Below are 1,153,433 nucleotides of genomic sequence, written 5' to 3' on the forward strand. Positions count from 1 at the left end.
AGTGATATGTGTGCAGGTTACAAAAGCGTACAAAATACAAGTAGAGGTATAATACTGCAATTAATGGCAGACACTCCAGCACAAGAACAAACGTTACGTAGGCAATGGTGGCACTTGTGCAAGTGTCTAAAGCAAACAAAAGTGAGAGGTAGCAAACAGTGTGATACCAGAGAAAAGTGACGTGTGCAAGTTACAAAAGGGTACCATACACAGGTACAAGGGTAATACTACAGTAAATGGTAAACACTCAAACTGCCAGAACACACTGGGAAGGCACTTCCCATGCACCAGCTTCACCTTAACCCCCCCCCCCCCCCGGCTACCCGGCTACCTTGGATGACCCAGAAAGCTGTGTTTTCTGCTCTCCTCCTGCCAGGACATTTTCCTGAGGCCTGTAGGGCTGGGGAGGGCTGATTAATTTAGTAATTGCAGGGGCCTTACCTCTGTTCATGTGCTCCTGAGCTCAGGCGCGCAACACCCATTGGGCTCACCGGGCTTCAGCCCCCCCCCCCCCCCCCCCCCCCCCCGTCGCCTCCTCTGCCCGGGCTAAGATAACACGCACTGAAATGGTGCAGGAAGGCTGCGCATCCGATCCGAGAATGTGATTGTTTTAATGATTTCTGAGAGGCCCAGCAGCCCGAGCCAGACAGCCAGCCTCTGAACAGCGAGTGAACCCCCCTGCCCTGACCTTTTGTGTTTCCTTAAGAGTGGCGCAGAGGTGAAATCCTTGCCTGAAGGCAGGCATTTTACCTAAGCACTTGATGGGTTGTGAGCATGGGGTGTGAAGATGTGCACAGCAGGGGGAAGGCATGGCCAGTTAAGGTGATGCTTTTCCTTTGTAAAGGAATTTCTGCTGGCATCTTAGCCCAGGGTGTGCTGTCTGTGCACTTGTATAGATGTGTATTCCATACAAGTGCACAGACAGCAAACCCTGGGCTATGACGCCAGCAGGAATTAATTTACAAAGGAAAAGCTTCACCTGCACTGGCCATCCCTTTCCCCCTGCTGTCTGTGCATTTGACCCACATTGATCTGCACAGTGAGACCTTCGGGAGGGGCTGGATGCCAGGACACAGTGCTGCTGATCAGCCAGACTCCACAGTATAGTATCAGAAGAGCAGGCAGCAGTTTTTTGTGTAAGTTCCAGTAACTTTAATGCATTTTTCAGCACAGCATTACCTACTGCCTGCATATCTAGGTTACTGTGAATGTTGTTCTTGATTTACATACATAGAAACGTCAAAGAGGACAGTCCCCTCCAAATATGCAAATGTAGTGTAAGTTAGTAGTGTTCATTTTTTTTGGGGTGCTAGTGGGTAATTTTAGAGTTCAGGGTGGGTGTGGGTTTTAGGGTGCCAGTGAGTATTTTTATGGTTCAGGGTGGGTTACGGATTGGGGTGCCAGGGGGTAATTTTAGGGTTCTGAGCGGGCATGGGTTTTGAGGTTCCAGGGGGCAATTTTAGGGTTCAGGGTAGGTATGGGTTTTGGGGTGCCAGGGGACATTTTAGGGTTCAGCGTGGGTATGTGTTTTGGTGTGCCAGGGGTAATTTTAGGGTTCAGGGCAGGTGTGGGTTTTGGGGTGTCAGGGGGCAATTTTAGGGTTCAGGGTGGGTATGGGTTATGGGGTGCCAGGGGGGAATTTATGGTTCAGGGTGGGTATGGGTTATGGGGTGCCGGGGGAATTAATGGTTCAGCATGGGTATGAGTTTTGGGGTGCCAGGGGTAATTTTAGGGTTTAGGGCAGGTGTGGGTTTTCGGATGTCAGGGGGCTATTTTAGGGTTCAGGGTGGGTATGGGGTGCCAGGGGACATTTTAGGGTTCAGAATGGGTATGTGTTTTGGTGTGCCAGGGGTAATTTTAGGTTTCAGGGCAGGTGTGGGTTTTGGGGTGTCAGGGGGCAATTTTAGGGTTCAGGGTGGGTATGGTTATGGGGTGCCAGCGGGGAATTTATGGTTCAGGGTGAGTATGGGTTATGGGGTGCCGGGGGGGAATTTATGGTTCAGCATGGGTATGGGGTTTGGGGTGCCAGGGGTAATTTTCAGGTACAGGGTAGGTGTGGGTTTTGGGGTGCCATGGGATTAATTTTAGAGTTCAGCGTGGGTATGTGTTTTATAGTGCCAGGGGTAATTTTAGGGTTTAGGGCAGGTGTTGGTTTGGGATGTCAGGGGCCTATTTTAGGGTTCATGGTGGGTATGGGTTATGGGGTGCCAGATGGGAATTTATGGTTCAGCATGGGTATGGGTATGGGTTTTGGGGTGCCTGGGGTAATTTTAAGGTATAGGGTGGGTTTGGGTTTTGGGGGGCAAGACGGAATTTATGGTTCAGCATGGGTATGGTTTCTGGGGTGCCAGGGGTAATTTAAGGTTCAGGGCGGGTATGGGTTTTGGGGCTCCAGGGGGGTGATTTTAGGGTTCAGGGTGGTATTGGGTTTTGGGGTGCCAGGGGGTAATTTTAGGGTGTGGGGTGGGTATGGGTTTTGGGGTGCAGGGGAGGGATAATTTTAGGGATAGGATGGGTATGGGATTTGGGGTGCCAGGGGTAATTATAGATTTCAGGGCGGGTATGGGTTTTAGGGTGTGAGGGGGTTAATTTTAGGGTTCAGCGAGGGTATGTGTTTTGGTGTGCCTGGGGTAATTGTAAGATTCAGGGTGAGTATGGGTTTTGGGGGGCAATGCATCAAACTAACAAAAATGTGTGCTTTAATTGTTGTCCAGTTTCAAATGCAGAATTCACCACATTTTTTTCTCAGCTTGACCTGAGCATTAACCGATCCTGATTATCTGCCATTTTAGCTCCGCCCCATTGATTTACATTAGCCACGCCCCTTCATCTGCCATGTTAGCCCCCCCCCGAAATTAAGACCTAGTTGCGCCCCTGCCTGAGCTGAAGGTCTGGGGAGGGCTGAGTAGGTTAGTAATAGCAGGGGCTTTGCTGCTTTTCAGGTGCTCCTGTGCTGGAGGGCTGGAATAATTTTGTGACAAAAAAGGGCCTTGCTATTGTTTTTTAGTTGCTCAGCATGTAGGCCATTGGCACCTTTGCCCTGTGTCGTGTGCAAGAACAGTATCCTCCCACTTTCATTCCTTGTCTGTGCAAATAGTGTTTCATGAAAGGGCACGCCCCTTGAATGTGGGCCACGCCCCTTAAATATGGGCCACGCCTCGAATGTGGGCCACTTTTTTTGTCAGTGCCCGGGCCGAATTGTGATCCCAATCCGACCCTGCCGGAGGAGATCGAGTTCCGTTGTCCTCACCTTGTTTTTTAGGTTTCGCCTATTACCATTCGCTTGCGAATGGAATGGCGAAAATTCATGGGCTCGATCGAATAGTCAAACCACTGCGGTTTCCACTGCGGTTTCTTTACAGTGCATGTGAGGTCACGTGACCACAAAAGTGGGTCACGTGACCACACACGCACGAGCATCTCCCTAATCCGCCTGCCCCCACCAGGCTCTCCCGCCCCCATCCGGCTTCCCTCCGCGCATCTGCCTATCACACTTCTCCCCTCGCACGCATTCCCGCCCCCCCACCAGGCTCTCCCGCCCCCATCCGGCCCATCTGCCACCAGGCTCTCCCGCCCCCATCCGGCCCATCTGCCTATCACACTTCTCCCCTCGCACGCATTCCCGCCCCCCCCACCAGGCTCTCCCGCCCCCATCCGGCCATTTGCTTTTTCGAGCCGAGCATGGCGGAATAGTCTTGCTTTCCCGGTTTTAGCTTGTTTCTGTGTGTGGTGAATTAAGTTTCCACTGATGCTACCTAGACTGCGCATCTCCCTAATCCGCCTCCTCCCCTCGCTCGCATTCCCGCCCCCCCACCAGGCTCTCCCGCCCCCATCCGGCTTCCCTCCAGCCATTTGCCAGCATACACTCTCCAAGCGCATGGCGCTTTCGCACACAGGCTAACCCTGCTAACTCTTTACCCTCTGTTCTGCGAGCCCTACTTTCTCTCTTCACTCATCTTTTACCTCTCTCCCCTCTCTCGCGTTGGCCTTTCACCCCAGCCCTTCTTGCCCTTTCCCCCACTCTACTCAGCCCCCTTCCGTCTCTCTGTCTTGGGTTGTTTCGTTATTTCTAGATTATCCTCTCACTTTTCGCCTTGTTCTCCTTTCTCACATCCCTAGCTTGACTCCGCCTTTCGCCGTTTCCTTCCTTCCTCCCACCATTTCCTTCACTCCCAGTGCATTTCCTCACCTCCTTCCTTCTCTGTCCACCTTCCCTTCTATATGTACTCTCGCTCTCCTCGCTTCCTTCCCTTTTCTTACTTTTTTCACCTCCCCAGTGCATGTTCCTTTCCCTTCCAACCTTCTACTTTTCCTCCTTTCCCACAAACCCGTTTTTCAAGTTCAGTGTTATTATTGGGCACAACAGTCGGGCACTGTCCGTTATCTTGCCTCTCTCCTCTCAGGTCGTCCCATTCCTCCTGCACACACTCCCGCCCCCTCCCAATAATTCCCTTGCACATAACATATCACCACGGCTCGGCCTAAACTGGTTATTGAATATAAGCACTGCATCACTACACACTGTATGATACCTATTAATCTGATTATTTTGAGTGTCGGCGTTATTCCTGTTGTCACTGTCACCGTGATGCGAGTTACTTTCAAAGTTACAATTGAGTTCTATGTTGAGATGTTTACAGCGCCGTGCCGACATTAGTGTGCCTCGCAGATCTGTGCTGCGTACTGTTTTATTATGATCATTATTCGTATTACTAATTCAATTACTGTTCTCCTGTTCATGTGGTATACCATTATAATTAATATACTGTAGTATAATATACTGAGTATTCTTTCAATATTTCTGTTAAGTTTTTGCTTCCACTAGGACTCATAGTTTCTTTCTGGGTAAGTATGTGTCCGTAAGTCCGCTGAACTTGCCCTAATGATACATGTAGGCTTAAAGCAAGGCTACTGGAATTATGCCATTGTGCGGTCGCGTGATTTTCGCATAATTATAGATTTTCAGCATTTACAACATCGTCTGCATATTTTAACAACAATATGTTTTGTTTCTAGCTCAAACGGTTCCAACAATACTAAAAATGCAACAGCGTGGTGTTAGGTCCTTTTCAAAAATTGTTAACTGCGCTAACTCTTACCGATTCACTTGTGCAGAGCACTGTTTTCACCGATCACTTACGTTCACCCGTATTTACCTCTGTAACCAGCATGTTTTATGTGCGGCATCACTTGCACTGATTGTCGTGCTGTTTCTTGTTAAGCTAGGTTAGATGTTACTAATGTTTGTTTCCACGTCCATAGGTAAACAGGACCATCTGCTCGTGAATGCTGGCATGCTTGCCCATCCCCCTCACAGTGCTCATGGCACATGCATTCTTTTGTGTCAATTTTTTTTCCACCCTTACGGCTCCCATTTCAATGCCACTTTTATGCTCTTAACGTTTCCCCACAGCTCTCACTTTCTTCTTAGACGCCGCGGCAGCGCGTTGTCTGTTTTCTACTTCTTGTGACCCCGGGGCTGCATTCCGGGTTTTGGAGTACTTCTTGTACTCACCACACCGCTAACTTCACCCCCAATGGCGTTTACTAAACACCGACATGGTTGGCTTCGGCAATGTGAGCTTCAAGCACTAGGGTATGCCAGACGGCCATATTTCTCTTAACTTTTTAACCGCGCTAACTCTTACATATTCACTTGTTCAGAGCAATGTGTTTTCACCCTAAGTGTTCTTTCTGTGTTTAAAGTTGTTTGTCCTGGCCCAAACAAAATGATGTATCATGAGTCGGATCAGATGTAAAAAGAACCGCAGTGGAATACGGTTTAACAACTAGTATGTATTGTGGCTAGATTAGTGTTGAACTATGTGATACTAGGGTTCAGCTCAGGCTTGCCCCTGCATGCACAGCCAATTCATAGTCACAGGCAAGGCAATCCTAAGAGCTGTTCGTGCAGCGCTGCCTGTGCACGTATAAAAAACAAGCACTGGCGTTGCCAATAGGTTTCGCATTTGGAAAGTTGGAGCTATTGGTTTTGTAAATGTCATTTTATATTTATATATCGTTATTGGCATTGTCAATAACGATATATAAATATAAAATGTCATTTACAAAACCAATAGCTCCAACTTTCCAAATGCGAAACCTATTGGCAACGCCAGTGCTTGTCTAGAAGCTTATTCAGTTTCTTTGTTTAAAGCTAAACCGATTTTAATCCTAGGAGATTTTAATTTGCACCATTGCATGTTATGTGATCCGATTGAGAATTGAGTGGAGAACGAACATTCTTGTCCTGTTTCTGACCAGTTGCATTTTAGCCACTCCCAGGAGGGGAGCATTTAATTAATGTAATGTCTGAATTTAGCCTACCTTTAAGGGTAAAGGCATTTTGAACGACGATCAATTATATTATTGTGTCTGCTAGCCTATTGCTCCCTTATTGATTTGAATTCAATGTGGAGGGCTTTTAGGGATCATAACCCGTTTTGTGCACAGTTTAGAATGAATGTGCCAGCTGATGCAAACTCCCTGTCACACAATGAGCTGCATAAGCTAAAGTAGAAGGGCTATAGATTTAGCTGGGCTAAGGTAATACCAGATGACTTCCTAAAGCATTGCTTTCCAAACGGTGTGTTGCGACACTTAGTGTCTGCTGCCGTCTGTAGGTGTCACACAACGTAGTCTAGGCATCATGCAGGACGGTACTGCGCATGCTACTGATGCATTACCTGCTCCTGCGAAAGAGGAGTCTTCTCCTGTGGCTGGGCAGCGAGCCGTGATTGGAGTCGGAGAATCGCTGCTGCTCGCTGCCACCCACCTGCAAACCCGTTGAAGCATCAAGCAGCGGCAGTGGCGGTGAGTAGACTGCTAGTGGCTCCTGCACTGCAGTTCTCTGTGCCACCCCCTGAAGTCCCATTCAATCTAGGTCATGAGGAGGCCAGGAGCACCATCCAGTGCTCACTGCTGCTGCCCTCCCACAGACCCGTGGAACCTCCGGCAGTGAGTAAAGACTGTGGCGGCTCTTGCTGCTGCCGCCCCTGCAGAGTCCTGCCCCAGCAAACCCTTCGAAGCTTACGCGGGGGGGGGGGGGGCGATAGCAGCATCACCAGTGACGAAGCTTCACATGCTTGCGGTTCCTCCCCGCGCAGACCTATTCAAGCTTACACAGGGGGGAGGTGACAGCAGCATCATCAGTGACGTGGCTTCTGCAGCTCCACATGCTCGCTATCAACCTCATACATCTCATTAAAATAGTGAGTGTTGCTGGTTATATTAAAAATGTTTTAATTCTTGCACATATTTACATGTTATTACTCCTAAATTACAGCAGTCTTGGAAATGTATGTATGTTATGATTTTACAAACCATATATTTTGCTAGTAAAACTCAATTACCATTTCGCAAAATAATTCATGTCTAAAGTGTCCCCAACATGAAAAGTTTGGAAAGCACTGTCCTAAAGAACCCGATAATATCTTGCTATAGAAATTTTGAAATTTGCTTACGGGTTACAGAGTTTTGATTACAACTAGGGCTCCTGTTTTTATGGTGTCTTTTTTTTTTTTTTTTTTTTTTTTACGTTTCCATCCCTATTTATTTTGGGGCCATTTTATTGGTATTTAACCATATTTAATTATGTTTTGAGAATAAATTGAGTTGTGAAATGGTATATTTCCACATATATATAACTGATAAACATGCACTCATACTTTGATGCCTTTCGCATTTTAACAAATTAAGCAGGCAAATATAACAAAACACTACTCCGACAGGTAAATATAAGCAATATTTACAAATATATGTTAGTATATGCCTGTATTTAAGGGAATCTCATCCTATTTTTAAATCCCCATGGTGTCTATCTGCTTAGTAGTTCTGGAATTCATGAAGAACTAGCAGAGCCACTCCCAAGAAGCACAAATGTCTGTATTTTTTATACTTTTAAAAATAAATACAGACAGGAAATAGATTGTTTGTATTTATCTGCAACAATCAGTAAAAACTGAAAACTGGAAGCCTTAATTATAACATTGTGGATTCATTTAATCTTATTCACTTGGAAATTCAGATTGCCCTCATTAGGAAGGGAATTGTTTCCATCAACTTAGGACCCAAGTGGTTTGATAAATGTTCTAATTCATATACCGTCCTGCTGGCAGCCCTTCATCAGAAAGTGAAGGGCACTGTAGCAGTAAATGAGGCCAGGCATGTGATTCAGCTGCTTGCAAAGATGCCCTTAAAAGTGAGGCCTGGGAGGCTTCTACAGCTCAGCATTTCGGAGGGTGGTGAGCCGGCCATTTTTTTTTATACATATGCCCTGCCAAAATATCCCTTGACGTGTCCAGGCCTAGATGTGTCATTTTGAGTCTATATATATATAAAGAGGAAAGTGTCCCCCTCCCCTTTTCATCCTAGCAGGGCTGAGGTGATCCTCTTTATTTGAGAGGAAGTTAAAGAAGCTATTCAAGCTTTGCCATCTGCGAAAGCTCCTGGCCCGGATAGAGTTCCCGGAGATCTCTAGGACCCCATTATCCCCCAACATCTGAATTCCATAGCCTGTAGTCCTATTCTCTCTTCATGGCAAAACATCGGTAATTGTTGTGGTATGTAAAAAAGTGAATAGAGCCGATCCAGCCTCTTATAGACCAATTTCATTAGTAATTCCGGAAGTTAAAATAATTGGCCGCATCCTGCTGAATCGGCTGACAGTGTGGGCTGAATAGCATAATATACTGACAGACATTCGATATGGTTTCAGACCAAGACAGGGGACCATTCATCAAAATCTCAATCTCCATTTACTAATTAACAAGTACACCACCGTTAAGAAAGGCTCCATTCACCTACCTTAGCACGGTCTTTGACACTGTCAATAGAGCGAAGCTCCGGACCGTGCTGGACTCCATGATGGTGGAGAATGCACTTATCTCTTTTCTGCACGATTTGTACACGGGGCTTGAGACATTTGTAAGATTCGGCCCCAATGGGGAGTGCTCTCCGCACTTTGAGCTTGCTAGGGGAGTACACCAAGGCTGCATTTGAGCTCAGATGCTTTTTGTCTTCTATATTAACCAGCTTTTGTTTTTCTTAGTGGATCAGTGCAAGTATGCCCCTAATGTAGATGACCGATATGTACCGCCCTGCATATATGGATCATACTGTCCTTATTTTCATTTTTTAAGAGCAACGTATCATCCATCCCGAGGGGATCTCTCGGCGCCGCAGTATCTGACAACAATTAGCAAAGCGATGTCAGGTTGGAGATTGAACAGCTAGATTTTAAGAAGTTTTCTGAACTGAATTAAGTTTGTGCAGGGGCGAATGTAAAACAGCAGCTTATTCCAATGGTGGGGTGCCAAGAAGAAAAAGGAGCGACCGCCCAATCTGGCGTTATGCATCAGTTTGGCGCGCACGGCTAATGGCCTTCAACACAGCCTGGCCCTGAAAACCAACTTCTCCAAATCATAATCAATGGTCCTCGGACCGCCAAAACCAAATCTCCTGCTAGTCTCAACAGCTTCAGTATACAAACCGCTAGTAATCCTACATGCCTTAATCACAACATCTACTGTATTGTGGCATAACAGCACTGCCCAGTCACTTCCCATAGCTGCACTCAGGCTTCCGGCGTGTCTAACAAACAGTACGGTCAGAAATATTACAGGATGCAGGTGGAATCTATCACCCTTGGAAGTATTTTTGAATGTAAAAATGTTAATTTCACAATTACCTACAGCAGCTCACATTCATTTTACATCGGTGTAGAAAATCCAAGTTGCACGATGTGAGCCTGTCATTTCTTGATGTAGTTGCATATTGAAACCAACTTTGTTTAAGTAAAACAATTTATGATTTCTTTATTTGCAGTGCGATTTTTTTCAGGTTGTGGATTTTACATTGTCCCGGAATGTTTGGGAGATTTTTTTTTAATAACTGCTGAATGGCATTAAAAACTACCTCTACTGTATCGCCCTCGGCCACTTCTCAAACGGGCTCCTCTCATCTGTAAGTGCACCGTTCGTTTTGCTCCCTTAAGCGGATGCAGGTTTGAGGATTTTTAGGTCTGGGTCACAGGTATCTGAAAGCTGGTATAAAAATTGAACTTTCTCTGTATGGTATTTTCTCCGTGTCCCCTGAGCACGAGTAACCAACATGCCACTTTTTAGGTCTCGCGACCTATCAATGCGCGCAAGCGCATTGAGCGGAGCGAGAATTCAAGTGCTGAAAATGCTCGTGAAACCAAGGGTTTCGTTCATGCGGTTTTCTTTAAGTTCACGTGAATCACGTGACCAAACAAGCACGCACATCAGCCTCCCTCCCTCCCTCCTAATTGCATTTTTTCACGGCCGCACAGCACATCAAAGGGCTTCTCCCAGCGTGTGCTGTGCGGCTTCTCCTCCCCTAATTATTCATGGCTGGCCGGTGGCCAGCCGTACTTTCAGTTTCCCTGCCGCTCTTTTTTGCATACTCAACTTTCAACATTATCAGTAACACAGGCGCCATACTTAATAATTCAACAGGCGCCTGCATGACTTGATGACATGCCCGCATGACTTGATGACATTGCAATTCTTGTTACTGTGTACACTTATTACTAACGTGCATGTACTGTCCAAATCTGTTAATTTATGAGAATTTAGCGGTCTCTTTTTGTTTTTTTTCTTTCTGTTGTGCTTTTTTGATGATTGTAATTATCGGCGCAGCGTCTGTGTCGTGCTTCATGTCAAATCAGGGCCACGGACCAGTTATTAGTCGCACCGTTGGTGTCAGATTTCATCTGACGGTGAAACAAAGAGGGCGTGTTTCCTGGGGGTTTGTGGGAGAGGGCCTGTGTTCCGTTGGATAAGGGGCACCACCAGCTAGATAAATGGGCCATTTTAAGCACGGCCCTAAATGAAACTCCTTACTAATCCGAACATAATGTTTGATACATTATGTAGCAATAAATCCGCGAAGCCAGGGGGCGTCAATAACATATGTTACTATTACCCGCGATAGTACTCATTTTATTGACCTCGGAAGGAGACCGTTTGAGTCGGTTGGCAGCTCTGATCGTTAAGCCACATCATGTCCCCCAGCTGTGCCACTCCCTCTACACTTGTCACTCCTGGCCATTAGTAATTATCAACACTTGCCCTACATCCCCACTCTTCATTTCCAGAGGCATCCCCTACTCCTCCCTCTTACATCACCCATCCTTACTAGAAGCTTCATCCCCAATCCCTCCCCCCACACATGAGAACACAATCCTTATTGTTACGTACTGCAGCACTCCCTACACACTGTCTCCTCGACATCACATCCTTACTTACAGCTGCACCGCTCCCCTGGTACATCTCCTATCTCATCGCCCCCCTGGGCCCACTCCCTTACAGCTGTTGAGTCGTCACTACTCATCTTCTCTCCAAGTCACCACGCATGCGCATAACTCACGGTTTGCCAGTGTGCCTTTTACTAACTGTGCCAGGATTTACACCTCCTAGCATCTCCTAATGCAAACATCCTTAAAGACATTACTGCAGTCTGCATTTACTCACATCGTGTACACTACAAACACGACCGTCTAAATTAAGAACAGACAGATTTGCACTCTCCTTACAATTCAATTTTTCAATTCATTATATAAGCCATCTGCTTCAAAAGACATATCGACCCGCACCCTAATAATACTGGCCCCCTGAGGCTCCTCTTGCAAGAACTTAAAAGCACCCTCACCTTCGTCCACCGAAGAGAATAGCTCATGTACGTGTGCAAAAGGAACACGGAGATGTGAACTACAAGGAGTTCACTTTCTCGTAAGATTTCGTTAACTAACATTATTTAAAGGAAAGACGGACCCCCAGTGTAATTGCATGTTTACATAAATGTCCATAACGCAATAACACTGATGAAACAAAATATATACAGTTAAAACATGTAAAAGCAGCAATCAAACTCTCTCAAGCCCACAAAAAAACCATACTCGCACATATACATATATATTGTTACACACTGTCACCACATCATCACTCAGGGACACCACCACACCACTCAGGGACACCACTCAGGGACACCACCACACCACTCAGGGACACCACCACACCACTCTGGGACACCACCACACCACTCTGGGACACCACCACACCACTCTGGGACACCACCACACCACTCTGGGACACCACCACATCACTCTGGGACACCACCACATCACTCTGGGACACCACCACATCACTCTGGAACTCCACCACATCACTCTGGGACTCCACCACATCACTCTGGGACTATACCACATCACTCTGGGACTCCACCACATCACTCTGGGACTCCACCACATCACTCTGGGACTCCACCACATCACTCTGGGACTCCACCACATCACTCTGGGACTCCACCACATCACTCTGGGACTCCACCACATCACTCTGGGACTCCACCACATCACTCTGGGACTCCACCACATCACTCTGGGACACCACCATCACTCTGGGACACCACCACATCACTCTAATACACCACCACATCACTCTAATACACCACCACAGCATCACTCAGCACCACAACAGCACTGTCCTTGCTGGCTAACAACAAGCATTCCCATAGCCAAAAGGACTCGCATTAGGAAAGTGTAAGCTATTGGCTTTGTAAATAACAATGCTATTAATTTATATATTTTCAGTGCCAACACATATAAAAAAAATAATTGTCATTTACAATACCAATAGCCCACACTTTCCTAATGCGAGAGCTATTGACAACGCCAGTGCTTTTTATTTTTTAAATTAACCATTTCTTATACTACAGAAGTAGTTACTACTGGCTTAGTCAGGTTTGTTGCATGTGGTTTCCAGCATGTGTGTTTTTAGATTAAGATGCTGCCATCTAGCGTTTAGTTCAGGGCAATGCAACAGTGATATTTCAGAGCTCCTTTACATGAGTTTGTGTGCCCATTCCATTCATTGGGTGCAAGTGTACATCATTGCCTTTCACCGAGCACAGGGAAGTGGTCTTTTTACCTGTACACCTTCTGTTCGTACACAGTGAGCGATCAGATGGTCCCTTGCTAGTACTAATAGCCACATTCAGAGGAGCCGTGCCATGCGCTACAATAATGTCACAGGTGCCACAACCTGTTTTAGTGGCGAATGCTAGAAAATTATTCCACATAAAATTAAATCGGCTGAGATATGGTACATTTCTGTGTATGCAGCTTGTAAGTCCTGCGTGCTTCACACAGCAACCTCAAAGCACAAACTTTATAAAAGAATCCTAACACATGTCCATCATGGTATGAGAGAGATTAAATGTATTTTTTAGGTTTCGCCTATTACCATTCGCTTGCGAATGGAATAGGCGAAAATTCATGGGCTTGATCGAATAGTGAAACCACAGCGGTTTCCACTGCGGTTTCTTTACAGTGCATGTGAGGTCACGTGACCACAAAAGCGGGTCACGTGACCACACACGCACGAGCATCTCCCTAATCCGCCTGCCCCCACCAGGCTCTCCCGCCCCCATCCGGCTTCCCTCCGCGCCTCTGCCTATCACACTTCTCCCCTCGCACGCATTCCCGCCCCCCCACCAGGCTCTCCCGCCCCCATCCGGCCATTTGCTTTTTCGAGCCGAGCAGCATCTCCCTAATCCGCCTGCCCCCACCAGGCTCTCCCGCCCCCATCCGGCCATTTGCTTTTTCGAGCCGAGCATGGCGGAATAGTCTTGCTTTCCCGGTTTTAGCTTGTTTTTCTTTCGTTTCTATTTTTCGATTCCCATCGTTTTCTCGTCATTCTATACCTTCCCGCCCCCCACCAGGCTCTCCCGTCCCCATCCGGCTTCCCTCCGCGCAGCCATCTGCCTGCCACACTTCTCCCCTATTCCCATTGTTTTCTTGTTTCCCCCCTCCCTTTCTCATCACGTTGCTCGTCATTCTATACCTCGTAGTTTTTTTTATATTCATAAGTGTTGTTTGCTTTTCAGCCGTCGCTCATGTGCCCCTCTCTCCCAATCTACTTTACATGTTGCTCTGTCGTCAGCGTCCTTCTCCCCCACCCGCTCTACACTGCTCTTTCCTCCCCTCGCACGCATTCCCGCCCCCCCACCAGGCTCTCCCGCCCCCATCCGGCCATTTGCTTTTTCGAGCCGAGCATGGCGGAATAGTCTTGCTTTCCCGGTTTTAGCTTGTTTTTCTTTCGTTTCTATTTTTCGATTCCCATCGTTTTCTCGTCATTCTATACCTTCCCGCCCCCCACCAGGCTCTCCCGTCCCCATCCGGCTTCCCTCCACGCAGCCATCTGCCTGCCACACTTCTCCCCTATTCCCATTGTTTTCTTGTTTCCCCCCTCCCTTTCTCATCACGTTGCTCGTCATTCTATACCTCGTAGTTTTTTTTATATTCATAAGTGTTGTTTGCTTTTCAGCCGTCGCTCATGTGCCCCTCTCTCCCAATCTACTTTACATGTTGCTCTGTCGTCAGCGTCCTTCTCCCCCACCCGCTCTACACTGCTCTTTCACCCAAAACATGCCCTCTCGCAGCTGGTTTCACAAGGTCAGTGTGTTTGCAGTGAGCTGTGGCGTGTTTAAAATAAAGCTCCTTGACTAGTCTCGGGGTCTGAGGCCTCACTGTGTCACATTTCAGAAACATATCTGGCCTGCCTAGACCATAAAATGCTCCTTTACACACGTAACCGAGGGATTTTGAGTGCATGATCTAGCGACAGTCTGAAATAATCGAGCGGTTAAACTCTGCTTCATCCCTAGACCATATCTGCACTCAACACAGCAAGAGCTTCATTGCCACTAAATCTGCTATGTAATTAACTCTTAGTTTTTCATGTACCGTAAACGAGGGGGTGCCCTGTGGGACTTTCAAAATTTGTCTCAAAAACTTATTTTGAGCAACCTGTAACTTATTGTCTACTGTGTACCTCCATACCTTGTTACCATATAAGAACTTGGAGATACATGTAGACTGGTATAACTTTAAGATCAACTTCATGGGTCCAAAAACCCAATCTATGGGTATAGTTGGCAATAGCTGCCATAGCTTTATGCATGTCGCATAAGTTTCTCTCCATCAATTGTTTGTCGTTAAGTTTTGCTTCAAATAAAATTCCCAGGTAGGGGAAAGTCGGGACCTTCGCTCATGAGTTATGTTTGTGGTGATGGTGAAAGTGACCACACCATTAACTTTCTGAGCGCCAAATGGCTGATGAGAGGGTCCGATGGCTCAGTGAGCTAATGCATTCCACTAAACAATTATCTCTTCGCAATCATTACTGAACAATTGATTCATCCTATGGAAGCTCAACCTTACAGCCTAACGTCGATTATAATTAAAATGTTGTGCTTCATTGCTTTGTGATCTACAATACTTGATTAGTTGCATGTACAGATTTAAAAGCGTAAGTGGATTAGTGTTCATCGTTGCCCGCCTCCTTTTCTTTCAGACAACATAGATAAAGGAAGGCACTGTATATCGAAATTGTTGGGGCTTAGTTATACAGCACAAATCAATTGCACTAGTTAGCTCTACGAAAGGCAATTTTTTTTAGTTAATGGAGGGTCCCTCTCACTACTTAAAGACGTTATCAAGCACCTTTGTGGACGCCTCCGGGCTTACGTTAACCTGTCACCAAAGGGCTTTGTAACTCTTCAGGATGAGAACTTTGAATCTCTGTTGCAAAGCTGTTGAGGTACGCGTTGAGACGATAGAATGTTATCCCAGGATCAGCTTTTGACCTACATGACAATGCTATCTGCTCATTCTACGTGTATTAGACATATGTGCAAAAGTAATCCTATATCTACAGTTAAATTAAACAATAGACCGTGTATCAAAGCAACCGAGCCTGTGCTTATTTGGCAAATTGAAAGTGTTTTTAAAAATGCAGTGGACATTCCCATTCACTTACATTAACTTTAGGACTTTTACAGATCTGTTAATTGCTGGGCTAGGTTTCTCCCACATACACTGGGTCAGTTGCAGTTAAAACAAGCACTGGCGTTGCCAATAGGTTTCGCATTTTGAAAGTTGGAGCTATTGGTTTTGTAAATGACATTTTATATTTATATATCGTTATTGGCATGGTCAATAACAATATATAAATATAAAATGTCATTTACAAAACCAATAGCTCCAACTTTCCAAATGCGAAACCTATTGGCAACGCCAGTGCTTGTTTAATCAAGCAGCCATCCTTATGCCTGCGTTTGTTGGTACAGCGGCGCTCTGCTCGAATAATCTCTACGCCGTCCAGTGGAGGTTGCATCCTGCTTCCTCTTAGGCTTCGCCTTGTCCGAGGTGGGTCTGCTCTGCAGCGCGGAACTTTTCATTCCTCTTTCACCCTGATGGTGCTTGGCCTGAGGCGTCTCTGCGCCATATATTGGAAACCCCATTCCGCTCTCCTGTGTTAGAAGAGCGATCGTGCATTTGACCTTCCTTGAGGAACTTCAAGAGAGAGCGTCACTGGGTAGCGTCTCATATGTTAACTCGACTGGAATCACCGACATTTCGTGTAACCGCCTTTGGGTGGTGCTGTGTACACGCACATCATTTTCCTTTCATTCATTGCTTCCATTTTTCACTGGATTACCTTAGGGAAGCAAATGAAGGCTATGGGTACTTTTCTTTGACAACTTTCAGACTACAAAAAAGAATTAGCGATAGGAGCGGTCTTGCATTGTTTTGCACAGACTCTGCAGTAACAAGCATTGGCAAAAGCAGATGCCTGGAATGTGCTAGAGGATTGCCTTGAAGGTGCATAAAGTTAACCCATGGATTGCATTACAGTCAATATGAAGAGAAGTATCTTCATCCAGATAAGTGCCGCATTTGTTCTGGACTAAACTGTTGCCAGTCATTTTTCTTTATTTGTTTTTTCCTGTTTTGCATGATTACTCTGAGAGAATGTAGCTGTTGATTAAGGGAGTACTTGCACATAGGGTGAGTGCTGGGGGTAACAGCAGGGGAGGGGAGCCTTCTTATGTAGGTCTTGTGTTTCACTTACATGGCTGATGGGGTGGGGTGCAGGATAGTGAGGTTCACAGCACCTGACGACATCCCTTATCTGTGCCAGACAGCTGCAACTTTTTTGATTTGTTTGTCTTTTTATTCCCTTTCCCCCCTGGTGGTATTATCCCAGCAGTTTAATATATTACTCTGGGGTATTTCCATTGGGGTGGAAGAGAATACTTAGCAGAATCATCGTTCCCGCTGTATCCGGCTACAAAGGTTAGTGGAACCTTTTCTCTGTCTGACAGAGTGACAAGCCCACGGTTAAATACAGCCTGAATGATGGATACCAACACTGTGCTTACGTCAGTGTTTGAAACATTAACAGTTCTAAGAATGGAGGTGAATGCCTTCAGGGGTGAAAACCAAGAGCTGCGAAATTAAATGGGCATCATGAGACATGAAGTTGCGGGGTTGTCTCGCTCTAGTCCCACTGGTTCTCGGGGGCTCATTATATTAGAAATGGGACACCTCCCCCCCCCCACAGTCTCTCACGACACAGGAGAAGGGCAATCGACACAAGCAGCGGGTGGGAGCACAGGTCCTTCCACCATTCAAGTTATACAACCTGCACAGTTACCCTTCGCTCCTCCCAAAAGATTCTTTGGGGATCCCAAGAAGTTTGGTATATTTCTAGGGCAGTGCAAACTACACTTCATGTGTAAACCCGCCGTATTTCCTAATGACCAAACCAAAACCGCCTTTGTAATGTCCTATCTTTGGGGTAACGCAGCTAGCTGGTCTTTTCCCCTCATAGAAAAAGACGACCCTGCCTTGCGTAATTTTGACTCCTTTTTTGAGGAAATGCGCAATTTATTCGATGGGAAGGCACACTTACTCTCCCTGGATAGAGAATTAATCTCACTCAAACAAGGTAGTCAGGATTTGCTGTCCTACATCACCACCTTCAATCGGCTCATAGCCTAAACCCACTGGCCCATGGAGAAAAGAACCTCCCTATACTATCAAGGATTACGTAGTGAGCTGAAAGATGTCCTGGCACAGGTAGTGCATAGGCCCACCACATGTGACGAACTCATTGATCTCACTGTACAGTTGTATCATAGATAACAAGAAAGGAGGGGAGATAAAAATCGTATCGAGACAAGGTACTACACCCCTCGTTCTCGAACAGTATCTGAAGGAGCCACTCCTGCTTCAGATGGAATCGAACCCATGCTGATCAGTGCTATCAAAGGGGCCCCTCAATCCAGAAGAAAGAGAGATAATAAGAAAACAACGGTTCTGTATGTATTGTGGAACACCTGGGCACTTTATCAAAGATTGTAAAGCCAAAACAAAAATCCCCTATAAAGAATTCAAAGGCAATCAGAAGGCACCAGTGGTGGATTACATACATGAGCAGTCGGAAAACTAGAACAACCAAACAAGTTCCAGACCCCTTGTTTGAGGCCATCGGAAGAAGAGGTCTGCCCTGCTGTGGTAAACACAGTTCAAAACGCGGTGGCACATATGAATGTGTGTGTTACTTTAGATGTACCTGGATCAGGGGTAGTATTAATACACGCCTTATTGGACTCCAGGGCTACAGGAAATGTTATGGATCAAAGCTATGCCCATGGAATAGGAATACCATGTGTAAAAAAGAAGACTCCAGAAATGGTGAAAGCGGTAGATGGCACGGAACTCACGTCTGGTCCTGTGCGATATCATACTCAACAGATACAGGTGTAGGTGGGCGCACAACATTGTGAATACATTCAGTTTGACTTGATAGACGCCCCAAATGTTACTCTCATATTGGGCATGCCCTGGCTTACTCTACACGATCCTTATGTGCAATGGTCCGCACGTACCGTTACATTGAATTCTGCATATTGCAAAGAACATTGCACGCTGGACAGAGTGCGGGAGGATACGAAAGGGACAAATCCTGCGGAATTACTCACCAATAGTTGTTTTACACAAAGCATAGGATGTATCACCGCTTTGCCCAAGGAATACCAGCAGTATTATATGGTGTTCAGCGAACAAGAAGCTAGCAAGCTACCTCCCCATCGGGCATATGATTGCTAGAACCAGGAGCCAGCATCCCGTGTAGCTGTATTTATGCTCTCACCGAAGCAGAGACAACCTATCTACAACAGTACTTGGAGACGATACTGGATAATGGTTTCATTCGCCCATCCTCATCCCCAGCGTCCTCGCCTCTTTTTTTTATTCCAAAACGTGAGGGAGGATTAGGGGTGTGTATCGATTTTATAGGGCACTCAATCGCGTCACGAAGAAGAACAGATACCCTTTGCCCTTAATACCGGTTCTATTGGATCAACTGAAAGGGGCAACCATTTTTACCAAGCTAGACCTTTGTGGGGCATATCACCTGGTGAGAGTGCGGCAGGGGATCGGTGGAAGACCGCCTTCAGTACCAAACTCGGATTATACGAATATCAGGTGATGCCTTTTGGGCTCTGTAATGCCCCCGCCGCATTGGATGTATCATGTATCGTCTACATAGACGATATCCTTGTGTATTCAACTTCTCTAGAAGAACACATCTCGCATGTGAAGGCCGTCCTAGAAAGGCTACAGCAGTATTCACTGTTTGCAAACCTGGAGAAGTGTCTTTTTCATACCCAGGAAGTCGAGTTCCTAGGGTATAATCATAGGCCCTAATGGGTTGTGTATGGACAAAAAGAAGACCAAGGCAATTATGGAATGGGATTCCCCATCTTGTGTAAAGGCTCGACAAAGTTTTCTGGGGTTTGCAAAAGTTTATAGGAGTTTTATAAAGAACTTCTCCAGTGTCATTCAACCCTTGACTCATCTTCTTCGAAAGGGAGATACCTTCAAATGGACTGCAGCAGCAGAAGAAGCTTTTCAAACATTAAAACTAAGTTTCACTAGCGCTCCCATCCTGAGACACCCTGATACATCCCAACCATACAGCCTGGAGACCGACTCATCATACTATGCCATAGGAGGAATCCTGTCTTAGCGACACCCAGACACGGGTTCATTGCATCCTGTCGCCTTCTTCTCGAAGAAGCTATCCAGTTGTGAGGTAAATTACAGCATTACGGACAAAGAATTCTTGGTCATTAAACGCGCATGTGAAGAATGGAGACACCATCTACTGGGGGCCAGACACACGGTAGAAATCTACACTGATCATCGAAACCTGCTGTTTACAGAGTCCTCGAGCCTTAACACCTAGAAAACTACGATGGTCATTATTCTTTGCGGATTTCGATGTTGTAATCAAATACAGATCAGGGCTCCAAAATTGAAAGGCTGACGCGCTTTCCAGACCCATGCCTACTGCTACAGACAACATGGATATAGTAGAAGAGCCTCCCATTATTTTACAGAAGGCTTCCTTCCCTACAGACGTGGGGGCAGTGATCAACACCCAAAACTTTCTCAACGATGTAAAGAAACAAACAACAAATCTAGACAAAAAGGCATGGCTGATGAAAGAAGTCTTACATCGATCCGCAAAAGAAGACCTGATGTTTCATGATGATAGATTGTATATCCCTGAAGGTCCCTTACAGCAACAAGTTCTACACTTGATCAACAATACTACTTTGGGTGGTCACATGGGTATGCAAAAAACTATGCAAACTATGAACCGATACTTTTGGTGGGAAACACTCCGAAAAGACACAGAAAAGTATGTCTCAGAATGTTCTGTTTGTGCCCAATACAAAGCCCTACATCAAATGCCCAGAGGCTTACTAAGACCTATACCTACACCACCAGCTCCCCAGCACACAGTGTCTATGGACTTCATAGTTGAAATGCCTCTCAGTTCTTGCTATGATACCATCTTAGTGGTGGAGGATCATTTAACGAAAATGGGACACTTTATTGCTCTAAACAACTACCATCTTCAGCTGAATTGGCCACTATCTTCCTGCAAAACATAGTCAGACTACATGGAATCCCTTCCATACTCATTACCGATAGAGAGACCCAGTTTACTTCCCGATTCTGGAAAGCTCTATGTGAAATCATGAAGATAGATGCCCGGCTATCTACAAGTTACCATCCACAAACAGATGGTAAAACAGAAAGATTAAAATCAGGCATTAGAGCAATATCTCAGATGCTTCACGTTGTTACAGAATGACGAATGGAACACACTCCTGTGGACAGCAGAGTTCGCCTACAATAACACTGATCCTACTTCATTGGGATGTTCCCCCTTTTTCTGTCTCAATGGTTTTCATCCCTATATGCTGCCCTTTGAACATCCTGTGTCGTCTAAACTTCCTTCTATCCAAGAACATCATGCACACCTCAAGACAGTGTTAGACACTGCCAAAACACATTTAGAAGAGGCACGAACATGAGACAAAAACAGGCAGATAAGAAGAGATTACCCAAAATCTTCTTATAAGGTAGGAGATCATGTATGGCTAAGTACTAAATACCTTAAGCTCAGGGGAAACAATAAGTTGCAGCCTAAATTCATAGGTCCGTACTCCATAGACAAAGTGATAAACCCTGTCGCCATGAAACTTATCCTTCCTCCGACTTGGCGAATACACCCAGTGTTCCATGTGTCCCTCTTAAAACCTTGCCTTCAGGGCACCCGTTTGCCTATCAGACCCCAATCATTCGACATTGATGGAGATGAGGAATACGAGGTACAGAGTATCATGGATTCCAAGTATGTTAGGGGTCGAGTGCACTATTTGGTAGGCTGTAAGGGGTATGGGCCCGAGGACAGGTCATGGGAACCTAGGTCCAATCTGCATTGCCATGGGCTTTTGAGGCGTTTTCATACCTGCTACCCTGCCAAACCCGGAGGTCCGTCAAGCCGACTGACGTTGAGAGGGGGTACTGTCATGACTCATCAGAGATAGCCACAGAGAACAGGAACATACATGGTATGAATGGCGTTTACAGCAGACTACATCTCCCATAATCCTTAGGGAGAGGCAAATAGAGCACCTAACCTGAACATATATAAGCCCCGCCCCTGCATTAACACAGGGCTTGTCACTCGAGAAACCTGCTATCCCGGAGGAGATCGAGTTCCGTTGTCCTCACCTTGTTTTTTTAATCAAGCAGCCATCTGTTGTATTTAATGGAATAACAACATATCAAAGCAGGAGTTCAGAAGAGAGATTTATTGAGAATAAATCTATAAAGAAGTTAACCCACAAGAACAGGCTATGGAAGAGCGATTCTGTTGTGTCCAAGAAACGGAATAGAATGACACGACAGCAGAACTCAGACATAGAACATAGAACAAAGAATAAGTCACTAAAGGAACACAGTACATGTCATAGAATTAGGAAATTAAAGATACAGATACAACACCATCCTTTTGCCTGCGTTTGTTGGTACAGGGGCGCTCTGCTCGAATAATCTCTACGCCGTCCAGTGGAGGTTGCATCCTGCTTCCTCTTACGCTTCGCCGTGTCCGAGGTGGGTCTGCTCTGCAGCGCGGAACTTTTCATTCCTCTTTCACCCTGATGGTGCTTGGCCTGAGGCGTCTCTGCACCATATATTGGAAACCCCATTCTGCTCTCCTGTGTTAGAAGAGCGATCGTGCATTTGACCTTCCTTGAGGAACTTCAAGAGAGAGCGTCACTGGGTAGCGTCTCATATGTTAACTCGACTGGAATCACCGACATTTCGTGTAACCGTCTTTGGGTGGTGCTGTGTACATGCACATCATTTTCCTTTCATTCATTGCTTCCATTTTTCACTGGATTACCTTAGGGAAGCAAATGAAGGCTATGGGTACTTTTCTTTGACAACTTTCAGACTACAAAAAAGAATTAGCGCTAGGAGCGGTCTTGCATTGTTTTGCACAGACTCGGCAGTAACAAGCATTGGCAAAAGCAGATGCCTGGAATGTGCTAGAGGATTGCCTTGAAGGTGCATAAAGTTAACCCATGGATTGCATTACTGTCAATATGAAGAGAAGCATCTTCATCCAGATAAGTGCCGCATTTGTTCTGGACTAAAGTGTTGCCAGTCATTTTTCTTTCTTTATTTTTTCCTTTTTTGCATGATTATTATGAGAGGATGTAGCTGTTGATTAAGTGAGTACTTACACATAGGGTGAGTGCTGGGGGGTAACAGCAGGGGAGGGGAGCCTTCTTATGTAGGTCTTGTGTTTCACTTACATGGCTGATGGGGTGGGGTGCAGGATAGTGAGGTTCACAGCACCTGACGACATCCCTTATCTGTGCCAGACAACTGCAACTTTTTTGTTTTGTGTGTCCCTTTATACCCTTTCCCCCCCCGGTGGTATTATCCCAGCAGTGTTATATATTACTCTGGGGTATTTCCATTGGGGTGGAAGAGAATACTTAGAAGCATAATTGTTCCCGCTGTATACGGCTACAAATGTTAGTGGAACCTTTTGTCTGTCTGACACTAAACCAGGAGATTCCATGGGAACAGGCAATAAGATATAATCCTGGTTAAGTAATTTACTGCTATAATCAGCAACTGTCTCCCTTTATAACTGATATACTTATTCTGAATTGGGTACCGTTTGATGTTCGTATAACCTCAAGCCTACTCCAACCTATGAATTAACACCTTGGATAATTACTTTACTAATAATTAGTCTACATTTTTCTCATCTAATAGTCTTCCATGTTAATCGAATTCCTGAATTGCAATAGCACTTCACAGGTATTCTTCATGTATTCATATATCTGATGCTTGTTCCACCATCTTAATTTGGATCCTGGAATCATGATCCTAGATAATTACTCCATAGAAATTATCATTCCCTTTTCTCTTAATAATTTCATTTCCTTTTAATAATCTTTATGTCACTTTAATTCATGAATCGCTCCAAAATTCAGTAGGTATTTTTATGTACCCATATATTAATTTAGCCACCTATATATGGAAAAAGTAGTGGAATTTGTTTCCCTGAACTATATGCTAATTACGTAAATACCTGCCTCTTCACTTGTCATCCTGTGGGTAGCAAAAATGTTTCCATTAAACGTTGTTTGTAAACAAGGCTTCTTTAAAGCATCATCACTAGTATTAACCATCGTATACAACCTGCATTTCTCACTATTACCATGTTACCATCATGTGCGCAATTTCATATTCAGCTAGCTTAACTGTAATTGTGATGTTAGAAACACTGTTTCAATAAAGTTAGTTTGAAAGACTTGGACGAGTCGACTACTAACACGCATCAATCAGGTCCTGTCCAGCTAGTGGCTGTCCCTCCCATGTGACAGCCATTTGAATGTTAAAACGAGACCATCAGGTTCTCATCCAAACCCGTTGACAGCAGGAACCCCATATCCGGAGGCTCCACGCCGAAACAAACGTAAGTATGTGCTGGCAACAAACTTTCATCTGCACTCATGTGCTCATCAGGCACAGCAGTATAAACTTTTAATTTGGCCGCATTGCCTCCCAGTAGATCTACACAGGAGCATTATTTCCACATCTTATTTTTACCATTTTTGAATTAACAAGCTAACCCTCCTTTTAACAAATCACCAGTATTGGTCATCATATACGCGGCGACGGGACCTTTAACTTTGCAGTACGTGACAACGTTCTCAGAAACATCGGTAATCCCGAGTTTCTTTTACTTGCTTGCTGTGTTATGGGTTTGAGGTAGCCGGCATTCCAGACACGTACGAAAAGGAAGATGAGGTGATCACTGTAGTGTCCTGCGGGACACGGTCTAGTTGTAAGTGATGTAGCCTACACTGTACACCCACCCACCACTGATGTCACGAGTCACATGACACAGTCAATAAATAGGGCGGAGCGCACGTGCTCTTGGCCAGTTTACTAACCCACTACCTCGTGTCTGCGTCCTTCACTGCAGCTCCATGTGGGCCTAAGGCCCAACACTACAATGGCGACGAGGGTAGCTGTACCCATGCGTGCCAGCTAAATGAAACATCGAGGAAAAGGGGAGAGGAGAGCTGCCTGCATCGACAGCACACCCCCTTTGAAGCGTGCCAGCCGCCGAGAGGCCCACGGGGCGTGTGTCGAGCCCCGGGCCTGAAAGGAAAAGAGAAGGTGACCGGGAGCTCACCCCGCACCTCTCAAGCCTGCTGAATGCCGTCCTGCTGTGGCGGTGCCCCCAAAAGGAGAAGCGGACCGGCCAGAGCCCACCTGTACCGGCTGCAAGTGAGACTGAAGAAAGTGCGGACCGACCGGAGCTCACCCGCGTTGGCCGCGAATGTGCCCACCTATCGTGAAGCCCTCGCGGAGCCCACCCGCGGATCAAGAGAGGACCGTTGGCCGAAGGTGAGCCCATACGTATATGGAAATCAAATGCGGAGCCCACCCGCAATGAACATAACCGGGATAATGGCGGCCGCCTCCTACCGCCGCCCGGAACTACACAAAGCGGAGCCCACCCGCTATGGACCGTAAACACTAACCTTGCCCAACAATAACAATAAAGCAAGGCTCGCGGAGCCCACCCGCGGCCTGCCTGCAGCGTCCCCCGCCACGCGTGCGAAGTGCAGCGGCTGGGTGAATAAACTTTACCGGAGAGCGCCCGCAGCATGTGGATAGCTGCAGGGCGCCGATTAATTAAAGCGGAGCTGTAGTGTGGACAAACGACAGCCACAATGAAAGTGAACGTACTTTATTCATAAAATAACAAGGGCCCCTTTGGGCGCAGAAAGAAGAACAGCGTCCACCGTGAGAGTCAGCTGTCAACTGTCAGACAGTCACGGTGACGTCACATAAATAGACCATGAACATTCCATGATGACAATTTTGGAAAAGGTGATGGACAGAGTTTCTGAATGATGCAGAATACTCCTACCCAGTCAAGAGATCAGGGCTTGATCCATCACCGTTTTTTAGCTCACTGCACCATCCCAGCTCAGAACCTGGCCATATGCAAATTAGTCTGTTCCTGTCCCAGTGCATGATGGGAACAGGGCAAACCAAACTACCAAGCCAATTCTTATACTGGGAAGGAGACAAGCTACCGGGGACCGGTTCCTGGCATTTCAGCCGTCGTCAGCCCGGCTTGCTTGAATCTTGATGGTGCAATGAGCTAGGGACTCACGTCTGAGTATACCCTCCCACACTTAGTGTGGATAAAATCAATTTTGGAAAAGGTGATGGACAGAGTTTCTGAATGATGCAGAATACTCCTACCCAGTCAAGAGATCAGGGCTTGATCCATCACCATTTTTTAGCTCACTGCACCATCCCAGCTCAGAACCTGGCCATATGCAAATTAGTCTGTTCCTGTCCCAGTGCATGATGGGAACAGGGCAAACCAAACTACCAAGCCAATTCTTATACTGGGAAGGAGACAAGCTACCGGGGACCGGGTTCTGGCATTTCAGCCGTCGTCGGCCCGACTTGCTTGAATCCTGATGGTGCAATGAGCTAGGGACTCACGTCTGAGTATACCCTCCCACACTTAGTGTGGATAAAATCAATTTTGGAAAAGGTGATGGACAGAGTTTCTGAATGATGCAGAATACTCCTACCCAGTCAAGAGATCAGGGCTTGATCCATCACCATTTTTTAGCTCACTGCACCATCCCAGCTCAGAAGCTGGCCATATGCAAATTAGTCTGTTCCTGTCCCAGTGCATGATGGGAACAGGGCAAACCAAACTACCAAGCCAATTCTTATACTGGGAAGGAGACAAGCTACCGGGGACCGGTTTCTGGCATTTCAGCCGTCGTCGGCCCGGCTTGCTTGAATCCTGATGGTGCAATGAGCTAGGGACTCACATCTGAGTATACCCTCCCACACTTAGTGTGGATAAAATCAATTTTTGAAAAGGTGATGGACAGAGTTTCTGAATGATGCAGAATACTCCTACCCAGTCAAGAGATCAGGGCTTGATCCATCACCGTTTTTTAGCTCACTGCACCATCCCAGCTCAGAACCTGGCCATATGCAAATTAGTCTGTTCCTGTCCCAGTGCATGATGGGAACAGGGCAAACCAAACTACCAAGCCAATTCTTATACTGGGAAGGAGACAAGCTACCGGGGACCGGTTTCTGGCATTTCAGCCGTCGTAGGCCCGGCTTGCTTGAATCCTGATGGTGCAATGAGCTAGGGACTCACTTCTGAGTATACCCTCCCACACTTAGTGTGGATAAAATCAATTTTGGAAAAGGTGATGGACAGAGTTTCTGAATGATGCAGAATACTCCTACCCAGTCAAGAGATCAGGGCTTGATCCATCCCCGTTTTTTAGCTCACTGCACCATCCCAGCTCAGAACCTGGCCATATGCAAATTAGTCTGTTCCTGTCCCAGTGCATGATGAGAACAGGGCAAACCAAACTACCAAGCCAATTCTTATACTGGGAAGGAGACAAGCTACCGGGGACCGGTTTCTGGCATTTCAGCCGTCGTCGGCCCGGCTTGCTTGAATCCTGATGGTGCAATGAGCTAGGGACTCACGTCTGAGTATACCCTCCCACACTTAGTGTGGATAAAATCAATTTTGGAAAAGGTGATGGACAGAGTTTCTGAATGATGCAGAATACTCCTACCCAGTCAAGAGATCAGGGCTTGATCCATCCCCGTTTTTTAGCTCACTGCACCATCCCAGCTCAGAACCTGGCCATATGCAAATTAGTCTGTTCCTGTCCCAGTGCATGATGAGAACAGGGCAAACCAAACTACCAAGCCAATTCTTATACTGGGAAGGAGACAAGCTACCGGGGACCGGTTTCTGGCATTTCAGCCGTCGTCGGCCCGGCTTGCTTGAATCCTGATGGTGCAATGAGCTAGGGACTCACGTCTGAGTATACCCTCCCACACTTAGTGTGGATAAAATCAATTTTGGAAAAGGTGATGGACAGAGTTTCTGAATGATGCAGAATACTCCTACCCAGTCAAGAGATCAGGGCTTGATCCATCACCGTTTTTTAGCTCACTGCACCATCCCAGCTCAGAACCTGGCCATATGCAAATTAGTCTGTTCCTGTCCCAGTGCATGATGGGAACAGGGCAAACCAAACTACCAAGCCAATTCTTATACCGGGGACCGGTTTCTGGCATTTCAGCCGTCGTCGGCCCGGCTTGCTTGAATCCTGATGGTGCAATGAGCTAGGGACTCACGTCTGAGTACACCCTCCCACACTTAGTGTGGATAAAATCAATTTTGGAAAAGGTGATGGACAGAGTTTCTGAATGATGCAGAATACTCCAACCCAGTCAAGAGATCAGGGCTTAATCCATCACCGTTTTTTAGCTCACTGCACCATCCCAGCTCAGAACCTGGCCATATGCAAATTAGTCTGTTCCTGTCCCAGTGCATGATGAGAACAGGGCAAACCAAACTACCAAGCCAATTCTTATACTGGGAAGGAGACAAGCTACCGGGGACCGGTTTCTGGCATTTCAGCCGTCGTAGGCCCGGCTTGCTTGAATCCTGATGGTGCAATGAGCTAGGGACTCACGTCTGAGTATACCCTCCCACACTTAGTGTGGATAAAATCAATTTTGGAAAAGGTGATGGACAGAGTTTCTGAATGATGCAGAATACTCCTACCCAGTCAAGAGATCAGGGCTTGATCCATCCCCGTTTTTTAGCTCACTGCACCATCCCAGCTCAGAACCTGGCCATATGCAAATTAGTCTGTTCCTGTCCCAGTGCATGATGAGAACAGGGCAAACCAAACTACCAAGCCAATTCTTATACTGGAAAGGAGACAAGCTACCGGGGACCGGTTTCTGGCATTTCAGCCGTCGTCGGCCCGGCTTGCTTGAATCCTGATGGTGCAATGAGCTAGGGACTCACGTCTGAGTATACCCTCCCACACTTAGTGTGGATAAAATCAATTTGTCCCAGTGCTCGTTGCATTTGTTTACCGCCTCGTTAAACGTTTACACCGAGGCAAAGACTGCATTCAAGATGGCCGCACGCAGCTCACGCTCGATGACGTATGCTGCCGCGGTCCAATGAGCTTCTTGTTCACCTATCCCAGCATGCCTCACGCGCACAGCTGAGGTGATTCTCTGCGCCTTCACAAGTTGCCTGACACTGACAGGAATCCGCGCCAAATCCTTAGGTAATACAACAGCCGGTTCTTAACTTCAGTTTAGTTATGCTGTACCATGCTGGTTGTTTCCGCTTATTACGCTCAAGGCTTACAGCTAGCGCATACGACCAAAATAACTCCTGACGCTTTTTTCTGCGCTGTTAGCTTACACGCAGCTGATTCCTTTAGCATACCTGCAGCGCTTCTTTAATCTCACGCAGCGTTGCTCCTCTCACAGGCGGCGCCTTTCATTCACAACACGGGTACTTACTCCAGTTACCCATTTTTCTTTCTTTGCTATTAAGGTTGATTGCGGGCTTCTTGATTCAAACCCGCATCCTTATCAGTTATTTCACCCGCAGGCCCTTTCTGGTCCGAAGTCCTCGTCGCCAATTGTAGTGTGGACAAACGACAGCCACAATGAAAGTGAACGTACTTTATTCATAAGATAGCAAGGGCCCGCTGGGCGGAAAAAGAAGAACAGCGTCCACCGTGAGAGTCAGCTGTCAACTGTCAGACAGTCACGGTGACGTCACATAAATAGACCATGAACATTCCATGATGACACCAGATGATGTCAGCTCATGGAGCTGGAAAACATACTATGCTACATATCCCCCAGCACAATATTATAAGGAAATAGCAGGTACAACACCTCCCTTTCTTCACATTTGAGAACAGAACAGTCTCTACTCCATCACATAGTCCTGGAATCTTTTTGGCAAGTTGACAACTCTACCCCCTCTGGATGTTATACCCACCACAGGTGTAGGTGCAATGTCCCCCATGCATGCTGTGGAGGAACTAGCTCCTTCTTCAGTTGGGCACACCACATAGTCTTCCCGGGCTAGAACAATGTCATCATTTTCAACGAATGAACTCCTAGACCTTCTTCCTAACTGCGGCGAACAACTGGGTCTGGCATCAGCATGTGACTGGTTTTGAGTTTAAGATATGTCTTCCCATTCAAGCACACTATCATGACATCTCCCTTCCTCCTTTTCCTAATTTTTCATTATTATCTTCTCCTGTCCTTGTTTCAGTCTTACCACATCGTCTTTACTACGCCATCCTTCGCCTTCTATGTACACAGCACCACTAGAAGCCTTACAGATCCTCATAGGTTTACTGAACTTTGATTCTCCTTTGCTTACTGACCCAGGTTTTCTCACCAACACCCAATCACCTGGTGTCACACGTTTGTCCTTCACCCTGTTTACCATATCAGAGTATGCCTTTGCTTTCATCTGTTTTTTCTCAATGTTCTCTTTTACTTTGAGCTCTTTCTCACATATTTCTGTCGATTCGACATCGGTTCCTTTCCATCCACCTATTTTAGGTGTCATGATGTTGTTACACATTCTACCTCTCATCAAGAAGAATGGAGTTTGTCTGGTAGTTTCATTAGGCGTATTGTTGTACGTGTTAATCTTCATCCTTATGAACTCTTTCACATTCATTTTGTTTGCAATGGCCATTTGGATCCCTTCTTTAAAGTACCTGTTCATTCTTTCAACTTGGCCGTTGCTCTTAGGACTATACAGTGGTGTCTTTTCCTGAGCAATACCGGAGTTTTCTAAAAACTCCTTCATCATATGGGAAACTAATTGCGAACCATTGTCTGACACCAGGACCTTAGGTTGACCCTCTTTGTCAAATACTTTCCTTAAAAATTTTATGACTACTTCAGTCGTTACTGCATTCACAAATTTATAACATACCCATTTTGAGTAGTAGTCCGTCAATACTACCAAGTATTTGCATTCATTTGGCAATAAATTGAATGGTCCTGCAAAGTCAATTGCGATTTTAGCCCAGGGTCCATCTGGGATTTCAACAATTTGCAGATCGTTCATTTCCACCCTCCAATGCTTATCTGACTTTAAACATTTCTCGCACACATCTATGTAGTTTCTTATCTCACTGTCCACACCCGGCCACCAATAATGCATCCTTATAATGTTCCTAGTTGCAGTGATACCCGGATGTCCTCTGTGTGCCAGCTTAATAATTTTTTGTCTGAGTCCATATGGTGGCACAAAGACTTCACCTCTTTTTAAGAAACCATTTTCCAACGTTAGTTCTTCACCTACCTGTTGGTAATTTCTCAGTTCATTCGGCATGTTCCTTATAGGTGGCCATTTAGATCGCACATATGTTTTCACTTTTGCTAGTACAGTATCCTTAGCCATGCTCTCCTGCCATTCCTTTTCAGTTATTAATCCTCCACACATCATTGTGGCATCAATGAGAGCCACCACACATTCTGTGTCATCTTGCACCTCCTCGGTTTGATTTTGTATGGGCAATCGTGATAAGCAGTCCCCGCTCTACTGTTCTTGCCCCCTTTTATGTGCGTTATTTTAAAATTAAATTCTTGAAGTTTTGACATCAACCTTATCAGTCTTGTGCTAGCATTGCCATTGCCTCTACCTTCGCCGTCCACCATGTATATCAACGGCTTATGGTCTGTGACCAAAGTGAATCTTTTTCCCCATAAATAGTCTTTAAGCTTGTGAACAGCCCACACACATGCTAAAGTTTCCCTTTGAATTGTACTGTAATTGATCTCTGTCTCATTCAGCCTCCTAGAGATGAAGGCAATAGTGTTTTCTTTATTTCCCTGCTTCTGATAGAACACAGCGCCAATACCTTCAGCACTGGCATCCACAGTTACTATGTTCTCTAATTCTGGGTCATATGGTTTCAGAGCAGAAGCATTTGCTATTTCCTCCTTGACAGTTCTAAAAGCCTGTTCCTGCTCATTTGTCCATTTAAACGCCACATTCTTTTTCAACATTCTCCTGAGTGGTTCCACCTTTTCTGCATATTTCTGTATGAACTTCGCATAATATTCACTGAGGCCAAGGAACGATTTAAGGGTTTACTTATCTTTGAGTTCCGGGGCCTCCCTTATGGCTTGTACAAGATCATCTTTTGGCTTGATTTCTTCTGCTGTTAAGATGTGTCCCAGATATTCAATTTTATTTGTCATAAATTTGCATTTGTCCTTTGAGACAGTCATGCCTTTCTTTTTGAGAACCTCCAACACCTTTTCAATTAGTTTCAAATGGTCCTGCTCAGTTTCTGAATGCAAAAGAATGTCATCTTGAAAGGCTTCTACCCCTTTCATTCCCCCAAACAGGTTGTCCATCAGTTTCTGGAAAACACCAGAGGAGGATGCCAATCCAAATGGAAGCCACACGTACCTATACGCCCCAAATGGTGTGATGAACGTAGTCCATTTTTTAGACCTTTCAGATAGACAAACCTGATGATACGCAGCCCTCAAGTCAATTAATGAGAAGAACTTTGAACCTGATACTGACTGGAGTATGTCTTGAATTTTTGGTAGAGGATGGCAATTTACAATTATATTTTTGTTTAGCGACCTCAGGTCCACACACAACCTAATGTCCCCAGTCTTTTTCTTCTTGGAAACAACAATGGCAGAAACCCATTCGGACTCATCTGCTTCCTCAATTACTCTTTCTTTCATTATTTCTCTAGTACCTCCTTTAACTCTTTCCTTATAGACAAAGGAATGGTTCTCACTTTATGCTTACATGGTATGGCTCCTTCTTTCAATTTAATGTCATGGCTAAAACCTTTGACGCATCCTATTTCATTTTTAAACACATCCTTATGTTTGTCAAGTGTTATAGTTAAGTCAACTTTATCCTCCTCTACACACACACTGTTCACCCACTCCTCACTCAAGATAATTGGGTCTTTGGTTCCAGGTACTAAAATGACTCCTAACTGGGCTAGATCTCTCCATCCCACTAATATTTTCCCCTTCTCTGCCACATAGACTTTAGTTTCAATTGTTCTTCCCCTGAAACAGATTGTGTCATTAAAATATCCCAACATATTTATTTCCTTTTCCCCAAATGCTTTGGGGTTAACATCTGACTCAGTTAGCTCAACATTCTGCCATTTTTCATTGAATAGGCTGTCTGAAATGGTTGTTATGGGAGACCCAGAATCCGTGGTGAACTTTAGCTCGACCTCCCCAATCTTTACATCCCCAATGGGACCCTTTATTCTACCATCCACCATCTCGACATACAGAACAATGTTTGCGCACATTTCTTCATCAAAACTTCCTACAGTGTTTAGGTTCATACTACTATTCATTCTTTTAGTTTTGCATAAGGTAGAATAATGACCGTACTTTTTACACTTGACGCATTTTTTACCAACTGCTGGGCAACTCTTGTAATCAGCTAAGTGCTCTGTAGACCCACATCTGAAACAGCTTAATTGCTTACCTCCTCCCTTTCTTTCACCCCAATTTTTCTCATAACTTTTACCTTCACCCTTCTTTTTGTCCTGTAAATAAAATACATTTGCGTTATTTCCTGCAAGAGATAGCTCTTTTGTAGATACTAGTGATCTCTCGATTCCCCTTGCAATATCTATAACTTCTTGCAAGGTTGGTCTTTTGCATGCCAATAATCTCTCTTGCACCTTTTTCGAATATCAATAGAAAACAATTTGATCTCTTATGTACACATCGGTCATTTCTTCATATTCACATTCTACAGCAAGGATTCTTAAACACGCAATATACTCATCAACTGTTTCCCCTTCTTGTTGTTTTCTTAGAGCAAACTTGTGCCTCGCTACCATAATGTTATTTTCTTCATCAAATTGCTTCTCTACAGGGCTCGAAAAATGTACTCGCCCACTCGCATTTTCGAGTTGATTTCCTCCAGGGCGAGCCAGTTTTCAGGCCTACTTGACCGGCCTGGCGAGTGAGCTCTGCTGCTGTTCTAATCCGAGTTTAGTGCAGTGCCAGTACGAGGCTCTGGAGGGCAGCAGGGGGAAATATTTGAGAATGTGACTAAAACTGTGTGAAAGCAAAGGTGTTCATTGGCTGATTGCAACGCGGCTCGAAATACTGAGGCTTAGTTGCAATCAACCAATGAGATGGCAGCTAAGTTGTGCTCTCCTTCATTGATATAAAAGTATAGGCATGTTTACAGGCTTCTCATTGGCTGATTGACAAGCCACGGCGGGATATACAGTTTGAGAAACTCGTAAACTGCCTTTGCCAGCCCCTGTCTGGGTGTTTTCTATCGCAGAAAAATATTTATGTTGGCAGCGAACTGGCTGGGCACAGTAGAAACGAGAATACTAGCGTGGTGTACAGCAGCCTGGTAAATAACATCTAATATCTCAGGGAAGCTGGTGGCATGCTTGACTTCTATCCCACGCCGAAAGATTTCCTGCCTCACATCACCAAAACAACGTGCGCAGCTACTGTCGTCCTCTGGGACACTGTTCAGCTGCAGGTACGTACAAACTGTTTCACATAATATTAAGGAACAAAAATGTCCTCCAGTCACCCTTGACGTACCTGGGCTGCGTGTGTTGGGGGGTGAGGCGTGCTGCCAGAGAGGGAGGGTGTCAAGAGACAAGTGGACAGGACTGCCGATTAGTATGGTATATATTTTACCCACTAATTTGCAAGAGGCAGTTTTCAGCGTCGCCTCTCTTTAATTCAGCAAATCTCCTAGGGCATGTCTTGGGTATTTTCACCGCAGTGCATGTACAATTGTGTCTGCAGTGGGGAGTAGCTACTACTGGAGCAGCAGGTGGGGACCCAGAACTCTGAGGGGCCGATTGAACCTCCCAATGCTGTGTTTTACGCCACCCTCAACACATGTCTGAGGATGCTTTTTCCTTGCTTGAACCAGGGTCACGGCATCCTTGCTAGGTAGTGCTTGAATTCATTTCTTAATGATGTAATGCCATAAAATACATTCCGGAAATCGCTATTGTTTAAAAAAACATTAGTTACATATGTCATATACATACAGTAGTTATGACCAAGTAACACTGCCTGTGTATGGTAATTTATCACACTAATTTTGAGGCTGTCTAGTTCATTTTGTGAGGCGTGGACCCGCAGTTTCTGTTTATTTTTTATTTATTTGTTTGAAGATGCAAATTTGATTTGACGATAAATGTTAAAGGGCAAATAGGGCATATGCTGATGAAGAAACACAGGGCTTTCTGCTGAATATTTCTGTAATCACGATGTCATCATTGGCGCTCCTTTCCCTGCTTTTCATCAGCATGCTGCACTCTTCTGTTTATTTTACATTCTCTTTTATAATTCTCGCCAGTTCCTTAAGACTAGCTCTGGCTTGTTCCTCAAAATACCCAGGATACCGTCCCGGGTGAGCTCCATCTTCACAGAGCCATTGGCAAACGCCGGACCCACACTAAGATGATGTGGGAGTGGGAGTTGACCTCCAAGAACATTTCTGAAAACAAATTGAGACTGAAAATTGCATTTTACAGGATTTTCGTACATATTCTGGCTGAGAAACATAGCTTTTACAAACAGTTCTTAAGGGGAGTTAATTCAATAATTTAACGTCTGGGCCCACTAACTACGAGTTACATTTTTTCACAGCAGTAATTTTTACATGTGTTTATATTAAATGTTTATGCGCAATATAAAATGCTCCAGGCACAGTGGGCAAATATTTTTGCCGCAAGAAACACTACACCATTATTACATTAATAAACTCCATTTTAAAAGTGGTCATTAAAATTCCTATTGTTGGAGAAGAAACACCTGTAGATACTGTGCTGCAACATACTGCCAATCACTCTTTCTGTGTCAGATAAAAATACAACTATTAGCTAGCAAATGCAAGAACACCAGAACTGGCACTATTATATGTTAGGGTGATGAATCATATGCCAGTATAGCTTCTATTACTGGATGATGTTCATAACTTCTAATGTGAATAAAATGGCATTAGGGTGGTGTTCAGGCCTTCAGGGTTTCTGCTGTTAGTAGTATGCTACTATCCCTCTCAAGCCAAATAATTAACTAACATGTCCACCATGTCCAGTAACATATTATCCTACAGACTGCTTGGCATGGCATGGCTAGGGCATTGGTGTTCTTTGACTGCGCACCAGGGTTTTGGTCACGCCATGGTGTTGAGACACACTAGTCTCTTATGGACTTCAATAGCCACAGATGATGCTACTTCATTGACAATGCTGCAACATATCTACTCGTATTACTCATTGGCTACTTGATTGGCCAAAGTATATGTAACTCCTGCTCTGTTATTTACTTTGTTTTCTTAGTAATGCTATAATATGTATAGATAAAACCAGTTTGTGGGTCGAGTGTATTGCTGTTAGGTCGAGTAGATAATTCTACTCACTAGACCTGCAGGTCTAGTAATATTTTTCAGATTTTTCGAGCCCTGCTCTAGCCTCTTTAAGGCTTCCTGATATTCGTTTAAAGGTATAAAAGTTCCTGGAGGACTTTCATATTCGGGCAGGCTGTCAAAAACGTTCTGCCCAGCTTTTCCTAGTAACCCAAATAACAATGAGCACTTTCTCTCTGCATCAAATGCTTTCCCATCAATGGATATGATGTAATTTTCGAATGCTCTAACCCATTTCTTCCACTTCATTGTGGGTTTCCCAGGCTCATCCAGAAAACGAGGAGGTGCGCATATATTATTGCTTTCGGCCATGTTTTCCTTAGATATCCCTGTATCAGGTATTTCATATAGTTTTTCTCCTTATATATTGCTCCTTTGTTTTATTTTCCTTTCTCCACTTTTTTTTTTGTTGCTTATGTTTGATTATTAGGGTATATTTCCTTACATTCCTGTCAGCAGACTACGCCTTCACTTTTTACAGAATTTCTCCACGTTCTGCTTATGAATTTACTTTACTGTTTACTCTCCATACGCTCAACATATCATGGACTTACTTGGTTTTATTCATTTCATTTGGCACGGTCACAGATTTTCACTAGCGCCTCGGCGCTCGTTGCATTTGTTTACCGCCTCGTTAAACGTTTACACCGAGGCAAAGACTACATTCAAGATGGCCGCACGCAGCTCACGCTCGATGACGTATGCTGCCGCGGTCCAAAGAGCTTCTTGTTCACCTATCCCAGCATGCCTCACGCGCACAGCTGAGGTGATTCTCTGGGCCTTCACAAGTTGCCTGACACTGACAGGAATCCGCGCCAAATCCTTAGGTAATACAACAGCCGGTTCTTAACTTCAGTTTAGTTATGCTGTACCATGCTGGTTGTTTCCGCTTATTACGCTCAAGGCTTACAGCAAGCGCATACGACCAAAATAACTCCTGACACTTTTTTCTGCGCTGTTAGCTTACACGCAGCCGATTCCTTTAGCGTACCTGCAGCGCTTCTTTAATCTCACGCAGCGTTGCTCCTCTCACAGGTGGCGCCTTTCATTCACAACACGGGTACTTACTCCGCGTATTTTCCAGTTACCCGTTTTTTAGGTCTCGCCTGTCGATGCGCATGCGCATCGAGCAAGCGAGAGTATTGGGACTTATCCACTCTTTATCCACTGCAAGGAATCGTGGCGATTCCTTGCAGTGCCCGTGACTTTTAAGCTCAATGCGCATGCGCATTGAGCTTAAAAGCGCGTGCACGTCCGTCTTTGTTTACCCGCTCCGCCCCCTCCCCTTCCCGCCGTCTCGCATTTCCCCTGCCGCATGCATGCGCATCGAGCAAGCGAGAGTATTGGGACTTATCCACTCTTTATCCACTGCAAGGAATCGTGGCGATTCCTTGCAGTGCCCGTGACTTTTAAGCTCAATGCGCATGCGCATTGAGCTTAAAAGCGCGTGCGTCTTTGTTTACCCGCTCCGCCCCCTCCCCTTCCCGCCGTCTCGCATTTCCCCTGCCGCATCAAAGGCTTTCACGGCCGGACGGCCATGCTTAAGTTTCACGACCGGCCGGCCGTGTCAATTACATTCCAAAGCCCGCTCTCCCTGCTCCGCCCCCTGCTCCGGCCGAGACGCATTTCTCCTCCTTCCTCCCCCCATTCACGTTTATTCTACTTCTTATCTGGCCTGGAAAGCCTCGACAAAGGGTTTAGCCACAGCCCGTGGAAGTTGTGACCTGTGGACGTCATGATCATTACGTAATCTCCTCTTCCCCGCACCCCCAACTCCTGTGTGGTGGACACCCAACGTGAAGTGTCCATCATCCGCCGCCGCCATTACCGCAGACTCCTGTCCTTTTATGACAATTGAACTCTGCCGGGGAACGCAGCAGGAATGCTTAGTGAAATCTATGTCTTGGATTTGCAGCCCGCGCGCGGAGGTCACAACTATTCTATCATTTCTCAGCATTATCTTTTCTCCATCTTACTTTGTTCCAGCGCCTCCCGCCGGCACGCAGCAGATTGAAAGCAGCATGCATCAGAAGGCCCGCGCTGCACGCTTTTATAGTCTCGCGGAGGCGCGCTCCGTTCCTGGCCTTCCCTATCTCAGAATTTAGAAAGGCAGACTTCCCTGGCATACCCCGCCAATACCACAAGATACTGCTAAAAGCTTTAAACACAAATACGTTTGAATAACAAATAAATGTTAATATCAAGATATGTGCCCTCTTCCATTTCTGTAAACGCAGAAGTAAAATGTATACACCAGCATGCACTCATATAAACACATACACGCACTCAGAAATGTTTATGAACTTTAAAAGAAATCTGCCCAACAATCATATATATCACTCAGTGAGAAATGCAATGCTATGAACTGACCAGGGTTGAGGCAGACACTGTTAAAACACAAAATCAAAAGTTGTTTTAAAAATAAAACGTTTTACTTTGTTCTCAGAATATTGATTATGTAATGCTGTGCACTCCAGGTTATGCTAACTTGTTTGCCTTCCTGCTCATTTTGCTTCCTGCACATCTATGTGAGGCAGTGAAAACGATTGTCTAAAGTCAGGGACACTGGAATTATGTAATTCTGCTGCACTGGCCGGACTACTCACCTAACCGCTTCCTGGCTCACTGCTACTTTACACTGGGGTCCCATGACACACTTGAAGTATTGGTTAAGGAGCTTTGTGTAACTGTACTATTCTATGGGGCAGGTAAGTTCATCCAGTTTTTGGGATTCAACGGAGCACCTTCGAAGCATCAGGCCTCGGCACCAGTAGACCTGTATGTGTGCATCAAAACATTCTATGCTCATTAAAAGCAATCATGCACATCAGCATACAAATGCTTGTGCCACAAGAGTGAATACTTTTGATATACTGAACAGCGAGAGAAATAATGATAACCGTACACTAATGCAAACTGAAAGTTGAGCACAGTGTTCACAGCTTCTTGCATGATGGGGCATTCAAGGGATTATGGTTCATTTAAATAATTAAACTTTTGCAGATCTTTCAAAGGATTTCACAACATGGCCTTTTGTTACTTTTCACTTTGCATGCAAATAAGGTAATAGTAGATACAGAGCTCAAACCCTTACAGTATGCTGAAAAAAGAATGAACATTGTGATGTGCTATGGTTACATACTCGAAAGTGAGACAGAGCCAAAGCTAAGAGGGAGCAATTCGCAATATAAAACAGCATAACCTCACATGACATGTAATTGCCAAAAGCGCGTGACTCCTGATGAGGTCACGGGTCAAGGCTGAAAATTATTTGTGACTCCTCCTGTCCTTGTGTTGTCTCACTCACCCTCAACCCCTCACCCTCACTCACCCTCACTCACCCTCACCCTCACTCACCCTCAACCCCTCACCCTCAACCCCTCACCCTCAACCCCTCACTCACCCTCACTCTCACTCATCCTCACTCACCCTCAACCCCTCACCCTCACTCACCCTCACTCACCCTCACTCACCCTCACTCACCCTCAACCCCTCACCCTCACTCACTCACCCTCAACCCCTCACCCTCAACCCCTCACTCACCCTCACTCTCACTCATCCTCACTCAACCACCCTCAACCTCACTCACCCTCAACCCCTCACCCTCAACCCCTCACCCACCCTCAACCCCTCACCCTCAAACCCTCACCCTCACTCACCCACCTCAACCCCTCACCCTCACTCACTCACCCTCAACCCCTCACCCTCACTCACCCTCAACCCCTCACTAACCCTCACTCTCACTCATCCTCACTCAACCACCCTCAACCTCACTCACCCTCAACCCCTCACCCTCACTCACTCACCCTCAACCCCTCACCCTCAAACCCTCACCCTCACTCACCCACCCTCAACCCCTCACCCTCACTCACTCACCCTCAACCCCTCACTCTCACTCACTCACCCTCACTCACCCTCAACCCCTCCCCCTCGACCCCTCCCCCTCAACCCCTCACTCACCCTCAACCCCTCACTCACCCTCAACCCCTCACCCTCAACCCCTCACCCACCCTCAACCCCTCCCCCTCAACCCCTCACCCTCACTCACCCTCAACCCCTCACCCTCACTCACCCTCAACCCCTCACCCTCACTCACTCACCCTCAACCCCTCACCCTCAACCCCTCACCCTCACTCACTCACCCTCAACCCCTCACTCACCCTCACTCACCCTCACTCTCACTCACTCTCACTCACCCTCACTCACCCTCACTCACCCTCACTCACCCTCACTCACTCACCCTCCCTCACTCACCCTCACTCACCCTCACTCACCCTCAACCCCTCACTCACCCTCACTCATCCTCACTCACCCTCAACCCCTCACCCTCACCCTCACCCACCCTCACCCTAACTCACACTCACCCTCACCCTCACTCACCCTCACTCTCACTCACCCTCACTCACCCTCAACCCCTCACTCACCCTCAACCCCTCACTCACCCTCACTCACCCTCACCCACCCTCACCCTCACTCACCCTCACTCACCCTCAACCCCTCACCCTCACACAGTGCAATAGGTCTCGGAGCATTTGAGTTAGAGCTTTTAGAATTGTTTATGGCTTTTTTTATTTGTAATTCTTTAGCATTGGCTACAGGAAACAAAAATGCTAAAGATTTACAAAAAAACCCATAAACAATTCTAAAAGCACTAACTCTAATGCTGCGAGACCTATTGCATTTCCAATGCTTGTCTTTCTTTGCTATTAAGGTTGATTGCGGGCTTCTTGATTCAAACCCGCATCCTTATCAGTTATTTCACCCGCAGGCCCTTTCTGGTCCGAAGTCCTCGTCGCCAATTGTAGTGTGGACAAACGACAGCCACAATGAAAGTGAACGTACTTTATTCATAAGATAACAAGGGCCCGCTGGGCGCAGAAAGAAGAACAGCGTCCACCGTGAGAGTCAGATGTCAACTGTCAGACAGTCACGGTGACGTCACATAAATAGACCATGAACATTCCATAATGACACCAGATGATGTCAGCTCATGGAGCTGGAAAACATACTATGCTACATATCCCCCTGCACAATATTATAAGGAAATACCAGGTACAACAGGAGCCCACCCGCGATAAGCCAAGCTGAGCGGAGCCCACCCGCGATAAGCCAAGCCGAGCGGAGCCCACCCGCATTGGCAGCACCAGAGGACCCCGCAAAAGAGACACACGCGGTGCCCACCCGCCTAGGAGTCAAAGCCAGCCAGCCCGCCGAGACCCCTGCTGAATTGCCCTCTCGGGGCTCTAACACTGCCCAAAGCGGAGCCAGCCTACTCCAGTAACAGCATTCAAATTCCCCCTCCCCCCCCCCCCCCCCCCCCCCCCCCCCCCCCCCCGCGGGCAGCATGATAACTGTGAGGCTGCTGCGGGCGGGGACAGACGGGAAACAAGCACAAAACAGTTAGCTCGACCAGCGTGGGATTGAGCCAGGTCTCCCCATCAAAGCAACCACAGACTCACCGCAACGGAGAGGGAAGGCGTGCAGTAGCATCTGGCTGCATGCGTGTCTCTGGCGGCAGCAAACGGAGAAGAACTCTGCCCACAGCATCTCTGATCTGCAGCACAACTGAACCGGACTCGATTTGAAAGCTTCCCTGCCATCTAGTGGACACCAGCGGGAACTGCAGGGATTTAACAGAAACAAGCCAAATAAACACACAGCCCAGCCAAGAGCGCATGGCCCCCACAAGTGTTGCCTAGAGACTAACGGAAAACCACCTGCTGGCAGGTGGCTATTCCCAAGAAGAAGGGAACCCAAGAAGGGCAACACACACGTCCACAACACATGACAGGAGGACGACTACCACCAGAGAAAAGAAAAGAAAGACAAAGGTGAGCGCATGAAGAGTGTGCAAGAACACTGTCACACCGGAACGCCACTAAGCTCATCACACAGCCTGAAAAGAAAAACGCGACGGCGCAGGAACATGCCAGAAGCGAAAAGAACGCGACAGAGCCTAAGAAAAGCGCGCCAGAATCGCAGGAAACGCGCCAGGAGTGCAGGACATCCACAAAGAGCACTCAAGAGAACGCGCAGCAAGTGCGTCCCAGAATAGCAAGAAACGCAGCCATCAGCCCACGCAAAAAAAGGAAAGGTCAACGGAGCGGTGACGCAACCCTCCTGAAGCACCACACGGACACCAAAGCCTGGAACCCCATACGGAAACACCAGCGGTGGCACAACCCTCCAGACACAGTGAAGCACCCGCAGACCGCGGGCAAAAGCGCGCCAAAGCAAAGGCACCGCAAGCAGCAAAGTGCAAGAACCACACAGCGTCCCGCCAACCGATCGGCAACCGCAGCCAGCAGATCTCAGAGGACGCCCCGCCATCACCAGGAAGACTGCCTGCTCACACCCAGTAGCTGAGGTGGACTGCACACAGGACACTCAGCAGAACGCACAGCCAATTGCACCCAAGGAATCCAAAACGCGCCAACGCAAAAGCATTACAATGGGAAAAGAACAGTGATCACACAGGTCACCGGAAGCATCCAAGAAGAAAACCGAGTACGCAAAGGACACGCAAAGTCAGAAGCGCGCAGGAGATCGCGCCAGTGAACCTGACTGCATAGTCGGAAAACCTCTCCACTCAGAAACACTACTGAACGCAGGTCGGAGAGCACACACATCACCACCACAGCGAAGCCCTACAACTGACCGAAGACCACCAACAGTGTCCTCCCTCGCACTGCCTCCAGATGGAGTCGGCAGTGACCCACGACAGGCAAAAGAGGAGTCGCACACCCCACGTGGCATGCCGCCACAGCACCATGTGCTCCAACAACCAGCAACACAAGACGAACGTCACGTCGCCCAGCAAGCAGGAAACACGTCACCAAGTGACTAATCCCGACAAGCACGTCAGAGCAAAGGCAGAAGCCGGTGCCACAACAACACCGCCTCGAGGTCCGAACGCAACGCCCTCGAAGAAAAGAAGAGTGATAGCTCTGTCACCCAGAAGACCGGATGAGCACAGGTGGACTGAACAAACCAACATTAGAGAAGACCGAGGACTCACAGCCAGCCAAGAAGCACACCCTGACACGCCAGACAGCCACCAAGGCGGACCGACGTCCCAGGATACAGCCCCACGGATGAACCAAACATTAGCCACAGCAAGCGCAGTCCACGTCTCATCCCAACACTTCCCCAGGCGACCGTCCATTCCCGAGCATCGGCAGTCTGAGCCAGTCGGCGTCCCTGCTCCCGTCCGCAGATGCCAAAGGCGAAGACCAGCACCGAGCGGCTGCCCGCTCACCGCCTCAAGATGGAGTCGGGAGTGGCCCCACAACAGGTAAGAGAGGAACCGAACACTCTACGTGTCAAGCCGCCACCTAAGGTCAACATCAACAAAGCGGAGGAACTATCATCCCGAGTCTCTACTTGGCTGGCAATCACCCATCACCCCAGCCATCAGCACCTGCGCCAATCAACACCACTGCCAGAGACCGGTAGTGTGGACGGGCAAGAGGTTCAAGAAGTTCGAGTAAGACGTGGTCCGCGACCAAGGAACCAACGAACTTTGACACCCTCAAGAACCAGAAGTATAACCGTTAACAGGAGAAGGTCGCGACGACTGGTCCAGTCACAGAATGGAAAAGAAGACAGTGTCCTAGAGCCAGGACAAGACCAGAAGGAAAAGAGCGGAGTGCACGCCGCTCGGAGAAACCTGGTCAGGAGGACAAGAGCGGCAAGATGACCGGACCGCGTCGCGAAGAAGAAAAGAAGATGGAGAACGAGTGGCACGATGACACGAAAGGAAGGAGAAGGAGAAATGAATCATGTGGCACGACGCCAACAAGAACAGCAACATCCAGAAAAGTGAGGAGAGGTGTGACGAGTCTGCACACCAACCAGAAGAGAAGGTGACACGCACCACAACATCGAGGGCCTACAAGTCCAGGGGAACATCGGTAGCACTAAGTGAAGAACAGGCCCCTACCTACAAGTCCTCTTACGACCCGTCGACTGCAGGAATGAACAGGCTGGACCATTGGCAACACCCGCCTTTGGGATTGAGCGGAAGTCTGGATGGGGAGAACGCTCAGACGCCCGGCAGAGGGAAGACTGACCACCCCACACCAGCCCGTGGATATCCAAGGGGCAAAGGCCTCAGGGACACCGGTGGCAGAAGGTCCCGACACGAGAGATGGATCCGTCGCCGTCTACCCTGCACGTCCCGGGAAAAGGGGAACTTGTACGCAAAGGAAAGAGTCAACAGCCACCCTCCAGGCAGAGCTACGGATGCATGGTAGTAATCTCATCGCCTCTTACATTCACACCGGCTTGTGGAGTTGGAGCAACGCTGCAGAGAACACCCTGCCCAGCGGAAACCTGAAGAAGAGGGCCTCCGGGACATCTCGTGGCAGGAGAACACCCGCGAGAGGGGCGTCCCAGTGAGAAGGATGCTTTTTCAACCACTCACTCCTTTGCAAAGTGGAGCCAAGCTGCCTACAGTGAAGAAACCCGACGGACTAGTAAAAGACAACCTCCATCAAGTCTACCATCTGGTCATCCTGTTCGGCGTCACCCCAAGATCAAGCTCTCAACTGACCGAAGAACACACTGCCGTGGCGCAAGTCCAGAAGAGCACGCCCATCGAGGACCAGGACGTCTAGCCCAAGAGAACGAACGTTTCAGCTGGAAATTTCCACCGTCGTCATCTAGCAAGCAGCTGAAGAGACTCTTTCTAAAATTATGATTTTGCATATTTTGTGTTTTTTCTCCCACAGATTCAGACTTTATTTTGTCTCATCTTTCATTAAAGTTGGGGAGGAATGTAGTGTCCTGCGGGACACGGTCTAGTTGTTGTAAGTGATGTAACCTACACTGTACACCCACCCACCACTGATGTCACGAGTCACGTGACACAGTCAATAAATAGGGCGGAGCGCACGTGCTCTTGGCCAGTTTACTAACCCACTACCTCGTGTCTGCGTCCTTCACTGCAGCCCCATGTGGGCCTAAGGCCCAACACTACAATCACGTTCACGAGTCACCACATATAGGCATATTTAACCTTTAGGAGTGCATAATTGACCATAATTATATTTACTACTATTATTGCAGAATTTCGTGTATCAGCAACAAGTTCGATTGACCTTCCATTTTCGTTTAGAATTACTACAAATGTGATTATCAGACATCATACTGGGAAAAGGCTTGTGGTAAATGCTATGGTCTTCAAGTCGAGCCTTAAAAGAAAGAGATTGAACAAGCAGAACAAACCTTTGACGAGTTCTGTGCCAAAAATGGCTGCCAGGAGTAGATTATTAGAGCAGCAGGTTAGCGCTCTAGTACTCGGCAGCAATCACCAAGTTCCAGGTGTCATGCCCGACTTGTGGCGCACTTCACCTAATCTGAGAGGAGAGAAGGATGTTTCTCAGCTGTGCCACAAAGTTTACTGCGGGAGAACTTCATCGCGTTTAAAATAAATATTTTTCATAGCGGAGCAGAATTTGGAGACGACCAAGGACAAAGTAAGATTGTTCTGAATTATTTTCCTGAGTTATGAGCCTGCGCAAATCTTGAGGAGGAGAAGTCTCAACTCTAGTCATGCGCATTGGGTATTTCCTTGAAGTATCGGAGCATGCTCCTAGTCCCACCACAATTGTAAAGAGTTTATAAATATCCAGAGTCAGCACAAGTCCGTAAAATTAGGCAAGAAGCTTAATTCAATAAAAAAGAGGAAACAAAGCAAAGTAAAGTTCTGCGAGTTAATGCAGCATATTATTTTGTCTCATCAGTTCTCGGACTGAGGAAATTTCGAGGGTATTCTTAGATTAAAGATGGCAACTATATTTAGCGAACAAGAGATAATCAAATAAAAGTCTTTTAGGTGAAGCAAGACAGTACAACATAATGACATTACCATAACAGAATCCAGTTGACACGTTTGCTGTACATTAAAATGTTGAGGAACCTGTAAAACATAGTGATAGTATTAGAATTGGGAGTTGAAATAGAGGAAAATACTAATAATATCATACATTTAGTTACAGCTCGAGAAGTTAAATATTAAACCAAATAGAAGAGAAGTATAGGTCACACCTATTCAGGGTAGGTAAAAAGAAGGCATCACAAATTTAGGAATTACAAGAGGTATCAATGTATTAATGAGTGAATTTCTTTTACAGTTGATAACGAGCCTGTAAGCAGAAGAAGACAAGAAAAAGAAAACGTCTGAGGCAGAAGAAAGAATCAGACGCGGTCTGAAAGTCTCTTCTCTGTCCCATCCACTTTCCCCCGTGGGGTTCATTGGCTTTCATGGTATTATATGCGCGGTGCTGAGGAATCTTGGTGAGGCATTGGGAACTTGCGACATTCTGCTCCTGTGCATTGAGAAAAGCACCATTTCTGATACAGTGAAGTGCCCACAAGTTATTTAGCACCTGAGCAGAATGGGGGAAGGTCTGGACTTAAAAAAGCTAGGGGAAATCTTAGAAGTAATCAAAAGGGAATTGTTTTCAGTTAGAGAAAAGAATAAGAAGTTAAGAAAAGAAACTACAGATTTGACTATGAAAGTGAGTAACCTAGTGTGCGTCCTAGTTTAAAATATTCTGCCTTCCCTGAAGGAAATCTCAGTGATGCCTCTGCTCCTCAACCAAAGATTACCACCCAAGTTATTCATTCTTTGTTCCCAGTAATCCCTTTGGCACCACCTGAGTGTTTCAATGGTGAACTCCAGAAGGCTCAAGTCTTTTTGACACAGTGTACATTACACTTTATGTGTCGTCCAGCAGTTTTCCCTGATGCACAGTCTTGAGTGGCATGTATCCTGTCCTATTTGAGTGGAGATGCTGCATCTTGGTCTATGGCTATGGTAACCAGAAACAACCCTTTTTTATATGATTTGGACGAATTTAAAAAATAATTTCTTCGAATGTTTGACAGACAAAGAGTCTCACAAGCAACAGACAATGAGTTATTAGAAATAAAACAGGGCAGTCGAGATTATGGTTGCTTATTTGGCCCAGTTTAATAAGTTGGTCGGAGAAACAGTATGGCCTGAGAACAAACGAGCAGCGGTGATTCATCGAGGCTTGAAGGATGCATTAAAAGATGCTTTGGCACAAGTGCCAAATAGACCCACAGAGATTTATGCATTAATTGATCTGGTTTTAGAAATTGACTTTCGCCAAAGTGAAAGAAGAGGGGAGAGAGAAAGCAAGATTTTCGTAGAAGTGTGGCCAGATTTGATCGAGCAAGGATAGAAAGCAACAAGGAAAATGACAACTCGTGGGGGAGAACCCATGCAAATTGGAGCAATCCGGGGACCTCTCTCGAACGAAGAAAATGAAAGACGGAGAATAAACAAGCAATGCCTCTATTGTGGAAGTACAGGACATTTCGTTCGAAATTGTCCTAAGAAGCCAAAGCAAACACCGTCGGAAAACGCTTTGCACCACTAGTAAGTGGAGTTGGACTGGTGGTTGCAGAATCTAAGACAGCTCCAGATACACATACTTTGGCAAATACCTTGCAGTCTGCAGCTCCGCATTGGTTATGATGATGACCTTACGGTTCAGGAAGAAAACCTTGAAACTAGTAACTGTAATGGTAGATTCAGGAGCAACGGGCAATTTTTGCAATTTGAAGTTCGCAGAGGAGATTGGATTGTGGGCAATCAAGAAGGAAAAAAGCAAAGCTGTACGAGCAGTCGATGGAACAAATCTTTCATCCGGACCCATTGTGAGTCATACAGAACCAGTGGAATTAGAATCAGAAGAAGGACATCTTGAAACCCTGCAATTCAATTTAATAGATGGCCCACAGTTTCAATTGATACTGGGTCTGCCTTGGCTCACGGAGCATAATCCTACAATCGACTGGGGAGCTCGATCCATAGCTATGAATTCAGAGTATTGTAAGGAGAATTGTCATAAGGAATGCAAGAAAGATCAAGAAAAAACTCCAGCGTTTCATTTAAGTGAAATAGAGTCAACTATTTGTGTGATTAATACTGCAAACCTACCAGAAGAGTATACAGAGTTCCAAGATGTATTTAGTGAGGTGGAAGCGGAAAGACTTCCTCCGCATAGAGAGTTTGAGTGCAAGATTGATTTGGAGCCAGGATCCAATCTCCCGTGTAGCAGGATTTATGCTTTGACTGAACGAGAAGATGAACACCTGAAGGAATATATACGGAAGTACCTGGCAAACGGTTTCATAACACCGTCTCAATCCCCAGTCTCTTCACCACTTTTTTTATTCCAAAGAAGAACAGGGAATTGAGAACTTGCATAGACTATAGAGCAATCAATCGGATAACCATTAAGCATCGATACCCCTTGCCATTAATATCAATAATATTGGATCAGGTGAAAGGCACAAGGATCTATACTAAGTTGGATTTGAGAGGGGCATACCATCTTGTCAGAATTCAAGAAGGATAAGAATGGAAGACAGCTTTCAGAACAAAGCATGGACTATTTGAATATCAAGTGATATTCCCTATGGCTTATGCAATGCCCCAGCTGCCTTTTAGCATTTTATCAACAATGTGCTGAAAGAATTAATTGATCGGAATGCAATAGTATAGATAGATGACATTCTAATTTACTCAGAATCTGTAGAAGTACATGAAGAACATTTTAAGAAGGTCCTGCAGAGATTGCGAGAAAACAATCTATTTGTCAAATTAGAGAAATGTGCATTTAATGTCCCCTCAGTGGAGTTTCTGGGGTTCGTGCTTGCACCTAGTGGAGTAACAATGGATGAAAATAAGATCAAGGCTGTCATTAACTGGGAATCTCCAAGGTCAGTGACAGAAATTCAAAGTTTCATAGGTTTCGCTAATTTCTATAGGAGATTTATTCAAAACTTCTCCCAGAAGTTAATTCCTTTGATCAGATTACTTAAGAAAGGTGTCAGGCTTGAATGAAGAAAAGAAGCAGAAGAGTCTTTCACCCAACTAAAAAAGTATTTCACCACTGCACCAATATTACTTCATCCTGATCCATCAGCACCTTTCTATGTGGAAGCAGATGCTTCCAACTTGGCAGTGGGAGGAGTGTTGTCCTAAAGAGATAAGACTAGTAGACAACTGCATCCAGTGGCCTTCCATTCGAGGAAGCTGACTATAGCAGAAGTCAACTATACAACTGAAAGGAGTTATTGGCCATCAAAGATGCTTTCAAGGAGTGGAGACAATATTTGATGGGTGCTAGACATATGATCACAGTTTATATAGTTCATAGAAATTTGAAATTTTTGAAGTCAGCCAGAACATTGACACCCGGACAGTTACGTTGGTCATTATACTTTGCTGACTATGACTTTGTCATTACATATCGACCTGGTTCACATAACGGTAAGGCAGATGCCTTGTCTAGATTGGGTACTGAGGGGGTGTTGGAAGAAGTAGAAAACCAAACGATCATACCTGCTGAAAAGGTGATTGGAGCAGTATTGCAAGAATCCCGGGAGCAAAGAAATCGGAATTTCATGACCTCTGAAGAAATGGAGAAGTGGGTTAAAGAGGATTCGAGACGAGAAATTTGAGAAGGGTTACCGTATCAGAATGGAGCTCTTTATTTGCCCACGCCTGAAATGCAGTGAAAGGCCTTGAAGGAAAGTCACGATAGCATCTATTGATATATCGACCCCCGGGACTATCTACACAGTTCCTAGAAAGTGTAGGTGAAGTGCTGACTAGCCTAACTCTTAAATTCGCCAACTTCACCACTCTATTGGGAGATCTAAATCTTCACCTAGACAGTATTAACGATCCCAACGTGCTCTGTTTTAAAGAGATTCTAAATGTCTTAGGACTGACGATACATATGTTAGAACCCACACATAAAGCTGGACACATTTTGGATTGTATCAGCTCAAACCTCGACACGATCAAGGTAGAATCCCCTTTGCCCCAAACATGGTCGGATCACCAATTCATCGCTTTTAGCCTGAGGGTTGAGGGCAATAAGGTTATGAAAACGGCAATCTCATATAACGGGAAGTCCACACCATGTTGGGGGAAAATTATAGAGCATCCAGAGCTTAACGACTGGGCGAAGGAGAGCAGACCATTGCTGCTAGGGAACGTGACTACTGATAACCAGAGATATGAGGGATGGATGAGGACCATCGGGGATAAGATGAAATCTCAAGAAACTAAGACTAAAACTAGACCAGGGAAAAAGTCCCCACCCTGATTTACGAGTGCCCTAAAAGTAACGTTGGGAGAAGTGAGAGTGTTGGAGCGCAAATGGAGGCGACACTACAACAGCACTGACCAGGAGATATATAAGAGGGCTAGGAGACACTACCATGCTTTAATTAAAGGTGCTAAAGCGACCTACCATACAAAGATGATAGAAGACACAAAAAATAAGCAAGGAAATCTTTGAAATTGTTAATTGCTTCAGGAATCCCAAAACACTATCTCAGGAAATTCCACCATCCCAGACTTTATGTGATGAGATAGCGGCCTTCTTTGAACAGAAAATACTTAATCTTATCAAAGATTTCCCTCAGGTTAAGGTGGAGGATTTAGAGTCAACGGACATTATACACACTGGAGATTCTAATCCAGTGTGCTGGAAGATCTTCACTCCTATTAATATGGAGGACTCGTCCCAGGCCATATCCTTAATCAAGTCAGGGTCTCCATTTGATCCTTGCCCTCCAGCATTGCTAAAAGCTATAAAAGAGGAGGTCAACCCTGTGATAAATTCTATCATTAATGCTTCACTCCTCATGGGCGAGATTCCGGATCATTGGAAAGTGGCAGCTGTTAGACCCCTACAGAAAAAAGCGCTGCAAGACCCCACTGTTCTATCCAACCTACGACCTATCTCGCTCCTCCCAGCTGTTTGCAAGCTGGTAGAAGCTTGCGTTAATAAACAGCTTACGGCTCATCTGGAGGAGAAAAATATTCTTCATCCTAACCAAGCTGGTTTTAGAGACCATCATTCTACTGAGTCGGCGCTACTGTTTACAACAGAGACTTTAAGAACTGCTCTGGATCAGGGCAAGAAGGCAGTCCTAATCCTACTAGATCTATCTGCAGAGTTTGACACGGTGTCCCATGCTATATTGTTACATCGCCTGGCAAACGCGGGCATAGCGGGCACCGTGTTAAAGTGGCTCAAAAATTTCCTGACGCACAGGTTACTATGCTGGGACAGGTCTGCTCTGAAGAAAAGGTGGTACAATCAGGGGTACCACAGGGCTCCAGTCTGAGCCCCACTCTTTTCAATCTGTATATGGTCCCCCTGATTGAACTAATCTCCTCGTTTAACATCAACACAGTAGCGTATGCTGATGATACGCAATTAGTTCTAGTCTTGGATGAGGACCTGGCCAATGCCGAACAGACCCTGAAAGAGTGTCTAACTGCGACCTTTGCCTGAATGTCTAATAATCATCTCAAATGTAACTCTGCTAAAACAGAAATTTTGCCGTTTGGACAAAACAACCTCTTTTCCCCCCAGACGTGCTGGCCTGAGGAGGCCGAAGCCCCGCCCAATACTATTACAGCTGCACGCAATCTAGGGATTAAATTCGATAAGACCCTTTCATTCGAACAGCAGGCGCGGGAAGTTGCCGGCTCTTATTTCAACATTATAAAGGGCCTTAGGAAATTTTTTGATCTCCTTCCTTTATCAGCCAGACGCACTATTGCAGTAGCATTGATCACATCCAGATTGGATTATTGCAACAGCTTGTATGCAGGAGCGAATAAGTCGACTCTGCACAGATTGCAGATGGTTCAACACGCAGCAGTGAGATTGGTTCTTAGATGGCCAAGAAAATCTTCTGCCTCCGCTGTGCTAGATGCCCTTCAATGGCTTCCTATCCAGAAGCGTATCCTATTCAAAGTCCTGACGATTGCCTTTAGGGCCTTTCATAAACATGGCCTACAGTATCTCTACAAAAACTTCAGGCGATACCATCCTACTCAAGACCTCAGATCCGCGACAGCGAACCTGATGACGGTCCCGAAATTTAGACTGACAACGAAGGGAGGAAAATCCCTAGCGGTTATAGGCGCCAAGGCATGGAATAAACTGCCCTATCATCTACGCACGTTCACCACCGAACAAAAGTTTTGAAAACTGCTTAAGACATGGATCAGACCTGGAAGCAGAGGTCAGCCGGGGACCAGGGTTCAATTCCCGCTCGGCGGGGTCTTGAGTCCTAAAATGTCCATGGACTCGACAATTCTCGCTCCGGTGCCTACTCGATTCACGGGTTCACACTCTGCGACTCTGGGCAATAGCTTGCTTAATCTCCACAACGGCCGCTCGCGGCGGGATACCTGGCTTTCACCTTGCGGATACCCTGCCGGGGTTATCTCACAGGGGAATACCAGGACGGGTTCCCTAAGCAAGCGCTTAGAAACCGCTCTGTGATTTGCGCTATATAAATTCCTGTACATTTACATCTACAGCCTTACAGACTCCGCATGTAAAATACTAGTCTAACCCCCTTGCCGGCTGAGTGAGGACAAGGAAGCTGTGACCATCTGTTCAGCTGCATGAGTTAATGCGCCAAGATGCTCCATGGAGTGGTAGTGTGCTGTATAAATGCATATCACATCACATCACACATCTTGGCAGGACATAAAGGGATTTCAAAGACTGAAGAGTTGGTGAGACAAAGTTTCTGGTGGCCAGATTTGACTACAGATATACGCCAATATGTAACAACATGTGAGATTTGCGCAAGGGGAAAACTAGAGCGGCAAGCTCCCAAGGGCTTACTGCAACCTTTGCCAACCCCACCTTTCCCATGGCATACGGTAACATTAGATCTAATAGTCGATCTACCTTCAAGTAAAGGGTTTGATACGATATTAGTGTGTGTAGATGCCTTTACAAAGATGGCCCATTTTGTGCCTTTAAAAGGGGTGCCTACAGCAAATATTATAGCATGCACATTTAGCCAAACTATTGTACGAGCTCATGATATACCAAAGGTCTTAATTTCAGACAGAGGTTCCCAATTCTATTCTCATTTTTGGAAGGCCTTTAATAAAAAATTGAACATTGAAACCAGATACACAACTAGTTATCATCCAGAGACAGATGGCCAAACAGAACGAACAAATCAGGAATTGGAGCAGTAACTTAGATTGTGTTTATTAGATTAGGAAGGTGATTGGCCAGATTACCTGTGGGCGGCAGAGTTTGCCCATAACAATGCAAAAAATGTGTCCACTGGTTACTCCCCTTTTTATCTAAACACAGGGAGGGATCCCCACCAATCCTTAAGTTTTCGGGAGGTGGATGTTCCGGCAGTAACCGATTTAGTTGAACACATGACACAAGTGCATAGTTTAGCCACAGAGAACTTAACCAAGGCTAAAGAAAGTTTCAAATTCTATGCTGACAAAAAGAGAAGAAAGGAACCAGAATTACAAGTGGGAGATAAGGTTTGGCTGAACACCAAGAATCTCAGGCTTAAGGGCGTCAGGAAACTACAACTAAAGTTTGTGGGACCCAACCTGAAAAAATGAAGTGCATTAAACCATCAGTTAAGTTTACCCAAGGGGTTACGTGTTCATCCGGTATTTCATGTCTCTTTACTAAAGAAGGCGTCAAATGATTTACGAATCAACAAACCCCCAAAACCAATCCAAACAGAGAAAGGAGAAGAGTTTGAGGTACAGCAGGTTTTAGATGCTAGAATACGGAAGGGTAGATTGTACTATTTGTTAGACTGAAAAGGCTATGGACCCGAGGAGAGATCGTGGGAGTTGTCCACCGATGTTCATGCCCCTAGGTTAATTAAAGAATTTCATAGAAGATTTCCAAACAAGCCCAAACAGAGAGGAAGTACGTTGAGGAAGGGTACTGTCAGGATTATCAGACCTCATACTGGGAAAAGGCTTGTGGTAAATGCTATGGTCTTTAAGTCAAGCCTTAAAAGAAAGAGATTGAACAAGCAGAACAAACCTTTGACGAGTTCTGTACCAAAAATTGCCTCCAGGAGTAGATTATTATATCAGCAGGTTAGCGCTCTAGTACTCAGCAGCAATCACCAAGTTCCAGGTGTCATGCCCGACTTGTGGCACACTTCACCTAATCTGCGAGGAGAGAAGGTCGTTTCTCAGCTGCCCTGCGAAGTTTACTGAGGGAGAACTTCATCGCTTTTAAAATAAATATTTTTCATCACGAGCAGAATTCGGAGACGACCGAGGACAAAGTAAGACTGTTCTGAATTATTTTCCTGGGTTATGAGAATGCGCAAATCTTGAGGAGGAGAAGTCTAAACTCTAGTCATGCGCATTGGGTATTTCCTTGAAGTATCAGAGCATGCTCCTACTCTGACCATGATTGTAAAGAGTTTATAAAATCCAGAGTCAGCACAAGTTCGTGAAATTAGGCAAGAAGCTAAATTCAATAAAAAAGAGGAAATGAAAGCGAAGTTCAATTCTGCAAGTTAATGTAGCATATTATTTTGTCGCATCAGTTCTCGGAGTGAGGAAACTTCGAAGGTATTATTAGATTAAAGATAGCAACTATATTTAGCGAACAAGAGAGAATCAAATAAAAGTCTTTTAGGTGAAGCAAGAAAGTACAACATAATGAAATACTTACCATAACGGAATCCAGTGGACACATTTGCTGTACAGCGGAAAATACTAATAATATCATACATTTAGTTACAGCTCGAGAAGTCAAATATTAAACCCAATAGGAGAGAAGCATAGGTCACACCAATACAGGGTAGGTAAAAAGAAGGCATCACAAATTTAGGAATTACAAGAGGTATCAATGCATTAATGAGTGAATTTCTTTTACAGTTGATAACAAGCCTGTAAGCAGAAGAAGACAAGAAAAAGAAAAGGTCTGAGGCTGAAGAAAGAATCAGACGCAGTGTGATAGTCTCTTCTCTGTCCCAACCACTTTCCCCCTGGGGTTCATTGGCATTCATGCTATTATAGGCGCGGTGCTGAGGAATCTTGGTGAGGCATTGGGAGCTTGCGACATTCTGCTCCTGTGCATTGAGAAGAGCACCACTTCTGATAAAATGTAAGTATTGTGTCTGTTTTAGAATCATGTTACTAAACTATGATTAATAGAACCACAATGATTTAACCTCAGCAGTCACTTTTCCTGACATAACTTCGGTCAGCATAGCTTGCATGTAGAAGAATCTTTAAATCAATACATAAATGTATATCCTGTCTCGTTTCAAGATTGAAATGACAATATAAACGTTCTGTATACTTTGGCTGTTTTTAGACACAGCTACTGAAATTACTATTAATTAAATTTGAAAAATCTACATTTAGTGGTTATCCTGTCGATAAAATTACGGCCAATATAACCAATAAACAGCATATGTCCTGTCTTTTCTTTAGCGTATAAAGAAAAGATGAAACAGACTCTCCTCGTACTTTTCTTCACATCAAGCAAGCTCTTTTCATTGGTAACAGAGAAAATCTATTGTGGACACAGTAGTCAACATACAGGTATACAACAGTAATGATTTCCTATAATTACATCCTGACATTATGCACATCGTTTAATTACAGATTACTGTTACTTATTATTTTCAGTACAACACTGATAAAAAGGGATATATTGAAACCGCGGGTGAATGATATCTCGTTATTCGAGCAAAGTTCTTCAAAACTTGAGGCAAATATCGTTAGGGTTATTTAGGGGGAAAAAAACTAAATAAATTTGTATAGACATAAACGATTTACATCTTCACTTTAGCTTTTTGGGAGGCAAGATGGCGACTGACTGACACCATCGCGGGGACGCTCATCTGGGTCTCCCCTCACATGATGAATCTGGATACCTTTGACCGCTGCTGGTAGCGGAACAATGGTAATTTACTAAACCCGGAGTTAACCCCCATCGCGGTGTGCGAAAGAAAAACTAAAAGGCATGAATACCATTTTCGAGAGTTTTCAGGCTTTGCCTTGGCAACTCGTACTCACGCTCTGCTTTAGCCGCGAGGACGTCAGGACAGCTCTGCTATCGCTGATGCAACTTGACCTGCACGAACATCTCCCGACTCGGCAGCACAGCATGAGATCAAGGGCGTGCCATCACCAGCACGTTTACCTCTCCGAGCAAAAAAGCTTTTTTCATCTCAGCAGCGCTGTGTTCGTCCCGGTGAAAGAGTGTGGAGCAGGATTCCAGGGCGGATACATTGTATCAGCAAATCCAGCTGTAAGCACTTAAACAGGCTCTACACACAAGTAAGGATGACCGGCAAGGGAGTGAGGGCTTGCAAGGGAAAGTCGGCGACTATTGCGCCTCAGCCGAATGTTGCGCTGACAGCCACCCGCCAAAAAATAATGGGTGCCTTGAATGCTAAGGGTAGAAGTGGTGGAGAGAAAACCGATTCCCTGAATAAAAGCGCACAGGAGAAAGACATTATAAATCCGGTCACTGTGAAAAAAATCATTACTCGATGAATGAAAGAAACTGATGCCTTGCAACCTTTAATCACGAACAGCTTCCCGGCAGCAAAAGGGGGTGAGGGCAAGGGTCCTACTTCCGGGGCTGGTAGCCAGAATATAGCATGTTTGGCGGTGCAAATGGTAGATACTCCCGCCTCCGCTGTGACAGACAATGCCCGAGCCCTCGCTCCTGTAACCTTGATCGAGGTAGGCAGCCCTTTGGATGGTCCGAGCTGTACCCAGAGCAACCCCAGCATTGTAGGTAACAACATCAACCTGGCAGCCACTGCGATCACTGCTAGCCCTTGATTTACACCCCAATCAGTTAACTGTGAACAACACGACGGTATGTCCAGAACACCAGACAATCAAGACAAGTTCTACTCTCTGACAGAAGAGTCAGACATGTCTGACATCAGCATTTCGCTTTGAAGTGGGGAGGAAGGTCAGAAGTGGAACAGCAGTCCCAACACTGACACGCAGAGAAGTAAACCAGGCACTAAAAAGCGTCTAGCAAAAAGGGTAGAGACCGACTGCAAAAGGACAGCGACATGTCCGATAAAGAGGGTGCAGGAGAACTGAAATGGGACTATAACAATGCTCCAATTATACTATTCTCAAGAACCACCTCGGCATCCGGCCGTGATCAAACAAATACTGGCAGTGCAAAAGGGGGAACCCACTCAAGAGATGAGCCGGCCTTGAAGATATTTTACAAACTATCAAAAGCTTTCAAGAGGAAGTTAAGGCGGATAGCCGCAGATCTCGACTGGCCACCATAAAACTGCAAGGGGCAGTTAGAATGGTCGGTAAAACTTGCTCCAATATTGCAGAGCGAATGGCCATGGAAGAGGAAAGGATGGAAGAGCTAGAAAAAGATGTTGTCACACTGCAGACACAACATGATGAGCATGAGGGGGTGGTAGAGGACTTAATGTGGAAAATGGAGGAACAGGAACATCGACAGAGATGCAATGACATCATTTTTCTAGGAATTCGGGAAGGGGCCGAGAAAGACGACCCCAGGAAATTTATGATCACCTTACTTCCTGAATTGCAATCCTGGGATCTGGACAGAGAAATCCAACGAGCCCATAGATTTCCTCTGTTCCCTGGCAAACGAACTACTGCACCACAGCACCCCGCGCCATGCTGGTATTATTTGATAACTTTTTACTCCGCCAAACTCTTTTCGACCTGGCAAGACTCGCAAACTAGCAAACCTTTGAGGGGATAACCTTCTTCACCAGACCCGATTTCCCACACGCCATGGTGGAGCGCAGGTGGAGGCTCCAGCAACTTTTTGAGCCTTTCCAGAGACAAGGAGCTGAGGTTTATTTACAAAATCCGGCCAGGCTGAAAGTGATATTCAAAGGGCCATACGTAGCTTTGTTTCTGAAATTCAAGCGCCAAAGTACCTAGAGGAATTGACTAGTCATAAGTAAGGTTGACAATAGGCTTTTCCTGGAAGGGGGAAAAAAAGGAGTGGGATCCCTTATCGAGCATATCACTGGGGTAAACTGTTAAATAGGCTTAGATACGGATTAAGGAATTTTTGGAGCATGAAGGTTTACAACAATGCACAAGGTACTCGTTTGTTTAGCTGAGGGTATTGGTCTTTCTGCCTTTTGCTAATGTATTTTCCTTTTTGTTTCTTCTTTCTTCTTCTTTCTGTACTGGACATTAAGAAGCTTCATGTCGGGTGGGCAACAGCTACCAGAGACGAGAAAGTTGTTTTCACTCTATTCTCTTTTTTGTCTTCTCTTCTTTAAGCAGGGGGGGGCTCAGGGGGCTCGCGGGGCTCTGCACGTCGGATGTCAAATTCCAAGGGTGGTGGAGGGTGGGGGGTTGGAGAGGGTGGGTGGGTGGGCTGGGTCAGACAATGTGCTTCAAATGACACAATTTGGGGTAGACAAACTAGGTATGTTGGTAATACCCAGTCACAATATGTTTCAAGGCCTGATTATGGGTATGGTCTAATTAAGGGAAGGAAATGGGTCTGCTAAGAGTATTGTCAATGAATATATGTGGCTTAAATGACATAAAAAAAAGACAAACGGTTGCCGTAGGACTTCAGGCTTGGGGGACAAATATTGTTTGCTTTCAAGAAACGCATATTGAGGGTTCACAAAAACACATTTTAAAATCACTTGGGTGTAGGCTGATTTGTGCAACTACACAAGGCGCTAGGGTTCGGGGGTTGCCATTCTTGCTAAGGGAAGCAGTTTTGTTTTTAGTCGCTCCAAGGTAGACAAATAAGGTCGTTGGGCAATCACAGAGTGCCAGTATGGGAAAGGGCAAAAATTTACTCTATATGCCTTCTATGGTAGTAACAGCAATGACCCATCAGTTTTGGACGAGATCTCAAACAAACTTATGCATTGGCCATTACTCCTTATGATCTGCGGGGATCTCAATATCAATCTTCCTATTGATTGGTCTTTAAAAGACAGTTGGCACTATGTCGGTCGCAAACCCAAAGTATTTAAAGCTCTGATACATATGTGCAGCATACAAGGTCTAGTGGATGGCTGGCAGACCAAAAACCCTAACGACCCTGGTTTTACATCTCTTCTAGTCCACATCTTACCCATGTGAGATTGGATCATATACTGATGCCTAACTCAATATAAACAAAATGCAAAATGAAGAAACTCTAGCGAATCCTATCGGACCATAATCCATTAATATGCTCCGTAGAAATCGATCACGGCAAAGGCGCACCGAACTCATGGACTTTTGAAAAAACCTTGCTTTTAGATGATAATTATTGCAGTCATATGAGAGAGTAGATCCTGAGTTTTATAACAGATAACGTGGGGAGTACTTAAATCGAAATAGTGTGGGACGCTATAAAAGCTGGGATCCGTGGGGAGACCTTGCAATATTCCTTAAATGCTAACAAACGAGCTAGGGAAGCTATGCAGTGGATGCAGGAAATTTTAAGGAAGGCAGAGGAGGGGTTAATAAGAGTGACAACGGGAACTATGCCTGGTGAGAAGAAAGAGATAGATAAAATGCAAAACCAAGTTGCAATTGAAAAAGCTCTAATTATGAATATCTTTACCGATAAAGTGGTTAAGAAAGCGCTCTCACAAAAGGAAATTATACATGAGGTGAACGAATAAATCGGTCACCAACTGGCTGTATGCACGAGGCAACAGGCCTCCTTGAATCTGATTCTAGAAATTCTTGACTCTCAGGGAAATCGTGTATCCAACCCAGAACTTATAAGACAAGCTTTCTGGCAGTTTTATCAAGCTTTATACACAGAAACCGGGGGGTGTAGCCAGGGAAGCAGTGAGGAATATCTAGAGAGGGCCAGCAACGAGAAGTTCAGGGACGAGGATGCAGATCTCCTAGAGGAAACCCCCACACTAGACGAACTCTTAAATACCATCAAAGAAATCCCAAAAGGGAAAGCAACAGGGTTGGACTGCATCCCGTCGGAGTTCTAGGCTACCTTCTTAGAACAAATTAAAAGCACTTTGTTAAATCTCATCATTCACATTTTTAAAGGGGAACAGCCACCAAAATCATGGTCCCGGGCAAAAATAGTTATCTTCCCTAAAAAAGGTAAACCCCTGGAGCAGCTAGGCTCATATCGCCCAATTACTCTTATTAATTCGGACTCCAAAATATATTCGAAAATCCTGGCAAATATGATAGCGCCCATTATCCACAAGGGGATAGCTCAAAGTCAACATGGCTTCATGCCAGGCAGATTTACTATTAGTCACATCCAGCGGGTGATCACCTTGTTTGACGGCATGGATGTTACACGAGACCCTATGGCGCTGGTTCTGCTTGATGCGGAGAAAGCTTTCAATAGGGTCTCCTATGGGCTGCCATGGCCAGATTGGGCATGAAGCAAGGGTATATACAGGCAGTCCAAAAACTTTATGTGTATCCCAGGGCTGTAGTCATGATGAATGGCAGCCTAACTGAAGAATTGACAATATCACAGGGAACCCGGCTGGGCTGCCCCTGCTCACTGCTACTCTTCGCAATCTACATAGACCCTTTCATCCGCAAGCTAGAAGAGAACGGAGCAATCAAACCCATAATTTCACAGGACTATGCCACAAAAACACTGGCATATGCGGATGACATCGCAATTGTGACATTCAAACCTTATACCGCCATGATTGCTATTGAAGGAGAGGCGAATCAGTTCGGTATGGTGTCCGGATATGCACTTAATAAAAGTAAAACACAGATTGTGTTAAATAAGAACATGGAAATGAGGGATGCACGCATGGTGGAACAAGCTTCATACCTAGGAGTCAGTATAACATCTGATCTAGATAATCTGGTTAATATAAACTTGAAACCTATGATACCCCCAAAGCAGAAAGACCTCCAGCGCCTAGACAACTTGCACCTTTCTATTATTGGAAGAGTGAATGTGATTAAAATGGTCTTCTTTCCCAAAATGTTATATCTACTCAGGGCAATCTGCCTAGAATTCTCATCTTCATGGTTTAAAACAATAGAACAGGTGTTCTCAAATTTTGTCTGGGCTTACTCACAACCTCAGCGGGTATTTAAGCTCCCTACTTTACACAAGGAGAGAGGAGGATTAGCTCTCCCTAATCTAAAAGCATAATATTGAGCGACAGTACTATTATATAGCCACGATCTGTTACAGAACACCCGGGGAATGGAGGAGAGAGAGGATTGCACGCCTTCTATATTTTAATTACTCTTAGGCTGGGAGAGCAGCGGGTATCTGTGGCGACATCTACACGATAGCTATCACAAGAAAGTAAAATTTAAAACTCTACTCAGTGGATTCAAGGTTTGGAAGGCTGTTAGAAAGATGCTTGGTAAAGGGAGACGGTCCTTTTACACTCCCCTAGAAAACAACCCACTTCTTTCAGGAATTTTTAATGATAGGTATATACACAAGTGGCTGGAAGCGGGATTGTTCAAATAGGCTGTCTACTCTCCTCGGACGGGATTCAGTCTTTTGAAGAACTGAAAAATAACTTTGGTCTGCCATGGCAAGACTTTTTCAAGTATCTTCAAATTAGGGACTTCTTGTCTCGCAAGGTAGGAGGGGGGGCCTTGAAAAAAGCAATTTAGTGGAAGCTATAATACATGCCAAAATAAAATACTATTGGGGGGATTTATTCACTTATTAGTGCACTGTTTCCGGATGATATGGTAAAAACTTCGCAGAGATGGCAAGAGAAAGTTGGACTGTCTGATGCCGAGTTTAATTATGCTTTTCTAATGTCACAAATGATTCTCTTGTCAACCAAATTGCAAGCACATTTTTTTTAAACTTGCTTCTTTTCATATTATACACCGGATAAAGTAGTTACGTGGGGAAGCGGCAAAAGCACATGCTGTCCTAGATGCAGGCTCTATAGTGCTAACTCAGTGCACATCTTCTCTACCTGTGATGGATTAATATCTATCAAACGAGATTGGGAGGTTTTCATCCAAAGTGTTGCAAAGCCTGATAGTTTTATCTAGCGATGTTATCCTACTTGGGGCAGCAGATCCTAACAATGCCATAGTGGGGCATGAACTCATATCCATAGCTATGGCTGTCTTTAGGCTATGTATTGCCTCAGCTTGGTTAACCAGATTTCTTGCCATCTCAAATATGGAAAGCACCATTTATAAACGGAAGGGCAGAGAGCGACGTAAAAGAGGGTTAGAAATCTGGACTCCCTTATTGGAATGGTACCAGTCTCAAGGCGGTATTTAATTAAGCAAATGTATTCTTAGGCTAAGCTGAGGCTAGGAACAACAACTCTGTAAATATTATGAGGTAATCCATGCAAATGTAAATATATACATTCTTGCCTAACCTGTTGAGTGGGAGGGGGGTGAAAAATTGTTGTTCAAAAAACTGAATAAAGATGTTTAAAAAAAAATGAACCTCTTAACTTTAGGTTCAGACAAATACAACAAGAATACCATCTTCTCATTCTACATCTCCCTAACACAGGATGGATATTCGTCTTGTCTAAGTAGGTAATATATAGGATCACATGATCATTCTCATTTACCTTTACTCACGGTTTCACGGCATGAGTAGGTTTTGAACATTCCCCACCACTTGGTTTCATTTGGCTTTTCTGACTATACACATTGGGTGACTTGGCACAATAACTCCTCATGATAACTTCTTTACAATTCTCTTAATTCAATTCAATTTAAATTTCTTTCTATACAAAATAGATTGACAGAAATCCTTTGTAAATAAGCACTTCAGTAAAAATCACTCTTTGTGTGTATTTCTAGTTCTTTATCATCTCAATGCAAATGAATTTTATAAATTATCAAAAAGTATTAACTCTTCTATACATTTAGGAAAGAACCCATCCCTTTATATAAGGCAATAATGAACAATAATTTTCATTTTCAGCATTCTCACGTGTTGCAACTATGGCCTCCCTCCTGACGAAGGCATCTGTGTGTGCCAAAACGCTCGTAGAACACCAACAGTCATTTGTTTTGTGCCACTGTGTTATAAATGTAATTACATTTTGTCATATTGTATTTATTCATTAATTTTGTGGAAAATGTTACTATTTCAGAAAATGGCTTTTATTTGTTTTGAGAATGCAAGAAAGTATGATTGATGGACATGAATGTGAGTGTATGTATATTATTAGATCGTCCAATAGTTAACAATTTAATAAATAATCTAATGTCCTTTTGATAAATATTTGTAGTTGCCTTGGTTCTTTCCTATCTTATCATTTAATCGCCTATATATTATTTGATATTATCATAGCATGAATGGTTGCATAAATGGTTGCCTTAATTCTTCACATTGATTGAATGTTCCCTACCTTAAGGAACCACACCTCAACACTAGGGGGCCTCTCCTTTTACGCGTGTAATACACTTGATGCAGGAATTTAAAATGTTGGAGTTTGGGTCTACTTCATATAGATATTAGAGCAATTTTTCTACAATGTACTCCCAGTATGTGTCTGTAATGGCCATACCTTAATCCCTTTCCTTTCTCTGACAGACTTAGTTTAAGCATACAGATGGGATTCTTAGCGTCGTGCACTCTGCGACTAGACAACCTGGGTTAGTAAAGTAAACCTATTTCGCTCATTTGGAGGTTTGTTTAGTTTGAGTAGTGCCCAGGCCTCCAGTACAGTAGCGATTTCATTTTGAATGATATGCATGATTGAGGAGGGAAGGCTGTTTGGCTACACCAAATTATGTGTGTACACATGTATCTATGTATGTGAAGCTTCTAATGTGGAGTGCTACCTTAGGACGTCCTGGCTTTGAAAACTCAAAGTGCCAGACAAGGGAGGGATTCAACTGGTAAAATGTGAGGGTTGTGTTTGTTACGGAACATGGAAAGACCCTGTGTAATATGTAAGGAACTAGGGAGACAGTTCCATAAAACCACACCCTCATAAGAAAAAGATGACCATCTACACCACCTGCTTGGAGCGTGAAATCTTAAGGATGGCTTTCTAGGCAGATAAGTTATGAATGTGTCACACATATACTTGGGACCTGTGTTATAAAAGAATCAATGAACTATGCATAAAACCTTTCAAAGAAATATCTTGGCTGCTGAAAGCCAGTGCAATTTGGATATAGTAAAACGTAGAATTCTGCAGGTTTTTGTACCATCTGCAGCCTGTTGATAAGTTAGGTGGGGAAAGCCTCATAATGAGCGCTTTCATAATTTAGTCATAATGATATGGCAGCTTGTATATCCAGTATGCGACCTTCCAGGTGGAGGTAGGGCATTCATTTCCAGAGTGTCTTTTAAGGTTTCTGGAAACAAGAAAAAGCTGCTTTGCTGAGCAGGGAAAGAAGATAAGTATGAGTAAAAGAGAATCCCAAGGTTACACACATTGTGCACCAGGACAGGCACCTAGCATTATGCAGAAGTGCAGATTGAGGGTGGACCTCCTAAGATCATCACCTAATATTAATCTGAGTTAATCTTGAGAGCATTACTACACATCTTGTGACCCACTGCCAACGTGAAAAACGGAGAGACAGAATATATTTATGCAATTAATTAAGAACATTTATAATGCAGGGGTAGTCACATACATAACAGAAGAAAGTTTCACCAGTGGTCAACCAAAGTTTATTAAAAAAAAGCAAAGATTTACGGTACTTTGCTGCAGACATTAAAAAGCTCCAATAGTTTTACATACAAACTGTGTACTTAGCACCTTTAAAAAAAAGGTGCAGGTATATATTTAAAAAAAAACATTATTCTTAAGAGCGGGTATTAAAAATTGTCCGCTAAAGTATTTATAAAATGTGCTAAAAATTACAAAGTGAGAAAGTGTTTGGAGAAGGATTCTTGACATGAGTATGTAGATAAAGCAGTTGAGTTAAATTGTCCTAGGGGAAAGCAAAGAAGGCTACAGATAGAACAAAACTGAATTTTGTGAGCGCTGATCTCCCCCAAGGTTCAATTCATATATGGTTCCAATCCCATTATGGTTTGTTTAATAATGTATTCCTGAGTTGAAGGTTTCTTCATCTCTTCCACCTCCTTGGACAACATAGTGTGGGCATTAATTTTAACCTTGACCCATGTGTCCCCCCATCATGAAACCTGGTGAGGGCTAGCAAACAAATCCAGCCTACCTAGTGTATCGGCTAGTGATTTAATATACTGTAACCAAAGTATCTTATGGTCGTGGTCATAGGCTTAGCAATCTTCGATGATAAGACTGTTAAGGAAGTTTGAATTCTTCGTGCAGGAAGAAGTGTTGGGTATTGGGTGGTAATCCCTAAAGTCGTCTACAGAAGAGATTTTCTTCTACGTACACATTATGTGCATCTCGGTAGCCCCATATAGCTGATCCACTTGTTAAAATCACGAGACATTTACAGTTATAAAATTCTAAAAGTGGCAGGACAGATTTGTTCCCAATCTTTTCTGCAAACTATAAAGAGCACCCATGGCTTGATTAAGTTCACACACCTTACCAATAGACAATGAGTCCATGAGTTGTAAGAGTCAAAGGTAATACCTAAGAAGAGGAAATGGGCCACCTTGCCAACGTTCTTACCCTTAATAGAGATAGGTCCTATCTTACTTTTGGTTCTGCCACTCACAATGTAATATGTTTTGCTAAAATTGGTTTTCAAATCTAAATTGCCTGCAAAAAGTTACAAAAAAGTAAATCGATGCTTTAAAACCATTGGGCATCCTAGACAGTTAAACAGCATTATTTGCATACATTAAAACAGGAACTGGGTTTGTCCACACCATTGCCATTTCTTTGCAATGCAAAATTAAAAAGACATTAAGATCATTTATATACAATAAAAAGAGCATAGGTGCAAGGTCGCAGCCCTATCTATCTCCTTCTCTAATGCAAATGAATCTGAACACTCCCACCCTGATCCATAACTTACTGATGCCAAGACCTCTTTATGCAAAATGTTTAAAAAGTCAATTATAGCCTTATACAAACCCATACGCAAGAATGTGACCAAGGGCTTTGACCAGTTAACTCAGTCAAAGGTACTGCTGAGATCCATAAATGATATAAACAATTGACCGGTTTGGCTACCATGTTTCGCTGACTATCAGATGCCGGTTGAGGCATTGCCTCTACTGAGCTCTGGCAAGTTCGAATTCAGTATTGTGCATTCAATAACACATTCATGTCTTTCACCCACTTCTGGATTCTATGCGCAGTGACCTGGCAGGCCACCTTTACCACAGAATCCAACAAAGAAATTGGTCTGTACCAGCGCGGGTCTTGCTTGTTTAGTTTTTTAAAAACTGGCACTATAACAGCAGAGTGTCAAGAGGAAGGTAGTTTTGTAGTACCTTCTGAATATATAGCATTTGTAATAGCGGGGTCGCAGAATTCTAGGGTGCAATTATAAAGGTCAATATGAACCTCCTCAGGTTCCATGGCCACTGCTGCCATGGAAGATTGGAAATCAAGGGGTTGGTCAGCATAGAGACACTGTAAATGTACCAAACCTTTTGGTGTTAGCAAAGACATAAAAGGTGAAGTCGACAGATTGAAAGAAAACTGTAAAAGAAACAACATAAGCATTGAACTAGTTCGGGCTGACCAAAGACCCTTGAGGAATGCCACATTTCAAGTACTTCCACTCCTACAGCGGCGGCTCTCTGGCTAAGGTGGAGGAGCGTTGCCCCACTGCTCTCTGAGCAGTGGAAAGGAAAAATGAAATGATAATAACATAACATTATTATTATTTAATTTTTGTATGGAACCAGGTGAGGGCGGGCAAGGCTGGGCTCTCGTCAGAGGGAGGAGGAGTAGTGGGCACTCTCTAAGTGCACATGATGGTTCGGCCGGCCATCTTGGGCCCGCCAAACAGTCATGCGTGCTTAGCATTTCTCCACTCTGGCTGTGTTGCACAGTCGGGTGGAGAACTGTCCCAAACACACCTAAAGTACTATCCACTTTTGCCTGTGTTTAGCCAGGAGGAGTATCCTTTTCAGAATGGACAGACCCTTGCCCGCCAAGGTGGCATGCTTCATCATCGGCTCTTCTCCAAGTTGGATGAGGGGTGCAATACCCAACTGGCTCCTTTCGGAGCACTTTGATGGAGATCTTTCCTATCTTGTGTACTGTAGTGCAAATAGACCACCAGACCATGCCCATCCAGTCTGGAACTACATAGAATTTTGTTTATAGCTATTAGTGGGGAAGAAGTGTGACAGAACAAATGCCTCTTGTTCCTTTATGTATAGTGACATACGCACCCAACCATTTTTTTCGCACCATTCTTCATCCGCCATTACTGTTCCTTCTCTTTCCTTTAATGCTCTTTTTCTATGGATTGGCATCCGTGTTTAACATGGCGGAGGTCTGTTCTTTTCCTTTCCGGAACAGACCTCTGACATGTTAAACGCGGATGCGAAGCTTCACACGCAAACAGTCCCCTAAGCGGCAGCCGCACTAGTTCAGAAAAAGGCACACTCTGCCAACAAATCATTCATCTGTTTTTGATTTGTTTACATTTGGCTAAACGAAGGGAAATACCGGCGACTACCCTGATTTGTTTCTGACACTTTACGAATGAGAACTATACCACCAGCAATCTCGGCACTTTCGACATTTTAAAATCCACTAGCTTCGCGAAAATATGAAGTGGTTTAATGAAAAGATCAACACAGCCCTGATGAGAGTCCGGTGACTTTGAACCAGAACTCGAAACGCGTCGGCAACGGCATTCATTCCGTGAATAATCAGATAACTGGATACATATTCCCAAAATTCCTTGATTAATAGAGACAATTAATAGGTTTCTTGCAACAAGGCTATTCTAGTTTTCAACAATTTGTTTATTGGGCAACTGTATATGAAAGATCTTATACGTCCTAAAAATATATGTTCATAAGAAATGTTCATGACATTTTGTTTTTGTTTGTTTTCTAAAAAAATACACAACACTTGTATGATTTATTATAGATTTGATAAATGCACAATTCACTGTTGTTTTTTGTAAATATATTTTAATAATGTGGCATCCTGTGATAAAGATGATGTGTCTTTCTTGATGATTCAAAATATTTAAAATCATAAATAAGCAATAAAATAAAAGGCATAAATAATTGCCAAGATAAACGTATAAAGTTTTGTTTATCTTTCCTCACATCAGAAGAATTCTTTGAAGTAACTTTGAGGGATAGGCACCTTCTTTATGTGTTTATCATCTTATATAGGGCAGCTTTACCCAGAAGCGTTAGGGGGAGGGCCTGCCATACCTTCATATCACGTTTAAAACGTTCCAGTGGCGGCTTTAGATTTAGGGTATAGAATTCGTCTGGATCCGATGTGACGTATATACCCAACTATTTAAATGCCCTTGTAGTAGTTCGCAGGGGGCAGCTCGCGGGAAGCACAGGCGGGGAGCCAGCCAGGACGTGGAGGACCGATTTAGACCAATTAATCCTGTAACCGGACACTCTTCCGAATTTTTCACATACATTCAACAACTCCAAAATGGACTTTTTGAGGGACGTGAGATATAGAAGTATGTCATCCGCATATAGGGATATGCGGTCTTCCCAAGCATCGGTCCAGCGGAGTCCTTTGATAGAGGGCTCCCATCTAATCCAAATCGCAAGTGGCTCCAAGATCAGCGCAAAGAGTAGGGGGGACAACGGACACCCCTGCCTCGTTCCACGTCCGAGCGGGAAATCTCTTGAGATGTGTCCGTTGGCAGCTACATGGGCCAAGGGTTTGGTATAGAGCAGGTGGATCCAGGCGCAGAATTTTGGCCCAAAGCCCATGTGTTGGAGCACTACGAGCAAATAGGGCCACTCTACTGTATCGAACGCCATAGTAGCATCCAGGGAGAGGAGGACCGCAGGTTCCTGTATGTAAGTCTTGCACGCCATGACCGCGTATAATCGGCGCAGGTTGAGTGCAGTTCTACGATGCAGCATAATTTCAGACTGGTCTGGGTTCACCGAGGTGGGGAGTCAAACGTATCACCAGCAGTTTAGCTAGGATCATGGGTTCCGCGTTTAATAAGGAAATTGGACGGTAGGAGGTGCAGTCCGCCTCAGGCCTGCCTGGCTTATGGATTGCGACAATCGTGGCAAGACGCTGATCCCTCGGTAGCTCCCCAACCTTAAGACTTTCACAAAACATATTCAATAAGAAGGGAGCCGTTGTTTTCACTGTTTTCTTTTACAATTCCACCGGGAGCCCATTGGGTCCCAGCGCCTTACCAGATGCGAGTGAGTAAGTTGCCGCCTGGATTTCTTCAGGGGTGATGTTCGCCTCCAGTAGGAGCGCCGCATCTGGGGAAAGGCGAGGGATCGCTAGATACTTGATATATTCATACGCTTCCTCAATCGTGTAAGACGCCAGAGGAGCATATAGTTTTTCAAAATGATTGGCTAAGAGGTCAACTATAGCACTGGGATCAGAGGTCATAGAGCCCGTGGAGGATGCTAGCTGCGCAATGACTCTGCTCGCTTTTTCTTTTTTATCTAGCCAAGCTAGCATCTTCCCCGCTTTGTCCCCCCATCTCGTAGATTCTATGCTGAGTCGTCTGGAGTTTGTTTTGTGCTAATTCCTTCTGATATGCTACAAACGCAGTTTGCTTAAGCTGAACCTCTCGAGCAGTCCCTGAAGGGTGAGCCGCCTGCTCTGTTATTGCAGTGGCAAGATCTGCTTCAAGGCCATCCAGCTCCACCCGCTGCGCTCGCTTGTCTCCTGTAATTGCGGCCATCGATTGCCCACGTAGGACCACCTTGTTGGCCTCCCAGAGAGTGCTGGGAGAGTCCACAGAGCCAGCGTTTTCTTGGAAAAAGTGTTTGGTGGTCCCTGCGAGATGACATCTGTAAATAACCAGCATGAACCGGAAACATATGTCTTCTATAAGTTTGGTGATGCGTATACCTCAGCAGCAGAGGGGAGTGATCAGAAATACCCCTAGGGCGAATATCTACCTCCTCTATTCCCTGCAGACCATCGGCCGATACCAGAAAGTAATCAATCCGCGTGAGACAATTATGGACTCCAGAGTAGAAAGTGTATTGTCTTTCGTCAGGGTGCTTGTATCTCCAGCCGTCTGTGAGGCCCAGAGCGTCTATAAGTCCAAGCAAATGTCCCCCCCCCAGCGCCCCTGACCTGAGAGGGGATCTAGCGATCGTGGCATCAAGGATATCGTTAAAGTCGCCTCCTATTAACAACGTCGCAACAAGCAGTGTCAGTAGGAATGCTGTGAGTGCGGAGTGTGCCTTCGTGTGAAGGGCAGGTGGGATGGAAACAGAAACAAAATTAAATAATCGACCTTCCCACTGACACGTGAGTGCCACAACACGCCCTTGGTCATCAACTCGTTTCTGTTGTACCACCATTGGGAAATTCTTTCTGACTAGGATCCCCGTGCATCTAGAGCCCGAGGAAAATTCTGCATATGCCATCATGGTATATCCCCATCTATCCATCGCTTTGGTAGCAGAGCCCACTAGGTGTGTTTCTTGCAAAAGAACAACCGCAGGACTGCATCATTTTAAATATTGCAGTACCAGTCCCCTCCTCCCTTTGTCCCCCAACCCTCGGACGTTCCATGTCAATACCGTAAGAGCTGACAGATGGTGTTGCTGTGTCTGTCAAGATTGAAGGTCACGTACTGCATGTGTAGCCATCTAAGATGAAGAACGGTGTCAAATAATCAAAGGTATACTTGTCCCTCAATGAACCTCTACTAAAACAGTGTGATGCCCTGACAATCTTACACACAACAGAGTCAACAAAAATTAACAAACCATTTACTTCCCAACCCCGGGTCCCACCTAAACTCCCTGCCTCCCTGCTCAGCGAACCTTTAACTGCCCACCTCCCCTACTTAGCAGAGTGCTTCTTCCCTCCCATAACTACAATACTTGCTTGTCGGGGGTAAAGAGTTCAACAAAGCACCAGCCCTTGGGGGTTTCCAAGGCCTGCCCCAGTCCAAAACTCCAAGACAGCTCAAACACAGTTATCCATGTAGCCGCTCAATGCGCCAGGAATCCTCATCGTTGCGGCGGGGCTTATTCCTCCTCTAGGACTAGTTTGTGGTTCGTCTCTTGGCTTCGGAGCTCAGATTTTCTGGAGCGTCGTCCCCATCTCGGCAGCGGTGAGTTCTAGGCTTCCGATCTGCGCCTTTTCACAGGGCACCACCCCTCCAGCCAGTCGTGTGCCGCCTCCGGCGTTTCAAAGAACCATGTCCGACCATCAGCCACTTCTCTGAGTTTTGCAGGGAAGAGCATAGAGTATGGCAGCATCTGTGCCCTGAGTAGTTTTTTAACTTCAAGGAAGCTTCACCGTCGCCTGGATACAGCCGCAGTGTAATCAGGGAAAAAGGTTACAGTGGAATTCAGAATCCGGATGGGGGAGAGACCCTCGCTGCCTGTAGAATTGTGTCTCTATCCCTGAAATTGAATATTCTAGCGAGTACTGGTCTCGGGGGTGCTCCTGGCTTAGGCCTGCCGCCAGGCACCTTGTGGGCGCGCTCAACTGAAAAGAAATGCGAGAGTCCCTTGGGTTGTAGCTTAGTTTTTATTAATTCTTCCACATATAAATCTATCGCTTGGGCGCCTTCGGTCTCCGGAATACCTATAATTCCCACGTTGTTTTGTCTTGCGCGCCCTTCCTGGTCATTAAGCTTTTCCGCTAGCATTTTGTGCTCCTTTTCGAGGCAGGTCACCGACGTTTTCAGTTCCGAAGTGTCCAAAACCAGAGATTTTGCAACTATCTCCACTTCTTTCACTCTATCCGCGGACTGGACACTCGCTAGAGATTTCATGATGTCTTCTAGTGTGACCTTTTTTGCTCCGTCTCCTTCTGGCGCTTTACCTTGGGCTGGTGTCGGAGGTAAGCCTTTATCATATGCAAACTTGTCCAGTTTAGCCTGTACGGCATGGTTTTTCGGCCCCCTGCCCATCATAGCCACGTGTTTTGCTGATCTCACAACGATTTCAATCGGTCACTGCTTCACTAGTTGAACTGACGGTAATCCTTCAGATATATATAGATGTCCCTGTCTCGCACCTCAGGATCCACGTCTGATAGGTTGAGTTTTGCAGTGGTCAAGGGGTACTGAGGGGGGGAGGGGGCTGGAAAAAACCACACACCTTCTCAGAGGCTGACCAATTGTCACGTCCCAGTAACAGCGTACCGGCTAGTTCTTCCCACCTTAGGCCTGCGTGCTAGCCGCAATCTCCAAGGACGCCAAGTTCCTCCAGCGAGTCACATGGTGCGAGGAAAGTTTGCCTCACGATTTCAGAGCTATTCAAAGGCCCCCCCTCTCACTCCAGCTGCACCAGAGCGGGCAATGCGTAATGCCCCGCCAATCGTCAGGGTTGTATCACCGGGACCAGGGCGTACCTTCAAGGGGCTATGGCGCAGTCTGGGGCAGCATGGATGTAGTGGCCACGGCTTCACCAGTAAGTGCCAGTCATGTATGGGTGGGGAGGCCAGGCCGTGGAAGCGCCTCAGTAATCCAGCCACTCATGCGCGTCTACTTCCCCTGCAGCCGGCGGCTGTGGATCGGATCTCCAGGTCGTGGCCGACAGTCAGTCACAATGCCGGCAACAGGCTCCCAGATGCAGACACGGCACACACAGCGGGGGCCCACATGGGGGAGAGCATAAACAATACCGCCGAAGGTATCTCTATAGGCGATTCCGTCGTCGCCTTGCCCCCAGTCTTCGGCTGCGTTGAGCTTCGTGTTATTTATAGAAAGCAGCTTCGGATTTTCACTGGAGTTCCTCCGGTCTATGCCGCTTGGGTTCCGACGTCAGACACAGCCCTTGGAGTACTGAAGGGCACAGATTAGTGATCGGATTTATGAAAAGGGCTGGATTGTCCCCGGAGCTCAGCAACTAAGCGCCATTTTGCTCGGCCGGTAGCCACGTCCCCCATCATGATCTTTTTTTGACAACAAGAAAACTAGCTGCTTGTGATCAGTTACTAAAATAAATTTCCTGCCCCATAAAAAGGTTTCAAAATTTTTAGTGGCCCATAAACAAGCCAAAGCCTCCCTTTCGATGGTGCTGTATCGTCGTTCTGTCAAAGATAAAGATCTGGAAGCAAAAGCAATCGTACACTCAACACCATCCACAATTTGAGTAAGGACTGCACCACGTCCCACGCCACTAGCATCAACCGTGACAATAGACTGAATGTCATCCCTGAATGAATGCAGAGCAGGTGCTCTCCTGGTCCCGATGTGCCAGCCGACAACTGGAGCTAAAATGGCGGAGTAAGTCCAGGCGGCGCCAGACCCCTAACAGATCCTGCCCTGGATGGCCTGGCGCGAGCGCCCATCTACATGGTCTGAGCATGGGTTGGAGGCGAGCGGCGACGGGGGATCACCAGTGATGACGGGCGCATCCTTTATGTTTAACTGAGCCTTTGTTCCCCGCTCGTGCCTGACTTAAAAATGGCGGCCGCATCGAAGGTGAATGGCAGCGTTGGCGGGCAATTACGATCGGCCCTGCGCCTTCCTCTCTCTCATGGTCAGAGCACTTATTATATGCAGAGGATAGTTTGGGGATTGTCTGAGGGGGTGCCACCTACCAACTCTTATCCTGGGTGCCTGTGCCAATGACTTCAATGCTCCCCTATCACTAAAGTGTGCACCCCCCCCACACGCAACACTCTGCTGTTCCCCGCCCAGAGGCTTCCAGGCCTAAACTAACCAGGATTGTAACTGTATGAGTCTTAAAGTGGGTCTTCTCCTTGCTCTGCATGGCGCCACATCTTCCCCGCCTCTGCTTTGATATTCAAAGGGCAGATTTCTACCTGAGAGCCTGGCTACCGAGCTGCAATGGTGATGCCTAACAGATCCTGGATGCATGGCATGCTGCACTCTGATCACAGGGCGGCTGTGATCCACGCACTACAGAGACCAAGGGCCCTGACTCTAACGCTGAACTATAATCCTCCACGACGCGACCTGTGTACACTCCCGAAGACACAGGCTGAGTACTTGGCTTTTCTGTTTTCCCGCGAAGTAGGTGGGACTTCGCAATCAGGCAAAAATCAAAGCCCTCCTAAAAAAACCAGGACTTGATCCTGCTGACTTGGCGAATTTCCGCCCTATTTCATTGCTGCCTGGACTAGGAAAAATCGCCGAAAAGTTAGTGAATCGGCAGCTCTCTGGATTTCTCGAGAGCAACGACCTGCTAGGCCACTCCCAAACGGGATTTCGTCCCGGGCAGGGCACAGACACTGCCCTCATAGTGGTGGCAGAAGAGGCTAGGTGCATCTTAGATTCAGGGGGATCAGCAGCTCTGATCCTCCTGGATCTGAGCGCTGCATTCGATACCGTAGACCACACTACCCTGATACACCGTCTCTCTAAACTGGGTATCGTAGGGTCCGCCCTTAAGTGGCTGAAATCATTTCTCGACAATCGGTCCTTTAGGATATGGGAGAATGGCACCATGTCAAAATCCACCCCTCTTCAATGTGGGGTTCCTCAGGGATCTTCCCTGAGCCCCACATTGTTCAATGTCTATATGGCTCCGCTGGAAGATGTAGTAGCCCCCTTTGGGATTAAATCTATTAGCTATGCTGACGACACACAACTCGTCGTCTCTCTGTCTCAACAAGGGGGATGCCCTCACACCCTCTCGAGCTGCCTTTCGGCAATCTTTTCCTGGATGACAGACTCCAAGCTGAAACTTAACGGAGCCAAAACTGAGATAATGCTCCTAGGTCATCACCTCACATCTCTGCCCTCCGAGCTCTGGCCCCCCTGTATGGGGGATTTGCCCCCAGCAAAGGAGAAAATCAAAAGCCTCGGGGTCTGGTTCGAACCCCAATTAACATTCAGGACCCATGCTCAGAAAGTCGCAGGCAGCTGCTTCGGTCTGTTGCGTTCAGTGCGGAAAGTGCTCCCTCTCCTGCCCTTCCAATCTAAGAAGCTCCTAATCCAAGGTCTAATACTATCAAGACTTGATTATGGCAATGCTCTCCTTCTAGCCGCACCGAAAGGAACAATTAACACCTTGCAGCGGGTACAGAATGCGGCAGCCAGAATGCTCATGGGGGCTCCTAGAAGGGCCTCGGCCAAACCACTACTTAGATCCCTGCATTGGCTCCCCATCCAGGAACGAATCGCATTCAAAACTCTGTGTATTGCTCACAGGATACTTCAAGGCAAAGGTCCTCCCGCCTTAAGAAAACTGATTTGTCCTTATAAATCCCCAAGGGCCCTCCGCTCTGACGGAGAGAACCTGGTCTCCGTTCCTAGAGTGAGAAAAGCCCGGACCGGAGGACGCCGGTTTTCCCTGAATGTAGCAAAACACTGGAACGCCCTCCCTAGGGAAATCCGGATGGAAGTCTCCTATCTAAAGTTCAGAAAATCGCTTAAAACTTTTCTCTTCCCTAAAACTGAATAATCCTTGTTTCCCTTCTTTTCGCTCTCAGGGCCTTTCTGTTTTTTCTGTTAAGGTAGCGCTGGGACGCTTAAGGGCAACCACGCGCTTTATAAATCTAATTTCATTTCATTTCATTTCATTTCATTTCATTTCAAGCCCCCTGGGCTTGACATTCTACGTTGAGGAGGTTGGCTTCCCCAGGAGTTCTAGGAAGCGACTCTACCTGTGAGGAAGCTGATCCGTGGGGCACCACCTCCAGCTACTGTCTCCTCGGAAGCGAGACACCTGGTTTTGCCAACGCCAAAGCCTTTTCAAGGGTGACGCCCCATGCCACCAAAGAAAACAACGGCCAAGAGTCCCATCAAGGTCTCGGACTTCTTTTCAGCTTCTGAAAAGCGAGCGTCGCTGAGGGGCGACATAGGCACCGCGACGATGGCCCTCACAAAAGCAGAACTCCTGACCATGTTTCAGGATTTCAAAACTGACCTCCGCAAAGACATCGGTCAAGATATCAAGTCCGCCACTGACCAGCTGCGTTCTGATCTGATGTTCCCTACAGCAAGATGTCGACTCCGTGGGTACTAGAGTTCTTGACCTCGAAGTGCACCATCAAGAGCATGAACAAATATCTACCGAACTCAGGGAGGATGTTCGATCGCTCAAAGAGCAACTACTCCAGTCGCAACTTAAGGCAGAGGATCTTGAAAATAGATCTTGGAGGGAGAATCTACGCATCAGAGACCTGGAGGAGGCGGTACCACAGAAGAGTTGGGACTCTGTGGGCTCCACGAACTATAAAAGCAAATGAGTGATTGATGTATGCTTATTAACACCTGTATATATATCAAGGACACGATATTCTCATCTGGTCTATGTATAGAGATGTACAAAATATTTCCTGAGCCTAAGGGAGGGAGGGAGCGGGAGGGGAAGGTATGGGTATTCTTTTGGTTTTCTAAAAAAATTAATGTAAGGTTACATACTGATGCAGTACTATTTCGGCAAGATGTACGACACACGTATGTCACATTGGGATAAATGTTGGAAACAATGATTCACCATATGGCCTGTATTGCTTTGGGAAATGTGACATGTCCTAATAAGATCAAACAATATGTGGTGCTCTGCCCCATGATGTACTGTTATGAAACCTTCTAATAAAACTATGTTGGAAAAAAATCAGAGACCTGGAGGAGAGTGCAGAAGGACCCAACCTGGAGGCGTTCGTGATAGGTCTCTACTCTGAGATTGTGTCCCCCCCAGTCTCTCAAGATGAAACTGGACAGAGTTCACAGAGTGGGGCCATTGCAACAGGGGAAGAAGAAGCGGCCACGAGTTATCCTGGCTAAATTCCACTCCTATAAAACCAAGAAAGTGGTTTTGCAGGCAGCAAGGGACTAGGACTCCGTCACATTTCAAAATTTCTCATTTAGCATTTACCAAGACGACGCTCCTGCAACGCTGGCCCGGAGGCAATCGCTCAGACCCATTACCACTAAATTGTGCAACGATAAAATCAGATACAGATGGACCTATCCTTTTGGGCTAAGTTTCAAGTTCCAGAACAAGAGGCGCCATATTACCGATCTTCAGGAAGGACTGGATATTCTGGGCATTTCCTCGACTGCAGAGGCCCCGATGCCAGACAAAGCTGGAGGTCCTGTCGGGGGAACTTCATCATCCTCCGCTTGGTCGTGGAGGTCGATACGTTGATTGTTTGCAAATGTTTATTCAGGGGGCTCTCTCATCCTGACGCTATCTGGCAAAGTCGTCTGGGGTTTATGGCTCTCCGCGACGACGTGCGGTAGGGGACTGCATCTACCGGGTGAGCTGGGAATAACGCTTCCCAAGGCACCGCTGCGGCCCCTGCCTTTACGGCTCCAGAAACTCCCCGTCGGAGGAGAGGACCTCTCATTTCAGTGGACCGCTTTGTAAGACTGTGGCTGCTCTCTTTTGCTTAAGACTACATAGGGCTGCCCTTTGTGAATCAGCTTACCTAAGACACATACTGTGACCCACATTTTTTACCTTTGTCCTGTTCATTGATATGCTTGAATCCCTGATGTTCCTTTTTAGAACCGGCCGGGCTTTGGCCGTGGCACCTCTCATGCCTACTTTGGCCTTAACCGCCATAATGCCATGCTAATGGTTCATCGCCCGTCAGGGCAGGCGTGGACCGGGTCCTCGGACTCGAAGTCCTCCATGGTCTCAGATGGGTCTTTTCGACCCCATGAGGAGACCGAGAATCTTGTTAATCTCTATTATTTGTCTTTCTTTGTTCTTGTTTTTCTAGGGGTTTTTGGAGGGTTGGGGGGTAGTGGTGGCGACTTTGTAACTATTGTCAAGGTGGGGCATGTGAAGCCAGGAGAGGATGTTATCGTCAGAATTTGGCCTTATTTCACTATGAAGGGGCTGCAATGGGTCCCATCAGGCGTGGGGGAGTGGTGGTTTATTCACAAATGATATGATGCTGATTACTGTTGTGACCTGGAATGTCAAGGGCCTTAACTCTCTGCAGAAACTCCTTAAAGTGTGGAAATACATTATAGATTATCATCTAGATGTGGTGGCTCTGCAAGAGACACACTTGTCTAGAACCGACGACTCACGTCTTAAGCACAAACAATTCCCGCTAATCTACAGATCCTCAGCACCTACGAAACACCGGGGGTGGCCATTTTGTTCCATGCTGCTATCAAATTTCAACCCTTGGGGGTCCAAAGTGATAAGGACGGCCGTTGGATCATGATTAAGGGTCGCTCAAGGGGGAAACTATGCACTTTCGCAGCTCTATATGCCCCCAATGCTGGCCAGACAACTTTCTAACACACATTTTTGGGGAAACCATCGGATTTTGCGGAAGGCCCACTGATATGGCAGAAAGACCTCGACAGTACACACTCACATCAAGCTGTCGCAGGCTCCTTTTATGGAGAGACACAGCAACGTATACAATACCCTGGGCTTCTTAGACTCATGGCACACGCTTTACCCACAGACACAAGTCTACAGGTTCTTTTCCCATGTTCACCGTACATACTCCCGACTGGACTACATTTTCATTAGTCAGTCAGTACAGAGCGAAATGCAGGACGCTAAGATCTTTACCCTATCGATTTCCGACCATAGCCTATATACTGTCTGTTTAAATTGGCGGGGGAATGCCCCGGCCACGCCCAAATGGTACCTTGTTCGAGACAAGGAATCCTGTACCAAACTAAGAACCGCCATCACTGAATTCTTTAAGGTCAACCGTCCAGAAGACACCTCAGAGTTCACTACCTGGGACACCCTGAAGGCTGTTCTCCGGGGTGAATGCATAGCCCTCAATGCCGCCCTGAATAAACAACGCGCTCGCGAACGAGAATCACTTGAGACTGAGTTGTGCGCTCTTGAGCATATCCACAAAGCTAACCCCACGAGGCAAACACAAGGTCAACTCACAGCTCTCAGAGGAAAATTAAGGGCCATTTATACTAACAGGGCAGAATTCACCCTACTTAAATTACAACACCTGTCTTACACTCAAGGCAATAAAATCGGCTTTGAGGACGATGTCTATCTACAAACGTCAGGTACCAGTATGGGCAGCGTTTTTGCGCCAAGCCTGGCAAACCTCTATATGCACAAATTTGAACAAGACCATGCATTGAATATCGCAAACCCGTATTTATCATCTATACGGGTTTGGAAGAGGTACATAGATGACATTCTGGTGGTCTGGAGGGGTGAGGTGAAAGATCTCTTAAATTTTCACTCCTGGTTGAACAACTGCAACAACTTTCTTAAGTTCACCATAGAGTACAATCACCAATCTTTGGCTTTTTTGGATCTACTGATAACTGTATCCCCAGATGGACTGCGATCAGAGCTGTATAAGAAGCTGATGGCCCGCAACTCACTCCTGGAATATGGGAGCTGTCATCCTAAATCTCTGAGGGACAATCTCCCATTTGGACAATTTTTACGTGTCCAACGTAATTGTTCTACAACAGAGTCTTTCAAAAAGCATGCCCATGATTTGGAAGAGAAACTCCTTGAGAGGAAATATCCCAAGAAACTGATTCGCACATCCCAGAAGAGGGCTTCTAACAACAACCGTGAGGCTCTGCTGGAACCACCTCTACCTAAAGAACAGAACGAGAGAATCACATGTGTTAACACGTTCAGTACCAGATCCAATGCCATCCAACAGATCATCCGCAGACATTGGAAGATCCTCAATACTGGTGCTGACTAAGCATGGGCGAATTTTGCGAATCTCGCATTCGCGAATTTTGCGGATTTGCGAACTCGCAATCCGCAAAATCCGCGAATTGTCGCGAATTTGCGTTTTTTGGGGTTTTTTTGTGTTCGCGCGGGTTTCTGCCGGTTCGCGAGGGTTTTTGTACAATTTCGCAAACGCGAACTTACCTGTCGGGTCGCAAGTTTTGCGAACTTGTTGTTTCTACGTGTCCAGCCTGTTTGGGACACTCTTCTTCATCACTGCCACCCTCTGTCACCACTGCCACTCTCTGGTTCACTCATGCCACCCTCTGGCTCACCCATGCCACCCTCTGTTTCATCACAGCACCCTCAGGTTGTCCAGTGTACATTATTGTGGCAAAGCAAAGCACACCTTCCCTGCCTCAAGTGACCTGAATTAATTTGGGGCTGATTAATGTGTCACAGAATATTTTTTTAGCTGGCACCTGCTTCCTTAGTGCTTCCTGATTAGTGATCTTTTGCACTTGCTAAGTGTTTTCATTGTTGCAAAATTAGTTACAACACCTGCCCTGCCCCAACTGACAATAATGAATTAGGGGCTGATTAATGTGTCACTGGATTTGAACTTCCAGCCTGGCTCCTGCTTGTCTCCCTTAGCTGTAATTCAGGACCTTTGTGGCATATGTGTAACTATTCTGAGGGTCAGAGCAGGGTCACATAATAGTTGCAAGTAGGCAACTGAACTCTGGAGGGGCACCTCAGGAAGCACTACAGGAAATGGCTACTAATGATGAGCTTGAACTTTTGAACCTGGTAAGTAGTTTCAGTTTTGCTAAGATCGTATTTCTGCAATTTAGCGCTTATTCGCGGGGCGCGAAGTTGAACTGGGAAGCCGCGAACTCACGCGAACAGTGCGAGCAAGCCATAAAATCCGCTGCTCGCGGATTTGCGGATTTTGCGGGAAATTCGCGAATCTCGCGGATTGAGAATTTACCGAAAATCCGCAAAATTCGCGAGCGGAATGGATTTTCCGCCCATACTTAGTGCTGACGAGCTAGAACAACCCCTATTTGCTTTCAAGAGGGGTACCAGCATCAGAGATCAAATTATACATACAAGATCACGTCCGGCTACCATCCACCAGATTGGGACACTGTGGGACATGCCAGCAGTGACCGGACACCACCCTTGTGGAAATTGTGCAGCTTGCCCGCAAACAAATAAATGTACAAGCATCAATATTGGGACAAGCAGAGCCTGGGAATACCGACGTTTTACTAATTGTAATAGCAGCAATCTAATATATTTAATCACTTGCCCTTGCTCTTTGAGATATGTCGGAATGACGACCAGGAAAGTAAGAATTAGGATCTCTGAGCATAAAAGCACCATCCGCTGCAAAAAACAGGCGACCCGCCTAACCAACCATTTCTTGGAAGTCAACCATAAACCTACAGACTTCGTTTGGACAGTGATTGAACAACCTGTCATTCCAACTCATATCACTGATGTGTCAAAATACCTGTTCAAATTAGAACAGAAATGGGTATACAAACTTAACACTGATAAGGCTGGGCTTAATGAGGATATCCCATGGATGTCATTGTAGATTCCTTTAGGTTAAAGCTTAAAATTCTGGACTGTAATAAAATGATCAGATTTACATACATGTGCCTTCTTCCATGCATTTGGACCCACCTCTGATGATAAATATGACATCTCTTGTTCATAACTGCCAAGAGATACTATTGCTCCAGGCTTATCTGCTCAATTTACACATTAGGTATAGTTGCTCTATGTCAAAAGCTGCACCTAGGCTACTGCGCACTGCTCTCCTTCTCCCTTATTAACTTCCACACACATTGAGGCATATATAGCATGTTTAATGATTACAGCTATGCCTCATTCATTTTCATACTACTAATACCTTTACCATATTGAATATGCTGGCAATAAATAAACAACAGTAACCTGCAACAGGTATGTGGCACGACCAGCGTAATGATCAGTACACGTTTGTATTCCTAACTACAGATTGGCAGATGTATGTGAACCGAACAACATGCTTATGATCAGATCAAAAATCGGCACACGAATGTGAACCGAACTACATTTCCCGGCAGACGTTGGCGCGCATGCATCTATTGCACGGAGAATACAGAACCGGACTACAATTCCCGGCAAACCTAGTCGCGCACGAGCACCTTCGAAGCGTACTAATGACGCTGACAAACCGAGCCCGGGTACCTCCCCAGACAGCCCAGAGGGCTGCTGAGTGTACCGACGGGCAGGTAAGCCCTATACCTCCTTGCGTGTTTGGATTGAGTGGGCGCACGAACAGATAGGCTTGTGTGTGAAAGGTGTATACGAAACTAAGATCGGCTCGATTAAACTAACGTTGGCGGTACTATAATTATCTCAGTGACTACCGCTGCAAATGCAGCATTAATACAATGCAAAGACCTCGAGTACAAGTGATAACACAAAAGAATGAATGCTGGGTCAGAAAAACGAACACCTGTACGCTGGGGCAATCATGTACACTGATGTAATAACTTGCATTCAAGCCACTACCGCTGCATAAGGTTCTGAACGGCGCATTTATAGCATGTAGCGCTTTACGACCTGAACCATAATATGGATAATGGTAGATCATCGGGGTAAAAAGAATGAACAAAATTAGTCTGAGATGAGCCAGAGAGGGATGAGAAGCGCACAGGGTAGCTGTTTGTCCTTTAGACATTCAATTAGACCGATGTTAAACACATGAAGTGACCTTGATTTATAAATTGGTTTAATCCCGGAGACATCTCCGAGCAGAAATAAGCAACATGAGCAGTTGGGTAAAGGTTATGTGACTATATGAACAAGAGACATTTTACATGGGCTTTGATACCTTTTCTGAATAAGAGGAAGCGTTGTAATTACTGGCCTTCGCGTTGTTTTTATTTTGACTTTCACATATCACTTTCTCTATATCTTAGAGCGGTGCGCTATCTTCCTGAGCTGTGGCCAGGCGAGGAGTGGCACCTTCCTCTTACACTATAGGTGAGCGAGAGGGCTTTTATCTACCTGGCGACCAGATACTGACTGCTTTAGGTTTTCCACATAATCATGTGTCCAAAAGAGATGACTTACACTAATTTTGGTAATGTCGTTTTTGTCTTTGTTTGTGTCTAATATCTATGTTATTGTGTCTTGATGACGTTTGTTCCTGGGACATCCCTTGCAGAATTGAGTGGACAACCAGGTTTGAGCAGGTGATATCTGTATCAGAAACCTTTTTATATCGCACTTTTTGAGCAGTAGCAAATGTTATAGGTCCTGAAGAAGCGGGAGATACGTAGTGATCTTTAAACTACCGCAGAAACATGTCGACCAGCATCTAGGGTCAGTGACTATTAGGGTTAATCACTGACTGCTTTGCACTGAATGGTTTTAATTTTGAAAATGAACGGCACCAGAATAAAGTTTTTTTGCATTCATTATTCAATTTTATTTTAGAGCACGTCAGTATCTTTCTTTAGATTTTCATAACTTTCTCTTGCACTGCTCCTCAGTTACAAATACAGCACTTCCTTTTGCACCATTTTGTACAACACTAACCTTTCCCTGCCTAGGTGGCAACAACCTAGACTCTCCACTATGGGAAGTGGTTCAAAGGATGAAAGGGCGGCAAAGGACGAGTAACTGATGGATTTCCTTCCCAAACAGTGCAATGTCTGGTTGTGTGCTTTTTTAACAACTTCTAGCACACATTGACTCATCTAGACAGCACACATTGACTCATCTAGACACATCTCATTTCTTTGACACATTTTCTGACCCATAGTTATTCTTTGTTGTATTTAATAAAATCGGCCCGCCAATTAAAGGATAAGTGTGAGAGAGAGTACATAGGGGGTATTCTGGACCCAACAGGAAAGGCAACACACAAAGATAAAGATAAAGCTGCCATCTTTGGGACCTTCTATAACGATCTCTACTCTGGGGAAGCCTTGGATGGGGTAGCTCAGCAGGAATACCTACAGTCACTGCCCTTGCCTCAGGTATCTGATGCGTGGAATGACCTTCTAACTGCCCCTATTACCATAGACGAAGTCTCCTTCGCCATCAAAGCCCTTAAACCTAATAAAGCCCCGGGGCCTGACGACTACACGGATCTTTTTTACTAGACATTCGCTCCCGATCTTTCCCCCGATCTGGTAACCTTATTTAACAAAATGGCGGAAGACGGTGCAACCTCTGGTACTATGTCAGAAGCCGTGATCTCAGTGATTCCCAAATCGGGAAAAGTTCCCCAATACTGCGCCTCTTATAGACCAATAGCCTTATTAAACTTGGATGCTAAGCTATACTCCTCCATCATTGCCAAACGACTTAACAACCTCATGCCTGCCCTTATCCACCCAGACCAGTCGGGTTTCATTAGGGGTCGCCAAATGCACAATAACACTCGCAGAATTATACATCTCATAGAAAAGGCCAACAGGGGGAAAATCCTGGCAATCCTAGTAAGTCTGGACACTGAGAAGGCCTTTGATAGGGTCGACTGGCCCTTCCAATTTCGCATACTCACGGCATTTGGCTTTCCACCCAAATTCCTCAACATGATAAAAGCTAACTATCGTCTCCTGAATTCCAGGGTGCTGGTCAACGGAGTACACTCCTACGTTTCCACACTCAAGAGGAACCCGGCAGGGGTGTCCCCTTTCTCCCTTACTTTTTGCCCTTAGCATTGAACCCCTGGCCCTAGCGATCCGGAATAACCCTGACATTCAAGGACTACCGTTTACAGGAGAACCCCATAAAATTTCTCTGTTCGCAGATGACGTCCTCTTGTCTTTATAGGAGCCTGAAACCTCCCTACCTTGCTTAAAATCAGAGCTCGAACGCTATGAGCGAGAGTCCAGAATTTAAAATTAATTTAAGTAAGTCATTTACACTTAATCTTACCCATTCGCCTGGGGCAGCCCTCAGACTCCGATCCCTCACTCCACTGGCTTGGGCTCCCATGGCCATTTAATACTGCAACCAACCCACGGAATACAAAAAATGACCCATCCCGCATGGACCGCTAAACCGACCTTTAGGAATGTCTCCACCATAGACTATATTTTCACTAATGAAGGGCTGGCCCATAAACTTTGCGATTTCAATGTGGACAACAGAGATGAAAGCGACCACAGGCCCCTCCGCACCGCATTCAACCTGGCACGGGAACAGGTGGAATCTCAGGAAATAATCGGAGCAACCACAGGCGAAGAACACCATCTAGTTCTCAAAAGAATAAAATAGTCGACCAATCTTAGCCACAGACTGTCAGATTATGTAGCCAGTAGGGAGGCAGAACTCAGGTCACAAGATATAGAGAACATCACACACTTCTGGGAAATACTGACCAAGGATTTATTGAAGTGCCTGGGTAACACCAACCAACTAAGAAGTTGCCCAAAAATCGCAGAGTTTGACATTGAGGAAGCGCGCACTTAACATGGCAATCAGGGCAAAAATGAAAGGCAATCACTTGCCAGGGAGGTCTTCCATCTCTGCCCTGTGAGCCAACTATAAAAAGAAAGTCTGGGAGCTGAAAAGTCAGAGGACAGAACAAAACTGGCTTACAGTGTTTTAATTAATTAAAGAAAAAGATAACAGCAAGTTATGGCGTAATATCAACAGCCTGACCCCTAGTGGTGTGCACAAGGAAAACAGTGTTGCATGGAATTTGTGGGAACAGTATGCTAAGCGGCTGTACACCTTCGAGTTAAACCGGGCTAACCCTGGCAGTCTAGAGTGGTCCAAGGCGGCAGCTGTAACCATTGAAACTCAAAGCGCGCCAATTGAAGTCCCAAGACAGAGTCGATCCTCAAAGTACACAGAGGAGGAGGAGGTTTTAAAGTACATTAAGGCCATCAGAACCGATGGAGCTCCTGGCCCAAATGGAATCCCTGCCCAGGTTTTTAAAACCGCCTTAACCTTTTTTGCAACCACACTTACCCCCCTATTCAATCACTCATTCGCTACTGCAATCCTGCCAACCTCCTGGAAAGGCTCAGTCCTATTTCCCATTCACAAGAAGGGTGACCACTCGAACCCGGCCAACTACAGGCTCATAGCCCTTTTAGATATAGAAGCCAAAGTATATGCCCGACTTTTTTAAGGGACTTGGAGGCCTGGGTGGATAAGAACGGCATTCTCCCGCCCTCACAGACTGGCTTCAGGGCTAATAGTTCCACCCATGATAACATCATAGCGCTTACCTACCTTGCAAAGAAGGCCAATACGAGGAATAAGCTGCCACTGTATTGTTGTTTTATAGACTACTCCATGGCCTTTGACCGAGTGAACAGAAGTTGACTATGGGCAAAACTTGAGTCCTGGGGGCTCCCCCAAGTCCTGCTAAAAGCCATAAAAACACTCTATGAGGGGACATGGGTCCAGGTGAAATTAAGTCCAACAATTACAACAGCAAGAATTGACACCAACTCTGGACTAAAGCAGGGGTGCGTCTTGGCCCCCCTACTTTTCAACTTGTATACAGCGGACATGGGGCAAGCCCTGAAAGATGCCAACTTAGTACCTCCAAGATTGGGGAAGCTGGTCTTGGGATCACTCCAGTACGCTGACAACACGGTGGTCATGGACCACACTAGGGTGGGACTTCAAAGAGCTTTAAACAGCCTGGCAACATACAACAAGGAAAATGACCTACAGATCAACGTGAGTAAGACCAAGATAGTAATCTTCGGTAAATACCACCATAAAAAAGAAGCAACATGGTCCCTGGGGGAGCACCGAATCATTACTGGCTCATCCTATAACTATCTGGGAGTCTGGGTGTCTGAGAGGGCCACTGCAGTCAAACACCTAAAGGAGCTAAAACCAAGATTAGACAAAATAATTCTGTCTTTAAGACGCTTAAGCTACCGCTTGGCCAGTCCCTCAGTAGAACCGATGCTGACAGTACTTAGGGCAAAACTGATTCCCTCCATTACGTATGGCCACATTGCCTACCCAGGTGCATTCGAGAAAGTGGTCAACGCGGCCCAGGCGAAAGCGTATAAGATGGTGCTACAGGCCGCTAGCAGGCAAGGAACAACAGGCTAAGGCTAGAAATAGGCCTGAAATGACCAGAGTTGGCACTACTGAGGGACCTGATAAAATACTATATCAAAGCACTGAAAGCGCCTGAAAACACCCTAAAACACTTCTTAAAAACGATATTTGGTAAAGTGGGCTCCCCATGGCACTCTAAGGTGGCACAAGGCATTGCCCCTTCACGAAATTCCATACTCTGCCTGGGTCCAGCCCAGGCCGTAAAGCGCCAAGTCCAGACCATCTCGTTCGAGCTTGATCTCTTATCGCTACGGCACAATCCATTAACTCTGGTTCTGGATAAGTCCTATATTCCTGGCAAACCCCAACCATACCTGCAAGACTCACTAACAACCCATGCGAGAAAGAAAATCCTGTATCTGCGCCTCTTGGCCCTCATGATCGCGGACTTTAACCCAAAATGGGCACGAAGGGATGGTGCCTTTGCCTGCCGATTATGCAACTATCGCAGAGAGTCTTGGTTACACCTGCTGTGTAGCTGTACAAAGTTGGTCAGCAACCGTCATCGTTTGCTGCGCCCGGCCTTACGGAATCTAGGCCATAGAACATGCAGAGAGGCCTCGGACTGGTGCTTCTCAGAAACTACGACCTGTCTATTAGCTAGGGTCGGCAAGTTCACCCATCAAGTCAAAATGGCACTCGACCTCAATCAAAAGGCCACAGATCCTAAGGGTATCGACACTGTGCAAGGAGCGCCATCTGGTGCCCTAACGATGTCAGCTTACAGTTAACTTAGGGAGTTCCTGTAAAGTAACTGGAACTACTGGACTCATAAATTAAATCTGGGTTGGACAAGGGTCTAATGAAGAACCCATCCACTGTCAACTGGCTGTGCAATGTGAATGACCATGCCGAACTTCCACACTTCCCCTAGACTCTAGAAGGTGTGAAGCTAAGGAATAAACAAAACCCTTTCTTCTTTTAATAGAACTTTGATTGGACAAAAAGTGGTAAAAACAGTCAGTATTCTATCTTAAAGTTGTACATATGGTTTTACTGGGAGATGGGCGTGCCGGGGGATGAGGGGGGGGGGATGTTCCTTGTGTTTTATACTGTAAAGATTTTAAGTAATCGCACAGTTTAATAATAAAGTTTGTACTAAATTTGCACTCCACTGGCTTGGGCTCCCACGGCCATTTAATATTTAGGAGTTCAACTGACACAGAGAATCCGGGGGCTCTATGCAGCTAATTTCCCTCCCATCCTTGCGCGCATCCAAGCAGAGCTCACAAAGTGGAAACCGCTCTTCCTATTATGGCTGGGTCGCATACATGCTGTGAAGATGACTCTCCTGACCAAACTTCTCTATCTTTTTCAAGGCTTACCTTTCGAGCTGGAGCTAAGTTTTGTTTCGGAAAGTGAAGGCCATGATCCTACGCTTTATTTGGCAGGGAGGACGGGCACGGTTCTCTTACTCTTTGCTACGCCGCTCCCGTGCTGACGGAGGAGTCTGTTTTCTAAACATCCACCTTTACTATAAGGCAGCTCAGCTGAGAGTCCTAGTGGAATGGTTCCAGCGAGAGTCTGAAAAACACTGGTTACATATGGACCGTAGTGTGACGGGTCGGACCATATGGGATCTGGTGTGGGGCCCCCGTAAGGACAGACCTCCGAACACATACATCAGTAAACCCACACGCAGCACTCTTAAAGTTTGGGACACGGTCTCGGGCGATGACAGGTGGACCTCCTTCTCATCCCCCTTCACCCCAATCCACTACAAATCAGCCTTCCCCCCGGCCCAGCGTGAGGGACCCTTTGAGAAATGGAGGAGGGGAGGCTGCCTCGCACTAATACACCAGTTCCACAACTTTGATCCCCTCACCTTCGACGAATGTAAAAAAGACTTTGACCTAGGAAACGCGGAAAGGTACCACTACACACAATTGATGCACTGGGCTCTTACTCCCCAGATTCAGGAAGCTGCTACTCGCCCCCTCACAACATTTGAAGCCTTCCTCTCCAAAACCTCCACCATGAAAGGTGTGATCTCATTCATCCATAGCTTCTTGCTTAAAACTGCTCTCTCTCCACGCCCCAGGTATATGTCTATGTGGGAAGACCAGATTCAGCGCCCGATCTCTGACGAAGAATGGGCTCAACTTTCCTCTGATATTGCCCGTTTTAACCATTCCACAGACCTCAGGGAAGTGCATCTCAAGACCATGATGGACTGGTATTTACATCCTTCCAAACTCCGGCACATCTTCCCTACTTCTTTGGATAGATGCTGGAGGGGGTGCGGGCTCCTGGGAGACTTTCGACACATATGGTGGGATTGCCCGACTATACGTCCATTCTGGGAAGACATTTTAGCACATATAAAAGATATGCTAGGCTATCCCATCCCCACCACTATAGCGGGGGTCCTCTTGGGGCTCTGTGACCCCTCCCTTGAACATCAGACTCAAGCTGATAAAATGATCATGTGGCTTTGCATTTCAAGATCACCCTTGGAAGAAGAGGGAGGCTCCGGCTATTTCCCTTTGGCACTCTCACCTTTGGAGGCTAATGAGCCTGGAGCATATGGCCGACATCTTTAGAGATAACTATAAGAACTTCGAATTCAAATGGGGACCCCTGGTTGCTCTCCTTTCTCGGGGCTTCCCATCCGCAGTGTGTCCCTCTACCATCAGAGCCGTCCATCTCTTTCAATTTTATTTGCCATGCTAGTATCAGCCATTCTCCTGGTTGTTTGCAAGATGCCGCCACCACGGGTCGGGTGGGGGGGTGGGTAAGGGGGGGGGGGGGGGATTTGTTCCTTTTCTTGTCATATAGACCTATGTCCCACGTTGGGCCGAGTTCTGGTATTCTGGGCTTATTCCTCCTTTAGCACTCCAGATGTATACTCTGGAGACGGCAGTCACAGAATTATGCTGAGTCTCCTACTTACCTGTTTGACTGCTTAGCAACGTTGCACGTCTTTTTGTCCTTTCTATGTTAAGAAAGAAGGAAACGCTCCGGGTTATTTCGCAGCTGTATCCTTCATCTGGCCCCCTTAATGTGTAGTGGAGCTACTTTACTTGGTTTGATGGGCTTAGTTAGCTTGCTAAATTTCTGCTGAGGCTCTTTGTTCCCCTGCGTGGGATCACGTGATGATGCAATTTTTGCTGATGGAATGTATGCACAAAAAGTTTATAATAAACATATCTTTGACAAAACAGGTCTGAGAAAAAATGCAGATTATTTCGATGGAAAAGCCAGATTGTCCAGATAGAGATTTATTTGGTGCAGCACAGTACATCTCCCAGTCAACACTGACCAAGATAGGACTTCTATCACCACGCTCTAAGTTCTAGAATTCCAATAACAGCAGAGAAGTGTGGCTCAAGTGGTAGGAGCGGCAGACCCTGATGCAGAGGTCTGGCCTGGACCAGGGTTCAATTCCCCACCTCGGCGGGTCTTGGGCTCAAATTGCCCCAGACCTGACAATTCTCGCCTCTGTGCCTATTCCAATCATGGAGTCCCACTCTGTAACTCTGGGCAATAGCTTGCTTAATCTCCACAACGGCCCCTCGCAGCGGGATGCCTGGCTTTCACCTTGGGGATGCCCAGTAATGGGTTATCTCGCAGGGGAATACCAGGACGGGTTCCCTAAGCAAGTGCTGGGACGCTCTCGGGCAGCCATGCGCTCATCAAATCAAATTTCATTTCATTTCTAAGTTCTAGAATTCCAGAAAGAAAAAAAAGGAAAGAAAAGAGAAAAAAACAAGCAAGGAACAAAAATAAAGGGAAAAAGCACAAATGCCAACACCATGATGTGGAGGGGCATATACAAAATCTTCAAATGTAGTGGGAGCATGTCTCGCACGACCTCTATCTTTTAATCTTGAGGCTATAGAATCGCCATTGGTACAAACCATGCAGTCACTTTCTTCAACATGTTTCCCTTCTTCTTCTTACTCGAACTAGATGAAGCTGTGAGATCCTGGGGAGAACATGGCGGCTAGCAGGCGTGGCTAGTCGGGAGACTCTGGAGCCTCGGGTGTCTGTGCTGTGCGGAGTATGAGCGGGGCAGCGAACAGGTAAAATGCTGTTCTAACCTTTCCTTGTGGACAAGACGTGCTTTCCCTTCTTGGTATCCTCGGCGCAAGCGGTAACTGCTACAGCAATACAGCAGCCGCCAAACTAGAACTAAACAAACAACCCAGGCTGGCTGGCGGAAAGCGGAGGTGAGCGGGCGGAGCCGTAGCCCGAGCCACAGGGTGCTTGCACCGGCTTCGAGCTTTTCGTCCACTGAACGGCGCTGAACGGCGTTGACAGCGGGACAGCGGGAGCAGTTTCCTTCGTGTCAGAGCTTTGGAGTTTCCTCCGTTTTCATCGGCTTTTCGAGCAGCCGCCAAATCAAAATTAAACAAACAAAATGACTCAGGCTGGCTGGCTGACGGAAAGCGGAGCCCGGGGCACAGGGTGCTTGCACAGGCTTTCTTGAGCTTTTTGAGCGCTGAACGGCGGTGGCAGTGGGAGCGGCTTGAAAAGACAGAGCCAGTCACAGAAAGGGAACAGATTTGGTAATATTTGGTGTTTTTTCCGTTTTCATTGTTTTCTTCGTGTTTTCTTCGTGTCAGAGCTTTAAAAACAAACAGTCTGGAGAGGCTCACTCATACTGACACGGCAGGGGCCGTGACTCCTCTTCTGCCACGTTCTGCTACCTGCATCTTAGAGGTAGGAACATATGATACCTCAAAACAGGGGTTAATACGATGGTTCAAGGCTGCATACGAGCTTAAGAAGGGGAGAAGAGCTGGATACAGATATAGTTTTTATTACCCAGGGGAAAAAAATTGAAACTATAAAATGGAATTTAAAACCACCAAATCCACAATGCAACGGGCCAAGTGAGACTTTGAAGGATCTAGCCCTATTAACCCCAGACTTGCATATGTCAGAAAGAGAGACTCAAGGCTCCCAGGCTTCGGGATATACCCTTAGGAGCAAGGGGGGAAAGCAACCCAATCTAAATGCCCCTCTAGACACTCCTCCTACTGCTATATCTAAATCCAAGATAAAATCTCTAAAGAAAGCTGGAAAAAAAGGTGCTAAAGCTCAGAAAATAGTCGAAAAGACGAAACCACCTCCTTCCTTGAAGGCATATTTTAAAGCCGTGCCTTCAGTATTAGAACTTAAATTGTCGGAAGAGGCTTTAGGTGGGGTAGCTATAAGCAGTTTGGAAACTACCAATAAATACCAAGTTTTGGAGGGGCTAGAGATGGACTTGGAGCTCGAGGAAGCCTCTGACCCTGCAGAAACCTCGAAACAAAACACTATACACAGTTCTGAGGATAAGGATTTTGAATCTGGAGAAGAAGTTCTAACGCATATAATGAATTCTAACAGCGAGGACAGTTTATCTGCAGTCCCCACAAATATTTCAGATATGGATCAGCCAGTGATAGTAATGCTAAAAGCCCTGAGTCATGAGGTTAAAAGTGGTTTTGAAGCAACACTAATTAATCAGCAGGAGATTAAGAAATTCGATGCTTTAGCTGCTAGAACTACTGATCTAGAATCCTCAGTAGCAGAACTAAAAAAGTTTGCTACTCAGCATACTAAAAAGCTTGAGGATCTCAGATTGAAGGAGCAAGGACTCCAAGAAAAAATGGAGTCCTTAGAAAACGCACAAAGGCGAAATAACTTGCGCCTGTTAAAAGTTCCAGAAGGGGCAGAAGGGGGAAATATCAAAGCTTTTGTGGCCAGATTGATTAAACAAACAATAGAACTAGAGATATCTGAAGAAGAAATAATAAAAGATATTCAACAAGTTCACAGGGACCCATTCAGGCAGAACCCAAACAAGAGCAGGCCTAGGAAGATCCTAGTACATTTTCTGACCTACACTCTAAAAGAAGAGATCCTCAATAGGGCATTAAGAACCAGCGAGCTTTTGATAGACGGCTTTTCTTATCAGATCAGATCAGCTGTGTCTTCCATTACAGCATCTAGACAGTGGGAGCTTGGTAAGCTGCTAGAACCCTTTAAACAACTTGGCGCTACCGCCCAGCTCAAATTTCCGGCATCACTGAAAGTGATGTATAAAAATAGAATGAAAGTCCTAAAAAGGTTGGATGAGGCAGAAGAATACCTGCAATTACTCACAGACGACAATCTAAGAGAGCAAGACAACAAACAGTGAAGGTACTGAGAATCTTAGCTCATGCATCAATTATCATTAAAATTCAGCTATATATTTTCAATGCTCTCAATGTATATAGAGTAGACACCCGGGAGTAAGAGTCTCAATGGCCCAAGCAGGCCAGGAAAAAGGAGGGGGGTTCTCCAGGGGAGCACGGGAGGGTTAGGATGGGGGGAAGGGAGAGGAATGCACTGGGTGGGGAGCATCTGGGGGAAAAAAAACAAAAAAATGTCCAAATCGCCATATTCAAAGTTTGATTTTAAATACATTCGTTAGGAGAAATAATGCAGGATAGGGTAACTCATTCATCATACCTTAAGATTCTTTCATGGAACGTTAATGGGTTACGGGTTAAGCATAGAAGAGAGAGAATTCTTCAGTACTTAAAGGATGCACCTGAAAAAATTTTTATTTTACAAGAGACCCACTCTACCGAACAAGAATTAAGAGATATATTTAAGGGAAAAAAATGGATTCAGCAGGTGATAACCACCTCGCAACCAACTGCTACCAAAGGGGTGGCTATACTGATTAAATCTAATTCAGAGATAACCTTGTTACAATCCAAGTCTGATAAAAAGGGAAGGTGGGTTATAGCAAAAATAAAGCAACAAGCGTTCAAGTTTACGATCGCGGGATACTACGGTCCTAATCTGGATGACACCATTCCTCTTAAAGACCTCTTTGTTGAACTTTTGGATTATGAGGATCCGGTGATTCTTGCAGGAGATTTTAAACTAGTACTTGACCCACAGCTAGATAAATCTACCACTGTAAGGTTCACACATAATTCCAAAACTAGAGCTGTCCTATCTAATGCGATTATCCAGTTTGGATGGAAAGATATCTGGCGACAAAAAAATGGCACAAAAAGAGAATTTACTTTCCACAATAAGAAATTACGGCATAAGTCTAGATTAGACTTTTTTTTGATTGCTGAACACCTAGGTCAGCAAGTGGTGGAGATAAAACATCTTGGTGCCCACATCTCTGATCACTCAGCGGTCACTCCAACTTTAAAATTGTCAGGTCCACAGTTGGTTAAGAGATGCACAATAGACAGAAGTATTGTCTTGGAAGATGAAATAATAGATAAGCTACTTAAGGAATCTAACGAGTTCTTTACTTTTAATTTAGGTACAGCTACACTCTCGGTTGTCTGGGACACATATAAAGCCTTTTTGAGAGGGCGTCTATTAGCATTTCAGATTGCAAAATATTCAGCATACAAGGCACAAATTTCACAGATTGAAGCAAGGATTAAAGCTCTTGAACAGGATGCACTAGATCCCAGCCTGACAGATCAAGAGAATAATAAGAAAGATTTGCTAACATGTAAATTACAGTTGGAACAGTTATTAGATGGAAGGCTGAGGAAACGTTGGCAGGCTAGCTCATTAGCACATTTCGAATATGGTGAGGCCAGCGGAAAACTTTTAGCCTGGAAAACAAAAAAAGATATCAAGAAGAACTCTATTAAGGAATTACAAATATCAAATACGGATGTGATCTCAGATAAAAGTACAGATATTGATCAGGCTTTCTACCATCATTTTGATGAAGTATATAGAGAAGACCTCCTACCACAACAGCAATTAATACAGTCATGGCTAGATCAATATCAGGTTAAAGCTCTAGATGATCAGGCTTTTAACAATCTTAACAGAGAAATTAGCTCCACTGAAATAGCTTCGGCAATAGATTCCGCTAAAAAAAGTAAGGCTCCAGGCCCTGATGGGCTACCCTCCGAGATCTATAAAGTGCTAGCACCTGTAATAATACCAGTTTTGAAATTGCTTTTTACCTCTATATATGAGGAAGGAGGTAAAATTCCTGTCTCTTGGAATGATGCCATAGTGGTCCTTATTTTAAAACAAATGAAGAGACCAACCCAGTGTGATTCATATAGGCCGATTTCCCTCCTTAATATGGACTATGAGCTTATGGCAAAAATATTAGCAGAGAGACTAAACGGGGTAGCAGGCCAACTATTACATCTAGACCAAAAGGGCTTTGTCAGAGGCCGCTCTATACAAGATCTTACACAAGCTTTGGTGGGTGCAATAGATGTTGCCTCTCAATTTAAAGTCCCACTAGCGGTTATCACATTAGACGCCGCCAAGGCTTTCGACCGCGTTAATTGGGTATTCTTGGCTAAAGTATTAGAAAAAGTAAATTTAGGCAGAAATTTTTGTGGGGCAATAGCAGCATTTTACCAAGTTCCGACAGCTAGATTACTAATAAATGGAAGCTTATCCTCTCCTATAAAAATTCAGAGAGGATCAAGACAGGGGTGTCCGCTTTCCCCCCTGCTTTTTGATCTATATATGGAATCGTTCGCAGAAAAGATTAGACAAGATCAAGATATTATACCCTTTGAATATAACAACTGGGTGAAAAAAGTCGCTTTATATGCGGACGATCTCATGTTGTACACTATTGACCCTATCAAATCAATTCCTCTCATATATAAAGCAGCAGAGAACTTTGGTCAAGTTTCTGGATACCTGATTAATCAATCCAAATCAGAATGTATGTGTTGGAATATAACCTATGCTAACTCCATTCCAATTTTGAAACATCAAATCAGATATCTGGGAATTCAAATCACGCAGGACATAAATCAACTTGCAGAAAAAAATCTTTTTAAAATTCAGAAAGAAATCGAGGAATCCTTAAAAAGCTGGTCACTCCTTCCTCTGACCCTAATTGGAAGAATCAATGTAGTAAAAATGATGCTGCTACCTAAATTAATATACATATTCCAGAACATTCCACTTGCCTTCAATGAAGCCAAACTAAGCAAGATTCAAGCCAAATGGAACTCCTTTATTTGGGCCTCTAAAGGCATAAGGATTTCATGGAAAAAGCTTCGCAGGAAGAAAAGCAAGGGTGGATTATGCGCACCGGATCTGAGAGTAGATGCCTGGACCCTATTATTGAAAGCAGGAATAAGGTTATTTGACACCCTAGGGGAGACAGAAACAGACTTTATGTTTCAAGACATGTTATCCGAGATCCAGGGAGGATCTAATGCATTTTTGTTTAAGTTTGGAGACATGCGGTACTTTAAAAAAGTGCGACTAAAGGTTTTTAGAGACATGGCATATGTGTGGGCCAGAGCTAGAAGAGCGCTGAATATTCCATATTACTCCGCCCTCGCCCCAATATGGGACTCTCCTGGCTCTCCTGAATGGACTAAAGATTTATTATCTATCGCTTTGCAGAATGCAAATATCAGAACATGGGGCCAGTTATTGCCTGGAGGGAACCTTTTGAGTTGGGAAGACATTTCTGTTCTTACAGACAAGAATCTATCCAAATTCAAGTATTTTCAAATTAAAAGCTGGACCCAGGCTGTTACAGGGGATAAAGGTGTCAAGACTGTTTTCGATGAGCTCCTAATGAAGAAACCTAGAACACTTAAAACATCAGTCCTTTATTGGACAATACTCGAGGAAGAAGATGGAGAGTTCGCCCTCCCAGATCAGCTATGGAGGGATCAAGTACTGGACGCCGACTTGCAGAATTTATGGCAAGTATCCTTTGATTTATTACATCTCACGGTCTCACCTGCCAATTTAAAGCGGAACCACTTGTTTTCTCTCCATAGAGTATATTGGTCTCCAGCTAGGCTTGCCAAATTTTCGAAGGGGCCTACTCCCTGTTGTCCAAAGTGCAATCTGGAAAAAGCAGATGACCTGCATATGTTCATGACCTGTCCCGCACTTAGAGAATTTTGGTTTGAAATACAAGAAGGTATGAAAGCCCTTTTTGGGTATGAAATACAGGTTAGTACGCAACAAGTTTTTTTGGGAATTCCTTCTAATTATGAGAATGTGTCACAAGATAATAATAAGTTATTTTTTTATCTAATTGTCTTAGCCCGCAGGGAAATATGTAAACTGTGGGTGAGCACCATTGTTCCGACATATGTAAATTGCATTAGGGCAATCAGGCATACTCTCAGTTTGGATAGTATGGTATGGAAGAGAAGGAAGCATTTTTGGACTCCCTGCATTATTTGGCTCGATGGTTTATAACAACTTTGTCCAATGATTAGCCCTTTTTGCAGAATGATCCACCCGAAGATCAGTCTAAGGGTCTGGTAAAGTGAGAGACTGAGCTGACTGTCCACATGGTGGCACTGTGAGATTTTTACTGGGTGTCTGCACAAAGAGCTCCCATAAAGATTCTTGGTACAATCAATACTGAAAATATCTTTATCGGCGTATGAGGACAAAAAAAAAAAAAAAAAAGAAGCTGTGAGATCCATTGACCACAGACTTGCATAGAGGGGATCTCCTCTATCCTCACTAGATGTCCTTCCTGCTCTTGGTGGTGTCTTTCCATTCCCCATTTTTTCATTTAGCTAGTCTCCTTACATTCCATACTTTACCATTCTAAGTAACCACACTCTTGTTATATACCTTCATCACTTTCGTAGCTTTCCCAAATCTGGGTGTACCTTTGCATACAAACCCTGGTTTATACACTCTCACTCAGTCACCAATTCCAATTGAAGGTATTTTGACCTTTCACTTGGTATCATATGCCTCTTTAACATTTTCTTGCTTCTTCCTTATTCTCACACCAATTTCTTTTACACTCAAATCCCCTTGACCTTTTCCTTGTTTCTTTTGAACAACAATATAAGTGGGCTTCCCTCAGTAGTGCTTTGAGGGGTGCTTCAATGCCACCAAAGTTTCTTCCTAAACTGGTAGTGGCATGTGCTACTAATTTCATTTCAGGCCACTTTGAATGGTAATCAACAAGAACTAATGCAAAGTGGGCATCACATGTTAGGGCATAATATGGTCCTGAAATATCAAAGCCTCTTTTTTGTCATGGTGAATTTGGTTGGGATCGTGTGGAGTGTAGTATGCGCAGTAAGAATGTTGTCATTGGTTTAAAAACTGCCATAAACCGCAAGTAAATAACTGTTGCTCTGTATCTCAGCCAGGTCTTGTGGGTTCAATGGAGAAGGCAGTGCTGTTGTGCTTCTCCGATTCATAGCCACTTGGTAAAATGCAGATTATTTCAATGGAAAAGCCAGAGTGCCCACTCTGTACCCTCGAGGCGGAAAGCCGGGGGCTAGGAAGCACTGCTACGCTTTTAATTGTTATTATTTCATATACTTTATCCTGAGTTGTGTTGCGTTATTAAATAGACCTATTCTGTTCCCCTGAGGCGGAAGCCGGGGGTTAGGAAGCATTGCTGCGCTGTTGCGCTTTTTAAAACCCTTAGTTTCACTCACCCTTCCTCGGCAAACTTTGCATCATTTTAAAACAGACTTGCATTGTGTAATGCTGACCCGAGGCTCCGCTAATTAGGTGCGGTGTCCAGTTCTTCCTCGCAACGCTGCGTTCTCCCTCCACACCCACCTCGGAGGCGGGACGGTGGGGGTGCGACTCCGGCAGCTGACGCGAGCGGCGTCCCTTTAATAGCGTGTGGGGATGTTTTCGCTCAGCGGACGTTCAGCGGACGCGCACGGCGGGTGCACCGATGGCGTGCCGAAGGTGCGCCAAAGGTAAGGCCGTCTGTGCCCGTCCGTGCCGCGGCCGGGCCCAGGGCCAGCTATGCTGGCAAATCCAAACCCACCCCGATTCCAGCTAGAGAGGATATTCTTTCGTTAAATATGCATGCCATTCATTGTCATGAGTCCATAAGTGTGGAAAATTGGCTGGGGCCAATCTGTTGTCGTCATTGCATGACGTATCTTATCCCAGAGCAATATACCCCGGGTATTGGTTCTCCTACCTCCCTTCGAGGAGGACTTATTAACGCTAGATCTATGAGTAATAATGGTGCACATGTCTACAACCTGATCTCTGAGAACGAGCTAGACTGGCTCTTCGTCACAGAGACATGGCTGAAAGCTTGGTGTAATCCTGTTATCACATTAGCTCTACCTCAAGGCTATCTTATTCAAAGATTAGATAGGCAGGAACAACGTGGGGGAGGGCTTGCAATCATCCACCGAGACTCTATGAAATGTACACTATTCGAACTCTCAGATCTCAAGGGGGCAGAAAGCCTGGGTTTCTGTTTGCAGGTACATGAGTCGGTTACCTTCACAGGAGCCCTAATATATCGTCCACCTGGACAACAAAAGGACTTCCTTGAGAGTCTTGGGGAAAGTACTTAGCAATCTCACCCTCAAATTTGCTAATTTCACGCTGTTAGGCAATGTAAACCTTCACCTCGATTCTGTCGCAGATTCAAGTGCGACATGTTTTAAAGATCTCATGACTGTCCTAGGGCTTACCCTATTGACACTGAATCCCACCCATAAAGCTGGACATATCCTAGATTGTATTTGTACGAATTTTAAATCTCTGAAAGTAAAACCACCCTGTGTCCAGACCTGGTCCGATCATATGTTTGTGCCTTTCGATCTCTCAGTTGAAGGAAAGGTGAGTGGGACGGACCATACTAAAGCAGGTGGCCGTACAAAATATGACTGGAAAAAAATAAGAGACAATCCCAATCTCCAGCGGATTGCCCTGGAAAGTAAACCACTATTGACCGGCGATACGGAATCAGATAATAAAAGCTTCTGCAACTGGATTGCTGGAATTTGCGGGCCAGCAGAGACCAGCAAATCAGGCAAAAAAAAAGGAATAAAATAGTTTCCGCGCCTTGGTTTTCTCTCTCCCTTAAGGAGAAACAAATGGAGGTCAGAATATTAGAAAGGAAATGGCGTCGTTTTTATGAAGCTGAAGAACTCACTAGCTATAAAGAGGCTAGGAGGTAGTATCACGCATTGATTAAAAACGCAAAAAAAGAGTACTTCCTAGAGGCTATTGGCTCCTCTGACAATCAACAAAAGGAGATCTTTAAAATAGTTAACAGCTTCTTGAATCCCAGGATTCTCCTACAAGAAATCCCTCCCTCTCTCACTCTTTGTAACTCGATTGCCAACTATTTTGAGCAGAAAATATTGGACCTTACCAAAGATTTTCCACAACCATTGATCCCTCCTCTGGTAGAGGTGAGTGAAGTTGGCATTAAGATGGTTTATCTTAGCAAGTTCGCTCCTGTTAGCCTGGAAGAGTCTCGCCAAGCGATACTATCCAGCAAATGCAGCTCACCTTTCGACCCATGCCCCCCTATGATGCTGTATGCCCTAGTGAACACAGTGAATCCGATCATCAATACCATCATCAACTCCTCTCTGTCCTCTGCAGTGATCCCATTGGATTGGAAAATGGTCTCAGTAAAACCGCTGCAAAAAAAACCTCTAGCAGACCCTACCACGCTCTCAAACCTTCGTCCCATCTCCCTGCTTCCGGTACTTTTAAAACTTACGGAAGCAGCAGTGAATAAACGACTGACGAGGCATCTAGAGGAAAATGACATTCTGCACCCGAATCAATCCGGATTTAGGGCCAAGCACTCCACGGAGTCTGCTCTATTATACACAGTGGAGAGTTTGAGGACGACCATGGACCAGGGGAAGAAGGCTGTACTGGTCCTACTTGATCTGTCGGCGGCCTTCGATACGGTGTCACACTCCGTATTGATTGGCCGCCTAGCAGCATCAGGGATAGCAGGGGCTGTGCTTGAATGGCTAAAGAATTTCCTTGGCCACAGGAGGCAAGTTACGGTGCTTTGGGAGTACCATTCGGAAGAGAAAGCACTGACAACAGGGGTGCCGCAAGGCTCTAGTTTATGCCCCGTACTGTTCAATCTGTACATGACCCCACTGATTGAGCTTATTACATCCTTCCAGATCAGCACAATATCTAATGCTGATGATACTCAGCTCATCCTGGTATAGATGGCGAAACGGTGAAGGCTGAGGAAAATCTTAGAGACTGCCTCACCACCACCTTTGACTGGATGAGAAACAATCATCTTAAGTGCAATTCGGGCAAAACCGAAATCCTACCGTTCGGACAACAAAACTTCTTTTCCCCAATACTATGGTGGCCGCTAGATGCAGAGGCTCCCCCGAACACCATTATTACGGCCCGTAACCTAGGGATTAAGTTTGACGAGGCATTATCATTTAAGCAACAAGCAGGGGCTGTGGCAGGGTCCTGTTTTAGTATTATTAGGGGCTAAGAAGATTCTTTGACCTCCTTCCATTGGCAGCCAGGAAGACGGTGGCGGTGGCACTTATTACATCTCACCTGGACTATTGCAATAACCTATATGCAGGATCAAATAGATCAGTCCTGCATGGGCTGCAGATGATCCAGAATGCCACTGCCCGTCTTGTCCTGAGATGGCCAAGGAAGTCATCTGCCTAGGCAGCACTCAGGACCTTGCACTGGCTACCCATCCATAAATGGGTACTGTTTAAAATCCTAGTGATTACTTTTAGGGCATACCATCAGCAAGGACCCACATACTTTTTAAATCGGTTTCAGAGATATGTGCCGTCTCGGAACCTTAGGTCATCAAAGTTGAACCTGCTATTGATTCCTAAATTCAGGCTATCCACTAAGGGAGGAAAATCTCTTGGAGTTCTGGGCTCTAGGGCCTGGAATAAGCTCCCGCTCCAATTGCGCCTAAATCCCTCTGGAGAACCATTTCAGAAAGTCTCTGAAGACCTGGGTTTTTTATCTTTCAGACATAGCATGTATGGCTCTGATATAAGTATAATGTTATAGGCAATAGCAGACTGATGCTTACTAGTCTTCCGGCCTATTCCACCCTAGGTGACGGGTTTTTCAGCGCCAAGATGCTCCTTGGAGTGAAAGTTGCGCTCTATAAGAATTACTTTACATTACATTACATAGAGATTTATTCGGTGCAGCGCAGTACATCTTCCAGTCAACACTGACGAAGACAGGACTTGTACCACCACGCTCTACGTTCTAGAAATCCAATAACAGCATGAGTGCAGTATTCAAAGCAAAACACAACCACATATGTAAAGACAATATGTGAACAATGTAACATTCTGGCTTACTTACAAACAGCACCTCAAATGTTAAGACAATGGAGCCCACATTTATAAAGAAAAGAAAGAAACACTAGACCCCAGAACGAGTGTGGTGCTCAAAACCCAGACTGACAAAAGGTGTCAAACATGGCATGAGCACATCAGCACCACAGCTCTAACCGTTCACAATAATCTCTGAAAGGTGAGCAGGCTTAGAGTGGGGTCTGTCAATTGGAAGCCTTACCATCTGCACACTGACAAGACTGAGAATGGTTGTTATATCAGAATAATCTGTAAAATGCCAACAAGGCAGTGTAAAGGAAAATCAAATTATAGATTTACTTCTGAAAGGATTGAAGAGCTAGTTCTGATTCTGTCACATATCAATAAAACATTTAGTAGAATCTGCCCTGTGACCTAGCTCGGCCCAGTGCCAGGGACCCATACAGACCTAGAGGAGCATGAGGGAGATGGGTAACTCAGCAATGGCATTTTTCCCCCATTGGGGTCAGCAAGTCAGCATCATGTAGCACTTCCCAGAATTCTTCCATATAGACGGGTATATTCAAGCGACATTCCTGGGGGTGGGGGGGAGGTGGACGGAGTTTTTGTTATCTTGAATGGTTTTGATAGGGGGTAACTGGGAGAGTGAATCACTATGAGACAGCTCATCAAGTTACTGACCTGTGCTGTAGGACGTTGGGATAGCAGCCCACCTGTGTCGATCTGTTCCCCCTCATATGCAGCTGTTGTTTAACCATTTTGCGGATGTAATGCTGGGGTTATGCTAGTATCATTTAATGGGGTTTGACCACAGAAGGTTTGTTTGAATAATCGTGATTGCATTGCTAACGCATAATTGCTGTGACAAAACCCAATAAAGTTTCTTTAAAAAAAACCAATGAAAGTTTAGTAGAGATAGGCACAGTAAGTCACAAGTCAGATTTCCTCTGAAATGCGAACTGGGCAGAGGCAGAATCAGTCACATCATTCCTGCAATGGAAAATGACATCCCCTGTAGCTTCATATGCCTGACTGTCCAATCACTACGGTCTCACATGATGAAACAGACGTAAATATAAAAACACATAACATGAAACAGCAATGCTCTCCCAACTACAGCTAGGTAATAAATGAAAGTAGTCATATATAACATAAACAGGTAAACAGACAGAAGCAGATTCTTGGGTATTTTCTCTTTTTCAAGATGATGGTTTAATGTGTCCACACTCGAAGAACAGTCCACAGTCAGCCGACACGTGTTTCGTCGTGCTTTGGTGAGTCAACACGACTCTTCAGGGCTGATAATAAATAAATAAATAAAGGAGTTTGTAAAGCGCCTGGTGACGCCATCCCGGCGTGTCCCCACGCTGTGGAGAGAGTTGCAAGACGGAGGGTGAAATTAAAGGGTGTACCGGTAGGTTTTTAAGAGTTTCCTGAAAATTGTTTCTGTTCCAGCTAGTCTGATGTTCATGGGAAGGGCATTCCAGTTTTTTGCCGCCAACACACGAAAGGATCGTCCTCCCATCCTGGCCTTCCTTATACGAGGAATTTTGAGGAGACCAGTTCCCATAGAGCGAAGTGCTCTATTTGGCTCATAGGGTATGGCTAGGTCCTTGAGGTATTCAGGGGCTTTCATAGAGTTAATCCTGTAGCATATGAGCAATGCTTTGAAGAGGATCCTTTTTTTTATAGGGAGCCAATGGAGAGCATCCAAGGTGGGCTTAGAAGGAGCTCTTTTGGGTAGCCTAAGGACTAACCGTGCTGCCGTATTTTGTAGGACTTGTAGCTTTTTCATATTTTTTTCTGTTGTCCCTAGAAGTAGCACATTTCCGTAATCAATACGGGAGGTGACTAGTGCTTGGGTCAGGGTGCGTCTGGCCTCTAGAGGAAGGAGGTCTAGAGTTCGATTTAAGGTTTTTAGCACCCCAAAGCACTTCCCTACTACTTTGTGGACATGGCTGTCAAAGGAGAGTTTGGGATCAACCCAGACCCCCAGATTCTTGGCTTCCTTGCCGGGGGTAGGTAAAGGTCCCAGACAAGAGGGCCACCAATCCTGAGTCCAGCTGGTATCGCTACCACCTATCACAAGAACCTCTGTTTTGGAGCCATTGAGTTTCAGGCAGTGTTGGTTCATCCAACCTGCCAGCTCCTGCATGCAGTTTTTGAAGTTGGTTGCAGTTAAGGTAGGGGCTTGGGATATCGAGATAAGCAGTTGGGTATCGTCGGCGTAGGATACTAATTTTATGCCGTACGATTGTACCACATCTGCCAGAGGGGCCATATACAGATTGAACAGGGTGGGGCTCAGGGCAGAGCCCTGAGGCACCCCCTGTTCAAGAGCAATGCTGTCTGAGAGGAATGAACCTCTTTGGACCTGAAAGCTGCGGCCCAAAAGGAAAGCTTTAAGCCAACCTAGTACTGTCTTGGTGACCCCAGCTTTGTTTAGACACTGTAGCAAGATGGAGTGTGCTACAGTGTCAAACGCAGCACTGAGGTCCAGCATGATGAGTGCCATTGTGTGACCCTCGTCAGCTCCTGCCCGAAGAGTTTCAGTCGCTCTTAGGAGAGCTGTCTCCGTAGAGTAGTTCGTTCTGAAACCAGATTGGGATCCATGTAGGGAGTTATTGGATTCTAAATGGGCCATAAGTTGTTTGTTTGCAATTTTCTCGGCCACTTTCGCGAGATAAGGAAGGAGGGAGATAGGTCGCAGATTTTCTAATGTATCCTGACTGACGTTAGGTTTCTTTTTAATGGGCAATACTATGGCTTTTTTCCAATCCTCCGGAAGGCAGGCCAAGGAAAAGGATACTTGAATGACATGCCTGAAGTGAGGTTCCAGTACTTGTAGGCTAGTGGTTAGAACTTTTGGGGGGGCTGGGTCCCGGGGGGATCCTGATTTAACGCTTTTGCATATGTTTATAAGCGTTTCCGTGGGAGGTACCGAAAAGTGTTGGAGACACTGCTCCATAGGATCAATTTCTGAGCTTTCCTTAAAGTCGTGACCAGAAGTCAGATGTCCAGAAAAGTTAGCATAAATGGTGGTGATTTTCCCAGGGAAATACTGCGCTATTTTATTGCAGGTTTCCACCGAGTCATTGCAGGATTGGTTATCATTGGTAAGCACCGAAATTTCTTTGAAAATTTTAAAAAGCTCTTTAGAGGAGTTCTCAGCCTCCCCTATGCGAATTTTATAGTGGAGAGCTTTGGAGGAGCGGATTTTTTTATTATATTGTTTTTGTGCATTTTTGTACTGTGTTTTAATTGTAGGACAGAAATTGGTGCGCCATTCACGCTCCAATTTCTTGCATGCAGATTTAATAGCCTGGAGTTCAGGCGTGTACCACGGGCTAGATTTCCTCGCAATGTTGAGGTTTTTCATTTTCCGAATAGGAGCGGTGCTGTCTAGGGCCTTTAAGATGTGATTCTGCAAGTGACTATAGGCTGTTTCACAGTCTGTGCCTCCTAGGGGACCTCCTATTTCGAGTAGCTTGTTAAAAGTCTCATGGGAAAATTTTTTCCAGTTCCGTCGCAGATAACGGTGATTGCAGGCTGGTTTAGGATCAGATTCAGATAGCTGAATGACAAATGGGATAATAAAGTGATCAGTCCAAGGGACCGGAATAGGGGAAGTGGCTTGTACTCCAGAACCATTCATAAAGATAGGGTCTAGGAGGTGGCCCAGTCTGTGAGTGGGATCATTGTTAATAAGGTTGAGCTGTAGAGAATGAAGTTCAGACCTGATGTCCTTAGCCTTTGTATCGAGGGGATCGTCGAAGTGGACGTTCATATCACCAAGCACTATCAGTCTGCTTTTCCTTATTGCTAAGTGTGCTGTGGCTTCTATCAGGCTGGTAGTAAAATCATACAGTCTGCCAGGAGGTCTGTATACAAGAATGCCTGACAGGGAAAGTTGAGGTCCGATGACTATAGTAAAAGAGCCAGCTTCACAATGGTCAATTGTAATGGGGAATAGGGAGCAGACTGTGTGGATAGGTTTCCTTCTTAAGTATTACATACTTTTCAATAATGCATTAGTGACAAAGGTGAATCACACATGCATTTCTAAAGTGCTAAAATCTCACACGTTGTGATTATGGTGGGTGATGATACTTTCATTTTCAAGCACAGTCACCCCAAGAATTTTATAGGTGCATTCAGTCGATTGCTACTTGGTAATGGGACACGAGGTCGTGATTCTAACCAAGTGTTCTCATGTGTGGCATGCACACGACGATCCTACACAAAATATGGTCTGAAAGTGAAGCGCATGCAATTCGATTGTGAAGGTCAGTTGGTGTATTTGTTTGTGAATTTGTGGTGTGGTATTCCATTTTCGGCGTGTGTGCTGAAGGAGGAATCTATAGTGCTTATGATATTTCGGGTGAAGTGAAAACCGATTGTCTTAGAACAAGCGAAAAAAGTGCATACCTTGTGGCTCAACCTCGTTATAGTGGGTTGAGATCAGTTCTGTTCTCGTTGGAATGTTCTATTTATAAAATAGAGAGGGGGTAGGGGCAGGAAAACATAAGAAAGGGGAAATGCCGTTGATATCAGTGTGGTAAAAGGAGATAAAAAAGAGAATAGTCTTACCGCTGTGCGGATATAATTACTGTTCAAGAAAATTATTGTTGTTGGTTCGCTTAAGTTATTTAGGAGCGAGGGTGTAATCCTGTATCAGTATTCCGCCCACCAAGTGGTGTGGGGTTTCAAGAGTTTGCGCTATATGTACAGAAAAAACAAACAGACATTTTTCGTGTATTCCTTTTCTTAAGTTCGCGTTACGGTGTAACTCTTTTGATATCAAAAGTCTGTCATAATGAAAAGGAACATGTTCGTACCTTAATACGTGTACGTATTGAGCCGTAACCGGGAGGGGATCCAACTATTTAGTGCTGTAAAACGGGTACGTTTCACGTCCGCAAGGATCTGTGTCAAGACAGTAAATGGTTGTACACAGATTAATTATCAAAGAGAGACAAAGTAACTGCCGGTTTGGTTGATGCTAAGTCTGAATGAGCGCGATCGTGTAGTACGATCTCTTAATATATGATGGTGCAAAACCATCACAAAGTGGATTTTAAAACTTACCAGGAGTGTGGTGTCCCTCCTCTGCTGGTTCCCGGTCGCCGTGTTTCGAAAGACGGACACGTGACCGGAAGGAGGAAATCCATTTAAAGGAAACCTTTTAGGAAACACTAGAATGTCACTATGTGTAGCGTGGTGGCCATGTTTGAGAAGAACATTTGTTTGGAAATGTGCACTTCCTGGGGTGCTGTACCGCTCATAAACGAGTAGCCGTCTTTGAACATTTATTTATATTATGTTTAAATTATGTAAACGAAAGGAGCGGTAGACAGATCGCGTTGCGATTTCTATTAGCGCGAGTTGAACTCGCAATGTCCATTTATGCTGACTTGATCGGGTTATATTGCGTTCTAAATATAATTTGTGGAAAAAGGATTCCTGTGTAAATTATAGTTTATATATGTCGGGTTCAGTGCAATAGAAAAAGAGAAAGTACGCCGTGTTGGTGGTCCAGTGGGCCGTTGTGATTATCTTAGAGAGGGAGGTGGTTGATTTAGCGTGAGAGTGCCCCATCGACCAGCCCATTTGTGACTTCGAATCGTGTGAGGTTATAGACATGACATAATTTCATGATTTCTGTCATTACTGTAATATTATACTAGATACCAATAAAATTTATAAGCATGACGCAATATACATATTGTTTGAACATGTGTGTATAACATCATACAGTACATAAACATGGTTGGTATTGAAAAAGTGATATATTCAAATGATGAAAATGCTGATACATAATAATAGTGTTTGCTATGAGGTAATTTGTTGAGATACAAAGTCTATATTTTGCTTAGAGGATCCCATAGGGTGACTGTTAATCCCCCAAGAAAAATTGTAGTTCTGGGTCGTAGTTGAGCCCGTGTTCCACGCATTTTAAACGCATGATCCACGTGGCTTCCCTACGCCTGAGTGTGAGTTCTCGGTTACCTCCTCTGATATTGAGGGGAATCACATCTATCCCAAAGAAACACACTTTGATGTCATCCTCCAAGGGTTGGCATTCTGCAACATGTAGAGCTACTGGGTATTTGGGATCTCTTCTTTGAATTGCTCTCATGTGTTCAGCTAGTCTGTCTTTGAGAGCCCTGATGGTGTTGCCTACGTAAATTTTGCCACACTGGCATTCAATAATGTATATTACGAACTTGGTTAGGCATGTAATATTGTGTCTGATTTCGTATATGGTTCCATCGACACTCTGAAACGTTTTGGTACCATGTTTGCCCCAGATACACATAGAACAAAACCCACATTTGTGGAATCCTAAGCCCCGTGTAGTGAGCCAGTCCCGAACTGTGGTGTTTGGAGGGACCGTGGGGCTGAGTTTGTTTCTGAGAGTGAAGCCCTTTCTATATGTGATAGAGGGTTTATCAGATAACCATTCTTTAAGAACAGGATCTCCTGTTAGGAGTTTCCAATGCTTGTTGAAACTTTTTCTGGTAGTGTGATTTAGTGCGTTAAATTCTGTTATCAGTCTGATTTTTTGACTGGAGGATTCTGGCTCCGTGCGTGTCTTCAAACAATCTGGTCTTGAGGTACGGTTTGCCCTTTTTTTCCGCTTTATTTAGGGATACACAAGAATATCCCCTTTTGCGGAATCTGTCTCTCATATTAGAGATACAATTTTCAAATTCAGTAGATTCGCTGCAATTTCGTTTAGCTCTTAGATATTCCCCATACGGAATTGAGCGTATCTGATGCTCAGGGTGGGAGCTAGAAGCATGGAGTATAGAGTTACAAGAAGTAGGTTTTCTGAACAGCTTGCTGTGTAATTGGTTGTCTTTGACATAGAACTCCAGATCTAAGAATTCCATCTTTTTTAGGCTGTGTTGCATAGTGAAACTAATTTCCCATGTGTTTTTATTGAGATGTTCAAAAAAGGAAAAAAGTAAATCTTCGGTGCCAGACCATAGTAAAAAACAGTCATCGATATAACGACCCCAGAAGAGTATGGAGTCGATATATTTAGCTCCCTTGGTGCCCCAAATTAAATCTGCCTCTAGGGCTCCCATAAAGAGATTGGCAAAGGAGGGTGAAAATTTCGAGCCCATGGCCACTCCCTTCTTCTGACGATACCATTTGCGGTCAAAAATGAAAAAATTGTTATCCAGAATAAGCTCCATCATGTGTAGCAGCATCTTAGTGTGTGCCCACAGTGAGGCTGATCTGTTAGATAGCAGTTTATTCATGGCTGACATGCCAAGTTTTGGATTGATGCTGGTGTACAAAGACACCACATCCATAGTAACCAACGTCGTGCCTTGTTGCCACTCCATGTCTGACATGATGCTTAGTATGTGTTTAGAATCTTGTATGTATGATGGTAAGTTTTTGACTAAAGGTCCCAGAAAAAGATCCACATATTCTGCTAATCTTTCGGTGGGACCCCCAATTCCCGATACTATCGGTCTGCCCGGAGGAAAAGGTAGGTTCTTGTGAATCTTAGGCAGTGTGTACAGCCAAGGGAAAGTAGGTCTAAAAACTTTAAGATAAAGGTACTCATCGTCATCCAAAAGACCAGATTGTTTCCAGTTTAGTAAAAGTCCATTTAATAGAAGTGTTAAAGGACCCATGGGATTATGAGATAGTAGTTCATAACATGAGTCATCATTAAGTTGGCTCTGGATCTCATTATTGTAGTCCACGAGATCCATAACCACAACATTACCCCCTTTGTCTGCTTCCCTTATGATAATGTCAGGGTTATTGCTCAAGGTGGAGAGTGCTAAAAGTTCCCCTTTAGTCAAGTTGTCCTTGAATTTGAATTTGGTGTTTAAGTTCTTAGTGTTACTTCTGTTCAGATCTTCAAGAACATGTCTGTGAAAGTTATCAATAGCATTGCCCCCTGATAAAGTCGGGATCCACTTGGATTTGCATTTTAAACCACTAGCCACTCCATAATCAGTTTCTACATCAAGCTCCTCAAGTAGTTTTTCCATTTCAAGGGGACTTTCTTCCCTGTCAGTTAAAGAAAGAAGCAAGTGTGTAGTTTGCACATCTTTAATAGTCAAAGATTCATTGCCAAAAACACTGGGAATATTTCTGGATTGTCTGAGGGTATCACTTTGTCCAGCAAAATGTTTTTTTTAATTTAAGATTGCGTACAAATCTGAAGATGTCAATCTTAGTCTGGCAGATATCTCCGGTAGCATACGGATTGAAGTTTAGACCTTGATAAGTATGTAATACTTAAGAATGAAACCTATACACACATTATTTTGTATTATCAGCCCTGAAGAGTCGTGTTGACTCACCAAAGCACGACGAAACACGTGTCGGCTGACTGTGGACTGTTCTTCGAGTGTGGACACATTAAACCATCATCTTGAAAAAGAGAAAATACCCAAGATTCTGCTTCTGTCTGTTTACCTGTTTATGTTATATATGACTACTTTCATTTATTACCTAGCTGTAGTTGCGAGAGCATTGCTGTTTCATGTTGTTAAAGTCATTTGACTTTTTGTTGGACGGTTAAGGGCTTTTTCCGTCTACTCTTTACGCACTACTCACTCACCTACTTACAATACACTCTTTAACGTAGAAATTGAGGCAGAGCGCCCTTAGTATCTGAAATTCCCAAAAAATCCCTGTACAGCTGTCACTCACAGTCTTGTCAGATCGGGTGCCTCCACGTTACTGCATATTTTTCCTTAAACACCCTCCCACCTTTTCTCTTGTCCAATATGGATAGAGACAAGGCAGCGGCAGATCTCTTTGAGAATCTTGCCAAAGGCATGCCTACACACCAGGCATCTGCCACAACAGGTCCTGCACACATAGAGGGTCTCAAAGATAAGTTTATAAAACTAGAGAGACTCAAGAAGCAAGAAAATTCCCGCTGGTGGGATGGAACCACCCTTAAACACTACTTAAGGCTGAAACAAATTCCCAGGGGACTACGTTCCCACACTTTCCCTACTTATGACGATTTAGATCCAGATCTCATGACTAGATGGGAAGACTCTCTTAACCAGAATTCCATGACACTAATGGATATTCTCATCGAGAGTGCTGATCGTAAGACCACCAAACTACAACTAGAAATCTCCATTGTAGAACAGAAGATTAAAGACTTAAATAAACCTGAATCTACCATCAAGAACTATACCCTACTTGATGAGATTTTACTCAAGCATCAAGCCGAAATTAAAACTAGGAAAGCCCGTCAGATCAAGAGAGATGAGGCAGACTACAGAAATGGGAGAATATACACGTTTGATCGTAAATACGATTCAATGATCCCCAGTTCTAAACGTAGCTCACAGACAGGCAGATCCACAACCACTAGTTCTGTCAGTTCCAGCACTACTTCATTGAGCACTACCGGACTCAGTGAACCTGAGAATGAGATCCTAGAAAATACAGAGGCTACCCGTACAACCTTTTTTTTAGAGAGGGAACGGGTCAGGAAGGGCAACAGGATACAACCACCAAGAGGCGTAGTAGACCCAAAACCCACAGGGGCAAACGTAGGAGCAAGCGAAGACTATCGCAGGAAACTAAGATCAGGGACACAGAGGAATTAACCACACTAGATGACACAGTACAAGTTATCAACCTCTCCTCACATCCCTTGACACCAGACATGATCTCTTTACTTGGCAAAGGTCTAAACTTCAATCCGTATGCTACCGGAGATATCTGCCAGACTAAGATTGACATCTTCAGATTTGTACGCAATCTTAAATTAAAAAAACATTTTTCTGGACAAAGTGATACCCTCAGACAATCCAGAAATATTCCCAGTGTTTTTGACAATGAATCTTTGACTATTAAAGATGTGCAAACTACACACTTGCTTCTTTCTTTAACTGACAGGGAAGAAAGTCCCCTTGAAATGGAAAAACTACTTGAGGAGCTTGATGTAGAAACTGATTATGGAGTGGCTAGTGGTTTAAAATGCAAATCCAAGTGGACCCCGACTTTATCAGGGGGCAATGCTATTGATAACTTTCACAGACATGTTCTTGAAGATCTGAACAGAACTAACACTAAGAACTTAAACACCAAATTCAAATACAAGGACAACTTGACTAAAGGGGAACGTTTAGCACTCCCCACCTTGAGCAATAACCCTGACATTATCATAAGGGAAGCAGACAAAGGGGGTAATGTTGTGGTTATGGATCTCGTGGACGACAATAATGAGATCCAGAGCCAACTTAATGATGACTCATGTTATGAACTACTAACTCATAATCCCATGGGTCCTTTAACACTTCTATTAAATGGACTTTTACTAAACTGGAAACAATCTGGTGTTTTGGATGACGATGAGTACCTTTATCTTAAAGTTTTTAGACCTACTTTCCCTTGGCTGTACACACTGCCTAAGATTCACAAGAACCTACCTTTCCCTCCGGGCATACCGATAGTATCGGGAATTGGGGGTCCCACCGAAAGATTAGCAGAATATGTGGATCTTTTTCTGGGACCTTTAGTCAAAAACTTACCATCATACATACAAGATTCTAAACACATACTAAGCATCATGTCAGACATGGAGTGGCAACAAGGCACGACGTTGGTTACTATGGATGTGGTGTCTTTGTACACCAGCATCAATCCAAAACTTGGCATGTCAGCCATGAATAAACTGCTATCTAACAGACCAGCCTCACTGTGGGCACACACTAAGATACTGCTACACATGATGGAGCTTATTCTGGATAAAAAAAAATTCATTTTTGACCGCAAATGGTATCGTCAGAAGAAGGGAGTGGCCATGGGCTCGAAATTTTCACCCTCCTTTGCCAATCTCTTTATGGGAGCCCTAGAGGCAGATTTAATTTGGGGCACCAAGGGAGCTAAATATATCGACTCCATACTCTTCTGGGGTCGTTATATCGATGACTGTTTTTTACTATGGTCTGGCACCGAAGATTTACTTTTTTCCTTTTTTGAACATCTCAAGAAAAACACATGGGAAATTAGTTTCACTATGCAACACAGCCTAAAAAAGATGGAATTCTTAGATCTGGAGTTCTATGTCAAAGACAACCAATTACACAGCAAGCTGTTCAGAAAACCTACTTCTTGTAACTCTATACTCCATGCTTCTAGCTCCCACCCTGAGCATCAGATACGCTCAATTCCGTATGGGGAATATCTAAGAGCTAAACGAAATTGCAGCGAATCTACTGAATTTGAAAATTGTATCTCTAATATGAGAGACAGATTCCGCAAAAGGGGATATTCTTGTGTATCCCTAAATAAAGCAGAAAAAAGGGCAAAGCGTACCTCAAGACCAGATTGTTTGAAGACACGCACTGAGCCGGAATCCTCCAGTCAAAAAATCAGACTGATAACAGAATTTAACGCACTAAATCACACTACCAGAAAAAGTTTCAACAAGCATTGGAAACTCCTAACAGGAGATCCTGTTCTTAAAGAATGGTTATCTGATAAACCCTCTATCACATATAGAAAGGGCTTCACTCTCAGAAACAAACTCAGCCCCACGGTCCCTCCAAACACCACAGTTCGGGACTGGCTCACTACACGGGGCTTAGGATTCCACAAATGTGGGTTTTGTTCTATGTGTATCTGGGGCAAACATGGTACCAAAACGTTTCAGAGTGTCGATGGAACCATATACGAAATCAGACACAATATTACATGCCTAACCAAGTTCGTAATATACAATATTGAATGCCAGTGTGGCAAAATTTACGTAGGCAGCACCATCAGGGCTCTCAAAGACAGACTAGCTGAACACATGAGAGCAATTCAAAGAAGAGATCCCAAATACCCAGTACCTCTACATGTTGCAGAATGCCAACCCTTGGAGGATGACATCAAAGTGTGTTTCTTTGGGATAGATGTGATTCCCCTCAATATCAGAGGAGGTAACCGAGAACTCACACTCAGGCGTAGGGAAGCCACGTGGATCATGCGTTTAAAATGCGTGGAACACGGGCTCAACCACGACCCAGAACTACAATTTTTCTTGGGGGATTAACAGTCACCCTATGGGATCCTCTAAGCAAAATATAGACTTTGTATCTCAACAAATTACCTCATAGCAAACACTATTATTATGTATCAGCATTTTCATCATTTGAATATATCACTTTTTCAATACCAACCATGTTTATGTACTGTATGCTGTTATACACACATGTTCAAACAATATGTATATTGCGTCATGCTTATAAATTTTATTGGTATCTAGTATAATATTACAGTAATGACAGAAATCATGAAATGATGTCATGTCTATAACCTCATAAGATTCGAAGTCACAAATGGGCTGGTCGATGGGGCACTCTCACGCTAAATCAACCACCTCCCTCTCAAAGATAATCACAACGGCCCACTGGATCACCAACACGGCGTACTTTCTCTTTTTCTATTGCACTGAACCCGACATATATAAACTATAATTTACACAGGAATCCTTTTTCCACAAATTATATTTAGAACGCAATATAAACCGATCGAGTCATCATATATGGACATTGCGAGTTCAACTCGTGCTAATAGAAATCGCAACGCGATCTGTCTACCGCTCCTTTCGTTTACATAATTTCAACATAATATAAATAAATGTTCAAAGACGGCTACTCGTTTATGAGCGGTACAGCACCCCAGGAAGTGCACATTTCCAAACAAATGTTCTTCTCAAACATGGCCACCACGCTACACATAGTGACATTCTAGTGTTTCCTAAAAGGTTTCCTTTAAATGGATTTCCTCCTTCCGGTCACGTGTCCTTCTTTCGAAACACGGCGACCGGGAACCAGCAGAGGAGGGATACCACACTCCTGGTAAGTTTTAAAATCCACTTTGTGATGGTTTTGCACCATCATATATTAAGAGATCGTACTACTCGATCGCGCTCATTCAGACTTAGCATCGACCAAACCGGCAGTTACTTTGTCTCTCTTTGATAATTAATCTGTGTACAACCATTTACTGTCTTGACACAGATCCTTGCGGACGTGAAACGTACCCGTTTTACAGCACTAAATAGTTGGATCCCCTCCCGGTTATGGCTCAATACGTACACGTATTAAGGTACGAACATGTTCCTTTTCATTATGACAGACTTTTGATATCAAAAGAGTTACACCGTAACGCGAACTTAAGAAAAGGAATACACGAAAAATATTTTTTTGTTTTTTCTGTACATATAGCGCAAACTCTTGAAACCCCACACCACTTGGTGGGCGGAATACTGATACAGGATTACACCCTCGCTCCTAAATAACTTAAGCGAACCAACAACAATAATTTTCTTGAACAGTAATTATATCCGTACAGCGGTAAGACTATTCTCTTTTTTATCTCCTTTTACCACACTGATATCTACGGCATTTCCCCTTTCTTATGTTATCCTGCCCCTACCCCCTCTCTATTTTATAAATAGAACATTCCAACGAGAACAGAACTGATCTCAACCCACTATAACGAGGCTGTGCCACAAGGTATGCACTTTTTTCGCTTGTTCTAAGACAATCGGTTTTCACTTCACCCGAAATATCATAAGCACTATAGATTCCTCCTTCAGCACACACGCCGAAAATGGAATACCACACCACAAATTCACAAACAAATACACCAACTGACCTTCACAATCGAATTGCATGCTCTTCACTTTCAGACCATATTTTGTGTAGGACCGTCGTGTGCATGCCACACATAAGAACACTTGGTTAGAATCACGACCTCGTGTCCCATTACCAAGTAGCAATTGACTGAATGCACCTATAAAATTCTTGGGGTGACTGTGCTTGAAAATGAAAGTATCATCACCCACCATAATCACAACGTGTGAGATTTTAGCACTTTAGAAATGCACGTGTGATTCACCTTTGTCACTAATGCATTATTGAAAAGTATGTAATACTTAAGAATGAAACCTATACACACATTATTTTGTATTATCAGCCCTGAAGAGTCGTGTTGACTCACCAAAGCACGACGAAACACGTGTCGGCTGACTGTGGACTGTTCTTCGAGTGTGGACACATTAAACCATCATCTTGAAAAAGAGAAAATACCCAAGATTCTGCTTCTGTCTGTTTACCTGTTTATGTTATATATGACTACTTTCATTTATTACCTAGCTGTAGTTGCGAGAGCATTGCTGTTTCATGTTGTTAAAGTCATTTGACTTTTTGTTGGACGGTTAAGGGCTTTTTCCGTCTGCTCTTTACGCACTACTCACTCACCTACTTACAATACACTCTTTAACGTAGAAATTGAGGCAGAGCGCCCTTAGTATCTGAAATTCCATAAAAACACATAACAGCTATATCTGTAGAGCAGACATTCACCCAAAGGGTTTCTTCTTATTGTTGACAGATAATTAATGTGTATGGTTAACCAACTCAATGGTAATGATATTATCAACCATGGAAAGATGAAAGGTGGAACGGCTGAATGAAGACCCACCCAGATTAATACTTGAGAGCAAAGAATCAAACACAGACCCCAGAAATGGAAGAATAAGACTACTGAACTGCCGCTTTTGGGTAAATGGAATGCCTTGATAAAGCAAACATCTGTTCCAAAAATACATATTTTATTCCTCAAGCAAACACGATCTAGTGGAGACCTGGCAGGTCTAGCAACTGTAATTTACTGAACCTATTTGTCTTGTGGCACACTTGATTTTTCAGGCCATGATTTGGCACACATCACACACTGGATGTTTTTGGTCTACTGAGAGTGATATCACCATGGCATTCTGGTGGCAAGTGGCAGCATCTTTTCTTTTGTCTTTGCGAGTTGAAAATGCTACAATATGTTTAATAAAATGTCACAAATGTCATAATTTAAAGAAGTGGCATACTTGCGAATGGTAAAGAAATAGACACATTATTTATGACAATTATTTCAATGCAGTCATGTTTTGGCTTAAGGGGCCATTGCTTTGACTGTGAATTTGCTGGTCTACCCACCTCCATCTTACACCATTGTGCTTTCTGGATAAGCTTGATCTCCCTGCTATCAACAGGCTTAAGATGTAGATATCTGAGATGTGATAAAGGCGACCTCTCCATGACAAGACATTGCTGAGATGTCCAATGCCATTTCATAATGGGTAGGAATCGGAAGAGAAACAAGGAATACAAACAGTGGAAAACTATTCAAGATATGATTTTGCCTGCTGTGTTGCATCTAACGACTTTTCTCATTTGTCTCCATCATTTGGAGAACAGGGTGTCCGAGTTCAGAACTCTAGGGGGGGTTAGGTTATTTACAGCGATAATGCGAACCAAAGGTGTTGGAGGGCTTTACACGAGCACCAGTTACATTACACAAGGACAAGTTTATTCTTTAGGTCTCGGCTCTAGACAGCTCATGCGCAGGCTTCAAAGAGACATGTTGTATATACTTTGTGGGCTTCAGCCCATCATAGGTTTCCCATTTACTGGCCAAGGAACAGATAACCCTGCCAACTATATTTCATTCAATCAGTGTAACTCTCATATATTAACATTCAAAGCGAAATTTTGAACACATATAAAATAAAATCCTGATAGCAAAACTTGAAATGTATTCAGTGTTATTTCTTCTTTAAATTTCTTTCTTTAAATGATTATCAACAAAATACGTATATATATATATATATACATATATATATATATATATATATATATATATATATATATATACAACAACAGGAACCCAATTTGACAAGAATCCACACAAAGGTAAATGTGCTCATTTATTTCTTATGACAGCCTACCAGCATTCGTCTTCGAGAACAGCATGTAAAAATAAGCGCCAGCGCCAGCACCAGCACCAGCCTGTTGGCAGGCTGACATAAGAAATAAATGAGCACATTTACCTTCGTGTGGATTCTTGTCAAATTGGGTTCCTGTTGTTGGATATATATATATATATATATATAACGAACCACCATCCTGGTTTCTGAGTTGCGGCGAGCCTGCGTGGGTGCCGGACACCCTTTTAAATCTCGATCCAAGTCTCTCCCTTTACGAAGAAAACACTCAGGCTGCCTCTGGATGCTTAAGTGTTTTTATTTAAGGCACAGAATCTGGTAGCTGCCTACCGACGCGTTTCGCCACTAAGGCTTAGTATATATATATATATATATATATATATATATATATATAATATGATAATTTGATTGCCAAATGGTACAGTAAGAACATGTTGGGGCCGGAAGAACATATATTTTTACGGAGTTCAAATCCTGTTACACCTACTTTCTACCACATACCTAAACTGCATAAGGACGGACAATAAACATCCGCCTGGTCGGCCTATTGTTTCCTCCATGAATGGACTAACTGAGCATCTATCTATGTTTATCGATCACTTTTTGTTTTCATGGGTACTTCAGTTGGATTCCTATATTAAGGATACTAAAGACTTTCTAAATCAAATTGAGAACATTGAATGGGACCCACGACCCCGCCTCCGCCAGAGCCAACCTGCACGAAGGGATGAAAGAGGTAGCCGAGTGGATGACGACCAGCCGCCTGAAACTGAACTCTGACAAGACGGAGGTCCTCATCCTGGGCTCTTCCCCCTCCGCCTGGGACGACTCCTGGTGGCCTCCCGCCCTGGGCACCGCACCCAAACCGACAGACCATGCACGCAACCTGGGCTTCATCCTGGACTCCTCCCTCTCCATGACCAGGCAAGTCAACAACGTCTCCTCGGCGTGCTTCAACATCCTACGCATGCTACGGAAGATCTTCCGGTGGATCCCCACCGAGACCAGGAAGACCGTCACCCAGGCCCTCGTCACCAGCCGACTGGACTACGGCAACGCCCTCTACGCCGGTACCACCGCCAAGCTCCAGAAGAGACTCCAGCGGATCCAGAACGCCTCAGCCAGACTCATCCTCGACATCCCACGAACCAGCCACATCACCGGACATCTGAGAGACCTTCACTGGCTCCCCGTCAACAAAAGAATCACCTTCCGCCTCCTCACCCACGCACACAAAGCCCTACACGACCAAGGCCCGAGCTACCTCAACAGCCGGATCAACTTCTACGCTCCCAAACGCCACCTCCGATCAGCCAACCACGCCCTCGCCGCCGTCCCCCGCATCCGAAGAGCGACTACAGGAGGAAGGTCCTTCTCCTACCTGGCCGCCAAGACCTGGAACTCCCTCCCAACCGACCTGCGCCTGACCCAAGACCACCTCTCCTTCAGGAAGAAGCTGAAGACCTGGCTGTTCGAGCAGTAGCGGCACCCCCCCCCCCCCAGCGCCTTGAGACCCAACGGGCATGTAGCGCGCTCCATAAGTGTCACTGATTGATTGATTGATTGACCCTAGTCTGGACATTACTAGTTTATATACGTGCATAAAGCATGAGGACGGTACAACAGCGGTAATGTACTTCTTAGAAAGACGACAACTGCGGTACTCAGCACATACCATCATGCTTATTGAGTATATCGAGTTATGCCTAACCCATAACATCTTTTTATTCGGAGACCAGTATTAAAAGCAGCTCACTGGCACGGTGATGGGCACCTGCTTTGCCCCCAGTTATGCAAACTTGTTCGTTGGCTGGTGGGAGGAGCAGGTGCCCAGGACCTACCGGAGTGAATCCGATTCAGGGCAGGTCATAAAGTGGTATCGATATATATCAATGATTTATTCATTATCTGGCAGGGAAGTACAGAGTCAGCCAATCGATATATCGATCTCCTCAACAACAACCAGGTCAATCTTAGATTCTCAGGCACAGGTAGTCCAGTGGCAGTGTACTACCTGGACCTGAGGATCTATGTTGAGGAGAAGACTTTACAAACCACTCTTTTCCGCAAATCCACTGCGGGAAACTCAATACTCTTCGCCAGCAGCAGTCATCCACCCAAACTCATTCAAAGCATTCCCTACGGGGTATTGCTTAGGCTAAGAAGAAATTGTTCAAAAGAGAACAAGTTTGAGAAAGCTGCAGCAGCAAGCATTGCAAGATTTAGAGTCAGGGGATATGATCCAGCAACCCTTGCCTCATATTACACAAGGTGAGAGGCATACATAGAAAGCAATTGCTTACTGGCAGTAAGAGGGCTTCAACGGAGGTAGGCAAGTTCCGGATGGTAACTCCCTACTCAGCCGAGGCAAACCACCTTAAGAAAATGCTCTGTAAGAACTGGCCCATTCTTCTATCAGATACCACCATTGGCATGGGCATTCCCCTACAACCTTTGGTTACTTTTGAAAGAGCTCCCTGAGGGATATCTTGGTTAAATGTCACCTAGATAAATTGCCTGGAAAAGTAAGCACCCTAAAACAGATGATGGGCCTTTTTCTTTGCAGTAAATGCAAGGCCTGCTAAAATAGCAGGAGGGTGTTGACATACACAATACCATATGCAGGGATAACAAAAAAGATCATGAAATTTATCACCTGCACAACACCCTTTGTTGTGTATTGTGTGATCTGCCCGTGTGGTCTCCGATATATAGGGAGTACCGTCAACCCAGTAAAGATGCGGGTGTTAGAGCATATGCGGGCCATCGACAAAAACGACCAGGCACACCCGGTTGCGCGCCACTTCGCAGAAAAACACGGTAGGGACCGCAACCAGTTACAATACTTTGGTCTGGATTTTGTAGCTCAGAGTCCGAGGGGTGGGGACAGATTGAAGAAGTTGCGTAGATTAGAATTGCGCTACATCATAGATCTGCACACTAAACATCCGCAAGGCTTGAATTGTGGGGAGGAACTGACAGTCCATATAGGTTAAAATTGAGGAAAAACTATAGGATAGTAGGAATTGGGTATTGGAGGTTTTATCTTGAGTTTTACATCTTGGTTTACATCATAATCATGAGTCTGATTAGAATGTGCTTAAATATCGGATATGATGAGAGTATCCTCGGAGAGTGAACTACTATTTTCATGTGTCTTGATTAGTATATGTAAGTAATGAATTGAGAAACATATTAATGTGTATATATTAGATAATTTGAAGTTTTGTTTTGATTTGACATGCACTTAGATGAATTTCTTCATAGATTAACAGTAATATGTTCACACATTCCAACTGTTCACGATTAGTTATTGCTGTCTCGATCAGAGGTGTGATTGGGGCTGCATATGGAAGGATACTAGCCGATTCACGGCTCTATTAGTAAACTTACATCCATGGTGATGCATTGCAAAATATGGTATTTTATCATGGATTTAACTATTTGCTTATCCTGATTCTGACATTTTATTTATTTGTTTAAATAATGAATCATGAGGCATCACTAAAACGATGAATCGTTGAACAATGGATGAATTGAATATGTAATATATAAATCTTACAAAATGGCGCCCACATTAGCAGTGGAACGCGAGTCCTTCCTTAATTTTGACAGTCGAAATGTAAATAAATCATGGCGTTTCACAGGAGTCCCGGTAACATCGAGAAAGGCACTTCTGCCGAAACGCGTCTGTTGCTGTAAAGAAATAAAGACTCTTGCATTTGAAGCTGCCCGGAGTGCGGTTTTCCTTTGGTACGTCAGTACAGTAAGGATCCTGAGCTGAATATATATATATGTATATATATGTATACAGAGAACCACAATATCTTTTCTTTTTTTTATTTTTTTTTTAATTAATTTTTATTGACAGCACAAGCAAACTTACATATCAAAAATAAAATATTTTACAGCGATAGTAAAAATAAAAAAGAAAATTAAGGTACATGAATTCCTTGAAAGCTTAGTCAAATAAAGAATAGGCAAGGAAATCTACAATATAAGAAGAAAAGAATACATCAGGAGCTATTCACAAATCGTGAATAGGGAACATATTGCCCCAAATTTGATCAACTTTCTTCAAAGACCCAATCCCTCGAATTTTTGCAGTTGAAAGTTCCATATCATATATCTCGTTTACCAGTAGCCACCATTCGGTTACCACTGGTGGTTTATCAGAGATCCAAGCCCTAGCAATTATCAATCTTGCACAAGAAATTAGAATAAACATTAGGTCCTTATAAGCAACAGTATTTGGTTGTATTCCCAGAATTATCATCTCGGCAGAGATTTTACCAAAAAACTATTTATACAGTTTCAACACTTTTTCTATTTCATCCCATAATGTTTGTAGAGCAGGGCATGAAAAAATTATGTGTACTATATCTGCTGCTAGTAGATCGCATTTTGGGCATTTTATACGTTCGGGTAATGAATTGTTCCCTGACCATTTAGAAAAGTGAAGCGGCGTATAGTATAGCTGGCATACAGTCTTGTAGGATTGAAGTTTTAAACTAGAAGAATTAGTTAAAAAGTTACTGTTATAAAAAAAGTGGAAATATTATTTGAAGAAATGGGCAGTCCTAAAGTAGTTGTCCACTTCTGTGCGATTTTGACACAGTCATCAGATTTAGATAGACAGAGACATTTGTACCCCAAGCTAATTAGTTCAATATTTGTTTCCCCGTAAATGTAAGTCCATATTTCTGAGTCTAAAATTTCCCTTAGTTTCATTTTATTCATGAAGAAGTCACGTATCTGTGTGTATTTAAAGAAAGCATTTACAGGTAGTTTATAAAGTGTTCTTAAGGTATCAAATGTTAAAAAGCCTGATGATCCGTATAAATCGGAGAGGTGGTTTATACCGTGGGTAGCCCATACTCTAGCTGTCGGATCGCTAAAAATCTCAGGTAAACCCGGATTATACCATATGCTTAGATTTGGGTGGAAGAACGTAGTTTTATTAATAGCCATAATAGTATACCAAATATGTACTACATCTTTCGCGGTCTTAAACTTCACTCGTTTAAAGTATTACGGGTCGTTGCTTCTAGCTAAAAATTGTACAGAATTTGCACCTAACATGAATTGGTGATAAAAATAAGGATAGTTAGAAGAAAAAAGGCTGTGTATCCGACCCAGGAAAGAAGCGTAAAAATAGAATTTAAATTCAGGGAAATCTAGGCCACCTTTAGTAACTGTTAATTTGAGAAGAGACAGAGCTCTGCGATTTTTCTTGTAGCCCCATATGTAGCTTCCTAGAATACCATCTAGTTTTTTTTAAAAAATAGGTTGTTGACGTATAGCGGGATGGACCTGAACAAATACAAAAATTTTGGCAAAATATTCATTTTTATAAGGTTGATCCGTCCTATTAAGTTTAAGGGAACCTTATGCCATATTTTGAGGATCCTTATTGTCTCCTTCAATAGAGTATCATAGTTTAGGGTCATGATTTCTTTTAAGTTGGATGTTATTTTAATGCCCAAATAATTTGCAGTGTGGCAAACCCCCAAAACTGGAGCCGATAGCTTATGGTTAACAACGATTTGCGTTTTGTTTAAATTTAGTTTGTGTCCCGAGACCAAGCCGAAATCGTCAGCTTCCTTGATGATCCCAGCTATGGCTTTAGGCACATCGGTAGTATAGATTGCAAGATCGTCTGCGTAAGCAGTGATTTTGAGGGAGTTATTGCCATGCGTGAATGGAATAATGCATTCTTGGGTCAGTATTGAATTAATAAAAGGCTCCATTGCGAGAGCAAACAAGAGGGGCGACAAGGGGCACCCTTGACGTGTGCCTCTTAAAACCGGGAAACTATTGGAGATTAGATTAGCGTACCCTATTTTTGCATTAGGTGAATCATACAGGGCTTGAATGCTGGTAAGAAACCGTTTCCCAAAGCCCATCCTCCTTAGTAAAGCCCAGAGATAATCACAATATCAATGCAGTTATATATACAATATACAAAATTTAAGTGTATTTTCTCGAAGTTAGTCAACCTGACATCCCACTGATACTAAAACATTATACATACCCTTACTCAATCACAGAGGCTTGGGTTTAATTTCGGAGACTCCATCAAGCAAGAAGTCAGTCCCACTGACTGAATTTCTCGCAAATTTTAAGCTGCACTCCACCCATAGAATACAAAAAAAGACCCAACCTGAATGGACCACCATTCCGACCTTTAGAAATGTCTCTACTATAGACTACATCTTTATCAATGAAGGGCTTGCCCACAATCTTTGCAACTTCACAGTGGACGACAGAGAGGAAAGCGATCATATGCCCCTCCGCGCCACATTCAATCTGGCGCGGGTACAAGCAGAATTACAAGCAGTTATTGGAACTACCACGGGGGAGGAACATCACAATGTGCTTAAAAGAATAAAATGGTCAACCAATCTCAGTCATAGCCTGCTAGTCTATGTAGCTAGAAGGGAGGAAGAACCTAACCCAGTTCAAACTAAGAACATCATCCACCTCTGGGAAACTCTGACCTCCGACTTATTGGAACGTCTGGGCAATAACCATCATCCAAGAAGTCGCCAATTCCACTCTGATCCTCGCCGTGCAACATCGTGGTGCCTGTCACAGTGTAAGCGTGCTCTAAATAAGGCAATCAGGGCACAAAAGAAAGGCACTCATTTGTCAGGGAGACACTCCATTGCTGCTCTGCGAACAGACTATAAAAAGAAAGTCTGGGCCCACAAAAAACTGCAGACTGAACAGAATTGGTTGACTGTGTTCTCCTTAATTAAAGGTAATGACAATAGCAAGCTTTGGCGTTTCATTAACAGTCTGACCCCCAGAGGAGAGCAAAAGGAAAATAGTGTTGCAGGGAAAGTGTGGGAACAGTATGCCAAGGGGCTGTATACCTGCGAGTCAAATCAGGCCACTGCAGGAAGCCGTGCGTGGTCCAAGGTGGCGGCGGAAATTATCGAACCCGAAAGAGCTACGTCAGAAGGCGTAAACTCGACCTGCACCGGATCATTCACAGAAATGGAGGTACTAAAGTGCATCAAGGCCATAAGAACTGATGGCGCTCCAGGCCCAAATGGGATTCCGGCCCAGGTTCTGAAAACTGCCTCAGCTTTTTTTGCATCCAGACTCACCCCTTTATTTAACCATTCTTTTGCCACGGCAATGTTGCCATCCTCTTGGAAAGGTTCTATTCTATTCCCCATCCATAAAAAGGGGGACCACACGAACCCGGCCAATTATAGGCTTATAGCTCTCCTCGACATAGAAGCAAAGATATACGCCCGCCTTCTTCTCAGGGATCTGGAGGATTGGGTGGACAAGAACGGCATTCTTCCGCCCACACAGACCGGCTTTAGGGCCCATAGCTCCACTCTTGACAACATCTTAGCCCTTTCCTACCTCGCGAAGAAGGCCAATACGAGGAGCAAACCGCCCCTGTTCTGCTGTTTCATAGACTACTCCACAGCCTTTGACCGAGTGAACAGGGGCCGGCTCTGGGCAAAACTTGACTCGTGGGGGCTACCACAGGCTCTGCTAAAAGCTATAAAAGCGCTCTATGAGGGCACCTGGGTCAAGGTGAAGCTAAGCCCTACAATAACAACCGAAAGAATTGAAACCAACTCGGGCCTCAAGCAGGGGTGCGTCTTGGCCCCCATGCTTTTCAACTTGTATACTGCGGACATGGGGACAGCTCTGAAAGATGCCAACTTAGCACCTCCAAAACTGGGGAGGCTCGTCTTGGGAACACTCCAGTATGCAGACGACACGGTGATCATGGACCACTCTAGGGTGGGGCTCCAAAGAGCCTTAAGCAGTTTGGCCTTATACAATAAGTCAAATGACTTACGGATCAACGTGAGCAAGACCAAAATCGTCATTTTTGGCAAATACCCCCTCAAAAAAGAAGCTTCATGGTCTCTGGGGGAGCACCGTATCATCACTGCCCCATCCTACAACTATCTGGGCACCTGGGTCTCTGAGAGTGCCTCTGCAGTCAAACATCTGAAGGAGCTTAAACCTAAAATTAACAAAACCATTCTGTCGCTAAGACGCTTATGCCACCGCTTGGACAGTCCCTCAGCAGAACCAATGTTGACAGTTCTCCGGGCAAAACTGATCCCTGCCATTGCATATGGGCATATAGCCTACCCTGGTGCATTTGACAAAGTGGTAAACGCGGCCCAAGCGAAAGCCTATAAGATGATGCTACAGGCCCCTAGATACGCAAGGAACACTAGATTAAGGCTAGAAATAGGCCTTAAGCGACCTGAGCTGGTATTACTGGGGGACCTTTTAAAACTCTATATTAAAGTATTGAAAGCACCAGAACATTCGCTAAAGCACTCCCTAAAATCAATCTTTGATGAGGTGGGCTCCCCCTGGTACTCAAAGGTAGGACAAGCTATTGCAGCATTGAAAATCGAAAGAAGGAGTTTGCCCCTGCACGAAATTCCTTTCTCAGCCTGGGCCCAAGCAGTTAAGCGCCAAGTCCGGATCATCTCCTTTGGACTTGACCTTGCATCTCTTCGGCAAAATCCACTAACTCAGGCCCTGGACAAATCATATATTCCTGGTAAACCCCAACCTTACCTGCAAGATCCAGTATCCACTTGCGCGAGAAAGAAAATTTTGTACTTTCGACTTTTGGCCCTCAGGATCATGGACTTCAACCCCAAATGGGCCCGTACGGATGGAACCCTGGCCTGTCGTCTATGCAATTACCGCAGAGAATCCTGGCTACACTTGCTGTGCTGCTGCACAAAGCTGGCCAATGATCGCCATCGCTTGCTGCTTCCGATTTTACGGAATACGGACTATAGAACTTGCAGAGAGGCTTCGGACTGGTGCCTCTCAGTCTCCACGACCTGTTTGATAGCCAGAGTTGCGAAATTTATACACCAGGTAAAAATGGCACTCGACTCCAACTTAACGGCATTCTCTGCAAAGTAACTGGAAGCCTTCCGCCCCAGTTATCCAACCTGGGCTGGTTTAAAGACCCACGAAGAATCCATCCTTCGTCAACAGCCCTTGGTACATGAATTGACTCTACCGAACTTTCATGTGCCTCCCCTTATCAGTTGGGAAACACTGGTACAACCTATACATCACTCCTTTTAAAAGAACTCTGCTTGGACAGCTAATCAGGACTAATATGTTATATTTAACCTAAAGTGACTTTCACTTTTATGTGTGGATGGGACTTGTGAGGGGGTGAGTCGGGACGTTCATAAAGCTTCTTTTTTTAAATTTTTTATCTTATACTGTAAAGATTTTAAGTAATCATGCAGTTTATTAATAAAATTGTCAAAATTGTCACCCCCCCCCCTTACTTATGTGACATGTGTCTTTTATGTGTCCCCAATGTGAACACCCAAAACACTTCCCTTTTCCTACATTATTCATTAGCATCTCTCCGATTGACTGCCCGTACTTTTTCCAGTATGGTCCAAGTGAGTTCTTTTTCCATATGGCCAATTTGAGCAGTGGAGCATCACTTCTGTTGTTATGAATGTCAGATTTATGCTCACTATAACTTACTCTAAATTCTTGGCTGGTTGATCCTACATATCCCATCTGACTGTGGTACTGAAAATTCGGAACCTGTGTTTTAAATATCATGATTCTGTTATGAATTTGGTAACAGCAGACCGTAAACAGTGAGTTCAGCAAGTGTGAGTGTTTTCGTCATGTTACACCAATGGATTCACTGTGTATTTGAAGGTTTTGTTCTGAACCCTCGGGTTCCATCTTGTGCATAGCAGCCATTTTGTGGATTGCCCTTACAGTAGGCCCTCACTGTGGCAGAACAAGTATTTAAGGACATAACCGTAGCATGGGTTTGTGCTGACTCCTGCATGACCTGACGAAAGCTCACCCTGTTGCTTGAGGCTAACCTTTGCAAGCCAGTTCCTGCCCTTTAGCTGATCAAGATTATAGATCAGAGCACAGGACATTGTAGAGATTTACTACACACAAACCATGCCTAATCTTACACTCACCTGTCCCTGTTTCTTTCTTTATGACTTGCTTTACGAGGAGGAGGTGCCACGTTTTTATTGGGGGTCCGTCGATATCTGATGGAAAAACTAGGCCTTGCCGGATAGTTGATTATGGTTTGGACAAACTGAAATATGGGCTTGTCATCATGACTCTGCTTTTTCTTTGTAGTGAAAATATGTGAATGGTCAACTGTAAAATAAGGAATGTTTGCCTAGGGCATAATAAATGGTATAAAAGGTCTGTGCTGAGACCATTCAAGAGGCTGCCTCATTCAGTTGCTTTAGGTGTGACTGGGCGACGTAGCCTCACAATTAATTGTAATAAAGATGTCTTTTCATATTTCAGATTCTCTGTTGATTTCTTTGCTGCTTTTGAATGGACTACTTATTGCTAAGACCCCTGAGAAGGAGTGTGAGGATTTTTAAGTACATCAAATGGCGCGACCAACGATGGGCCTCATCAAGAAGTGACTATCTGGAGGAGTAATCTTGTCAGAGGACAGAAATCTACTGGGGAAGGCAAGACAGAAATCTACTAAAAGAGGTACTCTGTGCACAGAGGTTCTGGGGGATTCTTTGTCTCTGCGGCCCAGTATATTTTTGATTTTTCTGACTTAAACTCTCCAAAAGATGTCACTCCTGACTGAGCAACCTTTTTTTGGCGTAAGTGTTTTTTTTTTAAAAAAAAGAGACTGTTAGTGCAGTTAGAACTTGGCAGTTAGAATTTGGACAACTATTTGTTTAGTATAGCTTTGATAGGTTTGTATAGATTTGTATATGCGAATTGCAATTTGTGTAGGCAGTCAATGAAGAGATTTTTCTCCATCTGCTTTAGTTGAGGTATAAGTGGGTCGCTCCCAGTCCTTTGTTCTTTGGTTCTGTGGTTCTTTGCTTAGTTTGTTTGGTCCTTAGTTCTATTTGAAGATTGCAATTTTCAATAACCGAGGGTCTTGTATATTTACAAGTGTATCGATAGAGATAGCCCCTTGAAGTTTGAAGCTAGATTAGTGAGCTATAAGATGCCTGATCTTAGCAAATTTGAAGATTTGTGTTGGCCAACTTTGTATACGTTTGGATTAGCCGGTTTCCCCTAAAGGGAATATCTAAATAGGTTAGATTTACAAACATATTTCTTCCTTGGTGATTTTGTATCCCCAGGGAATTAAAATATGACATAATACAAAATAAGCATCCTTTGTTCTGTGCAATTTTATGAATGGAGATATGCAGAACGATTTTTGGTGTTCTGCCAGCTAAAGCTAGTGAATTGAGTGTATTTTTGGTTTCCTGCACATACGGCGGTCTGTTGGGCTGTTTATGCAGCCTTTTGGAACACTATTGAGAAGTGTTTCTTGTAAATATGACTTACAGCTACTATTTACAAATGGTTTGGTTTAAGTACCGTCTGGGCTGTCCTGTTTTCGTCCTGAGTGTTGATTTGTGGGTTTAATGTATGTTTAAATGTTTATGTGGCTTTTTCTCATTAGTGTAACTTCGGTATGTGAATAGCGTTCGCTCAATTTATGATACAAATGCCTAAAAGCACTGTATTGTGTGTCCTGAATGTTTCAACACTTTCTGTTTATGTCTGAAATGAGCTCAATGTGTGTGTGTGGGTCACATTCAATAGATATAAATAAGCCCCCCCCCAAAAAAAACGAAATTATCTATTTTTGTAAAAATAAATACATTTACAGCATTTTCCTTAGATGCACTGTATTAGATGTTCACAGGCAAACATTTCAGCTAAAGTATATTTGATAGGAATGTTCATTCAGCCAGCACTTTTTCCAGTTAAACACGGGTGGAATTTTGCATAGCCGTCCTTTTAAATAAATGTGGCGCAAAAAAGTGACGCAGGAATGTGACGCGTTTTAAGTTAGGCATATGCGCTTAGGTTTGTGAGTTAATGCATCTAAATGATAGGCAAGGGATGCAGCGGGCTCTTATATGTAGAACAATCACAAAAAGGAATAATTGGTTTTATTAGAAGAAAAAAAAATTAATTATGAAAAATAATTATTAAAAATAAGTGCTACAAAAATCGTTTTTTAACATTTATAAAGCTTAACACTCATATTATGACCTCCTAGCATTAAAATTTGATTTAAGTTATGTTGCATCACTAAAATTACAAGCATTCGTGTGTATAATTTCCCCTTGGCATAGGCGCAAGCAAGCTCATTTTTATAAAGTATAAGTTATTATTTTCAAACGCCTGACTCATGGGTTATGTAATAGACATTCTAGTAATGCATATTATGCAAGAAAATTGTAGGATATTCATTTTTTAATGCCCAAAATATGAAAGTCGATTTTGAGTTAAAGCACTGTTTAAACTGCATTTTGCTTTCATTCAGAGTACTTTTTACAGTGTCACAGGCTTCAGTAAATGCATACATTTAGGTTTTGATATATATGGCCGAGATACCCGCCACCCCCTCTCAACACAATCCCCAAAGGAGGGAAACCGGAAACAGTTCTTGAGTTTTTTGGAAGTGGGATGGAGTGACCATCCCGGCCGTATTTATTAAAACAAAAATTAAAACATTAAACGTTTCATGTTATGTACAATTTCATTACCATATTTGCGATGTTTGGCTACCCTTAACAGATTCTCTAATACAGAGGTTCTCCTAGCCGAACTAGCATCTTACAAAACATTTCTTGACATATTGAAATTGTACACCTAACGTTTAAGGGCCAACGGCAAGGTCATAACCGGTGTCAAGATCCCTAACCAGACTTACCCCTCCCACTTGGGCTGGGCGACAGCACGGAGGCGTACCTCAAGTGCAACTATTACCGATTTCCCTTGACTTGACGGGGGCACCTAAAGACTCGACGCCAGTTAAAGGTCGTTCGAATACTCGTGTGAGGTATCTAGAAGGTACCGTAGACCTTATCCCAACCCCACACAACTTACCGCATCTGCCGTCGCAGATGTCACTGGCCCCGGGAAATTCCCCAGGAGGGGGCTGTAACCCCTCCTACAAAGGAAGGGGCCTTGACCGCCTTTCCTTTACTTCCGGCGACCCATCCTTAGAAGGGACCGCCTCCCCATTGAGGGGCCAATGGCCACCTCTCCCGAGCGCTCCCATCCGTGTTGGGTGACGCCCACTCATAGGGATCTACTAATTAGTGCTCACCGATCATGACCTTACCGCCACAGGCCCGGATAGTTGACCGGCTATCCGGGCCCCCCACAAAACTCCTAGCTAAAGGTCATGTTTCAACGTTTTTAACCATGCTAAGAAGTCTCCTATGAGTAACTCATTCCCCACCCGAGACAAATGCACACCATCCCCTAGATACATACTGTCATCATTAATACAACCGTGCGAGATAGAATGCAATGTCCTGGAACGAAACAACCTACTCACTTTGTTATTAAGTTTTCTAACAGAATGGTTCAAAGCAGGAATCGAAACAGCCCCCCGCCACACTTTTCGTGGGATCATATGAGACCACCCAATTATGCACCCCGGAACTCTCCTCGCCAACCAACTTACAGTGGAAAGCATTGCCTCCAGGAGAAGTCGTCTACCGGTGGTGACCAAATCATTGCCCCCTAAATGTACTATGACTATAGACGGCGGTGACCTCGTCCGCCCTAACAAACCCTCAAAGAATGCCTGAAACTGGTCAATACAGAGACCGCCCCTTCCGTAGAAGGACATTCTGTACCCGTATTCCCCAGCTACGTGAATCATGTCACCTGCTTTGAATACGTCTGCGGCACGCCTCACTTATGAGTGGCCCACGACCCACACCTCCTTTCTCACAGCCGGTGATGTCTGACCGCTGGCCTGGTGTTGGGTCGACTGCATAGTCCGCCCCGCCTCGAAGGCTTGCGTAACTGAAAACCAAACAAAAGACACGAAGCGTGAGTACATTATTACAGCTTCACAACATGTGCAATCGCACATACCTCTTATAACAATTGGAGGACCAACGCCCCACTCGTTTTACTTGTTCCACATTAAGACCCCTGGCTGTAGCTTCAGTGGCAGCCCCTATCCGAAAGGAATGGGTCCCAAACTCACCCGGGTCCAAGCCCGCTGCGGTAATTGACATCGCGAGCACCCGCTGAAACTGAAACTTCGTCAGTGGGGTGGCGTCCGCGTGTCTCAATAATGTCCCCCCCCATGCTGCCACCCTTCGTGTTAGGTAATCTTCTAAACACTTCACCGGACACATGGAGGACCCTGGAATCCTGCGAATGACTATGCAGTCTCCCACCCCACCTTGATCGGTTTTTGACTTGACAAAGGATACAGTCATCGTCTCACCCCTGATCTGAACGTGTTCCCGGCACAAACCCCCCGCCACATCCCGCTTGCTCCTTGCCACCAGCTCACTTATCCTCATTGCCCCGTGAAATGCAAGCGTAAAAGCAGCTCGGAACAAACAGGCCTCGAACTGAGACGAGCATGTGGCGGGGAGTGTGGCCAGCAACTGGGACAACCTATCCAGACCTATCGGGCGCCTCTCATCTACTTTGCGACCCTCAAGGCGTTGCCACCCACGCAGCGCTTTCTGTACCACAAAAGACGCTGTCGGGTCCTGGATATTATGAGCCCTGGCAACAAAGGAAATGGCAGCACGATGCCTCTGGGCTGTAGCCACCGACTTCCCAGCCTTACGCAAGGACATCAGAAAATGTACTACCCAATCCTCATGCCCCCAAAGCCCCCCTCTCTCAGTCCCCAAAAAGGCTAAATAAGCCCGAAACGCCCCTTCGTATGCCTTCCTCGTCCTTGGTGCTAGACTCTCTCCCACGAGGTAACGAAGTTCGGGGCACCGAGAGACCAGAGAGCTTCGGGAAAGGGTGCTGGCTCTGGGTCCGCTGAGGGAAGGAAACCCGAGAAAGCCTGCATTTGAAAACGAGACAGCGCATCAGCAGCCTGATTCATCACCCCTGGTACATGTTTTGCTCTGAATACCACGTTCAGTTGCATACACAGTAAAACAATTTCTTTAAGCAGCCTTAAAATCATTTTACAACGTGCTGCCTGACTATTGATGCATTCTACAACGGTCATATTGTCAGACCAAAATATGACAGAGTGATTTTTGAATCCATCGGGCCAGGTTCTGAGGGCCACCAAAATGGGAAACAGTTCAAGGAAAGCAATATTACTCGTCAGCCCCTCTTCATGCCACCATGTTGGCCACCTTTGTGCCGACCATTTTGTGCCGAAGATGGCGCCGAAACCCATGCTTCCCGCTGAGTCCGTCCATAGACCCAGCTCTTCAGAGGACAAGGCCGGTTTGTTCCAGACGACTCGACCATTGAAATCCGCCAAAAATGCTAACCAAATACGCATGTCTTGGCGGACCTCGGCCGATAATCTCGTGCGATGATGACCCTCTTTTAGGCCGACCATCGCCTGGGCAATTGAACGGGAGAAGGGGCGGGCCATCGGGATCACCCTTAGGGCAAAATTCAACTTCCCCACCAATTGCTGCAATTGATGCAGCGTAACTTTAGATGCAGTAATACACATTTCCAGGGCTGCCCTGAATTTCGACACTTTGGCAGCTGGTAAACGAAAACAACCCTCACTAGAGTCCAACTCGATCCCGAGAAACTCGAGGCAAGTCGTGGGACCCACAGTTTTACCTGGTGCCAATGGCACGCCAAATTGATTCATTAAAACACAAAAGCCAGTCAAGGCCCGGGCACATTCATCATCCCCAGCGGCCCCAAGGAACAGAAAGTCATCGAGGTAATGCATCACATTTCGAAAACCCGTTTCCTTCGTGTAAACCCATTGTAGGAAACTACTGAATTTCTCGAAATATGCACAAGATATAGAGCACCCCATCGGCATACACCTATCCATGTAATACGAACCTTGAAACATGAATCCCAAAAGACGTTGGTCTTCCGGGTATACCGGGAGCAAACGGAACGCTGACTCGATATCTGATTTCGCCATCAGCGTCCCGGGCCCCAGGCGATTCAAAATGGCTACGGCCTCATCGAATGATGCGTACCGCACCGAACATATCTCTGGATCAATTGCATCGTTTACAGAAAGGCCATGAGGAGCTGATAAATTGTGAATCAATCGAAACTCACCTGGGTCCTTCTTGGGGACCACCCCTAAAGGAGAACAAACAAAATTCGGTACCGGGGGAACACTAAACGGGCCGGCAACCCGACCTCGGGTAACCTCTTTCCGGATCTTATCCTGTACTACAGTCGTATGCTGCAAGACGGAAAGTTGGTTTTTGCACGTCCCGACACCCTGAAAGTTCCCCACCGGGATGCGGAAACCATATGAAAAACCGTTTCGTAGCACCCCAGCAGAAGTACGATCTGGGTATTCGCTGAGCCAGGGAATCATCGCCAGGGTATCAATCGGGGTTGGTAAAGGCGCCCCTCGGACTATATTAGACCTGTTTGGCGCCTCCTCTACCCCCATTTTCACCCGATTTGGCTCTGCACGAGGACTCAGGATGGGGTGCCCCACAACCACTACATTCGTGTTTGAATTTACAAGATCCCGGGGGCCTAGTACATTTACTTCTGTTGAAATTGAAACAGAAACCCCTCTTCCCTGTATTGCCGGCGGGTCTCGGGTAATCGTCTGTACCCGTACCCGACCGAAAGGGCGTCCCCCCATTTTGGCGGGAGGACTCACCAACAGTACTCCCCACCAACGGCACTTTCAACATCCCCGACTCTTTCATTTTATTCCATGTCAAAGAATCGTAACAGTCCCAGGTTAAACTTTTGTTATGCTCCATCGTTTTCCTGAAAAGGTTGTCATAACAGAACCATTGGTTACCTTGGTGCGATGTCGAGTACCCCATAATTCGTGACTGATATACTGGAAATTCAGGGAGCAATTCAGGCCTACGTTCCCCCAAAATTGACGTAAAAATTCCCCAAGCATTACCCCAGTTGCCAATATTCTCATTCACTTTAAAGGCGGCCATTTTGGCGCGCCAAACACTCGGATGCATCAGATCCTTTTGACCCTTAACAGTTTCAACCTCATAGTGATCAACGAGCAGGGAGAAAATGTTTACGTATTCCCCCGCCCAAATCTTTTCCTTTATTGCCAAAGGAACATGTTGCCCCAATTTTTCTCTACGAGAGGGTGTTGACTCATCCCTTGCGATCGGCAATGGCCGCTTACCTGCACCGGACGCTACTTCCGCCCCTCGTGGCTTGTTTATCACCGCATCCGGCGCGGGCACCTTGGCTGCATCACGTTTCTCGCGCAACTGTTTCATGAGTGCTTGCGCTTCGGCAGCCGTGGCGCCCTCGGTACTGTCCCCCAACCATGCTGCTAGCTGTGCCGCCAACTCGGGAGGCATACCCTCAGCGGATGTCGGGGTGACTACGACCGGAATCGGGTTCCCTTCCTGCGGTACCGGGGCCGGTACCGGGGCTGGCGGCTCGAGCGGGGAACAGGGAACCGGGACGTCTCCCCCGACCGGCCCCCTTCTCGGCCTCTTAGGCCTCCCTCCGGCCGGTGGACGCCCCGATCCCTCCTCGCCGTCTCGCCCCGCCAACTGCTTCTTTATCTCGGACATTTCCTTCATGAGAGCCCGAACCATCTGGTCAGTCGACATTCTCTTCGCGCCTTTCTTGGGCATCTTTCAAACGAAGTATCTAGAAGACAAAAAGAAAGATTAAAACGCTCAAAATTGGCTCTTCGTTCTGTCCCGAGCTCACGTGCAGCGAGGAGGTGCAGCTTCAGAGCACAAGAACAAGAGGATGTCTTCTGGTCTTGCGTCCCTTTTTATCCGTCTTCAGGGCGGGCGTATACCCGCCCCTGCCTGCCCCGAGGGCGTGGCTGGCTGCGTCAGTGTCTAGGCCAGCCCACTCTAGGGCGGGAACAGGCGCGCCCCGGCTACGCCGCTTCGGGCATACCAGCCGAGACGCGCCTCCCGCCCCAAAAATGGCTTCCCGGGGGGATCGAGGCACTCAGCCATAAGTTCGGGGGGACCAAGTTGGTCACCCCTTTCCATATTTGCAGGTTGTGCCTTCTTATGATTCAGTGGGTTAATGTGCCAGTACAAAGGCTTGTTTTTATATCAGGGTTGAAGGTTCTAGCTTCAGCTAGGCCTACGGAAAAGTTTGTTCATTTAAGACTGATGAAGTGTGTACCATAGGATTGCAACAAGCATTTGCTCTAAATAAAACTGGTATGTGTGTCATTAGGTTTTGAGAATTATGACAGTTAATGTAGTTTAATAATCTGGGAATAGAGATAATTTTAGCGCCTAAAAAAAGAGAAATTATTTTTCAAAATAGAGTGAATTATTGCAGGTTAGAGCCTTCTGGCTTTGACAGCTTCAGTGTGGCAGAAGTTGAGGGCTGAGAGAATTGCAGAGGCTGGCTCGTGCTGCTGAGATGTTATCTTTTAGTTTCCCTGTAAACAATGGAGAAGGCTGTCATGTTGACATTTGTGACCTTTTAATTAAGACTTTGCCTCCGAGGAATGCAAATGACCTTGCTGAACGGGCCTCTAAAGGTGGGGTTTCTGGTTTCTCCATGAGAACATCAATAAACTGAAATAACTTAATTTAAAAGGGAAAATAAAAAGGGTTTTTTTTTAAAGTCCCAAACATCGTGTTAAATGCTCTGCAGAACTGATACATTTGTGTCTCCACGCTAAGTAAAATAATGTTTGCTAGTTGCGTTTATTTGACAGAAAACGAAGTGTAGCATTAAGTCTTAGATAGAAAATAAGATGCAGCCCTTTTCCAAAATTTTGAAGGCTACAGGCTACAGGCCTAAGTGAAAAAGATTTGCTAATTAGGAATTATTTCTCACAGTGGAAATTATAGGTGCCAAATTAATATGGAGTGTCAGTGTAACCATTTCTTTTAGAACGGTAAAAATAAGGTGGCTTGATGTTGCGAGGTGAACTGGCAAGAGAGTAACAGTTAAGTAATGAAAATTTATTTTTGTGTATGTTAAAATGTGTCTTTTTTTGTGTTGTGTATTTTTCTGCTTCTGCCTACAGATTATTCATGGATTGTTCTAAGACTGACAAAACACGTGAGTTTGGTTAGTTGAAAGGAGATGTGTTTTTGCGTAATTTCTTTGGAAAGAAATGTTCATGTTTTCGTTTGTGAATTTGGCCCTATCGTGAAATATTTTAGTTGGTCCTGTATGTTAGAAGAGAGACAGCAAAGTTATATCTGACAGCAGACTCCCACGGCCTGGTGCTCTACTGTCAAAAGGAGGGTAGGGATTTTAGACCTGACAAATTTAGACAAGCCCAAATATTGGGTTTTGGGCTGCAGGTTTACAGTGCATAAAGTACATGTGCCATGGTGCTGTGTGTCACCGCTTATTCACATATGCTATTGTTTTGTCTATGCTGCTTTTTTGTGCTTGATATACAGCAAGTATATATGATGGCTTGGCATGTGCATTTTTTGTGTATGTTTTGTTTTATGTTGTTACTATTACAAGTTCCCCTGTGTTGTGAAGGGATCCGTATGACGATATGTATTGTTGCACAACAGTTGGACGGATTTGGTATAATGATAAATTTCACAGATATGGTTTTCATACTGTGAGGAAGACAGGCAGCACTTTTACCAGTGCATGCCTAAATTTGGCTATAATGATATTGAAGAAAACTAAAAAGATATACAGGTTCAAAGTGTGTCATCTGCTGTTAGTCACTAACTGCACATTCCCTTAAAGTAATAGGCAGCCCTACATTTATGTATCCTTGATTGGACCTAAGGAGGGAATTATAGATCTGTGACTCAAGCTGGCCTAATTTCAATATTGCATTACTTAATCATGTTCTGTTTCCCAAATAGCATATGGCTTTGTCCCTTGAAAGGAAACCAGGTTTCATTTTTTCTCCCTGAAGAGAGAACAGGAACATTAGTTAGGATTACCGTACATGGTGTAGTTGCCAGCGGTAGAGTTAAAATTTGTGTAACTTTGGTCTTTTTTGTATTCCCCGTACTCTTGGTGATGTGTCACATGCCTGAGGCACCCAAGCAAACTCTTGTTCTTCCTATAGATTTTTCTTTTGTTGCTTCTCCCCTGAACGATGTCGCATCATGCTTAGTTATTGGGGATTTTAGTTGTGTCCTAGCTCCATTTCCCTTTTCCATATTCCTTTCACCAGTCAGCCCATTTATTATTATGGGTGTATTGTTTATGTTCACACTTCTAGACTGCAGTGATGTATCAGGGACCCCCCCATGTTATGTATAATTCCCTTTTGTATGACCAGGCTGGTTTTCAAGAATTTTCCTTAGGCCTACTTCAATGTTTTTTTCAGACTGACTGTCGGGGTAGTGATAGACTGGTTAACTGACCCAATATTATAGTAAGACAAGTTTTCCATCTCAATAGGAGATATCTTAAGTTTACCTTTTGAACATGACACATTTTTAATGTCTATTTTAATTTTTTAGTTCTCTTCTGTTCCTGCTGCTCTAATTTTTGGTGGGATCAGATGTGTTCCAATCATGCAAATACCAGGACTCTCTAGTTCTTGTCTTTTTGTCTGCACATTTGATCATTAGCCTTTGTATTGCATAGTGCACTTGATGCACATTTTTTTAAAGGGACTTTTCTTCATGTCCTTGATAATCTGTATTATGTCATTTCTCTATTTGAGATGTTCTCGATAAGGAATTTAGGAACACCTAGGCTTAATCATTGAGGAAAATATGTATTTACCCCATTAGACAATGCCACTGTGTGAGGACATCCATTTAGATTCCCATGGCGTATTGCCACTCCCTTGCAGATTGCAGGCCACCTGCTTGCAGTCCCCTTGTTAAAACCCATGAACTGTTTTTTGTGCTTGATTGGAAGGAAACTAACAATTGTGTTACATTTCCTATATCACTAGGTTCTGCGGGATCTTCCAGAGTCAAAGGAAGAGTGATACCCTGTAGACCTGTGATCGAGACTAAGCCCACTCCCTATCAGTGACCGCTACAGATGAATGACAGACTTTTTGGCTCTACAATTCCTGCAACCAGAAAGTCACGAGGCTGGACAGCGATCATCAGCGTGCCGTCAATGGTACCTCCCAAGCAAGGCATTTGCTTCATCGGAAGGCGTTGCAGAAAAAAAGAGGAGCTGGTTCCTTGTTTGCCACAGAATGAGAGCTTCTGTTTGTTTGAGCTTTCTACCTGTTATGAGCTGGAAACCTCTGACAGCGTAAGTCTCTTGAGCTCTTGGCCCAAGTTTTGGCCACACACACACCACTTTTCCCTTTGCTCCGACGGAAAGGCACTACATTCTGGTGCCCAGGAGAGAGCAGCTTGAGCGTCCTCTGACACTAAATAATGAGTGTTGGAGTCTGAAAGTGCTGCTGATCTTGAGAGGTTGTTTCTCAGTAGTGCTTGGATCTGCACGAGATGTTTTGTGCCCATGATCAATGAAGAGCACATCATTTGTAGTGTCTGCCACAAAGAAGAGACACTGGTGCATTGTTTTGAGACATTGAGACTTTCGAGTGAGCTTTGGTTGTTTGCCAGGAGGGCACTCCAACTAAGCAGTACTTTTTCTCATGAAAAGGCCTGAATCGAGAGGCCCAACGCCGAAGAAGACAATGGAAGCCGATTTGATGGACAATAGAAGCCTTCCAAAGAGGCTTATAACGGACTTTGGGCACAGTTGCACATATAGACTGAGTGATTGCCTATGTAAGGGCAAAAGGATGGTCTGTGGTACTGAAAATTCTGAACCTGTGTTTTAAATATCATGACTCACCGCCACCCTCCGCACCTGGACCGCAGTGACCACCGAAGACACAGCCCGCACGATGAACACTATCCACTCCGGATCTCCGACTGACCCCTGCCCCCACCACGTCTTCAACAAGGCCGACTCCACCATCGCACCCCAACTCCGAGACGTCATCAACATCTCCTTCGACACCTCCAACTTCCCAGAGAGCTGGAAGCATGCCGAGCTCAGCGCCCTACTGAAGAAACCTACAGCGGACCCCACCGACCTCAAAAACTTCCGCCCCATCTCGCTCCTCCCTTTTCCTGCCAAAGTCATCGAGAAGATCGCCAACAGACAGCTTGCCGCCTTCCTCGAGACGAACGGATCCCTTGACCCCTCGCAGTCCGGCTTCAGAGCCAACCACAGCACTGAGACCGCCCTCATCGCAGCCACCGACGGCATTCGAGCCCTTCTCGACAACGGGGAAACAGCGGCACTCATCCTCCTGGACCTCTCCGCCGCGTTCGACACGGTCTGCCACCGCACGCTAGTCCAACGCCTCAGCAACACGGGCATCCAAGAGAAGGCATTGAAGTGGATCATCTCGTTCCTCGCTGGAAGAACACAAAGAGTCCGCCTCCCACCGTTTCGTTCCGAGGCCACCGAAGTCATCTGCGACGTCCCGCAAGGATCATCACTCAGCCCCACCCTCTTCAACGTCTACATGAGACCCCTCGCAGCCATCGCACGCCAACACAACCTCAACATCATCTCTTACGCCGACGACACCCAGCTGATCCTCTCCCTCACCAGAGACCCCGACACCGCCAGATCCAGCCTCCACGAAGGGATGAAAGACGTCGCCAAGTGGATGAAGAACAGCCGCTTGAAACTGAACTCAGACAAAACGGAAGTCCTCATCCTTGGACCATCACCCTCCGCCTGGGATGACTCCTGGTGGCCCCCAGCCCTGGGCACTGCCCCCAAGCCGACAGACCACGCACGCAACCTGGGCTTCATCCTGGACTCCTCCCTCTCGATGACCAGACAAGTCAACGCCATCTCCTCTTCATGCTTTCACATCCTCCGCATGCTCCGCAAGATCTTCCGATGGATCCCGATCGAAACCAGGAAGACGGTCACTCAGGCCCTCGTCACCAGCCATCTGGACTACGGGAACACACTCTACGCCGGAACCACTGCCAAGCTACAGAAAAGACTACAACGCATCCAGAACGCCTGGACATCTCTCGACGCAGCCACATCTCCGGCTACCTGAGGAACCTGCACTGGCTCCCCGTCAACAAGAGGATCACGTTCAGGCTCCTCACCCATGCACACAAGTCTCTCCACAACCTGGGACCCAAGTACCTCAACGACCGCCTGACCTTCCAAACGCCCACCCGCCAGCTACGGTCCGCTAGCCTCGCCCTCGCCGCCGTACCACGCATCCGAAGAGCCACCGCCGGAGGCAGATCCTTCTCCTACCTGGCGGCCAAGACATGGAACTCCCTCCCCATCCACCTTCGGCTGACCCAGGACAACCTCGCCTCGCCTTCAGGAGACAACTCAAGACCTGGCTGTTCGAGCAGTAGCGGCCCCCCTCCTCCAAGCGCCTTGAGACCCTTCTGGGTGAGTAGCGCGCTATACAAATGATATGCTTGATTGATTGATTGAATTTGGTAACAGCAGACCGTAAACAGTGAGTTCAGCAAGTGCGAGTGTTTTCGTCATGTTACACCAATGGATTCACTGTGTATTTGAAGGTTTTGTTCTGAACCCTCGGGTTCCATCTTGTACATAGCAGCCATTTTGTGGATTACCCTTACAGTAGGCCCTCACTGTGGCAGAACAAGTATTTAAGGACATAACCTTAGGATGGGTTTGTGCTGACTCCTGCATGACCTGACGAAAGCTGACCCTGTTGCTTGAGGCTAACCTTGCCAAGCCAGTTACTGCCCTTTAGCTGATCAAGATTATAGATCAGAGCACAGGACATTGTAAAGATTTACTACACACAAACCATGCCTAATCTTACACACACTTGTCCCTGTTTCTTTCTTGATGACTTGCTTTACGAGGAGGAGGTGCCCGTTTTTATTGGGGGTCCGTCGATATCTGATGGAAAAACTAGGCCTTGCCGGATAGTTGATTATGGGTTGGACAAACTGAAATATGGGCTTGTCATCATGACTATGCTTTTTCTTTGCAGTGAAAATATGTGAATGGTCAACTGTAAAATAAGGAATGTTTGCCTAGGGCATAATAAATGGTATAAAAGGTCTGTGCTGAGACCATTCAAGAGGCTGCCTCATTCAGTTGCTTTAGGTGTGACTGGGCGACGTAGCCTCACAATTAATTGTAATAAAGATGTCTTTTCATATTTCAGATTCTCTGTTGATTTCTTTGCTGCTTTGAATGGACTACTTATTGGTAAGACCCCTGAGAAGGAGTTTGAGGATTTTTAGGTACATCATGACAGGGGCACAGAATAAAGTTTATTACATTAGAAGATCTACAGTTGGTCATACTGGACAGGGTAATTGTCCTTGCTCTCCGCTTTATAACATTTGAGACCTTAGCTCCTTCTCATGCCAGGACCCACATTTCTGATTGCCACTGATAGGGTTTTTTCCTGTAGTGGATTTTTGACAGAAGGTTTTATTGTTGTCCAAGTTCAATTTGACCAGAATGTTCCTCAAATTGAGGTTCCTTCTAAATGCATAGGTGGGCTACAGTAGAGGGTCTGTATTATGTGTGTGCCATTGAGAGTTCACAATTTGCCTAACCTTATGATCAAGATTAGAATGCCGTATCCCACATACCAGTTTGTCCTTGTTGTCTTTCATTCCATTTTGAAACATGCTTTCTCTGTTATAATATCATTTATGGAATCCCATACCAGACACTTAGTATAACCCTTAGCTAGAAGCTTTCTCTTGAGGATTTCTGTATTCTTCTGAAAAATGTTACTGTTACAGCAATTTCTACGGAGACACAGGTACTGACTGAATGGGATCACTTGCTTCTGGCAACATAGGTGGAAGCTTTCAAAATGTAGGAGTGTGTTTCTTGCTGTGGGTTTGGTGTAGAGTGAAATCTGTATTTGCTGGTCTCGATGTTGGATCCAAATATCCAGAAGTTTCACTCATTCCCTGCTCTTGTTGGGAGTGAATTCAGTATTATTTACACATACACAAAGGTTGATCCATAAACAAAACTCTTTGTTGTTCCTCTCTTTGCTAGATAAAGAAGATATTGTCTATATATCTAGGCCATTGTTTTATATTCTCAGAGAATTGGGCTACCTCATTGTATATTTATTTTCCTTAAAGAAATACCCATGTATAGATGAGCCACACTTGGGGCACAGACTGCCCCCAGGATAACTCCCTTGGTCTGCTGGTATAGGACTCTATTGAACTTAAAGACATTTTCACGCAAACCTATTTACTTATACTGGTCCCATTTACATTCTACATGATAAATAGATATATAGGTAATGGCTCCTGTATACCACATACCTAGAGCTCCTATATACTATCAATGACAGGGATATTCTCTGTTTTTGCCTTCTCTGTAGTATTATCCATTGACCTAAAAGATTGGGCTTTGGTGTAATCTTTTAGACTTTACAGGAAGTAGCTGGGTGGCCGTTCATGATTTCATGATGGTGGGATTACATGTTTTACAGTGTTATGTATTTGGTGACATCCATATTATGCAAGCATGGCAGTCCGGTTAACACAGCACCAGGGGGCTGCTTAGTATTTTTTTAGTATGTCTACCTGGAAATCTTATTACCTCTCTACCTATAGGTACTTTAGTTTAGAGTAAGTAAGTACCGTTTTTATAAAGCACGTGAATGCCAAGGCGTCTTAGTGCTAGAGAGTGCTATTACCAACAGGAAGGAGACAAATACTTAGACCCCAGTAAAAAAAATCTGAAAAGGAATGCTGATCATCTACCCTGGCTCCCAGATTTTTTTTACTTTTCAAACGGGGGATAGGCACAGTCCAGCGCCGGCCAGCAAGAGTTGTTCCAAAACGAGGAGTCGTTTCCGAAAAGTAAGACCTCGGATTTCTCGGTGTTAAACTTGAGACAGTTTTCCTGCATCCATCTGGTGATGTGTGCATGCAATTGTTAAACTTCTTTGCCACACCCTCAGACTCAGATGATAAAAATACCACTATTTGTCTATCATCTGCATAGGAAATTGCAGAGAAACCATGTGATCGAATGAGTTTTGCCAATGGAGTAACATAAATATTAATCAGCATTGGGGATAAGGATGATCCCTGGGACACGCCACAGGAAAGAGCAAACTAGTTAGATGGTGTCCTCCCAGCAGCACCGTCTGCTTTCTATTTGACAGAAACTGTCAGAACACGCTCCGCAGGATCCGGATGATGAGATAAGGGTCCACCTCCTGATGTTACTAGCACCCTGAATATGTAACACAGGGTGCTCGCACAATCAGGCGAGGGAAAAAAGGTAAGGGAAGGGATCAGCAGGGAGAAAGGACCTGAAATGACAAAAACAACACAATGTATAAACAGGGCAACATAAATGACTACTCTCATGAATTCTCGCTAAACCCCGAATACCTGTAAGAGGTGGCAAATCCTAGGGAATGTTACACTTGGTATTCTATCCAGAGGTTTCTAGAAACAAACACAACAATAAAACATGTGTTACTCATGTCTTGCAAAGGTTATATATGCTAACGTGTTTGATAATTTAGCACACCATAGAAAAGAAATAGTAACCTTCTCATTCTGCCCGTTGAAGCATTGTTCTGAGTAAACCCAGTCCCTCACAATAAAGCAAATTAGAGAATCCACTCTTTCTTCAAAGTGCTTCTCTGGTTTGAACCTTTTACTTGGGTTTCTTCACAAAGCATAAATATAGCAACAAACACGGATATTACGGTAACGTGTAGTTGTGACCACCACTTCCGTTCCGTAAATATCGTCCTGTACTTTGTGCGGTACTGAGCTAAAGTCGGCAACACGTGGTTACACCCACCACTGTGCTCCGCTTGTATCTCCTCACACAAACGCGGATATGCAACTTATACCGGCAACGGGTAGTTGTGACCACTACTACCGTTCCGGATGAAGCAGTAGCTGCTGTGGAAGTGCACATGGCGGCGTGTCGTAACCCATCACGCTCCGCTGCCTGGCACCCAAACAATGTTCCTCAACAAATATGTATAGCTGACACAGCAACCCAAAGCCGAAATACTTCTGGGCTCCGCTCAACCTAAACCAGCTTAGATCCAAAAGAAAACGGCAGCACGAGTTAGCATCACTCGGCGCCCCACCCTTCTGTCAAAGTTAAATTATGGGTCAAAAGGCCATGGGGGTATTTCAGCCAACTCGCTGTAAACAGATGCCTCTTACCCACAGTGTCTTTAGTTGCACAGCGATACTCCTTTCCAGAGCAGAAGGATGCCGTTTCTCTCCACTGACATCACGGAAACACAGGAAACAGAATTACGCGCATCAGCCAATCGCGCAGGACCGCATTATATTTCCTGAAAGAAAAGGCTCATGGATATTGTAGTTTCTATAGTCACTAAAGCATTAGGCAGGCGCGCTGTTGTGAATCCTGACAGAAACGAACTGAGTATGGTCAGCACCCTACCGGTGATCCCCATCTTGCCTAGTCTGTGGATAAGTACTTGATGGTTAACCGCGTCGAACGCAGCTGAGAGGTCAAGCAGGATAAGTGCTGCCTTCCCTCCCGAGTCTACCAGCATAGGGATCTCATCCGTAGCTGCAGTTAGCATTGACTCTGTGCAGCGCTGTGACCTGAAACCATGTTGTGATGGATCCAACTTATCATTTCCCTCTAAAAAAGGCCACCAGATCACCATTTAGAGCTTTTTCTAAGATCTTGGATGGAAACGGAAGGCAGGAAATAGGCCAGTAGTTTTTTACCTCTATGGGGTCTTGTGAAGGTTTTTTCAAGATAGTGTGCACCAGAGATTTTTTTCAGGATGTTGGGAAAAGCCCTGAACAAAGAACATTGTATAGAAGTGGGGCAAGGTAAGTTGCAATTGTGTGGGAAACCATATGTAATACTTAAGTCAGTAAGCCCAGTGGAGATCCCGACTTAGTGGATTCCATAAATCTTATCACTCTTTCGGGCGTCAACGGGGAAAGGTTTTCGAAACTGATCTGTATGTCGTTAGAGTTGTTGTCCGGGCCTGCCGGCTTGGCCAGGTGTCAAGCATTCTGATTCGCAGAGAACTCCTTTATATGCTGTAGAAGAATTCTGCAAGTGTGTATGCCCCCAACGAAGTCTCTCATGCCTTAACTTTCATTAGAGAGATCTGTTTCCTCGTCTCATACAACAGATTCAAGTGAACAGATGTGAAGAAACTCTATCAAGTTTATCTATTAAGTACTTGGAAACAATTTGAAGGATTTTTTCTACTAGTCATCTACATTTGGCCTCTTCTATATCCTTGACGTTGGGGGAATCCCTGTTCCCTGTATCTAGCCCAGGTGATAAGTCTCTTTCGATTTGTATTCTGATATGTAGTGTATATCTTTTTTGATCCTCATTGACCTACCCTTTCCATCACAGTCGGTGTTCCACTCGCCACAGGTTTTTTGGGTTCATGTACCTTATGTCGGTTGTCTGCATTGGTTACATCACTTCAGTCCAATTGTTTACACAGTTTGCGATCAGATATTGGTAGGACCTTGCAGGTTTTAAAATATTTTAGCAATGATACATCATTAATAATACTCAGCGTACATCATAACAATAGCCCCTTAGAACACTTGCCCCATTGCCCCTCCGCATTATAATTATACGGCTCCCATGTTTTCAGTCCTTAGTCTATCTCCCCCTTGCCACATACCTCTGTAATATTCAACTATCATATAGAGGACCATTCTCTGCTAACAGTCATAGTGAGCCACTGTTATTGTAACTGAATGACACATCAATAACTAATCAAGCCCGCCCAGTCCCTCCTCCCTCCCCACCCACCCCCTGCCACCGGTGTGTCCAATCTACTTACAGCTGAAAAGAACAATACTACAAATTCCTCAGTATTACTTATTCCATTAGCATTGGGGCTGTACAACCCAGCCCCTTATCATTCCATTTCATTTCGTGATCTCTTTTTTGCACTTGCTTGTTTTCTTTCTTCAGTCTGTCCCTGGCGCCGGGAAACCCATTGAGGGTAGCTGAGCGCAATACAAATCCAATAAAATAAAAAAATAAAAAAAATTTCAACAGATGCACCATATGGGTATGTCAGGGGTTCCCCTACTGGCCTTGCAGTTCACTGCGTCCCCATCTTTGCATCCAAGACCGAGCCTCCATCGCATTCTGCTTCTCGCACCTGTAGGGACGTAACTATGGCCTCCCATGCCCTTGCAATCTCCAGCTCTTTATCATTATTAGACCGCTTAGCATGTTGAAGCCGAACTGTGCTTTCACTTGTTGCCCATTTAATTAATTACGGCTTTCACCTCTCTATGTTGGGTCCTCCCCTGGATTTCCAATGCGCTGTTATATCTTTCTTAGCCAGCAGCAATCCTAGGTCCAAGAACTTACTAGTGACGTTTGTTTTAGATGTATGTGGAAACCAGTGAAATAAGCACGTGCCCATGTCGGGCTCTATCTGTCTTTCTGTAACTGTGCAGAGCAGATCGACTACCTCCTCCCAATACGTTCCCAATTGCGGGCATCCCCACATCATATGGTAAATCTCTGCCCCTCTAGATTACAACGCGGGTGTAAAAAGGGGTTCTAGACAACCAGTAACCAAAGACCCTTTTTGTGTTGCCCGGCGGTATCGCCTCTATGACCCACCAATATTTACTCAATGAAGAAGCAGGCGCTGGAGACTGAAAGGCAGGAAACAAGGGTTTATTCTCTCCGGAGGAGAACACATCAATTCAGACAGCAAGTATCGTCACGAGGTGCTCTACCTGCATCTCTGAGGCCTGGCCTCTTATACTCAGTTTTACGATCTTTATTGCACATAACACATTCTTGCAACACTTTGATATATGAAAGAACATCCTCATAATCTCCCCCTCAGGCCCGTTCCCACATACATTTACAGTTGAATTCCCCACCCCGGTCACAACAGGTGATGATTATTGCGCAGCAGGACATTCCGCCGATTCACGGAATGTGTGAAGTTTGATCGGATCTCGTAGGGTGGGGGCTTTGATCGGCTCGAGGGTCTTTTGATGGGGAGGGGAGGCTTCCTACTGTACGGGGTAATAAACAGTATCCGTAGGGCCAGGTGGTGGCTTGGGAACAAGGAAGACAGACGGGCACACAGGAAAGGGAGGTTTGCGTCAAAGGGCCTGAAACTATGAAAGGAATGAAGGGAGGTGTCGCGCTGGGAACAGGATGGGATTCTGAGGCAGATCTGCGCTGAAGAGGGGTTTATGGCCCAAGGAGAGCGAGGGGGTTGTCAGCGTGCGGGGGATGCCTGCGAGGTTAGGAGAGAGGGAGAGAGAGAGAGAGAGAGAGAGAGAGAGAGAGAGAGAGAGAGAGAGAGAGAGAGAGAGAGAGAGACGCGCTGGCTATCAGCGAGGGGCAGAGGGGCCATGGTGCTCAAAATGACTGCCGCTTACGCGCAAGGCATGTGAAAGCGGGAGTGATCAGTGTGTGGGGGTGCTTGTGTAGGTGGAGAGCCGTGCTGGGGGTCAGGGGTGTGCAGAGGGTGGTTCTGGTCAAGGCAGCTAATGTGGTGGGCGTGTGCGGCGAAGAGTGTGGCATCGGGGCAAAAGGGAAGATGGCGCAGATAATGTTCACCAAGCCGTATTAAGTTTCCACAGTCCTCCCTTTAACATTTCTAAGACATCTTGCTGGCCTATTTCCTATCTATGTCTACTGTTGTGGTCATAAGTAAGGAAGTGATAACCCAGGTGAAGGAACTGTACATAAACATCACATTTTTAAAATCTTTTCCTCCAGTGGGCGGGCTCATCGTTAAGCTTTGTTGCAGGAAAGTCATAGTAATGCAGTATCAGACAAAAATTATGCAGTGAGAGCGTTGGGTACAGATCATAGAAGCTGGTAGTCATTCGGAGTAGGAGCCGATAGGTTACCAAGTAAGTAGGTTCTTTTTGTGCTCGGTTGGAGCATAGTCAATTCAATGGTGGTTGGGAGAGAAATGAGACATGGTAAAAACAATAATCAGTGTTCCCAGTGTCTTATGGTCGTGGACCATTGTTAGTCAGTTCTCGGCATTCTTGGTCGTCTTCTGTTGGCACTGTTGAACACCTGTATTACAATTCGTTCGTTAGCAGGAATGTTCATGTGGGTTGAGCCGTTGGAGGTCTGCGGGCAGGAGAGTGCCTTTGTACTGTTTCGCCAGGCCTCATGAGAGAAATGCGTTACGGTTTTGGAGCAGATGCATTTTCTTCCATAATCCAGAGAGTGGTCATTAGAAGGAGACAGAAAAGGATTGTGGTGAGGGATGCAATTGTCTTTGAGTTGTGGAGTCTGTCTGTTCTTGGGTTTCTGTGGTGGGTATTTCCTGTTGCTTCCATCATCTTCAAGGTGCTCGGTACCGGGCAGAACCACATACTTCGTTTAGCTCCTCTTTGGGGTGACCCTTTTTGGTGTTTTAGGTCACCGTTCTGAGATTCAACACAGTTCGTGGTCTACTTAGTCAGGGCTCCCTCCTCTTTGACGCATGAAATGCCCTTCTCCGGATGGCACAGCAGGATTTAGAGGATTTTGGAAGTTCAGGTGGAGGGAGGGAGTGTGGGTGAATAGTCTTTATGGCAGGTCGGAGGAGGAGGGGATGGAGCAGGGCCAGGTCGGGAACAGGCCAGAGAGACGGAAAATTTTAGACAGGCGGGTCCATAATCACGTTCAGAGAGCAGGGACCTTTCGGCACGCGTCGATCATAGAGCAGGGTCCTCAGGTCAGCCCTTTCCTTTAGGCTTGTCGGAAACAGTGCCTTGTCCTGCGACTCCTTACTGTTGTGGTCTCGCCTTGGCCTCCGTCGCTGAGGTTCCACGGTCTGCAGTCAGGCCGCGTGCTCCCACATCCGGTCTCTTTCTCCTCCGACAGTGGTACCCTTAAATGAGTTTGAAAAGACAGTCTTTAGAGATTTTGCAGAGGAAGGTAATTACGTAAATCTACTTCTCTCCCAACACCAAGCAACTGGGGTAAACATCCGCTACATTGAGGTTTGCAGCCAACGTATAAACAATTGATGATGGGTTTGCTGGATTCCCAACAACTTCCCTTTGTGGTTATTTCTTTGGCGTTTTGTCGGTTTATTACATTCATTTTGTCGTGGTACGAGGTCTGATACCCATTCATTGCATTCGTTTATTACAGTCATGTCAGTTCTTCTGGTAGAGAGCCATTTCCCTAGTACGAGTCTTGCAAGGCTAGGCCGGTCTTCAGGGCTTTGTATTTTACGGAAAAGTGCAACGTGTTATTCACCATAGTCTGATAGGCATCCTTCTGAGGAATGAACATAGGCTAAACGATTCTCCATTACATCAATGCGTCCTATCTTTTAGCTAAACATCTTATTTTCAACAAGGTTTACTGCAACAAGTTCTTTCATTTTTCGATCTGATTTTAACTTTGTAAACATCATTCTAATTTCTACATCGTTTCTTACAACCTGGCTACTTCGTCAAAAACTCGGGGGGCTTGCGATAACCATTAAACTCATCTTTGGGGGTAAGTGGGGTCTTATGGAAAACAACTAGGAACACAGTGAATTGGAGCAAGGGACATTTTTCAAATTCTCGTCTGGGGCAGCCAATACAAAACTGATGGTGTCCTGGGAAGGCAGGTAAGTCTCGATCGTTTTTTACTGATTTGGGCATTGAGACAATTTGGGACGGGGAAGGTCGCGTTACCAGAGATATTTTATCATAGAAGCCACTGACAAGTAGCTCCCTTATTACGGGTCAGATTAGGGAACCGTAGTCGTCTTACCTATCCCTTTCTTTTCGGCCAATCTAGTTTTCATCAATATTTAGCAGAAAAGGAGAGGTATTAACATGGCAGCAAATGCAATTTTATTAAAAACAAATTTTGTGCAAATACTTGTGGTATTTGGAGCCAATTGGGTGGTACACCAGGTTCGCCAATTAGGTGCCAGTCGTTAGGGAGAGACAGAGAGAGAGTGAGAGAGAGAAAGATAGAGAGATAGAGAGAGATGTGCAACGATAGGCTAAATGATACACATGTGTCCTGGAGAGTGACTGTGTACCATTTAGGCTATTCAGTGCATTACCCAATATGAGATGTTTCGGGTCTGTGTTAGGATGTAGAAAGCATGCAGTTTTGGGACGGAAGAGCATTTGGTCAGGTACAAGAAGGACGTGCATTGAGTTGGGCGCCTTTTGGTGTCCTCTTGCAGCGTTAGTCCGTTTCATGTATCGGACGTGACGTGGCTCCAGATCTGTTACGATACCCTAATCGTGATTCCATTGTAACCTGCAGAGGGAGAAAAAGAGGGAAAGGGAGGGGGCACAACATTCGAGCATATCAAATGTACGGGCACGAAAGTCCTTTACTTACCACATACTCGTCTTATCCCCTCAGGATATAATCCCTGGGGTCTCGGTTTCCGAAGTCAAAGGGGTGGGCAGTGTGGTAAGGGTGGCGAGCGATAGGTTGTTCATGGGGGGGGGAGACGGTCCGAGCGTGGTATTTTAGATCGTGTGTAGGAAAACGCTAAGAAGAAAACAGGGGCGCCTGGCGCAAGGTATTTGGTTTTTGGAGGTGTATCTAGCTATCGGGACCCTTAAATCATCCTCAATGCTGTGATGTTTTAAGGCATATCAGTTCTTCGGCTAACCCTGTCCCTTAGTACCTTCGATCATCATACCCTTATGACATTCTAACATTCATACCGTTTTGCTTTTACCCATTCTCCGAAGTCGGGGTCCTTCTTCATGCGTTAGTTCCTGAGCTTAGTCGCATATTTTGGAGGCAGCGTATCATACCTTAGATTCGATCATAAATCCGGGGCCGAACAGCCATTTTTCTAATAACCTTAAAAAGAGAGCAAAATGGTTATGCAAAAAAAAATAGCCCTCCAGCCGATTCCCACATTTACAAAAGTATGTGATACCCATTCATAGTTTGGAAAGCCTTTATTTGCATAATCGTTCAGTACGTAAAATGTGAGAGTGCAATCATATTTTGGCTGGACGTGGCGATGGTGGAAGCACACACAGTAGGGGGTTTGTTGCATAAGAACATGTTAAAAAGGCCTAATTAATTATTTGCAAGTAACTAAAAACGTCTCGTTAAGTGATGAGGGATCAGGGGTATTTTAGTTCATGAATGGGAACACAGTCAAGCTCATTGTAATCACATTTCCTAGATGTATACAGTGGGGGTGCATCATAAGCGACATTATGTACCAGTTACAATAAATATCAAAATAAATCGTTCATTGAAATCAACATTTTGACAGGACCCCTTTCAAATGTTCGCCAAGCGAACCCTCCTCTCCTTTTCGTCAAGTGTGCAAAGGTTCACATATATCTTAGTACTTCAAGTCTCATTAGCTAAAGAACACCACGAGGTGTCCGTTAGTTCCTATTTGATACCGGCGCCATTTTGGACGAGGCCGGTTTAGTCCGGAGGTAGCATCAGGGGCAAAATGTCTCCGACGATTGGCGGTTGGACCAGAGTCCCTTTCGGCAGTTCAAAAACCTGTGCTAACAGAGGGGCTGGTGGTGTGGACCGTCAATCAAAAAAGGGGGAGGGTAAAATCTTTCTTACCGGGTCACGTTGATGCTCAGCCGAAACTTACTCAAGTTCGTTAGCCCATAATGTTCCGGGGTGGTTCAGACTGAAACTGGTGCAGACACGAGAGCACCACCATCTTGTTGCTATGTCGTGGTCGTTCCAGTTGTTCCCTACCGGAAGCCTGTAGGGGCCGAGGGCTTCTGGGACTCTGGTAGAATCTTCAAAGCTGTGGGGATGTTGTCGGAGGTGGAGGCTCGTGCTCAGGTGGGCAAGTGCCCGGGTTGCAATTCCGGACAAAGTTACTCCAGCGGCCTAGACCCGCCTTCCAGAGGGCCCAGACGCCATTTTGAGATCCTGCAGCCGCCGCCCTTCGTCGTGTCTTTCAGGAGTGGAAGAAACTTCTCGTGGCGAAAAAGACAGAACACCATGCTGTTGGAGCAGGACATTTGGTTCGGGGCGCCAGGGTGCAGCTGTGGAGCCTTCACCTGGGGAGGTGAGGGAGGCTCATCCGTGCCGCCTTCCTCTCCCGGCGCATCCCACGCTGTCCCTTTGAATCAGGGGTGCACATGATGACCACCCTACACCCCTGACTCCGACTCTTGGGGGACCATTGCATGTCCGGTGCTGCGCAAGTATGCCCGTCGGACATTGTATGTTCTGTGCTGCGAAAATAGGCCCGTTGAACATTGTACGCTCTGTGCTGCGGAAATAGATCCGCCGGACATTGTACGTTCTGTGTTGCACAAGTATATCCGTCGCCCGGCTGGAGGATTTCTGCGCCGGGCCGGGGCTGGGAAACCTCCTACCTGTGGAGGTGGGAGGGGCTCGTCCGCGTCGCCTCTCCCTCCCAGTCCCCCCCGCACCAGTTCGATGGAGGAATTCGTGATGGCCGGACCAGGAGATACGAGGGAGGGGGTCATCTGCATCCGCCCCCTCCCTACTCGTGGCCCGGGGGACGTCACCCCAGGAAGGAGAGTATGGGAAGACCATTTCATGTCGGCCCATGGAGTCTCCTGTACCTTCTCGTCGGCGATTTCTTTTGGTCTATGGCTGATGGCTGGCCCCGCCCCACACGTGCTGTGTGTTTCACCTTCCGGATGGGCGGGACCGTTGACTGGTTACATTTTGAGAACTTCCAGAGTGAGCGTAATATGTTTTGTATTGTTCCTATTAGTACAGTTTACTTTAAAGAATGTTTTACTAGTTTTTCTATTTATCGTTGGTTGTGCGTTATCTTTATCGTAATTAAATCCTAAATTATACAACAGACGCTTGGTTTCCTTGAGTCCTTTTTCTAACGGGGGATTGCCTACGCAGGCCTGTAATTGCTTTTGTTTTTCAGAGTGGGGGGCAACAGGGGGGCGATCAGTCCCAGAACTCTAACATGTCGCTAAAATTGGTCTGACGAAATTTGTGCCATCGAGCATAATCGAACGTGGTGGTTCTATCCGTCCTGTCCGTGTTAGTCTGATTTGTTTTTGTCTCGCGCCTTTTCCCTTTCTGCCGGCCTGTTATTTCTGTCGACCCTCCGCTCTTACTTATGTTCTGTAGAGTCGGGCATTGGGCTTTCCAGTGCCCGAGACATTTACAGAAAGCACATTGGTTTTGCCTTAAATCTGTTCGTCCTGTGCATAGTGTCGGGGGATTACTTTTGGGTCGTTGTGTCTCGGGGTTGTCCCATCGGCACATCCCTTTGCACCGGTACCGAGACTATCGAGCATAATAGGCGTTGTCTTGTTATTCCGAAGGGCTATTTCCACCGTTTCTATTTTGTCTAAATCGAAGGATCCTATCAGTGGCCACTGTTTCTCTTGGTTTGTTTTGGTATACTTGTGCCATAGCTTACTATAGGCTATGGTAATTAATCCATATTTTGTGAACATTTCTTTATTAGGGGTGCCTTCCAGCGGAGCTAGATGGTCCACCTCTAATAAACGGTCCGGGCTGAACCAGCTATCCATCAGTGGGGAGAAGACAGGCATGACGGATCACAATGGGGATAATAGTCAGCACTACCTATCTTATCACTGCGTGCAAAGACTAGACAGAATATTTCTATTCTACGTTGTTTGCAGGCAGTGAATACCTCAAGAACCAATATCGGGCAATCAGTGTTTGGTCAATAAAAAATAAAAAAATGGTCAATGGGGAGAATAAGTAGGCCCGCAAAGGTTTGCGTCACCTACCCTTTCACTATCTGCAAAGAGGGGACCTATTCTTTCCTGTTTGCAGACAGAGAGTCTCCAGAAAACAATCTGTAACAGTTAATCAATGGGGAGGGGCAATTGATCAGTGGGGGAGAAAGATAGGCACGACGGGTGCGTTACCTATCCTTCACTGCTTGCAAAGAGAGAGCCGGTTATTTCTCCGTTTGCCGACAGCGAAACTCCAAATAAATTAACAAAGAACAAATACTAGTATTTTCCATCAATCATCAATCATTCCGCAATTCGTCGTGTTTACACGACCTTACCCGGACCGTATGGACAGTTTCTTGTCTTCCGAATCCAGCGCCCGATCGTCCTCTTTCCTTCGTACTCCTCGTGGCACTCCTGATGGTTCCCAGTCAGGACCGTAGATCACTCGAGAGAGGTCTGTTCGGAACCAGTGAAGTTCGGATGATCGGCTGTCAGACGAGGGTCTATCGGACAGGGTACCTTCCGATCGTTGCAGTCGTTCACTCTGTCGTCAGGACCTCTCCCACTGGATCCACGAGTCGCTGATGGGCCCCACGTGGGGCGCCAATTGTAAAAAGGGGTTCTAGACAACCAGTAACCAAAGACCCTTTTTGTGTTGCCCGGCGGTATCGCCTCTATGACCCACCAATATTTACTCAATGAAGAAGCAGGCGCTGGAGACTGAAAGGCAGGAAACGAGGGTTTATTCTCTCCGGAGGAGAACACATCAATTCAGACAGCAAGTATCGTCACGAGGTGCTCTACCTGCATCTCTGAGGCCTGGCCTCTTATACTCAGTTTTACGATCTTTATTGCACATAACACATTCTTGCAACACTTTGATATATGAAAGAACATCCTCGTAATCTCCCCCTCAGGCCCGTTCCCACATACATTTACAGTTGAATTCCCCACCCCGGTCACAACAGGTGATGATTATTGCGCAGCAGGACATTCCGCCGATTCACGGAATGTGTGAAGTTTGATCGGATCTCGTAGGGTGGGGGCTTTGATCGGCTCGAGGGTCTTTTGATGGGGAGGGGAGGCTTCCTACTGTACGGGGTAATAAACAGTATCCGTAGGGCCAGGTGGTGGCTTGGGAACAAGGAAGACAGACGGGCACACAGGAAAGGGAGGTTTGCGTCAAAGGGCCTGAAACTATGAAAGGAATGAAGGGAGGTGTCGCGCTGGGAACAGGATGGGATTCTGAGGCAGATCTGCGCTGAAGAGGGGTTTATGGCCCAAGGAGAGCGAGGGGGTTGTCAGCGTGCGGGGGATGCCTGCGAGGTTAGGAGAGAGGGAGAGAGAGAGAGAGAGAGAGAGAGAGAGAGAGAGAGAGAGAGAGAGAGACGCGCTGGCTATCAGCGAGGGGCAGAGGGGCCATGGTGCTCAAAATGACTGCCGCTTACGCGCAAGGCATGTGAAAGCGGGAGTGATCAGTGTGTGGGGGTGCTTGTGTAGGTGGAGAGCCGTGCTGGGGGTCAGGGGTGTGCAGAGGGTGGTTCTGGTCAAGGCAGCTAATGTGGTGGGCGTGTGCGGCGAAGAGTGTGGCATCGGGGCAAAAGGGAAGATGGCGCAGATAATGTTCACCAAGCCGTATTAAGTTTCCACACGGGCATTGAGCAGTATCCACTTTAAAATATCTATTGATCTTAGCCGGGGTTAAGTCCGCTCTTTGTAATATAAAGAGTGATTTATATGTGCTTCTTGTAATGATTATTTAGGATTTTTGTCTCTTTTGTGTATTTTAGGGCAGCAATGTGTAAGCTATCTGACTGTTTTCCTCACCTGCTATAACCTTTGGGCCCCCACATAGTGCTGTTTAATTTGGCTCTTATAAAGTCCACACTCTTTTGCAATATGGGTACATCCTTCTCACAGGTGTAGGTACCTATCCATTTGATGTTTTTATATTTCATTCATTTCTCTGTGATTCTATCGAGTACACAATTTCTATTGAATATGAGTGCAATTGCAAGTAATCAAGCCCTTCTTCTGCTTCAGATCATTCTTTTTCCCATAGTTGGTCCACTGTCCCCCACCTATCCTGTATTTTAGTTTGTGCCCTGAAGACGGTGGTTGACCACATTCGGTTTTCGCATTGAAATGAATGTCGGCCATATAGAAATTGAAGGCAAACCAGATGACCTTATATCATCACATAAGCCTTAGGGATTTTAAGGAATGCCCGCATTATAAGAAAACAATATGGTCATGTTGATATAAATACGTATATTGAAGATGTAAGTAACAAAAAAACAACTCTTTTTTGTTTTTTACTTTATTTACTTACAGTCAGACAAGCTTCACGGTGTACATAAAGGACAATATGCATATAATTACAGGTACCGCATATTCAATACTTTCCGAGCAGTTCAATGCCAACTTTATATGTCGCCACATGTGCCTTCTGCTCTTTTGAGTAATTCCACTATTGTCGGGTGCCTCTCCCTATGGACAAGCATATGTGGCCCTTAGCAACTCCTCCTCCTGCCACCTTGGTATTAACCCACTCATGTTCTGTCGGGGCCCTCCTGTTCTACTTCACTTACGATTCCTTGTGCCATATAAGTTTGGAACGGTCCCCATATGTCTTTGGTCTGCATCTTTTTGGGATTAGGGCGTTATAATTGTCAGATTATATAGAGCAATAGACCAGATCTGTTTGCCATTCAGACAACTTCGGTAGCGGGCCACACATCCGGTGCATTGCTATTCTGCGTTTCGCTAGTAAGACGCTATTTGCCGCCAATTTGATCCCCGATTTATGTATGTCTTTATCATAGCCTAATAGTGCAACTAGGGGCGTATCTGAGATCGGGAGCTCCAACATCTGTGTTAGGGCTGAGAATACCTTCCTCCAGAACGCTCAAACTCCGGGGCACTCCCAGGCCAAGTGAGTGAAACCTGCATTTCCGGCCCTGCATCTCGGACATATATCATCCTCGATCAACCCATACTTATGCAACCGGGAAGGGGTGTAATATACCCTGTGGAGATATTTGTAATATATCAGCCTGTGTTGCCCTTTTTGTGAGATGGACTTGGTGTTTGCGTAGCAGATTGCCCACTGTGCCTCCATGATTTCTATACCAAACGCCTCCTGCCATTCCATCTGAGCTTTATGCGGAGTCAGGTTCGTACAGTTCCTGCTAAGTGCGTAAAGTGGTGTGATCCCACGCTGCGGAGAGTTAGCCTGTAGAAGATATGTTAATGAATTCATCTCTGGCAGCTCTGTCATTTCCTCTCCTAATGTTGCGCGCAGTGCCTGTCTAGCCCTGTGATAGTGTTAGGCGTCTAGGTTGATGTCTGAGGTGTATGTGCTAATATTTGCTCCCAAGTTTTAACTACAACTTCATGAAAGAAGTCCCCCATCCACACAATTTGTAGCTTGTGAATAGATTGTATGCCTGCCCTATCTTCACTCATCGGAAACCAATCACACCATTGGATTGGGCACTTGGGCGAATACATGAGCGTAAGGTGCTGGGAAACTGCCATGTTCTTCATTTGGGTTCTCGTGCATCCTATCAAATCTATAACACTGGGAGTCCCTCACACTCCACTTACTAGTACTTTCTGCAGTAGGTTGGGGCTGACCATGTTTCATTCAATGTGTAATTGTGATGTAATTGGTCCATGAATCCAATAATATGCATGTACTACCTGTGCAGACCTGTAGTACCCTTCTAAATCAGGGGAATTTAGCCCACTCTCAATGTATTTTTTTGTTAGCGTATCCCATTTAATCCGGGGGTGTTTCCCGACCCACGCTAGGCGTATCATTATTGTGCGGAGGTTCTGGAAAAATTACTTGGGCAGTGTAATTGGAATATTAGAGAATAAGAATAGGAAGCGGGGAAGCACTATAATTTTCATTAAAGCAACACAACCTATGAGAGATAGTGGGAGTCTGGTCCACTTGTCAATGGAGTCTTTCAGTTTTTGTATTACGCGTCCATAGTTTTCGCGCAGTATCACGTGTGGGTCTGTATGTATCTGGATCCCCAAATAGCGTATCGATTCAGTCGTCTATTCTTTGGGGAAGTAGATCTGTGTGGGGGTAGTCACGTTGGTGAGTGGAAACATCAAAGACTTATGCCAATTGATATTCAGGCCCGAATGTTGGCCAAATAGTTTAACCTCTTGCAGCAAAGGATTTAGATTTTGTTCGGGATTGCAAATGTAGAGCAACATATTGTCGGCGTATCCCGCAATGACCAGGTTGCATTGTAGGGACCGAATGCCCCTATGGGCATGATATTCCCGCATGGCACAGGCAAGGGGTTCCGCCACCAAAGCATACAGTAGAGGGGAAGTGGGCATCCCTGCCTAGTGCCTCTTGATATTGGTATCGGTGGTGAAAATAGCCCATTAACCCTTAGATGCGCTATGGGATCAGTATACAATACTTGAACTAGTTTCAAGAAAACCTCACCTACACCTACTCTCTGGAGAACGGTATATAGGAACCGCCACTCCACTGAGTCAAAGGCTTTTTCTGTATCTAATAATACCTCTTTATAAACTCATATCATATCTGATTATAATCACCGTAAACTTTGATCTTACCTGGTGTCTTGTATTTTGACCATTTAATGGTGTTTCTTGTTGATGGATGTTGAATGAAAGAAGTATGAATGTGACATGACTGAGGCTATGTATAATGTTTTAGTATAAATGGGGTGTCAGGTTAAGTAACTTCGAGAAAGCACACTTATGTTTTGTATATTGTACTTGTATGCTTTAATAATATGTTTCTCTGTATTCCTATGCATATGTATTTTGTTGATAATTGTTTAAAGAAAGAAATATAAAGAAGAAATAACTGAATACATTTCAAGTTTTGCTATCAAGGATGGTCTGTTACTTTATATGGTCTTGAGATTTAGCTTTGAATATTAGTCTATGAGAGCAAAACCAATGTACAGTAATAGAGCTGGCAGGGTTTTCTGTTCCTTGGATTATATTGTCCCCAGGTCCTGCCTCATTGCATCTGAGTTTTCCTGGGGCGTTCCTATGTTTTTGTAGACTGCTCCCATTTGCTGGCTCCATCGTCACTCCTAATCTGTCTCTCCGTTTGTCCATGGCATGCCTCATCCTGTGTTTAGCCCTCCCTGAGAGCATGCACCAATTACTACTATCCATCCACTCCTCCCATTAAATGGCCATTTTAGGAACTTCTTTTTTCTTTGTTTAAGAGCCCATCTCGGGAGCGGTCATGTTTTCACTCGCTCCTAATGCTGCGCCATTTCTGTAAATAGGCCTGAAAATCATGTTCTTATCTCATTTATTATCCCGTCCCCCAATCACTCTCCTCCCACTGTCGCTTTCTCCATCCCACACACTCTTGTCTGCTTGCCCTATACTTCTCTGACCGTTGTGAAATTACCCTCCCCGCTCCACATTTTCTCTTACCCCGTCCCTCAAATAACCTCCTCCCGCTGTCTCTTGCTCCCTCCCATGCCCCATTGCTGCTTGCCCTGTGCTTCTCCGACCGTGGTGGAAGAGGACCTTTAAATCACGTTCTTATCTTGTTTCAGCATGTTTTTCTATTACCAGAAAAGCATTCTCAGGAAGAGAGCAAGAAAATCAGCAGTCCGCTTCATGGTCTCCATTCTCTTGCAAGATCACGTGACTGCTTCTCTTCAGCTGCCCTTCACTCGCTAATTCTCACCCCACCTAGAAGATAATCACATAAATCAGGAACACATCATAACGGGCTCGCTGATAACTAATAAACCAGGCCGTGGGAAGGGCTGATTTTATTTCACTGGATAGTCATTGTAAAGCGCCACACATCACCAACTGCACTCCAAGGCGCTGAAGTGAATCTGTATAGTAAGCGTTTTGTGATTTACAATACAGCGCATAGTACATCAGCATTCCCCTCCATGGTATCCATTGCCATGGAAGGTCACATGATCACTCATGTCAGCTGCCCTTCACTTACTCATTCTTACCCACCTACCCAACCCTGAGATAGTTACAAACAAGTACATGTCATAATGGGCTCACTGGTTACTAATTCAACAGGCTGCGGGAAGGCTTGTTTCAATTCCCTGGATGGCCATTGCAAAGCACCACATGCCACCAACTGCACTTCTAGTCTCTGGAGTCCATCTGTATAGTATGCATTTTGTGGTTTAGAATGCAGCGTACAGTACATAGGAAAAACCCTCCATGGTGTCCATTGTCATGCAAGGTCACATGGGCGCTTTATTTCAACTGCCCTTCACTCACTCATTCTCACCGCCCTCCCATCCCAGATATAGTTACAAAAACAGGGAAAAGTCATAACATAGCTTGATGGTTACTAGAAAAAAAGACTGTAGGAAGGGCTTGTTTCATTTCACTGGATGGTCATTGTAATGCGCCACACGTCTACAACTGCACTCCTAGGCGCTGGAGTGCATCTGTATAGTAAGCATTTTGTGGTTTAGAATACTGCACTCAGTGCATAAGCAATCCCTTCCAAGGGCTGTTTCAATACACTGGATGGTTATTGTAAAGTGCCACATGCCGCCAACTACACTCGTAGGAGCTGGAGTACATCTGTATAAGTATTTTGTGGTTTACAATGCAGAGCACAGCACATTAACAGGATCACTTTTATCAACCTCAGAACGTCCAAAGGCCGATTTAGCTCTACCAAGACCCGGCCACGTGACCCAGGGAAAACAGTACAGTGGCCTAATGAGCTGGCTTTATTGCAACGGCCTTAAAATCTAGGTGGCCGAGGCAGCAACAGTGCAAGCCTTTCTAATGCAATATATGCAGATTTGACTAACAGAGTGTGAGCGGCAGCATGTGTGTGTGTCTGTGTGTGTGAATATGACAGAGTACACATGTATGAAAGAGAGCAAGAGATATAATGGAGAATGCGTGTGAGTGTGTGAATGAATGAGTGTCTGTGAGAGAATGTGTATCAGTGCATATTTGTGTGTAAGTGTTTGTGTGTTGTGCACGCAAGTGTGCTGCCAGTCTGGCATACTGGAGGTTATTCTTGCCTTATGGATGAGGGCACTAATGGCATACGAATGGGAGGTTTTAATCATGGCAGAATGCAGGCTCTGACATACTGTACATCATTCTTAGCACGTGGTGTGCATCCATACCGAAATGATGAAACTGACATTTGAGGTAATTCTTGTCATAAGAGGCCTTGTACTTGTTTCATAGAGGGATTCCGATAGCAAACTTCTGACCGATGCATACCGGAGGTCATTTTTGTAGGTACCCATGACTACTGGGTAGAGTATCCGGGGCAAACTTCTGGCACTAGCATAGTGTATGTTATCCTCGGAATTAGGGGCCCGCCTACCACAATATGCAGACCGCGGCATAGTGGAAGTCATTTCTGCCTTATGACATTTGAAGAAATGGGATCTACTTCTAGGAAAGGCCAGATTTCTCTCACGCACTTTGAAAGTACTAGAATTTTTCATGAATGCCCTTTCAGGGTCAATGGTGCTTTTGCAAATATGATCCCAATGTTTTTAATACTCTTTGGAGAAGCCTAGTCACCCCGAAACCACCTACAAGAGGTCTCTTTACTCCTTTGTTAACTGGAATTCATGGGAAGTGTGTAATTGCATGGACACTAAACTGAGCACATTTGCGTCTAAATGTATTCATTAATGTTTAATCATTAAACTCAATATACATATTCTTCCCAATAATTATCAATGTCTATACAGCGCACACCAACAGGAATGGCCACCACTCAACCTTCATATGGTGAGCAGCATGGATGTATCACTTTCTTTTCTTCTGAAGAACACAGGAGTAGGTAGCAGGGAAAGCTGGCTGGAGTAAAGATTCACTGACGGTTATGGCGTTGAGTCAGTAGTGAATTAAAACATATGCTTGCAGCACTACTGAGGTGTGTTAGGTTTTTGTATGTGTTTCAGTTAAGTATGGTACTTATTTACTTTCTGTTGCAATAGCGAATATTCTCAGCATGCTTAATTTTTTTGTTCATTATTTTAGTTGACGATGGCCATGCATGTTATTGGTGCAATAGATGTCTGAGCAATTATAATATGGATAGTATATTAAATGGTTTTTGAAGTGCTTAAAATGATTTTATGGTTCCTGATGGCCTGTTTTTAAATGACAGTAACCCCTGACGAAGATCTCGTATACATTTATTTGATTACTAGGAATGGAATGTGATTCATTGAGCTGTTGGAAAAAGCCTGGAAAAGCATTCTTTGAGCATTAAAAGGTTTCAATCACATCGCCTCGGTCTGAACTTCAAATTCAAGAAATGTAAAAATTGGATGAAAAGTATTATTTCCAAGATTATTGGCTTGTTTACTGTGACGATTGAGGCAGTGTGGCTTTAAATTCTTGAAAATTCTTACATTCGCATATTGGATGTAATCCTTGCCAATAGGGGCTCACCTACAAAAAAATGCAGACCATGGCATAGTGGAAGTCATTTCTAACTTATGACATTTAAGAAAATTAATCTGCTCCTAGAAAAGGCAAGGCTTCTCTCACACACTTTGAAAATACTGGAATATTTCATAAATGCCTCTTTGGGGTCAATGGTGTTTTTGCAAATATGACCCCAATTTTTTTTTATTCTCTTGGGAGATTCCTAGTCTCCTTGACACCACCTCCAAGAAGTTTATTTACTTTATTTGCTTACTGGAATTAATGGGAAATGTGTCATTGCATGGATACTAAACTGATGTATATTTGTGTCTCCATTTAATCATTAATGTTTAATCATTAAACTAAATATATGTATTCTTTCCAATAATTGCCAATGTTTATATAGCGCACCGAGAACGGAGCAATCGCCATTAGCCCAGGAAGAAAGAGCGCACAGCTCTGAAACGCGTTGGCAAAGGAGTATAATGACGGACGAAACTGCACCTTCAAATGCTGAAGTAAAGTAGAATTACTGACCTGCTGTGGAGTGCCTATTCAGTTGCAGAGCCTTTGAAAAGAATATTTACACGAACAGCTTCGTTCCTTGAAGAAGCACCACCCAGGAAGTGAGGAGGGAGCCGCAGGAGAACGGGGCCATCGGAACTAGTACGATCTGTGTGAAGTGATGGCACAGCAGAGCCTTAAACTAATTGGAGGTGTCATGAACATACCGGGGCCTGTTGTGTCCTAGCAGACACAGTCTAAGGGTTAAAAATGTAAGCCTACACTAAACACCCACCCACCACTGACGTCACGAGGCACGTGACATCAGTCAATAAAAGGAGCCGAGCGCACGTGCTCGTGGCTCACTAACCCACTATACATCTGGTGTCTGTGGTCACACTTATTACGAGTATGTGGGCCTAGGGCCCCACAACTCAACAATGGCGACGAGGGAGTGGATCTAACTCCACGCGATGCAGCCACTGCTAAAAAGAAGGAGAATGCTGCCCGTGTGAAGGGCACCCCCTGGGGAGGCGGCGCCGGCCGCCGAGAGGCCCGTGGGGCGTGTGCCATGCCCCGGGCCGAGTCATCGGAGAAGAAGCGGACCGGGCAGTGCCCACCTGCACCGGCCGCAATTGTGCCCCAAGTTGACCGATCGGAGCCCACCGAGTCGGCCGCAGCAGCAGGGACCCCCACCGGAGAGGAGTGCTGGCCGGGTGGAGCCCACTCGCCAAGGCCGCAGCTGATCACGAGGCCCGTCGGCCGGAGGTGAGCCCAGGGGCTACGAATGGCCCCGGGGGGTCGCAGATGCCAGAAGCGACCCCCCTCATGTGAACGCACCAAGCAGAGCCCACCCGCATGACCAGCGCGCATGGCACAATAAACTTTAAAATAAAGCAGCGCCAGCGGAGCCCACTCGCGGCCTGCCTGAGGCGACCCCCTAGGAGCACTGATTACAGCAGCGCCGGCGGAGCCCACCCGCGGCCTGCCTGCAGCGTTTCCCCGCCGCGCAGCGTGTGGAGAGAGTGGCTGCAGCGGCGGGAATTAACCTGAAGGAGAGCTGCGAGGCACCCCCTCTGAAGCGGAGCCTACCCGCATAAGGGAGAATCCTGCCCCACTGGTGCAAGAGAAGCACCAGGCTCACGACGACAGCGCCGACTCCCCCGCTGCACCGCAAGTGAGGCTGCGGTAGGGACGCAAGAGGTAGCGCGCGGCCGGCTACTTTTCCCCTCCGTCCGTCCCGCGGCCATATCCAGACCCAGCGCCCAGCAGCAGTGCTCCCACCTGTTGCCGCCAGTCCACCCCAGCGGCCGCAGCATGAGGGGAGCCCTGAGGACTCCATTTCCCAGATGCCCTAGCGGCGCAACACGCCGCCACACACAATTCCCGTGCCAGGAGGCGCCTGATAAGGAGACCAGCCCCCGCGTTGCGGAATCGCGCGCGGGTCGGCGCCGGGAGAAGCCCGGGACAAGGGCAGGGCCATCAAAGGCCAGAGGAGGCCGGGTCGGGACACCCCCCTTGGCTCACAAAGGTAAAGAAAACCAGCACTCACTTCCATACAGGTCCACTCTAAGTGCAATTACATCGTGACACTTGATCAACTTCCTGGTGGCTGACGCCCGTTTCAATTCACCCAGAGCAGTTAAGTCACGACCAGCAAGGGGGTCACTAGAAACTTTTCTTTTCAGAGTGACTTGTGAAAGGAAACAATGGACAACCACTTAAAGAGGGTGACCCCCACTATTACTAGTGACCTAGGAAGAATAGAACGATGCCTGGACATGGGTAGTTCTTCCAGCATATGTTCTTCTTACCAGACAGCCAAAGTAGGACTAGATTCATTACTCCTGGAGGAGTTAAACAAACTATGTAAATCAAACTATGCTCCTGTTGAACCAGGAAGTTTGCAAACTAGTGCCCCCACCAGCCCTACAGCAACCACTAGCCCCCAGGTTACTAGATCATTTCAACTAACTGAAAGTTTGCAGGGTACTCCCCTTTTAGCACAGGCAAAAGTAAACTCCCAACCTACACGGTCCCCTCAGGTCTTATCTGCTAAAAGGAAGAGAGATGGGGTTAAACAAACGGGGAAACATGCAAAAACACAAAAACGGAATCCAAGTCCTCCACTCCCCAATACTGCCACCCTTAAAGCACCCATTCAGCCTACTTTATTAGCCCAGATTGAAAACATGATCAAATCAATAATATCCCGCTGATGGAAAAAATGAATACCTTAGGGGAAAGACTCACGGGTGTTGAGGAAGCGATTAAGGCCAAATCGTCATATATAAAAAGTTTGGCATGTTCTTTCCAACCACAGCTTCCAGCCCCCATAGAAGTGCCTAATAATACCGCACTAAGTAAAATACCCCTTAAACAATCAGTAACCCCTCATATAACATCTTCAAATACCCCGAAAGCAGCCGTACCAGGATGGAGATCTTACATTAGAGCAGGGCCGAACAAAGATCCTATATCACATAAGGGAACAGCTGCCATTTATGGCAATATCGCACCCAAAACCAATCACATACACTTGCCACCGGAGGCCGCTCCCTTTGTGTGTGTCCTCTCTGGAGTACCGGAACTTACAAAGGGGAAAAACGAAAGACAACAGGACCTTAGGAATAAGGTTGTCTTTTGGTTAACTAAAAATAGACCTCTCCCTCCCAACATAGATGGAAATATACTAAGTGTTAGACGGGTCGGCTGGCTAGGCCCTCTTTCAAAAGATATAGCTGGTGATTTGGTACCTGTAAAATTTAGAAATAAACACGTCGTTCCACATCTCCAATCACGGCCGCCACAAATAGGGGATGGCCCTATATCTATCTGAGGCCTAAGTGATTTCTACCCTAGAACATCTTACGTTCCATCACCAAGTCAAAGACCTGAGAGCAATCGTCTGACGGGCAGAAGTGCCCTCGTATCGAGTGGTTACACCATCCCCACTTCTAATCAATTTCTCTTACTCTCGGGTATAACCCAGATGGATTAAATTGTATAGACACTGATATTACTCATATGTAGATTCCAACCTGTAATGAATTATATATATTCTTCTTGTTTGTATGCCTGTAATGAATTATATATATTCTTCTTGTTTTTATACTGTGTCAATCAATTAGCTTGAATGTTTTGCAGAGTTTGTGATAAGGGAATTGGGATTAATATTTGAAATTTTTGTAACTTTATTTTTATGTGAATGTAATATTATGTTTTAAGCTTTTATGGTTATATTTCTAACCGAATAAAGTACTTACTGACTGATATATAGCGCACACATACAGGAATGGCCACTGGTCAACCTTTATATGGTGCGCAGCATTGATGTATCATTTTCTTTTCTTCTGAAGAACACAGGAGTAAGTAGCAGGGAAAGCTGGCTGGATCCAAGATACCCAATTCCTGCCTTACTTAAGGGGAACCTGCCCTATGTTGTGGAGAAATTACCTACGGCAGAAAAGCAGACCGTACTCAAGAGACCTGAACATGAGACACGGAATCTGAACAGTGAACGCTGACAATGGGTTTCAAGAGCACAAGAACAGACCAACTAGATGAGCTCACATGAAAAAGGGTTCTCTAAACATAGTACCTGAAGTGGCAATACCATAAAACATCCTGATGCCTTGGCAGCACAGTCAAAGGCCCTTACTATGTGCGTGGTACACCTGCATTACTTCTGATCCAGCGCTCCGATTGAAAAACTGTCTCATAAACACCTCAATACTCACCATTAATCATAAAACACATATAAAGGCCCATAAACCAATGAGACAATTTTTGAGCAACTGAATCAGGTGGTATGATTAATAAACCTATTCACATATTATTTACATTATTTATAAAACTGCAGTTTATCATTCTTATCAACCATGGTTTTAAACATTTAATACTCATTAATCAGACCACTAAGGCGTATGAATCAACTGATGGTAACTAAACCATGAATAAACAAGTCCAGCTTGTCTTCTTCAAAACTAATTTTATTAACTTTATTTTTCATAAAGAAAAAGGCATTTACGTTTTAAATCTTAATTTCATAAGCAATTAAGAAAGCAGCATTTTAATATGGAAATGAATTAAAACTGATATTCAAAAGCAAGCTCAGAATCATGAAATATTAGCAAAATAACAGTTCCCATTCCCTAAATCTATTTCCCTGTCTATATCTTGCTTCACCTATAAAGGAAAAATCATTTAAAGTCTGCTGTCCTTACATGCGCCAAAGGTCCATCAGCATGTCACGACACTCAGGATTCGGAAAGTAAGAGTTTTTTCCTTGCTCATAGTGTCAGACTTTATACCTTTCTCTCTAGCTAATCTACATTTTACATTCTTTTAGAGAAATCCGAGCTTTTCATTGGCTGTCCTGTGTCAGTCCACGATTAAAATTTGTTATGTAACCTCCGACTCGTGACCAAGTCCAGGCTTCATATAAGCCCTATTGTCTTACATTTCCACGATTTCGGATTCCTCAAAAAAGATACTTTTATCTTCGAGCTTTCGAACATTCGCTTCCTAACCTTGACAGACACATCAAGTTCCTGTCCTTGAGCACGTTCAAACTCTACCAAAGGACTGTCTTTCAATTCACAAAGACAACGCAGTAAAAATATTCACTGCTGCGCATGTGCGAATGCTCCACTCTGGACAAGGTTTTGCGTCTGCAGCTCTGTCAGCCATACTTTCTGAACCATCTTTAGGCCTCATTTTGGAAACTATTATTAAACAAACACAAGACATCAATTAATTAAAGAATTGAAACCCATTCTGTTACCCACCCCCTTTACTAATTAATCCTGTTAATTATGTTACCTAGCAAAAGCACAAATAGGCAGCATTATAATTACTTCTCCTTTTCGAACCGCAGGAACTCCATGAGCTTTTATCACAAAAAGACATAACATACGCACATAAAATAAGCACATGCCATTAATTAAACTGCCGCATTTAATACTGACAAAGGCAATAGACAAGATTAGTTTATTATTTTTCTTTGTGTATGCAACATATAGCGCATTAGTTTTTCCCACGTGTAATGATGAATGTATTCTTAAACTAAGTTGATTAATAATTTCAACACATGCTTGTTAATTCAATTATTCATTATGGGAGATGAACTTCACACAATCTTGTTCTTTACCTTGCTCCATCAACTCCCTCATCTGGTGATTTCTAAATCACCAAATAATACCCAAAAATGTATAAATTTTTAACCCTTGAACATGTTTTGGACTTTCTTAATATTAGTATTTCTAAACTTTAGATTCATCTGTTTTTTTGCATTTTTCATATTGAGTTCTCCGAAACTCTTCTAATTCTATCTCTTTCTCCTTTTCCTTTCTTAGTTTGCAAATTCTTTTCTTTTCTATTACATGTTTTCTTCTCTTATGTATCATGCAACTAATCTTTAACAAAAGTATCACTATAGCTATGTTTATTAAAGGAAAAACTAATTTACGTATAATTGAACTACCAATCTCTTGAAACCAATGTTTAATTGCTGCAAATCTTTTACCTAGGCGTTCTGATAAACTCTCATCTTCTAAAGGTTCTACTTCCTCATGTAATTCGGTAATATTCTTTATGTACATCTCTATATTCTGACTCTTATCAGGTATGTAAGTGCAACAGTGTTGAACATGCAAAATTCCACAGACTCCACCCTCTTTTGCCAGCAGAATGTCTAGTGCAAGACGATTCTGCATTACCATAGTTCTCAAAGCAACAAGTTCTGTGTTCACTAATTGAAATCCACTTGCAGTATCTGTTGACAATCTATCAACAATTGTGGACATTTTTCTGATTTTGCTCGCATTTAGGATTATTCCTACCATGGGTATTAGTGCACCAAATATGTCTCCTAAAATTTCTGAAAAACTTTCCCTTCTGAATCTATTTAAATGATTGCCAATTTCAAATGAACCTTTTGCATTTCTATCTACATGAAAAATCTTTGGAAAGACTAGACCTACATAACACGTCCCATACCAGTGGTCTGGGAGACTATAATAAGCTTTATTCCCACAAACAAAATAAATTCCAGGAAAAATTTGATCTTTGCCTCCTTTAAATCCCCAACCCCCTATAATACGATAAGTATCTTCACATTGACATGCATCTACAAAATAATTATCATATAAAGTATTATCTCTTCTTATACAGAATTTTCCACTAACAGGTTTATCTATATGAATTGCAACATTTTCATTTCTACCATTAAGCTTTTCATCTTCAATCTGCCAAAATTTTGACTTAGTAGTTTTCAACATCTCATTTTGTTTGTAAATTGCCCTTCTCTCTTCCACCATATTTAAGAACGTTTTCTCTTCTGTTCTCAATTTACATGTTAAATTATTTCTAAAAGCATACTCGTAAGTAAGTTCACTACTCGTTAGGAAAAATTCCCTCATCTGTTTAGCAGGTCTCACTTTATTCAAGTTATCTTCAACTTTTAAATTTGCAATAATCTCATCAAAATTTGAATAATAATATTCCAAACATCCAGTTTTATAAAAATAAACTAGCTATTACACTACAGGTTATACCATAAGTAAGTGGAAGCATGTTATACGTAACACCTTCAGACGCAGAAGTAGGTAATTTCACACAAATATAGCAATCTCTTGCATTCATCACCTTAACATATTCAGATAAAAGTCTTGAAAAGTCTTGAAAAGGTATTGCTAGAGAAATCTCCCACAGATCTATCTTGATGAATCTCTGGTTTATGTACAATAATTTTATTAGACTTAACATCTTTTTCTTGATTAACTACAACTTTGCTAGTCATATTAGCTTTATACTTTTTTATCTGTTCCAAAAGGAAAAATGACAGCTAAAATTAACCAAACCAAAATTATCATAATTACACATATTGAAGACAATTTGCAACATCTTATGAGAATTGAGCATCTCAAATTACTATTAGTATAAGGCAGTGGTTTCCAAACTTTTTTGACCCGTTGCTCCCTTGACCTAATTGGCAGTTGGCCGTGGCTCCCCACCATTTTTATTACCGGCACACCGCGGCGCACACTTTAGGAACCACTGGTCTACATGAAGAATCAAGCCTAGACGTGATGAAGGATTCAGAGTAGCCATCACCATTTAAAACTTTATTTGCAATCACAAAGATCTTATAAAGTACATCGCAATGCATACAACACCATCATAGAGTAGCAAGTCGTCATAAACAGAAGGAAGATAGCATTTCTTGGCCGTGCCAAATACAACATTCATGCTCTTGGGTGTACTCTAGTTGCATGCACTGGGCAAGTCGAGACGTTGCTTCAGATCTGCAGTTGGAGCCCAACCTGATCGGGCGAGGCAGCTCTCTCAGGCCAACAGTGATCACACAGCACATGAAACAAACTTGCAAAGTCTAAGCCCCTCCATCACCGACTGCCGCATCCTCTCAAAGACTGCTGTGGGTACAGCAAAATGACAAGTTGGCATTTCCCAAGGGTACCTTCCTTCCAGGTGACACGCAGGGGAATACTGGTGGCCTTAATTAGCAATGTAATGTGGAAACATTTGTGTGCGATTTTAGAACAATTAACAGATCGGGGTCCCCAAAGCTCTCAAAATCACGAGTATTCCCTTTTAAGATGCCAAACCATCTTGGAGAATACCCATCATATTGATAATCTGTGCACTGTACTACACGGTCACATAGATCACCTGTCTCATTTACAGGCAGAAATTCCGCTTTTTTTTTCTCTGTCAACACGTCTAACCTACTTTTGTCAGAGACGAGCGTGGAAAAGGGGAAATGGTTATCAACATAACTCGGTTTACTCACAGGGTCTCCAAACATAAGGCATCCTGAATCTGGGATACATATTGAGAAAGAGGTAACTGAATGGCAATTGCAGATAAAGGGGGGTTATATGTGTATTATGAAAAGACATGATTCCAAGGCGGATGTAGCTTTGACGATGTTTCTATATGTCACGCTTTATTAAAAAGTCACCCAATGCATTTCGGTACAAAATCTTTAGGGGTATCTATAATACAAAAAGATTCACCTTCATTAACTCATTTGTGTTATACATATTACAAAAACCGTACTAAATAGACTTGTATTCTATAGCTCTATTTAACCCAAAAAGCGCTACTATTCACAGATCCTACTACGTCACCAATTATGCTGACAGCACTTTAAACATGAGCCTGTATTTCAGTTCTCTTGCTGTCCAACCACCTCGCTTTACTAGAATTCAAGCTTTCTTACTGACAAGTTTGAGACCCCTCTAATCTGGCATTGATTTACAATATTAATTTTCACTGCAAGACTGCTTACCGTAAAATGCTGATCCGTCTCTAAGCGAGACCATATTTAAAAGAAAATGTATCTTCTCGCGTTTCACTCTATTGCCGTCCATTTTATAATGAAGACCCGCGAAATACTCCCGCTCCTCTTGTGCATAGAAACAGCTTAACTACATCAAACGTCACCTTTCCTTTATTCCACCAACTCGCCCCAGGTGAATTGTCACGTGACTACCAGTACACGCTAAACTCAGCACCGGATTTCTAAAATTGCTCATTGGCTTTTCCAATGCAGTTAATTCAGCAAACTCCATTGCCCAGAATGCCCCAAACAAAAGATAAAGTTACACTCAAACTAATACTCCCAGTCCTGGTGAACTGAAATGCTAATATTCTATACAAAGCAGTATTTCAAGCATAAATCACCACTTGAACTGGCAAAGTTAGTACTGTGCATATAACATTTGACGAGTGCATGATGATTACCAATGAGCATTAAAAAAAGTCTGTTGCAGAATTAATTCTGTTACATGATCAAAAGAAATGTTTCCAAGTCTTTCATGACAAAGCAACATCACTCAAACAATGTGTTCATATTAATGTTCGAACATGTAAACCAATATTTCATCATTTCACTTCTCCTGGGTGCAATCATTCCGGTTTTGGACAGAAAGTTAATTCAACGGCAATTGCAGATTGGTAAAATGCACACCTGACATTATCTGTAATCACAGAGCCCCCGCCCTGGCCGGCCTTATCTGCACAGACAATGGGAGTCCAGTAATTAGCAGCTCGTTACTGGTGTAGCAGGAGCTGGTAAGGCGCTGGGGCTGATGAGCGCAGCCCTGGAGCCATTCAGATGCAGAGGGCGAGGGCTGTGATCAATTGGCACTAAGTAACAACAAAAGGGGTTGGCTCAAAACGCAGTAGGGCTGCGCCGCATATCAATATAAACAAAACAAAGGCCAATACTGCGCAAATGGATAAACAAACTTTCAATGCCCAATGATATAAAACAATTGTAGCATAACCACCATACACAGTGTGTTCAAAGTTGAGTATTTTATTTTCTTTTTTCAAGAGTATAGAAAAATATGTAGACAAATTTAAAATTTTCTAAAGATTTCGAATGTTAGGGAGGGGAGTTTTTATTTATTTAAAATTCAAAAAAATGTGTACTAAAACACACAAGTGAGGACGAATACAACATAAGTGAATAATGCTCATACACTTTCATTCCACATTTGCTCTGTGCAAAACTTACATACAGCAATTCAAACTCACAAGGAAAAGTGGACAAACACAAAGTCAAAACATACAGTGCGCAGTGAAAAAAAGAAAAAGAAAAAAATCCTAATATCAAAGGAGCAAGTGCTTTTTGGACTGTTTTTTAGAAGGAACCAGTATCCTCACCAGAAATCGAACAGACAATTTATTCGAAAGATGGTGGGGCACTAATCTTATTTTGATATAACTGTTGAATTTATAATGTAACAGGCCATCTAACCAATGTATAGATTACTCTATATACAACAACATTCACTGTAGAAGATTGGCCGTTAAACCATAGAAAACAGATCAAAAAACAGAAAAGCAGGTCGACGCGTTTCGAAGCCCCTTCAATGTGGGGATTCTCCTCAGGACCTAAAGGGAATTAATCCTGCAACGACAAAGCACAAAAACGTCGTCTTACTATACTGGAAAACTGAGCTGACCTTCTACTTGTCTTCGGATCAACAAAGCAAAGAACAATACCTTGTCTTCTTAAAAAAGACTTGTTTTCTTAAGAGAAATCCATTGTCCACAACGGTACCGGAAAAATTCTGAGCTGTAAGCAAAGAATCGACTATCAGTTTTGCCTCTGTACCTAATTAACCGATTGTTTCTGAAGACTGAACATGAACTAGCGAGGACTCCTACCTTCGTGATGGAGTGGGTAGATACCATGCACTGACACTTTTATTTTGAGCTGTAAGCAAAGAATCGACTATCAGTTTTGCCTCTGTACCTAATTAACCGATTGTTTCTGAAGACTGAACATGAACTAGCGAGGACTCCTACCTTCGTGATGGAGTGGGTAGATACCATTCACTGACGCTTTTATTTGTCCCTTTAAATCACAATTTGTTGGGCACCCTGCAAGGTAAAGAAAAACGGGGCGATAACTGTACCAACTGGCTTGCTGTATACCAGATAAACATATTTAGACAGCGGTGGATTGATCGAAGCTATAGAGGCTCGATGGCGGCTTACCTAGACTCGGGCATCGTAACTCCTCTCTCGCGTTCGGCATGTCTGAATCAGCCGTCGCGTGGTAGGAAACCACTGGTGCGTCATAAGACCGGAGTTCGTTACGGGACTTCTGGGAATTGTGGTTTACGCTTGAACGCCAATGAATGTCTTAGTAAACAGTCAGGTTTTTTGGTGACCGCGGTCTCGGTTTGGATACGGCGCCTAATCCAGTTCCAAAGGTTATGGGATTTGAAGTTTTTGCATGAAAGTCAATGTTTAGCCTGTGTACCAGTCAATCTATATGATGGCCAGATTAGGGTTGGTAATCAATTGTGGGTCGCAGGGATGGAAAGAAAGTTGGGCAAGGCGACTTGTCTTATTTTAGGTATTAGTACAAAGGTGTCCAAACCTGTTTCAGAAAAGTCACATTTGTTGAAAAAAGATAACATGTTATAGACAATACCTCAATCATAAATGATATAGTTCAGACATCTCATTCAACCCTGTAACTGTACAGTTGTACTTTAGAATGAGTGTCGCTTCCCGCATGGATAATTTGGCCTCCAGGTCACCGCCTCTCTGGTCCGGTTCGACCTTTGAGATCACTGTCCATTTTATATCATTTTCTGTGTGTTCAAGGTCTATCCAATGTTGCACAAGTGGTGCCGTGAGAATAGCTTTTTTAATTCTCGATTTGTGCTGGCTGATCCTTTGTCGCACTTCTTGACTTGTCTTGCCTATGTACAGTCTATTACATGGGCACAATATTCCATAAATTACATACTTTGTCTTGCAATTTGTGAACTTACAGTGCTTCCATGAGATCCCATTATGTTGGAATAAGTCGCCTTCTATCGTTAGTGGGCAGCAAATGCATGTCCCACATTGGTGGTGACCTGTAATTGGTGGTAAATTGAGATAATCTCTCATTGATAGAGGTATTTGTTTTGGCATGACTGCTCTCACTATATGATTTGCCAAGCTTTTATCCTTTTTAAATGCAAATAGCGGCAATTCTGTCAGTTGGCTGTGCAAATATTTTAACAAGTGCCAATTCTTGCATATTTCTTTCTTTAGCCAATTCGATGTTGGACAAAAGGTAGAAACACAAACTATTCTAGTTTGGTCGATTTTTTCTTTTTTGGTGAGGAGTGTGTCTCTCGGAGTCCACCAGGCTCTTTTCAAGGCTAGTTTCAGTAATTTTGCTGGGTATCCACGACTAAGTAATCTCCCAGTCAGAGCCTTGGGGCGTTGCATATATTCATCCTTATAGGAACAATTCCTGTGGATGCGCAGGAATTGTCCCAGGGGTAAATTCTCCTTCAGGCTTCTTGGATGGAAACTAGAAAAATGCAATGCTTTATTGCGGTCTGTTTCTTTCCTATATAATGTGGTGACTAAAGCTCCGTTCGTACAATATACTTCCACGTCTAGGAATGGTAGTAGGTGTTTGGAATGTTGGACACTGAATTTGATATGCTCAGTCCTATTATTGAGCCATTGATGGAAATTTAACAGTTGTTCTTCTGTTCCCGACCATGTGAAAAAGATGTCGTCTATATATCGGAGCCAACCCCCGATCCATTGTCCATAAGGATTGATGGCATAAATGTATTTCTCCTCAAATTGGCTCATGAAAAGTACTGCCAATTCTGGCGTGAAAGGACAGCGCATGGCTACACCTCGAATTTGGAAAAAGAAATCCTCCCTAAATTTGAAGTAATTTCTTAGTAATGCCAATTTTGCCAAATCTAAGATGAATTCAGTCGGTATTTGCATAGGTCTCTCTCTCTCATTTAGAAAAAGTCTTAGTATTTCCAGTCCCTCATCCTGAGGGATCTGGGTATATAGGGATGTAATGTCCATGCTCACCAAATGGTCTTGATTCTCATTGAAAGGTAGAAGGGCCAGCTTGTTAATGAAATCGGTAGTGTCCTGTACAAAGGATTTTACTTGTGGCATAAAAGGTTTTAGAAAAAAATCAATAAACTTAGAGACCGGTTCAAAAAGGGAATCACAACCAAAAACTATGGGTCTCCCAGGTGGTTTTTTCTCATCCTTATGAATTTTTGGTAATACATAAAGGAGAGGTGTGCGCGGGTGTTTGTTCTTAAGATAATCTCTTTCTTTTTTGCCTAAAAATCCATGTTCAAAACCTTGATCTACAATAGCGAAAAGTTCGTTCTGTAAGTCATGAGTGGGATCTTTAGATAGTTTTTTGTAACATGTGATGTCTGATAGTTGTTTGTTGATTTCAGATGTATATGATTCAATTCCCCAAACTACAATAGATCCACCCTTATCCGCTTGTTTTATAATGACATCTTTGTCATTAGCGAGGGTTTTTAAAGCATCTTTTTCAATTTTTGAAAGGTTCCGTTTTATGAAGGATGGTCTTTTCTTTTCTTCGGATACAATAGCTGAAAGCATGGTTTTTTCAAATGTAAGGACCTCTTTTGGTACTTTATTGGAAGGGGGACAAAATCTGGATTTGTTCCTAAAACCAGTTGTCTCAGCATTTGTCATTTGAATCTGTCCTGCAAAAAAGGTTGGCAACCTTATTTTGCGGCAAAATTCAATGAACTCTGATTTTAATCTAATAAAATCTGTATTCCTTGAGGGAAAAAAAGAAAGGCCTTTTTCTAATAGGCTGATTTCTGATGATGTCAAAGTTTTATTAGACAGATTGTAAATTGGAGATCTTAGTTCTTGTAATTGCTGTAGTTCTGGCGCTTTGTGGACATTTCCCAATGTGGAACGAATCTGGGTTTTGCGCGGTTTGTCCCCTGGCCGCGTCCTAAAAAAGGTTGTTGTTGTTGTTGTTGCTGTCCTCCTTGTTGGTAATTTTGTTGTTGAAAATTGGGTTGAAAGGAGCCTCTCCTTGCGTTGCCTGATCTATAATTGGAGTTGTCCCCCTCACCACTTCCAGAGGAGGATGTATCCGAAAAAGTCACAAACTTATTTCGGGATCTCCCTTGGTTGTCAGGGAGAAATCTCCGTGATTCCGATCGAGTATAAAAATCCTGCTGTAAATACGGATAAGCTGTTTCTAGTGAAAAATTCCTTTTGTCTCTCTCGAAATTATTCTCTTTTTGGGTGATGGTGTAATCTTTGAATTCAATAATATCTTTGTCAACTTTATCTAGAAGAGCTTTTGAGTCGAGTATTAGTTGGTTATTTTTAATTTCTGTCTCTAGTCTTTCAATCTCTTCCAACTGATTTTTTGACAAGCGTTGCGCTGTTTCAACAGTTAAGACCATGAGGTCTCTACTGCATTTAGTTTCTATTAGGCTGCATCCCTTTTTATAAATTGGGTCTTCAGTGAAAACTACAGGTATATTTCTGACAATTAATCCTCCAGGAATAGTCCCCGCCCTTAGGTGTTGCAAGAGGTAGTGGCCATGAAGGTCTGTCCGGATTTGTTTCTTCTTTAATCTCGTTAGTTTTTCAGATTCATTGTTCACTTTAGCTGTATTACTAAGTGATGCTGATCCAAATAAAGGAGGGTCGCTCAGGAGTTTTTTTATGTGTTCCTCTGAATATGCAAAAGTGTCGTTTTCTGTCATAGTTTTGTAGGCAAAAGTCCGAGGAACGTATCTCTTGGATGGAAAAAATGTTTCCAGCTGGTTGCGTTGTGAATTGAAAATCCCTATTCCAAAACACCAAGTGCAATTTACAAAACAATCTGCAATCTGACCTCTCGGCAGGTCAAACCTATTTTTTGGACAAATTTTTTATGTCCAAGTAATAGACCTCGCGAGCCCGCGCCCGCTATCAACACTTAGTAACAACAAAAGGGGTTGGCTCAAAACGCAGTAGGGCTGCGCCGCATATCAATATAAACAAAACAAATGCCAATACTGCGCAAATGGATAAACAAACTTTCAATGCCCAATGATATAAAACAATTGTAGCATAACCACCATACACAGTGTGTTCAAAGTTGAGTATTTTATTTTCTTTTTTCAAGAGTATAGAAAAATATGTAGACAAATTTTAAATTTTCTAAAGATTTCGAATGTTAGGGAGGGGAGTTTTTATTTATTTAAAATTCAAAAAAATGTGTACTAACACACACAAGTGAGGACGAATACAACATAAGTGAATAATGCTCATACACTTTCATTCCACATTTGCTCTGTGCAAAACTTACATACAGCAATTCAAACTCACAAGGAAAAGTGGACAAACACAAAGTCAAAACATACAGTGCGCAGTGAAAAAAAGAAAATGAAAAAAATCCTAATATCAAAGGAGCAAGTGCTTTTTGGACTGTTTTTTAGAAGGAACCAGTATCCTCACCAGAAATCGAACAGACAATTTATTCGAAAGATGGTGGGGCACTAATCTTATTTTGACATAACTGTTGAATTTATAATGTAACAGGCCATCTAACCAATGTATAGATTACTCTATATACAACAACATTCACTGTAGAAGATTGGCCGTTAAACCATAGAAAACAGATCAAAAAACAGAAAAGCAGGTTGCCGCGTTTCGAAGCCCCTTCAATGTGGGGATTCTCCTCAGGACCTAAAGGGAATTAATCCTGCAACAACAAAGCACAAAAACGTCCTCTTACTATACTGGAAAACTGAGCTGACCTTCTACTTGTCTTCGGATCAACAAAGCAAAGAATAATACCTTGTCTTCTTAAAAAAGACTTGTTTTCTTAAGAGAAATCCATTGTCCATAACGGTACCGGAAAAATTCTGAGCTGTAAGCAAAGAATCGACTATCAGTTTTGCCTCTGTACCTAATTAACTGATTGTTTCTGAAGACTGAACATGAACTAGCGAGGACTCATACCTTCGTGATAGAGTGGGTAGATACCATGCACTGACGCTTTTATTTGTCCCTTTAAATCACAATTTTTTTGGCACCCTGCAAGGTAAAGAAAAACGGGGCGATAACTGTACCAACTGGCTTGCTGTATACCAGATAAACATATTTAGACAGCGGTGGATTGATCGAAGCTATAGAGGCTCGATGGCGGCTTACCTAGACTCTGGCATCGTAACTCCTCTCTCGCGTTCGGCGTGTCTGAATCAGCCGTCGCGTGGTAGGAAACCACGGGTGCGTCATAAGACCGGAGTTCGTTACGGGACTTCTGGGAATTGTGGTTTACGCTTGAACGCCAATGAATGTCTTAGTAAACAGTCAGGTTTTTTGGTGACCGCGGTCTCGGTTTGGATACGGCACCTAATCCAGTTCCAAGGGTTCTGGGATTTGAAGTTTTTGCATGAAAGTCAATGTTTAGCCTGTGTACCAGTCAATCTATATGATGGCCAGATTAGGGTTGGTAATCAATTGTGGGTCGCAGGGATAGAAAGAAAGTTGGGCAAGGCGACTTGTCTTATTTTAGGTATTAGTACAAAGGTGTCCAAACCTGTTTCAGAAAAGTCATCATGGTTGAAAAAAGATAATATGTTATAGACAATACCTCAATCATAAATGATATAGTTCGGACATCTCATTCAACCCTGTAACTGTACAGTTGTACTTTAGAATGAGTGTCGCTTCCCGCATGGATAATTTGGCCTCCAGGTCACCGCCTCTCTGGTCCGTTTCGACCTTTGAGATCACTGTCCATTTTATATCATTTTCTGTGTGTTCATGGTCTATCTAATGTTGCACAAGTGGTGCCGTGAGAATAGCTTTTTTAATTCTCGATTTGTGCTGGCTGATCCTTTGTCGCACTTCTTGACTTGTCTTGCCTATGTACAGTCTATTACATGGGCACAATATTCCATAAATGACATACTTTGTCTTGCAATTTGTGAACTTACAGTGCTTCCATGAGATCCCATTATGTTGGAATAAGTCGCCTTCTATCGTTAGTGGGCAGCAAATGCATGTCCCACATTGGTGGTGACCTGTAATTGGTGGTAAATTGAGATAATCTCTCATTGATAGAGGTATTTGTTTTGGCATGGCTGCTCTCACTATATGATTTGCCAAGCTTTTATCCTTTTTAAATGCAATTAGCGGCAATTCTGTCAGTTGGCTGTCCAAATCTTTTAACAAGTGCCAATTCTTGCATATTTCTTTCTTTAGCCAATTCGATGTTGGACAAAATGTAGAAACACAAACTATTCTAGTTTGGTCGATTTTTTCTTTTTTGGTGAGGAGTGTGTCTCTCGGAGTCCACCAGGCTCTTTTCAAGGCTCGTTTAAGTAATTTTGCTGGGTATCCACAACTAAGTAATCTCTCAGTCGGAGCCTTGGCGTGTTGCATATATTCATCCTTATAGGAACAATTCCTGCAGATGCGCAGGAATTGTCCCAGGGGTGAATTCTCCTTCAGGCTTCTTGGGTGGAAACTAGAAAAATGCAATGCTTTATTGCGGTCTGTTTCTTTCCTATATAATGTGGTGACTAAAGCTCAGTTCGTACAATATACTTCCACGTCTAGGAATGGTAGTCGGTGTTTGGAATGTTGGACACTGAATTTGATATGCTCAATCCTATTATTGAGCCATTGATGGAAATTTAACAGTTGTTCTTCTGTTCCCGACCATATGAAAAAGATGTTGTCTATATATCGGAGCCAACCCCCGATCCATTGTCCATAAGGATTGTTGGCATAAATGTATTTCTCCTCAAATTGGCTCATGAAAAGTACTGCCAATTCTGGCGCGAAAGGACATCCCAAGGCTACACCTCGAATTTGGAAAAAGAAATCCTCCCTAAAATTGAAGTAATTTCTTTGTAATGCCAATTTTGCCAAATCTAAGATGAATTCAGTCGGTATTTGCATAGGTCTCTCTCTCTCATTTAGAAAAAGTCTTAGTATTTCCAGTCCCTCATCCTGAGGGATCTGGGTATATAGGGATGTAATGTCCATGCTTGATTCTCATTGAAAGGTAGAAGGGCCAGCTTGTTAATGAAATCGGTAGTGTCCTGTAAAAAGGATTTTACTTGTGGCATAAAAGGTTTAAGAAAAAAATCAATAAACTTAGAGACCGGTTCAAAAAGGGAATCACAACCAGAGACTATGGGTCTCCCAGGTGGTTTTTTCTCATCCTTATGAATTTTTGGTAATACATAAAGGAGAGGTGTGCGTGGGTGTTTGTTCTTTAGATAATCTCTTTCTTTTTTGCCTAAAAATCCATGTTCAAAACCTTGATCTACAATAGCGAAAAGTTCGTTCTGTAAGTCATGAGTGGGATCTTTAGATAGTTTTTTGTAACATGTGATGTCTGATAGGTGTTTGTTGATTTCAGATGTATATGATTCAATTCCCCAAACTACAATAGATCCACCCTTATCCGCTTGTTTTATAATGACATCTTTGTCATTAGCGAGGGTTTTTAAAGCATCTTTTTCAATTTTTGAAAGGTTCGGTTTTATGAAGGATGGTCTTTTCTTTTCTTCGGATACAATAGCTGAAAGCATGGTTTTTTCAAATGTAAGGACCTCTTTTGGTACTTTATTGGAATGGGGGACAAAATCTGGTTTTGTTACTAAGACCAGTTGTCTCAGCATTTGTCATTTGTATCTGTCCTGCAAAAAAGGTTGGCAACCTTATTTTGCGGCAAAATTCAATGAACTCTGATTTTAATCTAATAAAATCTGTATTCCTTGAGGAAACAAAAGAAAGGCCTTTGCTAATAGGCTGATTTCTGATGATGTCAAGGTTTTATTAGACAGATTGTAAATTGGAGATCTTAGTTCTGTAATTGCTGTAGTTCTGGCGTCTTGTGGACATTTCCCAATGTGGAACGAATCTGGTTTTTGCGCGGTTTGTCCCCTGGCCGCGTCCTAAAAAAGGTTGTTGTTGTTGTTGTTGCTGTCCTCCTTGTTGGTAATTTTGTTGTTGAAAATTAGGTTGAAAGGAGCCTCTCCTTGCGTTGCCTGGTCTATAATTGGAGTTGTCCCCCTCACCACTTCCAGAGGAGGATGTATCTGAAAAAGTCACGAACTTATTTCGGGATCTCCCTTGGTTGTCAGGGAGAAATCTCCGTGATTCCGATCGAGTGTAAAAATCCTGCTGTAAATACGGATAAGCTTTTTCTAGTGAAAAATTCCTTTTGTCTCTCTCGAAATTATTTTCTTTTTGGGTGATGGTGTAATCTTTGAATTCAATAATATCTTTGTCAACTTTATCTAGAAGAGCTTTTGAGTCGAGTATTAGTTGGTTATTTTTAATTTCTGTCTCTAGTCTTTCAATCTCTTCAACTGATTTTTTGACAAGCGTTGCGCTGTTTCAACAGTTAAGATCATGAGGTCTCTACTGCATTTAGTTTCTATTAGGCTGCATCCCTTTTTATAAATTGGGTCTTCAGTGAAAACTACAGGTATATTTCTGACAATTAATCCTCAAGGAATAGTCCCCGCCCTTAGGTGTTGCAAGAGGTAGTGGCCATGAAGGTCTGTCCGGATTTGTTTCTTCTTTAATCTCGTTAGTTTTTCAGATTCATTGTTCACTTTAGCTGTATTACTAAGTGATGCTGATCCGAATAAAGGAGGGTCACTCAGGAGTTTTTTTATGTGTTTCTCTAAATATGTAAAAGTGTCGTTTTCTGTCATAGTTTTGTAGGCAAAAGTCCGAGGAACGTATCTCTTGGATGGAAAAATGTTTCCAGCTGGTTGCGTTGTGAATTGAAAATCCCTATTCCCAAACACCAAGTGCAATTTACAAAACAATCTGCAATCTGACCTCTCGGGAGGTCAAACCTATTTTTTGGACAATTTTTTTATGTCCAAGTAATAGACCTCGCGAGCCCGCGCCCGATATCAACACTAAGTAACAACAAAAGGGGTTGGCTCAAAACACAGTAGGGCTGCGCCGCATATCAATATAAACAAAACAAATGCCAATACTGCGCAAATGGATAAACAAACTTTCAATGCCCAATGATACAAAACAATTGTAGCATAACCACCATACACAGTGTGTTCAAAGTTGAGTATTTTATTTTCTTTTTTCAAGGGTATAGAAAAATATGTAGACAAATTTTAAATTTTCTAAAGATTTCGAATGTTAGGGAGGGGAGTTTTTATTTATTTAAAATTCAAAAAAATGTGTACTAAAACACACAAGTGAGGACGAATACAACATAAGTGAATAATGCTCATACACTTTCATTCCACATTTGCTCTGTGCAAAACTTACATACAGCAATTCAAACTCACAAGGAAAAGTGGACAAACACAAAGTCAAAACATACAGTGCGCAGTGAAAAAAAGAAAAAGAAAAAAATCCTAATATCAAAGGAGCAAGTGCTTTTTGGACTGTTTTTTAGAAGGAACCAGTATCCTCACCAGAAATCGAACAGACAATTTATTCGAAAGATGGTGGGGCACTAATCTTATTTTGACATAACTGTTGAATTTATAATGTAACAGGCCATCTAACTAATGTATAGATTACTCTATATACAACAACATTCACTGTAGAAGATTGGCCGTTAAACCATAGAAAACAGATCAAAAAACAGAAAAGCAGGTTGCCGCGTTTCGAAGCCCCTTCAATGTGGGGATTCTCCTCAGGACCTAAAGGGAATTAATCCTGCAACGAAAAAGCACAAAAACTTCGTCTTACTATACTGGAAAACTGAGCTGACCTTCTACTTGTCTTCGGATCAACAAAGCAAAGAACAATACCTTGTCTTCTTAAAAAAGACTTGTTTTCTTAAGAGAAATCCATTGTCCATAACGGTACCGGAAAAATTCTGAGCTGTAAGCAAAGAATCGACTATCAGTTTTGCCTCTGTACCTAATTAACCGATTGTTTCTGAAGACTGAACATGAACTAGCGAGGACTCATACCTTCGTGATGGAGTGGGTAGATACCATGCACTCACGCTTTTATTTGTCCCTTTAAATCACAATTTTTTTGGCACCCTGCAAGGTAAAGAAAAACGGGGCGATAACTGTACCAACTGGCTTGCTGTATACCAGATAAACACATTTAGACCGTGGTGGATTGATCGAAGCTATAGAGGCTCGATGGCGGCTTACCTAGACTCGGGCATCGTAACTCCTCTCTCGCGTTCGGCGTGTCTGAATCAGCCATCGCGTGGTAGGAAACCACGGGTGCGTCATAAGACCGGAGTTCGTTACGGGACTTCTGGGAATTGTGGTTTATGCTTGAACGCTAATGAATGTCTTAGTAAACAGTCAGGTTTTTTGGTGACCGCGGTCTGGGTTTGTATACTGCACCTAATCCAGTTCCTAGGGTTCTGGGATTTGAAGTTTTTGCATGAAAGTCAATGTTTAGCCTGTGTACCAGTCAATCTATATGATGGCCAGATTAGGGTTGGTAATCAATTGTGGGTCGCAGGGATAGAAAGAAAGTTGGGCAAGGCGACTTGTCTTATTTTAGGTATTAGTACAAAGGTGTCCAAACCTGTTTCAGAAAAGTCATCATGGTTGAAAAAAGATAATATGTTATAGACAATACCTCAATCATAAATGATATAGTTCGGACATCTCATTCAACCCTGTAACTGTACAGTTGTACTTTAGAATGAGTGTCGCTTCCCGCATGGATAATTTGGCCTCCAGGTCACCGCCTCTCTGGTCCGGTTCGACCTTTGAGATCACTGTCCATTTTATATCATTTTCTGTGTGTTCAGGGTCTATCCAATGTTGCACAAGTGGTGCCGTGAGAATAGCTTTTTTAATTCTCGATTTGTGCTGGCTGATCCTTTGTCGCACTTCTTGACTTGTCTTGCCTATGTACAGTCTATTACATGGGCACAATATTCCATAAATGACATACTTTGTCTTGCAATTTGTGAACTTACAGAGCTTCCATGAGATCCCATTATGTTGGAATAAGTCGCCTTCTATCGTTAGTGGGCAGCAAATGCATGTCCCACATTGGTGGTGACCTGTAATTGGTGGTAAATTGAGATAATCTCTCATTGATAGAGGTATTTGTTTTGGCATGGCTGCTCTCACTATATGATTTGCCAAGCTTTTATCCTTTTTAAATGCAAATAGCGGCAATTCTGTCAGTTGGCTGTCCAAATCGTTTAACAAGTGCCAATTCTTGCATATTTCTTTCTTTAGCCAATTCGATGTTGGACAAAATGTAGAAACACAAACTATTCTAGTTTGGTCGATTTTTTCTTTTTTGGTGAGGAGTGTGTCTCTTGGAGTCCACCAGGCTCTTTTCAAGGCTCATTTCAGTAATTTTGCTGGGTATCCACAACTAAGTAATCTCTCAGTCGGAGCCATGGCGTGTTGCATATATTCATCCTTATAGGAACAATTCCTGCGGATGCGCAGGAATTGTCCCAGGGGTAAATTCTCCTTCAGGCTTCTTGGGTGGAAAGTAGAAAAATGCAATGCTTTATTGCGGTCTGTTTCTTTCCTATATAATGTGGTGACTAAAGCTCAGTTCGTACAATATACTTCCACGTCTAGGAATGGTAGTCGGTGTTCGGAATGTTGGACACTGAATTTGATATGCTCAGTCCTATTATTGAGCCATTGATGGATATTTAACAGTTGTTCTTCTGTTCCCGACCATGTGAAAAAGATGTCGTCTATATATCGGAGCCAACCCCCGATCCATTGTCCATAAGGATTGTTGGCATAAATGTATTTCTCCTCAAATTGGCTCATGAAAAGTACTGCCAATTCTGGCGCGAAAGGACAGCCCATGGCTACACCTCGAATTTGGAAAAAGAAATCCTCCCTAAATTTGAAGTAATTTCTTTGTAATGCCAATTTTGGCAAATCAAAGATGAATTCAGTCGGTATTTGCATAGGTCTCTCTCTCTCATTTAGAAAAAGTCTTAGTATTTCCAGTCCCTCATCCTGAGGGATCTGGGTATATAGGGATGTAATGTCCATGCTCACCAAATGGTCTTGATTCTCATTGAAAGGTAGAAGGGCCAGCTTGTTAATGAAATCGGTAGTGTCCTGTACAAAGGATTTTACTTGTGGCATAAAAGGTTTTAGAAAAAAATCAATAATCTTAGAGACCGGTTTAAAAAGGGAATCACAACCAGAGACTATGGGTCTCCCAGGTGGTTTTTTCTCATCCTTATGAATTTTTGGTAATACATAAAGGAGAGGTGTGCGCGGGTGTTTGTTCTTAAGATAATCTCTTTCTTTTTTGCCTAAAAATCCATGTTCAAAACCTTGATCTACAATAGCGAAAAGTTTGTTCTGTAAGTCATGAGTGGGATCTTTAGATAGTTTATTGTAACATGTGATGTCTGATAGTTGTTTGTTGATTTCAGATGTATATGATTCAATTCCCCAAACTACAATAGATCCACCCTTATCCACTTGTTTTATAATTACATCTTTGTCATTAGCGAGGGTTTTTAAAGCATCTTTTTCAATTTTTGAAAGGTTCGGTTTTATGAAGGATGGTCTTTTCTTTTCTTCGGATACAATAGCTGAAAGCATGGTTTTTTCAAATGTAAGGACCTCTTTTGGTACTTTATTGGAAGGGGGACAAAATTTGGATTTGTTACTAAGACCAGTTGTCTCAGCATTTGTCATTTGTATCTGTCCTGCAAAAAAGGTTGTCAACCTTATTTTGCGGCAAAATTCAATGAACTTTGATTTTAATCTAATAAAATCTGTATTCCTTGAGGGAAAAAAAGAAAGGCCTTTTTCTAATAGGCTGATTTCTGATGATGTCAAAGTTTTATTAGACAGATTGTAAATTGGAGATCTTAGTTCTTGTAATTGCTGTAGTTCTGGCGTCTTGTGGACATTTCCCAATGTGGAACGAATCTGGTTTTTGCGCGGTTTGTCCCCTGGCCGCGTCCTAAAAAAGGTTGTTGTTGTTGTTGTTGCTGTCCTCCTTGTTGGTAATTTTGTTGTTGAAAATTAGGTTGAAAGGAGCCTCTCCTTGCGTTGCCTGATCTATAATTGGAGTTGTCCCCCTCACCACTTCCAGAGGAGGATGTATCCGAAAAAGTCACAAACTTATTTCAGGATCTCCTTTGGTTGTCAGGGAGAAATCTCTGTGATTCCGATCGAGTGTAAAAATCCTGCTGTAAAAACGGATAAGCTTTTTCTAGTGAAAAATTCCTTTTGTCTCTCTCGAAATTATTCTCTTTTTGGGTGATGGTGTAATCTTTGAATTCAATAATATCTTTGTCAACTTTATCTAGAAGAGCTTTTGAGTCGAGTATTAGTTGGTTATTTTTAATTTCTGTCTCTAGTCTTTCAATCTCTTCCAACTGATTTTTTGACAAGCGTTGCGCTGTTTCAACAGTTAAGACCATGAGGTCTCTACTGCATTTAGTTTCTATTAGGCTGTATCCCTTTTTATAAATTGGGTCTTCAGTGAAAACTACAGGTATATTTCTGACAATTAATCCTCCAGGAATAGTCCCCGCCCTTAGGTGTTGCAAGAGGTAGTGGCCATGAAGGTCTGTCCGGATTTGTTTCTTCTTTAATCTCGTTAGTTTTTCAGATTCATTGTTCACTTTAGCTGTATTACTAAGTGATGCTGATCCGAATAAAGGAGGGTCGCTTTCTTTCTTTAGCCAATTCGATGTTGGACAAAATATAGAAACACAAACTATTCTAGTTTGGTCGATTTTTTCTTTTTTGGTGAGGAGTGTGTCTCTCGGAGTCCACCAGGCTCTTTTCAAGGCTTATTTCAGTAATTTTGCTGGGTATCCACGACTAAGTAATCTCATTCAGAGACTTGTCGTGTTGCATATATTCATCCTTATAGGAACAATTCCTGCGGATGCGCAGGAATTGTCCCAGGGGTAAAATCTCCTTCAGGCTTCTTGGGTGGAAACTAGAAAAATGCAATGCTTTATTGCGGTCACCAAAAAACCTGACTGTTTACTAAGACATTCATTGGCGTTCAAGCGTAAACCACAATTCCCAGAAGTCCCGTAACGAACTCCGGTCTTATGACGCACCCATGGTTTCCTACCACGCGACGGCTGATTCAGACACGCCGAACGCGAGAGAGGAGTTACGATGCCCGAGTCTAGGTAAGCCGCCATCGAGCCTCTATAGCTTCGATCAATCCACCGCTGTCTAAATATGTTTATCTGGTATACAGCAAGCCAGTTGGTACAGTTATCGCCCCGTTTTTCTTTACCTTGCAGGGTGCCAAAAAAATTGTGATTTAAAGGGACAAATAAAAGCATCAGTGCATGGTATCTACCCACTCCATCACGAAGGTAGGAGTCCTCGCTAGTTCATGTTCAGTCTTCAGAAATAATCGGTTAATTAGGTACAGAGGCAAAACTGATAGTCGATTCTTTGCTTACAGCTCAGAATTTTTCTGGTACCGTTATGGACAATGGATTTCTCTTAAGAAAACAAGTCTTTTTTAAGAAGACAAGGTATTGTTCTTTGCTTTTTTGATCCGAAGACAAGTAGAAGGTCAGCTCAGTTTTCCAGTATAGTAAGACGACGTTTTTGTGCTTTGTCGTTGCAGGATTAATTGCCTTTAGGTCCTGAGGAGAATCCCCACATTGAAGGGGCTTCGAAACGCGTCGACCTGCTTTTCTGTTTTTTGATCTGTTTTCTATGGTTTAACGGCCAATCTTCTACAGTGAATGTTGTTGTATGTAGAGTAATCTATACATTGGTTAGATGGCCTGTTACATTATAAATTCAACAGTTATGTCAAAATAAGATTAGTGCCCCACCATCTTTCGAATAAATTGTCTGTTCGATTTCTGGTGAGGATACTGGTTCCTTCTAAAAAACAGTCCAAAAAGCACTTGCTCCTTTGATATTAGGAATTTTTTCTTTTTCTTTTTTTCACTACGCACTGTATGTTTTGACTTTGTGTTTGTCCACTTTTCCTTGTGAGTTTGAATTGCTGTATGTAAGTTTTGTAAAGAGCAAATGTGGAATGAAAGTGTATGAGCATTACTCACTTATGTTGTATTCGTCCTCACTTGTGTGTTTTAGTACACATTTTTTTGAATTTTAAATAAATAAAAACTCCCCTCCCTAACATTCGAAATCTTTAGAAAATTTAAAATTTGTCTACATATTTTTCTATACCTTGAAAAAAGAAAATAAAATACTCAACTTTGAACACACTGTGTATGGTGGTTATGCTACAATTGTTTTATATCATTGGGCATTGAAAGTTTGTTTATCCATTTGCGCAGTATTGGCATTTGTTTTGTTTATATTGATATGCGGCGCAGCCCTACTGCGTTTTGAGCCAACCCCTTTTGTTGTTACTTAGTGTTGATAGCGGGCGCGGGCTCGCGAGGTCTATTACTTGGACATAAAAAATGTGTCCGAAAAATAGGTTTGACCTCCCGAGAGGTCAGATTGCAGATTGTTTTGTAAATTGCACTTGGTGTTTGGGAATAGGGATTTTCAATTCACAACGCAACCAGCTGGAAACATTTTTTCCATCCAAGAGATACGTTCCTCGGACTTTTGCCTACAAAACTATAACAGAAAACGACACTTGTGCATATTCAGAGGAACACATAAAAAAACTCCTGAGCGACCCTCCTTTATTCGGATCAGCATCACTTAGTAATACAGCTAAAGTGAACAATGAATCTGAAAAACTAACGAGATTAAAGAAGAAACAAATCCGGACAGACCTTCATGGCCACTACCTCTTGCAACACCTAAGGGCGGGGACTATTCCTGGAGGATTAATTGTCAGAAATATACCTGTAGTTTTCACTGTAGACCCAATTTATAAAAAGGGATACAGCCTAATAGAAACTAAATGCAGTAGAGACCTCATGGTCTTAACTGTTGAAACAGCGCAACGCTTGTCAAAAAATCAGTTGGAAGAGATTGAAAGACTAGAGACAGAAATTAAAAATAACCAACTAATACTCGACTCAAAAGCTCTTCTAGATAAAGTTGACAAAGATATTATTGAATTCAAAGATTACACCATCACCCAAAAAGAGAATAATTTCGAGAGAGACAAAAGGAATTTTTCACTAGAAACAGCTTATCCGTATTTACAGCAGGATTTTTACACTCGATCGGAATCACTGAGATTTCTCCCTGACAACCAAGGGAGATCCCGAAATAAGTTTGTCACTTTTTCGGATACATCCTCCTCTGGAAGTGGTGAGGGGGACAACTCCAATTATAGATCAGGCAACGCAAGGAGAGGCTCCTTTCAACCTAATTTTCAACAACAAAATTACCAACAAGGAGGACAGCAACAACAACAACAACAACCTTTTTTAGGACGCGGCCAGGGGACAAACCGAGCAAAAACCAGATTTGTTCCACATTGGGAAATGTCCACAAGACGCCAGAACTACAGCAATTACAAGAACTAAGATCTCCAATTTACAATCTGTCTAATAAAACTTTGACATCATCAGAAATCAGCCTATTAGAAAAAGGCCTTTCTTTTGTTCCCTCAAGGAATACAGATTTTATTAGATTAAAATCAGAATTCATTGAATTTTGTCGCAAAATAAGGTTGACAACCTTTTTTGCAGGACAGATACAGATGACAAATGCTGAGACAACTGGTCTTAGGAACAAATCCAGATTTTGTCCCCATTCCAATAAAGTACCAAAAGAGGTCCTTACATTTGAAAAAACCATGCTTTCAGCTATTGTATCCGAAGAAAAGAAAAGACCATCCTTCATAAAACCGAACCTTTCAAAAATTGAAAAAGATGCTTTAAAAACCCTCGCTAATGACAAAGATGTCATTATAAAACAAGCGGATAAGATCCCACTCATGACTTACAGAACAAACTTTTCGCTATTGTAGATCAAGGTTTTGAACACGGATTTTTAGGCAAAAAAGAAAGAGATTATCTTAAGAACAAACACCCGCGCACACTTCTCCTTTATGTATTACCAAAAATTCATAAGGATGAGAAAAAACCACCTGGGAGACCCATAGTCTTTGGTTGTGATTCCCTTTTTGAACCGGTCTCTAAGTTTATTGATTTTTTTCTAAAACCTTTTATGCCACAAGTAAAATCCTTTGTACAGGACACTACCGATTTCATTAACAAGCTGGCCCTTCTACCTTTCAATGAGAATCAAGACCATTTGGTGAGCATGGACATTACATCCCTATATACCCAGATCCCTCAGGATGAGGGACTGGAAATACTAAGACTTTTTCTAAATGAGAGAGAGAGACCTATGCAAATACCGACTGAATTCATCTTAGATTTGGCAAAATTGGCATTACAAAGAAATTACTTCAAATTTAGGGAGGATTTCTTTTTCCAAATTCGAGGTGTAGCCATGGGCTGTCCTTTCGCGCCAGAATTGGCAGTACTTTTCATGAGCCAATTTGAGGAGAAATACATTTATGCCAACAATCCTTATGGACAATGGATCGGGGGTTGGCTCCGATATATAGGCGACATCTTTTTCACATGGTCGGGAACAGAAGAACAACTGTTAAATATCCATCAATGGCTCAATAATAGGACTGAGCATATCAAATTCAGTGTCCAACATTCCAAACACCGACTACCATTCCTAGACGTGGAAGTATATTGTACGAACGGAGCTTTAGTCACCACATTATATAGGAAAGAAACAGACCGCAATAAAGCATTGCATTTTTCTACTTTCCACCCAAGAAGCCTGAAGGAGAATTTACCCCTGGGACAATTCCTGCGCATCCGCAGGAATTGTTCCTATAAGGATGAATATATGCAACACGCCAAGGCTCCGACTGAGAGATTACTTAGTCAGGGATACCCAGCAAAATTACTGAAACGAGCCTTGAAAAAGAAAAAATCGACCAAACTAGAATAGTTTGTTTTTCTACATTTTGTCCAACATCGAATTGGCTAAAGAAAGAAATATGCAAGAATTGGCACTTGTTAAAAGATTTGGACAGCCAACTGACAGAATTGCCGCTATTTGCATTTAAAAAGGATAAAAGCTTGGCAAATCATATAGTGAGAGCAGCCATGCCAAAACAAATACCTCTATCAATGAGAGATTATCTCAATTTACCACCAATTACAGGTCACCACCAATGTGGGACATGCATTTGTTGCCCACTAACGATAGAAGGCGACTTATTCCAACATAATGGGATCTCATGGAAGCACTTTAAGTTCACAAATTGCAAGACAAAGTATGTCATTTATGGAATATTGTGCCCATGTAATAGACTGTACATAGGGAAGACAAGTCAAGAAGTGCGACAAAGGATCAGCCAGCACAAATCGAGAATTCAAAAAGCTATTCTCACGGCACCACTTGTGCAACATTGGATAGACCATGAACACACAGAAAATGATATAAAATGGACAGTGATCTCAAAGGTCGAACCGGACCAGAGTGGCGGTGACCTGGAGGCCAAATTATCCATGCGGGAAGCGACACTCATTCTAAAGTACAACTGTACAGTTACAGGGTTGAATGAGATGTCCGAACTATATCATTTATGATTGAGGTATTGTCTATAACATATTATCTTTTTTCAACCATGGTGACTTTTCTGAAACAGGTTTGGACACCTTTGTACTAATACCTAAAATAAGACAAGTCGCCTTGCCCAACTTTCTTTCCATCCCTGCGACCCACAATTGATTACCAACCCTAATCTGGCCATCATATAGATTGACTGGTACACAGGCTAAACATTGACTTTCATGCAAAAACTTCAAATCCCAGAACCCTTGTAACTGGATTAGGCGCCGTATCCAAACCGAGACCGCGGTCACCAAAAAACCTGACTGTTTACTAAGACATTCATTGGCGTTCAAGCGTAAACCACAATTCCCAGAAGTCTCGTAACGAACTCCGGTCTTATGACGCACCTGTGGTTTCCTACCACGCGACGGCTGATTCAGACACGCCGAACGCGAGAGAGGAGTTACAATGCCCGAGTCTAGGTAAGCCGCCATCGAGCCTCTATAGCTTCGATCAATCCACCGCTGTCTAAATATGTTTATCTGGTATACAGCAAGCCAGTTGGTACAGTTATCGCCCCGTTTTTCTTTACCTTGCAGGGTGCCAAAAAAATGTGATTTAAAGAGACAAATAAAAGCGTCAGTGCATGGTATCTACCCACTCCATCACGAAGGTAGGAGTCCTCGCTAGTTCATGTTCAGTCTTCAGAAATAATCGGTTAATTAGGTACAGAGGCAAAACTGATAGTCGATTCTTTGCTTACAGCTCAGAATTTTTCCGGTACCGTTATGGACAATGGATTTCTCTTAAGAAAACGAGTCTTTTTTAAGAAGACAAGGTATTGTTCTTTGCTTTGTTGATCCGAAGACAAGTAGAAGGTCAGCTCAGTTTTCCAGTATAGTAAGACGACGTTTTTGTGCTTTGTCGTTGCAGGATTAATTCCCTTTAAGGTCCTGAGGAGAATCCCCACATTGAAGGGGCTTCGAAACGCGTCGACCTGCTTTTCTGTTTTTTGATCTGTTTTCTATGGTTTAACGGCCAATCTTCTACAGTGAATGTTGTTGTATATAGAGTAATCTATACATTGGTTAGATGGCCTGTTACATTATAAATTCAACAGTTATGTCAAAATAAGATTAGTGCCCCACCATCTTTCGAATAAATTGTCTGTTCGATTTCTGGTGAGGATACTGGTTCCTTCTAAAAAACAGTCCAAAAAGCACTTGCTCCTTTGATATTAGGAAATTTTTCTTTTTCTTTTTTTCACTGCGCACTGTATGTTTTGACTTTGTGTTTGTCCACTTTTCCTTGTGAGTTTGAATTGCTGTAGGTAAGTTTTGCACAGAGCAAATGTGGAATGAAAGTGTATGAGCATTATTCACTTATGTTGTATTCGTCCTCACTTGTGTGTTTTAGTACACATTTTTTTTAATTTTAAATAAATAAAAACTCCCCTCCCTAACATTCGAAATCTTTAGAAAATTTAAAATTTGTCTACATATTTTTCTATACCCTTGAAAAAAGAAAATAAAATACTCAACTTTGAACACACTGTGTATGGTGGTTATGCTACAATTGTTTTATATCATTGGGCATTGAAAGTTTGTTTATCCATTTGCGCAGTATTGGCATTTGTTTTGTTTATAGTGATCAATTGGCAGCACAAAGGACGGGGAGGACTTGTGGCTGCAGTTTTCACGACCCACATCCTGCACGACGTCACGGCGCCCCTGGCTTCTCATCACGGCGCACCAGGGCGCCGCGGCGCACAGTTTGGGAACCATGGGTATAAGGCATCTTTACTTTTAAACAAAAGCCCTAAAAAAATGAAAAGAAAAAAATTACTAAATATACTCCCCTCTTTTTGTTGTTTGTTTTTTTATATCAGAAACTTTATCTTCTAACCGCTTTTCTTTGACCTTATGTCATACATCAATGTGTTTTCCAGCTAACACAATTTCTTCGACCTTGTGTCTCCTAACACAATTTCTTCAACCTTGTGTCACCTAATGATCAAATTCAATCATTATCACTTGCATCATCAAAATTTTCTTGACTACTATTTACTTCTACTACTGGTGGGATAATTATATAGGTCCACTCAGGTGACTTGTACTTCTGATTTGGCTTTACTATTCTCTTTGCTCTGCTGTTTATCACTTCTATTTTCTTTCCTGCTTGTTTTTTCTTATTTAAGTCTTCTTCTTTCGACTTGTTATCTCATTCACTTGCTCTTTTTCTTTATTCACTAATTTAAATTTTAAGCCTTCAGTTTCTTTTGGCCAATTATCTCCTTTTCTTGATAATTTTCTTTTTGGCTCCGCTAAATTATATTCCACTCTCCATGCTCTTTTCCTTGTTCTTTTCACTTTTGATTCATCTCCACTTTCATCTGTTTCACTTTCTGTGTTATCAGCTGATTTGTCAATAATCAGTTTTACTGAGTCGGAATTTTCTTCAGATTCAGGAACTTCTTTACTCAGCAGTTTCACTTTGTTAGGAACAACATCCTTATAGCTAGTACTTGGAATTTCTTCTTCTTCTTCTTCAATTACTTCCAATTTACCAATTTCAGAATTTTCGTTCCTTCTTCCAAAGCTTCCAATCTGCTTTTCAATACTCTCCTGATCTTGATCTTGAATCACTTCTTGTTCAGTTTCTTCTTCTGCTATTTGACCTAGCAGATTTTTATCATTTTCTTCTTCAGAATCTTGCATTACAATCTCTTCATTTTCTTCATTCAGTGCCTCATTTTCATTTGCATTTTCCAGATATCGACTTTCTTGTCGATCTTCAGGATCTGGATTTCTTTCAGGTTCTTCTTCCGAATCTGAATCAGCTGTTGTTTCACCTTCCTCTGGATTCTCAGGTGTTGGCACACGTATGGTGTGGCTAGCATGAATCCATCTTTTCAATCCTCTACACTTTACTGCATTTGTAGTGACTAATATCACCTGTCTTGCCTTCTGCCACCTTGGTACTAGGCAATTTCTTCTTCGATGTACTTTTGTCCTTACCCAGTCTCCTGGTAACAGATCATGAGCTTGTTCTTTCTCTTTTGGAAATAATTCAGTTCCTACATGATGGAACACAGAAGTCACCACGTCAGATAGATTTTTGCAGTCATCCATAATGACGCTATCATTTATGCTCAGTAGTTTATCAACTGGAACAAATGTTTGCCTCATAACCCTGCCCATTAAAATCTTGTGGGGGCTCAATCCTGTTTTTCTATCTGGAATGCTTCTCAAAGACATCAAAACAAGTGGAAGTGCATCTGTCCACTTCATTCCTGTTGCTAAGCACATCTTAGCTATTCTGTTTTTTATTGTACCATTCACTTGCTCAACAACACCTGATGCTTCTGGTCTGTAGGCACAATGTAATTTTTGTTTTATATCCAGTGCTTCACAAATCAATTTTAGCAATCTGTTTTCAAAATGTGTGCTGCGATCTGTTTCAACCGTCACTGGGAAACCATACCTCGGTATGATTTCTCTCAAAAGCAATTTTGCCACAGTAACTGAATCATTGTGACGTGTTGGGAATGCTTCAACCCATCTTGAAAACAAACAGATTATCACCAAGACATATCTGAGTTTGTTGTGAGGTGGCATGTCAATGAAGTCAAGCTGTATTCTGGTAAATGGACCACCCTCCCGTCTTATGGTTCCCATGCTTACAACAGTTTTTCTGTTTGGATTGATCTGTTGGCAGATAAGACATCTCTGGCAAAGGGATTCTGCAATTATTCTAAATTTTGGATTGTACCATATTTGCCTCAATAACCTGATCATAGAATCTCTTCCAATATGCCCTGGACCATGATACATGCGTGCCATGTCAGAAATCATGCTGTCTGGCATTACTGCTCTGTCATCTTTATAAACCCAAACCTCATCCTCTTCTCTTTGTCTGCATCCTGCTTTTAAACAAGTATCTTTCTCCTCATCACTCGCTTCATCTTGCAATTGTTTTACTCCCGGCCAAGTCTCAACTACAGATATTAGCATAAGTGAGTTCAAAACATGTTCATTTTCCTTTTTCCGATTAACGGACACATGTTTTGCACAGAATTTTGCTATTGAATCAGCATATGAGTTTCCTTTTGTTATGTAATCCTCTCCTCTCTTGTGAGCTGTGCATTTAACTACTGCAATTTTTTCTGGTAGCTGAATTCCGTCAATCAATCTTTTGATCAATTGAGAAATTTCTTATTGGTGATCCCGCAGAAGTTAAGTAACCTCTTTGAGACCAGAGCTGACCATAGTCACGGACTACACCATAACCATATTGACTGTCAGTCACTATGGTAATTTTTTGCTCTTTTCCCAATTCACATGCACGAATCAAAGCAATTAATTCTGCTACTTGAGCTGAATGAATTCCTTTGAGACAGGAAGCTTTAATCACATCTGCAACCGTGATGTGAGAAGTTGGCCTGGCATATGGTGTTCACTATTCAAGTGAGCACCTTGCACCAGTCCAAACGACCTTTATGGTGATTGGTTGTAAGTCAACCTTATAGACCAGCTATCCTAATGGTAGCGTGGACAAAGCAGTCTTAGGCTAAACTCAAGAGGGCATGTGAAGCCAGCTGTTTTACCATATGCAATCCTTTAATACCAAATGAAAGGACAGCACACAAGTTATATATTATAAAAATATATGTATTTATTACTAGAATAATCCCCTTAACTCTTTATGAGCACAGGAGCACAAGCGTTAAACAAAGAACACAGTATAACATACAATAAGCTGCACAATTATGGATAGGCCGGGTGGCCACTAAAACCATATATTAAGAAAGTGGTATAAGTACCACGTCACGAACAACGAACAGGCCTAGAGCCTTTGGAATCGCTGGGTCTACACTGGACAAACAAAGGTTAGGTCGGGAGAGGCCCACAGGATACGGGTGCAGAGTCTATAGGCACCGTGTTTACCATACAAGTCAATGGTGCGTAAAAATCAGAAAGTTATAGGTTTAGGAGACTTCCGACTGGACTAGAACTTAGCCACTTAAAACTAGGACACTAGAGGTGTAATCCCCTATGGGAGCACCGGGGTTAGTTTGTTACCTCACCCACTGGAAGCGGGTGCATAGGTGCCAAAGTGTGTCGGGTTCCGTCGTGGAGTTCTATGGAGCCTGTAGATGAAGATGCTGCAGGCGGCCAGGAGAGAAAAGTCCGGTTGGATCCAAGGGTGGATCGAAGATGTAGAGTACTTGAAAGCAGAGGGGACAATGTTCAAGCCACTAGCCAGTGACCAGCGAGGAACCAGGAAGGAACCAGGCTATGTCGGGTTGCAATCAGGTGATGTCGAGGTGTTTGTCTCCGCTGCCACGTGAACCAGGAAGGATCGAGGATGACCAGCTGGTGAACACGAGTTGTCCCACAAAGGTTCTTGCTGTCGGCGGTATCGGTACTCGATTTGGAGTCACCAAGCCTTGGCAAAGGCAACCCACGCAGGATTCGAAGATGTCTTTACAATCGGACCGGGAAGGTCAGATCGAGGGCTCCTTTTCAGGGGAGCTGGGGCCAGTCTAGAGCAACCAGACCAGCAGTGTAGTTTCAGGATTTCGTTGTCACAGAGGCCACTAGCCAACGGGCAAGCGACCGGACAACGCGTTGAGCAGGAAAAATGCAAAAGGGCCCCACGCAGCACTCGGAGAGTGTGGAGAGGTGATCTTTGGAGCACAGGCTGCTCGGGGCTGGGGCTTCTCAAACCCCAAAGCACAGCGTCGAGGGAGCCTCGGGGGCTGCACTGGAAGCACTTCCTCGACTTTTCAAGATGGCCGGTCCCACGTCTCTCGTCGCCTCCATGGGTCTAAGCTTTGCTAGGACTGTGGATCGGGCTGTTGGAAGTCTGGGAGTCTAGGTCTAGTTGGTCTCTGTTGTTCGAGCTCCGGCGGGAGCAACGGCAAAGAAAGCCTTGTTGCGCTGATGGTGCCTGCTTGCACAGGGTGGCCACTCCTTGACCACAAGGGAGATTCTTCAGTCTTCTACGTTGAGTAGGATGTCGAAGGGTCCGGAGTTTCATTTCAAAGTTTCAGTCAGGATGATCTAAATTGCATTAGCACAGCTCCTACCTTTATTCCAAATCAAGGGGCTCCTCTTATGGGTGGGACCCAGGAATAGGGTGGTTACACCCCTTTCCCTTTGTCCAGTTTCGCGCCAGAGTGGGGGCTGGAGTGCCCCAGCACCGGTTTGAACTGGACTATGCATGGGGTGCCTTGTACACCCCAGGCAGTGTCTAGTTTCATTCAACCCTCCCTGCTACAATCCAATATCTCCTGTCTGGGGTGGTGTAACAACTCCCTGTGACAGGATACCGTTTGTCCAGGTCTCCCCTGCCGGAGTTTCGGTCAGCAGCAGGAGGCCAGACTCGTGTCTGTGGCAGCAGCATCCATTTTGTGATGCTGGGGATCTGGTTAGATTTAACCGCGTTTAAGCAAAGTAATATGTCTTCTCCCTCTAGGAGGGTGGAATGCTACCCCCGTCGCCAGAACTGGCGAGGGGGTAGTATTCCAAAGTGTATGACACCTTACACGACATGTTTTGATAAAGCCAAACCAAAGTTAGCAAGTAACCGCGAGGATTATAATGCACTTAAGAGTACATGGTATGGCAATATCCCGGAACAGCTAAGGGAGTTGATCCCAACAGCTGTAGACAGGCTCAGCTCATGGTAGAGCACCATCTCACATAAAACCAAGCACTCTGCCTCCAGGATTGATAAGGCCTGCCAAAGGAGTGACTGATAGGTGCATATGTGTCCAGATATAGGTGTAGATGTAGGTATACTATATCTAAGCAAGGAGTGATTACACGACCTTGCCCCAGCTGAGTAATCAGCCAGTTGTGTCAGTTTGGATAGCAAGCCAGGGGTGGCAAAAGATATGCTGCAGCCCCTGGTAGGCCTTGGATGCACCTATGCCCTGGGTACCTATAGTACTCTGTACAGGGGCTGATAAGGTGACCTAATGCCCAATTGGGTATGTACCTAAAGTACATGGATATGAATTTAGAGAGAGAACAGCAGGCTGGGGGTCTGATTAGCAGGTCCACAGCCACATTAAGTCGAAAACCAGTGAGGCAAAAACCAAAAATTGGGGTGACCATAGGAAAGCTGACCCTACTCTCCTACATAAAAAACGCAGGGACATTAAACTTAACCTTGACCAGATAAGTCTTCATGTTCCAAGTGGAAATACCTGGAGAGACCATCTGCATTACCATGGTCAGTCCCTGGTCTGTGTTCCACTGTAAAGTCCATCCCCTGAGGGAAATGGACCACCTGAGCAGTTTGGGATTTTCACCCTTCATCTGATTTAGCCACAAGAGGGGCTTATGGTCTGTCTGAATTCTGAAGTGAGTGCCAAACAAGTATGGCCTCAGCTTCTTCAGGGCCCAAACCACAGCAAAGGCCTCCCTCTCAATGGCTGACCAACGTTTCTCTCTAGGGGTCAGCCTTCTGCTAATGAAAGCAATGGCTGGTCTTGACTCTACATTAAGTTGTGAAAGCACAGCTCCCACCCCCAACTCAGAAGCATCTGTTTGGACAATGAACTCTTTGGAGTAGTCAGGACTATTTAGGATAGGTGCAGAGCACATAGCCTTCTTCAGGTCATCAAATGCTTTTTGACAGGTAACTGTCCACTGAACCTTTTTTGGCATTTTCTTGGATGTCAAGTCATTTAATGGTGTCACAATGGACCCATAGTTCTTTACAAATTTCCTTTAATACTCAGTCAGGCCCAAGAAGGCTCTGACTTGTGTCTGGGTAGTTGGAGGAGCCCAGTCCTGTATGGTTTGGATTTTACTCTCCAGTGGTTGAACCTGACCCCCACCTACCAGGTGGCCCAGGTACACAACCTTGCTCTGCCCTATCTGGCACTTGGTAGCCTTGAAATTCAGGCCTGCCTTCTGCAGGGCCTCCAGAACTTTCTTCAGGTGGATCAGGTGATCCTCCCAGGTAGAGGTGAAGACAGCAATATCATCTAGATATGCTGCACAAAAGTCATCCAACCCAGTAAGGACTTGATTCACCAAACTTTGGAAAGTGGCAGGTGCATTCTTCAAACCAAAGGGCATTACCACAAATTGATAATGTCCACTGGGGGTTGAGAATGCTGTTTTAGCCTTTGACTCCTCAGCTAACCTGATTGCTAATAGCCAGCTGTCAGATCAAATGTGCTCAGAAATTTGGCAGAAGCCAATTTATCTATGAGCTCATCTGCCCTTGGAATAGGATGTGGTACAAAAGGGGGTGGTGATGGACGGAGCATCTGAACCAATCAAACACTCACACCCAGTCAACAGATCTGGGTTTAATCCATCACCGTTCTTTAGCCCACTCTGCCACCCCAGTTCTGACTTGGCCATATGCAAATCAGTCTGAACCTGTGCCTCATGGGAATAGTCCAGCCCGAACTGCCAAGCCATGCCTTCCCTGGACCGGAAGCAAGCTTCCGAGGACCGGTTTCTGGCATTTCAGCCGTCTTCAGCCCAGCTTGCTTGAATCCAGTGGCAAAGTGAGCAAGGGACTCACGTCTGAGCATACCCTGCCAACTTATGGCAAACAAAGTGGTACAAAAGGGGGTGGTGATGGACGGAGCATCTGAACCAATCAAACACTAACACCCAGTCACCAGATCTGGGTTTAATCCATCACCGTTCTTTAGCCCACTCTGCCACCCCAGTTCTGACATGGCCATATGCAAATCAGTCTGACCCTGTGCCTCATGGGAACAGTCCAGCCCGAACTCCCAAGCCATGCCTTCCCTGGACCGGAAACAAGCTTCTGAGGACCGGTTTCTGGCATTTCAGCCGTCTTCAGCCCGGCTTGCTTAAATCCAGTGGCAAAGTGAGCAAGGGACTCACGTCTGAGCATGCCCTGCCAACTTATGGTGAACAAAGTGGTACAAAAGGGGGTGGTGATGGACGGAGCATCTGAACCAATCATCTGAACCAATCAAATACTCACACCCAGTCAACAGATCTAGGTTTAATCCATCACCGTTCTTTAGCCCACTCTGCCACCCCAGTTCTGACATGGCCATATGCAAATCAGTCTGACCCTGTGCCTCATGGGAACAGTCCAGCCCGAACTGCCATACGTGTGGCAGGGTATGCTCAGACGTGAATCCCTTGCTCACTTTGCCACTGGATTCAAGCAAGCCGGGCTGAAGACGGCTGGAATGTCAGAAACCGGTCCTCGGAAGCTTGTTTCCGGTCCAGGGAAGACATGGCTTGGCAGTTCGGACTGGACTGTTCCCATGAGGCACAGGGTCAGACTGATTTGCATATAGCCATGTCTGAACTGGGGTGGCAAAGTGGGCTAAAGAACGGTGATGGATTAAACCCAGATCTTTTGACTGGGTGTGAGTGTTTGAATGATTCAGATGCTCCGTCCATCACCACCCCCTTTTGTACCGCTTTTGGCCGCCATAAGTGTGGCAGGGTATGCTCAGACGTGAGTCCCTTGCTCACTTTGCCACTGGATTCAAGCAAGCCGGGCTGAAGACGGCTGGAATGCCAGAAACCGGTCCTCCGAAGCTTGTTTCCGGTCCAGGGAAGACATGGCTTGGCAGTTCGGGCTGGACTGTTCCCATGAGGCACAGGGTCAGACTGATTTGCATATAGGCATGTCTGAACTGGGGTAGCAGAGTGGGCTAAAGAACGGTGATTGATTAAACCCAGATCTTTTGACTGGGTGTGAGTGTTTGATTGATTCAGATGCTCCGTCCATCACCACCCCCTTTTGTACCGCTTTTGGCAGCCATAAGGGTGGCAGGGTATGCTCAGACGTGAGTCCCTTGCTCACTTTGCCACTGGATTCAAGCAAGCCAGCCTGAAGACGGCTGGAATGCCAGAAACCGGTCCTCGGAAGCTTGCTTCCAGTCCAGGGAAGACATGGCTTAACAGTTCGGGCTGGACTGTTCCCATGAGGCACAGGGTCAGACTGATTTGCATATAGCCATGTCTGAACTGGGATGGCAGAGTGGGCTAAAGAACGGTGACGGATTAAACCCAGATCTTTGACTGGGTGTGAGTGTTTGATTGATTCAGATGCTCCGTCCATCACCACCCCCTTTTGTACCACCCCCTTTTGTACCGCTTTTGGCCGCCATAAGTGTGGCAGGGTATGCTCAGAAGTGAGTCCCTTGCTCACTTTGCCACTGGATTAAAGCAAGCCGGGCTGAAGACGGCTGGAATACCAGAAACCGGTCCTCGGAAGCTTGTTTCCGGTCCAGGGAAGACATGGCCTGGCAGTTCGGGCTGGACTGCTCCCATGAGGTACAGGGTCAGACTGATTTGCATATAGCCATGTCTGAACTGGGGTGGCAGAGTGGTCTAAAGAACGGTGATGGATTAAACCCAGATCTTTTGACTGGGTGTAAGTATTTGATTGATTCAGATGCTCAGTCCATCACCACCCCCTTTTGTACCGCTTTTGGCCGCCATAAGTGTGGCAGGGTATGCTCAGACGTGAGTCCCTTGCTCACTTTGCCACTGGATTCAAGCAAGCCGGGCTGTAGACGGCTGGAATGCCAGAAACCGGTCCTCGGAAGCTTGTTTCCGGTCCAGGGAAGACATGGCTTGGCAATTCGGGCTGGACTGTTACCATGAGGCACAGGGTCAGACTGATTTGCATATAGCCATGTATGAACTGGGGTGGCAGAGTGGGCTAAAGAACGGTGATGGATTAAACCCAGATCTTTTGACTGGGTGTGAGTGTTTGATTGATTCAGATGCTCCGTCCATCACCACCCCCTTTTGTACCGCTTGGAATAGGATGAGCATCTGTCCTAGTGACAGCATTGAGACTTCTATAATCCACACAAAATCTCATTTCTCTCTTTCCATCTTTGGTATGAGGTTTTGGCACACGGACTACTGGGCTGGCCCAGGGGCTCTCTGATGGCTCAATTACTCCAAGTTCAAGCATTTTCTGCACCTCAGCCTTTATACAATCCCTGACATGGTCAGATTGCCTGTAGATTTTACTCTTCACAGGCAGACTGTCACCAGTGTCCACCTCATGGGTGCACCAGTTAGTTTGACTGGGTGTGAGCGAAAACATGTGTCTGAAAGACTGTAGAACTTGTTTGCAGTCTTGTTGCTGCTGGTCAGTGAGGCTGCCATCTAAGGCAACACCATCAACTGAACCATCATCAGGGTTATGGGATAACAAGTCTGGGAGAGGGTCACTCTCTTCCTCTTGCTCCCCATCTGTATCCATGAGCAAGCCCATGTCTGCCCTATCAACAAATGCTTTCAATCTGTTTACATGGAGCACCCTGTGGGGGCTCCTAGGGGTGCCAAGGTCCACCAAGTAGGTGACCTCTCCCTTTTCCTCAATGATGGTGTGGGGTCCAGACCGTTTGTCTTGGAGAGCTTCTGGGGCCACTGGCTCCAACACCCACGCCTTCTGTCCTGGCTGGTACTCAGTCAGCACAGCCTTTTGGTCATGCCAAGCTTTTTGAAGTTCTTGGCTAGCCTCAAGGTTTTTGGATGCCTTCTCCATGTATTCAGCCATACTGGAGCGGAGACCAAGTACATAATCCACTATGTCAAGTTTAGGCTTTTTGAGAGGTAACTCCCATCCTTCCGTCACAAGATACAAGGGACCCCTTACAGGATGCCCAAACAAAAGTTCAAAAGGGCTGTAGCAACCCCCTTTTGTGGGACCTCTGTAAGCAAAGAGAAGGCAGGGTAAAAGGATGTCCCATCTTTGCCTAAGCTTTTCAGGTAACCCTTTTATCATCCCTTTTAGGGTCTTGTTGAATCTTTCAACAAGCCCATTGTACTGTGGATGGTAGGGTGTAGTGAATTTGTAGTTAACACCACACTCCTTCTACATTGCTTTTAGATATCCAGACATGAAGTTGGTACCTCTGTCTGAAAGAACCTCCTTTGGAAAGCCCACTCTGAAGAAAACTCCAAGTAGGGCCCTTGCCACAACAGGGGCTGTTGTGGTCCTCAGGGGAATTGCCTCTGGATACCTGGTGGCATGATCCACTACCACCAGTATAAATCTGTGCCCAGATACTGTTTGGGGGTCCATTAGTCCTACAATGTCAATCCCCACTCTTTCAAAGGGTACCCCCACCACAGGTAGTGGTATGAGGGGGGCCTTTGTGGTACCACCTGATTTGCCACTGGCTTGGCAGGTGACACAAGAGCGACAAAACTCCTTGGTATCTTCTGACATGTGAGGCCAGTGAATGTGAGGGACAAGCCTGTCCCAAGTTTTGTTCTGGCCTAAGTGTCCTGCTAAAGGAATATAATGTGCCAAGGTTAGAAGGAAGCCCCTAAATTGCAGAGGTATAACCAACCTCCGGGAAGCACCAGGCTTGGGGTCTCTAGCCTCTGAATAAAGGAGCCCATCATCCCAATACACTCTATGGGTACCTTGAGCATTCCCACCAGCCTCAGCAGCAGCTTGCTGTCTGAGGGGTTAAAGAGAAGGGCAAGTTAATTGAGCCTGCCCCAGATCTGCCCTTGAGGGTCCCCCTGTCCCCAGAAACTCAACCTGATCAGGTTCAAGCTCTTCAGAGACAGTCTCCTCTTGGATCACAGAGTCAGCCTCATGTGAGGCCTGATCCTCAACCTGGGGCAAGTGGGAAGGCACTGCCTTAATCCTCTTGCTCTTTCTCTTGGGTTGTGCTTGGTCTATTGTTCAAAGATCCAGCACAGGTTCAGGTAAGCACTTTTTGGCCTGTGACCTGGTCACAGCAAGGACATGTGCTGCAATACCTAGCATCTCCGCATGAGTCCTGTACTCCACTTCTGACCCCATTGAATCCTCTAGATCATTGCCCAAAAGACAGTCAACTGTTAGGTCTGCACTTACCACAACTCTCTTGAGGCCATTTACCCCTCCCCAGGAGAAGTTAACAACTGCCACACTATGGGGAGTAGTGACATTGCTAGCATTGGTCACCAGGTAATTATCACCCAGTATGAATTGTCCAGGGGCCACAAAGTTAGATGTCACCATTGTGACACTGGCACACGTGTCCCTGTAGGCCTGTGCCACTTTACCATTAATCAAAGGCATCTGTCTGTACTTGCCCAGTGTACTCAGACTCCTAGCCAGGGACATGTCCATGTCCCCCTCAAAGATCAAGACTGCCTGAGTAGGAACTCTGACTAGGCCAGGCTCCATCTCAGTACCCAGGGTTAAACCCACTATTACTTTAGTTTGGGGACCACCACTGCTGACTGTACTAGTGGGTGCAGTTGCCTTAGGGGCTGCAGTGGCAGGGGCTCCACCGTTCTTAGTGCACTCACTAAACCAGTGAGAAACTGGCTTACAGTAATTACACCAAGGTTTCTTTGGGCCATCATTCTTCTTCTTTTTTCCATTTTGGGACACCCCCTCTTTATTGCTATTTTGGGGGCCTGAAGAAGACTTGTGGTCTTTTTGTTTCTGATCTCCACCATTCTGGTCTGCCTTCTTCTGATCACCACCTTGGTTCTGGGGTTTCTGCTTAACCCTGGTTCTGACCCATTTGTCTGCCTTCTTTCCCATTTCTTGGGGAGAGGTCAGATCTGAGTCAATCGGGTGCTGATGCAACAACTGGTTCTGGCAATTATTAAGGATCTGTTCTCTCTTTATTAGATTGTACAATCCTGTGTAGTCTGTAACTTTACTTCCCAGCAACCAACCTTCCAGAGCTTTAGTGGCACAATCTACAAAGTCAGTCCAGTCCTGAGTCTGAGTCTTTTGGGTATCTCTGAACAACAACCTGTATTGCTCAGTGGTAAGGCCAAACCCTTCTATCAGAGCACTCTTCAGGACAGAGTAGTTTTTAGCATCCTCAGGTCTAACAGTTAGGAGCTTATCTCTCCCTTTTTCTGAAAAGGAGAGCCACAAGATTGCTGCCCACTGACCCTGATGAACCTGCTGTACCATGCAGGCTCTCTCAAGAGCAGTTATCCATTTGTGGATGTCATCCCCATCTCTGTAGGGGGGCACAATCTTACTCAGGTTTCTATGATCATAGGACCTGTCTTTATCCTTGGGGATAATGTTGCTGCCACCAGTGGAATATAATCCTCTTAACTTTTGCTCCCTTGCTAAAGCAAGTTTAGCTTGGGCCAGGGCTATCTCTTCCTTCTCTATCTGGAGTTGGACAGCTCTCATCCTAGCCTCATGTTCTCTTCTCTGGGGGGAAGTCATTCCCCTTTGATATCCCCTAGAGGCATTAGACTGGTTAGATTCCCTGGAAGGAGATCTAACCCTTCTATTGCCAGGGTTAAGTCTACTATTGGGCCTGGAAAGGTGGCCACCTTCTCCATTCCCACGTAGGCTTAAGTTGGCCTGGTTCAACACTCTAATTTAAACTTGGCCATCCTCCCCCTGATCATCTGACTCATTTGCATCCTCATCATCATCTACCTCTTCAGGTTCAACTTCTGGGGCATCAGAATTCTCAGGTGGGTTTCCCTCTCCTATCTTTCCTGAAGGGCCTGTTGCAGCTTCCTTCTCAAGATCAGCTTTCTCTAAGATTGCTATGAGGCTAGGGATGGTGGGGTTGTGACCCCTTTTCAACCCCCTTGAAGTGCATAGGGCACTCAAGTCCTTGTGGCTGAGTTTTTCATATCTGGGTGGTGCTTTGAGAGAGTCACCCACAGGTAGAGAACTGGAGGGTTCGCCTGTGCCAGGCATGACTAGTGAGGTGCAAGTGGTGCACTTACCTACACTATTTGTTTTCCTACTGGAACCTCTCTAGAGGTTGTAGTCAGGGTGTGCTAAGCCCTTTGGTCTACAACCACTAAGTTCAGTAGAACTTAAGTATGCTAAGCTTTGTTTATATGTGCTGGTACTTGATGTGATCTTTCAAATGATATTGTTAAAGATTACAATTGCTAAAACAACAGCAAGCTCAAATCCCAACCGCTGCATACCAATGTGAGAAGTTGGCCTGGTATATGGTGTTCACTATTCTAGTGAGCACCTTGCACCAGTCCAAACGGCCCTTATGGTGATTGGTTGTAAGTCAACCTTACAGACCAGCTATCCTAATGGTAGCGTGGACAAAGCAGTCTTAGGCTAAACTCAAGAGGGCATGTGAAGCCAGCTGTTTTACCATATGCAATCCTGTAATACCAAATGTAAGGACACCACACAAGTTATATATTATAAAAATATATGCTTTTATTACTAGAATAATCCCCTTAACTCTTTATGAGCACAGGTGCACAAGCGTTAAACAAAGAACACAGTATAACATACAATAAGCTGCACAATTATGGATAGGCCGGGTGGCCAATCAAACCATATCTTAAGAAAGTGGTACAATGAACAGGCCTAGGGCCTTGGGAATAGCTGGGCCTAAACTGGACTAACGAAGGTTAGGTCGGGAGAGGCCCACAGGATACTGGTGCAGAGTCTATAGGCAACCGCGTTTATCATACAAGTCAATGGTGCGTAAAAATCAGGGAGTTATAGGTTTAGGAGACTTCCGACTGGACAAGAACTTAGCAACTTAAAACTAGGACACTAGAGGTGTAATCCCCTATGGGAGCACCGGGGTTAGTTTGTTACCTCACCCACAGGAAGCGGTGCATAGGTGCCAAAGTGTGTCAGGTTTCGTCGTGGAGTTCTATGGAGCCTGTAGATGAAGATGCTGCAGGCGGCCAGGAGAGAAGAGTCCGGTTGGATCCAAGGGTGGATCAAAGATGTAGAGTACCTGAAAGCAGAGGGGACAATGTTCAAGCCACTAGCCAGTGACCAGCGAGGAACCAGGAAGGAACCAGGCGATGTCGGGTTGCAATCAGGTGATGTCGAGGTGTTTGTCTCCGCTGCCACGTGGACCAGGAAGGATCGAGGATGACCAGCTGGTGAACACGAGCTGTACCACGAATGCTCTTGCTGTCGGCGGTGTCGGTACTCGATTTGGAGTCACCAAGCCTTGGCAAAGGCAACCCACGTACGATTCGAAGATGTCTTTACAATCGGACCGGGAAGGTCAGATCGAGGGCTCCTTTTCAGAGGAGCTGGGGCCAGTCTGGAGCAACCAGCAGTGTAGTTTCGGGATTTCGTCGTCACAGAGGCCACTAGCCAATGGGCAAGCGACCGGACAACGCGTCGAGCAGGAAAAGTGCATAAGGGCCACACGCAGTACTCGGAGAGTGTGGAGAGGTGATCTTTGAAGCACAGGCTGCTCGGGGATGGGGCTTCTCAAACCCCAAAGCACAGCGTCGAGGGAGCCTCGGGGCTGCACTGGAAGCACTTTGTCGACTTTTCAAGCTGGCCGGTGCCACGTCTCTCGTCGCCTCCACGGGTCTAAGCTTAGCTAGGACTGTGGATCGGGCTGTTGGAAGTCTGGGAGTCCAGGTCTTGTCGGTCTCTGTCGTTCGAGCTCCGGCGGGAGCAACGCCAAAGAAAGCCTCGTCGCGCTGATGGTGCCTGCTTGCACAGGGTGGCCACTCCTTGACCACAAGGGAGATTCTTCAGTCTTCTACGTTGGGTAGGATGTCGAAGGGTCCAGAGTTTCGTTTCAAAGTTTCAGTCAGGATGATCTAAATTGCATTAACACAGCTACTACCTTTATTCCAAATCAAGGGGCTGGATCACCTGCTAGTTCCCTCTTATGGGTGCGATCCAGGAAGGGGGTGGTTACACCCCTTTCCCTTTGTCCAGTTTTGCGCCAGAGCTGGGGCTGGAGTACCCCAGCACCGGTTTGAACTGGACTATGCATAGGGTGCCTTGTGCGCCCCAGGCAGTGTCTAGTTTCATTCAACCCTCCCTGCTACAATCCACTATCTCCTGTCTGGGGTGGTGTAACACCTCCCTGTGACAGGATACCGTTTGTCCAGGTCTCCCCTGCTGGAGTTTCGGTCAGCAGCAGAGGATAGACTCGTGTCTGTGGCAGCAGCATCCATTTTGTGATGCTGGGGCTCTGGTTAGATTTAACCGTGTTTAAGCAAAGTAACATGTCTTCTCCCTCTAGGAGGGTGGAATGCTACCCCCGTCACCAGAACTGGCGAGGGGGTAGTATTCCAAAGTGTATGACACCTTACACGACATGTTTTGATAAAGCCAAACCAAAGTTAGCAAGTAACCGCCAGGAATATAATGCACTTAAGAGTATATGGTATGACAATATGCCGGAACAGCTAAGGGAGTTGGTCCCAACAGCTGTAGACAGGCTCAGCTCATGCTAGAGCACCATCTCACATAAAACCAAGCACTCTGCCTCCAGGATTGATAAAGCCTGCCATAGGAGTGAATTATAGGTGCATATGTGTCCAGATATAGGTGTAGATATAGGTATACTATATCTAAGCAAGGGGTGATTACACGACCTTGCCCCAGCTGAGTAATCAGCCAGTTGTGTCAGTTTGGATAGCCAGCCAGGGGTGGCAAAAAATATACTGCAGCCCCTGGGAGGCATGGATGCACCTATGCACTGGGTACCTATAGTACTCTGTACAGGGGCTGATAAGGTGACCCAATGTCCAATTGGGTGTGTACCTAAAGTACATGGATATGAATTTAGAGAGAGAACAGCAGGATGGGGGTCTGATTAGCAGGCCCACAGCCACATTAAGTCGAAAACCAGTGAGGCAAAAAGCAAAAATTGGGGTGACCATAGGAAAGCAGGCCCTACTCTCCTACACTGAATATGCTGCACTCAGAACGCCTTCATCTGTTCTTAAGCATGAACCATCAACAAATAAAACATAATCTGATTCTGGTAATGGGACATCTTTAATGTCCTGCCTTGGTTTCGTGCAATATTCCAATACATCCAGGCATTTATGATCAACCTCATCCCTGATTTCTTTTCAGTGGTGTCAGGTAACAATGTGGAAGGATTTAAATTTACACATCTTGCAATTGAAACATTGTCTGATCCTAGAATAACTTTTTCATATTTTGTTAACCTATTGTTTGTCAAATGCTGTGTTTTGCTTCTAGTGAGGAGAATTTCAACTGAGTGTGGTACATATACTTTTACAGGAAATCCCATAATTATTCCTTCACTTTGTTCCAAACTTACACTTGTTGCAGCTACTGCTTTTAAGCAACCTGGTAATGCTTTTGCAACAGGGTCAAGAACAGCTGAGAAATATGCTATTGGCTTTCTCATTCTTCCATGTCTTTGAATCAGAACTGATAATGCACATCCTTCTCTTTCACTGCAATACAGCTCAAATTTCTTTTCATAATCAGGCATTCCCAATGCTGGAGCTTCACACAAACTTTTCTTTAACTGTTCAAACGCTTCTAATTCAGTTTCTGTTAGACTAATCGGTCTTTTATGTCTGCTTTTGTCAGTCTCTGCAGTCGTTTTGCAATTACTGAAAATCCACTAATCCATTGCTGACAATAACCTACCATTCCTAGAAACATTCTAACCTGTCTCTGTGTTTTTGGAGGCTGCATTGCTTGAATCATTTTTATTCTTTCTGTTGTCACTTCTCTGATTCCTTTTGCAATTATGTGACCAAGATATTTCACTTCTTGTTTGCAAAACTGTAATTTCGCAGGAGATACTTTATGTCCTTCATCTGCCAGATGATTTAAAAGAGTAATGGTATCTGTTACACAATTTTCTCTTGTTTTTGCAGCCACAAGGAGGTCATCAATATACTGCACTAACGTAGATTTTCCAGGTAAATCTAGATTTTCCAATGATTTCTTTAACAACCGATTAAAAATAGATGGACTTTCGGTGTACCCTTGAGGGATTCTACACCATTCTAGAATACGCTCTTTGAACCGGAACACAAAAATGTGTTGGCTCTCTGGATGCAATGGAACAGTAAAGAATGCATTACATAGATCAATAACTGTGTACTATTCTGCATCATGCGGAATCTGATATAAAATTACCGCTGGATTTGGTACAACCGGGCAACATGGAACAACAATTTTATTAACCTTTCTCAGGTCCTGAACAATTCTGTAAGTTCCATTTGGCTTTTTGATTCCCATAATTGGTGAATTACATGGATTACTCTCGATTTCTTTTAAAACACCTTGTTTTATGAATTTGTCTATCACAGGAATTACTCCTTCAATCACTTCTGCTTTCATTTTATACTGAGGAATGTTTGGATAATCGGATCCTTGTTTTACTGATATTTGTACTGGATCTACATTTTTCATCAGACACATTTCATCTCCAGTAAAATCCCAAATCTTTACATTCACTGTGTCTTTTAATTCTTCAGGTAAATTATTTTTATCATACACGGGAAATAATTTGTTTTCTTCTGCCTCAACCATTGACATTGTTAATTTGTAAAACCCATCTTCTTCTGGAGTTTGAAGCTCTATACCATCCGGTGAGCAATATATTGCACAGTTCATTTTACAAAGAATATCCCTATCTAATAAATTTACAGGACTGCTATCACAAACTACGAATCTGTGCGTGTCTTTAAATTTACCTATTTTAACTTCAACTGGTTCAGTTAAATCTGTTTTTATTTGCTGCTTAGCTACACCTACTACTTGGATTTTATCTCCAGAGAGAGGAAGGTTTTCAATTACCACTGATCTAACAGTAGACCGGGTAGCACCTGTATCCACTAGGAAAGTAATTTCTACATCATTCACTTTACCATTTACAAATGGACCAGATTGATCTACCTCAAGAGTGGCTCCATGCACACACTCTTCCTCCTCTCTTAGGCACCGTCAGAAGTAATCTTCAGATTCACTCCCTCCATCTTCTTTCAACCAATATTGTTGAGACACATTCGACACATTCACTCTCGGTGATCTGTTTACCTGTTCACCTCCGCTGAATCCTGTTTCTGCACTGTATCTCTGCACATTTACACAGTTTGAAAGTGGCGGTTGTGGTAACTGACTTTGCTGAATCACTACCTGTCGCTGTAGCTGTTGCTGCTTATTTATCTCATTCTGCATCTGTGGATTTAATAATGTATTTTTTAAATGAATTCTGGGCGGATTCTTACACTCACGCTTCCAGTGTCCAATTCGCCGCAATTAAAACATGGGAGTTTCTGTTTAACTCTTCTATGTTTCCCATCAATTTTGGTTTATTATAATTACCTTTAAATTTCCCTTGATTCTGATCAACATTCTTATTTCCTAAAGTTGTTATTTGTTGTTCAGTCACTTTTACCTGTGGCCACATGGCTTTTTCTTTCAGCTTCTTTTGTTTAGCATCTATTTCATCACTACAGTATTTTGCTTTACTCAAAATATCATCTACTGTGTGTGATTGGCAGCCAACTATTATAGTTCTTACCATTTCACTAATTTCAGGTCTCAAGCCATATACAAATCTGTATATAAAATGGCTCATGTCCTTCTCACTTTAATGTTCATAACCACTATATTGTTTAAATACCAGCAATAATCTTTCATAAAATGAATGTACTGACTCCTTCGACTCTTGGATTGTTCTGTCAATTTTAACCCAATCTATCTCTTTTGAGGGAATCTTATTTTTCAAAAACACAATTACCTGCTCGTATTTTCTCATTACGTCAGGAGAAGGAGCACCTGTTACTTTATCTCGTTCATATTCCTCTCTAGGCCAATCTATAGCAGTTTTACATTCTGTCCAAAGATCTGATGGAACAACTATGTCAAATAAACCATCGAGATCGACCCACAAAACTTTTGAAACTTTCACAAATATTTCTACCTTTCGATACCATTCTACAGGTTTTTCTCTTAATCGAGGGAAATCATTTGTGAACAGCAAAATGTCCTGTCTTGTCCATGGGACATGTACATACGGCTATTGTCAGGATCCTCCAAAAGCGCCTACCCTACCCTTGAACTACATCTCCCAGAATCCTTAGAAGGGGCGTGGTTCTATAAAGGAAGGGAGGACCCTCCCCACTTTGTTCGTGATTTTGTGCAACAACCGTGTTTGTTAGAGACTAGAGTGGTGTGCTGCGTAGGTGTCCTTCTGAGGAGGATTTGGTTCCTGGTTTCAAGTTGGTTCGTCAGCGCGAAGAGATCTGGCGTAGCGCTTTGGATTCAAACATTGGAACTTCCCCGTAGCGCGTGGTATGCGCTTTCTGTTTGTTTGATACCTCTCAGGAGTTTTTTGAATGCCTGCAAAGTATTGACGGCTTGAGAAAGAGAAGTGCGGAGAACTACGGACCGGGACTACGCTGCGTCAGTACAGTGAGTTTTTGAACAACGCGTGAATGTTAACGCGTTGTTTTGCAGAAATGCTTATGTGTTCGTAAAAGGCGGCATTGTTCAACGGCAAAGGAAAAGTAAGGCGCACTTGAGTTCGAAGTCAAATTAAAGGATTTGTTTTTCAATACAGTGAGAACGGAGTACAGCGGATTATTCTTTCTGCGTACTACCGTTACGAAGAGAGTCACTAGTGCCTACATAAGCAAGTGCCAAAGCGGAAGGTAGTGGGGGGAGAACCTACACCTTTCCGTATTTGGAGTGGAACTAGTAAAGGAACGCTGTGTTGCGAACTTGTGAGCGGAAGACAGTAGTAGGAGGCTGCGTCTTACCGTGTCCTTAATGGATTAAATTGGTACAATTGTACATAGGTGAACAGACTACTCTGAAGGAGAGGATTGGTTCTGAATTCACATAGGTTTTGGGATTTGCACATGTTTATTATTTGAGCACACTTCAACACAAGGCAGGGTAGGTACAACACTAATAGACAGCATTGTATTTTGGTTCTGGGAGAGACTAGACAATAACTGGTGTTTGTGTTCCTTAGGGACTAGTGTGGCGATCATCAACATTCATGAAACAGGGAGGAGGAGGAGCTCTCTTCTTTTGTAAAGGTGAAAATTTACGCATACTTAGTGAGAAGAAACTGAGAGTAGGATTTCATGGTGAATAAGTATAACCTGTATGCTTGTTTTCTTGCCTTTCAGCTATCCCTTCCCTGCAGTTCCCTTCCGTCCCCTCCTTGTTTTGTTTCCTGTTTTCCCTCGCCCTATCACTCGAACACGCTGTGTTGCTATTACTAGCGTGTTGGTGAGATCGGGAGGTGGAGTCATATGTGCATCAATCGGATTCAGCAGCGTGGAGTCTGACAGCTATTTCTCTCATTGGAAATTCATTTACTACTTTTTCATTTTCACTGACAGGAAAAGCTAAACTTGTTCTGTCTTCATCTCTTTTCTTAGTCCATTTCGCTCTCCATTTACTTAATTCACCCCATTTTCTTAAAATCACAATTAAATCTTTTATATGAGTGATTCTTCCTGAGGTATTCATATTTTCAATGTCTTTTTCAGAGAAATCATCTATAATTTTTCTGCAAATTCTTCTGCTTACTTAAATCCACTTCTAATTCAAAAGCCATATCTTCCAATTGATCATATTTGTTTTTCGTTTTCGATGTTATGCTTTTACAAATAAATAATATTTCATCATCCTGATATGCCTTTAAACTGTCAGTTCCAATCGTACCAATTATGAATTCCTCTAAATCTGCTTTCAATTTTCTAACATCAAGTCATTTACATTCTGGGGTTTGCGTTAAATCTATTTTACTCAGACTCTTTTCTGGAGATCGAGAGTCCGAATCTGCACCAGTTGGAGTTTTACATGACAAACTTTGATTAAAAGTTAGGTCAGGCATCATCATTTGCTCTCAATGTAATTCAGACAAGTCTGAATAAAATTTTTCTGTCACTTTCTGTACTTCTGAATTTAATGGAACAGTTAAAGCTGAATGCCTAATTTCTTTTTGATCAAATACTTTAAGAACAGGTCCAATTGTTACAGGTACTGTTACTGCTTCCATGCTTTTAGTTAATTGCTGTATTAATTCATTTGCTGAACGAATATATTCTGAGGTATCTGATACTGGTAATCCCTCATACCTTTCTGCTCTAATTCCACTTCTTGGGGTTTAATTTCTCTGAACTGGAGTTTCAGTAAAATTACTATTTTTTCCTGATATATTTGAATTACGTCCAGTTTCTACTCTTTCAGGTGTTTTTTTATTATTCTGATTTGTTTCAGGGGATGTATCATCAATAATTTCTCTTTGAGGGGCACTTGGAGAAGTCCATGAACAAACTGGTTGATAAGGTGGCGGTTTCTTAGTATACATTTCTTCTAATACCGCATCTTCTGAATCACTTTCTTCACTAATTCTATTTTTCTTATGGGTACTCTTTTGTCCAGTTATCTCATCAATTAGTCTCACTGGATACAAGCCATCACACATGTCTGCACTTCTCCACCGACGCATTCTATCCTGATGTGTTTCTCTATCGAGACCTAATCTTGTTCCTCTTGATACTCCCCTGCATTCTCGTTCTAATTCATGCATTTCATATTCCCATTCAACTAAAGCTTCAAATTGAGTAGGTCTAGGCCTTGGTACAAGTTTCATCATTCTTTCTCTTAAATTTTTCAAAACCACTATGTTAAATGATCCATCTTCTGGCCATGCTAACACACCATCATTTTCAGTATATTTCATCCAATTCTCAATCCAAAGACAGGTATGATAACCATATTCACCCAACATATAAACTGCAGGTGTTTTGTACTTATGAATTATCTTCCGCCTCGCGTTGAAATTTCTTTATCAGGTTTACATTTATTTTTCAATTTCTGAAACCATGAAAGCTTCTTTTTCTCTTTCATAAAATAGTAATCCATATTTTTAATCAATTTCCTTTACTTCGGAAAAGATTGTAACAACTTCCTTGTTATTCCGTAACATCAACCAATCCGTGCGCGAAACTTACCAAAGAACCAATCGGGTTAAGCTTCGTTGCTGTTTTGCTCAACCAATTGAATTACCATTTTTCAGAATGAGCCAATCAGCTGCGCGAATACTGTGACGTATGTTATCCAATCATAGCGCGACACTAGTGACGTATGCTACCGCTGCAGCTTCTCTGTCCCTCGCTCACTCCTTTAACTGACCACTCCTTTACAAAATCTTTTCACAGCGCCATATTTACAAAACTTTCAATTGAATCCAGTTAATAACTCCACAAAAACAAACCATTTGTCTGTTTCGCTAAAATAAAGTGATAGCTTTTCTCAAACATTCAAGTATTCTTATCACGTGAAATAGACGACGCTATTTTCACAGAATATATAAATTTGTTGATAAAGTAAGGCTACTTTACCCTTCTAGCAGGTAATAATGAACTTGTTTTTCTCCAAAAGCACATACAGAGATATATTTTACACCTCCTTAGAGACAATTTAGAGTTTCACTCGATCGTATATTACAAATTCATTTACACATATTCATACGGAAAAATCCCTAACCATGCATACATAAATCTTTAGTAGGACTTTTAACCCACCAATAGAAATCCTCACTCGCCAGTAAGATAAACGATGCTTCCTTACCCTTCACTCAAGCTTAGATAAATTCTACTACTCTTTTCACAGTGAGTTTTAAAACAGGACAGTAGTCCCTGTACTCAAAAGCTACGATTTCATAGACAATCTTCACTATACATTGTTCCTTATACACCTAAAATCCCTAAACTTGTGCTGTACGTCCACAACACTAGTGATATACGACGATACCACTATTTTGAAACAGAACAAATACACTGTGTAACTTCACCTGTCACACTACTCATGCCGGCACAAACCAGGAATTTTTACACTGCTCGAAAAAACCTTTAGACTACATATAACAACTAAACAAACTTAACATGTTTTAGACATAGATCCTATGTAATTACCATGTAACATGCTAGTTACCATAGTAACCATACTCTGCTACCAAGTAATTGATCCAGCGCTCCGATTGAAAAACTGTCTCATAAACACTACCTAACACCTCAATACTCACCATTAATCATAAAACACATATAAAGGCCCATAAACCAATGAGACAATTTTTGAGCAACTGAATCAGGTGGTATGATTAATAAACCTATTCACATATTATTTACACTATTTATAAAACTGCAGTTTATCATTCTGGTCCATCAGCATGTCACGACACTCAGGATTCAGAAAGTAAGAGTTTTTTCCTTGCTCATAGTGTCAGACTTTATACCTTTCTCTCTAGCTAAACTTTCTACATTTTACATTCTTTTAGAGAAATCCGAGCTTTTCATTGGCTGTCCTGTGTCAGTCCACAATTAAAATTTGTCATGTCATCTCTGACTCTTGACCAAGACCAGGCTTCATATAAGCCCTATTGTATTACATTTCCACGATTTCGGCTTCCTCAAAAAAGATACTTTTTTATTCGAGCTTTCGAACATTCGCATCCTAACCTTGGCAGACACATCAAGTTCCTGTCCTTGAGCACGTTCAAACTCAACCAAAGAACTGTCTTTCAATTCACAAAGACAGTGCAGTAAAAATCTTCACTGCTGCGCATGTGCGAATGCTCCACTCTGGACAAGGTTTCGCGTCTGCAGCTCTGTCAGCCACACTTTCTGAACCATCTTTAGGCCTCATTTTGGAAACTATTATTAAACAAACACAAGACATCAATTAATTAAATAATTGAGACCCATTCTGTTACCCACCCCCCTTTTACTAATTAATCCTGTTAATTATGTTAGCTAGCAAAAGCACAAATAGGCAGCATTATAATTACTTCTCCTTTTCGAACCGCAGGAACTCCATGAGCTTTTATCACAAAAAGACATAACGTAAGCACATAAAATAAGCACATGCCATTAAACTGCCACATTTAATACTGACAAAGGCAATAGACAAGATTAGTTTATTATTTTTCTTTGCGTATGCAACATAAAGCACATTAGTTTTTCCCACGTGTAATGATGAATGTATTCCTAAACTAAGTTGATTAATAATTTCACCACATGCTTGTTAATTCAATTATTCATTTTGGGAGATTAACTTCACAAGTTTGAACAAAATCTTGTTATTTACCTTGCTCCATCACTTCCAACCCTCCAAATGATTTTAGACCCTCCTCCTGCGCTTCCCTCTCTATTGCTCAATCACAATTCCAGCAGTGCTGTGAAGTTTACTAGAAAACACATCATGAAGACAATCTTTAATCTCGTGAACACACAGGACTTCATCAAGGCTGCAGATGCTTGCCTGCCAACTAAACTGTACCTTCACTCATTAATGGGACAAGAGCATTTTTCTGGACTAGCAATGACAAATATTTGACAAGCTAATTGTCCTGCCACCAGGGTTGGATTGGTAACGCATGCACTCGGGCAATGTCCAAGGGATCAGTATCCGAATTCCAGCTGTGGGCTGCTTTTTGAACAGGCGGGGGGCGATTTGTTATATTATGTTATTGGAATTTATAGGAAGCGCGCAAATACCTTAGGGTGTCCTGGCGCTGAGCTAAACCTAAACGTTAGTCGATGCGATCAAAGAGAGAACAGCAAGGTCTTCAGGCCCCTTCTGAAGGAGAGAAGATTGTCAGCATTCCTCAGGTGGAACGGCAACTCGTTCAATGCCTTGGATGTGCAGGTGACAAAACTCCTCCCTCCACACCTGTTTTTTTTAAGGTAGGTGTTTGGACAAATTTAGCACCCAAGGATCGTAACGTCCTACTGCGGGTATAGCATTTAAACCTTAGCCTCAGATGGTCAGGGCCAGTGCCAATAAGGGTTTTGAAGGCTGTACAAAGGGCCTTAAAACGAACCCTGTGTCTCACTGGGAGCCAGTGCAACCGAGTGAGTTCTCCTCGGACTGAAACCAATTTGGGTATACCGGACAATAGTCTGGCCACAGCATTTTGAACTAACTGAAACCTATTGAGGAGTTGTTTTTGGGCATTCAGATAGATGCTATTGCAATAATCCAGGCGTGCCATTACAAGAACTGTGACTACCATCCTAAAATTGCCATCCGAGAGATACAGTTTTATTTTCCTTAAGACTCGCAAAATCAGAAAACAAGAGATTACAACTGAACTGATGTGGTCACAGAAAGTCAATTTATTTTCCACTATTACTCCTAGATTTTTCACTTTAGGAGCTGGGGTAGGATGGTTACCCATATATGTTGGCCACCAATCTGGGGTCCATACATGAGGGTTATTTCCAAATACAATCACCTCCGTTTTGTTGGAATTCAGTTTTAGACAGTTTGCCAACATCCAACGTGCAATAGCCTTCATGCAGTCATGGAAAAAACCTCCTGTTTCTTTTACCTGACCGTCTTTGAGGGATAGTACAATCTGAGTGTCGTCGGTGTAAGAGGTCAACTGAAAACCAAATGATCTAATCAGAGCTACCAGGGATGTCACATAGATATTAAAAAGCGTAGGGCTCAGTGACGACCCCTGCGGCACCCCGCACTGAAGGCTGAAGGGCTGAGATTTGTTGTTGTCTAAATTGACCGTTTGAGTTCTCTCTGATAAAAAGGAGTGCAGGAGTTTCCAAGCAGCTCCTCGTACCCCCGCCCCCGACAACCGGTCCATCAAAACTTTATGTCGAAGGCTGCTGAGAGATCTAACATTATGAGTAAAGCCTTCCCACCACAATCCAAAGCCTCCCTTACCTCCTCACAGGATTTGATAAGAGCCGAGTCAGTGCTATGGTCAGCTCTGAAGCCATATTGGGTGGGATTGAGTACATTATTGCGCTGAAAAAAGCTACTGAGCTGAACATTCATGGCCTTGTCAGTGATTTTTGCGGGCAGGGGAAGTCGCGAAATTGGCCGATAATTCCCAGGGTCTGTGGTATCGAGAGTGGGCTTCTTTAAAAGGGGGAGTATTGAAGCCTTCTTCCAGGCTGTTGGAAATGTCACGGAAATTAAGATGTTGTTAATCAAGGGGTTCAAGACCAAAACAAATCACATCTGAAATGGATTTAAGTATCGGGTCGGACAGGGGTCAGTAGGGGAGCCAGAGTGAGCAGAAGACAACAATTTGGCAGTTTCATCCCGCCCAAAAGGGGTAAAATGATCAAGAACTGATCCTGAGACAGGATCCACCTGATTAAGACTCACTGGGTGGAAATCAGACCCTTTCAACTGGGGAGTAAATGTGGAAAATATAGCCTCCACCTTTTGTTGAAAAAAGGTGGCCAAATAGTCACATAGTTCAGGATTGCTAATATTTTTTGTGATGTGTGGAGAAGTTAACCTTTTCACAGTTTTAAAGAGTTCTTTGGGGTTGGACTTGGCTTGGAGGATTTCACTAGAAAAAAATTATTCTTTGTTTCCAGCAGTAGTACTGTTTTAGACTAAATTTATAATTCACTTTATTGACAGTACCATAGCCTCTCCTCCAGGCCGTTCAAGTTTCTTTCAGGCCAATTTCTGGCATTTAAGCTGGTCTGAGTTCCAAGGGGCCGAAGGATTAGCACTCTTAGGGGTCTACTTTTTTATAGGAACCAATTTTTTGCACGCTTTATCAAGCCAATCAGTATAGTAATTGGTAGCTTTATCAATATCGCCCGGGGGGAGAGGTAAAGTGTTCTTAAGTTCCTCCTCGAGTTGGGCCCTGTCTAAATCCTTCCATACCCTTTTTTCCACCAACTTAAGTGAAGCCCTTTCTGCTTTAGAAACCAAAGGTACCTTCAGTCCAAATGTGATGGTGCTATGGTCTGACCAGGCCAGGGGAAAGACCTCTAGACAGGATACATTTGGGTTATTAGAAAATATCCTGTCTAAAGTGTAACTCTTCAGATGAGTGGGACCCACTACCAGCTGTTTAAGATACCATTATTTTGTTCAGACCGCTGGTGTCAGAGTCATTAGGGTCCTCAAGGTAAAAGTTAAAATCCCCCAGAACCATGAGGGAATCTAGGCACAAACCGTCCTCGAGTAAAGTACCCATAGTTTCCAAAAAACCCAAACGCTGCCCTGAAGGTCGATAGAGAAGTATCCCTTTAAAGATATTATGATGCTCGAAGTTGAAATTAATTGAAAGGGCTTCACAGAATGAATTAGAAGCCGGATGGACACTGGAATTAATGAATTGTGATAAATAACCACTAAACCCCCTCCCCCCCTATCTTCCCAGGTCGATCCAAAGGAAAACAGGAAAAACCTGGTGGCCTTTGTTAGGTCTGGGCCGGACGTTTGGTCTGTCCAAGATTCCGTGATAAACGCAATTTCAATACTATGTTCTTCTAAGAAAAGTGCACATTTTGAACTATGTTTAACTAGGGACCTTGCATTAAAGAGTGAACACTTAATAGTAGGTCTGGCATCATTACTTGGACTAACGTGGAGTTTATTATGCAAACTGTGGACAGGTTGATCAAGGATAATAAGCAGATGGGATTTGGGCGGTTTCTGTGTTGTTTGGCTGCAGCCAGTGGCCTAGTGGGTGCCTGAGGGGCCTTTCTGAGGTAGATGGGTGTCCATTACCTCCCTTTTATCAACTGTCAGAGGTGTCACTTCCTTTCTCTTGCTGGGCCGGCAAATTAATGTATGCATATTGAGCGGGGAAGGGGGCCTGAGAAAAAGTGGCCTCACTTGTTGTCAGGTGTGTTTCACCAGTGTAAACTAATCTGTGCATTTTTTGTACCCCCTTTTTTAGGTCTCTCCTATGCAGCGCGCATGCGCTGAATTGGAGGACCTTAAGCCTTCGTTCGGCTCTTTTTTGAAGCACATACTCATGCTTGTGGGGGCATCCACCTTGCGGGAGCAAGCAGGGCGCGCGTCACAAGCACAAGTATGTGCTTCAAAAAAGAGCAAAATGCGTGCGCACGCATGTAGCACTCCTGGGCTCACCTCCTGCTCCCCCTCTCTCTCACGTGCATTCTTTGTTTAACATGTGTTTTTTGCCGGAAACACGACCGCTCGTGTTTTGAGTCACTGTTATAACTTTATTTTTACATCTCCTTGCATTGCGTCCAGTACTTAATGTAGTATGTGGGGAGACAGCTCACCATTACTTAAGGTAGCACTCCCTAAATATAGGTTCCAATAACAATAAATTTACAATGTAAAAGACGCCCCATTAAAAAAAGAAAATGCAAGATGCATTTTCCATTGTTTTTGTAGAATTTCAGAGCAAAACAGACACACAATCTTTCAACAGTAAATAAAATTGATACTTGTGTTGCAGTACACTGTGCAGTGTTGAGCGTGTTCCGTGTGTTAACACTGTTACAGTAGAGAGGAAACATGGCGGCGGCTAGTTGAGCCGCGGCGGTGCTCTGCTTATGGGCTCCCGCGGGTGCTGATATCAGGACGTACCTCTTTGGCGAAAATCTGCGAAAATCTGTACATTTGAGCCCCGGCATGATTCTCCGCTATTCCGCTTTAGTATTTGTGTGATAATAGTGGATTAAGCGGATTAGCGGTGGCGTCTCCTCGCCACACACCCGCTCTTCATGTGTTTGGGGAAGGAGCCTGTAAAGCCTGCGGCGGCGGTCGCTGTGGATGAGTGTTTACAGGAGCCTGTGTGCTCCAAGACAGTTAACCTCTTGGCGCAGGTACCCCTGCTTTTCCCGGCAGGGGGGTGGATCTGGTCACTGGCCGCCCTGGAGCTCGAGCGGCGTTGTTTGGCTGCTCCTACGCCTGTTGCTGTCACTGCACGGGAGGAGGAGGGGGAAGCTCTGGAGGAAGAGAAGCTTCAAGCCCTGCATCAACACCAGTACCAGAACGAGAGTGACGAGAGCAATACCTGCGGTAACGGGGTTGAAGTGGGAAGCTTGGAAGGTGTGGCGAAACCTGTTGGCAAACTAGTAACAACTGGGGGGGGTCCCTAGGAGGGGTAGAGGAAGAGGGAAAGGGAGCACGAGAGGAAAAGGGAAATGTATGGGTGTAATTACTGATAAAAGCACCAAAGACATTGAACTTTTAAAAGGGTCTGCATCCAAAACCTCCTTATTTAAAGTCAAATCTTCCAATATTGACGCTAGTATAAGTATAAGAGAGGGGAAGGATATAGATCCCACAAGTGCCAATAGTGAGGAGGGGGAGTTGACCTTAAAGTCGCCCGCGGGCATTAATACCAGCATTAGTGCGGATAGTAAAAAATTGTCAACATATTTAACAGGGCAAGTTAAAGCGAAGCGGGCATACACCCCTAAGCTAGCAAAAAAGTGTAAAGGGAAGAATTCTGCCTTTGCATCAAAAATAACTCCCTCACTGCGATCTTATTTTAAGGTGGTGCCTCAATTGATAGTGTTGGGTGACAATACTCCCCCCGGTTCACAGGGTCAAGTAGTAGGTGATCTTACGCCGGAAGTACGGATGGCCATTAATGAAGCTTAAAAGTCATCTATGGAGAACATGGAGAGTCCGGATGATCCCATATTTAATCTTTCCCTAGAAGGTGTGGGGGGGCCCAATGACAATAGCAATAGCAACAATGCCACTGTCAGTAGTAATAAAGCCAGTAGCAACGCTAATAATGACAATAATGACAATAACAGCATTTTGGATCGAGAGCCCTCCCCAAGGTTAGGAGAGACGGGCCGAGCCGATCTTGTGGAATGTCGTGTTCTGAGTGATTTGGCGTTGCCTGCACCCTTTTCCCTGGTCCTGGCTCCTCCACTGGCTCCCCCACTCCCTTTTGCCCCTCCTATTGTCGCGTCTGGGTTGAGTTTGCAGTCAGTCATCCAAGGAGCAGGTTCAACAGCAGGTCTAATGGCTGGGGGAGATACAGGCACTGCCTACGACGCATCCCAGGTTTCGATACGGATTTGGTCACTACACTTCAGACTTCCTTTCAGGCAATGTTTTCAACTTTGGCCGCAGACATTAAAAGGGCTTTGAGACCTCTGCATCAAACCAAGCTGATATCCGCTGCTTTTGTGAATCTCTTGATAATAAGCTTGGCACCCTTACACTAGGACAGAAGTCCTTGAGGATAAGGTTACAGAAGTGACCATTAACATGGACGCTACAAAGGCGGAAATAGCGGACCTTAGACAAGAGAATCAGAGTTTGTCCGATAGGATGGAGACGTTAGAAAATAACGCCCGGAGGAACAATTTGCGCATTCTGAATATTCCAGAGGAGAAAGAGGGATCAGATATCAAGCAATTTGTGGTTTCTCTGCTATAGGAAGCACTGCGACTAGACCTGACCGAACAGGAAATAGCATTAGACATCCAGCGCATTCATAGAGAGCCGTTACGAAGGAACCCCCAGAGGGTAAAACCTAGAAAGGTTCTGGTTAACTTTCTTACCTACTCTGTCAAAGAATCCATTTTGAATATTGCGCTGAAACAGACGGTCGTAAACGCTAAAGGGTTCAACTTTCAGATCAGATCAGATTTATCCAGAACCACACTCGACAAACAATGGGAACTAGGCAAGAGATTGGAGGCCTTTAGAAGCCAAGGGGCTGTTGCTCAGTTAGTATTCCCGGCAGCATTAAGAGTTATGCACAAGAATACCATGCATAATATAAGATCAGTCCAGGCTGCAGATGAGCTGCTGCTGACCATGGGTAGGGGGCCGGGACAAGCTAAGTAGCTTGGGCTTTTTTATATTTACCCTGCTGGGTCTCTTGCGGCTTTTCTTCCTTCTTTTTCTGGTTTTGACAGGCGTACTAACATCTATTCTATGATAGATTTGAGGTTGAGATCCTCTACAGGCACCGGACTCAATGAAATAGAAATAGAAAAAAAAAAGTGGGAGATTATCAAAATAAAATGGTGGGGGGTAAAAATGTCTAAAGGAAAAAAAAAGATAACATACACAATTTAACAAAAAAATTATAGGAGGGAAGGGAAAAGGAAGGGGGGAAAAAAAAGGGAAGGGAAAGGACAGAAAAAAAAACAACAAAAAAGTTAGACCCTAGTACTGGTTATCACATTCTGGTTCGCACAGTGATAGGCTTGGTGGTCGCTCTAACTTAAGGGTCACATTTTGGGGGGGGGTAATTTCATTTAGTATAGAGTATTATGTTTTAGGGCTCTAAATTTTGGCTTTGTTGATTCCTTCATTGGTTATTGTCCCTGGAGTTTGTGGTTGGTTTAGCGGGAGTCCATAGCAGGGTGCTATCTCTCTGGTTTTCCAGATAGATGGAGTGGGGGTTTCTTGAGGGAGGGGAGTTTGGAGTGGGAGGGGGACTAGGGGGGGTGGAAAATTTGAAAATTGTCCTCTAAAACGTCCTCAAAAACATTTTCAAGAGGTGAAAGACAGGAGCAAGCTATTATTAGCTAACTTATTACATAACTTATGTATGGGAGTATGGCAAGATTGGTCATTGGTCCTTGTGATCTTGTTGCTCAGGTGGGAACGCCAACACAATGAATAAACTCCGCATTTTGTCCTGGAACATTAATGGTCTTCGAACTTGTCCAAGAAGAAATAATATAATGCAATATTTACGAGACTCGGCAGCGCAAATAATAGTGTTCCAGGAGATACATTTGGCAGAAGCCGAAATACTAAATCTGTTGGGTAAGAATAGGTGGATAGACTTCGGGGTTGTTACATCACAATCATCACATATTAGGGGTGTGGCCATCCTTTTAAAAAAATCTATTAGGGCGAGGTTGGTTTCTAAGCAAGTGGACCCATACGGCCGATGGGCCATAGCCTCAGTTATTATCTCAGGTTCGCCATTTACTATAGTAGGATACTATGGCCCGAATCAGAATGATCCATCAGTTCTATCCACACTCTTCTCACAACTATACCTATTCCCAGAGCTGGTTATTTTGGCAGGTGATTACGATGTAATCCTTGACCCTGTGCTGGATAAATCACCTTCCAATAGGGCCAAAACTTTATCTAAAACTAGGATTTTTTTTGTTAGACAATATGAAAGCACTAAATTACAACAATATATGGCGGACACTTCATGGGTCTCAAAGGGGGGTTACTTTCAGGAACTATAGATTTCATCATCAGTCTCGTATTGATTTAATTCTGATTAGTCATATCTTGGTAAACAGGTTAAATCAGTGGGTCATTTACCTTTCCATCTTTCTGACCATATAGCCATCCTTCTTGAGCTCGAGGTTATGTCCAGGGCCTCTCTAAGAAACTGGTCCTTCGATAGATCAATCCTTGCCTCATCTGACATTACAGATGCACTAAACCAGGAAGTTAAGTTTTTTGGGGAGATTAATCAGGGTTCAGCCCCACCTGGCATCACATGGGATGCGTTTAAATCTACATTAAGGGGGTATTTAACTAACAAAACTACATATAAAAACAAGATATACAGGGAATCAGTAGCCTCACTTGAATTGGAGATTTAGGGAGTTCAAGCAGAAATCGACAGGTACCCAGTAGCATTTGGGGCCACATTAGAGGACCTGCAGGATAAGCTAACGGTTTTAAAAGGAGATCTTTCATCAGTTTTGAATGTGCGGGTCATGAAGAGATGGGAGGCCAGCAAATTGGCTCACTTTGAATATGGGGAAGGTGCGGGTAAGCTCCTGGCCTGGAAGGCGAAGACAGACAGGGTCCGAAATAATATTAGTTCCATTAGTAAGGATGGTGTAATACACTCTACTGATGAGGGAATTAGTGGGGCTTTTAGGAGCTTTTTTAGCTAAATATATCGTGAGGACAAGAATGTACAACCAAATCAAGCAATGGAATGGTTGTCAGGGATTTCCCTTCCTGCCTTATCGCCAGAACAAAGGAACGCCCTGGAGTGCCCTTTCTCATTGGAGGAAGTACGGTCGGCTGTTCTTAATAGCAAAAAAGGTAGGGCTTCAGGACCCGACGGGTTACCATTTGAAATCTACAAAGTAATCTGTTCAACAATCCTTCCCTATCTAACGGATCTGTTTAATAATATCCTGCTGGAAGGTGTTTTGCCCCCCACTTCCTGGGATAAGGCCTCCATAACGTTGATTCTAAAGCCGGGCAAACCAGCAACTAACTGTGGGTCATATAGACCGATTTCCATTCTTAATACAGATTATAAAATGTTTGCATCTGTGCTAGCAAATAGACTGGGAGTGGTGGCAAATAACATCTTGCACATAGACCAGAAGGGATTTGTAAAGGACCGGCAGCTATATGAGCTGACCTATGACCTCATCGGTGCAATAGACATGGCCACGTCTACATCTCTTCCTCTGGCAGTTCTCACGCTCGATGCCACAAAGGCCTTCAATAGGGTAAATTGGGTGTACCTATCGGAGGTCCTGGGAAAGTTTAACTTAGGTGATAATTTTAGGCGGGCTGTAAAACTTTTATATAAAGATCCTTCCGCCTCATTATTGGTTAATGGAGAACTAACAGAGTCATTCAGTATTACGCGCGGAACCCGCCAAGGGTGTCCCCTTTCCCCCCTTTTGTTTGATTTATATATAGAACCTTTTGCTCAATTAATTCGTGATAACCCTAATATAAAACCTTTTATTTTTGACGGGTGGGAGCGGAAAGTCGCATTATATGCGGACGATGTTCTCATTTTCTCATCCGAGTTGAGCTCGGCATTTCCAACAGTGATAGCCATTGCAGAAGAGTTTGGAGCAGTATCTGGCTATGAAGTCAACGCTTCTAAAACCGATATCATGGTTTGGAATCATCCTGTGCCGGAGGCAGGGGCACAGCCTAGCTCTATCCTGAGGTATTTGGGTTTAAATATCTATGTGGATATTAATAAGATCGTCCTCTTAAATTTTGCCCTTGTGGCTAAGGAGTGTCGTAAGTTGATGAGAACATGGTCAGCTCTCCCTATCTCCCTGTTAGGCAGGTCTAACCTGGTTAAAATGACTATTTTACCTAAGATTATGTTTCTGTTTAGCACTATCCCTCTTTTTTTTATCCATCCATGATTGCAAAGCTCCAAGCTGAAATAAACACATTTATATGGAACTGTCATACACCAAGATTGGCCTGGAAGAAGATAAGACGTCGCCGAGAAAAAGGGGGCCTTGCGGCACCAGATTTGCAGTATTATGGATGGGCCTTTCAACTCTCTCACGTCAGGATGCTTTTAAAGACCCCTAATTGCACTGGGTGTGGGAAACTATTTTCAGCACTTCTTAAAGGGGAAAAAGTTAGGCCTGCGAATTTTTTGTTAAAGTATGGTGACCCCAAATATTTCAAAAAAGTCAAGCTAAAGGTATTGAGGGAACATGGGGTAATTTTAGACGTGCACTCAGACTTGACTACTATCACAGTAGGGCTCCACTTTGGGATTCTCCGGGCTCTCCCTCTTGGCTCTTGGATAGTCTAGCTCTACCTAATAACGCTCTGGTTGCTTGCCCCAGATGCGGTTTGGTAGCCGCATCAGATGTACATATGTTTTTCGAGTGTCCATCCCTAACGTCATACTGGAATGAGATCTACGTGTCCCTCTCCTTAGCTGTAGGGTCTCAAGTTAGTCCTTGCCCAGTGTTAGTCTTTTTTGGCATTTTCCCAGAGCTCTGTGGCATGGGTAAAAAAATTGGTCTTCTATGCTTGTTTGTTGGCTAGAAGAGAAATATGTAAACAATGGAAAGATAAGGCACCTCAACTTCTAACAGATTGGCGTGCTTCTATGCTACAGACGTCAAAATGAGATATGACAAGAGCTGGGAACCAAAATAAGAGAAGATTTTGGCTTCTATTGAATTGGTAATCATGGAATATAATAGCATACGTTTTTTTTCCCCCCATGTCCTATGATTACGCTGCTTGGAAGGGTCTCCTTTGGCTATACATACCCTATAAGGGTGATTTGGGTTACGAACTGGGTATTATATAGCAGCATGTTAGCCTAGATGGTCCCACGTGACGAATAAGAGGTTGATGTTATGCACTGCGGGGAACTCCGGTAGGAATCGCTATTACCCCCCCCCCCCCCCAGTATATCTGGGTCAGTGTTCCTGTCATCTCCTCTATCTTTCTGTTACTATATGGTCACCAAGGGCGACTATGGGGACTTAAAAATTTTTTTTTTTTAAAAACACTGTTACAGTAGAATTGTTTAGTTTCGAGCTTGTGTTACATCATGCCGTGTGTTACAGTACACTTGTGCAGTTCTGAGCTTGGGCTGTCACTCACCCACAGTGAATCATTACGCTCTGTACTACCTACCGTAAGCGGTGGCGGATATAGACAGCCTTCTTTCCCAGGCTTCTGATGTCTCTGTGCGATGCCAATGGATAAGTGGCCTTACATTATCCGCTTTCTTCACTTCGTACTAGGTAACGGTATTTCAATTAAATCTTACATTAAACCTCTCTGCTCCCCCTAGCGCCCACATCAGTTAACGCACACGCAGACAAGAAGCTTGTGTTTAAAATCATTTAGTAACCAATACATACTAAACGACTAGTGACCTCCCGAGTGTGAAGCTAGGCTCTGGGTGTAATATGCATTCACTCCTGTGTTTCTACCTGAAGTCTGGAAGATAATACACTATGAATTATGGAACACATGTTAACGTCTATGGTGGAGTTTAAATACAAAAAGTGCATTACATGCTTTCCATGCCAGAGAGCCAAACAGCCTTGACACCTCCTCTAATAAACAACAAATACTAACCCCAGGGCTCCTCAAACACTTAAGAGCGTACAAAGTACTTTGCCATGCGTGTGTTTGCTCCCCCTCTCCCAGCAAAATGTCCTTGCACCCTACAGGGCCGGAGCAACAAACAGCATCAAAGGGCCAGTCCCCGGGAAGGCAGGAGCTTCGTTCTCATCTCCACATAGGGAGAGTAGGTAGCCCTGAACAAATATTTGTCTCTCTCCCCTGGAGGACAGCTTCTGTTAATTCCAGTTCCTCGCAGGACTTTAAAGGCCTCATTATAGTGTATGAAATGTCACTGATGCACCCTCCAGCCTTCAAAGAGCCTCTAAAACCACATTAAGTAAATAAACTGAGGATTTGACTTCAATTTTCAGTGTTGATTCACCCATTTGATGCATTGTGTGATCTTGCCTAAATAAGTTTATCTCTGAATGCCTAGCTTATCTTAATATCAAATGGGAATTATTTAGGTTGTCCGCAATAAAGTGCCATCTCCATTCGAAATGTAATTTCCTAAAGAGCTAAGCAGGTGCAGAACTACACAAACTGGCAAACTTGCAGGGAACAAACTTAATTAGCGTCTGACAGGCATCTGTGTCTATCCTAGACCTCTCGCCTCACAAAATGACAGAGGAGACATGGTATGCCCACGCAATGAATTTAGCTACGGAGGCTCAAAAGTAACACCAGGGTGGCAGTCACTAAATGCTGGTAGTAGCTTTTTAGGTCAAGCCTAGAGTCAGCGCGTAAACCAAAAAAATGTTGTCTGAGAGGTTAAAACACGGGACTATTGAATTGGAAACTTCTCTGCAGTGCCACACATTCTAGTTTTCCTTGCTGGGATTTTCCGCTTATGAATCTAAAGTGCTTATTTAGCACTTTTAATTTTTTACAGTTTCTAAACAAATTGTTTTATGCCTTTGTTTAGTAACCATTTTTTATGGTTAAAATGACTGCTGCAAACAATGTGTACAACGCAGATCACAGCAGTGTATTTTATGTGCACAGCTCTGTGGGTTACTGCTTTTGTCACAAAGATCCTTTTGTTACTGTGCAGTTCATAATTTGTAATAGTAATCGAGCACAGTGAGCTAAGAACAGCCATGAAAGAGCTGCATGCAAACACACTTGTGCATGCCGTCACATATTCAAACACTTAGGGCAGGATTACCAAACATGCTGACGGGTCTTACTCTTATAGTATTACAGACTTTCTCATGAATTTCAAGAGTAAGCCAGGACTTAGCGTGGCATGGCTAGACACTTGAAAAACCTCAAACACGAGACCTATTGGCTATGCCAATGCTTGTTTATAAAATTTCACCAAAGTAGTGTTTTGCGGAAAGGCAATATGCAAATGTGGGCCACTTTTTTTTTGTGTGCCCGGGCCGATTTTTACTCCCAATCCAACCCTGCCTGCCACAGAAGGGATCAGTGAATTGACAAAAAGGATGTTGGCTTGTAACAACTTTGTGAAAACTTGTTTGATGTGCTTTGGATTGAAATCTGTGAAGCAGTTCTTTGGTTTAATGCTCTCAATCTGCTTTTTGAAGATTACCACGAGTAGCCTAGAACAGTGTCAAATCTACAGAAACTTGTTCGTTATAATAACTGGTTTGTCCAAATTTGCCACTTCTTTTTCTTATATTGGCTAAGAGGAAATCCCCGATCCCAATTCTGGAAATGCTTGTTCTGCCCCATTGTTAGTGTCCATGAAATATGGGTCTAGTTGCACCCCCAACTTGGATTGATCTATCCCTCCACCCCTCATCAGTAAAGATGAAGCTTCCTGCAGAGAATCCAGACTTGCCAACCTGAAAATCTTTTGCACTATGTGAAAGGAAATAAAGTTTTGCTAAGGCTGTCTTCGATTTCCTTAAGGGTTTTCACACTGCTTAACGGACATCAGCTGGTCACAGCCTCAAAGACACAAGGCTCAATCATGGACCTTGTTATTTCTAAAGTAGACATGCTTACTATTACTATCCCTCTTTACGTAGACTGGTCTGACCACCTCCTCGTCCCATTCTCTCTTGACCTATCACACTCTATAACGCTCGGCCAACCTAAGAGGACTACTTCCTGTTTCCATAACACTAAAATATTGACATCGGCACCCTCTGCGATTCGGCTTTGCTATCACATCCAAGGCTAGACCCAAACCTGGATGTTAACGAACTTACTTCCCAATGCCTCCCCAGTCCTTGCAGTCGAAATCAATAACTTCGCCCCTCTTCAAAGCAAAAGTTAAAGTCCTACTCCCTCAGCACCTTGGTTCAACAAATCCCTTTATTAAGAAAGGAAGTACCTAAGAATCCAGGAGAAACAATGGAGACAAGCGCCCTCTACCAATAATTTGGCCACGCTTCGTTCAGCAAGATCCAAGTACCACAAGCACATCTTCCTTGAAAAAGCATCGCACTTCAGAACCCTCCTTGACTCAGCCAAAAATAGAACCAAAAAACTATTCGACCTCATCAAGAATCCAAACTGCTCTCCCCCAACCACCAAGTTGGAGGATTCTACAAAGAAAGCAGCGGAATTTGCTATATTCTTTGGCCAAAAAGTGAAATCACTTGTGGATAAGGTCATTCATCGTACCCCTCCAGAGGAGCGCAAATCCTTAGCCATGTGGTAGCACTTTGACTTCATATCTGAAGATGCCCTTCTCAAATGCATCCTCAAAACAAAGACCTCCATCCATTCTCTTGACGCCATCCCTAGTGCCATTGCCATCGACTTCTACACCCATTCTCTTTCCTATTGGACCACTCTGGTTAACCGCTCCCTCTGTCAAGGCTCCCTTCCTGTTTCCTTCAAAACTGGGCAGGTTCCCCTCTTCTTAAAAAACCCACGGCTGATGCAAACAACCTCAACAACTTCAGCCCCATCACTAACCTATCTTTTCTTGCGCAAATCACAGAAAGAAGTGTTAGCGAAACAACTCTCCCGTCATATCAAGTTCTATGATCTTCTTGACAATTTCCAGTCTGACTTCATTCAAAACTGCAGCAGTGAAACAGTCCTGCTGCAAGTAATTGATGAAGTGCTGCGGATACTCGATTCAGGGGAGTCTTGTCTTCTAATTCTCCTTGACCTTTCTGCAGCCTTTGCCACTGTCAATCACAACACTCTCCTTAACACTCTTCAAAAAAGAATGGACATGGAAGGCACAATGCGTAAATGGTTTGCTTCCTTCATCTCTGAAAGATCCCAAATAATCAAAATAGCGAACAGTCTTTCATCTCCTTTGGCGGTAGGTCAAGGTGTTCCTCAAGGCTCTATACTTGCACCTACTTTGTTCAACCTCTATTTGGAACCATTGGGAAATCTCCTAAGTAAATCTGGGATCCTCTATCATCTCTATGGGGACGACACTCAAATCTACCTTAAGGTGTCCTCCACAAACGAACTCTCCATCCTAAACACTACTCTCAACTCCATTCAAAACTGGATGGTAACTTATCACCTGATTCTGAATCCCTCCAAAACTGAATTTCTCCTCACTCTCTCCTCCCCCGGTTCAATCGTGGATGGATCAGGTGAATCTACTTAACAATAAACCCATCATTGTCGACAGCGCAAAATTCCTTGGTGTCATACTCAACAAAAAACTCAATCTACTCTCCCACATCAATTCCATTGCAAAGTCTGCTTGATACTAACTGCGCCTTCTTTGGGGGATTTGACGCTTCTTCCCGGAGCAAGACCTAAAAACCCTGGTCCAATCGCTGGTTCTCTCTAGATGGGACTACTGCAATTCTCTTCTTGCTGGCCTTCCCAAATCCCACCGGTCCCCCCTTAAATCTGTTCTCCATTCAGCAGCTCGTTTTATATATGGGGCCAAAAGAAGCGACCACATCACACCCATTCTATCTTTCCTCCGTTGGCTTTCCATCGAGGCAAGATCTATCTACAAGACTGCCTGAATCACCCACAAAGCCTTGCACTCCTCCTCTCCTCCCTTCTTGGCGAATAAACTGAAACTCTCTGGAGGCTCTAGATAATCACGAAATTTGGAAAATGTATTGCTTGAAACTCCCACTTTCAAAAAGGAAAGATTGATGGCCCAATCCTTTTCAGGCAACTCAGTGAGAATCTGTAACTCACTTCCACCTCAGCTCCGGACCACCACCTCTTCCCGGTCATTCAAAACTGACCTCAAATTTCTCCTCCTTCAGAGACACTTCCAAATCTAATTCACGCCCTCTCTATTCCCTCAAGGAAGTTCTTTCACTAGAGGAAATTCTGTACTCCATGCCTATAGAAGTGCCTTCCTAGTGTGTTCTTGTGTTTTGAGTGTCTGCCACTTAATGCAATATTATACCTCTACTTGTATCGTGTATGCTTATGTAACATGCACACTTGTCACTTTTTTTCCCCTCTTGTAATGTATCGTTTGCTACCTCTTCTCCTATCTTGTTTGGTTTTGTTACATGCACAATTGTCACTTTTTCCTCATGTAACGTAAAGTTTGCTTTTGCAACATGCCCACTTGTAATTTTCTCCTTATGTAACGTTACTGGTCCTATTGTGAAGCGCTCTGGCACCTTCGGGTATAGACCGTGCTATAAAAATTATTAAAACGAAGGAAAGAAATAAAAAAAGACAAGATGGAAATCCACTCTCTGCAGTGGTTTACAGCTCGCCTTCAATGTCACCGTGTGATATCGGCTCGAGAGTGACACTCGGTGGCGCCCGGTGAATAGGCAGGTCTGACAGAACCCCGAGAGTCTAGAAAGCCTACTTCACCGCGCCGAGTTCATCACAAAAGGTAGCGAGAAGGGCAGCGTACGCTTTCCGCCACAATTCAACTGGGATATTATACCGAGGTCCAGACTGCTGGGCAACTATTTCCGGGTTGGCGAGGGCGGTCACTTCCGGGATGGGTACCTCTTACTCCAACCACCCAACTCCTCCTCCTACGATCCTTATTCTGTCAATCATTATCACCTAGCTTGCCCGCTTGCCTCACTTATTGAAGTCGGTTTAAGCAGAAAAGGCAATCATTCGGATTTTTAAGATCGTTTGTGAAGAGGTCGGCGGTAAAGCTTGCGGCTTGGGAGCTTCTCGCCTTATTGGGGCGAGCTGGCATGTCAATGAGAGGACTGCCACCGCGGTGAACGGGCATAGCCCAGGTGACCGAGAGCATCCTCCGAGGAATAGAGCCGCTTGCATCCACCGCTCGGAGGGACACGAAGCTGGAACGGGGCAGCGGGCCCGGTGGAGGCTGAGGGACCGCTCGTCTCTGCGGACGTCGGCGATGGGGGCCCTGACCAGCCGGCAGCATGCCGGGGTGGAAGAAGTGGACATCTCGTCCAACTCTGTCTACAGATATCCCCCTAAATCGGGTGAGTCTTGGCAAGCTAATAATTCCAACCGAGCCGTCAAGTATTAAGTGCCCGTATGTATGTTTTTGCACTTCCTGAGATTGAACCCCACAGCACTGATTTCATTTAACGCTTTCTCCCCGAGTTTTGCTATGCAGTGACCATTCACCAGCAGCAAACTGCGGCATCAGCCTACGGGGATGATTTAATTTTATTATTAGTATTGGCAAAAATCAACAGGACGATTTTCAGTTCTGTTCTGTTCAATGACCAAATGTAAGCTGGGAGTTGCAGTCTTATTTCCCTTCAACTGACCCAGTTCGACCAATAGACCTGGAATCTGTTATTTGTGAAAGGAAACCCAAGGTCAAAAATCTGGTGTTTGTTGCCCCAGCGTCATATGCTAATCTTACGTATACCATGTACATTTGGTGAGTTTGGCATTTAAAGGCCACTCGATAGAGGTCATCATGGGGTAGCACATCAATTTGACGAGGCGGTCATTAAGCATTTTATTTTGTTTCAATTGGTACTGGAGTGTTCTAGGCCGCTGAAACGATGAAAAGGATATTTACTATCTTTTAAGGTGGTAATACTGAACTTTAAGCAGAATATAACGTCCAATGCAGAGGGTGAACTTTCTAAAAGAGCTAAGATTAGGAAGATTTGAATTAATGATCAAAGTGCATGCTGTACATCTCTCCCATTCTGTGCCGTTGTTTAAGGAAATGCTTGTATCGATGCTCAACTTTCTACTGTCCTTGGCACTGCGGTTGTTGGTTTTTGTACTTGGTGTTGGTTTAAGCACGTGAGTACGTTGAATATTTTTGTCTTTTACACTTTTTTCTTGAAAATGTAATTGCATTCAAACCCAAAGAGTTGACTTAAGAATGTTTTTTAAAATATCTTGAATCCTACCGGAAAATGGAAGCTATTACTTCTATATTTTTCCACTCTAGACTCGTACTGTGAACGAAATTGCTGCAAAATCCGTCCAGCTAGTCTTTAGAACTATAAGGACTGGTTTTTCCCTTGCCCAAATTGCTCCTGCAATGTGGGTGTTGTACTCTCACAAGCTATAATAGCTTATCAGCCGCTAGATATGTGGGTGTTGGACTCTCACATGCTGTAATAGCTTATCGTCTGCTACGCATCATGCTTATAATAGAACTAATGCCCTATCCTTCTTGAAACAGTCGTGCTGATACACCTACTTACTTTTCCGAACTGTTCAAGTGAGGTATTACTGTATCTAATGAGCTTCGGTCATACACAAAAGATTTCCGTATTACCACACAGACTGTATGCTGTGTGGACATATACATCTTTAGAGGGCACTCATATTCTTACCAAAACCTCATTGGGGCCTGACCTACAGGAGACAGTCCCTCACAAAACTTTTCATTAATACTTATTTGAATTAAAACAAATAAAAGTTGCAGGAGTGCCACAGAAATATTCATTTCCTTCATGCCTAATGTACGTGCTACAGTTGTGTGTAGGTAACTCCAGTGGAGTAATCGTGTCTTCTGGTCTATTCTGAGTCCTGAACCATTTAAGCCTTCTTTTCCATCGCATGAAAGCCTGATGTAAAAACTGTCCCTATCTGTTCTAACTAGATGGGGTGCACCAGAGAATAAACCTGACGTCAAATGCGATCTACAATTCTGCCCACAAAACATTTCTTGTACATATTTCTGTAAAACACTATGTCGATAAATTATGTCTTGTCCTTTTCTTCTTCTGTCTTGACAAACATTCAAGCATTTTAATTGAAGATAAGTTTATGTAATGTCCTCTCTATTCCAACTTTCAAAATACTCTCAACCAAGGTCATCCAAAACATTAATGTATTCTGTTTGCAGTAAGTAATAATTTCTCCCGTAATCTGTCATCCACTACAGTAGATTTAACCATGTGATGGTATATATAGGACAAGAGACAACCACGAATATCCTTATAATCATACTGAAAATGAAAAATATATTGCCCACAAGATGATGATTGTAATTATGTTGACCGTGTCCCCCATTCTCTAAGATAGTTGGCCAATGCTCAGAAATAGACAAAAACCCTTAAGCGAAACATGTGCCAATGCAATATACAAGGATATATAACTGAATGTAATGAAAGCAACTAAGTGGAACATATGCAACATAGAAAGCAACTTGATTAGAATTTATTGAAAATAAAATAAGTGGAATACATTTCAGAGTGAGGAAAGTATAACGACTGGCTGTAATGTAAAGATATACGATTGACTTTCCCTACGCAAACAAAATGAGCATGGCTCACTAATTCCATGGAAAGGAATCTGTTGAAAAAAACGAATATAAAGGGTTGAATGAAGTTGAAGTATAAGGACGTGATTTCAATTGAGCAAAGTAGCTGAACTTGCAAAAAACCAACAGATGGTATTGCATTTTATCATTTCTATAGGGAATCATACCACTGGTGTAGGCCAAAGACTTTCTTGGGTTGTAGAGTAAGAGGCTATCCAACTAATTACGTATGGATGGTTGAGTGTGTCTTTATAGTGTAAACGAATCGTGTTGTGTCTAAACACTAAATAGCAGACTCTTAGTCTGGGAGTATATGATGCAGTCTCCATACTTCTACATCTATATACACCAGTATTATATAGCTCAAAACTCTTCAAGAGATTATGAGTTGAAGACAATCAGGAATCCAAGCTCTGTTTTTTTTCAGAGCCTCTCCCACTGTTTTAGTGCCATGCTTCTTTATTGGGCCCAGGGAGCACTCTTAATATTAACTGATGGGGTCTATAACATAAAAATACTTTTAGGAAAGTTTCCATTTATTTTAGATGTCCCAGGTAAGGTTTACAAATATACACTTGTAGGCTTGCTTATGGGTATTTATTGTCCCTACATCCTCATATAATGTGTCAATATATTTTTGCCCTAAATCACAGGCCACTTAAGGTCCAAGGTTTTTTGTCAGGAAAGGGCCCTGCCCTGTCTAGAAGAAAATAGGTTCTAGTGTTTGTCCTCTAACTGTCAGTCAGATGCAAAGTATATAGACAATACAACATATAACAATGCATGTCTACTTGCTGCATTAAAATATATACATTAGTGCTTGGAAAACAAAGAACACACACATCTTAGCACTGATTTCGATCATGCTAACTTTTTCAGCTCACAAGACAATTACATCAGAGTATTATAAACACTCCACTTCATACTGCATGCAAGAAAATACTTAGATGGTTCCCCAAGTTGAGGGGAATATCAGGACGAGGTTGTCATTACAAGTATAAGACGATTGGTAACGTGGCCCCATTCTCTGTACTCACTGCGTCAAGTGTGCCATGCTTTTTAGTCACCTAGTTTAGAGCCCCACTGTGATCCTGGTTGCACGATTTTAGGTCCTTCTGTGGTCGTCTTTAAAGTGTGCACCATGTCTAGTTAATTTTGTTGTTCCTAGTGGTCCAGTGGGTCACATGATCATGACATCCATGCTCCCGTTCATACAGGGAACCATGGGAATTGCGGTGACTGTTATGGCCGGTCTTGATAGACACCCTGATGGGATTTGAATGGCTGTTCTCATAGGCTGGTTAAATCTGGATCTTAGATTTCACCTTATCATTGACAAAATAATACATACGTTTGTTTATAAAATAATATAAAATGGGTGTTGGACTGTGTGGTTCATACTAAACTTCTTTCCATGTTGGCAGATAGAGGCAAAACCACTTTAGTGATGTCATGGTGGTGTGTAGGAAAAACTGGTGTTATTAAGTCATCCAGTATAGGACTTATCATTTTAAAAAGGTAGTGTTTACAAGTACTCAATACACCTCGACATAAGTATTTTCTAAAATTCAATGGCAGGGTCTTAGATTTGTGCTTTGAGTGCTTGTGAAAAAAAAGTTAATTCATATCGCATGTTTCTGTAAAGTGTGACTCTTGCAATGGTTGCCCCTTGTGACTACCTCCATGCTCCTGTTGTTTCTCGGGGGTTCTTGCTGAAGAGTAACACGCAGGAAGGTTGAGTGTCCCATCCAGGCAGCTTCTCTGTCTGTGTTGTGTAGTGCAGGTCCCAGGTGGCCAATCCACGTAGAGATACTTTAGTATCTGTGATTCTGACCGAGCTGTACCTGAGTATCCTGGATGGAGGCGGAGACCATTGCATACAGCAGTCTGACATTACTTGTAGCTGCTAAAAATGCTTGCTAATTAGTTTATCTCTTAGCACTCCAAAAGACAGAATTACTGGCATCTGTCTTTTTATGTGCACTATGTCAACTGACAGCTCTTTCCCAGGTATGTTACATATCAAGGATAAGAGGAAGTCCACTGCAGGAAAAGTATTGGGAATAACCCTGAACGCCATAATGTTTTTCGTAGCATGGACTTGTGCAGTAATTCCATCTTTGTATGCATTGAAATGCAGGCTTGAGAAGGTTAAAGCAACTTTGACAAGAATTACTATCATTGGATGTCACGTTGCTCCTCTGCAAATATAGACTGTAATTGGCTTTGAAGTGATTAACCGCTCCTATATGTACTAATGTCACAGGCCACTTCCCCTATAGCCTGCTTTATGAAGATTATGCGAGCTGCCTGTAAATCAGGTGTCAATTCAAATTCTTTATTCGGCACAAAAACTGATACCATAAAAGATCATAAAATATGTGACCTGTATATAGGCCCTGTAAATTTGTACTACTACTATACAATGCCTTTCCTGAGATGTATAGCACCCCAAATATAAAGTGCAGTACTAAAACATACAAAAGGATACTCAAGTGCAAATATATGGCGTGCAGTGATTTTAAAATCCTTGATATTTTGTGCAATAAAATTGGTTTTAAGTAACTTCTCCTCAAACCTGCATAAAAACAATAACATAAAGTGCTGCGTGCTCTGTGTCTATACACCATCACAGGGACAGGGGGTCAAACTTGTAGGACATTTTATTCATATCAGGAAAGGCAACCAAGTGATGAACAATGCCCAACCGCAGTCTGGTTAGGACAAAATGGTCCTGGCTATTGGTTACCCAGATTTGATTGGCAGTCGTCTGGCAAATCGTTCAATAGATAAGTCATTACTGTTTGCTTCCTGTATTCTTCACACATTCTTCGCTCCAGTTTATAATTCACAAAAGAAGCCTTAATTATACTCTTCACAATAGAAAGGCTACTTTCGGGGTCCCTCGTAACTGGTAGATCAAAAAATAAACTAAAAGATTCATTTATATAGATTCATTTATATAAGGCAACCAGGAAATCTTAAGAGCATGATCTAAAGTGATGCAGTCTAGGATTATAGACTTGGTAAAACTGGCTTCGGTTTATGTCCAAATAGAGCGCTCAGTAAGTTTAAATTACAATTAATAACATTAAATTATTATGGCGGTGACCAGATCTCCTCAGCCACTGAGAAGTGCTTATCAAAATAGCAGTGACCAGATCTCGCCAGTCATGCCTTCAACCTCCGTGCACTTGGCCGTTCTGGAAGCCTCCACTGTGTTGCGGCCACACAATCTTGGGATCTAGCTAATCGCACTGTTCCTCAGCGCAGCCTCCAGCCCATCTCTGATCTCTGCCTATGCCCTGCTGACGATCCTTCCGCTGAGAGCACTTTCAATTGAGGCTAGAGCAGGGCTTTCACTCACTGTTTTCTGGCCTCAATGCAGCCCTCAGCCATTCTCTGGACCTTTTACCCTCTGCTGTGCTCTTCCCACTAAGGACACCTCCAAGTGTTCCTGAGGTAAGACTTATACCCACCCTTATCAGGACTATGTAGAGCTTGCTGGCTGCACCAACCCCTGCTGAAGAGTCGTCCCTCTAATGAAACCCTACTACTGTTGAAACCCTTTGTGAACTGGCCATAGCCTTAGCCTTAATTCCTCTGGGCTCTCTAATGTGCTCTGTGGGCTCGATGGAACTATGACGACGCCCCCTCGGCAGATACCAAAACTGTTTGTACCTGCCGCGGAGCCCGAGCAACCTTGACAGATGCCCGGTGGAGCGGTCCTATTCAGCTATAGAGGAGTCTGGCCCCTTGGCCGTCACCTACCCAGCCAGGCATCTGACATTGTTTTCCTCGTCTTCCCCCGTTTGTGTCTCCTTACCTCCCCTTCCTCCCTCCTCGGTGATTCTAACTGATGTAATTATGTATCCCGTAACTCGCTAATTCAACTGATGTAGATACCTACAGCGGAGCCTGAGCAACCTTGGCCGAGGCGCGGCGGACCTGTCCTATGCAGCTATAGAGGAGTCTGGCCCCTTGGCCGTCACCTACCCAGCCGGTCATCTGACATGGTTTTTCTCGTCTCCCTGTCCGTGTCTCCTTTCCCTCCCCCTCCTTCTCCCTCTGTTTCTTGATTCAAACTGATGTAACTATGTAACCGATAACTCGCTGATTCAAATGATATAACTCTGTATCCTGTAACTTGCTGATCCTCATGTAAAGCGCTCTGATACCTCAGGGTCTAGCCAGCGCTATATAAAACTTTTCAAATAAATAAAAAACAAATAATGTCCTCCAGATAGTGTAGTACTGTTTCCTTATGAGGTATAAAAGATGTGTCAATTTAAAATTGCTTTCTATAGTCCGTACTACTTTACACGGAAAATGCCTCCTAATTCCTGAAAGACCATAACTAACAGTGCCCAGATTCAGATGCAAAAGTCCAACTGAAAAAACTCGCATAAGAAGTGCCATTTCCTTCACTTTAGTTTGATGTACCAGCTTGTATGGTAATGTACAGAAAGCAAAGAACATGACCAATGTAAAACGTTCGAAAGATGGGTCTTTGCTCACAAGTAAATCGTATGTGCTTCAGGAAGTTTACTATACGTAAACTCTCTGTGCATGTTCTTGGAATTTTTTTTCATACTTCCATATTGTAGTTGATTTCACAAGTATTGTATGATGATGAAAGCACACTTAAAATGACAAGTTGTATTTGGCACTATGTGAGTGTTTCAAAAACCACTTGAAACAAATTAAAGAGATTAATATGGACACTATGAAACCAAGCCGTGACCTTGGAATGGTGGTCTTTATCACTGTAACGTTTAAGTAACTAGCATTGGCAAAGCCAATAAGTCTTTCATCAGATGCTACCCTTTTTTGGCTTTGTCAATGCTTGATTTGTTTTGTCATGTTTTTGTAAAACTTTATTGTTGGAGGAGCTGCTCCTTTTTGGTCTGAAACGACAAATTGTGCCATAGTAATCCCTTGCACTTGAGGAAACCTTGTGTGCTCATGTGTTTGTTTTGAAAGAGCACAATGCTGTTACTTGTAGTGAAGTTAGCCAATGGCTTTAGTGGGAGGAAGAAAAATATGACTGACACAACAAACCAATAAGTAAGTGTATTACAAATATAATTTTACTTAAATCAAAAGGTCTTGGCTGATGTCATATCTAAAAAGATACCCACCTAGGAGATACTGACCTCGAACAGTATGCCAGGACACATTACTGTTAAAGCCACAATTACAAAATAATTTAGGCTTCATGAGGGCTTATTTGGGCTTTGTTGAAACCTATAAGTGTGTGGTAGATGGTCTAGTGTTCAAAGAAATACCCTTATTTGTAGATGTTGTACTATTGGAGCAGTGGAAATCAAGATACATGTGATATCCCTGTCTGCACTTTTCAGAGCTGTTCGCAAAGAAATATTAAGTGAAAACAATTTTGACACAACACCAAACTTAAAACAAGCATTGGCATACCCAATAGGTCTCGCCTTTGGGACCTTATAAGTGGTTAGTCATGCAGCACATTATCCAGGTGCTGTCCCACCACGGAGTGAAGCAGACCCCCCAGGATATAGCGGCATGGATTAGCAAATCTAGCGGCGCAAAAATGGAAATTTAGCGGCACAAATATGGAAATTTAGCGGCAATTTTGCGGCATTTTATGTGGCCATTTTTCCTACAACAAACACAGATATCTTAGTTTTTTTAGTTATTTAACACCATGAAGCTATGTATATTTGGTTTCTTTACAATGTAGACACTTTGGGGCAGATTTACAAGCCCCTTGCGCTGCTTTTACGCCGCCGTTGCGTCACTTTTGTGACGGAGCGGCGGCGCAAAAGATGCACCATGGTGCTGGGTATTTACTACGTGACGAATCTCCCAGATGCGTCACGTTGCAAAGCCCTGCTCCAGAAGAGGCGTACCATTGCAGGTCAGTTTGTGTCTTGCAATAGCCTTAGAGCTTGGTGCCATTGTACCTGCTGCACTAATGATGGCTATACCTATCGCCCCTTTTATTAGTAAGCACGTTAAATAGTACAGTGTATTTTGAACACGACCTGATATCCCACCGGATGCCCGTTCGACAGACCTAAGCACTAGAGAAAGAGCAGTCAAAACCGCCAAGTGGTCACTTGTTAAACAGTAGCGAACTGCATGTTGGTACTTGTAGTTTCGTTGCAAAATGTCAGCCTGCAAATCGTCTCCGATTTAAAAGCGGGGACTGGTTGAAGTTGACACCTCTAGGATTTTTCCCATGGCTCACTCCCAGGGGGAAATGGTCTGCAATAGGTGAGCTCAACCCTCTGACTTCATCCCTTGTCCAGTGCGCCTCTGCAGATGCCCCGTGTGCGCCTCAGCTCTCTCGGCTAAGTGGTTCTGTCTGTTTATCTTGAGGGACAGACATCTCTGCACGGCGCTCCGTCTCCAAGCCAGCGAATAGGGTGACCAACTGGCATTGGTGCAAATTCAGGACGGTGAGTGTAAAAATTCAGGACAAAGGGTCAAAATTCAGGACACAAATTCAGGACAGGAGCTCAAAATTCAGGACAAAACTTCAGGACAATAGGTACGTTTTACAGACACATCAGAGGTCGCGCAATAGTATATAAGTAAGCCCAGCCATTTCCAAACATATTCAACCGTTTGCAAACCTATCCATCATGTATCCTTCCATCTATCATTTCACTCATCCATCCCCTCATCCATCCTTTCACTCATCTCCATTATCCATCCACCCTTTCACCCTATCCATCTGTACACTTATCCATCCACTCTTCATCCCATCCATCCATTCACTCATCCATTCAGCCATTTCCCTTTCACCAATCCAGCCATCCTTTCACTTACTAATCCATCCACTGTTTTAGTCATCCATCCATCCTCCCTTTCTCTCTTCATCGACCCTTTCACTTAGCCATCCTTCCATCCATCCATCCATCCATCCATCCATCCATCCATCCATCCATATGTCCTTCCCCTCATCATCCATCCTTCCCCTCATCATCCATCCATCCATCTACCCACCCACTCTTCATCCATCCATCCTTCCCCTCATCATCCATCCATCCTTCCCCCTCATCATCCATCCATCCTTTCACCCGCCCCCTCATCATCCATCCATTCCCTCATCATCCAACCATCCACCCTTCCCCTCATCATCCATCCTTTCACCCACCCCCTCATCAACCATCCATCCATCTATCCCCTCATCATCCATCCTTTCACCCACCCATCCATCCATCCTTCCCCTCTATCCATCCCCTCATCCATCCATCCTTCCCCTCATCCATCCTTCCTTTCATCTATCATCCATCCATCCTTCTCCTCATCCATCCATCCTTCCCCTCCATCCATCCATACTTCCCCTCCATCCATCCATCTCCTCATCCATCATCCTTTCCCTCATCCATCTTTCCCCTCATCCATCATCCAGCTACCCTTCCACCCATACATCCAGCTATTTACATTTTCTCTCCATCCTTCCCCTCTCCTCAATCCATCCATCCTCTCTCATTATCCATTTATTCAATCTTTCATTCATCCATTCACCCTTTCACTAATTCATCCAGCCATTCACCCATCCCTTCACTTACTTACTCGCCGACCTTTCCATATTAATTTTGAGCTGAGCCCTTTTGAGAAGAGGCCCATCAAGAACTTCACCCTCGCTGCAGGGGCCGTTCCAGGACTGGGACAGAAGCCACCCAGGGCGGAGACAGGATCCTCCACAGGGGGGGGACAAGAGCCATCACAGGTGTAGGTGGACTGGAGCCACAACATGGGGGGACAGGAGCCATCACAGGCGGGGGTGGACTGGAGCCACCACATGGGGGGGACAGGAGCCATCACTGAGGGGAGGGCAGGAGCCATCACAGGAGAGGGAACAGGATCCACCAGGGTGGGTACAGGGGTGGGCATGCTTTATTCTAGTATCATCTTGGGCTCCTCGCCCCCTCCTGCACAAGACAACGAGAAGACAGGCTCTCTGTCCAAAATGCCATCCCCCACTGTGATGTACAGTACTTACAGGAGATACTCTAAGAGAACTGATTGAACTGATTGTCCTCCATACTCTGTTAATCAATGTGGGTGCGATTGTGCCATTTCTTTATTGTATTACATTATGCATGTTTGAAGAACCGAGGTTTGCTTACAAATTAGTGACAGTAATTACGCTCTGTGAAGAGAACCACGTGCTGCCTCGGTGTAATCAGGGGTGTAATCTGGCCGAGTCGATGTTTGGGGCCCTGGGTAGAAATGGAATGTGTGAGCCCCCCCTAAATAGCAGAGACATGACACATTCAGGGCTGTTTGCATGTGAATAGATGTCGCAGCTCCTGAACCTGCAGCCCTTCCCTCTCAGTCACCTTCGAAGCACCTCTTAACAGGTCATCAAGGGCTAAAGGTGTGAGGTTTGCCATCCCGCTGTGACGCTTCAATGCTGCTGAGTATCTGAGGAGCTTTGGTGCAGCATCGGAGTGAAGAAGGGAGGTGGGTGCAAACTGTGCCGGCTTTTCACAGGCGATAGCTACATAAAGCAGACCCCCCAGGATATAGCGAAAAATGCTGCGATTTCTACAAAAATGCCGATTTTTTCGGGCATTTTTGTAAAAATCGCGGCATTTTTTAAAAAGTGCCGATTGCGCGGCAAATCGCGATATCCTGGAGGGTCTGATTATCAGGCTTATCTGCACCACTTTTGCATCTTGTGCAATAGATCATTGGATGCCATGGAAAAGAACATAATGACAGACTTTTTACATGGGAGGTCTAACTAAAACAAATAAAAATGGTACGATTAGGATTCCCATCGACTCCCGTCTTGTTTAAGCAGAAGGATACATTGAAGTGAGATCACAAACTCAGAGTTCTCAGAGAAGCCTTTGTTCAGAGTTTTCCCCTTTTGTTTAAACTCATGGTAATGGGATCAGAAATGCGCAACAAAAAATGATTAATCGAACAAAGCACTGCTGTAGTTCTCTTTGTGTTCTCACTATTGGTTGAGCCTTCTCATAAAACCTTTTAAATAAAAAACATTCTTATAGTGGCCCCGGATATTAGGACTGCTGCGGTTAAGGCCTTGCCTGCTCCTCCGAAGAGGCGCAGCAGCCGCGCACTGCTTCTTCCGGTGTTATTCAAGGTGGCCTAAGCTGACAGGGCGGCTGGGAACAGCGGGGGAGGGAGGGGGGTTGTCAGTGATACAGAGCATCCCTGCAGGCTCCCTTGGCGGAGATGTTTTTTAAGCGAAGGTGCACGTGTAAAAATATTTCAAGCAATACCATGAATGACCGGAAATGTCTCTCGGCTACAGATTTTCAATGCAAAGCAGTGTTCGACTTATCCATATGAGATGCTCTCATTTAAAAAAGTACACAAAATCACGCAATGCAATAGGTCTCGCATTTATGCGATTTTGAGCTATTGGCATTGTAAATGACAATCCCTTTTACTTACTTTTTGTTTTTAAAACCGATAAATAAAAAGCATTATCATTTACAATTCCCACTGATCAACATAACATACATTCAATTTTCATTTAACCTGTGCTTTATTTTATGTGCAGTTACCAGAAGGTGAAAGACAGAAAAAAAAGTCACAAAATATTTTGTTTTAACCAAGCCCACATGCTCACCCCGCACCCTTGCGTGCAGCATCACAGCTCCAAGCATTTTTTAATGCATTTCGACCACTGAATTCAACTGGAAATACATTTTATGTTTTCCAGCTGCATGCCCTGTTCTTGTGGTCTGACTACTACCACCGGCAATATGATAAAAGCTTCATGGTCAGACAGAATTTAACACCTTAGGATAACCTCCGCACGGGTTATAGTGTCTGCTGCTGTGCTACGGAGAGAAGGTTATCCCTCATGACACCAAGAGTAGAGCAGGATGTCTTGTATTAAAGAAGTCTTGGCTAAGCTAGCACCACTACACGTACAAGTGTTGGGTAAGTAGAATGTTACGAAATGTGCATGTATAGGAACTTCTACAGAGACGGCATGCATTGACAGGAAAGACAACTTTTGGGTAGTGAAAGTGATTGCAAGGTCAATGGCACTTGGCTTCTAATTCAGTAAATATCTGCAACAGCACAATCTTATGGAACAACAGAAAGTGATTTAATGGAAACAGTGGCTTGCGGCAAAGAAACGCTGCTGCCCCTGAAGTACTGAGGAAGGTGGAATAGGAATCGATCAAAATAGCAAGAGTCGTTCTGTAAAAACATATAGTCCTGTAGTAGTCTGGAAAGGACAAATGCCACCTCCCCCTCTGCCGGTCAGCCCCACACAAAACAGTAGGTGATGGTCTCAATGCAAACAGCCAAGAAATGAGAAGGAGGACTAACTAGTGTGATATAAAGGTCCCTACTATCATTTCATGGAAACATCATCGCTTTCTGCAAGTAGAGAAACTTCATTACCCACACACAATGGAAGCTATACAGCAGAATTCAGTTTGGCGTATGTTATTCATCCAAAATATAACTGATTAGTGTTGTTATTTAATATATTTTAAGATAAACGTAATATCTTCGTTAAAGTACAAAGCATTTTTCAAAATAAAAGAATAAAGGATCAATTTAAAAAACAAGAACTCATATAAGTTTAGGTAAGGAAATGAAAAATGACACTTAATCTAAGCTTGTTTATCCCAGAGACCTTTTCAGTCCAATATGGCTGCAATGTTTTTCCACTGCGTTAGTACTTACGGAGCTGGAATGCATGAAGTTTTTTTTCTAGTGGTTGAGCAAAGGGAGGAGGCAAATCGTAGAATAGCTTGGTACTGAAACACGAGAGTGACGATACTGCTGAAGTAAAGTTGAACGTCATATCTGTGAGACTCTTGCTCCGGCGCCGCAATGTCTCCTCCGTCGTTCAGCTTGCCTGAGGCATGGACGCGCTTCACGGTAAGGCTGTTAACGTTACAGGAACCCGACTGAATACACTGAAACTGCCGAAAAGTATAATTGCCTGCAAGAAAGAGGGGGCATTTAATATACCTTGGGATTGCCTTGTAATAAGGTTTGCTGTATGGAACAGAAACAAGGAGAAAGAAAGTTGCAGGCACACGAAAAGCTGTTTTCGGGATTGGTCCGTGCGTGCGTTCGCGCAGTCTGCTCATTTTTAAGCGATGCACTCATGCTTGTGGCGCTCTTCTGGTCGCTCCCGCAAGGTGGATGCCACCACAAGCACGAGTGTGTGCTTGAAAATAAGCAGAGCGACGGCTAAAGGCCCTCCATGCAGCGCATGCGCGCTACATAGGTGAGACCTAAAAATAAATGTAATCAATACAAATGGCACAAAACGTTATTATATCACTATATTCATTATGGGTTAATTGTAATGTTTTTGAGTAATGGTTTGTGATTATTTGTGGATACTGATTGATGTTGATTCTTTTATGTACCTAAATTAACTAGTTTACACTCCCCCCTCCTTTCATTTATGAAGACATAATGAGAGCTGGCACAATTGAAACCCTCCTACCCCTTACTCTATAGTAGTTATTTAAATTGCATCTTTGTGTGCTCCGTGCTCTTTTTTTGCTTTGAAATGTATCCATTGTAATTAATCACGAATTGTTCTGGCCAGATTGTGACATAGTTACTGTAAGAGCTCCCTAATATTTTGTGGTACAACTATCCTCCGTCTTCTTAATGTTTGGAACATACATTCATACCTTCTGACTACACTTCACTCTTTCGCGCCATTCATCCTTCTGTAGCATGTACTGCCTCTATACCGTACCTATACTATTTTTCACAACCTCTTATTACAATATTGATATTTATGTTAAATTTCTTCCTTAGAGCAACCACTCTACAGACATAATTTTCTTCTTATATGTACTTTCATGGTACATTTTGTAGTGAAACAATTTTGAATTTATAAAACTTTTTATTTAGACACTGATTGAGGTCGAAGTTGTGAGAAGGTGGCTTGGTATATGCTGTCCACTAATGAAAGTGGGCACTTTGTACCAGTCCACACGACCCTTATGATGTATGAGGTCAAAGATAACCTTATTGAAAGCTATCCTAGTGGTAGCTATGGCGAGCAGCCTTCAGGCTTAATCTTGAAGGGATGTAAAGCAGCTTGTTTTACCAGATTATCACCTCCTAAATGACCAAATGAAAGGAGAACCACACAGTGTTGATATAAAAAGAATTATTTATTAATATAACACTCTTTACTAGTCTCTGTGTGAGACTAGGGCACAAAGCACAGAATACTGAATCAATAGAACATTAATAAATCGTAAATAAGCATATGCAACTGCAAAAATACCCGGTGCACAAGGGTTCAGGTTGCACGTTCCCCACTAGAGATACTGCTCTCAGAATTGCTGAGAGGGCAGTTTGACCTCAGGGACTTTCAGGAACCCACCTCCTATTTTGCTGAATTCTTCAGAGTCCTCAGGAGCTCGAAGAAGCATACCGGTCAGATGCGTTTAGCTGCCTGATTTTGCAGGAGAGTAACTTCTTTACTCTAAAGGAGATACTTCAGTCTTGCAATCGTCGTGCAGGCAGTCGAAGTACATGGTTTCTTCTTAGCAGAATCTTGTCCAGGTAAAATCTAAAGTCCTGAAGTCAGGTTACCCACTTTATACCCATGGGAAGTGGTTGGAAAGATTCTGTGGACCCTCCTAGGGGAGGTGCAGGAGAGCAGAGTGGCTACACTCATGACCTTTGGGTGTATCTGGACAGAAGGGGCTGCTGTGATACGGACTACTGTGTGATCAGGGCAGGCACCTTGGCCGGTAGTTTTAAGCCAACCTCATATGGCTGAAGGGAAAGCCGATATCCAAGTGGTTACGTGGATCTGGCCATCACCTGAGAACTGTGAGCATGATGTGTAGGTCACCCTGAAACATCGAGGGTTGAGCCGGTGCTGCCCCCATAAACTTAGGAATACAACGTGTGCATCATCAAGACCTCAGCCGAGACTTACTGTGCAGGAGGAGCACCTCTGATCGGTGCTGCTGGAGACGGTCACGTATCCTCAAAGGAGAGAGCCATGTGGAGCCGACACCTTGAACCGGACCGCAGCAATGTGCGTGCCCGTGTTCGAGGCACTCGCTGGGACATTTGAAACCTCCTCGCTGCTGGAAGCGGGTATGACTGGTTGCTCATCTGGCCCTGGATGACTTGCTGAAGCACCAGGGCACTTTTGACTATTTTATGAAGAGTCTGGGTATACTCTTGAGTTAAGGTCTACTAGTGAGCGTTCCCTGGAGCGGCCACCAGCGAATGGGGAATAACCCCTACCACACTACAAAGAGTGGGTAGGACAGGGATTTGCCAGCGAACCATTTGAGTCCCGAATTCAAGGGGAAATTTTTGCTCTTGTTTATATATGTTGTAAAATGCTTTGAATGTGAAGTTACAAAATACAAGAATTATTTTTATTGTACAAATACGTATTTGACTGGACAGTGATTTATTGATACTGCTGTGCACTCCTTGAGTTATGAATCGCGTTTGCTGACCTGTATGCACACATTCGCACTCCCCACGCCCCTGTCATCCCGACCCTCGTATCCCGGGAGCCTTGTACTGCTCGACCATGGCTACTACTGACAGTCAATTGCAGAAGGGGTACTTGTCTCAGTTGCTAAGGATCCATAGTAGGTAGAACCCTCGGACATAGGAGTAAAAGGAGTCAACCCCCACAGTTGGGTTCAGTAGCACCTGCATGCCCAGTGGCTCTCTGAAAGAGATTCTGACAGACATAGGATGAGTCTGTGATAACGGTTGATCAGAGGCTGCCCTGCTTCAGTGAGTCGATACATTTTAAGTATGCACAGATGAGGCACTATGACTTGCCACCCCTTTCATAAACATTTCCATCCTGGAAACGCGTCTGACTTCTGATCCCTGTCCACCCACTCAGCTGTTCATAGACACTTTGATTCCCTTATCAGTTGCTTTTTCTTTCGTAGATGATGCAGTTCCTCTGCTTACACTTTTGTCTTCCTGATCTTCCCTCCATTGTGTACAGCTTTACTGTACCCTTTCCCTTCCTCTTTGCTGTCTGAGCTATCACAGTAGTTTTCAGCATTGGTTCCTTGTTTCTAAAGTAAGATGCCCAACCGACATGGTTTATGGAGCAAACATCAGTTAGGCAAAATACTAAACTCTCAGAATTTATGGCCATCAAAAAGGTAAATGATTCAATTTATCTGGAACGCAGCAACAAACTATTTGACATCTTCACAGATGATCTAAACTCATAAATGCTCCTATACTACATCACCTCTGCCACTTCAGTCTGCATGAATCATCAACTCTTGTGCCAAATTATTAGCACCTGAGATTTGTAGCGCAGACGGCAAGATACATTTCTGCCTGAAACACCTAATCTTTATTCTTCCACTAAAAAGGTCACAGAAAAACCAACGTATGCTAACCAATTGTAGTCTCATTGCCAAAAGGTTTACATGGTGCAGGATTTTTATAGGTAAATAGAAGCTGCCACAACAGTGTTACAATAGTGAAATCAGTTTTAAAAGTTAAGAAGTAATATGGCTTTAATTCACGTCTTATGTGTTTGGGTTAGTTGAACCTATGGAGGAAGTTGGTTCACATAATCCATATTAGTGGAGGATCTTGGACACAGCTGTGTGTCGACCCTGTATATATATATATATATATATATATATATATATATATATATTTCTTTGTAAACTCTGCATCCAGCGTACTTCGTACCACAGAATAACGTACCAACACGCAGCAGGTAAATATTTTAGGAAGATTTATTCTCTCATATCACGGCTCTTCTCTGGCATGACGCGTTTCGGTTAACAAGTAACCTTGCTTTTTTATATATATATATATATATATATATATATATATATATATTAGAGCGCCAGGCGCTTCAGGAGGGCTACCCACGGTACATCTGGACTATCCAGCCTTCTTTTGCCCCAATCGATCTCACAGCCTCCCTCCAAGAATTTGATCAGAAGTCCGACGCGTTTCGGGGCAGACACGCCCCTTCTTCATGGACATGAACAAAGTACCACCGAACTTCGAGAGTCAAGGGGCACATGCCGCCGCCTCGAAAAGGCCTGGAGAAACACCAAATCCACAGAAGCCCTCAACAACTTCAGAGCCGCCACCAACGCTCACCATCAACTCATCAGAGAAACGAGGAAAAAAGCGATTGAAGACAGAATCTCCACCCACGCAAACAACAGCAAGGAACTCTTCAGCATCATCAAGGAGTTCGCCCAACCTACCAGCGAGTCTACTGACATCTCTCCCTCACAAGACCTCTGCGACAAACTCAGCACCTTTTTCCACCACAAAATCAAGAGCATCTATGAATACTTCGACAAAGACAACCAACACACTGAACCCTCACCAACCACCCCGACACCCGGAAACCAGCGATTGATGACTGGACCGATTGATCACGGCCCCGTTTTGAATAAATCACATTCAAATCGAATTGGTGAGTGTGCTGTGCACTTTGTTCATGTCCATGAAGAAGGGGCGTGTCTGCCCCGAAACGCGTCGGACTTCTGATCAAATTCTTGGAGGGATGCTGTGAGATCGATTGGGGCAAAAGAAGGCTGGATAGTCCAGATGTGCCGTGGGTAGCCCTCCTGAAGCGCCTGGCGCCTTGCTCTCTAATAAATATAAATATATATATTCACTGATGGTGTTGGTGAACTTTTACCAGCACACGATCCTGTAGACCTATGAGCTGTTGGTTGAAGCGAATGCGGGGACCGGAGGGGTTCATAATGCAAATATTAACTGTCCTGAACATCGCCCAGCTTTGCACACGCCTAGCAATACAGAGATTTGACTTTGTTTTTCCCCCCGCAATACCGCCCAGGGTGAAAGCATTCTGGGAGTTGCAGTTTCAGTCTTTCCAACTGCATTTGTCGACCATGTGGTTGGGGGAGGCGTGCACTCGTCAATTAAGGGTGCGGCAGAGGACAGCTGGGTGAATGAACTCGCAGTTGGGCAGAGGCGTCTGATGAAGGCTCACGCTGAAATGCATAACGCCGTATCTGCCTGCAAATAAAGAACTTCTCGATTACCCCCGCTTGAGGCTCCTTCCTTCATTACTGGTGCGGGTGTTCGTTTGGATATATATATATATATATATATTTCCACAAAACGAGTAGAGAAACCACACGCTGGCGAGACCATGTACCAGACAAATGAGTTTATTTGTCAACCCCCGGACGCGTTTCGCCTGACCAGCAGGCTTGTTCACCAAAGATACAATACAAACATTCGCCATTTTAAAGTGCAAAAGTGCTGGGTCACGTGAACGGAAACAACTTTTCAGGTAAGGTAATGGAAGAAAGACTTATAGTTCATTCCGTTACACAAATTAGAAAACTATGATCTATAAAACATTGTCAAAGCACAGAAAATTAGACATGTTTGTACGGAATCAAATGACATATATACATATTAATCTCAGATAGCGATTAAATGAAACACACCGGGGAGCAGTCCCATTAAGGTACATCAGCGGTATAGTTAGTTTTGTTTTCTGCTTATCTAGAATCAAAGGCGCTGATAACCCCCAGTGCAGTGTGCTTGGACTATGACATATTGTCCTTATTAGTCCGTGGAATTACGCCCAAGTGGGCAAATGTCATTGACAAATCTTATAACATTTGTAACTTATCATAGTGCAATAGACTTTGCAGACAATACCGCCCCAGTGGGCAAGTATAAACAAAAGTTTCCACCGTGTACACATAAAAAAGTGCCACCCTTAAATCATTTATGTGCAAATAAAAACCTCTTCATTGTAGGAGCGGGAATCCTGGGCCTGCCCCCTTCCCTTCACCTTGGTTTTGTACAGCAACCAAAGAGCAAATTTTGAAGTATGTTCTAAGACTTGATCACACCATCTATGTATCCCTTTCTATAGGTGTGTTTTCAAGTCTTCTTCCAGGTTAAGGCCCCCAGGGGCCTTGGCGTTGAGTTCCAGAATATATCTGGATTCCAGTCGCCTCAACTTTTGTAAGCGATCCCCGCTCCGCATGCTGTTAGGAATGGAGTCAATAATAAAGTAGCAGAGCCCTGCTACATCCTGATTGTGAAATGTCTCAAAATGCCGGGCCACCGGGTAAGCTGGGTCTGCTTAATGTTTAATGGCTCTCATATGCTGCAGGATGCGCATGTGAACTGGATGGATTGTACTGCCCACGTATCTCAGCCCACATGGGCATTGAAGTACGTAGACGGCATAGTCCGTTCTACAACTATAGAAACCTTTTATGGATTTCAGTCTTTTGGAAATTCCAGTTTGGTAAGTGCGGGTTATAACTCCCGCAGTGCACGCCTTACACTTGGAGCATTTAATGAAGCCTGGTTTTCTTTTGAGACAATCTATCCCGCACTTTTGTTTCTGGGGAACTCCCGGCAGCACGTTGGACACCAACATCTGTTTGAAGGATTTGGCTTTTCTGAAAGTGATCTTGGGTCTCTTTTTCACAAACTCTTCAAGAATCGGATCGTTGGCTATGAGATGCCAGTGCCTGCTGATAATCCCCCTCACTGCCTTATGTTGCTTATTATAAGTAGTGATCATTCTGATTGTGTTTACAGGGCGTTCTTCTACTCTGTCTTTCGGGGGATTCTTAAAAAGAATATCCTCTCTGCTTCTCATTTTAGCCTTGCGTATCGCACTCGAGATGTTAGATTGTGAGTATCCCCTAGCTTTGAACCTTTTCTCAAGGGTATTGAGCTCTTTGATCTGACCTTCAGGGTCACTGCAGTTGCGTATAACGCGCAGACTCTCCCCATAGGGGATACATCTAATGAGGCTGTTTGGGTGGAAACTGTCTGCGTGTAGCAGTGTATTCCCTGCTGTGGGCTTTCTGAAAAGCTGGGAATGCAACCGGCCATCTTTAACAAAGATTGTTAAATCTAGGAAATTCAATGATGTAGAACTGATTTCACTAGTAAATTTAAGGTTAAGATTGTTGGCCTGTATTTTACTCACAAAATTTCTAGCACTGGTCTCGGTACCCTTCCACACCACAAATAGGTCGTCTATGTAACGACTCCACTGTAGTATGTTGTCCCTCCATTCAATGTGGCACTCCGCTCGGACCACCTGCTCCTCCCACCAGCCCATATGCAAATTAGCATAGCTGGGGGCGAAGCAGGTGCCCATCGCGGTACCACATATTTGTTTGTAGAGAGTAGACTCAAAGAGAAAAAGTTGTTGTTCAGACAAACTGACGCCATCTCCACCAGCATTTGTGAGTGCAGCCATAGATTAATTGGTCTGGCCCGCAATGCATGCTTGAGGGCCCTTAGGCCATCTTCATGTTTAATGCTGGTGTAGAGTGTTGTTACGTCGATTGTCATGAGGAGATAATCATCTTCCCATGGTAGGTCATAGAACTTACGCAGGAAATCTCCTGAGTCTTGGACATAAGATGGGAGTTGTTTAACCAAGGGGCAGAGGAAAGCGTCAATGAATTTAGAGGTGTTCTCCAGTGCCCCCCCAATCGCAGAAATTATGGGTCTCCCTGGGGGGTTGATGGAACATTTATGCACTTTGGGGATTAAATAGAACACCGGTGTTACTGGGTTACTCACTTTAAGGAATTGCAACTTTTCTTTAGAGATTAGGTTTTGCCTATGCCATCCCTGCAGTTGTATGTTATATTTATCAAAATTCTCATTCATCACATTTTCATTGACTTTTACATAGTTGTTCTTATTGTTAAGTTGTTTATAGCTTTCACATAAGTACTGTTCCCTGTCCCATAGGACGACATTGCCCCCTTTGTCTGCATCACGAACAATGCAACTGCTGTTAGATTTCAATTTGTTGACTAAGGCAAAGTACTCCTTTCCCTGTTCAGTGAATGTTTTAGGTTTCACACTTGTACATTTCTCAAGATTTTTAAGATCATTAACCACCAACTCATGAAAAATATCAACAGAGTCTCTCACATTTAGGGGGGTAAATTTCGATTTTGGTTTGAATTCAGTGCTCACAGTTTTCGAAATGTCCACATTTTGTTCTTTAGCTAGTTCTAAAGCTCGGCTATTGGCGCCCTCTGAACCACTTCGAACATCGCCATTTACTTCCAGATCCCCAGAAGAAACAGTCTCATTGTCAACACTGTCCATATTTTGAAGTTCCATCATCAGGTCCATGTCGGAAACTTGCAAATTACCTTCATCATTACCAGAAGTCTTGTTCCCCACATTTTCTAGTGGTTGCTTAGATTTATTAAGAGCAAAGAACTTCTTCAATTTCAAGTTTCTCACCAGTTTGTAAGTGTCTATACGTGTATCCACATAATTAAATTCTGCTGGTGGGCAGAAGGACAAGCCCAATTTTAAAACTTGCTCTTCCTTGGGCGTGAGTGTTAGCTTGGTCAAATTGATGATAGTTGAATCTTTGACTTCTTGCTGTATTGCTTCAGCGGCAATCATTTCGCATTTTTGTTGGCGTTTTTTCCTCCCCTTCCGCCGCCGGTTCCTCTGCCTCTTCCTCTTGGTTTTGCTGTATAGGACACTTGGCGTCTCGGTCTCAGGTTGAATCTTCGTTCCTCCTCTAAAATCTATTACAGATGGAACTGTTGTTGAAAGTCCTCCTCCCCCACTCGCACCTTCTTCCTGGTCAGTTTCCACATCCGAGCTTACCACACTACCTGCATCGGACTGGGGTGCTGTTTTACCGTGTGGAGGGTTCATTTTTTGTTTTCGCATGGTGTCGAATTTTTTGGCAAAAGTATAAATTTGTCCCCGTTCATAGTCCAGTTTGTCTCTGATGAACTTTTGGCTTTTACGTTCTTTGATGGACGTTTCCAGTTTTTTTAAACGATCCTTCATGTCGTTCATATATTTGGTGACAAGATCTTGGTCTGAATCTTTGGTCAGCATATCTAGGATCTGCTCGATCTCCATTAGCATTTTCTGTCTGTCGGACTCTGCATATTTGATTAAGATCGTTAGCATTCTGCATGAGGCATCGTGGTTATTGGCTGCCCACTCCTTGAGCATGTTGGGGTCGGGGTTCTCGTGGGTTGGAGCTACCATGACTCTTAGACCCCGGGGTATTCTCTTCACTTCTAGATAGCGCTGGAGCGATCTTTGCTCCCACCACTTTGACAATTCCCCTCTTTTCAGCTTTTCCAATCTCTTTAATCGTGTCATGGTGTCTGAAGTGGGGTTTACGCCTGCTTGCGGTGTGGCTCTGCTGGTTGTAGTCTGTACATCATCAAAGACGGAGAGGGCGGCCTCCTCCCGCTCCTGCATTTCTTGGGCTGACATTGCTGTTTTTTTAAGTATAGCTAGGAACGTACGTTCCTGGTCTGGTAACCGCCGGGTACGAGGAACGCTGCAGCTGTTCCACGTTGTTGAAAATCCACACCCGACTTCCCCGTTTCCTTGTCCCAACTCGGCGTCTCCTACCTGGCCCTGCACCTTTCACCATGTGAGTCCTCCGACTCGAACACGGGCTCGATGAGGCTCCAGGCACTTTTTCGCTCGGCAAGCCTTCCTCTGCGTAGTGGAACCAGGGGGGCGGCGAACATCAAACTTCTTCCCTCCTTGCCTCGGAAATTCGTCACCGCCTCCAGACCAACGGGTGTCTCGCCTGAATCAAAGACCTCCGATGCCGGGTCTTTTTAACATTTCCACAAAACGAGTAGAGAAACCACACGCTGGCGAGACCATGTACCAGACAAATGAGTTTATTTGTCAACCCCCGGACGCGTTTCGCCTGACCAGCAGGCTTGTTCACCAAAGATACAATACAAACATTCGCCATTTTAAAGTGCAAAAGTTCTGGGTCACGTGAACGGAAACAACTTTTCAGGTAAGGTAATGGAAGAAAGACTTATAGTTCATTCCGTTACACAAATTAGAAAACTATGATCTATAAAACATTGTCAAAGCACAGAAAATTAGACATGTTTGTACGGAATCAAATGACATATATACATATTAATCTCAGATAGCGATTAAATGAAACACACCGGGGAGCAGTCCCATTAAGGTATATCAGTGGTATAGTTAGTTTTGTTTTCTGCTTATCTAGAATCAAAGGCGCTGATAACCCCCAGTGCAGTGTGCTTGGACTATGACATATTGTCCTTATCAGTCCGTGGAATTACAGTGGGATAGATTGGCTCAAAAGAAAACCAGGCTTCATTAAATGCTCCAAGTGTAAGGCGTGCACTGCGGGAGTTAATACCCGCACTTACCAAACTGGAATTTCCAAAAGACTGAAATCCATAAAAGGTTTCTAAAGTTGTAGAACGGACTATGCCGTCTACGTACTTCAATGCCCATGTGGGCTGAGATACGTGGGCAGTACAATCCATCCAGTTCACGTGCGCATCCTGCAGCATAAGAGAGCCATTAAGCATGCAGACCCAGCTTACCCGGTGGCCCGGCATTTTGAGACATTTCACAATCCGGATGTAGCAGGGCTCTGCTACTTTGTTATTGACTCCATTCCTAACAGCATGCGGGGCGGGGATCGCTTACAAAAGTTGAGGCGACTGGAATCCAGATATATTCTGGAACTCAACGCCAAGGCCCCTGGGGGCCTTAACCTGGAAGAAGACTTGAAAACACACCTATAGAAAGGGATACATAGATGGTGTGATCAAGTCTTAGAACATACTTCAAAATTTGCTCTTTGGTTGCTGTACAAAACCAAGGCGAAGGGAAGGGGGCAGGCCCAGGATTCCCGCTCCTACAATGAAGAGGTTTTTATTTGCACATAAATGATTTAAGGGTGGCACATTTTTTATGGGTACACGGTGGAAACTTTTGTTTATACTTGCCCACTGGGGCGGTATTGTCTGCAAAGTCTATTGCACTATGATAAGTTACCAATGTTATAAGATTTGTCAATGACATTTGCCCACTTGGGCGTAATTCCACGGACTGATAAGGACAATATGTCATTGTCCAAGCACACTGCACTGGGGGTTATCAGCGCCTTTGATTCTAGATAAGCAGAAAACAAAACTAACTATACCACTGATATATCTTAATGGGACTTCTCCCCGGTGTGTTTCATTTAATCGCTATCTGAGATTAATATGTATATATGTCATTTGATTCCGTACAAACATGTCTAATTTTCTGTGCTTTGACACTGTTTTATAGATCATAGTTTTCTAATTTGTGTAACGGAATGAACTATAAGTCTTTCTTCCATTACCTTACCTGAAAAGTTGTTTCCGTTCATGTGACCCAGCACTTTTGCACTTTAAAATGGCGAATGTTTGTATTGTATGTTTGGTGAACAAGCCTGCTGGTCAGGCGAAACGCGTCCGGGGGTTGACAAATAAACTCATTTGTCTGGTACATGGTCTCGCCAGCGTGTGGTTTCTCTACTCGTTTTGTGGAAATGTTAAAAAGACCCGGCATCGGAGGTCTTTGATTCAGGCGAGACACCCGTTGGTCTGGAGGCGGTGACGAATTTCCGAGGCAGGGAGGGAAGAATATATATATATATATATATATAATATCAAAGGGTGCAATAATCTATTTGAATTAGTTAATTTTATAAAGGATTATCGCTATAGTTGTGCGCACCAACATTTAGAACACTACATGTTCATAGGAGTTGAAGAAAGTGTTTATCAAGACTGTGCATTTGTTTGCCTAGCTGCCACGACATGTAGATGTGCAGTGTTACGATCCAAGTGGTTATGTTAAAAAAATTTGTAGAGCGCTCGTCTACCCTGAGGTGTCTTGACACTGAAGCTAAACATAAACACGACTGGTGAGGGATAGTAATTGTTAAACAACCAAGTTTAGGGCAAATCTCTGATATTCGAGGAGGATTGTTCCACAACTTAGCCGTGCCCCAGCAGAGTGCAGAAGCCTTGTGGGCTGGTACCATTTAAAGAGATGCTTCAGAAAATCAGGGTCAGAGTTACTCAAGGCTTTGTAGGTGATGCCAAGAACCTTAAATTTGATACGGTTTCTTACTGGAAGCCAATGTAGTTTGTGTTTATCTTTGGAAACGGACTGGAATTTGGGTATGCCTAACAGTAATCTGGCAGCAGCATTTTGAACCAACTGCAATTTATTTAGATAAGGAGCTTGAATATTCATATAGTAGAGTCCAGTACAATAATCCAATTTGGATAACACTTGTGCAGTGATAACCAAAATGTTGGAAAGAATGCCTAGAGGGTGGCACTATTTATTACACATCTACTTGACATATGAACCAACATATCACTATCCAGAGGCTGATATGGACAAAATGTAATGCAATCTTTAGCCACCCATTTGGAATTTACCAACAACTAATTCTCTTTGGGGAAGGCATTGGTTGTGGAACATAAGACAAATACAACAAAGACTGATTGTAGTGGCCTATTCCCCTCCAGAAAAGCTAATGTTTTAAGATTCAATTCACTGTGGCCTATTCAACTGAGGCTATTTGATTAACACACTCGGGGGTGCATTGACTTGAGAGAAAGGGATTTCACTCTTGGTCAACCGAGCATGGCAGAATAGTTATGGAAACTCTGTCATGCTTTTCTCTGACATGGGTAGCTTGATGAACTATGATATTTAGTGCTTTACTTTGTTTTTCTTTCTTGAGTAAGCAATGTTCTTAGATGTGTGACATGACCCGATTATCAAAATCATGGGAGAAACTGATAGGGAATGGAAGATGACAGTTTAATTGAATTAGATTCATGATTTAGGATCAAGATTGTATGAAACACTAGCCATTTCAGAATGTTCTTCACAGCGGATGTCACTTTAAAAAAAAAAAAACTTTATTGTGCATTCAAATAGAGTTACATACAAGGGCCTACAACCACAGGGGCCGGCCGCTAGCAAAAGAAGTGAGAGTATCATTATATACACAGTTCTTTCGCAGACATCCCTGAGGCCCGGTAGCGACTCAGGATAAGATTCGTAGCAACACAGGATAGAATCATAATGAAGTATTGTTTTGTTTTTTATAAAAGAAAGAAAATTGAAAAGAAAAAGAAAGAAACAAGTCTCAAGGCAATGGGACATTGTACACAGAATTGTGCTCGTCCTGGAGGGACATCCAAGTGCAAAGTTGTATAAACTTATGATTAGTGGAAGGGGTCAGAGGGGCCAGCGGGGAAGCCAATGAACAGGAACAAAATTTAAACAAGACATGGAATGTTGGATCAGGGGGAGAGGGAGATGTCTAGATTTTCATCAAAAGGGGGCGTACATATGTTTCCGCGGTAGGCATTCCACTGGCTCCAGACTCTAGTCCACGCCCTCGGTCTGCCCCTAGCCAAATAGTCTTTTCTCTAAACATACACCAATCCATATTTTCCTTCCATACCGATACCGTGGGCGACCGCCGGGAACCCCACAACTGTGCAATATCTCTCTTGGCAATCATGTTCCCAAGGGTCACCCACTTGGTCTGAGCAACACTATAATCATTCGGCTCCCACACATTCAACAGGCATCGCCGGGCTTCAGGCAACAGTGCGACTCCGGTGACCCTCTCCATAACTGCATGCACACGATTCCAAAATGCAGCCACCTCCGGGCACTCCCAAATGATATGGAGGAAGGTTCCAATTGTTCCACAACCACGCTTACATAACCCATCAGGGGAATAACCCATACTGACCAAACGAGGACCGGTGACATACACACAATGAAGAATTTTAAGCTGGACGAGACGGAGACGGGCGGGAATAGCCACCTCCTTTAGGTGAAGATAATGCAGACTGCCAGTCTTCATCGTCCAGTTCCAGCCCATCCCCAGTCCAGACTTCTCTGAGGCATACGAGGAGATCAGCCCGATTGTTTATCAACTTCTTATATATTAATTGAAATCGTACTATCAGGGACATGGCCATCAAGCACACGATCTTCCAGCGGGGAGCACTCCGGGATATTGACACCGACAGTGAAGACCGAGGTCACGGCATGACGAATCTGTGCGTATCTCAAAAACTCCCTGTCACTCAACTCCTATTCCTTCTGCAACATTTCAAAAGTCTTAATAGCACCCTTGGCCCAGAGATCGCCCACCCTGCTGATACCAATCATATCCCATTTCTCAAAACCTTTCGTTGTCCAGAGGCATCCCAATCTCTCAGACGCTTTCAAAGGAGTCGCCCGTGTCAGTTGATCCTTCCAACCCAGGGCCACATTCGCATCACACCAGACTCGTACAGCAATCTTGGTGGGACCTGTTAAGTTCCTCCCTGCTGCCTTAGAATAGAGTGCCCTGTTATAATTCCCACCCGGCAACTGATGCTTATCCATCTCAAATGCAGGATTTGGGCTGGGTGCATATGTTGCGTGGTTAATTGCGCTCAACTGGGAGGCCCAGTAATACCGCCTGATATCCGGGAGCGCCATGCCCCCGTCATACCAGAGGAGGGTTAGCTTAGCGAGGGCAATTCTCGAACGTCCGTCCCAGACAAGCCGCCTCTGCAAGCTCTCCACTTCCCGGAAATAGCTTGCAGGGACAATGTCGAACGAGTTCTGAAGCGCGTACAAAAAGCGTGGCAGGGGCATCATTTTAAAAAGTGCAGCGGAACCGAGCGGCGACAGCAGCAATCTACGCCAGCGAACTACGGCAAGTTTCAGACTCAGGAGAGGGGGAAGCAAATTGCGTTCATAGCGAACGGCGGGATCCAATGATATAAAAATCCCCAAATATTTGAATCCCGTCTGCGAGACCTGGATGGGAAATCTACGAGACAAAGGGGGGAGACCACCCTAAATTACATAAACACAGGATTTAGTCCAATTAATGACTAGACCTGAGTTCTTGCCGAAAGAAGTGAGAACATCGAACAAAAAATTCAGCGATTTTCGGGGGGAGGTAAGGTATAACAGGATATCGTCGGGTAAAGCGAAATCCGATCCTCAAAATCTGAAGTCCACTGGATACCATACCCTTTATCGAAGGCTCCCATCGGAGCCAAGCAGCCAGAGGCTCCAAGGCAAGCGCAAAGAGTAGGGGGGACAACGGGCAGCCCTGTCGCGTACCCCTCCCAAGAGTAAAAGAATCCGAAACTCGGCCATTCACGACCACCTGGGCCAGCGGTTCCTCGTACAGAAGTTTCACCCACCCGATAAACTCGGAACCGAAACCAAATTTCGCGAGGGTGGTCCTAAGATACGGCCATTCTATAGTATCAAAGGCCATTGTGGCGTCCAAGGAAGCCAAAATGGCCGGTTCATGAAGAGTCTCCTCCCTCGCGAGGACGCCATGCAAACGGATTTTAGGTTCAGCGTTCAACAGCAAGATGGCCTGTATGAAGCGCAGCGATCCTGAGGCTTCCCCTCCTTAGGAATAACCACTATCGTAGCCAAACGCTGATCACAAGGGAGAGAGCCAAGGTCTCGCGACTCCAGGAACATATCTCGAAGATACGGTGCAACTTTATCAGGGCGTAATTTGTTTAGTTCGATGGGCAGACCGTTGGGGCCCATAGCCTTACCAGAGGGGATGGAGCGAATGGCGATTGCAATCTCATCCGCCGACAATGGAGCATCCATCAGATCCCGGTCACCCTCCGATAGGCGAGGCAATGCAATATCGCGTAACAACAGATGAGTCCTCCTCGGGTCTATCAGAGACCGGAGAATACACTGTACGAAAATAATCCACAAAACACCCCACTATCTCACACGGATCAGTCACACACACTCCATCCAATTTCTGAATCACGGGAACCACACGATTCGCCCTTTCTTTCTTATCAAGCTACGCAATCAATTTACCCGCCTTATCCCCAACATCATACAATCTGCCCTGCTGCTCCCTGTTCATTATTTGGCAGCATCCGTAACCAGGGATCTGTAATCAAGTTGTTTCAGACCAAGGGCGTGGAGTTTGGCATGAGTCACGCCCGATTCCAAGTCACTCTCCAGCTCAACTATTTCCGTCTCAAGACGAACAACTTCTTGATTTTTAGTTTCTTTGCCTCAGCAATTAAAGATAGAGCCTGCCCACGAATGACTGTCTTGAAAGCTTCCCACAATGACACAGATGCGGACACAGACCCCTCATTTTCAAGAAAATATTGATCCAGGGACTTTACCAATCCAGCACGGGTTTTAGGATTACGTAAATACCAGGGGTTTATGGGAGCAACTCGTCCTGCACCACACTCTCTAGTATCCATACAGAGCCACATAGGGGAATGGTCCGAAATGCCCCGGGCAAGGTGTCTGATCTCTCTAACAGAAGGGGACTGCGCCGCCGGCATCAGCACATAGTCCAGTCTGGAAAGGCTACCATGGGCCCCAGAATGGAAAGTGTATTGTATCTGCTCGGGATGCATCAATCTCCAGCAGTCCACCAGGCCAAAAGTCTCCAAAAACCCACTCAGCCATGATTGAGACTTGGGAAGGTCCCTGGGAGGGTGGCGATCCACATTGCCAGAAATAACAGAATTGAAGTCCCCACCCATAATCCGGGTACCCTCAGGAAGTCCCAGCACCACACGCCCAATATCTGAGAAATTAGAGGTCTGTAGACCCGGTGGAACATATATGGTAATCCGCGAAACAGTCCTGCCCTCCCATCTACCAGTGAGGGCGGCATAGCGCCCCCTGTCGTCAAGGATTACGTTGTCTATTTCTAAAGGGAGAGAGGACCGAACAAGGATGCCAACGCCCCTAGAACCAGAAGTGAACCCAGAGTGTGCCACAAGACAGTACCCCCATCTGTTCATAGCGTGACACGTGTTCCCTAGCAGATGTGTCTCCTGGAGAAGAACGACATCGGGGGACAGGCGACACAGGAATTGTAACACCACACCCCGCTTTATTCGATCACCCAACCCGTTGACATTCCAAGATATTAGCCTCATCCCACTACCCCCCATCCCAGCAAGAAATGCGGAACCCACCCCGCCAAGAACACAATAACCGGATCACAGAAAAGAACGAGATTTTCCACATGGAGGTCTGTTGAAGGAGTTTCGGGGTTTTCAGGGACGCCTATGATGCGGATGTTGTTGCGTCTTGCCCTATTTTCTAAATTCTCCAGTCGATGAGACATGAGGTCGTTAGAGGATTTAAGGTTGCCAATTTCCGTTTGTAGTTCCGACACATCGGCCGTAAGACTAGAAGTCTTCAAATCCAGTGATTTCACTTTTTCGTTGGTTTTAGACAAGTCGGCCCTGATCAAGGTGACATAGATGGCCACTGTGTCGATTTTATGAGCCAGAGCTTCATACTGCTGGCCGATGGTAGCCATATTGGCGATGGCGCTCATGACATCTTGGAGAGACAGTTCGGTCAGCCCAGCCGGGTCTTCCTTGGCGTCCTCTGGAGTGCGGCTGGTGCCACCGGGGGATCCCTTAGATTGGGTATAACGATCCATAATGTTAGTTTGAACCGGTCCCCCGCGAATAGGCGCCTTGGTTTTCCGCTTCTCGTTATCGGCCCTGTTGGCCATCTTGGAAGATGCGCCCCGGAGGGGCCCGTGAGACCTGGTGAAAATGGCCGCTCACAGGCAAGTCACCGAAAGTCTACAAAAGTGGGTTCACGTGGCCGGGGTGACACCATAGTTTGCTATAGAAGCGTTGAGAACCAAAGGCACGCAGTGAAGGGGCAGAGCCAGGTCGGATCTCCGACAGAACGGAACCGTACTACGATCTGATAGTGCCGGGACCCAAAAGAGAAACTGAAAGTTGATTTAGGGCTACTGGGGGAAGACCCCTCAGCCGTTGTTGTTCAACTTCGTCCCGGCATGCCAGCTTGCCAAGCCCCCGGCTTCACCGCAAGGTGGGCCTCTCAAGTTCCGAGCAACGTAACAGCGGTTCCCAAAGTCCAAATCAAATTCTGGAAAGAGCAAAAGTATCAGCTGAGGTTCATCTTCAGTAACCCATCAGAAAAATCAGGATAAAGTCAGGATATTTGCGAGGGTCCCGGGAGCCCTGTGCTCACGCGGCCATCTCGGATGCTCGCGTAGCTCCTCCTCCTGCGGATGTCACTTTTAATTCAGAAAATATATTCTAATTTATAGGACACTGATGGCCAGACTTAACTTTGTTGCTAGTTTTTTGTCTTCAGGACAGCAGCCACAGTGATTACATGGAGGCACCCCATTACAAGGTTTCAACCCTGTTTTAACACATTTGGGGAATTAAAAACAATATTCCACAACTTAAGTAACAATACTAAATGTTCTGTCTTAATGGTAACAGAACCTCTGCTGCCCTGTGAGATGTTACTGAAAAAGTAAAGGTAGTGAACTTGAAAATATTGTTAGTTTGTGATTTTGAAGTGCATTTTAATTGGTTTAAAATGGATTAAAATAAGTTACCCAGATTTTCTGGCATCATAGATGGGACCCTGTCCAACTCAATGCCCAAAGTTGGAAACAAGGGAATGACTTTCAATTCTGCCCTCTGATTCAATCCTCAAGTCAATAATATCCTCAAAATACCTAAAACCTGTTAAGCACTGACATCCTTCTTCCTTCATCAATATAAAACATACCTAATCTTTCTAATCCTACACTACTGTGACCTAAATTACAGAAATGGCTCATCTGCTGCAGTGCCTGCATAATCAAGTACCTGGACTTATTTTGGCAATCACAACAAGCGCACTTTGAGCAACTCTACTTTAATTTTATCCTATTTAAAACAAATATGTATGGCACCGCTATGCTTATAACCAAAGGCATGTATAGCTCTGGAGCAACTTATCTTTTGAAGGCCGTGCCCACATTCACCAGTTTAAAAAAATAAATAAATACCTCAAGCCCACCTCTTCAGACTTCTGTAACATGTATTAGATTAAGCACTTGGTGTTTATATTGTGCTCCATAATACTATTCTGCCATTGTCGAGCGTTGTAAATACCTGGTGTTAGCATTACCCGATTTAAATGGTACTGACCCTGTAAAGAAGGCTCTGTCATCATTGCCAAGATTAAAACTTGTGACCTATGGAAGACCACCACGTGTTTCAAAGACAAGATTTCAACTCACTGAACTGTTGTGTGCATCTATGTGTGTAAAGAGAGCTGTGTAATAAAGACACATTTTATGCATTCAGAGGAAGTAATTAATTGAAACCTTACCTGACCTGACTGTTCAACTGATCCCTCCCTAAGCAGCAGGGTTCTCAGCCCCTGAATACCCTCACATGTGATTCGCCGCTCTTTACAAGTCCTGTTTAACTTATTGATTGAATACCAACCTACCTGTCTTGATTTAATGTTACACAGTGTATTTGAAGACTTTCTGCCTCAGTTCTCACAAAGGTGTGAATAAAAGGAACCAACTGGTCAAGAAAAAGTAATTTGGTGGGAAGTAGAACAGACTCCCTAGGTAGGGTTTCTGCATTTCAAGACTGTTCTTAGCAAAGAACAAAGAGAGGAGGCTAAAGCAATAGCGCATGGATTGGATCGCACATGGATTGGATCGCGCACCAACCAGACATCTCGAATAGTCGTCCGCTTCCCTCCGGCCCAGTTGCCGAACAAAAGATTTGTTTTGGTTAGTCTACTTTTGATTCTAATTGAAGACAGAAGCCAGATGGTTGTAGACCGTAAATGTGTATTGAAACCAGGAAAAGAGACCCGACACATGTTTTGTCACAAGAGGATTTCTTCAATGCTAAAATCAGTTTATTGGTCAGAAGTTGCACAGTCGGTGCGAAAAATAACTTTTTGTGTCAAACTCATTATACTGAAGACTGCTCCACGTTCTTGAAGTTGTAGTAAGAGTAGGTGTCCGAAATAGTTAATGGTGCCCCAATTCAAGCCTGTGACCTCCCGTAAAAGACTCCCTCCCGATCAGCCAGTGTGAAGAAACCCTGATAAGTTTCCTGTTTGTGTGAGTAGCATTCAAAATTTTAGTGTCCAGGAAGTGCAGGCTCTGACTAATCAACTGTAATTTTAGCCTTGAAGAAGTCCCCTTGAGACGAAACACGTGTCGGCTGTCTTTTCCTGGTTTCAAACCATGTTTACGGTCTACAAACATCTGGCTTCTGTCTTCAATTACAAACAATAGTAACCACATAATCAATTTTATAAAAGTTGAAAAAAAGTTCGGACTACTTATTGAGTGCTTTTGTACTACGGTCTCACCTGTGTAATGTCATTAAACATTTTCTAACGATGAGTTATGGCAAATGACAATTAAAAATTAGTCAGAATATGACTATTATGAGCATCCTTTAGCTCCTCAAGTCAGAAAAAAAGAAGAGAAAAAAGAAGAGCTGCAATCTTACAGGAAACCATGTTACAGCCGAAGTAACAGAACGCAATTGTTAGGTCTGCCATTTAAGACCGCTTTCTGTGTCACCAGAACATTGTATATTTTTTGTTGTTGTTGTTGATGTATACAAAAAATTCATGCATGATATACATGCATAGAGGGGGTTTTGGTCCTTGGGCTTCATACATTGGTTTGTTAAATTGTCATTCACATTTTACTTCTGCCCACTACAGTGTACAGCATGGGGCAATGAGCGAGTCCTTGTTACCTAGTGGTTTCCTTCACATTGACTGTTCAAAGCCTGTGCACATCATTCACATTCACCTAAAATAGTTCATCTCACTTTAGTGATAAACCTGGCTTCAAGAATGCTTTTTATTTTAGTTCCTTTTTAATATTAACTTTAAATAGTGCCTCTTTATTTCACCTGCACTTTGAATGCCCAGTTAGCGGTGATTTATTTGGGATCTAAAATGTTTACATGATATTCTAACGTGATTTGAGTGTTTGATTAGGTGGTGATATATTCTTGTCTCCTTTTACAAATCATAATAAAGTTCATGGCACAGCTGAAAGTGTTTATTAAAAAACCTCATTAGTAAAACGGCCACATCATTGAATGTTTATTTTTTTTAATTAATACAATATATTAATGCAAGCCTATGGTGGCCCCATTTAGATGGTTACATTTTCTTTTGGTATCACATTCTTGCAAGAAAAAAAGAATTGGCCATCACACCAGCTTACTAAAGCCAGACCTATTGACTTTGCCATTGCTTGTTTTATTTGGCTGCGCTACCTAGGTTGGCGTGGCAGCTGCATGATAAGTCTCATCCCATTAACTGCTACTCCATGCAACTACAAAAGTTGAGAGAACTTGTATGGTTGATTATGATTGCTTTCTTCTCAGCAAAGTAATAGGTGGAGCCTGCATAATACCCTAATACATATTGGTAATGTCCGTTATACTTAATCCCGTGAGTCATCGTCACAGTCATTACTTTTGAGGTAGTCCCAACTTACACAGGAGAAAGGAACAGGAAGTGCTTTAAAACTCCTCCGACCCCCCCCCCCCCTCCCCTCCCCCAGCGCTATAAGAATGAGCTTCCCCTCTACGACTTTCTGCTAATACCAAGCTGAATGAAGGCCAGTATCACATGGTGGGTTGTACTAGTGGTAGCGGGATTCTCAGGTCTAAGGGTAATGAAACTTACTAGTAAGTAACCAGGCCTTAGGCCTAAATCCCTTTATCCGTGTCCTAGCCTTTCATTTTGAGAATATCAAGGCCAGACTGATCTTCATTTAACAAATTAACCATACTTGACCCAGTAATTATGCAGCACTCTTTAACCCCTTGGGCGCGGGAGCGATTCTGCGCCTGTGTGGCCGTTTCGCAGAGTGGGCGGGTTCATGACGGCCCCAGTTGTCATCAGCACACGAGCACTGTGATGCATGACGGACAGGGGCCATCATCATCATGCAAGGGGTTAATTAGTGTAATGAGTATAGTGTTTTGGAAGAAACTGCTGAATTCAGACCCCCTTCACCAAAAGAATGTTCTCCATTCTTACATTTGGCATACCATAATGAAAACATATGAAGTATAGACAGTAAAAACAACAGAGCATAAAAGGTAAGCCTTGCTTTTGTTGTCCTTTAGCAGCTTGGTTTGTGTCAGCCATGCGCTGCCCAGGAACTTGGCTACCCCTCAAATCATACTAAGGGAGGTAGTATCAGTTTTTAAAATACGTAATGCCTCCCTATAGTTTTTGGTTCCCAAATTGTTACAGACGGGTTTCAGCCATTTTCTTCTCGCAAGCCTATATGCTGGGCAGGCAAAAAGAAAATGGGGAATGGACTCCGAGGGGGCTGCACAGCCAGGGCAAGAAGAAGACGTTACGGTGTGCTGTTTCCAGCCTACTGTAAATTCATTAAGCGGGAGAATTCCAAACCTCAACTTCAGGTAGAGCGTCCTATCTCTTGGAGATTGAATAAAGTCGAGAAGGGGTTCCAATTTTCGGACAGGCTTGTGGTCCAGGATCTGCTCTGTAAGAATTCCCCAGTTAGAGTTGAGAGCCTCTTCCGCTTGAACCCATTCCCAATAGACTGTCTTTATTATTTGTTTGGGTGGTGGAGTCTGACTAGCCCACGCCTCCCCAAGCCCAATGTCTAATACAAGTTGTCTAAGTTTGCAAATCCATTTGATCTTGTTTCCTGTATCCAATTTAATAAGTTCGCTAACGGCAGCAGCATAGTTTGCCAATTCTGGGGTCCTTCTTAAGCGAACCCAAAATAACAAGGGGCGAAGCCTTGCGATGTCTTTAATACAGCGTTTCCCATAGTCCTGGCAGTGCGGTATCAATGGGGTCGAAAGTGGGATGGAAACCATACCTCTATAGAACTTGTTTTCCTATTTTACTAGGTCAGTTATGTTCTCGAATCCCCAAAGTTCCGACCGTTAGAGAGCTGAGGGGAGTGCTTTGCCCTCATAGACCACAAGGGCCGGGGCTACTGATCTGCTAACGGAGAGTTGCTGGTCCCTTAAAATTGCCCCTGAGACCCGCTTGTGGCTGAGAAGCATTTTAACCAAATGGGAATTCCATTTTATCGAATTATTAACCCGTATACCTAAATAGTCGAAGGATTCGACTAACTCTAGTGCGGTGCCATTGAGGGTGATGCCATTTCTAAATCGTTTGGATGGGGCTAGTGTCATCAGCTTAGTTTTAGTAGTGTTAATGGATAGCCCCCATGAATCACAAAACAGGCTAAACCTATCTAGCAACTTTTGCAGTCCTCCTGGACTTTTCGATATCAAGAGGGTGTCGTCGGCGAAGAGGAGGGTGGGGGATTTCTCACCGGCCAGGGTTGGGGCATCGACTGGGTCCTCTCTCAAATGGTCTACCACCCCATTAACAAAGAGAGAGAACAAAGTCGGGGCCAACACACAACCGTGGCGTACCCCCCTGTTCACCGCCACCTTTTCTGTCAACTGGCCCTGGTTACCCTACCTTATCCTAGCGTAATTCCCCTCATGGAGGCGGATGATGAAATTGAGGATCAAGGTGGGAATACCAGGGCCATATAACACCTGCCGAAGCTTGGCACGTGGCACCAGGTTGAAGGCGGTCTTCAGGTCCATGAAGGCCAGGTAAAGACTGCCTTTCGCAATAACCACAGATTTCCAGTGAATCATAAAAAATCTAAAGACCTGGTCCACCGGGCCTACTTTCTGTCTAAAACCTGACAAATGACAATTAAAAATAAGTTAGAATATGACTATTACGGGCATCCTTTGGCTCCTCAAGTCAGGAAAAAAAGAAGAGAAAAAAGAAGAGCTGCAATCTTACAGGAAACCATGTTACAGCCGAAGTAACCGAACGCAGTTTTTAGGTCTGCCATTTAAGAACGCTTTCTGTGTCACCAGAACATTGTACATTTTTTTTGTTGTTGATGTATACACAAAATTCATGCATGAAATACATGGATAGAGGGGGTTTTGGTCATTGGGCTTCATACATTGGTTTGTTAAATTGTCATTCACATTTTACTTCTGCCCACTACAGCGTACAGCATGGGGCAATGAGCGAGTCCCTTTTACCTAGTGGTTTCCTTCACATTGACTGTTCAAAGCCTGTGCACATCATTCACATTCACCTAAAATAGTTCATCTCACTTTAGTGATAAACCTGGGTTCAAGAGTGCTTTTTATTTTAGTTCCTTTTTAATATTAACTTTAAATAGTGCCTCTTTATTTCACCTGCACTTTGAATGCCCAGTTAGGCGGTGATTTATTTGGGATCTAAAATGTTTACATGATATTCTAACGTGATTTGAGTGTTTGATTAGGTGGTGATATATTCTTGTCTCCTTTTACAAATCAATCTTCCAATCAAGACGTATCCTCATGAGGAGGACCCTGCCAACTACCTTTTTGTATTACGTCGATTAAGCTAATCGGCCTATTGTAGGAGTGTAGGGTCTGCTTCCTATGGTAACCCCTACTTTTTGCTCTGATATACTGGTTTCTTGACCTTAGTGTGACTGTGGGCCTGATAATCAGACCCACAGCCCAGCTGTTCTCTCTCTAAATTCATATCATGTACTTTAGGTAAATAACTAATTGGGTATTGGGTCACCTTTGTGAACCCCTGTATAGTGACCCATAGGTACCCAGGGCATCGGTGCATCCAAAGCCTACCAGGGGCTGCAGCATGTATTATGCCACCCCTGGCTGGCCATCCAAATTGACACAACTGGCTGATCACTCAGCTGGAGCAAGGTTGTGTAATCACACCTTGCTTAGGTATAGTATCCCTATACCTACCATTACATATAGACACATATACACCTATAAGTCACTCCTATGGCAGGCCTTGACAATCCTGAAGGCAGAGTGCTTGGTTTTATGTGAGATGGTGCTCAAGCATGAGCTGAGCCTGTCTGCAGCTTTCGGAACCATGTCCTTATAGCTGTTCTATGATATAGCCATACCATATACTCTTAAGTGCATTATAATCCTTGCGGTTAATGCTAACTTTGGTTTGGCTTTATCAAAACATGTTGTGTACGGTGTCATACGCTTTGGAATACTAACCCCCTCCCCCCTCCCCCCCCCCCCCAGCCAGTCCTGGCGGCTGGGGTAGCATTCCACCCTTCTAGAGAGAGAAGACATGTAGTTGTAGCTTTACCCGGTTAAAGTTAAACAGAGCCTCAGCATCACAAAATGGATGCTGCTACCACAGACACAAGTCTGACCTCCTGAAGCTGGGAAGGCCTGGACAAAAGGTTTCCTCCCTTGGGAGGTGCTAGCACCTCCCCAGACAGGCTATAGTGTATTGGGGCAGGGTGGGTTGAATGAAATGCATCACTGCCTGGGACACACAAGGTGCTCCATACATAGCCCGGTTCAAACCAGTTGCTGGGGCACTCCGGCCCCAGCTTTGGCGCGAAACTGGACAAAGGGAAAGGGGTGTAACCACCTCCTTCCCAGGTTCCACCCATAGGAGGGATCTAGCAGGTAATCCAGCCCCTTTGATTAGTATAAATCTAGGAGCTGAGTCTAGAGACTTTAGATTATCCTGAACTGAAACGAAACTCTGGACCTTCGACATTCTACTGCAACTAGAAGACAGAAGAATCTCCCTTGTGGTCAAGGAGTGACCACCCTGTGCAAACAGGCACCAACTAGTGAATTGCCGGTTTGCTTTGTGGACGCTCCTAAAGGATCCCGACGACTCTGCTTCACAGGAGTGGACTCCTCCTGGTCCACGTGGCTGCAGAGACAAGCTTCACTTCATCTGTTTGCATCTCCATCGCCTGGTTCTTTCCTGGTCACTGGCTAGTAACCCAGACTCTGTCCCCACTGCTTTCAGGTTCTTCACTGCTCCGATCCACCCTTGGATCCAACCGGACATGTTCCTCTGGTCGCCTGCAGCATCTTCTTGCAGCTCTCCATAGGATTCGACGACGAAACCCGACACAAAAGAACACCTATGCACCCGGCTTCCCTGGGTGAGGTATCTCGAGTACTCCGGTGCTCCCGTGGGTAATAACTATCCAAGTGTCCTACTTTACCTGGGTTTTCCCTTAGTCCATCCCGAAGTGTCCGAAATCAACTACTTTGTTAACTTTACCTTCCCATTGAAAGTCTATGAGAACCTGCGTGTGTGTTTAGACACTGCACACGCATCCTGTGAGACTCCTACTTCCTAACCTGTGGTTGTTCAGTGTAGTCCCAGCGATACCCTAGGCCTATTCACCTGTCCTGAAGTGGTTCTTATACCACTTACTTAGTATATGGTTCGTAGGCACCTAGGGCAGAATTGTAATTGTGCAACTTATAGTATGCTTATTGAGTAACTTGTGCTGTTGAGTAACTTGTGCTGTATTTCGAACTCTGACCTCATAAAGAGTGCAGAGGGGTTGTGTTAGTAATAAATACATATATATTTGATATATACCTTGTGTGGTGTCCTTTCATTTGGTATTCAAGGGGTTATTCTTGGTAAAACAATTGGCTTCACATGCTCTCTGAAGTATTAGCCTAAGACTGCTTTGTCCATGCTGCCACTAGGATAGCTGGTCTATAAGGTTGACTTTACAACCATCACCATAAGGGTTGTATGGACTGATACAGGGTGCCCACAAGAATAGTGGACATCACATATCAGGCCAACTTCTCACAACTTTATTTGGCAGGGTCCTCCCTATTCCCCTTTTTTGTAAATGATCACCACCTCAGCACCCTTCCAGGTGTCGGGAACAGCATGGCCTCTTGCAATAAGGTTCATCAAGAGCAGAATTAAGTGGCATTATATACACATGGGGGGAAACGACAAACAGGTACAGTATCAATAACAGTAAGGGTTGAGTCCTGTTGGAACCTTATCTGGAACCATTGTATTAGGGTGATGGCAAGACTTCAATAGAGGAGTTTCGCGGTGGGCTACAGATCTCTCCTCGGTATGTATTCAAAGCCCCCCCATATTAATGTCCATTTCTTCGGGCAGCCCCTGGCGGTGTACACCGTCTTCTCACTGAGCATGCACCAGTCCATGTGCTTTTTCCAGTCTGCCACTGTTGGCGAGGTCGAAGAATAAACTAAAATGTTGTTCCACAAAGGGGCCCTTTTTGAAATGCCAGCTTTAATTTATCTTTAAGTCTCACGTTTTTGCACCAGAATTTGTGTAATTATTGGGGCTTGTTCGTAAAGCCAATCCATTAAATTCTGTGCTGACCATTTGCTCTTCAGAGCTGCAGATTAGTCGTAACTACATTCTGCTTAAACAGCCAAGAGAGCTTAAATGGCAGTGCTCGAGTTAAAAAAGCAGGAATTCCGGCAGTGTTTCATCTTTCCATAGTTGATGAAACAAGTATAGTCATTTCAGGTGATCGTAACCAGGGCACAAGTCCTAAAAAAAAAAAGAAGTGGGGGGACGCTGTCACCGGAAGTGACGTCACGACAGGAAGTGAGATCACGAAAGGTGGCTTGCACCATCGGGCTAATTGCCTCCCCTCGCTCACCCCTTAGATGCGATTGCATTTGTAAGCCAGCGCTTGTGCTGCGTCCTGTGAGCTCCGATCTCGTACCAGAGAGGGCAAACCGTGAAGTCCAGCTATTTGGCAGGGGGGACGGCGTCCACCCGGTTAAATAAGTGGGGGGACGCCGTCCACGCGCGTGGTACCCCGACTCGAGCCCTGATCGTAACACATGTATATTATGATATGAAGCCAAACGAATGTGGCAACCTGCAACAACAACATGTTAAAAGTAAATATTGAGTAATCGCAATAAACTGTGTTCTCTTACACAACTTATTAGATAAGATGCAGGTGGGTTGTGCTTTGTGTGAGTTTTGGGGGTGTGGGATTGCACCTTTCTGCATTCTGACATGCCTTTAACTTCGGAAGAAGGAGAAAGGGGCTCTCGCGCTCATCCAGGCCCTCTTGTTATGCTCAGCTGTGATTGCCGCTCGTTGGCGTTACTACCGCCTCTTACAGGTTGTTCTAGTTCGGGTATCTGTAGTTGCCACTAGGATGTATGGGTAGGGTGACCAGGCGTCCCCGTTTTGCCAGGACGGTCCCTGTTTTTAACCAGCTGTCCCAGCAAATTTCACGAAATGTAGCGCATGCCCCTGTTTTTAGAGAGGGTCGACTGAAAACGGTGGGAGTTTTGTTTTATGTTTTTACAAAGCAGGGATAGTAAGCAGTTGTTTCAAGAAAGCAATGTAATTAACAGGCAAGCTACTGGATTTAAAAATTGCAATTTATGTATGTTCTTCCTGCCTGCTCTGTAGTTCTCTACTGAGGAGCGCTCTCATCGCTTTAAGTAAAATTGTAGTCCTATTTTTGTGAAATGTCCCGGTTTTTGGCTTTAAAATTCTGGTCACCCTATGTATGGGCCACCTTGTCTTCAATGTTTCAGCCTGCTCCTTACATTGCGCTAAGATAAACGCCTCCTACCCCCAATTTTTGCAGCTCAAGCGGGACGGGTCGGGTGATTGTGAAAATAGATGACCTGTCGCTGTCTGCCGAGCCCTGCTTGTTTTGTATCCCTGTCTACACACCCCTGTGCATTGGAGGGAAGGGTGGCCCGTGGGCTGAGTGGGGAAGCGCGTGGAAACAATAACGGTATCGTAAGTGGGGTCCCAGCCTTGGGTATGACACGTGACCGCACGCTTCTTGAGTCGTTTTCATACAAAGAAACTTGGTGCACCAACCTGGTGCAAATGGTGCGTATTTTGGAGTTAGTTTGGGTACAAACTAAACTGAAACCAAAAGAACCCATACACTACCCGAGTGAAGGCGCCTCGGCCCTGCCCCGCTGTTCTGCTGCTGAGGTCATCGCCACTGCATCACCGCATCCTGGCGCGCACCTAGCCCGCCCCACCCCCACAACGTTTCATAATGACACGCTCAGGTGGCGATGCGGAGAAAGCACCCGCTTGTCGACCTTCGCCGCGCCGCTTTCCCCACCTTGGGCACGAGCTGCATTTTCGATGCGCTTCAGCCAAAGTCACCGCAGTGCTGAATCAGCCGCTTTTGTTGAAGGCGCTCTTTGTCTCTCGCAGAGCACCAGCACATTAATACATTGTTTGTTTCCGACGCGTTCTTCTCGCTGTCTGTAGGCAGCTGTGAAATTTTCTACTCTCTCCACTCTATCGTAAATACAATGAAGCTGTAAACCGGGTTACATCACATAGCCAGGATGCAGATCGCTTGGGCACCTATTTGCAATCGAGAATTAATCACCGTTTATGTTTGATTTGTTGGGTGTCTGACATACTTTACGAAATCTTTTTCTGTTTCTATAGTCCGAGTTTTCTAATGCAAATTGTTTTATTTGAGCCCCTAGCTCCTTATCCTTTTAATCTTTGTTTTGGATGTAATAGACCAAGAGGGGGTTCAATTTAGCTACAGCAAGACTACAAATCCCAGAAAAAGCTGATGTAGTAAAGACAAGTTTGGGCAGGAAAGACGGTGTATGTAGGGCTGCTGGCGCCCTATAGAATAACCACACGGACGCCGTGACCGCTATCGTGGTTCCTCTGTTAACCACACCCTGCTCTCCCAGGCTATTTATTCCTTATGTCTGGCCGTACGCCAGTCGATACTATTCGACACACGCACAAGGGGTCCAAACGACTGTCACTCCTGCGCTTGTGGTGTCGTATAAATTATCGCGACACTACATTCCTCGCATGCCATGGAAAAACATAATATCCGTAAAGAATATCAAACATTTCAACCTACTGTATAATAGTCCATCCTCACTATAAACATTTCAACAGTTACCATTCAGGATTACTCACACCTCTGCACCTTCGCCCACCTCAAATCAGCCACACGTACCTCTGGGAAGGCTCAGGTTGGGGTTGCAACTGGTAACGCCCTTGACCACTCCTGGGAGGGGATCCCTTGGATTCGGACCCTCTGCTGATCTTTGGTTTCCATTGACCCGGGCTATGCTTGGCATAGGTGCTGGAGTGGCAAGTGAGGGTGTCCCAAACGGGTCTTCTGAGTGACCACCCTCCTCTTGGTCTGGTACACAGTCCTCTGCCTGATCAGGGTGACCGGCTTCTACAATGTCTCCAAGCGAATCAATGTAGATTGGTCTTGACGCTGATTTTGGTGGAACCCTCTTAAACTGGGAAACTTTACGTGCCACCCACTCGGTGCCTTTCTGAGCTGTCACTTTCATCCCATGCGGCACAGGTTCAAGACTGATTTACATATAGCTGTGTCTGAACTGGGGTGGCGAAGTGAGATAAAGAACGATAATGGATTCATTCCAGATAAGTGACTGGGGGGTGAGTGTCTGAAAAGTTTCAGCACTCCGTCCATCATGTACTTGTGTTTGCTTTCAGGCTGATGACAAGAGTGACGAGTTCAAAAGGCATTCAGAATTTCCTTCCGGGGTGACGATCCTTCACAAGCACATGGTCACCCACTTTGATGGGACTCTCCTTCGCCTTCTGTTTTTGTGATGCATATTCATTGTTGTGGTACTCAGCCATTTCGGAGACATTGAAGGGGGGGGTCCATTGTCAGCACGGATTTCCATGAATAGCCCGTGGGTGGCCATGAGCTTCTCAAGCTTCAGGATGACTTAGTGTGAGCAGTCATCTACTACTACTACTACTACTACTACTACTACCACCACCATATGTGCACCACTCGGAAGGCTGCCAAAGTCTACGCTGACTCCCTGCCACGGAGTCCCGGGCCAGCTTCCGTGATGACGGGGGCAAGCGGGTCTGGTTGGCTTGTCCCAAGGCAGGCTGGGCATCCTCTCACCACAGCTGCTACCGTCTGGTCCAGCCCTGGGAACCAGACCTTGCTCCTGAGCCAGTTCTTAGACTTTACAATGCCTTGGTGTACTCCATGTGCAAGAACAGCTTTATGTGCCTGGCTTTTGGGTAGCACCAGGCGTAGATCTCAAAGCAGATACCCTTCGCTAGTGTCGGACAGTTCTTGCCAGATGTTGTAGTAAATTGGCTGAAGAGCAGCGTGGGCAGCTTCTGTCCGGATGGGTGTCGGACTCTGGAGTGACCTCCAGTCCCTGGTGAGCGTAGCTTCTACGGCCATTTGCAGGCAGCCCTCTCACTGTGTGGCATCCACAACTTCGGGCAAGGGCATCGGCAGGGGCCGGGAGCAGTCCACAGCAAGCCTGACCTACTCCTCTGTTTCTTTGGCTTCGGCCGTCTTAGAGAGGGTGGCCAGGCGAGCGTGTCTGGACAGGAAATCTGCATGGTTGCGGGTGTCTGGCTGGTAACTGACTGTGCACTGGAACTCCTGTAGTTGTAGGATCTACTTCTCGATCCAGGGAGGAGGACGCAATGATGACCCCTGGAACCGGGGGACCAGAGGTTTATGGTCCATGATGACTGTCCGTATAGTTATATGTAGTAATACCGGCAGCCTAATAGGATGGCAATTGCTTCTCTCACGATTTGAGAGCAGCTCTGCTCTGTGGGCGTGAGCGTGCAGCTGGCATACGCTACAGGGACCCACTGTCCACACTCTTATTTTTGGGCCCGCAGTGCTTCCAGACCAGTGGGGCTGGCATCCACCGCCAGCTGTGACTCTGCGGGTTGAAGTATACCAGAGTGTTGTCTCCATATAGGTTTGCCTTAGTCTGTCAAAATGCTTCCTCCTGTTCAGGCCCCCACACCCAAGGACTAGACAACTTGGTGAGCTCCTGGAGAAGGCCGGTGACCTCCGACAGATTTTTCATGAAGCGCCCACAGTACGTCACTATCCCGAGGAAGCTGTGGACTCCAGACACTGAAGAGGGAGCAGGAGTTTGTGCTTTCTCTGGGTCGGGACCAACACCTTTGTCTGAGAAACTGTATCTGAAGAAGCTGATGTTACATGTCAGAAAATTACATTTTTCACAGTGGAGCGTCAACCCCCACTCGGCTAACCTTGTGAAAACGGCATGGAGGCGAGTCAGGTGCTCCCCAAGCGTGGCAGAGTGAACAAGGATGTCATCGTTCAGCACACCGGGCAGGCTTTGCAGGACTGTCTTCAAGATGTTCTGGAACACCTCAGCCGTGTTGGAGCACCCGAAGTTGAGCCTGGTGTACCTCCACAGGCCAGCATGCGTTGAGAAGGTGGTAATGGGGCGAGAGTCTGGGTGCAGCAGGATTTGTTGTTAGCTATGATGTTGTGTATGGTTGGCGTCAGATGTCTTTTGCCCTTGATAGTCAGATTTGGGATCCTTATATCCACACAGATCCGGACCGCGTCCGGCTAGTTTGGCTTCTTCACTACCACGATCGGGGACACCAACAGGGTGGGGTCTTTCACCTGCTCTATGATGCCTGCTTTTACTAGGAGTCTCAGCTCCGCTTCAACCTTGGCCTGGAGGTGGAAGGCTAGGCGACTGTGTCTGTGGACCACAAGAGCTACCGATTCATAGATATGAAGACCTATGGCCGGACTGGTGAGGCAGCCGATCCCTTCAAACAGGGATGTGAAGTTTTGGAGAAGGCAGCTCAGACCTTGTAACTGTACACTGAATGCAAATTGCATGAGGTTGAGGTCTTGTGCGGTGCGGCAGCTGAGGAGAAATCCTGACCTTTCCTGTGACACAAACACCTTTGCTCTCCTTTGTGTGGACTCGTGAGCTAGGTTCGTATTGAACATGCTGCGGAGTTGGAGTGGGTGAATCAGGAGTGTTGATGGACCCGGAAAACTTAATATGTATACATCTTCGGCCATAAGGATGATCGACGCACTTGTGTCTATTAGGGCAGAAGCTATGTGGTTCCGCTCCCCCACCTGGCACATATGACCAGATTGGCGGTTCGTTCTGAATATGTCCAGTGTTCTACTACATGGACTTGTGAAAGATAACCGGAGTGTAAAACCCATCAACCTTGTTGGGATTGGGGTAGAGAATTATATACAAGGAACAGTATCCCAACCGGTATTGTTTGCAGACAATTATTAAGGATATCTATACAGTATTATCCAGACAGAAAAAGGAGACTCAGTTTGATTGTTATATGTGCTCAAGGCATAATTTTTATAGACATTCTGAGAGGTATAGGACAATAGTAATTAACAGTTAATATCAACACTGCAATTATTAAATAATACGTGACAGCCCAAGGTTGTACAAGGTGCACGATTGAAAAAGGTGAGTGACACTACGGCGACACAAGTGACAGTGAGAGCAGCGTGAACGGCGCAAGGTGTATAGTGAGCAATTATGTACAGTGAATAAAAACAACAAAGTGGTTTCAAAATAGTTCCATAAGATTGTTATTCATTTTCCATTTTTATGAGGAAACCACTGTGTGAAAGGCGCCTAGAATCTTGCTGGAGAGTCGACGGCGTTTCGATCCGTAAGAATTGGGATCATCATCCGGACAAAAGGGGTGCTGGAGGCAGTGCGTTTAGGCAACAGGTTGGTGACAAGGGTTTGACGGAAATAATTCGTGAGTAGGGGGTCTGTCGGGGTGCCACGATGGACGTCCTGTTGAGGGGAGGTTCAAGCTCACTAGGTCGGCGCTTAAAGTTCTTGTGTAAAAAACAAAGGGATCATTTTCTAAACAGTATAAAAATTTTGAAAGATACCATGCTTCTTATGTTTTCTTCTTAAGTAAAGTACTTATATAAGACTTAATAGAAAATTATTGAGATATTAATAAATAATTCCTCAAGGAGCCTTCTTCTATTTAATTAAAGTTCAATAGAGCACAAGTTGATTTTGAGGGTTATCCAGTGTCACGTGTTCCACGTTCGTTGTCACCAACCTGTTGCCTAAACGCACTGCCTCCAGCCCCCCTTTTGTCCTGATGATGATCCCAATTCTTACGGATCGAAACGCCGTCGACTCTCCAGCGAGATTCTAGGCGCCTTTCACACAGTGGTTTCCGCAAAAAAAAAAGGAAAATGAATAACAATCTTTTGGAACTATTTTGAAACCACTTTGTTGTTTTTATTCACTGTACATAATTGCTCACTATACACCTTGCGCTGTCCACGCTGCTCTCACCGTCACTTGTGTCGCCGTAGTGTCAATCAACTTTTGCACTCGTGCACCTTGTACAACCTTGGGCTGTCACATATTATTTAATAATTGCAGTGTTGATATTAACTGTTAATTACTATTGTCCTATACCTCTCAGAATGTCTATAAAAATGATGCCTTGAGCACATATAACAATCAAACTGAGTCTCCTTTTTCTGTCTGGATAATACTGTATAGATATCCTTAATAATTGTCCGCAAACAATACCGGTTGGGATACTGTTCCTTGTATATAACTAATACATGGACAACAGATGCCTCATCCTCCTCCAATTGTCTTTGAAGAAGTGGATGGCTTTCCGTGACAATCTGGGCCGTTGCTATTTTGAAGATTGGCAGACTTTAGTAGCGAAGTTGTTGGGTTTGCCATTTTCACTGCAGGTTTTTCTGGTCGCCTGACCGGCTCCAGTGTGAGGGCCACCACACCATCCACATGGACGGGACAGCGATCCTTGTTTGGCTGGGCCAGATGGATGTCAGGCAGGTTCTCATTTATCTATGCACTCTTTCTTCTTGACCGCATTGATGTGTTCTTCTATGACGGAGACTGAAGAGGTAGGGTCCATATGGACTGTTCGAGCTTTGGAGAGTTCCTTTGAGCTCCCTAAGGTCAATATGTACCTCATCGACTTGTTGGGCTCCTGGAAGATCTGTTCTCGTAGCTTGGAGGATGCGCAACCCTGGATGAATTGAGCTTTTATTTAATCATCTTCGTCCAGGAAGGTAGAAGTGCAGGCAAGCTCTCTCAGCCGCCCATGAAAAATATCCACGGATTCCACTGGAAGCTACTGAGCTTGGTGCAGGAGGAATCACTCTTAAATGGGATTGGAGTAAGGTTCGAAGTGGGCTATGATGGTGCCCCGTAATTTGGTGGTATTCCGAGGGGGGGGGGGGCCAGCTTCTACAACCGCCTTGGATAGCTTGTGGATGTGGGCGGCCCCATAGGTGTAGGAGCACTGCTCGCCTGCGTTCTGCAGGCATTTAGACTGATTCGAAGTAGTTCTCCAAGCACTCAACCCACACTTTCCAGTGGGCGGCTTGGGAAGGCGGGGTCCCAGCGACGGTGAACGGTTGTAGTGTGGGAACAGATGTCATGAACGTAATGTGATGGGTCGCCCCTGAGTCTCCTTGGGCAGAAAGGGCCAGAACAGGCCAAGATGCTGGGGCGATAAGGATCGCATATGCCAGGATGGGTGTGGGGCCTCCAATATGGGTGGTGGGCTGGGCACAAAGGCAGAGGAGTCCAGCTTGGCAGGGGTCCAGCCACCTCCCAGGGTGCTGTTGTGAGCTATGTCCTCGGTGTAGGGCTGTCGTGGAGTACAGGTCCACTAGCAGTGACAGATTATATCCTTGCTGGGTGTCAGTCACTCATATGATACTTCTTTATGTAACTCTATGGAAACTTAAAGCTCCTTTTGTTTTATGTCTTCGTCTTTACTTTTTTAAATTTTCTCTCTATAACTCGAGTGATTCCTCTCACTTTCTTCAGTGCCAGCAGGAGAGGTAAGGAGGTGTTGCAGGGGAGGCAGATGTTTGGAGGCCTGCAGGCAAGGGCGTTGGTGCCAAGCACATCAGCCATAAGAAGCCATGGTCACTGACCTTGAGCGCCCTCTTCTAGGCCCAGGCGAAGCTGCCAGGCAATGCTGAGAGGTCCTGGGACTGACACAGCGCCAACGAGGCTGGGCTCCGGGCACTGCAGGGCGGTCATGTGGTGGGGCTACACATCCGGCGGCTGGCGGTAGAGCGTTGCTACGTGGAGCCAGAGCGGGCCGCAGCACGTGGGTATCTGCGGCTTCAGTGTGGGGAAGTTCTGGCAGGAACAGTCGGGACTGCTGCAGTCACAGGCTGAACTAGGGAGAAGCAGGGTGAGATGCCGGGTGAACGGAGTGAATGGGGAGGCACGCGTGGACAGAGCGGGCCCCGTCGTCACCAGTGTAGTCAGGGCTTTAAGTGGAGGGGGGGGGGGGTGTCTGTGGGGGTCTGAGCCCCCCCAGTTTTTTTGGGAGGGCCTCGAAAGGGGGCTCTATTTTCGGGCCTCAAAGGTCAAAGGTTGGGTGAGTAGACGTCCCGGTTTTTGTTTGGTGTTACTAGTGTCTGTAACATGTCTTGATAGTGAAATACTGCCAATTTCGTTTTTCACTATTGAAAGGCTTTCTTGCCCATTGGATAACATGGGGAATGCTGTATAACATGTTCACCTGCATATCTTCCCATAACAGCAAGATAGACATATGGAATCTGGTATCCCTGAACTCGGGTGCGCAACACCCATCGGACTCTAAGGGCTTCAGCCCCCCCACCCCACCATCATGTGTGGCAGCCCGGCACGAGACGCATCTCGGGCACACACACAGCCGCACCGGAGCACTTCACAGGTCTTTAAAAGACCATTTGCATATTAATGAAGAATTGTTGTTGTTTCACCCCTTCTAAGAGCCCATGCAGCTCCACTCTGACTATTGCTTAAAGATTCAGCCCCCCCCCCGAAATTTTTTCTTAGCCCCCCCCCCTGAAATTTGACTCTAGTTGCGCCTCTACCTGAACTCAGAATTTAATAACACATCCTTTAGTGAAGATGTTTTTTAAATTCTAAGTTTGGAAATAGCAAATGTTTTTTTAAAGTGTTTGGTATTTTATGGCTTATTCTTAATAAATATACTTTTTTGCCTATTTTATTATCCTTTGCTGGATGAGACTTCATGATTTTCTTAAGCACACAATGCTAGTTATCTTGATTTAGACCATGCCCCTACCCTGGCCACACCCCTTTAAGAAATTTGCCACGCCCCTTTTAGAGCACCCCCAGTTTTTTTCACACTTTCCCACTTAAAGCCCTGAGTGTAGGGTTTTTGGTCCGTGCACAGGGAGCCCTATAAAATAACCACAAGGACACCGTGACTTCTATAGTGGTTACTCTCTTTATTAACCCCGCCCCGCTCACCTGGGCTATTTATTCCTTACGTCTGATCGTACACCAGACAATACTATTTGACACACGCACAAGGAGTCCAACCAACTATTACGCCTGTGTATGTTTTGTCTCCTAAATTATTGCAGCACTACAGTGTCTTTGATGTAAGTGGTTATATGTAGAAGCAGTTCAAGTTTGGAAAATACCTGCCTTTTTAAATTTCTGCTGGAAAACAATTGCACATTTTCTGAGAAAACTTCGAGACTTGGTAGAAGCCGGGTGCTTAGTTGATGATAAAATAATCATGCCACCTTAAACTGCTTTTACTGTACTTATCAGCATTTCCATGTGCTTTAAAAGCACGCTACTTGAAGTATACAGGATCTCCGCCCCACTTGCCCATGTTATACCTCCGCCTTTCAGGGTGCACCTTCACACAAAAGAACGGTCCTCTTGCACACATCTCAGCGGGGTCTCTGTAAGGCCACACTTTGCCTGGTACCCATATTTGCTTGTAAATCCCACTAAGTGCTTCTCAGATTCAGTCATAGTGGCTAGCAGAGAGCCTTTAGAGGTTGCCTACAAAGGCTCAAGGATTTTGGATCTGGGAGGGCCAAGAAGATTAATGGGTAGGCCATAAAAGTGAGTGGAGATGTCCAGAGAGTCTCAGGTGACTGATAGGTGGGTCTGGGCATGCTGGATGGTCTTGGCATGGGGTTGAGCGGCTTACCATACCTACTGCTATATTCTATGTACTACCGTGCTTCCAAACCTTTTTAGAGCTATGACCTACTTTTTAGAACGACAAACGTTCGCAATCCACCTAGCTTTAATGGACATGAGGTGGGCGATTTTTATTTTTATTTTGTTGTTGTTAGTTTTTTAATGTAACTAAAGCATCGTGGTGGTGCACTGTCATTTACAGACAGCACATTTTCCATTGTAATGTCCACTACATTTGCACAGACATGAGATTTTACTGATGAAACTATATTGCACACAAGTGATGTGTGGAAGTCAGGTTTCATTGAAGATTTATCATTTGTGCATCACCAAGACAAGTATCTTGATTTGTTTTGATACTGTTAAAATCTGTATTTACATCACACTTCAGAATTGCAATAAAATTACTGCTTTTTTCCCATTCCTGACTGCTGAATGTTTACAGTTCTTTTACTGGTATTTACATTTTGTTTTGTGTTAAAAAAATCACATCCTACAGCCTTTCATTTCACAGTTCTGTACCCAGCAAAATTGTGACATAATTAATTTTACTCTTCTTTCTCTGACTGCTAAGTGGGAGGAGTTTGTAATTTAATTCCAATCCCCATGTAAAATAAAAAAAGCACTTTTTCATAAGATGTAGCCGACATTTGACCACTGTCTTTGAAGCCCAGCAAATATGACAAGATAAATACAGAATTTAAAGGCATCTTTCTGTACAGCTTGAACTTCAACAACCCACCAAAAACTGGCTTGTTACTCACCAGTTGGTTATGATCCACAGCTTGGGAAACACTGGACTACTAATTTTAACTGTGGATTTCTAGAAGTTAAACCTACGGGCTTGATCTTTCCTGCTCTCTCCACCTAATCCGCCTTTCTCTCTGTTGCGTCCTTCTCTTTCCTGACTTCACTCTATTTTTTCCACTCTTTTTTCTCCACTTTACCTTACTTTCTCGCTCACTTCGCCCTCTACTTCCTCCCACCTAACTCTTCTATTCCTCTTTCTTTCTCTCTCTTTCTCTCTCTCTCTCTCATCCACCTGTTTCCATGCTGATCCTTGCTCTTTTCCACTTCATTATTTTTCTCTCACCTCACCTTTCTCTTCCTGCTTTCGTTCTCCTACCCTAACCATCCTCTTACTGTGTGTCGCCTTACTTCCACTACACATCACCCTTCTCTCTCTCCACCCCACCCTTCTTGCTCTTTGTCTTCCTCACCCTTCCCTCTCTCTTCCTTACCCTTGTCTCTCTTCCTTGCCCTTATCTCTGTTCCTCGTCCTCCTGTCACTCTTGCTCAACCTCCTCTGTCAGATGCTCCGTCCATCACCACCCCCTTTTGTACCGCTTTTGGCCACCATAAGTGTGGCAGGGTATGCTCAGACGTGAGTCTCTTGCTCACTTTGCCACTGGATTCAAGCAAGCCGGGCTGAAGACGGCTGGAATGCCAGGAACCGGTCCTCGGAAGCTTGTTGCCGGTCCAGGGAAGACATTGCTTGGCAGTTCGGGCTGGACTGTTCCCATGAGGCACAGGGTCAGACTGATTTGCATATAGCCATGTCAGAACTGGGGTGGCAGAGTGGGCTAAAGAACGGTGATGGATTAAACCCAGATCTTTTGACTGGGTGTGAGTGTTTGATTGATTCAGATGCTCTGTCCATCACCACCCCCTTTTGTACCGCAACCTCCTCTGTCAGCCTCGCCTTCACTGCTTCTGCCCATTGGGGTAAGGATTTTGTGTATTAAAGGAATGAGGAGTGTGCATGTCCCTCAGTGGATCCACGGATGTGCGTAATCGGGCCAGGCACTTGGCACCTCTGTATCTATTCTTCACTGATAGCTCTTCACATTCTAAGTAGTAGCATCACTAAGGCCTGGATAATATAGCACATACTCATGAGCACACGAGTTCTACAAAGATATGGGCCCCTGAATATCTGAACTAAATAAACACAATAACAATTGGAAGAGCAGTCAACGGCAGCAACCTGAGCAACAAAACCAAACCAGACCTCAAATGTTTGCCCTGTTTCCACCCTTATCTGCCCGCTGTGCCTAGAGTACATCTTCTGAGGTTGAGGACTGGGCTTGTAATTTGGTGGCTAGTTTCTCAACCACTATTTTTGTTGTCCGTCTTTTGAGCGTAGTGTATGGTAAGGGGAACAGAGGAAATGGCCAGCTCATGTGTCTTTCCTTTATAGTGACTGGCATGCCTCCTCTTCTTCTTTTCCGTTCTCCTGTCTCCCACAAATGTCTCCCATTCCCATTGCCTATTCTTTACTCCTCACCCTTCCTGTCTTTCAATCTCTCCTCCTCCTTGTTCTATCACGGTCTTCAGTCACTTCACACTCCATCTCTGGCCATTTGCTCTCATCATCCCCAATGCTTACAGTAGACTGGGACCTCGGTGCACTTTGAGGTGAACTGCGCTGGTGCTCGGGTCATATTCTACAAGTGGATTGGTCGAGGTGAAAGTCTGGAAGTTAAAAGTACAAATTCGTTTCTAAGCCCCACTTCAGAAAGTGACTTTGTTACTTTTGTTGAAGAAAACTTCTCTTAACGGTGATGTTGGTAAAACTGCAGTAGCTGCACTGGAACCAAATCCTGGATACCTGAAGCAGGTTGGTCCCAGTTATCCTCGGAGGTTTTTGAAATTTCTTACTGAAAATGTTCTAAGTCACAACTCAGAATAAGAGTTTGTTGTTATTTTCGGCAATGCAGAGACCTCTCATGGGGAGATGAAGCTGACATTTAATCAGGTGCTGGTGAAGTGTCATTCGGATATTTTCCTCAGCGGGTCCCACAGAAGCTCTTGAGGAAAACTTCCCAAACTATTCTGGTACCCAGGCAACCACAGGAGTGTAGTTCTAAGTCTCTCGGGGCCTCAGGGCAAGGCACAGATTGTAGGAACCTCTCAACAGCAAGTGCATTAGCCTAGTACATTGTCAGTTCAGGACCTGAGGAAAAACAGCACTATTACCAGGGCCTCAGGAATTTTCCAACAGGGGTTGACTAAATTATGCAGCAAAACTTGAGGTAGTATTAGTTTTTTATTTTGGCCTTTTTTTATTTTATTTTCTTACTTATGTTAACACTGCCTGGAAAAAGGTTTCACCTCATGGTAACAGTTTAAAATTCAACTACACTAAAAGGCAGCTGAAAGATGACGAGTTAACCTTTGCCAAGGGCCTTCACTATGCAGCAGACCGACCATTTTCTAGAAGGGATTAAATCTGGCTTCCCTCTAGCGGTGGGTTCCCCAAAGTTGATTATGTTAAGCATGGAGATTGTTGTACGCCATCTAAAAGAGAGTCTGAACTTAGCCATCAATTTGGGATGTTATCCACTTACTTGGAAAACAGTGGTCATTAAGCCTCTATTAAAAAAGACAATCTTGATCTTGCAGACTTTAAAAATGATTGGCCAATTTCTTTACTCCCAGTACCGGCTAAGATTATGGAGAAACATCTTAACTTACAACTGAGTGCATATTTGGAGCAACATCTACTGGATCCTTCCCAGTATGGATTCAGAAGCTGCTCTTTACTCCCAGTACCGGCTAAGATTATGGAGAAACATCTTAACTGACAACTGAGTGCATATTTGGAGCAACATCATCTACTGGATCCTTCCCAGTATGGATTCAGAAGCTGCTCTTTACTCCCAGTACCGGCTAACATTATGGAGAAACATCTTAACTCACAACTGAGTGCATATTTGGAGCAACATCATCTACTTGATCCTTCCCAGTATGGATTCAGAAGCTGCAATGGGGCAGAAACTGCTTTAAAAACTGCAATAAATAATATACACATGCTGGTTGATGCAGGGCAAACTGTGTTGTTCTTACTGGATTTGTCCTCCACATTTGATACCATCTCCCCCAGTAAGTTGATCAAGTGGCTACAAGAATTAGGGGGTCTCAGGATGTGCATGGAAGCTGCTGGCTTCCTTCTTGACTGACAGATCACAAAAAGTTAAGATGGACCAATTCTATTTAGACACGATTCTAAACTGTTGTGGAGTCCCTCAGGGATCCTCCTTGAGCCCCACACTGTTAAATATTTTTTTTCCCCACTCGCAAAATTGGTTAGATCTTTTGGGCTGGATGAACTAGCCTATGCATATGACACACAGCTAATTGTGTCCATCACACAAGACATAGACGCCTCAGCCGCCAATTTTAATAACTGTATGAAATCGGTGGCTCTCTGGATGAGACAACTACCTTCAGTTAAACGTGAAAAACGGAGGTTTTGATGTTTGGTAATCATCACCCCGAATGGACCAACTGATGGTGGCCCGAATCTGCAAGAAATCGTGGTGTCCTAGTTGACACCAGTCTATCTTTCAACCTCCAGGTTAATAGGACTGTATCCTCTTGCTTTTGTGATCATAAGGACCCTAAGAAAGTTATTCCCATTTCTTTCCCTTGGCGCACGGAAGCAAGCTGCTGCATCACTAATTCTATCAAAGATGGATTATTGTAATGCCCTTCTTTTAGAATCCAATAGGGCTTCCATCAATAAACTACAGCTAGTAAAGAATGTGAAAGCAAGACTGGTACTAGGCATTCCAAAATACCATTCAATTTTGCGCCATCAAGAAATTTCATTGACTCTAAGCAGGAAGCATTGTGTATTGTGCATAATGCGCTACACAATTCAGGACCAGAGGGAATCTGGCACATCTTCCACCGGTATGTTCCCATCAGACAATTGTGATCAGCCATTAAAAATCAGCTGGTTGTTCCGAGATACAGAAGGTCACAATGGAGAGGAAGAGCTTTCTCGGTCATAGCGGCCAAGCTTTGGAACACATCTTCCTTTTTGCAAGTCTTTGAAGACCTGGCTTTTGATCTTTCATGCTCTGCTCCCACTAATTAGCTTTAATTGCTTTAGCACCTTGACGCATTAGGGTATATGTTCGTGCTATATAAATTGTTTACTCATTCCTTCACTGCGTTTTTAGTAATATTTGATCTGTTTAAGATGGCTTTTTGTTCAAATCTGCAAATTATGCAGCAGGTGAAGAATTGTTTGGCAAGTGTGCCAAATCCGTAACTAGAGGATTTAGCTGCAGAATCACAATTCTAGTGGTCCTGGCTATAATTCCTTTTTGTCTATTCATGTGATAAAATGTTGCCAATACTGCCATGGAATTGTTGCCTGTACTTTTCTCTGTATGAAGGCACTTGCACTGCTTCTTCCCCTTCTGTATCTATTGTTTTAGTGAAGCTTGTCAAGTCTTTTCAATAAAGAAGAGTCAAAACTTTGCTATTGTCCTTGTTTTTTCCCTTAATATACTGCCATGAATAGGTCCACTGGAATTATGCGATTCTGAGTCTGCAGAGTATTCCACATAAATATAGATTTGCGACATGTCACGTAATCGAAAATCTGCTGCATAATTTGCAGTTAGTAGAAACGCAACAACAGGTGTTCCTGCACAGTGGAAGGCCCTTCGCAGTTGCCTACTGTCGTATTTTGGTGTTAAACTGGTACCAACAAGGTGTAACCTTTACCAAGACAGTTTTAACATGTAAAAATACTGAAGTAATACTACCACAAAATGTGTTTGGTTTTCCCCAGCTGCATAATTCCAGTGGCCCTGGCCATACGTTAGGAATAGCGTCACATCAGAAATGAAATAAAACACACCACTACTAAGATATGTCCTAATTATATGGACATTTTCACTTACATTTCTTGAAATGGCATTGACCTTTACACTGTTTCTTCCATAAAACTATTTTAAACTCCATAATTACTTTGTGATGGGCGTTTGTGCTCTCAGTATAGTGGGGGTGTCTCAAGTACCCCTTCTGCCTGTACTGCACAGTGATAGCAATCATCCCCCATTATCTCACCTGTCTCCAAGCACTTCAAGTAGCCTAAGCATTGGTGTTATACATGAAATTTACACCACAATGAGGCTACAGATCAGAGTGATTTAAAAAATATATATTAATTGGGCGGGGGATAGCACTTGGGGTGGGGGGTCAGGACTCACTCCACTAGAGCCCACCAGCCAAGTAAAGAACTCTCCCAGTTGCAACTGGTTAATGGTCACTCCAGAAAAAAAGCCCTCTTGCTTCTTTTGATGTCCCTGTAGCCAATAGGAAAACAGCCAAGGGACTTGTGGAGTTCCCTTCTTTTTCCTGGGTAAAAGTGGGAATTGGTCCAGCCTTTCAGGTCTTCTCACAGGTTTCAGACAGCAGGTTCAGTCCTATTCTGTCACAGGTTCAGAAAGTGTTCTGTGGGGCTGGTGGCAAGGGCAACTTTTGTACAGTTCAATACCCCATGCGTGGGGTCACTCCTGGGCACCCCATAAACAATTAGGGAAAAGTTCCCAGGGACAATCCTACCCTCTTGTGCAGCACATCTTGATATCTTTAGTACAGACTAGCCTAGAATGTACTATTTAGTGGGGAATCCAAAGTGGTATAGGCCTTCTGCACCAGAGCCTGTGGGTCAGCTAGAGGTTTGTTGAGGAAAATGAGCAGTACCCACCTTCTCAGATATACCAAACTGGTTCTAGGATATACCCCGATGCCCCCCTGGGCTAGTGCCCGGCTGACTAGAGAGGGTCTAAAGAACAAAGGCCTTGACTTTCTCGTGTCTCCCCTAATCCTTAACTGTGAATGTACAGGCCTCATCCTTGCTCTTTTGAAGTAAATTAAGTTCCAGGACAATCCCTAGCCACCCTTCCTGAGCTTATACGCATCACATGCTCCACACCCAACCCATCCAGTCAAGAGGCATTAGCAATTTTCCTTGTTTCGGAAGTGGTTTTCAGTACTCATTAAGGTCGAACATTGGTGGAGCAGATAATGTCAGACTACTGCAACTTAGCCTGTAGGAGCTTCAGACAGGGAAAAGATCACGTTACAGAAATTATTCTTCCTATATATTTATCAAAAAGGTAACTTAACCATTCAATTGGATTTTCAATAAGCATCAATACAGTGATGAAATATATTCTCGAGCTTGTCCCAAATCTGACATAGCAATATTAATATTTTAACCTGCGCTCTAATTTCTTACATAGGACAGACTAAGCCTTCTATAGTAAAAATAGCTTTTGGGGGCTGTTACTCTAGTGACATGGCAACATTTAAAATTCTACATGTCACACCTTTTAAATATCATGCAGCCTGCACCTTGTGGCGAACACGACCTGCATAGAGCTGACTTATCAGTATTTCAAAAGCTACGTTTTTCCCTTGTCCAAGTGGTCATTTGGGGATTGCAGGGTTACACTACAGCACTCCAGCTACAATTGAGGCTTGAAATCATGTTTTCCTTGTCACACTAATGGATTGTATAATAAGTGCTGCAGTCCACAGTTTACATGTAACTTTCTGTGCAATTAGTGTATTTCTGCACCATATACTAGGGATTATAGGAAAGTTAAATATGTCAAAAAGGGGTCAGTGAGTTTTACCATGTTTTAGGGGTCCAAGCTCATGCACTGGTGCCTTTTATTAACAGTGTCCCAGTGCAAAGAATAAACAATAAAAAACCAGCAATATCAATACAAACAAAATTGGGGTGACCACACAAAAAGAGACAATTTCTCATGCTGGGCACTGGACGGCAGTACCATAATGTATAGAGTCTAAAAGCCAGCAATAAAATTCTGTGAAATATTTAGGTGGCCACACAGAAGGGAATTTTTTCATATTTCTGCTTTCTATCTATCCTTCCTAAAGTTATAAGCGATCAAGTGCTCATTCTTACTACAAATTTAAGCCCGCCAGTATCGTATTTTACCACCAGTCTCATGCTTGTCAGTGTCCAGACTTATTATAGGCTTTTGAAATCCAGTGTTAGATCTGACTGCATGTTTACCTATTCATCTGTATGAACTTTTTTTGCAGGGTTGTGTGCTACAGTGTCTCTTCCCAGTGCAGGCATCTGGGCGTGGGGTCTTGCCCAGTGTTTACTATTGGTTTTTGCAGCACCCGTATGCCAATGCCTGTTTGCTTTAGTATCTATGTTATGAAGCAAGCATGAATTGATGTTTGTGCCTCCTATTCAGTCAGGTCAAGACTTCTTCCATTGGGACTGATTTGTTCCCATTATAACTATGCAGTCAATCCGGAGACTATGGAAAGAAGCCAACACATACATAAAGCAGGAAGAGCTTTGTTGGAAAACATTCCTCTTTGTTTGAATCTGTTTTATTGGTTTCCGATTAACAACACCGACACATACAGTGTAAATCACATTCTGTATCATCTATTACAGGTTAGGTACTTTGGTGGGCGGCGTACCCTGATAAAAATACAACCAAGACGTGTCTGCGTTTCCAGTAGCAGTAGTGTGTGTACAGGCCCAGCTTTCTTAGTTGGAGAGCATTCCTCTTCCTGGTGGAGCACACAGCAGCCCAGTTCACCTGGTAGACAAAACCATGGCTACTCATAGGGGGCCGCAGAGAACATACACTGTCTGGGCAAAAAACTGTATAAGATGAATGTAATTATGTTTCAATGTATTTTATTGAATTTAAAGTTGGTTTGCTGTGTAACCTGGATGCCGCAGGCTTTTGTAAACAATGCGTTTCTGGGAGGTAATGGGGCTGTACTTCCGTATGTTGGGCCAGAACAGAACATCCGGTGCCCCCTCTGTGGGACGCTAGTAACCTCCACGAGACTGCACATCACTGCTTTGGAGCCCAGACCACTATTCTTCAAGTAATGAGTGGATTTTTATGAGCCTTCTTAGTGCGCATGTGCAGCCTGGCTGATGCCTGGTAGTTGTAGCTCATGGCACGAGGCAGTCATGGCCAGTCCACGCCGTAGAAGACAAACGGCCGAGCTTCCTCGGTCTGCACATTCTAGATTGATCAATTATGGATGGGAAATGCGGGCCCAGAAAGCAGGCGCATAAATAATGCATTGCAGAATTTTCCATAATAATGAGACGTCACTGGGCAGAGTGAGCGTGGGGCGCAGAGCTCTGGCACAACCAGGAGGTGACACGCTCCTGCATCTCTCTGGTGTGCCCAGAACTCTCCTCGCAAACTCTTGGTCTCTAGTCAATCACTCGGTAAATAACGCTCTAGTTACGTGCTCGAAGCCATGTGCTCCTGTTCTGATCATTGTCCCTGGCCATCCTTACAGGAATCGAATAATTCATGATCTTGTTCCAATCTGATGGAGGGCGCGTCAAGTTTACCGGATGAAGGCCCCCACTCTAATTAATCATCAGGCAATTGAAAGTCGATGAATTAGAACTTTTGGCCTACTTTAATAATGATTTTGCAGAGCATTAATGAATTATGAACCGTACAGCCATCCACGAATCCATATTGGGCATTTAGCAGCCATTTGTTGTTGCTATCAGAGTTGTTTTGTTCTCTTTTCTCAGCTTGTTCGACTCGCGTGCACTGCGTCGTTACACTCCACTTTGAGTCAGTAAGAGAACCTCCCCAATGCTGTATGTATTTGCAAACAAATGTAATTAGATAGAGGAGTGATAAATGTCAAAATCGTATTATACTTTGGACCATCTGCTGATCTTTCCACAGTAATTCATTTTGGGAAAGGGAGTGCTGGCTCTTTTTAAGTATGTACGTGACATACCCAAATGAGTCCCTACATAAGAAGCATCGTTTATATCCCTCTTTGACAGGCCCAGCTTCTGAGGATACAGGATTGCCCCAAGTCTGGAACTGCACCAGTGGGTTTGGCCATGGACTTGCATTTGCGAGCAGTCTTGTGTTGTGCAACAATTGTCCAGTATTTTTTTTTCTTCTGAGGTTTATGGGCGTGGGTTTCAATCGGATCGAAGTCCAGACCAGTTGTTGTACTGAGCTATAGACTTTGTATTCAGCGCTGTCACTCCTGTTTAGCTCTGAAGAACCCTCATGAGAAGAGGGGTCTGTTACACTGCTGCCTTTCTCCTTCAAACTGGTGATAGATTCTGGGTTGCCTAGAGGCACGCTACCTTTTTGGACTACATGCTCAGTATTGTAGGAGTGAAGACTGACTTCGTCTTGTTCTGGGAACATAATCTGTCTTGTATGCTAGTCTCGCAGCAGAAACTATTTTGGGGCCATTCATTGACTGTTTTTCACAAGATTAAGCAGACAGGTCACAGTACAACTTCCAACTCCTCCCAGGCTCAGAAAACCTAATTATTATTTTTTAGAATTATTTTTATTGAATTTTCGAACATATATATCATAACAATCATATACACACGAGCAGTAACAGTCATTGCACATACAGTACAGGACAGTCATGTAAAGAAAAATTAAGCATGCAGGTTTCTTTAAAAGGGTTACCCCCATATTTGATTGAAAGCTGTCTGCACATTGTTTCAAGAGCCCCTGAGCACCAGCTCAAGGGGTCTGCCATTGAGCAGGTCCGTGATTCTATCAAACATTTCATCCAGGTTTGTAGCACCCCGAATTATGGCAACACCAGCCTATCCTGTACAGTGCTCCAAATCCTAATGGAGTGAGTATTCAATTCAAATAAACTTTATTCGGTTTTACATTAAAAAACGTAAAAGTTATACATATAAGAGTGCATAAAAACATAAAACAGATACGTAAAACAGTAATTTTTTACACCATATTGAAGTCAAACCTCTTTTGCAGGTTTTAAATAAGGCACAAGGCCCATCCTGTTTTGTTCGGGGGCTTCATATGTAAAATACTGCACGAGCATGACCTCCAGTTAGAACAATGCACAAAAACAGCGAAAACATTTAACTTAAACATCCACTATCTACACATCCATACAGGCCCTCGATTTCTCAGAAGCTTTTAAAAATCCTACTACAAAAATGATGCAGTCCTTTTTTAACAATTGAAGGTACACAAGGGCAGGACGGGCCTGACTAAAATTCAATCTTTTTAAAATAGGAACCAGAAAATGCCTTCGGGGAGTTTCATACAATTTGCATAAAAACATAAAGTGTAGCAGATCCTGCGGAGACTGTCCGTCGAGGGGGCGTCGTCATAATTCCATCGAGCCCACAGAGCACACATAGAGAGCCCAGAGGAATTAAGGCTAAGGCTATGGCCAGTTCACAAAGGGTTTCAACAGTAGTAGGGTTTCATTAGAGGGACGACTTTTCAGCAGGGGTTGGTGCAGCCAGCAAGCTCTAAATAGTCCTGATAAGGGTGGTTATAAGTCTTACCTCAGAAACACTTGGAGGTGTCCGCAGTGGGAAGAGCACAGCAGAGGGTCAGAGGTCCAGAGATGGGCTGAGGGCTGCATTGAGGCCAGAAAACTGTGAGTGAAAGCCCTGCTCTAGCCTCAATTGAAAGTGCTCTCAACGGAAGGATCGTTGGCAGGGGCATAAGCAGAGATCAGAGATGGGCTGGAGGCTGCGTTGAGGCACAGTGCGATTAGTTAGATCCCAAGATTTTGCGGCCGCAACACAGTGGGGGCTTCCAGAACGGCCAGGTGCACGGAGGTTGAAGGCATGACTGGAGAGATCTGGTCACTGCCATTTTGATGAGCACTTCTCAGTGGCTGAGGAGATCAGTAAAATGTAATCTTATTAATTTTAATTTAAACTTACTGAGCGCTCTATTTGGACATAAACCGAAGCCAGTTTTACAAAGTCTATAATCCTAGATTGCATCACTTTAGATCATGCTCTTAAGATTCCTTGGTTGCCTTATATAAATGAATCTTTTAGTTTATTGTTTGATCTACCAGTTCTGAGGGACCCCGAAAGTAGCCTTTCTATTGCGAAGAGTATAATTAAGGCTTCTTTTGTGAATTATAAACTGGAGCGAAGAATGTGTGAAGAGTACAGGAAGCAAACAGTAATGACATATCTATTGAACGATTTAACAGGGCGGGAATGCCACGCTGGCCTGCATATGGGTAATCCACTTCAGTTGCTCTTAATTCGGTCTCCAGGTCATTGATATGAAAATTAAACAAAAATGAGGCCAAAATGCTGCCTTGCCGTACACCCCTCCTAGTCTCAAGGTCCCTAGTAACCCGAAGGTCCTGGGAGAACCTGATGTTGGCTTTAGTTGATTTGTGCAGGTCCTCTAAACAATTGACAATGTTGTTGTCCACCCCCTTTGCCCTCATGGACTGCCACAATTTAGCTCTGTTAACACAATCAAATGGAGAGGACAAGTCCATGAAGGCAAGATAGATAGTACTGGAACATGCCACAGTATATTTACTCAGTATCATATATAAGTTGAGGCATTGAGCAGTGTTAGAGCGGCCTGACCGGAATCCATATTGGACATCCAACAGGATCTCTTCCTCCTCTGCCCAGGTTGATAATCTCTGCAAGAGGAAATGTCCCACCACTTTCACCACTGAGTCAATGAGAGATATGGGCATGTAACAGTGGATGCTATTTCTATCTCCCTTCTTAAAAACGGGGACTATGGTGGAGGAATCCCATGATTGAGGACACCCAATTTTTGCTGCTGCGTTGAACACAGCCACTAGAATTGGTGCCCAAAACGAGGGGTTGGACTTAAATAGGTCCGGAGGAATCCCATCTGTGCCCTGGGCCTTATTAATGGATAGTCCTTCAATACCAGCTATAAACTCATCCTTTTCGAAGATTATTGGCGGGTCATTTACGACCCAACTCCCTTGTCAGCTGTGCTCCGTGGGGCACTCAAACAATGAAGCACCCACTCCTCCTCAGTAAAGTGTGAATCTAGGACCCCAAGTCCACCCCATCCCCCCCCACTTCCTGACAGAGGAATGGTTGCTTCACAATGTTCCAGAACCTGGAGCTAATCTTAAGAGTAACGACGTCAATCCGTTCCATCCAAACCTTCTCCTTCAGATCACCCTTTCGTTTAACCAGAGCTAACTTATATTCTTTACGACAAGCGCGTACATTAGATTGGCTCCTTGGTTTGGCTGACAGAGATTCCCTCAGCCTCTTGGTTGCCTTAGAACAGTGAAAGTCGAACCATCTAGGGCCAGGGGGTGACAGTTCTAATAGCGAGAGCACTTAAGATTTCACCAGCCTTATGCGCTATTAGTTCGTATGCACCCATAATCTCTTAGGGAGAGGAGCCAACAGCTGTACAACATGATAGCTCAGTGGCACAAGAAACATTTACTTTACTGTAAAAAGTTTCTTGGGAAATCTGAGACCGTTTAAGTCTTTGCTTGCCATCACTCGGTCTTAATATACCCCTCGCTGAGACATCACTGATTTGTACAGATAATGGGCCCAACATATGAACGCAGAGTGGATTGTGGTTACTTAATTCTCTCTCGATAATAATAAAACCATGAAATAAAGATTGCAAAGAGGAGGAAATTAAAATAAAATCTATAAATGACCCCTTCCCGTGCCCTTTAAAAGTTGGCTCAGAAAATTTTGTTTGCGGGCGGTTAAAGACCTCAAGACTACCATGTCTAATTCATTTATCTTGTTATTAATTGATTCCCCTGGACTTGATGTTCAAAATGAAACACCCTCATACGGGGGCATCCTAGCTCAGAAATACTGGATAAAGTAGGGTTGCCACAAGGATGTATATTAAAATCACCAGAAACCAAAGGTTGTGTAGGATAGAGCCAAAAGATAGTCTTATAAAAGTTCCCAAGGTGATGATATTACTAGCGCCCTGAGTGCAGGCCACCGAATTATAGAAGTTAATGAGGCCCAATCTAGTGTGTCCCCTTTTTTTACTAATAATGCAAGGGTTCCTCGGTTAGAGTTTGGCACGGCCTGGATCTGGCAGTCAATAGCCACAGAGATAGATATATATATATATATATATATATATATATATATATATATATATATATATATATATATATCTCTAGACCACCCTTGGGTCTTCCACTCACAGAAGGAATGGCTGGAACAAAGAAAGCCTTATACACTTCCAATAGCAGGTCGCAATCCACTGTTCATTTTTCTTGCAGGCTGATTACCGAGAATTGTTTCACAAATTGCACCCAAAGTGGGACTTGGAGCTTATTTGCCAGCCCTGCAATGTTCCGAGATAAAAAATTGTTCAATCTCTTCCCCGTGGGTCTCTCAACAACCTCTGGTGGGGACTGAGTAAATACAGCAGGTTCGATCTCGGAAGATGTTAGACACCCTAGTCAGTCGCACTCCTCCAACCCAGTTAATACTGCAAATCTATTCTTTAAATCTAGTGCGGAGTCAACACCAAACTGACTGTTTGTTACAAAGGATGGATGGGCCATAGATATAGACTGCTGCCTAGGGGCTGGTCTATTTTGCCAAGCAGAGTTTGTAGGTGGACCTGCCCCCATACCTGTACCCTCGGTAGCTGGATGGTCACTACTGATATTAACATTAACTGCCTCGGTGACCGGTGAGTTGCGGCTAGCCATCCCCTCTAGTTTTAGTAATCTAGCTTCAACTGTACATAGTTTTCGCCAGGCTGGCTTGTAGGTGGCTGAAACATAGAGGTAATGGAACCCACTTTAGTACCACTTACAGAATTGATCGTTAACTTTTTCTTGCAATATGTTCTGGGCAGGTTTGCTGGCTTTGGATAGTCCTTGACTCTTCCTTGTTTTGGGTGGAGCGACAACAGTGCGGGGTGACCTCAATTTGGCTTTCTGCCCTATGGTCAAAACTTTGGGCTTAACAAGTCTAGATTCTTGGTCCGACGACAATGAACAAGGAACAAGGTTTATCACTGGGTCTGAAACGGTCATAAGAAGACTGACTAAGCCGGGTTGGGGATACATCATGGTTAGAGACCACCAAAGATTTGAGGATTACAGGAGTTAAGGAAAGTCTGTCTTGCGTGTGTTGGGGCTCAAGAGATAACCATTAATCTCATTAATGAGGGCTGAAGTTCCCACCACACTTCTGCCTACACTCTGCTTACGCTTGCTCATGCTTGACATGTGTGTAGGCACCGATATGTTGGCAGATCCCTGCTAAAAGTGCTTCACAGCTGATAGCACAGGGTATACTGTACAATGTGCAAAATGCAGTAGAGTACTAGATTACCGACCATACAGTACCTAAATATTTAGTGGTAATCAGATAATCCTATGTTGTCAGTAGAAGTGCAGCGTGGAAAACAAAATTATAGCAGCAGTTTCAGAACAATGTGCAATATATATATATATATATATATAGCGCAATACAGCACTAGAGCATCGACCATAAAGTTGCCAGATAAAAACGAACATAGGGTCTTATGTTAACAGATGAAGTGTCCCGTGCTTGCAGCTTTTAGGCAATCAAAATATTGCTGTGTTTTGGACGCAATACTATCATTAAATGCAGAATAAAAAGCAAGGCTCTAATTCAAAGGTAGTGCTAAGCTTAAAAATTCAATAAGTACCTAAAAATGGAGAGATCCGGCACCTCAGTCAGTAGTCCTTGGAACATAATAGTAATGAGGCAATAAGCTGTTAACAGCTGCTACACATAAAAGCGGCAAGAATGGAATGCACACAGTACCTAGTCACCAGCTTCTAGTGCTGTTCGATGATCCAGAACATGGGACAAAAGGGGGGTGGCCCTGCCCTGCCTGGTAATGACTGGCCCGCCCTTCGGCCGGGCTTTGTCCGGGCTGCGTCCCGCGCCGCCTGGGAAGAGGCAGTGCTTTATGCGCGATCACCACGCCTCCCCCTCACTCGTGGCAGCTGTGAGCAAAGTGTTACACTCTGGGAGTTGGAGTTCGCTCCCAAGTGATGTAAGCAGGCACCGGGAAAATAGAGTAATCAGTTCGGTGAAAAGAAAGAAAACAGTCCTTTCGCCGCGTCCCATCAGGAACAGAGAGGGCTCCACCATGGTTAGCAGCAGGTAGAGATTTCTGCAAGGGCTCCTGCGCCTTGTGGGGAGAGGCAGTGCTTTATGCGCGATCACAACGCCTCCCCCTCACTCACGGCAGCTGTGAGCAAAGTGTTGCACCCTGGGAGTTGGAGTCCGCTCCCAAGGTGATGTAGGCAGGCACTGGGAAAAGAGGGTTATCAGTCCGGTGAAAAGAAAGAAAACAGTCCTTTTGCCGCGTCCCACCAGGAACAGAGAGAGCTCCACCACAGTTAGAAGCAGGTAGAGAAGTTCAGCAAGGGAATTAGTATATTACTCGGTCTCTTGAGTCCATCCTATGTCTCCTTATTGCGGTTTATTGGCTTTTATCTCTATTTCCTGTGTTGAGGATTGTCAGCACTCTTTGAGCTTAGAGGCTGGAAATGTTAATCAACCGGCCCCACGCTAGGGTCAGGGCGACTGTCACTGAAGTTTTGTGACGTGTCCAAGCAGTGCGTTCACTTACTCGAAAGCTCTAGTATGGTTCATAGTCGGTGGTGGCTGGCAGGAACGGGGACTGGGTCCTTCGAGTAGGGACAAAATATTTAAAAACAAAAACACTTACCTCTTTCCGCCGCAGTCGCCTCCGTCTCTTCTGCCTCGTTGCTTTAGAGTCCGTAAGCACACAGGTTCCACTGAGCCAATCACAAAGCTGCAATGCAGTCTGTGCATGTTCCCCACCCAGTCTGTAATGCAGCCTGGGTGAGGAATATGCAAAGTGTGCAGGACTGTTTGGCCGGCCCGAGACGGCCGGCCAAGCAGTCCTGCGCACAGTCCACTCCTCCTCCCTGAGCCACCAGCTCGATCCCGCCTTAACTCGGCCCCTCAGAAATGAAACATAAAATTATAATAACTTTATCATCGTTTTATTGTTCGCTTTTCCACTGCTCTGGAAGCAGTGGAGCGACGCTCCTCCGCCTTCATGGAGAAGCCGCCCCTGCTTTAGGTTGAGTTCACACTATATAAAACTCCCCTCCCCACCCCCCCCCCCCCCCCCCCAAAAAAACCTTGCACTGACATCCTGTGTGCATCCAGTGTCTTTACATGTGTATATTGTTTGCAACTACCTGCATGGTGGTAATTTGTGTGTATGGGTGAGCCTAAGTCATGGGGGCCAGTGGGATCCATTTTGCATGCTCCTTTTAGGTATTCAGGCCGTTTCACGGAGCAATGCTCTGTTTCTGTTCGGTAGCTGTTGAGCTATACCAATAGCTGTAACTCAAAAAAATTCGAGACCTATTGCATTTCTAATGCTTGGTTGTTAATGAGTTCATGCATTGTATGAAAACAAAAACAAACCTAGTGTAAAAGCCTTTGTATGTATATATAGATATTATTTTTTGTAAAAGCACACATGCACCAGTGTACAGCAGATGTTGTGTATATGCACGTTGTACAAGAGCAGAATGCAGTCACTCACAGTCCATTAAACAGTGGCTGAAGTGGGCTAATCCTGTGACCAGTGTATGCTGTGGCGGGCAGAATGACACTTAAGCAGACCAATGGATGAAGGGGGCTGACTAAAAGCCCCTCTGGGTAAGTAAGTAGTACACATCTATATATTTGATCAAACAGTCGATTTTGCTAACACCAGGCCTAAAGAAGCATGGGCAAAGCCCCATGATCTGGCATTAGCTGCTGGCATTCTGGCTTTGTTAATGCTGGTTTTGTTTTGCCATGGCTTTAGTAACACTTTATTGTTGGAGAGTTGTCAGACTTAGCCAATATTAAAAAAATCATTGCCGTAAGTCATTTTTTGCACTTCAAAAAGTACTCTTTTCCGTAGTAGCCCCTGGCACCGAAGGGAACTACTTTGTGTGGGGATGTGCTCCTCGTGAAAGGGCAGTATCTGCCACTTTCGGTCCAGTAAGCCGATGGCTGAAGTTGGCTGTCCCGCTGGCCTTTGCTATATGTTTTAGTGTTCGGAAAAAATATATAAATGATACAACGACCGACCAATGGGTGAAGATGGCTGTCTGAAAGCCTCTAAGTGAATATATTCTATATACAACTCCGTAACAAGGGTAACACCAAACCAAAAGATACCTACAGCTGGATTTCAAGGTAAGTGCCTGGTAGATGGCAGTTCAGGTAAGCGGCCAAAGAAAAGGTTAGGAAAAATGTAGAAAATGGAGTGGGGTGTTGTTGCCGTCACGCCACACTGACAGATGGAGGTATGCATCTGTGGCTACTGAAACCTACCTGCCCCGGCACCACCTCATTAGGCTGTGCCAAAGCTAATGCTTGCCTATTTTGCTTCCTCTCACTACCTTAGCACATGATTGGATTGTGTAGGTTTGTATTTCATGGAGTATTGACCCCGGGCATGAGCGCCTCTCCAATTCCAGCTGCTTGGCTTTGGAGCCAGGCTTGGTCCTGGTGTGCTCTGATGGACATTTTCCCTCTGCCCTGATAAGCTTTGGAAGCACTCCACTTGGAAACGGATGCACTCCAGGACTGTAGAGCTGAATACTCTTGGTTGGTCATTGACAAATAACTAATTGGTTTTTTTCACACTTTTTGCCACCCAGAGTAGCCACTGGTTGCTTATTAAAATGGGATTGTACTTTGGTGTTGCTTTCTTCCGCAGTTTCCAGTCTACCAACCTGAGTAACATGGTTCACATGTTTTTTGGGGGGGGAAGGGGTTTGTGTGTTTTTTACATGAATAAGAAATGCAAAGCCTTTCATGATACCTTAATGTACCTCCTAAGTCAGGACCAGGATGAAAACCAGCATTGGCAAAGAGTGGAAATCTCACCCGGGGGACCTATTGACTTTGCCAATATGTTTTGGTAATGCTCTACAGCGCCTGGCTTTCTCCCAGCACTGTGCACCATCATCAAATAACATAAATGAATTGGTGTGATGACGCGACTGCTGCTGTTGGTCGTGTCATTCCACTGGCCCATGTACATGAGAAAATGTGTGGGCACCATTTGCTTTAATTTTTTATTTACTGATCTAAGATAGTGGACACAGTTCGATTGGTAAATTAAAAAAAATAAGAAAAAGGTTGTAGGGATCAGAGGTAACTGGAGAAAATGGTGAAGCGAGTGGAGAACAGCAATACAGAGGCGGGGCGAGATTCGCAGATCGATCGAAGAACACCATGGGTACATGGGAGAGAAGAACACGGAGCGCAGGAAGGCATGTGGGAAGTACATGAAAGTGACAGCAACAAAGGGAGTTGGGGGTTGAAGCACACAAAAGTGGCAAAAACACAGGCGCGAGGGAGAACCACACGACAGCAAGCACAACACAGAGTACGAGGAAAGAGGAGGAGAAGTACACAAAATAGGAAAATGGAATGTGGGTTGTGGGAATTTGGGATAAGGGAGAGAGGAGACAGACGGAAAACACATGCATTCTCATCGACTCTTATGGAATGTTTAACCAAAAAGAAAAAAATGTACCTTAAGTGAGCAATAGAAGGATAGAAGCCAGCCAATCAGAAAGATGGTAAAGAGGCTATGCTAGAAGAGAGGGGTGATGGACAAGCTGAGACAGGGAAAGCCATAGGAAAAGAATGCAAATGCCAGCAATAATAAAGCCAACCAATAGTCAGCAATGGGTGGGCTTTTAAACACCTGTCATTTTTTTTTTTAACAAACACAAAATACATGCTCTGCCTCTTGCCACTTGCATGTATATGTGTTGGGTGGAACTTGTGTTCTTTGGGTCATGGAGTAGAAGTCCCATCTTTCCATGGTTTGTCCCCAAGTAATTTTATTTAATTGGGTTGTTCCCTGTGCATGGCTGTGTATGGGTGGTTGTGTATATTTAATATCCTTGATATTCATTCTGTGCATTACAAATTTCCCTCCGTTTTCTAGGCCACCCGCTGCCTTCTTATATAGCCTTTTCATCCTGCATGCACCAGTCCTTGACGTTGCTCCAATCTCCAAGAGTTGGTAATCCACCCACCCCCATTTACAAGCAATGTTCTGTTTTGACACAATTAGGCTCACTGCCTTCCAAATTCTTTGATAATTCGGGACTGTTTATTCATCCTATATATATATATAGTAGATTTCTTTTGGATGAGTCCACCAGTGGCACCCAAAACTTGAGCCATGCACCCCAGTGCACACTTCATATTTTATGAAAGACAGGCCACACCTACTCACATTCCCTCGGATGTTTGTGAGAGTGGCCTCTTTCCATTTTTACCTAGGTTTTTCTGGCGTCTCAGGACCCATGCAAAAATGCTGCTGTAAATTCTTGGTGATCCCACAATAGGTATTTTGCAACCAGATAGCTTCCAGTGTATAGAAGGCTCGACTTAAAAACAAAATAGCTTCACCCAATGCCTCATCTTGACCTCAAATCTATGTTAGTATGCACTGCTTTGCCACAGCACAGACTACAGAAACCCCACTAAATAAACATATAGATAAATGGTTTAAAACAATTGATGTGAGTCGTGTACAAACTGATTTTTATGAATAGGAGCAAACTGTGGAAGTCAGGCCAGGTAGAAACACGACCAAAGACAATGGTGGACCTAACATGTCACCAGCTTTCATTGCATCGGTAAAAGAGAACTTTCAAAAGCCACAAGTAAGTTTGTAAAAGGGAGGGTGGTTATGAATGGAGTTATGCTAGAGCAGACCCAGGTTTTCTCCTACCTTGGTATAACTCTGGGTTCTAAATTGAATTGGAAGCCTCATACCAACCAGCTGGCTATTAAACATGCACAACTAGCTGGTGCCCTAACAAAGGAACTCCGCCTTTCAGCTACAAAACCTATTGCTCCAGCGCTCAAAATTTACAATACAAAAATCAGCGCGTCAGTCCTTTATGGGGCTGAACTCTGGGGGTTCAGTAATTTAGCAGCATTAACGAGCTCCAAAAGTTTGTGAGGGGTATAACTGGCCTTCCTCCATCTACGCCACTACTGCCCCTCTTTTATGATCTGGGATGCCAACGTATAGAGGATGTAGCACGATTCAAACCTGTCGCCTACTGGAGGAGACTGTGTTTTTTACCCCTGAGCTCTCCCAGTATGCTCAGGGATGCTGACCGCGCTTGTAGAATTCCATGTATGAAAGAGGCCAAGGCAATATATATGGCAATGGGCTTAAATTCTCTGTGGGAGAATCCTGCAGCTAATAGTTTCCCGCCCAGAAAGACCTTTAAGGACCTTTACTGGAACATGGTCTCTATGAAAGGTTTTGGGATCTGTGTCAGCCCATCACTTACAAGAGAGTTCCTGGAACTAAAACATGATATTGTTTATGAAGGGTACTGGGACTTTATCACACTTTCTTGGGATAGGAAACGGTAGCACCAATTTAGGGTGGGAACGCTTCAAGTCAACTAATTTACCGGCAAATGGCATGCTAATTACAGCACAAGCTGTCCATTTTGTCCATCTCCGCCGGAAACTATAGCACACATTCTGTTTATCTGCCCACTGTACAAATATCCCAGGCACACTTGGTTGAAGCCTATTTGCCTGTTGAAGGGCATTACCACTGGTACAGAGGCGCTAAGGATACTTAAAACCGATTCTTCAGAATCTACTGTCATTGCTGTTGCCAAATTTCTACATTGGATGTGGGCAACTCGTGCGCGTAGGTTAAGCCGGAACTAGCAGTGTTTATTATATACACACATTTATATAGTCATGCTAATTCTGTGATGCTTATTGTATTTTGGGCCGGGATTTTCTACGTTTTTATAGTTCTTATCCTGTTTTTAGATAAATTATTGTGTAATTGGACCGATTAACTTGATGATGTACTCTTCTGCTGTGTGGTCCTGTTATTCTTGTGAGAATGGAATGCTTAATTTTTTGTAACCTTTTAATATTCTACTGTATTGTCTTTTATGATATGCGCATCGAAATAAAGACTATTTGAAAGTGAAAGTAAGTTGTGACATCACCATGATGGAAACAGACCTTTTGTATTCGTAGCAGTACCAGCACGTCCAGAATATGGGTATAACATCACTTACTTCCACGTGTTAGTTTCCAATCACGTCATTGAGGCCATATGTTGTGACAGGAAACACAAATGTGTAAAAATAGTCCCTTAGCCTTTTACCCTATGTAGCCCCTCACCCAGCACAAGAAAAACAAAGCTGAGTCTCAAAATATCAACACAGTCGGTAAAAAATGTTAACAGCTGTAGTCCCTTCATCAGAGGAGCGGAGAATTACTATTCGCCCTACATTTGAATCCTGGAGACAGGTGGAATATATTTCTGTCTGAAGCAAAAAGCACCCATCACAATTAATGGGAGGTTCTGTTATGAATATGTAAGAAACCTTTCAGCTTGGTATGCAGGCAACAAAGTCCTGGAATTTCAAAAAACGCATGGCATGCTGAGGTGTAAAATGTGTGCAGAGTCGCGCTCGTCGGTGGAGATTAACAGGAACTTTGTTTAGATGTGCAGACAAATGCACCGAGAACAGCCTTTACTTAAAGGTTGATGAAAATGGGAAAACGATGGGTAACCCAAGTAGGGTGAAATCGCTTGGAAAGCGTATTACTTCTGTCGAGTCTAAAAGGGACTCTAAATGGCCCGGGCAGTACTGTCCAGTTTTAATAAAGGCTGTGTGCAGTGATGGTTATAAACCCCACAAAACAGAGTAAGGCCTTTATTAAGGTCACCATGTTTCGTTTTGCAATCTAGAACAGCCCGTACAGTCTATAAGACTCCACGACAGGTGCCCAAGGTAGTCAGAACTGAGATGACTCCATCAGCTTCACCACGTGAGACAACCAGCACCGATCTCCCATGAGGCAACTGTGCAAGGAGAAACACAGACAAGCAGCAGAACACTGAAATTACCCAGATGGTCTTCAACCACGAAAACCTAGGTTTAGATTTGACACAATTTCTCACCCCTTGCCTGTGTGCTGGGTCATATCTACCTCCTTACTGAACAAACATTCGCCTCAGTGGTGCCAACGCCTGTAACAAACAAACGGTGCTGATTGATGTCAGTCACAGTAAAACAAATGGATCATTCTTCTATTTTTTGCCTCACCTCGTTAGGTTTTTTCTCAATGTTTCCTTTGCACCTTGGTCAAGGCTATTTTGATCACAAGAATAAGGCCCAAGAAGGAGTGAAAACTAGCAAAACAGGATTCGTTTTTTTGTGGTCTGTTTACAAAACATTCTTCACTCAGTCCATCAAGAAGCGTGGTTGGCAGATAAAAGCACACGGGGGACTGAGGAAAGAAGTGTGGGTGAAAAGCACACGACGGAGATAATGGCTGGAAAACACATGCACTCTCATGGAGTGCTTTATAAAAAGAAAAAAGAGTTCCAGAAAAGCAGACCTTGTTGGAAGCATAGAAGTTGCCAAACAAAGAGGTGGTAAACAAACTATGCTCCGCGAGAGAATCAACCAGGAGACCAGCTAAAACAAATAAAAGCATCAAACAGAAAGCAAGAAAATATAAGTGACAAAACAAAAATCCAATAGAAAGTAGCGAGCAGAGTTGCTTTTCCGGTAAGCTAGAAACATGTTCTCAATAAGTCTACTGCAACCCAGCTGCGCTGTTTGTCAGGCTACAACTAAAAAACGATGTATTATGAATGCCACATTTATTTGTAGTTTTTGTTTCTCCTTATGATGCACCCACAATTTTTGGCTTGACTTTTAGAGGAGATGTGGTACGTTACAAGAATACTGCCCCCTTTGAGAAGTGTACCCACTGGTGGTGCAGCCGGTGCATTGCACCAGGGTCCAGCGGTCAGGGGTACCCAGTCGGCTCTGCACAGGCTGCAATCATTTTAGAAACTGCCTGAGGCCTGGCGCCGAGTTTACTTGTAAGAAGTGCGGGGAGAGTGTCAGGAAATTTAGAGTGCTAAACACTTCCCCTGGCAGGGTACAGAGCCGACCTGCATCTACCCTTTCAGAAAGATACAGGCTGGTGTGTTCACCACAGATCAACCAAGAAAGCAGTAGAAACTGAAAAGGAACTTGGGCAAAAAGCCTTACTTAAGAAAAAAGTACTTACTCGAAAAGCCCCCTCACATAATAAAAAATTGTTTGAAGGGCTCAGAAGTAACACAATTCGGCCCATATTTATAAACATTTTGCACCCGGTTTGCATAACAAAAGTGTCACAAACCATTGCAAGATGTTTATTTTGAATTTAATTTCCAGCCCAGAACTTGTTTTGCACTGGAAAGGTGCTTGAAAGTAACGGAAGGCAGCGCTTTATGTTACTTTGCATCAAGGGTGCGTTGCATTGGTGGTAGATGTTGAAGTAAAACCCTATTTACTAACAATAGTAGATAGAGTTCTGCACAAAAAATAACACCTCTTTTAAGCTGGCATTTTAAAGGAGCAATGCTTTTATTTATCCTAACTCTTACTACGTTGCATGTGTGTTGCACTTTACAGCACTCATCCGAAGAGGAAACATTTTAAAGTTTGTCTCAGCATAGTATTTTGTACTGGAAGTGTACCCTTCTACCACGAAACCTATCCTAGGCTCACCCAGACACCATTACACCATGGTGCAAACGTGAGGTCAAGGTAGTTAGTAGAGATTTTCTGTCTCTGCAGTAATTGATTCCTCCTCAGATGAGCCAATATGTTAACTCAAATGTGGTTGGGTTCATGTTTGCAGGGCCTAGCGATTGTGCCTAATTTCCTGCCTGCCACAACAAAGCAGAGACTAGTTTGTCTGCAGTCCAGTCTTTATCTCACACTATTTTTCCTTCAAAATGTTATGCAATTGTTCTAATTTAGTCCCATCTTTCTTATTTGATGACACTCCTGCCTCCAAAGTTCTTTCTGGGATTACTTAGTCATACTGCTACTAAACTTCCACCCCAAGAAATCTTATTTCATACGTCCTTTGCTTCACACAAGAATTCAATAGAAATTTGCCAACATTGTTATCAGTAAATACATTCTCATTCTTCGAAGACTGTTGCAAATTATTTTCATGAATGTCGTTGCTATTTAATAAGCTGCTCCCATTTTGTTTAGGGGTACGTTACAGGTTTGAATGTCAGCCCTAAGCTGCCATGGCACTTATTCACTAAAATGGCAGGAATAGCTAAAGTGGCATCCAAAGGTTGATCCCTTTACCCATGCTTAGCTGCACAACAGCGACTTATTTGCTGCCCAATGGCTAGGTAGAGGGACTAGAATGTAAAAAATAAATAAGACTTTTAAAGCTCTGTTTAGTTTCTGATCCTTTCACTTAGACAAGAGGTACTGAGTGTAGTGCGATGAGTGCCAAATGGAAAACTAGGTCAACATCTCTTATCCTTGGTAATCCCAGATTGGCACCCATCTGTGATGTGGGGGGTATCATATATAATCAAGCTTGTGTGCTCTGTTTCTATCCTTAATCTATGTTATTAGAGCAAATCTTATCAAGCATGGGTTGTGTTTCTTGCTAAATGACTACTCCAGCATTTCAAATTCATAAATATTTGGTGGGAGTTGCCCCAAAGTACCAAATAATATATATTCAACATTCTTTGTGCTATAGAGTTAGCATATGTGGCAGCTTCCCCCCAAACAGCTACAAAGTTGTTTACCATAGTACCATCAAATTCAGAAAATAACATAAAAGTATTGTGTGCAGGTTAATGAAGCATGAACATTGCAGTAACTAAATAAATGTGCTTACACTGAATTATTTGCTTCCAATTTTCAAAACCCTCCTTGGTGGAAGGATGGTGAAATATATTGTAAAAGATTTTTTTAGACTAGTTAGGTTGATACAACTGGCCCAGAGTGTTTGGAGTGTACGATTTGCTCGAGATTGTGATGTAAAATAGAATATGGTGTTTCACATTGTACCAGATTTACTGGCCTAATGTGCATTACAATAGAACATTTGTCATTCACTGTGCTAAAATTCCTTGAGAGACCCGAAATCTGTCCCTGTATGCTTTAAAATGCACGATTTGCCACATGTAGCCTCAAAGAATGAGACTGTGTTTTACGCACTACAGCGGAAAAGTGAAGGGAGCCCCCTCCAAGTCATTTTGATTCGGCTCTTATGATGTCTCTATCTCCACTAATCCATGTGTTTGCACCCCCGCTCCCCGAAATTTGAGTCTAGTTGCTCCCCTGGTGGAAGCCCCCTCTTAATTAAGGTCTGTGACAAGGAACAGCAGTACTGAAAGTAAGTTATCGTCCTTAATCTGGTTTTGCTGTGGGCTACGGTGTCCTGTAAGGTGATGTGCTTTATTTACGTGCCGACAGCTTCGTCCTCTGAATGGTAATTAATGAGACACGCCACCTCTTTGTGCGAATTCCCTCTCATTTATCCACTTGTCAAATAAGACGTGTCCCCAGCTTTTAAAACCTTTTGGGCAGCGGTCCAGACTTTCTTGGCAGAGTCCTCTCGTGACACAGGGTAAATTAATGTTTTCAAAGCAGGTGCCGCAACGCCATTGTCTGTGTTCTTGGCTTGGGCTGTGTGTGTGTGGTTGTTGTCCCTGCGGTGCATAGGTGTGTCCTACCAGTAACACCGCGGCCTCGGACACTTTTACCTCAGACTAACCGAGCTGGCCTGATTGCATAACCACGAGGAGGCCGCGTCGCCCTGTCCTTCTCGGCAGTGAATATAAACACATCTCCTGCTCTAACACGCCTTACACCTGCAATGAAAAAGTGAAAATCGACTAATCTCTGTCTCCCCACCTCTCAAACATTGAAAGGTTCCTTTGGTGAGGCAAGCACAAACATATTCTGTGAGTATACACAAGTGGTAATATTGCCGGGATTTTAGCACCCAGCATGTCTCGAAATGTTCGCCATAGGCCTGTTTAGTGCATCATAATATGTTTCTGTTGCGTGCAGTCGCACTAATCCTGAAGGAGCCAATCCTTAAACAAGGGGTTAGTATCTCAGATTTTTAGCAGTTCTCAGACTTCATCAAGTCCGTACAGCTAGTAGCTAAAGCCATCCATGAACTGTATTAGCCTTCGTGGAATAATACATTGCATAATGTAAAGGAAATATTTAGAAGTTCTACTCTCACAGCTATTGGTGAAGCGACAGTGGGCAGCAATGACGTTTTCTTAGATGCTGCTCATTTCCACACCACTGTATCTTGTGGATCAAAGAAATCCCGAGATTGGCACAGTTTAGCGAGACCTGTCTCCATTTTGGAAAATTACCAAATAGGAGGTGGCGTTTGCATAGCTTGGCAAAACTGTACCACCCAAACTGATCTTTTTTTTGATCCTATCTCAGGCAGATGCATACCAGTTCTCCTCTTTAAACTTCTGTTTAGTTTTCTATAACATGGTCCTTGCGTGTCTTCGTATGTGATACATGTGCATTGTGTGATCATGAAGGCGCGAGACAATGGATTTCAGTGTAGTCTGTTAATGTTGTACATCGAATCCCTCTTTGTTCCTTTTTTAGCCACTCTTCCCAAAACACGAGATACCTGGAAGATGGAGGGCATCTCTATCCCGTCCATTGTCCGTGTAAATAAGAAAGGGGTCTGTTTATTGAGCGCAGGTTTCCATTGTGCTCATTAAATCTTATTCCTTGTTCTCCTTTTCTTTTGTTGGTGGCTGTTGCATACCAGATGAAGCTCCCTGGCTCCATTAGTCTGACTCCGATATATAACCCAACCATGGCTAGTTCAAGCTGTTAGATCTGTGACTGCGGCTACAGCAAGCCTGCAAAAAACAGAAAGAATAAGACCATGCATTTCATCACTTTTTGAACTTTAAACTTGGTTTAGTTCACGCTCCCTTACCCATTCCTCAAATACTGATACCCTTGTAGCCACACACTTATACTTTATTGTGCATTCATGGAGACCCTACAAACCAGTGTTGTGAGAGCTTCTTGACAGTGTCCTTTGCTTGACCCTAGGAAAAGCCTTTGGTCATGGAGAATCCTTGCTGCTGTGACCTTCCAGAAGAATAAATGAACTGTCCAATGTGAGGAGGATGCTAATTTATAGGGAGAGAGGAGCACTCTATTTTTTATCCAATTATTCTTGATTATACAAAGTAGTCCAAGGGTGCAAACTGCTAAACAGTGTGTGAACAACTAAAAGTAAAAGTAAGCAAAGCCTACATTTCTCTTCAGTCCTGCCAAGCTAGATACTTTTGGAAAGTAGGATACCATTGTGTTTTAACGGATATAGCTGAAACATCAGCTAGTTCCAGCACTGACGATAGAACGGACAGTGACGACCTGCGTGCTCGTTTAGTCACAGCATTGAATATATAGGTATTCTCCCCTGAAGAAGAGAACAGGGCTTCCCGAAATGCATCGGGCGACACTGCTTCACAACCTTTGGTGTCATTGTGCTATGTAATGAATTATCTTCTATAGATAGTTATGTATATAAATATATGTAAACATGTATAATCTGTACAAGAGACATTATGAAAAATAAGATATATACAAACTGTGTCTATGATGAATCATGATAATATTGTGTAGGAACACAGTATCATCTTCTTGAAAATTTATGTTGAATAATAAATTTACCAAGCAGAAGAGAAGTTTACAGATTATTTATTTCCCACATTAGGAAGGCATATTATATTTAATTTGTTGAGAATTAATATTCTCTAGGAACAGTGCATCCTGCATGTATGCTTTGCTTACAATATGAGGAGGAGCCATCCTCTGACTTACTGGAAGCCTCGCACAATGTCCAGCTGCCTCAAACATTATGAGGAGGTTTCCTAAATGGTCTGAGCTGCCCAGGCTTCACCATTTTTTTCTCACTTGTGTGAGGGCCTCAATTCTTTTAGGGGGTTGGGCTTTTTGGGTTATATGATTTGTGGCCTTTTTACAGCCATCAGGTCCCACCTCTGTCCCACTGACTGATCTTTGCTTATGAAAGTTGTACCACACTTAACCAAAATGGATAATATTACACATGTGGTCGATGTTCTTTCAAAATCTGTGGTCTATTGTGTAAATTATATAAAAATCTATAGATGCTGGCACCTTACGGTCCTCATCGTAAATCATAATTTTACCTACCATTTACCATGAACATTAACAAAAATAGTATTCTTAGAATTTACAGCACTGATTGGACATTGAATATGGGTTTGGTCTAGTGTGACATGCTGCATCTCACCACATCGTAGAGTGACTTGTTTGCTTGACTTTGCTTCCCCTGGAGAGTCACTTGCCCAGAGGAAGAAACTTGGTTTTGAAACTGAATGGAAATGAAAAGTTTCTCAGTGTGTAAAAATAATATATGAATGAACTTGAAGGAAAAAAAGACAGGTTATTCGGATCTTAGTAACTCTGAAGGTTTGATTTCATAGTAAGTTGAGTATTTAAATTCCAAGATCCCTGTCCAAGACTTAGCCAGGTTATGTCTTGCTCTGTCTGCTTAATATTTTCACATGCGCTTGTACACTCCAGAGGTAATGGGTATCCTGTTCCTTGGTGTATCCATAGAGAAGCTATCCAACGTGATAGAAGTTCTTCTCTGACCCAGTCTAGTTCTGCATTTCCTCTGGAATTTAGATCCCTTGTTGGTACAGTGAGCAACTTGCCTGCCAAAATTAATAGTGTGGCGTTGGAAAGCATGGCTTAGGGTGTCAATTGGTCCAAGCATGGCAGTGGACAATAACAACAAAAGACTGCACCACTTCCTGATTCCATTATCTGATTGAAGATTCACAAAGGAGTTAACATAATGTCAGAACAGAAATTCTTACTAGTGATTGTATGCCCCCCACATCATATAGGACTTGCCTCTCCACTCAACAATTGGTTAGTTATTCGCACCTATTCTCCGTGGGTGAACCTACGTTACTTTCTATTTCCATGGTGAACCCCTCATGGTAGAAATTGGGTTGTTGGTTGACTGGGGTGTGATCCCTAATGAAGCAGCAACCACAATCATAATCAGGGTAATGCACAAGCAAACTCAAAATTAGCCTACGCTCATTCTCGAGGTAGCTCGGCACAGAGCAATCAACTTAACTTGGAGGCAATGTGTAAAGTATTTGTGAAACTCTTCAAACTGTAAAACAATGAAAACACCATACAAAAAGATCCCCACACCTGGTTAGAGAAATGTAGCTTAATTTAACAAATGAAACAAAACCAAAATGACAAAAATCCAATTAGTAGATCCAGAGATATTGAATTTGAAAGGTTTTAGAGTAAAAAGCACCAAAAGGTGTAAAGAGCCAACTGTGGATATCTATTTGTGCTGGGCCAGGACAAAACCCAGGTTCAGGCTGACTGCGATGGAGCACAGGCCAGCTACAGAGATCCAGTTAGGCCTGCTAAACAGAGTACCTTAAATCCTGGGTTATGGAGTGTTGCTTGGATCCGTGTTGAAAATGAGTCGAGCAGCCAAGGCGATGCGTCTGTTCCAAGATGTTGCGTCAATGTTGAGGATCACATCAATGGGGGCTTGCGATGCGCAATCCGGAGTCAGGCATGTGGTGTGCAGTTGAGGCGATGGATCCGTTCCGAAGAGCTGCGATGTGGAGTCGGTGTAATTGAGGCTGCTGTTACGAGAGATGCCAGGGCCTGCTTTGAGGATACGCTGTGCAGTGGCAGTTCAGAAGGCAATGTGAGCTGTGGAGGTGGTGCTAGTCTTTGCGACTGGTCCAGTCTACACAGCAGCAGAGATTAGTCAGTTCTGCACCGGATTGCGCCGCGCAGCAGAGGAGATGAGTCTGTTTTACTGGTACCACAGAGGCTGGCAAACCGCCTTAAGCCCACTTCCACAGGTCCAAGGCTGGAGTGGAACCACTTGGCCGGGTAGTTTCACAGATGGTAGAGGTCAGGTGCTAATGCAAGGTTGTTGGAATCCTGTTATGTCCCTGAAGTTTCAGATCAGGAGTCCAGCCAACTAGCCCTTGGAATCACTCTTGAGTTCTGGATTCAAGTGATGCAGGTCTCAGTTCTTCTCACGCAGATAAGAGGGAAGCAGACAGCAGGTCAGCAAAGCAGGAGTCCAGCAGGTTAGCAGTCCAGCAGAGGGTCAGAACTTGTAGCAGCACAGCAGTCCTTCTTCCTGGCAGAGTGTCCATGGGTCCAAAGTGGAATTTTCTGAATTGTAACTTAAATCTTTTTAAGTACACTGCATGGCCTTCCTTAAGGGTGACTTATATGTATTAAAAAGGAAGATTTGTATCTTTCAAAAGGTTTCTTTTGCCATGTCGACATGGCAGGTTAAAACCGCACACACCTTGCTCTGCAGTTGCATGAGGCATGTTTAAAGGGCTACTAAAGTGGGTGGCACAAGCAGTGCAACAGGCCCACTAGTAGTATTTAATTTACAGGCCCTGGGCACATGCAGTGCACTTTACTAGGGACTTGTAAGTAAATTAAATATGCCAATATTACCATGTTTTAAGCAGAGGGTACACGCACTGTAACACTGTTTTCGAGTGGTAAAGTGCACAGTGTCCCAGCAAAACAAATTCAGTAAAAACAGGAGTTTTGAAGGTGAAAAGTAAGGGAGAAACCACGCCAAGGTGTAACACCTCCTATTTTACTTGACCCACCAAACTCATTCTGTCTATACCTTGAGCACTTTCATCATGTCCCTTTTGCCTGACTACACACTGTTTCACTCTCTCTATCTTCTTTAACTAGCTGCTCTCACTGACCTACAGTGGGAAGCTTGGGTCAGCACATGCCCCTACCCCATGCACCCTCTTGAAATGTCCAGATGTAGATTTGTTTCTGTAAGTGGAGGAAGGTAGGCACACAAGTTGTGGTATACCGGACACGTGCATAGATTTAGCAAAGTCTTCAAGTAGGATGACGTCATAAATTGCTCTAGCCTCATGTTTGACATCTCCCCTCTGTACTAACCTCCTTTCCCTCCTCCTTTGCATGACCCACTCAATATATCAAAAATTTACTTTTTCTCTTTTACTGCAAACATCTCCCTCATCAGGAACATACTAAATCATCTTCTCGTGGTCCCACCACGTCTTGTTACGCGATCTCTTCCATCTCCAATCTCCCCTCTGCCAAACTAATTTCTTTCCACACTGATGCTGCTGAGCTCCCCCCCTATTCATGTTAGCCAACACCTCCTGTGCACTATTTCACCACCGATATCTGGATTTCGTTAACTGTACTCTACAGAAACTGCCATCATAGAGGTGTTTTCTTCCTGATATCGGCTCACTATAGTCGTCCTGCTCCTCCCTCTACCTCTCAGTAGCATTTAATATGGTTGATTATTCCACTAGGCTACCTACTCTAGACTTATTGAGCATCCGATGGACACGCAACTGGTTCTCCATATACTTATCGGACTACTTCTTTGTGCCCCTGTGCTACATATTCCACATCATTACCCTACATCGGTTGCCGTCTCTCTAGGCTCGGCCCAAAGTATGGTACTTTCCCTTTACAGCTACCTCCATTGTTACCCCCTTCGAGTTCTCCTGTACCTTCCTTGCTAATGATGCTCTGGTGTTCCCCTATTTGGAATGCCTTAGAAATTGAATAACGCATTTCTGACAGTCTCATAGCTAATTAACTCGGCATAGTTATTCACTCTCTTAATCTTACTTCCTCTAAGAAATATTTCTTCTACTGCCCAATCCTGTTATTTTCCATACTCCAATCTCCTTTACATGTTTCCTCACTGTCAGTCTTCAAGGAATCGCCGAGTACCGTTTGACCACATCTCCACTTCTGCCTTTACACCAGGTTCCTATTCTGAAGGCCTACATATATTTTCGATTCCACTGGTCATTAGTAGGTTGGGCTAGTGGTAGGGCCCCCTTGCTTGCCCCTGAAGTGTAAAGTGTGCCTTCCCACTCCAACTAAATGTTGCAGTTTTGATCCATATATTCTTTCATCTACCGGTCCCTGTACCATCATTAAATCAGTTTGCTGCCTGCAAACCGTAGTGTACCTAGCTGAACTTAGCACCTACCATCATACTTATGTTATGTTATGTTAAAAAGTTTATACCGCGCACGTACACCGAGGCGGTTTCTTGGCGCTCATAACAGACATAACGAGCCAGGGCAGAGGGTATTATTCTAAGGCCGCTTTGAAAAGGAACGTTTTTAAAGTTTTTCTGAACAACTCATAAGAGGGGCAGTGGCGAAAAGAAGAAGGGAGGGAATTCCAGAAGGAGGGGCCTAAAAAAGAAAAACGCATTCTGCCGTGTTTTTTGCGGCGGTTAGATGGGATGCAGAGAAGATTATCAGCAGAAGATCTTAAATTACGGGTAGGGAGGTATCTCTTTAGCTTGGAGGAGATGAATTCGGGGGCGCAGTTATGGAGAGATTTGAATATGGTGCATCCGAGTTTGAAGGAGCACCGTTTAGCCACTGGGAGCCAATGGAGGCTCCTCAGAAGGGGGGAGACATGCTGGTGTTTAGGTTGATGGAACACCAAGCGGGCGGCCTGGTTCTGAATTAACTGGAGTTTTTGAAGCTGATAGGCAGGAATCCCCACATACAAGACATTAGCAAAGTCAACCCTGGAGATGACCAAAGCCAGTATGACTAGTATGAGTGCCTCTCTGGTAAGAAATCGGCAGATCTTACGGATCCTGCGCAGTGGAAAAAAGCAGGATGATGTAACAGCCGAGATCTGAGATTTCATAGATAAGTCCTCAGAGATGACCACTCCAAGGCTTTTCACAGAGCTGACCGGGCGAGGGGGGGGTGCCAAGAGAAAGGGGCCAGTAATTGTCATCCCATGGATTGGTAGGATCACCCACCAGAACAAGTTCCGTCTTAGACGGGTTCAGCTTGAGCTGGCTGTGAGCCATCCAGTCAGAGATGAACAACATTGTTGTTTGAAAATTAGAGCGGGAGGAAGGTGAAGTGTCCAAAGGAAAGACCAATTGCAGGTCGTCTGCATAATTATATATAGTGGCAGGGGAGTGACGAAGGGAGACCATAAGTGGTTGCATATATAGCTTAAAGAGAAGCGGGGAAAGAGCTGAACCCTGGGGGACACCACAGGTGAGGGGGGAGAAAGGAGCAGAGAAGGTAGAAAGGTGGACTGCCTGGGAGCAGCCTTGCAGGAAGGATCGAACCCAATCAAGGGCGATGCCCTGGATGCCGGCGTTTCTGACACGGTCGATCAAAATAGTATGATCGACCGTGTCAAAAGCCGTCGAAAGATCCAACAGTACAAGGGCTTGGGAAATGTTATTATCGGCACCGGTTCTAAGAGTGTCCATGACAGCCGCGATCACCATCTCTGTGGAATGGAGGGGGCGAAAACCAGCCTGTTGGGGGTCCAAGAAAAGGGAAGTCTCCATAAACGTGCTCAGACACCTAGTTACATAGGTTTCTAGGATCTTTCCCAAAAAAGGGAGAAGGGAAATGGGTCTGTAATTGCTCAGCACAAGTGGGTCTGCGTTGGGCTTTTTCAGAATGGGTAACACCACAGCCTGCTTGAAAGCTTCTGGAACATCTCCTGATGTTAAAGAGGAGTTGAGGAGGGCCAAAGTAGGATCAGGACAGTCATGAAGATTTCTTTGAGAATATGTGGGGGGCAGCAGTCCTTGGGAGAACCGGAACAGACTTTATGAAGAAGACTGTGGAAGTCGGTGATGGAAATAGGAGGAAAAGTATGAAATTTCTGAGGGTTTTCAGAGGGGAGGGGAAATGATTTGGAAGGGGAAGGTGGAGAGATATTGTTTTTAATTGTGGAAATTTTGTCTTGAAAGAAGGCATTAAGCTCATCACACAATGCCTGGATGGGCACGGGTGGAAGAGTGATGCGATCGGGAAGGGAAAGCTCATTGACAATCGAGAAGATGTCTTTGGCTTTTGAAGCCGACTCCAAGACTTTACGGGAAAAGTAGGAAGTCTTTGCCTCGAGTATGGAGGATTTATACTTGTTAAGTAGAGTAGTAAATTCTGTCTTAAGTGCGGGGTCGTACTTGTGGCGCCAGCGACGTTCAGCTTGGCGGAGGGCTAATTTGTCAAGTTTAAGCTGGTCATTAAACCATCGCTGGGCGTCGTGGGGGCGCAGGACTTTTATGGTCTTTAGAGGAGCTACAGTGTCGGCTGCTGCCTTCAGCCAGTGCTCAAGAGTAGAGGCTTGGTGAGAGACTGATTCAGAAACTGGAGGGACTGAGGCTGCCAAGACAGAGTGAAGTTTTGACAAATTGGCATTTTTCCAATTACGGGCCATGATGTTAGCCGGGCGCGGAGGGCGGTGGAAGCTAGGAAGGTCAACAGAGAAAGAAATAAGGTAGTGGTCTGACCAGGTGCAAGGGGTGATCAGTGGAGGGTCGATGTCAAGGTTAGCCATCCAGACCTGATCAAGTATGTGGCCCTTGCAGTGGGTGGGAGTGGAAATCAATTGCTGGCAATTCAAGCTAGTGAGGGTTTCTGAGAACAGCTCAGACAATCGGCTTTCTTGAGGGTCACTAGGCCAGTAATTAAAATCGCCCAGGATGAGAATTCTGGAGTGATTAATAAGAAGCTTGGAGACCAGCTCCCCGACTGATTGAGCGAAAGAAGGCATGTAGGAGGGGGGTCTGTACATAAGAACGCAGATAAGGGAGGTAGTGATTGAGCGGAGCTGGATGACGTGGGTTTGAGTATTGGGGATGGGAGTGCAGTCTAAGATGGAAAAGACATGTTCTTTACGGATGATGGCTGCGACTCCACCACCAACTTGCCCCCCAGGACGGTTAACGTGTAAAATATAGTAGCCGTTGGGGGTAGCGGCCAGGATATCCGGTACAGAGTCCTCTGTTAGCCAGGTCTCGGACATGAAAAGGATGTCTATGTTAGTGTCATCTACTAGACGGTAGATCTCTAATTGGTGTTTCACCAGGGAACGCGTATTTAGATAGATGATGGTTAGGGCACAGGTGACAGGAGTGGGAGAGGGGGAGTTAGAGGGTACGGGGGAGAAAGCTCTCTCAGAACCTCAAATGTTGGGGTCCCACATAAATGATTCAGTATGCTAATTTTCCCCTCCTTTACATCCATCAGTGACCCTATGTCCAAGCCAAAATTCATGTCCCTTACACTGGGACATCCTCCCATTTGAATTTGGAATCGAATTGCCACTGCCCATTTTCAAGCCCCTATTTTCCCTCTTCAGAATGATGTCTTTTCACAGGTAAACCTATGTCAGCAACAAGGACCCCCTGATAAGGATCAATATCCTGGGACAGGGTAAACAATGTATGTGAAATAACGCTCCCAGGCATATACTTAAGTACACAATAGATTTAAACAAACAAACTAGTGCAGTTTTAGAAAAAATACATTTTTAATATAATTAAAAAGGGAATGATAAAATTCAGTGCATTTGTCACACTTGATAAAATCACAATAAGGTGATACACATGTATTCACAAGAAATTAAGAGAGATTAGATGGCATCCGGTCGACGCGTTTCGACATTTAAGAATATGCCTTCATCAGGACTTTACCATCACTTTCTAAAGTAGTGTTCATGTAAAAAAGCAGGACTATTCTATTGTAACATTGAATAGTTTAGCGAGGTGACACTTCCCCCTAGGGAGTTATGGTATATTCCTCGTCTGGGGTCTGTTTTTCAGTGTTGATTCACAACTAAAGTGCTTTTATACTGATTAAAACCTAGTAAAAGATGAAACAAGGTTTATATAAACGCTGCCTTTTAGCGTTGCCACTCCTTCCTCACGATATGGTTTTTGTAAGCTTTATATGTTTATTTTCTAGGCGCCGTGCCTATCGTTCAGGTCCATTGCAGGTTGAAAATTATTCCTGCAGGAAAAGAAGCGCTGGAAGTTTATAATGCCGTTGTACCCTTCGAAGTCAAGGCTCCTGAAATGCGGCGGTAGCGTTGCACGCGCTATGTTGTATTCGTGTCGTCTGCACGTAACTCCGGGACTCGCGAAGGGTCTTGCCGATAGAGGTTACACTTCCGACGGGTCAGCTTTCAGGTAAACCACTTATCACCAGCCCCATCTCTTGATTGACCTCTCCCCACATTCCCTGCAATGAGAAGAGTAGTCATTCGTCGGTCTGCTGTATAATTTTGTCCTGCTTCTTTCACAAAAATCTAAAAGTCCTCACTTGTATTCGTGTCAGGTGGTTATTGTGGACATCCATTTTGAGGTTTCATCTAAGGTGTATGCTTCACAGGGTCAAGAAGGTGAAATGTAAGTTCTTGGATTTCATCCACTAGGATTTAGTTCACTAACCTCCGATGCTTTCAATAGGTGCTTTTATGTATGTGGTCTCAAAGTTAAGCTATGCTGTTGTGCAGATGGAGGTTTCGGAAAGAGGCGTTGGCTTTACATTTGTGTTTGTTACTTCCTTTTGGCTTCCCCTAAGACTGTCACTCAAGCAGCAAAGGACTGGAGTAATGTTTGAATTATGAATGTGTGAGTGGAGGCATGGTCCTTGGGAGTACTGATGGGATGGAGGTATTGGTGTCATATTTCTTGTGTGTTTTTTCTCCACCACTTTTACCTTGGCTCCCACGTCCTAGCATAGACCTGTTTAAGAACCCACCTCTCAATACAATGAGTCTCTCCTGAACGTGTTGTAACAGCCTATGCAACTTCAATATATTTGCTTGCTAGGGAAACCGAGCATCTGGAGAATGGTTTGGTCTTAGTAATACGCACATTCATAACAAACATTTACAATGCAATGGTCTCAGCATTCTTAAAGTTAGAGCTATTGGCATTGCTCCTGACATTATTTTTATTTATGTTTTCGTTTTTAAAACATAAATAAATGGCATTGTCATTTACAATGCCAATAGCAGGGCAAGAGAGCAAGCACAACCAACGAGGGGGCAGGAGAGCAAGCACAAACAACGAGGGGGCAGGAGAGCAAGCACAAGAACGAGGGGGCAGGAGAGCAAGCACAAGAACGAGGGGGCAGGAGAGCAAGCACAACCAACAAGGGGGTAGGGGCGGGAGAGCAAGCACAACCAACAAGGGGGCAGGAGATCAAGCACAACCAACAAGGGGGGACTTTTCAACAAATATGGGTTAGAGTCTTTTACAAGGGCAATGAAAAAAAATAACAGGAGAAAACCAGGCAGAAAGTGCCACAAAAACATTGTTAAGTCCAACATGAATCATAGATCTAGGTAAAAAGCTACCTTTCATAGGACCTGTTTTATGCAGAATGGCTCGGCTTCAAAGGCGCAGTGATTGCGCCATGTGTTCAACAAGGATAACTGAATTTCTATTTATTTGTTTTGTAATGCACCAACCCAGTTGCTTTGAGATAACTAAGCAGAGCTGTGGGTACCTAGAAAGAGTTCAAGTGAAAAGAATAAATATTTCCAAGTGGGAGGGACATCTGATCGTACAAGGAAGTCTTGATGTTAGTTCTCAACCAGGAAGGTGGAGCCTGTCCTTCAAACCACCAACAAATGTAGAATCTCAGTTTCCCCATTTCATACAATTATGTGATCCTGGGTATATTACTTATCCATCTATCTCAAAACCATGATCGGCCGCAAAAGGAGGCACTGACAGGTTATTATCAGGATGCGCCCAGAGTAAGTGAAATCAGGCTTGTGGGCAGCCCACGAAAGAGAAAATTATCCTTATTGAAATACTTTGCATAGATTAGGAAAGAATGAGTTCTGGCTAAATAAAGTGTCTTTGTTTTACACCAAAGTTGACTACAAAAATGTACGTTTCAGTTTTAACTTGTCAAATAGATCGAAGAAGCATGTTTAACTTTAAACAAGATCCCTTAATTTTAGGTGTAATAAACCTCCGAAGAAGGAGATGCTGAGATATGCCCCAGGGCGGCATGGTTCTCTGCCCTTTGAAGTAGGTCCTCCCAGTTACTGGGTGTGTGGCACTAACACCCACCCAATAGCCTCCAGCTCAGTAATGGCCAATGATTAGCTTCTAATGGCCATATATATCTTTTACATGCTGGCTCCCACCAACGTCGGAGCACACATGAGCAAACAGGAATATCCACCTTCCAACCTTTAAGAGGCATAATGTTTCGGCAAATGCGCATAAGTGCAATCTCTTTGCCAAAATATGTTCCTGAAACACAATGCCTATCGCACACCTTCATAGGTGTGTCATTTCATGCAATAAATGCACTGAGCTAGAGAGAATGTTAAACGCATTCTTCTAAACCCACTGAAGATTAATGGATGATGACGCCACAGGTTTACAGGCATGGACGGCCAACACACGATTAACTGTTCACTCATTGAAGATGGACATAACGAGGCCTTCCATGGTGGATATTCAAGATTTTCATTTACCAAAGGATTCTGCTGGTTAAGGAGCTGGCATATGGTCTAGACACTAGACTACATATGCCCAGCAAAAAAAACACAAAAAAAACACACAAACCTCAACAGGATAAACACAATGTGAAACCAACTCACACCATTGGTCACAAACGACCAGTTCCAGGACATTACTGGGATTATTATGACTGCTCTACAAGGCAGTTCAAAAGATTAAAATAATAAAAGCATCTGGATGCAACGGGATCCAGTAGAAAACATCTAGAAATGGTGAAGTATGCAGTTAGATCAGAACTCTAATGCTTTACCAAATCAGCCACAAAGATGTCGCCACATGTAGTGCTGCATTCATAATGGACATTTTTAAACTGCAAGTACCAGAATGCACCGGGCTAAAAATAGATTAATTTATTGAATGTGGACATTAAACACCAGGGATTACAGCGGAGGCTCTCGCGTTTCAAGCTAATATTAACATAACAAAAACAATGCAATGGAAACAGCGCAGGGCATACATAGATGCCGAAAATAAGTGTGAAACCTGCATAAGTCAGAGCTATCAAGTGGACTCGTCCTGGGTCTGTAACCAGCAACATGGTGCGTGCAGGGAATTTTAAGTCCCCACTTCCAAAGATAAACAAAACTATACATTTCAGAGTTAACTAATAAGATTACTGCCACATTTGACAGCTTTGAGTTAACACGTTTCAACTCCTATTTTATAGAGAACAGTATAAACAGAAAGTGATCTTTATTCGAAATGGACTTTAAAAAAACACCACCAAAGGCTTCATGTTTTGAGGTTGTGGCCTTATTGTACCCCTCAATTTACAAATCAGTTGAATTTGGGGCCAAACTCTGCGTCGTTTACGTTGTCTAAGCTGCATGCACATTTCTCAAACTTTCCAGGTATTAAGAAGGTCGTTCACACGTGTACTTTTCTTGTAATTTATTTCCAAACAGGCAATATTTTGCCCTACACCTAAACACCGCCAGGTTCGTGAGCCAACCTAGCTGTCCGTGCTGGAGTGCAGCGGGTTTCACCTCATCCCCGTGTTCCAGCTAACCCTCGCCTCTCCCCAAAGCAATAAAAGTTCACGTCCGTCAACTCACGCACCACAGCCACGGTTAATGTTTAGCTGCAGACAAGCCAGGGGAACAGCCAGAAATGAGGGTTCTCCCCTCCAGCCACCTCTGTGCCTCGGTGAAAGCCGGCTCGCAGTTTTCCGTGGGGCTGTCGCTCTACTCCATGGCCGGCTGCGGTGGTGGCGGCGCGGACAGGGGTGGTCAGCGGGCACGCCGAGACTTTATGCTGATGCGGAGCAGAGCTGGAGTTCCCTCTGCCTGACCAGTCAGTCCTGCAGCTTCAATGAATTGAACGAGGAAGCAGCGGGTCTCATGCCCCTTCCCCGCTGCTACCACCGCAGTCTGGGACACTAATGTAATAAATAAAACCTACGCACTCCCGCCACGGAGGAGGTTTGAAGAAAACTTTCTGGAGGACACTCCTCCGCACAGCGGTGGAGTTGTTTCACAAACTGAGTCACCCGTTCGAAGAAAACGGCGGGCGAGCTTCTTTCACTGCGGCTGACTGGGCTAAAAATCAAACTGACTGCATTCAATAGAAGAAGCCGTGAGCATGCACGCTCCCGAACTTCCGGTTTCGGGATGTGCACGCTCACGGCTGTCGTGGGGCGGGACTTCCGTCTTTGCGAGAAGCCCGCGCCCACACCACGGAGTGGATGGTCCAGAGGAGTGGTGGCAGCAGAAGTCAGGAGTGGCGGCTGATGCGGTAAGTGGGGCTTGGGGGGCTTGGCACGTGTGTGTGTGTGTCTGCGCGTGTGTGTGTGCGTGCCTGTGTGTGTGCGCGTCCACAGACCCTGTTCAGCTCGTGCACCGCTCTATCTCCCTTGAGAGCGAACTCGGCGACAATAGGTCTTGATGGCGAGACCTAAAAAGGCTATTTCAAGAATCGATACCTGCCTGATGGCCAGATCCAGAGTGTTGCATTCAGCAGGAGGCCCAAAAAGGCACACACATTTCAGTGTTCATTTTCACAAGTTAAAGCTATCAATTATCAAAATCACTGTATTACACCTTCCATTTGCGATCATTTTTAGGGCTTTTTGCAACAAAATAAATAAATATAAGTAATATATACTTATGGAGCTCTTAGCCACTCTGCCTCATCCATTCGTCTGTTTTTGTGTCATTCACATTTGTCTTTTGCCCACTGCAGCATGGTGAAATGGGTCAGCCTACTCCAGCCATTGACTAACGTCCTGGGGAATGGCCGTATTCTGCCCCTTCACAAAGAGCACAAAAAGAAATTCAGATCTGATATTTATGGAATTCTTGTGTTAAATTGATACTTGTTTTTTTTGTTTTTCTTACAGCTGTACCATAAATTGTCACTAATTCATAGCACAAAATAATTGAACTTTAGATGTAGCACACAAAACCTAGAACAATTTGGTTACTTTTTTATGTCACTGTGAAGATTTTAACCGCCTTATCCCAACAGTTGTCCTTCCACGACTCCTTTATTACTCCTTGTTCTTTCCTTCCCTATTCCTAGACTCCCCCACTTGTTTTATCTCCAAATTTATATATATATACCCGCGATCCTAGTTCTGCCACTCTTGCGTTCCCGGCTTCCATTTTTCTGATGCCTGCGCTGCCTCTGTACCTTATTTTTGTTGTAAGGCCTCATTGGCCTCTGTCTTTCTTTACATTCCACTTTTTGCCTTATCGTCCTCTCCCTTCTTTGTAAAGTGAATTTTGCGCCTAATATAGGAAGGTAACGTTATTCAAACCTTGCTTTTCTTTTTTCTTGTAGGCAGTTACTTTGCCAGCCATTTTATCATGGGAGGAGAGAAGTTTGACTCTACACATCCCGAGGGTTATCTGTTTGGGGAGAACAGTGATCTCAACTTCCTTGGAAACCGACCTGTTGTGGTACAGTGCATCTGTTCACCTATGATTCTTGTGCAAGCATGATTCCTTTAAAGTGTGGCAATGCTCATCCCTTGCAAATATGTATTCTTTCTCAGGGGCTAGGAAATTGGTGCCGTCATCTGCATGGCACCAACCTGCAGTGGTTGGATAACTCTTACCTGTGGATTCTGATCAGCTATGTGGGCTCTTGGTTGATATTTTAAATAACACGTGCAAATGATTTAGAGTTATTTGAGGGGTCAGAGTTAGATTTAAGGTGAGGGTTCAAGCTGAGGGTTAGAACGTACAGTAATACATTGCTTTTAAATGTAGATAGTCATTTTTTGTTAATAAGGACTTCGTTGTAGCAGTTTCGTTGTTGCACAAAGTAATGTCAATTGAAATTTTAGTTGCTAGGGGCTCGTTATAGGTATTTTTCTTTACTGGTGTTTCTTGGTTGAGGTATTGTTTGTGATGACACTCATTCATGTAGTTCATTCTTTACACTCTTACCGGATAGTCTCTTTTGCCTTCGGATCACGCTTGGGTAAGCTTCTTCTCACTGTTGTGGAAACACTGGGATCTAAAAGAGTATCCAGCACTGCTGGACCTAAACAGCAGATTTCAGAGTTACCCGGAATCGGACACAAAACTCCTCACGCTGATGACACTCCACTGACTACCACCGAGATAGTCTCTCACTCGCCAAAACCCTGAAACTCCTGCAATAAATTCAAATGGAACACACTTAGATTTTCTATTCAGTTCCACCTATTAAATGTACTCTGCATCCCTAGAACATTCTGGAAATCAGAGGTTACACACTACTTGTCAAAATGTGAGGAGGGGAAGAATGGAGCCTTCAGTGGTACCAGCTCCCTGTCATTGACCACAGTCTGACAAGTCACCTGGATCCTATACGGGACACATTGCTGCATTGATCTGTTCTCCCACCCACATTAATGAAAGATGTCTAGTTCCTAAAGGAGGCAGACACTTCACCCCTGGTTGCTCCCTGAAGAAAACCTTCGAGTAAGAGAACTTCGAAAAGCTGTGTTATATCAAAATATCGGGTTCTGTTTTGCAAGGTTAGCGGCAGTAGCAAGAAGGGAAAACCTCCTGTCCAGGCCTTTCTTTCAGCCCTCCATATCCTTTCATTGGTGATTTTGCAATGTTGAGTGCAAGACACCTTATTTACTCAGACCTTGATTTGATGTGGCTAAGAAGGACTGTTACCTACATGATTGTTAAGGTTAGACATGTACTTGATGATTCTATCCCTAAGCTTGAAGCAACTCTAACCAAATCTTGTTTCCCTATTCCGCTGGATCTGCCATGTGGCCCATTACAGGCCCCGTAGTCGTACCTCCAACCGCCTTAGCCCTTCCCCTGTCATGGGTCCAACACAGATACATTTGTTTCTGATTGTGATGGATATGTTCAATAAGAAGATGCCTATGGAAGCTAAAGTGGCTGAGGGCCCCCTCAGCCTGAGCTTCACTAGCAGACCAAGAGTAGTGTGGTAATGCTAACCTGTAGGAGCAGAACTCCAGATAATGGACCTGGGCAAAGAGGAAATCTCGTTGTGCACTAGCAGAGATTTAAAATCTGGATGTTTATTTAAACTTCCCTGAGAAGGACTGTGCCTGCATTAGTGTGTATCCATAATAATGTTCCCCGGCGCTCATGAGGGGGATGAGATTACTGCATGACGTGTTGAGCTCAGAGGATTCATTTACAATCACGGTGTCCTAGTATTTTGTCATGGCAGTTCCAAATGCTTCTTTCAGGTACCACTTAAGAAGAATGTATTTCGGTATAGCGCTTGCTGCCACAGTTTTCACTTTGTAGCAATGTACAAAGTAGGTGGATTCGTTTTTACCAATGTAAGAACGATCGGATACGTCTATCCAGAAAGAAAGATTCCGGCTGCTGATCTGCTGGCTTTACTGGTTCCTCCACCCCCGCCCCCCTCCCCCCTTTTCAGCAGATGCATTAATTAAGCGACCTTTCATATAAACCGATGCGGTAGGATTAGATGTACAGACTTACTTTTCTCATCCCTGTTATGCAAGCACTGCATTTGTTATTCGGCGTCTGGAGAGCAGATAAAAGGCAGGGACCCTTTGCAAAGCTATGTTTGTCAGGTGCTACCATTGTCTGATGGGGATAGGCTTTTTATCTCAGTGTGAAGAAGCCGCTGGCAGGATAGAGGTGCAAGCAACAATACCAATGTCATTTAGTCGAGAGATAAAGAACGTATGGTCCATATAAAGAGATATCTAACAAGCATTGGAAATGCAATAGGTCTCCGATTTATTTGAGTTAGAGCTAATGGCATTGTAAATGGCAATGTCTTTTAGCCATGTGTTATGGAGTGAATGTATGTGGTGTGTAGTGGAATTATGTGGGTTGGATTGGAATTGTAGCAATAGTGGCATGCTGCGCTTTAGATGAATATGTTTAAAAGTAAAGTGCGCCATGCTGCGATTGCTACAATAGTTAACTGTGGATGCGTTAACAATTGATGTGTGCACTGATGGCTGGTGGTGTGTGGGCCAGTAGAAATTGTGCACTGATGGCTGGTGGTGTGTGTGCTTGGTGGAAGCGTACACTGATGACTGGTGGTGAGTGCGCCTGGTGAAAGCATGCATTGACGGCTGGTGCTGTGTGTGCCTGGGGAAAGTGTCCGCTGGTGGTGTGTGTGTGTTTGGTGAAAGCGTGCACTGACGTCTGGTGTTGCGTGCCTGGTGGAAGCCTGCCCTGACGGCTGGTGGTGTTTGTGCTCAGTGAAAGCGTGCACTGATGGTGTGTGGTTGTGTGTGTGGTTGTGTGTGTGTGTGGTTGTGTGTGTGTGTGGTTGTGTGTGTGTGTGGTTGTGTGTGTGGGTGAGTGTGTGGTGTTTTGGTTATGTGTGTGGGGGTGTGGTGGTGAGAGTGGTGTGTGGTGTGTGTAGTGTGAGCGGTGTGTGTGTGGTCTTGTGTGTGCGTGTGTGGTGGACTTAGTGTTCGTATCCTACACACTCACACACTGCTCACCCTACACACTCACACACTGTTCACCCTGCACACTTTACACACTGTTCACCCTGCACACTTTACACACTGTTCACCCTGCACACTTTACACACTGTTCACCCTGCACACTCACACACTGTTCAGCCCGCACACTCGCACACTGTTCACCCTGCACACTTGCACACTGTTCACCCTGCACATTTGCACACTGTTCACCCAGCACACTTGCACACTGTTCACCCTGCACACTCACACACTGAAGTCACTGTCACTCTGCAGTCACTCTGCACTTACTCTCACTCTGCAGTCACTCTGCAGTCACTCTCACTCTGCAGTCACTCTGCAGTCACTCTCACTATGCAGTCACTCTGCAGTCACTCTCACTCTGCAGTCACTCTGCACTCTACACCCACTCTGCACTCTACACCCACTCTGCACTCTACACTCACTCTGCACTCTACACTCACTCTGTACTACACTCACTCTGCACTCTACACTCACTCTGCACTCTACACTCACTCTGCAGTCACTCACACTCTGCAGTCACTCACACTCTGCAGTCACTCACACTCTGCAGTCACTCACACTCTGCAGTCACGCACACTCTGCAGTCACTCACACTCTGCACACACTCACACTCTGCACTCACTCACACTCTGCAGTCACTCACACTCTGCAGTCACTCACACTCTGCACTCACTCACACTCTGCACTCACTCACACTCTGCACTCACTCGCACTCTGCACTCACTCGCACTCTGCACTCACACTCACTCTGCACTCACACTCACTCTGCACTCACACTCACTCTGCACTCACACTCACTCTGCACTCACACTCACTCTGCACTCACTCTGCACTCTACACTCACTCTGCACTCACACGCACTCTGCACTCACACGCACTCTGCACTCACACGCACTCTCACTCTGCACTCACTCTGCACTCTGCACTTACTCTGCACTCTGCACTTACTCTGCACTCTGCACTCACTCTGCACTCTGCACTCACTCTGCACTCACTCTGCTCTCACTCTGCTCTCACTCTGCTCTCACTCTGCTCTCACTCTGCTCTCACTCTGCTCTCACTCTGCTCTCACTCTGCTCTCACTCTGCACTCACTCTGCACTCACTCTGCACTCACTCTGCACTCACTCTGCACTCACTCTCACTCTGCACTCACTCTCACTCTCACTCTGCAGTCACTCTGCACTCTACACTCACTCTACACTCACTCTGCACTCTGCACTCACTCTGCACTCACTCTGCACTCTGCACTCACTGCACTCTGCACTCACTCTGCACTCACTCTGCACTCACTGCACTCTGCACTCACTCTGCACTCACTCTGCACTCTCTCTGCACTCTGCACTCACTGCACTCTGCACTCACTCTGCACTCACTCTGCACTCTGCTGCACTCACTCTGCACTCGCACTCTGCACTCGCACTCTGCACTCGCACTCTGCACTCGCACTCTGCACACTCACACTCTGCACACTCACACTCTGCACACTCACACTCACACTCTGCACACTCACACTCTGCACACTCACACTGCACTCTGCACTCACTCTGCACTCACTCTGCACTCGCACTCTGCACTCGCACTCTGCACTCGCACACTGCACTCACACTCTGCACTCACACTCTGCACTCACACTCTGCACTCACACTCTGCACACTCACTCTGCACACTCACTCTGCACACTCACTCTGCACACTCACTCTGCACACTCACTCTGCACACTCACTCACACTAGACAGGGCAGGATACGGCCACTGGCCGCAATGGCTACCACCTACATATATTCTGACTCACCACTTAATGTCATATTTGTAATGCCATCCTGGGGCAGGTCCCCCCGCCCTCCCCACTGGGCTGTGCGCACCTGTCCTAGGTCGCTCATGCCCACCATAGCGCTTAGAATACTGCGGCGCTGTAGAGGAGCGATCCCAGCGCATCCCTCTACAGAACCGGCCTCTCCTTCGCTGCAGGATGTGACTGCGCCTCTAACCGCGTAAAAAACTGCCGCATTACCGTAGACTAATCATGAGGGTACTTGTGACGTGTACACTACAGATGCCTTTCTGAAACAAGATAACACCTCCAAGACCCCACCACCCACCCCAAAAAAGAGAGATTGCAATTACAATAACACGCTGGGCTGGTAAGGCTCCGCTAAATGGAACTTTGGGCTAGTAGCGCTTCGAAACCCTAAAAAACACAAGCCACGCAGCCGTCATTCTTACCCGACACGCTGTTGTTGCCAAGTTTCCGACATTTTGACGCACAGCGCACCTGCGTGCCCTCCCCTGTGTTTTTTTTTTTAATGTGTTTTGTTGACATGTGCAAAGTCCACAGTGCGGGGTAAACTTTCAGAGCTCTCCGGATGCCCTATGACTGGCACAAGCGCCTCAGCGACGTGTACCTTTGTGTTCCCAGAATACAGCAAGCACTGGCAAAGGCATTAAGACTGCTAGGTAAAAAAAAAAAACCTTGGCCTGGGTGCCGTGTGCGCAGAGCCCGGTGGTGCCACAGCGGTTGGAACCCTGCCCATAGCATGTACTCTCAGCAAGCGAGTCCCCGGGGGGGGGGGATGGGCATCTCTGGTGTCCGTGGGGTGGGTATCCCCTGTCCATGAGGTCCTTTGACCCCAAGGGAGGGGGAGGCCTGGGCACGTAGGCCCTCTTTGGGGTGGGGTCGGGGGACCTGATACAGGGCTACGACTAGGTGTAACAGAACGCAGCAGTTATTCTACTCTCGAGCAACTTCCACCCCGGCCCGAAGAACACAACTCATGGCTGTGAGCCCATTCTTTCAGTGGCCTCTGAGCTGAGAAGTGTAGTTGCCTGTGGCCTTGGTTTCGAGCTGTGACTGTGAGCACGGGAAGCCGACAGGGAGTTTGCCGAGTACAAGAACAGGTCTGCAGCCTGGTGGGATCCAGCATGTGCAGGGGCGGCAGCCAGCGTGCATCAAGCGCTTTACCTGTCCCCCGTGTCGATCTCTGCACTGACAGGGCCTCTCTGGGCCCCTTGAGATTACGAGCAAAAGACCGAAGAGCTGAGATATGCGGAGAGGCCTATCGGGGAGCACGGGGCGTCACTTGGGAGGACCATCGGTCCTCAGGGCGCTCATGTCCACCATAGCGCTTAGAATCCTGCGGTGCTGTAGAGGAGCGATCCCAGCGCATCCCTCTACAGAACCGGCCTCTCCTTCGCTGCAGGATGTGACGGCGCCACTAACTGCGTAAAGAAGTGCCGCAGCACCGTAGACGAACCATGAGGGTACCTGTGACATGTACACTACAGATGCCTTTATGAAACAAGATAACACCTCCAAGACCCCGCCACCCACCCCAAAAAAGAGAGATTACAATAACACGCTGGGCACCTGCACGCCCTCTCCTGTGTGTTTGTTTTTACGTGTTTTGTTGACATGTGCAAAGTCCACAGTGCGGGGTAAACTTTCAGAGCTCTCCGGATGCCCGATGACTAGCACGAGCGCCTCTGCGACGTGTAGCTTTGTGTTCCCAGAATACAGCAAGCACTGGCAAAGACATTAAGACTGCTAGGTAAAAAAAAAAAACCTCGTCCTCGTGTGCGCACGTGTGCGCCACTGCAGGCATATGTTTTCAATTATCTCGGCCGTGACACCGAGATAATTGAAGAAATATGGCCTTCTGCTGCGCGTAACCGCATGGAATATGCACGAGGTGGAGCAACTCTACCGCCTATGGCCTATTGCTTGCTGTCTTCTACAAAGACGGGCATGCGAGGCCCAATTGCCATGCAGCTGGCAACAAAAACCAGCAAAAATCACGAGCTTTCAGGAATTTGGTAGGTACAATTTTCGAAGCCCTCAGAAAAGGACTCTTAAGCCAAGCCCACTTCGTGGGACGTAGGCCGAGCCCTCAAAATATAGGGACTAAAATGCTGCTGGAAAGTAAAGGGTGATCATGAGCGCAGTCAGAATAAAAGATACATTGATATTTGATCAAAAACGGTTACTTATCAAAAACACCAAACAGTGAAATGGAGATAAAACACTTCGTTTACTCAACAGTCAGTAGGTCCAAGGGAAGTGCTTAAAATAATGAACTATCCGAGGTCTCAGTAAGTACGGCTTCCCGTACAGGCAGCGCACTGGCCAGGTCGGCTAGCAGCAGAGGAATGAACAGCTGAGGAGAGTCGCTCGAGTTAACACCTGGGTCATATGTAGTGTGGCTCACTGGTTAGAGGTGGCAGACCCGTAAGCAGAGAACGGCCCGAGACCAGGGTTCAATTCCCGACGCAGCAGGGTCGTGGACCAAAGTCAAACGGACTCGATAATTCTCGCCTCGGTGTCTACTCTAACCAGGGAACACACTCGGCAACTCTGGGCATTAAGCTTGCCTCATCTCTACAATGGCCTCCCACAGACGCCGGGGATGCCTGGTTTCACCTTGGAGATACCCAAAAGGGACCATCTCACCGGGAAAACCAGGACGGGTTCCCCAGCGGTCTACAGCGCCAGGATACTCCATGGAGTCGCAGTGCCCTTTACAGGTACACCCACATTTACATATGTGTTGATGCTGCGGCTCCTGTAAGGAGGTCTGTAGGTTTAGGTCCTCGGGCTGGTAGGCGTGTGTTGGGGTCACTGCACGGTCAAAGCGTGCACTCAGGCCGGTGCTGTATTAAAGCCACTGTATGCAGCTGCTTCACGACACTGGCCCAAAAAAGTACCTTGCTACTATAGGAAAGAAAGCAACCATTTTCTTAAGCTACCGATTCTGACAAACGTTTTTCTTGCAGCAGAAAAAAACGTTACTCTTCCATTGGTCTGTTATTATCATTCACGCTTTTCCTCCGCCCGCTTCCGTCTACAGCATGGGCCAGTGAGTGAGTCAACCCGTTTCAACCATTGGCTGACTCTTCCGGAAGTGATGACTTTCTGTTATTTAACTGGAAGCACATCCACACCACAGTAGTTTATTTAATTGCCAGGCACTGCTATGGCAATGTGCTTTATTAGACCAAGAAATATTTTTGCTTCTAACCAATGTTTTTTTTTGTGTTTAGATGGATGAGGGCCTGCAGCTTCCCCAACGAAGTTTTATAGAACCATGACAAATTATTATTTGCGGTTTTTATAGAGCAGAAACACTCATCCCGCGGGATATCACGGCGCTAATACCAGATAGCAACTACTGATGGCGGATGCTAGAAGCTAGAGTTTGGGGAAGAGATGAGTTTTCAGTTTTTTCCGAAACTGGAGATAGTTTGTGGTATGTCTCAGGTCGGTGGGGAGCTCATTCCACCTTTTTGCTGCCAAGTAGGAAAAAGAGCGACCACCTGTTCTAACTTTGTGGATGCGTTTCGTCTTGGCCAAAGCAGATTGACAAGAGCGAAGGTTCCTAGTGGGAACATAAAATTCGATCTTCCCTTGAAGAATTGTGGGGCCGGTTTTACGTAGAGCCCTGTGGGCATGACTAAGCAATTTAAAGGCAGCACTCTGACGCATCGGTAGCCAATGGAGTGTCTTTAAGCATTCCGATGCCGAGTCTAGTTTGCCCTTTTTGCAAATACGTTTGGCTGCCAGATTTTGCAAAACATGCAGGCGAGAGAACAGATGTTAATTCATCCCCACAAATAGTGCATTGCCATAGTCCAGGCGACTAACCAGTAAGGCCTGTGTGACTGAGCGTCTGCAATCCTGGGGTATCCATGGGCAAATCTTGGCTAGGAGTTTTAAAATGGCAAAGCCCTTGCCATAAAGGGATCGAACATGATCCTTCATGGACAAGTCATTGTCCATGATAATTCCCAGGTTACTGGCATGATGCTTTGGAGTGGGGGCCAAACCCAGTTAAGGTGGCCACCACGTGGCATCCCATACATGTTTGGCACCACCAAACAGTAGAATCTCTGATTTGCCTGCGTTCAACTTTAGGCAGTGGGCATGCATCCACTGAGCCATTTCGGAGAGGCAGTCATGTAGCTTGGTCTTGGTTATATCAGGCCCTTCGTCCATAGTCGCCATCAGCTGCGTATCATCTGCATAAGAGCAGATGCCGATGCCCCACTTCCTTCCAATGTCGGCAAGAGATGACATATAGACATTGAAAAGAGTGAGGCGCCCTGGGGGACCCCGCAGCTGCTGGGATTGGGCCTGGAGTGGAACTGACCCATATGTACTGCCTGAGTACGGTTGCTCAGGAAAGACTGTAGCCAGTTCAATGCGGTAGATTGAACGCCTTTGCTCCGAAGTATGTTCAACAGGCAGTTGTGGGATACCGTGTCAAATGCCGCTGACAAGTCAAGCAGTATTAGTGCCACCGCTCCACCTTGATCGGTGGTGGATCTGATACTGTCCGACACTGCCAGCAGCGTTGCCTCGGTACTGTTATTGGCTCGAAAGCCAGTCTGGGTAGAATCCAGAAGGGAGTTACTCTCTAGGTACCTGGTCAACTGCACATTCACCAGTTTCTCTAAGACTTTAGAGAGGTAGGGAAGCTGGGAGATTGGTCTGTAATTCTCTGGGTTGAGAATATCAGATCCCACCTTCTTCAGAATTCAGAAGGGGGGGTCACAGAGGCGTGTTTCCAGGCATCCGGGAAGATGGCAGTGCTTAAAGATTTATTAAAGAGTTGTGTGATCAAGGGGCAGAGCGTGGACGCAACTCTTGAGAACACAAAGTGGGGGCAAGGGTCCAGGGGGGGGCCAGCTTTCACTGTGGTCAGGGCTGCTAGGACCTCATCTTCGGAGAGTAGGTCGAAGCTGGTTAAACGGGGTACATTTCCTAGGTCTGGTGGAGCAGTGAGGACATCAGATAGAATGACAGTCTTGGATAGATTGTCAGAGTTGTCTTTAGTAATTCGGGAGGTGACAGTCTTGGATAGATTGTCAGAGTTGTCTTGAGTAATTCGGGAGGTGAAGGTAGAGTAGATTCCCTTGATTTTTTCAGAGAAAAAGGTGTTAATGCGTTCACAAGCCTCCACCGAAGGGGTGAGTGTTTGTGAAGTGCTAGATGGTTTACTCAACTCCTTCACTATTTTAAACAGTTCCTTCACCGAGTTACTGTTTTCCTGAATGCGCTGAGCAAAATAGTCCCCTTTGCCTTTTTGATGGCCAAAATATACTGCCTCCGTTTTTGGATATCGTCTAATCTGGCTTCACTGTCTTTAGACTGTCTCCTGAAATGTTCAAGTTTTTGACATTCCCTTTTAAAAGTTTTTAGATGAGGAGTATACAATTTTTCTGTTATAGATTTTTTCCTGGATTCCTGCATTGGGGTTAAATTGTTTAGTGTTTGCAGTATTCCAGTATTTAGCAGAGCAACGTCTTTGCAGACAAAGCCAAAAAGATGCAGGCCAATTCTGATCTGTTAGCTTTGCCAGTATCTGTTTTTATGGTTGTGTACTGGATTATTTATATATTTTTAAACTCTTTTTATTAATATGTTGTCAGTGAAAAAGTGCAATGCATGAAAACAGTCTGATACTTTTAAGAACACAGCACATATGTTTGTTCTCCATATTATAAACTCTACGGCCACTGAAGACCCCTCTGCATATCAGGACATAAAGGCACATTAAGTGCCCTTTCTCCCCTTTTCATTCACAGTTTCTCCCATCAAACAAAACCCCAAACTTAATTTAGCTATCTCGGGTCATCTTGCCATAAAAGGGGCTTATCCCATGTTTCAAAAGTCTCCCTATGGACCCCATACCTTCTCAGGTTTGCAAAGATAGTCTAGTGCCTTGTAATAAACATACTGTTCTCGCCGCATGCATCAGTCCATGTGAGCTGTCCATTGTTTCACCCCAGAACTTCTTAGCTGTCCCACAATCTAATAATGTCCCTCCTAGCCACCATTAGTGCCATGTTGCACAGAAGTAGGGGGTGCCTAGGCAGTATCTTGTCTCCCCTATATGCCCAATACAGCCAGCGATGGGCCAAGTGGTATGTCCTCCTCCACTAGTCTGTGGCTCACCCCAGTCCAGAAAGATGAAATCGGGGACAGCTCCATAAGATATGACGCAGTGTGCCACTCTTGCCACAGCCTCTCAGGCAATACTTGGCTGTCCTACGCATACACTATAGAGTCTAGTCCTCTGAAGAATTCTCAAACCAGTATTTTAATTTGCACCAATCGAAACCTTGCTGTTGGACAGGCCCAAGGAAGGGCTCGCTCCCTCCCCGCATGACAGAGCCCGGACATCGGCTCTCCAGGTGCTACCCCCAGAAGCAACCCGCAACCCGTCCCCTACGGGACGCCTGCCCCCGAACATCTCTGTATCACTGGCCCGGGCCACCGTCAGCACCATTGCCCGGGCCCAGCCGCCATCTTGGACACTGCACCACGAGGCCGCGTGGCCTCAGCTCGACCCCAACCCTGGGCCTGGCCAGGCCCCGACATCCCGGCACCACCATCCACCCAGGAGGTGAACGGACCACTTGGCAGGTCAATGGGAGAGAGGAGTGTCGATGGCTCTCCCCCGCCAGGTGCCGATCGCCCCCAGCCTCCCCGGGCGCTGGTTCCACCCCCCTGCTGGGTGTCTGGACTCCCTCATCCCGGACCTCCCGACCTCCAAGTGCGAGGGTCCGGACATCAAAGGGCGCCAGACCTATAACTGAGGCAGCTCCAGAGCAGGAAGGCAGTTGTATCCTGGAGTCGAGAGACACCATGAAGAACTCATCCTTGACGGACTGCTGGCGCTGCCACAGCCCTGCCTTGTGAACTGTCGTCCTGCCTGCTGGCGCTGCCGCGGCCTTCTGCAACCTTCATCCTCGTAGGGACCTGCTGGCGCTGCCGCGGCCCTTTGCAACCTACGTCCTCGTCGGGACCTGCTGGCGCTGCTGCGGCCCTTTGCAACCTACGTCCTCGTCGGGACCTGCTGGCGCTGCTGCGGCCCCCTTGCAACCACCATCTTCGTCGGGACCTGCTGGCGCTGTCGCGGCCCGTTGCTACCTACGACCTCCTCGGGACCTGCTGGCGCTGCCGCGGCCCGACCTTCCAGAACGCCGAGCTCGAGGATTGTGAGCTACCATCATTCCATCTCAATACCAGATTTATAACAAGACTGTCCCGCTACCCCCTTTCCCTGCCAGAGACTAGAATTGAGAGGATCCTCGTATCCTGATCTCAATGTACCGTATTACCTTACTTCAAGAACTGCATATAAAAAGCGTAAACCCTATCTTTGTGTGGTGTCCATCTGTGGGAGGGAAGTTACTTGTCTGTACGATCGCTAGGAGACGGCTCTCCCCGGAGGCCTCTCCCCTTGTCCTCGGCCGACCTTCCAGGTCCCGTCTAACATTGGTGGCCAGCGGCGCGATCCGAACCAACGCGTAATCGTACAGAGAGTAACTCACCCCACGACTAAACCACAATGACAACCAAAGAGAGCGGATCCACAGAGAAATTCCAGATGGAAAAACTAGAAGAGTACAGCCATCGAGAGCTAAAACAATGTTGCATAGAACTAGGCATTGCTACCACCGGTCTGAGCACGAAAGAGGACTTCAAACACGCCCTAGAATCTTGGGCAGAAACCGCCAGACCCCGGGACCAAAACGTCGAAGCACCAGAGACAAACACCACTCCGACCGAAGAAAGAAGAGCGGGTCTCTCCCGGGAAGAGATCCAGGAACGAGAAAAAAGCAGACTCCACGAATTAGAGTTGGCACGGCTCAAGTTGGACGGAGAGCTGAAACTGGCAGAACAAAAGATAAACTTAGAACACTTACGGCTCCGAGAAGAGCGGGAAGAAAAGCAAAGACAAAGAGAACTCGAAGAGAAAAGACTGGCATACGAACACGAGCGCAAGCTCGCAGAGATAGAAATGCGGAAACAGAACAAAGAACTAGGGGTACCCGAGCAACCGCGCACCCCAGGCGCTACAGAACCAAAGGTCCACATCCCTAAAGATGTCGTCCGAGAATATTATCGGAACGACGACATACAACAGTGGTTCAAGGCCTACGAGATCGCCATGACCTCCCACCGGATCGATCGAAGTGACTGGGGAGCCGGTCTATGGGGGAGGTTCGCCAATGAAGGCCGCGATGCCCTGCTACAGCTCCCGGACCATCAGATGACGTCCTATGACCACATGAAGGCCGCTCTCCTCACTCGATATGGGCTCACGCCCGAGATGTACCGCCAGAGGTTCCGCGACTGCACACGGATCCCGGGTACGACTTGGGTAGAATATGTGAACTATTTCAGCCGAGCCTTCGAGGGATGGATAAAGGGGAGCCACGTAACGACTTACGAGCAACTCTTCAACCTCATTGTGTGGGAGCACCTCTCCAACAACTGCTTTGTCGAGCTCAGGCAGCACCTCCTCGACAGTAAATTGACTGAACCGCGGCAGCTCGCCGCTGAGGCTGACCGATGGGAAAGCACCCGAGTGGCCCGGAGTGGGCCAAACGAGCAGAACAGAACCAACCAAGGTCACCATCGTCCCCGAGGAGGAGGAGGAGGCCAGGGCCGGGCAGAGATGCCGTCCCGGCAGCTCCCGCCAACACCACCCCGCCCCCGGCCGGTCGGGGAAACCCCCCGATGCGCCCAGGGTTCCGAGCCAACGTTACTTGCCACCGGTGCCAGCGCATCGGCCACTATGCCAGCGACCCGAACTGCCCAAAGAACCAGACTCCCGGGCCCCGCCAGGTCGCTGCCGCCGCCCTAGGAGAAGAGCAAATCTCCGAAGAGCATGAAGAATACGAGCAGGACCAGCCCGAGTGGGAACCTGCCGCCATGGTCCTAGCTTGCCTAGGGGGAAGAGACATGATCCCGCGGGTCCCCCTACCCGCCAACACCAGAAAATACAGCCAGTGGGTGAACATAAATGGGCGCAAGGCCGAAGCCCTGCGTGACACGGGGCCAGTGTGACGGCTGTCCGCTGTCACCTGGTGACCCCAGAACAACTCCTGCCAAACGTTCTCTGCCCCGTCCGATCGGCCGACAATTCTGAGAGCCTGTGTCGGATGGCCTGCGTCCCCTTCGAATGGGGAGGAGTGTCCGGCATGCTAAAAGTGACTGTCCGCGATGATGCCCCCGTGGACTGCCTCCTGGGGACGATCTCGAGAGTTCCCCGTGGGCGGCCGTTGAAAGAAGAGAGCACCTGGGGATGTTGGGCCTCCCGGACTGGGCGTGCGTAACAACCCGGTCCATGGCCGCCCGCGCCATCCCCAGACCCGAAGAACCCGAATGGCCAGCACCTCCTCCCCCGATCACTCCAGAGGAAGACACCGTCCATACTGACCCCCCAGAACAAACCCAGGAAGGGCCCGCTCAGCCCCAAGACCTACCAGACCTTGCTCAGTGGCGTCAAGAGGGGGGGCCCACCCAGGAACAATTCCGGCAGGAGCAAAAGACCTGTCCCTCCCTCGAGGGACTCCGACAGCAAGCACTCGCCCAGAGCGTGGGAGACACCGCAGGGGCCCACTGGATCTATTGGGACAATGACCTACTGTACAGCGAGCAAAGAATCGCGGAATTGGGGGCCAGTCGGGTGCTGGTGGTGCCCCTCCGCTTCAGAGACTTCCTTTTGAACTTGGCACATGATGTTCCCCTGGCTGGGCACCTGGGGCAAGACAAAACCTACAACCGCCTGGTAACCCACTTTTACTGGCCAAAGATGCGAAACGACGTCTCCAACCACTGCCGGGCCTGCCCCACCTGCCAGGCCAGCGGAAAGAGCGGCCGAAAACTCAAGGCACCCCTGCAACCATTCCCCGTCGTCACCACCCCGTTCGAAAGGGTGGGAATAGACATTGTGGGGCCCCTGGACCCCCGAACAGCACAAGGGCACCGATTCATCCTGGTCCTGGTGGACCACGCCACCCGCTATCCCGAGGCCGTTCCCCTTCGAACTGTGACAGCACCAGTGGTAGGCCGAGCCTTGATGGGGATCTTCTCTCGAGTGGGCTTCCCCCGGGAGGTCGTCAGCGACAGGGGCACGAACTTTATTTCCAAATATATGAAATCCCTCTGGCAGCAGTGCGGAGTCACCTACCGATCCACAACCCCCTATCACCCGCAAGGAAACGGACTGGTCGAGCGGTTCAACCGCACTCTCAAGGGGATGATCATGGGGCTGGAGGAACCCCTACGCCGCCAGTGGGACGTGCTACTCCCGTGCCTCCTCTTCGCCTACCGAGAAGTCCCCCAGAAGTCCCTCGGCTTCAGCCCCTTCGAGCTCCTGTACGGACACCCTGTCCGAGGGCCCCTCAGCCTAGTTAAAGAAGAATGGGAAATGGCCCCCCTGAAAACCCCTCCAGACGTCTATAAGTACCTCCTGACCCTCCGCAATCAGACCAGGCGATTCAGGGAGATCGCTAAAGCCAATCTTGAAGCCAGTCAGGAGGACATGAAGAAATGGTACGATCAACATGCCTCCTCCATCGAGTTCGAGCCTGGTCAGCAGGTATGGGTGATGTCCCCCATCGAGCCTTGTGCCTTGCAAGACAAATGGACAGGACCCCTCAAGGTGGTCGAACGCAAGGGCCCTGTCACCTATCTCATCGACATGGAATCCCCCCGGAACCCCCTCCGGGTCCTCCACGCCAACAGACTCAAACCACACTTCGTGCGCTCGGAGCTCAGCCTACTGATGGCTACAGACAGTGGGGCGGAAGAAGACTCCGAGCCCCTCCCTGACCTACTGAGGACCCGTGAAAAAGATGGTTCGGTGGACGGGGTCCGACTCTCCGATGCCCTGACCCCGGAGCAGCGCCAAGACTGTCGGGCCCTCCTGCTGCAATTTGCAAACCTGTTTTCCCTCACCCCCGGGGTCACCCCCTGGTGCCTTCACGACGTGGACACTGGGGACAGTCCCCCTATCCGACACCGGGCGTACCGAGTACCAGATCGGGTGCGCGCCTGCATCCAAGAAGAAGTCTCCAAAATGCTCACACTCGGAGTCATCGAGCCCTCAGACAGCCCCTGGGCCAGCCCGGTCGTACTGGTCCCCAAAGCGGCTGCCCCGGGCACCACCCCCGAGCTCCGATTCTGCGTCGACTATCGGGGTCTGAACGCTGTCACCCGAACCGACGCTCATCCCATCCCCCGAGCAGATGAACTGGTTGACCGCATGGGGGCTGCCCGCTACCTAAGCATCTTCGACCTGACAGCAGGCTACTGGCAGATCGGCCTCACCCCCAGGGCCCAAGAACGATCCGCTTTCTCCACCCCGGATGGACACTACCATTTCAAAGTGATGCCATTCGGCATGAAAAATGCTCCAGCCACTTTTCAAAGACTTGTGAACCAGGTATTGGCGGGCCTCGAAGAATTCAGCGCCGCCTACCTGGACGATATCGCGGTATACAGCCGCCACTGGTCAGACCACCTCCACCACCTCCGAGAGGTCCTGCAGGCCCTTCAACGAGCCGGCCTCACAATCAAGGCCAGCAAGTGCCAAATTGGCCAGGGGTCCGTGATCTACCTCGGGCACCAAGTGGGGAGCGGTCTGGTGGCCCCTCTCCAGCTCAAGATCGCTGCCATCCAGTCCTGGCAGCCCCCCGTCACCCAAACCGAGGTCCGAGCCTTCTTGGGGCTCACCGGATACTACCGGCGGTTTGTGAAGGACTATGGCAGCATTGTGGGGCCCCTCACGGAACTCACATCCAAGAAACACCCAAAAACAGTCAACTGGACCCCAGACTGTCAAGCGGCCTTCGGGAAGCTGAAGGCCGCCATGTGCACCGCCCCTGTGCTCCAGGCCCCCCACTACAGCCGTGAGTTCATCGTCCAGACTGATGCCTCAGACCATGGCATTGGGGCCGTCCTCTCCCAACTGAACCCCGAGGGAGTCGACCAACCAGTGGCCTTCATCAGCCGACGCCTGCTGGCCCGAGGACAGCGCTGGAGTACCATCGAGCGGGAGGCCTTTGCAGTAGTGTGGGCCCTCAAGAAGCTCCGACCCTACCTCTTCGGTACCCACTTTCGGGTACAAACAGATCATCGCCCCCTGCAATGGTTAATGCAGATGCGGGGGGAGAATCCCAAACTGTTGCGATGGTCCATCTCCGTGCAGGGGATGGACTTCACTGTGGAGCATCGCCCTGGCCAAGACCACGCCAACGCGGATGGCCTGTCACGCTTTTTCCGCCTCGACGAGGAGAGTTCCCAAGAGGATGGGTGACTCTCCCCGCCTTTAGCTGGGGGGGACGCATGTTGGACAGGCCCCAGGAAGGGCTCGCTCCCTCCCCGCATGACAGAGCCCGGACATCGGCTCTCCAGGTGCTACCCCCAGAAGCAACCCGCAACCCGTCCCCTATGGGACGCCTGCCCCCGAACATCTCTGTATCACTGGCCCGGGCCACCGTCAGCACCATTGCCCGGGCCCAGCCGCCATCTTGGACACTGCACCACGAGGCCGCGTGGCCTCAGCTCGACCCCAACCCTGGGCCTGGCCAGGCCCCGGCACCACCATCCACCCAGGAGGTGAACGGACCACTTGGCAGGTCAATGGGAGAGAGGAGTGTCGATGGCTCTCCCCCGCCAGGTGCCGATCGCCCCCAGCCTCCCCGGGCGCTTGCTCCACCCCCCTGCTGGGTGTCTGGACTCCCTCATCCCGGACCTCCCGACCTCCAAGTGCGAGGGTCCGGACATCAAAGGGCGCCAGACCTATAACTGAGGCAGCTCCAGAGCAGGAAGGCAGTTGTATCCTGGAGTCGAGAGACACCGTGAAGAACTCATCCTTGACGGACTGCTGGCGCTGCCACAGCCCTGCCTTGTGAACTGTCGTCCTGCCTGCTGGCGCTGCCGCGGCCTTCTGCAACCTTCACCCTCGTAGGGACCTGCTGGCGCTGCAGCGGCCCTTTGCAACCTACGTCCTCGTCGGGACCTGCTGGCGCGCCGCGGCCCCCTTGCAACCACCATCTTCGTCGGGACCTGCTGGCGCTGCCGCGGCCCGTTGCTACCTACGACCTCCTCTGGACCTGCTGGCGCTGCCGCGGCCCGACCTTCCAGAACGCCGAGCTCGAGGATTGTGAGCTACCATCATTCCATCTCAATACCAGATTGGTAACAAGACTGTCCCGCTACCCCCTTTCCCTGCCAGAGACTAGAATTGAGAGGATCCTCGTATCCTGATCTCACTGTACCGTATTACCTTACTTCAAGAACTGCATATAAAAAGCGTAAACCCTATCTTTGTGTGGTGTCCATCTGTGGGAGGAAAGTTACTTGTCTGTACGATCGCTAGGAGACGGCTCTCCCCGGAGGCCTCTCCCCTTGTCCTCGGCCGACCTTCCAGATCCCGTCTAACACTTGCCCTAATTGCAAATTCTTTAGGGTGTTGACAGGATTCCCCCCACATGTCATCTTGTCATCTTCCAGTACCCCCAGTATTGTTCCCATTTCTCCTTCAGTGTGTCCGGGAAGGGGGCTGGATAGTACTCACAAGTGTTCTGTAGATCTCTGATATCGCATGTCTGTGTAAGAGAGCTGCCAATATCCTATACTCCAGGAAAATTCTGCCTCTACAGCTTATCCCATACTTTGCCATGGCATGATTCACCTGTGCGTACCTATTTCACTGGCACTCTTGCCAATTACTATTGTTTCTGAAGCTCTTCAAAAGGGAGAAGTCCCTGCGTGTCCATAAGTCTCCCAGTTTAGATATAGCCAACATGTTCCATTGTCTTTTCAACTCTTTTAAGTCTGCTAGACTATTGGTATCCCACAGAAGGGTTTCCGGTGTAACTTTCCCCTCCCAACCCAGCAAACGCTTAGCTTGGTTCAGTATCCCAACTACGGTGTATGTTGGTCTGAACGGGCATCGCCATACTTTCTAGATGGGCACACTGGTCTACTCTCAGTGCCGGCTCCTGCAGGTCCGCGAAGGCCCAGTAATTCACCACCAGGAATTGCACTGCTCAGTCGTAGAATTTTAGGTTGGCAACAGCTATTCCTCCTTCGTAGGGGTTCCCAGTCATGGTCTCCAGCGATATTCTCTTTGAACCTCCATTCTCCTGGACTTAAGGGGCATAGGTGCCAAGGTCCAAGAAACCACCAGCAGCTTTGAACTACCAGCCCTGGTGTATCTGTGTAAAGAGGTTCTGGTCATGTTAGTTACCCTGAGCGATACGCGGTAGAGTTAATGAAGAAGTACCCGCAAAAACAAAGGCTGCAAGTGGGGACTGGGGAACCAGCCCAGCAGAACCCACAGAGGGGGCTTGGCATCTGAGTGTCTCTGCAACATGAAGACGGTCTGTTTACGTAGAGCAGGGCTGGGGGGGCTCTGGTACAGAAGTGTGTTGTCCGGTGGGCCGCTCGAGTCAGCGGCTCTCATTTGGTTTTGGTGACCTGAAGGGAGAGGGAGGGGACCAGACTGCAGGGCCACTCTCGATGAAGACCTTTGAGATCCTGACGTCCTTTGTCAGCAAGTCAGTGTTGACTCTTGTGGTGTCTGGGCTGGACACACAACAAGTGTTGGTGTGTGCAAGGCCTCCAGAACCCTGTGTATTCATGCAGGGAGGCTCCGGAAAGGCTAGCATCTCAAGACTTGGGGAAGCAATGGGGCTGACTTCTTGGGCTCTTGATGACCTCCAGGCAAGTTGCTCCCTTGGTGGACCTAGTGGTAGGCAAAACAATGAACAAGGTCGATGCGGTCAGTGCCCGCAGATGCAGGGAAGTGGCCCCTTCACCTCAATGGAGATGCTACTTGGTTGGCAAAGTACTGGACAGTCCTCCATGGGTTTGAGGAGGCTGTTCAGTGGCAGGACGAGTCTTTTCTTGCAATTGTCGGGAGAGCAACAGCTAGACAGGGTTTGGCATCAATTTCGGTGCTGGTCTACAGTTATTGCGTTGTTGGCTCTTCTTTGACCTTCTTCTGTTCCCAGATAGACTAATCTGAGTTCCTGATGTCAGGGGCCAACCAAATACTGAATTTAGGGACGTTAAGTTTAGTGTAAGGTGTTAGCCGATTGGGGGTGACCATGCCCCCTATATGCCCACTTCCTGGGGAGAGTGTACATAAACCTGACCCAGAGTTCCTACCTTCACCAAAAACAAGAAGGTGAAACCCTTCTTATAGTGTCCACTTCAGGTGGTCCACCTTAGGGGTGTGCCTAGCTTTAGAGTGCAACGCGCCTACTGGCTAGCTAACTCTCCTGCCTGCTCTGGTGCTAAATGGACCCCAGGGCATGGGATGGCATTCTTCAGTTCTGGAAGAAGCTGAGGTCGCATATCGGAGGCGGCAGAGGCTTGAAAAGCCTCTGGCCTTGTTATGTTAATTCACTAGCCATCCTGCTAGAGGAGGTGTGATCACCTTCCTTTGGAGCAGGCATTGTTCCAGAGCTCTGAGAACATTGGCTCTTCTGAGTAGGGGTCAGAAACTCATCCATGGTTGCATGCTGGAAGAGTCCAGTCAGCCAACACGCTTAAAGACTGGTAGGTTTCAGGAGGTACCTCTAAGGTGCCCTCGGGGTGCATGCCATAATAAATGCAACATTGGAATCAGTGTGGATTTATAAAGATAAAGTGTTTGATACCAAACACCATAACTTTCAGTACAGCCATCATGTAGTTGGGTCACTCGTGATGACCAGTGACCAGCACATGGTCTCAAATTGGCTGTCTGAACACTTGCACAACCATCAATGGAACTAGGCATCACAGGCATGAGGAGCCCATGCAGATATGCCCTCGCATATTATATAATACTATTTGCCTTAGGGCTGTAAGGCCTTCCGCAGGGGTGACTTACATATAGCATATACAGTGTCTTTAGGCATGGCACACAAGGAGTGGGACTGTGTATTGTACTGCAGTGCACAATGTGGCAAATAAAGCCATGATGGGAGGATTGCTTCATCCGTAGCTTGGGGTGCCATGCAGGGGGCTTGTAACTAGACCCTAGCTGTCAGTGGACGCAAGTCCAAGGAAATGAGGGAAGGGCACAGAATCATACAATGAGACCACAAAAAGGGGTGCCGCTCGCAGTCGTGGTGTGGTGAACGGAGAAACCCTTCTGCCCAGTACCTTTGTGTCCAAGGGAACTTGCCCGTGACTTGGGAGCCCGTGTGCTCAGTCACCAACGCTCGTGAGGAGAACCAATCGCTGTGCTCGGGAGCGGGACTGCGAGGGCCGGGAGTGCTTGCGCAACACCATCTCGCGTACCTGGTGCCTCTTCCCGCCCCCTCCTCCCTCGGAGCTTCAAAACGACTCGCGGCCCCCGCTTTGCGGGTGCCGCTCGCAGTCGTGGTGTGGTGAACGGAGAAACCCTTCTGCCCAGTACCTTTGTGTCCAAGGGAACTTGCCCGTGACTTGGAGCCCGTGTGCTCAGTCACCAACGCTCGTGAGGAGAACCAATCGCTGTGCTCGGGAGCGGGACTGTGAGGACCAGGAGTGCTTGCGCAACACCATCTCGCGCACCTGGTGCCTCTTCCCACCCCACTAATCCTCCTACTTAGCCCTGCCCCCTGACGCGAACGCGGGACGCGCGCGGGCGGAGGCGCGGGCGAAGCCCGGGCAAAGGGCGGGCCCTCTACGGCCCACAGCGGCCAGAAGAGGCCGGGCCGGGCCACCCCTCTTTCTTGACGACCACCGAGTGCTAAAGGTCAGGATCTTAAAACTCTCTATCCCTTGTGCACTCTGACACTACCCCCTTGATTCGATACAGTATGAGGAAGGGTCTGAAACCCGGCAGAATGACCGTTCTACCTTCTAAAACGAGACAAAAAGAAACTACTCCGCAACCGGTTCCCACCCTCACTGCAATCGATATTATGTTACAACAGACTATAGGAGTTGTATCTTCCGCTATTGCTAATACTGAAAGGAGGTTATCTTTGCCACCAACAATATTTGTGCCTGACTCCCAGGAGGTAGCAGCTGATCCTTTGGTCTTATCACAAGATGTTACTGACGATCTGGATCTAAGCCTCGGAGTCACCGCCTCTTTTGCCGATCTTCCGTGCGGCCAGCCTCTAACTTAACAATCAGGGAGCTCACAAAAAATCCCAACTAACCCAAGTACCACTAGGGATGATGGAACGACAAGCAGCACACTGTCAGGAAAAGGGAGTATAGGTCCTATAAACAGCGAACCAAAGACAAAGAAAAAGTCTAAAAATAATATACGGAACCATAATTTAGTGTCTCCCGCTTCAAACTCCGCATCAGGCATACCGTGTTGGGTAGTAAATATGGTCTAAAATCAGATCTTGAAGCCACGATCATTGCTCATATCAAGCCCCTAATGTCTAAAATTGATAGACTGACATCACTAATTAACACCAAAGGGACTGGCTCTAATAAATCAAGTGGAAACGTGGCAACAGCATCTCACGGAAAATCGAAAGAGGTGCCATTGGGAGGTATTACTACCAGCAAATCATCAAAAGATGCTACCACTAAGCCCAAACTACTTCCAGCAACCACAGGAGCAGTTACCCAACACCTGACCCAAACTGGGGAAAAACCTGCTGCAACTCCTTCAATTCCCAACGCCACTGGCCCTATCCCGGAGACCCAACAGAATTTAGGTCCCAGAAAATCGCTTAACCAATCAGCAAAGGACACACAAAGCATGGGTACAAATATAACATTAGCCTCTTCTCCAAATAAAAATCAAGAGCCAAAAATAAGATTGGCTCGCTTTAAGACAATTAATTTGCCACCGGAAGCCTCACCTTTTGTGGTTGTATTAGCGGGTGTACCACCTCTGAAGGAGGGAAGAAGGGAATCCTTTGTTGAGCTGAGAAACAAATGTGCTTAGTGGCTGCAGTTACACAGACCTTTACCCCATCATATGTGTGGTTAAATACTTGCAGTTAGAAGAGGAGAGTGGGTTGGAAGAAATTCTAAGACCATAGCAGGGGACGTTATAACTGTTAACTTCAGGGATACAGAGGTAGTAAACTACATATGCAATGCACCCAGTAGCAGACCCACCACCCAAATCCATCCACTTCCTCTTTCTTATTTTTACCCTGTGGCACCAAGACAACAACTCCCGAGATTTAGCTTCCCAACCAATAGGGCTTACACACATGCTCCCCATCACACTATCCACCATTGGCAGCAACCTTGGCAAGGCCCCCCTGTAGTCGACGCTTTTCTATCTGTTTGCACATTGGAATAGATTCTGTGCCCTTGATGAGGTAGATTGACTCACTCCCGAGGAAACTACCACCTCATACTTGGACTTGAAATGGGGCGAGGAGGAGAGCGCGTTGACTGTATTACAAGCCGCGTGCCCTAACCCTCCAACCATGATAGTCACTAGTCTAACCCAGCCAACATCTTCTATGCAGGAAAGGGATCGCCTGGAACCCCAAAGCTCTAGTGATACTAATAATAATATTAGTAAACCCGTCAAGGAATCAATAAAAATCCTTATTTGGAACCTTGCAGGCATCCATAGAAAATTGGGTCTGCCTGAGTGGAGCGATTTTGGTTGAGGCACACAAAATCTGCCTGTTCCAGGAGACCTGGAGCACTGAACCGCTCCACCGAGTTGGATTTGTAACCCATTATGTGCCTGCTGAGAAAGCTACGCTTGGGAAGGGACGTCCCTCGGGGGGTCTCCTTATCTGGGTAAGCATTTCTCTTAACTGCTGTATAACACCCAAGCAGGTTAATAGCCCAGGTATTTTAGGAATCTTATTGACTAACCCTAGTAGGAGCCTATCCCTTGTCCTATATAATATCTACGCCAGAGGCACAAAAAATGGGTGCATCTCATTGGTAATATCTGACCTCGAAGCGCAGCTTAGAAACCATCCGGAAGCCAACCATACTCTAGTAGCAGGTGATTTTAACTGCACCTATGAGCCACTACCTACGGATGACATCTCAGACTTAGGATAGGAAGACAGTAGATGGGGTATTCCTACACTCACTATTCCCCCGATAAAAAGATGGTCCCGCAGTGCAATACAGCTAAATGCACTGACACTAGAGTTTGGCCTAAGAGCTACGAATGGTCGTACAATTTCAGATCGCCTGGGTGCCCCTACGTTCAACAGAGTTGATCATACTTCAAGGATTGAGTACATTCTGTTGGACTTAAAACTTTGGAGTCTGGTCCAAGATATGGTAGTTATACCCACTGTGGAGAGTGACCACAATTCACTCTCCCTATCCATAACGAATCCCTGGCTCAGTAATGCATATATAGTTCCACCCAGTTGCTCACATAAAGTCACTGTTTCTTCCTGTGGAAGACGTTTAAAGTGGAATAAAGTTGCTACTGATGCTGCTAAACTCTCCAGCATAAACAAATTACTTATGGCCTCACAAATAGAATTAGATAATATCAACCCAGTTGTGCTAGCCGAAAACGCAACACCCATTTTTGAAGCAGCTGTTAAGAACATAGGTGAAGTTTTTTGGGTAAGGGGCTCTGCAGGGAGGAACTTGTCCCACCACAAACCTAGGGGAATGCATGATTGGTATACCCCTTCATGCAGGCGGGCAAAGTCTCTCCTAATAGATGCTGTTAAAGGCAAATCCCAATCCCTGATTCAGATAGCCAGGAAAGAGCATAAGAGAACACTGGCATATGCAAAAAAAGAGTGGGAAGAGGCTTACTGGTGTACTCTCAAAGAAGCTAGCTCCAAAAAAGATTCAAAATGTTTCTGGGATACAATTAGAGCCAGAAACAGGCCAGATAGTGATCTGATAACCTGTAACATCCCAAGCCAGGCGTGGGTTAACCACTTTTCGAAGTTATATACCCGCCAAGATGACCATACTACTATTGACGCTCCCAATGATGCTGAAGGGAGGGAAGTGGCCTTAACTTCGTTGCAACTAAATTGGGACATCTACCCCGATGAATTTGACTTATCTGGGTAAGCATTTCTCTTAACTGCTGTATAACACCCAAGCAGGTTAATAGCCCAGGTATTTTAGGAATCTTATTGACTAACCCTAGTAGGAGCCTATCCCTTGTCCTATATAATATCTACGCCAGAGGCACAAAAAATGGGTGCATCTCATTGGTAATATCTGACCTCGAAGCGCAGCTTAGAAACCATCCGGAAGCCAACCATACTCTAGTAGCAGGTGATTTTAACTGCACCTATGAGCCACTACCTATGGATGACATCTCAGACTTAGGATAGGAAGACAGTAGATGGGGTATTCCTACACTCACTATTCCCCCGATAAAAAGATGGTCCCGCAGTGCAATACAGCTAAATGCACTGACACTAGAGTTTGGTCTAAGAGCTACGAATGGTCGTACAATTTCAGATCGCCTGGGTGCCCCTACGTTCAACAGAGTTGATCATACTTCAAGGATTGAGTACATTCTGTTGGACTTAAAACTTTGGAGTCTGGTCCAAGATATGGTAGTTATACCCACTGTGGAGAGTGACCACAATTCACTCTCCCTATCCATAACGAATCCCTGGCTCAGTAATGCATATATAGTTCCACCCAGTTGCTCACATAAAGTCACTGTTTCTTCCTGTGGAAGACGTTTAAAGTGGAATAAAGTTGCTACTGATGCTGCTAAACTCTCCAGCATAAACAAATTACTTATGGCCTCACAAATAGAATTAGATAATATCAACCCAGTTGTGCTAGCCGAAAACGCAACACCCATTTTTGAAGCAGCTGTTAAGAACATAGGTGAAGTTTTTTGGGTAAGGGGCTCTGCAGGGAGGAACTTGTCCCACCACAAACCTAGGGGAATGCATGATTGGTATACCCCTTCATGCAGGCGGGCAAAGTCTCTCCTAATAGATGCTGTTAAAGGCAAATCCCAATCCCTGATTCAGATAGCCAGGAAAGAGCATAAGAGAACACTGGCATATGCAAAAAAAGAGTGGGAAGAGGCTTACTGGTGTACTCTCAAAGAAGCTAGCTCCAAAAAAGATTCAAAATGTTTCTGGGATACAATTAGAGCCAGAAACAGGCCAGATAGTGATCTGATAACCTGTAACATCCCAAGCCAGGCGTGAGTTAACCACTTTTCAAAGTTATATACCCGCCAAGATGACCATACTACTATTGACGCTCCCAATGATGCTGAAGGGAGGGAAGTGGCCTTAACTTCGTTGCAACTAAATTGGGACATCTACCCCGATGAATTTGACTTCACAACAAAAAGAAGTAGAGTATGCGATAAGCACCATCATGCCCCAAAAAGCTGCTGGCCCGGACGGCATTCCTGGCGACCTCATGAGATCAGACATCCCGAAGTGGGGGAAATTTATTCACTGCCTACTTGCTGCCATCTGTAGGGGCGCTCCCATTCCCTTATCGTGGAAAGGGGCGGAGGTGGTCCCTATTTTTAAAAAAGGTGCCAGAGAAGATCCATCCAATTATAGACCCATTAGCCTGCTGGACATTAGTCAAAAAGTAGTTGGCAAGGTTCTACTGGTCAGAATATTAGACTGGATAGAAGAAAACAAAATCCTTTCTGACTACCAGGCAGGTTTTAGAGTGGGTACTGGGACAATTGAACAAGCTTTTAGGCTGATGATGGTGTATTGGAAGGTCGTGGTTATAGGCAAAGGCAGTCTTTATCTCGCGTTTATCGATTTAAAGACTGCCTTTGACCTTGTACAGAGGGAGACCCTGTGGAGAGTTTTGGCCGATATGGGGTTGCCTCATTATATACTCTCATTACTTGTCAGGCTACACAAAAATAGTTTTGCCCAGATAAGGTGGGGCTCAGGAGGGGAAAAAACCAGCAGTATCCCGGTTGAGAGAGGGGTCCGCCAGGGATGCGTGTTAGTTCCCACCCTTTTTTCCCTTTATATCAATGGGGTGGTTGAGCATCTTCGGGAACATCTTTCAGACGAACCATCCCTGGCTGGCGAACGTATAGCAACCCTCCTCTTCGCGGATGATACGCTTTTAATATCGAAAACCCCAATAGGCCTCCAAAGGCTTCTGAACAACTTCCAATCCTTTTGTTCTAAACAGGGGCTGGTAATTAATACGGGCAAGACAAAATACCTTGTGTTGAATCCACCAAGAAAGCCAGTACGCTCCCCTACCCTGAATGCAGAACCTTTGGAGAGGGTAGAAGTTTTTGACTATCTTGGCATTCGTTTATCTCACAAAATGCAATGGACCCCACATCTTGATAAAATGTTACTAACCCACAAGAGGATAACAGGAGCCCTTTTGAAAGAACAACGCTCCTGTGCAATTAGACCGATAGCTGTTGTCCTCGAAATTTATTCAGCCAAAGGGGTTAGTTCTGCTCGCTATGGGGCGGAGCTATGGGGTTCATCCATCACTAATGACTTGCCAAGATCTGAGAAGAAATTTTGCAGAGCGATCATGTCACTCCCTCAGGGTACTCCTATGGTCCCACTAATGCTGGACCTTGGATGTCGCCCTATTGACGATTTAGTAAAACTCCGCCCACTTTTACTATGGGCACGCCTGTGGCGAGTGCACAAACTTGGCAAATACGCGCAAGGTCTCTCGGAAATCATGTCACTACCAGGGTGGCATAAAATTAAATGGCTGAGAGACATGAAAACATTGCTACTCAACTTGGGCCTAAATGATGCGTGGGTAAATAGATCCTCTCCCCCAAAGGCAACTCTCAAGAAACTTTATTGGAACTGGATCTCGCTACAACGGAATACTAATACTTCTTTGGGCAGACTCACTGAAGACTTTTTGAAGTTTAAGGATCTACCAAAACGGGAACTATATTTAGATGTTATTGAAAAACCTTTTGATAGGGCCCTTTATTTTAAATTTAGAGTAGGAACTCTTCCTCTGCATGCCTTCTCTTCACGATGGAAACCCCCTGCTCAAACTACAGAGTTTTGCCCAGTATGCCTAGACAGATCAGAGGCAGTGGCGCATTTCATGTTTGAATGTGGAGAGTATGCCCTACCCAGGAGGATATGGCTCAAACACTTATGCCGCCAGCTGGGCACTAGGTGTCATACGGACGCAATATGCATACTAATGTCCGACAGTCGCACTACTTATGTTTGTGCCCTTGCCAAATTTTTATCATGGGCTTGGTCCATCAGAGCTAAAAGGCTTAAATCAATTGTTTAATTCTTTTTTAAACAAGCTATGAAACGATTCTTTTTTTAAAAACATTGAAATCTTTTTTAAAAAACTGCACAAATTTTTTTTTTCTTTCTTTTTGTACTCTGTTTACCTTGCTCTTGTTTTAAATGTAATTGTGTATTTCATGTGAAGCTTTTATGATAACTTTTTATCGAAATAAAGCCTACTTGACTTGACAATGAGACCACAAAATGAGGCATGGGAACAGTTTTGAGTTTGGGCACTCTTGCTGATTTCCATTTTATTAACACTACCTTTCTTCACATTTCTGTAGTTTCCATATGCAGCTCCCCCGCCACAGGAGCCAGTGAAAACCCTGAGAAGCCTGATCAACATACGCAAGGACACGCTTCGTCTGGTGAAGTAAGTTGCCCCCTCTATCCTGTCTTTACTGTCCTATACCATGCCTTGTGCAATGTCTGTGTTTTTTCACATCCCTCTTCTGTGAGACCACATTGCTAGTCTTTTCTGGTAAACATTCAAATATGTAGCTGTGTCAGAGATCGATGCCTCTAAAGAGATATGTGGTGTCTCATCATTCATTTAGCAGGTCATGAGTGCGATAAATCAGCAAAACTGTTTAAGGGCACAGATCTTTTATTGTTCGATCACTGAATGACTGATGTTCATTGGCATACATTACATATGGATATTTGTAGTGTTAATAAACTGCATTAGTAAAGAGGTATGTTTTTTCTAGTAAGTAGCACACATACAGAGGTGCATTTGCTGAGATGTGGCTTATCTTGCTACTGAACAAGAAGGGGATATGCTTGTGATAATTGAGGTATCTATCGGAACTGGTTTCAGGTTCTGGAATAAGACATTTAAGGTGTGCTGCACAGGTCAAGCTCAAGAGGCACAGCAGAGCTTTTTCGTGAGTCCCAGTAGGGCATAGCAGTGGTTTCTCTGCAATAGAGGAGCATCAGCACAACAATGTGCACATACCTGATGGGTTGGCAGTGAGCTGGTTTTGAAGAGTTGTATGTGGGTTCTTGAACTGGAACGGGAAGTAGTACTGCTGTCAAAATGCTGTATTAACAACAGGCCTCGAAAAATCATACAAATGTTACTAGACCCGCAGGTCTAGTGAATTAAATAATCTACTTGACATATTTGTAATGCTCTTGACCCATAAACTTGTTTGAAATGATGTGATCATGGGCAAATATTGTAATTCATTGAGCCACCAGACCATTTTTCTCATTATCACATACAAGAGCACCTTCAAATGTGCGAGTTCAGCATGTCTGCTGTACAAAAACTCTCTTTATGTTTGATTTAATACACTAAACTTTTCTCCATATATAATACAAATCTGGCCACATATAGGATACAGAAACATGGCCCCTGCCATGCTTCCTAGTTCACATTACCGTACTGGTTTGTTTTGCTCCTATTCAACTCTGTTTGCATACCACTTCTTAATTACAAAAACATTAGCTTTCCTAATTCCTGATATATTTTTAAATATATGTAATAATAATTTGCAGGCTATTTATTCAAAAGTTATGTGTTAGATAAAAATAAATGACAGCTCACTTGACAAAAACCTCTAACTCTAGTAAGAGAGAGAAAAATAAACTCAACTTTTCAAGCAGCAATTAGTAAAAAGACAAACTGACATTTGACCTCTTTCCTTGAACAGAAAGCAAATGTGTCCAGATAAAAGCAAGATTTAATGGCAACTTTATTGCTCATTCACATTCTGAATGAATAGAACACCCGTTCCTCTCCAGCCCAAGTTCACTGGCCAGATGGAGCTAGTAGGTGCTAGAAATAGCTCGGCCTGATAAAATTTTACTTTTTCAAGGCCGGAACAGACAAATCTGATAGAGACATCCAGCCCCAGATTCCTTACCTTTTCCAAAGGCGTCAGACTGGATCTAAAAGATTTTTTGTGAGCAGTGTGCCTATGCTCCAGTATGTGGCGTTGGCCAGCTCTGCGTTGGCCGAGACAGAAGTGACGTCCGCTTCGCATTTATAGGCGCCACCTCGGCATGTTGTCATCAGTTCTTTTCTTTCCACACCAGCCTTCGCTGATCCGAGAGAAGAGCTATCCTTCTCTTTTTTGAGGTTTCCTCCTGGTGTGTCAAAGATGTAATTGAGAAAGACAGGTTTTCAAACTTTCTGGCGCGTCACTTCATAATTTAAAAAAAAAAAACAATTTTTATTGATTTTTAATCAGCCAACACAGTTGATCAGCAATGCAATATCTATTAGGTAAATGACAATACAATTTATTAACAACCGCTTCACACTGTGTCCCCTGCCCATATCCCTCCACCTGCCACCGGTGTGCCTCAAGAGCATGGTCCATTAACTATGAAGGTGCATCAGAATCTAATACAGTAGTAAACGCGATCAACAGTAATACAGTACAGGGCATAACTTTTATTTTTAGAGGTCACCATTTGTCTCATTGATCATATCCCGGTTCATTTCCCCCGTGCCAAAGCGCCAGTTGGATCTCATCAGTCCTCTAAGCCTGAACCCTCCTCTGATTCTGATTCCGGGGCCTGCAATATTGTAACTAAGGCCTCCCACGCCCTTGCCGCCTCCAGTGCCTTATCATTATTAGTTCTCAGGGACTGCTGCAGCCTAAGTATACCTTCACTCTGCGCCCATTTGAGCAATTCCATCCGCCATCTCCTTACACCTGGCCCCCTCGCTGATTTCCAATGCATTGTGATTCCCCTCGTGGCTAATACAAGGCCCAGGTCTATAAATGTACTTGTCGCTTTCGTCTTTGCTGTATGCGGGAACCAGTGCAGTAAACATATGCCCAGGTCTAGCTCTAATGTCCGGTCCGTTATATTACACAGCAGTTCCAGCACATCCTTCCAATATGATCCTAAACTCTAATATGATCCTAAACTCGTACACCCCCACATCATGTGCTGGAAGTCGGCTCCCTCCAAGCTACATCTCGGGCACTGAGCAGCTGCCGCATTAAAATATTATTAAAATATTTGATTATGCTTGGCCGACGCAGCACATAGAATTGTACCAATTGAAATCTAGCATTCCTTGTACACTTCCAAGTTCATCTAACCAGCTGGGCCCATGTGTTTTTTCCGGGATTTCCCTGCCAATGGCTATTTCCCACTTCCCCTGCAACGCGTACAATGGCTCCAGGGCCTCAGTCAGCATGCGCCTGTAAAGGCACGTAATGGCCTTAACAGTTCCCGCCGCCATTACGACATACTGGCACACCATTGAGGTCCGTGGTTCCGACAGACCCATGCCCCAATAATGCTGCATAGCCGAAAGAAGCGCTGAATGCAGCAAATAATCCCCTCGTGGAAGATCGTATTTATGTTGAAGGGCCTGAAATGTCAACAGTTTCATTTTCGTAGAGGTCTCCCAGCACTTGTATTCCCAGATCTTCCCAGCTAGCCAGTGCCGACCAGTCCCCACCATGTGGTAAAGCCGTGCACATACCCATCGGTATCTCCAGAGCATACGGGCGAGTGCATCTGGCCTGGCGTTGGCTCCGATTCCAGCTCAACCGCAGCGTCCTCTCTTCAGCAGTAAAATGTTCAAGACGCATCTTCTGCCGAGGCACTATAAAGGACAAAATATATTGCAGATCTATCGCCCTACAGGGCCGTTTGGGCCCCGGAACTCCCGAGCCACAGCTTGGATGAGCCACTGCAACTGCGCTGCTAAATAGTACCTCTCGAAATCTGGCACTGCGATACCCCAATCAGCTCTCGGGCGTATCATTGTGGTCCTAGCAACCCGCCGTCTGCCCGACCCCCAGATAAATCCCAAAGCCGCAGAGCGGAGCTGTCGGAAGACTGAGCCCGGCAACCAGATCAGCAACGTCCGAAAATAATACAATAAGCGAGGAAGCGCCACCATCTTTAAGAGCGCAACCCCACCCGCTACCGACAGAGGCAACGTACTCCAAAACTCAAACTGCCCCTAAGACCGCGTATGGCCCGGCCCAAATTACCCTTCAACAAATCCTCTGCCCAGTTTGCCCTCAGCCCCAAGTACTGCTCGAACACTTGGAGCAATTGTCTCGCGCCCTTCAAAGCCGTATCCGTGTTGGCGAGAAAGATCAACAGATCATCTGCATAGAGGGAGATATACTGCATGTCCCCGCGGAGATATAAACCTGGATAGTGCCTCCCCAACCGGGCATGGGAGGCCAGAGGTTCAATGGCCAAGGCAAACAGCAACTGAGAGAGCGGGCATCCCTGTCCATGCCCCGCCCCACCTGGCAGGCTGATGAGATCGTCACACCCGTCCGCACCCGAGCCGTCGCTGACTTATAAAGGAGTTCCGTCCACTTATAAAGGAGTTCCGTCCACCCTACAAAGGCATCCCCAAGTCCAAACTTGCATAGGGTCCGGTACAAATATGGCCACTCTAGGCTGTCATACGCATTCTCAATATCCACTGAGAGAACCGCCGCGGCAGGGGTCTCACTATGGTCACCTCCCAGATTCCGCAGTAGGCGTTGTACATTAGTCGCGTTTTGGGTTTTGGGATAAAGCCCGCTTGATTAGAATGGACCAGTTGTGTCATATAAGGACGAAGCCGGGTCGCAAGAATCCTACTCAGAATCTTATTTTCAGTTGTTAACATTGACAATGGGCGGTAGGCCGACCTAGACAAAGGGTCCTTACCCGGTTTCAGCAATGGGATAATGATAACCTCGCGCGTCAGGCAGTCTCCCTAACTCCCGGGATTCCTGATAAACCGCCAGCAATTTGGGGACCATGATATCGACATATATCGTGTAAAATTCAATTGGTAGGGCATCTGCACCTGGGGTTTTCTTACTTGCCATGTGTTTTATTGTGCTACATATTACCCCCACTGTGATCTCCTGCCCCAACGTGTCTCCCTGATCGCTTTCAAGGCACAGAAGTTGTATCTCAGCTAAGAACTCATCCAATCCATCACATACCCCCTTCAGCTTACTCTCGTAGAGGTCCTTATAAAATGCCAAGAACATCTTGTTAATCCCTTGTTGGGTAAATTCTGGTTCGCCCGCTTGGGTGGTCAAAGGCAGGATTGGCGTACCCCTCGGGGCCGGGATGGCCAGCCACGCCAAAAGGAAACCCACCTTATCTCTCTCCGCGTGCGCCCTCACCAGGTACTCTTTGTGGTCAAAGCAGCGCAACCGCTCTACCTGCGCTGCCACTCCCTCTCTCACAGCTAAAACTTCGGCCTGTGCTCCCGGGTCCTCCGGGCTGGCACTTTCTGCCCAAAGCAATCGCAGTTCGTCCCTCTCTACATCTTTCAAAAGTGTTCTCTGCACTGTTTTAGCAATACACAAGCCCCGCACCACCACCATAAATGCATCCCACTCCAGGGCCAGGGTCGAAGCCGACCCTTCATTCTCAAGGAAATAAAGTTCTATACCCTCCTGCACCTCTGCGTGGAAAACCAGGTCTTCCAAAACCTCTGGGCGTAATCTCCAGGTAGGGTTTGCAGGCCGTCCCTGAGACCACCTCCGTGCCAAGAGCAGCGGGTTATGATTCGATTTTGTCTTCTCCAGGTACTCACTATGGTGGACCAGCACATGGACATCCGGATAACACAACACCGCATCGAGCCGCACATGCAAGTCATGCCAGGCAGAATAATAAGAATAGTCCTACTCGCCCATATGCTGCGCTCGCCAATCACTCTGTAGTTTTGAGAGCTTATGTATGGGTGCCTGGGGTAGCGGTGGATGTGACCTATCCATCTCAGTATCTGTGACTGAGTTGAACTCCCTCCCCCTCAAGATTACCGAACCAGTCAGAACTGACGCCAGTTTCCCTGATAACCGAGCAAAATAAGCCTTCTGGTCCAAATTAGGGGCATACACACTGCACAGTGTCACGTCCCTCCCATCCAACCTCCCAATGAGAGCCACAAATCGCCCTTCAGGATCCTCTATCTAATGAGTCTGCTGGAAGGGAACCCCCACCCTCACCCAAATCAGTGCACCCCTAGCAAAAGCAGACTGCGTTTTATAAAAAAGTTGCCCCCTCCACCGGCGCTGCAATGCCTGGCCTTCAACCCGGTCCACATGGGTTTCTTGTAGAAAAGCTATCTGCACCCCTCTATGCACTAAATAGGCTTGAACCCTGTGGCTTTTCAACATCGTATGCACCCCCCTTACATTAATAATAATAATAATAATTCTCTTATAATGCGCGCGGCCACCCCCGACGGGAGTGTCCCGGCGCTGCACAGAGGGGTGGAATAGTACAGTTAGCATTGTGGGGCCCGTACGGGGCTAAGGACGTCTAAATAACCACGTTTTTAGCTGCTTACGGAAGCTAAACTCAGAGGGGACCTTCTTGATTTGTAGAGATAGGGAATTCCAGAGAGAAAACGAGCATCCACCTACATTTCTTTGCTCTATAGGCAATGAGGAGTGCCTTGAATTTGTTTCGCTTCCTTACGGCAGCCAATGAAGGCTGCGCAAATGAGGTGAGATATGGTGTCTGAGGGGGATGTTTCTTATAAGCCTTGCCGCTGCGTTCTGAATTGTTTGAAGCTCTCTGTACAGATAGTCTAGTAAGCCCAAATATAGACTATTAGCATAGTCTAGTTGGGATGTCACTAAAGCGTGAACAAAAGTTTTTCTGCACTCTATAGGTAGTAGGTGGAGGAATTTGAGCAGAGCTTTTAATTTCCAGAAACAGGTGGAGGAGACATGTCCTATTTGGGTTTTGCACGACAAGGTGTTGTCGATTTTGAAACCCAAATTTCTGGCTGAAGTGACAGGGCAAGGGAGAGGATTAAGCAATGAAGGCCACCAAAGGTCAGGTCTAGGGGGCGTAGGTTGGTTAAAGAAAATAACTTTGGATTTATCTGCATTTAATCTAAGGCAGTTGATAGTCATCCAGGTAGAGATGTCTATCAGGCAATGCTTAAATTTGGTGAATGCTTCCTCTGAGTGGTCTTTAAAAGCAAACATCAGCTGAGTGTCGTCAGCATATGAGATGACACTAACCTCATGTTGTTCTATAAGTGGAGCCAGGGGGGCCAGATAAATATTAAAAAGGGTGGGGCTGAGGCCGACCCTGGGGTACTCCGCAGATCAGAGGGCGAGGTGATGAAACAAACGGTTGCAGCCTGATTCTTTTGACTCGTCCTTCATGGAAGATCTGAAACCATGCTAAAACTGTCCCTGAAATCCCTAGTTGTCTAAGTCTGTTGAGGAGAATCTTGTGGTCCACCGTGTCAAAAGCTGCAGACAAGTCAAGCAGCACCAACATTGCACAGCAGCCCTTGTCCTAGGTTTCTCAAATAGTTTCCATTACTTCCAGGAGTGCAGTCCCTGTGCTGTAACCAGATCTAAACCCGGACTGTGTCTCATGCAGAAGCTTGTTGGTTTCCATGAAATTAGATAGCTGTTGTTGTACCTCCATTTCAAGAACCTTGGCCAGGACAGGTAAGAGGGAGATAGGTCTAAAGTTTTTTTGAATGGTATGGACTGCGTTTTCATTTTTTAGAATGGGTTGGATAAGGGCTGTTTTCCATGCAGCCGGATAAATGCCTGTTTTCAGTGAAGCATTCCAGAGCATATTTAATGAAGGGTTGATCAGGTGGGCCAGTTTATTGAAAAGTTTGGCCGGGAGGGGATCCATGGGAGAAACCGATTTAATTTGCTGCAGTAGTTTAAGCGAGGTTTCAGGGCTGAGTGGGCCGAAGTCTGACCAAGTTTCTAAATAAGAGGATTGAGGTGATGTCTGGATTTCATTCACCGTAAAAGAGGTATAGATATCCTCTATTTTTTTCTTGGAAAAAGCTTGATAGGTTTTCACAGAGGGTCTCTGTTGGTGTAATGTTACTCTTCTGGTCACATAAAGCTTTGGACAATTTTAAAAACTTCTTTCGAAGTATTATTAGATGCTTTGATTTGAGTAGCTATATAATCTTTGATAGCAATGTGCTTCAATTTGTGAAATTGGTTCACAGCTTTTCGGTACATATCTTTGGATTCTGCACAGTAGGTTTTTCGCCATGTACGTTTGAGTCGTTTACATTTACTTTTTTCGGTTTGAAGGTTCTGTGTGAACCAAGGTGCAGAGAGTTTTTGTCTGGCTGATTTGGTGGATTTCATAGGGGCAACAGTGTCCAGAGCTATGGTAACCCAGTGATTAAAAGTTGCGGCATTGTTGTTAGGTTCACCCGTAAATAACATAGGTGTATTAAGAAGTGCAAGGCCTATAGATTCAGGAGTGACATTCCGCCAATTACGTCGGACTTCCTGCTTGTTATCCCTATTGTCCAGGCTAGTAGTGAAGATGAGATTGAATGGAACCAGATTGTGATCGGACCCTGACAGGGGGATGGGTTCTGCTACCGATAGAGTGGGGATGTTGGTGAAGACAATATCAAGTGTGTGGCCGGCTGTATGAGTGGGGGCCGTAACCAATTGTTCAAGATTAAGACCTTTAAGATAGTCTATAAGTTGGGAGGAATGGGGGCATTGGGCATTATCTATATGAATGTTGAAATCCCCATAGGACCAAATAATTTGTGTATTTCAAGGAGTGGTCAGCGATGAGTTCGCAAATATTCCACAACTCAGTTGGTTTAGAGTCAGGTGGTCTATAGATCAGAGTTCCTGAGATATTTAATGTAGGTGAAATGGTAACCTTAAAAAACAAGGCTTCCAGTGACTCTTTGGTCTCTATCCTTTTGTGTGATATATCCCAATCTTTTTTAATGATACATTCCATGTAATACATTTGAACTCAGGTGATGTCCCCTACTGCTGGTTATATCTGTTCTACAATTGCACTTCCTGCATTAGACCACCGGTGGCTCGAGCTACCCAAAAAAAAAACCAGCAACCCCCAAAGTCTCCCCGCCTCCCCTCCACAGAACAGGCTCTAAACAGCTAACACCCATCCAAACTATCCACTAACAGTCCCTCTGGTAGCTACCAGGGATTCACTCTAAGAGTGAAACTAGGGGGGAGCTCTAACGCAGCGAAGATCTGGCCACATCTTCACTGCATCCAATCGCCAAACCCCACTATAACAAAAAAGAATTCCCCTCACCCTCGGAAGGGCCCCCAGACAGGTGGTCAACAGCTCAGTGCAAATAATGTCTCGCCCCAGCCCACCGAACCACTAAGTCTCTTTCAATCACCCCCATCCAAAGGCCACAGTACCAGGACCAATCAACCCCTCTTACTAGGCACTTTAAACATTGCATAATTTCAGGCATTTGCGATCTTGTCCGCCGTTCCTGGAGTGACATCTGGCAGGGTGGCACTCCCCGTGTCCGTTCCATCCGAATCCGTCCCTGCCGACCCCTTTTCCGAGTCGGTCGCTCCCAGTAGTGTTGTGCCGCTAGCATGAGAGATCTCCGTCCGGGTCTGCAGAGCTGCCGACCTCTTTCTTCGTCGGTGCTGTGGAAGGTTTCTGAGTCCCAGGACGCCGTCTTCTGGTACGCCTTGTACGACGCGGCCGCGTGCCTCCGTCGTCTGTCCCCTAGTGCCTCCTGCTTCATCCGTCCCTGCCCGGTAGGTTTCCAACCAGCTCCATGCTTCATCGTGGTCGTTACGGAAGAATGTTTTGCCATCCAAAGTCACACGAAAGCGCGCCAGGGACATCAGGGAGTATATGCCCTTGGCTCGGAGGGCCTTCTTGACCGCCAGAAACGAGGCTCAATGGCGTTGTACATCAAAAGTATAATCCGGGAACAGTGACCTGTTATTATTGTCCACTCTGTATGGGCCTGCAGTGCGTGCTTTCTGAAGCAGTAGGTCCCTGTCCTTGTAATGGAGCAGGTGAGCCACCACAGGCCTGGGCCGTCTCCCAGGAGCCAACAGACGGGCAGGCACCCTGTGCGCCCTCTCCAGGGTGTAGAATGGCGTCCGTCCCTCCGGGGCAACCTTAGTATGCAGCCACTGTTCCAAGTAGTCTATCATGCTGTCCCCTTCAATTCCTTCCGGAAGGCCTACTACTCTTACGTTGTTCCTCCTATTGTGCTCTTCGGCCCTCCTTAACAGCACTTGGAGCCTGCGAGTGACTTTCCCCATCCGAACATCCATTGCTTTCTGAGCCGGTTCCAAGACCTCCAAGGTAGCCTCAGTTTGCTTCACTCGGTCGGCCAGCTTCACATGATATGCCCGTAGGAGTCCCAGACCCAGCGATACCTGAGCAATGTCTTGCTGGAGTGCCTCCTTCGTGTCCGTGATAGCGCAGAGGATCTGGTCCACCTGGTGCTGCATCAGCCCCTCTGGGGGCGGGTAAACGATGTCTCGCTTTCGCTGTTCTACCGCTTCATCCTCCAGCGCCAGGGGAGCCCCCCCCCACCCTGCCGACCTTGTGGCATCCCCATGGCCACCAAACTACTTGTCCCTTAGACTTGGTCTCACCGTCCAACCCCCCTATAGTCCGAGGACATGGGTCTCTCATTAGATGGGAGTACGAGTTTTCCCGAGCCACCGGCCCTGGCCTTCCACAGCACTCCCTGAGGTTCCTCACCCGTCTCCACTTCCTGTAGACGTCCCACTTGACCAGTCCACTCTCAGACGAGACCCCTAGTCGCCGGTTGAGGGATCATCAAGCCCCTCAGGACCACAGCAGCCTTGTCATTATCCCCCAGCTCTTGAGACAGACCAGCGGGTTTCTCCAATCCACCAAGCTAGCCTCCATGGGAGGGGGGGGGACCAACAGTCAGCCACCGGGCAAGTGGTTCAATCCAGGGCACTGGGCCGCTTCCAGTCCCAGGGGATGGTCACTCCTGCCCAGCTCTGGATCCCGCTGCAGGCACCCGGTACTCACTGTTTTCAAGGGGGGGCCCTCACCCCTCATGGGTAACGGCCTACACCTCCTGGCATCTTCCCAGTGTCCGATCCGTGGGGGTGGCCACCATTTTCCATCTACACAGGCCAGTCTCCCACCACCTAACATCACAACTCTACTTCAGTTGGCAGTGAAGCCCTCAATTTCTGTCTGCGCAGGTTTTCGCAGCTGAAGGAACCCTCCCAGGGTCACCAGAGAACCAGCTCTGCTCTCCAATCAGTAAACGGTGGGGTCGGCGCGGAGCTCGCAGCTCACGCGACCGTCCCCATCGGCGTCCAAGCCACGCCCCCATGTCACTTCATCATTTCAATGACGGACTCTCACCTCATGTGTCTTTGGTGCTTGGAGCATGAGCACAACTGCAAGTAATGCTCTGACAGATGGTCCATAGCGCCAAAGATTTTGAGGGAGGGTTCCCTGAAGTTGCTTGCGGCTCAGCATGTGGCTCAGCTAAAATCACACTCCAGCTCGAGAGGAAGATCTCTGGAGTGTTCCCCGGAGACTGAAGTCCTCTTCCTCCCACTCAAAACGTCAGGGCACTCAGGAAAGAGGTACAAAAAGCACAAGAAGTTGAAACGCGTTTCAACTTCTCCTTTTCTGTCGGCCAATATGTCGAAGGAACATCTGCGTTCATGGCCTGGTTCTTTGAAACTGGAGCATGAGCCAACTCTGTGCTTTTCTGGGAGCCGGAGCGACCCCCCCTGCTCAATTCAAAGAATTCTATGAAGCTATGTGCCTAATTTTTGAGCGGACGACCCCTCCGGAGCGCCTTCCGGCCTTACGCTCCAATGGTTCAGCGCCAGCCACTCCAGCTCTGATGTACCCCTATGGATCCGGACCGGGGCCGATTGTGCCACTGCGACCTTCTCCGGCCCAAACACCAATGCTCCTGATGCCACAGGCACCTACCGGGGATGACAGCCCTATTCTGATACCGGACGACGCAGAGCTGTGTCGACTGACTCCAGTGACGGCAGGACCACCGCATCCTAGGTGGGAGCCTGAGCCTTATTCTGAAGGACTAGGTCACTGGACTCTTTAGAATACAAGTGTGAGCAAGACATGGGGTGGTGTGTGGACCTAGACTTGTCTCCAGATACCAGTATCCTTTCTCCCCCTACCATGGCTATGGAGGAGGGAGCTACTTATGCAATGGTTGTGTGCAGGGCGGCTGAGGTCCTTGATCTTCAGTTACCATCAGAAGCAGTCGAGACTAACATCTTGACGGAGGTGCTACAACCGGGAGTCTCCTCTTTTGAACCCCTACCCGTTCAATGAGGCCCTCACTGACGTCCTTCTGGGGCCTGGTCCAAACCCAGGTCAGGGGCTCCTGTGAATAGTATGATTGCCCCCAGCCACCTCCGCCCTCCAGGGGACCCAAATTTCCTCACCCAAGATCCTACCAACAAGAGCTTGGTGGTCCAAGCCTCCAATTTCCATGGCACATTCCCTGATGCTTCCACAGGTAGGGAATCCACGAGGCTGTATAGCTTGTGTAACAGAACATTTTCTTCCGCCAGCCTTGCTTTGCGGTCAGTGAACACAAAATGCTTATTGGGTCACTATTCCCACTCGCTGTGGGAAATGGTGACGCAAGTGCTGTCACAGGTCATGGAGGAGGCCCGGGCCGTTCTCTCTAACGTGGTTAGAGATGGTCAAGCAGTTACAAACTGGAAGGACGCAGCAAAGTTCACTATACGCTGTGTCTTGGACACAACTGACTCACGAGGCAGAGTGGTTTTGTCAATTGTGGCACTCAGACGCCATTGCTGACTGAAAATCTGGCTTTTCTGGGGATGTTCAGGCTTCCCTCATGGACCAGCCCTTTGATGGCACCCATCTCTTTGGAGACAATATAGACTTTGCGCTGGAGTGCCTTAAGGACTCACGGGTAATGGGCAAGTCTTTGGGCCTCTCAGTGACCCACGTTCCCAGTCTGTCTTTCACTCCTTTCGTGGTCATGGTAGGACATTTCAACCTCGCCAACACTATCCCAGTATCCCAGCCATGAGCCGCTAAGCTTCCCACCCTCTGCGTGGACGAGGGCATGGCTCCTACTTGCCTTGTGGTTTAGCTAGCCAGAGGTCTGGTCAAGTCACCAACCCCCGGCAGCTGCAGCCTCCAAACCTCCTAATCCCGCCCTTTTAGATTATGAGCATCCAGATGGTGTTGGGTTCCGCCATCACCTCCACCACTGGCTGTCCATAACATTGGACTGGTGGGTTCTGCAGAACGTCTGATGGGGTACTCTCTCCCCTTCAAGACTACCTCTCTGTCCATGCTTCTATCTTACAACCAGCTGACGGGGGGGTCTTCTATCTCCGGTCCGGGAGGAAGTCATGGCTGAGGGAGCCATATAGAGTGTAAAACTAGGCTCTTGTTGCTATTTCTGCTGCTTGCTGGTTCTGGACAAGGCCTTCGTCCTATCCTGGATGTCTAAGCCCTCAACTACTTCCTCGAAAAGGAGAAATTCAAGATGCTCACATTGGCTCAGGTCTCAAGCCGATAGGCTGGCGGAGGCTGACACACGGGACGCATGTATCCTGACTATTTAGGTGGTATCCGACTATATTATAGGAAGGAACCATCCTGCTGTTGCGATATATCGCCGTTTATGAGCCTGACTGACGAAGAGTTAGTTCTGTGGAGAGCTTTCTTACGTTACCGTGTGTCATTGATGGATGTTATAAAAATACATAGATTTTAACTGCATACCCGCATGAGTCCACTGCGGTAGTACCTGAGAGAGTGTCCAGGTTTATATTACACTGCTGATACAAGTACTGAGTAAGATTGCCGGTGACAAGGAGCCTTTATCTCGCAGGACGAGAGTTGCTTTTAAGATATAGGAGGTACTTACCCCGAGAAGTTATGTCTAGAAAGTAGTTCTTAAGAAATCTTCTGGGAAGACATTACATTGTATTCCTGATGAAGGTGGTGTAATTAGTTGATCCACCGAAACGTGTCACATAAGAGAAAGGAGGATTGTTTCATAAATTCACTGGAGAATAATTCAAACGTTTTGCAGAATTAATTCTCTGTCTATACCTCCTTTTTACAAATGGGAATCTATTGTTTCCTTATTTTTAATGTCTATTCCCTTCTTTTAAATTAATTTTAATGGAAATATCTTTTTAATATTGTATTGTGTGATGAATAAACTGTTCAGTATTTTTCATAATTTTGTATGTTTACATTTTGCCTCACTAGTACAGTATTTTGTTAGTGTCTATTTTTTTCAATGTGTCTTTGAGAATATCTGTTTTAACAATAAGGTGTCCCAAAGGGAATATTTGCTTGACTAAAAGTCTTCTGTGGTACTCCATCCCTTTGGCTGTGGGGTCCCTCACTCTTTTATTAGACTTGCCTGCAATGGATCTAGGAGACCGGATGGTAACGTTGGACTTGCAGGATGCCTAGTTTCATATTAGTCCTGCTGGCCCATCAGCATTATCTGAAGTTTACGGTAGGTCACAAGTATTTGCAGTTCATTGTGCTCCCTTTTGACTTTACCAGCACCCCTCGGGTGTTCACCGAGGTGATTGCAGTGGTCGTAGCTCATCTGTGCAGAGCAGAGGTGCTAGTCTTCCCCTATCTCGACAACTGACTGCTGTAGGCGGGCTTGCCCCATGCTATCATCTTCCATCTCCAGACTACCGTGTACCTCTTGCATTAGTTTGGGTTCACTATCAACATGCTGGACTCACACCTGACTCCCTCTCAGGCTCTTACTTTGATTTCAGCTGTTATGGACACAGTGCAGTTTCGGGCTTCTCACCCGGGAAGCGAGTCCAACTATGATACAGATGTTTCAGCCTCTATTCTGCATTTCGGTGAGACTGACTCTGAGTCTGCTGGGCCTCATGGCCTCCTGCATCTGGCTAGTGACACATGCCATATGACACATGGGCTCTGCAGTGGGACATGAAATTCTTCTCGGCGCAGCATCAGGGAAATCTCTCCGTCAAAGTCCAGATCTCGGAGGGAACTGCAAAGGACTTGCAGTGGTGGCTAATGAACCGCAATTTGGTCAGTGGCAGACTCCTCTTCCTTCCCCAGCCAGATCTCACTGGAGTGACAGATGTGTCAGTCCTGAGATGAGGTGTCCACCTGGGAGAGGTGGAGATCAATGGACTCTGGTCTACGGTGGAATCCAGACTCCACATCAGCATGCTGGGGCTCCAGGCAATCCAATTGGCATTGAAGGCCTTTCTACCCTCCATCAAGGGAAGGCTGCTACAAGTGTTCACGGGCAACACCACTGCCATGTGGTACTGCAACAAAGAGGGCGGGTGGGGTTGTGGACCCTTTGTCAAGATCCCCAGCATCTCTAAACTTGGCTGGAACAGTAGGGCATATCCGTGGTGTTTCAACACCTGGCAGGTTCCCTGAACGCCAGGGCGGACAAACTCAGCCGTCAATACTTAGCAGATCACGAATGACGTCTCCACCCAGAGGTGGCACAAGGTCTCTTTCAACAGTAGGGAGAGCCTTGTTTATATCTGTGCATCTCCGCCGGGAACGCGCAATGTCAGCAGTTTTGCATGCTGGAGTTTCCAAGGTGGCTCTCGCTTAGAGACCCTGTTTGTCCCTTGTGGAGCTCAGGCCTCCTGTACCCCTTTCCACCCAAACCACTCCTACCCAGTGTTCTCAAGAACATGAGCATCAATCCTCCAATCCGATTGCCCCTAAGGGAGGATCTTCTGTCGCAGCAGCAGGGGAGGGTCCACCACCGGAACCGAGCCGTGGAAGTTGATAACCTTCGACATTCCTCCCGAAGTCTATAACGTTATTCTTGCAGCCAGACATCCCTCCACCAAGACCGTTTACCGCTGCCAATGGAAAAAGTTTGTATCATATTGAACAGAAAAGTCTATTGACCCTCTTTCTGCTTCCCTTTCTGATATCTTACTTGTTATTTTGACCCTATTCCAGCAGGGCTGTGTTCTGGGCACTTTGAAATGGTGTGTTTCTGCCTTGTCTGCTTTCTTGCAACTGCCTGACCAACCCTTATTTAAATGTCTCCTTGTAAATAGATTTCTAAAAGGTCTTGTACATATGTTCTCACCTTTCCCCTTCAGTGGGACCTTACTTTGAATCTCACATTTCTGATGTGTGCTCCCTTTGAGGCTTTCCACAATTGTCCCCTCAGGCTGCTCACCATCAAACAGCCTTTCTTGTGGCAATTACTTCGACCAAGAAGGTGAGTGAGCTGCATGCTTTATTATCTAAGCCTCCCTTCTTAGCAGTTTTTCCGGACAAACTGGTGCTTCGCACTAGGCCCTCTTTCCTGCCCAAACTGGTAATACCATTTCATATGGGCCAATCTGCCACCTTGCCCACTTTCTATGCTCCTCTGCATCCCTCTAAAGAAAAGGAGCAACTCCACCATCTGGACCCAAAAAGAGCATTGTCGGTCTATCTTTACCGCACATGAGAGTTTGGGTTGGACAACCAACTCATGGGGTATGTTGGTGCAAAGAAAGGTCGGGCGTTGCAGAAACAGATCTTCTCTCAATGGATTATTCTCTGCATCAAGCTCTGCTATGCACTGGCAAATAAGTAGTCTCCTGAATGCTGAAGAGCTCATTCCATTAGAGCTAAGTCTGTGACCATTGCGTTAACCTGTGGAGTTCCAGTCCTGGAAATCGGTCAGGCAGCAAGGTGGATTTATCTGGATCATATTTACTAAGCATTTTTTCCTGGACAGTCTGGTCCGCAGGCATGGGCACTTTTACCTTTCGGTCCAGCAGGGCTTCTTCTAAATTTGTCTGCAGACCGGTCTCCTGGAATGGTATCGCTTGGGTATCTAGTCCAAGATAAGGTTCTGTGGCTAGATGTCTCTCTCTATCAGATGAACAGGTTACATACTTTCACTAACTTCCTTTTTTGTACAGACAATACATAGCTGCAGATTTCCTACCGACACACCCATCCTCCCAGCTCTACGGACAAGTTTCTAGGGTCAGGGCCCTAGTTTGGACACAACGGTGTCCTTGCACTTCATGGCTCCGCGTTTCTGGCGTGCAAAGTCGTGAAAAGTAACAGACTGATATCAGCTTGCTGAGGTGGCACCTATACAGGTGACACGGATGTCACTTCCGACGTGGACGCTGCCGCTACGTGGAGCAGAGCGATATCTCTACTGGCGCGCAGGGTACTGCTTATGAAAAATCTTTTGGATCCAGTCTGATGCCTGGGGGAATTCAAAGGTAAAGCATCTGCAGCAAGATATTGTCTCTACTAGATAAGGCGTTACAGAAGGTAAGTAACTTAACCCAAGTCATGTTAATCTTTTTAACAATAGTTTGTTGGGTACCAATGCAGGTCACCAGGGAGATGCACTGGCAGGGGTGTGAATGTATGAGCCATATCATTGAAATAAAGTGTTTTGATTAATCTAACGGTCTTTGCCATTAGGCACCACTGGAACAGATATAAAGGCACTTGTTCATTGTTTTTTAAGGGCTTTTTGTACATGGTGTATCTGTCTTGATCGAGCTAATCTAAATTCATGGTTTGGCTATAAAAGTAGAGCCCAGTTTTGAAGTAATTTCAAACTCCACTCTTCAGCTTGCTTTGTTTTTTCTTCAAGGATCGTCCTTATTTTCATAACCTGGGATTACACTGCACACGTCTGGAGGATCCCAGAATGCTTTTACCAAAGATATGAATACAACTTAAAAAAAAAAGAACTATACAGACTATCTCAAAACAAAATTGGAACCAAGCTTTCTATGATTGAAACTCCGAAAACCTCCAGAATGCCCTGTGCATTATTAATCTTGAAGTTTTTAATTCTCTGCTCATGACAGTGGGTTAGCGGAACTCTTTGTCTATTAAATACCCTTGGATGCTGGAGCACTAAAGAGGAAAACTAAATAAATAAATAAAAATCATGCCAACTTGCCTTCTCATGGATAATTCTACTTGTAAATTCTTCAGGTTATGAATACCCTGTAGGTACCAGGCTGGATTTGGAAACAGTACCCCAGCAATAGCTCCCCATTTCTGCTGGGTGGAACCATGTGGTTTCAGTCACATCTCCTGCCCAGGAGTGACATCAGGACATATAAGGTGCCAACTGGCATAGGTACCTGTTATTCCACACCTCATTGATGCACATTTTCTACTTTTGACTGTTACATCAGATAACTCCAATGTTTCAGGGTTCAAACCCTATTGTATATGCTGTTAAAACTAAGGTGTATTTATTTGGGAGATCTGCATGGCATCTGCATGTGGTATCCTGGCTTGGACCACAATCAATGGCCCTGTGACTTGAACTTCTTTAAGTATCCAAGAATGAATGGGTAGTTTATATTTGGCAAAGCTCACAGGAACGCCTCCACATTGCTCCCTGACAAGGTATATTCTCTCGAAAAAAACACTGTAGGAAAGAGAGGTCTTCTTCAAGGAAGTGATCCCGCTCCGGGACCATTCAGAGAAAATGTTCTCTGGTATTGGTTTCTTCTTTGTCTTTGGAGCTGGTTGCAATAAAATAAGAAAAACTAAATGATGCTATAGTTCCCAGATCCACTTGTGACCCAGCACAGGTCAAAGCTTTTAATTACGCTTTGCTGTACATATTCAGTATGGCCCCACTGCAGTGGTTGTCCGCACCCCTTATGACTGTGCCACTTCCATCTTTGCCAGCAGCTATTCTCCAAGCAATAAAATAGTAGATTCTTGTTTATTTTCATGACAAACTGCTAGCAGGTCACCTCCCTAGACCCCAGATATTTGATTGGATGGAAAAACATTTTACATCCATGAGGGAAAAAGACTGACTGCACAGAGGAGGATGCCTCAGAGGCTTATAACCTCTTCCACTCCTAGAATACTGATGTTGGCTTTTTCCTCCTCTTATAAAATGCAAGTGGCCTCAATACTTCTCCAACTTTCCCGAATGGCACTGCTGTACCCTCAGGGCCTCCTTCAAAGGAAGTCAGTTCTTTCACCTTGGTGGTATGGAAAAATACAGAGCTTGTGAAATTATCCTTGACCACCTCTGAGGCAAAGTCCAATATTTTGACTGATATCTTGCAGTAATGTTCTGGGCTGTCCATGCCTCTACTACCTTTTAACGCACCCTATGCTTGGGCTGGCTGTCTCGTAGAAATACGTTCGAGGCATGTGGGCTGCTGAATTCATATCTGTGCATAGATCGCCGCCTAGTGTTGGGTCCGGATGATTGCACATTGTTGTCCTGGAAGAGTCTTCGAAGTATCACGAGATAGGTGGCTCCTGCCCTGGACTACAGTGCGCATGGGCATCCTCTCCATCCTCAGATTGTTTTTTTCCGCCATTGGGTTCGGATGTTCAAATCTTAGCTCCAAGTTAGGAAACTTTTTCTCAAAGCCAAAAGGCTTTCGCGAGCGTCGGTATCGTTTCGATCGGTATCAATAACATTTATCTACAGGACATAGACTATCGGACTGCTTCCTTCACCTCTCGCATCGAGTTTCATCGACGATGGAGAGTCGAGGCCTTTTCAAAAGGTGTCCGCTTTGTAACGCCAAATATGCACACGACGACGTCCACCCTGCGTGCAACAAATGCTTGTCACCGGACCACAATCAAGACCAATGTATGGCCTGTGCCCGGTTTAGATCAAAGAAAACTCTTCGGACCCGACGCGCGGCTCGACTGGGCTCGACTGGAATCGAAGATGCCAGCGCCGGAACCAGATAATATCTTCGGGACCGAAGACGAAGAAGTCGTCGAGATCCCGGACCAAAATGAACCATCGGAGCAGGGATCCACGCATGGATCCGACTATGAGGCCGATGAGGAGGAATATCTGGAAGAAGAGGAGAATTATGAAGTCGTCGACGAGGTAGGAGACGTCGACGTTCAGGCCCTTGGGGCCGAGGAAGATAGCACGGATGAGCTAGGCCCAACCGTCGATACGGGGGCAGATGGACATAATATCAATACGGCTCAGGTCGAGGGATCGCCACACGGCCTTACCCAAGATCTACCTTCAAGTTCAACAGCCCCGCAAAAAGGCCCGGCTTCGAACACTTTAATTGAGCCATCATTTTCGAAACCAACTTTGGTTGATCTCAGCAAAACGAAACCGAAGCCAGCACAGTCTAAAACGAAACTGAAAGTGCAACTGGCTCTAGTCCGTGCCAAGGCCTCGAAGCCCTCGGGGCCGACGAAACAGATGAGGGACTTCGATGCGGGGAGCTTCCAGAAGGTCCTCGACTCGAGTAGCGGGGCACCGAAGGCCAAGGTGAAGGTCGTCGAGTCGAAGACGTCGGCGCCGAAGGGAGCCACTAAGCAGCTCGAATCGAAGCGAAGCACCAATCCTCCATCTAAGACTGGACCGGAGACAAACGTCTGTTCCACGTCAGAGGCCGTCGCGGCACATGCAGCGCATAAGGCTCAAGTCATGGCCCTACACGTCGCGGAGTTGATTCACAGAATCAGTGGCAAGGCTTCGACGGCTGGACCGAAGAAAGCCACCACTACCAAGTTGGTCACCGCGCTAGCAAAGTCGGCGCCAATAAAATACGGTTGACCACGGCAGTGCGGCCGAAGATGTTTGAGCGAAACAGTGCATCGGCATCGTAAACAAACCCGTATTCACCCAAAGGCCTACGAATGAGACCGAGGAACGGGAACCGAGACAGTTCATAGACTCGGAAACAGGAAGACTGTCTCTCTACAAAAGGAGAATAGTCCCTGAAAGCCCATGGAGTCTTTCAGAATTCCTCTAAAGAAGAAGAGGGGATCACCTGCGTCACCAGTTGAGGTAATATAAATTTTATGGTCATGTTGTGTTCCCTAGCGAGTACCCCACCGACTCCATGTACGAGTTAAAAGTGCATGTAACTTCCCTCCTGTACCAGCTATGAAGACGCAAATACATTTGCGTCCAACGTTAACTTGTCCTCTTTCAGACCCACCATGAATGGGTTAGATGGTCCGTTCCTAAGTATGCTATGCCAACGTCTTTTTGAAGTGTACTCCTACGTTTTTCAGCCTGGCTGAAAGTAGGCCCTGAATCTCTGCCACCGAGCCTCTTTTCTGGCTTCTGACTGCGAGGGCCCCTGCCCAAGCAGCCCCCGTACCCGTGAACTCTGACTTACTTCTAGCGCGGCCCTCCGTGCTCAGCTCAGCCTGCTGCCTGCCAAGATTGACTATAACCTTCGAGTTATCTGTTTTCCTCCCCGAAGATACATTCCAGCCTGCTAGTTTCAGTAAACATCCTTCCTCAGCTGCAGGGCTAAAGGGCCGACCTGTCTCTATGCAAGTAATTCATAGCCTCTGTTGCCATGCCCCCACGCTTCTCATACAGACACTCAGGCGCTTATACACGCACTCACAGCAAGTATAGAATAGCTTCTGCTCTAGAGACCTTTCTGCCCAGATAGCTTAGTTCCTAAACATCAGATATCAGATATGATAGAAGCACAAGTTGATCTGACATGCCAGACTTCTGTCTCTTTCCGTCAGTGTAAATGTCAAGTCCCCTGCACCCCGTCTATCACACGTCATGCAGCTGCGCGCGCATCCAAGCTTCCGATTTCTGCTGACATTGCAACATTCTGTTAGCACCACCCCTTGGTGCCACCCATTTGCGTCACCTATCAGTGACGTTTCTAGCACACACCTCTAGTTTACGCCTAGTTTACGCCTCTTGATGATGTACTAGTACCACGTGTATACTGTTATCTTGTCTTCTCTCAGCTGTTACGCCTCTTACATTGAACATTATGATGTAAATCAAGTATATAAGCTATGTATTGTCAATAAACGTGAGCGCGCTCATCTATCCCTTCTGACACCCTGTGTGGTGGTCAGAACATGATATCCTGATTCCTTTATGAGGAATAAAACCCTTAGAAACTCTTACACCACGGACTCTGTTTTCCTTCATTCTGATTGAGTTATTATTAATTAAGTACTTACCTGCATAGAAATTAAGAGAGTAAATTAATTATTTACGTCATTTTGGCGCCCGAATAGGACCCCTCCCCCACCCCACGCGCCGGAAGGTGCGTTGCAATCCGTGTCCCCTGCCATCAGTTAGACGGACTACACGTGTACTGGCAGGATTTCCTGCATCCCCCTCTGACACACGGAGGTGACGAAGACTGCAATCAGTGCCCAGACGAGGCGGTGAGGAGTGCGGAGGATCCCGACCAGAGCCCAGCCGAAAGAAGCAAGGTCCGAGGTGTGAAGAGGCCCACCAGGTTTCCGAAGTTTTCCGAAGTTTTCCGAAGTTTTCCGAAGCTTTCCGAAGTTTTCCGAAGTTCCGAGCCGAGTCCAGTCGAGTTTTCCGAGGCCTTCTGTTTTCCGTGCTTCCCGGTGAGTACCATTGCTGGGTCGTATCTAGACGGGTTTGGGTACGCAAGTCCGGTCTGCACTGTTTTTAGGCAGTGTATCTGTACTGTTTAGCAGTATATAAAGTATTCCGAATTTCTGCACTGTTACAGCAGTGTATCTGTATCGTTGAGCGGTACATTCAGAGTAGGGGGAAGTTAGCTATGTCTTTACGTTTTCATGTGATTAATGTCGTGGTATGAATGTGATTGTTTTTGTGCATTATTGTGTTTCCTTGTATAAATAGTTACAGTCGACATTAAGTACCAAGGATCAAGCATTTCAGTATCAAGTAGGCACAATGCCGTTTTTCAACAAGTTAAGGCAGATAGGGACTAGGAAAGGGATATTAGAGGAAGAGATTCCAATCCCCCCTAGGGACACTCCAGGTAATTTTATGTACAATAAACATGGCATAGACGCCATCCTGTATCTAGAGTTATGGACCGATTATACCAAGCACCTAGAGGAAAGATACCGATGGCCAGTTAACGGAACATGGGATGCCGAGTGCATCATAAAGGTAGAAGAAATATTACGGAAAAAGAAAGCTAGACAATCTCAGAAAGACGCCATAGAATTTTGGCGTAAGGAATCACGTAAGCGTGCTGAAAGAGCACTCCGTAGAGAAGACAGACTTCAAGAATCAGAAAAGGCCCAAGAAAACGTATTAGTTACTGAGGGAATTCGAGTAAAATTAGAACAAATAGATCGTACCCAAAATAGCCAAGTGAACAACATGTATCTTTTGGCCGAAGGTACCCCTGACGCCATTTCAGAAATACCGAAAAATTTGCCGTCACCATTGGTTCCAACTAAAGTAATGCACAAGACTACTAAAGACATATTCCTAAATTCCTATCTAGATGATGTAGCACCAGCTTACACCAATCTGCCTGTTCGTGCCCTGCCTGCAGACAGGGACGGGGGTGGTACTCCACCCCCAGGTCACGTTCCGCCGGTACCGCAACAGACTTCTCCTGTTCCGCCAGCCCCGCCACTTCCCCTACTCAAAACTGACCTACCGAAACCACGTTTGCCTGATCCACCTAAACGACAAGTTCACGTTCAGATACAGACTCCGCGGAGAGATAATGCCCAAGCATCCGCCTCAGGAGGTACGACAGCGGGTCTACAGACCCCGCCCCCGACACACAGATTGCATTTAAAAGACACACAGAATCCTTTCCAGTCTCCCCACTACTCATCCCGGCTTGAGGCATTGAAAGATAGGATGTCATTCTGCAGATATGATCCAGTACCCGGAACAGACGATCTAATGGTATTAGCATCACTGCGCTTAAGATCTGCCACCGACAGCTTGTTATGCTGTGTGGGAATGCAGGAAGCCCTCGACAGACTATACAAATTCATACAGACAGGGAAAGACCCCGACAGTGTCCAAGCTGCCATGTATAAACAGAAAGTAGACATTCAAAAACAGATATTACGATTCTTCATTAATTGTGTAATAAGAGAACGAGACAGGCCTGGAACAGATCAGAGTGAATTAGACGTATTGAACAAGTGGGGCCAAAATATAGCAGAAGCAAAACATGACAAGGGGACTTGCATAGCCGCTATGTCCCAGAAAATTAGAAAGGCAGTATTAACTGCGCATCAGGAAGCAACTGATAAAACTTCCTCCGAGGAAGAAAATGAAGATGAGACATCAGGAAAGTCTACAGACATTATAGCATATGTAGGTAGGGGAAACTACCTTAGGAAAGGTGTCCGTCCGGAGAGCAAGAGAGTTTTCTTCTCTGCCTTAACAAATCCGAATTCTGCTGAGCATCAGTTCCAGGAGACTGATAAAAGGCTTCGAGATCGAGTTGGGTACCATGTACTCAATTCCATGGATGAACAAGAACTAGCCCGATCAGCTGTATCATGGGCCGAGAATGCCGACATATATAATGATGATACCGTAGCACAGACATTTTTGAACCTCTCCCCCGACGAACAGAAATTAGCAGGTGTATACATGATTCAGCACCTTCTCATTAAATACAGAAAACATTATTCCGATCCAGGTCCCTTACACGAGACACTGGAAGCACTACTGATGGATAGATGGAGAGGCTTAAGTACCAAATTAGTTCAAATAATTCTAGAACAACGACGCAGATATGATACCTTTGTAAGTTCTGAATATGTTCCCGCCCCACCTCCAGAGAGGAAAATGTACCATATGCAGTGCGGGGGTGGTCTTGAAAGTCAGAACCCCTTACGAGAAGTTCACCCTGTTATGGGTGAGGATAAGGTTTTGAAACGCGTGTATGTACACACGCCTCTGACTAAATTAGAACTGTTAGAAATGAAGAAATTAGTCCCGTGCCATGATAAAGACCCTGCAGGTTTTCATAGAGAGCTCAAAGATATGTTACTGATGGGAGACTACACGTATGATGATATCATGAAAATGTTGAAAGTATTACTGCCTACGGGTATATTCGAGAAACTGAAAGAAAAGGAATGGGAGGTGGGAGATACAAAGATTGCCTGGGCAGAAATAGAAGAAGAAGAGAAAAAACGGGTTCCAGGGTTAGGCCTTGGGGACAAAACTAAAGCATTACCAGGTTTAATAGTACAGGTCCTGCCCAGATTATTGACAACTAGAAAAGAAGATTGGGACGCAATCTCGTCCTGTAAACAGAAACATGATGAAGATACTAGCGACTTCTATTCAAGATTCGAGAAATGTTTTATTATCAATAGTGGCCTCCAGCCAAGTAGCGAGTCGTACCCACATCTTTTTGTATCAAAGTTAGTCGAGAATTCCCTACCGTTAGTTAAAAATAGAGTGTATAAAGTCGAGAGTACATGGCAAGCAAATACGCCATCCCAGATGTTACAAATGTTACAATATCACCAGAATAGAATTAGGGAAGAACAAGATCAGGAACAGAAACGTATGAAAGACACGAAAATGAAAATGTTAGTAGCTCAGACGGTCCCATCCGACAGTCACAGAAAAGGTACGACCCAGACAAGTCACACTGCAGCTCCTGTTAAAGGGACATGCAATTATTGCAAGCAGCCAGGTCACTACGTACACGAATGCGCAGTTCTGAAACATAACATAGCGACAGGTAAAACTAAAGAAAGACCGCATCCGCCTAGACAAGAACATAACCAGCATCAGTCTACACAGAATACACAGCCTATGCATGCATCTGCACAGACAGCACAGACCGTAGCAGTACCACAGCCACAGCCCATTGCTGCAACTCAGCAAGTCTCACAACAGATGTACCAGTATGCCCAGTCTGCTTACCCCGAATATTCCCGATATACATGAAACAGCCTAGAGAGGGAAGGTGGCTTGCCTCTTATCGAGATTCCTGTAGATCAAGAAGGTCCTTATGTACACAGTCAAGTATTGGGGAAAGACAGAAAGTTTTTAATTGACACAGGGGCAAGTCGCACTACAATAAGTCATGACGAAGTTCCAGGGGCACCCCTCTCAGGCTCACAAAATGTTTCCCTTGGTTTTTCAGGACAGCCTATTGTAAATGAAGTATCAGAACCAGTTCCCCTGGCTGTGGGTCCATTATCACGCGTTACAGACCTGTTACTAACAAAATCATGTCCGGAAAATCTGTTAGGAATTAAAACATTGAAGGCTCTAGGAGCTATAATCTGCTGCTCCCCGGAGGGAGTTAGACTCTTTCTGCGGGATTTCAAGGGTCATTACGTTCTTCGTGAGTTTGACGTCAGATTGAAAAATGTACCTGATTACTTGTGGGCAAAAGGCCCAACTGATGTAGGATGTATGCACATTACACCATACCGCGTTACACTCAAGGCAGGTGTTATATTACCCAGAATCAGACAATACAAGTTACCACCCGATGCTGTAGTGGCTTTACTGAAAATCATTGAAGAGCTCATTGCCCAAGGAGTGGTCGTCGAAACCGACTCCAATATCTGTAATTCACCCATCATTCCGATTCTTAAACGTACTGATCCCAATGCCCCGCCAGTATATCGGCTGGTGATTGATCTTCGAGAATTGAATAAATGCATTATCCCACAGTATCCTGTGGTCCCCGATATATCATCTCTATTGACTGCTATTGATTCAGAAGCAACGTTCTTTACTGTAATTGATCTCAAGAACGCCTTCTTCAGCGTGCCTATTGATCCAGAGAGCCAATATCTCTTCGGATTCTGTTTAAATGGACGCAGTTTCAAATTTTCGCGCGCACCTCAAGGATTCACAGAAAGCCCCAGCATCTATAGTCAAGCACTGAAGAGACAACTAGATTGTATTCAAATGCCAGTTAACACCGCTTTACTACAATACGTCGATGATCTGCTGATCACCGCACGAAGTGTGCCCGAATGTGAACAAGCATCACTAACAGTTTTACATTTCCTGGCCGACAAGGGACACAAGGTGTCTCCTTCGAAGCTACAATTCTGTGTTCAGCAAGTTGTGTACTTGGGTCACTTGCTGTCCAAAGTGGGGAGACAGCTCACTCCCGATCGCATTCAGTTAATTGTGAACATGCCGCAACCCAAGACACAAAAGGAAGTGCGGGCCTTCATAGGCCTCACCTCGTACTGCAGACAATGGATTCCCCAGTATGCATTTCTAGCTAAACCACTCATCCAGTTAACGACACAGGAGGCAGCGACTTCGACTGTCCTCCCTTGGACTCAGGAACATACACAAGCTTTTGAAGAATTAAAGAAAGTTTTATGCCAAGCACCAGTTTTAGCGACACCATGTTACAGCAAACCGTTTACACTTTTTGTTACAGAACGTGATGGCACAGCGTTGTCTGTCCTCACTCAAGACCAAGCAGGTTCACATAAGCCTTGTGCTTATTTTTCTAGTACATTGGATTCAGTAGCTCAAGCACTCCCTGCGTGCTTAAAGTCAGTAGCAGCAACAGCGTTAGCAATAAGACAAAGTGATTCAATTGTTTTAGGTCATCAGTTAACAGTTCAAGTACCACATTCTGTAGAGGTTTTGTTAAACAGAACCCAGACTCAACACTTAACTATAGCACGACTGACAGGTTATGAATTAACACTATTCCAGCCACACATAGAAATCAGACGTTGCAGCATCCTGAACCCAGCAACACTGTTACCTACAGTCATGACAGATCCAGCTCCACATGATTGTATAGAAATCATTAATGCAGTAACAAAGCCTAGACGAGACTTAACAGATGTCCCGTTGACAAATCCAGACCTGACACTGTATGTGGACGGTTCATGCATGAGAACAAGTACAGGAGAATTAGTGGCCGCGTATGCCGTGACCACTGAAACTGAAATTAAAGAAACACATCGTATTGACACACTGTCTGCTCAAGCAGCAGAGCTCATCGCTCTGACCCGAGCTTGCATTTTAGCCAAGAACAGAAATGTTAACATATACACAGATTCCCGCTATGCCTTCGGAGTTGTACACGACTTCGGAGTCCTCTGGCAAGAACGAGGTTTTCTGACTTCCCATGGGGCCAAGATACAACATGGCCCCCTCATTCAAGCACTGTTAGAAGCAATACATTTGCCCTCGGGCATATCAGTCATGAAGTGTAAGGCACATACTAAAATCACAGATTCTGTTTCCCAGGGTAACGACCTGGCAGACCAGACAGCAAAACATACAGCATTGACTCACACCCAGACTACTGATGTGACAAAGACAATAGTACAGACACAGTGTATGGCAGTTAGAGATCCCGCCCTAGATGTAATTGATATCCAGACACATGCTACTCCAGGGGAGATAAAGAAATGGACTGAACTAGGAGGGATTCAGACAGATCAAGGTTGGATAACGAAGGAAAAATCTAAATGGTTTCTCCCTGACTCGATGGTTCAAGTCATGATAAATACAGCACATAGTCCTGCCCATCTTGGAGAGAAAGCCATGTTAGACAGTTTACAGAATCTCTGGTACAACAAACACTTACGAGCAGCAGCAAAACAGAAAGTGCGTACTTGCATGATCTGTTGTCAGTTCAATCCAGGTAAAAGCGTCCCTGTTGAGCAAGGTGGATTCCATCCTCCCGATCACCCTTTTGAAGTCCTCCAGATGGATTATATCCAGATGAATAGCTGTAGAGGATTTAAGTATGTCCTTGTAATTGTTTGTGCTCTGTCCCGCTGGACCGAAGCATACCCAGTCCCAGACTACACTGCTCCGACCACTGCCAGACAGTTGGTTCGTGAATTCTTCCCACGGTACGGTTTGCCCCGTGTCGTGTATTCAGATAACGGACAGCCGTTCTCGTCCGAGTTGATGAGACAAGTTTCCCTCTTGCTAGGATATCAGTGGAGGTTCCACTGTGTCCGACATCCCGAAGCAGCTGGCCTTGTAGAAAGGCATAATCAGACACTAAAAATCCGTCTTGCCAAGATCTGTCAGGAAAAAGGGGTCGACTGGATAGTCGCCCTGCCCGTGGCACTATTCTACATGAGAATGGTCGCCCACTCAAGATCAGGGCTATCCCCGTACGAAGTGGTCTTTGGCAGACCACCGAATATGTGGGGGACGCCCGTTCCGAAAAAGATCACTGATGTTGATTGTAACATGTTGACAGATTACCTTGCCTCCTTGATGTCTGCACTCCAATCATGTCGTTCACAGGTTGCCGCAGCCTTCCCTGACAATACCGATGTAAAGGCGCATGAGGTCCGTCCAGGGGACCTGGTACTCGTCCGGAATTTCGACCGGAAAAGTCCGCTGGAGCCCCGCTGGAAGTCTCCAAAGACCGTTCTGCTTACCACCAGGACCGCTGTGAAAATCGAGGGGAGAAAGGGGTGGGTCCATACGAGTCACATCAAACTATGCAATGAACTAAAGAACGGACTGAAACAGGACTCTGACTCGTCCACCCCCTCCAAAGACTGTGTTGAGACGAAGGATTTTACCGTTGCCGAACGAGAAAAGACTCCTCAAGAACTTTACCGTATGAAGCTCCGATCTAGCAAGTCAGACAGTTTAATTGTTTAAGTCCTCCCCTAGGTGAATCGGTTAAATAGTTTCTGACATGTATCCCCTAGATCGAGATAGAGAGAGAGAGAGAGAAGAAAAGAAACGTACCTACTGTAAATCACTGCGTAGTCACTGTATAGTGACGTTGTTAATAATGTTTTTTCTAAGTATTTTAATTATTATTGCCAGCATTCTGCTACCTATATATTGGCCTATTTTCAGGCGTGAACAATCTGCTTACAATGTCTCTGCTGAACACACTTTTAGTGAACTTCCTGCACATGAACTCCCTTACAGACTTGCGCTGCGCAACAATACATTCATTAGTATGTTACACCATTCCCATCAGACAAATAATGCTACAGACTGTTGGATATGTGGCCGACTCCCTCCCTACCAGAATTACAAGGGAGCTTTGCCCCTCTTTCCGTACCCATTCACTCACAATGGCTCCTGTGGAGCATGGTTTAGAATAATTAATTCCTTAGATCCTGATATTGCTGTTTTCGATGGGGGCTGGGTTTGGGGAAACTTGAACTTAGTCCTGCTCAACGTCTGTTATCCTGATAAAGAGGGACTTCCCACTCGAATAGGAACTGATCTAGAAAACGAAGTATATGGATTAGGTAATTACACAATTAGCCTTATGATCCTTACTGTTGAATCTGAAGCTGCTCCAGTTTTGCCCCATATGTTAGTATTACCAGTCACAGGTGAATTATGTGTTAGCAAGAAAGGTTCAGTACACGTAGGTCATAGTAAATGCACTACTGTGGTCGAGTTCAGTGACCATGGTAAATCGTCCTTTAAAGCTACCAGTCATTCTTACTTTGTTTGTGGTCATACCGCATACATTAGCCTACCTCCAGATTGGGATGGTACCTGTTACATTGCATTCCTTCTGCCACCTGTTTTTCTAGCTCCCCCTGATTACCATAGAAATACGAATCTAACACCGAATAGACCCAAAAGAGATATTCCCCTTGTCGACTACACAGAAACGGCATGGGAACAGTACACTGATTTTAATAAAGGATTCTTTTTCTTCCTAGGACCTGTCCAAAACAGTAAATTAATACGCAGATTAACGAGAACACTTGAAGCAGTAGTGAATGAAACTGCCTCCGCTCTAGGTAACTTAACAGAGGAGCAGTCTGCTATACGGACTGTTGTCCTTCAAAATCGTCTTGTGATTGACGTCATCTTGGCAGATAGAGGTGGAGCCTGTAAGGTCATCGGGTCAAGTTGCTGTGTTTTCATTCCACAAAATGCACCATCTGTCTATCAAGCTATCACCCGTTTACATAAAATTGCAAATCAGATACATCAGAATCCAGGCACCTGGACTTGGTCCGGTTGGTTCTGGACTACGTTAACAGCTTGGGGATGGAAGATCTTATCCTTCCTAGGCATTGGCCTTGTTATAGTATTCAGCTGTTGCCTGTGCCTGCAGTGTGGGCCAGCGATATGTGGACTGTGTGCCACATCCTGCATTGAGCATTCCAGTTGCCTCTCAAACAGTCAAAGAAGGAAAGACGAACATATAATGTTACAAGAACAAACCGATCGATTTATGAGGATCGATATATCATGAAGGGTCCGTAGGGAACAAGGAGGGAATGAGGTAATATAAATTTTATGGTCATGTTGTGTTCCCTAGCGAGTACCCCACCGACTCCATGTACGAGTTAAAAGTGCATGTAACTTCCCTCCTGTACCAGCTATGAAGACGCAAATACATTTGCGTCCAACGTTAACTTGTCCTCTTTCAGACCCACCATGAATGGGTTAGATGGTCCGTTCCTAAGTATGCTATGCCAACGTCTTTTTGAAGTGTACTCCTACGTTTTTCAGCCTGGCTGAAAGTAGGCCCTGAATCTCTGCCACCGAGCCTCTTTTCTGGCTTCTGACTGCGAGGGCCCCTGCCCAAGCAGCCCCCGTACCCGTGAACTCTGACTTACTTCTAGCGCGGCCCTCCGTGCTCAGCTCAGCCTGCTGCCTGCCAAGATTGACTATAACCTTCGAGTTATCTGTTTTCCTCCCCGAAGATACATTCCAGCCTGCTAGTTTCAGTAAACATCCTTCCTCAGCTGCAGGGCTAAAGGGCCGACCTGTCTCTATGCAAGTAATTCATAGCCTCTGTTGCCATGCCCCCACGCTTCTCATACAGACACTCAGGCGCTTATACACGCACTCACAGCAAGTATAGAATAGCTTCTGCTCTAGAGACCTTTCTGCCCAGATAGCTTAGTTCCTAAACATCAGATATCAGATATGATAGAAGCACAAGTTGATCTGACATGCCAGACTTCTGTCTCTTTCCGTCAGTGTAAATGTCAAGTCCCCTGCACCCCGTCTATCACACGTCATGCAGCTGCGCGCGCATCCAAGCTTCCGATTTCTGCTGACATTGCAACATTCTGTTAGCACCACCCCTTGGTGCCACCCATTTGCGTCACCTATCAGTGACGTTTCTAGCACACACCTCTAGTTTACGCCTAGTTTACGCCTCTTGATGATGTACTAGTACCACGTGTATACTGTTATCTTGTCTTCTCTCAGCTGTTACGCCTCTTACATTGAACATTATGATGTAAATCAAGTATATAAGCTATGTATTGTCAATAAACGTGAGCGCGCTCATCTATCCCTTCTGACACCCTGTGTGGTGGTCAGAACATGATATCCTGATTCCTTTATGAGGAATAAAACCCTTAGAAACTCTTACACCACGGACTCTGTTTTCCTTCATTCTGATTGAGTTATTATTAATTAAGTACTTACCTGCATAGAAATTAAGAGAGTAAATTAATTATTTACGTCACAGTGATGGTCGAACACTTGCAGATGGCATATGAGCAGGAGCCTCAATCCTTTTCCCCTACATACTCAGATGCAGGGGCAGGTGACGATGATAATCAAGCTGATGGCGATGTGATGGACACTGATCGTGATGATCTGAACCGAACATGGGCAGACCCTGCTGACCTGGGTGACCAGCAACATGACCCTGATACTACGGCCTACAATGTCAAAACGTCTCCGACTGAAGACACTACAGCTTTCAACGCTCTGATTGAAAGAGCTGCGTTAAATCATGACGTTGAACTTCATGGTGATACTGTGGAAGTGGACTTCCTTGTGGACACATTCTCAACTTCCGAAAGAAGTGTAAAGACACTACCAATGCTCATGGGTGTTCTTAAACACGCCAAGGACATTTTCAAAGAAAATACTAGAGCAAGGGTAGTTAACCCAAGGATAGAAAAGAAGTATAGGCCGGCACCCGTGGTTCCTGCCTATATTAAAGGACAATTGCCTTTAGATTCTATGGTGGTTGCTCATGCAAGAAAGAGGGCGAACTCGCAAACAACAGGAGATGCGCCTTCGCCTGATAAGGAATCAAAGATACTGGAAACATCTGGCAAAAGAGTAGCAGCACAGGCTGCAAACATCTGGCGCATTGCTAATAATCAGGCGCTTCTCACCAGATATGATAGGGCCAACTACGATACTCTAGAGACATTATTGCAGCACCTCCCAGAACAATTCAAGGAAGGAGCAGAGCTGTTGGTTCTGGAAGGGAAGCTAATCTCCAACGCTTCCATCAAGTGTGCATTAGACACAGCTGACACTGCAGCTAGGCCTATAAACACTAGCGTCATGCTAAGGCGACATGCTTGGTTGAGAATATCTGGTTTCAAACCAGAAATACAAACCACCATTCTTAATCAGCCAGTTAACACTGACTTCTTGTTTGGCCCAGAAGTTGATGCCACCCTAGAAAAGATAAAAAAGTACACCAACTGCAAAGTCCATGGGGGCTCTGCAGTCGTAGCAGTTTCGGAGTGGTTCCTTTAGTTGATCCAATAACAGAGGACCGTCAAGGGGCCAAAACACCCAACAAACGCAGTATAACAAGGGAGGTACACAATCCACCTACAATAAAAATCCCAGAGGTGGATATAGAGGAAATAACATCAAGGGCAGAGGAAGAGGAAACAACAACTCCAGACCCTCTGCCAATACCAAACAGTGACGCCTTGTCACTGCCCCCCGACCATCTAACACCTGTCGGGGGGAGACTACAACAGTTCCTGTCTGTATGGAAATCCATCACCACAGACAGGTGGGTAAGAGATATCATACAGTACGGGTATTGTCTAGAGCTTACAGCCACTCCACCCAACATACCTCCACGACACCGTCCCATGTCCGCAGAGCACTTACACTTATTGCAGCAAGAGGTCGTCAGTATGCTGCAAAAAGGAGCCATAGAGCTCGTGCCTCTAGCGGAACAAGGGTTGGGGTGTACTCTCTGTACTTCTTCATTCCAAAAAAGGACGGGTCTCTCCGGCCCATACTCGACCTAAGACCCCTGAACCAATACATTCTGTCGGAGCATTTTCACATGCTCACCTTACAGCAAGTCCTACTGCTTTTAAGTCAGGGAGATTTCCTCGCAACACTGGATCTCAAAGATGCGTACTTCCACATACCCATACACCCCTCACACAGAAAGTATCTCAGGTTCACCATTCAGGATCAACACTACCAGTTCAAGGTCCTCCCATTTGGAGTGACGACAGCGCCCAGAGTATTCACCAAGTGTCTGGCGACAGTGGGGGCACACCTCAGGAGACAGCACATACATGTCTACCCTTATCTGGACGACTGGCTTATTCAAGCAAAGTCAGCCCAGCTGTGCGCCACCCACATGTCCCACACCATTCGCCTCCTTCACGATCTGGGATTCTCACTGAATTACACAAAGACACCTCTTCAACCCGCCCACGTACGGCAGTACCTGGGGGCGACAATAGACACTCTGGCAGCCACAGCTCAGCCAAATTCAGTGAGGATCAACAGCATGCAATTGCTGATACAAAAATTCAGACCTCAATGCTCCCTTCAGGCGCGAGTGTTCATGCAGTTGATAGGCATGATGGCCTCCTGCATCTTCATAGTCCCGCACGCGAGACTACATATGCGCCCGCTTCAGGAGTGCTTGGCACGTCAGTGGAACCTGGCTCAAGGGCAGTTGAAAGACCTAGTGTTGGTGAGCGGTCGGGCATACAACTCTCTGCATTGGTGGAATCCACAAAACCTTTGAACGGGCCGGCCGTTCCAAGAGCCTGTACCACAGATAATACTGACGACGGACGCGTCTCTCCAGGGATGGGGAGCTCATGTACTCCATTACACAGTGCAGGGACTATGGACGACACAGCAGAAGAAGATGCACATCAACCTTCTAGAGCTGATGGCAATCTTCATGGCAATGAAAGCTTTCAAAGTACATCTCTGCAACAAAGTCGTGTTGATCCGGACGGACAACATGACTGCAATGTACTACATACAGAAGCAGGGAGAAACACACTCTCCACAGTTGTCTCAACTGACTCAGAGCATGTGGAAGTGGGCCATTCAGAGGAACATGTTCCTCATGGCGGAACACCTCCCGGGCAAGGACAACCAGATGGCGGACCTGCTCAGCAGGCGCAGCCACCAGATGCACGAGTGGGAGATACATCCATCAGTACTCCAACCGCACTTCCAGCAATTGGGTCATCCACAGATAGACCTGTTCGCCACAAGGGAAAACGCAAAATGCCAAAACTTTGCAAGCAGGTTCCCACACCCACAGTCGCACGGCAATTCGATATGGATGAACTGGTCAGGCAAATTTGCGTACGCTTTTCCCCCAGCACCTCTGATACCGCTGGTGGCACGCAAACTACGGCAACACTCGATGACCCTCATCCTGGTTGCTCCAATGTGGGCACGCCAACCATGGTACACCACGTTTCTGGAACTATCCGTGGTACCGCATCAACGGCTACGCCTCACACCCAGGCTTTTGACGCAGAACCATGGAGACATTCTGCATCCAGATCCGCAACAGCTCAACCTGGCGATCTGGCTCCTGAAGTCCTAGAATTTGACTACCTCAACTTGCCGCCGGAATGTATGGATATCATCAAGGAGGCAAGACGGCCCACAACCAGAGCATGCTATGCGGCTAAATGGAAAAGGTTTGTTATATATTGTACCAAAAATGACATTAACCCACTGGATGCATCTATTCAGAATATCATCTGTTATTTGTTGCATTTATACAGATGTAATCTAGCGTACAGTTCCATTCGCATACATTTATCCGCCATAGCAGCCTATCTTCAAAACAGGCAGCACCTCTCCTTATTCAGAGTGCCTGCCATTAAAGCTTTTCTGGAAGGACTTAAAAGGGTGATCCCTCCCAGACACCCACCGTCACCAGTCTGGAACCTGAATGTAGTCCTCACCAGGATAATGGGACCACCTTTTGAACCTCTACACTCTTGTGAGCTTCAATTTCTGACTCGGAAAGTTGCTTTCCTAGTGGCCATTACATCGCTGAGGAGAGTTAGTGAACTCCAGGCACTCCCCATCCAAGAGCCATTCATCCAGGTCCACGCAAATAGGGTTGTACTACGCACCAACCCTACATTTATGCCTAAAGTGATTTCGCAGTTCCACATGAACCAGATCATAGAACTGCCAGTTTTCTTTCCCAATCCGGAAAATGTCGCAGAGAGATCCCTAAACATGTTGGATGTCAAAAGGGCTCTAATGTACTATATAGACAGAACGAAGGATTTCAGAAAAACAAAACCGCTTTTCGTTGCCTTTTCTCCACAACACAAAGGCAACCCCATTTCCAAAGCAGGGATAGCCCGGTGGATTGTTAAATGTATACAGACTTGCTATGCTAAGGCTAAACGCACATTAACCATTCCACCACGAGCACACTCCACACGTAAGTTAGGAGCGTCCATGGCTTTCCTGGGGAATATTCCTTTAGAAGAGATATGTAAGGCAGCCACTTGGTCCACCACACATACATTTACGAAACACTACTGCGTAGATGTGCATTCTAAACAGCAGGCAGCTGTAGGACAGGCTGTTCTCAAAACTCTTTTTCAGACTGCTGCAGCTGGCACGGGCAGCCGCCGCTAACAGGGGGGACTGCTATGTAATCTATGCACAGATATGAATTCAGCAGCCCACATGCCTCGAACCGAATATGCTACTTACCAGTATGCATCTGTTCTTGGCATGTAGGGCTGCTGACATTCATATCGCCCACCCTCCTCCCCGGCGCCTGTAGCAGCTGTAGCATTCAGAATTACTATCTAGCATGGACATCGCTCACTGTATCGCACTCCATCTCTGCCACAATGGCGAAAAACAATCTGAGGATGGAGAAGATGCCCATGCGCACTGTAGTCCAGGGGAGGAGCATTATCTCGTGATACTTCGAAGACTCTTCCAGGACAACTATGTGCAATCATCCGGACCCAACACTAGGCGGCGATCTATGCACAGATATGAATGTCAGCAGCCCTACATGCCAAGAACAGATGCATACTGGTAAGTAGCATATTCGTTATCGGATGCTGCCGTATCATTGCATAATGACACACCAGACCTTGGACCCAAAGTTTCTGTTGTTGCACCCATCTCTAGAAAGCCTGGTGGTTCAATTGTCTCCACTAAACTGAACACTAGTGCATTTCCTTCAGCCTACAAGACCTTAAGTCTAAGAGGATTCACTCTATTGACCAAAAAGTTTGCCTCTGGCAGCGTTTGCACAGCTTAATGCCATGTACGTTCTTGTTGCTACGTTCATGCTTTGTTGGAGTTACCAACAATGACTGGTATCGCCACATCAAAATGCTATTTTCAGAGCTGGTCATTGAGAGCGTAGGCACACCCAAATCCTAAAGTGTGGCTTGAACTCTGCTGATACAGTTGCTCGCTTTATGGCCAATGATGGTACTCTGTGCCACTATGCATGTATGAGCTCCAAATGCTTCTTGGAAGTTGTTCAAGCCACTTCAATGAACATGTTCTTTGACAGTGAACAACTCCTTAGAACAACAGATATGCAATTGCTAGCAGGGTCTTGCCTAACCAGGAAAAAGATCCACAAATATTGTAAGAGTATATGGGGCTTCTACAAGGCACAACAGTCCTGTTGCAACCAATCCAAACACTCCAGCAGATTTATCACTCCTCTCGGGACAGGGGTGGATTCAGAGATACTTAAATCAAAAGCAGCTGCTTCAGTCCCCGCCACACTCTGCTGTATCTGCTACCTCAAAGCATCTTTCATCTCCTCTTCCATGCCACTTACGCAATGACCAGTTAGATGTCCGCTTGGCTGTCTAGAAACCTGCCAGAAAATCCATTTATGCGGGCTGCTAGAATAAGTTTGTTGAGCGGTGTGAATCGGAAGGTTTGGGTCTCCTGCCTCTGATATTCTGTGCTTCTCAGTATGTATTTTTTGCCCAACAGGGCTTGGCAGGAGACTATTTGATTGCCCTCTCTACTTTTGTGCGCCTCCCTGACCAACCATCTTCGTTGAAGTTGCCCTCCTGTCACTCTTTCTGAAAGGTTTGCTTTACTTTTTCCTCCCACTCCATTCATGTTTCCTCAGTGGGATTTGAATTCACCCTCGCGTTTCTCATTGCAGGTCTATTGGAACCAATGCACTGTTGCCCAATTAATCTACTAGTACTGAAAACTGTTTTCGTGCCCTGCATGTCTCCAAAAAGTTGTCCACCTTTTGCATGAGCCAATCCATCAATCTCTCATCCTTCCTCTCTCCCTCCTCACCTTACCAAAGAGGAGAAATAACAATGTAGACTGGACAATAGACTCCACCCCTGGTGAGCAATGTCTTATTCTAGTGACTGCTCACAACAGGACAGAGTTTCCGGATGACCTCTTAATGAGCTTCAATGGAGCTAAAGTGCATTATCTAATATTGTGTTAGCCTTTAGAACCACTGTGCCTTGGCCAACAAAGACCCTTTGACTGGCATTTATGCCTACTCCATGGGGACGTGGCACCTTCTGCTGGTCTCTCCAGGGGTGTTTTGGTAGCTGATATTTGCTGGATGGCATGCTGTTATCCTTACATCTTTTTGCTAAGCATTATTTTCTCACACCTTTGGCTTGCAGTGATGGGTATTTAGCCAAGGCTGTTTTCCTGATTTCTTTGGTTAATGATCACTACACAGTCCCACCTACCAGAGGTTATTGATTTGGGATTCGTTCTTAGAGGGAGGAATCTACAGGAAGAATATCCATCACAAGAATAAATTACTTACTGAAATAACATTTCTGGTTGATCTTAAATCTTCTGCAGATTCCTCACTACCTTCCTCCCCTCTGCCTCTGAGTTAGTGATATTATTAATAAGATCCCAGTTGTGTGCAGTGGGTTGTCTGCCGTTATTCTCACTGGCATTTATATGCTCTCACTTCCTCTTTAAACACCTTGATTGGGCACAGAAAGAGTACCTGAACTGATGCAAGCATGCTAGTTGATGTGACCTATTTTAGTTGCATCCCGGGCAGGTCTTGTGGCACTGGAGAAAGTTTCCAGATCCAGTGTGGTGCATGGCAGACAATCATAAGGTGAGGAATCTACGAGAAGTAACAGTATACACTAGGTATATTGTTCCTGAAGGTAAGTTACTTTTTACTTGCCCTTTTGAATCTGCTGCTCAAGAAGAGCACCAAAACCAGAAAAAATGTTTGTCAAATAATAAAAAAAATAGTTGGAAGCAGAGACAGCGTAGTTCCATGTTGATGATTTAATAAACATTTTCAAATGCCACCTCCAATCCATCCAGATTTAGAAACGCGGCAAGTGTACATGAATCATACTAATTGAGCTGGTTCATAACGTTCCACCCAATGCATTTCAAACCCAAAGGTTCTTCGTCAGGGGTTACCGAAACAGATAACAAAAGCAACTCATCAAAATGTGCCAAACTAATTATTACTATGTGCTAAATATTTCATAGTATAAACATCGTCAACCCCATAATATCACAAATCCACCCCAAACCCAAATGTAAAAAACGAACAAGTGCCAAAAACCCTATCCACTCTGCGATACCCCTTACTCCCAGTTCAGAGTTATAAACTGCATATTATTACCAGAACTCTGGCGTAGCGCCCCTCCAGCCTCTACAAAATATACCCAGAATTGCCTCTCGCTTAAACCTCCAAACTGCTACTATTCACATTTCCAAGCTTCGAAGTGTATGGTCGTATACAGATTACCTGAACAACCGCTGCCAGCAGCCTCATCGTATCGTGTACGTACACTTAATTGTGACACTGCGTCTAACGGACCATTCTGATTTAAATTAGTTCAAGTATTCACTAATTTTTATGGTTAAATCTTTTATTGAAGTTGTTTTATCACATACAGAAACACTCATGCAGGTTTAGCCATCATGCCATTAACAATGTTGAATTCATGACCCTGAAGGTGTAGGCCAGTTCCTTTAGTGCGATAATGTGTCCGTGCCAAGATTGAAAAACCTTCCCTGTAATATAATTAGCAAGAAAAAACATAACAGTATGAAAACATCATAAACCCTCCTCTTCCCCTTCCCACCCACCACCCGTGTTCCAAGTCCACCACCTAAGCAATCTAAACTATATCCAGTCTCAAACTCTATTCCGCCTGTTGCGTATCACAGAGGCATAGTAAGCGGGGATACCGGGGGTAGGTAACTTCCCGGAATTCAGAGGCTAATATGTACAGAAAGGGCTGCCACAGTTCACTATATTTGGATCCCTCCCCCCGCTATTGTCAGTTTCTCCATTCCAAGTACATGACAAAGGTGGTGTAGCCAGTCTGTGAAGGTTGGGATGTGGGAGTTACGCCAATGTGTGAGTATACTTCTGCATCGCTGAGCCTAGCGCAATTGCTATCTGGCGGCCTCTGCGGGAGCACAGTGGGTAGGTCAGGGGATTTGGGAGGCCCAAAAGGACATATGTAGGAAATCGTGGAATTTTTGTATCAAAGTGTTTATTTACTTCGTCCAGCACTTGTTTCTAATAGGGTTGGAGGTGGACGCGCTCCCACAATAAGTGTACCAAAGTGCCTACGTGTTCGCAGCCCCGCTAACATGCCGCTTCTCGAGTGTGGTCCATTGCATGGAGATGCTCAGGGGTATAATATCAGTAGGTCGCTATCTTTGTGAGCGTTTCAGTGAGTCCCATGTGTTAGGCTGAGTGACACGCTCTATAGTATATTCCCTCCCATTCTTTGTCTGAGTGTCCTGCCTAATTCCCTCTCCCAGTGTGCCCGCACGGAGCTTTAAGTGTGAGTGTATCTGGCCTGTAACATCTTGTATAAATCGGCTATTCGCTTTTTATCTGTCGTGCGTGGGGGGGGGAGAAGAGTGTCATTAGCCTCTGTTTTAGGCGCTGTTTCCGACTGTTCCAGATGAACTGGGCAAGTTCTGATTGTGTGTCTGCTGTATTCAGCCTGAAGGCGGCCTGAGAGGAATAGTACGGAACAGATAGAGCATCTGGAGCAGAATGGTCATCTTGACTACGGCTACTTTGCCTAGCCGCGATAGGGGGTAATGTTTCCATAGTCCCAGTTCTCAACGGATTTTTTGTCGCAGGAGCGTGCAGTTAGTAATAGTTGTTTTCGAAAGAGAGGAGGCCAACTGGATCCCCAAGTTTGGGATCGCGTCTGTTGCCCATTGAATGGGGAACAGGCTTTGCAGATGTTCCCAGGAGAAGCGCGTTAGAGATAGAGCTAGGGCAATCGACTTGTCCGTATTCACCTTGAACCCGGCAATCCGTGCAAAAAGATCGAAGTCCCCTAGGCATGCCGGTAGCGCGCTCCGTGGGTTAGATATTGAGATCAAGACATCAGCGTAGAGACTGATCGTATGGGTATAACCGCCAAATTTAATCCCGGTGATCGACGGGTTGTGCCGCATCTTTTGGGCCAGTGGTTCTATATAAAGAGCGAAAAGGATGGGAGATAAAGGGCACCCCTGCCTTGTACCTCTCTCAACAGTAAATCCGGAGGATATGTGTCCTTGTACACAAACTGTAGCCATCTGGAATTTATAGCAATTCAAGACATATGTGCAGAATTTCTCGCTCAACCCCATTCGTTCCAGAACTTGCTCCAGATAAGGCCAGTGGACCCTATTGAACGCCTTTTCGGCGTCGATAGCGAGCATCATGTATTCTCTCTGTGTGCGTGTGGCTTTTTCGATAAGGTGCAGGGCTCGTTTCGTGTTGTCAGAGGTTTGGCGTTCAGGGATAAAGCCCGCCTGATCCAGATCTACGAAATCAGGCAAGGCGGGTGGTTAGAATCCCTGTATATAATTTAAGATCTATATTTAGAAGGAAGATAGGGCGGTATGCCCCACGCTGAGTCTTGTCTTTTCCTGGTTTGGGGATCACCGCTATGGAGGCCTACAGGAGATCTCCCAGGATTGCACCGGAATCCGCGAAGGAATTAAAAAGTTGAGTGAGGAGAGGGGCAATCTGGGCACAGAACGTTTTATAAAAAATGGCAGAGAAGCCATCCGTCCCGTGCTTTCGCTAGTTTGAGGCGCGCAATGGCAGCAATGACTGCTTCTTTTCCGATGTCTCTATCAGGGTGGTCGGCTTGAACATTAGTCAAAGCGGGTAGAGTGATGGAGTCGAGGAAGGCTACCCCAATTGAGCTCTCTAGTGGAGAGCTAGTGGAGAGGTTGGCGTAAAAGTCGCAAAATGCCTTGGCGATGTCTCTTTCCTCCAAGACACGTTCACCATCCCCCCCGGCGAATTTCCTGTACCCTATGCTTTTGCCTGGTCACGCGTAGCTTATGAGCAAGAAGGCGCCTGCACCTATCTCCCCCTATATAAAAAGCGTGTCGCAGTTGCAAGGCCGCAAATTCCACCCTATCCTGGTCGAGCGCTGCAAGTTGTTGACGCATGGCTTTAAGTTGCCTCCACACTCGGGGGGCTCCCGTCTTCTGATGCATCTGCTCTAGCTCTCTGGTTTGTTGGGTGAGTTCTTCCCGCTTGCGCCTACACTCCAGATTGGCTGCAGCTGAGATGGCTATTAACTACCTCCTAATGACTGCTTTTAGGTCCGCCCATTGCGTTGCAAAAGTGGTGTCGGTGTTATCATTGTGAGAGCGGTAGTCAGTGATGACGCGATGTACCTGCTTAACCACTTCTTTGCGATGCAGTAGTGTATCCCTGAGGCGCCATGTTCTAGGAGGCTGGTGGGTAGGTGGGAGGGAAGGAACAGCTGTCACAGGGGCATGATCTGAGAGGGAGGCGACTCCTATTTCTACCTCCGTCGTTAGAGCGTGTACAGGCGCGGATGCCAGCAGATAATCCAACCTGGCGTACGTCTTATGTGCATTGGAATAGTAGAGTATTCGTGGCTTTGGGGGAGGAAGTTACGCCATAGGTCGCTTAACACTATGTAATGTAAACAGGGCAGACCCCCTGTGGAAAAGGCGCCTGTCTAATGCGTGCGTTGACATGATCTGTCGAGGGTGTTGTCAAGAACCAGATTTAGATCTTCCCCCTAGAAGAATGTGACGATTGGGTGTGGCTGTTGCTTCCATAAGAGCGTAGTGTAAGAACCGTTCTTGGCCATCATTTGGAGTGTACACTGAGCCAATGGTGAGTGTTAAACCACTTATGGCTAATTTACAAGTCAATAGTCTACCCTTTATCTCAGTCTCTTTGTGTAAGACCTCCCCTTTAAACCGCTGGGCTACCAGAATAGCAACCACGGCTGTTTTAGTTGGACCTGAGAAAAAGAACTGAGTTGGGAACTTCCGGGACCGGAGGCGGTGACAATCTTTAGACAAAAGGTGCGTTTCCTGCAACAGGCAGATATCTGCTTGGGTATGTTCCAGACACATGAGAACTGCTCTTCGTTTCACCGGGTTATTAAGACCTCTCACATTTAGGGGGAGTATTTTAAGCTTGGTAGTAGGCATTCACCATGGTAACAGTGTCAAAAGCAATGGTGGGGCGCTGGACCCGATACTATTAAGGTGTGGGGTAATATCTCGTCTACGGTGCCCAGATGGGTTGTTTGACATTACAACGCATGCTTTTACTGCGCATGCCTTTACATCGTAAGTTTTACAATGCATGCTGTTACAACGCATAGTGTTGAGGGGTGCTGGATAGTGAATAGTTTAATTTACTATTCCAACTCCAGTCCCCGTGGATAGTCGGGAAGGTGTTGGATAGTAAATTAAATCTATTCCCTATCCTAGAGCGCCCCCCAGCGCAATGCGTTGTAATGACATGCGTTGTAAAACTTGCGGTGTAAAGGCATGAGTCGTAAAAGTTGCGTTGAAAAGGATGTTCCCCGCCCAGACGGCATGGACCTACGCTAACCCTGAAAGGAAGGTGGACAAGAAACACTGGAGCCCTCACCATGAACCCCCCCCCCCCCCCAGAAATAGAAAATTTGAAAAAGGAAAACAGTAACATATTGTCCATCATCCATAGGTGATTGGAAGTGTGGTAAATTGGGGTAGATGGCCCAGATTCGAAAAGACCCCCTCCCGCCAACAGCCCAGGGCATAGAACAAACAATCAGTCGGCCATTTAATATCGTAAAGTTCAACCAGGTTGAGATGAAGCCAGCTCTGTCGATGCTGGCCCTTTTGTGATTTCTGCAGCAGGGGGTGTCCTAGGCTGACGTCTTCGGCCCTGTTGGCGCCATCGGGGCTTGGAGCCATCCATTTCCATCTTGGGGCCTTCTGTGTCATTCCGCTCCGTAGGAGGATCCACACCAAGTGAGTGTCAGGCCTCCGTCAGGGATCGTAACTGGTATAGTTTATTGTCCATGCGGAAATATTGCGCTGTTGTAGATGAGCAGTGATGGGTCGAAAGGTTCTACGTTTTTGCAGGGTGAGTCCAGACAAGTCCTGGAACTTTGGAATGAAGCAAGGATAAAATTACGGTTTCGAGTAACTATGTGATTACCATATAAGAAATGGCCTGTTGTGAGGATAAATTCCTATTCAGTAGTGCGACAGATCGGTGCGGAATGTCACATACCTTTTCTCAACGCTTTGTATAGCACTGTGAAATTAAGGGGACAGTTCACAGTCCTGTTTGCACACAAATTAGTTGGCTACACCAGTATCATTTGCAATATTTAAAGGGAAGGAGTGCATTCTTACATCTCTTCTTTTGCAGTGTAGTCTTTGAGCCATTTTGGTGTTAATATTGGGACGATAAAGATGGCAGTGACATATAATGAATAACTATAATACTGTATTATATGCCAGTTGTTAATTGAAAATGAATACAAATATATTAAATAAAAAAAAACATACATGTGATTTGTAACTGCTGTAGTTTAACTTTCACTTAGTCGAACATCTTGCGCTGCTTTTGCACCTCTCGTGAGTAATCCGGGAACACCATGATTTTGGTATTGTCCAGCCGTATTTCCCCCGTTGCGTCTGATTTCCCTGAGGATGAGGTGCCTGTCTTGGTAATTAAGAAACCTTGCAATCAGCGGGCAAGGTGGGGCCCCCGGCGGTGGTCGGGTCCCCGACATTCTGGGCGCTCATTTGATTACAAAGCAGGGTGAAAACTGCGCACCAGGGAGTACGTCCAACAGCCACGTATGCAGGTAGGCGCCTGTGTCCGATCCCTCCACGGCCTCTGGAAAGCAAAGAAAGCGGAGGTTGTTTCTCCGGGCTCTATTTTCAGCATCGTCAACTCTCCATAATAAATCCTTCATGGCCGCTGTCAGGGCTGTGACCTCTCCCTGGAGTGTATGTGCAGTGTCTTCAAGCTCCGATTTGTGCTGCTCAGTGTGTGTGACTTTTTCAGAGATGTCCCACAGGTCTTGATGGAGCAGGTTAACATCAATTTTAATTGTGTCTATTTTACCTTCGAGTGCCTCCCTAGAAGACTGGATCGCCCGGAAGTTAACATTGTTGTCCAGTTCGTCCGCGGAGGCGAGGGCAGGGCGTTCCGACGTAGGCAGGATTTTGCGAAACTTGTCCGTCTTGCCCTGACGCTGAGTTTTGGGGTCCTTGTCTCATGCCATCAGGAACTATTACTGCTGGGTGCAGCAAGACCACAGAGGTGGTATGGACCGTGGGGCCTCCGGCGTCCCAGAGCTCTGCGCTTTGAGGAGGCATGCCTGGTGTTGTCGCGCCTCTGGCCAGTATCTTCACGTGAGCCCACCTGCACTGTGCCTGGGAGACGTCTACCCCGACATATCTGTGATCTCCCGGGCATACATATCTTCACGTGCCGGGAGCCAGTGTGTCCCCTTGATGATGTGAGCACCCAACCACTGGTGGTCCGCGGCAGGGACTGCCCGCCGTCCGACCGGTCTCTAGCTTCCCCCACAGTCGCACGCTGCGGCCCGGGTGACGCAGGTTTCTTTTGTCATTGGGAGGCGTCTCTTCACAATGCGGCTTTCGGTGGGGCTCGCTGTGTGGCCCCTCGCGCCGCCCGCAACAGGTCACTCAACCAGGGGCGCCGCCTCAATGTCACAGGGGAACCACCACACACCACACCGCCACTGCAGAGTTCAAAGCGTCCAGTGTTATATCAGCTGGGCCCCCAGTTGCATGTTCATCCGCTTCTCCGATCACAGAGCGGTAGCACAAGGGGCTGGGGGGGGGGGGGGGGGGGGGGGGGGGGCGCGCCAGGTTCTGTCCAGATGTCTTCCACACCCCCTGCGGTCGCTCCAGTCCCTCCGTTGATGCTCCTTACCCCTCTTGCAGTCGTTTATCCCCTTCCCGAGGCAGCCTCAGGTCTGACTTTTTCCCAAGAGGTCCCTCTGATTCACCCGCTTCCTTGCGGGTCGCCTCAGAATTCAGCGGGGGTCGCACTTGCCTCCTCAGCCCTCGCGTGCTCCAATCTGGCAAGGCTTCTGCTCCTAAGTGCGCTCACCGGGTGACTGATCCGAAGGGCTCGCCCTGCTGCTCCACGCCATCAGCGCGAACACAGCTGTGCCTATCAGCCACCTAGCGGGCTACCCGATGCTACTGGGTCACTGCCTCTCAGTCCGGGTTCGTACGTGCGGTCCTCGGTTCCACTGCCGCAAAAAGGAGATGTTCAGGCAGGGAGAGTCCTGTAGCCGCTCTCTCACAATGGTGGGGGTAGGAGGCCGCACGCACATCCCAGGCGTCGGCCCATCAGCGCCACCCGCCGCATTCCAAACCTGCAAGCACGGGAGGGGGAGACCCCGGCAGAGCCCCCGGGGCTCACCACCTCGCTGTCTCCCTTCGTGGTGTGGCGCCCCCGATCAGCGCCCCTAGGCAGGGCGCACGCCTCTCGAAGTCTGCACGATCCCCAGTTGCGCCATTTTGTCCCCGAGTCCTCCGCACAGCTCTCGTCTTTATCGGCCTCGCCGCAGCGATTTTCCGCCGTCAGGAATCTTCGCCTCTGTTGTGTAACGTCTGCACACTCGACCCTCGCTAAGGTGGACCAGGATTTCAAATTTGAGCACAGGGTTTAAACAGGAGCACTGGCAGGCACACGGAGCTCCAGTCGGACACGTCTAGTCCGCCATGCTGCTGGCCACGCCCCCCTGTGAGCTTCACTCTTGAAGTTTATTCCCAAACCTCATTTTCGTGGATAAGCCAGTAAAATTAAATGATTGCCAGAAGCATTAAGGCCTTGGAACATCTAAAACCACTATGCCGAGGGGTGTGGTCTTGATCTTAAATGGGTAATTGTTAGCTTTAGTGTGTTTTCTTTTTCAGTGCACTTAGTGCCCATACCCAGAGAAGAATGCAGCACCTCTCCTGTAAACTGAAGTATGTGGCAAGGAACTAGCTAAGGCTTGGTGGAGTGTATGGAAAACCCCAAGTGGTGAATGGTGGTGCACATTAACTATTGGTCTGTGGTTGTCTCTGTGCTGTTTTAGCAGTTGTTGGGGTAATGGCATAGGTGCACAACTGCATACAGAGATGGGATAGCATTACAGTGAGCCTCTTTGTGAACACCTAGGGAATTGTGCTGAGTTGGAGTTGAATAAAAGACTCTTTATGGCAAACCTTTTACGTCTTTTGGTTTGAAATCTAAAGAAGGCATCCATAAGTTTAACAAATACTTACAAGTATACTTAATGCAATACCCACATAACCTATACCAGAGTAAACGTGAAATGTGTGTACTAGAAAAAACGGTTTGTGGTTATACAGGAGTAAATAATCCTGATGTTCTAGGTTGTGGGCACTCCAGTTTCTGGGCAGAACATGAGTGGGTCCATGTAATCAGGGTTCCCGTAGTGCACAGTGACAGCCCGAACAAACCGAGATGTCTAGGTCGAGGTGACCGGTACACGCATTAGGCAGCATGGGCCCACCACAGTCTCCCTTCAACACCATTTTCGCTGGTGGTGCAGTCTCACTTCAGTTTTCATGGTCAGTCCACTTCTCTGTGTAGCTCCTCCATCAGGCGGTTACAGCAGGGCTTCTCCACTGTGTAGACCCCTCCTACCAGGGTACCGCCAGCGTCCCTCTCTCAACAGGCATGGCAGATCGTTTTCCAAGGCAGACCTACAGTACTTCTAGGAGATTGTTGCTGACTTTTTCAGGTGATGTACCTCGCATACAACCATAGGATGGGACTGACACACTTCACGTCAGATAGAGCAAGGAATGGCCCCACCTTGCATATATAAACAGTCCACCAGTACATATGTCGTTTTCTAGGTTTATTCCAGTGATTTCCAGTAATCCACAAATACAGTTCTTTGGAATTGTCGACATTCACCAGTAGAAATACAAGAAAAATAAAATGCTTTGTTTTTTTATATGCAACCTAAAACATGAGTAGCATGTAAAATTTATTAAAGTACCACAGTGCCATCTCTTGAGTTTTGATGACATTTAGAAACAACTAGGCTTTCCCCCTTTATTCGTCTATAAGGAGAATATAACATTCATCTATTATCTAGAACATTTCGAAGGTGATCCAGGAGCCTTAATGACAGGCTGAAAAAGATTTCCATGGAAGATGGTTTTGATTATAGAAAATACACTTTTTCATTCTTATGTTTCCTAGGTGCAGTGAGGAAGTGAAGACACCTGGTGAAGAACTGAGCAAGGCAAAGGTTTCCTACAATGTGGAGTTCACCTTTGACACAGATGCCCGTGTGGCTATCACCATTTACTACCAGGCTACAGAGGACTTCCAGAATGGAGTAGCAAGGTATGGGTACATCAGGAGCTGAAAGGAGTGATTATAAGTGTGATACACTGTGCTTTATGCATACGTTTGCAATACACAATTGCACATATTTATGATTTGAGGGAAAGGCAGGCAAAGTAGTTCTCCACAGGCTAACTTTGAATGTGTCCTGTTCTGGTCTTTCTTCTCCTCCCTTTATTTCTTGTACCACTGCCTCATTCCTTCCAGCTCCTCCTCCTCCCTTCTTCCGTTGTCCCCCCGCATCCTCCTTCCATTCTACTCCTCCTTTGTTACTCCACTTATTCCTTCTTTTCTCCTCCTGTCTCCTTTCTCCCTCCTCCCTTTCTCCTAGTCATCCATTCCCCACCCTCCTTCCCCTCCTCCCAGAAGCACTGCCCTCAGTCCTCCTCTCTTGTCCCTCTCTTCTTCTCCGTGCTCAACAGTAGCGACAAAATCAAATTTTTAGAGTGCCAAAAACTCATGATAGCAACTAGTCATCGAGACAAAGTTTACTAAAAAAAGATGGTTCTTTAGAGCTTTCCTAACAGTAGACGTTGTTCTAAAAATCTCCTCACTCCTGGCAGAGTATTCCACAGCGTGCTGGTATTATCTGGGAAGGATTTATCCCTTGTCTTTTGAACGTCACTTAAAGGGTCACCATCAAATATTTGCATGCTATTTTCAAAGCTATCTCAGACAATACTTTGCTTTAGGTATTCAGGTGCTTTACCGTCAAGTGATTTGTTTGTAAGTTTGAGTATTTATAATGTGATTAGAGAGGCCACCGACAACCAGTGCAATTGTTCACTGGCTTCAATGACATGCGCCATAATTCAGGACATGAGTGCTCTTACTGCTGCGTTCTGAAGGACTTGCAACTTGTGGACATTGGCTTTAAATGTCTCCGCTAATACACGATCGATGCATAATCAATATTTGAACCAGTTCTGGCTCTTGCAGTAGTTGACCTGTCTTCCAAAGATACAAGATGGGGTGTATTTCAGAGCAGATTAAGGAGACTCTTGGCTGAATAGCATAGCTATCCAGGCTATCCCTTGAAAGGCACATATTGAAGAAGACCCACAACGTTTTCACCTTTTCTTAAGCTCTATATCCACCTCGTCCACCCTAAGGAAGAGATAGCTATGATAATATTTTTTGAACAGTTTTTCTTGTTTTTTTTTTCTTGTGCAACATCATCAACAAGTAACTCACCACCGTAACATGTACAATTTGCATACGTTTCACACAGTTACAGAGGTCTTTCCCGGTGTGGTACTATATAGCTCATGGTGGCAATGTTGGCAGTAAAGGGCCCGGCCTCTGACAGGGACCCACCCTTCCCATCAGGCTAGGTTTTGATGGGAGGTTCTTGGTTGTCCCCTTCTCTCGTCTAGGTATTCAGACAACTGCTAGATTCCGAGCCCAGACTATTGTAGTTGCTGCAGGGCCCCCACACTTTGTTGAATATGTCGGGTAACCTCTTGCAGTGTATACAACACTCTCTTCCTCCATGCAGGATGTCATGCCGGTGTCTTATTGGCTCGATGTGGGGGGAGTTGGGGTGCCCTAGTTTTCGTAATGTTTCGTTTTGTCAGGATGAAACTCAGCATGCAGAAAAGAAGCTGTTTCCTAGGTAGATCTATATCGCCTGGGATGCCCAGTTTGAGGAGTGGGAGGTGCAAGCAACATGCGCTCCCAGAATGAATATCAATCTTGAGGTCACTGCCTGCCAGTACATTAGTAAGAGGGGGCAGCCCCAAATCATGTGTAAGAAGAACCCACTCCCTCTCCACATCTCAAGCCAATTGGATGATTGTGCCTTGGCCATTTTAAATAGCTGGTATCAGTGTTAATAAACCCTATGTAGGACTTCTAGCTGTGTAAGTCTCAAGCTCCTGGAGGTGCATTAGGGCTACCTCCCAGTCCACATCCTTCAAGGGACCTACATTTGCCTCCCATTTAGTTCAAAGGGGACATATTGTCAAGTCTATTGTTTGAGCGTGTGGGAAGTGTATGATTCAGCTTTAGAGGGCATTCCCTCTGAGTATAACAGGCTGCCGTCCTCCAGTGCCCCTCATGGGGCACACTTTATCTCATAGTGTGTTGGATCTGTAGATATCTAAACCGTTGAGAATCTTGTAGTTCATATTCCTCTTGTAGTTATTGGAAGGATTTTGTGCTCTCTCATCCAGATAGATCTCAGAGGGTTGAGATCCCAGGCTCTCATCCTTTTAGCTTCCTCAGTTCTGGTAACTGACTCCCCACCAACAGTGGGAGCCCATGTATGCAATTGCTTTGTCTTAGGCTCCAAGATAGACCTATTTTGGTCCCAGCAAGGGGGACTGGAAGGGTCTGCCAGAAACATAGTGTATGTGGGATTTTCCTGCCGTTCAATATCTTTATACCCTAGTCTGCCGGGTCATCCCTAGGTGTGTGACTCCATTAGTTTGTTGCTTGCAGCTCGGCGGCCCAGTAAAACGCTCTGAGGTCTGACAGTGTGATACTGCCATTGTATACAGATCTCTTAAGGTTATGGAGCACGATTCACGGAGCCCCACCATACCAGAGAAGGCTGCGCAAGGTTCCCTCCACTAGATCTTAAAAGGTTTCTGGCACCATCCAGGGAGCGTTTTGGAGCACATATAGAAACGTAGGTAACGTAATCAGTGCCGCTTTAGACATCATTGACCGGGTAGGTGCCACCAACGGTCCTCATCACCTCAGAAAGGGGCAGGGCATTGTGTGATCTCGATTCACAAGTAACCGAAACTCTCAGTCAAGACCATGACTTCCAGAGGAATCGCAGCTGGGGTGGGGAGGGGGTAAGAGGGTGGGTGGGGGGGTGGACAGCTACCCATCTATTACAGGATAGATTTGCTCCATTTGATCTTGTATCCTGCGTATCTTTGGAAGGCCCAAAACACCGACAGGGCTGCCAGTAAGGAGGTCATCTGCTCTGTGAGATGCAGTAATATATTCCTCGCAGTGATAGTAGGGGAGGCCAGTAGGTGTAAATAGGCCGAGCGAAGATTACGTGCCGGACAGTGCTTCACAATGATGGCTTTCAGAAAATGCAGGCTGTTACAGTAAAGGGCTTTGAATATTAAGCAGCCAGTCTTGAAGGCGACCCTTTGTTCGATTGGTAACCAGTGCAATTTGCGCAGCAAGGGCCTAGCTGATTGCCATTTCGGTGTTTTATGAATTAATCTTGCTGTCTGGTTTTCCACAATTTGAAGGCAGTGGAGCAATGACTGGAGTAGGCCTAGGTAGAGGGAATTGGAGAAGTGGAGGCGGTATAGTACCCGGAGATCACAACTTGTACCAGTGCCGTGTGCGAGAGCAGATGAGAGATCTAGCAGATTTTTCACAGCTGAAACATGCTGGACGAGATCACTGTCCCCACATGGGCTTTAAGGGAAAGATCTGAGCCGATGATCACCCCTAGGCTCTTCACCGAGCCTGAGGGAGCCAGAGAGGAACCCAGCTCGGTTGGCCAGAACTGTGGGCCCCAATGAGCCACGCTGTTACCTGGCTGGATGAGTTCCGTTTTCCCTGGGTTCAGTTTGAGTTGGTTGTGATTCATCCACAGCTGTACATGGAGCATCACTGCTTGAAAATCTGTTTCAGCGTTGGCGGAGTCGAGATGGAAGATGATCTGAAAGTCATCAACATGATTAAAGACCGTGATCTTCCACTTTTTTAGCGAGTGGATCAATGGCCGGAGGTGGCTGATGGAATTGAAGGCCTTCTACGCATCCAGTGCGAAGATGGCCGCATGCTCGTGTGTGTCCCAGAGGTAGTCTAGCCAGGTGTGGAAATGCTGCAGGCTCTGAAGGGCTGCCCTACCCAGCATTAAGCTGTCTGGTCTCTGTGCGCCAGGGTCGTAATGACCCTGCCCAGACGGAGTGGCAGCTCTTTTGTAAGGATCTTAACTTCCACGTTGAGGAGGAAAATCGGTCTGTATGAGGCACAGTGGTTGGGCGGCTTCCGGCGGCTTCCCCTGCTTAGGTGTGACTATGATTGTTGCCCTACATAAATATGGAGCTCTTACAGGTCTCTCCTCTTCCAGTATGCCATTATATGGGGGTCCCACTGCCGACAGTCTGTTTATAGAACTACGTTGGTATGCAGCCGGGGAAAGCGCCAGGCCCAAATGGCGTGAGGGTTGCCACCTCTTTGAGTTCCTTGAAGGAAAGGACATGTTCTAGGCAGGTACAGTCTACTGCCTGTAGGCACAGAAGTGGAAGCTCCACTAGGCAGGCCCTGACATCATTACCTCATGCTGATCGCCTCTTACTGTACCGGTCCCGATAATACGGAGAAAAGCGTTCCACAGTTTCACCATCGGTCGTGAAGAAAGTCCCATCTGGCAATTCAAACTCCCCCACCCATCTATTTGCCGTCAATGTTCTGCTGAGCCACGTTAAAAGGTGACCTGCCTTATCCCCAACTTTTTACAGTTTTCATTATGTTGCTAGAAAGTTTTTTTTTTTTTTTTTTTTTTTTTTGCCAAGTCGTGTGTGAGCATATGGTATTCCGTTGCTTGTGCCTTTATGCAATGCTGTGACACCTGGACCGCTTTGGTTTTATAGGCCTCCTATGTATCCTGCAGCTCTTGCTCATGAGTAACCAAGCGCTCCTCTCTGTTTTTTTTCTTTTCTTTTTTTTGCCGGATATAACATTTTGGTCTCAGTCCGGGAGCACTGTTTTTTATGCCTCCCAGACCACCCTGAGTGAGCCCACTGTACTCACAATGTTGTTGTTGAAGTATAAGGAGGAATCTCTGCAAAGCTCTGACACCACTTAATGTCCTGGAGATCCCAACTGTTTAACCTCCAATTGTGACCTCTCTGGGGGGGTGGAGGGGACAGCCCCTAATGTAATCCTAATTTTGGTTGATTGGAGATGCCTCTCTGTAAATATTTGGCCTCAATAGTGGTCGGGCATTCTGTAGATGGAACAAGAGCATAGTCAATACGAGAAAATGACATGTGGGCCCGGCGAAATAAGAGCACTCCCTATTCAGTGTTTGACATATTCAGTGTTTGACAGGTTGTCCACTCATCTGAGAGTCCCAGGGTGGATGCAAATAGTGACAGAGCACTGGATGCGCGCCCGCAGCAGTCCCAAGGCAGACTTATACAGCACTGCGTCCATGACCATGTTGAAGTTACCCCCAACTACGTGTATTTTGCGTTTCTAATAGCATGTGACTTAAGGCGTAAAGCACAAGTTGATGGAGACGGGTAGAGTGTACACTCCTAGGCAAGGTTTTTCTGCCTTTGGAACCCAGCATGGCTACCAATCTACCCTGTGTGTACTGCCAGGTCTTTACCACTTGGAACAGGAGGTTCTTATTTGATAAAATTACGACATCCTATGATCCTCTGATATATCCCGCACATGCAAGCACAGTGTATTGGACTCCATTGTGGCATGGGCTGTGGTGTCCCACCAAGTGTGTCTCCTGGAGGAGTACTATATCTGGTATGTGCCTCATGATGTACTGTGTGACAACCCCTCTTTTGACCATGTTTAATGGACAGATCATTAACATTTCAGGATAGCAGTGTCAAGCGATCAGTGTCACCCAGTGTAGATTGTGTCATTAGGTATCTTGGGTTCTGGGGTTCTCAGCACAGCTAAGAGAATATCTTGGGTCCACAAAGCAACCACGCCCCCCTCCCACTCCTCACCTTTTATATATTTCAATAATTTTATGCATTGTGTGGCCTCCAACTTCACGTTATGATTCCCCCTTCGCGTTTCACAATTACTCTAGTGGTCCAGTTGCCATCATTGTCGCCGCTCATGTCTGATCTATTGGGGAAGCTGCACCCCAAGGGGAAACTCTATGCTCCGGTTTGGGTCCCTGAGTGTCTCTGGGGTCTCCTGCCCCCCTCTCGCTGTCAGGTCTGTGGCCTTTGGGTGCGTCTACTCTGATAGGATAGACATCAAGGGTGCTCGCCTAGGTTTACCTTTCTTCCTGGTATGTTGTGGAAGTGCTGCCCTCCAGGAGTTTAAGTCCTTTTCTTGATGATCAGCCAAGTTGTGCTTGATTGGGGGGGGGGGTTGTTTAGGCGGTCTCCTCCACCCATCTCTAGGCTGCTCCTGGGTTGTCAAAAAGCAGGGGCTTTCCCTGGAAAATGACCTTCAGTTTCACAGGGTACATTAGCATTTATTTAATCTGTATTGCTCTGAGCTTGACCTCCACTGGTGTGGAAGTGCGCCTGTATTGTTGCACTCGAAGAGTGTAATATGTGAATATCTTCACCTTGTTGGACTCCAACAGTACTGTGTGCGCTTCGGGACACCTCCAGGACTCTGTCACTTTCCCGCTGTGAAATCTACTGTCAGGACGGTAAGCTCTTTTTCAGTGGAGGATACTCGGGTCTTGACCTCCATCATGCACTCTGTCACTTTTCGCAGGTTGTGGCTAATAAGGTATACCTCTGCTCCCACCCCATCTATTCGTCCCTCCAGGGCCTCGCAGGATTATTTTATGGCCTGGAGTATGGTTGATGTGCATGGGCTGAGCTGCATTAACTGCTTCTAATGGAAAACAATGATTAATTAAAATTTGGATCAACATTAAGCAACAGAAGACTCCAAAGTGATTATTTGTTGAATGAGTACTGAAAAGGGTTATGGAATGAAGATTACTATTCTTTGAATTTTGAAAAGAAAATTATTGGTGGGTTTTTGCTCTCTACTTTTGCAAATCCTTTGGCACTGGTACAGTCTTCACCTGTCTTTTTAACCGCTAACTCGATTAACATGACGGCTCAAGTCAACGCAGTGTGCATGCACCTCCTGCTTCCACATCCGATGCATGCTGCAAACAATCTTCAAATGGTTGCCTCAGAACATCAAATGGCCCGTCATACATGCGCTTATCACCAGCAGGCTAGATGACGAAAAACTCTCTACGCTGGAATCTCCTACGAACTCCTACAGACTCTAGACCATTCAGAACATCGCTGCAAGACTCCTTCTCGACCCCCACGCCACAACCACATCACACCGCACTTCAGTAATCTTCACTGGCTCCCCATTCATAAACGCAGCCAATTCAATTTTCTCACACACGCATACAAAACCCTACACAACACAAGGCAAGAATACCTGAACAGCCGGATACACTTTCACCAACCCACCAATCACCTACGTAGTACCTCACTCGTACACATTCCCCACATCTGAAAAAGCAAACCTGGGGTTCACTCATTTTCCTACATCTCCCTAAGACATGGAATGACCGCCCTCAACACTTCAGAGCCTCATCCTCCCTTCTTGAGTTCGCAAAGAAGTAGAAGATCTGGCTCTTTGTATAAGCACCTTGTGGACCACACACACACCTACAAACCTGCGAAAGCACCTGGACACCCTCTCAGGTGATTAATGCGCTATGCAAAGCAACATAACATAACAAGGGTGACAAAAGCTGATAATAGGCAAGAGTGCTGGGTCCCGAGAGTCTGCTATGTTCCGACTGGTAGTTGTGCCTCAATCAGGGTAGTCTCTTTTTCCTCTTTGAGAATGGAAGCTTGATCGTGCATCACAAAGGATAACCTTTTGCTGCACATACTCCTACAATTGTGTTTCAACTACCTTCTTTAAGGATCGAGTAACCATTGTGGTAGGATGGAAGTTTTTTGGATCGGTCTCAGGGCAAGATTTTTTCAATAGAGTCACTACGCATGACTGCATCAAAGTTGTTGCAACAATGTCATTCCTGGAGAAACTATGGATGATTTCTTTGATGTATATAGTCCGCTATCTTGTCACTTTATTTATTCTAGGTAGCCAGTAACCTCCCTAAAAAGAGGTAGACTTAAGTATTGCCTTCAATGACATTTCCTGTAAAGCAGTCTTTTAAACAGAGAAAGTGGCCAATCTCTACTCCTTGGCAATCACATTCCAGTTATCCTCCAATATGGCGATTAAGACCAGGATCCATAATTTGATTTATTTTACCACATTAACACTCCTGAATGATATTATACAATTAGCTGGAAGTTCAGGGGACGTTGTCAGGGATTCAGGACTAGCCTTTTCATTCACAACCTAAATAAAGAGCTTTTTGTTCAGTAAAATCGATGTTTATAATATGTGTCTGTAGGCACACATGCTCTGCTTTCTCTTGCATTCAAGTGTCGTGCTCAGACTTTGCAATTTGCTTTTGTTCGAAAAAGTATTTTTGAGTCCCAAAGTAGTGTGTGACTCCTGCCTTAGTTGGCAATGTGCATGGGCACAGACTCCATTGTTAGATTGTTTTTCTTCATCATCTAGTTCGGACGTGTTCTAATAGGAATTCCAGGTGCCGCATTCATGATTTGGGTCCTCACGGATTTCCCTCTATTCCTGCTTCAGGAAAAATGTGTCATTGTATTGATTCCGATATATCCTCAACTCCAACATACTTCGGAGACCGTTGTGTAACATCAGGTCCTCAACCCTTAGGGTGCCCTTCCACAGCTCTGTGCCCTTGATCTTCTGTCTTCAACACCAGAGAATACCTTTGCCTGGTAAGTCATGGAACAAACCCAATTTTGGAATCTCCACAGTGTATGCATTGTTTGCCTCTTCCCAGAGCACAACAACGTTGAGGGTGCTTCTTACCTTTTCTTTTAGTGTAAATATAGGCTCTTCGGTATCGCACATGGACAGGCATTGGGCCCACATCAGGATGCACAGACAATCTGCTGAAGCACCATGTGACCTCTTCAGGGAAGCAGTCCCTCTCTGTGCCAAGAATGCTTCAGCATCCATAAAAGCACCAACATCGAGAGCTTCTTCCACAATTGGATCCGTGACTCTTGAGGGGTCTATTCTCAAGAATCTACAGGAATCCCTTGACAAAAAGCACAAGGGGCTGTTCATTCACTGTAGAACAGAGAAAATAACAGCCAAGATCCCTCCATCAGAGACTGCAGACACGTTGCCAAAGAAGAGGCAATTTACCTTTGTGGGATAACCTCTTTCAGAGACCTTACCAACCCCAAAGAGGCTAAGGACATTGATATTAGTCCTTCTCCTTTTGCTCCCCTCCCTCATCTCCTCCACTACCCCCACCTCTGCCTCCTCCACCACCTCCTCCTTCTCTTCCTCTTCATCTCCTAGATTCCTCTCAGGGGCCACACTCCTATTTAGAGCAGGAGAGCCCATACAGCCCTTCACACGACTATGAGGATACTCTCTACCCTCACCCTAGCGATGACCCATGGAAGGACTACGATACTGACATAAGCAATCTAGATTTAGAGCAAGTGTCTATTATAGCTTCACCCCTGATGATACCACTAGGCCTGGGTGGTAAATTCCGTTCCAGGTGCGGAATTTGGTTAATTTCGCGTTCCGCGGAGAACGCAAAATTACCCAAAATTCTGCATTCCGCAGTTTTGCAGAAGGTTTTGCTTGTTAACGTTCTCAAAATGCGTGTTCGCAAGATATTTCTCTCCGAGCACGCAAACCGCTATCGCGAACAGAAGAAAAGCATCGCGTACAAGCAATTCCGTGTGTTTGCGGAATTTCTGCGTGTTCGCGGAGAATTTTTACCATTTCGCAAATTCCGCCCACCCCTAGATACCACCACATACCATAAGGCAAATACAACGTGAAGCTACCTACCATAGGGTAGATATGTACATCCTACATGAAAAGGAGGATTTCCTCTTCCAAACACTTTCTAAATTAGAGCGATCCTTCCAGATTATTCTTATGCTAAAGGGGATGCTTAAGAAGGCCCCTGATATTTTTGCTAAGCTGGCCAAAGGCATGGTAGTTACATCCTGAGTAGAGAAGTTTACCCCTCGCCATCCGACCCCTTATACATCAAGGGCCAAGTATCCCCCCTGACTCTCTGATGGTGCACACTGCTGGTAAATGGGCCTCTGCGTAAGCCAGAGGTAACTCCCCACCACCTTATAAAAGAGATCTAGTGTATAGCTGCTATAGGGTAGTAGTCAGGGCAGCTACATGCTGGCAGAATACCAGTTCTGTAGGCCTTGTTGCAAGGTATGGTGGGGCTCAGTTGTATGAATTGGAGGAACTCACCCAACAACTTTTTTAGCAGTTCAGGAGGGGCAAGGAACTTGTGACGGAAGGAAAGAGCATTTCCAACGTCACTATACGCAGCACTCTTGATGTTGCCGATATCAGGGGAGTGAACAACTCTGGCATACTCCACCGTCAATCTTGCCTTCACATATCCAACTTCTAGCAAGAGGTCCTTCAGCAGCTTATCAACCTGTAGTTCGTTGGCGAATATCTCTTTAGGCTGCAGGTTGATGAGACGCTGAAAAAAATTAAAAAGGATACCAACATCATAAAGTGCATGGGTGCCTTGGAGACGCCATTCACCAGAGTGTTCATTCGCAACAGTACGGGGGGATCCAAGAACACCTCTCCCCACCAGGCTTAATCATAGCAGAGGCAGGGGCAAACCTACCATCATCAATGGAGTAGAGGCTCTACACAGTGATCTTTCAGGGGCAATACTTCTAACAAGGGAAGAGGTAGTGGAGCCCCTGACAAGGGCAGCCTCTACTTCCAAGCACTGACTTTCCCCCTCTTAAACCCCCCTCGATCATACAACAGCTGTTGGGGGAGGAGGGGGGGGGGGAGACTTCATAATTACCACCCACGACTGGAGGAAATCACCTCAAACAGATAGGTCCTTGCGGGGTTATTGTTTAGAACACATCTCAACTCTACCAAGCATCCCACCCCATACACACACCCAAATCCCAGAATACCTTGAGCTTCTTAATAGAGGGTTTAAGATGCCCCATCTCAAAACTGCCATAGAACTAGTGCCTCCATAACACCAAGGCAGAGGGGTTTACTCCCTATAAGTTCGAGGCATGTGGGCTGCTGAATTCATATCTGTGCATAGATCGCCACCTAGTGTTGGGTCCGGATGATTGCACATTGTTGTCCTGGAAGAGTCTTCGAAGTATCACGAGATAGGTGGCTCCTCCCCTGGACTACAGTGCGCATGGGCATCGCCTCCATCCCCAGATTGTTTTTTTCCGCCATTGGGTTCGGATGTGTTTCGGTTCCCTCTGTCGGAACCGATAGTTGTTCAACTTCTACTCGAGACCAAAAGGTCTTTAGGCTGGGCGTCGGTATAGTTGCGTTCGGGTTTCTTCCTGACTCTCAGCCCCGATCTCTTGCTGCCCTTCCACGTGCTTTCGGCGCGGACGGGCCTACACTACACTCTTGCTATGGAGCGGACTCCGTTTAAGAAGTGCCCGGTGTGTAACTCTAAATACTCACACCTCGATGTGCACCCGGTGTGCAATACCTGCTTGTCACCGGATCACCGCGAAGACGCCTGCATGGCGTGCTCGAAGTTCCGGAGCAAGAAGACTTTAAAGATTCGTCGAGCCCATAGGCTCCAGGCTAAGTTATCAGCTGCGGCGCCCCCACCAGATGACATTTTTCAAGAATCTGTCGAGGACGAAGACAACGTGCAAGGTTCGGACTCTAATCCCGCATCCGAAGGGGAGACCTACGACGCGGGTGAGGAGAACTTTGCCGAAGTCACCGACGAGGTAGGGGACGACTATCAGGCTTTTACCACGATGGGAGATAGCTCGGAGGAGGAGCATCCCCAAACTGACTCAGGGGTTAGTCCCCTTCATACGGCCCAGGTCGAGGGATCGCCTTCGGGCCTTACCCAAGATCTGACTGAGTCCTACGTCCCCGCCTTTGGGCCCGGTCACGGACATTTGTGAACCATCGCTTACTTCGAAGAAAACGAAAGTGAAGCCGACTGGTCCCGCACCCTCGGATGCGAAACCGAAAGCGAAAGTTGAGATGGTCAAGAAGGTTCTGGAGGCGTCAACTTCCAAGAAAGTCAAAATGGCCGACTCTAAGAGCCACGCCAAAATGGCCGACCCGAAGCCCTCGGTGCCGAAGGCGAAATCGTCCGACGCGTCTGCGTCGGCTTCGAAAGGGGTCGCGGACCCGAAAAAGGCTCCGAGGAAGCGTCAGGGCGACGACGCTCATGGCCATGGGGCGTCGGCTCCGAAGAAGGTGGCTGCCGGCGATCAGGCTCTCGACGACGGGGGGTCGCTCGGACCGGTCAAGCCCTCTCCGGCCTTAACGATGAAGGTAGCGGAATCCCTGCAGCGGATCCGAAAGGACAGTGTGGTTCCCGCTCAGGACGCTGTGGCGCTTAAGCTCCCGCCTAAGCCTGCGAAGGGGCAAACGCCTATTCGTTTCACCCTACCACCCAAGACGGCGCCGAAGGCCTTCGCGTCGACACAGGGCGGACACTCGAAGGAGGTACTGACGCCGAAAGCTACCTTGGTGGCGTCGAAGCTTCGGCTCCAGCCGCTTGCTGAGGAAGAACGTCGTGAGGTAATCATCGACGCCAACACCGGAAAACTGTCTCTCCTCAAGAGGAAGATCACGACGGAGCCGGCGTTGGAGCATTTCAAGATCCCTCTCAAAAACAAAAGGGACTCTGCAGACTCTTCGACTCTGGTGGAACCTGTGTCCCCACAAGCCCTGGGACTCTCGCCAACGCATTCCCCCGCAGGCGATGTGGACGAAGACGATGCCGAGTACACCTATCCGGCGTACTCGGATCCGGAGGAGGAGCGTGCCCCTTGGTCCGCCGGAGGCGACACGGAGGACCCGCAATCGGGTCAGGACACGCAACTCTTTGCGGCCAAGACGTCCCCGACGGAGGACTCGGCAGCCTTTAATGCTCTGATCGAGCGAGCTGCGGCTAACCACGACGTTGAGCTGCACTCGGACCCCGTGGATGTGGACTTCTTATTCGACACCTTCTCTGTGGCTGAGAAGACAGTCAAGACGCTGCCGATGCTCAAAGGTGTGCTTAAACATGCAACGGAAGTCTTCAGGGAGCCCACACGGGCGCGTGTGGTCAACCCTCGAATCGACAGGAAATATAAGGCGGCGCCGACGGATCCTACCTATATCCGGGGACACTTGCCATTAGACTCCTTGGTTGTTTCCAACGCTCGGAAGAGGGCGAACTCTCAGACTACTGGTGACGCTCCTCCCCCAGACAAAGAGTCCAAGATCTTCGAGGCCTCAGGCAAACGGATTGCTGCACAGGCAGCTAATATCTGGAGAATTTCTAACACCCAAGCCCTGCTTGCACGTTATGATAGGGCCCATTATGACACCTTAGAGGCCATACTGCAACACTTGCCTGACCAATACAAGGAGGCAGGGGAGATGCTGATTCAAGAAGGCAAACTCATTACGAATGCCTCCATCAAATGTGCACTAGACTTGGCAGAAACTGCCTCCAGGGCTATCAACACCAGTGTGTTGCTTAGACGCCATGCCTGGCTTCGAATTTCAGGGTTCAAACCCGACATCCAAACTACGATACTGAATCAAACGGTGAACCCTGACCACCTGTTTGGACCTGAGGTGGATGCCACCCTGGAAAAAATGAAAAAAGATACGGAAACTGCCAAATCAATGGGGGCTTTACAAAGTCAGCAGTTTCGGAGTGGTTCCTTTCGCCGCTCAAACTCCAGAGGCACCACAAGGGGCAGGCATCCCAATCCACACAGTATTACAAAAGTAACACCCAGACCCCGTACAACAACAAAGGTAGAGGTGGTTACAGAGGCAATAATGTCAAGGGCAGGGGACGTGGAAACAATAGCTCCAGGTCCACCACCACCAACAAGCAGTGACGTCTTGTCACTGCCCCCCGACCATACAACACCGGTTGGGGGGAGACTCCAGCAGTTCCTGCCGGCGTGGAAGAACATCACCACGGACAGGTGGGTGAGGTCCCTTATCCAGTACGGGTACTGTCTAGAGCTTACTTCCATTCCACCGGACATACCCCCAAGAAGCCGTCCTATGTCAGGCGAGCATTTGACCTTGTTGCAGCAGGAGGTTCTAGTCATGCTGCAAAAAGGGGCAATAGAGCTCGTTCCTTTGCGAGAGCGGGGAACAGGGGTTTACTCCCTGTACTTCCTGATTCCCAAGAAGGACGGATCCCTCGGGCCCATCCTGGACCTCAGGCCCCTAAACTGGTACATACTCTCGGAGCACTTCCATATGCTCACGTTGCAGCAAGTGCTTCCCCTGCTTCAGCAAGGGGATTTTCTGGCTACGCTGGATCTGAAAGATGCCTATTTTCATATCCCCCTGCATCCTTCCCACAGAAAGTATCTCAGATTCACGATCTTAGACCAGCATTACCAGTTCAAGGTCCTGCCGTTCGGAGTCACCACGGCACCAAGGGTATTTACGAAGTGCCTAGCGACTGTGGCGGCGCATCTCCGTCGCCAACACGTCCACGTCTTTCCTTACCTGGACGACTGGCTCATTCAGGCAAGGACGGAACAACAGTGCGTAGACCATGTGTCACGCACCATTCATCTCCTGCACGATCTGGGTTTCTCTCTGAACTACCCCAAGTCCCATCTCCAGCCCGCCCACGTGCGACAGTATCTGGGCGCGACAATCAACACTCTGGCAGCCACTGCGCAGCCAAATTCAGTGAGAATCGCCAGTATCCAGGCGCTGATCCAACGATTCAGACCCCAGCACTCGCTTCCAGCGAAGGTGTTCATGCAGTTGATAGGCATGATGGCCTCCTGCATCTCCATTGTCCCGCACGCGAGACTACACATGCGTCCGCTTCAGGAGTGCCTAGCACGTCAGTGGACTCAGGCTCATGGGCAACTGACAGACCTAGTGTTGGTGAGCGGTCGGGCATACAACTCTCTGCATTGGTGGAATCCACAAAACCTTTGCAAAGGCCGACCATTCCAAGAGCCTGTCCCACAGATTGTCCTGACTACGGACGCTTCTCTCCAGGGTTGGGGAGCGCATGTACTCCACTACACGGTGCAGGGACTATGGACACTACAGCAAAGGAAGATGCACATCAATGTGTTGGAACTGATGGCAATCTTCATGGCCTTAAAGGCGTTCAAAGTACATCTGTGCAACAAGGTCATGTTGATCCGGACGGACAACATGACGGCCATGTACTACATCCAGAAGCAGGGAGGCACACACTCTCCACAGCTGTCTCATCTGGCTCAGAGCATGTGGAAGTGGGCCATTCAGAGGAACATCTTCCTCATGGCAGAGCATCTCCCGGGCAAGGACAATCAAATGGCGGATCTGCTCAGCAGGCACAGCCATCAGATGCACGAGTGGGAGATACATCCATCAGTACTCCAACCGTACTTCCAAAGGTGGGGTCATCCAGAGATAGACCTATTTGCCACAAAGGAGAACGCAAAATGCCGAAACTTCGCCGCCAGGTTCCCACACCCGCAATCACAGGGCAATGCGATGTGGATGAACTGGTCAGGCAGATTTGCGTACGCTTTTCCCCCAGCACCTCTGATACAGCTGGTGGCACGCAAGCTCCGGCAGCACTCGATGACGCTCATCCTGGTTGCTCCGACGTGGGCTCGCCAACCATGGTACACCACGTTTCTGGAACTCTCCGTGGTACCGCATCAGAGGCTTCATCTCACTCCCAGCCTTCTGACGCAGAGCCATGGCGACATTCAGCACCCAGATCCGCAACAGCTCAACCTGGCGATCTGGCTCCTGAAGTCCTAGAGTTTGGCTACCTCAATCTTCCCCCCGATTGTATGGACATCATTCGGGAGGCAAGGAAGCCCACTACTAGACCTTGTTATGCGGCTAAATGGAAGAGGTTTGTCATCTACTGTGCTAACCACAATATTGACCCGCTAGATGCTTCCATTCAGAATATCATCTGTTACCTTTTCCACCTGTATCAATGCAATCTAGCGTACTCTTCCATCCGTATTCACCTGTCTGCTATGGCAGCATACCTCCAGAATAGGCAGCACCTGTCACTCTTTAAGGTCCCTGCTATCAAGGCCTTTCTGGAAGGACTCAAAAGGGTCATTCCACCAAGGACCCCACCAGCTCCAGAATGGAACCTCAATGTGGTTCTTACAAGGCTGATGGGTCCTCCCTTTGAGCCACTGCACTCTTGTGAGCTTCAGTTTCTGACTTGGAAGGTTGCGTTCTTAGTAGCGATTACATCGCTTAGGAGGGTTAGCGAGCTGCAGGCGCTCACCATCCAAGAACCTTTCTTCCAGGTGCATGCTAACAGGGTGGTGCTCCGCACTAACCCTAAATTCCTACCCAAGGTGGTATCACAATTCCACATTAACCAGACGATCGAATTGCCAGTGTTTTTCCAAAACCCAGAGACGCTGGCGGAGCGCATGCTCCACACCCTTGATGTTAAGAGGGCCTTGATGTATTACGTAGACAGGACGAAAGATTTTCGCAAAACCAAACAACCTTTTGTTGCTTTTGCTACTCACCACAAGGGAAACACAATCTCCAAAGCGGGGATTGCTAGGTGGATAGAAAAGTGCATCCAGATCTGTTACGCTAAAGCTAAACGCACTCTCACTATCCCACCGAGGGCCCACTCCACCAGGAAGTTGGGGGCCTCTATGGCTTTCCTAGGTAACATTCCCTTGGAAGATATCTGTAGAGCAGCCACATGGTCTACCACACATACTTTCACTAAACACTACTGTGTAGACGTACATTCCAAACAGCAGGCAGCTGTTGGTCAGGCTGTTCTAAAAACGCTTTTTCAGACTGCTGCAGCTGGCACGGGCGGCCGCCGTTAATGGAGGGACTGCTATGTATTCTATGCACAGATATGAATTCAGCAGCCCACATGCCTCGAACTGCAAATGCTACTTACCAGTATGCATCTGTTCTTGGCATGTAGGGCTGCTGACATTCATATCGCCCACCCTCCTCCCCGGCGCCTGTAGCAGCTGCAGATTTTTATCATATACATACATATGCTCATAGCATGGTCATCACTCACATTCTTCACTCCATCTCTGCCAATGGCTAAAAACAATCTGGGGATGGAGGCGATGCCCATGCGCACTGTAGTCCAGGGGAGGAGCCACCTATCTCGTGATACTTCGAAGACTCTTCCAGGACAACAATGTGCAATCATCCGGACCCAACACTAGGTGGCGATCTATGCACAGATATGAATGTCAGCAGCCCTACATGCCAAGAACAGATGCATACTGGTAAGTAGCATTTGCATTCCTCATTCCAAAGAAGGGTGACACATTCAGACCAGTCCTCGATCTCCAGCCCCTCAACAGGTACATGCTGTTGGAAAACTTTCATTTGACAACCCACGGAACGTTATCTCAGTGCTGCAGCAAATAACTTCATGACAGTCCTAGATCTGAAGGTTGCTTATTTCCACATCCCAATCCAGCCAGCTAACTAGTGATTCTTTCGATTCGTGGTAAGTGGACAACACTACCACTTTAAGGTGCTAATCTTTGGGGTTACCAAATCCCCATGGGTGTTCACAAAATGCCTACCAGTTGTAGCCACCTACCTCAGAAGGGTATGCATATATGTCTTTCCTTGCCTAGAGGATTGGCTGATCAATAGTGTAGCCAACAGCAGTGCCGATCACACTCTCTTGTGACCATCTCCTTGCTTCACAGCTTGAAGTTTACTATAAACGCATCCAATTAGCATCTTCAGCCCATACAACATCCCCCTTTTCTAGGGTCAATCCTCAGTGCCATTGAGCAAGGCATAGGCCATCCAAAAAAAATACAAGCTTTCCAACGGCATCTACCTGTTTTTCAGCCAAATCTTTGTCTTCCAATCAGAACAGGGATGCACCTCTGATCGCCATGGTTCCCAGTGCCAGACTCCACATTGCCCCACAATATTCAGGAGCAGAGGGGCATATACAGGACCTAGTGTTGGTAAGAGAAAGTACTCCTTGCTTTCTACAGTGGTGGAACAACAACAGTCTTCTGGAGAGCAGGACCCCATTCCACAACTGGCCATCACCATGGATGAATTCTTTATTGGCTATGGGGCAAATTTCCACACAATGACAGTCTTCAAAGCCTTCTTTCAGAGCAGTCAGGGCAAGGAAGTGCTGATTAACATACAACATGACTACCATGTATTGCGTGCAGATACAGAGCACCTCCTATGGGGTACCTCCCAGGAGTAGACAACAACTGTGCTGACTTATTCAGCAGGACACTTCGAAACGTCCATGAGTGGGAGCACACCCACAAGTCTCACTTCCCTACTTCCAACATTGGGGGTTCCTGCAAATAGGCTCATTCTTCACTCACAAAATCCACACAAACAGTCCCTGGGCAATGCATTATGGGTGAACTGCTCAGGTATATTTGCCTAAGCTTTTCACCCTCTCCTCCTGCATGTGGTAAGGAAGCTATACAAACTTCCCTCATCCTGGCGACACTCAAGTTGACTGACGACCATGGTTTTCTTTCCTCCTCAAAATGTCTATTACTCCTCACAAGAGTCTCCCCAACAGGTCAAACTTTCTCTTGCAGGAACAGGGAAAGATCAGACACCCAAACTTCAGGCAACTCAATCTAACAATTTGGCACCTAAAGTCTTAAACTGCAAATATTTAAATCGTCCACAGTCGTATATGGACATCCGAAAAGAAGCCTGAGACCTACTACTAGAGCTTGTGATGCAGTAACACGTAAAAAAGTGTATTCACCACTATAATTCTTAGCACTTGGACCCCTTAAAGCAATTGTTCTCGACATTGTGTGTTATTTGCTTCACCACCCGATGTAAGGGTTAGCATATACTTCCATACATACACTTACGTCTTGCAGCTATTGTTGCATACAAGCAGAATAGAGAACATTATTCCCTGTTTAGAATTACAGTAATTATAATCTTCAACGAAGGCCTTAAGAGGTTTATCCCACCCATAGTCCCACCTGCTCCTCTCTGGAACAATAATACAGTTCTCCCAAGATCAATGGGTTTCACATTCAAGCCACTACATTCTTGTCCTTTGTAATTTCTCTCCTGTAAAGTAGCTTTCCTCTTAACTATTATCTTGCTAAGGTGCACAAGTGAGATGCAGGCTCTCACTTTACAACAGGATTCATGCAAATAGGTGTGCTCTTAGAACCGACCCTAAATGTCTCCCCAAGACAGTTTCTCCTTTCCTCCTCAACCAAATAATTGATCTACCAGCCTTTTTTCTCAATAAGACTCCGTCGCTGAAAGGGCTCTAATGTACTACACTAACAGATTTAAATCTTTTTAAAAACTTGACAGCTTTGTCGCTTTGGGTAAACCATATAAAGGTCACTCAACATTAAAATCTGGCATGGCTAGATGGATTGTTAACTGTAACCAAACATGATACCTTAAACCAAAGGGATTCTCCCCACTCCTTGTAGGCTACACTCTACTAGGAAGAAGGGGACAGCCATGGCCCTTTTTGGGAATATTCCCATAGCTTACATTTGTAAAGCAGCTACATGGCATGGATAACCCCACACACTAAAGTGAAGCATTGTTGTGTGGATATTCTCACCAGTCAACAGGTTAGAAATGGACAAACAGGACTAAGAACTTTTTTTAGACCTCTGCTCCATCTGCTGACAAGCCACTATTTTGGGGAGTACTACTTTACAGTCTATGCAGAGCATATGTATCTACAGCCACACATGTTATGATTGGAAAATGTTACTTACTATGTAAGCAGCTATTTGTAACTTGCAGCGCGGTAGCTCCACATGCACCCACCCTTCTCCCCAAAGTCAGTGTCTTGTTGCACACCTCTGTAACTTTAACATTTATTACTATAATACATAATTTGCATGGTCACCATATTCGCAGTGATCACCAATCTATACTTGTGCTTCCCCGCTGTGTGAAAAAACAATCTAATAATAGTCTGTGCCCATGCGCCTTGTCGAATAATGGAAGATTCACACGCTACCTCATGTCTCGAAAAGACATCTTTGAACAAAAACAACTTGCACAACACTAAAGGGCTGGAGTATGCAGACCAAGTGTATCTACCGCACTACAAGCTACGAATAAATGGTAACGGGCAGTAACCTTTTCCTTGTAGAATTCCAAAAAGATATTCTACCATGTTATCTTGTGTTTTTTCTATTTCTTGACCTACAAAAATATTGTGTCCAGAATATCGATTACCAATATATTGTTGCGAAAGTATTTACAGGTCAATAGAGATTTACCACTCTGTACTGTACTTTTAAGGGTATGTGGAGTTCAGAATAGTGAATGTACATATATGTGGATTAAAGAATAGTACATCTATACTTGCCTAGATATGAATACCTTAACAATGTAATGATAGTCTGTATTCTTTTGTAGTTTGATATAAAAATGTGTTAGGCTTACAACAATCTGAATGGCCACGTTATAGATTTCCATAATAGTCTTTTTCAGTTTTTGTGTCTAACTTTTTTGTTATTGCAATACTCTGTGTTCCCTTCTTCACTCTACAGTGTTGAATTTCTAAGTGAAACATGCTTGTGATTTACCCTTCTTGTTTTACAAAAGTAATTTAAAGATTGTTGTATCATTTGCCCATAGATAGAGGTCAGTCATATTACGATGTTCCCTATGAATAACTTGTGCCAATTTTGCATCATATAGTCTTTTATAATTCAAAAATGTGTTATATAAAGCTTGCAACATGTGTACCCTGACGGAAATGTTTTTAATAAAATGGTGGTGCGAACAAACCACCGGTGTTTGGTGTGTAGGCACAGCAGGAGTACTCTGTCCAAAATGTGCCCTTTCTCGTACGAAAGGAAGCAGAGTTCTGCTGGAAATCAAACTCTCCGAAGTCCGACACAAGATTTAGAACTGTCTCATCCAAGGGATCTTCAAACCATGAAATAAAATGGGCTTGATAGCAGTTTCACATTAAGCAGGATAAGGGGTAGGCAAACATTGGGTAAGCCATTTTCAAATCTGAGTGATAAATGAGAAGGCCACATATGGACTCCCTATCCGATATGTGGAAACATAACCATTATGATGAAAGAGGTATACAAAAAAATATTCTTTAGGAAGGCACTAAACAGTAATAAGGGTTTTAAAAAGTTCAAAGTGGTATTAGATTTACATCTAATCTTCTGGAAGGTACCAAGTTTACAAATATGAGAACCAGCTAAATTGTGGCACTCTATTAGATATTTAGATGTAACTCAAATATCACTATACAGTTTTGAATAATTATTGGTGTCTGGTGCCTTCCATAGGGTTTGATTTTTATTCTAAGTATCGAGGCTACAGACTTTCCACAGAAGGGAAGCCCCTCCAAATACAAATCATCGACTTAAAACCCTATCTTCTATCTGGAGAATACATTTCTTCTAGCAGAGTAGAACAAGATCCTAGAAGAATGATTGGTGCTCCATGTTGCACAGAAAGGCTGTGCCTTGAAGTTCAAGGCACCGTTCACTACTCTTCCCACCGAAGAAGTGGTCTCAATGCCACAAGACTCATCTAAAAGACAAAGCCAAACTATTGTTGCAGAAGCAGGCAGTGGTACTTGCTCCTAATACCAGGAAGGCAAGTGTGGTTATTCATGATACTTCCTGGCAAGAGGGAACGCTATGAGTGAAGAATGGGTCTCTTTCACTGTCTTTGAAAGCTCAAGGCTGCATGCGAATAGAAAAAGGGGAAATTTCAGAATGCTACCTCTTCACCAGAATCCTCTCCCAACTCCATTAAGTGGCACTGGATGCACACAATTTATCGTAATGCAGCATATTTTCGGGTTCCAATTGCAACCATATATTGAACATTTTTCACCTTTGTAGAGAGTTTAGTTATTCGGCCTCAATGGAATCCCATACGCCTTGCGACGATGGCAGCACTTCTCATGAAGTAGCATCACAACCTGCAGTGAGAACCCTGGCTGGTGCCGGCAGTGCCATCCCACTCTGCACATTCATCTGAACACGTTCCAGATATGTAGGCGCACTGCAGGCTTCTGTGACTCTTTGAGCATAAATCTGCGCGGCACCTTTTTTTGACTTGTTTTTAATTAATGCAGCAGGCTCTCTCGCCAAACAGGTCTTCTCGTATTCAGTTCCATAGGCAACCATGCACAGGTTCTCATCATCTTTTTAGTGTCCCACTCCAGTCGCTCATATATGTACACACGACACACACACATTCTCTCTGTCTCTCTTTGTAGGTGGCCTCCTCCTTTTTATCTGTGGCCCAGTGTGTAAGCGGACAGATTTTCTTCTGGCCAAACTGATTTGCCATTTTTTCTACTTATGCCATTACCAATTAAATAACATGATTTTGTCACAAAAATATTCTTTCTTTTGAATTCGAAAAGTGGAGAAAATATAGACTAAAGTAAAATAATGCGTACACTTTTTTGTCTTGTTTGCCCTGATTCAAATACTAATGTCTCATTTCCACATTACAATAAGGAGCAAAATAGTACAAATGTATTACCACCAATGTCACGTTTCTTTATTATTGCACCAGGCTGGTCGGGTGTTCCCGATGTTCGCATTACCGTTGATAATACTGCTCCCAAATGATTACAAGGAATATTTCACAATTGAGATATGCTCTTTGCCAACCAGATCTCCTAGTAACTCAAACTCTCTGGAATGCCCTGCCTGCTGAGCTCGGAGCCGGGTTCGCTCCGCACAGTCAGGTTGGTGCTCAAACCCCACGTTTTCTAGCATGACATAGAGCATACCTCATAACACTCCCACTCTCGTGCAAATCTCTAGAGTATGCAATATACTCTCCTGATAGAACCTCTCTTTGAACTTGGTCTCATCTCACTAAACCCTACTTGCCCCCATGGGACTTTGGTCACTACCTTTCTTCTGCCTGCGATGGCTAATTAAAAATAGCCAAACTTGAGTTAATTGAAACTTCTCCCAAAAGGCCATTGTTTACATATGTTCGTTTGGCCCATTAAAGAACAATATCTGAACTGTTGTTCTTTGTCAAGTGCACCGACATCTGTTTTAAGGTATACTTTGCGCTTATTTAGGTCACAGTCCAAGTGCTGTATGCCAGTGTTGTTTTGCCTGTTTTCATTTAAAAACTCCAGTAAACATGTTTTTAAAAAGGCATTTATACACTGTGCAAAAAGCATCTATGTGGCATTTTCCAAAAGCGAACCTAGCCTAAAGACTTTGTAGGTCAGTATAGGGTCAAAGGCAAGCATAAAGTCCATGAGTGACTGGAGGTAGCTGCTGCGAATTGATAATGCATTTTGTATTGTAGCATTCTTTAAAGAGGTGAATCTTCAACTCTTTCCTAACTTGGAGCATCGTTTGTTCTGTGCGGATATATATGGGGCTGTTGTTTTAGATCCTGGGTGCATAAGAGGAAAAAGCCGTTGCCTTGCTTTTTCTTTTCACACTTTTTCTACAGTCTGCACTTCAGAGATGGTGAGCTTGTCTACTGGATAAGCGGGAGTGCTGGTTATGATGGCTTTGTAAATAATGACACTGGTTTTGAAGATTGTGCGCGCTGACAGGGAGCCAATGGAGTTCCTTCAGTATGGGGGTAATGTGATCACATTTCTTTAGTCCTGTAAGAGATATGCTGCAGTGTTTAGGATGTTTTTAAGGGGTGCCACTGTGGAGTCTGGGATGCCATGTAGCTGGGTGTTACCACCTTCCAGGTGCTAACATATGAGGGCTTGTACAGCAGTATTGAAGTCGCTTTCTGGAAGATATTTTTTCAGTTTTCTTGAAAGAGGGAGCTGGTACCAGGCCATTTTTGTTTTTTGGCAGTGTAGTCCTTGAGGGCGAGGTTGGTATTCAGGGTGAATTTAAGTGACTTGGCATACAGTAAAAGTTGGGGTGCGAAGCCATCAAGATTCATGTCACTTAGCGAGATTTACACTGTTTCTTGTTTATGGTTTTTGTCCAATAGCAGACATTCTAATTTGGTTGGGTTGGGTTATAGTGCGTGCTGGATATATAGGTCTGAATGATGTGGAGACCTGTGCTTGAGCCACTTAATGTCTGAATCAGAGGATACTTTCAAGTGGGCTTTTTTGTGCTATCAGCCTGGTGGTGAATCTTTATGCTCTGACAGGTGAGTAGAGCACCAAGCGGCTCCATGCTGAGGCTGAAGGTGACAGGTGATTTTTTTTTGGAAGCTTGCGGCTCTCAACAGGTGATAGGGATGATTTGGACCCAGGAGGTGCCCATGTGAACAAACTGGTGTTGGTTGGAAAGGTATGAGTACAACCAGTGAATGACCTTTCTGGTGAATCCCATTTAAGACTCAAGCATGTGTATTGTGGTTGATTGTGTTAAAGGCAACTGGCAGGTCCAGTAATATTAGGAGCAGGGTGTCATCTTCACTTGTGAACAATAAGGCATTGTCTACTATGTGTGAGGCAGCCGTCTCCATGCTGCAGCATGATTTAAATGCAGACTGGTATTCGTTCAGAATGGTTAGCATGAATGTGCTTTTGGAGTTGAACATAGACTTCTTTTTAAATGATCTTGCAGATGAATAACAGTTGAATGATAGGCCGGGAATTGCCAGGGTCAATCGAGTTTAGTGTAGGTTTCCTTGGGAGTGGGAGGATCTGGCATGTCTTGAGAGATTCTGGGAAGATGCCTTGCATGAGGGGGCATTGACAATGGGGAGTAGGGATGAAAAGAGCGTCCCTAAAGAGAGGTCTGATGAAATGGCGATGGTCAGACCTCCTCTTTATGCGAAGCGACTTTGAGGGAGTTTAATATGTCAGCGAAATCTGCAAGAGATAGGATTTTGAAGGATGACCATTGCCAGTTATAATATGAAGGGTGTGGCATACGAAATGCAGCAGCTAATACATATTCTGATTGTGTGTGATGTAATTTTTGTTGCTCAGACTACCTGCCCATCCTTTGTTCACTCACTCTTTCCGCTCAATATCTCCAGACATAACGGATGTGGTTGCTACGCTCTGCCTCTTGGTTTCTCTAAACATTATTTCTGGTAGAAATGCACCTGCTCCTAAATAACTCTGAATGCAGATAAAATTTAAAAAAAGAGATACGCAACACAGTAACAGTTCACAGTAACAGTTCACTTTTGCAAACCGAACTCCGCTACTCCTCCAAAGGCTTGTTGATTGTATTTTTGTCTTTGACTATGTACAACCCTGTGCTGTCTTTAGCCTAAGCTTATTCTATAAAAATGAACCCCCAATTATATCTCCAAACTCTTGCCTGGGTCCTGCTATTTTAATTCTTTCTAAAAATCTGCAAAGTCTACCCTCTAGGCACGACTGATGAAAGGATGTTTGCAACCGCAGGTAAAGTGATCATTGCTTTTCCTCATTCTTGGCATTGGGGTCACATTTGTTGCTTGTAGGAACACTTTAGGTTCTCCGCGCTTGTGGTGTCTGCCTTATTTTGACTTGCTCAAGACACAACTGTGTCCAGTTCTGTTTCCATACTATGAAGGTGCAACAGTGGTGAAGAGATCCTTATAGAAGGGCTCACTTTGTAGTGCAGGCCATGACGCAGACCTCTTTGTTTTTGGCAGTTACGTCCCAAGGGATCGGAGCTTGCAGTCCGAAACAGTCCACTATAAACGAGGAGTGTGTCAACAGTTCTGCCTTCCCTCCCACACTGTGGACCCGTCGGAGTGGCTGGAAGAAGAGGTAAACAAAACCAAATATTAATATCAAACTACACAACAGGACTCATTGCTTAACCTCCTCAGGTTGGGCATGGCTTTCCACTAGAAATCAAAGGGTGCTAGGTAGAATTGGTGAATGAGACAGAAAGATCTTTAAATCAGGTAGACCTCAAAGGCCTCTATCACACAGGTGGGTCCCAGGAGGTTTAGAGACCGGAGAGGGTTAACTCCACTCTTTCATACATGCTTCACCAAAAAGAAGCCTATGAGTCTGTAGATGGTTGCTGTCGTAGCTGGAGATCTAGCTATGGTGGAACATCCCTTTAAAAGGACGATTCCCTTCACCTACCATAGGTGGCGTGCTTCATCATTGGGAGCCACCTCGTACCTCGATGCCTAGTCACGTTACAAGCTACAACCCCCTTACTGAGAGGGAGGAGCTTAGGGATGTTTTATTGTTAAAAGAGGTATACTAAATACCAAAATGATGAGATGAGCTAGGGGTAGTGAGTGTAGCAGAGCATATTTTAAGTAAGAATTAAAACTAGCTATAAAGTACGCAAAATCCTTTATTCAAGTGTCCCTGGGCCAGGATTAAAAACTGGGTATTGAGGGAAGAAATTATACCCGCTTTTATTCTCAAAAAAGGGTTGACATGTTTCAGCCTATTAACCCTTGGCAGAGGTGTTGCGGCTTTTTTCAGGACCTAAAAAAAGTCAGTAATGCTGCTCAATCAAAGAATACAAATTTGTATATACAAGTGTACGTGAAAAACCTTGAAGTATACAAAAGTATCCATTGATCCTATAAATCGTCCTAGAGTAAAGGATTCACAGGCGGTGCCTGTAAAAAAAAAAAAAAAAAACATTTAAAACATTTTTGGGATGGTGATAAGTAGGATAGCTGGGTCAACAGTTAAAAAGATCTGATAGCTCTATATTTAGGGCTATTGGCTCATGGGCTTCAGACAGTCGAAACACCGCCATGCACCATCAATACTTTATATGCTCAACACCACTTATTCTTAGTAGTGGTGGAGAATCCTTTAGCAACAGTATTCAGAACATTAATATTGTACTATTAGTAATGCTTACATGCCAGTGTCTGGGATTGTGCCTCAACTCACCCTGGCATGGGGCTCAGGGAGCTCTTTGCCCTATATAGGGATTATAGGAAGGAGAACTGAGTAAAACAAAGAGGGGGCTTGAGGCATTTCAAGAAAGAGAGTTGAGAAACATTATGTATCCATGCCTGATTGTACTGTGTAGACTTTCTAAAATACAATTCAGAGATACCAGTCAGGTAGCGAGGATGTGCTCATCACTGCAGTGATACAGCGATGGGCCATCCGACATGCATCTCCAATATAAATCATCCCTAGGTTGGTAAACAACTGGGACAATGCTTCGGCACTGTCACCCACTGAGTATGCACAGTAGCGTGTCCCTTATTGAAAGTGTTCAGAGCTGCTTCTCCCATGTCAGTGTTGCAGAGAGATGCAGAGTGCAGCAATTTTGGAAAAAAGATCATGCAGCGATCGAGTTTTTGAAGCGTATATTCGGTGCGTGTAATCCTGCTACACAGAGAGGGGTTTGAATGTGCCTCTACCATATTGGGTGTGCAGCAAAGTAGCGGGTCCCCTTATTGAAAGTATTAAGAGCTGCCTCTCCCATGTCCGGTATGCAGAGAGGCAAAGTGCAGCAGATTTAGTAAAAAAAAGATTATGCATCAATTAAGGCGTCTAAAGCTTAAATTCGGCACGTGTATTGCTGCTAAATGGATTAGGATTTGAATGAGCCTTTACCCTTTCGGGTGTGCGGGAAGGCATGATGCAGAGCGATCTCGCAGTGATCTAAATTTCAAAAGCATATACGAAGTGCAAATACTGCCGCTAATTGGGGAAGAGTTAGGGGATTCAAAAGGGTTTTTTAGTCAAAACTAATATATGGAACCCATACATGATCACAGAGATCCGTCCGATTCACCACACCAGAAGTGAGGACACTGTCCGAGGCGGTGACAAGGGCTTAAATACAAGCATGAATCTATCTGCAAACGGATCAGATGTGTACAGATTGATGTGGTCATGTGGTTCATCAATGCCATTCCGATCACATGACACAGGGTGGCTGGGAATTGTAGTCCTATACTGAAATATAGAGGTGCTCTAACATATAGATGCTCTCTTTGTTTTTGATGTGAAAAAGTTATTTTCTGACTGCCCAACCACACCCGAGTGTGCTCACTTCTGGTGTGTTGAAGCGGCCCCATATCTGTATTCAGGTATGGGTCTCATACATTCATTTTTACTTACAAAACCCTTTGGAATCATTAACCCTTCCCCAATTAGCAGCACTGTATGAACTTTAGTATATGCCTTTGAAATTTAGTGGCAATGCATGCACCGAGTATACGCTTCAGAAATCTCGATTGCTGCATGACCTTTGTTTAAAAAATTTTTTTTTTTACTTAATCTACCACAGTTCTCCTCTCTGCACACCTGACATGGGAGAAACATCTCTTAACACTTTCAATAAGGGGACATGCTGCGTTTCATACTCAGTGGGTGACAGTGCCTCCCATTGCCCCAGTTATTTACAACACTAGGGATGATTCAAATTGGAGAAGTATGTTGGACGGCCCATCGATGCATCACCACAGTGATACAGTGATGAGCACATCCCCGCTATCTGACTGGTACCCCTCGCTATTTAGCAGCATTACACGCACCGAGTATACGCTTCAAAAACTCGATCGCTCCATGATCTTTTTTTCCACAATTTGCTGCACTTTGCATTTCTTTGCACACCTGGCATGGGATAAGCAACTATTAACACTTTCAAAAAGGGACATGCTACTCTGCATACTCAGTGGGTGACAATGCCAAAGCATTGTCCCAGTTGTTTACAAACCTAGGGATGATTGATATTGGAGATGCATGTTGGGCAGCCCATCGCTGTATCACTGTGAAGTGATGAGCACATCCTCGCTACCTGAATGGTACCTCTGAATTGTATTTTAGGATTTCTACACAGTACAATCAGGCACAGATACATAATGCTTTTAGATACTCAAGGGGGCGCACCAAAATGAGAGTCCAAATAGAATAAGTAGAGAAATGTTCTTTATTTATCTTTGTTCAGCAAGAAAGGGCACATCAATAAAATATGTAGTGAGATCAGCCAACGCGTTTCACTCCCTACCAAGGAGTTTCTTCAGGGCGCTGCGAGTATTTTCGGTAAGTTGTCTTATGTAAGATCCCTCTGTGATCGCACTGGTATTTTTTCGGTCGTTTCTTTTTTCAGCCTATTTCTTTAAAAGTCTTTGGAGTATCTCTCTTCCCTTATCTTTTCTTTATATCGTGGACTTTGTTGGTCTTGTCCGAAAAAGTAGTTCTGGTATTTCAAAGAGCTACCCGTCCCTGGTTGTATTTGTTCTAGGTGGGTACAGTGCTGTGATGACCGTCGTCAGTTTCGGCGTCTCGGCATGGCCATGCCGAGACGCCGAAACTGACGACGGTCATCACAGCACTGTACCCACCTAGAACAAATACAACCAGGGACGGGTAGCTCTTTGAAATACCAGAACTACTTTTTCGGACAAGACCAACAAAGTCCACGATATAAAGAAAAGATAAGGGAAGAGAGATACTCCAAAGACTTTTAAAGAAATAGGCTGAAAAAAGAAACAACCGAAAAAATACCAGTGCGATCACAGAGGGATCTTACATAAGACAACTTACCGAAAATACTCGCAGCGCCCTGAAGAAACTCCTTGGTAGGGAGTGAAACGCGTTGGCTGATCTCACTACATATTTTATTGATGTGCCCTTTCTTGCTGAACAAAGATAAATAAAGAACATTTCTCTACTTATTCTATTTGGACTCTCATTTTGGTGCGCCCCCTTGAGTATCTAAAAACTGTTTAACTGATCTGGAGAGCACAGCAACGCCAAACAGCAGCTGGTGTCGGGGTTGGCAGCACAATATCAAACTGACTTGATCATAGACCCATTGGCACTGGAGTTTAGGTGCGGCAATTTAAGGTCCGCTGCTGCTTTTTCGTACAAACAGATACATAATGCCTCTATACTCTTTCTTGAAAGGCCTTGAGCCCCCTATTTGTTTTACCCTGTTCTCCTTCCTATGATCCCTATAAAGGACAGAGAGCTCCCCCATGTCAGGGTGAATTGAGGCACGATCCCCGACACTATGGGGTAAGCCTTACTAATTGTACAGTGTAAATGTTATAAATACTGTCCCTATCGGCAGACTCTGCTACTACTAAGAATGAAGGGCGTTAAGAATATAATGTATTTATGGTGCATGGCTGTGTTTCTGCTGTCTGATGCCCATGAGTCAATAGCCCTAAATATAGAGCTATCAGATCTGTTTAACTACTGTCTTAGCTAGCTTCCTTTTCACCATCCACAATTTCTTTTGTATATGTTTTTTTTACAGGTACCACCAGTGTGATTCCTTAACTCTATGACGATTGATAGGATTACTGGATGTTTTTGTATACTTCAGTTTTTTCACACAGACTTGTGTATGCACACCTGTATTCTTTAATTGAGTACATTGAGCAACAGCACTGACTTTTGGGTCCGGAGGAAAGCTGCAACCCCTCTGCTGAGAGTTAATGGGCTGAAACATGTCTACCTTTTGTTGACACTAAAAGCGGGTATAATTTCTTCCCTTAGTACCCAGTTTTTATTCCCGGTCAAGGAATGCATGAATAAAGGAAGTTGCGTACTCTGTAGCTCGTTTTAATTCTCACTTTACCTTTGCTTTATTGTCCTCACTATCCCAAGCTCATCATTTCATTATTTAGTATAACTCTTAACAATAAAACACTCTGAGCACCCCTCTCAGTGAGGGGGTTGTAACCCGTACCGTGACTAGGCGTCATGGTACGAGGAGGTTCACAGTGGTGAAGCATGCCACCTATGGTGGGTGAGGGAATTTGTCCTTTGAAAGGAATATTCCATGAAAAGTAGATCTCGAGCTATGATAGCAAACTTTTGCACACCTCAAAGGCTCCCTTTTCCACTCGCCTGTGTTGTATTTTCTCACTCTTGGAACCTAGCCGGTTTTCATATTTGAAAATGTCCACTGGTTGGCTCACCGCCTTTGCAGAAAGGCTGGCCTGCAAAAGTTTTTTCTTGCTTTGGATGGGGCGGCTTCCAAGCCCTAGCAGGCGATGTCGGTGTGCTCGCTGGATACTTGGGTTTATGCTGAGTAGGTCTCTTCTTACTCGGTGTATACAATGTTCACAAGTTATCAAAGGGGATAATTATCATTGTTTGTGCACAATTTTGGTACATTTATCGAGGGCCAGTAGCAGCTCTCTCATTCAATAGGCATCAAGTGCATTGCTTGCTGGTAGCATTATCACTGTGCGATGACCCATGGGCACATTCTAGTTTGAAGCGAGGTTCTGCCCAGGCCTGAGGATTGCTTTTGAGTGACGTTAGTCAGTTTCTAAGTGGGTGTGGTTTGGAGGAGGGGGTTGTGCTAGTATCTGATGTCCTGTACAGATGGGATACTGGTTAACGTCTTTCATTATTTGGCCCCACTGGTCGTATACAATGATGCAGGTGGAGGCAAATCTTGAAGGATCTGCAGCTCATCTAATGGGCCATTATTTATCACCATTTGGAAATGCTACATTTGATGGTGTACACGTTGCCATGTCTAACTGTGCTGAATACTGGTTTTGTACAACACCATGATGCTGTAAGTCGTTTCTGAAAATAAAGTTGAAAATTAACACAGCAAGTTATCCGTATATAAGCAGTGCCAAGACAATGACTCAACTGGCAACCTTGAATGGTAAGTTGTTTCTATACTAATGGTTACGAATGAGGTTTAGAACTAACTTGTGAGCTCTACCACCCTGGGCATCTAGGTGACAGTTTTTATAATGTGTAAAAGAGGCAACAAAAGGTATTCTATATTGTAACTGTATACCTTGCTATGCTCACAATAGTCTGTTTCTGGTACAAACACAAGCAACATAAAACCTTGAAAATGTGCCTTCCTCTGTATAAAGATCAGAACATTTCTGGTTTTGGTCCTTAAAAATAATTCAGCAAAATACCAGAAAGCACTAATGATATTGCTCTTTTAAAAATCCACCCTCTGGAATTGAAAAACGCCAAGTGAACTCACAAGTACCGCTTCTTCTAGCAAACTTCTTCACAGCACAGCTGTTTTCACTATGAAATAAACCTTTCCGATTACTCTCCGTAAACTTCTAGTTATTTGAAGTGGCAAGCTAGGTATTCACTCTCTTATTTGTGACAGGCTGAGCTCCACGTCGAATCTTAAAGTGACAACACCGCAGTGACTTGTAGTTTCTCTTTGTAGCTCCCGTCTTCATCCTTCTTTCATTTCAGAATCAAACAATTTTATTCAGCAGACACGTAGCAGTGAACACAGCTGGGCTGCCTACATCCACAGGCCGGCAGAGCGGAGTCAAATTGCACATAACACAGTAACACAGCCATAGGGTCTACAACCCGGAGGGCGACCCGGCGAAGGTGGGCTAACATCCATGCGGTGAGTCCATGTAGGGAGGCGAGGCTGCTTTTTGTCAAAACCAGAAAAGAAAACAACCCGAAAGAAACCGTACCCTCCTGCCCCCCCCAGTACCCAACCAACTCCAGCTCCCCCCCACCCCTCCCACCCTCTCCGCATCAGCATAGTTCAGAGAACCCTCAGAGTCCAAGGGTCAGAGACCCCGTTGCTGCCCTAAGACGACCTAGCAGCAATCATGCCATCATGCCACAGCCCCGGGCGGTTCCAAGGGAATAAGTTGTAACATCTGGAGGAATTTGGGGCACGTGACCTCACGCAAGTCCCGGGACAACAAGTGTATGAAGGGTGCCCAAAGCTTAGCATATGTGTCCCCTTTACCATCCACACACAGGGAAAGCCTCTCCATCCCCAGAAGCAGCCACAGGCGCCTAATCCAGTCCCTGGGGTCAGGGGCGTCCAGTGAGCGCCACTTCGAAAGGATCACCAGGCGCGCCGACAGGAGCGCCAGCGCAATCTGTCTACCTCGAGGGGAGCGCAAGGGAAACGCCTTAGGGTGAGGGAGGCCCAGTAGTACATATTCCGGAGCCCTGGGAATGGTGATACCGAAAGCATTGTCTATGTCATCTAAAACTGCTTGCCAGTAGCGCACCAGCTTGGGACAGTGCCAGAGCAAATGGGAAAGAGTGCCTGTAGCGCCACAGCCCCTCCAGCAAAGCTTCGAGCACTTGGGGTCCCACCCATGGAGCCTCGCCGGTGTGTGGTACCAGTAAGTTACTATTTTGAAGGCCGCTTCCGCTCCCGCCACGTTCGCCGCTGTGTGGTCGCGCGATAGAAAATTTTTACCCCATTCCTTACTCGTCAGGGGGCGGCCCAACTCCGTCTCCCAGCGAACTTGTGCCTTGGAGCGCTGCGGGTGGTGGCGTTTCATAATGAAGGCATACAGCTCGGAGATAAGTTTGCGATCGTCCTTCTTGAAGACCACCCAGCGTTCCAGAGGTGTCATTGGTCGAGACATGTCCGCGATGTTATCAGGAAGCGTCACCCAATGTGCTACCTGCGAGTAGTGGAAGGCGTCAGCCACGGTCAGCTCAAAGTACTCCCGGCGCAGAGTGGTGAACGGTATCAGTCCCTCCGGCTGAAAGAGGTGACCCACTCTCTTACAGCCCAACTCCCTCCAACGCTGGAAGACCGGCGAGTCGCACCCGGGGGGGAAGTCCGGGTTGTCAACGATAGGCGTCAGTGGGGATGGGAAAGTGGTCCAGCCGCGCCTGAGAGCTAGACGATCCCACACTGCCAGGGTCGGGGAGGTCACCGGGGAGGAGTAAAGGCCCCAGGATCTGTGCTTGCGTGGGAGCCATAGCTCGCCCCAGATGTTGCGCCCGGCCACAGTCTGGTCCATGAAGAGCAAGTGCTTGCTGGACAGCGGCCTATTCCATTCCAGAATGAAACGCAGGCACGCCGCTTGGTAGTACGCCTCCACGCACGGGAAGTTAAGGCCGCCGTCATCGCGCGGCGCCATGAGGCGGTCAATAGCAATGCGAGGGCGCTTATGGTTCCACAAAAAAGTGGTCAGCAACCGCTGGAGCTTTCGTAGTGTTCCCGGGGGGGGGGGGCGCAAAGGCAGCATCTGGAAGAGATAGAGGATGCGGGGAAGGATCGTCATTTTGATCGCCGCGAGGCGGCCAAACCAGGCCAGCTGCAGCCGGGACCAGTCCGAGACGGACTTAGCCGTTTGGTCAATGAGGAGCCTGTAGTTGAGAGCAACCGTTTGCGTGAGCGTGGGCGCCAGCTGGATCTCGAGGTACGGGATGGCCGACTGGACCCATTGAAACGCGAAATCGGCACCGAGGTTCCGGACCTCCTCCTCCGGCACCGAGAGGTTCAGGATTTGGGACTTCGAGAAATTGACCTTGAAGCCGGCCACCAGGCCGAAGTCTTCCAGCTCCCGGGAGAGATGCCTCAGTGAGGAGCGCGGGTGTGTGAGAGATAGGATGACATCATCCGCATAGAGGCTCACCTTGTGCTCCTCTGCCCCAAAGCGCACCCCCTGTACGTCCGCATTGTCCCGGAGGCGTTGCGCAAAAGGCTCCATATAGAGCGCGAATAACAGGGGCGAGAGAGGGCACCCCTGCCTCGTCCCCCGGGTAATCGGAAAATAATCAGACCGACAACCGTTCACACGAACAGCGGCTCGGGGGGAGGCGTAGAGGCAGCGGACCCAGCTAACAAACGAGTCCCCCAGATCGAAATTACGCAGGACCGCAAACATGTACGACCAGTCAACGCGGTCGAAAGCCTTCTCGGCATCGATGGAGAGGAAGCATGCTTGTGTACGCGACCGGCGAATCAAGTCCATCAGATGCAGGAGGCGTTTGGTGTTCTCTCCGCCTTGATGCGTCGGCACAAAGCCCACCTGGTCGGGTTCAATGATACCGTCCATAAACGGGCTGAGGCGAGCGGCCAGGATGCCCGAAAATAACTTCATATCTATATTCAGAAGCGAAATGGGGCGGTAGGAGCCACACTCCTGTGCATCCTTGCCTGCCTTATGAATGACAGTGACCACGGCCTCGGCCATGGACGGCGTCACGTTCCCAGACTCTCGGAAGGAGTTGAAGAGACGCGTCAGGAAGGGGGCCAGTGCGGGACAAAACTTCTTGTAGAAGGCGGCCGTAAAGCCGTCAGGGCCAGGCGATTTCGCCACCTTCAGGCGCGCAATCGCTGAGATGACCTCCTCGATGCGTATCTCGGCGTCTAGAGACGCAGCCGAGGTCTGCGACAGGGGAGTGATGTCACAAGACTCCAAGTATGCTTGCACCTTGTCCGGGTCTGGGGGGGTCAGCAGAGTAGAGAGCTTGGTAGAAACGCTGGAAGTTGTTCGCCACGCGTGCGTCAGCCACCTGTACCACCCCATGTTCGTCCTTGACGGATGACACCATCGTTTGTTGCGTTTGCGCCCTCAGACGGTGCGCCAGCATCTTACCCCCTTTGTCGCCACTAAGATAAAATGTATGCCGCAGTCGGAGGAGCGCGTATTCGGCCCTGTCAAGGTCAAGGTGTTTCAGCATGCGCCGCTTCGTCTCCAGTTCCCTCCAGACCCTTTGCACCCCGGTCCGTTTATGTATCGCTTCCAGCCCGTGAACGTCCCTCTCGAGCTCCTTGCGCTTCTCTTTGCGCGCCTTCCCCAACGAGGCCGAAATCGCGATGCATTCCCCCCGCACCACCAGTTTAAGAGCTTCCCAAACCGAACTAAGCGACATCCCGTCGGTCTCGTTGGTGTCAAAGTAATGTTTGATCGTGTCCTGCAAACGATCCACTACCGAGGCGGCGTTAAGCAGAGAGTCGCGCAACCGCCAGTTCCCGCGCGCCCGCGTCCCGGACCCTCCCGACAGCATAACCGAGATAAGCACATGGTCAGAGAGGGAGCGCGGCGCTATCTCCGCAGAAGAGAGCTGGGAAAGCAGGGAAGAGGAGGCAAGGAAGTGATCAAGGCGCGCATAGGACTTGTGCGCAGCAGAGTAATAGGTGAAATCGCGCTCAGCCGGGTGCAAATGCCGCCACACATCATGGAGTCCCCCCTCTTGCAACCAAGCAGGCCCCCTTTGGAAAGCGCGCCAGACGCGTGAGAGCGCGCCTCAGACCTATCAAGCGCCGGATCCATCACCACATTCAAATCACCACCCACCAGGATCCCGGGATCAGGAGAAGCCAGCACATCCGCGAGAGCTGAGGTCAAAAAGGCCTCCTGTTGCACATTGGGGGCATAGATGGAGCCTACCGTGAGTTGGGAGTCCCCCCCATTGGATCCTAACCGCCAGAAAGCGCCCTCTAATATCAACCACCTGGGATAGCACTTTACAATGGGCTTTCGCACTGATCAATGTCGCCACCCCCTGTCTCTTTGTGCCACAGGAGGACCATATCTGGGTGGGGAAGCGCCTGTCCTTCATCCGCCTCGTGTCTTTGGCGAGTAGGTGTGTCTCTTGCAGGAGACAGATGTCGCCACCTGACCCCTCCAACAGGGAGAGGATCGCCACTCTCTTGACAGGGCTGTTGAGACCTCGCACATTTAAGCTAACCACCTTCAAATCTCTCCCCATCTAGCAAGCAGGAGAAGCACTTTGCTGAGAGAAACTAGCGGCTGATGCGGAGAACCCTCCCTCCCCCTCCCTCCCCTCCCCTGACCCTCAACCACCCCAAAACCTTCCAAGTCAAACCCCCCAAAACATACCCACCCCAACAACAACAAACCCCGACATGGTCCCCAGGAGCGAACTACCAAGGGGGAACAAGAGTCTGTCAGTGAAGTCCCAAGGGCTGGGGGCATGGACTTACTCCCACCAGCCACCCAGATCCTGATACAGGACAATACACACGGGGAACGTGTCAGTACATTACCCATCAGTGTCCAGTAGTTCGGTCCCTCCACTGCCAGCCAGCCAAGATGCACAGGGGAAGAAGTTCAGCCGAACCATTCAGGGCCCTTCGGGCGAAACAGTCACCTTCGACACCGAGGCCACTGCGGCGTCACGCTCCTGCAGGCTGACGGACAAATCCGGGCCCGATGGCTTGGACGACCTGCCCACGGTGTGCCATTCCTCGGAGCGGCGACGAGACCTCGAAGAGGGCGATGGGCGCTCAGCGGCGGGGTCAGCCTGCTCCATTCCCAGCAGGTCACGGGCAACCTCCACTGAGCGCACCTGAATCAGCTTCCCCTTCCAGCGGAAGACTAGCCTGAAGGGGTGCCCCCAGGAGTAGGGGACACCCTGTTCCTTCAGAAAAGCTGTGACCTCCCGGAAGCCCCGTCGCTTGGCCAGGGTGGTGGCTGCCAAGTCCTGGTAGAGCACAGGGCGATGGTCACGAAACAGGAGGGGGTCATGCTCACGGGCTTTCTTCAAGATCCTCTCTTTGAGTTGGAAGTTGTGGACGCACACCAGGATGTCCGGGGGGGGGGGGTGCGTTGGAGCCTCGGGGTAAGCCGACTCTATGGGCCCTGTCCAGTTGAATCTCGCAGAGCTCCTCGTCTTGTAAGATGTGGCGGAACAAGCCGTCGACGTACTCGCGCAGGTCTGGCCCCTCACCTTTCCAAGGGACCGCACGAATACGAATGTTATTGCGCCTGGATCTGTTCTCTAGATCCTCCGTATGCGATTGCAGGTCGAGGTGCTGGGTGTTAAGGCGAAGGATCTCCTGCTGGAGCCTATGGATGTCCCCCGCCGTGTCCACGTCGTGTTCCTCGAGGGTCGCCACCCTCTCCCCGATGGCGTCGACGTCTCGGCATACCTCCCGGAGGTCCGAGGCTAGCTGCGCCCGGAGTTCCTGTATGTCCTCCTTGATGGCCGCAAAGAGGTCACGCATAAAGGCCTTGGTGGCCGGCGCCTCACCCTCTTCCGACGCCGCCGCTTTGTCAGGCGCCGTCGACGACCGCAGTGGAGAGCATTTCTGCGAGGCCTCCTTCAGGGCTTTCTCCCTCTCCTTGTCCTTTTTGGTTCTGTTGGCCGTCATGGCGGCGGTGGGCCCTCAGATGCCAAAAGCGCGCCTCCGTGCAGTCGCCGGGCGGGTAGCAGGGTCCGCAAGCGTAGTGCGCCCGGGGTCCCGGGCAACAGTGCAGTCCAGGGGCCAGCGAGCGCCAATTCCGCTGTCCTCGGTAAGGGCTCACCACCCGGAGGCTCTGATCAGGCTGATGGAGCCGGGGGTGAGGGGAGGGACTACCGCCCCCACATGCTGTGTTTGCGCCTCTTCCACTGCCGGCCCAGGCGGGAGGGGGGAGGGGATGCAGAATGGCGCCACGCGGGCCTCTTCTCCCCGGTCAGGGCCCAGGCACACGAGTGTCCCCACAGTGCTGGCTCTGCTTCACTGGGTGCAGCACGGTGCACCACGCTGGGTGTCCTCGTCAGGCGCCCACCACCGCCGGCCCAGGCGGGAGGGGGGAGGGGATGCTGGACGGCGCCACGCGGGCCTCTCCTTACCGGCCAGGACCCAGGCACGCCAATGCTCCCTTAGTGCCGCCTCTGTCTCACCGGGTCCAGCGCTGTGCCCCCTGCTGGGCGCCTCTGTCGGGTGCCTTCCACCGCCGTCCTAGGCGGGAGGGGGGAGGGGATGCAGGACGGTGCCACGCGGGCCTCTTCACTCTGGCCGGGGCTCAGGCACGCAAACGCCCTCTCCGCGCCGGGTCCGCCCCACCAGCTGCAGCGCAGAGTGCCTCGGCGGGCGTCTCTGTCGGGCGCCGGCGAACCTCCGTCGCGATGCGGCGCCACAGCAATGGCGGCTCGCGCGATGCGGCACCAGTGCAGGCCGCTGAGCCGGGGCCCACAGTAGATGGCGCGCCGGGCGCGCGAACCACGGCCTCCAGGCGCCGCGCCGGCTCCACCGCCACCCAGCGCCGCGTCCGCCTCTCCGGGGCTGGAGCGCCAGGAACCGCACCCGCGGCTGCCGGATCATCTCTTAGGCTGCCGGTGATGCTTCGGAGACAGCAGCAAGGCCCCCTGCAGGGCTGATTCAAAGCTTTGCAGAAGCGGCAGCGGAGGGACCGAGAAAGACGTCCTACGCTGCCGCCATCTTGGCCACGCCCCCCTTCTTTCATTTTAGATCCTGTTAGTACCTTTTCCTTTTTCATGAAGACAGATCAGGCCGACATTTCCCATTTTAACCTGTTTATTTTATTGGGGTTTTTTTTGTTCCAAATATTATTGACTTATTTCCAGAAACAGTTTAGAAATGTAGAGTACTTTCATGGATTATGAAGCATTTCAAACATTGTTAATTTCAAAATTGTTAACTAAGAACTCCTCAGATTACTTGATACTTGGCTCCCCTCCACTGCCTCTTTACAAACACAAGCCTGTCTTCCCTTTTGCTTCCTTCAAGATAGGGACTTTTGTTAACCCCTTCGCTGCTCATGACGAGCTCAGCTCGTCATGCAGTACACTGGTCGTGTGCTCATGACGAGCTGAGCTCGTCATGATCTATGGACTATAACAATTTCCAGCACAGAAGGGGAATTGCCTTAACAGTCATGTGGTTAAAGGACTATCAATCACATGCTTGCTTTATTCGACAATACAAGTAATAAAAGCCTACAACAAATATACAATATTCTTAAAATACAAGCTATATAAAAGATGATGAAACAATGTGAGAAAGAATATAAAAACATGGCATTATAGAATATCATATAGTTGAGAGGCAGATCATTTTTTAAAATTTTTATGGGGAGGGGGCAATTGCGAAACACAGCTACATCCTCTATTTGGTGGAAAAGGAACAAGACATTGGAATCCATAATGACAAATTACTATAAAATCCAGAAGATATACATACAGGAATAAAGTAGCCACCACACATGTATTCACAATAAGTAAACATGGACAATTGTTATAATAGCTGCTTAAGCAAGCTGAAAGATGTCAGTAGGATCAAGCAATTCTTGTCATTGCCTTTCCATGTATGGCCCACATTTTACTCAGAAACTTAGCAACAGCACATTCGTATGCCTGATTAGGATCTGATCTAAGTATTCTAGGGGCTGTTTGACTACTGTGAGCTTCCGGTCTTCCAAATCCCAAACGTGGGTTGCTCACTTGTTTTCTCTTGGTTAACTGGGATGTGTAATAGAAGAAGGGGCTCCAATGCGAGGAAATTGTGAGCAGTCCGCAGAAAAGGTGCACAGCTCGGGTCAGAGTAGCAAGAAGTGACAACTAGGGGTGAAGGTGCAATGGGTTAAAGTCAAAGGAGACTTTCATCTAGGCGAAATGGCAACAGCCATCAGAAAATGGACAGTAGGGAGCAGAAACTGGAGTTATTGAGTAGGGAGGTTTACAGAGGGAGTAAGGCTGTAGGGAAACGTGTGACGCGGAGAAAGGGTGACAGTAGGAGTGGAATGCAACTGTCGTATAAAAACAGTGAAAGTAAGGGGAAACGAGCGCTTGCCAGGCATACGCAGTATATTTTTGCATCGAGCTTTCAAAGTGAAAGCGAGATGCAAATCAAACACGCAGCAGAGCTTGTCTTTATGGGGCCATGTGTTTGAAACACATGGCCCCATAAAGATAAGAAAGCTTTTGCGACGAACGGAAATCAGACAAGCCCGTCCAAGTAAGCCGTCTGAAAAAGATAAAAGTCTACGTCACGAAAAGCTCCTTCCTAATAGCTGGCCACCGTTTAGCATAAACGGTGATGCCAGCCAATGGGGAAGAGGGGCGGGGCTTGAGGTCCTTTAATGAAAGTCCTCCAAAACATAAAATCTCGCTGAGCAAGCTGCGCATGTGCGCAGCAAAGCTAGCCAAGACCTGAAAAGAGTTCATTTTTGCCCCTTAATTCTAAATATTCTTCTTGTCTGTGTACACCTGTTGCCCTGAGCTATGCTTGTTCATTTTCACCAAGTACATTGTTTGTATCCTGCGGACCCAGAACGTGATCAAATCGAATAGAGACTTGGGCGACACAGTGAAGAGGCTCACGAATAGCTGAGCAGAGGAGAAGCACTGTGTGCATGAAACGACACTGAAACTCAGTAAAATCTGACTGTGTGATCACTGGTCCGTCTATGGTTATCTGCAATTTCACCTTTTGACCAGAGTCAATAAACACTTATCCTCAAAGAGTGTCATTACTATGTAATATATGAGATAAATACCCTGCTGTACATTATAATGATGGTGCAAGTCACTGAGGGGTTCCTTAACCATATAGAGGAAAAGGCTGAGTACCTTTATAAGGTTATGCAACTCCGAGGTGACTTTGCAGTATCCTTATCATGTACGCCAGGGGTAACTTTATACTATATAATACATGGTCACACCATCACCTTTCTCACAAGTCACTTGAAACCTTGGTGCATAGCTCTTTCATACAAAAGAGTGAGCATGTTTGTAAACACGAAGAATAAAAATAAAACCTCTAGTGCAAAATTAACAACATCAAAAATCTGTTGGTTATTTGTTGCAAACAGATATTAGAAACAGACAAATTTGTCTTTTTTGCTGCACTTGCTTGAAATGTGTAGAAATATGGAGAAAGATTCTAGCTTTTCTCTATCTAAGGAGTGCAAAAAATATGTTCTCTCTGCTTGTCATTGTAAGCTAAATAAATAGAGCAGAAAGAAAAGCAACCTTCCTTTTTCGTTGCTGTAAACAGCTGCTTCAATTATGCTCTGTCACCTGACCCGACCTGCCTTTCTCCTTGGCTGCTTGCTCTGGCGGTAGGTATTCTGACGTGAGAACTCGACTGTAAGAACTTATAATAGTCGAGTTCAGATGTCTTTTCTTATTAATCGGCGACTGGGTACATCACATGTTGCCGATTATAAAGAAATGAGAAACTGGCGTTTATACAGGTATTACAGAATCCCATTTAATATAGAGTGTTAATGATGTGGTAGCATGCTTTCTGTTGATGCTCCGTAATACCTCTCCTGCATCTTTTCATTAGCCGAGGGTTTCCCAAATTACAAATGCCCAGCCATAAACCATACGTTTCCTTAAGACAATCTTTTATTAAAGCCAATTGTATTATCTATTGGACTAGTAAATTTTTGCACTCAGCACACACTCATGACGTTGTTGACCCATAGATTAATAATGGTAGATAAGGTAGCAGAGCATCTGCCTTCTAGGCCTCTCGGTTACACAACTCTGTCTGGAGACTCTGGAGGGAAAAATCATTGGGCTTGGTCTTGCAAAGCCAACTCTTTGCCATGCATTGTAATTCTTTAGTAGTTGTGGAAGTGGCTTGTGTCTAGAAATGTGGTCCCAGCTACCCCTTCAGGCAAGCATGCACTTAAACAAATATAATAGCCCAGTATAAGCCTGCATACCATAACATAACTAGGACTAACATAATATACTATAGGAGAACATAAACTAGTATAATCTAAAGATGCATGTGTTGAGTTCTAAAGCATAACATGGCAGAGCATTGCATTGCATAACGTACCAGGCCTTTCCGACAACTAAACAACCTATTGTTAATGTGGCAGGACCGATGCTTTGCTCACTATTCATGGTTTTAAAAGGTGCCTTACATTTCCCAAAGCATAGATTAATCATTTACAAAGTCATTACAGTACACATCAGAAAACTATCCGCGTTGAGATATAACCTCAGAACCCTCAGAAGGGTAGCCTTGAATATTAGTAGACATGTTTGGCATGATTCAGCCATTTTAATGTGGAACCATACACTTGGCTCTGTGTGACCTGCAGCACGGCTTGCTCAGCTGCTTTATTCTAAGCACCCCCGAATCCTTTCCTTGTCTTCCATTAGTGTTTGTTGTGCTTCTGTGTTCTGTTCGGTATCTGGGTTATTGTGGCTTGCTTATTTTTTCCCAGACGCTTGGACACATGAGCACTGTCTCTCACTGGTCAGCTACTGTTAATCAGTGTGCACTTCATATGCTACATCAACCAGAAACTGGAAATACGAAGTGACCTTTTGTGTGTGACTATGTTAAATGTCTTCACAAGGTCCGTTTTCTGATCATGCACCATATTGCCAACTTCCACATTTTTACTTTTTGATTGTCAGTTTGACAAAGTCCATTATGTCTAAATCCATGCTTGTCTGTTTGGTATGCGCAGGTCCTCCATAACGTCATTAGTTTCCACATACGTTTGGTTTCTTAGCCGTTTTTGTAAACTTGAGGGGTGTGCACACTAAATATTTGCAGCAAACGTACATAATATAGCAATTCCTTGAAAAGAAGCATAATGCAAAACTGCAGAAATTACAGGAGATTAGGCGAAGCGTATCTGAAATTTCACCTGGCCCTAATCTTGTTTTGTGTACCGGAATGTCATGTAGCCATGAAATGCCATGTAGCCATGAAACCACGTAGTGAGGCTATCTGGGTTCTTGGTACCCTGGACTTTGTCAGCCAAGGTGCTCCAAGGGACGAACAGGGCATAGTTGAGACACATTCTCATGTGCCGAGGAGGCTACCTATCAGTAGAAGGAGAAGGGCAAGAAATAGAGTTTGGTCCTTTCAGGGACAGTCCGATATTTTGAAGATGAACTTTTCTCTCGGACCTTTCCAAGTCAACATGATATAGCTCAGGCGAAAGTGTGTGCTATACCGTACCTTGATGTTCATTATACCTTTCTCCTTTTTCTATCTACAGCTGTGCTTTGATCTTGACAGAGAGGTGTACCCCATGGTAGTGCATGCAGTGGTCGATGAAGGAGATGGTATGAAAATGTGCTCTTTTAAAAATGATTTCTGCTTCTCCCCTATCATGAGTAATATTTTGAATCACTTGACAATACTGAATTTCTCTATACCATTGTGGTACTCTTTATATTTCTGCTTAGTGTAGTGCTGAGCTGTTCTCTTTAAATATTTGCGCAATGTAACATTGTCCAGTGATGGCGTCCTTCACGGATTCGGTCTTGACTCTTGTTATAAGTTGTATGCTGCGCTTTCTCATGCTATAGTGTGATTAATATTGGAATAGGATGTCATTGGCATGGTAAACAAGCATCCACCCGTGCCTGACTGCATTTTACAATGGGTATCCTGGCTTTTATTTTGACCTTGGCATCATACTAATCTAGACCTGTCCCTGATAAATGTGAGGGCCAGAACCTGTTCTTTGACCTGGAGGGGTGCACCAAGCATGCCATCCTAATGTTCGGTGAACCATGTCCATGGTCGGGGTGAATCACATAAAGCAGTGGTACCAGCATACCTTGTATTTTGACTCTATAGATTGACTAGACCTCAGTATTAAGGAGTGGCGCGCTTGCTGGCTTTGCTTGTATAATATTCTGATACTATGTGAACTGACTTCCTGTGTGTATGCCGAGTGCTTGTATATGCAGTGAGAGTGAAGCATGTGTACAGCAGTAGGACTCTGTGTGTGGCATGAGTGTTGCATATTGAAGGCAGTGGGATCCATTTTGGATGCCTCTGCATTAGCATGGCACAATTTGGAGGATGAGGGCAGCTTACTGTAGTCAATAGAAGTTTATTATCTGTATTCTTAGGACTGTAGAATGGAATTCCAGACACTGAAATGAATGAGGGTGAAGATAGGGGTCCTTTTTAGGTCTCGCCTGTCAATGCGCATGCGCATCGAGCAAGCAAGACTATGGGGGCTCATCCACTCTTTATCCAACTTGCAAGGAATCGTGGCGATTCCTTGCAGGGCCCGTGACTTTTAAGCTCAATGCGCATGCGCGTTGAGCTTAAAAGCGCGTGCACATCCGTCTTGTTTTACCCGCTCCGCCCCCTCCCCTGCCCGCCGTGTCGCATTTCTCCTCCCCCCTCCCCTCTCTTCCCTCCGTCTTGTTTGTTTATTTTTTTACCCGCTCCGCCCCCTCCCCTGCCCGCCGTGTCGCATTTCTCCTCCCCCCTCCCCTTATCTGCCTTCCCTCCGTCTTTTTTTTTTTACCCGCTCCGCCCCATCCCCCAGCTCACATCTCCACGTTCTTTCACTTTTGGAGTTTTCAATGCAGGCTCCGCATCGTGGTTCTGCTATATGGGGGCGTGTTACCGATACTCTGCCTCAATGTAAGTTACTCATTTTTACGGTCTGTACTCCTGTTACATTTGGCCCCAGGTTGTGTAATTTTTAGAATTATTTCCCCACGTGAGCCTTACTGGATTCAGCTCTGGAAGTCGTATCTGCTCTAAGTACATTGGTACTCTGCCCCTCTGTAAGTCCCCCATTATTATTCTTCCACTTCCTGACACATTTCGTCCCAGAATGCACTTGCCTAAGCTCTTTGCAAATTAAAGATTTTTAGCGCAACATGAGCCTTTCCAGATTCTGCACACTTTTCCCACTTCACCGCTAGTGATATCAGACCTGGGACCACACTTCTCCACTCACTTCATTTTGTGTATTCCTTCACTGCATGCGCTACATCGATCTCAGTGGCCTGGCCATTACTCCTCACTCGACTGCGTACACTATCGATCTCACCGCTCATACCACTTATGGTTTTTCACTGCCCATTCCATTGCACGTTCCAGTATTTTTACATCTAATTGATAATTTAATTGTATACATACCTCACATTATTTCTTTGCTTTGTCGCCCAGCTCTACATCTAGATATCCTTCTGTTTTGTTTCTCCCCTCTCCTCTAATCCCCCTCCTTACCCCCGTTTTTTTTATCCCACTTCTTGGCCTTGTACAGGCAACCTCTCAGGCATATGCTCTTGTGTCCTGATGATCCCCCCCGATGCTAGTAGGGATCAAAATGTCATTGACTAACACATCTTGATACCAAACTTGTTCATTTCGATTCATGTGGAGCACAAAGTGTTTGTTGCATTGTGACGGTTCTTAACATGCATCTTGCTGGTGTAGTCACTATATGTGTAAATGCCTGAAGGCTTGGAATCTGTGGACTGAGTTTTTACCCGTGCAGAGCTACGTTCTTTCACTTTTGGAGTTTTCAATGCAGGCTCCGCATCGTGGTTCTGCTATATGGGGGCGTGTTACCGATACTCTGCCTCAATGTAAGTTACTCATTTTTACGGTCTGTACTCCTGTTACATTTGGCCCCAGGTTGTGTAATTTTTAGAATTATTTCCCCACGTGAGCCTTACTGGATTCAGCTCTGGAAGTCGTATCTGCTCTAAGTACATTGGTACTCTGCCCCTCTGAAAGTCCCCCATTATTATTCTTCCACTTCCTGACACATTTCGTCCCAGAATGCACTTGCCTAAGCTCTTTGCAAATTCCAGATTTTTAGCGCAACATGAGCCTTTCCAGATTCTGCACACTTTTCCCACTTCACCGCTAGTGATATCAGACCTGGGACCACACTTCTCCACTCACTTCATTTTGTGTATTCCTTCACTGCATGCGCTACATCGATCTCAGTGCCCTGGCCATTACTCCTCACTCGACTGCGTACACTATCCGATCTCACCGCTCATACCACTTATGGTTTTTCACTGCCAATTCCATTGCACGTTCCAGTATTTTTACATCTAATTGATAATTTAATTGTATACATACCTCACATTATTTCTTTGCTTTGTCGCCCAGCTCTACATCTAGATATCCTTCTGTTTTGTTTCTCCCCTCTCCTCTAATCCCCCTCCTTATCCCCGTTTTTTTTATCCCACTTCTTGGCCTTGTACAGGCAACCTCTCAGGCATATGCTCTTGTGTCCTGATGATCCCCCCCCGATGCTAGTAGGGATCAAAATGTCATCGACTAACACATCTTGATACCAAACTTGTTCATTTCGATTCATGTGGAGCACAAAGTGTTTGTTGCATTGTGACTGTTCTTAACATGCATCTTGCTGGTGTAGTCACTATATGTGTAAATGCCTGAAGGCTTGGAATCTGTTGACTATCATATTTTTACCCACTGCACCTGGTCTGTTTGGCTTTGTTTTTTGATTGCTTGTGAATAAATACTGCTTTTACATTTGTATAAAATCAACACAGGTCTTAATCTGTGTACCATTGCTCTATACATATTTGCTAGGGACTCTTTGTCTCTTATAATATATTACATACCCTAGGTCCCTCTTGACTCACAGGGTTCCCTTATTTCTTTATAAACCCTTCTTGTATGATGTCGAATGCACACACTGAAAACCCTTCAACGTAGTCACCATCTTCAGATTTGTTTCCTCCGATTACAGCCAGGAAACAAGAGTGCTCTGGAGGCGAAGAGGAAGAATTTGCACTAACCCCTCACCCTCACTCACCCTCAACCCCTCACCCTCACTCACCCTCAACCCCTCAAACCCTCACTCACCCTCACTCACCCTCACTCACCCTCACCCACCCTCACTCACCCTCACCCACCCTCACCCTCACTCACCCTCAACCCCTCACCCTCACTCACCCTCAACCCCTCACCCTCACCCTCACTCACCCTCAACCCCTCACCCTCACTCTCACTCTCACTCACCCTCACTCACCCTCAACCCCTCAGCCTCAGCCTCACCCTCAACCCCTCAGCCTCACCCTCACTCACCCTCACTCACCTCAACCCCTCACCCTCACTCACCCTCAACCCCTCACCCTCACTCACCCTCACCCCCTCACCCTCAACCCCTCACCCTCACTCTCGACCCCTCCCCCTCAACCCCTCACTCACCCTCACTCACCCTCACTCACCCTCACTCACCCTCAACCCCTCACCCTCACTCACCCTCAACCCCTCACCCCCTCGCCCTCACTCACCCTCACAACACATATTGTGTTACAATAGGTGTCACATTTGCGAAAGATAAAACTATTGGCATTGTAAATAACAAAGCTATTAATTCGCTATTTTCAAAACGAGCACATAAATAAAAAATGTGTCCTTTACAATACCAATAGCTCAAACTTTCCTAATGCGAGACCTATTGCATTGCTGTGCTTCTCTCCCCTGCTGCACTCTCCTGCTCTCTAGAGATGTGGCCTAACGACCAGAGCTGCCATCTAAGTCACGTAAATACAAAACATGTTGCATTCCAAATGCTATAGGTGTCACATTCGCGAAAGTTATAACTATTGGCATTGTAAATGACAAAGCCATCAATTTAGCAATTTTAAAAACCAATAAATAAATACAATATGTCATTTACAAGACCAATAACTCCAACTTTTCTAATGCGAGACCTATTGCATTTCCAATGCTTGTTATAAATGTAGCTGTTGGCAAAGTGCTGATGATTAGTTCTTCCTTAGCACTTTCGTTTGATAGAAGCCAGGGGCGGGAGGTGGCCCTTCAGTTTCTGTTGTTCAAGGTGAAATATTTTTTAGGCAGGGTGTGCTCTTTTGTCTGTCTGTGATTACTACTTTAGGAAGGCTGATAACAGCCAGGTGGAGAAATCTCATACTTCATTGTACCCCTGTATGGATACTTGTGCTTGGAGCCATCCCCATTGTTTCCTGATGTAATAGTCAGTACTTTATACAAAGGCTGCGCCTGAGAAGCAGACTGAAAATCCAAAAGAGGACAAACCCAAAAGTGTTCTTAAACACCATACAGTGACTCCACAACCCCTGCATGGAAAATGCATATAATAGTGGGATCTTTGTTTGAGTTCCAAGTTCTACTTGCTTAAGGAAGGGAGAGCTATGTGGAGTATATGAATACTACTATTACTGTATTTTTACATGAAAACATAATCCTTTTAATGTGAATGAGTTTTGTGTGTGTATGTATATTCTTTTTTTTTTTTACAAAGAACTAGTTGTTCAAATATAAAATAGAAGAATTAGTGTTCTTTTTTTTAAAAAACGTTCTTTTCCACACTCAATTTCCAAGTATGATCTTCATTTGAATAATACTTTAGTTACTGGGATAGTACTTCTTTGTTCATCCGGATGCATGCTTGAGTGTGAGGGTAGATTCATGATATTCTGCATTACTGTGTCCCTCCTCAGAATCAAACCGTAGAACATTTAGGATGTGCTTGTATGGGGTGATCTTATTTGTAAAGGATATATTTAGAAAGGTGCTCATCTGTGGCCAGATCCTCATAACAAAGGGTGACCTTTTGTTTTCTCTGTAAGATGGGACTTAGTTAGCAAAGAAATGCATGTGCATCTTTCTGACCCCAAACATTTCTTTTTATTTTAGGGCACACTGGTCACTCGCATGTTCTTCTGGCTACATTTGAAAAGGTAAGTTTAAGGCCACTCTCTTTTTCCTCTACCATCAACTGTGTTTTTTCTATTTGTGAGGAGAACAAAAGTGATACTCAGCTGTTATGTTGGTTGTTTGTAAAATGCTTAATGCAGCCATCAAAGCTGTGAGAGTGGGTGAAAAAAAAGGATGGAGAACGAATGAGGAAAGAGCCTTATCAATAGAAATACGTTTTCCAAATTGCTCACACAGCAGACTGTTGTAATAGTTTATAATGGGTAGCCAGCCTAGGGCATATAGCGGTGAGGACATGAAACTGGGAGCAGAATAGGTGGCCGGTCATCCATGAAGAAGGAAGTGGCAGAATGGTAAGAGATATAAATATTAAGTGCACTGCCTGTAAATGGAAATAAGGCTTGTCTGTGAATAAGCTGTCAGGATAGCCTAGCTGGGAAGCAGAGAAAGAAAGTTTCTGTGAGTGTCTCTATGTTTGTCAGTTTGTCTCATTTTGTGTATGGTTGATGAATCTGGGCCTTTCTAGGGTGATTAACAATCAAAGTGTACTGTTGGAGGAAAACTAAGTCCAGAGGAAACCTGTGATATTAGGATATTGGTATCCCACCATCAGACATAGCTTGTCTGCAGTCTGATCTTCACCATATCCGTCTCCATAATTGATGAATTTGCTTGCAGGGTCCATCAACTAAAGAGAAACTTAACGGGGTTAAAGCTGTCACAAACAATGAGCATTAGCAGTGTTGCACTAGTTTTCGTGTTTTCGTGGCTCCACTGTTTGGAAGCCACGACTATTAAACATCCAACAAAACAATTAAAGAGAAGTGTATATATGTTACTCTACTTCCAGCCAAGATTCAAGCAATACAATGTCCTGAAACATATCAAATATGAAACATTTAACCAGATTCAATTTTCATGAGTCTTGCAAATGCGTTTAGAATGCACATTTTATTCATTTTTTAAAACAAATACTTTTTTCAATCAGCCCAGCTAACGTCTTTCAACCCTTAGGACTTCCTCAGGGCTTTGTTTTCTTTGTACAGTTTTACTGTGTATATCCCTGGCTGGCTTCCAAAGCTCTCTTCAAAGGTTGTCCCTTTTCCAAACGGCAGCTTGGAGTTGATGAACTACTTACTGATCGTAACTGTGGTGCGGAAGTCTACATAAATAACCCTTTTCTTCTCGCCCAAAGCTCCACCTGTATCCCAAATGGGGAATAAAAGTTCAATTCTGAACACATTCACAAGACTCCTGAGAATTGAATCTCGTTGAATTTTTCATATTTGATATGTTTCTGGACATTTTATTGCTTGGCCATCATGTTGTATTAGAGACTAGGACTTGCGTTAATACATGCCAGAGACATGTGAAAAGATGCAGGGCAAGGTCCCCTTGTGTCGCTCTGAAATTTCAGGATCATGGACGGCTAGGGAAGAGTGAATGAGTGAACACATTAATTTGAAGCATTTCTCTAGGACAGTAGATAGAGGGACTGCATGGCAGGGCTTACTGTAAAAGGAAGTATTTCAATACATCTTTCATCCCAGCACTGTCCCTGGTCCCCAAAATCAACATTTCTGAAATAGGTATGCTGTTGCTAAAGTTGCTCACAGGTGTGGCATAGTTCTGCAAAGTCTTCACTCCTACATAGTGTCTGGCAGGTTTTGAACTGTGGACTTTGGGTATCAGCAAGTAACAATGCATTGCTTACTATCAGGTTATGCATAGTGTAAAGGCAGATACTTGGATTTGCAAATATATACACCAAAGTAAGACTCACCTTGGGCATGAGCGCTATGTGTAGGGGAAAATATTCTTTACATGTTTTGGAAATTGACCTCAGAGTCATCCCTCAGATTGCAGGTCTCTTACAGGCTCAGTCTTTCAAGATATGTGCTGGAAAATATCTTGGGGATCAAAGCTTTTACTGAGGGTATTCAAATCTTTAAGGTTTAGGCCAAAGATAGCTAATCTAGACCTCAAGTTGCACAGATCTCAGAGTCAGACTTAAGAAAACAGAACCTTCCAAGTACTGCACACACTTTACCTATGATGCAAAGTTATCAAGTGTTTTCATTCTGTTCTCCTCATTCCTAGGATTGGAGAACTATCCTTTCAGATGCAACTGAGCTCTCTGCTGGGTTGCCTTTTGAAATGATCTCTTTACAGTCCACTGTAACGATTTTGTCGTTGACATGTGAAGTGGACCTAGGTTTGATGTAGAGTAGTGACTGCTGTAGGAGGCTTTACTTTTACGCTGATAATATTTTTAGACAAGCCAGTGGAGTCTAACTGAGGACACCACCTAGGGACCTCCTCTGTAATTCTATTGCTGACTGTATGGTTTGTAACTGACTAGTTAACGTGTAGCTACTCCTATTTCATGCTAAGGGGCACGCATTTCTCATTGAACTCTCTCGCCTTTGCAGCACATGGATGCGAGTATCTGCGTGAAGCCCCTAAAGCAGAAGCAAGTGGTGAGTATCTCTAGCACATACTTCATCTGTGGTTTTGACATAATGCGGGCGAGACATAAATGGGATGCTTTGTTTTGAAGTAGTGCTCTGGCAGTAGGGATAGCCATGTGAGGTATACCCAGAATGAGTGGAAGTAGGGGGGCTGGAGAAGACGTTTGGCCCCTATTTATTGTCAGTCTAGTTACAACACTTTCGTGGAAGATGGAGATCTTTAGTCCTCTTGAAGAAAGTACATAATTAGTACTCTTGGTAAGGAAAAATATAAAATTTAGCCCATTTTGAGACCGCTATAGGGTGAGACTGATAGATATTCCTCTTAAGGGTTAAAAAGAGGGAACACTAGCTGTGTCAGGCTCCCCTGCAGTATTGGATCAGTAAACCCCGATGTGAGAAGGAAGTAGCCCCCTCCATTTTATTATAAAGGGAGCTCTAGTTTCCAGGAAGATTGTTTTAGTCTCCTCTTTCAGTTACACTGAGGGAGTTTTGAGGCTAACAGGCCTGAATACAGGCCATTGCAATGCAAGTTGTAGAGCGGAAGCTCTGAAATGCAGACCGATCCTTACTGTGTGGGGCAGGGAACAGTTTGAAGATCACAAGAAACATGTAGAGCTCTCTTCTCAGAGATTAATTGTGAGAATTTGGACTCCTCTTCAGGAACATAACCTTTTTCTTGGTTACCTGATTATCTATGTCCTTCAGGTGGATGGCGTGAGCTACCTCCTTCAAGAGATCTATGGAATAGAAAATAAGTACAATACAAAGGATTCTAAGGTAAGCTCTAAACTTCAAACTCTGGGAATGAGTGTAAGCTCCATGTGGTTGGGGTGGATGTTGACCAGAGTTAATAGCTTGGCATGCTGTCCATTGCGCTGTAAGTCATATCAAGGTTGGAGGTTTTGACCATGATGGCGGCCTAGTGGTACATTTAAACGAGCGACCTACGCTGAATTTAGTTGTTACTGGGATATTGATTACCCTGAGCCAGATGCTAGTGAGAGCATATACAGGCCAGCTGTATTTAAGTAGTTGCTGTACTGTGAGAAACCTGTTGCCTTTTGCCGTCTGATTGAGTTCCTGGAGTTCTTTATCGCCCTGTCCTGAAGAGGCCAGACTTGCTGGAAGGCCGTAACGCGACGCATCGACACTTTCCATAAGGAGGAGTCATTGTTTTGAAACATTTTGGAAATTATTGCCATTTGACACACTTAAAATTTGGGTTCTGTTAAGTCTCTAGTTGAACCAGTTGTTTCTGACTACCTCTTAGTCTACCCCCTAGATTGAATAGGAGGACACTCATCTTTTGCTGAAATATTGTTTTATGGGTGAAGAAAATTATTTATGATATTTGTTTATTTTTGTATGAAGTGTATATGTTGTTTTTTGTTTGTATTCATTGTATATAGGTGTGTACATATGTATGTATATTTGTGTATAGTGAAAAAATGTTAATAAAAGAAAGTAGCGGAGAGTAAGTAATTCTGCTTGATTACAATAAATAAAATGTGTAATCATGTCCTCATCTGCTAGTGATGATGTTGATAATTTGTTAGTGATATATGACACAAACAGTAGGAGAATTTAGAGTCACCTATTTGAGAAATAGTTAGATATATTTTTTCCTCCTTTTTCCACTTTTTTATTAGTTTTCTGTAAGTCCGATCAAGGCGTTGCTGGTTCCTGATTCAGCACAGCTATGAACCCAGAGTAGCAGATTTGTTTGGCAAAGACAAGTATATTTGAGAAGATTAGATTCTTTTAAGACATTAGTTTTGTTCGAAAATGTCAAAATAATGTAATTCAATCAATATCACAGCTACTAGCATCCTATGAACCTTATGATATAAATAGCACTATAACCAACTATACTTCTATTACAAGGACCACTCATAACTGCCATTCAGAATATATTATTTTGGCGCAGAAGAAGTGTGTGCCAGTAACCGGTATTTATGGATTTGCGACCCCAATTTCCAGCTTCAGTGGGCAGCTGTGTAACAAGAAAAATATGTCCACCATTTTTTTACAAATAGTAGTCATTCCAGTAAATGAGAGCCCTGTTTACTTCCGAAGGGTGGAGTACAGGTGGAGCAAAGGGGTCTCCTCCCCTTTCAAACCAGGCAGAGCCATATGTATGCCTTACTGAGGTCTGTCATGTCCCAGACTTAGAGTAGGGAGTATTGCAGCAATAATGATGCTGGGTGGGTTTAAAAAGGGAAGATAATAGCCAGAAGGAACACTAGGAAGTGTGGGGAAGTGGGTGGACTATAGCAAATATTGAGTGGTTTTGCAAGTTTGCTGAATCATGTGGAAACAGAGCAATATGAAAAGGAAAAAGGGGGTTGTGGTGGTCTGTTGCTTCACTGTGGACTGAAAAGCTCAAAGGGGAGCCAGAGAAGTGTAGTCAAAGGAATCTCACCCTATTAAAGCTGTTATTAAAATAAATGATTCCTTTGTTTACCCCCATGTTGATTGGATAAGGTGTGATAGGTGGAAGCCATAGATGGGCCACAGCTTGGGATTCTTGAAAGTTCTACTTGTGTTCCGCTCCCTCCATCACCACTTCCTGAAGGATACTTCTAACTGCAGCTTCCTGATGTTTAGAATATCTCCAGGCATCAGACTATAAGCGAGGAACTTTTCAGCAATGCTTCTGCGTGCTGATAAGTGGCATAATGTGATTCGGGGTTGACTCCTTTCTGATATTGCAGTCACATTTACGCACCACCACTGTATGCTAATTCCAGTTCCTTCTTTTTTTTTCTTTGCCCTTTGACATGAATCCAAAGCTCCCCTTCCAATGTTGACAGTTCTCCATCAACAGAATGACCTTAGACGGTGTGCTAGATAAGAGGTCTTCTCCAAAAATGACAGTATTTAAGCTGTGCATAGTTACAGGAAGCAGATGTTGGTCACAGACTTGCACTAAATGTGTGTCTGTACTTGGGTGTGGTCACGAATCCGTCATGCAGTAAATGTGCCCTCATACACCCCAATGTGATCTGGGCGTGGGAGGTGAAACCCTACATCGCCTAACACATGAAAAAGTCATTGTTAAATCAGGAGTAGCTCCTCCTCCACGTCATGAGGACACACGGGTCTCATTCAAGAAGCTGGTCCCGCACAAAACCTTTTCCTGCTCTAAATTTACCAGTAAGCTAAAGTAAAAAATGCGCCATAAGTGCAAAAAAAAGCTAAGCAGGACTCAACCCCATCTTGCCACTCAAAGTCCTGCGAGAGGGCACGAGAGCAGCAAACTAAAGATCGAACCTACAAGTGTCTTCTGACTCCAATCTGGTCCTGCAGCTGGTCCCAACACCCCCTGAATTCCCCTGGCAGTCGTTGACCCTTCAGCAAATGGCAACTGTCCAGGAGGCTATGTTGCAGCTCTTTCAGATGTTACAGTCATCCACTGGCGGGTATTCAGATTTGAAAGACTTGCAAAGAGCTCTAGTTGGACTTCCACCAGCAGTCCCTCCCTCTGATACAACATCCTTCTTAAGGCCTATCCCGAACCTAAACCGATGCCTGTGTAGACTTCTACCCTGACTCCTGAATCCACAGCTGTCCTTTCTGTATCAATGCCACCAGTCCCAGTCATGGACCTGACTCGAATTTGATGCTCATATACCTATCCTGGAGTATCGCAGGCGTTATCTGCAGTTAACAGTGAGGTCAGTGCTTTTCCCGTTTGCTTTGCTCCCCTTTGGCCTTATCTCGACCCGTTAGGTGTTCATGAACATAATAACAATGGTTGCCGGTTCTGTTCTGAGTTTGGGGATACGTATGATCCCATACGTTGATGACTGAATGCCGAAGTCTGACCTGAGCCCTATGCAGAGGATTTCCTTCATTGGGGCTGTCTTAAGCATAGTGGCATTCAAAGCGTTTCCACTGCTGCAGCAAGTCTGGGATGTTTACGATAAGGTTCTGATGTTTCATGCTCCTGGGTCTTGGTGAAGATGACTGTTAGGCTTCTTGGACTCCTAACCTCTTGCATCCTCATCATCCCAAGCATAAAGTGCTATAGGCGGGCCCTGCAGTGTAACAGTATGTCCAGCATCAGGGCTCCTTCTCAGTCTCCATCCAGATATAGCAGGAGACTACCCAGGATCTTCTGTGGTGTTAAACAAGCACTAATCTGACCTGCAGCAGTGCACTCTCCCTCCCACAAACATCACAGTTCTGACAAAGGCATCAATGCATCACTACAGGTTGGGGGTGGGATGGTTACCTGTGGGAGGTTAAGATCAGAGGTCTCTGAATTCCAGTGGAGAGCCAACGCTTTATCAATCTTCTGGTGCTCTGGCAATATATCTGACTATCTGACTCAACAAGCAGGGAGTGGTGGAGCCCTAGACCCTGTACCTGGAAGCCATATGTCTCTGGAGGTGGCTGAGCTATCAAACTATCTTTCTGGTAGCCGGCATCTAGCAGCGTCTCTGAATGCCAGAGTATATGAGTTGAGCAGATGTCAGCTGTTTGATCACGTGTAGCGTTTCCATCCTGGCAAAGGACATCTTTGATGAGCGGGGCATTCCATTCCCTGGTTAGAGCTATTCACCACAGTCGAGAATGCACAGTGTCAAATCTACTCAGTGTTTGAGTTTCTTTGATGAAAATCACTGGCTGTGAAGGGACCTGGGTTCTTGTCACTACCTCTAGGTCTGGCCGATCAAAAGTTATTTGTATTGCCCCAGACTTAACCAGGTTTATCTGATACCCAGAGCTTTTGAACATCTGCTCTCCAGTCTGGTTACCTCTTCTGGAGGACTTCGCATATCAGCAACAGAGGGAGGGTACTGCATCCAAATCTTCATAAAGTATAGCTCCATACATGGAGACTGAGATGCAGCAGCTGAATGTGTTTGACCTGCTGGCCGCAGAAGTAGATGTTATCCTTGCAGCTTGACGCTGTGCGATTAAGTCTGTCTAAGCTGGGTGAAATTCACTGCTTGTTGGCAATCATCCTACCCTCTACAGTCTGGTATATCGTTGGCCTGGCAGGACATTGCAGTGGGCACAGTTAAGGTTAATCTGTCAGCCCTTTCAGACTTTTTTTGTTACCTGATCAGCCCTCTCTATATAAATCACATGTTGTGATATGTTTATTAAAGGTGTTACTCGCATTTTAACCTAAAGGCATTCTTCATGCCACAATTGGACTTGAACTTAGTGTTGATATTTCTAATATGCACACATTTTGAACCATTGCAAGCTGCTCACTGTGACTATTGACACTCAGAATAGTTTTACTGATTGCCTCACATCTGCTCACAGAGTGAATGAAGTGCAGACACTGTCTGTGCAACCACCCTACACCACATTCTTTCCAAACAAATTAGCACTGAGAGTTCGGGAAACCTTTTTAGCCAATGATGTGACACTTTTCCACATTGGCTAATTAATCACTCTGCCAATGTTTTTTGGTTCACCTCATCTTCATTGACTCAACTCTATAAGGACTTTGAGTTTCTATATTGACCAAACAAAAGAACATTCTGTGGATGAGCTCATCTATTAAGATTTTCTGTAGCAATGATAGGGAAGGTCGTGCAGAAAATCACCCTGTGAAGATGGATAGTCCTCTGCATCAAAATCTACTATGTGCTGGTCACATAGCAACTTCCTGAAGGCTTGCTGGCTCATTCCACCAGATCCAACCCAACAACAGCACTTGGGCGTCGGTGCCAGACATCTTTTACACATCTGCCTGGCAGTGACCCTGGCATTAGTGCATACATTTATGAAGCACTACTGCCTTGGCAATCAAGTCCAGTAGGTAGGTCACTTTCCCCGCTTGGTCCTGCAAAACCTTCTAGTCTAAGTCCACCCTAAAGATTCTCCATGTTTTATGGAGGTACTCATGTAGTACCTGTATGAATGTATGTATGTACATAGAATTTCAGTATGGCAAACCTAGCCAAAAGGCAGTGGAGTGATGTTCTCCATTCTAGAAGTGAGGAATCTACATTGGACCTCCTGGACTCGCTCCTGCACGGTCGCTCCCCTCGCTCCCTCGAACCTGGAATCAGCGCTGGTATCGTTAACTGCTCATTTTTACTCCACATAGCGCTGCTAGCATTGACTGAACTCTGCGCTCCTGCACTGAACTATCTGCTGCCTGCTGCTCATATGATATAACATAGCGCTTCTGCACGCATTTAGATTGTGCAATTACATGCGAGCTGCCTGGCATTTATTTTGATAGCGCTTCTGGCCGGTCCCACCAGTGGTGTTTATTTTTGTGGCAATAGCTCAGGCTTAACTCTGACTGTGCCCCGGTTTCGTTTTCAAGCAGCCCGCCACCATCTTGTTGTTGTTTTCAGCTCTCCTGGCCCGCCTCTACCTCCCCGAGACCGCCTCCCAGCGGCCCCTCCCACGCTCCGCCCCCTCCACTTTCCATTCATGTCAGATGCCCCAACGCGCAGCGTCCACGCGCTACGGCTGCGCCGAAGGTGCGCCAAAGGTAAGCCCGTCTACGCCCGTCCGCGCCTGGACCGCGCCCAGCGCCAGACCCCCTGGTCCCCGTAATGCCCACCCCTCCCGCATTACTTACGATGCCACCACCCTCCTAGCCCTTAACCCTGGCCGCTCCCCCATCTGCATCCAAGCCGCTCCTGGACACACCCATGGGCCCTTTTCCTGCTACTCCTGCAAGTTCGACGGCACCAAGAACAACTCCTCATCCACGAACATACAACAGTTATCCGATCCCACCCACCTACAATGCTTCCTGCTCAACACCCGCTCGGTCCACAGACACGCCATTGACCTCTGGAATCTACTCGACACCATCTCTCCGGACGTCGCCTTCCTAACAGAAACATGGATGAATGCCTCCTCAGCCCCAGACATCACCATCGCCATCCCGGAAGGCTATAAGATCATTCGCAAGGACCGTACCGGCCACACAGGAGGAGGCATCGCTATCGTCCATAAGAAATCCATCCGCATCTCAACCAGCTCAGACGTCAATCTCGCCAACTCTGAACACCTTCACTTCCAGATCCACATCGACCCCAAGACCACACTCAGAGGCACCCTCCTTTACAGGCCACCAGGACCCCGCGCACAATTTAGTGAAGATATCACGGACTTCATCACTCCACACGTGCTCCCCTCGGAGGACTATATCCTTTTAGGAGACCTCAACTTTCACCTTGAAAAGAACAACGACCGCAACACCACCACCCTTTTGGACAACCTCGCAAACCTCAGACTCAAACAACTTGTCACTACCCCCACCCACATCGCAGGTCACACACTCGACCCTATCTTCACCTCCAGCAAGCATGTTTCCTTCAGCCACACCACAGCTCTCCTTTGGACTGACCACAGCTGCGTTCACTTCACCTACAACAAGCCCACATCCAACAACCACCCCCAACCCACTCTGCAAAGAAACTGGAACAAAATCACCATCGACCAGATCTCCTCATCGCTTCTTCAAAAGCCCCCCGCCCACTCCTCAAACCCAGACCAAGCAGCCACCAACCTCACCCAATGGTTATCCAACAGCGCCGACATCCTAGCACCACTGAAAAAACGACAAATCAAACTAGGCAGCAAGAAGGCCTCCTGGTTCAACGATGATCTTAAGAAATCCAAGAAACTTTGTCGCTCCCTCGAGAAGGCCTGGAAAAAAGACTCAACCACCAGCACCAAGGACGCCTTCAAAAACGCCACCCGCATACACCACCAACTAATCCGAAATGCCAAGAAAACAGCCTTCAAGGACCGTCTAGATAACAACGCCCACAACAGCAAGGAATTATTCAACATCGTCAAGGAATTTACCAACCCTTCAGCCAACTCCAACGACATCACCCCCTCTCAAGCCCTCTGCGACTCCCTAGCCTCATTCTTCCACAACAAAATTGCAGACATCCACAACAGCTTCGACAACCAACCCGAAGACCAACCCACCCAATCCCCTGCAGGACCCCCACCCCCCCTGAACATCCTCAATGACTGGAAGCCAATCTCCACTGAGGACACCATCCGTCTGATGAACTCTGTCCACTCAGGATCCCCCACAGACCCTTGCCCTCACCACATCTTTAACAAAGCAGACTCCATTATTGCACCGCACCTCCGAGACGTCAACTGCTCCCTCAACTCCGCAACCTTCCCGGAAAGCTGGAAACATGCCGAACTCAGCGCCCTCCTGAAGAAACCCACAGCTGACCCCACCGAACTCAAAAACTATCGCCCTATCTCACTCCTTCCATTCCCGGCCAAAGTCATCGAGAAAGCTGTCAACAACCAGCTCGCCGCATTCCTCGAAACCAACAAATCCCTCGACTCCTCACAGTCCGGCTTCCGAGCCAAGCACAGCACCGAAACCGCCCTCATCGCAGCAACAGATGACATTCGAACTCTACTGGACAATGGAGACACAGTCGCCCTCATCCTCCTCGACCTCTCCGCAGCCTTCGACACTGTCTGCCATAGCACCCTTCTACAGCGCCTCAAAAACATCGGAATCCAAGGAAAAGCACTGGAATGGATCACCTCCTTCCTCTCCGGAAGAACCCAGAGAGTCCGCCTTCCACCATTCAAGTCAGAGGCCACTGAAGTCATCTGCGGCGTACCTCAAGGGTCCTCACTCAGTCCCACCCTCTTCAACGTTTACATGAGCCCCCTCTCGGCCATCGCACGCCAACATAACCTCAACATCATCTCCTACGCCGACGACACTCAACTGATCCTATCACTCACCAGAGACCCCAACACGGCCAAAACCAACCTAGACGAAGGAATGAAAGAAGTAGCCGAATGGATGAAACACAGCCGTCTGAAACTGAACTCAGACAAAACAGAAGTCCTCATCTTAGGTACCTCCCCCTCCACCTGGGACGACTCTTGGTGGCCAGAGGCCCTTGGAAAAGCACCCATCCCGACGGACCACGCACGGAACCTGGGCGTCATCCTGGATTCCTCACTCTCGATGATCAGACAAGTCAACGCCGTTTCTTCATCTTGCTTCAACATTCTTCGCATGCTCAAAAAAACATTTCGCTGGATCCCTACCGAAACTAGAAAAACAGTCACCCACGCTCTGGTCACGAGCCGACTGGACTACGGAACCACCCTCTACGCCGGCACCACCGCAAAACTCCAGAAAAAACTACAACGCATCCAGAACGCCTCAGCCAGGCTCATATTAGACATCCCGCGTAAAGAACACATCTCTGATCACCTGAAAAACCTCCACTGGCTCCCCGTCAATAAGAGGATCACTTTCCGGCTCCTAACCCACGCACACAAAGCACTCTACGAAATCGGACCCGATTGCCTCAACACACGACTATCCTTCTACACCCCCTCCCGCCAGCTACGATCCTCCAACCAAGCCCTTGCCACTGTACCTCGCATCAACAAAACCACCATGGGAGGTAGATCCTTCTCCTACCTAGCAGCTAAAACTTGGAACTCACTTCCCACTCACCTTCGCCTTACTCAGAACCACCTAGCATTCAGAAAGCAACTCAAATCGTGGATATTCGACAAGTAACTCCCCACCCTTCTACAAGCGCCTTGAGACCCTCTGGGTATGTAGCGCGCTATATAAATCTTTTGACTTGACTTGACTTACAGTTAGAAGTATCCATCGGAAGGAGAAGTTACTTACTTACTTACGTTTGGTAATGCTCTTTCTTGTGGATACTCTATCTAACTGTACTTCCCGCACTGTACTCCCACCTGCCAGATTTGTGGAGTTTATTCCCGGCCATATTAATAGGGTTCTAAATTACATTTTGGCATACAGTCACCTACAATTTGTCAGAAGGCTCCGGGTCTGAGGGAGTGGAAGACCAGGATTAAGAAAACCGATGTCAGTAACTGTGAATAATCAGACTGTAAAAGATCAATAAAATATAAAAAAAAGAAACAATGTCAGGACGCAGGGGTGGTGCTTCAGACTGTAAAAGATCAATAAAATATAAAAAAAAGAAACAATGTCAGGACGCAGGGGTGGTGCTTAAAATCAGCGCTGCTCCTTCACTTTCGGGATAGTGCAGTCATACTTGAGCCACATGCCACCACCTATCGGTGAAAAAGTTCTCTGGATCCAGTGTGATGCCTGTGATATTTGAAAGATAAAATATCTGCTGTTAGAGTGTTCACAAGAAAAAAGTGTTACAGAAGGCAAGTAACTTGCTAAAGGGGTTATGCCTATCACCGTGTCACCTCCAGTATGTCCTTGTCCAGACTCAACCCAGCATTCATAGTTTGTGGCCCATTGAGGTGAACAACCAGTAAACTGCTGTTTAGTACTTTACATGTCTCCTGAAGGAAGACTTCATTGTTAGACGAGTGCCAATGGATGATGCTTCTGAGTGTTAACTCAATGTCTTGTGTCTTCATCTGTGGTTCAACATTCCCTCTGTGACAGTTTGGCATCTAACTCAGACTCCAGGCCTGTTCTTAGACAGTCAAACTTGGGGGCAAGGGCCAATATAGAAGCATCTACCTTGCTCAAGAGTCAGTGAGATGATTTGTCATCAAATCTCCTCTTGTCTGCATTGTTCACCGTATTTCGCGAATTGCTCTAATCACTCAAGTAAAGCGACTCCAATAAATTCCTTCTAGTGTAGAATAACCTCTATGGATCCTTTCATTCACACCTTGTTCCCTCAATCCCCTGGCTGGTAATGTCCAATTTGCATTTTTCAAGCAGTTATTTCCATTTAGCTTCTCATCCATTTGGTTTGGTTTTCGTCTAAGCAGCAGGCCTCATGGTAGATTTGGAGGTCGTAAGGTCTGTTTTACTCATTGTGCTTCTTATTCGATCTGCTGCGGATAGGTCACCTGCTTCTCTCATATCTCAACACATTACCAGCTCCAGACTCAGGCCTGGTTTGCTGCGTATGCAACCTCAAGGATATCGGGCAGACATATTCCTTTTCTATGTCTTTATGTCAATGTTGGCCCATGTGGAGGGAAGGAGAGCCAGCAACATGGGGCCTAGTGTGCTTCAAGGTTGCCAGATACTAATAAGGGAGTGGCCATTGTCTTCTCCTGGCACACACATTAAGACCACCTGTGGACATTGAAGCCCCTGAATCAATGGCTAAACTGCCTAGTTTTTAGGTATCCATTGGGCCTACACCCAAGGAGAGATAAGCACCTTATTTTGATAGCGACATCTAACTGTAGATTCCTCACCATATAAATATTGCCCAGACATCAGATTGGATCTGGAAACATTTGAGAAGTACCTCTGCAAGCCGTTAGGTAGTGACGTGCAGAACCCCAATGACACAGTTTCTCTCCAAAAATGACATTCTGGGGTCATATAGGCGCAAATGCCACGCTCTGATGTTGACTCTTTTCTTTCTGTGCCACCAGGCGCTGATCTGGAGTTACCACTCATATCTTTGAGACAGTTTTTTGACAAAAATCTTTCAGTGTGTAAGGTAAATGGCACCTCCCAAGACAAAAGGTTTCAAGCCCTGTAAAGACAGTCGCAATCAAATATCTGACAGATCCTTACCAGGTTTGCCAGCGGTGCATGGGATCAAGCCACTTCTCCTTGGCCTGCATTGACTGCACATCGATGAACCCAAAGTTCATACAGGACCGCAAGGCAAAGCTCTATGTCACCATGCATCTGAAGACCCCCACATTGTGAATGGTCCAAGTCTGTGTGTCAGTCTTGAGACTGTTCCTGGGGTAGAAGCCACAGAAGTCGATGCCGGGGTTGGCTGGCTCCAAATCTTCTGGTAAGTTGAAGAAGATGCACAAAAAATCCAAACGGGCCCCGTTCCTGCCACTTGCAAACTTCTGAGAGGGTGCACAGATGGTTCCATACCTCTAAATCTCAACCCCAAAATCAGTTGACATCTGAGTCCATACCTCAATTTGTCCTGGCACAACCTGAGTTTCCGGGACCATCTGCGATTCTGAGGCAGATACCAGAGTTGCGCAAGGACATGCCCTGTCTCTTCAGATCCCGGTCAGCTCCTGCTGGTGCCCCATTGGGACTCCATCACTTTTCCCACAGTTGCACCCTTCAAACCCGTTCCCGAGCTGCTTCATTGATGCTGGAGGAGGAGGTGCCCATTGTGCTCTCAGACTCTGACTCGGCGCTGCTATGACCGCGATTGAGACAGGGCTAAATTGCTGGCGAATCTCAACCTGCACTGCTTGACATTGCACATTCACTAGGATGATCCTACACATTATGTCCCTTGTTTGGCACTGATTCGGACAATGATTATGACATAGGTGGTGAGATTGGTGAACCCTACCACGAAGATAGCTGGGATGATGACCTACAAGACACAAGAAGCCTCAACACCTCTCCCAATTCTGGCCACTTCTTTTGAAGTGGTAACGCAGAGGGCACCAAAGTTCTTGACCTGCAGGTCTCCACTGTAAGTGTAAAAACCAGGGCCATAACTGAATTTCTGAAGCCAAGGCAAACTATTACCAAGCCGCTATTACTTTTTAACAAGGACCTTACTGCTACCCTGTTAGGCGCCTGGGCAAGCCTTGCTCTGGCCGCCCTGGTCACCTCACCAATTTGCACAATGCCACTACCTGCCCTGGATGACCATGTATTTGTGTTGTAGCACCCCTCTTCAGAGAGATTAATGTATAAGCATTGACTTGCCAGACTAATCTTAGTTCCCAGCTACTCTTCCCAATATGGAGACCAAAAGAGAAGAAACTTTGGGAAACGAGGATATTTTCTTCGCCAGCTTGCCCCTCATGTCCGTCAATGTTAGTTGCCTGCTGGGCCACTATTCCTATGCTTTTTGAGATTTGGTGACTTAAATCCTCACGTGTCACGGAAAACCTCTGATTCGTCCCAATGTAAGCAATACATGACTGTTGTGATGTGGCCCAAGTTCACAATTTGTTGTGGCTTCTATACTACCAATTCGATCAAGGGAGCAATTACCACCAGCTTGGCCATTAGCCGCAGCACCTGGCTGCAGTCAACTGATTTATCAGGCGATGTCCAGTCGTCCCTAATGGGCATAACCCTTTGAAGGGACCTGCTTGGAGATCAGGCAGATTCTGCTCTGGAGCAGTTGAAACAGAATGGCCACTGCACATTCCTTGAGCTTGTCTGACCCGTCTTGCCTACTGCATTAGTCCTACCATTCCTTTTGTAGTTTCAGCATAGGTACCAGATACTGTCATCCAATTCAGCCTCAGTAACGTGCCCTGCATTTTTGCTACCCGGCCCACTGTGCTCCTGGACCCCCACTGTCATGATTAGCAAGCCATTCATACCCATTGCCCCCTCCACTGCAGCCCCACCTGCCAAACTCCTTCAGTGTGTCCTTAGTGGAGAACATCCACCCAGTTTAGATACAAGGTATAGTGATTCTTGCTAGTTTGACACACCATAACCTCAGACAAATTGGGTCTTGCAGAAAGTTCAGAATGGGTCCTCCTTACCTTTCATTGCCAATTTGCCAAACATCCCTGGAATGACTGACCGAGGACTTACGGCAGGAAGTTTGAGATTTTGCCCAAACGGACTATTGAGAGAGTGCCTGCGCCAGGAGTAGGTTCTGGTTGTTATTCCCACTACTTTCTGGTGCCAAAAAAGGATGGTGGCCTTTGTCGAATTTTAGACCAGCTCTTTCTCAACACCTTACTCCTTCAGGACAAATTCACAAAGCTCACACAGGTCCAGGTCTTGTCTGACCTCAACCCTGGAGACTGAATGGTGGCATTGGATCTGCAGGGCACACATATTTCAAATACCCCTCCTGCAGGTCCATTGGCACTATCAGCAGTTCGTGGTGGGTCATAAGCATTTTCAGTTCACTGTGCTCCCCTTTGGTCACACCAGTGCCCCTCTGGGTTCATGAAAATGTTTGTGGTAACAATAGCACACCTAGAAGATGGGGAGCACCAGTCTTCCCCTAACTGGATGGCTTTCTGTTGAAGGCAGGCAGTCATCAACCACCTCCAGTCTATGGCATACCTCCGGTCATCGCTGGGGTTCCCTATCAACGTGCCGAAGTCATACCTAGCGCCTTCCTAGATGCTTGTCTTCTTTGGAGTCATTCTGGGCATGCTTCAGTTTCATGCCTATCCTCCAGAAAGGAGAGCCCAGACATTCAGACTAGGATCCTAATCTTTCAGCCCCTTTCCTTGGTTTCATTGAGGTCTACTATGAAACTGATGGCCTCCTGTATCTTGCCTGTCAAGTATGCCATGTATGGCTCCACCTGCATCCAGGGGAACAACAATATTCCTACTTTTCTGGTGCCCATAGGGCCTACTCGAGATTGGACTATGTGTTCCTCCCCAGTGGTGCAATACAAGACATACACGAAGCGGAATACATGGCCAGGGGCTTGTCCGATCACTCACCCCTGTATGTACGAGTGGGAAAGAGGGCCCGGACGGGTTCATATGGGCTGCAGATTGTCGGCATGTGACCTACAGAATGATGAGGTTCTCAAGGGCATCCGAGCTGGTCCAAAAGTCTTCTTTGCTGAAATTTTGGGTCGGTGCAGTCAGGGGTGGTGATTTGGGAAACGTATAAAACAGTCCTGAGAGATAGGGCTCATGGTAGCATGGGCAAGGAGGAAGGACCAGGAAGAACTAACTACACTGGAGGCTCAGATTCTTACCCTAGAGAGACGGAACACCACGCAGAGAGACTCCCATGTCCTGCGATAGCTAACTGACGTACAACATCACTATAGGACCCTAGCCACTCAGGCAGCTAAGGCACAGACCGAGGCGACCTTGCATAGGCTGTATGATGTGGGGGACAATCAGGTAATCTCCTGGCATGGCTTAGTCATAGAGAAGTGGAAGCCCGATGGGTGACAAGTATTATGGATCACCAAGGGATAACACAGACGCAAGATAAGCCGATAGTGCAGACTTTTGCGTCCTATTATCAAACTGCTTTGATTCCCAGACCCTGAGTACGCCCTCGGCCATTACAGAATATTTGGCAGAGATTCATACTCCACTATTAGGGGAGGCTGATAGGGAGGGGCTAGACCCCGATATTACTGTTGACTAAATTAAAACTGCTATAACCTAATTACGTCCCGGGAAGACCCCAGGTCCAAACGGCCTACTTGCAGAACTCTTTAAGAGGTGCACGGATCTCTTTAGTCCCCACCTTTTGAATCTCTTACAGGATGCGTCTCAGGAGGGAATCCTTCCGCTGTACCTACATATGGCCACGATCATCTCTATCCTTAACAGGGGAAGCCCCCAAATGAATTTGCATCATATCGCCAAATATCCCTTCTCAATATTGAGGTGAAAATATTGGCCATTATCCTTGCCACGAGACTTCGCCAAATAATTACTACTTTAGTACATCAGGGCCAGTCAGGTTTTTTGCCCAGCCGAGCGACTAGACTGAATTTACGCTGGACCGATAACTGGTTAATGGAGGTTAAAGACCATGACACCCCACATTTGCTCCTGTCATTGGACGCAGAAAAGGCGGTTGACGTGGTCCACTGACCTCTCCTTGAGGCAACCTTGATAAAGTTTGGTATAGGTCCCAATTTCCGGAACTGGGTGGGACGCCTGTGTGAAGATCCCCGGGCGAGGGTTAGGGTCAATGGTCAGACCTCCGGAGACTTCCCTATCAGACGAGGCACTCGTCACAACTTCCCTCTATCCCCGTTGCCCTTTGCTCTCACTATCGAGACACTGGCTTGTGCGATGACAGTGCCCTGAGATCCGGGGGTTCCTCATTAAACCAGCGGACATTTGGGAAGAAAAGATCTCTCTATATGCGGGTGATATCCTTCTCTGTATTACGCATCCTAAAACCACAATCCCCACCTTGTTTTCTACCATGGACGCCGATGGGATTAACTCTGAGTACACCATTAACTGGCACAAGTCAGTAATATATAGCCCGGGTGTCCTGTCCACATGGCCTACCCTCCCTGGGGCCCTTCGGATAGCCCAGAGTGGGTTCACATACTTGGGAATTTACCTCACTACCGATAAGAACCTTTGTTACCAGAGGAACATTGAAGGTATCATTACAAATTTTGCAGAAGACGCACAGCAATGTAATCCCTTCCTCTCACTATCCTAGGCCGGGCCGCCATGTTTAAAATGATTACCTTGCCCCGCTTCCTGTATGCACTACAGAACCCGTATTTCCCTCTGTCGCGACTAACCTTCCGAGCTATTGAGGCAGAATTACGCTCCCTACTATGGCTTGGGAAACAGCCGAGGATTGCATTGAGTACGCTGCAACGCAATCAATATAATTGTGGGATATCGCCGCCGGACATTAAGGCCTACTACTGGACGGAACAGCTAACCCCAGTGAATGATTGGATGCATACCCCAAGGGACCACCCCACCTACAGACTAGAGAGGGAAACCATGGTGGAGCATGCCTGCCTGTACTATTTCCTCTCCTGGCTACCCAAGACATGATAGAGGAGTGGGGAAAAGCAACGAAGGCAATGGGGTGGGATCGTAAACTTACTAAGCAGACGTCCCTTTGACACTGTGCCTGGCTAACAGAAATCCAAAAATTGAGGGGCTTCGAGGGCTAGGATGCCATAGGTATCTCTACCATAGGTGACATTATTGCCAAGGGTAAACTCAAAAGCTTCCACTCACTACGGACAGACTTTGCATTACATACCTCCCAGTTCTTCAAGTTCGCTCAACTTAGACATGCCTGGCAGGCAAAGACCTTAACCTTCTCCTCACTGCCAGACTATGCTCCGTTGGAGAGGACGCCTGTTTCAAGAGCACATGCTTACCAAGGCGGTATCGCTCACTTATCTGACCTTGAATAACAACGCACCTGACAGGTTAGCAAGTTGAGGGATACCTGGGAAGGAAATTTAGGCATACTCTAAAACATAGATTGGGAAGCAGCCCTGATGCACCATAGGGAGGTGGAAATTAAATCCCTCCTTCGCCTCATTCAATATAAAATATTTCACAGAGCCTATTATGACCGGGCCAGACTACGCCAAATTGGCCGAGCCAGCGACCCTAGTTGTCAGAGATGTGGCTATGAGAGGGGAGACTTTTATCACACCATCTGGGAATGCACTAAAATACAGGCCTACTGGGAGAAGGTATTGTGGGAACTGAGCAAGGTTTTAGAGACAACTAAACCCTTGGACCCTAAGTTTATATTGCTGGGCATACCTGGAGATGTAGATCTGGGCTGACCACAGCTCATCTTTACTATGTTCGCCCTGGTAGTGGCGAAAAGGGACGTAGCAAGAACCTGGGGGGCCGAAAGGCGGCTGGGGGGCCGAAAGGCGGCTTCTGGAAGAGTTACAAGCATATTCTTTCAGTGCCAAGGCTCTACCACTATATTGACACGCTGACATCCTGTCTTGGACATCTGCCAGGCTGCTGCGTGGGAGTTGCTCCATACATTCACAAATCACTACTGTCTGGACAGCTATATTCGCCACGAGTGGCTTTTTGCCTTCTTGGTTCAACAGGACTTTTTGGTTTTAGCCAACTTACAGACCCACCTCCTAACAGGTACTGCTCTGATATCTATTCAAGTGGTGAGGAATATGTGATTAGAACTCCCTATGAGTAGAGCACGTTTGGGTTCCTTGGGTAATGATCATCCTATCGGTCCCGTTCTGAAAAGTGGGCTTTATACATTAATAAGCTTGGTGAGCCACTAATCTTTGGGCCAACACGAAGTGTTTTGCCAGAAAAGACAACTTCTGTGCTGTTGAGCTTCAGGCAGTTCCTTTTCATTCAGGTATGCAACCGAGGGTACGCGTGTGACATGGTTGGCCAGGGTGATGGAGGTATTTTCGGATAGGGGGAGGATGAGCTGAGTGTCGTCAGCATAGGAGATGATGCTGAGTCTGTGGGAGCGAATATTGCTGGTGAAGGTGTTGAAGAGCATGGAGCGCTGGAGCAGCCTTGTGGGATTCCGCAGATCAGGCTGGAAGTACTGGTTCAGTAGGTTGCCAAGCTGAGCCCTTGGGTACATCCTGAGAGTTAGGAGTTAATCCATAGTACTGTGGAGCCCAGCAATTCCAACCTTGTGGAGGTGTTAGTTGAGGATTGTGTTGAAGATGGTGTTGAATGCTACTGATAGATCTAGTAGAATTAGCACTGCTGTTTTCCCTTTGTCCATGATGGGACGAATGTCATCAGTAGAAGCAATGAAGGCTGTCTCTGTGCTGTGATTGGACCTGAATCTTCGCTGGGAATGGTCCAGGAGGCGGTTTGTGTTGAGGTTGTTAGTCAGCCGGGTGTTTCTCCAGGTCTGTGGCTGGGTAGGGCAGAAGGGAGGTGGGCCTTTAAAGGGCCATGGTCAAGGGTCTGCTAACGGTTTCTTGAAGAGCAATAGGATGGTTTTCGTTTTGAGGAGTCAGGGAGAGTAGCGGTGGAGAGGGATGAGTTGAGAATGGGTGTAAGGGCTGTGCGGATGCGGTTGAGCCTTTGACGATGATATAGTGCGAAAACAGATCTGATGAGGCTTCTGAGTGGATGATGCACATGTTGTTGACTGTTTCCATTGTGATGATGGTTGACCAGCAGGTAAAGTGGTTTCCATTGTCGTCAGGGTGGAGGGGTCCGGTTGGGAAGCAAATTTGTATTGGAGTTGTTTTTGTTCGTGGAGCAGTGGGAGTGTTGTGTTCAGTGTTCCTAGGTTGGGCTGGATGGTTGTGGAAGTGGCTGGTGGAGTTGTGCAGATTTCTCTGGAAGTGTTTGAGCTGTTTTGGTTCCTTTTGGTGAAGACTAGGCACTTGGTGGTTTTGAGGCACTGGTCTTCTATCCAGAGGGCTGATTGTAGGAGTTTCTGTCAATGTTGTTGTTCGACTGGCACCACGATCATTCAAGATGCTTGCAGGGACGCTTCACGAGCGGTAGGTCCGTGATGTACCAGCCTTGCGGCGTGGATCAAAATATTGGTGTGGTACTTAGAGGAGTCACAAAGTCTGTGGAGGAGGTGATCCATGTGGTGGTGAGATTGGTGTCTGCACTAGAGCTCAGAGATCCACATGTCCTCAGGGATTTCGTTTTATTGGTGTCTGATGAACTGTGTGTAGGTGGTTCTGGGGCTGGTTGAGCAGGTACAGGCTGAAGTAAATGAGGAAGTGGTCCTTCCAGGAGAGCAGAGTGGGCTTGTGTATCGTGATGTTGAGAATATTAGTTAAGATGGGGTCAAGCAGGCCTTGTGAGTGAGTCCTACGAAGCTGAGGTCTTCCAGGAAGGTGGTGGAGTTAGGATCGGTCTGGTTCTCTAGGTGGAAGTTGAGGTCACCCAGTAGAATGAAGGAGTTGAACGCAAGAGCCATAGGGACAATAAGGTTAGGCAGAATGGAGCTGAAATTGTCTCTGGGTCTTGGGGATGGGGGTGGAGCAGAGTAGTGCTCATCTAAGGGTTGTGGTGCATCAAGGTGCTGATATTAAAGGCCTTGTATTCCAGCCAGTTGCTGGTGAGTTGAAGTGGTGGAGCAGTTTAGTTTTATCAGTAGCGGATGGCTATTCCTCCTCTGGGTTTGTTGGATTGGTCTTGTCTCCAGGTTGGAGCAACCACAAAAGAGGCACAGATAGCTTTGAGCATTATGCACTTGGCAATCAACAGCCACGCATAACGTTAATCAGAAAGAGAAACAAAAGGCTGGCCCACCTAAAGGACCCTTCACACTCTTAACAAACAAGACTTCAGTCCCATCCTTTACACCACCATCTACCAAAGGGCAGTGCTCAGGAAGACTACTCTGTAGCTTCTGAGGCAAAAGGAACAAATCGAATTTCTAATGGCAAACCTGACTCCCCTTTTCTCCATTTCAGAGTCTAGGACTCCTTCCGCCAGCCTCAAGAATGTCAGCAATAAAATTCCACTGTTTGGGAAAAAGACCTGCCCTCCATCTTGAGCACAGAAAAAGGTCAGATGTTTCCAAAATGGAACCTACAGGCCTCCAGTACTCTGTGCATACATTAAGCATATGAGTGAGTCAATCAGGTCAGACACAGAAATATATGGAAACTGGGGTAGCATGTAGTAGTGGAACTTTTAACAAGTGGGCCGTTAATGTTCCACTCCAGTAGGAAGCGTGGCCTGATCGAGCACCTAGATGGTGGCTTGCTTACAGAGCTCCCGAGCTGCCTCGAGACACATCACCGTGGCGAATTGTGCAGCAGGCTGAGTCCTTCGGGCATGCCCCGCCTGCAGCGGGCTAATAAAGATGCTTTGGATCTCCTGGCGCGACGACATCGCGGTGGTGGCCTGAAGCGGTCCTCGGAAACCCCCCGACGTCAGGGGTCGTGGGCGAGCCAGAGGGCAGGGCCGGAGTCGCTGAATGCAGCCTCTGTCAAAAATCGAGCCTGGGGCTTTGAGGCCTGCAAAAATAGAACTGGGTGGCGCAGATTCCTATATGGCCCAAACCTGGAGGTCGCGGTGAGTCTTGTGGCCAGTCGTAGACCCCCCCAATGGAATGAGACCCCCTCCTGTGCTGACAACATTGGCACTGTTCACTGTTTGAGGGTACATGGCTATCAATAGGCCAATTGTCAGGCATGTAGAGGTGATAAACTGGGCACCGATCCTTGAACACTTGGAGGACAATGCGATAAGATGCTTTCTTTCTCTTATTTTTGGTGATACAGTCATTGTCCTGACTCTATGTGAGTGCAGCCACAGGCACATTCTGGTTTATCGTTTTCAGACTTAGTGGTCTGCTCGGGGCGTTGTTGCACCCCAAGGAGATCTCATACTCTTTATAATCTGTTTGGGGTTGTTTTCTTTAAGTTAAGATGTGTTGGGATTCACCGGATACAGGTTGGGTGGATATCCAAAGTGGGGGGTGGGGGGGTTGGTGGGGTTGGGAGCCTCTGTTGAGAGAGTTTGATTCTGTATTTTTTCTGCAAGCTACAAATGTACACACCGGTTGGCTATCCAAATCCGAATATAGGGACAGTCTAGACTGCATACTACGGTACCTACTGTAATGGGATCAGGAGGGCGGACTGGTGGGGGGGCTTGAGCTGAGTTGCATAACATGGAACGTGAGGGGCCTGTCGAACCCTCAAGAGGGGCGACAGGTGCTTGCCTATTTAGCAAGACACAAAATACATGTTGCACTATTAAAGGAGACCCACTATGCCCCAAAAGCAGACAACCGTTTTGCAGCTGCCTGGGGTGGCAATCAGTTTTTTGCTAGCTATAGCACCTACTCCGGTGGAGTTTGTATTTTGATTCATAAATCGCTCTCCTTTATGACTCAGACTGTGGTTAGGGATCCCGAGGGCCGCTACTTACTAGTGACAGGGAGCTTGGGCGCACAGCTGATACTTTTTATTAATATTTATGTTTCTAATGTGGACGTCCGGGGCTTCTTTGCTAACATCTCAACGAATATTACTGGCATACCAATTGATTCTATCATATTTGGGGGAGATTTTAACCTTGCACTACAACCCAGGGCAGATACCACAGGCACTGGGCACAACTACAAGCCTTTCTCAACAAGGGAACTTGAGACGCTCCTACACACACACACCTCCAGGCCGATGTTTGGCGGCATCGGCACCCAACTGCTCAGGGCTATTCATTTTATTTAGCACCGCATGGCACCTGTTCCTGCGTAGATAGGCGGTATGTAACCCCGGACCCTCTGATCACCGTGCAGGAAGCGGATCATCTACCACGCACCTTATCAGATCATTCACCAGTGCTATTAGTGCTGGTCCTGCCCAGTGTTGAGCGCCCTTCTAGGTCTTGGAACTTCCTGTCTGACGCCTTATTAGATACTATTTTTAAGAGTGAAGTGCAAGATGCGATCATAGAATATTTCCTGGTAAATTCTGGCTCTGTGCCCCTGTACGTTACTTTATGGAAGGCTTTTAAGGTGTATATTAGGGGCATATGAATAGCTAAGCAGGCTGGAGTGCTGCGCACAATTCGCCGAAGCCTTGACCCTGCCGAGCAGGAGCTGCAGACTTGGATGCTCAGACACTGGCGGGTGCAGCCCCCTCTCCATTGCATCTACGTGCTAAACTATTGGGAGAGTTTCAGGAGCTAGCGTTACGTGAGACCACTTACTTTGGAAAATATACGCGCACCCGTGTGTATGGGGAGGGAGAGAGGCCAGGACAAACTTTGGCCCGTTTGCTTGCCCCTTGACACCACACCACCTATATTACCTAGCTCCAGACAGCAGACGGCATGTGTGCCACAGGTGGTGTTGATATCCAGTCTGCCTTCTTGTCCTACTACGTGCTCCCCACCGACTGGTGAAGTCCTTTTCGATTATTTAAATGAGATAGTGATGGTGTGGATGGAAAAAGGACAGCAACAATTCTTGGCCACGCCCATTGGTGCGGACAAGATTATTGAAGCCATTGACAGTCTGGATGGCTCACATGCTCCTGGCACAGACTGCCTTACCGACATGTTCTATAAAACACATAAAGCACAATTAGTCCTGCATCTCCTAGAGGTCTACGCAGAGGCGCTAGATTCAGGTGAATTGCCCCCCACCATGCTGGAGGCAATCATAACATTGCTTCTTATGCCGGGCAGGCCGCCTGATAGGTGTGCCTCATATAGGCCTCTGTCGGTCTTAAACCAAGATTACAAAATATTGGCGAAGGTATTTGCTACACGTATATCGCGTTTAAACGGCCAACTCATTTCCCCCTCCAATCGGGCTTCATGCCGAATCGCTCGACCTCTGTAAATTTAGGCACATTATTTGTGATCATCAATCAAATAAACCCTGCTTTTCCTGCTGCAGCGATATTATTAGATGCGGAAAAAGCATTCAACTCTTTGGAGTGGGATTTTCTTCATGCAGCGCTCCGTATATTGGGATTTCCCCAAAATGTCCTCTTTGTAGTTTGCCTTCTATATACTAACCCGGTCGCGCAGCTTAGAATAAATGGGGAAATGTCAAATACATTTGCACTATCACTTGGCACTAGGCAGGGCTGCCCACTTTCGCCTTTGCTTTTTATTGTAGCGATGGACCCACTGGTGCGGAATCTTCAGGAACGGCACCTTCAGCGAGGAATAGGGTTCCATCAGAGTCCCCTCCTGGCGTCCTTATATGCGGACAAAATTCTTCTATTCATTCGAGAACCTGCTATAAATCTCTGTCTGATTACGCAGGAGGTGCTGCGGTTCACTCTCTTTTTCAGGCTGGTCATCAACTGAACAAATCTGAAATATAACCCCTAACAGATGCTGCCACTCCATTCACGCTGGACTTCCCCCTGTGCTGATGCGATGATCCCCCCCAGACATCTTGGTGTAAATCTACACCGCACAGCCTCGGAAGTTGTCCGGGTTGATTATGGTCCGGCCATAGACAGCCTCTCTTGACAGATAGACCACTGGATAGCACTCCCACTGTCGATGGCTGGCTCCATTGCGATCATTAAGATAGTTATTCTACCCTGGTTTTTATATTTGTTTTTAAATTTCCCAATTTCACTCAGTCTATTTTTTTAGTACCTTTCGGGGTATGCTGATGCGGCTGGTTTGGTAGGGGGAACAAGCGCGGGTGAGCTTGCACACTCACTCAACCCTTCGAGCAAGGAGGGTTTGGGGTGCCCGACTTTTTTATTTGTATTATTCGGTGGCGCTAGTGCATTCTGCTTATTTTTGGTATCACCCAGATGTGCGATTACAATTCCTGAAGCCGTAATGCAACCAGCCCTGCCCTTACCCCCTCTCTACTATTCTCCCGGTCGGACTCAGGACAGCGGCCCAGAATCATACACTGCAGACCACAAGTTGGGCTTGGAGACGCCTACGGATTTCCCCTTCAACTGAAATTTTAACACTGTGTGCGCTCACTCGTTGTCGGCTGCAAACCATAGGAGGTATGTTGAGAGACTGACAATTACGTTTAGTAACGGACTTGAGAAATGACCTTGATATATCTACATTAGACTGTTTTCTTGTGCATAGAATGCGAATGTCACTAGTTGCTGGCTGCGTCCTGAGACGGAGGAGCCCCCTGAGTTCTTTCCGCTCACTAAAATCATTACTACACCTGACCGCGCACACCTGGTGTCCAGAATGTACCATCTAGCGCAGACAATTCAACCGGTGATGGTTGGTGGGGCGGTGCGGCCTGGGAGGGAGACCTCTCGCATCCTATGACAGACAAGATGCGGGCCTGTTGCTTTGAACAGATTTGTCTGGTGTCCAATAACTATAAACATAAACTTTTACATTTTATCCACTGGCATGGAACTGCCCCGCTATCCTGGCATTCTGGGAGGCGGTATTCGGACATTTAGAACTAAAAGTCGCGACTGAGCTCTCTCATATGCCCTTACTGGCAGTGCTTGGGTACCTACTCCCTTTGAGTCCTGGGATCAGGCGTTTCACCAAACTTTTATTCCTAGCCAGGAGGCAGATTTCCCTGAACTGGGGTGGAGTTGCGCCGCCGAAGGTGAGGTCCTGGTTGAGGGATTTAATATATTGTGACACTACCAGTGACATTTATGCGTCTCTGCTACCCCTTGCTTTCCGCACCAAAAATATCTGGCAACCACTCCGTTCTTATTTGCTTCTCCTTCCTATGCTTACTGACTGAATTCTCATTCATGGTAACATATGTACTGGGTGAGCCAGCCGGTAATACGGATCAGATTTATAAAATTTTAAATATTGTATCATCCTTTATTGTTGTTTTGTTGTTGATGTCTACATAACTACTGCCATTATATATGACACTGTCTGTCAACGATTGATCAACATGCTTTGCATTGTATGTGAAGTGATTTTGTTTTAAAAATTCTTTTATAAAATTTCAATAAAAACAAGTAAAAAATAAATAAATGTTCCACTCCAGTGCCACAGATAAAATGGTGTGGTCTTGTGAGAAAGTGATATTCTGTTGCAGTACTCTTCCCCCCCAACCCCCACCACCCACACTTTTTGCCTGATACGCTTTTCCTTGGTGTGCCCTGGTTACCCAAGGCCTGTGTTCCTTCCCTAAAAACTGTACTAAAGCCTAAAACCAATTGGCATATCTGGCCACATGTCAGCCCCTGGTAAATGGTACCCTAGGTAACCAGGGCATTGTGACCAGAGAAGACCCCTAAGGGCTGCAGCACTTATTGTGCCACCCTTGGGGGCCCTGTACCCTGACACACAGACACTGCCTTTGCAGGCTGAGTGTCCTGGTGCAGAACTAAACAAAGAGTCGACATGGCACACATCCCTGTGTCCCATGCCCACAAACCCACTTCCCTTGCATACATCAGCCACCCCTCTAGCTGGGTGCCCTATGCCAGTGGTGTGGGCCCAGGAGCATGAGCCCTGGACTCCTACAGTACCCAGGGCCATTCCTGGACACTGTAAGTGCAGTGATGCCATTAAGAGTATATGGTGCTGGGAGGTTGTCATTACGAACTCCACAGCACCATAATGGCTACACTGAAGGCTGACAAGTTTGATATCAAACTTCTCAGCACATTAAACCCACACTGATTCCAGTGTGGGATTTAATGTACAATGCACTACAGAGGGCATCTTATAGATGCCCCCTGAAACCTAAACCTACAATCCACGTCTTGTCTGAGAGGCTGCCTAGGCTGCCACACAGCAGACATGTTGCTGGACCCCTGGGTGGAGAGCTCCTGCTCTCCTGAGCCTGCAACAATGCACATGCTGGGACGAGGTGCCAGGTCTCCTCCCGCAGGATGGGCAGCGGAAGCTTCAAAGGCATTCCGCCTTTGTGAGCTTCTCCAGACCACTTGCTGTACTAAGCAACTGGCCCCTACCAGTTCTGACGCCCACTCTGGCGGGAAGACTGGCGGGAAATCCTACGTCAGAAAGGGGGTGTGCCTGCCTGTGCCAACTCCACTCCTCAGGTGGGAGAGGCGAGGTGAAGCACGACCCCGGGCCCCTGCCATCTTGAAGATGGAGAGCCCTGCCCAATCACAGCTAGGCTCCTTACAGGAGAGGAGCAGGCTGGGGCGTGTACCCACCCCAGGACAGGGACCCATTGGTCCCTGCCCGTGCCCTACCTGTAACGCCCCTAAATTCAGTATTTAGAGTACCCCCCCTGAACCTTTTTCCACAGATCCCGTTATGAAACAAGAAAGAAGATCAAGGAACACGAATACCTGCTGTGCAGCTGCTAAAAAGAGGAAGACACCAACTGATTTGGCCCCAGCCCTACCGGCCTGTCGAACCTCGAACCTGCTCCTGTTAAACCCCGGCATCTCCAGTGGTCAGCTACCTCAAAAACCCCAGAGGACCTGACTGCCTTGTGACTGACTACCTGGGTCTCCCACTAGCAGTGGCACTGCTCAAAGCAAGTAACAAATCCTGGCATCAGCCCGGAACCGCGAACCCTGCACACTCTGCATCCGCCAAGCCTGACCTGTGCCGTAGTGAATCAAGACCCTGAGGACGTCCCCCCGGCGATTCTGACATGGAATCCAGGGCCCAAGGACCCTCCTTGATGACCCCGACGACGCCTGCAGCCTCGGGACAAAGGACCCCTCCGACCGCGGCCAAAATACACCCCTACACCCGGCGCCCCACGGCCCCCTGTGCCCAACACCTGGCTGCCTACCTATCCTCCAAGATCCCAACTTACCCCTCGAAGGGTTGGTCGCTCCAGAAGATCCACCGTCCCGAGCCTGCAGCCTTTGTTCCCTTTTCAAGATCTCCATTGAATAACATTGAGCGCCCGACGGCTCAAAAGCACCCTGCACCCAGCCGCCCGAGTGTGCCTGGCAGTGCAACCTGTACCCTATTCTACTTCCCCCTTTGCCCTGAGCAAGTGACCAGGAGCCCAGCTCCCACAGCCCCCTGGCCTGCTAGCCAGCAGCCACCAACCGAAGGCCCCCCGCATCTCATTGGATAACATTGGGCCTAACTACCCCTGCACCCGGCTGCCCCGGTGCCGCTGACGGTGTACCAACTGTACCTACCTCACCCTGGGGGACCCCTGAGTCTATGCCCAGAACCTTAACTTCACCAGTCGAGTACTCAGCTGAAAACCGATGACTCACTTTCCTGCCATTGGATAACATTGACTGGTTTGACTCGAAAAATCAAGTGTGAAGTTTTGAAATGTTAGAATATTCATCTGAAATCAGCCGAATAACGAATTTCGAATTACTCACCTGTGATCAGGAGAGAAGCCAGTACTGTACCTTGTACCCCAGTACTGAACCGCAAAAGTAATCGCAACCGTGTTTGCTAGTAATCTAAATTTCTTCCATAGGAAACCATTGACTGTGAAATTTCTTCTGTCTACTTTTGAAAATTACAAATATTCCTTAAAAATCGTACCAACTACTAGAACATAATTATTTACCTGTCTTAGGTAGAGACCCCAGTGCTGAACCTAGGAGTCCAGTACTGGATTAGAAAAGTAGCGAGAACCTACTTTACCTGTGCTTTGAAGTTCCTTCCATTGGATAACATTGCTAGTTTTTCACTGAAAAGTTTCTAAGTGTCAACTTTTAAAATACCTTTATATTCCTTAAAAATCATTGCAATAACTAAAATGTTTTTACTAAACTGTATTCAGCTTAGACCCCAGGATATGAATCTAGGATCCAGTCCTGAAGTTACAAAGTAATCTATTAAGTAATCAGCTGCATTTGGTAGAAAAACCCATTGACCTCAATGTTAAATTGTGTTTAGAGCTGTGTTGCCTACTGCAACCATTGTACCTATTGTGTTTACAAAGTTTATTGCCTCTTTGCAAAGTACTTACATGAGAGTACTTGTATCGAGAAAAGTATATTTTGATACCAGTTGGTTCTAAAAATAAAACAACTATATATTTGGATATAAAAACTATTAGCCTAGAATGCTGTTCTTGAGTGTGTGAAACCTTTTGTTGACTGAGTGGGTGCAACAATTGCTTTACACTGTCCTCTGGTACTGCCTTACTGCTTGACCAAGCTACAACTTTAAAGAGTAAGGTCAGACCTGACTTTAACCTCTGTTATACCTCTGGGGAGGGTGGCCTCTATACACACTGTATCTTACTTTGGTCCAGTACATATAGAGCCACTTTCTCACAGGTCTCCAATGCAGATTCACAAAACACAATACTCTACCACCACTGTGATAAATATTAAACTCATGAAAGGGACTGTAATCCACTGTTTGATCAGTAAGAGCATTCTTCATGCGCCCTCCAGGTCTAATACAGGTCCAGGACCTCACTTAAGTCACAGGACAGTGTTAAGCCTCTGTGAACACGCCAAATTAGTGAAAATCGGTATACCAGAAGGTTGCTTTTGGGAATTCAGGGCACTGGAAAATGACTGTAGATCATGCAGCGGACAGTCTCGTCCAAACGGCTGTTTCTTTCCTGGTGACATTCACCCCCCACATAGCTGACTGAATAAGAAAAACTACTCTGCTAGCACTGGGGTGTGCACAAGGTGGCCCACATGTTGTATGTTGGTTAAGCCTACTATAAAACGTTTGTTTTATTAATTATTTTTGCTCTGGTTTATGGTTTCTTTTTTAGCTGAGCAGTTTTACATTTTACACACTATTTCACATTTTTTTTCTTTCACTAATTTCTGGTAGTCACCATGCGAACATGAACTTAAGTCCTGGGTTTACATGTAGACTCGGGATCTATTTGCCTGTATCAAAGAAACCAACAACTCTTCCTTCTCCTGACAATCTGTCTTACCCATGTTTGCTTTCTACCCTATGTTTGTTTTGACTGGATCCGTTCATTACAAATATTTTCTTCCTCTTTTGTAATCCTTTTTATTTTTCTCTATTGTTCTACCGCAGAGAACTCTAGCCTCTAGCCTCTACATATTTACATCAAGGGATTACTGAGCAGAAATCTGGCTTTGTCTGCTGTCGCCCTACTCGGGCCTCTTCTCTGTTAACCTTTCCTTGTATGCACAAGACCTTCTAATTTACACCTTGAAGTAGGTGTCTCTGGATGTAGAGCATAAGTGCAATATTGTACCCTCCACATCCGCCGCCTCGACAACCTGGCCGCTTTTCGCAAAGCAATGAAATCTCACCTCTTCCCACCTCTATAAGCATCTTCTCTCCCCCTTCCCCCAGTAGGTTGTGCTATGGTTCTTAGCGCCGGGACGCCCCGTTGCTGGGGCAGCTGTCGCGCTCAACAAACCTATAACATAACACATAACAGCATAACATCTCTTTTTGTCTCATCCACATGCAGGTTGCGGAAGACGAAGTCAGTGATAACAGCGCTGAGTGTGTGGTCTGCCTCTCCGATGTCCGTGATACGTTAATCTTACCATGCCGCCACCTCTGCCTCTGCAACACCTGTGCGGACACACTACGATATCAAGCCAACAACTGCCCCATATGCAGACTCCGTGAGTTCCAGTCACTGTTCCAGCCTGCATTACCCTCACGCCGCTTGTTCCCTATCACTTCAGAGTCGGCACACACTGCAATAGCACTGGCTTCCAGTGGCCAAAGGGCGTGCAGATGCTGATGGAGGCTTGTGGAGCCTTTTCAGATCCTTCTATCTGCAGAAGATGCAGTTGTACAGCTTTCTGCATATAATGATAGTTGTCTAGTATGGATTTCTTCATAATTTTATTTAAGACATGATATTACAGTCGTGTTTGAAAAGACTTATAAAACTACCATATCAAATAAAAAAAATTGAAAAACTTTCCCAAAATCTTTTAAAGTAAAACTTCCTATCTTGAGAAAAAACGCACATAAAAGATGGAAGCACTCTTAATGGTATGCCGCCCCTCCACGTCCACCAGCCCTTCGGTAACCACAGTGCTCTTTAAAGTTTTATAAAAGGCAACATCGATATTTCCATTATAGGGGAAGGTGACTGACTTGGTCATGAATAATGGAGATGTGTGTGCTTCAGAACTACAGTCCCAAAAAAAACAATTGCCTCTCCATTATAGGATGTTCGTCATTATCCAGACCACAGGGGTGTAGAAAACAATACCCATTCAATGGAGGGAAACCATCTAACCAAGCAAATTCTCTTGTGTGAGCCTGCTTTACATGACAATCTGTACTGGCATGAGCATCTATTCTTTGGAGAGCGCATGGATTTATCTCAGCGTAGTGTCACAGTATTCGGATGTTGGCTGATACAGTCCCAGCTGTTTTTCATTTAGTGGCATGAGCTCTGCTTCTTCCAGAAGTGGATATTTAGCATTTAGACTACATATATATGCTACTGTAGGCAACAATTCACTTGATCCACGTGCTAAAATATATTACTTTTATATCTTTATGCCTTAATTGATATGCCTCGACTTCAAAGATCTCAATTAGATTTTAATCACAGTTAATTTTCCTTAAACTTGCACTGCCATTTCACCCTGTTTTTCCATTTTTTTGGCGAAAACACAGAGTGCACAAACATGTTTTGTAAAAGCACAGGCTCTAAAATATAGACTGCCTTTTCTTTACACAAATCACATTCTGCAAAAATGTCGACCTTTAAATAATTTCTAAATTCAGCCAAACTCTTAACCCCTAATTCAGGATCTGAATTAATTTAATGTTAAGACTCCAGTCCCATCACATTTGGGGTAACTGCCTAATAGTGGAATTAGGTGGAGAGACCTCTCATCAGTCCTCTACCATTCTGTTTGATTCGAAAAAGATGTCAAACACCCATTCATGGAGCAGATGGGGCATTCACTGGGTGCCTGAAAAGAAGGAACAGTGTCAATACATGGGCTGGCAAATGCCTGGGCGGATTTCAGATTAGAATTCCCTCGCTCCCGGATGATCAATAAACCTAAAACGAATTATTCGAATAGCACCTCGAATTCTGCATCGGAATGTCTGAGACCGATGTTTTGATAGAAACCCTAAAAGCCCTACTGTTGCTCAGTAATTATTTGCCAATACAGGTACACAATAAAGGCAACTATACTGATGTTTTTCGGAAACTTGCTACAATTTGGACAGCCATTCAAACTGCTTAAAACAATATGAGCCTGCACCACAATATCAAATTCATGAGCCTAGTTGCCCAAACGCCAACTCTGTATTTCTTACCATAGCAAGAAAGAGATGGGAAATTCTTGCTGCACAGGGTTGAGACAAGGAAAGAACAACTTTAGGCCATTATCTGACTTTGCAGCACCATCTTTGCTTACAGTTTGCGATTTACCAAGTTGCAAGACATATAGCTCAATATAATGTATGTGCGTGGGATGAGTTATAGTCCACAATCTCCTCGGTTTCATGAATACTCGAACAACGCAGTGAGGATGGTCCAGGATGCCAGAACTTTGCTAATACCACCATTTGGACACTTGTTGAGGAGGCACAGGCATCCACCAGACAAATTGGCTCTGGGTGAGTGTTTAAAAGGTATTGAAGCCCATGCATGTCTGGCTTTTGGGCATGAGGGTATAAGCATGTTTAACATTTGACTCTTATTCGGCCTCCCAAGTTTAGTAAACAAGTGGATGTTACCTTAGATAATAAAAAAATAACTGCTACAACCAAATCTTGTGTATTTTATCCTTGGAAATACAGCAAGGGTGGAGTTATACACAGACTTGGCATTCAACCTGCAGGACAAAGGCAATTCTTTAAGGCCCTGAATTACCACTATCAGTAAAGCCACGCCAAACCATGGCAATGGGTGCTATCCTTACACTGAGGATGTTGAAGAAGCACATTCTCAAAAGATGCTGTAGCGATAGCTCTGAAAAGGTACCACTGTAAACCAGAAGTGGTTTGCATTTGTACCCCAACCTGATCCTCACCCTCTACCTCTCCTATTAAAGCAGATCAAAGGTAAGCTAAGGTAGTTAAACAAATAACGTCATACAGATTACTGGATAAAGTGATTTTAGATTAATGCATCCAATTCCCCCCAATTTGTCATTAAGAAACAAAAAGACCAAACAGGAGCTCATATGACTACTACTGAAGAGGTACAAGTAATCGCACAAAAGAGTTCTAGAAAAGGCACAAGAGACGGCAAGGCCAAGAACATATTCCTGAATCCCCAAGAAGGACTGAACATGATCTTTTCTCAACCTAAGGCCTGCCAGCTCAGGCAAATTTTACTGCTTCAGGATGATCATTCTGCTTAAGCAGTAATGTAATGTAATGTAATGTAACGCATACTTTTATAGCGCGAACTGTCACCCAGAGGGTATCCTGGCGCTTTGACTCTACTACCCTCACACAGAGCACCAGTTACGCTGCCCTAGGAAAGAGATAAGACTTCAGCCCTTTTTTGAAGGAAGAAAATTCCTTCAAGCTCCTCAAAGAGTAGCAAAGAGTTCCAGAGCTTAGCAGCAGTAAAACCAAAGGAGCGGCCGCCCATCCTAGACCTTTGGATTCTAGGAACTACCACCAAGTGTGCTGAGGAGGACCGTAAAGGTCTGGCTGCTGAGTACCATGAAAAAAGCTCTTGCAACAAGACAGGCCCCTGTCCGTGAAGAACCTTGAAGACTATACAAGCAGCCTTAAAACAGATGCGTTGATGGACAGGCAACCAGTGAAGGTCCTTGAGCGCCAAAGAGGAAGAAGCTGAGAGCATCCGAGAAAGGGCCAGCTTGGCTGCCATATTCTGTATACGCTGCAGTTTACTGATCAGGGTGCAAGGAGCGCCCAGAAGCAGAGCGTTACAATTATCAAGTCTGCTAAGTATGATGCTGCGCACTACTTCAGGTCTGGCCTGTGCAGGTAACATAGGAAGGATCTTGTGCAGTGTTCGAAGCAGCATCATACATGTAGCAGTTGTCTTATTTACAAAGGTATCCAGCTGTAGATTTGGGCCAAACATGACGCCCAGGTTGCGAGCAGCATCCGCTGCTGCAACCGTGCCCGAGGTAGAAGCAGGCCAAAAATCCACAGGCAGAGGGCGAGGGGTTCTATCCAATGACCAGTGCAGCACCCCCGTTTTAGATCCATTAAACTGCAGAGAATTTTGGTGCAACCAGTCCGCAGTGGCTGTCATGCAGCGATGGAAAGTCTCCATAGAGACAGCTTCTCTACCTACAAAGGAGAATATAAGCTGCGTATCGTCGGTATAGTTGATGGATCAGCCTGATCAGAGGACAGAGGTACAAATTAAATAAAATGGGGCTGATTGCCGATCCCTGAGGCACACCTTGCCCCACCTCTCTGGTGCCAGATCTGAACGACGGCAAAGCCACCACCTGATGCCTGTTATGAAGATAGGAGACTAGCCAGTCCCGGGCCAAACCGGCTACCCCGATCTCTTCCAATCTGCTAATTAGACTGGCGTGGTTGACCGTATCGAACACGGCCGACATGTCGAGCAGCACTAAAAAAGCTGCCCGGCCAATGTCGACCCACGAACGAAGGTCATCCAGGACAACCACCAGCGCGGATTCCGTGTCATGAGCTGGCCGGAAGCCAAACTGAGCCACGTCCAAGCAGACATTAGTCTCCAAAAAGCTGGACAAAGATCTAGTGACCGATTTCTCCAAGATCTTAATAGGGAAGGGGAGCAGCGAGATTGGCCTGTAATTCGCAGGGCAGGTGGGGTCCAGCGTGGCCTTCTTCAATAACGGGGAGACCATCGCTAGTTTCCAACTATCAGGGACCGTGGCAGTGCTAAGAGACTGACAGCAGATGGAATAGAGAGGGGGAAAAACTTCCTCATGGAACAACATCCAGAACTTATGAGGCAGCGGGTCCAGCGGAGAGCCCAAGACACACCGTTGGACAAGATGCAGAAGTCCTCATAAGAAGGAAGGGTGAAACTAGCCAGCAACGGGTGCACAGTAGCTTCCCTGGAATCACCAGAAGTGGGCAGAGAAACTAAATCTGAGAAGGACTGGGAACTGGGAGTGCAGGGAACAGAGAGACCACTCAGAATGGTGGTAATCTTGTCCTCAAAGGCGGACGCCAAGGAGTCGCACAAAGTCTGGGAGGCCGGGATGCTATTGGTCTGTGATTTGTTAGCTGCCAGGGCCAGCATGTCCTCAAGATACTTGGCTTTGACACACTTAATCTGTGCTTTATAGCCCAGAAGTGAATGTTTGTAGAGAACTCTGTCTGGCTCTAAGTAATGCTTCCTCCAAGTTCTTTCAGCCTGTCTGCAGCGCAGTTTCAGCTGGAGGAGGTCGTTAGAATACCAGGGAGTGGTATGCTTAGGCCTATCCTTCGCTTTCCGCAGGGGAGCTATTTTATCCAGAGAGTCTATGATCTGTTGACAAAGGCTCGAGTAGCTAGCCTCCACTCCTCCCTCCAAGGTGAAGCCACCGGGTAATAAAGTTGGTAATGTAGAGCCTTTCAAGAGTCTAGACCACTGCCTGCTAAGTTTGATATTACCTGACCTGTTATCTCTAAGAGAGTCAGCTGGGAGATGTAAAGAAAAATGGATGAGGGCATGGTCGGTCCAGCATTGAGTGATGATATCCCTGATCTTAACCTGAGTGTCTTTTTCAAAGAAGACCAGATCCAGGATATGACCCTTCATGTGGGTTTGGGAGAGCACCAGCTGCTGAAGGTGGATATTACTACAGGCCTGGCATAAATCTCTGTAGGCTGTGTCTGAAGGCCCATTTAGCCAGAGATTGAAGTCTCCCAAGACTATGAGCCTGGCATGTGTATTGGAGAGGTCGTAAATAAGATCTACCAGATCATGTGAGGCTGTCAAGGCACTGCCAGGTGGTCTATAGCACAGCAGACCAGAGTACAGAACTCCCCTCTGACCTTTTAGAGAAACCCATCAGTTCGAAACCTTGGACGTCTTTAACCTCAAGCTGTGACATGGCAAGTGTTTCCCTGAAGATGAACCCCACACCTCCTCTGCCACCCACTCGAGGGTTATGCCTGATCTTATAGCCTGGAGGGCAGGCCAGTCCGAGCTCTACCCCACTATCAGCTCTTGTCCAGGTCTCCGTAAGAAATAACACATCCAGATCCTGAGATTCGATTAAAAGTGCAATTTCCGCATGATGTTTACATAAGGACCAGACATTGAGCAGGACGCAGGATAACAGCCTAGAACCACTGATGGTTCCTACAGACTGGTTGCCTACGCTGAAAAGCTGGCCTACCTGAATGAGCTCTTCCCTGGAGTAGACTTGTCGAGTAGAGGCAGAAGAGGCTGCGTGGCTGGCGCTGGTCGCGACCTGTGCGCGAACAGGCGCAAACGGGCTTGCCTCTGGCGCGCCATCGCCGCATGTGCGGGAGTCCTACGAGGCAACCTCTGGACCCGCGACCAAGATGGCGCCTGCAAATCGGCACCTTCCTGGTTCCCACACCCAAGATGTGTCTATGTGACCAAAATTGATTGGAAAGATTTACACGTCCACATCCCAATACAGAGGGGATTCGAAATATAACTGTTTCAGTATTTTGCTTGTTATGGGTATTTGGTAAAATGCTTGCCAATGGATACTGCCAGGCTAAGGGGGGAAGACATACATGTTTATGCTGCTCTAGGTAAATGACTGACGGAGGGGGAATCTTTGACTAAGTGGCACATAGAGATCACCAAGACAACAGAACAAAACAAATATTTCTTTGCTTGTGTTTTACGGGGAATGGGAAGAAGTCCCATCTAACTCTTAATTCTTCATTCTGGCCAACTATCCGTAATCATCTGGCAGAGGCCTGCCCCAGAAAAAAGTCAGGATCGTGTCCTTCCAAATAAAATGTGTTCATCACCAGACAGTAGATATTTGGGCAGTGAAGGAAATTATGGCATTTTGGGAAATTATGGCTTGCTTTTTCACATTTGAGACACAACAATGGTGGTGAAGTCTGTTCTTTTCATGAAAATGAGAACTGTTTTACAGTGATGGACATTCCCAGATCAAGAGCACTAGGTGGTCATTATGAAGAATACAACCATGGCTGAATAATAAGCATATAAGGATGGTCTGACTGCACAGGTCAGGTAGACAACTTTGAATTAGCACTAAACTTTTTTCAGATGCACATGAACAACAAAGTAGTAAGTATATAGACCCAATTGCATACTGAAATGGAGGAGCAAAGTTTCCACTGCAGTCCAAAAAAGCTCAAGGCTGTGCGTCATTGCAAACAGATCATACTGGGTGTGTAGCACATACCAGAAGTAGAAATCAAGATGACAGACTGAAGCACCATGCTCAAGAATCGGTTGAGTCGGAACAAGATCAGGGCACAGCATAAGGGATATTTCAGGATTACTCCATGTATAGCTCGTCAGGCAAGTGAAATTGCAAACCGATTGCATCCACAAAAGAGGCCCAGGACTTTTGCATATACTGGATAAGCTTTTCCTTGAATACTGCTAATACCGCAAATTACCATGAATTTTAATTGAGCCCACAAGGACCTGACAACCATAATGTTCTAAATTGGTAGAAATGTATATTCCAGCAATCACGAACATGCTATTGCATCACAGGTACCTGACGAGACAGATGGGACTGAAATTAATCAATTGAACAGCTTGACTCCTGGGGTATTTCTTTTACGTACTCTGACGTGCGTTTGTTAATTGGCTCAAAACATCTAAAAGTGGAATATTCCGGGAATATAAGATTAGTTAAACATAGATGGGACTGTGTACTCTTTCTGGTTTTATTAATAGGTAGATATACGTTTATAGGCCGATTCATAAAGGCATGTAAGAGTAGGAAAAAGACGACGCCTCCTAGAACTTCTTCTCTGCTCATGAATACTTTTATTAATCACCCCACAGACTTTAATCTTCTATCACTCTCGGAATCAGAGGAATGATATATGTATGTACTAATAGAATCAAGGTGAAAAATTTGCAAGATGGAGCCAAGAAATTAGGAAAGACTAATCAGTTATTTTTTTTAACCTTTTTTAATGCTGGTACCAAGCCATTACCTTAACCCAAACATGGCTGCTAAGGTGGATATTGCAGTTTATGCAACTCTGTTATGAGCTAGTTGGAAACCAAGTACTAGAAAGACTAAGCTACAATCCAGTCAATCAATGGTGCAAGTTTTGCATTTTGAGAAATCTACCGAAACTGCATGTGCAAAGCAGCAATCTGGAATATAATCCGGACATTTACAAGAGATTGCTTTATCAATATTAGTAGGCGAAGGGTTGGGTGATGGTTAACTGCACATAGAATGTATTTGATGTGTTATACCACTCTGATGACAAATGATAGTAAAAGTTAATCTGTGCCAAGTAAGTGAATCAATAACCAATTCATGCTGTATAAAAGTCAATTAAAACACCTGTAGAAATAGTTCAAGGGGTTGAATAGCTTCAGATTCATGTAACCCACCCATGGACACAGAAGGAAATGGGTACAAGAACATAATCTTATTTTCAAGCAAATGTATGACGCATTATAGAGTATCAATCAGCATCACTGGGGCCTCTCATTGGCGACGCATGCAAGGTAGCATTTATGATTTTAAAACGTTGAAAAAAGCTGCAGAACTTTTCCAAACAACCGATTAGCTTAGCCTAGACAACATTAATAGTTCTTAAAATGACACAATAATACTGTTACAAATTGTGTTTCATTATGGAACTTAATTTGCTTTTTATTGCTGTTTAATTTTGTCAACCTGAAGCCACATTTGGTACTCCACTGACTCGTAATTCCAGTGACCCTGAATATAATTAAGTAAAAACTAATACATCTTGCAATAGTGATGGGCCATTGCATATACACTCACGATGGTCTCCATTACTAACCACCGTCTTTGCACAGCTGAAGAATTGAAATCTATGAATTTAAACATTTTTCAAAGCAACTGAAGTCCTGGTTTGAAAGTCCTTAAAGGGTCAAAGATTTGCCAATTCAACCCTACGAATAGAATATGTGTTGAACATATGCTTCAAACATATTTTCCCCATAGAGAGAAGACCTGGGAGTTTGCAGAAAGAGTGCTTTAAAGATCCATCACACATTACAAATATGTAACAAATTGTCTTTGGTGCAACCAAACTTCAGACCACCATTACTTTGGCATAAATAATGATACTGTACTTTATGTGACATATCTTTTGAGGGATAGGATAAACTAGAATATGTGGTAACGAGAAGGTCATATGTTGGTCCTAAGGGAGGAGGTTTAATTTTAATTAAAACGGTTTATAAAATCCATTGGCAAAGCCATCAGATCCTGGTGATTTGTTGGGATGGAGTTCACGTTTAGCCCTGGTAACTTCATATGATGAGAAGTTCTAAACCCTTTTTACTAACCTTATTCAGTATGGGTAGATTTGCAACAGCAAAACAACCTCGGCCTTGTTCTAGTCAAGCCAACTAGTTCTTCCATATAAAGATTTATATAGAGTGCAGGAAATGCTTTAAGTTTTCCTAATTTTTATTGAAAATAATGCCATTTGCGCCTAGAAGCGAGGGGATATGTAATAAAGGTGTCTGTAGTAGTTGTAGACATTTGCCCAGAAGGGAGTTAAATTTATGTGCTGCTTAAGACAAATAAATACTTTTTTTGGATTTCTCTGTTGCCAGACCATTAAGGATTCTAAGACTCTAAGGGCACATATATTAAGCAAAAAATGTTTCTAAAAATGCTACAAACCATATTTTGCGATTTACCGAATCGCAAAATGGGTTTGCAATTCGCTATTAGGAAGGGGCGCGTTTAAGTCGTCCTTTCCTAATACCGAATCGCATCGGCATGTAGGAATGTTTTGTGACCAAAATGCGGTTGCAAAATATTTGCATTTTACCTCCTACTTTAAGTAGGTGGTAACCCATTCGCAAATGGGAAGGGGTCCTGAATTTTTGAAAAAACATTTTTTAAGAGCAGGGTCCCACGGACCACTGCCTGCTCTTAAAATATGAAAAGGACATTTTTTTTTTTTAAAGCAGCACGTTTTCCTTTAAGGAAAAAGGGCTGCTTTAAAAAAAATTAAAAGATTGCTTTATTTGAAAGCAATCACGGACATAATGGTCTGCTGACCCCAGCAGGCCACCATCCCTGTGATTTTTGTGATTCCTAGGGGGTTGCAAATTGTGACCTACCTCATTATTATTCATGAGGTAGGTCAGTTATGATCCCCTAGGAATCACAGAAAGTGTTCAGAACACTTTCATGCATGCTGTATTGCGATTTCCTAATTGCAAATCGAAAGGATTCGCAATTAGGAAATTGCAAAACGGGGCCTTCATACATCTGGCCCTATATTCTTTTTTCTAGGGCTTTGAATTCAGTTTCTGGAGAGTCTCTATAGAATTTGTATTTGCCATGGCAGTGTTGGTTTGCCCTTTCTGCTATGCAGCGTCCCTGAAATACTGCCTTAAAGGCAACCCAGAGTGTATTCTAGGGTACCAGGCATGTATTGTTCTCCTGGAATTATCGGTAGATGGTGTCTTTAACTTGTTTTCAAAATCTTGGCCCCAGAATCAGCGCTCCAGTAGAGGCCGGTTGAAAATCACCCCACGAGGAGCTATGCGCGAGTGATCTCTTCTTCATTGGGTGCTGTCTAATCGACGGCGGCCTCATTTTCATTCTCCTGGTAGACTGCAGGCCTCACTACAGCTGATGTTAGCAGACCTGTCAGCCTTCAGAAATATTCACTTAGTGGCGTGGTAAGGGGCAAGCCTTGTGCCTGCTGAGACTAGTGCCAAAGTCCTAGTGTGTTTTCACACCCCATAATAGACTTTTGCTTTTAAAAGCCTCCAAAATCAAAACAGCGAGCTAGAAATTCACTCTTTGCAATGCTTTCCTCCTCCGTTTTCCTGCCACTATGTGATATCGGCATCTCACTGGGTGACTGTGTGAAGTGAGTCAATATTGTGTGACACAAGGTGGCACTGTGTGAGTTGGCAGGTCTGCACTAGTTTGCATCCTGCCTTCTCTATGGAACACATTTTGACAGCTCCCCCTGCCCTGAGTTTCTGAATCTTACACAGTGTGCTCCTGCTGTACCAGAGTGGCACCTTCAGTAGCAAGGCATGGCTGAAAGAGACCCATTTTGGAGAAGCCATGAAGCTTATGAGTTGAGCTCATTGGGTGGGCACCATACTCGTCTGCCCGCAGACCCTGCACCCTCCTTTCAGGAGAATTTTAAGGGCAACTTATCAAAAATCATATTTTGTTTTTTGTTAAATTCATATTTAAACTGTATCTTTAGAATATTGAGTTATGAAATCAAGACATAATTTTAGCTCTGTTAGTCTTATCCATTGTAACTAGATCAAAGACATATGCACCAATGGGGATTTTCCGCCCATCTAATTTGGGGGAGCAGCAGTTGACATCACCAATTTTAGAGAATACATCGGCCAGATAAATGTGGGAGCCAGGGTGCAGTCATGCTTTACCCTGGTCATAGTTATTGTAAACCAGGTTCTGTAGGAAGAACTAGTGTAAGGCACAGAAGCACAAAGGAAGATGTTAACCTCAGCCACCAGAGGAAAAAGCAGCTGAGCTCTAGATTAGATGGCAAGGCAACATATCTACAGAAAATGAAGCTGCTGAATATTGGATAGGGTTAAGGTTGGTGCACTGACATGAGAATCTTTTTAAGGTCCCATTGAATGAAAGAGCTGTCCAAAAATACCAATGCATGCCACAACATGGAGCTGAGCACAGGAACTCTGGAATCCAGCAGATGTGCACAGAAAGCAGGGCCACACACATTATTATGATCCAATTTTGTTTGCTTATTTATTCTGCACTAATGGTCAATGCCCAGGCCTGTAGGTCTATACATCGTAGATGTCTGTAGAAAGGAAAGGTGGATATGAGCAGACAGAAAGAAAGCATACCATACCTGCACTTACTAGTAAATCTAATCTCCCTTACTTCGTCGTACCCTACTCTGTGTCCTCTGCTCTTTTGTTGTAGACTTACATCCTCATTGCAGTTTGATCCCCTACTTCTTAATCGTTCTTGCAGGTTGGATGCTAATTTCTACCATTTCTGTAACAGAGGTCAGTGGGTGTTCGAGGAGGCATAATGGGTGGGGGTGGGCTTGACTGGAATGGCCTTTATAGGAGAAGAAATATAGTCAAGGCTAGGGAAGCAGGCAGTGTCAGCATCAATAGGTGGGCCACGAAGGTGTTTATATTTTGTTTAATTAGAAGAAATACCCAAAGAGCCTCCATCCTTTGGGAGGGTATCAGGAAATCAGTTGATATTTTAGGCCTAACGTGCCTCTATCCTTCGGTGGGTAGTCAGGAAAACAGTTGATATTGTAATAAGAGTAGCTGAGGGGTGAGTGTAAACATTGTACACCACCATAACATTTAAACTAAATAATTTTACAAATCTATTACTACAAAAGATGATTATGCATATAAAAATGACTCTGGTCCTTTACTGCATTTCTCACATTCCCCATAGTGCATTTGAAAAACATTGAGGCAATACCGTATTATTTCCCCCCTTGCATTTTCTCTTTTTATTTTTATTTTCTTTCACCCACTCATTACATTTCTTTCACCCTAGAATTCTCCCCCTCTGTTTTCCCCTTCCTACCAATTTCATGTTATTCTTCCATATATAGTTCTTCCATCACCCTTCTTCTCATCCTCCTCTCCCTGCTTTCTTTCTTCCCTGTATTTTTCATGCCCCAGAGTAATCCTTTTACTCTTTCTTGGTCTCTTTACAGCATTCCGAGCCTTGCTCCAGATTCGGGCAATGAGGAAGAAGACTGATCCGCTGTCTCCAACAAGTTTTAATCCACTTATTACCTCTCAGACGTCTGACTCTGAAGAACACTCAGTGAGTATGGTTCGTTTGTGTAGAAGGACCACGCTGTAATCATGTGTGTCTCTGGGAACCCCTTGGACAGTAGCATGCCTTTGATGTATTGACCAGGTTAAGGGACACCAAATCTCTTCTTATACATCATGTATGTGAAGGGGCCACTATAAATGTGATTTGTGAATTTGGGAAACGATTAATCTTCATTGGATACTTCAAGGTAGCCAGTTACTAAATGTTTCTTTCTAATGGCTACTGTTTGACACATATTCTTCAGCTATCTGCACTGCCAAGGTGTCAAACTAAATATTGTTTGAAGCATGTCTGGCTGTAGATACACATGCTCTGCATACTCCTGCAAATTTAGTGCTGGGCGCAGATGATTTCAAGTAGTTTTTCCTTCTAATCCAGTTTTCGTGTCACATGGTCTCAATGACTTCTCCTCTGTTCGTGGACGTGCACGGGCACTGACTCCTTTGTTAGATTGTTTTTCTTCACCATTAGGTTCCAACAAGAAACAACGTTGCACCTGGTCTCGACAAGTACGTCATTCCCCGTCGTTACTCTGAGTTTGTTGCATTCCATCCCAATGCCAAAAGACTCCTCAGTGCACTTCTTCCTTCTTACAGCACTTATTTCGCTCCTTGAACCACTTGTTAAGCAAGCACGCCATTGTGTGTTCCAGTCTAACTTCAGAAAATAAAGGCACTAGCTAGGTGATGGAACGGCTACTGTCCTGAAGATGCCCACAGTGGCATTCTAAATACCCTTGGGCCAATCTCCGCACCGTCTACAATCTTTGCCTCTCGCCGGAGCATGACGAGAGCCGGGAAAACTCCCGTTCAGTGTTCCTCAGCAAGAAAACTCTGCGCCCGTAGCAAGATATATGGTGAGCCCACAGCAGAATTTCAAAATCCTCCTTGGAAACGCTGGGCATCTTCAGTGATGCTGACCCTTTCAGCACCGAAGAAGAGAAATCGAAGGCGTCACCTCCCCTCTTAACACACCAGCCCAGTCCGGAGATCAGAGATTTCAACATCTCAGAGCCAGAGGAGGAAGAACTTCGGAAAGAAGAGGCACCTGAGTTTGCTTCATTTACCCCGGGCGTCCCTCTTTTGAAGACCACACCTCATGCGAGTACTGTTGATCCTCAAGCCAATATCAAAGCCCAGAAATGGGCGCATATCAGAGCTGAGCACTGCCTCGCTGTGCGATGGGCATCAACCCTGTGCCTAAGCCTCCGCCACCTTTTGGTGTGCCAATACCTCTGATTGCTGGCCGACACAACTGCAAGACCTCAGAGCTGAGGAAAGAACCTTCCAGGGGCTTCGGCCCTCATCCAGCCTCGAGCCAGAGGTTGCTCATAAGTGCGGAACCATCGAAGCTGACCACACTTTTTTTTTTTTATAAATATTTATATTGAACTTTTACATCATACAGCTTGTACGGGTAAGTAATGCATTTCCAATATAGTACAAATAGAATGTTGATTACTATACAGTAATACATATAGCACTCCACTATTGAGGCCGAAAACACAAACCGCGTTGAAGCAGCCATCGCCAATTTCGGTTCCGAAGCCCCCCGCTTATAACATTGAGTAAAGCTAAATCTGGAGATTGCAGCAAGAGCTGGATGAAAGCAGAGGATGATCATCTTCATTATCCACCAACCTAGTTGGTGGCATGCTTCATCATCGGGCCCACCCAGTAACACCTAGCGTGTCCCGGGTGTGCTTCGGCGCCTGATTACAGCGGAGCAGGTATATTGCTGAGTGTGCAGTGTGAGGTGTAAGGTATAGTGATGTTAAAACGGCTTGGCGGGGGTCCCAGTACCCGAGGGTAAATTAAACTTTAATAACTGGGTCTCCGTCAGTGGTTAAAAATAAGGCTTTTTGGATGTAGGAGGAGAGTTACGACCTCTCACATCCAGTGGTGGGTCGACATGTTTCAGCCAGTGCCTTATGAGTATGTTGGCTTTCTTCAGGACCAAGATAAAAAGGTGTAGGTGTGAATTAAAAGTAATGGGTGTGTAATCCATACTATGTGTATACACGCCCTAAAGTGTTTATCTATGTGTGAGAGTGGGATTCCCTTCTCAAAAACACCTGTACATGTAACATATAGGGGACAGAGACAAAACATACAAGGAAAAAAGAGTCACTAGAGTGTATAGTGTCATACATATCAAGTTGCCGGCACTATAGCGGTAGGGGTGCTGACTATAGAGGGCTACAGTGTAATGGTACTGGTGGTACCATTATGGTGAGGTTCGCACTAGTAATGCGGGCGTGGCTAAAACACGGGTATCACATAAAAGGTGCATAAATGTGATGAGGCGCAAGAGGACCTTCTTACGCTAGTTTTAGCTGTATATGACTTCAAGGTAGAGAAGTGGCAAGGGGATGACCCTGTGGGAGGAAAGGTGGGCCACTTAGATTAGGAAACCTGTAAGGAAGGAAAAGATAGCGCTTACCAGTGGTTGTAGGTGTAGTATCTCATACTCACAGCTTTTCTGGGCAGTGCCTGCCTGGGACCTGTTATGCCTCCTTCGCATACCGGTGGTTTGTGTCCGGTTTTGCAGCCTGTTATATACTGTAGAAAATTGGCTGATCGTGTCCACCTGAGTAAAGGGAGCAAGGGTAGACAGACTTGAAACCGAGTGTTTCGCCGAGTCTTTGGAGCTGGTAAAGCGCCTGGGTGCTGCGGTGCCGCTATTCCGTTCAAATGCGCATGAGCATTGATTACGGAGCGTTCTGCGCATGCGCGACCATGTAGTATTACGCTACGCGCATGTGCGGGGCTTCCTGGCATTTCTAATGAGCAAGCAACGCTGGAAACACTGCGTGTGTGCTGGGCGCTCGTTATTGACAGCTATGTGTAAATAAAGGAAGGGGATACATAGACACACCTCGGTAAAAATAAAAGTAAGAATATAGAAGTGAAGTGCCTTGACTATTCAGTGCCCAGAGGAATATTATAAGGGGGGTAATGGCACTGCAAGTGGAATCAAGGGGGATCCATGACCCCTATTACTCAGAACTATGGGGCTCTAATTACATATATGTCACAAAGGGGCTAATTTTTGATGGTTTCAGTATTTGTCACATTCCAACCCAGGCCCATGAAGGGTGTGTGGGTGGCGGTTAGTTACAGTGAAGGTGATAGTTCACTGGTTCGTGGGTTCAGAGGCATGTCACAGGTTAGGCACAGTGATGATGATAAATCACTGGTAGGTGGGTACATGGACATGTTAGGGAATTCCAGGGAATGGCATCGTTCAGCCCCTGCGTCGCCGTTGAAAGACGATAGATCCAACGCTGTTCTTTGCTTAGCAGCATGTTGTCGGTTTCACTGGCGCTCTCTTGGATTTGTTCGATGATAGTCCAGGTTAGGTCATTGGGTGTGTGACAGTGGGTAATGAAGTGGCTAGTGAGTCTACTGATGTTCTTCTTACATCTGATTGTGCTTCTGTGCTCTGTTATTCTGGTCTTTATTTTGCGAATTGTCATTCCGACGTATCGGAGTCCGCATGTACAAGTTAGTAGGTATATGACGTTGCGGGAGTTGCAATTGGTGTGGCTTCGTTGGGTCCAGATCTTGTTGGGCTCCAAGTCCAGGGTTTTGGTGTGTGTGGTCAGGTGGCATACACTGCAGTCATTACACGGGTAATGTCCTGTGACCTTCGGTAAGCCCCATACATTTAGGATGGTGTTCTCGGTTTGTCTGGTATGTGGTCTTGGTCGGGTACTGACCAGTTGGTGTTTTAGGTTGTGGCACCGTTTGTATGCAAATCTCGGGGTGTTCCATTTCCTCTGTCCAGAGTTGCTGATCTTCCAGTGTTTTTTTTTATCACCTTGGCTACTTCATTGGACGCTGTGTTGAAGGTGGTGACACATGTGATGGGTTGTTCCTGGTTATCCTTTGTGATGTTTTCGAGTAAGGCATCACGGTTCTGGTTCCTTGCTCTTTTCTGCGTTTTGTTGATGATGGCCTTAGGGTAGCCACGGTGTTCCAATTTCTTGGCCAGTTCCGTTGATTGTTTTTTATAGTCGGCAATGTTGGTGCAGTTTCTGCGTATGCTGGCTGAATTGGAGGTTCTCCCTGAGGGGGCGGGGGTGGAATCTCGTGAAGTGGAGCAGGGAGTTCCTGGCAGTGGGCTTGTAGTAAGTTGTCGTGACCAGGGTGCCGTCCTTGACTGTGATGTCCAGGTCTAGGAAGGGTAGCTGGTGGTTGCTCGCTGTGCTGGTCAATTTGAGGTATGGGTCCCTGCTATTGAGCCAGACCATGAACCTGTCTAGGTCAGCCTTGGTCCCTTGCCAGAGTACTAGGATGTCCTCTATATAGCGGCGCCAGTTTAGAATATGGTTACTGAAGGGGTTGGTGTCCGCTGCTATGTTTGTGCGTTCAAAGTGGTGGACATACAGTCCCGCCACGCTTGGGGCAAAAACGCTGCCCATGGATGTGCCATTCGTCTGCAGGTAGAAGGAGCCGTCGTATTCGAAATAATTTTCTTTCAAAGCCAGAGTTGCACAGGCCATAACAAATTCCCTAGGGGTGTGGTAAGGCCAGGGAGATTCCATCAGGATGTTGTGGAGTACTGCCAGAGTGGCATCTTGTGGGAGGCTGGTGTACAAGCTCTCCACATCCAAACCTACTAGGAGTTGAGTGTCGTTGTTAAACTCAGTGTTGTTTATGACTTGTAGGAGATGTTTGGTGTCCTTGATGTAGGTTGGAGTCTTTTGCACCAGGGGGTTCAGGAAGAAGTCAAAGTAGCGTGATAGGGGTTCTAGCAAGGAGTTTATACCTGACACGATGGGTCTGCCGGGAGGTGGGGTTATGCCCTTATGTACTTTTGGTACTGTGTAGAAGTACGGGGTCTTAATGTTCTGGGGGCATAAGTATTCCGCTTCTTGTTTGGAAATGTGTTCAGCATCCGCTGCCCTTTTGACTAGTGCTTGAATTGTTGCTCGCAGCTCTTCTGTTGGGTCATGTTCCAGTCTGCGGTAGTTTCTGTTGTCACTCAGTAATCTGCGACACTCTGTGTCGTAGTCCTTTTTGTCCTGTAAGACAATGCCTCCCCCTTTGTCCGCGGGTTTGATGATGATTGTGGGGTTATTTTGCAGGCGTTGTATGGTATTCCTGTCTTCCCAGGATAAGTTGTTGAAGTGGTTAGTAGGGTTGAGGTTCTCTATGTCATTGTACACAGCTTGCTCAAATGTCATGATTTCAGGAGGGACAGCCGAGGGTGGGGGGACGAACGTAGATTTCGTTCTGAGGCTGGTGATGTTAGGATTTTGGTTAGTTAGGTCGATTTCGGGGGCGGGTTTCTCGAAGAAGGATTTCAGTTTCAGTTTCCTGAAGAACTGGGCCAATTCTACGTGTAATTTAAATTTGTCAAGTCTGGTGGTTGAGACAAATGATAGGCCCTTCTCTAGTACTGACTGTTCTTTATCAGTCAGGGGAGTGCTAGATAGGTTGAATACTAGCGATGGTCGGTCATTGGGCCTCAATGTTTGCTGGTTCCTGGTGTTTCTTTCGCCTTCTGGCGTGTGTTGGAGCTCACTGGGTTCTCCTCCTCGGCCCAGTGAACCTGTGGTTGTTGTTGATTTGGTCTTCTTCTGCCCCTTGTTCTTCCGCCCTGTCCTAAAAAAAGGAATGTGTGGTCCCTGGTTGCCTACAAATAATGGCATTGGTCCTTGGGGGTACATGGGTGGAAAACCAAAGTATGGATTTTGCATGTGGCCAAAGTTGGGTGGGGGACCGTAGAATGGTCCATGTTGTCCTCCTTGCCATGTGTTGCGCCATCGTTGTCCACGTTGTCCGCGTCTTCCTCTCCCTCCCCGTTTATATGAGCCAGTGCTTGAGTCACTCGAGATGGAACTGTCATCGTCAGATGAGTTTGACATGCTGGCGTTCTTGGTCTCTGGGGTGTAATCATCTTCTGAATATGGGTATATTTTAGCGTAGCTAAATTTCTTTAAGTCTTTGTCAAAATTTCTTGATTTTAGCCTGTGTGAGGTATTCCTTGTATTCATTTATTTCTTTATTTTGGTCATCCAGTTTCTTTTTGTATGAGGTTATTGTGGTCTTGAAGTGACTCTCGGTAGCTTGTATTTCGATCATGATGGTATCTGATAGACGCTTGGCCGTTTTTATGATGAGTATCATCCAGTCCCTGGTGCAGTGCCAGGCGATCTGGGCCCAGTCCTTCCTGGAGGTGGGGTCATCAAGGAAGATCCTTGGGGTGTTGGTTATTAGCAGTCCCCTAGGAGCCGTGTTAGTTCTGAGATATTGGGTTAGGATTGTCCCGTGAAGGATAGTGCGTATCCTGTTGCGCTTCTTTTCTGTTAAAATCTCCCAGTCAGTGGTCTGAGCGATGGTGCTCGCGATGTTAAAGTCTGCTTGGAAAGACGGGTCAGAGAGGATGTCCGCCACGTCACTCTCGTTAAAGGTCAGGCCATGGTTTTCCGCCATGGTGCTTAGGGTAGCTCTCGCAGCTGTGCACTGCCTATATATATATGCGTATCAAGAGAGAGAGAGAGGACCAGATAGCTAGTCCGTATCCCCGTGGTTTATATATATTTAATCAAAAGGAGACTAGCTCATCAACTACTAAGTTAAAGGACTCAAATATGTTTTGTCAGGGGGTAGGAACACCTTGTAGGTGTGTTCATGAAGCCCTCACCCACCAACCTAGTTGGTGGCATGCTTCATCATTGGGCCCACCCAGTAACACCTAGCGTGTCCCGGGTGTGCTTCAACCCCTGATTACAGCGGAGCAGGTATATTGCTGAGTGTGCAGTGTGAGGTGTAAGGTATAGTGATGTTAAAACGGCTTGGCGGGGGTCCCAGTATCCGAGGGTAAATTAAACTTTAATAACTGCGCCTCCGTCAGCGGTTAAAAATAAGGCTTTTTGGATGTAGGAGGAGAGTTACGACCTCTCACATCCAGTGGTGGGTCGACATGTTTCAGCCAGTGCCTTATGACTATGCTGGCTTTCTTCAGGACCAAGATAAAAAGGTGTAGGTGTGAATTAAAAGTAATGGGTGTGTAATCCAGACTATGTGTATACACGCCCTAAAGTGTTTATCTATGTGTGAGAGGGGGATTCCCTTCTCAAAAACACCTGTACATGTAACATATAGGGGACAGAGACAAAACATACAAGGAAAAAAGAGTCACTAGAATGTATAGTGTCATACATATCAAGTTGCCGGCACTATAGCGGTAGGAGTGCTGACTATAGACGGCTACGGTGTAATGGTACTGGTGGTACCATTATGGTGAGGTTCGCACTAGTAATGCGGGCATGGCTAAAACACGGGTATCACATAAAAGGTGCATAAATGTGATGAGGCGCAAGAGGACCTTCTTACGCTAGTTTTAGCTGTATATGACTTCAAGGTAGAGAAGTGGCAAGGGGATGACCCTGTGGGAGGAAAGGTGGGCCACTTAGATTAGGAAACCTGTAAGGAAGGAAAAGATGGCGCTTACCAGTGGTATTAGGTGTAGTATCTCATACTCACAGCTTTTCTGGGCAGAGCCTGCCTGGGACCTGTTATGCCTCCTTCGCATACCGGTGGTTTGTGTCCGGTTTTGCAGCCTGTTATATACTGTAGAAAATTGGCTGATCGTGTCCACCTGAGTTAAGGGAGCAAGGGTAGACAGACTCGAAACCGAGTGTTTCGCAGAGTCATTGGAGCTGGTAAAGCACCTACAAGGTGTTCCTACCCCCTGACAAAACATATTCGAGTCCTTTAACTTAGTAGTTGATGAGCTAGTCTCCTTTTGATTAAATATATATAAACCACGGGGATACGGACTAGCTATCTGGTCCTCTCTCTCTCTCTCTTGATACGCATTCATCTTCATTATCCACCAGCACGTAGGCAAAATCTCTGTCTCAGGGAAGACCCTGCCAAAGAAGCGCAAAATTGCTTTCCTGGGAGTCCCACCACTGGACATTCCTGTGCCTCTTTTGCTCCTCCAAAAAGCCTAAGAACAAAGCTTCTACACTCACTCCTCCTACTCCTCTGACATCCCCTCCACCGCCTTCAATTTCACCTCCTCCACCACCACCTCTGCTCTCACCTCTTATGACTTTTCCTCAGGGGTCACCGGCGTCCTACTCCAACATGGGTAGTCCTAGCCCCTATTCCCGATCCCAGTCAGGGCCTCACCGCCAGATAACTCCACAGCGTGCTTCAACGTGCGACTGCCTACCATAAGGTGTACCTCTACATCATCCAGGAGGAGGCCAATTTTTTTAATGGAGATGTTCTCACACACAGAGCGTTCTGTTCAATACCTTTCAATGCTCAAGTGCATGATAAAGTCTGCCCCAGAGATTTTCAAGGACCCTATGAAGTCCCAAGTAGTCACACCTCATAGAAAAGAAGTATGTCAGCCCTCTCTGACCCGCTCTACATCAGGGGTTCAGGTCCCCCAGTTTCCCTAGTTGTCACCATTGCTAAGAAAAGGGCAGAAGCGCAGGCCATGGGTGATGCTCTGCCTCCTGACAAGGGGAACAATGCGATTGATACTGCAGGGAGAGAGAAGAGAGTGGCAGTGGGTGCGACTATGCATTTATGCATCGTCAATTCCATAGGCCTCCTCTGTTACGATAGGGAGGAGATGGAGGGGCCCCTACAGCACCTCTCTGAACAATATTGTTTAAGGGGTGATGAACGTGTTCAAGAACGTTATTTTTAGGTGTGTCCTACAATCAGCTGATACAGCAGCCATAGGAGTGAACACCTCTATCATCCTCCAGTGCCACTCCTGGCTCCATGTGTCCTGGTTCTAGCCAGAGGTTCAAGTTTGTCAATTTGCCATTTAACATGGAGCACCTGTTCGAATCTCAGGTTGTCACAATATTTGAGAAAATAAAAAAAGAAAGGAGACTGCCAAAGTAATAGGTTTCTTCTGCAAGGGCTTCCTTCAGGAAGCAGCAAACTAGAGAAGGGTTTACCAGAAACAATCCACTCCTAACAGCAATAGCACCATAGGTAATGGCCGCTGGTGAACTTTTTAAGTGGTAGGGCTTGCCTGCATTAACCACATCGCTGCTGTGCATTTTCCCCTCCTGTGCTGCAGATCAATGATCCCCATTGTTCATGACGAGCTCAGCTCGTCATCAGCACAGCTCCACTGTGCCTCATGACGAGCTGAGCTCGTCATGAGCATGGAAGGGGTTAATAGCAAATATTCAGTGGAACTTTAATCTTTACTCGTCTCACACACAGAAACAGAGTGTAGCAGCACAAGTGTGAGAATTAGTTACAATAAACATTGTTCTTCACCCTTAACTGTTTTGCAGCTTTCCTGGAAAAGAGACATTTCTATGTCTGCGAAGAACCCTTCCTTTCTGCCACTCTCAGTTCTCTAAGCCCCACACTTTTTAATCTATAAATTCTCCCCCTGGCAAAAATAGTGTAAGCACGTGGACTCACATTTGTATCATATGCCAATGACATGCAGCTGAACATAGTCCTCCCCTCAGAAACAGGGCAGACATCCTCACAAATAAATTTGAGCCTAAAACAGGTCACAGACTGGATGTCAGACAGTAGACCTGAGCTTAATGGTGAAAAAACAAAGAGGTGTTTTGGCGATAACCTCTCAATCTGGAATGAACTAGCTTGATCAGAATACATTGGAGAGGATCCTCAGCCCTCCCCATGTAGTAAGAAGTCCAGGTTTTTGGTTAGACAATAAGCTTTCAATCAAAACTTGAACCAAGAATCAGCTACATGCTTTGGACTGCTGAGAATCCTAAGGAAAGTCATTCAATGGCTTCCACTAACATCTTGGAGAGTGGTCATACAGGGATTGATCAACTCTCGTCATGACTATGGAAACTCCTTCTTCTTGGGAAGTCCCAAGTATGTCTTAAGAAGACTGCAGGTCATCCAGAATGCTGCTGGACAAATTCTTCATAGACGTCCAAAACTCCACTCAGCTGCCCCAGCCTTGGCTGCCCCGCACTGGCTTCCAGTCCAGAAAAGAATTAATCTCAAGGCTCTGTGCATGGCCCATCGGGCAACACACAGAAAAGGTTGTCCCCTCATTTGGCAACGTCTCATCCCCTACGCTCCCAGGAGACTTTTAAAGTCTCAAAATTGAAAGTTGCTGATGGTACCGAAGGTCAACAAGGCGAGATATAGCGGGTGCTCATTCGCATATCTTGTCCCCAAGCTATGGAATGACTTCCCCACTAACCTCAGACTGGACCAACCTGAAACCACCTTCAGAAAACTCTTGAAAACACATCTCTTCTAATTATAGACCACACCACAACGTAAGACTACATCAAGCAAACTGTCAAGTGTGTCTGTCCCTGCGCTGGGAGGTCCAAACGGGTAGCTATGCGCTATATAAATACAGCCGAACTAGAACTCTTCAAGCATACACTAAACATTTTTGGCATGGGTAATGCCACACACTATTAACAAGCGCAGTACAAACCGCAATAGAGCAAGCTTCCTTGGCATGAAGAACAGGAGTTTCCTTGTCAATATTGCAAATCCAGGCTGTAATGCTAGTAAACTGTTGTTGGGTTAGATTGTGTTTTAAAGGTATATGTCTCGTTCTACAAAATACATGAAATGAAGGCCTCCAAAGTGCACTGTAGACTCTGCTTTCATGCATGATAAAAGTAAACTAAGTGTACTTCCGAGAATAAATAGCACTGCATCGGCATGTCTCAGGTCACCGCAATTCCTTTTAAGACACAATTTCAACTATTAAAACTGAAAAGCATACTTTAACAGTTTCAGACAATTAATTCCACATGTTGTATGATTGAACATTGAAACTTTGTCAGAGATCCCAATGTGAAAATGAGTTCCCTAACAACACTGAAAGAGAATCTTTAACAAACTGTTCAATTAAAAAGGAAAGTACATACTCACCTTGTGCTTAATACAAAACACCATTCCCTTTGCAGTGAGTTAACTCAGCCCTTGCTGTAGTGCCGGTCAGTATGTTACAAGAACGTAGAGGCAAGAGTTGAAATCCACGTACAAGGGAAGAGTGCCTAGTGCAACTTTAAGTGAGAGTTGCAACTCTCACGAATCACCCATTAACGGGCACGTGCAATGTAAGTGGATTACATTAACTCCTCCTCTGATTACCACTTCCCCATCTTGTCACTGGATTGGTGGGGTTCTTCTATTTGCTAATCCCACCCCATCCTGTGACGTGATCGAAAAGGGTGTATTAAAGGTCATTCTTTTAGTTCACCCCCTTGAGTGCAAGGATACACCAGAGCCCTGTTGCCACTGAAATAAGGTGCTAATATCATAGGGGTGTCACCATTGACATCCGTTTCTTTTATCCGAGGACTACAGATGCTTTCCAAACCATGTTCATTCTTTGCCACCCATTTTTTTTTTACAGTGCTTTGATGATGCAGTGTGATGGGTCATGCATTCAATACCGTTGTATGTGTGCATGGGCCTGATCACAACACTAGGGCTTAAAATAAGCGCGCCAAGATGCACCCGAAAGCTTCCATGGTTGAAAAGCTCACGCTTTACCAGCTATTTACATGAATAAGAAGGAGTTGAAATCATGTTCTCTTGTCCAAAGCAGCCCGTTGTCTTTCAGGAAATTTTCATTGGACATCTTGTGTCTCACCAAGTAGAGGAAAAAGCTATTGAGGCCTTCTTCCTCCTCAAAGCAAGCGCAGGTCTGGTTAGATCCTAGATATGTTTCCTATTGCCACTGAAGCTATCCTCATTTTCCTACAAATAACCTATGCCTGTGCTTGAGTAATTCAAGCGTTCGGATTCCAGACAGTTTAAGATTTTGTATAGCATGCTGAAAGTTTCCTATTTTTTTTATTCTTTTTGATTGTATTTTCAGTTGCATATAACACAGCACCCAATGAGGGTGGTATTTACAAACACAGTCTGGCAAAACTACTTGGGGGTATACTGTGCAGAAATGTCATTATCCTCTGTCAGAGATGTTTGTGTAATAAAGGAATTTCTTTTCTGTCAACAAACATGTTTATTAATAACTGAATAGTAGATGGTAATCTAAGCTTCTCCTTAAAAATCACAGAATTCCTTTTAATTACACTCCTGTAGGTACACATGTTTGGATATAGGACATATTTTATTTGCGTCATGCGCCACCGATATCTGCTTTAGTTTATGAGGATCTGCTGTATCTGCATTGAGGGACGGTTTAAACCTTCCGCTCCTTCATTGATTTTGACCTCCTACTTTCTCACCAACTACACTACTGACAGGCAGGGCAATTTGGAAATCCTACAGGCACCCACTTATCTCTGTAGAAGTCTGTTCTAGAGACTAGAGTTACCCCTGGAATACCTTCTGGAAATATCTAGGTTATTGAAATACCAACATTTATAAAGCGCAACCAGCTGCCTCAAGAGGTGTCCCCGCGCTCTAGCAGTAGGCAGTAAGCCGATGGAAAGCTCAAAGCACTAAACCACTACTCTGCCCTAAAGATCCAGGTCTTAACTGCTTTTCTAAAAAGCAGCTCTGAATCAATGTGACGGAGGTTGCTTGGCAGGGAGTTCCACAATTTGGCGGCCCCGACCGTGAAGGATCAGCTGCCTAAGCGTACCTTTATAAAGCGCAGGGTACAGAGCAGCTTTTGTGAATTGGACCTTAATGAGGCAGTCTGCTTATAGCAGCATAATCTTTGTTTTAGGTAGCTGGGACAGTTACCATGCATAGCTCGAAATGCCAAAGTCAGAGCCTTGAATTCAATTCTTTTTACCACCGGTACCCAATGGAGCTCTTTTATATGCGGAGAGACATGATGACGGAATGGAACACGTCTGATTAGTTTTGCAGCCACATTTTGGTTCATCTGCAGAAGTCTAATTAGGTTCTTTGGCAAGCCCAGATAGAGGCCATTAGCATAGTCCAGCCTAGATGTCACCATGGCGTGGACTATGATTTTGCGGCAATCTTCTGGTAGCAAATGCAGAACTTTACTCATATTTCTCAATTTGCTGAAACAGGTGGCTGTCACCTGCTGTATTTGGGCCAAGAATGAAAGATCAACCTCCCACTTCACGCTTAGATTTTTTATAGTAGCTGGAGGGGCAGGGGGTGGTCCCATTTCCAATGGCCACAAGATATCCGTTGATGGTGGCGGCTCCTTCCTGTAAAACATCACCTCTGTTTTTCCAGCGTTGAGTATGAGTTTGTTATTGTTCATCCACAGCGCAATGTCTCTCAAACAGCCCTTGAAGCTCTTGAAGGAGTCCTCAGACTGCTCTTTAAAGGAAAAAACCAACTGGGTGTCGTCGGTGTATGAAATCGCCTTCACCCCCCCCTCCCCACCCCCCACCCCCACAGTTAGCTATCAGAGAGAACAGTGGAGCCAGATAGAGATTGAACAGAAGTGGACTCAACGCTGACCCCTGGGGGACTCAGCACCAAAGATGTTTAGGTTCAGACTGATAGGGTTGCAAAGTGACCTTCTGTGACCGATAATTGAGGTAAGACTTCAGCCATGCCAGAGCCATGGCCCCAATGCATATCTCCTGCAATCTTTGAGCCAGCAAGAAGTGGTCAACTGTGTCGAACACAGCACAGAGATCCAGGAGCACCAGCATCGCCGATGCCCCTGAATCTACTTACCGTCTTACTGACTCAGCCACCTCCAAGTGCGCTGTCTCTGTAGTAAAAACAGAGAGATTGGCCTGTAATTATTCAAATCCCCAGGATCCCCATTCGTTTTTTTTTCTTCAGGGGGAGAAGTTTGGCATGTTTCCTTAACCACATGGCTGCTGGGCGTTTTCCCCCCCTGTGCTGGAAATGCACTGATGCCATATATTCATGACGAGCTCAGCTCGTCATCAGCACACGACACCTTTGGGTGATGACGAGCTGAGCTCGTCATCAGCATCGAAAGGGTTAAGTCTGGAAAAATTACAGATGCAAGGAATGAATACGTACAGTAGACGTGCAAACCCTTTTTTATGGAAAAAATGGTCGGGTGATGCTTCATCAAGAACCGTAACTCAATTAACGAATGAATATTATTTATTTTAAATGCAACAAGTCACTAATACTCCCATAGGGGACTAAATCTTTAAAGTTGATGGTTCAGAGGGCTGTTCAGAAAGGAATTGCATCGGTCAGTGTGGTCAACAAAGATCTCTATTGCTAACTTAGTAGTAAGTGATCGTAGGTTAGAGACCTGAAGCACACTTACTGAAACAAACAGTCGCCGCCAGCAAATTATGTTTGAATCTGGTCTTTAGCTCTGCTAACCTTTCAGTCTTCTAATCAGATTTGAATGTTATTAAAATAGTATTTGCCTGGTAAAAGGGACACTGGACTTACTAGTAAAGCACAAATATTTATATATATTTTTTGCCGCTCTCCTTTCACCCCTCCTTTTTTTCTGAGATGTACATACCAACAGGAAAATATGTGGATCATTTTTACAGAGAATAAAATGGGTTTAAAAATATTTGAGCCTCCTAACATGCATGGCTATGTTTCCATATACACCTGCTGGCTTACAGACCCCCTATCTTTATCTCTATGTGATTGCATGCAGTGGTATTTTGTAGAGCTGTTAAATGCTATGGTACCAGATAAAGCTCCTCAGTACATTGAGCCATCCATGTTCCCCGCCCCCAACCCCACCACCAGCACTTTCTTCAGTTTTTCTCGCATTCCAATCTAATGCTCTATGGTGTTTTCCTCTGTTTACTGAGGGTAACCTCTTTTTACTCAGTAGGTGAGTTTAATGAGATGCTCTGTGAGTGTACTCATTTACTGTGCACCTCTGCCTTTCACTGGAGCTTACCTGAGAACCTTGTTTGTAAGGTAGTGTGCTTGAAGTACCATCAAGGGGTTTACACAGGATTCATTCTCTTGGATAACCTTTGGGTCTCTCTCCCTCGCTCGCTCTCCCTCTCGCCTTCCTTCTAGAGTCATCCATTTTGGGCTGTACTTGAGGAGCCATGTAGTTCAAGGTACCAGGGTCCTTCCTTGAGCTGTGTTCAGGACTTTAGTTCATTCAGTGACGTTCTCTTTTGTTATGGGTTTACCAGGACACCAGTCTGCCCAGGGATCTAGTTCGTTCCTGTACTGATGTCACTGTCTCCTTGAGGCTTACGCCCATTTGGCTTTTTAGAGGGTGCCGCCGGAGCTGCTCTGTGGGCTGGGGCTAGGCGACTGCTCTTTTTTCTCTTTAAAACCCTTCAGGCTTCAAGCTGTCCTGTGTTTCCTAGTCATAGGCTCTGCTCCTTTTCTGCCTTTCAGCCTGGGACATCACGCTACTATTTGCTGTTCTTGTGAAGGACTGTGTCCAGGCCGTCTTCTGGTGTTGTCCCAAGGTACCAGTTATTTTTTTTAAACTTTTATTTGAAGAGTTTTATATAGCGCTAGCTAGACCCGGTTGTATCAGAGAGCTTTACATGAGGAATCATAGCATTACAAGTTTCAAATTACATCCGTTACCAGAGCATAGTAAAACCTAGGCAAAACAACAATGTTACAGTTATTCGTCGAAGGGAGGGGGAGGGGTAGGTGACGGCTGAGGTGGTGAGCCAGGGCAGATCTCCTCTATAGCTGTCTAGCAGCTCCACCGGGCATCGGCCATGTAGCTCGGGTCTCAGCGGTCAGGGAAAACTAGGATATATTAGTTACGGCTGCATCAACGAGACTGGGAGAACAGTGCCCAATGTCCGGCTGGGTAGGTGACAGCCGAGGGGGTGAGCTAGGGCAAATCTCCTCTATAGCTGTCTAGCAGCTCCACCGGGCATCAGCCATGTTGCTCACGTTTTGGCGGTCAGGGAAAACCAAGGTTACAATCGTTACAGTTGCATAGTCAAACACAGAAGAAACAAGTCCCCAATAGAGGAATAGAGGGAATTTTTTTTTGGGGTGGGGGGGGGGGGTGCAGTAGTAACAGGGGGCCAAGAAGCAGTATAGTTCTGGCAGATTAGCAGTGGTAGAGAAATACCTTGTGGGGGCCCAGGAAGTAAGAGTAAATGGCCCCATAGCTCAGATGGGGTCACATAGTCATTAAGTCCAGTGTCAAGATTAAGCATTAGGTCATCTCGGCATTAGGGGGGTACCGTGCAGCTTTGCGTTCCATGCCTCTGTCTGTGTTATCTGTAGTCCAGATCGAACCATCCATGCGATTGGGAGGTGTTTAGCAGGCTTCTGCACTATCGGGTCAGAAGTGCGTGGATGCTGAGTGTACAGTGACAAATTATGTGGAATGTCATGTTTCCACTAGGAGGGCGCCATCATATATGCAGGGAGATCAGAGTCAAAGAAGATGCTCGTTATTGTTTCCAGATAACAAATGGGCAGCTGGCAAGTGAAGAGTTAAGGATCTGATACGAGTGAGGTAAAGCGTTAACTCCCTAAACTGGTATAAAGCAAGCGCTACTAGCGCAGTCGCCATTTTTGGTTCAGGCAGTGTTAAGTGGTTGATCGCCCGGCCAATCCTATTGGGCTATTGTAGGTAGGAAATAAAAGGGTACCTTGAATAGAAAATTGAGTCATTGAGAGGCCCTCTTTTTAGGGGAGCAGTCGCTTGGGATGGCACCTCTTAACAAGCAGTAAAGGCGATGCCTGGTCGGGAGCTCCCGGCCGGAGCTCCTCACCAGTCGGCCATCTTGGGAAGTCCTTTCCAGTCAAATTGGCAATACCCGTTGGCTTTATTTTCTTTGCAAACTCCATCACTAGAACCATCAGTACACATCTAATGATGTGTTTGCTTTTTATGATAAGCCTGTGTTCCTTCCTTGATGTGGAGGAGGTTTCGTTATTGGTTGAGAGGTGGGGTCTCCATGTCTGTAGTAACTTTGGAGAATTGAGGCTGGTCAATTAGAAAGGGTTAATCAAGATGTTGTTTTCATTCACCCTTTAAAGGCAAGCAAGGAAGGCTGGTGTTGAGCTTCGGACGCTATCTTGAGTCCTTTCAGAGGTGAGCTAGTACTTGGGAGGAGGTGTTAGACTGGGGATGAGGATCTCATTAAGAACAGACTAGGCTCCCAGTTCAAAGTCTGAGTATTAGATAAAAACTCTAGCCTCCAAGCCCACCTCTCTCCTCATTTTACTCCGGGCGGACGAAGAAGCAGCAGGAGGGAACCCATGGGACCACAGGAGTTCAATCCCAGTTCGCGCATCACAACGCGACAATCATCTGATCTCGGAACGATCCTCATAATTTCTTTAGCTTGTCTGTAGAAATTTAAAAAATAGCTTTCCCTGTGGATAAACTGTACAAAGACCATTTCACAGTAAAGGTTTTAGCTTCTCGAGACTGGGTATCGGCGTACACTTTTGATGCAGACGTTGTGTAGTAAAAAAACAAAACATTGATTTGTAGTCGCTACATTTCTTTGTTGTGGAGCGTAACAACTTCAACACCGCTGAAACAGCTTGTGCTGCTTAATGGCCACTATGAGGAAAATGAAGTAATAATTGCACCTGGTTTTATTTCAAGAGTCTCATTTTTTGACAAAGGTCACACCCTCCTTTCCGAGTTGGAAGGGAAGCCTTTCCAAAGGGTGAGACTGCAAGTGCTTCCTGTGTCAGTTAGAGCTTGTCATCTATCTCTTCTCATTCTTAGTCAGTAGGTCTCAAGATCTGTTGCCCCAAGCCAACATACAGCCTGCATCACCATGGCCAAGGGATTTTCATGGCGGGACGGTGGGCGAGGAAGAGGGGGCTGGATTGAGGAGTGACACAGTCCACGCACTTTGAGAACATCCCCGGTCTGTCATTCACTTCATTATAACATCGAAGTCCAGCACCAACAGCTTAGTCTCCTCAGTCCCATTCCGGCTTCCCACGGCACACACCAACTTTGTGTTAGACGCTAGTGGTGGACCGTACACTAGCCCCAGGTTCTTAGAACTATTCTGGGATTTTGTACCAGCTGTTCCTGTGGACACCCCTTGATTCATTGTGGCCATTTTGTACCTTAGTTATCCCTCTTGGAGTTGTAGTGTGTTCCATCATAGTACATTTCAGGGAGTACTATTGGGATTCTCCCAAACGAGATTGATGATCAAGCATCCCCTGAAGATTACCTTGAGACCTGGGAATAGAGTCACCCATGTTGAGCGGTGCTAAAGGACTATTCTGTTGCTATTGGGGAGTGCTATTGGTTCTCGCTTCGGGTCCAGGACCTCGCCCAGCTGTCTTTGCACAGTGTTCAGTCTAGAGCCTGCTTGTTGTGTGTCTCCCAGAGTAATCTGTCTTGCTGGAAGAGCTTTGCTCTCATCTGTGATACATCTTGACATTTTTGGAGGAACTGTTAACATCTGTGTCTAGCACATTGTTGGGGTGAGCCAATCACATGGACTAATGGGTGCCATAGAATAGTAACTTTTCTATGCATGCACCGCCCTAATTTTAACCTTGCCCCATCTCCAACTGAATAACATTGAACTGTAGGTAATTTTAACATTCATTTCACTCTAATTCACTTCATTTGTGGTCACCAGTTGGTCTACTTCCAGGTGGAGGAAAGCATATTTTACAAAAAAGACCCTATGATGATGCTTTCACGTTACACAAAAAGCGGGTAATCAAGATATATCGCTCCACCACTCCTGTACGTGAATGAGGGTTTTTAAAACGGCTAACATACCAGACCCTGGGTGTAATACAGTTACAAGTGATCCATTCTCTTATGATTCTGTATCCTTTGCTACAGCCATCAGGAGCTTTTGACTGGACAAAACCTTTGCCATTCATGGGATGGACTCTAATCTTGGACCATGGTGAATATAGGGAGTCCTTCCTACTTTTTAAAATAAAATATGTGCTGGGTTGGGACATATTGAGAATTGTGAAATTGATTACCTTGCTGAGGTCATTACCACTCTGGGCAAAATAATACAGGAGGACTTGTATCCCATCTCCTCATTATTTCTTGAGTTTTCAGTCTAATGACCAAAGAACCAGAAGATGTATTTAATTTTTTTGGACTGTAGTACATTTTATCACACTGGATGCGTACGAAACCCCATCACATATTGTGTACTAAGCAATTTTATTTAATGCTCTTACATCAAAATTACATATTTTGAGTAGCGTATATTAACATATATCACCCCATTGTTAGCCAGACTTGGAGAGTTCTGTCATGTCCCGAACAGTTTTCTATATTCATTAATCACCATTTTCAAGAATGATGCATTATATTTGCTCTCAGATTGACACACAGTCTTGAATGTGTTTCGTTTTGCTGTGTAGTTGTCAGCCTCCGGTCAGGCTTTGTGTTGATGTACACGGGAAACCAGCTATTGAGTGGCCTGATGCACCAATTACATCTAACTCTTCATAAACCAATACATGCCAGCCCCCTCCGATCTTGACTGAGGCATTACCACCAAACTCTGCCTAGGATGTAACTACAGTTCTGCTAATGGACTTAGGTAGCATGGTCCTCATCACTTGACTGCACACAAAGTTACAGTTCTCCTTTTACATTCTGCCATAGTCCTAGATTTTGTGACTAACCAGGCTCCTCTGCCCAGCGGAATCACTACAAATGTACACCCCAGCTTGCTTGTTGACAAACCATGTTTGTGATCATGATTTATTTACTAAAGGGATTCAATCTTTCAATTGCCTTCACTGATCTGTGAAGCTTGAACAGATAATTGGCCCTTAGGAGGTTTAAGAGGTTTGGACTTTTGAATCTTGTGACTCTAGCTTTAAGCACCTAGTCTTCCTTACCATTGTAAAGACATTCTGATACTGCCAATGTAAAACTGATTAAGCTGCAGGTATTTGGGAGGGTTGATATTTGAAATCACTGCTTTAAGGTTGGGTGTTTTCAATAAGATAATGTCCCAGACCCAATCAATGTTCCCTTAACTCTGTTCCACAGGCCTCCGATCACGTTCCTGCAGGTTATGAGGTTGTTTCTCTGCTAGAGGCTCTGAATGGACCGCTTACGCCCTCCCCCTCATCTGCTCCTCCACTGCGTGTGCCAGGGATGCTGCCCTCCTACGGGAGTGATGGTGACCTCCCTCCAATCAGGACACACTCTGCAATGGACCGCCTTTCTGACTGCAGTAGCCAAGGCTTTAAACTTAAGAAGAGCCTGTCCAAGTAAGTGCTGATCTAACCATTGAAACTGCACAAATAGTTCTAAGCACAGGAAAACTTAAAGTAACAGGAGTTATACATGTAGAGGGGGGTGCACGTCAACCCCCTGGCCCTTAAGAGGAGGTCAGAGCACGTCATACATTCTTACGTGGCAGAGTAGGAGGACGAGAGATGTCTGCATTAGAGATTACAGTCATACAGACTAAAGGTGTGAGTGAGGAGTTCTCTTTATTCTGCAAGGCATACACTAGGCAATATGTTTTTTACAGTGGCAAGGGTTGAGTGGGAGCTGTATCTCATACAAGTCCACCACATGTTTAAATCTAGTATTACAGTTCTTATGACTTTACATTGGGTCATTCTTACTATACAGATGCTGCATTCAGAACATACAACGGGAACAGCAAAATGGCTGTAACATATTGGGAAAGCTATAGAGCAAGAATAGTTGCTTAGCCTGTGATCTTAGTTCCCATTCAGGGGACTCTCCATCGAATTGATAAGCACTGAATTGTCCCAGAGCATTTTTTCCAAGAAATAATTAATTTTCAATGTTTTATTCGAAAACCCATATCTTCAGTAATTTAAAATAATTTTGCAACCTGCTAAAAAGGCCATATTGACCTATTCTATGTATTTTTTAAAGTCAGAGTGATCACGTTAAAATAAGTCACCAGCCGAACTAGGATACAGTAAAAACATCTTCTACAAACCTTTTTTTGAAGTAAACTCGGGGCAAAACTAGGACAGTAAAGCCACATAGGCTGCAGCCATAGTACCTCACCATGCTCTCTAAGTGGTAATTGCTCTTGTTCTTTTATTATAATGGAGACAAAGGATATTAATGCAACAGCCATCATCTTCCTGTATTCCTTCTATCGGGAAGTTGGGTGAGTTGCTTATTTTTTCAATGTAGATTTCCATGAAGGAAAACTAGGATACAGGGAAAGGCACCCATTCTTCCAAGGGATTTCCATTGAATAGAATAGTAAGCTCATCCTTACTAATTATGGTGGAATGGATAAAAGTAAAATAAGACTACCCAAATTAGTTTCTTCAGGAAGACCGCTGTACTTTGGCATCTGCTCTAGAGTCTGAATCAAGACAACAATGTCTCCATAAATGTATAAACAGACTTCTAGGAAGCTGCTTTACAAATTTCCAGAAAGGGAATATTCCTCAGTAAGGCAGCAGTACCAGCTTTATGCCTGGTAGCGTGAGCTTTGGTCTTCCAGCCAAAGTCTTATTGGCTTTTTCATAGCATAATATAACGAAAGTGGCTATCCATGTTGAGAGATAAAGCATTGAGGTAGCCAGTCCTGTGCTGTGCTTAAGGACCCACAGTCAAGTGTTTATTTTTTCTTATGTCTTATTTTTGTCCAAATAAAACGTAAGTAACTTCCTTTTATCTAACATATAGAGTTATCCTTCAGCCAGGTGGAGCAGGATTCTGAAAGAAAGCAGGCAAAGCAGTAGTTTGGTTTACATGGAAATTCCAGATCATCGTATGAAAAACCTCTGATGAATCCACATGATCACTTATTTCTTATGGAACACTGTATAAGGTTCATGGGAATGCAAGGCTTAAATCTTGCTAAACCTGTGCACAGATGTGATAGCTGCAAAGAAAGCTGCAGTACTGTAAAGAAACTTTGTCAATTGGTTCAGCTGGACTGTCCAAGAGCCTTGATACATCAATTTTCAAGCCTTCCACCCCACCAGGAAGGGTCGTCGGTCTCCTCTATGGGAAAACGTTTCTCATTCCTTCTAGGAAGTCTTTAATAATCAGTGCTTTGGAAATAGCAGCCATATGAACTTTAATTGAAGAGAATTGCAGTCCTGACCTGGCCAAATGAAAAAGATATTCTAATGTCCCTTATACTTGACAGGTAGTGAGGCTGATGTTTTTCTGAGGAAACCAGATTCAAAATCTCTTCCTTTTGAAGGTGTATAAAGCACTCGTGGGTGGGTGTTTAGCTTCTTTTAGAATATTCACACATCCAGAGGAAGGGCCAAGTGCCCATATTGAATTAGTTTAGAAGCCACTCTGCCAAATTCAAAGTTGGTAGGTAGGGATGGATGATCTGACCACGAAACCTGCGCCTTGTGCACAGCAGCCTCTTGTGTGGACACTCTGACAGGTGATAAAGGTCAGTGACCCACCATTTATAGTGCCATTCTGGTGCTATTAAGAAACATCCTGGCCCTTGAGTATGTTGGCTTCATAGTGACTGCTAGTATTTGAGGAAATGGAGAACAAGCATAGAGAAATATCCCTGACCAGTTTGTGGTTGGTAGTACCTGGAGGGAAAGTATGAACATTTCTTATTGTCTATGCTTGCAAGAGGTTCAATTGAGAAAATCCCCAGTCGCAGAAGATGTGTAGGATGTCTTTGTTTAGGACCAATTTGTGGTGTTCGTGGAAGATCTGCTTAGCGAAGCCACTTGAGTATTTCAGATGCCAGTTAGGAGAATGGCAGAAATCTCCAATTTCCCGGGCTATGAGCCACTTACAGTTAAACTGTGCTTCCTGTGAATGTACAGTTACCGATCACATCCCCCATTGTTTGTTCAAATAATGCCTATTGTCCAATTGAACATGAAGGGATTGTGTCTTGAAGGCACAATGAAATGCTTAAGGGCTCTGTATGCAGTTCTTAGTTCCAGGAGGTTTATGTGATAAAACATTTTTAAAGGGACTGTGTCCCTTTAATCTGAAGATTGGCCATATGAGTACCCAAACCGGTTAGAGAGGCATTGTCACAGCTGTTTAAATTGGAACATCTTGATGGAAGTCCATATCACAAAGGAGATTTAGATGCCTGCATCACCATTGGACTGAGCAGCTTGAGAAGACAGTGCGAGTTTGTCCTCCCATCTGTCTGAGAATTGGCACCACTGATCTTCTAGGCACCACTGGTGTGCTGAAGTGAACTCATGAAGATGGGCATGTGCTGTGGGAAAATGCAGGATGCTATTGAATGATGAGTGTGAATTAATTGAAAACTGAGAAACCACATTGGAGGAAACCAAAACATGGAAACCCGATTTTAAGGAAATACAAAAATATCGAACATTAAAGCAAACATTTTAAAGGAAAGATAATTTTAAGAAAAAATCCTAAATTACATTAAACTTGGGAGGAGTTTAGGACTACTGGGGTTTTCGGGTTCAGGGTTGGGTAATGTTTAAGGTGATGAAGGGTTTTGAGGTGTTAGGAATAACTGGAGTTTGGGCATAGAATGGGTTTTTTAGGGGTGAGGGGTTAGAGATGATGGGTGGAGTGTAGGGGTGGTGAGGGTTTTTTAGGATTTACGGATGAATGATTAAGTCTGTGAGGTGCTTTTTGGTTTCAGGGATGGGGAGAGTTTAAGGCTGGTGAGGGTTTTTAAGGTTCAATTATGGGTAGCAGCTGGGCTGGTGAAGAGTTTTCCGTGTTCATGATGTGGTGGAGTTTAGTGTGGTGGGCGTTTAAGGATTCAAGGATAGGTAAAGTTCTGTTTTAGGGTTCAGGGATGAGTAGTTTACAGGGTTGAGGAGCTCTTATTGGTCATGGTGACTGGTGTTTAAGGAAGGTGAGGGATTTTTCAGGTTTAGGGATGGGTGGAATGAGGACTTAGTGAGTGATTTTATGGGTTAGGGATAGTGGAGTTTTGGGGTTGAAAGTGTTTTTAGGCTTCAGGGAGGAGTGCAGTTTAGATGGTGTGAGGGGCGTTTGGAGGAAGGATTTGATGATGTTTTGGTGCTTGTGATGGGTCAGCAATGGATTTTGTTTACAGGTGGTGATGGCTCAGCGAGTTAGAAGCATCTGAAGTAATTGTTTGACAGTGTAATAAATAATGTCCCCTGAAGTAAAACACTGAAATAAATATCTCCGACAAAACTCCCTGAAAGTAAGACCAGCAGCCATTTACAAAAATAAACATTCAAAAGCTAATTTCAACCAAAAAGACATTCAATGAATTGGTTTCTGTAAAAAAGTAAATACTATTAAATCTGAAAATTTCCATAAAACAGTTTAGATGAAATGGTTTCTCAGTAATGGTATCTCATGAAATTGTTCTTCTATGAAATCACATACAACCGCTAATGACCCCAGAAGAGATTGAATCTATCTTGCTATCAGGCAGACCGTTTTCAGAATACTGTACCATTTCAGATAGATAGGTAAAAATCTCTCTGCTGAAGAATACACTTTTGCATTCAAGGCATCCAGCAACTGCATAGGATGAATGTTGACTTTTCTTTGACCTGTAACTCCAGCTGACTCACTAGACATTCTCAACTGAAAATGCTGAAGAGCTTGTTGTGAGGATGAGGATTTGAACATCCAATGGTCTAAATACAGATAGACAAACCTATTATGTGTTTTAAGATGCCTAAAACCACTGCCTTCCACTTCAAAAATGTTTTTGTTGCAGTCTTGTACTGGTGATGTCAACGGTGTACCAAAAAATCGCAAAAAATTCTGATGTTTCTTTTCACTAGGAATATGGAAATAACCACCCTGAAGATCTATAGAACATTGATCATCTCCTCAGTGGAACTGATGGTAGATGTGATGAAGTGCTAGCATTCTGAACTTCTCTTTCTGTATCATTTTTGTGTGTTTTTCTAGGTCTGGAATGGGTCTTGCCCCATTTCTTGGCCCTTTTTTCATCAGAAAGTAGCAGGAATACATTTCCTAGTCCATTCTCGGTTCTGTTTCAGAAGAAGAACGCTGACCTCTGGCTGAAATTTGTCCAGATAATGCTGATGTGACTTATTTAGAGGTATTGCCAATGGTGAGGTTCTGAATGTGAGACCATAGCCATAACAAACTTTACTTTTATAATTTTCTTCCACTGATCCAAGTAGTTCGAAATGCTCACCCCACCATCAGAGTGGGTAACAGAGGAGGAGAAAGTGAGAAGTCACTGCTTGCCTTCTGCAGGAGGTTTACACACTGCTGTTGATAGCTGATGGATGCCTTTTCCTCTGGTTTGGCACTTTTTCTGCTGAGGCTGCATTTAATGCTATGGATGGGCTTGAACACTTTGATGGAAATGGCAGCCATGATCGGACTTGTAGTAATGTTTGCTCTGGTTTTTCTTTTCTTTAGGCGTACAGCCTTTAATGTCTCCATCTCCATGTTCATGCATGTATATCCTCATGCACATGTAAACCAAACAAAGTGCTACATGAGAAGGGGAGATTCAGTGTCCTAGTTGAGTCTCTGGTTTGAGACCAGCGATATAGTCCGTATCAAAGTTTTAATGCTAGGTTATAACAATAGCCATACATAGCTCGGTTTGAAATATCCACAGCAGCACTAATGATTTGGTTGGAGAGCATCAAGCCTTTGTTTAGGATATCTGTGAAACCCCCAGGTCTTTCTCAATGCAAGTCATCAGTGAACTGTTGCAAAGAATCCCATAGCGGCCTCTTGTATGTGACCGAGAGGGTAGTATCACTGGCCGATTTATTTGCCCTTAGTGATGTGCCACAGATGATTCTCCCCACAGAGTCCAAGCATGTACTCTCCCTTACAGTAGGAGCAGTGAATAAAGGAGCAGACTTGTGATTCTTGATACAGAGGCAGTAACTTAGTGGGTGGAGGGTCCTACCTTAGTACCAATGGATCCTGCAGTATGTAGGACACAAAGATATAAATCGCTAGATGTATATCTTCCTGTGTCCTACATACTGCGGCCATCACAGAAACCATTACATTGCAGGTTTGAGGAGACCTGGAACCAGAGGAACGAGCAGTATAGAAGTAGATGGTAATGAGTTATGTTTATTAGTGCCTCTAATGAAGCCTTTCTCAAAAGTACTGATCTTGTCAATGGAAAAAATCTGGCCGGTGGTGAATCTGCCTAGGCTGTGTCGGGTTTCACCCTTGCCCAAAACGCTGCAGGAACGATGTATGGCCCAAACCACCTCCTGTACTCCAAATTCGCTCTCTGACCAACACCCAGCGAGCAAACTATTGAGCGCAGGGAGAGGGAGGGAAAAAGGATCCTGGAGATCGGTGAACGTCTATCTGGACCACCCCAGAGAACAGTATAGTCACAATAGGTCTGCACCTGGAAAACAAACAACACCTGATTACTCTACTGCTCTTGCTCACTCTATGAAACCCCACCTCTCCCCTTCTATGACCAGGCAGCAACATCAAGCACAAACATGACTCTTACCAATACACGGTGGCAGCGTAGTCCCACTGGGGGGGTCTTGTAATCCTCTCGTTAAGACAAACGTAATGTACCCAATGGGGGCGGTGATATGATACAGCTCCAAACAATGTCTCCAAGAAAATATAAAAGGGGGAAAAAGGTCACTTCATGGACATAAAAAACCCCAGTACCGTTTCTTAAAGTTCCAAAATACCAATGAGCGTGGAGGGGAAGGGGAAATATCGAAGTGTGGCAGCTGCTACCTTCGAAGACCTTCAAACGCGAAAAGAAACTAAACTTCCACACAACGATGTGGACAGGATCCAGAACAACACGGAAGCAGACGCCGTGTATTCGCTTTGCTGCACGGTGATCCAAGGCAAGCCGTCTGTGTCTGCTGCGACTCCCCGGGATCCCAGGGGAGTATCCAAAAGGGTATCGGAGCCCGATAACCCCACCACCAGTCCAGCACCAGAGAGCACACGGAACGAGCAAGGACCGAACTCGGATCCAAAACAACGAAAGGGAAGTGAAGTGAAAGGAGGGGGACGGGACAGGAACGGGAGTAATCCGAAGGAAGGAAAAACGAAGACTCACGAGCCCGTGAGTGTTGGGAAGCAAAGGAAGCAACAGCTTCAACGGGAAACAGACCTGGAGGTAACTCCCAACGCCAGATCGAAACCAAGCAAGGACGCAGGGGCATACACAACATTTAACCCCAAGCCAGGTAGGTCACGTGATGCAGCATACATGGTCATAGAAAGAGGGCTAGCCCTAACAGGCTGGACAATATTTTCTAGTTCTTGATCTTAAAGAAGAACATGACGACAAAGACTATGACCTTGAAGAATGTCTAGAAGAACATCTTGAGGAACACTTTGAGGAACATCTGAAAGATCAAGATCTTCTAGAATGTATAGAATGGTAAGAGTGATGTCTTTAATACTGTCTTGAATGTTACTTGTGAGGAGAATATGATCCAAGTTGAAGTTCCTTGATGATGCTGTGTCAGCCATAAGACACTATCTTGAGGGAGGGCTGTTAGTTGTCCCAGCAACTGGTATGTGTGGTGGAATGACCATTGAAGTAAGTCTTGACAAGAAGTCAGAGGGCTGAGGAAATGATTGGGCTCTTGGAGGTTGAGGTTCTGGTTCTTCAACCACTGAGATAGCTGGTCTGATAGGAGAGAAGGCCAGTGAATACTCAAGACTCTCATAGATTTCAGCTTGGAAACCCATTCCGCAGATCAATAAAGAGAGGCAAATATATTATAATGACTCAATGTTAAGTGGTGCTTCGACACTGTAGAATCCGTGATTGTTAAGTGTATGCCGCTTGCATTATGAACCAGCTCACAAAGGAGCACAAGTAGCCACAGTAACGTGCATTAATGTCATGACACTGGAACGGGAACTGCACTGTTTTTCAAATCAATGTCTCCTCTTGCATCTCACTCTGGAGGAGCAGTCGGAGATAGAAACTGAAGCACCGGTAGTTGGTCTTCTTCTCCACATTCCTCTAAAGTTCCAGTTCATCCTGAGAGCCTGCGATACTCTGCTCTGAAATCAATGAAGATGGTTTATCTCTCTCTCCTTCAGGGTACGCCATGGACACATCCTGCAGTGGTGGCATTTGTTAGGAATATGGGCTTCTAGAAGCAAAAAATACATGGTTCATGAAGATTTTATTTTGCTGTTTTTCTGCCACACGAGGGGCACCTCTTAAAGAGAGAAAATTTCTTTTGTGAAGAAAAATATGCCCTGTCATGTACTGACAGAAAAATCCTTTTAAGTTGTTAGAGAGGACGAGGAAACTGGTTTTAGAAGGGGTTTGGAAACATTTCCAGTAAAAAAATGCAACAAAAAAAAAATCAGTGCTCCAGGATCTTGTCAGAAGATGCTGGTAAAATGAACTGAAGCAGCTGAGAGTATGAGAGCATGTAGAGATACTGAAAAAGTTGGAGTCCTAAAGTGCCATTTTCACAGCATTACATAGCTGCACCCTGGATGACTACACTGCCCTTTTCCCCTTCATTTCCTTTTAAACAGGTTTATGAAAGAGGTTATTTTCTCGTCACTAGTTCTCTTGGAGATTTTTATATATTTTAATGGGATATTTTTGAATTTAAGGAAAAAAAAAAGGAATCAGTCAATATAACCATTTTAACAAGCTGTTAATGAATGGTATATTAAATAATAAGATATGGCTTTACTAACAAAAAGTGAAAATGAAATTATTTTTAAAAAGTTCACTGATATCCAATGTACGAGAGAGAAAGTTCAATGTTTATCATTATCAATGTCACATGAATATCTCAAACCATGTGCTTCACAAATTATAAGCTATAATGTCACCAAAGATCACCTTTACCTGTTTTTTGATTTTGTGTTTAGACACCTCAGTGACCCATAAATGCACTACTTTTCCCCTCAATATTTCATTTACTTGTTTCATCTCTTGTGCGCCTCTTGCTCCATCCTTCATCTCATTTTAACTTTGTTCCACCTTTAGCGTGGTTTGATATACCTTTCATGTGTTTCTACTTCCATTTTTACTTTATCCTTCCATTAGCTTGATTTTCATGCGCATCTCTCTTGCCTTTGCTCAGGTCTATTTCCCAGAATTCTTCTGTGCTGCATGAGGAAGAGGATGAAAAGACCTGCAGTGAGCTAGATATGCGGATTTCGAGGAGAAAGTCCCCCCGGCCTGGGGAGGTAGGTTCAGTGCTTTGCAAGTGGGGCAGATTGCTTAGTTCTGGTTTTGCACATATCTGTATGGTTGAGAACTTGGAGAGGAATCTATTGGCTAAGCTCAACAGGCACAGGACCTGTCCTTTCGCTACACCCTATGTCGAGGACTATGGCTTTTGGGAATACTCTGACTAGTACCAAAACCACAGTACCCAGAAAACACGGCCTTTTGCCATGCTCTTTAGACACATTACTTGAACTCAAAACAAAAAACAAGCATTTACAATGCAATGGTTTTGCCTTTGTTAAAGTTAGAGCTATTGGCATTGCTCTTGACATTATTTTTATTAATGGTTTTTTTAACATAAATAAATGGCATTGTCATTTACAATGCCACTAGCTTTATCTCCCGCAAATGACACACACAGAGCCCCCCACACACACACACCCACACAGAGCCCCCCACACACACAGCCACACAGAGCCCCCCACACACACAGCCACACAAAGCCCCTCACACACACAGCCACACAAAGCTTCCTACACACACAGCCACACAAAGCTTCCCACACACACACCCACACAGCACAAGCAGGCAACAGGGGCACACGGAGGCACAAGCAGGCAACAGGGGCACACGGAGGCACAAGCAGGCAACAGGGGCACACGGAGGCACAAGCAGGCAACAGGGGCACACAGAGGCACAAGCAGGCAACAGGGGCACACAGAGGCGCAACAGGGGCACTCGGAGGCACAAGCAGAGTCCATAAAAAAACGGCTTTTATTTTGAATGTGGTACTAGGCCTTATGGGTGTGCACTAATTTTGCTTCCAGCACTGACATTCATTACCTCTTTCACCAGTTGTTACTCAGTCTATATGCCAAAATATTGTTGATTCTACTTATTAGCTCAAACCTGGAAATTCTCCATGCTGTCTTCCTAATTCTTTACCAATGGGTATTTACATTTTGTCTTCGCCTATTGCTTAACCACTGGAAATACAGACAACCCAATTACACAGAGACAACCACACTACACAGATGCACCCACCCCTGCACAGTACCACACAGCCCTCCCTACAGAGGCACACCACAGTGCAGACACACTAATGCAGAAACTCTATCATGCACAGACGTTCGCATGTACAGACACACAGATCCCCTTTAGACAGAAGTACATACTCCCAGTAGGCTGACACACACACACACACTCACCTTGAAGACAAAGATACCCAGATTTCAAAGCACACACATACCCTGCTGCACATGCATACACGCACCCCTGAAGTATACTTTCAAATGTCAATACTGGGCATTTATACACATACCATGCTCCCCAGGGGCAGGGAGGGGTTCAGGGATGAGATGAGATGCTGGGGAAAGCATTGTCACAGCTCTGATTTCCTCTCTCTGCCCCACCTCTGTTAATTGTTCCTGTTCCCAGGAATCTATTTGGGGGCTGGGGGGGGGGGGGGGGGGGGATATAATAACAATGCGGTGAGAATATTGCCAGGGCAGCAGTCCTGCCACCAACCCTTCACCGTGCCCCCCCCCACGACACCTGTAACTGCAGAGTATTGTGTATTCACAGGAGGCGGACGCATTTGTTTTCACGGGGCGGGGGCGAGGTGGGTGACATTATAATGCGGGTAACAATAGTGCCAGGGCAGCAGTCCGGCCACCCTCCCTGCACCGAGGCACAAGACTCCTGTTAATGGTGTCTGTTCGCAGGAGGCGAGCACCTCTTAATTATAGGGGGGGGGGCATAATTCGGGTGTAACTGTACTGTGCACTGTGCCCCCACATGACACCTGTAAATGCAGATTACTCACAGAAGGACGGCATGGAGCCTTGGAGGGGGTGGGGTGATATTACAATACGGGTTAGAATAGTCGATGTTTTCACTGGGGGTGGGGGCTCCAGGGTGTGTGCAGGCTCCGATGAGAGGGCTGGTCTGGGCAGAAACCTGCCCCCCCCTCTCCCTCCCGCTGTCCGTACTCTGTGGTTGCTACAGGCTCACATGAAAGGGGCTTACATGACAATGTAAACAATCGTTGGCCTCCCTTGAGACGCACACCGAGTGGGATAAAACATTCATGAACATGAAAGAGTGCCGGACCAGACACGGACGAAGGGGCGGGGCTAACCTGGCGGGAGTGCGGTCAGTGGTGAGCCAGGAAGGATAAAATGCGGAGGCGGGCTAATGCGAAAGTCAGTGGGGATACAGTCAAAACAGGCCAGACCAAACCACTCGGATTGTAAAAAAAAAAAAAAAAAAAGAGTCACTTGTTCGGGGATCAGAGATCAAGGGGCGTCGAGAGCTGCCCTTCAGGAGAAGCTCATTCTGTGAGTGTGGAGGGCTGGAGGTCCCCCGCAGCGGCTGCTGGTGGCGGGGAAAGGAGCAGGGGGCGGGAGGGGGCGGGAAGGGGTAGAATCGGCTGCGTGGAGGAGGGGGCGGCGGCGGAATTCGGAGGAGGGGAGAGGGGAGGGAGTGGAGTGGAGTGGAGTGGAGTGGAGTGGAGTGGAGTGGAGTGGAGTGGAGTGGAGTGGAGTGGAGTGGAGTGGAGTGGAGAAGGAGGAGGCCGGGGTGTGAGTGACAGTGGGAGCAGGCTGGGCTCCCGGCTCCCCCCGGGGCTGCTGCTCGGGCCTTGTTCGGCGCCGGGGGAAAGGCTGCCGGCGACTGAAAGGCCTGTCACTAACTCCCTGGGAATTCCTGATCCGGCAGGCCATGAAATGTCTCCGCATAATTATTCCCGTCCGAGCCTATTAGTAGTGATCAGCAAAGAAAGCAATTTAATTAGCGAACAAGGAACGCAACTCAGACGTGGCTGAGGGAAGAAACCGAGAAGGTCAGGAAGGCGGGTGCCGGCAATGCCGGACCAGATTCGGGGGCGTTCCCGGCTTTTGTCTGACGTAGCTTGACGTAGCCAAAAGCCAAAAATTCTCGGGAACGCCCCCGAATCTGGTCCGGCATTGACGGACAGGCCCGTCTTCCAATGGCTAGCCTCCATTTATGGAGCTAGCCAATGGAAGACGGGGGCCGTTCCTGTCTCCCGTACCATACTCATTAGGTTTTCGCCTGCGCGAAAAAGCTGCGCAGAGCGCAGCTTTCGCCAGGCAAAACCTAATAAAGGCAAGGCTTTCATGTGCCTGTGCTGGGATTTGCAGACCTTTGGGAGCCCTTTTGGTTTGTGAAATGTGCATATCATCATCTGTGGATCCTGCACCTTGTATCAAATACAACCACCCTTGTTCAATTGAAAACTATTTTCAGGGTCCACAAACATTAATCGTAGCCTACAAAAAATGGCCAAGCAGAAGGAGCTGCTTCTTTAATATTTAGAGTCTGGATCTGAGTTGTGATGGTTTTGAGCATCCACAACTATTTCACATGAGAGAGTTAATAACATTTTAACTCCATATTTATGGATTTTGGAAAAGAAAACTATGAATTGATTTAGATTGATTAAAAAAAAAAGGCAGACGGAGTTTTTGCCAACTTTGGTTTTACTATAGCTAGCCATTTATTCTATATCCTAGGATAAACTTCACTTGAAAGATTCAAATGAGAAAAGTACATTTTTGCCATCCACTTCTCCCAGAACTCCAATCTTTGGCTTGTTGAGTCTAGTTGAAGCTGTTCATGATTTTTTGGAAGGTGGTCAGGTGCTCAGAGGAATCATTAACAACAGAATAGCTATTTTCCTAAGTACTTATCAGCTTATACATGCCTACATATAACATGTTTGCATTTTTCAAAAATGTTGAGGAGCCCTTTCTGAGGAATACTAAGTAGTTATAATTTCAGTGAAGGTTCTTATGATGAATCAGTAGCCTGACAAGTAAACCAAGGTTCCCTCAGGCTGTGCAGTTGAAAATATTTGTGCCCCCCAAACAATTTAACCAGCCTCTTACACCTGTTCAATACAACAAACGTTTGCTTTACAGCACAACCATAAATTAATTGCTTTAATTTCAACATGCAGTTGCCCCACAAGGAAGCCGTAGCGATCAGTTCCAAACACATGACATTCTCAGCGGCCCACTTCCTTACTACCTTGGTAGTCATGGCACCTCAAGGAAAAGTAATTGGGGTTGGTGTCCTCTTCAGACCCCTCTTCGTTTCTAATTATCCTAGACAGCCCTCTCCATTTATACTGTTCTATGCTTAAACACAGTGCCTAAATTCTAGATAATTAAATCTAGTTTGCCATCTAGAGACTTATTAAAGTATATGTTGTGCTTTCCTGACCCTTTTCTTTTCTATTAAAAAAAGTATGCAGTTCCTTGTGAAAAAAGTAGTTGTAATGGATTGATCGGTATAACTATATGTCCAGAAGTAGGAGTGGGAGTCTCCCGCTTTTGGAACTAGGATCTCACACAAGGTGTCATGCTTTATCATAGGGCTTGATCCTCATAGGGCTTGCTCCTGGTGCTGCAATGCCTGACGGGCACCTATGTCGGAGATCTTTGGTTCCCAAACCGTAAGGTGAGGTGCGGGTGTGGGGCCGTGCAGTGTAGAAAAGTGTCACATGTGTGGGTAGTGTAAGGGAAATGAAAGAGGGAGACTAAATTGTACTCAGAACGACTTTTAATCGGTGAGTCTACTTGTCCTGGTTAAAAACTGGGTTGGCACACCACCTATATAATGTTCGGTGATCTCTAGAAATTGAGGGGCAACATGTTTCTTGCTTAGTTTGTCAGTCCAGTGATTAATCAGCAATTCATCAAGACCATCAAACAATTACCCATCTACACAGTGGTTGGCGTCCAAATCAGTATAAGTGAGAACCAAACATAACCTAACCGTGAGGTACCTTTTGGTAATACCGACACATTTGGGGTGGCTCACTAACTTCATCAAATGCTGGTAGAGGAACGCTGAATTTAAGTGTCAGTTTTGTAGCAGCTCAGTGACCGGACAACCTACCCTCGCTCTACCAGCTCTTCTTTTCTAACCTTCTAATACAATCCTCTCCATCTGTACTTCTCTATACTTGAAGATAGTGCTTTAATTTAAGATAATTATCTACTTCCAGAGACCTGATTACATATCTGGTGGCTTTCCTGTTCCTCTTCTTTTCTAACAATCTTGGACAGCCCTCTCCATCTATACCCTTCCATGCTTGAAGATAATGCATAAGTTTGAGATAAGAAAATCTGCATTGCCATCCAGAGGTCTGATCGCATATCTGGTGCTCTTTCCTGGCCCTTTATGGGTGTGCCAGACACAGACACGGACAATCCACCAGTTTATGAAAAACTTTTGCCGTCTGCCACACAGGCACAGGCTGGCGTGTACTGGAGAGAGCTGCAGTGGCAGTCATTTTGAAACTGGTGGTATGTTTGGCACTACAGGCAGTGTTTGACTGCACCTTCATGTGAAGAATGGTGCCTGGGGATCTATTGTACTCCCATATCTCCTTAAGATACCAGTATTGGCTGGAGAGGTGCACTACATAGTGTGCCCACAACAGCTAATTTGCCCCTGCATCTGAATTTTCAATATGGCCAAAAGGCAAAGGCTTTCCTCATTTGCTTCATGCTACACGCATGCCCCTGGGTGTGCAGAATGTAAGTTCAAACTACCCTAGCACCCGGGTGCACTTCTTTAATATGACTCCCAACTAGAAAAGGTTGAGTTCTGAGATACTCAACAAAACTACTTAAACAACTAATCAGTAAATCTACATGTATGGCACACAAATGACTAGGTTTCTAAAAAAAAATTAACTTAGTCAGAACAGTTATTTTCTGGTATTAACCTTTCAACACAAAGCTATGTTTAATCCACTCTTTCTAGATTAATTTAATTATTTTCAGCCAAAATATCAAGGTTAAGGTTTTCCAGCAATTCATTTGTTGATACCAAACTGCACTGTGGAAATGCTATTTTTAGGTATAGCAGCAAAAAAAAACTGGTTCGGCTTCACCATATCCAACATGCAACAATCAAACTCTTAATCAAGCTAAAGAAATTTGACCATGTGTCAGAACTTCTCCAAAGCCTTCACTGGTTACCAATGAGAAATGGAGTACAGTCTAAGGCTGCTTGCATTGTTTGCCATGCCACTGGTCCAAAATTCTTCCTCCAAAAGTAATCCAATATGAACCAAGGATATCCTCCTTTCTTTGCCTGCTATTAGTCTTGCTGTGCCTGATTGTAAGCTAAGGAAATGGAGCAGCAAAGCATTCAGAATGTTTGCAGCTCAACTCTGAAACAATATCCTCCTGGAGATCAGTGCAGAACCCTCCTTACTGATTTTCAGAAATAAATTTAAAACTTGACAATTTATTTCATAATTGGCCATCAGTTCCTTTATGCCGGGAAGTGCCTTTACTAGCCAGAATAGGTAGCTGTAGACTGCCAAGAGAAAAATGTTTGAAATGCCTTAACTTGACAAACCTCCATATGGCATGGACCCACATGCTGCATTCATAGTCTTCAGTATTGAAATTGCTGGATGGCAAATAAAAACACCCAAAGATGAACTCTGTTTGGCTATAGTTTATGGAGGTGCCGGGACCACATTAATTATAGAAACTGCAGGAAAAGAAGTGATGGAGTCTTGCTGTACATCTTTCCGCTGTTGTCAACAAAATCAAAGGCTTGAGAATTACAAACCTAAAAGTTATTCCAGAATGCAACCTAGTTTGTATCCAGAACAAGTTTATTGTGCTTTGGCTTTAGAGTATTATAACCTGTAAATTTGGGCTCATTTAGACAAATTGACTGATTTGTTCCTTCCAGACGTTGTTGCATATGTAGCTTTCTGGCAGCAAATATGCAGCAGTGTCAACAAAATCCTTTTAAGTGTAGCTTTTTGCATTCAGTGCATGGTTTACATGTTTTTTCTTGAAGACTAGGCATTCCTTTTGATGGTAAGCAATTTTTAATCATCAACATATGAAGTGTTAAAACGGAATACACTTGGGGTGATTACTGGGAAATCCTAAACTGCCATCTATTGTTCTCCAATTAGACCTTTTTTATATCACCTCTCGTAGATTTTCAAGCATATAAACCTAGATAGTGTTCCATATTTTAAACAGTTAAATATGAAACCTAGATTTAACACAAAACCAAAGTCATTGTCATTCTCTTCCTCTGCCACCCATTACTTAAGAGAGTTTGATTTCCTAACAGCTGTGTACAATTTCTTTCCTTTTTTTCAAGGAACATGTATCTGTGTGAAAAGTGTGAAGGTTCTCATTAAAATATGATTGGACATTCATAACCTGCGGCCCTTTATTCTGTAAATAATAGTATCTCCATTTCCCAACACATCCATCTTTGTCATCTGTTACAAAGGTCTATGTCTGTGCTGCTGCAAGAAATTCAAAAAAACTCATCTTTTTAGTCTATAAAGTTGAAGCCCAAAGACTGGAAAGGTCAATCTGTTTATTACCAGTACTGCTACACTACTCCTGAGTGCATATGACCAGACCTGGATCTGCATGACCCCAACAAGTTTGAACACGTTCCTCTTCTTTAGTGCTTTTATGGTAACTATAGACCAACTGTTTTAGGAGATGCATTGGGCATATTGGATGAGCTCCATGGATTTCAAAGATGTTTAAAATGTACAATAAGGAATAGTAGCGGAAATGTAAGTAATTTCTGGTGAAGTTTTAAATTTACCAATACAGATTTCATTGTTCTTTCCCCCAGAATTTAGTAATCCATCACTTGGTGTGCGACACATTGTTGTGTGGTGTTTTCCATCAGTCATCAACAGGAAGACTGTATTCCTTTTCAGAAGATTAATTGAAGCAATGATACACTTCCTTGTACCGCCTCTTTTAGAGTATCTTGGCTGTTAAAGTATGGACAGAAGAGTTTTCCACTTGCACCATGATGACTAATTTTCTCAGCCATTACTATGACATTACTATGCTTTGTGCATTATGCATCCATGTGGCACTCTTTGTCAGGTTCTAACTCCAGACATCTGAAACTCAAGCTCACTTTTCAACTCCTCAAGGCTCTTCCTTCCTGACTCACAATGGAATGTTACTCGGGTTCATATGGAAACCAGCCCCCTCATTTTCTTTTAAAACAAGGACTGGTTATCACTTTGTTTCTCATCAAGCTGAGGCACTATGGGAATGGACTCTAATAAACAATAGCTAACCTGTGCTTTCAATCTCCAGAGGAAGAAGTATTTAGAAGCATGTGCTTAAAGCAGATTTTACTCACCACTCCTGAGAAGCATGACAGTCACTAGATCAATCAATCAGTCTGTGAGAACTTAAGAGAGCTTATGTCTTTAGAAAGTGAAAACATCTGAGATGATTTCCTATCGGACTGGTCGGGCAGCTTTCAGCATATTTTCTCCTTCTTTACCAAATCCTCTTGATTAGTCAGAAGTTCAGGAGCTCCACTGATTCAGCAGTTGTACTGTTAACCATGTGTTGGCCTTGCTAGACTAGGCCTTGCTAGATTTGATTTTCAGGCCAACCCCTGCTTTTTACCAGTCAGTTTTCCAAAGTTCAAGTTCATCTAATTTCAGGGCAAGGGAGAGGTGTCATTGAATCTTTATACTTTCCTATAACTCCTGAAAGTCAGAGCCTCATTCTTTAAAAACATGTATTTTGCATATCGTGAATTTACTGATGACATTGCTTTAATGTCTGCTGCTAGGCACTATAATGGAATAAAGCCAATGCTTTTCTTCAGTTGGGCTCTATAGACCAGTTTGACTACCCTAGCAGTTGTATTGATTGATATTTTATGTTTTATTTGCCAGTTGGCAGAAACAAGCAAAGTACAAGCTTTGTCATGCTGAAAACCATGAATGGTCCTCCACAAGTAACCCTTTAGGCTCTACCCTCCATCACAGGGGACTACAACGGGTATCTCATTACCTACTGACAGCTTGCCAGTACCCTGGAAGTAGCTCCCTGTAGTGCAGCCCACCAGAGAAATTAATTCAGAGGTTCTAGACATTTTAAAGATCTCAGCACCACACATATCTCTTTCCTAAAAAAGTGATGTTTTGTTTTGAGAAAAAGGTAAGATTTTCTTTTGAGTGTCTTAACCCAATATGGAATGTGCATATTTGATAGAAAATACATTTTCTGAAACGGATATGCTAATGTTTGAAAACAAAAGGTTTCCAAATTCTAAACATAATTGAAGCTGCTCCTTGAATGATAAATTCAAACTGAGTTGAGGAGCTTTATAGCTGTTGGTATTTTCTTTGTGGCAGTGGGCATTTTCTGCAGTGGCTGTTATTTCATGAGACATGTGGAAGCGTTTTATATTGGTAAAGCTTTTCCTATATATTCCTATACAGAATCTGCACGTTTGGATAACATAAACTGTGGGTTTGGTGGCACCCTGGTTCCGAGCAACTCTGCTGAGAATGTTAACCTGTTTGCATTAGCTAGCTCACAGTGCCACTAGAATCTCCTCTTATCGGGGAGAGAATAGTTTCTGGCAACCTTAGAACATGTCAACCCTCATTCCACAGAATCGTGGAAACAATGTACTACTTTTCGCTCCGTCACTCGTGCTCACTTATTCAGTCTCAGAGAGTTATACAGAAGAAACAGTTGGGCGTGTTACAATAAGAATTTATTGCACAGTTGTTCTTCTAGTGTAAAATAGATGTGCAGCAACAACTGTTAGACAGTAGCATATATATATATATATATATATATATATATATATATATATATATATATATATATATGATCAGCAGTACAGTGAATATGAAGGGATAGTACAGTTCTACCATCTTGCAATAATCAGGAATACATACATGAATATAAAATGCATGATAAAAGGAAATTGCGTACTCCTACGATGCCTGTCTAGATGTACCTAAGTGTACCTAGCATGTAGTAGGTGTGAAGCCAAGAATCCCTCTAGGTTTTAGTCTAACCCCATTACCTGAAGTGAGCGAGTGTGGGACCCCATCCTGGTCTCCAGTTGGACACCCCGCGTGGGATGTGTTAGACCACGGTCAGCTGGAGCATGCAGGAGCCTCAGGGTCTCTGGTCAGTGTGTCGCCTTGGAAGTCTCGGTTCCCTCTTGCTAACACCTGCAAGATGTGCTGTATTTATACAGAAAGTATCTAGGGCTACTTTTTCCGTTGTTTCTTGTATTAGCCATTGTTGGATGTGAGGATGACGTTATGGGATAAACCTTGTACGTAGATATTATGCAGGTGGTGGAGCCCCTACCTGGTTTCAAAGAACCCTTATGAATATTCATTCATGCTATGTGAGTCAATTGATGAAGTTATAGAACGCTATTGTTCAGGGAAAACCCTCCTTCTGCACCCAGGATTCGAACTTGGTAAAGGTTCAATCCTAAAAAGCTTGTTACTGTGTAGTGTAGTCGAGGTAATGCAGGTGAAGGGGTATGATATTACCCGGGCCTATCTTAGGGTATCTATATGGAACATAACAAGATGAGTTTAATTTTATTTACATTCCTAACTCTGCATCTAATTATCTTGAAGATATATGTATTTTCAAGGTACGTAAAGTTGGAGTTGAAAATATTATCTATACTTACTTGTACATGCTTCCATTATATTGTATTTGGCAATATTCTGTACTTGATTAGTTATGATGCAAAATATTATCACTCAATATTGTGACATACATCTGGGTGGTCTCTACTGGTAATTCTGCAAGGTAAGGTCACTATAGTGAATGTATTTGATGTAGGCACTACTGCAAACAAATTCAAAGCCTTTAGTAGCTCTGGACTATTTTAATTGATCTCAAGTAGCTCTCGTTATAGAAAAGGTGGGAAACCCCTGTGCTGTTATATCAAGTTCTAGCAGAACTTCAGCTAATCGAAGATTGTTCTGCCCAATTTCAGCCTGCATCTTTTTTTCCTTCACCTGAAAGTCTGCTCACAACCTACATGTATCCAGTTTTACATAGAAATAAATCAAATCTTTCAGATAAGTTGTGATACATGGCAAACCCTGGAAACTAAAGCAGCAGATGCCTCCAGCGCCATGCGGATGCTCTCCTGGATATCAAAGTCCTATGAAAATCATGGAATTATGCCCTTTTATGAAATGTGATGGGGAAACAACCTACACTAACCATTCTGCTTATTGTAAGGTTTACTCTTCAGAAGTGTCCACCAGAAATGATGCATCTTCCAACCAAGAATTTCTACTTGATTGGCTTGTTTGAATCCCAGTGTGCCTATTTTATCTTGCCTTGAAAGCTATGTCTGGCTGTAAAAACTGTTTACCAGCAAGTTATGCAAACAGTCTACTTACTGTCCCTTCCTCACAATACCCAGCTAGCAAAATACAGAGGTAGCTAGCATTCACAACTTTGACACCATTTATGACACAGGAAGTCAATGAATAGATTCCCTGGGACTCATTGAATCCAGTTTTCTCGCTTACCAGATTGTATGCGAATGATTTCTTGGGGTGGAGGCTCGACAATATGCCATTTTAATTTGATCACATATGAAGTTGGCCAAATCCCTTCGCCTCTAATCTCTGTCTTCATGAAGATCACAATGTAAAAAGCTGCATGGAGTCTCGGCATTTCAAGTGGAAACAAGCTATCTGTATCAAATGATTGCTGTGAAGTCGAAAGACTGGTTTCTGGGCCGTATGAGGATATCTGTGCTAATGAGTACACCTATATCCCTGAAGTGGGGACCCAGGAGCATAAAGCTCGGTTCTTGGTGATCAAGGGCACAGGCAATAATATTACTTGGAACTCAAACACATATGCACCAGTACTGGAACTTAACCTCTGGTTACAAAACTTACACCGCAACTGAGGAAGTCGATTTACCTAAAATATGCCAATATCATATCCCAAGTACACTAAAACAACTGAGACAGACAAGCAGTCTCCAATCCAGGAAACATATACAGCACAGGATAATATCACATATTTTCACTCTATGCCATCATCACAAACCATTACAGATACATTGTATAATAAGGGTCAGTCAGGTGAGGAACTTGCTCTACGTTCTCTAGATGCATGAGATTGATATCTAGGGAAGTCCGACCATGAGGAACCATTAGAGCAATCAATCATCAGGTTGTATTTATAGAGCGTGACTTTTCACCCGACAGGGTATCCAGGCACTAGCTGCAGGTTTCAATCAAAGATCCATGTCTTGAGCCCCTTCCTGAAATCGGTCAACAAAGGGTTCAGTGCGGAGGTCGGGGTGTTCCAGGCTGCGGTGTATGTGAGGGATCTGTGTGAGGGCGAGGTGTGCCTAATAGAGGTTCCGAGGGGAGGGGGTTGGTGGAAATTAAGGCAGTGGTTCATGTAGGCGGGTCCTTTGTCGTAATAATAATAATAATAATACAGCATTTTATAAAGCGCGAACAGCTACCTCACAAGGAGGTGTCCCGGGGCTAAAGAACAGGTTTGACCACGAGGACTAGGGAAATAGCGCGTAGCGCGGTTGGGTGAAAAGCCAGGTCTTCAACATCCGCTTGAAACAGAGCTCGGAGGGGGCTTGCTGAAGCGCTGGGGGCAGGGTGTTCCAGAGAGTCACCACATTAGGCGAGAAAGTTCGTCCTCCCAGCCGAGCCCTTTTTACTAATGGAACGGCAAGCGGAACGCAGCAGTTGGAGCGGAGAGAGCGAGCTTGGGTATATCTCGGCAGCCGAATTTTCAAATAATTTGGACAGGTGCCAGGAGGGCTTCTTAACGTGAGTCAGGAGCTTGAAAGGACATCTCTTCTGGATTAGATCCAGTGGAGGTCTTTCAGGGTTTGGATGTTGTGGGTTCTCTTGGGCAGGTAGTCTGGCTGCTGCGTTCTGGATTGTCTGGAGTCTTTGCATGAGTTCGGTGGTGGTGCCTGCATGGAGACAACACAAGGTCTGGCGACATCAGTTTACAGGAAGCCTACAGACGTGAATAATGCTTTGCACTTCTCCAGTGCTCATCCCGTTTCTCTCAAACAACACCTACCAGTCTTGACAACTCATGCAGATCAAAAGAATTACTTCAGATGAACACACTTGCGCCATAGAAATTGAGAAACAGATGACGCGATTTAAAGCCAGAGGTTATCCCCCTGAAACATTAACACAGCAGAACAGATCATTGCTTCAAAAGATAGGGAGCAGCTACTCAAGTCTAGAACAAAAAAAAAACAAAACGAGAAGTATTTGTACTGAAATACTCAAGTCAAGCTTCCCAGATAAAAAGAATAATAAGAAGACGTTGGGAGATTATTGATCATGAACCAGATTTTACTAACATCTTCAGGGATCAACCACTGTTTGCACACAATCGACCAAGAAATTTCCGGGAACTACTTAAACCAAAATTCACCGATACCAAACAAGTGTTTAAAGGCATCTGCAAGTGCCATAACTGTGGACAGTGTAGTAATGTCATTTTGGGAGACGTATTCATGCATCCACATACTGGAAAGTCAATAAAATTGCAACATACATCTAACTGCAATTCTGAAGCAGTTATATATGCGATTAAATGTATCTGCAGGTTGGTTTATGTACGGAGAACCAGCCGCAAAATAAATACCAGGATAATTGAACATAAGAGCAGGATTCGCAACCACAACACCACCTCCCCATTAGCGGTACATTGGGAACAAACCTCCCATACAATACCCCAGTTACGGTTTACTGTCCTTGAACAAATTAAGATAAGTTCAGGGGTAGACATCAATATATCTTTAGCTAGAAGAGAGACACACTGGATCAAAAAACTGGTAACATTCACCCCAGGGGGGCTCAATGACCACTATGAGATGGTATGTTTTTTGTGATAATTATTTGCAATATTACTGCATAATCATGTTATCTTATCCTCTGTAAAGAATTTGCACTCTATTCTTATTTTATATTGTAATTTATTTTTATATCCTCTTTTGTCTTTTTTGATAATGCACATTTGACATAAACAATTGGATTTATTTACATATAATACACCCGACATTATCCTTGTTGGACAATAGGAGTGTTCATCGGGTTACTTCAACTCACGGTTTCCTTTGAGTACATTGTAATTATCACACCACTCAATGGTACTATTATCGCTCTAGTATGAACACCTCGACATTCACCATACTTTATTAATTGACCGTAGGATGGGAATCACAAACGTGTTAGACACGAAGCGCACATAAAGTTTTGTTGACGTTTTTTCACTTATCACGTGACGGGAGTTGGCGATTAGGCGGCCCCTTTAAACTTGTTTGGTAGTTTAAGGACATGCGCGTTTTTTGTTTGTTGGCGTTTCAGTCTGCAACTGGCTCGGTCCGAGGTCGGCGGTGTTATTTTGAAAGCGCAGGTGAGATTTTGAATTTACGGTTAGAATAGTGGCACTTGCACTTATATTCTTTGGGTTAACGTTATATTAAACCGGTTACATTTGCAGAACTTTCACATCTTGGATATCGCGTACAGCTCCACATATATGAATTTGATGATTGCCAATATACTCCCGAATGTAAGGTGAGACTGCGCTCCTATTCATGGCATTAAGCACATTGGCAATATACTTTAGACACATTGTCATTCATGGCATTGCTTATTACAGGGGGCTTTGAATCCGGCACAGCGACACGTGACGTTCTATATTCCTTAGTTTCTTTCAAAATACGGGTAAGAGAGCATGCCTGTGAGCATTTTCTAATCTTGTCACGCTGTGCAAATGAGGTCATTAAAGCGTGTTTTTATGTCTGCAGAAACTTTACCCCGTCCGGGTACGTTTTATATTTGTGATTGATTTTTTGTAATAGTATGCACAATAGCAAAATTCGGGTTATAAGGATTTAACTAAGGCACAAGTTCACATATCGGTAATGGTTGCCACTTTGGGTTTTGTTTGGCACACCTGAGTCCACGATGAGTAACAGTATTGTGGCACAGGATTTTCACTCTAACTTCACCACATTTGGATTGCGATGCTTAGCCTGTCGTTCCTCTTCTTTTATAATGACTATCTGGCACATTCCGTTCAAGTACAGTAGCAGATCGGTATTATTCCTCTTTTTTAGAGTGCAAATTCTTATTCATCATTTATGAAATCAAGAAATAATTGTGTTATAGATCCCTGCGGAGGACTGCATTATCATCTGTATTCATATACAACAGACTTAACATCTATCCCCTGACGAAGGGTTCAGATACGAACCTGAAATGCATTGGGATTGTCCTTGTTTGTAAAAATGTATATATTGAATTATTGATGTTATATGGCATCTTGAACATTTTACTTTTTTTCTCAAAGAAATTTAAAAGCATTATTGCAATATAAACAGCTTCTAGGGATGCTGATATGTTTTTGAAAGCTTGGAAATATAAATATAATATGAGAAAGGATTACTAGTTGTACATTTAAATCATTGCAAATATCTGGAGAAATTGAATGAGACATTGACTGTCTAGAGCTGTGCTCTACCAAGGCTGTGGTGTTTCCTCAGCCCTCTTTTGTATTTGCATGGAGTAAATGCCATAGTCCAGTTGGTTGTTGATGAGGGCCTGCGTTACTGTCCTCCGGATGTTGATGGTAAGCCACTTGAAGATTTTGCCGAGTGTTTGGAAGCAGACTGAGGAGATGGCGTTGACTTGATGTTTCATGAAGAGTTTGCTGTCGGGGATGATGTCAAGGTTACGGGCATGGTCTTTCTTGGTGAGCTTGGGTTCAAGTTCAGATGGCCACCAGGAGTCGTTCCAGAGGGTGGTATGTTTGCCAAAGTTCAGCACTTCAGTCTTGTCAGGGTTGAGCTTCAGGCAGTTGTCCTTCATCCAGGCTGAGACGTTCTCATACAGTTGTGGAAGTAGGTCTTAGTTGAGGTGGTGTCGGCTGAGAGCGGGAGGGCAAGCTGATGTCGGCGTAGGATATGATGTTGATATCGTGTGGTCTAACGATGTCTGCGAGTGGAGTCATGTAAATGTTGAAGAGAATTGGGCTGAGGGATGAGCCTTGTGGGACGCCGCAGATGGTGTGTTTGGCTTGCGATGTGAAGGGCAGGAGATGTACTCTCCTTTAGGGCAACTCCTCCAGTCAAAATGCCTGTTTACCATGTACTTATCTAATGGACTGCATCACAACAAGGTGTATTCACTGTGAAAGACCACAAATTCCTCATCAAAACATTGTCCATAATTGAAAGAACACTTCAGTATTCTCCCATGCTAAAGACTATCTTAAACTCAGCACAGAGCTTTGAGTACCATCGATACACAGTGCATAACACCTAGAGTCAAACGAAAATATAAAGCTGATCCTCCGCATTGACTCTGTAATTGAGGTCATGTCTAGCCAACTTCCACTTTAGACTACATTACTTGAAAAAGATCCATTAATCAGAACGGTACAGAGTAGCCTCCTCCGGATAATTAGAGCAAATGATTAGGCGGAACAGAGAAAAGAGCAGCAACGGGCACAGCTATCTCTTGGCACATTTCCAAATCAGAAGCACTCATACCTCATCAGGTATAACCTATTCCAGTGGAAAGAGATGGAGGAGCACCTTCAATATGTCCCAGATAAATAAGGAAAGAAGAGAAGAGGTTTTAACTAGGGGAAGAATCATTTTCAATGCTTGAATCCCCTGTGCGCTCAATGGATATAACACAGGCCATCAACTAAATATTATCTTACATTGCCACGCTTAACTGCATATTTTTAATTCTGCCCAGATATGCAGCAGGATGTGTTGAACTTGCTATTTAATGGGCACTATTCATGTGGCTCTTATGCTATGAAGGAACAGTCAAAATCTAATGAAAGGACAACACTTTGCTTATCCCCAGCTACACAACACTCACAGACTCCTTCTTTCAGGGATGAGAAGCATATCTATGTCACATAACAGTTCAAGGGAAGCAAAACCAGGCTAAACAACTATTTCACATCAATGTTTTTGATCTAAAAGCAGTTCTTAAAGCACTGAAGGCATTTCCAACACACTTACAAGAGAAACCTGCTCACTCGCACAGCCAGCTTAACATCAATGTAATATATTTGAAAAAGGCAGGGAGAGGGGCGAGGCTTGTTGTGGGTTGTGAATGACGTCTCACTGGTGAACTCCTGCCTGGATCCTCTTTTTGGCTGCTGTGTAGCAACACGAAGAGCCTCTGAACCCACTTACAGGCAGCAATGACAAGTTAAAGTGTGCAGAATATGCAGTTCCGCCTTGAGGCAGGAGATGTCTCTCTCCATGGGGCCTGTCTGTGCCTCACTCCAAAGTGATGAGGCCTGGTGGCGTTGGCCATCCTTGGCCTGGGCCTCTCTCACATATTCAAAGAGAGGCCAGCCTCAAGTAGAAACCTGGCCCAATGTGGATCAAGCAGGCGAAGCCAAACCCATCATGCACACAACTGCAGTACGAGGAAGAAGATGGAAAAAAATAAATATCCATGAAATGCGATAATGAAGTGGAAGCAGACCTTGAGATTCATGAGGGTGGCAACCTTGAAATGCATTTGAAGGCTTTTGAGATGGAACTAGAACCCTGAAGGTTACATCTTGCTTCTCTATGCATATCTTTGCACCACACCCTACTTTATGCTGCACAGGTGTGCCATAGGTCTTGAGGAGGGCACTGGTGGAGCATTGTTTGCACAATGGCACATCTTTGAGAACACATTTTAGAGTACTTGTCACATTAAGCTGACTGCAAAGCTCTGATGGCCCCCAAAATTTAGGGGTGAGGCTGAGAAGCACTACTAGAGGGGCTAGTTGCTCAGTACACGGGGAACAATCGCACAGAAAATTGTTAAGGACTGCTGGAAAAGCGTACCAGATAGTGCCTGTTGGGGCTGGATCAATTACTCATTTAGTCAAAGCGGACAACATGCAGCAAGGAAAGCCAAATCCATCCCACCACTGACAAAGAAAGACCTACAGACTGACTGATTGAGCTTCATTAAAAGATCTCTGATATGTTTGTAGCATAGTTTCATGCCCTGAAGTAGGATATAAATGTAACTTTAGTCGACATAAATAAAGATACCCAAGCCATTGGGCAACAGATGGCTATTAACAAGGATGACATAGCCACCATAAACCAAGAAACTGAAAAATCTCTCTTCTCTTCCAGGCATGCATGTCCCAGTATCAGGATAGAAAATGTGAGGGAGGAGAAGAAGGTTCTCGTGCTGCTCAGTACTGCACAGACTTCTTCAGATCAATGTTTTACCTGAACTTCGCAATATCAATCAACAGAGGCTATAGAATATGCCCCTCTCCTAAATGCACCGGGTGCCCGACCGGCAGACATATGGCAAAAATGGAAAACAGGAAACAAATGTGGGTACACACTGCTTCACCTCCCAGCAGGTTCACCCCTAGGCATCATGGTAAATGCAGTTCCCCAAGTGTGTGTACTTGCAAAGTCTCTCGAGTGTTTCACCAGTTAGGTGCAGATTAGTGTTGGTGGCCATCTCTAGACACGTGTTTCTGGATTGTTATCCGCCATCAATAGAGATTAGGCAATTCGAATGTATGGGGTTGCTGAGCAGGCTGTCAAAGTATTCTCGGGTCACAGTACCTCTCCCAGCGCGCAGGTGACTCTACACGAACACGTCCGCTCAAATGGCTCGAGTGAGCCTTTTTAACAGGAAACAAATGTGGGATCACACTGCTTCAGAGATAGGTGGATGCACTCGAACCATACTGTGAAACAAACGATATTACCATCAGACTAAAAAAGATGAAAACAATGATCTTTGGTAGACACCTGATAATAAATGATGCATGGTTCATTGGAGGGTCTGGACTAGAAGGAGTAACAAGTTTCAAGTACCTCAGTGTTATGCTTGATAAAAGAGAGGGCAAGAAAGTCCAGGTGTGCTCTTTGAGATTGATGGCCAAACATCTGACATGCTGGATCCGCCACCTCAAGAGAAGCAATGTATTCCAAAACACAAACGCCCTACTCCAACGGTGGTGGCAACTAAGCGGATACCTACACTAAAATATGGTGAACTATGAGTGACTAGATAAACAGCAATTTATCTGCTGTCATCACCTATTTGCACTCCCAGAATGCACTAGCCAATCACAAATAAGACTAGAGTTTAAGTTATCAAAGCAGTATTTGGTTATGTGGGCCACATTTGTCTCTTATTGCCAAACTTTGAAAATGACTCCAATTGGCTTAATTGAAACATCTGCTCTGGTAGAAATTCCAAGAGCCCGTCTTTATGAGGCAAGCTTTTGGCAACCTCTATCAGGGCCTTGAGTACGGAAGACCTAATAAATGACACCATACCAGAGAGTAAAACTGCCAAATTATTAATGAAGCTACACAGCAGCTGGGCCTCGAACCTTTAAACCGTGGATATCCTACTTGATTACCTGAGTTCACTCCTCCCAAACCATGCAAAGTACACTCATAAGAATGCGCTTTGGTCTGATTCCCCTAAGGGGTTATTGGTATGGTTGTAAGGAGGGTGACGTTGATGTACGATGTAGATGGTGCGGTACAGCAGAAGAGTCCCTAATACACACGCAATCTGCATTTGTTAAGTACTTAAACACTTGAGGTGCTTCTGGCTCCGACAAATATTTTGCAATTTAAATGTGAGTATATGTTGGGCAGCTTTCCTAACTTTTTTATAAGGAGAATCATGCCAGCTATCTCAAGTTCATGAAATCAGCAACTGGTTGTTCAAATTGTCCATGATGGCCTTACCTTTGCAAGCACGGAGCACTTTTTACCTCTGAGGACTGCACCTTACTGGCACAGAGCACTTTGAAACAGTGGAGGCCAATGGGAAAGAAGTAATTGGTCGTCTAAGCCACCCATGATGGTCCCTATACTTGGGGCCTACAAAGTAGGGAGCCCTTGATCGTCTGGGCTGTACCTTCCAAGCACGGAACACTCTAGCCCAGCACAGTAATGATGAGCCAAGAAGCAATATTAGTATTAGACTGAATTATCCAAAAAATGTACGCTGCTGCGAGGTCTCCATGAGTAAAAAATTTGTGTTGTGGTCCTTATTCTGGCAACCAATTAATTATGGAGCACCTTGTATTTCTGAGCCGCACTTTACCAGTAAGGACCTAGGAAGCACTTTCAGCTATAAGCACCTTCGAGCTGCTATGGTTAAGGGCCTGCATGAGGCGAAAACTTATAATTGTGTGCAGCAATGCAGCTCCCATGGCTAAGATCTTGTTAGGTGAAATTATATGTGCTATGTCGGCTAATTGGTAAATGGATAGCCTAAGCTCCCACAATGGGATCACAAACTTGATATTTTCCTCCTTTATGAAATATTGTTTTTATCACTTGCTGTCTTATTTTATACTTGCTATTCATGCTGAGACACTGTGATTTTAATTATTTGAACATCAATAAACTATTCTGTCCATTCTTTGACTGAAATTTGTATAATGTTAACCCATGAGACATCATCCCTCTCTTTTTTGCATTAAGGATGCAGGCCTAGTATACATCTATTCACATTCATCTGTTGGCTACGGCTGCCTGTTTACAAAACCGTCCATCTCTAGACCATTCCTGTAATCAAAGTTTTCATGGCAAATTGCAAATAGTTGTTACACTGAAATATTATGTTATGTTAGTGGACTTGTAGAGCACATGCGGGTGTCCAGGCACTAGGCAGGGGAAAACTGAGTCTAGCAGTGGCTGGTGGAGGGACTAGAGTGCTATTTGAAGAGCCAGGTCTTCAGCTGTTAGAATTCCAGCATTGTCCTGGAAGTCCTGAAGTGAGGGGGAGGTCGTTTCAGGACTTTGCTGTGAGTGGGACGAAGGATCAGCCTCCGCTTTTGCGTATACAGGTTACTTGGCTGAGAGAACATGACTCAGAGCGCAGGTGGGTCGATGGAAGTGGAGGTGGTTATTGATGTAGGAAGGTCTGGAGTTGAACAGAACCTTGAATCTGTGTGTGAGAGGAGCTTGAACTGGCAACGTTTCTGGAACGAGAACCAGTGCAGCGGCCTTAGGTGAGGAATGGGGGAGGTCCAATATGAGTCTGGTGGTGGAGTTCGGGATGGTCTGATGGTTTTTGGAGTAGGTTGGCTTCTATCCGTGCATAGAGCATTATCATAGTCCAGTCTGCTTGTGACCAGGTCCTTGGTGATGGTGCTCCTTGAGTCATGGGGGAGCTACTTGAAAATCTTACTTAGCATGCACAGGATGAAGAAGCAGGAGGATATGATGGCTTTGACTTGTGAGTCAATGGAAAGTTTAATGTTGATGATGATTCTGAGGTTTATGGCGCGCTCAGTCAGGGTTGGTGTGGGGCCGAGCTCTGAGGAGCCCCAGGGAAAGTTATTGTTTCCGAAGATCAGCACTTCTGTGTTGCGAGTGTTGATCTTCAGGCAGTTTTCATTCATTCAGTCTGTGACGCTAGTCGTACAGTTATGGAAGTTGTTCCTGGGGTTGGTGGGATCTTCTGAGAGGGAGAGGATGAGTTGCATGTCGTTGACGTGAGAGATGATCTTGTGTCCGTGGGATCTGATGATGTTGGCCAGATGTGTCATGGAAGTGTTGAAAACTTTGGGGCTTAGATACGAGCCTTGTTGGAGTCCGCAGATTATTTTTTTGGGTTTGGAGATGAAGGTTGGGAGTGCCGTTCCCTGGATTCTAATTTTGTGGAGTCTGGTGTGAGAGGATGCCTAATGTCATGTAGACGATTCAGAAAAGGGGGTGGTGATGAACAGAGTGTCTGAATTAAGCAGACCACTCTTACCCAGTCCAAAGATCAGGGCTTGATCCATCACCGTTATTTATCTCACTGCACCATCCCAGCTCAGGATTCTAATTTTGTGGAGTCTGGTGTGAGAGGATGCCTAATGTCGTGTAGAGGCCGAGGAGGATGAAAGAAGTTGCCTCACCTCATTCGAGTATGGCGTGGATGTTGTCCATGGCTGTGATGAGGGCTGTTTCAGTGCTGTAGTTGCTGTGGAACCCGGTTTGTGAGCTGTGTAGGAGTTGATGGTGATCTAGGTGATTGCTGAGTTGCTGGTGGATTGCTTCCTCATGACTTCTGGCAGGAAAGTTACTAGTGAGGTGGGACAGTAATTTTTGAGTTTGCTGGGGTCGGCCAAAGGTTCCTTTAGGAGGACGCTGACCTCTGCGTGTTTCAATTTTCTGGGAAAATGGCAGTTGCTATAGAGGTGTTGATGGTGGTTGTGAGTTTGATGCTGATTTTGGCCCCACCAGGGTTGAAGATGTGGTGGGGGCATAGATCAATAGGGGTCCCTGAGTGTACTGTCTTCATGATTGAGGAATTGTCCTGGTGGTGAAGTTGGCTTCAGTCAGTTAGCTGCATAACTGATATACTGGTGGTGGGGAGGTGGTTGATGAAGTCAGAAGGTTAGGCTTGAGAGTCGAAGTTTCTGTAGACCAGGCTATCTGGGACAGTCTCACTGACTTTTTCCACAACAAGAGTTCTTCTGAAGGGGTGACGTTGGCTGGGATGTTGGAGAATTCCTTGATAATTGCAAAGAGTGCCCTGTTGTTGGGCCTGGCTTTGATTCTTGCTTTGAGGGCTCTTTTTTCTTGTTTCCCACAGCTGGGTGTGGTAGTGGTTGAGCACAGTTTTGCATGTGATCCTATCAGTGGCGTTTTTGCTGGGTCTCCATCTCCTCTCTAGCTGTTTGCAGAGGCGTTTGCAGTCCCTGAGGTCTTCAGTTTACCTGCTAGCTTGCTTGTTTGTTCTTCTGTGTCTGGTACGTTTGACTGATGCGAGGGTGTTGGGGCAATTTGTGATCTAGATTGTTGATGTTTCTGACAGTGAGGTCCAGGCTGCTGGTGGGTTCCGGCTTGTTGGAATGGAGTGTGTTGCTCCATTCTGTGACTTTGCACCAGTTGTGGCTGGGTTTGCTGGGCCTTTCTGGGTGGGGGTCCTATGAGGTGGTGATGCTGAAGTGTACTGTGAAGTGATTCATCCAGGTGAGCTAAGTGGTGTGGCTGTATGAGATTCTATCACTGGAGGTGAAGATGGGCCTGTGAGCATGTGACCTGCAGCGTGTGAGGTCGTCGACAAGTTGGATGAGTCCGATGTTGTTCAGGCAGTCGAGGAGATCTGTGGAGTTTGGGTCCATGAGGTCATCTAGGTGGAAATTGAGGTTGCCGTGGAGCTTGTACTCTTTGGAGTCAATGGCAAGGGGGGTTGATGAAGTCTGAAATGAGATTTGTGAAACTGGTTCATGGTCCCAGTGTGTGGTCCACGAAGGTTCCCTCGATGGTTGTTCTTTCGTTGGTCTGGAGTTTGAAGTTCATTTGTTCATGGCCGTGCACTTTTTAAGGAATGAGCATGTGATCGATCCATTGGTATAGTGCGAGGAATGGTCTGAGAGGGGTTGGGGATGTAGGAGTGGGCATGGAGCTTCAGGTGAAATAGCAGGTGCAGCAGGCAAACTGTCCTACCGTGGTAAGTAGGAGCAATGTTCATACAGCATCTGGTGACGAGAGCTCGGAATGCAGCGGAAGTGTACCTCGGGGGGGGGGGGTCAACGGACCATGGTTCATGGCACAGGGCGTAGATGGGTTTGCCTTTGGCACACCGACTTCGTGGTCGCACTGCAGCGAACTTTAAAAAAGGTCCTGGTACGTGGGAGAAATGCATTGGGTGGGGCTTGCGAGGGTGGAAAGACGCACAGGAGAACAAGTAATGAGTAGGGGGAAGTGTGGGGGTGCTGCAGAAGGGGTGAAGGAAGGGGCACAGAAGAGATGGCAAAAGGTGTCAAAGCAGAGAGGAGCAAAGAGGCACAAATAAAAGCAAAAGAAGGCCTATGTAGCAAGAGCAAGGACGCAAAGAGGCACAAGTAAAAGGCAAAAAGAGGCAAAAGCTGGAAAAGAGCAAAGAGGCAGAGTGAAAGGCAAACAGGCAAAAAAACCTGGAAAAGAGCAATGAAGCACGAGTGAGCTGGAGAGCACAGAGAGAGTGAGGAGGTCAACAGAAGGAGGGCAAAACTGGGCCTGAAAGGGCCTTGACCAGTCAGAGGGCCGGTCCAGGAAAGTAGGGAGCTGGGCCTGAGACTTGAGTACCCACTTGGGATCTCAATTCTGTTGCAGCCAAGCTCGCGATCTGCCATTTGAGAGTTGCACTCTGTTCGCTACAGGTTCTAACATAGAAGAATTTCTAGTGGTATCACATCTGGAGCAGAGTTAGTAAACTGCAAACGCTAACATTAGAAGAACATTTCATTCGAGTCCACAAATTCAAATTAGTCTTTCATACATTTTTTCAGACAATATTTGCATCAGCTTTCCATCTTAATCATATCACTAAATTACCAATGTTCTTTCCAAATCTAATGTGCAAAGCAGGAAGCACACAGCATTCACTAGATGTCAAATGAGCACTCGAGTACTACATTGATTGATCCAAGCCTCCATGGAAAACACAACAGCTGTTTGTTTCCTTTACTTCTGCACACTTGGGACAACCTATTTCCAAGGGTGGCATAGCAAGATGGAGAGCCAAATGCATTAAAATCTGCTGTGTTTGCGCTCACATGCAACCTACAGTCATTGTACAAGCACATTCTTTTCCCAAAATGGAACTATCAAAGCCTTCCTTGTCACTATTCCATTCAGGGAAATTTGCAAACCTGCTCCAAGTCACAAACACGCACATCCACAAAGCATTATTGTGTGGATATTGAAGCAAAAAAGGTAGCCTAAGTGGACTAAACAGTGTGATAAACAAAAATGACTACAACTGCTTCTGATTTGCGTGCACCTCATCCTCAAAGGTAGTGGGTACGGCTTTCACGTCTGCGCATAGCATATAATCTACAGCAGCACATGCTACAAACTGGAAAATATTACCAGTAACCAACTGTTTACCCGTGCCATGTTGTAGATTCACATGCACCCCGCCTCCTCTATGGATCGAAAGCAGCCGAATTTGTACTTCCTTACCTTCAATCAGTATTACATAATTCACGCAGACAAGCAGCCGCATGTATTCAGATGGGGGGAAAAATATTCTAGGGTGAGCCTGCATGCTGGTACATTGCTGCGGACAACTGTAGGCTCACAAATCAGTCTAGTAAATGAAACTTACACCTTGAAGTTAACTAATTTTACTATTCTAAACCCAACACTAGATAGTAGGTATGTGCAACATGGGTATGTAAAATAAGAAAGCTTGTGTCTGTACAAGCAGAGAGGAATTTCGCACCTTTGACCTGTACTTCAATCCTAGGCCTTCACTTTTTAACAGGGTCTGTAATTCTCTGCCTTTATCTCAGTCTCATTGTGTGTTCCCACAGGAGTGTGGCATTACACCAGAGAGTGAGAACCTAACTATGTCCTCGTCTGGAGCTATTGGCCACTCATCATGCACCGGTACCCCTCTATCCTCCACCATCACTTCTCCAGAAGGTAAAGGAAGCTTTTGTTCTAGTTATTTTGCATGGGTTGGTGAAGCTTGGGAAGTTTACCCATTAGTATGGTAGTTTCATATGTATGTGTGGGACCAGGGATTAACACCACTGATTTTCCAATTTTTATTTTCACCTTCTGTACTTCTTTCAATCAAACTTGGATCGCTCAGTGGCTCCAGGGAGAGCTTAATCAGTGTTTTTGAATGACTTTCAATAACCTTCAATCTAAACTGCACGTGCTTACATGTTTATAGTAATTGCGCCAGTACAACATTCAAGGGCATTGCATAACCTAACCTCATCTTCTCCAGATGGTTGGATCTTTCCATTAGTTTCTCTTTATCCATTATGTATGTATTTTGAATTAATAGTAAATAGTATAACATGTTCCTTGTACTACAGCACCTGCTTTGCCCTATTTGTGACTCTGCAGGGCCCTTTTAAGAGTTATTTTATGTAACAGCATGTCCACTCTCTAGTTCAAAACAGAAAAACGCATGGCTACAGTTTGAAGCAGATAAATACTGTGCCCTTTCCACCTTCCTCCCGCAGTCCGCCAACCCCTTTCTCTCCAGTTCTGACGGCTTGGTAACCTACTGCATCCACATCATGGACTGACGGCTTATATCTCCTATTGTCTTAATTCATAAGAAAAAGGCTCCGGTTAACCAGTGCTCCTCATACAGGCCAATTTCTTTACTTAACATGGAGGACAAAATACTGGCCAATAGATTGTATCCCTTGTTTGAAAAACAAATTGTCTTGGAACCGTGGATCAGTCGAGCCCACCGCAGTCTTCGCTGATTGTATGGTCGCTGATTGTATGGGGTACTGACTAAAATAGATGTGTTGCAAAAACCAGCAGTGCTCCAATGGTTAGATGCTGAAAAGGTATTCGATTCACTTGAATTGTCTTATATGAAGGCAGTTCTTCAGAAAATGAGGGTTGGTCTTTAATTTAGTTTTTGGGTATGATTGCTGTGTACCTGCACATGTGCCAGGGTACAGGTGATTGACATGCTTTCAGGGGGGATTTGGCTGGGTTGAGTAATGCGAGAGGGATGCCTGCTGTCTCCCCTGCTGTTGGCCTTTACAGTGCAACAACTTTCTGAATGGGTGAGGAAGGACGCCTGAGTGAGAAGCCTTCTTGGGATCCAAAGTGGGAGAATGTCATTTACTAATACGCTGACAACCTATTGTTGTACTTAGCTGACCCCTTGCACTTGGGCATGAGGTTTTAGACATACTAATTACATGTCCATTATATCCAGGCATTACTGTCAATTGCCATAAATCATAGCCTACTCACGTACCGACTGGGAAACTCCACATGATTGGACATGTCCCCTACAATGGTTGAGACAGGGATTTAAATATCTAGGGGTCTATATCACAATAGACCATAAGGAGTTAATACAACACAACCTAGGTCGGGGTCTCAATGACTATAAAGCAAATATGGAGCAGTGAAGACAGTTGCCTCTCTCCCTGTTGGAGAGATTCTCAATATATAAAATGATTACCCTCCCTAAGTTTCTATATATATTGCAAAACACACCTGATGAGGTCCAGGACAGCTTCTTTGAGTACGTTGATGCCATGATTAGGTCACTGCTTTGAGATGGTGGGACGCCTACAATTACACTCCGCATTCTAATGAGGGGTCCAAACGAACGAGGTGTTGTGCTGCCCGACCTGAGAATGTATTAGTGGGCTGCGCAGCTGGTGGTAATAATTGACTGGGCATTCTGCATACAGCAGGAGCCCTCACTTACGGCTGACAGAAGGACAATTGCCTTCTCTGGATTATCCGCAAGAATGAAATGGGGGGAGACCGCTCCAACCACTGCCCACTTCTTTAGCATCAGTCATAAAAATATAGAAACAGGCTACCCGAGAAATGGGTTGGCAATGTTTGACTCACCATGGGTATCTCACTGTGGGATTCCGAAATCCTTAAAGATCTGAGAGGGTTTCATAGTTTGATATATTCAAACTGTGCAACTTCGGGAGATCACATGGCACGCTCTCATTGCAGACCTTCAGTTGCAATTTGAGGTGGCAGAGTCCCAGAGATTTCAGTATATGCAGGTTAGACCTATGCAGACAAAATATTCCTTGTTGCTGCAGGGGCTGGAGGGCAAGTAACTTCTGGAGCATAGGGTTTCATCCACTCCTCTGCTAAAACATGCAACGTCATTGATCTATAAAACTATACAAAATAATTGCCCCGACCTCTGACTAAACTCAAGGAAAGATGAGCGCAAGATCCTTGGATGGGTATCCTGGAGGATGCAGAGTAGGGGAGGCATGCTGGTACCCTGAGAGGTCGCAATTAGAATGGGCTTCAGGTTGATACAACTCAACATTTGAAATTGATCATACTATACCTGATTTAAGCTCCTAAAGTTGGGTTTGGCGAAAGTTGATAGGTCTCTGAAAGGCTGTCAACAGCAAGGTATGCCTATACTTATGCTGTGGGGCTGGGCGAGGCTCTAGGGTTTCTGGTCTGTTTTGGAGTGAAAGTTCAGAAGGGGAACTGATTTAGAAATAGATCTGAATGCACAAGTGGTCTGCCTGGACATTTGCCTTTGGTGATAGCAGCCACTGGGAGAGGGATTCAGTCCCTTGGATTACAAGAGGGACCTATAACCTAGAACATCAGCTGGTGCATGTCTGAAGCCAGAGACTCTGAAGTATGATATCATCTAGCTGGAGATAGATATAGATATAGGAAACCTTGAAATGGTACACCAGGCTGGACATTTCCACTGTCAAGAATAGCTACTGTACACTAGGCCGGACATTTCCACTGTCAAGAATACCTGATGAGTTGGCAATACCTTTGTCATAAAGTGGGGAAACGTCACAACTGAACACGATGCCAATATAAAAACTGTCAAAATGTAATGTGACTGATAACACCAGAAAATGGCAACACATTGAGGAGTTATGTTTTAATTGTTTGTATGTATGTGTAACCAAAAAGATAACATGTTTTACAAAGAAAGATAATGATTTGAAGGCAAAAAACATCCTTCCCCTTAATAATAAACATATTGGCTTACATATGAACATACACAATTTAAGTGTTCTAGTTACTTTATATTTGACTTTCAACCATCACTAGAAAGGCTGGTTGTCCAAACGTCCTCCTCAATGCACAACTTGGAGGCTTTCAATACAGCTCATCCTGATAGTGTTGATAAAACTTAATTCTCTGAGCTGAAAATATTTTGCTTTAGCAGACTGGCCCTTAGCACTGCGAAAGTCACTTGCCTCCTGCACTGATATGTTCATGCTGTGGGGTAACTTGCAAAACACACAGTGATACATTTGCCAGGCCATATGAAAAATCCATTTAACGATCTGGCCAGGAAAGATTACCTTCAGCCAAACAGGTCTTGAAGTAAGGCCTAGATTCTATGGCCACTGTTGCCCCATCCGTGGGCGCAACTGTCACACTGCGTTGGCATACTTGGATACATTCCACTGGCTTCTTCATGTCAAAGCCATACTCCTGGACCTACCCTTTAAAGAGGATAGCCATTAATAGAGAAAGCCAATTCCTCCTTGGAGCACTTCAAAAATGGTAGAACTACAGCTTGAGTTTTGGGCCAAGCCTCCTTAGTGCAATTCTTTCAACAACAATAGACAGACTCTTGTGGTTGAGACCACCTTCTCAGCATTCCAGACACCTCAGTACCTATATTGTTCCTTTCGGGGTAGGAAGTTATCTAGGATATTACATCAACAGCAGCAGCTATAGTTTCTGTCCTCCTCTGCCGGCTCTGTCCTTCCACCCCTCTCTGACTTCCCCCAAACACCCTCACATCATCACCTTACGGAAGGGGGTTCCACCATTTTTCCACTAACTGGGAAGTAATCACAAAAAACTGCTGAGTCATACGCACGGGCTAGGTCCTACCTTCCTATCCTTTTTCTACCAGGATGTGCTCTTAAGCATGGACGTCCAACACTGCTGAACAAAACTACCAAAGAAGTGATACGCCTAGAAGAAAGGGCCATGCGATTCTGTTTCCTTAGCCTCTTAGTTCCCAAAGAAAGCCTGTAGTCTGAGATTCATCCTGGAACTGCACCTTCCGAATTTATACATTTAGCAGTATGAGTTTAAGATGCTATACAGAGTCAAGTCTTACTGGCCCTTAATACAGGAGTCTGGTCGTAGTCCCTTGGACTGTAGGACTCTTATTCCATCCCCAGAATTACTCCCCACACGCCACCCACCCTCGGATGTTAACTGAGGTTCGCAACATGATCAGCTCACTGTTCTAATGTTGAACTAACGTCTTGTCCATGTATCTTTACAAAAGTGCTAGAGTTTGTATTGACTTCACTGCAACAGTTATTAGGCCATACACTTCCAGACTTGGACAACTGACTAGTAAAAACTGACTCCCAGGCGCTGGTCAGAGAACACATTCTACAGACGATGGCTTGCCTCCATCAATTTGTCTTTACCATCAATGTCCAAAAGTCCTATTTTTCTTAGATGCAGGGACTCACTATCATAAGGGCAGTTCTTCACAGGACAGTCATGAAGGTCTTTCCTCCTCAAAAGTAAAGCACAGATATCCAGGAGAATATTTCAAGATTTTTAATTCTGGTTAAGAGAGTGGCTATGCAGGCTTTGTGGTCTGCTCAGTCTCATACATTCTGTTGGTGTCACACGGCAGATGGCAGATTAGGCCACTTCAGTGCCTGATGTCACAGTGGCTTTAGAATTGGGAGAGGTTTGCAGCTCAGATCTCTCACTCGGTTCATCCACATTTTTACAAGTGTATGCATCCCTCAAATTCTATGGTGAGCTGACAGTTTAGCCCTTGTCTGTTATATCGACATGGTTATGTGATAATCTAGGCCCTATATTGAGAGGGGAGTCACCTGTAGAAGTGGATGCAGCGATAGGGAATCTTTCCAGTAGCGGCTCACCTACCAGGCTACCTCGATGTGATGGTTGATGCTCTTCGTCCCCTTTCACTTGGAGAACGATGAGTGGGAGCTGCATCCCAGATTTACTGGTGTAAATTTCTCCAGATTGGGTTTACATTTGTGTAGCTCTTTGCCACAACCTAGAAAAGAAAGTGTCCTCCCTTATGGACTTGCCTCTGAAAAGTTGTTTTGGTGGCTGCTTAAGTCCTATTGGTGTCAGGGCCTGTTGTATGCTTTTTCATCAATCTCACTTCTGTCGAAGGTACTGCAGAGGGTGTGTGAGGATCAAGCACAGCAGATTCTGATCGCCCTGGCCTTGGGTGTGGACGATCTGGTACAATCTGTTATCACTCAGCACTCTCCCCGCCCCTTCCTCTCCTTCTCTCACAGCAGGATGGTATGGTCCTCCACACTTGACTGCACACACGGAGATTGATCCGTACCATTCAGAGTCCTTTTGCCTTCCTAATGAGGTCACTGGAATCAATCAATCAATCACAGCATTTATAAAGTGCAACTACATACACGTGAGGGTCTCAAGTCGCTGGGGGGGGGGGGGGGGTGGGGGGGGGGGTGCGCTGCTACTGTTCGAAGAGCCAGGTCTTGAGAAGTCTCCTGAAGGTTAGAAGGTCTTCGGTCTGGGTCCGGGTCTTGGCGGCAAGGTGGGAGATTGATCTGCCGCCGGCGGTCACTCTTCGGATGCGGGGGACGGTGGCGAGGGAGAGGTCGGTGGAGCGGAGCTGGCGGTTGGGGGCGTAGAGGTTGAGATGGCTGTTGAGGTATGCTGGTCCTGTGTTGTGGAGTGCCTTGTGTGCGTGGGTGAGGAGTTTGAAGGTTATCCTCTTGTTGATGGGGAGCTAGTGCAGGTCTCTCAGGTGGGGTGTGATATGGCTGCGGGGGGGATGTCGAGGAGCAGTCGTGCAGAGGCGTTCTGGATGCATTGGAGCCGTTTCAGGAGTCTGGCCGGGGCTCCAGCGTAGAGGGCGTTTCCGTAGTCCAGCCTACTGGTGACGAGGGCCTGGGTAACCGTCCTTCTCGTTTCAGTGGGGATCCACTTGAAGATCCTACAAAGACTGCAGAGGGTATTGAAGCAGGAGAGGAGAAGGTGTTGACCTGCTTCGTCATGGAGAGGGTGGAGTCGAGGACGACTCCTAGGTTTCGGGCGTGGTCGGTGGGTGTAAGGGCTGCTCCTAGTGTGGTAGGCCAACAGGAGTTGTCCCAGGCCGAGAGGTTGGGTCCGAGGATGAGGAACTCCGTCTTGTCCGAGTTCAGCTTCAGTCGGCTGTTTCTCATCCAGTCAGCGACGGCCTTCATTCCTTCGTGGAGGTTGGTTTTGGCGGTGAGGGGGTCTTTGGTGAGGGAGAGGATCAGTTGGGTGTCGTCGGCGTAGGAGATAATGTTGAAGTCATGTCGTAGTGCGACTTGGGCGAGCGGTGCCATGTAGACGTTGAATAACGTTGGGTTGAGGGATGAGCCTTGAGGTACACTGCAGATGATCTTGGTGGCTTCGGAGCAGAAGGGGAAGAGGCGGACGCTTTGTGTTCTGCCGTAGAGGATGGAGGTGGTCCGGTCCAGGGCCTTCTCTTGGGATTTCGGCGTCATAGAGTCGTGTTCGTAGTATGCGGTGGCAGACCGTGTTGAAGGCGGCTGACAGGTCCAGGAGGATAAGGGGCGCTGTTTCTCTGTTGTCAAGCAGGGTCCTGATGTCATCCGTGGCGGCGATGAGGGCAGTTTCGGTGCTGTGGTTGCTGCGAAACCCGGACTGGGACGGGTCCAGGAGGCTGTTCTTCTCGAGAAAGCTGGCTAGTTGTTTGTTGACGGCTTTTTCGATGACCTTCGCCGGGAACGGGAGCAAGGAGATGGGTTGGAAGTTCTTGAGGTCCTTGGGGTCCGCCTTGGGTTTCTTGAGTAAGGCGTTGATCTCTGCGTGCTTCCAGCCCTCCAGGATGGTCGCTGTCTCGAAGGAGATGTTGATGGCTTTCCGGAGATGGGGTGCTATGATGCTGCTGGCTTTGTTGAAGATGTGGTGTGGGCAGGGGTCTTCCGGAGTGGATGGTGTTCATGATCTTGAGGGTGTTGTCGTCGTTGATGTTGTTCCAGGCGAGCAGGCGGTTGGTGCGGGTGGGGGTCGTGGGGGCGGGGGTCTCAGCGGTTGCCAGGGTGGTGGTGGCGGCGTCAAAGCTGTTGTGGATGTCTGCGATCCTGCGATGGAAGAAGGTGCCAGCTAGTCGCACAGGTCTTGTGATGGTGGGATGTCGTTGGTGTTGGAGCTGGGGTTGGAGAGTTCTTTTACGATGTTGAATAGCTCTTTGCTGTTCTGTGCGTTGTTGTCTAGGCGGTCTTTGAAGTAGGGTTTTTTGGCCGATCTGATAAGGTGGTGGTGTCTGCGGGTGGCGTTCTTGTGGGCTGTGTAATTTTCCGGTGTTTGTCCCGGATCCAGTTTCTTTTTAGTTTTCGGAACGTACGCTTGGAGGCCTGGAGGTCTTCAGTGAACCAACTGGTTCTCTTGCTGTTGTGGGTGCTGGAGGGCTTCTTGAGTGGGATGAGGGTGTTGGTGCAGTCATCGATCCATTGTATGAGGCTGCGGGCTGCTGCGTCTGGGTCGGTCGGGTCTGTGGGTGGGTTCTTGGCGAGGACGGTGGTTAGCTGGTTCTCGGTGACTTTGCTCCAGAGGCGGTGAGGTATCTGCTGGGTGCAGTGGTATGTGGGGGGGTTTCCGAAAGGTGAAGTGGATGCAGCGGTGGTCGGTCCAGTGGAGTTCAGTGGTGCGGTCGAAGAAGATGTGGGTGCTAGCTGAGAAGATGGGGTCCAGTGTGTGACCTGCGTTGTGGGTGGGTGTAGTGACGAGTTGTCCGAGGTTGGCGAGGTTGTCGGTCAGGTTGGAGGAGTTGGGATCTTTGCTGTTCTTGAGGTGGAAGTTCAGGTCCCAGGGTAGGATGTAGTGTGTGGAGGCGACGGCGTGTGTGCTGATGAAGTCGGCGATGGTGTCGCTGGACTGCGGTCGGGGTCCGGGGGGGTCTGTAGACGAGGGCACCTCTGAGGGTGGTGTTGGGGGTCGGTGTGGATCTGGAAGTGCAGGTGTTCGGCGGTGCTGAGGTTGACGTCGGTGTTTGTCGAGACTTTGAGGGTGTTCCTGTGGACGATGGCGATTCCTACTCCTTTTCCGTTGGTGCGGTCCTTGCAGGCCATCTTGTAGCCTTCCGAGATGGCTATGGCGATGTCGGGTGCCGAGGAAGGGTTCAGCCAGGTCTCTGTCAGGAAGGCGACGTCTGGGGGGGTAGAGTCGAGTAGGTCCCAGAGTTCGACCGCATGTCTGCGGGCAGAGCGGGTGTTGAGAAGGATGCATCGGAGGAATTTGGGTTCTTCAGTAGGTGGGTTGGTGGGTCGGATGCTGGTGAAGCTGCAGTTCCGGCAGGAGAAGGGTCCTTGGGTGCGCTTTGGGGCGGCCAGGCAGCAGGTGCGTTATCATCCGGTGTTGAGTGCGAGTAGGGTGCTGGCATCGTAGCAGAGGTGGGCGTTCGTGGGGGCCAGGGGTCCTAGCGCTGAGCACGGTCCAGGTGCGGACGGGCGCAGACGTGCTTGCAGCGGCGCCATATAAGGGGATGTGGGAGGGAGTAGCAGCTGGGAGGTGGGAGCGGGGCGGCAAATGGGAGAGTGGGGGGTGGGTCGCAGGGAGGCAGCGGCAGGAAGGGACAGTGAATTACAGAAGGAAATAGGGAACGAGGGCAGGAGCAATAAGAGAAATTAGGAAGGCGCAATGCAGTCTAAAACAGAACATGGAGTCTAAACAGTGAGCACAAAAAAACAAAAAGCGGCACAATACAGTTATCTGTACAAGAACAGCGCGAGCAGACAAATGTGAGCAGTAGGGTGGGGGGGAAGCGGCAAACTCACGAAGCAGCAGCAGCTGGCCCAGAGGCAGGCACACACAGGCGGAGCTGTGCCGTGTGGGGAGCGGCCTATCCTGCAAGCAGTCTCTGGCACCGTGAAATCAGTTGGAAAATGTCAACCCCTTTAATTCTTACCTTTTTGATGGATACTTTTTTTTTTTAACATTTATATTTGCTTTTTGTATATAACTGAACAATACAGTCATGTATTCAGCAACACTTCTCCCTCTAATTCCACTCCCACCCCCCAGAAAAACACACTGTTAATGTGCAGTACATCGTAAAATTGTAAATATGGACTATGCATCGAGGTCCCATCTCCCCATTCCCCCCTCCATCCCCACCCGCCCTTCCTTATATGGACTAGGAACGCTACGGTAAGCTCAACCATTCCCCAATCCTCCATCCAGTCCATGATAATGTCTCCACTTTTTTTCGAAACTTCCTAGGGCACCCCCTGGATTTGTAGGTCACCCTCTCAGCCGCCATGTAGAGGTCTAGTCCTTGCCTCCATTCCTCCAGGTCAGGAGGTGTTGGGGACCCCCATCGTTTCGCAATGTCTCTTTTGGCCATCACCAGGGCTAGGACCAGGAAAATCATAAGTGGGCGTGGCAAATCCACATCATTGGACATTCCCAACAAAGCCAGCTTTGGCTCTTGTGTCAGTGGAACTCCCAGGACCTCCTGCAATTCTGAGAAAACACGGGACCAGTATATTTGGATCACTGTGCAGGTCCATATTGTATGATAAAAACCTCTCTCAGCCCCGTGGCATCTGAGACATCTGTCGTTCTCAATTTTCCCCATTCTATGTAGTCGTACCCTGTCGTAGTATGTCCTATGCAGTATAATATATTGAATGAGGCGCAGCCTCGATTTTATCGCAACCTCACGGGGGTGCATTAACACTAACTCCCAGTCTAGATCTTCCAGTGTTCTACTTCACTCTCCCATGTAGCTCTGAGCTTCGCAAGGTTCCCCAGCATATTGTTGGTTAGTGTTTTGTATGTAAGTGAGACTGCTTTCCCCTGAATCTGTTCCTGCAGAAGCCGTCCCTCCAGTGGAGCATACTCTGATATCCCCAACAGTTGTATCTGTTGCGCTTGCCATGCGTGGCGGAACTGGGTGTACTTAAAAAACTGTGAGCTTTGCAGACCATATTCCGCTCTCATATTCTGGAAGGACTTCAGTTTTCCCTTAGCTATAACATCCCCGATGGTGGAGATACCAATATCATCCCAACGTTTGAACCCTATTAGTTTGTGCATCTCACGTAGCCACGTACAGTGCCAAAGTGCCTGAGCCCCACCCTGTTTAATGTTTATATGGAGCCTCTAGACAGGATAGTTCAACCCTTCGGTGTGCGTATTGTCACCTACGCGGACGATACCCAACTGGTGGTCTCTTTAGACCACGCGGAGGGTTCGTCCCACACCTTAGGTCCCTGTCTAGAGGCGGTCGCCAGATGGATGCATTCCTCCTGTTTAAAACTCAATGGGGAGAAAACAGATGTCATTCTGTTGGGGAATTCTTCCCCCTCCGCTTTTACATCCATCTGGCCACCATGTCTGGGTGAGCCCCCGACTCCCAAGCCCCAGATAAAGAGCCTAGGGATCTGGCTTGACCCAGCCTTGAATTTCTCAGTACAAGCCACTAAGATTGCAGCCACCTGTTTTGGGTTGATGAGGATGCTGCGGAAGGTGCTCCCTCTGCTTCCTTTTCAGGCCAGGAGGATACTGGTCCAGGCCCTGATATTGTCGCGCCTGGACTATGGGAATGCTCTTTTTTTGGGAGCCCCTTCCTTTGTCATCCAAAAGCTCCAAGTCACCCAAAACAGTGCGGCCCGCCTCCTCTACAATCTTCCTCGCCGACAGTCAGCCAGGGATGCCTTAAGAGAACTCCATTGGCTCCCTATTGCGGCGAGAGTGCAATTAAAATCTATGTGTATTTTACACAAGGCCTTCCATCACACTGGTCCCGCAATTTTGCAGACCTTGGCCACCCCCTACGTTCCTGTGCGTTCTCTCCGTTCTGGCTCCCTTCAGCTGGCCACCTCCGTCAGAGTCAAGAAGGCTCGATGGGGTGGTCGCTCCTTTTCACATACCGCGGCCAGGCTCTGGAACGCCCTCCCCCTATCTCTTCGGGAAATCACTAACCATCTTGCTTTCAGGAAAACCCTTAAAACACACTTGTATGCAAAAGCACACTGATCTGCCCTGCGCCCGCGCTAATAAAGTGTCAGTCATGAGGGCTACGAGGCCTCCGGGTAGATAGCGCTATACAAGTGTAATTTAATAATAATAATAATAATAATAATAATAATAAAGTGGCGTCTGGCGCGTGGGGGTCTTATTCCAGCCCGTGCGTTTCATGGCTTTATTCCAAGCTCGTAGTGTCGTAAGGGTAGCCAGGAGCAGTTTGTGTTGTGCGGACCCTCCATATAAGTAGTACAACAGGTTGTGTGTGGATAGTGTATGTCTTTCTAGTGTATAGGTGGGATGGTCTGCCGGCAGGTGTAGTCACTCATTAATCGGGGTAATGTGTTCCGCCCAATAATAGGCTTCCAGATTCTGGAGTGAGATTCCGCCACTATACTGGTGCCTCTGAAGCGTGGTCCGTGCTATCCTAGGTTGTTTTCCTAGCCAAAGAAATGCCCGGAGATCCGAATGAATTCTGCGGAACAAGGTGTCTGGGAGGGAATAATATTCATTTTGTAAGGCGTACAAATATTTGGGAAGGATAATCATTTTATATAAGGCTGCTCGCCCTAAGAGTGTGAGTGGCAGGCGTCACCATCTCTCCATGTCCGCGGTTGAGTTTAGTGAGACCCTATCTATATTTCTCTGAAGTGAGAGTGCCTTATCAAGGGTAATGTAAATCCCTAAGTATTGAAAGCCCTCTGCAGTAGTTATTAATTGTTGGGGCAGCACCGTCCAATGATCACCTCCCCCTGGGTCATATAGGATTGATTTATGCCAATTAATTGTATATCCGGAATGGGCACCGCAGTTTTCCAGCTCCCGGAAGAGCTCCGGAATGGTCTTCTCCGGGTCAGTGATGTATAGAAGGACATCGTCCGCATATAGGGACAGCTTCTCCTGAGCCGCATCTGCGTTTGTTATTCTGAATCCGCAGATCGACGAGTTCTGTCTGATTCTGGCCGCCATGATTTCAATGGTGAGTGTGAAGAGAAGGGGCGATAGAGGGCATCCCTGTCGGGTCCCTCTCTGAATCTGAAATTCTCGGGATAGACTCCCTTTCACTCTTACCCTGGCTCGTGGTGCAGTGTAAAGGAGTCGAACCCAGACCCGGAACTTGGTGCCAAAGCCAAATTTTTCTAACACCCCTGCCAGAAATGGCCAGTGAACCGCATCAAAGGCCTTTTCTGCATCGAGGGAGAGGAACCAGTGCGGTGCCTCTCTGTCACTATCTCCTGGAGCAAGTTGTGTATACGTCTAAGATTGAATTTTGTAGCTCTGTCAGGGAGGAAGCCGGTTTGGTCTAGGTGTATCAGATCTAGTATCACCGACCGTAGCCGGATTTCCAGGATAGTCGCAAGAAGCTTCACCTCGGTGTTCAGGAGGGATATAGGTCTGTAGGATGAGCAGTCCTCTCGCGGCTTACCCTCTTTGTAGATCGGAACAATTATCGCCACAGAGAGGTCAGGGGGGAGCCTCTCTTCCTGGTAGGCACCTAAGAAGACGTTTCTCAAGTGTGGAGCCAGGATGTCTGTCGTACATTTAAAGAATTCTGCTGGAAAACCATTGGTTCCGGGGCCTTTCCAGGCCTCAGTCTGCCAATTGCTAACGAAACATCATCTTTCGTGATGTCGGCTTCAAGGGCCTTAACTGATTTCGGGTCTAAGAATGGGACTTCAATCTGGCTCATATATCGGAGGGCATCATCACTTGAGCCTAGGTTCCTAGCTGTATAAAAACTCTCGTAGTGGGCAGCGAAGGACTCAGCGATGTGAGCATCTGTGCAGGCAAGGCCACCGTCTATACGCTTAACTTGTTCTACCCACCGCGCCGCCCGCTCTTTCCTACTAAGCCATGCTAGGAGTCTGCCTGATTTGTCCCCCACGTCATACAGACGATGAAGGGTGGCCAGGTTCTGCGTCTTAGCCTCATCCGTCACCAGGTCTCTGTAGTGGCGTTGTGCATCTACTAGTTTCCTCACGGCGATAGGGGATTTGTTGCTCAGGTGTTCTCTCTCCAGATCTATTATGGCCCGCTCAGCCCCTGCCACCAGTCCCTGAAGTGTTTTCTTCTCTTCTCCAATTCTACTCATTATTCTGTCTCTCATGACCGGTTTCAGGGCTTCCCATAGGGTTACTCCCGAGTTAACCCTTCCCTCGTTTTCCGCCAGGTAAACTTGTGCATCTGCCCGCACCCCCTTCAGGATCGCTGGGTTTTTAAGTTCCCAAGTATCCAATCGCCAGGTGGCCCCTGTTGTGGTGCGTCTATGACCTACTCTGATTAGCAGAGGCGAGTGGTCTGAGATTCCTCTCGCTCTGTAGTCTGCGGTCGAGTCCGTAGTCAGGTCTTGTCTGGGCATAAAGATATAGTCTAGTCGCGAGAATACCTTATGGGGGGCAGAGTAAAAGGAGTATGTAAGTTGTCCCGGGTGTAGCCACCTCTAAACATCAGTAAGACCAATTGTGGAAATCTGGGCCAGTGGTGTCTGGGTAATCTTAGCGGGTGTCGACCCTGAGCGATCCAGCTCCCTAGCCATGACATCGTTGAAGTCCCCGCTCACTAATTGAATGGTGTCGGCCAATTCTAGAAGTATGTTTGCTAACGTCTTGAGTGCATTCGCCTGTAGTTTAGGGGGGGCATATACTGATACTAGTGGGTATGTACGCCTACGCCACTTCCCTTGTACCCCAACGCACGTTCCTTGTGGGTCCGCCCATGTGCGGGTGATGCAGAATGGAGAAGTGGTCTTTATGATAATGGCCACTCCCCTGGAATCAGTAGTGTATCCCGCGTGGGCCAACACTTTGTAACGCCCCCTGGCAATGAAGGAGCAGTTGGACCCCTTGAGGTGCGTCTCTTGTAGGAAAATTACATCAGGCCCTATTCTCTTAATGTATGCGTTTACCAGTCCTCTCTTAACCTTGTTACCGAGACCATTCACATTCCAGGTCAGGACGCTGAGATTGAAAAGGTCAGTCAGTTGTGTGCCTAGTGTACTTGCCATTCTGATGTTTTAACGTGATAGCGTGGGTGTTTCATGGTGTATGAGCAGAGAATGTTGCATCAATAAATACGACTGTAAACAATCAACTGTTTCCCCTCCACGCCCCCCCCTCAGAGTCCCCCCCAACAAACTGTCCAGACTTCCCCATCCCCCACCACCCCCTCCCCACCTTCTCCTCCCAGCCATCCCATACTTGTAACCAAGAAAGCACGAGACTTGTGGGCGGTAAAGGTCTTTCGCCCTCCCGCAAACCCCCCCCAGCTAGAAGAACACTAGGGCTCCAGTCTATGCCGCCACCAGCTTAATTGTCCAGTGAGTTATTGGACGAGTTCTGCCGTTTCGTGGGCCGCTAGAGGTGGCACCCAGCAACCTAAGAACAATAGTGTCAAACAGTATTCAAAAAAGTGGTGTTTGTAACTTGCGTGTCTCCTGCAGTGGCTTACTGCAATTCTGGATACCAAGTCCATACTTCCTCACGAGTGGGAGCCATGCGAGTCCAATCCGCAGTCCTCCGCGCCGCCAGTAGCCCCTTGTTCCATCTCTCGTATCGCTGCGACCAGGGGGTGTAGGGAGTTATCTGTCGAGTCCTCCAGATCTGATGAGCGTGTACTAGCCATATCTTCCATCTCTTCAACGATGTGGTGTTCGAGGCATGTGGGCTACTGAATTCACATCTTGTGCATAGATCGCCGCCTAGTGTTGGGTCCGGATGATCGCACCTTGTTGTCCTGTAAGAGTCTTCGAAGTATCACAAGATAGGTGGCTCCCCCCCCCTGGACTACAGTGCGCATGGGCATCGACTCCATCCTCAGATTTGTTTTTTTCCGCCATTGGGTTCGGATGTATATTGGTTCACTCTGTCGGAATCGATAAAAAAACTTTCTTAAGGCCAAAAGGTCTTTAGTCTTATTCGTCGGTATTGTCTCGCGTTCGGTGCCTACTTGTTCCGGTTCGGTCCCGAGCCGGAGTCTGAAGAACCGCTTGCTCTCGACGCGGAAGGCCCAGTCGAAGACGCTATCGACTGATCATCATGGACCGGAGTCTGTTCAAGAGATGTCCCGTGTGCAACTCCAAGTATCCCCACATCAACGTCCACCCGGTGTGCAACAAGTGTCCGTTGCCGGATCATGATGAAGCCAGTTGCATTGCTTGTTCCCGTTTCAGGTCCAAGAAGACGCTTAAGCATCGACGCGCTGCGTGCCAGGAGGCCCAGCAGACTGCACCGGCACCTGCGGACATCTTCGATGTCGGGGATGATGAAGGAGATGACCGGGAAGTTGAAGAAACCTTGTTGAATCCCAAGTCGGAGGTCGACTACGACGCTGAAATGTTTGAGGCCGAAGAAGACGTCGAAGAGGTAGGAGACGACGACGGGGCCTTTGGGGCCATGGAAGCTAGCTCGAGCGAAGAGCTGACTCAAACAGACATTGGAGCCGTACCGCTTCAACAGGCTCAGGTCGAGGGATCGCCAGTCGGCGTTACCCAAAACCTTGCAATGGGTTCTACGGCCCCGCCTTCGGCTCAGCTACGGACATTATTATTGAGCCGCGCCCTGAGAAATCGAAATCGAAACTGAAAGCAAAACCAGCGGTCTCGACACAGGCGAAAGCACCGGTACCCTCCACGAAACCGAAAGTGCAAGTTACCTTGGTCGGATCCAAGCACTCGGAGCCGTCGGCGCCGATGAAGCACAAGGCTGTGGTCGAGCCGAAGACACAAGTCAAGGGCGTCGAGTAAATCGGCGCCGAAGAAGGTAGACGCCAATGAAGGGCTCGGTGATCCGAAGGCTCACGAGACTCCGCACCAACAAGATAAGGCCAAGAGCGGTGCAACCCACGAGTCCACGTCTGGTGGTGCCTCGAAGGATCCTGGCGACTCGGTGCAGCCGTCCGCCGCTTTCACCAAGAAGGTGACCGACTCCCTACAGCGCATCAAGGAGAAGGCCTCGACAGTCAGCCCTAAAGATGCTCCACCCTCGAAGCCGGTTGAGAAGCCTCAAAAGGGGTCGACGCCCATTCATTTCACGTTGCCACCAAAGGTGGCACCGAAGGCTTTCGCCCCGAAGTTGGGAACGGGTGTGCCTGAGACGGTGCCCTCGGTGCCGAAGTCGACCACAGGGGTTCCAAACCAGAAGCATCGACCATCTTCGTTGGAGGAACAATGTGAACACTTTATTGATGCCGAAACGGGCAGGCTTTCCCTACATAAACGGAAAATTACCCCGGAAAGGCCTATGGAGTCCTACAAGATTCCTTTGAAGAAGAAAAAGGATTCCACTTCGACTCCTGTTCTTGTGGAACCACTCTCTCCACATGCCCATAATGCCTCGCCCACTTACTCTGACGTGGAAGCTGGTGAGGGTGATGATGAGGATGAGTACAGCTATCCTGTCTACACAGACACTGATGATGTCAATGAGCCCTGGGCAGCTGGGGCTGACCCAGGTGACCCTCACTCTGCCCCGGACACTCAACTCTACACGGTGAAAACGTCACCCATTCTGCGGCTTTTCATGCCCTCATTGAACGGGCGGCTAAGAACCATGACTTCCAGCTCCATGCTGACCCCATTGAGGAGGACTTTCTCTTTGACACCTTTTCCGTCTCGGAGAGGACTGTAAAAACTCTCCCTATGTTGAAGGGTGTCTTAAAGCATGCTGGGGACATTTTTAAGGAGCCTACCAGAGCCAGGGTGATAAACCCTAGGATAGAAAAGAAGTAAAAGCCAGCACCTACTGACCCTACTTACATCAAGGGACAGCTCCCTCTAGACTCTCTTGTTGTTTCAAATGCCCGGAAGAGGGCTAATTCTCAAACAACGGGTGATGCTCCTCCCCCAGATAAAGAATCAAAGGTGTTTGAGGCATCAGGGAAAAGGGTGGCGGCTCAAGCGGCCAATATCTGGTGCATTTCGAATACACAAGCACTTCTAGCAAGGTATGACAGGGCACACTATGACACACTGGAAACCCTGTTGCAGCACCTGCCTGACGAATACAAAGAGGCGGCTGAGATACTCATCCAAGAGGGGAAACTAATATCTAATGCTTTCATTAAGTGTGCACTGGACGCGGCTGACACCGCGGCCAGGGCCTTCAAAACTAGCGTTGTGCTGAGTCGACATGCCTGGCTTAGAATCTCGGGATTTAAGCCAGAGATACAGACCACCATTCTTAATCAAACAGTTAACCCTGATCGTCTGTTCGGCCCAGAGGTGGACATCACCTTAGAAAAGATAAAGAAGGACACTGACACTGCTAAGTCCATGGGGGCCTTGCAGTCCCAGCAATTCAGGGGTGGTTCTTTTCGTTGCTCCAGCAATAGAGGTGTTTCCAGAGGCCAGAGCTCACAAACCACGCAGTATTATGAGGGCAACACACAATCCACCTACACCAAACAGAATCGTGGTGGATATCGTGGGACCAGCCCCACGGGCAGGGGCAGAGGAAACAACAACTCCAGATCCTCTGCCAACAACAACAAACCGTGACGCCTTGTCACTGCCCCCCGACCACGCAACACCGGTCGGGGGGAGACTTCAGCAGTTCCTGCCAGTCTGGAAGTCCATCATCACAGACAGGTGGGTCACAAAACTTGTCCAGTACGGTTATTGTCTGGAGTTAACATCCACTCCACCCAACATCCCCCAAGACACCGTCCTATGTCTGACGAGCATTTGCACTTATTGCAGCAGGAGGTACTCTTCATGCTGCAAAAAGGGGCAATCGAGCTCGTGCCTGTGGAAGAAAGAGGCACAGGAGTTTACTCACTGTACTTCTTGATACCAAAGAATGACGGGTCCCTCAGACCCATACTGGACCTCAGACCCCTCAATCAGCACTTTCATATGTTGACCCTGCAGCATGTACTCCCGTTGCTCAGTCAAGGGGATTTCCTCGCAACTTTAGACCTAAAGGATGCGTATCTTCACATTCCGCTGCACCCGTCACACAGAAAATACCTCCGGTTCACCATCCAAAACCAACATTACCAGTTCAAGGTTTTGCCTTTCGGAGTCACCACGACACCCAGGGTGTTTACAAAGTGCCTGGCGACAGTGGCAGCGCACCTAAGGAGACAAAACATTCACGTCTACCCTTATCTGGACGACTGACTCATTCAGGCAAAGTCAGCCCAGCAGTGTGCCGCCCACATGTCCCACACCATTCACCTCCTTCACGATCTGGGATTCTCACTGAATTACCCAAAGTCCCACCTGCAACCAGCCCACATACGGCAGTATCTGGGTGCGACGATAAACACTCTGGCAGCCACAGCACAGCCAAATTCAGTGAGGGTCAACAGCATTCAATCGCTGATACAGAAGTTCAGACCTCAACACTCGCTTCCAGCAAGAGTGTTCATGCAGTTGATAGGCATGATGGCCTCCTGCATCTCCATAGTCCCGCACGCGAGACTACATATGCGTCCGCTTCGTGAGTGCTTAGCACGTCAGTGGACTCCGGCTCACGGACAGTTGAAAGACCTAGTGTTGGTGAGCGGTCGGGCATGCAACTCTCTGCATTGGTGGAACCCACAAAACCTTTGCAAGGGACGACCTTCCAAGAGCCTGTGCCACAGATCATCCTGACAACGGACGCTTCTCTCTAGGGATGGGGAGCTCATGTACTCCATTACACTGTGCCGGGACTATGGACACCACAGCAACGGAGGATGCACATCAATGTTCTGGAACTGATGGCAATCTTCATGGCACTAAAGGCCTTCAAAGTACATCTGTGCAACAAGGTCGTGTTGATCCGGACGGACAACATGACAGCCATGTACTACATTCAGAAGCAGGGAGGGACACACTCTCCACAGCTGTCTCATCTGGCTCAGAGCATGTGGAAGTGGGCCATTCACAGGAGAACATCTTCCTCATGGCAGAGCACCTTCCAGGCAAGGACAATCAGATGGCGGACCTGCTCAGCAGGTACAGCCACCAAATGCACGAGTGGGAGATACATCTATCAGTACTCCACCCGTACTTCCAAAGGTGGGGTCATCCAGAGATAGACCTGTTCGCCACATAGGAGAACGCAAAATGCCAAAGCTTCGCAGCCAGGTTTCCACATCCACAGTCGCAAGGCAATGCGATATGGATGAACTGGTCAGGCAAATTTGCGTACGCTTTTCCCCCAGCACCTCTAATACCGCTGGTGGCACGCAAGCTCAAGCAGCACTCGATGACTCTCATCCTGGTTGCTCCAACGTGGGCTCGCCAACCATGGTACACCACGTTTCTGGAACTGTCCGTGGTACCGCATCAGAGGCTGCGCCTCACACCCAGCCTTTTGACGCAGAGCCATGGCGACATTCAGCACCCAGATCCGCAACAGCTCAACCTGGCGATCTGGCTCCTGAGGTCCTAGAGTTTGGCTACCTCAACTTACCTCCTGACTGTATGGACATCATCCGGGAGGCAAGGAAGCCCACCACTAGAGCATGCTATGCGGCAAAGTGGAAGCGGTTTGTCATTTATTGCGCAAACCACAACATTAACCCGCTAGATGCATCTATTCAGAACATCATTTGTTATCTTTTACATCTGTACAAATGTAATCTAGCCTATGCTTCCATTCGCATACATTTATCTGCAATGGCTGCTTATCTCCAAAACAGGCAGCACCTCTCACTCTTCAGGGTGCCTGCCATTAAAGCCTTTTTGGAAGGACTCAAACAAGTCATTCCTCCGCGGACTCCACCAGCTCCGGAGTGGAACCTCAATGTGGTCCTCACCCGGCTGATGGGTCCCCCTTTTGAACCACTGCATTCCTGCGAGATTCAATTCTTGACATGGAAAGTGGCTTTCCTTATAGCGATTACGTCGCTGTGACGAGTTAGTGAACTCCAGGCACTAACTATCCAAGAGCCTTTTATTCAAATTCATTCTAACAGGGTGGTGCTTCGCACTAATCCTAAATTCCTTCCTAAGGTAGTGTCTCAGTTCCATATCAACCAGACTATAGAACTACCCGTGTTCTTCCAAAATCCAGAGTCACTGGCGGAGAGAATGCTCCACACACTTGATGTCAAAGGGGCCCTAATGTATTACATTGATAGGACCAAAGATTTTAGGAAGACTAAACAACTCTTTGTTGCCTTTGCTCCACAACACAAAGGTAACCCCGTTTCCAAGGCTGGTATAGCCAGGTGGATAGTTAAATGTATTCAGATCTGCTATTTGAAAGCCAAGCGCACTCTCACTATTCCACCACGGGCCCACTCCACTCGAAAGTTAGGGGCCTCCATGGCTTTCCTTGGAAATATTCCTTTGGAAGACATATGTAGAGCAGCCACATGGTCTACCACACACACATTTACAAAACATTACTGTGTTGATGTGCACTCCAAACAGCAGGCAGCTGTAGGGCAGGCTGTTCTAAAAACACTTTTCCATACTGCTGCAGCTGGCACTGGCGGCAGCCGTTAATGGAGGGACTGCTATGCACAAGATATGAATTCAGCAGCCCACATGCCTCGAACCGAATATGCTACTTACCAGTATGCATCTGTTCTTGGCATGTAGGGCTGCTGACATTCATATCGCCCGCCCTCCTCCCCGGCGCCTGTAGCAGCTGCAGAATTCATGTATACTTCTAGCATGGTCATCATTCACTTAGTTTCACTCCATCTTGGCCACAATGGCTAAAAACAATCTGAGGATGGAGTCGATGCCCATGCGCACTGTAGTCCAGGGGAGGAGCCACCTATCTTGTGATACTTCGAAGACTCTTCCAGGACAACAATGTGCGATCATCCGGACCCAACACTAGGCGGCAATCTATGCACAAGATATAAATGTCAGCAGCCCTACATGCCAAGAACAGATGCATACTGGTAAGTAGCATATTCGTTTCCAGGCTGTTGACTTTGGTACCCGGCGTCGGATTCACCTCCGTGATTAAGTTTCGGTCTCGTTCTCCTTTGGTCGATGCAATGTGTTCCGGATTCAACGGGGAGAGCGTATGGCACTTCATCCTAGGGATGTGGGACCGATGTGTCGTAGGCGGGCTTCTCCGGAAGTTGGCTGCCGCCATTTCGAAGTGGACCCTACGTCCCTCTTCCTCCGCCCCTCGGAGTATGGGTCGCTCCTCCAACCACTGCCAGGCCTCCTCCAGGCTGCTGAAGAAGTGTGACCTGCTCTTATATAAGACCTTCAGCTTTGCCGGAAAGAGCAGCATGTAGGATATGTGCATGTCACGCAGTTTTGCCTTGATGAATCATATGAACGGCGCTGTTTCTGCACATCCTGGCTGTAGTCCGGAAATATCATGATATTTGCATTTTCCAATCTAAGTTCCCTTTTTTCCTTGCCTCTCTCAGGATGAGGTCCCTATCTGCAAAGTTAAGGAAACGGGCGATGATCGGCCGTGGCCTCGCTCCCTCCGGAGGTTTCATAAGCGGGGCCCTGTGCGACCTTTCTATGATAGAGTAGTTCGAGAATTTGGCCTATGGGAACGTCGCTGTTAACCAGTCAAGGAGAAACGCTGCAACGTCGGTCTTCTCAATACCTCCTCTAAAACCTACGAAGCGGAGGTTGTTACGTCTTGCCCTATTTTCAGCGTCATCAACTCTCCACAGCAACTGCTTGTGTGATGCCTGGAGCTCCGCCATATCTTTCTTTAGTGCAGCAAGGGAATCCTCCGTCTCGCTGATTCTGGTCTCCGTGACGGTCACTCTCTCCGTCAGATTCCTGAAGTCCTGGCGTAACAAGAGGACCTCCGAACCCACCTCGCCTATTTTTGTCTCCAGCGCCATTCTAGAGTTCTGGATATCAGCCCTTGAGGCCTGTAATGCCTCCATAATTATGGTTGTGTCCGTACTTGCGCAAGGCGGTGTCGGGGCCATCCCACTCTGCGATCATGCCGTAGTGTAGCTGTCGATGGTTTCCTGCCTGGCCGTCCTCTGGGCAGGGTACCTTTTCCCCATGACGGGCCCCGGGCCTGAGCAGTAGTTACTCCCTGCGACCTGTGAGTCGGTGTAGGCGGTGAGGGGGGGGGGGGGGGTGGGAAGATCACCCAGATCTGAACACCCCAGCTCAGTAGGATTCGCCTGCCGCGGATAGTTCGGTTGGAATGGGAGTCCGTGGATGGGCGGAGGCGGGGAGGGGGCCCCCCAGGGTCTCACACACAGCTACCTGTCGAGGCGGGTAGCGATTCCCTCTACTTTACAGGCCTTCGGCTGTATCAGGGCCCCCCTCTGGTGAGCGTCGAAGGTAGGTAGCTCCCCCGCTGTATCCCTCAGGTGAACAACAGCATCAGTGGGTGCCCACTCTTTTCACACCCTTGCTGCCCCAGGAGGAGGGGGGGGGGCAACCGTCTGGATCGGTGCCTCGAGGGGGGTTGGTGCCGGCCCGATCAGGGTCCGGCCTCGGCGCTCTCCAGTGTGTCTCTAGCTCTCCCCTCTTGGCATCCACGCAGGTCGTGTGTCCACGTTGGAACTGTCCGAGGCTATTCCCGTCCCACGGCGGTGCCTACAAGCCGGGAGGGAGGGAAGCAGCCGCCGGTCCGACCAGTCAGCCATGACCGGGACGGCAGGCCCGGCCGTCGGACTCCTCACAATTCAGGTCCCATGTGCCGGGTCGAGGGGGGAGCACCAGGATTCGCGGCTTCGTGAGCGAGGCGGCCCCCTCCTTACCCAGACCTTTGTCGCCAGCGGACACCACCGTCTCGGCGCTCCCCTCTGTTGTGTAATGGTTCTCATGAAATAAGAAACCAGTACGATAAAAGATAAGTAACTTTATTAAATATAACGAGCTCACGAAAGGTGAGGGAACAGCTGTGAAGCAAGTAGCCGACGACCTCGCAGGGGCGTGGCTTTCCTATAAGTATACAATGAGCATTCCAATGTACGTCATTATACTGACAAATGGGGACACAGGGTGAGAGGGGTAGAGAAACAACTAGACCTGTAACATCTCCCTTTTATATGCAGAACAAACATTTTTTACATTAACTCGTAATCTTTGAGTCCAGCAGGTATTTTGGATATTCTTCCATACCTGGTACAAGTACCTTCCCACCCTCCAAAACATTCACTTTTTACATCGCTGGAAGTACTTGAAGTACTGGGATTCTGATCATACATTTTTGTACCAGTGTCTACCACTTCTGTGCCACCCTCCTCCTCTACACTCTCCCCATTGTTGTGAACATCATGACATCGATCATAATCTGTTTGTGGCATGGCCACTTGTTGATTCTCATTACCAGAATACATAAACCATGACAATTCTTTATCATTTACTTCTTTGTTTCCTTTTCCTTTGAACCACAATTCTACTTGCTCTCTATTTAAACATATTGCATCACTCTTGTTCCGCCAACCTAGGTATCTCAAACAAATGGCACTATCTGTGACTTCTACAACCTCCTCAGGGTCATAGTACTTGGACTCTCCTTTGACCTGGTTGTCATGTCTCTTAATGAGCGCCCAATCTCCTTTACTAAACTCTTTGTAAACTGCTTTGTGCACCGTGTCATGATACTTTTTGGCTTTGGTTTGGCTATCACAAATCTTTTGCCTGACTTGCATTTGTTCCTCATTTAAGGCAACTGGCTCTGGCAAACCTACTTCAAACTCTACAATTTTAGGCACCATCTCGTTATCACATCTCCTCCCCCTCATTAAAAAGAATGGGGAAAACCCAGTTACACTGTTCGGTGTTGTATTGTACGCAAACACTCTGTCTTGTATGAATCGTTCCACCGGAATGTTAGAAGATAAAGCTAATTGGATTCCATCTTTTATGAATCGGTTAACTCTTTCTATCTGTCCATTTGATTTTGGGGAGTAAAAAGGAGTTTTCTCTTGCCTAATACCATGGAATCTCAAGAATTCAGTCATTTTACTGGATGTGAGCTGCTTCCCATTATCCGATACTAGTATGCGTGGGCTACCTTCCACAGAGAAGCAATTATCCAAAAAGTCTATGACTGAGTCCGAGTCTATGGTTTTTACAAATCTATGGTAAATCCATTTACTGTAATAGTCACTCATTACGATGAGAAATCTGGATCCTTGGTTCAACAATTGGAAAGGTCCGGCCATGTCGATGGCAACTTTGTACCACGAAGAATTCGGGATGGACACCAACTGCATCTCCTGGATTCTGGGTTTCCAGTGCTTGTCGGATCTGATGCACTCAATACATTTTCCAACAAACAAATTAACGTCCGAGTCCATTTGGGGCCACCAATATTGTTCTTTTAGTCTCTTTTTTTGTCATGGTGGCGCCTAAGTGTGTACTATGAGCTATTTCCATTAGCTTTCTTCTCAATTTACCTGGGGGAACCACCAAATCACCCCTCAAAATATACCCGTCAACACAACTCAATTCTTCTGAAACCTGAAAATACGTTTTGAATTCATGTGGTAAATTTCTTACGGGGGGCCACTTGTGAGAAATGTACTGTTTGACCTTCAATAACACAGGGTCACATTTCATGGCTTCAACCCATTCATTTTCTGACAACGCATTACCTGTTGCTCGGCAGCTGAAAATTGCCGAGACTACACATTCAGTGTCCTCTTCAATCTGACCTTCTCTGTTATCAGTAGGTAACCTTGAAAGGAAATCTGCTCGAATATTGTCTTTTCCTGAGATATGTTTTATTGAAAAATTATATTCCTGTAATTTAGCTAGGAGTCTAACCAACCTGGACGAGGCCTTACCGTTACCTCTTCCGTATCCATCGAACATGTATGTGAGTGGCTTGTGGTCAGTTATCAATTCAAATTCTCTTCCCCATATATACATTTTCAATTTGTCCACAGCCCATACACACGCTAGAGCTTCACGCTCTATAGTACTGTAATTTTTTTCAGCTTCTGTTAGTCTGCGTGAAATAAACGCTACTGAATGCATCTGTTTGTTAACCTTCTGAGTGAATACTGCGCCTATACCTACAGAACTGGCGTCCACAGTAATTATGTTGGTACCCTTGGAGTCGAATGGTTTCAACGTGGGAGCCTCTACTATACACTTTTTAATCTCTGAAAAGGATACATCATGCTGCACGCTCCACTTAAATTGCTCGCCTTTGCGTAATAGAGCTCTCAGGGGTTCCACCAATTCTGCATAGTTTTCTATGAACCTGGAGTAATACTCACTAAGTCCTAAAAAAGATCTTAGCGCATCCCTATCTTCAGGTTTGGGGGCATCTGCAATTGCTTTGATTAAATTCATCTTAGGTTTGATACCTTCTTGGCTTATCACATGACCCAAATATTCTATTTCTGTTTTTAAGAATTCACATTTTTTCTTAGAAACTGTCATGCCCCTCTCTTGTAACTTACCAAGAACCTTTTCCAGGATGACATTATGTTCTCCTATTGTTTCAGCATGGATAAGTATGTCATCCTGGAATTTCTGTACTCCTGACATTTGCCCAAACATATTTTCCATCAGCTTTTGGAATACGCTAGCTGAGGAAGCTAACCCAAATGGTAACCGTACAAATCTGTACGCTCCTAGGGGTGTTATAAACGTTGTCAATTCTTTGGATTCTTCGTCCAGCCTGACCTGGTGGTACGCTGATCTGAGATCAATTAAGGAAAAATATTTCGAACCTGCTGTGGCTGCAAGGATTTCTTGAATTCTAGGGAGGGGAAAACAATCTACTAGGATGTTTTTATTGAGTGACCTCAAATCCGCACACAGGCGGAATTCCCCATTTTTTTTTTTAATCAGAACTATTCCCGAAACCCATTCAGCTGAGTCTGCTGGTTCAATGATTTCTTCGTTCACCAATTTTTCAAGAACATTTTTTAAATCATTCTTAACGGATAGTGGGAGTGACCTCACTTTATGTCTTACAGGCATCGCATCCTTCTTAAGAACTATCTTGTGTACGAAACCTTTCACACAGCCTATTCTGTCTTCAAATAGAGATTCATACTTATTGAGAATGTTACTTACATTATCATTCTTGCAAGTTATAGAAGAAACATTTATGTTAGAAATGAAACCTTCATCCAATATAATGGGGTCCTCTGCTCCCGGTTTCAAAATTATTTTCAACTTTGCTAGGTCTCTCCACCCTACGATGTCCCTGCCCCGCTCTGCCACATATATTTTGGTATTGATACATCTCCCCTTGATGTTCAAGATGTCTTCAAAATACCCAAATATATTAATGTCTGATTCGCCGAAGGCTTTAGGATTAACATCTGACTCAACCAAATCTATCTGAGACCAATACTGCAGGAATTTTTTGTCTGAAACTATTGTAATAGGCGACCCTGAATCTGCCATAATGTTCAGTTGTACTTCTCCCACCGTGGCTACACCCAACGGTCCTTTAATTTTTTTATAATCTTCTTCTATTGTAAGTACAATGTTAGAACACATGTTCTCATCAAAATCTTCTATACAATTTACTTTTGTAGGTGTAAAACGCTTTTGGCCAAATGTGCCACATACGCCCGCAAAATGCCCTACCTTTGAACATCTCGTGCACTTCTTTCCCAAAGCCGGGCAATTTGAGGAATCAGCTTTGTGGTTGTGAGAACCACATCTATAACATACAAATTGCAACATGTTAGTATTAGTATGAGGCTTACTTTTGTTGCTAAACATATTCTCTTTTCTTTTTTTTTCATTAACTAAATATACATTTGCATTTTTGCTCGTAGCTCCAGTTATTTCTCTTGACCCTTCCAATGATCTTTCAATACCCTTGGCAATGTCAATAGCTTCAGATAAAGTGGGTCTCTTACATGCTAACAGTCTCTCTTGAATCTTCCTTTCATAACAATGGAAGACTAATTGGTCGCGTATGTATTCATCCACTCTATCTTTATAATCACATTTTGTTGCTAACACTATCAATGCCGCTATGTACTCTTCCACATTTTCATTTTCAGTTTGTTTCCTCATTGTGAAACGGTGTCTGCCCACCATTATATTTTCCTCCTCGTCAAACTGTCTTTCCAATCTTTTAACTGCCTCCTGGAATTCGTCAAACGGAATAAATTGACCTGATGGTGGCTCATATTCAGGAAGACTATAAAAAATTTCTTGCCCTGCTACACCTAGTAAACCTACCAAAATTGCAGTTTTTCTTTCTGCCTCAAATTTCTTACCATTTATGGCAATCAAATAGTTTTCAAAGGCCCTGTACCAATTGCGCCATGTCATAACTGGTTTGCCTGGTTCATTTAGAAATAATGCAGGAGCATTGAAGTTCGATTCATTTGCCATGCTATCCGGATCTGCAGTCTCTTTCTTAATAAACAGAGCAATATTTGCTGGTTAATATACAGTTCTTTGTAAATATGTACGTTTCTTGTCTGAAGACTCAAGATAAATGAAGAACAAACTGCCTTGTTTTGTTTTTAACAGTCGCGTAAAAGTACGCGTGAAATGACCATCCGTTTAATTTACCTTATTCAGCCGACGCTCTGACTCTCTGACAAGAGACAAAATGGCGCCGCGTTGATCACGTTGATGACGTCGCACAGTAAACAGCTGACGTTTCCTCTCAGCTGAGTGGATCAGAATGACAGTTTGCGCGATGGAAATGACAGTTGAACTGTCAGCTCACTCGACTTAACGATCGCCTCAAAACTTGCACTCTGCAGTAGAAAACACGCCAACTTTACTTGTAGAAACGTTATATTGAATAACAATACATCGTAACTTGCCTCTTCAATTTCAGTAACCCGTCGTCTGCCAGCTCTCAGTCACACCGTCTTCTTCTGTGCTTGCCTTGACGTGATATACCCGATCAGCAATTATGGTAATACCAAAATATAATAGAAAATTGAGAATTATACGAGTGTCATCACCTCCAGACAAACGAAATAAATGAACTTGCCTTGAGATTTCAGTTATGACGCTCCGAAGAAACTCCTTGCGCAAGCTCGTTTCGCAAAAGTTCATCTCCCGTCCTCGTCGCCAAATATGTTGTGTAATGGTTCTCATGAAATAAGAAACCAGTACGATAAAAGATAAGTAACTTTATTAAATATAACGAGCTCACGAAAGGTGAGGGAACAGCTGTGAAGCAAGTAGCCGACGACCTCGCAGGGGCGTGGCTTTCCTATAAGTATACAATGAGCATTCCAATGTACGTCATTATACTGACAAATGGGGACACAGGGTGAGAGGGGTAGAGAAACAACTAGACCTGTAACACCCTCCACAGTCGTCCGCCGCGGCCCTCGGCCCCGGGCCCGCAGCGATCCGCCGTCCAGATCTTCCTCCGCCCCGGGCCGGTAGGCACCCTCAATCCCAGATCACCGCTCCACTGTCTCTAGACGTAGGCGTAGGCGGACGGGGCCGCCCGCTCCACTTCCAGTCGGGCCGTAGAAGCGGATCCGCCGCATGTAGAGGTTCCGCAGGCAGCGCGACCTCAGAGCCGGGCAAAGCTCCACCTAGCATGAAGGAGCAGGCCCGGTCGCCATCTAGTCACGGGTTCGCCGCAGCCTCTCGCGTTCCCCACTCAGCGGCGAATATATTCCTGTGTTTCAGCAGGATGTCTCAGATTGGGCGTCTAGGTCGGCGGGGTCTCTCTGGCGTCACTTTGGTGGAATATTGGAAGTTTTTTGGAACAGTTATAAAGACTGATTCGTGCAGTAAGCCGTGAGCCGAGCAGAGGCACGTCCTATTCCACAATGCTGCTGCCACGCCCCCTTTGATGGATACTTCTAATTCCAGATTCCTCACTTTCAGAATAATCTCAGGCACCAGACTGTAGCCAGCATTTTTTGTTTTTTCCCAGCAACACTCACATGTGCCGGTAGGTGGCACTGTATGGATCCACTGTGACTTCATACCACCACAAAAATGCTAGAGCAGAGCCACATACAGTAGCTGATTTCGGTTCCTTTCTATCTGAGCCATTGTGATGCAGTTTCAGAACTCCAGTCCCAACTTTGTCAATTTTCCACCGACTCTAAAAGTATCCAGACGGTGCCAGGAAACAACAGGATTCAAGGTGTCCAGGGCCTTTAGGAATTAGATGTCAGTCACAGATCAATACAACGTGTGCCTGTAGTGCTTTGGCTCCAGTCGTGACTCGAAGTTGTGCAATAAGTGCACCCAAGGGTGAACAGGAAATGGGAGGCGAAACTTTACATGACTGAGCACAAAAAGAGGTCGGATTCAAAACAGAAGTCCTAATCCAAGTCACAGGGCCATTCTCATTCAGTGTCATGATGGTAGTTCCATGCGAAGTACCGTTACTGCTCGAAGGCATCCGATAAGTGGAAAACAAATCATATGTGCAAGACAGCCCAGCAGGACTGGAACCCATCCTAACACTCAAAGTCTGGAGAGAACGCTCAACGTCGTCACTAGAAATGACCCGTGTCTTCTGACTCTGGGCCAGTCCTGTATTTGGTCTTAGCATGTCTAAAATGTTCTCACCAACATTGACCCCATCGCAAATGGTACCCATAAAGGAGGCCTAGCTGCAAATTTTCCAGATGCTACCTACTCTCTCTAACTGTGTCTTCAGTCTCCAGGGAGCTGCAGAGCCCTCCATTTGGAATTATGCTAGCGGGCCCCAACAGATTCATTCCTCTGACTCTGCTCCTGACACTGATGAAGTGCTGTGCTTAGACTTGTTTCCTCAGTTAGCCTAGCTTTACGATCTTGTGGGTGTATACAGACAGGTACACCTGTGCATTATGGAACATGGCCAGTAATTTCTTGCAGGCTGTAGCAGAAGACCTTTGGGCTTATCTGACCCAATGATCAAAGATAAACAAGACACTGTAAAGTGTGTTGTATGCTGGCCTAGAGACCATCGACTCCATAGGCCAGGCCATTGGAACCAGTGTTGTGCATTCAGTCATCCGCGTTTTCAGGGGATGTACGAGTGTCCCTCATGGACATGCCTTTCAGTGGATCTAGACTATTTGGCAAAAATGCTGACAGTGCTCAAGTGATTCAAAGATATTCACACCAGAGCTCGATCTTTGGAGTTACTGTCACCAGCAACACAATTCCATGAGCAATATAGAAAGTTTAAGGACAATTCCAGAGGCCTAACTTACGGAAAGTGTCACCTTCACTGATGAACAGCCGAAACCTCAGCACTTTTAGGGCAGAGGACATGGTGGACGAAGCTGTTTGCACCAGAAGAGACTGCAATCCTCCAACCCTCCTCACCTGTTGCAGTGGTTCCCAAGCTGCAATGTTTGTCCTCCCAGTTCCATAAACAACTGGTAGGGGTCAGGATATGATATTTCCACCTGGCTAGAAATCCATCATGTCACATTGATGGGTTTTACAAATTGTTCAAAGGGTCTTTCATTTCTTCCTTGCCTCTTGTCCCCCTTCATCCCACACCAGAGCGATTTACAATGGGCTGCGCTTTTACCTAGATACAATGAATCCATCTCCTGCTGGCTAAAGTTGCCATCAAATTGGTGTGAACTCCGAAAAGGGCGAGGGATGCTATCCCGCTACTTCCTCGCACTGAAGGAGGACAGAGGCCCCAAGCCTATACTGGACTTTTGGTCATGGATTGCCATGCTAAAGAAGGACCAATTCAGAATGCTTACTGTGACTCCGATCCTCTCTGCTTTGGATCTAGTATATTTTCCCTGGAGTTGCATGTAGCATATTTTCGTACTCGCGTGCTGCAGTCCCACAGATGCTACCTGCAGTTAGCAATCGGGTTGGAAAAATTCCAATTTACAATGCTGCACTTTGGCTTTACCTTGGGTCCTCGGATGTCCATAACAGTGGGAGCGGGTATCGCAGCTCATCTTCAGAGATCAGGGAATACATGTATTACCAAACCTTGATGACCAGCTGCTTAAGGTTGTCTTACTGCTGACCGCCACAGATCATCTCTGGGCAGCGGTTGGGCTTTTGATCTACTTGGGTTTTTTTTATGAACATTCCAAAGTTCAACCTGAGTCCTACACAGAGGATTATCTTCAATGGTCTGTCATGGATGTTGAAGCGTTCTAGACCATTGCACTGCCACACCAAATCAAGGACATCCAGGATATGATCCAAATAATTTGGGCTCAGCCTTGGGTCTCAGTGAGGATAGTGGGAAGGCTTCTTGGGGTCCTGGCCTCGTGCATCCTCCTCGTCCCTTACACCTGAAGGCACATGTGGACCTTGCAATGTAACCTATGGTTTCAGTGAGTTGAGCTCTGTCTAGATCTTGCAAAAAACTACTCAGGACCTCAAACAGCAAACAAACTATTGATATGGAACCCTACCTGAAGTAGGGTTCCACTGGTGGCTCACTGGTTAGAGGCGGCAGACCCGAGAGCAGAGGACGGCCCGGGACCAGGGTTCGATTCCCCGGCAGGTTTCTGGACCAGGGTCAGCGGACTCGATAATTCTCTCGCCTCGGTGCCCACTCTGATCAGCGATCACACTCGGCAACTCTGGGCATTAGCTTGCCTCATCTTCACTAACGGCCCCACCAGACCGCCGGGGATGCCTGGTCTCACCCTGGAGATACCCATTAAGGGACCATCTCTCAGGGAAGCCAGGAAGGGTTTCGCAGCGGTCGAAGCGCCTTGGGACCCTACGGGTAAGTAGTGCGCTATATAAATGCCAATACATACATACATACATACATACCTTCCCCACTTGGATGGCACAATTGTAACTGATGTATTACTTGTTTGAGGAGACCATCTAGGGACAGGGCCGGACTGGGAACCACAACCGGCCCTGGCAAACTGCTCGGCCGCCCCCCCCAGCCCCCCCTCCCAACTCTGGGAACCACAACCGGCCCTGGCAAACTGCTCGGCCGCCCCCCCATCCCTCCCAACTCTGGTCGGGGGGGGGTTGTTGGCGGTGCCGCCGAGCGCTTTGCTAGGGCCGGTTTTCAGCCGTTTGTGTTGCAGGGCCGATTATGCTGCAAAAATGGCCCTGTAACAAAATCGGCCCCCAGGGTCTCAAAAGCGGCCCCCACCCGTGCGGCGCACCGGGGGATTGCCCGGTGCCCGCTATTGCCAGTCCGGGCATGTTTAGGGAATATAGAGGTAAGAGGCCTCTGGTGTCCATCAAAGTGTGACCTAAGCTTCAGCCTTTTATTGCTGCGGGCCATCTGCCTGGCCCTGGAAACCTTCCTACTGACCACCAAAGGAAAGCTGGTACAGGTGCAGACAGACAGCATGAGCATCATATGGTGCTGCAACAAACGGGATGACTGGGTTCTAGATCCTGTGCCAAGAGAATATATGTCTTTGGAAGTGAGTGAATCATCAGAAGGTCTTTTTCAGTAGCCAGCCCCTTAGTGGGATACCTAGCAGCCATAGAAAACCAGTTGAGAAGACGTTGACTGGTAGACCATGTGTGGCACCTCTGTCCTGACACAGGGCATCTTTGAACAGTGTGGCATGGCCTGGCTAGATCTGTTCACCACTGTTAAATGAGCATTTTCAAAGCGTTTGCACTCTGCGGTTTTCTCAATAAAAGTAATTGGTAAACATTGTCTGTGATGAGACAGTTTTTCTGTCTGCATTGCTGCCAATACTTCTCCTGCCTCGAGTTCTGAGAAAAGTCAGCTATATTGGTCCTAAGACATATTAATAGCCCAGAATGGGTCAGGAGAATGTGTGGTACCCAGAGATCCTGAGCATTTACTCTCCAATTCAACTACCCCTTTGGACGCCCCCCTGTCTCATCAACTGGAGAGGGACATACATCTGACTTCCCACAGTGTACACCGCAATAAAAGTAATTGGTAAACATTGTCTGTGATGAGACCGTTTTTCTGTCTGCATTGCTGCCAATACTTCTCCTGCCTCGAGTTCTGAGGAAAGTCAGGCTATATTGGTCCTAAGACATATTAATAGCCCAAAATGGGTCAGGAGAGTGTGGTACCCAGAGATCCTGAGCATTTACTCTCCAATTCAACTACACCTTTGGACGCCCTCCTGTCTCATCAACTGGAGAAGGGCATATATCTGATTTCCCACAGTGTACACCTCTGTGCAAGGAGATTGAGAGGCTGTTGAAATCTTTTGACACGCTGTCTAAAGTGACCGCCGGGATTCCTTCCTGAACGGTCGCTCCCCTCGCTCTCCTGCCAGAATCTTTATTGACATCACCTGCATCGCAGCTGAAGCCCTGTGCACCCGAGTTTTCCTGACTGCGCCTGGTATCGTTGCCATTAACAAACGCTATCGCGTTCTGAAGCTCTTACTCGCGCAGAGCTTTGAGTACTTCATTGCCCATAATTGAATTGTGCTTGTTGTAATTTTATTATCTGCATCTCGCTCTGTGCCACATTGCCTTTAAAGTTAACCGCGTTTATCTTATCTTCAACATTAGCGCTTTGAAGCTGATTGGCGCTTTAGAATCCTAGTTGTTCAATTTAGTTTGGCGCTCTGTGTTCATTACGTGCACCTCATTGCTGCGTTGTGCTTCAACGTTGGTAGTCTCTGAGTGGCGCTTTGGCAGAGGTATTGTGCTGGAATTGAGAGCCTTTGGCTGCCTGTTGACGATCATTGTGCTGTGCCCTCGCTGCTGCTTTTAGTTTCACTTTTGCCCTCCATTTTGTGTTTTCCTCTCCCCTGACCCGCCTCTCTGATCCCGCCTCCCAGCTGACCCTCCCACGCTCCGCCCCCTCCACCAACCATTTAAGCCAGATGGTCCCACGCGCAGCGTCCACGCGCTACGTCCACGCCGAAGGTGCGCCAAAGGTAAGCCCGTCTACGCCCGTCAGCGCCTGGACCGCGTCCAGCGCTAGACCCCCTGGTCCCCGTATTGCCCTCCCCTCCCGCATCACTTACGAAGCCACCACCCTCCTAGCCCTTAACCCTGGCCGCTCCCCCAACTGCGTCCAAGCCGCTCCTGGACACACCCATGGACCCTTTTCCTGCTACTCCTGCAAGTTCGACGGCACCAAGAACAACTCCTCATCCACGAACACAAAACAGTTAGCCGATCCCAACCACCTACAATGCGTCCTGCTCAACACCCGCTCTGTCCACAGACACGCCACTGACCTCTGGAATCTACTCGACACCATCTCTCCGGACGTCGCCTTCCTAACAGAAACATGGATGAATGCCTCTTCAGCCCCAGACATCACCATCGCCATCCCGGAAGGCTATAAGATCATTCGCAAGGACCGTACCGGCCACACAGGAGGAGGCATCGCTATCGTCCATAAGAAATCCATCCGCATCTCAACAAACTCAGACGTCAACCTCGCCAACACTGAACACCTTCACTTCCAGATCCACATCGACCCCAAGACCACACTCAGAGGCACCCTCCTTTACAGGCCACCAGGACCCAGCGCACAATTTAGTGAAGACATCACGGACTTCATCACTCCACACGCGCTCCCCTCCGAGGACTATATACTTTTGGGAGACCTCAACTTTCACCTTGAAAAGAACAACGACCGCAACACCACCACCCTTTTGGACAACCTCGCAAACCTCGGACTTAAACAACTTGTCACTACTCCCACCCACATCGCAGGTCACACACTCAACCCTATCTTCACCTCCAGCAAGCATGTTTCCTTCAGCCACACCACAGCTCTCCTTTGGACTGACCACAGCTGCGTTCACTTCACCTACAACAAGCCCACACCCAACAACCACCCCCAACCCACTCTGCAAAGAAACTGGAACAAAATCACCATCGACCAGATCTCCTCATCGCTTCTTCAAAAGCCCCCCGCCCACTCCTCAAACCCAGACCAAGCAGCCACCAACCTCACCCAATGGTTATCCAACAGCGCCGACACCCTAGCACCACTGAAAAAACGACAAATCAAACTAGGCAGCAAGAAGGCCTCCTGGTTCAACGATGATCTTAAGAAATCCAAGAAACTCTGTCGCTCCCTCGAGAAGGCCTGGAAAAAAGACCCAACCACCAGCACCAAGGACACCTTCAAAAACGCCACCCGCATACACCACCAACTAATCCGAAATGCCAAGAAAGCAGCCTCCAAGGACCGTCTAGATAACAACGCCCACAACAGCAAGGAATTATTCAACATCGTCAAGGAATTTACCAACCCCTCAGCCAACTCCAACGACATCACCCCCTCTCAAGCCCTCTGCGACTCCCTAGCCTCATTCTTCCACAACAAAATTGCAGACATCCACAACAGCTTCGACAACCAACCCGAAGACCAACCCACCCAATCCCCTGCAGGACCCCCACCCCCCCTGAACATCCTCAATGACTGGAAGCCAATTTCCACTGAGGACACCATCCGTCTGATGAACTCTAACCACTCAGGATCCCCCACAGACCCCTGCCCTCACCACATCTTTAACAAAGCAGACTCCATTATTGCACCGCACCTCCGAGACGTCATCAACTGCTCCCTCAACTCCGCAACCTTCCCAGAAAGCTGGAAACATGCCGAACTCAGCGCCCTCCTGAAGAAACCCACAGCTGACCCCACCGAACTCAAAAACTATCGCCCTATCTCACTCCTTCCATTCCCGGCCAAAGTCATCGAGAAAGCTGTCAACAACCAGCCGCATTCCTCGAAACCAACAATTCCCTCGACTCCTCACAGTCCGGCTTCCGAGCCAAGCACAGCACCGAAACAGCCCTCATCACAGCAACAGACGACATTCGAACTCTACTGGACAATGGAGACACAGTCGCCCTCATCCTCCTCGACCTCTCCGCAGCCTTCGACACAGTCTGCCATAGCACCCTTCTACAGCGCCTCAAAAACATCGGAAACCAAGGAAAAGCACTGGAATGGATCACCTCGTTCCTCTCCGGAAGAACCCAGAGAGTCCGCCTCCCACCATTCAAGTCAGAGGCCACTGAAGTCATCTGCGGCGTACCTCAAGGGTCCTCACTCAGTCCCACCCTCTTCAACGTTTACATGAGCCCCCTCGCGGCCATCGCACGCCAACACAACCTCAACATCATCTCCTACGCCGACGACACTCAACTGATCCTATCACTCACCAGAGACCCTAACACGGCCAAAACCAACCTACACGAAGGAATGACAGAAGTAGCCGAATGGATGAAGCACAGCCGTCTGAAACTGAACTCAGACAAAACAGAAGTCCTCATCTTAGGCACCTCCCGCTCCGCCTGGGACGACTCGTGGTGGCCAGAGGCCCTTGGAAAAGCACCCATCCCGACGGACCACGCACGGAATCTGGGCGTCATCCTGGATTCCTCACTCTCGATGAAAAGACAAGTCAACGCCGTTTCTTCATCTTGCTTCAACATTCTTCGAATGCTCAAAAAAACATTTCGCTGGATCCCTACCGAAACTAGAAAAACAGTCACCCACGCTCTGGTCACGAGCCGACTGGACTACGGAAACACCCTCTACGCCGGCACCAACGCAAAACTCCTGAAAAAACTACAACGCATCCAGAACGCCTAAGCCAGGCTCATACTAGACATCCCGCGTAAAGAACACATCTCTGATCACCTGAAAAACCTCCACTGGCTCCCCGTCAATAAGAGGATCACTTTCCGGCTCTTAACCCACGCACACAAAGCACTCTACGAAATCGGACCCGAATGCCTCAACACACGACTATCCTTCTACACCCCCTCCCGCCAGCTACGATCCTCCAATCAAGCCCTTGCTAATGTACCTCGCATCAACAAAACCACCATGGGAGGTAGATTCTTTTCCTACCTAGCAGCTAAAACTTGGAACTCACTTCCCACTCACCTTCGCCTTACTCAGAACCACCTAGCATTCAGAAAGCAACTCAAAACGTGGATATTCGACAAGTAACTCCCCACCCTTCTACAAGCGCCTTGAGACCCTCTGGGTATGTAGTGCGCTATACAAATCTTTTGACTTGACTTGACTTGTATACTTTGTTCTTACAGCCAGGGACTTGACCTCGAAATCCATCTATTCCGGACGCTTGACATCGTTTTTGACCTGATGTGAGATTTGTCATCTTGTCCCTCTGCAGGCAACGCTTTATTATGTACTGTTGTACATTTTGTTTTTGGCCCAGCATGCCCTTGCAGGCGGTATAGAAAAGAGTTACTTGTCGGTCCTTTCAGCCTTTTATGTTGGCCTGATCAAACCGGTCTGCTTTTCATATGTCCCAGTCTATTTCTTCCCCCCACTATATCCAACCAAAGAGAAGGTGCAATTACATAGAGTGGAACCCAGGTATACAGTGTCTAACTACATTGACCGCACTCATAGGGACACAGTTGATGATCAGCTATTTGTGGGTTTTGCCAGAGTTAAGATGGGCAAGGTGGTGATCAAATGCAGCATCTCACTCTAGACCATCCACTATATCAAGATCTGCTACCCCTTGGCCTGAAAAGATCCTTCAGAGGACAGTTGGGGCCATTCCGCAAGAACAGTGACTGCCTCCACTTCTTATTCTAGATGTATCCAGTTTACTGACATCTTCTGGGCGACTAGATTATCATATTCGCATATTTTTGCCAAGCACTACTGCCTCATGTCTTAGGACTATTTTGGTTAACCAGCATTATTCCATCTCAACTCCCAGAGATGTATGGCTTAAAGCATCATTCATAAGGTGAGGAATTTGGAAGAAGATGTGGCCATCCGAAGAAAGTTACTTTTGTTTGTTAATTATCCTGGTGGGTATATAATTTTCCTGCAGATTGGCGGTTTGGTGCTTCTGTTGGATCTCTTAGTTGTATGCACTATTCAATGAGAATGAGGGAAGGGTTCAGGAGCTGACGCAAGCATGCCAGTTGACGCCTGATATACTCAAGTGTCATCTTGTCTAGTGTTGGAGTGATCTTGGTGGAGAAAAGCTTTTCAGGCCAGTCTGACACCTGAAAGGATAATTCACAAGGTGAAAAATCTGCAGGAAGACTATGTATCCACCAGAAATGTTGTTGCCAAAGGTGAGTAACTTTAGCTTTATGCACATCGAAAAGTCATGACACAATCATATAATGCTTATACGAAGAAAAGAGGGTGATAATGGAGGGTAGTTGGACCTTTTTTTTCCTGACTTCTGTTCTGATATCCTTCCTCAGAGGAAAATAGTATGAATTTGGCCAAGATGAGGTGGCGAAACGTTTCTAAATTCAGCTTGGGGGTAATAAATGACTTTAGTTCTATACCCTTTGATGGTTCTGGTGTGTGCATCAAGTTGAGGAGACAGGACTTGTGTGGTGGTAGAAATTTCATGCTTATTGTGTACCACATGTTTTATTTTTTTGTTCTGGTATTGTCTTGCTCTGCTAACAGTCTTTTCCCCTTCAACACCTGGTGAGCTACTGTGTTTACTGTACAATTTTTACATATATAGCATTGCATAAGATTTTGACTGAATAACATGTTTTAAAACCACAGAGAGGCTGTGGAGGGCGTGAAGGAAGAAGTTAACATTATGAGCTGCAAGGCACTGTCTACCACTTGAATGAGTGATACCGCTGTATTGCTTTTTGACCATAATCCAGATTGAGAGTTATGTATGGTTACTCTTTATCTCATTGTGGAGTTAGGTGGCATATCTATTCTAGCTGACCCACTTGTGGAGTTAAGATTGGACAAATCCAACGATTCTTCAGAAAAGCCCAGTCTTTATGGTATCTAGAAAGATGCCTTGCAGAATGACACACCTAGAACATTTAATGAGACCTTTAGAGTGGGTATGGCAGAGCTAGATGGCTGTGGTCTTGAAGATGGTGTGTTTCTAATTCACATGCTTAGATCGATGATGACTGGACTCCAAACTGCAGAAGTGGTTGAAGTTGAAGATTTTATCAGGTTGCTATGTGTGTCTCCATTTTCTTTTCTGTCTGATGATGTTTTTACTGTTAGTGTTTCATTATTTCAAGGGGATGAAGTTTTGGATTTCATAGTGCAAAGTTCGTCACTAATGTGACGTAAATAATTAATTTACTCTCTTAATTTCTATGCAGGTAAGTACTTAATTAATAATAACTCAATCAGAATGAAGGAAAACAGAGTCCGTGGTGTAAGAGTTTCTAAGGGTTTTATTCCTCATAAAGGAATCAGGATATCATGTTCTGACCACCACACAGGGTGTCAGAAGGGATAGATGAGCGCGCTGCTCGTTTATTGACAATACATAGCTTATATACTTGATTTACATCATAACGTTCAATGTAAGAGGCGTAACAGCTGAGAGAAGACAAGATAACAGTATACACGTGGTATTAGTACATCATCAAGAGGCGTAAACTAGGCGTAAACTAGAGGTGTGTGCTAGAAACGTCACTGATAGGTGACGCAAATGGGTGGCACCAAGGGGTGGTGCTAACAGAATGTTGCAATGTCAGCAGAAATCGGAAGCTTGGATGCGCGCGCAGCTGCATGACGTGTGATTGACGGGGTGCAGGGGACTTGACATTTACACTGACGGAAAGAGACAGAAGTCTGGCATGTCAGATCAACTTGTGCTTCTATCATATCTGATATCTGATGTTTAGGAACTAAGCTATCTGGGCAGAAAGGTCTCTAGAGCAGAAGCTATTCTATACTTGCTGTGAGTGCGTGTATAAGCGCCTGAGTGTCTGTATGAGAAGCGTGGGGGCATGGGGCCTTCCATGGAAGCATGGCAACAGAGGCTATGAATTACTTGCATAGAGACAGGTCGGCCCTTTAGCCCTGCAGCTGAGGAAGGATGTTTACTGAAGCTAGCAGGCTGGAATGTATCTTCGGGGAGGAAAACAGATAACTCGAAGGTTATAGTCAATCTTGGCAGGCAGCAGGCTGAGCTGAGCACGGAGGGCCGCGCTAGAAGTAAGTCAGAGTTCACGGGTACGGGGGCTGCTTGGGCAGGGGCCCTCGCAGTCAGAAGCCAGAAAAGAGGCTCGGTGGCAGAGATTCAGGGCCTACTTTCAGCCAGGCTGAAAAACGTAGGAGTACACTTCAAAAAGACGTTGGCATAGCATACTTAGGAACGGACCATCTAACCCATTCATGGTGGGTCTGAAAGAGGACAAGTTAACGTTGGACGCAAATGTATTTGCGTCTTCATAGCTGGTACAGGAGGGAAGTTACATGCACTTTTAACTCGTACATGGAGTCGGTGGGGTACTCGCTAGGGAACACAACATGGCCAAAATTTATATTACCTCATTCCCTCCTTGTTCCCTACGGACCCTTCATGATATTTCGATCCTCATAAATCGATCGGTTTGTTCTTGTAACATTATATGTTCGTCTTTCTTTCTTTGACTGTTTGAGAGGCAACTGGAATGCTCAATGCAGGATGTGGCACACAGTCCACATATCGCTGGCCCACACTGCAGGCACAGGCAGCAGCTGAATACTATAACAAGGCCAATGCCTAGGAAGGATAAGATCTTCCATCCCCAAGCTGTTAACGTAGTCCAGAACCAACCGGACCAAGTCCAGGTGCCTGGATTCTGATGTATCTGATTTGCAATTTTATGTAGACGGGTGATAGCTTGATAGACAGATGGTGCATTTTGTGGAATGAAAACACAGCAACTTGACCCGATGACCTTACAGGCTCCACCTCTATCTGCCAAGATGACGTCAATTACAAGACGATTTTGAAGGACAACAGTCCGTATAGCAGACTGCTCCTCTGTTAAGTTACCTAGAGCGGAGGCAGTTTCATTCACTACTGCTTCAAGAGTTCTTGTTAATCTGCGTATCAATTTACTGTTTTGGACAGGTCCTAGGAAGAAAAAGAATCCTTTATTAAAATCAGTGTACTGTTCCCATGCCGTTTCTGTGTAGTCGACAAGGGGAATATCTCTTTTGGGTCTATTCGGTGCTAGATTCGTATTTCTATGGTAATCAGGGGGAGCTAGAAAAACAGGTGGCAGAAGGAATGCAATGTAACAGGTACCATCCCAATCTGGAGGTAGGCTAATGTATGCGGTATGACCACAAACAAAGTAAGAATGACTGGTAGCTTTAAAGGACGATTTACCATGGTCACTGAACTCGACCACAGTAGTGCATTTGCTATGGCCTACGTGTACTGAACCTTTCTTGCTAACACATAATTCACCTGTGACTGGTAATACTAACATATGGGGCAGAACTGGAGCAGTTTCGGATTCAACAGTAAGGATCATAAGGCTAATTGTATAATTACCTAATCCATATACTTCATTTTCTAGGTCAGTTCCTATTCGAGTGGGAAGTCCCTCTTTATCAGGATAACAGACGTTGAGCAGGACTAAGTTCAAGTTTCCCCAAACCCAGCCCCCATCAAAAACAGCAATATCGGGATCTAAGGAATTAATTATTTTAAACCATGCTCCACAGGAGCCATTGTGAGTAAATGGGTACGGAAAGAGGGGCAGAGCTCCCTTGTAATTCTGGTAGGGAGGGAGTCGGCCACATATCCAACAGTCTGTAGCATTATTTGTCTGATGGGAATGGTGTAACATACTAATGAATGTATTGTTGCGCAGCGCAAGTCTGTAAGAGAGTTCATGTGCAGGAAGTTCACTAAAAGTGTGTTCAGCAGAGACATTGTAAGCAGATTGTTCACGCCTGAAAATAGGCCAATATATAGGTAGCAGAATGCTGGCAATAATAATTAAAATACTTAGAAAAAACATTATTAACAACGTCACTATACAGTGACTACGCAGTGATTTACAGTAGGTACGTTTCTTTTCTTCTCTCTCTCTCTCTCTATCTCGATCTAGGGGATACATGTCAGAAACTATTTAACCGATTCACCTAGGGGAGGACTTAAACAATTAAACTGTCTGACTTGCTAGATCGGAGCTTCATACGGTAAAGTTCTTGAGGAGTCTTTTCTCGTTCGGCAACGGTAAAATCCTTCGTCTCAACGCAGTCTTTGGAGGGGGCGGACGAGTCAGAGTCCTGTTTCAGTCCGTTTTTTAGTTCATTGCATAGTTTGATGTGACTCGTGTGGACCCACCCCTTTCTCCCCTCGATTTTCACAGCGGTCCTGGTGGTAAGCAGAACGGTCTTCGGGGATTTCCAACGGGGCTCCAGCGGACTTTTCCGGTCGAAATTCCGGACGAGTACCAGGTCCCCTGGACGGACCTCATGCGCCTTTACATCGGTATTGTCAGGGAAAGCTGCGGCAACCTGTGAACGACATGATTGGAGTGCAGACATCAAGGAGGCAAGGTAATCTGTCAACATGTTACAATCAACATCAGTGATCTTTTTCGGAATGGGCGTCCCCCACATATTCGGTGGTCTGCCAAAGACCACTTCGTACGGGGATAGCCCTGATCTTGAGTGGGCGACCATTCTCATGTAGAATAGTGCCACGGGCAGGGCGACTATCCAGTCGACTCCTTTTTCCTGACAGATCTTGGCAAGACGGATTTTTAGTGTCTGATTATGCCTTTCTACAAGGCCAGCTGCTTCGGGATGTCGGACACAGTGGAACTTCCACTGATATCCTAGCAAGAGGGAAACTTGTCTCATCAGCTCGGACGAGAACGGCTGTCCGTTATCTGAATACACGACACGGGGCAAACCGTACCGTGGGAAGAATTCACGAACCAACTGTCTGGCAGTGGTCGGAGCAGTGTAGTCTGGGACTGGGTATGCTTCGGTCCAGCGGGACAGAGCACAAACAATTACAAGGACATACTTAAATCCTCTACAGCTATTCATCTGGATATAATCCATCTGGAGGACTTCAAAAGGGTGATCGGGAGGATGGAATCCACCTTGCTCAACAGGGACGCTTTTACCTGGATTGAACTGACAACAGATCATGCAAGTACGCACTTTCTGTTTTGCTGCTGCTCGTAAGTGTTTGTTGTACCAGAGATTCTGTAAACTGTCTAACATCGCCTTCTCTCCTAGATGGGCCGGGCTATGTGCTGTATTTATCATGACCTGAACCATTGAGTCGGGGAGAAACCATATAGATTTTCCCTTCGTCACCCAACCTTGATCTGTCTGAATCCCTCCTAGTTCAGTCCATTTCTTTATTTCATCTGGAGTAGCATGTGTCTGGATATCAATTACGTCTAGGGCGGGATCTCTAACTGCCATACACTGTGTCTGTACTATTGTTTTTGTCACATCAGTAGTCTGGGTGTGAGTCAGTGCTGTATGTTTTGCTGTCTGGTCTGCCAGGTCGTTACCCTGAGAAACAGAATCTGTGACTTTAGTATGTGCCTTACACTTCATGACTGATATGCCCGAGGGCAAATGTATTGCTTCTAACAGTGCTTGAATGAGGGGGCCATGTTGTATCTTGGCCCCATGGGAAGTCAGAAACCCTCGTTCTTGCCAGAGGACTCCGAAGTCGTGTACAACTCCGAAGGCATAGCGGGAATCTGTGTATATGTTAACATTTCTGTTCTTGGCTAGAATGCAAGCTCGGGTCAGAGCGATGAGCTCTGCTGCTTGGGCAGACAGTGTGTCAATACGATGTGTTTCTTTAATTTCAGTTTCAGTGGTCACGGCATACGCGGCCACTAATTCTCCTGTACTTGTTCTCATGCATGAACCGTCCACATAAAGTGTCAGGTCTGGATTTGTCAATGGGACATCTGTTAAGTCTCGTCTAGGCTTAGTTACTGCATTAATTATTTCTATACAATCATGTGGAGCTGGATCTGTCATAACTGTAGGTAACAGTGTTGCTGGATTCAGGATGCTGCAACGCCTGATTTCTATGTGTGGCTGGAATAGTGTTAATTCATAACCTGTCAGTCGTGCTATAGTTAAGTGTTGAGTCTGGGTTCTGTTTAACAAAACCTCTACAGAATGTGGAACTTGTACTGTTAACTGATGACCTAGAACAATTGAATCGCTCTGTCTGATTGCTAACGCTGTTGCTGCTACTGACTTTAAGCACGCAGGGAGTGCTTGAGCTACTGAATCCAATGTACTAGAAAAATAAGCACAAGGCTTATGTGAACCTGCTTGATCTTGAGTGAGGACAGACAACGCTGTACCATCACGTTCTGTAACAAAAAGTGTAAATGGTTTGTTGTAACATGGTGTTGCTAAAACTGGTGCTTGGCATAAGGCTTTCTTTAAGTCTTCAAAAGCTTGTGTATGTTCCTGAGTCCAAGGGAGGGCAGTCGAAGTCGCTGCCTCCTGTGTCGTTAACTGGATGAGTGGTTTAGCTAGAAATGCATACTGGGGAATCCATTGTCTGCAGTACGAGGTGAGGCCTATGAAGGCCCGCACTTCTTTTTGTGTCTGGGGTTGTGGCATATTTGCAATTAACTGAATGCGATCGGGAGTGAGCTGTCTCCCCACTTTGGACAGCAAGTGACCCAAGTACACAACTTGCTGAACACAGAATTGTAGCTTCGAAGGAGACACCTTGTGTCCCTTGTCGGCCAGGAAATGTAAAACTGTCAGTGATGCTTTTTCACATTCGGGCTCACTTCGCGCGGTGATCAGCAGATCATCGACGTATTGTAGTAAAGCGGTGTTAACTGGCATTTGAATACAATCTAGTTGTCTCTTCAGTGCTTGACTATAGATGCTGGGGCTTTCTGTGAATCCTTGAGGTGCGCGCGAAAATTTGAAACTGCGTCCATTTAAACAGAATCCGAAGAGATATTGGCTCTCTGGATCAATAGGCACGCTGAAGAAGGCGTTCTTGAGATCAATTACAGTAAAGAACGTTGCTTCTGAATCAATAGCAGTCAATAGAGATGATATATCGGGGACCACAGGATACTGGGGAATAATGCATTTATTCAATTCTCGAAGATCAATCACCAGCCGATATACTGGCGGGGCATTGGGATCAGTACGTTTAAGAATTGGAATGATGGGTGAATTACAGATATTGGAGTCGGTCTCGACGACCACTCCTTGGGCAATGAGCTCTTCAATGATTTTCAGTAAAGCCACTACAGCATCGGGTGGTAACTTGTATTGTCTGATTCTAGGTAATACAACACCTGCCTTGAGTGTAACGCGGTATGGTGTAATGTGCATACATCCTACATCAGTTGGGCCTTTTGCCCATAGGTAATCAGGTACATTTTTCAATCTGCCGTCAAACTCACGAAGAACGTAATGACCCTTGAAATCCCGCAGAAAGAGTCTGACTCCCTCCGGGGAACAACAAATTATGGCTCCTAGAGCCTTCAGTGTTTTAATTCCTAACAGATTTTCCGGACATGATTTTGTTAGTAACAGGTCTGTAACACGTGATAATGGACCCACAGCCAGGGGAACTGGTTCTGATACTTCATTTACAATAGGCTGTCCTGAAAAACCAAGGGAAACATTTTGTGAGCCTGAGAGGGGTGCCCCTGGAACTTCGTCATGACTTATTGTAGTGCGACTTGCCCCTGTGTCAATTAAAAACTTTCTGTCTTTCCCCAATACTTGACTGTGTACATAAGGACCTTCTTGATCTACAGGAATCTCAATAAGAGGCAGGCCACCTTCCCTCTCTAGGCTGTTTCATGTATATCGGGAATATTCGGGGTAAGCAGACTGGGCATACTGGTACATCTGTTGTGAGGCTTGTTGAGTTGCAGCAATGGGCTGTGGCTGTGGTACTGCTACGGTCTGTGCTGTCTGTGCGGATGCATGCATAGGCTGTGTATTCTGTGTAGACTGATGCTGGTTATGGTCTTGTCTAGGCGGATGCGGTCTTTCTTTAGTTTTACCCGTCGCTATGTTATGTTTCAGAACTGGACATTCGTGTATGTAGTGACCTGGCTGCTTGCAATAATTGCATGTCCCTTTAACAGGAGCTGCAGTGTGACTTGTCTGGGTCGTACCTTTTCTGTGACTGTCGGATGGGACCGTCTGAGCTACTAACATTTTCATTTTCGTGTCTTTCATACGTTTCTGTTCCTGATCTTGTTCTTCCCTAATTCTATTCTGGTGATATTGTAACATTTGTAACATCTGGGATGGCGTATTTGCTTGCCATGTACTTTCGACTTTATACACTCTATTTTTAACTAACGGTAGGGAATTCTCGACTAACTTTGATACAAAAAGATGTGGGTACGACTCGCTACTTGGCTGGAGGCCACTATTGATAATAAAACATTTCTCGAATCTTGTAATGTAAAATGTAAAATAGCATTTGTACCGCGCTGCATTCACTCCAGGGAGCATCAAGGCGCTCTTGAATAAAAGTCGCTAGTATCTTCATCTTGTTTCTGTTTACAGGACGAGATTGCGTCCCAATCTTCTTTTCTAGTTGTCAATAATCTGGGCAGGACCTGTACTATCAAACCTGGTAATGCTTTAGTTTTGTCCCCAAGGCCTAACCCTGGAACCCGTTTTTTCTCTTCTTCTTCTATTTCTGCCCAGGCAATCTTTGTGTCTCCCACCTCCCATTCCTTTTCCTTCAGTTTCTCGAATATACCCGTAGGCAGTAATACTTTCAACATTTTCATGATATCATCATACGTGTAGTCTCCCATCAGTAACACATCTTTAAGCTCTCTATGAAAACCTGCAGGGTCTTTATCATGGCACGGGACTAATTTCTTCATTTCTAACAGTTCTAATTTAGTCAGAGGCGTGTGTACATACACGCGTTTCAAAACCTTGTCCTCACCCATAACAGGGTGTACTTCTCGTAAGGGGTTCTGACTTTCAATACCACCCCCGCACTGCATATGGTACATTTTCCTCTCTGGAGGTGGGGCGGGAACATATTCAGAGCTTACAAAGGTATCATATCTGCGTCGTTGTTCTAGAATTATTTGAATTAATTTGGTGCTTAAGCCTCTCCATCTATCCATCAGTAGTGCTTCTAGTGTCTCGTGTAAGGGACCTGGATCGGAATAATGTTTTCTGTATTTAATGAGAAGGTGCTGAATCATGTATACACCTGCTAATTTCTGTTCGTCGGGGGAGAGGTTCAAAAATGTCTGTGCTACGGTATCATCATTATATATGTCTGCATTCTCGGCCCATGATACAGCTGATCGGGCTAGTTCTTGTTCATCCATAGAATTGAGTACATGGTACCCAACTCGATCTCGAAGCCTTTTATCAGTCTCCTGGAACTGATGCTCAGCAGAATTCGGATTCGTTAAGGCAGAGAAGAAAACTCTCTTGCTCTCCGGACGGACACCTTTCCTAAGGTAGTTTCCCCTACCTACATATGCTATAATGTCTGTAGACTTTCCTGATGTCTCATCTTCATTTTCTTCCTCGGAGGAAGTTTTATCAGTTTCTTCCTGATGCGCAGTTAATACTGCCTTTCTAATTTTCTGGGACATAGCGGCTATGCAAGTCCCCTTGTCATGTTTTGCTTCTGCTATATTTTGGCCCCACTTGTTCAATACGTCTAATTCACTCTGATCTGTTCCAGGCCTGTCTCGTTCTCTTATTACACAATTAATGAAGAATCGTAATATCTGTTTTTGAATGTCAACTTTCTGTTTATACATTGCAGCTTGGACACTGTCGGGATCTTTCCCTGTCTGTATGAATTTGTATAGTCTGTCGAGGGCTTCCTGCATTCCCAAACAGCATAACAAGCTGTCGGTGGCAGATCTTAAGCGCAGTGATGCTAATACCATTAGATCGTCTGTTCCGGGTACTGGATCATATCTGCAGAATGACATCCTATCTTTCAATGCCTCAAGCCGGGATGAGTAGTGGGGAGACTGGAAAGGATTCTGTGTGTCTTTTAAATGCAATCTGTGTGTCGGTGGCGGGGTCTGTAGACCCGCTGTCGCACCTCCTGAGGCGGATGCTTGGGCATTATCTCTCCGCGGAGTCTGTATCTGAACGTGAACTTGTCGTTTAGGTGGATCAGGCAAACGTGGTTTCGGTAGGTCAGTTTTGAGTAGGGGAAGTGGCGGGGCTGGCGGAACAGGAGAAGTCTGTTGCGGTACCGGCGGAACGTGACCTGGGGGTGGAGTACCACCCCCGTCCCTGTCTGCAGGCAGGGCGCGAACAGGCAGATTGGTGTAAGCTGGTGCTACATCATCTAGATAGGAATTTAGGAATATGTCTTTAGTAGTCTTGTGCAATACTTTAGTTGGAACCAATGGTGACGGCAAATTTTTCGGTATTTCTGAAATGGCGTCAGGGGTACCTTCGGCCAAAAGATACATGTTGTTCACTTGGCTATTTTGGGTACGATCTATTTGTTCTAATTTTACTCGAATTCCCTCAGTAACTAATTCGTTTTCTTGGGCCTTTTCTGATTCTTGAAGTCTGTCTTCTCTACGGAGTGCTCTTTCAGCACGCTTACGTGATTCCTTACGCCAAAATTCTATGGCGTCTTTCTGAGATTGTCTAGCTTTCTTTTTCCGTAATATTTCTTCTACCTTTATGATGCACTCGGCATCCCATGTTCCGTTAACTGGCCATCGGTATCTTTCCTCTAGGTGCTTGGTATAATCGGTCCATAACTCTAGATACAGAATGGCGTCTATGCCATGTTTATTGTACATAAAATTACCTGGAGTGTCCCTAGGGGGGATTGGAATCTCTTCCTCTAACATCCCTTTCCTAGTTCCTATCTGCTTTAATTTGTTAAAAAACGGCATTGTGCCTACTTGATACTGAAATGCTTGATCCTTGATACTCAATGTCGACTGTAACTATTTATACAAGAAAACACAATAATGCACAAAAACAATCACATTCATACCACAACATTAACCACATGAAAACATAAAGACATAGCTAACTACCCCCTACACTGAATGTACCGCTCAACGATACGGATACACTGCTGTAACAGTGCGGAAATTCGGAATACTTTATATACTGCTAAACAGTACAGATACACTGCCTAAAAACAGTGCAGACCGGACTTGCGTACCCAAACCCGTCTAGATACGACCCAGCAATGGTACTCACCGGGAAGCACGGAAAACAGAAGGCCTCGGAAAACTCGACTGGACTCGGTTCAGAACTTCGGAAAACTTCGGAAAACTTCGGAAAACTTCGGAAAACTGGTGGGCCTCTTCACACCTCGGACCTTGCTTCCTTCGGCTGGGCTCTGGTCGGGATCCTCCGCACTCCTCACCGCCTCGTCTGGGCACTGATTGCAGTCTTCGTCACCTCCGTGGGTCAGAGGGAGATGCAGGAAATCCTGCCAGTACACGTGTATTCCATCTAACTGATGGCAGGGGACACAGTATGCAACGCGCCAACCGGCGCGTGAGGTGGGGGAGGGGTCCCTATTCGGGCGCCAAAATGACGTAAATAATTAATTTACTCTCTTAATTTCTATGCAGGTAAGTACTTAATTAATAATAACTCAATCAGAATGAAGGAAAACAGAGTCCGTGGTGTAAGAGTTTCTAAGGGTTTTATTCCTCATAAAGGAATCAGGATATCATGTTCTGACCACCACACAGGGTGTCAGAAGGGATAGATGAGCGCGCTGCTCGTTTATTGACAATACATAGCTTATATACTTGATTTACATCATAACGTTCAATGTAAGAGGCGTAACAGCTGAGAGAAGACAAGATAACAGTATACACGTGGTATTAGTACATCATCAAGAGGCGTAAACTAGGCGTAAACTAGAGGTGTGTGCTAGAAACGTCACTGATAGGTGACGCAAATGGGTGGCACCAAGGGGTGGTGCTAACAGAATGTTGCAATGTCAGCAGAAATCGGAAGCTTGGATGCGCGCGCAGCTGCATGACGTGTGATTGACGGGGTGCAGGGGACTTGACATTTACACTGACGGAAAGAGACAGAAGTCTGGCATGTCAGATCAACTTGTGCTTCTATCATATCTGATATCTGATGTTTAGGAACTAAGCTATCTGGGCAGAAAGGTCTCTAGAGCAGAAGCTATTCTATACTTGCTGTGAGTGCGTGTATAAGCGCCTGAGTGTCTGTATGAGAAGCGTGGGGGCATGGGGCCTTCCATGGAAGCATGGCAACAGAGGCTATGAATTACTTGCATAGAGACAGGTCGGCCCTTTAGCCCTGCAGCTGAGGAAGGATGTTTACTGAAGCTAGCAGGCTGGAATGTATCTTCGGGGAGGAAAACAGATAACTCGAAGGTTATAGTCAATCTTGGCAGGCAGCAGGCTGAGCTGAGCACGGAGGGCCGCGCTAGAAGTAAGTCAGAGTTCACGGGTACGGGGGCTGCTTGGGCAGGGGCCCTCGCAGTCAGAAGCCAGAAAAGAGGCTCGGTGGCAGAGATTCAGGGCCTACTTTCAGCCAGGCTGAAAAACGTAGGAGTACACTTCAAAAAGACGTTGGCATAGCATACTTAGGAACGGACCATCTAACCCATTCATGGTGGGTCTGAAAGAGGACAAGTTAACGTTGGACGCAAATGTATTTGCGTCTTCATAGCTGGTACAGGAGGGAAGTTACATGCACTTTTAACTCGTACATGGAGTCGGTGGGGTACTCGCTAGGGAACACAACATGGCCAAAATTTATATTACCTCAAATGTTCCACAAAATAAATTAAACCCGAAAGCTTTCTCTAAACCCTGATTGACTTTAGTAAATGCTGAAAACCCATTGTGCTTTTAAATCTACTGTTTGCTATTAACAAATGTCAAGAAATGCATTGTCTGAAACCCCAAAATCCTCCAATAAAGAGGTCTTTAAATGTTTGGTTTTTTGTAATTGTTTTCATTGGGTTTCAAACAATATTTACTTTTGCAGCATACACAATACACAGTTTGACAATATGTAAATCTTTCTTTACCATTCATGATATTATTCACAATGCATTTTGGCAACAACTTTTAGCTGAAGATGTGGTGCACCACAGCGTAATGTGACCATTGGTAGGAGTTGCTTAGAAAATTCATTCATTTTCAGTTCAAATACGAAACATAGGAATGGGGGGAAAAAATAGGATATGAACATAGGACACGGAACATTCTCGCCAATGCAGCCCAGCATCTATTTATAAAACCTGATAGTAGCTACAAAACCAGCACATCATCTTCCTCCAAGCAACCAATGTTTAGCTAATTAAAGCGTCTATGTACACAGCATATCCCGGAGCAGTTTCCCACAGATGGCCGTCTTCCCATTCCAGAACATACTCCTCAAAGTGTGGTAAGTCCAAGAAGCACAAGAAGATGTCAAAGTGCTCTTCCCTGTCCTGACGCTGTGCTTCGAGACCGGCTTCTGCACTTCACCTGTAGAGTTAGCGGCTGGCTCCTCTGTTCTCAGAGTTCCCTGAAGCTGGTGCGACCCTTGCCCAATGCAAAGGTTTTTATGATGCCATCCGTACCATCTTTAGGTCACTGACTTCCTCTGGCACGCCTGCGGACCCCATTGAACCCAGAGGTGGCCCTGCTGGGTTACCGCATGTTGGTTTGCCTCCAATGCCAGCCGGCCCCATTGGATCCGCTGCAAGATCTGGTCTGACGCCAACAAGGGTTCCTCCACCCTCCCCGGCCATAGTCCTCTAAACACAGTCCCTGATGCCTCCAGACGATGAGACTATCCTGATTTGTGACTCCGCGACAACGACAGTCGATGTCTACTCCGACGCTGTCTAGTCTGTATCAACCTTTGGAGTTGCCATCCTTGGACAGGCCCTTCTTACTGTGGGTGGAGTCAGCAGTTGGGAGAGGGGTGAAAAAGTGGGATATGGACTCCTTGAGGAGGATCCCAACCAGAAAGAAACCTGGTATGAGGGTCTGGGTGACACCAGTGCCTTGAATACTTCCCCAGACTCTGGCATGCTTTCTCCTCAGAGGAAGACTCATCTTTTGCAACTGTGATTCATCGCCAGTGGGGGACCTTGACCTGCAACTGCCAGCCATCAAAGGTCAAGACCAACATCTTGACAGAGGTGCTGAGTCTTTGCTGCCTTTTAATGAGGCCCTCATAGACATTCTCTGGGGGCCTGGACTAAACCTTGCAAAGGGGCGCCTGTGCATCAAATGATTGCCCGTCGTCATCGTCCCGCCCCATGAGACCAGCCTTCCTTATTCAGCATCCCTCCTCTGGGACTATCGTGGTGCAGGCCTCAACAGCTAAGAACAACCCCAGCGCTTTCCCTTCCAACCACTGGTTAGGGAATCCAAGAGGCTAGACACTTTTGGGAAGTGAATCTTCTCTTCTACAAACTTGGCCTTGTGGTCCGTGAACACTGCTTGTCTCTATGGTGATAGTCCCATGCTCGGGGTGACTAGGTTGTGCAGCTGCTTCCCATGCTCCCTGAAGAGGGCCGAGCCGTCCTGAACCAAGCAATGGTGGACGGTCAGGATGCAGCTAAGTTCACCATCAGGTGTGGACTGGACACCACGGACTTCATGTCCTCTGATGTAGTACTTTACCGCAATGCCTAGTTGCAGTCCACTAGATTTTCTGGGGATATCTAATCATCCATGATTGACATGCCTTTCTATGTCTCCCACCTATTTGATGACAAAATTGACACGCCACTCAAGAGTTTTTGTGAAAAACAAGTCACTGCCAGATCCCTGGGTGTCTCTCTGGCTTCCCAACAATAGCAACATCCCCACCCTGCAAGCTCACAGGTGTTAACTGCTGTGCACAGTAGGCCACAGGCATTTCCAGTTCACTGTGCTCCCCTTCAGCCTTACCAGTGCTCTTAGGTGTTCACGAAAGGGATGGCGTTGGTTGCAGCATACATTTGCAGGTTGGGGGGCCCAGACTTCCCTTACCTCGATGGATGGCTGGCTGCAGAAGGCAGGCTTGCCCCAGGCAGCTGTCATCCACCTTTAGACTACGGCAAAACTCCTGCACGCACTGGGGTTCACTATTAACATGCTGAAGACACACCTAACTTTCGCAGACACTACCTTTCATCAGAGCTATTTTAGACACAGTGCAGTTGCGTGCCTACCTTCCGGAGCGGAGAGTCCAGGACATTTGGGCATGATCTCGATGGTTCAACCTGTGTCCTGGATATCGTTGAGCCTGACTCGGAGGCTGCTGGGTCTGATGGCCTTCTGCTTGCTACTGGTGAAGTACGCCCGATGGCACATTTGTGGGCTTTGCAAAGGGACCTGAAGTGCCAATGGACACCACATCAAGGGAACATTTTTGACCTGGTCCAGATGTCGAAGGAGACTGCAAACGATCTGCAGTGGTGGATGACGAACTGTGATTAGGGCAGGGGCAGATCCATCTTTCTTCCTCACCTGGAGCTGATAATGGTGACCGTTGCATGACTTCTGGATTGGGGCAACCATCTGGGAGAGGGGAAAATCCGAGAGCTCTGGTCTTGGGCGGAGTCTCAACTCCACATCAATCTCCCGGAGTTGAGAACTATCCGCTTGGCATTAAAAAACCTTCCATCATGGAAAGACTGTTACATGTGTGCACGGATAATACCACTGCTATGTGGTAGTTGCAATTAACTGGGTGGTGTGGGCTTGTGTACACTCTACATCTGGACTTGACTGGGGAGGCCAAGCATTTTCCTTGTCAAGCAGCACCTGGCCGGAACTCTGAACGCAAGTCGATTCTTTACGGGTCACTAATTGCAATTACAGTCAGAGGTGGAGCAAGGTCTCTTCTGAGAATGAGAACCTTGTACTGAATTCTCTGCGTTGAAATTTCCAAAGCAGCTATCGCTCTGAGAAACTTTCCACTTAGACTGGAACTCAAGACTCCTGTTTGCCTTTCTGAGGATATCGCTTCTCTCCCACCTTCTCAAGAAGATCAGACCAGACTGAGCCCAAGTCATCCTAGTGGCTCCGGATTAGGCACAGAGAGTGTGGTATGCTGAACTCTTGAGTAGGAGTATCTTTCCTCTGATGAGGCTGCCCCTTCAGGAGAATATTCTGTTGTAGCAGCAGGGCAAGGCCCTTTACAGTAACCTGTATCCCCTCCACATTCATGCCTAAAATTGAGCAGCCATAGTTAGAAGTTTGTGATCTCCCTCCTGTGGTCTGTGATGTCAACCTGTCAGCCAGTTGTCCATCAACAAAAACTGTATGTGCTTGCAATAGGGACAGATTTGTGGCTTTCTGCTCCTCACAAGTGGACCCCTTTCTGCATCTCTGTCGGAGGTACTGCTGTTTGTGTTGTCGTTAGTCCTACAAGGCCTTGCCCTGTGACCCAATTTCTCAAAGGTGGCAACATTTGGTCCCTCCAACACCTTTTGTTATACCCCAATGAGATGTAAATTTAATTTTGACACACCTTATGCATTCTGTCTTCGAGGCCTTGTTCAGCTGCATTCTGAGGTTGCTGACAATCAAGGCTGTTTTCCTAGTGGCCATTACATCTGCCAGGAGAAGTCTGGGAGTTTCAAGCTCTGTTGGTTCACCCTCCAAGCACCAGCTTTTACCAGGACAAATTGGTTCTTCTGACATGTGCCTTTTCTGCCGAAGGTGGTCACTCACTTTCTTGTCGACAGAACATCACGCTGTCGTTTCTTGCTCCACCTCTTCCTTCTAAGGAGGAGGGCAGACTTCACCACCTTAACCTAAAGAGAGCTCTTTCTACAGTGATCACACCAAAGAGCATATGGTGGACAATCAGTTCTTCATTGGGTTCACTGGAATGAAAAAGGGCAAGGTGGTGCTGAAACAGACCATTTCTTGAAGGACTGTACTCTGTATCAAGATTTGCTTTGCATTAGCTAAAAAGCAGCCTACAGAGGCTTGCAGACCATTCCACCAGGACCAAAGCAGCTACTACTGCATTTGTACAGGGGTACCTGTGCTGGATATCTGCAAGGCTGCCACATGGGCATCACGCCACATGTTCATAAGGTACTACTGCCAGAACAGTCAAGTCCTTCCAGAGAATCAGTTTACCCTTTGGGTCCTCTAGGACCTTTTTGTTTTGTTCTCATTCACAGACCCACCTCTAGGAAGGTATTGCTTTGGTATCTATTGTAAAGTTTGGAATCTGTGGTCAGAATTCTATATCAGAAGAACAAATTACCTACCTTTGGTGATACTATTATGGTAGAGACTCTTGTCTAACCGCAGATACCTCACCTTAGAATGTACATATCATCGTGCCTCAATCTTCCCAAGATCACATTTTTTAAAGCTGCACAGATGCAGTCCAGGGTTGTGAATACAATGATGCTGCACTGACTGATCTGTTTGGTGTTACTGGGGCCCATTTCTGCCTAGATCCAACCCCAGAGAACCCAAGATTTTCCTGCATGGCCCGGGTCTTGTAATAGAGTTCTGTTGGCTGATTTTGCAGGCCCTGAATTTAGAACATGTTTTAACTGTCTTCATACTCATACCTGTTCCTGGTATATTCACATTTAAAATTAGTCATGGTTGGCAACTGACCATAAATCCCATTTCTGACAGACGGGGCCCTGAGGTTTATTTCTCATGGGGTACTCTGCACTAGGTGCCTGTTACTATTGTCACCCATCTTCCAAAAATATTGGACACATTGTATCCCTAGTTAGTGCCCCCGCATTGATTAAGTACATAACACTAGAAGCTATAACAACGCCGGTGGCCTTGTGGTTTAAAAAAAAAAAAAATATATATATATATATATATTTTCCGAGCAAGCGTCCCAAGATGAGAGGAGCAGCAATAGCTGGTGCTGGCGGCAAGGTTCAGGACACCCCTGCAGTTACTGTTTAAAGCAAACACTCTTCAAAAGAGAAAACGCCGCACACTACTTCGATAGTTGAACTTGTGGTTTATTTTCTGTAGGTTCCCCACCTACGCGTTTCGGACATGAAGCTGTCCCTGGTCACGATAACCGTGACCAGGGACAGCTTCATGTCCGAAACGCGTAGGTGGGGAACCTACAGAAAATAAACCACAAGTTCAACTATCGAAGTAGTGTGCGGCGTTTTCTCTTTTGAAGAGTGTTTGCTTTAAACCATATATATATATATATATATGAGCAAGACGGTTGTATCCGTCGAAACGCGTCAATCTGAGCACTAAAGGAAAATAAACTTGTTTCTGAACAAGACCCCACGGAGTCAGCGCCTGTTTTCTAGAGCAGATCGTCAGGATTGGAGAAAAAAAAATAAATATATAAAATTCTTTTAACTACGTGCAGACACGCATAGATGTCTTCAAATTCATCCGCAAACTAAAATTGAGGAAGCATTTCAAACTTAATAATGCTCAGGTTCGGGCCACAAACATTACCAACCAAACCCAACCTTCAAAAGTATTTCAGATCTCTGATGTGAACGCTTTGAAAGTGGCAAACGAACTGGCAGAAAATGTGGAGTTTGAACCAGGCTCTACCCAGGAGAATCTTTCCAGGGCTGGGATTTCAATGAATCAACCATGTGTGACACCCTTCAAGCCCCCGTCCACTTTCTGTCCTATCATGCCTAAAGATAACATCGATGCTTTCTGTGACATAGTTGTGGAGGATTTGAAAGGATTGGGAATGAGCACTGCACGCAGAAAGAAAAGAATCAAATACATGGAGAGACAATACCAAAGACTAATGAAGAAGTTAAGGAGTGATTCGAACCTCATAATTAACAAATCCGACAAGGGTGGCAACACTGTCATCTGGCCAAGGGATTTGTACATGGCAGAAGCGGAAAAACATTTAAGCGATACCACCTGCTATAGAAAAGGTAGCTTTAATGACATCAAGAGCTTGAAAGAGAAGACCCACAAGGAATTGAATCAGTGGAAGCGTCTTGGGTTACTGAGTAAACAAGAGCACGCCTTTTTGAAAAACGATTTCCCTGTCACTCCTTTCTTTTATTTAATTCCCAAAATTCACAAACAAACATTGCCGGTCCCAGGGCGACCTATTATCTCCGCCCAAGGGAGTTTACTGGAGTCTATTTCAAGATATGTCGATCAATTCCTGCACGAGTATGTGGAAAATTTACCATCCTTCATAAAAGACACTGGCCATTTCCTCTCTAAAATTAACAGCATCAAGTGGGAAAATGACTTTATTTTGATTGCTTTAGACATTAATTCGTTATACACTAGCATCTCGCATAAGGACGGTTTAAATGCAGTAAGATACTATTTAAACAAACGTAGCATATCTTACAGTCAGCATAGCAATATGTTAATGAGCATGCTTGAATTATGTCTGAACAATAATTACTTCCTGTATAACCGTGAGGTCTACCAGCAGCTGAGAGGGGTGGCTATGGGGGCATGCTTCTCTCCCACCTACGCATGTTTGCATGTGGGGTGGTGGGAGGAGCATGTCCTCAAAAAAGTACTTGCCGATTATTTCCCCAACTGCTTGGTACATTTCTGGCGATTCATTGACGACATATGTATGATTTGGAGAGGGTCGTTGGAGTCAGCTAATGAATTCGTCAATATGATTAATGTGAATAACCTCAATTTAGGTTTCACCTCACAGATTAGTACACACCTCATCCAATTTCTTGATGTGGAGATTTACATTGAGAATGGGAGATTAAACACTCGCTTGCACAGGAAAGCTACAGCGGGCAACGCTATACTGCACGCAAGTAGCTCCCATCCTAACCATTTGATTAGAAGCATCCCTTATGGTGAGTTTCTTAGGATGAGGAGAATCTGCAGCACCCCATCAGATTTGGAAAGATGCCAGAATGAGGCGCTGGAAAGATTCTGTGCCCGAGGGTATGATGTGGCCCTTTTGTTAGAGGCGAAAGACAGAGCCAACCAACTGGACAGGGACAATTATTTAGCCTCCATTAATGTGGTTGTTACCCCTAGTCCAGTTGAAAGTGAGGTCGAGACCCAGACTAACAACATCAGTCTGATAACCACATTCAATGATGATCACAAAAAAGTGAGAGGAATTTTGAAAAAGCATTGGCCCCTTTTAAAGACAGATATTACTCTGGCCCCCCTCATACCAGCTGAACCAGGGGTGGTGTTTAGAAGAGCTCCATCCATGAGGGACATGTTGGTTAAATCCAGTCCGGAGGTAATAATAAAACCTCATCGTATTTCCAACAAATGCGGTTTTTTTAAATGTATATCTTGCAGGGCCTGCAAATTTGGTGTAAATACCAGTGAGTATTGCTCTGCTTTTGACCCTACTCCTATCAAGATCAGGGATCATTTCACCTGCCGTACGGACTTTGCAGTATATGTGCTCCAATGTACCTGTGGCCTCAGGTACGTTGGTAGCACCAAACTGCAGGCTTTTAACCGCATTCTGCAACACCTACGGGCTGTGGTCAATTCGGATGGTAATTATCCGGTAGCCCGGCATTTCGAATTGGTCCACAATAAGAACCTAAATGAATTGAGATATTTTATCATTGATGCGGTGCCGAAAAATATCAGAGGGGGAAACAGGGAGAAAGCGTTAAGGCAGCTTGAGAGTAAATACATCGTATTACTCGATACCAGAATCCCTAACGGATTGAATACGGGGGAGGACCTTTACTGTTTCCTCTAGAGGTAGCAGCACAGTGAGTTATATTAGTCACCCTGTCACTTTACTCACGAACAAGTATCCGTTGGGATCAAGCTGTCCACTTAACAGTGAAAAGGGCACTACGCCATAATATTCACTTGAGACAGTATACATACCCGTTTGGCCCCGTACCCCTGGTTGTAAGCTTTTCTTATCAGACATTGGGCACTATGCCATGATGTTTCCGTTGTGCCTGATTACATGCGTTGTCTGAAATTGGTTTTCTAGTGTTACTGTGACTATTACACACATTTACTTCTGTTAGTGGGTGGCATGTAACTCTTCATTAATAGAGATTAAATTAACGTGCCACCACCAATGCATTCCCTAAAAACATTTGAGTATAACACTCGGTTTTAACAAGCACAATTTTGCACATTATCACTTAATTTGCACTTTATAATAGCATATATTGCACGTTCCCCATATGTGAGACTTCTTGCAACCTTGGAATACATTTATACATGAATTGGAGTGAATCATGAATTTGATGGGCAATGCACTTTATTCCACAGGCATTAGTATAAAATGATATATTTATTTGTAAATAGTGTGTAAATATATTAATTTGCCTTGTTATGTGTTTACATCGAAACATTTTATATCATGAAATGAACTTGCCTTTTTGCACATGGACCATTGTACATTGTTAATGGGATTTTAGATAACAGCTCCGTTTACGAAGTATTTCTTCCATGTTTATGTTGCACTTAAGTCTGATTGGGAACATTCACAGTATATAAGTACACTTATTGGTTCTTTGTAGTCATGTGATCAAGGCTGCCTTGCTGCAGCCGAAACGCGTCATGCTGGGGACAGAAGAACAATAAACCACCCTTGAATTGAAACTAATCGCAGTGTTTGTGGTCTGTACCTACATCGAGGACTCTGCACCTTTGCCGAGAAGTAGGAGTTGGAACGGATATATATATATATATATATATATATATATATATATATATATATATATATATATATATATATATATATATATAAATAAAAATTATATTTGACTCATAACAAATACATTTCAGAAGACGATCAGCCACTAGGTAAAACAAGGAGACCTAATTCCAGACTAATGTACAATCCGTTTCTGATCTGATTACCTGCACAGCCGGACACCCACTGAGTTAGATGGTATCATGTTTGTGAGGATTGGGATGTTTGTGGAATTTTAGGTTCATTTTCTCTTTCTAGGAGTAAGTTAGTCATCTCCCGCCAGTCTAGGGTTTCATCATGCAACTTTACACCCATACGCACCATCTTCAACTAGATTTCGTCTGCTAGGGGCCATGCCAATGCGTCTTTGTACCACATTTGTAGGAGGGGTCTCACGAGTGTATCAATATTATAATAACAGGGATTCAAACTACTTGAAACCGAGTTTACCCACTGGAGTGCAACTCCAATATCCAATGTGCCAAGGAACTGTCGAAACCAATGACAAAGCCTCCACCACCTTTTCCCAGTATTCTCTGATCACTGGGCACAGCCAAATGATGTGAAGGAAATCTGCCCTGTCCCAGTAACAGCCAGCAAACTCATCTGATCTCATAGGATATATTTTGCTGAGAGTTTGAGTAGTAAGGTAGACCCGATGTAACATCTTATACTGAAACCGGCTTTAGCGTGCATTACTTAACAGTCTTTTGATACTGCATCACTTTAGCCCATTCAAGTTCTGTAAATAGGTCAACCCTGTCACTCTCCCACTTGACTCTAACCACCAAAGGCCTCGTTGTTTGACCCTGCAGAATTGCTCTACCTATGGAGGAGACCCGCCAGCCCCTCCCTTGAGTGTTATAATTGCCTTCATCGCAGCCGATTCCGGGGGATAACCGGAATCCTGTCCCAGAATTATTAGGCTGTACCTGTCATTCTGATGATGGTAAATAGTGTTCCAAGTCCACCGAAAACTTCCACCTAGCCTTCTGAAATGTATAAAGCTTCTATCGTCATAAAGTTCCTTGCACCCACCTTCCATCCACTCTGTTGTCTGCGCTGTCTGTCTTGTCTTATGGAAGTATGGATAATCATGGATTTTCTGTTTTTTGACAGAAAAGGAATATCCCCCTCCCCACCTCCCTCACCATGTATTTCCATTACCGGTATTAAATATGTGACATCCACATTGCTTTATGAGGGACTCCCCGGTCTGACTGTATCAGCACCAAGTGTGCCATCCCGAGAGTATCTAAAGGGTAGCAGCCCACCAGGAGGCTGTGCTCCCTGGTCATCTTTTCGTCCCTCTATAGAAGCAGATGCTGAATCTGTGCTGCCAAATAGTAGTATTTCAAAGTCTGGTACAGCAAGGTCGCCTTTATCGTAAGGGTGCTTCAGCATATATAACTTAATTTGTGAGCTCCAAATGCCCCACGAAGGGTGTGGTCAGGGTCTTGTCAGTACTACGCAACACTATCATGGGTATTAAACTCAAACAGCCTAGTTAATTTAACACCGTGACCATTTCTGAACCTGGCATTAGCACCCTGAGCTAGTTTTACGAATTTGGTAGCAGTACGTTCTTATTTGTGGTGGGTTTTTTATTTTTCCAACTTTAGCTATTAATGTGAGCACAAAGGCTCAAACCAATTTAATTGAATCTCCTCCTGCACCCAATGCTACAAAGATACAAGATAATAGAGCAGAACTATCTCATCCACCTAGAAACCTTGCTTCTTTAGAGCTATCAGCTCTGGACTATTGACTAACTGGGAACAAACACACTGTAGGAATCCAAACACTTTCGAAGGCTACTTGGAATACACAAAGTTCCCCCATGGGATGACATTTGGTCCCAGGTTATAAAAATAAAAAGAAGGGGGATGGCCGGGCAAGATGGCCAAGCAGACATAGACTGTCTCGGCTCCCGGTCCGCGCGCTGCTCCCGTGGAATTTTAGGCAGTCACAGCGGTTCTGCAGCGGGCTGAACGGGCAACAGATGAGACGGAAGATGCCCTGACTCGGAGGAAGGGCGGTCTATCCCCGTAAGCTGTAGAGGACGGAGGGTCTGGGCTTGCGCCCCGGCTACCGGAGCCTGAAATGGCGGCTAGAGTTTTGGCGGCACCTAGGCTCCACGGCTTCATGCTTTGGTAGGCCTGAAAGAAGGACATCGTATAATGATCGGGCGAAGACTGAGGGCGAGAAGAGGTGGTGTGGTGCCGACGCTACGGGGGGTATCTAACCCCATGACTTTCGCGTTAACCCACGTGCCTGCCTGACTTCAACATGGCGGCGACCGCACGCTGAATGGCGGTGAGAACTGAACCATCACCCGCTTCCGTCTGTCCGGACGAGGCAGTCTGGAGAGTGCTGCCTTTGCCTGCTTTTGACCCAGTTGCTGAGGACTTCGGTCCCTTTGTTCCGCCACCTGCTGCTGGTGGGGCCTCCCCATGCATGGCTCCCTTCTTCCTGCACGGAACTGGTGGTGCGGTCGCGTCCAAGGCCTCCAGGCTTCTTACTTCGCACGGCGCATCAATGCCCAGGCATATTGATACCAACTTACCGCATGGCACAACAAAACTCCGCGCTGAGCTTTGACTGATGGGCAGGCACGGGCAGAGTGATTACCGATAAGCAGTAGCCCTTCAAGTACAAGTGGTGGTGCCAACTGGCCTTAGCCTCATCCCGGACCAGCACGTCCTGGTGGAGTGACCTGGACCCATCTACATGGATGCCTGTGGCGCGCCAGTCTGCCCTGTCCCCTGGCATCTCCTGAACTCTCCTTCACTTTCTGGACACGCTGAGCCACGAGCCACGCTCCTCTGCCCGCTTCCTGGAACGACCCTCCGGGCATAGAGGCCGGGCCATTGGGTCTCGCCCTGTGCTGTGGGCCCCCGGACTATCTGTTCCCAGTGCCGTGCTTGAAGGTGTCGCCTTATGCCTCCGAAGAAAACGATGGCCAAGACTCCCATCAAGGTTTTGGATTTTTTCTCGTGTCCTGAAAAGCGGGCCTTGCTGAGAGGTGACACAGCCGCCGCGACGATGGCCCTCACCAAAGCAGAGCTTCTATCCATGTTTAAGGACTTCAAGTCGGACCTCCGCAAAGATATCGGTCAGGATATCAAGTCCTCCATTGAACAACTCCTTTCCGATTTGTCAGACCGTCTCTCTTCCCTACAACAAGATGTGGACTCTGCGGGTACCAGAGTCCTTGATCTGGAAGCACATCACCAAGAGCAGCAGCAACTGTCGGCTGAACTTAAGGAAGATGTGCGTGACCTCAAAGAACAACTCCTCCAATCGCAACTTAAGGCTGAAGACCTCGAGAATCGATCCCGAAGGGAGAGCCTCCGCATCAGGGACCTGGAGGAAGGAGCAGAAGGGCCTGACATAGAGGCTTTCGTGGTGGGACTCATCTTGGAGATTATGGCCCCCAAGACACACCCAGAGACATTCTGGCCAAATTTCACTCTTATAAAATCAAGGAGATGGTCTTAGAGGGAGCACGAGCCAAGGATTCCATTAGGTTTCAAAATTACTCCTGCAGTGTTTATCAAGAGGTCGCGCCTGCAACGCTGGCCCAGGGGCAACTGCTTAGACCTATCACCACTAAACTGCGTGAAGATAAAGTCAGATACAGATGGACCTATCCTTTTGGGCTCAGTTTTGAGTTCCAGAATAAGCGACGCCATGTCACCGATCTTCAAAAGGGCTGGACCTACTGGGTATTTCTCCAAGCACGGAGGCTCAGTTGCCTGGCAAATCCGGGGGATCCTCTGTGGGAACTGTGCCATCTGTGTAGTCACGGTAATCGAGGCATTGACCTTTTGCGCCTTCTTCCTCTCCAGGGGCTGTCCCCTACTTAACCACTGGGCTGTCCAGTTTGATGTGACCAGTCGACTTTCCTGCTGGGCTGTGGTAGGGGCCTGCATCTACCCGGTGAGCCGGGAATGTTGCTTCCTTTAGCGCCGCTGCAGCCCCTGTCTTGGTGACTCCGGACCCTGTTCATCAGACTTCTTTTGCCAACAATCCACCTTTGTAAGACTGAGGCTGCCACCTCTAATCTTTACCTTTACAGTTTTCTCTTTTATGATCTTGTTTAGCTAGGATACTCATGGCGGCCCTTGACTTTGATCTGTGTCGGGTTTGTGGTTACACCCGCCTTTCGTATGCTTCGCCATGGCCCTGACTGAGTCGGTTCTCTGGCTCTCTTCCTGCCTACTTTGAAACTATGTTTAGCTGTGTCACGATATGGTTCCAGTGGCCCATGGGGGCGGCCGCGGACCGGGTCCTTGGACTCGAAGTCCTTCATGGTCTTAGTGGGGCCCTACCGGCCTCGTGGAGAGACCGTGATTCTATCTAGTTTGTTTTACTTGATTCTTTCTGTTCTTGTTCTTTCAGGGGTCCATGGGGTGTTTCGAGGGTTTACAGGTTGGGGAGGGGTGGTGGTGGTGACTTTTTGGGTTTTGTTTTTGCATTTATTGTGTCACTGGAGACCAGGCTTTCAGCGGCTTGAGGACTCTTAGCTCTATGGAGGGTTTGGCCGAAGGGGTGTGGCGTTGGGCCACTTCTGAGTTAGAGAGCGTGTTATTTCCTTCCCCTTAAAATGACACCTTTCACCATAGCCACATGGAACGTTAAAGGTCTCAACTCCCCCCAGAAAAGGCTCAAGGTGTGGAAATATATCCTAGATCACCATTTAGATATAGTGGCCTTACAGGAGACCCACTTAACCAGAGCCGAGGACTCACGACTCAAGCATAAACAATTCCCGCTCATCTACAGGTCCTCGGCTCTCACGAAAAACCGGGGTGTGGCCACACTCTTTCGTGCTGCTATTCAGTTGCACCTTTGTTGCTTAATATGCTCTCAATGCAGGCCAGGCGACCTTTCTGCACACACTGTTAGGGAAGCTCAGGGACTTTGTAGAGGGCCCACTAATCCTTCTGGGTGACTTTAATTTAATTTGGCAGAAAGACCTTGACAGTACGCATGTGCAGAGGGCTGACGCGGGTTCCTTCTGTGGGGAGACACAACAACACATACGAGACCTAGGCCTTTTAGATTCCCTGCGCACATTATACCCTCAAGCATGTGATTACACTTTCTTCTCCCTTGTTCATCGTACATACTCTCAGTTGGACTACATCTTCAGACGTTACAGGGCGCCTTACAGGAGGCTAAGATATTCCCCCTATCAGTTTCCGACCACAGCCTCTATTCGATTTGTTTACAATGGCGGGGGAATACTCCAGCTGCGTCCAAATGGTACATTTCTCCCTCCCTCATGATAAGGAGTCCTGCACCAAACTACGAACTGCTATCTCTAAATTTTTTAAGTCTAACCCCCCCGAAGACACCTCAGAATTCACCACCTGGGACACCCTCAAGGCTGTTCTCCGGGGTAAATGTCTTGCCCTCAATGCCGCCCTGAACAAGCAGCGTGCTTGCGAGCGTGCAGCGCTTGAGGCAGAGATGTCCGTTCTCGAGTGCACACACAAATCTAACCCCACGAGACAGGCCCAGCGCCAGCTCACTGCCTCAGAGGTAAGCTTTGGGCCATATATTCTAATAGGGCAGAATTCACCCTCCTCAAACTGCTTCATCTCTCCTACTCACAGGGTAATAAAATTGGTACACACTTAGCCCGTCAGCTGTGTGACAAACGGGACAGGGAGTATATAAGAGGCTTTCTAGATTCTGCGGGAAAGATAGCACATACGGATGAAGAAAAGGCTGCCATTTTTTGGTCCTTTTACCTAGATCTCTACACAGGGGACTCTGAAGATACTCCCGCTGCACCCCCTCATCTACGATCACTGCCTTTGCCCCAGGTCTCTAAGGCATGGAACGATCTCCTCACTGCCCTCATCTCCATTGAAGACGTCACCCTAGCTATTACATCATTGAAATACAATAAAGCTCTGGGGCCTGACAGCTTCACCGCGCTTTTTTTATAAAACATTTGCCCCGACCTCTCTCCTTATCTAGTGTCCCTGTTTAATAAGATGGCGGAGGAGGGTAGGACTTCCGTTACTATGTCTGAGGCCGTGATTTCAGTTATTCCCAAGCCGGGGAAAGATCCTCAAAGCAGCGTCTCCTATAGGCCAAGTGTCCTGATTAACCTGGACGTAAACTATACTCTTCCATTCTTGCTAAAAGATTAAACGATCTCATGCCCTTTCTGATTCACCCAGACCAGTCTGGCTTCATTAAAGTATGACAAACTCACGACAACACCCGTGGAATCATACACCTCATTGAGAATAACAATCGACGTCACATTGCGGCCTTCCTGGTGGGCCTGGACGCCGAGAAAGTCTTTGATAGGGTCAACTGGTGTTTTCTCTTCCACACACTTTCAGCATTCGGCTTTGCTCCTAAATTTATCAATATGCTAAGAGCGAACTATCGCTTCCCCAATTTCAGAGTGGTGGTCAACTGGGTACGCTCTAACTCTTTTCCGCACTTGAGAGGAACCCGGCAGGGGTGCCCCCTCTCCCCTTTACTTTTTGCCCTTAGCATTGAGCTCCTCTCCCTGGCGATCCGGAACAACCCTCATATCAAGGGAATACCGTTTACTGGTGCGTTTTTCCCTCACAGAGCCGGAAACCTCCTTACCAAGTTTGCAGTCCGAGCTCGAACGCTACGAACTTGTCTCTGTCTTTAAAATTAACTCTGGTAAGTCCTTTATACTTAATCTTACCCTTGCGCCGGAGACATCTCACACTCTGCGAACCCTCACTCCATTGGCTTGGGCCACCACGGCTCTTCAATACTTGGGGTACATCGAACACCGAATATTAAGGGATTATACGCAGCTAACTTCCCCCCCTTCTCACGCGCATTCAAGCACAGCTAGAAATATGGAAGCCACTCTTTCTTTCATGGCTGGGCCGCATCCATGTAGTAAAGGTGACCCCGCTGCTCTATTTATTTCAAGCCTTGACTATTGAACTAGATCCCGATTTCTTTCGGAAAATGAAGACCATGATCCTGAGCTTCATCTGGCAGGGTGGCCGAGCACACTTCTCTTACTCTCTGCTCCGCCGTTCTCGGGCTGAGGGTGGGGTGGGGTGGGTTTACCAGACATTCACTTATATTACATGGCAGCTCAGTTGCGGGTACTGGTTGAATGGTCCCAGAAGGACTCCGAGAAGCACTGGCTGCATATCGACCGTAGCGTGACTGGTCGGACTGTATGGGACTTGGTGTGGCGCCCCTGTAGAGATAGGCCCCCAAATACATCTCAGCACGCCAACACGCACCACTCTCAAAGTCTGGGACATAGTCTCGGGCGACGACAGGTTGACTTCTTTCCCATCTCCCTTTATCCCAATCCGCCACACTTCAATTTTCCCCCTGGCTCTACTCGAGGGACCTTTTGAGGTGTGGAAGAAGGGGGGCTGTTTGGCTTTGATCCACCTATTCCAAGACGGCGAGCCCCTCTCCTTCGATGAATGCAAAAGGTAGTTTGCCTTGGGTGATGTGGAACGGTACCATCACACACAGTTGATGCACTGGGCCCTTAGCCCCCAGGTCAGGGAGGCCGCCACTCGACCTCTCACAAAATTTGAAGCCTTCCTCTCTAAGACGACCACTATGAAAGGTCTGATATCATTTATTTATACCTTCTTGCTTAAGACTGCTCTCTCCCCACGGCCCAGGTACATGAGTATGTGGGAGGACATGATCCAGCGCCCTATTTCTGATGAGAAGTGGTCCCATCTCTGGTCAGATATTGCTCGATTCAATCTTTCCGCGGATCTCAGAGAGGCTCATCTTAAGACCATGATGGATTGGTATCTCCACCCTTCCAAGCTGAGGCGAATTTTCCCCACCTCCTCGGATAGATGCTGGAGGGGATGTGGGCTCCTGGGGGACTTTCGCTACATATCGTGGGACTGTCTGTCTATTAGGCCCTTCTGGGAAGAGATTTTGGCCCACATAAAAGACCTGCTGGGATATCCCGTGCCCACCACTGTGGCAGGTGTTCTCTTGGGGTTGCGTGATCCTTCCCTAGAGCATCAGACACAAGCCGATAAGATGATTTTGTGGTTGTGTCTCGGCACGGCCAAGGTTACTCTGGCGGCTGCCTGGAAGAAGAAAGAGGCTCGGGGGGGGGGGGGGGGGGGGGGGTTGTTCTTTTGGCCGTCTTATTGATGCTTGCCCCATGTTGGGAAAGGCTCAGTTGAGCTGGAAGTGCCCTTTTCTGTACGTTGCAGCACTCCAATTGCATATTCTAGACAAGGCAGTTTCATTGGAACCTGCCAAGCCTCAGGCTGCTTGGTCAGACTACCTAGTAGTGTTGCATGATCTCTTGTACGCCTCTGCTTTGTTTAGACAATGGGAAATGCTCTGGTTATCTAGCAGCTGTAAATCTCGTCTAGCTCTCTCCACCCAAAGAGGCGGTCAATCCCTCTGTTGCCGGCACCTACTTTATGTATCCTGTTTTTATTGTGTCTTGTTGATCCCCTGAGTGGGATCCTGTGCTGATGCACCGAGTGCTTGCAAAATGTATGCTCCTAAAAAATTCTAATAAAAATATCTTTGAAAAAAATAGAGCCGAACACATTAAAGCTTTAAATTGTTTGGCGTGTCGCTCGTCCAGAAGTGTGGTAGCTCTCTTTTAGTGCACATCTTGAATTTATGTTACCATAAATAAAGACCTATTATTCAGACAAGGAGTAGCTGCGATTGGGCAATGAGTTTGAGTTTACATTATGTACCTAAGTTTCTAACCATCACTACCACTACCCAACATTATCACATAGCTCATCCTCTATAACTATGCTCAAACTTCTGGAGCTAAGGTGGCATAATTTGAATTTTCCAGCATGTACCCAAGAGAGACATTTGCTGGACGGCCATGCCGGTTACCCCACATGCATTCCGCAGGCATTTCATTCTTGTTGCTTCTTCCAGTAGAGATCTTGTCTAGTCTTTGAAAATTAATGCACCTACATGTTGGTTGCCTTCTTTTCCACCTCTCTTTCACTGGTGTTCCTCTTTCTGGGAAATCTACCCATTCATTAAGGCTGGGAGAGTGTCAAAATGTCGGAATATGGTAAAGGTATCTTCCTATTGCCTCTGTTACAACTACTCTAAGACTCTTTGATTCTCAGTATCATTCCATGACCTCCCTGCCATTGATCAGAAAGTTGTTTCAGTTGAATCCATTGGAATGAGGCAATTGAAGAGAGGATGCACTCATAATGGGAAGAGGGCGTGGCCAAATACTGCATGAGTCATGGATGACACTGGCTGTTCACTGCTTTGAGGAGCAGCATTGAGTAGCAGTTTATGGTCCTGCCACTGCATGTCTAGATCTTTGTGGTGAAAAGCAACCACTGGGGTACTTAAGAGCTTACTTGAAGCACAGCCTCTCAGCTATCAGAATAATTGTATCGTGAGCCACTAAGCCCTACGGAACAGAGAAAGCTTTGTAAACCACAGTTTGTGAAGTAACTAATGACCAATCCTCCAGTAGCATATGGCATGGGTCACAGGGGCAACTATCACTCCAGCACTCCACCTTGCAACTTCTATACTTTCTTCTTTGGACATTTGAAAGTTATTTCATTATGATGATAACACTTCATGATGGAGTTTGTAATCCATTTCCTATTGTTTCATAATTGTCAACAAATGTGTGTAATTTGTACCAGGGATGTCACTTGGAGTCAAAGGACCTCTAATGTATTTCTTCTACTTTTGCAATTATGATGAAATTATGCAAAGCCAATCCGGAAAAGCTCCTCCTCTGGGCTGTTTTAATGGGGTTGCATCTCTGACTTTGCTGAACTCTCTAACTTTATTCTGTGGACCATCAGCACACTTAACCTTCGGTCAAATCCCCTTCAGTCACATAGCATACCTCTATGGTCATAATGCATTTGCACCCTTGTATTTCGTGTCATAATGGTAAATAACACCTTCCAAGGCACAGGTGGGCCCTACATAAGACTGATAATAAATAATTTTACCTCATAACAAAATGTTTATTTTAATTTAGTCTGTTTGCTCTCTTTTGTACCTTTTCCATTTTCCTGGAAATATATCTAGGCAACCACCACACAAAGCCTTTTGTAGTTTTTTACATTGCCAGATTGTTTCTATGTTTAATAATGTACCTTTGACAGAAACCCATCTGCAGAATTAGTTAACAAATTATATGCTGAAGATAATGTCAATAGCTCTCCGAGTTTTTGGTACAGATAATTTTATAAGAATGGAACTTCAGCCATTAAATATAATTGTGTCAAATAGGTATTGTTGCAGGCGGCAGAGCTATTTTAGTTTAAGATATTCTCTTTTAAGAGGTTTGAATTTCCACAGAATGTTATTTTTTTGTACATTTTTTATAAAGGCTTGATACTTTAGTATTTTCCCTCCAGATGGAATAAAATGTTCTGCCCCTGGTGTGACTAATTTGGCTATTGGTAATATGTATTCTAGTCATCTAAAGCAGCGTCAGAATTATGGGAAGGCATCTTTGAGACCATTACAGCAAGAGCAGGGAAAATTGTTAAACCTTTGGCTTTTAATGCTTTACTGGGGCCGTACTATGCCATTTCTTTAAAAAAAAAAAAGATGTTGTACTGCTTATTTTAGAACTATGGTGATAGCCTGATCTATTATAAATATACATTGAAAATCTCCAGCCAAAACTTCTATTGCAGAGTTGTGGAATAGGATGAAAAAAGTAAGCTAAAGAGAATTTTGCTATCATGCTTGCTTAAATATGATATTAACCTATAAGAAGATTTGGAAATCGCAGTTCCTAATGTACTAAAGAACTATTTTTAAAATGGTGATTTCTAGTGGAGTCGCAAATCAACCTACCTCATGAGTATTAATGAGGTAGAGTCACAATTTGTGACACTAGAAATCCCAGTAATCACAGAGATGGTGGCCTGCTGGGGTCAGCAATCCACCATTGTGATGGCGTTTTAATAAAACAAGAATTTTTTTTATTTAAATGCATCCCTTTTTCCTTTAAGGAATGACATTTTTAAGTTTCATTTTTTAAGAGTAGTCAGTGGTATTTGTGACCACAGCCTGCTCTTATCTCAAGGTGAAGAGGTCACTAGGGGACCCCTTCCCATTTGTGAATGGGTTACCACCTCCTTTGAGGGGTTGTTAAAATGTAAATTTTTTGTGACCGGAATTCGGTAGAAAATCGTTAATACATATCAATATGAATCTGTATTTGAAAGGGACGCCCTAAACTGCCCCTTCCACATGCCAAATCGCAAACCCAAATTGCGATTCAGTGACCAGTTACTGATTCGCTATTTGGCTTTTGTACATTAAAAAATGCATTTTGGGGGTTGCAAACGATCCAATTCTGCTACCCAGGCCGTTTGTGACAGCAAAAAAGCTTCATATATATGAACTATATATGGCTCAGGCTCCGCCCGCGATATAATTCTCCCCACCTGTTGCACAATCCGGGTGTAGTCCAGAACTGCAGGTACCAGCATGCAAAGCCTTGCATACATGAAAAGGTGGAGTGGAATTCCGACAAAGTGGTCGGATAGCGAAGCAAGATTGCGCCGATGGTGTCCAATCTGCCTTGTAGTGGAAAATGAAAGGTCTCCTTATGCCCCAGAACCGCTTCAGCCACAATGCTCAAGTCCAATACTTCACGGGGGCAATCATAACAGTGCATGTCGCCCACTGCCAGGACAATGTCCTCACAACCGCTCTTTCTCTCTTTGTGCATCGAGGCGAGCCCAGACAGTTTCCATATATATATATTCATTTATTTATTTAACTTAGGCACCTTGGTAAGCGCTGGATTTAAGAAGTTGGCAGTTAAGCCATGGAAAGGAATTGTATGGTTCAGTGGGGAACATTTTTACTATGGTATTTTGCACTAGACACTTTAGTATGTGCTCACACTTTAGAGGAGGCTTAATCGGTTCCCGTATGACTTTCGGGTTTTTGTACCGCAATGTATTTTATGCCTTCATAATTAATATATGTATTTGCCCTTTAGAAGGGGTCTTGTAATGTTACTCATTTGTTGAATGATTTGGTGGAATGTAAGGTTGTATATTATGATGATATATTTGAATTTCTAAAGGCTGTATCTTAAGCTATTAAAAAAACCTTTTCCATGTCCCTCTTGCTTGTGCTCTCTTACTTCTTCCTTCACTGTTTGATATCTTCATATCAAACACCCGTTCTTCTGACCTCCCCTTCCTTGGCTTCATTTCTCTTTTTCCACTGTTATCTCACCTTTGTTTTTCTTTTCCTGCCCTCTCCACCATTTCTCTTCCCCTCCTTCGCCTCTACCTCTAGATCCGGTGAGCAGTAGCCTGGCACAGTCTGTCATGTCAATGGCGTCCTCTCAAAGTCAGCACTCCCAGCTCAGCACAGACACCATGTCTTCTATGTCCGGATCATACATTGCAGTGGGTACCGAAGAAGATGGAGACATCCTACCGTCCCCCTCAGCTGCAGCTAGCAGCCCCCCGTCTGAAGAAGGGGAGGTAGGGTGGTGAGCTTTTGAATCCCCTCATTGGGGGGAGTTTCCTATCTTTTTAGGGACATTTGTCACATGGATTTTTTTATTTCACCCCTGGTCCAATTTTTTGTGACCCCCGACAGTGTAATATTTACAAATTTCAAATCTGATTTTATTTACATTTATTTCATGGTGTTTTTGCACTGCGTCTACAAGCCCCCGAACCTTGAGCTGTTACAATCCAATTGCCATTGCTTGATTTCCGCACTTGTTAAGCATATCTTCCACTGAAAAGTGGCAAAATAGCCAACCAGATCATCTTGTTGGACCAGAGGTGAACAACGAGTGACAGGGATCTCCAGCAGGACAAAGAGGTCTTTAGAGCTTTCCTAAAAGAAAGGTATCATTCAATGGGGGAGAGACAAAGTAAAGCAAGAAAGCGAACTACACAGCCATGCAGCGTTCTCGCCTAAGGTGAGGGAGTTGAAAAGTTGGGAATTTTGGTTGAATAATGTTGTGTCCTTAGTGGAAAGACACCAGGAGCCAGGATGTATATTCAAGACTTGTTTATTCAGTCTTCAGATCAAGTTACATCAGTGATGACTCCAGCCAGCCTAGTGTGGTACCAGCCCCACCAGGAGCAGCCTCCCTAGCTGCTCAGTCCATCTCCAACTGCCACATTCACCCCACTCAGTCACCCAGGCATTCCACGCATCACAGGCACACCAACATTCTAATACCAAGACACACTCTGGCTGAGCAGCTAGAGGCAGCAGGGCTAGAGTACATAGTAAACTAATATGTAGAATACAACATTATCCCTTTTTCCTTAAACAAAACAAAAAGGAAACTAGAAGACAATGTCCAATTCGATTAACATTTCAAAACACAAAGATACAGCGAATGAACAAAGCATCAAAGAAGATGTAATCATTAAAGCAGGGGAAAATCAATAATAGTATCAATCTCAAATCTCTTGGATGCAGCAATGACAACTAAACATCACAAGAGGAAAACATTCTGTAAAGGAAGGATGGTTAAGATAAAAACAATTTAAAAGCTAAATCTCTCATCCCCCTTAAAAAGAGAATTTATTTTAACATATATTAAAACATAGCATTATGTTCCATATACACTGTAACGTAAAACACTATGACCTAAAAGCATACAAAGAATAGTGCTAAAGGTAAAATAACCTACAACTCAATCCCATGTGTAGGGAAACCAGAACAAATGGGTCGTCACCCATATGACCAACCAATAAGATACTTACTAAGGTACTGCGCGCAACTGTAACAGGGATTCAAGCCCACCTCCAACCCCGCATAGGGGATCACCTAGGTACATACTAATGGGAACTGACACATGAGCCCAAACCCAACCCCGCGTAGGAGTAACACATTGTCCCATTGAAAACATCCAATATGGAAACAGACCCATGTACTGAACCCCTTAAAGAGGATACACACACTTATGTAGGAGTAGCTGAGTCTACGACCATCCCTCAAGTAAGGGAATTGTGAAAACCACCCTTTAGAAACTAAACCCATCCTTTCCCTGCAGTAGAGAAAACAAACAGCAACAAGCTAGACATGTATTTACCACACCTGTGAAAAGTTACCTTACATTAAAAGCCCAAGACACATTGCAGTGTAAACTAAAATGTCGTGAAAATAAACCTACACCCAAAGTAATACCCAACAGTGCGATCTGTAATTACTCATAGTTCTTGTACAGACATGACTTGTGTTTCCAAAAGCACTTACAGATGACAAGCTCTCCGAGTGAAGAACAATGTACAATGCAGGAAAGAAAATGAAAATGTCCTTCAACATACATGAAACGAAGGATCACCACTCCAAGGCCAGTGCTGGTAATTAACTCCCAGTGAACAGCAACACCACCCACAATAGTTTAAATTTTGTGGAAGTATGCACTAAAACATATCGATTGATTGATTGATTGCTTTATTTCGATATGCATATATCATAAAAGCATTACAAGATGAATAAAAACAGCATATCGAAAAATGTGACTTTACATTAAGAATAAAAGGAATAAAAACACAATTAATCAGCATAAATTAGCTAAGACAGAATTACATTTATATGGACAGTCTTTTTAGTCGAATCAACCAAGCCCATTTTAAAAACTTTGAAACGGCACAAACAATGGGAGGGGCTGTGTTAGTTAATAAAATCCGAAGGGCGACCGTATGCTGGCGAGTGCCCAGTTCTCTGCAAATGGGTTTGAGCCATCGTGATCTAGGGCGCCCATAGTCCGGACATTCGAAAAGAAAATGTGGGACAGTCTCAGGTTTGTCAGGACATAGGGCACAGTAGCGTGATGCTGGCTGGGACTGGTTCCACCTGGAGCAAAGGTCGGCAAGGGGTAGGGTTCCTAGACGGAATTTAATATACAGGGACCTGTCCATGGCGATGGTAATTAAATCCATGTAGGGCTCGAAGGCAACAACATCTTTTATTAACAAGAATGCTGCGGTGGCTTTGCAGTGATGCTGGTTGCTGATGCGCTTCGCGGAGACCCATTCCCAATACAGTTTTTTTAGGGACTCCTTTGGGGGGGCTGAGTGGCTGAGCCAACAGGATTCCAGGCCTAGATCCCCTAAAAGTTGTTTAATGTCCCTGAGCCATTTGATCTTCTGCCAACCATCAGAGAGCATCACCTCTGCTAACCCGTCAGCGTAGGATTTCAGCTCCGGAACCCTCCACAGGCGAGCTCAAAGCAAAAGAGGGCGAAGGCGTGCCTGGTCCCCGATTGGTTTGCAGCCTACATCCATTAAGACCGGAACTGTCGGGGTGCTCATCGGGATGGCAAGAAGGTCTTTAATAAATTTGTTCTCGGCCTCACTCAGAGAATCAAATTTGCCTAGGCCCCACAATTCGGCTCCGTAAAGTGACGCGGATACAGCTCGGGCTTTGTAAATGTCTATTAATGGGGCGACACATTGTTTGGATGAATTGCTGTACTCCTTGAGGAGGGCCCCCCCCCCCACCCTTTTATGGCCAATTGTCATTTTATTGATGTGGGCGGACCAACTCATCGCATCACTTAATCGGATTCCCAGGTAGTCGAATTCTGCCACTCTTTCAAGGGGGGTGGAGTTCAAAATTGGAGGTCTACCAAGTTTACGAGGGGGGTGCATAACTAGAAACTTGGTTTTGTCCACATTGATGACTAGTCCTCTGGTAGTGCAAAAGTCCTGGAAGCGGTTCAGGAGTTTCTGGAGTCCTTGGGGGGTTTTCGAGATGAGGAGGGTGTCGTCGGCGAACAGCAGTGTTGGAATTTTTACGCCACCCAAGGTGGGGGCGTCTGCTGGTTCGCCGAGCAGGTGCTCTACCACCCCATTAATGTAAAGGGAAAATAGGGTGGGAGCCAGAACACAGCCCTGCCGCACTCCTCTCTCGACCCTGATCTTTTCGTTTTTTTCCCCATTCAAACCCCATCTAACCTGGGCATAGGTGGCATTATGCAGTTTAATGAGGAGGTTTAAGATGTACAGGGGCATCCCTAGGCCATACAACACCCTCCAGAGTGCCTCCCTAGGAACCAGGTCAAAGGCAGTCTTCAGATCTATGAAGGCCAGGTAAAGACTGCCTTTGCCTAGCTCCACCACCTTCCAATGCAATAACATTAGCCTGAACACCTGTTCAATGGTTCCGGTTCCTGAACGGAACCCGGCTTGCATAACAGACAGAATGTGGTTGTCGTCCACCCATTGTAGGATCCTCCCCAAGATGGCTTTCCCCGCCAGTTTCTGACTTGAGTCTATAAGGCTTATAGGCCTGTAGTTCCCAGGTAGGTCCCGGCAACCCTTTTTAAAAATTGGGACTACCTCGGCCCCTTTCCAGGAGTCTGGCACAGACCCTCCCTCGATGATTGCGTTAAGAAGGGCCGAGATCAGAACCCCCCATTCTTTTGGGTAGGCTCGGAGGATATCTCCTGGGAGACCATCCGGGCCAGCTGCTTTTAATGGTACCAGGGTATTAATCTGCTTTGTGACATCCTGTACAGAAAACAAGTCCAGGTCTCTATCTAAGGTGTATGGCGGAAGGATAAAGGGATCATTAAGTGGACCTTCGATGGCGGAATAGAGTGTTTGGAAGTGGGTAAACCATGTCTGGGCATTGATGCTACAGGTTCTCAAAGTGTCCTATTTCCCACCAAGTCCCAAAAACCTTTTGTATCTTTCCCTCGACTGGCGACCAAAAGGTCCTGCCAGTAGTTATCCTCCCACTCCTTCTAAAACATATCATGTGAGAGTACATATAATCTTAACAGAGCAAACATTGAGAGAGAAAAACACCACTTAAAACACATTTGTACCTGCGAACCCTCGAGTAAACAATAACGATGTCCTCAGTTCAACATCAAAGGAGCAAGTGAATTTTAACTTTTGTAGTGACTGGTGAGGAAATGCTCGAGTAAAATAAACCGGGTAAAATAAACCAGTTTACACAGTAATCCAAAAGACATGACTGCTCTGTACGAGAGAATGGACATACAGTGAGTATGCCTAAAATAGACTGCCTCCAACCTACTTGAATCCACAAGAGCGTGTCGAAAAGAAACCAGACACAATGCAAATGCATAGTGCTCATGCTTCGCGAGGCCTGAGTTGAAAGCCCCCATATCCTAAGCACAGCTCCGTGTGTGGCATGACGTTAATCGGGCAGCGTGGTTGGGATAATGCGATGAACACCGCCAGCGTACAGATGGTGGCACGTTGCAGACGTCCCGCCGGATGGCTCCAGGCACGTCTGTGCTTACGCAGCATCAACAAAAAGCAGAACACTGGAAGACCGTCACCTGCGTCACAAAGATCCAAGACGACATGAAGAGTGCAGGTAAGATAGCGTGCGGGCTGGAGACTGCTCCCGTTGTCAAAGACACGTGCCCCCAGTATTTGAAATTCTCACGGCAGTTTGAAATCCACTAGGCAGTGCCCGCTGTGAGAGACTCATGCTCCCGGTATTAGAAACACACTCAGCAGTTTAAAATTCACTCGGTAGTTCACAGAGGCAGTACACAGTATAAATCACCAGCACTCCTAAATAGGGAAACCACTTTCCTTTTTTTAATTTTTTTATTTTTTTATTGACTAGCAGGTCAAAGTGATCAACAAATATATTTTTTACAAAACATATAATATAAAATAACAGTACAGATCAAAATGCAAATAAAGTAACACCAGACTCTTTGCATTACACATACTCCAAATGTAGCCATAAGACAGAACAAAAAGCAAATGGATAAATGATGTATAGTCCTGGATATACAATAATCTAGAAACCACTTTCCACGAATCTCAAGCACTCCGAAATTTAGCAAGCTCCTTCTTGCACTATCGATTGTTTCAATATTTTCTTTCTGTAGATCTGCCCATCTTTTCACATGAAAGTACTTTAATGTGCCCAGCAAGACTTCGCAGAGATCCCCGCTATGAGACTGAATTTGTTGTGGTTTAAAAGGCACTACAGTTTACTGCAACTTTCATTTAAGCACCATACAGCAAACAATTTCTGTGCAGCCATTGCACATTGTAAAGTCTTACTTCTACAAGACTATGAATCCCAAATAGTGCCATAAACTTAAAGACACTGAAGGCTCTGTAGAGCGCAGTGACTGGAACATAAACAACTGGTGCTTTTTGAAAAGGACATCCCAAAACTGTGCCTTGACCATTATTCTGTCACTTTACTGAAAGGCACTTTTCACACATTAGTGTGATGTGGCTGGTACTCCCAACACCTGGTTGTAGAGATGCTACCCATCCAACTCACAGTCAATATTGTACATTACCAAGTGGCTGGAACTCCAGATGAGGCTGTAGTTGAACTACTCAACCAACTCACTGTTCACCACTGTGCGTGGACCAGCCAAAATCGGTTGTAGTTGCACTACTCCACCAGCTCACAGTTACAGATGTATTCCCAGACAGATGTGTCAGTTGGTGGTGACACTGCTCCTTGGGGCTGTCCATTAGAAGGACACTGGTGGGGCTGGCGCTGGCTTGCCTGGAAATACCTTCTTTATTTTTCTTGATGTTGCTAGTAGGATCTCTTGATTTCTCTCTTAGTTGCTTAGTTTCTTTGTTTCTTTGTTGCTTTGCTGTACCAGGAGTCACTGGGGTTCAAGACTGTACTCGTCGCCAAAATAATGTTGTGTCCTTAGAGGAAAAAGACCAGGAGCCAGGATGTATATTCAAGACTTGTTTATTCAGTCTTCAGATCAAGTTACATCAGTGATGACTCCAGCCAGCCTAGTGTTGTACCAGCCCCACCAGGAGCAGCCTCCCTAGCTGCTCAGCCCATCTCCAACTGCCACATTCACCCCAGTCAGTCACCCAGGCATTCCACGCATCACAGACACACCAACATTCTAATACCAAGACACACTCTGGCTGAGCAGCTAAAGGCAGCAGGGCTAGAGTGCATATTAAACTAATATGTAGAATACAACAAAGAGCTCTCAAAAGCCTGTGAAATGAAAGGCACTCAGATCAGGTACTCCTCCCCATGAAAAGATTTCTGTACTAAACAGAAGCATTTAAACTGTACTCTTGGCCTGATGGATGTACGATCCTTTGCAAATAATGATGTGCAATTTGCATACCGAATGGTTTGGAAGTGGATGTGCAAATTGCGATGCACTCTATGTGCAGAAGGCCTGCAAGGGCTAGCAGTCCTAAATCCCTTCATTCTCAAACAGGAAGCACTTTTTAAAGCACCCCTTTTACCTTTCTATTTCCACAACAATTGGCTCTACATAGAACTTCCAGAACAGTGTTTCATGGTGGAAGACAACCAGATACTCCTAACTCGTATTACCATCAATGATTTACATTGGCAGTGAAGATGTTGAGATTCTAAGGGGTTATTTGTTAGTGCAATTGAATGTGTACAGGCATTTTAACCCTGTAACCCATCTGAGTAAAATGTACTCCATGGTATGGAAATCATTACAGCTCCTTCAGCTGCGGAGTTAAACCAGTTCACCATGAGGGAAACACATCCACTTGTTGCCACAAATGTGTGGTTCTAATTTAATTCACCAATCACAAACTCTTCCAGATAATTTTCTTTTTCTAAAGAATTTAATCTAGCTTAAGCTGTTCTCTATTTTATTAGTTAACCTTAAATTTCCTGAAACAAGGAATGACCTTGCAATAGGATCGTACATGCAATATAAGTACAGAAAGTAAGTGCAAAATAACAGCTTGTCTATTCATTTAACTTTCTTTTAATCTTGCACTTTACTTGTATAATAGATGTACAGAACATTTCATATTGCACTCTGTCTCTTCTGGTTTGGGGTTTGAAAGCAGTTGACCAAATAAAGGCTTTCTGAAGTTATAACAATGTTTACAAACAATAATGGATGACCGAGTTTGTATTATAGGTCTGTATATTTTAGTTTTGTACAAAGTGTATATTCCTTTAATGATTAAGTTAGTGTAGCCCAATATATGGCAGTGGAGGGGGCACTAATAGGTGCTACTAGAGCGTCATCCCTCTGACGAATGGGACTATGGAGGTGATGCCCCCCACATCTAGCCATGATGCCTATAGTATACCTGAACGTGGGTGGTAGAATGGATACAAGGGACTGGTAGGGTGTTAATTATTTCCTTCCCTATTATATATATTTTAACTTGGCGTGTTAATAGACCACACTTGAGTCTTTCTTTACTTTGAAGAAGACCTAAAACCAGCTTTAGGCTACTTGAAAAGGTCGAAACATGTTGGTAATTACGTTTCATTGATTACACATTGTGGCCAATATTTGAATATTGTAACCATACCAGTGGAACTCTATAATAAACTAATTATTGAGTATACTCCTAGGTATTTTTAACTATATTTTCCCTTCTTGTCTAAATAACCGGATGCAAGACATTATCCTGACAGCAGATTTCTAAAAACTCCCAGGGTTCAGACTAGCTGTCCTTGGTTGAGTCTGCTGAAGTGGCATTGTTCCTACCCCTGTGTGAAAGACCGTCAAATGATGAAGCATGCCTTGATAAGTTGAGGGTGAGAAGACCTCTCAAAAATCTTTTGATGACCCCCTCATTTAGAAAGGTAGGACTGTGAGATACCAGTTCATACTTTGCAACCTTCAAATAGTTTTGTGTTATATGATTAGGTTAGTGGCTACATTGGTTACATCATTCTTTGCAGAGTGGTTTCCCTATTTAGCTCTGCATGTCTAAAGTCCTAGCTATTAAGCTTTTTGTGTAATGCTCCAGATACACTTCAGAATTTAGCCACTCAATCAAAGGCAGACAGGTGTTCTCAACTGTAGGGTCTACTTTCTCAAACTCCATGCTCATGGGTCTCAGGATTGTATTGATTCTCCAAGTGATCACTCTTTCTTGCATGGCTCTTCTCTGCTTTGGGAGTCTCCCATATATTTGGTAGGTTACCATGCTTAGAATGTTTTTTTTCCCTGAGGGATTTTTCTAGTAATTTTAAAGGGACAGTGGCTCTAGGCCTTGCGGCATATGTATTCACGATGTTGGAAACTGCTGGGATGTTCAGTGGTTTGCAGTACTTTATTTTAAAACTGTAGTAAGATATCCCAGTTATGAATCCTGGAGCTGTTTTATTTATAGTATTTAGATTCAGTGCATGGGGAATTTCACAAGAAATAAAAATCACTAAATAATTTCACATGCTTCTAATCTATGGTGTTGCTGGTTACATTTGTGCTAAATTAGGCCTCTTGTTGGGAACAATGTCGAGGAATGCTGTAATGCATTTTAGCTCACACCAGTGTCAGCATTTGTGCAATTCTAAGTTTCTTGCTAGACGTTTTCAAACAGTTGAGCATGCATAGATTTAGGGATGGGTGAGAAATGGTCCTGCAATAGTTGATATGTTGTCTTTCTTTATTTGCAGTTGACGCCAGTGGAACTCCCAGATAGAAATTTTGTCTCGGCAGATGAACTGGACGCAGAGGTATGTTCTGTACTCTTAATGGCATACATGTGAAATGTTGTGACTAATACAGATCCCAGAGCACTTTTGCCAGCACAGCGTAGATTTTAACAAACGTACTGCAACAAGGCGTTGCCTTGACATTCCTCAAAACATCCTTTACTAGCACCTGGCCACATGGCTTGACTCATTGCAAGTGACTTACTGTTTATCCACCTTGCTTCGGTTACCAATGGTCCAAATCTCAGTTCTTCCTGCAACATGGATCACTGTTCAAACCATATCCCACAAAATGTCTGCAGTCTTTTAGGGTGAGGTTCTAGATTTTTATTTGTGGGAAAGTTCTACCAGGGTCCATGAGTTAAGCACCAAGCAGGTGGCTGTGTAAAGTGAGTTGCAACCTCCCATTCTTTCCATCTCACCTTCTTCACATCAAAAGCTTGGTTCCAAGAAGGACTTGACTTGCCTTTGTTTCCTTCTGAAAAGGTTACAGCCATATTTTTCGAACTATCGCAGCAAAAACTCAGTTCTCATGGAACAGAAAGATCTCCCAGGTTTTAACATCTGCCACTTTTACCTTAGTAGGTAGACCTCTGAAAATGTAGTGATATATAAAAGTTTTGTTGCCCAGAGATTGCTGTGTTTCTCTGGATCATTCGCAGGCACTAACCCAACACGATTCCTAGATGCTAAAATGCGTTCCCCTTTATATCCACTTCTACGTTTACCATTCAAATCTGTCTGAATTGTATGTGCATGAGATCCTGCTAGATAAATGGAGTGGGTTTTCATATTAACTCATGTGTTGGCACGGTGTCCAACTTAGACCCTTCATCTGTCTGTCTTCCTCTTCTGGTGCCCTGATTGGTCTGCCTTTAGCTTTACCCTGACCTCAACAGCTCAGTTATTATGTTCTGTATTGATTTTGGAATATAGTATTAATGCTTCCATTGTATTAGCGTCTTTCAGTAGAGGAGGTATCAGAGATCTTTACATATCACCATCATGAGGCTAGAAATCCTCGCTATATCATTAAGAAAGAAATATTAAAAATGATGAATTATCTTCTGTTACTTGTATAGCACCCATCTATTATTGGTATGGCCTTAAGGCACTTTTGGGCGTTCTGCTCTGCTCCTTGTGGCCTAAGCCTAGTGTGTGTTTTGAGTAGTCATTAGTCATCGGTGTACTGGGAAGTATATGAAAGAGTGGTTAATTGAGTGCAGTGGTTGCCAGGAACTGCTTTGATATGCTAGAAGTTTGCTGGTCGGGTCTCATTCTTACCTGCTTGAGTTGTCTTGTTCTTGTGTGTTAGTGTCTGAGTGACGGGGAGCAGGATTATTTGGCTTCATGTTTTTGGTGTGTGGGGGTGTATGCTTGCTCGTTGCCTATTGTATCCACTTAGATTAGTCTGCTTTTTAACACAGTAGTTATGTACTACAGGTTGTTATGTAGTATTTTATGCACAATGGTGTCTTTAGGAAATCCATCTTTTTTAATGTTTCCATTAGGATTTGCATGGATTTGGACTTTGATACCGGTTATCTGTTACTTCTGCGCAGTTTGGGTCTACAAACAGGCCACAACTGCATGTGCTGGTCTCTTAAACATCAAACTGTTTTGGATATTTAATTGGCATGCCTGACACTTTGTAAGTCAGCTGTAATTGAATGTCAACTTTCAAAATGTGAAAGTGACAAAAGCTTTTGCAACTGACATGTGGCAAACCCTTTGACTGCACTTAAAATCAGTCACATCATACTGCAGGTTAGTGGAGTGGTGTGGCTCACTGGTTAGAGGTGGCAGACCCGGAAGTAGAGAACGGCCCGGGACCAGGGTTCAATTCCTGACGCGGCAGGGTCGTGGACCAGGGTCAACGGACTCGATAATTCTCGCCTCGGTGCCTACTCTAACCAGGGATCACACTCTGCAACTCTGGGCATTAAGCTTGCCTCATCTCTACAACGGCCCCCACATCGCCGGGGATGCCTGGTTTCACCTTGGAGATACCCAGAAGGGACCATCTCACAGGGAAAGCCAGGACGGGTTCCCCAGCGGTCTTCAGCGCCAGGACACCCCGAGATGGGGTAACAGTGCGCTTTACAAGTATCACCATTACATTTATCACCATTACATGTTAGGCCTGGACGGCAGAAGTCCAAATAAAGCTGTTTTAAAACTTTGGGTAACAGCTTTACCACTTTGTAAGTGAGTTGTAAGTGTGCATTTAAAAGTTATGCACAGCTGTTGGTGATAAATTCTGTAAAGTAAAATGTTGTTCTACTTGCAACCAGAACAGTTAATGAGTGTGAGGCCTTGGTTGTACAAGGAGTTGCAACTTTTTAAGCTTGACATTTTTGTTTACAAAATAGTTTTCTTAACTACAGTTAAAAAAAATGACTAGAACTGTCATTCTCGTGACATATAAGCAGTAAAGGCAAGTATAAACCAATAGCCACAATGGGATTTTAATGTATGTTCTACATAGGTGTCTTTTATACAGTTTTTCGTTTTTTTTACTTTTAAGTAATTGGCTGTACAGGTGGATTTAATAATCTTGCGATTGAGACCCCTAGGCCTTGCATATGCTGTCAGGCCTCCAGGAAGGTAGGTGACTTCTTGCACATCGTCAAAGCGTTTCCTCATGAAAACATTTCTCTACCTGGCTATGATGCCCTTAAAACCTCCGGAAAGATGTTCTCGCAGATGAAACAGAGTGTTTCACCATAAAAATTGGATGCAGATTTGCTGAAGAGTGGTGGGAGTTTGTTTTTGATCATCCGAGGCAGAAGTGAACTAACTGACTGTGGAGAGCAGTTCAACCAGAGAGGGAGAAGAATTTCAGTGCTGCTCAGATATAGCATTTTAGATTAAAAGAATAGGGCAATGTGCAGGAAATCTAACTTGATACAGTCAGAAAGCTTCGCCGACCACAGTTATGTTCTCATACAAATTCCTGCAACCACTCGTAAGGCAGAGAGAGATCTGTCTAGAACATGGCTAGAAATTTGAAGGTGAACTGCTGTATTGTAGCCATATTCAAATCTGACAGTTTAAATTAATTTGCCTGTCTATCCTTAGATGTAATCTCAAGGTGGTGGCTAGGTGCGGGTTCAGCACGCCTGTCTGGGTGGAGGGATGTGAACAAAAAACCTATTGACTAGAGTAAAATAACTCTAGTGTCTGGTTTGTGAAGGGAAGTGTGATTTTCTTCCGAATATCAGAGCTTTTTTAATAAGCGTGGGGATGCAAAAGGGATGCCAAATCTGGAGCACCACATTTCCAGGTAATTAGCTTAATTTTATTCCAGGTTCCTGGCAGTGTAGATGTAATTAGGAGGACATGGTTCCCATCGTGGGATTCTTCTACAGATTCAGATTTAGGACTCGCCTCAACAGCCTGTTTGACATGGGTATCCTACCATTGCATCCATATTTGCAGAAGATCTATCCTACTTAAGCAATGTAAGTTCTAGAAGCTCCTGGATTTTCATGACCTTCTGCACCAATTTAGTGTAAATGGGCAGGTTACACACAAACACCTTACAAATTCACCTCCACCACCTGAGGTATCAAGGCGCATACTTGACGACTCTGGTGCTGAACAGTGTCCAGAAACCTCATTTGGTGTGCCACTCAAGTCTGCTTCAATCAAGGTGTCCCGTTCTGCATCCCTGCCCCGGAGGTATCTAGGACATATGATTATTCATACTAATGTTCCACTTGAAGGCACCAATTGATCCACACCCCTAAATGCACACTGGATACTGTCCAATATATCAGTCAGAAATTAAAGTTTTTTTCACTGCTAAAGGGCAAAGGAGAAAAGTGCTTTGATGTACATGTTCCACAGTACTGGTATACTCTATATCAAACAATGTGGCAACACTGAAAGGAATTGCTCTTTCTAGCAATGCAACTTTTTCTGGGCAGGAATTCTCTCTAGTAATGACTCCCTTAGCAATCTGCCTCAATTAAATATAGCTAGGCTGATCAGGCTATGTTCAGCAGCTCAAGAGTGGTGTCTTCCTTGGGAGATAACTAAATCAATCATCTGAAACGGGAGATTTTCCATTTAACAGGTTATGGCATATGCTTCATAAGCCAGTGCTTGTCATCTTGGGTAAGGAAGGGTGAGAGGCTAGATACGGCTAATCTCTGTTGTGGCCAATTTAGATTTGGTTTTGTTGCACTGTTGACTCCTTGGTGAGGTCTTACTATGCGCTTCTTCTCAGGGAAGAGATGTGATGGCAAATGTGTAATAGGGAAATAGTATATCCCTCTGCGCAATTGTTCAGATTCAGTGCCTGAGAGCTTGTTATCTTCACCTCAATCTGCTTGCAGGCAGCTGGAAATGTTACACTAGGAAACTGCTCAAAAGCACAACAGCATTGGTTGTTGTCACCAGGCTTCCCTCCATCCAATCATTTCTCCCTGACTCCCAATCAGGAAACCTCGGTTGGTCTGGGACTTAATTGTTACGTTGAATGCCTAGGCTCATAATCCATTTGAATCCATGGCCTATTTGCATTTCAGACTACTGATCTAGAAGCCTGACCAATTAATTAGGAAATGTGCCCAAAAAGGCAACATTTGCCAATGAATGTTTTAACCAGTTATACAAAATGTAAAATTAATAGTGCTCTTGGCAGGGAAGGGCCTGGCTTTCTAGTGCTCCGCCTCAGCGAAAAAGTAGATAATTATGCTGCCTTGTAACCACACCATAGATACATACCCACAGGGGCTGCGGACAATCTGCAGATGCAGCGCTAACAGACCAGATTTATTTATTAATGCAGTTTTTATATAGCACGGACATTACCCAGAGGTGTTAGAGCGCTTTACAATAGAGCAAAGAACTTTAAATAGGAAATTCAGAGTAGCGGGGTAGTAGGTGGCAATACGCATATCTATGGTTACTCATGGTGAGAGTTAAGTATTTACAAATTGCATATACATAAGAGATTATTTTAGTAGAAAAGTTAAAACGATTAAGTGTACATAAATACCTATTACATATTTACAGAGTTAAGGCCGAGAGCTCGTTATAGCTCTCCAGAGTGTCATGTAACAGTCTGGGTCATGCCATTGAATATGAAGGTGTATGCCTCGTTGGGAGCTTGGCAAGGAGTGTTATTGAGAAAAATGTCTTTGGAAGAGAAGAGTTTTGAGGTATTTTTTGAAGATCCAGAAAGAGGTGGTGGTGCAAAGTTTAGGAGGTAGCGAGTTGCAAAATCTAGTCTTATTACCTGAATAAGATTGGGCCATAAGTCTTTCCCTTTTGAAAGTTGGAGGTTCACGCAGAAGATTTTCAGCATTTTGTGAAGGTTTAGAGCCACCTGATAACTTGAGTATGTTTGCTAGGTAGCGAGGGGTGGAAGTATGAATGGCTTTTTCGGTGATACAAGCAGTCTAGTATATGGTAACAGGAATCCAGCGAAGAGTTATTAGCATAGGTGTGATATGGTCATTTCTTTTGGCCACGTAGACTAAACGCATTGCCAAGTGGAGAATGGATTTTAGAGGAGATAGGTGTGTCTTGGGAAGGCCTGCATGGAGAGAATTACAGTAGACCAGTCTGGAGAGTAGATTGGACAAGAGTTTTCAGGTCTTGCTGAGGAATGTAACTTCGGGTCCCCCAGAGAATGCACAGTTGGATGTGTGCATTCTTGGCCATGGTGTTAATTTGAGATTGGAGGTTAAGTCTTTTGTCCAGGATGACACCTACGGATTTGGCACAGTCCACAATGTTACGAATGTTCAGATTATTCATCCATGAGTGAACAGGAGGTGGAGAGTTTGAGGTAGAGATAACAAGGATTTCGGTGATATTCAGTTTACGTAATGAAACGTCATCCATTCTTGGATGAGGTTGAGGGTGGTGGGGAGTGTAGGAGAGTCTGATCTGCTCGCTATGGTTACCCCCATTTTTTTGCTGGTGTTTCACTGTTTATCGACTTTAGTCTGGCTGGGGGCCCTGGTATTCAGGACCCCAGCCTAGCTGCTTCCTCTCTAAAATGATTGCATGTACTTTAGGTACACTCCAGGTTGGTTACTGGGTTAACAATACAAAAAGGACTGTCAATGGTCTGTACAATTAAAGGGGGCAAAGAAAAATGTGACAGGCTCTGTGTCTCCAAAAAGGAAATAAATCCCATCAGCCCACCCATATGGCAGAGCTTCATCATGAATGAAACCTGTTGCAGGGGCACTCAGCCCCTGCTCTGGCGCGAAACTGGACAAAGGGAAAGAAGTGTAACCACACCTCTCCCCAGACCTTCCAATAGGTGGGTCCCCAGAGCATGTCCAACCCCCTAACTTAGTATAAGTATGGAACCCCAGTCCTTAGGACTTCAGATTACACCTGGACGAAACTCTGCAATATATATCCTGGAACTTCGACATTCTGCACGACTAGAAGACAGAAGAATCTCCCTTGGGGTCAAGGAGTGACTCCCTTGCTCAAGCAGGTACCAAGAAGCATCTTGCCACTCTGCATTTCCGAGACTCCCGCTGGACCCCGAATTATTTGCGACTCAGGACATGGACTTCCAGACTTCTCAGAGGCCGACACGAGATCCCAGCAAAGCTGAGACCCGCTGCCCTCACGAGTTATGTGGGACCGGAACTCCTGGACACCGTGCACATTTGCTAGTGCATCAACTTTCCGAGCTTTCCTGAAGTTGTGCATTGGGCTACTTGTAGTCCAAGCCCGAGCACCATCTGCACCGAAGATTGTGGGCCTACACTCCACGAGTGTTCCATGGGCCCGCTTCTAGCATTTCCACTCAAGGCCCCTTCGCGGTGCTTGGTCCTTCGACTGGTGGGTCCCCAGGAAGGTAACTCTTCTTTCCTTTGGGCTTCCCTGGTTGCTCCAGATGTGCCCGGACCTCCTACCAAGAGGTGAGTCCCTCAGACCTTGCTGGTCTGCACCAAAGCAAATCTTTGCATTCTGTGTGGATTGCTGTTGTCAAGGGTTGTTGGGTCTAATCCAGAAATCGACACTGCAGCACTCCACATCCTTCGTGGAACAGCTCAAATCCAGCTCCTGGCCATCCTCGACGCCTCCTGGTCCTCGTGGCTGAAGAGTCCAGCTTCACCTTCTTCACCTGAAATCACCCGACATCGGCGGGCATCTTCTCCTCGCCGTCTTGGTCAATGGCAAGTGACCCAGACTCTCACCTCTGCTTTCGGGTTCTTCACATCTCCGAACCACCCGTACACTTTCCGCTTGGACGCCAGCAGCACTTTGCAGCAGCTCTCCATTGAAATAGATGACGAAACCCGACCTGAAAAGACACCTATGCACCCGGATTCCCTGGGTGAGGTAACTTGACTACTCCTGTGCTCCCATAGGTGTTGACTCTAGAACCTCTTAGTTCTATAGGGGTTTGCCCCAAGTCCTCTTCTTAGTGTCCTTATTCTTTAAAATTCCAACTGCGACTTTCCCCTTAAAAGTTAATGGTGATTCGCGGCTATGTTTAGACACTGCACGCGTCCTCGTGGGTCACCTGTGTCTCTACCTTGGATGGTTCCTAGTGGCCCCAGCGGTTCTAAAGGCTCTAGGCCTTGTATCTATGTCAGTTGTGGTTCTTATACCACTTTCTTAATATATGGTTTGGTACGCCCCTAGGGCTCAACGTATATTGTGCTAACTTACTGTGTGCTGAATACGTTTACTGAATGTACTTTTGCTTCTAGCCTCATAACGAGACTAGAGGGATGTGTTTAGAATAAATACATATATTTTATATATATATATATATATATATATATATATATATATATATATATATATATATATATATATATATATACCTGGTGTGGTTCTCCTTTCATTTGGTCATTCACGAGATTATAGACTGGTAAAACAAGCTGCTTCACATTCCTTCAAGACTTAGCCGGAAGGCTGCTCTCCACAACTACCATTAGGTTAGCTTTCTATATAGGTTGTCTTTAAACCGATCATCAATACGGGTCATTTGGACTGGTGCAAGGTGCCCACTAGAATAGTGGACAGCATATGCCAGACCAACTTCTCACAGTGAGATTTGTGCAGAGGACACCTTGAGGGAGAGTTGGGTGTCGTTAGCATGGAGATGATAGAGTACCCCGGTCTCTTTAAATAGGGCTTCAAGTGGTCCGATATAAAGATTAATAAGGGTTGGTGCAAGGATAGAGCCTTGAGGGACACCTTGATCCACAGCCTTTGGAGGTGGGAGACGGTTTCCAATTTTTTCACTTTTATTAATTTGAGCTCTCCCTGTGTAAGATTAAAACCACTTAAGTATTATGCCTTATATTACGATTCTTTGTTTTAGTGTGTTAACAAGTGTGTGAAGGTTTACGGTATCAAAGGCTGCAGAAAGGCCACAAAGGATTAGGAGGTAGGAACTGCCTGAGTCTAGCACTAGAAGAGCATCCTCAATAACCTCTAGAAGTGCTGTTTGTGTGCTGCAGCCTTGACTGAAGCCAGATTGAAATTCTTCCTGAAGATTTTTGTCCTTTGTGTTGGGTGATTTGCTCAGCAACACATCTTTCAGGGATTTTAGCAAGGACAGGGAGATTGTTGTTAGGATGGAAGTTGTTAATGTTATTCACCTCAGTGGAGGGTTTCTTTTGTAGTAGGGTCACCTGACCAGTTTTGAAATCATTGGGAAAAGATCCTTGGCTGAGAAAGATTAACCAGATTTGTCCAGTAGTACAGAATGTGGGTATAGAGGTCTATTGCAATGTTGCTTGGGATAGGGTCTAGAGAATGGTTTTCAAGATGTTCTAGATCCTCCGTGATTACGTCAGAACTGTGCCAGGAGGTATTGTATTTGCATATTTCATATAGGGATAGATGTGTATCTTAATTAGGAGGGATTTAATTTTTGCATCAGAGAATTGTACAAATTATTTTGCTTTCTTTGTTGGGTCATCAGATTTGATGTCTGAAGATCCTGCAAGTTAACAGCAGGTCTCATGCGATCGCATTGGAAGAGACGTTAAGATTGCAGCTGTAAGTCTCTATGGGGGAAATGGCACAGAGGCCCATTGAATTGGTGCTGCGGCAGGGCACAAAGGAGTCGTGAGAAGCAGTGGTCAGGAAGATGATTCTGTGGCAATGCAGCATGGAACAGGCAGATAACAAGGCCCAAAGCAAGGTAGGAGGGGGGGCACAAGTCCCGTTGCACAGATTAAGAAGGAATTGCGCTTCGGTCCATTAGATGATACTCTCCTGGGAAGTGGAACTCCAGCCCTTATCAGGACACTGTTAAGCGTGGAAGAGTATGACAGCTGCTGACACATTCAGAGATGTGAAACCTACATATAAAAAGCTTAAGGAGACGTATAGAACAGAAATTGTCACACAGAAATGTGCTGGCGACACTTGACTACCTAAAGAAAGATCAGCTGGTGGTTTATTAGTACTTAAGTGAAACTGCACCTACTGTCCTTATGAGCAAAGACAATTACCATAGGAAATTTGCACTATATCTGCGGTATTCAAATGTACTCACAGGGTGAATATAATATTGTCAAAGTAGCAGCAGTGTTTCGTTTGTAAAAAGAACGAGTGCCAATGCCAAAGCTCCGCTCAGAAACCCACAGCCGGTCCTTTGAAACATTGGCACGCCAAATACCTTGGCTGCATACAAAGGCTGCATAGTCTTGAATAGACCTAATGGTTCTTCTATCCACTATCAGACACTCTCTGTTCATTTTTTTATGTCACTCATGCACGTTCCTGCATTTCCCTATGCCATGTTTTTTCTGTCTTTCTCTTCCTACTTCTTTCCCCTTAATGTGTTTTTCCCTTTCTTGCTTGCGTTTAATGTCTGATGAGGAAAAATAAGTGCTGGTCCCCAAAAATGAGAGCTGGTGGGCCCCACTACTAACCACCGGCTCAAATTAAGCACGGAGTAGCAATACATTAATGGCGTCATCTGGCAGTGTCCTAGAGTACCCTAATAAACTCATGACCGTGAAACCCAAAGTGGGTAAATCCCAAGCCAGGGAGAAACAACTTCATACTCAACATTATGCAGTTCCAACCGCTGAAAGCTCCCTTAAACCTGTTGAAACAATGTTAGAAGGCTACAATGACAAATTTGAAGAGATAGTACAAGTGACGCTGGATACTGAAACCGCATAGAGCATAAGATCAACGCAGTTGCTATTGATGTCACACTACTCAGAGCTGGCCATAAGAAATTGGCAGAGAGGGTCACAGTCAGTTAGTCCACCATGTCCTCATTGCGCCCCACTGTGAGCGAGCTGCAAGCTCAAGTGAAGAATCTATCAGGGTGGTAGGGATCCTGAATCACAGAGCAAAGGAGCTCGAAGGCATTCGTGGGGGGATAATGTGTGCCTGGTGAATGTCTCCGAGAGCATTGAAAGCCAAAACATAAATGACTTTCGGGAACTATGGTTCCTGCAGAATGTTTTCAACAGTATGCTGCCACAACACTTCGTGATAGAAAGAGCAGATAACATGCCATGGAGACGACCCATGCTGGAGGTACCACCCAGACATATAATTGTGAGGCATATGAATTACTGTGACTACATATTGAAAATGACCAGAGGACACGTGCGATGGGAACTTGAAAATGCTACAGATCATGTTTTCCCAGACTACACAGCATTAGTTCAGTGGCAGCAGTGTACTTTTCCAGAAATCATATCATGCATGCGGGAGCACAATATCTAATTTGCTCTCCTGTACCCAGAGAGACTGAGAGTAGTGGTGAAGTGCAAACCCCAGATCTTTGAGTCTTCAGAGTGAGTTTGACACTGGCTGGAAAATACAGGAATAGCATGGATGGACACAGAATGTGAAAGACAGAGACGGAAACACAAAGGAGTTATGTTATGTTATGTTAGGTTTATTTATATAAGGCGCATAGATGCTCCAGCAAAGGAGCGTCCTGGCGCCCGACAAGGTAGCAACACAACATAACTGGTTAGAACAGAGCAGGGAAAATTCAGGGAAACAGAAAAGTATTTAAAGCACGACGGAAAGAAAGCAGATCCCTAAGGGCACGAATCGCAGGGGGAAGAGAGTTCCACAACGTTGCGGCACGAACTTGAAATGAACGGCCGCCTGCCCTGCAGCGCTGGAAGCGGGGGACAACCGCAAGTTCTAAGTCCGACAATCTTAAGGCCCGGGTCCGAACATAGCAGGACAAAAGATTGGCAAGGATCATTGCAGGGGATCCCTTGAGGATTTTATAGGCTACACAAAGGACCTTAAACTGGATCCTTTGCGCAATCGGAAGCCAATGCAGCGTACGCAAGGTATTAGCAGTAGGGCAGAATCTGGGAAGCCCCACCACAGCTCTCGCTGCGGCGTTCTGAACACGCTGTAAGCGGGTGCCAAATGATGAGTGAGGAGAAAGAGAAGATCATCAGGTGGGCTCCCCACAAAGGAACAAGCTGCTAAGGAAATGGGCAGACTTGCAGAAGATGCCCTATCAGGCAGGCCAGAGAATCAGAGCATGGTGTGTCCGGTGGGGACGTGGACACAGATGAAGCTTCAACTTCTGATATCTTGACCATGGGCCCAGAGCGGACCCTTGTGAATTTCTTGAAAACAATTGCTTGGAAGAATGGGAACATCTGCGGGGAGGGCGGCAGTAATGACCCAGCAGAGACTAACTGAGCGATGGACCTATTCTCAGAAAGACGTCGGGTTGCAAGCTTTCAGTAATATTAGTGATGAGCCAAGCTGGGGTGAACAGTTGACGCTGTTGTTTCTCCTGCGACACACGCACTGTCTGCTATCCAAGAGTAAGTTTAACCAGCAATGGCAATGCCAATCGGTCTTGCCATATTGATGAGTTTAGTGTTGTAGTTTTTAATAAAGAGCATTATTATAATGCTAACATATGCTAACCTGCCTATTTGGTCACATTAGACATACTCCAGCTCTTTCTGCCTAGCTGCTCCCCAAAAGGTATGCAACCTTTGATACAAACACTAAGTGAAAATGGAGATTAAGCGAAAAGCACCAAACCGGACTTGCCTATCAAAGAACAAACCAGCAGAAAATTCCACGCTCTAGCACTCTGCAGCCACATAAGTCCTAAATAAAAGCCTACACCCACTAAGTGCTGGGGCTAAAAGCAAAACTTTAAAAATGACCAAAAACGCGATGACAGAGTAGACTCTAAATACTTATTCCCTTGAATGAATTGTCTTCAAACTATTTGCAATTAAATAACCAGACTTGCATATTAAAAATCAAACAAGCAGCAAATGCCAAGGTTTACTCTCCAGCAAATGCCACGTTTTACTCTCCAAAAACCACAGTTGATGGACCGAATGCAGAACAATGTCATACATTCACCCCAGTACAGAGATCTGGGCCTAAATCCATCGTTTTTTTGCACTCCACACCACCCCAGTTCAGATATGGCCATATGCAAATTAGTCTGACCCTGTGCCTCATGGGACTGTATGACATTGTTCTGCATTCTGTCCATCAACTGTGGTTTTTGCACGTTTTACTCTCCAGCACTCTGCAGCCACAAAGGTCCCAAATAAAGGCGTACTGTAGGCCTTTATTTGAGACTTATCTGGCTGCAGAGTACTGGAGAGTAGAACGTGGCAGTTGCTGTTACTACTGTAGCGTGGAACTCGGTGCTTGTTTGATTTTGGATAGGCAGGTCGAGTTTAGGAGTTTTCTTTTCTGCTCAATTTACATTTATTGTGTTTGTGTTGCTATAGAAGTGGCATGGCTTTTTTGACGTGTTTTTGTACAGTTTTAAAGTTGTGCTTTTAGCCCTGGCACTAATCACTGGATGTAGGCCTTTATTTGGGACTTATGTGGCTGCAGAGTGCTGTAGAGCAGAACGTGACAGTTGCTGCTTTGCTTTTAGCCCCGGCACTTCATGTTTTACAAATTAAGCTCACTTCTACAGCAAAAACCACAAAACCTACCTTTTTGGTCACATTAGACTTTCCCCAGTTCTATCTGCCTAGGTGCTTCCCGAAAAGCATGCAACCTTTGACACAAACACAGTAAGTGTAAATGCAGATTAAGAGAAAATCCCCAAACCAGACTTGCCTATTAAAGAACAAAAAAGCAGCAAGTTCCAAGCTCTAGCACTCTGCAGCCATAGACGTCCTAAATAAAAGCCTACCCTCACTGCTTAATTTGTAAAACATAAAGTGCCAGGGCTAAAGGCAAAATTTAAAAAATGACCCAAAAACAAGTAAAAAACGTGATGGCAAAGTAGACCCTAAATAATTATTCAGTTGAATGAATTGCCTTCAAACTATTTGCAATTAAATAACCAGACTTGCATATTAAAAATCAAACAAGATGCAAATGCCACGGTTTACTTTGTTTCAAGTGGGGTTATGTCCAACAATGTGGCCGGGTAGGACAATTATAATTTCAAAAACAAGGGGAGACCCGGTCACTGTTTTTCTTCTGCAACTTTATTATTTAGAGCAGAATCTCAGCCTAAGGTATTTAATCCTTAGGTTCTTTTGTATTTTATTTTTTAGAAAATAGTGAAACAACGTTTTTAAAATTTTTTAAAAGAAGAAAAAGTCCGAGGTTTACTCGCTGTCTTGCACAGTGACATATAACATACAAGTGCTACAAACAATTATTGTGTAAAACATACAAAAAGTACTTGTGGCAATTTTTATCACAAACATTTATCAAACAAAATTGTCAATTATTCATCCTCATGGTAGTACCCTACCAACTCTTTCTACAAGGCCACTGTGATGCAATTTTTGCTAAGAATCTGGCCTGTAACGCAAAGGCATACTTAAAATTTTTCATTCATTACGATTATTTTTGAAAAGCCTTATGCGGAAAAGAAAAACATTCGAAATTGAAACGAATGTGAAGTTTACTCTCCAGCACTCTGCAGCCACATAGGTCCCAAATAAAGGCCTACACCCAGTGTTTAATTTGTAAAACATGAAGTGCCGGGGCTAAAAGCAAAGCAGCAACTGCCACGTTCTACTCTACAGCACTCTCCAGCTACATACGTCCCAATAAAGGCCTATATCCAGTGCTTAGTTTGTAAAACATGAAGTGCTGGGGATAGAAGCAAAACTTTAACAAGCATTTGCAATGCAATAGGTCTCGCATTTGCGAGAGTTTACGCTATTGGCATTGTAAATGACAATGCCTTTTATTTATCGGTTTTGATAATTAACACATAAATAAAAGGCATTATTATTTACAATGCCAATAGCTGAAACTGTTCTATATGCAAGACCTATTTCATTTTAAAGAAGGGCTGCCATTGTTCTGGTCAGCTTGGAAAGTGAAAGCGCGCATGGCCTTGGATAGCCATTTAGTGGCATTTTAAAACACGAGCTCTTGTTAGAATTGACTGGTTACTAATAGGGCGTGGTTGGGATATCTGAATAGGACACCGCTTTTGCTTGAATATGTACCAATCCTAAACAGATAACTTGTATACACTTGTTACTTGAATACACTGAATGCAGTTCATAGACTATTTGTAGCCATTAATTTACACGAACGCTGTATATTAGTTATAAGAGTTGTACAATATCTGACAAAAATAGTTAAAGATATCTAGGGAGTCAGAGGTCACACGAACTGAGAGGGGAGGGCAGGAGCTTTCGGGGGACTGGCTGCATAAGACATAACCAGGCGCCAGACTGGTATCGGTTCTATGTTTCAGAAGAAAACGTGCCTCCTACAAAGAGAAGCCAGCGCGCAACATGCCCCATTCAGAAATTGCAATCTCAATTGCCATTGTACTGCAAATCCCTCTACTGACGTTTCCAAACATTGAAAAGACTTTAGGGCTGCCAGGGCATCTCCCACTTTTAATAATTAGAACAAAAGAAAGACTCACGAGTTGGAGGAGGCACTGCACTACGAGTGATGTAGGGTGAGGGCACCTCATTCTGGCAGGAGACTAGAAGATGCGTCCCATTTCCTGCGTCTTGCACATATTCACTTTAGATGGGAGGACTGAGCGTGGGGACATGCCAATGCGGTTACCTTAAGGAAACAAGTATTAGTTGCTGCTTATTTATCTTATGCAACTAACAACCATTGACAAAGACAATAGTTGTGACTTGTAGGTATGATGTTACGTGTCTGGATGCAAGGAAATAAACAGGCAACTGGGTTGAGCCATGTGAGGAGTTTCCACGTTTTCGGGCCGCCCGCATTACGGAGTTGGGAAGATGGTGGGCGGGTTCTTGGCGGGGCGGATTTTGCATTCGGGCGGGCATAAGCAGCGTGTTCTTGGGGACGGGCCTCTCGGGATTGGCCTCCTCCTTAACCCATATACCCTGAGCAGGCCTTGGCCCTGCTTTCCAGCACGCTTAGCTTTTCCGAGGGGCAGTGGATCCCGGCCGAAGTGAGTACAGACCACTGGGAAAATCAAGGGCTTAAGGTTTCCTCTCCGAAGGTCTTGGGTGGGGGGATAGCGTGATAGCGTGAGTCCTCTGATAAAAAGAAGCGAAGGTCACTCCCCCCTCAGCGAAAAGAATGACTGGAAAGGCTCTTATCTCCCCTCCTTTGGAGCACAAGTGGGGGGGGGGGGGAGGGGGTCGTATGGATTTATGTATAGTTAAAACAAGTTAGGGGTGGGTAAAGTAATGACAGTGAAAGCCCCTCACATCCTCGTCTGTGATCAGGGTGTCATGGGAAGAAAGACTCTATATGTGTCTCCGAAAGATGTGTATGTGGCGTTGTATGAATATGTAAACCTTGGGAAGTAGGGGAGGGAGCTGGAAGGAATTATTGTTTCGTCAAGTGGGGAGATTTGGTACACTGACATGTTCACCCCACAAGTTAACCGCCGCCCGTGCAGGGATGGAACAGCAGGCCACAAAGGCTGCCACATCCCCGGGGTCTCTCAGTTGAAGAAGCTTGAGTGTGGGGTGTAACGGTTCGTAACTCTAACCCCACCCCGCCTCCTTACCCGAATGGTTGGATCTTCGCCTCTAAAGACAGAGTGCCTAATGCTTGTTAAATACAGATACAAGCTTAATATAAAAAAATCTGTCTCCGTGGAGCCGACTGGGGGAATGGAAAGTGAAAGTGTATGTGAATCTATGAAAGCTTCCAATACTGGAGAATTACAGTTACAGGTAAGTAACTTGTTTTCTTACTCCATTATTGGAGCTTTCACAGATTAACATACCTGAATCAGAATAGCGAGCAGTAAATTATATCACATTTTGTTTTTGTCACCTTCTTTTCACCAATATGCAACACATGATACTTGCACATAGTAGTAACCGTATCAATATATACATAGACATATTGCTTCTCAATGACATATCCAATATCAATCAACAATAAAATGTGCTTTTCTTACCAAACAAAGGAAGGAGGGATGAGAAAGAGGCCCACCGTTATTGGAAAAGGTTCCGCAGTACTGCTTGTCCCACTGCTACATCTCTTCTTACATGAGCATCTAGGCAGTAATGCCTGGTGAAGGTATGTGTACTCCTCCAGGTGGCTGCTCTGCAGATGTCCTAAACAGAGGCTCCTGAAAATAGAGCAGTTGAGGATGATACCGCTCTTGTGGAATGCTCACGAACATGTAATGTCAATGGCTTTCCCGCTGCTTGATGACCGGACTGAATGGCACTTGAGATCCATCGTGCGATTCCCTGTTTTGATAACGGGAAACCCTTCCTGGGGGCACTAAAAGCCACAAACAATTGGGTAGATTTTCTAAAAGGTCTTGTCCTTTGCAAATAAAACTACAGGCAGCGCTGGACATCTAAGAGTGTGGAGAGTCCTTTCCGCCGCCGTCTATGTTTGAGGAAAGAATCTTTTCAGGATTAAGGGCTCATTTAAATGGAAATCCGTTGGTACTTTCGGAATAAATCTTGGATTCGTTCTGAGGACTAATCTGTCTTCTCTGAATTGGAGAAAAGGCTCTTGCGTCGTAAGGGCTTGTATTTCTCCCACCCTTCTGGCTGATATTAGAGCTATTAATAGAGCCACCTTCCAGGATCGGAATTTCAGATCAGCTTTGTGTATTGGCTCAAATGGAGGTTTCATCAGTTGTGATAAGACAATGTTCAGTTGCCATAAATGTGGTGGAGGCCTGATGAGTGGGTAAACTCGAAACAACCCCTTCATGAATTGTTTCACAATTCTTTCCGACCATAGAGAAGGACGTGCTGAGTTTCTCCTGTATCTTGAAATCGCCGCAAAATGCACTTTAATAGAGGCATGGGCTAATCCAGATTTCGCCAGCCTTAGTAAATATGGGATGATCTGATGCGCCTCTGCCCGCAGAGGATGCAATTCATTCTCCTGACACCAGAAGCAGAATCTTTTCCATTTCATCCTGTATGTCCTGTCAGTGCTTTCTGCTCTTGCCTTTGCCAGGATTTCTCTGCATTCTGCTGGAATGTTCAAGTGATGAAATTCTCCGTAGGCAGGAGCCAGGCCGCTAATTGCAATGATGTCTGGTCTGGATGCGCACTTGTCCCTTCTCCATAGTCAGTAGTGCTGGTATTGGCCGAAGACGTATTGGCTCGGTCTCTGATAAAAGGAGCAGCTCTGTGAACCAATGCTGCCTGGGCCACCAAGGGGCTATCAGTATTATCCTGCACTGTTCTTTCTTCATTTTCATGAGTACTCGTGGCAGGAGGGGTATCGGCGGAAAGGCATAGGCAAAGACGCCTGACCATGCCATCGAAAACACATTCCCCCATGATATCTTTGGTGACGCCAGCTTGCAAAGAATCTGCATTTCTTGTTCTGGGCTATGGCAAACAGATCCACCGTTGGTATTCCCCATTTAGCAAAGATGGTCATCAGCGTGTCCTGATCTAGCTCCCACTCGTGACAGGTTGTCTTCTGCCTGCTGAGGGTGTCCGCTGTTGTATTTTGATCCCCTGGAAGATGTATGGCCTTCAGAGTCACTCCGTGATATATCGCCCATTTCCATATTTTCTGAGCTTCTCTTGAAAGAGAGAGAGATCTTGTGCCTTCCTGTTTGCTAATGTAGTGCATTGCAGTTGTGTTGTCTGTCTGCACTAACACTGATCTCCATTCTATTCTTGGCAGGAAGGCCAACTATGCCAATCCTATTGTCCTTAATTCCAATAGGTTTATGTGAAAGTGTTGTTCCTCTTTGTTCCATCGGCTGCTGACCTGTAACTCCTGTAGGACTGCTCCCCATCCTTCGAGAGAGGCATCCGTGGTAACTACTAACGGAGCTGGTTCGGTCAGGTAGGAGAGACCCACCGAGATGTTGTTCCTGCGAGTCCACCACTTTGCTGCCTGCAACATTGGATGCGTGATTTTGATCTTGTCCTCGAACGATCCCTTTGCTTGGCACCACTGAAGGTCTTGCTCTTCTTGTAACGGCTGCATTCGTAAGCGACATAGGGGAATGAGTGGTATGCATGAGGACATTGTCCCCAGAAGCGATTTGTATCTTCGGACTGAAAGAGACTTTCTTTTGCTGAATTCCTTGGCTAGAGATACAAGCCCCAATTGTCTCTCTATGGATGGGAATGCTTTGTTTTGTGATGTATCCAGGATTGCACCTAGAAACTTGATCGTCCTGGATGGCTGTAGAGATGATTTTTCCACATTTAAGGTCAGGCCCAGGTCCGCAAACAACTCCATGCAAGCCTCAGTTGAAGCATGAGCTGCCTCCTGCGATGGTGCCTTTACCAACCAGTTGTCCAGTTATGGAAATATTTGGTGTTTTTGTCTTCTTAGATAGGCCGCCACTGGCGCCAGACATTTTGTAAATATTCTCGGTGCAGATTTTAAGCCGAATGGTAGCACCTTGAATTGGTAATGGTCTTTGGCCACTGTAAAACGAAGGAACTTTCTGTGGGACGGATGGATGGGGATATGAAAATATGCATCCTGTAAATCTAGGGAGATCTGATCTCCTGGGTTTAAGAGCAGCAGAATATCTTGCAGGGTCACCATTCTGAATGACTGTTTCTTGATATAGACATTTCGGGACCTTAGGTCCAAGATTGGACGCCACCTGAGAGCATCTTTTCTGATCAAGAAGAAACCGGAATAAAATCCTCATCCTCTTTGGAAGTTCGGCACCGGTTCTATTGCTCCCTTTCAGAGCATTGCCCGAATATCCCGACGCATCTGAGAAGTGTTTTGCTTCTTGATATGTAGGTGGCTTGGGAGGAGGAAAGTGGAGGCATTCCAATGTATATCCGAATTGTATTATGTGGAGGACCCATTTGTCCGATGTTATCTTCTGCCACTGTGGTAAATAATAAGTCACTCTTCCACCCAGGGGAAAATTTGACAGGATATGAGGGGAAGGACCTGCAATCTGTAGGTTGTCATTGTCTTTTATTATTATCTTTTCCTGAATGACTTCCTCGTCCTCTGGGAGTGGACTTAGAGTTGCCCCCAGAATGTTTCTGTCCATATTGCTTTCGATAGGGCTGCGAATAGGATGAGTAGGATGTGTATCTTCCCTGCTGGTAGCCACCTCTATACGAGGGTTGACTTCTTTCACGGGCGCCTCGAAAAGGCACCTTCCGGTACTGTAACGCACTCAAGGATTTCACTGTATCTGTGTCTTTTTTAATACTTTGAAGGGTCTCATCCACGAGGCGCCCAAAAAGATCCTCCCCATCAAAGGGTAGGTCCAGAATTTTATTTTGGACCTCTGGCCTAAAGGAAGTGGCCTTCAGCCAACCCTGGTGCCTCAAAACTGCTGCTCTTCCGAGGGAGCGAAAGGCAGCGGTAGCTATGTCCATAGCGCAATCAATAACTTTGGCCGAAGTTCTCTCACCTTCCTGCAGAACTTTCTTCACCTCCTGCTTAGAGTCTTCCAGGAGGAGGTCGACATAGAATGCTATATCGCACCACAACTGTCTGTCTTATCTGCCCAGGATGGCAAGGGCATTAGCCACTCTGACCAGGAGCGCTGACATGGAGGAGAATCGTTTACCTGCGTTATCTAAACGCCGTCCCTCCCTGTCTGGAGGTGCTGAAATAGGTGCTGCTGGATTCTTTGACTTTTGCTGCGCTACCTGCGAGATGATTGAGACCGGTTTAGGATCGACCAGTAAACACGCCGGGGCGTTCTCTGGTGCCTTATACTTTTTGTCCAGCCTCGCCAGTATCTGTGTAACCGTTGCTGGAGTGGTCATGACCTGTAATCCTTCTTTCCATATGTGGTCAATAATTGGTATAGACTTGATTGATTTTTGATATGGCTCTTTAAAATCAAACAGAAAACATTCTGCTTGAGTTGTTTTCATTGGCAACTGAAATTTTACATGGAGCTCAGATGGGCTTGTGGCATACCCAAAGGGCCCATCATCCTCCTCATCATCTAACTCTTCCTCCTCCAAAAGGTGCAACGGGACCAGTGGAGTAATTTTACTTGGGGAAGTCACTGCTGCCGTGATCTTCTTCCTGTTCTTTTCCAGAGTTAATCTCGTCGACGAGATCGTCGTCAATACCACCGTCAACGAGGCTGTTGTCAGTGCAGTAGATCCATTCCTCACAGACGACCTAGTAATCGTCGTCTACGTTCCCGTCGACGACCTCATTGTCATCACCGTCGACGAGGAACCTGTCGCTGACACTGCCGTCGTCATCCTCACCGTCGTCGACTATGTCGTCTATGTTACCGGCATTGACGCTGTTGTTGTCGACGCTCCCGTCTTCGACACTCCCGTCGTCGACGCTCCCGTCGATGCTGGCTCCAATACAATTAATGGTAGCTCTGGTACCTTGGTCGTCGCCGTAGACTATGATTTCTTCGTCGACGGTCTCGTTGACGCTCCCGTCGACGATGCCGATTTTTTTCACCTTCTTCTCAGGAATACTAGAGGATGGCTTATTGAATGATGCAGGAGCCAACGGTGGTGTCTTTGAAGGCTCAGAAGAGGCTCTTATGATTCTTTTTCTTTCAAAGTGGGTCCTTAGCTATCTTTTGGCTTTTTCTGAGGAGATTTTGAAGAACTTCGCCCTGCAGACCCTTGGTTGGTCTTTTTTAGGGCCTTCTCAGGACGGTCCCCTGAGGGTTGAGCCTGAGGAGATCTTGATCTTTTTTGAGATCTCCTGGATGAAGAGGAGGATTCCTGGTCACTATCACTAGAAACCACCTCCTTTCTGGCCTTGATCTTTTGAAGCCAAATTAAAAGGCGTCCTTCACGATCTCTAAGGGTCTTACTAAAGAAAGTGCGACATACCTTGCAATCCTTTGCTTGGTGGTCCGGGTAAAGACAGTATATACAGTCTTCATGTGGGTCATTGGTGTAGAGTCTCTTTTTAGAGCAGGCGGCACAGGCTCTAAAAATACCCTTTTTCTCCTTTCCAGCCATTCTCAAGGATGTAGATGAGAAAGAGATTATAAACTTGTCAAATCCACAAGAAATAGACTTATAATGAAGCCTCTATCCAGTTGGAACTCCAGAGTTTGAGCAGAGCTCAAAGGAGACTCCCTAGCACAACGTGCCGGTAGAAAATCTGAGGGGCAAAAGGTTCTCTCAGGAGGGTTCTAGAAGGTGAGTGGCTCTGATTGGCTAAGAGAAAAGTTTGGTCCTTTTTTACATAACAAAGGTTATGGGTTGCAAAAGGGAAATGGGCCTAGACCTTTTTCAGTTAGCTATACTGCTAACCATTGCTTTTTTATGTACCGGAGACTCCTGTCTCGACGACGGGGAAATGATTCAGGTATGTGAATCTATGAAAGCTCCAATACTGGAGTAACAATAGATCTCGCCGGCGACAGCACTTTCGCGCTGCGTCGCCAGGCAAGACCTAAAAATGCCCAAAAGTGCGTCAAAAACGCAATGAGAAACTACACTCTAAATACTCCTTCACTTAAATAAATTGTCTGCGAACTATTTGCTAATAAATAAACAAAGTTGCCTATCAAAAAATCAAACAAGCAGCAACTACCACGTTTAACTTTCCAGCACTCAGCAGCCACATAAGTCCCAAATAAAGGCCTACACCCAGTGCTTAATTTGTAAAACATGAAGTGCTGGGGCTAAAAGCAAACTTTTAAAAATGCCCCAAAACACTATAAAAAACAATACTCCTTCTCTTGAATTAATTATCGCCAAACTATATGCAATTAAATAAAAAATGGCTCACCTTTATAGCGACACAAACACAATAAGTGTAATGTCAGCCGAAGAGAAAACCACAAACCAGTCCTGTTTATGTGAAATCATACAAGCTGCAAGTTCCACGTTTCAATGCTCTGCAGCTTAATTTGTAAAATATAAAGTGCCAGGGCTGGCACATATATTACTTCGGTTCAATCTAAACTTAATGAGATACTAGTTTCAGCAATTTTCAAGTACCTCGCCAAGCTACAACTCGAGTAATTCCTAAAACAATGTGTACGACTTTTGACACAAAGACCTACCACACCTACATATTAAAAATACCCTGAACCTAAGCACATTATATATTATTTTGGATTAGTAGTAATATAAAAGATATACAGTGTTAATATCACAAACTTAACTAAGTCATCTGTACCACAAAAAGCTGCATTTAATAGAAAAGTATTTCAAATGCAAGATGGAGGTTAACTTAATTAAACGGAGAAGGCTGTAAAATAAACCAGGTATGGGAACACATGGAGAGAATTAATTGTGGGTTTGTAATGAGCTAGAATCGACTCCCGAAGGAGTATCTCTACGCAGTAGACCGCTGGGGAACCCGTCCTGGCTTTCCCTGTGAGATGGTCTCTACTGGGTATCTCCAAGGTGAAACCAGGCATCCCCGGCGTATGTAGGGGGCCATTGTGGAGATGAGGCAAGCTAATGCCCAGAGTTTCCGAGTGTGATCCCTGGTTAGAGTAGGCACCGAGATGAGAATTATCGAGTCCGCTGACCCTGGTCCACGACCCTGCCACGTCGGGAATTGAACCCTCTTCCCGGGCCGTCCTCTGCTCTCGGGTCTGCCGCCTCTAACCAGTGAGCCACACCACTCCACAGAAATATTGCCTTTCGGCTGGAAATGGTATAGTCCAAAGCTCTGTTTTTAATATAAAATCAGGGCCTTCGGTGGTCATATCACTGAAAATACAAGATCTGAAAAAAAATATTATTGTCTACGGGTGCTGGTGGAAGGCAGTTTCTCTGGACTGTAACCTAGAGAATGATAAAGTGATTCTGGTATTTTACTGACCTCTGCTGGTCATTTTCTATCAAGAAAGTTAAATAGAGGCAGTTGCCAGAAAAATTTTAAAAATAAAGTCCCTAAGAAGAAAGCAATTCTGGTATTTTACTCACCTCTACTGGTCGTTTTCTATCAAGACCGTTTAATAGAGGCAATTGAAAAAGCAGAAAGCAATTCTGGTATTTTACTGACCTTTACTGGTCGTTTTCTATCAATACAGTTAAATAGAGACTGTTGAACTGAAAACAAAAAAGTCCCTAAGCGGAAGCAGACAAGTCCTAGGGCTGATCTCCTGAGCCCACAAAGTACATACACGTATAAGTATGTACTAAAGTATATATAAGAGATCTTGAATGCTGGGCCTAAAAATGGTTTTTTTGTTTGACACAGGGGTGCAAAGATGCATAGAGTTCTTTCAAATTTGCAAAGCAGGACTATCCAAAATGCTTGTCTGCAAGAGACCCGTTTGACAACAGCAGGGTTAGAAAATTTAAGAAAGACATGGCATTCATGTGGATATCTCCAGAAGTGCGATATGTAGTGGGTAGTACACACCCTGATTCCGAAGGCGGATATGTCATAACCTGCTACCGATGTTGATTGGCCTGGGAAAGATTAAACCACGGATACTCACACCTCGATTTCATTAACAAGGCTTTTCTAGACTCTGTTTTGCATTCCGAGGTGGGAGTACAAATTGATCATTATTTTACAGAAAATGAGAGCTCATTGAATGATGCAGCCATTTATTGGGAGGCAATCAAGATAGTGATTAGGAGGGTCTGCAAAAAGACAGTGTACAGAGTTAAACCAGCAAATCTTTAAAACGGCAACTGAAATTAGAGACCATGAGAATAATTTGATTTCAGAACTCAACACCTACATATTAGAAGCGATGAAGGAGCACGCCTGAAGAGTAACAGGTTCACATTTGGAAAGATTATTCTAGCCACACCAGATTGGGCTTGCCAATTTGGTACCTGGACATGCTTCAGATGTCCATTCTACAAGACAAGTTACTGCTAATCATTACAGATCTACTTTTAAATCATTTCAGATAGTCTTCCAGGATGTTGGGCAAAATTGTCCATCCCAGCCCTCAATTTCGGAACTTAACTTTCAGGCTGCTGGACACTTGAAGCTGCTTTATGACCGCATTGCCATCCTGACAGGTGCAAAATGTCGTTCAACAAGGTCTACTTATGAATTCATATGGAACAGGTTTATAATGAGTCTAGGATGCAGGGATGTTTGATGGCCATGCTGTTTGAGGCGGCTATAGTTTCTTTCCCTAAAAAAAAGAAAAAAAGATAAAGATGTTACACAGGTCACTTCTTACAGACTGTTGTCCATGCTCAATGTTAACTACAAAATACTGAGTAAGATTTTGGCAAATAAACAATGACCAGCCTAGCACATATGGCGATGTTACAAAATGTGTACCAATCAATCAATCTGGATTTATAGAGCGCTGCATATCACCTGTGAGGTTCTCAAGCCGCTGGAGTTGCAAACTGCTTCGTGGTGATCTGTTCATTCAAACAACCTGGTCTTGAGTCCTTTCCTGAATTCCCAGAGTAATGAGGAGGTCTAGAGGTGCAGGGGAAGGTCCAGCCAAGATTTGTCTGCCAGGTTTGAGAAGGAGCGTCCCCCGCTGTTGCTACGGTGGATGTGTGCGAGGATCATAAGTGTCTGGTTGTTGGTCGAAAGTCATGTGTTTGTTGATGTGTGCTGGTCCTTTGTTGTGCAGGGCTTTGTATGCATGGGTCAACATTTGTAACTGGCATCTCTTCTGTATCGGGGAGCCGATGTAGCTTCTTGAGGTGTGGTGTGATGTGGGTTCATCTGGGGAGGTCGAGGATGAGTCTTGCCTCTGAGTTTTGTATTGTCTGTAGTCTTTTCAGGAGGTGTGCGGTGATTCGGCCATTTGGTTTTGCTTGTTGTTTCACCCGTGTCTCCTCCTCCCAGACCCCGCCTCCCACCTGACCCTCCCACGCTCCGCCCCCTCCACTCTCCATTTATGTCAGATGTACCAACGCGCAGCGTCCACGCGCTACGGCCTCGCCGAAGGTGCGCCAAAGGTAAGCCCGTCTACGCCCGTCCGCGCCTGGACCGCGCCCAGCGCCAGACCCCCTGCCCCTCGCGCTGCCCAGCCCCCCCGCGTTACCTACGATGCCGCCACCCTCCTAGCCCTTAACCCCGGTCGCGCCCCCAACTGCGTCCAAGCCGCTCCTGGACGCACCCATGGACCGTTCTCCTGCTTCTCCTGCAAATTTAGCGGCACCGACAACATCTCCGCTACGACCACACCACAGATTCCCGACCCCAACCACCTAGAATGCATCCTTCTCAACACCCGCTCGGTCCACAGGCACGCCATTGACCTTTGGAACCTACTAGACACCATCTCTCCTGACGTCGCCTTCCTAACGGAAACATGGATGAACGCTTCCTCCGCCCCTGACATCGCCATCGCTATCCCTGATGACTATAAGATCACACGCAAGGACCGCACCGACCATACAGGAGGTGGAATCGCTATCGTCCATAAGAAATCAATCCGCATCTCAACCAGCTCTGACGCCAACCTCGCTAACTCCGAACACCTTCACTTCCAGATCCACATCGACCCCAAGACCACACTCAGAGGCACCCTCCTCTACAGACCACCAGGACCACGCGCAAAATTCAGTGAAGACATCACGGACTTCATCACCCCACACGCGCTCCCCTCCAAAGACTACATCCTTCTGGGAGACCTCAACTTCCACCTTGAAAAGATCAACGACCGCAACACCGCCACCCTCTTAGACAACCTCGCCAACCTCGGACTTAAACAACTGGTCACTTCCCCCACCCACATCGCAGGTCACACTCTCGACCCCATCTTCACCTCCAGCAACCATGTCTCCTTCAGCCACACTACAGATCTCCTCTGGACTGACCACAGCTGCGTTCACTTCACCTACAACAAGCCGAAACCCATCATCCACCTCCAACCAACTCTACAAAGAAACTGGAACAAAATCACCACAGAGCAGATCTCCACATCACTCCTTCAAACCTCCCCAGCCCTCTCTTCTAACGCCAACGAAGCCGCCTCCAACCTCACCCTTTGGTTATCCAACACCGCCGACACCTTAGCACCACTGAAAAAACGTCAACACAAACTTGGCATCAAGAAGGCCTCATGGTTCAACGACGACCTCAAGAAATCCAAGAAACTGTGCCGCTCCCTTGAAAAGGTCTGGAAAAAAGACCCATCCACCAGCAACAAGGACGCCTTCAAAAGCGCCATCCGTACTCACCACCAACTGATCCGAAAAGCCAAGAAAACAGCATTCAAAGATCGACTTGACAACAACGCCCACAACAGCAAGGAACTTTTCAACATCGTCAAGGAATTTTCCAACCCCTCGGCCAACTCCAACGACATCACCCCCTCTCAAACCCTCTACGATTCCCTAGCCTCTTTTTTCCACAACAAGATTGCTGACATCCACAACAGTTTTGACAACCAACCCGGAAGCCAACCCACCCTACCATCAGCTGACCACCTTCCCCCCGTTAACACCCTTAACGCCTGGAACCCAATCTCCACTGAGGACACCATCCGCCTGATGAATTCCATCCACTCTGGATCCCCCACAGACCCATGCCCCCACCACATCTTCAACAAAGCAGACTCCGTCATGGCTCCGCACCTCCGAGACGTCATCAACTGCTCCTTCAACTCCGCTACCTTCCCAGAAGATTGGAAACACGCTGAACTCACCGCCCTTCTGAAAAAACCAACAGCAGACCCCACCGAACTCAAAAACTACCGCCCCATCTCGCTTCTTCCATTCCCGGCCAAAGTCATCGAGAAAGCTGTCAACAACCAGCTCGCCGCCTTCCTCGAAGCCAACAAATCACTCGACCCCTCACAATCTGGCTTCCGAGCCAAACACAGCACTGAGACCGCCCTCATCGCAGCAACAGACGACATTCGAACTCTACTGGACAATGGAGACACAGTCGCCCTCATCCTCCTCGACCTCTCTGCAGCCTTCGACACAGTCTGCCACAGCACCCTTTTACAACGCCTCAGAAACATCGGAATCCAAGGAAAGGCACTGGAATGGATCACCTCGTTCCTCACCGGAAGAACCCAGAGAGTCCGCCTCCCACCATTCAAGTCCGAGGCCTCTGAAATCATCTGCGGCGTACCACAAGGATCCTCACTCAGTCCCACCCTCTTTAACGTATACATGAGCCCCCTCGCGGCCATCGCCCGCCAACACAACCTCAACATCATCTCTTACGCGGATGACACTCAACTGATCCTATCTCTCACCAAGGACCCCAGCACCGCTAAAACTAACCTACACGAAGGAATGAAAGAAGTCGCCGAATGGATGAAACAAAGCCGTCTGAAACTGAACTCAGACAAAACAGAAGTCCTCATCTTAGGTAAATCCCCCTCTGCATGGGACGACTCCTGGTGGCCGGAAGCCCTCGGAAATGCACCCAACCCGACAGACCACGCACGGAACCTTGGCGTCATCCTGGATTCTTCACTCTCAATGAACAGACAAGTCAGCGCCGTATCCTCTTCCTGCTTTAACATTCTTCGCATGCTCAGAAAAACATTTCGCTGGATCCCTTCCGAAACAAGGAAAACAGTCACCCACGCTCTAGTCACGAGCCGACTGGACTACGGAAACACCCTCTACGCAGGTACCACCACTAAACTCCAGAAGAAACTACAACGAATCCAAAACGCCTCAGCCAGGCTCATATTAGACATCCCACGCAACGAACACATCTCTGGTCACCTTAAAGACCTCCACTGGCTACCCGTCAATAAGAGGATCACTTTCCGACTGCTTACCCACGCACACAAATCACTCTACGACATCGGACCAGATTGCCTCAACTCTCGACTATCCTTCTACACCCCCTCCCGCCAACTTCGCTCTTCCAGCCAAGCCTTCGCCACTGTACCTCGCATCAACAAGACCACCATGGGAGGCAGATCCTTCTCATACCTGGCTGCCAAAACATGGAACTCACTCCCCGCTTACCTTCGCCTCACCCAGAATCACCTAGCGTTCAGAAAGCAGCTTAAAACGTGGATATTTGACAAATAATCCACCTCCCCTTCCTAAGCGCCTTGAAACCCTCTTGGTATGTAGTGCGCTATATAAATGTTATGACTTGACTTGACTTGACATTCCTACGTAGAGTGTGTTCCATTGTCCAGCCTGCTGGTGATGAGGGTCTGTGTGACGGTCCTCATGGGGTTAACTGGTAGTCACTTGAAAATCTTGTAGAGCATAATTAGGGTGTGAAAGCAAGCAGATGAGACTGCGTTTACCCGTTTCTTCTTGCTGTCCAAGATGATGCCGCAGTAGCGGGCATGGTCTTTAGGGCGGGGGATGGGCAGAGTTCAGCAGGCCATCTTGCGTCGTTCCATGGCGAGGTGTTGTCCCAAAGATGAGTACTTTGGTCTTGTCTGAGATGAGCTTTAGGCAGTTTTTCTTCATCCGATCAGTGACAATCATTATATATCTGTGGAATTTGACTCTGGTGCTGGAGGGGCTTCTACACAGAGGATGAGCTGGGTGCTGTCAGCATAAGAGATGAAGTTGAGTCTGCAGTCTGACGGTGTTGTTCAGGGAGGCGAACGTACATGTTGAAGAGGTTGGGGCTGAAGACCGATCTTTGGGGGTCGCTAAGGTGAATGGTGGGAGACTGATTCTCTGAGTTATTTCCGGTGAGGTATGTATGAAGAGATTCTTTTGGGGGCATCTCCCTGGATTCCAAAGTGGAAGAGTCGTTGATCAAGATGTGATGGGAGATGGTGTGGAAACTGGCTGACAGTTCCAGGAAGATGAGGGCTGCCATTTTGTCGCAACCCATGGGGCCTTGATGTGGTCGGTGGCTGCAATCAGGGCTGTGTCAGTTCTGTGGTTGGCTTGGGATCCGGATTGAGAGGGGTCCTGGAAGTTGCCTTCTTCCAGATGTTCGGTGAGTTGGTGGTTGATTGCCTTCTCGAGAACCTTTGCTGGAGCAGGGAGATTGACCGATAGTTCTTCGGTTCTGCTGTGTCAGCAGGTGGTTTCTTTAGTTTCTTTAGTTCTGATGAAATCCCCAGGGTTTTGCATCTAAAAATTGCAACAAGACCTTCTTGAAGAGAATAAAGTGGCAGCACTGATTTCCATTAGGCAGTGTTTCTGATTCTCACTGACTACCCCTATCAGTGGTGGGGAGGATACTGCTCTCTAAGATAAAGCTAGTTCTGAGTGTTGTATTTGCTACTGTGCCAATCCAAATCCCAAAGGTCCTGTTTGTAAGCTAATTGAACTGATCTGGGGTACAAAACCTTGTAGAGTGGCATTGTCCAAGTAGAAACCACAGCTGATGAGGCAGGTTTAGCGGTTCCTGATTACAGTTGTATTACTTGGTGGTACAGTTACATTGGCCTGCTAGGTGATGAGTTACCTGCTGGGAAAGAGCAGAGGCTGGAGGTTTGAGCACACATTCTTGCAGACTCTATGAGTTTTAGAACATTTCTCTGTATTTGGGTCAAAGTAATACACAGAAAGCACCCATACCCTAGAGCCGTGGTACTCCTCCTAGTACCTTGCAGGTAATGCAAACATTTTCACGATTTCACCACATGATTAGGGGAGAGAGGGAGGGAGGGAGGAAGAGAGAGGGAGGGAGGGAGGGAGGGAGAGAGAGAAGGAGAGAGAGAATATTATTATTAAAATGCGCTCTTTGTAGTTACATCTGCTTTAAAATACAGCATTGTCTAATGTTTTGAAACAGGTTTGATTTTCTTCTTACTCTAGCCTTGCCCCCTCCCCACTGACCCCACCCCTACCGGTACGACCCTCTGCCTCCAACCACCGTGTAATTGTGGGCCACTACAGAAAGTCTGTGAGTACCCATGCCCTACAGAGACTCCTTCATTCACTGTTGGCATTACCCCATAAGGGGAATCGGGTGGTCATCAAATGTGTATGGAGCAGGGACTTACAGTGCTAGGAAACTTATATAAGGTGTTGGAGGAGGAGAAGTAGCTTGGCAGACCTAGCACTATAACACCAAGACTGTGATGTGATTGTTGCGGCTTGTCCTGCCTCGAATCGTTCTGGGCGGTTCATGCTCCGATGGAAGAACCCGACTGCATGTGGTACCTACCATGTGCGTAACTTGTTTGCTGCCCAGGCCAAGATGTATGGGGGACGTCCTTCCCAATACAGGAGTTAAACGTCAGCATGAATGTGCTGGGGCACCGTTAATGTCACCCACAGGTGCTATGATTACTAAGATGTTCCCACAAAAAGCATTTAATAAAATACTTCCACTCCAATCTTTTATGTAAGATGACACTATGTTTATAATACCTACGGATTCTAGTTTACACAGCTTTGTGGACATTGCCCTATATGTGAAGTTATATGTGGCAGTTTCATTAAGTTGTAGTTGAAAAACTCCCTGTCCTACACTCTAGTGTATTCGGTTTTTATAAAACTGTTCGAACAAAAAAAAGGGTAATAGTGAACCCACTCTCTTGCCCACCTCTAGGTGGTTGCCATCATTGTGGCATCCGCTACATGTGAGCCAGCTGTGTGGGGCCACTGCACATTCCTCCAGTCACTCTGAGTGGTAAGGGTGCATGCTAACACAAACCCCCCTCTCACCCCACGTCCACCATAAAGAGGTTTGTGACCCTGTGCGGTGGTGCATATAAGGAGTAAACGCCGTCCATAAATACTCCAGTTTCTTCCATGTTGATGCTTACTTTTGGAAGTCGACTTGAAAATAATTCAGATAGTTATTTCCGGGTTGTTCACCGCTGCATTCTGTGAGTGTATATCTAAGGTACCTTGGTGACAATAAGTGATTTTTACCATGTTTGTCCAGCATAGAAGTCTTATATAGATAGAACATGTCACCCACCACTCCCCACGCTCATAATGATGCATTATAACGAGCCTTGCCCAAAATAAGTCACCTAAAATAGTGCTTGGTGGGAATCCTTGGGTAGACGTTTTTATATCGAAGGCCTCCAGTGATAATTTTGATGTCAAAGGCTTCTGGCGAATAAAAGAATGTATTGGGGGGTTGTAGAGGTGGCAAGTATAGCAAATTTAAGAAGTTGAGTTGGTGAATAATACCCATAATGGAAAGCTGTTCTTGTACAATTAAGCAGGTTTTTTCAAAAGACGGCTGGCCAAGGGTACTCAGGTGAGAAGCATGGTTGAAAAAGCGGGCAGGTCAGAAAGAGAAAATGTGGCTCAAGAGGAGGGTGCAGAATTGGAGTGTCAAACAAGAGCGGTCAGGAGGCAAGCAGCAGGAGAGAAGGGGTAAAATGAGAGAGACGCCAAGGGTAGGCTGAAGCATGCCTTGAAACTAAGGCAGGTTAAGAAGGAGGCTGAGGGCTAAGACGGTGTTGGAGCGACAACTGAAGTGCCAGAGGGATGAATAAGAAGAGAGAGCAGTGTGTGAAAAAGTTGATGACAGTACAATAAGAATCCCCTTCTGTTAATGTGAGCGCTAAAGCCATAGGGCATCTTTTAACTTCTGGAATTGAGGTAATATAAATTTTATGGTCATGTTGTGTTCCCTAGCGAGTACCCCACCGACTCCATGTACGAGTTAAAAGTGCATGTAACTTCCCTCCTGTACCAGCTATGAAGACGCAAATACATTTGCGTCCAACGTTAACTTGTCCTCTTTCAGACCCACCATGAATGGGTTTGATGGTCCGTTCCTAAGTATGCTATGCCAACGTCTTTTTGAAGTGTACTCCTACGTTTTTCAGCCTGGCTGAAAGTAGGCCCTGAATCTCTGCCACCGAGCCTCTTTTCTGGTTTCTGACTGCGAGGGCCTCTGCCCAAGCAGCCCCCGTACCCGTGAACTCTGACTTACTTCTAGCGCGGCCCTCCGTGCTCAGCTCAGCCTGCTGCCTGCCAAGATTGACTATAACCTTCGAGTTATCTGTTTTCCTCCCCGAAGATACATTCCAGCCTGCTAGCTTCAGTAAACATCCTTCCTCAGCTACAGGGCTAAAGGGCCGACCTGTCTTTATGCAAGTAATTCATAGCCTCTGTTGCCATGCTTCCATGGAAGACCCCGTGCCCCCACGCTTCTCATACAGACACTCAGGCGCTTATACACGCACTCACAGCAAGTATAGAATAGCTTCTGCTCTAGAGACCTTTCTGCCCAGATAGCTTAGTTCCTAAACATCAGATATCCGATATGATAGAAGCACAAGTTGATCTGACATGCCAGACTTCTGTCTCTTTCCGTCAGTGTAAATGTCAAGTCCCCTGCACCCCGTCTATCACACGTCATGCAGCTGCGCGCGCATCCAAGCTTCCGATTTCTGCTGACATTGCAACATTCTGTTAGCACCACCCCTTGGTGCCACCCACTTGCGTCACCTATCAGTGACGTTTCTAGCACACACCCTAGTTCACGCCTAGTTTACGCCTCTTGATGATGTACTAGCACCACGTGTATACTGTTATCTTGTCTTCTCTCAGCTGTTACGCCTCTTACATTGAACATTATGATGTAAATCAAGTATATAAGCTATGTATTGTCAATAAACGACAGCGCGCTCATCTATCCCTTCTGACATCCTGTGTGGTGGTCAGAACATGATATCCTGATTCCTTTATGAGGAATAAAACCCTTAGAAACTCTTACACCACGGACTCTGTTTTCCTTCATTTCGATTGAGTTATTATTGATTAAGTACTTACCTGCATAGAAATTAAGAGAGTAAATTAATTATTTACATCATTTTGGCGCCCGAATAGGGACCCCTCCCCCACCTCACGCGCCGGAAGGTGCGTTGCAATCCGTGTCCCCTGCCATCAGTTAGACGGACCACACGTGTACTGGCAGGATTTCCTGCATCCCCCTCTGACACACGGAGGTGACGAAGACTGCGATCAGTGCCCAGACGAGGCGGTGAGGAGTGCGGAGGATCCCGACCAGAGCCCAGCCGAAGGAAGCAAGGTCCGAGGTGTGAAGAGGCCCACCAGTTTTCCGAAGTTTTCCGAAGTTTTCCGAAGTTTTCCGAAGTTCCGAGTCGAGTCCAGTCGAGTTTTCCGAGGCCTTCTGTTTTCCGTGCTTCCCGGTGAGTACCATTGCTGGGTCGTATCTAGACGGGTTTGGGTACGCAAGTCCGGTCTGCACTGTTTTTAGGCAGTGTATCTGTACTGTTTAGCAGTATATAAAGTATTCCGAATTTCTGCACTGTTACAGCAGTGTATCTGTATCGTTGAGCGGTACATTCAGAGTAGGGGGAAGTTAGCTATGTCTTTAAATGTTTCATGTGATTAATGTCGTGGTATGAATGTGACTGTTTTTGTGCATTATTGTGTTTTTTTTTGTTTAAATAGTTACAGGCGAAATTAAGTATTAAGGATCAAGCATTTCAGTATCAAGTAGGCACAATGCCGTTTTTTAACAAATTAAAGCAGATAGGAACTAGGAAAGGGATGTTAGAGGAAGAGATTCCAATCCCCCCTAGGGACACTCCAGGTAATTTCATGTATAATAAGCATGGCATAGACGCCATCTTGTATCTAGAGTTATGGACAGATTATACCAAGCACCTAGAGGAAAGATACCGATGGCCAGTTAACGGAACATGGGATGCCGAGTGCATCATAAAGGTAGAAGAAATATTACGGAAAAAGAAAGCTAGACAATCTCAGAAAGACGCCATAGAATTTTGGCGTAAGGAATCACGTAAGCGTGCTGATAGAGCACTCCGTAGAGAAGACAGGCTTAAAGAATCAGAAAAGGCCCAAGAAAACGAATTAGTTACTGAGGGAATTCGAGTAAAAGTAGAACAAATAGATCGTATCCAAAATGGCAAAGTGAACAACATGTATCTTTTGGCCGATGGTACCCCTGACGCCATTTCAGAAATACCGAAAAATTTGCCGTCACCATTAGTTCCAACTAAAGTAATGCATAAGACTACTAAAGACATATTCCTAAATTCATATCTCGAAGATGTAGCGCCAGCTTACACCAATCTGCCTGTTCGTGCCCTGCCTACTGACAGGGCCGGGGGTGGTACTGCCCCCCAAGATCACTCTCAGCCGACACCGAAAAAGACTAGTTCCGTTCCGCCAGCTCCGCCACTTCCCTCACCTAAAACTGATCTGCCGAAACCACTTCAATCAAATCCTACTAAAAGACAAATTCAGATACTGACTACACACAGAGATAGTGTCCAAGTTTCCGCTTCAGGAGGTGCGACCGCGGGTCTCCAGACCCCGCCACCGACTCACAGATTAAATCTCAGAGGTATGCAGAGTCCTCTTACGCACAGATCCCCCCGTTCTTCTAATTCATCCCGTCTTGATGCACTAAAAGAAAATATGTCAGTTTGTAGATATGATCCAGAACCTGGACAGGACGACTTAATGATATTAGCGTCTTTACGGTTAAGATCTGCTACTGATAGTTTGTTATGTTATGCAGGAATGAAGGAGCGCCTAGATAGAATATATGAGTTCGTTCAAACGGGAAAGGACCCCGACAGTATTAAGGATGCCCTGGAGAAACAGAAAGTTAACATGCAAGCACTGATACTACGATTTTTCATAAATTGTCTAATAAGAGAACGAGACAGGCCCGGAACAGATCAGAGTGAATTAGATGCATTGAACAAGTGGGGTCAAAATATAGCTGATGGAAAACATGACAGACAAAATTGCATAGAGGCCATGTATAAAAAGATTAAGAAAGCAGTGATAGCAGTACACGAGAAAGAGAAAGAAAAGGCTCCCTCCGAGGAGGAAGAAGAATCTGAAGAACTAGAACCGACTACAAGCACTATAGCATATGTAGGTAAGGGAACTTATCTTAGGAAGGGTATCCGTCCAGAAAGCAAGAGAGTTTTCTTCTCTGCCTTAACGAATCCGAATTCTGCTGAGCATCAGTTCCAGGAAACTGATAAACGGCTTCGAGATCGAGTTGGGTACCATGTACTCAATTCTATGGATGAACAAGAATTAGCCCGATCAGCGGTATCATGGGCCGAAAATGCAGACATATATAATGATGACACCGTAGCACAGACATTTCTGAACCTCTCCCCCGACGAACAGAAATTAGCAGGGGTATATATGATTCAGCACCTTCTCATTAAGTACAGAAAACATTACTCCGATCCAGGTCCCTTACATGAGACACTAGAAGCACTACTGATGGATAGATGGAGAGGCCTAAGCACTAAATTAGTTCAAATAATTCTAGAACAACGACGCAGATATGATACCTTTGTAAGTCCTGAATATGTCCCCGCCCCACCTCCAGAAAGGAAAATGTACCATATGCAGTGCGGGGGTGGTATTGAAAGTCAGAACCCCTTACGAGAAGTACACCCTGTTATGGGTGAGGACAAGGTTTTGAAACGCGTGTATGTGCACACGCCTCTGACTAAATTAGAACTGTTAGAAATGAAGAAATTAGTACCATGCCATGATAAAGACCCTGCAGGTTTCCATAGAGAGCTTAAAGACATGTTATTAATGGGGGACTACACATATGATGATATCATGAAAATGTTGAAAGTATTATTGCCTACGGGGATATTTGAGAAATTAAAGGAAAAGGAATGGGAGGTGGGAGACACAAAGATTGCCTGGGCAGAAATAGAAGATGAAGAGAAAAAACGGGTTCCAGGGTTAGGCCTTGGGGACAAAACTAAAGCATTACCAGGTTTGATAGTACAGGTCCTGCCCAGATTATTGACAACTAGAAAGGAGGATTGGGATGCAATCTCGTCCTGTAAACAGAAACATGATGAAGATACTAGCGACTTTTATTCAAGATTCGAGAAATGTTTTATTATCAATAGTGGCCTCCAGCCAAGTAGCGAGTCGTACCCACATCTTTTTGTATCAAAGTTAGTCGAGAATTCCCTACCGTTAGTTAAAAATAGAGTGTATAAAGTCGAGAGTACATGGCAAGCAAATACGCCATCCCAGATGTTACAAATGTTACAATATCATCAGAATAGAATTAGGGAAGAACAAGATCAGGAACAGAAGCGCATGAAAGACACGAAAATGAAAATGTTAGTAGCCCAGACGGTCCCATCCGACAGTCACAGGAAAGGTACGACCCAGACAAGTCACGCTGCAGCTCCTGTTAAAGGGACATGCAATTATTGCAAGCAGCCAGGTCACTACGTACACGAATGTGCAGTTCTGAAACATAACATAGCGACAGGTAAAACTAAAGAGAGACCGCATCCGCCTAGACAAGACCATAACCAGCATCAGTCTACACAGAATACACAGCCCATGCATGCATCTGCACAGACAGCACAGACCGTAGCAGTACCACAGCCACAGCCCATTGCTGCAACTCAGCAAGTCTCACAACAGATGTACCAGTATGCCCAGTCTGCTTACCCCGAATATTCCCGATATACATGAAACAGCCTAGAGAGGGAAGGTGGCTTGCCTCTTATCGAGATTCCTGTAGATCAAGAAGGTCCTTATGTACACAGTCAAGTATTGGGGAAAGATAGAAAGTTTTTAATTGACACAGGGGCAAGTCGCACTACAATAAGTCATGACGAAGTTCCAGGGGCACCCCTCTCAGGCTCACAAAATGTTTCCCTTGGTTTTTCAGGACAACCTATTGTAAATGAAGTATCAGAACCAGTTCCCCTGGCTGTGGGTCCATTATCACGCGTTACAGACCTGTTACTAACAAAATCATGTCCGGAAAATCTGTTAGGAATTAAAACACTGAAGGCTCTAGGAGCTATAATATGCTGCTCCCCGGAGGGGGTTAGACTCTTTCTGCGGGATTTCAAGGGTCATTACGTCCTTCGTGAGTTTGACGTCAGATTGAAAAATGTACCTGATTACTTGTGGGCAAAAGGCCCAACTGATGTAGGATGTATGCACATTACACCATACCGCGTTACCCTCAAGGCAGGTGTTGTATTACCCAGAATCAGACAATACAAGTTACCACCCGATGCTGTAGCGGCTTTACTGAAAATCATTGAAGAGCTCATTGCCCAAGGAGTGGTCGTCGAGACCGACTCCAATATCTGTAACTCACCCATCATTCCGATTCTTAAACGTACTGATCCCAATGCACCGCCAGTATATCGGCTGGTGATTGATCTTCGAGAATTGAATAAATGCATTATCCCACAGTATCCTGTGGTCCCCGATATATCATCTCTCTTGACTGCTATTGATTCAGAAGCAACGTTCTTTACTGTAATTGATCTCAAGAACGCCTTCTTCAGCGTGCCTATTGATCCAGAGAGCCAATATCTCTTCGGATTCTGTTTAAATGGACGCAGTTTCAAATTTTCGCGCGCACCTCAAGGATTCACAGAAAGCCCCAGCATCTATAGTCAAGCACTGAAAAGACAACTAGATTGTATTCAAATGCCAGTTAACACCGCTTTACTACAATACGTCGATGATCTGCTGATCACCGCACGAAGTGAGCCCGAATGTGAAAAAGCATCACTGACAGTTTTACATTTCCTGGCCGACAAGGGACACAAGGTGTCTCCTTCGAAGCTACAATTCTGTGTTCAGCAAGTTGTGTACTTGGGTCACTTGCTGTCCAAAGTGGGGAGACAGCTCACTCCCGATCGCATTCAGTTAATTGTGAACATGCCGCAACCCAAGACACAAAAGGAAGTGCGGGCCTTCATAGGCCTCACCTCGTACTGCAGACAATGGATTCCCCAGTATGCATTTCTAGCTAAACCACTCATCCAGTTAACGACACAGGAGGCAGCGACTTCGACTGTCCTCCCTTGGACTCAGGAACACACACAAGCTTTTGAAGAATTAAAGAAAGTTTTATGCCAAGCACCAGTTTTAGCGACACCATGTTACAGCAAACCGTTTACACTTTTTGTTACAGAACGTGATGGCACAGCGTTGTCTGTCCTCACTCAAGACCAAGCAGGTTCACATAAGCCTTGTGCTTATTTTTCTAGTACATTGGATTCAGTAGCTCAAGCACTCCCTGCGTGCTTAAAGTCAGTAGCAGCAACAGCGTTAGCAATAAGACAAAGTGATTCAATTGTTTTAGGTCATCAGTTAACAGTTCAAGTACCACATTCTGTAGAGGTTTTGTTAAACAGAACCCAGACTCAACACTTAACTATAGCACGACTGACAGGTTATGAATTAACACTATTCCAGCCACACATAGAAATCAGACGTTGCAGCATCCTGAACCCAGCAACACTGTTACCTACAGTTATGACAGATCCAGCTCCGCATGATTGTATAGAACTAATTAATGCAGTAACTAAGCCTAGACGAGACTTAACAGATGTCCCATTGACAAATCCAGACCTGACACTTTATGTGGATGGTTCATGCATGAGAACAAGTACAGGAGAATTAGTGGCCGCGTACGCCGTGACCACTGAAACTGAAATTAAAGAAACACATCGTATTGACACACTGTCTGCTCAAGCGGCAGAGCTCATCGCTCTGACTCGAGCCTGTATTCTAGCCAAGAACAGAAATGTTAACATATACACAGATTCCCGCTATGCCTTCGGAGTTGTACACGACTTCGGAGTCCTCTGGCAAGAACGAGGTTTTCTGACTTCCCATGGGGCCAAGATCCAACATGGCCCCCTCATTCAAGCACTGTTAGAAGCAATACATTTGCCCTCGGGCATATCAGTCATGAAGTGTAAGGCACATACTAAAGTCACAGATTCTGTTTCCCAGGGTAACGACCTGGCAGACCGCCGAATATGTGGGGGACGCCCGTTCCGAAAAAGATCACTGATATTGATTGTAACATGTTGACAGATTACCTTGCCTCCTTGATGTCTGCACTCCAATCATGTCGTTCACAGGTTGCCGCAGCCTTCCCTGACAACACCGATGTAAAGGCGCATGAGGTCCGTCCAGGGGACCTGGTACTCGTCCGGAATTTCGACCGGAAAAGTCCGCTGGAGCCCCGCTGGAAGTCTCCAAAGACCGTTCTGCTTACCACCAGGACCGCCGTGAAAATCGAGGGGAGAAAGGGGTGGGTCCACACGAGTCACATCAAACTATGCAATGAACTAAAAAACGGACTGAAACAGGACTCTGACTCGTCCACCCCCACCAAAGACTGTGTTGAAGCACAAGACGTTACTGTGCCTAAAAGAGAAAAGACTCCTCAAGAACTTTACCGTATGAAGCTTCGATCTAGCAAGTCAGACAGTTTAATTGTTTAAGTCCTCCCCTAGGTGAATCGGTTAAATAGTTTCTGACATGTATCCCCTAGATCGAGTTAGAGAGAGAGAGGAAAAGAGAAGAACATATTGCAAATCACTTCGTAGTCACTGCATAGTGACACTAATAATCATGTTTATTCTGAGTATTCTAATTATTATTGCCAGCATTCTGCTTCCTATGTACTGGCCTATTTTCAGGCGTGAACAATCTGCTTACAATGTCTCTGCTGAACACACTTTTAGTGAACTTCCCGCACATGAACTCTCTTACAGACTTGCGCTGCGCAACAATACATTCATTAGTATGTTACACCATTCCCATCAGACAAATAATGCTACAGACTGTTGGATATGTGGCCGACTCCCTCCCTACCAGAATTACAAGGGAGCTCTGCCTCTCTTTCCGTACCCATTCACTCACAATGGCTCCTGTGGAGCATGGTTTAAAATAATTAATTCTTTAGATCCTGATATTGCTGTTTTCGATGGGGGCTGGGTTTGGGGAAACTTGAACTTAGTCCTGCTCAACGTCTGTTATCCTGATAAAGAGGGACTTCCCACTCGAATAGGAACGGATCTAGAAAATGAAGTATATGGATTAGGTAATTACACAATTAGCCTTATGATCCTCACTGTTGAATCTGAAACTGCTCCAGTTCTGCCCCATATGTTAGTATTACCAGTCACAGGTGAATTATGTGTTAGCAAGAAAGGTTCAGTACACGTAGGTCATAGTAAATGCACTACTGTGGTCGAGTTCAGTGACCATGGTAAATCGTCCTTTAAAGCTATCAGTCATTCCTACTTTGTTTGTGGTCATACCGCATACATACGTTTGCCTCCAGATTGGGATGGTACCTGTTACATTGCCTTCCTCCTGCCACCTGTTTTTCTAGCTCCCCCTGATTACCATAGAAATACGAATCTAGCACCGAATAGACCCAAAAGAGATATTCCCCTTGTCGACTACACAGAAACGGCATGGGAACAGTACACTGATTTCTATAAAGGATTCTTTTTCTTCCTAGGGCCTGTCCAAAACAGTAAATTAATACGCAGATTAACGAGAACACTCGAAGCAGTAGTGAACGAAACTGCCTCCGCTCTAGGTAACTTAACAGAGGAGCAGTCTGCTATACGGACTGTTGTCCTTCAAAATCGTCTTGTGATTGACGTCATCTTGGCAGATAGAGGTGGAGCCTGTAAGGTCATCGGGTCAAGTTGCTGTGTTTTCATTCCACAAAACGCACCATCTGTCTATCAAGCTATCACCCGTTTACATAAAATTGCAAATCAGATACATCAGAATCCAGGCACCTGGACTTGGTCCGGTTGGTTCTGGACTACGTTAACAGCTTGGGGATGGAAGATCTTATCCTTCCTAGGCATTGGCCTTGTTATAGTATTCAGTTGTTGCCTGTGCCTGCAGTGTGGGCCAGCGATATGTGGACTGTGTGCCACATCCTGCATTGAGCATTCCAGTTGCCTCTCAAACAGTCAAAGAAGGAAAGACGAACATATAATGTTACAAGAACAAACCGATCGATTTATGAGGATCGATATATCATGAAGGGTCCGTAGGGAACAAGGAGGGAATGAGGTAATATAAATTTTATGGTCATGTTGTGTTCCCTAGCGAGTACCCCACCGACTCCATGTACGAGTTAAAAGTGCATGTAACTTCCCTCCTGTACCAGCTATGAAGACGCAAATACATTTGCGTCCAACGTTAACTTGTCCTCTTTCAGACCCACCATGAATGGGTTTGATGGTCCGTTCCTAAGTATGCTATGCCAACGTCTTTTTGAAGTGTACTCCTACGTTTTTCAGCCTGGCTGAAAGTAGGCCCTGAATCTCTGCCACCGAGCCTCTTTTCTGGTTTCTGACTGCGAGGGCCTCTGCCCAAGCAGCCCCCGTACCCGTGAACTCTGACTTACTTCTAGCGCGGCCCTCCGTGCTCAGCTCAGCCTGCTGCCTGCCAAGATTGACTATAACCTTCGAGTTATCTGTTTTCCTCCCCGAAGATACATTCCAGCCTGCTAGCTTCAGTAAACATCCTTCCTCAGCTACAGGGCTAAAGGGCCGACCTGTCTTTATGCAAGTAATTCATAGCCTCTGTTGCCATGCTTCCATGGAAGACCCCGTGCCCCCACGCTTCTCATACAGACACTCAGGCGCTTATACACGCACTCACAGCAAGTATAGAATAGCTTCTGCTCTAGAGACCTTTCTGCCCAGATAGCTTAGTTCCTAAACATCAGATATCCGATATGATAGAAGCACAAGTTGATCTGACATGCCAGACTTCTGTCTCTTTCCGTCAGTGTAAATGTCAAGTCCCCTGCACCCCGTCTATCACACGTCATGCAGCTGCGCGCGCATCCAAGCTTCCGATTTCTGCTGACATTGCAACATTCTGTTAGCACCACCCCTTGGTGCCACCCACTTGCGTCACCTATCAGTGACGTTTCTAGCACACACCCTAGTTCACGCCTAGTTTACGCCTCTTGATGATGTACTAGCACCACGTGTATACTGTTATCTTGTCTTCTCTCAGCTGTTACGCCTCTTACATTGAACATTATGATGTAAATCAAGTATATAAGCTATGTATTGTCAATAAACGACAGCGCGCTCATCTATCCCTTCTGACATCCTGTGTGGTGGTCAGAACATGATATCCTGATTCCTTTATGAGGAATAAAACCCTTAGAAACTCTTACACCACGGACTCTGTTTTCCTTCATTTCGATTGAGTTATTATTGATTAAGTACTTACCTGCATAGAAATTAAGAGAGTAAATTAATTATTTACATCAGAATGTCTCTCTGCTTTCTTACAGGGAAATGACGTCTTGGATGACGAACACAGGCTGCCTATCCCGGAAGATGGTAACACACAGGCCTATTTATTTTACGCCTTCCTTTTGTATAGTTTCACTGAAGAATTGTCCTTTAACTATTTAAAGAGGAAACCTGCACATGCCAGAATATGAGAACATTAGCAGTGAAATGTGCCAGTGCAAGTAACTGGTCTCTTGTACCTGACAGGATGAAGTATGTGAAAGAGGGTTGGCATTTCAGGGCCACACGGAAAAGGGTGTGTGGTGTGCGCAACGGGATTAGGCCTAGCACCTGATAAAACTGCTTAATTTGCTTCATTTTGTCCAGGAAGGGAAGTGGTGGTGGTCCACCTCCTAATCGTAGTCCAGTTTTGAAGGCAGCAACTTTCCAGCTACCCGTTAAATTGCTCAGCGAGTTGCTGTCTCACCTACACATTTTGATTCCATATTTGCTTTGCCTGAAAACGTGTATCACAGAATACTGTTTTGGAGTACTGACAGTTCAGATGGTTGCTTCCATTGCTTCTGCCCACTAGTTATATCATGAGCTTTGAAGGATAATATCACTGTACCCCTTCTTTTGTTTTATACTATTTTGTTTATTTTCTTTGTTTTGGGGTGAGTTCTCGGAGGGGGTGACATATGGAAAGCAACAGAGAGTAAAATACAGTGCCAATGATAACTGTATTTTTGAAACTCAGTGCCTTCCTCTTTCGTGGCTGTCCTCTGCTCACTTCTGAGCTTACCCTACTCAAAGGGATGCGTGAACTGATCATGTGTCTGATTTTTAACCATCATGAGGATCAGGCCGGCATCCATTCTGTGCACACATGAGGCAATAGCTAAGATGGCATTGAGTTCCAAGCCTGGCAAATGCTTGCAGTATGTTGCAGTTTTTATATGTACCTGTAGTTCTTCACCATGGGTAAATATCAGTTAGGCAGAGGGAATTTGGATTTGGATTAGCTTCTTTTCTTGGTGTGTGGCTTTATGTCGGGGTTCGGTTTGTATGTGTTTGGGACTCCCATTATCCCCAACTTGTCAGTGTGTTGTTGATTGCGACCGTGCGTGGGAGTGGACCGTCGTTTGAAACAGACTCGATTATCACGGCCGCTTATTTCTCCACACCCACACACAGCACGAATGCACACCATGGTTGGGAATCTGAATGCCATGGCCCATGTGTGCATATGGTCAATAGACATGTTTTGAACTTGGCAGACATAGATATCATATATACACACTAAACCCTAGTAATTGCTAGGAGAGGGAACAAGAGGCTACAGGGTATTCAGGGTGAGCTGGCCTCCAAGCAAGACAAGTACACACAAAAAAAAGCTACCCTGAATGAGTGTCTGATTCTAATATGGAAAAAGGCGCACTACACCTTCTCCTGTGTGGTGCTCGGCATATCAAAAAATTGGAAGGACTTCATCATTGGCACCATTTCACGCTCTAAAAAACGCGTTTGATAGAGAGTGAGCCTTCACCTGGAGACGGGGAAGCACTTTTAGAAGTTAAGTGTGGGGTCCCGTGCAAGAAGTGAGTGCTGGCGACCATAGTGGGAAGAGATTTCCAAACTACACCACCTCAGTTTTACTTTAGTTCAACTTCAAGCAGTGCCTACTGATCCAGTTGCTCAGAGTGACCATGCAGTCATGAAGTTTGATGGAATAGTTGATATCCTTGTTTATTGTTGAGATAACCAACTGAGGTGGGAATTAGATACCAAAAGTGATGGTACAGAGGCACACCTAAGCACCATCCCAGCTACTGACGTTTGTTCGTTTCTTTCTGCAGCCTTTGATGCGGAGACACAAGTATAAAAAGGTCAAACAGTACTCCATCCCTCGAAGTATAGCAAGAAGGTGCAAGGGCATCTTGATAAGGATAGCACCACTCCAGTATTTCCTCTCCCCTGCAAATAGCGGCCTTCCAAATAGGCCATGCTGAAGATTTTTTGACCAATGCACTTTGGAGGACCATTGAGCTCTACGTAGCCACAGGGGTTTCCAGTTGGATGTCCGACTGTGGGTCCTCCCTGATGCCATCTGCCTTCTGGAACCAGCTACTGGGCCCATGCTGACTTCTACTCCAGAACCAATTTCATGCCAGTTCCTTCCGTGCTGACACCGACTCTACTAGGTCTGATTGATGATCCAATCCCCAAAATCAGCCCAACCTGAAATGCCGTCCGCCTACTCCAGACCTGTATTGTGCTACAAAATCACAAAGGATCAGCGATCCCAGTACCAGATCTTTGCCTTTCACTTCAGTATCAGAAGAGGAGTCATGGTCTTTTTGCCTTCAATTTGGACATAGTGCAAGACTCCAATGTCCCTCAGGACACTAATGATGATGAGAAAGTGAACAGATTGCAGCCTCCTCATTATACCGATGATTCATCATGTTTTCACTTTCTAAATGCCAGTGGGCTAGGACACATCCTCTGAAACAGCTTGACTCTCCACTCGTGCCACCAACAGTTCCAATGGCAGCTGAGATACTAGAATTGCAGTTGGCCGCTTCTGAGATGAAACTAAATCTGTTAACTGCAATTTTCAACCATGAATAACTTCGTCTGAGCCTTTATTGCTATTTAATGAAGCCATTAATGATATTCTTCTAACCACATAGTCCAAGCCATGCTCTTGCCCGCCAATCATTTTATCTGAGGCTAAGCGACACAGACCGACTCCTGGTGACCTGTACTTCCTGACAGCTGATAGCCAGAAACCGGTCCTAGGATGCTTGGTTCCGGTCCAGGGAAGACATGGCTTGGCAGTTCGGGCTGGAATGTACCCATGAGGCACAGGGTCAAGACTGATTTGCATATGGCCATGTCTGAACTGGGGTGGCGTGGTGAGCAAAATAACAATGGATTAAACTCAGATCTGTGACTGGGGGTGAATGTTTTGCCAATGTGCAACATTCCATCCATTGTCTTGTGTGTTTTGCTGTACTTCCTGACCAAGCACTCTACACCAGAGAGCCTGATTGTTCAAGCTTCAGCAAGTAAGGGCACTCCTAATTCCTTCCCAAACAGTTTTCCAGACATGGAAACAAAAATACTTGATTCATTTAGAAAGCCGGCCGTGTAGTGGACTCACTGATTCAAGTGGGCCCAGCATCTAGTTGCCTCTCCAACTCCATTCTGATCTCAAAGGAGATGGTGCAGAATCTTCAGTGGTGACTGATAGATGCCAAACAGACCAGCGGCAGGCTACCATACACCACCCAGAATTTACGGTGGAGATCGACTCTTCATAGCTGGGTAAGGGTGGGGGCATCTGGCAGAGGTAGAGATTAGATCTCTTCAGACTCTGGCTGAGAGCCAGCTCCATATCAGTCTTTGGGAGCTTTGAGCAAACAGTATGGGTTACAAATCCTTCCTGCTGTCCATTTCATGGCCAAACATGACCTCCATATGGCAACAGCAGGCAAAGTGGAACTGGTTCCTGAATCCATTGCCAGGAGGCTCTACGCTACCAACCACTTGGCGGAATCCCTGAATGCCAGACCAGACAAAGTGATTAAGCTTTGTCTGGCAGAGTGGTATCTTCATCCCGAGGAGGCTCAGGGCGTCTTCAAAGAAACAGGGTATGGCTAGATTAATTTACCACAGTCAAACACACAGTGTCAACAATTCTGTTGTTGTTTTCCTCTAGAATGCTCATTAAGAGAAGCCTTCTGGCTAGAATGGGAGGAGAGGCTAGTACAACTTTCCAGTGCTATCACTCCTTGCTCCGGTTCTGAGGATGATCAAGACAGTCTGTGCCAAAGTCCATCTCATCACCGCAGATTGGGCCAGAAGAGCCCTGAGTTTTTGCCTGCTGATCAGGCCTCTACTGTGGGAAGACCTACCGTTTCAACAGCATGGCAGGGTTGTACATCTCCACAACCTATTACTCCATGTGAGGAGATTGAGCATCATAGGTGGTTGATGTCATCCTTGTGGCCAAATGCCATTCCCTGAAGTCAATATACGCTGAGTGCGAAGAAACATTTGTCACTTGGTGTCCTGCTCTAAACTCTGACTCCTTACAAACCACACCTTCCTAATTTAAAAAACCTACTTTAGCTTCTTTTCCAAAAATATCGGTTTATGGGTGGACGTATCTACACATTAAAGGTCTGGAATACCTTAGAAACCTTTTTATCCCATTCATCCCTTAAAGAAACCAGCATAGCCAATAGGTCTCGCCTTTGGGACCTTATTAGTCTTTAGCCATGCAACAGTTGATGTTGTTGCACCAAGGATATTGTGCTGCATAACTAAATACTTATAAGGTCCCAAAAGCGAGACCTATTGGCTATGTCAATGCTTTTTTACTTTTATTGCGCATTTTGTAACCATTAAGGTTTTCATAGAACGTTTTTGGATGGACTGGCGGGAAGGGGAGGGCTGCAGGTCGTCCGCAATTTAAAAATAACATTGGCTGAAAGCAAAAGTATTGTTTCACATGGCACACATTACCATACTAGTCCCTGGCACTGAAGGGAATACTTTGCATTTGAAAGTAAGAGAGCAAGCAGAAGAGTGACATGAAATAAAAGCAAACAACATCTTCAAATAAAGAGGAGGTGGGGGACCATGAAATAGCACTTAGTAATGATACCGAAGCAGCATCTGGAATGGCTTAGCGGGAAAGTACGTACACTGAAACCGAGTAGACAAAAGACACTGAGCATAGAACTAAATGAAAGCGCACCAAAGTGATGAGGGAGATCACTGTGGAAATACGTGAAAGAGCAGGGAGGGGACATTTGCTCCTGAGAAAATGGAGACTGAAAGAGCCAGGGGCCCTTTGGAAAGGGAGGGGGCATTTACAGCTCAGCTTGTACGCTTTAAGGAAAAAAACGGGACGTTTAAAAGACCGGAAGCGGGAGTTCACAGCTCGGGCAATGGGTGACTGTCATTTGTAATCGGTATTCGTTGTTGCCTGCTGCTCTCAGTAGACGAGTCGTTGCTTTGAGGGGCAAATATAAATCCACGTTGAAAGAAAAACAAGCAGAGGTGACGAGAAAGGTGGGGGGAGAAGGGTGGGGTAGGGCTGTCCGCAATTTATAAATAACATTGGCTGAAAGCAAAAGTATTGTTTCACATAGCACACATTACCATACTAGTCCCTGGCAAGCAGAGGAGCCTGAATAAAGCTGACTAGGAGGGAGGGGGAGAGCAAGCTGAGGAGCCATTAGAACAAGAATTAATGAGATGAGAAAGGCAGATGGCGGCTGCGCGCGTTCACGCGCACATGCACGCAAACTTTAGGCCAGGAAAAGCTTGTGCGTAGCACTTTGAAAAGCCCCTTACTAAAAGTCGATCAAGCAGCGCAAGCACTGCTCTAGGCTCGACCTAAAAAACAAAGATTGTTCTGGTGGATACTTCTAGCATCAAATTCTTCACTTTGTGAATACCCCTAGGCACCAGACTGAATCTAAAGATTTTTCTCAGCAATTCTCTCACACCCCGGTAAGTTGAGTTGTGCAGCTCTGCATCAGTGCCATTCTGCCCCATTAGTTACATCAGGGCCACCATATAACTGCCACCTCAGTTCATCAACTTGAATTCCTTTCTTTATGTGCCTTTGAACTCTGATCCGGAGCCCACTCTCTTGATTTCTGTCACCGGACAGAAAGCATTTTACAGAAATATTCCCAGTGTGCCAAGGATATGTCTCCCTCTAAAATGATGGGGTTCAAACTTTGCAAGACTTGCCACAAACTGATGTCAGTGACTGGTCTGTATAAGACTTTCTGTGGTATCTCGGCTCCTTGCTCATCTCAACTCAAAGCTGTCAAAGAAATGCGATCAGATGAATCCGAAGGCTATCCAAGACCGCAAGATCAAACTCTGTCTCTGAGCACTGTAGGACAACTCGGAAGGCCGAGCCCACGTCGAAGTCGAGCTCCTGAGAGAGATCTTCATCACACTCCAAGTCTTCAGGTAAGTTGAAAGAGAAGAAATACAAGGAGTCAATCAATCAATCATTCACATTATAGAGCGCGCTACTCACCCGCGCTGGGAAAGGGGGGTGGGGGGGCGCTACTGCTCGAAAAGCCAGGTCTTGAGGCGCTTCCTGAAGGAGAGATGGTCCTGGGTTAGTCGTAGGTGGGTGGGGAGGGTGTTCCATGTCTTGGACGCCAGGTAGGTGAAGGATCTACCTCCGGTGGTGGTTCTGCGGATTCGTGGGACGGTGGCAAGGGCGAGGCTGGCGGAGCGGAGCTGGCGGGTGGGCGTGTAGGACGTGAGGCGGTTGTAAAGGTATTCAGGGCCCAGGTCGTGGAGAGCCTTGTGTGCGTGGGTGAGGAGTCTGAACGTGATCCTCTTGTTGACGGGCAGCCAGTGCAGGTTCCTCAGGTGGTCGGAGATGTGGCTGTGACGAGGGATGTCCAGGATGAGTCGTGCAGATGCGTTTTAGTCTTTTCTGTAGTTTGGTGGTGGTCCCAGCGTAGAGGGCGTTCCCGTAGTCCAGATGGCTGGTGACGAGGGCCTGGGTGACCGTCTTCCTGGTTTCAGTGGGGATCCAGCGGAAGATCTTACGGAGCATGCAGAGGGTGTTGAAGCAGGAGGATGTGACTGCGTTGACTTGCCTGGTCATCGTGAGGGAGGAGTCGAGGATGAAACCCAGGTTGCGTGCGTGGACCGTGGGCTTTGGGGGGGGGGGGGGGGGGGGTGCCCAGAGCAGGGTGCCACCAGGAGTCGTCCCAGGCGGAGATGGCTGGGCCGAGTATGAGGACTTCCGTCTTGTCTGAGTTCAGTTTCAGACGGCTGAGCTTCATCCATTCCGCAACGTCTTTTATTCCGTCCTGGAAGCTGGTTTTGGCGGTGGCGGGGTCGTTGGTGAGGGAGAGGATCAGTTGGGTATCGTCGGCGTAGGAGATGATGTTGAGGTTATGCTTGCGTGCGATGGCTGCGAGGGGGCTCATGTAGACATTGAAGAGGGTGGGGCTGAGCGAGGAGCCTTGGGGTACGCCGCAGATTATCTTGGTGGCTGCTTCGTGGAAGGGCGGGAGGCGGACTCTTTGGGTTCTGTGGGAGAGGAAGGAGGTGATCCATTTCAGGGCCTTTCCTTGGATCCCGGCGTGGTGGAGGCGGGTTTTCAGGGTGCGGTGGCAGACCGTGTCGAAAGCTGCCGACGGGTCGAGGAGGATGAGGGCGGCAGTTTCCCCGTTGTCAAGCAGGGTCCTGATGTCATCTGTGGCTGCGATGAGGGCGGTCTCGGTGCTGTGGTTCGCTCAGAATCCGGACTGCGATGGGTCAAGGGCATCGTTCGTCTCGAGGAAGGCGGTCAGCTGGTTGCTGACGGTTTTCTCGATGACATGCGGGGAAGGGGAGGAGCTAGATGGGGCGGAAGTTCTTGAGGTCTGTGGTGGGTTTCTTCAGGAGGCGCTGATCTCCGCATGCTTCCAGTTCTCCGGGAAGGTGGCGGATGCGAAGGAGTTGTTGATGATGTCCCGCAGTTGGGGTGCGATGATGGAGTCGGCTTTGTTGAAGATGTGGTGTGGGCAGGGGTCGGTCGGGGAGCCCGAGTGGATGGTGTTCATCGTGTCAGTGGTGTCTTCCGTGTTGACGGGGGTCCAGGCGCAGAGGGTGGTGGTGGGGGCGACGGTTCGGTGGTAGGGTAAATGTAAATGTAAATGTGTGTGTCTTGTAAAGCGCACTGCTACCCGTAGGCATCCTGGTACTATAGACCGCTGGGGAACCCGTCCTGGCTTTCCCTGTGAGATGTTCACTCCTGGGTATCTCCAAGGTGAAACCAGGCATCCCCGGCGTTTGTGGGGGACCGTTGTGGAGATGAGGCAAGCTAATGCCCAGAGTTGCCGAGTGTGATCCCTGGTTAGAGTAGGCACTGAGGCGAGAATTATCGAGTCCGCTGACCCTGGTTCACGACCCTGCCGCGCCGGGAAATGAACCCTGGTCCCGGCCCTTCTCTGCTTCCGGGTCTGCCGCCTCTAACCAGTGAGCCACACCACTCCACCTGAGCGCCGAAGCTGTTGTGGATGTCGGCGATCTTGCGGTGGAAGAAAGTGGCAAGATCGTTGCAGAGGTCTTGCGATGGCGTGATGTCGTTGATGCTGGCGTTGGGGTTGGAGAGCTCTTTCACGATGATGAAAAGTTCCTTGCTGTTGTGGGTGTTGTTGTCCAGACGTTCTCTGAAAGATGACCTTCTGGTGGTGCGGATCAGCTGGTGGTGTTTTCGGATGGCGTTCTTGAGGGCTGTCATGTTTTCCGTTGATTGGTTGTGGCACCAGGCTTTCTCGAGGGCACGGCAAGATTTCTTGGAGAGTTTGAGGTCGTTGGTGAACCATGCGACTTTCTTGCTGTCGGGGTTGCTTGGAGGGTTCTTCAGTGGAGCAAGGGCATCGGCGCAGTTGGTGATCCACTATGTGAGGTAACGGGCTGCTTTGTTGGGGTCCGTAGTGTTGGTGGGAGGGTTTTGGCTCAAGGAGGTGGTGAGCTGGTCGGTGGTGATCTTGCTCCAGCATCTTCTGGGCTTGTTGCGGGCGGGGGTGGGTTGTTGCTTTCCTGAAGTTGAAATGGACGCAGCTGTGATCGGTCCAGTGGAGTTCGGTGGGGTGGCTGAAGGAGATGTGGTTGCTGGAGGAGAAGACTGGGTCGAGTGTGTGGCTTGCGTAGTGGGTGGAGGTGTTGACCAGTTGCTTGAGACCGAGGTTGGCCAGGTTGGCCAGCAGGGAAGTGGTGTTGTTGTCCTTGTTGTTCTCCAGGTGGAAGTTGAGGTCCCCGAGGAGGATGTAGTCGAAGGAGACGAGAGCGAGCGGGCTGATGAAGTCTGTGATGGCTTCGCTGAAATGAGAGCATGGTCCCGGGGGTCTGTAGATGAGGGTACCTCTGAGGGTGGTCTTTGGGTCGGTGTGTATCTGGAAGTGAAGGTGCTCAGAGGCGGTGAGGGTGGCGTCGGTGTTGGTCGTGATGCGGATGGTGTTTCTGTGGACAATGGCGATGCCCCCTCCGGCTTGGTTGACGCGGTCCCTCCAGATGATCTTGTAGCCGACCGGGATGGCTATGGCGATTTCGGGGGCTGAGGAGGCGTTCATCCAGGTTTCCATGAGGAAGGCGATGTCCGGTGCTGTAGTGTCGAGGAGGTCCCAGAGTTTGACGGCGTGTTTGTGGACGGAGCGGGTGTTGAGCAGAATGCACTTGAGGCGGTTGTTGTTGGCGTCTATTCTGGCGGGCGTGGAGCAGGACCTAGTGCAGGTGAAATTGCAGGCTTGGCAGGAGAAGGCTCCGTGGGTGCGTTTCGGGGTGGCTTGGAAGCAGGTTGGCTGTCGGCCGGTGTTGAGTGCGTGGAGGGTGGTGGCGTCGTACCTCCGTCGGGTGGACTGGCTTTGTCGGGGTCCAGGAATCTGCCACTGGGCGCGATCCAGGCGCGGACGAGCGTAGACGGGCTTGCCTTTGGTGCACCTTCGGCGCAAAATCAGCGCGCCCGCTGCGCGAGCGCATGGACTCCGCCATAAATGGCGAGGAGGGAGGATCAGCTGGGAGGCGGGAGCGGGGTGGCGAAGGGGAAGGGGACAGTGGAAAAAGGGGCGGGCCGCAGGCAAGAAGCGGCAGGGAGCGGGGGACGGGGTGAGACGAGAGGGAAAGACGGTCCTAAGGGCGGCGAAGACAGAGGGGAAACAGTGGCAACAAGTCACAGTCACGAAATAACGGGGATTACAGGGCATAAATGCAGAAAACAGAATGCAGAAACCAGTCACAAAACTCGCAGTGGCAGCGGGGGAGACTGGGCGCACTCCGAGTGGGCTGTGCGGTGTGAGGAGCGATCGGTGAAAACACATCTTCCTGCCACTCTTATTGGGAGTGGTCACGTAGGCATCAGGGTACCTCAAATCTCTGTCACCCAAAGCAGAGCCAACTTTTAAATTAGTCCCAATCCACCCAAGTTCCAGGGTCCACCCATGATGCTGCATCAAATTCAGTCTTCAAAGAGGAGATGCAACAAATCTGTGGTACCCTTCTGGATCTCGCTGGCACACTATCATGCCCGGGATCCAAGGAAGCCTACAATTGGGTTACCTCTGGTGGACCCTTCCACCACTTTGCCTCTTCACTGCACTTCGGGGTCTGTCTCGACTTTGATGTACAGTGGCTCCTATCCCTGGCACAGACTACCACACACTTCCCTAGCAATGCCGCTTATGCAGAAGGGTGAACCAATAGTGCTTTCGGACTCAGAATGCTGTGGGTTAAGATCAAAATCTTGGGGGACTCGTTTCTGATTCTGACATGCTTCTTTTGTTGCATAGATTTTCAGACACAGAACCACAGGATGACAACGGTGTAGTGGTGAATCACCCCTACTTATTGATAATGAGAATCTATTTGTGGACCTCCAGGAGGTGAGTGGCCTTGACACCTATCCTGGCACTGGATTCAATTATCCACCTGGCTTCTCTACAAAGGAATCTACTTCTTTCGTTATGGTGATTAGAAGAGCAGCAGAAGTTCTTGCTCTCCAGCTTCCCTCTGTGGACGTTAAAGCAGATGTGCTTACTGAGGTACTGCAGCCAGGGCAGCCCTCTTTTGAGTCACAGCTCTCATTCAGCATTCAGTAATGTACTCACGGATATCCTCTTAGACTTGGACGCCGGCACCATCTTGGTCCCCTATCAATAGACAAATAGCACAACGGTACAGACTGACTCACTTTGACCCTAGGATAGCCCTTGAGTTTCTACATTGATTGCACCAAGGGTCACAACGTGGGTGACCATCGCTTAGTGGATTTCTCTGGTGGGAAGAAAGGAAGAGCAGTGCAAAAATGGACCATCTCTATATGGATAGTTATTTGTAGAAAGATCTTCTATAGTCTGGCCGAGAAACCACTTCCTGAAGGCCTGTGGTCTCATTCCACCAGAGCCAAAGCTGCTACCACTGCACTGGCATGCATAGTGGCTGTTTTGGACATATGCCAGGCTGTGATGTGGGCATCCGTTCACATATTCACAAAGCACTACTTCCTAAATATCCCAATCCAGTGCAGAGGGTGTTTTCCCTACTCTGTCCTACAGGAGCTTCTGGTTTGAGCTATTTCACATACCCACCACCAGGGGGGATTCTGATTAGGTGTCTGTTCCGAAGGTGAGGAATCTGTGGTTAGAGCTATTCATAAGAAGGACAAGTTACTTACCTTTGGTAATGCTCTTTCTGGTGGATACTCTCTGACTGCAGATTCCTCGCCCACCCATCTTCCTTCCTGTTCTGTGCAATGGACTCCTCTGATCATACTAAAAAGATCCCAGCTCAGTGATCTGCACATTGGTACGATCGTATTTCTAAGGGATACATGTGATGTCACAGACGAAATCAGAAAGAAACTGATGTCAGCATGCAGAGTTGGCCACTTTATATGACAACCATGATATCACTTCCAGGGTATGACTGGGCCAGAATGAAGCTCAACGACACCACCTAGCTGTATGTGAGGGAATTGCTGAGCAAATCCTCCAGATACAGTCTGGTACCCAGGAATATTTAAAAGGTGAGGAGTCTGCCCTTAGATAGAGTATCCACCAGAAAGAGCACTTGCTCTCCCCGGACAAACTGATCGCTACTCAAGTTTTCCTGTATCAGAGGCAGATTCTTTGCTTGTTGAGCATCCACATTTTGGAATTCCTTCCTAATGAACCCTGAACTTTTCCCTTGTAATCTGCTTTCAGGTCTAAATCTAAAATCTGGCTTTTTCAACAATTGGCCATCCAAACTAATACCACTCTTGCTTGTGTTCTCATTTATGCAATGCAGCACATGCCAGCAACCTGGAACACCACATTGGCAATGAGGTGAGACAACCTCTTGAACTCACCTGTAACTTGCTTATCCCCACGGTTGGCACTTTCTTCTGTCTGTACACTGTCATTTCCTGGGCCTGTGTTCTCTGTCACTCTGGTCAACCACTGGCTTCCCCAGTTACCAGCTCCTGTCCAACACACTGCCGGGCATGCTTAAGCTAATCTCTTACACTGAGTGACATCACGGTTTTCTGCTTAGCAGTCGGCCTCTGAGGGGGCTTCCAATATTCATGATTACAGAATGGATGGATAGGCAAAATCACAACATAACTCAGATAGTCTGTTGCTTTGAGAACTCAAAGGTGCAAGCTGCACATTCGTCAATGACTTTAACTACTCTAAGATAATCCTGTACCTTCCACCATACTAACCTGGAGTTTGAACATTTTCTTCTCCTACGGGCAAGAAATGGCTCTGGATCAATTGATAATTTTAATGCACCCCTAAGAAAAAAGAAAGTTTGGCAAGCAGATGTGTCTACAAGATGAGACAGACCAGATTCACATGCAAATTAACCAAGATGCACATCTGCCAAGTTAAGTTGCCTCTAACAGCCGAGATGTGGACTCCTGAATATGCTTGCACCAGGCCACTCTCTTGAATATCAGAATATCCACATTGAATTAATGGTGAATGGACCCTAGGTAAAAACTGGAACTGTAAACCATTTCTCAAAATCAACCATTCAGTTCCCAACCGTTCCAGCAGAGGTCCTCTTAGTTGTTATAACCAACAGTTAACTGCCACTTTTGCATCATCGGAGGCAGTGGAAAAATATATTAGAGTAGCAAAGTCGGGCTCTCCTACTGACCCATGCCCGCCGGCCTTTTTGGAAGAGATAGCGGAAGTGGTGAGCCCTGGACTCACAGAAATGTTCAACTCTATGTTTAACTCTGGCAATTTTCCATCTAGATGGAAAGACTCCTCCATCCTCCCATTGCTAAAAAAACAGAACAATCTGAATGGGTCTAACCCGAACAACTATCGTCCTATAAAATATGAACACTCAACTATCCCAATTTATTCATGAAAACAATCTGCTAGATCACTCCCAGTTTGGCTTCCGTCACAAGCATAGTACGGAAATGGCACTCATCAAAGCCACTGAGGAGATCAGAGTGGTGATGGATAGAGGAGGTACAGCCGCCCTTGTACTCCTCGATTTATCAGCCGCTTTCAATACTGTGGATCGCTCTCTCCTGCAGCAGTGGCTGGAGAGCCTGGGGGGTCAGTGGAAGGGCATTAGCCCTGCTGTCCTCCTTTCTCAAGGACAGGAGACTAACAATATTAGTAGATTGGTATCAATCAGAGCCGTACACCCTCCCGTGCGGAGTTCCACAGGGCTCTTCCTTAAGCCCATCTCTTTTCAATGTCAGTGTCTCGGAACTTGCTCCACAGTTCTGGGATTTAGCCTGACGTCCTACGCTGACAACACCCAGATAGTGGTGGTTGCCTATAGAATTCAGGCCTCCTGTTCTACAATTTCAGAATTGCAATAAATAAATAGATGGGAACACATTGTCTCTAACTCAATTCTGAAAAAACTGAGGTCCTAATTTTTGGCAACATGCAACCCAGCTGAGACAACATGTGGTGGCCGGCAGAGATGGGTGAACCGCCAAAACCAGCGCTCCAGGCTAAAAATATGGGAGTATGGTTCGACAACAAACTAGCACTCTCACATCAGACAAATGCCATCATATCTGCCTCCCATTATCGTATTAAGAAAATAAGGAAGATCTTTCCTTACATCCCCGCAGACACTAGGAAGACAGTGGTAATATAGCTTATTCAGTCAAAATTGGACTATTGCAATGGGAACTATTTGAACATACAGAAGCAATATCTAAAAAAAGCTTCAGACTGTTCAAAACACCGCGGCTTGGCTGCTGGTTAACACTCCCAGGCACAAATCTGTTTCCAAAGAGATGTATAGCCTGCACTGGCTCAAAGTAACACAACGTATCAAATTCAAGGCCCTATGTCTGGTATTCTGGCACTGAGCCACACAGGACCTTCCTTTCTCCAAAATATCTTTGTCTGGTATGAACCAGCCAGACAACTTCGCTTTACAGGGGCCAGACTCCAGACAGTACCTAGAACTCGATCTTCTCGCTGCGACAATAATAGTTTTCTCTTTGGCACTGTTAAACTCAGGAATATGCTCCCGAGTGAGTTCAGAAGTGCTGGCTCCCGGACCCTTTTCAGCAAAGGGCTAAAACCTGGCTATTTCAGAATTAGACGCCTGATCGGGCTTACTGTGTTCTCAGCGCCAAGACACTCCCTGGTATTCATGCGCTTTATAAATCACATTAACAGTTGGCTTCATTAAAGTTTTACAATAAAAGACCTCTGAAACCAATGAATGCCTGGTTTCCTCCAGAGCTGAATGCTACAAAATTAACTCTCCTTAATTTGGAACATCACTGGCAGCAGGAATATACCCTTTCATCTAGGTTTAAATGGCAAAGATAAAATTATCACTAAGCATGCTTTAAACTCTGGGGAAAGTCCGCTTTTTGCACTCATAAAAATGTCTCCGCCCTTAATATGGCTTCTGCTATTTCCTCCACCATTAAAGAACTAGGAGATCCTCCTGCAAGGCCTGATCTCCCAGACTCAGTTGCCAAAAGCAACCAGCTTGCAGATTTTTTTCAGGAAAAAATTAAAAACATCACATCAAAACTTGATGAACTGATGGAAGCCTGTGAATATGTTTTCTTGGGTTTCTTCTCGACTGCAAACTCTTAAAACTCTTTCATGTTTCTTCTTTAAGAACAGATGACACTATTCACTTAGTCTCCAGCAGCAGGCATGCATGCTCTCTTGCTGACTTTCTCCTCGGAAAAATGCATAAAAAATCTTTTTCTTCATGTTTCCTTAGCAAAGCTGCTAATAAATTTGGCTCGACTATTAATCGAAAGCAGCTTGAGTAACCCCTCTGCAAAATACAACTTTGTATACAAGTATAGTGGGGAATTATTGTTTACATCTCCCAAGTGTCCTACATAGCAAAACTACTTAATAAGACTGAGTTCCTTTAGTTATGGAAATATGTGGAGGCCAACCAGTTACTGCACCGTATGCAAGCTAGTTTCTGTTCGAGTTGCAGCACAAGGAATGTGGTGGTCGTGACTTTGGACGAGATACAATGCTGCACAGGTTAGGGTTTATCAATAGTTCTGATTCTTTTTAGCTCTGTCTGCACCCTATGTCATCGTAGACTATCGGATTTTACTCACTAGGCTGAATGGTCTTGATATTAAAGATATTGCTGTGAAATGTTGTGAAAATTTCCTGAAAGGCAGGACTCATTCTGTCCCAATGTTTAGGTCTCGCCTTGGCAGCGCTTGCGCTGTCTCTTCAAGACATGCTGAATTCAGGGTATGTTCGGGCTGACTGTTCCCATTAGGCGCAGGGTCAAGACTGATTTGCAGATGGCTGGGTCCAAACTGGAATGGCATGGCGAGCAAAAAAACAATGGATTTAGGCCCAAATCTCTGTACTGGGGTGAATGTATGACATTGTTCTGCATTCTGTCCATCAATTGTTCTTTTTGTATTCAGGATATGGGGATTAAGCTCCGCTCATGCTCCGTCCTTGTCTTTTATTGTCTCCTTTTAGTATCTTTTGAAATTGTTGGTATTTCATTGGTTTATTTGTTTTCTAGTCCCCCCTTTCCCCTCTTTATACCCTCCCTTTCTACTATTGTATCCTCCCATGAGGACTGCCCTTACATGTACAAGTATTCGGTATATTTTATTTACTGTTTGTTAGCACTCTTTTGTTAATGTAAAAGAGAGGAGCAAGATGGCAGTGGTAATCGCAGGCTGCCAGCACATCGTCAATTCTCAAGGTAAGTACAAAAGTATAGTAAGTACGGTGTGCTCAGATGGATAAACACTATGCCATCATAGTAGTGTAAAGGTACTTTCACATATATACAAATATTTGGCAGACCAGAGCACCACACAAATATAGTGATTTTTCTTTTGTCAGTGTTACAGATCAAATATTAATTTTTCAAACATACAAATCCAGAGTTTGTTTAGTACAAAAGTCCATGAATAAATAGCACTGACAACCAAAATTTGTTGACACACAGGTCAATGGATGAAGTGCACAACTGACACGTGTTTCGTCGATTTTTTTCAAGGTTGTTAACAAAGATAAATTCAGTACATTGGAAGCTAATGAAACTGTTGTTAAAATACTGTCTTGGTATCAATAGTCCCAAACAGTGCCCATAAGGTTCTACTTTCCCATGCAACAAAGAGTTACATTAAATAAAGAAGTTAGAAAGGAGAACCAAACAAAACACCCAGTGATATCATATCAAGTACTATGTTTGTGACACATAAATGAGCCAATTTCTTCCATTTGTATATGTGATCAATAAAAAGTGCTACCAACACCAGCGTTTGTCGTATTTCTAAGTAATATACTCAGTCTTAATACCTGAGTAACAGTAAATCACCTTGTTGTTCTTTTCAAAGGGAGGAAATCAGCTTCAGCACCTCCTTTTTATGTAAATGAACAAACAAGGAGTCCAGTCCCTGGATCCCCAAGACCTGGACGGACTCGATATGGCCTCTAGTATAGACCTCCCGTAAACATATCCAGTACTAGAAAAGGAGGGAAACAGATCTATCATTTATAGGACTCCTTAGAATCTAAAAGGCATTAGGTCACAGATCTGTAACGTAATGGATTCTTGTCAGTTGGGCCAACCGCTACCATTAGCCGCCACCACATAGCTTATCTGTTGTAATAAGCTGATTGATCAGCTCTGTAATAAAGAGACTGTTTTAGCCCCAATCTATAGCAATAAACTTATTTTGATCACGTCCCCTCGTCACGCATCTAGTATTCCAAATTTCACCGCATAATAATAGGCAAGTTACAAATCCCCTTTGCAAGAACACATACTGCAGCTGTCCCTAGACATGCAGTCCCTCCTCCCATTATAGCTCATACAAAAAGGCTCTACGCAAGAAGTATTGAACCCTAGAGCTATCTTACCTCACATTTTTCTGTGGCTCACCACTATTTAAAGTAGGAACATTAAGGAAGGACGTGGGCTCTGTTCGGCCTGATGTCCAACAAAGAAGAGCCTGCAATAAAGCATTAATACCAAAGTTATCCAAAAACAAGCAAACCTTACTTCCAGTTTGCAGTAAGATCGCCAACAGAAGTTATAATGGGAAGTGACTCTGTAAGTAGTTTATCAAATCAGTATCTTGTGGCCTGCATAGTTGACTCGTTTATATGGGCTCAACAGCAGCCACGTGCGAATATACATAGAAAGTGGACTACACAAGAAAGAACGTGTAGAAATCACTGGCACCATTTTAAAATGAAGAGGTGAAATTTTAAAGACTATAGAGTGTACAAATAACCTATAGGCAATCCACCGTCCTACAATTTAGTCGAGATCATTGTCTAGCCTACAGTTTACCGTTTGTGCAAAAGACCAAAACCATTTCAGTCGGGTCAAACATAAGTGGCGAGAACTTACAGAAATAAAAATTGTGAATAGATTAATTATGTGACACAAGTATCTGTTAGTCATGCTTTCGCAATACTACCAGTTGGTCTCCACAGACATAAGAGTTAGTAGTGATGATTATTTTTTTATAAGTCAAGAGTCAGAAAAGACAGAGTAATAGAGCTGACTTCCCCCAGTGGGCATAGTAATTATTTTGTCATTCTCAAACATGTCACTTGGTAAGACACATTTGGTTATATAAACAAACTGTTAGTTTAAATAGATAATATTTAAATACACTTATTACCAGATGTAAGAAAGAATCTCACCATTAGTAAATCCAACAATTACAAAATGAGCAAATTATGCATGCATATCTTTTATGACATAACCTCCACATTTTACAGCATTGACAATTTGACTACCTAATCAGCAAGGAATTGGGGAACTAACAAATGGCCATAGATTGTTACACAAACCACATCTAGTTGAAACACAGTTAGCAAAAAAGTTAGCTCCCATATTGAGTCACCATATTCACGCTTTTAAGAATACAAACAATTCCCTATCCATATTAAGGCCATGATCTACTGACCGAAGTATGGTGATCCAATGGCTTCAAGATTCCGTAATGTATGAGTCCAATCTCCACCTCTAGGTTGGTCTACGGTCACCCCCAAGCCATGAAATATAATCTGTGATAGTCCTGCTATCCCTTGAGTTGTATTAAAATGGGCAGCCATCGGATAGACTACGCAAATTCCTTATACTTTGGCATCCCAGCTTATTTAACTAAACAACTGCAATTGGTACAGAACAAGACAGCAAACTGCTTTTTTAAAAGCTGCACCGCACCCGATTCACAGACGCCACTCGTCTGGTTTAATTGTTATTTTTTATTTCCACCATGGAGCTGCACGTTTGTGAAGCCAATGCAGCTTTGTTTACAACAGCACCACACCCACTTCACTGACGCCACACGTCATGTTTAATATCCATATTTTTGGCTCCTACCATGGAGCTGCAGGTTTCTGGAGGCCACACAGCTTTTATAAAGCAGTACTGCGCCCGCTTCACAAAAGCCACGTGACTGGTTTCCAAAACTTTTTCTAGGTCCCACCATGCAGCTGCAGAATAATTTTCATCGTTCTTCGCTAAATTTAAAAGTCTGTATCCCCTTTCTAAGAGCACTTTCCGGCAGGGCATCAGTGTCACTTCCCATCCTCTAAATATTTAAAAGTTCTGCACACAGGGGGTAGTACACAAAAGGATGCAGTACCACAGGCTGTTACAAGGTGTCCATGTGGAGTTGTAAAGGATATCTATTAGCCACATAAGGTACTGCAGCCTTAATGCAATCTCCCCCTTTATAATTGCGTTAAGGGTGCAGTACCTTATTAAGTCTAATAGAGGCACTGTTACAACTCCACAGAGACGCGTAGTAACAGCCTATGGTCCGGCAGCCTTTCGTTACAACATGCCTTTTCATTTATTAGTTATGCTACTGGTAGTATATTTTTTAGACAAAAATAAAAAATTTACTAACATTAACATTTGCAACGCTAATAGCTCAAACCTTCACTAATGCGAGACCTATTGCATTGCAAATGCTTGTTTCTTTTGTTTCTTCCTCAAAGACATGGAACTGTTAGGTCCCCCAAGGCTGGAGTCGCTTCCCTCTGTTGTTTCATTTGTACTTGATCTCTCTGCCTCATCTTGTACATTCTTTTGGCGCCTCTTTTTTCGTGTAAACAGCTGCCATGGTGTTTAAAACCACATAATCTCTAGACCTCTGCGTCTCCAGTCTTCATGACTGACTTTCTATGGTAGAAAATTGGATGTGCTGCAAACTATTGAAGTTAAATAGTAACCAGACACAAAAATACAGCTTTGTTTTTGAGCCAAGTCTTTAGTGTATAAACAGATGCCTGAGACCTGTGTGAATGCTCTGGGTATTAAATTAAATTCTCCGCTTACTATAACTAACCAGATTAACGCCTTTGTCAGTTGTGTGCTTTGAAACAAATACTTCCTGTTTTCCCATTCTCACACCAAGTGCAAATTATAAATGAATATATCTGTGCTTTAATTGATTATTTTAACCCACTTTAAGTGGGTTTGCCCAAAAGGTAGTGCAAAAGTTACAGCTAGGACTAACGTCAGCGGTTAGGCTTGTTCTGTGCCATGCAGCGTATGATAATTTTCCTCCTGCTCTATTTTCTCTACATTGGCTGCCTGTTCGAGAACTGGTTATGTTTGATTTATTATGTCTTGTATGCAAAGCACTATATGAGCAGAGACACACCTCTATATCTTGTCATTTTCACGGGCATATTCTCTCTTGCTCCCTCAGAGCTGTGGATACATCTCTCCTAAATATTCCTATGGTCAAATGTACTACAATCAGTGGAACCACATTTTCGGTGGCAGCCACTTAAAAATATTAAACCATTTACACTGAGATTCATTTAGAAACTAAAGTGCCGTACATTTAGGAAAGTCTTAAAAATGTGGCTGTTTCCAATGATCAATCTGAAAGTGCGGTAGCTGATACCTGTTACTTTCGCAAGATATTATTTTCACTTTATGAATGGTTTTCTGAAACTGGCTTATGGTTAGGTTTTCACTGTGCCAAGATAGCCTAAGAGCAAATGTTGCACCTGTGGTCACTCTGGTGGTATCTGCTCTCGCTCTGAAGGATGCCACACACATAGAAATAAGAGCTCAGCATGTGGGAAGATTAACCATTATGTGAAAAGCTATGAGTCAAGAGCCCAGAAGCCCACGAGACTCACTTCTGGCTCAGAAGATCAGTGTTTTTAATTACACACCATTACTGCCAAAGTTGGAAGATCCGGAATGGGGTGAAGTAGTGAAGGAAGGAATTGTGGACCTTCATTGAGAGTACCATCAGCTGCTCCTCGACCATAAAACAGAATATATCATCACTTTCTCAACAACTGAGGGCTTGACAGATTATAGTAGTTGAAGTTAGGCAACTCCAGTGCTGCTGCATTTTTTCAGAACTGTGTCAAAGTACTATTCTCAGGACTGTATAAAAGGCTGAGCTGATCATGCAGCGGTGAATTGTTGCCAGTATGTCCTCTTTTGGCAAGAACTGTTATATAAATGAATCCATGGGGTAATCACTATTGAACTGCACTTGTGCCTAATGTATGCCTATGGCTGTACTTTTCTATCATTCTTAGTAGAACTGGGAGAGGTAACTGTAGTGGGTTTTACGCTTGAGTGGGAATAGTGGTTGAGATTGCTTTGATTAAAATACTATCTTTTTACTATGATAAGCAGAGGGCTGCACATTAAATGATTGTGTCTGTTTGACTGTTGAGCTCTAAGCTCTTGAACCCACCCCCACACTATGTCCCACAGAAGCCTGTGATTGCTCGCTCTCGCTACTCTGAGTATCAAGTGCAGAAAGGATGTACTTAGTCCAGTTTGAAGAACTAGGACTGACCCCAGGACACCAAGGTCAACCAAATCCCCACACCCCACGGTTGTGGCCCAGTATCCCCTGTATGCCCTGTGCCCCTCTCTCCTCCAAACGGGGTCTCTCGTACCTCAATTGACCCCTGCCTCCAGTTGGTAATTCAGACCGCCAGCAAAGAGTCCTGACCGACTTTCATCATACTTGGTCAGCCACGCCACAATTGGGATGCTTACCAAATTCTGATTCAGGATTCAGCCAGACTAGCTTGAATCCAATCGCAAAGTGAGCAAGGGACCCACGTCTGGGCATACCCTGCCAACTTAGGCCGAACAAAGCAAACGCAAGGAGATGATGGACGTAGCGCTGAAACTGGTGTACTGGGGTGGGGAAGTGAGCTAAAGAACGATGATGGATTCAACCCAGATCTGTGACTGGGAGTAAGTGTCTGAAAAGTTTCAGTGCTCCTATCCATCCTCTCCTTGTGTTTTCTTTGTTTACCCTAAGTTGGCAGGGTATGCTCAGACGTGGGTCCCCTGCTTACTTTGCCACTGGATTCACGCTAGCCTGGCCAATATGGGGTGCTACCCCGATACCGGTCCGAGGATGCTTGTTTCGAGTCCAGGGAAGAGCTGGCTTGGCAGTTCGGGCTGGACTCTTATGTTGAGGCACAGGGTCAAGACTGATTTGCATGTAGCTGGGTCTGAACTGACGTGGCGAAGTGAGCTATCGAACGATGATGGATTCAACCCAGATTTGTGACTGGGGGTGAGTCAACGATCGGTCCATCATCTCCTTGTGTTTGCCCACAGCCTGTGGAGACATAGAAGACAAACAGTCAAGAAAGGCACTTTCTCGATCTTCGATGCTCTGTAGCCAGGTAGGTGCTTTTCGTGAGTTTCTGTATTATATGTGCTGTAATTGCTTAAAGATGCTTTACTTTTGGCCAGGAATAAGGTGGTCTGCATCGAGCTCTTGATAGGCTGGTTTCCTCTCAGTCACCTACCTTGGAGTGAAGAGGCTTGCCCTTATTTTGTATTCTAGCCTGTGTAGCGGAGCAGACTAATTGGAGGAAGCAGGCAGCGCAAACGCTCTTCCTCTTTACCACCCCCTTCCCCCCTCCCCCCCCTCCCCCCCTGCGGGAGATAACAGCGCTGACGCTGCAGTGGCCCAGTGAGGTCCTCCAGCAGGCAGGGGGTGCTGTAGCCTTGTCAATGCGGCTTGGCATCACTCTACTGATCCTCTGCAGTGCACAGAGATGTGGAAGCTGTGCCACAAGCGCATGCAGTTCTTTCTTTTGAAGCAAGTACCAAATTAAATCGTTTCATTTGCTTGGACTGAGGTCTCGCAGAGTTAGAGCACTTATTGCACTTGGTGCATAGCCTTTTAAACATTTATTGATGAGAGCCAAATCTTGCCTGAATATCCATGGCAAAGGACATTTGTCCATGAGGTAAGTGCTGATTAACACTCTGGATGAGGTCATGGATGCGATTGACCCATCCCTTCAAAAGGTTGTTTTGATGGCCCTTGAACCCATGGGAAGGGAATTTCTCCACCTGGCAGTACAGCCCATGAACACCCATTACCCCACCTCCCTCCCCCCAATGAGGTGGAAGATCTGAACCCCCCTGTGTGTGGGGGAGGGTTAAAGCCACAGGGAAGGCCCTAATAAAAGCTTACCATATTGTGTTGACATACCCCCCTCCTAGGGACACCTTTAAAAGATTGATTAGAAAATTCTTCAAAAGATGAACCAGCGCTTTGGATTAAGACAAACACAATTGGTATTCATCCTCCTCACTTCTTTCTCACCACCCATAAATTGCTGGGTCCCTTTCAGTCTGACATCTGTGCACTCCTCAACAGAAAGAGCCCCCAAACACAGACACTTCTCTGAATGTTGTAAAGAACATTGTAAGATATTTGAGCTGGAGCAGCGTGATGAGACGTAGCTGAATGTTAGAATTTTCCGGATAATGTTTTTATGTTTTTGTATAGTGCAAATCTAGCTGAAGGATCAAAGGCAAGCATACAGTCAACGAATGATAGGGGAGGTATTTGGATAAAGTAGGCAGGTTGCAATTAGCCGAAGTATTTGGTTACTGCATTACGATGTTATTTTCTTTTGAGAGATGTATCTTCAACACTTTCCTAGATCAGAGCAGCATTGGGCAGCACTGATGAATAAGGGAATTTAGTTCCAGTTTTCTTGGTGCATAGATGGAAAAGGCCTGCTGCCTTTTTTCATATTTAGTCTTCAGTCTGATGGTGTCCTGGCTGTGGGTGTGCCGACAGCCACCAGAGACAGTGAGCTTGTCTGCAAGATGAGTGGGGGCTGCTTGTTGTGATGGTTTTGTATATGATGCAGCTGGTTTTGAAGATAATGGCCAGGCAGGGGGAGCCAGTGGAGTTCAGAATTGAGATGAAAATCCCTTAAGGTGAGCCAGTGTGAAATCTTGGAGGCCATGGAGCAGGACTTTACCCCCAAACAGATGCAAGAGTACGGGCACTTGAATAGCAGTTCTGAATGTGCTTTTTGGAGTAAATGGTTTTAATTTCTGTAGCTGAGAGAGCTGGTATCAGTGTGTCTTTGTTTCGTTGGTAGTGTGCTCCTTGAGGGTGAGGTTGGTGTCCAGGGTGAATCTTAGTCAGTTTGCATTCAGTGAAAGTTGGGGTTCGAAGCCTTCAATGTTCATGTCATTGAGATCGGTTTGTGCTATTTCTTGCTTGTACTTGGCAAATAACAGGAATTCTGTCTTGGTGGGGTTGAACTTCAGGAAGGTGCTGACATCAACGTCTCAATGATGTGTTGGCAGTGTTTGGGGCATTGCATGATTGGAGCAGGGGAGACTTTCAAATTGAGTATCATCGGCATATTGGTGAAATTGTATGCTGTTTTATGTGAGTAGAGCCCCAAGGGGCTCCATTTAGAGGCTGAAGATGACAGAAGACATTATGGAACCCTCAGGAATCCTGCAAAGTATAAAGATCTTTTGAGATCCGAGGGTGCACATATGAATAACCTGGTGTCGTTGCCAGTGAGTCCCATTTGAGACTCCAGGGTATAGGAGGGTGGGATGGTCGGCTTTATCGAAGGCAGCTGAAAGATCCAGCAATATCAGGTGGCAGGGACTAGTTCCTGTATGTTTAGGAGGGCATAGTCTGAGGTGTTTGATAGCTGTGCCCATGCTGTACGGTAATATGAAGCCAGGTCGGTTGCTGTGCAGGAGTTGGGTACTACTAATGTGAACTTGGATCAACTGTAGACTGCTTTTTTGATTATCTTGCTGATTAGGGTAGGTACATGATGAGTTGGTAGTTGGTGAGGCCATCTGGGAATAGTATAGGTTTCTTTAAGAGTGGGAGGATCAGGCCTGTCTTGAGAGAGTTGAGTCATGTTGGCACAATCTGCAAGAGATAGGGCTTTTTGAAGGATGACCATTGTGGCAATTTACAAGAAGGGGTGCGTGTAAGAGAAGAGGTAGATTTGGTGTTGTCAATGTGCTGTAATATCTTGTGTGTTTTACTGAAGACAAGATTGATTGGGTGATGGGACAGGAGGATCAGGCAGGTGATTGGTGGAGTGGTTCATTTTCTTGAAAAGCGTTCTGCTTCTGTTGATTCATTGATGTTGCTGGTATAGTACTTTGCTTTGGCTGATGTGATGAGCTGTCTGCGCGTTGCACAGATTAACTTCAGTATCAATAGGTCATCTGGAGTTTGATTTTCCTCCATTTTCTTTCCTGTCTTTGGATGGTGAGTTTATTTTAAGCAATTTCTTTAGATTAGCAGTGTGCTGAAATTTTTCACTTTCATTTGCATAGTTTCATTGGAGCATGGATGTTTTCATAGTTCTCCAAAAAAAAGTGTTGAATTAATTTAGAAGTGTGTTGGTATCAGGCGTGGATTTGGCAGGGAGAGCGAGATGAATTCAAGCATTAGATTGAAGATAGAAACCCCTTTGAAAGATCTTAAGGTTTGGAATTGTCTCTAGGATTGACCATGGTTTGTTAGTAGAACGCTGCCTATGGTGAGAGGGATGGCAAGATATTTGGTGCAGTGTAGGGGTATGGATTGTTTGTATTAGATTAGTGGAGATGTTGAGAAGACAAGGTCAAAGATGTGCCTTTAGAGTGAGTCGGTTAGGTGACAAGTAGAGTGTGTTGAAAAGGTTGAGGAGGGTATCCCTGGTTTGGTTTTTTGTTTCAATTTTTTAGCTTATCTTGTCTGGAACTTGCAGTCACCCAGGATGGATCTGGGGGTGTATCGGATGGATCAGGTGGCAAGAAGAATTAATCAGTGAAATCCCTCTTTGGCCCTGAAGGCCTTTAGATGTGATGGAAGATGGCAGTCTGCGTTACAGAGTGGGAAGTGGCTTGTCGGAAGCGCCATGGAGTTGAGTTGTTACTTTTGTGCCTAGGTTGTGGGATCAGGACGACATTGAGGCCTCCTTTCAACTGTGTGCAGACCACACAAAGGATGCTATTTCATGTGGGAAGAAGGATGTTTAATATATGCTTGTTGAACTGTGATGAAGAGTGCATCAAGCTTGTGATGGGATATGTGCAGTCTTGTGCATGGAGCATTCTGTAGTTTGAGGATGTGTGATAGTGAGTGGAATGTGTACGAGGTTGGGTTGTGAGAATGCTTTGTAAGTGTTTGTCCAGGACGTGGTGTGATCATGAGGATTAGCAGTATGGGGCGCTGGGTGAGGCACATGCTTATTATTTACCTTGTAGGTTTCAGTGGAACTGGGTTTTCTGGCCCAAGGCCCTTCCTGGGTCCAAAGAGGACCAAACGGGAAATATCATTGTCTGTGTCCACATTTTTTTTATTTTTTTTTACTTTAGTTTCCATTTTCACAGTGAATTACAACAAAAATGGCATATTGATTACTCATTGCAAGAGTACATTAGCTTGAAAAAATGATCTACTACATAAAGCACAAAATAGTCTGTGGCAACATATACATTTTTTCACTTAAACAACGATTAGTCAACCTGTATACATCCCTTCATGCCAAGGTTCACAGACCCACACCTGTCTTCTAGAGGTTTGCACTCTTATCAGAGTTAACAGTGGAGTTCTAACTAAAGTACTATTCCTGCCGGTTGCTGTGAAGTAGGGGCAGAGTTCATTTCAAGCAAATAACTTTTGAGTGGGCTCCGGATGTCCCATGGCCTGGATGCCAAAGGTTGAGTCATAGAGAAAATTTTGCTATTTCACATTACACTAAACCAGACTGTTAAGCCAAGCTTTTGTGGTAGGAGTGGCTTTGCTTCCCAAATGTAGCGCGATCTCTCTTGTTGCCAATGGCAACGCAGTAAAAGTGTATTTGCGCATTTGTTTAGGGATTGTTTGCATGTACCCCAACAGAGCCATCTCAGGTGCAGGGGTTAGAGTGAGTGATATCATCCTAGATAAGAGTTGTAAGATGGCCCTCCAATAGCCCCTTATCTTTACGCAATTCCAAGTCATGTGGGAAAAATCAGCGTGGTGTGTACCGCATTTGGGACACGTTTGTGATCGATTGGGGTCAATTCTATGAATTTTCGGCAGGGACATGTAGGCTCTCCATAAAAATTGAAAGTGTATCAACTTGTGCTTACTGTTAAGGCTGACCTCTTTAGTCTGGGCACAGCAAGAGTCCCAATGGGAATCTTGTAACTGATGCCCCAGATCTCGTTCCCAGGACTCCCGGATCTTAGCGTCTCTGCTAGGGACCAGGACCATGCTGGCCCTATATAGCTTGGATATGAGATGCCCCCCCACCCCCCTTACTTGTGACCAATAGTGTTCAAGGTGGAAAATTTGCTGGCTCCAGAGGAAATTTAGTAATGCGCTCTCTCATTGTACTACAGAGCTTGCTAAGCACGAAATTGTCCATGAAAGACGCCTCACTAAACCGCTCCTCGTCTGTGCTTGAAAACACATGTCCTCCTGGAAAGAGGTCTTCTATTGTCTCAAGAGAGCATGCGGTGAGCGTGTATTGAACCAACCTCTCTTCGGTGATAGGCAGCCATGGATTGTTTACGATTGGAATCGCAGGAGAGTAAAGTGTGTGCCCACCGGCCATACGTGCCAATTTCTGCCAAGGCCAGCTGGTAGTTGACACAGTCTGGATATCGCAGGGTGTCTGTGTCCACATTTGGCTGGGAATGCCTGGAGGTGAGCTCCCCTGAGGAGTTGACTGAACTAGGAAGAAGGCAGGAAGAGTTGTCACTTCCTGTATAGAGGACGTTACTTTCTGTGGGGGTGAATAATGAGGAATAAAGTTCACTTGCCTGGCTTTTTCTTTTAAAGATTGCTCTGGTTGAAAACCAATGATGTCACTTCCTGTGGAAATGGATGATGGGAAAAGAAGCCTGCTTGCCTGTTTATTCTTTTGAAGATGCTTGCGGTGGAAAACCACTGATGACACTTTCCACACAGATGAATGCTAAGAAATTAATTGACGCCACTCCCTGTGGAGATGGATAATGGGTATTTTCTGTGTGAAAAGGCTGTTAAAAACTCACGTTTGAGGTCTTGAACACTAACCTCTTTGACAGTTCTAAGTGGTAACATATTTCATTGTTAATACTGTAGTCTGATGTTTATTGGCTAAATGTTAGGGCAGAAGTGTGCTGTGCGATGTCCCTTAATGTTACAGCAGAAGAATGCTGTGGCATGTCTCTCATTGTTGCTTCATGTCTTCGAGTATTTGAGTTGTGTAAACCTTCATGTGTCGGCAGATATGGAATGCAAAGATAGTTGTTGTACCTTTGAATGCTGGAGCTACAGAAAACTGAGATAGGTCTCTTATTGTTACAGCTGACAAAAGCTACAATATGTCTTTGGATGTTCGAGCTGAGAAACACTATGATGTGAATATTATTTTTTACGTTGGAAATGAAGAACACATATGTGACTTTCAGTGTTTAGGCTAAATAAACCTACAAAGCATATTTGAATGGTTAAGATTAAGAATGCTTGACTACGTCTATGAATGTCAGAGCGGAACATTGAGATATGTCCCAATGTCACAGTTAAATGCTGTAAGCTGCCAAAAAAATGTTCAAGCAGAAGACCTCTATGCCTATCCATCTGTTCTAGCCCAAAATACTTTGTGACATGTCTCCAAATGCTAGAGTTGAAGAAAGCTATGAATTGCCTGAACAAGAGAGCTGTATAATGCAAATGTTCTATCCGAAGAACAGATTGGCATACATTTGAACCCTTTAGATCTACAAAAGACTATTTTGGGGCATTGGATAGACAATTAAAATAAACTGGGAGATGTAGGCAGGAGCAGTTGGAGACTCTGAAATACAAGCATGATATGCAAATGAACATGTATTGGGATTGTACACCTGAGGGCTTGGCTTCCGTGGTCATCGCCACATTGTTTTCCTTTCTGGTGTGGTAGTGCTAGTGAACTTTCATCTAGTCCATGCTTTCCAACTCATCCACAAAGTATGTGTATCTATAATATTTTGGGGATTATTTGGAAAATGTAATGTTTTTCTGAATTTAGAAATAAGTACTCCCCTCTTCACCTTATACCTCCCCACCGTAGCTCTTATCTAACGTCATTGCCTCTGTTACAGGGCAGAGAACGGGTGATTTCCTGGGTACGGAGTGTGACAATAACAATGACACAGGCCTCGCTCCTGGGAACATGCTGGATAATTCGCTGTGCTATGAGGTCTGCTTAGCTGGTGAGTGGCAGTCTGATGAACATGAACTTACAACTGTGTCACTCACCCATGCCAGAAACACCAACCCCTCACCCCCCCCCCCCCCAAAAAAAATAACCAAATGTCCGATTCATCATGTAGGATGCATGCACAAAAGTTATGAGCCATTAATGTTGGGCTGTGTAGTTGGTGGCTTATCTAAAAGAACTATAGAAGTTTATTGGAAAGTCCTGGCTGGTTATACTAGTGAATTTAGTACGTGTATGCATTAGTCTTCATCCCTAGTGTCTACACTAAACTATCTGTCCACTACCCACCATGAACCATGTTTGGTCTCTTGTTGATTTAACAGAAGGGTAGTCTCACGGAATAGGTCTCGCCTATTGGAGTGGCACCTGTTGCTCATCGATAGTGGCTCAGCATCCCCACCTGTAGTGCGGCTCTGCTGTCTTGGTAGGTCCTTACATTTCTTCATCATTAGGTCAGTGAAAGGACACAGGCCTGCTTTCCGATCGAAGTCTACTTCGTTAGCCTCAACCTCTGTCTGTGTCTGTTCCCTAGGAAAGTAAACTTTACTACTGAAAAGCGGGTAGCTGGTCTTTCACAAATGGTTTGAAGATTGTTGGCATAGGGTATGCATCTGTCTCATCTGTGAGTGTCTGTGTTTGGGATGATAATGAGGGAGATGAATTAGTGGATCAGTGGCATCCATAGCTTGAAGTAGGAAATCTTTTTTTTTTTTTTTTTTGGTATAAGGGCCCAGGTCTGCCGTAGCAACCACCAAATAACCTCACAGAACCCAAAGGAGAGAGTGGCATATCTTATTTTGGTACTAATTGCAGGCACAAATGCTCCAGCTTTAAATCCTACCTTACCCCCAACCTCAAAAAGCTGCGGTTTTAATTGACTGTGGAGCCAACTAATGCTCCAAAGTTTCTAGTTGGTACTGCTGTGGGTTCTGATTATTAAAATTCTGAAAGTGCTCAGCAGATAGGAGAGACCAGGAATTGCTCTCAATAAATATCTCTGTTCTACAAGGGCCTTGAAATAGAAGCAGTGTCTAGAGCTTGTATTTTTTTGTTTCCCATGCATAGGTAGTTTGTATGTCCCTTTGCTCCACAACTCTATCTTTATCTCATTGTGGTGAAAGTAGCAGGTGTCACAGTGTTATAATTCAAACTACGTCCCACTCTTATTTTCCTTACACCGGGCATAAAATCAGAACTCTCCGTCACAGGGCAGAACAGTTTCTTATGTTCTTTCCGAGTAGTCATGCTTCAGTATAACCATTGTGGGCCTGCACATCTATCTTTCCTATTTTGGGATTTTTTCTCCAGTTGATCTGAAAGTTCATGTTCACTGTGCCAACACTGTTTGTTCAGCCCATGCTTGTGTTCCTAATGCCAGGGTTGCCAGACATATGCAAATATATTGACGTGTACCTTAAAAACCTGATATGTCTTCTGATCAGTTGAACAAACAACAAAGATGATCATAGGACATTGTGGATTTAGGTGTAATGCCATAAAGAGCCCATGCCCTTGAGAACATGTTGGCTTAAAGAATCTTTTACCCTATGTAAAGCTGAGCCTTCAAAGCTTGGCACTGTGCAAAAAGGCTGTAAATCTAAAAGCTCGCCACTATTCGAATGTATTGCCCATGCAAATCCGCTGATATACTCGAAGTTGTTTGGTCAAAATGTCAGCCTTTCATCGTCCTGTCCTGAAAGACTCTGACATTAGAGCTCACCACCCTTGCAAAGACTTCGACATCTCATTTGGATGCCCTGTAAAAGCCCCGATAAGCTTGCTTCCCTGGCAAAAGATCTGATAGTCCCACATGAAATGGTTTTCTCTGAGAAGATTATTCACTGGGTAAATATCTCAATTATTGGGGTAGGGAGTGTAGATGTTGGTAGGTTGAATCTTTTATGTTCATGGCAGTTGGTTTAATCCTTACTGGGAAAGGGTCCTTTTCACACCGAATGATCTCAGATCATATCAAAAGGAACTTACCAGAGGAAGCTCCCTTCTCCATGACTTGAGTTCCTTGACGTGTCTATCTGTTTGCAATCATTGTGCTGGCAACCCTGTCTCCACCCACCACCCTGCTCTGTCTGGGTTGAAGCTCTTACCTTTTGTTGTATTTGAATCTTTAAGGCCATGAATCTCGACAAGACGAGATAGCCCCCAGTGCTGGATCAGCAACTGCACTAAGTGGTATATGGGGAAAAAAGCAAGGGAATACAAAATAACAAAATGACATGGTGTACAAAGTATACATTTAAAATGCAATGCCTGAAGGGGAATACTACACTACAGGGAAGTCATTAGATTTTATGTTCAGGCGATTCCTTTAAATTGGTTTGTCATGATCAGGCCTTTCTAAGACACTGCCTACTGGTAAATCTCCTGATTTCTTTGTCATCTACTCTTCCACTGGCCTGCTCCAAAAGAACATTCCGCTCTATTTTTGACTCCCAGAGCCTTGGGAAACAAAGATTCGAAACATGGCTCTGAGTGTTTCTCTTACATCTGAACGGCGTATTCAATAGTGTGTTGATAGCTGCCAAATCATCAGTTAAACACAGATCTGGCAGTGCTTTCGCTCAGGTGGACCACCTCCCTCATACCTGCTGATATCTGGCGTTTTGGGCTGGCGGAAATCCTACTGGAATGTACTGGAGCAAATTTGCTTTGAAAGATAAGGTTATTTAATTTCAGAGAAAATAAGTTATTTCCCACTTTGTTCAATAAGAGATATGTGAAAGTGAGTTCAGTCTCCTGAGAGACATTCTTTATTGTGTTGAGTGCTTCTGTGCTATTGGCTCAACTGCAGCCATGCCTGGAGAACCAATTGGACCAGTCGACGAGGACTTCAAATGCAAACTGATTATGACTTCTGCAGCCTTACAAGTGCTTCTGTGGTGGTGTTCAACCGCTCTTGATGCAAATAGTAGTAATGACCATTTCCGTGATGGGATGAGGCAGCCTTGATGAGTCCCCTTCGGGTTCCTAAAACCACCTCCTCCATTCAAGCACTAGGTGAAGGGTGATGTCCTTTGTAATCAGCTGGTCAGACCTTAATTTGTACTTTCCGTCGAGCCATTCGAAAACCAGAATGAGTATTATTGAGTAGCCCTAGCAATAGTAGTTTCCAGACCTCCTCCAGGTGTTAGGGTTGCCACACTTGAGCTTGCGGTGGAGAATCAGTCTTCTTTCCTGGCTTAAAAGCAAGATTCACCACCTCATGTTACCATCCTTGAGCTTGGCAACTTGTCTCTCCAGTTCCTCTAGTGAGACCATCTGACACTTCCACGAGAATATATGGACATCCTCCGAGAGGGAGAGTGGCCACTCAGCAAGGTGTCATAGGAATTTAATTGTAAGGTTCTGATTTGGTGTTTATTGAAAGCAATTGGTCATGCAGTTTTGCTCCAACATCTAATTTGAACAATTACAGAATACAGAAGAGGCCCATCCCAAGATTACTTTCCATCCTTTGGCAATGTGACTTTTTTCTAAGACCGTAATAGTTTTTGCTCTTAAGTGGACACCTCACACTCTATGCATCCCTTTCCTCCCCCTCACCACCCACACCCCCATTCCTGAACCTCATGCATAAGTCCTCTTCATAGGATCATTCATGGAAAGTGACTTTTCTAGAGGAAATTATTTCTACCTGTATAGTGAGTGAAATACACACCCTATGTTTCCACAAACCTTATACAGCTTTCCCCTTAAATAGAATGATTATGGCAACCAAACCAGTTTCCCTACCAAAAGAAATAGCAAACGTTGATATAAATCATGAGCATTTTCTACCAACTTTCTTTCAGAAACTGACACCTCCATCACAGAGATGTATACACACTAAAAAGGGTTTTATGCTTCTACATAGAAAAAACAAGGAGCACTAGAAAAGTTAAACTACTTGTATTTGGAATGGTTTGGCTAACTTTAAAGTCTATTGTGAGCCTTATAGATGTTGCATTATCCTATGCTACCAGAAAGCTGATAGGCTACTTTGGAGGTTAAGAAGGGCTAATATCGCCAGAGGCAAAACTGCCGCTATAGCTTTCAAAGGAGAATTCCACATTTCTGAAATGTCTATATGTGCAAACCAGCCACCTGGAGATCCTTCCATACATTTACTGGACACGTTGATCTAGGTTCGGGGTCCAGGACAAAAACCCTTGCGAATTCTTCCTTTTTGCATCAGGCTAGTTAAAACGAATCAAATCCTGAATTGAGTGTTTGATTGATTTATTGTTGGCACCACCCCTTTTTAGGTTTTGCCTGGCGAAAGCTGCGCACTGCGCAGCTTTTTCGCGCAGGCGAAAACCTAATGACTATAGTATGGGGCTTGGAATCCGCCTCCGTCTTCCATTGGCTAGCTCCATAAATGGAGGCTAGCCATTGGAAGACACGTTTGTCCGTCAATGCAGGACCAGATTCGGGAACGCCCCTGAATCTGGTCCGGCATTTCCGGCACCTGCCTTCCTGCTCGGGACGCGCTGCTATTGGCAGAATTTTGATCCTGCTGTGATTTATTCAGGTTAAAAGGGGCGTGGCTGGAAAGGGAAATCCGGGAGAATCCCAGGTGACGTCTTGCACAGCAAGCGGTCAGATCAGCGTACAGCGGAAAAGCATCGTCACTGCCGTTCCCACTACCCATTGGGTGAAGGCGTGGCGCCCGCATCCGTCTTCTGCCGTTCTTTACCCCGCCAGGTGTGTCCGAGTTGAGATCATCTATCCTGCTCGGAGCGCCACAGTGGCATTTCGCTCTCCACCATCTGCCTTCCCACAGTGTGGCCGGCACCAAGACTTAGTTGCATAAGAGGAGGCTGCTGGATATCCACAACTTCCCCAACCTGAGGCCCTCCGTGTCGCACACCCCGAACTACTGCTCCTCCTCTCTCAAGTGACGTCACGACCGCTGTATCACCGAGCTTTCAGTTAATGGAAAGGTCGCTTCTGGCACGCGCAGCGTCTCGGGGCCCTTGACGACGGCCAATGGGGGCAGAGTTGGGGGGCAGAACTTCCGGTGGACTGCAGGAAGTTTGAGAGAGTGTGTGTTATCCTGAGGCCGGATAGCCGAATGGTGGTGGAGAGCGGCTACTGGCGGTGTCAGTACGCAGGTGACAATTGTTCGTTTGGGCAGCGCTGGGTGACACTTCAAGCTGCTCAAACGCTCCCCCGTACCGCGCCATCCTTCCCTGTATCGTTTTTGCTGCACTGCTCCCCGCGTCCGTTGCGCTGTAAGCGGCGCCATTTGAAAGAGGCCAGTTCACTCCTCTTCCCCGCGGCTGTTGGTAGGGACGGCGCCCAGTACTGCGGCAGATAAGGCCGTGGACTGTTGTCTGAAAAGAGGTGAGAGGACGCATGCTGCGGGCTTTGTAGAGGTGGTCTGTTCTTTGCAGTAGAGATTGTATGATGCTGTGGTGCAGGCTCTGCTTCCCCTTACTCTTAGAAGTGGGTTTCTCAGCCAGGCCAGGAAGACAGTTAATGAGTTTTTTTGGGTATCGGCTGGTTTCGCTTTCATTCACTTAGATTCTGTTTGGCACAGGAACTTTGACAGCTCAATGAATAAGGGATCGTATCGTTCACATTGTTTGTTGTTTATCCATTGAAAGAGTATGCCTGTCTGTGCAGAGTTTTGAAGTAGGTACTTCGACAAGAGCAGTGGAGAAGGATTGTTCGGGGAGTGTGGGGGGGGGGGTTGCGAGTCTTTTTTTGGACCAAACTGGGGGCGACAGACGCCCAAGAGTCCAGATCAGAAGCTCCTATTAGTTTCGGGAACAGAAATTGGAAGAGTGGATAGCTCCGGGGCGCTTTAAGAAATGTCAACCAGTAACATGCTTTATTTGGAACGATTGGGTGCTGTTTAGGCACTAGGAAAACAAGCATTTACAATGCAATGGTTTTGCCTTTGTTAAAGTTTGAGCTATTGGCAATGCTCTTGACATTATTTTTATTTATGTTTTTTTTTTAACATAAATAAATTGGCCAAATGTATATGCAACACAATTTAAATGTAAAGTGATACGTATTCTTACTGCTTTGTATGTGCGTATAAAACAGAAAAATGTGCTCGTAAATTACCTGAATAAGTCACGGCAGGATCAAAATTCCGCCAATAGCAGCGCGTCCCGAGCAGGAAGGCAGGTGCCGGCAATGCCGGACCAGATTCAGGGGCGTTCCCGAGAATTGGCTTTCGGCTGACGTAGCGTGACATAGCCAAAAGCCAAAAATTCTCAGGAACGCCCCCGAATCTGGTCCTGCATTGACGGACAAGCATGTGTTTGTGTCAACTCTAGATTTAGTGAGAGCATGAAGGTCCGTTACGATAAGGGGGCTCTCAGTGTGTGTGGGGGGCTCTCAGTGTGTGTGGGGGACTCTCAGTGTGTGGGGGGGCTCGCAGTGTGTGGGGGAGGCTCGCAGTGTGTGGAGAAGGCTCGCAGTGTGTGGAGGGAGCTCGCAGTGTGTGTGGGGGGCTAGCAGTGTGTGGGGGGCTCGCAGTGTGTGGGGGGGCTTGCAGTGTGTGGGGGGGCTCTGTGTGGGTGTGTGTTGGGGGGGCTCTCTGTAGGTGTTTGTGGGTGTCATTTGCGAAAGATAAAGCTAGTGGCATTGCAAATGACAATGCCATTTATTTATGTTAAAAAAAACATAAATAAAAATGTCAAGAGCATTGCCAATAGCTCAAACTTTAACAAAGGCAAAACCATTGCATTGTAAATGCTTGTTGAGGTTTCTATTAGGTGTTTATTACATTCAAGGAACAGCCACAGCAGGAGACGGGAAAGTAACGTACTTGTAATCCTAACTCTCCATTATGAGAAACTTCATTGATGTGACGAACAATCTGCCTCCCCTATGGTAGCAATAGGATGGTACTGTCAAGAGTAGGATCCTGCATTCCTTCAAAAGAAATGGAAACTTCAGTTGCCAGTGTGGTGCAATGTGGGACAGTGGAGAAGGTGTTTACCATTAAGGTGCTGAGGTCCTTGTTAAGCTTTCAGGCTATTGCCTTTGTAGTCCTATTATTCTCACTTCCGTTCTTTTTCTCTTAAAGCTGATTGGGAAATGCTGAACCTGTCAACTGACTCCACTTTAATGGCTTATCCAATAATAACATTATTTAATAAAAAATGTTTACTTCTATTTATTTTTAAAAAATTAAGAAATATTGTTCTATATAAGGTGCTGGCTGTGCAGTCCTTAATATGTGTGACGGCCTGCTGAGTCGTGACATCAATGAAAATTCCCATGATTGAAAACTAGGATTATGTGTAAATAACTTTTCCATCACTGATACCTGGGAACTTGAGCAAAGAGGTACCTTACCTTTTGATTCACTTTGATTAAGCCCCTTACTCCTGAGAAGTGCAGGCTCTGAAGACCGCTGGGGTGCATAGGGTGCGTCCAAAAATGCTGTGTGTAGGACCAGAATGCTTTGAATTCAGGAGCTTGGCACTTAAGCGTAAAAGTAAGAACAAGTGCAAGGACTCGTTGGGTTTAGAAAAGCTGCTGTGTAGCAATAAAAAAAAAAGATAACGGTCACGTTTAAAGTGTAATTTTAAACATGGAGAAAGAAGCAGCAGCCATATGCTGATCCGACCCACATCCAAAAAAAAATAAAGCAGCAGGCCGTAATTCACCACGTTGCGAGATTGTTTTGCAGTGTGAAACTTTTCTGGATTCTCATGCTGTGCATTATTCCGCCATCTTGTGATTGGGTCTGGAATTGTTGTATTTGCCCCTTCTTTTTGTTTTTATGTTAGTGTGCTTCGACATACCACCATTTGGTATCCTCTTGTGACATCGACGTGCTTCCTCCGGAAGCTCCCACTTTTCATTTCTGATTTTTATGCTGATAAATTAATTTTGTTCCAAAGTAATCTCCTGCAAAAAGCTTTGCATAGCAGAGCTCGTTCCACAAAAGGAGACTACTTCTTGAGCACTTTTGAAAAATAGGTCCCTTACAGGAGTGTGGCTCCTCCATTAGTGGGCACATAGCATATAGTGAGCAAGGCGGTTGAATACCCCCGAAGCGCGTCTGGGCTGTAATTGGAATAAATCGAACTTACTTTGGAATATATTCATGGAGTCAGCGCCTTCTTTTCAAACAAAGTTCGGACTGGTGTGCAATAAATATATATATATATATATATACTAGCAGCCTGTCCCGACGTTGTCCGGGTATGAATTGCTGCCGGCCAATAGTATATTGTTTTGTAGGATTTCGTTTTGATAGCATTTCTCATCTGTGACAGGCCTGTGAAACTATCCGATTCACAGTTCACTGCTAATGCACTTAAGAGTGCACGTTCAGTAGTGTGTGAACTCGAGTTTCCCTACTTTATTTTTCCTTGCAATATTATATAGCGCGAACTCGACAACATGGCATGAGCACAATTTACATTACAGAAGAACACATTCATTTGTGGTAGGCACGGGTAGACAGTGATTTGCCTGGAATCAGAGGATGTTGAGCTGATGCCGAGATTCAAACGTAGCTCCCCAGCTCTAAAGTTCGCAATTCTAGAACTTGTGGCGGGAGGTGTGTCTAAAAGTGTATGTCGGTGCTGGCCATTAATGAGAGAGAACTGTGCATTTTTCAAATGAGTGGTGAAAAAAAATTAGTATGTTGCTGGAGATGTGGGCCGCCGTGCCACCAATGTACTTACCGGGGGAGGGTAAACACCCATTATTCCACAACTTTCTTTCCGCATACCATCACTCCGTATACGTGCATTACGAAAGAACCATGACTCCGCACTGCCATTATAACGCATGGCATTACATTTTATATGCTTTTACCACGCATACATTTACAACGAAATTCGTTGTAAATGCATGAATGGTAAAAGCATGTTTTTTAAAAAAAATGTTTGGATAAGGTAAGTATGGGTATAGGGGTATATGTTTTGGGGTACTGAGGTGTATGTTTGGGGGGGTTTGGTTATTTTAAGTGTTCAGATATAGTATTGGGTTATGAGGTAGTTTTAGGGTTTAGGGATAGGTATGGGTTTTGGGGTACAGGGGTATTTTTAGGGTTCGGGGCTAGGTTTGGATTTTGGGGTATAGGGGTATTTTTAGGGTTCAGTGGTAGGTTTGGGTTTTGGGGTACAGGGGTATATTAAGGTTTCAGAGCTAGGTTTGGGTTTTGGGGTACAGGGGTATTTTTAGGGTTCAGGGCTAGGTTTGGATTTTGGGGTACAGGGGTATTTTAGGGTTCAGGGGTAGGTTTGGTTTTTGAGGTACAGGGTTATCTTTAGGGTTCAGGGCTAGGTTTGGGTTTTGGGGTACATGGGTATTTTAGGGTTCAGGGGTAGGTTTGGGTTTTGGGGTACAGGGGTATTTTCAGGGTTCAGGGCTAGGTTTGGGTTTTGAGGTACAGGGGTATTTATAGGGTTCAGGGGTAGGTTTGGGTTTTGGGGTACAGGGGTATTTTTAGGATTTAGGGATAGGTTTGGGTTTTGGGGTACAGGGTAAATTTATAGGGTTAAGATGGGTTAGTGTTTAAGGGTGTTGGGGAATTTTAAAGAGTAAGGGTGGGTTATGATTATGGGGTGCAGGGATATTTAAAGGGAGCAGGGTGGGATTCGTTTTTAGGGTGTAAAGGGTAATAAAATAAAATAAATAAAAATAATATAAATAATGCAATTTAAAAGAATAAATGTTTTAATTAAATTTTAAAAAATTGTTTATATATATATATATATATATATATATATATATATATATATATACACATATATATATATATAAACATATAATTGATGTTTTAATAATGTACTTTTACAATGTATATGACTTTACCACACATGCATTTGCGTTATAATGGCATGCGTGATAAAGTCATATGCGTTGTAAACGTTTTAGAAATGATGTCTTTGCAGAGTAATAGTCCAGCGTTATAAAAATTGCGGAGTGATGGTATGCGGGATGTTGGTTTGCGGAATATCATCACATATTCCCGGGGGAGGGATAGTCCCTTTCTTGCTATTTTTGTGGAGGCGGGCCTTGTGTCCGGATGTGCGTGGCGCGAGGCCTGTGCGCAACGGAAGTGGAAAATCTCGAGTGTGCACTTAAGGCGTCACCTGAAGTTAAGGCGAGATTACATTTCCTGCACAATGGCCCCTGTTTGAGCTCCTTCCGGCCCTTGGGAATAGCGCCATGCCTGACCTCCATACAGTAAAGCTGGTGCACGTCACTGTGAGCGCGGGGCAAGCACACCCGGAGCTGGAATGTACAGAACCTGGGAAGACACACCCATACCCCAGCACACGCCCACTGCACACGATATGAGACATGGCATGAAGGGCGGAACATACCACACGCCCCGAGTGCTTGTCACGCCCCCAGCACACGCCCACAGCACAACGCAGACACGCCCACAAGGGACTACTTTGCTGGCACGGTTCTTTTACCTTTTAAATGTATATGATGGGCGTCTGCATAGCCCATGTCCTTCTGCTGCAACTGCAATTTCCAACGCTGTATTGGGTGTTGTGATTGGTGCTGTGATTCCTGAGATTACCCGCCTCAAAGGTTTGGGCTCTTTCTTTATTATATTAGTATAGATATATATATATCCCAACAACTTTCTGCTTCTCCAGCGCGGCATACAGAAATCACGGACCACCAGGCAGCTTTCCAGTACACAGGTAAGTTTACTATCACCTCTTTGTTTCGTTTGGCATGACGCGTTTCGGGTAGACACTACTCTTGATCACATATATATATACATATTTTCTAAACCTTTATTTATGCATTTGAATACATACAAAAAGCCCAATACAACAGGTTAGCGAGTGTGACTACCATATCACGTTTCATACTGGAGGATTTGCCAGGACCATCACAGCGTAAATAACATCATATGTACCAAGTCGGCATACAAGTCATGGGCACTAATAATCCTAAAACCTCACTTGGTAATGTCAACTCTCTTACTTAATAATGCTCTGGGAATCCTCACATCTCTGGATCTCCCGGGTTTGAGCCCTTATCTGGGTCTCCATGTTCATTGAAAGAGTCAGCAATACCCTGCAGGCTGCCAATTCCTCTGCGATCCTATCATCCGTGTGACAGTCTCATGTGTTGCTCATCTACAACACCTCACTCCAGACCATCCTTAACCCATAAGACCTCACTTGGGATCTGGGACCCCATCCACCCAATAGCTATTCTTCATTTAGCAAGAAACAGGGCTATCTGCAGGAGTTTATATGAGATCTTGCGTCCCCTGCTTTTCACCTCTATACCCAAGGGGTAAACTCCGGGTTTCCTAGGAATGACGATTCCCACAGCTTCCTCCCAGATGCTACACCTCCTTACGCAGTGCTATATTAGATGTATGAATGTGGCACTCTCCTCCCCACAACACACACACCTAGCCGACCTGCCAGGATAAATACTGTTGAGCTGGGCTGGTGTTATTCATGTGTGGTGCAAGCAATTAAAGTGGATTAGTTTAAATAGGCTGTTACAGGACACCATTGTTACCAGTCTGTGCACATGACTCCAATTCGAATCATGAATGGCTTCCCCCAATACTGTTTCCCATGCTGTTTTCACTTTGTACACACTCTTCTTCAGGTCACCCTGAAGAGCTTTATGGAACAGGGAGATAAGGTGTCTACCTCCCCCCATCCCCATCTAAGCAACCCCTGCAGTGTCTGAGATGGTGATGGGGCTGCCGGGTATGTGCGCCAGAGTTCCATTGCTGTTTTTTAGAATTTGGCAAACTACAGGAAATGACCCGCCCTTATTAAAGGTGTCCTGTGCTTCCTGAAAAGTGAGAAAAACCTCTCCCGGGTATAAATCTCCAGCTAAAAGACGTCCACCCTCTCTCCACCTACCAATGTACATATCAAGGTTGATAGAGCGCAAGGGTTATAGGTCCCACATGCGTAATTCCCTGTCAAAGAGGGCTCTGTGTAACACCTTTTTTACCAGTTTGCCATACCTCTGCAGTATGGTGAACCAGATAAGGTATTGGAGTGTCTGCCTGACCCCCCCCACACACTCCCCCCATTAATATGTGCGGTAACGTGTTATCCTCTATCGTACGTGGTAGGAGCCGTTTCTCTCAGTTGTCCTGATCTGTCAGCCATCTGGGTGCATATTGCAGGTGTGCTGCAAAATTAATTAAGTTGTATGTTCGGAAGGGCTACACTCCCTTCCTCCATATTTCTTTTCAAAGCAGGCAGAACCACCCTAATGCATTTCACCTCCCACACCAGTGAGATAAGGATGATAATTAATGTCAGAAAACATTTCTAGTGTTAAGGCAAAAGGGTCTTTTGTACTAGGTATAGACACCGGGGAATTAAGACCATTTCAGTTCCACCTGCTCCCCCCATGACCAGCCAGGGCAGCGTGTTCCTGAATTCGACTGACCCGGAGAGACCCTGACCACCCTAGCTATGCTGATGTGCTGATAATCTGATGCTGTCCTAGTGACCATAATGCAAAGGTACTGGAAGCTCTCCTGCTCCAACCTGATGCCTGGATCAGGCAGTTGGTTCTGCGGTAACATGGCCAATCTCCCATAGTAGTCTTTTCCGAATGTTCACGCGTAGGCCAGACACTCTCCCAAAGTTCTCCAGGTGTCGTAATAGGACAGTTATCGCCTCAGCAGGCGAGTGGACATATACCAGCGCATCATTAGCATATAATAAAATGATGTGTGGCAATTCTCACAACCAAATTCCTCAAGACTCCAACTCCCTGTGCAATAGAATGGCACTAGGCTCACTCGATCGCCAGGGCAAATAGAAGCGTCAAAAGGGGACATCCCTGTTGGTTGCCCTGCTCCAGCCTCCAGTCCTCTGAAACCTCACCCCGCCCCCATCCTGACGCGGGCCATGAGGCTCATGTAGAGCAACTGCTCCTAGTCCCGGAAGACTGGACAGAGGCCCATCTCCCTAAGCACTGTCCTGAGATAGCTCCGCCCAACGTGTCAAACGCCTTCTTAATGTCGTGCGACACAATTGGCAGATCCTGGTTCGACCCAGCAGTCTCATGTAGTACATGGGTTAGACTACTCACTAAGGGCTGTGCTGCACAGAGGCATAAACCCACATTGATCTGCATGGATCAGACCATGGATTACGCCCTGTAGCACTTTCGCCAATATTTTGCAGAGAATTTTTACATCAGAATTAATCATAGCGAGCGGTCTGTCGGAGGAGGGATCTTCGTAGTCCCCTACAGGCTTCAACATTGGACATAGTATGTCTTCTTGCACCATAACATATATTTTAAAGCTAGGGTGCATGTGCAAGTGTGTGAGTCTGTGTTAGAAAATATTTGGGGAAAAGCTTATTTCTCTTAAACCCTCTTGCCATAGGGAGTTTAATACCTATTGCTGTGAGCAAATGATACCACATAGCGACTTTGACTGATGAAGAATAGATTACATGTGAAAGTGCTTGTCCATTTTGTGTGTGTGTGTGTGTGTGTGTGTATGTGTATATATGCACCCTCTTTATTGATAACAGGTTAACAGCATCAGCCATTGAGCTTTTGTAGCGATTCCAAACGGTGGCCTGGTAGCAGAAAGGATACTTCCTTAGACCATTTCTTGGTCGGTCTACCAGCTGGTCACTTTATACCCCAACAAGTCTTATCTCCAGCAGGTGAAGACAATGACAGCTGTGTCTGGCAAGTCAGGATTGTTGTGAATTGATAGTTGTAATAATACAACATATTAAGTTTGGCAGGAAAATACCAGTAGTACACCCTCTCTTCAATACTACCATTATATTTTGCTGGTCCTTCTGTTTCATCCTGCATGTTGTGCTAGAGGAGTACAGCTTTGAATGGGACCCAGTCTGAGGTTCTGTGGCATGTTCCTCCTACAAGTGGCAAATAATTTGTGCTATTGTTGCATGTTGTTGAGCTTCTCTTGTAACTTGCACCAGCACCGTACTGATGAACTGCTGTTTTCCTACAGTGTCAATGTTATCACCTCCTCCAACTCTAACTCTATAAGGCTGTTCACAGCGGGGAGATAGGGGCGGTTTAAAGCGGTGTAGTGGGCATGTCCGAGACTCAATGTCCTACTTTTTGGTAAATCGATTGAGTGGGACTGTTTGTTACGTCGAGCCAAGACAGCGCTTGCACTCTCTTCAAGACATGTATAGACTGTGTGTGCTTCATTTGATTATTTCAGTGTCCTTTGAAAATCCTTGCTTCCACGTAGTTAATCTTTCCAGTTTCTCTCCTTTTCATTGGTTGTTTACTTCCATGCAGCAGCGCCCTAGTACTTGTTTTTAATGAATGTGTTTCATTCTATAGAAGCTTGAATGTGTTAATTCATTAAAATCTATGTGATGAAATTTGTCAGGGAAGATAAAGTAGATTTAACACGACGTACGGCTACAAGTGTAATTAAGGAAATACACAGTTGTTAGAAAGGTATCCTTTAAAAATAAACACATTAAATTGATAACCTAGAATTTAAAGGAGAATACCATTAATATTCCTTGGGGTATCATTTCACATAGGTAAGAAGAAGTAACAACATGTTTTTTTCGTTGCTTCACAACCTGTCTACCTTTAAAAATTGTAGAGACTTATTAACGTAATGGAAATGGGAGCTCAGTCACTAGGAGATCCATTTGCTCGAAGGAGAAGTCAGTGTGCTGTGCAAACCTTCCTGCTACAGCAGGCAGCTTTGGCATACAACATTTGATCCAGAAATGCTACGTATTGCCTTTAATTCAGTTTCTAGTCTAGCTAGTCTGTGCAAAATATTACTTTTCTTGGTGAAAAATGGCCATCTTGTGTTGTTAAATCATGGGGCCAACCATGGGTTGCCTTAAGTGGTTCCGATCAGGCACCAGACACTTTTCCCTATCCAAAGGTCAAAATCCAGTATTACGATTCACTATGCACACGCATTTTAGAGTTTTTTCCTTGGTTATTTGTTGGTTAGATGTGCTACTCAAACAGAAATTGCCAGAGTAACCGTATTTTCAACACCCCTACTTGTGTCTTTGGTCCACTGAGAGATATGGCTTCATAGTCAAGCAAACTGAACCTTCTAGAGAATTGTTTCCCCATAATGCCAAAATTATCTGCTGGGTTGTACTTGGTTAATAGACTTAGATAGCAGTGACTGAGAGCTTTTTAGTTGCAAATATATGAACCAAAAAGCCATGGGTGTATTTAGAGAACATTTAGAAGTGCATTCAGTTTGTACGTATCCATGTACACACCTAAATACGTCCTACCCCCACTTCACCAAGGTTCATGGATCTAGTCAGTGTTAGTGTCCAAGGTGATTGGGAGGGGAACTGCACCGCTTATTGTAACAGCGAGAAGTATATAACTATGTCTGGATTTCCTGGGCGTAATCCTTAATTACTTCCAGCAGTCAGTCCCTCGATGAACAGCCTTGCAGAATAAGGGTTGGCCCAGGGTCTCCTTTCTTATTGTGTATTGTGACTGTTAAATGTCTCTGTCATTCCTTTTTGCTGTTTTTTCTTTGTTTGTGTCTCCAGTTCTTCTCTCTGATTTTGTTTTCTTGGTGTTTCCTACTGAACAGCCGCAGTTCCGGATTGCTGTCCTATAGAAATTGAAGAATAGGTAGGAGAGGCGGAAGACTACGCATGATGCAGCTTTCAGACTATAATGTCTGTTTCTTATATATTTTATTTCTTGTCCCTTACCAGGAAGCAGTCTCCACAAATAGGTATCTCACTTTGTTACAATACCAACAGCTTGTAGAGCAACAGAGGATAGCCCCATGTACACTCATTCACATTCACACTGTATCAGCAGTCAAAGACATAGTTTTAGGGCATCCTGCAAACATTGATTCTCAAAATGGGCAGTGTAGCGAAATGGATGCCCCTTCTGTACCTTACACACAGGGAGCACGGTTGTGTTGATCCACATTGGATTGCTACCTTTTTTTAGGTTTGAATTAACTTTTATGTCTAAAGACACTTTTGTTCTGTACATTGTACAACCGATAAAATATGCCACAACTGAGCATGCGAAATGACATTTACAAAAAAAAAATAATGGCGGCGTGGGCACAACCCACTTTTGGAGTCTGCCCTCACAAACCCACTCAGCCACCTGCACACCGCTCTGCTTTTTGTCACTCACAGCAGATATGTTCTGGTGCTCTCCTGTAATTATTTTTTCAGGATGCTTTTCAAAATCTTTCATCCAAATTCATTTGGTACTCGTAAGTTGCCTTAACTCAATAGCTCTTGTTCAACTATGCCATTTACATTTGTTTTCAGAATGCATATCCTACAGTTTTTACCAGTTCTGAACTACTAAGGTACTGCCTTGCAAGTTGAGGCAGTTCTCATCAGGATAACGGGGCTTTTGTGTAGTTCCTGTTCAGAATATGGTCCCTTCTGCGGCATTAAAAATTGATCATTGTGGAAATAGTTCCTAAGCTGGTCACACATTAAGGAAAAGGGAGAGCGGAAATTGAATGTCTGTAGAACCTTATCCTGTGTAATCTATTCTTTCCAGACATGCTTGGGTGGTCCCAGGCTTTGGCTATTTGGATTAGGCTCCAGATTTCACCTGGAGGTGGCCTCCAGAAATCATTCTGTGGTATTCCCTGTGGTGGCCACAGCTCAACAACCAGCCCTACCTCACACTGTTGTCCTCTGTGGATCTACTTCCAGAGTTAGGCTAGACATGTTTGTGGAGCATAAAATGAGGGCTGTTCACGGTGTTGTGGATTACACCCAGGTCTGTTTTCAAGGTGCTCCACAGGCCAGTAATCCAAAGGTTCTACTTCGTACCTACCAGCAGGACAGAACCCTAAGGTCCAACTACAAACGATAACTCACCACCCCCCGTTTCGCAGAGGCAAGAATGGGGGTACGACATTCGAGGTGTGTACCACCAAGTGCTGGAACAACCTTCCTGCCCAACTACACACAATGCATTCTGAACAGGGATTCAGAAAAGCCTTGAAGACCTGGCCCCTTTAGTGGTAATGACTAGATGTGTACATACCTCTACCTTTGTTGCTGTCTCTGTAAGCGCCAGGACATCCCATTCGGGGTAGCAGCGTGATTTTTAAATATCTTTCTTTATTAATATTCGCTGTCGAAGGTATATTATCAAAACCATGCCATCTGCTGTTGGGATGAAGAACAAAGATACTAATGGTGCGCCTCTCTTCTTGCTCTACCCACATAATGCACAGAGAAGTCAGGTAAAAAGGCCCACAAAAGCATGGTATGGTATGGAGTCTGGTTCTGAAGGCCTTAATAAAAAATAAAAAAAGCTTTTCCAATTCCACTTGCAGGCATTGTTCTGTGTATCCTGCTTTACATGTCAAACTGTCTCTTTTTATAAAAAAAAAGCCACTTGATGAGCCCTGTTAAAACCCAGATATTTTAGTGGCAATAATTGTATCTGTGCTAAGGTCAACTATTGTAATATGTAGCAATGCTTGAAGGATTAGGAAGATTGGTCAACCACAAAGCCCCCTAATTCCAACCATAAGCCATCTACTTCCAAAGATCCAGCCAAATTACTTTCTTAGTCCTATGACAGAAGCAGCGTCACATGCCACTGAAGGATGCTAAATACACTAGTCAACACCAGCTGTAACACAGCAGCCCCCAACACCTCAACTGGTTAGCAAGGATCTCTTATAGGTATCCTCGAGATAAAGAAAAAGTCGCAGACTCAGAGACATAGAGATTTGCACCCTACAAAGGTTTCTCCAATAACTGATGGGCAGGTGCTTTGAACATTTGGATCTGAAGAGCCATACAACTTTACCCAAGATGGGGTTAGTTGCTCTTTTATTGCCTGATAAAAGGAAGCAGAAAACGTCACCCCAGTCTAGGGTGTCCTAGTGTCCTCAGCTAATTCTAAAGCTGTTGGTATGTTTTTGTTTACCTCTTCTCCAATGCAGCCTTCTATGGTCTCTACAGCCTGCAGCAGAGACTCCCAACAGTGTTCACAGACGCAACGTGGGAAAAAGTTTAGGCACCCTTAGAAAGAATGTATTTATTTGTATTTATTCTCAAGTAAATGTATTCTGTGAATTGCATTCCATCACTGTTGGATACATAGTGGAATTCTATCTCTACTTGTTTTGCCTCACGACAACGCCCTAGTTCTAGTGTTGATCACTTACTGTCTAGATTACTGTTTTGTTGTCTGTGCAGGGTTGCCAAAAACCCTATAAGCGTTCAGAAAGGCCAAACTATGCAGCCATACACACCTTTAATATAAAACGTTATGCTCACATCTCACCCAACCTCGAAAGATCTCAATGTATGGCCATCAAAGAAGGTATCCAGTTCATGATATGGTGCTTAGTCTATATGACACTGTGTGGCAATGCCCCAAGTAGTCTTTCAATAATTTTCAGTCTCGCCAGCCCTCTAGGAATCGGAGGTCAGCCAGCTATAAGCTTCTTGTCATCAGACTTTTCAGATAAAAATGACTCCACTTCTGGGGTCTAACCTTTGGGACAGACTATCTATGCGCGTAAAACATGAAGCAAACTTAAAGGAAGTTCAGCTGAGCCCTGAACAACTTTCTTTTCTGCTCAGCCTCTTCACCATACAATAGTCTCTTCCAGGCCGTGCCCCATGCTCCTTAATCTGATTAAATGGCTTAGACATGATCTTCTTCTCCGGTGCTTGGACCCTCTGAATAAGAACAAAAGCTTTTTCATCTTGCCCACTATGCCAACTGCAATTCATAATAATATGGATCTGGAGCACGTTTGCTCTTATTCGCCTCCCCTCCACCACTGTGACTGTTAACCTTTGTCTACGCAAAGCAATATAATGCAGTTTCCAGTTTTGTGATGCACTTTACCAAAACCCACAAATAAATATTTGTAATACATGGAATTCACTAACGGGGCACAGGAGTGTTTTGCAACAAACTACGATTGAACTTAATGATTTAGAATAGTGTTTTTACATAAGTGCCATTGATATCGACATGAAAGAGAAATTAGTATGACCAAAGCTGCGATGTGAAAAGCTATGTTTTGAGGCCCATGCGTATGATCAGCAGGCCGAGGGACAGGTTTATTTTTGTTAGCAGCATTTTCCAAAGTCTTAGAGTGAAGCAAGACCTTTCACACAAACTACGATATCTGTCCCTAGGAGTTCTGAGTGATGTGAGGTTTGTTTCTGGTGTTACGATGGCTGTGGAGAATGTATTCATTAGGTAGGATGGTTCGCCTTGTCTAAGGGTTTCCACCTAATGCAGCACATCGTATATGATCCTGGGGGTTATGGGTTATCCAGTGAGGTTTAAAAGTAAGAGTAATAAGATCTGATTTATTTGCAATCACAAGGTTGACTTGGCAACCTTATTTAGAATGAGTTTTATTGAGGAAAGAGCTGTTTTCAAAGTACTTAGCAGAGTAATATTTCTGCCTGCATGTTCCGACAGTACCAGGTCTGAAAAAACGCTTTGAAGCCTCAATTAGGAATGGAGGGTTTCGGTTCCGTTAGGAGATGGGTTCCCAGGAGCCTGATCTAGAGTTCATGTCAATGTTAGTTGGGCATCTAGCATGAAACTGAGAGATTTCAAATGGGTGAGCAGATGGTTGAGATTTCCAGAATAGTCTTGTTTTGAGACCAAAATTAGGCTGAGGCCTTTATTATATATCAAAGAGGCCCCTTTAATAGTAGTACATTGGGTAATGAAGCATTACTGTATGGGGGGTTTAAAGGGCATGATTGCGCAAACTTTAATGTAATTTAATTGTTGTCAACATCTCACACATGAGGTTTCATGGTTGAACAGATCTAATGTTTTATTGTACCAAGGGCAATAAACGTTGCCCACGTGCTTCATCCCATAACCCTTTCTCATATAGAAATGTCACTTCTATGAAATCTTCCATCTTGCGTTAAATAGGCCTTGCACTCTTGAGAGGATCTACTCCCAGGTTCCTTCTGGCAATTAATTAAGAATCAGTGTAAAGAATAATATGTTTCTCTCTTACAGAGGGATCATTCATTAGAGATTTAAACAAGCAAGTGTGTGTCTTTTATTGAAATAAATACTATTCATTGCCAATGAGCTATCTAATTGGTGTAGTTGGCCGATTTCCGTTCTCCGCCTAACCACCACAGTGGGACGTGTTTTTAGGGGTCAATAATTTCTTGCTCGTTATTTAATCTTTACTTACGTTCATTAGCTTACCTGCCAACGAAATTTCAAGTTAAAATATACTTTTATGCAGATGGTACACAACTATGTTGTAATCTGTGTGACTACATTAAAGACTGTAGGAAAGTAGGATCTGCTTTCATGGTTACCCCCAAGTTTTGCTGATGTCATTCTGTTTTCTGATTGGGATCCTGCTGATCAGGACCCCAGTCACTGTGCTCTCTCCCTAAATTGGACTATGGGAAGTACTTTGGTACCTTCCTAATTGGCTACTGGTGGGCCCTTCTAAGTCCCTAGTATAAGGTACAATGGTACCCAGGGCATGGGTACACCAGGGGTCTCCCATGGGTTGCAGCATGTATTAGGCCACCCATGTGAGACCACTCAAACTGTGACTACAGTCATGCCATTGCAGCCTGTGTGAGCTAGTGCTAGCACCACACGCAACAGATATACGTTTCCTTATATATGAGGTCACTGCACTTAAAACCTATAAGTCACCCCTGAGGCAGGCCTTTCAGTCCTGAAGGCAGGGTGCTTGGTTATAAATGTGATGAGCAGAACACCCCCTACAAACCTAGGACATCAAGTCAATGCCCAGATGTCTAACTATATACTGGCTGCAACAAAACCGCTCATGTTTTGTATAGAACATGTTGGTATCCTACCCTAACGCCAATACCAGTGTTGGATGTAGGATCCCATGTACTGGGGGGCTCATATAGGGAGCCCCACGGTAGCCCCAGTAAAAGCCTTTCGGGGTCTAACAGAAAGATAGTGCTTCTGCCGACCACAGACACGATTATGCCCTCCTGCTACTGCGCTGAGCTCAAGCAGGGGAAGAAAGAACAATAGGTTTCCTGTCACAGGGATGTGTGACCACCTCCCAGACAGGACTTAGTGTATTGGGCTGGGGTGGGGGTGATTGCCAGCGCCTCCAGACTGCTTTGAAGGGAACGTTTGGTGCCCTCCTTGCATACTCCAGTTGAAACCAGTTCAGGGAGCCGCTGGCTCCCGCTCTGGCATGAAATTGGACAAAGGACATGGGAGTATCCTCACCTCTGTCCAGCCCCTCTTTTAGGATGGATCCATTCATCGTCCCAACCCTTTCCTTTGGGTACTTAAGGGCTTACCTGTGGATGGCTCTTCAGATTCTCCATGGGACAAGATTCAGATCTGAAACCACTTCTACTTCTACCGTTTTGACACTTTGGAATTCGTTGGACTTTGCTTGGGAAGCGAAACTGCAATAGGGAAGACTCCTGCTGCTCCTGGTCTTGTCGTCCTGTCAGTCTTCTGCGTTGTCTGTGCTTGTGCTTCATCCAGGTTCTTCTCCAGGCCTGTGGGTATCAAAGACATCCGAAGGTATCTCCCTTGGAGCGGAGTCACTCCCCAGCATCTGCAGGCACCGCAACTAAGTTGACCGGTCTGCAGCTCCTGACGTCCTCCTGACTTCGAAAGGCCCAGCAACACAGGTGGTGGTTCTGCAACTCCCTTGAGCCCTGCACTGTTTTCTCACCAAGTTTGAGGTTAGTATCCCTCGTCGGAACAGCTGGAACAGAACGCCTGTGCACCGTGTCGACTTGCCGTTGCCAAGGCCTGGTGACTCTCTTCTTTAGAGATCTTCGGGCTACAAGAAACTCCAGCCGCCAGCATCTCTTACTCCCAAGATCTTTGTCCTTACCGCATTCTCTGAACCGTGGGCCTGCATCTTTGGTGAGCTGCTTGAGGTTGTCTTGCGACTCCTGTGTCTTTGGCGTGTGAGTCCTCTTAAGGTACTTCTTTGGCTCCAGTTGGCTCCCCTGCTTGCTCAGGCCTGTTCTGACTCTCCTGCACTTGGTGAGTCCCTCGGACCTTGCTGGTCCCGACAATGCACCTTCTTCGTTTTCCTCGTCTGTTGCTGCTGCCAAGGCTTGTTGGTGCTCCTGCCGGACACCGACCCCCAGGTTCTCGACTTCTGATGTGGGACAGCTCGTGAACGGCATCAGGTCTTCCACGGCGTTGCCTAGTCCTTACAGCTGCAGCTACAAGGTCACCATAAACTCCTTAGCATTTTCCGTCATCTGTAGTCATTGGTCTTCTGTGCCTCCTGGTCACTCCCGAGTGGCAATGACTCTGTCCCCTCTGCTTGCAGGCACTTCTCTTCAAAAATCCATCCTTCGATTCCTCCGGACTCTTTCACCTTCACTGAAGTCCTCCATTGTGGTCTATGGCGGTTTCCAAAATCAGTTCACACTTATGCACCCGGCTTCCCTGGAGTAGGTATCCCGGTTCCCTGGATATCCACGAGTGGGGTGAATCTCCAACCTTCCATCTTCCACGGGGTTTCTTCAGGGTCCTCTTGGAAGGGTCCTTCTTCTTGAAAACTGCAACCGCGACTTCCCCATTTACTTGCATTGAGTACGCAGCTGTTTCCACTCTGCACACGGCCTCCGTGGGGTTCCTGGGTACTTACCTTGGGTGGTTCCTTGGGTCCTCAGCTCTTCTAAGTCTACTGGGTCAAGTCTCGACTTCAGTCATACTTACCTGTTCTTTTGAAATATTGTGTGTATTGTATTGATATCTCCAGGTAGGAGATATACCAATGTGTTAGTGACTGTGTATAATAAATATTACTATTTTCATAACTACACTGTGTGGTTCTTTTTCATTTAATCTACACTACATGATTAGAACTGGTAAAACAAGCTGCATAACACTCCTTCTGGAGTAAGCCTGAAGGCTGCTCTCCACAGACACCACTTAGACAGCTTTCAATGGTTGTCTAAGACTACTAAAACCAATCACCATAAGGGTTGTCTGGATTAGTGCAGAGTGATTCCCTTAACCGCATCGCTGCGGCGGCTTTTCCCTCTGTGTGCGGCAATTTTTAAAAAGCCGTGTTACATGACGAGCTCAGCTCGTCATCCGCACACGACCAACGTGGCTGATGACGAGCTGCGCTCGTCATCAGCAGCGAAGGGGTTAAATAAGTGTGCACCATATACTAAACCAGGCTCCTACAAAGACCATACCTCTTATCTGTCATTAGCTCTGTAAACAAAGGTGGGTAGTCATTAACATTCGAAAGCTTAACAATTCAGCCACTCAAAACAGACATTTTATCCATCGCCAACAACACTGTGCAAAAAGAACAGTACTTCATGGTCACCTACGTTAGCAAATCTCCCTAAACCAGTACAAGTATTTTGTAACAATCTAGGACTCCTTGTGATCTCTGAAAGCCTCTGTTACAACAGTAACAAGATCATGTTTTTTACTTGAAAGCCCTGGAAAGAATCTCCCCTTCTTTAGCCTACTCTTGCTGAATTATTGTTGCCAATGGGTATATTCTGATACAATGAGCCATGTTATGGAACGTTTTACCTTTTTCTATTAGAGGCGCACTTAACCTTCTTACGATTAGAAATGTTTTAAAAACAGGACTCTAATCGTATAATCTTTTTCTCGTTTCTGCTCACTGTTTAGAAAGCTTACCATGACTTCCTCTACAATTCCAGGAGACGCTATACTATGAATGACCATATAGTAAACAAACATTTGTAAATAAATAAGCCATTATAGTAGCTTGTTCTTCTATGTGGAATATTTTACCTGCAGGTCACTTAAAACATTTTCTTCCATTGCCAGATAGGTCATGGAAAAGCTTCACTTTAGCATGGAGTATCACAGCAATAGATAAGGAGCTGCATTCACGTAGAAGTACACTTTACCGGACCAAATGCAGCCCAGATACAGACAACCCCCCTAAGTCCTTGAGAACACACACCTGCCTGTATCTGCTGCAACATCTCTACCCAGGATGGCCATTATAAAATGATATAATAGTTTACCACAAGTTATTCAGCTAAAGGAGCAACCATGATGAATATAGTATTCTCAACACCATAGGCAAGACCTTATGTTACATTTTGAGACCTTTTTAACACTGGCCTTCAAGAAAGCCACTCCTTCCTTTGGTTCCTGTTTTTCTGAAGCTGGATGTGGAGATTGCAGAGACGACAACAGTGGCTTTTACACATTTAATCAAGAATACAGTGCTTCAGAACAGGACTCTTTTTTGTGATCCAGTTTGAGACTTACTCTTGATAAAGAGAGTGACAAAATTGACGCAGGGGTGGCCACCACAGAGGATCTTTCTGTCCAAGCTTGCTATGCATTACCTAGCACTGCAAGAACAAAACTGTAAGTAGAGCAAGGTCACACTGTATATCCTGGGTGACCACTGACACAGGCTTAAATCTTAAAACAAGAAAACTGGGAGAAGGCGGTAGTCGATTAAAACTTATGTCACGAGCTATGTAAGCCTATTGTAGCATATAAATGTATACACTATGATTGTCTTGCCAATGTTATGAACGAAAATAATAAAAACAGTTAAAAAAAAAAAAGCAAGAAAAGTACCCTTTCATATCTAGACCTGGTGTACCTGCTGGTGACTAGATGGGGAAAATAACGGCTGTGTGTGCTGCAAGTGAAAGGACGTGGGATAGGTTCTGTTCTAGAGGTCGTAGCGGCTGATTGGCACAGCGAGTAGCAATCCTCTCCGAGAAGGCCCGGGTGCCGGAGGATGTTTGAGGCTTCCAGACTGTGCTGCGGGGGCTGAATAGGCAGGGCTCAGCTGTGGTTCATTCCAGCTACCACAAAGATAGTGAACAGCTCTGTTGCGGGGAAAATCGGCCCTGGACTGCAACACAGGTGCCATTTCGGCCCTGCAGCACTTTACTTATGGATGCAAGGTGTAACATATTGAAATTAAATGCACTAGGACCCTTTGGTTCTGAGCGGACTCTGAACAGGAAATCTGTAATTTGCGGGTTGGTGTTAGGATGTGGTTAATGGGAAGTATGATGTAATGCGCAGTGTGTGAGTGTATGCTTAAGACTAAAGTAATGCTAGACCGCAGTTCCCATGTGGCGTAATTCATCTGCATTCTCCTTGGCTGGGGAAGACCCTACAACTGGTGACGAGTAGGGGATACCTGCCGTAGAAAACAAGACTGCTCTCCTTAAGAGTTTGTAATGATACGGCAAACTGCTTGTGCGTGCCATGTGTGCCCAGAATCAAATCAGCGCGGTCTGCGATCAGCACATTTGGAGTCAAAGTCCTGCTCTAGCCCATACACGGCAGCCGAAGAAATCAAACCTAGGATCATATTCAAAGCGACTGTCAAAAATGCTGATGAGGTGGTCAACACAGACTACGCCGTGCCCCGGATACATAGCAACTAATCAGACGAGGCAAAAAAACGATCATGTCAGCCAAGTACAAGAAACAGAGAACTTACAGTCGTGGGTGATTGAAGCATAGTGCAACATATACTTCGAAGGCAACTTTTGCTTTAAGGAGTTTCAGAGACAGACTGCATTGCAGTCACCTGGACGGCTTTTGGCAACACAATGGTGGCAGAAGGGAGCAAAAAATGCAACGCAGCTGTGTTCTTGAAGCTGCCACCGACTTTCAACACATCTAAGAAGCATAACAGTGGTGCCAAGTGGGCAACATGGATTGAAACATTCAATGATTTCATGGATGCACTAGAAGAAGATGACAAGAAGATCATCAAACAGTTGAAAAACCGTGCAGGTAATGACGTGAAAGAAGTGCTAAAGAAAATCTCACAGACTAATGTAAAATTGTACCAAAAGGTAAACAAAGCGTTGGAGACCAAGTTCAACCAATGCCGAATGTCGACCATGAAAGGTATAGCTTCAACCAAGCACGACAACAAGTTGGTGAAACAATGGACGAGTTTGTTTAAAGACTTGATGTGCTCATTAAACATTTCCAGTTCTGTGACTTCACCGACAAAGAAACCATGCACCTCAGAGTCATTGATTGGATGCCTCTTCAGATTCGTTTACAAGGCACATGCTGAGAGAAACACACAGTCTAGAGGAAATGCTGATGGCTGCGCGAGCAGAAGAACAAGCAGACCGAAAAGCTGTTGACATCGAAGCAGGAACAGCACACAATCAATCCGCATTGACTGTGAAAAGCAAGCACAAGTATAAACAAGATGTTCTTAATTTGACATCTCCAAAGAACACAAAGCTATGCTTCCGAGTGGATTTTCTTTCCCAACAAATGTAAATGCCTAGCCATAGGACATGTCTACAAAGGTTGTGGGAAAGAGAACCATTTCACAACTATGCAGAGCTAAAGTAAAAATGAAGTTCATCACAATGCAAGAAAAGATGGACGGGAGAACATTCCAGAAGCATTCTCACCACACCGCTAAAACCAAAAAGCAACATCCGCTATGACAAGTAGAAACCAGGCAAAATCAATAGTCATAAAGGTCATCGTGCAAGGTTCTTCGTCACTGTGGAGTACCAGCGAAGAAGATGGGTATGTGCTGATATCTATCAAAGGACAGTGTGCCCATGTGGGATTTTCTGCCTGTAAAGAATATCATAGTTCATAGAAAGCTCACCAAACAAAGCGACAAACTTCATTTGGACACTGTCCCAAAATCACATTGAAAGTGAATGATCACCCAATAACAATAGTCAGTTGTTGGTCAATTAAAATGCCTGTGTAAAAGTTTAATAGCCTATCCCCTGTGCCTCGCCTCACTCTGTCTGGCATGAATGTATATACCTGGGCTGCTTCTGTGCCATTGCACAGTCAAGATTCATTCACAGAAACAATGTAACACAAACAAAACATCAGTGTAAGCCACCATTCATGTTCTAAAAGGGACTTCATTGTGTGCCTGTTTGCTCGGTTTTGCCACCGCTGCTGACATGGAGTTGATATCAACGTCAGCGCTGAGTCTGATATCATGAGCCGATTCCCGCTGTCGCTCCATGGCCTAGGAAAAAAACAAGAGAATGAAAGTACAGCTTCTTATCAATGAAGCCAATCGCCCTGTTGCTCAGCGGCATTGTAGAGTTGCTTTTCATCTACAGGAAGCTGTAGAGAAAGAGTTGGAAACACTCATAAAACATGACATCATTGAACGCTCCACAGGCTCCACGCCATGGGATTTGCTCATAGTAATAGTACCAAAAAAGGAGAGTAGCGGAATGGTGCATGTTTGTGTTAATATGCGATATGTAATTTAATGGAGATAAAGTGTTTTCCCGTCTTGACCTGAATAAAGGATGCCATCAACTCGAACTGGAGAAGAACAGCAGGTACAGTACTACCTTTTCAACTCCTGTTGGTTTGTTCAGCTATGAGAGACTGAGTTTTGGAGTATCTTCGGCTGCTGAGATATTTCAGGATGTTATTCACTGAGTAATCCAACCTGTTACACATGCTTTTAATTACAGTGATGACATGTGGTTTTCGGGAGAACACAGAAAGAATACAACAAAGCCCTTACCCAAGTGTGCCAGTTACTTGCTGATGCAGGTCTCACTCTGAACATCTCAAAGTGTGAGTTTCACAAAACCAAACTCCAGTTTTTGGGGGCACATGTTCTCTGATGGGGGAATGACTGCAGACCCTGACTAGGTGCAAGCACTCATCTACTTGCCCCCTCCAGGATGTTACCATGCTACGTTCCTTCCTAAGCATGGCCAGTTAATGGTCAAGATACATTTGCAAATTTGCTATGGTGAATGCCCCCTTGTGAGACTAGACAAAGCGAAATATACATTTTCAGTGGTTTCCGGAACGTGACCAAAGTTTCAAAGACATCAAACATGCAATTGAGAATGCAACTGAAAGGTCCTACTTCAACCCCAAGTTACATACCTTAACTCCATGGCTGCTAAGGCAATTCCCCTCCTGTGCTGGGAATTGCTATTTTCTATTGTTTCATGACGAGCTGGGCTCGTCATCAGTGTTTGAGGAGGCTACACCATGACGAGCCCAGCTCGTCATCAGCTTGGAAGGGGTTAATAATGGTTGATGTGAGACTGGAAGGGCTAGGGGCAATCTTCAACACAATGGCCATTTGAATGCTCAGACACATTGTGGCCTATCCTCACACACCACCAGGTGTCCTGCTTCATCATTGGCAGTCCTCGTTCTCTAGAAACCGCGATTGGTAGAGAGCGGGCCTACACCTGGAGACAGGGAGGCACTTCTAAGATCTAAGTGGGGGCCTGTGAGAGAAGTTAGATTTAAAAACCAATGAGGACACTCCTTTATATTTTTTAGATGCCCAGCACCCCACTAATTAGTGCTTAGCGCTTGTCAGCTTTCGGTCACTAGTCTCAAACGACTATTTCATCCAGGGTAGTTTCTTGTGTGTAAATTATAGGTTGGAGGCCACTTACCCTGAATACCCCATAGCCTCTAGTTCCTTCCCCTGGACAGCACCGGGGTGTTGTGTGTTGACAGTGTGGCCTATGCCAGTTGAAGCCTGTTTGAAACAGAGCATGTCTCTTCTCACCGAAGGAGAGTCTAAATGTGTTGTTGGCCTGCAAACATTTTCATGTATTCCTCTACGGAAAATGTTTCACTGTTATCACGGATCAACAGACGTTGCTTAGAATTTCTGGAATCCTGAAGGTTAAGATACCCCCTTGCATCGAGAGGAGGGGGTTAAGACTACAACAGTGTGACTATGAGATTATGCACAAACCAGAGAGGAATCAACACCCGGCAGATTACTGTTCATGAGTGCCCCTACCTCGTCACAGTTCGACGTCAAAGACATCTGAAGCATATCTCAATATTATTGTGATATCGGGCAAACCAGGGGCTCTCTCTGTGGAACAATTCATTGCTGCCACCAATGCAGATAAACAATGACCATAATCAAAGAAGTTATTACCACACAATTATGGACGAGAAGTACCCAGCCCCTTGCCTATGATGCTGAATTCCAAAAGTTCAAAAAAGTACAGGATGAGTTAGCAGTCACCCAAGGAGAAGCACTGTGGTGGCCTGTGATTGCTTTTAAATGAAGCAATCTTTTTTTATTTTAATCTTTTTAATGCAGCCTGTTTTCCTTAAAGGAACATGAGATGCGTTTAAAAAGAAATAAATGAAACCTTTAAGTTTAATTATTTAAGAGTTGGCAGCATTCAGTGGAACAACTGCCTGCTCTCAAAAAATATTTTTTCAACATTCTCAAAGGGGAAGGGGTTCCTTCCCATTTACAAATGGGTTACTACCACTTTTTAAATGGTGGTAAAGTTTGGTTGCAAAACAGTAATACCTACCGTACCGGCTCGGTGTTTGGAAGATACGCCCAAAACACGCCCCTTCCAAATCCTGAATTACAAATGCAAATTGCGATTCAGTAACAGGTTACCGATTTGCGTTTTTCATTTTGTACATTAGAAAAAAAAATTCCGGTTGAACACAGCCCAATACTTCGAATCGGGACATTTGCGACTGGAAAAATGCTTTGTACATCTGGCCTTAATATACTTATTTGTGAATAAACGTATTCCACTGGCCAAGTCTTTTTTCCCCACACTAAGGACGCAACTAATTAGCCTGGCAAGGGCAGTTAAACAGCCCAGGATTAAGTGGGGCACGGTCACTTTGACTTTTCATCATGAAGGCTTCTACGCCCCAGATCCAGAAATTCTAGCTGCAGATTTGTTACCTTCGAATAATCCCCAGGTGTCATACTAGTTTGGATATGTTTGAGAAGTAACCCTGTGCACCAGTAGGTAACGTTGTTCGGCTCTGCGACTGTGTCGTCCGCCTCTGGAAGTGACGTTCGCAATACCTATTTAGGTGCCAATCTAGCACGCTGATGTCAGTTCTTTCCTTTCTGGTCATATAGCGCTGACCTGGTCAGACCTACCCTCAAGGTGTTTTTGACTGGCTTTATTTCTTGTCTTTTTGTTGACACTTTTTAAAGAGATTTTCTCTTCTGGTGTGACAGCATGTCCCCTAAGAAACTGGCTGGTTTCAAACCATGTGATGCCTGTCACAGGCAGATGTTTGTGACTCACCAACACTTGGTGTGCTTGTTGTGCTTGAAGAGGGCCAACCACTCAAGAACTGCCATGTAGCCAAAAGTGCTGAATGAGTGCTTCCTCAAGCTCCTTGCTGCGAGGAGTCGTACAACTCCATGATGCTCAAGATTTCTATCTTGCAATAGATCCAGTGAATGTCCGCAGAGCCACACCCGGCGTTCGCCATTGTGTTCGAAGTAATCGGGGAAGTCAAGTAAGTCATACTAACATACTAGCACAAGTGTCAGCACTCCAGGATGCCCTTCCCTGACTTATCCAAGCTCACCTTAAAGAATTTTATGATGCCATGCACCTCACTTTTTGGGTTGGTTTGGCCCGTCTGGAGCATATTTGGGCCCCACAGACTCGGGAGGGGCCCCCACTGGATCCCCGCCAACTTAATTCATCCTCTGTGCCAGTCAGGGCCCATAGATGCCATGTTTGACCTGAAGGAGACCTTCCTCGGCACCTGCCCCAGTGCCGCTGACACCCCATGATGGCGCCATCCCCAGTGTCATTCCCAACTCATACACACAGCTGGACAGGACTTACCTGACGCCAGCGCCAACTGGGACCATGCTTTTCACATCAAAGCCATTGTCTTTTGGGTTTAACAGACCTAAAGAGGGAGACAACTCGGCAGGGTCTGAAGACCCTTATGGATGCCAGAATCCCCTAGATGAGAGTGAGGGCAACTGGTATGAGGAACTGGTGGAGGCCAGTGGGTTAGACACCTCACTTGACACTGGGCCCTTCCGAGCCCTTAATCCCCTTCAGTGAAGCCCTTACCGCTGTCCTGCTCCTGTGCATAGGACAATTGCCCACCACTATCACCTCCCTTCTGAGGACCCCAGTTTCCTTACACAGCACCGCACCCCAGAGAGGTTGGTGGTCCAAGCCTCCACTTGTTATTGTTAACTGAAGCTTATAGAGCGCCAGCTCACCGTCAGGTCTCTAGGCGCTTATGACAGTAAGAAATAGCAACAGCAAAGTGAATGAAGAAAAGATGCGTGAGGCCGTGGCTCTAAGCGGTACCTAAGGCTTCCCTAAACAGGAGCGTTTTTAAAGACTTCCTGAAATGCAACAAATTTGATTCTTTGCGGAGAGACTCTGGAAGTTTGTTCCAGATCTGTGGAACTAACACAGAGAAGGATCTCCCTCCCTTAGTTGCCAGTTTGTAACGGGGATAGGACAGCAGCTGAGTGTTAGAGGACCTTAATGATCGTGTGGGGTTATAAACCCCAAGGCGTTCTTTAATATAGGCAGATGCTTGGCCATAGATTGCCTTATGGGCAATGCATAGACTTTTGAACTCCACCCTTTGTTTTATGGGAAGCCAGTGTAACCTACACAACAGTGGAGCGGCATGAGTACGTCTAAGTAGTCTAAAGATTAGCCTAGCTGCATCGTTTAAGACCACTTGCAGTCTACTGGTCAATGTTTTAGGCAACCCCAAATAAAGGGCATTCCCATAATCCAGTCTTGAAATTATTGTAGCGGAGACAATTGTACGAAGCGTGGAAGGGGAAAGAAGAGGGACTAGCTTACGTAGCTGTCTAATTAGGTTTGTGCAAGTCCCAACAACGGAGGAAATCTGGCTGGCCATTGACAGCTCATGGTCGATCTTTATGCCGAGACTTTTTACATTGGAACATGGTTTCGGGGTGGGGCCAAGGTATTGAGGCCAAAACAAGTCACCCCAAGGTGAAGCAGCAGTTGAGACTCTGTTTTGTCCGGATTGATCTTCAACGAATTCGCTGTCATCCAACTCACAGTATGTCTGAGAATTGTTTGGGCTTGGATCTGTGCAGATGCCGTGTTATCAATACTAAGTAACAACTGGATGTCGTCGGCATAGTTGAAAGTTTTGCAGCCCATGTTTACCACTGAGTCAATTAAGGGCTGCAAATAAAGGTTGAATAAGAGTGGGAACAAAGCAGATCCCTGAGGGACTCCACACTCAAGGGTACCCAGGTCTGATGTGCAGTCCCCCAGTTGAATCCTTTGAGTTCTCCCAGAAAGAAAGGATTTTAGCCATTGATAGGCTAAGTCTTGTATCCCAAAAGCGGCCAGTCTGTCCAGAAGCAGGGTGTGGCTGACAGTATCGAATGCCGCTGACCGATCTAGTAATATCAGGGCACTCGGCTTCTTACTGTCAGCCACACCTCTGAGTCATCCAGCACTGAAAGCATCACCAATTCAGTGCTGTGATGCGCCCGAAACCCCGCTTGACGCTCCTGGAGTAGATGGTGTGACTCCAGGAATGATGAAAGAGACCTCAAAACGTGTTGTTCCAAAATCTTGAACAGAAAAGGTAACTGGGATATTGGCCTATAATTTTTTAGGTTGGCAGGGTCAGCCCCAGGCTTTTTTATTAGGGGCCTAACTCGTGCTTCTTTAAGGCTGGAAGGTAGACGGCCAGTGTCTAATGATTTGTTCAATAAGGAGACAATATGACTCTCTAAAGTAGGGAGCGCCAGTCGAAAAATACTAGGGGGACATGGGTCCGCTGGTGAGCCTGACTTGGTTCGACTCATAAGCTGCCCTAGGACTATAGAATCTATCAAGGGAAACTTAGAGATGGTATATTCTGGGGGGGGGAGTTTGAGAGTGCAGTAATAGAGAGTGACTGCTGGAGGTGTTCTTGATGTCAGAGAGAATAACTTTTACTTTATCAAGAAAATAGTGTTGAAAGGGGTTACAATCTATCGGGGATTCTGATTTTTCTGCTTTCTTGCTCAGCTCTGTTAGAATTTTAAAGGTTTCTTTCTGGATATTCTCTGCGTTGTTAATTCGGGATTCATAGTAATCTGCTTTTGCTGACAGAATAAATTTTTTATTCAGCTTAAGAAATGCTTTATAATGATCCTGATCTATGAGATCATTTGTTTTCCTCCAGCATATCTTTAAATGGCGGAGCTTTATTTTGCGTTCCCTCAAAGAAGGGTTGAACCACGGAGCCCCTTTTACTACTCTATTTATCTTCTGTTTCATTTTGGGTGCTATTTGATCAATGGCCTGACTAAGATTTTGCATCATATTTACATATTCCTGATCTAGATCACCATGAATATCAGGTATCTGTGTATTTTTAAGGAGGGTCAACTTTCCTCCATTGACGTACTTTTGAGACAGATACCCATCTATTGGGATATCACAGTTTATTAGGTAGTGATCTGACCATATACAGGGTAGGATACCTGTGAGAGCTACATCCGGATCTGAGGTCCAAATAAGATCGAGGGTATGGCCTTTATTATGTGTGGGTACCTCTACTAGTTGTTGGAGCCCAAGTGTGGTCATAGTGGTCTTTAACTGTCGGGTTGCCACATCTCTATGCATTTTGTCCCAATGGACATTAAAATCTCCCGTTATTAAGACTTTTTGGTAGCGTGTACAAATATCTGAGATAATGGGGGCCAGTAAGTCATTAAACAGAGGGGTAGATTTTGGGGGACGATAGACTGTAAGAACAGCAAGGCAAGTGTTTCTTAAAGTAATCTTCACCCCAAGTATATCAGCTAGATCGACTGTTTCTGTCATTAGTTTGGTGACTGTTAGATGTTTTCTAAACAGAATTGCCACACCGCCCTCCCTGATGTTATCTGCACGATTATGCCACATAGCGTCATATTCGTTTGGGAGGGCGGCTATAATATCTGGTAGTGAGCTGTCGCCCAGCCACGTTTCTGTGAGAGTTAGGACATCTATGTCCTCATTCTGAAGAAGGGTAAAAATTTCAAGATGATGTTTTTGTAGCGATCTTGTATTCAGGCTAGTTAACTTCAGGCTGGGATGATTCAAAGTCATGCTACTATTGGTACACAGGATGCCGGTCTCTTTTAGTTTGGCCAGAATGGTTGAGCTTAGGGTATGAGTACTAGAATCTAGTCGGTGTAGCTCACCTGGGGAATATATCAGTCGACAGCCAGGGGGATAGGCCCCTGTGCCCGGTTGTGCGCGACGGGTGCAGACGGGCAGGACTCTGGCACGACTCCGGCGCGTCCGCTGCGGAGGCATGACCGTCCCCTTTTTAAGAGCAACTAGAGCGCGTCCCAGCAATAGCCCACACCCAATATGGCCGCCGTCAATCACTCGCCAGACCAGGAACCAGCTCTCAGCGTCAATGCTCGGCCGAGAGCGGTCCGGTGGCGAGGGGGGGGGGGTGTCACAGCACAAAGTAATCACAGGAAAAAGTTAAAAGCTTGTTAAATCAAGCCTAATGTAAAACGCGTGATTTTAAAATGCGCAAAGTGAGAGATAGACCTCCCGGCTTCCGCCTCAGGAGGGGGAAAGATCGTTCTGTCAACTTGTAGGATCCACCCAGCACATTCCCTACCACTCCACCAGACAGCGAATCCAAGAGGCTGGATATCTTTGGCAAGAGATTCTTCTCTTCTGCTAGCCTTGCACTGCAGGCTGTGAACATGTAAGCCTTCTGGGTCGATATTCCCATACAATCTGGGATTCAGTTGTGCAAGTGCTACCTGTGGTCTCGGAGGAGGCTCTGTTATATTCCATATAGGTACCCTATATATGTGCAGGTAACACTGCAACCTTTCACCTATATCCTTCCCTACATTATATACATAACGGTTCATAGGGACTGACTTTTTACCTAGTTACGACACAGCATTCAGAACGCAGGTTTTTCCCTAGTTCGAAACTCATACATTATGCATGAGGCTTCTTGGAAGCACAGCAGGATTGACAGCAGGACGAACATCTCCTGTGTAATATCTCTGTATAAAGTTCAGGCCCGATGACATCCTTTAGGCCGACACAGTAACACAGCAAGGTAGGACCCCTGGGGAGACCTGTGGGTATATATACATGTCTTGCTTAGAAAGACAGAGGAGACCGTGACTTCCCGCCTGACACACTGACCAGAGAAGCTGAGGTTCCAGCATGCAGATGCTCCAGCTCGCAGTGGTCTAACATCCCTCGCGGGGTGTCCAACTCAAGACCAGGATGGGGTCCCATACTCTCTCATTTTCAGGAAATGGGGTTGACTAGATCCTAGAGGGATTCTTGGCATAACACCTACACAGATGCTAGGTACATTTAGGTACAAATAGTTAGGGAGGCATCGTAGAAGTACGCATTTTTCCCCAGTTGGACTTGAACCTGGTTTTAACTTATTTAATGTTCGCTCACTTTGAGCCGCTTCACAACTGTCCTTTAAGACTTCTGACTCTCAAAACTGCATTCCTGGTGGCCATCACCTTTGTCATATGAGTGAGTGAGGTCCAGGCGCTTTCTTCTAAGCCTCCATTCCTCTCTGTACATCCGGACAATGTTGTCCTCAGAATTTGTCCATCCTTCCTGCCCTAGGTTGTCACTGCCTTCCACATCGTGCAGACTATCACTTTGCCCACCTTCCTTCCGCTTCCGCATCCTTCGAAAGAGGAAGAGAGGCTCCACCGTCTGGACCTAAAACGTGCACTTTCGTTCTATCTGGATCGCACACATCAGTTCCGGGTGGATGGCCAACTCTTTGTTGGCTACTTGGATGCCAACAAAGGTCGTGCTGCACACAAAAAACCATTTCTTGATGGGTCGTTTTGTGTACAAAAATGTGCTATTCTCTGGCTAAAAAGGAGCCTCCAATGGGGCTATGCACCCATTCCACCAGGGCGACTGCAGCCTCTACTGCCTAGGGAAGAGGAGCTCCTCTACATGACATCTGTCAGGCAGCTGCTTGGGCATCACAGCACACATTTACCAAACACTGCTGCCTTGACAGTCAAGTCCGCAGAGATGGCTTCTTTGGCCGTTCTGTTCTCCAGGACTTTCCGGTTTGATCTTGGTTCGCAGACCCACCACCGGGGTTGGAATTGCTGGAGTATCTATTCTGAGGTAAGGAATCTATAACAAACGTGTTTCTTTCAGATAAATAAGTTACTTACTTTCGGTAACAATATATCTGTAAGAAACATTAGATAGTTATAGATTCCTTACAGTCCCACCCATCCTCCCCGTTCTGCAAACTGATTTCTAGGGTTAAGAACATCCTTTCAGGGTGTCTTGCATGGCAGTGCGTTTCTGGTACGGTAAGTCGTGTACAGAACTGACTTCAGCACGCAAGGGTTTCGTCTAAGTAGCTGCCAACGACGAACACAGAGCCGACCGACACCACCTTCCGACGCGCAGAGATATTGCTGATGAAAAAACTTTCCGGATCCAGTCTGACGCCTGGGGGTAATTCTAAGGTAAGGAATCTATATCTAACTAATATTTCTTACAGATATATTGTTACCGAAGGTAATTAACTTGTTCATCAGGCATATAAGAAACAATCCGATAATAGCTATGGCCAACTCACTAAGTAAGGTAGAGGAAAGTGGGGGCTAATGAGGAGTCAGCTTTCCTACATAGTGAACAATTAGATTCTGAGATAGGCAAGAAGTAAGACAAGGAACAATGGGCGAAGGACATCAAGAAGGGGGGTGTGGCAAAAAACTTAGTAAAGTGGGTCATTCTTAGAGGTAAAGCTGGAGACGAAGCCTGAGGTAATTAGAGTAGAATTCACCCCCCCCCCCCATGATAATTTTATCAAAACAATTATTACACTACACTTACATAGCATTTGCTCCATAATTCTTGTTTTAATTATCTTCTTCTAGAAAGCATTCAGTTTATCGTAGGCTCTTGCTTTAATCTCATCAAGCATAATTTCTCTTTTTTTCGTTTTTATTGTTGAACTCTTATTTCCTTTGCAACTACGCCCTAAACTTCTAATGCAAATAGCCTCTAAGATATTAAAAAATACTGTGGCACTCATTATTATTAATGTTTTTATTGATCTAGTTATTATCTTCATTAGTAAGCCCTTTCTCAAATCACCAAACATTGCACCAATTTTCTCCCACACACTAACTCCAATAGAATGAATCTCATTCACGGTATTAGAGTACATTATCAATACATGTATTGATACACCCTAAGTTATCAGGCATATTGGAATAACACTGGACACCCTCTTCGCCAAAAGCATATCTAAAGCAAGGTGGTTTTGTATTACAATCAAACAAATAGCAAGCATCTCTTCAGTAATTTTGGTTAATGCACCAGCAGTGTTATCAGCCAAGTGTTCCCCCAAAGCAGACAATTTTCGGATCTTAGCATCAGACAAATCCACACCAATATGAGGAATCAAAACACCAAAGACCTGCAACAATATTTGTCCTGCATTCTCTCTCTCCTGAATCTCCCATAACGCATTACACTCACTCTGCTTCACCTGTTCATGCGATATACGTTTGGGAAAACCAAAGCTAAATAGCAAGATCCTATACAATCCTGTGGTAGTGCAAAATAAGCAGTTTTATTACAGGAATATTATATGTGTTTAAACATTGTTAACTTTTCCTAACATACAGAACCTATCTGTAATAAAACTATAAGCATACTCACTATTCCGTATTTCAACTGTAGTTTCATACACACGGTTTTGTTCGCTTAACATATATACTACCATCATTTTCCTTCCAAATACTAAGACTTAGATGTACTTGTGAATGCTAAATCACTCTTTCTACTGTCCTATCTGTCTTTATTTGTTCTGTACCTCTCATCAATCTCACTTGATATTCTCTTACTGCATCCTCTAATATGATCATACAATTACAAATACTATGTGAATCAATATTTTTAGTATAAGAAGCTTGCAACTTCAAAGGACTCAACAATTGTTCAGATGATTTAAGGCTCATAATACCACGTAAATTAGGTATGGACAGATTATAATCTACCTTACTTTCTTATAAATACTTTTGATGATTTATCACAGAAAAGTAAACTGCAGAAGACAATTCATAGCTAAGCAGAATGTTAGTCACCCTTTCACAAACAGAATTAGGTCGTTGAGTACATATATAGCAGTCAGGATACATTAATTATTTCTTGATATCCTTGTAGTAAGTTTATATAAGAATGTTTTCTCCAAACTCTTCATTTAAACTTTCTCTGTGATCTAGCTTATATCTGTGTTATTTACATATGTTGAAATGTTTGTTAATTGGAGCTTATCCAGCAGGAAAATACAGACATAACATGATACCATCTAGGGTAATGGAAAGGAAAATCATAAAAACTATTTAAAAGCCAGACATAAACTTGCTCTAATTGAAGCTATCTTCTTCCGTTCAAAATATAGTCTCAATAAATCTTCATTCTCAAAAGCAAGGTACAAAATCGAAACATTTCTTCTGAGTTCATGCAGGCAAGCAGTTTTGATGGCACTTTAGTATTTCTTTGACTAAGAGATTTAAGAGACCAGTTATACGGGCATTTAGAACATTTGAAAAGTAGACTTCTATTAACGCAGGCACTAAAATAAAAGAAGGCAGATCATTAGGTGATAAATGTAGGCACAAAACATTCAAAAATGTTCAATGCTAGTAGATCTCACACAATGAATGTGAGCATATTGATGCTGACTGTTAAAAAGCAATGCAAGCAAATAATAGGGAAAGATAATGTGGGCAGAAGCTGAAGTCAAGTTTTCAAAAACTATGTGGGCATAAACATTTTCTGAAACTTAATTCTGTTCCAAAATTAAACAGATTCAGGGTTCCCTTCTTCATCAAGTTATTTAGCATCAGATATATAATTTCTCAGTTCATGTGCCGTTTCAGGGATGTTCTTCAGACAACTATTTTAAATATTTCAGGTCAATGTCTCTTTGCCTACTCAATCTCTGCCAAATATGGCCATTCAGCTTGAATCAAGCAAGCATCTTCCAATTGTTTTTTTATCTGCCTCACAATGTTCTGCTTCTTTATTATCTTGTGGGTTTTGAAACATTTTATTTAGTTACATTTGTTTTTCTTGAATTTTTCGTGTTTCCTCTTGAACCCTTTAGTCACCCCCGATCCACAAAGAAAACGCATGCTTAACTTAGTGACTCACTGGTTTGTGTTACAATTACTTTATGAGCAGTACACTGTTTTTTGTGTGAGATGTGTGGATCCAACATCAAATCAAATCAGGTGTTTGTTAAGCGCGACTACTCACCCGTAAGGGTCTCAAGATGCAGGGGGTGTAGGGGTGGTCGCAGCTTCCAGTCCATCATGGAAGGGTGTCTGTCGAAAGAGCCAGGTTTTGAGGTTTCTTGCGAAGATGGGGAGTGATGTTATCTGTCTGAGGTGGAGCGGAAGATCGTTCCAGGCTCTGGCCGAGCGGAAGGAGAAGGAGTGGCCTCCCGATATGGCCTTTCTGTTGTGGAGACCACAGCATATGTGAGCTGGGCTGATCGTAGGGTCTTTTGGGGTGCGTGGAATTTGAGTCGGCTCTTCAGGTATGCTGGTCTGGTTTCATAGAGGGCCTTGTGAGCATAGGTTAGCCTCTTGAAGGTGACTCTAGCTTCGGTGGGGAGCAAGTGGAGTGTGCGCAGGTGCTGGGATATGTGGTAGTGGCTTGGCAGGTTGAGGACCAGTCTTGCGGCGGCGTTTTGGATGTTCTGTAGCTTGCGGGTGAGGTTTTTGTTTATTCCGGCATAGAGTACGTTGCCGTAGTCGAGCCTGCTGGTGACCAGGGTGTGAGTGACGGTCTTTCTGTGTTTGAGGGGGATCCATTTGAAGGTCTTGCGTAGGAGGTGGAGGGTGTGGAAGCAGGAGGATAAGACAGAGTTGATCTGGCGGTCCATTTTGAGCTCTGAGTCCAGGATGATTCCCAGGTTGCGTGCGTGGTCCGTGGGGTTGAGCAGGCTTCCGAGGGCGTCGGGGCCACCAGGTGTCGTTCCAGGCATCTGGGTTTGGGCCCATGATGAGTACTTCCGTTTTGTTGGTGTTTAGTTGTAGGCAGCTGTTTTTCATCCATTTGGCCAACGCTTCCATGCCTTCTCGAAAGTTGTGACTGGAGGTGTTGGGTTTGTTGGATAGGGAGAGAATGAGTTGGGTGTCAAATGCGTATGACACAATGTTGAGTCCGCAGGTTCTGAAGATGGGGGCGAGCGGAGCCATGTAGACGTTAAAGAGCGTAGGGCTGAGAGAGGACCCCTGGGGGACTCCGCAGGTGGTAGCTGTAGGTTCTGAGAGGAAAGGGGGAGTCTGACCCGCTGCGTTCTGCCGGAGAGGAAGGAGCGGATCCAGTCGAGGGCCTTGTCTTGGATCCCTGCGGTATGGAGTCTGTGTATTAGGGTGCGGTGAGAGAGTGTCTCGAACGCCGCTGAGACGTCGAGGAGGATGAGGGCTGCGGTTTCTCCTTTGTCCAATAAGGTACGGATGTCGTCTGTTGCTACAAGGAGGGCGGTTTCCATGCTGGGGTTTTTTCTGAAGCCGGATTGGGAGGAGTCGAGGATGTTGTGCTCTTCGATGAATGTGGCGAGTTGGCTGTTGATGGCTTTCTCGATTACTTTAGCTGGGAAAGGGAGCAGGGAGATAGGTCTGTAGTTTTTGAGAGTTTCTTCAGGAGGGGGTTGATCTCCGTGTGTTTCCAGTCGTCAGGGAATGAGCAAAGACTTTGGATTCACAATCGGGTCATGTTCTAAGACTCCGTGGTATGCTGACCGAACACGGCGGCACCTTAATTAAATTCAAGAATATTCAAATGCAACGCATCTGAAGATCACGATTCCATATGGCCATTCCTCCTCGTTTTTGGAGCCAATGCGCCCACAACACCATGTCGATATCCCTGTGTAATTGAGTGTCACGGCTCTTGGCCCCTTCCACAACCCCGCCCCTGTCCTGAGGAAGACCCCCCCGCTAAGGTCATATTGTCACCTAGAACGCATTTGGGGTCGAAACGTCGACATCCACTTTACCGGCCAACACCGACCTCAGTTCGAATATGTTCACAATGGTTGTTTAATTATGGCTCTCAAGAAATTGTTTAAACATTTAATGTTTTAACTGTGGCTCTATGTGTAAGCCAACGCATTTGTATATATTTCAAGAATTAGGTCGTTTTGACCGTCACTCTTCCTGAATTCCCCATTAACACTTGCACTCATCTTTGCACTGACACTACCTCCCCTCCTCTCCCGTCCTGGGGCACTTCTTTTTATCACTTATTGGAACAGATAATGTATTATTGATTTTGGAATTAATTTGTTAAGATTCTCTTTTGATTCGTTGTGATTAAATAACAGTGATCCATGCACTTTGTCCTCTGTATTATTCTTTACTACTTTTTCTAATACTGTTCTTTTTTTAAGGATTCTGTACTGGGACCCTCTCTCTTTTTGGGTATACCCTGTTTTGGTAACACAGAGTTTGTCGCAGAGGTCTTGAGAGGAAGGGATGTCGTGGACTCGCTGGTGGGTTGGGCGAACTCCTTGATGATGTTGAAGAATTTTTTGCTGTTGTGTGCATGAGTGGAGATTCTGTCTTCAATCGCTTTTTTCCTCGTTTTTCTGATGAGTTGGGGGTGGGCATTCGTGGCAGCTCTGAGGTTGTTGTAGGCTTCTGTGGATTTGGTGTTCCTCCAGGCCTTTTCGAGGCGGTGGAAAGTGCGTCTGGACTCTCGAAGTTCGGTGGTGAACCATCTAGCTTTCTTGGCGTGGGTGTTGTTGTGTTTTTTTGAGGGGGATATAGTTTTGGCGCTGTCGGAGATCCATCTGTGCTTTCAGGCTGCGGTGTAGGCGTCGTCGTTTTCCGCAATGGTTGGGGTGCAGTTGCTGAGTGTTGAGGTTAGCTGGTCGTCGGTGATTCTGGCCCAGTTTCTTCGTGGGAGCAGGTGCTGGTGTCTGTGGATGGTGGGTGTTCTGAAGGTGAAGTGGATGCATCGATGGTCAGTCCATGGGAGTTCTGTGGTGTGGCTGGAGGTGTTAGAGTTGGAATTTCCTGTTGTGAAGAGTGGGTCGAGGGTGTGTCCTGCTGAGTGCATGGGTTCGGTCACGATCTGGCGGAGTCCAATGTTGTGCAGGTTGTCTAGGAGGGATGTGATGCTGGGGTCCAGTTGGTTGTCGAGGTGGAAGTTGAGGTCTCCCAGTAGGGTGTAGTTGGCAGACGCGATGGCATGCGAGGTGATGATATCTGTGATGGAGTTGGCAAAAAGTCTGCGGGGTCCAGGGGGTCGGTAAATGAGGGTTCCTCAAAGGATGGAGGTAGGGCTGGCAAGTATCTTGAAGTGAAGATGTCCCATCAGGTCTGTTGGCTCGTCGAGGAGTATGCTCAGGCGGAGGGTGGATTTGTGGACGATAGAGATTCCTCCTCCAGGACAGGTGGGGGTGGTCCTTCCTGTAGATCTTGTATCCTTGGGGAATGGCGATGTCTGGTCCCGATGTGGTGTTGGTCCAGGTTTTGGTAAAGATTACTGCGTCTGGGATAGTGCTGTCGAGGAGGTCCCAGATTTTGGTGGCGTGTTTGTGGTGGGATCGGACATTGAGGAGGATGCATTGCAGGGTCTTTGGTTCGGTTTTGTTCTTGCGGGCGGATTGCGCTGGGCCAGTGGTCTAGGCGTTGTTACATGTGTGCTGACAACGGTGACAGCTGAAGGGTCCATGGGGGTCGGCTGGTGATGCTAGCTTGCAGTTGTTGTTGTGGCCTGGGTTTAGAGCGTGGCGTGCAGCTGGGTCGTAGCGTTGGGAGTGCAGAGATCCAGGGTTCCTGGATACTGGTCACAGTCGGGTCACGGACGGGTGCAGACGGTCTTGCCTTTGGCGCCCAGGTGGCACGGCCACGCAGCGGCCGCCATTAAGTAGGGGTCGGGGAGGGCTGGACAGCTGGGAGGTGGGGAGGGAAGCTGGATTGGGCTGGTCACACTGGTGGTGCTGGGGGGAGGGGGCGCAAGGCAGCAGTGGCAGGGAAAACGGGCTAAAAAGGCAAAAAGAGAGAAAAAAGTGCAAATAAGGCAGCAAAAGTGCAAGAAAGAGTGGAGGAAAGACAGAGGACACAGAAGAGTGAAAGAGGGAGATTGTGATGAGGGTAAAAAACGAGTGAGAAACGGAAGAAAGATGCAGAAGGAGGGTTAGGGTGGAGCTTGAAATGAGGGGAAAACGACAGAAAATGGAGGTTAAGACCCAGAAGGAGAGTGAAGGGGTCAGATAGAAGTGAGTTAAAAAGGAGAGAAAAGCGGAGCAAGAGAATGGAGACAGAGGTCCACTGGACCACCAGGAATGAGGCGCAGGTGAAACCTGCGGGTGGAGGAGGGCCTCGAACACCAACACTCAAGAGTGCAGGGGCTTGGGGGAAGGCCTCACTTAATAGTGGATCTGCGAGGGAGAGCAATTTCACTGACAATGAGACAATGAGTCAGTGGTCTTGCTCAACAGGCCTCACTTAATGTTGGAGCTGTGAAGGAGGGAGAGCAATTTCACTGACAATGAGTCGGTGGTCCTGCTCAACATGGCAAACCTCCACATTTTATAGCAGTATTTGACTCCAGTATGACTTAAAATTATTTGCTCCACCTGGATGCCAGACATGATTTTCTTACTTAGCTGATAAAAAGGAAACATAACGTTTTTGTAGGGAACTACTTAAAATACAACATTAACCACTGAATGCATACAAATATAATGCTTTAATTTGCAATCAGATTTATTAACGGCATACCGCCACAACTGCTTCTCCAACAGAACTTTTACATTAAGTTTTTCAACATCATAATTATTCACTGTTATAACTTCCAATTACAAATGAAATATTCTTGAATATAGGATATTTTCAGCCAACGTGTGTTTTGCGGCATTTACATGCCGCTTATTCAGGGCTGAAATTACAAGAACAGAAACAAAGCCATTTTTAATGTATCTATTCTTCCTCTGATAATCGTATAACAGATCATTGCTGTCGTCACCTGAATCCTTCTTATTGTCAGGCCATAAATAGGTTCACATTTATTCTATAACAATCTTTGTCTAGTATTTCAAAGCCATTAGCATCTTGATCCCTAGTCCATCCGAATTATATTCATCTTGTGTTACCGTTTTCGTAATTAATTTCAAGTTCTATATCTGTCCGCATTCACAGATCCCTCGAGGTTACATCACAATTTTGGATAGATTTAGCATTGCACTCCACTAAATGATATTAGAAAGCCATAAATCCAATATTAGTAATAGTCATATTATAACATTGTTCCTAGAACTTCCTGCATGTTTCAGTATCATATGGAAAGTGCCACACAGAAAGAGACAACCTCAATTCAATTGCAGTAATGATCTATCAAGTATCATGTTTGTCTAATGATGAATAATTTCCTAAAGTACTATTCTTACCAGTACTGCTATAGCAAGAGCATCCTGATTCATATATTATTAATGTGTAGTCCTTTATTTTCGATAGGCAGTAGAAAATTATAATGTTACCTGAGAAGAAGAGAGAATAAAAAAAGGAAAAGGAGAAAAAGAGGGGAAAAGTAGAGAAAATAAGTTCACCAGTCAATCTGCCATTCATGTCTTTAAGAAGGTATCCAGGCTCCAACTAGGCTCTATCTCCTCTTAGTGTTTCTTCTGTGCTCTAACCGAGCATACGCTAACCTGTGGCAGTTCCCCAACTCTCCCTTCTTAGATGTTCTATTCAAAGCACATAGCATTCTTGCGTCCATTATGTGAATTCCTTTCATTGTATTACCCTGCTCATGTTGTTCCAACCCCTCGTTTAACAACTGATTGTGCCAGCCTCTTGGGTCAATCCGTTTTTTATCTCACACTCCCAATCCATATAGCTAAATACAGTTTCTAACGTAGGTGGTACTATAATGCTGAAAGAATAAACACACTTACACTTTGGTAAAGTTCCTTTTACATGTAGATCATCAGTCGTATCGAAAATCCAATTCTATATCGTTTTCACACTTGAAGTCCTTCCATATCATTCATATTCTAAGAAGAAAGAGAACAATCTTACTAAATAGTTAACAAGTACGCAAGTTTAGCGGCTCGTTGCATGAACGCGTAAGTTCTTATGTTTACTGGCCCATTGCGTGAACGCCTGAGTTGTTATCTAAGTCTGTAGTACAATCGACTTAAAATTTACCCACACATTGCCAATCACAAAGTTTGTCTGATATATAAAGTCCTCCAATCAATACATCCTTGCGGTTGCCCTACTTTCACTTATTGTAATGCTGTATTTAAAGCACATGCATGCACGTTCCCGTCCATATAAATCCCATTAACGGTTTCACCCATCTCATAATATTCCGACCGCGCATTTTATACCTGGTGCGCCATACTCTAAAATCAATCCTTTGTATAGTTCACACTCCCAATCCATATAACTTAATGCAGACATAAACACCTCATATTGTCATTTGCCCCAACTCAGGTTATTGTTATCTATTTAGATATAAATGTACACGTTCCTTCTGTCACTGGTATTAACGGTTTTCCCCACCTCTCTTTTTACGAACTGCACATTACTATTCGCTTTACTTTCAGATTAGTTTTGCATATGACACATTTTTCTTTGTTGAAGGAGTCCTCAGATGTTGTAGTTAGCAACAATCTGTCCGTAGCTCAGATCCTCTGCTACCACCTGCTTCGCTTAGGTTTACGAATTTGAAGCAACAGAAAACTTGAAACAAAAGCATTATTGAAATAAATTACCAATTAATGGCGAAAGCACCTCATTATAGAGCTGCCATTTTGGAAAATGGCGGAAGGGTCGCTCAGAAGAGTTATTTTCTCTCTCTATACGACTACTTGACCCCCAAAACCTATGTTTTGGCACCAAAATGAAGTACAGGTATCATTGTTCCTGATATATTACATTATCACTGCAACACATCCACCATTTTTAAAAATGTTGTCCAGAAAAATTTGGCCCGGATTAGCAATGTTTACCCCAGCTAAATTACTCTAATGATACAAAAACACAAATCAAAAATGGAAATCTCTAGACAACATTTTTTTACGTAGGTAATTCTTTTTTTTATTTTTTAGAGTTTTATATATTGCCAACTAGACCCGAAGATATTGGGTATCAGAGCGCTTTAAATTAGCACCAGATGCATTACAAACAGTCACATTCATTTTTGTGGGCACGGGTAGATTAAGTGATTTGCCCAAATGCACAGGATGTTGAGTGTAGTTGCCGAGACTCAAACCCGATTCCCCAGCTTAGAAGTCGACCGCTTTAGCTGTAAGGCTACATCTTCTCCCCAAAGGTATATGAAAGGGCCAGATCTATAAGGCATATTCTTATTGAACCGTGTTGTATTCTACATGTTCTGCACATATGCCTTTAGGGCTGAGACCACTGACTGCATCATCCAATTCTGTGCCATTGGAATAGGGTTCACATTCCTATTCTGCTGCATAGTATTAATTTGACAAACCATTTGCATTTCATTTTGAAATCTTTTTACATTAAACTTACAAGTCTACTTCCAATGCCCTTCTTTACCATACTGTGACATGCTCCCGATTTCGCTTGTCCACTGTTAGAATTATTAGCAGCATTAGTATTGTTATTGTGGTATTTGTTTCATTATTAAAGCCTCTACGTTTACCTTGTGAACCACCTTTCCCCCGTTGAACATCAACTTGAACAAGCATTGGCATTGCAAATGTTTTTTTTTAAAAACATAAATAAATGGTATTGTCATTTACAATGGCAATAGGTGAGCATTAGAGAGTAGTAGAGAGTATTAGCGGACACAGAGCCACACACACACACAGTCACACACACACACACACACACACACAGCCACACACACACAGCCACACACACACAGCCACACACAGAGCCACACACACACAGAGCCACACAAACACCCACACACACACACACAGAGAGCCACACACACACACACACACAGAGCCACACAGAGAGCCAAACACACACACAGAGCCACACACACAGCCCCACACACACACAAAGAGCCACACACACACAGCCACACACACACAGAGAGCCACACACACACACACACAGAGCCACACAGCCACACACACACACAGCCACACACACACACACACACACACACACACACAGACGCACGCACACACACACACAGTGAGGAGATATGAGGCCCCTGGTGGAATGTGAGAACTGAAGAGACACAGATTAGGGCCATTCATTCATTCGACCCTCAAGTATGGAACAACCTAAAAAAAAAATGCTGTTAAATTGGATAAATATAAAAACCCGCACTCTCCCAGTACAAATGTACAGAAGTTGAACTTTTATTTAACCCAACGTGACAGATGTGTCTTTAGCAATCATGGAGATCAAAGAATTCCAAAGACCTGCTTCTTCTCAGAAAGTATCCTTTTTTTATTGCCCTTTTCTTAAATGAAACACGATCTGGAAAAATGCCTGACAGGCTGTCGGAAAAATAATTCAATTAAAGGAGGCCTGGTCACTGCATGTGAATTTAAACTCCACCTGAAAGCAGAGCGTAATGGTTCTTTCTGCGTGAAATGTGCCACTTATTAGAATGAGGTATTGTTTTGTAGTTTCATTTTAAAGTGCTTCGTAACTGATGAGGTGCAGAAGCGCGTTTGCGAACACGTGAGACCCCCTCCCTTTAGTGTTTTGTTTGGAGGTGTGTGTTTTCACAGTCCGGATATGTCGTTAGTATTTTCACTGAGTGAGATAGATGTGGTAGGGCTGTGGGCAGAGGGAAGGGGGGAGGCGAGAGCGGGACGGAGGAGGGCTGCGGGTAGAGGGAAGGAGGGAGGTGAGAGCGGGATGGAGGAGGGCTGCAGGCAGAGGGAAGGGGGAGGCGAGAGCAGGACGGAGGAGGGCTGCGGGCAGAGGGAAGGGGAGGGCGGGACGGAGGAGGGCTCCGGGCAGAGGGAAGGGGGGGAGGCGAGCGGAGCCAAGCAGCTGCAGAAAGAGCCAAAGTACGGCGGGGGTGGAGACTGGGGGCAACCAGGCCCCGTCCTCCGATTACTCACCCCTGGCGAAAAACCTAACCATCTGCATTAAAATTACAGCTGGCGAATTGCATGTGCATAGTAGTGTGAGAATACGGTGCTAGAGCAGGATAGGAAACAAATAATGTATAAATTAAAGAAGAACCCTCCCCCAGATAGTTATTCAATAGTTAACAGCAGTGGCAGCAGCAGACCAATGTTCGTCCTCGTGTGTAAGGGGGGAGAAGTGGAATCAGGGACACTGGGAATCTCAATGTAGGCTAGTCATCCCCTACATGGGGGGAGGGTGCAGGAGGTGGGATTTAGATGGCCAAGGAGATTCACAGCAAAAACGTTGAAAAACACCCCACCTCCACTTACATACTGATGTTGCAGCAACTGCAGAGACAGACCCATTCCCAATCAGGGCCTGCTGATGGGTATACAATTATACGCACTCACTCACTTTCCCCCTAGCCATCCATGCACCTGCCCACACAGACTCAGCAACACATGGTCAGGGTTCCGGGTAATCTGCCCTTGAAGTCCCCGGGGACGGAGCCGACCCTTGACCTGTGTATGCTTAGAAGGTGCAGCTTGCAGTGACTCCTCATCCAACAGCCCTTCCAACATACCACCCCAATTTGCAGGTCCCGGTCTGCATTCTCATCTATGCGGTCCAATTTTAGCCATCTCTCCTCCGCCACACCCCACTCGCATAAGTCGTCCTTATATCTGATCAATGGGGAAGGGGGACTAGGATGTTTCCAATGTACTGCAGTGCAACTCTTCGCCAGCACCAGTCCCAGCAGGGCAAACATATGTTGCATTTCTGTCCCATCCCTTTGTAGTTTGTGGTGTACTTGGCCATTTTATCAGAGTGCGCTAAGCATCAAGGATTAAAGACAATGTCAATCTGGTGAATTAAGGAGGTGAATTAGTTAAATGTATAGGGACTGTGGTTGTGTAAGTGGCATTAAGTGCGCAGGGAATGCTTATGTATTCGAGGCAGTCGAAGGAAACCATTGCTGATATAAATATTGTTGGGATTGTTTTGGATTTATTGATTGGTTCCATTGCTCAGATTAGAATTATTTGAACACGTGTAGCAGTCTAGAGAGCTCAACACATTAGTGTTATTTCAGGGAAGATGTTTGCATATGCATGGCAGTTCAACAAAACCCGCTTTTTTAGCCCCGCAATGCTTGGAGTACTCCAAATCTATTTTACTCGATGTTTTGAAGCTTAGGTTGAAATCAAAAGGAAAAGCATTTATAGAACAGTATGTGTCACATAAGGTAAAGGATATTATAGGCTGGTTTTAGAAAGGTCTTTTGAGAATTTTACTGAAGCCAGGGAGGAGTGTGCGTCAACAGGACGGAGAAGGGCTGCGGGCAGAGAGAAGGGGAAGGGGGGAGGCGAGAGCAGGACGGAGGAGGGCTGTGGGCAGAGGGAAGGTGGAGGCGAGAGCGGGACGGAGGAGGGCTGCGGGTAGAGGGAAGGGGAGGAGGAGAGAGCAGGACGGAGGAGGGCTGCGGGCAGAGGGAAGGGGAGGAAGCGCGAGCGGGACGCAGGAGGGCTGCGGGCAGAGGGAGGGGAGGAGGCGAGAGCGGGGCGGAGGAGGGATGCGCGGGAAGGGGAGGAGGCGAGAGCGAGACGGAGGAAGGATGTTTGTTGCATATGCATGGCAGTTCTACAAAACCCGGTTTTTAGCCCCGCAATGCTTGGAGGACTCCAAATCGATTTGACTCGATATTTTGAAGCTTAGGTTAAATTCAAAAGGAAAATCTTTTTATAGAACAGTATGTGTCACATAAGGGAAAGGATATTATAGACTGGTTTTCGAAAGGTCTTTTGAGAATTTTACTGAAGCCAGGGAGGAGTGTGCGTCAGCGGGACAGAGGAGGGCTGTGGACAGAGGGAAGGGGAGGAGGCGAGAGAGGGACGGAGGAGGGCTGCGGGCAGAGGGAAGGGGCGGAAGTGAGCGGAGCCGAGCAGCTGCAGAAAGAGCCTACGTGTAATCCGCTCCGCAGGGCTGCCCCGGTCACCGAAACAAAACAAGCGCAGGCAAGGAACAGAGGCAAGAAAAGACGAGCGCAGGCAGGTAACAGAGGCAAAAAAACTTACCGGCTCGGGGGGGGGGGGGGGGGTGCAGGCAGTCTCTGTCTGTTGCACGCCCGGTCGGACAATGCCAATGTCACCACCATGTTTCTCCGAGGCGAAGCAGAAATGCCTCGGAGAAACGACCGTCATTTTCGGATTCGGGCGTGTTTTTCTTTCTCTCCTCTTCCCATTGGCTGGAATGTAAAATTCCAGCCAATGGAAAGAGGAGAGAAAGAACCTAAAAAAACACGCCCCTCAATCCCAAAAACACGGGGCTTAAACAGACAGACGCCCCTCTCCTCCAATGGCTGGCCTCCGTTTGGGAAGCCAGCCAATGGAGAAGAGGGGCGGGTTCAAGCCTTCACTGAAAAACATAAGATCTCGCCGGCGAGACTGCACAAGCGCAGCCTACGCAGGCCGAGACCTAAAAAGCACCTTGACTAGAAAGGTGGTCACCTTTATGAAATAACTTTCTGTGCCACCATCAACTTCTCCTCAGTGGATTTCTTTTTGCATCACAATATTCACTGAACTAATTTACATATGCAAGGATCTCGTCCAAAGGTTTCACTTGCCAACGAATCACACTTTTCTGAAGATCTGTACTAGTCTACGCATTCCAACCCAACGCATGAGCAGAAACAAATTCTGACACCCTCCTTTGAAGGATCACCAACTCTACTATGATGCCTGTAAATTTTCATCAGTCTCTCATAATATGCTTGAACTGACTCATCTGCAGTCAGTATCACTCTCCTGATTTTTTTATTAATTAAACTGCCTTCCTTTCCAACGTTCAATAACCTGAGTATACTTAAGCATAACAATCGACAAAGGCTTATTACCAGGACCTTCTCCCCGTGGCATTGCACTACTGCCTTACCCTGAATCCAAAAATCTTTAGCTACAATAATTGGAAACACATTGGACATTACCCCGGGGACTACAAACTCCGGAGTACAACGTGGCACCAGGAGCTGGGGAGGAGGCGGTCCTTTCTCCCTGAAGCTCTATTAAATGCCATCTGCAGTATAGCTGTGTGGGAGACTGTAGAAAACCCGTCTCTCTATATAGTGCACCACAATGGTGTGCAGAGAGGTCGGAGAGACCCTTATTGGTTTACAGAGGAAAAAGTAGATAATACTAACAATCTATTTGTGTGGTAATGTGGGTGAGCAGTTAGTCTTATCAGAGGGTAATGCTAAGCATTTGTTGTACACACCAAGACAATAAATGATACAGACACACAATGAATGAAATCGAGACCAAATTAGAAAAATTTTACTTCTTTTTATATAAATAATTAGACCGAGTACTTCGGGTACAAGGTAAATACTTTTTGCAATATGAGAAAATCACAGTAAATGCAATATTTACAGTTGTGCGCAATTACGCACAATACATTTCCTATGGAAAGAAAATACCAATTGGAAAAAGCAATGCAGTGCAGCTATGTGTGGTTACCCTTCTGGTTCAGGGCCAAGGTCCGAAGTGCCAAGGCCAAGTTCTCATGAGCTTTCCGTGTTTCTCTGTAAACAAGAGACAAAGGGACTTTGTAACTGGCGCACTACGAAGGAAGGGAGCCACCTATTAAAGCAAAGCAAAGGGGGACTTTCAGGCAAGTCCGATGACTCTCAAAGAAGAGTACAAATCGCAGGGCTCTGGGGCTTTGGAAGCACAGATGGTTTGAAGATACTCAGCTGGGCAGGCTGGGTGCAGGGAAGATGTGCAGCTGGGCAAAGGCATGCACAGATGTACCTCGCAGTCAGGGGCTGGCACCTTGGAGCGACGACGATTCTGGAACTGCGGGGGCACATAGCTATATCCTAAGCAGTTTCTGTTGGCATGATGTGTGCCATGTTGACTCTTCAGTGTTGTCTGCATCAAGTCTTGCAGTCTGCTATGGCAGTGTACCTGGCCTTGGTGAGGGGACATTCTATGTGCTGCTACCCTAGAGTACCTCTTCAGTGCCAATACCCTAGGTACCAGGGGTACCATTTACTAGGGTCTTAAAAGGGGTACTGAATTTGTACCAATTAGGAAGCAAAAGTTGCAGTTTAGGGAAAGAGCTTGTGGCACAGGGGACCTGGTTGGCAGGGACCCTGTTCACTACAGTCGAAATTACATAATTTTCCAGGCAAAAAGTGGGGGATAATCATGTCCAGAAGAGGCACTTTCCAACAAAGATATAGGACATTGCCCAGAATACCTGGTGGAAGCAGGTGCTAGGAAGGATGAGACGGGTCCTTCCTTCCTGAAGCGGTATAAAACACCATCACCATCCCCACTGTGCAAGAGACGCGTCCTAGGGGACTACAAGCCCAAGAATATCAGGTGGCACAGGAGCTGGGAGAAAGGATGTGGGCCATAGTCCTGAAGCACTATAAAGTGCCATCAGCAGTCCAGGAGACATTGGACATTGCTGAATGGACTACCAGGCGGCACCAGGACCTCCAAGGATGAGGTAGTCTTTTCTCCCTGAAGCAATACAAAGCGCCATTGTCACTGCGCAGGACACACATTAGCCATACCTGGGCAAAGCCTGGCCCAACGGTGGATTCATCTGTGCCCGTCAGCGATAGGAAGATAGGAAGAGGCAAAGCACCTTACTCATGCTCTCTTCTATATTTTTTTTTAATATCTAAAGGCCGGTGTCAAACCAACCAGAAATACGTTGAAAGCACCAGCAGACAGTTTATTTTAAGATATGTAGAATATTAGCTTGGCCTAGCCATTATTCATAATAAGGGCGTGGGAATAGTTGCTGTTTTTATAGTCTTCATTGTCATATTGAATAATTCTGTATACATTTGTCTTAATAAACCGGGCTTTAATCGTGTGTCAATAATTGAGACACATTCCTAAACGGGAGTACATGAGACCTGTGTTTAATTGCCAAAATTCAATATAACAAAGTTAAACATAAAACTTGTCTACGTTCATATTGTTTTTGAGGCTGCTAATGTGGTCAGAGTATCTATCTAAATCTAGAGTAGGTTAATTCCTTTCTACGTTTAGATTTCGTTGCAACTCCCCTTAGGTAGCGGAGGGAAAACGATGGGAAAAAGAAAAGCAGCAGAGTCTAATGGTGGTACTAAAACTAATAAACTAATTATGCAAGCTGCTAAAGGTTGCTCGCTGCATGACAGACACTTTAATTGAGGAGGAAATGTTCATCCAACATTCCAAAAGAAATCTTAAGAACCCAAAACATGCCCCAAAAGTGGCAGAACATTTTAGGAAAGCGAATAAAGTGCGTATTAAGCATGCTCTGCTGCTGTTAAAACAAGGAAGACCGTGCACACTCCATTGTTAGATAAGCAGCGGAATGATAGCCAAATTGTGCAAAAAGGATCCCTTGCACCCAATTCAAGTACTTCCAGGCTAGCCGCATCCCACTCCCTCACCCCTCTCAATTGATGACTGCATCAATTTATAGCCAAATATAATCTGTCACCACCGATTTACGCCATTAGTGGCTCTTGGACCTGATGACAATGAAACCCCAGATGCCCCTGCCATCACGAATGAACTCCATTCAAATGATCACCTGGCAAATAATCAGAGAAATTATGTACAAACTTTAGAGTCTGTTGTGACTTGATTGACACCGTGGCCACGCTCCGCGCGCCACGGTGGAATGTTGGGTTCCCGAAGGTTCTAAGTGGAGCGCCGCCGCACGCTGACGAGTCAGTGCATTTCAGCTGGCGGAAGGCGGCGGGCGCACTGATGTCCTGTTGTTTACAGAATAAAGCCTGTCTTTCAGAACAAAGTCTCCGCCTCATGTTGTAATCACAACATGTTCTTGGCGACGAGGTGGTCTTCTGTCGGCGGACAACGGGACATACAGTGGAAAATCTACGCGTGAAGATGCGCAGCCAGAGGACTTCTCCGGTGCGAGTGAATGAATTCATCGTCAGCACAAATACCGAGTAAGAGGCGGCGCGCAAAAGAAGTGAATGATGCCCCAGCGCAGACATCCATAAGTAAGGAATGACATCTGTGGCATTTGCTGTGTGAAATACGAGGCAAGAGAGTGAATGAAACTCCACAACGAGCGGAGAAACATTGCTTACTTAAAGTAGATGCGGAGCGCTGAAGTGACAGCCAGCAAGAAAATAAAGTAACAGCTGATTAAAGCAGATGAGTGGGGCGCTGAAATGAATGCCGGTGAGGAGAAACATACCCAGAGCGGTGTTTAAATGAAGAGGCTGACGAGTCTGGAAGACGTGAAAGTGGCGTCAAAGGTGTCAGCAGTGTGAGGGAGCGAGCGGATAAATCGACGGAGATAAAAGAAATTCGCCGAGGGCGTCAGGCGCTAGTGAGGAAAACAATAGAACTTGACTGGTGTGAGAAGTGTCACATGAAAGGTGGTTCATGGCAGTAGTAAGGCGTCCGTTCTTCGTGACTGAGAGAACATCAAAAGTGTGGGAAAAGCATCTGAAATAGACGCACTGTGAAGGAGACGTGTTTAACTTGTGGTGGCTCATGATACAACACTGCCATCTAAGGGCACTAAGCGGAATATATATATATTTTTTTCATCTGTTCTTGAAAATTATTATCTAGGAGGGCTACAACTAGCGCAGTTGAGAAGCATACATATATAAGACCTGAGGCCAGTGTTAACGTTCACGTTTATGATCATAAAGAAGAGCTTGAGTTAGACTAATACTATTGGCATTACTTGCAGGTTAACATTAAGCTGGCTGGTGGTATACTCTAAATCAACATGGATATAAGTGCGCTTGACGTATCTGCTGTGTCCAGTCCTCCTCACTTTCTCAGTCAACCCGGGAATCCAAACATAGAATGGGATGAATGGATTGAGATGTTCGACAACTACTTGGAAGCCTTGGATGCGCAAGACTTCGCTAGCAACAGAAAAAAAGCGATTTTACTCACCAATTTAGGAAAGGAAGGACAGCATATTTTTAAATATTTGCCTGTGGCCAACGACGAGCGTGGTCAGCCTATTGGTGATGTTTTCAATGAGGCACGCAAGAGGTTAGAATTAAGATTTGCCAAAGAGACAAACATAGCGTTGAGGAGATACAAGTTTTATACCCAGCCGCAGAAGGTTGGGGAGTCAATTGATGATTTTGTAACGAGACTTCGTGAGCTCTCATTGAAGTGTAAATTTGGTCCCATGACTGAGGAAATGATCAGAGACCAACTCATTGTTCAATGCAGAAGTAGGAAAACCCAAGAACGTTTATGGGCTGCCAAAGATCCTTCCCTAAAGGATGCTATTGACATTGCAAAAATAATAGAGGAGTCAGACTCTTGCATGAAAGAGATGGATCGTAGGGATGCAAAGGTCAACATGTCTAATGAGGGTGAAACATCTGTTGTAGAGGGTTGCGAAGGGGAGGTAGCTGCATCTACCAGGTTCAAGGGTGCAAAGAACAATTCTGGGGGTAGAGCATATCCCAGTAGATATGGAAACAAAATTTGTGGGAAGTGTGGCAGTGCTTACCACACCACTGACTCAAAGAGGTGTTGGGCCATTGGTAAGGAATGCAGAAAGTGTGGCCGGAAAGGTCATTTTGAAAGAATGTGTAGGGATACAAACAAGGGTAAGGTAGCCATGTTATCTGATGAATCTTCTGTGCATGAATACCCCTACCGACCTGATAGAATCTTGTGTGTTGAACCTTCGTTGGTCGATAATAGTGAGGAGAGAGAAATTCTTCTCACTGAATCACACAAATCAGATGATAGGCGGAGAAACAGACCTAAGGCTGGATTTGTGATTGGAGGGAAAAATGTGGATTTGATGGTTGACTCAGGGTCACTATATACTATCATACCCAAGAAGATTTTCAAACAGGAGTGGCCTAGCAAGAAACTGATGCCCAAAGATATAAATCCAGGGGGGTATCAAGGTGAACAAATAGATATTCTTGGTTTTATGGCAACTGACATTGTATTTAAGGGAAGATCTGTGAGGGGCAAAGTGTACGTGGCAGAATCAGGACCCCCTATTTTGGGATGGTATCACCAATTTGATCTCCACATCAAAATTGACCCACACGCTGTTGAACAGGTCATGGTGGTAGATGATCTCTCAGTGGAAGACATCTTAGAGGGTGGTAAAGGTGTTTTTAGAGATCAACTGGGCAACCTTGAGGGATATGTGCACAAGATAAAGTTGAAGAGTAATGCTGTCCCTGTACAACACAAACTAAGAAAGGTTCCCTTCATGGTAAGAGGTGAAGTTAAGAAAATGTTGAACGAGATGTTGTCTAATGGGGTCATAGAACCTATCGAATGCTCATCATGGATTTCTCCAGTTGTAATTTCACAGAAAGCTGACGGTAACCTTCGCTTCTGTGTTGATTTAAGAAGTTTAAACCAGAATGTGATCCCCGACACTTTTCCCCTGCCTAACATAAACGAAATGATGGTGTTGCTTAAAGGGGCGAAATACTTCTCCAAACTTGACCTTCGTCATGCTTACCATCAGATTCGTTTGCATGAATCTTCTAAACACTTGACAGCTTTTATCACCAATGAAGGGATATTCCAATTTACAAGAATGCCCTTTGGGTTATGTTCAGCTGCAAGTGTCTTCCAAAGAATGGTCACAGAGGTTTTCAAGGGTATGAGAAACGTAATTTATTTCCAGGACGATATTTTGGTTTTTGGCGAGAGTGTAAGTGAACATAACTCTGCCCTGAAAAATGCCCTTGCGAGAATATTAGAGTCAGGGTTGACATTGCGCAGGGAAAAGTGTTCCTTTTTGGCAACGGAGGTGGAATATTTGGGACATTCTATCTCGTCTGAGGGTGTCAGACCTAAAAGAGACTTATTGGCATCTATAAAATTGGCTCCCGTTCCAACTGACAGAGACAAAGTACGCTCATTTATTGGGCTAATTGAGTATTATGCAAAATTTGTGGAAAACTTTGCAAGCAAGACAGAGCCACTTAAAATGCTCTTGAGGAAAGGAGTCAAGTTTTGTTGGGGGGAGGAGCAAGAAACATGCTTTGTCAATATTAAGAGGGAGATATGCAATGCAGGAATTTTAGTTCCATTTGATGTACATGAAAAAACTGTTATCACTGTGGATGCGAGCGAAACTGGCATAGGAGCTGTGTTATCACAGAGCGATGGCACAAATGAGAAAACGGTGGCATTTTCATCTCGCACTTTAACTGCCACCGAACGCTGTTACTCTGTAATTGAAAAAGAAACCCTGGCAGCCGCTTGGGGTGTAGAATATTTCAGAATGTATGTGTGGGGGCGTAGGTTTAAGCTTCGCACCGACCATAAGCCTTTGTTGAAAATTCTCTCACCAGGTGGAACAGGAAAGGGGTCAGCAAGACTGGCTAGGTTAGCCTCCAGGATACAAGAATACAATTTTGATGTTGAATTCATTTCAGGCTGGCGCAACGTGCAGGCCGATTGTATGTCACGTTTATCCTTAAAATGGGAGGATGTGGACAAGACCGGAGTATCGAAAAAAGAGAGTGAAGGAGCGATCTCTTGCGTTGAGGATGTGATTCAGTGGAGTTGTGGAGCAGTCAGTAAGAAAGAGTGGGGAGAAGCAATGTCTCGTGATGAAGTCTTAAAGAATGTTATGAACCTCATCTCCAAGGGTAGACGTAGAGAAAGCACCTTGCCAATCAGCGTTAGGCCTTTTAACGCGATCATTCACGAATTGTCTATCGTCACTGATCAGGTCATCATGCGTGGTGATAAGATTATTCCCCCATTTGAAATTCGCAAGCGGCTCTTTGACTTAGCGCACGAAGGGCACCTGGGTCAAACAGTCACAAGAAGACGGTTGAGAAATGAATTTTGGTGGCCCGGAATGGATGGTGAGGTGGTCAGTTGGGTGGAGAGGTGCAGTGAGTGCCGTGAATGCGAAAAGAGACTCAAGGTGGGACCCCAATCTGTCCCAAGTTCCATCCATGACCCAGGTGTAGTGTGGCACAGCATATGCCTTGACTTTATTGGGCCTATGCCGGGTGTTCACCCCAGCAAAAGATTTGGCTTAGTGGTAATGGATGTCCATACCCGCTGGCTCATAGTTCACCTACTCCCCGAAATAACAACTCGAGTTACCATTAAAGTACTCCGCATGATTTTCAAAGAGGAGGGTCACCCCACGGTCCTCATTACAGATAATGGGACACAATTAACTTCCACAGAGATGAGAGAATTTTTGAGTGAGTGTGGCATTAAACATTCGTTCACCACTTTGTACAACCCACAATCCAACGGGATTGTTGAGAGAGCAAATCGCATGATTAAAGGCGCGATTAGTCTGGCAATCAGCAATGACCTTGACATAGAAGAGACTTTGAATGAGTTAGTATGGGCCTATCGCACCACGGAGAACTCCACTACCGGAGTTGTTCCCTTTACTGCTATGCGAGGCAGAAAGCCAGCTTCCAAACTGGTGCCTCCGTGGATCAGAGAATTAGTGGATGGAAAGAACGGTGGTGGTTGTGAGGTGAGCGTTCCTGTGAATGTGTCCAGGCGTGCATGCAGCGAGCAAAAGACCTCGCAGAATATAAGTGTTGATGACTGGGTCAAAGTCCGGTCCGGACGATGGGTAAGAGGCTTGTGCAAATTTCGAGGACCCTTCAGGGTCAAGGAGGTTTACCCTTCTTATGTGGTGTTAGAAAATGGAGAAAAATGGAACCGACGTAGGGTAGCAAAGTATTGCTCACGCAACAGTGTTCCTAGAACATCCATAAGTAATGCTGACTCAAGGAATTCATGTTCTGGTTATATGTTAGCCCCTGATCGACAATTGCTTAACAGTGCTCGCACTGGTGCTGAAGTGTGGGTACCAGGTCCTGGCGGGGATAACTTGAGTGCTGGGCAAAGAGCTTTTGACATTAATAATGAGTCTCACGATCACCAGAGAGCTCAACTTCATCAAAGGCCCTTAAGGGCCAGGAGACAGCCACAACATTTGCATGATTTCATTGTGGGATAACTTCCTGTTATGTTCCTTGTTCCTACCTCCCGTTGCTTTACCTACCACTGTCCTTTCTTCTGTTTATACTCTACCTGCGTGTAGAGGAAAGGGAGGTGTGTTGTGACTTGATTGACACCGTGGCCACGCTCCGCGCGCCACGGTGGAATGTTGGGTTCCCGAAGGTTCTAAGTGGAGCGCCGCCGCACGCTGACGAGTCAGTGCATTTCAGCTGGCGGAAGGCGGCGGGCGCACTGATGTCCTGTTGTTTACAGAATAAAGCCTGTCTTTCAGAACAAAGTCTCCGCCTCATGTTGTAATCACAACAGAGTCATTCATATTATAAAACTAAAACAACAGTTGTGTTTGTAACTAAGAGACTTGGAGAGTTTTTAGAGAGATCTTCCTATGAGGGATTCGGGGTTACAACTTGAAGCAGGGAAGCAATTACTTTCCGAACAACAGAATAAGTCAACTCCTCCTTCGTTAGCTAATAGCAATTGCCATTTAAAAGCAAGTGTTAGAATGAGAGTGAATTCAGGGAAGAGGTTGAAAGTAGACCAGCTAGACTTGATTATGCGAAAATTCTTTTGGACAGAGATGTCCCGTCTGGCTCAAAAACAGCTTTTACTTGCAAGATAGGACAGGAGCAAGTATAGCTATAGAGAGAGTGGGATGAACAGCTCTATAACGGGACCAAATAGTTCCAACCAATCGCCCAATTATGATAGCGTGCAACAGCCTAGGGAGTTGTACATAGTCGAAGTCTGTAAACTCGCACCTCATACCTGAGAAGATTAAAAAAAAGAAACTTTCATTGGAACAGAAATCTACTTTACTGTTATTTGGTGATTCATTCCAATTTCTTCTATGCTAAACCATACACATCCCCTCAGAGGCAATTTGATTTCATTGCACTACATTTGGATTAAGTAGAACAAATGGAGGGCCTAATGGGCCTTGATTTACGTACTGCTTCTGGAATCCATTTCAGACTTAAACCCCCATATGCTCAGCATCCCAGTCGTTGTGTAATCATTCTAGAGATTCTGCTGCACCCAGTATACTAGTGGGAGTATTCCTATTCCAGTGAGGTTACAGACCAAGTCAGTCCTTAGTGACATAGAATAGTATAGAGTGTGATCATTAACCTTGTAAGCCTCGATAGCCCCAAGCAGCAATTGTGTATCGATATTTTGGAAATGGGTGGAAGCTGGAGAACTTTAGTTTCAAGCCTTGTGGCAGCTACTCAAGGCGTCATTTCGGTGGGAAACGGTGAAATCAGTGTGAATGATTGTAATAGACGAGACATAAAGGACGCCACCCAGATCCACCTATTGTGATGGAACTTAGCAGGTCTAAAGGCACAGTGAAATGATCCAATATGGCACAAATGCATTGATGAATATCACAAAAGTGACCTTCAAGAAACCTGGGAAACAACACCTGTTATTAGGTCTGGTTACTGAAACAATAGCATTGAAGCCACACCCTTTAATATTAATCGTCCTTCCGGAGGCCTGCTTGTTTGGGTAAAGAACATCTTATATTGTAAAATCACGCTCCTTGATGTAAGATCTCCTGATATTTTAGCTCTCCTTATCAGCTCTGCTGACGTTGTTCGATGTAAATAATCACAGCTCACCTCAGAACAGGCACTCGCCTTCTTTACATATTTTAGAGAAATACATTGAACAGGGTGCTGGCAATTATCCTGTCCTACTAGCTGGTGATTTCAATGAGACCTTTGAATTTTTGTCGGTCATGAGCTCACTAACTAAAATGTAGGAAGAGAGCTTAGGTGTCCATTCGCTTACAATCCCTTACATTAAGATTGGTCTGTTGTAGCATTTCATTTAGCATTGCTCACCGTGTCCTATGGTCTTCGTGCCTGAAATAGCCACACTCTATTGACAGTGTGGGTGCATACACTTTGAAAGAGGGAATCACACCAGCAAGACAGACTTTATATCACTAGACCTGCGCTTGTGTTCGCACATGATGGATATGGATTTGTTTTAGTCGAATGCCAGTGACCATAATAAACAGTCCCTTTCTTTATGTAACACTCCTCTTAGAAATCAGGCTACACCCAATCATAGTCCACACACCCATCTTGTTTATAGTACCAACAGAAGGTATAGTGACTTGTGATTTATTATAGTTAGACTGGTAGAACTTGCTAACATATACAGGGGTGTAGTAGATGCTTTTGATCCTTTGCTCACCGAAAGGATTTTTTTTCTTTTTTTACACAATATTAAATTCACAGCAGCTGCAGGCTAGCAGAGACTAAAAGGCTCTCAGCAATTAAATAGGACAGGTATAATTGAATGTAGAAGCGAGTATATGACGGCCTAATCTGTATTAAGGTAAGATGGGAGGCAGCCATATGGCAGGACATGCTTGATGCTACAAGGTGAAATTATAACAGGGTATTTTGGCACATTCTTATGCATGGCAGCAAGCAGGTAACCAGGGATGATGAGTTTTTTAGGTCTCGCTTAGGCAGCGCTTGTGCTGTCTCTGCGATACATGCTATATTCAGGATATGGGCTTTAAAAGATTTGCCCATTTTCAAGGACTGCCCCTGGTAATTTTGTTGTTACACTATTTCTTTCCTTAAGCTGGAGCACTCAAGACCATTGCTCATGGTTTACAGAGCTCTACTGTAAACATGGCTGTAAATCTTGCTCTTATCTTGCCACATTTGTTGTACATTCCAAGACCGAGGTATTTTTTGGCTGCAGCTGCCTCCTCCTCCCTCCTGCTTTTGAAACGCATGGCCTGGTGTCACGGTCCCTGCCTTCCTATGGCTGCTGTTGCCTCCTTCTCAGAGCTCAACAAGCATTTGCAATGCAATAAGTCTCACATTTGCGAGAGTATGAGCTCTTGGTATAGTAAATGACAATGCCTGTTATTTATGTTTGAAAACCTGCAAGCAGTGCCTAAACACACACTTTGCACATAGTCGTTGTTTACGAGAGGCAAGGCTGGCTGTAACTGCACTTATTTTACTACCAGCCTTGCTTCACCTCAAACGTGTTATAAAGGAGAGGCCAGCAAGGGATTTTGTTTAATTGCTTATTGGTCAGCGATATTAGGACTTGTTATAAAAATCAAGGATCCTGAAACTGTTGTTAATCAGTTGCTGTAATCAATTATTAATTTGGAATAAAGAGTCATATAAGATCAGTATCTACAATGTTACCACACTAACACAGTAAATAACTTCAAAAACCAGGATTTTGTTTTGTCTGAAAATTATTATTTGTTTTCAAGGCAAAAAGTATTTACAAAACAGAAATATTTTTATAAAATAGGGTGCATACACAGATATTGTTTAGATATTCAAGGTACAGATTATTATCACCTTTGGTCTATCTAAACAGAAAGTCCAGACTGCTAATACAAAATAACATAATGATTTCAACTAAAGAAAGAAGAAAATCAAAAATGATACAATGAATCATGTGCAGAGTTGGACTAAAATGTCGACGTTTCGGTCTTTTTAGAATTTTCATAAGACCATCATCAGGACGATATAATTCAACATACAGTAGATGATCCTTTTTAGTCAAAATATAAAGGTCTTCCCTCTGTTTAAAAGAACATCAGTGGTTCCAATGATTTTGGTATTAGATGGCAAAAAAGATAAATCCTTTTATACCCGGAGTGCTTGTGCTCTTAAGTTGGAAGAATTCCAAGTAGTAGCAAGGGATCCAATGTTTGTAGATCACTAGGAAGACCACCATTCGAATTTCGAAATAGCAAGGCGAGGAAATCTCAATCAATGAAGAAAGCGCCGGACCGCAACCTGTTCGAGTTAAGGTGTGCCATTCTCAGAAAACTGCAGTTTTTTGGTAGCCATATTCCGTTCTCTAAGCCACAAACACATATGTAAACCATGATTCAGAAGCATCTCATATGCAGCACTTCCCGATTGGAGGTGGAACTTCTCACCACAGAATGGTTTCTTAGATTTTTGTCATAAGCGCCCCCTTTTGTATCCAACCAAACTTTCACAATACACGTAACAAATCACAATACAATTTCAAAGCAAAACTTTGAACGCAGGTGGCAATTTCAACAAATCAAAACAAATAAACATTTGTCTGCCGACCGGAACATAGGTAGAGAATAGATCCCTCCAATGAAAAGGATATAGTACCTCATGATACTATCTACATGCATACTGAGCTAGGTTTCTCAATCAGCGACAGAGAACCCAAACTAGAAGCTATGTATTCTATCCTTACACATAGAATAAAATGCGACAATTACATATTAGTATTCCTTCAGAGGTAGAGTGTTGAGGATCTCATAAACTGCAGCCTATATTTAACCTTGCACCCCACCTTATTAAGTCGACAACCTTACATCTAATTTGAGTTCTCCATAAATCGGATACATTTAAATAACTCATATAAAATTATAAATAGCTTCAACAAAATGTGAATCCACAATGCATTTATAAAGATGCACATTACATTTCAATATGCCATAGTTTTTGCTTGCCATGCACAAACACAAAATCTGTGTAACATCACAAATCACATAACAATTCACACCGAGAAAAACCCTAAAAAAAATTACCAAATCCACTCATTAGATGACACGCACAGGTACTCTGGCAGTGATCCATAAATAGTGCAGATTCTCCAACTTCAGCCTACCAAAAATGTTCATTAATAAGTATTAATTGGCCTGTTGTCTGCATTATCGTCCCAAAAACCTGTTGCTGCTCTAATTAAAAGGGTTGATGTGCAATATCTGGACTGTCTTGAGTTTTTGTAAGACCTTTTAAGCTTTGTAAGGCTAACTCCAAGGCTAATGAATACTAACTTGCACGATCAAGGATTCTAGATTTAACTTTAGGGGCTTATTCAAAGTTATGATCATTATCGAAAGCAAACAGTAATTAGTTAATCATAAATTAGCTCAAGCAATGTAGTCAAAATAATATTCTGTGAAAAAGCTAGCATAAGGTCAGCCTCTGAAGAAAGGTAAAGTAAGAGCTAATCAATAGACCTACTGACTTAGTCTGCCTATGAATAAATTATCCAAAAGACTGACTCATCTCTAGAATACCTCAGTTTTTTTTTTTAAAGATTTAGGATACAGAAGCACTTGTATTTCAGTGTTTGTTAGGGCATGATAGGGTTGAACTAGCCAGTGCACAGGCAATTATCGGCATTCTGATATCTCGGGATACTTATTTACAAAGATCCTGGGACCTACTTGAGGGTAACCTGGTGCGAGCCATCACTGGGATAAGGGTGCAGATGGCATTCTGGGACACCCTACCCCTGACGGTCATGGGGCAGATTGTATTACTTAAGATGGTAGTTCTCCCGCGACTTCTGTACCACTTTGTAAATGTGCCCTTGTGCCTTAAACCAGCTCCATTCAAAAGCCTAGAACTGGATATGCGGAGGTTCATTTGGGGCGTGTCGCGCAGCAGGTTGGCGCTAATCAAGATGTACCCTTCGGTGACCGAAGGAGGTCTCTAGCTACCCACTATGAAACAATACTATCTTGCAACGCAGCTTCAGTGGGTTGCTTGATGGCTCGATGCACGCCACCTAGAAGACTCAGCGACTCGTGCCCCAGGACTCACCCACCCTCAGATGGTGGTGTTTTTCCATCCAAACAGAAAGGGCAGACCGCCTGCTCAGTTGCTGGTGGAGGTGGCCCACTATTGCTTCCGCCGCAGCCTGCAAGTCACGTGCCATGTGACCCCGTATGTGCCATTTCCTCCTTTTCTAGGCACACCCAGATGTCACCAAGCTGTCAAAAGCGCGGAGCTACCCCAGTGGGAGGAGGTGGGAATTTTTACGTTAGGGAACTTATATAGCTATAGGCAGCTCTTACCGTTCAATACACTTGGTGAAGACTAAGGCCTGCCTAGGGTCAGTTCTTATTGCATGCAGCGGTGGCTCGCACACTGCAAGCAACATAGGGTAATATCGCGCAGGAGCCGGCCACGCATCTAGCTGTGCAATACCTGCATGAGCTGGGCACGGGACGCCATCTAGTCAGATGGCTTGCGGAATCACTGAGGGTGCACACAACACCGTGGCTGAAGTCCCTTTACGCCTACTGGGATGTGGATCTGTGACGTCCCAGCACTGAATGTGAATGGGAGGATATCCTCAAGAGCCCTACCCATATCCCCCGCAACCTAGGTTCCGGCTCATCCAGTACAGTATAGTACCAAGGGCTTATTTGACCCCAGCCAAAATAAACAAATACTTTACTCCCACGGACGCCAGCTGCCCGAGATGCTTTGAGACAAGAGGGGACTTCCTACATATACTATGGTCCTGCACATCCATACAATCATATTGGGGAGCGGTCACCAGAAGTCTAGCGCAGTGCACAGAGCGCACGCTTCACTGGTCGTGGGAGGTGTGCATCTTGGGGTTATACCAGAGGTTAAGTAAATACAAAGTGACATCCCATACGTAGATTTAGGGCTTATAGTAGCCAAGCGCTTACTCACGCGGTGATGGAAATCCCCTGAACCCCCACCGGCGAAATCCTGGTTCCAGTCACTACTAAGCTAGGAGCAAGCAGAGAGCATAGCGCTGTGTCGGGAAGATGCGATAGGTATTCGAAAGCAACCGCTGGCGACGGAGTGGGATACGATCCTGGCGGACTTTCATGCAATATGGCCGAATCACCCTGAGGAATCAGATAGTGCACCTGAGTGAGCGGCTATCCAGTATCTGATGAACTGGACGAAGTACACAAGGCGAGTTAATGTATGCGTAACAAGCTCAGTGCTATATGCTACGTGGCGGGAGCTGTGCCGCCATCACTGACATTTGCCAAGGCCAAACAGTACAATATATGACAGACACCAGTTGAGTAGTGGGGACCTCGGCAGACGCATACACCCATGGAAATACATAACTGTGTATGACCCGCAAGTGAATAGATAGGCAGCATGGCAGTGTGCTATATGATGTTCTGAACGAGGCTCTATCATTATTGTTTCAACTCAGAGAGTGGACATAAATGTGTTATTCACCCTGTTAAATCAATGTTATGTTGTAAACAGTTTAAAGCGTTACTGAAAACACACTGAGATGTGAGACCGCTCAGGTTAACTATTCAATTAAAAAAATTGCATTGTGATGTAACTGTTTGACCTGAAGCACACCTCAAAATCGAAAACCAATAAACAAATTTAAACAAAAAATAGGGTTGAACTAGCAGTGTTGCAACTCATGAACCAATCAATATTCTTGTAAAGAAGATCTCTCCAAAGACACCTACTTCCTATTGCATCTTTTGATTCGGTTGTGCATAACTAATTAAGGAAAAGAAATGTTCTTTTTATGTAACACAGAACTACAAACAGTTTGTTCAGCTTATGAATGGCAAACACAAAACAGCAGGAAACATTGAAAAGTTACAGAATAAAGGAACATTCTGGACATCGCTTCCTCGACAGATCATGAATATTATAATTCTAAAAAAAAGACTTCTACCTGCAGATAACTCACTTTGGAATATTCCCCATGCATCAGACTGGATCCAGACAATCTTGAGCAGTACGTCTGTACACTGGTAAGTGGCATCGGGCAGCTCTGTATCGATCTCATCCACGTCAGAAGTGACATGTGTGGTGCCTATATAGGTGCCACTTTGGCACGCTGACATCAGTTCCTTTCTTTCCGTGCCAGCAGCACAGTGCTGAAGAGCTACTGCGGTCATTTTTTACTACCATTTTTTACTCTTTGTCAATCTCTTTTTGAGCTTGTTTCCCATTGTGCTAGGGGTATGTCTCCTAACCAACACATGGGGTTTAAACTTTGTAAAAAAAAGCCATAGACAGATGTCTGTCTCTGACCCACCCTTGGTTTGCCTGTGGTGCCTGGCGTCTGGCCACAACTCCAATCCCTGCGCCACCTGCAAGTCCATGCATCCAAAGGTAAGCTCGAGCTGGCAAAGAAGTTCCAAGTTGCATGGCAAAAGAAGGCTCAGAGCCAGGCCCACTCTTGAAGGAAATCTCGGGCCTGTCCTTTGGGCCGATCCCATGGACGATCGTCATTATCGAAGTTGAATAAGTCCAAGATGCACAGGAAGTTGAAGCATTCTTCGACTTCTCTTAGCAGGCACCATTCTTCTAGACCCTGTTCCTGGACTCCTCCCATGGAGCAGGCGGCCGGGTCCACTCTGCGCTTTACCGAGTGCCCCGGAAGTGCAGCGACTCCTGTCCAAATCAACAAGTTCTTTGCGGTCCCAATCCACACAACTCCATGCCTGGTGCCACTGCGACCAATCGAGAGGTACATAAAAACACAAGAGCAACCCATACCTCCATGTAAACTGGGTAATAGCAAATAAGCTTAAGCACAATCGCTCACAATGAACTCATTTTCAACAATGAATAACAGTTTTTTGCAAGTATATCACTTTTTGCAATGACTTTGTTAAGCCTAACAGAAAATTGTTATGACAATATGTTTAGTCAAATATGTTTCTCCAGTTCCCACAGCTTGCTGTTACTACATTAAAATGTTCCAAGTAACAGTCATTCCACATACGTTACATGCACATGCAATAATAATAAGTATCTATCTCAAACAAGTTGCCATAAACTCTGATTGTATATTCTTAGTGTGGTCACTTGTATCATCAGTTATTAAAAAGTTTGGACTATAAAGAAGTCTAAGCGTTGTGACATCATTGGAAGGTGATATTTAAATCGGTATTTACATATTAGTTACCAATATGTTGAGTAATTACAAGAACATGACTGAAATGAATCTAGATGGCCACCCAGGCACCCCATGAATATGCTCCTAATGATGAGGGTTAAAGGTTCCCCCCCAATTACACTTTAGAATAATAGATTTGAAGATATAAAATAGGCACTGTGATCTATTAAAGCGTCTCAAATCCAAATTAGAGGTTTTCTAATTTAATGATTAATTAGACTAGTTTCATATCTCTAAAGAGGCCTGTTCTCCTTTGTAATACCCTCATAAATGTATATACATTTTTGTTATCATACCGCCGATACCTCCTATTACGGATACAATATTAATTACTCAAAAGTGTAATCAGGTGACATTTGTTTTATTCACCGATATATGGCCCCCTTTTATGTACATCATTCCAAGATGGCTGCTAATTGTACATCGAAACAAACGCCTTCGCATCACAGTGCACGCCGCGCTCCTCTCTCGTTTCCCATTTTATCTGGTAGAGAGTCCGTCTTCTCAATCTGAGCACTAACGCGTGAGAGAACTATCCGAAACGAGCTGTGGCAGGTCCGAATATCTGGGAATGAACTGCCTTTCCAGGCCCCCTCGCATTAAATATTATATTTAGCCAGCCACCGGATAAATTAATGCGGTTATTTCACAAATCGGGAACTGAAGTGTAGGCAGCCGGATCTGCGGTTTGCCTTTCTACTCTTCCTTCCCCGGATCCCTGCCTGAATCTATAGGAATTAATTTGGGCATTAGGACGGTTCAACTAAGTCGCTATAGGAGTAATCTATTCCTCCTTGGGTAAGTTAGCAGATCAAACTCTATTTAACACCTTTTCTGCTGATGTTGGTCAATTGTCTGACATTTATCCTGTTTTTAGAAACTATCCTACTACCATCCCAGAGATTTATCGTACATCTGGATGCTAAATGTCTTGCCTTACCACGCCACTATTTTATCACACTGTTGCATGCATCATAATCACCCATGCATCATCCTTGTTCTCTGAATTCAATAAAAAAGGACCATTGTAAATAATAGAACCAGTAATTTTGACTCCATATACTTGAGCCAAAGTGCCTTACACCTTGAATACAATTCCATTAGCTCCTGGAGTGTTTAAAACAATTCCTCACTAACACTTTTTCATGTTCATAGTCCCCAGAATATTCTGTCCTGAAGAGACTCCGACATCCAGATTGGAGTCGAAACATCATCGACAACTAATACAGGATAGTCCTGAAAATACCGGAACACATTTTAGTTCTGGCCCTAAAAGATCATTTAAAATTTTCCAAAGGACATCCTTAGATATTCCAATAACCTGCGTTTTTATACCTCTTGTTTATCACTTGTTGGTTATCGTCACCTCACTGGTGTTAAATTGAGTCAAGTGTTTACTGTTTTATATATGTGTGTATATAGTACCGATATTTGTGTGTTATGTAAGTTTTCTTCTATTTTTTACCAAAGAAAATTTGTATGAAAAAATAAACAGCCCCCAGTTCGACTGAAGTGAGTGTTGATGATCTATTCTTGGGGCTACCTCCTTTTTGTTAAATACTACAATGTGTAAATTGATCTAAACATATAGTCAAACAATTTTCTGTTAGGCTAGTCATTACAAAAAAGTGATATATTTGCAAAAAATAATTATTCATTGTTGTAAATGAGTTTCTTGCGAACGATTGTGCTTAAGCTGATTTACCAATGGAAAAGGAACCTATTCTCCTCTCCAACTCCACCCTGATGTTGCTAGACGTCAACACCAGTGCTGTCCAGACCTCGTCAACCCCTGATTTGCCACCTCTGGACAGACACTCCTTTACAGAAGGAGCAGATAATAAGGAGGGATATGGCATCTTGGAAGACGACTCCTACCAGGAGGAAACTGGTATGAGGGGCTGGATGATGCCAGTGGCCTGGGTACCTCTCCAGACTCAGGCCTGATTTCTCCTCCGGGTCCTGCCATGGAGGAAAGTGCATCTTTTGTAGCAGTGATATGCAGGGAAGCAGAGGTCCTTGACCTCTAGCTGTCCTCCATCAAGATCAAGACCAATGTCTTGACAGAGATGCTTCATCCGGGGATAATCCCTTTAGGCCCCCACTGACGTTTTCCTGGGGGCTGGGCCAAACCGTGCATGAGGGTTCATGTGCACAAAATGATTGGCCACTGCCCATCCCAAGAGACCCAAACTTCCTTTCCTAGCATCTCTCTCCTGAGAGCCTGGTGGTGCAGGCCTCAACAGCCAAGGTAAACCCAAGTGCGTTCCTTACTACTCCAGTGGATAGGGAATCCAAGACCCTGGATACCTTGGTAAAACGGATCTTCTCTTCCACCAGCTTTGCATTGTGGTCTTTGAACATCACATCTCTCTGGGGCCAATATGCCTATTCTTTGTGGAATTCGGTTGCGCAGCTGTTTCCTGTGCTTCCCAAAGAGAACCCAGCCATTCTGAAGTAGACATTGGTGGATGACTGGGACGTATCTAAGTTCAACTTTCAGTGTTAACTGACCATGTTCTCTACATGGCACTCCACCACCATGCTCGTTTGAAATCCACTGGGTTTTCAAGGGATGTCCAATCGTCTCTGATAGACATGCTCTTTGCCTTCCCCCACCTATTTGGCGAGAAGGCTGACAGTGCTCTAGCACTTCAAAGATAGCTAAGTCACCAACAGATCCCTGGGCCTTTCCTGAAGGGGGTCCCAGTACCAGTCCTGTCGCCCCTTCTGTGACCACAGTTGGGGTATCCATAGGTGTCTGCACTACCACCCTTACCCCCAGCAAGCTTTCCAGTCCTTTCATGGCACAGGATGCAGAGCCCACACCCAACGCACTGTCCAGTCCCCCCCTCTTCAACTACCGCAGCTTCCAAACCTCTGTACAGACCCATCCCGTTATCACGTGGATCAGGCTCCATCTGTGCCAATGGCACGCAATAAACTCCGACAAGTGGGTGCATCAAATTTTGCACAGGGATTATGCCCTTCCATTCCTCAAAACCCTGCTACCTTTGCCATAAACCCCAGAACTTATGACGTAGGGCCATCTCTCATTGCTATATCAGGAATTGTAGGCTGTGCTGCCTAAAGGAGCCATCAAGAGGGTGCCAGGATCAGAGGTAGGGTGTGGTTGTTATTCCCCCTACTTTCTGTTGCTTAAAAAAGACTGAGGTCTCTGTCTTATCCAGGATCGTCACCCTTCGCCCAGAGACTGGCTGGTACTGCTGGATCTCCAGAACACTTATATCCATATCACTGTCCTGCAGGCAGTAACTGCAGTTCAGTGTCCAGGAGCATTTCTAGTTTGCTGTGCTGCCCTTTGGCCGCTCAAGTGCCCCTCAGGTGTTCATGGCTGTGGCTGCTGATAATTAGTGGCGGTCGAGGGTTTCAGTTTTCCCATACCTCAACAACTAGCTGTTGAAGGCGGGCTCATCCCAGGCAATCGTCACCCACCTCCAGACTACTGCAAACCTACATTTGGTGGGGTTCACTATCAAAATGCAGACGTCACACTTGACGCCTTTTCAGACGCTCGCTTTCATCTGAGCTATTCTGGACAAGGTGCAGTTGCACAAATATGCTATAAAGTGTGAAGTCCAGGACATTCAGGCTATGATACCGAAGTTTCAGCCTCTGTCTTGGATTTTGGTGAGACTGCAGCGAGGCTCCTAGGATTGCTGATCTCCTACATCTTGCTGGTGAAGCACACCAGATGGCATATGTGGGCTTTGCAGTGGGATCTGAAGTCCCAGTGGACACAGCATCAGGGGAATCATTCTCATCTGGTCCAGACTTTAGAGAACACAGCAAAAAATGGTGGTGATGAACCGCAATTGGGCCAACGGCAGACCGCTCACCCTTCCCCACCCAAAGTTGATGATCGTGACCGATGAAACACTACTGGGATGGGGTGGCCACCTGGGGGAGGTGGAGATCAGAGTCCTCTGGTGTCTGGCAGAGAAGATGCTGCTCATAAACCTCCTGAAGCTGCGAGCTATTAGCTTAGCGTCAAAGGCCTTCCTCCTACCCATCAAGAAAAGGCTGGTTCAAGTGTTCACAGACAACACTACCACCATTTGGTACTGCAACAAGCAGGGTGGGGTCGTGGACCCTGTATCAAGAGGCTCTCCGCCTCTGGACTTGGCTGGAGCACCAAGGCAGATTAATTCAGACATCGATGCTTTGCGGGTCACGAATGACGTCTACATCGAAGGTGGCGAAAGGTCTCTTCGCAAATGAGGAGAACCGTGGCTCAATCTCTTGACCACCGCCAAGAAGTGCAATGTCCTAAACTGTTCTTTGCTTTGGAGTTTCCAAAGCGGCTCTCGCTCAGAGACCCGTTACGATTAGACTGAAACCCGGGACTCCTGTACACCTTTTTGTCTATACGACTCCTGTCTAGTGTTCTCAAAAAGATCAGACCGACGGGGCCCAAGTTATTATGATGGTTCTAGACCATGCACAGAGGATTTGGTATCTCACTCCCGAGGATGAGCGTCTGTCCTCTGATCAGGCTGCCCTTTTGGGAGGATCGCCTGTCACACCAACAGGGCAGGGTTCTGCACCCAAACCTGTGCAGCCTCCACCTTTATGCGTGGAAATTGAGCTGCAAAAGTTGAATGCTTTTAATCTTCCTCCAAAGATCTGTCGTGTTATCCTAGCAGGCAGGCATCCCTCAACAAAAACTGTATAAGCCTGCCTTTGGGATAAATTTATATCTTGGTGTTTCTCCCATAACATTGATCAACGTTCTGCGTACTTGTCATATGTGCTGTTGTGAGCAAGGGCTTGCCCTGGGCACCGTTAAAGGTTATCTTTCCGCCATCGCTTTTTGCAGCTGCCGGATCAGCCATCCATATGCAAGTTACCCATTGTGACATGTTTCCTTAAGGACTTGCAACATTTGTTCCCTCTTACTCCTTTTGCCATGAACCAATGGTTATGTTGTTTCTTATGTGTTCACCATTCGAGCCCCTGCATAGCTTTCCTTTGTGGTTACTGATGTTCAAGACAGTATTCTTGGTGGCCATTACATCGACCAGGAGGGTAAGTGAGCTTCAAGATCTTTTGGCTACACCACCATACATCAGCTTATACCCTAACAAATTGGTCCTTCGGACTCGTGCCTCTTTCTACCGAAGTGGTAATGCCTTTCCACGTCAGCCAAAGTATCATGCTACCGATAGGTTTTGCCCTGCCTCATCCTTTTAAGGCAATACGCCATTGTTTAAACCCATAAAAGCGCCCTCTCTTTTTTACATTGATCTCACAAAAGAACAATGGGTGGACGAACAGCTCTTCATTGAGTTCGCTGGAGTGAAAAAAAGTAAGGCGGTGCAGAAACAGACCATCTCTTTATGGATTGCACTCCAATCAAAATCTGCTGCTCACTAGCCAAGAAGCAGTTTCCTGAGGGCTTGCGGGTATCCCATTAGATCCAAGGCCGCTAGTAAAGCATTAGCAGATAGGGTACCTGTCCTAGACATCTGCCCTGCTTCCACATGGTTGTCACTCCACTCATTAATGAAACTCTACTACTTGGACAGCCACGCCAGTCAAGACGGGTATTTTGCCTGGTCGGTCCTCTAGGACTTTCTGGTTTGAGCCTGTTTGCAGACCCACCTCCGGGGAGGTATTGCTTGGGTATCTATTCCAAGGTGAGGAATCTGCTGTTACAAGTCTCTATCAGAAGAACATGTTACTTACCTTTTGGTAGCGCTTTTTCTGGTAGAGACTATCTAACCACAATTTCCTCACCGACCATCCCATCCTCTGCACTCTGCAATATCAGTTCTTCACCCTACAGCCTGTTAAATAGCTGCACACATTAAATTGTGGCTCTGTGTTTTTGGCACAGAAATGGTCATGAAAGAAACTGATGTCAGAGCGCTGGGGTGTCGCCTATATAGGCACCATGCATGTCACTTATGATGCGAACGACAACACAAAGCCGACCAACTTCACCTACCGGCTCGCAGAGTTACTGCTTAAGATTTTCAGGATACAGTCTGACACCTGGGTAATTCTAAATTGAGGAATCTGCAGTTAGATAAAATCTCTACCAGAAAAGGCATTACCGGAGGTAAGTAACTTGTTCATTAGGCATTCTTTCTAAATAGTAATAAAATCTGCTACACATTAAACACCTCATATGCTTCTCATTCAGATGTGGGTGATTTGGTGTTCAGCTGGAAGAATTGAAGCTAATCAATTTCACAGCCAAATCAGTTTTGCGTTTTGTGATAACAGCACTAGACCAATCGTAACAAAAGATTTGATATGCCTATCAAAAAAATTCCAGTTTGAGTGTATTTTCTCTTGAATGGATTCGAAAATTCTTAAATCTAATGCTCTACTGAGACTGTTACCACAGTGTGGTATGTTTTTTGGCTAGCATACTACCAGATTAGGCACTAATACTTATGCCATTTGCATTTGTATAGCACACAGCGTGCCATTAGTATGGCCTCGTAGTGCCAGCTTCATGGGGTGCCAGTACATAATTTTCGGGATTCCATTGCAGACCGGAATCTGAGTCATCTTTTCTCATATTGTGACATCTAGTTTTACAAGTTATTTTCTGCTGACAAATGCAGCCTCTTATACTACTCATTCACTTGAAGAATTTGAGTGTCTTAACATTTAAATTATAACAAAAAAATGTAAAAGCTATCTTTGGTAGAACCGAGTGGAAAGTCTCAGGTATATTAATTTTAGCATTTAGAAAAATACTGACAGTATAATTACTGTTCGAGAGAAAATGTGTTTTAACAAGACAATGCCTTTATTAGTCTGTCTCTGCATGCTTTCAAGTCCCAAAATGTATTTTCGTGTGGCTAGTCTCGGTCAGTAAGATTTGTGGATTTAAAAGCTTGCAAAAAAATCAGTTACAGAGATGTTCTTTTGTCGTCCATTGTTTTTCTAGAAAGACAGGTCTTTCAAGTCTAGATATCACAATAAGTCTGTCAAAGTCTCATACGGAAAACTATTCGACCGATACTGCTAACCTCCCCGAATAGACAATGGCAACTAGTAAAAGATACCACGTTCATATAACCTGTTAAAAGGGAATGGGCGAAAATGCCTCCGGTTGTTGCGGAGTACGTGGCTTTGTTCAGTGTACAGGTGGGATGTATGCGCAGCTTCTGTTAGCTGGAAGTTGTATTTTCAGTTGCATCATCGTTTTCATTGTGTAACGATGCCCGCAGGCACAGCCTGACGTGAAGCAGTACATGTGAGCGTAGCAGTGGTGGTCCACAGTAAGCCTGGGTGGTGAACTCCACTCCGTTCGCAGAGTTTTGCAGAGTTTTCTGCACTTCGCGGAGTTCGCGGAGTGCAGAAAACTCCACTCTGCGTAGTGCAGCTGGGTGTTTTTTTCTCCACATGTGAACGGTAAGTCTGCAAGCGTGAGCTGCCGCTCGGGTAGAATATCTACCCGAGCAGCAGGAAGATCAGTGCGAACGGCAGTTCCCACTGCACTGCGCCACTTGCGTAACTCCGCTGAGTTTTTTTAGTCACTTCACAGAGTTCCGCGTAGCAAAACTACGCAAACTATGCCTAGACTTAGTCCAAAGGAGGGTACACCGGTGCAGAGGGCCAGAAGTTGTCAATCTTGGTGAATGAGGTACGAGTTAACAAAACTCCTTTGTACACCGGTGCAGAGGGCCAGAAGTTGTCAATCTTGGTGAATGAGGTACGAGTTAACACAACTCCTTTGTATTTATTTTTCCCGCAGTGGTCCAGCCGGCGGATAACAGCTGCAGGACGAACACCCAGCGACGTTTTAGCCTGTCCATGACCTGCATTGCTCTGGAGGAAGAGGACTGCTCTTGCATGCTACAGCCCGTAGATGTCTGAAGATCCGATTGGTTGCCATTCCTCACTCTCTCACAGGGGGCTTTTCGGCGCCACTCCTATCTATTCTGGCGGCCATTTTCATTTTGGAACCATCCACTCCATGGCCCCGTCAAGAAAGTTGCAAAAACAACCACATGGCAGCTAAGAGTATTCTTCGCATTGCTCCCTTGAGGGGGCGAAGACCCACTACACATGCTGCTATCACTTCCTTGATTCCAGAATGTTGGCTCTGGAATTATGGGATTGCTATGGGACTTGTACTGAGATGCAGGACAGAGAAAGAGGACATTGTTACTTGCACTGGCCATGCTGCTCGTGCGTCAGATTTAAGACCTTATTGGCTTGAGAAAAGTGATAAGTGTAATTTGAGTATTGTTGATGGCGTTTTGTGATCCCACAGCCTTTAAACCTCGCACAACTCTGTTTCACAGTTATCTGTTACCTGTGTGGGCAACACACCTATTGCAATAATTGTAGCTGCAGTGTGAGGCGCTACATCACAACCCGCTGCTGTGTATGAGCTTCATCATCTCTTGCCGCACCCTGCTCTCCTCCTTGCCACTAGGGTGTTTGTTCAGATTCCTTTAAGAAGTTGTAGCTAAACAAACAAACACTATACATCTGACAACAGACATGTGGACCAGTGGCGCAGGCGCTGATTACATGTGCATCACTGCACACAAAAATTTGAGCTCGTGGTTTCAGCTCTGGAGATCCTCTATTAGCTGCTTTGTCTTTTAAATGATGTACACATCAAAGAGTCATCTATCTGTGGTTTAACAGACTGAGCTGAAGGTGCCTTTGGTGATGAACAGGAGGAAAGGGACACGTGGCTTCAATAGTGTGGCACCAACAACAGCACCAGGACGTTACTTGTAAACAAAAGAGTCTAATTGAAACACGGAGGAAAAGAGTAGCTGGAAAGTAAAGGTTAAGTTGGAGTCAGTGTTGGGTCTGTGTGTTTAGAGTTGATAAAATAGCTGGGCCTGAACTGATAGTTTGCTATTAAAGTCTGTTTCTCTGCAATGCAGTTATATCAGACATCAACTATGCAAGCACTCTGACCTAAATACAGTTTCAACTATGTACATGCTTCTCTGCATGCCTTATTCCTCACTGTACGCACACATGCACCTCCGGGAAATTCTGTGATGTGTTTTTTAGGGCAAAGAACTTTCGGTATTCTGCAGGGGAGAACGAGGTTCAGGTAAAATTTGTAATCTTCCCCCAACTTATCTTACTTCAGAGGTAGGACATTCAAGCAATATTCCTGTGGGTTCTACTGAGGCAGATCGGAAGAGAACGAGCAACTAAGGCTCCTCCGTTGAAAATGTGTCGTGGTGGAAGCATATGGTCAAATGCAGGATTTTCTTCTAGAATGTTACTCTTGTTCTTGTGATGTGCAAAATGAATATGCAGTCAGTTAATGCTTAATTTCGGTGTATGGTGCCCACTGCAGCAGAACAGATGTTAGTTTCCTAAAGCATGGGGCCTGATCATGCAGGTATTACGATGGAGAGGCAAAGTCTTCCATTTTAACACACTGTAAATTATAGCAAATCATTGTCAGCTGTAGGTAAATGTTGTATGAAAGAGATTGCAATTTCTCACCCCTCTAATAAGTGGCAGGGATGTCTTCTCCTCCATACCAAAGGTTTCCCTTTCGGACGTTTTACTTGCAGCTGTCATTTCAAAGCATTTGGGGAGCAGAGGACGAGCCACTGCAATCCCGTCTGCAAAGAGGGATTACAGAGTGCATTCAGCTGTGATCACTTCTGCTTCTAAAGCGTAGTATCCCAGGATGCATCTCAATAAGCACTCAAGAGAAGGCACATTTTGGTATGGTCTCTCCATTTCTAGAGTGAGGGATCCCAGGGTGGATCTAAGTTGGCACCCTTTAGGAGCCACATTCTGCCACAATTTCTTCTACTCCCCAATCAGAGGTTCTCAAAGATGGTCACAAATGGTGTTCTCCAAAAGGCGCAATCTCCTACCAACCTTTCTGCTTCTAAAGCAACGGAACCCGTGGTACAACTTAGCAGCCATCTTGTACAAGGTATATTTCACTCTAATGCCATCTGTTTGTGGAGCTGAATCTCAGCCAGTCAGTCCCTTTAAGCTCCAATGCTAGTTCGGTCCACTTCTGAGGTCTACGATCTGATGCATCCACAGTAGGCACCTACTAGTTAATCCTGTAAGCACCTTAATACAGGGAATATAAACGCCAGTTCTTCACAAATCTGGAACAATCTGTGATAGCAGACACTATATTAAGAAAAGTAATTACTATAAGAAGCAACACCCCTTTTTAGGCATGGTTTCTAAATGCCTTCCAACGAATATCAGGTATATTTTGCCTTTTTCTTTTTGAAGTGCTCCTTCTTTAAGATTTATCAGGTACCGTATTGATCTTATAACATGCTAAAATTCAGCAGACTTATCCTTAAATTCGAACAACCATGAACAGGCCAACTCAGTATTTGGATAGCGAGTAATGTAATATTTAGAAGCATGCTGTGGACCTGGCAGAACTTAAGCAGTAGGTATTTCTCCTGAATAGCTGAGGAAAGGAGCACTCTTATTCAGCCACAGAAGACAACAAGTGTGATGATTTGCTCTGGAGGCTTTCAACCCTGCATCCCTCCTGGTGCCTGGTTCTCATAAGACCTGCAAATATGTGTAAAGTTCTTCTACTAATATACCAGGTACGTTTTTGACAGTATTAAGTGACTGGACTAGTTGCAATCTTTTTTTTTAAATCTCAAAGTAGATCTTCGAACTGTGCTGCTAACATAAAGCCGATAAGCACACAAGACACTAGTAGCACCCCTCTAGTGTTCCGGAATATAATAGTCTTCCCACTAAATGTTGCCTAAATCATACTGAAATGACTAACATTATACTTACTCTCACACTGTGGTTGCCTCATTCTCAGCCAGTAGGTTCTAAAACTTAAGTGGTGGTGTGACCATAAACCACTTATGTAGCTGTCTAACAAGCTGCACGCCCAGTACCACTCAGATGAGTTTATGCCACAGGCTTACAATCCACCTTTTACCATGGAGGCGTAAACCTTGTCAGTTACACTCACTCCCTCCCACCTCACACACTTATCAGTGTGCATTGAAACCTGCTTCTATAACGCTCAAGCTTCCCACTTAGGTCAAACCTGTTCTTTCTCTTATTTGCTAGTTTCTCATGCTTTACTTTCTTCTACCTTGAAGCGGGCTAATTATGTGCAGTGCTCCAGCTTCTATTCTATTCGTATTGTGTTACTGCTCATTAGCAGACTCAACACATAACCTCCACGTATCCCGAGGATGTGAGCTTCAATGAGCTTGTGAAAAAAAGCATCACATCATTCATCTGTTGGAACTTTCATTCACACTCCTAGTATACATGTTTGGGGAGAAGTCTTCTGGCAAAGGTGTAGAAGTGCTTCCTTCTTAAGGGAAGCTGTGCAACACTACTTGTTAAAGTTTTTCTGACCTGCCTTGTTAAACATCTTGCCCACCGAAACCAACAGTTTATGTATACACTGGAGATGCACTGTTTTACTGATGTTCACCAGCAGAGTAAAAACAAGGGATCAAGCCAAAGTATAACCCATTCATACTAGTGGGGCTTCTGCCAAATCCTACTAGGCGTTGCGAAGTCTGACGATTGGTGGCTGGTGATTTTAGTGCATGGACACCGCTTTTTTCACAAGCACATCTGAAGGATAGGTGACCTAGGAGCCCCCCTCCCGCCCTGTGAAATAGATCTAGTCTCCCATAACTGATCCCTGTATCCCTCCCAATGTCTATGGTGAATTATACCCTATGGAACACATGATTAGTGTACATAAAATTGCGCTTCTACTTTTATCTTTCTCCACCTTGTGGGTGTGACAACCAGCATGTTGTGATCCCTGGAGCTAAACCTGAAGATCCTGCAGCTCTCTCACAGTTTCAGGGAATATACATCCACATCGTGCCAGCCCACAATATGTACCCTGCAGCGGATTACTGACAGAATTTCGGAAACACCGATTGTGTGGACAGTATATAGTGCAAAAAATATCGAGGACCAAAACTTCTCGAAAGTAAATGCAAATAGGTAAGTATAGATATACTATTCTTAACTCCACATCTATGTACCTTGAAGATATATATATTGTCACGGTTCATATATGTGGAGTTATGTATAGTAAAACTTTGCTTACCTAAAGAAACTTACCTTCACAATATTTTTGTTCTCGATATTCTTGCCGTAATATTTTGTCCACACAATATTTTTCCTATATTTTGTCTGTACACCCTCTGCAGCACAACCCAAGAGTTCACCCCCTCCCCCCGGGGTATGCTTGGATTCCCAAGGTGTAAATGGGAGTGAGGGGTAAACGGTGTGTTCAGTGGCATGGCTGAGCAAGGCATCCAGGGTAGGGGAGGATGTGGGAAGGTAGGAAGGAGTCATCAATGCTTATCCTGCTATGTAGGAGGAGGCATGAGGGCTGCACTTGTGCCTGCTGCCCCTAGCTGGATTCTCCTGCAGTTTTTCCTGCTGGATTTTACAGCTGGCCAAATAGGCCCTGGTTTTCCCACGCTTGAATCCAGGTTCCAAAGCTGAAACTCCAATCGGAAATTCCGCTTATTCTGATTAAGAGGTATACCCACCTGCACCCACCGAGGATAATAAAAAAGCGCCTTCGGAGTAACAAGCATCTTAAAGGTAACTTTATCCAATTATTGCTGACCCTAATAGAAATATTTTGACCAAGTTGAATGCGTAAAGGAGTATCCCTTGTGTACTATGGACTCCTATGAATTATGTTTCCCCAGGCTGGTCTACCTCTGGCCAGCCTTTTACTCTCCAATAAATCACTACTTATTTTTAAAAGATCATTAAAGAATCGTTACCTATCATTAACCACACAAACTCCTAAAAGCAAGAGCACTCTTTTGCGTGATTCTATGTGCCTGGCTGCACTATACAAGCTCTTCATTCCACAGAGTCTCATGCTACTTTTACATTCAAAAGTATAGATGGGTAACAGGCAACGAGGCCAAACCTCAGAATCCCAAGGTGAAAAGCCTCCACATAATTCACGTTTTATAAACTTATGTTGTGTATTGCCCCAAAATCACCTGCCTCTGCTTTCAGCTGCTATGCAGAGGAGTAACTGGGGAGGCATACGTAAATTGCCCTGTCCACCTTGCCCTTGATTTTACAAAAATGATACACACTCACAACTCTGTATATTCACATCCCTCTGCTCCAGAAGTTGTAATTCCTGCGTTTTAACATGGTTCTCGCAGGCTTGTAGAGAACTTAGCATGAGCAGCCTGCAATTTCTTTCGACTTAGCAAAGGTGGTTAACAAGTTCTGCAGCCTACTGCTGCTACATCGCAGCAGTGACTCACTGGGTTTGAAATCCTGTTCACGCTAATGGCTCTCTATGAGAGCCTCACATTGCAAAGAGATTCTATACTTGCCCAAGCTGAAGGTATGGAAGTGTGCATTTTCTTGAGGAACTTGCTTAAGTTGTGCCAAGCAAAAGTATTGAACGCTATAAAAATATAAAGGCTGTATCATTTTAAAAGTAATTTTATCAGACATGCAGCACTGCCCTCAGCACGAGGCATTGCCTTCATTCTCAGCTTTTCCTTGGAACTGTTGATTCAGAAATGTGCTTTCTCAGGGAATATCTGCATTCTCACACTTACTGTTTGGCATTGTGCCTCGCAGGGAAATTCTTTTAAGAAGGGTTGTAAGGGGTTTATGCTTTTGTTACAACTACATACTACACATGGTGGTTGTATCCACTTTATTTTTTACATGGAATGCATTTGAAACAAAGCTATTGAGAAAGGCGGTTCTCATGTTGAACTGATGCCATTGATTTAATTTAACGCTATATTGGATTCTACAATGTTTGGAATATTTAGCTGGAAAAGTTTGGAAGGTTTCTCTGTCCCTGCGTGGCATAAAGCCCCTCATCCTCCTTCCTACACCCTCTGCCCCCCAATACCAGTCAGACGGTAACAAATATTTGTGAAGGTGGCAGGTCTGCGTTTGTTCTCACTCCCGTCCCTCCTCAGCTGTAGGACAGTGCAGAAACAGAACTTACATTTTCTGAAGTTCGCACTACTGTACAGGGGTGTGGTTAGTGGTATTTATATCTTATTTATAGACTTGTATTTATGTAGATATGCAGGACACCCTTCAGTCAACCCTGGGTGACACTCCCTGGAATATACTATTTATTTTCAGACTGGTTCATTACTGCATGGGACTCAATGTGAATAAACCTCTTAGAATGAATGGGTCTGATATCGTCCTCAGTGTTCATTTTGGGTTCTTTTCATGGTTTGACGGTTGTAGTGCAGCAGATTCGTCCTAATAGCGTTGTAAGTATTGCAGGTTACGCCTGATGTATGTAGACCTGAGAGAGAAGAGAAGAAAATCTGAACTTTTAACCTTAAAATTTCACCCTAAAATGTCTTACCACGCTATGGCCTCTTGTCCCATTACTATAATGTCATTGGATCATTAGCAGACCCTTGAATTGATGACATTGAGTCAGTCATAAACACATGCAGATGATGTGAAGCGCTTATTGGTCAATGAGCTTGGACAAGCGAACCCTTCAAGTGTGTTTTTGAAGCTGGAATCACCTTAAATGGACTAAAATGTAGCTGCCTTTCACATTCTATCCCTACTTAGGAGTAACTTCTAGGATAGTCTCAAAGTCATGTCTTCTAGACAACTACATTTTAAGGTCTCATTCATTTCTGCAATAACAGAAACACTCTCCATGTGTATTCAAACCAATGGCAGTCCTTGTAAGGTATTCAAATCGCTACATCTAGCCATAAGTTTAAAGCTGGCATATGAAAATGACCTCCTTTTCACTTGGGTGAATGTTAGTACAGAATGAAATGTGTTGATGATAAAGTGTCTTTGAGTAGTGCGAGTTTCCAACAGAGTCCCCATTTTTTAATCTTCCCCATGAAACCACCAACTTCGCAAGAGACAGGTTCTTGTCTTCAACGTGTCACTGATGTGAGGTTTTAGAGCTCCCTCCATTAACATTTTTTTCACCAGATTTTCTTGTTACCAAAACCGTCCGGGTTCAAACGAAGTGTACACGACAGCTCTTAGTGTCTGACCATTACTCCAGCTGCATGTGCTGCTGGGGAGTGGAATTAGAGTCCACTTTATATGGTAAGTTTATCTTAATGAACATCAAAGCAATTAGGGACAGGCTCAGCTGCCTGTAACCCAAGTCCAAAAAGAGAATGTGTCAAACCTCAGGTAAGCCACTAATGGTAAGCCTTGGAGCCCCTACAAAGTGTGAAGGTCCTAAGGAGACATCCTTTTCTCATCACAGAAAACAAACAGACAATGCTCTTTGTTTCCAGAGGACACCAGCTGATCTTCGATACCGATCCTGGCAACAGTACAGCCTAAAGTAGCTTTTCATGTGCATTACGGTGACTGCTTTAAGATTCAAGTCTTCTGTAAGACTGTGTTTGACATCTTCCCAGCTATGATGTCTCAGCCCTTTGGCAGCACAATGTAGCTTCCCCTGATAGGGTACATCCCCCTTAGCACTGCAAAAGACCCAGTGTCCTGGGGTTGATATGTTTCCAAAATGTAAACCTAAATGAAACAAAGGATGCTTCTCTGTGGATAGGTGATGTTTATTCGTTATCTGTCTTCTTCAGATTTAGTTTAACACATCGCTTAATTTCAGCAATAATATGTAAATCAGATTACATTGTTAGGTACAATCATCCATCCCTTCCTCCATCTCGATGCATTTCGGGCAGCAAGCCCTTCGTCAGGGGATAGTTGGGGACGTGGGTCCCTTGCTCACTTTGCCAGTGGATTCAACACAGACATGGGTCCCTTGCTCACTTTGCCACTGTATTCAAGCTAGCCTGGCTGATGACGGCTGATTAGCCAGAAACTGGTCCCAGGATGCTTGTTTCCGGTCCAGGAAAGACATGGCTTGGCAGTTCGGGCTAGACTGTTCCCATGAGGCACAGGGTCAGACTGATTTGCATATGGCCATGTCTGAACTGGGGTGGCGGAGTGAGCTAAAGAATGATGATGGATTAAACCCAGATCAATTGACTGGGGGTGAGTGCTTGCAATGTTCAACACTCCGTCCATCATCCCCTTTGGTTTTGACTATGTAAATCTGCCAGCGCTACGGAGCATGCCATGGTTCACTTTCTTCTTCTTGATCCATGCTTGAACCTTGTATGCCTGGTGCCTTTGAATTTAAGAGTGCCTAATACTGCATCTACTGTCTAGAACATAAAGTCTTCAAAATGTGGGGTGAGCCCCTCTGAGGAAGCCTTAATTGGTTTCAGAGGTGGGGGTGCAAAGTTCTGGCCAAGAGTAACATTTATTATGCACTTGGATAACAAAGACAAACACCACAGACAAAACAGCAATGTAGTTTAGTTAAAGAAAACATAGTGCCAGCGGCCACTATATAGTGGGCCATCATTAACATCTTGTGTTACTCATGTCAAGGCTGGGAATAGTGGGAAACTGGGGACAGGAAGATCTCCTACTAATCGTCAAAACATCTCCATTTTCTGATAAAGGATCACACTGCAGATACTTTTCCACTTTTAGGGAGATCTAGCTGCAAATTCAATGCTGTAATCATATAATTGAAGCTTTGAAAGTGATGGGGGTGACCTGTCTCAGGACACCCCCGCGCCGCACGGCCACCAGCTGCTGCGTGTGCTCCTCACCCCACTGCCACTCGCAGAGCCTGCCTCGCTAACCCCGACCCTCTGCCTCGCTGATCCCGACCCTCGCCGCAACTGCGTGTGCTGTACTCATTCTTCCCCAATTGTGCCGTTTTTCATCACTTTGTTTCCTTTTACCCATTTGTGCCGTTTTTTCTTCACTTTGTTTGCATTTTACCCATCTGTGCCGTTTTTTCTTCACTTTGTTAGCATTCTCACCATTTGTGCCGTATATTAACTTTTTTTTTCCCTTTACTGCTGTTTAAACCTTTTCGTCCCCTTCTTGTTATTCCCTTTTGCATTCTGTACCCCCAGTGTTTGTATTGTGTCCGCGCGCCCCGCTCCCCGCCGCCAAGCTTGCGGCCACGCCCCCTTTTCCTTCCGTGCCCTCCCCGCTCCCGCCTCCCAGCTGCTCCTCCCTCCCACTTCGCCATAAATGGCGACCGCGCGTACGCGCAGCGGTCGCGCGCAGTGGGTGCGCCGAAGGGGCGCCAAAGGTAAGCCCGTCTGGACCGCGCCCAGCGCCAGGACCCCTGGCCCCCTCCGACGATGCAAGACGACCCGACAGACCTACGACGCTGCCGCCCTCAATGCACTGGATGCCGGCCGGAACCCCGCCTGCTGCCGAGCCGCCCCGATACGCTTCCACGGACCCTTCACCTGCACAACCTGCAAGTTCACCTGCCTCCGAACATGCACCGCGCCAGCAAGGCCAAACCCCAGCAGCGATCTCAAGTGCTTCCTGCTCAACACCCGCTCCGTCCACAGACACGCCGTCGAGCTCTGGAACCTGCTCGACACATCACCAGACGTTGCGTTCCTCACCGAAACATGGATGAACGCCTCCTCATCCCCCGACATCGCCATAGCCATCCCGGATGGATACAAGATCATCAGGAGGGACCGCGTCAACCAGACCGGAGGAGGCATCGCCATAATCCACAAGAACACCATCCGCATCACGACCGACGCCAACGACACCTTCACCGCCGCTGAACACCTCCACTTCCAGATTCACACCGACCCAAAGACGACCCTCAGAGGCACCCTCATCTACAGACCCCCGGGACCACGCACACAATTCAGCGAAGACATCACGGACTTCATCAGCCCACACGCCCTCCCCTCCGCCGACTACATCCTCCTAGGGGACTTCAACTTCCACCTGGAAAACAGCAAGGACCGCAACTCCGCCGCCCTGCTGGACAACCTCGCTAACCTCGGACTCAAGCAACTGGTCAACACCCCCACCCACTACGCCGGCCACACACTTGACCCCGTCTTCTCATCCAGCAAGCACATCGCCTTCAGCCACTCCACCGGACTTCACTGGACTGACCACAGCTGCGTCCACTTCAGCTTCAGAAAAACCACTACCCACCACCACCCGCAACAGGTTCCTCACAGAAGCTGGAGCAAGATCACCGCCGACCAGCTCACCACCTCCCTCAGCCAGAACCCACCTACCAGCACACCGGACCCCAACGAAGCAGCCCGCAACTTCACGCAGTGGCTGACAGCCTGCGCTGACGACCTCGCACCACTGAAGAACCCCCCCAGCAAACCGAGAAGCAAGAAGGCCCCCTGGTTCACCGACGAACTCAAGGACTCCAAGAAGACCTGCCACACCCTCGAGAAAGCCTGGCTCCTCGACCGGACCACTGACAACATGAGCGCCCTCAAACACGCGACCCGCAAGCACCACCAGCTCATCCGCACGACCAAGAAGAATTCACTGAAGGATCGACTGGACAACAACGCCCACAACAGCAAGGAACTCTTCAGCATCGTCAAGGAGTTCTCCAACCCCTGCACCGGCAACAACGACATCACCCCTTCACAAAATCTCTGCGACTCCCTCGCCTCGTTCTTCCACCGCAAGATTGCCGACATCCACAACAGCTTCGGCACACCATCCTCGCACCCTACCGTCGAACCAACGCACCCCGCCACGACCCTCCGCACCTGGACCGCAGTGACCACCGAAGACACAGCCCGCACGATGAACACCATCCACTCCGGATCTCCGACTGACCCCTGCCCCCACCACGTCTTCAACAAGGCTGACTCCACCATCGCACCCCAACTCCGAGACATCAACACCACCTCCTTCGACACCGCCACCTTCCCGGAGAGCTGGAAGCACGCCGAGCTCAGCGCCCTCCTGAAGAAACCAACAGCGGACCCCACGACCTCAAAAACTTCCGCCCCATCTCACTCCTCCCGTTTCCCGCCAAAGTCATCGAGAAGATCGCCAACAGACAGCTTGCCGCCTTCCTCGAGATGAATGGATCCCTCGACCCCTCGCAGTCCGGTTGCAGAGCCAACCACAGCACCGAGACCGCCCTCATCGCAGCCACTGACGACATCCGAGCCCTTCTCAACAACGGGGAAACAGCAGCATTCATCCTCCTGGACCTCTCCGCCGCGTTCGACACTGTCTGCCACCGCACCCTAGTCCAACGCCTCAGCAACACCGGCATCCAAGAGAAGGCATTGAAGTGGATCATCTCGTTCCTCGCCGGAAGAACACAGAGAGTCCGCCTCCCCCCGTTTAGTTCCGAGGCCACCGAAGTAATCTGCGGCGTCCCGCAAGGATCATCACTCAGCCCCACCCTCTTCAACGTCTACATGAGACCTCTTGCAGCCATCGCACGCCAACACAACCTCAACATCATCTCCTACGCCGACGACACCCAGCTGCTCCTCTCCCTCACCAGAGACCCCGACACCGCCAGAACCAGCCTCCACGAAGGGATGAAAGACGTCGCTGAGTGGATGAAGAACAGCCGCTTGAAACTGAACTCAGACAAGACGGAAGTCCTCATCCTTGGACCATCACCCTCCGCCTGGGACGACTCCTGGTGGCCCCCAGCCCTGGGCACCGCCCCCAAGCCGACAGACCACGCACGCAACCTGGGCTTCATCCTGGACTCCTCCCTCTCGATGACCAGACAAGTCAACGCCGTCTCCTCTTCTTGCTTTCACACCCTCCGCAAGATCTTCCGATGGATCCCGATCGAAACCAGGGAGACGGTCACCCAGGCCCTCGTCACCAGCCGGCTAGACTACGGAAACACCCTCTACGCCGGAACCACAGCCAAGCTACAGAAAAGACTACAACGCATCCAGAACGCCTCAGCCCGACTCATCCTGGACATCCCTCGACGCAGCCACATCTCCAGCCACCTGAGGAACCTGCACTGGCTCCCCGTCAACAAGAGGATCACCTTCAGGCTCCTCACCCACGCACACAAGTCTCTCCACAACCTAGGCCCCAAGTACCTCAACGACCGCCTGACCTTCTACACGCCCACCCGCCAGCTACAGTCCGCCAGCCTTGCCCTCGCCGCCGTACCACGCATCCGAAGAGCCACCGCCGGAGGCAGATCCTTCTCCTACCTGGCAGCCAAGACATGGAACTCCCTCCCCATCCACCTCCGGCTGACCCAGGACCACCTCGCCTTCAGGAGACAACTCAAGACCTGGCTGTTTGAGCAGTAGCGGCCCCCTCCCCCCAAGCGCCTTGAGACCCTTCCGGGTGACTAGCGCACTATACAAGTGTTTTGATTGATTGATAGCTGAATATAACTATAATGTTTGACTTCTAGACAGTAGATGTGGTTTTAGGCATGCCTAGAGTCGAAGGCACCTGGCATAGAAGGTGAAAGCATGGATCAAGAAGAAGAAAGAAGGTGAACCATGGCAGCTCTGGTGGCATGCCAAAGGGCTGACACATCATAGCTGGGAAGATATAAGTTCAGAGCTGCAAATTGTAAAGAATATTTGTGAGAAAATGTTTGGCTTTTGGGGGGCCTCAAGTTTTTTTTTAGTTTTTTTTTTTTAACAAGAGTGCAACTGTTTTATTAAAAAAGTTGTCAACCTTGTGTCTGGAGGCATAAGTGTAAGACAGCATTGGGGCCCATTGTCCGAACTCCAGTGGCACTAGTACCTTTCCTTAAACTTCATTTATAACACCAATAGCACTATCCTTAGTATTTTCTCAATATTTGCCTCCCCGCTGGCTACAGGCCAAATTTGAAAGTACCCTAAAATAGACAGGTGAAGAATTTCCTGATAAGCCCTTAGCCGAAAAGTTTCTAGTACCACAAAATGTGCTTGTATCGAAGCTCTGTTCGTTCAGACTTGGAGTCTATAAAAGTCCAATGGCCTTAAAACCAAAGTGAGGAAGATAAGGATTGCAAAGCAGAAAATGTCCTTCACGCCGATTTAGATTTCTGATAGAGACTAATAACTGCAGATGCCTCACCTTTTCAATAATCCCCAGGTATCAGATTAGACCCAGAAACATTTGAGCAGTACCCCTGCTCCCCGATAGGTGGTGCCGTGTGGCTCCACACTGAGGTCATTCCGCTCCAGAAATTATGTATGGGGCCCATATAGCCCCCGCTCCTGCATGCTGATGTCAGTTGCTTTCTTTCCATGCCACCAGACGTGAATCTGGAGCTACTGCTACTCATTGTTTTTGACCAAAATTCTTGCAGTATTCAAGAGAAATATCACACCCCAAGACATCAGGTTTCAAACCCTGTAAGGAATGTGCCAAGATAATGTCTGGGACAGATCCTCCCTAAGTTTGACTGGGGTTGAGCCATGACGCTAGAGCCTGCAGTGACTGCACGTTGATGAACCCGAAGAATACACAGGACCTGAAAGATCTTCAAAGTTAAACATCTGAAAAATCCGTATTGTGACTGGTCTAGGAGCCACAGTGGTCGATCCTGGAGTGGATCATCATGTTCCAAATCTTTGGGTAAGTTGAAGAAGAAGTTAAAAAAAATCTAAACAGGACTCAGCCCTTTCCTGCCAATCTTGAACACCTTAGAGAAGTCGGTCGATTTTGGAGCCTATTGCGCAACTTGTCCCGGCACAACCAGAGTCGGTGCAGATCCAAGATCTCCAGGAGGCCATGCTCCAGCTCCTCAGATTTTTTGTGACTCCTCTGGCGTGCCTTTGGAAACTGTGGAGTTACGAGGCCCTCCATTTTGGATTCCAACAGTAGGTTCGTCCTCTGCGGCAGTTGGACCTTTCAAGCCTGAAAACCAAGCCACTTCGGTGTCTATACTGACTCCGCCTCTGGCTTCACAACACAGGTGGTTCCTAGAATGCCGATGCCGACTTCCGTCATGCCGGAGAAGGTGCCCATTGTGCTCTCCACCACTTTGATCTTGACTGGGACCATGCTCTGTTGCCGTCGAACCACAACCTGCACCACTTGCTGTCACACTACAAGAAAGAACCTACACATAACATTCCTTGTTTGGCACTGATTCTTACAAGGAATATGATTTAGGTGATAACATTAGAAAACCCTTCCAATGAGAACAACTGGTATGATGACCTACATGACGCAAGTGCCCTCCACACCTCACCTGACCTCCTCACACCCCTATGTCCCACCACTGAAGAGTGCTTCTTTCACAGTGGGCATGCGGAGGGCGCCCACAGTTCTCGATCTCCAGCTCCCCACAGTTGGAGGTCAAAAACCAATGTCTTGACAGAAGTTTAACAGCCGGGCAAAACCACTGCTGAGCCCCTATTACCTTTTAAGGAGGATCTCACTGATACCCTCTTAAGGGCCTGGGCAAAACCTTGCTCTGGCCCCCTGGTGAACTATTGCTTGACGCCACCTACCTACCCTGAACAACCATGCATTTTTGTCTTAACACCCCCTCCTAAAAGCTTAGTGGTGCAGGCATCGTCTAGCAAGACTAATTTGAACACTTTTCTGACTACTCCCCCCAAAAGAGAGTCCAAAAGGATAGAAAACTTTGGGAAGAGGGTATTTTCTTCAACTATATGGCCCTTCGTCCGTCAATTCCAGTTGCCTGCTGGGCTGCTATTCCCTCGCTCTTTGGGATTCAGTGTCTCACATCCTCCCAGGCTTTCCAGAAGACCTCCACCCTGTCCTCAGCCAAGCTACACAGGACAGTTGTGGCCTAAACCCCACTGATGCCATTGAGCGAGCTATTGGCACCAGTGTAACCATTTGTCGCAAGGCCTAGCTGCAGTCCACGGGTTTTTCATGCAATGTCCAGTTGTCCCTATGGCAATGGTCTTTGATGGGACTCTCCTTTTTGGGAACAAGACAGATTCCTCTTTGGAGCAAGTCAAAAAGAGCAGGGTCACAGCACTCTCCCTGGGCTTATCTGTCCCACCTAGCCAACGGCATCAACCCTATTGTGCGTTTGTGGTTTCGGGAGATGCACCCTACACCGGCAGCCACTACACCATCAGCAGATGCCCAGTCGTTTCACAGCTGTGGCACCCACTAACCCCGTGGTTAAGGGCAATGAGCCACACAAAATACTGTCTCCATCCCTGGGGCCCCAACTGCCAAACCTATTTAATGTGCCCTTAGTGGAATGCAGCTTCCCAGTTGGAGGCAGGAACCATCCATTTTTGACCGGGCTGGCAGGCCATAATATTGGACTGGTAGGTCCTGCAGATCATCCAGAAGATGTTTGCATATAGTACCTTCCAGCATCCCCAGAAAAACAGATGGCTGTCTGTCAGTTCTACAGCAGTAAGTGCAAGCCCTTTTAGACAAGGGGGCTATTGAGAGAGTGTCTCCTTTGGAAGTGGGTTGTGGTTGCTACTTCCACTTCTTCCTGGTACCACAGACTAACTGAGGCCTTCATCCTATGTTAGAGCTGCACCCTCTCAACACCTTCTTTCAGAAGGACAAATTCAAGATGCTCACTCTGGCCAAGGTCTTTTTCAAGATGCTCACTCTGATCAAGGTCTTGTCTGCCCTCGACCCTGGAGACTTAAAGGTGGTGTTGGACCTGCAGGATGCCTATTCCATGTACCTGCCCTGCAGTCCCACTGGTGCTATCTGCAGTTTGTGGTGCTACAGAACTTTTTCAGTTTACTTTGATCTCCTTTGGTCTCACCAGTGCCCCTCAGGTTTATAAGATCACTGTCTGTGTTGGCGGTGTTTGATGAAACAGGACGCCCACCAGGAGATTCTTGTGCTGCGTCCACCATCAAATGGATGCTCGTGCTTACTGAGAGAAACTGATTTTGTTGTCCCATCGATCTGTACATGGCTCCCATTTGTCTTCCAGGTCCTGTTGCAGGGGACGCATCCTCAATCTGGTATTGGGGACTAGGAAGATGCGCAATACCATCAACCCCAAAAGACAGTCAACTTGCCTGACTGACTGTTGAAGAGTGAGGAGAAGACAGTCTCACTTTAGAGTGATGGATGATAGTCTCTCGCCCGAAGGATACACTCTTCCTAACTTGGAGTCCAGTGTGTCACCCAGATAGTAAATTCTTTGGGTTGGCTGAGAGATCAACATGACAACGTTGACTTGGAGACCCAGCCGTTGAAGCAAGGTTATACGTGTCCGATAATGGTGTAAAGCGCGCCAAAGAGAAGCACTCTTTAGCAACCAGTCACCCGGATAAGGGTAGACAAACAACCCTTGGTGATTCAAATCTGCTACTGCCATGCACTTGGTGAAGGCTCAACGGGCTAAATTTAGCCTGAAGGGTAACACCTTGTATTGGTAATGCTTGGCCCCTACCATGAAGCACAGGAACCTGCAATGCTTTGAGTTGATTGGCACGTGGAAATAAGCATCCTGAAAGTATATTGAGCACACCCAATATCCCTGGTGAAGCTGAGGATATATCTTATGGAGAGCCAGAATGCATTTTATTTTGCGGATGTACTTGTTCAGAAAAGCAAAACCAAAGGGGATGATGAACGGAGTGTTGAACAAAGCAAGCACTCGCCACCAGTCAACTGATCTGGGTTTAATCCATCATCCTTCTTTAGCTCACTCCGCCACCCCAGTTCAGACATGGCCATTTGCAAATCAGTCTGACCCTGTGCCTCATGGGAACAGTCTAGCCCGAACTGCCAAGCCATGTCTTCCCTGGACCGGAAACAAGCATCCTGGGACTGGTTTCTGGCTATGGCTGATTAGCCAGGAACCGGTCCCAGGATGCTTGTTTCCAGTACAGTGAAGACATTGCTTGGCAGTTCGGGCTGGACTGTTTCCATGAGGCACAGGGTCAGACTGATTTGCATATGGCCATGTCTGAACTCTGGTGGCAGAGTGAGCTAAAGAATGATGATGGATTAAACCATGATCAGTTGACTGGGGGTGAGTGCTTGCATTGCTCAACACTCCGTCCATCATCCCCTTTGGTTTTGCTTTGTTCGCCCTAAGTTGGCAGGGTATGCCCAGACGTAGGTCCCTTGCTCACTTTGCCACTGGATTTAAGCTAGCCTGGCTGATGTCGGCTGATTAGCCAGAAACTGGTCCCAGGATGTTTGTTTCCGGTCCAGGGAAGACATGGCTTGGCAGTTCCGGCTGGACTGTTCCCATGAAGCACAGGGTCAGATTGATTTGCATATGGCCATGTCTGAACTGGGATGGCGGAGTGAGTTAAAGAATGAGGATGGATTAAACCCAGATCAGTTGACTGGGGGTGAGTGCTTGCATTGTTCAACACTCCGTCCATCATCCCCTTTGGTTGTACTTGTTCAGGAGGCATAGGTCCAAAATTGGCCTGAACTCTGGTTTGAGGCCTTTCATTTGTACCAGAAAATACAGAGTACACCCCCTTTCCTCTTCTCTTCTCTTTGCAGCAGTTGTAACTGGTGACAGACAGATTTTGCTGGGGGAATCGCCGAGGGTGTATAACGAAACCGCAGAGAGTATCCACTTTGCAGCGTATTCAACACCTGTAGATCTTTTGTAATGTTGTGCCACTTTTGCAGATGATTGGCAAATACCCGCTCCCCTCCCCCAGTGGAGAACTGCAATGAAAGAAGCGATTGCTCATTGTTTACCTGGGATGTTTGTAGATGTAGAGGACTAGTGTGGTGCTCCCCGGCCACTTGCAGAGCGGCGACCCTGGTACTTGGCTCTCACTTTCTGTTGCTGTTGAGACCATTGAGGGGCTTAAAACCTCTCATGATATGGCCAGTGATCATAGGGCCTGTACCTGCAACAGAAATCTTTTTTCTTTTCCAGTCCTACCGCCTTCAGGGTGTCAAGTAAAATTTCATCTTGGCCATTTCATTGCCCATATGGGAACCAAAGAGAGTGACTATTAAAAGGCATATTCAGGATTCGTTGTTGCGCATACAGCAGGAGTGCTGTAAGCCGGAGCCAAGAGGAGTGTCTAGCGCATATGCCATGTGCATAAGCATGCGCTGCCATGGTTGCATCATCTGCTCCTGGTCTTAACATCTGATTAGCCACTATACCTCCTTCCTGGAGAACCTCCTCAAAGTCCCGCCGATCTTCTTTGGGGAGCTTGTCTTTGAATCTTTCCAAGGAATCCCATAGGACCTATGGTAGCGACCTAAGATGGCCAATGCACTGGCCACTTTTAGAAAGGAAGCCAACGTACCACAAACTTTCCTACCCCAGGAATTTTGGGATCTGCTCTCTTTTTCTGGAGGAACTGTTGATGAAGAAACCACTGCATAGGTCTTTTTTGCTGCTGTTATTAGCACTCAATTTGGTCGAGGATCTACCTTCAAAAGCAGTGGATATTGTTCCGGTGCTTTGTATTTTTTTTTTAAATCCTTGCTGGAGCTGACTTAAGGGATGCCGACATGTGAAAGATGTCCATTGCCGACATGTGAAAGATGTCCATTACCGGCTGAATGAGCCCAGGAACCAAAGGCAGCAAAGGTCTTGATGCTGATCCCTGGTGTAGAGTTTCAAAAATAACCAAAGATGTTGTTGGAGCCTAGGGCATGTGTGTTTTTAATTTACGTGGCCCGCTAGCTAATACCTAGTGGATGGTGTAAATATCATCCACTGGTGAGGCTCTTGAAGACTGCCCTTCACAGAAGGAGAGTAGTCTCTCTGTGGAAGTGGACCACGTGGGAGACCAATGCCTAGGCAGTGTAGGATGCCTACGGGTCGGCGTGGCTGTTCGTTGTCTTCTGGCTGGAGGACTTGCAGTACATGCATGATTGCGACTTCTGGGAGTAGTAGTCTTAGAAAGGTCCACAGCTTTTGCAAGTTTAGCTAGAGGTGAATGGTGTAATGGAGACCGGTGCACAGAACCTTCAGAGGGGGATTCCTGAACTCTGTTGGTGAAAACACTATGCGTCTTTGCCTGACTGTCCTGTGGCATCGCTTTTCGTGTTGTCCTGTCAGGAGAAGGAGAAAAGAAGCTGCTCTGTGCAGATGATCCTGCTGCAGTTCCTATTCTCGATTGCGAGCGTTGTGTTGATGGAGTCGAGCTGCTGGACTAGCCTCTAGACACTGAGCCTCTGCTTGACGTTGGATGCGACTGCCGGGACGTTGAGCATTGCTGAACCACTGGAGCTGTGGGGGACGATGCCCCATTGATCCACACTTTTGCAAGTGTCTCGATGTTGAGTGTTGTTGCGTCAAAACCTGATGCACCCGTTCGGCTGACATTGTGCGTTGCTGGGAAGACGTCGATTGAGCCCTGTGCCTCGAAGTTGGGGTGGAAGGGCTGTTAGGACGGCCATTGGTGTGTCGATATCGTACATCGGCCAGACAACACCAATGGGGATCGATGTCGACTCTCGACGAGCCGTCGCCGATGATGGGTGTCTTGACGTTGAGCGTTGCTGGGTTGAGGCCAACAGAGATTCCAGTCTCAACGTTGAACGTCGCCGGGTTGATGTTAACGGAGACTGATGACTTGTGTTGAGTGTCGCCGGGAAGACGCCAACAGAGGAAGCTGGGCCGACGTCACTCGTAGTTGTTCTTGCGCTGGTGGTGAACGCTGGCGATGAGATGACTTCGATCTTACCGCTGACTAAGCTACAACCGTCGGCCGTGGTAACGTCGGTGGTGATACCTGCGACGCTGGTCTGCTTTTCTTCGCCGTTTTAAACGCCGATCCCGTCGCCAATGGAGAACAGATGGAAATTATTTCTGGAAGTAGATTTGGTTCTCCTTTCATATGCTTCACAGGTAATCTTCCTCTTGATACAGCAGACTTCTGTCTCTCCAAGAGACCATACAAACGAATCCTTTCTCTGTCCTTGAGAGTGCGGCTGTATACATTCTTACAATGTTGGCAACTCTCAGGAATATGTGTCTCAGAAAGACACAGAATACAGACAGTGTTGTTGTCCGTTTTAGCCTTCTTTTTTCCCACAAGACGAGCAAGGATCAAACGGGGAAAGGCATTACTGACAGAAAAAAGAGCTCAATTCTGTCAGAAAATTATAGTTCCTTACTCTAACTGGTAAAAGATGTTGAGTAAAAGAAAGAACTGCCAAAAGCTATGATAATTTTTGTTTATAAAAAGCCAAAAAAACAAGAGCTCAAACTCCAGGGTCCTCGGTGAAGGAGCCGGAAAGAAAAACTGATCGAACTGTCACCCATGAGGCATGATGGGAGGCAGGGGATCATGGCTGCCTTAAAGGCACTGTGCCAGTTTTTTCTCTTGTGTTGGTGGTTTTCAATGCAGTCTATGGGCTGACAATGCCTATGCTGTTCCATTGCTGTTTGGGCAATTCAGAGTGCCACTCTATTGGTTTTCCTGCTTTTGTTTTTATCTTCCCAGAAGTGATATTAAGATAATTAAAAACAGATATGTGTTTAGTAATTTTTTTTATTATACTCTGGGGTCCCCTCACTGGGGCGGGAATAATCCTTGCTTATGTCTATTGTTGAGGATTCCCTGGAAGAGAACAGCTGCATTTTGCTTATAGGCCCATACAGCCAGGGCATCTAATCAAAGCCTAAGCAAATCCTGAAGAGAGGACTGAATGTGGCAGATTCCTTACCCAGGTTAGTGAACACCACTTTGTTGATGTGAAGACATGTTTGGAGGTGATCAACATGTTTCTAGGTAGATGTCAAGGCTAACAAAATGAACATGCCCCTCGATGCAGTTGTTAGGGGGAGGAGAGGCAGACTACTTTCTTGAAAAATGTAAACAGCATAAGACAACTTTTTCATTCTGGCTTTACTGGCTAGTTTCACCTACAATTTGAAAAATGTTAGGGCTATCATTAGACAAGGCATCCACCCCAGGTACTGCCCATCAACAACAGTATTTTTCTCAGGAGGCAGAGGTGGATCCAGAGGAGGATGGCAACAGAGTTCCCTTTTCTAATGGATACTAGCTTCTGACAGTTCTTTAAACGAAGCACCTCTCAGTCTGCAGACTGGATCCATAAATTTTCAGGAATCGAGGTGCCAGCGTGTGCCCTGTCACGCTACAGAATTGGATATCTTTCATAAATTCATATGCATTAATCTTCTGCTTCGTCTTGGTGGGAGTCCCATCATAATGATAATAAGTGTTGCTAGACATGCCATTATACAGAAAAACAAATTATATTGTTAACCGATTCACATAATTTGTTTAGGTAGAATCAAACTTCAACCCATCTGAGAACAGCTCCTAAATCAATCACCCCTCCTCCTCCGGATCACCCTATCACTGATTTCTAAGCACAAGTGTAAAGGATATATAAATGCAGTATCCAATGTGGTGAACCCGATACTAAGGAGAGCGAGGGTTGCATATGAATCTATGAAAGATATCAATAGTGGAGAACCACAGCGTACATGTAAATAACTTGTATTTCTTCAGTATTGAGTCTTTCATAGGTTTACCTGCTTGAATCCCAATAGTAATCAATAACAAACTTGACAAAATATTATGAACATCCGGTGTGTCAACTTTCTCTTTATAGAAGAAAAAAAACAAAAGTAGCTCTCTTCATTGAAATAAGTGCTGAAAGATTGCTTGAACCCCTGCAGCGTCTTGATTCGTGGTGGCATCTAGACAGTAGTTTCTAGTGAACGTATGCGAATATGTCCTCTTGTCAGCCCTGGATATGTCAGGCAACGAAACCAGGGCAAATAAGGCAGTATAGGTTGCTTCACGTCTTGCAGAATGTGAGTGAACTTCAGTGGTCTTCCTGCTTTCTTGTGACAAAAGCTATAGTCGCTGATATCCATGTTTATGTTTGTTTATGTTTATGTTTACAGATTTGTAAAGCGCATGGCTGCCCGTGAGCGTCCCAGCACTAGTGATAGAGCAGATGAAGTTGAAGAGGGAGATAATTAGGGGAACAGCCACGTCTTCAAAAGTTTGCGAAACGAAAGGAGATTGGGCTGAGCCGGAATGTCTATTGGCAGTGCGTTCCACAATTTGGAGGCGTTATACGAAAAGAGACGGCCTCCAGATCTGGCCCTCTTAATCCTGGGTATTGACGTCAGGTAGAGGTGTGTGGAGCGAAGAGTTCTATTAGTTTTATAGGGAATGACTAGATCCTTTAGGATGGTGGGGGCTTTGCCGTGCAAAATTTTATGGGTAGTGCAGAGGGCCTTGAAATGCACCCTTTCCCGAATGGGCAGCCAATAGAGTGACTTATGGGCTGGTTTGGCTGTGTGCCCGTGAGAAGCCGGGCAGCAGTGTTTTGCACAACCTGAAGCTTTGTCATCACTTTGTTGGGTGCCCGAGGTATAGTGCATTGCCGTAATCCAAACGGGACAGTACAAGGCCTTGAATCAGAAGCTTTTGAGATTGAGTAGGAAGTAGGGGTAGAATTTTTCGGGAGGTACGTAAGAGGCCGTAGCAGGTTCCAGCGGTTTTTCTGGCTTGGGTGGTAAGTGTAAGGCCTTCATCCAGCCATATCCCCAGGCTTTTAATTTCAGACTTTGGAATTGGAGGTGGACCCATACAGGGAGGCCACAAGGTCTCCGGGCGAAAATGTGATTGGTTGCCCAGGACCAAGATCTCCGTCTTATCGCTGTTTAGCTTAAGATGGGACCTGTCCATCCATTTGGTTATATCCCCAAGACAGGAATGAAGACCGGTAGGGGGGAGGTCCTGCTGACTTAGGGATACAACCAGCTGGGTATCATCAGCATAAGTTAGGAGCTTGATACCAAATGGGGTGACAATCTTTTCAAGGGGGAACATATACACATTAAAAAGGGTTGGGCTCAAGGCGGAGCCTTGGGGGAAGCCACAGTGTATAGGTGTTATTTTAGAGATGAAATTGCCATCCACCACCTGAAAAGAGCGGCTGCGTAAAAAAGATTTAAGCCAGGACAGGGCTGACCCTGAGATACCCAAGTCCTCAAGCCTGTGGGCCAGCGTAGAATGGTTGACTGTGTCGAAGGCCGCGCTCAGATCCAGGAGGACCACTGCCACTGATCCTCCTGCGTCTATGATCTTTCTGGCCTCTTCCACTACCACAACCATTGCGGTCTCCGTGCTCTGGGTCGGCCTAAAGCCCGTCTGTGAGGGTTTAAGTAAACCATTTATTTCAAGGTAGTCAGATAGCTGACGGTTAATACATTTTTCTGCTACCTTGCTGACGCCTGGCAGTAAAGAAATTGGCCAAAAGTTATTCAGTTCCAGGGGGTCCAAGTTGGGTTTTTTAATCGGTGCTTTAATAATTGCCTTTTTCAAACTCGGAGGTACGTGGGAGAGCGAGGTGTTAATCAAATTCGACATATATGGAAGAATGGTGGGGGTCACTAATTTTAAGATATTCAATGGAGAAAGGATCTAACGGTGAGCCGCTTTTAATTGATTGAAAAATAGAGGAGAGCATGTCTGTTGTTATTGGGTCAAACCTATCCAGATTGGACTCGAGTGGCTGAAGTGCCAATCTAGATGAATCTTGTAGGTCAATGGTGTAAGTAGTGTGCAGAGAGAGATGGTTAAGGATTTTTTGGATCTTTGAATCGAAGAACTCGGCTAGTTCATTACAACGACTGACCGAGAGATCCACGGGGGAGGGCGGGTCGGGAGTTTTTAAAAGTTTTTTTTGCAATTTGAAAAGTTTCCCTCGACGAATTAGCAGAAGATCCAATTTTTTCTTCGAAAAAAGTGGATTGTGCCAATTTAAGGGCCTTTTTATAATTGAGGATTTATTTATTTATTTATTGCACTTATAAAGCGCGCTATCACCTCGAGAGGCATCCTGGCGCTGGCAGGAGCAAAAAGCAGAGAGGAAGGGCAGTTGGAGGCGGCTGACGATTAAGGCACGCGTGGAAAAAGCCAAGTTTTTAGCTGCCTTCTGAAAACAGGTAGATCATCAATATGCCTGAGTTCCATGGGCAAAGAATTCCACAGCTTAGCCGCAGACACCCTAAATGATCTGCCTCCAGCTCTAGATCTTTTAAACCTGGGTACAGCCACCACCCTGGCCAGGGAGGAGCGCAGATTATGGGCTGGTACATACCATGAAAACATCCGTTGGAGGCACACCGGCCCCAACCCATGAAGGGCTTTGAAAGTCAGACACAAGGACTTAAAGGTCACCCTCTCCCTCACTGGGAGCCAATGTAGCTGCGCCAAAGCCATAGCAGAAGAGGATCTCGGAGGCCAACCTAAGGCCAGTTTGGCAGCTGCAGACTGAAGTCTCTGAAGCCTATCCAAAAGATAGCTCTGGGACTCCAGCAGAAGGGCGTTGCAGTAATCTAACCTGCTTAGCACAGGGCAACGTACCACCTCTATCCGTGCCGTAGGTGGTAACAAGGGCAGGATTTTTCTCAGAAGGCGAATGATTGCCATACAGCTGGCTACCCACCTTAGAGACCTGCGCCTCCAAGGAAAGGTCACTGTTGAACATGACCCCCAGGTTTCGAACTGCCCTCACCGGCAGAGCCAATGAGGTGAAGTCCTTCGGCCAGAAGTTGTCAGGTAAGAAAGGACTTATCCTAGGCCGAGGGCAATAGAGCACCTCGGTCTTCCCAGAGTTAAATTTCAGCGAATTAGCTTCCAGCCATTCTGCAGTTGCTCGCATGCAGCTGTGAAATTCCTCCAAGGGGTTAAGGTCATCCCCCTCCAAGGACAGAATCAGCTGTGTGTCATCAGCGTAGTTGACAATTTCGATCTTAAAATGTTTGATGACCGCTATTAAGGGCTTCATATAGATGTTGAAAAGAACTGGGCTAACTGCCGAGCCCTGTGAAAAGCCATGCGAGGATCATGCACTTATAGTCCTGCTTCTTAAGGGGATCGAAGTTCTTCCTCCATGCCCTTTCAGATTTTTTTACAAAGTTTTTTTAGGAGTCGAACTTCCTTAGTGAACCACGGCGAGGTGGTTTTGCCTCGAGGTTTGCAGGTGGATTTTTTCGGCAGAACTATGACCAGTGCCTTTTCAATCCACATTGAGAACTCAGTATCTGCTGCTACGGGATCCGACTCACAAGATGGAGGTGAGAGCTCCATAGTATAGTTCCATTCTTCCGGGTCAAGTTTAGCCCATGGACGCGCGATCCTACTGGGTACTGGTCTGGGGCGATGGGCGGTAGAAAATCGCCAGCTAAACGGTATAAGGAAGTGGTCCGACCACAGTACCGGAATGGGAGTGGGAACTCTAAGGTCGGGAATGTTGGAAAAGATGGGGTCCAAGAGATGCCCCAGCTTGTGGGTGGGATGGAGGCTCTCCAGCTGAAGCTGGTGTGTCGCTAGGTCCAGTGACAGTTCAGAAGCTAGTTTGTCTCCACCATTATCAAAGTGGATATTTAAGTCCACTAGAATCATGAAGAGTGGTGGCCAACGCCAATGAATTTTCTAGGAGTGAGCTGCAGAATTGTCCTGTAGCACCTGGAGGGCGGTAGATTAGAATTCCCGAAAGGGATTTGCATGGAGAGGCTTGTATAGTGAAAAAAACATTTTCACAATCGGATAAGGGACTGTCATGGAGTCGGCAGGAAAGATGGTCCTTATAGATTACGGCGATTCCCCCTCCCCCTCCCTTTCCTTTTGATCGATCCACATGCTGGATGAGGAAGCCCGGGGGTAAAGAATTGATTATGTCTGGGTCGAAATCAGGCCCTAACCATGTTTCTGCCAGGAAAAGGATCTCCAACCGAAGATCTTCTAAGATTATATAAATTTCTTGATCGTGTTTTGGTAAGGATCTGCAGTTTACCAAAGCCATGTTCAGAACAGTATAGGGGGGTGGGCAGGGTTCATCCGTAACTACCCTATAAGGGCAGTGAAGGCAGTGTTTGACTGGACCATCCATTAATATCAATGTGTACAGAGGGGTTGGGCTCGCTGTCTCAGTTGGAACAGAAAATCTCTGAACTATTCAAAAGGCACATGGGGGTAAACTGCCAGGGTGCCGGGCTCTGAGCTTGGGCTGGCGCGGACGGGCGCAGACGGGCTTACCTCTGGCACACCTCCAGTGCGCCATCGTCGCGCCCGCTGCGCGTACAAATTGTAAGGGGCATTTTGTAGTGCTGGGCCTAATCGCCCTGAACACTAGCCAGCCGACCTCAGATACGCCCAATATGGCACCTGTGGAAAGATTTGTAGTGCCTAGTCCCGCGTTCCAAGTGCCCTCAATCGGCCGCTAGGAATCGCGTGGACTCCCTGGAAGAGCAAAGGTGGAGGTAGGGGCAGGAACAATATTTAAAATAGTTACGCAGCAACAAAGCATTCTATCATTATAAAGTGCCACACAGGTTTGCAGCGTTCAAACAATGCAAATAAAATTACATGAAAGTTTTAAAAGAATTACGGTCCCTGACTCCCGGCTTCCGCCTCAAGAGTCAACTCACTATCCATCTTGCTATGCTACTTATTGACAAGGCTTGTCCCTTTCACGGAGAAGTGTGGCTCAATGGTTAGAGCGGCAGACCCTGATGCAGATGTCTGACCCGGGACCAGGGCTCAATTTCCTCGGACCTGATAATTCTCGCCTCGGTGCCTATTCTAATCATGGGTCCCACTCTGCAACTCTGGGCAATAACTTGCTTAATCTCCACAACGGCCCCAACAGCGCTGGGATGCCTGGCTTCACCTTGGCGGTGCCCAGGAGTGGACATTTCACTGGGAAAAACTAGGAAGGGTTCCTAAGCGGTATACGGCCAGTGCTGGGACACTTCCGTTGGAGGTAGCTGTGCGCTTTACAAATGCCGGCATTTACATTTACATTTATGGAGGTGTGAAAGCAACTAGAAGTCGTCATACTTACAAAAGGTTTAGTTATTACAGTATAACATTTCAGACACTTTGTTACATCCAAAGTATAAAGTGCTCTATCTTCTTCATTTAATGGACTCTGGAAGTAGGTCCTTAAGACAATAGGTTTATTAAGATGAGCCAGTTGGGGGTTTAGGGATGAAGTGAGGATTGGTCCTTAAAATACCCTTGCTTCTCAAAGTGCATGTACGATTAATATAAAAGCCTGTATTCCCACTAATCATTCTAGCCAATGTCAGAGCTAATAGGAGAACCATCTTCCATGAAAGATAACTTGATGTTGGCCTTGTGTACAGATTCCAAGGTTCTTCACATTTATCGGGCCAGAAGTGTGTTTAGGTGCCAAGGAATCAGTGGTTTCTCTAAACAGCCCTCACAAGAATTCTTTTATCAATCTGTCAGACCATAAAGATAATTGATTCCAGGGTCTCCATATCGGTGTGAGGTGAATTGTTATTGAGCTCTGTGAGAGGCCAGAATAAGCTAGGTTGAGTAGATATGGCTATACTTGTGCAGAGGTTGAAGAAAAAGTGTGGCAATTATTTGGAGAAGACCAATTGCAGAACTTAAGCCATTTCACCTCAAATGATCTGTTTGTAGAGTCAGCTCTCGCTTTAGCTAAGATGTCTACACTGTTGCGGGATATTAAGTCTGAAGAAATCATTGTGTTATGGAGCCAAGAAAACAGAGTTATTCCAGAGTTGGGGGAATCACTTGGCCATTGTTCATCTAAAGCATTCCTGGATCTGGTTTGAGTGGAATGTGTTGCTGTTCTGCTATGATAAGTTCTGTGAAACTAAAACTGTCTAGCCAGTTTGGAGCTATTAGAATGATTCCATGGTGCTCTCTTTTCACCCTTTTGAGAATCCGAAGAACCCGAGGCAGGGGAGTAACGGCATAAGAAAATATTCCTGTTCATGCAATCTGAAAGGTATTCCTTCCAAGACACCTTGTGCAGGAATCTGCTTGCATAGATTATGAATTTGTGATTGAGGAATGTAGCAAATAGATCCAAGGTTGGTTTTCCCAACTTCCCTAAAATCTGAGGCAGGTGTATTTGTGACCGCCCCCATTTGTGCAATTCCTTTGAGGATCTGCTCAGATCGTCTGCCCACTGGTTGTCTGTGCCATGCATGTGTTCTACTTTTTAAGGATATTTTGTTTTGCTAGATCCAGTTCAATGTTTTGAGATTCGTTGGACAGGAGGGGTGATCTTCTTTCTCACTGCTTGTTTAAATAAAGCAGTATGGTTATATCTTCTGTCTGAACCAGGACTGTAGATACTTTTATTCTATGAAGGAAAGGCTGTAGCCCCAGGTCAACTACCCTTAGCTTAAAAAAATGTGTGTCTGATCTTTTCCTTGGACAACCATTTGCCACTCATGTCAAGGTCCTGGAGGCGAGCTCCCTAACCATCCACTAATGCATCCATTGTCATTACATAATGAGATGGCTTGTTGGGGAACATTGATCCCAGGAAAATGTTGTCTTTTTGTATCTACCAGTTCATGGCAGTTTTTATCTCCTGGGTAGCCTTGATGAATCGTCAAAGGATCCCGTTGCCCATTTCCATTTGCTCTTGCAACAGTCTAATGAACAGGCAACAGTTGGGAATTTGTGGAATACAAGACCTCATCATTCCCACGAACAATTTGTACTGTCTGACTGAAATTGACTTTTTTCTTGAAAGTATAGACACTAGTGTTACCATCTTAGTTTAATGTGAGGCCAAAATCATTGAAGATCTTAAGACAGGCTGTTGTTGCACAAACTGTGGCCTGAAACAAGGATGCCTTTAATAGCCAGTCATCTAGATACATGAAGATCTGGTGCCCATTCCTTTTCAGGTAAGCGGCTACCGGAGCCATTCATTTGGTAAATAATCTTCGTGCAAATTTTAAACCAAAAGGGAGGACTTTGAATTGATAGTGATATTCAGGGCCCTAATATCTGAGATCCCTCCTGTGTTTGACATGGATGGAAATAAACATCTTGGAGATCTAGTGATGCTATATAATCTCCTGGGTTTAGCAATTGCAGTACATCCTGTAGTGTGACCATCCTGAATAACTGTTTTCTGCGGTATTTCCTGGGCTGTCTCAGATCCAACACCTGTTTCCCCTTCCCAGATTTCTTCTTAAGGAGGAAGAAACCTGTATTTAGTTGTGCATGGGGAACCTCTTCTATTGATCCCTTGAGTATGAGCGATCTGATTTCTTCCTTTAACAGACAACGGTATTGATGTGACTTTCTGCACAGTGAATTCTGAGGAGGTTTCTGTAAAATTGTATGTTGGATGAGATCTAACACTCAAAGATCCAACGGGCGGGATCTCCAATTTTTGTAAAAGTCGTAAAGAGTTTTGCTCACGCTCAAGGTCACTGTCAGTAAAGAGTCAACCAGTGTTACAGTATCGTCACTGTCTTCTGGAGGATATGTGTCCATAACCAGTTCCTTGTGGCGTCCTTTTAGAAGCTTGTCTACACTAAGCCACAGCAAGTGGAGGCCTATATTGCTGTGCTAGGTGCTGGTGATATCCTGCTTAACACTGACCATTAGACTAAAATCCAGAGTACTGATAACCCCACTAAAATGGCAGTGACCTCTACTCCTAGCACCACTAAATGCTTGGAAACCGGTGCTGTTGAAGCACTCTTAGAGTCCGTGCTGTCTCTGTAGCGGCTTTGATTGCTTGGAGTGCATTGCCCACATGCTTCCCAAAAAGGGCTGGCCATTTTACGGCATGTCCAACATTTATAACTGTACTTCTGGTCTAAAAAAGGTTATCTTTAACCAGCTTAGGCATCTTAAAACTGCTGCTCCAACCATTAGTCTGAAACGGGGCAATGCAACATCCATCGTTGTGTCATTTATCTATTTTCTCCCTCCTGAAATATATGCTTTGCTTCCTCCTTCCTGTCTTCTGGCAGAGTTGATGAATGTTCAAAAGTCCGACTATATATTGCAGTCATCTGCCCAGGATAGCTAGTGCACTGGAAGCTCTTATGGTCATCACAGACATGGTTGAAAAATGCTTACCAGTGTTATCCAACCTCCTGCCATCCTTAATGGGTGGTGTGGAACATGGTGTGGTAGTATTCTTTAATCGCCTCTGTGCCACTTGTATTGTTAATGAATCAAGCTTTGGGTGTCCTATTAAACAAGTTGGAGAAATATCAAGGTTTTGTATTTGTATCCAGTTGAGGAATTACTGCCACTACTGTTACAGGATTTCTCATGACCTTAAGGGTCTTTTTTGGGTATTGATTTAACTGATTTCCTGACTGTTTCCTTGAAGTCATAGAGGAAGCTGGCGATTTTCTTTTTTTTTTATACCAGCACTGGTAATTCAAAATGTTTAGCAGCTCTTTCCAAGACAGCATGGAAACCCCTTGTATCGTCTGGTGACGAACTAGCTACAAGAGACTTTGGAGGGGCTGATATTGGCATAGCATTACCATCCTATTCACTTCCAGTGGTCGTAGTTCGATCATGAAGTATTTCACCTTCATCTTGTTCCTCCTCAATATCTCACTCATCCACGTAATCATCATGAGTAGTAATTGGTTCTAGTTGCTATGTAGCAGGCTCCTATGCTGGGCTAGCAATCAAGGAGAGTGCAGTGACACAGAGGCTGAGAGCGCTATTGATTGATGCCGGTTTTTTAGGTGGATTTCCTCTATCTGGAAATTTAGCACCTGGCAAAGTTCCGTTACCAGAGCCAAAGGAACCCACATGATAGGTTGTAAAAAGTATTGCTCTTAAAAAGTATCATCATATGGATACTTTTCCAGGAACTCTTCGTAAGATATTACTCCATCTTGATTTTTCAATCTCTGAAGAAGAATTGACCCTGCAAGTAAGATGTTCCTTCTTGATCTTCCTCCATCGATCTCTTGACATGTGACCTGCAGCTGCAATTGGCTACTTGCTGTTTCAAATGGGCTGTCATCATCCGTACCTCACAATTCCAGAAGAATACCTTGCTTGGTGAAGTTTGATCTGGTCTCAGTAAGGTATCAGTAATTCACTTCAACAGGCCCTTCGACAATGACATCTTTGATGTCATATGTGAGACTCTGTGCCTGAAATACTTGTCTGGTTTGGCTGTCGGTGGTAAAGATGCAGTCGCAGACAGTGTCATGAAGAAGCAGTCCACCACGAAGCAGTCGTCAACAATCTTGTCAATGAGGTTGTCGTAAATATAAGCCTCCATGACGTGGTTGTTGTCGTAGATGATTAGTCCTCTTTTTTTCTTATTGTTTTAATTCCTTCTTTTGAGCCTCCTCCCACAACTCTTTTTCATACCTTTCCCTCTTAAGGGCTTTTTTTTAGTTGGAGTTGTTGATCCTTGCCCTTCATCTCCAAGCAAACGAGTTTCAGTGGATTTCTTCTTATGTAGCCACAAAAGAAGCCTTGCCTCTTGTACTTAAGGGGTTTGGCAGAAAAAGGCTTACAATATTTGCTTGGGCCTATGTCCGTGAAATAGGCAGAGTAGACACTCTTTGTGAGGGTCTTCAGAATAAAGTCTAAGCTTTCCACACAAATTACATGGTTGATATCGTCCTTTTTGGATCCTACTGACATGATGAATCTTTGTTAGAAAACCACAGGGAGGATATTATTTTCAGTCAAGTGGCAGTTGAAGTTCAATCTAGATTCAAATAATAGCAGAGTAAACACGATGTGTGGTTAGAAATCTGATGTTTTGGTGGCCCTGAAGGGGGAAAATGACTCAGGAGCTGGTCTCTGATAGATTGAAGTTTGATTCTTTCTAAAACAATGTGAATCAGTTAACAGTGTCAGTCGTTTAAAGTCTTCTATATATTGGTTTGTACTTTACTACTTATGATTGCAGTGGAACTTCCATCTTGATGACGGGAAAGATTCAAGCATGTGAATCAATGAAAGATTCAATACTGGAGAATAGTGACAGTGAAGCAGATATGTGCTTTGTACTCCAGATTCTAATAACTCATATAGCCAGCCTCCAGTACGCCAGCGACCTAAAATTAAGCACACGATTCCTGAGGAACTGACCTTTCAACATCTTATAAGGCCTCTCGTCCCAGAACTTGGAGGTCTTAGTGACTGTCAGGAAATCCTTCACCACCATCCGTGACAGAACAATTTGCTGCGGTTATGATACTAGGCATTAGCAATGAACATCTAGCTGCTTCCATACACAAATGTCTTTTGCATTTATTGTCTTAAACAATTGGAAAGGGGCGACCATTCGGTCCCCCCGAACGTATGGTGGAGTACCACGATCCCCCCGGGAAGCCATCTTGGGCGGGAGGCGAGTCTCGGCTGGTATGCCCGAAGCGGCGTAGCCGGGGCGCGCCTTTTTCCCGCCCTCGAATGGGCTGTCCTAGACACCGACGCGGCCGGCCACGCCCTCTGAGGCAGGCGGGGGCGGGTTTACGCCCGCCCTGAAGACGGATAAAAGGAGCGGAAGCCAAGAAAGCATCCTCTTGTTCCTGTGCTCTGAAGCTGCACCTCCCCGCTGCACGTGAGCTTGAGACGGAACGAAGAGCCAATTTTGAGCGTTGTAATCTTTCTTTTGTCTTACAGATATCCCGTCTGAGAATGCCTAAGAAAGTTGGAAAGCGGGTCGGTACCGAGCAGATGCTCCGCATGCTCATGAAGGAGATAGCCGATTTGAAGAAAAAGGTGGAGGCTAAGGACGGGGAGGGAGGACCGAAACGGCCTTTGCAGGGAGCAGTCCCCGGTGGAAGAAGCAAGAGGCCCAGAAGGGGGGTACTTGGGGGGGACACCCCGGTTCCCGATACCCCACGTGAGGAGCCAATCCCGGTGCCGAAAGAGGGGAATCCAATCCCTGTGGTGGTCACCCCCGTGAACAGGGAGGATATGCCCCCCGAGTTAGCGGCACAATTGGCAGCGTGGTTGGGAAAAGATAGCGAGGGCGCCACGGCTGACGACGCCCGGGCAGTAATGAGGCAACTCCGGGAATCTAGGGAAGCTGCGAAGGCACCACCTTCTGTTCCCCCACAGGTTCCGGCGGCTGAAAGGGCAGCAGGCCCAAGTGCGGCGGCAAGTGCAGGGTCTACTTCAGGTAAGCGGCCATTGCCGATTGCGGGGGAGGGGTCTGTACCTTCTCGAAGGGAGAAGATTGCCCAGCATGTTCCACTAGAAATTAAGGAATTGATTTGGGCGGATAAATATGTAAACATGTTTTCATTGCTTACCGACCATTACGAGATAGAGCATGTGAAGAGCCAAAAGGAGCTCATGCATCCGAGTGTTTGGCGCGCAAAAATGGCCGCCTTTAAAGTTGACGAGAACATTGGTACTTGGGGCAGAGCGTGGGGCATATTTACCTCCATCATGGGCGAGCGCAGGCCCGAGTTGCTGACCGAGTTACCTATTTATCAGTCACGTATTATGGAGTATTCTGTGGCATATGGGGGCAATCAGTGGTTCTGCTATGACAATCTTTTTAGAAAAGCTAAGGAACACGACCCATTGTTGACTTGGGATTGTTACGACTCCGTGTCATGGCAAAAAATGGAGAGTACAGGAATGTTGAAGGTACCATTGGTAGGGAGTAACGGAGGGGAATCTTCCCGCCAAAACGCTGGGACACCCTTTCGGACGGGTGCAGGTAACGAGTACCACTCGAAGCCGAGTGGCAACACAGGGAAAAAGGGGATCTGTTGGAATTTTAACAGAGGGAAATGTACGAGGCCCCAGGGGTCATGCAAATTCAGACATGAGTGTGGGGGGTGTGGGCAGCCATCCCATCCTGAGTCCTTGTGCAGAGCCAAAACGGGTGATAACGGTGGTAAGGGAGGCACCAAACAGGTCTAATATAGTCCGAGGGGCGCCTTTACCTACCCCGATTGATACCATGGCAATGATTCCTTGGCTCAACGAATACCCGGATCATGCTTCCGCTGGGGTGTTGCGAAACGGATTCTCATATGGTTTCCGCATCCCAGTGGGGGATTTTCAGGGTGTAGCAAACTGTAAGAATCAACTATCGGTCTTGCAGCACGCGGCGGTGGTCCAGGTAAAGATTGGGAAGGAGGTGACTCGAGGTCGTGTCGCCGGTCCATTCGATTTGCCACTGGTTAACTTTGTTTGTTCCCCTCTAGGGGTGGTCCCCAAGAAGGACCCGGGTGAGTTTCGGCTGATACATAACTTGTCAGCCCCACGTGGTCTTTCCGTGAATGACGCGATAGACCCGGAAGTGTGTTCAGTGCGGTACGCATCTTTCGATGAGGCCGTAGCCATGTTGAATCGCCTGGGGCCCGGGGCGCTGATGGCGAAATCAGACATCGAGTCAGCGTTCCGGTTGCTCCCGGTACACCCAGACGATCAGCGTCTTCTTGGTTTCATGTTTCAGGGTCGCTATTACATGGATAGATGTATGCCGATGGGGTGCTCGATTTCATGTGCCTATTTCGAGAGGTTCAGTTGTTTTCTGCAGTGGGTATTCACAAGGAAGACAGGTTTTCAACATGTTATGCACTATCTCAATGACTTTCTGTTTTTGGGGGCAGCCGGGGATCCTGAGTGTGGACAGGCTTTACATGAATTTTGTGTCTTAATGAATCAATTTGGTGTGCCATTGGCGCCAGGTAAGACTGTGGGTCCCTCGACCTCGATCGAGTTTTTGGGGATCGAGCTCGACTCGGTAGAAGGTTGTTTTCGATTACCCAAGGAAAAAGTGTTGAAATTCAGGTTATCCCTGGAGACATGTATTCGTGCAACAAAGGTAAACCTGCATCAATTGCAACAGGTGGTGGGTCAGTTGAATTTCGCCCTAAGAGTGATACCAATGGCGCGCCCCTTTTCCCGCTCGATTGCACAAGCCATGGTCGGCCTGAGGGAAGGACATCACCGCACGAGACTCTCGGCAGAGGTTCGCCAGGACATGCGCATTTGGTTGGCATTTCTGGCGGATTTCAATGGTCGAATTGTCTGGAACAAACCAGCGGTGTCCTCCGAGGAGCTGGGTCTTTGGACAGATTCGGCGGGGAGTATAGGTTTTGGTGCCATATTTGGTACACAATGGTCGGCTCAAAAATGGCCGTCATGGTGGCATGAGTGCGGGTTGACGAGTAACATTGCTTTTCTCGAACTTTTTCCTATTTTGGTGGCCCTGAAAACGTGGCCCGGGGGTTTCCGTGATCACTCTGTGGTGTTCTGGTCTGATAACATGACCGTGGTTGAGTGTATCAATAGTCAGGCAGCACGATGCATATTGATTCTGAGACTGCTCAAGGAGATTGTGTTGTTATGCATGCAACTGAATGTACTGTTTAGGGCAAGACATGTGCCGGGGGTGATGAACCAAGCGGCTGATGCGCTTTCTCGTTTCCGTATGCAGGCCTTCTGGGGTTTTCTGCCCACAGCGGACCCGGTGGCGGCACCCTTTCCCGAAGCTCTCTGGTCTCTCGGTGCCCCGAACTACAAAACCTCGTGGGAGAGAGTTTAGCACCCAGGACGAGGAAGGCATATGAAGGGGCGTTCCGTTCCTATTGGGCCTTTTTGGGTACTGCTAGGGGGGAGCTTTGGGGTCAGGAAGAGTTTGTAGTGAAATTTCTGCTCTCTTTACATCAGGCAGGCAAATCAGTAGCTACGGCCCAGAGGCATCGGGCCGCCATTTCCTTTATGGCAAGGGCTCATGGGATCCAGGACCCGACAGCGTCTTTCGTTGTGCAGAAAGCGCTACGTGGGTGGCAACGCCTTGAGGGTCGCAGAGTGGATGAGAGGCACCCAATAGGTCTGGATAGGTTGGCCCTGTTATCCTCCGTACTCCCTGCAACATGTTCATCCCAGTATGAAACTGTGTTATTCCGAGCCGCATTTGCGCTAGCATTCCATGGGGCTATGCGGGTAAGCGAACTAGTGGCGAAGAACAAGAGGGATAGGATGGGGGGATTGTGCCGGGAGCACATTCAGGTCAGGGGGGAGACGATGACGGTCTCATTTGTTAGGTCCAAATCCGATCAAGGTGCAATCGGGGACTGTGTAATCATTCAGAGGATCCCCGGGTCTTCCATGTGCCCTGTGGTATGCGTAGAGGAATATTTGGCACAGAGGGTTGCAGCATGGGGGGGACCTTCTTGAGACACGCTGACGCCACCCCACTGACGAGGTTTCAGTTCCAGAGGGTGCTTGCGATGTCGATTTCGGCCGCGGGCTTGAACCCCGGCGAGTTCGGGACCCATTCCTTTCGGATAGGGGCTGCTACTGAGGCTACAGCCAGGGGTCTGAGTGTGGAACAAGTAAAACGTGTGGGGCGTTGGTCCTCGAACTGTTATAAAAGGTATGTGCGGTTGCACATGTTGTGAAGCTGTAATGATATACTCACGCTTCTTGTTTCTGTTTGATTTTCAGTTACGCAAGCTTACGAAGCGGGGCGGACTGTACAGTCGACCCGACTCCTGGGGACCAGCGGTCGGAAATCACCGTCTGCGAATAAGGAGGTGTGGGTCGTGGGCCACTCATATGTGAGGCGTGCCGCGGACGTATTCAAAGCAGGTGATATGATTCACGTGGCTGGGGAATACGGGTACAGGGTGTCCTTCTACGGAAAGGGCGGGCTCTGTATTGACCAGTTTCAAATCTTTTTTGAGGGTTTGTTAGAGCGGACAAGGTCACCGCCGTCTATAATCATAGTCCATCTTGGGGGTAACGATCTGGTGGCCACTGGTAGACGACTTCTTCTTGAGGCAATGCTTTCCACAGTAAGTTGGTTGGCAAGGAGAGTTCCAGGGTGCACAATTGCATGGTCCCATATGATCCCACGGAAAGTGTGGCGGGGGGCTATTTCGGTTACTGCTCTGAATCATTCAGTAAGGAAGATAAATAACAAAGTGAGTAGATTGTTTCGTTCAAATACACTACATTCTGTTTCGCATGGTTGTATCAAAGGGGACAGTATGTATTTGGGGGACGGGGTTCATTTGTCCCGGGTGGGGAACGAGTTACTCATAGGAGACTTCATAGCCTGGTTAAGGGGTTTACAGCATGACCTTTAGGTAGGAGTTTTTGTGGGGGGTCCGGATAGCCGGTCAACTATCCGGCCTGTGGCGGTAAGGTCATGATCGGTGAGCAGTAATTCGAAGATCCCTATGAGGGGGCGTCACCCATTACGGATGGGAGCGCTCGGGGGAGGTGGCCAATTGGCCCCTCAACGGGGAGGCGGTCCTGTCTAAGGAGAGGCCGCCGGAAGGAAAGGAAAGGTGGTCAAGGCCCCTTCCTGGATAGGAGGGGCTACGGCCCCTCCTGGGGAATTTCCCGGGGCCAGGACATCTGCGACGGCAGATGGGTAAGTTGTGTGGGGTGCGGGAGGGGGTTTACGCTACCTTTTAGACACCTCACACGAGTCCTCGAACGACCGTTAAATGGCGTCGAGTTTATTGGGGCCCCCGTCAAGTACAAAGGGAAATTGGTAGATGCACTTGAGGTACGCCTCTGTGCGGTCGCTCCTCTCACAAGTGAGGGGGGTATTTCTGGTTTAGGGATCTGACACCGGTTACGACCTTGCCGTTGGCCCTTAACGTTAGGATGTACAATTTCAAGTCAAATGTTTTGTAGGATGTTAGTTCGGCTAGGAGAACCTTTGTATTAGAGATCTGTTAAGGTTAGCCAAACATTGTAATGTGGAAATGAAATTGTACATAATATGAAACTGTTATTTTAATGTTTTATTTTTGTTTCATATTTTAATAAATACGGCCGGGAAGGGTAACTCCCTTCCCGCCTTCCAAAAGTTCAAGAACTGTTTCCGGTTTCCCAATTCTTGGGGATTGTGTTGATAGGGGGTGGCGGGTATCTCAGCCATATGGAAAGGGGCGACCATTCGGTCCCCCCGAACGTATGGTGGAGTACCACGATCCCCCCGGGAAGCCATCTTGGGCGGGAGGCGAGTCTCGGCTGGTATGCCCGAAGCGGCGTAGCCGGGGCGCGCCTTTTTCCCGCCCTCGAATGGGCTGTCCTAGACACCGACGCGGCCGGCCACGCCCTCGGAGGCAGGCGGGGGCGGGTTTACGCCCGCCCTGAAGACGGATAAAAGGAGCGGAAGCCAAGAAAGCATCCTCTTGTTCCTGTGCTCTGAAGCTGCACCTCCCCGCTGCACGTGAGCTCGAGACGGAACGAAGAGCCAATTTTGACCCACCCACCAGCCCCTGAGGACAGCGAGTCGTTGTGTATACAGTTTGGATAGAGTATCTCTTTTGTTTTTCTCTGTTTTCTTACAGGTTGTGATGATCGTCGTGAAATTTTTTGAGATGCAATAAAGAATGGTTATTTTCAGTATATTTTACAAATAAAGTAATTTGGTACGAGGATTGATCAGTATTTACGCTTGGTAATAAGTGATGTTTGCTTTGTAATCTTAGTAAGTTAGGTAGAATTGTCGTATTTATTTGGTCGGGCGGTAAGGTCATGATCGGTGAGCAGTAATTCGAAGATCCCTATGAGGGGGCGTCACCCATTACGGATGGGAGCGCTCGGGGGAGGTGGCCAATTGGCCCCTCAACGGGGAGGCGGTCCTGTCTAAGGAGAGGCCGCCGGAAGGAAAGGAAAGGTGGTCAAGGCCCCTTCCTGGATAGGAGGGGCTACGGCCCCTCCTGGGGAATTTCCCGGGGCCAGGACATCTGCGACGGCAGATGGGTAAGTTGTGTGGGGTGCGGGAGGGGGTTTACGCTACCTTTTAGACACCTCACACGAGTCCTCGAACGACCGTTAAATGGCGTCGAGTTTATTGGGGCCCCCGTCAAGTACAAAGGGAAATTGGTAGATGCACTTGAGGTACGCCTCTGTGCGGTCGCTCCTCTCACAAGTGAGGGGGGTATTTCTGGTTTAGGGATCTGACACCGGTTACGACCTTGCCGTTGGCCCTTAACGTTAGGATGTACAATTTCAAGTCAAATGTTTTGTAGGATGTTAGTTCGGCTAGGAGAACCTTTGTATTAGAGATCTGTTAAGGTTAGCCAAACATCGTAATGTGGAAATGAAATTGTACATAATATGAAACTGTTATTTTAATGTTTTATTTTTGTTTCATATTTTAATAAATACGGCCGGGAAGGGTAACTCCCTTCCCGCCTTCCAAAAGTTCAAGACTGTTTCCGGTTTCCCAATTCTTGGGGATTGTGTTGAGAGGGGGTGGCGGGTATCTCAGCCATATGCAGGTGGGCACTTGCAAGACCTACCTCAGAGCTATTAGGACGCACCACAACAGGCTAGGAGAGGTTTTTTTCTACTGGAAAGAGGGATTACAAGAGTCATCTGACAGGCCAACTTTTCTTGTGCCAGTGGGGACCTGAACAAGGTTCTAGCCATGAAAGCATTTTGCACATGAGAACCTAGGAATTAAGCTACACAGGCAAAAAGTGGTTCTGCAGCCTAATTCCTCCTTCATATCAAAGGCAGTATTAGAGTTCAATTTAAACAAAGAGATTGTTTTCGTGGGATTTGTTTTCATGCAACCACGGCTTAGAAAAACGTGCACAATCTGAATCATTGTATGCATTTCCCATCTACAAGCATTTGTTAGACCAGCTTTTTGTGACCTTTGGAGGCATTGATACCAGTTGCATAGGGTACCATTGGCAGATGACAGTCACTATGGATCATGTATGGATGTATGACGAAAGTAAATTAAGAAATGAAGAGTCACTGCATATAAACAACCACTTAACTGTTCACACTGCATGTCAAGTCCCTCAGACAGATACCACACTGAAACTCTGCCATATACATATACCATAGGTCAGCAGCAATGTATGACAATAAATGGACTAGCCCATAGTTGAGTGCACAACAGAGAGGTGATCCTTGGCTACAGAAGCTTGGAGGCAGGCTTGGAGTGGAGCATAGAGCAGCAGAGCACAGAGCAGTGAGCAGTGGAGCACAGAGCGGCAGAGCAAACAGGGCAGCGGCAGACGGTTTGAAAGTGGAAAAAACGCCGAGAGAACGCTGCATCGCATCGTAAGATCAAAGCTTAGCCAGAGGTGCGGAGCAGTGGGACAGAGCTAATTCGGCGTGAAGCAAGAAATACTTGAAAATCAAGTTTCCACAGCCGCAGCCACAACTGTAAGCCGCAAAAAGAAAAGAAAAGAGAAGGCGGCGGCAGCTCCAAGGTGGCAAGCGTCCACTTGAGTCGAGCGGGTTTTACCCGCGTTCCCCGTACTGGTGGCGGCTCTCCCTGCTTTCACTGCTCTCATGGTGGCCGGCGGCGGCGTCCACTGGGGTTAAGCACGGGCCCTGCCAGCCTGGCTGAGTGTGAGCTCCGCCTATCTTCTCCTGCTCTCTCCCGTGAAGAGAGGGAAGTGACACCCGCTGTGGAGCAGCAGCCCTGAGGCGGTCCGTAGGCGGCTCCAGGACAGGCTCAGGCGGAGGCTGAGTCCCTGTGGAGACATTGTGGAGACACTGTAGACACTGGACACGGTACAACGCGGCCGGTGGTGAGGAGAGGTGAGGAGCTGCAAGGGGGGTCGCGGAGGGAGCAACACCCCAGGGATCTCCATAAGGGGGGATCGCGGAGGGAGCAACAGCCCAGGGACCCCTGTGGACAGCCCAGGGACAGCCCAGAATCCTGCTGACAGTCATTGATAGCTATTAAAGGCTACTGAGCACCAGAAAAACAGAAAGGACGGAGGAAATACACCTACCAGCCACACACCTACCAGCCACACCGTACACACCAAACCCCCCAGTGCAGTAGTGCTGCACTCAAAGCGTGTGAGTAATACTGGTTCCAGGTGGGAAGTGGTCTGTGGTCTGTGGAACACTGTGAGGAGCAATACTGTTGAACAGCGATTCCCAGCGGTTGGAGGAGCGAGGAGTGTGTCGAGGGCAGACGCCTGATCCGCGGGGGTACGGGTATTCACCCCGCACCAAATTAGCTCACCAGACGTCGAGGGACTCTTCGGCCGCATAGCCCATACTATCTCGGGCTCCAGCTGGGGTAAGGCAAAAAAAAGAAGGGAACAAAAGTTAAACATTACTATACATTTACAGATATAACCATACAACAATAATTACATCAATAATAACAAAATATAACAGAATGAGATCAGGAACAAATCGGCAAACTGCTCTAAGCAAAAAACAGAAGAAAAAAACCAAATGCAAATTCTGCACGACCTTCCAAAGAGGCTTCCAAGTCTTCAACAGACGGCGACTCCGTGGTACAGGGAGAAAGCGAGGGGTTGGACACGGGAAGTCTGGTCCCAATATCTGAAAACCCACTCACAGGAAAACAACAGCAGCAAAAAATTAATAGATTCTTCTTTCTAAAAGATCCGGTTTCAGCAATTTTCGCGCCTACAAAGGAGGCGCAATACCTCCCGAGCCCAATTCAACCAGATACAACAAAATCGTCACTCCCCCAGGGACATCTAACAAAGACAATAAGGAAACGGACGCCCCTCACCACGAGAGTTTAACAATCCCTCCTGACTTAAGAGGACTGACAGAGATAATCAACACCCCGAAAAAACAAATGGAAATAGTACAGGCCCAGGTCCATAAATCAACTGGGCACCTCGATATTACGGACCCTAAAACGGACACGGTCACCAAAACATCAAGCCCAATTAGTACACAAGACATAAAGGGGAAGTGTAGATCGTCATCCTACCTCACGACATCACAGGGTCCGGAACCGTTTGAAAACATCTTTGCTAATTCAGGATCCCTGAACATCACTAATAAAGAGCATACTAAGTTCAACAAAACAAACCAAGGAAGAGAACCAGGTGGTACGTTAATCCAGAGAAGGGTAGAGGAGGAAGAAAAGGCAGACCCTTTGTTAGCCTCAAACATCCTAAAGCCGAGCACAACATTTAAAAAAAAAAAAACACGTAGAGCTCCTCAACTAGGGCAAACCACATAGAATCTGCCCATTACAAAGGAGCATAGGCATGAGCCAGTGGCATCAACCCCGCGAAAATCAGTGGTCCGCAGTAGCAGCCAAAGAATTGAGATTGACGACACCAGCAGCGACGGTACCGATGTAAACAAGGACCCCCACTTGGACCCCATTTCAATTTCATCAGCCAGTAGGATTTAACAGCCGGACGCGTACCTAGGGAACGGAGGCAGTCCCCAACCCAAACTCAAATTGGGGGAAGGCCCTAATTAGCACACTGGACCAGGCAATAAGAGCATTAAACTTTCAATCTGACAAAATGGAGGTTCAAATAGACTTAATAAACATCATCGCAGAGCATATAACAAATATAGGCTCCAAGACAGACACAATAATTACCTTACTGGTAAAAAAGGGAAACGCAGCCCCTGAGCAACTCTTTCCAATTTTCATAAAGAATGTAAGCCAAGGGCTCGAAATAAAAAACGACACGTTGAAAGCTTTCATCGGTAGTCAGGGCCAACAGTACTCGGAAAGGGTGAGTTTTTCATTCGAGAACTCAATAACGGTTGAATCCACACATGATCTAGAACAATCCATGCCCGACGGGCCAAGGCCGAGTATACAACAGACCGAAGGCCCACACAGTTCCAGGAGGATAATAAAACAAACAGCACAGTTAAGAAATCCAGTGGATAATCATCTAAATGAAAGTGTAAAGGAACCGGCCCTCCAAGACGCACCCACCAACTCAGAGAGTAGCTCGCCCTCACCACAAAGAAAAGAAAGAGAGATAGCACGAAACACAAACAAAGGGAACTTGAACGACAAAATAAGAATCCAAAATAGGGAATCAAAACCCGTCCACCTAGGAACAGACCAGATGGTATTAAAGATCACGACAAATATGAGAGGCAGGACCGTCATTATAAAGAGTGGTACCCAAGAAGACGAACAATTAATGCAACAGACAGAAACGGGACCCGTGAATAAACCAAAACAGAGTAACGTGCTTATCAAAGATCAAGCAAAAGAGATAAAAACAAACAAAGGGACCACAAGAACAAAAGATTCCACAACGAACTGGGAAGGAAACCAAAAACCAGAGCTGGACGAGATCGAACCAGTTGTTACCTTTATCCCGGAATACGCAACAAGGGGAAGAGAGGACATCCTCAACAGAGGAAATATCCTAAAACTAGTCCAGGAAATTCCAGAACTAAACGGAATAGTCTCTCAAGACATGGATGCAGTAGAGTTCCAGCAAAACAAAGCCAGACCAGGCACTGAAAATTCGGTTATCACCTGGACATCAAAAGAGCTAGCAGTACAAATATATTCTCACAGAGCAACATTTGAGAGTTGGGGAATCACATTGCAGCAACACAAGCGACCAAGATTCCCCTACCCCCTCTACAATAACCCAGTTACTCACAAGGACGTAGAACCACAAAATCCCAAGGCAATATCGTGCCTGCATGGAGCCCGAGCAACATCCCTGGGCAATAGAACAGAAACTACAAATAACTCCAAAAGTCAGAGTGCCAAATACCAGTCCCAGTGGAGCAATCAAGACTGGTCATGGATCCCATTAGCACTAAGCGAAAAATGTTCCTAGAAATGCCATACATTTAAATCTAAATACATTTAGAGAGCAAATAAAAGCCCTGAACAGGGAAGAATCAAACCCGGCAACAATTAAACTATGCTCTTGGAACGTGCATGGGTTTAGTAGCATGGACCAGGACCATTGATACTCAATTATTTTTTGAAGAACAAGACATAATACTTCTACAAGAGACCTGGAACTCGACTCACCTAGGAATTCCAGGCTTTACGGACCACCATATACTTGCAGAGAGGCAGTCAAAATACGGGCACCCACGAGGCAGTTTAACAACCCTCATTTCACAAAAATATAACTGGGATCAAGAAGAACTGGATGTTGGGTTAAATTGGGTCCAAGCTACAAAAATTACAATAAAGCCTCAGTATCAACTGCTACTGTTAAATATTTATATACGCCCAGATCGAAAAGCAAAAAAAGAGAAAATGGGAACGTTAATCAAACTCATTAAAACCCTACAAAAAACAAATAAACTTAGTTCAATGATAATTTCGGGAGATTTCAACAGCAATCTACTCAGCCCCGACAAGGGCAGACAGCACGGGGGAAAAAGAGTAGCACAAGGGTCTTATCAAGCCCAATGGGGCAACATAAATTCAATGGGTCTAACAATCCTAACCAGCAAGAAAAACGGTCTCTTTCGGCCGTGCCCGACATATACGAGTGGAAAGGTTAAATCCACTTTAGACTTCACAATTGTAAGTACAAGTATAATAAAATCAATAGTGGATTATTCAATAATACAGCGTCTGGAAAGCGACCACTTCCCACAGATCATACAGATGACCATCGCAGTCCCAAGAGCAGAAACAATATGCTCTCTACAGCAACAATCAGAAAAATTTAATCTCCGGAAAATAAAGTGGAGGGGTGGAGAAACAAAGAAAATTCTGATGACAGCCACTAACTTTGTGACAAAACTCGGGAGCCTTGAAAACAGTGATCCCGTAAATAATTGGGAAAACCTATTGGAGGACCTAAAGAAAAAGCATTCAGTCAAGTCAAGGTTGATTAGAGAAGGGAAAGGAAAGCCAGCATCATGGTTTAATGCCGAACTTAAACTAGAAAAGAGAAAACTAGCCAGGGCACTAAAATCTCAACAAAGTGCGACAGTAAAGGGGCACAACTCAAACACCATAGACATTGGAACTATGAGAAAAAACTATCGGAAAAAATATGGACGGCGATGGCACTATTTAAAGAACGGATCTGGGAAAAATTACTGATCACAAGCAAAAAAGCATCCTCCAGAGAGTTATGGTCTATAATTATTGAATTAAACTCAGGAGCCGCACTGCAACAGGACCCTGGAATCAGCGACAAGGCTTGGGGGAATCACGTGAAGAACATCCACCTAAAAAAGGAACCACTTAGAAATGAAAATAAACAAGATCCATCCATTAACATGACAGTCTCAAATCCACACACGACAGTCTGAGACTGTACGACAACGCAAAACATGAAACAAACTCCACCTACCAAGATGTTCTGACCTCCCGCTCTCAAATAAAAAACATCAATCCAAAAACTTAAGCCAGAGGGGGCTCCTGGACCAAACGGTCTCCCAACAACAGTATATAAAACCAACGCAGACTTCTGGGCTGAACATCTAACAGTACTATTCAATTATATTTTTATAAGGGGAAATCTACCCGCCACATCGAAAGGGAACATCATCCATCCAATTTATAAGAAAGGGGACCGAAAACACCCAGGGAACTACAGATTAATCTCTTTAATAGATGTCGAAGCCAAGCTGTACGCCTCATGCCTACTAGAGGAGCTGCAGGACTGGGAAAAATCAACCAACATACTCCCTAGGTTCCAAATCGGCTTCAGACAAGGGATGGGGACAACTACAAACCTGACCACCCTGGGCCTACTAATGGAAAACGCCAAAAAAAAGAATCACCGACTTTATGGTTGTTTTGTCGATATAAAATCCGCATTCGACCACGTAAGTAGGCCAAGGCTCTGGAGCAAATTAAGAAAATGGGGGATGCCAGACAATCTAACAAACGCAATAGTCAGCCTATACAGCGAAACATGGGCAATGGTTAAACAAGGGAACGGGACCAGCCTTACAAAAAAAATCGAGACCCAGGACGGCCTAAAACAAGGCTGCGTCCTTGCCACCGGCCTTTTTAACCTATATTTAGCAAATATTGGTCACAATCTTGAATCAATAGAGAGCCACGCCCCGAAACTCAGCAATGTTTCCGTTCCAATCATGCAGTATGCCGACGACATAGTATTACTAAGCAAAACTCCAATTGGTCTGCAACGCTTAGTTAACATGTTATCGTCCTATCTAGCACAAGAAAACCTGGAACTGAATAAAGAAAAAACAAAAGTGCTTCGGCTTGTGGAGGGGAAGAAATTGAAATTCAGATGGTCAATTAACAATTCAACCCTAGAAGAGTAGTCCTCATACAAATACCTGGGGATGACACTTGAGCAGGGGAATACAAAAAAAAGGAACACGCTGGCACTAAGAGGGAAGTCACAATCATTAATTTACGCATACAGGCAACTGCAAAAAACAGTGGGCGGCCCAAATTACACGCATCTACTAAAAGTAATGGCCGCTCAAATAATACCTACCTTATCATACGGGCTAACACCGTGGCTAGGAGGGGAATCAACCATGCTAAATAACTTACAAAATAAAATATACAAAGCCGTGTTCAACCTGCCGCACTCAGCCGCACCAGCTCAAGTCCGCCTAGAATTTGGCCTGCAGAACCAAAAAATCCGGTCAATGGCCATGTTTGCAAAGCTGTGTCACAAGCTCTGCTCCACCCCAAGCGAGTCAATGGATACCATCTGCAATAAAGTATCAGGAAGTCCAGCCCAACACCACGCAATGGGGTAATTATCTTAGTACCAGTTTGACCACACTGGCCCTACATGAAGTATGGAAAAAAAACAGACCAAGAGCACTTCTGTAAAGTAGCCAACGCGTCAGCAAAAAGGATTTCCACGCTGGAAGATAAAACTACCTTAACGAAACGACGACATGCCTGGACAGTAGTTAACTCTTATATCTACCAAAAACCACAAGGATACCTAGCTATGCACTACAGTCAACATCTAAAAAAAGCATTTATAGCGTACCGAATGGGTAGGCACTATTCAAAGGATTTAAGGCCCTCCTGGAAACAACAAGGCGAAAGTCCAAACTGCAGACTAAGCGGATATCAGAACGAAACACTGACGCATTTGTTTTGTGTGTGTCCAGCCTTACTGGCCTTAAGAAGAAGGCATCTACGGGCAATCTTCATCACACTAAAAATACGCACCTGCAGGCAAGCGGTGATATGCTGGCTAGGAGGTGCCTCACCCATTCTGTCATGCCGGGGAGTCAAATTTATGGCCAAGGTAACAAAGCGGCTACAAGAAACTGAACAGATAAAGGTACCTACCGTCTAGTATAAATAGTGGTCCATGGAAGGAAGTTCGCGGTGGTAGAAAGTCCATTCAGCGAAAAACATTGTTAAGGAAACATTTAATGCATTTTAATGAAAGAATCATGACCAGAGAGGTCCTTTTCTGGGACAAAACATTTTCCTGATTCTAATCGTCCTAGAAATATGTCATTTTACTTTTATATTCTTTTTTCGCATCTTCTCTTTATTTTCTGTTTTATCCTGATCGAATATTGTAAAGATTTTTATTAATCAAACAATAAAAAAAAAAAAATGAGTGCACAATGCTGGAAAATCATGGAGCAAGCCACATAGCATTTGTACATGACATGCACTAGAAGGAACATATTACACTACCCGTAGGCCATCAAATCAGACATGGGTGTCACAGTGATTAAAATTTAACTAAAGTGACATTTGTGCAATAGCTCCACATCTGTGTCAACTACCTTGACATGTGTATGCCACCAGCACAACACACATGTCTCATTGTTACACTCCCTGACTGTCAAGCCCAATTGGGACCTTCACACATACCCCTCATCTACCCATCTCATACCTGCAACACTCAACACCTCTGAGAAACACACATAAAGGCGCAAATAAGGTCCGGTGAGTTTCCTGACAACCAATGACACATCCTGGTGTGTATCTACAAATGTTAGAATCTAACTCAGGTATGTCTGAACCAATGCTGATCAAAAACCAATTGCCAAACACAAATCTCACAAACAACATCCAAAAAAGTCCAACAAGCTCAGCTGTGTGCAGGCAAACAGTGGATAGGCAACGTTACCCTAGATAGAACAGAAATACACAACATTTTCACTCTCGACAAATGCACAGACACCATACCCCAGCCCAATACAAATTTTCATTAGCAAATGCCAATCATGAACACGAACTGTGATCAATACGACAAATCAGCTAACAGACATAGACAGCACACCAGTTATCAAGTGAGCATGGTGTCAATGTGTAGCACAAGCATGCACATGCACACTCCTGGCAAGTGACAGGTCAAATATAGGAGGACATATCACAAATGTGCACTCAAAAGAAGCTCATGTACAAGAATCCACACTGCTGCATGTGACATCCACACAAGAAATGTGCACTACAAATCCAACACACATCAGAATGTATTACAATGCACAAACTACTCTCACACAATGTCATGCAAATAAAACATCACACACACATGCACCTGTCCGTAGAAAGAGCCAAAACAGGCCAAACACTGCATCCATCAATAACAAAAACACAACATATGCACATACCAATTCATCACATAGCCAATTCAGCTGGACATCAGGGAGATGCACACCAAGCAACTACAAGGCAACATACACTGACAGCACGGCATTCACAGTAAGCAGTGTGTGAACACCAACAAAACCAGTATCACACATATCTGAGTGCTCCATCATGAACTTCCACACCACAAATCATCACAGCACACAGATCACATCACACTCAGGAAGGGTAGCAGTGCCTCAGCAAACAGACATACAGCTTAGCCATCACCAACAGCTGCACAACTCAGGAAAACCCAGATGCATACAACCTGACTAGAGGACTGTGCTGCTCAAACATATGCACTGCACATGAGCAACCATGACTGCAATCAAGTAGAAGAAAATAGCACATAACTAATTGTGAAACAGTCCTGAGTGGAACATTGGTCCTGTACACAGATCATCATCCCACAGTATAGTGTCACACTATGAAGTGGGGGGAAGGTCACACACTGGCAAGGCATGGGATGGAAGACGTGAGACTGCAGTGGTGTGTACATCAGTATTGGAAAGGTGAGGAGTGTACAGTGCAAAAACACATAGAGGAGTAACTCACATAGAGGAGTAACAAGCAATGTGTAGGCATCAGAAGCACCTATAGGGGATGGTATGACCCTTCATATCATGTACTATACGTGTCAATATAATGTGTCAAGTGACAGCAATGTATGAGAAAACTCACATATAATGTCAGTGTGGCTCAGCAGGTCAGCACAGTGAGGACAAACTTAAACAAGACCGACCCATGGCTGATCAACAAATACAACAAAGACTTTGCAGTGATCCACTCTGCATACTCACAACTGACAGCGACAACAAGTAGGTGTCCCCTGGAGTGCAAGTTTTAAAAAACAACAAGGGCCCCCAATCGAGTCAGCACAGGAACTCGGGGAACATATTAATGAGAACAACAGTGATCCCATGCATAGAGGAATTTCAAGAGCGGAATAAATATAGACACAATGGAAACTATATTATGTACTGACTTGCCCAGCCGGACAGAGGTCCAATTTTTACTTTAAACAACAAATGTTTGGAGAAGATACCTTCAACAATTTCTTAGAGAGGGGCACAAGCCTGTACCCAAACATGTACAAATTGTCATAGTGAGCAGGGTGGACAGAAAGTAGAGCAAGATTTTTAGGCAAGAGCTGTTGTATTCTGTGAATATTACAATAACAGAATTTCCATTAACACCATTACTAGCCTTATAGTAATTAATACATATCACAGTATATGGTGTTTTAATTGTCGACGGCGTTTCGATCCCATTTAAGGAGACACAGGGATCATCATCAGGACTGAATAATGCCTAATTATTACTAGCCATGATAGCCTAAAGGAAAGGGAAGAAATGGAAAGATCATCCAAGAAAGGACGCGTGTTAGGAATACCTTAAAAATTACATTGTAATAGTGACTTGTTATTACTATGAGGAATTAGTGACAATACGTGTTGCCTTAAGGGCCTATATACAGTGTTGAGCACGAAGAGTAAAGGCCCTAGAGAAGGAAGATCTACACAAACAAGATTGAACAATTTAAAAATACCAGTGTAAAAGAGGTTTGTTTTATACCGTGAGCAATTGGTGACAGTACGTTTTGCCTTAAGGGCCTATATACACAATATCGGCGCGAAGAATCAAAATACCCAATGAGTCAAGTAGTACCTATACATGCCAGATTTAAAACTCCCACTGTAAAAGTGACTTGTTTTATACTGTGGAGAATTGGTGACAATACATATTGCCTTAAGGGCCTATGTACACAACGTCGGGCACGAAGATTCAAACCCACTGAGTCAAGAATTACCTAAATATACATGTTTAAACAATTATGCCGCTATTAAGATAAAAGATTACCCATGTGAGCGAGATTGTGGCTCGGTAGGTACTGGTGCAAAAACGACGCTGGAAGTGACGGTGGTGAATACGGGGTGTGGTTCAGCCCAAGGTGTATATTACGATTGGCAAAAGGGTGAAAAACGGCGATAAACGGCGCGATAAAAAATTTGTGGGGCCGGAGTGGTCTGTGAAGGCATGCCGCAAACGATTCATCCTTACCGTGAGGGGTAGCCTGACCACAGTTGGTGCCGGCCGGTAAACAGTAGAATGCAGCGCAATGCAGTTACGATCTAGGGGGGAAGCAGAGCGGTCCGTTATTAATGGAGAGTCGCCCGGTGTGAGTTTACAGGAGTTGTAAGTGAGGACTCTTACCAGTGACAGAACTATTGATTTCGCGTTCTGTTTTGTAGCGGGCAGTATTTCCGATGTCGGACGGAGTCTAAAAGGAGCGAGTGAATGGCGGAGATTACGAGAATCCATGCATTGTAAGTGGGAATCGAAATTTGCCTAGCTTACGTAACGGTAAGTTTCAATTCTATTAAGGACACGGAGGCGAGGATTATGCTATATCTTCCTTCGCTTTATTCCTTAATCAAAAACACAGCAGCTCAGGAAAAACGTTAAACACAATGCTCAAAGTAACAAGGAGCATACAATCATAAGATTTTTAAGTCCAAAGAACTACAAGTCCCATGAGGTTAGCCTTGGCACTCCAAATGTAGTCCTTCCACTATGTCCGCTACTAGGTAGAAAGCCAGTCCTTCCTTGAACTTCCTCCTCTTTCTTCGCGTAGGTTACGCCTTCATCTCATTGATCCTGTTTGGCGCCATCGTTTCCTAGCAGAAAAACAACAGCGTAAACGAGGTGCTACAAGCAACCGACTGCATGCAACAGAGGAACATCATGAAACTGGCATAACATAGCTACAAACTAGAACACTTTGTAAACGCTTTACTTACGGTCATACGGGTGGGTACTGACCATGGAGAACTACTGGGTGGGATAATCCTCGCCTCCGTGTCCTGAATAGAATTGAAACTTACCGTTACGTAAGCTAGGCAAATTTCGATTCTATGTCAGGACCGGAGGCTTCGGATTATGCTAGTTCAAAGCTTACTCACCACCAACTGGGCCAGATCCACTACTGGTTTAAAATAAAACAGTTTAAATGTAGAATCCGAGGACCAATCTGCTGCTCGCATGAGATCCTCCAACCGAGCTCCCACTGAGAAAGCTTTAGAGGCCATGGCCCCCCTGGCCGAGTGAGCTCCAAAACGCTTCGTATCAATGCCTGCTTCTTGCATGACCCAACGCACCCACCTTGCAATAGTGGGGGAGGAGACTGCTCTGTGTGGTTTACGCAAGGCAATCAGTAATTGTCTTTCGCCCGCCGGGTGGATATCCAAAGTGATGTCTTCATAAGCTTTCAAGCAATGCACAACACACAATTTAGGGGTGTCCACAAAAGCCGGGTACGAGATGGATCGAGTCGTGGACTTCGTTTGACGCCCCACTGTGAAAGTAACCCCATCGGGGGAAAAAACACGCGCAGAAACGTCCAAGGCGCGTACGTCTGACACTTGCCTGCAAGAGACCAGGCATAGGAGCATGGCCAATTTAGCCAAAAGTTCCTTCAAAGACAAGTAACGATTAGCCGGCCAGGATAGAAACAAGTTCAAAACCACGTTGACATCCCAAAGAACTGAATACCTGGGGTCCGGAGGTAACAAGAGACGGATACCTCGCAGGAGCCGACAAACAAAAGGGTGTTCCCCCACCGGGGAATTTTCTACAGGCTGGTGTCCCGCAGAGATCGCAGAATGCATAGCATTGATCGTTGTATATGCCAGGCCCTTAGATGCCAGTTGAAATGAAATGAAATTTGATTTATAAAGCGCATGGCTGCCCTAGAGCGTCCCAGCGCTACCTAACTAATAACAGAAAACTCTGAGGATCTGGGGTTTTTATGAGGTTTTATGGAAAAGAAAAGTTTTAAGTGATTTTCTGAATTTAAGATAAGAAAGTTCATTCCGGATATCCCTGGGGAGAGCATTCCAATTTTTTGCCGCATTTATAGAAAAGCAGTGGCCTCCAGTACAGGCCTTCCTCACTCTCGAGACAATAGCAAGATTATCCCCATCCGATCGGAGGGCCCGAGCCGGTCTATAGGGACGAATCAGGTTTCTCATGGCCGGAGGGCCTTTGCCTTGCAGTGTCTTATGAGTGATACAAAATGATTTAAAAGCGATTCGTTCATGGACTGGAAGCCAGTGGTGGGCTCTCAGCAATGGTTTGGCCGAGGCTCTTCTTGGCGCCCCCATAAGCAACCTGGCTGCTACGTTCTGCACCCGCTGCAGGATATTAATTATGGCTTTTGGTGCTGCCAGGAAAAGAGCATTGCTATAATCCAGTCTGGATAAAATTAGACCCTGGATTAATAGCTTCCTGGACTGAAAAGGCAGGAGGAGGAGAACTTTCCGTACTGCCCGAAGCAGGCCAAAGCATCCCCCTGCGACTTTCTGGGCATGTGTCCTAAAGGTTAATTGGGGTTCGAACCAAACCCCCAGGCTTTTAATTTTCTCTTTTGGCTGGGGCAATTCACCCATACAAGGCGGCCAATACTCTGTGGGCAAGGATGTAAATTGATGGCCCAAGACCATGATCTCGGTTTTAGCTCCGTTCAATTTGAGCTTTGATCCGGTCATCCAGGAGAAAATTGCGGTCAGGCAACCCGAGAGATTGTCTGAACATCCCACTTGTTGTGTCAGCGAGACGACTAGTTGTGTGTCATCTGCGTAGGTGATGGATTTAATCCCAAAAGGGGCTACTACTTCCTCCAGCGGGGCCATATAAACATTACATACAACGAAAAAACTTAGGGGTCTAGATTAGAAACCCTTTAGTGATTTCTTAGAATGATTCAGATGTCACATCGGGTACATCAGAAAAACAGCAAATTATGTTGAACCAACAGACCATATCACCAAAGTGTGCAACACCCGTGATTGTCAGTCAACCACAATGAGGATTCCCATCAATGTCTTGTGTTGATCAATATTATCATCTGGTAGTCCTACCAAGGTATTGTGTCTCTTGATCAATGAGACAGCCGGCATACCTCGTTGGTTGGCTCGGGGTAATAACCCACAATCACTCAGTTTTACCACATGATGTTGATATAATGGGAAAAAGTGCAGTGCAAAATAAAATAAGTGGTGATTAAAAAAGGATAGGGAACTTAACAACAATTACTTTATTGGGCGTAAGCCCCTTCCTATTAAAACCAAGAACAGTACAATACGGTGAGCGCAGTATAAACAAATAACTGTGAGATGGCCAACATGTTTCAGCCTGTAATGGAAAATGACCAAGGCTTTCTTCAGGGCCTCTGTTCTACAATAAAGCTACTGCCTGTAAGTGACTAAAGTGTGAAAAAATAATTACAAAAAAACACACATTCGTGTTCCTTCCACTGCCTGAGATCCTCTCTGACACCTGGTATCTTAGTAGTATCCAGATTGTCCGGGGAGTGGACCTCACCTCTTCCTGGACCTGGCTCAGGACATATGAGACCCCGCTCTGTCCGTCGTTGTCCCGAACTATGACTGAGTCAGGGGGAGGCCCACAGGCCGGCGAGCCATTGAAACACTCGGGGATCCAACATCCATTGGCTGGAGTCCAGCAGATGCATGGAATACCAGTCCGCCACTTGATTGACGTGGCCCGGCAAGTATTCCGCTGTCACCGAAATGTGACGGGAGAGACAATAGTCCCAGAAAGTCTTTGCCAAATTCGCCAACGCTCGAGAGCGTGGACCTCCCAGGTGGTTCACGTATCGGACCGCCGAGACGTTGTCCATCTTCAGTAGGACGCAGGCTGTTGCCGAATCCTTGGTCCAGCAACGCACCGCAGAGGACCCGGCTAGGAGCTCCAAACAGTTGATATGTAACTGTTGCTCGTCGGAGGACCAGACGACGGCTGTGGAGAAGTCCCCGCAGCGGGCTCCCCAGCCTGTCCTGCTGGCGTCGGACTCGATGACCAAATCTGGGACCGATCCGAAGATCGCACGCCCATTCCACGCCTCCATGTGCGTAAGCCACCAAGACATTTCCTCTTTCACTTCCTCCGTCAGGGGCACCATCTGGTCGTAGGTCATGCCCCGTCGCAGATGTTGAGCCTTGAGGCGCTGAAGCGCTCTGTATTGCAACGGTCCCGGGAAGATCGCCAGGACGGAGGACAACAGGAGCCCCACCACCCTGGCTACTTGCCGCAACGACGTCCGATCCTTCGCGATCGTCTGCCGCAACAAATGTCTGATCTTGGCGATCTTCCTGGAGGGGAGGCTGAGCGCAGCCTCGACTGAGTCTATGACGAAACCCAGGAAAGTAAGTTTCTGAGTGGGGACCAGAGCCGACTTGGAGCCGTTGACAACAAACCCCAACCGCTGGAGAAGCGAAACGGCTTGCCAAAGCTGCCCCGCCAAGACCACCGGACACTGGCCCATCAGAAGGATGTCGTCTAAATAAACTAACATCCGAATACCCTGACCTCACAGGTACTCCACCACTGGGTGCAACACCTTTGTGAAGCACCACGGGGCAGAGGAAAGCCCGAATGGAAGGGCTGTGAACTCGAACACAGCGTCCTTCCAGCAAAACTGAAGGAAACGACAGTGCGGAGGATGGATGGGAATCACCAAATAGGCATCCTTGAGGTCCAACCTCACCATCCAGTCTCGTGGGAAAAGCACGTCTCGAAGGAGGTGGATCCCTTCCATCTAGAAATGCCAGTAGACCAACCACCCGTTGAATTCCCTGAGGTTGATCACCAGGGCGCTTGCCCCCATCCGTTTTGCCCACCAGGAACACATTGCTGATGAAACCAGCGGGATGGCGCGTTGATTGACGGATGGCCCTCTTGCGCAGCAAGTCTTTGACCTCCCCGTCGATCAAGAGCGCGTCGGGTTCGGAAAACACAATCGGCCGCGGCAAACAGTCCTGAAATGGTTGATCGTAGAACTCTATGTGAAAACCACGGACAGTTTGCAACACCCAAGCGTCGGCAGTAAGCGACGCCCACTCCTCGTAAAAGTTTGCCAGTCTCCCACCTATGGGGACGTGATCTAAAGACAGGACACTCACCGTTGGAATTGTTGGGTCCTGGAGTCCTGGGGTAACCTCTGCCGCCAAAGCGCTGTCCTCTTGTGGGATAGAAGTTGGTGAAGTTGGCAGAGGTCTGGTATTGCCCTCTGCCGGAGCCTTGACCTCTGTTGTTGGCATTCTGCCCACGGCCGGTCGCGCGGCCCCTGCCACGACCGGCCCCGCCAGAAAAACGCTGTTGAAAGACGCGCTTAATGCTGGACTGTGCCTTGTCCAACGAGGTAAACGTGGACACAAATTTACCTAACTCCCTGATGAAGGGTTCCCCAAAGAGGCCTCCCTGGGCCACCGCACCCGCTTCTGAAGAAGCCAAGTCCCCCAATTTGGGGTCCAGTTTGATGAGCAGGGACCTCCAACGCTCCGTGGAAAGGGCGCAATTAGCATTTCCAAGGAAAATTATCACTCTCTGGGCCCAGTTAGACAAAACATCAGGGGAAATAACGGTACCATTGACCTTTGCCTCCTCCGCCATATCAAGAATCTTTTTTGGCGGGCCCGACCGCGTCAAGCAGCTTATCTTGGAATGACCGCCAGGAGCGGTCAATGCCTTTGCGCGGGTCTTTCATAAATTTTGCTAAGAAGGTGGCCATTTTCGCATCTAACTCAGGTGTCATGGCCACCTTGCCCTCCAGAGTGGGCCTCGGACATTCACCCCGCAGGCAACCCCTAGCTTCCTTTTCTAAGGGTTTGCGCAGGCGACCCGCCACGAACTTCGCCACGGTCTCACACGGTGTCCAAGCCGCGGACCGCGGATGCACGATCTCATCCAGGTCCAACATGCCGAAACGTCCCGGGGTAAGTCCACGGTTGAGCCCGAGGGGCGCCAAGAGCGCTCCGACCCCTCGTCGTCGTCCGTGTCGGGGGAGTCCAACCCCGGAGACGGAGGAGCGGTCCCCGGGTCCAATGAAGGGTCAGGGCCCGAAAGCAGCGCAGGAGGGGCAGAAGACGCCTTAGCCAAAAAAGCGTCCCTGAGACGCTCGAATGCGTCTCTGTCCACCCCCTGTGCCCCCGACGGAGCTCCCTCCTTGCAGGGCTTTTTGGGGGCCGGCGGACCCTCAGTCGAGGGTCCCGGGAGGCCAGTAGGCCTTGCAAATGGGCTGACGCCAATTTCTTACATTCCTCCACAATACGCGCTGAGAGGCGGTCCTCCATGGGCCCCACCACCTCAGTCATGCAGCGGTAGATTGAATTGTCAACCGCCTGGTAAAACTCGTCGTCCCGGAGATAGGAGTGAGACGCCTCAAAATAGCCATCCTCCTCCATAATAGCCTTTAGTAAACTAGCTAGGGTGGCTCACAATACTGCCTTACCCCACCGGGTGTCTTAGGGCAAAATATGGGCAGTCCCAAGGGCTGCAATCAAGCTTTGGGCCAAGCTATCTGGCAATCGAGGCTGCACTGAGACCCCAAAATGCGCAGACCCTCCACAGGACTGGGTCCAAACCACCCCCACAGCGCGTTTACCACACTCAAATTGCGCAGTGCAAAACTCGCTTTCCGGCGTTCCTCGCGGTCAATAGCCGCTATACAGACCCTCCAAGAGGGCGTCAATGTGTTACACGGGCAGAATACAGACCCGGTAGAACCGGGCGTGAAGGGGTGGAGAGGGCAAGGCTCCGACGCTGGCTGAATCCTCTGCGCTTCTCACAGGGTGAGGAGAGCGCCGAGGAGCCAGCGAGACGTGTGAGTGCCCTCTGGCGGGCGTCTCCCGCACCGCACAACACTCGGGGAAAAACCGCGAAAGGAGCGGAAAACGCTCCCGCGGTCGGGGCTCTGCAAAGGAAACAACAAGACAACGAGCCCCCAACAACCTCTAGAGTATCATCATCTTTAATTAGTTAACAGTACATCGTACACAGAAAAACACAAAGAGCACTTAACTGGCTGCGAGAGCAGCAAAGAAAGAGGAGGAAGTTCAAGGAAGGACTGGCTTTCTACCTAGTAGCGGACATAGTGGAAGGACTACATTTGGAGTGCCAAGGCTAACCTCATGGGACTTGTAGTTCTTTGGACTTAAAAATCTTATGATTGTATGCTCCTTGTTACTTTGAGCATTGTGTTTAACGTTTTTCCTGAGCTGCTGTGTTTTTGATTAAGGAATAAAGCGAAGGAAGATATAGCATAATCCGAAGCCTCCGGTCCTGACATAGAATTACACATGAAGTCAGGCTTACCCCGTTTTCGCTACGACGCGCCAGCAGTGTGCTTGGTCGTATCGGGAAGGAGCCTGAAAGGAAATAGAGGTATTCAGAAGCTGGGTACACGTGGACCCGGTTTCTCAGAGGAACGCTGCATTTACTAGCGTGGAGCTTACCTTAACAATGGACTGTAGTGACTTCCCAGGCCGGTGCAATGGCAGTCCGGAAGGGAGCGAGATATAGCTGGGGACGTGATTGGACACTGGAGGTCACATGTCGGAATAAAAATAAAGAAGGGACAACGAAGCGGCCATATTAGGAGGGGTAACTAGCAACAAGTGCTAAGACTATCTAAAGCCTATTGTGGCAGTGATCTACCGGCCCTAGTGAGTGAGTGAAACCATGCAGTGGCGGTGAGGAGGTATAAAACAAGAGAGTTAAGAGAGTTGTTACTAATCAAAGGTTACAACAAGAGAGTTAAGAGAGTTGTTACTAATCAAAGGTTACAGACCCACACATTACACTGATTACTGACTAAAGCAGACCCAGCTTGTAATAGTTTATGCTAAGTTAGTCCAGTCCTCTTGCTGGTTGAGTCCAGAGTTCAAGCTGTCAGTTCGTAAAATCCATTTGAGTTCTTCTTTGTTAAGAAGTTTTGTTAGGTCCCCGCCTCTTGGGGGCAAGGTTACTTGGCTGATCACAGTCCATCTCACATCATTTTCGGTATGCCCTTTGTCAATAAAATGTTCGACGAGAGGGGCTTTTTCAGTTTTGCATCTAATCCTGCTACGGTGTTGTGAGATCCTCAGTTTGATTTTCTATTTGGTCTGTCCCACGTAGATCAAGTTACACGGGCACAGAATTGCGTAAACCAAATTGCAGCTGTTACAATTAGTGAAAGGACACACCAACACACTGCACAGGGCTCAACCTACAACTCCTACATGTGCCCACAATCTGAAGCACATGTCTGATAATGTAAACAAACAGGCCCTCATTACCTGGATCATACATGTGTGTAGGTGGCATATGCATGGGGCACATACACCTCAACACTTCTGACAATGACAGGTCAATCACACTGTATGACTACTCAAATGCACACATTCTAATGAACCCATGTGACTAGGAAGAAAGGCCTACACAAGATAACTACACATCAACACTGCTGTTCACACATCAAGAAAGATCCCACAGATATGATGGACCTTGTCCACCCCGCAAGTCATCCTGTGGATAGAAGTCACCTCTGTTGTGGTACTGCATTGTAATATGGCATGTTTACAATTTAGCAAACCTGACTATAGAATGATTAGGATAAGAGTAGCTCATCACAAATAAACATCATTGCACTCTCAAGCCTCAGAGTCAAGGAGACATGCTGCGTGGAGGCACAGTGGTTGAGGGTGAATGTTGAGGGCTGGGTTTCAACTGTTTGGGGATCTGATAGCCCACAAGTGTCTTGGCCGGAGTGGGAAGTGAGGTGGGCACAACAGCCTCACTCTCCACCAAAAGTGTATGAGGTGCAGGTGGCTCTCGCCGTGGGGATTTGCTGGACCTGGTGGTACGCTTGGGGTGGCCTTGCCTCTTCCCCTGCATCCCATATTGTCGAGGTAAACCCCCCACTTTGCTCTCTTGTCCCTGCTTCACAGGGGTGTGGGTGGGAGTTGACGTTTTGGGTGGATCTGCCTTTGAAATGTGTGTTGGGCTTAGTCATTGCAGGCACCAGGTTCACAGCAGACAGGGCAAGTGTTTGTTGGTTATTGGAAGCAGGTGTGGGATGGGAGTGCCCTTGGATGGTGGTGATTTTGATGAATGTGATGTTGATGCTTGCTTTTTGGCCTGATGCCCCTGAGTGGCACGTGATGGGCTTTTGGTTTTGCGCTCACGTGTGCCTGTTTTGTGTTGTGGTGAGGGTGTCTGTGGTCTGGTACGCCATGATCTTACATTCTCACACTCTTCACACAAGGAGTAGTCCTGTCTTGTGCAATCCTCAGGCCTAAGATAGATCATTGAGAAATAGGGTGGTGGACAACACATATGATTCACTCAGTCAATTTAGTGATGGGTCCTTGGAACATTCAGCCATTTCTGTGCAGGGCAGAAGGACTCACACTGAGGTTAAACGTGGCCCATCAGAGAAATCACATGCATGTACAATATGAGAGGGTAAACAGTGCCTACACATGCAAGACTGAACACATCACGGAATCAACAGAAGGATGACATCTCCAAATCACATTTATCTTATGTGTCATAGGTGAATTACCACCAAGAGTGTTACACTCAGGCATTGCACTCTTGTGCATAATGCACACATCACCCTAGGGGCAATTTGAAGACTACACCCATCATTCAGTACCCTCTGGACAAAATACATTTGTAATGTCACAAATGAGCATGTGACGACATAATGTACTATGACATCACATAGCACAGGCAATGTTTGTTCAGACTTCGACTGTCTCAAACCAGCAGGGTAACTGTATAGCTGCAAAACCACTGCATGTCACTCCCATACTTCAATGTAGTCATGGACCTGTGGAAATAAGGCTACACATCCCATTGACATGAAGTCAGCATGCTAGGCATTGTATCACACATTTAAATTACCCAGTCTCAGACTAACGTGAGTTTATTTTTGCTTAAGAAGGGCTTTAGAAGTGTCCATGTTGCCATCCTCCCCACATACTCAAATACAATTCTTAATAGGCCATGTATTAAGCATGCTATAGGCAAAAGATGGAGCATGCACATTGACTTGCACTCACAGGCACATACTACTGTAGAGCAACATCATGTGAGCATTCTGAGGACTCTCAAAAGTTTACTCAGACTCTTACCGGTACATCTGGCGCACCACATAGCCTTCCATACTGTGAAAGGACCTTGTCCACCAGGACCTCCAGCTCCTCTGTGGTGAAGGGACAGGCCCTGATGTTCTCTGTTCTCGCCATCACTGGGTCCAGAATACAGGAACAGCAACAGTTGGTGGTGATGAATGGCAGGCAGCAGTATCTGAATGCAAGGGAAATGTGTAGCTCTCTCCCAGACATTTATAGGCCCCTGGGGTTGTTCCAGTGGTACTCTGCTGCTGCAATTGGTCTGCCTGGTTTGCATTTTTCAATTATATCCAATAACCAGGACCGCGGTAATGGAGCACGCCTACTGTAATTTTCAACGGTTCCCATTGGCTGCAATGGCATTGCCATAGGCGGTGTCACACCGCGGGGGCCAGGCGTCACTACAGTAATCCTCCATCTTTCAATTTTACCCGATGACCGGGCCTGCGGTAGTGGAGAACACCTACCACGGGTTTCAATTGTATTGCACTACTGCGATCGCGGTTCTCATTGGCTGCAATCGCATTGGAGGTGGCACACCGTGGGGTCCAGGCAGTCACTACCGCTATTTGGCATTTTTCAATTGTACCCAATGACCGTGATCGCGGTGGCATAGCACGCATACCGCAACTATGGACACATTATGCTCTAGCACTGGCAATAGCTAATTTTCATCATTGAACACTATACCTTTACTGTATTTAGCATCTGTTTGCAAAATTAAATGATGGTGTGACATTCAACTCACTGATACCTACACATGCCATGTCAGTGCACATGATTACATGCATTGGCATGTACTTACTCACATGTCACATATGATATTTGTGTGCATGTACACAGATTTGGTGTGTAATGGAGTCTCATATTTGTAAACATGTCAATGTGTGAGATGGCTAATCAACCCACACTAATGATGGACTGACCACATAATGTGTCTATTTCACTGTATACATTGCTGTTTGGATTTTGATAGTTGATCAGCTTACACACACTGTGCTCATTGTCTATAAAAGTTTTGCTCTGCAACTTAAGTAAGAAGGTGTGGCAGGTACAGCAGCTACATAGAAGTCAGCAGTGTTGCTATTTCCACCATGTGCTGTGTCACCTACTCCCAGGCTGGTGACAAGATGTAGGAGTGTACCATTTACCATTCACATAGTCGGATTCTGTTTGGAAGTGGTCAGTATGTACATACTGACCACATGTACGACTACATGAGATCAAGGTGTCTCTGCATGGGACTTGTGCATTAAGATGTTGTTACAGTTCACTCATTGTTGGCGCTGTGTCAGTCAAGATGTAAGATGTTTGACACATCTCATAGGGGATTTAAATTGACATGTATCCCCTTTCATAGTATGAAGGAGACAACTAAATGTGCATCGTCCGTTCCCAGTGCTGGCGAACATTGAAGATGAGGACATCAGAAGGAAATCGCATCTGGACCGCCTTACCCGTCAAGACCTATGTAGTCAGTTGGAGCCCCATCTGAGGTCTCACAGAACCTATCTGACTGCTATGACACCAACAGTTAAGGAGATGGCGGCCCTGCCTTTCTTTGAAACTGGTTCTTTTCAGTACACTGTGGCCATCGCTGGTGGGATGTCTCAAGCTATGTTCAGCATGGTGCTAGGTAATGTCCTGTCCGCATTGTTGACCTACAAGGACCTCTACATCCACATTCCCAGGAGACATGAATTGGCAGATGTAAAGGGTAATTTTTATGCTTTCCACAGCTACCACTTAGAGACCTTTCTGAGGTTATGACCACAAGGGTTGTCTGGATTGGTGCAGGGTGCAACACTTTCATAAGTGAGCACCATATGCCAAGCCAGCCTCCTACACGTACCTTCGGGTATTTGGGTGGACCTGAAAAGTCCTCTCAGGATGGCTAGCGACTTAAACAGGCCAGCCTGAGTAAACGTGCAATTATGCATGTTAGCCTGCAATGGCAGGCTGGGCACATATTTAAGAGCACCATTGGTGCAAATTGCATACCAGCCTTCAATGGCAGGGTGGACAGGAATTTAGGAGAACCATTGGCGCAAAGTACAAACCAGCCTACAATGGCAGGCTGGACCCGTATTCAGGAGGACCATTGGTGCAAACTGCATACCAGCCTTCAATGGCAGGGTGGACAGGAATTTAGGAGAACCATTGGCGCAAAGTACAAACCAGCCTACAATGGCAGGCTGGACCCGTATTCAGGAGCACCATTGGTGCAAGTGCGCACACCGGCCTGCAATGGCAGGCTGGACACATATTTAAGAGCGCCATTGGTGCGAAGCGCATACCAGCCTGCAAGGGCAGGCTGGACACGTATTTAGAAGTGCCATTGGTGCAAGGGTGCACACCAGCCTGCAATTGCAGGCCAAACAAGTTTTTAGGAGCACCATCAGTGCAAAGCACATTGCAGGCTGGACCCAGGTCTTTAAACATAATAGGTGTGAGTGTGCACCCACCAGCTGGACATGGCAGACCTGACTGATGGTTTAGAAACATTAGGTAAGCACCACTTCCTAATGTGTGTAGGAAGGGGGCATGCACTTTCACACTGCACTTAGTGGGAAAGTGCCCCAGACCCTCAGGGCTTAACAAAAGAATATTCCAAACCCAGGAAGTATCCCATTGGAAGGGGTGACCTCCAAGGTAGGGAACCCCCACATGGGGTTTCATCCCTACACGGGCAGTGCACATGCAGATGTACCTACCCGGCCACTCAGCTACCCTGGTTTTGTGGTAGTGAACCGCCCCCTCAGTGTTGGCTACGCAGTGAGAATGTATGACGATACATAGCATGCCATTACTACGCATGCTTTTAATGCGATGTTTTACATCGTAAATGGCATTAGTGCTCATAATATTACTACGCTTACCATTACTTCGCAAAAGCATTAAAAATATAACGAATGTATTTTAATGCGCAGACCATTACTTCGCAAACCACTACTACGCGTACATGCCCCTACACTACACATACATGACAACACTACACAAACCTTTAACACTACACACCACTACCCTACCCTAAACCCTAACTCACTACCCCCAGCACAACCCCCTATACTACAAAAGAACAATAGTTACTTACCTGTAATCTGTGGTTCTCCAGTATTGGTGTCTTTCATAGAGTCCCATGCCTGAATCATTCCCCGTCATCAGAGTGGGAGTCCCACGGTATATAAAAAAGCAATAAATATCCCCATAATAACCAAAAACCTTGGTAACATGAAACCAGGAAGTAAAGTAGCCCAAACCTACCAAGAAAAAGTTCGACATCTATGACTATCATAGTCATTATACATAGTCCAAACTGCAGCCAATCAGGCGACAGCACCCACCAGAATGTTCTCCTCGGAGGCTCAGGCTCTCAGATTTTCTCGCACAAGAGTGTAACCAAGAGATAAGAGCATATACCAGCCTCTGAGGGGAGGTGGGCGGGTTGCATGTGAATCTATGAAAGACATCAATACTGGGGAACCACAGATTACAGGTAAGTAACTATTGTTCTTCTCCAGTATTGGGGTGTCTTTCATAGATTCACATGCCTGAATCAGAGTAGATAGCAGTACCTAAATAATGCTTAGAAGACGCTATTTGTAACAGAATCTGCTTATAGAAAGCATTTGTAATCACATAATAGAAAATGCTAACATGCATAAATACATGAAAATTTGCAATCACATGAGCATGTACTCAATATAGGCAAGATAATACGCATCTGAGAAGCAGTAGAGGAGGAGGGTTACAGAGGCTCACCTTATTTGAAAAGATTGCAGAGAACCGCCTGTCCCACTGAAGTATCAGCATTGCTGGCAGCTTCCAAACAGTAATGCTTGGTGAAAGTGTGTCTGCTGGACCAAGTTGCTGCTCTGCAAATTTGCTGAAGAGGAACACCAGCAAAAAGAGCAGTCGAAGAAGAGACCGCCCTCGTTGAGTGTGCTCTTGGAGTTATCTGCAAAGGTCTTCCAGCTTGTTGATGGCAAAAGTCAATAGCGGCAGAAATCCATCTAGCTATTGTCTGTTTAGACACCGCTTGTCCTTGCCGTATTTTTCCATAGGGAACAAACAATTGATCGGATTTACGAATGGTAGAGGTCCTTTGTAAATAGAACTTAAGACATCCTCTGATGTCAAGGGTATGCAATGCACTTTCCTCAGGGGATTGCGGGTTAGGAAAAAATGTTTTCAAGATGACTGGCTCGTTCAGGTGAAAATCCGAAGGCACCTTAGGCATAAATTTAGGATATGTGCGCAGCACCACAGAATTGGACGTGAATTGCAAGAAAGGTGAATTGACAGTGAAAGCTTGAATGTCACTGACCCTTCTTGTTGAAGTCAATGCTAGCAACAGAGAAACTTTACGGGATTGAAATTTGAAATCCACTCTATAAATAGGTTCAAATGGGTGGCGCATGAGCTGCGCTAATACCACATTAAGATGCCAGCATGGAGGAGGGCAACATACTGGAGGAAACATTAGAAACAGTCCCTTAAAAAACTGTTGCATTATTCTCGATGAATAGAGAGAATTGGACCCATCCTGTCGGAACCTTGAAATGGCCACCAGAAAATCTTTTAAAGTTGAATGAGAGAGGCCTGATCTTGCTAAGTGCAAGAAAAAAGGTAATATCTGCTCAGGTGTTGTGTGAATCGGGTGAACCTCAGCAGATTGAGACCACATGCAGAATCTTTTCCATTTAAGTCTTATGTCCTTATTGTGGCAGGCGCTCAAGAACTTCCTTGCAATCCTCAGGGATATTCAGATGAGCGAATTCAAGGTGCTCAGGTACCAGGGCAGCTAATTTCAGAGATGCAGGATCCGGATGGCAAATCTGACCGTCCTGAATGGACAGGAGATTCGGTACTGGTCGAAACTGAATTGGATCGCACTCTGATAGGAGGAGAAGTTCGGTGAACCAGAATTGGCGAGGCCACCTGGGAGCGATGAGAATTAGACAACAAGGTTCTCTCTTCATCTTCCGGAGAACTCTGGGAACCAACGGTATTGGAGGAAAGGCGTAAGCATATATTTGAGACCAGTTCATCGAAAACGCATTCCCCTGAGAATCTTTGTGGGGAAGCCAGCTTGCAAAGAATAGGCATTTGCTGTTCTTCTGGGTCGCAAAGAGGTCCAGATCAGGATGACCCCACTGTTGGAAGGCTTGATCCACCGTCGGCTGATGCAGTTCCCATTCGTGCGTGGACACCGTGGACCTGCTGAGGGAATCCGCCAGAACATTTCAAACTCCCGGCATGTGAACTGCCAAGAGATTGATCTTGTGCCGTATCACCCAATCCCAGATTTCTTGGGCTTCTGGAGACAGAAGAGCCGATCTCGTTCTTCCCTGTTTGTTCAAGTAATGCATACTTTTAGTATTGTCTGTGCGAATCAATACTGTGGCTCCTAGAATGATTATCCGAAACGACTTCAGGGCTAAGAAGATGGCTCTTAGTTCTAGTAGATTTATATGCCGCTTCCGTTGTTGAGGGCTCCATTTTCCACTGACCTTTAGCCCTTGAAGATGTGCTCCCCATCCCTCGAGGGACGCGTCTGTGGTGATTGTAAAATTCGGCGCTTCTTGAAGGAATGCACATCCCTTCTCTGCATTTCTTTTTTGAGTCCACCAGAGAAAGGCCTCCCGCATTCGAGGAGTGGCTCGAATGAGATCTTCAAATGCTCCTGAGACCTGTAGCCATTGCTGGTTGAGTTCTTCTTGAAGGGGCCTCATTCTGAGGCTGCAGTTGGGTATCAACGGGATGCAAGAAGAGACGATTCCCTGAAAGGATTTGAACTGTCGGACTGAAACTGACCTTTTTGATCTTAACTTGTGAGCCAGCTTGCGGATCCTTTGTTGTCTTTCGTTTGATACGAAGGCTTGAATTAGTTGCGTGTCCAAAGTCGTCCCTAAGAATGTTTGCCTTTGCGAAGGAACAAGATGCGATTTGTTGAGGTTGATGGAGAGACCAGGCGACTGAAACAGAGACAGACATCTTTGGACATGGGCGTTTGTGTCTGAGAAAGAACTCGCCTTGATAAGGCAGTCGTCCAAGTAAGGAAATATTTGAATCCCTTCCAGACTGAGGTGCGCTGCTACTGGAGCTAGGACCTTCGTAAATACCCTGGGTGCCGATAGTAGTCCAAAGGGAAGGACTTTGAACTGTAAGTTCCTGCCAGCCACTCTGAAACGCAGTAACTTTCTGTGCCTGGGGAGAATGGGAACGTGGAAGTACACATTTTGAAGGTCTAGGGTGGCCATGTGATCCCCTGCCGACAAAAGTTGAAGTATTTCTTGAAGTGTTAACATCCAAAATGACAATTTCTCTAGGTATTTGTTGAGGGATCGGAAATCTAGAATCGGACGCCATTCTCCGGATTTTTTCTTTATTAGGAAAAACCTTGAATAAAATCCTGTTCCTCTCTACAATTGAGGGACTTTTTCGATCGCTACTTTTTGTAACATCAAATTTATCTGGGAATACAGCTCTTTGAGATGAGCTAGAGGTGGGCCTTTTGGAGGGAAATTTGTAAGAAACGTTTTGAATTCTAGAGCATGGCCCTTGGCTACAATGTCTAGGACCCACTTGTCCGATGTCATTGAGGACCAATTTGAGTACAATTTTGAGATTCTTCCTCCAACCTTTACATGGGGCTGCGGCAGAAGCGTTGGCAGGTGGCGATACTCATTGTTTTTTGTTTGAATCCTTTCCGCAGTAGGAAGGCTTCCTTTTATTTTGAGAATAGGAAGTGTTGCGCTGGCCATATGATTGATATCTTTGTGATTTGTAGCACTGATTTCCTTGATCTGATTTATAGCAAGTTTGTTGATTATAGTTTCCAGGATTAGAGAACGATCCACGTCCTTTCGCACCCCGAAAGGGCGGCTTACGAAATTGCAATGTGCCAAGAGATCTGGCTGTTTCTGTGTCTTTTTTGATGGTTTGCAGGGCTTCCTCTACATGTGGGCCGAACAAGGCCTCTTCATCGAACGGCATGTAGATTATTTTTGCCTGTACCTCCTGGCGAAACGAAGTAGCTTTCAACCAGCCTTGCCGACGTATAACAGCAGCACCCGCTAGCTGTCTGAAACCTGTGGAAGCAACATCTACTGTCGGATCAATAATCTCCGCAGAGATTCAATCCCCCTCTTGTAGTATCTTCAGAGCTTCAACCTTGGACCTAGAAGGTGCTAGAGCTTCATGGTTCCTGCACGTCCTCCTGTCCTTTTTGTGCAAAGAACTGAGAGATGGGGCCAATAACCTGGAAGAGCTTTGCATCTTCTGAGTCTTATTGGATAGTTCTACGTTAGGCTGCCTCCGTCCTCACTACCACCCCTTGCATCTGCAGTTGTAGGCAACTGCAAGTGTGTAAGAGGATATATGTACAGTGCACAATAGACATGCCAAGCTGGGGTTCACCCGGTAGGTGACCACATGAGTTTAGCTCAGTTCTTCAGTACAGCCTTTAAAATTCAGCAAGCTGGTAATCAACGTTCAGGGACCTATTGCAAGATGGTAGCTTCAATCCTTGTAAAATGTCTTGGAGTTATCAGAGCAGGCCAAGACTGAGTAGGAAGCAATGAACGATCGACTTCCAGGTGGAATGTCCCCCGAACTGAGGGAGAGCAAGCGCAATCTAACATATCTAACTAGGACCTCCGAAACCAGATGGGGGAATGGGTCTGACCCAGCAGCACAGCCGCGTCCAGAGTGCTAATGGAGGTTTGGTTCCTAAGTGGCTTTGGCTCCATGGAAATATGCGCCCTTTCCCAGGAACCCGACAACAAGATGTAGCCAGAATACATCATCAGGTATTGGGAGGAAATTGTTGTTCAATCTACCCCTTTCACCTTACTAGGAGTTAATACCCCTTGCTGTGTTTAACTAGTAAGGAGGACCTCAATATATGAGAAGGTAGGCCCATGGGTGTCTCCCTGACAGGAGTGGTGCTCGGTCCCGCAACCAATTTCCCACTAATTTCCAGGCACATGAATACACCTTAAAACTCCTCTTCTTAAAACGTTATTCTGTACACGAGTCGAGGTATCGGACCTGGGAGGTGATTCCGACTCCAACGGTGTGCTCCCCGGCGTGCTTGATGCGGCAGAAGCGACGGGGTGTCCTCGCTTCCTCCCTGGCGCTTAATGGCGGTGACCGGGTCTTTGTTCCTCGGAGACGGCCGGCACTGACTACAACAACAGCGGCCACTGAAGACGGGGCGGAGTCGGCCGGCGGAGAGTGGCTGCCGCACTGAGTTTTCCGCTGCAGCGAGCCACTCTGTTCCACTAATTTCTACGCTTGTACGACATCGCCGCTGCCAGTGATACATTGTATCCTTTCCCCAGCCCGCAGACGGCTTTGAGAGCTTTTCGTCTTCCAGCGCTGTGGTGGGTGCCATTTTGAACCGAGCGCTCGGCACTGAAACTGACGACCCCGGGCTGCCATTGACGGTGCTGACGACTGCCGGCGCTGCATTGTGACCGGGTGCGGTGTCGGAATGGAGTGTGCTGCCCCTGTGCCCCCAGCCCGGTTGTGCTATGCGGAGCGGCGATGGGATGACCAGCTGCTCGCAAGGGATGTTGGCGGACAGTCTCGAGGACTACTACATGTTTGTGAGCCCCGTGTGCAGGGAGCTGCTGCATCCTTTCCTCCTGAGGCATCATTGAAGATTGGTGATATTATGGGCGCTCTAGGTACTTTGCGAGCTGCCCTGTATGACAATGCCCAGGATCTGGGGTGCCGACTGGATGCCATTTTATCCGCAGTGCCCTCGGCTGGCCGAGTCTGCTCTCGTCTGTGGAGCACTTCGCCACACCCTGTATCCGACTACTGTGATCTGCCTACCCAGGTGTACACGGAGGCGTTGGAGGTACGAGATCCTGATACCTCCGCGGTGCTGACTGTAAAGGTTGTGAAGAGGTCTGGGGTTTGTGGACTTATGCAGTGGCTGGGGAATCGCCTCCGGACGCCATGTCCGGCAAATCCTTCGTGGTCTACTGGCGTGTCTTACTATCTTATCCTGGATCTGCTGCTGCTGCTTTGGCCGGTCGACTTTGGAAGATTGCTGCTGTGCATTGCTTCTGTTTGTACAGCCGTAGACCACATGGCTCTGAGTTGGACAGACTTTGGTGAACAGCGTCCTATTTTGTTGTGGTCATCCCGTCTGCTTATCCCATCCAAGGTGGCTACTGTGCAGCTGGACCTCGTCGACACACTAGATCGAAAGGGACAAGGTTGAAGGTGTTTTTCTTTTTTGATTGCTGTTGCTCGCATTGCTGGGACTATGATGGACAGACGGGGGTGCTGGACGTTGGTTATACATTGGTTCGGGGGTCCGGGGAGGGGCGGCCGAGAATGCACATGTTGGTTGTCTTGAGCACATACGTTTGGCCCTCCTCCGGTTTTACATGATTCCTTTCTTTCTTCCTTTCTTTCTACTTCTGTATTTCGGGCACTCTTTTTGGGCGACAGGCACACTGCTGGGGGGGGGTAGGCCATAGCCTCTGCATGCGTGTAGGGTGAGGGGTAGGGGGTGGGGGGGGGTTCCTTTGTCCGTTTCAGTTTCTATGGGCCTTATTTTTCTCTTTATTCTTAAATTCTTTTCTTTTCTTGCTTCTTCCTTGGGTCAGAAGGGTGGATCGATGTGAGGTGGGTAGCGACCGGCATGCAACATAATGTGTGATTGTTTATCCTTTCGTGTTATCCTTATGCCATCATTCTGATTATGTTTTTCTGCTTGCTGGATTTCTTCTGGTGGACGTTGCCCACGTATGTCTTAGATGGACTGTATGGACTCTGATCCTTCTTAGTTCCTATTATTTTAAATATACTTAAAAAACTTTAAAAATGAACCTTAACTTCTCCTGCTTCTCGGTAGTGCAAAGATCTCCAGTGTAACCCAGGTTGATTGTTATTTTGTATTGAGGTGCTACTGAGTCGCCGTATAGCTTGCTAATGTGCTTCAAAAGATGTCGAGGCCGGCCGGATGGTTGTAGGCCCATACTTGTTTGATGATACTGCGCAATAAAGGTTTTCAAAAATTTTTTAAAAAATAGAAGAGGGACTACAATTGTACATCAACCAAGGGGCGTAGAATGCAGGGCTGCCCTGGGCCCACAAAGGGGGCCCTCCTAGAGGGCGGCCCCCCTTAGTGCCACAGGATGGCACACTGTTAACCTCCCAGTGTTGGGGGGACTCTCGAGGATCCCCCAGGCCTGCGTCACATCCGGGCAGGAGAGGGCGGGGGAGAGGTACTTATACCTCTCCCGCCCACTGATCACCCTCTTTCTCCTGCAGCCCTGACGCCGTTTGGATCGTCCTGGTCTCGCGTCAGGTTTTCGTGACCCCGGGCATCCCGGTGAGTGTTTGTTGTCTCCTGTTCCCGAGCATGTCTGCGTGTGGGTCTGCGGTGGGAGCAGCCTTGTTGGGCATGATCTCCTGCCGGGGCTCGGAAGGTGGGCAGATGAGAGCAAGAGTTTTGTGGAGCAGAGCATTGTATGTGCAAAGAGCGCTGAGTGTTGTGTGAGGCCGGGAGGGCCATCTGTGGGCAAGTCTTGGTCTGGCCCAACGCGGGAGGTCCACGGGGGTCGGTACTGGCGGGTGAATTGTGGCCGGGGTTTGGAACGGGGGTCGGGGCAGGGGGTCCAACTTCCGCCGCGCAGTCCTGCACGGTCAGCCATAGTATGAGGAACGAGTTCGCTCCTCTCCCTAGCATCCAGCACACCCCTCCCTCTTCCCACATCTGCGCTTGTGGGGCCCTGGGGGCGATGCTGAAGGGGATGGAAGCCTCGCTGGCCAGCATGATTTCGGTCTTTGGGGACGGACGATTTTCAGAGGCACCGCGGTCGATTGAAGTGTGCATTGTCTTACCCAGGCCTGGGGTTGTTCTACACGCCCGGGTATCTGACCAGGCAGTATGCCATTAAATGCCATTAAAGTGTCTGAGTGCAGCTCCGCCCACGGCACTCTTCCGATCGACGGCGGGTGGTGAGGCCTTAGGAGCAGAGCCCCTCCCATGTATCGGAACAATTCATGTGTTTATTTACCGGAATTACGCTCAACTGGGAGGAGGGATTCGAATTGTATGGTAGCTTTAGTTGGCTATATACTGTTAGTACTACTGAGGACTCGAGGACAGGTCTCTGGTAGCCAGGCCAGGAGGCTTAGTTTGGTAATACCAGTGTGCTGATGCGACCGATTGCATTCAGGTATGGACCAACCGGACCTGTGGACGCCTTTTGACAAGAGCAACCACGGTGGGGGCTGGTGCTACCAATACGCGACGGTCATCTCAACCTGGCAAACCATTGCTGGAGGGGGGGAGAGAGGTTGGTCTCCCCCTTTAGTGCCTGGTGTTCCCTGAGATTCACGTTTTAACCGTGCCATCATGTGCTTGAACTCTGCCTTTTCACTTTCGGGTTGTCTTGAAGAATGGGCAAGTAATCTCAGCCTACAGCGCATGTAGTTGTGGGGCATTGCGCAGTACAGCTCTTTTGGGCAAGGGTGGGAGCGGGTTTGCAGCTGTGCACCGGTCGCCATCGTGTGTCCTTGGTAGTTGTTTAGGCCTTTTCCTCATGCCCAGTTGTGCCACAGAGTGCTTTTCTTACATGCATGGGTGTACTTTGTCGTCCTACTCTGTTAGCAGCATTGCATAACGGCAAAAGAGGGGTTCGGATTGGACCGCATACGGTGGGGCCACAGAGGCATGCAGGGAAAGCTTTGGCCTCTGCATGGTTTTGCCAACACGCAGGCGGCCATCTTCCTGTTGGCCTCCACGTCTGTCGGGCTTAAACAGGACAGGGACTCTCTTTGTCTGCTTGGGAAGAGCTCCCTTTCACCGTGGGCTGGACCTGATTGTGCTATTATTTTGAATATATATTCCCTTTCCATGAGAATTGGCATGGTCTCTCCCCCACCCCCAGGCTTGCACCTTCGGTCTATGGCTCCGTTCTAGTGTTGGAGCATAGTCGCATGGGTTGTGCTGGGTGTGGGGTTTCAGTGCCCGTGTTGTTCCAAGCCCTTTGGCCTGGTGGGGTGTGTGTTTTGCTGGGGGAGCAGCATGGGCCAATGGACCACGGCCTGGTCTGACACTGCCTGCTTTGTGGCTCTGGTGGGGCGTCCGTGAGCCAAGTGTGGTATTGGGCGGCGTGAGGGTGCTCTTTACTAGCTGATGGGGTGGCTATTCCTTCACGGCTCTTGGCGGGCATTGCAGCTCTATTTTATTTGCGCCTTTTGTTCTATCGGGGAGGCCTTTGCGCTGGGTGCTATGTGGCGTCCTGACCTCTTCTGGGCCGCATCGGTGTGATCAGGATCGCGTGTTCGGAGCTATGGGGACCTGGGTTCCATTATCACTCTGTCTTTTGGACATGAATGCCTGTGTAGCACGCGGTGCACTTATGCAGCTAGTACCATGAGCGGGGTCGGCCTCTGGTTGCAGCTTCCGCGCTGTCTGCGTTGTGTCGAGACATAGGGGCCTTTAACAGCATGGTCGAAGGGGCCAGGGGGGCCTACTGAGCAGACGCGGGGGTGTTCCTATTAGGCCACCGGGGCGGTGTTGACAGTTGTGTGGCTCGTGGTTGGGAGTGTTCCCCTCTAAAGATACTCTTTTCCGGGTCTGGAACAATGTCTTGGGGGTGGAATACAAACTTGGACTGGTTGTTAAAACCACAGCAATAGGTGGTCCAGGGAGTTAACCCCTTTCAGGACTTTTCAACGTAGGCAAAACAGCTACGTGCGAGGTTGAATCGCGTTAGGTCTGAGGTTCCGGTTGTGACGCGTTGTCCACTTCAGTGTTGATACCGGGCCACACTGTAGTATTCCGGGCGTCGGGTGTGTGCGGAGTCTCCCTCCTTTGCTGGGAGGAGTGGGGGCCCACGGCCAGAAGGGGTCGTCAGCCTCCGGTAAGAGCTTATCCTTCACTGCCCCCCATTCCCCCACTTGGGCCGGCACGGTAGACAGACTCAGTCTTCAGGTAGTGGTTTGTGGGTCTAAGATTCAGGGCACAGTGGCAGGCAGTCCAGTTCTTGTGTGCCATGAACTGACCAGTCTTTGCTCGCGAGAAAGTGTCACTCTAAGTTGGTGTAACAGCACTCATTACATGGGAATTATGAAACTGGCACACATAGCAATCCATTCAGCTGCCAGCTAGGTTCAAGGTGTTTTCGATCCCATAAACGCTGCCATCCATATTCGAACCAGATCCTCTATGATACATGTAAACACATCAGTCACGTCATGCGATCCGCTGGCTTGCGTTGCGGCAGCGTGCATACGCAGTCCATGTTCGAAGGAGCTGCAGTTTCAGTGTTTTGCCATCAACAGTTGCCTGTGGAGGGTTGGCTGATGCGGTTATTCCACAGTGGTGCTGCTGTTATGTATGGACTGTCAACATGGCAGGAGCTAGGTCAGGACAGTTGGGCATGTTGTGATCTTTCCTGCTCTGGATTTAGAGATAGACTTCCTGGTGTGTTGGAAATCTTATGGCAATTAGCCCTCTTCTAATCAGAGTACAATCTGTCGAACGGAGAGATAGACAAAGTTGGCAGAAGCACACCAAGGGGCATCTATTTTGCGTTTTACAGGTAGTAAGCGTTTTACACGGGGCCTAGACAGATTATGTGAATAGGTTCATGAGAGCCTAAATCAAGCCGCTCTAGTTTGTTTGGATTTCCTCAAATTGCCTGGAGAGGAAACCCTTTGATGTTAAACGATAGGCCCAGGCACTAGTCAGCATCTTTGATGATCTTGTTTATGCGCCACCCACCCTGCCAGTTGTTCCTTTTGCCAGTGGGGTGATGCTGGCTGGCCTTTCACAAGTTATGCTTACATTGTTGGCTGCACATTAGGGAGTCCAGCTGGGGCAGTGTATGTTGCAGGTCAATTCCAATGGGATCAAATATCTGCTGAGTTTGGAGGGGCACTGTCTGTTGTAGGAATTGGGGGCCATGTCACCCACATAGAGTTTAAAAGTAGTGGGCAAGGAGACAACCCGGTTTAGACCTCTTGTTGGGGAGAGTAGAAGCATTGATAAGTGTAGCGGATTTGCAAATACCATGAAGGTACTACTTCCTTGGCTCAGTCGGATCCGTTCAGAATGGCTGCTTTTGATATTCTTACATGACAGCCACAGATATTGCTTTATTACCTTACGCAACTACTGGCCACAGCTCATAGGTGACAGGAGGAGTAACCCCATGGGTAGATGGGCAGAAGACTTGTCTGGTACTCATTGTGGGGTGCATAGGGGACTTTTCTTGAAGTTATCTGCAGATCAGTATATGTAACACACAATGTGTTTTGCACACAGCAGGGGGAAGGGCCCGTCCAGGTAGTCACGGGTAACGCTATTGTCAATTTTGTACCTTGTTTAAACCCACAAGGTGAGAAAGTCAAGTCTGGACTTCCGTAAGCGAGGCAAGGGCCCTCCGCTGATTTTTCAGCAGCGAGTTCTCCTTTGCTAAATTTGACTAAATGGTCTAATAATGTTGTTTCTGGTGCGAAGCACCGTCACTATTGTCACCACCGGCGCCCTGACAGTCTGCCATGAGGTGGCACTGTCTGGCTTTTAGGGAGGACCACTAAAACAGGCACTCAGTAAGTCAAGATCATGGTTGACGAATGTCTTCTGCCCAAGCCATCCTTTTAGCCTTAGGGGGGCCTGGATTGCCTCATTTGACACACTTCGAGTTCAAGTTAAATAGAGGCTTGTCAGCTCTATAATGTTGATTGCCACGTTTACTGCACGTCAAGGACAGACGATGAATGTCTCTTGACAAGTTCTGCTTGCATTTTAGCTTTACATTGGGTTTGGTAATTGCAGTATCCTACCACTTGCGGTCAGAGAAAGTAGATAACTGTTGGACATAGCAGTGCAAGATCTGGAACACTTTGCATAAAGCAGGCAAACATGAAGCACATATATCGTCATCTTGAAGGGGGATACAGATGGGTCAGTTCTGTTTGGACAAATGCTCCGTTAGTAAGAGCTCCGTAGGTTAAGGCGTGCACGGGAAGGACCTGGGGGTAACCAACACAGGCTTGCTTCCTGGGTTTGTAAAGTTGATGTGATGGGCCAATTGGTGCTGCACCGTGCGTAAGCCAGATGTCACAGTTGAATACTAGCGCATGTCGTGCATAATCAAGATATCACAGTTTTGGATATTAATACATGCCCTATGCACAGTTACTATTAGGTTCTGATTCCTCTACTCCGGAACAACACCACATATATTGTACATTCAAGACACATGTTATACGTTCCACCGACCCCCATGAGAGGTAACCACACATTTTCTGCAGTGTCAATCATTACGGGTCAAGAGGGGCGAGTAGAGGTCGCAACAAGACTCCTACAGCAGGGAGTGACGCAAGGAGTTGGTGAGAAATAGGACTGGCAGGTACCGCTGGGTGCCTGCCGCCTGGCCACTGCTGGGGTTTATGGTGATCTCAAAGGTCTTAGGAGGGATCATGACAAAGTAAACCTGGGCTGAATCACATGCAGGTGTGGTGGTCCCTACCTCATTTCATAGGATCACTCCGTATTGGGTCTAGCTAACGATCATCTAAGTTGACTTTTTTCAGCCCCTAGTTTTGCCATCTGTGACTAGGTTAGCCACAAACTTTAATAAAGCGATGTCAGGCATGTCCAAGTAAGGGTTAAGAGGCCAGAAGTCGGCCCTGGGATTCAAGTTCACAGGCCTGTTGAACGGCAGAACTGTTTGGACTTGTGTTTGACCTCCTGGTCACAGGTTCAGATCCTGGCAGGTCCACTCAGCATTTCATCCTTCTGAGGTCGATAAATCAAGTACCATGGAGTTGAGTAACAATGAACATATGTTAATTCTCTCGTCCTATAGCCTTAGCTGTGTTGAGTTTTTTTACGGGGTTAAGCCAAAGAAAAAACTACCCGGCCTGGGTCAATAGTACAGTACGTTTGAATAGTTGGTCGGAGTAGTTAAACCAAGATGTTAAAAATTAGAGTGTAAGTAAAACAAGACAATAAACAGATCACCACAAACTGAAAAGAAGTTTAAGAACGGAAATTTAATTTCCATGTACTCCTAGCATTCAATGCAATTAACATTCAAAGCATTAATGAGTTGTTATAGAGTACTTATTGGTGGTGCTCATGGGTGTTTGAAGCAAGACAGGGAATGGAGTAGTGAGGGTGAGTAGGCAAATGGGGGATAAGGTAAAGGTGTTTGTGACACGATATACAATACACATTATGTACAAATAGACCTTCACAGCCTAATAACGGTCAATTAGTTCCTACACATACATTACTCATATGTACCATACAACTTATTACATTTAGTACTATGAGCATGTGGGAGTTGGGTAGGACGGTCTACGTTTCGACCCCAGTGACGAGGAGGGTGAGTGGTGGCCTCACAGCGGGGTCTTCATCAGGACCGAGGAGCACCTATAAAGGGACAAACATGAATTGGTTTCTGGAGCTATTGTGTTTACATGTGGTGTTAATGTTCTGTAGGTGGAAGGACTGGCACCTACTTGAGTGGTTATAAAAGACGGACACCGTTCAATTCTTGGTTGGGCTCTCACAGGGCTCCTGGTTTGCTAAAAGAGAAACATGCAATGAATATACATGCCAAAGCAAGGTTTCCCAGTCACAGGAACAACCAAGTGGTAGTATACTCACTTATGTTAAGACAACTGGGGTACAAATCTCCAGTTGTAAGTAGGAATCAGGCAAGAAACGAATCTAAGAAAAAAGGGACAGTGGTGTAAAAAACCGGGCCTGGAGCGTGATGAGGTGAATCTTGCGCTCACTGTTAAACAATAAGATTGCATGACACTACAGCCCTATGTGTGAGGGCAAAGGTGTGGGCGGAGAGACGAATCTAAAAATGGAATAAGACTACGGTCCATATGCTGTGCATCGGATTGTTCCCCTCCCAGTAGGGGGACCCTCGAATTTTCTAGCTTTGTGCACACACTGCCAGGCCAGACAGTGTTTCAACCCGGTTGCACGCTACAATCCATTACCAACGCAAATTTAAGTTTATCAACGCTGTGCGAGTTCCCACTCATTTTGAATTTCTACTTACTCTGTCCTCGGACCTCAGCACGCGCTTCAGAATGAATTTTGATACAGTCTCAGAGATGACCGATCAAAAAGCATCCACCTTTGCCTACACAACTGAAGACGCCGATAAAATCTATAATCTAATCCATGAAGAAATCACCGCCGCTGGCAACACCCGCAGCGCGGAAAGTAATCTCAAACAATTGCTCTACCTTTTGAAAAAGGAGTCTAACCAGAAACTACACGCTAGTACCCTGATACGGTACCATCGTGTTCAACGGATACCTCGGGGTCTTCGTGTCCCACTCAAACCACTTCTTTGCAAAAACAATGTTAAATTTGTAGAACGCTGGTACTCTATACTCAACAAGTGTTCCCTCGATCTGATTTTGCTGATCGTAGAGGAACTTTCCAAATCTCTGGACGAACTATCACTTGAAATAACAAATGTAAAAAAGGAGCTGACCGACACCCTGTCAGCAGATGACCTGAACAAAATGTTGGACGATATCAATGTTCAACTAGAGAAACACACTTGTGAGACCCAGGAGAGAAAACTGCGCAAATTTAAGAGGGACACTATAGACTATAAGCTCGGCGAGGTATACACCTGGGCAGAGGTGTATGCCCGCCGACGCTCTAACAAACCCTACAACCTTGCATCAGCCACTGAAACATCATCTTCAGATGACGACAGCAGATCCAGACCAACCCGTACAACGCCTAATGCTGATTCACAAACACCGAGTACCTCCACAGATCCCTCTGTTCATTTTTTAGAGTCGGGCCCGGATCAACAGAAAGACCCCGGGGGGGAAAAACCCGCAGAGGACGCAGAAAAGACACCTCCACAAACCAAAAAGAAACCCAAGGGCAGACGTTGAACGCACAAGATAATCTGGTCATAAACATATCCTCAACCACTCTAACCTGTGATGAAATCAACACCCTACAAAAGGGTCAATCTTTCGTTCCAACCACCGTCATCAACTCTTTAGAACTCGAAGTCAGTGCCTTCAAACTGATTCGTAACATCCGTCTAAAACACTATTTTTTGAACATCAACCCCACTTCAACACAGGAAGAAGATATGCTCAGAGGATTAAGACCTCATAGCACATTTCTGGCACCACAAAGCCATAAGATCATAGATGCTTTTGAAAATTTGATCAAGCAAGAAATCTTGAACCTGCCCTTTCAACCGAACATCAAAAGAGGGAATCTTACCCGGAAGGAGAGAAACATCCTCCAGAAATTGGCCGATGACCCGACTATCACCTGTCAAAATGCTGACAAAGGTGGTGCCCTAGTTATCATGGACACCACTTTCTATGATCAACAAGTAGACATACACATTAATGACAAAAACACCTACGATTTCCTACCAGGAGATCCCACCAAGGAGTACTCACAAGACTTGATACTCATTATCAAGACAGCATTTGATCAAGGCACCATCAACGACAAGACTCGCAGATTTTTGACACCATCTAATCCCAGACCTCCTGTACTATACATGCTTCCTAAGATGCACAAGCATCCAACTCACCCTCCTTTTCGACCCATCGTGTCGACTAGAGGCAGCCTACACGAGAATGTAGGCAAATTTTTGGACAGATATTTGCAACCTTTTGTTCTAGCAACTAAATCACATGTCAAAGATACAACCGATTTCTTGCAAAAAATTGAACCTATCATGAATGAGCTTAGAAACACCCAACTCATCATGTGTACGGTGGACGTATGTTCACTTTATACCTCCATTCCTCACGATGGAGGCATCGAATCTATTGAAGACGTTCTATCCTCATCTGATTTAGATGCTGACCTCAAACTGTTTCTAATGCAATTGACTATATTCACATTGTATCACAGCTATTTCTCAGTTAAAGACAAATGGATTCTCCAACTCAATGGCACTGCCATGGGAAATTCGGCAGCTCCATGCTATGCTAACATCTATATGAAGCAATTTGAGGAGTCCTACATCCTATGCCAAAACAGTTGGCAAGAACATGGCCGATTGTATCTACGCTTCATCGATGACATTTTCCTCCTATGGGAGGGCAACGCAGACACTTTGAATGCCTTTCTTGAAACATGGAATCAATTCAACCAGAGAATCCAGTTTACATGGGAACATAACGAAAGACAAATACACTATCTAGATGTGGAAATCCACAGGAGTCAAGGAGATTGGTCCACCACTGTATACCGCAAACCCACAGATAGAAACTCTACTCTCCACTACAGCAGTTTCCACCGCCCTGGCCTCAAGAACAATTTACCCTATGCCCAACTTCTACGGATTAAACGCATAGTTTCAAAAGAAGATGAATGCAAGACGCAAATGAAACACACTCTTGACAGGTTGAAAGCAAGAGGATACCCCACACCTATATTGGATCTTGCCATGGCAAGAAGTGACATGAAAAGAAGGTCTGCCTTGTTGCAACCCAAGTTAAAAGTCCAATCAGAACGCTTGGTTGTTGTATCTAAATATTCCAAGACTTCTAATCGCTTCCAAGCCATCATCCGAAAACACTGGTCCATCCTGACCCTGGAACCAGATTTCAGGGGTTTATTCAACCAACCTCCTATTTTCGCATTCACACGAGGAAGAAATTTAAAAGAAATTCTATGTAAACCCAGCCAGGATGACACACAGAAGGTGTATAAAGGATTGAAACCCTGTTATAACTGCTCCAATTGCAACAACTGTATCACTGGTAATGTCATTTGTCACCCAATGAAAGGACATTCCATCAAACTCAAAGTGAATGCTACATGCAACTCCAACAACGTCATTTACCTCTTGAAGTGTCCGTGCGGCAAATGTTATGTGGGTCATACTGAAAGAAAAATCCGCACCAGGATTTTAGAACATAAAAGTAACATCCGCACTAACAATCTCAAATCCACCGTAGCTTCTCACTTTACTGAATTTAGACACACTGTTGCCCAACTTAAATTCCAGATTTTGGAACAAGTTCCAGTTACCTACAACAACAAGAACACTTTGCTCAAGCGTGAAAACTTCTGGATCCGTTTCCTCTCCACGATGGCGCCTAACGGGCTGAATGATCGAATTGAATTCCTTTGCTATTTATAATATTTTCGCATTACTGCTATTGTACATATAACCTGTTATCTTCGCTTTATACTCTCTCCTTTGTTGCACTGTGTTTTTGACACTTCCAATATGGCGATTGTTTTTTCTCACATTGACTTTACACCTTGGTCCCTCCTTCATGTCTACTAACTCCATGCACTGTGCCCCTCGTTTGTGTCTATCGTTTTTGGTTTACTTCCGTGAGATCCCTCATCCACTGTATCACTATTCCGCTGCCATGCCGCGAGGCACCTTGCAAACCTCATTATGTAAGTAATCTTTGGGAGAGTTCTTCCGCGCACCTTGACACGCTCGCGTCTTTCGCACTCTTAGCCTTTGTTTGGCACCGTTGTTGACTTTTTATTTCCACCGTTTTCCTTCACTGTTTGTTTCTAATCACGCTCTTTCGCATATGCACAACTTGGGACAACGTAACCAAGCTGTGATGGGAAATCACTGTAAGGCGCGCAATTTCACATGAAACTGGTGGGTTTCTTCACATGTTATAATCATAACTCCAAACTACAACTTCTTTTCAAGTTTGAATCAGAATTTATTTCATTCCATTTTAGTATTCTTTTCTGTAATTCATTATCCAACAGAAATTAAACATCATTCCATTTTCAAAGTTACTCATTCATTGCCCAATGCATTTCGGGTTGGTGGGAGTAACCCTTCGTCGGGGGCCTGAAAAAATGAAAACATACAAGACCTTAACTTTCAGCAAAACGAACCATGGGGTCAGACTGACCAATAGTGTACAACAACATAAGTGCTGAAATTATATGCACAAAAACATGCTTCCTAACATTTATACAAAACCAAAATAATATCCGCAATTCCAGAGTGTTGTGCATTTCATCAACAAAGACATGTCACACGAGCTAATATCTGATACGAAAACGGAAAACTAACGAGAAAGTAACAAAAAAGTGGTTAGCTCACTGCCAGCATTCTGTGAGTGGATTAAAAAGAAGGACGTGCTCTAAATAGTTAAGGAGAGCGGACCGCTAGTCTAAGCCAAAGTACCAGCTGCTACCGGCAGCTTACCGTGATCTGAATGAGTGCTCGTCTCGCAGTTCCGAACGCGGAACTGTTCCTGCTAGATACCCATCCAATCGGGAGCTTGGTTATAACTAGGTCCGAGATCACGTGGTGCGGGACCCGGGAGTAGCTATCCGGAAGAACTCAATATATTTTTGCCAAAAAGCATGAAATTAAATGCCCGGGTAATACAAATCGCGGGAAATATAAGGTTTGAAAAAACAAATGCAACTTTACAAGAAAGCGCTATGAAAGCGTGGAGAGTTTGGCGTGATCTGATAGGTCTACAGGGGTCACGTGTGGCGCCGAGTGAATGTAAACAAAGTTTGGTGAATAAGACAGTGCAACAAGGCAGCCCTGCGCAGTTGTGAATGCAGGGTATACAAACAAAACACATATTGTGAGAAACGTAAATTGACAACATACAACACCATGGAACTTGACTGAAACATGAAGCTATGTGAAATTACTCATGAGCGCTCGTGAAAAATGCTGTGTAAAGAAAATGGTATAACAAAACGATACCTGCTGCTGAATGTAACAATTGCTGATGAATATAACAATTACAAATGTCAAGCATTTGAACATGACTTATTAATCAAGAGAGTCCAGTTAACTGATGTTCATGGGGTCATCCTCGGAGGAGTGGGGGGATCGCTCCTATGACCTTATGGAGTGCCAGAAATTATAGGAAGCATGAAAATTCAATTCGGTCATTGATCCCTGCTGGTTGGAGGGAATTCAATTTTTTGATCCAATGAAATTCTGCTTGTAGACGTTGCTTGGTGGGATCCATGTCGTGGCGTTGCGGAAGTATCTCCAGTATAGTGAATTTAAGTTGAGTGATCTGATGATTGTTTTCCAGCCAGTGTGTGGATAATGCTGATTTCATGTTTTTGGTACGGATATTGCTTTTGTGTTCTGAAATTCTTGTCTTAATCTTTCTTTCTGTCTGGCCGACATAGATTTTGCCACATGGGCACTTGATGGCATAAATTAGATTTTTTGAGTCACAGGTACCTGTATACAGTAGATCAATTTTGTGACCTTTGGTAGGATGCAAAAAAATGTTGCCAGGTATAATGTTATTGCAATGTATGCAGTTTAGACATTTCAGCATTCCTTTATGTGCAATGTTGGTCACTTTCTTGGTGGTTAGTGTTTCTTTAAGATTTTTCGATCTCTTGAAGGCAAAAGTTAAATGATCACTGTACAAATTAGTTAGATCAGGTTCTGTTCTGATGAGGGTCCAGTATTGATTGATGATTCTTTTGATTTGTGATGATGATGTTGAGTGTTTTAGCACACACACTGTCTTATTTTCTTTTGCTTTAGGCTTGGGTGTCAATAATGTATCTCTTGAGAGATTGGTGACTTTATTCATTGATTCATCCAACACATCTTTAGGATACCCTCGTTTTTGATATTGATGTAGTTGGTCAGTAAGAGTCTTTTCAAGTTGATGGGAGTCAGAGGTAATCCTTTTGAGGCGAATGAATTGGGAAAAAGGCAAATGCTTTTTCAGGGTTACCGGGTGAAAGCTTTGGAACAACAAACTGGAGTTCCGGTCAGTGGGTTTTTTGTAAACTTGAGTGTGAAGTTTTTGGTTGACAATTGTGATCTGTACGTCTAAAAATGCGATGGTTTCCTTCTGGATGGTGTGCGTGAACTTGATTCTAGGGTTCAACTGATTTATCTCCATGATGTTAGCGACCAGTTGTTCTTTATCACCTTTCCAAATTAAAAATAAATCATCTATGTATCTTTTGAACGTCACAAGGTGATCGGTCCAGTTGCTGTTGTTCAGAATGTTCTCTTGTTCAAATTTAGACATAAACAGATTTGCGTATGAGGGGGCCCCCCCAAAACCCATTGAGGTTCCGTTGCACTGGTTGTAGAATATGTTGTTCCATTCAAAGTAGCTGTGGTACAGCGCGAAATGCATGAGTTCCATTAAGAAGATTTTGTTGGCTTCACATTCATCATCCCTTAAAAGACTCCATTCGAAGGCTTCAAGGCCTTCGTTGTGTGGTATAGAAGTATACAATGATACTACGTCAATTGTGCTGAGCCAATATTCTGCATCTGGTTCAAGTTCTATAGTTCTGAGTAAGTTGAGGAAAGATGTGGTATCTTTGATATAGGTTTGTCCTCGTTGTACCATCGGTTGCAAAAAATGATCTAGGTATTTACCTACACTGTCTGATATTGATCCGCACGCGGACACGATGGGTCTGAACGGTGGTCTTTTTAAGTCTTTATGCACTTTAGGTAACATGTAAAGCTTTGGTCTCCTGGGAAATTTAGTTACCAAAAATTTATATGTTCTGTCGTCGATCCATTTTTGTTCAAGGGCATGATCTAAAATTGCTGTGAGAGTTTTGGAATATTCTTCAGTGGGATCATGGTCCAAAGGAATGTACGTGTTTTTGTCTTGAACATGTTCATTCACACTTGCATTATAAAAAGTAGTATCCATGACAATCAGGGCTCCCCCTTTGTCTGCTTTTTGGAAAGTTATTTCTGTATCATTGGACAGCTGCGCAATGGTGCTGCGTTCCTTTTTAGACAGGTTGTTTTTTGTGATTTTGTTGAAATTGATTTTTTGAATATCTGTAAGTATCATCCTTTCTGCAGTTTCTATGGTTTTGTGAGAGTATGGAGCACAAAATGTGCTTTTAGGTTTGAAGACAACGGTATCAGTTGTAGATGTAGGTGTCGCATCTTTGAAAAAGTATTTCAGTTTAAGGTTCCTGAAAAATTTGAATAGTGCTATCTCGGTTTCAGCAAGGCTGGTCTTGTATGTTGGCACAAAAGTGATTCCTTTGTTTAATACCGCCACCTGGGCTGGTGTCAAAGGTTTAGATGAAATGTTTATCACTAAGTCGGTTTTGTTGCCTTCTGACTCCTGGTTCGTCTGGCTATTTCTTCTGGAGTTTCTTCTCCCCCTCCTGATGCGACTGTAGGTGGTGCGTTGGCTGCGGGACTGATATCTAAAAAAGGCTGCTTCTTGGTAGAGGAACTTGGTTGTTGGGTTTTCTCAATCGGTTGTCTTGTCTGTGCAATGTCCGATTCTGATACTAGACTTTCTTGAGACGAGGTGGTGGATGGCTTGGTTTTGGGTTGTTGCCATTTCTTTTGATTATAAATTTCTGCCCAGGTATACACTTCATCATATTTATAATCAATAGTGTCCCTCTTATATTTTCTCACTTTCCGATCGTTTACTTCCTTAGCATATTTGTCTAATCTTTTGTTCACATCCTCCAGTGTTGTTTGTAAATCTGGGAATTTTTCAAGCTCCTTTTTCATATTGTTTAGATCGACGTCAATTTCTTTAAGAACTTTTGACAGTTCCTGTATAATTAACAGAATCAAATCAAGGGAACATTTGTTCAGAATTTGATACCACTTTTCAACGAAATTTTTACTATTCTTGCACAACATAGGTTTTAGGGCGATTCTCAACCCTCTGGGGATTCTCTTGTTTTTATGATAATGTATCAATGTCGTTGCATGTAATCTTTGATTAATTTCTTTTTTGCTTAAAAATTCAAATTGGCGGATTAATTGTGCTGTGGTTGAAATATTAGGACTGAAAGCTCTGGTCTCTTGTATGAGTCCATAAATTTCCTCTGCCGCTTCAGAAGTGAAAGCTAACATCTCTGCTTGATTGGACGTTAATTGTGCTATTTCTTCAAACTGCATCTTCGAAACTATATATAGGTGCACTAGGGGATGAAGTAGGCGAAAGACAATGTAATTGATGAATAGTATCTCCGTGCACTCACTCTTGGTGTGAGATTGAATTAGTTCAAGCGCGTTCCCTTGTCGCACTATGCCTGCTAGTGCCTTTCAATAATGTAACCAAGCTGTGATGGGAAATCACTGTAAGGCGCGCAATTTCACATGAAACTGGTGGGTTTCTTCACATGTTATAATCATAACTCCAAACTACAACTTCTTTTCAAGTTTGAATCAGAATTTATTTCATTCCATTTTAGTATTCTTTTCTGTAATTCATTATCCAACAGAAATTAAACATCATTCCATTTTCAAAGTTACTCATTCATTGCCCAATGCATTTCGGGTTGGTGGGAGTAACCCTTCGTCGGGGGCCTGAAAAAATGAAAACATACAAGACCTTAACTTTCAGCAAAACGAACCATGGGGTCAGACTGACCAATAGTGTACAACAACATAAGTGCTGAAATTATATGCACAAAAACATGCTTCCTAACATTTATACAAAACCAAAATAATATCCGCAATTCCAGAGTGTTGTGCATTTCATCAACAAAGACATGTCACACGAGCTAATATCTGATACGAAAACGGAAAACTAACGAGAAAGTAACAAAAAAGTGGTTAGCTCACTGCCAGCATTCTGTGAGTGGATTAAAAAGAAGGACGTGCTCTAAATAGTTAAGGAGAGCGGACCGCTAGTCTAAGCCAAAGTACCAGCTGCTACCGGCAGCTTACAGTGATCTGAATGAGTGCTCGTCTCGCAGTTCCGAACCAAGAAGCAGCCTTTTTTAGATATCAGTCCCGCAGCCAACGCACCACCTACAGTCGCATCAGGAGGGGGAGAAGAAACTCCAGAAGAAATAGCCAGACGAACCAGGAGTCAGAAGGCAACAAAACCGACTTAGTGATAAACATTTCATCTAAACCTTTGACACCAGCCCAGGTGGCGGTATTAAACAAAGGAATCACTTTTGTGCCAACATACAAGACCAGCCTTGCTGAAACCGAGATAGCACTATTCAAATTTTTCAGGAACCTTAAACTGAAATAGTTTTTCAAAGATGCGACACCTACATCTACAACTGATACCGTTGTCTTCAAACCTAAAAGCACATTTTGTGCTCCATACTCTCACAAAACCATAGAAACTGCAGAAAGGATGATACTTACAGATATTCAAAAAATCAATTTCAACAAAATCACAAAAAACAACCTGTCTAAAAAGGAACGCAGCACCATTGCGCAGCTGTCCAATGATACAGAAATAACTTTCCAAAAAGCAGACAAAGGGGGAGCCCTGATTGTCATGGATACTACTTTTTATAATGCAAGTGTGAATGAACATGTTCAAGACAAAAACACGTACATTCCTTTGGACCATGATCCCACTGAAGAATATTCCAAAACTCTCACAGCAATTTTAGATCATGCCCTTGAACAAAAATGGATCGACGACAGAACATATAAATTTTTGGTAACTAAATTTCCCAGGAGACCAAAGCTTTACATGTTACCTAAAGTGCATAAAGACTTAAAAAGACCACCGTTCAGACCCATCGTGTCCGCGTGCGGATCAATATCAGACAGTGTAGGTAAATACCTAGATCATTTTTTGCAACCGATGGTACAACGAGGACAAACCTATATCAAAGATACCACATCTTTCCTCAACTTACTCAGAACTATAGAACTTGAACCAGATGCAGAATATTGGCTCAGCACAATTGACGTAGTATCATTGTATACTTCTATACCACACAACGAAGGCCTTGAAGCCTTCGAATGGAGTCTTTTAAGGGATGATGAATGTGAAGCCAACAAAATCTTCTTAATGGAACTCATGCATTTCGCGCTGTACCACAGCTACTTTGAATGGAACAACATATTCTACAACCAGTGCAACGGAACCTCAATGGGTTTTGGGGGGGCCCCCTCATACGCAAATCTGTTTATGTCTAAATTTGAACAAGAGAACATTCTGAACAACAGCAACTGGACCGATCACCTTGTGACGTTCAAAAGATACATAGATGATTTATTTTTAATTTGGAAAGGTGATAAAGAACAACTGGTCGCTAACATCATGGAGATAAATCAGTTGAACCCTAGAATCAAGTTCACGCACACCATCCAGAAGGAAACCATCGCATTTTTAGACGTACAGATCACAATTGTCAACCAAAAACTTCACACTCAAGTTTACAAAAAACCCACTGACCGGAACTCCAGTTTGTTGTTCCAAAGCTTTCACCCGGTAACCCTGAAAAAGCATTTGCCTTTTTCCCAATTCATTCGCCTCAAAAGGATTACCTCTGACTCCCATCAACTTGAAAAGACTCTTACTGACCAACTACATCAATATCAAAAACGAGGGTATCCTAAAGATGTGTTGGATGAATCAATGAATAAAGTCACCAATCTCTCAAGAGATACATTATTGACACCCAAGCCTAAAGCAAAAGAAAATAAGACAGTGTGTGTGCTAAAACACTCAACATCATCATCACAAATCAAAAGAATCATCAATCAATACTGGACCCTCATCAGAACAGAACCTGATCTAACTAATTTGTACAGTGATCATTTAACTTTTGCCTTCAAGAGATCGAAAAATCTTAAAGAAACACTAACCACCAAGAAAGTGACCAACATTGCACATAAAGGAATGCTGAAATGTCTAAACTGCATACATTGCAATAACATTATACCTGGCAACATTTTTTTGCATCCTACCAAAGGTCACAAAATTGATCTACTGTATACAGGTACCTGTGACTCAAAAAATCTAATTTATGCCATCAAGTGCCCATGTGGCAAAATCTATGTCGGCCAGACAGAAAGAAAGATTAAGACAAGAATTTCAGAACACAAAAGCAATATCCGTACCAAAAACATGAAATCAGCATTATCCACACACTGGCTGGAAAACAATCATCAGATCACTCAACTTAAATTCACTATACTGGAGATACTTCCGCAACGCCACGACATGGATCCCACCAAGCAACGTCTACAAGCAGAATTTCATTGGATCAAAAAATTGAATTCCCTCCAACCAGCAGGGATCAATGACCGAATTGAATTTTCATGCTTCCTATAATTTCTGGCACTCCATAAGGTCATAGGAGCGATCCCCCCACTCCTCCGAGGAAGACCCCATGAACATCAGTTAACTGGACTCTCTTGATTAATAAGTCATGTTCAAATGCTTGACATTTGTAATTGTTATATTCATCAGCAATTGTTACATTCAGCAGCAGGTATCGTTTTGTTATACCATTTTCTTTACACAGCATTTTTCACGAGCGCTCATGAGTAATTTCACATAGCTTCATGTTTCAGTCAAGTTCCATGGTGTTGTATGTTGTCAATTTACGTTTCTCACAATATGTGTTTTGTTTGTATACCCTGCATTCACAACTGCGCAGGGCTGCCTTGTTGCACTGTCTTATTCACCAAACTTTGTTTACATTCACTCGGCGCCACACGTGACCCCTGTAGACCTATCAGATCACGCCAAACTCTCCACGCTTTCATAGCGCTTTCTTGTAAAGTTGCATTTGTTTTTTCAAACCTTATATTTCCCGCGATTTGTATTACCCGGGCATTTAATTTCATGCTTTTTGGCAAAAATATATTGAGTTCTTCCGGATAGCTACTCCCGGGTCCCGCACCACGTGATCTCGGACCTAGTTATAACCAAGCTCCCGATTGGATGGGTATCTAGCAGGAACAGTTCCGCGTTCGGAACTGCGAGACGAGCACTCATTCAGATCACGGTAAGCTGCCGGTAGCAGCTGGTACTTTGGCTTAGACTAGCGGTCCGCTCTCCTTAACTATTTAGAGCACGTCCTTCTTTTTAATCCACTCACAGAATGCTGGCAGTGAGCTAACCACTTTTTTGTTACTTTCTCGTTAGTTTTCCGTTTTCGTATCAGATATTAGCTCGTGTGACATGTCTTTGTTGATGAAATGCACAACACTCTGGAATTGCGGATATTATTTTGGTTTTGTATAAATGTTAGGAAGCATGTTTTTGTGCATATAATTTCAGCACTTATGTTGTTGTACACTATTGGTCAGTCTGACCCCATGGTTCGTTTTGCTGAAAGTTAAGGTCTTGTATGTTTTCATTTTTTCAGGCCCCCGACGAAGGGTTACTCCCACCAACCCGAAATGCATTGGGCAATGAATGAGTAACTTTGAAAATGGAATGATGTTTAATTTCTGTTGGATAATGAATTACAGAAAAGAATACTAAAATGGAATGAAATAAATTCTGATTCAAACTTGAAAAGAAGTTGTAGTTTGGAGTTATGATTATAACATGTGAAGAAACCCACCAGTTTCATGTGAAATTGCGCGCCTTACAGTGATTTCCCATCACAGCTTGGTTACATTATTGAAAGGCACTAGCAGGCATAGTGCGACAAGGGAACGCGCTTGAACTAATTCAATCTCACACCAAGAGTGAGTGCACGGAGATACTATTCATCAACAACTTGGGACAACGTCACATCACCTGGTCGATTTTTCACAATTCGTCACACCGTTTCAGTTTCCGTCACCATCTTTATAGCCACTTAAGATTCGGCTAATGCATGAGCCCATTCGATTGTATACATTCAGCTTCCCACAGTAGATTTATTCTGGTTATGTTTGTTTTCTTTGTAGAGCAATCCCTTGACAAAGGGCTTTTGCCCGAAATGCATCAGGATCTTTTTTGAGGATTACAATGGTTGATTTAAAGACTGTGCAGTGACACGTTTTTGGCTTGTATTACTACATTGAACATGAATATGCAAGAATATTCACTACGTGAAGATTAAAAAATCTTGAAACCATTTATTTAGACTTTTGATCAATATGTTTATGGAATAAGACTACGGTCCATATGCTGTGCATCGGATTGTTCCCCTCCCAGTAGGGGGACCCTCGAATTTTCTAGCTTTGTGCACACACTGCCAGGCCAGACAGTGTTTCAACCCGGTTGCACGCTACAATCCATTACCAACGCAAATTTAAGTTTATCAACGCTGTGCGAGTTCCCACTCATTTTGAATCTAAAAATACGGCATCGCGTGGTGGTTCTTTACTCGCTTGGTTAAAGGTCGGTGTACCCGACTCATGGATAGCAACTTCCCGGTTGGCATGAGGTTAAAATGCAGGTTCGGGAAGTATGTTTCTGTGAGGTTAGCAAACGCGCGTGCAATGCTCATGATAGGAGGCAGCGTTAGTGATATAAGCAGACGCGGGTGCTCCTAGACATGCAGAAAGACTGGTTGTCTTGAAGGTTAATATATGGGAAAAATAACGGCAGCGTGTGTGTCACAAAACAAACCTCAACAAAACATGCAAAGCCGGGTCGGTGTTAGAGCTGACTAACCGAAAAAGTGTACGAACGAAAATTTAAAAAACAAGCATTGGAAATGTAATAGGTCTCGCATTAGAAAAGTTGGAGCTATTGGTCTTGTAAATGACAAATATTTTATTTATGTGTTGGTTTTTAAAATAGCTAAATTGGGCGTGGCCGAGACAGCGATGTGAGCGGACGCGTCTCGTGTGAGCTCTGTCGTCCCGCTGTGTAATAAGCCTGATTCTGCGAAGTCCGGGGGGTTCTTTCTCCTGGGGACCCCCTGTGTGCTGCGAGCCCTACCAGCATTGTACCCCTGAAGCGAGTCCTGGCTGTTGGGGATCCCGCTGAAGACGCCCGGAGCCCCGGGGCCTCCGCGATCGGCCCCTGGCCGCCATCTTCCTGCCGGGTCTGCCGCTGAGACGCCTGGCTCAGCTCCTCCAGAGCGGGGCCGTTCACCGACTTTGGCAAAGCGCCGGAGGTTGCCTGTGCCCCAACTGTGGCGGACCCCCTCCCTTGGAGACGGATAGCTGCTTGGGCGGCTCTGTCGAGGCTGTTGGCGCCGGGCCGCCCCTGCCGGAGGGCGTTGAAGCTGCCTGGGCGCTGCAACCGGGAGAGGCCCCGGCTTTGGCGGGAACGGAAGGCCGAGCCTGGAGAAGTCGCCGGAGGTCCTCACCCTGCGAGACCCGGCTCCTGATCTCTTGACCGCCGCGGGACAACTCCGGTGAGCAGCCCTTTTTGCACCACCCCCCCTGTTTGTCACCGGCGGTGTCCTGCGATCGGGGGGGCCCTACTGCGGAGCCGACCGCCATCTTGTCCCCCTTGTCGGCTGCCTGTGGCGACACACCCGGACGAGGTGGAGGGACATCTCGCCTGCTCACGCGGCCCCCTGCGCACAAGATCCCTGCTGCCCTAGCGTGAACTGTTAAACACTGCTGGGACAGCCCTGCCCCCTGCTAGCGGGGACCTCCGCCGCTCTCCACCATTTTCTGCGGTTTGGCGCCCTTGACCCTAGGCCCTATATTGCTGGGCTGCTGGGGCTTTCGAGAAACAACGAGGCTGCACCTGGACAGGCCGCCGCAGCTGGACTCCCCTGTGCTGCCCGTCGTCACGCGGCCTACCTCCTACGCAGCGGACTGCGGGGGCCTCTACTGGACACTCTACCAGCGCGGACCGGGGGCCGCTCGTGACGGACCACCCATCCTCACATTGCTGTGCACCCGGAGTGGACTATGACCCGTGGCAGGGGGGGCAAGACAGACCCGCCAGCGGCGACGACCAAGGGCACGTCGGTGGCCACCATGTGGGGCAAAGCGGTCTCGCCGCCTTCCTCAGGGGGTCCATCTTCGTCAGGGGGGCAGTCCCGGCCTCCTGCCGACTCCCCCCCGGTGACTCAGGCCTTCATGTCCTCCTTCATGTCTGACTTAAAAACCGAAATTGGGTCCCTCAGATCGGAGGTCCACTCATGTGTCAAGGAGCTGTGCAAGGAGGTCACTGATCTGGGCGATCGGGTTGATGGCCTTGAAAAGACGGTCGACTCCCGCACCGAAGACCTGGAACAGATATGGCAGAGGGTGGCGACCCTCGAGGAGCAGCACATTCAGCTCCAGATCAAGCAGGAGGACCTGAAAAATAGGGGACGCCGGAATAACCTCCGAATACGGGGAGTGCCGCTCGGAGAAGAGGGGACTGACACCATGGCCTATGTAGCCCAACTCCTACACGAGGTGTGGGGCAAGGACGACGCTTCCCCACCGCGCCTGGATCGTGCCCATTGAGTCTTTGGAGTGGGAGGCAAGGCGGGCCTCCTGCCTGACATCGTCACCAGACTCCACTATTTCACGGAGAAGGAGGCCATATTGAAAGCGGCAAGAGATAACCCGGACCTGCGCTACGGAGGACACAAGATCCAGATCTTCCAAGACCTGGCCCCTACCACGCTCCACAGGAGGAAGGTCTTCCGCCCGATCACTGAGAGTCTCCGGGCCCTCAATGTCTCCTACCAGTGGGGACACCCCTTTGCCCTCATCTTTCGGTGGGAGGACAAGCGCAGGGCCCTCCGGTCCTACCGAAAGGCAGCACAACTGCTTGGCATGCCGGAATCCCCGGATCACAGCCCGCCCCGCTCTCACCGCCCGGAGAGAGCCCCTCCACGCCCGGACTGGTCCACGGTGCGCAGACATCGCCGAACCCCCCCGGTGTATAGCTGCTCCACTTCCCAGGCCAAGCAAGACATTATTGCGCACATACGCTCCCTTGAGGGCGACCGCGAGGAGCAGGCCTCCCAGCTCCTCGCCTCTGGCACTGAAGGAGAGGATCGTCCCCCAACTCCAGAAGACCATTGATTAGGAACGATGTGACTTATGCTGCTCTGAGACTACACTCGACCTCTGGGCATTTGGGTCCGCCCTGTCACGCCATGGTGACCTTGTCCTGCTGTTAATGGTGATGGGGACCTTTTCTTCCCTCGTGGGCCACCTCCGTCCCCCCCCATGGGGGGTCAGGGGGAACGGCCTGTGGCTTCCGCCCTCTCCGGGCCCTGACCCCTAACATCGAGCTTTGGTGCCCTCTTGGCGTCTGACCCGGACTTAAGTGCCTCCACGGAGTCCCAGCCCTTGCTGCCCCCGGACTTCCCCGAGACAGCGGGGTGGATGGGCAGCGGGACGACCAGATTTCTCCCTCTCAGATCTCCGCACCCTCACTTTGTCCCGTAGGAAGTGACATTCCTGTGTTCATCCGAACCCTCGGGTAGAGGATGCCCGGTACCTGGGACACTGTACTGTGGCCCTGTTGGCCTGTTATGGTTGTGTTCTTTCTCTGCACTCTTTATTTTCCTACTCTCTTTCTTTTTCCTACTTTTTTCTCGCGCTGCCCTTTCCTCTGGTTTTCTCCCCGCGCCTGCAGTGTGGTGGCATGGTGGGAACCGCGGGTGCTGGCACGATGGGGGCGGGGGGAGGCGAACGCTGCCCTGTCTGAGGGGGGAGGTGCTCCATGGGTGATTGCGCGGCCCCGACCCCCTTAGTGCGATGACGGCAAACTTCCCCGCACCCCTGAAGGTCCTGTCACTCAATGTTAAAGGGCTCAACTCCCCCAATAAGCGGAATCAGGTATGGCGCTATCTCCTGCATCACTCCCCTGACATCATCCTCCTCCAGGAGACGCACCTTCTGAAGGGCGATACCAGGTGCATGGCGCACCCTAGATACCCCACGCAATTCTGGGCCTCCGCTGACACTAAAACGGCGGGGGTGGCAATCCTCTGCAGGGCTGGCTTTAGACGGGGACCCACGAAACCCTACAAGAGTGCTGACGGGCGTTTCCTCCGAGCCACGGTGCAGTTGGGGAGCGCACGGTTCACCCTGGACTGTGTATATGCGCCCACCCAGTCGCAGGATAAATACCTTCAAGCGCTTCTGCGGGACCAGTTTAAATCAGGCGATCCCCACACGATCCTAGGTGGGGACTTCAATCTAGTGTGGGACCCGGAATTGGACCGAGCGGGGGCTTCCTTCAATGGCGCGGGAGCAATGTCTTCTGCCCTTAGAGCACAGATCACAGACATGGGACTCGTGGATGTGTGGCGCTACCACAATCCGGGAACCTGGGACTACTCCTTTTATTCACACTCCCACAGGACGTACTCCCGTATAGATTATCTTTTTACTTCCCTTGAATCGACCCGAGACTCTCTGACGACCACTATCTCCGACATTTCACTGTCGGACCATGCGCATGTGGAACTTTTGTTACAAGATCCGCTGGCTCGTGTCACTCGGGAGCGGAGATGGGTCCTTCCGCCGAGCATCCTTCGGGACCCGGAGGATGTTGCCAGCATCCGTGACGCCATAGACTCGTATTTCGCCATTAATGAAACCCCAGACTTGCCCTTCCAGACGGTCTGGGATGCCTTTAAGGCCACCATTAGAGGCCACATTACCTCCCTGGCGGTGGCGCGGAGACGGGAGGCGTCTAAACTAGAAACCGATCTGGCCAGCGAGATCAAACAAGCGGAAACTCGGGACAGGGATTGTCCCTCACAGGCGTCTAAGAGAACGCTCGCCAACCTCAGGGGGCAACTCCGCACGCTGCGCACTAACAAGGCAGAGCGCTCCCTGCTGGCGCTCAAACGTTATTACGAGGATGGGGACAAGATAGGACGCCTTCTAGCAGGCAGACTGCGGGCACGTGCAGCCAGGGCTCACATTGCCAATATCAGACGACAGGATGGCACCTGCGCCCCCACTGAAAAAGCCAAGCAGGAGGCCTTCGATGCCTATTATTCCTCCCTGTATGCAGAGGAACCTACCTCAGCGGAGGCGCGGGAGGCCGTTCTTGCAGACTACGAGGGGTCTCCACTGTCACCGGCATGTGCGGCTGCACTGGAAGAACCCCTGCAGGAGGAGGAAATCTCAGCAGCCGTCAAGGACCTCCCTCCTGGGAAAACCCCGGGGCCGGACGGTCTGCCGCTGACCTTCTACCGCGTATTCCTGACCCAGCTCCGCCCGCACCTGCTGCGGCTGTACAGTTCTTTTTCTGACACCACTGGCCCGTCCCCAGATATGGGCCTGGCGGAGATCGCCTTGATCCCTAAGCCTGGGAAGGACCCCGACCTGTGCGCTTCCTATCGCCCCATCGCCCTCCTGAATACCGATCTGAGGATCTACACCAAAATCCTGGCCAAACGATTGGACCCGTATATGCCGGGGTTGATCAACCCGGACCAGGTGGGGTTCATTCGGGATCGACAGGGGGCTGATAACGTGCGCAGGTTGGCACATCTGGTGGGGAAGGTGCGACATTGGGACATCCCAGCTTGCCTTCTCTCGCTTGATGCGGAGAAGGCCTTCGACCGGGTCGACTGGGCCTTCTTGAGAGCGGTCCTCCAGAAACTTGGTTTTGGTCCCAAAATGATCGCCAGGTTCATGGCCCCTTATCTTGGACCGCAGGCCAGAATCAGGGTCAACGGCCAGCTGACACCGCCGCTCTCGATTCACAGGGGCATGAGGCAGGGGTGCCCGCTCTCGCCACTCTTGTTTGCCCTCGCGGTGGAGCCGCTAGCGGCGCTGATAAGGCGCACTCCTGACATCCACGGAATACCCCACGGGGGACGTGACAACAAGGTGGCGTTATTTGCAGACGACCTGATCCTTACTCTTACGCGCCCTCGCGACTCCCTCCCAGCGGTGCACGATGTGCTCTGCCTATATGAACGAGCGTCCGGCCTTAAAATTAACCACACCAAATCCTGGGCGCTCAACCTCACATCCCTGAGGAGGAGGTCCACTTCCTGAAAGGGGCAGCGCCCTACCGATGGGCGGAGAGCCACATCAAGTACTTGGGTCTCGGGGGGGCGGAGCTAGCCGGCGTCTATGGGGGACGCGTAAGAGCGGAGCTCCGAGCTAGCGCCGCCAAATATCCTGAAAAGATCCTTTTCTAGCGGCGAACACCGACCAATTCCGGCGGGGGCTGACTCCCCTACCCCTGACAGACCTCCGACGGAAATCTGGGAGAGGTGCGAGCACCGGAAACCTCCATTGCACGACCGGTTGGAGAGGGCCGGACCAGGCCGAGATCCCCGGCCTTTCCTGAACCGCACAGCCGAGTTGCGTCACCCGACGTGCGGCCGCCCGGTGTGGACGTCCCGGAGCTGGACGGGTCCTGTTGTCGGCGGCCCCCACAGCTCCCCCATACGCTGCAACCACGTCTGAGGGCCTCTAGAAAAGACATTGGACGCGCCGGGGCAGGCAGAGGGGACGAGAAAGAGGCGACATCGCAACGCGGTAGCCAGTGGAGCCCACGTGGCGCCGGCGGAACTCCGCAAAGGTACAAGCGCCTCTGCCCTCTACCTAATAGGACTCCCTGGTAACTCGGAGGTACGAAGCAAGATTTGGGGAGAGAAAGGCTACTTCGGGACGGAGGGCCCCCACCACAAGAGCGACACACCGAAGAGGTCCGGGGGTGTCCTAGAGCTGGCGACACTGGTGAAAGAAATATCGGCGGACGGCCATCTGGGCCCGTAGGCCTCACCGAGCCCGCCAGGCCACACGAACTAAGCGGCCAGGTCGACGGACCCCCTGTACCAGCCTGCGGACGGAGAGGGGACCCACACTGAACAATTGGGGAACTGTAGTACTCTAAAACTAGTGGTCCCCAGCCTCCCCAGCTACCGGAACGATGGGCAAGGGGGACAGGACTCAGACGAAACTCACGTTTGACCAACGGAGACAGAAGGGGCCAGAACCTCCGGCCGCCCAGTCTCCGGGAGCTACTGCTGACCCGAGTGCCTCACTGTGTGCGGAAATAAAAGGGATGCTTAATACAATGGAGAAAGGCCTGCAGGAGGGCATGTCGGTCATTGGCACCAAGATTGACGCGCTGGCGTATCGGATGGACCGGATGACGGAAAGAGTGGACAAGCATGCGGAGCGGCTGGATATGGCGGAGCGCAGATTGACGGAGGCGGAGGAGGCGCAAACAGAATGGGACGCCGACCGCAAACAATTTGGGAGGCTGCTTCAGGTGATACAGGAGAAGTCGGAGGACTTGGAAGCACGCTCCAGGCGTTCTAACATCCGCGTCACGGGAGTGGCGGAGTCGACCCAAACGGGTAAAATGGAACTCTTCGTCGAGAAACTCCTTAAGACTCTATTGGGGGACGACACCTTTTCCCCCATGTTTATAGTGGAACGCGCCCACCGCACCCTGGGACCAAGGCCTCCCCCAGGCGCGAACCCTAGGCCGATTATAGCGAAACTGCTCAACTACAGGGACAGGGACGCTGCCCTCTGTGCTGCTCGAGAGAAGGGGAAACTACAGTACGAGGGAATGAACATATCATTATACCCTGATTTCACCTCCAAAGTACAGGAGGAGAGGCGGCGATTCGTCCCGTACAAACAACAACTTAGAGACCTGGGGTTGGACTACGCCATGTTGTACCCGGCGCGGCTGCGCATCAACAGGCAAGGACATTCGCACTTTTTCACCGATCCCAAGGAACTGCAAAAATCGTTGAAGCAGTGGATCAAGGAGAACCAAGGAAGCCCGACGGCGCGCGCAGAGGAGCGTACTAGCGAAGAGGACCTGGAGGATCAGGACTGAAGAGAGGGGGAGTGCAGAGACACACTCCGGAGGCTCAGCAACTCCGGTCAATATGACACCCCCCACTTGGCTGACCAGGAAGTGCCCACTCGGAGCAAATCACTGAGGCTGACGGACTGCTGTATCCGAGATTGTGGGTGAGATCTGCACAGTGTGCAATGGTTCCAATGGGGGGCTGTGCTGCCTATGCTACAGTTACACTAAGCTGGGGTGGTCTCGAGGGGACCCGGCACATGGAGGGAACAAAGAGGTTGGGGTGGGGGGGGGGGGAGGGCCCAAAAATGCTGGTAGGATACTATACTTACAACTCACTGCCGCACTAGCACATGGAGGCGCGGGCGAAGGGGCAGCTTATGGACATTGCACGGGAGTCCCGAAAGGACGGTGGACGATAAAGAGACTGAGTAGGCTACCTCTGCCCTAGTGCTTACAGTGCTTACGGCTCGTATTGAGCCTGTTTGGGGAAGTGTTGAATGGGGTTGAAGATGGGTGGGGGGAGGGATGCAGGGAACTCGGTCACACCAGGTTGGGGTTGGTTGACTGTGGGAGGTGGGGAGAGTTGGGATTTCTGTGTTCAGGGATGCTCGGGGGGGGGGTCCAAAATGTGCTCTGAAATGTTATGTTCCGCAGGGAGGGTGGGCGGCTGCTACGTACGGAGGGTGGTGGCTCTCGCAACTGCATTGACACTGATGTATTCTTTCACAGGCAATGGCTGATACAACACACGAAGATTTACTGAGTGATACAGAGACCCTCAAGGCTATTACTTGGAATGTGAGGGGGTTAAATGACTATCGTAAACTCCGAAAGGTGCTACAATATCTACAAAGACACCACATAGACCTGGCGCTACTGCAGGAGACTCACTTGCCCGACACCAGCAAGATGCTCACACATAGGGGGCTTCAGGGAAACTCCAATTACGCAGGCTTCACCACACACGCAAGGGGGGTTCTTACATGGGTCAACCCGAAATCCAAGTTATCCCTTACACTGATGAAGGCGGACCCGGATGGGAGGTTTGTGTTGAGCAGGTGCGTAGGCAAGGGCCACAACATACTGGTCATGAACGTCTATGGCCCGAACTATGACTCCCCTGACTTCTACGTGGCAGTGGCGGGACATTGTGCTGAGTGGCCCGCAGAAAGAATGCTTTGGGGGGGAGACTTCAACTTCACTTTTAGCCCAGAGCTAGATAGATCGGCGGCCCCCCCCCCCGGCGCCCGGCGGCGGCCGCGCAACAAATGCAGGCAGATATGATGCGACTGGGACTGGTAGATGTTTGGAGAGAAAGACACAGCGCTAGAGTGGGATACACGCACTACTCTGCGTATCACAACATCCATACCAGGATAGATTACTGGCTGTCCACACACACACTACTCTCCACGATCAGGGGCTGCAGGGTGCTTCCCCGTACCCTGTCGGACCACTTCCCGGTATTGTTGGTACTGAATACTCCCAAGCAAAGGATTCCCCCGTTCACGTGGCGTTTCCCGCGTTACTCCTTGTTGGACGAGGCGTTTAGAGCTGACCTGGGGGAGGACATAGATAACTTCTTCGCTGCTAACTTAGGCTCAGTGGACAGCTTTGGGACGATTTGGGAGGCATTTAAAGTGTACGTCAGGGGGGTAGTCATGGCGAAACACTCCAGTGTCCTGAAAGCAATTAGAAACAGGCTGAAGTATCTGGAGGGGCGGATAGCAGACTGCGAACGCCACCAGCTACTTGACCCGACCCCGCCTGGGGATGGAACCTTGCAGGATCTACTGAAAGAGTTCCATGAGGAGGCAGACAGGGAGGTCAGACACCTAGGAAAATATGCGACGGCGCGCACGTATGGAGAGGGTGACCGCCCAGGAGCACTACTAGCCAGGATAATGAAGGGCACCAGACGTAGGCAGGTAGTCACAGAAATGCAAACTCCAGGGGGGGCGATGCTAACAACGGAGGACGACATCCTAGCGGAATTTAGGAGATTCTACGAGGAACTATACACCAACAAGATCTCAGGGGTGGAGGACCAAATTGACAACTACCTAAGCTATATCAAGATGCCATTCCTCGAGAACTGGCAGAGGGAATTCCTGATGTCCCCTATACTCCGTGAGGAGATATCAGACGCGCTAGACGGCATAAGATCGGAAAGTGCGCCCGGGATTGATGGAATGACTGTGGCCTTTTATAAGGCGTACAAAGACAAGCTGTTACCTTACCTCTCCACCCTCTTTGACGAGATATGTGAGTACGGCGTTATGCCGCCCTCTATGAGAGAGGCACTCATTGTCACGATATTGAAACCGGGCAAGCCCCATGATCTTCCTGGTTCATACCGCCCACTGTCCCTTCTAAATGTAGACGCTAAGCTTTATGCGAAGGTCCTAGCGACCAGGCTGGCACTCGTGGCGCCTGAGTTGGTAGCCCCGGAGCAAGCAGGGTTTATCCCGGCTAGGAACCTCACTTACAACATCCGCAGGGTCATGGGAGCCATGCAGCACACCAAGCATGACACCAAAGCCATCGCGGTCTTCCTAGACATGGAGAAGGCCTTTGACTCCGTGGAGTGGCCTTTCATGCGCAAAGTGCTGAAGAAGCTAGGGCTGGGGGAGCTATTCCTCCAACTCCTGGGCGCGCTTTACCACAGGCCCACAGCGAGAGTTAGGCTGGGGGATGCAGTCTCGGAGCCGATCACTGTCAGCAGAGGCACGAGGCCGCTACTCTACGCATTGGTGGCGGAGCCACTGGCATGCGCGATTCGGGAATACCACTCTTATGAAGCCATCAACTACCTCGCCTACAAGATTGGTATATCCACGTATGCGGATGACACCCTGTTGTACGTCAGGGACTCAGCCAATAATCTTTCATCGGTCTTGAGGGAGGTGGTGAGGTATGGAACACTCTCGGGACTGAAGGTCAACTGGTCAAAATCAGTAGCCTTCCCGCTGACCCCAATCACCGAACCTTTCGAGATGGACTACCCGCTCCAATGGTCCACAGAACCGATAAGGTATTTGGGCATCATGCTCCACACGGATCCTGACATTATGCTGAGGGAAAACTACGGGGTTGCCTATAGCAAACTCGTGGACGACGTGGAGCTCTGGATTAAGCTCCCGCTGTCACTGATGGGTAGAATAGCTATGATGAAAATGGTTATTCTCCCGAGGTTTCTGTTTCTCTTCAATAATCTCCCGATGGTCCTCTCGAAAGCTTTCTTCGCAACCATAAACAAACTACTAGTGAGACTGGCATGGGCTGGAAAACAACCTAGAGTGCAGTGGAAGGTACTACAATTGCCATACGAGCAAGGGGGACTGGCTGCACCAGACCTGGAAAGATATTACAGGATAGCGCAAGCCTCCCATCTACACACTTGGATTCACGGCAATCAGGACATCCCGCATGTGATCCTGGAACGGCTGTTCGCAGACCCCATCCCGCTCCCAGCGACCATCTGCGGCCCTAAGGACCGCAGAGTAGGCATGCTGGACTCTCTCCTGTCCACTAACCACGCCTGGCATTCCATATTGCAAAGGCAGAACAAGGTGCTGATGTACGCATCCAACATGCCGATACAGTGGGCGCTTTGGCTCCCAACATTGACGGAACCTGGTGTACACAAGGTCCTCAACGAACTGGGCGCACGCACCTTGGGGGACCTATTCGTGCAAGGGAAGGTGAAGACGTGGGAACAGCTTTCACATGGGAGGGAGCGCACCTCCTTACTTCAGCGCTTCCAGTACCATAGGGTGCGAAGTGCCCTGCTAGATCAGCTAGGCCCCGACATGGAAGAACCTCCTGAAGTCCCGGAACTAGTATACGTCATAAACACTGAGACCCCGAAGAAGCTGATTTCTAGGCTTTATAAGATAGGACATGAGCACACAGCACTGCTCTACACGAGGGCGCGCTTAGCCTGGCAGACTGACCTAGACACCCAAATTGACGACAGCATGTGGGAGTACTGCTGTGCGGCCTCCAGGCGCATTTCCCTGAACGGGAGGCACCGCTTGGTCCACTTTAAATTTTTGCAACGGGTATACCATACGCCGGAACGATTGCACAGGTACGGCCTCCGTGACACGCCACGCTGTGAGAGATGTCACGCCCAAGTTGCGGACTTCATGCATTTAGCCTGGTGGTGCCCGGGAGTTCAGAGGTTCTGGACCTGCGTATTTGCAGAACTTAGCACTATCGTGGAGTTGGACTTGGTATTGGATCCGGCCCTCGCTCTAATGGGCTACACGAGGATGATACCCGTCTCAGTGCGAAAGCTGGTAAGCATGGGCATGCTCCTTGCAAAACGAGTAGTAGCTCTATGCTGGATGAGGGGCCCACTACCTACACTGAAGCGGTGGGCCAGCGACATGACGTACTGTAATACTCAGGCGGAATCATACAGTGAGCTCCTTCCGCCCCGAAGTCGTCCCAAGAACTTCTGGGGGTTGTACCAGACCTACCTAACGTCTAGAATAGACGAGGATATATCAGTAGAGGGGGAGGGGGAGGATCAAGAGAGTGACTCGCACATGGAGCCTGGATGAATCTGACAGGGCTCTCCCCTACACAATAGAACGTCATTGGGCAGTGGGCGCCACCCCATCCCTAGATGTGTGAGAACATGGGAATCACCCTCTGGAATGATGGAGAGTAGCATGCTGCACAAGCCACAACACATCACCGGGACGCACTCTAACTAACACGAATAGCACAAACAGGGGACCAGTTAAAGGGTGGGGGGGTTCATGGGGCGGGGATCTGGTTGGGAGAAAATGTTAAAAATGTACAGATTGGTCCATATACATACAGTGCACATAGCCACACAGATCGTATTGGCCTACAGAGGGAGACCTGCTTCGGCCGGACTGCTGCTATGACTTGTAATTGATCTATATGTTTTTCCATGTGTTATACCTATGTGTCATGGATATGGCGAGGCAACCCACTGCCGGCCCGAGAAGGGTTGTAGGCGAATCGCTATTTGAACTCTGTAATGTGCTTTTTTCATGATAAACACAATAAAAAAAAATTTTTTTTAAAAAAGTACTTGGGTCTCGACCTGACGCCCCACCTGGACTCCTGGTCCGCGCGGAACTGGACGGCTTGCCGCAAGGAAGTCCTGGCGGACCTGCGAAAATGGAAGCCCTTGATGGTTTCATGGCTAGGGCGGCTCAACGCGGTCAAGATGTCGATTCTCCCCCGCATTCTCTATGTCTTTCAATGTTTGCCCACCCCAATCCCGCTCCACTGCATTAAGAGTCTCCAACGTGACCCCACGTCGTTCATTTGGGGTGGTAAACGCCCCCGGTTCTCACAGAAGGTCCTTATGGAACCGAGGGATAGGGGCGGCCTTGCCTGCCCGAACCTTCTACACTACTACTGGGCGGCACATCTTCGGTTTGTCGTAGAATGGGGTGTGTGTGAAAGCGATAAACACTGGTTCCACATGGACCGGGTGGTCACGGGGCGCACTATCTGGGATCTACCTTGGCTGCCGCGAGTGGCGCGTTCCAGGAGTGCGTACATGGCGGTCCCAACGAAAACGGTCCTGGATATCTGGGACAGGATAGCGGTGCCCAAAAGCCTTACCACGTTCCCCTCTCCGCACACCCCCATCGCTGGTAACCCGCACTTTCCTCCCGCAGCCCGGACCCGCGCATTCGAGAACTGGACGCAAGGAGACTGCAGGGTCATAGGGGACCTCTTTCTTGGAGGATCACCCAAATCGTCGACTGACTGCAAGGAGGAATTCCGTCTGCCCTTACTGCCGGCCTGCAGTACGCCCAGCTGCGCCATTGGACTATGGGAGATGACATGTACCGGGCGGCCACCAGGGCCTACACGCCCTTCGAGAAACTGGCACGCTCCCTAGGGGGGCTGAAGAGGCTTATTTCCCAGATATATCACATATTGCAGCATCCCACCTCACCACCTGCTCACCCCTACTAGAGGCAATGGCAGTCGGCGGCGGGTACCGACATAGAGCCTTCCCAGTGGGTCAGGCTGTGGAACGATATCCCCAAAATCTTTCGCAGCATTCCCCAGAGGGAAAATGCCTACAAGATGCTCAAGCAATGGTACTATACTCCCTTGAGACTTAGCAAAATGTTCCCAACCGCCTCGCCGCTGTGCTGGAGGTGTGGAACTGCGACTGGAGACTTCGTGCATATCTGGTGGACGTGCCGTACTCTAGCTGTCTTCTGGAAGGAGGTACTCAGTCACATCAAGAGGGTGTTGGGCTTTCCCCTGCCTGAAGAGGTATGCACGCTTTTGCTGGGCATTCGACCCCCTGCGCTTAGGGCCCTCACGCGCAGCGACTGGATCCTTACGCTCCAAATGCTAGGCGCTGCCAAGCAACTCATCGCTTTATACTGGAAACGGGCTGAAGCGCCGCCGATAGCCTCCTGGTTTGTGCGCCTTTGGCAGGTCCTGGCTATGGAAATGCTCACGGCGCGGATACAAATGATGGGCGCGCGTTTCAAAGCAGTGTGGGAACCCCTTGTGCGCCACCTGTGCTCTATCGGCTATGCGCGCCACATGCCCCCTAGGCTTCGTGCACTACACCTATTTGAGGACGCCCTTATCCCTGCCGACCCAAGCAGACTATGCCCTTAACTGCTCTCCCCAGTGCAGGCACTGTTACGCCCCGCAAGTCCGCTCGTGTTTTGCCCTCCTACCCGCAACTGCGATGCTACTGCTATCTCTCCCTGCCCCCCCCCTCACCTCTGCTTAGCTCTCCTCCGACTTCTTCTTCCTTCCTACTTGCCACCCTGGCCTTCGCCCCCTTATGGGGCAGTTTGAGCCCCGTTGGGCCTTTAGAAACTGTGACACTGCAGTTATCAACTCCACGTGCGCCTCCCCCGCACAGCAACACAGCAACCGCATGTGGCCAACCCTTACAATCATTACCCCTAAGCCACGCAGCCGGCCCCCTCAGCGGGGTTGTAGGCAGGGCGCTGTGTTAATGCTCCTTCCCCCCTGGGTGGTATACCCCTACAAGTTCTTTTATGCGCGGCCGGCCTCAGCACGGGGTTGTAGGCTTATCGCCGTGTTCACAATAAAAACAGATTTGAACAAAAAAAAAATAGCTAAATTGATAGCTTTGTCATTTACAATGCCAATAGTTATAACTTTTGGGAATGTGACACCTATAGCATTTGTAATGCAACATGTTTTCTATTTTCGTGACTTAGCTGGCAGCTCTGGTCGTTAGGCCACATCTCTAGAGAGATGTACAAGGGCGATAGATGGAGTGAGGGTGATAGATAGATAGATAGAGTGAGGGCGATAGATAGATAGATAGATAGATAGATAGATAGATAGATAGATAGATAGATAGAGTAAGTGCGATAGATAAAGTGAGGGTGATAGATAGATAGATAGAGTGAGGGCGATAGATAGATAGATAGATAGATAGATAGATAGATAGATAGATAGATAGATAGAGTAAGTGCGATAGATAAAGTGAGGGTGATAGACAGACAGATAGAGTGAGAACGGTAGATAGAGTGAGGGCGATAGATAGATAGATAGATAGATAGATAGATAGATAGATAGATAGATAGATAGATAGATAGATAGATAGAGTGAGGGTGATAGCTAGATAGAGTGAGGGCGATAGATAGATAGATAGATAGATAGATAGATAGATAGATAGATAGATAGATAGATAGATAGATAGATAGATAGATAGAAATAGATAGATAGAGAGATAGAGTGAGGGCGATAGACAGATCGATAGATAGAGTGAGTGCAATAGATAGAGTGAGGGCAATAGACAGATAGAGTGAGTGCGATAGATAGAGAGATAGAGTGAGGGAGATAGATAGATAGATAGATAGATAGATAGATAGATAGATAGATAGATAGATAGATAGATAGATAGATAGATAGATAGATAGAGTGAGGGCGATAGATAGATAGATAGAGTGAGGGAGATAGATAGATAGATAGATAGATAGATAGATAGATAGATAGATAGATAGATAGATAGAAATGTGTGGGGTTGTGTGTGGTTGTGTGTGTGTGGTTGTGTGTGTTGTGTTTGGGGTTGTGTGTGTAGTGTTTGGGGTTGTGTGTGTGGTTGTGGGGTTGTGTGTGTGGTTGTGGGGTTGTGTGTGTGGTTGTGTGGTTGAGTGTGGTTGTGTGTGTGCTTGTGTGTGTGCTTGTGGTTGTGTGTGTGTGGTTTTTGTGTGTGTGGTTGTATGTGTGGGGGGGTTGTGTGTGGGCTAGGGTTGTGTTTGGGGGTTGTGTGTGTGTGGGGTTGTATGTGTGGGGGGTTGTGTGTGTGGGGGGTTGTGTGTGTGGGGTTGTGTGTGGAGTTGTGTGTGGTTGTGTGTGTGTCTGGGGTTGTGTGTCTGGGGTGGTGTGTGTGGGGGGTTTGTGTGTGTGGGGGGGGTTGTGTGTGGGGTTGTGTGTGTGGGGGGGGGGTTGTGTGTGGGGTTGTGTGTGTGTGTGTAGTTGTGTGTGTGTGTGGGGTTGTGCGTGTGGGGGGGTTGTGTGTTTGGGGGGTTCTGTGTTGGGGGTTGTGTGTGTGGGGGTTGTGTGTGGAGTTGTGTGTGTGTGGGGTTGTGTGTGTGGGGTTGTGTGTGTGTGTGTGGAGTTGTGTGGGATTGTGTGTGTGTCCGGGGTTGTGTGTGTGTGTGTGAGGTTGTGTGTGTGGGGGGTTTGTGTGTGTGGGGACGTTATGTGTGGGTGTGTGTGTGTGCGTAGGGGTTTGTGTGTGTGTGGGAGGGTTGTGTGTGTGGGGCTGTGTGTTTGTGGTTGTGTGACAGATGCTCCCGGAAGCATAGTGTTAATGGACACAAGCGCACATAGGGAAAGGCATTGGGGACAAGGAAACACAGGAGGCACCGTGACCATGAACTCACAGGATAACTTGGGGACGTCACCTTTGCCAATGCCAGTTTGTGCCAACTGGTTTCAAGGCTTGGCGACCCTTCACTCACAGCCACGAATACGTTTAAGAGCATGCAAACAAACACCAAATGTTTGCACATTGTGAAGAAACGAAATTTAGGCGAATACCGCATTTCCTCCCGGAAGGGACGATGAACAACCCGGCAGGTACAGTAAGACGTGTAGTCTTCTGCACTTCAGAAACGCGTAATCAAGTGCAGGGCCGTCGGAACACAGAGGAGCAGCAGCTTAAACAAAGGCACATTATAGGGCTCAGACGCAGGACGAAAGAACAAATAACACACTGATTCGGTGCGATGAGCCCAGGGCCAGTCATGGTCACAAAGCAGTAGTGTAACAAGGTAGAAAAGCCACCCCCCCCCCCTACCCAATGTGCCGGTCCGATCAGTGCCGTCCCTGCTTAAGGTTACTTGCCTCCAGAAGGGCATGCTAATGCAGCAGCTGTGACAACAAGGCAGGCGGCATGCAGGGAATCTTGTATGGGTGAGAGCGTGTACGTCCTTAGCACTAAGAAAGGGCAGCTGGCGTTCAAGGGGTACAGGAGGCAGCCCGAGTTGGTCTACAATGTTGGGAAAGCAAACAAACTGAGAAAATAAAAAATAAAACGAGACACGGCCTACCGGCCGTGAAAGTGAAAGTACAGCCGGCCGTGAATAATTAGTGGAGGAGCAGCCAGGAGAGAGCAGGAGCGGAGGCGCCAAGCTGGGGAACAGATGGCTGGCGATTTGATGATGTGCACGCGCATTTTAGCTCAATGCGCTTGCGCATTGATCTAAAAGCGCACGGGCACAGCATCAAATCGCCAGTCTAGTTAAACTCTGTTTAAGCCCCTATAGTCTCGCAAGCTCAATGCGCATGCGCATTGACAGGCGAGACCTAAAAAGGGTGACTCCATGCGAGTGGTACGATCTGTGTGTGGGCCGCAGAGAGCTTCACTCATACCTCCTTCTTGCAGCTTGTTGCTCCAAAGGAAAGCTCCCGCAGGCTGACTCGCGGTAGATATGTGAGGCAGTGCTAAAGTGTTCCACAAGTGGGGCTCCAGCTGTCTTGCACCGAATCCTGCTGCAATGCTGTAGGATTCTCGCCTTTACCTTTTGTCGAGTTTGTCCCACATATAGTTTATTACAGGGGCATTGAATGGCGTAGATTACATTTGTGCTGTTGCAGTTAGAGTGATCTTTCAGAGTCACGGTCTGTTCACTGTATTCAAAAGTCTTGGTCTCTATGCACATGGGACAGGCCTTACAGTTGGTACACTTGTAGTGTCCTACTATTTCTGGTAAATTCCACATGGTTTGGATGGTCTGGTTGGGTGGGGCATCCAGTAATGAGCAGACCACTTGGTCCCTAATGTTCTTAGCTTTTTTAAATCATATATATTATAGGCGCAACCCAATTAACCAATAGGCCTCTGGGTAGACAACACAATCGAAGAAACGTGAAGCCTACGGAATCATTACATGTCCATCTTATTTTCAGAACGGATACCATTAATTGTCCATTCTTTGATCAAATTATTTTTCTTAGACATCAATCATGGAATTCTTTTTGGGTTTCTCCAATCAAAAGGCCATTCAAAACAAATAATATCCCCGTATATATGGTTTAAATATTTATTTTTAATTAAACCATTTTTTCCTTTCATTTGATTAGTTGTATCTCACTTTTAACATAAATATATCCACAACTCATACATTTATATAAAAATACAAACAGACTTATATATTTACAAACATACACAATATTCCTTGAACCATGTTTTGGGTTCTTTTGCCCATATTAATATCAAAAAAATATCAAAAAGGATGTTTGTCCACGCAATTATACAAAAACATTCCTTATTTCCAGGTCACCAATTCAAAGTAGGAGCGTCCAAGGTATAATAATTTTAACCTCTCTCCTTTTAGCACTCCTTTCAATTCATTGTCTTGTGTTCCAAATCAAAAGAGATTTTTTTGCAATGGTGCCTCCAAAACAACTGTGTTGACGCGTTTCAGCCTTTCATCATTTCAGGCCTCATCAGGACTTTAAGGGCAAACAAAATTCTACATCCGCAGTCTCAAAATTGGGATATCGTAATTTCTCCAAGGTCACTCTCTCGTTATCGCATCCATCAATGAACGCCGGAGTGAGGACTTTTCACCATTTCAATATTTCTATGTCTCCGGAGCAATTCACCATTTCAATATTTCTATGTCTCTGGAACAATTCCTTAAAGCCGATCCTAAGTTCGCCAAGGAAACCTCTCAGGTCGCCATCACCTGAGAGGTTTCCTTGACTCTCTGAAAAAATCTTCTTTTAGCGAGCAGTTTCTCCTGATCCTGAGAAACTGGCCGAATGGGAGATTATCGGGGAGTCCTCTTGTGTGGTGGCTGGTATAACGCAGTAGGGTGTTCCGTTCAGCTTGCTTTCTATAAAGAGTGGTATAGAGATGGTTGTTCTTAGTCTTGATACTGATATCCAAGAAATCAATTGTGTGTTTGTCATATTGCATTGTGAACTTGTTATCCATGGACCGAGTATTCAGCCAAGTGAAAAACTCTGTGAGTTTGATTTCTTCACCAGTCCAGATCATGAGGACGTCGTCGATATATCTACGCCATTCAGTGATGTTATTCCTGAATGGTTTGTCTAATGATAGTATATTGGTTGTTTCAAAGTCGTCCATATAGAGGATCGCCAGATCTGGGGCAAAGGCAGCCCCCATTGCTACACCTTAGCTCTGTAAGAAGAATTCATTTTGGAAAATGAAAAGGTTTTTGGTCATAGCCACCTGCAATAGATCGATTATAAATTCTGCTGTGACATTGGTGGGTATGGGTCTTCTCTGACCGCTATTAGGTCTATTTGTACATAGTGTGTATTGTATATCGTGTCACAAACACCTTTACCTTGTCCCCCACTTGCCTACTCACCCTCACTACTCCATTCCCCGTCTTGCTTCAAACACCCATGAGCACCACCAATAAGTACTCTATAACAACTCATTAATGCTTTGAATGTTAATTGCATCGAATGCTAGGAGTACATGGAAATAAAATTTCCGTTCTTAAACTTCTTTTCAGTTTGTGGTGATCTGTTTTTTTTCTTGTTTTACTTACACTCTAATTTTTAACATATTGGTTTAACTACTCCGACCAACTATTCAAACGTACTATAGCCTTAGCTGGCAGCCATGCAGGGTGGAAGTTGTCATCATCATCATCAAATACCTTTATTCTGCACTTCAAAAGATACCTTAAAAGAACATAAAAGATAAACATACATTCTTTAAAAACATTATTTAAAAAAGACAAGTTAAAAAGGAGATAAAATATCCTAAAATGGGGCGACACGTTCGTTAATGGGGTTTACTAGAGTCTGGGGCTAGGGCTAGGTTTACAGGGTAATAAAATCCACTGCTTCTCGTGTGTTTCTTAGTCTCATTGCCATCTTGATGAAGCTTATTATACATAATAAGGTGTGGGGATCTGAAGCTTCTTGCAAAAAAAGTAAAGCTGCTTTTGCCTGTCCCAGCTTCTTTTTTTTCAGGATCCCTACTAAAAACTTACGCCTGGGGACTGAATAAAAGGGGCATAATAAAACAAAATGAAGGGTATCCTGCAGAGACCTAGTGTCACAGCCGCAGGTACCCTTCAACTCCACTGATCTTGTAAAACCCGAGGGGACGGCGAGTAGATGGTATAGGAGATTTAGTCTGAAGCGAGTCATGTAAAATCTTTCCTGCGCATTATACATCACTGCCAGGTATGGTTCCATTCTGCATGATTTTTTCAGCAGGCAATGCGCCATGACAGACGGTTTCCCCTTTTCCTTTTCGAAGACATCCAGTCAGAAAAAAGTTTTTTAAAGTTGTCATCCAACAAGTGTGCTACAGTCCAAAGATTGGGGAAACTCTGGGTTAAAGCAGTAATGCGCTACAAAGTATTAAAAAACATTGCCCAAGAATACTAGCAGAAGTTGGGGAGGGGAAGGCGTCCCCTAGGGTGATGACTGGCTTATTTCAATGGACATGCTCCAACAAGCGCTATACACAGAAGTGTGTGTTGAGCATCAAACTAGGGACCAGTGAATTATGGTGGTCTGAAATAACACCCTGGCAGGTGTGGCAGGGGGCGCGTTCAGGGGAAGCCATGGAGACCTCGCACCGGAGGGTGAACAGCGCCATGCGTATATTCACAGAGAATAGGGGTTTGGTTTTATCCTGTATGGGTTACTGCACGCCAAGTCCACAGGGTGTTTGAATGCAGATGGGATACACCTGTCCAAAGGGGGAATGGACCTATTCTGGCTTGATCTGGGAGAGGCCTTGGAATCAGCAGCAATGCCATGGAGTCCCAGGTGTGCCAGAACTACAACCACGAGTGCGAGGCGGCCATCAACCGCATGAGCAACACTGAGCTGTACGCCTCCTACGTCTATCTGTCCATGTCCTACTACTTCGACCGGGACGACGTGGCACTGACCCATGTGGCCAAGTACTTCAAGGAGCAGAGCGCGAGGAGCACGAGCATGCCGAGAAGTTCATGAAGTACCAGAACAAGTGCGGTGGGCGCATGGTGCTGCAGGATGTCAAGAAACCAGAGTGTGACGAGTGGAGCAACACCTTGGGAGCCATGCAGGGGGCCCTGCACAAGATGGCATCTGACAACGTGGACCCCCACCTCTGTGACTTCCTGGAGTTTGAGTACCTGGAGGAACAGGTGAAGTCCATCAAGGAACTTGGCGATTACATCACCAACCTGAAGCACCTGGGCGTGCCCCAGAATGGCATGGGCGAGTACCTGTTCGACAAGCACACCTTGGGGGAGAGCAGCTAAGCTCCCCCGGGAGGGAACACCGGCCTGCTGTACACACCAACGAAGCCTCATTGTTCTGTCATTTACACTGCTGTGACTCAATCAAAAGGTGTATGTGAAGTGAGGTTCTTGTATATGTATCCAGGCTTCTGGCAGTGGCTGCTGTGACTGTCAACATGTTTCCAAGAAATAAAGGTTTTCAGGATAAAAAAAAAGGGTGTAGGTAGCTAGGTCTATCGTGGTGGGGGGCCCTGGGGTGACGGTGGCCACACACAGTGCTGTGGCGGAGTTACAGGGCGATCCAGAGGCTGTAAGGTGCAGAAGGGTACCCTCTGCAGGAGCACAGTAAGGGTGCGAAACCCAAAAATCCCCAGGAAGGTCCTTACGTTGGACCCTGGAGGAGTGATGGCACCCCGTTAGTCCTTCGGGTGGTTGTGGACCTGAGCAACCAGGGGTTGCCTGCAACGCTCCACCCCCCTGAGCTGGGAGGGACGTGAGTAAGGGGGTGGACTGGCGATCCGCCGGTGGGAGGGGCTATCCCCTCCCCCAAATCGACAAACACCGGTTGGGGAGGGTCACCGGGTATTTTGGCTCATCAGGTGGGCAGGCAGCGAGGGGCTGCCTGCCCTGGGATCACCCGTAAGATAACCCACCATGTTGGCATATTTGTTATGCAAATAACCTACAGCAATTTTCTCCACTAAAAATGTGTTGTGTCGGATTATTTCTTCAGAGTATTGCAGTGGGAGGGATGGGGATTGTTGCCAATATTAGCACTATGCAGGGCTACCCCGGGTCCACAAAGGGGGCCCTCCTAAGAGGGAGGCCCTCCTTAGTGCCACAGGATGGCACACTGTTAGCCTCCCAGTGTTGGGGGAACTCTCGAGGGTCCCCAGGGCTGCGTCACTTCCCGGCAGGAGAGGGCGGGGGGAGAGGTACTTATACCTCTCCGGCCCACTGATCACCCTCTTTCTCTTGCTACCCTGACGCTGTGTCCCTCCCAACCATGTACCCGGCATACAGGCTGGGGGGGGGGGGGGGGGGGCAGGGTGTGGGGGTGTGATTCACTAACTTATTATTTTGTGTTGCAGGCGGAGTTACAGGGCGAGCCAGAGGCTGTAAGGTACAGAAGGGTACCCTCTGCAGGAGCACAGTAAGGGTGCGAAAGCCAAAAATCCCCAGGGAGGTCCACACGTTGGACCCTGGAGGAGCGGTGGTGCCCCGTTTGTCCCGGCCACCGGGTATTTTGGCTCATCAGGTGGGCAGGCGGCGAGGGGCTGCCTGCTCTGGGATCGCCCGTAAGATAACCCACCATGTTGGCATATTTGTTATGCAAATAAACCTGCAGCAATTTTCTCCACTAAAAATGTGTTGTGTCTGATTATTTCTCCAGAGTATTGCTGTGGGAGGGATGGGGAGTGTTGCCGATATTGGCACTATGGCAACGCTCATCAATAAAGACAGACGAATCACTAAGCATATCAATAAAGTCATTTTAACCCAGTATCATGCAAGCTGATTATATTGCTTTCTAATAAGAGCTGGTAACTGCTCCTGCTTTGGAACACATCAAATGAGCCTCCACTGTGTCAGTGGACCGTAGCTGAAAAGTAACCTAAGCAGGACCTGAGGCAAGTGTGCAGAAATCTGCCGAGACCGCGGGTGGGCTGTCCCGACAAGTCCGGGCAGCCTGTGGTCACCCTAGCTGCGGGTAACCAAAAGTCTCTGCAGGGCCAACCCCGCATTTTTGTGATCTGTCCTGGCAAATTTCTGTAAAAAAAATAAAAATACAACATGTTAAATAAGGTTAACTAAGTACAAACGAAGATTTTCACGAGAACGAACTCGCGCAGGATTGCTTAGCAGAACATAAGACTTTTTAGACGTAATTTCCGATTCTCACTGTAGGTGGCAGTGTTTGCACAGGTTGCGAGTTGGAAGGCCGCAGCACTCACGCGTATGAAAATTAATAGTTCTCAATTCAGTGGCAATAAAAATTATACAAACTGCACATATAGTGCAGTGTGAGTGACGAAGCCTGTACCAACAGATTGGAAAACTGGGGAAGAACAAAGAATGCTGCCATGTAATAGTTTCCTCCAGAATGGCATATAAAGTTTCCACCCACGACACTACACGGAATCCAAATTACTAGTGAGTAGTATCCTCTTGCCACTCCTTAGGCGGTGGCTCCAATGGCTTTTTGTGGGGGCGGTTTAGGAAGGACCCAGAACCACTAGACCTGCTCTAACACAAGAGAGGCATCTCGACAAAAATTTGAGAGTAGATTAAGTTTGACAGTGTAGTGTGCCCAGGCTCACGTGATCTGCCGCTTTGCCCTTACTTAACCACTGCTATACCTTACCTGTCTCCCTCTCAGACCATGGTAGAAGACTGCACTAAGCCTGAGATGGCGAAGAGCCTTCCTACCGCAATCCTGAGCAGTACTGACCGACTTAAGAAGACATCAGCTTGTAGTCATCTGGGGTTAGGGCCCATAAAGCGGAGTTTAAAGGGTCATCCATTGCAAATGGCCCTAGTATGCGTCAAATCCAAACGCATCGTCATTCAGTGTTCCGTTGGTGATTGGGCGCAGACAAATTGATTATTTTCCTTTACCTTATGGTAGGCCCTTAATGACATCATAGGTTAATTAACAAATCTTGCCGCGCCCCAGTCCAGCATCGCGACATAGTATGGAACCAGCGCTTTCCTCCAGTGCAGCATTTACCATGGGAACTAAATAGCTCACCCCAGCCTCGCACGTGAACTGTTATTAGCAGTAGCGATTGAAAGAAAAGAACATTTCATAAACGGAAGGGCACGTCCCTTCTGTTAGGAAGGGCTGGGCTTGGCTACTGCGGGGTACCCGTACAGATGAGGCTACAGAGGGCGAAATGGAGCGCGCTGGAGCAGGCGTGAGAAGTAGGGGGGATATTTGTAGTGTTACAGAAGTGGTGTGGGAGAGGACCTGGTAGGGCCAGGGGCGCTAGAAAACACATCTATTTTTCCCACAGCTCTTATAAATGCTGCTAGACGATTCAGATATCGGAAGAGCAGGGTCGGATAGGGATTGTTGCAATCCGACCCAAAAAAGTGGCCCACATTCGCGGGTCTTCCCATTTCAGAAACCATCATTTGGTTAGTCTCATTGGACTCATTTTTAGAGAAATGTTTATTAACCTAAGCATTTTAAAGCCTATAGAACAAGAGAGATTGGTGAAAACTAGAAGCTCTGCATTTTGGCTATGTGGGCGAGGTAAAATAAAACGGGCAAAGGGCCACAAAAGCTGGTCTGGCTAGGGTTGCCACCTGGCTGTTTTTTTACCGACATGCCCTGTGTTTTAATATCCTAGGCAGTGTAAAAATGAAGAAAAATGCCAACGTCTCTATTTTTTTTCCTCTGATCAGTATGTAAACAGTCAATGTAAGTTGAAAACACTTTAAAATATGGCCTAAAGCTGCTTTTTTGTAAAGACGAGGTCAACTCCAAGAAGGTTTAAGCTGAAGATGTATTGTAACAATTCCAACACATAAGTGAAGGTCAGCGGGGAGACGCTCGGGGTGGGGAGAGGCACGGAAGGGGGGGAGGACAAAGTAATGAACAATGCACAACGCAACACTTTACTCAACAGTGACTAATAGTTAAACTAAAAAGGGAAAGATAAGCCATGTTTATGTTAAAAATAAATATATGGATATTTTTATATAAAGAGCACGTGCTCTCTAATTATCATGCACTGACCCTTGCAGAATCTTATAACATAAATAAGTTGCAGTTTTATTTTCGAATAGCTCTTTTTATAGTTTTACATAATGTGAACTCGGCGCTAGGGCATTGGAGTGAGGGCATTGGAGCGATTTACATAAGCAACAGTTACACTACACAAGATAAAATGTATTTTTACTTTAGGTTTTGGAAGATTAAGTGATTTGCCCAGAATCACAGGATGTTGAGCTGACACTGGGCCTCGAACCTGGTCTCAGACTGCCAAAGTAGGCAGCTTTGGCCACAACTCCACATCCTCTCTACTTTAATAAAAGCCTAATAAAGCTTACTTCACAGCGATGCCTATGCAAATACACACACACACCCTCCAGGAAGGCTTCTCTTAGTCAGACCCTCCAGGATTTCGCGGTTTGCAGCGAAATCGTCACTTTTGTAAAAATGCCACAATTTTTACAAAAGTGCCCGCAAAATCGTCACTTTTGTAAAAATTCTACAATTTTTACAAAAGTGCCCACGAAATTGAAGAAGTGCAGGGGAAAGATTGTAACACCCCTTTAGAACTGGTGCATCTTTTCTCTTCATGTAGGCCAGGCAGTTCCCGAGATACATCATATAGACAGTAGCACCCACAGCACAGATGTGCACTGCATGACAATTCCTCAAGCAAGAGATGCAGAGATTATATGGGTCAACTGCCACAAAGTAAGCACCACAACCTTCATGTACTAAAGCTGAATCATTGTGGCATAAGATATATAAGCTGTAAGAAGAGGAGGATTCAAAGAAAAACAAACGTCACAAAACATGTAGAATGATCCCGTGCCCGAATCATACACCAACTACTTTCTCACAGCCTGTATTATAGAGGCAATCATTTCAATTTTTTTGTCAACCTGTGCCATCAAATAGCTGTTACCCTTTACATATAAGCAAATCAGCACTCTCCAGCAAAGGGGTAGAGGGGGCGAAGTTACGTTCCTTTTGAGGTCGATTATGAGCCACAGCCGAGGTCATACTGGAACCTCAACAAGCAGAGCTCTCATGTGACTGCGGCTTCTCTCTCTCTAGACAACCGGTATGCTATGTAAAGGCCAGAGCTGAGGACTGTGGAGCTGGGGAGGCAGCTTTGAGTCTCAAAGTTGGCTTATCATCCTGTGATTCTGGGCAAGTCACTTAATCTCCCTATGCCTATAAACAATGCATGTGTTTGTGTTGTAATTGTGTAGTGTGACTGGTGCACATGTGAAGCGCTTCAATACCTTCGGGTCAAGTTGGAGCTATAATTTAAAAAAGCTACAGAAGAATGCACTAGGAGGTTAATACTAAAAACAAAGTACTAACATAAGGAAAGACAAATAGATACCCACTTACTTGCTGATTTCTAGAGTGAAGTCAGAAAATGTGAATAAAATCGTGGCTTCCATGCTGAAATTGTGTGATCTTAGGCAAATATTTAATTTCGCTAAAGTAAGTTCTGGAATGCCATTTCCTATGGGATGTTACCAGGCCATCTTTGATGGGCTTCCCAGAACCTACACTAAAGCAAATGGAGGATTGCCTTTCCTATGGATAACAGCCTTCACCTGTGGGCTGCTTCCTCTGTTCCATATTCCAGGCTGCTTATTTCAAAGTGGAATACTCTGCTATAACAGTTTTCATTGATTTAAGGCTAAAAATGTACGATTATGAGTAAAATAAAGTGCCGCAAAAATGCAGCTAAATTTCCATAGACATAGCCTCAGGGTGATGGCCTTGTAGGGGAGCGGTCCAGAAAAAGGGCACAGCTACTGCTGCTCCAGCAGGACCTGAGGTGTGGATGGCCCATATCCAAAAATCCTGCTCCCCCTGTGAGACATCTGCATACTCCCACCTGCCCCCACCCACCAGTGCCTGAATGTGATGGCCTGGCAGGGGAGGGATCAGGGGCAAGACACTGGTTCCCGGCCCCACTGGGGACCGAGGTAAGAATGACCCATCAAATAGAGCAACACCTGGCCACCATTAAGGCAATGGTGGCCTCAATTTAGAACTCTGGTTCTTTTTCATCTGAGCAAGCATGGTTATGCTCCATCTTTCAATTCAATTAAAAAAAGTCTTTATTTCGATTGTTCATCCTAAAAGACATATATAAAGTACACATTTTATCTAATACACCATAAAACATTTTGATAAGTTACATATTTGTAATAAAAATATATAAATACCTATATTTACATTTTAAAAAAACTCGATGAGACCGGATTAAATATATCGCGTACAAAGACTTTCCATATAATATTTAAGTTAAAAGGCAGAAGCTATCAATTCATACCATGCCGTTATCAGGAGTGATACTGACCATCTGTTAAGGTCCCCCTGTTTTTCTCCCGTTTGGCCCAGGACCAGCTCAAAAATTTGGCGACCCCTATGACTGCGATGTCGTTACACCCAATTTTCAGTAGCCTTTTGGCACATAGGGCTGAACTGGTTCCCAGGGATCTGCAAAAGGGTTTAAGCCACATACTTCGTGGATGCTGGTAAGCAGGGCAAACGTAAAGGAGATGACCAATGTTTTCAGTATGCTAGGGACAGAACGGGCATTTATCTCCTGTACCTATTGCCCACTTACATGTGAACTTCCTTAATGGGAGACACTCGACTCGGAACTGATGGTAAAGCTTGCGATCTCTCGGTTTCGTTATTAGATCCCAATAGCTTTCCATGCTGGGTTCATCTTTAAACTCACAGAAATTACTAGTCAGGGTAGACCTAGACAGAGCTGAGTACCTCCTGTCTCTTATAAAATTCCAGTAAGCTGCTCTATAGATTGCTTTAGTTGGAAATTCAGCAGTCTCTGGACTATCCCACAAGTCCCTCATCCCCATATTGGTGAGTAAAGCTTTAATACTAGTGAACCATGAGATTTTATTGGAGCCTTCCATTCCCCTAACTTCTATCAGTCCCTCAGCAAATAAGGATAATTCGGGGGTTATCCAGAGCCTTCTCCAGAAGGCCAACATTCCGTATCGTGCGATGTCCTCTATGGCGTGGCAACCAAGGTCAAGCAAGAGGGGTATACGCGGGGTAGATTTCGGGAGGCCCACAATTGATCTTAAGAATTTGCTCTGAGCAAGTGGTAGGTGGTACAAATTAGTGGCTCACCAAAACTCAGCCCCATAAAGAATTGCGGGGATTATTTTCGTGGAGTACACTTTGACAACAGGGGCTATAGGCTTAGTATGTGACTGCCTATGTTCCTTAATTAGGGCGCCCACTAATTGCAAGTGTTTGAGCGCCATTAGCTTCAGTTGTGGTGACCAACTCAATTTATCGCCAAAGGTGACCCCAGGTAGGTGAAGACGTTAGTTTGCTCCAAAAGCCTTCCGCTCATGAAGACTCTTGAAGTTACGGGCCTAACCCCATGGAAAACCATGAACTTTGTCTTCTCTACATTAACAACCAAGTCATGGTCGCAGCAGAACTCCTCAAAACGAGAATGAGCCAACTGTAGCCCCTGTCTAGTTTTGGATAATATCAGGGTGTCATCTGCGAACATAAGCAGGGGTAGCCTATGGCCAGCAAGCAGGGGCGCGTCTGTAGGATAGTTCTCAAACTACCTCACAACCCCATTAATGAATAACGAAAATAGAGTGGGGGCCACCACACACCCTTGACAAACTCCCTTCCCCACCGCAAATTTCTCGGTGACCTTCCCTGGTTTCCCCCATCGGACTTGAGCATAATTCTCACAGTGAAGCCTAACCACTAAGGAAATCAGTTCCTTAGGCATCCTTAGCCCTAGCAATACATCCCACAATTTAGATCTTGGGACCAGGTCAAACGTGGATTTTAAATCCACGAAAGCAGCAAAAATCATACCTTTTTTTCCAACAAAACTTCCTTCCAATATAACATTACGTCTCTGAAGGCTTGATCAAGGGTCCTCATGTGTGCCCGGAACCCTGCCTGCAGCGGGGTAAGTATGTTCTCTTCGAGCATCCACGACTGGATCCTACCAAGTATAACTCTTGCTACAATTTTCTGTAAAGCATCTATAAGGCTTATAGGCCTATAATTGGCCGGCGCGGAACGATCGCCCTTCTTGTAAATTGGAATAATTTCCGCGCCGCACCAAGAATCTGGAATTGGAGCACCCCCCGCTATCGCATTGATTAGATTCGTAATGTAAGGAATCCAAAGATCAGGATCTTGCTTAAACAAGTCAGCAGGGATACAATCCCAAATAGAGAGCTGTGTGAAGTTTAAAGCCCTGAGTTATATGTATAAAATCAAATCGGGCACGGCCCCCAGATATTTACAATCGCTGGCTAACATGTATTCCCCTGCCCGCACCCTCCGTTCATCCTCTCAAGGGCTTTTCTGCGTGCCAAAGGTCAGACTTGCAAGGATTGGCGGTAAGTCCTTTTCCTTTATGGGTCCCCGACTCTGGAACTCTCTTCCCTTGGACATCCGCTCTGAAAGCTGCTACGGTCGCTTCCGGAAAGCCATAAAAACCTGGCTGTTTAATCAGTAACCTCTGGCCTCGCTGTGTCACATGGCTCTTGTCTCCGTTAGCGCCGGGAAACCCTTTTTGGGTAGCTGTCGTGCTCTATAAGCTGAAAAAATAAAAATAAATAAATAATAATAAATAATCCGGCCCAGGAGCCTTGCCATTTGGAATGGTCTTTAAGACTACCTCGACCTCTTTGGTATTAAATATCAAAGTTGTACCTAAGATATTAAATTGATATTCAAAATAGGCAACCCACTGTTGTGGTTCCACATTGTTGTTAGGGATATTAGACCTTTGCCCATTTCCCCATTTTATCAACTCCCAAAACTGGGTCATATTCCTGCCTTTACATGCTACCAGCAGGTCCTGCCATCGCCCCTCGTGCCAATCTCTCTTTGCCTTTCGGAGAGTAGATTTGTAAGCAATTCGAGACTGTTTAATGGAACTGTAATTCCTCAATTTGATGGCTTCTATTAAAACCTTGTGGGCTGTCCTAGATGATGCATTATACCATGTATTAGGTTTGTAAACGTGACTCTTCCTAATTGGTTTACAGTTGATAAAACATTTCTTTAGTCCAGTAAAGAGATCGTTGTGGATCCTAGGGAGGTTAACATTAATAACCTCTTGATTACCACAATCGTTTAACGCCTTTAGTGACCCTGAAACTATGGTCCTAATCTCTTGCACTTAACTTTCATCAAGGGCTACCTTAGCCCACTGAACCCTTCGCAAATCATTTGCCAGGACTTCTTGATTGGGGCATATATCAGCCTCCGTAATAGGTTTAGTACAGAAGCTTGTTGTACAGTGCTTTGCTTCTTTCTTTGGCCAGCACTCTAGATCTCTCCCTAGGTTCTGGGTTCTGGAGTTCTCCTTCGCCCTGTTGGGAGTTGGAGCTCTGGTTGGACGGGGGGCTGACCTACCTATACCTGTGCTGCAATAAAGCTTCTACTTCACCTACCTGCTTGTGGAGTCATCTTCTATGTACAACAAAGCTCCTATCATTCCAAGTAAGGACCAGCGGATTGTGGTCACTTTCGGGCGGCTTTGGACTTCCATATCTAAAATAAATTGTCACAACTCCACACTTACTAAGATGTAATCAATGCGGCTTTTGGCGCGCTCATTGTCAAAAGTCGCAACACCCTGCATGTCAGACACCGTCCTGCCGTTAACCGCCCTAAGGCCCCATTCCAGACACAGCCCTTTGAGTTGGAGGGCAGCCTCCGTCCATTTCTTAACAGGCTGAAGGACCAATTGGGGCACACCCCAATGCTCATCCACCTCATCGCTGATGGTCCCATCTTCTGTGTCCAGGGGCTCAAAGCAGGGATTAAAATCACCTGCAATTATGATGTTAGCATTGTGTGTACCTTCTGCTAAAAAAGATTCCAGGGCAACAATTACCTGTGAACACCTACCACCCGGTAGGCCCCTTGCATAGACGTTGAGCAGTAATAAGTCAAGACCTTTCGTTGATTTGACTCTAATAGCCTGGATATCTGGACTGTCAAAGAAAACATTTTCTACAATGATCCCCTCAAGTTGCCTTACCCAGCAAGTTAGCCCACCCACTGGGCTAACTTGCTGGGTAAGGCTCCTAATTGCTGGTTTTGTGAAGCTTAAATAACCAGCATGAAACACTGGTTCAACTGACCATGTTTCCTGGAATGCCCAAACATCGATATCTTCAATAAAGAGCGACCAATCGGCAGAAGGAGCCTTAGACTCCAAACCCGCAATGTTCCAAGAAGAAATGACCATAGAAATCTTCTGTGCGGCAGGGACAGGTCGCCCAGTTGTATGAGCTCTTACTATTTGGTGTTAATCGGGCAACAACATTAGAGGGGCTGGGGGGGAAGTTAAAACTTTACAGTCTGCTTGGATATTGGAGTCAAATGACGGTGTAGTCCCTTTGGATTCATCCCTGACACCACTCACTAAATCACCCTGTTCGGATGACCCCAGTCAATCAATTTCTTCGATTGTAGAAAGAGCATCATAACGATTACTAAGCTGGATGGAGTGATCAGGCCTAATGAAATCTTCACGTGCTCCTCGTGTTCTCCTAAGTGTAGAAGCGTGGTGTTGTCTATAGAAGAAACCTAGTGGGAGAATACCGATGGCAGCCTTATCAAAATGATCATAACAAGCCATCTATCCTCCATCTTTCTTATCAAACAAATTCAACATCCATACCCCTTTTCAAAGTATTTGACCACAGGGCAAATTTCTTTTGGTTGTCCCAAGAGTTCGTACTTCCTCTTTTGGTGAGATAGCATTTTTGCGTGCAGCAGCTAAACAGTAGAATCTGTTACCGGTAGACATACCCAAACCTCATTGATTAGGTTTAAAAAATAACTAAAGCGGATTTCAACCAAGCTTAAAATGTTCTGATGTGTTTTTCTATGAAGTTGGATTATTTCGTTTAGAGTCAATAAACTTAAATTGTTGTGTGATTAAACAATAACCTCAACTTAACAACCTACCAACAACTACAATAGCTTGGAGCCTTATTTGTTGATTGGTGGATGGCCATTTGTCCGGCAGGATGGCGGAGGACTTTACATCTGCCACCCTGACAAACTACCACCTGCCATAGCTAGAGATCACTGCCAGAACAGTGGTGAACTCTGTGCCTTCAGAGGAACTACAGTCATGGCCTTTCCACTGAAGGCACTGCAAGCTTGGTGCGCGGCTGCTGCATTTCAGGTGGCAGAGCACTACATTTCATACTTTTCAAAAACAAACTCCCAAAGTGGGAGTTTGTTATTAAAATGCAAACAACTAATGACCCCAAATCCTGGGAGTTTTCCCCCAGGCAGTAGGTGTCATTTTTCTTTTTTTTCTTTCTGTTTCAAGACTCTCAGGTTTTTCTTGGAAGTAATGAATAGGAAAAAAAACATCAATTCATCCACCCACAAATTGGGCGGGTGGTCTGACGTCCTTAATTTGTCGAACCATCGAAGCAAGCTTTCAGATGGTGAAGCCAGTGGGGGCACTGTTGCCAGAAATATTACAGTCCACCTGACTTAAAGCAGAGCGGATGGACCGAGAATTTGAAGGAGAGTGTAGTCCGACACATTTGTTGTAGTGTATCCTATCCACCAAACTGTGAATTGGGACCGTAATGTCCAGCCCAGCCTTTTAGAAAAAGAAAGCTCTTTAATCACACAGCAGGACTAAATACTACATAATTCAATTATGGTAAGTGAATACAGGATTGTATCCCTGGTTGCGTACTTCAGATGGGTCCACACTGTCCTGTTCCAGTATCCTCTCACCAGTCAGGTAAGCTTAGAGGCTATAACACCCAGTGTATTGTGGAAGCAGCATCAATTAGGTACAGGTGCAGATTATATCACTGTTACCCCTGTGGTGCTTAGAAGCGCCACTCAGTTATTTTTTCTTACTCTTGCTTAACTGTAGGCAGAAATCTCAAGTCCTCGAGCTTGACGTCCAAGAAATGCACCTTAGTTCTTTTGCCACATGAGAGGATATAGGGTGAATTATATGGTGCGGTTGTGCAACCTCACTGTGTAATACACTTACCAGCCCCTATAGGACCCTAGGGTTTCATCTGTCAAACCCTCAGCTCAAACCTGGGAAGCTGTGGAACTGAGCAGCAAGGAGCACACAGAGGGACAACTGTTAAGCATTTAAACAGCACTAAAACAACTGACGAAGAAATAGACACAACACGCATGAAATTAGATAACAATTACCATGCTCATCAAGCAAGGGACCCCCTCTAAAAGGCGTGTAAGGTCAGGGAGTAAGAGGGGAATGAATATCAGAACAACTAGAATAAGAATGCTCCCCTTTGACCTATATTTATTTACCAATGATTACATCTGGTATGGGTGTAGATACATGTGCAAAGTTACATAGTTACAACATACTCAACTATGAACAAGCGTTGGCAAAGCCAAAAAATTGGACACTTAAAAACCTTTTCAAAGAAAACTTAAGTAAGTATCAGTGCAGTCGGTTAGAAGTACTTGGGGCAACCAATTCCGGGAGGGATCTTGTCAAAGGGATCAACAAGGTCCTCATGAACAGTTACCTTCATAGGAAAAGCATTGCTTCAACAGTTCCAGACACTTTATCCGCGTGGCAATGGATTACTATGGAGTGGTCCTACTGCAAGTGAGCAAGGATGCTGAAGATGCCCCAAGGATGCTGTGGATGTGATGCAGTCAACAGGGGTTTTCCTTCAGGGAATCCTAAGGCCACGAAGATGAAATGAAACTAATTTGTAAAAGCACACATTGATCCAAAGGCATCAAGGTGCTAAAACCATTATTCAAACCTAAGCTCAGGGACAGAACAACCACCCTGGAGGCCCTAACAAAGAGACCGTGACCTCGGTCACAGGCCTGCACTCCCCTGACAGCTCCTGCGAGCCGCCGCTGCCCCTGGTCCTTGCCTCGTAGGTTTGAGGTTGCTGTGAGCCTCGGCCATTCCTGCTCGGGTTTGCACTGTATTTCTACTGACTGTTTTGTGTGCCCGTTATTGCTTGTTCTGCCTTTTCTCTGCCTGACCCCATTGTCTCCTTCTGGTCTCTGGCCCCCTCACCGCCCACACCCCTCGCTTCCCGCCTCTGCTCTCCTGGCCCCTCCCCTCTCCCTGTGCCCGTTCTCCTGCCCGGCTTCCCGCCTCCCAGCTGAGAGCCCCTCCCCTACAAGCATAGACCGCTGCGGGGAGCGCTTGTGAGACGTGACCTCGGTCACAGGCCCGCACTCCCCTGACAGCTCCTGCGAGCCGCCGCTGCCCCTGGTCCCTGCCTCGTAGGTTTCGAGGTTGCTGTGAGCCTCTGCCTTTCCTGCTCGGGTTTGCACTGTATTTCTGCTGACTGTTTTGTGTGCCTGACTCTGCCTGACCCCATTGTCTCCCTCTGGTCTCTGGCCCCCTCGCCACCCACACCCCTCGCTTCCCGCCTCTGCTCTCCCGGCCCCTCACCTCTCCCTGCGCCTGTTCTTCCGGCCGGCTTCCCGCCTCCCAGCTGAGCGCCCCTCCCCTCCCTTCAAATGCAAACCGCTGTGCGGTCGCGCCGTTGGCACGCCAAAGGTGCGCCAAGGGCAAGCCTGTCTGCGTTCGTCCGCGCCTGGACCGCGCCCAGCGCTGGAAACCCTGGACCCCGGAGAGGCCAAGTCGCCCGCACCCTCCAGGCATTCAACCCCGGTCGAGAACACCCCTGCTACCGGGCAACCCCGAAACGCACCCTGCCGGAATTGCAACTTCACCAGCATCCGGCCAGCCAAACCGCCCACCAAGGAACCCAACTACCTCAGATGCATCCTCCTCAACACCCGCTCCGCCCGCAAACACGCCGTCGAGCTCTGGGACCTCCTCAACTCTACCTCCCCTGACGTCGCCTTCCTGACAGAGACCTGGCTGAACCCTGCCTCCACACCCGACATTGCCATTGCCATCTCGGAAGGATACAAGATCGCGTGCAGGGACCACACCAACGGAACAGGAGAAGGAATCGCCATCGTCCACAGGAACACCCTCAGAGTATCGACCAACACCGACGACACCCTCAACACCGCCTAACACATGCACTTCCAGATTCACACCGATCCCAACACCACCCTCAGAGGAACCATCATCTACAGACTCCCGAACTCCCAACACAGTTCAGCGACTCCATCGCCGACTTCGTCAGCACGCACGCCCTCGCCTCCATGGAATCCATCCTCCTAGGAGACCTGAACTTCCATCTCGAGAACAACAACAACACCAACTCCACCACCCTGCTCGACAATCTCGCCAACCTTGGATTCAGACAGCTCGTGACAACACCCACCCACACCGCCGGCCACACGCTTGACCCCATCTTCACCGCAAGCCCCCACGTGTCCTTCAACCGCACCATTGATCCCCACTGGACCGACCACCACTGCGTCCACTTCACCTTCAGGAAGCCCACCACGCACCACCGCACCCAACTGCTGCCTCGACGATGCTGGAGCAAAGTCACCGATGACCAGCTCACCACCACCCTCGCCCAGAGCCCACCCGCCGACCCCACCGACCGACACCGCCGCCCGCAACCTCAGACAATGGATCGACGACTGTGCCAATACCATTGCCCCGCTCAAGACACCCTCCAACCGCCACACCAGTTAGAAAGCCACCTGGTTCACCGAAGACCTCCAGGTCTCCAAAAGAACATGCCGAAAACTGGAGAAGAACTGGCTCCGCGAACGATCACCGGACAGCTACACAGCCCACAAGAACGCCACCCGCAGACACCACCAACTCATCAGAGCCGCCAAGAGGGCCTCATTCAAGGACTGCCTAGGCAACAATGCACACAATAGCAAAGAGCTCTTCAACATCGTGAAGGAACTCTCCAACCCCAGCTCCAATGCTAACGACCTATGCGACTCGCTGGCTACGTTATTCCACCGCAAGATCACCGACATCCACGACAGCTTCAACGCCACGTCACCCCCGACGACCACTGCCCCCACCACCACTGCACGCACCAACCACCTACTCTCCTTGACAAGCGCTAACAACGAGGACATCAGTGAGACCATGAAGACCATCCACTCCAGCTCACTGCTCGACCCATGCCCCCACCACATCGTCAACAAAGCCAGTGCATCCATCACACCCCATGTCAGCAAAGCCATCAATATCTCCTTTGAGACAGCAACCTTCCCGGAAAGCTGGAAACACGCCGAGATCAACGCCTTACTCAAAAAACCAAAGGCGGACCCCAAGGACCTCAAGAACTTCCGGCCCATCTCCCTGCTCCCATTCCCGGCTAAGGTCACTGAGAAAATCGTCAACAAACAGCTGACCCGCTACCTCAAAGACAACATCCTGGACCCATCCCAGTCCGGTGTCCGCAGCAACCACAGCACCGAAACCGCCCTCATCGCCGCCACAGATGACATCAGGACCCTGCTAGACAACGGAGAAATAGCAGCCCTCGTCCTCCTGGACCTGTCAGCCGCCTTCGACACGGTCTGTCACCACACTCTACGCACACGCCTACACTACGCCTGAATCCAAGGGAAGGCCCTGGACTGGACCACATCCTTCCTCTCCGGCAGAAAAGAGCGTCCACCTCCCCCTTCCACTCCAATGCCACCGAGATCATCTGCGGCATACCCCAGGGCTCGTCCCTCAGCCTGACACTGTTCAACATCCACATGGCACCCCTCGCCCACGTCGCCGGTCAACATGACCTCAACGTCATCTCCTAGCCGATGACACCCAGCTGATGATCTCCCTCACCAAAGACCCTCACACAGCCAAAACCAACCTCCATGAAGGAATGAAGGCCGTTGCTGACTGGATGAGGCACAGCCGACTGAAGGTGAACTCGGACAAGACGGAGGTCCTGATCCTTGGGCCCACCCCTTCGGCCTGGGACAGCTCCTGGTGGCCGACCACACTGGGAACTGCTCCGACACCCACAGGCCACACACGCAACCTAGGGGCCATGCTCGACTCCACCCTCACCACGGTCCCCCGCATTCGAAGAACGACAGCCGGAGGCAGATCCTTCTCCCACCTCGCCGCCAAGACCTGGAACACCCTCCCCACCATCTTTAGAAGACTACTCAAGACCTGGCTCTTCGATCAGTAGCAGCACCCCCCCCCCCCCTCCCCACAGCACCTTGAGACCCTCACGGGTATGTAGCGCACTTTACAAGTGTCTTGATTGATTGATTGATTGAACGAACAAAAAGGCCATGAGCACTATAGTAAAAAGCAAGATTTTAAGAGCTTTCCTATAATCCATATGATTTTTCAGGCTAGTTAGGTGACAGCATTCCATGACTTATCAGCCGCCACTGAGAAGGATCTACCTCCCCACCTTGTTTTCCGAAATTTAGGGATCACCATCAAATTGTGTTCAGCCTAACGAACAGGACTGGTCAGCAGATACCACTGGAACACTGTTCTTATGGCTTTACGCCCTGAGTTGTGTAAAGCTTTGTGTGCAATGCACAGAGCTTTCATCACAATTCGCTTTCTAGCTGAAATCCAGTGAAGCTTAACTAACTCCGCTGAGACTGGATGATATTTAGGAATATCCAGTATCAACCACACTGCTGTATTTTGGACAGTTTGCAGCTTAGAAAGAGAAGATTTATTGATGTTTTGATTACATTACAATAAACAATTCTTGAGGAAATTAGGGTCAAGACAACTGATTTTTGAACTGCAACAGGAATATAAGGAAAGGCTTTCCAGAGTATCCTAATGATGTTAAAGCAGGTTGATACAGTTTGATTCACCTTCCTAAAAATTCAGAGACTCTTACCGCTGTATAGGCGCTGCCTTCTTTTGCCCTGGGACACCGCTTGGGATATTGCCTCAGACCCAGCCCGCCCGCCTCCCGCCGTGTGACCCCCTCAGCCATCTCGGGAGTCCGGCTGTCCAGTGGAGTGTGGGCGTGGCACAGGCATAGGACCACAACACCCAGCAGGCTTAGCGGGACATACCGCGACATTTCCGCGCCAGGAGGCGCATAAATCAAGCATCACCCCGGTCGAGGGGGTGAAACCTTCCTAAAAATTCAGTGACTCTTACCGCTGTATAGGCGCTGCCTTCTTTTGCCCTGGGACACCGCTTGGGATATTGCCTCAGACCCAGCCCGCCCGCCTCCCGCCGTGTGACCCCCTCAGCCATCTCGGGAGTCCGGCTGTCCAGTGGAGTGTGGGCGTGGCACAGGCATAGGACCACAACACCCAGCAGGCTTAGCGGGACATACCGCGACATTTCCGCGCCAGGAGGCGCATAAATCAAGCATCACCCCGGTCGAGGGGGTGAAACCTTCCTAAAAATTCAGAGACTCTTACCGCTGTATAGGCGCTGCCTTCTTTTGCCCTGGGACACCGCTTGGGATATTGCCCAAGACCCAGCCCGCCCGCCTCCCGCCGTGTGACCCCCTCAGCCATCTCGGGAGTTCGGCTGTCCAGTGGAGTGTGGGCGTGGCACAGGCATAGGACCACAACACCCAGCAGGCTTAGCGGGACATACCGCGACATTTCCGCACTAGGAGGCGCATAAATCAAGCATCACCCCCGTCTCGCGGGACGCGAGCGGGACGCCGGGCGAAGCCCGGGCAAAGGGCGGGCCCTCTGAGGCCCTCCGAGGACGAAGAGGTCGGGTTGGGTACACCCCCTTAACATCTTTGCCCAACGTCACTTCAGGTAAACTTTTATTATCACCCGTATGTGTCTAAAAATCTCCCCTGCTACTTAGTATACAAAGCCTAAACACCTTTCACGACATAGAGCTTCGCAGCATCACACTTACCGGGAGACCTCTGATTTCTCCAATCAGTGCTTGCTATCGCACCCCAGCTATAATTACACCGCAATGTCTACCAGGGGAAGTAGAAGCAAAACTGCTGCAGCAAACAGTACATCTATCATTGGCCCCATTGACAATTTCATCACGAGAACTCATGACGCTATTGACTTAAGCATCTCTCTCCTCGAAAGAAGAGTCTCACAAGACTTAGAAGCTGCCAAGCGTAGGGCCTCATATGAACTATTAACAACTAAACGTTCCTCCCTTGGCGAAATTTTGTTGGCAAAAACTCCTGTTAAACAACACGAACAACAACTAGGCTGCTTGCAAGAAATACGGCCTGATATTCATACCATTCCTAATGAAATCAATTTATCGGCCACAGACCCATTGATTGACTGTGATTCTGACACGAGTAATGATCTTGAAAAGACACCAGATCTAAACATAAATCTTACTCCGGAAAACACAGAAGCGAATAGTCCTATATTATTAAGACCCACTGAAGAGGGCGCTATTCGTAAACAGACTCAACAACCAATAATAAGTATCCCTCCTGCTGCAAAATTACGTAAAAAATCTAAAGTTCCATCTAGAAAAACCACAATCAAGTATCCCACAGCCAGTGGAATAGCAAAACAACCCGACCCTTCAACTGAAGTCATGCAGGAAAAGGTCCAGGACTATATAAATAACCTTGATGCATCAGTAAAACAAATAAAAGATGACCAATTAATAGAAAGTGTCGGCAATCTCCTGGCGATCTTCATCTCACCAATCGAATCTAGACTGACTCGAATTGAAAAGAAACTTGAGGAACTCATCGTTGTTAACAAAAAGATTGTACCTACTAATACAGCAGGAAAAGCAAATATCAGTAAAACTACCACTACAAAACAGACAGAAAAAGCTACATCATCTGTAGCCAGAACAACTAAACCACAACCAAATCCACTTACTCTAGTAAGCAAAGATAAGTCTACAAACAACCCTACCACAGGAAATGGCCCAACTCTAAGTACAACCACTAGCACTCAGGCAGTAACTATTACTCCAGGAAAGACGACAATATCATCTCAGGAACAAAAAAAGAGACACAACCATTCAACCTCTACAACCACAAACTCTCAAAAACCCCGGCTAACACATGACCCACCATATAATTCAAGGCAGATCCCTTCAAGAATTAATCTTCCTCCCGAATGTGGTGCTTATGTTTTGATTCTGGTTAATGTGCCTAGGCTTAGGCATGATCAAGAGGAAACTTACTCATCTTTGCTGGGGTACTTTTATAGGCATCTGATCACCGATGTACCAACAATGGAATCTAATCAAGCCACCCCTTTTTTCGATCACCATCCAATGTTTGTAAACAACTCCCCCTTTTTACAGCAGTATTCCAAATTTACATATCCGAACATCCATATGCAAAGACATCAACCACAGGTCCATTCTCATTTCACACCTCACCCTTATCTGTCTACAATGCCAAATAAAGAATATAGGGTCCCTCGTTGGCAACAAGTTGCCGCCGCACCTGGCAATCTCTATAGTATTCCAACACAAAATAGGTTTGCTGCACTTTCCACTCTTGACTTCAATGATTGACAAGAAAATACTTATTTTGTAGGACTAGAGAACTATACATTAAACCTAGAAGGCCAGATGTCAGGTAGCACCCTCAATACTCAGGGAATAGACATTCATAACTCAACAGCAGAGAATGCCCTAATTACCCAAAATCAAGTAGGATCAAATGATGAAACTAACTTAGTACAAACAAAAATTAGTCCTCAACTTCAGGGAAATTCAATAATTAAGATAACTTCTCCCAGTAATAACAAAAGTATTTCCTTAATACATATAACCTTCTGGAACATAGCAGGTTTGTTGGCTAAAGTAACAAACCCTAACTTTTTAAACCAAGTGACTGCAAGCATTATCTGTCTTCAGGAAACTTGGGCTATTGATCCACTACATATAATGGGATACAAGACTTTTCTCTCTCCAGCAAAAAAATCTTCATCTGGAAGAAACAGTGGTGGTTTAACTATCTATATAGCCAATACCTTACATCATGAAGAGATAGTTCCCGTTAAACTACATGAGAACTATCAAATAGTTATTCTAAAGACAACTAAACAGACGTTATACATTATTGTAAACTTCTATAATAACAAGAAACTAGACGATCTGACTAATCTTCTTCAAGAGATTTCTATTACTTTACAAGACTTAAAAGAGAAATTCATTAATAAAACATGCACCATACTTTGGGGTGGTGACTTTAACATCCACTTATGTGAGAATAATAACACAAATAAATGTGGGATAGAGGAAGATGATGGTAATATGATCACTCACTTTACTCACTCACATGAAGGCGAAAAGATGAACGAGGCCGTAACTGAATTGGAACTGGGCTTTGCAAACGAACTAAAAACCTCCCAAGTACCTTTTACACCAACCTTCAATGGTAGGGGACTGACGAGTCTGATAGACTACGTTATGATCTCAGCACATAAAGGTCCAAATATAGAATTATTTGAAGTAGTCAAAAACCCTTTAAGTGACCACTTCCCAATTGCAATCATCTTAAGAGAACAAAAAAAACAAAAAGATTTTGATACATTTTCTCTACTGCATCAACAAAACCTAGAGATGGGGTCTCTTAATGGTTACACCCTAAAATGGGGAAACGTTGATAAAAAAGTGATCACCTCAGGAGTAGCTACAGCATGTAAAAATGAGATATCACTTTGTCTAGACCATGAGGCAGAAAGTTCCAATATAATAGCTTGTTTCAACACTATTACAGAAAAGATAAAAAAGGCACTAACTAGATCTTGTAAGCAGATTAACTGCGAAAAGAAAGGCTGGTTTAATTCAGCTTGTACTAAAGCACACATAAAACTAAAAAAAGCATTGGGCAGGAAACATAGAGACAGGGTGAAAATTACCGCTCTAAGAAGAGAATATGCCTTACCAATTAAAAACAGAAAACAAGAGATAAAAACTGAGCTATGGGAGCGTCTAAAGAAAAAGCTCAGAACTCAAAGATAGCATTGAGTTCTGGAAAATAGTAAGGTCACCATACCTCACAGGTAAGGAGGATATACCCTCTATCGACGTTGCAATCAGCAACACTGAATGGGTAAATCATTACTCAAACGTTTTTGGTTTAGGTCCATCATATAATACGGAAACAATGGACTTGCTGAATCAAGTTATCTATCCGTTAAACCTGCAGTTTACGCATGACGAGGTACAGAAAGCATTAAGATCCTCTAAATTAGGTAAGGCCCCGGGACCTGACGGGGTTCCCGTTGATATTTATAAATATGAGGAAGAACTCTGGTCCCCGCTCCTCACAAATGTATTAAACGCATCACTAGAAGAAGGCCTGATAAAATCATGGAAGACCTCTGTACTCGTCCCGATCTTTAAAAAGGGAGACCGAAATTCACCAACTTGCTACAGGCCTATCTCTCTCCTGGACTCTCTCGGGAAGGTCGCTGGTCGGATCATTCTCGAGAGACTCCAGGAGTGGGCTGTTACTAATAATGTTATATCAGATATACAATACGGTTTCCGCGAGGGTCTAGGCACCGTGGATCAAGCGTTAAACCTGACCCTATTGGCAGGAAAGTACTTAGAGGCCAAGGGGAATGTCTTTCACATGGTGTATGTGGACCTATCCGCAGCCTTCGATTGTGTTATACACTCAAGGCTGTGGATGATCCTGTTGAAAATGGGAGTAGATCCCCCTATTGTAGACTTCCTACGCGAACTCTATACCGGAACAACAGGCAGAGTGCGATTCGGGACAAAAGGCCAACTGACAGACAGCTTCGGTGTGGAAAAGGGGGTCAGACAGGGATGCGCACTGGCCCCCTTTCTATTCACCCTCTACACAAATGGCCTCGAGACAGCAATGCTTGAGGGAAGTAGAGACCTCCCCTCGGTCGGTCGTCGGCATATACCCGCTTTGCTATATGCCGACGACGCGGTCATTTTGGCTAGAACATCAGTGGAACTGCAGCGAGAGCTGGATAGATACTGTGAATTTATGTTAAGTTTGAACCTGTTTTTAAATGTTAAGAAAACTTTTACTATGCATGCGGGGAGGAAAAGCATGAAACCTAAAAGACTATTTGTGAAAGGAGAAGCTCTGGAAAGAACATCCACCTACCAATACCTGGGAATCGTCATCGACGACAAATTTAAGTGGAAAGCGGCAATTTCTGCTAGGAAACTATCATTTTTAAAAACAACAATGGCCTTGAGATCATTTGTTCAAAAATTGGGTCATAAGCCACCTCTAGAAACGTTAAAAATCTACAAGGCAAAATGTGTCAGTACCGCTATCTATGGGGCAGGGATATGGGGCTATGCAAACGTGACTGACTTACAAAAAATAGAAAACGCCTTCTTAAGATCCCTATTGGGGCTACCGAAAAATTCTTCTACATATGCCTGTCACGAAGAGCTGGGCATAGACCATCTAGAGGATATTATAAGAACTCAACCTATAATGCTCTGGCGCAGAATTTGGGTCACTGAACAATGCCACCTAACCAGACTCATTATCCAAGACATACAGACGCTTGAGCACTATGGGCGGATGAAATGGACAGCCTACGTAAAAGCCTTTTTAAAAGACATGGGATACAGCCATTATTTTACAAATCCATCATCTCTAAACAGTATTTCCAAACTAGAACTGAGGAAAGCATGTCTATCACATCTGCATCAAACACGACTGCTAAAAGAAATCCATAAACTCTCTGTACAACAAAGTTTATTAGTCCAAACAGTATCATCCGTCGAACCTTATTTGATGTACAATATGACCCAATTTGAAAAACTACTTCTGACACGCTTCAGGTTCAACATGTTCCACTTAATGGTCTGCTTTCCCACACAGAATGATTGGTCATCAAAACTGTTATTGTGCCCTTGTGACTCCCAATCACAGCAGTCAACGATACATACAGTCTTATTTTGTAAATTCTTTGAGGCACCCCGCAGACAATGGCTATTGCCCATATTTAAATATTGGGGCCTACGCCAATGTCGCCCAGCTTACCTGGCGCTACAATATCTGGAAAATGAATTGATAGCAAAAGCAACTGTACGTTTCCTGAAATTTTGCACACGCCATAGGTCTAATCTCTGATAATCAAATGAATGAAGAGACCACAAGGGATGGCAGTAAGAGTTTATCTTTTTCTATGATTTTATAAACTATATTTTAAATTCACGATTTTTAACAGTCTTTTTAAATTGAACCAATGTATAAAAATGTATTTCTATGAACTTTTATGGTTTTCCTCTGAATAACCGAATAAAGTTATTTTGATTATTTTTTGATTCACCTGCAGATCAAAAGCAAGGTGCTGGTCCACAATTTCACCCAGCATTTTTGCCGATTTGGAAGGTAGAGACAAGGTTCCCTGTACATCTGGCTGCCAATTATTGTTCCAGATTGAAGGATGACTTCCAAAAACGATGACCTATGTCTTGTCTGCACTGAATTTCAGACGATTATCACTCATCCAAGTGGCAATAGCCTTCATGCAGTTATTTAAGTTGATGGCTATAGATTGTCCATCACGCGTAACAGACAAAATGATCTGTGTGTCATCTGCATACGAAAGGGCTTGCAGTCCAAAGGATCGAATCAGTTTAGTCAATGGGGATACATATAGGTTGAACAATGTAGGACTCAGAAACATCCCTGAGGTACCCCACATGGCAGAGTAAAGGAACTTGATATAAACTGACTGTAGGTTACTATTTGTGTTCTGTCTGTTAGGAATGATTTCAGAAGATTCAGCGCAGTATCTTTAATACCTAAATGAGCTAGGCGAGCATTCAGTAAAGTCGGGAAGATCGTGTCAAAGGCTGCGGACAGCTCCAATAAGATCAGTGCTGCAGCCTGACCTGCATCGACCAGCGCTCTGATACCATCTGCTGCTGATACTAAGGTGGTCTGTACTATGGCAGCTCCGGAAGCCAAATTGGGAGGTTTCCTAAAGCTTGTTCTTCAATGAAAGAGATGAGCTGGCCATTTAGGTGTTTCTCTGGGATTTTCAAAGGAGTTGGAAGCAGAGATATGGGACTATAGTTTGGATTTTTAAGTCATTGGGATCCAGGTTAAGGTTTTTAAAAGAGGCCTAACTGCTGCTGCTTCTCACAGCTTTTGTTGTGTAGTTCCTATAAATATTTATAGGATTTAGACAACATAAACTTTGGGAGTAGTGTCCAGACTGATTCCAGACACCACCACCGGATTTGTTTGCCTGCATACCAGCAAGCTTACCGTGCCACTATGAGCGCCTCTAACCAAGGAGAGAATAGTTTCTGGCAACTATCGAACATGACAACCACATCCCCCCTCAGGGATTGTGGAAAAATCACACAGAAGGGGGCCCCTGGTAAGGATGCCTAGGTAGGGGAGAAGGGAAATTACATACAATCCAAAAGGAAAAACTCACTGCCTGAACTTTATTTAAGAAGAAAAGCTATACATCATGGATGGAGCCAAAAAACAACAGCAATGTCACATATCCCCAAAGGAGAAGTACAATGTGGTCAAAGCCAAAAAATAACAGATTGCAGAGGGCATTAATGATCTGAGACAAAATTATTAGAACAAATATATAAATGTATTACGATAATTCTCAAAGTACAAAAAATATAATTAATATACATTTAACACCTTGGCTGCTAAGGCAATTCCCCTCCTGTGCTGGAAATTGCTATTTGGCTCTATTCATGACGAGCTGAGCTCGTCATCAGCACAGCTCAACTGTGCCTCATGACGAGCTGAGCTCGTCATGAGCAGGGAAGGGGTTAATAAATAATCTGTAATATACAATATACAGTCTAAGAAAACCCAGGCGCAACACACATTCTCCAACTCATACTCACCGCTCAATTCATACTCATTCATTCAAGCATACACAAAAATCACACATACTCCACTAAATCAAAACCCATTGGTCTCCCCCAAAGAATTTTTCACAATATAGTACACAGAAAAAACCCCAGTTTGCTATATAATTCATGTGTACGAACAAGTAATCACTCTTTCACTTTGTTTCTTTATTGGGTAAAAACAAGAGAAGATTATTCGCATAATTTCCTGTGAGCCTCACAGGAGGCCACAACTAAGTAGTGCAGAAGGAGACATAAAGACCAGAGGACCCCAGCGCCGATGCGCGTTTCGGTGCCCGACCCAACATGTAGGTCGGACCTTCTACAGGGCGTATTAGAAATGGAATACAGGCCAAAACAGAGCACCTGGGAAATCTGAGGTGGATATAATTCAGTCAAAGACTACTGAATATCCAAAAGTTTCCAAATAGAGAGTCAGATAAAAAGAGGTCCCGAGGTAACAAGGATATACATGGGACCAGCTGAGTATCCGCTTGATCGAGGAAATATGAGGATATTGGCCACCTGATGTAGGAAATCCAGAAGGGGTGGAAAAATCCATCTGTGTAGGACCCGGGATGGGGTACCCTCAGATTGTGCTCAGCCCCAGATGTCCAGAAATTCTGTCTAGTTCTCCATCACGTTAGATGGGGAGCGAGTGGGCTCCTCCAAACAGGATTAGACAGGGATTGTGGAAACAGTACAGTAGTTTTTTGCTCAGTCACTCGGTCTCACTTTGTCTCGGAGAGCTACACAGAATAAAGAACAGGGACGTTTTCAATACACATTTATTGAACCAGCGTCATTCTAGGGTAAAATAACTGCCATGCAACAACCTTAAGACAGAAACAGATATATACTGTTAGAAGCATCAACAGAGTAAATAGATAGTAGAATTCTACCATAGTGCTAGAACAATGAAAATATGCAGGCATATAAACACATGACAGCAATACTGCGTACTCCTAGGATGCTAACCCTAACTAGATGTACCTAAATGTACCTAGCATGTATGTATGTGTCTAGCTAAAAATCTCCCTGGGATAAAGCCAACTCCATTACCTGATGTGAGAGAATGAAGGACCTCGCCTTGGTCTCGAGATGGACCCCCCGCGAGGGATGTCAGACCACTGCATGCTGGAGTGTCTGCGTGCAGGAACCTCAGCGTCTCATGTCAGTGTGTGAGCGTGGAAGTCTTTCTCCTCTGCCTGTCCCAGCAATGATATGGTTCTTATATACCCAAAAGGTACCCTCAGGGGTTCTACTTTGCAGTGTCATGATGGCCGAGGATGATTGGGATGACCCTTATACATAGTTATTATGCAGGAGATGCAGAAGATGGTACTCCTGCTGTAATTCCGAGGAACCTCATGCATAATAATTAAGGCTAGTTTTCTGAGAAAACCACACATTTATGCAGCACATACCCGTTGTGTAGTACAATGGTACGGTATATGTAGGTAAAAGGTTTAGGTTACTACCTAGACATATATTAGGCTACTTTACGAATCATAACGCTTTGAGAAGCATTCTGTAGTAATAGTCCTATTTGTGATTGAGGCCAGAGGGGTGGCAATCATGCTAATCACTAAGTGGATCGTTTTAGGTGAATAGGGTTCAAAGGAGGAACTTTACTTGACATCGAGAAGATAATTCTCAGTCTGAATTTCTGATATTTGTGCGAAGGAAGTACATATCATTTCATTCTCTGAAATTCCCTCTCTGGTTGTCCTGGAGTCTGGACCGCCCTGTGAGTCAGGGTCTAGTGAATTCTGGATTTCTTGATTCGTGACATTGAATTCTGAATAAATTGTTAAAATGTTTGAGTGAAACTAGTGAGCCAAATTATCACAGAAACCCTGAGTCCCATCCAAGTTATTTGTTCTCCTTCCTGACAGTCGTTAGCACATCTCTTCAGGAGGTCAGAAAGCTGTCTTGTGAAGCAGGCTCCATGTGTGCCCGGCAAGGCACAGGAGTTGTGAGGGCAACAAAGAGGCAGCTGTGCTAAAGCTGCACACTGCAACAAGTTACGTAAATTTCGACCTCAGATATAAGTCAGTCTTGATGTAACGAGTTGTTTGATGCCTTGGAATGCCCACTTTGGTTGCACCCTTCCAAAGTTAGCACAGCTGAAGGGTCAGCATGTAACCCTGTAGTTGCCAAATGAGCGACCAAGTCTTTTCGCAGTAAAGCAGTTGTCTTGGGCGTTTTACTAACAGGGCATGTAAAGTACATTTCTTCTCTGTGTCATATGTTGCACCCTGCCTTTAGAGCTCGGTAGGCCTGACCGAGGGGTGGCTTACACACATGTCCAGGGAAGTTGTGGCTTTGTCATTGCTTCCAATGATAAAATCGGGCTAGTAGTGCATTATCAGTTTGCAGCAGGGGACTGGGGGACTTGTTTTACTTGCGGCACCACCAGGGTGGCACAACCAGTGATACAATCCCTGGGGTACTCCTCTAACTTACACGGCCTGGGTACCAAGGTACCATTTACTAGGGACTTACAGGTAAGTTAGCCATTTCCAATTGGGTACAGCCAATTCAACAAAAACTTTACGGTCAGGACATTGGCACTGAGGTCTGGTGAGCAGGCGTCTCAGTGCACTCCTGAAGTCAGAAAACCAGCCGCATCTGTCATAAAACTTGGGGGTGACCATACAAAAAGACATTCCCTTACACCACATTTGCGGTGAACTCTTGTGATCCCTGAGGGCTGGGTCTCACAGGGTGGGTGCTGAAACAGACACAACCTGAGCTTTTCATCTTAGTGGTAGCCTCTCTTTGGTGCCACCTCTTTTTGGTGCCAACGTCGCTGGGTGAATGCTGCATGGCAGATCCCAGTGTCCCGCCACAACCTCTCCAGCAGTTGCGCTCTCTCCGGCCAAGCAAATTCACAGCGTTGTCATGCAGATATGGTCTCCCAAGCTGATCAGGCTCACACAGATGATGTGTAGTTGCAGCCTCCCAGGCCAATCAAGCTAACACAGTTGACAATTTGTTTTTGTTTTCTGGCAGCAACAGCACTATTTCACAGCTACTGTGGCTGACAGTTGACACATCCACACTTTGGAACAGCAGAGAGAGATTTGGGGACCCACTAGCGAGTTTAGCTGGCTTTGCTCTTTGATACCATCTGCTTTCTCTTGGTGCTGAACACACCAGGGGTACATTGCACTTCTCCTCCTAGGCAGTTCTCCTCCTGCAGGGCGCGGTGTGCTCCTTCCCACTCTGAGCAGGCAGGCAGGCTTCTAGGCACTAGGTAGACTCTCATCTCCTACAGCAGAAAGTGCAGACTTCAGGTCATGTTCCCTTACCCCTGCAAGACTAAAAGACTGACTGGCATGCAACATCCCTGGTTACACACAGCCCTTTGAGTACTCTAGTGAGCACTCCCTTCCTTAATCAAGTGGAACTAGGGACTGGAACAAAGTGGAATGGTTGGTATCACATTTTTAGGTCTCGCCTGAGCCAGCGCATGTGCTGCTGTGCGAGACATTTAGTAAGTGGGTTTTCAAAGTGCTACCACACGCTTTTGCTGCCTCAAGCTTGCGGTTGCGCGTGTGTGCAAGTGCGCAGCTGGCATCTGCCTTTCTTTCATGGCTCATTAAGCCTTACAGCGCGTGAATCATGCTCCTCCACCCCCTTTCTCTCTGCTCTCATCTCCCCCTCCCTCCTCGTCAACTTCATGGCAGCACATGATGAAAATATGCCAGTGTGCACGTGATTTTTGGGACCCGGAAGATGGATAGTTTCCCTGTGAAACACAGCTTCACCTGCTTGGCAGATTATAATTATAAAGACCGGAAAACGCCTACAGATTCTGCAAGAAGTAACCGAGCTCCGGAACCTCAACCCTTTGAAGTTCAGTCAGGGCTCCTGCGTGTTTTTTTACAGCTCACTTTCGCCTAGTTGAATAAATCACATTCAACTCTGCATAACAAACACAGGCATAAAAAATATCTGGAGTGAGACAACAGCACTCCGTTCATTGAGGCTTTGAGCAAAGGTACTTTATAAAATGTCATCTTTTTAGTGCCACAGGACTAGTAAATCTACATTCTGTGAGAACAGTTCCATAAACCGAGACAATGCATGCAAATTTCCCTGCACATTAAAAAAAATTATCCGCCGGCAAGAAATTTCTCAGAATTATTAAGCAACTTCTCAGCGTTACTGGAAAGTTTATGGATTTGGTTTGCAGAACGTAAAGTATTACTTTCCTTCCAGTGTGTTCCTCATTACAAAATACAACAAGTATTGGCATAGCCAATAGGCTAGCTTTAGGGACCTTATAAGTATTTAGTTATGCAGCAGAACATCCTTGGTGCAACAACACCAACTGTTGCATGGCTAAACACTTATAAGGTCCCAAATGAGAGACCTATTGGCTATGCCAATGTTTGTTTTACACATTTTCTAGACAGTCGATGTGGATCCACTTACTCAAAAATCAGAATCGGTTTGGGTTGGTTCTCTTTTCAAGTGTTCTTCTCAGACCACACTCCAGGCACAGCCTTTGTGTAAAGTGATGCTTCTTGGAGCAGGAAGCACTGGGGCTGTCTCCAAGTAGGAACACCCACCTTATGGGCACAACAAAGGTCACACTCTCACTGACACAGATGAAAAAAGGGGTGGTCACACTATAAATCACAAAATACGGCAAGCTGCCACCGCCACTTTATGTGCTACACCAAGTATAGGAACAGTAATAAACCTGCTTAGTCTTTCTATTGAATCAATCAATCAAACATAGCTTTATTTGGTTTCAAAGTAAGAATCCATAAAAGAACAAGAAGTTGAAATACAGTTTACACTAAACATTACTTTTCACATATGAACGCAATTCACGACAATTAAAAATCAGGTATAATACCGAGGAAAAGTTGTTTGAAATGTTTGTGATTGTTAAAAGATCATTGTCAGTCTAAATCTCATCATACCTTTTAAAAACATTGATACAGTATACAATGTTATCTCATCCTCTAAAATTTGTAGTCTTAGTAGGGCCGGTCTGCATTGTCTCATTCCCCAGCTCTTAAGTAAGGCAATTAAATACTTTCTCCTGATAGAGGTATAAAATTTGCGAAATAAGATACAATGAATCATTGATTGATGAGATATGTCATCTCAGGGGCATAGAATCAAAGACTTGGACCAGGAATTAACTTCAGGGAAAGTCAACAATCTAAAAAGACTCCCTACTCTGAAGCGGGTTAGCAACATCCTAGTATAACTACTTTGTGTGCACACTAAGTATTGCGGTAAACCATGGCCATGTAACATTAATTGATTTTGCATTACCAAGCTCTTCTTGCCCTCCAATTGCCACCTTTTATTATCTAAAAACGATAGGCAGATTTCCTTCAATCTTTTCCTTGAAATTAATGTTAACCCCTTAAGTGCTGCCTCGGTGCATTGGCCGACGGCAGCACTACCTCCCCAGTGCTGCGCATGACCATTGGACGTCCATTCAGCACTAGTTCCAATGGACAGCGCAGCACTGGGGAGGAATGTTTAATAGCATCTATGAGGTTAAAGAAGAAGGGTTTTCGAAGAATTCAGGATGGCCAATGTCTTTGAGAAAGCATTTTACATACAATAGCCACTCAATTTTTAAACTCCCCTGGAGTTTCAAGCAATCCTGAATGATGTCCCTGTTTAAATATGTCTCCTGTGAAACCCAGACCTTGTGCCACAACAATACTGGGCTCGCCTTTATGAGGTCAGATACATAAACTAGGCCCAGCTCTTTCTGGCAAACATAGGTGGAAGTTGACTTAGGTGTGGCTAGCAAGTAGCGCGCAGAAGAATTTTCGCATCGCTGGATCTCACTTAAGTCCGCAATCCCCCAGATACCTGAGCCATATATCACGGTGGATACACACTTCGATCTGTAGATATCAAGCAAAATGTTTACTGGTCGTCCCCCAAGCTTTATTGCAAAATTAAGAACAGCGCCAATGGCGCAAGAGAAGGCTAATTTCCTCATATTAGCTGCTGCGGTTCAGGTTCCACTCCTGTCAAAATGTATGCCCAAATACGAAAATGTCTTTGTAGTTTCGATCTTTGTGTCCGACAGGTAGAATTTACATTGACCCTTACTCTTTTTGGAGCAGCACATGCTAAAGGTTTTACGGATATTGATTTTTAAGCCTCTTGCATTCATATAATCTGAGAAGGCCACGAGGGATCTCTGAAGACCCACCTGGGTCCTTGCAATGATGACAGCGTCGGCCGCATACAACAAGATTGGTGCTAAATTTACTCCAATTTGTGGATAATCTTGTTTATCTTGCAGCAAGTGGGATGCTATGCTGTTAATATATAGGTTAAATCAAAAAGGCGCCAATATACATCCATGGCGCACTCCTTTTCTTATAGGAAATTTAGTAGTACACTCTCCTTTGCTGCCATACCGGACCTTAGCACCCGCCCCCCTATAAAGTTCTTTAATAAAATTAAGTAGGCTCATGTCGATTCCCAGATGTACAAGTGTGTCTAAAAAATGTCGTGACTTAAGCAGTCAAAAGCTGAACTGAAGTCTACGAATGTTAAGAACAGCTTATCCTCTTTTGCGACCACATTTTGCCAATGATAATGGCTAGATTCAGTCCTTCTTCTACCGTGCCCAATCCTGCTTTAAAACCATATTGGAACTTTGATAAAAACCCCTGTGTCTTCCGCCCATTGTTGTAGTCTATTTAAAATTTAAAAGACATTGTTCTGCATTCTGTCCATCAACTGTGTTTTTTGCAATTTTCACCCCGAGTGGGATGCTCAGACGTGAGTCCCAGGCTCTCCACATCACTGGAGTCAAGCTATCCAGGCTGATGAAGGCTGATAGCCAGAAACCGGTCTTTCCGGTCTAGGAAAGACATAGCTTGGTAGTTCAGGCTGGACTGTTCCCATGAGGCACAGGGTCAAGGCTGATTTGCATATAGCCATTGTCTGACCTAGGGTGGTGTGGAGTGCAAACAAACGATGGATTTAGGCCCAGATCTTTGTACTGGGGTGAATGTAAGACATTGTTCTGCATTCTGTCCATCAACTGTGTTTTTTGCACTTTTCACCCCGAGTGGGCTGGGTATGCTCAGACGTGAGTCCCAGGCTCTCCACATCACTGGAGTCAAGCTATCCAGGCTGAAGAAGGCTGATAGCCAGAAACCGGTCCTTGGATGCTTGATTCCGGTCTAGGAAAGACATGGCTTGGTAGTTCGGGCTGGACTGTTCCCATGAGGCACAGGGTCAAGGCTGATTTGCATATAACAATTGTCTGACCTAGGGTGGTGTGGAGTGCAAAAAACCGATGGATTTAGGCCCAGATCTTTGTACTGGGGTGAACGTAAGACATTGTTCTGCATTCTGTCCATCAACTGTGTTTTTTGCAATTTTCACCCCAAGTGGGCTGGGTATGTTCAGATGTGAGTCCAAGGCTCTCCACATCACTGGAGTCAAGCTATCCAGGCTGAAGAAGGCTGATACCCAGAAGCCGGTCCTTGGATGCTTGATTCCGGTCTAGGAAAGACATGGCTTGGTAGTTCGGTCTGGACTGTTCCCATGAGGCACAGGGTCAAGGCTGATTTGCAAATAGCCATTGTCTGACCTAGGGTGGTGTGGAGTGCAAAACAATGATGGATTTAGGCCCAGATCTTTGTACTGGGGTGAATGTAAGACATTGTTCTGCATTCTGTCCATCAACTGTGTTTTTTCCAATTTTCACCCCGAGTGGGCTGGGTATGCTCAGACGTGAGTCCCAGGCTCTCCACATCACTGGAGTCAAGCTATCCAGGCTGAAGAAGGCTGATAGCCAGAAACCGGTCTTTGGATGCTTGATTCCGGTCTAGGAAAGACATGGCTTGGTAGTTCGGGCTGGACTGTTCCCATGAGGCACAGGGTCAAGGCTGATTTGCATATAACAATTGTCTGACCTAGGGTGGTGTGGAGTGCAAAAAAACGATGGATTTAGGCCCAGATCTTTGTACTGGGGTGAACGTAAGACATTGTTCTGCATTCTGTCCATCAACTGTGTTTTTTGCAATTTTCACCCCAAGTGGGCTGGGTATGTTCAGATGTGAGTCCAAGGCTCTCCACATCACTGGAGTCAAGCTATCCAGGCTGAAGAAGGCTGATACCCAGAAGCCGGTCCTTGGATGCTTGATTCCGGTCTAGGAAAGACATGGCTTGGTAGTTCGGTCTGGACTGTTCCCATGAGGCACAGGGTCAAGGCTGATTTGCAAATAGCCATTGTCTGACCTAGGGTGGTGTGGAGTGCAAAACAATAATGGATTTAGGCCCAGATCTTTGTACTGGAGTGAATGTAAGACATTGTTCTGCATTCTGTCCATCAACTGTGTTTTTTCCAATTTTCACCCCGAGTGGGCTGGGTATGCTCAGACGTGAGTCCCAGGCTCTCCACATCACTGGAGTCAAGTTATCCAGGCTGAAGAAGGCTGATAGCCAGAAACCGGTCTTTGGATGCTTGATTCCGGTCTAGGAAAGACATGGCTTGGTAGTTCGGGCTGGACTGTTCTCATGAGACACAGGGTCAAGGCTGATTTGCATATAGCCATTGTCTGACCTAGGGTCGTGTGGAGTGCAAAAAACGATGAATTTAGGCCCAGATCTTTGTACTGGGGTGAATGTAAGACATTGTTGTGCATTCTGTCCATCAACTGTGTTTTTTGCAATTTCCACCCAGAGTGGGATGCTCAGGCGTGAGTCCTAGGCTCTCCACATCACTGGAGTCAAGCTATCCAGGCTGAAGAAGGCTGATAGCCAGAAACCGGTCCTTGGATACTTGATTCCGGTCTAGGAAAGACATGGCTTGGTAGTTCGGGCTGGACTGTTCCCATGAAGCACAGGGTCAAGGCTGATTTGCATATAGCCATTGTCTGACCTAGGGTGGTGTGGAGTGCAAACAAACGATGGATTTAGGCCCAGATCTTTGTACTGAGGTGACTAGGGTGAATGTAAGACATTGTTCTGCATTCTGTCCATCAACATGTATTTTTTGCAATTTTCACCCCGAGTGGGCTAGGTATGCTCAGACGTGAGTCCCAGGCTCTCCACATCACTGGAGTCAAGCTATCCAGGCTGAAGAAGGCTGATAGCCAGAAACCGGTCCTTGGATACTTGATTCCGGTCTAGGAAAGACATGGCTTGGTAGTTCGGGCTGGACTGTTCCCATGAGGCACAGGGACAAGGCTGATTTGCATATAGCCATTGTCTGACCTAGGGTGGTGTGGAGTGCAAAAAAACGATGGATTTAGGCCCAGATCTTTGTACCGGGGTGAACGTAAGACATTGTTCTGCATTCTGTCCATCAACTGTGTTTTTTGCAATTTTCACCCCGAGTGGGCTGGGTATGTTCAGACGTGAGTCCCAGGCTCTCCACATCACTGGAGTCAACCTATCCAGGCTGGAGAAGGCTGATAGCCAGAAACCGGTCCTTGGATGCTTGATTCGGGTCTAGGAAAGACATGGCTTGGTAGTTCGGGCTGGACTATTCCCATGAGGCACAAAGGCTAGGCTGATTTGCATATAGCCATTGTCTGACCTAGGGTGGTGTGGAGTGCACAAAAAAGCGATGGATTTAGGCCCAGATCTTTGTACTGCAGTGAATGTAAGACATTGTTCTGCATTCTGTCCATCAACTGTGTTTTTTGCAATTTTCACCCCGAGTGGGCTGGGTATGCTCAGACGTGAGTCCCAGGCTCCCCACATCACTTGAGTCAAGCTATCCAGGCTGAAGAAGGCTGATACCCAGAAGCCGGTCCTTGGATGCTTGATTCCGGTCTAGGGAAGACATGGCTTGGTAGTTCGGTCTGGACTGTTCCCATGAGGCACAGGGTCAAGGCTGGTTTGCAAATAGCCATTGTCTGACCTGGGGTGGTGTGGAGTGCAAAAAACGATGGATTTAGGCCCAGATCTTTGTACTGGGGTGAATGTAAGACATTGTTCTGCATTCTGTCCATCAACTGTGTTTTTTCTAATTTTCACCCCGAGTGGGCTGGGTATGCTCAGACGTGAGTCCCAGGCTCTCCACATCACTGGAGTCAAGCTATCCATGCTGAAGAAGGCTGATAGCCAGAAACCGGTCCTTGGATGCTTGATTCCGGTCTAGGAAAGACATGGCTTGGTAGTTCTGGCTGGACTGTTCCCATGAGGCACAGGGTCAAGGCTGATTTGTATATAGCCATTGTCTGACCTAGGGTGGTGTGGAGTGCAAAAAAACGATGGATTTAGGCCCAGATCTTTGTACTGGGGTGAATGTAAGACATTGTTCTGCATTCCGTCCATCAACTGTGTTTTTTGCAATTTTCACCCCGAGTGGGCTGGGTATGCTCAGACGTGAGTCCCAGGCTCTCCACATCACTGGAGTCAAGCTATCCAGGCTGAAGAAGGCTGATAGCCAGAAACCGGTCCTTGGATGCTTGATTCCGGTCTAGGAAAGACATGGCTTGGTAGTTCGGGCTAGACTGTTCCCATGAGGCACAGGGTCAAGGCTGATTTGCATATAGCCATTGTCTGACCTAAGGTGGTGTGGAGTGCAAAAAAACGATGGAGTTAGGCCCAGATCTTTGTACTGAGGTGAACGTAAGACATTGTTCTGCATTCTGTCCATCAACTGTGTTTTTTGCAATTTTCACCCCGAGTGGGCTGGGTATGCTCAGACGTGAGTCCCAGGCTCTCCACATCACTGGAGTCAAGCTATCCAGGCTGAAGAAGGCTGATAGCCAGAAACCGGTCCTTGGATGCTTGATTCCAGTCTAAGAAAGACATGGTTTCAGTGAGGAAATCTTCTGTTCCTCTACCATACGCAGATGGATTTTGTGATCACTGCTACAAGCTATCTGACTCATAGGTGCAAGGTGCTATTGTCAGGTGAAGATATCTTTAAGGGATACGGTTCCACTGATGTGCCGTTTTGGATGTACGTCGTTACAACGCATGCTTTTACAACGTATGCCTTTACGACACAAATTTTACAACGTTTGGGCTTGACTGTTCCCATGAGGCACAGGGTCAAGGCTGATTTGCATATAGCCATTGTCTGACCTAGGGTGGTGTGGAGTGCAAACAAACGATGGATTTAGGCCCAGATCTTTGTACTGGGGTGAATGTAAGACATTGTTCTGCATTCTGTCCATCAACTGTGTTTTTTGCAATTTTCACCCCGAGTGGGCTGGGTATGCCCAGACGTGAGTCCCAGGCTCTCCACATCACTGGAGTCAAGCTATCCAGCCTGAAGAAGGCTGATAGTCAGAAACCGGTCCTTGGATGCTTGATTCCGGTCTAGGAAAGACATGGCTTGGTAGTTCGGGCTGGACTGTTCCCATGAGGCACAGGGTCAAGGCTGATTGGCATATAGCCATTGTCTGACCTAGGGTGGTGTGGAGTGCAAAAAAACGATGGACTTCTTCAGCCTGGATAGCTTAACTCCAGTGATGTGGAGAGCCTGGGACTCACGTCTGAGCAATATCGTTTGATGAATGATTTACATGCTAAATATTTTCAGGGTTTGAGCATGGGCTCTTAGAGCCAGCAAACCCCTTGGTTCAGCTCTCCCTGTAATTTCTTGGCTTTTCTCCTTTAATTTCACTAACACTGCATCTGCACCTTGTGGTATGTATTATAGCTTAAGTAATCAAACCAAGTTAGCTGTGGCCAGCAGCATCAATCTGCTTGCCTCTCTTTTTGGCAGAAGGGCGTTCCTGTAAGCTGTGCAAAAACCCTCCTCCATGAAGTGTATAAAGCCTGCAAATTTGGTGGAAAGCTTTTAAATAAATGGGGTGTTCTGGCACCACTTTGCACTTTTTTCATCCCTTGGTGTGAGACAGTTGGCCCTAATTGGGCAGAAACTGTATAGAACACTCTGTTTTCAACCGCGTTTCAGTGAGGAAATCTTCTGTTCCTCTACCATACGCAGTTGGATTTTGTGATCACTGCTACAAGCTATCTGATTCATAGGTGCGAGGTGCTATTGTCAGGTGAGAATATCTTTAAGGGATACGGTTCCACTGATGTGCCGTTTTGGATGTACGTCGTTACAACGCATGCTTTTACAACGTATGCCTTTACGACACAAATTTTACAACGCAAGTCGTTACAACGACTTGCGTTGGGGGGCGCTGGATAGTGAATAGTTTAATTTACTATTCCAAATCCAGTCCCCGTGGATAGTAGGGAAGGTGTTGGATAGTAAATTAAAACTATTCCCTATCCTAGAGCGCCCCCCAGCGCAAGTCGTTGTAATGACTTGCATTGTAATGGCTGCGTCGTAAAGGTACTGCATTGTAAAAGTTGCGTTGTAAACGCTGTTCCCCGCTGTTTTGGAGATCTACATTATAATTATACCAAGGGTGGTCTCCGTTGTTTATTGACATAGTATCTTGATTTTGGAGTCGGAGAGATCCGCAGTAGTATCATTAGTTGCGTCTGTATGAATAAAGTACGATGGGGACGGGACTGTGTATGTATATAATTGTGTTGTTGGTAAACTTGGTATCTTAGGCTTGATTTTTTTTAGGAATAGAATATGGCCTGAGCGCTTCTGAGATTGCCTTTTTGAAAGTAAGATGGCATTTCTTTGTGTGGAGTTGGCCCACTGGAAGTGGTGCAGTGAAGGTGGACATGCTAAAATGTAGCCTTTGACAGTTTCTATGTCTGTTTTTCCTCCGTTTCACATCAGGCTGCACTCTTTGTCTTCCTCTGGGGTTGGTCCATTAGCATCAAGACTGGTGATGGTTTTGAAGTCGATTTTGGAGTCAATCTCTGTTCTGAGGTGGGCAACTCAGGCTCTCTGTGTTGAGGTCGAGTCCGGACCTCGAGACTTTTTCAAAGCCGAGACCGGATTTCAGGCTGCAATGGTTCTAGAGCATTAGGTGATGCTGACTACTGAGGCAATTTTTGTAGGAGACTGGGGCCTAATGCATGGCTCTCTGAGGCTGTTCTTTGCCCTTGAGCTGAGACTCAGCTAAAGGCTGATCCCCAGAAGGAGAATCCTCACAAGATGTTGACTGGGAAACCTGAGATGTGGCCGTTGCCCTGGTTGTGAGTTTCACGGGGGCATTGAAAATGATTTTCTCTGAGGTTTGAGTAAAAAAACAAGACATACTCTGTTTTCAGGTTCCACTGGGTCCCCAGAGTACCCAAAGACCCTCCCCTCTCTTCAACAGTTCCCTTCAACATCTTCGATGCCATAAGTGACCCACGGCGCTGCATCTTATAATGCACCCACCCCCTTTCTCTGCATTGTTATTGGGTGGTCTTTTTTACACCTGTAGGCCTGACATGCCGAACAGATAGATTCCTCATGGTTCCTTAGAGACAAAGGCTGCAGAGTGCAGACCCCATGTTGATCCGACCACAGGAAAATGTTGTTGGAATAGGAACTGTTCTTTCTCCGTATCTCTGCACCCTCCACAAGATATGCTCATCAACTTGGCCTCAAAATGTTCAGGTAGATTCGTTCCAATTCGGTCATCAGTCGCACACCATCTTCATGTGGTGAAGGTAGCAATACTGGTGAACTGTTGTCAAGGGTGTCAATTCCGTAGCACGAATAGTCACAGTAGTCTGATAGATACCTCCAACCCGAGTTATGGGAAAAAAAACAATCTAGGGTGTAGTCTATGTCCTGGTGCATTGTTGGTTTCGAGGGAAGTATCACGACTCATGTCGAAAGCGACACCTTAACTTCGAAGAAAAAAACACAACATGGAATGCTTGCACCCAACATTAGATGGCAGGTATGTGCAAAACTTGACTACAGAATCACGTGCTACAAATCTAAATATATTCTAAGGTCTCCCAGTCGCTTATGAAAAGTTACCATAGCCAATAACCAGTTTGAAGATTCAATTGCTTTTAATTTTCGTTCTTGCACATTTTCAGACTGTTCTTTATCTAGCCTAAGAATCATTTCTTATTCTTTGTCTTGCTGGTATCGTGCCTTTCTTAAAAATACTATGACGTTTGAATCCACCAAACTTCTCCACGTTTCGCTGAACACATTTAAAATTCTCTTTAAGTTCCTCTGCCATATTCATGTTACTATCCTTAACAATTCTAACATGTAAATCACCACCGTGGCCTCATTGAGCGTGCTTTAATAAAAGGTCAATCCAGGGCCACTGACGAATGTGATTTGCACAAGCAGATATAGCAACGGGAACAGCATCCACGTAACATCAAAGGTTGTCATTAACTATTCCAATATTCAGACACATGCAAGATCCATACTTTCATTCTACCCACACTCCATGTTAACATATTCCATATTCCACTCTGATCTAATCCAATAACAACCGCATACCGCCAACATTTGATGACTGATGCTGTAGAAAGGTTGTGGAGCGGTCGAACTGAACAAGGAGGCAGCAGTTGTGATTGTCATGGACGAATTCACATACTATGAGAGACTTGAAGACAGTTTTGAGAGACACTCTGATACAATTCCAGTGTGGGGAAAGCATGTTGCCTACTGTGTGGCTGGCATCAGTAATCAAACTTTTTTATGAAACTGTTCAAGGGTGCTGTATTTGCAATGTTGTCAATCTGGCCCAGATTTACCAACATTTGACGCAGTGTAACACAGCACGACAACTTGCTGCACTGCATGAAATGCAGAGGGCAGGAATGTGTTTAAACAAAATAGAATCCACTGAGAAGGTGGTAGTGATCCCTAAAGTGATGGGGAGCACACAGTGTTGTTTGAGTACCCCTCACACACCAACAGGCCCCTTGGTGTCATGCTTCATCATCGGGGCCTTCGCATCCCTCTACGGGATGCGGCGTGCTGCGACTCACGGATACGTAGGAGCACTGATAGTGAACTATGTGTTTGTGTGTGTGAGAGGGAGAGTGAGTGGTGAGGTGAGAAAAGTGAAGGTTAAAAAATACCTGGCTCGTAGGAAAAAATATTTTATTATGTCCTCGGCTGGTATTATTAAAAGGGGTGCAAGACGAGGTTGTCAGTTACACGTATTAGGGTATATCAACCTCAAAAACTGCGTTGACATGTTTCGGAGTACAGCGACTCCTTCTTCAGGACGAGGATATGCACGTTTATCCTCACCTTACTCACATGGGATTTGAATGTAAAAGTGTATTCTACAAAAAACACTAGGTGAAATGTACCTATAGGTGTTATAGTATGGACAAGTTCTGTTGCGCCCAATTGGCGTTGAAGATATAGAACCTGTAAGGTACAACAAAACCATAATAAACATCACAGTTGGACGTCCAGGATCAGGAAAATATAATTCCATGCATGGGAGGGTAAAGTAGAACCAAAAATAAGGTTCAAGGACCCTGTGGAAAAAAAGCAAGGAAGAGACACACAATAGACAAAGACATACATTAATTGAAGATACGCCAAATATCTTCCCAGATATTAACTGTGGAGGAAGGAAAGAAGATCTTATAAGTATGGCTTACTTATGGACCAAGGTTATCTGACCTCATGAGCTTCTAATACTCGCTAGCGCATAATAAGCATAGGCGAACAACCAGCGTCTCCCAATTTAACTCTAGGACGCTTGCGCCATGCGCACAGGTGCCGAACCTCCTAGCCGATTCAGAAAAGGCAGCATCGCGTTCGGCCACAGACATGTGCATAGTTGGAAATAGTTACTTCTAGCACATGCGCCTTTTTACAGCTAGACACGCCCCTGACCAGCGCGCAACACCGGACCTGGTGGAGGGATTCTACCCTTCTTTGGGCATAATTCCTCTTCCAATTACCACCTAATTGAAGCGGTATAAAAGAGACAGATCAGCACGACTCGACACATCGTCGGAGCCTCGTTGAGGGGATGGCAGCCTACTAGGTCGTGCAGTAACCGTGAGTTCTGTTGTTCAGACAAGGGCCACAGCGATATCCAGTATTACTGCGTATTCATGACCCTAAAACCTACCTTTAACATCCTATAGGTTGCTATATTGAGCAGTGAGGAAGGAACCCCCAATACCACGCTAAGGCTCATGAGGTCAGATAACCTTGGTCCATAAGTAAGCCACACTTATAAGATCTTCTTTGCTTCCTCCACAGTTAATATCTGGGAAGATATTTGGCGTATCTTCAATTAATGTATGTCTGTGTCTATTGTGTGTCTCTTCCTTGCTTTTTTTCCACAGGGTCCTTGAACCTTATTTTTGGTTCTACTTTACCCTCCCATGCATGGAATTATTTTTTCCTGATCCTGGACGTCCAACTGTGATGTTTATTATGGTTTTGTTTTACCTTACAGGTTCTATATCTTCAACGCCAATTGGGCGCAACAGAACTTGTCCATACTATAACACCTATAGGTACATTTCACCTAGTGTTTTTTGTAGAATACACTTTTACATTCAAATCCCATGTGAGTAAGGTGAGGATAGTCGTGCATATCCTCGTCCTGAAGAAGGAGTCGCTGTACTCCGAAACATGTCGACGCACTTTTTGAGGTTGATATACCCTAATACGTGTAGCTGACAACCTCGTCTTGCACCCCTTTTAATAATACCAGACGAGGACATAATAAAATATTTTTTCCTACGAGCCAGGTATTTTTTAACCTTCACTTTTCTCACCTCACCACTCACTCTCCGGTATTTTTTAACCTTCACTTTTCTCACCTCACCACTCACTCTCCCTCTCACACACACAAACACATAGTTCACTATCAGTGCTCCTACGTATCCGTGAGTCGCAGCACGCCGCATCCCGTAGAGCAGAGGTATTCAAACTTTTCCAGGTTGAGCCCCCCCAGCTGAATTCCCCCAGATGTTGGGCCCCCCCACCACCCGACCAAAACCTCGGGAATCCGGCACACCACATGATCGACTGCAACGCGCACACCACGGGCCATATCCGGCAAACAATGCTCAACACAACAAGAGTGCCTAGCAAACTGCAGGCCTGTGAGTGGGTGTGGCGAAACGACAGAGGTGTACCACACAGCTCAAAACACAATCCTCCAAGGCAAAGGAAGTCATCACATCCCTCCCCATCCATCATGTACACCTTGTCATCCTCCAACTCCCCCACCATTCATTCCTTCCCTCCATCTGTGCCCCATCCACATCCAAACCCCTTCAACCACTTGCAAACCCATCCACCATCTATCCCTCCATCCATCATCTCACCCATCCATCCCTCCATCCACCCCCTCACCCATCCATCCATCATCCATCCATCCCTTCACCCAATCCATCCACTCTTCCACCCATCCATCCAACCACTCACCCCTTCACCCAAGCTATCCACCCACTCATCCATCCACTCCTCCATTCATTCATCCATCCACTCCTCCATTCATCCATCCATCCACTCCTCCATTCATCCATCCACTCTTCCACCCATCCACTCACTCACTCATCCATCCAACCACCCACCCTCTCACCCATCCAGCCATCCCCCCACCCACTCATCCATCCACCCAGTCACTCGTCTGTCCACCCACTCAACCCCCCACTCATCCATCCACCCACCCATCCATCCCTCCCGCTCTCCACCCTCCCCCCACTCATACATGCACTCGCTGACCCATCCATCTCCATGCTCCTCTCCTCACCCATCTATGCACACACCTGCCCATCCACTCTGCCAATCATTCATCCATGTCCTCACTCATCCATCCATCCATCCTCCCCCTCTCTCCATTCCCCCCTCACCCAGCCACCCATCCCTCCATCCACCCTTCACCCATCCACCCACTCATCCATCCACTCATCCACTCATGAATCCATCCATTGACCTCTCACCCACCCCTTCACTCCTCCATCCATCCCACCGTCCATCCACCCTCCTCAATCACCCATCCATCACCACATCCACCCCTTCACTCATCCATCCATCCATTCACCCCTTCAACCATCAATACATCCATCCATCACCTCTCTCATCCATCCACCCACCGACTCGTCCACCATCCACCCCCCCATCGATCCATTCACCATTTCACTGATCCATCCACCATTTCACTGATCCATCCCTCCACCCATCCATCTACCCTTCCAACCATACACACATCCATCCACTCCCATCCATCCCTCCACTCATGCATCCATCCTCTCTCCCACCATCCATCCACCCCTTCACCTATCCATCCATCCCCTCACTCATCCATCCACCCCCCCACCCATACATCCACCATGTCACCCACACATCCACCATTCCACCCATCACTCCACCCATACATCCACCACTCCACCCATACATCTATTCACCCACATGTCAACATAACGGACGTCTAGTGGCCGGCTCCACCCGACATCCCTCGCTCTCCCTCTAGCTGCCTCTGTCTCCCTCGCTCTCCTTATGTCTCCCTCGCTATGCCTCCCTCACTCTCCCTCTGTCTCCCTCGCTCTCCCTGTCTCCCTCGCTCTCCCTCTGTCTCCCTCGCTCTCCCTCTGTCTCCCTCGCTCTCTCTCACTCTGTCTCCCTCGCTCTCCCTCGCTCTCCCTTGCTCTCCCTCACTCTGCCTCCCTCGCTCTCCCTCTGTCTGCCTGTCTCCCTCCCTCGCTCTCCCTCTGTCTGCCTGTCTCCCTCCCTCGCTCTCCCTCTGTCTGCATGTCTCCCTCCCTCACTCTCCCTCGATCTACCTGTCTGCCTCAGTCTTCCTCGCTCTCCCTTGCGCTGCCTCCGTCGCTCTCGCTCTGTCAGCCTCTGTCTCCCTCCCTCGCTCCCCCTCTGTCTGCCTGTCTCCCTCCCTCGCTCTCCCTCTGTCTGTCTGTCTCTGTCTCCTTCCTCCCTCTCCCTCTTCATCTCACCATGCCTGTGTGTGCCCGGGCTGACACAGCTTCTGGGCACACACACACACTCAGCCAGGCAGCCGCACCCGAGCACTTCACACCTCTTTAAGAGACCATTCGCATGCTAATAAGCTTTGTTCAGCTCTTAGGCCCTTGCAGCCCCACTCTGACGGAAATCGCCTGCCCTCACAGAGAGTCTCTACATCGCGCTGCACAAAGGGAAGATCGGAGTGGAGCACGCGCCCCCCCTGTGATGGTGCCGCGCCCCCCCCAGGGGGGCGCGCCCCACAGTTTGAAGAACCCTGCCGTAGAGGGATGCGAAGGCCCCGATGATGAAGCATGTCACCAAGGGGCCTGTTGGTGTGTGAGGGGTATTCAAACAACACTGTGTGCTCCCCATCACTTTAGGGATCACTACCACCTTCTGAGTGGATTCTATTTTGTTTAAACGAATTGCTACGGGAAGATTGAATCCACTTCTTCCTCTCCCTCCCTCCTTCTGTTGAATTTATGAGGGCAGGAATGTACCATATCCACTAAGATATGGCAATTCCTGCTCTCTCACTGCGCTGGTGCACTATGTGCTGTCTAGCGCCAACTTAGGCAATCTTGCACCATGGTGCCAGCGTCTGGACCAGCTAAGTGTCAATGCAGTGTAGCAAAGAAGGTTGTATGCATGGGTGAGGCGCAAACAGATCACACGAGCATGTAGTCTCCGGTGCTACCCCCCCACCCCCGATTAGGACCAGGTAGGGCATGTCTAGTTTACTCCTCTTCGAAGGCATGCTTGATGAAAAGTCTTCAGGGTGTCATCCCAGGACTGTGCTATGGGGTATTTCTTTAGTCCCGCATTTTCCTCTCTGTGAAGGGTTATGCTTTCCGCCCTCGCCCAGTTATCAAAAGAGCTGCGCCAATGCGCCGCTTGTGGAGGTTCGCTGCATTTCCAGCGCTTAGTGATTAACCTCTTCACTGTAATACGCCCAAGGTCACAAAATCTAGAGGGGACCTTAGTTTGCTTTGTCCGTTTATACAGACCCAAGATGCATGTTTCCCATGTATGTTGCATTTCCCTGCCAACACCTTCCGTAAGGGTAGCAGTCACGGTGTGCCAATATAACTGCAGCGTGGGGCATGACCACAGCATATGTAAGGGGTCTGCAACTACAAGTGTACATCTCGGGCATGTGGATGTCGCGGTGTTGAAGTACCGGTTAATTTGATCAGCGAAGGTTGAAACGAGAGTTGCGCAGGATACTCGTGGCGCCGGCCAACACAACCGCCCATTCTTTATCCGTCCATGCCCGTCCCCTGTCCACCGCCCATTTGTCTCTTAGGCTCTGGAAAGGACGCTGTGTATGGGTAAGGAGTGCCTGCGCAAGCCAATGGACCACATGTGAACCATTCCCCATAACGTGTAAGTATTGCAGCAGTAAATGTGCTGATCGCTCTCTGGAGAGGTCGCCCCAAGCTCATGTTAGCGTGTGTGTAATTGCTGCATGTAGGAGGAACTGTCCTGCCGGGAGGCCTGTGTCCGCAACTAATGTCTCAAAAGGAAGTAAAACCCGTTCTGCATATAGGTCTCCCACTGTGTCCACCTCGGCCCGTACCCAGTGTTCCAGTGCCGTCTCTGTGATGACGTCTCTGTCCCTGGGTGTTCCCAATAATGGATGAATCGGGGCATATGGAATCACGGCGCTTGTGAGTTTCAGGCTTCTTGTGTAGCATTTGCGTGCAACTGCCAACTGTAACTGCAACGGGCAGGGAGCCCTGGTTAAAGGGTGAAACAGTGTGTGGACTTGCATCCGCATCCAAATCGTGGAGTACGTGGCGGTATTCCCCAAGTTCCTCCCGCTCAGCCAGGCAGTCACCCATTGCAGTTGTGCCGCTAGATAATAGAGTTCCTGGTTAGGGACCGCCAGGCCTTCAGCATCGGGGGGTGCATAGAGTTTCTTTAACGCTACACGGGGTCGACCTGTGTTCCATATAAGTTTTCTGACTGAGGTTTCTAGCTCGCGAAATATGCGTGTTGGGACATATACCGGGAGGTTGGGGTAGTAGTACAATAGCCTGGGTAAGACTATCATTTTTGGCAGCGTGACTCGGCTGGGTACATTAAGAGGGAGGGTCTTCCAGAAGTTCATTTGCGCATGCAGGGAGGATATAGCTCATACCAAATTACCTTCCAACACATCTGTTGGGGTCCTATAAATATATATTCCGAGATAGCGGAACATAGTAGGGTACCAGGTGAGGCGTCCACCATTGATAGTGATCTCACATTCCTGCGTGTCTGCGCTAAAGGAATACACCCCAGACTGGGCCCAATTAACTTTAAGCCCCGACATTACTTCAAAAGTATGAAATATATCGGATAGGGCCAGTGGCAAACGGGTCAGATCCCTAACATACAAAAGCAGGTCATCGGCATATAAAGATACCGTGTGGATGCCATCCGCTAGGGGGATACCCCAGTCTATACCATACGCTCGCAACTGCTCCGCCAGGGGCTCCATTACCAATGAAAAGAGTAGTGGAGATAAGGGACACCCCTGTCTGGTGCCCAAGGGTACCTCCATTGCATGCAGGATTGTTTGTGTGCAGGAAGAGACACCTTCCTCCACACAACATAAACCTTACTTTTTTGAATGTTTTAAAGAAAGACTTCATAACCTGTGTTGTCCCAGCCAAACGTGTGCAAAATTTAAATCACCTGTAAAAAGGTCAGGGAATTGCATCCCATGTGGAAGATAAAAGTTTCCATTGTGGGTGGGGTTTTGTAGCATGAGGAAAAGATTCGGGTGGAACTTAAGTGGAAGCTAGCTGGGAAGGGAGAATGGAAGAGCATACTTTTATATTAGGAAGAACTAGGGGCCTGATGTCCCAAAGGGTTTTACCCATTCGGTGTCCATGGGGAATTACATTAGTACATAAGGGCCTAGATTCCTAAGATGAAGGTTGAAGAATCCAAAATTACAAAGAAGAATGATAGTGCAAAACATTGTAGATGGCTTGCTAGGGAGGCACAATTTTCAGTACAAGTAGGAGTGCTAGTTTCTTAGGTTGAGGGGATGGTTCAGGCACCATTCATGGATGACTAAATTGGCCTCCAAACATCTACTCGCCAACTGGCTATGGCGAGTTAGATTTAATCAGGGCAAGCTATTTTAGGGCCTACTGGCCAGTTCTGGTGGGAGAGCACAAGCTGGCAAAGAATAGGTGTTCTGTTTATTTAGAATTAATGAGAGAGATTGAGCAATACATATGCCATTAAATCGTGTTTTTATCTTGTCACATTTGCTGTATATTCAAGGTCAGAGGTCAAACAACAAATCCTGTCTTACAAATTTCTGCTTAATTTATTCTGGAGATTGGTTACTCAGACTACAAAGTTAGAGGATTTAGTAAAATTAACTGTCTGACAATCGTTGTGAAATGAAAGGCTGAATGTAAATTTTTTTCTAACACACAACATACTTAAATAGCTTGTAAATGAACAGTACATATATTTCAAACTAGAGCAGCAATCAAGAAAACTCATTTTCTGTAATGCAAAAGTGTGATGGAAACAAGGATTTTACTAGGATCAAAACAAATCAGAATTTTACTTGGTGAGGATAAATATTTGTAGAAATCCAATTTCCAAACATTATCGTTTGTTTGCTGTTGGAACTGGGGTCACCAGTTCCCCGAGGGTAGCATGGCACGAGCGGGTAGGCATCAGAAAGCTTACGTGTAAAGCGACCATACAGCACACACATCCACTGAGACAGACACCACTCCATTGAGCTTGTATAAAAAGCAAGTAACTTTTATATTGAGCAGGTTCAGGGTAATCAAGAATTACAATATCAATAACTTATTCGTTTTCCTTCAGAATACATATGTTCCAACACTCTGTAATAAATACTTAGAGGAATAAATATTAAATATTGGATAAATATTAAATATTAAGTAATAGATAACCACAGGCCTGGACTCAGCCTTGCTCCTTTTCAGCACCTGTAAGGGATACATTACAAAGGCAACCAAATGACATGGCATCTTATTAGTTCTGTAGGCATTTTACCCACTTCTCACCAAACAAGGGTGAGCATTCCACAGCAGTAAAACATGTAAATAAATAACGGTAGGCTTCCCGTAAAGGTGGCACTAAATGGGAGAAAACATTTCATTAAGATTAAACATCCCCTTGTGCAGGATTAACCATCTCCTTAATCATGAATAACCACTTTAGGAATCACTCCCAGTAGGAATAAGCATTTCCTAGATTAGGGCTACACATTTCCTTAGTTATAATACATTTTGGTAGGCCAGCAAGAACATTCTCCTTAAGCAGATGAAGAACTTCCTATGAAGCCAACGTAAAACATTTCATTAGGCCAGAATTACCTATCTCATCAGGTAAGAGTAAACCTTTCCTTTAATCAGGATAGCCTTTCTTCAGGTAAAAAGAATAAACAGTCCCTTAGGCAGAAGTTAGAACATTTCATCAAGAATCAGACCACCTTTATTGAAACAGTAACAGACCCCTATGCAGGGTTAAATAGGGCCAACGGGGCCCAGCAACAACTTTCCCTGAGAGGAGGGGTGGTTCCGGGGCCTCCTACTCACTCCTGGGAGGCCCCGCATCTACCTGCGCCCTCCGCCCTCCCCCGGGGCTTTACCTTGTGGACTTCGGCCTATCTGGCCCCTTGCGGAGGATTTCGGCGTCTTCTGAGGGAGGGCTCATACTCCTTCCCGAGCCCTCCAGTGTGCAGTGGGCTGGCCAGGGGAGGCCCGCGCTGCTCCGGCGCTCTTCTGGGGGCCTCCCACAAGCCGGGAGCCAATGGCGGTGATTTGGGGTGCGGCTTGTGACAACGCCCCCGTCACGTGACAGGGATGTCGATGGCTTCTGGGCCTAGCGCGGCCCTCTTCGAATACCGGCGGCCCTCTCCTGGCACTGAGGACCGCCCGGGGCAATCACAGCACCTCACAAGGCAGCGCCTCACAACCAGACTCAACCGCAGTGAGTGGAAGTCAATCTAGCGCTTTGTGGGTCATAGCGCGCAGCGGCCGTTCTTGAGGCCACAGCAGGTCTGGGCAGTGCAGCTCTTCACAGGGGAGTACAGTGCTCTGAAGGACACCACAGGATATAGCGCTTCTAGGATGCAGCGCTCCCAGGCGCCCACACAGCGCTGGGTAGGTGTAGCGCTTGGGAGCAGCCAGCAGGTTCACAGCGCTTCTTAGGCAGCAACCTCCCCGAGCACCTCAGCGCTGGGTAGATGTAGCGCTTGCGAGCAGACAGACTCACAGCGCTTCTTAGGCAGCAACCTCCTCCAGCACCTCAGCGATGGGTAGATGTAGCGCTTGGGAGCAGACAGACTCACAGCGCTTCTTAGGGCATATCAGTCTTCAGAACCTCAGCGCTTCTCACAGGAGCTCAGTAGATAAGCGCTTGAAGGGCAATGCAGCGCTTAGGCAGTTTCTTTAATAGCGCTACACCAGTAGTTTATTTAAGGTGGAGGCAGGCCAGCAGAACCAACAGGACAGGCCACACGACAGTGGCAACCCAGCAAAAAGGGTCTCAGGTGGCGTGAGGGAGCGGGGGAGCGACACAGCGCCAATACCTGGTTGATTTCTCAATAGTCCTGTGGTGGTTTGGTTTCTTCTTGGCGCTTTATGTTTCTTTCGACCTTGTAAATAGCAGTCTCTGGGTTCCTTGAAAGGGGGGGAGGGGGTTTGAGTTGATGACTGTTATCAAATCTCCTCAGCTAGTTCCCTGATACATTGTTTGGAGGGTTCCAGCCAGCTCCTGGCTACTAGAATGCGCCTGAAATGACCACGCTGCAGTAGCAGGGGTCAGGGGCAGCCATGTTAGGGGAAGAGGGCACCTTAACATTAGTTTAACATTACGCAGGGCATCTCCACTACACAAGGCCTATACCCTTTTATTACAATAGGGGGCACCCTAAATTAAAGGAATAAAAAGCGAAACAATTCTGGGGAAAGGGCCAAGTCCTACATATGCTATATAGTTTTATCAGTAAATACTACAGATCGGTGATATATTTTGTGGCCATGTCAATGGGAAATGTGCTGGCTGGAAATGAGGGCTACCACATTATGCTTTAGGAATATCTATTTATTAAAAGGGAGAGTTTTCACACATAATCCGAGAAACATTCCTGTCCCCATGAAGCTTCGTATGTCCTCTTAACTTTCTAAATAGGTGTGAAACAAAGTGACATAAAAATGTTTTCGCCCTGCAGCATCTGAAGAGGGACACTTTGAGCTCTGTGCTAATGGTGAAGCTGCAAATGCGAGGGAAGGAGGATAGATGAGCGGGAAGATAGCACTGGAACCAGGCACTGGGGCAGAGGCGGCGGGACACATTGCGGATGACAGAGGTCTGTGGCGGGGGGCGGGGGAGTTGTCGTCACTCTTTCAAGGTCCCACGTCGGAAGGAGCTGGGTGGACTGGAGGGCGGATGGGAAATGGGTTTGGGAAATTCCGAGGCAATTAAGTCAGTCCGCTTTAAAAACTTGATGTCGGGGTTCGGGTGCGAACGAGGGGCAGGTTGGGGGAGGGGCTAAGAGGCCTTCTCGAGTAACGAGCAGCTCAAGCCTGGGCCTCGCGTGATTCGGCTCGCCTTGCTGCTCGTCACCCCAAGGGGCCTCAACACTCTTCTCTGCTGCTTCCTTTGGACTGCTGTTGGGAACAAACTCACTGCGAAAAACAAATACGTAGCCTTCCGGAGAACACAATAGCTCACCCTGAGTTTTGCTGTTCTTATTTGCACATCTGGCAACAGGTTGAAATGGGGAGAATTGGAGCATTGAGCGTGTGTGTTCCCTCAGTGACTGTTCACACTTTAATTAGAAGCAGATCGCCTTTCTAAAATTCGGACACTGGATTAAAAGGGTGGGTATTTTAGCGTTCTAAGTGCACTGCCATAAGATACGAATTCTCGTTTTAGTGAAATATTGATTTTCACAATGATTTGGTGAAAAGAAACAAGATATCTGTGGGTTGATGGGTCTTATAATTGAATTGCAAATGCTATATTTTTGGGGGGTGAGTTCCGCTGTTTTGCGGACCGAATCTCCTACTTCATTCAGAAAGAACATCTTCTCTGCTTGAGAAAGACTTCCGAAGCCTCATTGAAGGAGGCGAGTCTCCCACAAGAAAGTTTCACTCCGGACCAGCCTCCATTGCTCCGCAATGTAAAGCCAATCCCTATTCAGGTAAAATAACTACTTTAAGTCCCCCCTAAAAATCTCTCTTACCGACTGTGTGACCTTAAGAAGCCCAACTACAGCAGCCAGACTGTCTGCATTTAACACTTTATTTGCTTTTAAATAATCTCTCGTAAGTGCTGCTTTAATTGCTGGGTGGAATAAGGGTTCCAAACCTCATCAAGAACTAAAAGCAGTCGTGTATCCCTTGCTTGGTGTGGGTTTATCTTGTGGCCAATCCAAACCTAACTTCTCTCCATGCTTTTTCAATGTGTATATAAGGCCTGTGTTAGATATTTTTTGATGGCGTCTACAATACTAGTCACAGATAATCGAAAATATAATGGCTCCCTTAGCGGGTATGGCAATTTGCCTGCCTGCTTCCGGATGTTTACAGATATGTTATGTTAAAAAGATTTCTAAAGCGCAAATCTGCTCCCGGAAGGGGGCTTGCCGGTGCTAGTAACAGGTAAAATGACAGCAGAGGAGGAAGGCAGGCTAGGCTAAGGAGGAGAACAACCAGGTATTTTGTTGCTTCCAAAAACCTTTGTGGTTTTAAGTCTTTCTTAGTGAAGATAGCAAAGAATTCCATAGGGTAAGGGCCAGGATATAAAAAGAAAGCTCACCCAATATGGCTCTTCTGGGTATAGAGGCCAGATCTAGGTTTGCTGAGCGTAAGGTTCTCATTGAAGAATAAGGTTGCATCAGAGCAGCAAGACTTGGCACTCCTAGTTTATAGAGGATCTAATAGCAGATGCATAGCGCTTTAAACTTCATGCGCTTCTTAACAGGAAGCCATTGGAGCTTAATTAAGAGCTGAGAGGCCAAACAGAATTTGGGGAGGGAGAAAAGAAGCCCGCTGGCTGCATTTTGAACAACCTGTAAACTGTTAAATACCAAATTTTGCCGCTCAGGTATAAACTGTTGGAATAGTCAAGGCGAGAAATGACAAGGGATTGAACAATCAGTTGGCGACTTTGTAGAGTAAAGCACCCCATGATGGATTGAAGGCTTCTTAAGATGCCAAAGCAGTGGCCTACTAGGGTTTTAACCTGGGTTTCAAAGGATACCGAGTCATCCACCAAAAAACCTAGGTTTTTAGCCACTGACTTAGGTTTGGGAGAAGGTCCTAGTACTTCTGGCCACCAATAGTTTCCCTTTAGGTGGGTGTGTCTGCTCAACAGAAGGAAATCAGTCATGCTGGCATTGAGCTTTAAGCAATTTTCATGCATCCAGCTTGCGACAGCTGTGAGGCAGTTTTACATTTTTTTACTCACACCGGCCCACGCTGAGGACAAGGAAATGTTTAAATGAATATCATCGACGTTGGACACCAATCAAATTCCAAAGGATTATTTTTGTTGCAGTTTTTATACAGAGCAAATTTGACCAAATGTCTCTGAGCGCTTTACATGAGCACCATGAGGATGTGAAAGTCAGGGAGATTACTTGGAAAGACCGATCCTTTAAAAAGGAGGTACACTAGGCCGAGGCTTTACCCCGCACCCCCAAGTCACTAAGGCAGAGTAACAGGACTGCGCGGGAAGCAGTGTCAAAGGCAACACTTATGTCTAGGAGGATCAGTGCCTGAATTGTGTATATATGAATATTGTCACAAAAATGAACAGACAAGTGGAAACTGTATCACTGATCAATACAATTTTCTGACTACATTGGTTTAAAAGACCTCAATAATTCCTTAACTACATTTCTGTGTGTTTGCCCATCTGGAAAAAAAATAAGACCTATCATTTGACCCAGAGTTTGATGATATGGCCAACGTGTACATACAGAAGGTTAGCAGAAGATTACGGGAGAAGGTACAATAAATGTGTAAAAGTTGTTAGGTTTTGTATTGTATTCTGGTGAGGATTTGGCGCCAGCAACCGCCCCTACAAGGAACAAGAAATACCTCTTCTGATGGAAATTCATTAGTGTGAAGCTGCAGTTTGATTGGTCTGTTTCAGTGGCCACGTTTTGCTCCCAACTTTGTCATCAGTGTACCAATACTTTTTAGAATGTATATAATAATCTAAGTTGATCTGAGCTCAGGTTCAAGAACCTGCGTGCAAGTTTCCTGAATCTGTTCTTGGTTGGGAACGCTAAAAGAATGTCATTGATTCTCCTGCCGCTTGGGCCCTGCACTTTATCACCTGTTAACAGATATATAGATGCCAGCAGTGTGAGTCATGTACAACTCTATTGGAGAAGAACTTAAGAGTAGAGAGATACCAGATCCATGGCTGCATATTAAACCATTGCACCCGACAAATCTATTGCCCACGCCGTTCGCTTTCTCTTCTCAAGGCCGAAAATGAAAGCACTATAGGAATATAAAGGAAGCATTGGAAGGAAATGTAGCACAAATGTTTGTTATGTTATTATGTAGAGTTGTAGAGCACTTTAATATATGTATTATACAATGGATTTTAACCGTTTTGAAAGTATCTAATTCATTGTAAAAAGAATGCCTACATGTTTTTTTTCCGTTTCTGGTGGATTACAATTGCCTTAAAGAGGAGGAGGCAATGCCGTTTTCGCCTCCCCCATTTCTCTTCTCGTTTACAAACTACCATTTTCCGAGTGAACCAAACGGTTTTATGATGGAACTATGCAGGCGGTTATATTGCATGCCTTAACAACGTGGTCTTTTCTATGCACACGTCTTTACCATGCATGCCTTTACAACTAATTTTGTTGTAAAAAAATGATTGGTAAAAGCATATGCGTGGTGACGATCACACCCTAGCCCTCTGCCCTGAGACCTAAAACCCGGCCCCCAATCCTGCAAACCACCCTGCTCTAAAAACTATCTGACCACCCCCCCCCACCCTGAGCCCTAAAACAGGGCGCCAGCCCTAAAACCGACTCCAAACCCAGCCCCCAGCACTGAACCCTAAAACTGGCCACCAGCCCAAAAACGAATCAACTCCAGCCTCCCACCCTGAGCCTTAAAACCGTTCCTCCGCCCTAAAAAGTACCTGCCCCCCACCCACCCTGAGCTATAAAATCCTTCCTGTTCCTCCTTATGCTCTCTCTGCCCATCCGCTCTGAGTCTAGAGCATTGACTGCATTTACCACACACATGCGTAGTAAAGGCAAATGCATGGTTAAGGCAAGCGTGGTCACGCTTGCGGGGTAAAGGAAAACGTGGTTCTGCCCGCATTGGAATTTCTGTTTCCCGAACCAAACAACCACCCTTGCAGTGGCGGCTCCTCCACTAAGGCAGAGGAGCATCAACTCACTGCTCGTAGAGCAGTGTAGAAAAATAAATGATAATAACAGAAGCTTTTTCTTTTATTCTCATTTTTTGTTCGGCCAGGTTGGGCAGGGCTGGGCTCCAGTGACGTCCGGGACGAGGAGTGGTTGCTGCTCACTCCAAAGTGCTCAAGACTGTTTGGAGGAACCCCCGGGCCGCCCCAAGCAGTCATGCGCACTTTGCATGTTCCTCACCAGGCAGCATTACACAGCCTGGTGAGAAACATGTAAACAATCCCAGGTCCCGTCTGAGCGCCGAGCTAATCACAACATTGAATTTTTTTTTTTTAATTTTTAAAAAAAATATATTAAAAAAAACATTTAAAAAAAAGCTACATTCTTAGAGAAGAACTCTGTTGTGGATTTAGTGATGTGTATTCCTAAGTATTTAAACAAATCTTCTGAAGCCAGCAATGGACACTCTGCCGAAAGTATTGGCTTCGGTCCCTTCAGGATGTACATAACCGATTTAGACCAGTTTATTGTATATCCTGAGAATCTTCCATGGGTGTTGCATATATTAAGTAGTTCTGGTATGCCGCTCTCTGACTCCGTGAGATAGAGCAACATGTCATCCACGTAGAGTGAAAGATGGTCCTCCCACCCCTCCTTCCAACTGATCCCCTTGAACAACGGGGCTTTCCTAATTAGTGTCGCCAGGGGTTCCAGCGCTAATGCGAATAGCAACGGCGATAGGGGGCATCCTTGACGTGTTCCCCGTGCCAGGGCTATCTCCTCTGATATGTGGCCATTAGCCGTCACTCGAGCCACCGGCTTAGTATATCGGAGTCTTACCCATGCACAAAATTTGGGGCCAAAACCCATATGTGTTAAGACTCCAAATAAATATTGCCACTCCACCATGTCAAACGCCATTTTTGCATCTAAGGACAATATCACAGCCGGTTCTGTCAGATCTGTGGCCCGTGCTATTGCCCCTTGCACTCGTCTAAGATTGAGGGCTGTGTTCCTGTGGAGCATGAACCCCGATTGATCCGGGTGTATCAGTTGTGGCAGACGGGCTATCATTCTGTTTGCTAATAGTTTTGCTAGGATTTTGCCCTCTGTGTTTAGCAATAAGACAACATTAAATGTTTGCGTTGTGATTGGTCAGGGTAGAGAGCCTGGGAGCTTCCTGGTTCCGGAGGGATGACATGACGGATGTGAGTTGTCTGCGGACTCGGTGAGAATGTAAGTACGTTTTTAGGTTTCGGCCTGGCGAAAGCAGTGCATGCGCTGCCCTCGTCATATGAGGGCTTCTTGGAATCAATGCAGATTCCGAAGCTCTCGGAGGCGGAGTTGAAGCCCGCCCATCTTCCTCATCTGTTGGCGTCATCTTCCATGCAAAACGCTGGCTTCCGATTGTAAAGGAGGCTTCTTAGTCCCTCCTTTTTGCCGCCTTGTCTCCTTTTGGCCCTGCCCACAGGGGTTGGATCGTTTACTGGCGGCGTGTTACTATCGCCTTTAATCACAGGGCGATTACTTTTTTTGTCATTCCGGCTGAAGTGAGGCGCACGCTGTGTACTTATTGTCATAGCGTCGCTAGGTGAAAGGGCTGCTCTCGGAGGACACCGCACTGCCACCCCCAGGCTGCAAGCCTGTACCAGGGGGGCAGGAGTGTCTCAAAGTGTGTGCAAGTCTGTCACCATTTCCTGCTGCCCTGACGCCGTTTGGGTCTTCCCTCTGGTCGGGTTTGAGAGCTCTTTGCGTGGTCAGTCCTTAGCACCCCCACCCCCTCCTTTTTATCGCGAGTGTGTCCCCATCTGGCCCTTTGGGTTTGGTTTCCAGATGGAGGGGGCACTGTTCTCGGTATCTAAGGACGACCAGGGGGACGTAGTGGGCAACTTTGGCGTAGAGGTCGGCCACCCGCCCGTAGGCTGCGCAGTCTGGTGTGACCTGGGAGCCTGCCGTCGCGGCTTAATTTGGGGGAGCACTAGGAGCGGGTTGGCTCGGCAGCATGGGTAGGCACATTCATTCTGCTGTCAGAGGCATGGGTGGCCGCTGCTCAAATCTTGCCTTGGGTGCGAGGTGCCGTGGGTGTCGTGGTGATTTAGGGTTCCTTTGGTGTCCCTTTGGGAACAGGGTAGACTGGGCATGTGATTTTTAGGCAGCAGGGCAAGCAGTTGTTTTCTTTTGTCCCGTGTCTGAACGGGGGTGCAGAACGGGGATGCCTGGTTGTGTGAGTGCCCATGCTTTAGAGTGGCGTTGGCAAGTTTCCTCAGCGGTGGCTCAGGGAACGACTACAGCGACTCGATAAACCTGCGTCTGACCTCTTACCTCTGGCTTATTCATGGCAGGTCCACTGACCTTTATTTTGCGGGCATACAAGTGGGGCTTTGGGACTTGGCCAGCTGCAGAGGAGCTTGCGGAGGCAACGTCATGTCTGCCTTGTTTCAGTGGTCCAGACGGGGATAAGTGCAGCGTGGTTATCACTCACGCTGACATGTACTCTGTTCGGTTTATGGGGAACATCTCGTTTCCAGCTCGTCACAGACCAGGAGCCTAGTGGAATCACAATAGATATGTTTTGAACTGCTTAATTCTGGACCGAGTTAGACCGTATCAGACAACCTGATGATGTATATTGGTGCTGCTTGTACAAGGATTATCAATCCGCAGGTAAGAGTGTAAGGATTTTAAAGCTTGTGGACTACGAATATCGTAATCAGTTACGTTGACATGTTACCATCCAGAAGTTTTGTTTGACAGTGTGGGTCGAAGTTAGAGGCGAGCTTGGGGGGACAGCAGAGGGCAGCACAGGAGTGGTTTGTGGTCTGTGATCTTTGACAGCTCACAATGCCACTTACTAGCATACAGCTGACAGGGAGGCCATTACATGTCTATCTTTGGAGACAACAACCATGCACATCTAAGGCACGGGTGCCTAGAGGCTCATATAGGAGCGGAAGCACGGGCAGCAAGGGCAAAACAGTGTATGTCTCCTTGGGTTCCAGTGGCAAACACATGGGCATGCATTGGAAGACTCACAGGCATGCGAAAGTAGGGTCACTGACGTATGACTAACAAGGGACAGAGTTTCACACCTACAGTATCAGCACGTGCATGTGCATGCAGTGAAAGACTCACAGGCATGCGAAGGTAGGGTCACTGACGTATGACTAACAAGGGACAGAGTTTCACACCTACAGTATAAGCACATGCAGCATGAGCGTCTAGAGACATTCTTAGACCAGACAGACCGGCGGGCTTATAGCAAAATGGCTGCGCCAGTGCAAGGAAGCACGCGCACCTAGGAGCCCAGTCAAACCGAAGAAACACACACTTATTAAACTACGGCCACCACAAGACCTGAAGCGAAGAGAAAGGATGCCACGGGTTTTGGTGCAAGCAAGGGGACTGAACCTACTGGTTGTTGTTGGGGTAGTAAAATATAGCAATTTTCAGGATTCTATGGGCCCCACTGCACCTGTTGCAACATTGGTAGCCACATCCCTGCTCAATACTAGAGACAACTACTGCTGACCTATGGACATCACAGGAGAAGGGGGACAACAGGCACGGTCACCTTGAGACAGCAAAGAAGAACAGGCACAGACAGTCCTCGCTAGGTCCACAGCAGGGCAGGGTCACAGGTGGTGCTCTCTAGCTGTCACTGCAATGGCTGTAATGTTGCTTGCTCTGTAATTTCCCAGGTTCTGCTTATACCTTTCTTCATAATCTCCGTTCCTCCTGGGTGGTCCCCACTGCTTACTTCCGGGTCTATTTTGAATGTTGCAGATAGGGTAGGCTGCATAAGAAAACCCATACTGAAGTATACCATCTAGGAAGGAGTCCTGTGTACATAGGCGACCAGTTCACCATCATCTTAAAAAGTCGCGAAGATTTATCATTGTCGAGAAGGGGCACAAACGTTAAAATGTTCAAAAACCTGACTGCCTGGGGCGTGTCGGTGAACAGGATTAAAGTGTCACCTATGCAAAATTCGTGAAATCCTATGATAGTGCAAAAAGAGTGTGATCACATTGCTCAGGAAACCTACATCTTTAGGCCAGTGTGCGCCAGCAGAATGACATGGGTACTATGGTGTATTGATCTAGGATCGGGAAAAAAAATATGATTTTTTTTAGACCAGAAACAAAACAAAAAGAAAAGGAGAGAATAGAGCGCAGAAAGAAAAAGTGGATGGGATGAGAGAAAGCAACACGGAGTGTGGGGGGGGGAGCACTTATGGGAGATAGCTAAAAGAAAGCATTGAAAATGCAATAGGTCTCACCTTTGATTAAGTTATTAAGTTAAAGCCATTTGCTTTGCTAATGGTATTGTATAGCAAAACAAATGGCTTTAACTTATTAAAGACGAGACCTATTGCAATGTTAATGCTTGTTTTATTTTGTAATGTCGACCCCCCCACGCAACCTCTCCACTTTCATTTACTGGCAGCCGCTACTGCGTCCTTGTGGCAAAGAGCAGACTTCCATGACATATAGGGGAAATCCACTGAGACTGAAATATTGTCCTTCATGGAACACAGAATTTGACTTCTAGGAAGAGAGTGCAGTGCCTTATTTCAATAAAGAGGTACTATCTGCCATGCCGCAGCATTGCACAGCTGTGAGGAGCTCTTTTGAGGCAGAACCAGAAGTGGCGGGGTTGGATATGGTAATGACAATCATGTGCACTCTTGATGAAACATCACTGCAAGAGATGTGAATTCTAGACACTTCACCACTAGGTTTGTTGAATGTAAGAAAGAGGGCAGGGACAGACACAACTTGAGCTTGAATGTGAACTCAGCATAAAATATGTCCACAAAGGCGCTAGGGGACTCCAATCCCTGTCCACACCATAGGCATCAAAACACATTTTTTTGTGAAAGGCCTTTGCAGAGCATTTATACTGTAAGAGTGCTGTTTACCATCTGATCTAATCAATAGTGCCATTTATTTTTCTCTTGACTCTTTGTTCCTGGTTCAGGCTAGTAAGTTGACAATAGACAAATGACCAACACTATGATTGGAACTAAATTCTAATACACTATGTCCATCATCAAAGTCCTGGCTTGGTAGTTTAGTCTGCCCTGTTCCCATGATGCACTGGGCCAGGGACAGACTGATTTGCATATAGCCAGGTTCTGAGCTGGGATGGTGCAGTGAGATAAATAACGGTGATGGATCAAGCCCTGATTTTTGGACTGGGTAAGAGTGGTCTGCTTAATTCAGACACTCTGTTCATCACCACCCCCTTTTCTGAATCATCATCAAAGTCCTGCTGAAATCATTGACAAACTATTTTCTCTACCATGTTGCTCCTCATACCTATTGTTTTTGTCAAAAATGAAGACCGGCTCGTCACACAGCAGACCCCTAACCAAATGCTGAAAAAAACATGCAGTTAGACGACACCCAGTCGTAATTCCCGCCTGAGTGAGTTAAAGACTCCAATACCACACTTTTAAAGCGAGGAATTAGTGTTTGCCAATGGCCAAGGGCACTTTGTCACATTAATCATACTAGGCCTCTCAACAGCGTTTGACAGTGTATCTCACCGTGCTTCTGAGTGGACTGGCCACCCGTACAGTAATGCTAGGGCTGGCCCTGTCACGAAGAGGAATAACTTACTGACAGAACCCAAAAATCACTGCATTTGTTCCAATCCAACAATGGCCAAATATCTTGTTGGGTACTGCAGGCTGCCACCAAACTTCACTCTGTCTTAGATTGCTCCCCGACGTAATAAGAGTTGATTGCGCTCTAGGTAAAAAGAACAATTAATGTGTGTGTGGGGAACATCAGAGCAGGATCACAGGGAAAAGAGTGAGTTAAATCATGGAGCCACGTCAAGAGCAGGTGGAGTGGGAGCAATACCACGTAGGAAGTCAGTTAATGGGGGATGCGCATATGCTGCAAAGTGATACCGGAACATAGGGGTTGTACGCAGTTAAAATGAGAATTGAAGCATTGGGAGAAAAGGAGTCAGAGCTTAACCATAGGGGTAAGCAGGAGTCTGAGCTAAACTTCGCCAATAAAATGCAGAAAGAGCATGGCTGGCTCACCAGCCATGGAGAGTCGGGACAGACTGAAGAAAGTGTTTGCTGTGGACCATCGCAGTCGGACAATCAAGAGTGGACTTGCTGGTGGATGTAGCACAGTCCCTAAATTGAATCATTGAAGGCAGTGAGTCTACGCAGTGTAGGGTTTTCCCCTACAGACCCCGTAGATGGCAGTGCAATACAGTTTAGTGGGGGTGATGGGTACCCTCTACTGATTAGGGCTGTATCACGTGTGTGTGTCAGGTTCTGACTGACAATGTGTCCCCAAGAAAGTATGATTGGGCCAATGGCGGGAAAGAGTGCCTACAGCCTGTTTAAGCCAGAACATTTAACAGGTATACATTTATTTATGGTCTTCTTGTTTTGTGTCTACCAGGCTTCAGAGGACGTCAGCGCTCTGAACCATTAAAAACATGCTAAGGGCAAGCAGGTACAGTGATTACCTAACAAAGTAATAATTAGGAGCCAAGCAGGGGAGCTATATTACAAGGATGAACCAATGGCGCTATAACAATTAGTGACTGTTAGGAAGTCTAGAGAGACCTTTTAAATAATTAGGCAGGTGCTCAGCACCCTGCGAGGAGCACCCCTATTGAAGGTCACAGCCTAAAAAGGGACCCACAAGATGGAAAAATATCTTAAGAACAGGGCAGGTGAGCATTAGGCCTATTCTGGCCTACTGACTGATGAGTGGTCATTTGCAATGGCTGGTTCCCCATAATCAGCCCTCAGCATAGGCTGGCACTCTCACTGGCAGGCAGCACAGAACACAGTGCTAAAGGATAAGAGGGGAGCTGAAAGTGAAACAGTCATGCAGGAAATCAGGGAGGGTACTTTAAAGGGACTGGTGTGAAAAGAATTCAAGGACGGTGTTGATACCCTCTTAACACCCATACCTCACATACATCGTAGACATTGGGCAAAGTAAGGGTTGTTGGTTGGGAACCCTCTCTCTTGGATTCACCTTTGATTCTGACATCTTGTTCAAAGGACACCTCACTAGAAGAACAGTAACGGGGAAAACAGAGAGCAAGGTACTAATTCTCTTTGCTGATGAAAGGGAAACATTGGCCTCATGAGGCTGACTTCAAGTAATAATCCAAGTCCTGGGCCTCACACTCCTGAATGCAGGTAATGTTCTGATCTGTCTCCCCTACATCAATATGGCTGCCCTGAAAGGCACCCTACATACTGTAGTCATCTAATGAAAGTCATGGAGAGGTTTGACCGTATCAACGAAGTGTGAAAGAACAACTCTGTCACCACTACACATCTTTAATACCAGAAACCCATATATATGGCCACCTACAAAAGCATCCCTGCTTAACTGAACTAGAAATTACCATAGAAGACTGGAGACTACACATGTAAAGAAGCACTGGCAAAGCCAATACGTCAATGCATGGATAGCATGCAATTTATATGTGTAAACATATGCAGTTTGCAAAAATGAAATGGCAAGCACATAAAAATTAAGGGGGTGCACAGCAGGCCAAGACACACCAATTATGACAATGACGACCACTCTATTTCAGTTGGTTGTACGTATGTGATCAGGCATGATGTTGTCACCCAAAGTCCAAGACAACCAATGGATGGAGTAGCTGACTCACTATGCCATACTATAATGCAGAGGTCTTCAACCTGGAGGATGACTCCCACAGCAGCACTTTGCCACTCAGTAATTGGCCGTTATTAACATCTTTTGTCGTTCATATTCTGGCTGTGAGTAGCTGTCTAAGAGGAGGGGGGTGGCTCCCACAGCAGCACTTTGCCACTCAGTAATTGGCCGTTACATCTTTTGTCGTTCATATCCTGGCTGTGAGTAGGTGTCAAAGGGGGAAGGCCTACGAATGATACTATAATACTTTAGTAAGACCTTGCTCACCAGAATAGTATGTAGGCAAACATGTATTTGATTGTAGTTTTAAAAAAGGATAACTGAAATGTTTAAGTATATTTATATATATTTAAGCATTGACAATTATATAGAATTGTGAAAAAATATTTGTTTATTCTGGAGAAGCCCAAATTATTTAATTTTTGTATCTCGAAGATAAACGCAGCATTAAAGGTTTGAAGACCACTGCTGTACAATGTGTGGGCAGAAATGAGATGGGAATGACACTTGAACAGACCAATTGATGATGAGGGCTTATCCAAAGCCCCTCTATCTATCTTCATATGTAAGTATTTTTTATTGTTTTTAGTTTTTTTGCAAAACGTGTGGCTGGTGTTATGTTCCCCAGAAGAGCGCCTTCTCTGCTGAATAACGTTGGGATCATCAAGTTGGTGCATTCGTGAAAACTACAGATCCCAGAAATCTTAGCGGTATTGAGCCGATGGGAGGTTTCATGTGGGAGTCATTTCCTGTCCTCTGTGTTGGATAATCGATCTTGCTTTCAACCGGCAACGGAGTTAGTCAGACTCTGTACTGTGGATTCTTGTTCTTGGAAAATAGTAAGCTTCTGGTCTGTCGAATTCGTTTGGTTCTTACGATCGGCAATTCTGCCGATTTTCTGTTTTCGCTGGGTCCTCCGTTGGAGAGTCCTGAATGACTCCTGCGGAGGACGGCTGTTTATAAGCGCAAAGGAATTTATCTGATCCCGCATTGCCCTCCGTTCGACGAGCCAGGATCGGCTCATGCGGAGGACGACTCTTGTATTTCTTTTGACAAAGATTTTGTTTGCTACATTTGCCCTCCGTTAGGGAGTCTGAAGCTAAGGCTCATGCGGAGGACGAAAACGCTACAAACCTCGGGAGTTCATTACCAGGCTTGGCAATTGGTTCTTCTTGTACGGAGTTAGCGTCTTGCGGCCCTGGCAAAGGAACATTGTTTCTGGTGCTGCAGCAACACTCGTACCTTCCAGTCCCTTGATTAATCTATGGCGACTCGGTGTATCTGACATAAGGTACTGTACAGTTTTCCATACTTACTGGGTGAAGAAACCCATTCTGGATTAAGTTCTTAGACAATGAAGACTAACTTCGGACTACTCCTTGATCTCCCCTTCTGAGCTATAGTTTTAGCAAAGGGTGGTATGTACAAACCTTATACACATATATCAGATTCATTAGTCTTATACTAGGACAGTGGGTAAGGGTTGTTATTCCTTTGTGTGTTGCAGGTGGGAAGTAGCGCTGTCCTTAGTCTTCCAGGCTTTGATGTTGGTGAAGAGCCTTTATCTTCTACAGTACAGCGTCTTTAATTTCCTTTCCAGGTAGAGTGAGTGAGGGGGTAGATCAGTGGTTTATGTTACATGGTTATATTGTGGATATTCCAGAGAAAGAACTGGTTCAACAATCTTTATTGTTTGTCGTTTCAGATCTCCCTCCCCGCAGTTCCCTTCCTTCCCCACGGGCTTCATTGCCCTTATCTGATCCTTCCATAACCCTTGGTTATCACAGCATTCGGTGGTTTGGATAGATCACGAGGTAGCCTTAATTTTGCATCACACTGATCCCGTGGACTAGAAGGCTAACAGCTGGTAACACAAATGGATCGACTAAATAATGGAGACATGCTGGTCATTGTGAACACCTTCAGACGCAGATCTTGTTCGAGATATATCCGGGGTCTGGGAGTCTTTTACAATCAACATTAATAAAAAATGTCAAACCATTTATAGAGATCATAAAACTCCTAGAACCGGAGGGGGAACATCGTACATGCCAAAAATTCTGGCAAAAAAAACGCGTCTGAACAAACAACTAAGGTTAATTCGAACTAAGCGACCCCAACCTCCGCAACAGACCCTCACAATAATAGAAAAGACGAAGCAGGAACTCAACCATGAAATAAAGGTGGCTAAGCAAACACATAAGGAAAAATTTGAGATCAACAGGCTCCATGCAAGCAAACAGAGTAACTCGAAACTGTTTTGGGCAAAAATTCACTTCCTGCTAAATGGCAAACATCATCAACTTACCTCTGACATAACAGAATAATCCTGGAGCACTCATATTGAAGAAACATATAATTTCACAACTGTACAGACTACAGTCAGCACTGGTGACAATAAATACGAGATCAAAAGGTGCTCCAGTCTGGAGATAAAATCAGAAGCCAGGAGTCAGAGGACGAAAAAATGGTCATCAGTGGAGGCATTAGCCATCGACTTAAAGAACTCATCTAAACCCAAACTTCTTATCGAAAACATAGAAACACAAAAAGAAAGTAGCGATTTTACCAAGCATGCGCAACGAGAGGAACCTGTTAAGATAACACAGAAGCAGATCTTGAACATAATCAAACATTTGAGATTGGATAGGGCACCCGGCCCCAACGGTCTACTGAATGTATTGTTCAGGTTACGATCCTGAGTTTTGGTCCTGCCATTTAACCCCCCTGTTCTCCAACAGCTTAGAGACCGGAATTTTCAGACTCCAGCAATTATAGACGGATAGCCCTTAAAGACGTAGAGGCAAAGATCTACGCAACAAATCTACTGGCAAACCTGGAGACATGGGTAAGCAGTAAAAATCTGATCCTAAAAAAGCAGACTGGGTTCCGGGCAGGCACGGGACTTTAAAAAATATTTCTGCACTCATCCTCTTAGCAAAGAAAGCGATTGTCAATTCAAACATCTTCTACACATGCTTTGTAGATTTCAAAGCAGCCTTTGACAAAGTGCCAAGAGCCAAGCTATGGGCATAAATAAAAGCAAGGGGGATCGCCCCTAAATTACTAAAAGCTATCATCAACCTATACACACAAACTTGGGTTTAGATAAAACAAGCATTTGCAATGCAATAGGTCTCGCAGCATTAAAGTTTGAGTTACTGGCATTGTAAATGACAAAGCTTTGCATTAAAAAAAATGTGGGTGTCCGTGTGTGCATGGCAGTGGTGGTGTCTGTGTGTGCATGGCAGTGGTGGTGTCTGTGTGTGCATTGCAGTGGTGGTGCCCGTGTGTGTATGGCAGTGGTGGTGTCTGTGTGTGTATGGCAGTGGTGGTGTCCGTGTGTGCATGGCAGTGGTGGTTTCCGTGTGTGCATGGCAGTGGTGGTGTCTGTGTGTGCATGGCAGTGGTAGTGTGTATGGCAGTGGTGGTGTCCGTGTGTGCATGACAGTGGTGGTGTCTGTGTGTGCATGGCAGTGGTGGTGGTGTCTGTGTGTGCATGGCAGTGGTGGTGTCTGTGTGTGCATGGCAGTGGTGGTGTCTGTGTGTGCATGGCAGTGGTGGTTTCCGTGTGTATATGGCAGTGGTGGTGTCCGTGTGTGCATGACAGTGGTGGTGTCTGTGTGTGCATGACAGTGGTGGTTTCCGTGTGTGTATGGCAGTGGTGGTGTCTGTGTGTGCATGGCAGTGGTGGTTTCCGTGTGTGCATGGCAGTGGTGGTGTCTGTGTGTGCATGGCAGTGGTGGTGTGTATGGCAGTGGTGGTGTCCGTGTGTGCATGACAGTGGTGGTGTCTGTATGTGCATGGCAGTGGTGGTGTCTGTGTGTGCATGGCAGTGGTGGTGTCTGTGTGTGCATGGCAGTGGTGGTGTCTGTGTGTGCATGGCAGTGGTGGTTTCCGTGTGTGCATGGCAGTGGTGGTGTCTGTGTGTGCATGACAGTGGTGGTGTCTGTGTGTGCATGGCAGTGGTGGTGTCCGTGTGTGTATGGCAGTGGTGGTGTCCGTGTGTGCGTGGTGGTGTCTGTGTGTGCATGGCAGTGGTGGTGTCTGTGTGTGCATGGCAGTGGTGGTTTCCGTGTGTGCATGGCAGTGGTGGTTTCCGTGTGTGCATGGCAGTGGTGGTGTCTGTGTGTGCATGGCAGTGGTGGTGTCTGTGTGTGCATGGCAGTGGTGGTGTCTGTGTGTGCATGGCAGTGGTGGTGTGTATGGCAGTGGTGGTGTCCGTGTGTGCATGGCAGTGGTGTTGTGTGTGTGTGCATGGCAGTGGTGGTTTCCGTGTGTGCATGGCAGTGGTGGTGTCTGTGTGTGCAGGGCAGTGGTGGTGCCTGTGTGTGCATGGCAGTGGTGGTTTTTCGTGTGTGCATGGCAGTGATGGTGTCCGTGTGTGCATGACAGTGGTGGTGTCTGTGTGTGCATGGCAGTGGTGGTTTCCGTGTGTGTATGGCAGTGGTGGTGTCCTTGTGCGCATGGCAGTGGTGGTGTCCGTGTGTGCAAGGCAGTGGTGGTGTCCGTGTGTGTATGGCAGTGGTGGTGTCCATGTGTGGCAAAGAACCTCCTCCTCCTCCCCGTCACTTTCACCAGTCGCATGATCAGCAGTGAAAGGAAAACATAATGCTTTTCCTCCCACTGCCCAGGATGTGGCCTCAGGGCAGGAAGCTGCAGACTGTGGAACTGGGGGAACCGGGTTAAGGTCAACATCCTGTGATTCTGGGCAGATCACTTAATCTCCCCATGCCTATAAACAGCATGTGTGACCTTGTGTAATGTAAATTGTACTCATGTAAAGCACTCGAAATACCTTTGGTTGATTTTTTGCGCTATATTTAAAAAAGAAAAAAATACACTAAAAAGTAAACAAATAAAAAAGCATTAACATAAGTGGAGTGACAAATATATACAGGTATGTGCCTTCACGATCTGGATGCTCTTGGTAAGCCAAAGCTGCAAACCTCACATCCGGCACACATTTCGTTTATTTGATGAGAAAAACATTAAACCCAGACAGACTGCCGGAACAGCACTGCTTGAGCGAAGCAGAGAAGGCAGTGTTCACGGTTTACAGGCAGGGTACACGGCTATGCAAGTGAGCGACTTTACACCAGCATCCCCCCTTGAGCAATGGTAGCAGGCACGCCATCTATTTCAGGCAAGGAAAACGTCAAGGTAAGACGATTCAACCCGCAGATTAACTAAAAGACCTTCAAAACCACTCTATTGGATCAAAATGTCAACATTTTCTACTTTAAAAGAGACGAATCGGTCGTTCCCCCTACACGTGAATGTTCCTGTGACTAATAGCACGTTTTTGTCCAAGTTGCACAAAAGAGTTAAAACAAGCGCTAGATAAATAAAAACAAGGTTTACAATCCCGGGCGGAAGTCAGGCAGGCCGGGGGCGGGACGTCAAGACACACCGGAAGCCCGGCCGGGCTTCCGTGAGGTGAGAGCCTCGCACGCACAGAAGGATGAGACCGCCGCCGCCTGCAACGAGCCCTCGCACTGGAGAGCTGGAGACGAGTACCGGTGAGTGGGGGCCTTTGCTGAGCTGCGAGGGCGGGGCACATGTGTGTATGTGCGTGGGGCGGCGTGGGGCTCTGTATGTGTGTGAGCGTGCGTGTGTGTATGTGTCTTGGAGTCTGTGTGTATGCGTGTGTGTTTGCGTGTGTGTGTTTAAAAGAGCCCAATGACTGCGGCGGGGGGGAGTGTGTGTGTGTGTGTGTGTGAGCGAGCGAGTGTCTGTGTGTGTATGCGCATGCATGTGTGTATGTGTGGGGATGTGCACGGCGCTGGAATTGCTGCGAATGTGGACGGAGCCGACGTGCACGTGCACGCGGTCAAATCCACAGGTTAAAGCGCGTGGCACCCTCTTGTCCCTAATTTCCCTGAAGTCGATGACTATAGTTGTCGAACTTGGACAGCATCCTACGGATGCTAGTCCAGCTCGACCTAAAAAGGGGGATGGCCAGAGTCTTACAAAGAAATTTCCAACAAAAAACGGGCTAAAGCAAGGATGCGTTCTGGCGCCCTGCCTTTTTAACATCTACACTGCTGATTTAGAAAGCAACCTTAGTCTCATCCAGGGAGACCCTCCTAAATTTGGAAAGACATCAATTGCAAGTTTGCAATACGTGGATGATATTGTGCTACTCTCCCAAACTCCACTTGGTCTGCAGCACCTGATCTCACAACTAGCAGTATACATCTCGAAAGAACAACTGATAATTAATCTAAAAAAATCTAACGCCTTATGTTTTTCCAGCACTCATAAAAAGCGCCCCAAATTCATCTGGAGGATAAATTCAAGCATCTTATCGCAGGTGGAAGTATACAAATACCTGGGGGTTCTTTTAGATTGCCATTTAAGTTACAAACAACACCTAGAACACGCCGAAACAAAAATCAAACAATTATTATTTGCTTTTAAAACTCTACAGAAAAGCCTGAGTGGCAGCTCAACAAACCATCTCCTAAAGGTAGTGGCTGCAAAATTTTTGCCAGCAATAATATACAGCTCGGAAATGCTGAACACAAAGGACTCCAAAACGCTAAATCTAGCCCAGTCCAGATTATTTAAAAAACTGATTATAATCCCCCGGCATATCTCTCAGACGCAGATACGTCTGGAATACGGACTAACTAACCAGATACAGGCCAGACAAGGAGTTCTGGTCAAATATTACTGGCGATTGAGGGCAGCCGAAGAAAATACGTTAGCTCACCACTGCTGGGGTGAGGTTGAAACACAATCAAGGCATAATAACTCTATATGCCAAATTTTAAAACAAGCGCTCCTATCACTAAATCTGGAGGAAGTCTGGCAAACTCCTATGTCATACTGTATCTTCAAAAAAATCACCAATGAATCAACAAAAAAATTCTTGTTACAAATTGATAAAGCCTTACCAGCTGGTAAAAGTCATGCATGGTTGGTGACACCAACTTACAAGCAAATGAAACCACAACCCTACTTGCAAGAAGGCTTTAGAGACCACTACAAGCTGAAATTGACTTTACTGAGACTGGGTTCTTTTTCAAATAAAGATCTTACTCCAAAATGGCTACAGACTTGGACATCCTTGGACTGCCACCTCTCTGGTAACGGAGCAGAGTCACTATTACATCTATTGTGCATCTGCCCGGTATTACATAACTTAAGGACATCACTCTTAAGGCCAATCTTAAGAGAAACTCAAATCCGGACTTGCAGAGCGGCCGTCATAAAATGCCTCAGTGGTTCTTCAGTCCAACTTTCTAGTAAGACTGTCAAATTCGTATCACTAGTAGCACAAGAACTAGAAAAGAAACAGCACAAGAACTTGGAAAGAAAGAAACAGCGAAACCGGAATTTGGAAGAAGGGCACAAAGCAGCCACACTCCCTTTCTACCAAAGCTCCTTTTTATGACAAGTCTTACTCTTCAAACAGGAGGCATAGACACGCTCGTACAAGTAACTTGTTGTAAACTATGTGCTTGCTTATATTGTTTACTCTATGGTCTTCATTGTACTCTATGCCCTTTCTGCCTGGTTCTAGAATTGTTATGTTACTGTGGGCTCCAGGTTCTGCTTGGACAGTTGGTTGACTGGTCAGCAGGCGCTGGGTCCTCTACTGCTGTGCTCATGAATAAACCTTCTTATTCATTACAATTGATTGGAGGAGTTTACTTACAACATTTTGGCGACGAGGATGGGATCCAGTGTCTACCATAAGTGAGACCTCCCGCCCATCTTTTGTAAAAATAGCTTTAGGTCTATTTTGCCTTTGATCATCAACATTAGCAACATCAGAGTCACAAACCACCAACATCCTTTCGCCAACAGAGGAACTGTCACAAGAGTAATCTTCCACAACAGCAACTTTTTGCTTGTTCTTTGCTTTGCACATCTTTGAAGAATGTCCAATCCTTCCGCATTTCAAACACTCTTTGTTTGCTGCGAAACAAAACTTGGCCTCCGAGGAATGTGAATTGCTGCCACATCTATTGCAAAATTTGCTTGGAGAAGAACCTTTCTTAGGAAAAGTTTTGAACCTATTCTTGATGACAGCAACAGAATCATCTAGACCAGAATGAGAATCAGATTCTCCATCTTTATCCGAAACTACAGACACTTTCTGCTCTAATTGTTTTTTCTTGGAGTTTTCAATAATTCTGATGCATTTCTCAGACTCCTCAATGACTTGTGCAAGTTCAATAGCAACTTTAAGGTAGTAGGATTTCGAAAGGGGATTTGGTTAAAGTTAAACCTGGGAGGTGTGCTAAAGGTTTAACTAAATTTAGGGGACCTCATACTGTTAAAAAAGTTTTCCCTAATTATGTTCTTCTTGAAAATGGTGAGAAGTGGAATTTGAGGCGGGTTGCTGTTTATCAGAAAAGTGGGCAAACATCTTTTCAACCCTTATCTGATGCCCCTGTTCCTGCTTCTCACAATTCTTTTGCTATTTCTTCAAATGAAGAGGGGGGTAGTGGTTACATGTTTTTATCTCAAGAGTATGTTCCTTTTTCTTCCCCTTCTGACAGGTCTTGTTTGGGAGGTGGTGATGTATCGGATTCTGGTTCCTCTGGTTTTCGAAGCACCACCATTGATTCTTCTCCTTCTCTTCCTCCTTCTCTTTCCACTCCTAGGGTTTCAAGGTATCGTAAACCACCTTCTTATCTGAATGATTATTTTTGCAATTGATTTGTTTTCTTTTCTTTTTTTTGTTTGCAAAGATGGGAGATGTGTTGTAAACTATGTGCTTGCTTATATTGTTTACTCTATGGTCTTCATTGTACTCTATACCCTTTCTGCCTGGTTCTAGAATTGTTATGTTACTGTGGGCTCCAGGTTCTGCTTGGACAGTTGGTTGACTGGTCAGCAGGCGCTGGGTCCTCTACTGCTGTGCTCATGAATAAACCTTCTTATTCATTACAATTGATTGGAGGAGTTTACTTACAACATAACTGTTCCGGGTTAGAAAGCGACAGTGACTTAAAAAACTGGAAAGAAGGTTATTCGTAGCTGATTTGCACCTTTCTCATTCTCCATCTTCTGTTGGGATTAGCACTTTACGGACATGTTTACATTGCTCGTATAATAACCTGTTGAACCTTGGTACCATACCACGTCAGGGTCACTATTTACAAAAAAATGTTATTGTAATTTTTATTTTGTATCTGAATTATGTTGTTTACATCATGGTGGTAAGTTTCACTCTTTTTATGATTTTAACAAATCAAATAAAAGTATTATTATCAACTTTGGAGGAGCCTCACTACTTCAAACCGTGTGCCTCATCCACTCTAACATGCACCCCAAGGACACCGCTAGTTTCGGCTGCGGACTGCAGGGGTGCCACCTCCAGCTATAGCGTGAAATACCCTTCCAGGTAGCAGTATAAGAGGATTCGAGGGACATTTAGCAGGTCTGGGCAGTTCATGTGCTGAGGGAATTCTTCACTTGCTGCAGCTTGTAAACCCCCTGCCCAACCATTCCCCCACCCCCCTTCCTCCCTAAAGCTGCTGTGGATCACCCCCTCCCAGGCTTCAGTTTGACATCCCCAGCCCCGGGCTCCGGTTTGGAGAGAACCACAGTAGGCTAGAGTTCTAAGAGGCAATATATGAAGAATCTGTATCATATATTGCAGTGTGAGCAGACGCATCCCTCCCCCCCCCCCCCCCCCCCCCCAGTCCCTGAGCTAGAAGGTTCTGCCCCCGCAGCACCCCCTCTCCACCCCCCGCCTGCCCGCCAAATGAGAGCCCACTGCAGCCGCCGCTCTCCCCAGAAGCCTCTGGCGTTGTAACTGCCCTGCAGTGATTGAGGCTCTCCATGGAGACGTTGGCCCAATCGCAGCACTGGAAGCTGTTTACAGGGGCGGGGCGTTGCCTTGGCTGCCAAGGAAGCCTTCTCAGAATGTTATGTGTAGCAGTCTCTGGGATAAAAGCTGCTGCCAAATGGGACCGAGGCCATAACTCACGCAGAAAGGGGCAAAAGAAGGGGGCAGGACCCACCTTATCCAGAGACTTCTACACGAGCGCCCCCAAACTCCAGCAGGGGCAGTACCCCCAGTCCTAGCAGCAACCAAGGAAGCAACCAAGTTGAGTGCGCACCTTCCTTCCCATCACCCGGCAGGTGTATTGCCGGGAGAAGGAGCGCCCAAGGGAGCAGGACCGGTCTGTCCTTCAGCCTTCTGAAGGCGGTCACCCTCCAGCGGCACCCAGGAAAAGGAGCAAAGATACACCCCAGGAAAACGGTACCGCTGGATAAGCATCTTTCGGTCACCTCCAGCAGGAATACTGCACCCCCGGAAAAGCAGCACCGAACGAAGCCTAACATCACCCCACTGGAAAAAGTAGCACACCCAGGAAATCAGGACTCATCCAGTTCTCCCCGGTGTCCTTGCCAGCAGCATCCCAAGAGGAACGCTCCATGTGAAGCACTCCCCTGGTAGCTGCAGCCCCCCTGCGCGCAGCTCCGAAACAGGTGAGGAACGGCTCGGTGTCTTGTCGCACAGACAGCTGTGGAATGGATGTGCGGCCATATGGATCTACAATGAGCAATACTGATGCACTATCTTAAAAAGTGCCATCCGTAGCAAGTTAATGACAACTTACGTTTGCTTGCCCTAAACAGTTGCTTATTTTTATTTAAATACCTAATTCTTTCGACGACAGGTTACTTCTATCTCTTAAAACGTTATTTCGTTGTAAAGCAACCAACCAGTCGTTTCATTGAAATAGCGCAGACTGTCCTTATAACGCGTGGGCGTTGTTTCTATCTGAAATTCCGTTATTTAAAGGCATTGGTTCCTTATTCATTTCCGGGATTGTCTTTCTTGTTTTAAAAAGCGAAAGACTCGTGTCATAAGCAGATAAACGTGCCATCGGGGTCCCAGTATACATCTGTAACAGGTGTATACAGGGACCCCGGTGGCACGTTTATCCGCTTAAGACACAGGCTGTTTTGCTATTTATCAATAGATTTCCTCTGCTGTGCTAGTCTTAAGTGGTCGAGTTTGAAAAGATTTTTTAGATTTGGGGGACTTTTGGCAATATCTGCTGTGCTTCTCTTGGTATTTAAAGAGTCTGGTTATTTTGTAGCTATAACTTTTGACAAAACTCGCGAACGCTTGTTTTGACCACATTCTGTTTAGTAGCTGACCTAAATTAGAAGTTGAGCTGACTGACGTTTTTATTTTTCGGTATTGTTTGAAAAAAAATATTGCTGGAGATGCTCGGTTGACACGGGGCAAAGCTTCCACCATATTATGTCAAACAACGTTTTTTGGTATGCAGTTAATTAGTACAGAAAAGATGATGTGAGAAATATATTTGTTTTTCGTGAATCCACATTTTAAAGTGATAGTCGCGTTGACTTGAGATGAACAGGTGCACTACAGAATCTTTTCTCAGGGTAGTGAAGTATTGTTCTGATACGAAATGGAATATACAAACATAAATTAGTTGTACAAAACCAGCCCAAGAGTTCGCTCGATTGCGGCCCCTTGAAATATAAATGCATGTATTTGTCCTAAATGTGAGCACACAGCGAGGAATACAAGATGGGGTTATTGAAATCTTACTATAATTTGAAGAAGTTAACGATAAAAGTTTCTTTTTGCATGTTCCATTGTTTTCTGCAACTAGACCTTGAAGAAAGAGCCGAGTTTTATGGGCATGGTGTTTTATCACAGTCGGCGCATACCCAAGCGCCTCCTGTCTGTGTGCAGTGCTGTGGGCGGAGCCTGCCCCACGGAGGGCGATCGATGACCGCCATGTCAGCAACGTGCCTGTTTTCAGAGCGTAGAGAAAGGCTGGCAGCAGGGAGCCGCGGGGAGCTGCCAAAACAAGAGTAAACAGAGCAGTGTGAACCCGAACTTAAATACGCCCCGCGGGGACGCTGTCCTGGGAGGACGTGCCCAGGCACCAAGGGGGCTCAGCAGGCGCTGCCCGTATCCAGTTGACGCGGGATAGGCAGGCGATGGGCACCACTGGATGGCTATATCAAGACATCCCTGCCCCAAAAATGCAGGCGCTGGGGCAACGCGTGGGCCCTACAGTAGCGCCCTCAGAGCAGCAACGGGCGATACAGGCACACAGGAGGTCAGATTTACGAATCTAACTCCAGTACTAGAAGATTTGGGCAAATGCAACTTTCCCAAAAATAGTCTCTAGGGGGCATATTTTTTGTTCTATCTCCAATCCCAGAATATTTTTGGGAAAATGAAGGATTCACCACGTTCTCCAAGACAGGCTTAAAAACGTGGTAAGTTTGCATTTCTCTAACTGTTGACTTGGGACCACTGCTCAATATACACATAAATAAAAAAACAGTAACAACGTTCTACAGACAGTCAGTCTGTAGGAGGTGCACATTAAGGCTGGTGGTGGGATATTGAACTGCACAGGCGGATGTCCCTGGCCCTACACAGATAGGGCTAGATAGAGGAAATGGGCACTACTGGGACCATCTTTCTGCAGGGAGCAGTGTTGGGGTTTAAACCTATATTGCAGACTGCCCTGCTCATCAACTAATAGAGTTAGAGAAGGCTGGCTGGGACATTGATTGGGCCCTGCAGATATTACCAGTCAGAGGGACTGGTGAGGGCGGCTAGTGGGGTAACACCTATGTGCAAAGCAGCAATGTGAAGAGGTGTAGCGCCGCGGCTAGGCCGACTGACTCCAGAATCTAGGGATCATGGTTCGATCCCCGGCACCGGTGGCAGATTAGCCCAGCACCATGTGACTCTGGGCAATAGCTTGCTTAATTTTCCCGATGGCCCCCAGTGCCTAGAGACCCTTACGGGTGATTGTGCGCTTTACAAATGTGGATTATTATTATTATAATGTCAAGTCCTCGAGGGGATGGAGTCAGAAGTGGGGTTGCACTTTGCAGGGCCCTCTCATGTACAAGTGCAGGTGAAAAGTTCTGTGTGTGTGTGTATATATCCCCAGCTCTTGAGGAGAATAGGGTTAAAGAGGGTGTTGAGCAATAAATGGGCTTTGCAGGGACCACTTTTCATTCCCTAGGGGGCGGTGAACATGGGCTATTAAACCTATACAGCAGGAAGTCACTCCTGGTTAAGGGAAGTGGCTAGAGGTGTAGGCACTGCAGAGACAACAACCATCTACTGGGCAGGGCAGATAGTGGGTGGTGGATCTACAAAACCCTGGTCTCGGGTACCAACGTAAAGCTGGGGTTGTAGGTACTGAATGGCTACAAGAGGAATCACCTGCCACTGATGATTAGTTACAGGAGGTGCTGAGGTATTAGGTGGGTTCTGCAGGCCCCACTTCTCTAAGAGGCTGCTGGGTATTGAACTAGTACAGAATACCATGGCCCTGAAAGACTAGGGTTGAGGAAATTGTTGCGAACTAATGAGCACAGAAAGCAGGAAATAAAATGCAAGGGTTTGTGTAGACAAGAGGATGGAATACTTTGGGTAGGATGCTGGAGTATTAAATGAGCTTCGAGGTGGAAGTCATCCCAATAATGTGTCTGCAGTCACTGCCATGTGGGTTGTTGTATATTTGTACTTCCTTCAATATGGCTACTTGGTGTCAGTAGTCCTTTATTTGTGTTTCTACCTTCCCAACCTCCCACAGTACTTAAGAGTGTTCTATCTTGTATGTGAAGGTTCCAGCCTCGGCAGTTGATGGTCTGGTCAGCTGTGAGGTTTACTGCTCTGCTGTGTATCTTAATAAATCTATCTTAATAACCTGAAGACATGTCCTGCTACCTACCTTATATACTTACAACATGGGTCTTCGGGGTCTATTGAGGTTCTGAGATTTTAAGTGTACTCACCAGTCAGTCTGACCGACGTACGTTTGTGCAGTATGAATATATCTCACTACGACGACGTAGCCTTTTATGGGAAGGTTTTAAAACTCATCAGTAGTATGAAGCATCTACATTAAGTACATTTTTTCTTAACATAGGCCCTTCCTCTGTCCTTTTGGGGCTCTGGCTAGCTGCAATGCCGTGGCATTGCATTAACTCGTAGGAGTCCCCAATAGCTTGGCGAGGCAGGTCTGGATGCAGACCAAGACTAAATATGTTAGTATGTAGCCTCAAGGTCAAAGTAACCGACTGGGGAACCAGCTCAGAGCACTCCTGGCAAACCATTACATTTCCCTGTGTATGTGGAAACATAAATCTCGCCTTTTGTAATGTGATCTGGTTCTCGAACTACTCATGTACAGCACCTGTATCACCAATTTTGTGCTGTATAATAACTGAAAAAGTTAACAGGCTCTAAGATTTATGAATCGTGGGTCTCAGGGATGGTCTAAAAACCTCCTCTGTGTCGATTAAAATCGAACTAGCAGTTTTTAGCAAATTAGGGAAGTTTCCAGAAGGGCTTTATCTGCAGAGGCTACAGAGAGAGCTGGGTTGTACCTGTGGCCACTTGCTTCTGTAGATGTCGCCAACTAGCGGTGGATAAATGCAGGGCGCCATGAGAGGGGAGAACGTTGCTTGAGGCATAAACTGGTACTGATTAAAGACTCTAAAAGCCTTGAACGTTAACATTCACCTACGTAATAGCCATGTTTAGCGAGCTGCAAAAGATTTGCAATTATTCACCTATCTCTACCTAGACTCCTAGAGTATGTATGTGATTAAGTTTGACCATCCCTATAACAGCAGAACTCACTTAAGACCTGGTCAAAAGTTTTTCAGATCCGATTAAACTTTTTCGGTGGTTTGAAATGGGAAAACCGAAAAGGCACATATGTGTAAGGCACTGTTTCTTCATGCCCTTCTCACGAATCTTGGTAAAAAACAGAGCAAACAATGTTTTTCCCCTGAAAGTTTGCTGCATACACTCTATCTGCATCCTGACAGTATCATGGACGTCAACTGAGTCTGCGCAGTCTCACAAGGCCATCTTGTACATCAGCCAGCTCTAAGGGCAGTTACAATGCTTCTTACATGTCCCTGTGTCTGCTGGGCATAGTGCCGTTATTGGGAACCCTCCCCAAAACATGATGAGTTATTAGCATTGACTGCAAAAAAGCATGCACTACAATAAATAATCACTCCACACAAGATTTCTTGAAAAGCAGTTCGCTGCAGGTTATTTTTACTGCAGGTTTATTTCATTGCCCACAACTCAACACTGATCATGGGCCCACACCCTACGGCTGGAACGACAGCTGATGCCCCCCCGCCCTCGGAAGCCCCACGGACCATGCACGCAACCTCGGAATCATCCTGGACTCCGAACTCAAAGTGGACCGCCAGATCAACTCCGTCGCATCCTTCTGCTCCCACACTCTCCGCCTCCTACGCAAGACCTTCAAATGGATCCCCCTCGAGCACAGAAAGACCGTCACTCACACCCTTGCCACCAGCAGACTTGACTACGGCAACGCACTCTACGGCAGAATAAACAAAAACCTCACCTGCAAGCTACAAAACATCCAGAACGCCGCCGCAAGACTGGTCCTCAACCTGCCAAGACACTGCCACATCTCCCAGCACCTGCGCACACTCCTCTGGCTCCCCATCAAGGCTAGATTCACCTTCAAGATTCTCAACCATGCACAGAAAGCCCTCCACAACACCGGACCAGCATACTTTAACAGCCGACTCGAATTCCACGCACCCCAAAGGACACTACGATCAGCCCAGCTCTCCAATGCCGTCGTCCCCCGCACCAGGAAGTCCAGATCGGGAGGCCGCACCTTCCCCTTCCTCGCAGCCAGAGCCTGGAACGCCCTACTGCTCCACCTCAGCAGCACCATCACTCCCCATCTTCACGAGAAACCACAAAACATGGCTCTTCAATAGACCTCCTCCTTGATGGACTGGAACCTGCACCTCCCCTCCTCCCTAGCTCCTTGAGACCCTCACGGGTGAGTAGTCGCGCTCAACAAGCCCATGATTGATTGATTTATACAAGAAGTATGCCAACTTGGTTGGTTAACTTACGGACAATCCAAGGGCAGGCAGCAGTGAATGACCTAAGCTGCTCTGCCCACCAGGTGACACGACACACCAGACAGTGTGACCGGGAGGGACAAAGAATGGGCAGAGGCAGGTATAAGAACCTGGCCACAGCCCTATGTTCGTCTAAAGTGACGCAGCATAGGCGCCGGACTTTCGGGGACTCCCTGTGTGGGCAGGGGTCCCGTCCCCGAGACTAGTGCCCGGAGATGTGCTAGAAGGTGCCACTATGCTGGCCACCTCTTACATAAGTGCACTGCGTGGTGTGCCGCAGGTAGCCGCATTACCAGTGTCTACTCTCGACCTCTTCCATGCCTGTAACCGGACACTGAACCTCCCTGATGCCCTACCACCATGATCCATTTCGGGCTTTTTACCAATGTTTATGTCTCACTACCTTGGGTCTCACGGGTGCCTGAGCACTGACCCCATTTGACCTATAACCCAATGGCCACACACTGCCACCACAAGCCCTACACCCTGGCCTCATGGTTCTGATGAGTGCGTTTGCCCTATCACCCTGGGTCTCACCTTCGGATTTCCATCCACCCTAGTTGGGTCTCATTCATTCATTGTGGCCCTGCTCAGTTTTTTGCCTCCCCTAACTGACCTCTCATGTCTCATCCATTTCCTTGCCCGCTTTCCTCCATCTCACCCACCTTTGAGTAGGTGGCTGCTGGGAGCCGAGTTACTTCTAATTGCCTCTGTAACCCGAGGCCCAGCTTGTCCTTTCGGGTGTGCCCAGGTCCCTCATTCACATCTCCTGGAGACTCAGACATGGGTCTTCAAACAGTCAGCTGGGCTGCGGCTCACTCCGAGAAGATGACGCAAGGTGTTTCCAGAACGGTCCCCAGACGCCTGTATCCTGGCGATGGCACCATCGCGCGCCTGTGGGCATGCCACTCTCTCATCGCTGTGGGCAGACACATTCCTGCTCAGAGCAGGGCATGGCTGTGCCAGGAGCGGCTCAAGTAGCAGGGAGCCCCCACCCCATAGAAGGCAAATGTAGGATTCTATCACATCAGAGTGACACAAACAGGATGGAAAGTCCAATCCAAAGTGGCACAGCCAGCAGGGCATCACGATTCTAAACCAGCCTAACCTGGGAATGTCAGGCGGGAGCTTCGACTCAGCGGTTGGCAAAGGCGACAGGAATCTTCCACCTAAGCGGTAGCACAAGCAGCAGGGTCACACTACCCAGCGTGAAACGGACAGCAGATGACACAAGTAGCAGGGTCACACTACCCAGAGTGAAACGGACAGCAGATGACACAAGTAGCAGGGTCACACTACCCAGAGTGAAACGGACAGCAGATGACACAAGCAGCAGGGTCACACTACCCAGAGTGAAACTGACAGCAGATGACACTAGTTGCATGGCACTCCCACCCAGAGTGAAACGGACAGCAGATGACACAAGTAGCAGGGCACTCCCACCCGGAGTGAAACGGACAGCAGATGACACTAGTTGCATGGCACTACCACCCAGAGTGAAACGGACAGCAGATGACACAAGTAGCAGGGCACTCCCACCCGGAGTGAAACTGACAGCAGATGACACTAGTTGCATGGCACTCCCACCCAGAGTGAAACGGACAGCAGATGACACTAGTTGCATGGCACTACCACCCAGAGTGAAACGGACAGCAGATGACACAAGTAGCAGGGCACTACCACCCAGAGTGAAACAGACAGCAGATGACACTAGTTGCATGGCACTACCACCCAGAGTGAAACTGACAGCAGATGACACTAGTTGCATGGCATTACCACCCAGAGTGAAACGGACAGCAGATGACACAAGTAGCAGGGCACTACCACCCAGAGTGAAACAGACAGCAGATGACACGAGTTGCATGGCACTACCACCCAGAGTGAAACTGACAGCAGATGACACGAGTTGCATGGCATTACCACCCAGAGTGAAACTGACAGCAGATGACACAAGTAGCAGGGCACTACCACCCAGAGTGAAACAGACAGCAGGTGACACAAGCAGCAGGGTCACACTAATCAGAGTGAAACGGGCAGCAGATGACACAAGTAGCAGGGCATTACCACCCAGAGTGAAACGGGCAGCAGATGACACAAGTAGCAGGGTCACACTAAACAGAGTGAAACAGGCAGCAGATGACACTAGTTGCAGGGCATTACCACCCAGAGTGAAACGGACAGCAGATGACACAAGTAGCAAAGTCACACTAACCAGAGTGAAACGGGCAGCAGATGACACAAGTAGCAGGGCATTACCACCCAGAGTGAAACGGGCAGCAGATGACACAAGTAGCAGGGCATTACCACCCAGAGTGAAACGGACAGCAGATGACACAAGTAGCAAAGTCACACTAACCAGAGTGAAACGGGCAGCAGATGACACAAGCAACAGGGTCACACTAATCAGAGTGAAACGGGCAGCAGATGACACAAGCAACAGGGTCACACTAATCAGAGTGAAACGGGCAGCAGATGACACAAGTAGCAGGGCATTACCACCCAGAGTGAAACGGACAGCAGATGACACAAGTAGCAAGGTCACACTAACCAGCGTGAAACGGACAGCAGATGACACAACCAGCAGGGTCACACTACCCAGAGTGAAACGGACAGCAGATGACACAACCAGCAGGGTCACACTACCCAGAGTGAAACTGACAGCAGATGACACTAGTTGCATGGCACTCCCACCCAGAGTGAAACGGACAGCAGATGACACAACCAGCAGGGTCACACTAACCAGAGTGAAACGGACAGCAGATGACACAAGTAGCAGGGTCACACTACCCAGAGTGAAACGGACAGCAGATGACACAAGTAGCAGGGCACTACCACCCAGAGTGAAACGGACAGCAGATGACACAAGCAGCAGGGTCACACTACCCAGAGTGAAACAGACAGCAGATGACACAAGCAACAGGGTCACACTACCCAGAGTGAAACGGACAGCAGATGACACAAGCAGCAGGGTCACACTACCCAGAGTGAAACGGACTGCAGATGACACAAGCAGCAGGGTCACACTACCCAGAGTGAAACTGACAGCAGATGACACTAGTTGCATGGCACTCCCACCCAGAGTGAAACGGACAGCAGATGACACAAGTAGCAGGGCACTCCCACCCGGAGTGAAACTGACAGCAGATGACCCTAGTTGCATGGCACTACCACCCAGAGTGAAACGGACAGCAGATGACACTAGTTGCATGGCACTACCACCCAGAGTGAAACGGACAACAGATGACACAAGTAGCAGGGCAGTACCACCCAGAGTGCAACAGACAGCAGATGGCACTAGTTGCATGGCACTACCACCCAGAGTGAAACTGACAGCAGATGACACTAGTTGCATGGCATTACCACCCAGAGTGAAACGGACAGCAGATGACACAAGTAGCAGGGCACTACCACCCAGAGTGAAACAGACAGCAGATGACACGAGTTGCATGGCACTACCACCCAGAGTGAAACTGACAGCAGATGACACTAGTTGCATGGCATTACCACCCAGAGTGAAACTGACAGCAGATGACACAAGTAGCAGGGCACTACCACCCAGAGTGAAACAGACAGCAGATGACACAAGCAGCAGGGTCACACTAATCAGAGTGAAACGGGCAGCAGATGACACAAGTAGCAGGGCATTACCACCCAGAGTGAAACGGGCAGCAGATGACACAAGTAGCAGGGTCACACTAAACAGAGTGAAACGGGCAGCAGATGACACTAGTTGCAGGGCATTACCACCCAGAGTGAAACGGACAGCAGATGACACAAGTAGCAAAGTCACACTAACCAGAGTGAAACGGGCAGCAGATGACACAAGTAGCAGGGCATTACCACCCAGAGTGAAACGGGCAGCAGATGACACAAGTAGCAGGGCATTACCACCCAGAGTGAAACGGACAGCAGATGACACAAGTAGCAAAGTCACACTAACCAGAGTGAAACGGGCAGCAGATGACACAAGCAACAGGGTCACACTAATCAGAGTGAAACGGGCAGCAGATGACACAAGCAACAGGGTCACACTAATCAGAGTGAAACGGGCAGCAGATGACACAAGCAACAGGGTCACACTAATCAGAGTGAAACGGGCAGCAGATGACACAAGTAGCAGGGCATTACCACCCAGAGTGAAACGGACAGCAGATGACACAAGTAGCAAGGTCACACTAACCAGAGTAAAACGGACAGCAGATGACACAACCAGCAGGGTCACACTACCCAGAGTGAAACGGACAGCAGATGACACAAGTAGCAGGGCACTACCACCCAGAGTGAAATGGACAGCAGGTGACACAAGTAGCAGGGCACTACAACCCAGAGTGAAACGGACAGCAGGTGACACAAGTAGCCGGGCACTACCACCCAGAGTGAAACGGACAGCAGATGACACAAGTAGCAGGGCATTACCACCCAGAGTGAAACGGACAGCAGATGACACAACCAGCAGGGTCACACTACCCAGAGTGAAACGGACAGCAGATGACACAAGTAGCAGGGCACTACCACCCAGAGTGAAACGGACAGCAGGTGACACAAGTAGCAGGGCACTACCACCCAGCGTGAAACGGACAGCAGGTGACACAAGTAGCAGGGCACTCCCACCCCCGAGTCACAGCTCCACCCAACAGTGACACAAGTAGCTGTAAGCTTCCACCTTCGGTAACACAGGTGGCAGATGCAGCACAGAGCTTTCATGCCAGAACTGGCACAGCAGCAGTGCACTACCAACCGAGTAGAACAAGCACACACCATCTCCCAACCGCAGGGTGCTTCCATCAGAGGGTGGCACAATGAGCTGGATGCTGTAACGCCACAGGTGGGGCAGGCAGCAGAAGGCTTCCACCCCACTGGCGCAGTTAGCCATCCGGGACCGTTAGCCTTTATCTGATAGCAATTATTACACAGAGAAGGCATGTGGGTGCGACGCCCCAGGCACAGTGTCCGTTCTGAGATTTTTCGTCTGGGGATGTCAAACACATTTAAATAAAGAGAAAAAAACTCCTCTATATCTAGTGCTCAATAATACCGGGCTGTGAACAGCATATGTTAATACGACCCAATGTATTGTTTCTTGATTTATTAACTACCGAAGGATGAACGTCTCGGGTCGTACTGCAGATCCCACCAGATCCTACCAAATACCAGCATTATAACTCGCTGAGATATCTTGCAGATTGAGGGTACAGGAAATGCACAAGAAGAGGCTCCGTTCGCTTCTATAGCGGCGTCACACAGCACAATCAGTGCAATTTGGTGCTTACACCAAGGGGTACAGACATGAGGCCAATACAACACTTCTAGCTCTGCTTCCTATAGGCACGCCTCGCTCTCATATGTCCACACGAGCTCGCCACAGGGCCCACTCGCTGGCAGAAGGGTCCCATCTGAAGTTTCAAGGGGGCCCTCTCGCTCTCGCGTGGGCGAGAGGTTCCCCTAGCTCTCACCTGGGTCGTGCACAAGGACACTAGAGTTACTATCGCTCATATACGGGGGCCACATGTGGTCCGAGGAAGCTGCTTGGTCTCTGAGAGATGGTGCCCGAGATTACTAGCGGCCCCCCTAGCTCATCACCAAGGGGGCGCCACATTATGTTAATCGAGGCGTGATGGGTGTCACATCGTTTCAGGGGAAACACTCCTTTGAGGGGTACCACATTAGGTTACCAGATACTCCTCTAGCTCTCAGACGGGAGTCACAAGGGGTCGGTCAGCAGAGACGTTACTTAGCCTGCCTCTGGAAGGGCGGAGGGCCAGGGTAGGCTTACCTACCAAGCTTGTCTGAGAGGGCAAGAAAGTAAAGTGTAGTAAGGCCACAGTCAGTACACATGGGAAATTTGTCTGGTAGGGATTGGTAGTTAGTCACACTCCAGGCTTGCGTGGTAGGCCTGTACACATCTGTAATACCCATGAGGACTAGGACAGAAGTTAAGGCCTGGGCACAGCGGGCTGAATGGGAGACTTGTCAGAGACGCCTGAAATGGTGGATAACATGTTAAGCCTGGGCTGAGGCAGAACCAGTCTTGTCAGCCTCAGCAAGCTTCAATTTTGGTGGCTATGACGTTGTAGGAGAGAAGGATCTGCTTTTATGGTTACCCCCAATGTTTGCCTTGTTCTATGCTGTTTCTGACTAATCTGACTGGGATCCTGCTAATCAGGACCCCAGTCTTCGTGCTTTCTCCCCCTAAATGGTAATGGTAAGTGCTTAGGTACGTCCCGGATTGGGTACTGGGGTACCCTTATCAGTCACTAATATATGGTACTATATATATGGACCTCTGGGGTACCTATACCAGGGCATAGGTACCCCAGAGGGTCCCCATAGGCTGAAGCATGTATTATGTCACCTATGGAAGACCATTCAAACTATCTCTACAGGCCAGCCATTGTAGCCTGTGTAAGCTGGTGCAAGCACCTCTTACAAAAGATATAGGTTTCCCTATATCTAAGGTCACTGCACTTAAAACATATAAGTCACCCCTACAGCAGGCCTTTGCAATCCTGAAGGCAGGGTGCTTGGTTCTAAGTGTGAGGGTGCCCCTGCATGAGCAGGACACCCCTACAATCTACGGAGTCCATTATACTGCGTGGTAAGTGAGACAGCTATATGACATATAGAGGGGCACCATGTCATTAGGCGGTGACCATCTCGAAACTGGCTGAAATGAATCCTATCATGTTTGGTAAACGGTGTGGGAGGTATGATTCCATGTGCCGTAAAGCTCCCTTTGGGAGGCCCTCAGTGCTCCCGGTACCAGTCTTCCAGATCCGGAAAGCAAGCCAGGGCTGCTACCGGCTAGAGACGCGTTTCTGCCCTCCTGCTGTTGAGCCAAGCTCGGGCAGGGGAAGGCAGAACAATAGGTATCCTGTCACAGGGAGGTGTGACCACCTCCCAGACAGGATTTAGTGTATTGGGGGAGGGTGGGGACGCTTGCCAGCGCCACATAGTCTGTGTGCAGGGCAAACATGGTGCCCTCCATGCATAGTCCAGTTCAAACCAGTTCAGGGAGCTGTTGGCTCCAGCCATGGTGCAAAACTTAACAAAGGACAGTGGAGTATCCACCTTCTTGTCCAGCCTCTCCTTTGGGAGGGACCCCTGAATCGTCCCAACCCTTTCCTTAGGGTATTTTAGGGCTTACCTGTGGGTGGGTTCCTAGATTCGTCGTGGCACAAGATTAGTTTCAGACAGCACTTCTTCAACCGTCTGGGCACTCTGGAATTCGCTAGACTTCACCCTGGGCATCAAGGCTGCTTCTAGGGTCTCCTGCTGCTCCTCATCTCGTTGCCCTGCTTGTCTGATGCAACATCTATGCCTGTGCACCATACAGGAACCTTCTAAAATATGTGGGCATCCAAGACACCTGATAGAATCTCCCTTGAAGTGAAGGAGTCACTTCCCTGCATCCGTAGGCACCATAACTAAGCTGACCGGTCTGCTGATCCTGAGCTCCCACGGACTCTGAAAGGCTCAGCAACACAGTTTGTGGTTCTTCACATCCCTCAAGGCCTGCCCCGTCCTCTCACCAAATTTGAGGCCAGTATCCCTCGTCAGAGCCGCAGGAACTGAATCCCTGTGCACCGCATCAACTTGCAGTTGCAAAGGCTTGTTGGCTTCCTTCCATCAAAATCTTCGGCCTCCAAGTAGCCCCAACCTCAAGCATCTCCTGTGACCAAGATCTTCATCCTCACCGCATCTCTTGCATCATGGGCTTGCATCTTTGGTGAGCTGCTAGAGGTCCTCTTGCAACTCCAGCGCCTCCAGCCTGTGGGTCCTCTTGAGGTTCATCCTTGTATTCTTTGGCCTCTCCTGATTGCTCAAGGCCGGCCCTGAATCCCTTGCTTGTGGTTAGTCCGCTGAACCTTGCTGGTCCCAACATTGTACCTTTCTCCACTTCTATGTTGGTTGCAGTTGCCAAGGCTTGTTGGGGCTCCCCACCCGACACCGACCCTGCAACTCTCGTCATCCGACGTTGGAAAGCTCATGTACGGCTCGTGGTCTTCCACAGCATCGCCTGGTCCACTCAGTTGCAGTTCTAAGGGCATCGTCTGCTCCCCTGCAGCCCCAAAATCGGTGGGAATGTGTCTTCCGTGCCTCCTGGTCACTCCTGAGTGGCATAGACTCTGTCCCCTCTGTTTGCAGGTTCTTCACATCTTGAATCCTCCTTTAGATTTCACCGGAAACGTTCACCTTCTCTAGCAGCAGCATCTTTCTAAAGTTCTCCACTGGAATTGACGGTGGTTTCCGACACCACTGCACACCTATGTATCCGTATCCTGGTTCCTAAGGTGTTCACAGGTGGGGTGGGATAGCTCCAACCTTCTGTCTTCCACAGGGTTTCTTAAGGGTCCGCTGGGAAAGGTCCTTCTTCTTTAAAATTGCAACAGTGACTTAACCATTGACTTGTATTGATCACATTTGTCGTGTTCCCACTTAGCACACAACCTCTGTGGGGCTCCTAGTTACTTACCTCGGGTCCCCGACAATTCTACGACTTCTGGGTACAGTCCTGACTCTAGTCATCGTTCATAATTTAGTATATGGTTTGGTTTCCCCTTGGTGACCACTGTGAATTACGTTCTACTTACCTGTTTCTATTGAAAAGTATTGTGTGTATCTCCGACTAGGAGATACCTGTATGTGTTAGTGTTATATAATAAATATATATTTTTATAAATACACTGTGTGGTTCTTTTCCACTTAATCTTTATCAATACGATTATGATCTGGTAAACTAGCTGCTTTACACTCCTTCCGGACTAAGTCTGAAGGTTGCTCTCCACAGCTACCACTTAGAGAGCTTCTAAGGTTGTCTAAGACTACTAAAATCACCATAAGGGTTGTCTGGATTGGCGCAAGGTTCCCACTTACATAAAGTGTACACCATATACCAAGCCACCTTTTCACAGACGACAAATAAATTAGAACATTGTTATTCAATCGTTAAGTCTGACTCCTGATACATCTTGCATTCTAACTTATGTCTTCTTTTTCCGCCTCTGTTTGCAGTTGTGCCGGCTGCGTCTTAACATCCTGGGCGCCCCGGGCCCCAGTCCAAGGTCCTGGATGTTGGACTTGCCCATTTTGGCTGCCCCAGACATGGCTGAGAGCTGGATGAGCCTGCAGGTGGAGGGCGAAGACACACAGGACAGCAGCATGGGAGACACGCTCAACCTGGACGACAGTCTTACTAGCCTGCAGTGGCTGCAGGAGTTTTCCATTATCAATGCCAATGTGGGTAAGACTGCAACAGGCTCAAGCAGCCCTGCTGACCCGCATGGCTACAACAACATGCCAGGCTCGGTGGCACCAAGCTCTCCCCTGGCAGGGGACTCAGCCTGCATGGGCATGCCACACACACCAGGCAAACCCATCTCATCCTCCACCAACAGAGTTGCCCTCCCATGTGGTCTTGGAGGGCCAGCAACACCCCCAGAAGATGTGGATTACAAGACAAACCCCCATGTTAAGCCACCCTACTCGTATGCCACACTCATTTGCATGGCCATGCAGGCCAGTAAGAAGGCCAAGATCACTCTGTCTGCCATCTATAAATGGATAACTGACAACTTTTGCTACTTCAGACACGCTGACCCCACTTGGCAGGTAAGGTACCAGGCAAGGATATGTTGCGAGATCTACCTGTTTCACTGCATTTCAGAGATGTCAGGTTTACCCATATGAAGTTAGAGAAATCCTTCCATTTCCTTTTCTTGGCATTGGAATGGTCTGGCCATTCTCTCCCTTTGCGATTTCCACCATAAGCTGCTGGCCTAGGGTCTGCTTTCAGAGCTGAGTGAGCGCTCATGCCCTCATGACCCAACTAAGCCACTATGGCTCCATTATTGACAGGATCTACTGCAGAGGGCTAATTTTTGCCACAGCTCATTTTGATTTCCCACAAAGTCCTGATTTTATTACTCATATTTTTGTTATTTCCATCTCAAACGTATGATCATTTACAAATTGTTTGATAAATAAGACATTGACACCCAATATATTCACATGGTTCTTTTTCATATGAATAAAGTAGTTGCAGGTCAGAATACTGAGCAAAAATATCATCTGCCATAAATATCATGGTCTTAATATCATTTACAAAATTATCACTCCAGTGTCGGTAGTTTTTCTGTTATTAACTCCAATGAGGTGATACTTCATACAAGATTTAGCACATGATCTTTTCTCAAGTAATATTTAGGCCACAATATTTTGGTACCATACCAATTAACAGCCAACCACATACCTTGAAAGTTACACCTTAAAGTAGTGGTCTTCAAACTTTTCAATGCTGCATCTCCAGTGCAAAAAAATCACCCCTCCCCCAATCAACATTTTACACAATTATTCTATTAAACTGGCAACGTATAAATATGTCTGGACTTATTTAAACGTTGCAGGTAAGTTCTGTTACCGTTTTTGCAATCAAATACATGATTGCCAAACATACTATTCCTGTCAGGCAGGCCTTACTAACGTGTAAAAGTATCCATAGTGTGAGTATTAGAAATAGGGGTTGGGGTTTTGAAGAATATTTGGAGTCCCTTCCATTTTGACACCTTCTCCCAGCCAGGATAGAAATGAGAAAATATGTTAGTGATGGCCAATAAATACAGAGCGTTTACTGCTGCTGGTTGTGTCAGCCAAAAAGAAAGCACTGCTATCAGCATAATGTTTCTTTTGGATACAGACTGGCGCCCCCCTACCTGTTTGAAGACCCCTGCCTTACAATCTCAGAGATAGATAAGGACACAATGTCAGCAGCATAGCATTACAGAAGGACTCAGACTCAAGTATGTAATGAAACCCTCCCACTTGTGAGTAAAAACACTCCCATATAGGTGACAGGACCACTGGGCCACATCATCTGCATGCTGTGGAGTATACAAATTCCAATAACATATCACTACATTCAGACTTCGAGCCCCGGAATGCAACGAAAACAAGGACTCGATGATGTGTTCACCTTTGACATAGGACAACTTGGGATCATTGCCTTTTTTTAAACCTAACAACACTCCCAAAACCCATGGATAAGCTGGTATGCTGGAAGGTTTGAAAATCTGGTGCTGCATTCTAAATGCCCCTCGCTAGGTTGTAGGTGGCTCAATTTTTACTAAATGAATGTTCTTTTGTTTTGAACACTGCAAACTGAATCACTTATAGGCCGTGGGATAGCAAGGCTATGCAAGGTGTGCCCTTAGATGTAGAGTAGTCCACTAGCATATACAGCTTCAAAAGGGCCTTTCCTTCTGGTTAATCTAAGAGATTCTAGAGATGTTTTCTGCAAAGACCAACATGTTCCAGTTCTATATTGTACTTTATGGGACGAGCTACCAAGTCAGTTCTGTAAACTTCAGTTTAGTTTTGTCTCAAAAGTCTTTAATGGGTGGGTAAATAGGGCAATAGAGCTACAGCAGCACAGCAGGCACCAGAGAAACAAGCACTGGCGTTGCCAATAGGTCTCGCAGTAGGAAAGTTGGAGCTATTGGTTTTGTGAGTGGCGTTGCGTGTGTGAGTGGCGTTGCGTGTGTGAGTGGCGTTGCGTGTGTGAGTGGCGTTGCGTGTGTGAGTGGCGTTGCGTGTGTGAGTGGCATTGCGTGTGTGAGTGGCGTAGTGTGTGTGAGTGGCGTAGTGTGTGTGAGTGGCGTTGCGTGGGTGAGTGGCGTTGCGTGGGTGAGTGGCGTTGCGTGTGTGAGTGGCGTTGCGTGTGTGAGTGGCGTTGCGTGGGTGAGTTGTGTTGCGTGTGTGAGTGGTGTTGCTTGGGTGAGTGGCGTTGCGTGGATGAGTGGCGTTGCGTGGATGAGTGGGGTTGCGTGGATGAGTATGAGTGGGGTTGCGTGGATGAGTGGCGTTGCGTGTGTGAGTGGTGTTGCTTGGTTGAGTGGCGTTGCGTGGTTGAGTGTGGCGTTGCGTGGTTGAGTGTGGTGTTGCGTGGATGATAGTGGGCTTGCGTGGGTGTGAGTGGCGTTGTGTGTCTGTAAGTGTTGCTGTGTGGGTGAAAGTGGCACAGAGCCTTTGATGTGACATTTCAGGTGCAGAGCATGAGATTGATGCAAGGAGCAGGCATGGGAAACAAAACCTTCCTGATGTGAGAGACGATAACGGGTGCATATGCATAGGAGGAGAATACAGGTATATGGCATGTGAAGATATCAGGTGGAAAGATTGGGTAGGGAAGATAATAGGTTCAGGGCTTGCAAGGCATGAGTAGAGTAAAGCATGACAAAATGGTGCAAGGCATGAAAAGAAACTAATGCCAGGTGTGGAAATTGAGGAGTAAAAATAACGATACGGCATGAGATGTCCAGCAAGAGAATATAAAATGTGTGCCAAATTCAGGTGGCATGGGTAGGTAATGTAGTTCAAGCAACTGTGATATAAGTGACATCACAGGCTTTGGTGTGCAAGGCTAGCGAAGGGCCGTCACTGATGTAAGGCTTAGGAAGAGAACATAAAACGTCGAAAACAAGGACAGCGAAGAAGATAGCTGTCTGACCATAGCTGATCCGAAAGTAGCCTTGTTTGCTATGATTACAAGTGCAAAGAATGTCCCGAGAAGGTAGGGAGTGCAAGGCATGATACAGGAAATTATGTGTGCCTTAAACCATGGTAATGTAAGCAAACTGATACAAGTTGATCGGCCGGGAAGCGGCCAGGAAACACAAGTACGGCCGGCCACATAATTAGGGGAGGAGAAGCCGCACAGCACACGCTGGGAGAAGTCCTTTGATGTGCTGTGCGGCCGCGATGCGCGCTCTGTGCTGGGGGAGGGCCATTAGGAACAGGAACAGATGGCCATGAAAGTGTATGGGCCAAATGCGCGTGCCTGTACGTGCACTCGAAGAAAACGCCACGGAAAAAAGCGGTGGTTTGACTATCCGATGGAGCACATGAATTCTCCCCCATTTCCCATTGCTTCATTGTTTTGTTTCAAATATTTACGCACAAACAAGAACCAAAAAAAAAAAGCGAGGTCATTGAAACCAAAGCGGTCATTCGTCTGCACGTGATCAAGGGATCTGTTTTTCATTTGTGGCTCTTTTTGACTGTTATTCAAAGAGACTGGCTCTTTCTGTGCAGTTGGCTCGGCGCTTCGTACATCTGCAGTTCAGAACAAGAACAAGTCGGGTTGGGGCGGGAGAGTGAGCGAGTGGGAGGGAAGAGCTGGAAAAGCCCAGGCTCGGCAGTGCAGCATGGCTGTGATTGCGTGGAGAGAGCGGGGAGGTGCTGGTGTGGGAGGGGGAGGCTGTGATTGCGTGGAGAGAGAGGGGAGGTGCTGGTGTGGGAGGGGGGAGGTGCTGGTGTGGGAGGGGGAGGCTGTGATTGCGTGGAAATAGAGGGGAGGTGCTGGTGTGGGAGGGGGGAGGTGCTGGTGTGGGAGGGGGAGGCTGTGATTGCGTGGAGAGAAAGGGGAGGTGCTGGTGTGGGAGGGGGGAGTTGCTGGTGTGGGAGGAGTGCTGCTAGGGGAGGAGAAGCCTGATGCCGGATGGGGGCGGGAGAGGCTGGGCTTGCATGCGATGCGCGTGCATGTTCACGTGAACTTCATGAAAACCGCGGGGCTGAAAGCCCTTTGGTTTGAAGATGTTTTCGCCACATGAATTCTCGCTACGCTCGATGCGCTTGCGCACATCGATAGGTCGCGAGACCTAAAAAGTGCTAATGTGATGTATGGGACAGGAAATCAATCCAGAAGTAGGGCGCAGAGCAATTAATCAAGAAGTGGGACCATGAAGAGAATGAGATAGTTGAGAAAGTCGAAGGGGTTATTCGAATAAAGAAGTTGGAATGGGGACAGGGGGTTAGAAACTGAGAATGTGATAACACACCATACATCATAAGCAGGCCCAGTAGGTAATTGGGGATCACAACACGGAACAGGAAATTAGAGAATAAAAGGTGGGGCCAAGGAACCCTGTGAATCCATGGAAGTAGAAGGGAAAATCAGGGACTACAAAAAGATGCGTGATTAAGGAATTTTAGGGAGACAAATTTGGAGAACACCAAAGTAAGAAGGTAGAAATAAGAAATCAGTGACTGCTGGGAAGCTGGCAATAAATGTGGATGCTTGAGTAGGTGTGTGTATATATCAAAATATCGGGGTGAATAATATCAAGTATTTATTTATTTATGCTCTTGTATAGTGCAGGATTCGACCCCCGAAGGGGTATCTCTGCGCTTGCGCTTTTTCTGAGAAAACCTTGTAGTGACCATGAGTTTGTGAGGGAGTCAGTGTTGCAATATCTTAGGAAGCCGAAAAAAGATATGTTTTTAAAGTCTTCCTGAAAGACAGACGGTTGGTAATTTGTTTCAGAGTGGGGGGAAGTGAATTCTATAAAATAGGGTCTTTATAGGAGAGAGCTTGGCCTCCCTGCCTAGCTTTTCTAATCCTTGGAACCTGGATCAGTTGCTGACTACTATAGCGCAGAGTGCGCCCGGGACTGTAGGGGTTGAATTTTTCTTTCAAGTACTTAGGTCCTGTGCCAAACAGGCATTTATGTATTGTGCAGCAGATTTTATATTTTACACGTTGCCTAACTGGCAGCCAATGAAGTTTGTCCAGAAGGGGACGTGATGCGGTCCTTGGCTGAGCATTGAGAACAAGTCTCGCTGCAGTATTCCGGACCACTTGCAATCTTTGTAGTTGTTCCTCATTGGTCGAGATGAACAGGCCATTACAGTAGTCCAGTCTACTGATCACCAATGTCTGGACAAGTGTTTTCCTATAGTAATCAGGTAGGAATGGAAAGACACGTCGCAGCAGTCTGATGACATGGAAACAGGATCCTGCTACTAGATTTGTATGTTCTTTGAACAGAAGTGCCTTATCAAGACACACACCAAGATTTTTTACGGTCTGTTTGGGGGTTGGTACTGGTCCCAAGTCCGGGGGCCACCATTCTGGGGACCACAGAAGCGTGGCCTCCCCGAACAACATGACCTCCGTCTTGCCTACATTGCACTGGAGGCAGTTTAAAGCCATCCAGTCCGATATTACCCTCATTCCTTCCGCAAAGGATTTTTGTATTGCGGGCGTGAGGGTCTGAAGGGGAATAAAAGCTGAGTGTCGTCAGCATACGACACCGGGGTGAAGCCATACGCTCTTGCAATGTCTGCCAAGGGGGCCACATACACATTAAAAAGTGTGGGGCTTAGGCATGAGCCCTGTGGCACTCCCTTGGTGAGCTCCCTTAAGATGGAATGATGGGAGCCCAGTTTGACTCCTTGCGAGCGGCCCGAAAGAAAGCTCTCCAGCCAGGACAGAGCCACACCTCCTATGCCCACCTTCCTCAAGCGACCGAGAAGTATTTCATGTGACACCGTGTTGAAGTATACTTTATAAATGTACTATTCTTAACTCCACATCTACTTACCTTGACAATACGTTGGTAGTCGACTGGAGTCAATAATATTAATATAAGTGCAGGTTGATATTAAAAAAAGCAATACTTTGGTAGAACACCAACCAGAAAACACCAGAAGTGCTATAGAACTGGCTTGCCATGTGACTAACTTCGAGCCAACCCTGTTAGCCTTTCAGAAACACAAGACCAGTGACAAATTGCCCGAGTTTCCCAAATCCAGTTCTGGTTTCCATAACACTTGCACATAATATTATTGTTTGGTTCCTCCCTCTACCTAGTATGATATCTGAATATTATGGCTCAAGTATCATGCGCCAAAATATATCCTACATATTGTTTCAAAAAATATTACCTGATTGGAGTTAATAATAGAAACTATACACTTAATGGACCAATATTTTTGTAAACAATATTTGGGTGATTATTTATTGCAGTCAATATTTTTGTCACTGAAATTCGAACATACCTTTCTTTAAATCTACCCACTTCGTTTTAGCCTTTTGCCACACATAACTTTTGGGTTTGCCTCACTTCCTGAGTAATTAGCAATGCTGGGATGATGTAGCGGTGCCAACTGGTCCCACACAGAGCCACCATCTCCAGGTAGCCCATTCCACTTGACTGTCAGGGGCATGTGTAACACAAACTTCCTCTTGTCATTGTGAAGCAAGCTAAAGTAGGCATCAACAAAGGCATTTTGGGTGGGGTGGCTTTCACTTGGCAGTCCAGGCAGCATCTTACACTAATTTTTACTCGGGAAATTACAATTTTCCTCAAGTGGATACATTATTTTTGCAGTCCAGTTCATTTCATTACAACCCGGAAAGGTTGAGGGTTATGGAAGGGTTGTAACTTGTGAGGCTCATGGTTGCGGTGGAATTTTCTTCTGTGACTTCTGTGATTATACTATAGGCATAATGTTTATTGGTAAACTTCGTCCACCCCATATCTGTTTAGGCTTGTGAATTCTGTAATCCTTCTAAACTTGATGCAGAAAAAACTGCTGCTCAGCACCATTTGGAGATTCCAGTAGCAGGCAGTAGTGATGTCATCAAAATTAGAGCTTTGGAATCTGGCAGGATTTTTGTCACAAAGTCCAGGCAGGTGACAACAGCAGTGCGGTACCCTAGGTTTTGATACAGCGTCTGTAAATGACCAATATTTCAGTGTCAGTCACAAGAATCAAGTTTGGAGGGCTGAGACCTATCTTAAATATTTCCGGTCGGATTACCTTGCAAGTACAGTATGGTTAGTTTTCTGTACCATGGCCTGACAGTTTCTAATTTGTTAGTGCCTTTGGGGTTGCAAACTCATTGATGCGTTAACACATTCACTGTTTGCCACTAATTGACCTAAAAGTTCCTTTAGTGGCTGAACATGATAAACTCTGTAAAGAATCCCTAAAATCCTATCAAATAGCACAGTATCACAGGCTTAATGTACTTAAGAATACACCACTTGCATCCGATTTTTCAGGAAGTACTAAAACAGTGTGCCATGCAAAGGCTCGGATCACGATTGGTGAACGCGGCTTACTTTTTTGTTGCCTTGGCCTATTTTCTTTGCCCGAATAAGACCCTCGTCAAAGCATCGTTGGTCGGGAACGGGGGAGTCAGTGGGTTGGTCGATCAAGGGCAGGGGTGTGGGATGCTCTTAGTTGTGATATTTTGACGAGCTCAGCAGTAGTGGGGGGGTGAAAATCGGCTTCTAGTGTCAGGGGCGTGTGGGTGCATAAGAGGGTCTTCTCGGGTGTAAAAACATGATGGGCTGCTGAGGATTGCCAGAATGTAGGCCCCTGATACATCCCTGGGTCAGAGATAGTGGTGTGTAGAGGCTGCTGCCTATGTTCGGAAGTAACTGGAACGTTGAAAAGCGACGAAAGACCCCCGACGAGCTCACCTGCTACCGAGAACAGTCTCCGGGATTTAATTAAATGTGTGAAAAAATAAATAGTTTTTAGAGCTCCCACTGGCCCCCACAGGAGTAGCTAGCACCAGCCAGGAATGATAAATATGTTAACTGGCCGGGTAATAATCAACCCTGCACTGCTTGCTGAATAGAAAGGAGAAGGGGGAGGGCAAAGGAGCTGTGCTGTCCTCTGAACCTTGGTGAATTTCATTAAACAGAAAATCCCGAAATGTACAGAATTCCTGGGGTTCTTGAGGCAGCAGGAGGGGGATGAACACTTTCTTTGTGTCTGGCCTCATCCGCCTACACCCTGCTGCTCGTGTTTCCTTTTGCACTCTCTTCTCTTCTTTATCTGGTTCTTCAGCATTATTATTTTATTTTGTTTCGCCCTGTCATACTCTAAGACACCGGCAACTTCTAATACTTTAATTCTTGAAAAGGACGGGGCCAGGGGGGCAGCAGCCCACCGCATCCAGTATGCTCGGTGCCTTGGTTGCTGTGTACTCTGGAGTGCAGCCAAAGGGCCGAGTGGGATTTTTTTCATCCACTTATTCACGGTGCTGCGGCCAGGGCTCAAAGATAATGTTTGCAGGGGTCTGGCACCCGGATCTCCAAGCACCCATCATTCCACCCATGTGGTGCTGCGGCCAGGGCTCAAAGATAATGTTTGCAGGGGTCTGGCACCCGGATCTCCAAGCACCCATCATTCCACCCATGTAGAAATAGGCTTTGAGGCAACCATGTACAAATAAAGTGATAGGAAGACTTACATTTATGGAATTAATCGCATGTGGGGCGCTGGTAGAATACAGATTCCGCTCTTTACAAGTGACTGTAAAAGTGCAAAGCTCTTCCTTCGATGTAAACCTAAGGAATACCCCTCTGGAGCTGTGTCTGTACAGGACGCCATGTGCAAGGCTCGGCTATAGGGTTCAGCTGTGCACCAAGACCTGCAGGGAAAACTGCCATTCCTCTCGTTCGAAGGCAAAACATGTTTCCTCCCCAACAAGGTTGAGGTTTTATAACAATAAAAAAATGGAAACAACACAGTAAAAGTCGATATGCGCCGTTCAGGCCATTCAGCCAAATTATGGTTAGGGCGCGCTACTTCTGGCAGAAAACACTTCATGACAAAGGAGAATTCGCACCCACCTCCACTTCCTGAGTAAAAAAAAAAGTCAACTTGGTGTTTCGGAGGAAAACACATTTGCCTCAAATGGCGGGGAGGGGGAGCGTGGGGGGAGTAGAGCACCACACCATTCATCGCTTTCTTTGTAAGCAAACAGCTGAGTTCTTGGGTCTGCTCATATCTTGCTAGTAATATGCACGCGTACCCGGCCTAAACGGTGCCCGCAGAGCTTTTGAGAGTACAGGGTCTCCCAGATGTAACATCCAGTAATAATAATATTAATAGTGTCATTTATAGAGCGCAAGAGCTACCTCAAACAGAGGTGTTCCGGCGCTGAGCAGATGAAACAGAAGACGGATCAGGGCCAAGAGGGAGGATAGACTTGGCTAAAGGGCCAGGTCTTCAGGAACTTCCTGAACTCGTGTTCTGATTCAACCAAGTGCATTTGAGAGGGTAAGGAGTTCCACAACTTGGCTGTCCTCATTGTGAAGGACTTGCCTCCCATTTGGAACTTAGCATAGCGCAGTACACAAAGCAGGTGCTGGAAGTTAGATCTCAGAGTGCATTTATGTTGATATGGGCAAAGCCTATGTCTGAGATATCTAGGTCCTTTATCATGCAGGACAGAAAAAGGCCAGGGTCAGGGACTTGAACTCTATACTTTTCGCTACCCAGAGCCAATGGAGTTGTCTGATATGAGGGGAGATATGATGACAAAACAGGACCCGTCGGCTTAATCTCACTGCCGCATTTTGTACCATCTGGAGTCTGTTGATCAAAGAAGAAGGTCGCCCTAGGTACAGACTATTCGCATAGTCAAGCTGAGAGGTCACGGTAGCATGAACTATGATCTGCAGCTTTCCTCCAGTAATGAGTGCGGAAATTTCCTTAGGCTTCTTAGCTTCCAGAAGCAAGACAAGGAAGTGTGTCGAACTTGGGTCACAAAAGATAGGTCTGAATCCCATTTGATGCCAAATTCCTCACTGTATTTGCTGGAGACGGTGGTGAGCCCAATTCTGCTGGCCACCATAACCCTGTGGCTGGAGGGGAGGCATGACCAAAGAACAGGACCTCCGTCTTGTCCACATTTAGTTTTAGGCTGTTAACCATAGAGAGGTTCAAGATGATACCTCTAGTACAGGCTTTGTCAGCTATGCAGCATGTGGAGTCCTCAGGCCTGTTCCTATCCCTCTTCAGTATCCACCACAGATGGAACAGAGATCAAGGTGACCCTGTAGCCTAAAGGCAGTGTGTTAAAAAAAGGATCCAGCTTTATTAGAGGCCTTTCTTTAGCATTCTTGAACCTTGCAAGATCAGATATGAGATGGCTGGGAATGGGACATTTTCACACTGTCACCTGACCTGCGATTTATATATTTAAAAATGTGATATGAATGTAATAGGATACTTTCTGCACTTGCATGCAATCTGCTAATTGTTTCCATCTCTTTATCTCTTTAGAATTCTATAAGACACAACCTGTCCTTAAACAAGTGCTTCATCAAAGTGCCACGGGAGAAAGACGAGCCTGGAAAAGGGGGATTCTGGAAGATCGACCCGCAGTACGCCGACAGGCTGATGAATGGGGCCATCAAGAAACGTCGCCTACCCCCAGTGCAGATTCACCCTGCGTTCACTCAGGGCTTGGTGTCTAATGCTGGCCCAGTGGCTGACTTGTCCACCTCGCCCTGGTTAGGCAATGCAGCCATAAACATCAGCATGGAGTCTCAGCAGCTGCTACAGGAGTTCGAGGATGCCACCAACGACCAAAACTGGAACCCGGCAGATGGCAGGGTGCCCCCCCACAAGCGCAAGCAGCCACAACCTAAGAGGATGTGCAAGGCACCACGCCTCACCAGTACACCACTTCTAACTCAAGAGGAGCAGGCTGAGCTGGGCCCACTAAAGGGCGACTTTGACTGGGAAGCCATCTTTGACACAAACCTGAACAGTGATTTTACCACTTTTGATGAGCTAGAGGTGACCCCTCCCGGGAGTCCGTCAGCCCAGGCTGTGGACCTGACAGTACAGGGGAAGCACATCAGCTGTCCCCAGGCTTGGAGTGCTGTGGGGCAGGATCAAGTACTGACAGAGTCCAACCAGAACCAGTTGGACTTAGAAGAAACTTTCTTGGCCACCTCGTTCCTCCAGCATCCCTGGGAGGAACAGGAGAAAAATGACTACCTCTCACACTCTGTCAACCTGGAACAGTTGTTTGAGCTAGACCTCCCATACCCCCCGGACCTCACTGAGTGGGGCCCGATTGGATCCTTTTTATGAGTGGGTGTCCTTTAGGCACAGGACCCGATTACTTGGCCAAGAAGGGGCACCACAAAGCCAACCGAACTAGACTTCTATCCATGACTGGGATGGACAGTCACTGAGCTGCTTGAGTTTACAAGGGAAAATGAAGACAAATTGGGGATATGAGTGGGTGGGAAGGGAGATGCACTCAAGTCTCTTATCCTTGCACCTGGGGCATCCAGGGAGGGTGGGAAAGGGCGGAGCCGCTGGGGTACTTACAACCCCCCAGCTTCTCAAACATAAAAAGAGACAGTACTTATAGTTTTGTACTTATTTTTGTAGAGAATAAAACATAAATGTATTTTATGCAACTGTACATTTGGGGTGAGTGGCCGTAATAATTTCTCACCACAGGAGTCAATGACATGTACCTTGAGATTAAATAAGCACCATGCAGGGCTTTGGTGTCAGCGATATATCTCAGTCCCTACCCAATCTCTTTCTCCAGGGTCGAACTGGCCTATATGGACACAGTTACACTTCAAGGAAAGCCAGGGTGTTTGAAACAGTTTAGGGGCCGGCAGTCAGTCATATATCAGGCTACTCAGTTTAAGTTGAGAAGGTAGCAGTCCTCACATTCTGCATATTTTTTTAAATAGAGTATATATATAAATATAAATCTTTACAAAACTATATTTTTAGCGCCATTGCACAATCATTTGTTGAATTTATTGTAAATGTGGATGAAGGCGGAAGGCCCTTTGCAGGTTGTATTTCAAGGGTAGATAGTTCAAAGTGTGAAGAATCAGGGTGTGAAGTGTTAACCATAACTGGAGGGAGAGAGAGAGAAGCTAATATTAGACAATTAAGTATTTTAGGGACATGCTTTCTCTGCAGGGACCAAGTTGGCCATGGCATGCCCAAATTATTTCAAGGGGATTGTAACACAACTGTAATAATGGACTCAAAGTATATAAAGTAGGCCAGCATGAGGACTTATGAGGACCAGCGTTAGCAAGGGACAGAAAAGTCCCCTACGAATATTGGAATAAGAATACATGATCTTATTGCTAGTTAGATGAGCTCCAATGCTCCACGTTCACACCTCACTGTGATCGCACTTGACTTCTTTTCAATAGCCCGCCATTTAATGGCACTTTAAAGATGCTGTAAACTTAATTTAAAATAGATTTTCATGCATGCCCACTTTTCCCTGATTTCCATTCATAGTGTGTCGGAAACATGAATTTCATTTTCAGGCTTCAGATAAAAAAGCCAGATAAATATAGTTTTGTTTTAGTATAATTTTACAGTAGGAAAATGAAACCTATTGTCAAATTTTGAAAAAAAGTCGTGATAGAAATGCCCTCTGTCTGGGTTCTCTTAACCGTAGACATATCCTACGACCATGGTTCTTCTATGGCTATTGTTACACTTCGGCTAAGATGGATATGAAGTTGAGTTGTGGGTAGGATTGACGTTTGCCAGGAGTGGGCTACAGTTGACCTGCGCCTTTTCACTATGATTACTCTTCAGCTAGAGTTGTCGCTCTGGTTTAGTTATCCTCTTTCTGGCTTTACCCCCGTCTGGTCTTCAGCTATGGGTGCCTTTTGGTATGCAGAGTTGTCACCAAAATGTTGTAGGACTGCAATAATCAACTGAAGTCTTTGAGTGCAAGTAGGCAAGAGCCCAAGTGGTTACTGGCTTTTGGCAGGAGGCAGAAATAAATATTTTTTATACAACGGAAAGAAAACTCGTGGACAACAAACGCCCAGTGTGAGACACATCTAATTATAAGAAACCTTGATGCTATTGTCTCCACTGTTAAACGCCAAAGCTCATAAGGGAAAAAAAATGTGAAGTGCCTTTAAAATTTGGCATAGATGGATTGACCTAATTCTGAACCTGTGATCCTTGGCACTTGACCTGGAAGGAGTGTGACAGAGGGTATTCAGCCTCCAGCATTGTGGGGGTGGGTTGTTCATTTTTTTTGCTTTATGCTTCTATCTGCTTTATTCTGAAGTTGAAACACTGCAAACGGTCAAAATAAAGTGTGCAATTTAACTTTTTCCACGGAAATTATTTACAATGAAAAGACTTAATAAAAAAAAAAGACACTGAGTCCTACTTCCTTTATTATTTTCTGTGTGTCATGTGTACCTGTAAGATACCTTAGGATATTATGTCACTGTGCCAGGAACACAGAGACGGCAGTTGACGTATCCATACTGCAGATGACTGTACATGCTCCAGATGCATAGGGCATGCAAGGTCTCCAGCTCTTCTATCTCAAATGCCACAGTAACAATACTGTTCTAGGCCACCTGGAATTCTGACTCCTTTGTCACCCACCACCTTTACATCTCCAGGAGTGATCTATGCACATAAGGATACAGAAAGAAAGACTACTGGTGTCCAGGTAAGGAGAGCTACTGTACCAAGATGCTGTGCGACCTTCCGCATACATCTTACATATGATACAAGGACCTAAAGATGCATAGCTTGAAAGTGGAGGTATGTGATAGAGACTATCAGAGACGTCAGTACATTAAAGAAGTTGAGCCGACTCCAACTGAACAGCTTTAAAAAAACAGCCTGGAATTAACCCAGGAGAGGAATCCAGAGTATCACTGTTAATTTATATCAAGGAGGTTATTTAGTAGAGTAGGCAGGCCCTGCGCTCTTGACCAGTTATCCATATCTATGTATTACTTTTTGGCTACAACAGAATGAGCTCCCTACTGTCTTAGAAGGTCCGTTTCCGAGAACTATACTTATCAAAATGCTTCACCTTGTAATCCGTTTGACTAAACTTGCGGATCAGTAATTCGTCTTTCATCCTGCAAATCTCTCTAAGGCTCTAACACTTTAGGCGTTAGTCTATCCGCTTACATTCACATGACTCATATATATCAATTTAGGTTAAGACATAGTTTACATAGATCAACCCCCTTCAGAATATTTATCATAAGATGATTTAAAGATGAAAGGTAGTCAACAGCACTTATCCCTTCCCATGTGTTTGTTCCAGGAGTACTTACAAGCAAGCACCACAAAACAGATGAAAACACCGCCAGTCAGGCTGCTGTCTGCAGAGCAAACAACACATTACAAAACCTCTTGGAAGCGTCCAAGTAAAAATTAACGTAATGGTTAATGTAAGCCCAGAATTAGGTTTATGATATTGGCTGAGGAAAGCATAATGTTCAATAAAATGCACCCACTATTCCAAGGAAATTAAAGTTTCATACACGGGGATGTTCATGAAGGTAAGCCAATTGTTTATTTGCAAAGAAACAGTAAATCTTGAAGGCGAGGCTCAACAACTCAATAATCTCAACTGCCAAGATACAAGTATTTATAGATTTACCCCAACCACTTGAATATACACCCAAACCCTTCTACGAGCACATTCTCGTTTCATTGCGGAAAGGCCACATATAAATAGGTGAGAGCACCACACAACCATGTCACGCTCATGTCCATTTTATGACACATCAAGATACATTTATTACGCTCGAGTGCATGCAACACACATTTCCCCCTTTTATTTTTTGTAGGTTTTTTTTTAAACATAATCCTGGAACCTTATGGGTGGACATCGCAATCCCGCACTTCTAGGAGCATCCTTGTCATTATCAGCTACACCAGACTGAGTAGTTTGAATACACTCCTGCTCTTTCACATCCAAAAAGACATTGCTCTCCAGACTATCCGAACACATCTTCCTACCATTAAACAACGAAACCCTGTTAAAATTCCAGACACTATCCCCATCTACAGTGGTGGCTGGTGACATTTGAAAGTAGTGGGGCGTAAACTTTCTGTTTGAAGTGCAACATGGCAACGAGCGCAGCGAGAGTGCCCGAACATCTTAAGGGGGGGTTCACAGGGGTTTCCCTTCGAGAAAATTTTGAAAAAAGAGTGAGTAAATGGTGCATTTTCAAGCAAATTTGAGAAGCAGGAAGGGTAATAAAGCAATTGTGAAAGTGCAGTTATTACATTAATAAAGGATGTCATATAACAACATGTAGACAGAAATATTTCTGAAGCTAGGCCCTGCCAGTGCCATGCACCTCTGAGCAATATACACTAATGGTGGGTGTGCTTGTGAAGTTCACTCACTAAGCCCTCACATACACTCTGTGACCCATACACTGTCAGCCAGGGGACACACCACAAAGATATGGTGTGAGCTTTCAAAGTGAGCTCGGGGCACGGTCTACTAACCTGCACTAATGGCGGGTGTGCTTCAGAAGTGCACTCACTAACCCTCACCTGCATTCTGTGACCCACACACTGACAGCCAGGGTGCTCACTAGGAATCTGTGGAAAGTACACTCTTTTACGTTATGAAGCCTCAGTTGGTTAAAGTAATCACTGCAGATGTCTGGGTGAGAACTGAGAGAAACAGAATTGAATCTTGTTGGGCACACTGCAGAATAGTCACTTGTGTGGCTATACTGCTATGAGGTCTTAGCATACAACTGAATATTTTAAAATTGGATTTCACACAGTATAAGACAGGCTACCTTAAAATGCGCAAAGAGATTTATTGCTTAATGTAAACCAAGTGTTTGCAAAATACATATATGAATATTTTTGTTGCATGCAAAGATAAATGAATAGAAAATAGCACACACACCTTGTATGAAAAACAAATGCAAGTTAAAGTAAATGGTGGGAAATGCAGCCCTTTACGTTTTGAATCCTCAGTTAGTTTAATCACTGAAGATATCTGTGTGTAACCAGAGAGAAATAGAATTGAATCTTAAAGGGTGCAGTGGGACTAGAGACTTTTGCAGTGCAGTGGGACTAGAGACTTTTGTATTTACAGTGTTGCAAGGTCCCAGTCTGTGAGTGGGAAAGCAGTATCCAGTATGGCAGTCATTCTGTAATTCTGTAATTCTCCTGAGGCGGAAGCCTGGAGACATCTTGCACTTTTAAAATTTGTTTTCTTGAATTCTTACTTTGTGTATTATCTGTCTTTTAAAAAACCTCACTCACCCCTTACCAGCACGAATCAGGCGACAGAAGCGCCGAACAGCGACCCTTCGCTGCAACGTAGGAACCGGCTTTTTAACTATTGAGACGCCATTGACGGCGAGGTAAACAGGCCACGCCCACCCCGAGGCCACGCCCACCCGCCCTCGATTGTATAAAGACGCTGCCTTCAGCGCCCCTAAGCAGAACCTGTAATTCTCCTGAGGCGGAAGCCGGGAGACATCTTGCACTTTTAAAATTTGTTTTCTTGAATTCTTACTTTGTGTATTATCTGTCTTTTAAAAAACCTCACTCACCCCTTACCAGCACGAATCAGGCGACAGAAGCGCCGAACAGCGACCCTTCGCTGCAACGTAGGAACCGGCTTTTTAACTATTGAGACGCCATTGACGGCGAGGTAAACAGGCCACGCCCACCCCGAGGCCACGCCCACCCGCCCTCGATTGTATAAAGACGCTGCCTTCAGCGCCCCTAAGCAGAACCTGTAATTCTCCTGAGGCGGAAGCCGGGAGACATCTTGCACTTTTAAAATTTGTTTTCTTGAATTCTTACTTTGTGTATTATCTGTCTTTTAAAAAACCTCACTCACCCCTTACCAGCACGAATCAGGCGACAGAAGCGCCGAACAGCGACCCTTCGCTGCAACGTAGGAACCGGCTTTTTAACTATTGAGACGCCATTGACGGCGAGGTAAACAGGCCACGCCCACCCCGAGGCCACGCCCACCCGCCTCTCTCCCCCTATAAAATCATGTGCAATTACCGGACGCGCAGCGGACGGGCGCAGCGGGCGCGCCGTCAGCGCGCCGAAGGCGCGCCAAAGGCAAGCCCGTCTGGGCCCGTCCGGGCCCAGACGGCCTTAGGCCCAGCCACTATGCCCATTCGGCAAAATTGCATCTCATACCCCAGAGGCTCACTGCTTGCCTGGAACCGGGGAAAACACCCCCAGTGCAAATACACCCACAAGGAGGACACACCCTATGTAGGATGCATCCTCTGTAATAACCCCGAGGAAACGGAACGCCACCCAGGTCTCCGGCTTGGTCTTCTGAATTGCAGATCCTTGGTAAAGCATGCCCATGAAATCAACATCCTTGTCCAGGACTCGCTGCTAGATCTGCTATTTTTGACAGAAACTTGGCTGAACCCGCACAACGACTTCGATGTGGCCAATGCAACTCCCCCCGGCTACCAAATATGCTGCCTAAATAGGCCAATCGGTAGAGGTGGTGGCCTAGCCATACTCTTCAAAGATCACCTCAAATGCAGAATCGAGACCGGATCTGTTAAAGATTGTGAGAACTGCTACTTCACAATCCAGATCTCTCCTTCCACCTCCCTTTCCGGATTACTTGTGTACCGACCCCCAGGATCCCTAGGGGAATTTGCCAGCACTCTGATGGACCACATCTTACTTAAGTCCATCTCGGTCTCTAATTTCCTCCTCTTAGGGGACTTTAATATTCACTTTCTGGACCCCACGAATAATACCGCAGCAAACCTGCTTGCAGATCTCACCACAGCTGACCTCCTCCTGCAAAATCCTAAAGCCACCCATGAGAAGGGTCAACTCCTAGACCCCATCTTCTCTAACATTGCGAACCTGTACGCCCAGGACCCCACCCCCCTGCCTTGGACAGACCACATGCTGATACCTATGCACTGGTCACTCGGCACATCACCAGGGCCTTCACATAAAACCAGGGTACAAACTAGACGATGGCATAAATTAGTTCCAGAGGAATGGGAAGTCAAACTACGCAATACCATCCCCCCCCTGTCCACGGACCCTAATACCGCGGACAGAGAATTCATGGATTGGCTGGTTCAACCCCTAGATAGCTCCATCCCACTGATTAGCTCGCTAAAACACATGAAAAGAATTAGTCCCTCCCCCTGGTACACACCCGCCCTTGCCTCTCTCAAAAAACATTGCAAAAAGACAGAACGCTCATGGAGAAAAAACAAATCAGCAGAAGAGAAAAGCGTCTATCACTGCTCCATGAAAGCTTACAAACAAGCCCTACATGACGCCAAAAGGACTTACTTCGAGAAAAAGATAAAAAACTCTGCCTGCTCATCCAAGGAGACCTTCTCCATTTTCAAAGAACTCCTCCGTGTCCCTGCCCCCCCCCAGAAACCTATGGACCCCAAACAAGCCGAGGAAAAATGCACCATGTTGGCCTCCTTCTTCGATGAAAAAATAAAAAAAATTCTCTCCTCCCTCCCACCTGCCAACTCCAACATCTTAGAAAGAGCCAAGGAGCAGACGCCTCCCGTAGACAAACCCTTTTTAGAGTCGCTTGGCCCGGTCTCAGAAGAAGAAGTAAGAGTCACACTTACCTCAACCAAGAGCGGAGCCCCTAGCGACCCGGTCCCCATACGTTTCGCAAAAATTATCGTGCAGACTATAGTCCCTCAACTGACAGCCCTGATCAATATCTCACTGGAACAAGGAGTGGTCCCTTCCAACTGGAAGGAAGCTGTAGTCAAAGCGCTTCTTAAAAAACCGTCGCTTGACCCTACAGACCTCTCCAACTACAGACCCATTTCACTTCTCCCCTGGATAGGCAAAGTTGCCGAAAAGTTAGCTAACAAAAAGCTGTCACAATACCTCGAGTCAAACCATCTTCTCAACGACTCGCAGACGGGCTTCAGACCTGGCCAAGGCACAGACACTGCACTCCTTGTGGCAGTGGAAAGAACCAGGGAAATCATCGACTCAGGAGGATCAGTGGCAGTGGTCCTCCTAGACCTTAGTGCGGCCTTTGATACGGTCAGCCACCAGGTTCTAACCCACCGCCTCGGGACTGTTGGGGTTAAGGGCAAAGCCCTGAAGTGGCTCTCGTCCTTTCTCTCCCGACGCTCCTATCAAGTATGGGAAGGCGAAAGCCGCTCCTCTTCCATCCCCCTTGTTGGACCTAGATTACCCAAGCCTACATATGGTAGCTTGGCACAGTAGTGGTCTACAGCTAACTCAAGGCGTTGGCTAAGTACTTACAAGTCTCACCCACAGTAACACAGTGATGAACCACTAAAATAAAGACACAACACCTCTGTTTGGAAAAATACCGTTACCTTTTATAAAAATAATATGGCTCTTTGGTTTTAAATCATACAGGATACAACATCAATTTCTTTCAGGAATAAACATTACACTTTTACTTTGAGAAATTACTTTTCACTCTTCCTGCTGTGGAAAAAGGACAGTAAAACACATTCACTTGATAAGAGTTCAGTAATGAGGAAGTGACACTCTTTTGAAATTAAAAGAAACCTGTTAGTTTTATACTATGTAGGGTTACACAATTACATCACCTAACTGGCATGTACATTTCCTAACAGTTTCAGAGTGCTATTCAGGGTTATTGGCCTGCTTCAGTAGTAATTTTCAAGACCCTAGTATCACTACCCTGTAACCAATTCTATAATTACTCTGGTGTATCAAGCTAACTCCCAGCTCAGATCAGCCCTGGGCTCTACAATGAACTATTATTTATTCTATTCACAACTTAGGATTTTCACTAGCAGTTCCCAGTTATTAGACTCTTTAGGGGCCCCTCTCCCCTGCTCCTTACTTTAGCGTGGGGACGATGATGTCCCAGTCCCCACGCGTCACTGTTGCCTCTGGGCGCCTGCCGGCGTCTTTGCCTCTGTTTCGCCGAACCGGCGCTTTGCTGGGGGGTCTGGCGGTGAATTGATTGGGGTCCCCGCTCACCCTTCCCTGCTCGTGTCTGCTTCACACTTCGACACACGAGCGGGAAGGTAAAAACGGAGCAACACGCCTGAGCCTTCTTTTCCCTCGCTCGCGCTGGCTCCTTCAGCTAGCGCTCGAGCGTGAGGGATCGGTGTCACTGACACGGCGCTCTAGGAAGCCTTCCGGCGCCTCCTCAGTCACGCCGACAGTCGCGCTGATCCTCCGGTCATGCGCGGAAGCGCTCCACGACGGCTCCGCCTCCTCAGCGACGCGCACTGCTCCGGGCCTGCTCACCTTGTTGCCCCTCCTTCCGGGGACCTTCACCGCTCACGGGGCATGCGCGAGCCCGACGCTGGAAGCGTCTCTTCAGGGGCCGGCTCACTTCGCCTCACGAAGGCTGATTAAGGCAGCGCAGGTGCGAGGGACCAGTGTTCCCGCTTGGCGCCGCGCTGTCACCACTCTTTTGGCCACTGATCTTCCCCTCCCTTGACTCCAGGGAAAAAACGCTGCACAGAGCGGGACGCTCTATCGTCAGGGTCCCAACAGGCTCTGCTGCCGCCTGCCTCCTCCACCAAGCCTCAGGAGCACCACAGAGTCCACACCTGGCTGGAATCCACTCTCCTACTCAGCGCTGGTAGGTGGAAGTCTTATCCAGGGAAATTAAGTCTCCTAGCCAGGCGTTCCACTAGGGATCAATGGGGGCAAGACTTAGAAGGGTCTTCCTTCTCAAGTAGCTCGATTTCTGTCTCAGCAGTTGTTGTCTTGAGAGAGGGATCGGTCAAAGGCTGAAGGGGGAACAATCCTCTGAAGTAACTGTCAGCCTCAGTGACAAACTAGCTGCTCTCAGTGTGTCCACCTCCTCTCACCACTGCCTCACTCCTCTACTCTGGGGTCAGCACAAAATGGCTGCTGGTCACTGGCCTTATATAGGTTGGCCTGAGACCTGCAGAAGTCTCTAGTTGATTCCAGAAAGTTCCCTAATGTTATCCTATGGACCTGCCCTCCAGTAGTGTCCGTTATGGCAGTTGGTGGACACCATTTTAGATCTTCTGGAGATCCCTAGATTTTCAAGGGGGTGACTAGGCCTCACAAGTTATGAGGGAAAAATGGCGTCATCGCCAAGGAACACCTAGCCCCCTGACAGCATTAAAAATTCCTGATGGACACATGTAAAAATAAAAATAGAAACTCTGGGAGGCTAAGGGGGACAAAAATAAATCATGGTGGTTAGAGTCTTCCCAGAAGCAGACAGGTCTAACACCCCTCCAGTGCGGTGTGCCACAGGGCTCTTCCCTGAGCCCTATGTTGTTCAACGTTTATATGGCCCCACTGGAGGAACTTGTTTCACCCTTCGGAGTCACTATCGTCAGCTACGCCGACGACACACAACTGGTGGTCACACTCTCCCACCCTAAGCTCGAGCCCTCCAACCTCCACGACTGCCTATCCAGCGTACACCAGTGGATGAGCGACTCTGCCTTGAAGCTTAATGGCTCCAAGACAGAGATCTTGGTCCTTGGACAAAAAACTACCAACATCCCTTCCAACTTCTGGCCCGCCTGCATGGGCGAACCTCCCACTCCCAAGAAGGAGGTCAAGAGTCTCGGTGTGTGGCTGGAGACCGACCTTACCTTTCGGACCCAGGCCAGAAAGACGGCCGGAACCTGCTATGGGTTACTTAAATCTTGCAGGAAAGTAATCCCTCTTCTACCCTTCCAGTCGCGCCTTATGCTGATCCAGGGCTTAATTCTATCTAGGCTGGATTACAGTAACGCCATCTACCTGGGCGCCCCGGAATCCACCTTTCAAACTCTGCAAAAGGCTCAAAACGCCGCCGCCCGACTCCTAACAAGCACCCCGGCCAGATCATCGGCCAAACCCGCTCTTAGGAAGCTACACTGGCTCCCGATTAAGGAAAGGGTCACTTTCAAGGCCCTCTGTCTGGCCCACAAGGCTCTCCACAACACCGGCCCCCCCATACTAAACAATTGGATCACCCCCTACAGACCCACGAGAACGCTCCGCTCAGAGCACGGAAACCTTATCACGATCCCTAAGGTGAAAAAGGCCCGCATAGGGGGCCGCCGCTTCTCGGTAAACACCGGACTCAAGTGGAACGCACTCCCTCTGAACCTCAGAACAGAGCCTGATCTACTCCGGTTCAGAAAAACTCTCAAAACTCTCCTCTTCCCCTAATCCGGTTTCTTACCGATCCGCTCCCCCTCATGAGTAACAAGGTTTTAGCGCTGGGATACCCTCGTGGTGACTACGCGCTCTACAAAACTTTAAAATAAATAAATAAATAAATAAATAAATAGATTATTTTAAAAACGTATTATACATGGTATAGGTGTCATATATGGCTGTAGAATGTCAGTCATAAATTCTCTGAAACTGTGGAAATGTCACACACTAGCAATCTGGAAACTTGGCAACTAAGCATTAGCAACGTGACTGTCATATCACAGAAGAGCAAAACCTGTCATTCAAAGCAGACCTGCTTCTTCTAAAAATGGTTAACAATTAAAAACATACAAACGTTCATACAAATTAACTGCCAGGTGCTTTCCCACTGAGGTGCAAACATTCATACAAGTCAAATTTCAACCACTTTCAAGACTCCCAAGCCTGCGGTAGGGTGTCCATTCCAACTTCAGATCATGAGGTGAGAATGGGGCAGTGGGGGTGGGTAGGGCTCTGAAAGGGACCACAATGCCCACGCTGGGCTGACAGAGTGAAGGTAAGAGCTGAACAAAGGGGATGCAGTGAGCACCCTCATCAGCCATATTAATCGTGAGAATCACGTTTACAAAGGGAACCTGGGTTTTCCTGACTCAGTACCACTAGATTGTTAATCCCGTGGTAAACTTGGCCAAATGACTGAAGGCACAGAACAAGATCAGTTTTAAAGTACTCTGATTTGTCCGCAAAGCTCTGCATTATGGCAGCTCTGGCTACCCAGACTTGCTAGTCAGCTCCAACAGGCTCTCCACATGTCCTGTGAAGTGTACATATTGAGTGAGACATCTCTACGCAAAATAATTTTTGATTATTGTAAGAATCCATTGTGGGCTAAATAGTAAAACCCCACATTTGTTTCAGCTTCCAGAACTGAAAGGTAATACAAAGTGATGGAAACCAAAATGAGTTTCTGAACATCTAGCTTCTTCTTTTTCCCACTTCTGAAAATATTAGAACAATGTGAAGCACTGTAACTCCTAGATCACAAGCACATATTGTAAAATATATATATCTCAAAGGAAAGTGGGAGAATTAAACAATGTGATGTGGAGTCACCCTTGCGATAATTACCAATGAGGGATCAAAATATGGGGTGGAGTGTTAGGGGTCATGCGCGTTGGGGGATATTAAAATAAAGCACCACCAGTATTAAGAAAATTAAACTACTTACCGGATCCGCGCCGCCTCTGCTGCAAGCCCTCCTGGGCCGGTGTCCGACCCCGCGTTGGCGCCTTGGCAAGTACCGCCTGTTCTCATCCAATCCAGATGCTGCTCCAGCAGCAGCGCCAGGATTGGCATGAGTAGTAGTGCGCATGTTCTGTTTAGGGTTTAACAATTTTTGCTACCAGCCCGAACATGCGCACTAGGCTGCTCATTAGAAGAGAGGCATGGAACAACCCTCGCTTTCTAATGAGCAGCTTAGTGTGCGCATGTTCATGGCTGGTGCAAAATGTTAAAGCCCAAATCAGAACATGCGCACTCTTGCTGTGCGCTCCGTCGACCACCTGCGATAGTGTGGAATCTGTGGCTGTCAATCAGACACTCTGTGACTTGCAGCTGAACTCTAGTGCTGCCCGCCCCCTTCTAAGCCGACTGCCTCCGGCTCTGGTGGCCTGGGAATCGGATACAGGCCAGCCGCCAGGATTGCATTGTGTGAAAGTTAGAGTGACGGCAACGCTCGGTGGGCAACGCCCAAGCGCCCCAATGGACGCACCTCGCCTGCCCATCTATAGCTACCTCCTAGTGAGGTCCAAGATCCGATCATCTGTTGAGGGAGCCGCTAGCAAACAGGGTGCTGTTGCTGCTCCCTGAGCCTTTTGAGGACAATTTCCGCCGTGGGCAAGTTTAAACCAGCCCCCGGCGTTGTTCGCCAAAACGTGTGACCTGGAAGTGATTAAACACTTCAAGGTGGCGCACTGACGGCCAATTAAGAAAAGGGTGGCCGGGCTTGCTCTGTGCCCCCCCCCCCCCGGCTGTTGGCGAGGGGACCGGCGCGACCGCCATAATTTCAGGTGGCCAATACCGTTCCCTGCCTCTCATTCCGCTCTTCCTTTCTTGATGCAGACATATCACCAATTTCCACAATCTGCTTGCTTGCAGCACCTTTCCTTCTCCTCAAATCCTGTTTCATTTTAGACTTATACTCTTCCACCCTACGTTGAACCCATTTGAAATCCACTTCAGCAATTTCATCTACCCTATCCTGTTTCTTCTTCAACCACCAGGGTACTAACCTGGTACTAGGTTTACGTCCCATCAACAATTCAAAAGGGCTCACAAAAGTTACTGAGTTGAGAGAAGTCCTATATGCTAACAACATAGATCGTAGAGCATTTCTCCAGTTCAAACCCCTTTTCACAAACAACTGGATAGCTTCCTTAATCACACCGTTAAACCTCTCAATCTGACCATTCGCTTCTGGGTGGAACACAGCAATTCTCTTTTGTGTCATTCCACATTTCTCCAAATATCTCTCCTTGCATTTACTGACAAATTGGGTCCGTTGTCAGTTATCACTTCTTGGGGGATACCCTCCCTAAAACTTAATTTAAAAACTCAACCAAATTCTCTCATGTAACTTCTTTTACCATTTTAACTTCCGGGGGCTTGGAGTAGTAATCAACTAGCACAATTCAAATGCCTTCAGCCTGGGTAAAACAGCAAATGTACTGATAGTATCTAGATCCAATTTTGGCCAACAAGCTTAGGGAAATTCAACAGACTACGGATCAGTACACATAGCTTTAGCAGATCTATCACTGGAGGTACACTGTTAACACATCCTTACCTGATGTTCAACAAAAACATCAATCCCTGGTCACCAGAAACATTCTCTGACTCACCTTCTAGGGCTTAAAATTCCCATGTGATCCTCACAAGCCATATCTACAATAGTTTTCCTCAACTTAAAATAAGGAACAAACTTGTCCCCTCTTACCACAATGTCATTTTCCAAGGCTAACTCTTCCCGTACCTGGGAATAAGCCATGACATCTCCTTACATCTTCCTCTTCTCTGGCGAACCATGCAATATACATTGCATCACCTTATTACGTTTGGCATCCTTCTCCATTTCCTCTATCCATTCTATTCAGCTTCTTTCACAATAGGTTGCACCCTGTCAATCAAATTAACTTTCTGTAGGGTAAAAGCTACTTCACAATCTTCCTCTTTGCGATCAGTACTTGGTACAGGATCACCCACTTGAATATACACCCAACCCTTCGACAAGCACATGCTCGTTACATAACGGGAAGGCCACATATGAAACAGGCATGAGAGTCACACAACCGTGTCACGCTCATGTCCATTTCATAATGACACATCAAGATCCAAATGTAAACACGGACACAGGAGCGTTAACAAGGACCTATGCAACACATACATGTCAAACTTCGAGTACTGTGGCTGGGCTAGGGTAAGGGTAAGGGTTACAAATATGGCTAATGATAAGATTTGGTTTTGCTCAGCGATAACAGAACGAGATAAAGCAAGTGTTAAGGTAAGGGGTAGCTATAAGGATAGTTTCAGTGTTGTGTTCAGGGACAGCCACTGAGTAAACGCAATATAGAAGGTTAGGTTGAAAGTTAGACAAGCATTGGAAATGCAATAGGTCTCGCAATAGAAAAGTTTGAGCTTTTGGTGTGGAAAATGTAAATATTTTTTAATTTTTGTTTATGTTTTTCAAAATATAAAAGTATTAATTTTGTTATTGGAAATGCCAATAGTTATAAAGTTAGCAAATGTTACATTTATAGCATTAGTAAAGGTACATGTTCTGTTTTTCCCTGTCTTACATGTAGTGATCTGACAAATCATAACAAGAACAGAAGTGAAAACATTTAACATCTTTTTATGACATTTATAATAAAGCTTGAAACATTGACAGAACATATTTGAACCAGTTGTTGAATGGTTGCACAGATTGATGCTGTGGTGGCGCTGAGTGATGTTGTTTTGGCGACAAGTGATGCTGTGGCGCTCAGTGATGCTGTTGTAGCGCATAGTAATCTTGTGGTGCCCCTGAGTGATGCTGTGGTGGTGCTGAGTGATGCTACGGTGATGCAATAGATACGAGTGAGTGCGATAGATAGATAGAGTGAAGGTGATAGATAGAGGGAGGGCGATAGAGTGATTGAGGGCGGTAGAGTGAGTGAGGGCGGTAGAGTGAGTGAGGGCGGTAGAGTGAGGAGAGAGGGGGGAGGGGGTATAGAGGAGAGGGGAGAGTGAGGACAGGGGAGAGTAAGGAGAGAGAGGAAGGAGAGAAGAGAGTGGTGAGAGGGGAGAGAGAGTAGTGAGAGGGGAGAGAGGGTGGTGAGAGGGGGGAGAGAGTGGTGAGAGGGGAGAGAGAGTGGTGGGAGGGGAGAGTGGTGAGAGTGTAGAGGGGAGAGTGGTGAGAGGGGTGAGAGGGGAGAGTGGTGAGAGTGGTGAGAGGGGTGAGAGTGGTGAAAGGGGAGAGTGGTGAGAGGGGAGAGTGGTGAGAGGGGAGAGTGGTGAGAGGGGAGAGTGGTGAGAGGGGAGAGTGGTGAGAGGGGTGAGAGGGGGAGGGGGTGAGAGGTGAGGGGGTAAGAGGGGAGCTGTGAGAGTGGGGAGAGCGGTGAGTGGGGAGACCTAAAAACAACAGTGTGACAGAAGACCAACAAAAGCTACTATATACAACTTTAGCTCCAAAATTCCAATATGTGTCTTTCTCTTTCTCCCTAACTAACTTAGAAGATGTTATTATCCTCAGAGGATGGGATGGTTTAAAAGCTTACAGCCTTTGTGCCACGGAGTATACCAATCATTAAAGCCCCTCTCCCTCATTAGCTCAGCAAATCGTTAAGCCCTCGCAGCAGGATATGATATTTTCTGAAGGTGCAGGATTGGTGTCTGTATTGCCTCAGTACCCAAGAATATTAAAATGTCATAAAAGAAACGTAACGTCCCAGAATGCCACATAACGCAGCTAACCCGGAAGCATGATTAGGTTAAGCCTATTAGCACAATTCCAGCGGCTCTGGCTTTATATAACAAGGCATGTACAATTCAATTTCTCTTTTTCTGCGTTTAGTTGATTTAGCTAGCATTGGTCTGCAACTTCTCCCAGCTCAATTTCTTAGTGCGCTGGTAGTAGACGTGCTATGGTAAAGCGAGGAATGTGTCACAGTAATGCAGAGAGCTGTAATAATGTCAACTTTTTATTTACTTTCCAAATCTGAATGACTGAGCAAGGCGAAAGGAGAATCAATCAGCCACAATGTGACCCAACAGACGGAAAAAACACTGCAATTTTTAGAAGCCAGCAATGTGGGGGAAGGGAAAAGCACATGTAGTATTCCCCCCTGAGGAGGTAACAGACCACAGGAGTGTAAACCCCACCCAATCTTTGTGAGTCAATCATTTTCTAGTAATTAACAAAATGAGGTACTCCGCCTATTTCATGTGCTCACTGGAACCACCAACCTCTATGTATGAAAGCAGTTGGCATCCATGAAGCGCAGTCTCACTCTCCTTGATTTGTAGCACCACACAGAAAGGCCACACCATGAAATGTACACACTGCCCACTTTAATACATAAAGGCGGCCAGGAAACAGTTAAGAATGACATCCCGGAGGAAGAGCTACGCTTGCAACCAAGATGGCCGCTCCTGGCTCCGCCGACCTCCGTCAGCAGCCTATAAATCCTGATATCGATCCTGACTTCGCACCAGACTCCCGTGTGGCTGAAGTGTTGCTGAGCTTAAAGGTGTACTCCCGAGATTTCCATCTTCCCGAATGATGAAGTTACGCCTTGTTTTCATTCTCGGCCTAATTCAGCATGGAAGACGGGGCCTCGATTTCTAACCCATCCGGGTTGGAGTTGAACAACATCGGCCGCGGGACTTGGGCGGCGTCCGGTCTCCCGAAGTAGAGAATATCCTGACCGGTTTGGATGGTGGCACGGTGGCCAGGTTGATTTAAGGACACAGCGGTGGGACGCACCAGTTGCTGTGGATGGGAGTCCGTTGCCCGAAGACCCTGCTGAACCCCCGGGGTCGACGGGTGTGGATTCTCGCTAGCGGCGACGGTGTCTAGACCGCAAGAAAGACGGGTGCCCCCCGTGTATGTCGGACCCGCTTGTGCCTGTTACCCCGGAGTAGTCGACCTCCGGGGTCAAAGATCTGATCTGTCGCTTGGCGAGAAGATATGGAGCGGGTGGAAGGTACGCCGTCGTTGCAGACCGTAATGGCCGCCATTGGGGCGCTTCACTCTCAGGTCACCGCCATCATCCACAAAATGGTCGTAACAGTCGAAAATATGCATCTGGGACCAGACTACGACCCTTCAATATATTTGAAACACGTTGTGTTACCCGCAAAGCAGGGCATGCCTGAAACGGAGGACCCCGAGTGGAACCCAGATCTGGTGTTTTCTGTCGGCTCCCGAACATCAGCTAGCGAGCCGGTAACTATTACTAACTCATCATACTTAATGCCGATGCCGCCCAAGATGGACACAGCTGATTTTCTACTCCAAGATAATTTCTCCAGTGACTATCGGAGTGACTTATCATTCTTTTCCTCCCAGTCGGCTCGACTACATTCTAGTGCCTTACTGTTGGTGGACTGGTATCGCCTTCTGACTTGTGGACTTCGAGTGCTAACACTTTGGATCCGATCGTACCGCACTGACTTAGACTTTCTTGAACGTTTTGACTCTCCTCTCGGGATGGCGGTTCATGCGGAGAGAGCTCGCACGAAAAATCGGACTGGCCAGGGTTGAGTTTGATTGTAAGGGTTGGATAACACGGCTTTATTTGATACGGGACTTGTAGCCTACAATGATGCGGGAGTCGAGCGGTTTTCACGAACCCCTACGGTTGTTTCGTAATTGCTGCTTCATAGTGTTTTGACTGTGTTTCGGGGTGGTTTGCTTCTGGCGGGGAGTGAGGGGGCCGGGAGCCTGTATGACATCTCCTCCTCCATTCTTTACCTTCTTTTAGGTTTTAGTTGTGGGGCGACAGGCACGCTGCTAGTGGGGTTAGGCCGTAGCCATTGCAGGCGTGCAGGGTGGGGGGAACGGGGGAGGGTTTTTTATTTTGTCCTTGTTTTAGTTCTATGGCCTTTTTTTTCTTTTCCCCTTTTTAGGAGAGGTGGGTTACTTATCCTGAGTCGATCTTTTTCACATAATCTGGGTGTCTGCTCTGGTCTCAATTATCCTGAATCGTGGGGTGGGCGGACTCTGCTGGCGTCAGCTTAACGGGGTTGTGGATCGTATTGTTGCTTCTTATTCATATACATATTCATGTTGACATCCTACTCTCCTATGCATTGATTTTACCATACTGGCTTATTCGCCTACACACCGTTGCAATGTATTACTGTATGACACCTGATATGTGTAATATTTCCTCTTGTTTTTCTTCCTTCAATAAAAATATATTTAAAAAAAAAAGAATGACATCCCAGCTACACCCTTACAGGTAGAAATAAAACCATGCGTTCAAACACTCCACGACCAGCAATTGTGACTGGGATAGTATTTTAGAATAAATATTGTCCGGTTAATTTCAATTAAGGCTGCTTTTAATACATGACTGCTCCATAGAAGATCGTGCATTTTCTTTTAACTCTGTAGCTTGTTAAAAGAAAGCAACGGTTTGCTCTTTCGGGTGGTTGCATCTGTGGCAGCCTTTTTAGCGCTCCAAGTGTTTCTAATTGAGCTGAGGCGAGACCTGCAGCACGTGTATTTACGTGAAGTCGTGCATTCAGGGTGATGTATGCCAATAAGTAGACTGCAAGGGTATTGATGAAATAAATAAGTGCACATGTCCAACATGCAGGACATTACAGCAGAGCCAACACACTACCCTAAACTCTGGGTAAAGGTGGTGTGCCTGATCGGTGCAGCCAACCAGCAACACACAGGAAGGTCAATGAAACACGTTAGCAAAGAGAACAGCCCCCAAAGTGTGTCCTGGCAGGTCTAAGCAGCTCATCTGGTGCTGTAGGCCTTTTCCTCAGGAGCTTTTAGGATTGAATTGCCCCATTAAAACCAGGCTGCTAGAAAAGACACACCTTGATGAGCTACTAATACTTAATATGGTGCAAGTCACAGTAGGCCTGTTTTCAAGTGTGCGTTGTATGGGTCTGTTTTGCATAAATGCAATGCGTCATTATGACTGGAAGTACGTGTAGCATGGCTCTTCTTTACAAAACGTGTTTAGAATATGTTCACTTTACAGTAAACGATTTTCAGATATGAATAAACCACCCATTCCGCTTGTCTGTGCATGCTGGATACTGTAGTTTCGAGTTGTTTCAATTTCGAGAATTAACATTTGAAAGCACCAGGTTACAAAGGAAAGAAATGTGTGTAGTGTGTCCTTTACTGGCACACATAAGGAGCTCGGTTACTTCCAAAGTCAGCTTGAGTGCAAGACAGTATTAGTGTACCTTAGACCGAGCAGAGCATATCTGAGATATCTGGTGCAATGTCAGCAGTGTGCACAGTCCTCAAAGTCACTTTGCATTCTGGGACTTGTAGTCCCGAATTTATTCAGTAACTAAAGCTACAGGACACAGAATACAAAGAAAATGGTATGGCTGAGTTAATCACTCACACGTGCAGTGGATCAGCTGCAGGGGTGCGTGGAGCATGCATCCTGTTGTGTCCTAAGCTCGGAAGTAAGTGCAGCTGCAAAGAGCAGGCAGCCTGTTGTGTCCTCAGCTCGGAAGTAAGTGTAGCTGCTAGGATGAGGGGTGGAGAGCAGGCAGCCTGTGGTGTCCTCGGCTCTGAAGTAAGTGTAGCTGGAGGGGTGTGGGGTGGGGATCAGGCAGCCTGTGGTGTACTCGGCTCAGAAGTAAGTACAGCTGCAGGTGTGTGGGTGGGGAGCAGGCAGCCTGTGGTGTCCTCAGCTCGGAAGTAAGTGTAGCTGTAAGGTTGAGGGGTGGAGAGCAGGCAGTCTGTGATGTCGCCAGTTCTGAAGCAAGTGTAGCTGCAGGGGGCAGGCAGCCTGCGGTGTCCTCTGCTCTGAAGTAAGTGCAGCTGCAGGGATGTGGGGTGGGGAGCAGGCAGGCTGTGGTGTCCTCGGCTTTGCAGTAAGTGCAGCTGCAGGGATGTGGGGTGGGGAGCAGGCGGCCTGTGGTCTCCTCGGCTTTGCAGTAAGTGCAGCTGCAGGCGAGACGGGGAGGAGGGGTGGGGGCGACGAGAGAAACTGAAAAAGACGAGACAGGGGGATAGAAACGATCATCAGAAAGAGATGAGGCGAAAGTAATGGAGGAAGGAAAAGGTTTGCACGCAAATGGAGTGGGTGGGAAATCGGAGGAGGTTAAAAGGGAAGAGAACAAGTTAAAAAAAAATGGCTGAGTCCGAGCATGTTTGCAGGGAGAGAGGCGAGGTGCTGGTGGCTGGGGAGGGGGAGGATAAATGCGAGTAAGGCTGTGTGCAGGGAGAGAGAGGGGAGGCGCTGGCGGCTGGGGAGGGGGAGACAGAAGAAAACACAGTGACGCTGTCTGGTCAGTGAGTAAGAAAAACTGAGTTTTCTGCTCGTTATTTTCGTTCCTTTAGATTTATATTTTCAGTCACTTGTCCCTCGCTGGGAGAGGCGCACAGATCTGTGAAATAGCATTTGAGCAATTAGGCCCATCGTTTGCAAGGTAACGTAGTTGCAGTGCTTTCAACATTGTTTAGCGTGTAAAGCTTTTAACTTACTTCACTTATGGTGTGTAGCAGTCCACGGTAGTTCTTGGCGTACCCCTTTCAACAAAGGCCCACGGTAGGAATTATTTTCTTTAATAAAGATTTGCAAGGCAGCATAGTACAAAGCCGGTGCTCTGGCTTTGTTTTAAGAGTCAAAGCACAAATTGAGTCAGAATTGTTATGTGAATGAGTCAACAGAGGACGTAAAAAATTATGTTTTCAAACCTTTCACTGCTGGGGTGTTAATGCATCACTGCTGGTGCTTTTTTCAAGTCGGTTTTTTCAAGTATGTTCAAGTGTACATGTTAGCTCAAATCCTTTATCAATATTTTATTGCACAACACCCTTTTGGTCGGTGATGACGCGCGCAGATAACCAGAAACTGGTGTGGGCGGGAGGGATAATAGCGAGACGGGGAGGAGGGGTGAGGGCGAAGAGAGAAACTGAAAAAGACGAGTCAGGGGAATAGAAACGATCAGAAAGAGAGGAGGCGAAAGTAATGGAGGAAGGAAAAGGTTTGAACGCGAATGGAGTGGGTGGGAAATCGGAGGAGGGTAAAAGGGAAGAGAACAAGTTAAAATGAGTCAGAGCGTGTGTGCAGGGAGAGAGAGGGGAGGTGCTGGCGGCTGGGGAGGGGGAGGAGAAATGCGTTCCTTTAGATTTATATTTTCAGTCACTTGTCCCTCGCTGGGAGAGGCGCACAGATCTGTGAAATAGCATTTGAGCAATTAGGCCCATCGTTTGCAATGTAACGTAGTTGCAGTGCTTTCAACATTGTTTAGTGTGTAAAGCTTTTAACTTACTTCCCTTACGGTGTGTAGCAGTCCACGGTAGTTCTTGGCGTACCCCTTTCAACAATGGCCCACGGTAGGAATTATTTTCTTTAATAAAGATGAATGTCCAGCCAGACTCAAACAAGTAACTGGATACTGAGACCGAAAAAAATAAAAGGAGACACGGCCTGGCGGCCGTGAAACTTAAAGTACTGAGTCAGAGCGTGTGTGCAGGGAGAGAGAGGGGAGGTGCTGGCGGCTGGGGAGGGGGAGGAGAAATGAGAGTAAGGCTGTGTGAGGGGAGAGAGAGGGGAGGTGCTGGCGGCTGGGGAGGGGGAGGAGAAATGCGAGTAAGGCTGTGTGCGGAGAGAGAGAGGGGAGGTGCTGGCGGCACCAAGCAGGGGAACAGATGGCGATGGCTGGAGATTTGATGCTGTGCACACGCATTTTAACTCATTGCGCTTGCCATTGAGCTAAAAGCGCACATGCACTGCATTAAATCGCCAGTCTGGTGAAACTCTGGGAAAGCCCCTATACTCTCGCCAGCTCGAATGCGCAAGTGCATCGGCAGGCGAGACCTAAAAAAGGATTTACATGAGGATTATGGTGAATGTTAGATTCAGGTTAAAGATAATTGGTAAGGAAGAACAGAGGATTAGGATAAGAGATAGGATTGAAATTAAGTACATGGCGGTGACTCCTGAACTGAACTCAACACTTTTGCTTCCTGAAAGGTAGTGAGGTTTCAAAGACTGAAAAATGACGACAGCGTAACAAATCTAATCAAGTAATTTGCAGTCAAGATACCTGGTGCTTGTATCCAGCTATTCAAGGGGTTCTCTCTGGCTCATACATCAGCTTTACGTCGTGGTAAAGGGGTTGGGGGGAGATGGCCACTTATGTTTTTTAACAACATTGGAAGTAAATATTCCTGCAATGTCAAGCAATGCACCTTTTGTGCAAGCTATAATGATAGAGACTAGTACCCGCAAAGCAGATTTTCGCAGGGCTATTTTAATTACTATATATACAAGTCAAAAAAGGACATCTCAAAAGAAAATTCCAGAGCTCCCGGAAAATTTAATAGGAAAAAATACTAATGCCGAGATCATTTTCACGGGTGCTTTTAATTTAAATATATTACAAAGTAATGTGGGAAATAACATATGCTGATCAAGATTCAGTCTGGGTCATTGCATAAGCGACATCACAGCCTCAGAAAAGCTCAACTCAGGGAACTAGGGGGGATATTATCAAGGGATTTATCTCTGCTTTTTTGGCTTTAAAAGCCAAGAAAGCGGAGATAAAATTATCTCCCTATTACATAGCTGTTGCTAACACCAGTTAGCGACAGCAAGTAGGAGATAGCGACCATCTTGGGCCCCGCTTTGCATGTCAGGAAAATGTATCACTAATGACATCCAAAGTGGGCGTGCCAAGATGTCAGCGACTGGAAACAGTCGCTAACATCGCTATCTCCTATTACCAACTTTTGGAGATATTTGCGCTAAGCTCGAATATCTCCAAAAGCTAACACCTGCCCAGGAGCAGTTCTTAGGCATGTTATTCAATGGGAGGTGGATAACATGGCTAAAAGCATGAGCTCGGTAATGCCTGGATATCGCTGATTATTGAGCGATATTCATGCATTATTGTCGATTTTTATCGCATTTGCGATAAACCTTGGTAATACCAAGGTTTATCTGTGATAAAAATCGACGCAGCTCGGCGATAATTTTTTCTCGCTAACCAAGCAATAGCGATAATTATCGCTATTGCTTGGTAATATGCCCCTGATTTCCTTAATGCTCGGCATAGGTTTATCCTGTGAAGTCTAAATGGGAGACTACTTAATGAAAGTCCCACAAGAGGGGGCCTTGGACGCTGGCCAGGTGTACGGCCTGGAGGTACGGACAAAGAAGGATCGACCAACCAGCAGAAGACACGGCGAGACCGGTGGGGGTAAATGGGTGGATTTGAGGAACCTAATAGTCTTGCAGATGTGCTGATCCCCCTGCAGGACATGGAAGGCTTCACAGACATCCTGGAGAGGACGGCCAGTACACTACACAGGGAAGGATGGGTGAAATGGGTGGGAGAAAGAACTTCCCAAAGTTGGGGAAGTGGATAGTTCTAAACTCACATATTGGAAAAGTGGGAAAGGGGAGGGATTGTTCATTGGTTTTAGTTTCCGACTAGATTTCTACATGACTCAGTGCCAGCATGGTAGGAGTGGCACAAGCAGCACCTGCAGTAACAGACACGGGCTCTGAGATACACTGGTCTGGTTAAGGGGCCTTTCCTGGAAGGTGTATAGTGTGAGAAGTTGGCCTGATATATAGTGCTCACTATTCTAGTGATCACTGTGTATCATACCAAACGACCCTTATTGATGATTGGTTGTAAGTCAACCTTATAGACCAGCTATCCTAGTAGCGTGGACAAAAGCAGTCTTTAGGCTAAACTCTAGAGGGCGTGTTAAGCCAGCTGTTTTACCATCACATTTACTCCTTGAACACCAAGTTGCACAATTTACAAAAATGCCCGAGGGGCACGAAAAACCATATACACTAAAAGTGGAATGCAAAATACTAGCAGGTAAGTAACACGAACCAGAGGCTTCAGGATCGCTAGGACTACACTACTGAACTCTAAGGTTAGGAGCAGGAGGCCTAGGGAGATCGGGTGCAGAGTGTGCACTCTCACACGGGATGCGGGACAAAGTCTATGGAGGCTAGTATTTCTAAAGTTACTGTTTCCGGACGAATCCGACTAGGTAGACTTAAAACGAAAAAGGATCTGGACACTTGGGTAGTGAACCTGCGTTGGAGCACCGAAATACTCGGGTTACCTAGCCCAGGGCCTGCGGTTGCATAGGGTTCAAAAGACGTCGGGAATCCTTGTTGTAGTGTATGGAGCCTGAAAGAAGATGTTGCTGGCAGGCGACCAGTGATGATGTTCCGGGTGATCCAAGGCTGGATCGGTGATGGAGACGACCTGAAAGCAGAGGGGACTCAGTTCTTAATCACTAGCCACTAGCCAGTGATTGTGTGGGCACCAAGATGGCACCGGATGAGGTCACCGCGATCAGGTGAGTGGGCGACGCTGGACTCTGCAGCCACACGGGCCAGGAGGCGTTGTCGCCGACCAGGCTGGAGGTGCGAGCTGTCCCACAAGGGTGTCTGCTGTCGGCGATACTGGAACCAGGATTGGAGCGACAAGCCTTGGCAAAGGCAAGCCCACGCGGTGGAGTCAAGATGGCGTCTGGAATGGACCAGGAGGGTCCGGGGTGCTCCTCTTTTGGAAAGGAGCAAGGGCCAGTCTGGAGCAACCAGACCAGCGGTGAAAACGTCGTGGTACGTCGTCAGGAGGGTCACTAGCCAACGGGCAAGTGACCGGACAACGTGGCAAGCAGCAGAAGAGCAGAAGGGCCCCATGCAGATCTCGTGGATGCTGGGGGGCTGGACTTCGGTGCTGGAGCTGCTCTGGGTTGGGGCTTCTCAAACCCCAGTGCACTCACTCGAGGATCCCTCTGCGGTCGTGCTGGTTAAGCGTTGTGCAAGTTTTGAAGATGGCCGGTCTCTCAGGTCTCGTCACACCCACGAATCTCAGCTGGGCTGATGAAGCAGGTAGAGGTCAGAGATGCCAGGGAATCCGGGTCTCGTCGAGTTGGTCAGTCTTGATCCGGAGGATGGACCTGCAGCAAACCGCGATGCTTAGGTGGTGCCTGCGGGTGCAGGGTGGCTACTCCTTAGCCACAAGGGAGAGTCTTCAGAGAATGTCAAGAGTTCCTTTCGTGGAAAGTAGTTCAAGATTCAAGATTATCTAATTTGGGAAGGGGGCCCGCTCCTACCTTTATTCTAAGAAAAGGGGCTGGCACGCGACTAGGTCCTGCCCATGGGTGAGACCAGGAGGGGGGTGGTTACACCCCTCTCCTTTGTCCGGTCTCTCCCCAGCTCAGGGGCTGAGGTGCCCCTGGAACTGGTTTGAGTCGGCATATGCACAGTGAGCACCGTGGTGCCACTTGCAGTCACCTTCCTCTCAGCCCTGCCTACCTGGGATACACAAAACCCTGTCTGGGATGGTGCTAGCACCGCCCCTGACAGGAAACCCTTTGTCCGAGCTCTCCTCGCTGGAAGGACTCCCAGCAGCAGGAGGTCAGACTTGTGTCTGTGGTGGCAGCATCCATTTTGTGATGCTGAGGCTCGAGTTAACTTTAACCGGGGTTCACAGTTACATACATGTCGTGTCCCTCTAGAAGGGTGGAATGCTAACCCCGTCGCTAAGGTACATGTGTGTCAATTTAGAGAGAGAACAGCTAGGCTGTGGGTCTGATTAGCAGGCCCACAGCCAGGGAAAGTAGTAAACCAGTGAAGCAAAAAGCAAAAATCGGGGGTGACCATAGGATTGCAGACCCCACTCTCCTACATAACCCCCCCCCAAACTTAGGGACATTAAACTAACCTTGACCAGGTGAGTCTTCTTGTTCTAAGTGGAAGTACCGGGAGAGACCATCTGCATTACCATGGTCAGTCCCTGGGCGGTGCTCCACTGTAAAGTCCATCCCCTGTAGGCAAATGGACCACCTAAGAAGTTTGTGGTTTTCACCCTTCATCTGATTTAGCCATAAGAGGGGCTTATGGTCGGTCTGAATCTTGAAGTGAGTGCCAAACAAGTATGGCCTCAACTTCTTCAGGGCCCACACCACAGCAAAGGCCTCCCTCTCTATAGCTGACCAACGTTTCTCTCTAGGGGTCAGCCTTCTACTTATAAAAGCAATGGGCTGGTCATGACCATCAATATTCAGTTGAGAAAGAACAGCTCTCACACCCAACTCAGAAGCATCTGTTTGGACAATGAATGGCTTGGAGTAGTCTGGACTCTTGAGAATAGGTGCAGTGCACAAGGCCTGCTTTAGGTCATAGAATGCCTTCTGACAGCTAACTGTCCACTGAACTTTCTTTGCCATTTTCTTACTTGTCAGGTCATTAAGTGGAGTCACAATGGTTCCATAATTTCTGACAACTTTTCTGACCTGTGTCTGGGTGGTTGGAGGAGCCCAGTCCTTTATGGCCTGTATCTTGCTCTCCAAAGGTTGAACTTGGCCTCCACCTACAAGGTGGCCCAAGTATACAACTTGACTCTGCCCTATTTGGCACTTGGTAGCCTTGATAGTGAGGCCTGCCTTTTGCAGGGCCTCTAAAACTTTCCTCAGGTGGATCAGGTGATCCTCCCAGGTGGAGCTAAAGACAGCAATATCATCTAGATATGCTGCACAGAAGTCATCCAGCCCAGAGAGAACTTGGTTCACCAACCTTTGAAAAGTGGCAGGTGCATTTTTCAAACCAAAGGGCATCACCACAAACTGGTAATGACCTCCTGGGGTAGAAAATGCTGTCTTGGCCTTGGCATCCTCAGTTAACCTGATTTGCCAATAGCCAGCTGTCAGGTCAAATGTGCTCAAGAACTTGGCAGAAGCCAATCTGTCAATGAGCTCATCTGCTCTTGGTATTGGATGGGCATCTGTCTTAGTGCCAGCATTGAGACCCCTGTAGTCTGCACAAAACCTCATCTCTCTCTTACCATCTTGGGTGTGAGGTTTAGGCACTAGAACTACAGGACTAGCCCAAGGGCTCTCTGAGGGTTCAATGACTCCTAATTCCAACATTTTCTGTACTTCTTGTTTGATACAGTCCCTGGCGTGGTCAGGTTGCCTGTAGATTTTACTCTTTATAGGCAGACTGTCACCAGTGTCCACCTCATGGGTGCACCAGTTTGTCTGACTGGGTGTCAGAGAGAACATTTGTCTGAAGGATTGAAGAACCTGTTTACAATCCTCTTGCTGATGTTCAGAGAGGCTGTCAGAAAAGACTACACCATCTACTGACCCATCATCAGGGTTCTGAGTGAGCAGGTCTGGGAGAGGGTCACTCTCTTCCTCCTGCCCCTCTTCTGTAGCCATGAGCAAGCCCATGTCTTCCCTGTTGACAAATGCCTTGAGCCTGTTCATATGAAGTACTCTGTGAGGGCTCCTGGGAGTTCCAAGGTCACCAGGTAGGTGACCTCTCCCTTTTGCTCAATAATGGTATGGGGTCCAGACCATTTGTCTTGGAGAGCTGCTGGGGCCACTGGCTCCAACACCCACACCTTCTGTTCTGGGTGATACACAGTCAGGACAGCCTTTTGGTCATTCCAAGCTTTTTGGAGTTCTTGGCTGGCCTCAAGGTTTTTAGATGCCTTCTCCATGTACTCTGCCATCCTGGAGCGGAGACCAAATACATAGTCCACTATGTCCTGTTTAGGCTTTTTGAGAGGTAACTCCCATCCTTCCTTCACAAGACACAGGGGTCTTCTTACAGGATGCCCAAAGAGAAGTTCAAAAGGGCTGTAACCAACCCCCTTCTGTGGGACCTCTCTGTAGGCAAACAGAAGGCAGGGTAAAAGGATGTCCCATCTTCGCCTAAGCTTTTCAGGTAACCCTTTTATCATCCCTTTGAGGGTCTTGTTGAACCTTTCAACAAGCCCATTGCATTGTGGGTGATAGGGGGTGGTGAACTTGTAGTTGACACCACACTCCTTCCACATAGCAGTCAAGTATCCTGACATGAAGTTTGCACCTCTGTCAGAGACAACCTCCTTAGGAAACCCCACACTAGAGAAAACTCCAAGTAGGGCCCTGGCCACAACAGGAGCTGTAGTGGTCCTAAGGGGAATAGCTTCTGGATACCTGGTGGCATGATCCACTACCACCAGTATAAATCTGTGCCCAGATGCTGTTGGGGGGTCCATTGGTCCAACAATGTCAATCCCCACTCTTTCAAAGGGTACCCCCACCACAGGTAGTGGTATAAGGGGGGCCTTTGTTGTGCCACCTGATTTGCCACTGGCTTGACAGGTGACACATGAGCGACAAAACTCTTTGGTGTCCTCAGACATATGAGGCCAGTGAAAGTGTGGGGCAACCCTGTCCCAAGTCTTGTTCTGGCCTAAGTGACCTGCAAGGGGAATTTCATAGGCCAAGGTGAGAAGGAAACCTCTCAGAGACAAGGGGATGACCAGCCTCCTGGTAGCACCAGGCTTGGGGTATCTTGCCTCAGAGTAAAGGAGTCCATCTTCCCAATACACTTTATGGGCACCTGTGGCATTCCCTGCAGCCTCAGCAGCAGCTTGCTGTCTGAGGGTTTCCAGAGATGAACAGTCTAATTGTGCTTGTCTCAAGTCGGCCTTTGAAGGTCCCCCTGTCCCAAGAAACTCAACCTGTTCAGGCTCAAGTTCTTCTAGGACAGTTCCTTCTGGGGTCTTTGGGTCAGTCTCATGTGAGAGCTGATCCTCTCCTTGAGTCAAGGGGAAAGGCACTGCCTTAACCCTACTGTTCTTTCTCTTGGTGAGTGTCTGGTCCATTGTTCCAGGATCCAGCACTAGTTCAGCTGGGCATTTCTTGGCCTGTGACCTAGTCACAACAAGGACATGTGCTGACAAACCTAACATTTCCACATGAGTCCTATACTCCACATCTGACCATAGGGAGGATTCCAAATCATTGCCCAAAAGACAGTCCACTGGGAGGTCTGAACTAACAACAACCCTTTTGAGGCCATTTACCCCTCCCCAGGAGAAATTAACAAGTGCCATACTATGGGTGGTAGTGACATTGCTAGCATTGGTCACTAGGTAGTCTGAACCTAGTATTACCTGATCAGGGTCCACAAAGTTTGGTGTCACCATAGTGACACTGGCACAAGTGTCCCTGTAGGCCTGAGCCAATTTTCCATTGATTAAAGGCGTCTGCCTGTACTTGCCCAGAGTACTGGGACTTATTGTAGGGGTCAAATCCATGTCTCCAGTACAAACAAGAACAGCCTGGGTAGGTACTCTGACTAGGTCAGAGCCTGCCTCAGATACCAATGTCAACCCCACTATAGCCTTAGGGGGAACACTACCACTACTAACTGAACTAGGGGTTGCAGGTGCCTTAGGGGCAGTATTGGTAGGAGCTGGGCCTTTCTTGGTGCACTCACTAAACCAGTGAGTATTACTTTTACAGTATTGGCACCATGGTTTCTTCTGACCATTGTTCTTCTTCTTTTGGGAATTCTGGGACCCACCCTCCTTAGATTGTTGGTGCCCTGTTGAAGACTTCTGGTCATTTTGCTTACTCTCATTACCCTTCTGGTCTGCTTTCTTCTGGCCACCACCCTGGTTCTGGTTCTGCTGTTTGACCCTTGTCCTGACCCATCCCTCTGCCTTCTTTCCCAATTCTTGGGGAGAGGTCAGATCTGAGTCAATAAGGTGCTGATGCAACAACTGATTTTGACAATGACTTAAGATTTGTTCTCTCATAATTAAGTTATACAATCCTGTATAATCAGTAACTTTACTTCCCAGTAACCAGCCTTCAAAAGCCTTAGTGGCACAATCTACAAAGTCAGCCCAATCCTGAGACTGAATTTTCTGGGTGTCTCTGAACAGCCCCTCCACATCAAAACTGCTCCTACACTCCTCAATTTCGGAAAAAAAACTCAAAACCTGGTTGTTCTCAGCATAAATCACTTCCTCCACAAATGAGAGTTCTGCTACGTTAGCGCCGAGACACCCTCTGGGTATTTGCGCGCTCTTAAAAGCGCACAAAATAAATAAATAAACAGCAACCTGTACTGCTCAGTTGTTAGGCCAAACCCATCAATCAGTGTATTCTTCAGGACTTGGTAATTGTTAGCATCCTCAGCTCTTGTAGTGAGGAGCTTATCTCTACCTTTACCTTCAAAGGAGAGCCACAGAATAGCTGCCCACTGACTCTGGGGGATGCACTGGACAGTGCAGGCCCTCTCCAAAGCAGTCATCCATTTGTGGATGTCATCCCCTTGTTTAAAGGGGGGCACTATTTTACTCAGGTGTCTAGTATCAAAACTCCTGTCCTTATCTCTAGGGATAATGCTGCCACCAGTGGGGTCTTCCCCACTCAATTTCTGCTCTCTGGCAAAGGCAAGTCTCTCTTTGGCAAGGGCAAGTTCTTCCCTCTCAATCCTCAGATTGACTTCCCTCATTTTAGCTTCATGCTCTCTTCTCTGAGGGGATGTCATCCCTCTGTGAGAAGATGCCTGAGAGCCATTGTGTAGTAATCAGGAAGAGACTTCTTGATGGTTTGATCCAGTTTATTCTTAGGAGACAGCTTACACAACCACCACGAATAGATGCACAGCTGTAACTGTTACTAGTAGAACATTACACTCCCAAGGATCCCTAAGAATCCCCAGGCAGAAAGAACCAAAACAATTCTGAATAGAACATGGGAAGGGAAGTACATGAATAAGTGGAGAGTAAAGCATGGAATGGAATACTACACACCTTCCCCCCTAAAAAAAACAAAAATAAAAACAACTTAAAGGTAGTAATCATGCAACTTTACAGGAGTATGTTTCACACGAATGCTTTTCCTAAGAGAAGAATCATCATTAAGAATCACAGGACAAGATATGGGAACATTTTCACTAACAGGATCGTCAACATGGCTAGAAGATGGTTCAGTGATCTGGTTGCTATTGTCAGACATGGACGGATTGCAATTACCAGGCACAGGAACAACACGATCAACACTCTGGTTCTCACAGTCAAAAGAGTTAAACAGAGGAGAAAAAGATGCATCATTTTGATCGCACAAAGGCTTAGCAGTGGTAAGATCATTAGAGGAGGATGGTGCAGAACAGGGTTCAGTATTAGAAGAATCTAAACCTTTACATAGTGAAATCCTTCTAAAATTCCATATTTTTCCATCCTCAACCCTCACAGCCTTTGAAAATACTTCAATAACCTTGCAAGGGTCTGACCACTTATTCCACTTATTGTCAAAAGCTCTGCCTAATTTCATGCGGACAAAATCACCCACACTGACCTTCTGACCGGAGCTTTTAGTGGACAAAAAATTAGCTTTCATTCTTTCCTGATATCTCAAAACTCTGTCCTTAACACAAGCAGGATCTACAGAAGAATCAGCAGGTATCTTAACTTTCATCCACCAAGGCAGGAGTTTGGAACCAGGCTTTCTGCCTCTAAGCAATTCAAAGGGTGAAAACCCTGTGACAGAGTTAGGTGAAGTGCGATAAGACAGTAAGGTGGAACGCAGGGTTTTTTTCCAGTCTAGATTGCTTTTAACAGCCAACTGAATAGACTCTTTGATGACACGGTTAAAGCGTTCCGTCTGACCATTGGCTTGCGGATTATAATTCGACACCCTTTTGTGCACGATGCCGCACCTCTGGATGAATGACAAAAATTCTTTGCTTATAAATTGCGGACCATTATCCGACACAATCTCCGCGGGAATCCCTTCTCTACAAAAAACCTCATCAAGAAATTGAATAATTTGAGTGGAGCCAACTTTGTCGACAATTTTTAGCTCTGGCCACTTGGAAAAATAATCGATAAGGACCAGGCCAAACACATTTTGGTGGGGAAACAAATTAAGAGGTCCAATTATGTCAATGCCCAATTTCTTCCAGGGGCAAGAGACAAATTCAATGGGAGAAGTAGCAACAGACAAGGGTTTAACAGTCTTGTCACTTTTATCACAAGGGGAACATGAACGAACCCATTTGTCGACCATTCTGTCTACACCAGGCCACCAGTAGAACTCGCGGATGCGTCTTTTGGTGCCAGACATGCCCATATGGCCTTCATGGGCCATGGAAATAATTCTTTCTCTCAAGGAAATGGGAGGAATGATTTTATCGCCACGAAAAACAAAACCTTGGTCAAACATAAGTTCATCGTTTACCTTGAAAAAAGAAAGGATGTCCCCAGATAAGTATCGCTCTTGAGGCCAACCATATTGTAAATGTCTAGTTAAAGAAGCAAGGTTAGAATCATTCGCCATAGCTTCCCTCCACTCAATTTCAGAAATACTAGAAGAAGCACCAGCTAGACCACAATCGTTGACATCATCGATATTAAAAACAACATCTGATTCATTGTTCCAATTACCAGAAAAAATAGAATTGATTAAAGGCAGCCTGGACATGCAGTCGGCATGCACGTTTAACCGCCCAGGAACATATTCAACAATACATTGAAATTCTTGTAATTTGGCTGCAAGACGTGCTAGACGCTCTGTTAAGGTCCTGCCACCACCAGCTGCCAGCATGTTAATTAGAGGCTTATGGTCGGTTCTTAAACGGAACCTGGTTCCCCAAAGAAATTGCCTAAAATGTTCAGAGGCCCAGGTACAAGCTAGTAACTCTTTTTCAATTGTGGAGTAATTGAACTCAGCGCCCCGCAAGGTTCTTGAAGCATATGACACAACGTACTCCTCACCTCTGTCTTTTTGCATTATAACTGAGCCTAAGCCAACATTGCTTGCATCAACACACACTATACATTCTTTGTCTAAATCAAAAGGTCTTAAAAAAGGAGCGTTAATAATTTCTTGCTTCAGTAACTCAAAAGCATGTTGCTGATCGCTATTCCACACAAACTTCGCATCCTTCTTCAATAACACCCTGAGAGGATGAACTTTGGAAGCATAATCTTGGACGAATTTGCTATAAAATTCTGTAAGACCAAGAAAGGAAACAAGTTGATCTTTGTTCAAGGGAGCAGGGGCTTTGGATATACTCTTGATATGATTGAGTTTAGGTTTGATCCCCAGGGCTGAAATCTCATGGCCGAGGTATTCGACTTGACTTTGTCTGAATTTACATTTGGATAATTTAAGTGTCAGCCCATATTCTTGCACACTTTTCAAAACTTTTACCAAATTTTTATCATGCTCCTCAAAATTTTTTCCGTGTATTAGGATGTCATCCTGAAAGGCGATTGCACCCTCACATCCTTCGAGTACTGTCTTCATGAGGCGTTGGAAGACGGACGCCGCACTAGCTAGGCCGAATGGCATACGACAATACTGAAACAAACCCTCAGGTGTAATAAAAGTGGTTAAGAATTTAGAGTCTTCGTGTAAAGTTACCTGATGGTAAGCGCTGGTTAGATCTAGCGTGGAAAAAACACAGGCGCCAGAAAGGGTGGAAATGAGCTCGTGTATGTGGGGTAAGGGATGTCTGTCAATCCAGATCTCCTTGTTTAGGCTGCGGAGATCTACACATCTAAATACAGGGGAAATCTCTTTTTAATTGGGAAATAAAGTCATTTTCCGGAGGAACGACATAAACAGGGGGAGAGGCATTGGGATCAAGTTTGATTCCTAAATCAAACTGATGGGGCCAGCATAAAATGGATGCCCCTTTCGAGGAGACGTAAACCTTCCCCTTAGTAGTTCTATCTTTAAACCTGATCTCCGCCCACATATAACCTTCAAGACCTATCTTCTTCCCTGTGTACCCTCCAGGATGTATATCAGGTGGTAAAAGTTCCTTTGAGGACCAAAACTTGTCAAAGACATCCTTGCCAATTATGGTGTACCAGGCACATGAGTCGATAAGCATGGAGATTTCCACACCATTAATAAGAATAATATCACTGGGAAAACCTTTGCACTCAGTATCACCAACACACAACATCGTATTAATTTCAGACGGTTGTTCACAGTCATCATACTCCTCATGTGATAAGAAATTAACTTTCTGCGAGGACTTACACATTTTGGTGAAATGACCTGACTTTTTGCATTTGACACAAATTTTGTTCCAAGCAGGACACCCTTTATAATTTCCCACATGATCATTAGCGCCACATCTATAGCAAATTATAGGAGACTTTCTTTGGAAGGGTCTATTATCTCTGCCGAAATTGTCTCTTTTAGTAGAATTGAAGGTAGGTTTCCTGTAATTTGGAGGATTCCTGACTAAGGAAACTTCCGGAATAGTTACTTTAGTTTTGGTTTCATGGCCTCTTATTTCATTAACAAACAATTCCGATTGCTCAATACCTTTGGCAATGTTTAGGACAGCGTTAAGAGAGGACTCAGTACCCATCCATAAACGTTCCTGTATCTTTTTACTCTTAGTACGCATCATGATTTGATCCCTTAAGACTTGGTCAAAATCAATAGTTTCAAAGGAACAAGAACTAGCTAGTGTGCATAGAGCAGCTACATAGGTTTCTATGGATTCATCTTCTTTTTGAATTCTAGAATAAAATTTAAAACGTTCCATCACTGTATTAATTTTCCTTCCAAATCTGGTGCTTAATTGCTTAACAACCACTTCAAAAACATTTACATCACCTGCACCAGTATTATCAATAGGTGGTAGACTTTCCAATTCTTTGAGACCGGCACCACATAGACAATTTTTTAACAAGGCGAGTTTCCTTTTGGGGGAACAGCCACCTTCTTCTACCACATCTACATAGGCTAAAAAGGTTGGATACCAAAGGTCCCATTCCACTTTGGGATCACCAGCCGAAGGTAAGAAATGTGCAGGTGGAGGAGGAGCCTAGCCAGCAGCCGAGATGGCCGCCTAGCGCATCGGCTCCGTCGACCCGTGTGCCTTCTACAAAGATCCTGCATCGAATCCTGCACCTCCGTGCGCCACACTCACCCAGGGGACGCTCCTACTCCCCCTGCTGCGAGTCCCGGCGAAAGCGGAGTGATTCCGAGGTTGTAGAGCCGCTGTGTCCATCCCGGCCTCTCGAGTGGCCGCAGCAGGGACATCTAGTTGCAGAGGCGGCCGGCGGCGACAGCAACAGCCGCGGCCGCTGAGGAGGGGGAGGTGCCGGTGGACGTTTGCTGCAGACTGGCGCTGAGAATTTCCAACGTAGTTTATCTCGGATTGGCAGCATAGCGCGCCTAGCCTGTTACATTGTATCGGCTCCAGTATACTGTATCCCGGCCTCGCTGGAAGTGGGCCGGGATTGTTTCTTTGTTGCACTCCTCCTAGGCGGACGCCATTTTCCGCGTCTGCAACACTGTGCCTGCCGGAGGGAATCCCTGCTCCGACGGCTTCCTAACATCGGACACTTCCCTGTGCCCGGCTGCCTTCGTGTCACGGTGTCAACTGTGCCCTGCAGATATTGCACGGTTTATTGGGGACGGCTCGCTGGCGAGTGAGGCTTGTTTTTCGTGGCGCTCTGCGGCTGGGCGCACAAGATGGTGGCCACAGATGCATCCCCCACTTCGGATCCACCGCTGGGGCTCCGGGATGTCCTGGATGCACTTGAAGGTCTGCGTATGGCCTTTCGCAACTTCGCTACAGACTTGGGGGCCCGGCTCACTGAGGTCCTTCCGGCTGGTCACGGTGGCTTCTCAGCACTGCACACTACGCCACATCCTCCGTTGGTCGATGGTGAAACACCCGGTCTAGATTGTACGGAGACATCGGATGGGCGCGTCACCGTTTCTGCTGCAGTACTCCTGGACATCGCCTCGGGGGAGTTTGGAGACACTGCACCTCTGCGAGGGCCGGTGCTTCAGTCTCAGACGCCATGCTGCCCTCCTCCTTTGTTCTCGGGAGACGTGCTTCTTGCCATCCTTCGGGACTTGTTGTTTGCGTATCATCTGACTGCTACGCTGGAACTCTCATCTGGTCTTTCACCCTGTAGTGCTGTTTTTGGACTGACAGTGAAGATTTCTTGTGCCCCCTGCCATCGAGCCCCGAGCCAGTTGGCCTCGCTGCAAGCGCCTCGACTCTCGCGTTGGATTCCACGGGGGCCCTCCCCTGCCATGTTGGCTGCCCTGGAACTGGACTTTGTTGACATCCTGGTTCGAAGGGGACAGGGCTGATGATGTACCCTATTATGCTGCAACTTTCTATGTGTATGGCCGGGACTGGGATTGACACTTGTTGGAGGTACAGGTTGCTTAGGTACTAGGTCGGGACCTGGGGTTGGGCGGCCGTGGGTAAAGTAATTGTTTGCTTTGGTAATATCCTGGGCCCTCCTCCGATCAAACGTGATTTTTTCTTCTTTTTCTTTCTCTTCTTCTTTTTCTGCATTTCGGGTACTCCTTTGGGGCGACAGACACTCTGCTAGGGGGGGGTAGGCCGTAGCCTCTGCATGTGTGTAGGGTGGGGGGTTAATTTTTCGATCGTTTTAATTTCTATGGGCCTCTTTTTTCCTTCTTTTCTCTTCTTATTACTTTTGTCCTTTGATCCTTTCCTCCCTTATTTTCTTGGGTCAGAGGGTGATTTGGGAACTGGTGGGTAGCGATTGGAGGTCACTAGGTGACTGAATTATGTTCTATCCTGAATTAATTGATTACAGTTGACTGTCTTGTGGGAAATGCTTGCTGATTATTCTGAGGTTTCGTTACCCGCTTCTGTCCTCATTGTATTGTTCTGCCTCGGATCCTTCTTGACCTTACCGCTGTGGACTCCTTATAAATAATTTTAAAATTAAACCTCTTTCTTCCTTTTCTACGTTTTCTTGCTTTATCTCTCCTTTTATTTCACCTCTTTTCTTCTCTTCTGCATTTCGGGTTTAAGGGGCGACAGACACTCTGCTGGGGGGGGGTGGCCATAGCCTCTGCATGTGTGTAGGGTGGGGGGTTACACTTTATTTTTGTTAGTTTCTATGGGACCGGTTTTTTGCTTCTTTTGTGTTCTTCTCTTTCCTCGGTCCGTGTTCAGGCATACTGGGCGAAGGGTGGCGGAGTGGTATGAGGGGGTGGTTGGGATTGCTACCCTGTAACGTGAACATTGTGTGGCCATCCTGCCCGGTCGGGACTGTTTGTTGGGATGTGGATTGTACGGTTCGTAGCTACTGTCATGTCCCACCTGCATGGTCCTTGCTCTTCTTTTATCATTTTACGAGTACGGAACACTATGACCTGACTTTAATAGTTGCATAGAAAAAATTGAAAACTTAACCTTAAACACTCCTGTGTCATGGTCTTGCGGCAATTTCCAGTCTGATTCCTGCTTACTAGCCGATGTGCAGCTGTATTACTATGTCACCGTATTGCATGCCTGGGTGCTTTATGAGAGTTCGTGGCCGGCCGGAAGGTTGTAGGCCCGTATTTGTACTGTATTTCGTGCACAATAAAGGTTTTCAAAAATTAAAAAAAAAAAAAAAAAAAAAGAAATGTGCAGGTGAAATTATGTTATTCGACATTTTTAAAATAATATTAAAAATACTAAAAGAAAGAAAAGTAAAAATAAAGGTCACAGTTATTTGGTTGAATAAGTTGTCAGAACATAGTTGTACAATAATAGCATTGAAGAAAGTCTGGAAAAGGAGAATACCTTCTCTGTGAAAAAAATGCTCAATACAATTCCCTTGTAAACAAAACTGCAACCAGGATGTAAATTACGGAACAGAATAAGCCATGGTACATAAATAACTGTGGTAATAATCGATACGAATGGGTTAAATTACATAAATAACTGTGGCGTTAAAAAGAATTAAAATAAAACGGGACTCGGATCGGAGACTGTTGTCATGGTGATCCAAGATGGTTGCTGGAACGCAGCGCTGTGCGTAGAACGACGCTATTCGATGACGCAGGTACACGCAGAGGCGGAGTGTGCGGATGACGCGTCGAATCCAGGAGCGTGGTGAGAGGCTTCTGGCAGCGAGTGGAGCGCACGCGAAGAAAAAGGTGAGTCTCGTGTGCTTTTTGAAAGATGCTCTTCCACAATAAAGTCGTAGGGAAAGCCAAAAACGCCACAAAAACACCAGCAGAACGGGGATTTCACACGGAGGGAAAACAAAGTAGAAATGAGATGAAATCCAACAGGTTGTGAGCGAGTGACCACTCGAATTCCCAAATGTGAGGGAAAATGCGCAAAACACAAGGAAACAGCCGCAGGTGCAATCAAGGCACGTCGAGTAAGAAATACTGCAGCTGGTGTTATAGTTTAACACATAAAGAATTTTAAAAGTACCTTAAATGAGTCCACACTGCAAACGGTGAACGCTGTCTCCAAACTGGATTTTTCTTTAAAAAAAAATAAACGAGGAAAATAGACGGGTCCTGTTTAAGCTTCAGGCTTGATATCCCGATCGTCGCCAGAATATGTAGTAATCAGGAAGAGACTTCTTGATGGTTTGATCCAGTTTATTCTTAGGAGACAGCTTACACAACCACCACGAATAGATGCACAGCTGTAACTGTTACTAGTAGAACATTACACTCCCAAGGATCCCTAAGAATCCCCAGGCAGAAAGAACCAAAACAATTCTGAATAGAACATGGGAAGGGAAGTACATGAATAAGTGGAGAGTAAAGCATGGAATGGAATACTACACATTGGTATGAAGATCTGTTAGAGCCTCTGGAATGAGACCTAACTCGTCTATTCCCAATATTAAGCCTGCCTGAGAGTGGGCCTGGGGGTCCCCCAGTTCCATTCTCATGCATGCTTAAGTTGGTCCTGGTGAGCCTACTGAGTACTACCTGACCTTTGTCTGCCTCATCCCCTGACAACTCCTCTTCCTCTTCCTCCTCTTCACTTTCAGTTCCATTGAGGTTGAGGTCAGGGTCCCCAAGGGTTCCCTCTAAGGGGGGCATACTCCCATCTGGATTAGAAGGGCCTGTGTTAGAAGCTCTTCTGGCATCATATGTCTCTAAGAGACCTATCAGAAAGGGAGTGGTAGGGTTAGAACCCTGTTTTAGCTTCCTGGAGGTACACAATTGTCTCATCTCCTGGAAGCTAAGAGCTGCCTATCTGGAAGTGACCTGTGGAGGGTCAACAACCACAAGGGGAGTCTCAGCAGACTCTCCATGGGTAGACATGCTTCTAGTGAGGTGTAAGTGGTGCACTTACCTACACTATTTGTTTACCTACTGATCCCTTGCTAAGAGTTATAGTCAGGGTGTGCTAGGCCCTGTTACACTACAACAGCTGGTTCAGTAGAACTCAGAGTATTCTAAGCTAAGTTATATGTACCTTGGTACTTATGTGATCTTTCAAATGATATTCTTAGGATACGTGTGTGATAAAACAACAGCAAGCTCAAATCCCAACCGCTGCACACCAATGTGAGAAGTTGGCCTGATATATAGTGCTCACTATTCTAGTGATCACTGTGTATCATACCAAACGACCCTTATTGATGATTGGTTGTAAGTCAACCTTATAGACCAGCTATCCTAGTAGCGTGGACAAAAGCAGTCTTTAGGCTAAACTCTAGAGGGCGTGTTAAGCCAGCTGTTTTACCATCACATTTACCCCTTGAACACCAACTGAAAGGACACCACACAAGTTTTTATAAAAATAAAGGATATTTATTAATAACAAGTCTACCCTGAACTCTTTATGAGTCAGGGAGCTAAGCACAATACAAAACTCTTACGAAAATACTACAAGTTGCACAATTTACACAAATGCCCGAGGGGCACGAAAAACCATATACACTAAAAGTGGAATGCGAAATACTAGCAGGTAAGTAGCACGATCCAGAGGCTTCAGGATCGCTAGGACTACACTACTGAACTGTAAGGTTAGGAGCAGGAGGCTTAGGGAGATCAGGTGCAGAGTGTGCACTCTCACGCGGGATGCGGGACAAAGTCTATGGAGGCTAGCATTTCTAAAGTTACTGTTTCCGGACGAATCCGACTAGGTAGACTTAAAACGAAAAAGGATCTGGACACTTGGGTAGTGAACCTGCGTTGGAGCACCGAAATGCTCGGGTTACCTAGCCCAGGGGCTGCGGCTGCATAGGGTTCAAAAGACGTCGGAAATCCTCGTTGTAGTCTATGGAGCCTGAAAGAAGATGTTGCTGGCAGGCGACCAGTGATGATGTTCCGGGTGATCCAAGGCTGGATCGGTGATGGAGACGACCTGAAAGCAGAGGGGACTCAGTTCTTAATCACTAGACAGTGATTGTGTGGGCACCAGGATGGCACCGGATGAGGTCACCGCAATCAGGTGAGAGGGCGACGCTGGACTCTGCAGCCACACGGGCCAGGAGGCGTTGTCGGCGACCAGGCTGGAGGTGCGAGCTGTCCCACGAGGGTGTCTGCTGTCGGCGATGCTGGAACCAGGATTGGAGCAACACGCCTTGGCAAAGGCAAGCCCACGCGGTGGAGTCAAGATGGCGTCTGGAGTGGACCAGGAGGGTCCGGGGTGCTCCTCTTTTGGAAGGGAGCAAGGGCCAGTCTGGAGCAACCAGACCAGCGGTGAAAACGTCGTGGTACGTCGTCAGGAGGGTCACTAGCCAACGGGCAAGTGACCGGACAACGTGGCAAGCATCAGAAGAGCAGAAGGGCCCCACGCAGATCTCGTGGATGCTGGGGGGCTGGACTTCGGTGCTGGAGCTGCTCTGGGTTGGGGCTTCTCAAACCCCAGTGCACTCACTCGAGGATCCCCCGGCGGTCGTGCTGGTTAAGCGTCGTGCAGGTTTAGAAGATGGCCGGTCCCTCAGGTCTCGTCACACCCACGAATCTCAGCTGGGCTGATGATGCAGGTAGAGGTCAGAGATGCCAGGGAATCCGGGTCTCGTCGAGCTGGTCAGTCTTCATCCGGAGGATGGACGTGCAGCAAACCGCGATGCTTAGGTGGTGCCTGCGGGTGCAGGGTGGCTACTCCTTAGCCACAAGGGAGAGTCTTCAGAGAATGTCAAGAGTTCCTTTCGTGGAAAGTAGTTCAAGATTCAAGATGATCTAATTTGGGAAGGGGGCCCGCTCCTACCTTTATTCTAAGAAAAGGGGCTGGCACGCGAGTAGGTCCTGCCCATGAGTGGGACCAGGAGGGGGGGTGGTTACACCCCTCTCCTTTGTCCGGTCTCTCCCCAGCTCAGGGGCTGGGGTGCCCCTGGAACTGGTTTGAGCCGGCATATGCACAGTGAGCACCGGGGTGCCACTTGCAGTCACCTTCCTCTCAGCCCTGCCTACCTGGGAGACACAAAACCCTGTCTGGGATGGTGCTAGCACCGCCCCTGACAGGAAACCCTTTGTCCGAGCTCTCCTCGCTGGAAGGACTCCCAGCAGTAGGAGGTCAGACTTGTGTCTGTGGTGGCAGCATCCATTTTGTGATGCTGAGGCTCGAGTTAACTTTAACCGGGGTTCACAGTTACATACATGTCGTGTCCCTCTAGAAGGGTGGAATGCTAACCCCGTCGCCAGAATTGGCGAGGGGTTAGTATTCCAATTCGTATGACACCTTACTCGACATGTTTTGATAAAGCGATACCAAAGTTGGCAAATAACCGCGAGAATTATAATGCACTTAAGAGTATATGGTACGCGTTATCATGGAACAGCTATTAGGACTTGGTTCCGCAAGCTGCAAACGGGCTCAGCTCATGCCAGAGCACCATCTCACATAATTCCAAGCACTCTGCCTTCAGGATTGTTAAGGCCTGCCGTAGGAGTGACTGATAGGAATATATGTGTCCATTTTAGGGTTAGATATAGGAATACTATATCTAAAGCAAAGGGTGATTACACCACCTTGCCCCAGCTTTCGTGCAGCCAGTTGTGTCAGATTTGGATGGCCAGCCAGGGGTGGGATAATACATGCTGCAGCCCCTGGTAGGCCCTGGGTACACCTATGCCCTGGATACCTAAGGTATGCTGTACAGGGACTGATAAGGTGGCCCAGTACCAATTGGTAAATGCACCTAAGGTACATGTGTGTCAATTTAGAGAGAGAACAGCTAGGCTGTGGGTCTGATTAGCAGGCCCACCGCCAGGGAAAGTCGTAAACCAGTGAAGCAAAATGCAAAAATCGGGGGTGGCCATAGGATTGCAGACCCCACTCTCCTACATATAGCATGACCAACTAGACCAAAAGGGGAGTGGTGGCCCAGTACACACATAGGCAGGCCTTAGATCTACTCCAACTCACCCACCTGGTATGCACTGTAAATGTCTCCACAGAGTATCTTATCTGTTCCTAGCACACACAGGGTTTACCACGGGCTCCAGAGGGCTGTCGTTCCTAGTGAGAAAAACCCCATCCAATTTTGCGGACCAGAAATTGAGTGGACCCGAATGGTTGCTATGTGGGAGTCCTGGGTACCTGGGGCTCATGTACCTTTTTTATCCTCAGTGTAAAGACCCCCTTGACACCAGTCTGTCCTGGACAACATAGGCCTATTTTGTTGGAGGTGGAGACAGACATACACATAGTCTGGGGCGACTGCAATGATATCAGAGACAGGGATTAGGACAGAACCACAATTAGTAGCAGCCCTCCTACAGTAACCTCTACTATAGCACAATTTTGCACATGTGTTGGGCTTCACCGACCAGTGAAGAACCAAATACCCCTTAGCCACACATTACTCCTTCTCAGCGGTGCATCCCTCATTCTAATGATTAGCTTGTGTCTTTTTTCCTACAGCGGATCACAACAATACTAGAGGCAGAGTTTCCTAGCTAAGGGAATATAGGACTATTCACCCATCAAAATGACAAGAGGGCAGAGGAGGGGAAAAACCAATAACTCTGGATGGACGCTTAAGGCCTGGGAATTAAGTGCTAGAGAGGTCACCAAAGGACTGCAGGTCGTATCTGAACTCTACTTTAGTATTAAATCTGTTTTATTGACAGTATATAGACAAAGAACAAATTGAGTTGCCTAATTTACAGAGAACACTGACAAGTTAGACTTCCTTATCCTAATGTGAGAAGTCTATAAAACTGTCCTCACGGACAGCGCCCAAAACCTGGTGGCCAAGCCAAGCGCTGTAAAGACTAGAAGTTGGTATTGTTAGAACAAGAAACTATCTAACAGTACACACGCCAAGGGGGTGAGACCTCTATTGAAGCCCTGTGCGTACTAGCGGTTCTGAGGGAAGAATATAGGGCCAAATGTATCAATATTGGGTTTTGCGATTCCCTAATAGCGAATTTTACCGATTTGCTATTATGGAATCGCAAAATGCAATGAATGTAGGTTTCGCAATAATAAGTGCGATTCCTACACGTTCCTTATTTGCGACTCACAAATTGCGAGTCGCAAATAAGGAATGGCTTCCCATTCATTCCTATGGGCCTAGAGGCCCATAGGAATGAATTGGAATTGCATGTGCTATTTGCGAGTACCCAATAGGTACTCGCAAATTGCGCATGCAATTTCAAGGGTGCAAGGGTGCCAAATGGACAGCCTGTTGCACCCCTGGAATATGCATGTGTGCACATTTGGCGTACATACATGTCCTAAGGGCATGTATGTACATCACATGGCTGTAGGAGAGTAGGGTGTGCTTCCTATGGTCACCCCCACTTTTTGCTGTGATTCTGTTTTTTCGACTTTAGTGTGGCTGTGGGCCTGCCAATCAGACCCACAACCCAGCTGTTATCTCTCTAAATTGATACCATGTACTTTAGGTACATACCAGATTGGTTACTGGGTCACCATTGTGAGCCCCTGTATAGTGTACCACAGGTACCCAGGTCATAGGTGCACCCTAGGCATACCAGGGGCTGCAGCATGTATTGTGCCACCCCTGGTTTGCCTTCCAAACTGACACCACAGGTCTGTTCACACAGCCTGGGTAAGGTGGTGTAATCACCCCTTACTTAGATATAGTATAGCCATATCTATATATACATATAGACACATATACACATATAAGTCACTCCTATGGCAGGCCTTGACAATCCTGGAGGCAGAGTGCTTGGTTTATGTGAGAGGGTGCCCAAGCATGAGTTGAGCCCCTCTGCAGCTTTCAGAACCATCTCCTTATAGCTGTTCTATGGTATAGCCGTACCATATACTCTTAAGTGCATTACAATCCTCGTGGTTAATGCTAACTTTGGTTTGGCTTTATCATGTCGTGCAAGGTGTCAAACACTTTGGAATACTACTCCCCCGCCAGTCCTGGCGGCGGGGGTTGCATTCCACCCTTCTAGAGGGAGAAGACATGTAGTTACTGGTTTACCCGGTTAAAGTAAACAGAGCCTCAGCATCACAAAATGGATGCTGCTGCCACAGACACGAGTCTGACCTCTTGCAGTGGAGAAGTGTGGCTCAATGGTTAGAGCGGCAGACCCTGATGCAGATGTCTAGCCTGGGACCAGGGTTCAATTCCCCGCCTCGGCGGGTCTTGGGCTCAAAAATTCCACGGACTTGATAATTCTCGCCTCGGTGCCTATTCCAATCATGGAGTCCCAGTCTGCAACTCTGGGCAATAGCTTGCTTAATCTCCACAACGGCCCCCACAACGCTAAGGATGCCTGGCCTCCATCTTGGAGGTGCCCAGGAGTGGACGCCTCACAGGGAAAGCCAGGATGGGTTCCACAGCGGTATTCGTACAAGCACCTTGAGACCCTTGCGGGTGAGTAGTGCGCTATACAAGTATCAATTTTTTTATTTTTTTTATTTTTGCTGCTGGACAAAACTCCGGCAGGGGAGGCCTGGAAAATAGGTTTCCTGTCCAGGGAGGTGCCAGCACCTCCCCAGACAGGGTTTTGTGTATTGGGGCAGGGAGGGCTGCATCAGCAGATGCTTTTCCAGACACTGCCTGGGGCACACAAGGTGCTCCATGCATAGCCCGGTTCAAACCAGTTGCTGGGGCACTCAGCCCCAGCTCTGGCGCAAAACTGGACAAAGGGAAGGGGGTGTAACCATCCCCTGTCCAGGTCCACCCATAGGAGGGACCTAGCCAGGAAGTCCAGCCCCCTTCCTTAGTATAAGTATAGGAGCTGTGTCCCTAGGACTTTAGATTACCCTGAACGAATCTTTGAAAGACATATCCTGGACCTTCGACGTTCCATTCTGACTGGAAGTCGGAAGATATCTCCCTTTTTCAAGAAGTGACCATCCTGTTCAAACAGGCACCAACAGCAACTTTGCAAGTCTGCATTTTTGAGGCTCCCGCCGGATCCCGAAGAATCTGCGACACAGGACCTGGACTTCTCGACATCTCTGACCCCGACCCACATCCACAGCAAAGCTGAGACACGTGGCGGACACGAGAGACGTGGGACCGGAACTCCTGGACATCCTGCATTTTGCAAGCTGCACTCCTTCAATGAGGTATATCAAAGTTGTGCTTTGAGGTGCTTGAAGCCCCAGCCCTGAGCAACATCTGCACCGAAGCACAGGCCCCCACACTCCACGAGTGTCCCGTGGGCCCCGCTTTTGCATTGGAGCTCGACGCGTCTTTCCGGTTCCTAACCCGTTGGCTAGTGAGCCCCCTGAAGACTCCATTTTGAAACTAACTCGCTTTCCTGGTTGCTCCAGGCTTGCTCCAGCTTCCCTACAAAGGAGAAGCGCCACAGACCTTGCTGGTCTGCAACAGAGCCAATATCGACATCCTGTGTGGGTTGCCAAGGCTTGATGGGTCCAATCCGGATACCGACATCGCAGTCAACTAGATCCACCGTGGGACAGCTCGAATCCAGCGCCTTGTCAACATCGTTGCCTCCTGAACCTCGTGGCTGAAGAGACAAGTTTGACTACTTCACCTGAAATCACCCGACATAGCCTCGTTTCTTCCTGGTCACTGGCTAGTGACCCAGACTCTGTCCTTTCTGCTTTCAGGTTCTTCAGATCTTCGATCCACCCTTGGATCCACCCGGACACTTATCCTCTGGTCGTCTGCAGCACTTCTTTGCATCTCTCCATAGAAAACGACAACGAAACCCAACACGAAAAGATACCTATGCACCCGGCTTCCTTGGGTGAGTTAACATGAGTACTTCGGTGCTCCTGTGGGTCCTGACTCTCGAAGTGTCCTAGTTTAAATGGATTCCATCCTAGTCCATCCGGAAGTGTCCTTAAATTGTATAGTTGCAACTTTTACGATCTCCGTAGAAAGTCAATGGTAACCCGCGCCTGTGTTTAAACACTGCACTCGTTTCCCGTGGGCCTCCTACTTCCTAACCTTTAGTCGTGTAGAGTAGCCCCAGCGAATCCACAGGCCCCAGGCCTGCTTTCTAATTCTCTCCTGGTTCTTATACCAGTTACTTAGTATATGGTTTGTGAGGCCCCTAGTGCATAACGTATACTGTGCAACTTATCGTATATTAATTGTGTGACTTGTATTGTATTTTTACCTCTGACCTCATAAAGAGTGCAGAGGGGTTGTGTTTAGATTAAATACATATATATTTGATATATACCTTGTGTGGTGTCTTTCATTTGGTTTCAAGGGAGTATAATTGGTAAAACAACTTGCTTAACTCGCCTACTGAAGTCTTAGCCTGATGACTGCTGGTTTATGCTACCACTAGGATAGCTTTCTGTAAGGTTGACTTTATAACCGGGGAGTGGCTACGGCGCGTAGCGGAATGGCTGCCTCGTAAGGGAGCTCCACGCGCCAGAACGGAAATTGGGCAAATACCACCCTAAATCCCGCTGGGACCTGTGACAAGACCCCCTAGAGGAAAGCCGGAGTCACAAGGAAGACTCATAGTCGGTGCTGAGGGCTGGGGTACTGTGCTATCACCCCTAATTCTGCTTGGAAGTGATCCGTGGAGCACACCAGAAAATGGCGGCGGTGGGACCGGCGATCTGAACGCCATCTGCCTGTGTCAACACCCCGAGCGACTAAGAACTGTGGACGAGATCGCAAAGACCAGAAAGACCTAACGGCGGATCCGAGAACGGAGCGGGCAGACGACAGGCGTGAAGAGGCGGGCCGTGAATAGGAGGCCCGACGCCACCGGAGGGCCCAGGCCGACTGCGTACGTCATACCAACAGGCCGGTGAGATCAGACCGAAGCTGCCTGATGAGGAGCTAGTGAACGGCCGCTGACTCCAGAGGTCCGTGGGGAGCAGGCTGCCGGATCGGCGAACTCGGAGGGCTGAGGAGAGCGGCAGGCTAGGTGCGAGAGGAGCTGAAAGGTGAGCGCGGCGCCGGGGACGGCTGGGCCTACCGAGCTGGGCGGCGTGGGGCTGGCGAGGTGTGTTGCCTACTAGGTGCGGCGGCGCCTGGCGGGACCTGCGTTGCGGGGCTGCGGCCTGAGCGGTGTCATTTGCCGGCCGGGTGCTGGGCTATCCCCGGTGCCGGAGGGGCTTCTTCTGTCGACCTATTTGGCAAGCTCTGGAGCCGGACTCGGCTAAGGGCGACCAAGAGGAGGGGGCGGCGCTCCGTGGCGCTCAGGGTCGCGCAGGGGCCCGTGCTGGGCTTCAGTGGACTGCCCAGAACGCTTGACCAGCAAATTGAAGCTAGTTGGCCTCTTGTGAAATAGACTGGCTGCTAGAGGTGGTGGTGATATCAAGAGCACAAACCTGACCCTGCATCACACAACACCGCGCTTCTGTGCACCTACAGAACCCTGCGATATGTGGCTGCCCTGCTGAGTTAACGATGACACCGCAATTCACTGAGCTGTCATCTACTGTTCTGGTGGAGATCGAGGCTGGAACTAGCCCCTGGCCGCCATATTGGGATCGTCTGTTAGCGGGCCCTCAAAAGCGATTGACAGTGAGCGGAACTGATTATACGCAAGAGTAGCTGTGCTTCGTTGGACCAGTAAGCCATCAGGGGGCGGTGGACAGTCAGAAGGCTAATAGCAGTGTCTGGAACTAAGACAGATGCACACTGATGATGGGTCCCAGGAGCAGGGAGACCAGCATGGTGCTCAGGGTAACCGGGATGACGCAGAAGACGACACCAGAACGATTCTATTGGAGCTGCGAGCTGGAATGAAATCCATAGACAGCAAAATAGATGCCCTGGTGACTGGACTGGATGTCATAAAAAAGGAAGTGGATTAGCATAAACACCGTTTAAACGTTCTCGAGAACCGGGTGTCCGATGAGCATGACGCACAGGCAGAGGCGCGCACACAGATACTCCAAATGGAAATAATTCTTGAGGTGATAAGTGCGAAAAATGAAGATTTGGAGGCGCGCTCTAGGCGCAATAACGTCAGAATTATTGGCCTTTCGGAGACTACTCCAATCTCTAAAATGGAGCCCTTCATCGATGGAATGTTGCGCGAGCTATTCGGTCCCGTTCTGTCCAGTTCTGTCCAGTGTGATGATTGTGGAGAGAGCGCATAGATCCTTAGGGCCTAGGCCTAAGCCATGTGCGGCACTGCGCCCAATAATTGAGCGATTGCTTAACTATGCTGATCGGAACGCTATACTGAGAGAAGCAAGGGCGAAGGAGCCGGTATTATACAAGGGAAATACTCTATCATTCTTTCCGGACTACACGCCAGCCGGGCAATCTGCGCGCCGGGAGTTTGTGCCAGTGAAAAAGCTGCTGAGAGAGGCGGCGGTGCCGTATGCCATGCTATACCTGGCGAAGCTAAAGGTCACCCATGAGGATCAGTCCCATTTCTTTACAGATGCAAAGTCTGCAATGAAATTCACGAAACATATCTGCAAGTTGAAGCCGTGACGACAATTGGCTGAGGATGAACATGCAGTATCAGGGCTTGATGATGCTGACTAGAGACAGGACACTATATAAGATTGTTTGCAGCCCATGACAGGGTGACCGCATGGGTCCTGGTTGGGTCACTATGTTCTGTCCCTGTTGAAGGGGTTTGGAGGGGGGGCGCGTGGATCCTTGTCCTATTGCACTGCTTCCCTGCGCGCTGTCGGGGGGAATCACAATATGCAGATCAGAATGGCCTTAAGCTAGGGTCCTGACGAGAGTGTTAAAGAAATAGTTCCGGCGGCCGCACTTCGGTGCGTGTACACGCTGCTGTGCCTCTTCCCCGAGAGATTATCACCCAAATGCTTTCAGTATTGAGGGAGGTGGGGGGGTTCTGGGCTCTACCTGATTGGGAGGTTGGAGTGGGAGGTGGGGGGTGGCTGGGAATGGGAAGTTCACTTATGTTTGTTTTTTTTTAGTAGTAAGTCAAGTGACATGTGCAAGCTGAGGCATGATGTTCTAGTACTACTTGTGTCGCTCCACTGCTGCTTACGCTGCGCCCCTCAGGGCTCTATGCCGAAAAAAGCAATTCTCGAGATTACTGCTGACTCATGGCAGATAAATGTAATATGCTAACCTGGAATCTGCGCGGCCTCAATTCCCCGAAGAAGGTGAGACAGGTAGTTGCGTATCTCAATAGGCGCGAGGATACAGCTCGCCTTGCTGCAAGAAACGCATCTAGCACCGCTCGCTACATGTGGTGCGATGGGAAGGTGGGCGGGATTCCGTCTGACTGCCTCATACTCGTCGTATGCTAGAGGAGTGATGATACTGATTAAGAAAGGGGTGGATTTTCATGCGTATCACACATATGCGGATGATGATGGGAGGTGTGCAATGGTGTGTGGAAAACTACGGGGCATGCTGATCACTATTGTTAACATATATGGATAAATAGCGGATGACCCAGCATGTGTAAACTGCATGTGTGGAAGGTTGCGAGAATGGCCAATTGTCTGGGGAGGGGATTTGAATACATATCTGGATGCGCAGTTAGATAAGTCGAACCCCATGACGCATTGCACCCAGCGAGTCGCTGAGAAAGTGAGAAGGGCTATGGAAGAATTTGGTTTGTACGATGTCTGGAGATTACGTAACCCACAAAAAAGGGAGGGCTCGCATGCGACCCCTACACATGGAAGCTGGTCTAGACTTGATTATTGGCTGGTTGATGGTGAACTGATGGAATGGATTGATGAGGTGGCCCCACTAGTTCGCACACTATCAGATCATAATCCGGTGAGATTGACCTTGCGAAATCCAAAAGGGGTGCATCGCCCGTTCACATGGAGACTGGGAACTGAGGCACTCCTTGACCCTGTATACGAGAAGACCATACATGACGCTATAGTACAATACTTCGTGCTGAATAAGGGAACTGTATATCAGGTAGCAACACTCTGGGAGGCCTTCAAGGTCACCATAATGGGGGTTTGTAAATTGGGACTGCTGCGGGTATACTTCGAGATATACGTCAACAACTACAGAGAATAGAAAATGAACTGCGTGGTCTGTAAATTGAGTATGCGAGTCGGCCTGAGATTACCAGACTAGCTCGGATACAGGAACTGATCCAGGATTATGACTCCTCTGCTGAGACAGAGTTTAAGTATTTATCTCGTAGACATACAGCTAGACGGTATGGCGAGGCGGGTAGGCTGGGTCGAACGCTGGCGTTTAAAATCAGAGAGCAACATGACTTGCAGCGCGTGGACAGGATAGTGGATGACTTGGGCAATGAGTACTATGCTCCTGAAGCTATCACGGAGCAGTTCCGAGTGTTCTATGCAGATTTATACAGCACGAGAGGTCCAAAACCGGTGGATGGTTTTGATAAGTATCTGGAGAGCATCGCCTGCGCTTGGCTATCTGACGTGCAGCGTAAATATCTTTGTCTCCCCATAGATGAGCAAGACATAAAAATGGCCATAGCGGCACTACCTAATGGGAAGGCGCCAGGGCCAGACGGGCTTTCAGCGGAATTCTATAAAAAATATGCGGACTTATTAGCGCCACACATGCTGGAAGTGTATGCGGAGGCACACGAAGAGGGGCTGCGCCCCCCTTCATTGAGGGAGGCATTAATTGTGACCTTGCTCAAAAGACAAACCGGCAGATCGCTGGGAGTCGTATCGTTCACTATCATTAATAAATATAGACGCCAAGATCTTGGCAAAGATCCTCGCCACCTAACTACAGCCACTGCTTCCAGAGCTCATATTGCCTGATCAGTCGAGATTCATCCTGGAACGTTCCACCTCGCATAATCTCTGCACGCTCTTCTCCATGTTTCATGTATTAGAGCCCACTCTAGAAGCCGCAGCAGTGCTATTAGACGCCGCTAAGAAGTTCGATTCAGTCGAATGGCAGTTTGGGGTTTCCTCCAATGTTTATAAAATGGATAGAGGTGTTGTACGCGGCGCCGTCGGCAAGGGTTACAGTGGGCGGGCTCACGTCTGTGCCACTGAGTATCGAGCGGGGAACCAGGCAAGGATGCCCTCTCTCGTCATTGCTGTTCGCGATAGTCCTAGAACCGCTGGCCTGTGTCATACGGCAGCGACACAGGGAGACCGCACTGAATTTCAATCACCGGCCGGTCGCTATATCGCTGTACGCGGACGATATGGTCCTCTTTGTGTGTGAGCCATCCAGATATTTGGTGCAATTGCTTCGGGAATACGTGAGGTTCGGTCTTGTCTCCGGGTTGCAGATAAACTGGGAGAAGTCATACATAATACCGCTGACTGGGAGGACTGTGAGGCCAGGATTGGAATTCCCGCTGGTGTGGTCCGCGGACCCGGTCAAATATCTGTGTGTGTGGGTGTACCGGGACCTGACGGTTGTGATCAAGGAAAACTATGGCAGAGTGTGCTCGAAGCTAGAGGCTATGGTAGAGACCTGGATTTCACTACCGCTGTCGCTCGCGGACCGTATCGCTTTAATTAAAATGGTAGTGTTACCTAGGTTTCTTTATTTATTTGTCAACGTGCCGATAGTGCTCAAAATGACATTCTTCAAGATTTTCCGTGGTCACCTGCTAAGGCTGGTCTGGGGGGGGCAGAGCTGCGCAAGTACAATGGTCAACCCTCACTAAGAGCTACGTGAAGGGGGGTTTCGCAGCGTCGGACTTCTACGCATACTACCTCAGTGCGCAGGCTCAATATCTTTATTATTGGAATAGGCCGCACACATTCACATCACACGTGGCAGTGGAAGAGGGGGACGCAGCTCCAATCCCGCTGCATAGCATGGTTACTCATCACACACGTGGTACTATGAAATCAGAGATTAACGTGGTTGATGCAACGGTCTCGGCTTGGCAGAGAATCGGGAAGTTAGCACATAAATTGCCATTGTACGTGCCGGCTATGCGTCTCGAACACTACGCAAAACTGTCGGTCACGTATGAGGCCCCATCTATGAGAGTGCTGAGAGAGGCGGGTATCTCGCATATGCGCGATGTCTACCCTAACGGCGCCTTTGTTGCGCAAGAGGATCTACAGTGCATCACAAATCAGTTGCTTCTTTTCCGCTTTGCGATACATAGACTGAGGCATGCAGCCCGGGTGCACTACACCACCTTCCCGGCTGAGCCCCCGAAACTATTGTCTCTGCAATCGGTTATCACAGTCCCCAGCAACAGGGGGTTGATATCTAAATTGCATAAACTTATCAAGGATGAAACGGTAGACACTGAGGACAAGAGCTGGACTAAATGGAATGACTGCTTGCCTGTGGCCATCTCTGAGGACAATTGGAAGCAGATTTGTGGATTAGGATTAGTTACTTACCTGTAATCCTAGTTCTCTTCCAGGGGTATCCTTATCAAAGTCATAAGCATTAGAATATTCCCGCCCATGCGCGGGACCCGGGAAACACTATATTATATGTGCCCCACATATATATACATATATATATATAAATAAACACATATATATAAAAACATGCAATAGCAGCCAAATAACATCAGAGCTGAAATAAGCTGTGAAGAATTTCCACCATACATGAATAATCAGCATTAGAAACATGAGACACAACACCAAAGATTGTTTAGAAACTGTTTTAATGTTCAGAAAGCAGTAGAAATTCTCATAACTCACTGGAAGCATAGGAAGCTCCCAGGCTGCATTGCAAACACACAGTCTAAAAAGATTGAAAAGCTAACCTGTAGCTGAACAGCAATAAACTGACACCGTGCCTTTAAGGCACTCATGACCCCCTGTATCCCATCATGCCCCAGGGGTGACAGTTAGGTCAGTTGTTCTTTTCGGAGACTGAAACCAAACCCAGTAACATATAGGTTAACAATATCTCCTTATTAGAGAGTATCCTTTGCCCGGGGAGGCGGGAGGGTTGCTTATGACTTTGATGAGGATACCCCTGGAAGAGAACTAGGATTACAGGTAAGTAACTAATCCTTCTCTTCCAGGGGATCCTCATCAATAGTCATAAGCATTAGAATAGAATAGCAAGCCTCTCCTCTTCCCTGCGGGCAAAGGAATGATAAGACAGTAATCTCATCAACAAGTCTGAGTAGGCTATAGACTACCCAAACAGATTCCTCAAGGAGGCCTGCCCTACTTGAGTATCGCCCCTGGAATCAGATTCGAGACAGTAATGCCTCGTAAAGGTATGAACCGATTGCCAGGTTGCAGCCTTGCATATTTCTGACATTGGAATGTCATGCAAGAAAGCTACTGTAGCGGCTTTCCCTCTAGTGGAATGCGCTTTGGGTGACCCCAAGAAAGGCTTGCCTGCAAGCCGATAGGCCAATTTAATGCAAGAGACAATCCATCTAGAGATGGACCTCTTGGCCGCTGGAAAACCTGTCCGCATTGAACCATAGTTCACAAACAGTTGATCCGTTTTCCTAATCCCTTTAGTCATTTCCAAATAGAACTTGAGCACTCTCTTAAGATCTAAGGAGGGAAGTGACCGCTCTGCTGGGGTCGTAGGATTTGGAAAAAACGAAAGGAGGGAAATGGACTGATTTATATGAAGATCAGAAATGACTTTAGGCAAGAAAGATGGATGAGTCCGTAGGACTACTCTATTGTGATGGAAAACAGTATATGGTTCTTTCGCACAGAGCGCTTGTATCACGCTTACTCTGCGCGCAGAGGTAATTGCCACCAAAAAAGCCGCCATCCAAGAGAGATGTTGCAAGGAGGCCTTGTGGATGGGCTCAAAAGGAGGTGACATTAACCTGGATAGAACTAGGTTCAATTCCCATGGCGAAGAAGGGTTTCGCACAGGGGGATACACTTTTTTCAACCCCTGGAGGAAGTCCTTAACCACTGGAACCTGAAAGAAAGAAATCTGATCAGGTGATTTTCTGTATGCTACTATGGCTGACAAATGCACCCTAATAGAAGTGTACTTTAAACCAGCAGTTGCCAGGGAAAGGAGGTATGGCAAGATGACGTCCACCTGCCCTTTAGTCGGATCTAAGTGATGATCCCTACACCATAAGTAAAACCTTTTCCACTTGAACGCATAGGACGCTCTCGTGGAAGGCCTCTTAGCCTCCTTTAAAATATTCATGCATTCGGGAGGCAAGTTCAAATGCCCATTTTGCAGGACCTCAGGAACCATGCTGTTAGGTTCAGTGATGGGAGGTTGGGATGCATTATCCTCCCGTTCATCTTGCTCAACAGGTGCGGCCTGCAAGGGAGTCATCTGTGTGGACACACAGACAGATGTAGAAGGTCAGGGTACCACCACTGCCGCAGCCAATCCGGAGCTATCAGGATCATTTCCATGTTCGACCTGAGGAGCTTGGAAACTACTCTCGGAATCAGAGCCAGGGGAGGAAACGCGTAAGCGAATGTCCCTGACCAATCCATCAGTAGAGCATTCCCCTGCGTTCCTGGCAGGTGGAACCTGGACGCGAAGGCGTGGCATTTGGCGTTTTCGTCGTCTGCAAACAAGTCTATGGTTGGACGACCCCAGCAATGAAAAAGCTCTTCTACTACTTCGTCGTTTAGCACCCAGTCTGGCTGATCCTCAAAGTGCCTGCTGAGTGCGTCTGCTTTTACGTTCATCTTGCCTGGAAGGTGCACTGCCACTACTGTGAGGCCTCGAGAGAGAAGCCAATGCCAGATTGTCTGAGCCTCTCGAGAGAGTGGGCGAGATCTTGTGCCTACTTGTTTGTTCAGATAGAACATGGTGGTCGTATTGTCCGTCTGAACTAGGACTGAGTTGGACTCTATCGCTGGAAATAAAGCTTTGAGAGCCAGGAATACCGCTCTGAGTTCCAGCATATTGATGTGGTATGTCTGCTCCTGCGCAGACCACTGGCCTTGAATTTGAAGCAGACCCATGTGCGCTCCCCAGCCTTGCAGAGAGGCATCCGTCACTATAGACTGGGATGGAAGAGGTTGGTGAAACGGTATCCCCACCAGTACATTCTTTCTCAGAGTCCACCATTTGATGGCATCTGTCGTCGCTTGGGAAAGAGTGATACGATCTTCCCAACGTCCTGTCGCTTGGTCCCACTGGTCCTCTAGAGCCTGCTGTAGATGACGCATTCTCAGCCTGGCGTTTGGGATGAGAAAAATGCAGGACGCCATGGAACCCAGCAGGGATGCTACTTGTCGGGCTGTTGGAAGCCAAGACTCTAGCAGAATCCCACATTTCTGACTCATGGAAAAAAGTCTCTCCTCCGAAGGAAACGCTTTTCCCACTCTTGTGTCCAGAACGGAGCCTAGGTAGTGGATGGACTGTGTAGGCCGCTTGACTGACTTCTCCAGGTTCACATGGAGGCCGAGCCTGTGCAACTGGTGCAGGCACAGTTGTAGATCGTGCGTTACCTGTACAGGAGATGGGCCTTTTAGGAGCCAGTCGTCCAGGTATGGGTAGATGAAGAGTCCCTTTTTGTGAAGAAAAGCCGCCACCACTGCCATGCATTTGGTGAAGACTCGTGGTGTGGACTTGAGACCGAAGGGTAACACCTTGTACTGGTAGTGTTTGTTCCCTACGACAAACCTCAAGTACCTGCGATGTTGTTGCGCAATTGGGATGTGAAAGTACGCATCTTGCAGATCCACCGAACACATCCAATCTCCGGCTTGAAGATGTGGGCATATTTGGTGAATCGCTAACATGCGGAACTTTTCTCTGACGATGACTTTGTTTAATAGTCGCAGATCGAGTATTGGTCTGAACTTGTCCTCCTGATCTTTTTTGGGGACAAGAAAGTATCTTGAGTAAACTCCCTTTCCTCTTTGAGCGGGAGGAACCTACTCTTTCGCTGTTTTTTGCAGCAGGACTTTCACCTCTCTTCGGAGCAAGCTCAGCTGGTGAGGGCAAGAGCTCTTTGGAGGAATGTTCTTCGGAGGCGCACGGAAACGTAGCCTGTATCCATTGCGCAGTATATTCAGAACCCAGTCATCCTTTGTGATGCTGACCCACTCTGCCAGGTGTTGTGAAGCACTTCCTCCCACTGGAGTGGGTAACAGCGCCAGAGGAAGCCGCTGCTCAGGCCTTTCCTCCTCTTGTGGTGTTAGAGGATTGTTGGTGACCTCCTCTACCTCTGTTGGGTTTGCCTCGAAACTGGGATTTACCCTGGTTCTTACTTTGAGACCACTGAGGGGTTTGAACCCTCTGTTGTGCCCCTCTCCCCCTGTTGGTCTTGAAGCGGCGTTTGTATTCTTTTTTCTTCTCCAAACCCACTGCTTTCACTGTATCTAGTTCCGTCTTCATTCGGGTCATTTCTTCGTCAGCATGTTCCCCAAAGAGAGCGGAACCTGAAAAGGGGAGATTAAGGAAGCGCGTGGACACGCCGGTGCGCGTAACTCAGCGCTTTATAAATGTCCCTATATATATATATTTATATATATATGCTGAGCATCCGGCTTCAGACCTGTAAGGCGCAACCAGGCCGACCTCCTGGCACAAACCCCATGTGAATAGGAATGCGCCGCAAGTACTGCACCATCCTCAGCTGTGCTTATCATCTGATTCGCCACCAGACATCCTTCTGTCACAGTCTCTTCAAAATCCTGCTGGTCTTTCTTTGGCAGTTTGGATTTGAACCTTTCCATGGAGTCCCATAAGGCTCTGTCGTATCGACCCAGAAGCGCGGCCGCACTAGAAACATTAAGAGTGGATGCAGCTGAGTTGCAAACCTTGCGACCCCAGGAGTCTTGAGATTTGCTGTCCTTGTCTGGTGGGACTGAAGAGGAACCGGCAACTGCGTGCTTCTTCCTCGCCGCTGCCACAATTACAGAGTCTGCTGCAGGGTCAGATTTTACAAAAACCGGGTCAGAAGAGGCCGGTATGAATTTCTTCTGAATGCGGGCTGGCACCGCTCTGATAGCCGCTGGAGTTAGGAAAACCTCTTTGACAGGATCCATAATCCCCGGGACTAAAGGCAGCAGTGGACGGGAGATAGCTTTTTTGTGTAAAGTCTCAAAAATGACTGTCGTTGTAACCTGAGGGACAGACATTTCAATGTTTAGTTTCAGTGCTCCTCTTTGCAGGACATCCAGATACGTGCCAATGTCATCCACTGGGGAGGATCTGGACGTAGGACTGTCCGTCAACGTAGGGGAGTAGTCCCTCTTGGAAGACCTGGTAGAAGAGGTAGATGAAGTAGACGGAGTTCGTCGACGTCTACGGTGAGCACTGTGCCTCCTCTCCTGCGAACTTTTTGAACGCTCCTCCCGTCTCGGAGAGCGAGGTCTGATCCGATCTTCTGAACGAGGTCTTCTTCTGGGAGATCGGGACCTTCTGGAAGATCTGGTTGGTGTTCTCACAGGTGATTTGCGCCTGGAAGGACTACGCTTGTCCATCTCCTCTACCAGATTCTGAAGAGGAGACCTGTGTTGTGGGCTGGCATATTCTTGCATACGTTTGGTAGCCCCAGATTCTCGCCAATGGTCCAAAGACTTGTACCATCTAGGTGATAGTCTGACTTGCTCGGGTGAAGGATCTGGCCGACGCTCAGGAGATCTGAGCACAGGACTTTTGGACTTTGAAGATGCAGTTGAGGAGCCAGAGGACCGTGAAGTGGAATGACGGGAAGCTGACTCCGTTACCATGATCACATCTGAATGCCTCGACGTCGAGCGTTCTTCCCTCGCCGCCGAACGCCTTCGGGGAGTCGGCGGGTCAAACAATCTCGACTTCGAATGTCTATGTGAGGATCTATGGTCTCTCGACGTCGAGCGGCGATGACCAGCCGTCGACGGAGTTCTCTGTCTCGACGTCGAACGGCGATGACTGGCCGTCGACGGAGCTCTCTGCCTCGTCGTCGAACGGCGATGCCCGGCCGTCGACGGAGCCCTCTCTCTCGACTTCGAAAGACGATGTCCAGTCGTCGACGGAGGCTTCTCTCTCGACGTCAAATGACAATGTCCAGTCGTCGATGGAGCTCTCTGCCTCGACGTCGAACGGCGATGACCGGCCGTCGACGGAGTCTTCTGTCTCGACGTCGAGTGCCTGTGCGACGACGGCGGAGGGGTATTGGACACCCTCGACGTCAAGCGTCGACGAGACACTGACGGAGACTGCGTCCTCGACGCCGATCGACGAGTTACTGTCGACGGCGGAGGGGTCTTGGTCCTCGACGCCGAACGCCGCTTCTTGGACGACGGCGGAGGGGTCACACTTCTCGACGCCGGTCATCACCTGGATGACGACGGCGGAGGAGTGACCTCCCTCGACGCCGATCTTCGCCTGGTTGACGACGGCGGAGGGGCCTTTGATCTCGACGCCGACCGTCGCCCGGTTGACGGCGGTGGAGTCACATCTCTCGACGCCGATCGTCGCCCGGTTGATGGCGGCGGAGGGGATCTCGATGACGGAATTGGATCCTTTGACGTCATCGACGTACCTGTCGTCGACGGCCTTTTTAAAAAAATTTTTGAAAACCTTTATTGCACGAAGTCATGAGAACAAATACGGGCCTACAACCATCCGGCCGGCCTCGACAATGAATTAAGCATATCCGTACACATTACAACCACAGTAGTTCTTCAATCAAAGCACAGTAGATTGAAATTACACTGGAAGAAATACGCGCTACTGATGAGGAGAAGTGAAGGTTCATTTTTAAAGGTTTTGTATATGAAGGATAATAACTAGAGACTAGATAGGATCAATGACCAGACATATCCCCCGAACTGAAGTGGGTTACGCGTAGCGAGCAGTCCAGCTAGCAAGGAGACAACATCAAAATGGCGGCACCAAAACAATACACAAGGATAGACAGTCTCAGGATACGTTGCGTGCCAATCGCTACCCACCCCCTTACAACCAACGCCATTGACCCAGGAAAAAGGAGAAGAAAAAGGAGAACAGAAATAAGAAAAAACCAAGGCCCATAGAAACAAAGCGGACAAAATAATATCCGCCCCCCCGACCCCCCACCCTACACGCATGCAGAGGCTACGGCCTAACCCCCCCTAGCAGTGTGCCTGTCGCCCAAAAAAGAGTACCCGAAATGAAGAAGAGGAGAGGAAAGAAAGGAAAAAGGAAACATTTATCACCGGAGGAGGGCCAACCCTAAGCAACCAAAATAACCAACAGGAGTGTAACCGGCCACCACTTCCCCGACCCCCAGTCAAACCATACCCAACGTCCAGCTTCCCCGTCAGTCCATCACAGTCCCAGGAATGTAAATACTGGTATTTAAGGCAAGAAAAGGGCGGACTCAACCCTGACCCCTACGATCCAGTGCGCCAGCAAAGTGCAGTAGCGGCGTAGCCCCGTAGAGCAGGAAAAGCAGCCGGCATGACCGCCTCGAGAGAGGGCAACGTCCATGAAGTGCCATCCAAAGAAGGACAGTGTGATCGACAAGAGTACAGTATGGGCAGGCACACAGTAACAGTCCGCCGTGATTAGGCAACGCAATCCCAGGTAACATGCCCAAGGTAAACGGAGCAATCTTGTCAACAGTACCCGCTGGTGTTGGTAGACCTGGCGTCCGACGGCGAACTTCTGGTTTCCGTACAAGTATAGAAAGCACGGTGTCCTCCATAGCTGCAACAGTCAGTGCAGCGGCGATGTTAAGCTCACTCACATTTAACCCCTCTTTGTGTCTCCGAAAAGGCTGCACATGGCTGCCGAGCCCTGGACTCGGCGATATGCTCCGCGCACAGCCACCCACCCGGTCAGCTGAGGAGAGTAGGGGCACAACATCGTACAGTCGGTGCTCCAGGTCACGGGCGTTGTAGCACAAATCAGCTCGCAGATCAGCCAAAGCTTCCAGGACATCGCCGATACTCAAGGGCATGACGAGAGAGGATGAAATGCCAGTTCCCTGCCCACGGAACTCGCAGGCGTGTGGCAACCCTCGATCCCAGTCTTCGGCATCCATTGCTAGGTGCCGTTTATTAGAGCAGCTCCCAGACAGGCAGGGCCAGGACGCAGGGACCAGGGCAGCAACCTCCAGTTCAGCGCCTCGCACGGGGACAACACAATGACGGTCCAACCAGGCGCCGTGTGCAATCGCCAATCACTCAGCCCAAATGGCCCCCTCTATTCCACTGCGTAGCGAGAAAACGCACAGAAGCATCCGAAGAGGGGGATACAATTGTTGCATCAACGGTAGTGAAGCCACGGAGCAGAGAGACTCCAAAAAGAAACTGTTGCGCTACTTCTGAAGACCTCGGCAGTCTGTCGCGTCTCGCCGGCGGTTTCAGTATCTCCTGTAATGGCCGACGTTGTTGCCTTCCAGCCAGACGCTGCCGAGAACAAAGGACCGGACCCACTCAGCAGTCGCCAGCAGGCGTTCAGGGCATTTCGTCACTCCCGGTGCAGGAGGAAAGACGGGGAGCACATCATCGGATTCAGCGTCGCCTCCCAAACCCGTTACCGCACAGCAGGCACGATTCAGCAATCAGGAGAAGAAGCGGTACGGGAGGGAAGCGGACGGGTCGGCGGAGCCGAGGGCTCAGGCGGCCATTGCTGTTGCTGGCTAGGCTCCTCCCCGTCGACGGCCTTTTTGATGCCAAACGATCCACCGGTGGTTCTTTCCTCAGCGCCAAGCTGACGCTGAGGCTGAAGGGATGGAAGACCTGTGTTTTGAAGATGTTTCAGTCTTCTTGGAATCCTTCTTCTCTGGAGACCTTCCTCTGGATGACCTATGAGCCAGGCCATAGATGCGAATTCTCTCCCTGTCTTTGAGAGTTCTTCCTGACAGGTGCTCGCAGTGAGGACAGGTGCCTGGATCATGTTCTTCAGGCAGACACAGGATACAAACATCGTGGTTGTCTGATTTTGCTTTCTTGTTACCACAAGTAGGACATTTATCAAAAAGTTAAGGCATTTTCACAGAAATGCCCAGTAAACTGACTTTAAAAAGGCAGTTCCTTACTTGACAAGATGAAAAATTTCAAAGTAAGTGAAAAAAGTTGTTCAAAGTGAGTAATTTTCTGTCAGGAAATTCTTCACAGCATGTTCAGCTCTGATGTTATTTGGCTGCTATTGCATGTTTTTATATATATATGTTTATTTATATATATATATATGTATATATATGTGGGGCACATATGATATAGTGTTTCCAGGGTCCCGCGCATGGGCGGGAATATTCTAATGCTTATGACTATTGATGAGGATCCCCTGGAAGAGAAACAGGTAATTTGTGTATGAATGGTAATCTCAAGATCATTCATTTTAAGTACATACATGAGGCATACTACACTCCAGCGCGACTGTTCCGGTATGGGTTGCAAGAGTCGGCAAGATGTGATAGGTGCGGACAGGACAATACGGACTTTCTACACTTAACTTGGAGTTGTGGGAAAGTGGCGGACTTCTGGGCTGCGATAGTGGACTGCGTGCGCGACATGGCTGCTGTTGACCTCCCTTGCACCCCCCAAGTATGCCTTTTGTGTTGTGTGCCGCATGTGAAAGGGACGAGAGGCACTTTCGTACGATTGGCGCTATTGATGGCTGCACGCAGGGTGGCGATTACATGGGGGAGGGGACGCAGGCCTGCAGTCAAGGCATGGCTGTCCGACCTGTGTACTGTTGTGATAACCTTAATGTATATGCGGAGGAACTGCTCACCAGGTCGAGGCCAAGGGACATATGGGAACCATTGAGGCTGTATCTGCTGAATAAAGCTGAGTAAGAAGTGTGCTGGTGTGGAGATTCCGGTGGGGGGAAAGGCGTTGGTTGCGTATGGCAGAGGGGATCCTTCAATACGAGCGGCACAATACGACAGGGAATCATCGGCAATTGGCTTGCACAGGGTCTGTGACACATAACTGAAGCTGCTTCAAGAGTGTATATGTGTTTTATTTAATTTCATTTTGGGTTCATATTGTATCTCTTCTTCAGTTCTTGAAATATGGACTATGGAGTTTACTGCCTAGATACGTCAGTGACGTCATTGTGACAAATGTTGCTGACACAAGACTTAAAGGAATATAATTGAGGATGTTTTGATAATGTTTCACGTATATGTTTCAGCGAACATGTGGAAGAAAATGTATGTATTTTCTCTTATGTTTGTCATTTTGAAAAACAATAAAAAATTGTTTTTAAAAAAGGTTGACTTTACAACCACCATCAATAAGGGTCGATTAGACTGGTGCAACGTGCCCACTAGAACTAGTGGACATCATATGCCACGCAAAATAGGGAATCACAATTTTTGCGATTCCCTATTTTGCGAATGCCTCTTGGGATGATGACATCCCAAAAGAATATGCTCAATTGCGAACAAGAAAATTGCTCGATACCTCTGGCCCATAGCTACGCAGTGATCCGAGTGGCAAAAAACACCACTTAGCACAGCATAGACGACTGTATGATGTTGGGGACAAATCAGGGAGGCTACTGGCATGGTTGGGCAGGAGGGAAGAAGAGGCCAGGTGGGTGGGAGAACTCCAATTGGAGAACAGTCAAAAATGTTATCTGATGCGACCATAGATCAAACATTTGCTGATTACTATCACACAGAATATACACAGAGACAGTCAGCACCCGACCAACACATAGGAGAAGAATTGCGCCTTCCAACTGTTAGTCCCAGGGCAGAATATTACTGGAGGAAGAATGTTCCCTGGAGGAACTCACAAAAGCTCTTAACGGCTTGCAAAATGGCAAAACGTCTGGGTCCAATGGATCCCCAGCGGAATTCTACAGGATGCTCTCTTTTATAGTGGGCCCCTGCTGCTGAACATGTTCAAAGAGGCGGTGATGAGAAGAGAACTTGCACTTGACCTACACCACTGCTATAGTGTTGATTCCCAAACTAGACAAACCAAGGAATCAATGCCTGGCATACAGGCCCATCTCCCTCTTAAATGTGGAGGTTAAACTACTGCAAGATAATGGCAAACCCCTTAGCAAGTATAATTAATACTCTAATCCACAAAGACCAGGCAGGGTTCATACTGGGCAGAGCGACCCAACTGAACTTGAGGTGATTACCCAATTGGATGGATAAGATGAGTCAGGCACTGTTGCCTGATGCAGAAAAAGCATTCATCAATCAAGTGGGGGTACTTGCACAAGCACCTTTGGGCAATCAGCTTTGGCCATAACTTTTGTAAATGGGAGGCCCTTCTCTATACATCACCAACAGCGGAGCTCAAGGTAAACGGAGAACTGTTGACGTCTTCTTCCATAGGGAGGGGCAGGAAGCAGGAATGCCCGCTCTCCCCTCTCTTGTTTGTGTTGTGTCAAGAACCACTGGTGTGTTGGGTGAAAATAAGTCACAGCCGGCATGTCTCGCGGGTGGGTGGGGGCATGGGGTCGAGCAGGGGTTTAAATAAAAATAAAAGTTAACTTACCTTCGCCTGCCCGGTCCTGCGTCGTCTCTGCTCCTTTCCTTCTCTTCCAGGAACAGGAAGCAGGCAGCCTTCCTTCCCTCACCTAAGCCAATCACAACACTGCAATGGCAGTGTTATGATTGTTTGGGACGCCGACCAGCCAGGCACCTATTGGCAGAACATTTTCTCCATGTAGGCTGCAACCAAGATACCTCTACACCTGTGTTACATTGACTTCAGCGCTGCCTTTGACAATGTAGAGAGATGCAGACTGTGGGGGAAATTGGCGCGATGGAGCATTCCACAGCCTATCCTAAATATGCTGATGCTTCTACACACGGACACCTGGGTGCAGGTGAAACTAGGCGGTGGCACCCACCTTTCCTCAAAAGTGGCCACAACAAAAGGACTGAAACAGGGTTGTGTGCTTGCACCAAACCTGTTCAATCTATTCATGGCGGACCTCCCAAAGGTGCTTGACGCCTGCAACTCCCACTCTCAAAGGTTAGGAGGGAGAACGTTAACCAATCTTATGTACGCAGAGGACGTAGTTCTGCTCAGTCATACTCACGTTGGTTTTCAACGTCTACTGACAGAAATGCAGAAATACGCCACAGAAAACAACTTAAAAATAAACCTGAGCGGGGGCGTGGCCAAGATGGCGGGGTGAGCGGACGCTTCCTCCCGTAGCTCCTCCGGCCCGGCTCAGCTCGAGCCCCTTTTTCTGCGCTTCTCTCCACCCGCTGCTGATCAGCGAGCGAGAGGAGTGTGCCGGAGTGCCTGGTGCGCACATTGATACCACTTTGGCTCTCATCGCCTCGGAGGAAGCATTTCGAAAGTTTGGTCAAAGATCGAAGTACGGAGGAGAGCCTGGGACGCGGAGCGAACTGCAGTGCTGTCCAGGCGCCTCGGCTGGGCCTGGTGCTGAAAGCTGACGATCCGGAGGGGATCGGACCCGCCGCATACCGGAGGATAACGGAGCCCTACGGACGGTATACACCTGTTACAACGCATTTCTTACAACGCACTACCATTACAACGCGACTTTTACAACGCATACCATTACAACGCATTGCGCTGGGGGGCGCTCTAGGATAGGGAATAAGTATAATTTACTATCCAACACCTTCCCTAGGGTCCACGGGGACTGGAGTTAGAATAGTAAATTATACTTACCACTATCCAGCACCTCAAAGCGCTATGCGTTGTAATGGTATGCGTTGTAATGGTCGCGTTGTAATGGTAGGTAGTTGTAACGGTATGCGTTGTAACATGGTACATCCCCTACGGACGGTGTCTTGGTGACACGGAAGACTTTGGATTTGAGTTTGCGCCTTGGCCCTCCGACTAGCGACGGCGACACACTGCGCTGTGCAGGTCCCGGCCCCGTGAACGACGACCGGAGGCCTCAACACTGGTATCGGCCCACCTGGGCCCTTCGGTGAAACTGTGTGACATTGGCTGCGGACTTTCTTTGATCGCTGTATCCCGGGGGTCGCCTGCGGTGTCGCCAGCCCAGGCCGCTCTACCTGGCCCCGCCCTGCCGCCATCTTGTCCCTGAGGAGCTGGTGTTGGTGGCCTCCGTCTGTGCCTTTGGCTGGCGGGCGCTTGCGGTCGCCTCCGCTACTGGACTAACTTTCCGAGGGACGTGCTGAAGAGAGACCCTTGCTTTGGCTCCCAGTCGCCGCCCTGGCCGGGCGCCGCGACTGGTAGTGCCCGGGCCGGACCGCCATTTTGTCGCTTGTGACGCAACACCCTTGCTTGCAGAGCGGTCTCCACATCTGGCGCCCACGGGCGACTGGGCAACCCTGAAGCGGCCAGGCTTGGGCCTCGTCCACTGCAGCGACCACGATGACTGGAAGAGGCGGCTCGAGGAAGGGGGACCGCACCCTGCCGGATATGCTTGGCAGGGCCCAGCAGCTGCGGGACAGACCACAGCCGTCGCCGGGATCCTCCCGGGCCTCGGCGGATGCGGCTGGGGGCGAGCCACCGGTCACGAGGTCCTTTATGGAGGAATTATTTAGCTCCCTCAAGGAAGACTTTCAAACGTTGAAGAGAGAGGTGGCCAGTGAAGTCCGTGAAGTACGCAGGGAGGTGGAGGGCCTTGGCGAGCGAGTTGAAACAGTGGAGACGGCGAGCCAGCGCTGAGACGAAGAGATAGTCCATCTTCAACAGGACGTTCTCCGCCTCCGGGAGCAATGTGTCGAGCTCCAGGCCCACTCTGAAGACCTTGAGAACAGGTCCAGGCGGAACAACATCCGGGTGCGGGGTGTCCCATCCGCGGACGAGGGGGCCGATTTGGTGGCCTATCTACAGGACCTGTTCCGTGAGATCTTGGGGGAAGATGCAGACTTCCCTGTCCGCATTGACAGAGCGCATAGGGTGGGTCGACAGCGCCAGTCATCGGCGCCCCCTCCGGACATTTTGGCATTCTTGCCCGACTTTCCGCTGAAAGAACGCATCATGGCGGAGGCCCGAAAGAAGCAGCCTTTAACTTTCAGGGAGCGGCCTGTAGCGCTCTACCAAGACCTGTCCGCCATCACGCTGCAGAAGCGCAGGTCCTTCAGGATTGCCACTGACTTTCTGCGCGAACACGAGACGCCCTACTCCTGGGGACACCCTTTCCGTCTGATCTTTAGGTGGAACGGGGTGCTGCATCAACTGCGCTCCCTACAAGACATCTGCGGAGTACTGGGACTCACGGCCACGGAGGAGGACGGAGCTACACCGTCGTGGAGGCGCCACGAGAGACGGAGCCGACGGAGGTCGACGAGGAGACAGTCGCCAGCGAGCGCAAGTCGCCCTGATTCCCCTACTATCAGGGCGGACATGGCGGATGCTTTGAGGGCGGCGGCCAGGGACTTGGCCGATTCCAATGGCGTGGCCATGACGGCCTAAATTCACTCCGGGGGGAGAGATTCTTAGCCTCTACGATACTGGGTTTGGGGCCGGGGGTCGGGGAGGGGCGGTTGGAGGTGAGTGGCTGAACGTCCACTTTGCTGTTTTCTACGGACTTGCCCGTTTTTGGGCTTGACTGGGACAATGGGGTCTTTACACTTGTTTTTGTTTTTGGCTGGTTGCCATGAGTGTGTTTTGGGAGGGTGTAAGGGTTGTTTTGTTGTTGGGGGGGTCCCGTCCGATGTTGCCCATGCCTACGCTTGGCCTGTCCTGGCCTTTCCCGCGCGCCTGCCCCATGCGCCCCGCCCGCTGATCCCTTGCCTGCTGCATAGCGCTTCTGTTCCCCGGGAGGAATGCCGTCCTTAAAGGTAGTGACCCTTAATGTTGAGGGTCTGAATAACCCTGTGAAGCGTAGGGCGATCCTATCACTGCTGGAGGGGACGCAGGCGGATATATGCCTCCTGCAGGAGACCCATTTGCTGCCCAGGGATTGCCATAGGCTGCGCTCTGCCAAGTTCCCCACTCAGTTCTTCTCCTCAGCAGCGACCAAGACTGCGGGTGTTGCCATTCTTTTAGCTAGCTCCTTTAGAGGCAAGGTTCTGTATAAATATGCCGAACAAAAGGGGAGGCTCCTTGCATATCGCATGCGACTAGGGGGAATAGCTTTTACGGTTGGCTCCGTTTATAGCCCGAATGATCACCAGGATCGTTTCTTAGATTCAGTGTTGGTGGACGTCACTGCCTCGCCCGATCGCCATGTTATCCTGGGGGGACCTTAACATCGTTTTCGACTCTGCTATGGACAGGTCGGCGCAACGCTCCCCGCAGACGGGGGAACTTCCCCGCGCGGTGAAGGATCGGATTGTGGAGATGGATTTGCACGACCTCTGGCGCTCTATGCACCCCACTGATAGGGACTACTCCTACTTCTCCCATGCGCACCGCACTTACTCGCGGCTGGATTACCTCCTGGTGAGTGGACCGCTGCGCACTGCCGCCACGGCGGCAGACATCGGGGTCCTGTCCCTGTCCGACCATGCGCCAGTTTCCGGCGTTTTCAAGTGGCCGGGGGCCTCTCCCTCTCGAGGGACGTGGAGTCTTCGCGATACTCTTTTACATAAGAAATCTGTTGTGAAACGCATAGGGGAGGTCATTCAGGATTATTTGATTCACAACGGCAAATCCGACACGTCTCAAGCAACGCAGTGGGCCGCTTAGAAAGCGGTCCTCAGAGGGGAATTTATTTCCATCTCCTCAGCCGAAAATAAGGAGCGGCAGCGTAAGAGGGACGAACTGACTGCGCAGGTCAGGGAGCTTGAGCAGGTTCATCGCCGCACAGGGGCTCCGAGAGTTTGGAGGCAATTGAAAGCGGCGAGGAAGCTCCTATCAGCACTGGATCTTGATAGGGCGGAGTATGCCGCTTTGCGCCTGAAGCATGCCTTTTACTCAGGGGGGGACAAGTGTGGTAAACTCCTGGCCCATCGGCTCCGGGTTGCACAGCAGCGCAATGTCGTGAAGGGACTGGTAGGTACGGACGGGGTTATTGTTTCTGGTGACGCGGAGGTGGCGGAATCCTTTCGCAGCTTCTACGAAGCACTGTATGCTGGGGAGCCCCCCTCGCCGCGAGACGCCGAGGACTATTTGGAGTCAGTGGCCCTCCCGGTACTGGATTCCGCCCAGGCGGACCATCTAGAGAGGGACATCCATGTTGAGGAAGTCATCTCCGCTATAGCGCGACTGAAGCACGGTAAGGCCCCGGGCCCGGATGGTTACACAGCTTTGTTTTATAAGACCTTCTGCACCGCTGTGGCCCCAATCCTGGCTCGATTGTTTAACTCCTTCTCCGAGCCTGGCGCTATCCCACCGGACCTCCTTAACGCTACGGTGTCAGTCATCCCGAAACCCGGGAAGGACCGGGCCTTGTGTGGTTCGTACAGGCCCATCTCACTCTTATTTATTTATTTATTTATTTTAGAGTTGGCGGACCAGGCTGGCTTTGTACCCGGTAGACAGACGGTAGACAACACCAAGAGAGTGACGCATGTACTAGAAAAGGCCTCGCGTATCCCGGGGGAGCGGATGTTGCTATCAGTTGATGCGGAGAAGGCCTTTGACAGAGTTCATTGGCCGTACCTTGAGCTGGTTCTCGGGAAACTGGGCATCTGCGAGAAGTTCCGCACCATGGTCTTCAACTGTTATAAAAGTCCATCGGCGTGGGTCAATGGGTGTAGCTCCGGTAGTTTTGCCATCGAACGCGGTACGAGACAATGTTGTCCCCTCTCGCCGCTTTTGTTCGCCCTCTACATGGAGCCGTTTGCTCAGAGGATTCGCAATAACCCTGACGCCATTGGGGTTAAGATGGGCCAATATGTCCACACAGTCAGCCTTTACGCGGACGATGTCCTGCTGACCCTAGACGACCCCAAGAGGTCACTCCCTGCTTGCGTCCAGGAACTGGACGCCTTTGCGCGTGTGGCCGGCTTTAAAATGAATATGAGCAAGTCGGTGGCGTTGGATGTGTCACTGGCCGCGGACACCAGGAGGGACCTTCAGCGTCTTTTTCCCATGCAGTGGTCCTCGTCTACGGTGCCATACCTGGGGATCCTGCTGGCGCCCACACTGCCTGAGATGGTGACAGCCAATTACACTTCCCTCGGCAGGAAGATCAAGGAGGAACTTGGCCGCTGGAGCAAAGGCCTGCTGTCGTGGCTGGGTCGTATCGCGGCGGTTAAGATGACGGTGCTGCCCCAGATTCTGTACCTCTTTCGCGCTCTACCTCTCCAACCCCCTGTGGGTTGGATACAGCAAACGCAAGCTGACATCTCCCGCTTCGTTTGGCAAGGCCGCAAGCCGCGGATGAAGAGGGTCCTCTCCACGCTTGCTCCGGAGGCGGGGGGTCTTGGTATCCCGGACCTCCGGAAATACTTTCAAGCGGCGCAACTGCGATACTTGGTGGAGTGGAGCAGGTGGGAATCTGACAAACACTGGCTTTTCCAAGACCAGGCGGTGGCGGGCCGCACCCTCCAGGAGGTTCCGTTCTTGTGCCGCGCGCATCGCCCTGCTAATCTCTACTCCTCTTTTGTTACGCGGGTCCCCCTGCGGGTGTGGGATGCGGTTTGCGAGGCTCGTGAACTGACCACCTTCCCCTCGCCGTTCACGCCCATAGTGGGTAACCCGGACTTTGCCCCAGGCCTGGAGCCGGGAGCCTTTTCCCATTGGGTGAGCGCGGGCTGTAGGGCGCTTTTCCAGATCTACGGGCCGGAAGGCGTGATTCCTTTCCAACAACTTCGACAGGAATTCGGCCTGACGGAGATGGACAGACTGCGCTATATGCAGGTCCGACACTGGGCTCTCCAACCCCAGGTGCGCGACACCGCAGCTCGCCAAATCACACCATATGAGCGGTGGTTGGTGACCCGGACCTCGGACGCCAACCTAATTACCGATTTGTATAAATTCCTTCAACCCCCGACGTTCCACTATCATAGCCCGGGGAGGGAGCGCTGGCACAGAGAATTGGGTAGGACACTTAGCCATAAGGAGTGGGACAAAATTGCATATCGGGCGAGGCACTCTGCATACCACACTGGACTTACGGAGACCTTCACTAAGGTGTCTACTTATTGGTATTACACCCCGGAGAGGCTATATGAAATGCATTAACACACTGACAAGGGGTGCTGGCGGGGTTGCGGACAGGAGGGTACCCTCTCACACATTCTTTGGGCTTGCCCGGTGCTGACTGCTTACTGGAAGGAGGTCTTGGATGAGGTAGCTAGGCACTTTGAGATTAAGCTGCCGCGCTTCCCAGCGTATGTTTTGTTAGGCCTTCCCAATGATCTAATGTACCCGTTGAAGTCCCGCAGGGGTAGACAGATTGCTATTGCGCTAGGCTCAGCAGTCCAGAATATTCTTGTCCACTGGCGCACCGCCACTATCCCCTCCATTACTGGTTGGTTGCATAGACTCTGGCAGGTGTTGGGTATGGAGAAGATGTCGCTTACAGTGGCTGGGGATGTAGATCAATTTGAGGAGCTATGGCAACCCTTCCTAGCACTACTGTCCACGGAATTCCGGGAACTCACCTGCCCGAGGTACCTTCGACTTCTTAGGCTGACGCCACCGGCGACCCCGGTGGATTAGAATGCTCAGAGGGTAAGATCTTAGGGGATGGGATGTGGGCTGTTTGGGGCGGGTTATCCTAATACAGGGCCATTGGACGGGGGAGTTGGGGTGTTGTTTCCTTTCTTTTTCCTTTATTGGGGGTGGGGGGCTCGGAGGGACTGGGTTGTGCCTTGATGGATCGCTGATGGCTATTCGCGCTCGGCTTTGGGTGGGGTGTTGGGGTGCACGAGAGGGTTACACAAACTGCCTAATTGCCTTACATTTGTTGTATTTTCCTTCTGGACCACCAAACTACTTTTGGCCAACGCTCCTGAGATACGCTTCTTTCTCACTATACTGTATGTAACCTTAACCTCCTATTCCCCTACCCCATGTTTCTTTTGTCTTAATAAAAATGCTTTAAACCTTAAAAATAAACCTGAGCAAGTCAAGGACAATGTCAATAAATAATAAAAAGAACCCACAGAGGAACTGGTTCCTCTGCGGCATTAAAATTGACCCAGCTTGTAAGTACAAATATTTGGGAGTAACATTCGACAAGAAAGGGTTGTTTTGGCGCCAGAAACAGGAAATAAGAAGGAAAGGTATATTGATTGCAATGCCGATGAAAAACCTTGCAAACCAACTGATGGGACCGACTCTGACCCCGCTACTGAAGGTAGTCCAGGCCAAACTTCTCCCCTCGATCACTTATGGCAGCGAGGCGATGCAGTGAAGAGACGCTAAAGAGCTGAAAAGCACGCAAGTTAAAGTATATGGAATTATGTTCTGCCTCCCGCCTTACACATCACCCGCTCAAATAAGGTTGGAGTTTGGCCTTCAGCAACAATTCTTAGCTAGGTACGGCGCTTACATCATCTGCTGGCATAAGAAAGAGAAGTGCCACTACAAAATCGCTAAACGGTCTGCTGTGGCACGACATGCAACATAGGGAGTTCTCTCAGACAAGAAACCACCTTCAGTTAGCCTTGGAATCTACCAAACTCTCTGGTCTTTGGAATGTGCAACTCGGCCACCCCAACTTCAAAGAATTAGTCTGGCAAAACATAAAATGAATCTCCTTATTGGAGGTTCTAGAAAAGATCTCATGCCTGGATGACCCTCAACTCCTACAAATCATTCTTGCCACAACCGTATTTCAAACAGGGCTATCCCATAGCCATAAAAATGAACTTTCTAATGTACAGACTGGGGATTCTCCCATGAACCCAGCATCTACCACATTGGATGAGGACAAAAGGTCAATATACTTGCAGGCTGTGTAACATCAACAATATTGTCATTCTTCATTTAATCTGCCTATACAAAGTACTGCACCAAGCACGGCAACAGCTACTTAAAGAATCCCTTAAGCAGAAAGGCATCAGCATTGGAAGGCAAGAGGTGCTGGCCTGCTTAAATCCAACAAATAGTCAACTAAATTGCAGATGGGTTACATTTCTGACAGTCGCTGAACAAAAAATGCCAAAAATAGAGAAAAATGTTCTACAAAGCCTGCCGCCACAGGCTGACCAGCAGACGGGTAACATGGAAACCCTGCCAGAAACCGTGCATCGTAATCCCGGATGGCGTAAACTGCCGTCCACATGGATTATGGTCCGGTTCTGACTCCGTCAGAAGCCAGCCAGAATGACCGGCCGGTTTCAATTCAGAGGTCGGTTTCAATTCAGACTGGTGATCAGCCAGTCGGAATTGAAACCGAAGATGTCGGTTGTAAAGCCTCCGACCTAAAGTCAGAGGCTTTACAACCGACATCGTAATCGGCCCCTAAGAGTGATGTGGGAAAGAGACACAGGACCTTATCAGAAGTACAGCGGTCCTCAGGACCGCCATACTCGTGGGACCAGTCCGACCACCGTCTCACTGCAGGTCCACCCGCAGTATTCTGAGTGTAGCGGTTGGACCATCACAAGACCGCTGGCTCGCCGGGATCAAGGATCCCGCTGTGCCGGCGGTCTGAAACTGGCCTGAATATGCTGGTGTGGCCACTGAGGGTCCCGCAGGGCATATTATGAGTTGCCTTTTTACCGGCCTTTTCAAGAAGGTAAGGGTGGCGGACAAGAAACTAAGGGGGCCCTAAAAGGCCCCCAGGCCGAATCTGGGCCTGTAGGGTTCATGTGGGGGGACACATGTTGTGACACTTGTCATTGCACCCCTGTTCCTCCACGGTGTGGCATGCATGCTACACCATGGAGGAAGGGGCTGCAGGTGCTGTCACAGCGGCAGTCTGCTGTGAATGCTCTTCTATGGGCATGACACAGCCACCACCGTGAGACCTCTACAGCCCCACCCACAACACGGTCTTTGAGGTCCCCCTGCGAAGGGAGTGGTGGAGGATACCACAGGAGGACTGCCAAGGTCCTAATAAGGTCTACAGGCTCCATGGAAGATATTGACTTGGAGGTGTAATCAATGTACCCAGAGAGATGACCATTATATACAGACAGAGACTGGTGCAACTCAAGGTCCTCCATAGAATATACTATATTAGAAGTCGATTGAACCTACTTAATGCTTAGAGCTCTCCATCGCTTGGCTGAATCCTGACCAGACACATATCCTCATTGTAATACTAGGGGGGCAGATGTTTTACATTTAGCACGGTCCTCCCGACAAAGTGTACAGCTTTTGGCAACTAGTAGTTAAAGAAATAGTAATTGCCACCCGACTACCCACAGTTTTGATGCCTCAATATTGTTTACTAGGCTTTTTTAAATGCCTGAAAAGCTGTAAAATGATATACATTGAGTCAACTGGCCATGGTGCTGGTGCAGCGCAGGATTGCAATCACAAGGATGTCACAACAAGCCCCGACAATAGTACTCTGACATAGAGATCTGCCCGAGTGAGCCCTAGCCGAGGAGGTACATATACGACTTAGTAGGAGGGATGACAAACTTGGGGATGTACTAAAAACTTGGTGGACCCTTACAGATAAACTTTTAGATCTGGATTCTAGGGCGACAACAGACTACAACACAAACTCTGACTCTGGGGACTCAGAACGCCAAGATATTGAGGAAAGGGAGGGTAGTAAAACCACATAGATGTTATAAGGTGTGTTTACCGATAAGGAAGGGGGACTTTTTGTCTGTCTCCTGGAGAACAGAGAAACAAATCTGTGTGCGTCAGATCACTTACTGCTATTTGGTTGACCATCTCATGTATAGGCTGTATCATTATGCTATATTTTTACATTCAATTACTGGCTGCTTATATGTTGAATAAATGAAAAAATAAAGTTGGAAAAAAACCAAAGAAGTCGATTATTCAAGATGGGGCAAGTCTTCAGCTCCATGTGTGTTATATAGAAGGCAGGCAAGGGCGCTTTTGTGCATACATGCTCCCATAGCAGCCTACTAGATTACAATTGTGAAAGAACTGAAGATAGTGTTCACCACTACTGTCTCAATGATACCACAGTACATCTTCCCGGGCATCTCCGGTGAAGTGGATCTCCCCAAAGTTAAGTTACTGTTATGTAACCTGGGTTTTGTAGAAAAAAAAGAGACACTTTCCAAAAGTGATGCTTGGGTTTTATAGTGGCAAAATTGGACATTGCCTAAAATTGGGGCACAGTGCAGCACCGAACAAGAGGACAATGGACATGTGTATGGTAGCAAAAGAGTGGTTTAATCTATCAGAGGTTGCTTGAGGAAGTTCGAGAAGGTTTGGGGGAAATGGAGGGAATTCTATGGCCTAAACTAGGATGAACTGGAAGTGCAGGACCTTGAATGGATGGAACAACTTTACACCGGCCCGACTGAGCCATGCAAGGGTAGGCCGGAGAGACTGGGATGCTTGCTGACAAACTGAGGGAGGCTTTGGGCGGGAAAGGAACGGGAAGGGGTGGGCCTTGAGGGGCACTTGAGAAATTGTGACAACATAAACAGGCAAAAACATGGAGAAATTGTTTTTTTGATGTTTTCAAATGAATAAACAGAGTACATTAAAACAGTTTAAATAAATTTGACCCACAAAAAAGACTAGAATTTCTAATTCCAGTGTAACGGTTCTGGAAGTCACTTTTGTAAGTCTCATCTAGTTTCAGTTTGTAAAGGACTTAAAAATAGCTGAATGTTGAAAAGGTGATAATTTTGTTCTGTTAACCAATTTTGGTATCACAGACAGAACATTGTCTTTAGGTGAGCCCTTAGGAATCCAAACGATGATCTGATTAAAATAGGGTGCGAACCCGTTTGACAACTTGCAGGCATAGAAAGAGGATGTGCAAGTGGCCAAATGGCAGAACTGTTTTCAGTTACCAAACATTAAACAGACTGCTATCACCACCTCACTTCTTAACATTGTTAGGATCAGGGGTTCTAGGATTCATTAGAAGTCCACCAATTGGAAGTAAGCTGAAAGAGTACTGTTCTTCAAATAAACTGTGATTAAAACAGAAAAAATTAAGGAAAATGTAAAAACAATGATTGTCTCCTCTTAGAATCTGGAAATATGCAGGTCCTTCAGAAAGAGCTAAAAAAAAACTGGTTTGGGAATTAAAGCGAGAATCAAAAGAGAAAGGGTTGGTTACATTATATTCAAATTTTGGGCATATGCAAATTCACTGAACAATCCTCGAAACAACATACCAGCTATTGAGTTGGAAAATAATGTTTCTGTATAATGCAAAAGTGGGAGCAAGACCCCATTTTTATTAGACTAGTGCACTCTGAGCGCAGTTGAGGAGCTCACAATTTTATAATGCTCACCACAATCAATGCACCAGGGCCAAATTAGTTACCAGGTTTAAGTTCCAAATCAGACATCGACTACTTGTCTCGATGGCAACACCCTCTAGTTAATGCTTGCTTTTTCTCAGGTCAGACACAAGCCTCTTGTAAAAGTTTGATTCTTTGTTCATTGCACAAAAAAAGGGATTGCGACCTGACCCTTGTAATTACAGAACGGTAGCACTTCTCAATGTTGAAGCTAAAATTTATGCTAAATTGCTTCTGAAAGATCTTATAACATGGACTGCAGAAAATTATCTTATTGCTTCTGAAAGATCTTATAACATGGACTGCAGAAAATTATCTTATCAACTGGTACTAGATTCGGCGTCCGGGACAATAACGGGACTATTTCAAATACAATGACACTCTCTACACTCGTAAACAAGTTTAGGTTGCCTTCCACTTTAAGTCTCTATACCACAGACTTCAAGATGGGCTTTGAGAATATCGACCAAAGCAAGCTCTGAAATTAACTCTCCTTGTGGAGTGTTTAGGCAGAATATTGAAACAATATTGTGATACCAAAAAATCGTTGCAGGGATATCATGATGTCAAAAAAGTAGTGGACATAAATGTCAAAGGTAAGTATATAACTTTTAATCTTGTTTTTAATATCATTGTCAAATATATTTACTAAAATACTGTAGTATATAATGTCGGTATTTACAATATTTTTGTTAAATAGATGTAGGTTTAAAATTTATTTTAAGTATTTAATTTTAAAATATTCTGTTATGTTTAATTATTTAAAGAAAATTATTGTAATGTTTATATTATTTAACTTTAAAATGTATTTGTTGTAACATTTTCAAATAAAAATATGTTTAATGAAATTTTTAGTAGCAGGATCCTGGATATATATGGGGAAAAGGGTGAGAAGGTTGAGTAAATATTTTGTTTTAAAAATGAATTGAAACATTTTTAATTAGTTATTTCATATTTCTGAAATGTTTAATATCTATCTGTAAAGGATGCATTTTTTGTTTTTGATAGTTTTAATTTAAAAACATTATCTAGGTTATAAGTTTGTGTTTTGTATTGTAATTGTTTTAAAAGTATTTAACATTTAATTTTAAATTTATATTACGTTTTTATGTAAATTTTGAGGTTTTACTGAATAAAATGTTAGTTCAAAACATGTTTTAATATACTATAATATTTAGGTGTGCTTTATTTTAAATTGGATTTTATTAGAATTATTGTATTTATACAAATTGTAATTTTTATTTAAATCCTTTTTGTTACAAAAATATATATTAATTTCATGTTTCCATCAAAAGTTTGTGTTTTATACGTTTTTTAATCTAAAAATGTATTTATAATATTTTTATTAGTGAAATGTTGGGTTTATTGGGCAATAGGTGAAGTGTTTGGAAGTATGATTTGATGAGATTTATATTTTATTTAATATTTTAAATATAGGATTTGCAAATTTTATTTAAAATATTGTACATTTTGAAATTCAAGATTTATTATTGAATTTTTTAAATTGCTAGAATTGTAATTATAATGTTAAATACATTATTTCTTATATTTAAATCAATTTATAAATGTTGAGTTTAAAATATATTTTACTTTTGTACATATGGGTACTTATATGTATATATATTGTGGTAATGTTTACATTTTGTCATTTCATTGATTAAAAAAATAATATTTGTTTATATATTTAAAAAATAAATTATGTTTATTAGTTTGTAACTTTTATACTATTTATATTGTTAATAGTAGTTTAATATTTTAGTTTATACATATCTCACTTTTATTACTATTTATATTTTCTTTTCTCATTTTAATTAAACATAATAGTTAAATCTTTGTTTGACCCCATTAGGCTACTTCCCCAGAATGATTTAGATTGGAGTTGGAATAGTAATTCTTGCACTTTCAATGTCTAACACCTTCACCAAAATGTATTCGATTTAAGGAGGAATATTAAACATCTTTCCTAAAATCGATTAGATTGGAGGAGGAATAGTAAAGGCTACCTCCGTAGTGTCCAACACCGTCCCCAAATGGTGCAGATAGGAATGGGAATAGTTAATTTAACCTCTTTAGTGTCCAACACCTTACCCAAAATGGCTTATGCTAAAGTGGGAATTGTAAATCCAAGCCCTTCCGTGTCTACCACCTTCCTCAAAATTGCTTAGATTGGAGTGGGAATAATAAGGATTATGTTACTGACCCTTTACAAATCTGTTCTTGGCCTGTAGGGCTGTAGATTCACATGCTTTGCATACTCCTGCCATTTAGTGTTGGGTCCAGATGTGTGCATTTTGAGTCACTAGGTAAAGTGACTCCTCCTGTTGGTGATAATGCACATGGACATCAACTCCATTGTTAGATTGTTTTCCCGCAGGTGGGTGAGCATGGACTGTAAGTAAGCATCAGTAAAGAGATGTCCAGACATATGAAAGGTAAAAGGAACTGCAACAGCCACAGGTGTCTGTGGAGGGTGGGTGCATGGGAATCTACAGCACTACATGTCAAGAACAGATGCTTGTAGGTTAAGTAACATAATCCGTTCGAGGCATGTGTGGCTGCAGATACACATGCTTTGCATAGATTGTAAAGCAGTGCCCTCCAAAAGTGGTGGCTAACCTGTGGGTGTTGCAGTTATTTGGAAAAGTGTATGTAGCACTGAATAACCCATAGAACATCAACACAATAATGCTTAGTGAAAGTGTGTGGTGTAGACCATGTTGCAGCTTTGCATTTGTCAACTATTAGGTTACTACTGAGGAAAGCCATGGAAGCTCCTATTTTACGGGTAGTGTGTGCTCTAGGGGGGGAAGGTAAATTCAGTTTAGCTTAGGCTTAACATGTCTGAATGCATTTAATTATTCACTAGAAAAGGCTGATTTAGATTTGGGCTTTACTTTGTGAGGGACCGAAAAAGCAACCTAGAGTTGTTTGGTTGTACAGAAATCTTTGGTTCTGTCACAGTAATACATTAGACCTCTTTTAACATCTAGTGTATGAAGAGCCCTTTCTGCAACTGAGACTTGTTGAGGAAAGAAAACAGGTAACTGATTGGTTAAGGTGCAAAGGGGAAAGCACCTTTGGAAGGAATTTTGGGTTGTTGAGAAGGACTACCCTATCCCTGTGAAGTTGAAAGAAAGGTTTTTTTTAAGGTTAGTGCCTGGAGGTCACTAACGTGGGCAAGTGAAGTAATGGCAATCCAAAAGGCGCCCTTCCAAGATAGAAATTGTAGGAAACAATCATATAATGGTTCAAATGGTGGACCTATAAGTCTTGTGATAACAATATTGAGATTCCATTTGGATGCAGGTGAAACTCTGGTGAAATTACTATTTTATGGCCTTTCACAAAGGCCTTAATAATTGGCAATTTGAACTAAGATAAGTGCTGTCTGTTTGGAGCTAGTTAGCCACTGCAGCTAGATGTAAGCGTATTGAAGTGAAGGCAAGGCCAGAGAGCTGTAAATGCAGAATGTAGCAAACAATGTTTTGCACACCTGCATTAAATGGATCAATGTGCTTATTATGGCAGTAAAAGACATATATTCCATTTAGCTGCATTGCATGCTTCAGTGGTAGGCATACGAGCTCCTTTGAGAATGGTCATACATTCAGGTGGGAGATTGCGGCAACCAAAATATATGTCCACAAGAGCCAAATCGCAAGATTGAGTTCCGATGGATTTGGATGCCCGATTTCTCCTTGGTTCTCAGCTAGAAGGTCCGGGTTGAGGTGAAGCTTCTCATGGTGAACTATGGACAGTTCGACTAGTGTTGTGAACCAAGGTTGACAAGCACAAGTGAGATCTACTAGAATGAGGGTTTGCCTGAGCCTCCGATTCAGAAATGGAAGAAGAGGGAGAGGGAGAAAAGCATAGGCAAATTTCCTGACCAGTTCCTCCTTAGTGCATTGCCCATGAATAGCGGGTAAGGGAACCTGAAGGCGAAATTTGGGTATTTTGCGCTGTTTGCGGTTGAGGACAGGTCTATCTGGGGAAACACCCACTTGTGGAAGTATCAGAGGAAAACTCTGGAGTAGAATTCCAACTTATGGACTTGTTGGCGCATCCTGCTGATGAGGTCTTCGAGTCGTTGTCTGTTCCCGGGTGGTGTTCCGCTAACGGATGGATGTTGTGATGTATTGCCCAATGCCAAATGGTCTGAGATAGCTGTGATAACTGTAGAGTGTGTATCCCCTGTTTTTGTATGTAGTACATAGCTGTCATGTTGTCTGTCCGAACTAAGACAACCTTGCCTATCAGGTGAGGTAAGACCACTTTCAATGCTAGGGAAAAAAATTGAAGCTCAAGGTAGTTGATGTGGAAACCCTTGGTGTACCAAAGACCCTAAACCATGAGATCCTGTAGGTGAGCACCCCATCCTGTGAGGGATGCATCTGCTGTCAGAACGATTTGTGAAACATGGTCGAATAACGGCCGCCCTTTTAACAGGCTTTGTGTGTTCCACCACTACTGAGAGCGATGAGTGTGGTGTCTATCTACACTAGATCTTCTAACTGACCCTGTGATTGAGACTACTGGATTGCTGGACGTTACTGCAGTGGATACATCTGTAACTGTGCATGTGGTACTATGGCGAAGCATGAGGCCATCATACCCAGCAAACACATAACTGTTAGCCGGGTCTGGTGGCTCAATGGACTAATGCATCCACTTCAGGGGCCTGTGTTCGACCTCATGGTCACAGGTTCAAATCCCAGCGGGTCCACTCAGCCTTTCATCCATCTGAGTCCAATAGAATGAGTACCATTGAGTTGGGCAACAATAAACATCTGATATTTAGCGCCAAGATACCTCCGGGTGAACGTGCACTTTACAAATACACATGTTATGTTAAGTTCTGACTGTTGACTGACTTGAAAGTGTGTTTTGAAACTTGCTGAATTGGGAAAGGCTAATCTCACCTGTGTTGAGTATAGCCCCCAGATATGGCTGAACCTGTAAAGCTTAAAGATGGTATTTTTGTACATTGATGGTAAACCCTAGTTGATAGAGCAGGTCTACTGGTGACCTTAGGGTGTTGGTGGCACAGAAGAAGGGTGCTGGCTTTGATAAGCCAGTCGTCCAGATACTTGAAGACATGGATGTTTTGTCTATGTAGATAGGCTTCTACCACTGCTGAGCATTTGATGAATACCCGGGGTGCAGTAGACACCCTGAATGGGAGGACTTTGAACTGATAATGGTTGCTGGCTATGACAAATCCTAGGTATTTGTAGTGTGCTGGTTGGTTTTGGATGTGAAAGTAGGTGCCCTTCAAGTCTAGTGCTGACATATAGTCGCCTTGCTGATGAAGTTGAAGTTGAAGTTGAAAGGGTTTTGTAAAGCGCTCTACAACCAAGCGGTTTCTTGGCGCTATAGAAAAAGACTGGAACTGAGGAAGAGAGGGAGGTGAGCATAAGATGAATATGCTAGAGAAAAGAGGTCGGTTTTTAAGGCTGCGTGAAAGTCTACGTAGGATGGAGTGGATCTAATCGCAAAAGGAAGTGCATTCCAGGAGGAGGGGGCAAGGGTCGAAAATCTGGAGCCACCAAATTTCTTCTTTCGGAAGCGGGGAACATGAAGGAGGAACTTGGAGGATGAGCGGAGATTTCTGCCAGAAACATATGCGTTGATAATAGATCTATCGAAGGCGGGGGAAGTGCCGGCTAAGGACATGAAGGTCAGGCAGCCCATCTTGAAGAGCGAACGTTCCCTCATGGGGAGCCAATGGAGAGTCTTTAGAAGAGGGGTGATGTGACTTGATTTTGGGAGACTATAAATAAGGCGAGGTGCTTGATTCTGGATGAGCTGCAGGCGGCGGTGTTCGTAGGCTGGAATGCCAGCATACAGAGCATTGCCATAGTCCAGGCGGGATAAGATCATCGCCAGGACAATGAGTTTGAGGGCTTCAACCGAGAAATACTGCAAGATTTTGCGAATGGTTCTAAGGGATAGGAAGCAAGAGGAGACCACCGAGCTGATCTGGGGCCGCATAGAGAGGTCTTGACTGATTTTGATGCCTAGGGTTTTCACAGAGGCAGAGGGAGACGGGGGAGAACCAAAGATAGGGGGCCAGAAAGCAGGACCAGTGATTAGTGGGACCACCAATGAGAACCAGCTCCGTCTTATCAGGATTCAACTTCAATTGGTTAAGATTCATCCAGTTATAGATGAAAGTAAGGGTGGAATGAACTGTAGAAATTGAGTCAGGAGAAGAAGAGAGGTTAAAGATAAGCTGGAGATCATCAGCGTAATTAAACTCTGTGACCTCCATGTCCTGTAAAGCAACAATAAGGGGATGTATGTAAAGGTTAAACAGAAGAGGGGATAAAGAAGAACCCTGGAGTACCCCACAAGAGACAGAACGGGAAGGGGCTAGGAAACCCTCCAGCCTGACAGCCTGCGTACGACCTGCTAAAAAAGAAATAAGCCATGCCAGGGCCAGTCCCCGCAAGCCGTGATCCCCCTGATGAAGTGGGATCACGGCTTGGAGAGTGAACATAAGGAAATGCTATGACAGGCTGTAATGATTTAAGGGCCTCAGATCTAAGATGGGCCATACTGAACCGTGCTTTTTGGGGATGAGAAAGTACAGGGGGTTGTATGACAGAAACCTGCATACATTTACCCTGCCTGCCTTTATACACAGTCACTACCCCAACTGCGCCATTACCACACGTTACTTTACCACGCAAGTCGTCAATCCTTGGATTTTGTCTATACTTGAGCTTGGAAATGTAAGTGGGATACAAATAAAGAGATATGTCAGTTTTGGAAGGATCGACATCTTTATTAAATGTATGCGCCAGTAGATTGTTAAGGGCTGGTTCTTCCAGTTAGAAAGCAATGCATCTCCCTACTTGGCCACTCTTTAAATTGCGCAGGGCAATTTCATCCACTGTGTTAACAATCGTAAATCCATCCTTGTACATTCCAACACATTATTTCAATTTTAGAGTTATCACAGAGTACTCCAAGAAGGCTCCAAATTCTGCAACCACCTGCTTTACTCTCGGCACAGTGATTACGTGTAGATTAACAAATCTTCGGCATATAACATAATCTTACTAATATAAATTAGTGAATAGAAATGGGCAACCTGTCTGCCTGTCCTTAGCTGTTGTGACAGATGTTCAATATAGATATCAAACAACAAAGACGACAGGGGCAACCCTGCCACGCACCCCTTTGTATGCTAAAAATCTGTGTTAATGAACCATTAAAAAGGATATTGGCTGAAAAAATTTCATATCACTTCTGGGGAGTGGTCATTAAACAGGGGCCAAATCATATAGTACCCAGGACCTCCCACAAATCACAAATATGTCCAACATACCCTATCAAAGGCCTTAGCTGTGTCAATCGTGACCACAGCCAGGGGAATCGAGCGAGTCGTGGCAAGGTAATTTGTGTCTATCAGTTGTTGCGTAAGCTCCTGTATTTGCCTCTTTGGAATAAACCCTTTCTGATCCATACAGATCAACTGTGGGGCAAGCTTGGCCAATCTCCCCGCTAAAATACTAATAAAGATTTAATAATCTGCATTCAGCAGGGAAATTGATCGATCAGAGTCTGCTTTCCTAGGATCCTTAGTAGGTTTCTAAAACCAAGACAATTGTGGCCTCTTTCCATGTTTTAGGGATCTGCTCTCCCTGCTGGTATATTTAATCAAACAAGACCTCCTAAACTTGAATCAATTCTTCAATTAGAAGCTTACACACCTCTACCGCCAAAGAATCAGGGCCCGCGGCTTTACCATTCCTAACCTGGAGTGGACATGCCCTAATCTCTTTCTTAGTGATAGGGGCATCCATACATTCTCTATCCTCCATTGTGAGTCATGTCATTTGCACTTTTCCCAGCGAGACCAAGTATAGACAGGGGAAAATAGCCAGTTTTATTTGGGCCTCTAGAGGGGCCAGATTGGCATAGAAAAAGCTGAGGTGTATTCTCGGCAAGGGCAGTTTGGCTCTTACAGATCTAAATATGTACGGTATAGTGTTCCAGTTTAAGTATATTCAGATGCTAATGGGAAAACACGATAATTCTACTTGGGGAATGCTATTAGGAAACAAATGATTAGGGAGGTGATTGTTGATGAGTTTTTGTATAAGTTTGGTGCTCTTAAATTTTTGAAAAAGGTGCATTTGAAGGTTTTAAGGTCCGCACCCAGTCTCTGGTGTGTGGTGAGAAAAATGCTTAGTATGGAATATTATTCTGACTTTGCACCAGTGTGGGACTCCCCTGGTACCCCAGAATGTATGAAGGATGGGCTGAATCTTACAATGAGACGGGCTGGGATTGTCACCTGGGAAGATGATGACAATGCAAGAGATTTTACCCTAGGAAGTCCTTTGAGCGAAAGCTGTAGACAGCCTATCCAAGTTCAAATATGTGCAACTGTCTTCCTGGTTCGCAGGAGATGGGGGTTACTGGGAATTCGACATCGCCCTCCAGTATCTAAGACCTAAAAGAAAGGAGGTCGCTGTATGGTGTTAGAAATTCCTGAGGCAGAGGGTTTGGGGAGATACCTTCCAAGGGGGGGGACTTTCAATCAATCTCGTGTGATTCCTTGAAACTATTATATTCAGTTGTCAAGCGGAAATTTAAAGCGGAACCACTTTTTTTTTACTATCAATGGATTGGACACTACTAAAAATAGCTATTTTTGCCTACCAACATACCACAGAATAGAGGAAGGGGCCAACCTAACAGGTTTAATCGCAGGTGAGGCTTGTAGGGCCCGTATCAACAACAAGGACCTTGGTGGCCCCTAGCACCATGGAGTTACCCACATCCACAGTTCCAGCAAACGATGCCCGAGTTTCCACCACAGCCACAATTCTTCGGCAACCAGCCTTTTTTAGGACAGGGCAGAGGACGCAACAGAGGGAGGAGAAGAGGACAACCCCAGGTGCACTGCGACACAGAACCAACGCTCCCCAACACTCGCAGCAGGAAGGGTCAACAGCAAGAAGGGACGAGCACGGATGTGACGACCTAGTGGTAAATTTGATTTTACAGACTCTCACTGCTGCAGATCATACAGTTATAAACAGAGGTCTGGGTTTTGTCCGAACTAACTTAGGTGATCCTTTCCAACTAAGATGCGAAGTAGCGAAATTCTTTAGAAAAATAAGCCTTCATTTCTTTTTTAAATCTAGAGAAAGTGGGATCAGTCAAATCATCTGGAGAATCCAGCTCAACCAACACTGGTTTGAAAAAACATCTACTTTCAACCCGCCGGTACATCTGGTACCAGATCAAGTTTTGATTTTTGAAAAAGCGGTGACTTATGATGTTATGACTCTCTGTGAGACCCAAAGCAAGACTTATCAAAATCTTCCTTTAGTAGAGAAACAAGTTCTCCACACTCTGGCTAATGATACTTTGATAACAATTAAACCAGCTGAGAGAGATGGAGCCACAATGGTAATGGACACAGATGTGTACCGGAGGCCTTAGACAGCTCGAAGACATAAGGGCCTATCGCATTTTGACGTTGGATCCTACTCCCAGACTCACAACTGAAATTCAAAATCTCGTAGAAGAGGCTAAAACCGAAGGATGGATAACAACACAAGAAGCCAGTTTCTTGATCACGAACCATCCAGTAATGCCCTATTTCTATGTCTTACCGAAAATTCACAAGGTCCAAAGACCTCCTCCTGGTCGTCCGATTATCTCGGGAATTGGTTCCTTGTTGGAACCTCTATCAACTTTTGTTGACTACTTCTTACGACCTCTAGACAAAGAAATGCTGACTTACCTCCAGGATACAAAAGATATACTGAGGATACTACCAGATATTAAATTCAACACTGAGACTGATTTTTTAGTTAGTTTCGATGTTGAATCCTTGTATACTTGTATTCCGCAGGAGGAGACTCTTGAGGCAATCAGAGATCTGACACTATTACACCGGTGCACTTCATCATGGAGTGTGCCAGATTGGCCATGACAGAAAACTTTTTTTAGGTTTGAAGAGAACATCTATTTGCAAATCTAGGGAACATCAATGGGCATCATTTTTGCGCCCAGTTTGGCCAATCTATACGTCCATTTGTTCGAGTAGGAGTGTGTACTCAGCCACAGCAATCCATTCCGAGATCAGATTTTGCTGTGGAAGAGATAGATAGATGATATTTTTGTTGTCTGGAGAGGCACAGCCACCATGATTCTAGAATTCCATGCTTGGCTAAATACGAAAAACATCTATCTCAAATTCACAGTGGACTATAATAAAACCAGTCTGCCTTTCCTTGATATCCCTATATGTCCATCACACGGCTGGCTAGGGAGTGATCTTTACAAGAAGCCCATGGCTAAGAATTCTTTGTTAACCTTCGAGAGTCATCATCCGAAGGCTCTCCGAGAAAATCTGCCAGTAGGACAGTTCCTACGTATTCGTAGGAACTGTTCAGACAAAGACAACTTTTTCCATCATGCGAAAGCACTGTCTGTACAATTGAAGAACCGACAATATCCGAGACAGTTGATAAGGCGGGCTCTAAAGAGAGCTTCTAATAATGATTGAGATGCCCTGCTGGAACTTCCCACAGTGAAACCAGCTTTGAAAAGGCTCACTTTTGTTAATACATTCAGTGTACTGTCCAACCAGATACAAAAAAGTGTGGGAAAACACTGGAGAATCCTAAATATAGCTAATGAAACAATACCGACCCCACTGTTTTCTTTTAAGAGAGGAGTGAGTCTTCGAGACAGTTTGGTCTATACTTGACCTAAGAACAAATCTAAAGCTCCTGTGAGAACAATGTGGGACCTACTGATGGTTCAAGGGCACTTTCCTTGTGGATCATGCACTGTTTGTCCACAAACCCAACATCCCAAATCAGTTGATATTGGTACTGGAAGACCTTGGTTACTCAGGAAACGTACGAACTGTAACACTGAGAAAGTGATCTATATGATCACGTGTCCTTGTTCCCTTAGTTATATAGGGTTGACGACACGCAAGGTTAAAGTACGTATCAACGAGCACAAAAACACCATCAGATGTAACAAACAAGCTACAAGACTGACAAACCACTTCCTTGCATTTAAACACAAGGGAGATAAATTGAGATGGATTGTATTAGAACAACCTACTATTCCTTCGCACGTCAGTGATATCTCCAGGTTCTTACTGATTAAAGAACAAAGATGGATCTTTAAGCTTAAAAGTGACAGTCAGGGGCTGAACGATGAAATACCTTATGTGACATTATAGCAGTCCCCCTGATAAGATTGAAATGTGTATTCTCCTTAGCCTCTGAATAAACTGTCATTTTACCAACACAATTTTTCACAGATGTTATCAACCTGTACCATCTTTTTGACGGATTGCTCTCTCGATCTTGCAAGTAGAAGATGAGAGCTTAGGATGAGTGCTTCTGACAACGTATCCCCGCACCATCAGTCTGGGTCATATGCATCTCTATGCATCTCTTGGTTTTGTACAGTGTGCTTATTTCATAGTGATGTGTAGAACCCCGTTCTCCTTTTTCTCATATGATTGAAAGTAGTTCTTTCAATTATCAGCCACATACCTCAGTATACGAGTCTTTCTCTTGAAACATTGAATTACATCTTTAAAATGTAATGCTACCATGATCAAATGGCCGTTTTGACTTTAAAAAGGCATTTGAGTTGGTGCTAGTGATCACTGTTTAATACTTTGGGAGAATATTAGGAGTTAAATTCCCAAACAGTTTTTCTTATGACACATTATTTAACATCAAGAATACTAGACTGCATTGATCGAGTGGTCTCAATGATCCAAAATAGCATTTGTGACATATGTTCCAAGTGAGCATGTGCTGCCATTACGAAAGGTTAATTTGCGGGTGTGACGTCGCTCACGATGTTTTAATACTGAACTACATTGTCCGTGGTGTTTAATACATAATTATGTTCCTTTGGAATTTAGATTGGAGTCAATAGTGAGCACGCGCAGCCGCAATGACGTTGATGTTGGGCTGACGCGTAGCTTACTTTACCAAAAAATGCCCTGAATGGGATAAAGTGTACACTTATATTTTTCTCAGTGAGTCATATTTTTTTCACAGCTAGACACTATATTTTTCTCAGCGAGACACTACATATTTTCAAAGTCACCGCCCCCCCAAGGGAGGATGCGCTGTCAAAAGTAACTGATCATGCGCGGGTGACGCGCTGCTTTTGATATGCAGCATTTAACTACAAAGGATGGGGCCTTTTTTATTATACTACATTTCCCAGATATCTCAATGGGAGCCATCTATGAGCATGCGCAGCATTAAGATCGACAGCGGTCGGAGCATGCACTTTTTACTTTTTAAAGCTATCCAGGACACTACGACATTTACGGGTACACTACATTTTCCACAAATACCATCTTTTCAGTTGACGACTCGGGTCTTTTAGCACCACACACACTGTTGAAATCAATAGCCACAAGCTGGGGCCAATTAACAGGGCCAGCGTCCACTATTTAAGGAACCAAGCCTATCCGTCTGGTTACCTCCCCTTCTGGTTTAGTCCAGCCAGGGGTACCGACGGACAGGTAAGGAGTGGACTGCGAGGCTGTTACTTTCCCCTTTTGTTCATGTAACAACTTTCCTGCAATAGCTTTTCCTCCTCTTTAACTAGCTGAAAATGAAGCGCCCATAAAGACGATTTTAACCTTTTTCTTGTCATAACCTAAAGAGGCGCTTTTTAGACTCCCTTGGTTGTAAATATTCAATGTGTCGCCGCGTATCGGTTTGTCATTCACATATGACGAATGGAGAAGGGGGTTCTGCAGGTATTTGAATAATGGAATGGACACATCGCTATACCTCTTGAATATGTACTTTCTTAAGTGCAGCATTTTTTTTTAAATGAGCTTGACAGTCCTGTATCCTGGAATTAACCAACTACCTATGGATAAATACATATATATAATTTTGAATTTGTTTTTAAAAACCTCATGATCACAGGCTCCTGTCTATCACCATGGACCTGAGTTATGCGTGACATTGTTTCTTCTTTTCAACATGACAGGTGACTATTGTTCAGAAAATATGGATTCTGACTTTAGGTTTTTTAATGTTGTCTACCTGGAATATAGAGTGGCGCCTCAAACACTGAGCAGAATGCCAGGTGAGGTGAGGAGCACTCCCTCATAGAGACGGGTAAGTGTATTTAAACCCTCTTTGTGATAAGAAGGACACTTAGGCGATGAAATATACCAAGGGCTACATCACCTATGTCTGGGAACATCGACGTCATGAATTTAGTGATATTTAGGTGTTGTTTGCCTTACTCTGACAGCAATTTACTTATGTGAGGTCATAATAGTTAAACATGATTCTTCTGTGTTTTAGGAATGGGTCCAATACTCCTGTGAAATCGAACTACATTCAAGTTACACAGGTGACTGTAGGTTGTATCCAACCAAACTTTTCTATTTTTTGAGACCTTATGTTTAGTTTTCTTCACATTTATCACATTAGATTGCAATAGCGATTTCATCTTTTAAGGTCCTGACGAAAGCCTAAATTACCTTATCCATTGGCTGAAACATGTAGACCTGTCATTTGCATTGACCTCCTACAGTTATTTTGTTAAAACCATATACACACTGTTTTTATTGTTGAGATCAGGACAGCGTTTATTAAAATTGTTGAGTGCCCTGATAGTCAATTTTAAGATTCACATTCTCACAGCTTTATTCACTTGCACTGCAACTTCCATCATTTCCTTCTTAAAATTACAACTTTGTTTCATCACATAGAGGATCCTAGTGGTTTTTAATTTTGAGCCACTCGTGGGTGCTCCTTTCCAAGTGTTGGGAAGAGTGCAGCCTAGGACTGAATAAAGCTCTGCAGTCGATAGGACATCCCAGATGATGATACATACCACTTCAGTGGGTTGATGGGACTTTCTCCTTCTTGTAGGGACCTTTTTGATTAACACAAATCTAGTTGCTTGCTGTCTGAGTAGATTTGCTCTTGTTCTAGACCAGCGATTTCTGTTTGTTATGTATAAGTTAGGTTGGCGATTGAATTCCGTTGGGTCTTTAAATATTTTCCTAGGGACCCCCGTGTTTATATATTTTGTGATACATTTGCCTATCACCCACCCCCAGGTGCAGAAGGTGTGTTTTTTTCAAAGGCAATGACAAACACATTTTCTTCCTGTGCCCTAGGCTAAAAGCTTTTTGGAGTGGTATAGAGACTATTCTAAAAGACATCTTTGGGGCAACGATAGCTATAAATTCACAGTTAGTTCAGCCAGAAGTGGATACGGTATTACACAGTTTTCTGCGTTGGGAACAGAGCGGTCTTTTGTTCTATCTGATGCTCATCACATGGAGGGAAATCTGTAAGCAGTGGGTCGATCCATCACCCCGAAAGTCGCAGAATGGATCAAAGCGGTCACCTGGGTTTGGCACTTGGAATTGCAATGCAAAACAGGAAGTACATCTGGGACACAGGCCGACTTCTCCAGATGGAGTGGGACTTAGAGAATATGCCTAGATAGAATTATGAGCTTCTATAGTTACTCCGAGGCACCGCCCTAGGTGAAGGCTGGCTAGGCTGGATTAGAACGGAGGGGTCAAGAGGGAATGCCGTGGACTGTGAGGTGCACAGGTAGAGCAGTTAGAGATTTGCAGACGCAAAGGGATTTGAGGGCAAAAAAAAACAACACAAAAAAAACAATGACTTTCCTTAGGGGGGGTGCTGGGCTTTAAAATAGTATAAATTACTATTCCTACTCCAGTCTACAAAGCAGTAGGGAAGGTCTTGGACTTAAAATCCAACACCAGAACAACAAAGTGCCTCCTAAAGCAAATCATTGTAATGACTTGCAGGTTAAAGAAACATGTGGTAAAGCCACAGTTGGGGTAGTGACTGCTTTGTAAAGGCAGGTTGCGGTTCTGTCTGTTAGCTAAAGGATGTTTCCGGTACAGATAGTATGCTTCTGACCTCTGATGTTGAAGAGGGACGGGTTCTATAGCTCCTTTGAGCAAGAGAGCTTAATCTTCCAGTTTGAGCAGTATTTGATGTTCCAGAGAGAGTTTGCGAGTGCAAGGTGGAATGGTTGGAGGTGTAGTGATGAGCATCAGACAATAACTATGTTGGATAATGTCCAACACCCACTGGTCAGATGTTATGGATTGCCAGGTGGGAAGAAACTGTTGTAATTGACCCTGATAGGTGTTAAATGTTCGAGGGAAGGAGAAGGGAGTCACTGTTTTGTGGTGGGTGCGGCACCACGTGAGGAAGCAACTCTGCCATGACCTTTGGAGTAGTTATCCATATACATGCCTGTAGAAGGCTGGCTTAATATATGCTGCACACTTATTTAAGTGAAGCACCTTGCACTAATCCAGACAACCTTTATGGTGATTTTAGTGGTCTTAGACAACCGTAGAAAGCTCTCCAAGTGGTAGCTGTGGAAAGCAGCCTTCAGGCTTAGCCCATAAGAAGTGATAAGCAGCTTGTTATACCAGAGTTAATCATATGGTGTATGTTAAACAAAAAATAACCACACTGTCTAGTTATTAAAATAGTTATATTTATTATACACACTCACTAGCACATTGGTATATCTCCTACCCAGAGATATCAACACAATACACACAATATTTCAAATGTAAAGAGGTAAGTAAGCACATATACACAGTGGTCTCCGGGGGAGACCAAACCATATACTAATAAAGTGGAATGCGAACCGCGACCGAAGTCGGGACTGGACCCAGCAGACTTAGAAGAGCATTGAACCACCCAAGGTAAGTACCCAGGAACCCCACGAAGGCCGTGTGCAGAGTAGAAACATGACTGCATACTCAGTACAAGTCAGTGGAAAAGTCTTGGTTGCAATTTTCAAAAAGGACTCTTCCCAGAGGACCCTTAGGAAACCTCATCGAAGGTTAAAGGGTCACCTGGATACCCCAGGAAGGATTAGTTACTTACCTGTAATCCTAGTTCTCTTCCAGAGGTATCCTCATCAAAGTCATAAGCACTAGAATATTCCCGCCCATTCGCGGGACCCCTGAAACACAATCATATATGTGCCCCACATATATGCATTTCCATATGAATATCGATATATATATATATAAAAATAAGCAACTGCAGCCTCATACACACCAGAGCTGAATAATGCTGCAAGGACTCCCCATTATATCATGAAAAAATGCATTAGAAACAGGGAAAAACAACAATAAAACATGTTTTGAATCTGTTTTAATGCTTAGCAGACAGCAGAAACTCTCATAAAGGACAGAAAGCATAGTCATCTCCAAGGCTGCATTGCAAAAACCCAGTCTAAAAAGACTGAAAAGCTAACTCATAGCAACATAGAGATAAACTGGCACCGTGCCTTTAAGGCACTCAAGTCCCCCAGCTTCCCATCATGCCTCAGGTGTGACAGTTAGGTCAGTTGTTCTTTGCAGTGACTCATAAAGCCATGGCACAAAGAGTTGACAATACCTTTAAAAATAAAAGAATCCTTTGCCTGGGGAGGCGGGAGAGTTGCTTATGACTTTGATGAGGATACCCCTGGAAGAGAACTAGGATTACAGGTAAGTAACTAATCCTTATCTTCCAGGGGATCCTCATCAATAGTCATAAGCACTAGAATAGCGAGCCTCACCTCATCCCCCTGCGGGCAAAGGAAAATAACGGTAAATTAACCAATCAGCTTAGATAACCAAGCCTGGACAGATAGAACACTATCCGAAAAGATTCCTCAAGGAGGCTTGGCCGACTTGATTATCAGCCCTGGAATAGGATTCTAGGCAGTAATGCCTTGTGAAGGTGTGAACCGATCTCCAGGTTGCAGCCTTGCAAATTTCTGACATTGGAACATCATGCAAGAAAGCCACTGTGGCCGCTTTCGCGACAACAACAAGGGTTTTTTAGCCAGCTGGTAACCTAATTTTTCTGCAGGACACAATCCATCTGGAAATGGATCTTTTAGAGGCTGGGAAGCCTGTTCTCATGGCACCATAATTCAAGAATAATTGATACGTTTTTCTTACGACCTTGGTACCCTGTAGATAGAATTTAAGCACTCTTTTGAGGTCCAAGGAATGCAACAACTTCTCCGCAGGAGTAGCGGGGTTTAGAAAAAAGGATGGCAGGGAGATTGACTGATTAATATGAAAATCAGACACAACCTTAGGCAGAAAAGAAGGGTGAGCCCTTAATACAACTCTGTTATGGTGAAAAATGGTGTAAGGCTCTTTTGCACACAGCGCTTGGATTTCACTTACTCTGCGCGCTGATGTTATCGCTACCAGAAAAGCGGCCTTCCACGTCAGATGCTGTAAAGAGGCCTTGTGAATGGGCTCAAAAGGAGGACCCATTAATTTGGACAGCACCAGATTCAACTTCCATGGAGGAGAAGGGTTTCGAACAGAGGGATATACTTTCTTCAACCCCTGTAAGAAGTCCTTAACCACCTGCATTTGGAAAAAGGAAGGTTTGCTGGGTGACTTTCTATACGCGGCGAATGGCTGACAAATGAACCCTGATTGAAGCATATTTCAAACCTGCTTTAGCTAGATACAGAAGGTAAGGAAGAATGACATCCTCCTGCCCCTTCGTAGGGTCAAAGTGATTTTCAACACCCCAAAGGAAGAACCTCTTCCACTTGAACGCATATGATGCTCTTGTGGAGGGCCTCTTAGCCTCTTTCAAAATGTGCATGCAATCTTGTGGCAGTTTCAAGTGTCCGTATTGAAGGACCTCAGGAGCCATGCTGCCAAGTTCAGTGAGGGAAGGCTGGGATGGAGAATCTTCCCGTCCATCTTGGCCAGTGGGTCCGCTCTGCAAGGCAGTCTCCTGTGTGGGAGCACCGACAACTGAGGAAGGTCCGGGTACCACCACTGCCCCTGCCATTCTGGAGCTATCAGAATCATTTTCATGTTGGATATGATGAGCTTGGAAACCACCATCCGGATCTGAGGCAGAGGAGGAAAGGTGTAGGCAAATGTCCCTGACCAATCCATCAAAAGCACATTCCCCCTTGTCCCTGGACGGTGGAAACTGGATGCGAAGGCGTGGCATTTTTTAGTTTTTGTCATCTGCAAACAAATCTATTGATGGATGACCCCTTCGATAGAAAAGATCTGCCACTACCTCGTCGTGTAGCACCCAGTCTGGCTGATCTTCGAAGTGCCGACTGAGTGCGTCTGCTTTGACATTCTGCTCTCCTGGAAGGTGCACTGCTACTATGGAGAGGTTTCGGGCTAGTAGCCAGAGCAAGATCGAGTGAGACTCCAGGGAGAGAGGCCAAGAGCGTGTACCCCCCTGCTTGTTTAGATAAAACATGGTGGTCATGTTGTCTGTTTGGATCAAGACTAAGTTGGACTTGATCGAAGGTAGAAAAGCTTTCAGAGCAAGGTGGCTGCTTGTAGCTCCAACATGTGTATGTGGTAGGACTGCTCCTTTGTGGACCACCTGCCCTGCATTTGAAGGTACCCCATTTGTGCCCCCATCCCTGCAGAGATGAATCCGTTACTAACGATTGCACTGGAACTGGCTGGTGAAAGGGGACTCCTACCAACAGATTTTGAGACCGAGTCCACCACTTGATGGATGATTTTGCTGCTTGGGAGAGCACGATCCGATCTTCCGAGCGACCAGTTGCTTGATCCCATTTGTCTTCTAGATCTTGCTGCAACGGTCGCATTCTCAGCCTGGCGTTGGGGTTGAGAAAAATGCAGGAGGCCATTGACCCCAGCAGAGATGCAACTTGCCGGACTGCTTGGCGTTCTGTCTGGAGCAGAATCCTGCACTTCTGCTGCATTGAAGAAAGTCTCTCCTCTGAAGGAAACACTCTTCCTTTGTTTGTATCCAGAGTAGATCCTAGATAGTGGATCGTCTGGGTGGGCTGCTGCACGGACCTCTCCATGTTGACATGAAGGTCCAGGTTGTGTAACTGCTGCAGACAAACTTGGAAGTCGCTCCTTACTTGTCGAGGAGATGATCCTTTGAGAAGCCAATTGTCCAATTAAGGGTAGACGAACAGACCTCTTCTGTGAAGGGCGGCTGCCACCACTGCCATGCACTTGGGAAAGACTTGTGGGGCAGACTTGAGCCCGAAGGGTAAGCCTTTGTACTGATAGTGTTTGTGTCCGACCACAAACCGCAGATACTTGCGATGACGCAGAGCAATGGGTATGTGGAAGTACGCATCTTGGAGGTCCACCAAACACATCCAATCTCCTACTTGCAGATGGGACATATTTGATGAAGAGCCAACATGCAAAACTTCTCCTTCACAATGACTCTGCTCAGTAGGTGAAGATCCAGGATAGGTCTGAACTCGTGCTCCTGGTCTTTTTTGGGCACAAGAAAGTACCTGGAGTAGACACCCTTCCCTCGCTGGGAGGGAGGAACCTCTTCTATGGCTTGCTTTTGAAGAAGAGCTTTCACCTCCTGTCGAAGTAACTTTAGTTGGTGAGGATGAGATCTTTTTGGAGGAATGTCCTTTGGAAGCACACAGAAACGTAGTGTGTATCCATTGCGCAGTATATTGAGCACCCAACAATCTTTTGTGATGCTGCACCACTCTGCCAGATGATGTGAAGCACTTCCTCCCACTGGAGTGGGCAACGACGCCAGAGGAAGCCACTGCTCATGGTTTTCCTCCTGTTCTAGCCGTGGTAGAGGACTGTTGCTGGTGTCCACCTCTACCTCTGTTCAATTTACGGCCCTGATATTGAGACTTGCCCTGGTTTTTCCCCTGGGACCATTGAGGGGTTTGAACCCTCTGTTGGGATCCCTTGCGCTGGTTGGGCCTGTATCGACGTTTGAAGTCTTTCTTCTTTTCCAAGCCAACGGCCTTGATGGTGTCAAGCTCTGCTTTCATTCTGCCCATCTCCTCAGCTGCATGAGTGCCAAATAGAGAGAAGCCAGAAAATGGGAGATTTAGTATTCTCTGTTACGCGTCAGGCTTGAAACCTGTCAGCCTCAACCACGAGGATCTTCTGGTGCAGAATCCATGAGCATAAAAATGCGCCGATAGCGTAGCACCGTCCGCTGCCGTGCCGATCATTGGATCTCATCTAAGTCCTTCTGATCCTCTTTTGGTAGCTTCTCTTTGAAACAGTCCAAGGAGTCCCACAAGACCCTGTCATAGGGGCCTAACAAAGCAGCCGCACTGGAGACCTTTAGGGCTGAAGTCGCCGAGTTGCAAACCTTACGTCCCCAAGAGTCCTGGGACCTGCTTTCCTTATCGGGGGGGACCGATGAAGATGCAGTGACAGCATGAGTCTTCCTTGCTGCCGCAACGATTACTGAATCTGCAGGCGGATCCGTCTTCAAGAAGACGGGGTCTGAAGAAGCCGGCTTGTACTTCTTTTGGATGCGCGCCGGCACCGCCTTGATCGTGGCTGGCGTCAGGAAGGTGTCCATCACAGGGTCTAGAATCCCCGGAACCAAGTGGAGCAATAGACGAGACGCCGCCTTCTGATGCAGAGTCTCCACTTGAGGGACGGACATTTCGATGTTGAGCTTCTGAGCCCCTCTCTGAAGCACATCGTGGTATGTGTTGATATCATCTATCGGAGACACCCTCGAGATAGGACTGTCCGATAATGTAGGGGAATAATCCCTCTTTGACGAGTGGGTTGAAGAAGAAGAAGTAGATGGTGTCCTCCTACTTCTGCGATGGAAACTATGCCTTCGTCCACGCGATCTGTCTGTGCGTTCCTCTCGTTTGGGGGAACGTGATCTGTCATGCCTTCGTTCTCTGGATCTGCCCGTGCGTTCGCCACGTCTAGGGGAACTCGACCTGTCCACTTCCTGCACCAATCTTTGCAAAGGTGACCTATGGATAGGACTGGCATATTCTTGCATCCGCTGTATCGCCACAGTATCTTTCCAGTGATGCAGGGGGAGAAGCCATCTCGGGGACAAGTGCACAGCAGAGGCAGTCTCCCTTTGATGTGATGGGGACTGATGAGCAGGTCTGCTGGCTTCTGGAGAGACTGATCTTGTAGAAGGCTGTCCAGACGAGTGAGAGGTAGAATGGCGCAAAGCTGATTCCGTCACCAGAACCACTGATCCTTCCATAGATCTCACTGAGGTAGGCCTTGACGTCGGGCGTGCGTCCCTCGACGTCGATCTCCAGTCTGATGTGACTGGTCTCGATGGATCCTTACTCCTCGACGCCGGTGGTGACGACGCCTGGAAATCCCTTCTGCTCGACGCTGAACGTCGATGCGACGGTGACCGCTGCCGTTCTGAGCCAGGTGAAGGGTCTCTGTGCCTCGACGTCGAATGTTGTCGTGACGACGGCGGAGGACTTCTCTTACTCGACCCCGAACATCGTCGAGACAACGGCGGAGAGGTGTCTATCCTCGATGTCGAAGGTCGTCAAGATGACGGCGGAGGGGTGTCTATCCTAGTAGCCAACCGTCGTCGAGACGACGAAGGAGTTTCCATCCTCAACGCCGATCGTTGCCGGGTTGACGACGGCCGAGGACTCTCGCCCCTCGACGTCGATCGCCGATGGACTTGCGACGGAGGAGGGCTTCTACTCCTCGACACAGATCGTCGCCAGTATGACGACGGCGGAGGGCTGATACTCCTCGACGCCGATCGTCGCCGATTTGACGATGGCAGAGGGCTTCTGTTCCTCGACGCCGATCGTCGTCGGATTGACGACGGCGGAGGGTCAAGAGTCTTCGACGTCGACGACGTACCTGAGTGACGATGTCTTCTCGACGGCGAGCCCGCAGTCGATGGTCTTTTCTTAGACATATGACCTACCGGTGGTTGAATTTTCAGTGCCGAGCCCGACGCTGTTGTAGAAGGGTGAGAGGTCTTGCTTCTTGATGGAGTCCTAGACCTCTTGGAACCCTTCCTCACCGGAGACCTTCCTCTTGAAGATTTTTCTGCCAATCCATACAGGCGAATCCTTTCTCTGTCCTTCAAGGTTCTCTTGGACAGGGTTTGGCAATGAGGACAGGTCTTAGGGTCATGGTCTTCAGGCAAACAAAGGATACAGACCTCATGAGAGTCTGTTTTGGCCTTCTTTTTACTACAAGAAGGACAGGAGTCAAAAAGAGAAGGCATTTTGAGTGTTAAAAAATGCCAAAAACTGTCAAAAAATGACAGAGCCTTACTTCAGAAGGTGGAAGACGTCGAAGTAAGTCAAAAAAGTTGTGAACAACAAAGATTTTTTCTGACTAAAATCAGAAAGAAGTGGAGCTGTGTAACCAGGATCCTTCCTGAAGGAGCCGGAAAGAACAACTGACCTAACTGTCACCCCTGAGGCATGATGGGAAGTTGGGGGTCATGAGTGCCTTAAAGGCACGTGCCAGTTTATCACTATGTTGCTATGAGTTAGCTTTTCAGTCTTTTTAGACTGGGTTTTTGCAATGCAGCCTGGGAGCGGTCTATGCTTTCAGTCCTTTAGAGAGTTTCTGCTGTCTGCTAAGCATTAAAACAGATTCAAAACATGTTTTATTGTTGTTTTTCCCAGTTTCTAATGCATTTTTTCATGATATAATGGGGAGTCCTCGCAGAATTATTCAATTCTGGTGTGTATGAGGCTGCAGTTGCTTATTTATATATATATATATATATATATATATATATATATATATATATATATATATATATATATATATATATATATATATATATATATATATATATATATATATATATATATATAAATGCATATATGTGGGGCACATATATGATTGTGATTCCGGGGTCCCGCGCATGGGCGGGAATATTCTAGTGCTTATGACTATTGATGAGGATCCCCTGGAAGAGAACCAGAATACCTAAACTGGAGAATCCTGGTGCATAGGTGTGAAGTGACGTCGGGAACCTCCGTAGACCACAATGGAGGACTTCAGTGAAGATGCCGCTGGCGAAGATGGTGAAAGAGTCCTATGGAATCCAAGGGTGGATTCTTGAAGCGGAGTAACTGCAAGCAAAGGGGACAGAGTATATGCCACTCTGGAGTGACCAGGAGGCATGGAAGACCTATGACCACTGATGAACGAAGATGCACGAGACTTGACGGTTACCTTGTCGCTGCAGCTTTGAGGACCAGCGGACGCTGTAGAAGACCAGGAGCTGTCAATGAGCTGTCTCACTTCGGAAGTAGAGAGCCAGGGTGTTGGTGTCCGGGGAGAGCACCAACAAGCCTTGGCAGCATCAACAGACGAGGAAAAAGAAGTAGGTGCAGTGTCTGGACCAGCAAGGTCTAAGGAACTCACCAAACACAGGAGAGTCAGAGCAGGCCCCAAGCAAGCATGGGCGCCCACTAGAGCCAAAGACGCCCCTCAAGAGGATCCACAGGCCAAAGGAACAGGAGTCTCAAGAGGACCTCAAGCAGCTCACCAAGATTGCAAGCCCATGGTGCAGAGGATGCGGTGAGGACAAAGATCTTGGTAGCAGGAGATGGTGGAGGCCAGAGCTTCTTTGAGCCTGAAGATCTCTGGAGAAGTGAGTCAACAAGCCATGGCAACTGCAAGTCAACGTGGTGCACAGGAATTCTGCTCCAGCGGTTCCGAAAAGGGAAACTGGCTTCCAACTTGCTGAGAAGACAGTGCAGGCCTCGAGGGAGTTGCAGAAGCACCACCTGTGTTGCTGAGACTTTCGGAGTCCGTAGGACGTGAGGTGCAGGAGACCAGTGAGCTAGGTTGCGGTCCCTGCAGATGCAGAGGAGTGACTCCTGCACTCCAAGGGAGATTCCTTTGAGACCGGTGAGCTAGGTTGCGGTCCCTGCAGATGCAGAGGAGTGACTCCTGCACTCCAAGGGAGATTCCTTTAGCTGTCTTTGATGCCCACAGGCTTGGAGAAGAGCCTAGTTGGAGAACAAGCACAGCCGACACGGAAGACAGGCAGGACGACGAGACCAGGAGCAGCAAGAGTCTTAAAGGTGCAGTCTCGGTTCCCAAAGCCAAGTCGAACGTGCCCAGACAGTTGAAGATGAAGTGGTTTCGGATCTGAATCTTGCCCCACAATGAATCTGAAGAGCTACCCACAGGTAAGCCCTTTAGTACCCAAAGGAAAGGGTTGGGACAATTCAGGGGTCCCTCCAAATGGAGGGGCAGGACCGGGGGAGGTCCAGTTTTGCGCTAGAGCGGAAGCCAGCGGCTCTCTTCAAAGCAATCTGGTGGTTATGGCAAGCGACCCACCCCAGCCAAATATCCCAAGTCCTGTCTGGGAGGTTGTTACGCCGCCCGTGACAGGACACCTATTGTTCTACCTTTCCCTGCTCGAGCTTGGCTCAGCAGCAGGAGGGAAGAATCATGTCTGTGGTCGGCAGCAGCACTAGCTTGCTGTTAGACCCTGAAAGGTTGGTACCAGGAATACAGGGGGGTTCCCTACACCCACGTCTGGAATCGGTGTTGGGATATGATTCCAACATGTGTGATACCAAACATGACTGTTTACGGGGCAGCTAATATATAGCCAGACATCCCGTGGATGACTTGATGTCCACAAAATGTATAAAATGGCTGACAGCACTTACTAAGCCAGGAGAATAGACTACTAGGTTTGTAGGGAGTGTCCTGCTTATGCAGGGCACCCTTATACTTAAAACCAAGGACTCTGCCTTCAGTATTGAAAGGCCTACCTTAGGGGTGACTTATAGCTTTAAGTGCAGTGACATTAGATATAACAAAATGTATATATATGTTGTTAGTGGTGTTAGCACCAGCTCACAAAGGCTGCAATGGCAGGCCTATAGTCACAGTTTGAGTGATTTCTCATGGGTGGTATAATAGATGTTGCAGCTCATGGGGGACCCTTGGTGTACCTATGCCCTGGGTACCTCAATACGATGTACTAGGGACTTAGAAGGGTACAAATGTAGCCAATTAGGAAGGTACCAAAGTACTTGCCATAGTCCAATTTAAGGGGAGAGCATAGTGACTGTGGTCCTGATTAGCAGGAACAGACTAGTCAGAAAACAGAATGACAACAGTAAAAAGTGGAGGTGGTCCTACTTTTCGACACCCCCCACCAAGTCCCCAAAGCAAAAAGAGATGAGACTAACCTTGCCCAGTTGAGTCTTCTTTTTCTAAATGGAAATATCTGGAGAGTCCATCTGCGTTGGCATGGTTACTACATGCCAATGTTCCACAGAATAGTCCATCCCCGGTAGAGAAATGGACCAACTCAAAAGTTTGGGGTTTTCACCCTTCATCTGTTTAAGCCATAAGAGGGGCTTATGGTCTGTCTGAACAATGAAGTGAGTACCAAACAGGTATGGCCTCAACTTCTTCAATGCCCAGAACACAGAAAAGGCCTCCCTCTCAATAGCTGACCAACATTTCTCCCTGCGAATCAACCTTCTGCTTATAAAAGCTACTGGTTGGTCCTGGCCCTCTGCATTAAGTTGTGATAACACAGCTCCTACCCTTATCTCAGAAGCATCTATTTGGACAATGAAAGTTTTGGAGTAATCAGGACTTTGCCGAATGGGAGCAGTGCACATTGCCAGCTTCAGGTCACCAAATGCCTTTTGACAGCTAACTGTCCACTGAACATTCTTAGGCATTTTCTTGGAGGTGAGGTCATCGAGGGGAGTCACAATGGACCCACATCCTTTAACAGACCTCTTGTAGTACCCAGTTAGGCCCAAGAAAGCTTTGACCCGAGTCTGGGTAGTGGGAGCAACCCAGTCCAGAATGGTCTGGATTTTCCTCTCCAATTGTTGAATTTGGCCTACACCTACCAGGTTGCCCAAGTACACAACCTTGCTCTGCCCCATCTGGCACTTTGTGGCCTTGATAGTGAGGCCTGCCTTTTGCAGGGCCCCCAGAACATTTCTGAGGTGGACCAGGTGATCCTCCCAGTTGGAAGACAGCAATATCATCTAGATATGATTCACTATAGGCTTCAAGACCTGTGCGAACTTTGTTCAGCAACCTCTGATTTGTGGCAGGTGCATTTTTTAAGCCAAAAGGCACTACAATAAATTGATAATGCCAACTAGGGGTTGAAATGCTGTTTTTGTCTTGGCATCCTCAGAGAGTCCGATTTGCCAGTCTCCAGCAGTCACGTCAACTGTACTAAGATACGTGGCTGAGGGCCAGAGTATCAATTAGCTCATCTGCCCAAGGAATTGGATGAGCATCAGTTCTAGTGACTGCATTGAGGCCTCTGTAGTCTACACAAAAACTCATCTCTATCTTACCATCTTGGGTGTGAGGTTCTGGCACAATGAACACAGTAGTAGCCCAAGCGCTATTTGAAGGCGCAATGACCCCCAACTCCAGCATCTTTTGGACCTTAGTCCAGATGCAATCTCTGACATGGTCAGGCTGTCTGGAAATGTTATTCTTCACAGGGAGACTGTCGCCTGTGTCCATTTCATGAGTACACCAGGTGATTTGACTCAGAGTCAGAGAAAACAAGTAAGCAAACTGACTTTCCTGCAATCAGCTTGTTGCTGCTCAGCGAGGCTGCCTGCCAAGGCTACTCCATCAGCTGACACATCAACAGGGTCCTGAGAGAGGAGTTCCGGGAGGGGGTCACTCTCTTCCTCCTGTCTACATCAGTGGCCTTGAGCAAGCTCATGTCAGCCCTGTCAACAAAAGGTTTTAGGTGGTTCATATGAAGTATCCTGTGGGGACTTCTAGGAGTACCTAGGTCAACCAAATAGGTGACCTCACCCTTTTTCTCAAGAGTGGGGTGGGGGTCACTCCACTTGTCCTGGAGAGCTGCTTAGGCCACAGGCTCCAACACCCACACTTTGGGGTTGATTCCGATACAGTAAAATTCCTCACGATTCGCCGTACGGAACGTTTTTCCCATACGATTCGTAAACCTACAACGTCACTGTACGTACGATCAAGTAGGATCCTAACACCATACGACCAAAAAATACATACGATTCATATCCGGGTCACGCAGTACGCGCCGTCTGTACGTAAACAGGCAGCAGTTTTCCGGCCCAGCAAGTACGATTCGAGTCGAGGACACTTCGTACGACCCTATTGCTACGGGAGCTGAAAACGTCCGTAAAAGCAGAGTCCAGCCCGAACTGCACCCCGATACGTGACAGACACCCCATAAACCCCATCGACTGTGTCATCCCAGTCCTGTACGCCTATGACCTGGTGCACAGAAACCGACGACGGCGCAGATGGTGAGTACAACATACCTCAACAACGCAAGTGTACCTGTACGGTGCGTCACGCGCTCCCGTATATCGCAATAGTGATACGAACCGCAAACACGCCATGAATGTTGGGGTACGGTGCCTCACACGCTCCCGTATATCACCATTGCAATAGTGATACGAGCCGCACACACGCCACGAGTGTTGGGGTACAGTGCGTCACACGCTCCCGTATATCACCATTGCAATAGTGATACAAGCCGCACACACGCCATGAGTGTTGGGTTACAGTGCGTCACACACTCCCGTATATCACCATTGCAATAGTGATACGAGCCGCAGACACGCCATGAATGTTGGGGTATGGTGCATGACATCTGAGGGGTGGGTGGGTATGACTCCCAGCAGTGCCTAGACAAATGAGGGGTGGTAGATATGACTCCCAGCAGTGCCCAGACATGAGAGGGGTGGGTGCACAGGACTCCCAGCAGTGCCCAGACATGAGAGGGGTGGGTGGATATGACTCCCAGCAGTGCCCAGACATGAGAGGGTGGGTGCACAGGACTCCCAGCAGTGCCCAGACACATGAGGGGTGGGTGGATATTATTCCCAGCAGTGCCCAGACACATATGGGGTGGGTGGATATAACTCCCAGCAGTGCCCAGACATAAGAGGGGTGGGTGGATATGACTTCAGCAGTGCCCAGACACATGAGGGGTGGATGGATATGACTCCCAGCAGTGCCCGGACACATGAGGGGTGGGTGGATATGACTCCCAGCAGTGCCCAGACATGAGAGGGGTGGGTGCACAGGACTCTCAGCAGTGCCCAGACACATGAGGGGTGGGTGGATGACTCCCAGTAGTGCCCAGACATGAGAGGGGTGGGTGGATATGACTCCCAGCAGTGCCCAGACATGAGAGGGGTGGGTGCACAGGACTCCCAGCAATGCCCAGACACATGAGGGGTGGGTGGATATGACTCCCAGCAGTGCCCAGACACTTGAGGGGTGGGTGGATATGACTCCCAGCAGTGCCCAGACATAAGAGGGTGGGTGGATATGACTCCAGCAGTGCCCAGACACATGAGAGGTGGGTGGATATAACTCCCAGCAGTGCCCAGACATGAGAGGGGTGGGTGCACAGGACTCCCAGCAGTGCCCAGACACATGAGGGGTGGGTGGATATGACTCCCAGCAGTGCCCAGACACATGAGGGGTGGGTGCACAGGACTCCCAGCAGTGCCCAGACATAAAAGGGGTGGGTGGATATGACTCCCAGCAGTGCCCAGACATGAGAGGGGTGGGTGCACAGGACTCTCAGCAGTGCCCAGACACATGAGCGGTGGGTGGATATGACTCTAAGCACTGCCCATACACGAGAGGGGTGGGTGGATAGGACTCCCAGCAGTGCCCAGACATGAGAGGGGTGGGTGCATTGGACTCCCAGCCGTGCCGACATAAGAGGGGTGCGTGGATATGACTCCCAGCAGTGCCCAGATATGAGAGGGGTGGGTGGATATGACTCCCAGCAGTACCCAGACATGAGAGGTGTGGCTGGATATTACTCCCAGCAGTGCCCAGACACATGAGGGGTGGGTGGATATGACTCCCAGCAGTGCCCAGACATGAGAGGGGTGGGTGGGTATGACTCCCAGTAGTGCCCAGACATGAGAGGTGTGGCTGGATAAGACTCCCAGCATTGCCCAGACGTGAGGGGTAGGTGCACAGGACTCCCAGCAGTGCCCAACAGTATGGGGGTGGGTGCAGAGGACTGCCAGCAGTGCTCAGTTATAGGGGGGCATAATCATCACCATACAACAACTACATGGGTGTATGTTTACATCCCTAACCTGTGAGAGTCCTGATAGTGCCATAGCAACACATCACTTACAGCAGTGTCCCACTCCACGGAGGATGGATTTCTGTCACACACTGCGTGACACACCACATGTGGGTGTGATGTCAGATCCCACATGCATATCCACCCATGGAGGTTGCAGGCAACCTACACACCCTACCATCATGACACAATAGTGTATAGTCATGTAACAGCCCACCAAACAAATAGAGCAAAAAGGAAAAACACACTGTCATATACATCCCTGGCCTGATATGAATGTCCAGGTGGTGAAACATGTACTCTCCCATGGAAGGAACAGGGTTGAAACCCCTTAGATACAAAGCACTAAATTGTGAGTCGTGTGCACAAATACCCTGCATAACAGATCCAAACATAAGGGTAAGGCTGTGATCATACATCTGCATAGTGTGAAAAAGGCTGATGGTGTCCATGAAGGCATTTCTACATACTACAAACACAAGTACAGTGAGTAGCATGGATGGCACAGACTAATGAGCAGAACTCATTTGTGAGCAGGCATGGCCATTGCTGAAGGGAACGTTAAACAAAATAGGAAATCTGCACACAAGTCAGCACAACAATTGTGCAACTGTCTGTAGGGAAGATCTCATGTGTCACTGAGGAAGGGACACTCTTTGGGACAAAGTCTGTAGGCAAACTGAACACACACAAACAAAGTTAATTCTCTGCTACATTGTGATGGCACATAGATACCATGATCCACCTCATTACCATCATAAAATAGACATCTTTCACAATACCAAAACTTTACCATGACACCAACTCCTAGGCACACAGCACCTAAAGCAAGTACCTGAAATGCAATAGCTTAGAATGAAAAATAAAATGCTTTATTCAGCTCCAAAAGGAAAATGATTTCAGAAATGAGTCCCGGCTCAAGGAAGGCCAATGGCCAGTCCACAATAATGTCTTTTTTGGTGGTACTTTGGGGAGGTTGTCAACCGCAAACTTGCCTGTACATGATGGAGTTAAAGGGTTGTGGACCCATGGGGGCATCATCTGGGTCAGAGACCAGCACCACAGGGACAGTAGAGGGAAGGGTAGGTGTTGTGGGTGCAGGGGGGGAGGAATCCTCCTCAGTGGCTTGTGCAGCGCCAAAGCTGGAAAGATATTCAGCGCTGCACACTGCTGCCAGTTCAGCCAGACCACCACCTGCACCCTGGGACACAATGGGAGTGGAGGTAGAGGGCTGTGACTCTTGCGGACTTTGTCTGTGGTTGCGTGCCTGCCGTCTGACCCCAGTCCCTGTGGATGTGCCTGCATCCCCCTGAGATTGCGTGCAGGAGATCTGCGCTTAGACTTCCATGGTGGTGTGCTGGGTGGCTCTGTTGGTGTGCCCGATCTTGTGTTTCTGCATGTTCTTTGGACAGGTATGGGAGAGGGGGGTGTGGATGGGTCTGAAGGAGTGGGGAGACGGACCGCTGCAGGAGGGCAGCTGCTGCCGTCAGTGAGGAGTCCATGGACGATAGAATCCGACGTTGGTCAGACATGTTAGCTGACATGCCCTCCATGAATGACAACAACTGTGTCAGTATCCGAGTCTGGTCATGGAGGACAGTCAGCATTGATGTTTGACCAACATGAATCTGCCAGAGTAGGTCCACAGACTCGGCACTGAGGGCAGCAGCGAGACAGGGACAGGGGCTGCGGTGCCGGGGACGAAGGAGACATGGGGGGCAGCACGGACAGAAGGGACTCTAGCAACTGGGAGGGTGGAGATGGGTCTGGAGGAGGTGGGGACAGACACAGTGATGGAAGATGCTGTCACCGTGTATTCCCCCTCCTCCTGGGAGTCAGTCACCTGTACACATCTGACACATGAGCGCACAATCAGTTGGTCACACTGCAAATCAAGGCATGCATCATGAGTAACAGCCAGATATATATGTTATGTTATATATATTCTTATATAGTGCACGGCTGCCCCAGCTAAGGGGCGTCCCGGCGCTACTGAGAGAAGCAGAAGAGTCGGCCACAGCAGATGGGAACATGTGGTAATAACATAACAAAGCAGACTAGCGGAAAAGATGAGTCTTGACGGCCTTCCTAAATGGCAGAAGGTCATTTAAGTTACGCATTTGGAGTGAAAGGGCATTCCAGAGTATTGCCGAGAGATACCGGAAGGAGCGTCCTCCCATCCGGGCATCTCTTTATACGAGGGACCACTACAAGGTTCTGGCCTTCTGAACATAGTGTCTGCTGAGGGATGTACGCGGTCAAGAGGGGACAGAGCATGGGTGGCGAGGCAGTTTTCAAGATTTTAAATACAAGGCATAGAGTCTTAAATTGGATCCTCTTTTCCACCGGAAGCCAGTGGAGTTTGGTGAGGGTGCTTGCAACCGTGTGACAGCGGGGGAGCCCCGTCAAGGCTCTAGCCGCTGCATTTTGCACACGTTGCAGCCTGCCCCTCTCTGCCTGATTAACCCCCAAAAGTAGGGAGTTCGCGTAGTCCAGCCGCGAACGAATGGCAGACTGTGCCACAAGCTGCCGAGTGCGGGGATCAAAGAACTTTAAAATCGGCTTCAGGCTCCGAAGGATCCCAAAACATGTGGCGGCAACCTTTTTAGTGTGATGGATAAAATTAAGAGATGAATCAATCCAAACTCCGAGATTTTTTACCTCATTTTTGGGCTCAGGGTGATTGCCGAGAATCTCAGGCCACCAATTGTCTCCCCGTGGCCTCCTTACCTACCAGCAAGACTTCGGTCTTGCCAGCATTTAGCTGAAGGTAGTTAGCTGTCATCCAGTTGGTTACTGCTGCTAGGCCCTGTTTAAAGTTCTGCGCGTTTAGTCCGGACTCGTCGCTCAACAGCACCACTCACTGAGTGTCGTCCGCGTATGAGACTATCGATAGTTCCCATTGTTTAGTGACCTCAGTCAGTGGTTGGACGTATATATTGAATAACGTCGGACTGAGAGCGGATCCCTGAGGCACTCCTTGTTCGATTAAACGTTCTTTGGAAAGGAACGGAGGGCTGGAGACCCGAAAGGATCTTCCAGTCAGGAATGCTTTGAACCAGTCTAGAGCCTGCCCCATAATCCCTGCCTCCTCCAACCGAAGTAGCAGAACCTCGTGTGAAACCGCATCGAAGGCAGCACTGAGATCTAATAAGATCAGTGCTGCCATCTGGCCGGAGTCCAGAATGGTCCGAAGGTGTTCCGTCACACTCAGGAGTGCTGTTTCGGTGCTATGGCCTGCACAGAAGCCATGCTGGGAGGCGTCCAGAGTATTATTGGAGCGAAGGAATTTCGTCAGGATGCTATTGACGTGGGACTCGGCCACCTTGGCAGGCCAGGGGAGCAGTGTGATTCATTTGATGTACAGTCACTCTACACCTCGATCCCACAGGACGAGACACTCGACTCAGTGAACACTTTGTTGTCACAGCGCAACCTGGATTCTATAACACCTCGCACTTCATCATGGCGTGTGCACAAATTGCCATGAAAGAGAATTTCTTTAAATTTCAGGATACAATCTACCTCCAAACATCTGGTACGAGTATGGGCAGCATTTTTGCCCCAAACATGGCTAATCTTTATGTTCACGTGTTCGAGCAAGAACACGTCCTCACTCATAACAACCCGCATCGAGATTCCATTCGCCTTTGGAGGCGTTACATCGATGATATTTTGGTTGTATGGAGAGGGGATACCAACAGTGTGTATGAGTTTTTAGGATGGCTCAACAGCAGGAACAATTTCCTAAAGTTTACGGTGGAGTTGGACAAACACAAGTTGCCATTTCTGGATCTTCTGATTACTGCCTCACCAAATGGCCTTGAAACTGAGCTATATACCAAACCTATGATAATGAACTCCCTGTTGAGCTACAATAGTCAACATCCGGTAGCTCTCAGGGACAACCTGCCATATGGACAGTTTCTGCGTATTCGCAGGAACTGTTCAACTAAAGACAGTTTCCAGAAACATGCCAAGATTCTGTCGTCCAATTTGATTGACAGAAATTATCCGAAAAGGGTTGTCAAGCAAGCAGCTAAACGAGCTAGCAATAACAATCGAGAAAGCTTGCTTGAAGTGAACAGTAAACAAACTACTAACCCTAGGTTGACATTTGTTAACACATACAGCACGGTGTCTAACGATGTCAAAAAATCTGTCTTGAAGCATTGGAAAATTCTTAATATTGAAGGCGACCATCTACCTCCCCCCCTTTTTGCTTTCAAGAGAAATAGCAATTTACGCGACAAATTGGTACATACACGACCACGTGCCATTGAAGCGGTAACACAGGAGAACATCTGGGGGACCCCAAGTTTGCAGGGACATTTTCCTTGTGGCACCTGCAAGGTGTGCCCGTTGACAAAAAAGTCCAAAACCGTCGACATAGGCACTGATCGCCCTTGGGTACAGAAGAAAATGACCAATTGCAACAGTGAGCGAGTGATATATCTTATTTCTTGCCCCTCTAACCTTAACTACGTGGGCATGACAGTACGAACGGTTAAGTTGCGCATCATGGAGCATATGAGTACCGTGAGATGCAAAAAACAAGCTACTAGACCCACGGCTCATTTCCTAGAGTTCAATCACAAACCTGAGGATTTGACATGGACTATCTTAGAACAACCCTATATTCCACAGCACGTTACAGATATTACCAAATTCCTCTTCCTTAGAGAACAACAATGGGTTTTCAGACTCAAAAGTGATGCACAAGGACTGAACGATTCCATTCCTTGGTCGAGTCTGTAAGTCTGTGGGATACTAGAAGAGTACTTTTCGCTTCTTGTATTACACTGAACTAGTCCATATTGAAATCTGTACATTCCACATTGGGAGAGTCACAGCACCAGTAGTTTTTCCTATGACTATCTATACTATTAAGACAATTTTCGAATTCTCTGATTTTTAGTAATAGGCACTGGCAATTTCCGTTTATTTATCTATCAAATCTAACCATTATAGTTTATAACTGCCACCCTCAAGAAGCACTCGTTAGACTTCTTGTTTAAGACGCGGACCAACAGGCCATGCCTAACTTCAAGTCCCTTCTGTTTTGTAGTACTTGTAGTTATTCTGGGATGCACTCCTATGATTATCTATACTATTAAGATAATTTCTGAATTCTCTGGTTTTTATTTAAAAAGGCATTGGCAATTTCCGTTTATTTATCTATCAAATCTATCCATTACAGTTTATACCGGCGGGCATTGCTGTAACTACAATTTTCATCTACACAGCAGAGTCTGGTGTCACTCTCAAGAAGCACTTGTTAGCCTTCACGTTTAAGGCGCTGATCAGCGGGCGGCGCCTGAACTACAAGTCCCTTCTGTTTTGTAGTTTTGCGCGATCCCGCGACTTCGATCGACTTCCGGATCTCCATTCTGAACCTGGAAGCCCCTTGCACAAGACCGAAGACACTTAATGGCGCTTTACCATCCGATCGGTACCTCCCCGACGGCTCTGAAGACCGTCAGAGGTACCGACGGAAAGGTAAGTGAATCGCGCTACACCATCGGCGCATCCCACACGCTGATACTCTAAAACATGGGACAAGGGCATTTGTGCAATTTTGCACTGAAACCGATTAAGACGAGAGCCATAATGTTAAGGAACACACGTGGGTCCTGGGATTCATGGGCAGTATATTATTGATAACAAGAACGCTCCTGTGACATTAAGGACCTCATGAGGGTCAATCATTATAGATACATAGCACTATCGTTCAGCCAATAACAATAGGGAAATTTTACCTCTGTCTATTATTTAAAACATTGAGACTAGTGGAACATGACAAAGTATTTGTTAATGGGAACCAGCAACATGGGTTATGACTCTACTTTCTCATCTATGAATAGGGTATAAGTACTCTTTCGTGGCCCTTTCCAGACCCAGCAGATACTGTGGGATTTAATAGCAATCTTGATGGGGGTCCTTTATATGTTTGAATATTAGAGTGTGAAAACCTGTGAGACACTACTTGTATAAAACAACAGTTGAGTATTCTTGGCAAACCTAGTAGTGCTACTATAACAATGAGTATACTTTTGACGCCGTGTTGGGTCTTGTTAGACCATGTGCTGTGGACACTTGATTCTGTTTTTAACGTTAAAATGTGGTACACTGCAAGAATTTTAGTTTGGTGTATTATTCTTTTTTTAGAGCGGTGCCTCCTTTATCCTGAGCTGTTGCCAGGTGGGGTGAGGCTTGGTCCTCCATACTATTGAGGTAAGATGGAGCTCTGCCCGAATCAATGGGATTACATGATGGTAAAAAACAGTTTGCCCACATGTATTGATGGAACTATCGATTCATTCTTCTTTTTTCAGGAATCATTTGTGTTGTGTGTTTTTCTTATCTATTTCAGAAACTTGCTGATACCAAGAGGAATACTGGATTGTGAGAATTCTAACTCACATCATATCCTTTATGATTAATTACTAGTAGCAGTAGTGTGTTTGTCTTTTCTTTAGAGGTCCCGATGAAAGCACATGGCTTAATCTTTTGCCTGACGTGCTGAAACATGTTGACCACTTCTGCTTAGGACAGCTATTTGTTAAAACTGGTCCTAGTATTTACGTTTTTAACCTTTGATCGTGACAGACACTAATAAAATTCACAGTCTGTTTAAGCACTAATTTTATACCTGGCACTTCACCACTTGCACTGCACTGAAATGTGTTCCCATACACTCTATCTTGCTCATCTTGGTTACTATACCTTTGTGACACCTGTAAGCTCTGATTCCTATAGAGCAGATTTGTCACTCCTATAGGCAAAGGATACCCAAATGATGAAGCTAATCACCAGTTTTGGTGTATGATGGGAATCCGCACACATAAGATTCTATGTATTTTTTCCACATCACACTTTGATTCTTGTTTAGGTTGCTGTTTCCTTTTGTTCCATCAGATTCTAGACGCTAGAATATATTTTGTATTCACATGTCTGTTTGGGGCTGCATATTCTAGTTGGTCTATAAACCCTGGCCTCTGACCCTTATCTACTTTTTTTGTGTGTTTTGAGCAGTGAGATGGGCCTAAAATTCTCGGGCATAGTGGGGTCGAGTGTGGGTTTTTTAATAATGGGGGATACCCACGCCTGCTTCCATCTGATGGGTATTGTGGCCGTTGAAAATGAAGAGTTTATAATATGTCGATAACTCAGCACATATTTAAGACTAGTACTACACAGTTGGTATAGAAACAATGCTACTTGGACGCAAGGATCCAAATAACAGACCAGGCCAAAACTTGAATGAGAGTCACACTGAGGAGCTTCTGTTTGTTTCCAGGAGAGCTGATCTATACAATGAAGTTATGCCACCTCAAGTTCTTAAATAAATAAACAGTTGTGTTGCCCCTCAGGGAAAACTAACACACCTCACTCCCCAAGGTGACACCACACCCAGAGCCCAGGAAGTACTGTTTGGTGAAAACTAATGTCACAAATTCTTGGCATCTTGGGACTCAGCATACTTCACACATTCAACATGTATTGCATCTGCAAATTAGCCATCTTGTGAACATAACACCTATGTGCCTGCATGAAAGATCTCTCACAAGGAAATGCACACAAACAACATAGACACATTCATTGAAACAGCTTGCACACTTTAAGATGAAACACTGTTAGAAACAAATGGCGTGGACCATATACCATATACATGGTCCAACGGAGGTCTTGATGGATTGACACACATTAGTCTGTACAATTGACACCAAAGAAGTCTCAAGCACTCAAGACCACTGTGGGGACATGTCTATGGAGATCAAGGCACGCCATTAATCACTAACACTGGCCTCCTTCGAAATCTGCACATCAAACACGGAGCTAAGAGGGAAAGACAGACTTAGGTCGCCCTCCACTCAGAAAGTCATCAATACACTAATGACCTAGGTCAGTTTAGGGCATTCAATTTTAAAAGAGCTGGCGTATAGCTTATCGCAATTTTCTCTAAACAGACACACCACCCACTTCTCATCAGTAAGGGGTAGGGAATACACCAGTCAATGGCCCATCTTAAAACAAGCCCGCTCCCTATCCAGACAGAAGCGAAACCCACACCCAAATGTGATGGGAAATAAAAACTTGTGATAGCGCGATAACACCTCACGGGCGCACCACCAATGGGACCCCTGGTAGGTACTCACCAGGACGGCCCTGTTATCATCATCGGTGCTATCGGGCTTAAAGAAGAGTGTCCAAATGAAAACCAACTGTGTTACCAGTAATAGGTGCAATGAAAAAACATACAAAAACAGTGATGTCACACAACATAAACCATATATACACAGAACCCCGCAAAAAGCACGAACAGATAACTTTATTCTTGTTCTTCTATGCTGTTTGCGTATATTAATAAAGTGAAGATGGCTACTAACTATAGAGCCATGTTCTCCTTGCCAACATGTTTCATTGCCATGGTGATATTCAGGCAATTTCTTCAGGGCAAAAACTTTTTATGCCACTGCATTGGACACCAGGGTTTCAAATTACCTCTATCGGCAACAGTTTCTCATACCAGCCAAGAGGTCTTAAGCAAAAGGTATTTTGGTTATCTCCATTCGTGAGTAACTTAGCCACTCCTTCCGTTATCCTTATCGGTAATCGGAGCGTGGTCGGCGTTCTCTCATCCCTCATCTTTTAAAATTGAATCCTCCTTCAAAATCTGCCTGCTTATTCCAAAACATTGCAAATGTTGTTTGGTGTGCATTACCCTGTGAGACAACTATAATGCAGACACATAAGTGTAACCTACACAATTTGTCATATGAACACATTCCAAACATAAATAACTCTCAACAAGTGTTGGGAGTGCCAAGGTACATTCATCAATGTGAGATCATTTCAAATGTGTCATTCCTCACAGGGGCATCTATCACCAGACCATACAGTTGCTAGCACATAACACACACTGGCTGTCATGTCAAATCAGGACAATGCTTAAGCCAATGTGCCTACAATTGTGAATAACAAAATCATTGCTGCATCGTGGACACACCCTTAACCACATGGAAAATGTGAGCACAGTAGTGTGCACACTAAGACAAAACAGTGTTGCACCAGAACTAAATACTTGTTGCAAAAATCTTTGAGGCACAATCATCTCTGTAAGCAAACAACATAGCCTGTAAAGCCCCCAAGGACAGCACTGTCCAGCATCACTGGGAAAGTGCATGGTGATAACTCTACCTCACAAATTACATCCACAGCTCACAACTGACAAGGCCAAACAGGCAGGCCCATCACACCTCTCCTGCACAACACCCCCATCACTCAGTTAATGTGATTGATACAGCTCAAGAAGTGAAAACTCTGACTAAGGGTAACAAAAACTGTGCAGCAACTTTATTTAAAGTAAACCAAGGTCACCTTGTGTGGCTGGCAATCCATATTAGTCACAAACAACCAGCAACAGATTCTTGTGAATAGGCACACAGGCACTGCCCAGTGTGAGTATGCACAAGCCTAATCTTGTATCCATGGCCAGTGTGCACATGTAGCTCACACATGATAAATACAAACTATGCCAGGGACCAATGCCACTGAGGCAGACCCATGGTGAACCCACATAGAATGGGCACAGTGTTGGATGACACACATGATTAGGAGGCCAGGGTGTTGCAGGGGACTGTAGTGGGCACACAGATCCGTGGGTCTAGAAATTGCTGACTGTCTCATGATTAACCGTCTTGTCATTATGCATATCTTGCAAATGATTTACATCATGTCTGAGTACGCAACATGGGTCATGCATGCTGCTAGGGTGTGCATTTTAAACCTCACACTCCTATGGTGAGACTCATCAGCAGTGCAAACAAATATGAAGGCCAAACACAGTGCACAGGTCGTGGCACAGGCAAGGTACTAACACATGTCACAGACCTCCCTCCCACATGATGTGCTAATCAATGTGCAGTCTAATTACCTTGCACCCTAGAAGAACATGTGCAAAATGAAAAAAAACACTAACCAGGGGACACTCGTGGAAGAGGGGAAGGGATGGAAAAGAGCATCAGCTGAATATGCGGAATTGAAACTACAATGCACAAATAGCCTGTCTGACTAGCCCCCCCCCCCGCCCCAACTGTGGGAGTGTTTCCAGGCTTCAGAGCACCTCAAGTAGCATGTGACACACAACACTACAAACAGACATGTACCTACCCCCTCCTTGCTGCTGTCTCTCCGGCAACTGCCTATGGAGGTCTGGAAAGACCACTTCCAAGACCCGGAGCATGTGGGGGGTGAGGTGACGGCTTCCACCATGCCTGCGTGGAGGTGAAAGCTTCAGCTGGACCCGGGCAATACGCAGGGTCCAGCACCGGATGTCCTGCCACCTCTTCCTGATGTTGCTCAGCCGCTGGCGAGGGCCCCCCACAGACCTGACAGCCCTGACTATGTCCAACCAGATCTCCCCCTTCTCGTAGGCAGTTACCTGTAAGGAAGACAAAGTGAAACAGCATTACTACACCGGCTCCATGTCCCAGAGACACACACTTGCACTACATTGATTATGTGAACAGGGCATAGGATGCTGACAGGACTTGCATCATTGTCCATGTGAATTTGGTCTGTGGGCAAACCCAAATGCACTACATGCCTTTAAAAGGCAACAGATGGCATAAGGGGTGCAACACACTCACTGATCATGGCACACACTGTACAACACATGCAACTGCAGGGTGTGGGACAGCACGTGACATGCTGTCAAATATCCCACTCCACCTAAGAACCCTCAGCAGACCACACATACACACCCTGGCACAGATCACTCGCCTGTCAGTGTCAACAGTGTATACAACCCTCCCTTTGCACATTTCCCACTTGGCAAAGAGGTGCCACAGGTGTTTGGCTGTGCAAGTTAGGCACACAACACTGCATACTTGTCACATCAGATGGCTACAGCTGCTGCATACGCCATGCAGCTGTGGTGCAAAACATCAAATACACACTCGCCCAGGTGACAAGGAACATACACACTCTTCAATGTCCATGAGTTTAAACACAGCTTTTGTACATCAACCCAGGTCCTCAAAAGCCATACACATCAGTGAGTACATTCAGCTGTCACTCTGGGGGGAACACTGTTACACCTCAGTAAATTATGGAAATAAAACCTGCAAGGTGAGACACAGCAGAATGTGTCATTGACTATGCATTGAATGTCACAGTTAGCATAATGCAAGTGGGGAGTGAAGACTCTTTACCTACATCATGCTCTGCATGGGAGACACCACAATGTACACACCCGGCGCTCACTCCAAACCACATTGCATGTCTGTTCCACAAATACACAATGGCTGTTGTGACACTCACACAACAGGTGCACAGTCAAAGCTAGTGAAGTCATCACTCACGTGCTCCCCTGGTCTCCCATAGAGCTTGCTGTAGTGTGGTAGGAGGGCATCCAACAGGGCCTGGTTCTCCTCCTCACTGAATGCTGGTGCCTCTTCATGGTAAGCAAACACAGAGTCCAGGGAATGCAGAGACAGCAGCAGTGTGGTCCACTCCAATGTTGTGCAGGCAAGTGCCCTCTCACAGCCACATGCAGCCTTAAATCAGTGCTGCTGAGGGGCTTTAAGTGTCAGGAGTACAGTGTGATAGGCCAGATTACTTAGCATCCTACGCTTCATCCAATCGCTTTCAACATAAGGCCCTGACACACATTTGCATGGTTCAAAATTTGAGCTTCAGCTCCACAACAATTTTGCAACATTGTATAGTTTTGCCCAACTGACTTTTGCAGGACACCTGTAGCACACACTCAAATCTCAGTATCCATGGCAACCAGCCTGCATACTGGCCCTACTACTCGTCCCCTAGGTGTCCCCTATGTATTTTTTGGGATCCACACACATGTACGGTGCGTTTCAAGTCGCGTTTGCCACCTTTCGTGAAACGATTCGCACACACGCATGTTATGTCGGGGTACGGTTCGCCCGCGTATGGCACCATGTTATTTGTGAAACAATGCGCACACACGCACGTTATGTCGGGGTACGGTTCGCCCGCGTATGGCACCATGTTAATCGTGAAACGATACGCACACACTCACGTTATGTCGGGGTACGATGCGTTTTACATGGTGCGTTTCACACGCTGATGTGAATGCAGGGGTACAGTGCATTTTACATGCTGATGTGATGGCAGGGGTACGGTGCTTTTTACACGGTGCGTTTCACACGCTGATGTGAATGCAGGGGTACAGTGCGTTTTACACGGTGCGTTTCACACGCTGATGTGAATGCATGGGTACGGTGCGTTTTACATGGTGCGTTTCACACGCTGGAGTCAAAGAAGGGGGACGGAACGTTGTACACGCTCACATATGGCACCATCACAATAGTGATGTGAGGCGCACACATGGCAGGGATGTAGGTATACGGTTAACACAAGGATGTCTATCAAGTTCTTGTCATTGCATACTTACATGAGCAGGCCCTAGGTGTGCCAGGCACTGATATAGCACAGGGCATCTGATCTTGTTGCACAATCGATGTGTGATGACCTCCTGTTGAGACATGTCATGTGTGATGGGGCACTATGTGGTACACATCACCTTTACACTTGTCCCATGTGTATCATCATGCACATGTTGTCATGCACATCAACACTGGGAAGGCACAGTCATCACTACGGGCACCTGTCTCATGATGCCAGGGACCGTGGCACTTTCCCACTTGACAATTTGATGCTCATCATGACCCTATGTGACAATGTAATGTGTGTGTCATGTTAAAGATTGAGTTTGCTGTTTGTGTTCCGTAAAATGCATCTTCTGTTGGTGCCTCTATAATGGGTCTGTGTTGTGATTGAAATGGTTTAACATGTACGCACACCATGCCAAATGTGCATTTCCAATGGCTTTTGGGTCTGCTGGTATCAAACATCATTGATACCCATGCATACATGTCTGCATCGTGACAATCGCTGTGGAGTTGCGTTGTCACATGCACACCTTATTAGCAAGTTTTCTGATACGTCCAATAGATATACCATGTGACCTGGGTGTGTGCCTTGCAGTCAGCTGTCTGTATGGGATGACAACCTTCTAATGCAGGTCTGGGGATGTGTGTCACTCCAGTGATATCTTGCTCTGCTCACTCAGACCAGTCCAGCAGCTCTTTTGTGTGCATGTAATGTTCAGTTCACAAACAACAGCCGTATCTGGGTTTTCGTTGGAGTGCTAGGAAGCTGGCATATGTGTCCTGGATGTATTGCTAACGCCAGCCCCCATAGTGACTTGATGTGTAGTAGCAGTGTTGCATGTGCTATGTACATTGGTATCGTTGTTGGCTGACAATTGTTCTCCATTCTTCCCAAATATGTCCTGCAGGGCACCGCCTCTACCAAGGCCTTTTCCAGACTTGTAGACCATGAGGGAACGTGATTGCATCCGACGTTACAGATTCACTCAAGAGTTGATTAAGAACTTCACGGACAGGCTGGAACCACATCTCCAACCGTTACACAGGTATGCGACTGCGCTGACATCAAAGCTAAAGGTGATGGCAGCCCTACATTTTTTTGCTACAGGTATGTTTCAATTTACCATAGCTGATGTGGGGGGTATGTCCCAAACCATGTTCAGCCGTGTCCAACGTGATGTGTTAACTGCCATGTTAGAGCACATCGATGAATTCATCAAATTTCCAACTCCTGAAGAGTTAACATATGTAAAGGGTGAATTCGATGCCCTGGGAGGGATGCCACATGTCATTGGGTCCATTGATGGAACACATGTGGCTTTGGTGCCCCACAGGCTCAGGAGCAGGCCTACCGCAACAGGAAACATTACCACTCAATAAATGCCATGGTGATGTGCCTTGCTAACATGCTGATTTCCCATGTTTGTGCACGTTTTCCAGGATCGTGCCATGATGCATACATCATGAGGCATAGCAGGGCACCACAGGTGATGCTGCGCAACGATCGGGCATGTCTTGTTGGTGGGTAAACTCTGTTTGTCCTGTATGTCTCATTTTTTGTTTGCTCTGATGGCATCTCATTACCCAATTATTTACATGATGTATATTTGTAGGAGACGCGGGATATCCCAACATGCAATGTCCCTAACCCAGCCATTAAAGGAGGGCACTCGCCATCTGCCCCAGTGTACTGCGACCCTCTTAGGGTCCAGACGGTGAAGTCTCTCCTCCTCCTTGGAAGGGTAACGGACTGCCCCAGATGGAAAGGAGTTACCACCTTAGGCAGAAAAGCAACCCTGGCCCTGAGTACCACTCTTTCAGCATGAATAGTCAATAACAGAGGCTTTGAACTTAGAGCTTGAAGCTCACTTACCCTCCTTGCCGAGGTAATCGCAATTAGGAAGACCATTTTAAATGATAAAAACCTGAAGGGACACTTGTGCAAGGGCTCGAAGGGTGAACCCATTAAGAAAGTAAGTACAAGATTCAAGTCCCATTGAGGCACAATAAAAGGAGTGGGAGGAAATGTGTTCTTAAGACCCTTAAAAAAATAGGTGACTTGAATAAGGACGGCTGGTCCGGCAGGCAAAGGAATGCCGACAAAGCTGAAAGATAGCCTTTCACTGTCGCTACAGCAAACCATTGAGAGTGCAAACTGAAGAATGTTGGACAAGCGAGCCTTCAAGGGGTCAATGGACTTCTCTCAACACCATTAGACAAACTTGGACCACCTATAAGGATAGATAGACTTGGTGGAGTGCCGCCTGGCTGATTAAATAACATCCACCACGTCAGATGGGAGAGAAAAAGAATTCAGGTTGCCCTGTTCAAACTCCAGGCATGAAGGTGTAAGCTCTGGAGGAGGGGGTGTAGAACCTGTCCCAGCGACTGCGAGAGGAGGTCTGCCCTGAGAGGGAGACGGAGCGGAGGGCACGAGGAGAGGTGGAAAAGATCTGTATACCACACCCTTCTTGGCCAATCCAGGGCGATCAATATGATTTGGGCGCGGTCTTGGCGAATTTTCCTCAGAACCTGAGCAATCAAGGGTATGGGAGGAAACGCGTAAAGGAGTTGAAAGTCTCAACTCAACTGAAACGCGTCCCCCAAAGCTCCTTGCATCGGAAACTGGAGACTGCAGAATGATGGGCAGTGAGCGTTCTCGTGAGTGGCAAACAGGTCCACCCAAGGAGTTCCCCATGTCCGGAAGACGTGACGAACCACCTCCGGATGAAGCCTCCGCTGAGAACTGCCGACAGAGACTGTCTGTACTTACGTTCAGAACTCCGGCCAGATGATTTGCCATCAGACAAATCTGATGGTCCTGAACCCAGGACCAGAGACGCAGAGCCTCTCTGCAAAGGCAATGCGACCCCACTCCTCCCTGCTTGTTGACATACCACATCGCGGTAGTGTTGTCCGTCAGGACTTGCACCGACTGACCGCAAAGGGAAGGAAGGAAGGCCTTGAGTGCCAAACGTATCGCCCGCAATTCTAGAAGGTTGATGTGAAGCAACCTTTCCTCTGAAGACCAAAGACCCTTGATCTCCAGCTCCCCAAGATGAGCACCCCACCCTAGAGTGGATGCATCCGTTATCACTGTGGCCACTGATGGAGAAAGATGGAAGAGCTTTCCTTGAGACAGATTGCCCTCCACGCTCCACCAAGACAGATCCGCTGCAGCTTCTCTGGAGATCCAGATTGACTCCCTGAGATCTCCTTTGTGCTGATACCACTGCCTACGGAGACACCACTGGAGTGCCCTCATGTGCCAGCGTACATGGTTGACCAACAGAATACAGGAAGCCATCAGACCGAGCAGAATAAGGACCTTCAGGACTGGAACAAACGCTCCATTGTAAAATAAAGGAATCATTTCCTGTATGTCGAGAATCCTTTGTAGAGGAGGGAATGCCTGACACACAGTGGTATCCAGTACCGCACCTATGAACAGGTTGCGCTGAGAGGGCACCAGGTGAGATTTGGGCATGTTTATCGAGAAGCCCAACCTGTACAACAACTGAGTTGTAATTCGCACATGATGGAGCACCTTCTCTGGTGACTCTGTTTTGATCAGCCAGTCGTCCAGATAAGGGAATACTGGTATCCCCGACCTTCTGAGATGGGCTGCCACCACCGCCATCACCTTGGTGAAGACTCAAGGTGCAGTAGTAAGACCAAACGGAAGAACCACAAACTGGTAATGTTGCGATCCTACCGTAAAACAGAGATACTTCCTGTGCGACTTCAGGATTGGAATGTGGAAATATGAATCCTGTAAGTCGATCGACACCATCCTCTTCTCTTGCTGCAGCGCTTGAAGAACCTGCGCAAGGGTGAGCATCTTGAATTTCTCTTGCTTCAAAAAGAGGTTCAAGATCCTGAGGTCCATGATTGGACGAAGCCTGCCATCCTTCTTGCGTATCAAGAAATACCGGGAGTAGCATCCCTGGCCCCTTTCCTGCTCCGGAACCACCTCTATCGCACCTTTTCTCAGTAACACCAGAACTCCTTCCTGCAGGAGAAGTAGGTGGTCCTCCGTGCAAAATTCTTGACAAGGAGGGTAATTTGGGGGAAATTCCCGAAAGGGAAGAGCATACCCATTCTCTACAAGATTGAGAACCCAAAGGTTCCCAATCTTATAGAAAAGGAGTAAGCCAACCCCCCACAGGACCAACATGATCCAGAATGGTGGATCTAGGGCTGCTTTGCTGTGGCAGGAGGGGGGTGGGAAGAGGAAGAGGAGGAGGAGGAGGAAGAGGAGACTTGACGACCTCGAGCATGGCCCCTGTTTCTGCCCCTGTAGGCTTTGTACAGGGAATCCTGCTGCTGCTGCTGCTGTGGTTGTTTGTATGAGCGAAAGGAAGACCTTCCAAATCCTCTGAACCTCTTATTCGAAGAACCTCTGGCTTGCAGAACTGGGACCTATCCGTCGCCTTACTGCCCTCGAACCTTTCCAAGGCCGCATCTGCCTTCTTGCCAAACAGACCGAACCATCAAAAGGAAGATCTATTAAAGTCGCCTGCACATCAGGAGAAAACTCAGGAGTCTTCAGCCAAGCAGCCCTCCTGGTGGCAACAGATGATCCCATGACCCTTGCCACAGAGTCAGCCGTATCCAAACTGCACTGAATTACCTGACGAGCGGCAGCCTGCGTATCCGCTAGAACCTCACTGAAGTTCTGCCTGTCCTCTTCAGGTATCTTTGGTACCAACTGCTTCGCGGAGTCCATAAGTGCGTTAATATAACGCCCCAGAAGGCATGTCGCATTCGTAGATTTTAAGGCCATGCTGGCCGATGAGAAAAACCTTTTTTGCCGATTGGTCCAATCTCTTTGACTCCCTATCACTTGGTACTTGAGGGAAGGCTCCGGTAGACTTCTTGGAGCAGGCTGCCTGAATTACCAGACTCTCAGGAGACGGATGAGATGACAAAAAGTCCGGATCTCCAGGAGCAACCCTATACCTTCTTGCTACAGCCTTTAATAGCGCAGGAGACGAAACGGGCTTACGCCACACCTCCATTACCGGCTCTGTAAAAGCTTCATTAAATGGCAGCATTAGTTCCACAACAGAAGAGGGAGAATGAAGCACCTCCGTTAATATATTAGATTTAAACTCTGCAGTAGGCAAACTCAAATCCAAGAGCTCAGCCGCCTTTTAAATTTCCGTGTGATACGGTGCGACATCCTTTGATGGGACATCAGGAGTCGAAGAAAGCTCCCACTCCGGAGATAACTCCAGGCCACTTGCCTCTTTAAACAAGTCCTCAGACTCCAGCAGTTCTCCCTTCTCCATCTCCTCTGCTCGATACCTTGGCTCCTCCAGTAGCCTTTGAGCCTCCTGCCTAGACCTCATCCTCATCGGCTTCGATGGAGCCACAACTGACTACGACGGAGCCGGTGCTGGTGTTGTGCTCGGATCCGGAGGTACAGCCTGAAAAGTACGAGGTCGAGTCGGAATCGGAGCCGGTGAAGATGGTATCGGCGTCTAAGACCTCGGAGCCGGGAAATGCCAGGACGGCGTCGCCGGCAAAAAAGGCATGAACGATGCCTGTGCATAAGTCTGCGGAACACCCAGATTATAGGCCATTGGACCCATGGGACCAGATGGTGCTCCAGAGGGGTACATGGCTCTCAAAAAGACCCCGTACATAGCATTTAAATAATGCGTCGGGTCTTGACCAGGGCCTGGAAAGGGTGGGTATGGTCCCAGACACTGCTCCTGTTGTGGCACAATGGGAGTCGGACCAACCGGACCCGAGGGAGGATCCATCGGAGTCGAAGACCCTTCAGGCAGTGGAGCCTCCTCCTCCCGAGATGGAGAGTGCGTCGGCACCGGGGAAGGATTCGAAGCCAGAACCGGGGAATGCTCCGGAGAAGCCACAGGAGAAGGCTCACCTTGGGACTCTGGATTCGATGCAACAGGCGAAGGAGAGACATAGTCCTTCCGATGTCAATGTTTTGGAGACTTCGACTTCGGATCCGACTCTCTGCCAGAGTGACGCTGCGACCCATGCTTCTTCTTCTTGTGCTTCTTCTCAGATCGAAAAGCATGACCTGAAGACGACATAGAAGCCAACCTCGACTTCGAGCGGGACCTAGAACGCCTCTTACCTCTCTTCTCCTTCAATTTCGCTACGAGCAGCTTTGCCTCTCTCTCTCGCAGCACCTTTGGGTTGATCTTATTACAGCTGGAGCATCCTTGGACGTCGTGGTCAGATGACAGGCACCAAAGGCAGTCCTCGTTCGGATCCGTTATCGGCATTAACTTTCTGCATGCTCCACGGGGCTTGAACCCAGATTTCCTCGATGAAATATCAACAGGAAACAAGATTTAACACAAAACAAGTATCAGTAACAAAGTAACCAAGGGAGCTACTGAGGATCCAAAGAAAAACCGTTAGCGTCGACGACGTGGAAAAAAGGGAACTGATGTCATCACGCCGACGGGATCCTATTATGGATTCAGTGATGTCAGCGGAGCCGCGTGCGATGCCGTGCTTCTGTGACGTCGTCCATGTTGGCGTGAGGAGCTACGAAACAATTTCCGAATGTTGCTGACACAGGGGATACTCACAAGGTGAGGAATCCACTGGCAGATGTATCCATCAGAAATCATAGTACACAAACCTGGTAAACCCCGTAATGAATGTGCCTTTTACGGGCCATTTTCCCTTTTGAATGTAGAGACCAAATTCTTGGAAGAGAGATTGGCTTCCAGTTTAAGAAAGATAGTTGGCTCATTAGTATACCTCAACCAATCAGGCCTCAAACCTAACAAGGGTACAAGACTAAATCTTCGCCACATATATGGATGCATGGCATATACAATGAATGTATGAGAGCCAGCGATAGCCCCATCATTTAGTGCTGCCACAACAAATTATATCTTTGAATGGTCTTTTATGTTTCAGTTACTTAAAAAATGTGATTTGTTCTAAAATACTTGGCTTGGTTGAAACTGCTTTACACAAAATTGGTAGCCAGGGTTAGATTAAATGGCCCCTTGCCGAACATCTTCCATCTAGACATGGGCACAAGACAGGGATGTCCACTGTTCCCAATAATGTTTGCGCTAGCCGTGGAGCCCCTGGAGTGCTGCATTTGCCATGATTCACTGGTGAGGGGGATGCCATAAGAGAAGTAGTGGGATGAGCGTTATGTCATAGTATGCTAATTATGTTCTTCTGTTTGTAGAGAACCGGAATTAACAGAACAATAGTTCGACTCCTGCAAATATTTTCAATATTCAGAAGACATTCTGACTACTGCGTAAAGTGGCAGAAATCATTAATATATCCACTCACAAAATGGACACCTCTTGGCAGGCCCTGTTGCTCTAGACAAATATTCAGAGATAGCTTCCAATACTTAGGAATGTATGTAACTCGTCTGCAATAATCTTTTTCAGCTGAAATCTCGACTGACTAATGACCAAACATAAAGATGCCAAACACCCTAAAACCTTATGATAGGAGACAGCCTAACACAGTTGCTGGCACGCAAAGAAACGTCCTGCCTGGATAATGGAATCTGGAGCTTACCAAGTCTGGCTTGTTAGCGTGGACTTTTTCTGAACATGTGCTCAATCATTTCATATACAACTGAAATCTCACAATTTTGAGGAGGAGTCACACATCTGACCTCCCAGCTTGTACATATGTTTTAGAGTGCATTTTCAACTTTTCTGGAACTGATAAAGAATCCATTACATCTGTGAAGCTGTAAGTGAAACAGCATAACAAATATTATCACACCCATATCTACTTTTGCATGCTAGAATGCAGATAAGGGGGGTGACGCTGAGGAAGCTAGAGATTACAGATGACTGAGAGCAATTGAGGTAGTACCCATGGTAACTGTTAGACCTGCATATGTCGCTCCCTTACATTTCAGGTTCTCTGGCACCTACAAGAAGATGGAATGTGGAACAGATATGAACTCATGGCTGCTATGGTGAGCAAGTACTTACTGAGCGACTGGCCAAAAGGAGCTGTCGTGGGCCCAGCAACCCACTTTGCTCAACCTGTTCAGACCTGCTCCTTAGGGCTTCATGTTAGGCAAAATGGTAAGTGCCTGATGGAGATAGATGACGTGCCCGAAGTCATTGCTCAAATTCACAATATGCAAGGGCTCACCTGACATGTGACTGTTCACAACCCAAATCTATTCGATTTTCAGAGGCATTAACTACTCAACCCCACTAGTCCTTCATCGGATCAACCCTGTCAGGCAGACACCCTTGATAAAAACAACATCTCCCCATACACATTTGGAATGTGACTGACTGCATAAACACTACTGACTTTTCAGAGGCACACCCCAATCCTGACACCTGACTGCTCGTGTCATTTACAGAGGCTTAGCCTGTTGAGAAAGGAGAAATGCCCCATCAGTATATGGTCTATTTTAAATTCCTACAGATAAAAAAATTCTCTGCCATTTTCTATGTCTTCGTCCTCTTTTTCTTTCCTGTCATTTTGCTTGCCTCTTTTTCATTCAGTACGTTGCCCTTGCCTTTATTGCTTTCCGCCATTTTCTCTTTTCTGAGTTCTTATCTATCTTTTTCTGTCTGCTACGTCTCTCGTCTCCCTCTGTCATTCTCGTTCCCTTTTCTATCTTTTCCAACATGTTCTCCTCTCTCCCTGTAATGCAATCTGTTTTTTTTCTTTTGGCTCCATCCTTTTCTCTGCCTTTCTTTCACTTTTTAGTCCACAACTCTTTACTCTCCTTTACTTTAAAGTTCACATTTTTATCTGCCCATTGTTACTTCTTATACTTTTTCTATCAATGTTATTCTTTTCACTTTTTTTGATCTTATACACGATTAACATAGCCACCCCAATGGCAGCATGTCACTATCTAAAAACCTATAAATACATTACTGTACCCTCTCTAATACTGTTTTATTTTCACACGTTTTTTCTTTTGTTCTTTTTTTGCTCTCCTCGCACTTCGCTAAGCTCACACTTTCCACGTTTCTTTCATTCTGTCTTTCTTCTTCCACTTTTTATTCTTCTTGTCCTTAGGTAATCTCCGCTTCTGCTCTGTGCCTTTTGGCCTCACTTTTCTCATTCATCCCCCTCTCAACTATTTAATTTCCTCTTTATACCTCTTCGTTTTCTTTCATTCCCATTAACCCCTTCTCTCCTGCCCCATTTTTCCTCTTTCGCACTGTCTCTTTCTCCGCCTTTTTCACCTTATTGCCTCCTTTACAAGTCGTCGCTTTCTCTTTTTTTTCTCTACCTAGGCCAGTGTTGGTTCTCTGCCAGCATAATGGCAACAATCACCTTTTCAATTGCTAATCATTGTAAATATTTAAAATCAACAGCAGAGTGTACAGACAGGATAAACAAACGCCACCCTCACTCCTTCTTTGGAAATAAATGCGCATCCACACATTTTGTTTTCTTCATTTTGCAGTAATCCCGCTGGTGTGTACGTACTTTCCTACTCAAATCTATAGATCCTTACCGTAAATGTAGCTAGAACTTCTTGAAGCTAAAACGGGCGTTTTACAGAGCACAGAGGGAAAGGGCACACTCCTGCAGTAGATTTTGCCTTAAACCCACGTTGAACCCCTCAATAACCCGCTGCAGACGGTGGTTCAATGTAGATTATTAAATCACCTCTAGGAGAGAAGAACATCAGAGTGTGGGAGTGGAGAAAACTTGTATAAAACTACAAAAGCAGATTTTACATGCGATTGTCAGTCACTCATTGCAGTAGACATAGGTAAGCAGTTGACACCATAAACTGACAAAAAAACAAGACTTTAGGAGCTGAAGTATAATTTAGCAGCTGATCGAACACTTTTGGTTGCACAGTGATTCTGGTGGGAATTGCGCATAACGGTATCTGAAAGCCTGGGTTAACCAGGGGCGCAGCTTTAGGGGGGTGTTTGGAGTGTTACACCCCTCTAATAAATGCATTTTCTGATTAACAGTTGGGTATAGGTGTTTTCGGTTGGGTATGGTGAGGTGTCTGTTGGATTTCTCCTGCAATTTTTTACACACACAGATACAATAAAAACACACACACTCCGCCCCTCTCTGTTTTGAAAGTCATCAAAAATGTTATTTTTACAAAATATTGTGTTTTCTGTCACTTAGTACCCCTACCAATCTGCATTCCCCTCCCATTCCGTTGCCCCAAAAGTTCCCCCTGCCCTGCTTGTCGTATAATTTATTTTAGCATTATGTGCCAGGGTGACTGTTGGGAAATCTGAAGCTCACTCCCCCCCCAAACTTACTGACCAAGCTACGCTCCTGAGGCTAAGTCACTGTTGAAAGCGTTGCACCTCTAGATGTAACCGTAGAACCTTCTGTTCTTGGCATTTCAAAGGTGAACAGATCTAGAATCATCAGCTATGTGCTACTCTGAGGAAAAGGTTAATACACACCAAAGCTGCCCCAGTGAGTCCTACATGATCCTGTAAGCCTTGAGGCAGCATACTGTGGTCAATGCTGACTGATGCTACTGCGAGTAGAAGCCACAGGAGTTACCTGTAAGCATCAGAAGGACAGGGTAAGTTATATAAGAAGAACAACAAAAGACCAAGGTTTTACTAAAAAACAAACTAAAGGTTTACTCAGTTTGTAACTAGTGATTCTTATCTAATAACAAACACATTTTCCTGGACATATGTAAATACCATTTTGCTAAGAACCATTGTTTTCATTTTCTTTATATTCAGATAATCACTATTGATAAACAAAACATATATAATAGCTAGACATAAAGGACTAAAAAATATGGGGTGCTCTGTGAGGTACGTGACCACACACTGCAAGTTATAGAAATAACAAGCACATTAGTCCGGAAGCGTGAACAAAACTGAAACAGTGGTAAACATGAAACTAGCCACAACTCACATATGAATTAATTACAAGGAGCAGACACAGAATCATTAATTGAGCCAAGTACAAAGCTCCATGATGGTCAACACAAATCTCAAAAGTCTTTACGCCATGTAAAAACAATTTTCAGGATGCACTTTGAACTCAGAACACTCTTTCTGCCCAGATGATCACCTTAAATTCTTGTTTGGGTCATAACACCATTGACCTGTCCAACGACAGCTGTATGCACTTTTTGTCAAGGAATACCTGGCTGCCAGGATGACATCAACCACTTCTGGAAGAAGGAAGAAGATGTTTCGCTATTGCCGCTCAATCTCCAAGAATGAAGGTGAAGATTGCAAAGGCCTGGGCACAAAACTGTGCCCTGCTGATGAGACAGCAGATCCTCCCCTAGCCTGACTGCAGGACAGATACTCAAACCTCAGTGTTCTGGATACCAATTCGGAGCCACTAGGATGACTTATGCCCAGTAGGAACTGACATTTTTTGAGATTATGTGGCAGGATTGGTATTGGCAGAAACAAAAAGGAGTCCCAAGTTCCACTCTAAGTGGAACATGTCTTTGAGCAAGAGATGCCTTAGAAACTCCAACGCGCAGAAGTGCTGACGTTAAACACTCTAGGTGGTGACAAACAAATCGAGCAAAGGTTCTCCCCATTCATGGAAGAGACCTTGCTCTATATGTGAGTGTACCAACCACTTGCGATCCGCTTGGCACCGACAGCAGAGCTCGTCCGCTCTAACATTCAATGATCTGCAAGGTCGTTCACCACCAGGAACATTTCTTTGTGGTCCAGCTATTTCCAGATGCACAGGGCCTCCTGGCACAGGTTTGGGCATCACACCCTGCCTTTCTTTTGCAGTGCCACTTGGCAGTGGTGTTGTCTATGAGCACCTGTTCTAGCCTCCCTTTGATGGATGGAAGGAAGGCTTTCAGCACCAAGTGGATGACCCTCAACTCCAGAACACTGATATGGAGTCAGGACTCTAACAAGGACTAGAGGCCTCTGATCTCCACCTCGCCCAGATGGGCACTCCAAACTAGAAGCGATGCATCGGTCACCACTGTCAGAGCTGGGTGGGGAAGGGAGAGGGTCTTCCGCTAACCCAATCGCAGTCTAGCAACTACCACAGCAGTTCTTTTGTAGTCTTCTCCAAAATATGAATGTGGTCAGAGAGGTCCCCCTAAGGTTGGGCATACTGAGACTTCAGATCTCACTCAGGAGCCTGTATGTACCACATGGCATGCTTCACCAGCAGGATACAGGAGGCCATCAGTCCCAGCAACCTCACAGTTGCCTCACTGAAACCCAGGTCCAAGGCTGAAAGAGTGGCAATATAGCTTAAATATCTTGGACTCTCTTTACCAAGGGAAAGGTGTTGTAAATGAAGCTAGTAGACAGATGTACAGCTTAATAAGTGTTTATTAAGCACCACAGAGAATAGCCGGTGTTCCCATCATCAAGCAGGGAGCTAACTGAACAGGCAGAACACATAAGAAGATGACATCAGGGAAAATGGAATGCGAGACTTAAAGAGGTACAGAGAAACACAAGTGCAGAGAATACAACATATCCTCTTCCCTTCATAAGGAGAAACAAAGAAAAAAAAACAAAGGAGGGTAAGACTAATTAAAACATACTAAGTACATGCTCTTCGTTACAGAGAGAGACCTTACTTACAAACAAAATCGCGTAAATAACCTGGGGGTCTTCTCACTCTCTGAGTTCTACTAGCACAAGACCCGTTGGTACTGCTGGCACTAGACTCATTGGTTCTCATCGGTTCTCGCACGGCTTTTTTATACAGAGCCACGCGCCTCAGGTTCCAACTCTCACCGTTAAATAGGGTGACAAATCTTTTATGGACAGACTTGACCTTAAATGGTCCCCTGAACTTCGTCAATCCAGCACCCACTCGACCCGGTTTGACTTTCACCCAATCATTCACAGCAAATTTACATGCACCATCTGATTCAGAGACAGTGTCAGGCTCACCAGGACCAGCAGGAAGGTCAGCGTTCAGATACTCTTTCATCCATGCAGCAACCAGCTTAGTGCCCGCTGAACGTCCCCTCATGACAGAAAACGGAACCAAACCGGTCACACTATTTTCAGTAGTCCTGTAGGCCCACACCAGGTCATTGACCAAACTCCTCACATCCATCCTAGAGGAAATCGCCATTTGAATGGCACCCTTAACCATGCGGTTGGCCCTCTCAACTATGCCATTCCCCTGGGGGTTGTAAAGTGAGGTCCTGGAGTGTGCAATACCGCACCTTCCCAAGAAATTAGCCATCTCCAGGGAGGTGAGCTGCGTCCCATTGTCAGTAATGATCCTTGTAGGAAAACCTTCCTCTCTAAAGATCTCACTCAGCACAGCAATAGTGTTGATCGTAGTGATCTCCTTCATGAATTTGACTACCAACCACTTGGAAGAGACATCAACCACTACTAGCCCAAACCTCATATCCTGACTCAACTGGTGGAAAGGGCCAATAAAATCAAGACATATAGTGTGCCATGGACACCCGGGATCTGCTATTGAGCCACAACCAGTATGGCTGCCCACTTTAAGTCTCTTCTCGCTTTCCAAGCAATCGGAACATCTCTCCACCCACTGAGAAATTTCGGAGTCCATTCCGGGCCACCAAAAATTTTCTCTGATTCTCCTCTTGGTAAGGGACTGCCCTAGGTGACCCTCATGGGCTAACTTAAATAAAGCAAAACGCACTTCATGTGGAGGAATGAATTTGTCATCCATTAAAATCATGAACCCCTCTTTATCCAAGATAGACAATTGTTCCAGAACTTTTAAATAAGGACGAAGTGCAGGAGATACGCAACTCTCTCTCCTTGGACCCTTCGCAATCATGTCTTTGACCTCACACAACACCACGTCTTTAGCCATGGATGTATTCCACAAACTCCTACTAATTGCCCCAGCACACATATCTACAACTTCATCCACAGCAGCCACAGAACCCTCTGAGTTGAGAGACTCCACTCCTAACTTGTCCACCCTCTCCCAAGGTAGCGGAAGTCTAGAGAGTCCATCCGCCTGGCAATTCCTCCAACCGGGAATATACTCCACTGTGTACAAGTACTCTTGGATCCTAGCAGCGAGTCTAGCTAACCTTGCGGAACCCTTGCCAGCACCGCCAGGCGAAAGTATTTTAACTAAGGGTTTGTGATCTGTCAATAAAGTGAACTTGAACCCCCACAGGTACATCCTATAATACTCGCAACCCCATGCTGCGGCTAGAGCTTCACGCTCGATTATAGAGTAATTCCTTTCGGCTGTAGTGAGTGTCCTCGAGGCAAACGCTACCGTCTTAAGGCCTGATTCATGTACTTGAGCCAGAACCGCCCCCACACCCACAGCACTTGCATCCACTGTCAAAACTGACTTGCGGTTGGTGTCAAACGGTGTCAAAATGCCTGCCTCGCAAATTTCCACCTTGATTCTTTTAAAACACTCATCTTGTTCTACGCCCCACACAAACTTGCATCCATTCCTCAACAGCACCTTGATTTTTTCGGTTTTCTCTGCAAAATCCCTTACAAACTTAGCGTAGTACTCAATGAGGCCGAGGAAAGACCTCAACTGATCTTTATCGCATGGGGGTGGTGCATTTCTAATGGAGTCCAATAAGTCTCTCTTGGGTTTTACCCCGTCGACAGACAAGGTATATCCAAGATATTCAACCTCCTCCACTGCAAATTTACACTTCTCTTTCTTAAGAGTCAATCCTGCCTGTTCCATCCTCTCCAAGACGGTCTTCAAAATCACATTGTGTTCTTCAACAGTTGCACCAAATATCAGAACGTCATCCTGAAAATACACTACGTTGTTCACACCCTTCAGTACAGCACCCATCATCCTTTGGAATACCCCGGCTGCGGAGGCGAGTCCAAAAGGCATTCGTGTAAATTGGTATATCCCTTCAGTTGTTATGAACGCCGTCAGTGCTTTTGAGTCTTGGTGTAGTTTTATTTGATGATAGGCGCTGCGAAGGTCCAACTTAGAAAAATACTTTCCACCTTTTAGTGATAGGACCAACTCATTGATGTTCGGTAAGGGGAAGTTGTCTACTACAATGTTCTGGTTCAGGGTGCGAAGGTCCACACAAAAACGAAATTTTCCATCAGATTTGGTCGTAATAACTACGGGAGAAATCCAGGGTGACGTTTCGATCTGCTCTATCACACCCTGGTCTAACATCTCTTTCAGCATCTTCTTCACCTCCTCTCGTGCAATGAATGGAACCTTTCTCACCCTGTGTTGCATAGGTATGGCATCATCCCGCAGAACAATTTTATGCACATAACCCCTCAACTCTCCTATATGCTCGTCAAACAGGCCATTCATCCCTTCAACTATCGAATCTGTGGTTATACTATCTACCACCATCACTTGTTGTGCTGCCCTGGGATTTATTATTATTCCTAGGTCATACTGTTGCCCCCATCCTAAAATCGCAGGACCAGATTTGGCTACATACACTTTACCTTCAGCCGAGCGATCCTTAAATGATATTACGCATACCATAAACCCAATCACATCTATATTTTCACCCTGATAACCACAGGCACTAATGTCACTAGCAGATAGCTGCACATCCTTCCAATTCGCTAAATACATGTCCATGGGAATAATAGTCCATAAGGATCCAGGATCAACCATCAGCTTAACCTCAATTTTATCAATAAGGAACAGGGCTTTTGGTCTGAATCTTCTTCCAGGCTCACCTTCATTCACACCATCCCCACCTAGACACAATATTTTGTTGGCACCTTCTATACTAACGATATCTCTTGCTTCTTCCCTGTTCCCGACAACAGCTACTTTATCAACATTTGCACCCCTACACATCTTTGCAAAATGTCCTTTCCTTCCACACTTCCTACACATTTTATCGATTGCAAAGCATCTCCTAAAGTCTGAACTGTGAAAAGTACTCCCACATCTACTGCACATTCTTCCTTGAAATTTATTCCTGTCATTGCCTGAGAACGCATAGTTAAATCTCCTCTGACCACTTCCTCCCTGGTCCACACTTTTCTTATTCACAACAGCAACCTCATCCTGATCAACACAAGAAACTCCATTCCCTTGAACATTTTCCTTTGTGTTATCTTTCCTTTCCATCTCTTTCATGCATGCATTCGATTCCTCAACCACTTTTGCTATATCAATGGCCATTTGTAGAGTAGGATTTTTTGCCGCCCACAGTTTTTCCTGCATCTTTTTGTTCCGGCATTGTACTATCAGCTGGTCTCTTATCATTTCATCTCTTATCTCTCCAAAATTACATTTAATTGACAGCTCACGTAACCTGGCCACAAATTGGTCTACTGATTCCTCATTCCTTTGGGGTTGGGTGTAAAATTTGTGCCTTGCCATGACAATATTTACTTCTTTCGCGTATTGTTTCTTCATCCGAGCTTTGGCTTCTGTATATACATTGGTTATTGCTCTACCATCTTGATTTACTGCTACAGGAAGATATTTAAAAGAATGTTGTCCTTCTTTGCCTAATGCACTTAACAAAAGGGCTTTTTTTCTAATTGCACTGAAATCTTTCCCATCAAGTGCCTCAATATAGTTCTCAAAAATGTCTATCCATTCATCCCATTCGATGGGTGGATCTCCAGTAGTTTGTAGAAACAATGGAGGTGCAATGACATTCAAGTTTTCCATTTCAAAATTCTTTAAATGTCAATTCTTCCTCAATAAACGTGCAATATGTGCTTCCCACTCTTTCTCTACTTTCACAATATAGGAAATAGAGTTAGTAGTAACTTTTCAATGTATGCTGCTTTGAGTCTAATAGACAAACAAATTCGAATTGTAAATAACTCTCTCACCCTTTAATTCTACTGCAGACACTTGTTTTCGTTTTTTGATACTTTTTTCAGTCACTCGAAATTCGATCTGTAAATAACTCTCTCACCCTTTAATTCCGCTGCAGACACTTGTTTCCGTTTTTAGATGCTGTTTCTAGTCACTCGATATGCCACTGGAAGCGTCTGTTCCCACACGGTGCAATGTTTATTGCTTGCGATGTTTCGCTTTACAGAAACGGTGTCGGTTGCTTAGATACCAGAGAAGCTTAAAGATGGCCGCCACGTACGTTACATTGCGCAGTCACGTCACTGCCAGTACGTCATCTCCGTCAATGACGTTTGTTTCCTTCTTGTCCGAGTGTTTCTTTCCTGACGCTGGCGTAGATGGCTCCGTTGAAAGAAAACAAAGGCATTGGAATAGAACGGTGAGTCTGCTCGTGTGTCTCTTGCTCGTGGAGTCTACTCGTGCGTCTTTCTGCTCGAGGAGGCTTATTTAAAAAATGCAGTCTGTGAGTTTCTCCGTTTGTACCGGTGATGCCGGTTCACACAAGGGGCCAAATCCAAATGTTCACTGAATGTCACAAATACAACACAAATTGCTCCGTTTTCTCTGCAGAAGCTGCGCACTCGCTCACCTCAATTTTAAAATGTGCACAAAAATTTCTCTTTGCTCCAAAGTTTGTGCAATAGAGTATGAAATGCAATTCCTTTGGCAGGGTGCGTCTTTTTACAATCCCAACGCAAATAGGTGTACTTCTTTACCATCTAGTCACGAATAGATACAAGATGTAAATAGATAAATATTCTCCCAAACTCACCAGTTGTTTTGGGAATCTTGTAGGCTTCTGTTCAAGACGTAATATTCTTTTTCTCCACGGTAGCAAGGATATTTCTATTACTGTACTTTGAAATAAGAGGTTCTTCTTCTTTTCTTCAGAATTTGCGTGGTTTTTTGAAATGGGTGAGAATATTTTCCTTTTTCTCAAAATCTGCGTGGTTCTTTTCACCAGTGGAGTTCTCCTCCCTCTGTGGTTGTTCAGCTTCTCCTGATCATCGTCGCCATGTGTTGTAAATGAAGCTAGTAGACAGATGTACAGCTTAATAAGTGTTTATTAAGCACCACAGAGAATAGCTGGTGTTCCCATCATCAAGCAGGGAGCTAACTGAACAGGCAGAACACATAAGAAGATGACATCAGGGAAAATGGAATGCGAGACTTAAAGAGGTACAGAGAAACACAAGTGCAGAGAATACAACAAAAGGCAAGAGACGAACCAGGTCCAGAATGGCTCCAATGAGGAGGAGCATCTAAGAAGGATAAAGGTGTAATGTTGACACATTAATAATGAATATCGAGGTAGGAGTAGACTGGAATCCATGACTTTCAAAAGGTGTGCTGCTACCACTGCCATCACTTTCGTGAACACCCAAGGGTCCAAATGGGAGAACAGCAAATTGAAAATCCTTCTGTCCTACTGTGATTCGTAGTAGTGCCTGTGGGTCTGTAGGATGGGTGTATAGAAATAGGCGCTCTAGAGGCCTAACACCATCATCCAATCTCCAAGGTTAAGGATAGCCAAGTCTTGGGCCAGTGTGAGCATCTTGAGATTTTCCTCAAGGAGGGCAGCGTTGAAAGAGCGCAGGTTTAAAATGGGACAAAGGCCTTCATCCTTCCTGGGCACCAGAAAGTACCTAAAATAGCAACCACGTCCTACTTCTGGCAAAGGCACCATCTCAATACTTTGGCAGAAGGGAACGTCACAAACCGAATAGGGGGTCCCCCGTCAGTTAGTGGGGGATGGAGGAAAGTACAGCGACAAGAAAATGAAGGGTTGGGCATATCCCTTACAAAGAATTTGCAGGACCCACCTGTTCAATGTTATTGCCTACCAATCCAGCAAGAATAGTTGGATCTTGCCTCCAACTGAGTGGCCGTGCTCAGCTAAGGGCACACTAAAGGGATTTTTCAGGTAGGGCTGCAAGGCGGTAATAGACTGAGTAGCTGTTGCCCTTGTTTGCGGCAGCGGGTGGCAACATGGCCTCGACTTCAAAACTACTGGGCACCTTGTTGATTTTGTACTGTGGGGCACCCTGGCCAAAGCTGTGAAAGGAGCAACAGTGCTGATGTGGTTAGTGTGGTGAGGCAGACAAGCCCAGGGAGAGTGCCACAGCCCTACGTTCTTGAATTGCTGAAGAGTAAAGTCTGCCTTGTTCCCAAACAGGCGAGTCCCGTCAAAGGGCATGTCCGTGAGGGATGACTAAACATCACCTGAAAAAACGATTGACTGCAGACAAGCGTGGAAAAGTGAATGGCAACACATATGCCAATGCCCCAACTGATGGAATCGGTGGTGCCAAAGCCACAACAAATTGTGAACCTGCCCACATCACAATCATACTGTATAAACAGGACATAGACATGTCAGAGATCTTCAGGCAGACCTGGGATGACTTGAGGCACCGAATCCCATAGGGTGAGAGAGTAGCACCCTAGAGGCAGCTGGAATTGACAGATCGAATCACCAAGCAGGCGAACACGAGAATCTCTTTCCAAACGTCTTCCCCCTTTTTGACTCCCTATAAGGTGAATTGTTGGAAATGTGTTTGGGTTAGTCCTCCTGGTAGATGCCTGCACTACTTTCTGGAGAGGGGTACTGAGATACAAAGAAAGCACAGTGACATGGGTTAAGGTGATGGCGATGTACAATCTGGCAGTTGGGGGACCAGAGCAAGGTTTGGTCCATGCCTCCCAACAAGGTATCAGTAAGTGCCTTGTTAAAAAGCAAGAGGGGATCACTCGATGTTTGCTCTGGCTGGGGGCTATTAGGACATTGGTCTTGATCTCCAAGGTGGGGAGCTACAGGTCCAGGACTTTGGCAGCCCTATGCATTACTATGGCATAAGAACCCTCTTCTCAGTAGTAGGACCAGCGGGTGACGAACCCTGACTCAGGGGAGGCATCAAAGTCACTAGCCTCCTGGAGGTGGTCTTAGCATTTCTCCTCCTGGTATCGCTGGCCAATATCATCCGCCTCGTAGTAATTGTCCAAATCCATGACAAACAGGAAATGCATGATGCACATTAGTGTTTGTGGAGGCAGCAGATCCAGCAGACTGAGTAAGGTAGTCGAACCAGTGCCAACTCTGCATCAGAGAGTATAACAAGTTCCCTGTTGGGATCGGAATTTTCCTCACCTGGTGCTGACTAGGTGCATCTGGTATTCAGTTTTTTTATTATGTGCTCAGACACATATGCCATTTCCCTGTCCTGGAGGTGGATGTATGATGTTACCACGCTTGCCATTACAACTCATTCCTTTTCCACGATTGTAATAGTACGTGTTGACCTTTGCAACGCATTGCATTAGATTGTAAACTTTACCACACATTTGTGTGTGTTATATATAGTGTGTGTGCACGTATAGACACGCACACATATGTATAGATAAATATCTGTATATTCAAAACGTCTCCTTCAAGAATTACTGGCACACTGGGATGCAGTATAAAACATGTTTTATTTAGGGCAGAGCTGGACACGTTTTGGTGATTAGCCTTTTTCAACAGCAAACATTTTGCCCCACTTTCCACCAATATAAAGTGAGGTGCATGAATTTAAAAGAAATACTATTCATTAATGAATTGTCTGAATATCCTCTCTAAAAATTCAATTAAAATACTTTAATGTATCCTATTATATGTACATGTTTAATATTCTCATTCTTTTAATTCATCCACAATTGCACGTTTCATCAATAGTAAACATAGAAAAAAGACACAGGATCAAAAATCCTACGACCTTATGTGAATCCTGTGTGAACCTTATGTGTTGGAAAGTGATACAAATATATTATCTGGGAGATAGTGCCACACAATAATCTTGGCATTATGTTGCACATGATGATGATGATGATGAATGTATTTGTAAAGCACAACTATTACGCTAAAGAGGGTAGTCTGGTGCTAAAAGATTGCAAATCCGAAGGGCCTATAACTCAAATGATTGAAATAGCAATGTTTTTTAGTGGTTAAAAGGTTACTTGAGGTCACGAGGGCCCGATACAAATTCAAAGATTAGGCAGACTGTCATGGTGTGCAGGTCGGCTAAAGAAGCCACGCAGGGCCCACTGAGGAAGTACCTTGTATGGAGCAAAGTGTCAATGTCGAGTACACAATGCGTTAGAATTTATCTGCAGTTGAGTCACTAGATTGGAGACGAGCCTTGCATACGGCGACAAAGATTGGGCTGTGTGTCGTCATCAAGCCCCGCAGACGGTGTCGAAGAATTGGCGTTGCGTAGTCGTCGAGCCTCCGAGTTGGGATACGTGTCATCGTTGATTCGGCACTGCGTCGGCATCAGGGCACGAGAAGTCGATTTTTTTCACGCAGTAGTGTCAACGCACCGTTTTGTGCAGAAAAACACCTGCAGAACTTACTTCTGAGGCCCAGGGCTGGAGTGAGCACCTCAGAAAAGGGTAGCACTCATAGATGGCAGAGTCCAGCAACACCAGCAGAGTTGCAAGAAGTCTTTTGGTCTAGTCTCTCTCACTCCCAGGAAAGAAGCAGCAATCAGCAGGCCAACATAGCAATGCAGGTAGCAAAGTGGCAGTGTCTCCTACAAAGAACAGCAGCTCTTCTTCTAGGCAGAATGTCCTTGGTTCCAGCAAAGTTCTGATTTGGTCGAGTCAGAGGTCCAGTACTTAGAAACCAATGTACCTTTGAAGTAGGGGAGACATCAAAGAGGTCTTTGAAGATCACAAGGTCCCTGCCTTTACTGCCCTGGCTTCAGACTCACTACTGGGGGGTACACAGTTGTTTACGTGGAACAGGGGCAGCCTTAATAAGGTGGAAGGGTCATCTCCTTCCTTCCAATCTACCTCACTAAGGGCCCGATGTAGGTAAATCCCATTTACCGATTTTGAAATACCGAATCCTACCGATTCGGTATTTCAAAATCGGTAAATGGTATGTAGGTCCCAACATCTGGATTCGTTACCGAATCCTTAACAATTCTTTAATTACCGGTTCGGTAAATACCGAATCGGTAATGCCCATTCATTCCTATGGGCTTTGAAGCCCATAGGAATGATTAGGCATTACCGATTCGGTATTTACCGAATCGGTAATTAAAGAATTCACAAGGGTGCAGGGGGTGTCACTTTGACACCCTCTGGCACCCCCAAAACAGGCACAGGTGCCATGTGGCAGGCATACCTGCCCTAAGGGCAGGTCTGCCTGTCACATGACATAGGTGTGCATGCACACATGTGCATGCACACCGGAATCGGTATTTTACCATGGATTTGTATTCCATGGTAAAATACCGATTCTGTAAGCCATGTGCAGAAGGTACATTGCCTACCTACATTGCATTTTCGGTAATTTTACGGAATCGGTACATATTACCGAATCGGTAAATTTACTGATTCGGTAATGATACCGATTCGGTAAAATTACCGAAAATGTGCCCCTACATCTCAATAGCCCTTTACCGATCGGAAACGGCCGAAAATCGGTATTTTCGGCCGATTCCGATCGGTAAAGGGCTACCTACATCTGGCCCTAAGGCCCATCAGCCTGGTGTGAGGCCATCAGGATTGAAATTTCACACCCCAGCTCCCTTTGTGTGACTGTCGGGAGGGAATGCACTAAGCCCAGCTGTCACCCAACCAAGACATGTATTCAGAGACACAGAATGGTTAAATTAAGAAAATGTCAACAAACAGCAGGTTTCCCTTTTCCTCACTTTATCAAGGATAATGATCCTAATGGGTCACTAGATCTTAGTGCGCCCTTCCCACCCAACATGAGTATAGTCTATGCAAGAGTTACCAAATGTACAAAACTATTTTGGGACGGTTCTTCAACAAGAGCAAATTCTCACACAAGTTTAATTTCAATGATTTATTGAAAAAATGGTTAAAATATCAGTATTCTATTGAGTCATGGTGTACATTATTGACAAATCAGTAATCACAATTAAAAAAACATTTCCATTAAAATCATAAGCAAACACAATTTATTGCAAACAATTCTTTTGGTCACTTTATAGTTAAAAATAAAACAAACAAATTGTCGACGTGGCGTTTCGGTGATATACACAATCTTGCACCTTCTTCAGGACTTTGTTCATTACATGTACATCTAGAAAATATATAATGACACTCCATTAGGCCCTGCTCATGGTGGTACTCATTACTTTGCTGTCTTTACATTTATACATTCTCATTCATCACCCTGTTATTTGGTAACCCCACATGACCACTATTACAATGCCCCTTATGGGTTTTATTTTTCTAATACTGTGGCGCGCCCCCTCCCACAGAGATTTCATTGTGCGCATACCTATTGGCTCCAGATGGAACCTCCAATGTTCTGTATGGTTAAATCTCTTCAGATCCCAAATATGACAAGCTGAAATCCAGGAAAGAGAGAAGATAATTACTCTGTCCTTGTATCTTATTCGCTATATCAGCCTCAGCTTTTTTGTGCTGGGTCTTACCTAGGAGTTATTTCCTTTCCTGGCCAGAGATTAGGTGATCCAAGTGTCTATTTTTCTTGTCTTTCAAAATCTCTAGGGACAAATATCAAAACACAGGGTCTTTATCTTATCACAGTAGGCAAGGGTGGGTGTTACTTATCTTGCCTCCCCCATTTAATCAGGGTCAAACCTTCCTTGTAACATTCGCCCATATTTACCTTACAAGAGGGACTTGCTTACTTCTTTTCTGTAAGGTTTATGTAAGCGGTGTTGTTTTCTGTTAAAAAGAGAGGGTAACTTAGTTTTTAAGTTGGATTTATTAGTTATCTCCTTCTCATCCCCTTGCATTATGTTCTTACCACTTAAGGTTCTTTTCTCCTCTCTGGGGTAAGGGGGACGTCTTTTAGTTAAAAAGGTCCAAGCTTCCAGGATATGGATCTGTAATATAGTCAGGGTATTCCATATCACTATTTATTCTATTAATTTCCTGAATATTAGTGCTAAATCAGGGGAGTTCTTACCTTAGTTGTATATTTATTAATTGTTGAGGTTTCTTTGTCTTCCTCTGTTAGTTTTTCTTGATCTTGTACAATTCAATCAAACTGTGGAGGAGTTAAAGAGTAATTTTTAGTCTTTAAACATTTTAACAGGATGTTCTATCAGGTATCTCTATCCTATCCTTCCTCTATCCCTGCGGTACTTACTAGTGAATAGGTGGATCTGGCACGACGTCCTCCCTTGTCAGCTTCCTTTCTGCATATGTGTCTTGGGAGAGTTTGGTCCTTTATATATGGAACTTAATTGGTAACTCGGCTCACCTGATTATTATTGGATTCAATTGCCAGGGGGACTCGAGTTTGTAAGGTGAATATGGCCGCCATTTTGTAATGGGTGCCTATTATTGTTGTTTAAGTTGTTCCTTCCATTATTAATTTCATCCTTCGTAATTTGCATCTATTGCGATCATTTAAAAGGTGCCATTAACCTAGATCTCTGTGGTTACTGACTGATCGCGGGCCTAGCTTATTGGTGACTTACATGTAATAAAGGGAAAGGTTTGGACCTGTGAAGTAGGTTAACTGGCCAGCTCGAAGTGTCAGGTATGGCTCATATGATGAAGCATGACATCTAGCTTGCTAGGTGTGTGAGAGCCCCAGTTCCGAAAAGGGGATTTCCCCTTCCTCTCTCTTCAGTGTGGGGCTACTCATGGCTGACCCCCACCTTTAGTATCTCCCTGCTCTTCCACTTGGACTTAAAGGAACTCCATACCCTTCTTGTGGACAGTTTAAAACTGCACACACAGGCTCTGCAATGGCATTCCTGAGTCATGTTTAAAGGGCTACTGAGCGGGTGTGCACAATCCGTACTGCAGGCCCACTAGTAGCATTTAATTTACACACCCTGGGCACATATAGTAAACTTTACTAGGAACTTATAAGTAAATTAAATATGTGAATTGCGGATACCAATGTTACAATGTTTTGAGTAGAGAATATACACTTTAGCACTGGTTAACAGTAGTAAAGTGCCTAGAATCCTAAAGCCAGCAAAAAATGGGTAGGATTAAGGCAATGTCCCGGCAGAAAAGGCCATTTGCAACTTCTATTTAGCGGGTTCACAGTAAAATGTGACTGGCTACATCCTCATGTACTGGGAACCAGACCACTTGCTCCTCTCACCAGCCCATAAAGCTGTTAGCATAGCTGGAGACAAAGCAAGTGGCCCAGACTTCTGCTGATACCACTTGTCCTCAAATATGAATATATTGTTATGTAAAAAATATCCAGTCATGTGGAGTAACATTTCAGTGTGTTCAAACTGGCCCAATGGCCTGCCTCTTCAGAAAATGCCTGCATGCTGAGATTCCCTCAATTTTGCACAGAAAATTAGGTGCATCACTACAATATTAGGGTAAGCCAAGCACAAAGGGCAACAGGAAGTGGCTGATATAAATGGCAGTATTTTACATCAGACTCCCAATTGAAGACACAATTGATCTTCCTGGCGGGGCTGATGGGATCCTTATACACCTTAGGGAGAAGATAAAAGCTTGGCTTATCCATCTTCAAAAATAGAAATTAATCCAGGCTTAATTGGCCCTTATTTTTCGAATCAGTCAAAAATTCACGGTATTCAATTATCATGTATGGGAGCTGCACTTGCAGGTTCTGTTTAATTGTTGTGCAATACATATGTGTGTGTATCAGATCGCCCCTCAAAAAATGATAAAAAGAGTTGGTAAATTCTCAGTGCCCTGGTATCACACTGCTTTGAAAAATGTTAAACTTGGCTGTAGACAGGCAGAGCGGAAATGGAGGAAGGGGTACTCTGACACAGACAAACCTATTTGGAAAGAGAACATTTCTAGTTATAAGAAACGTATTGTCTCTACCAAAGTTGAGCACTTCGCAGATGTAATTTTGAAGGCCCTCAATAGCTCCAAAAGTTTTTTCAAAGTACTGAACGATATTGCCTACTCGGCTTGCACTAAAAATAAGGTCCTCCCCACGCAGAAACTCTGTGACAGTCTGGCTGCCTTCTTTGATAATAAGATTAATACAATGATTGAAGGGCTAGAGGAGAACAGTATGGCTGATAAGACCACTGGTCCCCTACAGGATGGGCAGGAGAACTTGAGAGTGATGAGGATGCCTTGGCTCAGATGCCTATTTTGGATCACTTTGATATTCCTTCCATTGAGGTGTTTGAGCAAATCGTTTTTGGGGTCTCTTCCAGCTCAACTTAGACCCTCTTCCACACAGGTTCTGGAAAGCGTTTGGATCCAAACTGTTTCCCCCACTTAGACATCTATGTAATCAATCCCTGCACAGTGGGATGGTCCCCTCCGGCTGGAAGCAAGCAGAAGTCTCCCCATCATTGAAGAAGCCCTCACTGGACCCAGCCTATCTCAAAAACTACAGGCCTATTTCACTTCTTCCATATCCAGTGAAGATCACCGAGCGCCTCGTGAGTAGGGCACTCTCCCAGTTTCTGGAGGCAAATAATCTACAGGATGATGTTTAGTTTGGATTCCGCCCGGGACATGGGACAGAGACTGCCCTGCTGACTGTGGTGGATATCTTCATTTGCGTGCAGACAAGGGTCAACATGCCATCTTGATCCTATTAGACCTGCCTGCCACATTCAACATGGTCAATCATAAGGTCCTTTTGGAACGGTTGGAAGGAGTGAAGGTAGTTGGTCAGGCACAGAAATGGCTTCATTCATATCTATCTTTTAGATGTCAGGCCATGGCTCTCCCCCCTTTTCAGTCTAAGTTTACCAATATCCACCATGGTGTGCCGCAAGGCTCTGCAATAAACCCCATTCTGTTTAACGTCTATATGCATCCCCTGGTGGATATTATTAAATCTTATAGCATAGGCCTGGTAAACTATGCAGATGACACCCAGATGATCTTATCACTTGAGGGAGAACAGTCATCCTCATTGGAGAATTTCCATGTCTGTATGCAGAACGTGGTTCAGTCAGAAACAACTCTCTGCAATTTAATGCAGATAAAACTGAAATTCTCTGCACTGAGGGTGGGAGAGTGCCCTATTCCCTTCAGGCCAACTTCTGGCCCATTGTTGCTGACCCCCCATTGTTACCATCTAAGTCAGTTCGCAATTTTGGAGTTTCATTCAACGAGAAGCTGACCTTGGAGACACGAGTTAATAAAACCATGGGCAATTGTTTTTCCCTCATTAGGGTCCTGAGAAAAATTATTTCTCTGCTCCCTGCTTAAACACGCTCCTTGGTAGTTAGGAGCGTGATTTTGAGCAGGTTGGATTACTGTAATTCTCTATTGTTATGGGTCTCCCAAGTTTTTAACTGGGAGACTGCAGAGAATTCAGAATATGGCAGCCAAGCTGGCTTTGACATGCCCCCGTCCATCTTCCTCTTCTCAGGCCCTTGCAGAGTTGCACAGGTTTACTATAGTGCAAAAGATTCATTTTAAATCCCTCTGCGTTGTGTTTAAGGCACTGCATGGATTGGGTCCCATACCATTGCAGAGGCAATTCTGGACTGGTATGTCCCTCCTCGCTGCCTTGGGTCTTCTTCAGCTTACTAGGTGAAAGTATCCCTGACTAGAAGAGCTAAGCTGAGGCACAAGCTTTCAGTGTTCTACCTTTTCGTAAACAAATAAAAACCTAGCTCTTTCCCAGAATTTAACATTTAGCTGTTTCAGGTCATAGTTGTCTATTATTGTTTTACCCTCTTTAGCGCTAGGATGCCCAATGGGTTGCAGTGCGCTCTATAAATATCTTTTACATTACATTATGTATGTATGTGCTTATCGATAGATCGATAGATACATAGATAGACAGATAGATAGATAGATAGATAGATAGATATGTTACCTACTGGTAGTTACTAGTGGATATTTATAGTGAAGTCTGCACTTCCACTAGAATAGTTTTTTTAGTTTGTTAATAACTTTAGCACCGTATGATGAATTTTCTTAAAACTTTCCCAAAAAATTATTCATTCACATCTGCTTCGTTCTTAAAAAAGATTCGGGGTGATCTGTCCAGAAGGATTGGGGTTCAGAAAAAAAGAGGGGTCCCAAAAAAAGCAAAATCCCATTGAATTTACATAGACTTTTTTAGGAACCAATACCGCAAAAAATGCTGAACAGGATTACACCATATTTGTCAGGAATCTAGATCTTGATCCAGAAAGTGTTTTTTGTATTTTGGTATAAACAAACATGTTCAGAAGTTTTAGAGAAATTAGGAATCAAAAATATTTGTATATCTGGACGGTTGGGCTTCAGGGACTCTTGCAAGAGTCCTTCGAACCCAATTTTTAAAAATGAGCATTGAGATTGGCCTATGGGGCTTTCTTTCCCTTGGTCCACCTTGCTCCCGTGGGAAGTAAGGCTCCTGTGGGAGCATTTTGACTGGCTGACTGCAACTTGAAAGAATAAATCACCTTTTTGGCCCACTTTTAGGTGTTCATCTCAGTGATCCACTGGGGTTTTGGTTGGTAGGGTGGGCGACCCCCATCTCTGAGCAATGTCTCTCTTTGCTACAATCAGTCCCAGTGTACAGATTAGCATTTTTGTTCGGAGCACATATAGGTGGAATATGTCTCACCTAGAGCTTTGAGGAGAAAACTCTTGGATGTAAAAGGCCAGATATGGAGTGTACTTGGCAGCAGCACACAGCCCTAATGGAATATGAGCCCCACTGAGTGAAGAGGGCCCTGAGCCATCTCCGGGAGCAGATGTCAGTCATTATCAGGCCTTATTGAGTTTGTCTGCCCTGATATTCAGAACCCAAACTTCAAAAACTGCCAGGCTGTGAGCAACGCAACTCTGATGCAGCCTCCTCAGCTGCTACTGCTGGGGCTGTGTCCACTCACCTAGTTCACTGTGCTGGCTCAATCTCCTTCGCAATGTTGTCCCTCATTACCAAAGGGTGTTCTGCCAGAGTTTAGGTTCCTGCTGCTTCTCACTACTAGTGGTCCCTCGTAAGGAACCGGGAAACTTTCTTCAAAACCCTCTATCAGCTTTCTTGCCTCACCCACTTAGCCATTCAATAGGCCTCTCAATTCCACCTTTGAGATGGATGTTGGCAATAGCTCTAGATCGGCTGTGCCCGCCCTGGCTGGCAACGGGTCCCTTCCCAATTGCTGCCTGGATGACCACCTCTGCATGCACTACACACGTCTGATGAGAGCTGGATGGCTCCCATGTGCAATCTCCATTCTCGAAATTCAAGCAAATTGTTGCTGTCCCTTTGTTGCATTTACTTCCATGAGACCTCTTGAATCTTCTCTCACCTGATTTTCTGTCACGTTTATCTCTGGAGTGGAGTTGTCAATAGTGCTGCTCACTCATGATAACTCCTCCCCTTGCAGCAACATTATTTTTGTATATCCTGCCAGGTGATCGTGACCCCGCTCTATAATGGAAACACAAGGAGATGATGTACGTAGCACTGAAACATTTCAGACACTCATCCCCAGTCACAGATCCGGGTTTAATCCATCGTCGTTCTTTAGCTCACTTCGCCACCCCAGTTCAGACTCAGCCATATGCACATCAATCTTGTCCCTGTTCCTTATGGGAACAGTCCAGCCCGAACTGCCAAGTCAGATATTCCCTGGATCGGAAACAAGCATCCTGGAACCGGTTACGGGGTAATACCCCTCATCAGCCAGGCTAGCTTGAATCCAGTGGCAAAGTGAGCAAGAGACCCACATCTGGGCATTCCATGCCAACTTAGGGCAAACAAAGCAAACACAAGGAGATGATTGACGGAGGCACTGAAACTTTTAAGACACTCCCCCCCAGTCACAGATCTGGGATGAATCCATCATCGTTTTTAGCACACTTCACCACCCCAGTCCAGACCCAGCCATATGCAAATCAGCCTTGACCCAGTTGCTTGTGGGAACATGACCAGCGGGATCATATATGCGTTGAAGAGTGCGGGCTGAGGAATGAGCCCTGATGGACAACACAGGTGATCTCCTTGGGTTCAGAGGTGAAAGGTGGGGCGCGTCCCCTTGGATGCCGATGTGGTAGAGTTTTTCGATCAGTGTGTGGGATATGTTTTCGAAGGCTGCCGAGAGGTCAAGGAAGATCAAAGCTGCTGTTTCTCCTCAGTCAAGGAGGGTTTGTATGTCATCGGGGGCTGCGATCAGGGCAGGATAATATTGGGATTATAATCATGAGAATGCATTTCACCCCATTGACTTAAAAGAGAGGCCATTTCAGACGGGAGACAGTCAAAATAAAGCCATTTCTGGCTTAACAAGTTGGGAGTCTCCCACCTGAATTGGGTTTATTGGCATGTATCAACCTACAGTATTTATTTTGTTCACTGGAGAGTGCCCTGTATGACCTTTTATTAGACCGGGTACTAGACATCACTATTCTTAATGTGCTATTGTCCAACCCTTTTGTTAATTTGCGTTATTCTTTCATCCAGCAGGTCAGGAAGAGCATAGATATGATGCCACTTTAAAACCCCTGCCGCTATTTCTGTTCCGACTGCTCTCATCGCCCCTCCCTTCTTAGCTATAGCGAGATCAGCTGCTAGCGCCCCATAGGAGCCCTATGTTGGAAAAATACACCACCGCCCCAAGGGCTACACAAGGAAGGCTGTGCTGTCCTTTTCCCTGTAACTGCACTGGGAGTGTGTCTCCTTCTGATGTTCTGGACCCCAGCTGTCACCCCTGGATGGTTGTGGCAGCTAGTCCATCTTCTTTCTTCCAAGAGTTGCACCACTCCTTCTGCAATGGACCATTGTTGTAGTTCCCAACCTGTTGCGGATGCAGGTAAACTTTGTTCTTTAAGTGATCCTCGAAGTGGGTTGGACCACAATTGTTGCTTCTTCCTCTGTCATGGCAGCTAGTCCTGAATCTTCATATCTTCTTTACAACTACTGCTGGGAAGCAGATGGGGACCGATATCCCCTTTTGTATCATAGCGCCTCAGCCCTTACTCATCAGTTTGAAAGGCACTTTGCAAAACGGTGGATGCTTCCCTTCAAGTCCTTCTAAGTTCTTGTGGTGGCAGGCAAAGTGACACCTCATGCGCCACCGTGCATATGTTTTTATGAACCCAGTCTCAGGGTTAAGGCTCCCAACCCTCTAAGGGGTTGCGCTGGTTGAGCTTTTGCCATTGCTGTCTGCTGCAGCCCCTGAGTTTAAGTTGGAAGGTGAGACCTGTGGCGGCATGTTGGGGGAGTAGGCATTTTTTCCTGGGGCAGCCTACTGGAAAGGAAAATCCATCTTTGTTTGCCACGGGATCGAAGGTAATGGGTCTCAACTGTTGAGAGCTCTCTAGGGTGTAACCCTTCCTCCGATCAGTAGGCGTCAAAGCATGTCAGAAGAGATGCTTGTCACCGAGCTGAATAAACCTGTCAGACAGGTCCTAGTGTGCCAACTTCATGCGAGGCACGTGTGTACTGTCATAAAGATAGCCTCATTCCTTTGCAGTTTCATTGTGAAACTGGAAAAATCACCCCACACTTATAAATAAGATCAAAGCCGTCTTGCACATTCGGATTGGAAGATTCCATTAACAAAAGTGCTGCTTCAGAAAAAAAAAAGGTTACACAGGCGAGATAAACCATGTAGGTCCTTTCAGCCCCTCACACAATTCATGGTGACAAGATACAGAGTGGTTGCTAAGAACACTTCTCAACTTCTTACATCAAATAAACATTATCCAAGATGTGTCCTTGCTTTATTACAGAATGTAATTACATTAATATTCACAAACAATATGCAAATTAGGATTAACTCAAATTATACGCAGTTGATGAACACTGGATATCTCTTATCATCTAGTTACAACGTTCAATTGCGTAACTTAATTGTTTGCCGGAATCAACAGAGCTCTACTACACAGACTCCAGACTATCCAGAACGCTGCCGCCAGACTCATCCTCGGGACTCCGCGCCACAAACACATGTCCCAACACCTGCTGTTAGACCCGGCTTCCTGGGCACCAGGGCACTCAGGGGTAACTGCGCTCCAATCGCATCAACTGGAGTGTTCCCTCACTGGTGTCCTGGGGCCTCAGTACTAAGGGACCCAAAACTGGATAACCAAGTACTCCTCTCCAGCACTTGACTCTCTCAGGGTAGCGAGACAGAGCAGTCCAAGGATTACTCAAGGAGGTGAGGTGGGGTTAGACATTCAGAATACAGTGTAAACTGTACCACCAGCTGACCAAACTCAATGTTCAGTCAGTGCTTTACTTTTTATAAAAGAAAAGTACTTTAATACACATAAGATAATTATACTACACATAAAACTAGGATAAACATTGAAAACCAGAAATCTCTAAAACCCTCTGGGGCAGAGTTCTGACCCCAAACAGTATTATAGCGCCTAGACGCCAAGCACTATAAAAACACAGTTAACATGAAAACACACAGTAAGCATTGCATATTACAGATCATGTTACACAGGGCTGCTCTAATTCATTAGAGTCTTGATACCAAACTTTGTATTGAAAGGATATAGTTTCAGCATATGATGTGAAGTCAAATGTTCGTGATCAGCCCCATAACCCCCCACCCAAAGCAACAGAAGTGCCCTCCCGTTGTGAGTGAGGACACCGCTCTAGTGGTGTCAGGGATCTGATCATAGGTGCCTGATATCTTGGGGGGGCGTGGTTTGGACGCCGATCGGGATGGCGGCGTGAGCCTGCAGCTCCGTGCCCGATTCCGTGAATTATCCTGGAAATCCTCAGTAACACGCTGATACCAGCGCGGACACCCCGCGCGGAGCACCAGGGTTGCAGAGGAGCATAACTATGGGCCAACAGGAGGCCGTGTGGTGTGCTTGAGCCCGGTCCCAGAGCTGGGAGGTGCTGCGCCTTGAAAGTAAGATGGCGGCGGCCTCGAACAACGGAGCCTGAACTGTGAGATGCAGCGGATCGCGGCTGGGACGCAAAGCTGATTGCCCCCTGACGAACTGAGCGGAGCGAGGTCCCTGCCGTGCATGGCTTCACGAGCGCAGCGGAGATGAAGAGCGCTTTCCGCCACATCGGACATTTGCGATCGGGACGCCCATCCCCCATCGCCTAACATGGCGGCTATGTGAGACGGGTCCCGCTTTCGGACTGCGGCCCGGGACATCCGCTGCTGCTGAGAGCATGACGGCGCCGAGCCACGGAGATCCTACAAATAGGCATATACCGGGGACGGAGCGGGAGGGAAGATTGGAGGAATCCACGCCCGACCTCAGGGTTGATCGATCGCCCTCAGCAAGAGCCCCAGCGAGGCATTGCTCCCTGTGTAGGGACATGGCTTCTGAAGGTGATCACTGAGCCACAAGGGGAGTGGGCCTGGGCACGCTCCATGGGTTGGCCGGAGTGTCAAGAGATCGGCACCCAGCAGCGGCACGTTGACGCTGTTGGCTCATAGGGGAGTCGAGTGCACTGGGATCAAGAGGCGCTGGGAGCAGGCGCGCCGGATTGACGCGGAGCAGCACCCCCGCACGGACGGCTACACTGGCCCCACACGGCGCTTACCGGATTGATCCGAGGTACGCTATTGGCTTCTCCAAGTTTTTCGGACTGGGCCTTCCTCGACTTTGTCTTGGGGACGTGGTGAGCCCATACTGCGGGCAACACTGTACTGTGTAACGAGAGGCCCCTGGCCCGCGGGGTGCTCATCGGAGTATAGGTGGATGTGATCGCGGCCCCCCCGGAGTGGGATGTAATGGACAGTTGGCGGCCATTTTGTATACGAGAGTGAGGCACACGGGCTGCAAACGAATTGATCCCCGGATGCGGAGGCCCTTGCTTTGAAGTAGACACTGCGACTATTGAGCGGCGAGTGGGATCGGGGGTCCTTTCCCACGAGGCGGATGGAAGTTGGGACCGGCACATCCCCCAGAGGTGACCCTGATCTGGCGCTCAAGATGGACAAGATGGCTGCTAGGGGCCCTGAACTGAAACTGAATCAGGGGCACGACCAGGCGACAGTGTCGGCTATGGATGGCGGGGCCCATACTGACTCGGACGGTTCCGCGCAGGAACGTCGGTTGAATAAACGGCTAGATGGAATACTGGAGGCGATAACTGCGACCAAGGAGTCCTTGCATCAAGACATAGCGCAGGTCGCCACTGGACTGGGCCTCTTGAGGGCGGATCATGCTAAACTCACAGACAGAGTGAAGGACAATGAGCTACTGCTTCAGGAGCTCAAACCGGCGGTAGTGACCGCGGAACACAAACTCTCTGATATCCTTGGCCGCTTGGCGAGACTGGAGAAACGAGCGGAGGACTCCGAAAGCCGCAATAGGAGGAACAACTTGAGGGTAGTGGGCCTGCCGGAAAAAGTTGAGGGGGATGACGCAGTAGCCTACATGGAGAACTGGTTTAAAACGATTGTGGCCCCGGAGGGTCTTTCCCCCTTTTTCTCCCTGGAGCGAGCGCACAGGGTCCCGGCCCGCCCGCCCATGCAGGGTCGCCCACCCAGACCAATGGTGGTCAGACTATTGCATTACAGGGACCGAGACCTATTGATATAGAGGGCACGCTCGATGGGCCCCTTTCAGGTGGATAATAGCTCCGTCATGGTGTTCCCCGATTACACGCAGGAGGTCCAGAAAAGCAGGGCCTCTTATCTGGCTGTGAAAAAAGAACTGAGGGACGAGGGCATACAATATTCCTTGCTCTTTCCGGCAAAGTTACGAGTGATCCTGGATGGAACGACACCCTTCTTTCAGACCCCTGATGAAGTTTGGTCATGTCTTGAGTTGTATCGTGCTGGCACGGACCGCAAAGGGAAAAGTGAGAAGGAGAGACAAAAGCCGGTCCAGGTGCGAAAGTCTCAACGCATCCGCAAGCGTAATAAACTCAAGAGAGCGATGCGGGACGACCAGATGGCGGAGGACAGAAAGGGAGCCCTGGCTGCAACGGCGAAAATCACAGGCTCACAACAAGAGAGGATGTCGGTAGGCTCGGATTCTGGAGAGGACGGAGGAAAGTCTGGAGGAGACGTCTCGGATGTTGATAGCTCAGGGGGCCGGCGGTCACCCCACAGACGGCCGATGGCCTATTTAACGAATGCCACTTGGAGTGAGGCCCATACACATAACTCCTGGTATTGCAGAATACCCTGGTGCTCTGCGGACTAGCAGGTACTGTGTTGAGAAGCCACATGGGATCATGGGCTCGGGGCGAGGGCCTTGCCTGCTCCGGGCCGGCTCTGAATCACCCTCACGTTGCCCTTAAGGCCTTCTGTAGTGACGACTACAGAGTAGAGGAATGTGTGTTGTGTTGCAGGTTTGGATGGGGGCTGATATTGCGTTATTGGGTCCTGTTCTGGGGAGAGGGGTTGGGGGAGTTTGTTGGGGTGTTCTGGATGGGGGGTTATACTGCAATGATGTGGGTGGCCGATTGACACTGAGATGGTTGAGAAATGGCCGCAATGGGGACGTTACCTAATTTGAAATGCCTCACATGGAATGTCCGTGGACTTTGAAGTATGTCAAGAAGATATAAGGTACACGCCCATCTGGTGAGGCGAGGCATCCAAATTGCACTACTGCAAGAAACTCATTTAACCAAGCAGGAATGCACTGCACTGCAGAAGAGGTGGCATGTCCAGGTGTTTGGCACTACGTACTCAGCGTTTGCCAGGGGGTGCTGATATGGGTGAGAGCGGGGGTCCCATTCCAGGCTACAAACCAGCCAGTAGACCCTGAAGGTCGATTTGTGGCGGTAGAGGGGAGGCTATATGGTCATAACGTGGTCTTGTGTAGTGTGTATGCCCCTAATGCTGACCAGGCCCGCTTTTTTGATAGCCTGACAGGCTCACTGGCACACTTCCTGGCGGGCCCCGTCATACTAGGAGGTGACTTCAATTCCATTACTGATGTTGCACTGGATAGGTCGCATCCACCACTGGCCCACTCTCCAGTGCGCAGGTTAGCAACACACAGGGCAGACTGGCAAGAGAGGTGGGGCCTTATAGATGTATGGAGGGAGCAGCATCCTGGTGTTAGGGACTATTCCTTCTTTCCAGCTTTACATGCGCTGCATGTTAGGATAGACTCCATTCTGTGCAGTGGATCCCTGGCTCCCATGATGGCCCACATGGAGTACCTAACTAGAACTATTTCAGACCATAACCCCTTGCTGCTGACAGTGCAGTGGCAGCGGCCGAGGTCAGCGGTCCCCGCATGGAGGCTTCGGCCTGATACATTAGAGGACCTGGTATTTCGTGATAAGGTCCTGCAGGGCATTGAGCACTACTTTGGGGAGAATGAGGGTTCGGCTGCCACAAGATCGATAAAATGGGATGCGATGAAGGTGGTGGTGAGGGGCATCTGTATGGGCAGATTTTCGAATGAACGGACGACGGTCCTGGCTGATCTGGGGAAGGCGGAATGTGTGCTGCGGGATCTAGAGCGGCGCAGGCCTGAGCGACCGGACTTACAGGACAGGCTGCTTGAGGCGAAGGAATTAGTTGCGACTGAAACAGAGCGACTGTGATGTTTTGATTACAAGTTGTTTGTCACCAGGGTGCATGCGGAAAGGGACAAGGTAGGAACGCTACTGGCTAAGCTAGCTAACCCAGAACCTAGAGGTTCCCCGGTCATGAGCATTAGAACGGAGACGGGGGAGGTAGTCTACTCGCAGACTGCGGTTTTGATGCGTTTCCAGTCGTACTATACGAGTCTGTACGAGAGCCAATCGGGGGTGGATGTCTCTACAATAGCCGACTATCTGGAGACTATTCATCTCCCAATGTTGGATGTCGAGACCGCGAAGGACCTGGGCGGACCCATAACGCTGTCAGAGATTCGGGTGGCCATCAAGCAGATGGCTAGAAATAAAACGCATGGGGTAGATGGCCTGCCGATTGAATTTTATGTGCAGTATATTGATGTTTTGGCACCCAGACTACTGGCGGTATACGCTGAAGCCATGACACTTGGGCGTCTACCCCAATCGATGAGGGAAGCATTAGTGGTGCTGCTGCTGAAACCTGGTAGGGAGGCCTCCAACGTGACGTCGTATAGACCCTTGTCTATGCTGACGGTAGATTAAAAACTTCTGAGTCGTATCCTAGCCACTAGATTACTGCCACACATGACCATGCTGATTCACGGGGACCAAACCGGGTTTATTCCTACCAGGAGCACAGCTATAAATATTCGCTGCCTGGTCCGCATCATAGACGGCGCCTGGAACTTGGATCAGAAACCAGCAGTATTGCCGGTGGATATCGAAAAAGCTTTCGATAGCCTTGAATGGAGGTACCTCAACGGGGTGCTAGAGAAGTTCGGTCTGGGGGACGGCTTTGGGCGATGGACGAGGGTTCTCTACTCCTCTGCTACTTCCAGGGTACGGCTGGGGTCTGTTATATCCTCAGACTACCCAGTGCGTAGAGGAACGAGGCAGGGCTGCTCGCTGTCTCCCCTGTTGTTCGCCTTAGCGAGGGAACCTTTGGCGGCGCAGGCGAGGACAGGGACATTGTACAATGAGATTGGCCGTGGTGAGCTGACTCATCATATATCATTGTACGCAGATGATCTATTGCTGTACCTGGAAGATACCAAAGAGGCTCTGGAAGGGGCTGTGGAGATGCTGTCAGGCTTTGGTAGGCTGTCGGGCCTCAAGGTAAACTGGAATAAAACTTGCGTTTTCCCGCTGCGGGCAGACAAGCCATATCCCCCTCTCACAGTAGATGTGGTCTGGGAGGATACATGCTTCACCTATCTGGGAGTCCGCGTCTACCACGACGTCACGAATCTGCTAGAGGGCAATATAGGGCGCTGTATAAGGGCTCTGAAGGGGTGCATGACCTTCTGGGCCTCCCTCCCGTTATCAGTGCAGGGTCGTGTAGCACTGTTGAAGATGGTGGCTCTGCCTAGGTTGCTCTATTACTTCCGTACCCTGCCGATTTGGATCCCACAGCGGATCTTCAAAGACCTGAGGACGTTGATTATCGGCTTCCTTTGGGGGAGCGGAAGGCGTAGGGTGGCTTTGACTACTCTGATGCGACCCAAAATTGAGGGAGGGTTGGCGGTCCCTGATTTTGAATTATATTACCTGGCTGCTCAGCTACAAGTCTTAACGCAGCACGTTGCCAAAGAGTTTAGAGGCCCAGAACAAGACAGGGGGACCGGTATCCAGAGACACATTTTATCTTACATAGTTATGCAACAGAAACTGGATTTGAGAGGTTTATCCATAGAGGAGAGAACTCTTCAGTCGTGCTGGCACAGGAGCCTGAAGAGAGCGAAGGCAGCACAACAGTATGCACCAGAGATCCCTCTGGGGATGCTGACGGCGTTGCCGCATGGAGGCGACTGGTCCCCATTATTAGAGTGGGAAGAGTTGGGTTTACAGATGGTGGGGGACCTATATGTTGACGGGATGCTCAACCCCTTCAGGGTGTTGCAAGATCAGTTTGGCCTCCCAGATGGGAGCTACCTCATACATGCGGCAGTGATTGCAGCGATACAAAAGCACTGGAAGGAAGGGCTGGTGGAACCTACCACAACCATGGCCTGCCAATACGTGGTGATGGCTGCGGGAACGATCAAAGCGGTGACCTGCCTCCAATCTAGAATGCTACATGAGGGACTGGAGCCGCTCACTGCATTGAAGGAGAAATGGGAGGAAAGCATAGGCAAACCCATACCAGACACGGTCTGGGGCCATATTTTGCAAAGGACGTGGAAGGGTAGCAGGAATGCCCGCTTCCAGCAGGTACATTTCTTCATCAAACATAGGGTCTATCTGACCTCGGGGAAGATCGGACGATACTTTAGGGTGCAGGATGTGGCATGCCCGAGGTGCTTAGCGCCCAAGGCTGAGCTGGACCATCTACTATGGGGGTGCCCGAAGTTAGGGACGTATTGGTCTGAGGTGGGAGAGCTTTTGAACGCAGTTACTGACCGGGAGGTGGAGTTCGACATGGCGGCATGTCTGCTGCTCTGGTTCCCTCATACGGCAAGGACGAAAGTAACGAGCAAATTTATTGACCTAGGTCTCATGTTGGCCCAGAGAGAGATTACCTGGCACTGGAAATCCAGAGAGGGCCCATCAGTTAGGAGATGGACGAATGAGTTTCTGAATGGTCCAGATGTGAAAGTGTGCTCAGAATGCGACAGGCTGCCAAGGCAGGTAACGAAAAGAGCTTGGAGTTGGCGAGGGCTTGGGAGATGATAGTGCAGGCTCTGCGAGACTACCTGCTGGAGTGTGAAGAGCGAGGACATTCGGAGGGCGGGGTTCCGTGAGGCCTAGAAGACCGAATGCACAAACCCGACTAATGGCGAGCTTTTGTGTCAGAACCCACAATTATAACCCACATCAGCAGCAGTTTGGGGGTGGGAAGGGTGGAGGGGAGGTATTGGGGTACCGCTGTAGTGACAGGAGGGGTGCCTGCGGAAGGGACCTATGACTGGTGACTGCAGGGAAATGGAATTTCCGGGCAGAACTCCTTGGGTACACGTAGTGTGGTTGTCGACAGGCCTCAGGAACTGCTACCACGAGAGGGCACTAGTGTGGACCTGATGCGGGCACAGACAATACTGGCGTCACCCACACTGGGTGGCTGACTGTACTTGGCGGTGTTTTGGGGGAGGGTGTTTGATGGGTATAAAAGCAGATACTATATTATGCTGTTGACCTGACATCTCTACGAGGTGATCACCATGACATTTTGAGGGATTGTACTGGTGCGCCGCCCGGCCTCCGGGATGTGGGCTGAATGGCTGTGTGCAAGTTTATTACGGCAGATGTGCTTCGAGATGCCATGAGTGTACTGGTTGACTTAATTCGATGCTTTGTTTATAACTCTGCAATAAAAACATGTTTCAAAAAAAAAATAGGTGCCTGATATCTTGGTACAGTTTACTGGAGTCCCACTAGTCCAGTAGCCACTGGCTAGCTGTAGGAGGATAGTGGCTGGGCAGAGTGCCAGTTCACCCTGATACCCTCAGAGATCACAAAAAGAAAGGTGGGGGCCTCCTTCACTGGCCTCTATTCCCAGTTACTGCTTGTACAGGCTCCCACAGCGCAAGGGAGGAGCCTAGAGGGGATTTGATCTCACCTTCAAAGACTAGAATCAAGCTCCCTCCTCTCTGGCTCTCGTCATGTGCTGCAAGCTTCTTTCCACCAGCTTTTCTTGATGTGCCGCAAGCTTCTTTCCACACCTTGGGTGATGTGCCGCGAGTTTCCTTTCCACACCTTGGGCAGCTGTCTGTAATTTCCTTGGTCCAAAGCGCAGGCTCCCCCAAGCCTCACAAAACAGCTGGTCCTTAATGTTGCTGATGCCTTCCTTGCAGACCGCAGTGAACAGAGTCTTTTCTCCTGCCTTCACACCGCGGGTCGCAGCTGGCTACCGTCAGAGGGCTCTGGTGTGCCCGCTGGTCAGTCATAGACCAGTCTTGAACAACAGCTGACCACTCAAGCCAGACTTTTATCCCCTCTGATTGATAGGCTCATCCAATCAGAGGGTCTGCTACTATTGCACCCTGAATACACCTCCAATCACAAACCATTCACTGCGTGTTCAATGCATGGGTAAAGCATGTACCAGGTCCCTTTCTGGTGTCAGGCTGTGCAACTCCCTAGAGAGGAATTTTAATTAACTCCAGCCCAGGAGGCCCTGACAAGTGGGGGAGGGTCCTCTCCACAAAGTTAGTGCAGCTAAACCCAGATAAGAGCGGAGTGTCTACCCCAGCCCAACAGGCCTTTCCAAGGAAATAGGGAGGGGCACGGGGGAGCTGGGATGTCCAGCAGAACAGCTTGCATTCCTCACACTGGCTCAAACCCCATTCTTCCCCTGTATACCCACGGGCTCTCAAACACACATCAGTCAGACAAAGGCAACAGGCCCACAGGCATGGCAAACTGAACAGACTTGGTCAGGAGGGTGCCTAGGGACTCACCCCTCCTGACTATAGATTTATTGCTGCCACCACTGCCAGTCTACCACAGCCTTAATAGAGAGGATAGTAGCCACTCTCTGAAAAGTAGGGGTGCACTAGGCATGCCCCCTCGACCGCAGAGCCAAGCTCTAGGGTCTCAATCCATGTTAACAGGGAGACCCTCAGTGGACATGTATGATGTCATGCTCTCTGAGGTAGGGATCTAGAAACTATACAGTAGCTTTTGAGTGACTTGCCTGGAGATTAGCATAAGGCAGGAGAAGCACTCTTTCCAGAGACATGCAGGAGACTTCCCGTCCCTACACCTGCAAGGCCTCCACTGGCTCCCCGTCGAGAAGAGAGCCATCTTCAAACTTCTCACCCACGCCTACAAATCCCTCAACAACATCGGACCCAAATACCTCAATGAGAGAGTCTCCTTCCTTGTACCAAAGAGAAACCTCCGATCCGCCGACCTCGCCCTGGCAGAGGTCCTCCGCATCCGCAGAACAAGGGCAGTTGAGAGAGCCTTCTCCTACATCACAGCCAAGACCTGGAACGAGCTCCCAGTGCACATCAAACGCTCCCCAACCCTGCGAACCTTCAGGAAGTACCTCAAGAAATGGCTCTTCGGCTGATCGGACACTGCGATTGTTCACGAGCGCCCCCTCCCCATCCCGAGCGCCTTGAGACCATCACGGATGAGTAGTGCGTGTTACAAACCCTGATTGATTGATTGTTATGTTGTGTGGATTTGTAGAGCATACGATCACCCAGGTGGGTATCCTGGCGCTAAGCAGGCCTGAGTCTAGTGACATCTAGGGTCTAGTGGGACTACTCAAAAAGCCAAGTCTTCAGATTCTTACAGGATTCAAGTAGTGAGGATAAGGCTCTAATGTGTAGCGGCAGCTCATTCTATGCTTTAGGAGCAATGGAGAAGATTTGCCCGCTGTGAGAAAGTGCCCTCTTTCTAGCATGGGTATTCCCCCACTTTTTGCTGAATTGCTGATGTGCTTTGAGTGTGCCCTGGGTTCCTGCCAACCAGGTGCCCAGGGCCTGTGTTCCTTCCCTGAAACTGTGTTGAAACTAAAACCCACTTGGCATCTCTGGCCACCTATCAACCCCTAGTAAATGGTACCGTAGGTACCCAGGGCATGGTGGCCAGAGAAGACCCTAAGGGCTGCAGCACTTATTGTGCCATCCTTAGGGGCCCTGTACCCTGACACTCACACACTGCCTTTGCAGGCTGAGTGTCTAAGTACAGAACTAAACAGAAAGTTGACATGGCACCTATACCTGTGTGCCATGCTGTGTGGAGAAGCATGAAGTCTCTTACGAGGTGGCCCTGATACCGGAACACTTTCCCCCTTACCTCTCTCCCTGTCCCCTTCTATATTCGCAGACAGTCTCCGGAGAACACTGCGCCTTTAAGCCCATAAGACTTCCAGGTCACGTGAGGGGATCAGCTGACCTGCAGGGGCTTAAGACGGAAGACGCCGAGGAAGCAGCGTTCTCCTTTGGACTCTCGGAGGTAGCGGATTCAGCGCGGAAGTATCAGCTGGTGGAGACCTTTCCAGTTCGTCCCTGGAGCAGCTTGGATCCTTGCTCGGAAGAAAAGGACCTAGTGACGGCAATAGAAGTGTTCCCGGGACCGGAGACTACTGGCAGAGTAACAGATGGGCAGCCAGACCCTAGCTGGCAACGCAATGAAGCCCGCCAAGGCCCCGGTGGGTCATGGCTGTACAAGGTACGTGGGCGTTTTGGACAAGTCTGGGGGCGCATGACTGACGGTCCCAAGGTAGGGGGTGCCCGAGAGTGACTGCACTGACCCAACCAGCGTTATTTAAAGTCTCTTTGCGTTTGCACTCGTGAAACACTGGTGAAGGATAGGTGGTGATACTCCCTTGCACTTCCCCTGCTCCTAGCGTCAAAAACAGAAGGCAAACCACCTTCCTGACGACCCTTGTATTTCTTTCCCCTTCTCTTATGGCATACCGGCCTTCGTGAGAGAGAGAATAAGATCACTCACCAGACTTCCTCCATTGGGACAATAAAGAAGGAACCCGTAGACGGGAAACAGGACTACATCTCCCAGACATCTCTGTTGTGACCAATAGAAATAAACATCCTCACTTTAAAACCTACCTGCTGTCCTGGTCTTCTTCTCCACCGCGCTACACATGCCCACAAGCTCACTGCCCTGGCATCCATCAGTCACCCCTCTAGCTGGGTGCCCTATGCCAGTGGTGTGGGCACAGGTGCATGAGCCCTGTGCTCCTACAGTAATTAGGGGCATTCTTGGGCTCTGTAAGTGCAGTGCTGCCATTAAGAGTATATGGTGCTGGGAGGTCGTCATTACGAACTCCAGAGCACCATGATGGCTTCACTGAAGACTGAGAAGTTTGATATCAAACTTCTCAGCACATTAAACCCGCACTGATGCCAGTGTGGGATTTAATGTAAAATGTACGACAGAGGGCATCTTAGAGATGTCCCCTAAAACCTAACCAACTCCGAGTGTCCTGACTGTGTGGCTTCCGAGGCTGCCACCACCAGACTTGTTTCTGGACCCCTGGGTCGATAGCCTGCCGCTCTCGGGGGCCTGAAACAATGCACACCCTGGGACGAAGTGCCGGGCCTCCTCCCCCAGGATGGGCAGGGGAAGCTTCAAAGGCATACCATACCGCCTTTGTGAGCTTCTCCAGGCCACTTGCTGTACTCAGCAACTGGCCCCCACTGGTTCTGACCACCACTCTGGTGGGAAGACCAGCGGGAAACCCTAAGTGAGGAAAGGGAGTGTGCCAGCCTATGCCAATCCCACCCTCAGGTGGGAGAGGCGAGGTGAAGCACGACTCCGGGCTCCGGCCATCTTGAAGATGGGGAGCCCTGCCCAATCACAGCTAGGCTCCTGCCCCCCCCCCCCCCCCACAGGAGAGGAGCAGGCTAGGTGATGTACACACCCAAGGGCAGGGACCCATTGGTCCCTGCCCTTGCCCAACCTGTAACGCCCCTAAATTTAGTATTTAGGGGCACCCTGAACCTTCCTTCCTCAGATCCCGATTTCAACAACAAGAAGACCAAGAAACAAAAAGACCTGCCGCGCAGCTGCTAACAAAATGACGACGCCCACTGACTTGGCCCCAGGACCCTACAGGCCTGTTGACCCTTGAACTTGCTCCTGTGAAACTCCGGAGTCTCCTGCGGACAGCAACCTCGACAACCCTGGAGGACCTGCCTGCCTTGAACCTTCCAAAAGACTGGGACTCCCACGAGCAGTGGTTCTGCTCCAACAGTAATACCCCTGGTGCCAGCCAGGAACCGCAAATCCAGCCCACTCTGTACCCGCCAAGCCCAGCCGGTGCCTGAGTGACCCAAGACCACGAGGACGTCCCCCCAGCGACTGGGACCCGAAGTCCAGTGCCCAAAGAACCTCAGAATCAGGGGCCCCTCCAACCGCGACCAGCCGAGGATAAGGTTTCCCGACACCAAAAGACACCCCTGCACCCGGCGCCCTGAGGCCCCCTGTGCCCTCCTTTGGGGTACCTACCTCTTCTCCAAGATCCTAACTTACCTCTCGAAGTGGTGGTCGCACCTGAAGAATCTCCGTCCCCGAGCCTGCATCCTTTGTTCACTTTTTAACTTTCTCATTGGATAACATTGAGCGCCCGGCGGCTCAAAAGCACCCTCCACCCAGCCACCCGAGTGCAGCTGGAAGCGCAACTTCTACCCTACTCTACTATCCCACTTGCCCTGAGTAAGTGACCAGGAGCTCAGCTGCCACAGCCGCGTGGCCTGCTTGCTTGCAGCCACCAACCAAAGGCCCCCTACCGTCCATTGGATTGCATTGGGCCTACTCTCTCTCCACCCGGCTGACACTGTGCCACTGAGGGTGTAACTACTGTACCTTTCCGACCCTGGGAGACCCCTGAGTCTATGCCCAGAACCTTAACTCTGCCAGTCGAGTACTTACCTAAAAGCCGATAACTCATTTTCCTTCCATAGGTTAACATTGACTGATTTTCACTGAAATTTCTTCTAAGTGTGGAGTTTTGGAACTTTAAAATATTCATCTAAAATCAGCCGAATAACGAATTCCGAATTACTCACTTGGGATCAGGGGAGAAGCCAGAACTGTACCTTCTAGCTCAGTACTGAACTGCAAAAGTAATCATAACTGTACTTACCAGTTACCTGCATTTTCTTCCATAGGAAACCATTGACTGATTTTCTGTCAAATTTCTTCTAAGTGTCGGTTTTTGCAAACTACAAATATTCTTTAAAAATCATAGCAAGTACCAAAATGTAATTGCTTACCTGTCTTAGGTAGAGGTCCCAGTGCTGAACCTAGGAGTCCAGTACTGGATTACAAAAGTAACGAGAACCTACTTTACCAGTGACTTGAATTTCCTTCCATAGGATAACATTGCTTGTTTTTCACTGAAAAGTTTCTTAGAGTCAACTTTGAAAATACATTTATATTCTTTAAACATCACAACTGTAACCAAATCGCTTTTACTTAACTGTTTACAGCTTAGGTCCCTGGACTGAATCCAGGATCCAGTCCTGTGTTTAGAAAAGTAATCCTTAAAGTAATCAACTGCATTTATGTAGAAAAACCCATTGAGCTCAATGTTAAATTGTGTTTAAAATTGTGTTGCCTATTGCAACCATTGTAGCTATTGTAATTACAAAGTATATTGCCTTTCTGCAAAGTAATTACCTAAAAGTATATTTTGATGCCTGTTGGTTCTAAAATAAAAAAAACTATATATTTTGATATAAAAAACAATTGCTCTAGAGTTTAGTTCTTGAGTGTGTGAAACCTTTTGCTGACTGAGTGGGTACAACAAATGCATTACACTGTCCTCTGATACTTGCTTACTGCTCGACCAAGCAACCACTTTAGAGAGTAAGGTTATATCTAACTTTAACCTCTGTCATACCTCTGGGGACTGGAGACTCTGTACACACTGTACCTTACTTTGGTCCAGTATTTATAGAGCCACTTTCATACACCCGCTGGATCAGATTTGCTGTATCTGTGGCATCTGTGCAAGTAGTACGGTCGAGCTGCGGTGACTGGAAAGTCTGAGAAAGCAAATATGATTGTTGAGGTATGAATTGCCAGTGGTATGTAGTGCCTAGAAAGTAGGTGTGAAGAGGAGTTTGAATGGTGCTCATTTGTGAATGGTGAGCTAGTGGAGCTCCTTCAGGTGTGATGTGATGTGAGTGTGGCGTTTGAGGTTGTTAATGATTCTGGTCACAGAGTTCTGAATGCCCTACAGCCTTCTGGTGAGTTTGTTGTTTATCCAGGCATAGAGGATGTTCCTGTATTCCAGCTTGTTTGTGATTATGGCGTGTGTAACCGTTTTCCAGTTGATGAGTTTGGGGTGGGAGACTGTGTTAAATGCTGCAGAGAGGTCTGTGGGATGAGAGCTACAGTGTCTCCTCTGTCTAGAGTAATGCAGATGTCATCTATGGCAGCGATGAGGGCAGTTTACGTGCGGCAGTTGGGTCTGAAACCAGACTGAGTGGTGTCAGGGAGTTGTTTGTCCTTAAGGTATTCAAGGAGGTGGCTATTAAGCATTTTTCTAAGACCTTGTCCGGAAATGCTCACAGGGAGATCAATCTGTAGTTGGCAAGTGATGGAAGGTACGCGGAAGGTTTATTCAGCAATGGGAGGACAGTTGCTTGCTTTCAAGTATCTGGGAAGCAGTTGCAGAGGGGGAGACACTTACAATGGGTGTGAGCATGACACTAATGGGTTGCTTCTCTGGAGTAGGCATGGTTCGGGCAGGAGTCCAAAGGAGTACCTGGGTGGATGAACTTCATGGTGGCGGCGGTGTCTTCTGAGGTGATGATGGGCCATGTGGTTAGCATTGGTTCTTTGGATAAGATCGGAAGGTGTTTGCCAAAGTCTATCTGGTTGCGGGCTAAAGTTGCTGAAGATGGCAGTGATTTGGTCAATGAAGAATTGAAAGAGATTGTTCCAGAGGTCCTGCAAGGGACTGATCGAGTAGGAGGCTGCCGATTGTGAGGAAAAAATCTTTCACAACTGCAAAGATTACTTTGCTTCAGTTTGTGCTGTCAGCGGTGCGGTCCGCCAGTACGGTGCGTTTGGTGGTCCGGATCAAGTGAAGTGTCTTGATTTTCTTGGTGCACAATTTACTTTCCGTGTCGGTAGTTAAATAATTTGCTGCAATACTCCAGCGGAAAAAGTATCAAATATTGGAAAGACCCAAAATCACAGCATCAAAGGCGTGGCTTGCTTAATTCTGTACAGTCACCTGGGGAGACCGTTCTTCCTGGCACCAAAGTGGTTGTGCACATTAGTATAAAATGTTTTTTCTAGCAAGTTTTCTTAACCCTGATCTAGGCTGTTCACCACCACTCTTCCTCTAGATAGCCGATCCTTTTGGAAGAGCCATGTCTACTCAAAACTTACTGTCATACAGTATGTCTAGTCTCGCCAAATACCTGGCAAGAACATCCATCTCCAACTGTTTTCTCTGTGACATTTGTGAATTGCTCTCCACATTATCTGGCAAATGTGTCTCTTCTGTTTAAGTCTGCCTGAATTATTCACTATTAGTTCTTTTTTCTGATTTAGTCACAACTGCTTTCTGGATCTCTCTTAAGGTATTCAGCCTGCTCTAAATGTCTCTGATACTTTCACTTGTCTGCACTTCTCAAGCACAATCAACCATACTTCCTGGAGATGTCTTGAGTATTTACCACAGATCTGAGCAATTACTCCAAGGAAATTTAAGTATTTTCTCCTGATTTATCTGGAATACTCAACACCATACACTGAATGTATCTGGGCTCTCCAACCCTGATTGAGTGCTATTTTCCTAAAATATTCACAAATGCTCTCCTCTTTTATCTGTGCAATTTATTACTAATGCTCTGAATCGCTCTGGTATTTTCATCTGTGCTCTCCGCAGAAGTGTGGCGTAATTACACCTGCTTCCCGTATTCATTTTTGCAATTCTCTTTTGCTCTCTGCAGTTGTTTAGGAAATGTCATACATACTGCATGCCATCATTTCTCAAACTGTGCGTTGCAACCCTGTGTTTCTTGGGCACTGTAAGTCCTAGACGAGATGTAACATTTTAAAAAGATTTGCCCTGGTTGTACACCAGTGCAAATGTGCTGAACTATGTCCCTAAGTGCAGTTATAAAACAAATATTTGTTTCCAAGCAAGACTCCGTGTGAATCTGCCAGAATTTGTTGCAACTTTTTTTTTTAGTTCACAAAGCCATTTCAACAGAGAATGCTCTCACTATGTTATCATATACAACCATACCTGTTGTGTATGACTTTTACACATGAATTGAGAAATAAAGATATGACCTAATGGCCAGAGCAGCTGCCTTTAGCTCAGGGGAACCAGGTTTGAGTCCAGGCATTGGCTCCACATTCTTTGATTCTGTGCAAAACCCTTAGGACTGGTTTAGATCTCGGCGGATGGGTTACTCTGTCACAATAATGATGATTATCCCGTCCGCCGAAATATCAATCACATACAATATAATGAGATTTATATTCTGGCAGACAGGATATCCGTCACCATTTTGACCGAGTAACCCATCAGCCGAGATCTAAATCAAGCCCTTAATCTCTGTGATTAAAATAAAATTAATCTGACCTTGTGTCTGCAGAAAATCACAACCTCCTGGACCCCTCCCAATCCGGACTTTGAGCTAACCATAGCACAGAAACAGCCCTGATAGCAGCCACCGATGACATCAGAGCCCTCCTGGACTAGGGGAAAATAACAGCACACATCTTCCTGAAACTGTCCGCCGCGTTTGACACAGTCTCCCACCATATCCTCATCAACAGACACCACCACATTGAGATTCAATGAAATACCCTCAAATGGATTGTACCTCACCGGCAGAACCCAAAGGATCCGTCTCCCACCATTCACCTCAGAGCCTAAGAGGGTCGTCTGCGGAGTCACCCAAGATTCATCCCTCAGCCCGACCGTCTTCAACAGCTGCATGACCACCCCGGCCGACACGTCAGATCACATGGACTCAACATCATCTCCTACACCGACGACCAACAGCTTATCCTCTCTCTGTCCAAAGATCCCTCAACCATAAAAGCTAACTTCTACAGATGAAAGATTAACGTCGCCGATTGGATAAAGGACAACTGCTTCAAACTCAACTCGGGAAAAAACAGAACTCCTTGTCTTTGGAAATAACACCTCGCCATGGAACGACTCATAGTGGCCCGCGGAGCTCGGTACATCCCCTGATCCAACACACCACACCCGCAACCGCTGCATCATCCTGGATTACAAGCTATCCATGCAGAAACAAGTCAAAACAGTCTATTCTACCTGCTTCCCGACCCTTCACATGTTCCGTAAGATCTTCAGGTTACTCCCAGCCAACACCAGAAGGTTCATCACACAGGCCCTCATCACCAGCAAACTAGACTACAGAAACACACTCTACGTGGGAACTACTGCATGCCTCCTGAAGAGTTTCCAACCGATACAGAACTCAGCGAAAAGACTCAAGCTCTACCTCCCCAGACGAAGGGTCCCCATTCAGAGGAGATGCAGTTCAAGATTCTGACCCAGACCTACAAGGCCCTGCGTAACAAAGGACCAGCATACATCAATAAATGCTTAACCTTCCACCAACTGCCAAGGCACCACCATTCAGCCCCCATGCAGACACCCCATGGATCCGTTGGGGCAATAGCAGAGGATGCTCCTCCTCGTAAGTGCAAGCCAAGGCTTGAAACAACCATCCCCTGCAACCTCACAACTGCACTGTCACTCCAGCAATTCAGGAGAGAGCTAAAGACCTGGTGGTTGTTTGATTAATCATCTCCATGCAGCAGCGAACAGCTCCAGCGCCTAGAGACCCTTACGGGTGATTGATCTATATATATCATCGCGAGCAAGGGAGCTGTTTTGCTGGAGTTTGCTAAATAAATGAGCATTTCCAACAGTTCCTGAGTGCGGCGTACTATTTTTGGTTAAAAAAAAAAATATATATATATATATATAGACATATCTGCATCAAATTCCACTCCAATTTCCAAACGGCAAATTGCGGGGACACGAACCACAGATAAGGATTGTTCTTCCTTTATTTAATCACGATCTGACGCGTTTCGGACTGCTATATGTTAAAACTCCTTGGAATAAGAAAAATCTCACTGAAACACAAATGAATGCACTTATGGATTTGAAATGTGACTCTAGTATTGTCATCCGACAATCAGATAAGGGTGGCAATGTGGTCATTCAGGACAAGCAGAAATACATAGCAGAAGGCCAGAGACAATTAAGTGACAAGGACTGCTATTCTAAAAGCAATATGACTGAAGTACTGGGATCTTATATCAAGTACAGAAGCCTATTATCAGACTGGTTGGACAGAGGATTACTGGAGGATGAGGAATATAAATATCTGTATTGTGCCCACCCCAGAGTCCCTGTCCTCTATTTACTCCCGAAACTGCATAAAAGTATGATAGACCCCCCCGGGGAGACCTATAGTTTCCTCAATAGGATCATTGTTGGAGAACACCTCTAGGTTTATCGATTACCATTTAAGACCATATGTTACTGCATTGCCATCTTATCTAAGAGACACAACACACTTTTTGACGGTAATTGATGGGATGCATTGGGAGAAAGACTTTTTACTTGTCTCATTAGACGTCAGCAGTTTATATACCTGCATTAAACATGAGCTTGGGCTAGAAGCTATACAGCATTTCTTCAAAACAAGGTCCATAACGTATTACCACCATTCACAAATGCTGGTGAAAATGATTGAAATCTGTCTAACGAATAATTTCTTTTATTTTGATGAGGACATCTATAGACAGTCACAGGGCACAGCCATGGGAACCTGATTCGCCCCCAGCTACGCGAACCTTTCCATGGGCTGGTGGGAGGAGCAGGTTGCCATGGAGATGGCTGAATTTTCCAACATTGCCCTGTGGCTGCGCTATATCGATGATACTTTTTTCATTTGGTGTGGTACAGAAGAAGCTGCAACATCCTTCATAGAGAAGCTAAATAAGAACAATTTAAATCGACAGTTCACTAGCAACATCAGTAGGGAGTCCATTGAATTCCTAGATGTTCTCGTAGAAGTGGAGGACAAAATAACTTCAAAACTGTTCCGGAAAAGCACAGCCGGTAACAGTATATTGAATGCAAGGAGCAGTCACCCTTCTAACTTGGTACGTAGCATACCATATGGTGAATTGCTGCGCGCAAAAAGAAATTGCAGCAATGACTCATCATTTGAACAGGAACAAGAGATTATGTGTAAAAGATTTCTTGAGAGAGGCTATAGCAAAAGTACCATAAATAAAGCCAAACTCAGGGTACAATCGTTAAGCAGAAATGACCTACTGTATCCTAAAGTGCAAGACAACAAACAAGAGGATACTGTCAGATTTCTCACTACATTCTCAGGACAGGCTAACTCTGTAAGGTACATATTAAAGAAACATTGGCATGTGTTGTTGACTGACACTCATCTCAGTACAAACCTGGGCAGTAATCCTCAGATCACTTTTAAAAAAAGCAAAACTCTGAGAGACGAACTGAGCCACAACCATGTTCGATCCAGGGATGTTTCCAACATCAATAAACCGGCTGGTTTTCGATGTTGCAAAAAATGTAAAGCTTGCAGAAATAGCATAGACTGCAAATCCTTACAAATACCGAACTCCAATAGAGAATTTGTGATTAAGAAAAATCTCACATGTACCACCACACATTGTATATATGTTATAATCTGTCCCTGTCAGAGATGGTATATTGGCAGCACCAAGCACGAAGCAATGAAACGAGTGCTGGAGCATTTAAGAGCCATTAAGAATAAGAACAAACAGTATCCTGTGTCTCGCCACTTTGCTGAAAATCAATCAATCAATCAATCAAGACATTTGTAGAGCGCACTACTTACCCGGAGGGTCTCAAGGCGCTTTCATTACAGTGATGAGAACCAGGTACGAGTAGTGGTGATTGACAGTGTCGACCTTGGTGTGAGAGGGGGATATCGTGAACTATCAATGCGTAAATTGGAATCCAGATATATTGTTGATTTGGAAAGTCTCGCCCCGAATGGGCTGAATATCAGTGAGGAGCTAGCAATTCACTTACATGAATGA

General features: G+C 46.1%; 2 protein-coding genes and 1 pseudogene across 5 annotated transcripts; all 3 read left to right on the forward strand.

The window, feature by feature from the left end:
* The first annotated feature begins 233,926 nt into the window (after positions 1-233,926).
* On the forward strand, positions 233,927-782,733 carry RNF157 (ring finger protein 157). 4 transcript variants are annotated; one of them, XM_086930702.1, is made up of 21 exons: positions 233,927-234,349; positions 326,695-326,813; positions 355,088-355,176; positions 402,785-402,931; positions 428,303-428,420; positions 446,057-446,123; positions 451,486-451,529; positions 453,939-453,986; positions 454,686-454,757; positions 483,112-483,271; positions 495,459-495,571; positions 515,423-515,646; positions 524,410-524,515; positions 549,686-549,797; positions 621,236-621,426; positions 630,323-630,382; positions 672,584-672,632; positions 700,926-701,036; positions 711,640-711,687; positions 716,580-716,620; positions 776,307-776,436. In XM_086930702.1, the coding sequence occupies exons 1-20, from the start codon at positions 234,262-234,264 to the stop codon at positions 716,618-716,620; spliced, it is 2,007 nt and encodes a 668-aa protein (XP_086786828.1). In that variant the 5' UTR covers positions 233,927-234,261; the 3' UTR covers positions 776,307-776,436. The 4 variants fall into 4 exon arrangements, with proteins under 4 accessions (XP_086786828.1, XP_086786829.1, XP_086786827.1 ...); XM_086930703.1 differs by lacking the exon at positions 711,640-711,687; XM_086930701.1 differs by lacking the exons at positions 711,640-711,687; positions 716,580-716,620 and having other exon boundaries at positions 776,307-782,733.
* A 104,250-nt stretch (positions 782,734-886,983) lies between these two features.
* Positions 886,984-887,607, forward strand: LOC147702080 (ferritin heavy chain B pseudogene; annotated as a pseudogene).
* A 71,085-nt stretch (positions 887,608-958,692) lies between these two features.
* On the forward strand, positions 958,693-987,432 carry FOXJ1 (forkhead box J1). The gene is made up of 3 exons (XM_086930705.1): positions 958,693-959,213; positions 973,689-974,285; positions 984,543-987,432. The coding sequence occupies exons 2-3, from the start codon at positions 973,746-973,748 to the stop codon at positions 985,359-985,361; spliced, it is 1,359 nt and encodes a 452-aa protein (XP_086786831.1). The 5' UTR covers positions 958,693-959,213; positions 973,689-973,745; the 3' UTR covers positions 985,362-987,432.
* The last annotated feature ends 166,001 nt before the right edge of the window (positions 987,433-1,153,433 follow it).

This window comes from Lissotriton vulgaris, chromosome 7 (genome assembly GCF_964263255.1).
Source record: "Lissotriton vulgaris chromosome 7, aLisVul1.2, whole genome shotgun sequence".
NCBI classification, from domain to species: Eukaryota; Metazoa; Chordata; class Amphibia; order Caudata; family Salamandridae; genus Lissotriton; species Lissotriton vulgaris.

Bases quoted from the DNA above. Each gene is read 5' to 3' on its own strand.
- FOXJ1 (XM_086930705.1), top strand. From the start codon at position 973,746: ATGTTGGACTTGCCCATTTTGGCTGCCCCAGACATGGCTGAGAGCTGG. The intron at 974,286-984,542 runs GTAAGGTACCAG...TTATCTCTTTAG, and splicing joins ACGCTGACCCCACTTGGCAG to AATTCTATAAGACACAACCT.
- RNF157 (XM_086930701.1), top strand. From the start codon at position 234,262: ATGGGGGCCCTGACCAGCCGGCAGCATGCCGGGGTGGAAGAAGTGGAC. The intron at 621,427-630,322 runs GTAGGGTGGTGA...CTTTATTTGCAG, and splicing joins CCCCGTCTGAAGAAGGGGAG to TTGACGCCAGTGGAACTCCC. The intron at 672,633-700,925 runs GTAACACACAGG...CCTCTGTTACAG, and splicing joins GCTGCCTATCCCGGAAGATG to GGCAGAGAACGGGTGATTTC.